At 42.8% G+C, this 1077893-nt stretch overlaps 4 protein-coding genes across 4 annotated transcripts; 3 read left to right on the top strand and 1 right to left on the bottom strand.

Annotated features, from left to right (window-relative positions):
• Positions 1-321682: 321682 nt before the first annotated feature.
• LOC145360309 (forkhead box protein Q1-like) lies at positions 321683-323702 on the top strand. The gene has a single exon (XM_080215479.1). The coding sequence runs from the start codon at positions 322041-322043 to the stop codon at positions 322998-323000; it is 960 nt and encodes a 319-aa protein (XP_080071605.1). The 5' UTR covers positions 321683-322040; the 3' UTR covers positions 323001-323702.
• Positions 323703-370728: 47026 nt separating this feature from the next.
• On the top strand, positions 370729-374951 carry LOC145360304 (forkhead box protein F2-like). Its single transcript, XM_080215465.1, has 2 exons — positions 370729-371710; positions 374788-374951. The coding sequence occupies exons 1-2, from the start codon at positions 370729-370731 to the stop codon at positions 374949-374951; spliced, it is 1146 nt and encodes a 381-aa protein (XP_080071591.1).
• Positions 374952-479963: 105012 nt separating this feature from the next.
• LOC145352626 (forkhead box protein C1-B-like) lies at positions 479964-538433 on the top strand. The gene is made up of 2 exons (XM_080202764.1): positions 479964-481446; positions 538351-538433. The coding sequence occupies exons 1-2, from the start codon at positions 480105-480107 to the stop codon at positions 538359-538361; spliced, it is 1353 nt and encodes a 450-aa protein (XP_080058890.1). The 5' UTR covers positions 479964-480104; the 3' UTR covers positions 538362-538433.
• gmds (GDP-mannose 4,6-dehydratase) lies at positions 496641-1041103 on the bottom strand. The gene is made up of 11 exons (XM_080202776.1): positions 1040823-1041103; positions 952888-952932; positions 938726-938813; positions 935022-935131; positions 852500-852692; positions 849316-849420; positions 822284-822411; positions 595090-595208; positions 559449-559545; positions 497546-497614; positions 496641-497136 (listed from the first exon to the last, which is right to left on the bottom strand). Exons 1-11 carry the CDS (start codon positions 1040937-1040939, stop codon positions 497074-497076), a joined length of 1134 nt encoding a protein of 377 aa, XP_080058902.1. The 5' UTR covers positions 1040940-1041103; the 3' UTR covers positions 496641-497073.
• Between the last annotated feature and the right edge of the window lie 36790 nt (positions 1041104-1077893).

The raw sequence follows: 1077893 nt of genomic DNA, 5'->3' as shown, positions 1-1077893 counted from the left end.
AGATCCTTCTGCAGACTCTCCACACCCTCCGCACAATTTGCCTTTCCCCCAATCTTGGTGTCATCAGCAAGTACATTCTCCCTGTGTCTGCATGTGTTTCCTTCGAGTGCTATAGTTTCCTTCCACAGTCTGAAAGACATGCTGGTTTGGTGCATTAGATGTGCTAAATTCTCCCCCAGTGTACCCAAACAGGTGCCAGAGTGTGGCAGCTAGGGAATTTTCACAGTTTCCAGAATTTACTGTCTCGCCCATGTGAGGTCAACAGAGAATGTTGTTCTGTGAGGGTGGAAGAGCATTTGCGTTGTCAAGTCTGGAGAGAAAAAGGCATTGAAGAGGGTTTCAGTAGTGGATGAGTGGTAGTAAAGCATGTTTTTTCAGTCTGCTTATAAGAAGATGATTCCATCCTTATAGATAATATTCTCAAAAGACAGCATGTCAGTGAATTCTGTACAGGCACTGAGCCAATTAATTTCCACAGGATCTTCAGTCACATTTGAATGTATGATGTCCTTTGAAATCTGGCAAATTGTTTAGGAATACTAAATCTGGCTTACAAACAGAACCTGTTCCTTCTATTCAGTAATACACTTGTTAGGGATTGGAGATATTTGTAATTCCGGGTAAATAAGTGGTGATTCTGGAGACACAAATACCTTTTTGGAATATCCAGTCCTTCCTGCCTCTGATGAGTTTTCAATGTGCAACTCTGCAGGAGACTGGGCGATACCACTGGTTTGTAAATTGTTCTTTCACTCAGGGAGCTGTGTTGGAATACGTTCAAACTACTTGCACAAAAACCTCTCTGCCTCTGCCCAGTAATGTAATTAGTAAACTTACTCATTGGAAAACCTTCTACAATTCAACAAGTTTACAAGGATGGCTGATGTAATAAGTGAAAAAGTGTGGGGAAAAGTTTAGAGAAGATATGCAAGGCAAGTTTTTTTTACACAGAGGGTGATGAATGTCTGGAACGCATTGCCCAGGGAGGTGGTGGAAACAAGTACAATAGCAGCATAGACAAAAACATGAATAGGATTGGAATGAAAGGATATAGACTCCGTAAGTGCATTCAGTTTTAGTTTAGGCAGTCATGATCGGCGCAGGCTTGAAGGGCCTGTTCCTGTGCTGTACCACTCTTTGTTCTTTGTTGTTCACGTTGATACTGTATTTGGTTTGACGTGCACAGAAGCCTAACTCCACGTTTGCCAGAGCTCTGCTTAAAATTCTTCAATCTACTCAAAAATCTATACCCGCAGAATTTCCTTTTGCATTATATGGAATGCTCATTCTCTTCCCATTGACCCCATTTACTCAAAGTCAAATAGTATGGAATAGGTTGGCAAATCCATGTCTTAAGTCAGTGCAAATGTTTAACCTGCTGTTTCTTCAACCCATTGAAAGATTGGTTTTCAACGTTAATCTGGAATGAAGTGGGAAGAATCACTGTTTCCAATGGCAGAGCTCTCCTCTTTGCATTGGTAAATCAGATTTGCCAGCCAATTACTGATGGCATTCTGGCACCCTGCAGACCTATTTAATTTGGATACTTGAATACTGAGCCAGTCACAGATGGCTGCCTTGGTAATGTGGATGGCAGGTGGAGTGTGATGCGTGCAGCAATACTGTGCAATCGCAGGTTGCACCAGTTCATGGGCTCCCAGGTGACTTTTTTTGCAATCGTGTGGAGCCTAAGGACCATGTGTACATTTCGTGTTATAGCCTACACAACCTCTTTTGTTTCCTCAAAAACCTTTTTGTTGATGTTTTATTTGCACTTCAGTCTCATGCTCCTGATCTACGAACACCCAGAGGTGGCAGGGAAGGTGGAGGACCTCTGCATGAACCTGTTCCTGGGACTGGCAAAATTTGCCATAAACAGGTCCAGGCAGTGGGCAACCAAGGGAGTCGTCCAACCCAAGTGTCTGCCCCTCTACCGTGGCTATATTCACAGCCGGGTGCACTTGGAGAGGGACGTGTGGTGTCCGAGGGCACTGTTAATGCCTTCCGTGCCTGCTGGACACCGCAGGGACTTGGGTTCAATATCAATCGCTTGAATCACATTTTGATTTGATGTTTTAAGTTTCCTTTCCCCTGTATCCTTTGTTTCAGGTGGTTCCCCTCCTTTTGGGAGCTGCCCCTTTTAATCTGTCCTTTAGTTAATTGGATTTAGTCTATTTGGTTGGCCAGAAAGAGTAGTATTGTGAATGGCATAAAGGAGCAGTTCTCGGTCTACAATTTCACCCTCCCTGAACTTGCCAGATTCAGTGCAACCACAGACTTTAGAAAATGGATGGGTTTTCCTTAGGGGTTCGATTTCCTTCCACAGTCTGAAAGACGTGCTGATTAGCCATGCTAAATTCTCCCTCAGTGTATCCAAACAGGCGCCCAAGTGTGGCGACTGGGGGATTTTCACGGTAACTTAATTGCAGTGTTAATGTAAGCCTATCTGTGACACTAATAAATGAATAAAATAAATAGCATTTTAAACAGCAGCTTGTGCTGCCTGCTGTTTGGCATGAGGTTGGTTTGCAGCAATCTTTGGATTCTCATTATTTCACAGCGAGGTCAAAATCTCCTGTCTATAGCATGTAGTTGCCAAATGACAGTTTCACGCAAGTCAGGACTGGCTGTGCAAAGCGTATACGGGTAGATTCTACAAATTCACATTCTCGGTGCAAAACTTTGCCAAGAATGCCCACTGGGAATGAATTTTAATAGCCGTACTACTCATGGCTCCACACCCAAATTCCTGACATGCACTTCTGTACCAAGTAGGATCGTTTATAAATGTACCTTGTCATGTTTCTGAGTCAAGTTAGCACAGTTTTGGTTGTTTAACTCCAGCAGTACCCTTGCTCACACTTCAGGATCCCTCAGTGGTACTGATTACTTCTCAGATAAAATCTCAGGAGGAAAGATGTTTTAAAGTGCCCTTTGTGTTCCTAATTGATCTATAACCCAAGGACATATTTCAGTCAGAGTAAATCTAACAGCTAAAATTGTTAGAACATAAGAACTTTTACTGATGCCTCACTCTTGTAAAAGAAACAGTGTTGCACAAAACCAACCAACTTGCTAAGGTTCTTGGATACTTGTTAGTGGCCATTTTGATACGAAAAGTCTCACCCTCACAGTTTCTCTTCAATGTCTGTGACTCTCCTTTTGATCAAATATGAATGTCATTAGTAGCAACGTGCCTCTTTGATGGGAGCAGTCTCAGGGCCTAGGCTTTCTGTTGCATTGGAAACAAAATCAGATGGAGTCCAGGATTTTCAAAAAGGCTGGCATTTTCTAAAGAGTGGGAAGCAGTGGGAACATCACTAATTGGATGTAACGCAGAGAACAGAAGTAAATAAAATGAGGGAAACCTACATGACAACTACATTATGGACCAAGGTCAAGATAATATAGCTTTGAAAATATGCTTTGGTGCTCATTAGTTTAGATTTTCGATTGTAATAAGAAATCTGAAATTCTGAGATGTCGAGTGACATCTGACCTGCATTGGGTCCTAGTTTGGCAACAACTCAAAAAGTTTCACTTGTTTCTATGACCTTAACCTTAAAATTACTGGGCGACACAGTGGCACAGTGTTTAGCACTGCTGCCTCATAGCACCAGCCTTGGGTGACTGCGTTTGTGGAGTTTGCACATTCTCCACATGTCCGCATGGTTTTCCTCCGCGAAACTTGAGATCTCACCCTCTCTAATTCTTACCTCCCCCGCAATTTTAATCATTCCACCTTTGGTAGCAATGCCTTCAACTGGCTCAGTCCTAAGCTCTGGAATTCCATTCATAAATCTCCCTGTGACACTGCTTATCGTTTCTCCTGAAGAATCCTCCTTTGAAAAGCTCCTGAACCTGTCCTAATAACTCTGTACGTGGCTTGGTATCAAAATGTGTTTGATAATGCACTTGTGAAGTACTTGAGGGCATTTCACAATGTTAAGGGCACTAAATAAACACAAATTAAGGCAAGTGTCAAATGTTCCAAATCTGGACCGGGAGCTTTCTCCAGAAGTTAGACCCGAAAGGCACCAAACATCAAGAACATTTTGCCAATGTTAGACTGCACCTCATGAGAATGTGTCTGAACATAAAGTGAATGGAAACCAGCAGAAAGGAACTCCTAATAATGGGTGGCATTTTTCCATCCCACCCATCACTGGAATCATAGTAGGCAGGACGCAGACCATGCAAAGGTCCATTGATCTCAGGTGGGATTTTCCAGTCTTGGGGTGAGCGCATCTGGAAAATCCCATCAAATGTGTCAAACCCACAACATTTGTTTCTTCAAGTCTGAAAATGTAACTTGAACTTATTTAACCATGTTTCGTACACATTAAGTTTTGAATTTTTAATATAAGAACATAAGAACATAAGAAATAGGAGCAGGAGTAGGCCATCTAGCCCTTCGAGCCTGCCCCGCCATTCAATAAGATCATGGCTGATCTGACTTATGAATGGTTAACCACACCATTTTCCTCCAATATTTCTCCCCTGTCATCAAGGTATTGCCTCATTCCATTTTTACCTATCCTCAGGGCAGCATAGTGGCAGAATGGCTAGCACTGCTGCCTCACAGCGCCAGGGACCCGGGTTCAATTCCAGCCTTGGGAAACTGTGTGGCGTTTGCACGTTCTTCCCATGTCTGTGTAGGTTTCTTCCAGGTGTCCTGGTTCCCTTGCACAGGCCAAAGATGTGTGCGTTAGATGAATTGGCCATGCTAAATTGTCCATTAGTGTCCAAAAATGTATAGATGAGATGGATTGACCATGGTAAGTGTGCAGGGTTATGGGGATAGGGTGACGGGATGGGCCTGAGTAAGATAAGAACATAAGAAATAGGAGCAGGAGTAGGCCATCTGGCCCTTCGAGCCTGCCCCGCCATTCAATAAGATCATGGCTGATCTGTCGTGGCTCAGTTCCACTTTCCCGCCCTCTCCCCATAACCCTTAATCCCCTCTCTTATCAAAAACCCATCAACCCGCTTCTTAAAAATATTTAGCGAGGCAGCCTCCACCACTTCAACGGGCAGAGAATTCCAGAGATTCACCACCCTTTGAGTGAAGAAGTTCCTCCTCAACTCCGTTCTGAACTGCCCCCCCTTTATCTTGAGGCTGTGCCCCCTAGTCCTACTGTCTTTTTTGAGCGGGAAGAGTCTTTCCACCTCTATCCTATCCATCCCATTCATCATCTTATACGTCTCAATGAGATCTCCCCTCATTCTTCTAAACTCTAACGAGTACAAGCCTAGTTTATTCAGCCTCTCCTCATAGCTCAACCCCCTCAACTCCGGTATCAGCCTAGTAAACCTCCTCTGCACTCCCTCCAAGGCCAAAATATCCTTGCGCAGGTGCGGCGCCCAAAACTGCACACAGTACTCCAGCTGTGGCCTCACCAATGCCCTATACAGCTGCAGCAAGACCTCCCTACTTTTATATTCAATCCCCCTCGCTATGAAGGCCAGCATCCCATTCGCCTTCCTGACCACCTGCTGCACCTGCAGGCTGGGTTTTTGCGACTCATGCACAAGGACCCCGAGGTCCCTCTGCACCGTCGCCTGCTGCTGAGTTGATACAGACTCAATGGGCTGAATGGCCATCTGCACTATAGGTAATGTGCAATAAAAACTTGGTAGAATGGCTACTTCCTGCCTCACCAATAAATCTTGTCACAATCTGAAATGCAATGGTAGGTGCTTGCATTCAAGAGCTGGGAGTGTGGATAGTTTTGTGGGAAGAGATACATTCAGGCAAATGGCTTGATGGACAGTTGCAAAATATTAGCAAGTCTTGTGCATATTATCAATGCATAAGTAACCAGTACCCAAAATGTGGAAGTCTTTAAGGCCACATCATTAGTATATGCCTCATTTTCACGTGCCTCCATGTGGAAAAATGGAGAAAACACCAGGCTTTGATTAACAATAGATGTATAGCAGGAGAAATCATGCTTTGTACGGCAATAATGATGCTGAATTCCATTTGACATTACGTGTGAGTGCTTTTTTTTAAAACAGAGTTGTTTTTGTCAGAATGCCAGGACTTATTCCTTGGACTGTATCTTTACCACTAAGACCATCAAAGCTAACAGGAGTGATAGTAGACAGTTTATTTGTTCTCATGAGGAGCAGCAATGGATCTGACGTTAATGCCATTTGTGGTGGCTGCAACAGAAAGCACTGGTTCGAACAATTTAACCAGGTTCAGGAATATGAGTCAAGAATCAAAGAAAACTGTAAATGTTTCCCCATATACAGACGATAACCTCATTCCATTATAAACATTTAAAGTAGTAGGGTCACGTTAGTTGCAGCAGTTTCCAGTTTCTTGGGACTGGGCAGGATTGAGACATAAGAGCATTTATTTCAATGTTATTTATCAAATCCACTTTAGAATGTCTAACAATCATTCTTTTCCCGTTAGATAACATGATTCATCCACATTTTCCAGCTGTGAGCAAAGAGGCAACTTGGAGTTTCATCAAAATTGATGAAACGTCATTGACTTGAAACAGTGGGTGGTATTTAATGTCTCTCCCCCACCACCACCACCACCACCACCACCAATGGCAAGTTTGGCAGCATTTAATCAGATGGGAGGGTGGTGATTGCTCTGATTAAGTCTGTGACTGGAAGACTCATGGACAACCTTCCCATCCCACAGGAATGGTTGTGGGCCGGACGGAAAATGTTTTCCGTTGACCTCAGGTGGGAATTTCCAATCTTGGGGTGAGTGTGCCTGGAAAATCCCACCTCCCCCCAAAGTGTTTCAATGAGATGGATGTTTTGAAGATTATGAATATCACTTCACTATTGACCCACTAATTAAACCATTGATCCATTCCCCCCACCCCAACTTAACGAACCAACAGAACTAACAGGATATCTCTTCTAATTTTGATTTAATTTCTTATTGTCACATGTATTATCATACAGTGAAAAGTATTGTTTCTTGTGTGCTATACAGACAAAACATACCATTCATAGAGAAGGAAATGAGAGAGTGCAGAATGTAATGTTACAGTCATAGCTAGGATGTAGAGAAAGATCAACTTAATGCAAGGTAAGTCCATTCAAAAGCCTGACAGCAGCAGGAAAGAAGCTGTTCTTGAGTCAATTAGTACGTGACCTCAGACTTCTGTATCTTTTTCCCAAAGGAAGAAGGTGGAAGAGAGAATGAGATGGAGAAAAAGCTGATCACCAGAGTCACAGATCCTATAGATTGGATAAATACTGTCACAGTGAGTGAGAAGCCAAATGGATGGCCAAGAAGTTGCCTATCTCCCAAAAACCTTAAGCCCTTAAGAGGGATCACTATCCCATTCCAACACTAGAAGCATCAATATCCATGGAGACAGCATCAACAACATCAACATCAGGTGAAACAACATTTGCAACACAATTCCTACAACACCCAGGATAACATACACAACATTGCTTGTGAAGCATATCATCTCATTACTAAGCAGAATAAATACCAATCTACAAGATGAAGGCACAACATTCTACCACCTAGGTAATACCATAACTAATATTTTAGAAGTGAACACGCTTGATGAAAGACTCAAAGAAGGGGTTTAGTTTATTTCCAAAAATCAATTGCTAGTTTTCTTTATTTCATAAAAGTTAATGACTGGAATGGCTACATTATTAGAACCATTGCATTTTAAATAAAGAGCATTGTTTTATGTTGTTGTTTCATTTGTAAATATTTGTAAACAGCTAGGAACTGCTTAGATAGCTGCTAACATATCCTGTGCAAGTAGTCTGGGGGCCACATTTCACAGATGCACAAGAAACTTGTGAAATTAAACCACTTCAATCAGTCCTTCTTTGTACCAGACAGCATGGCAAGATTAAACATATAGGGTGGAATTCTCCAGCCATTCGTGCCCTGCCGCCGCTGCCAGATGGATGGAGAATTTGGCACTCAGCCAAATCTCTCTCCTCTGTGGAGAAAATGCTGGAAAATCTCAACAGATTTGGCAGCATCTGTAAGGAGAGAAAAGAGCTGATTTTTTTAATCGAAACATCAGCTCTTTTCTCTCCTTAAAGATATTGCCAGACCTGCTGAGATTTTCCAGCGTTTTTCCTCTTTTGGTTTCAGGTTCTGGCATTCGCAGTAATTTGCTTTTATCTGTTCACTGCAGCAGGGCAGAAAAATTCGGTTGGCATGAATGACCAGAGAATCCTGCCCGAGGAATTTCTGACCTTTCCAAGCTTAAAATGTGATGATGAACAACATCTGGGAAGCACAATTAGATCACAGGACAATTTTTCTCCCCAGCCCTGCTTCTAAACATTTCCAGGATTTTCTGTTTTCGTTTTAGAAGCAAGCCTAAATCTTTTGATATCTTCTTCACCGTTGTCTGTCATTAACCCATCAAGGCAAGCAACCTGCTGAACTGCAAGATGTGCGTAATCCTAATGCTTGCTAAAGGACGTCACCTGTTTTCGTAATCTGTGATCCACATTTTCTACTCTCTGTGCGCATATTATCAGCCAATCTTTACAAACTGTTTTGATGTTGTTGTAAGGTCAATGTCATCAACAAATCAGAGATTGTTTGAAATCGTGCCACATAAACAAACTCCTCCAATTTCATCTTTTCGTGCAAGATTCATTGCTGCTTCCAGCACGAGATTAAATAAATCAGAGACATGCATGCATGTTTCACACTAACTGCTGATCTGAATGATTTCACCAGTTTCCTATCCACTTTGACAGCTTTCTGGGACTTCTTATTAGATATATTTCTATTGCTCTGATAGGTTTTCCATGAATATCATGCAGCCTCAAATCATACTATACCTTTGTCACCTGCTGACAATGAATTTGTTTTAATAGTGATTGCTGTGGTCTATAAACTTCTCGAAATCTTTATTTTCAAAGACAGTGCATCTATTGGATGATGTCACAGTCTAAAAGCAGCATGTTTTCTGGCAGTAGACCACTTTATTCTTCTTTACAGAATCTTAATAAATACCTGGTATTGCCAGTGAGTTGATTCCTCTGTATTTTGGTCCTGTCTCTTTTTTTCAAAGATTGATACCATTATCACCTTTTCTCCAGTCTTTAGGCACTGCCTCCCGTTCCCAAATTTTGTTGAATACCCTTTGTAACCTTTTCACATTACATTCCACAACAGCTCTGCAGTTATATTATTGATGGGGGCAGTACAGTGGCACAGTGGTTAGCACTGCTGCCTCACAGCGCCGGGGACCAGGTTCGATTCCCGGCTTGGGTCACTGTGTGGAGTTTGCACCTTCTCCCGTGTCTGCGTGGGTTTCCTCTGGGTGCCCCAGTTTCCTCCCGCAGCCCAAAGATTGATTGGCCATGATGAATTGACCCTAGTTTTGGGGGGAGATTAGCAGACTAAATATATGGCGTTACAGGGATAGGGTGGGATTGTTGTCAGTGCAAGCTTGATGGACCAACTGCTCTCTTTCAGTACGGTAGGGATTCTATTCTATGATACCAGGAGCCTTGCTTCTTTTCATATTATTGTAGAAGTCTTCCAAGAAATCCAACATCGACTCTATTCCATTTATCCAGGTTAGTTTCTTCTGTGCTGAATTCTGCACCATAACCTTTTACATTGCATATTTCTTGAAAGTGTTATTTCCATATTGGCTGCTCACTTTTTTGCACTCAATTCTCACCATCTCAGTTTCATCAGGACAGGAGGAGATGGGATTTTTGAATTCTAGAGGAATTTGATTACTTTATAACTAAAAAATCATAATGGTGGGGAAGACCAGAATCAGGGTCACAGCCTAAGAATTTGTGGTAGACCATTTAGGACAGAAGTGAAGAGATATTTCTTCACCCAAAAAGTGATAAGCCTGTGGAACTGATTACCATAGGAAGCAGTTGATGCCAAAACATTGAATGTATTCAAGAGGCAGCTAGATATAGCACTTGAATGGAATTAAAGGTTATGAGGAGAAAGCAGGATTAGGCTATTGAGTTGGACAATCAACCATGACCGTGATAAATGGCAGAGTGGGCTTGAAGGGCTGAATGGCCTCCTCCTGCTCCTATCTTCTATGTTTCTCTAATATTGAGCAAAGTGATTTAAGTAAATTATTTCAGTACCTAGCGATGAGAGTTGCAACTCCAATATGGTTAACCCACATCAGTGCAAAGACAAGGCTGATAATCTTCAACCAGAAGTACCAAATGGATGATTTATCTCAGACTCATCCTGAGGCCCCCAACATCACAGATTTGATTCACTCCATGTGACATCAAGAAATGGCAGAAGGCACTGAATATTACAAAGGATATAAGCCCTAACAACATTCCAATAATAGTACTGAAGACTTATGCTGCAGAACTAGTTACATCCTAAGCCAAACTGTGCCAGTTCAGCTACAACACTAACATCTACCCAGTAACACAGAAACATGATAAATTCAAATTGCCCAATTACTGATCTATCTGTCCACTCTCGATCATCAGCAAAGTTATGGAAAGTGTCATTGACAGTGCTATCATGTGGAGCTTACTCAGCTTTGACCTGCTCGCTGTTTGGGTTCTGCCAGGCCTCACAATTTCTGATCTCAGTACAGCCTGTCTCCAAACGTGGACAAAAGAGCTGAACTCCTGAGATCAGTTGAAAGTGACTTCAATTGATATCAAGGCAGCATTTGACCAAATATGTGTCCTAGCAAAACTGGAGTCAATGGGAATCAGGGGAAAACTCACTGCTAATTGGAGTTACATCTGGCACAAAAGAAGGTGGTTGTGGTCATTCAAGGTCAATCATCTCAGTCCATGGATATCACTGCAGGAGTTCCTCAGGGTAGTGTTCTAGGCCCAACCATTTTTAGTGGTTCAACCATGACATTCCCTCCATGATAAGGTCAGAAATGAGGATTGTGCAATCATCAGCACACATGTTCAGCTCAATCGTGTTTCCTTAGATACTGAAGCAGTCAGTCCATGTCCAAATGCAACAAGAGCTGCACAATGTTCTGGTTTGAGCTGATAAATGGCAAGTAACATTCATACCACACAAGTGCCAGGCAATGACCATCTTCAACAAACGAGAAATCAACCACTTTGATATTTAATGGCTTTCCCAACGCTGAATCCCCCTCTATCAATATCCTGGGGGTTACCATTGAAACTGAACTTGACCAGCCATATAAATACTGTGGCTACAACAGTAGGTTAGAGCCTCGGAGCTCTGCTGAGAGAGCTCCCTACTCCCCAAAGTCTGTTTACTGTTTACAAGGCACAGTCAGGAGTGTGATCCACTTGCTGAATGAGTGCAGTTCCAACAACACTCAAGAAGTTTGACACAATCCAGGACAAAGCAGCTCACTTGATTGGCACACTATCCACCACCTGCAACATTCACTCCCTCCATCACCAATGCACAATGGCAGTAGTGTGTACATCTACAAGATGCACTGCAAGAACTCACCAACACTCCTGTGACAGCACTTTCCAAACCCAAAACTTCTGTTGCCTAGTGGGCAAGGGCAGCAGATACATGGGTACACCACCACCTGCGATTCCCCCTCCAAGCCATACGACACCCTGGCTTGGAACTGTATCACCGTTCCTTCATTGTCACTAGGTCAAAAGCTGGAACCACCTCCCTAACAGCACCGTGGGTGTACCTACACCACATGGCCTGCAACAGTTCAAAAAGGCAGCTCATCACCACCTTCTCAATAGCAAACAGAAATGTACAATAAATGCTAGCTTAGGCAGCAACACCCATATCCCGTGAAAGAATTTTTAAAAACAACTTATTATAACTTATGCATTAACCTTTATTTTGTGGTAATACCCTTTACTCTGAGTCAACAGATCGTAGGTTCAAAGTTTTAAGCACATATCCCCACTTTAGTGTAGTACTACTATACTAGGGCAGCATGGTGGCACAGTGGTTAGCACTGCTGCCTCACAACGCCAGGGATTCAGTTTCAATTCCCAGTTTGGTTCATTGTGTGGAGTCTGCATGTTCTCCCTGTGTCTGCATGGGTTTCCTCCAGGTGCTCCAGTTTCCTTCCACACATGCAGGTTAGGTGCATTGGCCAGGCTAAATTCTCCCTCACTGTACCTGAACAGGCGCTGGAGTGTGGCGGCTAGGGAATTTTCACAGTAACTTCATTGCAGTGTTAATGTAAGCCTACTTGTGACTAATAAATAAATTTTATTTTTATGAATTGAATCCTGCACGAAAGAATGTGCTGTCTTTTAGATGAAGCATCAAACCAAGGCTTCATCCACAATCTAATGTGCTGTAAAACTTCTCCTGACATTATTCAAAGACGAGCAGAAATGTTTTCCTGCTCACTATCAAGAGCTCAACTAAAGTGGATTGTGTGTTTATTATTTTGTTTCTTTTTCTGGGACCCTGTGTGCAATTTGGTTGCTATGTTCCCTGTTACAACAGTGACAATATTTCTAAAGTCATTCATTGGCATTTTTGGATTCCATGAGGACGTGGAAGGTGCTATACAAATGCAAGCTCCAATTTCATTCTTTTCATTCTAGCTTGTAATTCTTAAACAATATTATCACAGCTTGTTAGCACATACTTGTTCAATGCTTCTTTCAGAGCCAATGGGTTATGGATGGAGGGAGGGAAGAATAGCTAGGTTCCTTCCTCCTGATTGGAAAGTTTACAAAGGGGAACACGGCTGAGATTAAGACTAGCCTTGGTTTTGATGCCCTCCAAAGTCAAATATGAAAGGCTAGTAACTAATTATAGTTTTTGGGGGATTCAGGTTAAACTGTGGGAATCAAAAAGAAACTGTTTGAAGTGTAGGAAGTGACAGCATGCTTATTACAGGACTTATGTTAAGAGTGAAGGGAAAGGCTTTGCCCTGGGACAAGTACGGTTTTTAATTTACAGAAATGGCCTATACTCAGAAACTTGAGGCAAGGTGACAAGATTTACAGACGATATCAATTTAGGAGAGATAGTGGCATAAGATGATTACAGGACGAATCGGAAAAGTTGTGTAAGCTGGTAGAATTTGAGTGTAAAATTCCACACATAGGAAGAAACAAATGGTGGGATTTCACTGCCTCGCTTATCCCAAAACCATAAAATCCTGCTCAAGGTCAACGAACCTTTCCATGTTCTGTCCTCTCCCGCTCCGATTCCCGTAGCGGGCAGAGGGGTAAAATTCCAGCCAATGTGTGGCACGCTTACTGCAAAAATGATATTGAAACACTAAGGATGAAACTTAAAGTAACCCACAGGAGTCTTCATTGTCTGAATATGAATAAGAAATGCTAAACAGCAGTCAACAGAGTCATGTTCACTTCATCATCTTATGGTTGTTACATTTGTCACTGAGGGTGAGCCTGCAGTGCCTCTAGTGCCAGAATATCTCTGCTGCCTCTTGGTGACTGAAATTGGATGCAATATTTGAGGGACAGTCTGAATGGAATACTATAAATTAGAAGCATTACCTTCCCTAACATATTCTACAGTTTGAGCTGTCTTGTTCAAAACTTTTGAATTCTTTAGGAAACATTTTCCTTTCTAGTAACTTAACCCTCTAGAAAGAGGAGGTTGAAATAAAACCTTGAAACACTGTAAATATTCACCAGGTCAGGCAGCAGTTGTGGAGAGTCAACTTGATGATTTCAGATTCCCCCACTCGTGTAGAATCATAGAATCCGTACAGTGCAGAAGGAAGCCATTTGACCCATTGAGTCTGCACTGACTCTCCCACAGAGTATCTTACCCAGCCCCACACCCCCAACCCATCCACGTGTCCCTGCAGGTTTATCCCACTAATCTCCCTAACCTACATATCTTGGGAAACTAAAGGGCAATGCAGTGTGGCTAATCCACATAACCTGCACATCTTTGAATTATGGGAGGAGACTGGAGCACCTGGAGGAAACCCTCGCAAGATCTCACTTATGTAGAAAGGGAATTTGTTCCTTCAATTTCTGTTCGATAATGGATTTTATGGAAGAAGAAATTAGTTGAGAAATTCTTCAAATTTTCGAAACTGCCCTTGCTACCAGACCATACCCCAGAAACCCTGTATGCATCTTTCTGGGTGAGAGCTCTGGAGGTGAACTCAGGAATCGGAAGAGGGATCTCCCTGCAATGTGCTTCTGCCTTATTGCAGGGAAATATAACACCTTTGTGTTTTGCTGGTAGTGTTCGTATCCAAGAGAGGGGAACATAATAGGATGTGTCAGAAGTGCTCCCCCTGGTGTTGCAGTGTCAATAAATGCAGCCATCTTTCTCAATGCCAAAGACCTCATACCTTCAAATTTTGAATCCCATCTGCCCCAATTTTGTTCGCTCACTTAACCTATCGAAGCCCTTTTGTAACTTTCTATTCAGCTGAGAGATGGTGGCATAGTGGTAATGTCACTGGACTAGTAATCTAAAGGCCCAGGCTAATGCCCTGTGGATGCATGTTCAAGTCCCACTATTGCACCTGGTGGAATCTAAATTAATTTAATAAAATCGGAATTGAAAACCATAGAATCATAGAAGCCCTACAGTGCAGAAGGAGGCCATTTGGCCCATTGAGTCTGCACCAACCATGATCCCACCCAGGCCCTATCCCCATAACTACTTGCATTTACCAATACTAGTTCCCCTGACATTAAGAGGCAATTTAGCATGGCCAATTGACCTAACACTTGGATCTTTGGACCAATTGTCATAAAAATCCATCTGGTTCACTAACGTTCTTTGGGGAAGAAAATCTCCCCAGGTTGACCTTCCGTCTTACTGAGGCGCTTAAGTGGTCATTAGTTGACCAATTATTGACCATCTAAGGGCCACATACCTCAGCCACTGTTTTCAAACCAGCCTCAGGCGAGCCTCTTGGCAAGCAGCACGCATGCTGCTATAAAACAGGCAACCAACTTGTCAGCTCTAGAGAGGGTAATCCTTTGATCAAAGTCACTCAATGAGTTGACATCAGGAAGGCGGGACTCTGCTGAGAACCAAACCTCAACCCCACTGTGCCCCCTGCCCCGGTCTGAACTCCAGACTCACAGTTGACTCTCAACTGCCTTCTGAAATGGCCCAGCAAGCCACTCAGTTCAAGGGCAATTAGGGATGAGCAATAAATGCTGGCTTTGCAAGCAATGTCCACATGCCATGAAAGAATAGATTTAAAATTCCCATTGCCACTATTTACTGTTTTACCCAAGCAAACTTAGATACACAGCTGTCTATTCTTTTCATGCGCGTCATTTATAAATATAATGAAAAGCAGAGAGAATTGAGTATATACCCATATTTGTACTTTCTCTCTCCTATCTCCTAACCAATAACCCTATCCAAACCAATAGGTTTCCTCCAATTCCATATACTTACATTTTTGATATCAGTAACAACTTGGAACCCCATTGAATGTCTTCTGGAAGTCCATGTAAATAAGACTGATAGACACTGCCTTATCTCTTAATTACCTCTTCATAAAATTGAACTAAGTTATGAATTTTATCCAAGATGTGACTTACCCTTTAAAAATCCTGGCTGATCCTCTCTGATCAGTTCATATTTGTCCAGTTGATTAATCAATCCAAGCTCAGAGCATACTACTAAAAAGCATGTGGGTAATGAAGACAAATTTGACTTTATTCAAAAGAACATTAGATGCTTTGAGATACGATTTTTCCTAATTCTGATAACAAAAAGTTGAAACTTCATACCCTCAAATGAAACTGAAGATCATTTTAGAAACCATACAATAAATCATCTTGAATATTTACTGAAATAATTCAAGGTAAAGTTTATTTATTAGTCACAAGCAAGGCTTACATTAACACTGCAATGAAGTTACTGTGAAATTCCCCAAGTCGCCACAGTCTGGCGCCAGTTAGGGTCAACGCACCTAACCAGCACATCTTTCGGAATGCAGGAGGAAACCAGAGCACCCGAATGAAACCCACACAGACATGAAGAGAATATGCAAACTCCATGCAGGCAGTAACCCAGGCCAGGATTCGAACCTGTGAGACAGCAGTGCTAACCACTGTGCCACGGGGGGTGGGGTGCCACACAGGACCAGAAATAATTCTTTGTAAGTGCAAAAAATCAAACAAAATTGCAATTTTTATGACTGAATTCTGATTCAGCATCCACCTGTTTTAAAGAAATAACTTGAAGTCAGTCATTTGAATGATCAATTGAAACCAATTTCACTTTATTGTGGCACCTAACAGACATTTTAAATTGCAGCAATGCTTTTAAGTAAATAGCCTTTCATCAGTACGAAGCTTCATTTTTTTTGATGTGAAATAAAAGGTTTTAATGTTATTCAGTATAAATATTTTTACTTTGCTTGCAGTTTTATCTTTCCACAGAGACTTCCTTTTCATGGCTTCAAAGATCTGAAACTGTTTTGGGAAACTGCACAATGCCATTACAGTGACGTTGGTGAAGACCACCCAGAAGCATAACAAATGGACACATAGAAATATACCTACTTAATTGTGCAAATCTGTCCATTTACCTTTTAATAGATAATGTAACCTCTGGAGGACTGGTATTTTCCAAATACGACTCGTTAATAGGATAACTGTCTGATCAAAAGCTGATAATGCAATTGGCAATCTTTCTATCACACCATTCAAGCTCCACAGATGATTGTAGTTAATCAGAATACTATTGGGGCTATTTGTGAATGTAAACATATAACTTATCCTAATTACTCTAGAGAGAGTTTGTTATTGCCTAAATGCTTGGACAGTAATCATACAATCCTTTGAGAACCTCATTGCGAGTTATCACGGTGAAGAATCAATCAACAGATATGTGTATTGCAGACCAAAACCTTTGTGATTTCAACAATTACAGTGGCTGGATACGATTAGGGCAACATTTCAGAGCGTTTCCTGAACTACTACACACCAACATGTTAACTCGGGGAATCGGTAACTCAAGTTAAATATTTCAACACTCTTGCAAATTTTTAAGAGGTTGTCCGTTTTCCGCAATGTTGACTTCACCCGAACTTTTTGCCAACAGTTATTTTCGCTCGTGTGAAATTAAAAATGCCAGTCTCTCCATTTGGCAGGGTGGTCCTCAGTCAATTGCATAGTTGTACATTTTAATGTGAAAGTTATTTGTTTTTTCCCCGGTTGCAGAATTTCAGAAATGTTGCAACAGTTCCTTGAAATAGTACCTCATCACTCAGAAAGGTTTAATTGAATCAATTACAAGTTGTCTGGGTGAATTAACCCTGAGTGTGCAAAATTTTGTAAATAGTGAATTTATACAGTAATATATAAAATGCCTCTATTAAAATAATAAACTGGAGTTGGTCCTAAACATTACAACTAAGGTGAACAGAAGTTTTATCAGAAATCAGCTAAAGAAAAATGTAATGCTAAAATCCATCATTGCTTCAGTCCTACACTGTTATTAATCCTGTATTATTCTCTTTCAAACATAAATACTTGTCAGTGAACTTTACAAAGAGGCCACTTTAGTATCCAGGTTCCAAACTGCTTATTGTGCCTGAAACCAGTGGAGTTCCCAGCAGGAGGTGAGCGCTGATCGATGTGCTAAGAACCAGGACAGAAAAATAGTACACTGTGACAAGTAATCTAAATAAAACACTTCAGCATTTTTTGCAACTTATAAAAAAAACTGAGTTGTTCAGCGCTTTATAAACCGCCTTCTCTCAACACAGTCGCTTAACAATCTCTAGTTATTTTTAAATGCCATCAACAAAGTCACGTTCCCTTGTCTTGCTTGAAAAATACACATGGTAGTCCATTTTTAGTCCTTACTGAAGTCTAATACAATTGGCTTACATTGACATTGCACAGATTTCTGTATACAATACCCCAGTTCCTAAAGAGTGGAAGTCAGTTGTCTAAATAAGAGACAACTCTTATTGGAAGTATCAGATAAAAATATTGTTTTTACTGGAAAGGGCGACAATTTTAATTAAAACTGCCTTTTAAAGAAATGGCTTACACTTATTCACCGCCTTTCACATCTAGTACATGTCCTAAAGACCTTCAAAGCCTATTAAGTATGTTTGAAATGTGGCCAGAATCATAAAGTTGACCTTTATACGTAATCAGTGCAAATGACTGAGATCAAGGTCCTTTCAGAATCTCAGTGGTCAATATAATGTAACATTCTGATTTGTCACAGTTTGTTATACAATTTAGGTTCCATGGTCAGTGTAGTTGGCTTGTAATTTGTGCATTTTTATTTTTTAAATCAGGAAGTAGTGAATATTACTACTCATCCAGGGCACTGAGGGAAATAGAGTTTCTATTTTGGCTAGCATAAGGTCCAGGTCAACAGCACTGGGTATTGACTCTTAAATGCTATCCCAAAAGCAAAGCTTAAACCCAGCTTTGCCAGAGCTCCCCTCTATGCTGTGGTACAACAGTTTCCATATTTGATTTGATTTATTATTGTCTTCTATATTGGTATATAGTGAGAAGTATTGTTTCTTGCACACTATACGGACAATGCACACTGTTCATGGCGTACAAAGGGGAGAAGGAAAGGAGTGGGTGCAGAATGTAGATTACAGTCACAGCTAGGGTGTAGAGAAAGATCACTTCATATACAGTAGGTCTGTTCAAAAGTTCAATGGCAGCAGGGAAGTAGCTGTCCTTGAGTCAGTTGATATGTGATCTTAGACTTTTGTATCTTTTCCCTGAAAGAAGGTGAAAGAGAGAATGTCTGAGAGCATGGGGTCCTTGATTATGCTGGTTGCTTTTCCAAGGCAGTGGGAAGTGTAAATGGAATCAATGGATGTGAGGCTGGTTTGCATGTTGGACTCGGCTATGTTCACAACCCTTTGTAGTTTCTTGTGTAGTTTCCCACATAACTCAAAGTCCCAAGCACAAGTACTCTTGCAGTTTAATACCAATCTGCTAAACCATGGACAGTTTTTGTGTTACTGATCTGCATCTACTCACAAGCATGTTTGAAACGCATTTCACTTTAATAGTTTAAGCCAGAGATATTAAGTATCTACCTAAACCCATGTGCTGACCCAATACAGCATTCACCTCCACTCATACTCATTCAGACAAATACATTTAAATCCTTTAGTTACATTTATATGCAGCTAATGTGCTCAGAGGAATACTTTATTTTTGATATGTGTATGATAACCAATGCTTGCTCACAAGTCTGACCCTGGAATCAGTTTCCTCTGGGATAGCATATCGCACACACTGGTTTCATGCAGGGACAGGGGTGAAATCCACTATCAGAAGGAGCTGCGCTTCGCTCTGCAATCCTGCCTCAAGTTGGGTGGGAGAGTCTTGGAAACCGGAGAAAATCAGGAGGTGAGGCCTGCTGCCAAAGCCCTGACCTGATATTTTCCCACCCCAGCCAGAATGGCTATTGGTTATTGTTATGTATGTTGGGGTATAGCCCCTTTTAAGGAAATGGGTCAGGTGACCTGGGGTGTGCGGTGGGCTGTTTGGATCTGTCCTGAGTTGGCAGTCAATGTTTGGAGCATAGAGCAAGTAGACTGAATAAAAGATCTTTGTTCCCTGATGACTGACCGTGGAATAGTTCTTGAAGAGATCCTCAGAGATTTAACAGTTACCTCTTTGCTGCCTGCCAAATGTGCAAATGTTGGGTTGACATTAGGTGACCTTGAAGGTCATCTCTATTTTTGGTACGACAGAGTTGCATTGCGCTCTTCCTCATCAGCTGGCCCAAGAACGAGTAGGCTGGGATTATAATGAAGTCAGGAGAGTGGACAGGGCTCTCAACGATTATTGCAATGGGTGCCAAGCAGCAGCATTTTGTAAGTTTTTGCAAGCAGAGGAGACTGAAAGGAAGCTCGCACAAGGATGCAGCAGCACAATGGCAGCTGTTAAAGTACGTGAGGTCCTTTAACTAGCTGTTGATGCCCCTCACTGGACACACAGGATGCAATTTGGAGAGGACCATCAATCTTTGTGTCTCCAGTGTGTTTGGCAAGTTTGCCTAGCCTCCAGTTTGTTGTCCCCATGCATAATTCACTCTCACCCTCACTGTGTGACAATGCTACCATTCGCAAAGGCTGCATCACTGCAGCCAACCCTCACCCATTGCTCATGAGAGCCTGAAGCTCAGTTCCTCCCATGCACCCCCCCCCCAGGGAAACTCCAAAAACCTCCAAATGTTAATGGCTTCTTAAAAGGTTCAAAGGTTGATGCCTGACATCGACAATCATAGTCTCCACCTAGCAGCCCAGCCAGCTCTGGGAACATTCACCAAATGCAGGTACATGTTAGACTTCTTTCTTTTGGGAGACATTTGGCCCATCAAGTCTGCACCGACAGTTCAACAGAGCATCTTACCCAAGCCTTATCCCCGTAACCCCACATATTTGCTCCGCTAGTTCTCCTAACCTATACATTTTTGTGCACTAAAGGACAATTTAGCATGGCCAGTTAACCTAACCTGCGTACCTTTGGGAGGAAACCGGAGCTCCCGGAGGAAACACACGCAGACATAAGAGAATGTGCAAACTCCACACAGACAGTGACCCGCGACTGGAATTGAACCTGGGTTCTTGTCGCTGTGAGGCAGCTTGCCACTGTGCCGCCCATTGCTTCTGTCCCATTGCTTGTCACTCCGGGCACAAGAAATTGTGTCCACCATGTCTGCGCTGCCTGTTTGAAAGAACTGTCCAATTAATTCCACTCCCTTGCTCTGACCAAACAGCTCTGAAAATGTCATTCTCATATGTAAGTGTACAAGTGCATATACAAATATGTATACAATTTCCTTTAGAGTGTTGCTGTTGAACCTGCTTTCCTTAGTCTTTGGGCAATGCATTCTATGTTATAACTTGCTATGTAAAAAAAATTTTCAATTTTTCCCTGAATTTTATTTGGATGGTAGAAATGTAAAGATCTGTAACAACCTTCCTCAAGCAAAATGACCAGAATTGCACATTGGACACTAGTTAAGCCCTATCAAGTGATTTATAACAATTTAGCATTTTCTTCTTAATTTTATACTCTTATCTCTATTTATGTCAAAGATCCCCAATGTTTTAACAGCATTCTCAACTTCTCCTGATACTTCCAAAGACTTGTGTATGTGACCGCCAGGATCTCTCTGTTCTTGCACTACGTTTAAAATTGTATCTTTCAATTTATATTGCCCTGCTCGAAAGGATCAAAAGCAATTTTGCCTGAAGAGACTAGAAACGTCATGATGCATTATTATCGAAAAAGGCCATATCTGTTTTCAGATCTTTTGTATGGGGGCAGATTGTATTTAAATTTCACTGTATGATAAGAGTAACGAGTGCATTGACACATTCCTATTATAAATAACCTGCGTGCCTTTAAAAATAGGAGGCAAGGAAATTTCATAATAATGTATCCATGACTAACATTGCACAGCAGGACTTTGAGCCATTACTGTTCCAGGTTCTCTTTTCCTTTTTGGCAAATTGTTAGATTTTTTTTCTCATGGACTTGCAGTCAACATGAGGATGTCAATCTTATAAATAATGTGTTCAAATCCTGTTCGCTCTTTAGAAATTCCGAAGTGGCCGCATGAACCCTGGTTGATACATTTCCTTCCTATTGCAAAGCTTTAGAGTAGATCCAATTGGCTTTGTACCACTAAAGCCTTTAGAGGTGGAATCAGTTTTATTTTTAAAATGGTACATTTTAATACTGCAAAACATGATCCTCTCTCTAAAAATACACCAATGGCTAGCAAAGTAATTTGACTTGTTGTGCTGTATTTTGGAAGTTTCTCTTCTCCCTTGCCACATGGGAAGAAACTATTGGGTTCTGTAAAATTCTGCAGCAGTGGAATCTAACTTCATAAATAAAACAATTATTCTTAAATTGGTTTCCTCCCACAGTCCAAAGATTTGCAGGTTAGGTGGATTGGCCATGCTAAATTGCCCCTGAGTGTCCCAAGAAATATAGATTAGGTGGATTGACAATGGCGGGGTTATGGGGTTAGGGCAGGGAATTGGGCACAGGAAGGTTGCTCTTTCAGAGGGTTAGTGCAGACTTGATGGGCCAAATGGCCTCTTCTGTACTGTAGGGATTCTACAATTCTAAATAAAGTAAATGGTAGTATAATGAACAAATTGTGTATGCAATCTTACGTTACATATCAATAATTACTCACATTTGTAGGTATGCTAGGGGCGGAATTTTCCCATCCCACCTACCACGGGAATCATAGCAGGCAGAACACGAACCATGCAAAAGTCTGTTGACCTCAGAAGGGATTTTCCAGCCTTGGGGTGAGCGCGGCTGGAAAATCCTGCCCTGGGACTTCTGTGGGACTCGTTCTTAAAGTGAATTTTTTTCCATTTCCATTTGCCAAACATGTTACATGAAGTGAAACATTAGTTCAGGATTCCACCACATCGCATAATCATTAATTACTTATTCTCTGAGAGATATCATAAAATATACTTGCAATCATTAGATGAGGACCTGATAGCTCAAGTAGGAATTGTGTCACTTTATTGTGACTTGTTCAGTTCTGTAAGCTTTGTTAAAAAAAACAGTAAGTTTCTATACAACAAAAACAGACCTCTCATGACAATCTGCAACTTTGCCTGAACTTCCCCATTCTTGAAGCTTCAAATATTTAATATTTGTTTTGTGATTCATTGCTATTTCTATGAAATATGATTCAAGATAGCTGAACATGAATAATTCATTAAAGTAGTGAAATGCCTTGATTTGTGTTTCTAAGAACATAAGAAGTAGGAACAAGCATATTTCATATGACCCCTCCAGCCTGCTCTACCATTCAGTAAAGTTGCTATTTACATAAATTGCACTTTCCTGACCTATCTTCCTATCACTCAATTCCTGTAGTGCTGAAAAATCTATTGATGTTAGTCTTGAATGTACTCGATGGCTGAGTATCTACAGCACCCTGGGCTGCACATCATACCCATCTATCCCGGAACATCATGCATGAGTCTCTCCTTAATCTGATTTATGTCCCTACCATAGTTCTGAACCAATTACAGGTGATATCCTATGTGACTATGACGACGGCAAACTATCAATCCTCATCTCCCTTGATCTGTCTGCGGTCTTTGACACTGATTATCATACCATATTTCACCATACCTTACACCATACCGCCATCCAACTGGGTAGGGCTACGCTCATCCAGTTTTATCTATCTGATCTCAGCCATAGACTTGCCATCAATGGTTTCTCAGCCCACACTGCACAGTTATCCCTGGATCTAACATGCCCCCCTCCACCAATCCCAAACACCGGGCTTCAAATGCAACAGCAAAGGCGAGTTCATCCAGCCCATTGAACTTGGTTCCCACCACAACCTTTGATCCCTTGCCACTGACTCTGCCCCTCTGCCTGGCAACTATCCGAGGCTGAACCAAACTATTCATAATTTAGTGTCATATCTGACCCTGAGATGAGCTTTCAATTTCGTATCCATGCTGTCGCTAAGACGTCACCTCTGTAACATCATCTTGCTTCAGCTCATTTGCTGCTGAAACCCTCATTTGTTCCTTAGCGGAGAATCCCAACCTATTTCCTCCTCATATGATAATCCTTTCATCCTGCAGCTCAATCTAATGAACATTCCTTGCATTCCCATGAAGGCAAATACATCCTTCCTTGGGTAAGAAATCAAAACTGTGTATGCAGTACTCCAAGCGTGGCTTCACCAAAGTCCTACTTACATAATTGCACCAAGACTTCTTTGCACTTAACCTCCAACCGCCGCCACTCCTCTCCCTGCCCTTCTCCCCGTCCCCATCCCCACTTGCAATAAGGGCTAAAGTACCGATTGTCTTCCTAATTGCTTGATTTCTCTGCATGTTTGCTTTCCGATTGGTGTACTGGGGCAATCAAGCCCCTCTGATTACCAACATTTACTAGTTCCTCACCATTTAAAAGAGGATGGAGAGGTGAAGAAGCCATTAGGTTTGTGGTGGAAATTGCAGAGCTTAGGGCCCCAGCAGCTGAAGGCATGGCCACCAACAGCAGAGCACTGAAAATCGAAGATGTGCAAGAGACCAGAATTGATGAAGTACCAAAGAGTTTTAGGGCTTGGAGAAGGTTACAGAGCTGAGGAGGGGCAAGGCCATGGCAGAATTTGAAAAGGAAGATGAGAATTTTCAAATTGAGGCACTGTCTCACAGCGCCAGGGATCCAGGATTGATTCCCAGCTTGGGTCACTGCCTGTGTGAAGTTTGCACATTCTCCTCATGTCTGCATGGGTTTCCTCCTGACATTTCCTCCCACATCCGAAGATGTGTGGGTTAGGTTGATTGGCCATGGTCAGTTGGTCCTTCGTGTCAGGGGAACTAGCAGGGTAAATATATGGGGTTACAGGGATAGGGACTTGGTGGGATTGTGGTCAGTGCAGACTTGATGGACCAAATGGTCAAGTCCCTGAACTGCAGGGATTCTATGCTTAACCAGAAGCCAATGTAAGTTAGCCATCACAGAGGTGGTGACTGAACGAGTGAATGGGACCAGCAGAAGTTTTGGATGAACCCAAACTTACTGAAGATGGAAGGTGAGATCTTTTGCCAGGAATGTTTAGGGTAGTCAAGTCTAGAGATAACTAAGGGCTTCAGCAGCAGGGAAGCTGAGGCAGGGACAGAGTTGGGTTATGTTGCAGAAGTAGAAATAAGTATTCTTAATGATGGCATGGATTTGTGGCTCATTTCATTGCTCAACACAAAATTTGCAAACAGTCTGGTTCAGCCTCAGAGAGATGCCAGGGAGAGGAATGGAGTTGATGTGTAGACACTAATTTGTTGTGGGGCACAAACCCATGGTCTTCCCCATATTTAGTTAGATGAAATTGAGGGGGGCGAAATTTAATGCCTTCCGTCCAAAGAGAGTATGGTGGCAGCAGGGAGCATTTATTGCCACTGTTACCAATCCCTCACACCCATCCACAACTCCCACCTCATAACCCTCATCATTCACCCATGGCCTAGGTCCCTTAGAGATACTGGACCTCAGGGAGCACTGCTTTGGCCTTAGCGCTGCCCCCAATGACATCTGCTGGACTCTGATTGGCCAGCATCACTTGGAATGGGGACAGGAGTGGAGGCTTGGTGGGAAGGATTTCTTCCTCTGGGGTCCTTGATCCTGGAGAAAGCCTAATGTTGCCTAATTAAGTGCCTCATTGGGTGGGCCAAGGTGAAAGAAAACAGATAACATCTATTGCTGGCCTCCCCTTTCCTTTTGCCTTCGTTAGATACTGCCCTTTATGTATGCAAATGGAGGGATGGCATGATGGCATAGTGGTTAGCAATGCTGCCTCACAATACCAGAGACATGGGTTCAGTTCTGGCCTCTGGAGAATGTGGAAACTCTATACAGACAGTCTCCCTTCATCTGTGTTGATTTCCTTCAGGTGCTCTGGCTTCCTCTCACAGTCCAAAGATGTGCAAGCTAAGTTGATTGGCCATGATAAATTGACCCTTTGTGTCAGGGGGATTAGCAGGGTAAATTATGGGAATAGGCTCTGGGTGGGATTGTGGTCTGTGCAGACTCAATGGGCCAAATAGCCTCCTTCTGCACCATAGAATTTTATGATTCTATGATCAATAGATGTAGTATTGTTTTTAGTAACTGTCCTTGGTTAATGCATTTCTGGAGTACCTGTTATTTCTCTTAAATGATACCTGATTTCCATTTTGGTGTGGGTTGGAGATATTGTGATGAGAGAGTAAGTTATAATACTCCAATATCAGGTATGGAGTTAAAATTTATTAAACGCCTTTCATAGATTGTCATGGATCACCCATGTTCTAATTGTTCATTTTAAAAATGCACTAATTACCTGATTAGGCATTGCAAAAATTTTCTATCTGATTTGCAGACTTGCTCTTTAGACCTGAGAATTTTGCATGTTCACTGAAATGGATGGTCAACAATTATTCACGTAAATTCATTTGTCTATTACCTGGATTTAATGGCATAATTTGGCAATTGTGGAGTTGCAGGCATTGGACTGGGGTACGCACAGTAAGTAGTCTCACAACAGCAGATTAAAGTCCAACAGGTTTATTTGGTAGCGCGCGCTTTTGGAGCACTGCTCCTCCACCAGGGGCACTCACCTGGTGAAAGACCAGTGCTCCGAAAGCTCGTGCTACCAAATAAACCTGTGGGGCTTTAACCTGGTGTTGTGAAACTGCTTACTATAATTTGGCACGGTTTACCAAAGTATATTAAAAAAAAACACTTTTGTTTTGTCCTTTTTTTAATCACTTTGTTTTGGTCCTTTTTTTTTCCTAACACATGTTATTTACTTGCCAAAGTGCTATTGTAGAAGAATTTTGCTGTATCACACAAAGACACAGTTTGAAAGTACGTAGGAACTTCTAAAGTTTTTGATTGTAAATCAAATGTTATTATAATATGATTGCATTGTACCTTGATTCAACAATTAACACCAAGTTCCTGAAAAGAAATGTAAACACCAAGGGTTCAATTGCTTTTTTTGAGCACTGTGCCAACACATTGTCCATTTTTGTGCGTTGTGGCAAAAAAAATGTGCTATTTTAGTCATCAGCATGGCCAAATTACAAATCAGCTCCCATGAGGAAATAGTTCCTCAGGGTACAGGAAGATTGAAGAGGTCATTTCCTGTCTCATTGTGGATTGACCACAGATTTAAATATGGATCAGCAACGTTGGAAAATATGTTTCAACTCAGCGTGAGTGGGTTATGTCCACCTGAACATTACACTGATGATGGAGAGTTGACGTGGCCTTTCTCTGATGACTGAGAAGAAGCATCACTTTGACACTCCACTCATCGGTTAGACTGGATGCATTAAAATCTTAAAAAATGAGTATCAAGAACATGCAATCAGTGAAAGACTTTTTTCTTCCCATTTTAATTTCATCCAGCACTTCAATTCTCCTCATGTGCCGTCATCGATATTCTGATTCAGGACAATACACCAAGACACTAAAAAGACATCTCACCAACCAAGGCTCAATTATACCTGGTTTATTACATCAGTGCCAACACATTATCCGCTTTCAGTCAGTTGTGGAAGAGAATGTAGTGTGAGTGAGAGATAATTCTTCTCCAGCCTTTCCAGTTTAGCTGCACTCCTCTAATTCTGGCCTCCACGGCATGCTCAACTTCAGTCGCTCTGTCACTGATAGCCGCGCCGTCAGCTGCCTAGGCCCTAAGCTCTGAATTCAATCGCTGTACCTCTCCACCCTCCACTCTTTTCCTTTAAGACATTCCTTAAAATCTTTGACCAAGCTTCCGCCCCAATGTCTCCTTAAGTATTTTTACATTGTCTGGAATTCTCCAGTTGTTGACATCCCGCTGCCACTGCAAGCCAAGATGGAGAAATTGGCATTCAGACAAACCTCCATTCACTACTACGGACCAGTAGTCGTGGCATGAATGGTCGGGGAATTCTGGCCATTATATTTTATTTTACAGTGCCCCTAAGGAAGGACCTTGGAACATTTAATTGCTTTAAAGGTGCTACATAAATATCATTTGTTGTTGTTGTTGTTTTACTTTCATTGGTTATTAGAAAGTGTTGGTTTAATCAAATCTGAATTTCATTCCCCACTTTTGGAGAAGCATCTTCACTTCACAGAATCGCAGAATACTACAGTGCAGAAGATGCCCTTTGGCCCATCAGGTTTTCAGCAACGCATGAAAGCTCCTGACCTGCCCACCTAATCCCACTTGCCAGCACGTGGCCCGTAGCCTCAAACGTTATGGCATGCCAAATATTCATTAAGGTACTTTTTAGAGGATCTTTTTGGAGGCATCCCACCTCCACCGCCCTCTCAGGCAGTGCATTCCAGTGTCATTTTCCTGCTTTCCACTTAGACAAATCCCTCCATCCTGCCTAGTTAAACTAAAGGGTTTACTATATGAGGAATCACAAATCACTTCTATTTACAGCTGTTTAGATTGCGGGAAATCGGCTTCCATGAGCAGCTTCTCATCATTTACATTATTTACTCCTCTGTCCTGGTGGCCAAATCGGAGATCCAAAACCAATTTTGTCTGTGATTTACTGGTGTCATTTGCTGGTCAGTTCCTTGGCATCTACACAAGGACAGTGCAAGTATAAAGGAAGCAACAAGGGGATCAACATAGCAGGCGGGATTTTCTGTCTGCGCTCGCTCTGAAACCGGAAGATCCTGCCTGGGGTCAATGGACCTTTCCACTGTCGACCTCTCACCTGCTGTGGTGGGCGGATTGAGAAAATTTGCCCCAATGTGTTAGTCCCCGGTGGGATTCACCACAGTGGTACCTTTTTTTAAATTAATTTGTGCAACATGGGTGTCGCTGGCTGGCCAGCACTTATTGCCTCATCCCTATTTGCGCAAGAGCAGTTAAGAGTCAACCACATTGCTGTGGCTCTGGAGTCACATGTAGGCCAGACCAAGTTGGGACGGCAGATTTCCTTCCCTAAAGGATATTAGTGAACCAGATGGGTTTTTCCAACAATCGACAATGGTTTCATGGTCATCAGTAGATTCTTAATTCCAGATTTTCTTTTATCAAATTCAATTTCCAACCGGAATTTGAACTTAGGTCCCCAGAACATTAGCTGAGTTTCTGGATGAATAGTTTAGCGATAATACCATTCGGCCATTGCCTCCCCCTGTCCCCATGCCTGGCAGGCATGGGAAATGTGGCACACCTTTTGTTAGTGAGATTTCAAACTGAAAGTAAGAAATTAGACAAGGTTTTAATTTTTGGCAGTCATGTGGTTAAACTCACTGCATGCTTTGACCCAGTGCTTGGCAAATGCTTCGGAATGAGACACATCTGGTACATCGGACGTGCTTCTACACTGGGAACAATGAACTTGTTCATTGCTTGTGTCAAGGGAAGCAGCTCTTAACTGCACAGTGTAGCCTGTTCAATACGGAGTCCCCAGTGGTTTAATTTAATAGTTGATATTTTTGTTTATTTTGCCATGCACCAAAGAACTAATGTGATTTGCCTGTATAGCCACCACATGTCAGACATAGTGCTCCTTGCTACCAGCTAACTGACATCAGTGGGTAAGGAGTTCCATTGGCCCTATTTGCGCTGAGGCACTCAATCTGGTTACTTTGTTGACCAGATGAACCTAGTCATAAGTCAGAATGATGGATGTTCCAGTCCCTATATATGTACTTCATATTTTGTCCAATCATGACGTCTAACGATTTGTTGACAAATCTTAGAATATCAACCAAATTTGGAGCTTCCTGACATCTGCTGTCTACATGAATCCAGAGTGCCCCATGACTAGTCCCTACCATGTCTGAAATCAGACAATTTAATAACAAATTTCCATAATCGGTCAATGTCATATAGCCAGAAGCAGTCAGTTTTTGTTGGCAAGATGTTGGCAACTTAGACTACATTTTTTTCAGAATTTGTCAACAAATGGCAGTCGGTTCCCCAGATCCAGGATAAATAACTCTTAAATCACTCTCTGCTATCATATTGTGCAGTTTAAAGAATTAGTTACATGAAACATGAAAACCAGCTGGCAGATGGATCAACGGTACATTTGCCATTGCATGATAATTTCATAAATGTATAGTATTGGTTGTTGCAGTTATGAGATTTATACAGGTTTATAGGATTATTATATTTTGGGAAAGTAGCTTTAAATTCATAGTAAATGGAAGGGGGGGGGGGGGGGTCGGGGGTGGTTGCAGGGTAATGTGACCAGTTCTGCTGTCTGCCTGACACTGGGCAGTTTGATTGTTAGATACAAAAAGAAGGCTTAGACTGGTTTAATGACAAGAAGCTGTAAAGTATTTATGCTTGCAGACGATAGCAGCAGTCTCGGAGTTTACAATAAGTAAACTCTGAGGTGGGATTTTCTGGCCATATTTTCCCCAAGGCTGGAAATTCCCACCTGAGGTCGACAGAACTTTGCATGGTCTGCACCTGTCTGCTACGATTCCCGTGGCAGGCGGGACAGGAAAATTCTGCCCTGGGTCTCCCAAAGCCTCAGAAAGATGGTGCAAAATATTGGTTTGTAAAAGTTGAGCTGTAATCTGTCCATTTGCTTCTCAGATAAAAGAGAGTTGAGGTCAAGAATAGCTATCAAGCATTTATACCTGTTTGCAAGGTTAATGTGTTTCACATGTGGGAGAAGAGGGCAGATTAAGCCAATTTTGAGATCAGGTTACAAGCTTCCCTACAAATCAATGAATCAGATAGACAGGCAGGAGTTCTGTCAGCATAAAGAGGGGAGGCTGCTTGGTTTTGTGAGCTATTAAAGCCAGATGCAGGAGGGAGGAAGTATCTAGTTGAAGATACGCATCCTGCAGCCATCTAAGATTTCCAGGCAATTCATCCTGGCATAACTAGGTGAAGGAAAATCATTAGAACATGCTTTATTGCTAGGTTAAAGGAAATCTCTGAAAACTGAGGAAAGCACCTGAAGATGGTCACGTAAAGTTACTGCTCAGCAAAATGGGGAGCCCAGTGGAAGCTGATGGCAACAGTGAACTGTTTACTACACGAACTATAATTCCTTGGAGAATGTGATGTGTGATAAGCATAAAAATAGGAACATTAATTTCTGTAATTTAAAGAATAAGTTGCCTACAAAAAGGAAATGGTGTTTAGTCAATGGTTTTTTTAGTCATTTGTTACAGTAAAACATTTAAAACATTAAATCTTGTCATGGCAATCTTTCAGCTAAAAACTGGAAGTCTGAATCTCTTTCAAAAGGTATTGGTCTCTATGGAAATCACGACACAGTGGTCAATCACACCTGGAAAGCTTACCTCAAGCAATGCAACATAGATGTCAACGCATGGGAGATGTTTGCTTGGAAGAACCTTCTTGGATTGAAGGGACACAATTCTTTGCGGACATCCAACTGCAAGAGGGGACCCGGAAAAGGAGCTTGAGTAGGGAATACCAGCAATAGAGAGTCCAAGAACCAAACCCACTTCCCGGAAACACCTGCCAAGTGTGCAATCAAAGCTACGGCTCTATGATCGGGTTCATCAGCCACACAAGGATCCACTGAACCCATGACCAGTAGCACAGAGTTTCTTAGATGGACAATCATACTTGTTAGCGAGTTATTATAAAAGAAGATGATTGCTTGCTGATGATATACCCACATCTTAAAGCCTATGTAAACACTCGGTAGAAAAGAAATAAGCCAGTTTCTAGTCTTATCTGGAGTGAAAACCATAGAATAGAATAGAATCGTTACAGTGCAGGAACAGGCCATTTGGCCCATTGAGTCTGCACCAACTACAATCCCACCCAGGCCCTATTCCCGAAATCCTCATTTAGCCTGCTAATCTCCCTGACACTAGGGTCAATTTAGCCTAGCCAGTCGCATATTTTTGGAGTGTGGAAGGAAACCCATGCTGGCACAGGGGGAAAATGCAAACTCCACACAGGCTGGAATTGAACCCGGGTCCCTGGCACTGTGAGGCAGCAATGCTAACCACTGTGTCGCCATGCTGTCCCAAGGAGCTTCCCTTCAGAAAGTGGGAAAACTGAGAGGTGGTTAATCTTGTTTCCTTTCACTCATCTCCAGTTATTGGTTCGGAATGAGCATTGGCCAAAATCTGTGTGCCTTCGGAAAGAGGGAAAAGAAGCTTAGAAAGTGGCAATTGTTGCAAAACATAAGTCACAAATACAAATAAAATAAATATTAACTTCTATTTTGAGATATCCCTATTAAATTTCCAGCAATAGTGAACTAATGAACTCATTTCATGTAAAGGATAAATATTCCGTTTCAGACTGGGCCAAAATGATAAATCAAAACAAGGGGACTTGATTGCATAATTCTGGGACAATGACCTTTGGGATTGTTGCATCTGTCAGCACATGCTTGAATTGGAGTGAGGAGCTGACCTCTGGATTCAATGCGGAAAGCCAATTCTAATAATACATAAAAACTCCCTGTGTAGTTTGATCTTTGAATCTGATTCATGCAACCCTGCAAAAGTTTCTGTTCAAAATTAAAGAACACAGACACCTAATTAAAGTTGTTATTAATGCAAAATGTTCCACTTTGTAAAATGCTGAAACTATGGCGATTAGATCATATATGTTCTATAAATGTATGTTGCCTAGTCTTGAAAGTTTTTGGTATGACGAGGGGTTGGATAAACTCGGATTGTTTTCACTGGGAGGACGGAGGTTGATCGACAACCTGACAGTGGTCAACAAAATTATGAGATACATAGGGTGGTTAGTCAGAGACTTTTTCCCAGGTTGGAAAGGTCAACCACAAGACGGCACAGGTTCAAGGTGAAAGGGGGAAAGTTTAGGGCAAACATGCAGGGAAAGTTTCTCACACAGAGGGTGGTGGTGCTTGGAACGCACTGCAGACATGTTAGCAACACTCAAGGCATATCTTAATAGACACATGAACGAGGTGAAGAGAGAGAAACCGTGTATGGTCAATAAGTAGTGGGTCTAAATAAGGATTAGGAATCAGCGCAGGCTCGGTGGGCTGAAGGGCCTGATCCCATGTTTTTTGTTCTCTTTGTTCTATAAAACATCCTGAGCTAACTCTGAAGCTAAAAGAATGGGATTAGCTCGACAGGAGGTCTCATCTTGCTTTGTTCTGGAATCAGATTACATTCTGGTTCCAGTTTAAGGCTACAGCCACACCCTAACTGTAGGATTGATGCTAGGCCAAACTAGTTCTCATCAAAATATATTAAAAATTAGTCAACACACATTTCAGAGGGGACTTCATTGCCTGACCAACCTGATTGAATTCTTTGAAGAGGCAACTGGAAAAAAAAGACAAGGGGAGTGTAAGATATTCAAAACATCTTTGATGAAGCACCATATTGTAGACTCGTAATTCAGACAATGTGGCATCAGGGCACAAGGGAAAGAATGGGTAGCAAACTGGCTATAAAATAGAAAACAGAGAGTGAGAATTGAGGATGGCCACCTAGACTGACAAAAGGTGGGAAGTGCTGATTCACAGGGAGCTGTGCTGAAACAATAACAGAAAAATGCTGGAAAATCTCAGTAGGTCTGACAGCATCTGTGGACACAGTAAAAAGTCTGACAACACCAGGTTTTAGTCCAACCGATTTATTTGATAATAGACTCACAAGCTTTCGGGGTTAGCCCCTTCGTCAGGTGAATGGAGAGTTCTGGCCTCAGACAGAGCATATAAAGCACAGACAGTTTAGACTGTCTGACAGTGTAAACTGTCTGTGCTTTATATGCTCTGTCTGAGGCCAGAACTCTCCATTCACCTGACGAAGGGGCTAACCCCGAAAGCTTGTGAGCCTATTATCAAATAAATCGGTTGGACTAAAACCTGGTGTTGTCAGACTTTTTACTGTGTTTACGCCAGTCCAATGCCGGCATACCCACAGCATCTGTGGAGACAGAGTAGAGTCAACGGCGGGAATTTTGCCAGCAACCCCACCCCGATTCCGGGTGTGAATGAGATTCAGAGAACAACATTCTCTGTTGGCCTTGGGCAGGATGTACTGGTAAAATTCCGCCCAGCGTTTCGAGTCTGGATGACCCTTAATCAGAGCTGGAATTCCAGCTGTTCTGTGCAAAGCATTTTTCTGTTTTTGATTCAGATTCGAGCATCTGCAGAATTCTGCCTATATCTTAGAAGTGGAACAATTGCAGTTTACATTTTGGGAATTGTAGGTAAGATTTCAAAATTTCTACAACGAAAACATATTGGGGGGCATGGTTAATAAAGAGGAATAATGAAAATAATACAAAAATACATTAATTAACTTGGTAAATGGGCACACCATTGGCAAATTAATTTTAATATAGGTAAGTGTGAAATGGTGCATATTGTTAGAAGAATACAGAGATTCTGTTCTGTTAGATAATAAGGGCTGGATTTTTGCGACTGAAGTGGATAGCCAGAATTGGGAAATTTCCTGATTTAGCTGACCTGCTTTAATTTAAAGTGTCTCGTTGTAGTCAATGTTTCCTTTTTATTCATTCATGGGACATGGACGTCACTGGCTGGTCAGCATTTATTGCCCATCCCTAGTTTCCCGAAGGCAATTGTGAGTCAACCACATTGCCGTCACTTTGGAATTACGTGTAGGCTAGACCAGGTAAGGCTGGCAGATTCCCCTCCCTGAAGGACCTTCAGTGAACCAGATGGGTTTTCCCAACAATCGACAATGATTTCAATAGATTCTTAATTCCAGACATTTTTTATTGAATTAGAATTCCACTCCCTGTCATGGTGGGATTTGAACTCCGGTCCCCAAAACATTAATTGATTTTCTGCATTAAGAATCTAACAATAATACCATGAGGCCATTGCCTCCAGGAGGCATGAGCAAGATAGAATTTGGGTGACTGATCACAGAAGCAAATTGTAGGTAGCCAAAGAGTAGCCAAGTGCCAAGCCAGGCTGGTTAGAAGGCCCACCTCAGTTTTCTAGGATATCCCCTTCCATGTCAAATCCTGCTTCCCCACCTACCCTCCATGCCACATCATACCCACATACCACCTCCTAGTCACTCACATTGTATTTACTATGGGCAGATCTCAGGATCCACATGGAGATGGAATAAAAATAACAATTTAATAGAGCTCTCACTCACATACTTGATACTGAAAAAAACTCATTAAACTCATTCAAAGATTTTGGGGCTAATTTTCTCCATCCTGCTTGAGGGAATTGTAGCAGGCGAGGACCAGACCATGGAAAGGTTTCTTGACCTCGGGCAGGATTTTCTGGTTTTGGGGACGAGCGTGGCTGGAAAACCCCACTCTTTAAATCCCCTTAGTTTATTCAACCTGCTATGAAAAAAAAACAGACTTCTATTTGATAAACAAATCAAAAGTATCTAATCCTTCAAAGGCCACGTTAAACTGTTGATGAAAATGGGAATGCCTTGTCCTGCTAAGATAAGTTTTTTTATAGCTTTTGAAACTCACCCAAGCATTCATAACGTTCTCAACTGGAATAATAGTCCAAGGGAAATGTCAATAAAGAAACTGCTGTAACAGATGATAATGGTTGTTTCTAATCGACACCAGATGGCTTGTCAATCTAGCTGTCTAGTCAACTGAACTAACCAAGTTCCTAGTTTTATATCTTCCAAGAGCTTCATCTGTACAGATGTTAGACATTAATAAAAATGCCAATTTTGTGGTCTGCAGTGCAATATGTCATGGTGTTCAATAAGGGAATAAATGTGTTGGCCATACTGAATGATTCATGAGTCATCATTTTGACCTTTATAGGTTGCATCAGCAGGAGTGAGTAGGGTATGTATCAAGTGTGGGCAGTGTTGACCTTTTCCACGCTGGCTGTGTAGTCCTATGTTTACGCCAATATCCTTTTCTTTGATGACAAAACTAAGTAAAGGTTTCCTACAGCAAGCTAAGGCAGTTATCTTTACGTTAAATGTGTGTAATGATTTTAATCAGGAAATTGAGGTTGGCCTGGTTGAATATGAACTCCTTGATTAAGGGCCAAATTGATAGTCCAATCAGGGGGCCCCATTCTCTGTAATTGAACAGTTCCTCTGGCACTCCAGATGTAGACTGCACACTGAGAGCACTCTGTTTCGTGTTATAGGAGCTTGTAAATAAAGGAATTTTGATGGAGGGAGTTCCTCCTCCGAGGACTGATTACAATGTGCGTGCTTGGGTTTTCACACCAGCAGGGTTACTGAGCTTGCCTGCAGCTGAAAATGAGGTGCTGAAGTGACATGAAGAAGGGATAATTGATTAAGCTCATTTTAGCACCCATTCTTTACAAATATGTTGTGGAATGAGTGGAAGCAGTGGAGAGATGCTAAGTCATCCTGGTCATCTTTGCAGCCAGAGAATATGTTACATAGCAACAGCAGATCACCACAGGGATTAAAATTAGAATTTTTTTGAAGTTGCCTGCTCATAAATGAGACATTGTACTCAGTTCTGGCAAGATTCCACTGAAATATTAGATAGAATAACATTTTTCTCATCTGGGTTGTGACCCGACACCAGTTTGTTGTGCTTTTAAACAGTGCAACCCAACTGAAGCAAGCTCGGGAAGGTGCAGATTTACCTGATGGTTTAATCTTTGTTCGTAAGCTGCAACCACAAGATCCCAAAATGCACATTGACCAATATCCCACCTTCTGCCTAACGCTCTCAGGATTTTTACAAAATAGTTTGAACAGACTTTATACAGTCATAGCTAAGGTGTAGAGAAAGATCAGCTCAGAGTGAGGTCGGTCCATTCAAAAGTCTGACGGCAGCAGGGAAGAAGCTGTTCTTGAATCAGTCGGGACGTGACTTCAGACTTTTGTATCTATTTCCTGAAGGAAGAAGGTGGAAGAGAGAATGTCCGGTGCATCATGTCCTTAATTATGCTGGCTGCTTTGCCGAGGCAGTGGGTAGTGTAGACAGAGTCACTGGGTGGGAGGTTGGTTTGCATGATGGATTGGGCTACATTCACGACCTTTTGCAGTTTCTTGCGGTCTTGGACAGAGCAGGAGCCGTACCAAGCTGATATGCAACCGCAAAGAATGCTTTCAATGTTGCATTTGTAAAATCTGGTGAGTGTCATAGCTGACATGCCAAATTTCCTTCGTCTTCTGAGAAAGTAGAGGGGTCGGTGGGCTTTCTTAACTATAGTGATGTCCTTAACTGTAGGATCAGGACAGGTTGTTGGTGATCTTGCATGGCCCCATGCACTTTAATGTTAATTTTACAATTATAGGTCAGAGTGCCCACAAACTTGGGACCTGAAATGATTTCTGCTTATTTTGTTAATGTTACTGGATTGCTCACAGATCACTTAAACACTTCTGCAAAGTGTGTTTCGCACCTGATCTGAGTAATACTACCTACACCCAATCCAAAGCCTGAAACATTGTATAACATCGACCTGATGATTTAAAATTCAAGACAGACAAATGATTTATACAGAGAAGTTTGGATCAGCTGTAATAACTGCTTTCACCTGATGCAAAGTGATCATCTAGCAGTAACTTCAACCACTGAACAACGGTACAGGTTGTATATGTACGTGGGTGTGTGATACCTTTTCCTCCTGACACAGGGGACAGAGAGACATGATAAAGTTTCAGATTTTTTTAAAGTTTTCAGGACTTTTCACACAGCAAAGTAATTGCCCCAGTACTGGAGCTAATTTCACAGACAGTCATTAGAATCATAGACCCAAATTTTACCGTCCCACCTGCCATGGGAATCAGAGCGGGCTAGGGGCACACCATGGAAATGTCCATTGACCTCGGGCAGGATTTTACAGTTTCGCAATGAGCGGGGATGTGAAATCTTGCCCATAGAATCCCGACATATGCAAAAAGAGGCCCATCGAGTCTACACCGACAACAATCACACCCAGGCCCTATCCCCATGTAACGTCATGTATTTACCCTGCTAACCCCCTTGAAACTAAGGGACAATCTTACATGGCCAATCAACCTAACCCACACATCTATGGAATGTGGAATGAAACCAGAGCATCCGGAGGAAAGCCATGCAGACATGGGGAGAACGTGCAAACTCCATACAGGTTGGAATTGAACCTGGGTCCCTGGCGCTGTGAGGCAGCAGTGCTAACAGCTGTGCCACTGTGCCGCCCGTTCTGCAATGTTAACCCAAATCTCCTAAGGAACAACAATGAAGTGGCATTTTTAGAGACTGGCATTTTCAGGGCCCTGGCTGCCATTCTCTTGATCTGAGGCTACAAAGTTACACAGGAAATCTACCAGAGAAAAGATGAAATAAAGAGTAAAGAGCCGTGCGGGGGTTACAAATGATCCAACAGTGGAAATAAAATGAATTTGCCAATAGAAGAATTGCTTATTGGCTGGAGAGACTGGTGACTGAAACTTCAATCTTTCCATTTTCGTCATTTGCTCTATTTCTAACAGCTAAACAAAATAATGGAAGGGAAATGACACACAAAGTAATAGCTGACATTTTTACAGTAATGGCACTCAAGGTTGTAAGATTCTATTGCTCAATTTCCTTCAGCCCAGTGCACCAGCCTTTCACTAATATAGTTAAATAATTACACAGCATGATGTAGAATCCATAGAGCTGAATCAGCCATTTGTCCCAATGAACTGTGCCAGTGGTGAAATTCCATTTACAGTAAGAAGTCTCACACACCAGGTTAAAGTCCAACAGGTTTATTTGGTAGGGACCATACCAAGCTGTGATACAACCAGAAAGAATGCTTTCTATGGTGCACCTGTAGAGGCTGGTGGGTGTTGGAATGAACATGCCAAATTTCCGAAGTTTCCTGAGGAAATAGAGGCTTTGGTGTGCTTTCTTAACAATAACTCCATTTAAAGGGGTCAGGACAGGTTGTTAGCGATCTGGACACCTAAAAACTTGAAACTCCCGACATTTCTATGTTGTTCCGATTGGTGTAGACAGGGACATGTCATCCACTATGATGCCTGAAGTTTTGTTGACATTGAGTGTGTTCAAAGTGTGTTCTAAATAAGGTTCTAGGTACAGTTAAAGAGACCATCTATTTCTGTATTCTGTTCCTGTAGAAATCGCTCTCCAGTGCTTCATTTGCACCCTTTATGACCTTATCAATTTATCTTGCTAACTTTTTGCAATTCATGTATCTGCATTCCCAGAACTTTCATCAGATTTAGTTGCTAGACTTTGAGAGAATAAGATGGTTTATATTTAGAACGAAGAGGAAACAGCAGCTGATCCAGACAGACAGTCAAATGCACAGTCAGAGAGGAAGGTTTTCAGGAGATTTCTGAAGATGTGGGGATGGGGGGGAGAGAGAGTGAGTGAGAGAGAGAGAGGGAAAAAGAAAGCAAGTCAGTGGAATTTCAGAAAGAGTTATAAAATGAAAGAGTGTGCCTGCTGAAACCTTTGCTACTGATGGTGGAACAGAGGGATGGAGGACTTGATCGACAATAAACAGAGTGGCAGGGCAAGACTAGATCGCAGATGGAGGGTGAGGTGAGGATAGAAGTTTGAAGTTCAGGCTAAGGGCAGCACAGTGGCACAGTGGTTAGCGCTGCTGCCTCACAGCTCCAGGGACCCAGGTTCGATTCCTGGCTTGGGTCATTGTCTGTTTGGAGTCTGCACATTCTCCCTATGTCTGTGCGGTTTTCCGTTGGGTGTTCCGGTTTCCTCCCACAGTCTGAAATACGTGCTGGTTAGGTGCGTTGACCTGAACAAGTGCCGGAATGTGGTCACTAGGTGGATTTTACAGTAGCTCCATTGCAGTGTTAATGTGAATCTTACTTGTGACTAATAAAAAAAGACTTTATTTTAGCTTTCAATTCAAGCCTTGGGTGACTGTGTGGAGTTCTCCCGAAGCTCCATGGACTTTCTCCATGTGCTTTGGTTTCCACCCACAGTCCAAAGATGTGCAGATTAAGTAGATCGACCATGTTAAATTGCCCGTTACGGATGTGCAGGTTAGGTGGATTAGCCATAGTAAATGCATAGAATTGCGGGGATATGCAGGGGAGAGGGCCTGGGTGAGATACTCAGCTGACACCTGTTGGGCTGAATGGCCTATTCTGCACAGTAGGGATTCTATAGTATGTATCTTCGATATCGAAGGAGCAGGGAACCAGCAAACAGTTGTGACACTCAAAAAGTGTCCCTTCATGACAACCGGTTGTCTCAAAGCACCTGACGCACTTTTCAAAGTGTAGCCACTGTTGTAATGTAGGAAAATAGATCCCAATATGTGTGCAGCAAACTGCCCCAGACAGCTACACAATACTGAGCAGGTAATCTGTTTTTGCTCTGTGATGTTGATAGAAGGATAAATATTGATCAGGACTCTGGGGATAAATTCCCCCGCCTTCCTTCGAAATAGTGCCATGGGATTCAAACAGAGAGATCAAAGAATTATAGAATCCCTACAGTGCAGAAGGAGGCCATTCAGCCCATTCAGTCTGCACCAACCACAATCCCACCCAGGCCCTACTCCCGTAACCCCACACATTTACCTTGCTAATCCCCCGACACTAAAGCCAATTTAGCATGGCCGATCCTCCTAACCCGCGCATCTTTGGGCTGTGGGAGGAAATTGGAGCACCCCACAGACATGGGGAGAATGTGCAAACTCTGTATAGACAGTGACGTGAGGCCAGAATTTAACCTGGGACCCTGACGCTGTGAGGCAGTAGTACTAACCATTGTGCCATCGTGCCACCCCATCAAGCTGCCTAGTAAAGTTTGAATCCTTTCACAGGATCACAGAATCCCTATAGTGCAAACAGGGGCCATTCAAATCATCAAGCCTGCACTGATAAGTATCCCACCCAGACCTGCAACCCCATGCATTTACCCTGCCAATCCCCCTGATGCTAAGGGGCAATCTAGCATGGACAATCAACCGAATCTGGACATCTTTGGAGTGTGGGAGGAAACCGGAGCACCCAGAGGAAACCCATAATGACTCAGGGAGAAGGTGCAAAGTTGACATAGACAGCCACCCAAAGCCAGGATCAAACGTGGGTCCCTGGTGCTGCTGTGAGGCAGCAGTGCTAATCACAGTGCCACCATGCCACCCTTTCAATATTCTTTATGCCATTTTAACTACCTTAAGCGATGCCTTCAGCAAAAGTTATTTTCAGAAAAATTAATATAAAACAAGAGTTGGAACAAAGTGCAACTTCTTTTGGGGAGAGGTTGGATAAATTCGGTTTGTTCTCACTGGAATGATGAAGGTTAAGGGATGACCTGATAGAGGTTTACAAGATTGAGGGGCATGGACAGAGTGGATAGTCAGATGCTCTTTCTGAGGATAGAGAAGTCAAGTACTAGAGACATAGGTTTAAGATGCAAGGGGAAAAGTTTAGAGGAGATGTGTGAGGCAAGTTTTTTACACAGAGGGTGGTGAATGTCTGGAACGCGATGCCCAGGGAGGTGTTGGGAGCAGGAATGATAGTGTCATTTAACGGGTAACTAGACGAATACATGAATAGGATGGGAATGGAAGGACATGGACTCTGTAAGTGCATACGGTTTTAGTTTAGGCAGGCATCATGATTGGCACAGGCTTGGAGAGCCGAAGAGCCTGTTCCTGTGCTGTACTGTTCTTTGTTCTTAATTTATCACATTTTTCCAAAACATTTTTTTAACTTCGGGGTATGTCAGTGAGCTAAGCAAGCACTTTCAACCATAAAGTAAAACCACATTGCGCAGAATAATGTTTTTCATATTCCCCAGAATGTTCATGATGGTTCAACAGCTATCATTACAGTATTTATTCAGCCTTAATAAACAAATGGTCACATTAAATTTTCAAAAAAATATTTAAAATAAAATATCTGGATTATTTGGAGGCATTTTTGTTATAATAATATTTAATTGCTTCCTACAAGGAGGATTTGGGGTATGTTTGTATAATAATTTTGGGACCCGTTCCAGTAACTTGTGTGAAGTAATACCAGTAGGGGTCACTAAAGAACAGTTGTTAAATCGCACATGAAAAAATGCTCTCCAATTCCAAACGCATACAATTGTCTTAATTACCAGTGACCCGTGATATGGTTTAGGCTGCCCTTAAACTACAATTGGAGCAGTTTCGCTTTGCGGCATTGCACGAGGTTCCGCGTTCAGGTTGAAGCACGCTACATTCACTGTGCAACAGCTGGGTTAACTTAGAACTTGAATCGACTTAACTTGTTAATTCAACCAATTTGTGGGTAGACTAAGTACAGACTTATTGATTGATGGGTCGGGGAAGTGTTGCATTCACAGGAGGGAGAGCAACAGAACAACACCTCGTACAACCAGCAATTAAAATGACAAATGGTATGTCGATCGTCACTTCAAGAGTACAAGAGCAAAGATGTCTTGCTGAAATTATTGTATAGGGCTTTGGTGAGATCATTTCTGGAATGCTATGCAGAGTTTTGACGCTCTGGCTAATTTAGTTTTAAAGTTTGTCTTCTTGATGTCACACTAACACTGCAGTGAAGTTACTGTGAAGATCCCCTACTCGCCACATTCCGGCATCTGTTCGGATCCACCGAGGGAGAATTGAGCATGGCCAATGCATGTCTTTTGTTTTGTGGGAGAAAACCAGAGCACCTGGAGGAAACCCACTCAGACACACGGAGAATGTGCAAACTCCAGACAGACAGTGATCCAAGCCCAGGAATCCAACGTGGGTCCCTCGCATTGTGAGGCAGCAGTGTTAACCACTGTGCCATTGATTTAGAAGGGATGCAATGAAAAAATGATTGATTCCTAGGATTAGAGGGATATGCTGTCTGAGTAGAATGAGCCTATACATGGAACGGTAAAATCCCTATCGTGCCGAAGGAGGCCATTTGGCCCATCGGGCCTGCATTGAGACTACGACAGAGTATCTTACCAAGGCCCTCGTCCTGTAACACCACGTACTTACCCCACTAAAGCCTCTAACCTACATATAAACTTTATTTATTAGTCACAAATAAGGCTTACATTAACACTGCAATGAAGTTACTGTGAAATTTCCCTCGTTGCCACAGTCCAGTGCCTGTTCGGGTCAATGCACCTAACCAGCGCATCTTTCAAAATGTGGGAGGGAACTGGAGTATCCAGAGAAAACCCACGCAGACACGGGGAGATCATACAGACTGCGCACAAACAGTGACCCAAGCTGAGAATCGAACCTGGGCCTCTGGCGCTGTGAGGCAGCAGTGCTAATCACTGTGCTACTGTGCCACCCCATATATACATAATACCCATAATTCCACCAGGTGCTCCAGCTTCTTCCCACAGTCCAAAAGACGTGCATTGGCCATGCTCAATTCTCCCTCAGTGTATCTGAACAGGTGCCAGAGTGTGGCGACTAGGGGATTTTCACAGTAACTTCATCGCTGTGTTAATGTAAGCATACTTGTGATACTGATAAACTAAACTTTAAAACTAAATTGTTCCTGTCCTTTCTTAGATACACTGTCAAAATTCTACACAGTATAACAAAGTCCTATATAATTTCAGCAGGATGTCTTCTCTCCTATACCCTTGAAATGGCTGTCAATATACCATTTGCCCCATATATCATGGAAAAAGAGTCAAATTAGCATGGCCAATCCACCTTACCTGCACATCTTCGGACATCCTGGAGAGTAGAAGAATGGTGTAAACTCATTAAAGCATGTAAGATTCAAAGAGTGCTTGACGGAATAGATGCTGTGAGGTTGTCAGCTCTGGCTGCAGAGTCTAGAACATAGTCTCAGGATAAGGGGTCAAAAACTTGAGACTGAGATGAGGAGAAATTTCTTCGCTCAAAGGTTTGTGAATCAGAATTCTCTCTTCCAGAGAGCTGCCAGAATTTATCCATTGAACATATTCAAGCTGAGGTCCAATATATCTTTGGGACTCTAAGGCATAAGGGACTCAGACTGGAGAGCAGAACTGAGGGCAAAGGATCAGCATTGTTTTATTGAAAGGTAGAATGAACTCAAGGGCCAGCTATGGTTGAGTTGGTAGCACTCTTGCTTTTAAATCACCAAGTTTCTGTATTCTTCCTTAAACATTAATTTCTAGACTGACTCCAAGGGAATGCTGGACTGTCAGAGGCGCTGTCTTTCTGATGAGACATTAGACCAAATCCTCATCTACCTGTTTGGGTGGATGTAAAAGAAAATTCACGTCATTATTTCTAAGAAGAGGAAGGGAGATCTCCCCAGTGACCTGGCCAATATTTATCTCTCAATCACTATTATTCTCATTGCTACCTTGTTACTTGTGGGAGCTTGCTGTGTACAAATTGGCTGCCATGTTTCCTACATTACAACAGTGACAACACCTCAAAAGTGTTTCATTGACTGTAAAACATTTTGAAGTGTCTGATGGTTGTGATAAGTGTTGGATAAATGTAAGTCTTCATTTATTTTCCTGCCATTATGGTCTACTCCTATTTCCTATGCTTTTTATCGAATCTTTCATCTGAAAAATACTTACATATAATACATAGGCATTAATAATTAATTTTAAGTACCTCTGTTAGAGTTTTTTTGTGGTGAAATGGAGGTACAGCAAATGGTTAGGAATGCAATGGAATGTTGGTGTATTGAAAGAGGAATAGAGAGTATTGGTCGGGAAGTTTTGTTACGGTTGTACAGGGTGTTGGTGAGACAACATCTGAAGTACTGTGTATGCTTTTGGTCTCCTTCCTTAGGAAAGGATATAATTGCATTGGAAGCAGTTCAGAGAAAGGTTTACTTGACTGATTCCTGGGATGAAGGGTTTATGTTATGAGAAAAGATTGGGTCTGTATGCATTGGAGTTTAGAAGAATGAGAGGTGATCTTATTTAAACATAGAAAATCCTGAATGGACTTGACAGGATAGATACTGAAAGGATGTTTCCATTTGTAGGAGAGACTAAAATCAGGGGACATGGTTTAAAAATAAGGGGTCTCTCATTTCAGACAGAAATGCGGAGAATTTTCTTTCTGTCAGAGTGTTATTTGTGTCAGAAATTCTCTCTCCATAGCGAGCAGTGGGCACATTGAATATGTCTGAATGTTTTGAAAGCTGAGTTAGATTTGTAACTAACAAGGGAGTCAAAGTTTATAGAGGGTCGACAGGAGAGTTGAGACCACAATCAGATCAACCAAGATATTATCAAATGACAGAACAGGCTCGAAGGGCTGAATGGTCTACTCCTGCTCTTATTTTGTATATATGTTTGATTTGATTTCATGTGATTTATTATTGTCACATATACAGTGAAAAGTATTGTTTCTTGCATGCTATACAGACAAAGCATAGAGAAGGAGAGGAGAGAATGCAGGATGCAGTGTTACAGTCATAGCTAAGATGCAGAGAAAGATCAACTTAGTGTGAGGTCGGTCCGTTCAAAAGTCTGATGGCAGCAGGGAAGAAGCCGTTCTTGAATCACTTGGTACGTGTCTTCAGACTTTTGTATCTTTTTCCCCGACAGAAGAAGGTAAAAGAGGGTATGTCCAGGGTATGTGAGGTCCTTAATTATGCTGGCTGCTTTGCTGAGGTAGCAGGAAGTGTAACAGAGTCAATGGATGGAAGGCTGGGTTTGTGTGATGGATTGGGCTATATTCACGACTTTTTGAGGTTCCTTGCAGTCTTGGACAGAGCAGGAGCCATACCAAGCAGTGTTATAATCAGAAAGGATGCTTTCTATGGTGCATCTGTAAAAGTTGGTGAGAATGTATGTATGTACGAAAGCTCAGACAACTCAAGCTTATTTTCAGAATTTGAAGACAAATTGCTGGATCTAATAGCCTGGAGTGTAAGCGTCACATTGCATTCTAAAGCAGCCAGAAGTATATACCTATAGGGTATATTTTCTGATTTAAGAACAGATCGGGTAGCACTCTCATGTTTCCAAGCTGTACTCATGACAGGCCAAGTACCCTTCAATATTTAAAAATATTGAATTTTTACAATGCATTTATCGTGTCATGTTGCTTCAGTGGAAAATACATTCCAAAATTCTTTCCATATCTTTCCATCGTAACTCACCCTTTAACAGTACATCCCACTCATTACTGCCAAAGATTTAAATATGATACTATTCTACTTGCTGGCTATGCATGACAGCAGTAACATCATTTGTTTTTATACTTCTGTAAGTAGTGTGTTCTTATTTATTGATTTATTTACGTAATAATTTTATGCTAGGGCACAGAACTACCTGTCCCAGCATGGGCTGCTTTCTTGAAGATTTTCTCCCCGGTGATAGCTGAGAGAATTAATCAGATAGAATGTAACGAAAGGCATTCTCAATGTGACATTAAGCACCTCGTTAAAGTTTATTTATTAGTCACAAGTAAGGCTTACATTAATACTGCAATGAAGGTACTGTGAAAATCCCCTTGTCACTACACTCTAGTGCCTGTTCAGGTACACTGAGGGAGAATTTAGCATGACTAATTCACCTAACTTGCACGTCTTTGGATTATGGGAGGAAACCAGAGCACCTGGAGGAAATCCATGCAGACCCGGGGGAGAACGTGCAAACTCCACACAGACAGTGACTCAAGCCAGGAATCGAACCCAGATCCCTCGTGCTGTGAGGCACCAGCGCTGACCACTGTGTCACCATGCCACTGGAAAGAAGCGGCTTTGCTTTGGCTAGGAATCTAACCCAGGCCTTCCACATGGCATGCACAAATTCTACCACTGAACCACCAGAATGAGCATACATTCCAGCTAAGTGGCTGCACTCAGTATACATTTTGGGGCATGGTAATATTTTTATAACTCGTCCACTTCTAGATATTTTTTCAATTGCCACAAATCAATTCACAGAACTAAGCAATTGAGAAGCTTTTGAGGGAGTAAGTTTAGTCTGATTTGAGGCCTAAAACATCAATGATAAAAATGATGTCACCAAGACTAACCATTAGAACTTACATGTGACAAAAAAGAGTTCCTGAATAAAGCACTGGAGAGCACTGAAGGCTCAAGAAAATTGAGCAAGTAAGGCATCAACAGAACAGAAAGTGGAAATGGTCGAACACAGGTGCAAGGAGAAAAAAACTTTGCGTGCAAACCCATGTAGATTTATATCTTAAAAAGATGCATCCAGGCATAAGCACACCCACACAAAACTTCACAATTAAACAGAGCAGGTTAACGTGAGGACAGGTCAGATATAAGTGAGATCAATGGGGGTAAATAATTGTCGCTACTTTAAGTGACTCTGCTTGTCCAGTTTCCACCAGTTTAGAGCGGTTAAAATTGGAGTCAGCGTTATCGCATTCTTGACAGCCAGATTTTTTTTCTCTGACCTTTTCCTCAACTGTCAGACTTTTTTCTATCTTAGAAGTGTAGAGATGTGAAATCATAGAATCCCTACAATGCAGAAGAAAGCCCACTGGGTCTTGAACAGAGAATATTATCCAGGCCCTCTCCCCTTAATCCCCCACATCCACACCGCTAAGCCCCCTAAACCTACACATCTTTGGATACTAAGGGCCAATTTTGCATGGCCAATCCACCTAAGCGGCACATCTTTGTGGGAGGAAACCAGAGCGCCTGGAGGAAACCCATGCAGACACGACGAGAATGTGTAAACTCCACACAATCACCTGAGGCTGGAATCAAACTCACGTCCCTGTGCCACTCTAATGATAGATATCCAGTTAAATTCTGGTGATGATTATGTCATCTATCAAATGAACTGATTGATCTCAACTGTTGTGGGTGCACCAACAGAAGAGGAAGCTAATCCTTGACACTTAGGTACAGCCATACATATTACATTGGAAGGCTGGTAGATGAGTTAGCGTGTGTGCCGTGTGCTTAGGAGCCAGAGTCGAAACCTTAAATTCATTCAAACCTGTCCCAGCAGGCATGTTGCCGTCATACTCATCTAAAATCCTGCCGCTATTTCCTAATATCACTGGCATGGTGGCACACTGGTTGGCACTGCCGCCTCACAGAGCTAGGGACCAGGTTCAATTCCAGCCTCAAGTCTGTGTGGAGTTTGCATATTCTTCCCATGTCTGCATGGGTTTCCTCCGGGTGCTCCGGTTTCCTCCCACATTCCAAAGATAGTCAAAGACTCATAGAGTCATAGAGGTTTACAGTGTGGAAACAGACCCTTCTGCCCAACTTGTCCATTTTTAAACCCCTAAGATGGTCCCAATTACCCGCATTTGGCCCACATTCCTCTATAGCCATCTTATCCATGTAACTATCTAAACACTTTTTAAAAGACAAAATTGTACCCACCTCTACTACTACCTCTAGCAGCTTGTTCCAGACACTCACCATCCTCTGTGTGAAAAAACTTTCCCTCTGAACTGTTTTGTATCTCTCCCCTCTCACCTTAAACCTATGCCCTCTAGTTTTAGACTCTCCTACCTTTGGGAAAAGATATTGACTATCTGGCTCATCTATACCCCTCACTATTTTATAGACCTCTATAAGATCACCCCTTTAGCCTTCTACACTCCAGAGGAAAAACGTCCCAGTCTATCCAGTCTCTCCTTATAACTCAAATTATCAAGTCCCGGTGGCATCCTAGTAAATCTCTTCTGCACTCTATCTAGTTTAATAATATCCTTTCTATAATAGGATGACCAGAACTGTACACAGTATTCCAAGTGTGGGCTTACCAATGTCTTGTACAATTGATGTGAAGGTTACATGGTTTGGTCATGCTAAATTTCCCCTCGGTGTCCCAAATATGTCATTTCGGGGGATTAGCGGATTAAATACCTGGTGTTACAGACATAAGGCGGGGGAACGGGCCTGTCAGAGAGTCGGTGCAGACTCAACGGGCTTCTTCTGTACTGTACGGATGCTATGAACATCCCTGTGCTCACTGACCTAAATTGGGTCTCAACTGGACAAAGCCTCAATTTTAAAGAGTCTCATCCATATTTTCAAATTCCTGCATGGCCTCGCCTCAACCTATCTCCTCCCTACAACTGTCCGAGATCATCTCTAGTCACCCAGTTCTGCCCTCTTGACTACCCCTAATTTTAATTGATCCACCACTGATGGCTGTGCCTTCAACTGCTGAGGTCCCAAGCTCTGGAATTCCTATCCCAATAATGTCTGCATCTCAACCTCATTTTCATAATTTAACTAACTCCTTAAAACCTACCAACCTTTTCTTCATCTGATCTTCTCAATATATAATGGAGCGGACCAGCTGTGTTCAATTTTGTTTCTGATGTTTTACCATGTTAAAGGAACGATATGAATGCAAATTGATTTTGGTTAGTTTAGCTTAAGCATTAGTGTCACAAGTCAGCTTACATTAACACTGAAATGAAGTTACTGTGAAAATCCCTTAGTTGCCAGACTCCAGCAGGTGTTCGGATACACTCAGGGAGAATTTAGCACGGCCAATGCACCTAACCAGCACGTCTTTCGGACTGTGGGAGGAAACCGGAGCACCCGGAGGAAACTCACGCAGACATAGGGAGAATGTGCAGACTCCACACAGTGCAAACCACTGTGTCACTGTGCTGCTCCCTGTTGTCTGTAAGTAGCTGCGTCTCCTCCCCAGGTGTTGGGGCTACTATCGCAAGACTGCAAAATGGCCTTTAATGGGGATTGCACAGAAGTTAAGCTTGGTAATTCGAATCACCAGGAGTTTGAGTGATGTGTTCCAGTCAGTGCAACTGGCCTTTTGTGATTCGGACTTCAAATGCAATCATATTTACAGTGTGAGAGGACATCAATGTTTGACACCCTGTCCTGCCGCTTGGAGGTAATTTTGTAATAAATGATAATCATCAGACCCGTGATTTTCTCTGCAGTGCCTACAGGGCATGAGCTTGCGTGATTCTTACAGGGAGTCAATCCAAGTGAATAAACAACACTCGAGGATCAAATTGCAGCCAGTGTGTCAGTTCCGGTTTGCCTGAAACCAAGGAGCAAGATAAACTCATGAATATTAATTGTTATATACCTCGTGAAATGCTTCTTTTCTCAAAACAAATCTTTGAAAACTAATCTCTGCATAAGGAAATGAGACTGAAAAGACCCAATGATTTTTGGACATGATTTTCTATTTTTGATTTGATTTGATTTATTATTGTCACATGTGTTAACATACAGTGAAAAGTATTGTTTCTTGCGTGTTATACAGACAAAGCATACCCTTCATAGAGAAGGAAAGGAGAGAATGCAGAATATAGTGTTACAGTCATAGTTAAGGCGCAGGAAAAGGACAACTTAACACAAGGTAGGTCCATTCAAAAGTCTGATGGCAGCAGGGAAAAAGCTGTTCTTGAGTCGGTTGGTACGTGACCTCAGACTTTTGTATCTTTTTACCGAAGGAAGAAGACGGCAGAGAGAATGTCCGGAGTGCGTGGGATCCTTAATTATGCTGGCTGCTTTGCTGAGGCAGCAGGAAGTGTAGACAGAGTCAAGGGATGGGAGGCTGGTTTGCGTGATCTTGTTATTTGAAGCTTAATGTTGCAGTGTTACTTAATTAGCTGGACACAAATTAACATGAGTAGTTGGACTTTCTCAAAGTGAGCAATTAACAGATCTAAGCAAGATGCAGAAATATTTTCACAAAAGTCCTGAACCTAGCAATATTTCTGCAAGTTTTCACATGATCCTACTGCTTGATAACAAGAGTTAAATATTGGGCAATATTTTCCCAACACTATTTATATAAGTGCGGGGTCTAATAAGCAATGAATACAGTAGATTCTTTAGCTTAGAGAAATAGCAACTCCGCAATGTGTTAAAACCTGTTTCCTTCACATCGTGGGATGTATATCCCAGCACGAAAGGCAATGCGGAGAACAAGTGGGCAAGATTGCACATGTGTCTGAATAAAAGTTGTAATTATTGGTTTCTTACATTTTCTGACGAATGAGTGTTCTCATGCCCAAGAAAAGGCAGAGTCCAGTGGTGCCAAAACTGCATTGCTGCGTCATATAAGTAACTGAGTATCGAGCTCCGCCATGGGTCAAGAGAGGTGTTAACAATAGCAATTTATATACTACAAAAAATGCTGGTCTGACAGCATCTGCAGAGAGAGAAAGTAAAGCTCTGACGAAGGGTCATCTAGACTCGAAAGGTTGGCTCTATTCTCTCTCCACAGACCTGCTGAGATTTTCTGTTTTTGTTCCAAATTCCAGCATCCGCAGTATTTTACGTTTATACTTTTCCAAGGAAGGAGACTTAGCGAGCTGTAATTTGAAATTATCTTTGACTTTTTTGCCAATAATGAATGCCATGGCGGTGTTACGCCATGTGCCACGTGTGGGGCTGCCACATGCAGCCATTCGGGCAATATGGTGGCACAATGGTTCGCACTGCTGTCTCACAGCACCAGGGACCGAGATTCGATTCCTGGCTTGGGTCATTGTCTGTGTGGAGTTTGCACATTCTCTCCACGTCTGCATGGGTTTCCTCTGCGTGCTCCGGTTTCCTCCCGCAGTCCAAAGGTGTGCAGATTGGGGCAGCTCGGCATGGCCAATACACCGAATGTGTCAGGGGGGCAGGCTAGGGTTAATGCGTGGGGTTATGGGGGTAGGACCAAGGTGGGATTGTGGTCAGTGCAGACTTGTTGGGCCAAATGGCCTCCTTCTGCACTGTAGGGATTCTATGATAAGGGGCCAACGCACAAGGTCTAAGCTCCACAATCAGGGCATTAACAACTGCATTTTTAAGGATTGACACTGTCCATATTCTGTGAAAACTGCAAATCAGTGGCTTTATTTTTTTGTTTCTCTCAACAACATTCTTCAAACATCCCAAGCTAAGGTGGTCAATGTCATGCTTCAGTGATGTAGTACTGTGAGCACCCGGCATACTGTGAAGAGTCCTGAGTCCGCCACACCTCAAGATATATTGGACTTGAAAGGAGTGTCGGGTGATTGAAAAGTGAACTTTGAAGGTTAAGCTACAAAGAGAGGTTGAACATGCTGCATTTCCTAGAGAAGTTTAAGGGGTGATTTAAAGTTTTTGAGGTATTTAGGGGAACAGGTAGGATAGATAAAGAGAAACTATTTCTGCTGCTTCTAAGACTAGGGGACATTGTCAAAAGATTAAAGCCAGGCCTTTCAGGAATGAAGTTAAGAAACACTTCTACACATAATGGGTGGTGGAGCTTTGATACTTCTTCTGCAAATGGCAATTGGTAATTATTTTAGAACTCAGATTGATAGGGGAAGGCAATGGTCTAGTGGTATTATCACTAGACTATTAATCTAGGAAATCAGCTAATGTTCTGGGGACCCGGGTTCAAGTCTCACCAAGGCAGATCTTGGAATTTGGATTCAATATAAAAAAAGTGCAGAATTAGCAATCTATTGATGACCGTGAAACCATTGTCGATTGTTGGAAAAACCCATCTGGTTCACTAATGTCCTATCGTGACATCGACAAATCTGCTGTCCTTACCTGGTCTGGCCTACATATAATTCCAGAGCCACAACAATGTGGTTGACTCTCAACTGCCCTCCAATGGCAACTAGGGATGGGCAATAAATGCTGGCCAGCCAGCGATGCCCATGTCCCACGAATGAATTAAAAAAACCCAAAATATTGTTAACTAAAGGTATGAGGGAAACGGTACAAAGGCAGCTATATAGAGTTAGCTCACAGATCAGCCATGATCTCACTGAACAGTGGAACAAACTAAATGGACTCAATGGGCAGGATTCTCCTGTCTTGTCTGTGGCAAGGCACATTGTGAGTGAGAACGGGAGGTTTAGTATTCCAGCCAAAACTCCATTCAATTTCACTGGAAAATCCCAAAAGACATTGGCTGGTCTACTCCTGTTGCTATTCTCCCTTCTTTCCTGGTCCCGACATGGATAAAAGCATGATCTTCATAAGTGATGACCCTTCAAGATGCGCTCACTTCAAGCGTGGCTGCCCAATGGGATTTCTCCCCTTTTAGAGTGCTGTGATATTATTGATTCAATTATTATTGAAATGTTACTTCATGCGAATGAAGATTGTGCAGCAGCGACATTGTGGAAGTGTTTCTAGTAAAATTGAACTCTGAGGGTGGGATTTTCCAGCCGTGCTAATCCTGAAACCGGAAAATCTGCCCGAGGTCAACGGTCTTTTCCACGGTCCACCCCTCGCCTGCTCCAATTCTCGTGGCGGGCGAAACGGGAAAATTCTCCCCCTTACAATCTAGATGTTTCTTCCTTTCTAACTCAAATAGGGCAAGACGGTGGCAAAAAATGAAGGGTAATTGGAAAGTCAGGCTTGCTGTCATTTTGTTACCCAATGCTCAATTTTTTGATGTTGCATCTTCGGTGTCAGCCATGAATCCAAGGCTCTAGGTTCAAATCCCAATCCAGAGCTTGAGCACAAGATCAAGGTTGATGTTCCAGTGAGGAACTGTGGAGATGCTGCATTGTTGGAGGGTCTGTCTTTCAAGAGGGGTTGTTAAAGTAAGGCCCTGTCTGCCTGCGTGAGTGAAAGTAAAAGGTTCTTGTGTGTATGTGTGTGTGTGTGTGTGTGTGTGTTTGTGTGTGTTATTTCTGGTGTCTCAGCCAGTGTTTATCCCTCAATCAACATCACAAACAGCTTATCTGGTCATAACCACATTTCTATGTGTGCAAGTTGGCTGTGCTTAAATTGGCTCCTGTGATTCCTATATTACAACATTGATAGTAAATTGTTGAAACATTTGGTGGTCATGAAAAGTGCTATATAAATGCAAGTCTCTGTTTGGCAACTGAATGAAACTATGAAGCAAATTTTAACACTCTTGCACTTTGACTTTTGCCCACCCAACCTTATATAAAGTGAAATATAATGGCAACATACATTTATCAAACATTGAATAACATCCCAGGATGATTTTTCTTTTTGGATAAAGAAACAATGTTTTGTGAGATAGATATTTGGCAAATTGACTTCAGTTTTGAGGGCACAGAAGCACGCACTTGTCAATTTGCCACAAAAATATCATAGGTAATTGTGATACATTTTGCTCAGATTTACATGACCATGTTATGGCTGGAATCACCATAGCAAAGAGGGTTACCAAACTCTCTGCTCTCTCTCCCCCATTCCTCCCGCTGGTTCCAGAATGAATCACCAGCAGAAACCCCCTGTGCTTTCAGAGGTTTTCACCTTTTATCTGCATTGTAAGGCTGCATCATTTCCGGCTGTTATTGGGTCATGAACAATATATTATTCCCCTGATCTTCCTCAGGCGCACACACTCTTCTCATCAAAATGCCTGGTGTTTGCAGCTGACCGTTCACCAGGAAGCGTGGAAACACAGAAATTAGAAGCAGGAGTAGACCCTTCGAGCCTGCTCCGCCATTCATTTTGATCCTGGCTGATCATCAAATTCAATATCCTGATCCCCTCTTTCCCCCCCTATATCCCCCGATTCCTTTAGCCTCAAGGGCTATATCTAAATCTAATTCCTTCTTGAAATCAGACAATGTTTTGGCCTCAACAACATTCAGTGGTAGTGAATTCCACACAACCACTACTCTCTGGGTGAAGAAATTTCTCCTCACCTCAGTTCTAAAAGGTTTACCCCTTATCCTCAAACTATGACCCCCTAGTTCTGGACTCCCCCACCATAGGGAACATTCTTTCTGATTCTACCCTGTCTAAACCTGTTAGAATGTCATAAGTTTCTATGAGATCCCCTCTCACCCTTCTAAACTCCAAGGAGTACATTCCTAACTGACTTAATCTCTCATATGACAGACCTGCCATCCCAGGAATCAGCCTGGTAAACCTTTGTTGTACTTCCTCTATGGCAAAGACAACTTTCTTCAGATAAGGACACCAAAATTGCATACAATACTCCAGGCCATTCAAACCGTCAACTGCTCTGCCATTCATTATGATCATGGCTTATCATCCAACTCAATAGCCTGATCCCAGCTTCCCCCCCCGATATCCTTTGACCCCACCTTCACCTCAGAGTGCTACAACCAACTGCCTCTTGAAAACATTAAGGCTTAGTATCAGGCTCTCTCCTCAAACTAATTTGCCAGGTGGTACGTAGGCGCACTGTTAAATCCTTAAGTAATACAGCTTTGGGCTAAATGTCTCACACCCACACTCATGATACAGGGAGGGGAACAAAACCAAACTTACAGCTCTCTGTTTTTCCTTAAAAGTCAAGCAAGTAATAACAGGAGAGTTGTGGATCATACTTTTACAATTCTGTGTGAGTAGACAATCAAATCTTTCATTAGGATCCTCAACACAAAAGGCAACATTGAGTTATAGAGCAAATCTAACCGACTTGAGAGGAATAACATCTTTAATTAGGTGGCTAAATCTCATAGAATAGGTTCCCCACAGTGCAGAAGGAGGGCATTTGCCCTATCGAGCCTGCATCAACAACAATGCCACCCCAGGCCCGAACCCCTTAACCCCACACATTTACTCCATTCATCTCCCTGACACTAAGGGCCAATTTAGCATGGCCAATCCACCTAACCCACATATGTTTGGACTGTGGGAGGACAACAGAGCACCGGAGGAAACCCATGCAGACACGAGGAGAATGTAGAAACTCCACACAGACGGACACCTGAGGCCAGAATGAAACCTGGGTCCCAGGCGCTGTGAGGCAGCAGTGCTGACCACTGTGCCACCGTGCTGCCCTCATCTGATAGTTATCTCTTTCCAAGTGGTTATTTAATAGAGTAAGTGTTTTAGATTTTATTATTTTGTCTGCCTGGTAGAGATAGATCCATACCATTGAAAAGAAAATCCTCACTGGTAACTCACTGTCACTTCCACATGTGGCAATGTGTGAGATGGGACTGTTGACAGAAAGTCCGTTTCCATATTGCATGAGTTGCCACTGCTCCGTCCATCATAGTTCCCCATTTCCTGTTCCTGGAAAAAACAGACTTGAGTGCGTTTATCACCAGCCAATGGCATCTTCAGTACCAGGCAGCTGGTACTGAGTTGGCCTAAATCCTTCCAGAAACTGAACTTTATATCTGCATTTCAACAGCGAAGATTCGCTTGCTGAAACAGAAAGGCACAAATATTGATTCATGGTAGTTGAGTAGAACAAGATCATAGCATCTACAGTGCAGAAGGAGGCCATTTCACCCATTGAGCTTGCATCGACAACAATCCATCCTGATCCTATCCCTATAATCCTATATGTTTACCCTCCTAATCCCCTGACACTAAGGGGCAATTTAGCATGACCAATCAATCTAACCCACACAACTTTGGAGTGTAGGAGGAAACCGGAGCACCCAGAGGAAACCCACACAGACATGGGAGAATGTGTAAACTCCACACAGACAGTGACCCGAGGCTGGAATTGAACTCCGGTCCCTGGCGCTGTGGGACTTCAGTGTTAAGTGCCTCCATGCATTTGCACCATTGACACAAATACACTTTAAAAGCAGTTGGCAATATTTGGGCAGACAATTCTGCCCTCTAATCCTGGATAAAGCAATTTATTTTTATTTTTTCATGAGATGTGGGAGTCACTAGCTAGGCCAACATTTTTTGCCCATCCCTAATTGGCATTGAGAAGGTGGTGGTGAGTCGTCTTCTTAAACTGTTGCAATCGATGAGGTGTAGGTACATCCACAGTGCTGTTAGGAGAGAGTTCTTGGTTTTGACGCAGCAACTGTGAAGGAATGGCTTTATATTTCCAAGCCAGGATGGTGAATGGCTAGGAGGGGAATTTGCAGATGGTAGTGTACCCAAGTATCTACTGCCCTTGTCCTACTATGTGGTAAGAGATTGAGAGTTTGGGAGGTGTTGCCAGAGTGTGTCTTGTAAATGGTTCACACTGCTGCTACTGTGCATCAGTCGTGGAGCGAGTGAACGTTGAAGTTGGTGGAAGGGGTACCAGTCAAGTGGGCTGCTTTGTCCTGAAGGGTATTGAGACTTTTGAACGTTATTGGAGTTACGCCCATCCAGGCAAGTGGAGCATATTCAATCACTCTCCTGACTTGTTCCTTGTAGATGATGTCATTGAGTCATAGAGGATTACAACATGGAAACAGGCCTTTCACCCTACCTTGTCCATGCCACCTTTTTTTTTAACCCGCTGAGCTCGTCCCAGTTGTCTACATTTGGCCCATGTCCCTCTATACCCATGGTAGTCAAGCACATTCATATAGAAATATCCAAATGCTGGTAGAATTTTGAATTTGGTGTCCCAAAAGCGTTCAGAAAGATAATTCTTCATTAAAGACCAGGTGGTTTCACACACCCAACACTACAAACCTGAAATAAAGCCAGTCTAGTGCTGGGGACGACAACTCGCAGCGTCTCCAACATAGTAAAAACATCCCATTATACCCCACAGACGTAAAATGGGCAGCCACCACAAATAACCAAGAGTCTGATCCAAAAATTGGTCAAAGATCCAAGTTCTGAGGAGTCTTTTCAATCTGGAGTGAGAGGAGTAAAGCCATGAGTTTCTGAGCTTGGGGACACGACAGCTGAAAGACCTATCATCCATATTGGAATGAAGTAAATGGAAGATTGGGAAGTGGGAATAGCCAGTTAGAAAAGTCAGAAGATTGGCAGGTGTGTATTTGCTTGCACACTGAGGAAGAGCGCAAAGGTACAATGCAGTGAGGTAGTGGCAGGCCTGAGGACTGTGAATTCAGTAGAATAGATATCCTTGTTTCTAAAATAAAAGCAAAATGTTGCAGATGCTGCAAATGAAACAAAAGCAGAAAATGCTGGAAAATCTCAGCAGGTCTGACATTGTCTATGGAGAGGGAACAGAGCCAACATTTCGAGTCTGGATAACCCTTCGTCAGAGCTGAAATCGAGGAAATTAGGATAAAACTTATGCAGTGAGGGGGAGGTTGCAACTGGACTCCAGTAAAATGGCTGAGTAAATTTTTCCTTGATACATTTATTAGTCTATAGCTGCAAAAAATATTTGCCAGAAACTCAATATAACACAAAAATGTGTCGATTGATAGAAATCTTATGGTATTGAATACCTCCTGTTACTGCCCCCCTCCCCTGACCCCCCCCTTTAGTCATTCTATAGATTCCCTGAGGATCTAGGGATTCTCCTATATATAAATATTCACTTGATGGCCAATGTAATTCACTGTGTATTGAGCACTTTGAAGTACTTCTGGGAGTGATGATAAGTTACTAACATTGAGGAAATAAGAAAGGGCTTTGCAACTGCTGTGACCCATGTCAACAACCACAATTCCACTAAAAAAAAATTCCACCAATGGATCAAATGTTTTGTTGGCAGAAAGCTAAGGCAGATGAATGCACAATAAAGCATTCTTGGTGAACACAAAGAACAGGAAATGACCTATATAAAAAACACTCAGAGATTTCAACTCCAAAACAGGGCAGAAAATCTATGATTTAAATGGCAACATTTGAGTGGGAACCTAAGTACATGGAGGGAAAATACGAGAAAACTTACGCCAAGACTATTTGGGAGCAACAAAAACAAACATCAGTCATTTACGTTCGAGTAAGGGAGGCTAGTCAGAGAGTCTTAGATTCTATAGCTAGTCAAACACTTCCAGAGAAACCAATAGTCTGTCATCATAGCACCTGTCCTGTGAATGACTCTAGAATCTTTTTCTCCACTGTCTGACCTAGATGAGTATTCCAGATATTAATCATTTTTTTGCCTAAAGAACTTCTTGGCATTAGTCCCTGAACTTGCCTAGTGCCAGTTTTTGCTTAATTCCCCTTGTATCATTTTCATGACCCAACTAGTTGCGCCTTCACCTTTTCTATGCATTTAATATAAAGCAAAGGTGCCAAATTTGCTCAGTTTTAATGCTTTCGCTTCTGAGACAAAAGATCCTGTGTTCGTAGAATCCTTATAGTGCAGAAGGAGGACATTCAGCCCATTGAGTCCACACCAATCATGTACGCACCCATGTCCTATCCCCATAACCCTATGCATTTACCCTAGCTAGTCTCTCTGACACTAAGGGGTAATTTAGCACGGCCAATCCACCTAACCCGCACATCTTTAGAGTGTGGGAAGAAACCGGAGCACCCGGAGGAAACCCAAGCAGACACGGGGAAAATGTGCAAACTCCACACAAACAGTGACCCCAAGGCAGGAATTGAACCCAGGTCCCTGGCGCTGTGAGGCAGCAGTGCTAACCACTGTGCCACCGTGTTCAAATGCTACAACTTGCATTTATACAACACTTTCAACACAGTAATGCACTGACCCATGAGAGAGGAGTTTTGTTTTTATTCTTTCACACGATGTGGACATGCTGACGAGACCAGCGTTTACTGCCCATCCCTAATTGCCCTTGAGAAGGTGGTGGTGAATTACCCTCTTGAAGCGATGCAGTCCATGTAGTGTGAGTGCACCCACAGAGCTGTTAAGGGGGGAGTTCCAGGATCTTTGTTTCGAGGAATGGGCAATGACTACCTGGCTTTTACTGTAGGCCTTCAGTTGGCAGCAGAGTCAGAGGGTGGGATTTTGTGGCCTCGCAAACTGTAAAATCTCGCCAATGGTCAACAGACCTTTCCATGGTTCACCCGATGCCTGCTCTGATTCCCGTGGAGGGTGGGACGGTACAAATCTGGACCGAGAGTTTGTTTACGTCCTAAGGCTGCTGAACTGGCTTTGGGGCTGTGTCTGGTGCCACATCAAACCAACAACATTGGAATGAGGCCCGCGGTTTCAGTGCTGCACCCGAATTTGTGTACAATCGACTTTTTAGACTCTTACCTTCAGAATGAGGCACCATGTGACTGTTCAGATTGCAATCGAGATCCTCTGGTACTTTTTGGACAGAGTCTTCCTGCTACCCTTTCCAATATTTGCCTTCAAACCAGCTTTACTAAAGAGATTAACATATCATTTATGTCATTTGCTGTTTATGGGCCTTTATTGTGTGCAAATTGGCTGTTATGCTTACCAGCGAAACCTCAAAGCTATGAATACATTGCACTTCTAAAGTTACTTATTGACTATGCCATGCTTTGGAATATCTTGAAGATGTGAACATCGCTACAAAGAGGAAAGTACTTGGTCTTAACTTTTTGGACAGTGGAGGTCTTGCTATCCTGTGCCTGTCAACTCTTGAGTGTCCCCCAGCCCTTTCACCCTCTAGTGAGCTAGAGGTAGCCACAGGCGGGACTCCTCAGGTGGGGGTTCTGCTTTGGAAAGCTGCTGTCCAATCTGCGACAGCGCTGCAGTGGACAGGAGAAGAAACGCAAGAGAACACCTGAGACTAGGTTCGGGCACCAGAGGCCCAGGCTGGTTCAAGCGGTCCCAAGGCAGGGAGAGAAAGAAAGGCCTTGGTGGAGGCAGGTGGGGGATGGGGAGTGAAGGGAATGATCAGGGGAAGGGGTGGGATTTGGAGGACCCCGGACCTTAAGGGAGGGAGGGTGCCCAACTTCAGAAGAGGGCTTCTGATGGAGATGAACCCTTCCCCAATCCCACCTAGAATCTAACTCGCTTTAATTTTGACTTTTCCTCATGTGTGTTCCACTCTCAAACTCCTATAAAAATTGAAGCTGGGTGGGAGGCGGGCTTTAACTGGCCTCAACTGGGACAAGGACAGGCCTTGTGACTAAGGCCTTGCCCACCCCAGCATAAAATCTTTGTGTGGCTGGGGGGTGGGGGATGGAAACCCAGAGGGAAATGAATCCCTTCAATTTCACACTATCCACGCATCTCCTTCCGTCCTCCCCACCTCCAAAAAACCTGCTGGGGGAGGGGGGTGCAAGGGAGGGTATAACATTCTGGCATCTCAGCCTTCTGGAACTAGGATTTCAGAGTTTTGTGTTCTACTGCTAATGAGCGGTTTGCAAATAGGAATACAATAAGAGGTTTGGAATTTCAGAGCAAATTGGCGATTCACAAAGAAGTGTTAAGCTATTTTGATTAATCAGTACAATCTCAGTTTATCTATGACTGGTACAACTCTTTTAGGGGCTTTTTCAAGATCATAGAGTTCTATCAGTAGTTATCCATTCTTCTTATAACCTGTTCCAAACAATCACAAATCACATTAGATTGATTGGCCTTGCTATGTTGCCCCATTAGTGTCCCAAGATATGTAGGATAGATGATGGATTAGCCATGAAAAGATTGTGGGGTTACAGGATTAGGGCAATAGAGAAGGCCTTGGTAAGATACTCAGACAGAGAATTGGTGAAAACTCGATGGGCCCAATGGCCTCTTGTGCACTGTAGGGATTGTATAATTCTATGAACGGCAAGGACTCAGTTTCAGATTCTTTTTGCCATTTGACACTTATCACACATGGACTGAATTTCACACATCCTGAAATGATGGATTCATACTTGAAGTGCACTGACTCTTCATTCATTCAGTCGACATTGTGACTGCCCAAGGAAGAAAATTCTGATTAACTTGTAAACTGGCTAAAATTTGAATAGCATTGCCCAATTTTCTGTCAAAAGCTTAATATTTTTCCTGGTCGAAGCCAGACATAGAATTTACTGGACATCTGTGTCTAATTTAATTCCCTGTTCCTTTGTAACTCTCTCCAAAAAATGTGGGATGAAAACCCATGTGAAAATCCCACCATGATTGCCATTATCTACCTCCCCTCGTCCTCCACTCTTGACCCACCGCTTTGTAAAGTGAAGGGAACATTCTTTCATTTGCATCTGAGAGGTGGCTATCCGCATCACGGGAAGTGAACTCAGGGGATCTGCCTGCTCCCCACGGGAGGCAATTTACAACGTAACTTATCAACACAGGGTTCCTGGAACATTGATGTGTGCCCCTTTGTATGGGTCTGCATTTAAGTTCTTGCCACAAGTCGTATTTTCTCTGTGGGGGCATGGCTCCAGCTTCCGGTATAGGAGGTGGTGAAATGGTACGGTGACACAGTGGTTGGCGCTGCAGCTTCACAGTGCTAGGGACCCAGGTTCAATTCCTGACTTGGTTCACTACCTCTGTGGAGTCTCCGTGTTCTCCCTGAGTCTGCATGGGTTCCTTCCCACAGTCTGAAAGATGTGCTGATTAGGTGCATTGGCCATGCTAAATTCTCCCGCAATGTATCCAGGCAGGTGCTGGAGTGTGGTGAAGGGGGGATTTTCACAGTAACTTCTTTGCAGTATTAATGTAAGCCTACTTGTGACCAGTAATTAATAAACTGAAAGGCAGGAACTCTGCAACATGCAGGGAGCCCCTTTTCTGACAACCAGAGATGCAAGAACTCCCAATATTTTGAGTTCCATTATGGCCCTTATGTTTTTACATCGCTAACAATGTGACTCCTTGATCGATGCAGCCCTCAAGAAATCTTTGACATGAGGCCAAGATCTGGATATCTGGATTGTGGCCGTATTTCTTGCCCTTCCAGCAAGAGTGCATAGATTTTTGATTTATTGCTCTTTGCATGTAGCTGAAGTTCATGAACTGTCCATGAGGAGGTGCAGAAGGGAGGTAACTTTACCCAAATTCAATCGAAGTGGGAGTTGAGCAAGGGGGTTAAACAAATGGGTTTGCTGTCGGGTTTTTCACCCAACAATAAAGGTTAAAATACAACCTCCTATGCCACTGAGTTTGCTGTTACCCCTGGCATTTCCGTAAAGATCAGGCACCCATCATGTAACGTGGCCTGAACAGTGAGCAGTGCCTTATAGATTGTGCTCCTGAACTGCATCAATGTCAATATAAAACTATCATTATCATAACTGACCAACGAGAGCGGGATGCAATGGGAGAAGATTAACAGTAAAACTTTTGAGCCAGTGTTTACAGGACATCCATGAGACTCTATTTTGACTTTTGCAGTGACCAGCTGCTTCAAAGTGGCGGTGAGCTATGTAACAGTAGCAACAAGAGATAAGACTGTTTTGTGGCAAAGTCTGTTTAAAAAGGAGAGATTTGTTTTAGCAACATCCAGGCAATTGCTGTTAATCTTATTTTAGTTGCTTTTGTTAAGGATTATCAGATGGAGGGTATTGACTGATGAAGTATCTTGAGTACATATAAAAAAGCACTGATAGCGGGTAGTCGGTGGAGGGTGGGGGGGGAGTCGTCCGAACTGATTGTCTGTCCTTCTTTTGTGGCTATGTTCACAGCTAGGTGGCCACGGAGTGGAAATACACAATATCTATCAGTATGCTTGCGGTCTTTCGTGACTTATGAGCAGCACAGTGGCACAATGGTTAGTGCTGCTGCCTCACAGCGCCAGGGACGCGGGTTCGATTCCTGACTTAGGTCACACTGTCTGTGTGGAGTCGCACATTCTCTCCGTGTCTGTGTGGGTTTCCTCGGGTGCTCCGATTCCCTCCTACAGTCTGAAAGACGTGCTGGTTAGATGCATTGGCCATGCTAAATTCTCCCTCAGTGTACCCAAAGTGTAGTGACTAGATGATTTTCACAGTAATTTCATTGCAGTGTTAATGTAAGCCCATTTATGACACTAATAAATAAATTACAAAACAATATGAGGGCAGGAATTCATCATCAAGTCTGGAAATTGTATTTTAATTTAATATTTGTAAGTCTCCTTTGAGTTTACGTTTAGTTACTCTGCCCATCAGGGGTTGTCACCTTGTTAAATTTGCTTATTTTAGTAGTTTTATTGTTCATACTTAAAAAGGCATGGCGAAAGGGACTAGCATACAGAAGAATAATTTAATTTACTTTGTTAAGTTTCCTTTGAAGGGCTTTTTTGTTACAGTGTCCCTCTAAGGGACTATTCATTCATTCATTTGCTTATTAGCTTATTCCTTTATATTCTTTGGGATATGGAGGTGTGAGCTGTGCCTCAGTGGGTACATTCATGCCTTTCATTCTGAAGGTTGGGAGTCTGAGCTCAGTTCTTGAGCACATTATCTAGGTTCATACCAACAATGCCCCCCCTCCCCCCACCCCCTCCTTCAGCTGCTGGAGTGTGTCATCAGCCTGGGAGTGACATTTTGATTCAATTCAAAAAGTTTAAGGTTTGATTTTTGTTACAGTGCTCCTCCCCATTCCAGTTCTCTTCCTATACCTCGTGGTGGGTGGCATGGTGGCACAGCGGTTAGCACTGCTGCCTCATAGCGCCAGGGACCTGGGTTCGATTCCCAGCTTGGGTCACTGTCTGTGTGGAGTTTGCATGTTCTCCCCCTGGGAGACATTAAAGCTAGGAATGCTGGGATGGGCTTAGAAAGTTGACGGCATTCTTTGGAAGTAATCTTGCAAGTAAGGTTTTCTCATAAGCCAAAACAGAAGCTTTCATGGCCTCACAGTTGCCAATTGTTTATGAAAGCTGGGGACACAGCCTGTACCAGCAATTTCAACACACAGATAAGAATTCATATATTGTAGTAATAGTTATCTGTTTAGTTAGGTAGGCCCAGTGTGAGGTTTGAGTTCAATTCGATGTCAGGACTGGCTTTTGCTGGTCTCTTTCTCCCTCTCCAGTAATCCTTTTAACTTCTGTAGTTTTAATTTTAAGTTTTATTCAATAAAGAAAATCATGTTTAAGAATTGTATCAAGTGCTGCTGATGTCTATTCTAAGGAATGAACAGACCCTACACACTAGAATTGTGACTACATTTAAAAGTACTTCATTATCTCTAAAGCACTTAAGGATATTGTGAAAATGGTTACAGAATTGCAACTTTTGTTTCTTTTATTTTGTGTTGCAGGACCATTCTACTGGAGAAATGATCATAGATACGCATCTTCACTCGATGTTCAAATGCACACTTTTCTTACTGCAGGGGTCGCTGGGTATCTGGGAGGAGAGGGTATCCTGGGTGGTTTATCTCGAGGGCACAAATGCCAACTGCACAGCCTTGTAGCCAACTGGCTAAAATGAGCTAACACAGCACAGACCAGGAAGTCAGCGGTGAGATTGTCCTGTTTTGTATGGCTTAGCTACTTCTACTGTTAAACTGGTCTTTCAGTAGATGAATGATTAACAAAATACTTGGTCAAGCATCTTTCTTAAATGATGGAACTAAAGGGTTGATTCTAGATCAAGGCTAAAATTGACACCCTTGTGACCCAAGCATCAGAGCTTGGAAGAGGAGGCAAATTGGCCCTTTGCACATGCAAATAAGGCTCTACCAGGATTTGAACCCAATACCCTTAGTTTAGTAGCTGGTGCTTTAATCTACTAAGTCACAGAATCACCCAGGTTTCATCCAGTTAGATGATTTGCCTAATCTAACATTTCAATTTGGGGGTTGTGGCGTCAGGAGCTAAGCAAGTTAAGAAGGGCACATTAAAGGGAGGCAGCAAACTTTTTTTTTGGCAGGGTAACTGCTGTGTCAGGTGAGTGTAGGAGCTCCTGGAGTTCCCACTCTGGTGAAGGGGGCTTGGAGCTTTCGCTTCTGGGAGTGAACTTGAGCAAAGTGATCATTCTTCAGGCAAAGTGAAAACTGGTGCCATTTTGTAGTTCTAGGTCTGATATGCAGCAACAAAAACAACTTGTATTTATAGAGTGCCAATAGCATGATAAAACGTCTCAAGGTACTTTACTGGAACATTATAAAGCAAAATATGCCACCTTGTCACCGAATGTGATATTAGGGCATAAGGTTAAAAGTTTTGATAAAGAGATAGATTATAAGAATTATCTTTAAAAATTGAGGTAACGAGACAGAAATATTTAGGAATGGAATTCCTCAGGGAGCTTTAAGGCTTTGACAGCTGGAGGTCTGATCACGAATGATGGAGTGACTCAAATTGGAGATATTCAAGAGGCAAGAATTAGAAGAGTAATGAAATGCAATGGTACCCTGGTAGATGTAATATTCATGCAAAATTTAGGACCATTGACGAACATCTTTTTCAGTTATTCAACTGAAAAACTGACAGCTTCCACTGGCGGATCTTCCTTCCAACAATGGACTGAAGTCCTGCACACTGCCAGTCAATGCTTTAGTGAGTGTGAAGTGGCAGTGGGAGCTTGAGAGTTGGCGGTTGCGTGTTATGCACCGACTCTTGGGATGGTGAGTGCCGATTGTCCGTTACCCTTACCTCATGCATCATAGACTCAAGATAAGGGGTGACTAAGGAGAAGAGAAATTTCTTCACCCAGAGGGTTGGAAATCTCCAGAATTTTGTCAAGGCTGTGGATGCTTAGCCACTGAACTGATCCAAGACTGAAATTGATGGGCTTGTGTACACTAAAGAAATCAAGGGGGATAGGGTAGGAAAGCGTGGTTGACATAGAAAATCAGCTATGAGCTAAATGAGTTTGAGGTCAGAGAGCTGACTACAACAACAATTTCAGCAACATAGGGTGGCACGATGGCACAGTGGTTAGCATTGCTGCCTCACAGCGCCAGGGATCCTGGTTCAATTACCAGCTTGTGTCACTGTCTGTGTGGAGTTTGCATGTTCTCCCCCTGTCTGCATGGGTTTCCTCTGGGTGCTCTGGTTTCCTTCCGCAGTCCAAAGACGTGCGAGTTAAGTGGATTGACCACGCTAAGTTGCCCCTTAGTGACAGAGGGATTAGCTAGGATAAATGCATGGGATTGTGGGGATAGGGCCTGGGTGGGGTTGTGGTCGGTGCAGACTCAATGGACTGAATGGCCTCTTTCTGCACTGTAGGATTCTCAGATTCCACTGAGTCTATAACAATAGCGACAATATTAGCTGTGAGGGAATTGTGACAATGAGAATCAAACATGCTGGGATTTTTGGTCAAGTTATCAATGAGAACAGGTCATAAAGTTGCTGCAAGGAGTGACCCGCCCTGTGGACTGTGTGACTTGACACTTTCTGTGTTGACCAAATAAGGATAGTTGTTTGGACCTACATGCCATTTAAACTTAGCATTGTGGAGTTTGTCTGTGAGTAACTCCATTGGCCTGGTTGAACAATGTGATCAGTTTCTGGTTGCACCATTGGCTGTGTGCCAGAAAATTTCCTCTAAGCATCTGAGAAGTTTAGGACAAAGGCATGTCTTCCAACCCTTTGTCTTCGGCAATAACTCAGAGATCAACCATCATAAGAGTTGCCCTGAAAGAACATCCTCAGAGTAGACAAAGAACCACATGGAAAACGTACATTGGGAATGGACTTGGCCACTTCATTCTGAACCAGGTAGTATTAATTTCAATTAAAGAGTAAAGTTCAATGTAAGAGTTAGACTTTCAGTTAAAGAGGTAAAGTTAACATTCAACAAAAGAGTCGAGGCATTGCAACTGTTGTAATTTTGAGTTTGGTATCTAAAATGTTGAACAAATGAAAGTTTGAATCTGAGCCGACTCTTGTCCTTTAGTTTTGTCATACTAAACTGAGTGCCTGGAAAGATTTTGGCCGGAATTTTACCACCTTGCCCACCCAAGAATCGGGACGGGCATGGCTTGCAGAACAGAATTCTCCATTGGCCTCAGGCGGGATTTTACAAGGTCGTAAAATTCTGACCTTTAAGTTTGTAGCCAAATGACACATTGCGGTGTCACCTGGCCTAGTGTTGCTTCTAGTCCTCGTGTAGTTCCCAATTTCAAAGAATCCAGCATACAGGCAAGAGAAGCAACGATGTTTGCAGTCAAGTTCATGATTATCAATCACAATAGTACGTTATCAACAGGGAGAGATGGTAGAGATGGTGGGCTAGTAATCTTAAGGCCCAGGCTAATCTTCTGGGGAAAATGGTTCAAATCCCATGATGCCGCTGATAAAATTTAAATAGAATTAATAAATTTGAAATTAAAAGCCAGTCTCAGAAATGGTGATAATGCCAACTATCAAATCAAATCAAACATTGTCGATTGTTGTAAAAACCTTTTTGGTTCCTTCAGTGAGGGAAATCTGCCATCCTTACTGAGTCTGGCCTACATGCAACCCCAGAACCACAATAACGTGGTTGACTCTTAACTTCTATCCGATAAAAGCAAAATACTGCAGATGCTGAAATCTGAAACAAAACCAGAGAATGCTGGGCAATCTCAGTAAGTATGACAGCATCTGTGGAGGGGGAATAGAGCCAATATTTTGAGTAAGGATGACCCTGATATGACCTAGCAAGCCATCAGTTCAAAGACAATTAGGGATGGGCAATATCAGCAACGCCATGAAAGAATAAAGAGGAAAATAAGGTGCATGTACTCTATCATCACGCAATGGCAGGAATATCTGTTGTATAGACACAAGATTTGAAAACCTGAACAATTAATGGAAAGAAAATCACATGAAAAACCTTTCATTTGCAAATTAGCTACTCTCTGATTGTCATACATAAATAGAACATTGTGTTGCAAAGACAATGAGGTGTGTTAATACCACTCAAACTGTGAGATGTAGGACTGTCATTAAGTAAACATGTACCTAACTATCTCAGATATATGATCGTTGGCAGATTGGGGACATAGAGCTATTTTTCCTGAGAAATTATTTTGCTTTATATAATGTACCTGGATGAGTACTTGGCACACAATAACGTTGAAGGCTACGGGCCAAGTGCAGGCAAGTGGGATTAATGGGTGGGACAGGGCCTTTCATGCATTAGTGCAGACCCGATGGGCCGAAGGGCCTCTTCTGCACTGTAGTTTTCTGTGATTCTGGATGTCCTAATTGTGACTGTCTTTTAATTTCATTTCATATGATATCCAGAAATGTTCACTCACTAGATAATTACATTATGTTACCAAATGCCTACTGATGTATTAATGTTGTTGCCGTGTATCGACAGATGTGTTGAATTTGTGCTCCTGCAAAACACTTTTTGGTTAGAATTTTACTGCCCGGCTTGCCATGGGAATTGGAGCGGGTGAGGGGATGGACCATGGAAAGGTCCGTTGACCTCACGTGGGATTGTATGGTTTTGGGATGAGCGAGGCCATAAAATCCCGCCCGTGATCTCACCCACTTCTGAGTTGCATGTAACAGCCACTGCCTGAACTAATAGAAATAGAGAGGTCAGAGGAGTTGGTGGCTGTCATAACGCCAATGGAAGATCTAAAAAGAGAACTGATTATAGACACACAACTTTCTAAATTTGCAGTTTGATGCTGACGTAACTTATTTGTTGAGGCTGAAAGACATTCAGCATTTATTTTCAGACACAACCAGTAAACTATACTAATGATAGGTGACACACAGTGAAGAATGCCTCAAGGTACAACATAACCATGTTGGTAGCCTGAGAATGAAGCAGGATCTTGTAAAATCCTTACAGTTAGAGTCATAGATGTTTACAGCTTGGAAACAAGCCCTTGGGCCCAACTTGTCCATGCTGCCTTTTTTTAAACCCGGAACCAAGTCCCAATTGCCCGCATTTGGCCTAAATCCCTCTATACCCATCTTAACCATGTAACTGTCCAAATGCTTTTCAAAAGACAAAATAGAGTCAATGAGCGCTAACAGTTCTAAAAGGACTAAACAGCAAAGTCTGCAAGTTCTCCCCATGTCTGCATGGGTTTCTTCCAGTTTCCTCCCAGAATCAGAAAGACATGCTGGTCAGGCGCATCGGCCATGCTAAATTCTCCCTCAGTGTATCCCGAAAAGGCAATGAAGTGCAGCACCTGGGTGATTTTCATAGTAACTTCTTTGCAGTGTTAATGCACTTGTGACACTAATAAATCATTTTTCAAAAACAAGGTGGATGCAAGAAGGATGGCTGAGTTGTCCAGAACCAGGGATCACATTCTGAGAATACAGGATAGACTGTTTAGGACAGAGGTGAAGAGAAATTTCCAGAAGTGAGAGTGGTCAGCCTGTGAAATTTGCAACCACAAAAAGCAGCTGAGGCCAAAAATGTTTCCAAGGAGCAGCTACTGGGGTGAAGGGGATCAAAGGATATGGGGCAAAAGTGGGATCAGGCTATTGAGTTAGATGATCAGCCATGATCATAATGAATAGGGGCGGAACAGGCTCGAAGGGCTGGATGGCCTTCTCTTCCTCCTATTTGCTGTGTTTCCAGGCAACACTTGGTCATTATTTTTGTGATGCGAACAATGTCTTAACTTGCCAGATTCCGCAATGTTTTCTCCTTGCAAAGAGCAGATGGAACGTAGTTTTAATTGCTCTGGGAATTTCCTCTGTTCTATTTCGGGGAAATCTGCATGTGGAGCACATTTTGCACTATTTGCCTCCCCTCATTATGGAATGCAGAGGGGAAAACTCTGCTCAAAGCAAAGCACAGACCATGCTGCATGAGAGGCAGATAATAGATTGCGATGCGAAACACAGCGTTTTACAATAAAATCACCAAAATAAGTTTATACACTGTTGCCAGGCATAACTTTAACACAATCAGTGCCTTACCGTCAATATATAAGTGACTTGTGATACCATTGGAGAGGAACTCATTACCAGAGTCCACTGGTGAAAATTTTTAAAGTTCCTCTTTAATAGATTTATAGAATCCCTACAGTGCAGATTGAGGCCATTTAGCCCATCGTGCCTGCACCAACAATAACACCACCCAGGCTCTATCCCCGTAACCCCACGTGTTTACCCTGCTAATCCCCCTGATACTAAGGGACAATTTAGCATGGTCAACCAACCTAACCCGCACATCTTTGAACTGTGGGAGGAAAGCGGAGCACCCGGAGGAAACCCATGCAGACACGGGGAGAACGTGCAAACTCCACAAAGACAGTCACCCAAGGATGGAATCAAACCCGGGTCTCTGGCACTGTGAGGCAGCAGTGCTACCGTGCTGCCTTTGGATGGGCTTCTTTTACATAATTGGTGGTTTACACCACTACCTCACAGCATCAGGGACCCGGGTTCGGTTCCCAGGTTGGGTCACTGCGCAGAGTCTGCATGTCCTCCCCATGCCTGTGTGTGTTTCCTCTGGGTGCTCCAGTTTCCTCCCACAGTCCAAAAGATGTGCTGGTTAGGTGCATTGGCCATGTTAAGTTCTCCATCAGTGTACCCAAACAGGCGCCAGAGTAGGGGATTTTCACAATAACTTCACTGCAGTGTTAATGTAAGTCTACTTGTGACACTAATAAATAAACTTAAACCTGTAATTTTGCCTGGGTCTGGTCACATTTTTACTTCTACTTTCATATGTTACCACTAGCATTTGTCTCAGATGTCCCTCTTAGGACACATCATTGCATTTGCCAGGATCCTAGCTCAGAATTGTGCACCATACTCAACGTAGGTTGTTCCTTGGAGGCAAAGACATAATTCAGTTAAAAATGAATGTTAAAGGATACAGAAGTATTTCTTTTTTGCTGAAACCAAGCCACCGCCTAAGTATGCCAACAAAAACTGATGTAATCTATTTGAATTAATAAAGTTTTTGCTTTTTAATAACTGATAACATATTTGAAACATTTACAAAGTTGCTGATATGGAAAAGTGTGATAGCAGAGAAATAAACCCAGCACTATCACTATATTTCTCACACACAGGTGTACAAAGTGATAAACTGGAGAATAAACATTTGTATAGATAAGGTGAAGATTGTAGACTCCTGTCAGATATGAAGGCTATATCTATTGATACGTGCAATTTTTAAAATTAACTCTGTACTTCAAATCAGTCATAATGAGGCAATGTCAAACCTCGAATCAAATGTGCCATTTTAAAGGTACAAACTGAGATTTGTCTTAAAGTTGATACACTCCATCCTGAGGACATCTTTCCAAGTGCACTGCATACATTTGCCCAAGCCAGAAATATTTTGTAAATATCAAATATACAAATAGATCCATTATTAAGAATGGGAAATATGAGGATAACTTGAGCACAGAAACTTCAAACACTACCACTTTGTTTCTTGAGTTGCCTCCATCTTTTTTCTTTGTCTGTTAATACTGAATCTAATTTTCAATGTTTCAGAAGCATTTGCAGGTCTGTACACAAGTGAATCTTTGCACCATTCCACAATTTGCAAATGTGTCAGCTGCACTTGCAGATTTCCATTGAAGTCCCACATTGCAAAAAGAGGCCATTTGGCTCCTCAAGTCCGCATCGACTCTCCAAAAGAGCACCTTACTCAGGCCCACATACCTCTCTGCCCCTGCACATTTTCCATGCCTAATAACACCTAACCTACACATCTTTGGACACAAAGGGGCAATTTAGCATGGCCAATCCACATAACCTGCACACCTTTTGACTGTGGGAGGAAACAGAGCAACTGGAGGAAACCCAAGCAGACACGGGGAGAACATGCAGACTCCACTCAGACAGTGACCTGAGCCAGGAATTGAACTGTGTCCCTGGAGCTGTGAGGCAGCAGTACTAACTACTGTGCCATTGTGCCGTCGTTCAAATAGTATGGAACAAGTTGGCAAATCTATGCCACCCGAGGCCAGAATCGAACCCGGGTCCCTGGCGCTGTGAGGCAGCTGTGCTAACCACTGTGCCACCGTGCTGCCCTTTAATACATTAATACAGTAACAGATGTGAAATCTTGGAGCAGCGCTCTTGCCTAATCAAAAATCAATTCCTTTGATAGAAAACAGAAAGAAACAGAACACTTAAAAACAAGCAATCTTTGTTGGGATTTGGAATAATTTAAGAATATCCTTAATTAATCAAAAAGCAAATATATTTGTCCTCCTCCGCAATGCAAATAGGAAAAAATCAGTTTGAAAAATCATTCTTTAGTCAGTGTTGCACAAAGACAGTGCTGAATTTGAGTTTGTCTGAATTATAAATAACAATGGGTGGCATGGTAGCACAGTGGTTAGCACTGCTGCTTCATAGCTCCAGGGACCTGGGTTCGATTCCCGGCTCGGGTCACTGTCAGTGTGGAGTTTGCATGTTCTGTCTGTGTCTGTGTGGGTTTCCTTCCAGGTGCTCTGGTTTCCTCCCACAGTCCAAAGATGTGCGGGCTAGGTTGATTAGCCATTCTAAATTGCCACTTAGTGTACTGGGATGCCTAGGTTAGAGGGAGTAGTGGGTAAATATGTGGGGAAAGGGTCTGGGTGGGATTATGACTGGTGCAAACCCAATGGGCTGAATGGCCTCTTTCTGCACTGTAGGTTTCTAAGATTCCTCAGTTGCAAGGTGTGGCACGTTACAAATACAGTTGCTGAGGTTTTCTCTATTTTTGTACTGAATAAACATGTTTACGAATTTACTGGATTGGCTAATTTCAATTATTAATTTACAGGTAGGGACTAAAGGGATTCTCACCCAAATCTGATAACAGGCTGCAGAGATAATGGAGCTTTGATGTGTGGATCCTTCACCCAAATCTTTATTCTGATGAAGGATTCACACCAGGCTCTGTTCACTCCGCAGATGCTAGGTGTTTCCAGCTAATTTTTCTTCCTGTTTGGATTCTGATTATTCTGTTTTGTTCTATTCTGCTCCTTTTTCAAAGTAAACATAAGAGTTGAAGTTGGTTAATGGGTGTTTTTAAGGTGGAGGTAATTAGAATCTTGTTTGGCAAGGAAATTAAAGGTTATTGTAGATAGATGAGAAATGTGGAAGTCCACACATACAAAGCAATGATCTGCGGTAGAGATGGCACAATGGTGCCATCACAGCACCAGGGACCTTGGTTCAGTACCTGCATTGTGTGACCCTCTGTGCGGAGTTTACACGTTCTCGTTGTGTCTGCATGGGTTTCTGCTATGTGCCCTGGTGTCTTCCCACAGTCCAAAAGATGTGCTGGTTAGGTGCGTTGGCCATGCTAAATTCTCCCTCAGTATACCTGAACAGGCACCAGAGTGTGACAACTGGAGGATTTTCACAGTAACTTCATTGCAGTGTTAATTTAAGCCTACTTGTGACACTAATAAATAAACTTTAAACTTAGATAACCGTGAAGCAATGTATAGTCCCACCCTGCCAGCTGAAGGAGTCAGAAAGGCTGTGATTGGAAGCAGTTAAAAATAAGATAATAAAAGATAAATTTAAAATATCAAACCCTGGAAGCTTTCATGAACCTGGTGTGGCTTTCTCTCCCTCCTTTTTTAAAGCTTTAAAAGCCTGGGAGCAATTGCTAAACTGTTCCACAATTTCTGAAGAAACGTGTAACCTAATCTCATCGTTGCTATGGATTAAATATTTGGACTCCATTGTTATTATAAGCATATGCTGATATAAAACTTGGCAATTATTTTCTTTCAGAATTACAGTTGCTTTCCCAGAGGCAAATCTTCTGATATAATTGTTTGGTTAAGGTCAGTTCCTACAGCAGGATAAGTAATCTCAAAGTAAAAATACATATTACTGCCCCAGGTTTCTAGTTGCATAAAAAAGTCTGGAGGCTTACTATCACTGATTCCTATAGTATTTTTTAGAATGGAAATGTTTCATTATTATTAATAATAATTGGACAGCAAAGTATCTTCGTCAAAGCCACTTGTTGAGATAGAACTCTCTGCATCCAAACTATGTGAACGTAAAGCATGCATTTCAAAATAACTGATAAGAGATAACGTTAAAGAGGTTTTCACATAATTTGTAAGAAAACAGCTCCATGGCTGTTAGTAGGGCTGAGGCTTAGAAGTCTTAGAGGCTGATCTCTATCAGTGTGAGAAGTTACAATTGTGATTAGATTGAATGAAGTTGGGATTGAGGAAATGATTTCAAGGGTATGACTTGAAGGTCAGTGAATCATGCTCCTTTTCCAGCAAGGTAGGGTAAAATCACAGCAAGGGGCATTAACAACCTGTCTCCATCATCTATGACTCTGGTTCAGGTTGGGGTATGTATTTGGCATTAGTGCTCCTAGCACTTTTTGCACGTGCCTAGCGCATAAGTAGAATTTAATGTTGCAATGTTCAACGGCCTTCACACTTTCCCTTCCATCTCTCATCTTTGGATGACATCTTTGCAACAATTCATTGAGTTGTTGAACGAGATGATTTCACCAATTGAGCCTATACCAGTGTTCGCTTCCTAATAGGAGCGAATCCTTTAATCCCATTTTCCTGCACTTTGTTAAACTCATGGGAGCATCACTAGCTAGGATCACATTTATCGTCCATTCCTAATTGTCCTTGAAAAGGAGATAGTGAGCTACATTCTTGAACCACTGCAGTTCATGTGGTGTAGATACACTCAGAGTGATGTTGTGAAGGGAGTTCCAGGATTTTGACCCAGTGACAGCGAAGGAACTGTAATATATTTCTAAGTCAGGTTGGAGGTGATGTCCATCCAGATAGTGATGTTCCAGTTGACCACTGCCAGTCCTTCTAGATGACAGCGATCATGGATTTGGAATGTGCCTTCAGATAAATCTTGATGAGTTCCTGCAGTGCATCTTGTAGCTGGTACACATTGCTGCTACTGTTCGTCAGTAGTGGAAGGAGTGTGCTTGTAGATTGGGTGCCAATCAAGTGGGCTGTTTTGTGTCAAGCTTCTTGAGTGTGGCTGGAGCTGCAGCCATTCAGGCAAGTACAGAGTATCCCATCGCACTCCTGACTTGTGCCTGGTAGGCAATTGACAGGCTTTGGGGAACCAGGAGGTGAGTTATTCATCACAGGTTTCCTAGCCTCTGACCTGCTCTTAGAGTCTCAGGATTTGTACAGATAGTCCAGTTTAGTTTCTGGGAAATGAAAGCCTCCAGGATTTTGAGAATGGGGGATGATAATGCCATGAATGTCAAGGGGTGATGGTTAGATGCTGTCTTATTGGAGATGGTTATTGAGTGGTGAAAATGCTTCTTGCAACTTGTCAGTCCATACCTGGCTATTATCTAGATCTTGCTGCGTATGGGTACCAACTGCTTCAGTATCTGAGGAATCGCAATGGTGCTGAACATGCACAGTCATGGGGAACTAATGATCACTTCTGCCCTAATGATGAAGCAGCTGAAGATGGTTGGGCCTAGGACACTATACTGAGGAACTGTCCTGGAGCTGAGATGATTAAACTCCAACAACCACAACCATCTTCATTGGTTCTAGATAGGGACTCCTAAGCAGTAGAAAGTTTACTCCTGATTCCCACTGACTCAAGTCTTGCTAAGGTTCCTTGAGACTTGCATCACCATGTCCCTTCATACAAAGAGCAAAAACAAAGAACAAAGAACAACCCAGCACGGGAAACAGGCCCTTCGACCCAACGAGCCCGCGCCACCATTTCAACAAAGCATTTTCCTTCACCTACCCTGCCCCGTGTGTATGTGAATGGTACCCCTAATGTAGCCAGATTCAGGGGAGAATAGTGTAGGGTCAATTTGGTACACCAATCAGCCTAAGAGCACACCTTTGGGGTGTGGGAGGAAACCAGACCACCCAGAGGAAACCCACGCAACCACGGGGAGAATGCGCAAACTCCCACAGACACAGGCCCAAATCCATGTATCTGCACAGCTAGCAGTGATAGTCACTGAGCTGTTGTGGTGCCCGTCTGCTGGTCCAGGATTAAGCACACACAACGACACAAAGTACTAGGCCACTCTCGAAACCTCCAAGAGCAGCCCACGCACGACCCACCGTGTGCGTGCCCCTCGTTTGACAACAAGGTGGACCGACACCTGTGGATTAAAAGAGACAAAAACATTAACATGTAATATTACATTTCCAGTGACCCTTTTTAATACCGTTTACTATAACCCTCCATCCCTGTTTCACTCATGTGTCTATCTAAGTAAACCTTAAACAAGTCCAACGTGCCTGCCTCCACCACCTTACTTGGTAGCGCGTTCCATACCCCCACGACCCTCTGCGTGAAAAACCTTCCTCTAGTATCCAAATTATACTTCTCCCCCCTCACCCTTAGATCGTGACCTCTCGTAATAGTTGTCCCCAGTCTAGGGAAAAGCCTGCCACTGTTGACTTTATCTATTCCCTTCATTATTTTATGCACCGCTATCAGATCCCCCCTTAATCTCCGTCTTTCTAAGGCGAAGAGCCCCAGTTTTTCCAATCTTTCCTCGTAACTTAGTCCTTCCATACCAGGCAGCATCCTGGTAAACCTCCTCTGCACTCTCTCCAGGGTCTCCACATCCTTCCGGTAGTAAGGTGACCAGAACTGGATGCAGTACTCCAAATGCGGTCTAACCAACATTCTGTACAACTGGAGCATTCATATTCCTACTTTTCAAATACTTTTCCAATTGCATTTCAAAATAATATTTTTTCTGCCTCTATACCACTCCAACGATGTGTGGGTTAGGTGGGTTGGCCATGTTATGTTGCCACTTAACGTCACGGGGCCTACCTGGGATAAATGCATGGGGTTATGGGGATAGGGTCTGGGTGGGATCATTCTCGGTGCAGACTTCATGGGCTGAATAGCCTCCTCCTGCACTGTAGGGATTCTATGATAAGACACTTTAGCAGAATTTTCCTCTAATTGGGGCAGATGTGAATAGGAGAGGAAAGTGTTGGGGGTAAATGTTTATATTCAGCAGGTAGGGACCAGACAGGTGCTCCTGCTCCTTCTGGTTGGAAAGGAAAGAAAACAATTTTAAGAAATGCACCTTCATGATCACAGGCTGTCCTCCAGGCTGTTATTGCTTGGCTAAAAATTTCTGGGGCATCCCTAACAGCCTGGGGTTAAGATTACATGATGTGGAGATGCCGGTGTTTGACTGGGGTCAACACACAGTAAGAAGTCTCACCTTTAACCTGGTGTTGTGAGACATCTTACTGTGTTAAGATTACAGTCAGGCCCAAATAATGTCACCAGGCTATAACCTGCATTTCTGAGCCTGGTGCATCTTACCTTCTGGGGATTCTCCCTCTTAAAAGAGTAGTTTCCCATTGAGACCTGGTAGATAATAATTGAAGTGGATGCGATTATGTCTGATGGGATATTATAGCTGCCCGCTCACCTTGTAGCAAGCAAGTAAGTTTATTTATTAGTCAGAAGTAAGTCTACATTAATACAGCAATGAAGTTATTGTGAAAATCCCCTAGTCGCCACACTCCGGCGCCTGTTCGGGGACACTGAGGGGGGGCTTAGCAAGGCCAATGCACCCAACCAGCACACCTTTTGAATTGTGGGAGGAAACCGGAGCACCCAGAGGAAACCCATGCAGACACGGGGAGAAGATGCAGATTCCGCACAGACAGTGACCCAAGCCAGGAATCGAACCTTGGTTCCTGCCGCTGTGAGGCAGCAGTACTAACCACTGTTTTACTGAGTGAAAGGAAGGGTTAAATTCCTTCCACTTCTTGTTTGTAAAACCGTAAAGTATGTGAGGCTGGAAATGATTGTTTGTGATGGTAATGGAAAGCCGCTTAACACCTTTTTCGACACATTCCTGTGCCCGCAATTTCAAAATTCCTGGGTTAGCACCTCATTAAAGTAGTGGACGGAGGAATTTTCCAAATTAGCACTTCCAGCCCAGAGCTGTAGATGATGGTGGTTCACATGAGAAATCTGGGCAATTCTATCTAGCACGCCTTTGTGCTTTCCCACCTGTTGATTAAATGTGGAAATGCATAATCATAATCCAATGTAATCAATAATTAACAAGTAAATTACACAAAAACCAATGTTGCAGTAACTGGCCTGAGGAGCAGAATTATACGCTGTCATGTAGACCAGGCTGACTGTCTCCAGAATATCATTTGTAACATATGATACTTCTTTTGATTTTTAAAGTTAATCATAGAATCCCAACAGTGCAGAAGGAAGCCACTCGAGTCTGTAGCAACTCTTCAACATCTTAACCAGGCAGACCCCATCTCTGTAACCCAATGCATTTACCCCGCTCATTCCTCTAACCTTAAAATTAAATTTCTCTAAAGTTTATTTGTTAGTCATAAGCAGGCAGTTAACACTGCAGTGAAGTTGCTGTGAAAATCCCCTCGTCGCCATTCTCTGGCACTTGTTCAGGTATACTGAGGGAGGATTTAGCATGGCCAATGCACATCGTTGGACTGTGGGAGGAAATCAGAGCATCTGGAGGAAACCCATGCAGACAGGGGAAGGTGTGGAAACTCTACACAGGCAGACTCCCAAAGCAGGAATCGAACCTGGGTCCCTGGTGCTTTGAGACAACAGTGTGAACAACTGTGTCACTTTACCGCCCCTTGATGTTACTGTCCGCATTTCCCTGTGGTTGTCTAGTTTGTGTGGTACGCATGCTCACTCTTACTGCAAATTAACCGAAGAATTTCCAGCATGAACATGCGATCAAACTGCAATATTAAACAGGGGCATTTCAGTCTACCATTTTTTAAAAATGTAGCAAAAATCATTTTCTATTACATCACTTTTCATTTTATTTCCAAATCCTGACCATTTCACAAGTAAATATTCAAGAATGTTCAGGGAAAACTTAACCATTACAACAGGGAGGATGCTGGTCATTACAAACTGGGCCCTGCAAATAAACTTGGAGAAAATAAACTTCCATATAAAATAACACCTGGGTACTTTGATTTGATTTGATTTATTATTGTCACGTGTTGGGATATAGTGAAATTGTTTCCTGAGCACTGTACAGACGAAGCATACTGTTCATAGAGTACATAGAGGAGAAGGAAAGGAGAGTGTGCAGAATATATTGTTACAGTCGTAGCTAAGGTGTAGAGAAAGATCAACTTAATGCAAGGTAGGTCCATTCAAAAGTCTGATGGCAGCAGGGAAAAAACTGTCCTTGAATCAGTTGGTACGTGATCTCAGACTTCTGTATCTTTTTCCCGATGGAAAAAAGTCGAAGAAAGTAGATCCAGGGTGCATAGGATTCTTGATTATGCTGGCTGCTTTTCTGAAGCAGCAGAAAGAGTAGATGGATTCAATGGATGGGAGGCTGGTTTGAGGGATGGACTGAGCCACGTTTGAAACCCTTTGTAGTTTCTTGCTGTCTTGGTCAGAGCTGGAGACAGACCAAGCTGTAATACATCCAGAAAGGATACTTTCTATGGTGCATCTGTAAAAAATGGCGAGAGTAGTAGCTGAACTGCTGAATTTCTTTAGCTTTCTGAGATAGTAGAGGCGTTGGTGGGCTTTCTTAACTATAGTGTTGGCATGGGGGGACCAGGACAGGTTGTTGGTGATCTGGACGCCTATGAACCTGAAGCCCTTGACCATCTCCACTTCATCACTTTTGCTTTACCCTCATCCACCTCATTGGTCACCCTCTCAAAGAACTCAATAAGGTTTGTGAGGCACAACCTACCCTCCACAAAACCATGTTGACTATCCCTAATCAAATTATTCCTTTCTAGATGATTATAAATCCTACCTCTTATAATCCTTTCCAAAACTTTGCCCATAACAGAAGTGTCACTATCTATAATTACTAGAGTTCCCTCTACTCTCCTTCTTGAACAAGGGGACAACATTTGCTATCATCCTCTCTTCTGGCACTACTCCTGTAGACAATGATGACATAAAGATCAAAGCCAAAGGCTCTACAATCCCCTCCCTAGCTTCCCAAAGAATCCTCGGATAAATCCCATCCAGCCCAGGGGACTTATCTATTTTCACACTTTCCAGAATTGCTAACACCTCCTCCTTATGAACCTCAATCCTGTCTTGTCTTATAGTTGTGTCTCAGTATTCTCCTCAACAACATTGTCTTTTTCCTGTGTAAATACTGATGAAAAATATTCATTTAGTGCCTCTCCTATCTCTTCGGACTCTATGCACAACTTCCCACTACTGTCCTTGACTGGCCCTAATCTTACCCTAGTCATTCTTTTATTCCTGACATACCTATAGAAATCTTCAGGGTTTTCCTTCATCCTACTTGCCAAAGACTTCTCATGTCCCCTCCTGGCTCTTCTTAGCTCTCTCTTGAGGTCCTTCCTGGCTAACTTGTAACTCTCAAGTGCCCTAACTGAGCCTTCACGTCTCATCTTAACGTAAGTCTCCTTCCTACTCTTCACAAGAGTTACTTCATCACAAGCTAATTGGTTACGTTAGATCTGCAGTAATCCTTTATGTAGCCCACCAGGATATCCACTCGACACAGGGGAGGCGATGGCCTAGTGGCATTATCTTTAGACTATTAATCCAGAAACTCAGCTACTATTCTGGTGACCCGGGATCAAATCCCACCATGGCAAATCGCGGAATTTGAATTCAATAAAAAATTCAATGGGTGGGATTTTACAGCCTTGCTCAAGCGAGAATGGAAATTCCCATCGAGGTCAACGGACATTTCTGTTGTCTGCCAACAGATAGTCACTAGAAACCTCCGACCTTGTCCTGTGGCTGGGGTCCCCCAGTTCTGCCTCACTGAGCATTAAGTTCTCCATTTTCACTTGCCGCAGGACTGGAACGGACGAGACCGGAGAATCCTGCCCAATGTGCCTTCAATTTGACTTCTCAATAGGCATGGATCCTCCCTCCCAACATTGCTTTTGCTGACAGACTTTGAGATTAATAACATTTGGGTAGAGATGTTCAGAACAAAATCCACGGATCATAGCTGGTGTTTCACAAGCAGCCCTGCAGCAGATGTTGCTGATTTTTTCTGAGATTTTCTTTTTCTGATCCTATTTGTAATCATCTGGGAAGAGCAGCGGGTCACTTTGACTTGGGAAAAGGCAACAGCATGGGGGCTTGGGCTGGATGTGAGGGTTCGCGACTGCAATGTCACAGGCTGCTCTAATTAGGATCAACTGTTTCTCAAGCTTTTATAGAAAATATTTTTAGCCCCCAGTAATGAACCATTTATATATTTTAAACTTAGGATGAAGACGCAGGTCAGTAGCTGGCTGCAATGGATCACAGTAGGAAGCCTCACAGCACCAGGTTAAAGTCCAATAGGTTTATCTGGTCACGAGTCGTTGTGGGGTTGGTCAGGAGGAGGGAGAAGACCTGATTTGGGGATAGCAATAAGCTTCTTCCCTGCTGCCATCAAACTTTTGAATGGACCTATATCGCATTAAGTCAATCTTTCTCTATACCCTAGCTATAACTGTAACACTACATTCTGCACCTCTCATTTCCTTCTCTATGAACAGTATGCTTTGTATGCACACAAGAAACAATACTTTTCACTGTATACTAATACATATGACAATAATAAATCAAATCAAATCAAATCAAATTAATGTAGTCTGGCTGTGGCCAGCATGGCTTTAATAAGGGTATGAAAAGTTCATGCCTGATGCTCCTCTTGACTCCATATTTAAGGATGGCCTGTTCAGCAAACATATAGACCTTGTTTTCACGTTCGGCCATCTGATTTTATCCCAATATTGCAGAGGTGGCTTCTAACAGCCAGTAGGCCTCCATATGAAAATGCAAAGAGACTAACAACTTGTCCATGTATGGGTTCTACATGCCAATCATCTTGCCAACACCAGCACGTTTTTTTTTTCCAATGGTGAAGTACTATTCTGCATTGATTTAACTTTTTTTCTTCCTTCATGGAGTGTGTGATTTGATTTGATTTATTATTGTCACATATACTGGCATACAGTGAGAAGTATTGTTTCTTGTGCAAAATATACTGTAAGTAAAGTCTATCGGGGAGAAGGAAAAAGATAGGGTGCGGAATATAGTTTTGCAGTTACAGGTAGGGTGAAGAAAAGACGTAGGGGGAATTTTCCAGTTCTGCCAGCCACAGGAACGATGGCAGGTGAAGAGCAGACCATGCAAGATCTGTCAATCTCAGGCGGGATTTTCTGGTTTTTGGGGCGAGCATGGCCAGAATTCAATTCTAGAAGCACAGAGTGGTCACAAAAGATGAAATTAGAGGGTAAGTATGTTACTAACTAGGGGCAGTATTTATTGCCCATTCTTCAATGCCCTTGCAAAGGCGGTAGTGCGCTGCCTTCTTGAACTGTTTTTAAAATGAACTATTTTAATAAAAACTTTCTTTAACTGTTCCAGTCCTTGTATTTTAGAAACATACACGGCACTATTTGGGAGGGTGTTCCAGGATTATGTATCTGTAATGGGACTAAAAAATGATGTCAGTCCAAATTTGGAAAGTATTTTCATTCAGTCCTTTGTTGATGAACGGAGGTTCCTTCGAGCGAAGTACTAATGGTTGTTGCTTTGTTCTCATTTCAACAAGATGACTTGAAACTTGGGTTAGTTTGGTGGATATACATTTGTTGCACTATGCCTGTCTATTAATGGTTCAGATGACATGTTTTTATTTTATGAATGCGCTAAGTGCCCCTGGCTGTGGACACAGGTGCTTTAGAAGGATTTCTCTCAAAACGTTGAATAAAATCAGTTTTGTTATCTTCCAGATAGTACTGAAGATACATTACTAATTTATTTGTTTAAGTTTTATAAGATCCATCCCAGGAGCATACGCAATTTGATAACCCTTGGGTAAGAAAGTCTTGAGGGCTTTAATAAGGTGACGCTTGCCAGTACAAAAACCTCCTAAATCAATTCTTGAGAGGCCTCCTGAAACTCAAAATAGAAAACCATTTTTAACATTGGTGCTGGGGGAATTAAGGCACACTAAAGGCAGCAAATACTCTTCGCCTTAAAACAGGGTGGTGCTTCACAAACGTTCAATGCTAAATGGTAGCACTATGACATTACCTCATTATTTTACTCAGAAACCTTACTGTTGATCTCACTAACAAGTGCAGAGGGTAAAGGAGGGACTGAGCTCCCCCACCCCCCGACCCTATCTGTCCGTTGGGAGGTGTTATCCTCCGAGGATTGTACGCTTCAGCCCTTAGACTGTTTATTATTCTGAATAAATTTTTTTAAAGAAAAGTGACATCTTTCCGAACAACAAATGCCACCATACTTTGGTTACTTGTGAGTTGCCGGACACAGCCGTGGGCCGACCTCCAGTTTTGGCAGGCCTGAAGTGGGACTTGATGTGGCACAAGGTATAGTGGCACTGAGTGGTATGGAGCAAAGCAGCCTTGGCAAACTTTCAAACTCATTATGATGTCCCGGAACTGAATGTTAACCTCTGCTTGGAGGAACAGAGCTGGGTGGGCATGGATTCTGCCTCTGGCCTGTGTTCCCCAACACCCTAATCCACTCCTCCCTCTGGGCAATTTTCCCTCAGGTGAGATTGGGTTGGGGCATCAAGGCTAGCCAACTGATTAAGGATCCATTAAATAAGGCATATTAACAGAGGCCAATTGGGATTTTTTTCCGGGGTGCCCAAAGTAGCATCCTGGCCGCAGAGGCCATTTTCAATTTGAAGTATTAAAAGTATTGGGGAGGCAATGGCCTAATGGTGTAATAGCGACACTATTAATCCAGAAACTCAGCTAATGTTCTGGGGACCCGGGTTTGAATCCCGCCAGTGTAGATGGTGGAATTTGAATTCAATAGAAAAAACTTCTGGAGTTAAGAATCTAATGATGACCATGAAACCATTGTCAGAAAAATCCATCTGGTTTACTAATGCCCTTTAGGGAAAGAAATTTGCCGTCCTTACCTGGTCGGGCCTACGTGTGACTCCAGAGCCACAGCAATGTGATTGACTTTCAAATGCCCTCAGGCAACTAGGGATGGGCAATAAATGTTGGCCCAGCCAGTCACGCCCATGTCCCACAAATGAATAAAAATAAAGTTGAGTGTCTTTATTTTGAAATGCCCTCTCTTTCACTTACCTGCTTTGGCATCCTATTGTGCTTTCATGCGAGAAGACCTCTGAGTAGTTTTGGTTATCTAAGGAAATGTATTACCAGCATTGGAGTATTTTCTTATGAGGAGAGATTGAGTAGGTTGGGCCTGGAGTTTAGAAGAATGAGTTGCAAATGTACTGAGACATATAGGAGTCACAGGGGGCTTGACATAATTGAAGCTGAAGGTTGTTTCCCTTTGTTGGAGAGTCCAGGACCAGAGGGCATAATCTCAGAGTTAGGAGTCACCCATTTAAGACAAAGATGAGGAGAAATTTTTTGTCTCGGAGGATAGTGAATCTGTGGAATTCTTTACTTCAGAGGGATGTAGAGAACGGGAGTGCGATCTTACCGGCCATTCACTCCATGATCCTGCTGCAGTGAGGTCAGAGAATGTGGTGGCCAGCCAAATCTCTCTTCACTGTAGTTGGATGGGAAAATACCACCGGTGTGAATGGTGGTAAGATTGAGGCCTCGGTCATTAAGTATGTTCAAGGCTGAGGCAGACAGATTCTTAACCAGAAGGAGAATCGAGGGTCATGGGAATGAGGTAGGAAAGTGGAGTTGAAGATTATCATAACAGATCAATCATGATCTCTTTGTTCGGTGGAGCAGACTCATAGAATCCCTACAACACAAAAGGAGACCATTCGGCCCATCAAGTTTGCACTAACTACAATACCACCCAGGTCCTATTACTTAACCCCCTGCTATGCCCCCTGATGCTACGGGGCAATTTACCATGACCAATCAACCTAACCCGCACACCTTTGTACTGAGGGAGGAAATCAGAGCACCCAAAGAAAACCCATGCAGACATGAGGAGAACATGCAAACTCCACACTAACAGTGACCAAGGCTGGAATTGAGCCCAGGTCCCTGACACTGTGAAGCAGCAGCGCTAAGCACTGTGCCGCCATGCCACCATTTGATGGGCTGAAGGGCCATTTTCTGATCTTATGTTTTATGGTGTCCAATTCCAAAAGCCTTGTGAGTCTGACCTCTGGCTATTAATTGGTCTGTCTGGGGAAAGTCACACTGAGTAACTGTTTCCCACACAGTACAGACTTCTGATCCACATGTCAGCCTGAAGACAGACTTCAAAAGCCCACAGGGAAAAGCCTGTCCTTTGTAACTGGTATCATCCTTCATGAACGGTAGCACACAGATGTTTTTTACTGAGAGATGAAACTCTCACAGCTGCTTGTTCTCAGAATCGCTCAATCCCTCAATATCTGTCCCAATATAATGTTAACTATTTAATTTGGTATTTGGTACATTGGTAATGTTTTAATACTTTGACTAATCTTGTAATGCATTGTTAGAAAAAAAGACAAAGTTAAATTCAACTATTTTTGGCTGCTCCATGTGTGCTTTTTAATATTAGTTAATTTGATAAAAAGAAGGGATAATTCCTTTGGAGAGCCTCACAGGACTAGGGACCCGGATTCGATTCCTGGCCTCGGATCACTGTCTCTGCGGAGACTGCACATTCTCCCCATGTCTACATGGGTTTTCTCCAGGTGCTCCAGTTTCCTTCCACAGTCTGAAAGACATGCTGGTCAGGATCACTGGCCAAGCTAAATTCTCCCTCAGCGTACCCGCACAGGCACCAGAGTTTGGTGACTAGGGGATTTTCACAGTAACTTCATTGCAGTACTCATGGAAGCCTACTTGTGACACTGAGAAATAAATAAATTTTAAAAATTGTATTTGCAGACTGAGCGGTTAGAGTTCGAGCTGCCTGTGAGAAAAGGCTAGTTATGACACATAGCGTTGCAGTTTAAGACACAAGGTAAAAAGAAAGTAATATTTACTGTGATAATACATCACCTCAGCTCCCACTTTTCATACAAGCTATTGCAACTTGTAGTTTTATGTGATTCTCAATTCCAATAAAAGTCAAGCTTAAACTGGTTAAAAATAATCACTTCCAAGCCCGTCATGGGCAGATTTGTACAACTGGCTGGACTGGCTACTCCCCTTATTTTCCACTCTCCCGATAGTGACTATTTGCTTCCTCCCTTGTTCCTTCAGGAATAACAAGTATTAGGAAACTTATGGGTGGAAACGCTCAGCCAGTTCAACACAAATTTACTGATTACCAACACCCCAGAAAACTACTGAGTCATCACAGGTTGTCATTAATACCACTGCACGTGACTGATTCTGTATCGAAGATTGTTTATTTGTTAAAAAGAAACAGTGAGCTGGCCTTGTGGCCAAGCAGGAAAGTGAATGAAAATGGCATTTTTATCACCAAGACTATAGGTTCAGCAATAAGAAATGTATGAGACAGTTACGTCACTGCTTATCATTGAGAATCACAGAATCCCTACAGTGCAGAAGGAGGCCACACAGCCCATCGAGTCTGCATTGACCGCAATCCCACACAGGCCCTATTCCCGGAACCCCACATGTTTACCCTGCTAACCCCCCTAACACTATGGTCAATTTAGCATGGCCAATCAACCTAACCCGTACATCTTTAGACTGTGGGAGGAAACTGGAGCACCCGGAGGAAACCAATGCAGACACGGGGAGAAAGTGCAAACTCCGCACAGACAGTGACCCCAGGCTGGAATTAAACCCAGGTCCCTGGTGCTGTGAGGCAGTAGTGCTAACCACTCTGCTACTGTGCTGCCCAAATTGAGCCTTTTTTGATTAGAGTTGATACAAAATTGGTAGCATAACTTGGGGATCAGGTTAATATCTGATTACAGAGTACACTAAAGGAGAACCATCACCTTGATTTGATTTATTATTGTCACTTGTATTGGGATAGAGTGAAAAGTATTGTTTCTTATGCTATACAGACAAAGCATACCATACATAGAGTATATAGGGCAGAATGAAAGAAGAGGGTGCAGAATGTAGTGTTACAGTAACATGTAGGGTGAAGAGAAAGATCAGCTTAATATATGAAAGGTCCATTCACAAGTCTGATGGCAGCAGGGAAGAAGCTATTCTTGAGCCGGTTGGTGTGTGACCTCAGACTTTTGTATCTTTTTCTCAACGGAAGAATGTGGAAAAGAGTAAGTCTGAGGTGTGTGGGGTCCTTGATTATGCTGGCTGCTTTTCTTTCCTGAGGCAGTGGGAAGTGTAGACGGAGTCAATGATGGGAGGCTGGTTTATGTGAGGACTGGGCTACATTCACGACTCTTTGTGGCTTCTTGCAGTCTTGGCCATAGATGAGCCATACCAAGCTGCAATAAAACCCAGAAAGGATGTTTTCTATGATGCATCTGTACAAGCTGGTGAGATTCATAGTGGACATGCTGAATTTCGACTGGAGAATGTAGAGGCATTGATGGGCTTTCCCCTGACTATAGTGTCAACTTGGAGGGACAAAGACGGTGTTGAATGTTCTTCATACACTGTATCCCGGCCAGTTGTACAAACACTGGCAGTGTGTGGAGCCTAATTCAGTGACAAGTTATTTTAAATGTTAGGAGAAGACCACTGGTCTGCTCCTTCTCGCGGTGTTAGAAACTCAGTAAGATAACCTCTAACAAGGTCAGGCTCTCAGTAAACAAAGCGTGACATGGGGCCTATAGCTAAACTTGGCTCTTCTGGTTCCAGAACATATTAAACAGTATATTACGAGAGTCGATAGGTTGAATGGTCTCTTTCTGCACCGTAGGGATTCTTTGATTCAAGGCTGAGGAATCACAGAGAAAACATAAATGATTGACACCATGGGTAACCTGTCTGCAGTTGTATCATTATTTCAGGTTCAAATGTCAATGCGATTGTTGTCTATTTGACAGCCACTGTAGGCAACATCTTCATCCCTCCCTCCAGCTGCTAAGAAAGGGGTGAAAATCAGAATGCTGGTCCCCTCATGGCATGTTGATGGCAAGGCCAGCATTTGGTGCCCAGACCTATTTGCCCTTTGACTTATTGGCTATTTCAGAAGGCATGTAAGAGTCAACCACATCACTGTGGGTTTGGAGTCACATACAGGGTAGACCAGCTAAGCATAGCATACTCCCTTTACTGAGACCTTTATATTTGAGGTTTTATTAGTTAAATTTAAATTCTATCAGCTGTAATGGTGTGATTTGAATCTATGTCCTATTGGGGGTGGCGCAGTGGCACAGTGGTTAGCACTGCTGCCTCACAGCACCAGGGACCTGGGTTCAATTCCGGCCTCAGGTAACTGTCTGTGTGGAGTTTGCACATTCTTCCCGTGTTTGCGTGGATTTTTTCTGGGTGCTCCGGTTTCCTCCCACCTTCCTAAAGATGTGCAGGTTAGGTGGATTGGCCATGCTAAATTGCCCGTTAGTGTCGGGGGACTAGCTAGGGTAAATGAATGTGGCAGTGGGGATAGGATCTGGGTGGGATTGTGATCAGTGCAGACTCGATAGGCTGAATGGCCTCCTTCTCTGCTGTAGGATTCTTTGCCCCCAGAGCATTAGCCTGAGCCTCCAGATTACAGCAACTTCATCATTAGGTCACTATCTCCTCATTAAATATACAAGTGCTCACAAAAATAGGGAAACAATCCAACCTGTCTACTGCTTTGCTTGATAGAGCAAGCCACGCACCATCCGGATTGGGAAATATATTGCTCTCCCTTCACTGCCCCTGGAACCCACCATCCATCCCCGCAGCTCTCCCCCAATCCTCCCTTAACAGAACTGTGTCTGTGCCCACACCACATGGGCTGCAGCAGTTAAAGGAGGCAGTTCACTACCACCTTCTCAAGGACAATTTGGGATGGGCAACAAATGCTGGTCTAGCCAGCCACGCCCATATCCCGTGAACATACATAAAACAGAATCTCATATAATAAGGAACAGAATGCTAGTTACACAAAAGGAAAATTTCGTGGTTATTGCAGTCAAAAAGAGAAAATGCTGGAAATACTCAGCAGACCAGGCAGCATCTATGGAGGAAGTTAACAATTCAGGTCAATCACCTTTCATCAGGTCGTCTCCCCAGCGGGATTTCCACTCAACTCGCCGGCACTATAGTCAAGGACGTCCACCTCTACTTTCTCAGAAGACTAAGGAAATTTGCCATGTCAGCTACGACTCACAGCAACTTTCATAGATGCACCATAGAAAGCTGGTTGTATCACAGCTTGGTATGACCCCTGCCCCTGTCCAAGACCGCAAGAAACTCCAAAAGATCGTGAATGTAGCCCAATCCATCACACAAACCAGCCTCCCATCCACTGATTCTGTCTACATTTCCCACTGCCTCGGCAAAGCAGCCGGCATAATCAGGGACCCCACACACCCGGGCATTCTCTCTTCCACCTCAGGAAAAAGATACAGAAGTTTGAGGTCACGTACCAACTAACTCAAGAACAGCTTCTTCCCTGCTACCATCAGACTTTTGAATGGACCTACCTCGCATTAAGTTGATCTTCTCCAACACCCTAGCTATGACTGTAACACTTCATTCTGCACCCTCTCTTTTCCTCTATGAACGGTATGCTTTGTCTGTAAAGCGCGCAAGAAACAATACTTTTCACTGTAAATACATGTGACGATAATAAATCAAATTAAAAATAAAAACAATCAAATTAAAAAATCAACTTCTTTAACTTCTTTAGCTTCATTGTTTCTGTTTCCCTTCTGGCGTTTGACCAGCTATCTACAAAATCCCATTTCCTCAGTCCACTGCTCAGACTTATTCCACATTGTTTCCAAATGAAATTCCAGCCTTTATGTTTCAGATCAACATGTGATTCTAGATAGCACCAGAGATTGGCAGTCGCTTGTCTCCACTGCCTTATCTCAACCTTGTCAAATTATCTTGAGTTTCGAAACAACAGTCGACAACAACTGGATATTTAAGGTTTAAGTTTTATTGGGATTATAGTCACATGTGGGCTTACGTTAACACTGTAATAAAGTTACTGTGAAAATTCCCGAATTGTCACACTCTGGCACCTGCTCGGGTACACTGAGGGAGAATTTAGCATGGCCAATGCACTCTAAGAAGTCTTACAACACCAGGTTAGAGTCCAACCTGGTTTATTTGATAGTAATCCCGCAAGCTTTCGGAAACGGTGTCCCTTCGTCAGGTGTGTGGAAGGTTCTGATCTGATCAGAAGCCTTAGAGAACTGCTGGCCAGTCTGAAGTGACAAGGACTGAAGAGAAAGAACGGGAAGAATCTGGACACAGTCTGGACACCGGAGATCGATGTACGGTCAAGAGGTCCCGGGGGGGTGCCTGACTTCAACAGGAAGCTTCTGGGAGAGGCAAAATACTGCAGATGCTGGACTCTGAAACAAAATGCTGGAAAAACTCAGCAGGTCTGACAGCACCTGTGGACAGACAATTGAGCCAACATTTCGAGCCTGGATCACTCCACAGGTGCTGTCAGACCCGCTGAACTCTTCCAGCATTTTCCGTTTAACCTGTCCAAGTTCTAACTCCTCTCTCCCCACGAGTTCAATCGTCCTGCCAACCTAAAAACTGAGGCTGCAGTTCTTAAGTAGTCAGTTAAAGACCTCAATTGGGGCAAGGCTAGGCTTCTTGTCAGAGGCCTTGCCCGTCCCAGTGTAAAATCACTGCATGGTCAGTGTGGGTGGGAGCCAACGGATGTCCGAGTGTAAATGGTGATGGAAAACTGTTCTGGCGAAGGTAACTGTTCTGGCGAAGGCAACTGTTCCTCTCTCTCCACAGAGCCTGCCTGACCTGCTGAGTAATTTGCACTATGTTCTGTTTATATTTCACCCGCATTAAGATCCTAATGACGCATATTTACAGGCGAGCTTGGAACCATGAAAACAGTTGTCTTCCTAATGCTTACATTAGGCTGTTAATTTTAATTCCTCTAAACCTACAGTCTGAACTTATCTCTTTGCCCCATTATCAAAACAAGCAACTTGGATTTTAATGATAAAATCATGGTCTTGCCAAATTGAAAATCACCTTTCTAATCAAAGCAAAAAAAAACGGAAAACAACCGTGCCACATCTGCCACATAACTTATTGGCGAGGAAAAACAAGCATCTACACTTCCTGCAATAATAGTCCCCATGGAACGATTGTACAGAGCAATAAGTGTTAGATATGGTGATGTTTTTTTTATTTCTTGAGTCAATATTATGCACCATGGACCAACCAATGGTTACACTGGTGTTATTTTTAGCAATGGAAAGGTGGTTGTAGAGTAAGGCGCTGTCATTAAAATGAATAGGACTAAATCTTGCACTAATGAGCCTTGATGCATTTTCCATTTGCAAGTTGTATTTTGGCATGTTTTGCAATATGCACCATTGTTTGATGTGCACTGTACTCTAAACATACTTTCCATTCATGCATTCTCAATCTGTAGGCTCTCTCTCTCTCTTCTGGTATCGTGCATTATGAGGCATTGGTGACCATGTACCTCAGAGCTAATCTTGCTCTAGAGCCATGGATTGTCTTCACTGGTGATACATTCATTCAGTTTGCGAGTCTCATCAAAAAGGATCACTCTCTGCCTACCTCGATCTCTCTTACCATTGACTTTTTCCTTCAGTATTAAACTTTCTAAACAATGATTTCTTATTATGTGCCCAGAAAATCTTCAGGATCCTGCTCAAGAGGCTCAGATTTTACCAGTACTTCTTCATGGTAATTAGACTGATGAAGAGGTCTTCATTGTCCTCCTCAAAAACTATAGCCCCAATTCTTGTTTGCACTGCTTCAGTGATCATTCAACACTCAATTGTGCATGTCAAATTTAGTGTGATGTATCATTCCAGGATTCTCACCTTTATTTTCACTATCACAGAAAGTGGTTTGAAAGTTTCTGTCATTTGCATGGTTGGCCTTACTCTGCACTGTGATGGAGTGCATTCTCACTACAAATTGGGAATCATATATCTTCGCCTTGATTTCAAAATGCTTAATATTGATTGCTGGCAAATGGTAGGTGGCACGGTGGCACAGTGGTTAGCACTGCAGCCTCACAACACCAGGGACATAGGTTTGATTCCCGGCTTGGGTCACTGTCTGTGCGGAGTTTGCACGTTCTCCCCATGTCTGTGTGGGTTTCCTCCGGGTGCTCTGGTTTCCTCTCACAGTCCGAAAGACATGCTGATTAGGTGCATTGGCCATGCAAAATTCTCCCTCAGTGTACCCGAACGGGAGATTTTCACAGTAACTTCATTACAGTGTTAACGTAAACTTACTTGTGACACTAATAAATAAACTGTAACTTTAAAGTCTCTCAACACAAGGAGTCATCATTTATTTTCTCACCGTGTCCAGTGGCAGAATTTGTACTTTTTGATTGTCCTTGATCAAAGTGTTTCGTATGTGAGAGACGTGTGTTTTTATCCCCAATTTAAATAATGTTGTCAGCAAGCCTTTTTGTGAGTCTTAATTTGAAGAATATTATTTCGTACTTGCCCCTGAAGTTTAAACGTGACAACCGGAATTCCGGAATTTTACTGCCATGTCCACCATGGAATCAGAGTGGGCGTGGGGCGGTGAATGGAAAGGTCCATTGAGCTCGGGGTGGGGTTTTAAGGTCTCAAGACGAGCAAGGTCGTAAATTCCCACCTGACCTCTCACTGACTTGCCTCATGCACATTGTCACCTCGTCCTTTCAACTTACAAACGGATAGATTAGCTTCAAACTGCTCCCCATGTTTCCCTGGTTGATCTCATCATTTTATTAAGAAATGGAAGATCTTGCTTATGACCTGCAGTCTGAAGCAATGAAAATCCCATTCATTGAGTGTTTATTCATAACTAATTAGAGTCAGTGGCCTGAAAGCGCACTTATGAACTTTAGCATCTAAGTGATACATTTTGCATTACATGGGCTAGATTTAGCTGCTGATTAATGCATGCTGAGGATTAGATTTAGATAAAAGTGCATAGCATCCCACCAGCCATGGGCAATTCCAGAACAGATTGTTTATGTATATATATATTACAATGTGTATTACAATACAGTATCTAGTGTGCATCTGTTACATTCCAGATCAAACATCAACATAACATTCATCCTTAGACAGATATTAAATAGTCGAGGTCATACTTTGTAACCGATGCAAAAACACTTTATTTTAAAAAAAACCTGTCAATGAACTGGAGCCTGAGAAATGTAAAATCCCTGTCCTCTAACTAATGCTTGAAATTTATAGCTCTTACAATTACTTGGATTTCCACAGAGTACGTGAACCATGTCCATAAAACGATAGCAAGCAGTCACAGCTGAGAAAACATTACTTCAGATCAATGTTCCCTCTAATTTCCCTTCGCCCTATGCGGCCTTCTATTTTATCCTGCGCAATCCCTTTACAACAGTAAGAAGTCTCACAACACCAGGTTAAAGTCCAACAAGTTTATTTGGTAGCAAAAGCCACTAGCTTTTGGAGCACTGCTTCTTCGTCAGGTAAGTGGGAGTTCTGTTCACAAACAGGGCATATAAAGACACAAACTCAATTTACAAAATAATGGTTGGAATGCGAGTCTCTACAGGTAATCAATTCTTAAAGGTACAGACAATATGAGCGGAGAGAGCGTTAAGCATAGGTTAAAGGGACATATACTGTCTCCAGACAGGACAGTTAGTGAGCAAGTCCAGGCAAGTCATGGGGGTCACAAATGGTGTGACATGAATCCAAGATCCCAGTTGAGGCTGTCCTCATGTGTGTGGAACTTAGCTATCAGTCTCTGCTCAGCGACTCTGTGCTGTCGTGTGTCGTGAAGGCCGCCTTGGAGAACGCTTACCTGAAGATCAGAGGCCGAATGCCCGTGACTGCTGAAGTGTTCTCCAACAGGAAGAGAACAGTCTTGCCTGGTGATTGTCGAGCAGTGTTCATTCATCCATTGTCGTAGCGTCTGCATGGTCTCCCCAATGTACCATGCCTCAGAACATCCTTTCTTGCAGCATATCAGGCAGACAATGTTGGCCGAGTTGCAACACTATGTACTGTGTACCTGGTAGATGGCGTTCTCACATGAGATGATGGCATCTGTGTCGATGATCCAGCATGTCTTGCAGAGGTTGCTGTGGCAGGGTTGTGTGGTGTCATGGTCACTGTTCTCCTGAAGGCCAGGTAGTTTGCTGTGGACAGTGGTCTGTTTGAGGTTGTGCGGTTGTTTGAAGGCAAGAAGTGGAGGTGTGGGGATGGCCTTGGCGAGATCTTCGGCTCTATCAATGACATGTTGAAGTTTCTGGAGAAGATGTTGTAGCTTCTCCGCTCCGGGGAAGTACTGGACGACAAAGGATACTCTGTCCATCGTGTCCTGTGTTTGTCTTTTTAGGAGGTTGGTGCAGTTTCTAGTTGCAGCGCATTGGAACTGTCAATGGATGAGTCGAGCACCATATCCTGTTCTTATGATGGCATCTTTCAGCGTCTGGAGGTGTCTGTTGCAATCCTCCTCATCTGAGCAGGTCCTATGTATACAGAGGGCTTGTCCGTAGGGGATAGCTTCTTTAATGTGTTTAGGGTGGAAGCTGGAGAACTGGAGCATCGTGAGGTTATCCATGCGCTTGTGATACAGTGAAGTGCTGAGGTGACCGTTCTTGATGGAGATGCACGTGTCCAAGAATGCAACTGATTAGCGAGTCTGATGGGGGGATGGAACTTGTTGTCATCAAGTAGTTGTTTCAGTGATTGTTCACCGTGAATTTAAAGGAAGAAAATGTCATCGATGTATCTAGTGTATAGCATCGATTGAAGGTCCTGTGCAGTGAAGAAGTCTTGTTCGAACTGTGCATCAAGATGTTGGCGTATTGAGGTGTGAATTTCGTCCCCATGGCTGTTCCATGTGTCTGGATGAAGAACTGGTTGTTGAAGATGAAGACATTGTGGTCCAAGATGAAGCGGATGAGTTGTAAAATTGCTTCTGGAGACTGGCAGTTGTTGGCATTGAGTACTGAGACAGCCATGACTCCATGCCAGCTTGCATCTTAAAGGAAGCGTTGCTATTGTGTGGTTTGTTTGTACCCTAAGTGTTACATTCCAGATTCCTGTGCAGCCAGGCACTCAGAGGAAACATTGCTCCAGATTTTATGCCAGCAATACACAATACAACGGGAATCAATCTATTTCCTTCTGAATATTCTTCAAATTCAACTAGCTTTCTTATGTGTTCTTCTGCAAAAATGCAATACAATAATACATGCCATTAAATGCCTCAACAATTTTTTTAGGTGTCCAGATCAACAACAACCCATCCTGGTCCCCCAAAGCCAGCACTATAGTTAAGAAAGCCTCTACTTTCTCAGAAGACTAAGGAAATTTGGTATGTCAGCTATTACTCTCACCAACTTTTACAGATGCACCATGGAAAGCATTCTTTCTGGTTGTATCACAGCTTGGTATGGCTCCTGCTCTGGCCAAGACCACAAGAAACTACAAAAGGTCGTGAATGTAGCCCAATCCATCACCTCCCATTCATTGACTCGGCCTATACTTCCCGCTGCCTCGGCAAAGCAGCAGCATAATTAAGAGCCCCACGTACCCCAGACATTCGCTCTTCTACCTTCTTCCATCAGGAAAAAGGTACAAAAGTCTGAGGTCACATATTAACCAACTCAAGAACAGCTTCTTTCTTGCTGCCGTCAGACTTTTGAATGGACCAACCTCACATTAAGTTAATCTTTCCCTACACCTTAGCTATGACTGTAACACTACATTCTACACTCTCTCATTTCCTTCTCCATGAACGATTTGCTTTGTCTGTATAGTGTGCAAGAGACAATACTTTTCACAGTATACTAATACGTGACAATAATAAATCAAATCAAATCCATTGACTTCCTGCCGCCTTGGGAAAATAGGCAGCATAATAAAGGATCTCACGCACCCCAGACATACTCTCTTTCACGTTCTTCCATCGGGAGAAAGATACAAATGTCTGTGAACACGTATCAACCAACTCAAGAACAGCTTCTTCCCTGTTGCCATTAGTTTTTTGAATGGACCCACCATATATTAAGCTGATTTTTCTCTGCACCCTATTTGTGTAACTGCAATACTATATTCTGTACTCTCTGCTCTCCTTCTCCCCTATGTACTCTATGAACGGTATGTTTTGTCCCACAGACTAGTTGAGCCGACACAGTCATACTCATGGAATCACACTTCATAGTCAAGAGCTGCATTAGTATTTTCTTGGCAAGAGGCGGATGCTAATTGTGTTCGATGATTGACTATCGACATAGTCTATTGTTTGGAGGAGGAAAGGTAATGTTGGTGAGGTCAATTGATGGAGGTGAACCTGGTAAAAATGGATCAGAAAGTCCTTCTCTTTCTGGTCCCACAATAATCTTATCAGAAAATGGGTATCTTTTGAGAGATGCTAACCCTTGAAGGATTGCTGATTATACTTCCCATAACCAGACAGAATTAGGACTTCACCCATTTCCCCCTAAACTTTGAACAGTATCATGGTTTAAAAACCTAGTGCACGACATTTTCTTATTTGTTCTTGCCCTTGAAAATCCATCTTCTTGCACTATTTCAGCGCCTGTTAGGTGGATTAGCCTTGGTAAATGTGTGGCTTTATGATGATAGGGCAGGGTAGAGGGCCTGGGTAAGACATCTATCAGAGATTCGGTGCAGACTTGATGGGCCGAATGGCCTGCTTTTGCACTGTAGGGTCTCCATGATTCTATGTAGTATAGGTGTATCCACAGTGATGTTAGGGAGGGAGTTCCATGATTTTGACTCAGCAACAGCGAAGGAGTAGCAAAGTAAGACTATAAGATGTAAGAGCAGAATCAGGCCATTTGGCCCATTAGGTCTGCTCTGCCATTCAATTATGGCTGATAAGTTTCTCAACCCTGTTCTCCTGCCTCTTCCCCGTAACCTTTGATCCCCTTACCAGTCAAGAACATATCTATTTGCCCATCTGATTTGCTCTACCCCACCTTGGGCCCCTTTGTTTGCATTCTATTTTATTTAGCTTTTTTACTGTTCTCTACTTTTTATTTCTTTATTGTCTTTCTTCATTTCCCTCACTCCACTCTTTCCCTTCCCCTTTCCCTTACCTGTTCTCCCCCTTGTTTCCCCTTTTCTAAATGTTATTGCGGTCCCATCCATTTTCCCTACCCACCCCCAACATCTTCATCTGTCATAGCTTACAACCTCTCTGCTGTTTGGCCATTCACATCCTTTATCCTCTCTGTGGACAGTTATTAGCAGTCCTTCCCCCTGGGTTTCGTGGCTATGACTCATCTTTCATTCCCTCATCCTGCAGTATAAATATCTCCCACTTTCTATGCCTTTTAACTTTGACAAAGGGTCATCTGGACTCGAAATGTCAGCTCTTTTCTCTCCTTACAGATGCTGTCAGATGTATTGGGATTTTCCAGCATTTTCTCTTTTGGTTTCAGATTCCAGCATCCGCAGTAATTTGCTTTTATTAAGAACCTACCTATCTCTGTCTTAAATACACAGAATGACCTGATCTACACAGCCTTCTGTGGCAATGAATTCCATAGATTCACCACCCTCTGGCAGAAGAAATTCCACCTCATCTCGGTTTTAAAGGGTTGTACCTTTACTCTGAGGCTGTGGCTCAGATCCTAGTTTGCCCAACTAATGGAAACATCTTCCTTACATCCACCCTATCCAGACCTTTCAGTATCTGTAATCTTCAATGAGATCCCCCCTCATCCTTCTAAACTCCATGGAGTACAGACCCAGAGTTCTCAAACGCTCATCATACGTCAAGCTTTTCGTTCCTGGGATCATTCTCATCAAGCTCCTCTGAGCCCTCTCCAGGGTCAATTATAAATATAAGCCGGAATTCTCCCATCCCACCCGCCATTGGAATTTTAGTGGATGGGTTACAGACAGTGTGAAATCCCATTGACAGTTGAGTGGGAATTTCCAGCTTTTAGATCAGCACAGCCGGAGAATTCTGTCCATAGTTCCTAGTCTGGATGGTGGGTGGACCCACATGTCTTTGAGATGGCAGTGGTTGTAGGCTTGGAAAGTGCTGCCATAGGAGCCTGGGTAAGTTGTGAAAAATTAGAGGAAGAATCCAACTTAATGGGCGGCGCGGTAGCACGGTGGTTAGCACTGCTGCTTCACAGCTCCTGGGTTCGATTCCCGGCTCGGGTCACTGTCTGTGTGGAGTTTGCACGTTCTCCTTGTGTCTGCGTGGGTTTCCTCCGGGTACTCTGGTTTCCTCCCACAGCCCAAAGATGTGTGGGCTAGGTTGATTGACCGTGCTAAGAAATTGCCCCTTAGTGTCCAGGGATGCGTGGATTAGTGGGTATAATATGTAGGGGTATGGGGGTAGGGCCTGGGTGGGATAGTGTTTGGTGCAGACTCGATGGGCTGAAGGGACTCTTTCTGCACTTGTAGTGTTCTAAGATATAATTAATAATCAATTGCTAATAATCATAACATTAATTGGAACAAGTTTACATATTGGTAAAAACAAGATAACTGATTACTCAACATGGTAGTGATATTCCTTTGTACACATTACATATAGAAATCACAGTAATTACTGGAAATGCCAACAGCCGTGATTGAGACATTGAATTGTGATAACAGCAGGCTAGATAATATTCCGCCCAATCAGTTCCTGCTAATCCTACACCACATACATAAATTTGATGATGCGTATTGAATCTGATACAAAGTCAAGATATTATGACAGTTTCTGCAAAAATTATTGCCATCTGAGATTTTACTTGATAGCTTACGCAATGTCAGTCAACCACTGAGTCCACGCTAACTAACGAGAATCACAATGAGTCACAACATTAGGCCTTTGCCAGCATTTCATGTGTGCTGCCCCATTATCTTGTTGATGCTTGAATATTGTTGGACACATTTTCTCCCATTACACTTCAAAGACCAGAAACCTTGCATGCAAAGGTTAGCTCGCTTGAATTATCTGCCCAAATGCTGTAGCACAATTGTAAAGAAGATTATTTCTACCTGGGGGCTTGTTGATTGATACAGTGATTGAAAAGTCTTTCAGTGTTGGACACCACCTTGTGTAAACCACCAGACAGGTGCAAAACCCAACTTACAGTATTCCTACATTCATTGAGCGATCATTAACTTTGAGCCATGGCGTGACAGGAGAAAACAGCTGTCTGAAGGTGTGGAAAGTACTCTTACTTGCCTGGTGTTCACAGCTGTGTAAACAGTCAACAATCTGCAATGAAATATCCCCTGTGGGAAGTAGGAGAGAGGGAAGCAGTAAACTGGGAGCTGAAAGGTAGCTGATTGACATGGTTTGGTTTTTAGTTTAACCACTTAGTAAATGTACAAATTGGTAGAAGTGAAAATGATTGGGGGAGAGCGAACACTACCTGCAATTTATTAAGAGCAGGGAATTCACAGACTGAAAAGTGGGAGGCGCTTATTTTTCCCAGTTAACGATAAAGGTGAATTATTGTGTGCGTCCAGTTCTGCATAATGTGAAGGGGAAAGGAACAATAATAACATGTTAGGTTATTTCAGGCACTTTGAAGTCTTTGTGCAAAAGTGCAATGTTGAAAGAGCGGAGGGAAAATTGTAACGAAACTGAACTCCTAAAGTTCTACAGAGAGGTTTTACAGACTGCGATTGACCTGTTGAAGTATTGTTTGAACTCTTTTCAGAAGTGAAACATTATGACACATAAAATGAAATCTCTGATTGTGAAGACATGTACTCTAAAGAGTTGAATAAGTTCAAGATAAATTCACTTCTGTGCATTCCTTGTCATAGCAGCAGATTTCTGAAAACTACATTAAACTTTCCTTAACTGGGATGAGCTTGATATTTGTGATTAACTTCTTTTGTACCTGATTTTGGCATTTTGTTCATTTTTCATGATACCAGAAACAAGTGAGTATGTGTATGAGATCGAGGGTGACTCGGTCTGGGGGATTTTCCAGCCACGCTCACACCAAGGCCAGAAAATCCCACTCAAGGTCAACTGACCTTTGCATGATCCATGTCCCACCCGCTATGATTCCCATGGCGGGTGGAATGGGAAACTTCCGCCCAATATGTTTTTAACAATAAAAGGCTTTATATACAGCAAGGTCAGGCTACATCCCAAATGCTCTGTTCGACTCCCTGGCTCCAACTGTGAATCCCCCCCCTCGACCCGTGGTATATGCCCTCCTGCTAATTGATTCAGCTTCCCACCAGGATGAGCCATAGGGTCCTCAATGATCATGTGACTGGAGGAAAATACCCACTGTTAAAGAACAAAGAACAATACAGCACAGGAAACAGGCCCTTTTGCCCTCCAAGCCTGTGCCGCTCATTGGTCCAACTAGACCATTTGTTTGTATCCCTCCATTCCCAGTCTGCTCATGTGACTATCCAGATAAGTCTTAAACATAAGAACATAAGAAATAGGAGCAGGAGTAGGCCATCTAGCCCCTCAAGCCTGCCCCGCCATTCAGTAAGATCATGGCTGATCTATCGTGGCTCAGTTCCACATTCCCGCCCTCTCCCCATAACCCTTAATCCCCTCGCTTATCAAAAACCCATCAACCCGCGTCTTAAAAATATTTAGCGAGGCAGCCTCCACCACTTCAACGGGCAGAGAATTCCAGAGATTCACCACCCTTTGAGTGAAGAAGTTCCTCCTCAACTCCATTCTAAACCGCCCCCCCTTTATCTTGAGGCTGTGCCCTCTAGTCCTACTGTCCTTTCTGAGCGGGAAGAGCCTCTCCACCTCTATCCTATCCATCCCATTCAACATCTTATACGTCTCAATGAGATAAACGATCCCAGCGTGTCCGCCTCCACCACCCTACTTGGCAATGCATTCCAGGCCCCCACCACCCTCTGCGTAAAAAATGTCCCTCTGATTTCTGTGTTAAACCTCGCCCCTCTCACCTTGAACCTGTGACCCCTCGTGATCGTCACCTCCTACCTGGGAAAAAGCTTCCCACTGTTCACCCTATCTATACCCTTCATAATCTTATACACCTCTATTGGGTCTCCCCTCATTCTCCGTCTTTTCAGGGAGAACAACCCCAATTTACCCAATCTCCCCTCATAGCTACAGGGCCATGTTACTACAGAATACATACATACAGTACATACGTACAGTGTGCTATGTCAAGGTCTGCAAGACATTCCAGGCTACAAGATGAAGATATGTGAATTTGCCAGCTCCAATACACTCCTTCAAGATGAGCTCAATGCATTCTATGCCCATTTTGAGCAAGAGGCCAATGAGAGCACACCTCCACCCTGGGGTGGCACGGTAGCACAGTGGTAGCTTCACAGTGCCAGGGACCCAAGTTCGATTCCTGGCTTGGGTCACTGTCTGTGTGGAGTTTGCACATTGTCCCCATGTCTACGCCGGTTTCCTCCCACAGTCTGAAAGACGTGCTGATTGGGTGCATTGACCCAAAAAGGCACTGGACTAGAAGAATTTCACAGTAACTTCATTGCAATGTTAATGTAAGCCTTGCTTGCGACTAATAAATAAACTTTAAAAACTTTTTTAAGCCTTGGACGAACCTATATCCGAGGTCACCATTGCAGATGTCAGACCAGCCTTCTCAAAAGTCAACCCATGGAAAGCGACTGGCCCAAATAGGGTGCTCGGATGAGCACTCAGATCCTGCAGGGACCAGCTGGAGGGGACATTCGCAGATATCATCAACGTCTCTTTACACCAATCTGAGGTCCCAATCTGCTTCAAGAAGATGACTATCATCCCAGAACCAAACAAAAGCCAGGCAGCGGGCCTTAATGATCATCATTCGATGGCTCTGACATCCATCATTATGAAGGGCTTCAAAAGATTAGTCATGGCAAGGGCAATTCCGGCCTCCCAGATTGCCTGGATCCACTACAATTTGCCTATCACTGCAACAGGTCCATCTTCCTGGCCCTGCACTCAACCCTGGAATACTTAGATAACAGACACCTATGTCAGACTCCCATTTATTGACTATAACTCAGCCTTCAGCACCATTATTCCCACCAAACTCATCTCCAAACTCAGTGGCCTGGGGCTCAGCTCCTCCCTCTGGGACTGGATCCTGAACTTCCTAACCCACAGACCGCGATCAGTAAGAATAGGCAACAACGCCTCTTCCATGATCATCCTCAACATCAATGCCCCACAAGGCTGTGTCCTCAGCTCTTACTATACTCCTTATAAACCTACGTTTGTGTAGTCAAATTCCCTCCAACTTGATTTTCAAGTTTGCTGATGACACCACCCTAATGGGTCGGATCTCAAACAATGATGAGATGGAGTAAGGAAAAGAGATAGAGAATCTGATAAACTGGTGCAACGACAACTAGGGGTTTCTCTGAATGAAGGGTATACTAGTACATGTGACAATAACAAATCAAATCAAATCAAACATCAGGAAATAATTGACAAGTGAGGTCTTGCTCCTCTTGACAAAGGAAGGCAGACTTAGTACATATTTTCAAGATTATGATAGTTTTTGACAGAAAGGTATCTCCTTCACTTGGGTGAAACATAATGAGATAGTCACCAAGAAATGGGTAGCACTGCTGCCTCCCAGTGTCAGGGGCTCGGGTTCGATTCTGGGCTTGGATGTTTGTCCGTGTGGAGTTTGCGCATTCTCCCCATGGTCTTCCTCCGGGTGCTCTGGTTTCCTCCCGCAGTCCAATGGTGTGCAGGCTAGGTGGATTGATCATGGTTAATTGCCCCTTAGTGTCCAAAGATGTGCAAATTGTGGGGATTAGCTCTGTTAATTACAGAGATGGGGAGGTAGATCAGGGTAAGATGCTCTTTCAGAGAGTTGGTACAGACTTGATGGGCCAAATGGCCCCCTTTGATACTCGAAGGATTCCGTGATGATTCCATAAAATCCAACAGGGAATTCAGAAGAAATATTTTTGCCTGAAGAGAGGTGAGCATATAAAGCTTGCTACCACAAAGAGGGGTTGAATTGAATACCATTGTATGGATGTAATTAAAGGGAAACTAGGCCTGCACGTGGGAGAGAAGGGAATAGAGGATTATGATGGTAGATTAAATGAGGAAAGATGGGAAGAGGCTCAAATTGAGAGTCAACACCAGTGTGGGTTGATTGGTCTGAACACATTGAAAACTGTAGGAGTTGGAAGGTGCAGATTCCAATATTTCATATAATTCTATGTAATAATAAACCAATAGCTTTGATCCATTAGTACCTCTACTTTATAGAGTGTCCACCCTCTAATGCAAAGTCCTCTGACAATCCCAACCACCTTCCTCTACTTCAAAGAAATGCAACTGTAGTTACTTTTTTTGTCTCTCCAATGGAATACCATTTTTTTTTCTTCTTAAAATTAAAGTTTATTTATTAATCCATAAATAATGCTTACATTAACACTGCAATGAAGTTGCTGCGAAATTCTCCTTGTCGCCACACTCTGGCACCAGTTCGGGTCAGTGCACCTAACCAGCACGTCTTTCAGACTGTGGGAGGAAACTGGAGGAAACCCACGCCGTCACAGGGAGAACGTGCAAACTCCACACAGACGGTGACCCAAGCCAAGAATCGAACATGAGTCCGTGGTGCTGTGAGGCAGCAGTGCTGACCACTCTGCAGCCATTAAGGATACTATGATAACTGTTATCATAGAGGATGAGTGAGAGGGAATAATATTTTTGTGGCGCTTCTGGGATGGCTCTTTAGTCTGCCAATTCTGCCAATTATTGCCCTCACTTTGTAAATATATTCCTCTTAATAACAAGTGCTTGATTTTTTTCAAATGAATGGCACAGTATAGCAGATAATATTAAAGGATGATGTACTGGTATTGGTGTTGCTGCCCCATAGTCAGCTGTGGAATGGTTATCTATATCACAAGAGCTGACTCCAAATAGTCAAATGACCTCTATCTTCAAGCACATTTAGATGGTGACTGGAGTAATCCACCGGCCCACACACCCAGCACGCAGCCTCCGCTCCACCCACCGCCCCCCCCCCGCCCCCCACCACACACCTCCCCCGCCACACACCTCCCCACTTCCATCGCACATCACTTCACACCTCATTCAAAGGCCCAGTGGAATTTCCAACTTAAACTCTTTCCAAATGATTAAAAGCTCTGCACCTTCTGACTCCTACGGTTTTCAATGTGTTTAAGGTACTCCTCTCATTCTCTGCTAGGCATTTTATTATGAGAGGTTTCCAATAACGACCAGAATTCTCCAGCCATCCACACCCCAGTGCCACTGCCAGCGAGAATTTGGCACTCAGCCAGATACCCAGTCATTGCAGCGGGACTGGCGGCAGACCCCTGGGATTCATCCAAGTCCATGGCTGGGAGTCCCAAACTACTCATGTTGGGATCTCATTTAGGTTTTAGTGGTCAGTGACGGGAGGCAGACAGGAACTCTGTTATGGGTTGAAGGTGGAAATGGCCAGCAGATGCGGCTTTCTAATTGGGGGTTGTTTTGGGAGGGGAAGGTGGATTGGAGCAGGGCAGCAGCAGGATGCAAGAAGTTATTGCTGCCATCAGGAACTGTAATTGCCTTTATTGGGAAAAAACGCAAACATTCATCTCATCTCAGCAGCGTCTACGAGCTTCCAATACAGTTATTAATTAGGCCAGTCAACTTCTGAAAGAAAGTGGCGACTAGGCATACACTTTGCGTCTCTCCATCCAGGAACAAAGCAATCAAAGTCCGATTTAAATATCCTTCTGCCTGTTCAGGACAGGAGGACTCAGCAGTCATTTAAAATGGGAAATGGCTGTGTCAAGTCCGTTGGCTACCCAAAGTATCTACCTGTGCCTCTTGCCCATTTTCCAGATAACAGGGAGTTTCCCCCACACCCACCCCTGTCACCCATAATGTCACTCGCTAATAATTGGACACTTCACATGTTAATTGCAGAACATTCTAATAATCTGAGTACTTCTCACCAGTTTGATTGTCATGAGAGTGAAATGTGTATAAAACTTTCCAATGTTTAAAATCTGTTGCTTGGCAACAGAGTCGCACTTTTTAGCATGTTCATTCTTTTTAATGGATGTATAGCTTTCCTTTGTCCATAGGAATGAGAAGCAGGTGTAGGCCAATCAGCCCTTCGAGTCTGCTCTGCTATTCATTATGATCATGGCTGATCATTGAATTCAATATCCTGATCCCCTCTTCCCCCATATCTCTTGACCCCCCCTTTAGTACCAAGTGCTATGCCTAATTTCTTCTTGAAATCAGACAACGTTTTGGCCTCAACCACATTCTGTAGTCATGAATTCCACACATTCCCTGGGTGAAGAAATTTCTCCTCACCTCAGTTCTAAAAGGTATATCTTTTACCCTCAGTGGCGGTGGTTAGCGCTGCTGCCTCACAGCGTCAGAGACCCAGGTTCGATTCCCAACGTCGGCCACTGTCTGTGTGGAGTTTCCACATTCTCTTCATGTCTGCATGGGTTTCCTCCAGGTGGTCCGGTTTCCTCCCACAGTCCAAAGATGTGCGGGTTTGGTAAATTGGCCAAGTTAAATTGCCCCTTAGTGTTAGAGGGACTAGCTAGGATAAATGCATGGGGTTATGGGAATAGGGTCTGGGTGGGATTGTGGTTGTTGCAGACTCGATGGGCCAAATGGCCTTCTTCTGCACTATATGATTATATGATCTATGACCCATCCTCAAATATGACAACTAGTTCCGGACTCCCCCACCATTGGGAACATTCTTTCTGAAGAATGTATCGTATTCTGACAAAGTATTAACATGGATGCCTTGGCCGTTCAGTGAATGGAACAGGAGAAAGGCCTGAGCGTTACTCAACCAAAAGGAATAAATACTAAAAATAGTGATGTCTAACTGTGAGACAGCAGATTTTTCAGACCTGCCTTGGTACCCTCCCATTGGGTAATACTGAGAATACAGTTGCAACTATTAGTTTCATTTGTGTCCACGGTTGCAAAGTTGCTAGGTGGCTTGGCAACATCCCAGCGTTCTGGTAAATCAGCCCCCAATTAGAAAATAAAGCCGCCATTAAGCGAGCATGATTTACAAGCCAGCATTTTAACATGCATATCGCAGATCAATTGTTCAAACTAAAAGAGTAACCTCCTCTAAAACACACAGCTCTTAGTTTCGGCGTGTCTTGTGGTTACTGAGTCATTCCGCAAACATTGCAAGTACAGTGCAGCGAATGTGACTTGGAGAATATTTGTGCATCACGGAAAAGCTTGGCTTTCTTTCATATTTTACAGTTCAGATTAATTACTTAATAATCTCTTACAGCTCTGACTATTGCAACTATCAGATAGATTACACAAATGACCTGTCGACAGAGTAATTGTTATCAACGATTAATGTTGTTTATAGAATGAAATCTGTACAATCTCTATTGCTTATTAACCCCACAGTTCAACGTTTGCATGTGTTTACTTAGCTTGTCAATTAGCTGCTATTATTTTTCACATTAGCTCTTTACAAATGCTGTTGGAAAATGGGCTTTATGGTTGGGAAACAATTGCCAGATCCTGCTCTGATGGAAAATGGGTTATGTGTTTAAATGCAAGGGGAGGTTATATATTGGGCCTGCCTTACTAGACTTATTCATGGGCACCTGTCCCATGTATTATAACCTTGACATTCAGTTGTATGTGATTGACTATTCTGAAAGTCCGAGTTTTACTGTTACAGTTCATACTGTTTCTGTATTATCTGCTTTCTCAAATGGGCAGCACAGTAGCACAGTGGGTTAGCACTGCTTCTTCACAGCTCCAGGGTCCTGGGTTCAATTCCCAGCTCGGGTCACTGTCTGTGTGGAGTTTGCACATTCTCCTCGTGTCTGTGTGGGTTTCCTCCAGGTACTCCGGTTTCCTCCCACAGTTCAAAGATGCGTGGGTTAGGTTGATTGGCAATGCTAAGAAATTGCCCCTCGGTATCCAGGGATGTGTAGGTTAGAGGGATTAGTGGGTATAATATATAGGGATATGGGGGTAGGGCCTGGGTGGGATTGTGTTCAGTGCAGACTCAATGGGCTGAAGGGCCTCTTTCTGCACTGTAGGGTTCTATGATTCTATGAAATATCTAGCAGCAATTCCCTAAGATGTGTTGCCCTCTGTGAAGCAGATGCAAAATACTTTGTCCTATATAAGAACTAGGAGCTGGAGTAGGCCATCTAACCCCTCGTGCCTGCTCTGCCAATCAATAAGATCATGGCTGATCTTTTTGTGGACTCAGCTCCACTTACCCGCCCGCTCACCATAATCCTTAATTCCTTTACTGTTCAAAAATGTAACTATCCTTGCCTTAAAAACATTCAATGAGGTGGCCTTAATTGCTTCAGTGGGCAAGGAATTCCACAGATAAACTCACAGAGATACACATCCAAAGTGTTAACCTTGACGCTCACCTGCAGTATAATCTGCCTTCCCGACTTGAAATATTCTTGGGCCATGCTAACTATTTTCTGGCTGTATCTCTGAAGCTTAAGATTCAGATTATAGATAATGGATCTACTTACCTGCTGAGAGCAGTAACTTGAATCACGTCAACAAGTACTAAGTGCATGACAGTCCTGGAATTCTGCAGAGTCTCCTTATTTGGCTCCCTGGCATAACTTTGGAGCAATTCAGCAGAACGTAATTTACACTACTTCACAGAGTTAGTGGTGTTTTGGAAGGGATAGGGAATGGGGGATGGATCTCCTTGTGTCAGTCCAGAGTTACAGTCAGTAATAGGAGAACTCCCATGATATTTCAGGGCCAACATCTTCTCTCAAGGCTTCTTTCCTTAATTTACAGTCCCCCCATCCACTTTCCATTCAACTTTCCCCCATCCTCCTTCCTTCTTGTCTCCTCTCCCTCTCAACCTGTTCATAACCAGCAGAAGTTTTGAAACTTCTTGAAACTATTAGATTTATCATATTCCAGACATTCAAAGTGTCTCCCAGAGTGTAATATAGAATCATAGAATCCCTACAGTGCAGAAGGAGGCCATTTGGCCCATCGAGCCTGCACCAACCAAGGCTCTATCCCTGTATTTACCCTGCTAGTTCCCCCTGACACTAGGGGGCAATTTAGCATGGCTGATCCACCTAAGCCACACATCTTTGGAGTGCGATCGGAAACTAGAGCATCCAGAGAAAACCCACGCAGAGCATGCAATCTCCACACAGTCATCCGAGGCCGGAATTGAACCCAGGTTCCATGACGCTGTGAGGCAGCAGTGCAAACCACTGTGCCACCATGCTGTCCATGATGTTGACAGCGTTCAAATGACTGCCTTTATGAGCTATGTCTATTCTGATATTGTAATTCTGCCTGAGGCAACACAAATGTTGAGAAGTAAGTTTATTTAAGGTTGTATGTTTCATCTAGATTTGATTTCCTTCATTCTTTTTAAGACTTTTTAAGATATAATGAGGTCTCTAAAATGAACATTACATAGAGCATAGAACACAGAACAGTACAGCACAGAACAGGCCCTTCGGCCCTCGATGTTGTGCTGAGCTTTGTCCGAAACCAAGATCAAGCTATCCCACTCCCTAACATTCTGGTGTGCTCCATGTGCCTATTCAATAACTGCTTGAAAGTTCCTAAAGTGTCCGACTCCACTATCACAGCAGGCAGTGTATTCCACACCCCAACCACTCTCTGAGAGAAGAACCTACCTTGAACATCCCTCCTATATCTCCAACCATGAAATTTATAGTTGTGCCCCCTAGTAACAGCTACATCCACCCAAGGAAATAATCTCTGAATGTCCACTCTAACTATTCCCCTCATCATCTTATAAACCTCTATTAAGTCACCTCTCATCCCCCTCCGCTCTAAAGATTAAAGCCCTAGCTCCTTCAACCTTTCCTCATAAGACCTACCCTCCAAACCAGGCAGCATCCTGGTAAATCTCCTCTGCACTCTCTCCAATGCTTCCACATCCTTCTTAAAGTGAGGTGACCAGAACTGCACACAATGTGGTCTCACCATTACAACAGTAAATTGAGACTTGTTTGCCCTTTTCAGCTCTGAAGTGAAATGGAAATATTATACAATTTGCCCTTGACTTACACATTTGTTCCCAAAGCCAACTTTGCACAGTAAGTGAGTCAGGAGGATATATTTTGATGCTCTAATGTGCAATAAATGAGCATTTAAGCTCTCTTTGAAAGTGCTGTGTAAATTGTCTGAGCCTTTTTGTCTGACAGCCACTCCAGTGTAGTGCTTCACAGGAGGTGCAGATTTCACAATGAGGTTGGGACATTTATCATTGCTAGTTGGTTCTTGTCTTTAAATTGCCTGGCTGGGTTGCATGCCCCAAAGTTGCTTCTATTCCGTGTGATAAACTATAATCTTGATGATGGCCAGAAGAATACGCTGATTATGAGTCTACTTTATTAAACCCTAGTTACTATTGCCCTGAATGTGTTAAAACATGACAGAAAAGTCAATTTGATTGTATTCTAATCACTAGAGGCCTGTCCATTAAAATAGTTGAACTGTAAAGGACGTTTTTTTTTGTAAAGTAGTAACTTGATAGTACAGTACATGACCATTGAAAAGAAGATACATGCTATCAAAGTTTTTTGGTTTTGCAGTCATCAGGACAGCTATACACGATAAGCCAATAGTCAAGGGAAACAACGATGTACGCTGCTGGAGAAGAGAGTGCTAATTGGTTGGCAAGTGGACTCTGATTGGTAGAGGCATTGCCACGGAGAATGCAGCAGAGAACATTTTACTGTTTCAAATTCAAACTAGGCAGGTCAACTTTGGTCAAAGCATTGCCATGGAAAATGAGCAGGGAAATAGCTAGTTCTCCAGTTGGAAAAGGTATTTTGCATGGACATGTTCTTTCTGTCTGCAAAAAGCAGGGCCCTGCATATGAATACAGGTCACTTCTAGCATGTGTCAGTGAGCCACACGTTGAGCTGGACTGATAATCCTAAATTGGCTTTCAGGGTAATTCTTGGCACAATCAGATTTGTTTAGCAAGAGTTGTCCAATCAGAGAATCACAACTAATGTTGGACAATGTTTTGAGTTTTTCAAGCATGTGCTGGTAAACAAAAGTTTGATGTTTTGTACTCTGGAGAGATTCTTCAAATATTGTTTCTTCTGTTTAAGAAGACAAAGCAATTTTGACTCTCACCAGTGGACCAGGCCGATGATGTCTCAACTAAAATCATTATCAGGTTAACTGTGCCCCCTCTGTATTGGAATAAACTCATGTGCAGTCATTGACTGAGACTGTCAAGGGCTGTTTTTAATTTGGGCCAGCTGACAAAAAAAGAGGTGAACATATGATTAAAATAATGGTAGAGCACTTAGTGCTACATTCCTGACATGTTCCTGCTAACCTTCATTTTAACCAGTTTTCAGAGTTGGTTGAGATGTCTGACAGGAGTAAGCAGTGACCTCACCTTTTGACTCAGAGGCAGGAGTGCTACTGTCTGAGTCACAGCCAAACGCTTGCCAAACAAATGTACTCACTCCAGACTCAAGTAGACCTACCCAACTATAAGTGTTTCTATTCTCTACACCAGACTCAAGTAGACCTACCCAAATACAAGTGTTTCTATTCTCTACACCAGACTCGAGTAGACCTACCCAAATACAAGTGTTTCTATTCTCCACACCAGACTCAAGTAGACCTACCCAAATACAAGTGTTTCTATTCTCTACACCAGACTTGAGTAGACCTACCCAAATACAAGTGTTTCTATTCTCCACACCAGCAGTTGTGTAACATTTCTGCTGAGATTGCCAACTCATTGAACTTCTGTCCTGCGGGGCCCAAATCATTTGATATTAGGCTGATTCTGGCCAATTTCATTTTATAATCGGTCCACATTTAATTCAAAGTTTCAGCACCTACTGTATCTGGAACCACAATAAACAGCCAGAGAGCTTATTATTTCCTAACCTCAACAATAATGTAAACAATTTACACACATCGCATTTTGAACATAATATCATGTGAGAAGGACACAAGGAAGTTGCAAAGAGTTTCTGACAGCTTAAGTGAGTAGACAACAAAGTGGCAGATGGAGTATAATGGCTGGAATTTTACTATCCCACCTGACACGGGAATCGGAGTGGGCAAGAGGTGGACAATGGGGAGGTCCGTTGACCTCGGGTGAGATTTTACATCTTTGGGATGAGCGAGGCCACAAAATCCCGCCCAATATGTCTATTCAATTTTGTCGTTAAAAATAGAAAAGCAGGCTATTTGTTAAAAAGTGTGAAGTTTATAAATGTGGACGTTCAGAAGAATTTGAACGTACTCTTGCAAGGACCCCAAAAAAAGTTCAGGAACAGCAAACGATTAGAAAGGCGAATTACATTTTGATCTTCATTACAAGGGGTTTGGAGAACAAGAATAAATAAGTCTTGCAAGAGTTGTACAGGGATTTGGTGAAATTATGCCTGTCTGCAGTTTTGGTTTTCATATTAAATGAATGGTATACTTGCATTGGAACTGGCCCAGTAAAGGTTTGCTCGATGGGTCCCTGAGTTAAAGTAGTAGCCTGCCTGGTCTGAGGAATGAGAGGCAGAGTACATTGGGCCTATACCGTCTGTTGTTGAGGAATGAGAGGTAATTCCCAGTGGAACATACAAGATTCTGAAGTGTCGACACTGAGAGGTTGTTTCCCCAATCTGGGGAATCTAGGACATGTGGGCACAGTCTCAGGGTAAGAGGCTACTGACTGAGATGGGGAGAAATGCCTTCACTGAAAGGATTCTGAATTCAACCTCAGGGAGCTGTTAATGTTCCATTATTTAATTTATTTCAGGTTAGGATTCTTTTGGTTTTTCAGAGTCAGGAGATATGGGAAGTGGGTGGGAAAGTGAAGTTGAAGTCAAAGTTTTTAAAGTTTATTTATCAGTGTCACAAGTCGGCTTACATTAACGCTGCAATGAAGTTATTGTGAAAACAGCCTAGTTGCCACATTCTGGCATCTGTTTGTGTACACTGAAGGAGGATTTAGCATGGCCAATGCACCTAACCAGCACATCTTTCAGACTGTGGGAGAAACTGGAGTACCTGGAGGAAAACCACACAGATACAGTGAGAATATGCAGACTCCGCACAGACAGTGACCCAAGCTGGTTCTTGAATGTGGGTCTCTGGAGCTGTGAGGCAGCAGTGCTAACCACTGTGCCAACATGCCGCCCAACTATGATCACATTGAACGGCAGAGCATGTTTGATGGACAGTAGGGACGGCTCCTGCTCCTATTTCTTATGTCCCAAGAGTCAGAGGAGCATTGTAAAACAAAACATGACACTGAGCCACATAAGAACATATTCGGTCTGATGACATTGTCAAAGACGTAGGCTTTAAGGAGTGTCTTAAAGGAGGAAAGTGAAGTAGAGAGATGGAGAGGTGTCGGGAGAGTATTCCAAAAGTGAGGACCCAGACAACTGAAGGCCTGGTCACCAGTGATGGCTTGAATAAAATCAGGGATTCAAGTTTAGAGGAGTGTAGATAACTTGGAGGGTTGGAAGGCTACAGGAGATTATGGAGCAGTGAGGGTTGAAATAATGGTGGGATCTGAAAACAAAAATGAGAATTTTAAAATCAAGATGTTGCTTAACCAGGAATCAGTGGAGGTCTGTGAGCACAGGGGATAGAAACTTAGAGTAACTTAAGATACAGACAACAGAGTTTTGGATAATCTGTGATGACACTGTGTCTTTAAGAGATGTATTTTCATCATGTTATTCTGAATTTTTTTTTCAAACAGGCCTGGTCATTTATTTTGGCACTGAACTGTCTATGAGCTGGTGACCTCTAATTGTTGCTGAAGCAGTATAGTGGGCATCCTGATTATTTTTAATCTGGGCTAATGCGGTATCCTGGAGTTTCATGACCCTTTTGGAATTGTTAGGTGGAGCACGATTGATAGGTTAGGTGCTGGCTTTGGGCAGTTATTTTCCCACAGGAAAATACAAGGTATTAGTTTCATGTGGTCAAAAGTTGTTTGATCCTACGTTCCAAAGAACCAATTCACAGCAGGTGTTAAAAAGTTGCAAATTCCAGCACCACATAAGCATACTTGCGTTCTGTACTAAGCTTAGAATGGAAGCTTTGTTTGTGGGAATTGTTTGATTTGGAACAGTACATTTAGCTGTTAAGATGTATACAATATCATGGTTGTTCTTTTATCGCAATTGGTTAAAGTTATGCTACTTCTCTTATTATATGTTAACCGTGTTCTTATATAAACTTTGTTTGATAAAAGCTTCCTAGTGGATCGCTTGAATCGTACCTAGAGTGAAACGTCTTATGCTTTACCCATGCCAAATTCAAAATGCAAAACCTATGATTCTCGGCTGACTTCGTAAAACACCTTGGAGTTTCTGGCCTGGATCATAACAAACCTCAAGTTTACAGAGAGTAGAATCTGGGAGACCAGCCAGGAGTGCATTAGAGTCATCAATTCTAGAGACACTGAGGGCAGGAATGAAGATTTAAGCTACCGATAAGCTGAGGCAGGGTGATATTCCAGGGGAGGAAAAGGACCTGGAGTTGACTCACAACAAGCTAGCTATTACATTTCGGGATCAGTATTCTACAAAGAAGAGTTGCAAAGGTTCATTTCGTGAGTGGTTTTTGGCAGAAGGATTGCAAAATAAAGAAAATATTCCCCACATTCCCCACCTCTCTACACCTAGTACTCCAGCCAATTTTTTACACTTATAAATCAGGCGCAGACCAGGAAACATTTGGCAGTACAGCGCATCAAAATCACGTGTTTAAAAAAAATGGCCTAATTCCTGTCATTTTATCTAGATTTCATCAGCTGTTTGTCCTGTGGTTACAGTGGTAACAACAAAAAGAAAATTCAGTGAAGAAAATAAGATGTATTTCTAAAATTATAGGAAGGAATGGCCTAGGAAAACAGATGGGAATTTGTTCTGGCCTTCAACCAGCAGCCTGACTCATCAACATTGTAAATTCAGAGGAATAACCACATATTTCTCCAATATCATTAATTATGGGACACCATCTATGATGTGAAATGAATTATAAATGTTATAAACAGAAGAGATGCCACTTTCAGCAAGTACGCACTAAGTCTACTGAAGTTGGGGTCACTGATTCAGAACTGCATTGATGGAGTATGTAGATGCTTGTGTCTGACAGGAATGTAACTGGGCATCAGTCCACACTTTATTTGAAGCCAATCTTTATGAATCCTGAAGTAATTATTCAAAATATTAATCCTATGATTACTCAGCGTAGCGCATGTGTTTTAAATATTACTTGAAATTGACTGCAGCTATTAAAATTTTTACTGAGATTTGATTGCAAGAATTTATATTGTTTTCAATAATTATTTTTGTGGCATTGGTTGAGAACTTCTATATTATTAACGGATGCCAATGAACAGTTAAAATAACATTGCTGGTGTCGTTTGGAAGAATCCCAGGATGGTGAAGCAATTTCTAAAAATATGCGGCTTGTTTCTGAAATAGAATTGACTGTTTTGTACTTAAGTAATGGATAATATTTCTAGTTGACACTTGCCATGCTTAAGAAGGCACCGTGATTAGCACTGCTGCCTCACAGTGCCAGGGACTCGGGTTCAATTTCAGCTTTGGGTGCCTGTCTGTGTGGAGTTTGCACCTTCTCCCTATGCCTGCTCAGGTTGCTCCGGTTTCCTCCCACAGACCAAAGATGTGTAGGTTAGGTTAGGTTGGTTGGCCATACTAAATTGCCCCTGATGTCCCAAGCTATGTAGGTTAGAAGGATTAGTGGAGTAAGTAAGGGGTAAGCCTGAATCGGTGCAGACTCAGTGGGCCAAATGGCCTCCGTCTACACTGTAAGGATTCTATGGTTCAGTACCGAATAAGAACTTACTCTGACCTTTCTTCCTTCTCTTTGTGGGATGTCCTGGCCCTCTCAACTGACCAATGGCTGAGATCAGGAACCCACTGGATTGGAGGATCAAACCTGAATCCTCCTAGGCTTTGTTGGCCGCACCAAATATTGCTTCACTCTGCATCATAGCAAAACTGCCAATCTTTGATACTCAATATGCGTAATGAATCCACCTGAAGGCAATCTTCATAGAATTATAGAATCCCCACAGTACAGCAGGAGGCCATTCAGCCCATCAAATCTGCACCAACCACAATCCCGTCCAAGTTCTAGTCCTGTAGCCCCACACATTGACCCTGCTAATTCCCCTGACACTAGGCTCAATTTTAGCATGGCCAATCAACCTAACCCGCACATCTTTGGACTGTGGGAGGAAACTGGAGCACCCGGAGGAAACCCTGCAGACACAGGGAGAAAGTGCAAACTCCACACTGACAGTGACCAAGGCTGGAATCGAACCTGAGTCCCTGGCACTGTGAAACAGCAGTGCTCGCCACTGTGCCACCATGTCGCCCTTGAGGAATGTAGATAGGGACAACTCCTTCCCCACCCCATTATCTGGTTGCTGTCCCTCTCTTCAGAATAACTGGGGAAGTGATGGCCAAGTGGTATTATTGCTGGACTATTAATCCAGAAACTCAGCTAATGTTCTGGGGGCCCGTGTTTGAATCCTGCTGCGGTAGAGGGTGGAATTTGAATTCAATTTTTAAAAAATCTGGTATTAAGAGCCTACTGATAACCACAAAGCATTACCGATTGTCAAAAAAACTCATCTTGTTCGCTGATGTTTTTTAGAGAATGAAATCTGCCATCCTTACCCAGTCAGGCCTATATATGACTCCAGAACCACAGCAATGTGATTGACGCACAACTGCCCTCTAAAATGACCTAACAAGGCACTCAGTTGAAGGTCAACTGGAGATTGGCAATAAATGCTGGCCAGCCAGCGATGCCCATGTCCCATGAATGAATTAAAAAAATGGCTAAATTAGAAAATTCTTGCTCTCTAATGAAAGCACAATTATATTGCAGACAGGAACCTGGGCTCAGGTGAGGAGTTTACCAAGCTGTAAGAAGAGATTTAGGGATCTGAAAGTTAAGGCACTGCAAATAAAGTGCTCATGGTAAAATTTGTCATCATCATAAACACGGCAGAACACCAGATAGAAATGGAAGAGAACTGATTCTGACACATTTCAAGGAATTTTTTCAGGTTTCTGTGAAGGGTGAAACTTCTGTCAGTCCCAAACAGACAAGGATTGGCCAAACTATTCCTAAACCTGGAGTTCCTACTCTTGAATCAGGGAATTAAGGGATATAGGGAGTTCAGATAGTTTAAAGTTGTTGTAATGTTGGCTAGTTTACCAAGGAAGTTAAGAAAATAAGAACAATAGGAGCAAGAGTAAACCATATGGTCCATGTAATATGATCATTCCTGATCTTCAGTTTTAGTTCAACATTCCCATCATAGCACAGCGGTTAGCACTGCTGCCTCACAGCTCCAGGGTTCAATTCCTGGTCTGGGTCACTGTCTATGCAGAGTCTACATGTTCTCCCAGTGTCTGCGTGGGTTTCCTCGAGGTGCTCTGGTTTCCTCACACAGTCCAAAGACGTGCTGGTTAGATGCACTGGACATGCTAAATTCTCCCTCCGTGTACCTGAACAATCGCCGTAGTGTGGCAACTAGGGAATTTTCACAGTAACTTCATTGCAGTGTTAACGTAAGCCTACTTGTAGCACTAATGAATAAACTTTAAACCATACACTTCCCATATCCCTTAATTCCCTGAGACACCAAAAATCTGTCTGTCCCAGTCTTAAATGTTTACAACAATGGAGCGTCCACAACCCCTGGGGGAGAGAATTCCAAAGATTCATAACCCTGTGAATGACACATTGCTTCTCTTCTCAGTCCTAAAAAAACCAACCCCTTAGGCTGAGACTGTGCCCCCGTGTTTTAGATTCCCTGCCCATCAGAAATGACCTCTCAGTCTCTATCCCATAAACCTCTTCAGACTCTTGTATGTTTCACTGAAATCACCTCTTATTCCTCTAAAGCCGGAAAATTTAGGGACAATGTGCACGGCCTTTCACTATAACACAACCCTCTCATTCCAGGAGCTAACCTGAGTGAACTACTCTGTACTGCCTCCAAAGCAAGCACATTCGTCCTTTGATATGGAAATCAAGACTGCACATGGTACGCAAATCCAAGTATGAGACACAAAGCAACTCAGAATGCACAATCGCATCTATATTTCAGAGAACTTGAGATGCATCTGCACGTTATCCCTGGGTCTCCATGGGTTTCCTCCAGATGCTCTTGTTTCCTCTCACAGTTCAAAAATGTGGCGGATCGGTCAATTGGCCATGCTAAATTACCCCTTCGTGTCAGGGGGATTGGCAGGGTACATACATGGGGTTAAGGGGATAGGACCTGGGTGGGATTGTGGTCAGTGCAGACCCGATGGGCCAAATGGCCTCCTTCTGCACTGTAGGGATTCTATGAATTTTCCGGCCATCGAACTATGGGCTCTATTCCAGCGCTTGTGGTACATTTTCTCAAACGCGGATTTGCAAGAGCAACGGGGTTGATGCTTTTTATGGATGTCAGTTATTCTGCATGCAGGATATTCAAACCTCGACCCCAAATGGTGATTTTCTTGACCTGCCTGTGACATTTACCTTTGACCAGGCTCCCACAGAGTCGAACGCTTGCTGTGCTCTGGATGAACAAGAAAACACTTGTTCCATTGAATATTTTCCACTGATTCGCAAGCTGCCGAGTGATCTCTATTCAGAGAAGAGCAGGGGGAGTTTGAGTGTCCTGGCAAATATTTCATTCAACACTTCCAAAACAGATTGTATTCTTGTTGCTGCTTGTGGGAACTTGTTGCGTGCAGATTGATGGCTGCCATTTGCTGATGTAGCAACAGGGACTATTCCTAAAAAGTAAGCTGTCAGCTGTGAAGCATTTTATGACGTACTTATAAAAGTGCTATAAGAATGAAAACTCTTTTTTCTGGGGGTGGGCAGATGGGGGGAAAAAAAAAACGGAACGAGCACATTTCTTTCTTCACAGACCAAGAGCGTGTCAAACGGGGAGACCCAATGCTACTATCGCTAAAATATTAATCCAGAAACGCAGCTAATGTTCTGGGGACCCGGGTTCGAAGCCTGCCACAGTATGAATGTTAAAATGGTCAGATTAGAAAAATGTCCTCTCTGTAACAGCTTGTGAGAACGTTATTAGTTGCAGATCTTCAGGGGATCCAGTCTGCTTTAGACTAATCTCCTCTTGCGTAGACCTCATAACATTCTGCTTTTTGACCTTCACCGAAGGGTAAACCAGACCAGAATTTTCCATAACAAATACCAAAGGCGAGATGTGGGGATATGCTATGCAAATGAAGGGTTAACAGAAGTCAATTTTTCATCGAATGAGAAAGGGCGAAAAGCCAGGATTTAATTGGCAAAAATGTATATCAATGAAAGATGTGAAAAATTGCTTGTTCCTGACTTGCTGTAATTGTCTATAACTGCTGAATTGTTTCTCTGTAACGGCAGATCCACTCCAGCCATTTCGATGGGGTAGTGGGGGGAGTTCCCCTTGTGCACAAGTTATTAAAGACCTTGCATTGGATGTATTGTATCCAGCGCTGTTTGTATTAAGAATCAATTAAGCGTGCCTCAGGTTGCAGCTAACCAAGGATCGCTGACTATGGCAGATGGTGGAATTTGAATTCAATTTAAAAAAACCCGGAATTAAGAATCGACTGAGGATCATGTAACCATTGTCGATTGTCAGAAAAACCCACCTGATTCACTAATGCCCTTTAGGGCAGGAAATCTGCCGTCCTTACCTGGTCCGGCCTACTTGTGACTCCAGAGCCACAGCAATGCGGTTAACTCTCAACTGCCCTCAGGCAACTAGGAATGAGCAATAAATGTTGGCCAGCCAGCGATGCCCATGTCTCGTGAATGAATAAAACAAATCTTGAGTATCATTTCTGAGTGTACCTGCTTTGGATTGTAGACAGGTCTGTCCCAGGGAACAAGTTGCATTGAGATGTGTCTCGGCAATATTCTCAAGGAATGGCCAGACTCCACTAGAAATTGTTTTGTACCGTAAGTGCAATACCAATATGATGTGATGACAACATTGGAGCAGGAGGATGTACAACAATCGCAGACACCTCTGGAATCTTATACTGTTGATCAGACACTCTCCAAAGACATCTTTAGTGAGCTGGTCACTTCCCTGTCATGCCAGTTGGTTATATTGAGATAGAATTTCCATAGAGGTTCTCCAAAATGCTTCTCACATTTCTCTAGAGTAGGTTTCTTTCAAAGTGTGGGTCACGAAATGAATCACCGGGTAAATTCTTGCTATCTGAAAAACTGATCCTCTTTTAAAAAAAAGTGGGATGTTCTGTAATGGACACAGCAAAATGTAATTGTTGATGTGACATATCACACTGACCATATCCCTTAGGTTTATTGATGAAATGGTAACAGATTGAGATAATTGGCAACAGTTCTGTTAAGTTTTCAATCTTCAGAATTTTGTGAGCAGGCCACCATGAGAATCACAAGTGAGGGTGGACCATGCAAAGGGCCATTGATCTCGGGCAGGATTTTCCGGTTTTGGGGACAAGCATGGCCAGAGAATCCCACCCTCTATGCTTTAATACTTCACCTTTTTCTAAGACAACTTCTTTGGAGTTCTGAAAAGGTCATATTGGGCTCAAAATGTTAGCACAGTTCCTCTCTCCACAGATGCTGCCTGACCTGCTGAATTTTTCCAGCGCTTTTTGTTCTTATTTCACAAACAATCCTATTGTTGAAGACTTTGCTACCAAAGAGTGAATGGTGACAATCTTTCCGTGAGGATATCAAATGTAGTAATGGAGAATTCACGTTGATTCAATCGTTGGTTGTACCTCTAGGTTTAGACCAAAGGTTTGTTGCTGTGACTGAGTGAAGAGTGCTTTATTCTGCACCTCATTGAATCATAGAATCCTCCAGTGCAGCAGGAGGCCATTTGGCCCATCAAATTTGCAACAGCCACAATCCCACCCAGTCCCTATCCTCATAACCCCATGCATTTACCCTAGCTAGTCCCCATGACACAAAGGGGCAAGTTAGCATGGCCAATCCACCTAGTAAAAAGTCTGACAACACTCTAACCCATATATCTTTGGACTGTGGGCGGAAACCAGAGCACCCGGAGGAATCCTACGCAGACGTGGGGAGAATGTGCAAACAGGCAGTGACCCAAGCTGGGAATTGAACCCAGGCCTCTGGTGCTGTGAGGCAACAGTGCTAGCCACCGTGCTACACTCCATTGATATACCTGAAAGCAAAACAGAAAAAAATGCTGGAAATATTCAATAGCTACTGAAAGAAACAGAAATCAGTTGTTTGACTCTGCCTTTTTAAGATTTCATTTATGGGATGTGGGACATGGCTGGCTAGGCCAGCATCTATTACCCATTCCCAATTACCCCTGAGCAGGCATTGGTGAACCACCTTCTTGAACTGCCACAGTCCATGTGGTGCAGGTTGACACACAGTGCTGTTGGGGAGGCAGTTCCAGTGTTTTGACTCAGCAACAGTGAAGGAATGGCGGTTTATTTCCAGGATGCTGAGTTCCTTGGAGGGGAACTTACAATTGGCGATGTTCCTGTGACTCTGCTTCCTTTTTTCTTCTAGGTGGTAATAGTCATGGTTGGGAAGATGCTGCCAAAGCAGCTTTGGTAAGTAATTATATCTTGTGGATGGTACACACTGCGGCCATTGTCCGTCAGTGACAGAGGGAGTGTTAGTGACAGGGGTGCCAATCAAGCAGATAGCTTTATCCTGGATAGTTCAAGTTTGTTGAGTGCTGTTGGAGTTGCCTGATCTAGGGCTGTATGATATTGGACATTGCTTAAAATGCATGGGAGATTGTTCCATTTTGTAACATTGATAGCCCTCCACTCCACTGAACAGAATTTGCCAGAAGAATCTAAAAGAGCAACCAGCAGAAAAATCGTAACAACATGCTTGCAAAACGTTCCTCCCCAAACTGTGAAATCATAGAAACCCTACAGTGCAGAAGGAGGCCATTTGGCTCATCGGGTCTGCACTGACAACAATCCCACCTCGGCCCGATCCCCGTAACCCTACACATTTACCCCACTAATCCCTCTAACCCATGCATCTCAGGACACTAAGGGGCAATTTAGCATGGCCAATACACCTAACCCGCACATATTTGGACCATGTGAGGAAACTGGAGCACCTGGAGGAAACCCATGCAGACATGGGGAGAACATACAAACTCCACGCAAACAGTCACCCGAGCCTGGAATCGAACCCAGGTCCCCCAAGCTGCGAGGCTGCAGTGCAAACCACAGTGCCACCACAAATCTTTAAAAGTCTTTTAAACGGTCCGGTAAGTATGTTTCCTGACAAGTACTGAGCTTCAGAGATTCCTACTGGTGAATGTGAATAAAGTCCAGTTAGAAAATACACGTAAGGTTGTACCATTATCCAAACAAATTCCAGAAGTATTGTTTTGTTATCTTATATCCTCCAGTCTGCAAACAGTTAAAGAATGTGATCTGAGTCTAAGAATAGCAAAATAATCAAAGGGATACATACTTGAGCAGGCTGTGAAAAGGTCTGCAGACAGAGGCAAAACAAACGGCAAAATCCAGGGGATATTCAGGCCACAGTCAAATATTTTGACGGACACTGCTGTAAAAATAAGTTGACCACACAAAGTCACCGAAACAGTAAAAGGCCATTTATTTAACAGTGCATTCCAAAAGAAAGGTTGACGCAGTTCTTCCCCATAAACCTCACAATAACCTTTCTGGACGAGGGGAGCACTTCAATTAGAAGCTTAATCAGGAGGTGGTTTCATTATTCTGGAATTCTGTTCATGCTGTTGGGGCTTTTACGAACCATCCCTATCACAAATCACTGGTGGTCTTAAATGGGGATCCCTTGGGTGGAATTTTCCAAACTAACGTCTTTCTCTCCAGAAACAGAGTAGGGCTTTCACTCCAAATCTTCGTCAAAACTTTGTCAAAAAAAAAAGCAGCCAGGCATGTTTTTTTGCACTATTATTTTGGCAGGGACGGTGCCATTTGGAGCCTGCAAGGCCGGGACAGGCCCACCTCCCACCACAGACATCGCAACCTCCCACAGACAAGAGGAAAACCCCCAACTCTTGATGGGAATCCTTGCCCCACCAACGACTAAATGTTTGGGTCATCCGCCCCCCTTCTCCAACCCATCACCTCTTCCGAAAACACCATGCTGGCATCAGGGTGACCCTACTCCATCAACCCCACCATCCTCACTGGCATCTGGCCTTTTGGGCATTGGGTCCTCCCCTCCCCATCCATCCTCACTGGCATCATTTCCAGCCCACTTAATCACCGGCATCAAGGCATCAGGGCTCCCCCCCGCATCATTGCCTCACACCCCACCCCCCCCACATAATGGGATCACCCCCAATTGGATCCCCTAGAGGCCCCTGCCTCTGGCCTGCCTCAAGCCCTATCTTTGGCAGTGCCAACCTGGCAATGTGTGCTTGGCACTGCCAGTTTGACTCTACAAGGGTGGCAAATGGAAGTGGCAAGGAGAAGTGCCAGGTTGGCACTTCCAAGGGGTAGGTCAAAGGCAGGGCCCTGTTCTGTCGGTGACCACCTCGGAGCTACATTGACCTCTGCACCCATGGTATGGTCATCTTGACTGCTGGAGAACAGCAGTGATTTCCGCCCGCATGGCGTCTTGCCAGGGGCGGGGTACATTCTGTGGTGCCAGATGAAGTGGCATTAAGCCATGTAATTGTATTAAAGGATAGTCAATTTCATGGTAAACAGGGTCTCACACCCTTCCTGGGCATGAACCTGATAACGTTGCTGGTGGGGTCGAGTGCGGCAAAGATCTCAAACTGAGATCTCCCCACCACAAATTGCATTGTGGCCCTCTCGTTTCCTGTCATAACATGACTTACACCTGCAGCAAACAGACCCTGAAAACCTGCCCCCCTGCACCTTGGTTTATTTTGAAATAGTGGATGGCACAGTGGCACAGTGGTTAACACTGCTGCCTCACAGCACCAGGGACCTGAGCTTGGCTCACTGCCTGTGCGAAGTCTGCACGTTCTCTCCCTGACTGCGTGGGTTTCCTTTGGACGCTCTGGTTTCCTCCCCCAGTCTGAATGACGTGCTGGTTAGGCGCATTGGCTGTGCTAAATTCTCCCTCAGGTGGAGAGACTCTTCCCGCTCAAAAAAGACAGTAGGACTAGGGGGCACAGCCTCAAGATAAAAGGGGGGCGGTTTGGAACGGAGTTGAGGAGGAACTTCTTCACTCAAAGGGTGGTGAATCTCTGGAATTCTCTGCCCGTTGAAGTGGTGGAGGCTGCCTCGCTAAATATTTTTAAGACGCGGGTTGATGGGTTTTTGATAAGAGAGGGGATTAAGGGTTATGGGGAGAGGGCGGGAAAGTGGAACTGAGCAGCGACAGATCAGCCATGATCTTATTGAATGGCGGGGCAGGCTCGAAGGGCTGGATGGCCTACTCCTGCTCCTATTTCTTATGTTCTTATGTTCTTATGTACCCAAACAGGCACCAGAGTGTGGAGACTAGGGGATTTTCACAGTAACTTCATTGCAGTTTTAACATAAGCAAACCTACTTGTGACACTAATAAATATAGTTCTAGATTCTCGTTGAAGGGGAAACTTCCTCTCAGCATCTACCCTGTAAAGGGCCCTCAGAATCTTAAATGTTTCAATCAAATCACCTCATGCCTTTCTTAACTCCAATGAGTATCGGCCTAACCTCAGCCTTTTTAAGACAATCCCTTCATCCCAGGAATCAACCTGGTGAATGAATCTTATGGGCTTCCAATACAAGTATATCCCTCCAAAAACAAAGAGACCAAATCTGTTGGAATAAATGTTGACTTTGGGCATAATTTCACATGGTGGACCTTGCAGAGTGTTCATTTCGCGATGATACTTCAACTCTTCAATGGACGCATTTGCAAGAAGACTAGGGTTGACCGATCTTTCCAGTGCCGAGCATTTCTACTCCTCGTGGCCTGCAAGGAAACCAAGAAAAAAAAGTAATAGGAACTTCCATGCAGCTTCCTTTGTGTTCATGGCAAATTTGGCGTCCTTCTGTGCTGTACGTGTTTACGATTCTACGACCCCTTCAAATGTTGTTGCTTGTTCAAGCAAGCTGGAAAAGACTCGCCTGAGCAACGGAGGGGAAAGTGTGGGTCGGGGTCAGCAGCTGGCATCCTGACATCTTTGCCCACCGATATAATGTGCTCAAATCACTCAATGGGTTTAGTCAGGTAAGTAGGGTTGTTTTGCTATGTGGATACAAGGATAAGCATCTGGGCCAGCCAACCAATTAGTAAGCCTTTTGCTCTATCGTTGTCTGTGTAATTCTGCCTGCGGCAGTATCAGTCAATCCCATCAGTTAGTTGCAAACAGACAGCCAGATATCGAGGTTTTGGCAGTGGGATCCGATATGCTCCAATGTTGCAGCTCAGCGATACGATGCACTGAAAATACTAAAGCCAAAAAAAATCCCAAAATAGTTGCACAGTTTAAGCAAATGTTTTTGGGACTGTGTCTCCAAGAGATTATTTAAATGTATTGCCTTGTAGGCTTTGCATCAATGTTTACTTGGCTCAAAATAGTATTACCAACACATTACACCGATAGTGAATCACAATAGGGATTTCAATATCCCAGAACTAAAGTAAACAGAGCAGAGACAGGCAGCAACGCATCGAGAAACCACAAGGCAATCAGTTATAGCCTCTTCACAAGATGTGAAGCAGGATACTAGTTCAGGCGATAAAACTAGGTTTCATCTTCAGCAATCCATCAGAATTGGTGAGTAGTCTGGTAGCAGATGAACATTTGGCCCAGATTTACATGCTTTTAGCAGTGAGTGCCAGGTGCAATTTGAGTATGTGTGGGTGTAGTAGTTGGCCCCTTTAAAGTTTATAATGTGTATTTATTATTGTCACAAGTAGGTTACATCAAAACTGCAACAAATTTCATAGAATCCCTACAGTGCAGAAGGAGGCCATTCAGTCCATCAAGTCTACATCGAACACAATCCCACCCAGGCCCTATCCCCATAACTCCATATATTTACCCTAGCTATAGTCCCCCTGACACTAAGGGGCAATTTAGCATTGCCAATGAACCTAACCCGCACATCTGTGGACGGTGGGAGGAAACCCACGCAGACACGGGGAGAACTTGCAGACTCCGCTACAGAAAGTGACACAAGCCGGGAATCGAACCGTGGTCCCTGGCGCTGTAAGGCAGCAGTGCTAACCACTGTGCCACCGTGCTGTGAAAATCCCCACACTCCGGCGCTGGGTACACGGAGGGAGAATTTGGCATTGCCAATGCATCTGACCAGCACATTTTTAAGGGTCATGTGATCCGATTGCCCAATCAGGATCTCGGGACAAAGTGTGAGCTTTTGTAACCTTGAGCTGCAAATGACATCATAGATTGTAACACCCTATAATAGAAAATAGTAATAAACACATTGTCATGTGTCACCAACTTGAGGTTGCCAATTATTGCAGTTACTGCAGTCTGTCTTTTCTACCCATTCTGGGAGCGGGACCCATTTCTGCTGCACTGACATTTTAGTTTGGGGCTTTGCATCAACATGTTCCCATGCCACTGGAATCTCGTTACCATTAGTCATTCACTCACTGAGTCCACGTCACTTTGTAACTCTCTGCTCCCATCTATGTCACTTCCAGTGCCTCCTAACATGGCATCACCCTGTAAAAGGAGATGAACATTCCATCATCCGAGTCTTTAAGATACGTAGTGAAAAGCTGAGACCCCAGAATAGATCCTGAGAGAGCATCACTTGGTGTTCTTGTCATTTCATAGAATCCCTGCAGTACAGAAGGAGGCCATTCGGCCCATCGAGTCTGCACGGACCACAATCCCACCCAGGCCCTTTCCCCATAGCCCTGTTCATTTACCCTAGCTAGTCCCTCTGACGCTAAGGGGCAATTTAGTATGGCCAATCCTTCTAACCTGCAGATCTTTGGAATGTGGGAGGAGCACCTGGAGGAAACCCACACAGACACGGGGAGAACATGCAAACTCGGCACAGACAGTGACCCAAGCCATGAATTGAGCCCAGATCTCTGAAGTTGTGAGGAAGCTGTGCTAACCACAGTGCCACCATGCCACCCCAAATATTTCCCACCTATGTAGGTCTACCAATTGGCAATTTACTGTGATCAGTTTATTTCTCATCCCTTAGAGATTTGTCTTACCTAAGTATGAAAGCTCGGTTTACGACTCTCTCATCTCCCTAGCAGAGCCCACATTAAATTCATTGTACACGATGGCCACTATTTGTAAGATGATGATTACCATCAGATGATATTTCAGGTTAAGGACCCATGAGATACGCATCCCATGACTCTGTAGCCTTCTTATTAGTCTCTGCTGGGAAGGTGACATATGGTGACCCACTCCCAATCTTCCAGCTCCCCCGTGCTTTGTGAATCACCTGATGCTACATCCCCATGGAAACGATCTGATTGCCTGAGGTGAACGTATCTGTACCGGTGCATGGGAGTGAGAAAGCAGGTGACAGAAGGAACAGGCTGTGACATTGAGGATTTTAGTGTCATTTTGACTTTGTATGTTCATTACAAATTAATAGGGCAGGAAATGGCAGACATTGTGAATGCAGATGAATAATAAACCATACACACAGAGCCTGTCAGGCCAGTGGGAGTGTTGAACTGGGAGAAGGACTACCCTAATAAAATTCAACAAGCGCAAACTTTAAAGAATTAACGTCACTTGAATTTCAGGGAATTAAACAAACCAAGAAAAGGTAGCAGGAAAAACAAAACCAAATCAGCAAAATGGGGAGAACCAAAACACAAAAACGTATGTTGTTGCGCATGTTCTATGTTCTATGTTCTATGTCTTCACAGCCATATAGTATTTTTTTCTACCCTTCAGGGAATTGTGGGGGAAGGATTTCCGAGTTGATTACCAGCTCACTGAACTACATTGAATGCTCCTTCCATGGCCATCAAGTCTTGCGGTTGGACTCAAACCCAGAATTCCTGGTCCAGCAATAGGGAACACTACCATTGCACCACAAAGACCTTTTTTTTATTCATGGAATATCGGTGTCGTTATTGCCCTTGGAGAGCAGTTGCTGTGGCTCTGGTGTCACATGCCGGCCAGGCCAAGTAAGGATGGCAGATTTCCTTCCCTCAAGGACATTAGTGGACCAAATGGATTCTTCTGACAATCAATGGTTTCTTGGTCATCAGTAGATTCTTAATGCCAGATATTATTTAATTGAATTCAAATTCCACCATTTGCCATGTGCTTGATTCAATCCTGGGTCCCCAGAACATTAGCGGAGTTTCTGGATTAATAGTCCAGCGATAATACCTCTAGGCCATCGCTTTCCCCGAGACAAACTTATTTCTAATCAAAAAACCAATTAGGTCCAATCATGGTCCCCACATGAGAGACAAACCAGATCCAAGCTGACAAGACAAGACTTTGCATCTGATCTTAGGTTCAATCAAACAAGGTCCAAGCCAATAGGATGAGGCATTACACCCCCTCCTGGGCTTCATCTAATGTTTTAGCTTAGCCAAAAGACGGAGATGTCTTTGGAAAGTTGCATCAGGTAAAGCCTTGGTTTAACCTCTGACTACTGTGATCCTTTACCCTAGCTTAGGCAAACCACTATCACAGACATCAGTAGACCCCAAGTGCAATGGGCTAGCCTCATCCCATGACTGCAGCTACGCTCCCACTACCCTCCTATTGTAGAAAGGATATTATTAAACTAGAAAGAGTGCAGAAAAGATTTACTAGGATGCTACCAGGACTTGATGGTCTGAGCTACAAGGAGAGGCTGGATAGACTGGAACTTTTTTCTCCTGAGCGTAGGAGGCTAAGGGGTGATCTTATAGAGGTCTAAAAAATAATGAGGGGCATAGATTAGCTGGATAGTCAGCATCTCCTCCCAGTCGTAGGAGAGTCTAAAACTAGAGGGCATAGGTTTAAGGTGAGAGGGGAGAGATACAAAGGGTCCAGAGGGGCAATTTTTTCACACAGAGGGTGGTGAGTCTCTGGAACAAGCTGCCAGAGGTAGTAGTAAAGGTGGGTACAACTCTGTCTTATAAAAAAACATTCAGACAGTTACATGGGTAAGATGGATATAGAGGGATATGGGCCAAATGCGGACAATTGGGACCAGCTTAGGAGATAAGAAATGATAAAATAGTTTGGGGAAACAGGCTTTCCTCAAAGACAATCTTCTTGAAATTGGTCAGTAGCACTCTGGGATTGAACAAAAGCCAACCTTGCCAGGATATTCTCCCTAAAGTGGTGGTTTGACTAAAATTGAATGGCTGGATATCTAGTTTAGACAAAAACAAAGTAAAAAACACTTAAAATTACAAATCAATGCCAATGGGATCAGCTTTGTTGCCAAGGCAACATTAAAGTTGACCTAGGCCAACCTGGTCCCGTAGGATAGAATCTAGCTGTTTCGTATTAAAATGGGCGATGTAACTAAAATTCAGAGGCAAGCAATAGAAGGACCCTATTTTAAATAAGTGGATGGACTTGGGGGGTTAGCAGAATCGAACTCCATCAGCATTTTAAAAATAGGGGGTAATTTTCAACTTCGCTGCCGAGGTGAGGGATTCATTCATGATGTGGAGATGCCGGCATTGGATTGGGGTGGGCACAGTAAAAAGTCTCACAACACCAGGTGAAAGTCCAACAGGTTTATTTGGAATCACGAGCTTTTGGAGCACTGATCCTTCGGCAGGTGAGTGGAGAATTGGGTTGGAATGCGAGTCTTCACAGGTAATTAAGTCTTTACAAGTACAGACAATGTGAGTGGAGAGAGGGATAATCACATGTTAACAAGCTGTGAATTGTCTCAAGCCAGGATGGTTAGTAGATGGGCAAGGGATCTGATAGGATCGATTGTCTGTTTCTTGTAGAATCCGCTTGATTGTGTTTCTTTTATTCATTCGTGGGACATGGGCCTCAGTGGCTGGCATTTATTGCCCATCCCTAGTTGCACTTGAAACTGAATGGTTTGCACAGTCATTTCAGAGGGCAGTTGAGAGTTAACCACACATTACTGTGGCTCTGGAGTCACATGTAGGCCAGATCAGGTAAGGACGGCAGATTTCCCTCCCTAAAGGACATTAGTGAAGCATTGTAACCCCACTGATTTCAATGATTTAGAAAGAACAAACAACAAAATAAACACAGTCTGTTAAGAGCTTATTCACGCCCTCAGATGGAATGATGCACATGTGAAAACCCAAAGAGAGTTCTTGAATTATGATGTAACAATCAAGTAACAAAAAGCTGTTGGCACAGAACTGAAGTGAAGGCACATTATGCTTTGTAGCTTCGCAACTATTTCTTCAGTGTATACATTAGAACTCTCCATATACATTTAGTGTTAGATCAGATCTCTGGTTCTATGTCCAACACCAGCGTCTCCACATATATGTATATGAAACAGCATTGCCACTTTCACCGGGAGAGTCTAGATCCAAGCCATTGTTCTCTTACCTTTTTCTTCATTCAAAAAGCAAAGTGATTTGTGTGTTGATGCTCCCTCTGAGATTTGTGCTTTATACGGGTAGGTCTTACACACTCACCAAACCCCATCCCATCATGGGTAGCTGGAATTCATTCTCCCTCAGAGGAGAAACAAGGAAACATGATAAAAGAACACCAGTGTCAAAATGTGTCGGAAATGTCGTAGAATCTTGGAAAACCTCCAGTCTGGAAGGAGGCCGTTCAGCCCATCATGTCAGCACCGACCCATTGACCAAGCATCCCACCCAGGCCCTATCCCTGTAACCCCATGTATTGGGGAGACTTTAACATAGTCAATCCACCTAATCTGCACATCTTTGGAGTTTGGGAGGAATTTGGAGCACCTGGAAGATACCCACACAGACGGGGAGAACGGGGCGGCATGGTAGCACAGTGGTTAGTATTGCTGCTTCACAGCGCCAGGGACCAGGGTTCGATTCCTGGCTTGGGTCATTGTCTGTGTGGAGTTTGCGGGTTCCTCCGGGTGCTCCAGTTTCCTCCCACAGTCCAAAAGGTGTATTGACCCAAAACAGGCACAGTGTGTGGTGACTAGGGGAATTCACAATAACTTCATTGCAGTGTTAATGTAAGCCTTAATTGTGACTAATAAACTTTAACTTTAACATGCAAACTCCGCACAGACAGTCACCCAAGGCAGGGAATTGAACCTGGGACTCTGGCGCTGTGAAGCAGCAATGCTAACCATAGTGCGTCACATTAGATCATTTTCAAATACGTATGAAAGGCTGATGATACAATTAAGATTTCCCCAACTTCCACTTTCTAATCCGGAAATTCTAGCATCACGTGGCAGACTATTTTCCCAACGTTGTTGTCGAAAGGTCACAGTGTATATTTCGGAATTAAAGAACTGTACAGTCATGGCTGTGTTGGCATGATGATACTGCAATGCTTTAAAAAGGTTATATTTTGCAACACAAAACTACATGTTAAAAGACCAAGCATCAACATGGCTCAGAGAACTCTGTGCCAGACAAATCTGTCGATCAGACTGTGTTTATCTTTCAAGAGGATAAAAATTCTTTCTAATAGCGACTCAATGTTTATTGGACCAGGAGTTAAACAAAGCTCCACAGAGCGTAAAAGATACAAATGAGCCTTTTCAAGGAATGGAAGGTTTTGGTGTACAGAAAAAGCTGCACACAGGAGAAAGAATCGAACTGCCCCATGTGATTTCCACATTGTCTTGTTTGGAAGATGATTTGGTATTTGTGACAGAGTCACATGATACAGTGTCCAACTTTATTCGCTGTTAAAAATATAGAAAACTGCTGCGAGCAGACAGAACTCAAAGAGAGAACTCATGGGGTGGCACAATGGTGAGCACTGCTGCCTCACAGCGCTAGGGACCCGGGTTTGAATGCCAGCTTGGGTCACTGTCTGTGTGGAACGTGCATGTTCTCCCCATGTCTGCATGGGCTTCCTCCGGGTGCTCCAGTTTCCTCCCACAGTCTGAAAGACGTGCTAGTTAGGAGCGTTGACCCGAACAGGCATGGACTGTGGCGACTAGGGAAATTTCACAGTAACTTCATTGTAAACTTAATGTAAACCTTGCTTGTAGCTAATAAATATACTTCACTTTTGACAGAACTTCATCACATATTGAACTGCTGTAATCAACCTAGCTAAAGGACCACACTGCAACTCCTGGACAGAGAAATAAAGAATCTGGGTGGCACAGTGCTTAGCTTTGCTGTTTCACAGTGCCAGGGACCCGGGTTCAATTCCGGCCTCGGGTCACTGCCCATGTGGGGTTTGCATGTAGTCCTGTGTCTACACGGATTTCCTCCAGGTGCTCAGGTTTCCTCTCACGGTCCAAAGCTGTACTGGTTAGTCATGCTAAATTGCCTCTTAGTGCCCAAAATATAGGTTAGCGGGGTAAATATGTGGGCTTACAGGGTAAAACCGGGTAAGAGTTGGTGCAGGCTCGATGGGCTGAATGGCCTCCTCTGCATTGTAGGGATTCTATGAACTGCCCCTCTCTTCCCTACCTGGTTCCAAATTCGAGCTAACCTGAGGAAAACCAACTACCTACTGATCGACTATGGGAGCCGTCGCACCTGCTGAGACCTCTCTGCAATTTCAAAGCCTTCTATTCAGACAACACAATACAGCTACAAAATAACAGGTCTGCATTAAAGCAGAGATTGAAATCTATCCCATTTTTATAAGTTTTGCTTTTATCTTCATCTGCACCTCATTTCGGCATGTGTGTCAGTGTGAGTGAGGGAGTGGGTGTGAATACAACACAATTTCTAGTGTACCCTCCAGGGCAAGTGTTTGAAAAATGAACTACCTTTTTCACTTTGAAACGTAAAATGTTTGCTGCTGGGTTATTTATAATGACTCATTCATTCCAAGGGTAAGAAAATGCAAACATTCACATACAAATGTAAAGGACTGCGGACGCTAATAGTTAACACCTTAGGGGAAATTCTGTATTTTTAAAATTTATTTATTAGTCGCAAGCAGGCTTATATTAACGCTGCAATGAAGTTACTGTGAAATTCCCCTAGTCGCCACGCTCCAGTGCCTGTTCGGGTCAATGCACCTGACCAGCATGTCTTTCAGACTGGGAGGAAGCAGGAGCACCTGGAGGAAACTCACGCAGACATGGGAAGAGTACGCAAACTCCACACAGATAGTGACCCAATCTGGGAATTGAACCCAGGTCCCTGGCACTGTGAGGCAGCCAGAATTGCCACTGTCCTGTTGAGTTGGGGATTCTCACTGGGTATCAAACCCATTGCTTGTCTCCCTGCCCTTTGCCCCAGTCACGTTCCCACCCGGAGTGGACGGGATAAACTGCTTAAATCTAATTCGAATATAATAAACGGGTTTGAGGCTGGCTGCTCTGGTCTCCTGTTACGCTCTTGCACCACCCCCACCTCAACCCCCAAAGCAGGAAGTCCAGTGGGCGTGATTTGGTGCAAGTTCTGACAAGCGCAGACCTGGCATCTTGGACTCGGGGGGAGAGGGCATGGAGGTGGCGATTGGGGGTCAGTGCCAGGGTGTTGATGCCAGGATTCCAAGGGCATTGCCAGGGTGGCACCGCCAAGAGGTAGGGCCTGAAGGGGGACAGGGCTTTTGATGACCCCATATTGCAGTCTCTCTCTTGTGGGTGCGGTGAGGTCACTGACTGGGGTGGGAGAGGTGGGGATTGGGTCACCCCCATGCCTGAGTGACATGGCAGGGGGACCCGATCATTTAGGTGTGGGGGAGGTGGGGACAAGTCGCATCAGTGGTGAGGGCCTGAGGGTGTCACCCTTCTCAGTGGAGCAATGTGGTCCGCAGGTGGGTTGCTGTACCCATGGGGGTGGGCGTGCCAGAGTGATGGGGTAGGGCGTCTGTCACTCAGACGTTAAATTGGGGCACCCTTTAAAGATGGCGCCCTGATCTCGCTGATCCCAAGCTGGTTGGCATGTTTTCATCTGGGGATAATTTTCCTCACAAAAGAAGGTAGGTAAACACCTGGCAAGTGCTTCCACCATCAGTGGGAATCTCTCCGGTTTTCCCGATGGGATCAGCACTTACGTTTCCCTCGGGAGAATTGCGGCCCTTAAAATTGCCCTTGACAATATTAAAACCAAATCTGTGACATCACCTTGTTGATAAAGTTGAAAAATTTTATGTGGTGCACAGTGCCTGAATCTGTTTATATTTTACTGGTTTCCAAAGCCAGAATCGCGGAGGAATTTTCCAGTGAGATCAACACCATGATGAGTCATGTTCTGAATAAAAACCCATTTGGATTGATAATATCCTTGACAAAATGAAATCTAATCTCCTTACCCATTGAGGCCTACATGTTACCCCAGGCCCACAATAATGTGGTTAACTCTTAACCATAAAGTAAAGGGTTAAATCTAATGATAGCTACTGAGCATGTGTGTAAGGAGTTGTGTCACTGCGATGTCCCTCACTGAGAGAAAATGGCTGAGAGGCATCTTCGAGGGTAGCTTCAGTTGTTTTTCTTATCCTTTGTAAAGTAGTTTATATTGTTAATAAACATGTTTTCAACAAAAGACCATTGTTTCTGATGAAATCTCTTCTAAAGCAAATGAAATAATTCCTCAGAGACCAGCGTCCCTCCACCAGATTCCCTTTATTTACCAACTCAATTTCATTCCTAGGAGTGCTTCAAGTATAAAGTCAGAATCTGAAGTGTCAGTAGCCCTGACATTCTAAGGCGGCACGGTGGCACAGTGGTTAGCACTGCTGCCTCACAGCGCCAGGGACCCGGATTCGATTCCCAGCTTGGGCCTGTGTCTGTGTGGAGTTTGCACGTTCTCTCCGTGCCTGCGTGACTTTCCTCCGGGCGCTCCAGTTTCCTCCCACAGCCTGAGAGACCCATTGGCCGTGCTAAATTCTCCTCAGTGTATCCAAACAGGCACTGGAATGTGGTGACTAGGGTGTTTTCACAGTAACTCCATTGCAGTTTTAATGTAAGCCTACTCGTGATGCTAATAAATAAACTTCATACTTGTTATCTTTGCATGGTGCTGAAACTATTCAACTTTAAAAACCTACAGTGATTCATTCAAATAAGATTACAGTAATTTGTCATTAAAGATCACAATGAGTATGCTTCAACATGTAGGCTACTCCACCAAAGCACTTGCAGAATAAACAACCTCTCTCCATAACAAATTATTGACAATAAACTAAAAATAACAATTAATTATTTCCCCTTTTTCATTCAATTCTTTGGCACCATGTCCCCATTCAGTGTAAAACAGTTGCAGTTATAAACACAGTTCTGCAATGTACAATGTCCTGAGGTGATCTTGTAACTTTTTGTCCTTTTAGCCTGAAGTATTAATCACTCACTAGCCATAGTTGCAGAGACTGTTCCCTTCACTTTCCACACACAGCGCTCCAAGTGTCTACGCTCAGATCTCTGCATAGAGTGCTATTTCCTGACAAATGTTCATTCTATTGAGATGAACAGACAGATAAATTTGATCTGGCCCTACAATACTGCCAGAATTCATCGTAACAAAGTGACCATAGTCCCACCCAACTATTTTATGAATGCATTGCAATCACATCTATGCTGGATATTAATTTTTACCTTCCTGAGCTTCCTGTGTGCTTGCGGGGAGGAATGATGCATTAAGTAGCTGCCAATTGATGGAATCGAGAGGGAGAGGTGGGGGGAAAAAAAACGAAGGGAGAATGTGGATGGCACGGTGGCACAGTGGTTAGCCCTGCTGCCTCAAAATGCTAGGGACCCAGGTTCAATTCTGGCCTCGGGTCACTGTATGTGTGGAGTTTGCACATTCTCCCCGTGTCTGTGCGGATTTCCTCCGGATGTTCCGGCTTCCTCCCCGATCAAAAGGTGTACAGGTTAGGTGAATTGACCAGGCTAAATTGTCCCAAGGTGTGATTGTTAGGTGGATTAGCTATGCTAAATGAATGGGGTTACGGGCATAGGGTGGGGGAGAGGGCCTGGGTAAGATACTCTGTCAGAGAGTCAGGATAGACTCGATGGGCCAAATGGCCTCTTCTGCACCGTAGCAATTCTATGAAGTAAGAAGTCTCACAACACCAGGTTAAGATCCAACAGATTTATTTGGTAGCAAAAGCCACCAGCTTTCAGAGTGCTGCTCCTTCATCAGGTTCTATTTTTACAGAATATAAAAATATCCTGAAATGTGTGGGAAGAAAATCAAAAAGGTTCAGTGGAATGCAGGCCTTTATATAAAGGTGTCGAAATGCCAGCATTGGACTTTATTTGGAATCACAAGCTTCAGGAGCGTTGCTCCTTCATCAGGTGAGTGGGGAGGTAGGTTTCACAAACACGGCATATATAGACAAAGACTCAATTACAAGATAATGGTTCGAATGCGAGTCTTTTCAGGTAATCAAGTCTTTACAGGTACAGACAGTGTGAGTGGAGAAAGGGATAATCACACGTTAAAGGAGTGTGAATTGTCTCAAGCCAGATCAGTTAATACGATTTTGTCAAATGGTGGGGATTACATAAAGTGTGACATGAACCCAGGATCCCGGTTGAGGCCGTCCTGTTGTGTATGGAACTTGGCTATCAGTTTCTGCTTATGATTTTGCATTGTCACGTGTCTTGAAAGCTATCTTGGAGAACGCTATCCAAAGATCAGAGGCTGAATGCTCCCGATTGCTGAAATGTTCCCTGACTGTTCCTTTTCCTGCCTGACGATTGTGGTGCTATGTGAGATAGAATACAAGGGTGTCAATGTCATGCTTCAGCTATACAGAACTCTAGTTAAATCACATTTGGATTATGATGAGCAGTTCTGGACACCACCTCTTAGGACGGCATTGGATGGAGTGCAGTTTAGATTGACCAGATAACTGACTCCAAAGGTTTAATTATGAAGAGAGATTACGTATTCTACTTCCTGGAATTTAGATTGTTGAGGTGTGATTCAATTAAAGTTTTCAAGAGAACTGATACAGTAGATCGAGAAAAACGATTTCTTCTAATTAGGGAGAATAGCTAAAAGCAGCAAAATATGGAAATTAGAGCCACATTTCACTGGTGAAAATAAGCAACGTTCTACATGCAAGGGGTAGCAGAAGTTTGGAACTCTCTGCCACAATTAATGTAGCGAAGAAGGAGGCCATTCGGCCCATCGAGCATGCACCGGCAACAATCCCACCCAGGCCCTATTCTCATAACCCCACATATTTACCCTGCTAATTCCCCTGACACTAAGGGGCAATTTAGCAAGGCCAATCCACTTAACCTGCACATCTTTCGAGCGTGGGAGGAAACCAGAGCACCCGGAGGAAACCCACGTAGACATGGGGAGAATGTGCAAACTCCACACAGTCACCCGATACCGGAATTGAACCCGGGTCCCTGGTACTGCTAGGCAGCAGTGCTCACCACTGTGCCACCCAATACTCCTATGAAAATCCGGACTTTGCACTTGTAAGTCGTCAGGTAAACATGAATGATGAATAGGTGTGGATCAATAAGTGGCTGGTACAATCATTTGAGTAATTGCCTGCTTTAAAAACCATCAAAAAGAAATTAAATGGGCCAACATTCTGTTTATGATTAGTTATAAATAAAATGGGAACTGTGAGCTGTAGTAGTGACATGCTTTCATCTCAGAAGTCTGGGGGTAACATTTAATTTAGGTGGTGATGTAAAACAGACATAGAAATCTCTGAGAAAGGAAATCAAGCAGTGTATGTGACAGACTGTTTATTCATCTGCTTTGAGTCCTCACTGCCATCAAATCCACTCCAAACTGATGGGTGAAGGCTTCCTTTCACTGCTGTCTGTGAGGTTGTGTAGAATGAATCTGGTGAGTCTCAGCAAAGTCCCTAGTGGTTAAATCACAGACTGCAAAACTGTCCCTAATTTAACACTGACTGACGTGACAGTAGCAAAATTACTCAGAGAGGCCAATGGATAATTTCTGTTAGAACTGGTAATGCCACACTAGTGCAGTAGAAGCTACACGTCTAAGCTTGGAAGTCAGCTGTAGAAGGAGTTTTATACTTTATCTATTATTATGCCATTTGGGTCAATTTTTCAGTGTCTTCACCTGGTATTAATAGCGTCCAAATTGGCTGCTCTGTCCAAGACCACAAGAAACTACACAGGGTTGTGAACATAGCGCAGTCCAACACGCAAACCAGCCTCCCATCTATTGACTCCATCTATACTTTGTGCTGCCTTGGAAAAGCAGCCAGCATAATCAAGGACCCCAAGCACCCCGGACATTCTCCCTTCCACCTTCTTCCTTCAGTCGAAATATACAAAAGTCTGAGATCAAGCGATTCAAGAATAGCTGCTTCCCTGCTGCCATTAGACTTTTGATGGACCTACTTAATTAAGTTGATCTTTCTCTACACACTAGCAATGGGGACACTAAATTCTGCACCCCCCCCCTTTCCTTTTCTCCTCTGTACTCTATGAGCAGTATGCTTTGGCTGCAGAGTGTGAAAGAAACAATACTTTTTACTGTATTCCAATACACATGACAATAATAAATCAAAGCAAAGAATCAAATCCTATGGGCAGGGTTTCACAGCCACATTCACCCCGAGGCTGGAAAATGCCGGCCAATGTCAATGGACATTTGCATGGTCTGTGTCCTATCCATTATGATCCCCATGGTGGGCGGGATATAAATACTCTGCCCTTTGAGTTACCTTATCGGTTGCCGGTCTGTTTTGAGAGGCCTACTATTGGGTGTCCATTTGCCCGTTTTCAGTGACAGACATCTTCTAAGATGGAAATTGGAATTCAGTGATGTAATTAGGACTCAGGCTGCCATTTTACACAATGACTCACGTTTATCAACATTTTTAACGTACTCAGACCGTCTAAAGGTGCTTCACAGGACGGTATTCAGACTAGGTTTGACAATGGGTCACAGAGAAATACATCACGACAGATGAGCCAAAGCTCGGTCAAAGCTGGACGTTTAAAGGAGCAACTTAAAAAGACAAGTTTGAGAGAAGCAGAGAGCACCAGGGAGGGAATTCCAGAGCTTGGGGCCTCTGCAGCTGAAGACATGGCTACCAAGAGGGATGAAAATCAGAATGCACAATTAGCTGAATTTGGGGAGTGCAGAGAACTGGGTCCATGGGCGATGGAAAACAGGCCCTAAAAAGAAAAATGTTGCATTATTTTTGTGGGCTCCTCTTGGACAATAACTGGGGGGCTTGTGGCACAGTAGGTTACGCCCCTGCCTCTGAGCCAGAAGCTCTAGGTTTAAATCCTACTTCAGAACTTGATGGCCACAGAAGATGCATTCACAATGTGGCCAAACTACCAACATGCAAATCCTTCAGTCCACCAGTGACATACCATAAGACCAGGAGAGTCTCTTGGTCAGCCATGCTTGACATAGAGTGGTGCACTTCAAGCTATATCCTCTAGTGAGAGGCTAGCCACCTGTTCCAGGAAAAAATAACTACAAGGAAAGAAATAAGCAAATACTTTGTTGCCTCAAGCATCGCTAGACATCTAAGGCCTGAATTTTTAGGACAGCAACGGCTGAGAGCTCCCACCATCTGTAAAATCGGTGCAGAACTCATCTATGCTGACTCCAGAAGCCACGATGCCATATCACTCTCAAATGAGTGCTGGTTGGCATAAGGCAGGACTTGAACTCTCACTCGGGAACAAGTTCTACCTTGGAGAGCTGTCAACCAATCAGATTGGCTGGTGGCTCACCTATCCCTCCAGGCACAACACCACAGTGACCGGAAGCAGCGCCCACTTTCCGATCCGCCCTTGGAAACAGCACAACACAATTAAAGTTCCTGGTACAATATCAAACTTTTGCTTATGAACAGGATTGTTAAGTTTCTGAATCCTTCCCTCAACAGGGACCCTTCATAGGTGTGTAATAATGCAATGTAATAACATCACATAGTAGCATTGTAATTCTTAAGTTGAATGTCTGTGTTCTTGCTAAACCTTAAAGAAGATAAGGATATCTTGTCCAGTTGCTCTGAAGCTAATACGTTCTCATATTGGACCCTTACAGCACCAAAGTCTCATGGACAGATGAAAGTGAGCGCTGCAGATGGCCCTGACTTGTGTGAAAGTTAAATCCATGAACCCTTTCCCTTCCAGCATTTGGTGGGCTCCCAGTGAGTTGTCTGGATACAGTCTGAGTGGGAGGTTGGATAAACTCCAGCTCTCTGCATGTCGTGGCATTACAGTGACTCCACCTCCGACCTCTGATGTATGAATGATATTAAAAGAAGATTCCATGGTAAATGTGAATCCACGCCCAGCATGGGAATGGACGGAGCGAGGTCCCAATGTTAGCCGTATGATCTAATCAGGAAGACTTTACACTTGCAATGCACTCAAGGGACAGGGCAATCTCCCTTTGAACCCATTGCTCCCGCCACGAACACAGTTATGAAATCCTGCCTTAGGTGTGTCTTTTTCTGTTTTGTCTTTGGGAAAATGCATAGAACATAATGTTCCTTTTGTTCTGTTGAAGGTGTACGTAATTGCTTAAATCCTTCACATTCCTCTTCCTGTTCATTTCTACTGAATTATTTAAACACAATTAAAAAAACGAAGTTTACTTAAGATTCAATTACCCATCCCACGCTCCTGAATTCTGTCAGAGAATATGTCACAGAGTTCTCTAGCTAGTGAACATGCAGTTTGGTATTTATACCATGCGGATGATTTGGTGGTTCGTACATCACTTTGTGTTCATTCTCCTCCTGAATCCTGGTGTTGAGATGGTGTTGAAGTTTTCAATGGGCTGACAGATTTCCAACAGTTAACCATGTGAAAATTCACCATCAGTGAAATCTAGGCAGCTGAAGTGGGGGATTCAACCAGGAAGGGCATCACGGCTGAAGTCCACTTCAACATAAAGACATACATAGGGATTGGACTGCAATTGGGCTGGAAGTGCTCCTGCTGAGATCAACTAATTGAACACAGTCTAGGAGACAAAATCTGGGAACTTGATCTTTGTAAAATAAACACAAAACAATAAAGTATTAATGTCTGAATTAGTTCAAGAACTTTATTTATTAGTGACACAAGGAGGCTTACGTTAACACTGCAATGAAGTTACTGTGAAAATTCCTGGGTCACCACACACCAGGACCTGTTTGGGTACACTGAGAAAGAATTTAGCGTGGCCAAAGCACCTAATCAGCACATCTTTTGAACTGTGGCAGGAAACCGGATCACCCGGAAGAAATGCATGCAGACAATGGGGAGAACATGCAGACTCCACACAGACAGTGACCCGAGCCGGGACTTGAACTCAGGCCCCGGTGCTGTGAGGCAGCAGTGTTAACCACTGCGTCACTGTGCGTGAAGATTCGCTTCCTACTCTTTTGATGCAAGGACCAACCTCTGAATAAATCCTGTAAAACATCCTGTAAGCTATTCATGTGAGTTTAATCAGGAACAAGGCATAAAACTTAGCAGACTGCAAAAATTCAGGACATGAGCACTGAGCCTTCCAATCCTGTAGTCCCATTGTGTGTGAGGCTCTCCTGGAAGGCAAGCCAATACAGTGTAACATCTACCTCAACCAATTGAATGAAAAGGGAGAAAAACTGCATGATTTGCAGCTTTGCAGAAACCTCATTGAATACTAGTGTGAGTTTATTTTTCTTTCGACTGACAGTTTCTAACTGCGCATTGTCCAGTATAAATGCTTGTCTGATTTATCCCTTAGAGGCAGTGAATCAGAGAGTCGATTGAATTGAATTGATTTATTTTTGTCACCTGCATTGGGATAGAGTGAAAAGTATTGTTTCTTGTGAGCTATACAAACAAAGCATACCATTCATAGAGTACATAGGGGAGAAGAAAAGGAGAGGGAGCAGAATGGAATGTTGCAGTTAGCAGTAGGGTGAAGAGAAAGATCAGTTTAGTATAGAGTCGTACAGGTTTACAGCATGGAAACAAGCTCTCCGATCCAACTTATCCACACTGCCCTTTTCTTTTACCCACTAAGCTAGTCCCAGTTGCCTGTATTTGGCCCATACCCCTCTATACCCATCTTACCTATGTAACTGTCTAAATGCTTTTTATAAGATAAAATTGTACTCGCCTCTACTATTACCTCTGCCAGCTTGTTCCAGACATTCACCACCCTCTGTGAAAAAATTGCCCCTCTGGACCATTTTGTATCTCTACCCTCTCACCTTAAACCTATGCCCTCTAATTTTAGACTCCCCTACATTTGGGAAAAGATATTGACTATCGAACTGATCTATGCCCCTCGTTATTTTGTTGACCTCTAAAAGATCACCCCTAAGTTTCCTGCGCTCCAGGGAAAACAGTACCAGTTTATCCAGCCTCTCCTTGTAGCTCAAACTATCAACTCCTGGTAGCATCCTAGTAAATCTACTAGGCACAAAATATGTACCTAGTAGATTTATGTGATAGGATCATTCAAAAGTCTGATGGCAGCAGGGAAGAAGCTGTTCTTGAGTCAGTTGGTATGTGTTTTCAGACTTTTGTATCTTCTTCCTGATGGAAAAAGGTCGAAAAAATATACCTCGGTGTGTAGAGTCCTTGATTATGCTGGCTATATTCCCGAGCAGCAGGAAGTGTAGATGGAGTCAGTGGATGGGAGGCTGGTTTGCGTAACCACAGAACATCTGCACAACTTTCATCATTACAGATGCTCTCACACAGCAGTTCCATGTCTTGTAGCATTGCAGTGCACATAATGCATGCACTATCTGCCTGTATAAAAAACTGTTAAGCCAGTGGGCAGAATGCCTATTGAATGTCACAGTTACTGATTGCTCTCCTGGCTGGTCTTGCCGTTAAAACACTTTCTGTTAGTCGATATTGTTTCAAATCAGGATCTGAATTCAGGTGCAAATGAGTAGAATAGTAATTTTTACTTCCTTTTGATTTATTTTGGGTCTGATGTTATGAACTGAGCCTAGTGTCAGGGGACCATTCCTGCCTCTGAGCGAGAAGGTTGTGCATTCAAACACTCCAAGGTTAGGCATTGACTGACAATCCAGCGCAGCACTGAGGGAGAACTGCCAAGTTGCAGATGTTGTTGTTTTGGTGAAATATGAGAAAAAATAGGCACAAGGGTGGCATTGTGGTTAGCAGTGTTGTTTCACAATGCCAAAGTTCGATTTCTGGCTTGGGTCACTGTCTGTGGGAGTCTGCACGTTCTCCCCATGTCGGCGTGGGTTTCCTCTGGGTGCTCCTATTTCCTCCCACAATCTGAAAGACGTGCATTGGCCTTGCTAAATTCTCCCTCAGTGTACCTGAGCAGGCACTGGAGTGTGGCGACTGGGGGATTCTCACAGTAACATCATTGCAGTGTTAATATAAGCCTACTTGCACCACTAATAAATAAACTAAACTAGATGCTTGGTCCATAAGTTCAGTGAACATTTAAGGTCTCAGAGGACCATTAGAAGAACACGAAGCTTTGCTGGTGTCCTGGCTATTCTTCATCCCTCAATCAACACCATCAAAAACAAATTCATTCCAATTGTTGTTTGCGGGAGTTTGTGCCTCCCAAATTCTCTTCTTGCCACACTTGATTAAGATCAATGTCAACGGGGGTGTCCAACAGGTGAAGAAATGTAGGCCGTGTTCTTTGCCGCAAGTCTTCCAAGGCCATCTTCTGGGTCAGAATCCGCTCCGTGGGCTAGGATCGGACTGTTCTTGTTTCTTTTTTCCCAATCAACAGCCTGAGGGAAGAAAATATCTTAGTGACGTCATCCCAGCCAGCCATAGTAAATTATTTTTTGACAAGCTGTGTGACATAATATCCACAGGTAGCAGAACCTGCCAGTCGTCTTGTCCTCCATTGCAGAGATTTTAGATTATAGTATGTGGAAGAGTTGGGAAAAACCACTAACTGTGCACGAGTAGACAAAGGCTACTAGGAAATATTGGTTTACCTGCTGAGTTGTATTAGACTTGAAGGGACCAATTTGGCCCAGAACTACTGGAAGCGTATGAGAGGAGCTTCTGATTGACAGCTTGTTAGACTTCATGAGGAAAAGCATCACCACCTTCATTCGCAGTGGAAGCAGAAAAGGGAGGAAGTCAGAAATTAGCCACCTATTTCATTGGTTAACATGGACTAATCTGTCCAAGCTCGTTGCCAATCGGGTTTATTTTGCTCTGGATTTGGTGATCCATCCTGATCAGATGTTCACTGTACCCAGCCAGAAGATCTCAGAAAGCCTCATGTTGGATCACCCATGTGTCGGACATCTGCCTGATCAATTTGGACAGGGAGAAGACCTTTGACAGAATGTTGAATGATATAATGGAGGTGCTGTACTAAATGGGGCTTGGGTGGGAAACCTGCAATTGGATTCAATTGCCTGGCGCAATTGTTGGTGCGTTGGCTGATCAGCATCTGTAATCAGCTCAAATTGACCTCAGGACCCAAAGTAAATTGCAGCAAGAGTGAGGCCACGCTCTTAAAGAACTGGGCTCTCCGAGCTTTTGCTCTCTTCACTATCAAGTCAGAATACCCAGAGGGGGTAAAGGCTCTGAGGTTCCAGGGCAGGTGCTAAAAACACAAAGGAGTGTATACTCATAGTGCAACAGAAACTGGGCATGGGGAGAAATGCACTCTCTCCATTGTAGAGAAAACCTTGGACATTAGCTGTTACTCAATGTGTCATGGTGGTCACCCATGCCACCTTCTGTTTTATCTGGTGATGGAAAATGGACTGGGTCTGCAGGAACATGAACTAACAAATTAGGAGCAGGAGTGGACCATTCAGCCTCTCAAGCTTGCTCCGCCATTCAATAAAAAAGCTGATATGATTGTTGGCGTTTATTGGTAGGGGGATTGAATTTAAGAGCCGCAGCGTCATGTTGCAACTGTACAAAACTCTGGTGCGTCCGCACTTGGAGTATTGTGTGCAGTTCTGGTCCCCACATTACAGGAAGGATGTGGAGGCTTTGGAGAGGGTGCAGAGGAGGTTTACCAGGATGTTGCCTGGTATGGAGGGGAGGTCCTATGAGGCGACACTGAGGGATTTGAGGTTGTTTTCATTAGAAAGAAGGCGGCTGCGAGGGGACCTTATTGAAACATATAAGATGATCAGAGGTTTGGATAGGGTGGACAGTGATAGCCTTTTTCCTTGGATGGAGAAAGCTAGCACGAGGGGGCATAGCTTTAAATTAAGGGGTGGTAGTTATAGGACGGATGTCAGGGGTAGGTTCTTTACCCAGAGGGTGGTGAGGGATTGGAATGCCCTGCCTGCTGCAGTTGTGGATGCGCCTAGTTTGGGGGCGTTTAAGAGATCCGTGGATAGGTTTATGGATGGAAAGGGTTTGGTTTAGGTTAGAGGGTCATTGTTTTTTAACTGGTCGGCGCAACATCGTGGGCCGAAGGGCCTGTTCTGCGCTGTAATGTTCTATGGTCTATGTTCTATGTTCTATATGATTGTGGTTATAACCCACATAGCCCCAATAACCTTTCACCCCCTTGCTTATCATAAATCTATCTACCTCGGCCATAAAAAAATTCAAAGAATCTGCGTCCACTGCCTTTGTGGAAAGGAATTCCAAAGATTCACAACCCTCCGAGAGAAACAAATTCTCATCTTAACTGGGTGACTCCTTATTTTTATGCATTGAGTCTTAGTTTTAGATTCTTCCACGAGAGGAGGCATCCTCTCTACATCCATCCTGTCAATACTACTCAGGGCATAAAGGTTTCAATCAAATTGCCTCTTACTCTTCAAAATTCCACTGGATTCAAGCCTAACCTGACATACCTTTCCTCATAAGGTAATCTGCCTATTCCTGGTATTGAATTATTAAACTTTCTTTGAATTGCTTGTAATGTGTTTACATCCTCCCTTGAATAAGGAGGCCAATACAGTCCATAATACTTCAGATGTGCTCTTACCAGTGTCCTGTACAACTGAAGAATAACCTCTCTACTCTTAAATGTAATCACTCTTGCAACAAATGACAATATTCTATTAGCTTTCTAATTACTTGCTATACAGGCATACTAGCCCTTTGTGATTCATGAATTAGGAAACCCAGATCCCTCTGAATCTTAGAGATCTGCAGTCTCACCATTTAGATATTATGGGCAGGATTTTACAGCCCCGATTGGACGGGACTGAAAAGTCCTGTCTGGGATCCATGGAGATTTTCGGAGTCAGACCCTCACCCACGCAGATTCTGTGGTGGGTGAGGTGGTAGATTTCAGACCTAGGTTTTTTTTTTATTCATCCTGCCAAAGTGGATTATTTCGCATTTTGATTTGATTTGGTTTATTATTGTTACATGTATTAGCATACAGTGAAAAGTATTGTTTCTTGCATGCTATATAGACAAAGCATACCGTTCATAGAGAAGGAAAAGAGAGAGTGCAGAATGTAGTGTTATAGTCAAAGCTAGGGTGTAGAGAAAGATCAACTTAATGCAAGGTGGGTCCATTCAAAAGCCTGACAGCAACAGGGAAGAAACTGTTCTTGAGCTGGTTGGTATGTGACCTCAGACTTCTATATCTTTTTCCCGACGGAAGAAGGTAGAAGAGAGAATGTCCGGGGTGCGTGGGATCCTTGATTATGCGGCTGCTTTGCCGAGGCAGCGGAAGTGTAGATAGATGGGAGGCTGGTTTGCGAGATAGACTAGGCTTTGTTCACAACCTTTGTAGTTTCTTGTGGTGTTGAACAGAGCCAGAGCTGTACCAAGCTGTGATACAACCAGAAATGATGCTTTTAATTTAATTTTTAGTCAATGGATGGGAGGCTGGTTTGTGTGATTAGTTAGGCTACATTCATGATCTTTTTCAATTCCTTGCAGTCTTGGCCAAAGTAGGAACCATACCAAGCTGTGATACAACCAGAAAGAATGCTTTCTGTGGTGCATCTGTAAAAGTTGGCAAGAGTCGTAGCTGACATGCCAAATTTCTTTAGTCTTCTGAGAAAGTAGAGGCATTGGTGGGCTTTCTTAACTATAATGTCAACATTCGGGGAGTCAGGACAGGTTGGTTTCCCACTTAACACTCATTTTGCCAGGTCTCCGACCACTCACGTGGCCTATCTTTGTTAGCCTGCTTATGTCCTCTTCACAATTTTCTTTTCTACCCGTCTTTGTGTCATCAGCAAATTTAGCAACCCTTCAATCCCTTCATCCAAGTCCTTTATATAAATTGTAAAAAGTTAAGGTCCTAGCACTGACCCCTGTGGCACACCACTCATGACATCCTGCCAACCAGAGAAAGATCCATTTATGCCTGCTCTCTGTTTCCTGTTAACTAGTCAATCTTCTATCGATGTCAATATGTTACCCCATACACTATGAGCTTTATCTTCTGCAATGACCTCTGATGTGGCACCGTGCCTTCTGGAATGTACAAATCTCTACATAAAGAGCGGCGGGGGGGGGGGGTAAATTAATTCAATGCCACCCTCGAGTTGATGGTCATTTTAGTGTTAAGCTGCATCAAGTTGTGCATAGACCCTCAATATGTAAACACCAAGTGTCAGTAAGTGCTGAGGCTCTGCATGTCACTGTTGTTGTGAAGGTTGGTTCTAGCCATATTTTTGAGGAATAGTTCATTTAGTTGAACTGCACTGTATCAATCATCCCTTGTGGAGAAGTTTATGCGGAAAGACACCTTTGACCACAAGTCCAACAGTGGTCCTCAAAGAATATCATCAAAACTCTAGGGTAAAAGAGATGGTGGATCCTGTTGGCTGGTTCCTTGAGCAAGCTGCAAATTAATTTGGCAGAGTACCCGATGGCCAGAACTTTCAAACTAGGACCAAGACATAACTTGGCTGGTGGCAAGAGAGGCTCTAACCATCAGATCCTTCTTGAATGCCCTGATTCTCACCCTTTCCACATGCTACCCTTAAGCCTGCAGCAGTGGGGACGTCACCTCCTTTTGGAGTGACCCTGTTAAAAGCAGGTCTGGAAAAAAAATGCAACGGTGTTTGTCGAGGTTCATCCTGATCAGCTCCGTAAAGCAGGATTCAGTGCCACACTAGGACACACAATGAGATGAACATTAATGACTGCTGGAGGACCATCAACTCAGTGAAATGTTGCCTGAAACATTTTGTCTTCCAATGAAAAGAGCTGTCGACACCAATACTGGAATTTTTCCACCTCGCCTCCCCGAGGCTTGCGAGACCCTGTCTGAGGCCAGTAGAGAATGCCGTTCTTCAAGCCTCACCAGCCCTGGTTCCGGGGCGGGGATGCCAGTGAAATTCTGACACAAGTGTTCGTCTAACAGGTTCCAAGATCTATGTGCTGAGGGATGAATTAAAGCTTGGGATTTTCACCACAAAGGCCCCTCGGGGAAAAGTCACTATCTAAAGCCTTCCCACAAAAGTAGACTGAGGATTTCATCACTACCTAGAACTTTCCCTGAGGATTTTGAACCCGTGTAAAAACCTTTCTGGCTGTATCCTCCAGAGGGATTGACAGAAATATAAAAGCCAACCTTTCATGTTAAGTGGAGTGAGGTGCCTCATGTACTGTGCCGACAGAATCTGATCTTGCTGCAGCTGCATAGGGCACTGGTGAGGCCGCAGCTGGAGTACTGTGTGCAGTTTTGGTCACCGCACTTACGCAAGGATATTTTGGCCTTGGAGGGAGTGCAGAGGAGGTTTACTAGGCTGATACCAGAGTTGAGGGGGTTGAGCTATGAGGAGAGGCTGAATAAACTAGGCTTGTACTCATTAGAGTTTAGAAGAATGAGGGGAGATCTCATTGAGACGTATAAGATGATGAATGGGATGGATAGGATAGAGGTGGAGAGACTCTTCCTGCTCAGAAAGGATAGTAGGACTAGGGGGCACAGCCTCAAGATAAAGGGGGGGGCGGTTTAGAACGGAGTTGAGGAGGAACTTCTTCACTCAAAGGGTGGTGAATCTCTGGAACTCTCTGCCCGTTGAAGTGGTGGAGGCTGCCTCGCTAAATATTTTTAAGACGCGGGTTGATGGGTTTTTGATAAGCGAGGGGATTAAGGGTTATGGGGAGAGGGCGGGAATGTGGAACTGAGCCACGACAGGTCAGCCATGATCTTATTGAATGGCGGGGCAGGCTCGAAGGTCTAGATGGCCTACTCCTGCTCCTATTTCTTATGTTCTTATGATCTCTATTGCACTTTCTGCAATGTCAAATTTCAACATCTTACATCATGTACCTACAAATTTCAGGAGCAGAGTATACTTCTGGGGGGAAATAAATCTGTCCCCCCAAAATAACCGCTTGTTTCCCCACAAAACTAAAAGGGACTTTGTAGTTTGTTCACTAAGTGTGAAACAATTTTAGGTTGCCCTTATTGTGCGACATGGGGCTATCTACATGCAAGTTCCCTCTTCTTAACTTTAAGTATAAAACAGGTTTAGGAAACTGGTCGCCTTTTGTTCCATTAGTGAAACCTGGTCAAACATAGGCAGAACCATTCCCAATTTGAATCATAGAATCCCGACAGTGCAGATGGAGGCCATTCTGCCCATCGAAGCTGCACCGACAGCCATTCCAACCAGGCCCTAAGCTTGTAACACCATGCATTTGCCCTGCTAACCCCCCTGACAATAAGGTGCAATTTACCATGGCCAAGCAACCTAATCCACACATACTTGGACTGTGGGAGGAAACTGGAACTCCCGGAGGAAACCCACACCGACACGGGGAGAATGTGCAAACTCCACACGGACAGTCATGCGAGGCCGGAATGGAATCCGGGTCCCTGGCACTGTGAGACAGCAGTGCTAACTGTGAGGCAGCAGTAATAACTGGCGCACTGTTTGTGCCAGACAAGGCTATTTCTGTATTTTTTTCTCTATTGTTGACCTGTTTTACTGTAGTTTTGATCACATTCGCACTACTAGCTGAGACAGGCAGGCATCAGCCTCCTAAAAAAAGAAACATGGCAACAAGGGAAGGGAGAATCAAGCAGAAACAGGGTGCCTGAGTGGGAGAAAGGTTTATATACACCGTTATATCAAAGATTGTGGTACACCAGGCAGAGTTAGATTTCGGGATCTGAATTTTACCACCCCGCCTGCCACGGGAATGAGAGCGTACGTTGGGGTGTGGACAATGGAAATGTCCGTTGACTTCGGGCAAGATTTTACAGTTTCAGGATGGGTGAGGCCATAAAATCCCGCCCCTAAAGTCATGCCCAAAATGTTACCTTTTTCTAATTCAGTTTTCAGGCTATTTTGACAAGGTCCTTGTGAGTTCAGGCAAGCAGTAATGTTAGACAGCTACTTAGTGTCCTTGATACACTAAGTTGTCCAATATTATTAATGGTGCCATTTCCCTTCCAGAGGTAATCCCTGACCTTTACATCCCATTAAGGTAAATTAGTGCCTTATCAGTTTCAAAACATTTGGAAGAGAATAGCTCAGAGTTAAAGACAGTGTTTTAATTTCCGTTGAAAGTCCATTTTAATTTAATTTGTTTTTAATATTTGGTGCAATCAAACAGCAACATGTTTCCTAAGTTACTATCTGCAGCTGCAGCACAAAGCGATTATGTAATTCTTTGCTTTTTGACTGATAGGTTTCTCTTGTTTACCAGAACGCCTTATCCTGTAGCAGTGGAAGCACTCATAGTACCAGGTCCCTTTTTGTTAGATTGACTTCTTCCAGTTGGCTTATTTGCTGATCCTGGAACAATGGCTTGAAAAGAAAACAAAATCAAAATGGCAATTCAGTGATTGTAAAATATCGGGTTAAATAAAAATCAAAAACTGCTCCCCAGGTGGTACAGTAGCTGACAGCGTCCAGTATTGCAGTGCCTTCCTGGACAAAGCAGGAAGATGCTGGATATATTCACTCTGGGAAAAAGAGCTTGCCGTCCCAAACAGAGTGACAATGATGATTTTGACCTCAGTTTCCTCAGGGTTAGAGAGGGATAAAGTATCAGGCCATGGTTCCCACTGCTAACGACTATCTGATGATTTCTACAGAAAGCGTACGTGCGTGAACATTGAAAGGGGAAATTCCTCCCCAAACTATTTCTTCCCTTTTCTCTTTTGGTAAAATCATTTACCTGGTGATTTATTTAAAACTTCCAGGGGTCACTGATTTTAACTTTGATGTAGACTTCCTGCTGTAAACAGGATTGTGACAACCTGATACAAGGGCATAGGTCTCCAGCGATTGTCACCTTTCAAGGGGACCTACCTGCCTCTTGGGTGGGTGGCAGTTCTCACCTGCCTTAGGCCATTGGCCCTTTAAATGTGCAAATCAGGTTCCTGTAATATTCATAGAACCTGGATTGCCACTTTAGGATTGAAGTGAAGGCGGCACGGCGGCACAGTGGTTAGCACTGCTGCCTCACGGCGCCAGGGATCCGGGTTCGATTCACATTTTGGATGACTGTTTGTGTGAAGTTTGCACATCCTCCCTGTGTCTGCGAGGGTTCCCTCCCACAGTCCAAAGACGTGCTGGTTTGGTGGATTGGCCATGCTAAATTGCCCTTTAGTGTGAGGGAGACTAGCTAGGGTAAATGCATGGGGTTACGAGGATAGGGCCTGGGTGGAATTGCAGTCAGTGCAGATTCAATGGGCCGAATGGCCTGCTTCTGCACTGTAGAGATTCTATGATCTTTTTTAACTGGGTGAAGTGTACTTGATAAATTCTCCAAAGAGTTTCAGTTGGCAGTCCATCCGTAGAACAACTTGGAGATACGTTTCCATTTCCTGAACCTGCTGCAGTGTTATGCATTAATAAGGGCATGCACCTTTTGTACTTGGTACATTTTTCCAGGTAGAGTGCTTTATTCACACATTTAACATTTGTTGAATGGTTATTATTGCGTAGCCAGGAGGAGCAGACATACAGTGGGTCCCCTTTCTCTCTGCGACCATACACCCACTTCCAGGGTAGTCTCTGAGATGGTAGATGTTGCATTGGTCTGGAGCTACAGACAGCAACAGGGTACCAATTTTCTACCCATGATCTGCCAGGGCTATGTTAACAAGGCCATGCTCTAAGAATAATTGCCCCTTCCATCAGTACTATTGGGCATGTAATGTGTCTAAGACCTCCCACTTATTAAAATTATATATATATTCATTTACATCATCTTGGCTAATTCTAAAAAACAAATTTTAAACTGGTCAATAACCTTTTAAAATGACTGAAGCCATGCCTGGCTGTGACTTTTGAAATCTGGCTGTGACTTTTGAACAATAGGAACTAATCTGACAGTATCGAAAAAATGCATGCCTCATTATCATAATTACATGAATGAACCCTGTGGGTGGCAGAGACCAAATTAAAAGGGAAATTATATAAAGATCATCTCTTTTTCACAAGCCAGGCCTGGCTACTAGTGTTTACTAGTCTGCTAGGACAAAGGACCTTGCAACCTGCTTTCAAATTCTTAATGGTTAGAATTTTAACTATCTCAGGGCCTCATATGCACAAGTGTATACACTTTGTCAAAGTCAAAGTGGAGAGATGGAAGTACTGTGACATGATATCCCCCCATCCCACAGCTGGCAGAACTAATTTTACTGTCTTGCTGTCATGCAAACCAGTCTGTCACCTTCCATTTATGATGTGGAGATGCTAGCGTAGGACTGGGGTAAACACAGTAAGAAGTTTCACAACACCAGGTTAAAGTCCAACAGATTAAAGTCCAACACCTGACAAAGGGGCAAACCCCGAAAGCTAGTGGCATTTCCTACCAAATAAACCTGTTGGACTTTAACCTGATGTTGTGAGACTTCTTACTGTACCTTCCATTTATAACAGCAGCATAATAAAGGAGCTTTGTCTAGATTGCAATGCCTGGCCTGCGTCCAGACTGTTTCTACTGGAACTTAGAATCCTAGAATTACCACAACACAGAAGGAAACCCTTTGGCGTAGCAAGTCTGCACTGACCACAATCCCACCCAGGCTCTAACCCCAATAGCTAGTTATCCTGATACTAAGGGGCAATTTAGTATGGCCAATCCACCTAACCCTCACATCTTTGGACTGTTGAAGAAACTGGAGCACCTGGAGGAAACCCACGCAGACACAGGGAGAACATGCAAACTCCACACAGACAGTCATCCAAAGCTGGAATTGAACCTGGGACCTTGGTGCTGTGAGGCAGCAGTGCTAACCACTAAATCTAACCAAGATTTACAAAATACTACAAATCTCAGGCATGGGCAATTTAACTCATCCCCTGCTGACCAGTTTATTTGGAGATGCTAAGTAACCAGCAGTGACATTGCAAACAAAGGAAAGCTGGTGACCTGTTTCTTTAAGTGATATATCTTTCTGTACATTAAGTAGAGAACTGACAGTTCTTCAATTTTGGATTGTCAGTCACAGGACAAAGCTCTCTCCACTTGGATACATTTTTCGGAGGGGTGTTTTTTTTTTCTCTTTGCTTTCTTAGTTAGACTAAGTGCTGTCTCTGAACTCCAATCTCCAATGAATACCCATGGTAACATGGTCCCTATGAGGAGGGAGATCGTTCGAAAGCCACGTGATCGGACCAGTCCCCGTGGAGTGGCCATGTGGGATGCTGAGCAAATCGAGAACAAGGGCATCTTGGGATGAGGAGAACCCTCAGTCAGAGCCAGGGAGGAGAAGAGGGTAGGCCTGTGCTTAGAAACATAGAAACTAGAAGCAAGAGTAGGCCATTCAGCCCACTGAGCCTACTCTACCATTCATTTTGATCATGACTGATCATCAAATTCAATATTCTGATCCCCCACACCCATTGATCACTTCACCCCCAAGAGTTATCTCCAATTTCTTCTTGAAATCATGCAACATTTTGGCCTCAACTACTTTCTGTGGGAGTGAATTACACACATTCACCACCGTCTGGTTGAAGAAATTCCTCCTCAGTTCTAAAAGGTTTACCGCTTATTCTCAAACTATGACCCCTATTTCTGGACTCCTCCACCATTGCGAACAACCTTGCTGAATCTATCCAGTCTAACCTGATAGAATTTTCTACATTTCTATGAGATCCCCTCTCACTCTTCTAAACTCCAGTGAATATAATCATAACCGACTTAGTGTCTCCTCATTCGACAGGCCTGCCACCCCAGGAATTAGCCTCATAAACATTCATTGTACTCTCTCTAAAGCAAGGGTATCGTTCCCCAGATAAGGACACCAAAACTGCACACAATACGCCAGGTGTGGCCTCACCAGTGCCCTATACAATTGCAGCAAAACAGCCCTATCCCTATACTTAAATCCTCTCGCTGTGAAGGCCAACATACTATTTACTGCCTGCTGTACCTGCGCACTTACTTTCAGTTACTGATGCATGAAGGTTCCAAGGTCTCGTTGAGTGTCCACCTGTCTCAATTTATACCCATTTGAATAATAATCTGTCTTCCTATTATTGCTATCAAAGTGAATAACCTCACATTTACTCACATTATATTGCATCTGCCATGCAGATGCCCAACACTCAGCCTGTCCAAATCGCACTGGAGCATCTCTGCATCCTTCTCAGAAGGAGGCCATTCAGTCCATCGAGTCTGCACTGATCACAATCCCAGCCAGGCCCTATCGCCATAACCCTATGCATTTACCCTAGCTCGTCTCCCTGACACAATTTAGCATGGTTAATTCATCTAACCTGCACATCTCTGGACTGTGGGAGTAAATCAGAGCACCAGGGGAAACCCACTCAAACATGGAACATTACAGCGCAGTTCAGGCACTTTGGCCCTCGATGTTGCGCCAACCTGTGAAACCAATCGAATGCCCATCTAACCTACACTATTCCAATATCATCCATACGTTTATCCAATGCCCTTAATGTTGACGAATCCAGTATTGTTGCAGGCAGAGCATTCCATGCTCTTACTACTCTCCGAGTAAGGAACCTACCTCTGACATCTGTCCCATATCTATCACCCCTCAATTTAAAGCTATGTCCCCTCGTGCTAGCCATCTCCATCCGAGAAAAAAGATTCGCACCGTCCACCCTATCTAATCCTCTGATCGTCTTATATACATGGGGAGAACTCCACACAGATAGTCACCCAAGCTGGGAATCGAACCTGGGTCTCTGGCGCTGTGAGGCGGCAGTACTAACCACTGTGCTGCCCACGGTGGTAGAGAATTCACTGAAACAAATACCAGGGGAAGTATTTAATGGGCGGTTGGTCCATTAAGTTGGTCCAACTTTTATCGACAAAAGTCAAATTCACCTCAAACTGGAAGAAGCATTAGTTTTGATCACATTCTTCCAAAGTGGACCTCTTTTTTCCTGTGGAGAATGCATTTTAAGCTATGGGCAGAAGATTGTTGTTTATAGCAGCGTGTCTTGTGGTTCAAGCAAATTTAGTGGTCATTGGGACTTGAGAAGCTGAGTTACAAAGAGAGATTGACTAGGTTAGGACTTTATTCCCTGGAGTGTAGAAGAATGAGGGGAGATTTGATAGAGGTGTATAAGGTTTTTCTGGGTATAGGTAGAGTGAATGCAAGCAGGCTTTTTCCACTGAGGCTAGGGGAGAAAAAACCAGAGGGCATGGGTTAAGAGTGAAAGGAGAAAAGTTTAAAGGGAATATTAGGTGGGGGGGCTTCTTCACACAGAGAGTTGTGGGGGTGTGGAATGAGCTGCCAGATAAAGGGGTAAATGCGGGGTCACTTTTAGCATTTAAGAAAAGGTTGGACAGGTACATGGATGAGAGGGGTGTGGAGGGATATGGTTCAGGTGCAGGTCAGTGGGACTAGGCAAAAATTGATTTGGTACAGACAAGAAGGGCCAAAAGGCTTGTTTCTGAGCTGTAAATTTTTTATGGTGTATATGGTCCTATCTAAGAGTTCCACACAAGAAGCATTTTAGCACAACTTAATCAGCTCAGGTACAAATTTCTGGATGTTTGTGCCAGTTTAGCTTACCCAATCTGCAATGCATTTTAATTTTTGAATGCTGGCCTCTTCTGAGCACTTTCTTATATGGAATTAATGAAACAGCAGCACAGCAAAGATGAAATGTTAATTAAATGTGAGGGTCTGGATTAGTCATTTGGTTCATTGGCATTATCCTCCACTGTGGATGAGCTTTTTGTGGGAAAATCAAGGCCGTTTCTAGTGCAGTGCAGATCACATTCACCGCGGGGATTTAGCTAATGATTTAGATATGGTAATCTGTGTTTCGGTATCGAATTGCTCAGGGATGTTGCCTTGGCTCGTGTTATTGGAGAAGCTCATTAGCCCTCTCAGGTAAAACAAATCCTGACTCCAGGCCATTTAACCAAACCGTGACAAACATTGAACAGATGTCGGATTTCAGCTGCTTGAGATTTTCATGACGTTAACTATATTTTAAGCAATTGTCTCCATCAACTTCTGTGAAAAAGAAAACAATGTTGTATTTTCGGGGGTTTATCAATCACTTGCATCAAGGAACCGTTTTGAAGATAAGTTCAATAAAATGACAGTGGTATAGTTCCTGTTGCTTGATTGATGCCTTTGTAAGCTTAGGAGCGTTGAATTATCTGATCAAGAATCATCAAGTCAAAGCTTCCTTCCTTCACTTAGGTTGATTTCCTATTGCTGACGCGATTCAGTGCAACAGGTCTTTGGCCAGCAGGGTCCCTTCCACCAACACTGTCGCACTCTCATGGATAAAAATAATCTATGTTCCCTGTCTGACAAACACAAAGAAAAGAAAACATCCTCACATCCTGTCCTATTGCCAGCTTTCAAAAGGTACAGCATGTGTGTAATTCAACTTCCCTGTTTCAAACAGTTAACCTACTGAATCCTCTTGTTTGAGGTCCATTGTTGGCAAATAAACAAGATCACTTGAAGTTTCGTTTCATCTTCTTTGGGCTTACAAGTATTTTCAGATGAGACTCCTCGTACCAAGACATCAGAGTGTAACATTATCTGCTTCCTGCCGCCTAGTTTCAACCCCGACTGAATGAAATCCTGAGAGTCTTGTCGGAGTGCCTCTCCAGAAACAAAAATCACCTCTGCGTGGTACTAATGGTTTACTAAGCGCTGTTTTAACCTGACAGTTACATCTCTAAGTGGTGTTCCCATGGGCACAGCGAGAGGCTGTGATTTATTTTAGCAAAACAATTTGCTCCTTCTTGTCAAGCAAGGTTGAAACCAGAAGATGTTGTTTGACCTTTTGAGCAAGCACCTGTCAGATGCAGTGAAGCTTGCTACTTGGTTTTAACAAATATCATCTTGTTTCATGTTACTTATTAAAGTATATAAATAGTGCGCTGATTCTGTTGCTTCTTATTACTATCAGGATGTTGTTCATTACCGTTCGTAACAGAGCAAAGCCTTTGTTGGAAATGTTTGCATTTCAGAATATTTAAATCATTGTGTTACATACGGCTTTCATAGAATCATTGACTCCTACAGTACAGAAGGAGGCCATTCGACCCATCGAGCCTGCACAGACCAAAGTTCCACCCAAGCCCTATCCCCATAACCCCACACATCCACCCTGCCAATCCTCTTGTCACTAGGGTCGATTTGCCACGGCCAATCCATCTAACCCAGACTTCTTTGGAATGTGGGAGGAAACCAGAGCACCCAGAGGAAAGCCACAAAAACACGGGGAGAATGTGCAAACTCCACAGAGACTCCCAAACCAGGAATCGAACCTGGGACCCTGGTGCTGTGAGGCAGCAGTGCTAACCACTGTGACATTGTACTGCCCTGTGAATGACTCTTTTTATCTGAAACAGGTACAGAGGATATTGTTTACAGCAAAAACGTTATAACTTGACAATGTCAGTGACCTCTGAATTCACGGGCAACACAAGACAAGAGTCAGTCGTTTAGGTCACCAGTGATGAAATACAAGCCTGCCTTTCATAAGAGACACCATTCAATATCATGTTTATACCACCAAAGCCTTATAGATCACAGTTGTCGAGTGTGTGATCTATGAAGAACTTTGCCCTGTTGAGGGGGCATTATCTATGGCATTTTGTGAGCTCTCCCAGAAATTTCAGCATGGTGCAATGATGTTTTTATCATTGAAAAGTTCAACTTATAGAGGAAACTTAAGATTTTCTTCATTTTAGTCAAAGAAATTTGAGAACTTAGGGAAATTGGCCCTGCTTAAGATCGATATTTGAGCCTTGATATCTAAATCTTGACCTTCTCTGGCTGTCTGGAAGTTTCCCCTGCATATTTCATGCAACATCAATACTTATTAGGGTTGTACAATAAGAAAGGACCTCACCATTCTGTGTCAAGTTTGTGGATGGAGATCAAAATAATGAGAACGAACATAGGAATTGCTGGGTGATAAAAGGCCAAGGTCCATGTAATTCACCTTCTATCAACCTGGTAGTTGCATCCTATAATGATAAATAAGATCTGTTTTATGATCCTCCTCACCTGAGCAGATCCTGTGTATACGGAGGGCTTGTCTGTAGGGGAGGAGGATCGCAACAGATACTTCCAGATGCTGAAAGATACCCTCATAAGGACAGAATATGGCATTCGATTCATCGATCAACAGTTCCAATGCGCCACAGTGAAAAACTGTACCAATCTCCTCGGAAGACAAACATGGGACACGGTGGACAGAGTACCCTTCGTCATCCAGTACTACCCCAGAGCGGAGAAGCTATGACATCTTCTCCGGAACCTTCAACATGTCATTGATGAAGGTGAACATCTCGCCAAGGCCATCCCCACACCCCCACTTCTTGCCTTCAAACAACCACACGACCTTTAAACAGACCATTGTCCGCAACAAACTACCCAGCCTTCAGGAGAACAGTGACCACAACAACACACAACCCTGCCACAGCAACCTCTGCAAGATGTGACAGATCATCGACACGGATGCCATCATCTCACGTGAGAACACCATCCACCAGATACATGGTACATACTCTTGCAACTCAGCCGACATTGTTTACCTGATACCTGCAGGAAAGGATGTCCCGAGTCATTGGGGAGACCATGCAGATGCTACGACAACGGATGAATGAACACCACTCAACAACCACCAGGCATGAGTGTTCTCTTCCTGTTGGGGAACACTTCAGCGGTCACGGGCATTTGGCCTCTGATCTTCGGGTAAGCATTCTCCAAGGCGGCCTTCACAATACACGACAACGTAGAAGCTGAGCAGAGTCTGACAGCCAACTTCCGCACACATGAGGACGGCCTCAGCCGGGATCTTGGGTTCATGTCGCAGTATCTGTAACCCCTGCAACTTGACTGGGCTTGCAAAATCTCACTAACTGTCCTGTCTGGAAACAATACACATCTCTTTAACCTGTGCTTAACCCTTTCTCCATTCACATTCTCTGTGCCTTTAAGACTTGATTACCTGTAAAGACTCGCATTCCAACCATTATTTTGTAAATTGGGTTTGTGTCTTTATATGCCCTGTTTGTGAACAGAACTCCCACTCACCTGATGAAGGGGCAGTGCTCTGAAAGCTAGTGGCTTTTGCTACCAAATAAACCTGTTGGACTTTAACCTGGTGTTGTGAGACTTCTTACTGTGTTTACCCCAGTCCAATGACGGCAACTCCACATCATTTCCCCATAGCCCTCTATTCCTTGATTTATCAAATATTTATTCACTTTCACTTTGAATACTTCTAATGATCCAGCCTCAAATACCCTTTGGGAAGAGAATTCCAGAGATTCAGCACCCCCTGGGCCTGGACATGCTTGAGAGGGCCAGCGATTGGACCATTGGGAGGGCCAGCATTGCGAGGGTTGCCAGCAATTGGGAAGCTGGCAGACAGGGGGCACTGCACATGTGCTGATCTTGACACTGACAGATCGGCGCATGTGCTGTGGCCCACTCAGCACTATGCTGCTGGCCTCTACGGCAGGAATAGGCTCCACTCCTGGATTTTTCGTGTGATTCACACTACTGCACAGTGCGCAGTGTGGGAAATTCATTTTGAAACTCCCACTGAAAAATCCAGCGCGATTTATTCCAGTTTTCACGTGAATTCGACACTTTGAATATTTTTAGGAGAATCATTCCCCTCTCGCGTTTCTCAGTTCCATCACTAATCTTCTATCCGCACACTGAGATAAGAAAATCACAAGTATCTGTGTACCAAGAACATTTTAGAAGTTAGAATCCTACAGTACAGGATACGGCCATTTGGCTCATTGAGTTGCACTGACAACAATCCCAGTCAGACCCTATCTTCATAATATCACCTATTTACCCTGCTAATCCACGACACGAAGGGACAACTTGGCATGGCCAATCAACCTAACCCACACATGTGGGAGGAAGCTGGAGCACCCAGAGGGAACCCATGCAGCCGTGGGGAGAACATGCAGACTCTGCACAGACACTGTCCCAGGGTTAGAATCGAACCCTGGTCCCTAGCACTGTGGGGCAGCAGTGCTAACCACTGTGCCACCGTGCTGCATGAAGTGGTTGTTTGTTGTGGACACTTGCAAAACAATTTCTGACATTGTCTGCACCTTTTGTCCACTGGAAGCTTGCAAACCCTGTAGCAACGTAATATTTGCCTGACATTTTTATCGGTTGGAGTTTCCCCCTTCTTATACTCAAATAAGACTGACCGTAGAAAATGCAGCACTGTGGACAATTACGGCATTATGTATTATAAACCACTACAGCTTGGTGCTGCACAATGAAACATGATCAATGAGAACTTGCTGTATGACATGACATGCATCTCAGTTACAAAGACTTGTCAAGTCACGCACGTGCCCTGTGCGTGAGACCAAGCCATTTGCTCCCTGAATGCTTATGTTTTTATAAACTGCCAGTGTGTATAACTTTGATTTGTTGCTGCATTCTTTCATCTGCCTTGCTTACAAATTGAAAGCTTGATAATGTGCTGTAGATTGGCTGATGTTTTCATACCTGTCACAGGTTAGGTTTTTTTTTGTCATAAGTAATTCCCACTGAGACAGGCAGCTGTGTGTGTAAAAAAAAAAACGTCAGTAACCTTTATTTGGTAAGATTTGTGAGAAGGTCAAATTTCTGCCTCACAATTTTATTCCAGAAAATTCCACCGCCTCCCCCACCTGAAAGAAAATGGTTTATAGTATTCACTCACAGTGCAACAAGTTATTGTGAGCAGGTTATTTAATATGCTCCACCCTTGTTACATGACACGGTCTTTCGAAGCCAAACATTTTGTGTTTATTTTTAAATGAAATTTGTGCTATAGTGAATGTTCCAGAGCACAGATGTGACATGAAATAAAGGCAAGGTCCAGGAGCGATAGTGCAAAACTGTACTAGTACCTGCCTACCGCTCTACATAGGGGGTAGGGAAAGACAAGTAGCCCCTAGTCTGTCAGTCACAGGAAATATATGTCATTAGTGATTTTTCAATAAGGCTCAGGTCTTAGCCCTCTAACAATGGACAAAAGGTGGAGACAATATCCGAAATTGCTGTGCAAGTACCCACAACAAATTCTTTGCACAACTTCTAAGAAGCTCTCTGTACCATCCCTTGACATTCAAAAGGTGTTACCATCACTGAATTCCCCCACTATCGACATCCTGGGGATTACCATTGACCAGAAACTGAACTGGACTAGTCATATAAATACTGTTGCTGTCGGAGTTTGTCAGAGGCCAGGAATCCTGTAGCAAGTAACTCACCTTCTGAGTCCACCATCTTCAAGGCGCAAGTCAGGAATATTCCTCATTTGTCTGGACGGGTGCAGCTCCAACAACTCTCAAGAAGGTTGACACCATCCAGGACAAAGCAGCCTGCTTGACTGGCACCCCATCCACAAATGTTCAATCCCTCTCCATGTGGCAGCCATGTGTACGATCTACAAGACTCCTTAGGCACCACCTTCCATACCCACAACCACTACCATCCAAAAGGACAAGACAGCACATACCTGGAAATACCACCACCTGAAGGTTCCCCTCCAAAACACTCATGATCCTGACTTAGATATATTGCCATCCCTTCCTAGGTCAAAACCCTGGAACTCCATCCCTAACAGCACTTGGGTGTACCTAAACCTCAGGGGCTGCAGCAACTCAAGACAGCAGCTTATCACCACCTTCTCAAGGGCTATGAGGGATGGGCAATAACTGATGGTCTGGCCAATGATGTCCCCATCCCATAAATGAATTAAAAAAAAACGACAACATAACCTTGCGGCACACTAAGCAAAGAGAGTGTGACAGAAATTGGATGAAAGATTTTTGTGGGGTCCAGGTTCCTCAACACTTTAATAAAACATGATAGAGATTATTGCAGCTTTGTAGGTTTTAATGAGTCTCTTAAAGGAGTGGTGAGAGAGATGGAAAGGGGGAAAGATTTAGGGTGGGGATTCCAGAATTTAGGACCTAGGCAGATAATGGAGTTGCCTAGGGCAGAATTGGAAGAATGCCGAGGTATGGGAGGGGAGTAGGTGGGAGGAGGCTACAGAGGTGGAGAGGAGAAAAGTCAAAGAGTGATTTGTGTGTGAGAAATGGCGGACGAGGGTTGAATGGGTGGATTCAATCTTAGTGACTAAGAATTTGATGATGTCTTCACACCTGTTACCACTATGGTGCACACCACTAGTCTTCAATCAGGTGTCACAAGCTGCCCCGTTCCTTTCTCCCAGTGTTGGCCAAAAACAAGTCCTGATAAGTGGACATTGCCTTTAGCTCAAACTCAAAGCCATGTTTTTTTGGAATACAAGAGTTACCTTCTCTCATTTCACTTCTGTCCTCAATTTATTCAATTATCTTCAATTGGGGCAGCACAGTGGCACCGTGGTGAACATTGCTGCCTCACAGTGCCAGGGACCTGGGTTCAATTCTGGCTTTGGGTCACTGTTTGCACATTCTCCCTGTGTCTGCATGGGTTTCCTCAGGGTGCTCTGGTTTCCTCTTACAATGATGTGGGAATGCCGGCGTTGCACTGGCGTAAACACAGTAAAAAGTCTGACAACACCAGGTTTTAGTCCAACCGATTTATTTGATAATACTTAGACAGAGCATATTATATGGCCTTAGACAGAGCATATTATATGCTCTGTCTAAGGCCAGAACTCTCCATTCACCTGACGAAGAGGCAGTCCCCTCGAAAGCTTGTGAGTATTATCAAATAAGTCGGTTGGACTAAAACCTGGTGTTGTCAGACATTTTACTGTGTTCCTCTTACAATCCAAAGATGTACCGGTTAGGTGGATTGGCCATACTAAATTGCATCTTAGTATCAGGGGGATTAGCAGGGTATATTAACAGATTAACATGGTACACGTAGAGTGTGGTTACAGGGATAGGACATAGGTGGGAATGTTGTCAGTGCAGACTTGATGGGCTAAATGGTCTCCTTCTGTGCTGTCGGGTTTCTATGATTCTGTGACATATGCACCAATATCTCTGCTGAGTAAGAACCTCTTAGCTCCTTACCGGGTCATTCATTTAATGTATTGTGTTACTAATGTCTCAGGTACTAGTGAGCTTGTTGAAGTCTGTTTATATTAAGGATGTCTGGGCTTGAAAAAAAAGCCCATTGGAAGATACCCTGAAGGGACAGCTCACCTTTCTGACCTTCAGGAGTGACCTTGCAGGAGTGGTCTGTTTATCTAAAGTGAGGAAGTAAGATGCTTACCTGTGTGTGTTTCAAGCATGAGGGCTCGCGCTGAATGACTGCAGCAATCTGTGTTGGCTGTACTCTTTAAAGAAAATCTGTGTTAATTCAATCTTCCTTTGTAAGTAATAGTCCCCATAGAGAGAGACTATTAAAACATGATCTATATCACAAACACTCCCTTCCTGTGACATCTAATGTAAACTCGCTCAAAAACATTTCACACTGTTTAAGGCACAACACAAATAGTTTGGACTTTTTCACTAGTAGGTGAAGTGTGTCATTTGATCAACATGTTTGTTCTTTATTTTACTTCTCTAAAGTAAACAAGTCCCTTTCTTCTCGTTGAGTATAACAACAGCAGAGCTGATTACTCAGGAACAGTGCAACAAAGGAGGATGATGTGTTTCTGAGCTGAGACTGAATGCTTTTGATTTTAACTAGGTGCCACAGAACAAACCAGACTCTCATCCATTGACTCTGTCTACCCTGCCTAGGAAAAGCAACCAGCACAATCAGGGATCCCCAGGCAATTCTTTCTTCCACCTTCCTCCGTTGGGAAAAAGATAGAAAAGTATGAGTTCATGTACCAGCCCATTCAAGAACAGTTTCTTCTCTGCTGCCATCAGACTTTTGAATGGACCTACCATACATTAATAAAGTTGACCTTTCTCTACACCCTAGCTATGACTGTAACACTACATTCCTCACTCTCTCCTTTCCTTTCCTGTGAAAGGTGTGCTTTGTCTGTATAACGCACAAGAAATAATACTTTTCACTGTATACTAATACATGTGAAAATAAATCAAATCAAATCAGACTGAGAAACATATTAATTCTATACTGGTCAAAAATATCAACCATAAAAAAATGATATCGAGGCAAATGATGTGTCATTGCTCTTTGTTGGAAGAGAGATGGTTCCCCCTTTTAAGCAGCTGTAGCCAGGTAAAAATGCAATTTCAGTGCCTTCCCCCGCTCGCCCAGTTCAATCATCTTCTTAGGCAGTTCCTCAGGATAAAGGATGTCTTGCTTCCACTCTGGTTTGTTGTGTTCTGAGATGGCTATTTAGTCAACTGAATGATCGGCAGACCATGCCACATGTAGGGTAGCAGGTAGGGTTGGGCTGTTGAGTTGTTTGGAGGCTTTTGTGCTCTCTCTGAAGCCTTGACTTAAACTCTGCCCATTTCTGACAAAGTCTCTTGATGTGTTTGGTGCCTTCCTGAAAAATCTTCTGCATTTTGGGCAGTCACAAGCAAGCGCCTCCCAGAATTGTTTGAAGACACCCTTGAAATGTTTCCACTGGCCTCCGGCCAAAGGGTTGTGAGTAAAGCAGTTGCTTCGGGAATGTGGGTCCCACCCAGTGGAGTTGGTTTTGTGCGATTAGTGCCTCGATGCTGAGCTAGTTGTTTTGCCTGCACAACTTCCCAGACATCTTCTGGGAAAAAGAGTACTTAGAATGCCGACAGTGCAGAAGAAGGCCATTTGGCCCATCGAGTCTGCACTGACTCTCCTACCAAGCATCTTACCCTTGAACCACCACCAACCCTATCCCTGTATTTACCTGTTAACCCCACTAAACTCCACATCTTTGGACACTTAGGGACAACTAAACATGGCCAATCCACTTAACCTGCATATCTTTGGACTGTGGGAGGTAACCAGAGCACCCAGAGGATTTGATATGATTCATTGTCACATGTAATATCATACAGTGAAAAGTATTATTTCTTATGTGTTATACAGACAAAACATACCGTTCATAGACAAGGAAATGAGAGAGTGCAAAATGTTGTGTTACAGTTATAGTTTAGAAGAATAAAACGAGGGTAAAAGTTGGAATTAGAAGGTACACTGGGTACAGCTTGCAAGATGTCACCTCGCTCCACACCCGGGGAGAATGTACAAACTTCACACAGGCAATCACCCAAGGCTGGAATCGAACCTGGTCCCTGGCACTCTGATGCAGCAGGGCTAATCACTGGACCACTGTGCCACATGATGAGTGAGCTCAAGGACACAGTGATCATGACTATATTCAAGAGCAGGTCTGATTGCAAAGGAGTTTCCCTGCTCCCTGCCATAGGGAAGATCATTGCAAGCATCTTCCCGAATCACCACCTCCCAGTAACTGAGGCATTCCTCCCAATGTCTGGAGCAGTTTTCACCCATCGAGACGCACCACGGACATGATCTTCACTGCATGGCAAGTTCACAACAAATGCAAAGAGCAGCACTGGCTGCTGTATGTGACCTAAGTAGAAAGGGTTGAAAGCTTCAAGTTTTTAGGTGCCCAGATCACGAGCAACTTGTCCTGGTTCCCCCGCATGCTGACACTGTAGGTTAAGAAAGCCCACCAGAGCCTCTATTTTCCCAGAAGACTAAGGAAATTTGGCATGTCAGCTGCGACTCTCACCAACTTTTAGAGATGCACCATAAAAAGCATTCTTTCTAGCTGTATCGCAGCTTGGTATGGCTCAAGCTCTGCCCAAGACTGCAAGGAACTACAAAAGGTCATGAATGTAGCTCAACCCATCACGCAAACCGGTCTCCCATCCACTGACTCTGTCTACACTTCCCTCTGCCTCGGCAAAGCAGCCAACATGATTAAGGACCCCATGCACCACAGACATTCTCTCTTCCACTTTCTTCCATTGGGAAAAAGATACAAAAGGCTGAGGTCACATGTCAACCAACTCAAGAACAGCTTCTTCCCTGCTGCCATCAGACTTTTGAATGGACCTACTTCGCATTAAGCTGACCTTTTCCCAAGCCCTAGCTATGACTGCAACTCTACATTCTGCACTATCTCATTTTCTGCACCATGCTTTGTCTGTATAGCACGCAAGTAACAATACTTCATGCTGTATACTAATACATGTGACAATAATAAATCAAATCAAATCAAATTAAATCCATTGGCTCTGTCCACACTTCCTGCTGCCTTGGGAAAGTAGGCAGCATAATCAAGGACCTCAGTACCCCAGGCATGCTCTCTTTCTGCCATCAGACTTTTGAATGGACCTACCACACATTAAGTTGATCTTTCTCTATACCTTAGCTATGACTGTAACACTACATTTTGCACTGCCTCGTTTCCTTCTCTATGAACAGTATGCTTTGCCTGTATAGCGTGCAAGAAACAATACTTTTCACTGTATGTTAATACATGTGACAATAATAAATCAAATCAAATCAAATCAAAACTCACCAAAACCTTTAACTCTGTCAATCACAAAGGCTTCTGGATTATCCTCCTCAAATTGGGCTACCCTCAGAAATTTGTCACCATCCTCTGTCTCCTCCACAAGAAGGTGCAAGCCACATCCTCACCGAGGGCACCACCACAAACGCAGCCTCAGCAATAACTGGGGTCAAACAAGAGTGCCATTCTATAAACTCTGACCTCCAGTAAATTGGGACAGCGTGGCGGCACAGTGGTTAGCACTGCTGCCTCATAACGCCTGGGACCAGGGTTCAATTCTAGCCTTGGGCCACTGTGTGGAGTCTGCATGTTGTCTCCCTGTCAGCATGGGTCCCCTATGGGCTCTCCAGTTTTGTCCAACAGATGTGTTAAGTACATTGGCCAAGTTAAATTCTCCCTCAGTGTACTCCAAGAGGTGGTGAAGATAAGATTTTCACACTAACTTCCTTGCAGTGTTAATGTAAGCCTACTTGTGACACTAATAAATAAACTTTAACAGGCGTGGAGCCACAAACAGGAAAATGTTGAGCCCACAATCCCAAATCAGAACTACTCCCAAAAGTTTATTTATTTATTTGTCACAAGCAGCCTTACAATAACAGTGCAGTGAAGTTACTGTGTCACCTCAGTCAAAGAGTTTCAATACATTGGTGACCATTTTGTGTGCATTCATTCAGAAACTGAGCTCCCGTTCTTTGTCATTGGAGCTCATGCTGATGGTTCAGGGTCACCCGGAAGGGATGACAGGGTCAAAACAAAGATACACAAGTGGGCTACTGTCTTACCCTGTCTTAGGGTGGCACAGTGGCACAGTGGTTAGCACTGGTGCCTCACATCACATTTGATTCCCGGCTTGGGTCACTGTCTGTGTGAGTTTGCACATTCTCCTGTGTCTGTGTGGGTTTCCTCTGGGTGCTCCGGTTTCCTCCCACATCTGAAAGATGTGCTGGTTAGATGCATTGGCCATACTAAATTCTCCCTCAGTTTTTCCGAACATGTGCTGGAATGTGGCAAATAGAGGATTTTCACAGTAACTTCATTGCAGTATTCATGTAAGCCGACTTATGACTAATAAATAAACTTTACTTTACTTCACCTTACAATATTTCCAGTGGTTATGAAGATATCAGCAATAAATGAAGCCACACTGATGTGACGCATCCAGTTATTTCGGAAATGTGTTTAGACAGTGGAGTCTGTGTGAAGTGTGCTATGTGGACACTTAGCAGATGTTTGAAGGGCAGTGATTATCTATATGTATTGTACTGACTGATGGAGTGTGGAGAGCAGCACCTTTAATCTTCTTATCACACACATTGGACTGACATCCTGAGCATTGTGTTTCAGTCCAAGTCACTGTATGATTGCCATCAGTTCAATGCTTTACATTCCTAACAATTAACAGAACAATGACTTACAATTAGAGCAGTTGAATAGAAGTCTTCAAACTTGGAAACTGTTTGCTGAATGTGCTTTTGTCCTTTTTCCCCTTTTAATTCCACCCAGACTGGTGAGATGCAAGTCTTTTCTGGCAGCAATAATTAATTCCTTTTCAATAATTAATGTGGGATAAGTTCATCCTGGTCACTGCAGTTAGTAAAAAATGTCAATAGATTGTCAGTTTTTGATTTGATTTGATTTATTATTGTCACATGTATGAGTATAGAGTGAAAAGTATTGTTTCTTTCATGCTATTCAGACAAAGCATACCGTTCATAAAGAAGGAAAGGAGAGAGTGCAGAATGTAGTGTTACAGTCTTAGCTAGGATGTAGTGAAAGATAAACTCAATACAAGACAGGTCCATTCAACCATCTGATGGCAACAAGGAAGAAGCTGTTCTTGAGTTGGTTGGTATGTGACCTCAGACTTTTGTATCTTTTTCCCGATGAAAGAACGTGGAAGAGAGTATGTCTGATGTATGTGGGGTCCTTGATTATGCTGGCTGCTTTGCCAAGGCAGTGGGAAGTGTCGACAAGGTCAATGGATGGGAGGCTGGTTTGCATGATGTTTTGGCAAGAGATAAGTGTCGTTGCGCTGGAAGATGAAGAATATTAATTAGCGATGGTCTTCTCAAGCTCGGCAAAGGAATAGTAACAATAACTTGCATTTATATAGTGATTTTAACATGGCAAAGAATCCCAGCACCTTTATCAAATATTAATCAAACTCAAAGAGGGGAATTTTCTGGCTGTTCAGGACTTTTTGGTCTCGCTGCGGGGAATGGAGATATAGCTAAGCGCCAAACTGTCCATCCTCGCTTGCAGTGGCAGCAGGGCACGAACGGCCAATACGATTGCACCCAAAGGTTATCCAGCTGCTTGTAACCTACGTCGGACTATGGCTTATTGACCACTCACCAGCACGTTTGCTGGCCAACATCGGCTCCCGATGCCTCAATTCAGTGAGGTCATAAGGGTGGATAGGGCAGGGTCTCGGTACAGTATCCATTACAAAGCTTTCACCATTCATAATGCTTCACTCATTTGCTTACTATAATTCGCTTTCCCTCTCAGCACCTGGATGTCAGGTAAATTCGTCAATGCAGAGGGAAAACAATCAAACACACGAGCAACATCTGAACAATATATCTCCTTCCTAACTCACATAGCCTGTGAAAGGACTTCAAAGGACCATTAGGACAAAGTAACTTCAGAAACGAAGAAGTAGAAATAGGAGTAGACCTTACAACGTCTCGAGCTTTGTTCCATCATTCAGTACAATCATAGCTGACCCACTGCCCTGACTCTCCCTTTCCATATCCTTTAATTCCCTGGGAGACCACATTTCAAGTACATTCACTGAAGAAGCATCGAGAATAATCATTTCTAAAGATTCACAACCCTCTGAGTGAGGAACATTTTCCTCTTCGTCTTGAATCGTGCACCTTCACCTTTTATGATTGTGACATGACTGCATCAATGTGGGGTAGGTGTACAGGCCATGCCTGTGCCTTGAACCTTCTGCTCTCTTGCCATGAAGGGGGAAACTGGCCCATAACCTTTGAATGAGATATGTGATTAGAGATGAACCTGAATCCACCATCTTATCATATCGTGTGCAGACGTATAGGAGAGTCTTTGAGAGATGACGATGATGGATGCAAGTTGTGGAAGATTTTCTTCAGTATGTTGCGAGGCCACACATTCTGTTATTATTTCTTCAAGTGAAAAAGTCACTGCGTGCACAACTATTTCACTATTCCAGATCATAGGGAATGCTTTGTAAGAAAAAGCCAGTCTCTCTACTCACTCAGTCAATGATTCAAAACACAAGAAATCTTTGGTCAGCACAAATGTGTTGGGAATATGCGCTGGAATTCTGCCATCTGACCCGCTATGGAATCGGAGCGGGTGAGGGACGGACAACAGAAATGTCTGTTAACCTCGGGCAGAATTTTCAGTCACCCTCGGGCAAGGCTGTAAAATCCCGCCAGTGAACTCTGGTTTGACAGATCGCTGGAGATTTGATCACGTGATATTTGATCCCAGGTCATTCAATCACATGATGCAGTTTATCATGTGATGCTTAACCACACCCCATTTTGATCCTGTGACTTGGCGCCATTTAAAAAATATTCTTCCATTCACTGGTGACGGTGTAGTGGTATTATCACCAGACTATTAATCCAGAAATTCAGCTAATATTCTGGGGACCTTGGTTCGAATCCCGCCACAGCAATATGAATTCAATAAAAAATATTTGGAATTAAGAGTCTACTGATGACTATGAAATCATTATCGATTGTTGGAAAAACCCATCTGGTTCCACTAATGTATTTCAGGGAAGGAAATCTGCTGTCCTTACCTGGTCTGGCCTACATGTGACTCCAGATCAACAGCAATGTGGTTGACTCTCGAATGCCCTCAGGCAACGAGGGATGGGCAATAAATGCTGGCCAGCCAGCGACGCCCATGGCCCACAACTGAATAAAAGATTGAGAGCCTCAGTGTCATCAAGCCCTGAATTTAAAAAGTGACTCTTTGTCCAATGAATTGTCTACAGGATGGATGTTATTTCAGCATTGAACATTATCTGTTGTGACTGTAGAGGCTGACTTGTGAGTGGTTGTCCCTTCTGCAGCTGGCACCAACGCAAAGTGTTGGACTAAGGTGGACTGTTCATTTCCTTCCATTGCACTCTTCCTTCTGCCATTGGATCATTTCTTTCGTCCTCTGCCTTTTTTACACACCCTTCCTGGTGGCTTGTCTCCAGACACTCTGGTCAGCACCGAGGATTACCCATGCATTGACTTCAATCCCAGGCATCTCGAAATCTGGCTGACAGACATCTTTGTATCACAGACATGGATGACCCATGGTCTTGTGCCAATGGCAAGCCTACCATTGAGCATGTCTTTGAATAGAATAGAATCCCTATGGTGCAGAAAGAGGCCATTCGGCCCACCGTGTTTGCACCGACAACAATCCCACGCCTGCCCTCTCCCCACATATTTACCCTGCTACTCCCTCTAACTTAAGCATCCCGGGACAATAAGGGGCAATTTAGTACGCTCAATCGAACTAACCCGCACATCTTTGAACTGTGGGAGGAAACTGGAACACTTGGAGAAAATCCATACAGGGATGGGGGAGATGTGCACACTCCACACAGACAGTGTAGAACCAAGAACCAAGGCAGGAATCAAACCTAGGTCCTTGGAGCTGTGAGGCAGCAGTGCTAACCACTGTGCCACCGTGCCACCCTACTAAAAAAACCCATGTTTTATTTGGGGATGCAGCCATCTTCCATTTGGCTCAAATGACTCACCCAACAGAGTTGCCACTGACTCAAGTGGACAAACATGCCGGGGATCCCGGCACACTTTTGTACTTCTATATTTGGCACTGTGTTTTGCCAAGAGATCATAGAATCATAGAACCCGCCAGTGCAGAAAGAGGCCCTTCAGCCCATCGAGTCTGCACTGACCACAATCCCACCCAGGCCCTACCCCCATATGCCTACATATTATACCCACTAATCCCTCTAACCTACACATCTCTAGACACTAAGGGGCAATTTCTTAGGTTGGTCAATCAACCTAACCCGCACATCTTTGGACTGTGGGAGGAAACTGGTGTACTCAGAGGAAACCTACGCAGACATGAGGAGAATGTGCAAACTCCACACAGACAGTGACCTGAGCCAGGAATCGAACCCAGGACCCTGGAGCTATGAAGCAGCAGTGCTAACCACTGTGCTACCGTGCCACCCATCGGTCAATATTTATTTGAGGCAGCAAGATGGAAGCTATTCAGCAGCTTGTCTTGGCTGGCAGAAGTTTTTCATGGTTCTCTACTGTAAGGGAGTGTGCTAAGAGCACACACCTGGTACGCACCAAGCTTTGTATTTCCAGTTAGTTTGCCACTGACCCACACTCTACTTCTCAACTTTGGCAATGATGACTGCGGCTTTGGCAAACCTGGTGCTGATTAAAAAAACAAAGAACAACCCAGCACGGGAAACAGGCCCTTCGGCCCAACGAGCCCGCGCCGCCGCATCACTCTACACCTATTCTACCCTGCGTGTCTACGAATGGAACCCCTAACTTAGCCAGATTCAGGGGAGAATAGTGTCAATTTGGTAAAACCAATCAGCCTAAGAGCACATCTTTGGGGTGTGGGAGGAAACCGGAGCGCCCGGAGGAAACCCACGCAACCACAGGGAGAATGCACAAACTCCCACAGACACAGGCCCAAATCCATGTATCTGCACAGCCAGCAGTGCTAGTCACCGAGCTGTTGCGGCGCCCGTCTACCGGTCCAGGATCAAGCACACACACCGACACGAAGTACTAGGCCACTCCCGGAACCTCCAAGAGCAGCCCACGCACGACCCACCGTGTGCATGCCCCTCGTTTGACACGAGGTGGACCTCCACCTGCGGAATAAAAAGACAAAAACGTTAATCTTACAAGTCTGCTTTTCCGGTGTCTCCCGAGGTTCTAACCTTATTTAATAGCCCCTACCATAACCCTCCATCCTCGTTTCACTCATGTGTCTATCTAACTGAACCTTAAACAAGTCCAATGTTCCTGCCTCCACCACCCTACTCGGTAGCACGTTCCATACCCCCACAACTCTCTGCGTAAAGAACCTTCCTCTCATATCCAAATTATACCTCTCCCCCCTCACCCTTAAATCATGACCTCTCGTATTTGTACCCAGTCTAGGGAGCAGCCTCTCACTATTAACTCTATCTATTCCCTTCAGTATCTTATATACCTCTGTCATGTCCCCCCTCAATCTCCGTCTTTCCAAGGAGAAAAGTCCCAGTTTCTCCAACCTTTCCTCGTAACCCAGCCCCTCCATGCCAGGCAACATCCTGGTAAACCTCCTCTGCACCCTTTCCAGAGACTCCACGCCCTTCCAGTAGTAAGGTGACCAGAACTGGACGCAGTACTCCAAATGCGGTCTAACCAACGTTCTATACAACTGAAGCATTAGACGGCAGCTTTTATACTCTACACCCCTTCCTATAAAGGCTAACATTCCGTAAGCCTTCCTAACAACCTTCTCCACTTGTGACGCAACCTTCATGGATTTGTGAACCTGCACTCCCAGGTCCCTCTGTATTTCTATACTCCTAATCTGTCTACCTTTTATCACATAGCTCCTCTCTGCATTATTCCTTCCAAAATGCATCACCTCGCATTTGTCAGGATTAAATTCCATCTGCCACCTATCTGCCCAATGCACCAACCTATCTATATCCTGTTGTATCATCTGACAATCCAGTTCAGTACCCACCAACCCTGCCATCTTGGTGTCATCAGCAAACTTGCTGATCGCACCACCTACACTCTCTTCCAAGTCATTTATGTATACTACAAAGAGGAGAGGTCCCAGTACTGAGCCCTGCGGCACACCACTGGTCACTGGCCTCCAGCCCGACAAGGTCCCCTCCATGTGGCATCAATGGACAGGTTACTGTTATTATTGATGCAAGATATGTGATACAGTGGATGGCAAGCCCCAGTGGTTGTCAGAGTTGACGGAAGGTGGAATCTCTATGTCCTGGCTCATAACTTTGGTCTTTCTGATCCTGATATATCAATGCAAACTCCTTGCAGGCCCAGGAGAGCCAATCTCCAAGCTATTGCAGGTGAACTTCAGTTTGGATTGCGAGGCCAGTGTCATCAACAAACAGCAAGAAGTCTCACAACACCAGATTAAAGTCCAAAAGGTTTATTTGGAATCACAAGCTTTCAAAGCGCCGCCTCTTCCTCAGATGAGTGATCACTTCTTACCGTGCCCACCCCAGTCCAACACCGGCATCTCCACATCACATCAACAAACAACAACACACAAACTTGGACAGTTACTCACTATAGTCTTGGCGCACAGCCTGGGTAACTTGCTAATGCAGGTAGACAACATTCATTAAAGTCCCTGAAAGCATGCAGAAGCAGCATTTAATTATAAATCTGCCAAGGGGAGCTGGTGCAAGGACACATCCCTGCTTTACCCCCTCTGCTGATCTTGTAAACCTTCAGTGATGCCCCATTCCAACTGACAAAACCATGCATCTTTTCACAGAAATAAGAAATGGTGCCCAGGAGTCCCGGCAGGCAGTCTCTATTCCACAGTCGTTTAAAGAGTCCGCCTTTGCTGTCAAGGTCAAAGGCCTCAGTGAGGTCTATGAAAGCAATTTAGATTTGTCTCAGAAAATCATATCACTACTGATCAGCCAGTTGCGAAGCTTAACTGAGAATCAGGGTGGATTTGGATTGCCAGGGTCTGTAAGCTGGTCAGAGCAATGCGAGCAAAGACCTTCCTCACAATACTTAACAAGGAGATGTCTTTGTAATTGTTGCAGTCACTCTGATTCCCTTTGCCTTTGTGGTGACAATTTTGGTTCATGCATCTGTATGATTATCCCCACCTCGTTAATATATTCCAGCTTCACCACTGCCTCAGCTCATCTCTTGCTGAATCGCTCATCTCCTGCTGTTGTCACCTCTCGGCTTCACTATTAAGAACATAAGAACATAAGAAATAGGAGCAGGAGTAGGCCAACTAGCCCTTCGAGCCTGCCCCGCCATTCAATAAGATCATGGCTGATCTGTCGTGGCTCAGTTCCACATTCCCGCCCTCTCCCCATAACCCTTAATCCCCTCTCTCATCAAAAACCCATCAACCCGCAACTTAAAATTATTTAGCGAGGCAGCCTCCACCACTTCAACGGGCAGAGAATTCCAGAGATTCACCACCCTTTGAGTGAAGAAATTCCAACACATTCTACTCTGTAAACCTTGGGTTGGATTCTCCAACCTCGCTCGCATTCTCCCATCCCACTGCAGTGAATGGAGATTTGGCTGAGTGCCAAATTCTCCATCCTCGCTGGCAGCAGCAGTGGGAATTGAACTGGCCCTCAGGTTATTAAAATCTCTGGTACTTACTTGCACAAAATCCTGTTCACCTATTATCATTTTACTTGCAGACCTACATTGGCTGCCGGTAAAGGAAGTTTAGTTTAGTTTATTTATTAGTGTCTCAAGTAGGTTTACGTTAACACTGCAATGAAGTTACTGTGAAAAATCCCCAAGTCACCACTCTCCAGTGCCTGTTCGGGTACACTGAGGGAGAATTTAGCATAGCCAATGCACCTAAACAGCATACCTTTCGGACTTGTGGGAGGAAACAGGAGCACCCAGAGGAAATCCACGCAAATACAGGGAGGACGTGCAAACTCTGCTGAAACAGTGACCCAAGTCATGAATCAAATCCAGGTCCCTGGAGCTGGCAGTGTTAACCACTGTGCCACCGTACTGCCCTATTTGTCTCAATGTTAAAACTCTCATCCTTGTTTTCTAAATCTTTCAATTGCTTTGTCTCTCCCTATCTCTGCAGTCTCTCCCTATCTCTGCAGTCCCACAACCCTTCAAGAAAGCTACAATCATTCAACCTTGATCTCTTAAGCACCCCCGATATTTTAATGACTCCACCATGGCTCTCAGTTTAGAAGGTGCTCTCAGCCGCCTAGATGTTAAACTCTGGAATTTCCTCCCTAAACCTCTCCATCCTTCATTCCTCCTTTAAGGCACTCAATAAAACAAGCATTTAGCAAACTTCCGAATTTTACCTTGTGTATCGTGGCTTCAAATTTCATTTTGTAATGCTCTTAAGAAGCACCTTGGGATGTTGAATTACGTTAGGCACACAATGATATAAAAATGATTTGTTGTTGCGGAGAAACACTAATCTACTGATTCAACAAAAACATCATTGCTAAAAATATCTCCCAGCTAAAGATTCTGTGCAATTTTACGACTTTTTACAACATACAGTAATTTATAAAAATGGTAAATAAAATCAGATTTAATTTAATTCACTGAATCCCCACCCAACCAGTTAAGCCCAGTTTCAGGGAGATGAGGCTCAGACTGCAGGGACCGGTTATCAGAATTTCCTGGTTCCAGGAAGAAAACATATTTCACAATAACTTCATTGCAATGTTCATGTTAGCCTTACTTGTGACTAATAAATAAACTTTACTTTTACTTTTCCCTCCCACGTACAAAGACGTGTGAGTTAGTTGCATTGGGATAGGCTCGAAGGGCTGGATGGCCTACTCCTGCTCCTATTTCTTATGTTCTTATGTTCTATATTGCACAAGAATGCACAGCTGACATTAATTCCCTACTTCCTCCAAAATCTGCCTCTCTCTCTCTCTCTTTCCATCCCCAATTTGTGGTTCATTCTCATAGAATCAGAGAATCCCTACAGTGCAGAAGGAGGCCTCCAACCCATCAAGCCAGAACTTACAACAATCCCATCTAGGCCCTATCCCTGTAACCCCATATATTTACCTTGCTAGTCCCCCTGACACTAAGGAACAATTTAGCATGGCCAATTCACCTAACCTGCACATCTTTGGTCATTCTGTGTCCATGTTCAGAACTCATGGCATTTCCAAACCATTCCCATTGACCCCAAAGCCACTATCCCGTAATAATGTAGTGTGTCATAGAATCCCTATAGTGCAGAAGGAGGCCATTCAACCCATTGAGTCTACACCAACAACAATCCTATTTAGGCCCTATTCCCATAATCCCACATATTTAACCTGTTAATCCCTCTAATTTATGTACCCCCAGACTCTAAGGGGCAATTTATCATGGCCAATGCAACTAACTCACACGCCTTTGTACGTGGGAGGGAAAAGTAAAAGTAAAGTAAAGTTTATTTATTAGTCACAAGTAAGGCTAACATGAACATTGCAATGAAGTTATTGTGAAATTCCCCTAGTCATCACAATCCGGCACCTCTTTCAGAATGTAGGAGGAAACCCACTCAGACACGGGGAGAACATGCAAATTCCACACAAACAGTGACCCAAATCAGGAATTGAACCCAGATCCCTGGAGCTGTGAGGCAGCACTGCTAACCACTGTGCCACCATTTCGTGAATAGCAGATTGGAAAGAAAGGCTCCAGTTGCCTGCAGTACATGACAGCCACCATACTTGCGCCAGATTGTATCATTCATGAACGGCCAATTGCTCCTGAGCCACACCCCCCCCACCCCCAGCAGCACCTGAGAAATTAATTACCCATTCTGGAAGACTCCCATCAAAATGGAACGTTTACAACCTTCTCACTTGGTGACTCACTCTGATTCATTCAGCTCTTTTAGCAACTCCCGGCTTCAACCTCAGTTCAAATATCACACTCCCTCAGTTCAAACATCACAATGCAGTCCGGTTAATCTACTTAATTAAAATAAAAGGTTTAATCAGAATATGGGCGTCATCACCACCTTTGGCCAAATGTACACTCCCTCATGTTATCTCAGCAGAAACACTTTAGCAGTATCTTATTTAATCGGTCTCTGACAGCCCAAGTTATAAAAATCCAAAGCAATCCAGTACTGGGGTGGTTGGATGTAGTGATACACTAGTGTTACCCTAGAACATACGCAGGATGTCGGGGGGGGTGTTCTGCAGAATCCCAATACAATTGCTCTGGAAGTTTAAACCTCGGATAGGCAAACCTGGGGTAATCTGAAACTCAACTTAAATCAGAGACTTCATATGGTTCCAACTGTCTTAGCAAAATATTTATCCAGGAAAGGATAAATGGATTAGAACTACTTCTAACTAGTAAACCAAACCACAGGCACAGGCAATGCTCTGGGGACCTGAATTCGAATCCCACCATCACAGACGATGAAATTTGAATTCAATAAAAATTTGGAATTAAAATTCTAATGATGACCATAAAATTACAGTCAATTGTTGTAAAAACCCATCTGGTTCGCTAATGTCCTTAAGGGAAGGAAATCTGCCGTCCTTACCTGGTCTGGCCTACATGTGACTCCTGAGCCACAGCAATGTGGTTGACTCTCAAATGTCCTCTGAAATGGAGGGCAGTTAGAGATTGGTAATAAATGCTGGCCAACCAGCGAAGCCCACATCCTATAAATGAATTAAAAAGAACTCCTAGGTAACTAAATTCCTGACATCCCACTCCATCCGCCCAACCTCCACCTCTAGCTGGACGCCCTGACATTCATGAACATCCCCAATGTTTTTGTAGTTAAAGTTCTTTTAACCGCCCCTTTTATTTTCTTGGCTTCCTAGGCAAGGGACAACGCTTTCCATTTGCCCCCATCAAGAATATAACAAACTTAGCTGTATCAAATATCCACCCAGAAAATTGGCATGGGAAGCATCACTAAATAGGACAGACAATATCTTTCACGTCATCCAAGTGAGTGCATGTTTCTCAGAATTTAATCTTTTACTGATTTTATTTATTTGCCATCAGAACGTCAATGTAATGTGTTTTATTGTCGCACTCAATTTTACTATGTCATAACTGCTATCTGCTCTTGGCTGAGTGCACAGTTTAATTGCCAATCAAACTTCTTAACTGGTCTGTTCCTTCTTTTGGATGCAGGAACAACTTTCTGTCAGGACCTGGGTGATTTATCAGGTTACAATTAATACTTTAGTGTTAATTGTAACCTGAGGGGAGATCTTATAGAAACATATAAGATTATGAAGGGAATAGATAAGCTAGAGGCAGGGAAGTTGTTTTCATTGACAGGTGAAATTAGAACTTGGGGGAATGGCCTCAAAATAAGGAGAAGCAGATTTAGGACTGAGTTAAGGAGAAACATCATCACTCAAAGGGTTGTGAATCTGTGGAATTCCCTGCACAGCGAAGCAGTTGAGGCCACCTCATTGAATGTCTTTAAGGCAAAGAAAGATAAATTTTTGAACAGTAAAGGAATTAAGGGTTATGGTGAGTAGGTGTGTAAGTGGAGCTGAGTCCATGAAAACATCAGCCGTGATCTTATTGAATGGCGGAGCAGGCATGAGGGGTCATATGGCCTACTCCTGCTCCTAGGTCTTATGTTCTTATGACTCAAGATTACCCCCGATGATGTCTGTTTGATGTCTAACTCTAGGTTCCCCAAAGCCTAACTTGCAATCTTAAATTCCCCTTTTGTTTTATCTGTAACAGACTGCTCAAAATCTGCAGAATCACTGCCATAGAAAATCATCAATGTGCATCATAGAGATGCCTGAGAGTTTCTCTTTGTGATGCTGGGAGAACATTGCTAGCATGCATTCAGCTGAATATAATTCACCTTCAACAAGACAGACCTAACCCAGAAATACCTTTGGTGTATCATTTAATCCCCAAATAAACTTTTTTTTAACATCCATTGTTTCCCTTCTACATCCTTCAGATGGTTTCAAAATCATTTGTTTTTGAAATTTTGCACCCTGCAGCCTTTATATCATTCAACTCACATTCCCACAAATTAGTGGCTAAGAGAGCTAAGAAAATCTTGACAATAACTTTTCCTGCAGTGTGGGAGTCCATCCAAACATCTTGATCACAACGTCTCTCCTTGAAAACCCCAAGCCACTGGTCTTGCTTTAGCCTTTAGCTTTAGCCTGGAATGCACTGCCAAATAGGGTGGTGGAGGCAGAAACGCTAGGGTTGTTTAAGACTTGCCTAGATAGGCACATGAGCAGACTGGAGATGGAGGGATACAAAAGAATGTTCTAGTTGAAGATCAAGAGCCTCAGGACGTGCCTGGGAATTAATAGATTCCTCTCGGCCGTGCAACAAATCTTAAGGCTTACCTGTCTCTTACGTTGGAGTTATTGGGGGTGTTTCATTAATGTCTGGATAGTCTGTTGTATGTTTATTAATGTCTCCTTTTTACATCCACAGGTGGGTCGTGCGAGGGCTGCTCTTGGATGTTGCTTCAAGAATTGCCTAGTGCTTCACGTCGTCAGTGTATGTTTAAACTGGACCAATTGACGGGCAACTCGACAGCTCAGTGACTATCACTGTTTGCTGTGCAGTTACAGGGACCCGGGTCGGATCTCCGGCTTGGGTCGGTGTCTGTGGGAGTTTACACGTTCTCCCCGTGCTTGCTTGGGTTTTCTCCGGGTGCTGCGGTTTCCTCCCACGCCCCAAATACGTGCTTTTAGGCTGATTGGTGTCAATAAATTGTCCCTAAATTGGATCTCCCTTAATCTGGAGCAGATATAATTCCCCAAATTTGCACCTCTTTGTTGTGGAGTCCACTAGAGGCAGACAAAAGTCGGAGGTAGAAGAAAGACTTAAATAAGGCACTCACTGAGGGTTAAAATGGGCGGCGCGGGCTTGTAGGGCCAAAGGGCCTGTATCCTGTGCTGTTCTTTGTTCTTATTTGTCCCTTCAGGAAGTACCTTTTCCCTTATGTGTCTACCTGTGTGATCAGACTGTCTGTCCCCTACCTGAAACCTCAGAGCGTGCACCACATTCTTTTCGAATATCCAACTCTTTTTGTTTCACACCTCATCCATTCATCCTCCGATTTGAACTTTCTGGTTATAAAGGACTTCTACTTTTAGTGATGTGAACAGTCTGTTTTTCTAGTCACACTGCAGCCTCTGCTTGTCCTTTTATTTCATTCTGAACAATTGCAACATGATCCCTCCCTCTCACAGCCGGAGGTTTTGTTGCCAGTAAGTGATCTTCTCCTCAAAGAGCGCATTCACTCAGTGGTGTTCCCTCAGCACTAACCCTCCTACAGTGCAGCGCTCCCTCAGCACTGATCCTCCAGCAGTACGGTACTCCCTCAGCACTGACCCTCCAACAGTGCAGTGCTCCTCAGCACTGATCCTCTGACAGTGTGGTGCTCCCTCAGCACTGACCCTCCCAACAGTGCGGCGCCCCCTCAGCATTAACCTTCCGACAGTGTGGCATTCCCTCAGCACTGACCCTCCAACAGTGCCGCACTCCCTCAGTACCGACTCTCCACCAGTGCGGCGGTCCCTCAGCACTAACCCTCCGACAGTGCAGCGCTCCCTCAGCACTGACCTTCCAACAGCATGGCGCTCCCTCAGTGCCAACTCTCTATCAGTGCGGTGCTCCCTCAGTACTGACCCTCCAACAGTGCGGTGCTCCCTCAGCACTGATCCTCTAACAGTGCAGCACTCCCTCAGCACAGACCCTCCCATACTGCGGCACTCCCCCAATACTGACTACAATGGTTATATTTTCACATATCTTCAAATTCATCATTGACAAATTCCGCCTCACCCTCCTCTTAATATCCAAAGTTGGTTAGGGGGTTTACTGGGGTAAACATGTTGGGTTACAAGGATAAGGCATGGGCCTAATTATGATGCTCTTTCAGAGAGTCAATGCAGACTCAATGGGCCAAACGGCCTTCTTCTGCATTGTAGGGATTCTATGTTTCTGTGATGCAGTCCCTCAAACCCACTGCTGCCTTACAGCACCAGGGACCCAGGTTTGATTCCCTGCTTGGGTCATTGTCTGCGTGAAGTTTGCATATTCTCCTCGTGTCTGCTTGGGTTTCCTCCTGGTGTTCTGGTTTCCTCCCACAGTCAGAAAGACGTGCTGGTTAGGTGCATTGGCCGTGCTAAGTTCTCCCTCGGTGTACCCAAACCAGCGCCCAAGTGTGGCAACTCGGGCATTTTCACAGTAACTTCATTTCAGTGTTAATGTGAGCCTACTTTGTGACAATAATAAATAAATAAAACTTCTTCAATCCACCTAACCTGCACATCTTAGGGCCGTGGGAGGAAACCAAAGCACCTGGAGGAACCCCACACAGACGCGGGGAGAATGTGCAAACTCCACACAGACGGTGACCCCCAGGCTGGAATCGAATCCAGGTCCCTGGCTCTGGGAAGCAGCAGTGCTAAACACAGTGGCCCCATGCAGCCCATCCCAGTAACAAAATTCAGGAAATGTATATGGATTTGACAAGATCAGATCTGTGTAACTTTAGATGTTTGCAACGGTGGCACGGTGGTTAGCACTACTGTGACACAGCGCCAGGGACGTGGGTTCGATTCCCTGCTTGGGTCACTGTCTGTGTGGAGTTTGCACATTCACCCCGTGTCTGCATGGGTATCGTGCGGGTGCTCCAGTTTCCTCCCACAGTCTGAAAGACGTACTGTTAGGTACATTGACCCAAACACGTGCCGGAATGTGTCACCTAGGGGAATTTCACAGTAACTTCATCGCAGTGTGAATGTAAGCTTTACTTGTGATTAATAAATAAACTTTTAAATATCACTTGCATGCTGATCTGAATTGGCAGCACAGGATATCCACTCCCAGTTTTCCAAATTAATATTTATGGTGTTGTTCTGCAGGGAAGTGTTCCACTTGAAGCAGCTATGGAAACCAATATTTTTGGTGATGAGGCCAGCCTCCTGTGACAGCAAATCTACCCATTTATAATCGATACTTATTTGCAATAATTAGGCAGGATAGATATCAAATCAGCAAAGAAAATGGCTTGAATGTTACATTCCTCAAAGGAAGCCTCACTAGAGTGAGAACTTTACTCCCTCTCATCATGCAGTGAATCTCAATGCTCACTAATGGGTTCTGCCAGTGTGGAGATGCAGTGATTGTATCAAGCTGTCCAAGCAACCAATCACATTAAAGAATTCTTACAGACAGCAAGGCAGCAAATCATAGAATCCCTCCAATGCAGAAGGAGGCCATTCGACTCATTGAGACTGGACCTAGGCTCTGACAGAGTGCCTTACCATCACTCTCCCCTACCCGATCCGTGTAACCCCACACATTCACCATAGCCATAACATTTAACCTACACATCCTGGGACATTGAGGAGCAATTTTGTGTGGACAATCCGCCTAACCCGCATATCTTTGAATTACGGGAGGAAACGGGAGTACATGGAGAAAACCCATGCAGACAAGGGGACAACATGCAAACTTCACACAGACAGTCACCCAAGGCAGGAATCGAACCTGGGTCCCTGGCGCCGTGAGGCAGCAGTGCTAACCACTGTGCCACCATGCCGCCCTTACGAAAGCAGGATATGGAAGCACTGAAGTCTAAGCACGTCTAAAAAAATTGACATGGAGCAAAATAAAAATCGAAGCTGACATAAAAGAATGAAATTATTATTAACCATTGTTTGAAATATCCGGTAATTAATCTTATTACAGCACTCAATAAATAGAAAATTATGTTTTCAGGGTTAGATCAGTTGTTCAGCAGTAGTTAATCCTCAGATCACTGTTAAAATCTTAGTTACACCTGGCTCAGCAAGGCATAACTTTTTATGGTGGTGCTAACCACGTACAAGAGAAGAAAAGTCTCTACAATTGAGTTCAATAGCTGCTGGCTATGGTAGTTGTGGGTGTATGGGGGGATTAAGTGAGAGTGGGGTTGGTGTGATGGCCATAAGGGTCAGGATGCACTATGCAATCTGAGGTGGAGCAATGGGTAACAGACCTGCAACTTCACTTTTCCTGCCCACATCTTAAATCCTGACACTCCAGTTGGTTTCACAGGGGTAATGACAGTGAGAAATTAATCCCTTAAAACCCATCCAACAAGTTGGTGCTGAGCCATAAAATTTGTTTATGTTTTTAGCACTTGACTTGATTTGATTTATTATTGTCACATGTTTTAGCATACAGTGAAAAATATTGCTTCTCGTGCGCTATACAAAGCATACTGTACGTAGAGAAGGAAAGGAGAGAGTGCAGAATGTTACAGTCAAAGCTACAGAAAGATCAACGTAATGTGAGGTAGGTCCATTCAAAAGTCTAATGGCAGCAAAGAAGAGGCTGTTCCTGAGTTGGTTGTTTTGTGATCTCGGACTTTTGCATCTTTTTCCCGATGGAAGGTGGTGGAAGAGAGCATGTCCAAGGGTCCTTGATTATGCTGGCGGCTTTTCTGAGGCAGCAGGAAATGTAGACAGAGTCAATGGATGGGAGGCTGTTTTGAGTGATGGTCTGGGCTTCATTCATGACTCTTTGTTGTTTCTTGTTGTCTTGGACAGAGCAGGAGCTGTATCAAATTGTGATTTAACCAGCAAGCATGCATAATTGGAGGCATGGTGGCACAGTAGTTAGTATTGCTGCCTCACAGCACCAGGGACCTGGGTTTGATTCCCAGCTTAGGTCACTGTCTGTGTGGAGTCTCCCCGTTCCCTCTGTGTCTGTGTGTGTTTCCTCTGGGTGCTCTGCTTCCTCCCACTGTCCAAAGCTGCGCAAGTTAGGTGGATTGGCCATGCTAAATTGCCCCTTAGTGTCAGGGGGACTGGTAAATGCATGGGGTTGTGGGGATAGGGCCAGAGTGGGTTTGTGGTCGGTGCAGTCTCGATGGGCCGAATGGCCTCCTTTTGCACTGTAGGATCCTATTCTTTATGGCCCAATGGCCCTAACCTTTCATGTGCTTTTCTTTGAGTCAATGTACAGTTTGAGTTGTCACCTTCATGATGGGATGGAATAAGAAGGGAATTAATAAATGAATTTTACATAGCTTTCTTTGTAGTTAAAGCTGTTAGAATATATTGACCCCAGCACACTGACAAAGACACGAGGTGTAGGTCGGATGAATTAGTCATGGTGAATGTGCAGGGCTGTGAGGTTAAGGTGGGGGAGAGGGCCTGGGTAAGACACTCTGTCAGAGCATAGGTGCTCTGATGGGCTGAATGATCTCTTTCTGCACTGTTGGGATTCTATGATTTGCTGGCTTGCTGTCTGTAAGAATTATTTAATGTGATTGGCTGCTTGGACACCATCACTGCAGCTCCAACGGCAATCCCTGTTAACGAACACTAAGATGAAGAATTTAATGACTAAATGGACAGATTTCTGATCCAATAGATTGGGGCCAAGAAAGGAGATGGTAATGGCTTGTGAAGTTCTGAAGACAGGTTAAGCTGTATGGGCCCTTTTCTCATTCCCACCTTGTTAAGTCCTCGGATGGAGTCACATGTAGGAAAACCTCTCCTATGTTCTGCAGCCTGGCTATGAACACACAGCAGACATGTTCAGCATGCAGTTCTCTCTGAGCGTTGTTGTCAGTCGGAATAAAATGGATTGGATCAGGTTTCACTGCAGTTCCTGTTGGGTACAATGCGAGAGAATAAAATAGCAGATTAAAGTATTCCGTTGGTTAGTTGGGATAGTTTGCTCAGCGACGTTGCCGGGCAGCTTGGTAGTATCATCAGAAAAGTAGACGAGGAATACATGCAAATGTTTATTTCCTGGTTCTCACCTGTGCTTCAGGTCACTGAGTTTGTTTTCATTTTACGGCATTGTGCTCGAATTGCTTTTGTCAATGTTATTACTGCCAAACGAAATGCCATGTGTAAAGTTTAGGGCATAATTGCTTTTGTAAATGCCAGAAGCAAGTTTACCTTGCACATTCCTCACTCTTTTATGCTAGATTGCAATTGAAAGTGGATACGCAACACCCACACTCGAGGTAAATTAGTTTCAATTGAATGTGCACATTGATGTGAATTGAGGGAGAGGTCGGATAGTTTAATCTATTAATTGTCCAGTTGGCCACTTTCTTGTCGCTTCCCCTTCTAGGGAGTTCCATTATTTTAATTTGCCTGTGGCCTAGGGCAGAGTAACCTGTTGCTACACGATTTTCAATCACTCCTGCTACAGATGGCCTAATAGTAAGTTATTGAAGCTTTATGATACGCCGCATTACTTAACGCCAACAGTAGTTTATTGTTTGACTAAAACGGGGGCATAGCAACCTCATGTTACAAGATTTTAAATCACTCCTGTACTCACACTGACCCAATAGTAAATATTAAAGGTTTATAACCAGCAATATGCATCACAATGTCAACAATGCGTCTTGTTAGTGGAACACGTAACCATTGCGGCAAGCCAAAGCCATGAACAGTTCCCGTCTCCTGCCAGCTCTGTATATCACTTATTACACTGGTTGTGTTGGCTAAGCCTGTAATCAGCAATGACAACAACAATTTGTACCTTTATTTCGTACAGTTTATTTAAGTTTATTTAAGCTAAGTAGGCTTACATTAACACTGCAGTGAAGTTACTGTGAAAATCCCCTAGTCACCACACTCCGGCGCCTGTTCGGATACACTGAGGGAGAATTTAGCACGGCCGGTGAACCTAACCAGCACATCTTTCCGAACTGTGGGAGGAAACCCACCCAAACATGGGAAGAATGAAAGGTGATCTCATTGAGAAAAAGGCTGGGAATTTACAGGGCGGCAGTGGTCAGAATGTCGCTCCTCCGGCCCAACAAAATTGAAAGTTTGATCAGACAATTAATTGACTGCAGTTAAATCACTCCAGTTGAGGTTGACCCAGCCCCAGGAGCTGAAAGCCAATAGCTATTCAACCCATCAGCGCCACTAGGAGAGAGGTGGCCACTGCTAGTACTGCAGCAGGCCCAGAGCAGAAACAAGGGAGAAGGTCCAGAGCCCAGGTAACTGGGGCTAGTGAGGCAGGCCACAATAAGGGGGTTGGAGGGGGTGGGGGGGGGGGGGGGCTGTTATGGAGAGTGGGGGGCTCATTCAGTTACCTTGTCCACACGATAATGTGCCCACCTGCAGCATTCTAGAGACAGTGGTAAAGAGGCCATTAAGTGACTCCCTAAACAGTCAGCTGTGGCCCTTATTTACCTTAAGGTTGGGGAAAATATCTCCTACCTACCCTGCCACTGGTAAAAAGCCAGATGTGATGGCATGGCACACTTCGCGCAGTATAGAAAGCATCCTTTCCGGATGTATCACAGCTTGGTATGGCCCCTGCTCTAAGATGGCATAAAATATAAAGGGTTATGAACGTAGCCCCGTCCATCACGCAAACCAGCCTCCTATCCTTTGACTCTGACAACACTTCCTGCTGCCTTGAAAAGCAGCCAGCATAATCAAGGACCCCACATGCCCCAGGCATACTCTATTCCACCTTCTTCCATCAGGAAACCAACTCAAAAACAGTTTTTTCCCTGCTGCCATCAGACTTTTGAATGGATCGACCATATATTAAGCTGACCTTTCTCTACACCCTAGCAATGGCAGTAACATTTCCTTCTCCACTATGTACTCTACAAATGGTATGCTTTGTCTGTACAGCATGCAAGAAACAATATTTTTCAGTGTATCCCAATACATGTGATGATAGTAAATCAAATCAAATCAAATCAACCCACACAATTTATATCTCCTTCACCTCCCAGCAAAGTCCCTGGGGCCCTCTAAAATACTGAACATAAGATCGTTAAAGGGTTTGGCAAGATAGACACTGAGCTGGTGCTTCCTCTGCCTGGGAGGCTTGTACCAGGGACAACTGATTCATGATAAGGAGGAGGCCGTAATTACTACAAAAATTGAACTCAAATGGAAGTCCTTTATGAAAATTTATGTAAAGATAAATATGGTCCTTTTATGTCAATCTTCAGTACTTTTGCACAAATGTTCACTCATTAATTATTAATTATTTTAATCCATGTAGTTTTATAACTTATACTTTGTGCTTTGAGACGTTTATTGTAGCAAACAAACTCAACATAATATTGACTAAACACTATTTCAGTCGGCAAATTATACTTTAAACTATAGAACAGAACTTTACTGTTTTACTTTTAACGCAAACAAAAATTCTGCTTCACGGCAAAACTTTTCACTGTCCATTAAGTAAATATGCAATTCTCCTGGAATTATCTTAGCTCTTGAGGGTTTAACTTCCAATCTGTTTCTTTACCAACCTGGCAACATTTAATCCCAGAACTGTTTCTTGTTGAGTTTTTCCTTCTGGCTCAAGCCAGGTAAATCTTTGGGGGTTTCATTTGAAATCATCACAAATTTGATCTTTTCAATCTGAGTGTGAGTCACTCTCTTCATTCCCAAGTGAGGAACCAGAGAAACTGGTTGCATCTACCTCTCTTTCCCTCTTAGACCCTGTCTTGTCTGTGAGGTTCAGGGATGTCTTTGGAAAAACTTCTAACTTGATCCTGTAAATGCCTTCATATAGACACTTCCCGCTCAAAGCCGAGTTCTATGATAATGTGAATCACATAAGCCTTGTATCCAGGCAGCAATTAGCTATCCTTTAGAATCCCAGTTCCATCTTAAATATGGACAGTTAAATACAACTGTTGACAAAATTTGACATTCTTAACACCTTCCTGGGACTTTGGATACTAGCAGTCTATTCACTGTCAGCACAGATGCTTCTACCATTGTTTACAAGTGTGAAGACTGAGGGCGTGTTTTCTGACACTTCCCGTCAGCTGGAACTTCTGGTCCTGTTAAAGGTGACCCCTGCAATGGGTGCTGAGGCAGCAGGATAGGCAAGCCGTATGAAACACCAAAGACTTCAGCATGTCCGGAAGAGTCAGCTGGAAGCCAATGGCAAGTTACCACCACCACCGAAAAATATTTGGTGGGGCGGGAGGAACAGGGGACATAAAATCCTGGGTCCTTGTATCTTCTTCTTGTCAAAACAACCTGAGCTCCCCTTAAATCTTTAACAATCAAGACGCCCAAATTGACTGTCAGGACAGGTTTCTTTGACAAAGGGTCATCTGGACTCGTGACATCAGCTCTCTCCTCTTATTATAGATGCTGCCAGACCTGCTGAGATTTTTCAGCATATTGTCTTTTGGTTTCAGATTCCAATAATTTGCTTTTATCACTGCCCCCTTCATTCCCCCATTTTCCAGTCCAAAAACATAACCTGATTAAAAAAAACTTTTGTCTTTTTATACATCCAGATCAAAATATATAATCAGTGGAGGGGAGTTAAATATCTAAAATATAGTCAACCATTTACAGAGCTGAACATTACAGACTACACTTCACGCAGTGTCTGTGGAGTTATTGGTTTTTGAATGGCACTTGAAGGTTATTTATGCTCTTATTGGGAACTGCCAAAGTTGGCAGTGGTTTACAAACACCTGCCAATCAAATAAAAATTCATAAGTCTACTCTTCAGCTTGTCTGCTCAAACTGCTGCTGAAATATGGAGCAATTCTTGTGGTAATGTGACCGGTACACTCCTACCAGTCGATGTCCCTGAGGCTATCGAGGCCTTACCTTTAAATTATTCAACCTACAGTGTATCATGAAAGTTTATTTAAATACAACCAAAACCACAGTCAGAATTTCTTTATCTGATATTGAGAGTATGAATCACCAAATCAAGTACGAAAAGTTCTCACGCACCTACAAGCACTTTGTGCCAATGTATCCCTTATACAGGAGACGGCAGTGACATAATCACAACAAGATTAGCTGAGATGCAAGTCACGCAATAAACGTGGGCTGGTCTTCTCGATTCAGTTTACCATTGCTTTAAGCAATAACCCTTTGCAGTCTCTGGTACAGCAGCATTGTTTGCACAAAGAATATAATTGCGCTACGATATTAAATATTTCAGATACAATATACACAGGAAAGAGCAAAAGCAGCAGAGTCTAACAACATGTATTAAAAAGTGGAGTAGAATTAGCAGGTGGAATTTACTGTTGGCATCTCACCTGGAGAACTGGCCCACATCGCTTTCGCTGGGGAAGACCCATCTTGATTAAGTGCTCAGCAGGCAATCAGTTGGCCAATGTAGGGACCTTCTCTGAGATTTAGGACTCTGGGGAAGTTGGAAATCCCATTCCTTGAGTGCTGATGGTGAATCGAAGACTGGCAGCTCTCCATCGCTTGTCAGCGCCTTTCGGGGGTGGTGGCCAGTGCTGGTAATGCATCTAACAGGGACCCAGGGCCATAAAGGGATGCAATGCACAGGTGAATTGAGGGCAGGATGAGGGTGTGAGTTAAAAGTTGGGTGGGAGGGGCTTTGGAGAAAGAGAATGGATGGCTGCTAGTAGGCAACCCACACCCGTCCAACTCACCAACCTGTTTCTGGGTCCCTTAATCAGCCACTGGGTGCCTTCAAATGAGGGAACCCCTCTCTCCTACCCATCCCCCAATGGAAACCCTAAGCTTGGGCTCTCTGTGTGGCAACTCCCCCATCCCCTCTGGTTGGATACCAACAGAGGCATGTTGATACCCTTAAATAGAGTTATAGAGGTTTACAGCATGGAAACAGGTCTTTCGGCCCAACTTGTCCATGCCACCTTGTTTTTTAAACTCCTAAGCTAGTCTCAACTGCCTGCATTTAGCCCACATCCCTCTATACCCATCGTACCCATGTAACTGTTTAAATGCTTTTTAAAAGACAAAATTGTATCCTCCTCTACTACTACCTCTGGCATCTTGTTCCAGACACTTACCATCCTCTGTGTGAAAAAATTGCCCTTCTGGACCCTTTTGTATCTCATCCGTCTCACCTTAAACCTATGCCCTCTAGTTTTTGACTCCCCTACCTCTAAGAAAATATATTGACTATCTAGCTAATCTATGGCCTCATTATTTTATAGACATCTATTAGATCATCCCTTAGCCTTCTATGCTCCAGAGAAAAAAGTCCCAGTCTATCCAGCCTCTCCTTATAACTCAAACCATCAAGTCCCGTGAGCATCCTAGTAAATCTTTTTCTGTACTATTGCTAGTTTAATAATACCCTTTCTATAATAGGGTGACCAGAACAGTACACAGTATTCCAAGTGTGGCCTTACCAATCGCTTGTACAAGTCATCCCAACTCCTGTATTCAATGTTCTGACCAGTGAAACCAAGCATGCCGAATGCATTCTTCGCCACTCTGTCCACCTGTGACTCCACTTTCAAGGAGCTATGAACATGTACCCCTAGATCTCTTTGTTCTGTAACTCTCCCCAACGCTCTACCATTAAATGATGATTCACTTTAGGGGCCTCAGTTGGCATCCAGACAGGGAGGGAATCTGCCCCAGACTTAATCAGATGGAAGTGGGAAGACAGTGGAACCCCCACCCCACATCTCCTGCCCAATTTAATGACCCCCCCATGCCTCCACACGTGCCACCAGGAGGGTATTAAATTCTGCCCAGTGTTTCAGTGGACTGTCAGTTTAGTCCTTGACGTCACTCCCATGCTAGCCTTTCCATTCTCAGATCCCTGCAGCTTTCTAATGAACTTCAACACAATAAACAGCACCTCATCTTTTGTCGGGGCACCTTACAGCCTTCTGGCCTTAATACTGAGCTCAATAATTTTAATTCAGAACCTTTTCCCCACCTTTTCATTTGTGTTTCTTTGCGGTTTGCTTTTTTTGTTCTTCTCTTGTTTATTTTGTGTTCAAACAATGGCTATCCACGATTCTGCTATTCAGACCTCCTCCAGGCATATCTTTTGTTTCTTTAGTTGTCCAGTTGCCACTCCCTTTGGTCTGATATCATGTCACCTTTCATCATTTAATCTCTGCTGCCCTTCATAGATCTTCACTTCTGTTCTTTCTCCACTTTCACCCCTTTCACTTGCTCAAAGCCTAACGGCAGCATTGGTGGCTCAGTGGTGGAATTCTTGCCTGCCAATTCCCCGCCAGTCTTTGGGCGGCATGGTGGCACTGTGGTTAGCACTGCTGAGTCTCAGCACCAGGGACCCGGGTTCGATTCCTGGCTTGGGCGATTGTCTGTGTGGAGTCTGCATATTCCCCCTAGTTGGGGCGGGCAGGGGCGAGGGGTGTGGTTTGCTAGGGGGGAGGGTCTGACCCCAGGGGGGGACTGCCGGGGTGAGGAGGGTGGGGGGATCGCCACTACTGGGGGATGGACTGGGTGTCTGTGTAGGTTTCCTCCGGGTGCTCCGGTTTCCTCCCACAGTCTAAAAGACATGCTGTTTAGGTGCATTGGCTGTGCTAAATTCTCCCTCAGTGTACCCGAACAGGCACCGGAGTGTGGTGATTGAGGGATTTTCTCAGTAACTTCATTGCAGTGTTAATGTAAGCTTACTTGTGACATTAATAAAGAAACTTTAAAACATTTCCAAGTTCTTGTGAAAAGTTTCTGAAACATTAATTATATTTCTCTCTCCACAAATGCTGCCACCCATGCAGATCCGCTGAGTATTTCATGGAATAGAATCCTAGAACCATAGAACCCCTACTGTGCAGAAGGAGGCCATTTGGCCCATCGAGCCTGCACTGTTAATAATCCTATCCAGGCCATATCCATATAACCCCATGTATTTACCCTACTAATCCTCCTGACACTGAGGGCCAATTTAGTCCCTATGACAGTGACCTGAGGCCAGAATTGAACCCAGGTCCCTGGCAATGCTAACACTGTACCACCGTGCCACCCTCTCTGGCAGTTCCTATTTTAATTCTGGCTTTCCAAAATCCGCAGTATTCTTCTTTCGCATGAATATTTCACGTTTTGTCTCCTCCCAAAAAGTTGCTGCAGATGCAAATGGAAATTATATTCCTCAATATGGTTCTCCAATTTAGCAGCAGCAGAATGACCCAGTGGTCAGACTTGCCCCCAAGATTAAAAGGTTACTTCCTTGAGGACCATTCCAGGACTTGAGCTGGCACTAATGTGCAATACTGAGAGTGTGCTGCATTGTTAGAAGAGCTGCCTTTTACAGGCAATCTTTATTGATCTCTTGTTCCAGAACCAATACCATTAAAAATGGATTAAGAACGGAGAGTGTTGGAAAAACCCAACAGGTCTGACAGCATCTGTAGAGACAGAAACAGAATTAACGGCTGCGATTCTCCCATCGCGACCCACAACCTTTCTGGCGGGCTGGGGTGGGAGATGCGTGTCGCTGGCCTTGTTCCGGGATTTGCGCATTGCCGGGAACACACGCGCATCTCCCAGAGCCGGTGAACTGGTCGGACCACACCAGAAACCGATGAGAAGGCAGATAAGTCATTTGACTTTGAATTTTTAAAATATGTTTTAAATGCTTTTTACATTTAATTATTGGGAACTTAAAGGTCCCGATAGAATCTCCCACTCCGCCAGGAGTATTTCATTCCTGTGGGATTTAGAGTAGCTCCCCATGTTCAGAGAATGTTAGCATGGCCAATCCACCTAACCCGCACATCTTTAGAGTGTGGGAGGAAACTGGAGCACCCGGAGGAAACCCAAGCAGACGCAGGGAGAATGTGCAAACTCCACACAGACAGTGACCCATGCTGGGAATCAAACCCAGGTCCCTGGCGCTATGAGGCAGCAGTGCTAACCACTATGCCACCTCCCCTCTTGTCTGCTGGGCATGGTGGTGAGCAATGGCCCTAATCTGAATGGTTCTCCAATACCATATTGGTTCATCGTGAGTGGGCCAAGACGCAGATTGTTTGTGGAATATTCAGTTATGCTACAATGCCCACCCAGAGGCATTTGTTTTCAGCAGGGAACATTAAAGAACAATTGGAAGAGAGACTTTGGATAATGTCAAGCCCTCCCCCACTTCCCCCACCAACAGCCACACCCTCTCCCCCACTTCCTGAGCTGCATGTACTCAGGCTAATTTTGTCCTTCTGTTGCCATCACTAAAGTTGGTTGGCTGAACACATTAGGTACATTAGGTGTTGGTTAGGTTGATTGGCCGTGCTAAATTGACCATTAGTGTCAGGGTAAATACATGGGGTTACGGAGATAGGACTTGGGTGGGATTGTGATCAGTGGAAACTTGATGGGCCGAATGGGCTCCTTCTGCACTGCAGGGATTCTATGATTGCTTTCTGGCACCTATTTTCCTTACTGAGTAATTAAAGGATGCCATGCTTTTTTTCACAGATGTGAAGCTCCTTTGAATATTTTAAAAGATATAGAGGAAATCCAGTATTTGAAGGGTTAATGCAGTGATTTGAGTTTATTGGTGGTTGATTGCCAGACAGTACAGAGGGCCATTAGAATCATCAGTGGTGCCCTGGTGACTAACATCACTTTGCAATAACACCCACGTCTGTCTTGCAAAAATATCAACCGCCAGACCTAAACAATGAGCCTTTTTAGCAAACTGCCACATTGGCAAGCAGTTAGTGTAACTAGACGAAAGAAAAGGAACTTGAATTGTTGTGGAGTACACCCTGACTCTGTAAAAGCTGCTTCTAAAATAACTCTTCCGCTGACACACACCGAACTGCTTTCTTGAGTTGGAATACATTGAATTTTACTCTTAAACAAAGTTAAAGCCTTATGAGCCAGCCTGCAAAAATTTTCAGGACCTGATTTTAAATGTGTGTAAGTGAATGGGTTTTGAATGAGTTAAAATTGGGTGAGTGTTTGATTGGTGCTGAACCACACCAAGATGGAAGGTCTCATTCTTGATGTTTGGACTGTGTTGTCTTAGACAGGGTAACAGAACCTGAGCTATGGAGGTTATCCAGAATTTCCACTCCTGACTGGTATCTAATGACCTGTGTTGGAAAGTGTTGATGCGATAGTGTATATAGGTGGGTATGTGTGGTTTGTGAGTGTATTTTTGTGTGTGCTACTGCATATAAGTATGTGCTAGTGCATATGTGTGCATTACTGCATATAAGTATGTACTAGTGCATATTGTGTGTGTGAATCATCATAGAATCATAGAACCCTACAGTGCAGAAAGAGGCCCTTTGGCCCATTGAGTCTGCACCGAACACAATCCCACCCAGGCCCTATCCCCTTATCCCTACGTATTATACCCACTAATCCCTCTAACCTACACAACCCTGGACACTAAGGGGCAATTTCTTAGCATGGCCAATCAACCTAATCTACACATCTTTGGACTGTGGGAGGAAACCGGAGTACCCGGAGGAAACTAGCAATGTGCAAACTCCACACAGACAATGACCTGAGCCAGGAATCAAACCCAGGACCCTGGAGCTGTGAAGCAGCAGTGCTAACCACTGTGCTACCGTGCCGCCCCATGGTGTGTGCGCACACGTGTGTGTGTGAGATCATGTGCTAGTGAATATATGTGTGCGTTTGTGTATAGAGCTTTGGTCAGTGCCAATGTGTGTGTGTCACAGTGTGTTAGCGAACATATGCATATGTTCTAGTGCATGTGTGTTTACTTGTGTATGTTTATGTCTATGCTAATGCATATGTGTATGTGCTAATGCATATGTATCTGTGTGTCAATGCATATGTGTGTGTATTTGTATGTGTGCATGTGTGTAAACTTGTGATTATATGGACAGTATGGTGGCACAGTGGTTAGCACTGCTGCCTCATAGTGCTAGGGAGCCAGGTTCAATTCCAGCCTCGGATCACTGTGTGGAGTTTGCACATTCTCCCCGTGTCTGAGTGGGTTCCTCCAGGTGCTCTGGTTTCCTCCTACAGTCCAAAGATGTGCAGGTTAGGTGAATTGGCCATGCTAAATTGCCCTTTACTGTCCCAATGATATGTAGGTTAGATGGATTAGCCATGGTAAATGTATGGAGTTACAGTGATAGGCTGGGGGGGTGGACGGTGTGGTGATTCCTGGTCAGATACTCTGTCGGAAAGGTGGTGCAGACTCGATGGGCTGAATGGCCTCTTCTGCACAGTGGAGATTCTACGATTCTATGATATGCGTGTGGGCTGATGCTGTGTTGATGTATGTTAGTGTATATGAGTGGGTGTGTGTGCTTGGAGCTGTGTATAGCTAGCACAAATCTTGTTGTGCAAAGAATGACACCCACCATAGTTGAAAGTCCTCCAGCAGATTGGTGTCAAGACTTGCACATGAAGAATAATTGCTCAGATCAGGGCTGCTGGCACCTGTATAGTTTTTAACTGAGTGAAAATTAGCCTGATCAAGGAAAGACATTGGAAAATTAGGCTGGTAAAGGTAGCAATAATGTTGGGATTTGTAAAATCCTCTTTTTTATAGTTTGCGTATTGAAGTAATTGTATTTCTATCTTTGCTTTCTGGATTGGAGTCAGTGTCAACAGTAAGGGCAGTCTGACAACCAACTGCAAATCTCTGCCAAGTTTAATCCAGCCAGTTTGATCACATTTTTGGCTCATAAATGAATTTCTGGTTTAAATTTATCGAAAGCGAAGCAATTCATGAGAGCAGCGATTTCCTGTTTCACCAATGTAAAAAATACATTCACACATGTTTTGCAAACAAAAATAGCTAGGTGGAAATTATAGAATCAGTACAGTGCAAAAGGAGGTCATTTGGCCCATCAAGCCTGCACCAACAACAATCCCCATACAGGCCGTATCCCCGTATATTTACCCTGCTAGTCCCCCTGAAGAACTAAGGGGCAATTTAGCATGGCCAATCCACCCAACCTGCACATCTTTGGAGCGTGGGAGGAAACCGGAGCACCCGGAGAAAACCACACAGACGTAGAGAACATGCAAACTCCACACAGACAGGCGCCCAAGGCTGGAATTGAGCCTAGGTTCCTTGCAGTGTGGGCAGCAACGCTAATTAATCACTGTGCCATTATGCCGCCCACATGTTCTGATGCTGAGCTGGAGAACTTCAGGCTCAGAACATATAATTCCCTGATGGCATGTTCAGTACTTGGACAAAATAATTTGGCGTGGTTTATCTTAATCCTGCCAACACCACATTGCATTAACCTAAATCCCTTCAATGTAGACAATCCTTTTTGGATCTGTGGATACATGCGTTTCAGAGCGAAATAGTCACACAGGGAAGCTGCTGAGTTAGACTGAGAGCCTTCTGTTCATGAATTTGGCGAGGGAATCACTTCAGCCCTAGTTTGCCCATCCTGTCACCATCCGGTGATTCCTTTTGAGAAGTGTGTGTGCGTGCGTGCATGTACGCTTTTGTGGTGCGTGTGTCTAGCTTAGCTGAGGACAGGATTAAGGACCAATACCCCTGTGGTCTGCTGATATGGGCTGTCAAAGCTCAGGTATGAAGAAAGGATTGGCCTGCCACAACCAATGGAACTAAACCTGACCATGAGTCAGGATCTTTAACTGAGGAAAGAAAGTCAAGGGTAAAAGTGCTCTGTTCATAGACGCAAAGCTCATTGCATAGAAACATAGAAGATAGGAGCAGGAGGAGGCCATTTGGCCCTTTGAGCCTGCTCCGCCGTTCATTACAATCATGGCTGATCATCCAACTGAATAACCTAATTCTGCTTTCTTCCCATAACCTTTGATCCCATTCACCCTGACTGCCACATCCAGCCGGCTCTTGGTTGCATTCAATATTTTGGCATTGAATTAATGCATTAAATGAATTTACAAAGCTCTCTGCGACATCCCAAAGAAAGTTAATCTGAGGGGGAGGGGCAGAAGGTGGAGTCAGTCGACTTTTGTGATTAATTCCCCCCTCACTTCAACTGATTTGAGTTCAACAAGGAAAAACTGACCAATTTTCTGTCAATTTTTGTTGATAGTCAACACTGCTTTTCTACCATTGCCCTCTGCAACAACTTTGTGTTTTTATTGCTAAAACTTTCAGCTTCCATCTTGTATAATATTAGACAAGAAACAAAATCATGACCACAGTATCTGCACTCGAGAAGAATTGGAACCAACCATAAGATATAGGAGCAGAATTAGGCCATTCAGTCCATTGAGTCTACTCCACCATTCAATCATGGCTCCCACCTTTTCCTGTCACCTTTGATTCCCTTACTGATAAAGAACTTATCTGTCTCTGTCTTAAATACACTCAATGACCTGGCTTCTACAGCCTTCTGTGACAATGAATTCCATAGATTCACCACCCTCTGGTTGAAGAAATTCCTCCTCATCTTAGTTCTCCCTTTACTCTGAAGTTGTGTTCTCGGATCCTAGTCTCGCCCACTAATGGAAACATCTTCCCCATGTCCACTCTATCCAGGCCTTTCAGTATTCTGAAGTTTCAATGAGATCTGCCTTCATGCTTCTAAACTCCATCGAATATGGTCCCAGAGTCCTCAAACGTTCCTCCCTAGGATGGGCGGTAGAAGGGCTGTTAAACATGGGGAATCTGACCCCAAGCTGATATGCCCACTCTAGGTTTAACCAGAGCAGGTTGTTGAGTGAGTGATAACCTCCTCTTAAGAGGTGGCTCAGTGAACTATCTTAATAAGGCAGCATGCTTCAGATTTTAGTAGCCATTTGAATCTAAAAATCACTGGTGATATGATTCCCATATCTCTGGAAAATCAAGAACTGAGGGAGAGTAATACCTGCCAACTGTATCAGGTAAAGTACCTGTCCAGCATGTGTATGCCAGGAATATTTTCCCATGGTATCCCAAGCTAATCTGCAAATCACCATGAGGAGCCATGAGGAAATAAATTTTTACTATGTTTGGAAGCAATTGAACATCAGAAGATGAGGCCATTTTATAGACTCAGGACGACTTAATCCATCGTTCAGCCTATCAATCATTTTATAAGGTACACAAAAGGCAAAATTATTTTCTTGCTTTTCTTAATTCATTCATGGGAAATAGGTGTTGCTGGCTGGCCAGCATTTATTGCCCATCCCTAGTCACCCTTGAGAAGGTGGTGGTGAGCTGCTTTCTTGAAGCACTGCAGTCCACATGCTGTGAGTTTACCCAAAATGTCGTTAAGGAGGGAATTCCAGGATTTTGACCCAGTGACTGCGAAGGAATGGCGATATATTTCAAGTTCAGGATGATGAGTTGCTTGGAAGGAAACTTGCAAGTGGTGGTGTTCCAACCTAGCTGCTGTTCTTGTCCTTCGAGATGGAAATAATCGTAGGTTCAGAAGGTACTGTCTAAGGATCTTTGGTGAATTGTGGTTATGAGAATTTGTCTGCTTCATTTGGGTGGGTTATCCTGCACAGAAGAAGACTGATCATGTGATAGCAGAGTTCAAAGCAGCTACAGAGTGCAAAACCTAGAGGACTGGTTTCTCGCTGTGTCTGGATGGCTTCAGAGACCTTTAAAAGTGGTTAACCAGGCCGATTCCTGGATTCCCAAACTCATTCCTGAAGAGAAACTCAAAATTCCTGAACTGGCTGGCTCCAAGTGTTTTACTACTCTAATGGATGACTAGGCTGTTGTCCAAGAATATATAATGAGGTCAGGCTAACATCCACTAATCTGTTGAAACACCTGAGTCCCATGGAAAATATTGCTTGACTGACAACTCTGACTCTATGTGATCTCTGCTGTCAGTTGCACAATGTTTACTTACACAAAATTAAGAAGTTTCCAATGTTTGCAGTTTCAGCTTTTGAAACTTTAAAGGGTCTGGATTTTAGATCTTTGTTGTCTGTAGAAATTTCTTTTTTAACACTGTGGAATGTTATGAATGAATACTGCTTTTTGAAGCTTTTCTTTATGCATTCTATTGGCACAAAAGGATTAATTGTTTCTGTACGTTGCCTAGTGGGTATGGAAGTGCCACAGCTTGGCATGGAGGCATGGGGGGGGTATATACCTTGGCCTTGGAGAAATTAGAGTCTGTAAGGATTGTTTTGGAGGGACATACCTTAGCCTATGGGCTTAAAGGGCCATAAGGATTGCTGGAGGAAATACCTTGGTATGGGGGCATGAGGGACCATTGAGGGTGGGTGGGGCATGAGCTGATATGGTTGTGACTTGGTGAGTATTTAGGGTAGAGGGTGAGGGCCTGTTTGCCTTAGAACCACAGGGAAGACACAGGGAAAATGTGCAGACTAATCCCCCTGACACTCAGGGCCAATTTAGCAATTGGCCAATCAACCCAAACCCACACATCTTTACACTGGGAGGAAACTGGAGCACCTGGAGGTAATCTATGTGGTCACCCAAGGCCAGAATTGAAACTGGATCCCTGGTGCTGTAAAGCAACACTGATAACCACTGTTCCACCATGCTGCCCAACTTATTCTAACTTTATTAGAGCAACAACTTTCATTGATATTGTGTCTTTGACAATAAATAAAATCTCAAAGGCCTTCACAGAGTCAGGAGAGGAAATGAAAGAAGGAGAAACTGATGAAGAGCTTGTTCAAATAGTTGTGTTTTAAGGAGGTTGTTGAAGGAGAAGAGGGAGCTGGAGGGGTTTGGGTGGAGATACTTCAGAATGCAGGACCCAGAGGCATGGAATGAGTGGCTGTCAATCATTTACTGAGGAATGTAGAACCTGGAGAGGTTGGTAGCATAATGTTTTTTAAATTCATTTATGGGACGTGAGCATTACTGACTGGCCAGCATTTATTGCCCAGCCCTAGTTGCCCTTGAGGAGATGGGGTGAGCTGCCTTCTTAAATCGCTGCAGACCACGTGCTGTGGGTTGACCCACAATGTCGTTAGGGAGAGAATTCCAGGATTTTGACCCAGCATTGTGAACGAACAGCGACATATTTCCAAGTCAGGATGGTGAGTAGCTTGGAGTGGAACTTGCAGGTGGTGGTGTTCCCATGTATCTGTGTTGAAAAGAGGTGAGACCAGAGAGACATTTATAAACACATGCAAGAATTTTAAATGTTAAATGTTAATGAAAACAGGTCTGATGAGGGCTTCTGTGGGGTATAAGTTATGAACAGTAGAGATTCAGATGAGCTAGAATGTTGTTATATTGAGTTATGTGGCAGTGTATGAGCTAAAAACTTAAAACGCTGCTTGATCGAGAAACACTGCATTTCCACTGGCCCAGTAACAGTCTCAGGTTAAGCTTGATTTTGTTAAATTGATCAACTATCTTTTTGAAACAACTCCTCAGAGATGCTTCACCAGTTACTTACAAACTTACCTCCAGTTCTAAAAGTGCTTCAGATTTAAAAAGTCAGAATCTGGAGTGTTAGTAGCACTGACACCCCTCAATATATATAGAGATTTTTGGGGTCAGACAGAGAGAGGATCCCTGTGAGATGAGACTCCCAGATTGGTCAGGCAATCATTACTTCAATCAGGGATATCTTTTTGTTTAACCAAATAAACAAAATCAACTTAGCTTAGGGATAACACACAAAGGGCAGCTCCCTAAAAGGAGGGGGACCACCCGAAACCAAAGACAAAACAGAAAGGAAATTCAAAACAGTGCCCAGCCGGCATAGAAGGCATCAACTGTGCCCTGGGACACTGCATGCTCTCACTCCAGGGATACCCGACCGTGAATATAGCCACGGTAGTGGGGTAGACAGTCAGATTGGAACCTCAATCAGTGAGCCCATACTCCAAGAGGCCAAGCTCATGGGCCTCGTTGAAGTCATTACACTTGTAAAAATAGAGCAGTCACAGGAGATTGGTTTTCCACAGAGAATAAACCTTCCGCATCGTGACATTGCAACTTAGTTAGTTTTCTGGTTTATTTCCCATAAACTGCGGGCCGTTAATAATCATGATTGCTGTCATTGACCGTTTTTTTCCAGTTATTAACTGGAAAAAAACTTTTTCCAGTTATCTTTAATCTTCTCACGACAGACATCATACCACTTCAATAAGATGTACGCATAGATGCAATCATAGTTTTAAACTATCCCAGCTTCTGTTACACACTGTATTGCATTATTTGAATTGTGCAATGAAATTACGACCTTACAATCACTCCTCAGTATCAATGTATCTCCTATATAACATAACAATGTGTGGATCCCTACGATTCCAGCAACTTACACCACCTATGTTATTTTAAAAATCATTCCTTATTGGCAATTTATTCAAAAACCTACAAGTCATTTCAGTTTTATTTTTAGCAACAAGAGAATAAAATTCAGAGACAATTTGTTAAAACATCTATTTTTATCTTCAGCATCAATAAACCTGAAGAAATGAGTGCGTGATTAGCAAGGCACAGTTAAGCTCTATGGATCATTAAATAGTCACCAAACATACACAAGATGAAAGGATAAACCTCGGTATTCATATTTACTCAGGCTGCGGAGCGTGAAAAGTTGCATTTCTTGAAGCCATTGATCCAACTCCAACCTCACCAATATGAGACTCCCGTTAATTCTGCAATGCAAGTTCCCATGCAGTGAACAATTTAATTCGATGTTCATTGAGAGGAAAATTGATGGCAGCTGCATACGGTCTCAGTTGCATGGCTAACAAAAATTATATTGCCTACTTAGGAAATCTTTGACATCTCTGAGGTAGCAGGTCTTGAGGTTTTGGAGTTAGTAAAACTTGCTGTTTTACAACACATGAACAATAGGTTCCAGAGAACCGGGTCCCAGGATGCACACATGAATCTTTTTCTTTATTCATTCATGGGACTTGGATGTCGCTGGCTGCCCAGCATTTATTGCCCATCCCTAGTTGCCTGAGGACAGTTGAAAGTCAACAACATTGCTGTGGCTCTGGAGTCACATGCAGGCCAGAGCAGGTAAAGAAGGCAAATTTCCTTCCCTAAAGGGCATTAGCGAACCAGATGGGTTTTTGCGACAATGGTTTCATGGTCATCAGTAAATTCTTAATTTCAGACTTTTTTTATTGAATTCAAATTCCACCATCTGTTGTGGTAGGATTCAAAATCAGCAGAATCAAGCAAAAAATTTCCCTCGGGGCAAAATTAGCTGAATCAAGCAAAAAATTTCTCTCAGGGACCACTTATAACAGATGATGGAACATTATATATAGAATATAGAACATAGAACATTACAGCGCAGTATAGGCCCTTCGGCCCTCGATGTCGCGCTGACCGGTGGAACCAATCTAATAACCCTCTAACCTAAACTAGTCCAATGTTATCCATATGCCTATCCACTGATACGTCAGGTATATGTCCAACATGTCAGGCATTTCTTTATATCTTTAGGATGTGGGCATCTCTGGTTAGACCAATATTTACTGGTGATCTCTCGATGCTGCTGAGAATCATAGCATCCCTTATAGTGTAGCAGGAGGCCATTCGGCCCATCAAACCTGCATCAACAAGAATCCCACCCAGGCCCTATCCCCGTAACCTCTCATTTTCACCCTGCGAATCCCCCTGACATTATGGGGTAATTTAACATGACCAATGCACCTACCAGCATACCTTTCAGACTGTGGGAGGAAACTGGAGCACCCAGAGGAAACCCAAGCAGACATGGGAAGAACGTGCAAAGTCCACACAGACAGTGACTCAAACCGGGAATCAAACCCAGTTCCCTGGTGCTGTAAGGCAGCAGTGTTAACCACTGTGCCACCGATGATGATGAAGCAGCTGAAGAAGGTTGAACCTAGGCATCTACCAGGGATGGTGGATGCTTCTCTCTTCTGTCTAGCCTTTGTGCCATATTGCCTACATCTATTGGTAATCATGAAATCAGGTTTCACCAAATTTAAGTGGTGTTCAAATGGGCAAATGTACCAATCCTATAGCCCCAAGGTATAAGCACACAGATCTCGCAGCTCAAAACTGGGCATCCATAAGGCCATCAGCATCTGTGGAAACGCATTCAACCACAAACCGCAACTTCACGGCCTGGCGTATCTCTCACAGTATTATTACCATCAATCCAGGAGATTAACCCTGGTTCAGTGAAGAATGCTGGACATGTCAGTAGCAGCAACAGACATATCTAAAAACGAGCTGTCAACCTGGTGAACCTTCACAGCTCTATTTGCATTCCTAACAGCAGAAGCAGCAAGCCATAAACAGAGCTAAGCAATCCCACAGCCAATGGATCAGATTAAAGCTCTGCAGTTCTATAACATCCATTCATGGTGGCAACTAAAAAAAACAGGAAGTGTCAGTTTCCACAAATATCCCCTCCTCAATGATACAGAGCCCAACACATCAGTGCTTAAGACAAGGTTACAGCATTTGTCTAGAGTATTGTCTAGAGTATTGTCTAGAGTAATTGTCCCTAAATTAGTCTTCCCTCAATGTGGAATGCCATAAGCATTGACAAGGGTCATGGGTGGAGGGGGGACTCATAATGTTAAAATGGCGACGCAGGCTCGTTGGGCCGAAGGGCCTGTTTCCCGGGCTGTTTTGTTCTTTTGTATTTATAACAATATTCAGCCAGTAGTGGATGACCCATCCCAGCCTCCTGCTGAGGACCCAGATCACAGTTACCAATCTTCAGCCAATTTGATTCATTCCACATGCCATCAATAAATGACTAAATGACCAGATGCTACAAAAGTTATGGATCCTGACAACATCCTACCAATAGTACTGAAAACTTGTGCTCCAGAACAAACTGTTCCAGGACAGCTACAACTCTGTCATCTACCCAACAATCTGAAAAGCTGCCCAGGTATGTCCTCTACACAATAAGGAAGACAAATCCAGTTCAGTCAATTGCCACTCCATGAGTTTACTCTCAATCGTCAACCAAGTGAAGTAAAGTGTCGTCGACAGTGCTATCGAGCCACACTTACACAACAATAACCTGCTCACTTGATGCCCAGTTGGGGTTCCACAAGAGCCACTCAGCTCCTTGGTCCAAACATGGACAAACGAGTTGAACTCAAGAGCTGTGGTGAGAGTGACTGTCCGTACATTAACATAGAATCAACATTTGACCAAGTCTGGCATCGAGGAGACTTGAACTGAATTCAATGGGAACTGGGGGTAAACCTTCTAGTGACTGGAGCCATACCTAGCACAAAGGAAGATGATTGTTGGAGATTAATCATCTCAATCCCAGGGCATTGCTGCAGGAATTCTTCAGGGTACAGACCTAGGCCCAACCATTTACAGCTACTTCATTAATGACCTTCTCTCCATCTTAAGGTTGGAAGTGGGGATGTTCGCTGATGGCTGCACAATGTTCAACGCCATTCATGTCTCTTCAAATACTGAAGCAGGCTATATTTATACACAGCAAGATCTGAACCACATTCAGACTGAATTTGATAAGTGCAAACAACATTGCCAAGTGCCAGGCAGTGACCATCTTCAACTAGAGAGAACCTATCATCTCCCCTTCTTGTTTAATGGCATTACTGTTGCTGAATCACCCCCACTATCAAATTCCTGGGGGGCATCATTGCCCAGAAATTGAACTGAATCGGTCATATCAATATTGTGGCTATTACAGCATGTCAGAGGTTGGAAATTCTGAGGTGAGGAAATCACTTTTGCCCCAAAGTCAGTCTGCCACTATAGGTCACAAGTCAGGAGTGTGGTGGAATATTCTCTGGTGACCTGGGCACATGCAGCTCCAACAACACTCAGGAAGTTCATCAGGCACCAATCCATCAATCTAAACATTCACTCCCTCCAGTACCAGCACCAACTGGCAACAGTGTGTATCATGTACAAGATGTGCTGCAGCATCTCACCAAGTCTCCTTCCATAGCATCTTCCAAACCTTCAAAGTCTACCACCTAGAAGGACAAGGGTAGCAAATGTATGAGAACACCACCCATTTGCAAGTTCCCCTTCAAGCCGCACACTCTCCTGATTTGGTGTTCTATTGCCATTCCTTCACCATCGCTGGATCAAAATCCTGGAACACCGTCCCTAACAGCATTGCGGATGTACCTGCGCTACATGGACTGTAGCAGTTCAAGAAAGTAGCTCACCATTATCTTCTCAAGGGCCATTAGGGATGGGCAACAAACGCTGGCCTTGTCACTGATGCTCACATACCATGAAAGAGCAGAAAAATAGATTCAGATCTTGAGTGGGATGGAGATAGATCAGTAGCCCAGTGGAATACTGTCTACACCCAACTTTACTAGTTTATCATCTCCCTCAATCTCACAACTGTGTCTGTTATATCAGGCTATTTGTCTAACATCCAGTCTTGGATGAACCGCAATTTCATGTGCTGTGCATTGGAAGGACATATCTTTGGTCTCCATCACAGACTCCACCACCAAATTCCCCCCTTCTCCAGCCCCTGAATCAGATCAAACCAGAAGGTTTGTAACCTCAGTGCTGACTGAGCTACCAGCCCCATGTCCAGTCCACCACAAAGACGTCCATCTGGTCACCAGCATTAATTCAAGTGTCAAGATTGGGCTCTGAATCTAAATAAGGAATCATGTGCTTACCACCAGCCACTGGCATTGTTGGAAGGATTTACAGGTTGATTTTCAACCTGTTTGACCATGTTATGAACACATGTTCCTTGGCCATCAAGTCCTGGGTTGGGACTCAAACCTGGAACTTCTGGTTTAGAGTCAGGGATGCTTCTGAGTGCACCACAGGATTTCCTTTTATTGCAATAAAAAGTACTTATTTTATTAAATCTACATATTGTTTATGAGCATAAGCAATCTACTATGCAGGTCTATGCATGGTATCCCACATCTTGTGCCAATCCTCAATACCCTCTCACTTCCAGTCAAATCGTCCGTTAGGCTGGTCACTTGAGAGCAAGGAGCTATCCCCAGACACCTGGCTCATGACTCCTACTGGGGAAGCTTAGCACAGATACCTACAATGAGAACCAGACCAAAGGCAGGAATCTCATTGAACCGATCATTGGGTTCCTCCATCAACAGATGTAAAGGTATGCTTTAATACAGACCAGTGCAAGCATCTGGATTTCCCATCCTCTGTTACATAGTGCACGGCATCACGTTGGAAAAGGTGCAGATGTTGTGATGTGAGAGGAGGAAGAGATTGCGGGTGGGAAGAAGGAAATCAGGAGAAATTAGAAAACAGGAAGAAGGAAATCAGGAATCTGTGCCACAGAAGAAGAGTAAAGCCCAGGAGAGCAGCCAAAACTCACAGATAGCAACTGACTAAATATTCTCATGAATGTCTCCTCCCCTCCCCATGGTGCCAATGGGCCCTACACCCAACCAACCCAGCCCACACAACTATTGTTTGATTGCTCGTATACAATTTACCTTCTTGGGTGTTGCCCTCACATAAGCAGAACAAGGCAAAATGAAAGGCAAGATGCTTCATTTCACCATACCTTTCTCACTCTTCATTTGGCAATTGCTTATACTGACATAGATCTAAAAATAACACTGTGTACATCCCTAGTGTCTGCCTTATGTTGGTGCTATTTTAGCCTAGTGCTCCTTTAAGGTATCACTGCAAGGATTGCAGTAATGAGGAAAGTTGCTGAGCTTCCACTGAGGATTCCTGAGAAGCCTGTGGTAAACATCTTTGAGTAGATCTTACGGCTAAGAAGCCTGCTACACACTGGGGTGCCTTGGTGATGGGTGGGACAGTCTGGGCCAGCTGGCTATCGGGCACCCAAAACAGGCATTGGTTGAAACCGTGACAGTGGGAACAGGCATGCTGTCATTCTGAAACATGACAGCATCTGCCTGTCCCCTGGAGGCAATGCCATTCCCATGAGGCTGCACCTCAGCACTCACATAGCTCTGTGTGAGAACAGAATAATGATCCATTCTCAAAACCTAATGAATCTTATCCTATAAAATTATAGAGGCCATGAAGGAGCCCAGAGCAAAGGTGGGATCAGTCTAAGCTTCCATCAAACATTAAGCTGTCAATAGAGGTTTCATCATTTTAGGTGCCTGTGCAGTGCTCATCAAGCTATAATATTCATCACTCGATGGTCGACTACATGGTCTATGCATTGCACAAGTTAAAGCTTGACTCCTCCATGTTCTCTGGCATTGTGCAGATGCTTTCTGCTGCGTAGGTCAATACACCTGGACGGTTATACTCCAGAGCAGTTATACTACAAACCTCTTCTGTGGAGGTCTAAATGATTACCCTCTGCAGCTCAAGGGCACAAAGTCATCTTATCCACCTGTTCTTGCTCCCCTATACTTCATTTCATAAGTTTCTCAGTATCACTTCTTGACCTCTAAGGATGATACCAGTTTCTGAGCTGATGTTTATTTTGGTGATAGTCACTAGAATTTCTGGAGCAATAGCTTTCTTATCCTCTGACCCTCTGGTGATCCAGGATCTGAAAGGGAAGATGGAATCAACAATTGGCACTAAAGGTGGGCAGGGACATACAAGTGAGCACTGAAATAAGGAGCCCTTTGTCATGCATTGTGTGTGAAGGTGAGGTTCTGGTGAGAATGGATAGAGGGTGAAATCACTGAAAATCCTGAGGGATTTCCTCCAACCTCTCTCCAAGAAAGGCTCTCGAACCACACACTACCCACAACAGTATCAACAGCTGTCTTTTCCAGAGATTCTCTCTTGATACTTGACTTTCTTCTGTGGTTGTTTTCTTCCTCTTATTATCAGCTTCTTCTCTAAGAAAGAAGGGATGGTGACATTGTTAGCCTGATGTGATGTTTTGAGGACTGGCATGACAGGGAAACAGTAAGAAGTCTCACAACACCAGGTTAAAGTCCAACAGATTTATTTGGAATCACGAGCTTTTGGAGCACTGTTCCTTCAGCAGGTGAATGGACGTTAGCTCACAAACATGGCATTTATAGACAAAGACACAATTGCAAGATAATTACGGATTGGATTGTGAAGAAGGGTTGGGTTCGTAAGCTATAGTCCTTTTACGATCTTGTCTGCTTTCTTGCATCTTTGTAGGAACTTGATGTCTGTGTCGATGTGCACAATCTTCTTGGAGATCCTCTGCACTTTGAGCCACTAGTTTGTGGTGTCGATGCCATGATGTACCTCATGAAAGGGAAAAATAGCGTTTCTGGTGCATGACAGGTGGCAGAGGGGTAAGGAGGTGAGGGGAAATGAGAAAGAATTGAGGAGCAGGTGCAGAGTGATGTGAGGAAAGCAAAGGCAGAGTAAAATGCGCTGCAGTGATTGAAGGAATGCACTGATAATCAGGCTTGGAAGGGTTGCAGGAATTGCAGCTTAAGTCCAAGTGTAAGAGAGGAATGAGTTACAAATCTGAAATTCGTCACTTTTTTCTGGTCATTAACTATTTTCAGTATTGCAACCAGGATCTTGGAACAATACTTGCAGCAATGCCAACCTGCTTTATAACAGTATGTTTTGTCCATATAATGTGCAAAAAAAAATACTTTTCACTGTATCCTAATACATGTGACAGAAGTAAATCAAATCAAACCTATAAACCTCTGCCCACTATCACTGCAAAGCTAACCTCCTTCTGCTCCCTCACACACTCAGCATTGCTGTAAAATTCACAAACACATCTCACAGGTTTCACTCATTCTCTTGGGAGGGGAACTTGGCAGAGGGCCTTGTGTAAGCTTGGAGCCATCTTTCCCAGTGTGCAAATGGTGACCAGTTCAATTTGCACACTTGTGGGCTCAACAATAACCCATCACCTGGTGGCTGATATCGTAACTGCAGCACGAACAGCAGCTCCCCAATGTCAGAAGGACATCCTATGCAAACCCAAACGGCTCCCATTCTGACTGTGCACTTGAGTGTGAGAGACGGGATTTGCACGGTGTTATAACCGGCTTTCAAGTTGTTCTCCAATAGAGTACTAGAATTATTGGGGTACCTCCCTGAGGAGTGACAGTGACTCCATGGAGAATGAACCTGCTGTCCACTCTCAGGCTGAGAATAGTCATCCTGTGGCCAAGTGAGTTGATGTAGTCCATAACTGAGTCTTCAATCCCAGAGAGGCTCACTGTTTTCCTGCAAGGCCATCTACAGCCTTCTGCCAGCTGCACAGCAATCACTGATGTCACATTACACAGGGGCACAGGTTAGGCAAAGACAAATGGATAGACACAAGAATGTTTGGTTGGCTTTAATATGCAAATACTATAATTTAGTTTAAAAGCTTGATTTGGCAAGCCTATTTTATGGTGGCTTTTATCTTTACATCTTTTTATCTTTTAGGAGTCATAGTTTCAGGATAAGGGGTAAACCTTTTAGAACATCAAGGCAGATAGTCAACATCTTGTCCCAAAGGTAGGGGAGTCTAAAACTAGGTTTAAAGTGAGAGGGAGAGATACAAAGGGTTCAGAGGGGCAATTTTTTTCACACAGAGGGCGGTGAGTGTCTGGAACGAGCTGCCAGAGACAATGGTAGAGGCAGGTACAATTTTGTCTTTTGAAAAGCATTTAGACAGTTACATGGGTAAGATGGGTATGGAGGGATATGGACCAAATGTGGGCAATTGGGACTAGATAGTGGTAAAAACTGGGTGGCATGGACAAGTTGGGGCCAAGGGCCTGTTTCCATGCTGTAAACCTCTATGGCTCTGTAACCGAGGTAAGGGGAAATTTCTTCACCCAGAGGATAGTGAATGTATGGAATTCACTACCATAAAGTGTAGTTGAGGCCAAAACATTGTGTGATTTCAAAAAGAAATTAGAAGTAGCTCTAGGGTTTAAAGGGATAAGGGGGGAAGGGGTGATCAGAATATTGAATTTGATAGTGAAAATGAATGGCAGAGCAGGCTTGAAGGGCTGAATGGCCTACTCCCGCTTCCAGTTTCTATGTTTCAATGCCTGGTGGCTAAGCGATACTACAATGACAATGATAACCGCTCGACAATCACCAGGCAAGCGTGTACTCTTCCTGTTGAGGAACACTTCAGCAGTCAAGGGCATTCAGTCTCTGATCTTCAGGTAAGCGTTCTCCAAAGCAGCCTTCACGACACACTACAACGCAGAATCGCCAAACAAAAACTGATAGCCAACTTCCGCACGCATGGGGACGGCCTCATTCGGGATCCTGGATTCACGTCACACTATCTGTAACCCCCACAACTTGCCTGGGCTCACTAACTGTCCTCTATAATCTGTGCTTAACTCTCTCTCCACACACATTTTCTGCATCTGAAAAGACTCGATTACCCGTAAAAACTCGCATTCCAGCTATTATCTTGTAAATTAAGTCTGTGTCTACGTATGCCCTGTTTGTGAAAACAACTCTTCATTCATCTAAGGAAGGAGCAACGCTCCAAAAGTTTGTGCTACCAGATAAATTTATTGGACTTTAATCTGGTGTTGTGAGACTTCTTACTGTGCAATGATCAGTGACAGAGGGAAGATAAAGTGTTGATGAATGAGGAACCTGGTTTGCGGTAACTGACATTGCACTTGGATGAAATCTTCACGGACAGCCCATGTGGAAAGGGGCAGTTGAAGTTGCCATGTTCCACTTCTTTTCCTCTGCTTCCTCCCCCATTTCTCCATCACATGCTCCTGCTCCTCAGCCGCTTACTGTGTGGCTAGTAACAATGACCCCATGATGGCGAGGTTGTGCATCCTGTGGCCGATGATCACTAACCATGACGCTCACTCCTGCTGAGTAATTCAGTACAGTCCAGACGGCAGCAACAAGACTTGCATTGGAAGCGTGCTGCGCATGTATGCACCAGGGCTGCACGATGGGATTGTGGTTAGCACTGCTTCCTCACAGCACCAGGGACCTGGATTCAATTACAGCCTTGGGCGACAGTCTGTGTGGAGTCAACACCTTCTCCCCATGTCTGTGTGGATCTCCTCTGGGTGCTCTGGTTTCCTGCCACAGTCCAAAGGTGTGCAGATTAGGTGGATTGGCCAAGCTAAATTGCCCAAAATCAACCACAATTACATTAAATGGTGGAGCAAGAATGGTTCTTGTACATGCTGTGAACACCGCTTTGGAGATCGCAGGGCACTCATATGACTCAAAAGATGGGTGCTAATAAGCACAATTTCTCAGTATTAAAATGCTCAGAATGTACAGCAGGTCAAACAGCATCTGTGGAGAGAGGAACATGTTTCAGATCGATGACCCTTTTGTCAAATCTCCTGCTGAGTTTTTCCAACATTTTTCAGGCTTTTACATTAAAATTGGTAAGCTTAGAATAGTGTGAAAAACAAGACAGCGCTTTGAGACTGAAGGACTATTAATTGAGTTACCACTTTGGTGCAAATGAGTCCTGGAAACAATTAGAAAGTGCTCCGTTGAGATGAAAAGGATACGGCATGTTGAAGAGACATGTTGGTCCATGAAAATAGCCTGGGTTGTAAGTGATTTCTGATCCAAAAATTTCTTGTATAAAACCAGAAATTTCACCGCATAAGTTCTGTATGTTTATATAATACGCCTCCCTTTTTTTGTCTGCAGTTCACAAAAGATATACTGGCTATATGACTCTTAGTACCTGGAAGCATGCTGAGAATGTCCTGTTATGTTTTACTGCAATCTTCAAGGGGAAGCATTTCATAATTGCATGTTTAAGTTTAGGGTGGAAATACTATGGATGAAGAACCCTTTCATTTATCCAGAGAACAAAGAATTGTAGCAAATCTACGTATAATTTTCAAAAAAATATTTTCATGAAAGGTGAATGAGGTGATATTTCCAGTATTATTAAAGGCAAATTGTTGCTTGCTTTGATCTTTCAATGGACATGCTTTCATTAAGGGACTAAATGTTTTTATACAACTATCTGACTTAGGGAAGATGAGAGACTCATACTTTGGCTTTCATGTCTGGAGTTTGGGTTTATAGAACTGGAATCAGTAATACTGTCCCTAAAAATGCAGAAAAGTTTAGGTTTTGATGTTTATTTATTAAAGCTGCGAGTTAGGCTTACGTTAACACTGTAAGAAGTCTCACAACACTAGATGTGTTACTTCTTACTGTGCCCACCCCAGTCCAACGCCGGTATCTCCACATCATGGCTACATTAACACTGTGATGAAGTTACTGTGGAAATCCCCTTGTTGCCACACTCCGGTGCCTGTTGGGCTACACTGAAGGAGAATTTAACACGGCCAATGCACCGAAACAGCATGACTTTCAGACTGTGGGAGGAAACCAGAGCACCTGGAAGAAACTCACAGAGACACACGGAGAAAGTGCAGACTCTGCACAGAGAGTGACCCGGGAATCAGATCTGGGGTCCTTGCCTCTGTGATGCAGCAATGCTAACCACTGTGTCACTGTGCCATGAACTGAAACAAATTTCTGAAAACAGGGCAAATTTCATCCCTGATTTACTTCCAGATTCATTTGAAAAAGCGATGAGAATTCTCAAAGACCCCTAGATTCATCAAATTCACCCATCTTCAATTGATCTCAACCCCATCTACATTATTATTATAAAGTTACTGATCTTATGTTCAAAGAAACCTTTGGTGGCAGCCTAATCTCCAAACAATAATCCCTTCCAATGTGGATCACACTTCGAGCACATGATTGATGAGTTTATTTGAACATTTTAGAACTATTTCCCATAAGTATACATATTATCGGGAGCCTGTTATGTTGTTACACACTTTAACTCTCTCCACTGACTCTCCCTTCCAAAAGGCAATTCTCTTTTTTTGTCATATGCACAATTAAATTTTCTGTCCAATTTTCTTGAAGCAATCACTCTGGTTTAATGGGGGCGGTACGATGGCACACTGGTTAGCACTGCTGCCTCACAATGCCAGGGACCTGGGTTCAATTCCCGGCTTGGGTCACTGTCTGTGCGGAGTTTGCACATTCTCCCCGTGTCTGTGTTGGTTTCCTCCGGGTGCTCTAGTTCCCTTCCACTGAAAGAGGTGCTGGTTAGGTGATTTGGCTATGTTAAATTCTCCCTCAGTGTACCAAACAGACGCCAGACTGTGGCAACTCAGGGACTTTCACAGTGATTTCATTGCAGCGTTAATGTAAGCCTCCTTGTGACACTAATAAATAAGGTTTATCTTATGGGCAATAGGGGAAAGAGTGAGGCCACAGCCAAGAGATGTGGAAAGGCTGAGAATGCACAGTTCCTGCTGACTTTACAGAAGTATCGAGATAGAATTCTTAAGTCTCATTTCCTAGACCGAGTCCTGAAGTCTGGCTGGCTGTCAGGTCGGGAAGCTTATACTAGAAGCTGCACCCAGATGCTGGTACTACAGTCAGTCAGTGCAGCGTAGAAGCCTGAGAATGCGGGGAATGGAGTTAGATTTCAGGGAGGGTTCAGATGGCAAGGAATATAAGTCACAGGGGAAAAGAGAGCTGGGGAAAAACAGAGAAGGTGGGGGATCAGAGAGATCATGGAGCAAGTGGGGAGAAGAGAAATCATGGAGAAGATAGATCGTAGGGAAGAGTGGAGACATAAGGGATCCTGGCAAAGAGAAATCATGGAGAAAGGTGCATGCAGGAACAATGAACATGAGAGAATGGAGAGTAATTGGGAGAAAAGAGATTGCAGTAGAAACAAGATCATGGTTTGAGGAGGGCTCGGCAGATCTCGGAGGAGTGACTGGCACAGTGATTAGCACTACCGCCTCACAGCACCAGGGACCTGGTTTAAATTCTGCTCTTGAGTGATTGTCTTCTGGAGTTTGCACATTTTCCCCATGTCCACGTGGGTTTCCTCCCAATTATGCCAATCAATTATGTGCATGGGCTTAGAATGGTAAACATGGGCAGCTTGATGGCACAATGGTTAGCACTGCTTCCTCACAACCCCAGGGACCCAGGTTCAATCCCTGCCTCAAGTCACTATCTGGAGTTTGCATGTTCTCCCTGTGTCTGCATGGGTTTCCCCAGGTGCTCCGATTTACTCCCACAGTTCAAATGTGTGTAGGTTAGATTGATTGGCCATGTTAAATTGACCCCTAGTGTCGGGGATTAGCAGGTAAATACGTGTGGTAACGGGGATGGGGCCTAGGTGGGATTGCTGTCGGTCCAGCCTCGATGGGCTAAATGGCCTCCTTCTGCACTGGAGAGATTCAATGATACCAGAAAAATTTAACAGGTCTGTCAGCATCAACTAGGAGAGAAAGCAGGGAACATGCTTTGAGCCTCCTGACCCTTTGTCAGAACACACATCCATTTCTGAATACATTCATCCCAGTTTAAAATTTGTGAGAGCTTGTTTAGGGACGGTTGTTTTGCGCTTTCGCATTGGCTCAGTTGGTAACGCTTTTGTTCAAGGTCATGGGTTCAAGTCCAGCTGCAAGTCTTAAATCACAGCTGACGCTCTTGTGCCTCTCAGATGGACGTTAAAGATTCCGTGGCGTTACTTTGAAGAAGAGAAAGCAGTGTTGGTGTCCTGAGCAAAGTTTAGTCCTCAACCAATTTCACGAAAACAGATTATCTGGTCCTGGTCACATTGCTGTTTGTGGGAGTTCGAGATGTGCAAAATTGGCTGCTGACTTTCCTGTATTGCGATGACGAGTACATTTCGAAAGCTCTTCATTGACTCCAGCGTACTTTGGAACATCCAGTGAATGTGAAAGTCTCTATATAAATGCAATGCTTTTCTTAAGAAGAAATCCAGAAAAGGGAGGGGATGGAGGAGGAGGAGGAGGGTGGTGGGAGTTGGATTTTATTGTGTCCCTCCATCTGTTCCTTTGCGTAAATTCAATATGGAATGAAATTGAAAAAAGAGGCCAAATAATTTCTGCTCACTCATCATAGAAATGAACCTAGATGGTGGGAAGATGGAATGAGGGGCACAAAACTGTAAAAAAGGATTTTCAAAGTAGCTTTTATGAATAATGTTGAGTTCTTGAGGATGGCCTGCGTTATTTTAAAACAACTTTATCTGAGTGCAGATATTGATTTTTAATCTCAAAAGAAGTCACTTAAGGTTATTGATATTATTCCTTACAAAATAGGCCATGAACGCAGATAAAACAGGAAATAGTCAGAATGCTGCATCCTACTTTTCTCATGACTAGGTCAAAGTTTGTCATAGAAACAGCTGTTTTCCTTTCCTCAAGTTGCATTAATCAAATTTGTTTCACCCAATAAAAACACAGACGAACCTGCCTGCAATAGCTACATTTGGCACAGTAAGAAGTCTCACCACACCAGGTTAACGTCCAACAGATTTATTTGGAATCACGAGCTTTCAGAACGCTGCTCCTTCATCAGGGAAGTGAGGAAGGAGCAGTGCTCCGAAAGTTTGTGATTCCAAATAAACCTATTGGACTTTAACCTGGTGTGGTAAGACTTCTTACTGTGGCCACCCCAGTCCAACACTGGCATCTCCACATGATACCTGTGGAACAGAATTGCTGTGGTTTACAGGTGTTCCTATGGTAAACATTCAGGTCTGACTTTGTGACAATGAGATGGTCAACGCTGTGTTGAGTGCGTGATCTTTGAAGTAAATTATGTAGCTTCTTTGTTTAAAATCTCGAAGATTAAATAAGTTGGTGTGAATATATAGCTAAGCGAATCATTCCAGTTGCAGGAGGTCTTGTGGTGCTCGGCCCTGCCTCTGGACCAGAAGCTCTGGGTTCGAGTCCAACTTGTTGGCCACAGAAGGAGTGTTTACAATGCAGCTCAGCAGGCTGATAATGAACTCAGGAATCTTGCCCCCGCTGTTCCCCAAAAAAGGAAAAACAGCGTGGGTGTGAAGATACGCTTAAAAAAATGTTGTATTGCTCTAATAGGGTGCGTTGGATCAACATTGCTTCATCACACTACGACAAAGATGACTCATTCAATATTGTGTAAATTACCTCGGTTTTATTTCACATAATCAGACCTGTCACAATGAATGGCAGTTGATTTTAGCAGTGCAGCTGCTGCTAAAGGATCACTGTGAAGGTACATCACCTGCATAGACGTGCAGAGGGCACAGAGGAGAACATAGTGCCTATTCCCTTTAATCCTCCCACACTGGCACTCCCTTGTCTAATGTTTGCAGACATGCCAGGTAAGTATGAATGCAAAATGGTAACTAGAATGCTACAGGATAAAAAGCAATTAACAATAATTGGTACATCTTCTTTATGTAACAAATAATAAAACCTTTGTGTCAGTAAAAGGCACACGCATTCTTTATGGGCCATAGCTTATATAACGTACAGTAATTTAATTTATGCAGATTATTAAACACATACTAGACTGATAATTGTTAATTATATACCCGCTGGTGCAGGAATATGGGGGTAGGGCCTGGGTGGGATTGTGATCAGTGGAGACTCGATGGGCCGAATGGCCTCCTTCTGTACTGTAGGGTTTCTATGATTTCTATGATGCATTATGATATTGGTCCATATTTTTATCATAGTGTATACTGTCACAGAAAAGCTTGCAGGCTGATTTCCATTTTACTGCCATTCATTAGATAGATGAGAATCAAGGGCAATGAAATAACTCAACGCTGGATCGCCCTCTGCTCAGCTTACGGATGGAATTGGATTTGGGTGGCCACACTCCAATTAGGAACTGGCTGAGGCCTAGTTAAAATTCTCAAAAAGCAGTTTATAGCTGATAAGACATGAAGACCCAAGATTTGTGGCACAGTGGTTAGCACTGCTGTCTCACAGCACCAGGGACCAGCGTTCGATTCCCAGTTTGGGTCACGGTCTGTGCGGAGCCTGTATGTTCTCCCCGTGTCTGTGTGGGTTTCCCCAAGGTGCTCTGGGTGGAGGGTACGCTGGTTAGATGCATTGGCCATGCGGAATTCTCCCTCAGTGTACCTGAACAGGCACCAGAGCGTGGTGAGTAGATTTCCACAGTAACTTCATTGCGGTGTTACGGTAAGCCTACTTGTGATACTAATCAACTTTGTAATACATCTCCCATAGTACTGCTTACTTACAAAGACCATTATTCTTTGTAAATCTGGACGATGAGTTTTATCAGTGCTAAGTGTGAATCAATTCACACAGTTGATCAGTGGAGGCCCCTGGATTAGAAATACCCAGCAAGTAATTTTGTATGTCTTTGAGTCCTGGGACTGTGTTCATTGCTCAGGATAGAAAAGGAGTAAATGGGAAAAAGCAATAGAATTTCAAAAAATGCGCACAAAACTTCTTTCTCAAAGAGAACGCCTGGATACCTATAAGAGGGCAAGCGTTGCTAAATCCAGCCAAGTGGAACTGGAGGCAATAGTCTCCTGGTAATTACACTAGACTGTTAATCCAGAAACTCAGCTAATGTTCTGGGGATCTGGGTTCGAATCCTGTCACAGCAGATGGTGGAGTTTGAATTCAATAAAAAATATCTAGGGTTACGAATCTACTGGTGACCATGAAACCATTGTCGATTGTTGGAAAAACCCATCTGGTTCACTAATGTCCTTTAGGAAAGGACCTTTGCTGTCCTTACCTGGTCTGGCCTACATGTGTCTCCAGATCCACAGCAAGGTGGCCGAGCAAACCACTCAGTTCAAGGGCATCGAGGGATGGGCAATAAATGCTGATGTGGAGATGCCGGTGTTGGACTGGGGTAAACAGTGTATGAAGCCTCACAACACCAGGTTAAAGTCCAACAGGTTTTTTTTGGTAGCAAACGCCACTAGCTTTCGGAGCACTGCCCCTTCGTCAGGTGTGTGGGAGTTCTGTTCACAAACAGGGCATATAAAGACACAAACACAATTTTCAGAATAATGATTGGAATGCGAGTCTTTACAGCTAATCAAGTCTTAAAGGTACAGACAATGTGAGTGGAGAGAGCGTTAAGCGCAGGTTAAAGAGATGTGTATTGTCTCTGGAACTTGGCTATCAGTCTCTGTTCCGCACACATGAGGACTGCCTCAACCGGGATCTTGGGTTCATGTCACACTATCTGTAACACCCGTGACTTACCCGGACTTGCAAAATCTCACCAACTGTCCTGTCTGGAGACAATACACATCTCTTTAACCTGTGCTTAATGCTCCCTCCACTCACATTGTCTGTACCTTTAAGACTTGATTAGCTATAAAGACTCACATTCCAATCAGTATTCTGTAAATTAAGTTTGTCTCTTTATATGCCCTGTCTGTGAACAGAACTCCCACACACCTGACAAAGGAGCGGCGCTCCAAAAGCTAGTGGCGTTTGCTGCCAAATAAACCTGTTGGACTTTAACCTGGTGTTGTGAGACTTCTTACAATAAATGCTGACATCCATGTTCTAAAAATGTTAAATGTGAGTGTAGAATGTGAGAACATTGACTCTAATGTGACAAGGTCTAAGATCCAAGTGAAAGGGAAGAAAATTAGCACAAAAACAGATTGGGATAGGGCATCCTTTAGAAGAGGTGAAGTAGAAGATAAATATTCATGCACAAAATTGGCCTTTATTGTAAGGATGGGGTGGTTGGAGTACCTGGGAATCTTAATTGTAACACTACACCCAGGGCTGAAGTTTTAGGGTGGTAGGGTCTTGGAACCACTGCCAGGGGAGTCAGCAGGGAACATGTTCCGCCCGCACTGTGACAGCACCACTAACGTTTTATGCTCAAACGAGTGTTCATTGGCAGCAGGCAGGACTTCAGATTGGCCGAAAGCTCTCCAGATCTTCTCAGTACAGCGCTGCAGTGGCCAGAAGAGGCACTGCAAAAACTGTTCCAGGGTCTAGGTGTCGGGACATGAAGTGCACGTAAGGGACAGGGGTCCCAGGAAGGGGAGGACAAGAGTCTTCTGGAGGGGGTTGCGAGGCAGGGCTGGGAGACGTTTGGGCTATTGGTGGATAGGCTGGGGTGGGTGGGGGGAGAGGTTGGAGGTCTGGAGGTGTTCAATCCATTGAGGGGAGAGTGGTCCCAGTCAGAAGGGACTTGTAATGTAGGAGCTCCCCTTACCCCAACCCTTCCCCCAAATATCCTTCCGACCTGAGATTTAGTATTTAGAATTATTCCACTCTATTCTATCAAGTGCCTCCCATAAGAACATAAGAACATAAGAACATAAGAAATAGGAGCAGGAGTAGGCCATCTAGCCCTTCGAGCCTGCCCCGCCATTCAATAAGATCATGGCTGATCTGTCGTGGCTCAGTTCCACTTTCCCGCCCTCTCCCCATAACCCTTAATCCCCTCTCTTATCAAAAACCCATCAACCCGCGTCTTAAAAATATTTAGCGAGGCAGCCTCCACCACTTCAACGGGCAGAGAATTCCAGAGATTCACCACCCTTTGAATGAAGAAGTTCCTCCTCAACTCCCAGCCTAAATATTGAGGCAGGGCAGGGAAAGGCCCTTAAATGCCCATTTCTGGGCCTTAATTGGAGAAAGGGTGTGTTTCCACTCCAAGGCCTTGTCTGCCCTAGCGTAATATGGCAACCACGTTGGGGTGAGCTGGTGAAATCCCACCCATGCAATTTCACACTCTCCATCCCAACCTCAAAACCCATCGAAGCTGGGGAGCTTAAAATACAGGCCTTGAAGTTCTATGTACAAGTTTTCATCTCCATATCTATGGCAGGGTATCTTTGTGTTCGAGAGTGTGCACTGAAAGTTGATTAAATTGATTCCTTGGGTGAGAAGACTGTTGCCTACTGAAGGCTGAATGAATTGGCTGACAATCTGTAAAATTTAGAAGGATGAGGGGGTGATCTCACTGAAACATTTAAGATTCTGAGAAGGCTCAACAGGAGAAAGGAAGGCTGAGAAACTCCCTAGGCCACAGAGTCTTAGGATATGTGAGCCATTAAGTGGACTGATTACAGCTTGGACAATCAGTCCAGAGTCCTCGATCGCTGAATGAATTGAGATGAGGAGAAATGTTCACTGAAAGGGTGAGAACTCTGGACTGATCTTTCCATTTTGCAGTCAACCAAAAACAGACAACAACAACAACTTGCATTGACGTGGAACCTTCAATGTAGCAAAGCCTCTCAAGGATTATACTTAGTTCGTCTCGGTCTGAATGCTCGATTACCCACAGCAATGTGCAGCGCTCTGCTGAGTTACTAGGAGATCCCTAACACAGAGGAGGCTCCAAAGAAGAAGCCCTGCCTCAAGATTTAGGCTGGGAGGCACTCGATAGAATAGAGTGGAATAATTCTAAATACTAAATCTCAGGCCGGGAGGATATTTGGGGGAAGGGGTGGGGTGAGGGGAGCACCTACATCAGAAGTACCTTCTGACTGGGAGCGCTCTCCCCTCAATGGATTGAACACCTCCAGACGTCCAACCTCTCCCCCCACCCACCCCAGCCTATCCACCAATAGCCCAATCGTCTCCCAGCCCCGCCTCGCAACCCCCTCCAGAAGACTCTTGTCCTCCCCTCCCTGGGACCCCTGTCCCTTACGTGCACTTCAAAGTAGGCCAGAAACCAAATTCCAGACCCCTCTCGGCACTCCAGCTCCACACGAACACGATAAATACATGAAAATTACGCATCGCACAGCATAATCATTATACTTAGTTGCAAAATTCTATTTTACATCTTTGGACCTGTTTGTCAATGTTGTGGCAGCACAGTGGTTAGCCTCACAGCTCCAGGGACTTGGGTTCAATTCCTGGCTTGCATCACTGTCAGTCTGCAAGTTCTCCCTGTTCTCCCGACTCGAGTTTCCTCCCGAGGCTCCAGTTTCCTCCCACAGTTTGAAAGATGCATTGGTTAGGTGTATTTGTCATGCTAAATTCTCCCGAACAGGTGCCAGAATGTGGCGACAAGGGGATTTTCACAGTAACTTTGTTGCAGTGTTAATGTAAGCCTACTTGTGACACAAGTAAATAAACTTTAAAAACTTTGAACTTCTCACATAGAAGCCTGAACTTGGGACTCAGTTTTCAGTGAAGCCAGACTATAGCCCATGTAATCTTATGAGCTCCTGCCTGTTTTGCATGTGCATCCAGTGAAGACATCAGATGCACAAGTAGTCCAGGACTATTTTCTCTGTACACATCCCTTTTTCCTTCTTCTGCCAATTTATTTTTCTCCCCCAACTGTTCTCAGAAATTTGCATGTTCAGAATCGAGCCCTATTCAATAGCTCTATTCAGGGAGTGAAAGCTCCCCCCCTTTTTAACCCCTGTAGTTGACTTAGTTACAATTCTCGTCGAAACATGTGCCTCACTCGAGCATTCCTCAGCTGCTGTCCTCACAGCTCACCGAGGAGAGGGGGGGGGTCATGATCCACGGCAACAGGGGGCCTGCTCTGTCATCCGCAGGCAATCTGGTTACGTCGGATTTTTTCCCTTCAAGAGACCAGGGAGGGCAGACTTCCTCAGGACAAAAGCGTCACGGCAACTTCCTGCAAATCTGGCATTGGCATGCAGCATCCTTGACATCTGGTCACACAAGATGTGTGCGTTCAAGGGGTGGAAGCTCTTCTGAAAATTTAGGGTGTTTACTGCAGGAGAGTTCAACGTTACTTGAGTGCCATCTATTGCACCCTGTAACTTGGGGTGCTGAACAGCCCCAGTTAACTGCATGGCAACTCCTGCTGGAGGTGTGTGTTTGCCAAAGCTGGCATGGGCATAATCAGGCTCGGATGTGATGCTGAGTGGGCTGCTCGATTCCAGTATTTTCTGTTTTTAACATTCTGTTTTTCTTTCTATCTTTATCACAGTTAAAGCAGTCTGATCCTTGGGAAATTGCAAACATAATCTGAAGGCGGTGATAAAACATGAAATGAAATTAACTGAAATAAATGCAAAATGTCAAGTGCTTTGTCTGACTTTGAATTGAATTGGTTTATTATTGTCACATGTATCGGGGCGCAGTGAGAAGTATTGCTTCTTGCAGAGAAAACATACTGTTCATAGAGTACATAGGGGATAAGGAAAGGAGAGGGTGCAGAATATACTGTTGCAGTTACAAATAGGGTGCAAAGAAAGATCAGCTTAGTTGTAGTAGGACCATTCAAAAGTCTGATGACAACAAGGCAGAAGCTGTTCTTGAGTCAGTTAGTATGTCCTTTCAGTTTTCTGTACCTTTTCCCAATGGAAGGAGGCAGAAGAGAGTATGTCCGGGGTGTGTGGGGTTTGAGGTTATGCTGGTTGCTTTTCCGAGACAGCGGGAAGTGTAGATGGCTTTTATCTTAGGTTATTTACTACAAATTATGTAGCCGTGCTAATTAAATAATGCAACTTGCAAATGATTTAATCTCCTGCATCACTGCATATTTAGTCCAAATTTCACAGAATCCTTACACTGCAGAAAAGGTCATTGAGTCTGCACTGACTCTCTGACAGAGTATATTACCTAGGCCATCTCCCCTGCCCTGTCACCTCGCACTTACCATGACCAATCCACCTAACCTGCACATATTTGGACAGTGGGAGGAAACTGGAGGACCCAGAGGAAATCTACAGACTTGGAGAGAACGTGCGCACTCACCTGAGGTCAGAATCGAACCTGGGTCGCTGACATGTGTTATTGTGCCAGCCCCAAACTTGACGAAATTCTTTGGTGTATGCCATTCTCTTTCATCTGACTGAAATGTTACACATCTTCACGTACTGACAGAAGTGCATGTATTTTACACTTTGTGTGAAGGGGAATTCTGGAGCCTGTTCAAAGAGTTGACAGAGACTCAGTCAGCAGACTGACCTCTATCTGTATCATTCTATGAACATCACCCCCATCCCATCACTTACACTGGCGGATCCTGAGGTGGAAAGAGCAGAATTTAAGGCTAATGAGTCTAGATTTTCTCCCCCAAACAATTGTCAAGTATTAGACAGAGTCGGGGCAATAAAGTAAGTAAAATGGTCCCAAGTGTGCTTCAAAAATAAAATTGAAGGCAAATTATCCTCAAAATAAACCCCAAAATTTCAGGCCCACTTCTATTGGCTGGATAGCAGCATCTGGAATAGTCAAAGCACCAACTTTAAAGTTCTTTGAGAATGAAACGTTCCAGATAGTATCGAGTGACCCTTGCTGCAGTAGTCAAGTCGTTTCTCATCGACGTGCTAAGGAGATTACTGGTGACTTATTCAGGAGTTCGACACAATTCATATTTTTCCTGGAGAGAGAAATTGATACAGATGCAAGGAATTCATCACGCAAAATGTCCTTCTGGACAATCTCCTCAATTGTATGTAGAGGAACAGTCCATCACACAAACCAGTTTCCCATACATTGACTCCATCTGCATTTCCTGCTGCCTCGGAAAAGCAGCCTGCTTAATCAAGAACCCTACATGCCTTTCCATCTTCTTCTGTCGGGAGAAAGGTACAAAGGTCTGAGATCACGTACTAACGGACTCAAGAACAGCTTCTTCCCTCCTGCCATCAGACTTTTGAATGGACCTATCTTATGTAAAATTGATCTTTCTCGACATTCCAGCTATGACTATAACACTTCATTCTGCACCCTCTCCTTTCCTTCCCCCCTTGTGTACTCTATGAACAGTATTTTGTCCATATAGTGTACAAAAACAATACTTTTCACCGTATCCCAATATATGTGACAGTGATAAACCAAATCAAATCAAAGTTTTCATCCTTTTACTGTTTAGTTCCTGTGTAATACCTTTCACCGATTTCTGTCCATCAATGCCAGATATGCAGGAAGTTGCCATGACGATTTCAACATGCCAGCTGGGCTCAAAGCTCAGAGCGATACATCTGCAATGTTGATTAGTGATCAGTGACATCCAATGCAATTGTAGCATTAGACTCAAATAATGCTTCTGTAGAGAGAGAGAGAGAGAGGAACAACAGGTAGTGTAGACCGTGGGAAAAAGCATAAGTGGAAATGAACTCTGAACTCCACATGCAGAGGTGACGTTTACTATATAGAACAACAAATTCTCCAAAATGCGCCAGCAATTACAGTCACCCTGTCCAAGACTATTAGGCATTTCTCCATTCAGTGCCACCTAACTTGCTTGATGTTTTAATCTACTACTCATCTTACAACTATGAGGTTCTACCTGAGTTAGTAATCCTGTAATTGCTTACCTGAAGAGCATTTTTGTAAATTCTTTCATGACCCTGGGCCGCACCAATTCAGGAAGCAATCATCTTGAGGGCAACTAGAGATGGACAAGGAATACCAGACTAGCCACTGGTGTCCACACTGCAAGAATTAATATATATAAAACATATAGACTATGAAGGATTTTGGCCTGAACTCATCATTGGCATAATCGCAGTTTACACCCGCTTCTCTCTTATAGTGGAATTTAGCATGGAACTTAAATGATGCATAAAGTCTGACTTTACTTGCTAAATTCCAAGCTTCCCCCTCCTGATAGATTGATGGGTTTAATGCTCGACCAAGCCATCGGAATTTTGGGGTCAATGATTTTATTGAACAAACCAATGGCTCCGCAGGCCTCATCACCAGGGCAATATCAGGCTATGTCAAAATTAGTTTTGACATTTCTATGTTAAATCCTCAGGATATAAGTGTCGCTGGCATTTATTCCTGTCCTTAGCAGCCGTGTGGTTTCCCGAGACACTATAGCTCAGAATCACCCACGTTGGTGTGGAACTGAAGTGACACTCAGTTCAAAGATGTAAAGGTTAAGAACAAAGGACAAAGAAAATTACAGCACCTGAACAGACCCCTCCAAGCCTGCACCGATCATGCTGCCTAACTGAACTAAAACCCCTTACCCTTCCAGGGACCATATCCCTCTATTCCCATTCTATTCATGTATTTGTCAGGACGTCCTTTAAAAGTCACTATTGAAAAAAAACAAAGAAAATTACAAAGAACAAAGAAAATTACAGGTTAGGTGGGTTGGCCTTGCTAAATTGTCCCTTAATATCCCAAGGTGTGTCCTTCAGGGAGATTAGCAGGATAAATATTTGGGGTTTTGGATTAGGGCCTCGGTAAGAAGCTCTGTTAGAGAGTTGGTGTCGACTTGCCAGGCCTAATGGCCTCCTTCTGCGCTGCAGGCCAAACAATATAGATTTAGTTGCCTAAAAAACATGATTAAGACAATCTGATGGATTCACATTTCATTGATGTGATGGTTTTTTGTCTTGCAGGTATACTTATCTTCGCTGAATTAATCGGGCTGGCCCCTAGATTTCAAGTCCAGTAATTCTGCCCTCATTTGAAGAAAGTTGGTTTGTTTGAAGTTGGCACTGGATAGAGCCCAAATGTGGAATGTTCCAGCTTAGAAGCAGAGAGAGAGGAGAAAGGATGTCATGGATTCTCCCCCCCCCCACTAGAGAGGCCCATTCTGTGTCCAGCGACCATGGAAATGCATTGGATGTCAACTGTGGAGGTTCTACTCCCCAGAAAATTGTACCTCGTCTTTCAACATAAGACAGAACTTAAAGCTATTTAAAGAGCGGAGAGTGAGAAAATGATGAAAATACAACAAAAATATTGAATGAGTGCAAAGATGTGCAAGTTAGGTGAATTGGCCATGGTAAATTGCCCGTTAGTATCTCAAGATGTGTGGACTAGAATAATTAGCCACGATAAACATGTGGGTTTTCTTTTCATTCATTCGTGGGACATGGGCATCACTGTCTGGCCAGCATTTATTGCCCATCTCTAGTTGCCCTTGTTCAGGCATTGCTGTGTGCCTGGTGTCACATGTAGGCCAGACCAGGTAAGGACGGCAGATTTCCTTCCCTAAAGGACATTAGTGGGTTTTTCCGACAATTGACAACGGTTTTCATGGTCATCAGTAGATTCTTAATTCTGGGTGTTTTTTTATTGAATTCAAATTTCACCATCTGCTGTGGCAGGATTTAAACCCAGAACACTCGCTGGATTTACAGTCAAGCGATAATACCTCTCAACCCTCCCTGGTTATGGGGATAGGGCAGGGGAGAGGACCTTTCTTAAGATTCAATGTCAGAGTGTTGCTGCAGCTGGGCCAATTGTAGATTCGATTAATCATTTGTCACATTAAGTACGCGATATTTTTTTTCAAGAAAAGTTGTTTATTACTTTGAACCAGCTTGTCTTTCACAAAATAGCACTTAGTTATTTACATAGTTTCACAATCCAACTGTGCAGTGTGTCAAAGACGGTTCCTACTATACATCAGCAAGAATGTCAACCACTGGATTCTTAGACAAGATGTCATGCTCAAAGGCAAGAAAACATAAACAAACACTCATCGGTGAGGTAACAAAAAATGCCCTTAAGGGTAAATGGCAAATCATACCTTTCATGAGTCAAGTATCAAGCATAAGTAGCTAAGGTGTGCACCTGTTTTTTTCTAACAAAATCATTTTTTGAGATCAGGAAAATGCAAATTCTTATCTTTGTTTGATCCATTGCACTAGCAACGGAACAAGGTTATAATTTGTGTTGTTTATTCTTAGAATACCATCATTAGGAGAATACTTTGTGGTTTATATATTTTCTTTAATTTTCTCCCTTTTGCTCCTCTAAGTGCTGAATTTGCTTGGTTTACACTTCGCAGGTGTTTTCCTGTACCTTGTACAAGGGGTGATACCTTTTCATAGTGGGTGTGGTAGATTCTGAGATCATGAGGGTATTGGAGTCAAGTCTGAACAAGCCTGTGCCTGATATACACACATTGGACTGAGTGAGAAATTGGCCAACTCTCCCTCATACAGTGGCAACAGAAGCCAGTGGTAATGCAACTGCCATACTGCTAGGAATCTGAAACTCAAACAATTAATGACCGCCTAATTAGGGACAGTGAGTGGACACTACAGGGCCAACTCAAAGAGTGGGAGCCTGCTGACTCAGGAGGCCAGCACCTTCACCATCTTTGAGAATACAAATGGCCACAGCTGCCAGGGGACCAATGTGGAGGGGGAAACTTCTCTACAGGGTGGCCTGTCACCATTTGTAAGCGAGAGTTTGCCATTGGGAGGCTGTCTCCTTTCTCTGGCCTTGGGGCCTGATTGGCAAATGGAAAATCGCAGTCAGCATGGGAAAGGGGCCTCAATAGGCTTCCTAATGGCCTTAGTTGGCGAGCTGCTCATTTTGGATGGGTAGTCATCTTGCCCCTCCTAACCCAGCAACCTTAAAAATGATCACAAGGCATGACTGTGTTGAAAAGCTGTCCCACCAGCCAGCCACAATAAATTCCATAGAATCTATAGAGGCCATTTGGCCCATCGAGTCTGTATTGACTCTCCAAAAGAGCATCTTTCTCAGACTCTCTCCTTCGCACTATCCATGTAACCCTGTGCATTTGCCATGGCTAATCCACCTAACCTACACACCTTTGGATACTGAGGGACAATTTAGCTTGGTTAATTCATCTAACCTGCACATCCTTCGTCTGTGGGAGGAAACCAGAGCACCCGGTGGAAACCCACGCAGACACGTGGAGAATATGCAAATTCCACACAGTCACCCAAGGCCAGAGTTGAACCCACGTCCCTGGCACTATGAGGTAGCAGTGCTGACCAAAGTGTCACTATGCCACCCTTCCGGCTGAACTGCTTCCATTCCTGCTGCTGGTAAGCTTCCAAAGTTTTGTTCCTCATCGCCGTTCCTCGATCCATAAATGTTGCCTTACCAACTGACCATTTCCGGCCTTTTCTGCTGCTATTCTGTAACATGTTATGAATATGAAACTCTTTGAGGTGGTTACATTTTAAAACATTTCTAAGGTAAGGTAGAGAGTTTCCTGAATAAGTGAATGGTGATCATTCCTAAACTCTGCCAAGAGACAAGCCCGTGTGATTTGATTGTCATGGGGACAGAAGTCCATGTGGAAACGCATTGAAACTCCTGGAGAGAGAGAGAAAGAGGGAAAGAAGAAGAGAGAGATACTGACGTGAGAAGCAGAGGGATAAAAGACCATTGTTTTGTTAACCAGAATGCTGGTGGGAAATAATTCTCTGCCCGAAGAGTTGGAACTTAAATCTGAAGAACCAAGGAGATGCCAGGGGGTGCCTTGCTGCTAAAGTGCTGAGTGAAGCCACTTTCAAAAGGATGCTGAAAGACTTGCCCTTTCATGGCAGGGAGAAGGGAGACTGCTGGAAAGGTTGGGAGGCGTTTGAACTTGAACATACAAGTCACATATCTTCTGGGAAGGTAGTGTAATATATAAACTGGCATGGGCTTTTCCATATTGTTAATTGGTTAGTCGGGAAAATACCTTTTCCATAGGTTAGTGTATTAATATGGTTAGTCAATGTTGACTTTAATTTGTTTATTACAGTGAAAGTCTTAAACATGAAAATACGCCATGCGATTCTTCCCATTAGTCACTGGGAAATGCATTTTTTTAAGTATTGGTCACTATGGCATCATAGCAAGTATAACTCCTGCTAACCCAGATGATGTCACTAACTAAAGACTGGAAACCAAAACAGAGACCTTCCTGGCCTGTGTAATATATTACAATACAGAGGCAAAGCCATATCTCCAATTATCCATAATGTGGAGTTGCCAGGCTGGACTTGGGTAGGCACAGTCAGTGGTCTCACAACATCAGATTAAAGACCACCAGGTTTATTTGGTAGCATGAGCTTCCAAAGAATTAGCACTGGGAAGATAACAAGACTGCAAGCTATTGAGGAAATATTGGGCCGTTTACACTGTTTCTTCTGCTATAAGATTTTTAATAGTGGAATTCACATGTCGTTACAGTTGAACATGTATTCATGTTACGATACTATGGGGAGACTGGTGAACAGCAAGTTGATCTTGCAGAGATCTTGACGAGGTGCTCATGGCATCTTACAATCTCAGTTACTAGTAGTGAAATCTGGCATGACTTCAAAAATGTTAGTTGAACTCTGTGTAAAGCGAAAGAAGAATCCTTTCAGAAAGTTGTCAATGATAGTTTGTTTGGAGGAATTAGCTCTGAAATTCTCACCCTGGTCCTTGAAATAGATCTTCTGCAGAGCTGTCTCATGGGCACACTCCATTCCCACTGCAAAGCCTGTGGGCAGGAACCTTGACAAAGAACAAAGAAAATTACAGCACAGGCCCTCCAAGCCTGCACCAACCATGCTGCCCAATTGAACTAAAACCCCCTCTACCCTTCTAGGGACCATATCCTGACATTCCCATCCTATTCATGCATTCGTCAAGACACCCCATAAAAGTCACTATTGCTTCCAGTACCTCCCCTGACATTTTATCCATAGGCATGTAAGTCATTTACTGCAGTGTGGCACGGTGGCACAGTGGTTAGCACTGGCCAATTCTGGCCTTGAGTGACTGTCTGTGTGGAGTTTGCACATTCGCCCCGTGTCTGCATGGGTTTCCTCTGGCTGCTCTGGTTTCCTCCCACATTCCAAAGATGTACAGGTTGGGTGAATTGGCTATGCTAAATTGCCCCTTAATGTCCAAAAATGTATAGGCTGTGGGGATTAGCCATGGGAAATGGACAGGGTTATGGGATAGGGTTGGGGAAAGGGTCTAGGTCAGGTACTCTGTCAGAGTGAGTTGGAGTAGTATCAATGGGCTGAATGGCCTCTTATGCACTGTAGGGATTCAATGAGGCAACAGCCCCCACAGGTGGGGAAGGGTTATCACCATGAAATTAATATAAGGAGGCTGACTGCACTTGGAGAGGATGAAATTTTGGAATTGTTCACTTTCTCAATGGTTCTTCCCCAGAGAGCGGGCGAGGCAGGGTCAATGAATAATTTTAAGATAAGAGTTGATAGTTTTGACTAACAATGATGTCAAAGGTTATCGGGATCTGCAATCAGATCAATTATGATCTTACTGAATAGTGGAGCTGTCCACTCATGCTCTTAATTTGCTTATATGTATGTCTGTACGTCGGTTTCCATCAATCAAATGTAAATGTTTCGGGCCCATTTCCAACAGGATTAGGTTCTGCTTTGGGCAGATGTACATGGCAGTCGTGCTGTGGAGGTGGAGCAAACAGAAATCGCTGGTGGGTAGCAGGATCCTGCACGGTAGCACAGTGGTTAGCACTGCTGCCTCACAGTGTCAGGGACGTGGGTTCAATTCCAGCTGGGGTCGCTGTCTGTGTGGAGTTTGCACGTTCTCCTCATGTCTGTGCGGGTTCCCTCCAAGTGCTTTGGTTCCCTCCCACAGTCCAAAGATGTGTGGCTTAGGTGGATCAACCATGGTAAATTGTCCTTTAGTGTCAAGGGGACTAGCTTGGGTAAATGTATGGGGTTATGTGGATAGGGCCTGTGTGGGTTGTGGTCAGTGCAGACTTGATGGGCTGAATGGCCTTCTTCCGTATGTAGAATTCTATTACTCGGCCTCTTTTAATGGCATCTGCATTGGAGAAGTGGGCATAGAATTGTTCACCCTCCAGCCCCCACTGACCGGTTTCTGTGCATCACTTTCCGTTGGCTCTTGAATTCTGCCATCTCTATCCAGGCCTAAATGGTCTGAGAGGGTAGATTCCTCCTGTCATTCTCTGGTGAGGGGACCACCCTCCTGTTCCTCACTGCCTCGGGCAGGACCTTCCGCTGGGCTTGTGCAAAGAAAGGAGCAGCCTTCCACTGGTTTCCAAGCCTCTGCCTCTCCAATCCTTCGGTAACAGTACCACAGCAAGAGTCCTATGAAGTGGCAGCCACAGTAATGGCCACAATGGTCCATTTAAATCACGTCTGCTCTCTTTCAATTCTGCCTTCACAGCCGTCCCCATGGACGTTACTTGGCTGTCCAAGTAACAGCCAAATAACCTGTACCTGTGGAAACAAGGGCCTTCTAAGTTTCATTTGTGATTTGTTTTTGCTCAAGGCAGTATCCTTTTCAGGAACTGCCCCTTTTATTTTGCCCGTGGGTTCGATTGATCTAGTTTAATTGTTTTATACAAGAATAGTTGAAAACCGGAGCCTGCAAGCGCTTTCCATTCGGAGTGGGATTGGTACCCACAGGATTGGGTGGCATGGTTAGCACTGCTGTTTCTCAGCGCCAAGGACCCAGATTCGATTAATACGGCCTTGGGTAACTACCTGCATGGAGTTTGCACGTTCTCCCTGTGTCTGCGTGGATTTCCTCCGGGTGATTCGGTTTCCTCCCGCACTCCAAAGATGTTTAAGTTAGGTTGACTGGCCATGCTAAATTGTCCCTTAGTGTCAGGGAGATTAGCTGGGTAAATACATGGGGTTACGGGGATAGGGTCTGGGTAGGAGTGCTGGTAGTGCAGACTCGATGGACTGAATGGCCTCCTTCTGCACTGTAGGGATTCTATAATCAATTGCCTGGGAATAGTCCTGAAGTTCTGCCCAAGCGTTCACTTTACAGCGATTAAAAAAAATGAACAGCTTCTCACTTTTTTTACAGATGTTGCCTGACCTGCTGAGTATTTCCAGAAATTTCTGACTGCATTTCTTATTTTGATAAAAAAGCCTAAGCAGCATTCTTAAACCGAGAAGTGAGGTTGACATTGGAGAAACCTTTACATTGATTTATTATTGTCGTATGTACTAGTATACAGTGAAAAGTATTGTTTCTTGCACGCTAGACAGACAAAGCATATCGTACATGGAGAAGAAGAGAGGGTGCAGAATGTGAAGTTATTTGTATGCAATTTGTTTTCGTGTTTTCATCTTCTTAGGTTCCAAATCTTCCCTTTTCTCTGTTCAGCAGAACCTGTATTGAAAAGATTTTTTTTTGAAATGCATGTCAAGTTAAACGGGTGAGCTTCATGCATGAAAACCCACACAGTAATGTGGTGTGTGGGCGATTCGTGCAAAGGCAGAGTTTCCAGCGGTTAATTTGTAGGGAGTTGTCACTGGTATTATCACGCATAGTCTTTGTTGGTTCTGCCATGATGTGTTTGAAAATAACCCAAACAGGTTATGTAGTAACTGTGATATTATCTGGGTGAAGCTCACCTGAGGGGATTCCATCATAGCCAAAATGTTTCTCACTGTCTGCACGGAAAAGGCCTCAGGGGATCTTGACAAGCAAACAACCTGGGTATCGTTGCGGCAGGTGATGCCTCAGTGACGCATTAGTTAAAGATAGCTGTTCAAAGTTAACTATAATTAATCTGTCGTCCGGTCCGAGAATATATTCAAACTGTATACGTTATGCCACACAGTGTGACAGAACCTGACAGTACAAATGCTTGCGGAGTTGGCACTCAGCGCTTGGTGTTGTATTGTGTGACAGGATGTGATTTTAAGAAGGTCCTTCCTGACGTCTGCTTTTAAACACCCAACGCCCTGGTTGACGACAGTAGCGGATAAATGTTTAACATTTTGATCCGAAATTCTTCTGCGCGCTTGCTTTCTGCCCAGCAATTGCACATTCAAAAAATGAAATGTCCACAAAATCCCGACAGCGCAGAAGAAGGCCATTCAGCCCATCAAGCCAGCACCGACAACAATCCCAACCAGGCCCTATCTCCGCAACCCCACATACTTACCCTGCTAATCTTCCTGACACTAAGCGGCAATTTAGCATGGCCAATCAACCTAACCCACACATCTATGGAGTGTGGGAGGAAACCAGAGCCCCCACAGGAAACCCATGCAGACATGGGGAGAATGTGCAAACTCCACACAGACAGTCATCGAGACCGGAATTGAACCCGGGTCCCTGGCGCTGTGAGGCAGCAGTGCTAATCACTGTGCCAATGTTGTCATGACCAGGATTGAGATGGCACACTGCTCCGGTTATAGTACATCTTAGAGAGCATTGCGAGCACACAATCATCGCTACGCTGTGTTCTTGCTGGGAAAATCTAGTGTCCACACATATGAATTTGAACAGATGACTGGTGTATAGTTCCAAGACCTGGTAAGGGTCAAGCAAATTTCAAATAGTGTCCTTCTCTGAAATTTGGAAATTGAAAGCTGTGCTTTGCAAAACATGTGCTTCTTGAACTATATATATAAGTATAAATATATGGGCATAGAAAGATGCCTAATAGGCAATGCTTTTCACAACCTTCATGGAATCATAAAATCCGTACAGTACAGAAGGAGGCCATTCAGCATCGAACCTGCACCAACAACGATCGGACCCAAACCGGGAATCAAACCCAGGTCCCTGGCACTGTGAGCCAGCAGTGCTAATCATTGTGCCAGCCTGCCACCCTTTTTCAAAGGTTTTTCCACATTGGCTACACTTATATGGTGGATGTGGTGCAAGAGAATCTCACTCCCAGTACCAAAGTAATTGATTTCCAAAAGGTTTGTGTTATTATTTAGTACATTTTTCATTGGTTCAGTAGTCAGGTATTGAAGATGCAGTTTAACTGCTTGATTTGTTTAATTAGAGTGCTTTATTTGAGTTATGTACCTAAAAGGCTAAACAATGCAGAGGTTAGGTGGTTTGACGATGCTAAGTTGCCCCTTAGTGTCCAAAGGTGTAAAGGTTAGGTGGATAAGCCATGATAAATGAGTGGGGTTACAGGAATAGGGCGGAAGGGTGGGCCTGGGTGGGATGCTGTTTTGGAATGTTGATGCAGACTCAATGGGCCAAATGGCCTCCATTGCACTGTTGGGATTCTGTGGTTCAATGGATCTAAATTCATTATGGACAACTTCAAGGCATGGGATCCATGGTTCATGACCTGACTATACCCATTGCAATTGAGTCAATCAGCATGCAAACACTGCTGCCTCCTCATTTACCTGATTGTAGTATTGATGTGGTGTTGGGGGAGTGTCAGAGTGGGGGTGTTTTTGGTGGGGTTGTCATAGTGGGGGTGTTTTTGGTGGGGGATGTCGGAGTGGTGGTGTTTTTGGTGGGGGAGGAGGCAGTGCTGTTGTCGGCCTGAGTGCTCAGCAGGAGGCTAGGCAACATGCAATTATAGCGCGGTGCAGCCACCGTGCTGTTCCTAAAGGCAACCTGTCCCTCTTAAAGGGAGCTACATCCAATGGAATGGAAACTGCTGCTTGCCCGGATTGACTCTGGCTGTGTATGAGAAAGGGTTCCAAGATTCACTGATGGAGTGGTGGAGGCCTCCATGGGAGAGGTCGACAGAATGAGAGAGGTAATTTTCTCATTGGGAACCAGAAGACCTTCAAAGGTCAAACTATGGAAAGGATGAGAGTGTATGACCCAGGAAGATCAATGCAAGGAATGAGAGTCCAAGAACCTGGCTGGGATGCAACAAGAATTTTAATGATCTCGCATTGGTGGTTAGGATCAGTGATTGTCCTTTCAAAAGATGTCACACCGCAACGCACCACCAAACTCTAACGCTCTCAATGAACCAAATCACCATGACTCACCCAGCAGCGCTCTCTAGCACCGGGTGTTGTATGTTGTGGAGCATAATTCATTCGGAATTATTAAGGTACTTGTAGCCTCAGGCAGTTCAACAGTAAATTTTTATTAACTATTGGTAACAATATACATAGGCAGGTAAAGGACCAAGCTAGCAGCTGTCTCCATGCTTGCTTTCACACACTGCTGTCCAACTCTACAGTGACTCCTAGATGTGGGTCATGGTTCCTCTTACATAATGGCGCGGTCAGTACTGCACTCAGTCTCACAATAATCAAAGTTCAAAGATGTGCAGGTTAAGGGGATTTATTGTGCTAAGTTGCCCCTTAGTGTCCCGAGGTTAGATGGATTAGCCATGGCAAATGTGTGGGGTTACAGGGATAGGGTGGGAAAGAGCGCCTGGATAATATACTCTGTCAGAGAATTGATGCAGACTCAATGGGCCAAATGGCTTCCTTCTGCAGTGTTGGCACTCTATTCTAACCCTTTATGTGTCAGACATACACTTCGTACTGTTGGCTAACAGCCAGAAGTTCCATCTTACCCTCACACACGTTCTAATGATGCCAGCCTCACACCCATTGCGTTCACATTGCTTTGCTACAGCTCCAGCTGTTCCTCGGTGAGTCACTCCACGGTTCAAATTGTGCAGTATGGTTGACTTAACCTTGCCAGTGGGGGAGATTTACGTGCATACATGGCACAACCATGCCAGTGCCAGTAGTGCTGCAGAATCCAATTTTCCACCCAGTCTCTCCCCGCAGCATATCTACAGCCTATAAAGCAAGCCAGCAATGGTCTGGCTGCTCCTGAACCATTTCAATTATGTATAAATAAACATGGTATTTCTTGTGTTTTTGCTAAATTTTGGGTGGACTTTTCTCATCCTGCCCACCATGGAAATCAAAGAACAAAGAACAGTACAGCACTGGAACAGGCCCTTCGGCCCTCCAAGCCTGCACCGATCACGTTTATCTATCTAGACCAACCACTTATATATCTTCTTTCCCCATTTATTCATATGCTTATCAAGATAAGTCTTAAATGTGGCTAACGTTTCTGCCTCAACCACCTCAATTGGCAGTGCATTCCAGGCCCCCATCACACTCTGTGTAAAAATCTTACCCCCGCACATCTCCACCGAACCTTTTCCCCCTTATCTTCAACTTGTGCCCCCTTGTAATTGTCATTTCTGCCCCGGGAAAAAGCTTCCAACTGTTCACCCAATCTATACCTCTCATAATTTTATAAACTTCTGTCAGGTCACCCCTCAGCCTCCGTCTTTCCAGGGAGAACAATCCCAGTTTACTCAATCGCAGTGGGCAGGACACGGACCATGCAAATGTCCGTTAACCTAAAGAAGGATTTTCCAGTATTGGTGTGAGCGGGGCTGGAAAATCCCGCCTTATGTTTCTACTTCCAACATCTGAGTGTGTTTGTCGATTTGTAAGCAATTTATCATGAATTTTCTTCTTATTGGAGATTTCAAACCAAAATGGATTTATGCCTTTTATGAAAATAGCAGCAGAATTTTATATGCTATTGCATTAAAGACCGTAGATCAAAAGACATAGGAGCATAATTAGGCCACTCGGCCCATTGAGTCTGCTTTGCTATTTAATCATGGCTGATTTTTTTCTCATTCCCATTCTGCTGCCTTTACCCCATAACCCCTGATCCCTTCATTGATTAAGAACTTATCTATCTCTGTCTGAAAGACACTCAATGACCTGGCCTCCACAGCCTTCTGCAGCAAAGACTTCCAAACACAAAAATACTGCATGTCAGTGAAATTTCAACCAAAGAGTTCTTTTGCTGCAATAGCAACATAACTGGCCCATTCCAAACACACCCATGTTCAAACCCTACTTAATTTAGTGCGTTCATTAAAGGTGTTTGGAATGTTTGACGCATTTTCCGATGGGGGAACGTGAGAGGGAGTGGGGTGGAATCTGGAATCCATCAATTCCCTGAAAAAGAAGAAGAGAAGCAGGGGAAAGATGATCGATAACAGAATTGGATCACAAGCTGATCAAAAATGTGGAAACCTGTAGCAGTCAGTTCACCGTGGAAACTGCAGGCATGAAGTGATTGAACATTATAATCTCAATAACGTTGTGGGAATGAGGAAGGGGAGTTCAATTCCTGGTTACTGCAGGCAGTGGTGCCGGGGGGAGTGGGAGGGCAGAACCTAAACCTACCCATCCTACTCCGACCATCACGACTCTGGGTCAGGTTCAGTGGGTCTTCCCTGCCTGTCACATCCATGAACTCAGAAAGAATGATCAACGCAAGAAATAGAATCACAGAATCCCTACAGCGCAGAAGGAGGCCATTCAGCCCATTGAGTCTGCACCGATCACAAGCCCACTCAGATCCTAACCCCATAACCCCAATGCATTTATCTTAGTTAGTCTCCCTGACACTAAGGGCCAATTTAGCACGGCCAACCCACCTAACCAGCACAACAAAGATGCAGACACTAGAATTGTTTAAGAACCAACAAACGAGAAATTTTGTGCATAAGTTCGTGTGTGCTTTCTCAATTGCATCTTCCTTGGGCCTTTAATACCACATTAAAATCATCATGCAACTTTGCAAAAGAAAGCCAGTAGCATTTAAGTGATCACAAATAGAACCTCTACATTGTAATACAGGAATCTGATGAAATAAAGGCATCTGAAAGGGTTTACCTGCATTAATTAAAACTCAACTGCTGGTGCCAAAGGCTCACTCTGCCAGAACTAGCTATGGCTGATTGCCAATGCGGAGTAGTTTGGAATGGTTACCATGCCTGTAGCATCCAGCAAAACTTCATTTCCAAATTAAAGCCCGTCATTCATGACTACAAAGCAATATCTCTATTAATTTGAATATCACATTTACACACAAGCTGCAGAACATTTTCATAGAATCCCTACAATGCAGGAGGAGGCCTTTCGAGCCTGCACTGACAATAATACCTTTCAGACCCTATTCCTTTAACCCTATGTATTACTCTGCTAATTCCCATGACACAAAGGGGCAATTTATCATGGCCAATCCACCTAACCAGCATATCTTTCGGACTGTGGGAGGAAACCCACGCAGACATGGGGAGAACGTGCAGACTCCATAGACAGCGACCCAAGCCGGGTATCGGACCCAGGTCCACAGAGCTGTGAGGCAGCAGTGCTAACCACTGTGCCACCGTGCCATGCCTCCTCTGATCCTCTTCTGCAAACTCCAAACCAGGGTTTTGATGGTTAAATTAAGGGGCCTGGTTGGATAAACAGGTATTGTGTTCTCTTAAGGGCGGAAGATTCAGTGGTGACGTGCTTGTGCAGTTTAAAATGGTGAATGGACTACATGAGCTAGGTTCAGAGAATAGAGAATCAAGCTCAAGAGGATAAAATCTTAAAATTAGAAGCAGGCCATTCTGAAGGGAAATCGGGAGGCTTGATTCACACAAAACTGAGCTTGAAGATTGCAAATACTGTGTCAATTTGAGCTTTGAGAAAGATTGGACTGAAGGGTGGGGAGCAAAGATAAATAATAGGAGTAAAGAGACAGATCATCCTTGATCTAATGGAATGGCATAACAGCTTCAAGAACTGGTCCATTCGTGGTTGCTACAGGTCCTTACTGTGGGCAGGATATTCTGTCCCTCACGCTGCCGAGATATTCGCACTGAAGTCAATGGGGGTTTAAAAGCGGGGCTGGAAATCTTACCAAAGCGGCCATTCCAACTTCTGATTTGATTTATTATTGTCATGACTACAAAGCAATACCTCTATTAACTTGAATATCACATTCACACACAAGCTGTATAACATACAGCGAAAAGTATTGTTTCTTGCACGCTACACAGACAATGCATACCATACATAGAGAAGGAAAGGAGAGGGTGCAGAATATAGTGTTACAGTTACAGCTAGAGAAAGATCAACTTAATGCGAGGTCTGTCCATTCAAAAGTCTGATGGCAGCAGGGGAGAAACTATTCTTGAGTCGTTTGGTAGGTGACCTTAGATTTTTATATTTTTTTCCCGAAGGAAGAAGGTGGAAAATAGTATGTCCGGTGTGTGAGGGGTCCTTAATTATGCTGACAGGCAGTGGGAACTGTAGACAGAATCAATGGATGGGAGGCTGGTTTGCGTGATAGACTGGTCTTCATTCACAAGCCTGTGCCGTTCCTTGTGGTCTTGGACAGAGGAGGAGCCATACCAAGCTGTGATACAATTAGAAAGAATGCTCTGTAGAAGTTGGTGAGTGTCATGGTGGACATGCCAAATTTCCTTAGTCTCCAGAGAAAGTAGAGGCGTTGGTGGGTTTTCTTAACTATGGCATTGGCATGGGGGGACCAGGACAGGTTGTTGGTGAGCTGGACACCTGAAAGCTTGAAGGTCTTGACTATTTCTAGGAACCTTTAGGAACTTTGATTCAGCAAATATCAACAGAGCATTTGACCACAAGTGACATTGGCGGGAGAGGGGTGGGCACAATGGCACAGTGGTTAGTATTGCTGCCTCACAGCTCCAGGGACCCGGGTTCAATTCTTGGCTTGGATGACTGATTGTGCAAACTCCACACATTCTCTCCGTATCTAAGTGGGTTTCCTCCGGATGCTCCAGTTTCCTTCCATACTCTACAGGTGTGCAGGTTAGGTGGATTGGCCATGCTAAATTGCCCCTTAGTGTCCAAAGATGTGTAGGTGAGGGGGAATAGTTGGATAAATGTGTGGGTTTACGGGGATAGGCCTGGGTAGGATGCTCTGTCGGAGAGTTGGGAAAGACTCAATGGGCTGAATGGCCTCCTTCTGCACTTCAGGGATTCCATCATGGCCACGTACAATTCTGTCACCACCTAAATTAGCACATTCGGACAGGGTTCATTGGAGACTGCTGAGAAGAAGAAACCCTGACTGATTTTAACACTTCCTAGCTGAGGACACTGAGGCCAATTAGAAAGGACTGAACCATAACAGATGGGACGCATTAACTCAGCGTAAAACTCCAGATTATACTTTAATCTTTCTTGTTACATTGAGAATCATAGCGGGGCGAGGACACCATATAAAGGTCCATTGATCTCAGGTGGGATTTTCCAGTTTTGGGACTGCTGGAAAATCTCATGCAATTCTGATGGTTACAGTGGACAATTAAAGCATCTAGCCATTCAATGAGCAGAAAGGGAGACAGTTCAGTCCATCAATATTATGCATCCAAATGTCCTGTCCTTCAAGCAGATTGTACCTTTCTCTTCACAATTTCTTTGGTGAAGTGTAGGGTTAACAAATTTCTTCTGCGCTCTGATTTTTATAAATTAAATCAAAGTATATAAGAGTAAACAAAGGTATATCAGCTTTTGATTGAGATCACCATGTTGGATTAAAGGAACAAAGTAAACAATTCTAAGATTATACACACGCAACACAAATCTTTTCCCAGATGAGTGATGAATTAACCGATACTTTTTTTTTGTTTAAGAATCACTTGTCTTTTAGCTGAATTTAAAAAAGGAACTTGAATTGATTACAGTAAAAAGTACAAATAAACCCTCGCCATGAAGAAATGAATGTGCAAACTTGTTTAGCTCTTTTCATTAGCTGCCTCAGCAAACATCTGCTATTTGATAGTGAACCCTTTGCGTGTTGGCAATCAGTCTGTTTATCTGAAATTATACACAATGTTTGTCCAACAATTTGTCTAAACGCACAAGCGAGCTTCTTAAGCCAGGTTTTCAATTGTTTTTTGATTCCTTAAAGTTTTCTCCCTAAAGGCACTGAAGCTACGTAACCTCCAATTTTTAGACTTCTCAGGTGTCAAAATGGTAGAAAAGAAGCAGTAAGAAGTCTCACTGCCGCTCACCTGAGGAAGGAGCAGCACTCCGAAAGTTATGATTCCAAATAAACTTGTTGGACTTTAACCTGGTGTTGAGAGACTTCTTACTGTGCCCACCCCGGTCCAACACTGGCATCTTCGAAAAAAAACGCAATCACACACTTCTCCCCTGAAGTTTGCTGGTCACCATATTAAGATGGCACAGCGGTTAGCATGCTTGCCTCACAGTGCCAGGAGCCCAGTTTCGATTCTGGCCTGGGTGACTGCTTGTGTGGAGTTCGCACATTCTCCCAATGGGTTTCCTTCAGGTGCTCCAGTTTCTTCCCGTAGTCCAAAGATGTATAGTTTAGGTGGATTGGCCAGGATAAATTGCCTCTTAGTGTCCCAAGTTGTGTAGGTGAGGGGGATTAGCTGGGTGAAAATGTAGTGTCACAGGGATAGGACCTGAGCAAAGATGCTTTGTTGGCGAGTCGGTGCAGACTCAATGGGCCGAATGACCTCCTTCCGCACTGTAGGATTTTAGGAAAGGACAGAGAGAGGTCCTTTATCCATGCTTGGACCAGCTTTAAATATGGAGCTCGATGCTTCTTCTGACACCAGTTGCAACTTTGGTTTATACCAGCTGCATTTGGAATGCAAGCCCCAAGATTGGGGATGCTTCTGATCCTGGGTTTCCCAACTCCTCATTTCCAGGTTTTTGCTTGAACCACCAATCTCCATGTTAACCACACCTCCCCACCTCCCCTGCTCCTCCCCCCTCCCCACCCCAAACCCCGGTCTGAGCTTCCAGATCCCGGATCCCTCCCTCCCCACAGCGCTCTTCCGAGGCCCCAAACATCATTCCCATTTCCTGACCATCGTGACACCTGTCTGGTTTCCTTCCAATGGCTGTGACCCTGACCCTAGATCCAAGCTGTCCAATTCTCCAATGTCATCCTTGAAGCCCTATCTTCCCTACCCCACTGCTCCCTCTGATCTTATCCTCTGAGGCCTACGCAATTTTTGCCAATGCTCCACCATCCAACGCCTGCCATTCGACTGGACCACTTACCTGTGGACTGCTGCACTGATCCTTTTGAGGCTATTTGTACTTCACCTGCTGGTGTTTTTGCTTGACATGCTGTCAACAACAAATACAACTACATTTACCTAGCACCTTTAGGTAGGAAAACATCCCAATGCATGCCACTGGAACCACAATAGACAAATGCTGACGCCATACCACATAAGGCCAGCACTCAAACAGCTCAACGGAAGACCCCAGTCGATCTGTTGGCAGACAGAATCTGAGTGGGAATAGAGCAGGTGGGTCAAACATATCTTGCTTCATGCTGTACTCGCACTCAAGAATCATAGAATAGGATCATAGAATTATAGAACCCCTACAGTACAGAAGGAGGCCATTCAGCCCATTGAGTCTGCACCAACAACAATTTCACTCAAACCCTATCCCTATAACCCCATATATTTATTCTACTAAACCCCTGATTCAAAGGGGCAACTTTGGATGGCCAATCTACCTAACCTGCACATCTTTGAACTATGAGAGGAAACCAGAGCACCCAGAGGAAACCCATGCAGACATGGGGAGAACATGCAAACTCCACACAGACAGTGACCCAAGGCCGGAATTGAACCCTGGTCCCTGTAGTTGTGAGGCAGCAGTGCTAACCATGTTAGACAGAAATGATGCACACATGACTCCTTAAGAACAAAATGATTGAGGATCAATGAGAAATGTTGGACACATTGTTCAGACTAATGTTCAGTGTCTGCTACTTAACCCATTTGCTTTGAATTGATTCATGATTCTTTTGAAACAGTGAACAGAGGAATATCATATGAAGCAGCCATGTGTGCCTCTAATATTGTCAACATTAATGTGTAGCCTGTAATTTCAAATCTGAGCTTTAAAACTAACCACGAGCAATTCCTCTCAAACAGGTGCAATGCAATTGCTGACGTTCCAGGCTAAATAACTCATCTTCAAGCATTTTCTTTCCATTTGATGTTAAAGTGAATCAGCGATTGGCTGCTATCTGGGGTTGAATCATAGAATCCCTACAGTGTAGAAGGAGGCCATTTGGCCCATCGAGTCTGCACCAACCACAATCCTACCCAGGCCCTATCCCCACAACCTCATGCATTTGCCCTAGCTAGTCCCCCTGACACTAAGGAGCAATTTTGAGGAGCAAGAGAGGTGGGAAACTAAGATGAAAAGCTGAAACCACAATGAATCCAAGATGAAAATCAGGATACAGCCTCAATCCTACTGCAAGATAAATGGTTAGAGTCCCAAATAGTGCCAAATGATTGAGATTAATCCGTAACCTTTGCCTCTCTTTGACTCACTCTTCTGAGAATGAGGATTGTTTTTTGGGCATTTGGTTAGATTCGATTCGCTGCAAGTAATATACCCAGGCAAGAGGCCCAACTGTATTGCACGGAGACCAAGACCCACTGTTTGATCAGATATCTGGATTGTGATCCCAAGACTTCAGTCCAAACATAGACCAAAGGAATAAGGGGATAACATAAGAACATAAGAAATAGGAGCAGGAGTAGGCCATCTAGCCCTTCGAGCCTGCCCCGCCATTCAATAAGATCATGGCTGATCTGTCATGGCTCAGTTCCACATTCCCGCCCTCTCCCCATAACCCTTAATCCCCTCGCTTATCAAAAACCCATCAACCCGTGTCTTAAAAATATTTAGCGAGGCAGCCTCCATCACCTCAACGGGCAGAGAATTCCAGAGATTCACCACCCTTTGAGTGAAGAAGTTCCTCCTCAACTCCGTTCTAAACCGCCCCCCCCTTTATCTTGAGGCTGTGCCCCCTAGTCCTACTGTCCTTTCTGAGCGGGAAGAGTCTCTCCACCTCTAACCTATCTATCCCATTCATCATCTTATATGTCTCAATGAGATCTCCCCTCATTCTTCTAAACTCTAACGAGTACAAGCCTAGTTTATTCAGCCTCTCCTCATAGCTCCAGCCCCTCAACTCTGGTATCAGCCTAGTAAACCTCCTCTGCACTCCCTCCAAGGCCAAAATATCCTTGCGTAAGTGCGGCGACCAAAACTGCACACAGTACTCCAGCTGCAGCCTCACCAATGCCCTATACAGCTGCAGCAAGACCTCCCTACTTTTATAGTCAATCCCCCTCGCTATGAAGGCCAGCATCCCATTAGCCTTCCTGACCAGGATGGTGTAGGCCATTCAGCCCTTCGAGCTTGCTTCACCATTCAATAAGACCGTGGCTGATCTGATTATGTACTCAATTCTACTCTCCTGTCCGCCCCCTTAGCCCTTGACTCCCTCACCTAGCAAACATCTGCCTAACTCAAAGATAAGGGCAGAATACTGTGGATGCTGGAACAGAAAATGCTGAAAAATCTCAGCAGGCCTGACAGCATCTGTGGAGGGAGAGGAGAGCCAACATTTCGAATCTGGATGACCCTTTGACCTCCTGGACCTGTGGAGATCCTACGAGAGAAATACAGTAAACAGCCTCTGGATGCGACTGGTCTCATCTGTGTCAGATGAATAGAATCAGAGGCATTTGTGAGCTGCACGATGCAGCGGAGGGCTGTAGGTTACAAGATCCTATGGACACCACCAGCTAATCTTTGGAAGAACACGGACGCGAAGGAAGATATTTCTACCAAGGTCATGGGGCCAGAGGCAAGGAATCTGCCAAATGAGTTCTAAATTCAGTGAAAGTTCACTACAATTTTGTACATGGTTGAGTGCAGGACAGCTGGAATTCTTCTTGATCCTCTGGCAGTTTAAGAGCTGTGTATTGTAACTGGTCTTGCTTATGATAACTGTGAAAGCACGTATTGATTTGAATAGTCGTTTAGTTTTTTTCAATTTATTTATTATGGTCACAGGTAGGCTTACATTAACATTGCAATGAAGTTACTGTGAAAATCCCCCAGTCGCCACACTCTGGCATCTGTTCGGGTGCACTGAGGGAGAATTTAGCACAATGAACCTAACCAGCATGTCTTTAACAGTGGGAGGAAACCGGAGCACCCGGAGGAAACCCATGCAGACATGGGAAAACCCTGCACAGACAGTGACCCAAGCCATGAATGGAACCCGGGTGGCCAGCACTGTGAGGCAGTAGTGCTAACCACTGTGCCACCATGCTGCTAGTGTGGTGTTTGCGTAACTATTCACATAAAGGAGACCGTTCTGGTGTTTCAGGGGGATTAGCTAGATAATTATGTGAGGTTCCAGGTTAGGGCAGGGGATGGTCCTAGGTAAGTTCCTCTGTCGCAGAGTTAGTGCAGACTTGATAGGCCAAATGGCATCCTTCTGCACTGTAGGGATTCTGTGATTTGCTTTTATGATTGAGATGATTTCTCAATCTGCTATGTTAGCAGAAAATAATGTGCATTTGAAGATCTAGGATCATAGAATCCTACAATGCAGAAGGAGACCATTCAGCCCATCGAGCCTGTGCCACCCACAATCCCACCAGGCCCTATTCTCCATAGCCCCCATATTAACTCTGCCAATCCCCTGACACTAAGGGGCAATTTTGCATGGCCAATCCACCAAACCCGCACATCTATCTGCTATAATTTGCTGAGTGTATAAATTGTTGATCAATGGGACAATATTGTACCATTGATATGAAAATCCTGGGCCTGAAATTTTCACCTGTCAGGCGTGTGCACTCTGCGGGCACGGAAACGGGCGCAAAACATGCTTCCGGCCGCAATCGTCACTGGGACACGATTAGCGGCCAACCAGCATGCTGGGAAAGGCTGAGCGCTGCCATGGATTGTGGGAAGACAGCAGGTGAATAGAAAAGGGAGGGTTCAGGCTGGCACTTCCAATGTGTTCCCCTAGCAGGACAGCCTATGGAGATGCTGCTGACCCTTGAGAAATAAATATCGATGGAAAAGCTATGCCTCAAGTGGCCTGGGTAGCACAACCATGGATAGACCTCAGTCCCCAGACAACCTCGTCAATCTTAGTTGAGCCCTAACCTTTCATCCTGCCCTGGATCGAGGTTGCAACTTAAACCATAAGACATAGGAGCAGAATTAGGCCACTCAGCCCATCAAGTCTGTTCCGCCATTCAATCATGGCTGATTTTTTTTTCTGATCCCCATTCTTCTGCCTTTTCCCCATACCACTGATCCTCTTATTAATCAAGAAAATATTGCCACTGGTGTAACAGTTTTGAATTGAATAAATTATAGACACCAGCTCCAAGTTATTCTGACCTATGTATTTCCCGATTTACTGGTTTTCAGCAGTAAACGTAAAGGCCAGCTTGCCAATCGGCCAACTTAGTACCACAAAGGCAGACAATCAACACAAATTTCCAATCAATTGGTGCTGAAATCATTTAAATTGGCTTTTTGATTGACCCTTCCGACATTTGCACATGCCGGCCCACCAAAATGTCGAACAAGTGCACCATGATACTGGGACACGCACCCAATGTCTTCCTGCAAAGCTCACACACTTCCAGGTCAGACACAAGCCCCCAAACAGAATTGCAGCCCTGCAGATGAAAACCAGAAAGCAGTTTAAGCAATGCTAAAGTCCTTGTATAAAACTTCAAAAACAAAGTTATCTGTGATCTCAAGTATTTGCTTGAGGTTGCTTTGAAAGGAAAATATGTTCTATATTCGAGGCAGCTGACACCTCCAACCAAGATAACCAACCATTCCAAGAAGCCAAAAGACAGACATAGCTTGAGGTGAAAACCAGTAAATAGGGCAATATTTAGATTGGAATAACTTTGAGTTGGTCTCTATAACTTATTCAGTTTAAAACTGTTACAGCAGTGGCAATATTTTAAATTCACACATATCTCATAACTTAAGTACAAAAGGGCATGAACAAACAGAAGCTTTTAGACATATACTTTATTCATTAATATCACAAGTAGGCTTACATTAACATTGCAATGGAGTTACTGTGACAATCCCCTAGTCACCACATTCTGGCACCTGTTTGGGTACACTGAGGGAGAATTTAGCATGGCCAATGCACCTAACCAGCACATCTTTCGAACTGTGGGAGGAAATTGGAGCACATGGAGGAAACCATGCAGACATAGGGAGGGTGTGCAGATTCCACATACAGATAGTGCCCCAAGCCTGAGGATTGAACCCAGGCTGCTAGCACTGTGAGGCAGCAATGCTAACCACTGTGCCACCATGTCACCTGTATTAATGACCTGGACTTGCATGCACAGAGAAAAATTTTGAAGTTGCAGATGACACAAAACTGGGATAATGTAATAATTAGTGAGGCAAATGGTAGAAAAACACCATGATGACAAAGATTGTGTGAAGGACAAAACATGTCGCAAATGCAGTGTGACACACAGAAGTGCAAAGCAATGTCTTTCGGTAAGAAGAACAAGAAGTTATAGCATAAACAAAATGGTACAATTTTGAACTGGGTAAGGAACAAAGAGAATTGAGGATGTATGCACACAAATCTTTGAAGGTGGCAGATAAAGTTCGGAAGGATTTAAGAAAGAAACACATGTGGAACCCTTGGTATTATAAATGAAGATGCAGAGTACAAAAACAAAGACGTTTCGCCAAACTACTAGCTGGCAAGTTATAGTCAATCCTAGGCATTGCACTTTAGGAAGAATGTCAAGGCATTAGAGAGGGTGCAGAGATTTACTGGAATATGACCTGAGATTAGGGGCTTCAGTTACATGTTGAGATTAGAGAATTTGTTCTCCTTGGAGCAGAGATTGCTAATAGCATATTTAAGAGAGATATTCAAATGATGAGTCTTGATGCACAAAGAGAAAGTTTCCACTCACAAGAAAGTCAGTAACTGCAAGGGGCTGCAAGCTTAGGCTGAGTGACAGAGTGGAGTCACTGGGAATTTTTTTTAATGCAGTGTAGTGCACTGCCTGAAAGGGTGATGGATGCAGGTCAATAATAACTTACAAAAGCCAAGTGGATAAATCCTAGTGGAGGAAAGTTTGCAGGGTAATGAGAAAAGGCAGGGGAATTCTCTCAGTGTGGGATGGTCTGACACAGGCAATGATGGTCTGAAATTCATGGCCTCCTACTATGCCGTACCATTCTAAGGTGCTATGACTGCTTCACAATTTAAAGCATCAAAATTTGAGTCAGCATAATTCTGCAGATGCCAGAATCTGAAACAAGAGCAGCAAATGCTGGTAAAACTAGGCAGTATCTGTAAGATGAGAAAACAGAGCAAATGTTTGGCATCCGTTTGACTCTTCAGTAGAACTAAAGTGAGGGAAAATGTGTTAGATATTATACTGTAGCTGGGAGAGGTTGCAACTAGTCACATAGTTTGGTAGCACTCAGTACAGGTATCATTCTGCAGCTGTTCGGGGAAGAAAGATGGAAACAAACCGGCATATTTTTCAAATTTTATGTGTTCCCTGGTAATCACAATCAAAGCTCACTCCCAAACTGGATACCCAGAAGAGATTAGCGATGACTGAGTTTGTATGTTTTATATATATAGCTTTGTATATATTATTGGGCAGCAGATCAAAAACCCCAAGGTATATGGTGGAGCCAGACCAGACCCCCGCAATCTTTCTTTTTGGCATAAATATGAAGAAAGGAAGGATGCGTGGCTCCAGCAGTGATTCCACTGACAAATTAGAGAACTTTTTATCAAAGCAGTCTTTATTCATAACACAGTTTAAATATACTGCAAACAAAATGAGACAGTTTAACTCTTAAGCATTGAACAATCTTTAAACGTGAAAAGAAACAAACTTTTAACTTCTAACTCATGAGTTTTCAGTTCCAATTAAGCGATATTTCTTTTATAGACTTAAACCCCTCTTTAAAAATAGTTTGCAAAGCCAGGCATATTTTCTTTGACTTGGTTAACAGCTTTGAAGCTTTCAGAGGGAGAGACAGAGAGAGCCCAGGCTTCTGCCTTTTACTGGCTGCAGCCAGAAACTGCCCTTCTGAAAATGAAAATGAAACTGCTTTTCTGCTACAAGCCTAGCTCCTCCCATTTCTAGTGTCACATGACTCTGTCCCTGTATACTTAACTCACCTTATTACTTTAATCAAAAACATTACATTAAGTCTTTTGCTAACTAAAAACCTCCATGGCTAAAATGAGTAATTATCCTGCTTTCTCAGCATTCCCTCCAGACAAACCGACTGTCTGTAACAAAACACTGTATCTTAAAGCAGTCCCACTTAAACATAAAACATAACAAAGTAACACAGCAACATCACAGTAAATACATTATAGTGTATCTCTCATTGAAACGTATTACTGTTATAGGTGGACAGTGGCAAATGGTTAGCACTGCTGCCTCACAGTGCCAGGGGCACAGGTTCAATTCCCGGCTTGGGTCATTGTCTGTGTTGAGTTCGCACGTTGTCCCCACGTTCTGTGTGGGCTTCCTCTGGGTGCTCCGGTTTCCTCCCACAGTCTAAAAATGTGTGGGTTAGGTGGATTGTCCATAATAAATTCCCCCTTAGTGTGAGGGAGACTAGCTCAGGTAAATGTATAAGGTTATGGGGATAGGGGATGTGGTCAGTGCAGACTTGATGAGCCAAACAGCTTCTTTCTGCACTATTGCACTCTACTGCACTAAAATAACCTCTGAACACAGCTAATAGGAGTAGGCCATTCAGCCCATGGTGGATGGCTGATCTGACAGTGATCTTAACTCCACTTTCTTACTTGCCCTGATAATTTTTGACCCCCTTGTCAATTAAAAATGTGTCCAATTCAGCCTTGAGTAGATTCAATGACCCAACCTCCACAGTTTGCTGGAGAAGGGAATCCCAAACGCCTCAATGATTTCTAATTTCTAACAAACATCAAAGGTGAGATCCACATGCCTGACAAATTAACAAATCCCAAACACTGCCATTCCAGTTGAGATTCTTTTCATACCTCACTGAGATGTTTTCTCCATGAGATGTTTTCTGGAAAGTAGTAGAAGTCACAGGTAGGCCACTGCAATGAGGTGACTGCGAAAATCCCCTAGTTGTCACACCCTGGTGCCTGTTTAGTGTGTACAATTTAGTGTGGCCAGTGCACTTAACCTGTACATCCTTTCGGATTGTGGGAGAAAACCAGAGCACACAGAGGACAACCACATGGGAACTCTGCACAGACAGTGACCCAAGCTGGGAATTGAACCCGGGTTCCTGGTGCTGTGAGGCAGCAGTGCTAACCCTATGTGTGCCACCCTATGCGTGAAGCATTTGCCGATCTGTTGTCTCCACCGATGCTGTTTTACCTGCTGGGTGTTTCCAGCATTTCCTGCATTGGTTTCAGATTTCCAAGATCTGCACCTCTTTGTTCTTATTTGTCCTCTCACAAGGCACAGTCAAATCTGCAGGCAAAATAGCCAGTGCCACAAATCTGCATGATCACCGTACAATATGTGTTCCTTCTTAAAAATTTATGTAGATGAAAAGAATCATATTGCAAAAAATGTTCTCTATTGATTAAAAAATTTAAAAAGAGGGTTTGCTGATGTTTGAGGATCTTACTCATACAATGGTGAGATCCAAGATTAAGTATAACAATGGAATCCTCCTACTGGAAGGTAATGGGGAAAAAAAGGAGCTGAGAAATAGGGCAAGGAAATGCTTGGTCAAATAGATAGATTTTAAGGAATACCTCTTACGCACATAGAATTTTTTTTATTCAGTCATGGGATATGGGCATCACTGGCTGGCCTGCATTTATTGCCCATCCGTGGTTGCCCTTGGAGGACAGTTCAGAGTCAACCACAGAACTGTGTCTCCTGGAGTCATGTGTAGACCTGACCAGGTAAGAACAGCAGATTTCCTTCCCTAAAGGGCATTAGTGAACCAGGTGGATTTTTCTGACAATGGGGTTTCAATGTCATCAGTAGATTCTTAATTCCAGATTTTTTTTATTATTAAATTCAAATTCCACTATTATCCATGGCAGGATTCGAACCCTGGTGCCCAGAACATTAGCTGAGTTTCTGGATTAATAGTCTAGTGATAATACCACTAGGCCATCGCCTCCCCATTATGTTGCTGAATGAAATTTCAGGTAGGCCTCTTCTTGCTCCACCACCAAAGAGACATCCACATTTTTAGCATCTGAAATGAAGGAGAGAGACAATGGTTAGCTTTCAGTGTGAAGGTAGAGCAGAGACTGGAATGGTTGGTGACAGCATTTGTAATTTGTCTTGCAGAGAGTGTGTTGGGTGAGATTGAAGGAGCAAAGAAAGAGCATTTGATGAACATCCTCAATTGTTCCCAGTCATCATGGCCATGACTCTCCCCAGGCCGGTAATAGTATGAAAGGCATATAACTTTGCTGTTTAAATTAGGATTAGTGGCTCCATCACATGCCTGTTTTCAGCCAAGTTAAAATAATGGTGAGAGGTGAAAACTCATTGTGAACCCAAGGGCAGCCCTCCCCAGCAATCATAAACCCCTGCCTGCACCAGTAAGAGGGTAAAATATCCCCCTGTTACTCACTGGTCTGTGAAATAAAGCAATTTTATGAAGAACAAGAGTTGACCACACCATCCTCCCCCTTTGAAAAGCTTGGTCCCATTCCTATTTATTTAGTTGCAATGAGAGAATCTTCAGCAAAGGTTTGCCCTCGGGCTCCTGCATCATTACATTTGGAGATACCCCAGGATTAATTCTTGGTCCTCATCTACTTTCAGAATCATAGAATACTACAGTGCAGGAGAGGTTCCTTGGCCCATTGAATGTGCATCGGCACATGAAAGGCCCTTTCCCATGTTACTTGACCGTAATTCAAATCTGGATGAGTCCGAATCCCTTACAAGTAAACATTCAAAACTAATGCCATTCTCTCTAGCCGGTAATTCATAAATCGCCTGATTATACTCAAATTACTTGAATCAGCTGTGCAGGCAAACCTAAAGTGTTATAGTCATGGAATCATCTAATCCTTACAGTGCAGAAGAAGATCATTCTGCCCATTGAACCTGCACCAATAACAATCCCACCCAGGCCCCAAACCATAACCCCATGTATTTACCCTGCTAGCTGCTCTGACACTAAGGGACAATTTACCATGGCCAATCCACCTAACCTGCACATCTTTGGAGGAAACCGGAGCACACAGAGGAAACGCATGCAGACGCAGGGAAAACACGCAAACTTCACATAGACTGTGACCCAAGGCCGGAATTGAACCTGCATTCTCTAGCCACCGTTCATGGTGTTAGCGGAATGCAGAAGTAATCATGGTCAGGTCGAGTCTGGGACAAGAGTACCCTTGGATTTCTTTTCCCCATCCACAAGGAAACCAAGAACAAATTAATTCCATTAACTTTTCTGAGCTCCTTCTGGCCTTGCTGCTTTTTGCTGACAGGTTTCAGTTGTGCTCTAGAGTCCAGAACTCAATATGACTTGTGAGTTTTTGAGTTAGAATGATGTGTTTATATATTTGTGGGGCCCGTATCTGACAGACTTCAGAAATGCTTCATGAAATCCAAAGTTTAAAATGGCGGCAGACAAGTGCACGGTGCAAATCCCTCAGTCATAACCCCACAAGACCCATTCTTAATTGACGCCAAAGGGTTAAAATCTTATTTAGTTCACACTAATGATTGGCAAGACTTTAGGACAGCACAGTGGCAAGCACTGCTGCCTCATAGCGTCAGGAACCCAAGTTCAATTCCGACCTTGGGTCACTGTCTGTGTGGACTTTGCATGTTCTCCCCATGTCTATGTGGGTTTCCTCCAGGTGCTCCAGTTTCCTCCCGCAGTCCAAAAATGCACAAGATTGAAGGACGACAAACTGGAATATTTTCTTTGTGGAAAATGACCAGGAACTATGAAGTATCAAAGGGATTTGCATGTCCAAGTGCACACATGACTATCAGCTATTGCACAGGTATGAACAGTAATCTAAAAATGCAAATGGTGTGGGCTTTTATTTCAGTGAGGCAGTGTGCAGTGCGATTATATACTAATAGGTGCATTGACCTGAAAAGGTGCTGGAGTGTGGTGACTAGGGGAATTCATTGCGGTGTTAATGTAAACCTTACTTGAGACTAATAAATAAATTTAACCAATGGGAGCTGAACAGATGACACATTTATTTACCTTATTTTCAGAATCCTGTTAAACAAGCAACATCTTTGTTAAAACATGTTTTTTTTTCTCCGATTGCCACAAAATACAATGTGTCAAAATGTCTTTGGTTTCACTGCGTAGAACTTAGAATGCTTCTTTGTCATTGACATTATTACAAAGAAAATGATGGCCCATTCTGCAACTCTTCCCAGCTTCATTTTTCTCCACTGACGATTGTGTTTGGTGGTATTGTGTTTCCAAGATACAGGCACGAAAACTGACCCAAAATGTCCATTTTGGTTGTAATTGCATATTAAGCAGTGTAGTCCTACCACTTGATGACTAAAGTGGTGAGAGCATTAACCTTTAGTGATGCTGGAACGCAAATCACTAAAAGCTTATGCACTGGAATAAAAAGAACTTTAAAAGGCTCGGCAATGGAATGTGCTTCTTTATGTCAAGGAACACAAAGGGAAAGAAATTATGCTTTAGTTGTCCAGTGCCTTGATCGGACTACATACAAATGCAGGCAATATTCATCGGGCATTAAGAATACTCCAGTACAAGCAATAAAAGAACTAACTAAAAAAATACAGAAGTCTGAGCGCAACCAACTCAAGAACAGCTTTTTCCCTGCTGCTGTCAGACTTTTGAATGGACTTACTTTGTATTAAGTTGATCTTTCTTTACACCTAACTATGACTGTAACACTACATTCTGCACTCTCTCGTTTCCTTCTCTATGAACGGTATGTTTTGTCTGTAAAGCGCGCAAGAAATAATACTTTTCACTGTATACTAATACATGTAACAATAATAAATCAAATCAAATCAAGCAAGTTTCATTGGATGATCGTATCAAAGGATATAGATCAAGAGTGAGTAAACACGGATTAGTCATTATCTAATGGAATGGTGGAAAAGGTTCACTGGGCTAAATGGTCTACTCATGTTTCTATATTACTATGCAAGGGAGAGAAGGAGTCCAGGTCAATGTTGAGATAACTAATCTCAGATAAGTAGGAAAGACTTTTCCCAACCTCAGCTGGGAATGCAGAAGAGGAAACCAGGAAATTACAGGAGAACCCAGGTGAGGGAATTACTTGGAATGCCAAATGGATCAGCTACCCACATCAGGAAGGTGGGCAGCTAATTGAGACAAATAAAGTCCAAGTTAGGGACGAGATTACCAGCTCACCAGAATGTAAGTGGAATTGACCTTCCTGTTGCAGACAATGGAGCCATTGGAGCCGGAGGCTATAACAACATTGAGGGATTCCCCCCCGCATCCAAAGGCCGGCTGGCTTCCCTCCTCTCATTATTGTTTTTGATTTTACCCATTTAATGGAGCGTCTCAGTCTCTGCCCTGCCAGAGCAGCATTCGCCCCTCCTGCGCGAGGGGTGGGACAGCTAAGTCGCCAGATCCACTGGCCCTGCAGTCAGCCCAGCAGCATTTAAATCCCACCTCAACTCGGAGACTGTCTCCGGCAAAACCACTGAGCCAGCCTCACTACAGCCATGTGCCAGTATATCATCCCGACACTGGGATCTGGGAACCCCAGCAAAACCCCTGCCCACAATCATTAAGAGAATTTGTTTTCCATGCTTCCTTAATACCTAGCTAGTAAACTCTGTTGGAATTTTTAGAAGTTCATTTGTAGGATATGGACATTGCTGACTGCCATCTCAAATTGCCCTTGAACTTAGTGACCAGCTGCACTATTTCAGTAGGCGTTTAAGAACCAACCACATAGCAGTGGATCTGGAGTCACACATAAACCAGAGTGGATAAGAATGGCAGATTTCTGTCACTAAAGGAAATTAATGAACCATGTGGGCTTTTTTATGCTAATTATGTCATTATTAGATTTTTAATTCCAGATTTTTTATTCAATTCAAATTTCATCATCTGCAATGAGAGGATTTGAACCTGGGACCCATTATTACTGAACCCATCATTAATCCAGTGACAATACCATGACACCACCTCACCAGCTCCCCATATACCTGGGGATATGGTGAACTTATTGCAATGTATGTGTTGAATGAATCACATTGCATACTCCAAGCAGGTGTATCAATAACTTTCACCTCTTAAACCTCATGTTTGTATTGCACATCACAAAATCGAATTTGCACTGATTCAAAAGGTAATGATAATAAAAGCCGATAAAATTGAAATTTGGCTCCAGTATTATATGCTGGGAGTCTTGTATTAGTTCCTCATACGCACTGTGTTATGTTGAATTACATTTATCGAAACCTGGTTGATGTTTTCATTTGCAAATACATAGAATAATTTAAGTTGATACACGTTAACAGCAATTATTGGAGATAGAATGGTGGCACAGCTGCCTCACAGTGCCAAGGACCCAGTTCAATTCTGGGCTTGGTGCCTGTGTGGAGTTTGTACGTTCTCCCCATTTCCTCTAGATGCTCCAGTTTCCTCCCACAGTCCAGTGATGTGCAGATGAATAGGCAATGCTAAATTGCCCCTTAGTATCCAGAGATGTGTAGATGTAATCAGTGGATTAGCCATGGGAGAGGGCCTGAATGAAATAATCTCAGAGAATCAGTGCAGATTCAATGAACCAAATGACCTCTGCTGCATTGTAGGGATTACTTGTACAGAACATTGCTTGAATTTGTCCCCTCACAAACAATTAATAAAGGTTTACTCAATTTTGTTTTGTAAAGCTAATGACCAACTAAGATTGGAAAGCTGCAGTGACTGGCCAACTATGGGAGTGGACGTCCACAAATGTGTTGTGTGCGTCAAGGGACTGTTTGGAATCCTCTTCTTATTTTGGGAACAAAGAACTTTTTTTAACATAGAGTGAGATTGTTAGCAGTTCAATTGTGCACTCAATCAAACAACAAATCACCTTTAGGGCTGTGTGAGCTGAATGAATGATCATAAATGTCCTTTATAGTATGGTTATGGCCTGGAAATTGGATTGCATCCAAATGCATGTGACCAGAGAAGCTAGTGGCAGAATTATGGGAAATTGGTCCATGGGGCTGAGTTGTTCATTACCAAGTACCATGTGCATCTCCAGAGAGAGCTCACCTGTTATGTGGGTGGAGCTGGCTACTCCAGTTCAGGACAAACAAGTTAGCCCAGAAGGGGGAATGAGGAAATTAGGAGGGGATTGAAGTGAAATGTGGTAACGACACGCAGTTTAAACGTGAAGCCAATCAGCTGCAGCCAGCTCCAAGTGAGGGTAACATTTTGCACTTAGCTGAAGGCCAAACAGATATTCAAAAGCCATTGGGTGGCACAGTGGTTAGCACGGCTGCTTCACAGCATCAGGGACCCGGGTTTGATTCTCGGCTTGGGTCACTGTCTGTATGGAGTTTGCACGATCCCCCCCTTGTCTGCGTGGGTTTGTTCCGGGTACTCCGATTTCTTCCCACAGTCCAAAGATGCGTGAGGCGGATTGGCCATGTTAAAACGTCCATTCAAGTCAGAGGGATAAGCAGGCCTCACCACACAGATTTCCCTTTGCAACTCCTCAGATGCAGCATCTTCTCTGCCATACACTGTACTTCCAGATACACCAACCAAAGAATTAGGAGCAGGAGTCGACCATTCGGCCCTGTGTACCTGCTATTCGGTTAAGATCATGGCTGATCTGATTGTTGCCTCAATCCCAGTATCTTGCCCCCGATACTCTCTGGTTCCCTTTTGGTCAAGATCTCTCTAACTCAGCCTTAAAAGTATTCAATAACCCTGCCCTTCACTGTTCTCTGGGGCAGAAAATTCCACAGACTGGAGGCCTGCTGAGAGAAATATATTTCTCCTCATCTTCGTCTTAAGTGGAAATTCCCTTATTTTTGAACAATGTCCCTCAATACCTAGTCTCCTAGAAGGGGAAACATTGTCCCAGCACCCATCCTGTCAAGTTCCCTCATGATTTATATATTTCAGTAAGGTCACCTCTTATTCTTCTTATTTCCAATGGATACAGGCCCAAGGCTGTCCAATCTTTCTTCATAGGATCACCCCCTCAACCTGGGAACCAGATGAGTGTGCCTTCTCTAACCCTGGGACTTTAAACCAGTTCTGTCAGGGAAAATAGGTGTTTCCTCATCATTGCGTGCTACCTCTCTGTCACCCAGAAATGTACCAAGTACCTGGGTGATGTTCTCGCCCTTCTGGATATAGTGTGACTGGCGCTAGAATAAATAAGATGTCATGATGAATCTGGAATGGAAAGTGTGTGTGTGTCTCTCTCTCTCTGCTCCTGAACTGTTTCTTTCTGTAAACATTCAGCATCTGTGAGAGGGCAGAGTCGGGGGCATAGTGATTAGCACTGCTTCCTCACAGTGCCAGGGACCTGGGTTCGATTCCCGGCTTGACTCACTGTCTGTGTGGAGCCTGCATGTTCTCCCCATGTCTGCGTGGGTTTCCTCCAGGTTCTCCAGTTTCCCCTCAAAGATGTGCTGGCTAGGTGCATTGGCCATGTTAAATTCTCCCTCAGTTTCCTGAACAGGCGCCAGAGTGTGGGGATTTTTAAGATAACTTCATTGCAGTGTTAATGTAAGCCTATTTGTAAAAGTTAAATAAACTTTAAACTAGGCATTTGGTTTGGGGCATGTTGCCTGAATCAGCAGGCGTAGCTGCACAATGGTTGGATATTAGATTCTCCAGAGCCTGTAGTCACGGATAGTTCTTCAGGCACTCCAACCCTGAACCTGACTGTTCTCCAAACTCTCCACAGGCTGACCAAGTATCTGTTCAGGAAGTTGCATAGCCTCCTTCTCATGTGTCCCCCCTCACCCACCACTCCCCCTCCAACCCTGCCCTCCCCCACCCCGCCCCAAGGCATTTGATGCCGACTATTTCTCCACCTGTGATCTCCGTGGTCTCTGGTTTGTATGTGTTTCATACAGTCATAGAATCCCTGCAGTATAGAAGGAGGCCATTTGGCCCATCAAGTCTACACCGACAACAATCCCACCCAGGCCCTATCCCCAAAACCCCACATTATTTACCCTGCTTGACACTAAGAGGCAAGCTAGCACAGCCAATCCACCTAACCCACACATCTTTGGATGATGGGAGGAAACCAGAGCGCGTGGAGAAAACCCACGCAGAGATGGGGAGAATGTGCAGACTCCACACAAACAATCACTCGAAGTTGGAATCAAACCCAGGTACCAGGAACTGTGAGGCAGCAGTGCTAAACACTGTGCCACTATGCCGCCCTGGTGAAAAACAGTGAGGTTTAGAAATTCTGTAGCCTAACTCATAATTTATCTTGGCAAAAGAGGCAGAAAGGGCAACAGTGAATGAGTTGCCAATTTCACATTCTTTTTCATCAACTTCAAGCATGACACCCACTCCAGTCCATTTCCACTGCCCCATTTCTATTCTTAGGCAATGTTAGTCTCGATGCTAAAATTTCCAGAACAGAAAATGCATAAACAAACATGCTTTAGGCAACCTTTCTCTTCCCATAGTCCTGCTAATTCAACCTTTTATGTCCATCTTTCACGGGAAAAGCAGATTTCCAATTGCCAAACCATAAATTGTTGGAACACAATAATGAAACATGGTTGAAAAAGTACTCAAAGCCACAATTGTGAACGGCAATAATGATTCATTGTGTTGAGACGACTGGAAGAATTTGAGTAAAAGAAAAAGAAAGAATGTGAGACTCCGAGAAAATGCGTGACAGTGGGCTGGTATGCGTCAGTAGATTGATAATCTCTTTTCTCTCTGGGAACATGGCATGCAAACTGAGAATCCTAGCGTGTGAAGAGAGAAGTGACTGTGGCAGATCTACAAACAGGCCCGCATTGAAAGAATCATTGGCAATCTGCTGGTAACATTTAAAACTGAAGGGTCAGGGGCTAAGTTTTCTTATTGTGTTCTGGGTAGATAAGTATCAGGTCTGGGCACACATAGTGTATGTTAGCTTTGGATGAGAGGTTCTGAGTTTCCTGAATAGGCTGATAAAACCCAGCTGAGAAATTGGCTTTGTTGGTGAGGCAGATCGCTCATTTATAAAAATAAATCGTGTGCCCCTGTTGCAAATAGTCTTGTGTTGGGCTGATACGTCGATAATTCATCTGCCTTTATTTTTGTTTACCTGACATTTAAGTTATTGAGTATGTCCCTCTGCCATATTCCATAACTTAAATGGGTGATCAATATCTGTATTGTTTACCCCACAGTGTCTTAAACCCCCTTGTGCATCTTTACCTTAATAAAGGTACCTTAAAGGTACCTTGATACCTTATGAAGTTTATTTCTTAGTGTCACAAATACTGTCACAATTAACACTGCAATGAAGTTACTGTGAAAATCCCCTAGTCGCCACACTCCAGCGCCTGTTCGGGCACACTGAGGGAGAATTTAGCACAGCCAATGCACCTAACCAGCACGTCGTTCAAACTGTGGGAGGAAACCGGAGCACCCAGAGGGAACCCACGCAGACACGGGGGGAATGTGCAAACACCACACAGACAGTGACCCAAGCCAGGAATTGAACTTGGGTCCCTGGTGCTGAGGCAGAAGCGCTAACCACTGTGCCACTGTAACTTCCCACTTGTGCCCAAAGAAGACGTACCATTAGCTGAAACATTTATCCGCGGGGTGAAAAATTGAATCTGACTGCTTGTGTGAATTTATCATTTTGTGGCTAAAAAGCAGAGTTGACTTTTACACTGAGTATATGCAAGTACATGGGGCGGGATTTTCTGGTTGTACCTGTCCCAAGGCTAGAAATTCCTGCCTGAGCTCGATGGAGCTTTAAAAGATCCGTCAAATTTTTTTGTCCTGCTCGCAATGATTCTTCCGGTGGGCGGATCTGGAAAATTTATCCCATGATTTTTGGGCTGAAAAACTGAGTCATCCTATAGATCAGGTTGATTTGTGTGCTGTGACCTACGGCAAGCATAAAAATCCAGGCTGACACTCCGCTCAGCACTAAAAGTGCAGCGTGCTGCTGGAGATGCTGACCATTCCTTAATTTTCTTCACACGATTGTGAAATGAGCTGCTCTGGAGTCAGGGAAAGAAAAAATTCTTTTAGTCCATCAGGTTGACAGTAATACCATATCGATTAATACCATCGGTGGGCTCAAACTCTCCTAGAAAATGAGCAGAAATAGAAAATAAGGGAGTAGGTTGTATAAAAACAGTTTACTTATCGAAACTGGGGAGTGTTTTCCAGCTGCACACCTTCCCATGTGGCAAACTGCAGCTTAGGGTCCTCAAACTCAGTGAGAGAGAGAGAGAGAGAAAAACTTGTTATTGGAGAAGCAACTGCTTAAAATAGAAAAAAAAGTGCAATAGTTACTAAGAATAAGCAGAATTAAAGCTGAAATCTCCTGATGTTTATAAAAAAGAAGCAAATGTTTATTTAATTTTTTTCCCCTATTATAGGAAGGGTATTATTAAACTAGAGAAAGTGCACAAAAACCTTTAGCAGAATGCTATCAGGAGTTGATGGTTTGAGTTATAAGGAGAGGCTGGATAGGCTGAGACTTTTTTGCATGGAGCGGAGGTGGCTTAAGGGTGATCTTATAGAAGTCTATAAAATAATGAGGGACATCGACCAGCTAGATAGTCAATATCTTTTCCCTAAGGTCAGGGAGTGCAAAACTAGAGGGCATAGGTTTAAGATGAAAGGGGAGAAATACAAAAGGATCCAGAGGGACAATTTTTTCACACAGAGCGTGGTGAAGTCTGGAACAAGCTGCCAGAGATAGTAATAGAGGCAGGTGCAATTTTGTCTTTTAAAAAGCATGTCGACAATTACATGGGTAAGATGGGTGCAGAGGGATATGAGCTAAATGCGGGCAATTGGGCTAGCTTCGTGGTGAGAAAAAAGGGTGGCATGAACAAGTTGGGCTTACATTGATATTGCAATGACATTACTGTGAAAATCCGCCACTTGCCAGATGCCAATGCCTGCTTAGGAACACTGGAGGGGAATTTAGCATGGCCAATGCACGTAACCAAGTACGTCTTTCAGACTCTGGGAGGAAACCCACACAGACACAGGGAGAACATGCAGACTCCGCACAGACAGTGACCCAAGCCAGGAATCAAAACCAGGTCCCTGGCACTGTGAGGCAGCATTGCCAACCACTGTGCCACCGTGCTATTAATTTAACAGACTTGTCCCAAGCATACCTTCTAACAAAGGTGGCAACAGAATTGCAATCTCCTAAAAAATGACTATGTGGGGGACAATTGCGGTCCAGACTGCGGCAGTCAGTCACACCACTTTTCTTGCTATTATGGTACTTAGTCATTTATTGGGAAAATAGCGGCCCCAGTTACTCTCCATGAATAGACATTGAAACCAAGAAGCATTGATTAAGGAGAAAGAGTTTTAGTGAGAAACTACTCTTCAAGTGAGAAGTGGGTACCTGCCACAATACAAAGATGAGGTCTATTTCTTGTACGATGGAAACCAATGAAGAGACAGTTCAGAGGGGGCTCACAAATCAAATCCTCACTTTAAGGAGACAATTTGCAGAGTCAAAATCTGAAAGGCCAACATCTGACACTGAACGTTTGGAAATGCCTGATCCTAAGATTGAGTCGAATTCGGATTCCACACCAATTAAACCAACAACATCTGTAGAAGCTGAAAAAGAAGCAATTTTATCAGCTGATGTGCCTGAGCCAAGTGGTGAACAGACTACCGAGAGTACGAAAGCAAAGATTCCTGAATGACGGACATGTCTAAGTGGAAGTGACGCCCATCTGAAGAACTCTTGTACTGATTGTGTATATAAAATTGTATATAATTGCTATTGATTTTAATTGATGGGGATTTGTTATGCAGTGGGAACCAGTTGGAAGAGGATCTTGGATTTCCACGTATTTAGTGAAAGATCCATTTTCTCTTATAAAATAATTATTGCTCATAATGAGTTAAAGTCTAATGTTAGTTGTTGTATTATTGGAGTAAAGTGGAATGTGTGTCCACTAGGTTATGTATTGTAAACCAATGCATCTTGGTGTAATATGTCACATGATTCCATGGTGATATCATCTGAGGCATTTGGGAAATTTTCTCTCCCTTCCTTCTTGGATTGCAAACAAAGAACACCTATCTAATAAAGCTTCACTAACCTTTACATTCTTTTATCTTTGCTGTTAAAGTGAGCTCACCACTTTAGCACTCAATAGCTCATAAGTGCAACGTTAAAAAAAAAAAATTCCTCGGGTATGAATATTGCTCGGAAAAGCAACATTAATTTTCCATCCTTCACTGCCCCAGGCAGGTGATGGAGGGCTTTCTTCTTGAACTGCTGCTGTCCATTTTATGAAGGTGCTCCCACATTGCAGTTGGGTGGGAATTCCAGAGTTTTGTACTAGCGACAGGAATTCTCCCAGGTGAAATTAGGATGAGAACTTGACAGAATCTGATCAGGTTATGGTCTCATTACAGTACTTTGTCAGAGCAAGATTAGACTTCTGTAACATACTGGAAATGTTCAATTATTATCCAATATATTAGTTCTTGTGGTGCAACAGGTAGTATCACTGCCTCTGAATCAGAAGCTCCAGGTTCAAGTCCCACCCCAGGATTTGATGGCCAAGGAAGTTGCATTCCTAACATAGCCAAATAGGTTGAGTATCAATCTTCAAAGATTCTTCCAACACACGCTGATGCCAGGCTCTAAGAGAAGAAGAGGCTTGTAGTCAGCCATATTTAATAGGAAATGATGCCCTCTCTTATTATAAGACTTTGGTGAAAAGCTATCAACTTTTTGCAGGAAAAACCTTGCTGTGAGAACGTCTGCCTTGTGTACCGCAAGGTGGGGAAGAGAAACAACAAACAAACAACCTAATTTGAGCTCTGATGAAGGGTCATCCAGACTTGAAATGTTGACTCTATTCCCTCTCCACAGATGCTGTCAAATCTGCTGAGATTTTCCAGCATTTTCTGCTTTTGTTTCAGATTCCAGCATTCGCACTATTTTGCCTTTAAACAAGTATTACGAGGCTCCAGTTGTTATGTACTGAAGATAGAAAAATCTGGAAAAACTCATGAAGTCTGAAAGTATCCGAGGGGAGAGAAACAGAGTTAACGTTTCAAGTCCAATATGACTGTTTTTCCCTCCACAGATGCTGTCAGAACAGCTGAGATTTCCTGCACGCACGGCAGCACAGTGGTTAGCACTGCTTCTTTACAGTACCAGGGACCTGGGTTCGATTCCCGGCTTGGGTCACTGTGTGAAGTTTGCATGTTCTCTCCGTGTCTGCGTGGGTTTCCTCCGGGAGAGCTCTGGTCTCGTCTCACATTCTGAAAGACATCCTGGTTAGGTGCATTGACCCGAACAAGCGCCAGACTGTGGCAACTAGGGGAATTTCACAGTAACTTCATTGCAGTATTAAAGTAAGCCTACATGTGATTGATGAACAAACTTTAACTGTTTTTATTTAAGGTTTCCAGGTTTGGCAGCATTTTTATTGCAGAAATCGTTTGGTTTTAATCCAATTCTTACAAAAATCTCTGGACCTATTCACATTAATTTCCTGCAGAATCAACAATAAGTTCTGGTTCTTGAGTTTAGACTTCTGACTCTACAGAATTTTGAATGGAGTCAACAAACTCTGTGTTTATGAATTTAAATGCAAATTTGCAGCTGTAGTGTAAACAGGGTTTTTGAGCTTGAATAGGATGTGTAATCTCTTTCACCTCAGCAATAGCATCAGCAGATAGCATCAAGTGACACACATAAATCAAAGGAACTGAATGGAACGTAGCCAACTTCAGAAGAATGAGCTAATCCACATTCATAGGTGGTCTCTATTTCTTTTGAACTGTGCCACATAAATTCCAAGATTCATTTTTCTCGAATATATAGGAGACCGGATGTAAAACGCGGTCAAAGGTGCAAGCATGGTAGCACAGTAGTTAGCACTGCTGCTTCACAGTGCCACGAACTCGGGTTCTATTCTGGCCTCAGGTGACTGTGTGGAGTTTGCATGTTCTCCTGGTGTCTGCGTGGGCTTCCTCCAACTGCTCCAGTTTCTTCCCATTGTCCAAAGATGTGTGGGTTAGTTTGATTGGCCATGCTAAATTGACCCTTAGAGTCAAGGGGATTAGCGGGGCAAATACATGGGGCTACGAGGATAGGCCCCGGATGGGGATGTTGTCAATGCAGACTTGATGGACTGAATGGCCTCCTTCTGCACTGTAGGGATTCTATGATTCTATTTTACGAAAACATGGCTACATTAAGCTGACACTTGTCTAAACTCATTGGGTGAAATTTTGCCATCAGGCTCTGGCTGAAACCCACTGTGTTGCTTTCCAGATGCACAGTTGAGTTTTTAGTCCAGATTTCGAGCTCCAAAAAAGAAAATCCAATCGGCTTGGTTTACGCCATCACGGTAGCGAGACCTGATAGAGCTGGTGAGGCAGGCTCTACAGAAAATAAATGCCCCTGCCCCCACAAACTTGGGGGAACATCCCACATAAATACTGGGGCCTCTCCACCCCCAAACACCTTTCCTCTACGTCTCCATCATCAGGCCCGGGTAAGATGCTCCTTTGTAGAGTGGGTGCAGGCTCGATGGGCCGAATGGTCTCTTTCTTCCTTCTGCACTGTAGGGAATCCATGGTTCCATGGGTCCACAACATTCACCTGGTAACGCAGTCAAAGGAGAAGTTGTTATCAAGGCAGCTAACAGTTTCACAGCAGCTAAAGTCAAAACTAAGGCATCTCTCCTTGGCAAGTGGGTTTATTGATCTTGGTCAGTGTCAACACTCCTCAGGTTTAACTTTTAAATCACCCCTCAGCTCCACCCAGTGTCCCAGCTATCGCCTATTTACATGTGTTCAAATACCAATCACCTGTTTCCCTTAACAATGTATTTGACATGAACAAATCTTACCAATGTAATTGATATTGACATGGTGGTGGGTGGAATGAGGAAGTGAACATTTGGGTTCTGAAACGTAGGCCACGATTCTCCCTTTGCAACCCGCAACTTTTCTGTGGGGTCGCAGTGGGAGACGCGTCAGTGGCCTTGAACAGGGATTTGCGTCAGGATCACATGCACATCTCCCAGAGCCACCGAACAGTCGCCAGTCAGACCACGCTGGAAACCAGCGGGAAGGCAGGTAAGTAATTTAAGTCTGTTTTTAATCTGTTTTAAATATGTATATTAGTTCATTATCGGTACCTTTCAGGATTACTTCATTCCGGCGGGGTTCAGACTAGCTTCCACATTCAGGGAACTAGCAGAACACCCTGTCGGAATGAAGGAGGAGAAATCGGGCCCCCCAGGGAGTCGGGCGGCGGGGGTGCTGCCCCCTGGGCATGAGCACCCTGGCAGTGCCAGCCTGTGCCCCCGGCACTGCCCAAGGAACAAAGTGCTATGCCCAGGAGGCATCTTGACTCTGCCCACCAGGCATCGGGCAGTGCCAAGGGTGTGGGGCCTATTGTAGACAAGGCCTAGGGATGATCGGTGGGGATAGAGCGTCCTGCTGCCACTCTGCAGATAGGATCGGTCTAGAATGGAAGGAGGGCAGCGATTGGGGCGGGCTGGGGGGTGGGGTGTGCTCTGCCAGGAGTGGGGGCCTGCCTGTGGGGGGGGGGGGGGGGGGTCTGACCCTGGGGGGGGGGGGGGGGGGTGGCTCAGAGGGGAGGGTGTCTGCCAGAGTGAAACAGGGGGTGGGGGGATCGCCATTGCTGGGGTGTGGGCCTCGGGCATCAGGGTGCTCCAGGACTGTGGAGGGGGGGACACGGTCAGGGCTGGCCCGAGAATTATTGTGGGGGCCACTATCCGGCTGCAGTGGGGGTGCTGAAGGGGCAGCACTGTGTGGGTCAGCGACTGGGCTGGCCAGCGATCGGGTTGGCCCAGCAAACAGGAGGTTGACAGTTTGGGGCCACTGCACATGCGCAGAATTCCAGAACTGTCAAATTCTGGCACGAATAGGCCCCACTGACCTGGGATTTTCGTGAGATTCCCAACTGGGACCTTTTCAGTGCACAGAGTGCGGAGATTCAGGTGAGAAGCTGAACTGACGGAACAGTCAGGATTTAGAACAGTTCTCCCACCAATTCAGCAATTTTTGGGAGAATCGCAGCCATATTTACTAAAATCAGTTAATTTAATTGATAGCATGCATTTTATTTAAAATACAGAAATTGAGGTAAATTATATCATAACATATTAAAAGCAAACAATGCTAATGACTCACCGCTGGCATCATTTTTTTCCAAGGGCGGCACAGTGGTTAGCACTGCTGCCTCACAGCGCCACAGACACGGGTTCAATTCCCAGCTTGGATCACTTCCTGTGTGGAGTTTGCATGTTCTCCCCATGTCTGCGTGGGTTTCCTCCAAGTGCTCCGGTTCCCTCCCGCAGTCTGAAAGGCATTCTGGTTAGGTGCATTGGCCATGCTAAATCCTCCCTCAGTGTACGTGAACAGGGATTTTCACAGTAACTTCATTGCAGTTTTATTGTAAGCCTACTAGCGATACCAATAAATAAACTTTAAAAAATATATACTTAATTTATAAAATAGGAAAGAGTACATTCCAAAATATTTCAAAGTGAATATTACAGGAAGTGTGATGGAATTCAACTTTTCTTCATATAGTATATTCCACACTGAGTTGCGTCATTACAAGTGCAATTTTCTTGATATTTGAAGTTTATTTATTAGTAACAAGTAGGCTTATATTCACACTGTGAAAACTCCCTAGTCGCCACACTCTGGCACCTGTTCAGGTACACTGAGGGAGAATTTAGCGTGGCCAATGCACCTAACCAACATGTCTTTCAGACTGTGGGTGGAAACCAGAGCACCCGGAGGAAATCCACGCAGACAGAGAGAGAGAACGTACAGACTCTACACAGACAGTGACCTGAGCCAGGAATTGAACCTGGATCCCTGGCACTGTGAGGCAGCAGTGTTAATCACTATGCCACTGTGCCGCCCCAATATACAATCAATATCAAGCATACAGCCCAAGGATTTTACACAGTTTCCAGTCCTCCTGGTGTACTTTGCCTGAATGGCCTCTTCCTCAATTGTGGGTTTCCACCCACTGTGGTTGACAGGGCTCTCAATCATGTCCAACCCAACTGGGCCACTGTGGGTTCAAGTTCCACTTCACAGGCTTAATGGCCATGTAAGGTGCGTGCATAAGGTGGCCAAACAGCCTGTAAGTCCTTCTAGTACATCTGATGGCAGGCAGTAAGAGCTTCCTGGTCAGTCATCCTTCAGAAGACAATGGCAACCCATGCAGACACGGAGAGAACGTGCAGACTCCAAGCAGACAGCCACCCAAGCCAGGAATTGAACCCCAGTCTCTGACACTGTGAAGCAGCAGTGCTAACTACAGTGCCACTGTGCAGCGTGTTAGCAATTGTGTGCACCATGTTATCCTCTTACCATGGAGAAAACATCCCATTCAATCTTAGTTCTCCAATTGCTCACCACAACTCCAGTAATGCTTCACACATCAGTGACACTGGAGGGAATTACAAGCGATAACTCTGTAACCTGAGCACTCCCAACTAATTGTACAGCTTTGCTAAAGTAATAGAACTGTGAGAAGTCATGTGAGGGGTTTTGTTTTATTCCTGAATATGCGTGATATCGAGCACGCCATTGCCTTTTCAAAGGTTCAGGCAGGCAGACTGATTGGAAGGTGTGATATATTATTGATTGAAGTATCCACGACTCCTCAAATAAATCCATCTCCAGCAAGCACAGACAGCGAGCACTCAGTTTTATTGTAAATATACAGAGCAGCATGTGTGGTCTCCTGAGTCATGGTATGATTTCCACGGTGCAATGAAACAGTTTGAGCACTTTCATCCACATTCTGATATTGAGGTTTAATTGAATTTAGCACTGAGCGACAGACCAAGTTTTTTGATCCCAATCAGGCCATGGGTTCAAGCCCCAGGGTCATTTATCAGTTACTTTAATCACTGACAACACTTTTCACTGCATACTAATATATGTGACAATAATAAATCAAATCACTTATTGACATCTGCAGGTTGGATACTTTTTCTTCATTTTAACGTAAGCTTTATTTATTAGTCAAAAGTAAGGCTTACATTAATGCTTCAATGAATTTACTGTGGAATTCCTCTTGTTGTGACACTCCAATTTGGGTCAGTGCACCTAACCAGCACATTTTTCAGATTGTGGGAGGAAACTGGAGCAAGAAAATCCATGCAAACATGGCGAGAATGTGCAAACTCCACACAGACCGTGACCCAAGCCAGGAACTGAACCCAGGTCCCTGGTGTTATAAGGCAGCAGTGCTAACCACTATGCCACTGTGCACTTAGATTTCCTCAAAAGAGCATCATGCAAAAAGCAGAAGCTCCATTGTTGGGTATTTCAGTAAATGATGTTCATAGAATCCCGCCAGTGCAGGTGGAGGCCATTCGGACCATCAAGCCTACACCGATAATAATCCCACCCGGGCCGTATCCATATAACCCCATATATTTACTCCAGTAGCCCTGACACTAAAGCGGCAATTTAGCATGGCCAATTAACCAACCCACACATCTTTGGAGCATGGGAGGAGATCAGCGCACCCAAAGGAAAACCGGTAGAATGTGCAAAAACCACACGGACAGTGACCCAAGGCTGGAATTGAACCTGGGTCCCTGGCTCTGTGAGGCACCAATGCTAACCATTGTGCCACCTTCATGCTGCCCGCATGTTTATTATGTTGATGTCGTGCCATTTCACGATGGATAATAATGGAAAACAACTGAAAGTGGGCATTCAGAAGTTTTCAACCATTATTTCATCAAAATTGGCTCCCCTGATGAAATAGACACGAGGTGAGAATTCTGAAAGGGGGGGGAAATAAAGCTTTATTTATAGAGAAACACATTACAAGCATACACCTCCTAATACAACCATTACGGTTTCACTCTCTTCCTATTGACAGGAACATAAATGAATCCTCAGTTCATGCCCACCACTTTCATATAATTAAATGTAATTGACATGTAGTTCACAGGGAGGACCTCCATGCATTGCCACAAGAGGTTTAATGATCTCACACAAGTGTTTCACTGCTACCTCACAGTGTCAGAGACCTGCGTTCAATTCCAGCCTTGGGTGAAATTTGTACATTCTCCCCATGTCTGTGTGGGTTTCCTCAGGGTGCTCCAGTTTCCTCACACAGTTCAAAGATATGCAGGTTAGATGGACTGGCTGCAGTAAATTGCTCCTTACTGTCCCGAGATATGTAGTTTAGGGGATTAGCCATGCTAAATGCATGGGGTTATAGGGATAGGGTGGGGGAAAGGGCCTGGGTATGGTACTCTGTCAGAGAGAGGCTGTGCAGACTCAATGGGCCGAATGGCATCCTTCTGCACTGTAGGGATTCTACAAAATGATTAATGTCAAAGACTGGGGCTGGAATTTTCCGGTCCCACCCACCATGAGAATCGTAACGGGCGGGACGCGTTGACCTCAGGTGGGGTTTTCCGGCCTTGGGGCGGACGTGGCTGGAAAATCCCAACCTGTATCTTCAAATGTCATACCCTACCAATTGCACTTCCATCCTCAGACACTGCTCAATCTGCTACTAAACGCCTACCAACAATCTCCATCAATCAGGACTCATACCTGACATTCAAGGCTCCCTTGCACAATTAGCACTGCTGTAAGCAGCACACCCACATCCCGCAGTTTTCATGCATTCCCTGTTATTCAACCATGATGGCCACATCATCCAAACAGATTGCATTATATTGAGTGGCACGCTTGCCTCTCTGTTGCAAGACCAGTGGTGCGCGGCCCAAGGAGTTAACAGGAGGGGGACAGTGACCTTATATGAATATCTCATGGCCCCTACAGAGGGCACATGCTGATGGTTATTGGGGTGGCAATTGGCCAGTGCTGAGGCTGAAACGATCAGAGGTGATAGTATCCCCACTCCTAGTCATTCTTTTCACCTCCCTCTTAACTCACACAACTATCTGATTTACCATTTGTTGATGGTTTAAGCATGCATCTTTTTCCTCCCTCGCACCGCCTGTGTTTCTTTCTGCTTTCAGATTACAAGATGTTCAGCCCTAGTCAGGCAGTGAAGGAGCAGCAAGCATACGCACTGCGCCATCAGCAATCCCGAATCGCGCTGCAGGAGCCTGGCTCCCCTGCCAGGCTCCAGGCTCCAGGCTCCCCTGCCACATCGCTCTCAGGCCGGGTAATGCCTCCCCCGGCCCCTACAGACACCGCCCCCTCCCCCCAACATTATCCCCCACCCCCTCTGCCATCCAGACCAATCGTGGGCTCCTCCCCCACTTGCGCCCACACCAATCTCAGGCAGGGTGACAGTGGACCCCCCTTCCCTCCCTCCACTGATCTCAGGCTGAGTGGCAGCAGACCCCATCATCCCCCCCCCGCCACTCTGATCTCAAGCAGGGAGCGATCGGACACTTGGCACTTACCTCCTCATTAACTGCAGCGCCCTAATCAGACTTTTGTGGAGCGTGTCTGTTTCGTGCCGATTCTGGATGGACGAACATGGTGGTAAAGGGATAAGTGCCAGTAAGGTTGGGCGTGCAGTCCATTAAGTCAATTTAAATGCATGCAAATGCATTTAAATGGCCCTTGTGCCCATTTCAGGTGCGGTCTTGATTGCAGCCATATTTGGGCCTTGGCGAAGGAGAAACTGGTGTGGAGGTGGGCGCTGTTCGCACTACTTCCCTCATGTCCGACTTTACCAAGTTTTTACACCCAACAACGGGCACAACTTGATGGTAAAATCAGGCCCTTAGTCACCAGCTCAGATACTGACACTGTACCTAATTTAATGGATCACATAAAGGGAGCATCTGTCTATAAGTTTCAAGGCACATGCGCCCTACAGCCAGAGCTGAGAGCAGGGATGGCACAGTGCCAGTTCACCAGCACTCATGATCCACTGTGACGAAGGGCCATCTTGACTCAAAAACATTGGCTCTATTCTCTCTCCACAGATGCTGGAAAAACTATTGAGTTTCTCCAGCATTTTCTGTTTTTGTTTCAGATTCAAGCATCCGCAGTATTTTGCCTTTGTCTCTAGGTCCCAATGGACTTCAGCCTAAGGTCGTAAGAAGGGGTGGCTAATAAGGTAGTGGATGTATTGGTGTTAACTTTCCAGAACTCACTAAATTCTGGAAAGGTTCCATCAGACTGGAAAGTAGCAAATGTGACCCCTCTATTCAAGAAGGGAGGGAGGCAATAAACAGGAAACTATAAAGCATTAGCTTGAAGTGTGTTATGGGGAAGTTGCTAGAATTGGTTGTTAAGGAGGTTATAGCTAGGCAATTCAAAAACTCAATTTGGAAGAGTCGGCATGGTTTTATGAAAGGCAAATCATATTTAATCAATTTATTGGAGTTCATTGGATGGCGTAACATGCACTGTGGATGAACAGGAGACTGTAGATGTCCTGGACTTGGATATCCAGAAAGTAGGTGCTACATCAAAGATTGTTGCAGAAAGTAAAAGAGTCATGGTGTAGCTAGCAGGTAATATACTAGTATGGATAGAAGATTGGCTGGCTGGCAGAAAACAGAGAGTATGCATAAATTAGTCTTTAACTTATTGGCAGAACATAACGATTGGAGTGCCGCAGGGGTCTGTGCCCGGTTTCTAATGTCTTGCAATTTACATCAATGACTTAGTAGAGGGGAGTAAAGGCACGGTAGTAAACTTGCAGGCAACACAAAGATTGGTAGAAAAGTGTGCTGTGAAGAGGATATAAAGAGGAGATCGACCGTGGCTGATTCTTCGATGCTGGGTATGTTGACCTGAGTGAAAACACCAATGCTAGTGCACCTATCCTGCTAGTGGATTTGCAGGAACTGGCAGAGATAGCACTGAACAAAGAACAGAAAACAAAACAAAAACCCCAGACCCTTCGGCCCTCCAAGCCTGCATCGACCATGCTGCCCAACTGAACTAAAACCCCCTACCCTTCAGGGGATCATTTCCCTCCATTTCTATCCTATTCATGTATTTGTCAAGACGCCCCTTAAAAGTCACTATCGTATCCGCTCCCACTACCTCCCCCACCAATGAGTCCACCTCCTCTGTGTAAAAAACCTGCCTCGTACATCTCCTTTAAACCTTGCCCCTCGCATCTTAAATCTGCGCCTCCTGGTACTTGACTCTTCCACCCTGGGAAAAAGCTTCTGACTATCCACTCTGTCCATGACCCTCATAATCTTGTAAACTTCTATCAGGTCACCCCTCAAGCCTCGTTGTTATAGTGAGAACAAACTAAGTTTCTCTAACCTATCCTCATAGCTAATGCCCTCCATACCAGGCAACATCCTGGTAAATCTTTTCTGTGTCCTCTCCAAAGCCTCCACATCCTTCTGGTAGTGTGGCGACCCAAATTGAACACTATATTCCAAGTGCGGCCTTACTAAGGTTCTACAAAGCTGCACCACACTGGTAATACATCTCCAGGATTTTGAGGTACATGTTGTACATAATCCATTGTAGGATTGATATGACATCATGCTGAGATTCCCTCTCCAGGTCATGTAGTATTTAAGGGGAATGTTGGCTTCTGCACACATTTCTGGGTAAAAAGTCTGACAACACCAGGTTTTAGTCCAACCTATTTATTTGATAATATTCTCACAAGCTTTCGAGGGGTTACCCTCTTCGTCAGGTGAATATTCACCTGACGAAGAGGGTAACCCCTCGAAAGCTTGTGAGAATATTATCAAATAAATAGGTTGGACTAAAACCTGGTGTTGTCAGACTTTTTACTGTGTTTACGCCAGTCCAACGCCGGCATACCCACATCACATTTCTGGGAGCAGCTAGTTTGTGCAGAAGCCTAGAAATCAGCACCTGCCATACCACTACCCATAGACTTGTTTTTAACTCAAAACAACTATAGAAAGGAGCAAACATCTGCAACATCACAACAGCAGTCAGAGGAAATCCACCAGGAATGAAATCGTAAGTAATTGACAATCTCCTTAAATAGCATTCGTGGGAGTGTGCTTCCTGCTCCTAATCACATACTCGGCTGTGCAAGGTTACAATAAGGCATTAGCTGGGCTATGAACTCCAAAGTGGCAATGCTGACGTCAAAATGACTGACAATGTGATCTATCTGCGCTGCATGCTTGCCATGGATGTTCACTGTGTGTGTTACCAAACTCATCCATATGCCATCCATTATGATTCACCCCTCAAGTGTGTGAATGATATGGGCTAGCTGCAGAGGCACTTGTAATGCCCAGAAAAGGCTTTCTAACAAGGCTAAATTTTTGCCTTGCATACCTCAGTAACGATCGTTCAATCTAATTGGTTAATATACATCATTGCCTGCTCTGTTTACCTATGTCCCTGTGGAGGGTTCCTGAGCAAAGTGAACTTCTAATCACTGCAAGTTCTAGTACAAGACCCAATGGAAAGTCGAAAGTTTTAAAGTTTATTTATTAGTGTCACTAGTAGGTTTACAAAGAAGTTACAGTGAAAATCCCCTAATCACCACAGTCCGATGCCTTTTCGGAAGGAAGAATTTAGCGTGGCCAATGCACCTAACCAGCACATCATTCGGACTGTGGGAAGAAACTGGAGCACCCAGAGGAAGCCCATGCAGACACATGCAGACTCCACACAGACCCAAGTCAGGAATAGAACCCGGGTCCCTGGCACTGTGAGCCATGCAGTCCATTGTGCCACCGTATCGTCCATCGTGCTGTCTATGAGAAAACGTAGGCTTAACGAAATGGCTAACACCATTACTTCACTGCTGACAGCAAAATTTGGGTCAATAAGTCACAAATGCCTGACTTTGCAAAAGCCTTTCGGAAAAAAATGATTTTAAGTCATTCACCTTCAACCAGTCAGATCAACCAATCATCTACTTATAAACTAGAATATCTGTGGCAGAGTTCTAATAGCCACCTGGATTTAAAACATACAAATGCATACTTGCCTTCAGTAATTTTTATTCTGTTAATCTTATACTATTGCGAGGATCTTGTATTCTTCGTTCTAATTAGACATTTTGGATTGGGTGACAATGTTACAATACACTGGGAGCCTGGGGGAGCCTAACAGGGAGATCAGTTGGTAAGAGAGGGTTAATTCTTATGAATAACAAACAGAAGTGATCTTCAGACAAGAGTTCAAAGCGCCCAGTCTAAATTTACAAAGTTGAAGAGTGTTCAAGTGGACTAAAGGTTAAAAAAAAATAGTCAGCACTATTCCAAATATTTTTATTAGCTGCTGTAGGTGATGGGTGAGAAACTTGCTACTCCTACATTCTCGCATGAGGGATTGTTACTTGGCAGGTTTGTAACTGCGTCAGTAAAACGTCATGATGAGTCGCGTAATCATAGACTGCAGAAGAAATGTTATCTGATGAATGTGTAGAAGAATTTGAAACACGTATGGCATGTCAGTTTAAGATGAGTTAAGTTCAGCCACATAAACATCCACTAAACTGATTCTTAAACAACAATTCATCACACTTGATGGGATAAATACGTGGACTCCTCCTTCTGTGCTTCACCAAAGCTTATGCAATTTTTTTTAATAATATCCCCCTTGTTGGAAAACAACTGCTGAAAATGGTTTTAAATTATGACTGGAAAGCTTCATTCAGGAAGGAATAGAAACCCTACGGACAGCAGAAGAAGGCTGTTTGGCTCACCATGTCTGCACCAATCACAATCCCACCCAGGACCTATCCCCGCTTAGTTACCCTGCTAATCTATCACATCCTGGGATATTAAGTGTTAATTTAGAATGTCCAATCAACCTAACCTGTACACTGTTAGACGGTGGGAGGAAACCAGAGCACCTGCAGGAAACCCACGCAGACACGGGGAGAATGTGCAAACTCCACCCAGATAGATCCAAGTCAGGATTTGAACCCAGGTCCCTGGAGCTGTGAGGCAGCAGTGTTAACCACTGTGCCACCATGCCGCCCTTATACGCCAAGCATTTTCTTGGCAGAATTGTTACCCTCAACAGATTTTTACGTCAACAATTGAAATTCCTCAGCAAGTTTCTGTTCTGATGATGCTATTAAAAATATTGGCTGGATCCTGCGAGAAAAATAATGGTGTGCCAGCAATGCACATCTTCATCAATAGGCAAATTGGACAGCCAGCAAGTGGTGGGTATTAACATGGTCACCAAGAGTAGTGAACCTGCTGGTTAACTTCATTCTTAACCTCACAGCTATTTTTAAGAACTTTTTGGATTTGCTTATTACGATCACCACAGCAACTGAAGTCCACAAATTAAAAGTTTTTAAAGTTTATTTATCAGTGTCACAAGTAGGCTAACATTAACACCGCAATGAAGTTATTATGAAAATCCCCTAGTCGCCACACCCCAGCCCCTGTTCAGGTACACCGAGGGAGAATTTAGCACAACCAGTGAACCTAACCAGCACATCTTTAGGACTGTGGGAGGAAACCAGAGCACTCGGAGGAAACCCACACAGACATGGGGAGAACGTGCAGACTCCACACAGACAGTGACCCAAGTTGGGAATTGACCCCGGGTCCCTGGCACTGTGAGGTAGCGGTGCTAACCACAATGCCACCGTGCCATGGAGTCTTTTAGTGATGTGATTATTGCCAAAGCAATGCCAATTAATCTCTCTGACCCAGGAAGAGAAAAATTGAAATTATGGAATCTCATTCTTTCAGGTAGTCAATTGTTTTTTGAGATTTTGTATTAAATCAACCCAATTTTTCTTTCCCTCTCTTTTCTGCTTTGTGCTCGATCTGACTCTAAGTCACCCTTCTTCCCCCTCATTCTTCTGTTTCTTTACGAGTCCATAAACACCATTGGTTAAGAAGGCGTGCTCACTGTCCCGCTATTTGTGAAGGTTCCAGATGCCACATTGCCCTTGCTGCACTCATATTTACTGGGAGCTACAGTGCAAAGAACTTTCAAGCTTCAGGGTGCAGGAGAAAGTTGAACCAACAGCAGATGTCCTGACATGCTCCATTGCGGGCACGATCTGGTCCAGTATATTAATACCACCGGAGACAATGATCGACGAACAATGGTATAGATTTGTTACTGGTTTATCACTTAAAGTTACTGGTTGATTTCCGGATTATTTATTATTCATGAGAAGCAGCATTTACAAGTGCAACCTTGCTCTTAGCTTCCTTTGAAACAGACTTACTATAAAAGAAAAATACTGAAGATGCTGGGAGCTGAAACAAAAACAGAAGATGCTGGAAAATCTCAGCAGGTCTGGCAGCATCTGTGGAGAGAGAATAAAGCCAACATTTTGAGTCTGGATGACACTCCATCAGAGTGCTATCCTCATGAGGCTTGTAAAACCAAAGGTTGTGGGGAAAAAAGCAGGATTAGGCTGTTCAGTTGGATGATCAGTCACGATTGTAATGAATGGTGTAGCAGGCTCAAAGGGCCAAATGGCCTCCCCTATCTTCTATGTTCCTATGTAAACCAGTTTTCCCCGGACCTGAATCAGCACCCTTCGCCGACGGCAGCACGCACTGCACCCGGATCGCTCTCCCATTTGCACTCGATCCAATTTCTAGCTTGTTTTGTTCAGATGGATAAGCATCAAAATAAGTGAGACATTCAAAAGCAAAGTAATTATCACTCTGAGTGATTGAGACTTGGCAGACCTGCAAACCACAGGGTTTGTGCGAATGAATGAGCTAAGTCTGGTTTTATGTTTTACTGGGGGGGGGGGAGAAAAACAACCGCTTACTGACAGATTACACTTAATTACTGAGCGAACTAAATTAGTAAGGAGCTATTTGGAAATGTTAGCCAAGGACAAACATTAATTTACAAAGGTTTTTCCTGTTTCTGGGCACACAACAGGTGAAGATTTGGTGGAAGTGCAGAATTCTGAATGTTTCTGAGCTGTCTTTTTGTTTTGACGAGGTCTACAGTTCCAATCATTCCTCGCAATGCTAATGTACCAATATCTCAGATCCGAGCTTGCCTTCAGTCGTGTCACAGATCCCAGCATGAATTGTCGGGTCAGCTGGTTTGTGTATCATAGAAAGTGAATCATAGACACCCTTTTGTGCAGAAAGAGGCCATTTGGCCCATCGAGTCTGCACTGACCACACTCCCACCCATTCCCTACCCCCATATCGCTAATCCCTCTAACCTACACATCTCAAGGACACCAAGGGATAATTTTAGCATGACCAATCAACCTAACCCGCACATCTTTGGACCGTGGGAGGAAACCGGAGCACCCAGAGGAAACACACGCAGACACGAGGAGAATGTGCAAACTTCACACAGACAGTGATCCAGGCCGGGAATCGAACCCATGTCCCTGGAGCTGTGAAGCAGCAGTGCTAACCACTGTGCTACCATGCCACCCCAGTAGTTAGGGGCATGCAGGCAGTGTAAGTACAGTCTGCAATATCTCAACTATGGACGGTGTGGGTTTGCAGGATTGACTTTAGGAGGCCACAGAGATCCAACAAAAATTCCAAGCTTTATTCAAGAGAGGTTAACAGAGGCAGCAAACTTAAACAGGCAATGAGGTCAACACGCGTTCTCTTACACTGCCCCTGTTCTTACTGGAAAGGAATCACTAAAAATACTGGAAATACACAACCCTTCCTCCTCTCTTTAAATCAAATGTTTCACAACACATTAAACAGTATAATACCAACAATCAATTAACAACATTAATAAGGCACTAATTTTGGAGGTTGTTCTCTGGTTGTCAGCAAGTCTCGTGGGTGGATTTTACGGCCTTGTTCGACCCGAGACTGGAAAATCCCACTCGAGGTCAATGGAGCTTCCCATTCTCCGTTCCTCGCCCACTCTGATTCCCATGGCTAGTGGGACAGTAAATTCTGATGCAGGTGTCTTGCTGCAACCATTGGTGTCTTTGGCCTGGTGTGAATGTCGTCAGCTGTTGTTCTATCCAGAGTTGACATTATGATCTGAGACTGTCTCAGTGCTTGACTGACAGCTGAGATGATGTTTTCCCCAGTTCAGTCTGTTGGTGTTAGATTCTCGGGAAGGTCCAGCAGATATCTTGGCGAGCTGTGGGGTTGGAAAAGATTACAGAAATGGAAAGGGGCAGGGCCATGGGCCATTGACTCTGTCTACACCTCAAGCTGCATCAGAAAAGCAGCCAGCATAATCAAGGACCCCATGCACCCCGGACATTCTCTCTTCCACCTTCCTCCACCGGGAAGAAGATATAAAAGTCTGTGGTCACAGACCAACCGATTCAAAGACAGCTTCTTCCCTGCTGCCAACAGACTTTTGAATGGATCTACCTTATATTAAGTTGATCGTTCTCTGCACCCTCGCTATGACTGTACCCTCTCCTTTTCTTCTCCCTTATGTATTTTATGATCAGTAAGCTTTATCTGAATAGCACAAGAAACAATACTTTTCACTGTATCCCAGTACATTTGACAATAATAAATCAAAATCAAATCACTGAGTAGATTGAAAATAAGTTCAGGAATTTTGAAATGAAGATCAAAAGCCAGTAATGTGGGTCATGAAGGCAGAGGTGATAATTGTATGAAACTTGCTCTGAGTTAAGAAAGGGGTAAACACAGTAAGAAGTCTGACAACACTAGTCTAACCAATTTATTTAAACCTAGTGTTGTCAGACTTCTTACTGTGTTTACCCCAGTCCAACGCCAGCATCTCCACATTAAGAAAGGGGCAGTAGAGTTTTGATAACAATTATCCTATATGTCTCTCTCAATTCCTTTTATTTCAATTCTCATTGTGCCTTCGTTTTAGGATATATTTGAGACGACTCACAATGAATCCAATTATGAGGGCTTCATGACGGAAGGATTAGAAAAGATTTCTCTGTCTCAACCTGCCAAAATATAAGTTTATTTGGAAAGAATGTTTGTCAGATGTGGGTGTTGTTGGCAAGACCAGCATTTATTGCCCATCCCTAATTGCCCTTGAGATGTTGGTGGTGAGCTATCTTCGAGAATTTCTGCAGTCCATATGATATAGATACACCCACGGTAGGGAGTTTTGGCCCAACAGTGATGAAGGAATTGCAATATATTTCCGAACCAGGGCAGTGATTGACCCGGAGGGGACTTTGCAGAATTCCTTTGTAATTACATGGTTGAGATTTGAATTTTCCAATTGCTTCTGTCAAAACTGATGTTTCAGGCAATATGTGTGGACTTCTAACGACAGTGAACTCAATCACCTCTTGATCTGATACGTCATGTTGGTGATTTTGATCTCTCTTTCTGCAAGCTTTACTTAAAGCAGCCAAGACTCAGTTTAAATGTCTGAATTTCTGGGACAGCAGCAATCGCCCACACAATCCTGTCATTTGTGAATAGACACCAGTTGTGGGTTGCACTCGACTGCCCGTCATCAATTATACTGGAATTTTGTGGCTCCAAACATTTTCCCTGTGCAGAAATTGAGGCAACTTTTTGTTCTGGGTCGCAAAATGGTGCAGAGGGCATTTTTCCGATCAAAATAGATTACTTTTCACCCTATATATGACAGTTCCTGTGGGAAAACAACATTAAAGTGGAGGGAATGGAGAAACAGCGGAGGATGGAGAACAAGATAATGAAGAAGCACTTAAGAGGTGTTTACCATAGCAGGCAAGACAAGTACTAAGGGAAATTTAGAGGAGATATCCCTCTTAAAAACTGTGTTTCACCAAGAAGGCAACAAGGAATTCTGTCACCTATTACATGAGAGGTTGACGCCATAGTCACCTGCCCACACTTCCGCTTGTAATTATGAACATGACAACCTTTATGGCACAAGGTCATTTTTGCCTCTCACAAGGGATGTCTGTAAAATCAAACATGCGTAATCCAGGCACGACCAATACACTTTACGGGTGACATGGGGTATTCATTAGCTTTTTGTCATCACAGCAAATCAGTTGAGAGATATAAGGGCCATCGATTTTTGAGAAATTACTTCCTTTCTCAAAGTCCAGGGTGAAAGAGATGGCATTTGTTGAGTGGGAATGTCCACTCTCGTCCATAGTGGGACCCATTGCAAGCAAGAATGGAAATTTTGGCATTCGAGCCAAAACTCCATTTATTTTCAGTGGCATCGGGAAGTCCCAGCCATGATTGAGGACAGAAGATTTGAGTGGCATGGCGGCGCAGTGGTTAGCACTGCTGCCTCACGGCGCCAGGGACCCGGGTTCAATTCTGGCCTCGGGTCACTGTCTGTGTGGAGGTTGCACATTCTCCCTGTGTCTGCATGGGTTTCCTCCGGGTGCTCCAGTTTGCTCCCCAGTCCAAAGATATGCGGGTTAGGTTGATTGGCCATGCTTAATTGATCCTAGTGTTAGGGGATTCATAGGATAAATATGTGGGGTTACGGGAAGAGGGCCTAGATAGAATTATGATCGGTGAAAACTCAATGGGCTGAATGGCCTCCTTCTGCACTATAGGGAATCTATGATTATGGCCTCTCTGGTTTACAAGCTTCTATAGAAGTTACCTTCCATTTCCTTAATAGAAATGTTTTCCACTCTCTGAATGTACGGACTATCTCAGACAATGCACAATGGCCTGGTAGGAAGATATATTGGAAGTTGTGACTGTGCACTTTTGCCTTTTCTGGTCTCCTCAAATTTTGCCTTTTCCAGTCTCCTCAAGGGAAAGAATCAATGGAAATTTTGTGAGTGACAAAGTTCACCCATTCCAGCAATGGATATCAATTCTATAATGAGGCAGATGCTTTTATATTGGTACAGGTTCTTCTGTGGATAGATTTTAGCTGGTGGAACAAGATTCAGCAGCAGCCGTCAAAAGGGAACTGGATAAATCCCAAAAAGGGGAACATTTGCAGAAATATGAAGAAAGAGAAGGGGAGTGGGGCTAACTGGATTGCCGAACAAAAGAGTTGGCTTGATGGGCCAAATGACATCCTTCCAATAAATGCAAAATACTCTGGATGCCAAAATCTGAAACCAAAACAGAAAATGCAGGATAATCTCAGCAGGTCTGACAGCATCTGTGGGGAGAGAATAGAGCCAACGTTTTGAGTCTAGATGACCCTTCGTCAGAGCCCAAGGGGCGCCATGGCGACACAGTGGTTAGCACCACTGTCTCACAGCGCCAGGGACTCGAGTTCAGTTTCAGCCTCGGGTCACTGTCTGTCTGGCGTTTACACGTTCTCCCCATGTCTGTGTGGGTTTCCTCCTGGTGCTCTGGTTTCCTCCCACAGTCCAAAGATGTGCGGGTTAGGTGGATTGGCCATGGCAAATTGACCCTAGTATTAGGGGGATTATCGGGGTAAATATGTGGAAAAAAATAAATAAATTATGGGGATAGACGCTGGGTGGGATTGTGGTTGGTGAAGACTCAATGGGCCGAATGGCCTCCGGGTGCACTTTGGGATTCTATGATCAAGACTCAAAATGTTGGCTCTATTCTCTCCCCGCAGATGCAGTCAGACCAGCTGAGATATTTTACAGCATTTTGTGTTTTTGACATCCTTCTGTGACGCACTATTCTGTGAGTGGAATTTTCTCTGTGGCAGGGATTTACATCTGCGCCCAGAGATGTTGACAGGAAACAATTTCCTGCCATTCCCTGATGCTCCGCAGCCATTTAATACTCCAGGGAACTCAAATTGGCCGGAAGCGGATCTTCTGCCTCTCAATCTAGTGGAAGTCCGAACAGAATGGCCAGCAACTCTCTCTGTCGGCCTAGATGGAGCAGTGGCCAGGAGTCAAACTTCCAATTCCCACTGGACATAATGGCCTGAATTTTGTGCTTGTTGGCCGCACGCATTTAGTGAGCCCGGGATCAGCAGATTGGTCCCCGGACATGATTTTGTCTTGGCTGCGCAATTAACGGGGCAGTTAGCGTGTGAAACTCATGCTTAGAAAGGCACCATGCTGCCCAGGGAGGGTGCGGAGGTGAAGGGGGGAGGAGGGGCAGGGGTGCAGCATGAAGAGGGTGCGTGCCGAGTAAATCCAGGCGCAGGCTGGCGCTTCTAACAGGCCCCCTGAAGGTGGAGGGTGGCCGCGGAGCTGCCGGAAGGAATTGCAAACCTGTATGAATTTAAATGTGATGAACAAAATGCAACACACGCAGCCATTCAAAAACCTGACCGCAGAGCTCACAAAAATCTCAGCCCCCAGACACTTCCTAAAATTATATTTCACCACGGACATTTTAGCGTGGTTGTAGTCCGCCCGACAAACGCAAATATGGACGGCCATATCAAATCGCTTAATGGGCTTAACTGGCCACTTAATTGTAGTAAGACGTCTGACAACACCAGGTTTAAGTCCAACTGATTTATTTGATAGTAAACTCACAAGCTTTCGGGGTTTGTCCCTTTGTCAGGGGATCACTTAATTGTAGGCAGGCACGCAGGCACCAGCCAAGCAAAATCCCATGCGAGTGAGCAATGATGTCAGGATGCATGCTGATCGTCATCCTCTCGTGCGTTTTCCACATGCAGTCAGCTCGGGCACGCACTCTCTCAAACCATGTCAAATTCTGCCCATCAGCTCCAAACTTTCAAGGTGGTAAGAGAAAATCCAGGGGTCGGGGTTGAGGGGAGGGGGCTTGTGGGGAGTTGGGGCCATATTCTCAAAAGGAAGACAGCGAATGATACACACCATCCAAATCCTGCCCGAATGGCTTGAGCAGGATAAATTGCCACCCCTCCTCGCCCTATCTCTGTCCCTCAACCCTTCCCATTGACTTCAAAACTGAGGCCAAGGCAGTGGAGGCCCTTAAGCGGCCTTGAATTGGCCATTCAAGGGCCTCAGTTTTGCAGGCCTTGCCTAGGCCTCCTCCATTCCCCATAAAATTGGGAACAAGTCAGGGCAGGTGAGCAGGTGCAGGGAAGGCCATCCGAGGAATTTTACAGCCTCCTCTCCTCCCTCCCCTACAAACCCACTGGCAGGGTCCATAAAATTCAGTCCAAAAAAGATCCATGAAACTCTGGTGCAAACAATTACAACTTTCTTCGCCTTGGCACAAATACACCGAGTAGAAATTTGAGGCCAGTGTATATTTCAAAACAATTCTTTCTGGTTGTATCACAGCTTGGTATGGCTCTTGCTCTGCCTAAGACCACAAGGAATGGCAAAGGGTCATGAATGAAGTCCAGTCCATCACGCAAACCAGCCTTACGTCCATTGACTCTGTCTACACTTACCACTGCCTCTGAAAAGCCTAATTAAAGACCCTAGGCATCCTGGACACACTCTCTCTGGAGCGGCATGATAACACAGTGGTTAGCACTGCTGTTTCACAGCATCAGGGACCCGGGTTCGATTCCCGACTTGGGTCACTGTCTGTGTGGAGTTTGCACATTCTCCCCGTGTTTGCGTGAGTTTCTTCCAAGTGCTCCAGTTTCCTCCCACATTCTGAAAGGGTGCTGGTTATGTGCATTGACCCAAACAGGAACCAGACTATGGCGACTAGGGGAATTTCACAGTAACTTCATTGCCAGTGTTTACGTAAACCTTACTTCTGACTAATGAATTAACTTTAACTTCCACCTTCTTCTGTCGGAAAAAGATACAAAAGTCTGAGTTCGTATACCAACCAACTCAAGCATATTTTCTTCCCTGTCAGAATTTTGGATGGACCCACTTCGCACTAAGTTGATCTTTCTCTACACCCTAGCTGTGACTGTAACACTGCATTCTGCACCCTCTCCTTTCCTTCCCCATGAACGGTATACTTTGTCCATATAGCAGGCAAGAAACAATACTTTTCACTGTATCCCAATACATGTGACAATAATAAATCAAATCAGAATTTGATGGATGTGCCTTATGCTCTGAATTCTGGTCCTCTGCAGAAGAACTCTTAACTCTAGCATTCAAAAGTTTGGTGATTCAGCCTCTGGATCTTCAGTGAAATTCACATGTCTTCCCCTCCAATGGGCAGAGATTCTTCGAATCCTTTATATTTCATTTTCAGCTAATGATCCCCATTGATTCTTTTTGAACAGTTTGCCTCAATAAAATATTGGTTTGAAGTTCCCATGAAGATGGATGGAGTCAAGAGCAGAGATTTCACTTTCTGCCCATAGGTCACTCCTTTCTATAATCAGTCACTTGAGAAGACAATTCGAGTACATTTTTTCACACATTGAATGTCATTATCCCCCTTGGGCTATGCATTGGGAGTGTAGTGACCTTTTCTTTTCAAAGTTGACGTCAGCATTCCAGTAAAGAAACAATCAACTTACATAGACAAACACAGCAAACACCCATACTGTGCATATTTGTATAGGTTATTCCAGTTTGTCTGGTATTTCTGGTTATTCTACTACTGTTGATGAAACTGTTAAGGTTATGCTGACCACTCCATCGACATACATTGAGCATCTGGTTTCCCGTTAGACCCCTGACATAAAGGCAGCTAAATGGTTTGAAAAAGTACTAAATTAGCACTCGCAGTATTTGTACATATCATGGCCTGGATATTTCACGAGTCTCCCATCCTTGTTCAGCGTTAGAAATAGACATAGAAACATAGGAACATAGAAAATAGGTACAGGTGTAGGCTATTCGGCCCTTCAAGCCTGCACCATCATTCAATATGATCTTGGATGGTCATAAAGGTTCAATATCCCATTCCCACTTTCTCGCCATCCCCCTTGATCCCTTTAGCCGCAAGGGCCACATCCAGCTCCCTCTTGAACATATCTAATGAACTGGCACCAGCAGCTTTCCGTGGTAGAGAATTCCACACCACAACTCTCTGAGTGAAGTTCTTCCTCATCTCAGCCCTGAATGGCTTACCCCTTATTCTTAGACTGTGACCCCTAGTTCTGGACTTCTACAACATCGGGAACATTTTTCCCACATCTAACCTGTCCAGTCCCATCAGGATTTTATGTTTCTATGAGGTTCCCTCTCATTCTTCTAAAGACTAGGGTAATGGGACTAACAAATGCCTTGCCTGACAAAGCTCTTTCTTGTCTTCACAGACCATCACGGGAGTTTCTGAAGGAGAGTCGTATTCGACTTTGGAATAACCCCTCAGAGGCTGTTGTCCCTTCACTACATTCCCTTTATTTACAAACTTATCTTCACTCCTAAGAGTGTTCCAGGTACAGTCAGATTCTGATGCGCTAACAGCCCTGACACTCTTCAGTATATATACAGGTGAGACTCCCTGAGTGGACAGGCAATCAACTACGTCAGTCAGGGAGGTCATACGGAGGCCACCCTCCGGGGCCTCACTGTGGTCATTACAGACTCAAATCTGTTTCTCTCCCTACCAGACTTGCTGAGTTTTTCCAGCACTTTGTGTTTTTAATATCAGAAGAGGTGTTTCCGTAAACCCAGGATCAATGGCAAACATTCCCTTGATGCATGTGGTGAGGAAAAAGGGCCTCTTGTTGTCATCTTTAAAATTTAATGTTTACTTTTATTATCATCACAAGTAGGCTTACATCAACACTGCACTGAAGTTACTGTGAAAATCCCCTAGTCGCCACACTCCGACGCCTGTTCGGGTACACTGAGGGAGAATTTAGCATGGCCAATGCACCTAACCAGCAAGTCTTTTGGACTGTGGGAGAAACCGGAGCACCCAGTGGAAACCCACACAGACACCATGGGAGAACGCGCAGACTCACATACAGACAGTGATCCAAGCCAGGAATTGAACCCAGGTTCATGGTGCTGTGAGGTAACAATCCTAGCCACTGTACCACCGTGCCATTCTGTGCCACCTCTCCTTCCCATTAGGCAACATAACCCGACACCACTCAGAACAGAGCCTAAAAACTCACTGCCCCTCCTTCACGACTGGAAACTCTTACTCCCTTTGAAATCAAATCTCCGGCCATGTCAGGTGCTGCAGATTTAATGGCCCCTGACCTTGGAAATTAGGCCCCGTCATGGGGAGGAGCTGGAGTGAGCGCCAGGAGGCCTAGAGACCTTTGACGATCACAAGAAATAGGAGCAAAAGTAGACCATTCTTCCCATCAAACCTGCTCCACCATTCAACATGATCATTGTTAGTCTGACTATTGTTTCAACTCCAATTTTCCATCAGGTCCCCCTAAACTTTCATTCTTTTGTAGATCAAAGTATGTCCAACTCAGCCTGGAATACGTTTGATGATTCAGCCTCCACTGCTCACTGTGGAAGAGAATTCCTAACACTAACCATCCTCTGAGAAAAGAAATTCTTCCTCATCATCTTCTTAAGCTGACAATCAGATTCATTTACAAGATAACTGCACAGGAGCAGAAAACACTGCAAGATATTGAACACTAAGCAAAAAAAGACTAAATCAATCCATAAGATGTTAAAAATTTGGCAATCATTTTCCAGCCATTCCTGTTGATGAGTTTCAAACTTGGGTGTAAGATTTATGCACCCCCAGAAGAAAATAAAACTTGAATATATATCACAATTTTCATGACCAATGGACGTCTCAAAGTGCTTCACAACCAATTAAATACCTAACTCTTCTGTTGAAACTGTGCCCCCTAGTTCTAGATTCCCCAAGACAAAAATACTCCCAGCCCCAACTCTGTCAGACCCCCTCAGGATCTTACATGTTTCAATAAAATTATGTCTCAGTCTCCTAAACTCCAATGAGTTCAGATCCAACCTGCTTAACCATTCCTCATCCCAGAAGTCAGCTTAGTGAACCTCCTTTGAACTGCTTCCAAAGCCAGCATGTTCCTCTTTAAGTAAAGAGACCCAACCTGTGCACAGTATTCTTGGAGCATTCTCATTAATGGCTGGTAGAGGCATAGCAAGATTTCCCTACTAATTCTCCAACCTCCTTTTAGAATCATAGAACCACCACCACACCCCGCCCCCCACCCCTACCCCGCTCCCACAATGCAGAAGAGGCCATTTGGCCCATCAAGTCTGCACCAAATCACTGACAGAGTATCTTATCCAGGCCCTCTCCCCCGCCCCAGCCTTGTAACCGCATACATTTACCAATGCTAATCCATCTAACCTTTACAGCTTAGGACACTAAGGGGGCAATTTAGCATGGACAACCCACACACCTTTGGAATACCTGGAGAAAATCCATGCGGATAGGGGAGAATGTGCAAACTCCACACCATCTCCTGAGGCCGGAATTGAACCATGTTTCCTGGCACTGCGAGGCAACGGTGCTAACCCACTGTGCCAACAATATAGGGGAAGAAAAATCCAGGCTTCGAAGTGTAAATTCTGTACCACAATTTAGGTGTAATCCCTTTTCATAATTCTGACTTGCTCTCAGCACTTTCTGATTGTTGGTCTACCATTATTATTTAATTATACCGCACAAGCAAACACCTCGGGTGCTTTCTGTATTTTCTCTCAAAAGCAATGGACACTTTAACAACGGACTTTGTGTTCAGGGTAAAACTAACAGTAAGGTTTGTTTACAAGATAATTACACAGGAGCAGAAAACACAGCGAGATATTGAGTAAAAAATTCATTCCAAACAAGAGTGAATCAATGCAAAACAATTCAAAGTATTTCCTTTAGAGTATAAGTTTTATGCGTCCTAATAAAAAAGAAAACTTGCACTTCTCACCATGACTGGGCATCTCAAAGTGCTTTACAGCCAATGAAGTACTTTTTTGAAGTATAGTCACCATTGTAATCTAGGAAACAGAGCAACCAATTTACACACAACAATCTTCCACAAACTCCAATGTGATAATAATCAGATAATCTGTCACATTTGTGATGTTGATGCGCTGGCAAGGTCAACATTTTGTTGTCCATCCCTAGTTACCCTTGAGAAGGTGGTAATGACTTCCTGAACTGCTACAGTCCAATTGGTGCTGTTAGGAAAAGATTTCCAGGATTTTGACTGTGACAATGAAGCCACAGTGATATAGTCAAGGGAGGCTAGGCCCGTATAAAATTCCTGGTTGTGTTGTGCTAACACAGAGAGGGCAATCTTACCGGCTCATCATGCCAGTTGATCAGCGGAGTAAACTGGTGAGATCAGGGGAAGAATCAAGCTCGAAAATGGATTTTCGTCTCTCTCAGTGTTACCAGCCCCATTCTGTCAGTGATATAAGCCTCATGTCTGGGATTGGCATGAGGCTGATTTAAATATGCATTTGTCAATTTAAGTGTAATTAGGGAGTCTCAAACACTATCGTCTGGTTCACTTGCTCATTGGTCAAGGTCCTCACTGCATGGCTCATGTATGGTCTCCACCAATGCTGACCAGAGTGATGACCTCGCTAGTGAGACCAGAGGCCATTGAAGACCCTTGGGTGGTTGAGGGCAGGGCCAGGCAGTGCCCAAGGGGCACTGCCCACCAGGCACTGGACTGTCCCAAGGGGTCAGAAGGGGTGGGCATTAAAGGGAGTGGCCATGACAGGAAGGTGGGGGTAGTTCTGTAAGAGGGAGTTACTCTGCATCAGGGATCAGCTAGCGCGACTACTGGCCTGGGCTGGATCAGAGGCAATGATCGGCCAGGGGTGAATCAGAGGCAGTGATCTGCTGGGGGGGTTGGGAATTTGGGGTGGCAATCGGCCAGAGTGGCAATCAAGGGAGGGGCAATATTTGGGAGGGGCAATTGGCAAGAGTGATGTCTGGGGTGTGGGGGTGATCGGCAGGAGTGGTTGATGACTGGGGAGGAGGTGAGTAATCAGTGGGAGAGTGATTCTGGCGGTAGGGATGGGGTTGAGGGGGAGTGACAGATCTCCCAGCACACTGTCTACACAATGCACTGGGACATTGGGGCATCTGCCCAATGACAACAATACATAGCTCAGCAGCTGGCTTCCCGGTGTGAATAGGCTCCGCCTATTCCCCCTACTGGCGATAATCACATTTTGCCTAATTCTTTTCCTAAGTGGCATAAAATTGCATCTGGGAGCTCGCCCAAAAAGTGGGTGCGATTCTCTTTCATTTTCATGCTCATTCTCCACTTAGAAATTTTCTTTGCTAAAGTCACCCCCAGAATATTTACAAAGTCTGCTGAGGTAAGAAAAATCGAACTTTATTTGCACATCTCTTTCTTTGTTATTCTCTACACTCTATCTGTGACTGTAATCTCATATTCTGCACCCTCTCCTTTTCTTTTCTCCTATGTATTCTACGAATGGTACGTTTTGTCTGTATAGCAAGCAAGACACAATAGTTTTGAGTATATCCCACTATATGTGACTATAATAAATCAAATCATATTGAATCTTGCCATGAGATCTACGAAAGAGAGCAAGCTCATGAGAAATTGCATCACTTCCTGTGATGATGTGTCACATTAACGTATTACAAATGAGAATTAACTTCTTATACTACATCTCCCCAAATGTCTCAGATTCTCCTCATTATTCTATACCTCCCCACAGTCTCTTGTTCAGCCCATTATACCCACGTCACCCCCCACGCCCCCCCAAGTCTTTGATTCTCTTCATTATAAGTTGGGTGGAATTTTCCAATATTTTATCAGAGTGTCAGTTTTAGCGGAAACAACTGGCATGTAGCTCCCCAGCTGTGTAGATGAGTTTTCTCTCCAGATTCTAAGCATTTGTGCACAATGAACCTGGGGGGTCTGGTTTCCACTGTCACTCTAGCATGGCAGGGCCTGGGAGCAGCAACATTGGCTCCACAGAGATCAGGGTACCATTATTGCTAGAAAGAAAACTGCGCCCACCCTTGCACGGAGGACTCACTTCCACCCCTCCCTTCCTCCGCCTCCCACCACCCCACAAGAATATTGTCCAAAGGATCTAGTTCAGTGACATCCTGGAACAGAGATACTTGACCTCCACAACCATCTTTCCTACCACATTGAATGAAAGTTTGCCAGGGATTCTTGACGCCACACTCGGTCACCTGCTGCTTTGACAGCAAGGACAATCTTTCACCCCTTTCACCTACCCATCACGGCACTGGTCTTCTCTGAAATAGCACCATGGGGTCTTTAACACCCACCCAAGCTGACAGATGGGAGCTCAGTTTAACGTTTCATCTGAATGACAGCACCTGCAACAATGCAGTTCTCCCTCAGAACTCAGTGTTTGACAGTGATTTTTCTGCCCAAGCCCCAGAATGAAACTTGAACTGAGAATCTTGTGACTCAGAGACAATAATTGTTACCAACTGACCCATGGCTGACATTAATGAAGGAAAATATGTTGTAAATTCTCCAGTTTGTGCGGGTGAAGTGGTTCCTAATCATTGCATTGAGCGGAAGTGGATAATTCCACAAACTGAGATCAAATTAAAGACTGACATTTATTTTGCACTAAAATAAATATGAATTTACAAACCAGGCCCTTTGAACCTATTTGTCCTTTCAATAAGATCATGGCTGATTGTAACTTCAGCTGCACATTCCCTCCTATCCAATAACCTTTTTGCCCCCTCACTTATCAAGAATCTATCTACCTCTACCTAAAGTTATTCAAAGACTCTGATTCCATTGACTTTCGAGGAAGAAAGTTCCAAAGGCTCATGATCTTCTGAGAGAAAAAAATTCTCCTCATCTTTGTCTTATATGAGATCTATTTGTGCTGACATGTCAGTATCTTAAACATCAGAAACTATAGTATATGTCAGAAACATACAGTATATGTAAGAAACTAAAAAGGTTGTGAACGCAATCCAGCCCATCATACAAATCAGTCTTCCATCCATTTGTTCTGTCTACAATTCCTGCTGCCTTGGAAAAGCAGCCAGCATAAAAGGACCCTGTGCATCCTAAACATATTCTCTTCCACCTTCTTCTATCAGATAATGATATATAAGTCTGAAAACATGTACCAACCGACTCAAGAACAGCTTCTTCCCTGCTGCCATCAGACTTTTGAATGGACCTAAGTCACATTAAGTTGATTTTTCTTGACACCCCAACTAGACTATAGCACTATATACTGCACCCTCTCCTTTCCTTCTCCTCTATGTACTCTATGCACAGTATGCTTTGTCTGCGTAGCACGCAAGAAACAATACTTTTCACAGTATACTAATACATGTGACAATAGTTTAATTTATTAAATCAAATCTTTACTCCAAAAGAAGCTTTTCCCTACCTATGTGTTAGTCTTGACGCTTTAGCTACCTTCTACACAAGTTATCCACAATAAATCACCCACTAAGTTCAGCTACTTCTCCTAATGTTTGATTTGATTTGATTTATTATTGTCACATGTACTAATATACCGTGAAAAGCATTGTTTCTTTAGTGTACAATTCTTGATATATCAACACTTGCCAGCAAGGAACATCCTTATGAACGCTTGCTGAAGTTTACAGATCCATTTCACACAGTTCTTTGAAGAATCTTCATAGAATCTTGAACAAGATTTTTGCTTCCTGGCTGAATTCTGTATCAAACAATGTTCAGATGATCATGTGGGCAGCGAGGTCAGGACTTTCCGCGGTTTCTAGAACAAGACGGACCAGAACATTCACCCACCCACGTCATCCCACCAGCAGCCAAATGAATTTTCCTGCGGAGGCCTTTAATGCAGAGCAGGTTGAAGGCAGGTTAATCCCACAGCTGAGTGGCCCTCGCACACTGGGAGGGTGGGAAAACCAGTTCGGCTGTAGCTTATAAAGGCCAGATGATATTTTAAGTCTTAAGGAGGTAAAGCATAAACACAGTGAGAGGACAAAGACAGATGGGGTTGTTTGCTGGGTTCAACACTCCAAGATTAGTTGGAGCTGCTTTAAAGTTTGCAGAGATAAGGACAAGGAGGGCAGAACTATTTGTAACTAAAGGCAAGAAGTTACAAAAAAGAGTGGTGCACACGGTATGGAAGAAGGTGGTGCAGGCTGTCAGTTTAACATCAATCACACCACGAATGGAAACACAATGCCAAAAATGTTTTAATATCCTCTCCAGGTTATCCAAAATAAGTGAAAGCATGAAAGCACGTCCTGAAATCATGCTGAAAGCACAACTCACGCACACAATTGCAATGAAGATTGTGTGAGATGATTAATAGGAACCAGAGACTTCAGATGTTCAGAATATTTGAAAGTCTGAGCTGAATAACTCCTTGTGAATGGCAAATGAGAAGATTTAAAAGATCTATGATTGATCAGCAGACATTCAAAATGGTGTCATTTCATGTCAGAGGGTACAGTGGAGTGGTCCACAATCTGATTTTTCAGTACAGGTTGAAAGTTTATTTATTCATCTCACAAGTAAGCTTATATTAACACTGCAAAATCCCCTAGTCGCCACATTTCGGCACCTGTTCAAGTACATTGAGGGAGAATATAGCATGGCCATTCCCCCCAGCAGTCTTTTGGACTGTTGGAGGAAACCCCTGCAGGAAACCCATGCAGACATGGGGATAATGTGCAGAATCCGCACAGACAGTGACCCAAGGCTGGGAATCAAACTTGGGTCCCTGGCGCTGTGAGGCAGCAGTGCTTACCAATGTGTCACCATGCCGCCCAATGTTAGATGTATCAGAGCATGCTGACTGACGTAGTCTCAAGATTTCTGCAATAAAAAGAGATTCCAGAATGTCAGCTATGGCTAGTCCCACATATCTTCTCAGAAGTACCTTAGCTCAGATTTGTGAAGACCGAATTGACACTAGTCAAACTATTCTCACGTGGGCCACTAGCTCAATAAAGCCCATGCCCAGTGCAAAAGGGCTGAAAGAAATACTTGCAGGTGTCACCATTTCCAATGATAATGGTGACCACTTGTCCCTGATTAACCCTTGAGCAGGATTTTCTCTCCGGCAGAATCATCCCACCAACAGCGAGCACTTGTCATACGTTCCCCACTGACAGTGAGTGTGAACAATGGGAAACATAATTGACAAAGGCAGGACCAGAAAATCCCTCTGCAAGCCAAGGCAGGCCATCTCTATCGCTGCAGAATATGCCATGAGGGAGGGCAGGTGCTGGAAGATCCTGCCCCTTGTATATAAAATTCCTGTTATTAAGAAGCAGAGGGGTGGAGAGGGGGGGTGTGAGATGTGAGGAGAAATATTATTTATGCGGTGAGTTGGTATGATTTGAAATGCAGTGCCTGAAGGGTTTGTGGACCCAGCTTCAATTGTTACTTCCAAAAGGGAACTGGATATATTCTGATTTTGCAGAGCAGTAGGAAAGGGACTAATTAGTTAGCTCTTTCAATGAGGTAATTTACGGCCTACAGCCTCTTCTTGTGCTGTGAGATTTTACGATTCTATGCCCATCTTTGATCATGAAACCACTACCTCACTACAAATAGCCATTTCTAACATTGAACTGACTGTGCCTTCAATAAGAAAGAACCAGACATTTGAACCTCTGTGCCTACTTTAGGCCAAACAAACACACAAGGCAGTCACATTACAGTTTGAGCTGTTCTCTTCATCATTGCCAACTTTATTCCTTACTCAGCTCATCTGCTGCTGAGACCCTCACATGTGCCCCTGTTACTTCTAGACTTTACACCAGATGAGACTTCCTGGTCTGATCTCATATTCTACCATCTATAAACTTGAATCATCCAAAATTCTGCTGTTCATATCCTAATTCACACCAGGGGCAGGGTTTTCTGGCTGCACCCGCTCCAAAATCTGAAAATCCCAGTCCAGCATGGTACTCCCCACATACTATAATTCCCAGGGTGGGTGGGAGAGGAAGATTCTCCGTCAAGTCTCATTTAATCATCACCCCTGTGCTTGTTGACTTTCACTGATTGATTTTACAATTCTTATCCTTAGACTCAAATGCTTTTCTGGCCTTGCCGCTCAAATATCTGTAATCTCCTTGAGGCTCCTCAGCTCTCCAAAGTATGTGCATTCCTCTAATTCTGGCCTCTTGAGTGTCCCTCACTTTAATCACTCTTCAATCTTAATCCATTGGTAAATTGGAGTACCGTCCACAGTTGCGATCTCCACATGAATAAGAATAGGGATATCAAGACACACAAAAGGACACAAAAAGGTTTACAACAATGATACCTGAAAAGATCTGAAAAGATACATGAATCTGGAAAGTTGGTAAAGGTTCTTCCCTAAATAGTTGAGGGAGGTCTATAAGATAATGGATTGTCTACATCTACCTGAGAGGGGCATTGTGCTGATATGTTTGTATTTGATGTTATGGCTGGATGCAATAAGGTGAAGCATGACCATTGGCACAGTTCAGTTGAATAACCTGTACTGTATATTCTTACGCAATTGTGTGTTACATTATGTAGTTTGGGCAGAACTAATGGGTGAAAATGCCCCTTGCAAGAAATTGTGTGGAGCCAAGCGGAGAGCATTGACCTTGCAGTGCTCAAAGAGCCATATTATTGTAAGAATATGCAATAATCAATCAGCCTTTTCCCTCGTGGCATAGAGCTATTGCGCTGACGGCAGCAACAACAGATTTTATTTTTATGGCACCATTGAAGTAATAAAACATGCCCAACTTGCTTAGGAAGGGAGTTCCAGAGGTTAGGACTTGTCAGCTCAGAAGCTAAGAATCCTGTGACAAGTGACCCAGCTCCTGGCACCCAGGTTGATAAGGTTGTTAAGAAGGCGTACGGTGTGTTAGCTTTCATTGGTAGAGGGATTGAATTTCGGAGCCGCGAGATCATGTTGCAACTGTACAAAACTCTGGTGCGGCCACACTTGGAGTATTGTGTACAGTTCTGGTCGCCACATTATAAGAAAGATGTGGAGGCATTGGAAAGGGTGCAGAGGAGGTTTACCAGGATGTTGCCTGGTATGGTGGGAAGGTCTTACGAGGAAAGGCTGAGGGACTTGAGGTTATTTTCGTTAGAGAGAAGGTTAAGAGGTGACCTGATTGAGGCATACAAGATGATCAGAGGGTTAGATAGGGTGGACAGTGAGAGCCTTTTTCCTCAGATGGTGATGGCTAACACGAGAGGACATAGCTTTAAATTGAGGGGTGGTAATTATAAGTCGGATGTCAGAGGTACGTTCTTTACTCAGAGGGTAGTAAGAACATAAGAACATAAGAAATAGGAGCAGGAGTAGGCCATCTAGCCCTTCGAGCCTGCCCCGCCATTCAATAAGATCATGGCTGATCTGTCGTGGCTCAGTTCCACTTTCCCGCCCTCTCCCCATAACCCTTAATCCCCTCTCTTATCAAGAACCCATCAACCCGCTTCTTAAAAATATTTAGCGAGGCAGCCTCCACCACTTCAACGGGCAGAGAATTCCAGAGATTCACCACCCTTTGAGTGAAGAAGTTCCTCCTCAACTCCGTTCTAAACCGCCTCCCCTTTATCTTGAGGCTGTGCCCCCTAGTCCTACTGTCTTTTTTGAGCGGGAGGAGTCTCTCCACCTCTATCCTATCCATCCCATTCATCATCTTATACATCTCAATGAGATCTCCCCTCATTCTTCTAAACTCTAACGAGTACAAGCCTAGTTTATTCAGCCTCTCCTCATAGCTCGATCCCCTCAACTCCGGTATCAGCCTAGTAAACCTCCTCTGCACTCCCTCCAGGGCCAAAATATCCTTGCGCAGGTGCGGCGCCCAAAACTGCACACAGTACTCCAGCTGCGGCCTCACCAATGCCCTATACAGCTGCAGCAAGACCTCCCTACTTTTATATTCAATCCCCCTCGCTATGAAGGCCAGCATCCCATTCGCCTTCCTGACCACCTGCTGCACCTGCAAGCTGCAAGTAAGGGAGTGGAATGCCCTGCCTGCAGCAGTTGTGGACTCAACAACTTTAAGGGCATTCAAATGGTCAGTGGATAGGCATATGGATAACATTGGAATAGTTTAGGTTAGAGGGTCATTAGATTCGTTCCACTGGTCGACGCAACATCGAGGGCTGAAGGGCCTGTACTGCGCTGTAATGCTGTATGTTCTATGCTCCTGTCTCCCCAAGGTTTGTCCACAATCTACAAATCAAGAGTGTGAAGAAATACTCTCCACTTGCCTGGATAAGTATAGCTCCAACAACACTCATGAAACTCAACATCATCCAGGATCACACAACTCGTTTGATTGGCACCCCATCCACATATATTCACTCCCTCCACCACCAACGAACAGTGGCAGCTATGTGTACCGTCTACAAGATGCACTACAGAATCTCACCAAGGCTCCTTCGACACCACCTTCCAAACACAAGGACAAGGGCAGCAGACACATGGGACCATCACCATCTGGAAGATCCCCTTCAAATCAATCACCATCCTGCCTCGGAAATATATTGCCGTTCCTTCACTGTTGTGGAGTCAAAATCCTGGAACGCCCTTCGTAACAGCACTGTTGATGCGCATACACCACACGGACAACAGCAGCAAAAGCAGCACACCACCATTTTCCCAAGGACAATTAGGGATGGGCAATTAATGCTGGCTTAGCCAGCAATGCCCACATCCCATGAATAAATAAAGAAAAGTTCAAAGTTGTGTCTAATCTTAGACTAGGATAACAATTATAAAATATATGAACATAACTCCTTGTTAACATACAATGTCATTTTACACTTCTTGATTAGTTACTGCCCAGTAATCAGAGTATATTCTCTCGATACTTTCTGATGACACCTCAGCATAGTGAATAATTTCCATTCAGCGAAATGACCATTAGGCGTGCATTTAAAAATATAATCAGGAAGTGTTTAGCAGTAAGAATGAGTTCTGTCAATAGCTGAAGGTACAAGGAAGATCCACATTGTTCTATTGTTATGTTACAGAATAGGAGCCACTGATGTAATTCCATACACAAGGTATTCAAACAGGCATAGGGATTACCAGAAGTTTCAGGGTGGATCAATTTCTTTGTTCGCCTCTTTGTCCACAATCAGCTGAATTGAAAAGTTAATATCTCACAGTGCTGCGTCACTTTTTTTTTGCTTCTTAGGACTTGAGAGTAAATGTGGTGCATTTATTCTCAGCAGAGACAATTCGTTCCACTTTGAAGATAGATTCAAGCCTCCATTACAGTAAATAATTTAAATCTAATTTACTTTGGGAAGGCAATAAATTATGTTGGTCCCAAGAAGGATTCTTCCCAAGGAGGAAGTTTGCAGTATAAGTGGTTCCAAGAGAGGTGTCTCTATAGGGAAAAGGGGTTAAGGGATATGATGATAAGTCAAATATAAGGGACTGATCAGTCAGACAATAAGGGGTGGGGAACATCTGAAAAGGTACTCCAAAATGTCCTTATGCTTCTATCACTATTCCAAGGGTCATTCAGAGGGCAAGCAGAAACATCCTGGTCTAAGGTCTTTGCCAAAATTACTTTGAGCTGCAGGTAGAAACTATGAGAGCACAAGCAGATTGACTCATCAGATTTTTTTTGTCACTCCCTTTGACACAGTGTGACTAGGTTACACTCTGTCAATTGAAACTGGAACTCACAAGAACTGCTGCAATTCAAGAAGGCAGCCACCTTCTTCTCTAGGGCATTTAGGGATGGGCACTAAGTGCTGGCCTAGCCAGCGACACCCACATCCCATGAACACATTTTAAAAAGAAACATGCAGTGGCACAGTGGTTAGCAATGCTGCCTCACAGCATCAGGGACCTGAGTTCAATTCAAGCCTTGGGTCACTGTCTGTGTGGAATTTGCACATTATCCCTGTGTCTGCATAGGTTTCCTGAGGGTGCTCCTGTTTCCTCCCACAGTTCAAAGGTGTGGGGGTTAGGTAGATTGGCCATGGGCAATGTGTGAGGTTATGGGGTTAGGGTGGGCGAAAGGACCTGGGTGAGGTTCTCATCAGAGATGGGCTGAATGGCCTACTTCTGCACTGCAGGGATTCTATAATTAGGAGCAGGTGTAGGCCACTCAGCCCTTTGAAGCTGCTTGTCCATTCAATAAGATCATGGCTGGTCTGCTTGTAACCACACACTCACCATCAATAACTTTTCATCCTCTTGTTTATCAAGAATCTATCTGCCTCTGCAATAAAATATTCAAAGGTTCTACTTCCACAGCTTTTTGGAGAAGGGAGTTCCAAAGACTCATGACACTCTGAGAGAAAGAACTTCTTCTAATTTCTGTCTTAAATGAGTGACCTCTTATTTTTAAATAGTGACCTCTTAGTAGTTGTAGATCCTTCCACAAGAGGAAATATCCTCTCCACATCCACCCTGTGAGGACCCTTCAGTATCTTAAAGATTTTAATCAATTCACCTCTTACACTTCTAAACTCCATTGGATATAATCCTAACCTGTCCAATCTTTCCTCATAAGACAACCCAGCCATCCCTGGTATTAGTCCAATAAACATACACTGAACTGCTTCTAATGTATTTATATCTTTCCTTAAATAATGAGACCAATACTATACACCATACTCCATATATAGTCTTATCAATGCCCTGTAAAACTAAAGCATAATTTCCCTACTTTTGTAATCAATTCTCCTTGTAACAAATGCTTACATTTCACTAGCTATCCTAATTACTTGCTGTATTTGCATACTAACATTTTCATGCTCTTGGACACCCAGATTCCTCTGTGCCTCAGAATTCCATAATATCTCACCATTTAGAAAATGTGCATTGTTTAATTTTCCTACCAAATTGGATAATTTTACATTTGTCCACATTATACTCCATTTGCCAGATCTTTGTCCACTCACATCTATGTCCATTGTGATCTCCTTAAGTCCTCTTCACGGCTGACTTTTGTAAGTATCTTTGTGTTTTCATCAACTTTAGCAACCAGAGCTTTTATCACTTCATCCAAGTCACTTATACAAGTTGTAAAAATTTAAAGCCCAGCACTGACTCTGTGCACACCTCTCATTACATTCTGCCAACCAGAACAGGATCCATTTAGACCAACACCACGTTCCCTGTTAGCTATGATATGGAGATGCTGGCATTGGATTAGCCAACCTCTCATTCATGTCAATTACGTTGCCCCTACATCATAAGCTTTTATTGTCTATAATAACCTCTGATGTGGCACTTTATCAAATGCCTTCTGGAAATCTAAGTACAGTACATCCATCGATTCTTCTTTATCCACAGAACATGCAGCTCCGTAAAAGAACTTCAATAAATTGGTTAAACGTGGTTTCTCTTTCATAAAATCGTGGTGATTTTTCCTTTTTCTAACATTTCCTTACAAAGTCTGAAGTCTTGACTTTGCCAGAGAGATGCTACACTTTAATGGTTTTCTAATTCATAATTCAATGCAAACACATAATGCACTGACACCTGAATTAACTTGGTAACATCAATGAACATTTTTGGTAGTTAGAATGGAGTTTTTGTGTCTTATTACTGGGGAGGTTACATGGAAATAAGTAGCTATGATAAGTCATTTTTTAAAAATAATTTTGATGTGCCTCCAAGCTTTCTAGAGGCACATCGAAAGAATTTGTATTTTTTGACCAAAAGTGTGATTAGTAACAATGTATCTATATTAATGGACCAAATCCTCATGGAAAAACACCATCAAATTCACAACATATACCATCATTAATTGGCAGAATGACCAGCAAGATCAAGAGAAGAGGAGAAATGTTAAGAGTTATGAATTTCCAGATATTTCTGGTTGATTTATGCTACTTCATGAGAGAAAGAGGATATGTGAGATTGAGGTCAATGAAAGGGCGTGTGAGAGAAAGAGGATGCATGACAATAAGAGTGCGTGAGAGCAGGTACACGAAAGAGAGGGCGCTTGAGAGAGAGAGAGAGAGAGTACATGAGAAAGAGAGTACATGAGAGAGAAAGTGCTTGAGAGAGAGGGTGTGTGAGAGAGGGTGCTGGAGGGAGAGGGTTCGTGAGAGAGAGAGGGCGCTTAAGGTAGAGGGCACATGGGAAAGAGGGTGCTTGAGAGAGAGGGTGCATGAGAAGATGATGTATGAGGGAGGATACATGACAGAGAGAGGTTGTGTGAGGGAACAAACAAGATCTAGCCCTTCACCTCTCAATGATATTTATGAATTTGCCATATTTGCAAATTAATTGCCCCTTAAACTCGTCATGGAATGTTAGGGCTCATAATCATTAGCGAAAATACCTGTAATAATTGATAATATGTTGTCAGTTAATCTCCCAGAAAGGAAACAATTAAACTGTTGAATCTCATTACTGCATGTAGCAAATTCTTCTCAGAAGTTTTCAAAATGTAAACATCTAAACTTTTCAATGTGTTTCTTACTTTCCCTTTGTATTTCACTTTTCCCTCTTGGGTCCAATCTTTTCTTGGCACTCTTGATTCCATTTCAGTGCCTGATTTTGATGGAAACTCACTCGGCTTTTCTGCTGTTTCTCTGTTTCTTCCTCAACCCTTAAGATTCATTGGTAAGGGTCAGTCCCATTGCTCAGTAAGGCTCCAGATGCTCCATTACCAACTTGCAATTCCATCAACGTACACTTCAACTTATATTAGAGTTCAAGAGTGCAGGAAAATGTCTGACTAACAGCTCACACTACGAAATGTCCCACTCATTCTTAAGATTTAGGAAATTCTTGTAAAGCAATAGTAATTGATAAACTGCAGGAGTATTAAGAGTAAACTCATAATATGGATCTGGAGGTTTACGCTGGCCAGAAATTGTGATGGTAGCATTTTTGCTTCCTTGAAAGACGTGATGAACCACTTGAGTATTCACAAAAATTTGGCAACATCTGTGTCTATTTTTCTGCACTGGCATCATCAGGCAATCAAACACAAATTATATTACATAGCATTTGGGGCATGGTTCCACAATGTCCCAATCTCAACAACAAACCAAGTTCATAGTAGTGCGTATTTGAGATTTTGTTTTTATCCGTGAGACATTAGCGCGCTGACTGGCCAGCATTTATTGACCATCCCTAGTAGCCCTTTAACTGAATGGCTTGGTAGGCCATTCCAGAGGTCAGTTAACAGTCAACCACATTGCTGTGGCTCTGGTGTCACATGTAGGCCAGACCTGGTAAGGTTGGCAGATTTCCTTCCCTAAAGGACATTAGTGAGCCAGATGGGTTTTTCCGACAATTGACAATGGTTTCATGGTTACCAGTAGATTCTTAGTTCCAGATTTTTTTTATTATTGAATACAAATTCCACCATCTACCATGGCAGGATTTGAACCCGGGTCAATAGCTGAACATCTGAACATTAGCTGAGCTTTTGGATTAATAATCTAGCAATAATACCATTCGGCCAACACTTCATTATTAGGGCAATAATGTTGAACCATACCTGTGACATGTTCCCTCAAGCACAGCTCCTCAAAAACAACATGGAATCTCGGAATTATCGATCAGATTTCATCATGTTGGAAGGGCATCTGAAATGCAAACTCATTAGGCTGTTTAACGCTTTAGTCAAAAATTGCTTATGGAGATGTCAGCAGCTATTCTGCTGGTTAGTTTAATGGTTTGGTCAGTTAGATCTTGCTTGATGACTTGAATGGACTGAGCAGCTGATTACGAAGTCAATTCCTTTATCCGTTTTGTCTCCTTCTTGTGGATTTATAACATCAAAGGCATTATATTTAATGCTATTGTTGGTTGCAGTAATCCACTAACTATGTGTTGGATGACTTTGTGGCTTTTTAACCCACCCAAGAAAATATGATAGTTCTAAGTTCATCTGCAGTTAAGATGATCCGAATGGTTTTCATCGGGCAGCCTGTGTACATTCCAGTGGTTGCTCTGACTGCTTCCATAGAGGTAACATCCAACCTTAAAAGGATTAGGTTTGCCTCTACATCAGTATGCTCAGGCCTGCAGTGACGTCATTAATACCATTGAATTTGCTCTCCAAACAGAGCGATGGCCTCCAGAAGGCATCGTGGGATGCTTGTGGTGTGGCTGGAATGAGGACATAGACTGTTATTGGATTTTGACGGGATAGTCTACAAAAAAACTCACAAGTTGACTTAGCACACGGATATCTGGATATCCCTTAGCACAGGGATATCCCTGGTTTCCACAGGATCGCTTGTGGTTGAAAAGGAATACAGTTTAGGAAAATGTCAGTAAGAATGTCATCGAGTTGAACAGCACTTAATATTCAGCTGATAGTTTATCCCTTCTGACAATGTGTGAACAGAATTGTATTGTGCAACACTGGCAATTCAATTAGAATGCTGTAAGCAGTAATTAATTGCTGTATTCTTCCCTCCCAGGTTATGTGGTTGATTATTCAACATAATTAGGCATGAAAGGATCTTGCTGACTCACTTTTGTTTGCTGAGATGTTTATATTGTGCCATTATTAGCTACAAGTCTAAGTTAGCTTGTGGTCACCAGGCAGATATCCTTGAATGATTAACTATGAGAATTATACAGTTGTTTATCCTTCAGGATTTGGGTAATACATTGAAGTACAACCTCGTGAATGTTTTGGCAATTTTACAAAATTCACTTTGCACGCCATCAGATTCTCATAAGGCCCAAAGACATTTTTGAGAATAATTCAAATTTTTACATAATGAAAAAAAGTGTTAAGTTTCTGACTTTGCATTATCAGTAAGGAGCCCTTATTGGGAGTGCAGGTTTGAAACTCAGCACATGCTATATATCCTTTTCTAATGATTATTTTAATTAACCAGAAAATAATTGGGAAATGCATTCCTGGATTTGCAGTGTGTGTTAGAAAACAAACCTCTCACCAGCAGCACAAAGCACAACAAATACCTCTTAAGTTCTACATTTAGATCAGACTTCTCCTTGTTGGATCTCTAATATCCAGATTCCCAAGTGCTTCTTCTATCCTCCCAAACATAAGCCAGAATTTTCCCATCCCTCCACCACTGGAATTTCAGCGGGTGTATTTTGGACAACGTGAAATCCCATTGACAGTCAGCTGGGAATTTCTGGCTTTTAGACCAGCGCGGCCAAAGAATTCCGCCCATAGTATCCTGAGGGTGATGTCTCAAGCTGTGGTATAGTTCAATGTCTTATAATCCAGGTTAGAAACTCCAAAGTGTTTTATAAAGTCTATCTGGATCATAAGTTTTGCAGTTTGAATTTATCAAGGGTAAGCATGCGATGTTTCACTTCAGGTATGATTAGAATAACCCACTTTCATCAAACAAACTTTATTTAAGTTAACATATAGCAATAACCTTTAGCAATTATAAACAAGACAAAAACAACCATGATATTGTGTAAATCTAATGAAATGTTCCAGCCACAAAAACTTCCCTATAAACAGATACCTGTCACAGATTTAACACAGAAAATAAGAATGCTCACGTGATGCTGGAACTTAGTCCTTTGGTTGGAGAATTGAAACTCTGATTTCTCAGCCTTGTAACTCCCAGCGGCCCTCTTGAAGAGCTTCCCAAAACTCTCAGGGGAGAAAGACTCAGGTTACCAGCTAGCAAACCATCAACTGCAGATTTTCGCTCCAGAAAGGCAAGAAGACCACTTCCAGCTAACCAGCAGAATTTACAATCCCCGGGAGAGAGAAAGAGAAACTGCTTTTCAGTCTGATATCCAGACACCTTCTAAACTAAAACGGCAGCCAGCAGCCCAAAACTGAAAATGAAAGAACTCCTGTTACATGACCTGTCAATCGTTCTTTCTCCAACAATTCAGGGTCATAAGAAATCAGTACCTGAAGCCCAGAGTAAAAATAAACAAAACCTCATTTAAACCATTGAAGCAGCAATAAAAGGACTTCTTACCAGACAGCCCGGCAACAATGAAAGCAAAAGGCCTGCTTACAAACTGCAGAGAACATGATTTAAAAAATATGTTTCTTAAAGGTACACTAGTGTCATAATAGACACTGTCTGATCTGTGCTCTGTTGTGCATGTGCTCATTTTCCACGTGTGAAAGCTGAGAGGAAATATAAACAAGTTATTCATCTGATGTGTAGTGGAGCAAAGACAGATCTCACCCTCACCCAATGCCAAGATCTGTTTCTAGCAGAAGTCACAGAATGATGGCCAGACGTAGTGGTCCGTGTTGTTATTTGTAATGGTATTTGACAACTACAAATGTCACCCACACATAACCAACAGGCTTTCTTCAATATGTATACTAGTGACCTCCCCCCCAACAAAGTCATGGCTCTTCACATATGCTGATGACTGGACTCTGATTTTCTGGGCTGAAAATCTTCAGGACATTCAGAAAATCCTCACTGAAGATCTATGTTCTCTGGAAGCCTACTTCAGAAAATGAAGACTTTGACCAGCACTACCAGGACTCATTTCAGCCTGAACAACTTAAAGCTCAGGGAAGAACTTCATGTCCAGTTCTATGCCTGACTGCTCACCCATGAGCCAATGCCAAAATATCTTGGCATCAGTCCTGACCATATTTCGGCTTACTGGCACCACCCATAGAGACAAGGTCAAGAGAAGTGTGCATCTCATGCAGAAACTGGCCAATCACTACCTGCAGCAGCTGAGCCAATGTGCTCATGGTGCTTCACTTGCCCTGGTCTACCCAGGAGTAGAGTATTGCTGTTCAACCTGGCTCAGGAGCTGCCAGACAAACATGGTAGATGTCCACCCCCTGGATGCCATGATTTCTAGGATTTTGAGAAAAACACAACCTGAGTAGCTCCTTTACTGATATACATTGATGTCCAGATGTCTGCAGGGGAAACATCCATCTCAAAGAGCACACTGCCTGACAGCTAAGTAAGCTAAAGTAAAATTCCATGTACTCATCTGAAATCCCATTACCCCCACTGGAGTACACTCCACAAAGTGATGACAGCCCCACCCCACCTTCTGTTTGACTGCAGACATCACCTTGTAACTGAGCCGAATGGCGAAGTCCCAGATCTCAACTGGAAAATTTGGACAGCCCTCAACCACTTGAGGATGAGCAGGGAAGATGTGGCCACTCGCTCCACAAGTGGAACATGAGGAAAACAACAAATTGTTTCCTGTGGCCATTCAAATCATTGCCCGGCAAAGTCCACCCATAATGGCATCACAACAATTCACATTGTGTCAGCAAAAACTGTTGAACTGGCTGTTAACCTTCACGTTGAACAATTACTGCTTCACCAGACATACATAAAAACAGTAATACCTTCCATGACAATGAAACATAGATGACTCCCCAAAGCCTGTCCATCATCTACAAGGCACAAGTCAGGAATGTGATGGAATACTCCCCCCTTGCCTGGATGGGTGCAACTCCAACAATACTCAAGAAGCTTGACACCATCCAGAACAAAGCAGCCTGCTTGATTGGCGCCACTTCCACAAACAACCATTCCCTCCACCATTGACTCTCAGTAGCAACAGTGTGTACTATCTACAAGATGCACTGCAGAAATTCACCAGAAACCCTTAAACAGCATCTTCCAAACACACAACCTCTTCCATCTAGAAGGACAAGGGCAGTAGATACTTGGGAACGCCACCGCTTGCAAGTTTCCCTCCAAGATACTCACCATTCTGACTTGGGAATATATCTTGACTTGAAAAATCTCAGAATTCCCTCCCTAATGGCTTTGTGGGTCAACCCAAAGCATGAGGACTGCAGTGTTTCAAGAAGGCAGTTCACCAACACCTTCTCAGGGGCAACTAGGGATGGGCAATAAATACTGGCCAGCCAGCGATCTTATGTCCCACAAATAAATTTTTTTAAATGGTTAATTTCATTGGGAACACTGATTGAACGTAGAAACTTGTTAGCCTCTGTGTTTTGAACTTTCCTGTGGATTTTCACTCACTTTGGAACAGATTTGGGATATGAAATGAAGTAACATGTATTCGTAGAGGCTATCATCTAAAAACAGCACAAACTTAAACTTCACTAGAATTAAACTTCTGTAAAGCTGTCAACCTTAAAGTCATGTTTCACAGATGGCACCTCTCACCTAAGCACTCACACCCACTCTCCAGGATCAAGATACTGCCACTTCATTATCTCAGAAGGCTACACTTCCCCCCCAGAGATGAACGGAGGAAGATGTTAACTGAAGATTAGTCGCCAACTTCCTCCAGTGAAGCTTCTGCTACCTTGGAGTTCTTACTGAGTGAATCCTTCCAGACAGCATCAGGTGACTTTTGCCACATTAGTCAGGCAGCTACTCACCACATATTGAGGGGGTTGTGTGAGGCTTAATCAGGAGATAACAAAATCCTTACTCTTCCCCATGGAAGTAATCAATGATAGAGAGAGCTTTGACAGGCTAGCAGATGTGAGGAACAACTCCTGGAATGCACGTGCCACTCAAAACCCCAATTGACAAGTCCATCAATCCTATCAACGGGAAAGTTCCAGTCAATGTGCAGTTAGTATACAATCCCAACTACCTTATCAAGGAATACTCTTCCTGATATCCAGGAAGCTGCCAGGATGTTCTACAAATCAATCATTCATCTTTCAGAGCCATTTATTCACATGGATGTTAAATAAAATGGTGATCAGAGTGTCCCCATGCAATCTTGATTCATGACTTCGAGAACGTTGCCAGGGACAATAACAGCAAGTTACTGTTGACATGGCACATTTACTGTGGTAACATGCCTCAAGGCCCAGGCGAGTTATCAAATAAAAGTTGACAGTAAACTAGGCAATGAGATATTAGGACAGGTGATCAAATACTTGGTCAAAGAGGTAGTTTTAGGGACTATCTTTAACATGGAAAGAGAGGGAGGGAGGTTTGAGGAGGGATTTCCAGAGCTTAGGGATGAAGCAACTGAAAGTATGGCCATCAATGGTGGAGTGATTCAAATCAGAGTTGCCCAAGAGGCTAGAATTGGAGGAGCACAGATATCCTGACGATTTGTGGGTCGGAGGAGATTACAGAGATATGGGAGGGGAGAAGGAAAGAGAGATTTGAAAATGGAATGAGGCTTTGCAACTCAAAGCATTGCTTGACTGGGACTCAACAGTGACCATAGAGCGAAATGGATGGTACAGCAGCAGAATTTTGTATTACCACAAATTTCATAATCCCAATGCCTCTACTTTTTCAGAAGGCTAAGGAAATTCGGCATGTCACTGTGACTCTCACCAAATTGACAGCACCATAGAAAGCATCCTATCCAGTTGTATCACAGCTTGATATGACTCCTACACTGACCAAGACAGCAAGAAGCTACAAAAGCCCATCACACAAACCAGCATCCCATCTATTGACAGTCTACACTTCCCACTGCCTCAGGAAAGCAGCCAGTATAATCAAGGTCACATGCACCCTGGACATTCTCTCTTCCACCTTCTTCCATCAGGAAAAGGATAGAAAAGTCTGAGATCAGGTACCAACCGACTCAAGAACAGCTTCTTCCCTGCTGCCATCAGAATTTTGAAAAATCCTGTAATATACTTCAGTATGGTTTGTCTGTGTAGCACGCAAGAAATAATACTTTTCGCTGTATCCCAATACATGTGACAATCAAATCAAATCAAATTTACAGAGGACACCAGAAAATGGGAGACGGGCATATCAGAATAGTCAAGTCCAGATGTAACAAAGGCATGTACAAGGCCTTCAGCAGCAGAACAGCTGAGGCAGGGGAGAGGAATCAGTTAATGTTTTGGAGATGGAAATAGGTAGCCTTGGAGATGGCGCAGATAGGTAGGTGGTCAGCAGCGCAACTCAGGATCAAATAGCACACCAAATTTGCAAACACATTGGTTCAGCTAGACAGTTGCCAGGGAGAGAGGTGGAGCTGGTAGCTAAGGAACGGAGATTGTGATGGGGCCCAAAGGCAATTACACACCAGGAAGAGCCTTCAATATTACACCTCAATTCGTCAAACGAACATTTGAATGAATTATCTTAAGAAATCACATAACTCTTTATTTTTCTTGAGGGTGTATTTACTTGAGGACAAACAATACCTGTCAATATTGAAGGTGATTTTTCAATCTGTGGTTAGATGGGGATTCCCAGTTTCCAGAGTGTGAATAACTTTGATCTTTCATCAGTCACAAACCTTTTCTTAAGCGGCACAGCACCAGGTCTTTCAAACGTTTGGCAATCATAGGAAAAATAGTTTCCAGACCCTCAAACAATGGCAGTTATACAGTTACTGATTAATATAGTGAAGTGAAAATCTACAGTGTGAGAGCCATTAACATTGATTCAGACAAAATATGGATGTCGAGATTTTCTATACAAAATCTCTTCTGGATTTGAGTGAGTATAGATTTTCAATTAATTCTAGATTTTAAAATCTTTAACTTAGTGCTTCTGCAAAGGTTAACCAGCTTTCACCTGGTAACTGGAACACTTCACTCCAGTGGAAAGTTACAAAACTCTACTGTACTTAAAACTTGATTTAAAATCCCTCCAGAAAATGGTGCCTATGCTTTTGGACAACTGTGCACAAGGGTCTGGTATATGGTTGAATCATCTATTGTGAGTGGTGCACAAAACTTCCCTTGCAACTTGCAATGACGTTATCACTGAATTCCACACTATCAAAGTATCATTGACCAGAAACTGAGCTGGACAAGCCACATAAATACAGTGGCTACAAAAGCAGGTCAGAGGCTAGGGATCCTGCGATGAGTAACTTACTTCCCAAAACCTGTCCACTTTCTACAAGGCACGAGTCAGGAGTGTGATGGCACACTCTCCACTTGCCTGGATGAGTTCAGCTTCAACAATACTCATGAAGCTTGACACCATCCAATACAAAGCAGCCCATCCACAAATATTCACTCCCTCCACCACTGACACACAGTAACAATAACGTGTGCCATCTACAAGATACATAGGAAGAACTCACCGAGGCTCCTTAAACAGCACCTTCAAACGCACGATTGCCAGCATCCAGACAAACAAGGGCAGCAGATACCACTACATGGAAATTCCTCTCCAAACCACTCACCATCCTCACTCGGAAACATATCGTTCCATTGCTGTCACTGGATTATAATCCTAGAATTCCCTCTCCAAAAACACATGCCTCTACCATATGGACTGCAGCAGTTCTAGAAGGCAGCTCACCATCACCTTTTCAAAGGAAAAATAAGGAGGAACACCAAATTCAGGCCTAGCCAACTATGGCCACATCCAATGAATGAATAAAACAAGCATAATTTAGTAAAATATTGTTAATAAGAAAAGATTGTGGCAGTGGATTTCCATAATACGGAAACATTTTGAAGCAATAAAATTTGAGCGGAAGCTATTTAATCCTTCTACCCTTTAGATAGCTTCCTCCAAGTTTCCTCATGCTCTTTTATCCTACGAGCAATTCACCTGCTGATTTCCCCACTGGCATCATTTGCACATATCAGAGTGAGACCAAATTGGCTTTGCAGCTGTGGGTTACACTGTTAATGTACTCCAGCCATCAGAGACTGAGGTTTAGCAGCTGCCAGGATCAGTGGCAGAGATCCCTGACAGAAATGAGATACTGAATGCAAAAAGCTGAAAAATGTTTTTTTTTTAAGAAATGGAGATGTTTGATGTGCTTTTTTTAAGTCCCCTGCAATGCAGCAATATGGGCTAGCAAGGCCAGCATTTACTGCCGATACCTAAACGCGCTTGAGAAGGCATTGCAATCTGATTATCACCTTGCCAGCTCTGATAAGGTTGTTGATCTTTACCTGGCACTGCTTTGTAGACCTGAAGGAGGGGGAGTGAGCATTTTTAATGCCCGTATCATTCTCCCACCAAGTCGCATGAGTTGCATTTTTGAGAGATATGGTGCCACCCACACCTCTTACCTTCAATCTCCTTGAGAAGGGCTTGGAGGACTAAATTTGTGAAGTTCTACATTGCTCTCTTGCCTGCTGCTCCCGGGGAAAGATGGTATCTGCCCAGTCATAATTATGTTCTAGTATATTAAATATATTGCTACCAAGTACAGTGATGTAAAAATACAAGCATTGCTCCTCTCAATCTGATTCTCCCTTGAGCTCTGTTGACAAGAATAGGCTCTCAGCTCTCTCTCAGGTGGGAACACTCTTGCTTTTCAGTCAGGACATTGTGGATTCAAGTGACATGAACACAAAAATCTACAGTGACACTTCTTTGCAATATTGAGGGAGTACTACACAGGTGGAAGTGCCATCTCTCTGGTGAGGTGTTAAACTGAGTTCTTTCTTCCACCTTCTTCTGTCGGGAAAAAGGTACAAAAGTCCGAGGTCACATATCAACCGACTCAAGAACAGCTTCTTCCCTGTTGGACCGACCTTGCATTAAGTTGATCTTTCTCTACCCCCTAGCTATGACTGTAGCATTACATTCTGCACTCTCTCATTTGCTTCTCTATGATCAGTATGCTTTGTCTGTATGGTGCACAAGAAACAATACTTTTCACTGTATTCCAATACATGTGACAATAATAAATCAAATCAAATGAATTGCTCAGTAAGTTTTTTCATGGGCATCACTGGCTGAGCCAGCATTTATTGCCCATCCCTAGTTGCCCTTGGAGGGCCACCTTGCTGTGGCTCTGGAGTCACATGTAGGCCAGACCAGGTAAGAACATTAGTGAACCAGATGGGTTTTTTGACAATCAACAATGGTTTCATGATCATCAGTAAATTCTTAATTGCAGATATTTTTTACTGAATTCAAGTTCCAACATCTGCCGCGGCAGGATTCGAACCTGGGTCCCCAGAACATTAAATCGTCTAGCAATAACACCATGAGGCCATCGCCTCCCCATAAACAATCCCGTGACACTATTTCAAAGACAAAGAGCAGTTCTCCTTGATTGTCTTGATCAGTGTTTTTTCCTCAATCGCCATCACAAGAATAGATAATCTGGTTATTATCATTATGCTTCTTTCTGGAGTTTACTGTGTGTGAGCTGGTTACTGTGTATCCTAAAACTGACGATACTTCAAGCTTACTTTGATGTCAGTGAAGCACTCTGGCACTTTCATAAATTATGAAAGGTGCTGTATAAATGCAATATCTTATTTTCTTAAAGGCTGCACAATGATTTTTTTGATTCATTGATGGGACATGGGCGTCGCTGGCTGGCCAGCACTTATTGCCCACCTCTAGTTATCCTTGAGGAGGTGGTAGTGAGTGCCTTCTTGAATCGCTGCACTCCATGTTCTGTGGGTTGGACCACTATGCCTTTAGGAAGAGAATTCCAAGATTTGGATCCAGCAACTGCGAAGAAATATATTTCCAAGTCAGGATGGTGAGTGGTTTGGAGGGGAACTTGCAGGTGGTGGTGTTCCCATGTATCTGCTGCCTTTGTCCTTCGAGATGCATTACGTCATGAATTTGGAAGGTGCTGTCTTTGGTAAATCCCCTGTTATTTACACGTATTTACTTGAGTTTTACACCAATTACTGCATGAGTAGCAATGAATGTAAGCAGACTGTCAAAACTTCCATGCAGTACACTTTCTTAAGGGCCAAAGGCACAACTCATTTTAAGAGAAAAAGTGGTATAACTTATTTCAAGGTAATCTTATATTTCTTTCTTATACCAGATATTCCAAAATGGGCTTTGGAACAGTTCTACCCATTTACTAATAACTGCAGGCAAAGATTCAATTACAATCAGTCAGATCAAATATTCAGCACATCACCTTCATTGGCAGCAGTTGACTCCACAAAAAGTTTAAACTTTATTTATTAGTTTCATGAGTAGGCTTCCATTGACACTCCCATGAAGTTACTGTGAAAATCCCTTAGTCGCCACACTCCAGCACCTGTTCAGGTACACTGAGGGAGAATTTAGCATGGCCAATGCAGCTAACCTGCACGTCCTTCAGACTGTGAGAGGAAACCAGAGCACTCAGAGGAAATGCACATAGAGAACAAGCAGACTCTGCACAAACAGTGACCCAAGCTGGGAATTGAACATAGGTTCCTGGCGCTGGGAAGCAATAGTGCCACTGTGCCACCCAGAAACCGGTCCTCAAGTTTTGAAAGGGCAGCAACGATATAGGAAAAATAAATTAGATAACAATCTAAACTAAGAAGCATTCTTCATCCTCAAAACTTCACTTATATTTCCCTTTGTAATATACAGAATATAAAATCTTAGACAAAGTTGTATTGGATACATTGTGCTATACGAAAGCAATGTTGCTTCAGAATAAAAGTATGCAGAAACTTGCATAACTATGTAAACAAGATTACTTGAAATCATTACATAATCCATCACTTGCGCAGAGTATGACTGTTATTGAAAATGTGACCTAATAACAGAGCAACAGCACAATAAGTGGACATAATTGTCAGAGTTATTGAGAAATATTGCACACATTGATTCTTGAGGAGTTACGAGTCCAAAGCCTGAGGTTTACAATGGTTCATTCTTTTGGCTGAATGCATCTTCAGTGATATGCATATATTTAATTCACAGTTGTCTACATTATTTTTCAATTGTCCAAGCTCTGCAGAAAGATATTGCAATATTGTAGTCAGATCAAAAAGTACAGTGATGGCAATGGGGTCGATGAAGTCCAGACATTAATGTATCTGATAAAAACTGCAGTACTTACAATAAATGTTACCTCCCACCAGCACCCGCTTCAATTCATTTTGGACACTTCAATGGTGCCGACTAAATCAAAGAATTTATACACTCTCCATCTCTAATTAAAAGCAAATTACTGCAGATGCTGGAATCTGAAACCAAAAGAGAAAATGCTGGAAAATCTCAGCAGGTCTGCCAGCATCTGTAAGGAGAGAAAAGAGTTGATGTTTTGAGTCTGGGTGACCCTCTGTCAAAGCCTTTGACTTTGGCTGTGACAAAAGGTCATCTGGACTCGAAACATCAGCTTTTTTCTCTTACAGATGCCAGACCTGCTGAGATTTTCCAGCATTTTCTCTTTCCATCTCTGATTAATTTTCTCACTCTTCCCCATTTGAAACAATCAGTTAAGGTGCATTTATCCCAGATCATTGAAGTCAAACAACAAGTTTTTGCATTACACTAAGGTGGATCTAGTCCAGAAACAACTATTTTAACACTTGGTGCAAGCCTTTTCCATTTTGATCCTTATTACTTCTTTGTTCCTTCACTGAAAGCCTGAAGCAACAAGAAAAAAGTTGTTTTCACATAATGCTTTGCATTGGGTGCTCCTGCAATTGGGATCACTAAGTTCACATGGGCATATGTCAGAAGGGTGTCACTTTCCATTAATATGAGGCATCCTCAATATGCAGCAACACAAAAGTGCCAATCAAATTCAGGAGACAGCTCCTGGTCGACCTTACAAGTGCACTAAAGTCAAACAACATAAACACTAACTCCAAAAGGTGCATCATGGCCCTTTGGCTTTGTTCTCAGTTTGATATATAACTTCCGATGGTGCCTAGACTCAACAGTGTGAGAATTTATATACTTCCTTTACAATGGCTTAGATTTTTCTGCAGTAGTGAGATCAGCTGGAAATAGCAACATGAACTTCCCGGAGCATCTTCATCTTCACTGTAATAACTGGAAAGTGACTCAATGTGGCTCCAGCAACAAAATGTTTATTAAACTAATCCAACTATAAACATGATTAGGGTCTGAAGGAATACATACACAAATCTAATCTGCTCTCCTCCCTGGCTTCAACTGAAGGTACTCCTCATCCCTAGCTCCCAATTGGCCCAGCTTCCCTAGCAGCTGCCCCACAGAATCTGACCTGATCACATGACCTGCAAAGGAACACCCCTTAAAGGAGCCATGTTACCATGTTCACAATCAAAGAAAACTTGGATTCAAGTAAAGGGGGTTCCAATCAAGTCCCAGCCTTCTCTAATGTTAAGTAAAATCGAAGCAAATGCTGTTTGATGAACAGCTTCGTGGAACAGATATTTCATACAGATACAGAATATTTTCATCTCAGTATGAGGACGGACAGGGACCAGCATCATGTCAGCGCCTTTCAAATTCTTCATGTATTGATCTTCTTGTAATAGATTTTGCTGCACTGTCCAATCCAGTTTATTTCTGCAAGTGTTCTGCTGCTGTTTCAGCCCAACTATACCCTTCTCAGCAACCATTAGTACGTAAAAAGGGACATAGGTCAAAAATACTGAAGGGAAAAGAATTGTCATTGACATGTTTGTATTGACCGGACAATGTGACAGTTTAAGAACCCGTCTCCTCAACAAGTTCTGGTCAGCAAACATATCAATATTTCATCTACACGCAATCACACAGCTTAAATGACAATGGGCGGTAAGTTGGCACAGTGGTTAGCACTGCTGCCTCACAATGCCAGGGTCCTGGTTCGATTCTCAGCTTGGGACGCTGTTTATGTTGAGTTTGCGCGTTCTTCCTGTGTCTGCATGGGTTTCCTTGGGGTGTTCTGGATTCCTCCCACAGTTTGAAAGATGTATTGGGTCGGTGCATTGGCCATGCTAAATTCTTCCTTCGTGTACCCGAATAGGTGCTGGAGTGTGGTGATTAGGGAATTTTCACAGTAACTTCATTGCAGTGTTAATATAAGCCTTACTTGTGACAATAATAAAAATTTTAAAAAAACAATTGAAATGCTGCTAATTAGCTTTTTTTTTCTGGGTGAGTTTATTTAGGTAGAAGTTAGGCCGCAGACCATAGCATGACCCGCAAAGGCTGGGAATTGATTGGAACCCCCTTTACTTTAGTCCAAGTTTTGTTTGATTGTGAACATGGTAACATGGCCCCTTTAAGGGGTGTTCCTTTGCAGGTCATGTGATCAGGTCAGATTCTGTGGAGCAGCTGCAAGGGAAGCTGGGCCAGTTGGGAGCTAGGGATGAGGGGTACTTTCAGTTGAAGCCAGGGAGGAGAGCAGACACAGCATAGTGTAGAACTCAAACATCATAATGAAAGTCAAATGTGACAGATGGTGGATATCTGAGTGCTGGAAAAATTTACCAATTCTGACAGCATCAGCAGAGGCAGAGTTAACCTTTCCCGAGTTAAATATAACCCTTCTTCAGCATTTCCTGTTCATCATGTTGCTCCATTTTGCATTCCTCAAGTGAGTAAATAATTAAGTAATGACCAGGCATTAATCCAGGCACTGAGAGTGAAACTGTAGGATATTGCTCAGGGCAGCAAATTAACAGAGCAATCTAATTCATGGACAGTCATGGAATGGCATGTTAATGCAAGCATTTAGAAAAGGAATGACCTTTTTTGGTTCTGCAAGGATGACTACCATTCTTATTCCCCTCAATAAACAAGATGCTATGATGACCTTCGCCTGGGTGAAAAATATCTAGTCAGTAAGACCATAAATAATATGATATAGACTCTTTGGCCCATCGAGTCTGCTCCACCATTCAATCACGACTGTTAAGTTTCTCAACCCCCTTCTCCTGCCTTTTCTCCATAACCTTTGATTCCCTTACCAATCAAGAACCTATCTATCTCTGTCTTAAATACACTCAAAGAAGCCTGGCCTCCAGAGCCTTCTGTGGCAATGAATTCCATAATTTCACCGCTCTCTGGCTGAACCAGTCTTGGGTTCATGTCGCACTATCTGTAACCCCCATGACTTGCCTGGGTTTGCAAAACCTCACTCACTGTACTGTCTGGAAACAATACATATCTCTTTAACCTGTGATCAGTGCTCCTTCCACTCACATTGTCGGCCACTTTAAGACTTGAACAGCAGGTTAGGTGTAAAGATTTGCATTCTAATCAGTAATCTGTCTGTGCTTTATATGCTCTGTCTGAGGCCAGAACTCTCCATTCACCTGACGAACCCGAAAGCTAGTGAGTGTACTATCAAATAAATCAGTTGGACTTAAACCTGGTGTTGTCAGACTTTTTACTGTGTTTACCCCAGTCCAACGCCGGCATATCCACATCCTGAACCAATTCCTGCCAGGCTCAAGAAAAGTGCCAAGCTTTGGCGACAATACGGTAATAGAATTTAAGAAGTAATTGTGGAGGTGAAGACTGTATGTCTTTTTGCAGTGTATAAAGCAGCAATTATTTTCCATTACTCATTATAAATGATATCCATTCCTACCATCGGAATGGCAGTCACTTACATTGAACATTTATTTATTACAGATTCTGTTCCCTGTATGAAAGAAAGTACCACTGAATGTCTGGCTCATAATAAAAGTATTTCATAAAATGTGAATCATAGAATCACTACTGTGCAAAAAGAGATAATTTGGCCCTTGGAGTCTTCACCAATCACAACCCCTCCCAAGCCCTATCCCCACAACCCATGCATTTACCCAAGTTAGTCCTCTCTGATGCTGAGGGACAATTTAGCGTAACCCACACATCTTTGGACTGTGGGAGGAAACTGGAGCACCCAAAGGAAACCCATGCAGGCATGGGGAGAATGTGTGGAGTTTGCACAATCACCCAAGCCAGGAATCAGACCTGGGTCCCTGGCACTGTGGAGCAACAGTGCTAACTACTGTGCCACAGGGCCATCCCAATGGCTGGAGCATTATTTAATATTGAAGCATGAGGGATGAAGCCTGAGGCCCACAACTGGATTGACTGGCAGTTTCATCATTACTGGCGTGCCAAGTGCACATTAGGAAGCACTGTCAGGACTGCAAGCAGGCCCAAGAAGAAAAGCCCATTGGATCCAGGAGCTAGGTTATCCAGGATCTTAGACAGGAAGGGTTTGGGCAACTTAGGGAGAAGAGGGTGCAGGGAGCGGGGCTGGAGTAGATTATAGAGCAGACAGGTAGGAATAAAAGTGGGGTCTCTCCTCAGACCTGCCAAGGACACCCACCCCCTGAAGACAGCTTTCTTTCCTGCTCTTTGAAAAGGTTTATTAAAAAGACAGCCTGGCCACTCCCACCTGACTGGCCACATCAGCCATATTATGGCATGGGCAGTGTATCAGGGGAGTTAATTGGTTTGTAACAAGCCCAATTGACCCTTGATTATTTATTGAAATATGCTGTATCATGGGGATGAGTTTGGGGATAGACAGGAAGGTGAGGGGTGGGCACCCTTATGTACCCTCTCATTGAAAACACGCCTGGTGTGGGCATGTAAAATGCAGCCACTTGACTAGTTTAGGTTGTTGCTCCATAGCCTACATCTGCCAATTGGTTTGCCCCAAAATTAAATGTAATTTGAATAAAATCAAAAGCAAACTGGGGTAGGGAATTGTCATGCCCATTTAGTGCTTATACCAGATTCCATCAACATTTTCTTGTGATAGATGGTCACCTGATCAAAAGTGATTTCAGATAATAAATCCTTTGCTCTGAGGACCACGGACTCACAAACCAGTCTGGAAACAAACAATACAGAAGATCCCTGTGTGGGTCTCACTCTCTCTCACCCTTCATTTGTTTACAAGCTCGAACCTGTCTGCTGCAATGGGACAATCCATGTGCCACAACTTTACTGAACTTTAAAATTATCTCTTGATCTATCCTCCCACTTTGTGATGAGGAGGCGATGGCTGAATGGTGTTATCACTAGACTTTTAATCTAGAAACTCAGCTAATGTTCTGGGGACCTGGGTTCAAATCCTGCCACGGCAGATGGTGGAATTGGAATTCAATGAAAAAAGAATATCTGGAATTAAGATGCTATTGATGACCATGAAACCATTGTCAGAAAAACCCATCTGGTTCACTAATGTCCTTTAGGGAAGGAAATCTGCCATCCTTACCTGATCTGGCTGACAGGTGACTCCAGAGCCACAACAATGTGGCTGACTCTCAACTGCACTTGGGCAACTAGGGAAGGGCCATAAATGTTAATCAGCCAGCAACGTCCATGTCCCATGAATGAATCCTCCCACCTGAATGTTTGTGTGTGCATGCATGCGCTATTTTAACTTAGACCAGGCTAAGAACAATAAAAAACCTCTTTTATTTTCAAAAAAACACAAGGAAAACTGTCTGTTTGTGTCTTTTGTAGTTACAGCATGTAAACAGTTAAACACTCACTGAATAGGCAAATATAACCTTTTCAAAAAAAACAGCTGCGATCAAAGAGTGGGAAAAGAGGGGAAACATTCTAGTTCTCCTCACCTGATTGTAACAATGTGCATATGTGTTCTGTGCTGCTAGTTGACAGTAGTATTCATGCTTTAACTTTCTGCTTTTTCTTAATTTTTTTGTACTTATTTCAGGCCTTTAGCTAGGTCTCCAAAGGCACAGAACCAAATTTAATTGATGTACGGCAAAATTGGCAACTTCTTTTCCATATTTTTTGCATTCCTAACCATCTACCTCACCAAAATTTGTTCACATTTCTCCAGAATGGAAGTTACAATCATGCACTCAACAAAACCAATCTGGCTTGTTTCAATTTTCACTCAGCTTTCCTGTACAAAAATGATACACTCCACAGCTAAACGAAGGGGCTTCGATGACATACCAATCAGTTAACTCACTAAGTAGGTGCTTGAGAAGTGTTAATGTGCCATTACAACAATGACATCTAAGCCATGAGCTTCTCATAGCCAGAAACAAAGTCACATTCTTAGGAGCCACATGCTTTACAACACCATATTCCTGTAGCAAAGTTAATAGGTAACACATTATTGAGAATGAGCACTTGATTCTGAAGGATATTATGATTTAAAGTGTATCACTTCAAATTCATGATCATGCATACTGTGTAGTTTATATACACTCCACACACAGACCAGAGATTAAAATTAAATCAACTGGATCTGGAACTTGTCTGTAATATTTAGTCACAAAATTAATTTTACAATTTGATTAGCATATCTGCCAGTTTCTCATTCTTCCTCAATACATAATGCCTCTGATATTACGAAATATGGAAGATCAGTTCCAGGAATTACTGCCTGCCAGACTACAGTGCAACATTACCAGGTTCACTTTTACAGACCTGGCTCATACGGAGAATTAGCATAAATTCCCAGCATAGGTAGCCTTACAGATCATACGATAGTAAGAAATAGGAGCAGAATTAGGCCATTCGGCCCATTGAGTCTGCTCCACCATTCAATCATAGCTGATAACCCTATTCTTCCATCTTTTCCCTGTAACCTTTGATCTCTTTACCAACCAAGAATGTTTCTATCTCTGTCTTAAATACACTCAATGACCTGGCCTCCACAGCCTTCTGTAGCGATGCACTCCACAAATTCACCACCCTCTGGCTGAAGAAATTCCTCCTCATCTTGGTTCTAAAGGGTCGTTCATAGAACCATAGACTGATAGAGATTTAGAGCGTGGAAACAAGCCCTTTGGCCCAACTTGCCCATGTTGCCCTTTTTTTTAACCACTTAGTCCCTATTGCCCATGTTTGGCCCATATCCTTCGATACTCACGTAACTGCCTAAATGCTGCACCAACCTCCACCACTATCTCTGGCAGGTTGTTCCAAACATTCATCACCCTTTGTGTGAAACAATTGCCCATCTTTACTCCAAGGCTGTGCCCTCAGATTCTAGTCTCTCCGACTAATGGAAACGTCTTTCCCATGTCCACTCTATCCAGATCTTTCAATATTCCGTAAGCTTCAATGAGATTCCCCCTCATCCTTCTGAACTCTATCTAAACAGTCTTGCACCTGTAACTAGTCTCTTGGAGATGTGCAGAACGTAGCCAATAGCTCAAAATTATTGGGTTCAATGTACTTAAAGATAGGTGGCAGCTCAAATTCTTCTCAGTCTTTATCATGCTTTGAAATTAACATGAAATATTTGTAAGTCTTTGACAGGAGTTAGGAGGGTTGGGAAAGAGGTGTCGAGCAATAATTAATAGGAAGTTATAATGCAGAGAAGGCTTGAATCAGAGTTGTAAGGAAGTGACTTAATACACTGGTTAATGACTGTGGAGTAAATGTGCTACTGTGGAAGATGGGTACCATAGGGACATACATCCCAGAAGAGAACAGTGTACCTTTGCCTGTCAGATTATAGTTGCGAGGCATAACCCTGTGCAGTAATTCTCTATCTGGCAACCTTGGAACCAGGAAATGTTGTGTGCCCTGTGAGACTGATGCCTCCTTTCTGCAGGAAATAGGCTGTGCATGTCACTCTTTACAATCAAGCCTTTCTTCTCATTTATTTTTGTAGAAGGTGTCAGTCTTGGCTCAGTGGCAGCACTTCTGTGTTAGAAGGCTGTGGATTCAAACCCCACATAATTTAATACTGAATAATCGGAAAATGTAGGTTCATACAAGGAGTCTATTTGACCTATTGTGTCTGTGCTGGCTGATGAAGTGATACCCAAGCTAATCCTACCTTCTTCCTGCCCTGCCGGTCACAACTCTTCAAGTAAATAGTCAAGGGAATTCAACGTGGTGAGAGTTTTGTACTTTCAGGCAGTGAGTTCCAGGTACCTACCACCCTCCAGTTAAAAAAGATCAATATCCCCTTTACTCCTTCAATCAATTTTACTAAATCTACACCCTTAGTTTCGACCCCTTCCCACCCCAGCGAGGTAAATAGGTTACCCTATTTATGCTCTCCGACCCTCTCTTATTTCTACATACTAATTAAGTTTCCCCCTTTGTTCCCAGGAAAAGAATCCCCAACCTATAAAAACTTTCGTCATAGTTAAAACTTTCCAATCCTGGCAACATTCTTGTAAATCTCCTCTACATCCTCTCCAGTGCTTTTTGGTCCTAATTCCACCTCACCAATGTTGCCCAATTTCATCCCTCTCCCATCTGCTGAAATCCTCCGTCATGCCTTTGCTATATTTAGAATTAACTATTCTAACCCCGCATAAAACCTTTGACAAAGCGTCATCTGGACTCAGAACATCAGCTCTTTTCTTTCCTTAAAGATGGTGCAAGACCTGCTGAGATTTTCGAGCATTTTTTCTTTTGGATTCTAACAGAGCGTTGGCTGGTCTCTCACATTCTACCCTCGAAGGTTCTGCTGTCTGTGTTCCAATTTGCACCAAATCCCATTCACCATTTACCCTTGTGTGTGCTCACTTACACTGGCCCCCAACCAAGCAACATTTCATCCTCATTTACAAATCCCTCCCTGTCTCTACAATCTCTACTAGTCCCACTACCCTCTGATATACCTGTACTCATCTAATTCTGGATTTACCACCGTCCCCAACTTTATACCCTCCAGCATTGGCCTTCAGTTGCCTAATGCTCTCCCTACTGCTTTCCGTTTCTCTAAGACCCTCCTTAAAACCTGTCCCTTTGACCAAACTTTTGGTTACGTGATCTAATATTTGCCCATGTGAATCAGTGTCATATTTTGTTTTAATAACACTCTGGTGGTGGTAAAAGGCCTTACATAATTTGTTGTTGGACCACCAGCATACATCATGAGAAACATGTGGTCAGGTATTCAACCCAGATTGCGCACTCAAGCATGGTAGTGGGGCTTGAATCCACCATCTACTGATGCTGTCGTTAAATTGCTACTGATTGAGTTAACCTGGCAGTCAAGAGTTCAAATGTGCATGGAGAATTCACAGGAACAGCTGAAAAGCAGCCAGTGTAATCAAGTACCCCACACACCCCAGACATAGCTAGGATGTAGAGTAAGATCAACTTGGCTGAGGTATGTCCATGCAATGGCAGCAGGGAAGAAGCTATTCTTGAATGGGTTGATACATGATCTCACATTTTTGTATCTTTTTCCCAATGGAAGAAGGTGGAAGTGAGTCCAGGGTGAGTGGGGTCCTTAATTATGCTGCCTGCTTTTCTGAGGCAGCGGCAAGTGTAAATAGTGTCAATGGGTGACTTTTGTAGTTTACTGCGGTCTTGGACAGAGCAGGAGCCATACCAAGTTGTGATACAACCAAAAACAATACTTTCTATGATGCATCTGTGAAAGTTGCTGAAAGTCATAGCGAACATGCCAAATTTCCTCAGTTTTCAGAGAAAGTAGAGTAGAGGGGTTTGTGTGGAGTCTGCACATTCTCCCTGTGTCTGTGTGGGTTTCCTTTGGGTGCTCCAGTTTCCTCCCAAAAGATGTGCTGGTTAGGTTCATTGGCCGTGCTAAATTCTCCTTCAGTGTACCCAAACAGGCGCCGGAGTGTGGCAACTGGGGCATTTTCACAGTAGCTTCATTGCAGACTAAATGTAAACCTACTTGTAACACTAATAAATAAAAAAATAAGAAATCTGGAATTCCAAGGATGATCATTGGTGTGTTCCTAGCTAAATGGGAAGATGGGATAAGCCCACCGTGGAAATGAGAGGGTCAGTGTGAAACTGGAGCAAAATACAAGTGAAAGGGGGCTTTTTTTTGAGGGACATTAACAGGACAGAGATGGGTTTACAAACTGAAAATGGACAGGGTAACACCCACAGCTCCAAGCGTTATTAAGCACAGCGTTCAAGGCAGAATTTTATTGGTGAAATGTACTTCAGTTACCAAATACTCCTTTTCCCCTCCTATTGTGGAGATGCCGGCGTTGGACTGGGGTGGGCACAGTAAGAAGTCCCACAACACCAGGTTAAAGTCCAACAGGTTTATTTGGAATCACCAGCTTCCTGAGCATTGCTCCTTCACCTGAGGAAGAATCAGCGCTCCGAAAGCTCGTGATTCCAAATAAACCTGCTGGACTTTAACCTGGTGTTGTGAGACTTCTTATTGCCCCCTCCTGCTGCCCAGGACACGCTGAGTGAATCGAAATCTCAGTTTGTCCTTGAGCTGAGGCGCACCTTATAACTGTTTTGAAAAGTGGCAGGTACAGCCTGTACTGCAAAACATGAATAGAGGAAAGATGAGCACGCTAGCTAAACAATTAAGACAGCTTCTGTATAACGTAAATGGATATTATCTGCTGCAGATGTTGAGATAAACTCCCTTCTTTTATGTGTCCCGCTCTCTCAATGTCACGCATTTCGCTGTGTGGTGGCTGCGCCTTTGCGTGCGTTTGATTTGAAGACTGACTATCCACTCCCACAATCTGGAGCTCCGATGTTGTTTTCGATGTTTTGAATTCCTTGGCCCCACTGCTGGATCTGTCGCCTCCGCCCACCTACACGGAAAGTGTCCGCGATCCTGCATCCCCGCAGCAGACTCGCTTCTTCCCGAGAGCAACACACAGGGGAACGGCGGGGCTCAATCCACGGGAGATCACATGTGCATTACCACCGAGGTGACAGTCTGTGTCCCTTCCACAGAGTGCAAGGGAATAAAGGGAAATCAACACTCTCTCCCTCCTCCACTCATAATGAAAACCACAAGAACAAAAGTGTGTTCTCAATAAAACTTCTGTTAAACGATTTAAATGCATATTTGCAACATAGTAAGAAGTCTCACAACACCAGGTTAAAAGCAGGTTGTGAGACTTCTTACTGTGTTTATCCCAGTCCAACGCCGGCATCTCCACATCATATTTGCAACATGACAGGGGATTTGCTGAAAAAATATCGTTAACTATCAGCAAATATTGTTCGATTTTCATCTTGAGTTTATTTTAAAAGTTTATTTGTTATTGTCACAGGTAGGCTTACATTGTCACAGTAATTTCATTGCCGTGTTAATGTAATCAAAAAAAAAGTTTGCACAATAATTGGAGTAATCACAGGTAAACACTGTGTTTACTCCAGTCCAACGCTGGCATCTCCACAAAATAACTGGACACATTCATTGCTGGAAATGATGTCAGTGCGGGAAATAAAAATGAAGCGCATTTAAAAAAATAGAAACATTGTTAATATCCACAAACCAAACACCTGTAATCCCAGTGTAACCTTGTCTAAATCGTGAATACACAAGGATGGGGGAGGGGGTTTTGCCTACAATCCGACTCATTTCTCTAGCCGTGTCACGCCGGGTGGAAAACATAAATAAACAAGCACAGGTTGGGTTCGCCGGTTCTGGGGACTTTGTTGTTGTTGTTAGTCGGGGAAAAAAAGCGGGAGGGCAAACGGTCTTAAACAAAATGCAACCTTTCCAGTGCCGGGAACCCCCACATGCACCTGTCCAAAGACATGTCTGAGACGCTGACTCGACAACAACCAGCAGCACAACAGTGAGAAATCACAGAGGCAGCCCGGGTTGTTTTTGGTGTTTCACAGCTTCCCACGCAAGGCTTAACAGTTCCTGAAAAAAAATACAATTCACCGGGAAGGGAGAAAAATAATCTCTGGACAGGTGAAGAATAACATTCATTCAATAATCTCGGTGGGGGCGCAGGGGAGGTGAGGTTCCAATTTAATATGAGTGAAAGTAGCAATGTTGACTTCAGTTGTTGATTCCACTTGGTAATGTTGGCTGTCTCACTCGGGACTGTTTGGAGTGTTTCAGTACCTTATTTCCGCGCCCTCGCTCCACGCCTCCTGCTTTTATTGACTGTAATCGTTCAGGAAGCAACTCGGAGTCAATTGCATCGTATTCAAATCACACAGCAACCCTGGGAGAGTCCACCCAACAGGTGTAAGAGGGGGGGAAGAGGAGGAGGAGGAGTTGAACTCCATAGGTATGGTGACATTAAATCTCAACGAACTGTGTTGTTTAGAGCGCTTCCCTTTTCCAATGTCTGTAATTTGTGAAATGTTCTGGTAAATGACAATTGACTTTTGGAAGAGAGGGCGCGTGAATGCGGGGGAGTGATTTGCTGGCAATGTTCCTGTAATTTTTCTCTCTCTCTCTCACGCAAACCCCCCTCTCTGAGGTGTGGCGATGGCTGGATCGGGTAGTGATATTACACAAATCGGAGCCAATCTCTGGAGATTGAGCAAAGGGGGTTTGTCCCTGACACACAAGGCAACTACCTGCAACATCACAAAACAACCTCAACTGAAAGGCATCTCCGCTTTCCAAGCACTTAACAAGACAACGACGCCTCGCTCAAGGTGTTCAGCTGCTGCCTAATAATAGACAAGGAGCATTTCTATATCCATTTGCCTTCATATTTATATATATATGTGGTAAAAGGGACTCCTCAGCCTCTCTCAAGTCACTGATACCTGGGACACTCCTCGGGCTTTTGCAGAATTGACTTTTGTTGAAGAGATATTTAAAGTACCAGGAGCATGAACTTGGAGAATTTCGCTGGGAGGGGATTCGGAGATAAACCGGCCGAGGTTTGCAGTGACTCGGAGGGCAGTGTCCCCTCGCCCCTGTTCGTGGAAGAGGAGCTGGGATCTGATGGGGACTGTGTGGCAAACAGCCCGGTGCCCACTAACCCGGGGTCCGAGGGCAAAGCCAAAACGTACACCCGCCGCCCCAAGCCCCCGTACTCTTACATCGCCCTGATCGCCATGGCCATCAGGGACTCTGCATCCGGCCGCCTGACCCTAGCTGAGATCAATGACTACCTGATGAAGAAATTCCCCTTCTTTCGGGGCACTTACACCGGCTGGAGGAACTCGGTGCGCCACAACCTGAGCCTCAATGACTGCTTCGTCAAGGTGCTCCGTGACCCGTCCAGACCCTGGGGCAAGGACAACTACTGGATGCTGAACCCCAACAGTGAGTACACTTTCGCAGACGGGGTCTTCCGCCGCAGGAGGAAGCGAATTGGCCGCAAACTCCTCAAGGAAGCCGGCCCGGCGGACAAAAGCACCGAGGTCACGGCCGGAGTCATCTCCGGACCCGGCAAGGACGAGGGAGCGGGCACCAAGTTTTCCAGCTCGTTTGCCATTGACAGCATCCTGAGCACCCCTTTCCAGCGGCGGGAGGACAGGGTGCCGGAAGACAGGCTCGCCTGCAACGTTGGCAGACTCTACTGGTCCAGCAGACCCTTGATGCCTTACCAGCTCGTGCCCTACACTGCCCCGGTGCCGCACTTGTTCCCCCTCAGCCCCGGTGCCAACTCAATGCTGCAGCCCTATCGCTTCCCCGCCTCCGAGCAGAGCTTGCTGCAGCCGCGGGGCACTCATTTCTCGTCCAAATGCTTTCAGGACACGGAGACTTTCGCCTGCCTGGGAGTGTCAACAGCGATGCACCCTCCCCCTTACCAGCCATACAAGATCGAACCGCTCATCGTTTAGAATATGAACTTTATATAAAGATAATAATAAACTCCAAAAAAAGGGGAAGAGAAATTGATCCCCTCTTTTCGCACTTTCCTTTCGTTTTTAGAACCTTATTTAGAGTGTAACCTGATTTTCTGTCTCCCCCTTCCCTCCCTCCCCCAGGAAAATCACTACGAGACAAACGGACGTTTTGGTTCGCATCTTATTTGTCCCACATATTTCCCTGTATATCGACAAAACCAGTTGTTCTGGTCCTTACAGAAAACATCCTTTATATCACAGACACTCTAGTAAGTTATCAATCCATTTTCTGAAACAGGTAGCCTTTTGTTTCGATGTGCGATTTAACGGGGTATCAGATCATTTCTGCCGGAAAAAAAAACGATGGCACCACTGTCTGCCAAATTAGTAGTTAAAGTGATTTTTTTAAAATAAGAAAAACAAGAACACAAATATTTATAATGTTGTTTTTTTTTCAAATAAGAGGTAACCAGATGGGCTTTAGAAAGCTTTGATTTATTGGTTTTAAACTGTTTAGTTCAGGACAACGCTCCAATTGAGCGAAAGGGTTTGATAGATTTCAGTACTGTTACTTAAGGACGGGACCACTGCCAATGTAAGCAGGTGACTTTTTTGTGTGTGTGTGTGTGTTTTTTTGTTTATTAAATGACGCATGAGCCTTATATTTTCGAATAAAAGCTTTGATAACAAACCCCATTAAGCGTGTGGCGTGCACTGATTTGACAATCGATTGGCTTCATTTGAAAAGGAGGCGATCTTATCGAATGTGAAGTTCAATAGAAGGAATTGGATTCGCGTGAGAAATGATATAGAGAGAGAAAAAAAACGCCTCTGCGTGATGAAATGGGAGAGATCAGATTATGAAACACCATTTGCCTTTCAAACGTTTGGGGCGGAACCAAAAACCTTGGGAAAGCCAAGAGCAGGTTGTTTACACGTTACAGTCAGCCCAGTGTTTTCTGTTTTGAGTACCCCCGGCTTTTCCGTTTTTAAGAGCACGTGTTAAATCGATTACGACTCAGGAGCAGATCTCAACTTTAAGTGGAGGGCACAGCGAGAGATGCCCGCATTTCCTTTCGTTTACTCAACGATTAAGTTTGAAGTTTATTTATTAGTGTCACAAGCAGGCTTATGTTAACGCTGCACTGAAGTTGAAAATCTCGGAGTCGCCACACTCCTGCGCCTGTTTGGGTACACTGAGAGCTTGTTTTAACATGGTCAGTGCACCTCACCAGCACTCCTTTGGAGTGTGGGAGGAACCCAGGCAGCATGGTGGCACAGGGGTGTTAGCACTGCTGACTCACAGTGCCTCGCTATCTAAAAACTATTACAACAGGAGCCCTGTGGTAGTATCCGGGTTCGTCATAGGGGGAATAATTCAAAACCTGGCATGTTTTCAGAGAGTAGGATTAATTCTGTTGGCAACCAGGCAGCACAGGGGTTACCACTGTTGCCTCAAAGTGCCGGAGACCGGGTTCAGTTCCAGCCTCGGGTCACTATCTGTGTGGAGTTTGCACATTCTCCCCGTGTCTGCATGGATTTCCCCAGTTCCTCCCACAGTCCAAAGATGTGCAGGTTAGGTGGATTGGTCATGTTGAATTGTCCCTTTGTCCTTGGGGGATAAGCGGGGTAAATACGTGGGCTTACAGGGATGGGGCCTGGGTGGGATTGTTGTCAATGCAGGCTCAATAGACAGATTGGTCTCCTTCTGCACTGTAGGGATTCTATGGCTCTATGAAACCCCATAGACGTGGGAGAATGTGCAGACTCCACGCAGACAGTGACCCAAGCTGGGAATCAAACCTGGGTCTCTGGTGCTGTGAGGCAGCAGTGCCAGCCACTGTGCCTCTCTGTATGCAATTACAACAGATCTTATGATCGAAGCCAAAGTTGTGGCAGGTGCTGAATTTAAAATGTGGATATCTGACAGTGGAGGTTGATGGTGGGTAAAGGAAGGGGGACATTGAATATTGTGTGAACAGTTTGAGAGAATGCTGGTCTCCATGTTAATTCAGGATGCTGAAACAATCAAAAGATGATTTCCATATATTTTGTTTTTCTCCCCATTGCATAACATTCCAAATCAAACAATGCATTCTCAACCGTTCACACTCCACAGCTCCTGACTCAGTGAGTTCAAAATGTAAACAATTTGAATCCTATCGTAACATCAAAGCTTCTGGTGCAGGTGATACACATAGTTCTTCAGTGGTATGCATGTCTGCTTTACACCAACCACGCGTGAACTTGTAGATTGCCTGGAGCTAGCTACATCTTGATATAAACACCAGCGGCATCTCCACACCTCCAAAGTCCTTCAAGTCATGGAGCATGATCAGTGAAGCTTCTCTCAAACACGGACACACTGCATAGCATCTTCCAGAAGAACGCCTATTAGATCCATTCATTCATTTAGTATTGAGAATCTGAGTTTATTTATTAGTATCACAAGTAAGCTTACATTGACAGCAATGAAGCTACTGTGAAAATCCTCCAGTCGCCACACTTCGGTGCCTGTTCAGGTACACCAAGGAAGAATTTAGTATGGCCCATGCATCTAACCAGCACATCTTTTTGGATTCTGGGAGGAAACCAGAGCACCCGAGATAACCCACACTGACATGGGAAGTACGAACAGACTCCGCACAGTGACCAGAACCCGGGTCCCTGGCGCTGAGAGGCAGCTGAGCTAACCACTGTGCCATCGTGCTGCCCTACCTGTACTAATATGTCTTTTAAACACTCCAAATGTATTTCTGGCTATCTTGTGTTCCTTTGTATTTGAAATTCACGTGATCTGTGAATAACAAACAAACTTAGCAAAAACAAACAAAAACAAGAAATGTTGAAAACTCCCACCAGGTCTGACAGCATCTGTGGAGAGAGAACAGAGCCAACATATCAGGTCTAACTCTGACCAAGGGTCATCCAGGCTGGAAACGTTGGCTCTATTCTCTCTCCATAGATGCTGTCAGACCTCCTGAGATTTTCAGTTTTTGTTCCAAATTCCAGCATCCACAATATTTTGCTTTTATCGCAGCAGACACAGACCCGGGTTTACAGCAAAGGGCACAGAAATGGCGCAGGTTTTAAAACACTTCTGTTTTTCAAAAAATATTAATAAAATATTTTTTTAAAAAACACCGAGAAGCATTTCAAAACGGTTAATGCGGGAACGTCCTATGACATTTAATATGTTCCCACAGAGGATGCTGCACTTCAAGTTGCCTTGCTGCATACAAAGTAATAGGCAGGCACAGGTGTAATTCTGAGAGGCGCCTCAAGTTGAGCATTGCCACCACCGCTTGCGTTTTCGCCGGTCACTAACCCATCCCGTTTAACCACTTTTTTAGATACTGCCACAGCAAGTCAGTAGTGGTACAGTATTTACCCAGTGCATCGCTTTTCCATTTAAATTATTGCAATTCCCCGACCACCCCTCTATCCCACATCAAACATGTTTATTGATTGACAAGAAGGCAAGGAAGGGCACCGACAAGCAAGTTGCAACCGACAGTGTCACGTTGAACGAATAAGGGTTGTGCGGGCCAAGAGAGAGGAAGGTCGTGTGCTTGGCTACCCAGAAGGATTTGTCTGGAATGGGGGTTAGAGTGTGACACGGTGGAATTTCAGGGAATGCAATGCATATGCAAACCTACACACTCTGAAAAAAAACAGGGTAGACTCTTTATACAATGCGGCGAGTTTTCAAAGCAAAGATTCCTTCCAAATAAAAAAAAGTTATGTTTCTGTAACTCTAACCACAATTGAGATACACGGTCTGCAGGTACAAGAAAATATCAGAGGGAGACAATTTCTTCTTAAGAGTAATGAGATTGTGAGTTTCTCGCCCAGAGGGAAAAGTAGATGGGCGCAGCGTTCAGTCGGTCTCAGGGAGGTCAACGATAACACCTGCCTGGCGCACAATAGACAACATAGAGCGAGCCAAACTCTGCTCTTTACAACCCGCCCAGAGTTGGACTGTTTACCTGATCTGCCTCTTCTTAAAGGTGTGATTTTAATTTAATTTGCGGTTGAAAACCATTACAGCCTGGCCAGGCAACGCTGAGATATAATGTGAGAAATCACAAAATGTGATGCATTTCAGCCCCCACCCGCACGCTTACACGGAGCTTGATTTAAAAAAAAATACATAAATGCGACCTGTTGGAAGATCTGAACAATTTCACCCCTCCCCCCACCCCAGTTCTTAAACTCTGACCTCCGAAACATTATACACACATATTTTCGCACATTTTAGTTCAAGTGTTTGACCTTCTCGGTGCCACTGAGTTCTGTCAAATCCCTCTGATGGCTAGAGATGGCACTCCAACTGGAACAATCCGAAAATACGAGGAATGCGCACCTATGCAGAATTTGACAGGGGAAAGAATGATATTCGGTTTCCACTAGTTGGTATGTCAGTGACTAGGGAGTTAGCAAGAGGGCTAGGAGTGAGATGGGGAGAAACATCTTTAGACCATAAGATGTAGGAGTTGAATCAAACCACTCGGCCCATTGAATCTGCTCAGCCATTCAATCATGGCTGATATTTTTCTCATATCCCATTCTCCTGCCTTTTCCCCATAACCCCTGATCCCCTTATTAATCAAGAACCTATCGATCTCCGTCTTAAACACTCCCAATGACCTGACCTCCTGCGGCAAAGAGTTCCACAGAGTCACCACTCTCTGGTTGAAGAAATTCCTCCTCAACTCTGTTTTAAAGGATCCTCCCTTTAATCTGAGGTTGTGCCCTCTGGTTCTAGTTTTTCTTACTAGTGGAAACATCCTCTCTACATCCACTCTACCCAGACCTCGTCCCTCATCCTCCCTCATCTTTCTAAACTCCAATGAGTGCAGAACCAGAGTGCTCAACCATTGCTCACATGACAAGCTCTTCATTCCAGGGATCATTTTTCTGAACCTCCTCTAGGCCCTCTCCAAGGCCAGCACATCTTTCCTGAGATGCAGGGCTCAAAACTGCTCACAATGCTCCAGATAAGGTCTGACCAGAGCCTTTTGCAGCCTCAGAAATACACACATCCCTGTTCCTGTATTCTAGCCCTCTTGACATGAATACTAGCATTGCATTTATCCCCCTAACTGCCGACAGAACCTGCACGTTAACCTTAAGAGAATCTTGAACAAGGACTCCCAAGTTCCCTGTATTTCTGAGTTCCTAAGTATTTACCCATTTAGAAAATAGTCTATGCCTCCATTCCTCCTTCCACAGTGCATAACCTCACATTTTTCCACATTATATTCCAGAGCAATTCTCTTTACTCAGACAGTTGTAGGGAGTTAGAACGTGCTGCCCAGGAGAGTGGTAGAAGCAGATTTCATAGGAGGTTTCAAAAAGGAGCTGGATACATATTTGTCTTTCCTTCAGCTCCAGCAATTGAATTTTTAAAATAAAAATCACACCTTCGACCCCTATAGACTGGCAGAGCCATTCAACGTAGCGATGAATTAAGAAGACATGGTCTCCCTTGCCCTCAGGCATGCCAAAGGTGCCAAAGAAAACCATTTAACTAGGTGGGTCTCACTAACACATCCTTGCCTACTTCATGTCATTCATAGAATCATAGGATCCCACAGTGGAGAAGGAGGCCATTCAGCCCACATTGATCACAATCCCTCCCAGGCCCCACCCCCATAACCCCACATATTTACCTTGCTAATCTCCCTGACACTAGGGTCAATTTAGCATGGCCAATCAACCTAACCTGCACATCTTTGGACTTATTGCTCCTGAAGATGTAGCACTCTGAAGCAAATGGCGCACTTAAAGAGATGTTCTGTTCATCCAAAACCAGCTATAATGGCACAATTCCTCTCTTGTTACAACTATAATTGAGAGAGGAGTCATCATCAACTTTTATTCCCCTAATGAAACATTACTGCAGCATTAAATATGGACTCAAGGGACTCCCAAATTAGTTTCTATCAGCAAAATGTCTAACAATACAGCTTAACATTCAAGGGCAAATAACACTTTACGTTTTGTCCTTGGCCCTTTATTATTGCTGATTGCAAATCTGCTATTTTTGACCAAAATTTAAAGCCTTGCACATTGATTATGAAACAATTAAGCTCAGAATTAAAACTGAAATGTGCATACTTATTTAATTCTAATTAAACAAAGTTGGTTTGGAAAGATCATCTCCTAGATGAAATGACCAAATCATTCAAGACTTCCAGGTAAGTCTTCCTTCAGCACATTAACATTTTTTATTATTCATTCATGGGACATAGGCAATGCAGCTGGCCAGCATTTATTGTCGATCCCTAGTTGTCCTTCAGCTGAATGGTTTACTAGGCCATTTCAGAAGGCAGTTGAGAGTCAACACATTGCTATGGCTCTGGAGTCACATGTAGGCCAGACCAGGCAAGGATGGCAGATTCCCTTTACTAAAGAACATTAATGAACTAGATGTGTTTTTCTGACAATTGAAAATGGCTTCATGGTCATTATTAGATTCTTAGTTCCAGCTAGTTTTATTGAATTCTAAATGGGTTAATAGTCACACAAGTTTAAAAATCACACAAGCTGAAACACAAAGGTCTTTTTATAAGAGCCTTCACAGATAGACAGCAAGGCTATTAGTCTGGCAAACACATCAATCAGACCTCTGTAACTGGAAAATGGGACTGATCCACAGATATAGAAATTAGCTGTACTATGAAGTTTTTATGCTGTTTGGATATTATAATGAAGTAAGCATAAAATGATTGTGATTGATTCATGCTAATTACTTATAATTGATTTTGAAAATTTGAATTATCTTTGTGTCTCAGAATGCGCCACTCTGGCTTGCTACAGGGATGTGAACTGTAGCTTTCCAGCATCCTTGCATTAAAAAACAGCCGCTTAAAAGAACTCTGTGACTTGTCTAGTTACTCGAAAGTTAAAGTTGTGATCAATTAAAAGGCTGACATCAAAGCCTGCAACAATTTTGGCGACAAGGATGGGATTTCGCTCAGGCCTCATTGCTGGAGACAGCAATGAGTATCAATCATCTCTGATTAATACTCTCAGCTGAGTGTTATTGCAAAGCCAGCAGCTGATTTAATGAGTGTAATCCGAGCCCAGAGTAAAACTGACCAAAGGAGTTATTGAGTGTCAATCCTACAATAATAAACTGCAGTCACTTGGAGTGGTTAAAAGATCACAGGCCATGGCAAAGGCTGAAGAGGCTGTAAGACAAAAGGCAGCAAGCTGAAAAGGCATATCTTGAAAAATGGGGAGGAGAAACAGCTTGCTCCTAAATCATTTTGACTAAGCTGCACTGCATTTCTTTTAACTTTTACTGAACGAAAGTTAAAATCTAATCAATTAATATCTGTCTAAAGGAAACTTGACTGTCTTAAAAATTTAGAACTTTGTGTTGCAGCTTTGAATTACAGATACTGAAGTAAATCAGGCACTGGAATCAGGTGATGAACATTGAAGGAAAGGAACACGCATGTGATGTTCAGATGAAATGTGAAGAATTGAACAGGGTAACAGAAGAGTCATTATAGGGGAGCCGACGTGACCCTGTGGTGAAAGGGTTACAGTAGAATGAATGGAGAGCCAAGAACAGGATGGGCAATAGTTGAATAGGGTCGGACAGAATTAAAGGTAGTACTCATTTGATAGTTAATGAGAGCGACGATGGTGATTAAAAAAAAATTCAAAGGGATTCAAAGTAAAGGTAGTAGCTATGGATGAAGGAACAGAGTTTTCTTTTTTTAAAAAAGAGATAAGATAGACACAAATGGACATTTCAAAGACCACAACACAGTTACCTAAATTTAGGAAAATTCTGACATTGGAAAAATGCTACCTTTAAAATGATGCTATTCAAGATAAAGAATGAACAATTAAAATAAGTTACTGCCTGGAATCAAATAGAACAGTTTGATTTCTGTTTATGGGTGTTATGAAGCAAACTGAAAAGATTAAGTAATTGAGAAGGTAACGACTGAAAATTAAACAGTAAATGGGAATTGGGATATTGAGCGCAATTCAATTCATTAGAATATTTCGACTTGGCGCTGATGTATATTCTGGTGAAAGGAAAGTATAGATGGGCTATTAAATTGATAGCTTTCTCTTGGTGATACTTGTGTCCTTGTCTATGTTTTCACGAGAGGAGAATTTCATACTCTGACCGCCACCTGAGGCATCTGGGCCATACATGGAGAGATGGGCAAAGATTTCAAAATCTTTTAATAAGATCACCTGAGAGTCAAGAAGATGTTGGCATGGTTTGAGATACTGTACAAGTATGCACATGACTTATGTATGAAGTAACTGATATGCAAGAAACCAATGCGACATAGACCCATTCCAAGGTTTGGATGTGCTTGTAATTATACATTTAAGAACAGGTCTCAGACATGCACACAACTCAACCAATGACATGGAATGAAAGGGGAAGTGGTCGCCCCAGGAAACATCAGAAGATTCTTACTGGGGATTCACCACAGTACGTAAGAAACCGTACAGGACAATATGTTAGATATAATGGGCTGGTGCTGGTAGTGAAAGGCAATGGGAAGAAAGACTGCACAATTTTACCAGCAATGCACTATGTATGCCCAGTACAACCCTGGAAAAGCAACAAAAATAAAGTTACGTCACCCAACCTCTTCTTGGAAGACCTTGGGAACAGATATAGATTGATTTTATAAGTCCGTTATCCCCATGAAAAAGTAAAGCAATGTTGCCTAGTAATGATGGACCAATTTACTAGGTGGGTGGAAGCATTCCACATGAGGGATTACTCTGGTTTAACATAGCATAGAGAGGGGAATGAATGCACTGACATGTGAAGGCAGGATCCGAGGGTACGTGAGAGAATTGAGTGAATAATTTGGTTAAGGTGGAAGTTAGAGACTGATAGGTGATGCAGGATTTGGAGAGGGTTCAGCAAATTGAAAAATTAAGAGTATTACAAGTGAGCCATTGGGTGATAGTAAAGGTGGAGCCAGAGTGCAGCGGTTTCCAACCCAATGGCATGGACCTTGACAGATAATTATGACAGGCAATATGTGCTCACTTGTAAAGACAAGGACAGGAAGTAGGTGGAAGCATTATACTCCGTTAAATATATATGAGAACCCTAACAAATCTGACGACCTCCAGACTGGTGGCGACCAACATTAATGTTTTCACAGCTTCTAGTTTACTCTGATGACTGTCATGGAATCGTGTACATCAGCTACCCAGAGGCAGAACAGGAGAGTGAATAAAGAAACCCAACACCTGGACTTCTGAGGTTCTTGTGCCCCGAGAAAGGTCAGGCTCACCACTCTGAATCACTGATCCAGATTGTGAATACTCTGAGATGGAACTCAGAGATGAAGAAGACTCACAGAGGACAATATGGGCATTTAATGGACATATGGTTGTAATATCGGGCTTGTGGAAATATTTATTCAAATGTCACAAAACCTGGCTTTGAGGGCCAGTATTGTCAAGAACTATGTAAAAATGTAATAGATAAGGCTTGATTTTAGAGATATCAGATGTTACCAGCTTAATACCTGTGGATACAAAATACCTGGCAATGTCCAAACATGATAGAACTGCCCCAGATGGTTAGTTAGGATTGGGAAAGCTAAACTTTACTACATGATGTAACAATGGTATCTCAAGGGATAACCAACAATGTTTTGAGTCATCAACAATATTACATTTCAACATGCCGTGATCACCCTAATGCCATTAAATGAGCAGAAGTGCAACTGCAAGGAATCATTGATGATTAAACTTACAGAATTGCCCCTGAACCACGGATACAAGATAAAGGAGCATACTGGGAGGTATCAGGAGATTGTTTCAAGTGCAAACTCTGCAGTTAATTCAGTACAATTGTCTGATCTGAGTAGCTATTCATCCTGGGTTGCCATGGAAGTTGGAAAGGGACTACAGTATGGAACCTATGGAACCAAGTATGCACTGACCTTAATGTACCTACAGGCTGAGGGACTCCTAGAAACATTTAATCAAGTAATTGAAGGGATAATTAAGACCATTGAGGCACAAGTCAAAGGATGGGTGTCTAATAATTTCACCAGAGATCTGATGGATGAGATCAGGTCTGACGTTGAAGATTTGAGATTGAAAATTATACCCAACATTTATTTAACTCCCTGTACAAAAATAAACCTTCCCAACTTTCACTGTTTCAGACATGAATTAGGAATTCACCTGACCAAGAGGAGTTCCAGTGAAGGGGGCTATCGTATTCATTGTGACAGTGTCACAGGAAAGCATGTCCATTGAGATCTTTAAGGATAGCTACAGATTCGAATCATTAGGGATGGAAAAAGGTGGCAGGGTTCACTGGGCCAAATCTAAAAGGATAGGGGACCCATAAGAAGGCCTGGCATATGTGAGCATGAAAGAATGTTGTTCAGAATCAAAGCATTACATAGTGTGTATTTGTTGGACCCTCAAGCCTCCAGGGAACGGCAGCAAGGTGATCGATTGATATCCTACAATTGAAGGAGGCATTTAAAGCAGTGCAGGTAGGCCGCATGCAGTGATGCCCTTGGAAACAGATCATGGGGGCAATTCTCCCAAAAAAATTCAAAGTGTCAAATTCAAGTAAAAATTGGAGTAAATTATGCTGTTTTTTCAGCAGAAGTTTCAAAATGTATCTCCCACACTTTGTGTACTGCTGAGCGCGTCAGCGTGAATCGGTTCAAAATCTCTGTTTGCGGTTTCCGCCCACAGTCCAACGGTTAGATTGATTGGCCATGTTAAGTTGCCACATAGTATCCCAGGATGTGTGGGTCATACAAACTGCACCGACTGTAGGCCAATATCTCACACAAACTGTGCTGACGATAGGATAATGTGGCACACAGACTATGCTAACTGTAGGGTAATGTGTCACATAAACTGCACTGACTGGAGGGTAATATGGCATACAAATTGTTGGGACACCGGGATGGTTAATAAAAATGATGTGGAGATGCCGATGTTGGACTGGGGTAAACACAGTAGGAAGTCTGACAACACCAGGTTTAAGTCCAACCGATTTATTTGATAGTAAACTCACAAGCTTTCGAGGTTTCCCTCTTCGTCAGGTGGACCTTAAACCTGGTATTGTCAGACTTCTTACTATGTCAGGACATTTAGTCATCTAGGATTAACATAGGTTAAAACATTGCAAGGTGTTTCACAGGAGCATTATCAAACAGAAATCTGACACCAGGCCACAAAAGGAAATATCAGGGCAAGTGATCAAAAGTCCAGACAAAGATGTTGGTTTAAAGAAGCACCCTGAAAGAGGAAAGCGAGGAAAAGTGGAATGGGGAGAGAATTCTAGACTTTAGGGCTCAGCAGCTGAAGGCATGACGACCACTGGTGGCGTGAATAGAATCGGGGATGCAGAGGAAACCATATTTGGAAGAGTGCAGATAACTTAGAGAGTAACAGGGCTGCAGAAGGCTACAGAAGCAATGGAGGGAATAAGAATTTTAACCTTCACCAAAATACCTTCCTCTCTGCTTGTCAGGTTATCTGTGTCATAAAGTTCTCCATTTGAAAGAAAACAGTATTGTTTAATATTTCACATTTTAATATCCAACACAGCTGTATGGATAAGTTCTCCATATGCAAGAATTTTAACTGTATTTGATGTAGACAAACCATCCCATTTTCTGAGGATAAAGCATTGAGCCAGTACACATAATGTACAAGTTGGCAAAGTTGCTGGTGTCATACTGCGTTACATCCATTTATACTCCCCATAAACAGCTATTATAACCTTTAATACTGAATCACTTTAAATAGAATTATTCCATTACTCATAGCAGTTGAATTCCGAGCTAAAATAGACTTGATATAAAAAATTGCCTCCTTTATTCACTTGTATATCCCACTCTATTTTTCACCCTTTTTTTCCTCTTCCTTGTTCCTGCTTTTGCATCCATCATGATTTTTGTCTGTCCTTCATTCCTTCCTCTGCATGTCTCTCCAGCACCCTTCTTTTGATTCACCCTTGTTAGTTTTGTTGGACAAGAGCATTGAGGATCACAGAACCAAGGTATGCATTGGATATAAGTTGCAGATCATCCATGCCCTAATTGAATTCAATAAAGGCTCAATATGCTGAAGTGTGGGTATTGGTATCAATGCTGTGATTTCAGAATTGGGTGCTGCTTTCCACTGTCAAATAGCTTTTGTAGCACAGCTCCAGGGGCCTGGGTTCAGTTCCTGGCTTGGGTCACTGTCGGTGTGGAGTCTCCCTGTGACTGCGTGGGTTTCCTCCGGGTGCTCCAGTTTCTTTCCACAGTCCGAAAGACATGCTGGTTAACTGCATTGGCCATGCTAAATTCTCCCTCAGTGTACCCGAACAGGTGCCAGTGTGTGGTGACTAGGGGATTTTCACAGTGGCTTCATTGCAGTGTTAATGTAAATCTACTTGTGACTAACAAATAAACTTTACGTTCACGTAAGAAAACTCGCCATTTTGGCATAGTATCAATGAGCTATTGGTTCATATATAACTGACATTGGAAAGCATCAAAGAAGAAGGAGGCAAAATGTGGAAAAGGATAAAATAAATAATAAAAAGAAAAAGATAAGGAACACTGGAACAGGAGTCGAATGGTCATTCCCACCATGATACTGATCTGTCTGCTCTCCCCTTGCCCCTCAACTAATCACATCATTTCCTCAGAGAGACAAAAACCAAGAAAAAACTTTGGCTAATTCAGGAACAAATGCTGGAAAATTCATCTGACCACCCCAGTTCCTGGGGTGGTCAGATGGAGACTAGAATGTTGGGAGGTACATTTCCCATGCTTCATTGCTGTTTATTCTGCTACAACTAGTTCATGACACTCAGTATCATATAGAACTCTGCCTTTTAAGTCCTTGTGGTGAACTTGCACTCACTTCATAACACGACAATTTAGTCATAAGTCATTGGCCCTTCCTGAAAATAATCAGTTCTGGGCTTCGAACTTCGATCTATGTTTAAGCAATTTACAGTTATGATTCCTGGTCCTACTTTATCCAACTCAAGTAGGCTAACCACACTGGACACAGGAACAGGGGTAGTCAGTTAACGCCTCAAGCCTGTTTCACCATTCATTGAAATCAAATCTGAGCCACAATCGAACTCCACTAGCCTGTCTCAGCTCATACCCCACATCCATGGTTAACAATAATCAATCAAACTCAGATTTAAAATCAACAATTGATCTGGTATTAATTACCATTTGTGCTCTAAATTCCTGCCACCCTTTGTGTGTCCATGTTTCCCGATTTCACACTTGAAAGATTTGAGTCAAGAGAGTTAACTCCGGTGTCCTGGCCAACATTCACCCTTCAGTCAACATCACAAAAACAGCTGATCTGGTCGTTTTCATATTGTTGTTTGTGGGAGGTTGTTGTGTGCTTATTGGCTGCTACATTTCTTACATGACAACAGTAACTAAACTTCAGAAGCACTTCATTGGCTGCAAAGTACTTTGAGACATCCAGTGGTCATGAAAAGTGAAATATAAACACAAATGTCTCTTCTTTTTCTCATTGTTAGCGTATGCCCCCTACTTCTGGACTCCCTAACCAACGGAAATTGTTTCTCGCTCTCCACATTATCAGTTCCTTTAATAGCTTGAAATCTTTGATCAAATCATCGCTTAAACCTTTAAAATTGATTAGTGGTTAGAACTGCCACCTCACAGCACCAGGGACCCAGGTTCAATTCCCTGGTGGTCATGTCAGATCCACTTCAGATCAGCCATGATCTTATTGAATGGCGGGACAGGCTCAAAGGGCTCAATGGCCTACTCCTGCTCCTATTTCTTATGTTCTTATGTCTGCATGGAGTTTGCACATTCTCCCTGTGTCTGCATGGGTTTCCTCCAGATACTCTGGTTCCCCCCCACAGTCAAAAAGGCGAGCTGGTTAGGTGCATTGGCCATGCTAAATTCTCCCTTGGTGTTCACGCGCCAGAATGTGGCAACCAGGGGATTTTCACAGTAACTTCATTGCACTTAATGTAAGCCTACTCATGATACTAATAAATAAATTTATAAATTTATAAACTATCCAATGATAAAATAATAGGTCAAATTTAAACCTTTCAATATTTTCACTCTGACAATCAAATTTCCTGAGAGTTGTTTTGAGAATAAAATTCTTAATCGCTAAACCTGAGAATCGGAACTAAAATCCCTCAGACTCGATATTAACCTAGTGGCCTTCTTGAAACCATTTCCAGGCCCCTCTGTCACCCGGTACACAAAGGGACTAAAACTGGGCATAATAAATGAGACCGAACCAAAATTTTACACAAGGCAGCATATTACTTTTAGATTCATATTTAATCTTCTGGCAATACAACCGAACAATATATTTGTTCATGCAATAGCCCCTGGCACAGGCTGTGGTCCTTCATGTACTATAACACCCAGCTCTCTCCCATTCAACTGCCTTAAGCGTGCAATCCTGTATTATATACACATGAATGCAAAGATTAAAGGGCTTGTTCACATCAACCTACATCTTAGCTGTTATTACCCTGGAGCAAATGTGTTATTAATTATATTTTTGGAATAATTGGCACCTCCTGACCTTTTCCTAATTTATTTCATTGTGAAGGCACTGTTGGAACCTCGTGACCGAAACAACTTATGGACTGCATGACTTTCTGAGTTATGATAGAAAGAATTGTTTGCTGGCAAATATATGGAAATATCAAAGATTTTACGAATGACAGGACATAAAGTCATCTGTGGCATTCTGTGAAAATAAGTTTCCAGCAAAATTCTTGATGGGGAGTTAGAATTGGGTGTCTTCCAAATAGAAACAATTGCATTATTTTTGCATGACATCGCCAAGAGACAGCATGTAGATGCCACAGTCTTCAGTTCTGTTACAAACTCTGTTCCCTAGCCCTCGACTCCTTCCCATGGCAACTGTCTGAGGTTGAATAAGACTGCTTGCAACCTTGATGATGTCATATTTGACCCAGTGATGTGTTTCCGACCACATATCTGCACCATCAATAATCATCAGCCTATTTCCATCCCCATAATATCATCTACTTCTGCCCCTGCCTCAACTTATCTGCAACTAAAACCGTCACCTCATACCTTTGTTACTTCTAGATTTGACAATCCCAATGTACTCCTGGCAGGCCACACATACTCTGCTCTCCATAACTTGAGTTAATCTAAAGTTCTGCTCCTACATTCTAACTTGCAGTAAGATCCATTATCCCTGTGGTCATTGACATACATTAATTCCTGATGCAGCAACACCTTGATTTTTAAGTTCTCATCCTTATTTTTAAACCCTTCCATGGCCTCACTCTATCCTTCTGTTTGTAATCTCCTCCAGCACGACAACTCCCCCAAGATGTCTGCACACCTCCAATTCTGGCTGTTTGCGTATTCCTGACTTTAACTGCTCCACCATTTAATTGCTACCAAAACCCTAAGCTCTATGGTCTCTGTGTAAACCTCTCTGCCTTTCTATCTATTTTTTTCCTTTAAGACTCGCATTCCAATCATTATCTTGTAATTGAGTTTGTGTCTATATATGCCCTATTTGTGAAACAAGTTCTGCACTCATCTGATGAAGGAGCAGCACACCAAAAGCTCGTGCTACCTAATAAACCTGTTAGACTTTAACCCTGGTGTTGTGAGACTACTTACTGTGTCTAACCCAGTCCAGTGCCGGCAACTCCACATCATTCCTCCTTTACGAGAACTCTTGAAACCAATTTGATCAATCTTCTGCCATCCGACCTAATATCAGATTTGGTTCGATGGTGCTCAGCTGGTGAGTCTTGAGAAGTTACTCCACATTAAATGAACTTTATCAATACAAGTTGCTATTTTGCAGAAAACATTGCTGGCTATTTGCTATTTGGTTCATGTCGACTTGAAACTTCCAAATTGCCAGATTTCCAGTAGACTTTGGTCCGATTGTATTTAATACATGTGCATGGCATCAATTTAGGAAACTTTGAAATGGTTTTGATGTACTGCAATTGTATTAGCAATGCTCCACATCCTGAGTTCATTGCAACACTCCACTCTCTCTTCTTCAATTGGTACCATGGGATTGTTTGAAGTCAGCCTGAAAATAAAGACATACACTCAATTTAACATCTCATCCAAAGGACAGGACATTCTATCAATGTAGCAGTCTGTCTGTACTCATAGAATGATTGAATCCCTACAGTGCAGGAGGAGCCATTCAGCCTATCAAGTCTGCACTCAATCTTTGACAGAGTATCCTGCCCAGCCCCCTAGCCCCATAAACCCATGCATTAACCGTGCTAATCCTTCTAACCTACACTAAGGGGCAATTTGGCATGGCCAATCCATCCAACCTGCATATCTTTAGACTGTGGGAGGAAACTGGAGCACCTGGAGGAAACCCATGCAGACACGGGGAGAATGTGCACACTCCACACAGACAGTCAGCCATAATTGAATACAATCCCTGGAGCTGTGAGGCAGCTGTGCTAATCACTGTGCCATTATGGTGTACTACATCAAATTTAGCCTAGATCATCCACTCAAGGTTCCAGAACAACTCCAAGTGGAGAACGCTACCACTAAGACACCAAAGGCGTGAATGAGGCTTTTTGTGACAAATAGACTGATGTAGGATTGGGGTGAATGTTGTCACAAAGGAATATTGGAAGGTGCTGTTGATATCTGCAACACCTGGAACTACCTTCTGTCCCGTGGGCCCACTGAGTGTACATTGCTTGTGACCATGAAGAAATCATCCCTGGAAAGGTCACTACCCACTTCCCTCACTCCAGCTCTCATGTCTCTGTTGCTTCCTGACATTGTTTTGTTTTCCTGTGAGGAGAAAGCAGAGAGTTTAAAATGTGGCTTGTGTGGATAAGAGGGAAGGACAACATTTGTAGTGGGTGACAGAGAGAGCAATAGGATGAGTGTAAATGTCAAAGTGAGTGTTGGCTGTTCAGATGGGAATGTGAGGTGCCTGCATGGAGAGGAATGAGTTCAAATGTAAGATATGTTGTTTTGAGGAGTGACAGGAAAGGCAGAATGTGAGGGTTGGCATCTGAAAGTGTTAGTCCATTCATCTTCCTCAGCTCTGTCTTGTATCTTCATGGCATAATACCTCCAGGTTGTTGGAAGCAGATTTCTACTGGTGACTCCCTTGGTCAGCTCAGTCCAGATGTGGTTGGAAAAGATGTCCTCTTTCTCCTGCCCTTAGGAGAACTCACCTCATTGCAGCCCCTTAGATCTCACAGGAGGACCTCCTGTTATGTGTGAGAAACCTAGAGAGCAGCCTTTCCAAACAATGCCAGGATCACATTAATTAGACATCCTTCCTTTGGCAGCTCCAACATATGATCTCACTCCTTCTTTAATTGGTCAGAAAATTGGAAGCAAGGTGCTAATGCCATCATAGCTAAGTTAAAAGACATCCAACAAAATCTGCTGGTGGTTCCAGATACATTAATAGTTCCGCCAGAGACTAAATCTTAACAATTCCATGCACAAAGTCTGAACCGGGAAATATAATCCACAGGCACAAACTACATTTAAATCTTGTCCAGAAATACAAATAAAGAGAGGAAATGAAATATGGAATTAAAAGGAAAAGGAGATGAAGAGGAAAATTAAGCTCATTAAATTCCAAATGACTGAGACTCCACATTTGTAAAATTAGTTTTCGCTGTCACAGCGATTGTTTCGGAGAGAACTAAGGAGTAAGTGACACAAGTTCATGCCCTCACATGTATTACAATCCAAATCCACTGGAGACCATTCCCACCCAAACTGTGGAAGAGCAGGAACACTCAAAATGAGACTTCTGGATTTCCACGTGAATTATGCACATTCATTCTCTGGAAGTTGCTGTCCAATTGATTCCATTATAACCGTGACATTGTTAGTTTCACCATTATGCTTAGCACAAAATCTTGACCACAATCTTTTCCTCTGTGCTTCCTGGATTGAAATCCAACCCAGATTGATGGGACAATAGGTTTGTCCCTCCATGGGATGTGGCTGTACATGTTAAATGAATTAAAGTCAATGTTCATCCACAAATCAAAACAGCCCACAATTCGTGATAAATTTATGTGCAACTTAGAGAGATGAACAAAAGAATATAAGAAATTGGAATTTGAGCAGCACTGCTGCCTCACAGCGCTAGGGATCCAGGTTCAATTCCCAGTATGGGTCACTGTCTGTGTGGAGTTTGCACACTTTCCTTGTGCCTGCATGGGTTTCTTCCAGGTGTTCCAGCTTCCTCCTACAGTCCAAAGGTGTGTGGGTTAGATGGATTAGCCATGCTAAATTGCCTCTTAGTGTCAGGAGATTAGCTAGGGTAAGGGGGATAGGGTCTAGGTGGGATTATGGTCTATGCAGACCCGATGAGCCAAATTGTCTCCTTCTGCACTGTAGGATTCAATGGCCCCATGAGGAGTAGGTATAGGCCGTTGAACCCCTTTTATTCCATGCAATAAGATCATAAGTGAACTTCTAAGGCGAGCAGAAGTCTAGTATTATCACTGGACTAACAATCCTGAAACTCAGGGTCAAGCTCTGTGGAGCCAGGTTCAAATCCTACTATGGCCTTTGAACTCAACAAAATATCTGGAATTAAATGTCTAATGATGACCACAAAACCATTTTCGGTTATCATATGAACTCATCTGGTTCACTCATGTCCTTACCTGATCTGGCCTACATGTGACCGCAGAGCCACAGCACTGTGGGTGACTCTCAAATGCCCTCTGCAATGGAGGGCAGTTAGGGATGGGCTGACCCAACCACAGATAGCTACATCCTGTAAGAAAAAATGAATTAAAAAAGACAACATTTTTCTGCTGTACCCTATCTCCCTAGATTCCTTTGGCTCCCCAAAATCCAACCATCGCAGACTTGAATAGATAAATTGACTGAGCATCCACAGACGCTACGGTCATAATTTTACTGGCACGCCCACCCAGAAAATGCTGGAAGATCTCAGCCAGGTCTGACTGCATCTGTGGACAAAGAACAGAGCTAATGTTGTGAGTCTGACTGACCTTTCATTTGATCCCTCTAAGTACCAAATGATTTGAAGAAATTGAAAAGGGGGTTGTCACTGCATCTAATACTGGGCAGCACAGTGGCAGAGTGCTTCGCACTGCTGCCTCACAGTTCCAGCTGGGTTCAATTCCCAGCTTGGGTCACTGTCTGTGTGGAGTTTGCATGTTCTCCCCATGTCTGCGAGTGTTTCCGATCGGGGTGTCCAATTCCCTCCCACAGTCCAAAGATGTGTGGGTTAAGTTGATTGGCCATGCTAAATTGCACCTTAGTGTCCCAGAATGTGTAGGTTAGAGGGATTAGCAGGGTAAATGAGTGGAGTTGTGGGAATAGGGCCTGAGGTGGTATTGCTGTCGGTGCAGATTCGATGGGCTGAATGGCCTCCATCTGCACTGCAGCTTTTCAATGATATTAACTTTCTGATTTCCTATGCCTTGTCACCTATTTCAGGCAGTTGCCAATTTCGTGACAATTTATGGCTAATTCCAGAGAGTTTGATTCTATGAATGTTCACCTAAAGGAAGCAGAAAACATGGTCCACGTACAAATTTCATTGCCAGCTTTTTAAGTATTTTTAAATGTTTATTTCAGTGACACAGAATTAATATTGCAGTAATACAGCTATTACTGACATGCAAATAACCTTAAATTGTGGGAGCTGGAAAATATGGTTACTCATGGGAACCTGAAGCTCTCTGGAGCTGCCGAAAGTTGAAGTTAACAGTTAATTAAGAGTTGTTTTTAGCACGTGAAATCAATTACATCTTCAAGTGTGAGCAAGCATTATTAATACAAATAAAATGTCATATCTACAAAGATATGTCATCTGATTACAAAATGTAACTAACTACCCTATTTATACAACATGAAATCAAATAATTACTTACTGTATAAATTATTAGACCAGCATAAAATATAGATTTAACTATCCTTGATACAAATTATATTATAAATTGCATATTCCATTTATATAACGTATGCAGGTTGTATACAATACCGCAACAATTTTCATTTCTATAGTGCCTTTAATACAATGAAATCTCACAAGGCACTCCATAAGAGCACTGTCAGACAAAATCTGACACCAAGCCACATTAGAAGTTATTAGGGCAGATGACTAAAAACTTAGCCAAAGAGTTTGGTTTTAAGGAGTTTCCTGAAGGAAAAGAGAGAAAGGTGGAGATGTTCAGACAGGGAATCCCACAGCTTATGGCCGAGGCAATTATAGGTGGAGCGTGAACATCAGTGATGTGCAAGATGTCAGGATTGGAGGGATACAGGGTTTTATATAAATAATTTGATTTAAATTCCATTCCTATTGATGTTATATCCAATCTCTTGATAATTTCTTATATTGCATTTAATCAAATGGCACTATAGATAATAAATAAAATTAGATGACTGTTTATACTCTGAAGGAATACCTTTGCCAATGATATGGTACAGTATTAAATTCCTGTCTTCTACATTTTAGAATCATCGAGTCCTACACTGCAGGAGAAGGCTACTTGGCTCTTTGAGCCTGCATTGACAAGAATCCCAGCCAAGCCCTATCCCTGTAACCCCACATCTTTAGCTCTGACATTAAGGGGCAATTGAGCATGGTTAATCCACCTAACCCGCACATCTTTGGAGTATTATTTAACTGTGGGTATTAATTCATTCAATTTAATGGAGAAAAATATTGGCTGGAATTTTCACGCCCTTCCACCACTGCAAGTGGCACGGTGGCACCATGGTTAGCACTGCTGCCTCATGGGCACCAGGATCCCGGGTTTGATTCCTGGCTTGGGTCACTGTCTGTGAGGAATCTGTACGTTCTCCTACTGTCTGTGTGGGCTTTCTCCGGTTTCCTCCCACAGTCTGAATGATGTGCTGGTTTGGTGCAATGGCCATGCTAATCTACCTGAACCCCAGGCCAGCCCAATCACCAGCCTCCCATGGCCAGCCCCGATTTCCTTCTCCACATGGCCAGCCCAGAACCACCCCCCCTCCCCCCACCACCCACCCTATGGCCAGCCCTGAACGTCCCCTCATTCCCTCTCCCACTGATTCAATTGCAGAGTGGCAGGGAGTTTCTCTCCCCACCTCTCAGATCACTCCCCAGTGGGCCCTGCCCCATCTGGCCCTGCCCCCTTGGTACTGCTTGATGCCCAGTGAGCAGTGTTAATATGCCAGGCTGGCACCACCAGGCTGGCACTGTCCAAGGAGCAGCCCCCTGCCCCTGACCTCTCAGGGTGGCCTGAATGGCCCCTGTCCCCATCAGCAGTGTGAGCGCGCTTGATCCCTCTTGGTGGGGAGCAGTTATAACCTCGCTGATGGGAACCTTTCCCAGCGCAGGAGGGACACTACCGGGCCCAGAGAATAACATCCCAGGCCTGCTAATCATATGGAAATTCAGAATTCCATACAATAATCAGCCTTGTATCAGATTAAGTGGAGAAATGGCCTGAAAGACTCATGATCGACTGGATGCTGGTCATATGTCCTGCTGTCTCCTGGCCCTCTGCACTACTTGAGCAGCTCAGCGGGCCAGGTGAATCTTTGGGTGGAATTTTCCAGCCATACTCACCCCAAGCCCAGGAATTCCCGTTTGAGGCCAATGAACCTTTACATGCTCTGCGTCCTGCCCGCTATTGGTCCCATGGCTGGTGGGATAGGAAAATTCCACCCTGTGTCTCTGACTTCCATGAGTCGATGGTGATGTTTGATCTCTTCCAGGGTGCTTTAAAGATATCCCTAAAACATTTCTGTTGTCCACTTTGGAGTCTCCTGCCTCCACTAAGTTCCAAATAGAGCAGTTGCTTTGAGTGATATGTTCTGGCCAGCGGAGATGGCTTTGAGTGGTTAATGTCTTGACCCTGGGAATATTGGCTTCCTAATTATATATATGTATATTATATATTTAATATGTACACTATATATTGTGGAGGCTACCTCGCTAAATATTTTTAAGACGCGGGTTGATGGGTTTTTGATAAGAGAGGGGATTAAGGGTTATGGGGAGAGGGCAGGAGTGTGGAACTGAGCCACGACAGATCAGCCATGATCTTATTGAATGGCGGGGCAGGCTCGAAGGGCTAGATGGCCTACTCCTGCTCCTATTTCTTATGTTCTTATATGTCTTCCTAAGTATATATATGCATAAGCCAAAAACTAAATCTAGTATTTTCATCAAGGGTGAAGCACTTCACTTGCCTAATATGTAACTCATACCTTTTAAACTAGACATTCACACAACACGACTAAGAATCACATTCGGCTGCCGTACTTTGTATTACATTATATTCTAACATTCAAAAAGACTGGTGTACAAAATGAGTATACTTACCCAGGTGTAATAAAGAGTATTGTTCTCGGGTCTGCATTGAGACACACTGTGTGGTGCAGTGAATCTGCATTGCTCTACCTCTAGACCAGGCTGTATCTGGCCAGAAAGTGCTTGGCAACAGTGCAGAATGGCAAGAGTGAATTATAGTTACATTCTCAGTCTTAATGGGCACAAAGTTATCCCTCAGGCACATAAATTAGGGTTTCAAATATTTTACTGGCACGTCCACCCAAGGCTCGCAAGATCACTCTTGAGGCCAACAGGGAATGCCGTTCTGCAATTTCGACTTCAGGGCTGGGTGCGCCGGTGAAATCAGGGCCTGTGATCTCAATAGCCCACAGCAACTTTGGTGGGTTCCCAACATGACAGACATGAGGCTGGCACTGGGTTGGAACAGATCACTACATTGTCAGACCAGTTTACACCACCAGACAGAACAGGAGTGGCCAAACCTTCTGGTCTAGACAAGAATTGAAGTCTAAACCCTGAAATGGAACCTGTTGTCTTTCTAATGCGATCCACTTTCCAAAGGGTTTGATGTTATTGGGTGGGGAGAGGGGAGATGGGGCTGTTGCACATTCTGCCTCCCACCACACCCTCAGATAGACACTCGCCACTACATTTCAGGTCTTGCCAACATGACAGGTGGACTCGATATGTTCCTATTTGGGAATCCTCTCATGTGTTCTGCTGGGTTCAGCAGTGAATTTTCCTAGTATAGGTACCAAGATTGGTAACCCACAATTCATCAGGACTCAATTCTGGCAATCTATTTCAAGAGGAAGGAAATTAAAATCTTTAATTATTATAAATGATCTATTTAGAATAAATAGCAGCAATATCATTTTTAGTGATATGATATATGTATGCATTCAAAAGACCCACCAACTTTAAAAATTACAATGTGCAAGAAGGGATTCATAGAAATTATTAAGGTCAGGGGTGTCCAAGCTATGACCCATGTACTGTTTGTGGCCTGCAAGGACAGTTCTGTTTGCATTCATGTTTCCCTTCCAGGTTTAGTCAACTTGAATTTCATGGAGCTGAGATTTGATTTGATTTGGTTTGATTTACTGTGGTCACATGTCAGCGTGCACAAAAAAGTATTGTTTTACACACACTATACAGACAAAGCATACTGTACATAGAGAAGGAAAGGCGAGGGTGCAGAATGCAGTGGTACAGTCACAGCTAGGGTATAGGGAAAGATCAACTTAATGTGAGTTAGGTCCATTCAAAAGTCTAATGGTAGCAGGGAAGAAGTTGTTTTTGAGTTGGTTGGTACGAGATCTCAGACTTGTGTATCTTTTTCCCGATGAAAGAAGGTGGAAGAGATGATGTCCAGGATGAGTTGGGTCCTTGACTGTGCTGACTGCTTTTCTGAAGCAGTGGGAAGTGTAGACAGTGTCGATGGATTGGGAAGGGGCTGTGTTAGCCTTGGTGTCTCATTGGCAAATATATTCTGTATGAGTTTATTAAGATGTATTATCAGAAATTACTGAGATTCTTGGTTCCAATTTTATTAGCGGCCTGTAAGGCTCCATAATATGCCTATCTCCTCAGAGAGCCAGTTTTTTTTAAAATGAGTCAACTATATCAACTAGAGCATAAGTAGTGTTAGGTTTATTTATTTATTAGTGTTACAAGTAGACTTACATTAACACTGCAATGAAGTCACTGCAGTGAAAATCCCCTAGTCCCCACACTCCAGTGCCTGTTCGTATACACTGAGAGAGAATTTAGCATGGCCAGTGTGCCTAACCAGCACATCTTTTGGACTGTGGGAGGAAATCAGAGCACCCAGAGAAAACCCCTGCAGACACGAAGAGAACGTGCAGACTCCACACAGGCAGTGACCCAAGCCAAGAATTGAACCCAGGTCCCTGGTGCTGTGAGGCAGCAGTACTAATCACTGCCAATGTGTGCCACTGAGTTAGATGAAAGGAAAGTAGAAGCACCATGAAGATAATTTAGAAGTGGACCGTGTGATAATTTGTTCAGAATTACAGAATCTCAGGTTCACTCCAAAAGCCTTTAAAATGTTTGCGTCAGTCAACAGTTGTGCTCAAATGTCAAAGGTGAGAAACTGAATAAAATTAAGAAGCAAAATGTTGTTGTTATTTTCAACCAGTTTGACGATTGATTCAAGTGACGCTATGAACATGGGGGTTGAATTTCCATGGGGATTTTCCCAATCATTTGGTATGACTTCAGCAGAAGATCTGTGGAGTCTCCGGGGAGAGAACATAAACAGCATTTCCCTGGTGTTTCCGTGGATCTTCTGCTGAAGTTACAGTGGAGAATCAGGAGAACTCCCAAGGAAATTCAAACAACCCATGATGTTTATGTGTGCAAAAGGAACTGAATTTGAAAATTATAATGCAAAACCTAACCAGCATCCCCTTTAATATAAATAACACATGCTTTGGGCAAGGATGCCTAACATAATTGGTGAAATCATTCTTCAACATATCATTAACAAAATCCAAAACATTTGGGATGACCCATCCAACTCTAACGCAAACCAAGCAAATTAAGTATTGGTTCATAGAATCCATACAGTGCAGAATTTCCGATTTGTTCAAGCTGATAAGCAGAGATTTAACCCGACAAGTAAAATAATCATTTAAATCTAAATATAATTAGATCAGCAAAAGGGATATTGTGCCTTTAAGAGTGAAATCTGTTGTGTTCAGGTAAAGCAATACTGCAACCTACAGGTAGTGAGGTGGATGACATTGCTACACCTTTGTACACCTGTCTTGCAATGTTTCTCATCAGTACAATCATGCCTCTGTGTACAATAGGGAACGCGTAGGGCCAGATTTTCCACCCTTGCCTGCAGCTGGAATTCTCCAATCCCACTGCAATGACCAGAGATTTGGCTGAGCAATAAATTTGCTGGTTTTTTTGGTGGCACAGTGGTTAGCACTGCTGCTTCACAACGCTAGTGACCCGGGCTTGATTCCCACCTTGGGTCACGCTCTGTGTGGAGTCAGCATTTTCTCCATGTGTCTGTGTGAGTTTCCTCCGGCTGCTCCAGTTTCCTCCCACAGTCTGAAAGATGTGCTGGTTAGATACATTGATCATGCTAAATTCTCCCTCAATGTACCCAAACTGGTGCCAGAGTGGTAGTGACTCGGGGATTTTTCACATTAACTTCATTGCAGTGTTAATGCAAGCCTACTTGTGACACTAATAAATAAACTTTAAATAATGGCAGCAGGACATGAACATCCAGAGAATTCCGGCCGTGAGATATTTCTTATCCAGCCCCATAGCTTGTTTTTGTGTCATTTAACAGTTGTATCACTTCAATTTCTTTGAATTAATTTCAACCTATAGGAACATCGGACTTCGGAGCAGGACTTGGCCATTCTGCCTTTCGAGTCTGCTCTGCCATTCATGGCTGATCTGATTGTGGTCTCTACTTCACTTTTCTGTTTTCCCCACCATAATCCTTGACTCCCAATTGTCAAAGAAAAATCGATCACACCCAGTCTTAAATAAATTCAATGACTGAACCTCCACTGCTCTGCAGGGAAAAGAATTTCATCTTGACCACCCTGAGGGGAAAAAAAATCCTCATCTCTGTCTTAAATCTATTGGGTGGGTGCGATGGCACAGTGGTTAGCACTGCTGCCTCACAGCGCCAGGGACCCACGTTCAATTCCTGACTTGGGTCACTACCTGTGTGGAGTTTGCATGTTCTCCCCATGTCTGCATGGGTTTCCTCCAGGCATTCCAGTTTCGTCCCACATTCCAAAAGATGCGCTGGTTAGGTGGATTGGCTGTGCTAAAACTCTCCCTCAGTGTACCCGAACAGGTGCCAGAATGTGGCAATTAGTGGATTTTCATGGTTCCTTCATTGCAGTGTTAATGTAAGCCTACTTGTGACACAAATAAATAAACTTAAATAGGAGACCTCTTAATTTTAAACCATGGCCCTGAGTTCTATTCTCCCCCAAAAAAGGAATATCTTCCTGATATTCACCCTATCAAGTCTCCTAAAGATCATAGAATCATAGAAACCCTACAGTACAGAAGGAGGCCATTTAGTCCATTGGATCTGTACCAACTCTCTGTACCAACAAGACAGAGTATCTTACCCAGGCCCTCACCCCCACCCTGGCAAATCCATCTAACATATATATCTTGGGACACTATGGAGCAACTTAACATGGACAATCTACCTACTGTGCACATCTTTGGACTGTGGGAGGAAACCAGAGTACCCAGAGGAAACCCACGCAGACAAGGGGAGAATGTGCAAACTCCACATAGACAGACATCCGAGGCTGAAATTTAAACAGGAACCCTAGTGAGACAGCAGTGCTAACCACTGTGCCACTGTGCTGCCTATGTGTAGCCATGTGCCTATATGTTTCAATAAGGTCATAAACTTCAGTGGGTATAGCCCCAACCCTTCCAACTTCTCTTCGTAAGATAAGCCCTTCTTCTCAGGAATGAATGAAGTGAACCTTCTCTGAACTGTGCCATTCAATGGTGACATTTTACACAACCCACTGCTTTATGAAGAGTACCAACAGTGAGTCAGAGCATATGAAATAATTTGTAAAATAGTCAAATTATCTTTCTGTTTAGAATTAATGAGAATACTGTTCACTTAGAGCAGTGGCTCTCAATAAATAAAAATTCCTTGGATTTCCTCTAACACAAAATGAGTATCTCTTTCCTGTGTGAAAATTAGTTATACATTTAAACATACATCTTTATTATTATTAATATTTTGCTTTTGCTTAATGTGAAACGTTCTGCTGATGCTGGGCACTGCATTGAAGTCAGCTGAGGAGCATAGAGACCAGGCAGAAGCTATGAGGGGTGTGAGTATTGAATTGGAACTCAAGCGAGGAAAATGGGCATAGACAGGATCAAGGCTCAGGTGACAGGTTTAGTAGTGTGCCAAAGCTGCGAGCTTTCTTGGATCTGCGTGAACGCTGAAACTCAGTGACAGGACATTGGTTGAAGCTATCATGATGTTCAAATGAGGGTTTAAAAATTCATTGTCAAGTGACACAATCCCCAGATTGAGAACCCTGGCCCTACTGCCAAAATTGGAGTATGCAATTGGATTGAATACTGATATTATTCCAGGGGTGGTGGTGATGCACTGGTTTTATCACTGGACTAGTAACCCAGAGACCCAGGGTAATGCACTGGGGATCTGGGTTCAAGTCCCACCATGGCAGATGGTGAAATGTGACTTCAATTAAAACCTGTAATTAAAAGGTTTACTAATGACAATGAAACGATTGTCAGTTGTTGCAAAAATCCATCTGGTTCACTAATGTCCTTCAGGGATGGAAATCTGACATCCTTATCTGCTCTGGCCTACATGTGACTCCAGACCCACAGTAATATGGTTGACTTTTAAATGCCCTCTGGAATGGAGGGCAGCTAGGATGGACAATAAATGTTGGCCCAGCCAGGATTTATTGCCCATGGAATGCCCACATCCCATAAAATGAATTTTAAAATTATATATATATTTTTATATATATATATGTATATAAAGTAACTAACAATGATTATAAGCTGTTAATCTAAGAATGTTTTTGCTTTGACAGTTTAATGTCGACGTGAAGTGATTGCCACTTCACCCCAAACCTGAAAGTACAGTGTAAATCCAGGATCACACCTAACTTATCTCTGTTTCAGAGTAGAATGAGATTCCTTGGGGTGGCAAGTGGTTGACGGTAATATTCCCATGTCTATCCAGCTTGACACACTTTGGATTGTAAATATGGCCCAAATCAAAACTGGTGGGCAAAATGTTTAGGCATTTTGTGTAAAGCCACCTGACTTCATTTTAAAAATTCCTTCCTTTCCACTTGCAAAGTCTTTTATTTTTCTAATTGTTGGGTGAGCATTCTTGACCATGCACACACCATATAAAGAACTCCACTGATGTTAGCTATGAGGGTATCTCAAAACCCAAAAAGGTAACTTGGAAAACTAGTTCTTAGGGGTGTATATTTTTAATTTGGTATAATGTGAGAAAAAAAATGCAAACAGTGAGAAACAGCACAGCCTTGTTGTAATCAATTAGTAAAAGTACTTATTAACTTAAAAAACACAAAACAAAAAAGACTATAATACACTACTACAGTACACTTAACTACAATAATGGCTATACGCACACAGTATCTCATGAAGTTAACCTTTGTTCCCTTGTTCCTTGGGACAGCATGGTGGCACAGTGGTTAGCACTGCTGTCTCACAGCTCTAGGAACCTGGGCTCGATTCCTGGCTTGGGTCACTACCTATGTAGAGTTTGCATATTCTCCCCATTTCTGCATGGGTGCTCCAGTTTCTTCCCACAGTCCAAAGATGTGCAGGCTAGATTGATTGGCCATACTAGATTGCCTATAATGTCCTGGGATGTGTAGGTTAGAGGGGTAAATCTGTGGGGATAGGGCCTAGGGTGGGATTGTTGTTGGTGCAGGCTTGATGGGCTGAAGGGCCTCCTTTTACACTGTAGGGTTCAATGATTCCCAACTCTCTACATTTCCTGAACTCTGAGAAATCCCCTTTTATCCAATCAATATCCAATATTATATAACTGTATGCACTAAAGCAAAGGGATACTCTCCATTCCACAGATTATTTTCAGGTTTAGCAAAACCATCTTCAGTGCAGCATGGCAGTTCGCTCTGTTATGAATTTGTTTTAAACTGCAACTTCTAGCAAAAACTTGTTTTCGGGACAGTCTGCTTTCTCCAGCTGCTTGTAGGTATGGTGATATCTGCTTCTCTCCTGCTGTACTCAGCTATCCTCCCATGGTTATACTGTCCTTTCCCTTTGACACTATGCCATCTTAATAACGCCTTGGACCATGTTTTTAGCATTTAGGTGCAAAGTACATTCTTCCCTCTCCACTTTGAAGTCATTTCTTCCATAGTTCTATTTCTATATACTTTTGCTTTCTCCTACTCACTTAGGTTGGCACTTGTTTTCCTGCTGCTACACTAATTCGTGTATTAAAATACCTCTTCAGACATCTGCACTCATCAGTTTATCCAGTTTCATTACTTTATTTTATCCCAATTTAATCTTTAATCTTTCTTTTACTTTTTAATCCCTTTTATCCAGTATCCTAACAACCTAGGCAAAGTTTTCAGCTAAAATGGAGAGTTAGATTCTTAACCAGATAGGAGCCAAGCCATGGAAATACATTTCTTCATGATTGAGACCCAATTCTTATGATGCACTTACACCTTTGCAACCTCATAATTGTTACAACACAACTCCAGAATTAGGTCCCAGCAAGAGTCTGGAACATAGCCATATAAAATTCAGTAAGATAGTCTGGGCTGGATTTTCACTGTTAAGGTGGGAAGCTAGATATCCCAATATCCCAATTCTGCAGACCTGTTTCTGCGTAAATGGCCCACATACGTATTTTCATTCTGGGGAAGTACACAGAGCTGAGGAAGGTGAGAGGTGGAGCAAGGCCCGTCAACCCCACAAGCAGTATGAATAAGGCCACAGAGGTGGGTGAGTGCTGGAGAGGCCTGGTTAAAAGTCCCCATTGTATTAAGATCCATTAGGCCCTCACCCCTCACACTTTCTCATCTGACCACCACTCCTCATGCCCTTTCCATTGTCCCCATATCACCTCCATGCCCCCATGACATGTTTTTTATCCTGGTGTTACACTTTTATTCCTAAATATTGGAAACTGAATTTTGTGTCAAATAAAATTTCCTGATTTCAATTTGCCTCTTTACATTCGATGAATTTTCAGTCCAACTAGTTTCTTAGATACACTTGTTAAAAAAAGACTCTCACAACATATTCACTTCCTGTCATAAAAACTGAGCCACACTGGCATGACACCAATAATGGATCAATCTGAAAAGTCAATGATTGAACATGAAGATTTTAAATGATCGAAAATTGATTGGTGAATCCTGAAAGGGGTAGAAAGTAGTAACACGTATAACCGAGGGATGACTTAAGGGGTAGGGAGGGAATGGAGTGGGACAGGCAATAAGGAGCCTAGAAACAAGAGAAGCATTGGGGCCGATGATTTCTCTCCTTTGCCCTGGAGAGGCTAAATGGGTAAGAACTACTGGTGGTGGTATGGTGGCACAGTGATTAGCGCTGTTGCCTCACAGCGCCAGGGACCCATGTTTGATTCCAGCTTGGTCACTGTCTGTGCGGAGTTTGCACATTCTCCCCATGTCTGTGTGGGTTTCCTCCAGATGCTCCATATTCCTCTGACAGTCTGAAAGACATACTGGTTATGTGCATTGGCCATGCTAAGTTCTCCCTCAATATACCAAACAGGCACTGGGGTGTGGCGACTAGGGGATTTTCACAGTAACTTCATTACAGTGTTAATGTAAGCCTACTTATGACAAATAACTTTAACTTTGAACATACCTTTGAAAAGGTTTCCGATTCCAGACATGGGTTCATGGCTCCTCTGAAAGGTCATGAACCATGTGTCCTTGAGAAGCTGGCCCAACACCAGGAAAGTGGGGTTATGAGATGTCAAACCCCACAATGGAAAAGGCCAGGGCACGAATGCAGTGTGTGGGCTTGCTACCCTCAAGATTATTGTACCAGGAATGGGGGCAGGAATCCCAGAACAGGGTGCCCTCCGCTATGCCTCAGGGGTCAGTCCAATTGCGTAAAAATCTGGCACTTCTCAGGCTTGATGCTACAGGGGGTATAGAAAGGGACCATAGAAAGGTCCATTGACCTCAGATGGGATTTTATGGTTTTGGGGCAAGGGTGGCCAGAAACTTCCATCCATTGAGTCCCTACAGAGCAGAAGGAGGCTATTCAGCCCATTGAGCTTGCACTGACAACAATTCCACCCAGACCCTATCCCCATAACCCCGTGTATTTACCCTACTAATCCACCTGACACTAAGGGGCAAATTAGCACAGCCAATCCACCTAACCTGCACAGTGTAACGTAAAGAACATGCACCTGAAGATAATGCTAAATTGAACACATCCCAGCATGACCTCATTCCCAGAACAATTCATAAACCCATCATATCCCAGGTCAATCCTCACACCCCAGCACAGGTAGCAGGGTGGCCAGTAAGCAGACATTTTGTGGGAAAAACCTAAAAAGTGGAATCTAATGGAGGCACCCCAAACCCTTCCTCCACTCTCCCACCCCCATTCATTTTCAGGTTTCATCCATATGTGAGTTCTCTTCCCATCAGCCTAGAAATTGAGGCTGGGCAGGAAACAGTGCTTAAATGGTAAATAATTAGACACTTAAAGGCCCTTTATCAGGACAAGGACAGGAGGACAGACCAAGACCATGCCCACCCCAGCATAAAATTGCAGGGGGCTTGGAGGGCAGACAGGAATCCAGCAGGAATTCCATCCAAGAAATTTTACACTCATGACCTCCTATTCCACCTAAGAACCTGTCTACAGGAAGAGGGAGAGCATAAAATACTCTGGATGAAGGTCTGAGGGCATGACCTTACTGCCTGTTCATGCCACTCTCCTGCTGCAGTGAGGTCAGAGAATTTTGCACCCAGCCAAATCTCTGTTCACTGCAATGGGATGGGAAAATCCCACTGACATGAACAACTGACATTACAGCCTTCGATTTTCATACCATCATTAACACTCCTTTTGTCTTGTGTTCCATGACATCCTTGACATTAAATTACCCCCATCCTCTAACCTCTCCCTGACTTCCTATTTTTCTCCCCCCTCTCCCCACCACTTAATTTTGACAGTATCTGTCCACTGCCCCATTGTCCACTGGGGCAGCAGCATGGCACAGTAGTTGGCATTGCTGCTTCACAGCGCCAGGGACCCGGGTCTGATTCCTGGCTTGGGTCACTGTCTGTGTGGGAGTTTGCACATTCTCCCTGTGTCTGTGTGGGTTTCCTCCAGGTGCTCCAGTTTCCTCCCACAGTCCAAAGATGTGTGGGTTAGGTGGATAGGCCATGCTAAATTGCCCTTTAGTGTCAGGAGGACCAGCTAGGGTAAATGCATTGGGTTAGGGGATAGGGCCTGGGTGAGATTGTAGTCGGTGCAGACTCGATGGGCCGAATGGCCGCCTTCTGCACTGTACAATTCTATGAAAACCCGCCACATTTCCACCTCTCTTTAACTCTGAGTTAACCCCACTCCAAACATTAACTTTGTCTCTCTCTCTCTCTTTCTCCACAGATGATGCCAAACTTGCTGAGATTTCCCGGTATTTTCTGTTTTTTTTAATTTCAGGTTTCTGAGTATGTTGCTTGTATTTGAGATTTTATCAATGCCTGGGAGTTTGTCCAGTTGCGGGGTGATCAGACACACAGCGCTGAGTGATTTATAATCGGTGGAGTTGTTTAATAGGATGATTGCGAAGTCTGCGGCTCCTGTTCACTGTTTCCACTGTTGTCCAAATGATATTGGGAAATCCTAAAAAAGTCATCAATGCAACTCAGACAAAACAACCAGATTAATCTCTGGTAAATTATCTTTCACTAAATTCCTGTACAGTTGCCACTGCTGTGGGTCGCGGAAAATAAAATAGTTATTTAACTAATTCTAAAACGGATTTCTGGTGGATAATATGATTCCAATTTACAGTTGCATCACATTTAACAATTCTAATGTGGGATCCAGTCACCTTCACCAAGCACTGGCTGTTCACTAGCGCTCCTAACACTGTCTTTTTTCCACAATAAAAAGCCAGGTTTATAACTAACATGACGGTGATGGGTCTGCACTTTCCAAATTCAAGGGAACTCGGAGTTGACCTTAGGTTCCCAGACCTCCTCCCTCCAGCTTAATGTGAATAACGAGCTGGCAGAGGGAGGAGTCCAGCCCCGACCGGCACCCGGCCAATTCAGCAGAGCTAAACTAGATTTGCAGCCCGCCCCCCCCCCCCCCCCCCGCCCCCAACAACCCCCGCCATCACATCTCTGATGGGAGATCAGTAAAAGTTGGCCCCAAAAGCCCAGAACAACAACAATAAAAAAAAGCCTTCCCCGTGCCCTGACCTGCAGCTCACCCCTCTGACAACAATGGCAAGAGTCCGGGACCTTCTCCGTGTACCAGGACTGGAGCCAAACACCAAACTTCAAAGGGTCGTTTTGATTGTGATATTTTCATTTTCCACAGAGAACCCACACGGGAAACTCGAAGGAGAAAGACCAGCTCTTTGTTCTGCCCTTTACTTTGCTCTCATTGTTTCCATCCAAGAACAACAGATGTGCGGGTTAGCTTGAGTGGCCATGCTAATTTGACCCTGGTGTCAAGGGAATTAGCAGAGGTAAATATGTGGGGTTACGGGGCTAAGACCTGGGTGGGATTGTGGTCCGTGCAGACTCGATGGGCCAAAAGGCTTCCTTCTGCACTGCAGGGATTCCATGATTCTAGCATCAAATAGGAAAAGCATCGCAACTCTCCTCTCCAGAAACAACAATGTGAAAACGTGTTACTCACCAATAACCCTGGGGTTTGGGGAAACAGGGGTGAAGGGCAATTAACTTCCCCACTGCAGAGGCCCCAATATTTGATCAAACTTCAACAATAGTGAGAAGGGCTTGAAAGACCTGACTTAAAACGTTGGCTCTGTTGTCTCTCCACAGATGCTGCCAGACCTGATGAGAATTTCCAGCATTTTCTGTTCGAAGTTTAAAGTTCATTTGTTAGTGTCATGATTAGGCTTAAATTAACATTGCAATGAAGTTTCTGTGAGAATCCCCCCAGTCGCCACATTCCGACACCTGTTCGGGTGCTCTTAGCATGGCCAATGCACCTAACCAGCATCTCTTTCAGACTGTGGGAGGAAACTGGATTACGCGGAAGAAACCCACATAGACACGGGGAGAACATGCAAACTCCACACAGTCACCCAAACCTGGAATCGAACTTGGGACCCTGGCGCTGTGAGGCAGTAGTGCTGACCAATGTGTCACAATAACATTTTTGCTTCAGGTTTTCAGCATCCGCAGTACTTCGCTTTTGTCATCAAAAATGTGTTACCTCGCACTGAAAAACCTAATGCTGGATTGTGGTCGAACATTGATTTTCAATATTGGGAGAGACATTTATAGATAATTTGTAATAAAATATCACCTCGCCCGGGACTGGTTAAACAGGTTCAAGATTATTTTTTTAGAAGACTAAGGAAATTTATGCTACGACTCTCATTAACTTTTACAGATGCACCATTAAAAGCATTATTTTTAGCTGTGTCACAGCTTGATATGGCTCCTGCTCTGCCCATGACTACAAGGAACTACAAAGGGTCGTGAATATAGCCCAATCCATCATGCAAACCACCACCCGCCCCCCCATCCATTGACTCTGTCCACACTTCCTACCGCCTCAGCAAAGCAACCAACATAATTAAGGACCCCATGCATCCCCGACATTCTCTCTTCCACTTCTTCTGTTGGGAAAAAGATACTAAAGTCGGAAATCATTAGCAATCAACTCAAGAAGAGCTTCTTCCCTGCTGCATCAGACTTTCCAATGGACCTACCTCGCATTAAGTTGATTTTTCTCCTTTCTAGCTATGATTATAACACTATATTCCGCACTCTCTCATTTCCTTCTCTATGAATGGTACGTTTTGTCTGTGTAGCGTGCAAGAAACAATACTTTTCACTGTATGTTAATACATGTGAAAATAATAAATCAAATCAAATCAAATAACCAAAATAAAATGTTGCAGATGCTGGAAATCTGAAATAAAATCAGAAAATATTGAAAATGTTCAGAAGGTCTGGCAGTGTCAATGGAAGTCATGATGTAGAGATGCAAGCGTTGGACTGGGGTAAACACAATAACTAACCTCGTGTTGTGAGACTTCTTACAGCATCAGTGGAGACAGGAACACGGTTAATGTTTTGGTCTGTGACCTTCCATTTTGACGAAAGGTCAACCTCCTAAAATATTAGCGCAGATCACTTGTCCTTTGTGTTTCACTCTCAGTAGTTCTACATCTTTGCTGTAGGTAGGAAAGCAGAATTAAAATGATGGAAATGAATAAAAATGCGTGCACACAATATCAGGGTGTCCCCAAAGTGCTTCACAGTGAATTATTTATTTTAAAATTAGTCGCAATGAAGGAAATGTGGCTGCCAATTTGTGTGAAATTGGTTGGCATGAATCTATCTGGTCAATATAAGTGTTAGTAGCACGTGTGTGGCCAGGAGGAATGTGAATCCCATGTGTTCTGGAAATTTTACTCTCTACCTCCCCCTCATCCACACACATTGACTGGTAACCTCAATTTACCTTAGGTTAAATTTTTGAGTTGAATAATTATTTGAAGAAAATGTTCAATCCCCTGTTGTCATTAAGTGTAGAGGATCTTGTGGCACAGTGGGTAGCCTCCCTACCTCTGCGGCAGAAGCTGAGGGTTCGAGTCCCACCCAGGACTTGATGGCTAAGGAAGGTGCGTTCACAACATGGTCAAACAGATTTAGGCCGGAATTTAATTGGGGCGGGTGAGGCTCGCAGAACGGAGATCTCTGTTGGCCTCGGGCAGTATTCCATGATCACACCCAAGCAAAGTCCTAAAATCCCACCCATAGTTCAGCCTACAAATCCTTATTAAGAGAGACTCCTAATCAGCCGTGTGATATGGAGTGGTGCCCCACAAGCTGTAAGAATTATGGAATCATGGAATACCTGTAGTGCAGAAGGAAGCCATTCGGCCTGCCTGCACTGACAACAATCCCACCCAGGCCCTATCCACATGACCACATGTATTTACCTTGTTAATCTCCCTGACACTAAGAGGCAATTTAGCATGGCCAACCCATGGGAGGAAACCAAAGCATCCGGAGGAGACCCATGCAGATGCGGAGAGAACGTGCAAACTCTACACAGGCAGTGACCTGAGGCTGGAATTGAACCCGGGGCCCTGGCGCTGTGAGGCAGGACCCCTGTTCAGGGAACAGTTAGTAATGGAAACGGAGAAAATTCTGCCTTAGTGCACCACTAGGTGGGGGAATGGAATTGGAATCTTGATGCTCTGAAGAAGTCATAGGGACTCGAAATGGAAATCTGTTTCTCTCTCCACAGATGCTGCCACACCTGCTGAGATTTTATTTTGTTGGTTTTTCCAGCATCCGCAGCATTTTGCTTTGATATCATCATCATTCGGTTCCTGTTTTTTTAATCACTCAGTAAATACAGTAATGTTTCCATTGTCGTGTTTGATCTGAAGGACATTTTCATTGTAATAGTGAAAAGTGCAACAAGGAATGTAGCTTTGGATGGATGGATGGATGGATGGATGTAATGAATAGTCAGGCACCCATAAAACGCACTCATAGGTTCGCAGAGGTCTTGGGTCTGTTTGCACTCTGGAATGTCGTGTGGCCGGAGATTGTCGGAAACAAATGTATTAAATGTGCAGAGTCACGTCTAAGCATTGTGTAGTCCGCGCACCCACCGCAGAGACTCACAGCAAGCTCAGGGTCGATAAGCAAGAGATGCGCCGCCCAGCGGTGACTTTGGCATCGAGTCGGTGTGCAGCTGTGTGAGAAATACGTGCGGATCGTGGGAGCGATTGTCAGGAAGAGCGGGCGAATTGTAAGAGTGGTGGTGGGGGTGGGGGGGGTGGGGAGGAGGCGGAGAAGGGGTAAAATAAGACCGTATACACCCAATCGCTTTCGGAAATCAATCGAAATTGCCTATTTTACTTACTTCCACCACCGTTAATGTACAAAAGACGATAAGTGAGTATTTTCTGTGTGAACAAGTTTTAGGTTTTCTGGGAGCAAGCCTAGAATGAATCACACTGCTGTCTTCGAAGGGTTCCCTCTCCCTCTCTAACTTTGTACGCTATTTCTTGCACTTTTTCACAGATAAATTAAGTACCAATGCAAAACTCAACTTGCCTGCTGATATGTTGTTGTTGGAGTACAGAAATATGTTTCTAGAGCAAACACACTGATCTATAACGGATTCGCCATAAGAACATGGATCCAATGACCCCTGCAAAACTCCCGTCAAATGATCCAAGTACAAGGCTCCAGTGGTTAAACAAGAACGTTGCAACGGGGCTGGGCAAAGCACGCGAAGTATTGGTCAACGAACCACAAGATGTACACAAAACAGTGGAGAGAGTTAGAGAGGCGAAACCACTTATTCCAAATGTAAAGCAGATGAATTAGCGGGGCTTATTTAAAAATCTAGGGGAGGGGGGTTTTGACGGTGAGCGCACTTGATGCTCGCGGGCACTGAATGCTCATGGAAAGGATAAACCCGGGGTTATTATTGGAAATGAATGCATATATGTAGGACCACACATTTAAATTTGCTGAGAAGACTTTCCAAACAGATACTGGGAAGAATTTATCTACTGGAGTGATAGATGTTTGGAATGACCTGCCAAGAGGTTTTATTTTTGCTCTGTGGAATGTTTAGAGCAAGCTTTCCTTTTTGTCATGCGATTCATGGGAATTAGACTTCGATGCATCCAAAGAGATTATTTTTTCCTATTTATTGTTTTTCATATAGTTCCTTATAGTTTTCCATACACAAACTATGCAAAATTAAACTTTCATTCATAATTACATCTTGGTCAATGTTTCATCGTGGGGCAGGTGTAACAGGGACAAGGCATGTTGATCTATTGTACAATATTAGTTGACTGGACTATTTACCGCATTCAAAGAACGAATTTCGTTTCCTTCCACAGAGCAAAGATGTGCGAGTTAGGTTGATTGCCATGCTAAATTTCCCCTTAGCGTCAGGGGAAATAGCTAGGGTAAATGCATGGGGTTATGAGATTAGGGCCTGGGTGGGATTGTTTTTGGTGCAGACTCGATGGGCCGAATGGCCTCCTTCGGCTCTGGAGGGATTCTATGATTCTATGGCATGGATGAATACGAATTCTTCATTTCATGCATCAGTGACAGGATTGGTCACCTTTTAAAGAAAAGGTTTAAATCATAGAATCCTACAGTGCAGAAGGAGGCCATTTAGCCCATCGAGTCTGCACCTGACCACAATCCCATCCAGCCCCTATCCCCATAACCCCATGCATTTGCCCTAGCTAGTCCCCCTGACACGAAGGGACAATTTAGCATGGCCAATCCACCTAACCCGCGCATCTTTGGACTATCAGTCTGTTCTCGAAACCACCGTACTAAGTTAAACAAAAACATATTTTAGTTGAACATGCTAAGTCAGAGGAGAAATGCCTCTAATACATACCAAATAATAAACATTCGTCTTTTATTCACTATCCAACCTGTGAGACAATTAATTTGAAAATAGTGTAAATATCAACTCTATATTTTCCAGAACGGGTGATATTTCTTTGAGAACGTGTATACGTATGAGCTTACAGCCTTGGGGGTGGGGGGAGGTGGTGTACGGATAACCTCTGACACGAATTTGATGCAACACATCAGTCCGGACCATTCTGGAACTTTCAGATATAATCTGTGTACCATTCACCTCGCAAAAAATTGTTAACTTGTCCAAAACCTCGAATTCATCAAACTTGCATTATTTGCCAGTTAATGAGTTGCCTCCTGTGAACAGCGGGCGAGACGAACAGTTAGTTTCAAACAAAATCAGAAAATGCTGAAAAATCTCAGGAGGTCTGACAGCATCTGTGGGGAAAGAATAACGTTTGGAATCTGGATGATCCTTCTTCACAGCTAAGAGCAAAGGCAATCAGGAGAGGGTGAGGAAGGGGTGGAGGACGTTGTAATTGGACAAAGGAGATGTAAATGACGGTGTAGGAGGCTGAGAAAGGTGCCAAAAGTGTCCATTAAATGATCAGAATGTGTGAGTGACAGAACAGAGAGACAGCATCCCGCACTATTTCGCTTTTTATAGAATCATGGAATCCGTACAGCGCAGGAAGAGTCCATTCGGCCCATCGAGCCTGCCCTGGCAACAATCCCACTCAGGCCCTATCCCCTTAACCCCACGTATTTACCCTGCTAGTCCCCCTGAAACTAAAGGGCAATTTAGAATGGCCAATCCACCTAACCCACACACCTTTGTACACTAAGGGGCAATTTAGCATGGCCAATCGACCTAATCTGTGCATCTTTGGACTTTTTTTATGGAACAGTTAGTTTGTCTGCCTCCCGTGGATTATCAGCTGGCTCTGGATGCAACCGGGAGACGAGAAGCTTCTGTCACCGACGCCTGTCAACGAGTTGGGGGGGGTGCACATTCAATGCAGAGAGAATATTTCATTTTATTCATCAAAATCACAGGGAAGGAGTGTATGTAGAAGGGCGAGAGATCAGGGTACTCTGAGTGGAGGTTTTTTTAGAGAGAGGAGAGGGAGGGACAAGCCCTATAATAAACGCTCTTTAATGTGAACATCCTTAACGGATAGACATGGAGCAACAGAGATCCGAATTATTTACTCTTGAACCAGATTTAAGTTAAGTCAAATAGCGGGCCCTTCAAACTGCAATATCTATCCCTTAGAAATGAACTCTTTCTGGTGATCAATGTATTCCAGCAAGAAAATAATCGATGGTTCCCTTCCAGCTATTTCAAAATGCGATTAATCCTTTCGTTTGTTGATTCCAGAGCTCATTTCAGATGGCCTTGTGATTCTAGCCCGCCCGGCCCGGTTGGAGCATAAAAACGAAACACATATGGGGTGAAGCTGAACGGTTTGGCGACTCGCTTTTAGCGTCATTAGATTTCGTATTCACAAATCGAAATCTGCTGGTACCATGCGCCGCGGGAGGTGGGAGGGAGATACATTCTCTGTAAACTCTGAATAAATGCATCAAGCACTTCGAATTCCTCAGGGTCTCCAATGCTATTAGTGAGGGACTTGAATTTGAACACATTACATCTTTATTCGTTTATATATACCAGGCTGATATAGGCGCAGAAAATAAATGTAAAAATGATCGCTTAGCAAAACGTTACACATGTAAAGGTCTCATTGTGGATTGGGTGATCGTAGCATGATCAGAATTTATTACATAACAATTAAATTTGCCTCTATTTGTGTTTGCCGGGTTAGAAAAAGATGCAAAATAACCGCAACTTTTAAGCGGAATTTCAAAGGACTGACTGAAGCTCCGCAGACCAATTGTCAGAGAAACAGGAAAATATTGCACAGGTGCAGTCGTGTTTAAGCATTTGCTAAAGAGCGCTGAACACACAATACCATCTTAATTTATTCTTAATGTCACACAAACAAAACGAGCTTTATTCCTATTTGGGAGGGTGGGGTGTTCTATTTGACCCAGGGTTCCATCTTTTGTCACACAATTATGGTCAGTCATCGACCGTGGGCTCTCCTCAGAAAAAGGTGGGACAGTGGTTAGCACTGTGCTGTCTCACAGAGTTAGGAATCCGGGTTCAGTTCCAGCCTTCGGTGACTGTGTGGAGTTTGCACGTTCTCCCCGTGTCTGCGTGGGTTTCCTCCAGGTGGTTCGGATTCCTCCCACACTCCAAAGATGTGTAGGTTAGGTGGATTGGCCATGATAAATCTCCCCTCAGTGTCCAAAGGTGTGTCGTTTACATGAATTAGCCATGGTAAATTGCCACTTATTATCCCGCGATATGCAGATTAAGTTGATTGGCTATGATAAATCGCCTTTTAGTGTCCCAACATGTTCAGGGTAGGTGGATTGGCCATGCTAAATTTTCTCTTAGTGTCCAAAGGTGTGTAGGTTAGGTGGATTGGCCATGGTAAATTGCCCTTTGGTGTCTAAATGTGGGTAGGTTAGATAGATTGGCCATGGTAAATTGTCTCTTAGTGTCCAGTGATATGTAGGTTAAATGGCTTGGCCATGGTCAATGAGTGGAGTTATGGGGGTGGGTCTTAGTGAGATACTCTTTTGGAGGGTGGGTGCAAACTCGATGGACCGAATGGCCTCCTTCTCTATTGTAGGAATTCTATAGTTCTAAATGACAGCCTCGTCAGTAGATCATAGCACACTCTAATTATCAGGATAATTGTTTTCTGGTCTTTTTGGTAAGATCAAGCCCAGGATAAGGTGCAATGCTCTTTCCTGTCAGCTTGAATCCTGTTGGTCTCTTACGAAGAATCATCCAGACTGGAAGCGTTAGCTCTATACTCTGTCCACAGATGCTGTCAGACCTGCTGAGATTTCCAGCATCTTCTGTTTTAGTTCTACTTTTCTTAGGTAGACTCTCCGCTACTCAATGTCGATGTAGACCAGTTGAGCGGCGCACAGGAGTCTCTCTGTTGGAATCCTGAGAAACACAGGAAGAATTGACAATACGAAAAAGATGAAAGTTAAATCTGTCAGGTGTTGGGCCCAGGACTGTGGGCAAATAGCTGGAATTATTGATTTCCAATTTGAAGCTAGGATCAAAACTTACTTTGGATCCGCCAGTGAAGTTCTCTCCTCGCTGATTATTTATTTAAGAGTATGCTGTCCTGCGAAGCAGGTAGAACTAAATGGAAAAGAAACGGCATGTCAGGCAAGTCTGTGGTTAGGTGCATTGACCATGCTAAATTCTCCCTCAGTGTACCCGAACAGGCGCCGGAGTGTGGCGATTAGGGGATTTTGCAGTACTAATTGTAGTGCAGTTTGCAGTGTTAATGTATGCCTGCTTGTGATTAATAAGTAAACTTTAGATATCTGGACAATGATTGAAAGCGAACCTCTTAGTCAGAGCTGTCTCCATAACATGGGCCAAGTCCAAACAGCGGGCCGTTCTCAGGTCTGTTCATGATCAGCATTCACTGTAACTAATTCCAGAATTCAGGAGAGTCTGTGTTTGATATCTCAAGGGCCGGGGATGGGGGGGGAGATATGAAAATTCGAATTTGCACCCAAAAAGAACTCTTTCTATATGAATTGAGGCGATACCTTTATTCATGAGGGATTCTCCCGTAGATTAAACCTGCCTTAAAAATATGCAAGTGAGTAGTAGGAGAAAATGTGTCTTGGAGCTTCTGATGTGCTGAAGGATTTTTCGCCTTAATTCTGTTTTTCTATTTTGTTTTGACAGCGATCCGTGACAGGGTTACATTTTAACTGGAGATGCATAAAAGCCTTGTGGTCAGAGGCAGCGCAAGGATTTGCCGGTAATCTGTCAGCGTGCACACAGCATGGCTAAAGCAGCGGATCCTCGACCCCTCCCCGCACCCCCCCTCCCCTGCCCCACTGGACAATGTAAAACAATGTAGTGTCCATTGAATAGCCAACTCGCTTATCCTTCATGTACTAAATAGGCAATACACTCATTTCGTTCTTAAATATGAAGAAATCTGTGTGTGTCCACAATTTGTCTTCGATCTCTCCCACCAGATGAGTGAAACTTTAAGCTTTCCCGAGTTTTCTCCTAATTAGAAAATAGACGGCCCGTTCTTCTGGCCTCGGCGGCAATGTCTTCTCTCGATTATTGTCACTATTCATTCCAGTCATTTTTTTTAAATAATGCAACAGGTGCTGTACCTTTGGAACACATTAGAGGTATTTGTAGTCGAATTCTTTCCGCCTTCTCTAGAAAGGGAGAGGAGGTGCCGAGGTATGAAACAGTGTTTGCTGGCTTTATTTTTTTTTTGATTGATTAATTCTGGGATTGTCCGGTGCTTGGTTGACCGGCCCGCTCTCAAGAAATTCCGAAATGAGGTAGGTTTCTGCCCTTGCTTTTTCCCACGAATACGTCTGTCGCTTCCCGAGCTTTTGACCAAAACCAAGCCAAAGAAGAGGGTGCAGTGCCCTTTCATCTCAGATTGGATCTTGTTTGCCCCTCTTGCGGGGACCACGAATTGGATTCAATTTGAATTTGATTTTTGGAGAGAGCTAAGAGATGGATTCGGGTGTGCCCCGGCCCACTGTGCTTTGAACCGTTCAGGGTGGAGTAAACATTTTAATTTTTTTTAAAAAAAGGTCACATGAAGAAAGCTAATAGAAAGATAATTACTCTCTCAAATAATTAATAAGTGCACCCTTAAAAAACGAGTCAGGAGTAATCGCCGACTGTATTTTTTTAGTAAGGACATTATCCAGTGTGACACTCAAAATTATTTGTGATTTATAAGACATTTTTGCTTTGTACGATTGCAATCTCTAAGCACAAAGGCAGCCGAGGCAGCAAAACAAAGGTAAAAGTTACAAGTGCCGGAAAATCCAGAATGCGAGGACTGGGGGAGCCTGGCAGCTCTGAAAGAATGTTTAGCTAGTTATCAGATTTGAGGTGTAACGTGCTGTAGCACTGTCCAGCTCCCGGTGCGTTGTCAGTTCTCTTTACAATTATTTCTTGTCATTCTCACACTAGCCGCAGTCCCTTCTACAGTCAAACCTGCTCTTGCAGGCAATTTGGAAAAAAAACCTCAATCAGGGCCATTCTTCAGAAACACATTAATGGGGAAGGGAGGCGGGTGAGTGGATAGAGAGCAGTTATGTGTTTTTCTTCTAACAGTGACTTCTTGTATAAGCACGCCGAAGATTGACGTTATTGTTTGTATTTGAAATAATTTCAGTACAATTCTTCCCAGACAATACGGCTTACAAGCGTCCGTGTTTATATTTTGTCTAACTTGTGCTGGTCGGAATCTGATCTTAACAGTTTGGGGTTCCACTCAAACTGCGACGCAACAATAACCACGAAAAGGAAAAACAAGACGCAAGTTCGACCCTCACAAACACAGAGTTGACCCTTCGGCGAATTCGGGCAAAGACCCGGTTTTCGCATCGTCAACACAATCTAAATACAGGATACCTTTAAAGAATTCCTCAATATAAACGGTTCAACGCGGGAGATGGGCTGTTTCTTTTGACACTGCGTTGGGGACGTGTGTGAAAATGCTCATTGTGAGCACAGCGAATGAGGGGGATTTTCACAGTAACTTCATTGCGCTGTTGATGGAAGTCTACTTGTGACATTAATAAATAAACTTTAAAAACTTTAAACACCAGTTTTTACAAAAATCAAACCATCATGACTTGCGTGTACTTCACTCATCGGGACAAAGGTATTTACAGTAACTTCACTGCAGTGTTAATGTAAGCCTACTAGTAATTCTAAAACAAAATAAAGTTAAAAGGAACTCTGCCGAATGCTGGTCATTAAAGTTGAAGTTTCTTTTTTGACATTCAGATGCGAGCCAATTTTTAGACCGAATCCGCCGGATGAAGTCTTCAGGATCCGAACAAATAAGGAAGAGTTGAGAGAAAATAAACAAGAAGGGGTTACAAACTTGCCCTTCAGTGAGCGCTTTGTCAAGAATGTGCAGTCTTAGATGCTCAAATGTGTGTTTCCAAGTGCGCTGGCATTGCCAGAGAAATGGGGGGGGGGGGGGGGGGGTAACGTTGTAAGGGGATTCCAGAGAAGTACACCTACCTCGTCCGTGTGCCAAATCTACCATCATTTATCCCAAAATAAATGGATTAGAGAATTGAATGCGCATGTCTATATTTCCACCCGAACTATTGCTAATAAGGCGCACCACTATCCCGTATATACAGACAATACAATTATATTGTAATGAGCCCAACGGACTGCTATCGATTCCATCTTGCAATTAATCTAGTCCCTTTTGTTGGAAGGTGAAATCTGGAGAGGTGCGATTTCAGACACCAGTCGAGTCATTTGTGTATGTGTGTGTGTGTGTAAATCGCTGCAAAACCGCTGGCTGGGCCCGAGGGGAAGCTGTCGACGCCTGCAAAGTTAATTTTGCTTTTCTTTGTCTAATTATTGTAGCTCTCGGGGGGTGGGGGTGGGGGGGGCGGTGAGCCGACTGCAGGAGTGCAGCAGTAAACTGACACCCACTCTCTGTGTGTGGTACAGGCGAGGTTTGATGAGAAAAAGCCTGCTTCCACTCACGTCAAAGCTAGTTATCCTGGAGAATATTCCACACACACACACACACACACATAGAAGAGGACTCATCCAGCATTACTTCACTCATTCTCTCTCTCTCTAATCAAATTTCCCATTCCCCTTCTCATTTCGTCACCTTTTGGTACATTCACTCTTTTTTTCTCCCCCATTTCATCACTGTTTGCGATCATTAATCGCTGCTATCCCGCAAAAATGTTTTTTTAAAATTGTACTGTTACACACTAAGTTCTGCTTTGGCATATTTCAGAGACATGACATGGTTTAACTTTTTTAGTTTAAAACGTTCCTTAGAAATAATTGCAATGAATTAATCTTATTAAATAGTTATCCAACAGTATCCATCGTATCATTTTAGAAAATAAATCTTTCCAATGAATTATCTTCGATAGAAAACCTCAGATATTTTAAATCCAGATAGTGTGTGTCTAACTTGTATGGGATGGAGAGGTGTATGTTTGTGAATGTCGCTGTAAAAGTACATTTTGTTTCCCATCATTCTACCTTTAAAAAAAAACTAGTACGGATACAGGAATTGTGGCAAATCGAATCTTTGTGTAAAACAACATATTTCATAAAGATTTGAAATTAGAAATCAACTAAGGAAATAATTTCGACTATCCAAATTAGATGATGCGGTATTTGAAACCAAACAGTATCCAATCTTGAGTGGATTGGTGTGGATATGTCGGTACACATTTGAATGTATCGGTGTCTTGGTGTGTTTGAGTATATTGGGGTCGGTCAGTGTGTGTTGTGTGAAGCATGTGGCGGTATGTTTGTACCATGTGCATCTGAGGCTGTGCTTTTTTCATGCATGCGAGTATCAGAGCAAGTGCCTGGGAATAATTGAAATGATTATTGTACAGCTCGAATAAGCGTCTTACATCTCAAGTAGGTCCCAGATACCTTTACAAAAGGGCATCCTGAGGAGCAACTTCACATCTTTGCCCCGACCAGACTGTAATGAGATTATTGATAGGAGGCGGATGATAGAAATGTGGATATTTATATTGTCTTTTGCTTGCTGGTTGCCCTCCTTTAATAATTACACAACATTCATTCAGCCAAGGAGCAATCCGGACCGTTTTAAGAGGCTGCAAAATTGACCCTCGATGCTGAAGGCGGCACTTGTCCGTTTCAACGAAGCAAAATCTGCGGGAATCTGGGGTAGTTCGCATATAGACTGGCGCAGGCTTGTACCGAATGGTAACAAAATGAGACGAAGGAGTGAAATGATCCGGAATGAATAGTGCTGATGGGGGAAAGGGGGAGGAATATATCCTCACTCTGCCAGCAATTCCGATACAAGTTCATTTGGGTAAAAGGCAAAAATAAATGCAAAAGAGGGATCCTTTGAAAATGTGGAAACCTTCAGACAATATTTTGGATACATATTGATAACCAGGACACGCAGCCAGTAAGAGAAACGAATGTTCCCTCTCCATCTCATTCTCCCTAACATGTGATGTTTATATTAGATTGATTAATGAACTAATGCCTTGGGTCGAATGGGTTGGAGGCGAGAATCTGCACATTTAAAACAAGATATAAATATGTGTATTATTCATATCTAATATAAAATCTAATATTAAATATTTGCATATATTACATGCATATACAATATACGTATCCCATATATTTACACATATTGTTTACATATACAATATTTTATATTAAATATGCATAATACACATATTTATATCTTCTTGTTTTAAATGTGCAGATTCTCGCCACCAATCCATTCGACCCAAGCAATTAGTTTATATATTATATATACCTTCTCGAGATGTGCTAAGAGGAAAAGGGGGGGGGGGCCCTAATTCAGGTTTCGTCCGAGAGGAGGAGGTTCAGAAGGGAGGGTTACTCAGTGATATGTGGCCACGCTTTCTCTGGCTTTTCATCAGCCATTGCGGGATAGAGAGGGAGGGAGGGAAGGAGGGAGAGAGAGGGGGAAGAGAAACAGAGCGACCTCTCTCTGCGTTTCCTCTTGATAAAGGGGGTGGCCACCAGGTGAAGGAAGCAGCAGCGTATCTCAGGGGCCACTCACACCACTGCCAGGAGTCAGAGGGAACTTTTTTCTTCAACCCCCCCCCCCCCCCCCACCCCCCGCCTCCCCCCAGCTATCCAATCTCCTACAGATGGGAACGTCAGCCAGATGAAGCGGTCGCCAGCTCCGACGAGAGGCCCCGGGTGGAGCATGCGGGCAGGCAGGCAGGCAAGCGTACCTGGGGATTAAGGCGAATCTGGCGTTGAACCGTCCACATGTCGACAGCCGGCCCCGAGCGTGAGGAGCGAGGCTTAGAGCAATGAGGTGGCTGTCAGAGGGCCACTGAATAGGACGCTTGTGTGTCTGACGTGCGGAGTAAATGTCCTGCGGTCCAGTGAAATCAAATAGGGCGTAGCGTCTACAGAGATCATTATTATAGGGGGAATAAAAAGTTTTTCTTCTTCTTAATCCCCCCCCCCCTCCCACCATCACCACCCCCCCCCCCCCCCCCTCACCCTGACCCTCCGCCCCCTTTCTCTCCGGATCGCAGACACTCTGCCTTGGCTCCAGAAGAGGATGACTACCGAATCCCCACAACAGCATCTGGAACCTCCGGCCAGCGTAAGATCCAGCCCGGTCCCGGGAGTGCTGAAGTCGGCCCTGATCACACAGCAATCCCCGACCATGGAGAACTCCACTTTGGCCAAAGTCAAGAAGACCAACGGTGGCCTGCGGCGACCCGAGAAGCCCCCTTACTCTTACATCGCCCTGATAGTCATGGCCATCCAGAGCTCCCCCACCAAGCGGCTGACCCTGAGTGAGATCTACCAGTTCCTGCAGACCCGCTTCCCCTTCTTCCGGGGCTCCTACCAGGGCTGGAAGAACTCGGTGCGCCACAACCTCTCCCTGAACGAGTGCTTTATCAAGTTGCCAAAGGGTCTCGGCAGACCCGGGAAGGGACATTACTGGACCATCGACCCGGCCAGCGAATTCATGTTTGAGGAAGGCTCGTTCCGCCGCAGACCCCGAGGCTTCCGCAGGAAATGCCAGACCCTCAAACCCATGTATCGGATGATGAACGGCTTAGGGTTTGGCCCCTCTCTCATCCCGCAACCCTTCGACTTCCAGGGGCCGACGACTTCGCTTTCCTGCCACGCCAATGGCTACAACCTGGAGAACAGCCTCAGCATGATGAGTAACTCAATGTCCGGGAGCTATGATGGACTCAGCAGCGGCCACCACGTCCCCCACATGTCCCCCAACCCTGGCTCGACTTACATGGCCAGCTGCCCCGTGTCTTCAGGTGGGGAGTACGGCCCCGACAGCAGCAGTAGCCCAGTGCCATCCTCCCCTGTTATTGCCAGTGCCTTGGAGTGCCATTCCCCCTATTCGGCCTCGGCTGCCCAGTGGTCATCCTCGGGAGGTTCCCCGTACATTAAGCAGCAGAGCTTGGGTCACATCAACTCTGTCCCTTCCAGCCTTCACTCCAGCATGTCTTCCTACTCGCTGGAACAGAGTTACCTCCACCAGAATACAAGGGACCCAGCCGAAATTACAGGTAAGGTCTTCTCTCGGTGTTTTGAAATAGAGCAAACTATATTTTTGCCTTGTTTTGCTTAATCAACCCATCACACATAGGTCGGCAGGCAACGGGCCTTGACTACAAACCCTTTTATAAATTAGTTATGCAATGCCGAATTTCTGAAATAGAATAAAATATTAGAGTGCGTCTGATAAAGACCCCCAAAAGAATGAGGGGGGAAAGCCCAAGTGAAAAGAGGTTTTTTAAAACTGGCGAGATTAGCTGTCTAATAACAACGACAGTGCCAGCCCAAGAGTTGAATCGCTTATATTAATGTGTTCTTCGATCAGAAAACTTTATTTGAGAACGTTACAGTCTGAGGAGCAAAGGGTCGAATTGCAGGGTTCACGTTGAAAGATGAGGGGCAAACGGAGTATAGGGCGGCGTATGCTAAAAGAGAGGTGCATAGTAATCGATCGTGCGAATAACGAAGCATTCGCTTTAGCGTTAACGAGGCGACGTGGAAGCGTGACTCTCAATAATGGAATTGGAATAATAGCAATAAGTGTTATCTGTTGCAGCTGGGATTAGATTAAAGCTGTGGCCCAATCCTTCGTCAGTCTTACACGTTAAAAATGTCTGATTTTATACAACCTTGTTGCATTTTTTTTAATTTAAAATATATTTGACTGGTGCATTACAAATGTAGCGCTGGAAGATTTAATGTCCTTTTCCCCTCAGAAAATGCACATTTTACTGATGTTTTACGAATTAACCTATGTCGATGGAATTATTGCCTGTCTAGAACAGGTTATACAATCGTATATTTGACGAAGGTTTACAGCTGTTGTATTTAACTATACTTTTTCATGGTTCCAAACGTTTTAAAAGGCCCTTATCAAAGGTTAGTGCATATTATTTTGCCCCCCTCCCCCCTTATTTAAATGTCTTTTTGCTGAAACGGCGAAACAGCGAGAAAAACAAAACCCCAACGTCTACAAGATGTATAGGAAGCGTGGAGTCTCGAGGCAGAACTCTCCAAACAGTCACTGAAAATGCGGGTCGGGGAGGTTAACTAAACAAAGACAGTCGCGGCCGGACCACACTGAAGAGGATTTTAGCTTGACTTAACCCAGATGAGAGCTGATTCTGTTAAACGTTCTGGGAACCGATGTTCGGCAAATGCCAACACAAAGGCATCTGTATCTATCTGCCCCATGCACCAACGGGTCGGAATTAAAAGTTGAACTTTTTAAATATGTAGATTTCAAAGTGCAATGATTTGGACAATTACGATAGGTGGCCAGAGTGACGTGTTGCAGAAACAGCAACCCTAACACATAAAAAGCGCAATGGACAACTTGTAGTCCCGAGATGTGTGTATTTGTGTGTGTTCTGTATATGTGTGTATGTATTGTTTGTGTATGTGTATGCATGCGTGTCCGTGTGCTGTGTGTGTGTATTATGTGTGTATCTTGTGTCTGTATTGTGTGTACGTGTATTGTATGTATTGTATCTGTGTGTTGTATGTATTAGTGTATGTGTTTTGAATGTGTTTTCTGTTCTATGTGTTTGTGTGTTGTGTATTTGTGTTGTATGTGCATGTGTTTTAGGTATGTGTGTTGTATGTATTATGTGTTTTGTGTATGTATGTTGTATGTATATGTGTGTTATGTATGTGTATTGTGTATGTGTATTGTATATGTGCTGTGTTTGTGTTTTGCGTATGTGGGTTGTATGTGTATGTGTGTTGTGTATGTGCTTTGTGAATGTGTGTTGTATGCGTGCTGTGTATGTGTTTTTTGTATGTGTGTTGAATGTGTATGTGTGTTGCATGGGTGGGGGAGGATGAGGGTTGGTGCAGGTAACCGGCTGTACCGATTCTAACTTTCCTTCGGTTCACGGTTATTAGCAGATGTTCTCTAATAACCGCGTGCACCAGAGTTCCTTATTTCAGTATATTTTTTAAGTGACAGCCACCAAAATATTAGAACTAATATTGAAAACCTTGTCAAATGCTTTACCAAGAATCTGCAATCTAGCCCAGTCTGTGATATATGAAAGCATTGTGGATGGACCATTAATAAATGACAGTGCCGAGTATTATTTGGAGATGTCATGGAAAGTCGGCATCATCTTGAAGCCGAATATCTGGCCCAAACTGCAAAAATAGCTGGATTTCCGCTCCTGTACCAGTTGATTATATACTTGCTAGCTGAGAAAATATACAAATCTCCCATGAAAAAATGTCGTTGTTTGAAATGAGGTGCACGATTTCATAAAGCGTTTCAGAGAAAGATTGAGGCCGGTTCTATCAGGAGATTGGCATAATGCGATGCTTTCAGATAGAACTGACAACTATGGGCCATGGTAACTGTACTGGGTTTAATATCAGCATTCGGTATATAGACGGCAGCTGCACATTGAAAACCGATTAACTCCAATCTGGTTATAATCAAAACATAAAATATATATTCACCAAAACTCCCCATGTATCTGGCCCTCGAAACCATTTTACTAAATGAAGGGTTAATTGGGATTGTCTGGGAGTTTGATCAAATTAAACTAAATGCGTCCTATTAGTAGAATTCTGAGACAGTTACCCTAGTTGGACCTTGTGAACTGAAATGAGATTTGCTTCGGCACTGACAGTAAGTGGCCTACGATTGTAACAACTGTAGGCCTAAATGGGAAACTAGAGTTTTCGCCCTTGGCATAGAGGGTTTCCAAGCAAGTGGAGAAGGGAGAGCAGTATCTTAAAACTAACACCTTGAAGCGGGGATGCTCTAACCATGTGCATGCTTAACTACCGAGTCCGAAAAGACACATGTGGAGTTAACATCTGGCAAACTAGAAACAGCCCCTTAAACTTGCGACCGTGTCCCACATAAAACGAAACCCTGATTTTATTTTTTACCCTGCACACATACACACACACACACACCATGTCGTCGTTTGGGGTGTGATTCCCCAGGCGGAATGAGAGCAAATATGTATCGACCTCATCATTTTTTTGAATCACTGAACATGTGAAGTGATAATGATTGAAATGCAGCTAATAGCGAGCCCCCCCGCGCCAGCCTTATCTAACACTCGCTCTTGTGTCGTTCCAGTGGGGCTCCCTCGCTATCAGACTCACTCCACGCCTGTTTGTGACAGGAAGGATTTCGTGCTCAACTTCAACGGGATCTCCTCTTTCCACCCCTCGGCCAGCGGCTCATACTATCACCACCACCACCAGAGTGTGTGTCAGGACATCAAACCTTGTGTTATGTGAACAGACCCTGCACAGCACCCTTCTCCAACAACCCGCCTCTCCTCTGATACATTTGCTGTCGCTGTTGGTTATTCTGACTAATGTTAAACCCAAGCCAGGACTCGGCACTGTGAAGAGTTGAGAGTTTCTTCTCGCCCACCTCAGAGTCTTTGCCCTACAACAGGGGGAAAGGGGAGAGAATAAATGCCTTTGAGGACACCCTAGTATCTCCAGATCTGCGACACAGCTGCCGATTTTAAAATGTGACTGTCTCCTTAGCTGGAGTTGTCTCGATGAAAACAAGGAATGATTTAACCCCGAAGACGAACTGTCCGGTTGAGTCTGTCTATTAGTTAAGAAGGAAGAATTGGTGCGTATATGAGGAGTCTAATTATTTTAACAGCATTCAGTTTCTATAGCAGTATTAAGAGCGGAATGCTTAGTGGGGAGCATTAGCGTACTGTATTTATGTATAAATTTTGAAACCAAAAGGTCACACTTGATACCATGACAGTATTACAGATACTGAATCGTTATTTTTTTGCGAGGACTATCCGGATTTTTAGCATTAACTATAATAAGGCACATATATATACACGCACATTATGCTTTTATAAATGAATACATTTGAATATAATTGCACTTGAAAAATGTATACTTTATGATTCTTTGTCAAAACTATTTGTTGCCAAAACTAAGTTCAATAAAAAAAATATAATTCGGAATGTCGCTTATTCCACTTTTCTTATCGAAGAATGAATTCAGGTCCCACATCGTGATAAGGCGGATGCTGCACTCCTAATAGGATTTACAGTGTGACCCCCTGTTTACCCACATGTCCGCATTTCGTAAACGCCAATTGCAAAATATGCCGGCTTCATGAAAGATTGATTTAAGTAACATTGACTGCAGCATTCATCAATGTATTCTGGATAAAACTGATTGAAGAATCGGCTAGCACCGCTGACAGACTTTAGGCTGTATTTTGTGCAGAGAGGAAGTGGCCCGCTCAGTGTCCGGCCGTGTTAAGGACATCACTGAGTTCTATCTTTTAAGTGTCCAATTACAAAAATTGTGCTTCCAAATTAAGAAGGTTTGTCCATTTGAAGGAACCTGGTTATATTCTAATCTTAAAGGTGAACGCTTTTGTCATTATTGACACCTAGAAATAGTCCAAAGGAGAAACAATTGAAAACAGTTGCTCAAATGGCCTATACTGCAGGGATTCTACTAGTCTAAGTTTAGATATAATTGCAATCGCTAAACACCTCCAGTGAATGCGGATGGGTTTTATTCAACGAAATAACTAAAAAGGCAGAGCCAGATTTAGAGGTTTAAAGTCATTTGAATCTGCACTATTTGTTAATTCTGGCTTGCCGGAGTTAAAAGTCACAGTTGTTTCTTTTCATAAACTCGACAACTCCAGAGGCACTGAGAAGGACGTTGTTAGAAAATGGAAGAGGGTCAGGGAGGACAATCCAGGGCCGAGAATGAGGCGTTTGACAGTGACCACCCCCCCCCCCCACCCCCCCGCCACCACCACCACCCCACCCCCAGCCCCCGTGCAGAAAGGGCACGGCTCTGGATAAATATAGCAGCTGATTCGTGTCCTCTTCCAAGAGCAGGTCAGACCCTCCCGCCCTTCCACCCCCGCCCTCGCCAGTATAATATACCCGTTATCAGTGAGCATTCTGCAAGCCTTCCTCCACGGCTTTCCCGATGGGTGTTCGCAATCAGCAACATCAGTTACCATTGTGTGTTTGTGCGAAGCGCCAGTTTGCAGCAATTCTGCCCTCGCGATTTTAACCAGGACACATTATACTTGGGGAGGAGGGGGACTGGGGGTGGGGGGAGGCGGGGTGGTAGGAGTCCCATCTCTTGGTGCGTGCACCCTTTACCAACAATCGAGTTGTTCAAAGAGTGGCAAGTGGAGGGGGGGGGGGGTACCCCAACTTATTCAAGCAGCCAGCCCCTCTCTATTCTCCTGGGTGAACTGAAAAGGTATTGGGCACCACAGCAAGTTTTGCATTTTAAATGCTTCTGTCAGAACAGCTCGGGAGAGGGAAGTGAAATGAGTTAAAATGCCGAAAACCTATCTGCAGTTTCGGGCCCGCAGTGACTTGATAGAAATATTTACCCTGTGGCATTACCAGCACCAACATTAACCACATTTACAGTAAATTAAATCAAAGTTCTCAAGGGTCTCAACTGGATAACTGCAAATGATGGGTCTCCATTAAAAAAAACTAATGTGGGAATTGTATTACTTATTGGGAATCATACAGATTCGAACAAATACGTACAAATCAGTTTAGAATTCCTTTTAGTTTTTATTCTTCATTACTCCACACAAAGAATGATAAGATTTTATCGGGGAATTTTATCTGAATCTATGCGCGCCATATTATTTTAATATAAAGCCTCCAAACCGTTTAAGATGTTGCTGCATTTTTCTCTGTATTTTATTTTCCAGTTTTGAGATCTATTTTATAAACTTCTCAATGCTGTGTCCGTCCCGGGACAGTAAACCTTCCTTCCCCGCAGTGACAACTTGCAGGGACAAAACGACACTTCAGGTTTTGCCAACTGCCCTTCTTCACTGAGTGTGAGGTGGTCGACTCTCGATAGTTTTTTTTTACTTTTTTTGGCAAGATTTCCCCCCCCACGACTTGAGTTTACATTCTTCAGTCGCTTCATAAAATGGATATCTGCCGCACATGTGAGCGGTTTATTTGGATTGTGTATGTGGGCTGGTGGGGAGAGAGAGACAGCGCTGGATCAGCTCCCCTTCAATCACTCAGTCACACACACACACACACACACACACACCAGGCTAATGGCTGGAGTTGCTGTATGCGGACAGAGCGCCCTCGGCCAATCTCTTTGGTCATTGCACCACATGCTATCAGAAAGAAATATACAAATATACAATTTTTCAGCATCATTCTGAAATGCAGCAAGCTGCCGGGATTCCCTCTCAAATATCAGCACATTTTGTTTTAAACAATGTTCTTGCCCTTCTCTTTTTTCATGGACTTTTGTTTTATTCGTTCAGGGTATGTGGGCACTGCAGGCTATTTATTGCCCATTTCTAAATACCCTCCATTCCTCAGCCACATTCCTTTGGGAGGCTCGAGTCACATGTAGGCCGGACCAGGTAACAGCAGATTTCCTCCCCTAAAGTGAACCCGGATGGGTTTTAGAACATTCGACAACGGTTTCACAGTCATAATTAGACTTTTAATTCCAGATTTGTATTGAATTCAAATTTCATTATCTGTCTTGGTGGGATTTGAACCCAAGACCCCAGAGCATTAACCCGGGTCTCTAGATTACTAATCTAGTGACAATACCACTAGGACACAACTCCCCTTTAATCACAAATCGAATTGTTTGCACTTTTCTGATAAGCTTTCCATTACTTGTTTCCTTCTGTTACCTGCGTCTCACCCTCCTCACTTTTTGATTTGATTTATTATTGTCACCTGTATTAGTATATAGTGAAAAGCATTGCTTCTTGCACGCTGTACAGATAAGGACAGAGTGCAGAATGTAGTGTTACAGCCATAGCTAAGATGCAGAGAAAGATCAACTCAGTGCGAGGTAGGTCCATATAATAACAGGCATCACCCAGATATGGAGAATCCTTTTCCCCCTTTAATGTCAAGGCAATATCCCGATTGAAGTAACCTATTCATGATGTGAAGCGAATATTCGGGCATACGGGCACAAATTATGAGTTGTTATATACTCTAGATAAATTACCTACAATCTGAAAGTAGTTACAGAAATGACGAGAGTTCAGTCAATATTACGGTAGAGCGGAATTCGAATATTGTAGCGATGTTCTCTTAGTGGGCCAGCAATCCAGGGGACGCGGGTCTGAAAAGTAATTTGCAAATACATATTTTTTTTAAAAAAATCTGGTATCATTAAAGTGAACATGAAGCTGTCGGATTATCCCCAAGGCCCAATTAGTTCACTAAATATCTGCCTACTATACCCGACTGTACAAAAGTGACTGACCCTTACATGTCTCGGAAATGGCCCCCGCAAGTCTCTCCATGGTGTTAAGATTAACTGCAACAGAATGTATAGTTTCTTGGCCTTTGGGCTAAGATCAAGTGTAGGATTAAGCTTGAGATCAGGTGTAATGTCTGCTTCTGTCAGGTTGGATGTGGCACGTCTCCCTCCTTTTATGGGGACCTTGAATTGGGTGCAATTTGAAATAGTTTCATTTTTGCAGCAAGCAAGTTTTAAGGGTTTGTCCCCTATCAACTCTGCACATTGGTTTTGGAACTCCAAGAATGGAATATAATTTTTTTGAAAAATAATTAACTGCAACATAAAGGAAGTAATAAGGGCTGGACATGAAATGCCAGAGAGGCCCACACCCCGAGGATATTTATTTTCAATATTGATCCATTAAACTCGAGTCCAGATGACGGGATGAATCGACATTTTTACACAGTACGAACGAAAACAATCACACCAGCAGCATTTGTTTGTACCGCGCGGCATTAATCATTCTGCAGCCAAGCTAACAGACCATTGCACTATATCACAGCACACAAACTTCAATAGATTAGACAGTGAAATGCAGATAGCTCTCAAATGGTCGCAAGTAATGGACAATATCCTGACTAATGTTATGAATGCAATTATTAGGTCAGGACAGCGAACATAGCCAGCCTGTCCCCGCTCCTGCACGGGGTTATCTCGTTTATTTAATGACAGTAACAGTGCGAGTGCATGCAGCAAATCCGGTGAAAGATCCCAGACAGACATGTGAAAAGCAAAGTAAAAGAAACGCACTGCACCGGAGGAAACAAAACTGAGGACTCTCAACAAGTGATTATCAGGGGGGAAAAAAATAGCCTTTCGGGCCAGTTCGCCTGGTCATTCATCACATGATATGTGTACACATATCGAACCAGTAAAATTAGCACCAATTCCTTCAGGTGTTCCCCCACCAACTGCGCCTTAATTTGTAGACCTAAGATATTGGTTGTAGTTTCAACCCCCGTTTATCTAATTGTTGAAGACATATCTTCCCAGTCACACCAACCGAGTTCTGTTCCTCTGATTGAGGTGCTGTTATGCCAACCCATGAAGTTGACTTCTGTCTGAATCCGCCCCTCCAAACGTGTCCGTAAAATTCTGATGAAGATAAACCACGCTTGTGAGTGTAGCAGCGTATCGGGCAAAACCAGCCGCCAGATTAGTTGGATTCCAGTCGATCGAATTCCATTCACTAATTCAAATGATGTTTTTTAAAAAAAACGATTCGCTTCTGAAATACTTATTTTTATTCACTGTACAAAGCAATATTTTTCACTCTATACCAATACACATGACAATAATAAATCAAACTTACAAAGTCTTAAAAAGGGGCCTGGAAAAAAAATCTGCCCGCCTCGTAGGGTGATTATAATTTTAAAAAGATTGTAAACATAAATCGTTTGTTTAAACTGTTATCAAGTTAACCGACAATTAATGACAATATAATTCTGGAGAATCAGTACCAATTACAAAGGAGTTAATAGCAGAGATTTTAAACCAGTATTGATCGGATTTTCCGATCAGACACAGCTTTCTGTTCGCCCTTACTAATATTAAACACAACCTAACAGGAACATTGGCTAATGGTGTTAGGGCTTATCACTGTGAGTACTCCACAAGCAGCCTGCGTGAACCAGGATACTGCAAACAAGCAAGATGTGTTTGCTGGCTATTTCTCTCTCGCCCTTTTGGATTATTGGTGTGTTTCCGTTACTGGTAACATAGAAATCATAGAAACCCTACAGTGCAGAAGGAGGCCATTCGGGGCCCATCAAGTCTACACCGACAATCCCTCCCAGACCCTATCCCCGCTTAGTTACCCTATTATTCCTCGAACCTATCACATCCTGGGAAACTAAGGAGCAATTTAGCATGTCCTAACCTGCACATTTTTGGAGTGTGGGAGGAAACCGGTGCACCAGGAGGAAACCCATGCAAACACGGGGAGAACGTGCAAACTCCACACAGACAGTGACCCAAGTCGGGAATACGAACCCAGGTCCCTGGAGCTGTGAGGCAGCAGTGCTAACCACTGTGCCACTGTGACCCCTCATTGCTAGTGGTATGATTAAGTTACCGCTCAGGAGCTGGACAATCGCAGGGCCTTGCAGGATCCAGGCATGAATATGTACCAGTCTCAGAGCGCCACTTTTTGATTTGATTTATTATTGTCACATGTGTTAGTATACACTATAGTGAAAAGTATTGTCTCTTGCGCACTATACAGACAAAGCATATAGTACCTAGAGAAGGAAAGGAGACGGCGCAGACAGTCATAGCTAGGGTGTAAAGAAAGGTCAACTTAATATAAAGTAGGCCCATTCAAAAGTCTGATGGCAGCAGGGAAGAAGCTCTAAGATAAAAACAAAATACTGCGGATGCTGGACTCTGAAACCAAAACACAAAATGCTGGAAAATCTCAACAGGTCTGACAGCATCTGTGGAGACAGAATAGAGCCAACGTTTTAGATGACCCTTGGAGCCAACGTTTCGAGTCTGGATGACCCGAGAAGACTCGAAACGTTGGCTCTGTTCTCTTCCCACAGATGCTGTCAGGCCTGCTGAGATTTTCCAGCTTTTAGTGCGAGGGAAGAATCTCTGTTCGTAGAAGGGTTCAGCTGTTGATATGTAGGTGTGCATTTGCAGACTTTCTGTTGCTACCTTGAAGTTTAGCCTTTGGATAGAATGGTTTGTGAGATTATTCCTACAGCAATAATTTTGTTTTCTCCGGCTGTTGTTCAAGGAACCCCCAACCTGATGTCTCTCCCGCTTAACTCAAAAACTCGATCCTTTTTTTCCCCCCACATTTGCATTTAACATGCTAACGCCGGACGAAGGAATGATTTTGTCAAACATGCATTGGGGGCCTATTTGTCTAGCCCCCTTCCCCCCTCTCCCCTCCCAGAGTTATTTAGATCGCTTCTCCCTGCGAGGCTAGAATTAGGCCAACTTAATCATTACTCATTCAACAGAAATAGAAACACGGGAGATATTGCATGCACATCTCGCTCTGTGTATGACATCCATACACTGACTGTCACTGTGCGTATGAGCAGGCCCCAAACAACGGCGGCGTTAACCAATGATGGGAGCCCAGGACATAAAATGGGGCTTATAATTTATAAAGATTTCAAACTCTTTCCGAAAACAGCAGCATTATTATGATAGTGTTTGCATGCGTGTAATTTATAGTATAATTACAAATGCTCATGTACTCATTTCCAAAGGAATTTGCCGTATATTGGACAGATGAAATGTTCCATGCTCCGAAGTGATAATTGTTTTTACGTCAAGCGGCAGAAAAGTAATGCAACATTTGGAATATAGTGTTCAGGGGAAAAATACCACCCACATCGGAGCTTGGCGCACACAAGTTTCCTTTATTAACCAGTGAATGTTCAAGTTGGTGTAAAGAACAATAGCGCCACGGTGTGGGTTTTAGCTGCTTTGACGACTCCACAGTTGAAGATCACTCAAAATACACTCGTCGTCCTTCATTTAGAACCTCTACAATGCAGAAAGAGACCGATCGGCCTATCGAACCTGTACTGATAACAATCCCAACCTATCCCGGTTACCCCCCGTATTTACCCTGCTAATCCCCCCTGACATTAAGAGATTAATTGAACATGGCCGTCAACCGAACCCGCGCATCTTTGAACGATGGGAGGAAACTGGAGCACCCGGAGGGAAACTCACGCACAGACACGGCGAGAAAGTGCAAACTCCACACAGTCACCCGAGGCCGGAATTGAATCCGCGTCCCTGACGCTGTGAGGCAGCAGTGCTAACCACTGTGACGCCGCGTATGTTAAAAGCTTGATTCCATATCTCCCTTTCCAATAATCCGTGGGGATGTTTAATAGATGTCTATTTATATCACTGGGGGCTGGTGCCTCCAGTAAATGCTTCATTTGCATGTATATATTTTTTCCATTAAGTTTATGCTTCAAGATAAATCAAAGGGCAAACGGATATAAGGAGAACGAAGGTCAAGCAAGTGGCCTCCCCTCACATCATTGCACTTCAAGTGTGTAATTTCACTGTGCAGTGTTACTTGCCCTGTACCAATCTGAATAAGTTGAATAAGGTCATCCAGAGACAAAATGTGTCTATTCTCTCTCCATTGATGCTGTCAGACTTGTTGAGATTTTCCCGCATTTTATGTTTTTGTTTCAGATTCCAGCATCTGCATTAATTTCCTTTTATCTTGGTGGATAAATTGGATTTTTTTTTTGTTGAGACAAATGGCTATAGCACATCTTTTCTGGGTAACCTAACACCTGTACAAAATTCTCTTCTCTTCCCCTGCTTTCAAGTAGTGCTATTATGTTACATGCAGATTGTATTCCAGCTCCAACCTTGCTGCTACATCCCAGCTTGGGTTACTCTCTGTGAGGAGTTTGCACAATCTCCCTGTGTCACGTGGATTTCCTCCGGGTGCTCCAGTTTCCTCTCACAGTCCAAAGATGAGTGGGTTAGGTGGATTGGTCATGCTAAAATACTCCTGCGTGTCAGGACAATGAGCATGGAGTTATGGGGATAGGGCCTGGGTGGGATTATGGTAGGTGCAGATTCGATGGGCCAAATCATCTCCTGCACTGTAGAACTCTATGATTCTGATTCAATGCTTAAGCTGTCAAACAAAAAAAACTGTTGGATCTTCTACTGGACAACAAAACAGGATGGATGGTATAAATAGGGCAGTATCATGGTAGCAGTGATCACAATGCAGCAAGGTTCAAGATCAGGATGGAAAAGGATATATAGTGAAGATTAATAAACTGGAAAGGTACAAATTGAAGGAATGAGGATAGAACCAAAGAATATAAGCTGAGGAAAAGATCTTGAAAAATAAAGATCAAAATATAGTGGCTTTTTCTTTACAGGGATAGTCAAGGTTTCGGGAAAAATGCAGTCCACTAAAACAAACAAGCAAACTTATTATGGGGTATTCTGGGTAAACAGAGAATAAAGGGAAATTATATATAAAGAAGAGGATACTTAAGTACTGTGATAGTAATGGAGAGGACAAAGAAAATATAAATAACTTGGATGATAGATTAAAATTACCATCAAGAAGATGAAGAGAAATTACAATATCAACTTATAATGAATATAAAATGTTCCTTAGATACACAAGTAACAAAAGTAAAATTAAAACATTGCACATTCCCCTCTCAGATAATAATCTGCCTTCCTGAATTTGCTACCAAAGTGGACAATCTCACATTTGTCCACATTATACCATGTATTTGCCCACTCACTCAACTTGTCCAAATCATACTGAAACATCTCTGCAACCTTCTCACCTTCCCACCCAGCTTTGCATCATCTACAAATCTGGAGATATTACATTTAGTTCCTCACCTAAACCATGAATATACATTGTGAATAGCTGGGATCCTAACACTAATCCCTGTGGCACCCCACTAGTCATTGCCTGGCAGTAAGAAAAGCATCTGCTTATCCCTACTCTTTATTTCCTGTCCGCCAACCTGTTTTCTCTCCAATCCCATGCACTTCAAGTTTACATGCTAATCCCTTATGTGGGACCTTGTCAAAAGCCTTCTGAAAGTCAAAACAAACCACATCCACTGGCTTCCGCTCATCAACTCTACCTGTTACATCTTCAAAGAATTCCAGTAGATTTGTCAATGTTTCCCTTTCGTGAATCCATGCTGACTCTGTTTGATGTTGCCACTGTTTTCCAATATTTAAATTTAAATTCATTTATTAGTAACAAGTAGGCTTACTGCTTAACACAGCAGTGAAGTTACTGTGAAAAATCCCCTAGTCGCCACACTCCAACACCTGTTCAGGTACACTGAAGGAGAATTTAGCATGGCCAATGCACCTAACAAGCACACCTTTCAGACTCTGGGAGGAAACTGGAGCACACAGAAGAAACCCATGAGGGTAACATGCAGACTCCACACAGACAGTGACCCAAGCAATTGAACCCAGGTCCCTGGTGCTGTGAGCAGCAGTGCTAACCACTATGCCACCCTTTACAAAGTGGAGAATTGTGTAAATGTCTTGCCTTCAAGTTGACAGGGAAAAAGAAGAACAACTTTGTCATGAAGGCCTTGATAAGGGTGTACACATTACGAGCAAAAACCCCTTTCCTTGTACATTAAAATTCAGTTCACTCACGTGATTCCTGGCATCAACGGCAAATGCGAAATCAGCCAAACAATTTTACATCATTCAATTGAGGAAAATCAATATTTTCACCTTTGCACAAGCAAATCAATCTCTGCCTTCAGCTCCCACATTCTTTTCAGAACCTTCCCCAAATTTCTGTATGGTTGAGAACGTCTGCGCACTCTGACTCCGGCTCATCTAACAATGAGACAAATTACTTGTGGTTTATTGCTCTTGTTCGAATAACGTTGAGGAGTTTTGTAACCGTGTCCATGACATTGCTTAGTTTCAGAACACTTTTGCAGAGAACCTCCTCCAATCCAGAAAGACGATATTCTGTTCTGGATCTATTTCTTTCGCTTTGGCCTTGAATTCTTTTTCAATAATGTAAGATTTTTGTCTCCATCGGTAGTCTCACACTCATCAATCTCGTCCAATTCAGTCCCACATTTCGAGACGCAATTATTTGCTTCTTCTGATAAGTTCTTTCCAGTAGACATGTACTTCGATGACTGCATTGGAGACAATTCCTCGGTAAACTTAACATTTGTGGCAAGGCTTCAATGAAACTCAACAATCGCCACAGTTCTCACTGAGTGCCAGAGAGAAGTAAGAAAAAAATGTTCACCTTGCTTTTCAACTGTTGGTCCGGGTTTTCCGAGATTTCTTCTACATGTCTCATCGCAGTTCGCCTTGGTAGTGAAATTCTTTCAAACTGCTTTTGCTTATCTGGACACAATGTTACAGCAGAGTCAACCAAACGTGGTGTCCCACTATCATTCAGTTTGTCCTTTACTTTTAATGAAAAATACATTTTCCTGCATTCCCTTGGTGATACCAATGAATAATAATTAATAAACAAACAAACGTTTTTAAATGTTTCCCACTGCTGTATTGTTTCGCCGATACAATTGCCCGTTTATTTGCGCAAGCCCTATTCTCGGCTCTTCTATTCCATTCCATGTGTGCTCTGCACAAAGGCAGGTCCTTGTTTCGTTGTCCGCTGATGCTTCATCTTGAGCCATTTTCTTGGTAGATTTTTGCCAGTGGGGCTTTGCCCCTGCCTCCACTCTTAAGGGGAATGCCAGGAATTAGGGTGCCTCAGCCGCAGCAGGAATGGCATTATTCTGAATTACATACTGGTCATTTACCCAACTCAGTTAGCCAGCCCCCCAGCCCTCCTTCCAATCAATTAACTTCAGAGAAACTGGACGTATGATGAAAACCATTATCCTAAAGTGTATTCATATTATAATCACATAATTCAGGAAAGATGCGCAAGTTTGAAACAGGATGCAGAATAGATGTACCAGAGTCATTCCAGGCATCAGACATTTCAGTAGCGTAGGTAGACCGTTCTCCTAGGAGCAGAGAAGGTTGAGAATAAATTTGGTAGAGGTGTTCAAAAGCTGGAGGCATCTGGACAGTGAAGCTAGAAAGAAAATGATCCCATGGATAGATGAGTTCAGAGCCAACTCTCTGTTGAAGCTTCTTGTCTGACACTCATCAGGACAGGTTCATGAGAATGTAACAATAATTTATGCTGCAAGAGAAGAGAGTGCTGATGGGTGGCTCTGACTAGTAGAGACAGTTTTGTATTCCCTTTGACATTTGGCATTCTTGTAAATCTGTTCTGATGAGTGCAAGTTGAAAAGCTTCACTTGCAGGCCCCTTCTTTCAGCAACACTCAAATTCAGAGCCTCTGTTGAAAATTGTGGACAAAGGACTCCCAGAAAAAGGTGAGAGAGACAGAGAGAGACTTCTGTGAGTCTAAAGGTATATGCCTTAGGTGGATTGTCATGCTAAATTGCCCCTTAGTGCAGGGAGAATACCGGGGGTAAAATGCCTGAGATTATGGGGATAGGGTCTGGATGGGATTGTGATCAATGCTGACTCAATGATCCAAATGGCCTCCTTCTGCACTGTAGATCCTATGATTCTATTAAAAGTACTCAGTGGATCTCTTTTGTGAACATTGGGAGTAATTTCTAGCATGTGGTTTATATAAGCCATGAACAATATTCCCTATGGCATATCTCAAAACCTTTTGTGCCTCAGAAGTGCACATTTACCAAATGGTAAAGCAAACAGTTGAGTCCATTGTTTAAATGATGAATGAGATTCTTCACATTAACACCTGTTGGCCTCACAGAGGAGGATGCAGATAATCAGCAAATCTCAATATGTTTGACATCATCCAGGACAAAGCTGCCCCCTTGATTGGCACCACATCCACAAACATCCACTCCCCCCACCACTGACAGTCAATAGTAGCAGTGTGTAACATCTACAAATGCACTGCAGCAATTCACCAATGTTCCTGAGATAGCACTTTCCAAACTCACAACCATTTCCTTCTAGAAGGACAAGGGCAGCAGATGCATAGGAACACCACCATCTGCAACTGCTGTTCCAAGCCATTCACCATCCTGACGTGGAAATATATCATCGTTCCTTCACGGTCGCTGAGTCAAATTCCTGGAATATCCTCTCTAATGGCATTGTGGGTCCAGCGCATGGACTGCAGTGTTTCAAGAAGGCAGCTCACCACCACCTTCTCAAGGGCAACTAGGGATGGGCAATAAATAGCCTAGCCAGCGATGCCCATGTCCCATGAATGAATAAAAAAATTAATCATATTAATATTCTACAGATACATTTTTTGGTGAATTGAATAAAGACCACTATGGTAACTCAAAGGAGTCAAAGTTTCAAAAGAGATAGGGGCATCGTTTCTGTAAAATTAATTTAAATTAGCTGCAATTTTTGTTAATTAAATTGAGTGGTTTAATTAGGAAATCTACTTCCAGTCAGGGGCAACATAAAAGAAACAACAAATGTCGAGTCTTTCTGGCCACTCAGCACAAGTCATTAGCTCAAACTTTTCTGTCAAAGTAAAAAAGTAAATGCTTATTTATTAGTCACAAGTAAGGCTTACACTAACACTGCAATGAAATTCCCCTAGTCATCACACTCTGGCACCTGTTCAGATTAATGTACTTAACCAGCACATCTTTCAGAATGTGGGAGGAAACTAGAGCACCCAGAGGAAACCCATGCAGACAAGGGAGAACGTGCAAACTCTATACAGGCAGTGACCTAAATGGGAATTGAATCTGGGTTCCTGACACTGTGAAGCAGCAGTGCTAACCACTGTGCTACTGTGCCGCCCCAGAGGCATAACAGTGCTATTATTATTTATACACAAAGCTAAGAGGAGCTTCAGGCAAGGGGCAGACCCATGTTGAAAGGTAAATATCCAAAAGTAGCTGTTTGGATACACAGCTCCAGTACTAGATTTGCAAAACTGCATCTAGTTGTCTATTTCACCACTAAAGTTTAAGTTTACTTATTAGTGCCACAAGCAGGCTGACATTAACACTGCAATGAAGTTACTGTGAAAATCCCCTAGTCACTACACTCCAACACCCGTTTGGGTATGCTGAGGGAGAATCTAGCATGGCCAATGCATCCTACCAGCATGTCTTTCAGACTGTTGGAGGAAATTGGAACACCCAGAGTAAACCCACGCAGACACAGAGAGAATGTGCAGACTGCACACAGTCAACCGAGGTCAGAATTGAACCCAGGTCTCTGGTGCTGTAAGGCAGCAGTGTAAACCACTGTGCCACCATGTCACCCCTATTAGCAAATCCTTTCCTTTATAATACTTAAATACAAGGAAAAATGTGAAGCTTTATTGAAAGTTGTGTATTGGAATGGCATCAAACAATTCTTAGTTTGTGGAATCTTGCGAGTTTGTTGCAAGGGCTCTGATTCAGCTGAACTTTCCTTCAGTTCTAAGGCAAGTGCACCATCTAGTGTGAAAAATGTAGAATGCACCTTATCAAATAATTTTTAGTCTGAAAAATATCAAAATTATTTCACAGAATTCAGAAAAATTAAAATCTTAAATATCTTAAGAAACATAATTAATTACACAAAATAAATTCCATTAAATAAATAAAATCATGCATCCTGTGAAGAGGTAAATATTAACTTTTGCAATATAATTGACTATAATCAATTGGGTATCTAGTACATAAATAGTATGTGGTATTATTTATGTGGAGGTCTATTAGCTCAGTTGACTGGGCAGCTAGCTTATGATGCAGAGAGATGCCAACAGGGCAGGTTCAATTACCATAACAGCTGAGGCTATCCGCGAAGACCCTGCCTTCTCAATCTTGTTCCTCATCTGATGTGTGGTGATCCTCAGGTTAAATCAGTACCAATCACTCACCCTTAAAGGGGAGAGCAGCCTCTGGGACTATGTCAACTTTACCTTTATTGTTATTCTAATTATATTTGAGTGTTGCAGAAAAAAAGACATTTTGTCAAACCTTTTCATCTTGCACTCATCAGCCAATCGCAAGAATACATGTCATGGAAAACAACAATTTTATACTATATGAGATGATGATGCTGGGCGGTTACCAAGTGAAGGCATTACAATGGAGCATGCATCAGTTAACTGCCAAGAATTGTTTGAAATTTAAATTTAAATTTAAAACTTAACTCTGATTGGTAAAAGCATTGCCCTGAGGAATGAACCAGCAAATGGCTATCACCTATTTAGCTCAGACAAAGCAGATGCTAAACGAGTACATTGTTCTTCTGTCTGCAAAAAACAAGGTCCTGTGTGTTAATATACGTAGCTTCCAGTACACGTATATGCGCCACAGTGCAAGCCCAGTCAACAATCTTAAATTGGTTGTAGGCGTAATTTTTAGCACACCAAGGACTATTTAGCAAATGTTGTCCCATTGTGGAAACAAATCTAATGTTGGACATGTGTTTTGAGTTTTGCAGAGTACGAACTGGTTGGGTATGGGTCCGTACCTTGCCCATTGTGACATGCTGTTTAATACAATTCGGCAGTCTTTAGGACATGCGGCCCATATATCTAGCATTACACTGGCATTGAAATTCATAGAGCACATTACTCATTTGTGTGTTAGGCAGAACATTTGTTTGTCTTGATGGCGGCATCCTGTTAGTAGTGAATTTTCCCCAGCTTAGTAGCGGCCTGAAGAAGCTAGCTTTGCCTGTTACTCAATTTGTTTTTACCTGAACGTTCTTTAAAAATGAGTGAATGCCTGCAAAAATAAGGGAAAGATAAAATTGTGTTTAATCCTACAACTGAAAAGACTTTGCTGAACCAGCCAACCATAAAACTTTCAGATGAAGGATCATCAAGACTCGAAACATTGGCGCCATTCTCTGCCCGCAGATGCTGTCAGACCAGCTATGATTTTCCAGCATTCTCCGTCCTTGCTTCAGATTCCAGCATCTGCAGTATTTTGCCTCTACTGTAAGACATTACAGTCAAGAAATTTAATATTATCAAAAGCTTAACACCAGGAACATTGAGATTCTCTGCTAGTTAAACAGATGACTATTTATTCTCAATGGTGGCCATGTTGGACTGGGGTGAATAAGACAAGAGGTCACACAACACCAAGCTATACACCAACAGGTTTATTTGAAATCACAAGCTCTTGGAGCGCTGCTCCTTCATCAGGTGAGGTACCAGAAGCATCGCTTCTGTCTCTGCAAATAAATGTGCTGAGTTATCTGAGTAATTACTTGCATTCTTAGAGTCACCCACCTAAAGTTTCTGTTATGACCCTGCTCTTTAAAAATGTAATCTAGGAATTACTGTTAACAAACTCAGTGGACTAATGTTCAGAGTATTTATAACGTAGTCCTGTCTGAACTATCTGAACACATTGTATTTTAAATGAGCTAATGTCTGCATAAATAAGAGAAAGATAAAATTCATACTTACAATTAGCAATCAACTGCTAAAATTGGTGACAGTAATTGCAATAAATCATCGTAAGAACTGGAATTGGTCATTCAGCCCCCTTTGAAGCCTTTCAATTAAATCAGGGTTGATCTTTATTTTAACATTATTTATCCACCTTGGTTCCATAACCTTGTCTAACAAAATTAGTGATTGATCACACTCGGCCAGAGATTTATATCTCTGTAGCATAATTCCAGTTCTCTTTGTGCTCCAACCTCCTTAAAATCGCATTAACCATCTAAGTTATCTTTTGTACCAGCCCAATAGATTTTATAGTTTTCTCGATATAGTTCTTTACACCTGTCTGCTCTTCCATAGTTCCTAATGTTTAGAAAATAGTTGCATCTCCTAATAATGTCTGCATTCAGTTTCCTACATATTCTTTCCATCACCCACACTTCCAGCTCTATAATATTAGCCGTTCTGCCTCAGCATATCCATTGTTGGAAACTTTCATTCATGATTCTGTTACCTCCAAATTCAAGTACGCCAATGCTCTCTTTTAGCTCTGAAGGAGAGCCAGACAGAGTCTGGGTGGCACTGTGGCATCTGGGCAGCATGGTGGCACAGCAATTAGCACTGTTGCCTCACAACACCTGGGTTCAATTCCCGGCTTGGGTCACTGTCTGTGTGCAGTTTGCACATTCTCCCTGTCTCTGCATGGCTTTCCCTTGTGTGCTCCAGTTTCCTCCCACAGCCCAAAGATGTATGGGTTAGGTGGATTGGCCATGCTAAATTGATCCTTAGTGTAAGGGGGACTAGCTAAGGTAAATGCATGGGGTTGTGGGATTGTGGTTGGTGCAGACTCAATGGGCTGAATGGCCTCCATCTGCACTGCAGGATCCCATAATTCTATAACTCCATTTCTCTTTCCGCCGATGCTGCCAGACCTGCTGAGCTTTTCCAGCATTTTTTGTTTTTACTTTGTACCGATGCTTTCCTGTTCAACATCCTACCTTTCACTTCCTATAAACATTAGCTGATCCAAAATTCCTTTTCCGATAGCCCGACTCACAATAAATCCCATTCACCCACCACCCCTTATCTCGCTGACTACATTTTTCTCTGTTCCTGACTTCCTTATTTTAATATTCAGCTTCCTCTCAGACCTTGCCCTTCCCTATATCTGTAATTTCCTCCAGACCTGTACCCATCTTTCCCCCTACAATTCTGGCTTCTTGTCCATCTCCTAGTTCTTTCACCCCTCCATTGGCAGTTATACATGGAGGCGATGGCCTAGTGATATTATCGCTCGACTATTAACCTAGAAACTCAGCTAATATTCTAGGGACTCAGGATCGAATCCTGCTACGGCAGATGGTGGAATTTAAGTTCAATAAAACATATCTGGAATTCAGAACCTACTAATGACCATGAAACCGTTGTTGATTGTTGGTAAAAACCCATCTGGTCCACTAATGCCCTTTAGGGAAGGAAATCTGCCGTCCTTACCTGGTCTGGACTACATGTGACTCCAGAGACACAGCAATATGATTGGCTCTCAACTGCAATTGATTTTCAGGCAATTAGGGATGGGCAATAAGTACTGGCCAATGAGCGATGCCCATGTCCCACGAATGAATGAAAATAATTTTCCGCTGTCAAGGTATTCAGATTCAAAGTCCCCACTCTACAACCTCTTGTTTTACCATCCCTCTTTTCTCCTTTAAGATTCTTATTCAAGCTTAACTATTTGACCAAGCTTTTGGTCACATCTCGTAATTTCTCTTCCTTCAGCTTGGTGTGAAATATGTTGGGAAAAATATTCACAATGTTGTTATCAAACTTCTCTGCAATGCTGGTCCTATGTACTTGCAAACAATTGTGCACCAAATGGGTGGCACTAGCTGATCCCCCAGGCAAACCAAAGAATTCGAACACCAACAAAATTAAAATTTATTGAACAGTGGAAAATACAAAGCATATTGGTCAATGTCTGAAAGAGGAACACAAAAAATAAAAGTTTATCAAATTTTCATAATCAAATATATACCAGACTGACAACAACTGCTATTCTTTAAATTAAGTTTCAAGAACATTAGGGAAGGTGGTGGTGTATTGGTATTATCACTGGACTAGGAATCTAGACACACAGAATGGTGCTCTGGGGACCAGGGTTCAAATCCCACCATAGTTGATGGTGAAATTTGAATTCCATATCATTCTGGCCAGATGCTTAATGCTAGCTACTTCTAAAATTAATGGAAAGTCAACTGTTCAATTGCTTCTCCAATAATGTTCAAAATAATACATTATTTGCCATGTTTCTGAGAGCCATGGAATATTTTGCAACATTAATGGTACTGTATAAATGTAAGTTGTTGTTGTCTATGTTACCTCTAGACTTTACCGTTCCAGCACACTGGCTGGCTTCACATATTCTACTGTCCGTAAACCTGAAGTCATCCAAAACTCTGCTACTTGTCTCCTAACTCGCCCAGTGACCCATCAATCCCCATGCTTTGTAGCCTGCACTGACTCCCAGTCAAGCAATGCTTTAATTTTAACATGCTTATCCTTGTTTGCAAATCCCCCCATGGTTCCATCCCAGGGGCAGCACTGTGGCACAATGGGTAGCATTGCTGCTTCACAGTGCAAGGGCCCTGGCTTCAATTCCAGCGTCGGGTTGCTGTCTGTGTGGATTTTGCACATTCTCCCCATGTCTGCATGGGTTTTTCCAGGTGTATGCAGCCACAATAAAACAGTTAAAAGGGCTCCTCCTGCTCCATGTCTCTTCTAGATTTCCATGTCTTCTAATTCCGGCCTTTTGAACATTCACAATTTTAGTTGCTCCACTATTGGTGACCACACCCTCAGCTCTGGAATTCCCTCTGAGAACCTGTTTATCTCCTTACCCTTCCACCTCTCTTTCTTCATTTAAGTAGTTTCTCAATACCAGCCTCTTTGACAAAGCTTTAGGTCATCAGTCCTAATATCTCAGATCATCAGGTTTGCTATTAAATGATACTTTATAATGCTCCTTTGTAGCACTATAGCATTGTAGCATTTTATTATGTTAAAGGTGCTATAAAAATACAAAGTGTTGTTGATGAAAGATGCAATGTGGTATCATATCAATGCCCACCTATTCAAAAAATATATAGTTCTTTAGCATAATATAATATACATGATATATAAATCCTTCCCTCTGAATCATAGAATCACTACAATACAGAAGGATGCCATTCTGCCTATCAAATCTGTAATGACCACATCCCACCCAGACCCCTATTCCCATTATCCCCCTGACACTAAGGGGCAATTGAGCATGGCCAATCAACCTAACCTGCACATCTTTGGAGTGTGAGAGGAAACTGGAGCACTCAGAGGAAACCCACACAGACACGGGAGAACATGCAAACTCCACACAGACACTGACCCAAGGCCAGAATTGAACCCAGGTCCCTGGCACTGTAAGGCAGCAGTGGTAACCGCTGCACCGCCATGTCTGAAATGAACAAGGCAGAGTGGCAATTTACTGTATGGCTCTCAGTAAACCACAAGACAGCAATCCAATCTCTGGCGTCAGATGAAGAATATAAACCAACCAATAGTTACCTGTTGAGATTTTGTTGTTGATCTAATTCACAGCCATCCATTCTGCACATGGCCAATCAATGTCATTCTGAAATGCCACCCAGTGGCCAGCTCCAGTATATCTACAGTAAGAACTCTTCCAGAGTTTGATTTGATTTGTTATTGTCACATGTATTAGTATACAGCGAAAAGTATTGTTTTTTGTGCGATGTACAGACAAAGCATACCATACATACAGAAGGAAAGGAGAGAGTGCAGAATGTAGTAGAGTATGGAATATCAATTGATTTTCTTCAAGAAACATGCTTTTTTAAAAAATGTATTTATTAGTCACAAGTACGTTTACATTAACACTGCAATGAAGTTACTGTGAAAATCCCCTAGTCGCCGCACTTTCGGCACCTGTTTGGATACACTGAGGGAGAATTCAGCATTGCCAATTCACCTAATCGGCACATCTTCGGAGTGTGGGAGGAAACCGGAGCACACGGAGGAAACCCATGAAGACACGGGAAGAACATGCAATCCCTGTGCAGACAGTGACCCAAGCCAGGAGTTGAATCTGGGTCTCTGGAGTTCGCAACCAGAGAATTTAAAAATTTCACAAGTAGACTTAAATACTCAGGTTAAAAATGCGCAAAAATTTAACAATCACATAGTAACAGAAGTAGGCAAATGAATTCTGTCAGGAAATGGGCAAGATATTTATGGAAGGATAACGTTAAATTAAAATATCAAGATTACAAGCCAAAACTTAAGCCCTACATTACAGGCACTGTAAAAAATGTGCTGACTTTCTTTTCAGTGCTCTAGAGACGTTCCTCGGTCACATTCCATTTTCTTCACACTTCTTTAACTTTACAATCAAAGCAAGGAAAACAGGAGAAATATTCCCGGTGAAATGTATGTCACACCAGTGTATGTATTACAGGGATTTTGCTGCCATTCAGCAGTTTTGGAATAGCTCAGTCACAAGGTCGACACTGAGTGAGTCTGATACAGGCAAGTAGTCACTGGCCATTGTTTAATATGTATAATAGTTAGTGCAACGTGCATGCAACATAGGTAACCATGATGTGGAGATGTCGGTGTTGAACTGGGGTAGGCACAGTAAGAAGTCTCGCAACACCAGGTTAAAGTCCAACAGGTTTATTTGGAATCACGAGTTTTCGGAGCGCTGCTCCTTCATCAAGTGAGCTCTTTTACTCACCTGAGGAAGGAGCAGTGCTCTGAAAGCTTGTGATTCCAAATAAACCTGTTGGGCTTTAACCTGGTGTTGTGAGACTTCTTACCGCAATCTAAGTAAGAAATGGGTCCAGGACAAATCATGCAAATAAGTAGCTTCGCACATAAGAGCAAGTTGCAAAGCCCAAACATCTATTCTCACCGGCCCATATCTAACCTCCCTGCTGTGATTAGTCATTAACTTAATTATCAGTGCATCTTCTCACTGCCAGCATGTTAGAAGGACACCTAGATGGACTTTGGTCTTTTATCAACAAGCAATTTCATGTACCCCATATGTGCCTTAACCATCAAAGATATGGGGGGGGGCGATTCCCCCAACCCGCTGAGCTACTTGAGCAGTGCAACAAACCGAGAGAGACCAGTGGGGGTCGTTTCATGGACTTCCCGCTGGGGACCACAGCCTCTGCGAGTCTCTGAGACCAGGTAATCAACTCCGCGCCGGAAATTGGCACAGGGCTGATTACAATATGGAAATCACAATTTCCATCTGATCAGCAGGACTGAGGTCTCTGGACCCGCTAGCATCTCCCCAACCCATCCTTCCCTACCAGCCCTGACTGGGAGTGGTTCACTGCAGCGGGGTTTATTACTGCTCCCCACTAATGGGCAACAGGCAGCCCGACCCCACTGGAGGGAAGAGAGGCCATTGACTCACCCTCCCAGGACATTGCGGGTAAAGGGGGGGTGGGGTCCCTTGGGCAATACTAGCACCGAACCCCAGCACTGCCCAGATGGCAAACTGGCACTGCCCACTGTACATCAGGCAATGCCAAGGGGCAGAACCATAAGAGCCAGGGCATATTGAGGTAGGGCTCATTTGGTGCAATCAGTAGGAGTGGAGAGGGGGGGGATCTGGTGCCAATCTGCAAGAGGATTGGTGGAGGAGGGAAGAAGTGAGGGCGATCAGGGCTGGCTACCCAGGTAGGGGTTGCCAGGCAGGGGGATCGGGGCTGGTCTTCGGAGGGGGGGGGTGGGGGGGGGGTGCAGTGGGAGGAGGGAGAAGGATTGGGACTGTCAGGGCATTTTAGGAGACCGGGGCTGGCTGGGTGAGGGGTCAGGAAGATTGGGGTTGGCTGGGAGCTGTGGGGACATCAGGGCTAGCCTGGGAGGCCAGGAATCGGTGGGTTGGGGGTGTCAGAAGGTCAGCGATGGATGCTTGTGGGGCTGGCCAGGCTCTGGGGGTTGGTAATTTGGGACCACCTGCTTGTGCCAATCTCCCTGCTGACAAATCAATGCATTGCAGTGGCCCGCTCAGCGCAATGTTGCCAGCCTCTCAGGTGGGATAGGTTCTGCCTCCAGATTTTCAGACTGAATCCCGTTCGGACACTCTGCGATGCACAGAGTGTCAGAGATTCATTCTGGAAATCACACTCAGAACACCGGTGGGATTTATTTCCATTTTCCCATACGTTGGGAATTCAGAATTTTTTTCAGAGAATCCTGGCCATAGAGTGCAATGGAACTTTCGTCCTACCTGTTTCCCAGAGAGAAAATAGGGCCTATAAAGACCTATTTTGCAGACCTATGCCATAAGAGTATAAGAGATAAGAAGTGCCCTGTGCCACAACCACACCTTAAATACGCCTGAACCCAAACTGAGTTGAGCACTTCTGCTGATAGTTGCCTAACACATTAGACCCCTTGCAATGAGTCAGTGAGGGTCCAACGCCTGTTTTAGGATGAGATTCTGAAACCAGGCGACCCTCAATGGAGCAGGCACTGGGTCTAATTTGCTCGGATTTTTCTGCCATAGATACAGACTCAGAAGTCGTCAAGCAAAAGTAAGCATGGCTCGCAAAAAAAAATTAATGTTGAACCAGGTGCACAGCTGCTAAGGATTGTTGCTATGGATGATTGCCCCTTTCCATTCTGTTCACTCTCCCAGCATCTGTGTGAGTGCAGGCCCTGGCATGGGAGCTAGCCCAAATTGGATCGGTTGATATGCAATAGTTGACACTGGGGGGACAGCGGCGGTGGGTGGGGCGGGGGGGGGCGGGGGGGGGGGGGGGGGCGGGGGGGTGAGGAACAGTGGCGGGGGCGGTGATAATAGTGATTTGCCAGAATTATTCAGCCAAGGCATAATTTTGTCAAACATTGGAAAGAGAGTTTGAGGGACTCACAATGCTCTGACAGAAAAACATTCTCATCATCTCTGTCTTAAATGTGTGATTTTTTAAATTTCTAAATAGTGACCCCTGGTTCTAGATTCTCCCACAAGAGGAAACATTCTCTCCATATCTATACTGTCAAAACTGTAGCAAGTTATAGGTTTCAATGAAGTCATCTGTTACTCTTCTAAACTCCAGCAGATACAAGCCTCGCCTGAACAGCCTTTCCTCGTAAGACAACTCATCCATTCCAGATATTAGTGTAGTAAACCTTCTCTGAACTGCTTCCAATGCATAGGCATCTTTCTTTATGGAGACCATTGTACAATGGTCTCACTGATGCCCTAACTGAAGCATAATGTCCATACATCTGTATTCAATTCTCCTTACGATAAATGATGATATTCTATTGGTTTTCTTAATTACGTGCTTTATTTGCATACTAACCTTTTGCAATTGATGCAAAATGATACCCAAGATCCCTCTGCATCTTAGAGCTCTGCAAACTCCCATAATTTAGGTAATATGCTTCATTTTTACTCTTCCTGCCAAAATGGACAATTTCACACTTTCCTGCAATACGCTCCATTTGCCAGATTTGTGCCCATTCATGTGACCTAACTCTATCCTTTTGCAGTCTCCTTTTGTCCTCTTCACAACTTACTGTCCGACACATCTTCAAATCATCAGCAAATTTAGCAACCATACCTTCAGTCCCTTCATCCAAGTCATTTACATAAACTGAAAAGTTGAGGCCCCAACACCGATCCTTGAGACACACTACTCACTACATCTTACCAACCAGAAATGGACCCATTTATGCTTATTCTCTCTTACCTGCAACCTAGACAATCTTCTATCCATGCCAATTTGTTAGCCCCTCCACCTTGAGCTATTATTTTCTGCAATAAACTTTAATGTGGCACCAAACGCCTTCTGAAAACTCACCTGAGGAAGGAGCAGCGCTCCAAAAGCTCGTGATTCCAAATAAACTTGTTGGAGTTCAACCTGGTGCTGTGAGACTTCTTACAATACTAGATACATATTATATCCTATTGTCTGGTCGGGGCCAATAGGTGCTGTTCCAAGAAACTTTTCCAAAAGCTTTTACTAAATCTCTCATCTCAGCTACCATTGTCCATCTGATTTTTCCAGTCTACATGTAGATTAAAATCCCCCATGATTAGTGCCATACCTTTCTGATAAGCTTCCATTACTTTTTACTTTATACCCCATCCTACAGTGTGGTCACCATTCAGGAGCTTGTACACCATTCTCACAAGTAACTTTCATTTTTCATCTCTATCCAAATGCTTCTACATCATGATTTCATGAACTTTGGTCATTCTTCTCTATTGTGCTAATACTCTTCACCTCTTCACCTTCCCCTAGCTTCCTGTCCTTCATAAATGTCAGGTACCGTTCAATAATCAGTTCCTGGTCTATCATCATGATCTATCATCATGCAGCCACGTCACTGTAATAACTATCAGATAGTAAATAATTATTTATATTTGGCAATCAGTTCATCTCTTTTGTTTTGAATGCTATGTGCATTCAGGTACAAAGCCTTTGGTTGTTTTATTATTTTTGTAGCCCCTAGTCTTAACTTCTGATGTACTCTTAGATTTGGGCTCAATGTCCCTTCCTGTTACAGTCTGCTTTTCATTTTCCACATTAACACCTTTCTCTCTTCCTTGCCTCGACTCATTGATTTACTACATCTTCTATATTTGATTCCTTGCCCCGACTGATTAGAATGTTCTCTACTTCCCTAGTTTCCTTGGGTGTTCCGGTTTCCTCTCACAGTCTGAAAGATGTGCTGATTAGGTGCATTGACCCAAACAGGCACTAGATTGTGGCAACTAGGGGAATTTCACAGTAACTTCATTGTTGTGTTAATATAAGCCTTACTAATAAATAAACTTTACTTTAAGCAGTTTGCTGGAGCGCTGGTCCCAGCATGGTTCAGGTGTAGACCAATGGGACATCCTTAACTTTCCCTAGTAGTGGTGCCTCTTGCTCAGACTCTTTATCTGCTTCATTCATTGTCACACTCTTCTGTCCCTCACCACTGACCCTGGGCAGGATTTTCCAAAAAAGAAAGCAAAAAGTCAGGTTTTGAATGAAAACCAGCGAGTTTCTCTCCAGAATCTCATCCAGGTTTTCTCACCAGATCTTCTGACACGTTGTCAAAAGAAATTGGGGGTCCTGATTTGTGCCATCACTCTGGCAGGGTGGGGCCTGGTTTCACAGAAATCGGGAAGCCCTTTTTAAAAGGCAAAAATAATAGACTCCCTGGGCAGGATTCTCTGACCGTTCACACCGCAGAGATTCTCTCACTGCAGTAAATGGAGAAATAGCCTAGAATCATAGAATCCTACAGTGCAAAAGGAGGCCAGTTGGCCCATCAAGTCTGTACTGACCACAATCCCATCCTGGCCAATGGCATGGCCAATCCATCTAACCTGCACATCTTTGGACTGTGGAGGAAACCAAAGCACCCAGAGGAAACCCAGATAGACATGGGGAGAACATGCAGGCTCCGCACAGACAGTGACCCAAGCCAGGAACTGAACCCAGGTCCCTGGTGCTGTGAGGCAGCAGTGTTAAATCACTGTACCACTGTGGAGCCCACCTTTTATTTTGCGAAACTAGGAAGTGTATGAAATCTCCTTGGAAAAATCTTCCCAGCTATGCTGGCCCTGACATGCCATCACCACATCTTTCCCACGTGACAGTGTCTGCCACCAGCAGAGCACCACCCTCCCCATCCCCCTAGCCTTGACCTACAATCCACAATTTGAATCCTTTAGCCTTGAACTCCAATCTTTCTGGAGCAGCATGAAATTCCTTCACTTCTGATCAACAAGTGCTGATTTAAGTGTCATTACTTACTCTCCGCCATGATGTAGGTGAGGCCCATCCATCAAGTGGCTCAGGCGCCTTGCTGATGGCATCCAGCAGGTGGCAGGATCACAATACCCATCACCTGCCTAATGTCCACTCAAGATGAAATTGATCCTGAAGTGATAGGAAGATAGAAGCAGAAGTGAGCCATTCAGCCCTTCAAGCTTCCTCCACCATAGGTCATGGCAGCATGGTGGCACAGTGGTTAGCTCTGCTGCCTCACAGCGCCAGGGACCCGGATTCGATTCCCAGATTGTGGTCACGTTTGTATGGGGTCTGCACGTTCTCTGCATGGATTTCCTCCAGGTGCTCTGGTTTGCACCCACCATGCAAAGATGTGTGGGTCAGGTGGATTGGCCATGCTAAATTGCCCCTTAGTGTCATGGGGATTAGCTGCGGTACATGCATGGGGTTATGGGGATAGTGCCTGGGTGGGATTGTGGTCAGTGCAGACTCAATGGGTCAAATAGCTTCCTTCTGCACGGTAGATACTATGATTTAATGCCATTTTTTTGCATCCCCACATCCCTTGATACCTTTAATATCCAGGTTAATCTCTGTCTTGAATATACTCAAGGGCTGAGTCTTCACAGTCAATTGGATAAAGAATTCATCACCGTCTGACTAAAGAAGTTCCTTCTCATCTCAGTCCTAAATGACATACCTCTTATTCTGAGCCTGTGCCCCCTGGTTCCAGATCCTGGAGTCAGAGGAAACATTTTTTCTGAAACTACTCTGTCGAGCCCTGTAAGAATTTTATGCACTCAATTAGATCATCTCTCATTCTTCTAAATTCCAGAGGATATGGGCCCTGTCTCCCCATATGATAAACCCACCATCCCAGGGATTAGAGTAATGGACTTTCATTGAACCACCTCTGTGGCCAGTATTTTCTTCCTTAGGTAAGGAGACCAAAACTACACACAGTGTCTCCATGCCAACATTATAGTTAAGAAAGCCCACCAATGCCTCTGCTTTCTCAGAAGGGAATTTGGCATGTCAGCTACAATTCTCACCAACTTTTGCAGATGTACCATAGAAAACATGCTTTCTGGTTGTATCACAGCTTGGTATGGCTCCTGCTCTGACCAAGACAACAAGAAATTTCAAAAGGTCTTGAATGAAGTCCAGTCCATTACACTAACCAGCTTCCCATCCATTGACTCTGTCCAATCTTCCCTCTGCCTTAGAAAAGTAGTCAGCACAGTTAAGGACCCCGTGTATCCCAGACATATTCTCTTCCACCTTCTTCCATTGGGAAAATGATACAAAATTCTGAGGTCACGTACCAACCAACTCACAGACAGCTTCTTCCCTGCTGCCACCAGAGTTCTGAATGGACTGACCTCGCACTAAATTAATCTTTCTCTACACCCTAGCTATGACTGTAACACTACATTCTGCACTCTCTCCTTTCCTTCTCTATGCACGGTATATTTTGTCTGTAAAGTGTGCAAGAAACAATACTTTTCACTGTATACTAATAAAGCAAATCAAATCAAGTACTGAGCTTACTCCTGGCTGAGTTCAATCTTGAGACGTATAGCCCGCAGTATAATTTTGTTTGGTAGGGTGGTTCATGACATACTGGAGTGTTATATATAAATATATACACAAACATATATACTGTAATAAATATACACAAAGCTTCCTTATGAGTAACTAATTAATAAGTAACTTTTACAGATACACCAAAGAAAGCATCCTTTCTGGTTGCATCACAGCTTGGTATGTATGTCCAAGACTGCAACAAGCGAAAAGGGTTGTGAACTAAACCCAGCCCAACACTCATCCCATCCATTGACTCTGTTCACTTCCCACTGCCTCAGAAAGCAACCAGCATAATTAAGGACCCCATGCACCCCAGGCATACTGTCTTCCACCTTCTTCCATTCGGAAAAAGGTACAACATTCTGATGTGCCAAACAACTCAAGAACAGCTTCTTCCCTGCTGCCATCAGACTTCTGAATGGACTGACCTTGCACTAAGTTAATCTTTCTCTACATCTTTCTCTACAACCTAGCTTTGACTGTAACACTACATTCTGCACTCTCATCTTTCCTTCTCTATGAACAATATGCTTTGTCTGTATTGCGCACAAGAAATAATACTTTTCAGTGAATATTAATACATGTGATAATAATAAAGCAAGTCAAGTCAAATACTCCTGATGTAGTCTCACCAAGGCTCTATACAACTGCAGCACGACTTTCTTACTCCCGTACTCAGATCCTTTTGGAACAATGGCTAACACACCCTTTGCCTCCGAATTGTTTGTTGAACGTACACGTTCTCATGATTGTCTCGACCTAATCCATTCCTTTTAGATGCTTTAGCTAATCCAATACTTATTGCACTAGGTGGCAGTCTGTCCATAAGTCAGTGTGAAGACACTGCTGTACCTTGCTGTTACTTTTTTTATATTAATAATCAGGCTTCTGGTTCATCGCCACAGTTTGTACAAAATAACCTGATTTCGTCCTTTCGTGGCCATCAGTTGTGTCTCAGTGATTAACTTTATACGAGTCGAAACAAAGGCTGGGTATCTTTTTTTACAAGCTGAAATTATGGAGAAGGACACATAGATGCGCGTTAACTTGGTAATTTTATCTTGCCTTGCGCAAAAAGCAAGTCCGGGCCAGCATGAGATGGAATTCTGTGAGCTCACATTGGGTTCAGGTCGCCAGGGTTCAACTTGAACATAATCTCCGTGGGGGCGGTGGTGAAAAGGGATAAGTGGCGGTGGTAAGGGGGGGTGGGACCTGGTGAGCCCAATGTCAATTTTCACAAAAGCTTCTTCTGTCACTCGAACTGAGCAAATACATTTGTAACTCAACACATGACGAGTTGAGTCCAGAGGTTTTACAGAATAGGCACTCTCGCTGACAAGCTGCAGAACGTCACAGCCGGAGCCTTGCCTCTCCCCAGTGACACTGCTGTTTGCCATTACTCAGCGATGCCATAAAACCTAACACAGCAATGCCTGATTCACGCTCTGTCACCAGTCAGGGGATTGATGAAATCTTAAGACTGTTCTGACATTGAGACTAAGATGCCACCTGTCCTGTATCCACTTGCGCCCGAGTATTGTTACCCTTGTTTTACTCCACATGAATTAGCGGCACAACTGCTCCCCCGAGGAGGCTGCTTCACTGCACAGCCTTTTGCCCACAGCTAAAGTTAACACGATAAACACCTGTTGCGCGGCAGAGATGCAAGAGTTTGAGCTTGACGGACCACGTGTTAATAGAGCAGCCACTCCGGTTATTCACGGAACAGTCCGGGTATGCCTAAATTGGAAAGTAGATAGTTTTTTTTAAAGTTGAGATTCCAGTACATTCCAAATATGTGCGGATTAGGTGGATTGACCATGCTAAATTACCCCTTAGTGTCAGGAAGACTAGCTAGACATGGAGTTATGGGGATAGGGCCTGAGTGGGATTGTAGTCAGCGCATACTCGATGGGCCGAATGGCCGCCTTCTGCACTACAGGATTCTATGATCATACTTGTGATGTGGAGGCATTTGTTACGGAAATTGTTAAAAGCAGTGCGTTCCACATTAAGCTCAATTACAGCAGGCTAATTTTCCAATAGACGAAGAAAACAAGACACTTCATATATATCAGTGGGGACATTGAGAAATGTAATAATGCCTTTTGAACAATAGTCAGCAATAGAAAGGGGAAATTTAAATTAAAATGCTGTAAGATACCAGCAAAGGTATTGTAAAACATCTGTGAATTTTTACCTGGGTTAGTTGGGTAATACATTCCTTTCAGCACTTGATTTGATTTGATTTAGTATTGTCATTTCTTAGTATATAGTGAAAAGTGTTGTTTCTTGCACACCAGACAGACAAAGCACATCATTCATAAAGAAGAAAACGAGAAGTGCAGAATGTAGTGTTACAGTCATAGCTAGGGTGTAAAGAAAGATAAACTTAATGCCCGGTGGATCATTTCAAAAGTCTGACAATAGCAGGGAACAAGCTGTTCTTGAGTTGGGTTGTTACGTGACCTCAGACTTTTGTATCTTTTTTCCGAAGGGAGATGCTGGAAGAGGGAATGTCCGGAGTTCGTGGGGTCCTTAATTATGCTGGCTGCTTTGCTGAGGCAGCAGGAAGTGTATACAGGGTCAATGAATGGGAGGCTGGTTTGCGTGTTGGATTGGATGACATTCACAACCTTTTGTAGTCCCTTGCAGTTTTGGGCAGAGCACAAAGAATGCTTTCTATGGTATATTTGTAAAAGTTGATCAGAGTGTAATGGATGTGCCAAATTTCCTTAGCTTCCTGAGAAAGTAGAAGCATTGGTGGGCTTTCTTAACTACAATGTCCACATAGAGGGACCAGGATGTTGGAGCATCCAGGATGGGAGAGGAGATTGGGCCTGGGGCTTCTGCATTGGTAATATTTGCTACAAGTCAATCTGCATTGGGAATCTTTGCTACAAGTCAGCTGCTGCAAGTTCTAGGAAGGAAGCCTTTGGGACTGATGTAGTTTTCACTCGAGTAAGTGGCGTGCAAAGAGAGAATTGTTGTCCAACAATAAGAGCAACCTGGCCCCAGTCATTTTCTGCCCTGCAGGTGTTTAATGGGGGTGGTGGGCAGGCATGCCAAGAGGATAGCACACGTACGGGTCATTAACAATGCTGCCCTGGGAGACACTTCTCTGGAATTTAGCTCCATCTGTCTGGAGGAAGGAAGAGACAACTCTCACCATTCTAGTCATCAACCCCTCGAAGACAGAGGTTGGGGCATCCAGGACACGAGAGGAGATTGGCCTTGAGGTCTTTGCATTGGGAATCTTTTCTGAATTGGGAACCTTTGCTACAAGTGAATCTGGATGGAGCTGCTGCAAGTTCTAGGATGGATAGCAATGCTACACGTTCACCCATCATAGTAGAACAGGCGTGGGTAATCGATCCTCCAAATGGTGGTCATATCCTACGCATTCTGCTAGACTATCCCCTGGCGCCTGATCACATATTTACTGCTCTTCATGTGTACCTTCAAACTCAGAGATCCTTAAGATCCGTTGAGGGGGTATAGGTCAGTGGTAGAACATTTGACTGCAGAGCGTGAGGTCATTGGTTCAGGTCTAGGTACACCCCCTCAGCACTTAATTAGACTTAGGGCGGCATGATGGTACAGTGGTTAGCACTGCTGCCTCACAGCACGAGGGACCTGGTTTCAGTTCCCACCTTGGGTCATTGTCTGTGTTGAGTCTGCACATTCTCCCCGTGTCTGTGTGTGTTTCCTCCGGGTGCTCCAGTTTCCTCCCACAGTCTAAAAGACGTGCTGGTTAGGGTGCATTGGCTATGCTAAGTTCTGCCTCAGTGTCCCCAAACAGGCGCCAGAGTGTGGCGAATAGGGGATTTTCACAGTAACTTCACTGCAGTGTTAATGTAAGCCTACATGTGACACGAGTAAATAAACTTTAACTTACCAACTTAAGATCCGGGTCCCCATGTTCGCAGCCAAGGGAGGGCCATCACCTAACCCTCCAGCCAACAACGCTCGCCTCTTTATCTTCTACCCTCAGGTCCCCCTGTCCACTTCAAGGTATGACCCTGTGTACTTCCCTCTGGTCCTCAGGCCTGCTGTGGCAGTCTGTGCTTAAATCTGTTTGGAATTGCCACAGAGAGCAGCATAGCCCTAAGATGCATCTCTTTGTGCTGGAGTTTGGAAGGGAGAAGATGAATGATTGTGTGCATGATGAAATGTTATTGAAGTCCAAAGCAGAGGAACCTGCCATTTGGTTACCTTCTTTCTTTCTGCTGGATTGGCATAGCAACAAAAACACAAGAAGACAGATCATGATGCTTTGGTGAGGGGCTGAGTAGACATGTGAATCTCTGTAGAAAGAGCAAAATGAGATTCCATTACCCATTAAACCGTAGTGCAGCAGCATGGCGCAGAACTGAAGCTGAACGTTACACTGAAGCTGCATTTGACACTCACCCTCTCAGTTCATTATCTCCCACATCCTCTCCTTTGTCCTTCCCCAACAACATCAATCCCACTTACTCAAATGGTTCGAAATGGCAGAGGATGAGAGTTCTACAACCAGTGGCACAAAAGACCTTGTCAACTGTGGACATCTTGCTTCCAAGAATTCATAGAATCCCAACAGTGGAGAAGGAGGAGGCCGCTCAACCTATTGAGTCTGCACCAAACACATTTCCACCCAGGCCCTTATCCCATAACCCCACATATTTACCCTGCTAACCTCCCTGACACTCGGGTCAATTTAGCTTGGCCAATCCACCTAACCTGCACATCTTTGGACCATGGGAGGAAACTGGAGCACCCGGAGGAAACCCACTCAAACACGCAGAGAATATGCAAATTGCACACAGACAGTGACCCAAGGCCAGAATTGAGCCCGGGTCCTTGGCGCTGTGCAACAGCAGTGCTAACCATTGTCCCACCGTGCTGCCCAATTCATTACCATGGAAGGAATTCACTACCACAGAAAGTAGTTGAGACCAAAACATTATATATTTTCAAGAAGCAGTTAGATATAGCACTTGGGATGAAGGGGATCAAAGGATATGGGGAAAAGTGGGATCGGGCTATTGAGTTGAATGATCAGCATAATCATAATGAATGGCGGAGTGGGCTCAAAAGACCAAATGGCCTCCCCCAGTTCCTATTTCCAATGTTTCTAAGCGTGCAGAGAGTGTAAATGTCTCCAGGTTATCATTAGATTCATTTTTAGCCAAGTAGCAACAGGCGTACCATAATCAATCATAGAATCAGTCATAGAATCATACAGTGCAGAAGGAGGCCACTCAGCCCACCAAGCCTGCACCAACATGGAAAAGACAAGCGTGTAAACAACCAGCTGCCCACCAAATAAAGCAATTGAAAGAGTCTCTCTCCATAGAAGGTAATGAATGAGGTGTGGCTGAGAGGTGAAGGCTGGGGCTGGGGCTGGGAGGTTTGTGGGAGTTGGGGGCTTAGCATTCCAACAGACACAACAGCTCCTCCAGGGCAATAATGACTGGAAGCGGTTTAACATGGTTAGGAAAAGATGAATGTACGTAACAAACATGTTCAACTCTTCTCCGTTCATAAAGCTTGCTGGTAAACTTGTTACATTTCACAAAACATTGCTGTAAAGTGGGCCCCTTTCTCACTGTGGTTGACCTAATGAGGTCATCAATCACCTTGTAGCACCGAGTAGCCAGGCAAAGAGCTCTAGGGGCAATACTTACGGGCATTGTTCCTGCACCGTATCACTCATTTCCCCCTGAATCCTGCTGAGCTTTCTTCTGCAAAGGCATCAGAGAATTTGATGAGATCTGTGTCTGGTTGCTCACCTTTCTTGAATTCCTTAAAGCTACTTCTCCCTTCTCCCCTTCAGAGCTCCTGCAGATAATGCTGGAAAGTTTGTTGATAGCATACAGCAGCTGATATTATCCCCTTCGCCTCTCCCCTCCCTCCCACAGGGGAAAGTATCCAATTCAGCACAGGAATGCTGTGCCTCTGTAGATTTCCATTATATTAAATGAGTCAAACCTGGGTAGTTGATTACTGTACTGGGGAGGAAAATCTATAAAGTTTCAGATTGAACCATAATCTAACCATATTTTCAAATAATGCAATAAAAATCTAACATACATTGAAAGCAAACTGTCAGCATCACAATTAAATATGAATGAACATAACTATCCGACGAGGAGATGCTTCAATATAATAATCCATCAGTATAATGGCTAAAAACTGATAAAGCCTATCGCTGCTATGCTTGAGTGTCCCTGTTTAAGACACGGCACTTTAATAATGTTGTGGCAAAATTAATTTTAAAACGCAACGAGTGATATTTATATTTTAATAGTTTCTTCACCATGCATTCCTATAGGTCTCTCATACCTGTTTTGATGTTAATTGTACATTTTTAAGTTAATTTTATTGATCTAAAAGAAGATTTAAATTAGCACTGCAATGAAGTTACTGTGAAAATTCCCTACATACCACTTGGGTAGCAGTGTCTCAGTGGTTAGCATTGCTGCCTCACAGCGCCAGGTGCCCAGGTTCAATTCTCGGCTTGAGCCTCTGTGTGTGCGAAGTCTACACATTCTCCCAGTGTCTGCATGGGTTTCCTCTGGGTGCTCCGATTTCCTTCTACACTCCAAGAAACATGCTAGATCCTCCCTCAGTGTACCTGAACAGGCACCGGAGTGTGATGACTGGGGGATTTTCACAGTAACTTTATTGCAGGGTTAATGTAAGCCTACTTGTGACACTAATAAATAAACTTTAAATTAATGAGATGCTGGGGTGCCTATGTCCTGGAGATCTAAAAGCAGAATGTAGGAGGTAAATAAAATAATTGACTTTTTATTCACTTCACAAATTTGACAGTCAACATCAGAAATGTACCATCAGGGAAACATTACCAAAGGGACTAGATAATCCAGGAAACTCTTACAGAAGCAGACAGGTCCCCGTGACATTTCACAGGAAGACCAGGGTAAGAGTTAACAGCAGAAGTCCATTTAAAAGTCTTATAGCAAAGGTAATGCAAAGACTTTTGTAAAGGCAGTTTACCTATCTTCACTGAACCAGGCAGAGATACTGCCTTGATCTTTTTTTATTCAACCATGGGACGTGGACATTGCTGGCTGGGCTGGCATTTATTGCCCATCCCTGAGGACATTTATCACATTGCTGTGGCTCTGGAGTCACAAGTAGGCCAGACCAGGTAAGGACAGCAGATTTCCTTCCCTAAAGGACATTAATTAACCAGATTCATAGGGTTTTTATGACAATCGACAATGGTTTCATGGTCATCATTAGATTATTAATTCCAGATTTTTATTGAATTCAAATTTCATCATCTGCCTTTATGGGATTCGAACCCCAAGTTTCCACAGCTTTATCCTGGGTCATTGGATTACTAGTTTAGTGACAATACTACTACATCACTGCTTTCCCTAGACTGGTTCATCCTCCTGGTATTGTGTGGCAACTACAAGCTGGATTTAACTATAGACTTGTTTAAGGTGGATGTTGTTTGGGAAAGTCTTACTGAGTATAGATATTGGGGTTATCATTTGGAACAAGGGGCAATCTCTAACTAAAAAACTATATGTATGGGTATTACTCTGGTGTTTATGTGTCTTGTAGAATTACAGTCCTGTTCATGTGTATTTGTCTTTTCTTTCATTCAATAAATAGTCTTTAATAATTGTACTACAACTGTGCTGCTTTTTCTCATGGGCAGTTTCATGTGATTCCTCACACTATTTGAAAAACAATGATATATACCACTGTGAACAGTGTCCCATGTTGAGATGCCCTCCCAGATAATATCGGCATTGTTCGTGACAGGTGTCTCTTTTTTTAACATATTAACGTATGTGTATACTGCTGTCAATTTTACTTCCCATTGTTATTTGCTCTTGAAAAGCTGATGGACAGCCATCTTCTTGAACCTGGAGATTGTATGATTAAGATACTCCCACAGTGCAGTTCAGTAGGAGTTCCAGTGTTTTTGACCCAGTGACATTGAAGAAACGGCAAATATGTTTCCAAGTTAGGCAGATGTGTTACTTGGTGGGGAGCTTACAGTTAGTGGTGTTCTCATTCACCTGCTCTCTTTGTCCTTCTAAGTGGTGGAGTAGGTAGGTAGAATCCATTCCTTCGGCAGATTAAAGGGGACATGAGAAACCTTTTTTTATTCAGCAAGCGGTTAGGATCTGCAATAGCCTGCTCGGGAGAGTGGTGGAGGCAGATTCAACCCTGGATTAACACCGGAACATAAAACATTCACAGGCTCACGGGGAAAGGGTAGAGGATGGGATGAGCTGGTCATTATTACAATGCGCAGGCCTTTAATTTGATCTTGCACAAAGCAAAACGTGTCAGATGGCCTCTTTCTGTGCCGTAACTATGTTATGATTCTATGGACTCTATAAGTATCAGATTTGGGAGATGCTGTTGAAAAGGCCTTGATGAGTTGCTGTAGTTCATCTCTAGGTAGTACATAATGCTAACATGGTACAAAGTAAAGAATAAATACTAAAGGTAATACACGGGGTGCCAATCACGTAAGTTGCTTTGGCCTGGATTATGTTGAGTGTTTTGGAGCTGCACAACTCCAAAGAAGTGGAGAGAATTCCATCATATTCCTGATTTGTGCCTTACAAATGGTGGAAAGGTTTTGGAGAGGTTGGACGTAAGTCATTTGCTGCAGAATTCCCAGCCTCAAACCTGTTCTTGTAGCCACAGTACTTCTATGGCTGGGTATAATTAAATGTTTGGTTAATGACGACCCCCAAAGATATTGATGGGATGGATCTTACCATTGGTAATTCCATTGAATGTCAAAGAGAGATGCTCAGATTCTCTATTTTTGGAGCTGGATATCTGGCACTTTGTGATGCAAATGCCACCAATGTGCCCTCTAATTGTGTGCAGTGAATTTGTTTAAATGCGCAATCCTTTAATTTTTTTTATGTGGCCATGCACATGCAATAACTTCAAGGGGCTGACCAGTGCACAGCCTGGACAGGACTTTTGTTTTGCCACCCGGCTTAGAGGGAATATTAATTTATGTTTACCAACTCAAGCCTGAATGCTCTCTAGATCTTGATGCATGTGGGTGCAAACTGTGTCATTGTGTAAGGAGATGCAAATTGAGTAACTCACCTGCAGACTCCCCACAGCCTATCCACCATCTACAAGGCAGAAGCCAGGAGTGTGATGGAATATTCCCCACTTGCTGAATGGGTATTGCACCAACAACACTCAAGAAGCTTGACACCATCCAGGACAAAGCAGCCCGCTTGATGGGCATCACACCTACAAACATTCAATCCCTCCACCACAAACACTCAGTAGCAGCAGAGTGTACTATCTACAAGGTGCACTGCAGCAATTTACCAAAGATCCTTAGACAGCACCTTCCAAACCCATGACCACTTCCATCCAAGCCACTCAGGATTTTGACCCAAGCCTGACTTAGAAATATATCACTGTTCCTTAGCAGTTGCTGGGTCAAAATCCTGGAATTCCCTCCCTAACAGCATTGTGGGTCACCCCACAGAATATGGACTGCAGCAATTCGAGAAGGCAGCTCACCACCACCTTCTCAAGGAGATCTAGGGATAGGCAATAAATGCTGGCCAGCCAGTGACGCCCATGTCCCACGAATCAATAAAAAAATACCTGAACACTGTGCAGTTGGAATCTCTACTCCTGACCTTAGGATGAAGGGTGGGTGACTGATGAAACAGCTGAAAATGGTTAAGTGTAGGAAGCTATGCTGAGGAACTCCAGTCGTGATGCTCCTGGTGTGAGGTTACTGTTCTCTAACAACGTTAGCAGCTATTTCCCTTTCCACTTCGAATGATTCCAGCCATGACAAGTTTAACTCTGATTCCCACTGGCTTCATTGATAGGGTTCCTTGATGCCACACTTGACAAAATGCTACCTTGATGTTAAGGACAGTCTCTCTAAACCTAACTTTTAGATTCAGCTGTTTTTCCCATGTTTGGACCAAGGCTGTATTGAGGTCTGCTGTTGTGTGATGCTGGCAAAACACAAAGTGAGCAAGTTTAAAGTTTACTTAATAGTGTCACAACTAGGCTTACATTTGCACTGCAATGAAGTTCCCAAGTCACCACACACCAGTCACTGTTCAGGTGCACTGAGGGAGAGTTTAACATGGCTAATAGTCCTAACCAGCACACCTTTCAGACTGTGGGAGGAAACCGGAGCACCCAGAGGAAACCCACCCAGACACGGGGAGAATGTATAAAGTCCGCATAGATACTGATGCGAGCCAGGGATTGAACCTAGGTCCCTGGCGCTGTGAGACAGCAGTGCTAACCACTGTGCCACTCCTGAGTTGTGTTTTGGTGAGGAAGCATTGCTTGATAGCACTATTGACAAAGCCAACCATCAGTTTGCTGATGAGGGAAAGTAAGCTAGTGTCTGATTTGATTTTAATTGAATTCCTTCCCTTCAAACAAGTTGATGGGAACATTGGCATGAGGAAAGGGTTGTACAGTCACAGATATTCCTCTGCACCCATCCCAATAAATCCACATAAAATGACTGAAATATTCACTCTTGAAAGGTATTTAAAACTCAAAGATGTTGCACAAGCAGAATGCAGGCCAGGACTGGGAATTTAGTAAAAATGAACCACTCATGGCTACAACCAACATATCTCAGTCAGTCTCGAAACACTTTAATTTCTGTAAAACACCAGTCCTCAATGAAAATAAAGGATACCTTCATAGACCCATATGAAAACACGAGTTCCTAATAGATCTGCGGCAAAGACACTCATGAACTGTATGAGTCAGTTCACGCAAGGAGGCTCTTTTATTTATTCAACGTGGCCCCAGGGATGTTTTATTTATGCTTCATGTAATGATGAATTTTCCTTTGGTTACTTCCTTTCTACAAATAGTTGTCATCTGTTAAATGTCAACAGAATTGTTGGACCACCTTTAAATTTTTAATGTTGGCAAAGAGCTGACACGATAGTTGGCTCTTGGCTAATGTTCAGAATGCTGCCAGTATTCAGGTACTGGTTAGCAGAGGTAACTCATTGCCACTGCCTCTTAAAGCAGACACTGTTCTCAAATGATACCTTCAGCACATCAATGGCTTAGCCCTCATCAGCTGAGCAGCAATCCTGATTTATGACCAGGTTAGATAATTTTAAGCTAATTATGCTGACAGGCTATGAATAGGTGCAGGACTGGATACGACTCTGCAAACCATCTGGCTCTACAGCAAATAAAAACTACTACTCTTCAATTGTCCACTCATTCAAATATCCTTGATTCTTTCCATAATTGCAAAAGGAAATTGGATGGGCACTTGAGGGAAATAAACTTGCAGGGCTACAGAGATAGAATAAGAGAATGGGACTGACTGGATTGGTGTGCAGAGGGGAGGCAAGTATTCAATGGGCTGAATGGCCTCCTCCTCCTTCGGTGCCATAATGACTATGGGCCGAGCACCATCAGCATGTTTTGAGGGGTGGATGCGACCGTCATTGGTCAGCTGTAGGAGCTTCCAGTACTGCTGTTGCCAACGAGGCTTCTCGTTGCTGGGGAACCCACAATGGAGGAGGGGTATTTGTTGGCAGGATCAGACAATCCCGCCAGTGGAAAGAGCTGGAAAATCCTGCCCTAAGACTCTATCTAATTTTACCACAATTTCAACATCCACCTTCCCCCAGGGCAATCCTCATATTTCCCCACCTTCTGAGTAAAATCTAAGGTTAAATCTAATCCAGTGCTTCCCAAACCTTTTCCAAATGTGACCGCAATTTAATGCCTCAGACTTTGTGAGACACCAGAGTGAATATTTGAAGGGGTATAAGAGATATTGGCTGGAATCTTACCGTCCCATGTGCCAGAGGAATCAGAGGGAGCGAGGTGTGGAACATGTGAAGGTTCACTGACCTGGGTGGGATTTTATGGTTTCGGAATGAGCGAGGCCAGAAAATCCTGCCCACTGAGTGGGATGTGGGGGGTTTGGTAGTTGGCGTGCTTCAGCTGTGGAATGAGGCGTGGCATTATTAATGGATTATTAATGTATTTAGACTCTGATTATTAAAGTAATAACATCTTGATTATTAATCTTATAGCATTATGATTATTGACACAACTGGAAAATGACAGGAATGAAATAGAATCTTTGATTATTAATGCAAGATGATCCTGATTATTGTTGGGATAGATTTTCTACCATTCTACAGGCTTTTTCTGTAGCTGCAATGGGGCCTCGAAGCGCAGTCCATTAGACCACAACCACCAACAAAAATAACTTAGGATTCAGAAGATTTTCACAGTTGTCAAAAGTCAGGCCAAGTTCCACGGCAGCTATTGTTGCATCAAAGCTCATGACCCCAAATTCTCGTGGGGGTTGTGACCCACAGTTTGAAAACCCTGATTTAAGCTGTGTGTATTCCTAGCCCCCTTCATGGCTTGAGCTCAAGACCTCTACTTTTAGAGCTTGAAGGAATCTGGGCGGCACGGTGGAATAGTGGTTAGCACTACTGCCTTACAGCTCCAATGACCTGGGTTCGATTCCCAGCTTGGGTCACTGAATCTGTGAAGTTTGCACCTTTTCCCCATGTTTGAGTGCTTTGGTTTCTCCCACAATCCAAAGATGCATGGGCTAGGTTGATTGGTCATGCTAAATGGCCCATAATGTCCCAGGTAGGTTAGAAGGATTAGCGGTGCAAATGTGTAGGACTGTAGGGATAGGGCTTGGGGTGGGATTATTTTCGGTACGGACTTGAAGGGCTGAATGGCTTCCTTCTGTGCTGTAGGATTTCTATGATATAATTGCAATGTAACTTATCAATCACAAACAAATCTTAAATATTTGAGTACAGACTTCCTCTTCTTCAGAGTAAATTCCATACCCTTCAAATTCTCCTCACAGTTTTTCTTTCACAGAATATGGGCATTGCTGGCTAGGTTAACATTTGTTACCCATTCCTAATTTCCCTTAAGAGGAATTGCTGAGCCATCTTCATGAACTGCTACAGTCTCGTGCTGTTAGGAAGGGAATTGATCCAAGGACATGAAGGAATTGTGATACCGAGTAGGGTGGTGGAGGCAGGAACGTTGGACTCGTTTAAGGTTCAGTTAGATAGACACATGAGTGAAACGAGGATGGAGGGTTATGGTAGGGGCTATTAAATAGGGTTAAACCTCGGGAGACACCAGAAAAGCAGGCTTGTAAGATTAACGTTTTTGTCTTTTTATTCTGCAGGTGGAGGTCCACCTCGTGTCAAACGAGGGGCATGCACACGGTGGGTCGTGCGTGGGCTGCTCTTGGAAGTTCCGGGAGTGGCCTCGTACTTCGTGTCGGTGTGTGTGCTTGATCCTGGACCGGTAGACGGGCGCCGCAACAGCTCGGTGACTAGCACTGCTAGCTGTGCAGATACATGGATTTGGGCCTGTGTCTGTGGGAGTTTGCGCATTCTCCCTGTGGTTGCGTGGGTTTCCTCCGGGCGCTCCGGTTTCCTCCCACACCCCAAAGATGTGCTCTTAGGCTGATTGGTTTTACCAAATTGACACTATTCTCCCCTGAATCTGGCTAAGTTAGGGGTTCCATTCGTAGACATGCAGGGTAAAATAGGTGTAGGGTGATGCGGCGGCACGGGCTCGTTGGGCCGAAGGGCCTGTTTCCCGTGCTGGGTTGTTCTTTGTTCTTTGTTCTTTGTAATTCCAGTTTAGCATTGTGTGCAGCTTAGAGGGAACTTGCAGATGGTGGTGTTCCAGCCCGCCTGCTACCCTTGTCCTTCTCTGTGATAGATGTTGTGGGTTTGGAAGCTTGTGTCAAGTTGGTGAGTTCCTGCAGCGTACCCTGGAGATGATCGAATGTGCTGTTTTGTCCTGGATGTTGTCAACCTTAATAAGACCATAAGATGTAGGAACAGTCCTGACTTGTGCCTTATAGACTGTGGACAGGTTTTGGGGAGAACAAAAGAACAAAGAACAAAGAAAATTACAGCACAGGAACAGGCCCTTTGGCCCTCCAAGCCTGCACCAACCATGCTGCCCGACTGAACTAAACCACCCCCCCCCCACCCCCCCACCTTCTGGGGACCATATCCCTCTATTCCCATCCTATTCATGTATTTGTCCAGATGCCCCTTAAAAACTCACTATCGTATCTGCTCCCACTACTTCCCCTGGCAGTGAGTTCCAGGCACCCACCACCTTCTGCGTAAAAAAAAAATTGCCTTGTACATCTCCTTTAAACCTTGCCTCTCACACCTGAAACCTATGCCCCCTACTAATTGACCCTTCCACCCTGGAAAAAATCTTCTGACGATCGACTCTGTTCATGCCTCTCATAATCTTGTAGACTTCTATCAGGTTGCCCCTCAACCTCCATCGTTCCAGTGAGAACAAACCAAGTTTCTCCAACCTCTCCTCATAGCTAGTACCAGGCAACATCCTGGTAAATCTTTTCTGTACTCTCTCCAAAGCCTCCATATCCTTCTGGTAGTGTGGTGACCAGAATTGAACAATATATTCCAAGTGCAGCTTAACTAAGGTTCTATAAAGCTGCAACATGACTTGCCAATTTTTAAACTCAATGCCCCAGCCAATGAAGGCAAGCATGCCATATGCCTTCTTTACTACCTTCTCCACCTGTGTTGGCACATTCAGTGACCTGAGTACCTGTACACCCAAATCCCTCTGGCTATTAATACTCTTAAGGGTTCTGCCATTTACTGTATATTTCCTATCTGTATTAGATCTTCCAAAATGCATTACCTCACATTTGTCCAGATGAAATACCATCTGCTATCTCTCTGCCAAAGCCTCCAATCGATCTATGTCCTGCTGTATCCTCTGATGGTCCTTATTGCTATCCGCAAATCCACCAACCTTTGTGTCATCTGCGAACTTACGAATCAAGCCAGTTACATTTTCCTCCAAATCATTTATATATATTACAAACAGCAAAGGTCCCAGCACAGTCAGGAGCTAAGTTACTTGGTGCAGGATTCCTAGTCTCAGAGCTGCTGTTGAAGCCACAGTATTTATATGGCTGGTCCATTTCAGTACCTGGTTAATGGTAACCACAGGAGGGTGATAGCTGGACACACAGCAATGGTAATGTACTTGAATGTCAAGGGAAGATGGCTAGTTTCTTTAATTGGAGATGATTATTGCATGGCACTTGCATGATACAAATATTACTTGCCACATATCAACCCAGTTTGCATGTCGTGTTGCACAACAGACTGCCTCAGTATCTGAGGAATTGCAAAAGCTACTGATTCCAATGCCTCAGAGCAGCTTCATTTTAACTGCTTGTGTATGCTTCCTGTAGTAGAGAGACAACAACCTGTATATGATTTAAAATCAGTACAGCTGGTGGCACGGTGACACAGTGGTTAGTACTGTTGTCTTACAGCGTCAGGGATCTGAGTTCGATTCCCGGCTTGGGTCACTGTCTGCGTGGAGTCTGCACATTCTCCCTGTATTTGGCTGGGTTTCCTCTGAGTGCTCTGATTTCCTCCCACAGTCGAAAAGACGTGCTGGTTAGGTGGATTGGCCATGCTAAATTGTCCCTCAGTGTGCCCGAACAGGTGCCGGAGTGTGGCAACTAGGGGATTTTCATAGTAACTTCATTGCCATGTGAATGTAGTCCGACTTGTGACGCTAATAAATAAATTTTAAACATCAGTGTAATGTGCAGCCACATTTGCCTGATACTGAGAGTAAGTGTGGAATGACAGGTAGTCGTTGCAAAAGTTCGACTTTAATGACAGCATTTTAATGGAATAATTTTAGGCCGAGTCCCACCTGACAGCCAGCCAGATTGACTCCTGGTCTGTGGTTAGGAGAAATATGCAGCAGCAGGAGGCAATAGACAGAGAGACCTGTGGAAACTTTACCCAACAGTCAGTAGAGAGGCTATAAACACTGGATCAGCATCAGAGTGGGTGGGAGGGAGAGTAAGGTGCAAATCCTGGAACATACTTGGGGCAGGGGGAAGCTAAAGAGGTCCAAAAATGAGAAGGGCTTGTCACCTTCTTAAGAGTTAACTCTTTCTACGTTAATCTGCTAGCAGGGATCCCTGTGCACTGGTGACCCCCATGACAAGCATTTACGTTTAACTAATTGGTGGTAATGTTGGCCATGAATTTTGAATGTTAATGAGGTTCCCACCTGCCTTTTGTGGGGTAGTCATGACCACGTTTTAATTTTTAAAAAATTGAACAGGCAGGATTGAGGTTGGGTGAATTTGTGTGCTTAATCCTAATGTTTTGAATACCTTCCTGACACTCTCCCATCCTTTAGAGGGGTAAGTGGCATTTAAAAAAGGCCATTATCACCCCATGGCATTGGCACTTTATCTGTCTGGCCATGAAACTCAAAATCTAATTAGTTTTCTTTAATTATACCACAGACGCACTACCCCAATTCCGTTAAGTGGTATCCCCTTGTCATTTTCGTATCCCTTAAACACTGAAGATCGTACTTATGCTCATATTCAAAATACTGGATTAACATTTATTTTCTCTTTTCAGATATTGATTGGCCTAATTGCGTATGTCCAACAATTTTGATTCCAGCCTTGGGTTGCTGTGTGGAGTCTCCCCATGTCTGCGTGGGTTTCCTCCAGGTGCTCGGGTTTCCTCCCACAGTCCAAAGATGTGCAGGTTAGGTGGATTGGCCAGGCTAAATTGCCCCTTAGTGTCGCAGGCTGTGTAGGTTAGGGGGATTAGCCATGGTAAATGTGTGAGGTTATGGGGATAGGGTGGTAGGGAGGGCCCAGGTAAAGTTCTCTTTCAGAGATTCAGTGCAGACTTGATGGGCCAAATGGCCTCTATGGGGGCAATTCTCCCACCCCATCACGCTACATTTTTAGCACAGCGGGCCGGGAGAATTGCATGTTGGCCGATTCGCGGGATTTGCACGTGTTCCTGACACGCGTGCATCTCCTGGCACTAGATACCCAGTGCCAAAAGCTGGCGGAAACACCAGGTAAGTTGTTTTTATATTACATGTCTTTTTAGTGTGATTAGTGGGCCCGGGACTGAATTCTCCAGGCCCACTGGCATCTCCCATCGGGTGTATTTCACTCCAGTGGCGTTCAAACTAGCTCCCCACTTTCAGAGAACTAGCTGGAATACCCTGCTGGAGTGAAGAGGGGGTAATCGGGGCCCCTCAGGGGGTTGGATGGTGTGGTGGTATTGCGCCCTGGACATGGCCATCCCAGCAGTGCCAGCCTATGCCCCCTGGCACTGCCCAAGCAGAAAATTGCCCTTGCCAGGGGGCATCTGGGCACTGTCCACTGGGCAAGTGTCAAGGGGGCGGGGCCTAGGAGAGAACAGTAGGGGTGGGGGGGTCCTGCTAACAATCTGCATGGGGGTTACTCGGGACTGGGGGAAGGACAGTGATTGGGGTGGGCTGGGAGTGGGTAGTCAGCAGGGGGAGGGGGCCTGCTAAGAAGGCGGATCAGTGGGGGGGTCTGCCAGGGGATTGTCATTCTGGGGACGTGGCTGGAGATTGGGGTGCTCTGCGACAGGGGTGGTCGGGGCTAGCCCACAAATAGATGGGGGGCCACGATCAGGCCGTGCGGGGGGAGGGGGAGCTGGGGGGACAACACCCTGGAACCCCCGAGCTGGCCAACTATTGAGCTGGCCAGCAAACAGGATGTTGCGTATGTGCAGTGGCCCGCTGGTTTTAGCCTCCTGGTGGGAGTAGGCTCCATCCTCTGAAATTTAATGACATTCACCATTGTGATCTGTGCGTTGCACGGAGTGTGGGAGATTCTAGTGTGAATTCCCACTGAAAAAAACAATCGTGATTTACCACAGTTTTCCTGCGAATTCAGCATTTAGAACTTTTTTGGGAGTATCGCGGCCCATGATTCTTTGGAGTCACCAAAGTCATAGAACATCCCAGAAAAATAAGTTAATGAATTTGAGCATCTTAAGAGTTGAATTCAAAATTTTGATAGCTGAAATGTTGAGGTCTGTGAAAGTGACCAGCTTGGTCTTATTTTCTCTCAATGTCCATGACAAATGTCCACTCAGAGACAAGACATACCTGGTCATGGTCGAAGGAGTTTTGGCAAGCGAACCTCCATTAGATATAACATATCTGGCACAAAAAATAATTCTACAAAATATGCAGGCAAGATTTGATTATCCATCATTCTGCAAAACAAATAAGCCAAACAAGACAGGTCTGAGAAATTTTATTTCAATGGTTTCTATACATTGGCATTCAAATTGACAGATAGATATTAGGATAATTCAGTCATAAGGCTAATGATTAGCAAATTTGCCTAATGCTTAAATATAAAATTTAATAGATATATTGATTTTTGAAAATATGGTATTACCCCATGTCTTTTAAAAAGCATTTAGACAGTTACATGAATAAGATGGCTATAGAGGAATATGGACCAAACACAGGCAATTGGGACTAGCTTAGGGATTTTAACAAAAAGGGCGGCATGGACAAGTTGGGCCAAAGGGCCTGTTTCCATGCTGTAAATCTCTGACTCTAGCCTTGGCTCAATGGTAGCACTTCCTCCAAGTCAGAAGACTGTGGGCACTCCAGAGACTCAATCACATAATCCAAGGTGGCACTTCAATGTCGCGTGGAAGGAGTTGTCAGAAGTGCCATCTGTCAGACGCAATGTTCAACTGAGTCGCTGTCATCCTTTGGGTGGATGTAAGATCTGCCGTGGTGTGATTTGAAGAAGAACAGGGAAACTTGCCCAGTATCCTGGCCAACATTGATCCTTCAATCAACATCACTAAAAAAAACAGATTATCTGGCTATTTATCCCATTGGGGTTTGTGGGAGATTAGTGTGGACACATTGGCTGCCAACCTTCCCTACGTTTACAAAAGTGCCTACATTTCAAAAGTACTTCATTGACTTGTGTAGCACTTTGGGACGTCCAGGGTTTGTGAAAGGCGCTGCAGTAATGTAGGTTTGGCCTTCCTTTCTGCCTGCGTTGCCAGAATTCCATGAGTCAGGAGTGTGTTTCTGTATGTGCGCGGAGAGGGAAAGCTGAAGAGAGCATTCATGAATATGGAAGTAGGGTCACCTGAACTGGATCCAAGTCTCTGGCAGCATAATAACCCAAATCGACAAATAATAAAACAACCTTGAACTTTTTTTCCCCCATTTAATGCATCAGTGAGGCAGCGTCTCACGGAGAGTTTGCCTTTTTCAAAATAACTCACAGAGAACTCATCAGGAATCTCATCAATGAAACAGTTTAGCCATAAAATTCTGTGTCAATAAATGGTACAGGTATTAGCCTGACTGTTCCACACTGTTCCAATGTCAGCATTTTTTCAGTAAAACAATCAGGGCGAGTACTGTTAATGGGCAGGAAATTGTCTCAGAGGCTGGTGTTGCTGATTTTGCACCCCCCCCTCCACCTCCGCAGCCCTCCCCACCCAGGTTGATCCTCCTGAATGTTCATATGGTTTTTGGCCCTTCCTGTGATCCAGCCATCGATCCGCAGCACGTAATTAGCAAGTGTTATAATGAGGAGCAGTGGCAGGGCAGCCCCTGATTTCCTAGCTCGGTGCACGCAATGCACAAGAAGTAGGTTAAAATGAGAACCATAAGGCACAGCTGTTGACAGGGTCAATTGAAGCAGGTAAATCGAAAAACTGCTGAAAGTTTGAGCAGCAATTATTGCGGCCAAGAATGACTTTTTGGAGCGTTTCAGTCTAGACAGCCCAGGAGTTTGGTTCTGATTGTATGTGTGAGTGGTGAGACCACCCAGGAGACATCGGACCTCCTCCCCCACCCACAGTGAGGACTTATTAAGTGCAGGTTCAGCAGCTTATTAGGGATACCTCTGTCCGTCATGGGCTTGTAGGAAGATCAGCTGGGATCGGGTGGAATCCCTACAGTGCAGAAGGAGGCCATTCGGCCCATTGGGTCTGCACCGACCACAATCCCACCCAGGCCCCATCTCCATACCGCACCCCCCCATGCATTTACCCTAGTTTGTCCCCCAACATGACAGGGCAACTTTGCATGGCCAATCCACCTAACCTGCACATCTTTGGGAGGAAACCCATGTAGACACTAGGGGAATGTGCAAACTCCACACAGACAGTGACCCAAGCCAGGAATTGGACCTGAGTCCCTGGCACTTTGAGGCAGCAGCACTAACCACTGTGCCACTGTGCTGCCATATGGGTAAAGACAAGTATGACCACATTTGATGTACCCAACTAGATATGATCCTTCAAGTACTTCTGGCAACGCAGACCCAATGAGGAGCGCAGGAAGGAGATGTGCATTCAGAGACTTTGCTTCATCACCAGTCAATAGGGTCAGCAGCTACCTGCAGCATGATGACCCACAGTCACAGTCATCTGCTTGCACTGCTTCTCCATGAAACATTTATGGCACAGTGTCATTTGAGACAACCATGGACATCTATGTGATGTCAACCATATGCAGATATATGAGGTCTCCAGTCCCCATCTCCAGCAACTGACACAATTTTCATGAGAGGATTGGAGAGTCATCTAGTCTGGTATCACAGTAAGGCAGCAGTGGCAGAGTAAATCCACTGTTCCAAAATGCAGGGTGCAAATAGATGGCATCCAGATGGTGGTAAGAGCTCCCTCAGAAACCTCTTCAACTTCTTCAGCAGGGGGAATTCCACTTGTTAAATGTGCAGATCATGTGTGACAACATGCAAAGTATCCTCAACGTCAATGTGAGTCTGCTGGAACCTCTCTTATAAGTTCATCCTTTAGAATTTGATGCTTTCTCAGCTTTCTCAACAAGAGTGCACCAATGGATAATGACATAGTTCCTGTTTCTGTGACTAATGACTCCACTCAAAGTGGAATAAGTGGCACAGTGACATATAGGTGGCATGGTGGCACAGTGGTTAGCGCTGCTGCCTCATGGCCCCAGAGACCTGGGTTCAATTCCGGCCTTGGGTCAATGACTGTGCGGATTCTCCCTGTGTCTGCGTGGGTTTCCTCTGGGTACCGCAATTTCCTCCCACAGTCCAACGATGTGCAGGGTAGGTGGATTGGCCATGCTAAAGTGACCCAAGATATGTAGGTTAGGGGGAAATATGGCATTGCGGCAGGGATTGGGTGCGATGTTCCGTTGGAGAGTCAATGCAAACTCGATGGGCCAAATGGCCTCCTTCTGCACAGTAGGGATTCTCTTCTATGATATCAGCAACAACATATTCATCAACCTGAGTAGTGAGAGAGAACATTACAATGGCCTTATCAGGCAGTTTGTGATGCCTATGCAGGTCAGTTGGTGCCCTGCCTTATACTCCTGGTCATGTGGTCTTCATGGTTTTTGCTCCTGCATCTGACACAATTACACCATCCAAAAAGACCAGGATTTGAGCATTCCTGAACTTTGGACCTAGCTAATTTTGAGGTAGAACTCCATGGGGAGAGGATCACAATGATCATCACTCAGAAGGGTGGGAGGGGATGGTTTGTTGGGATTGTCAGTAGAGTGTTAACCAGAAACTCAGCTAATGTTCTGGGGATCCGAGATCAAATCCCACCACGACAGATGATGGGATTTGAAATCAATAAAAAATGTCTGGAATTAAGAATCTACTGACGGTTATGAAACCATCGGCAATGGTTTGTTGGAAAAACCCATCTGGTTCACTAATGTCCTTTTAGGGAAGGAAATCTGCCATCCTTCCCCAGTCTGGCCTACACGTGACTGCAGAGTCTCAGGTGCTCTCGGGCAACTAGAGACAGGCAATAAATGCTGGCCAGCCAGCAACGCCCATGTCCCGTGAATGAATAATTTTAAAAAAAGACATCTTAGTGACCACTACTAATGAGACCAGAGCATAATTGACAGGATTGAGTCAATTAGGTGAAAGGTGGCAGTGGACAATTGCCTCTCAGGAGCCACAGACAGCTGATCTAAGTAAGATAAAAGTAAGGGGGAGAAATAAGCTTGATGGTTTTGCACGAAAGTAAATACTGTTAATGAAAATGATGACACAAAGTGAGTTGCTACTCTCCTTAAATGGTGGGCAACATGAAACATTCATTATATTTTAGCAGGCAAAGCGTGTAGATGCACAGGGTACCCAGTGGAAGAAAACAGAGAACAGGTGCGTTGCCGCCTTATTTTCTCTGACCAGATCATTGCATTCTTTATTATACAGGACTGCTGTTCTGCAGATGAGAGAGTTGGCACCCAGTGACAGTGCCACCTCCCTCCACATGGCACAAGGAACTATTTAAAGTTTTCTCCCATCCAAACACAATTTTCTTTCTCTCCTTAGCTCAATTCCCTCAAGAAACATTTGGAGACCAGTCTGACGAAAATTGGGAATAATTCTCTTCCTTTTCCTGGATGTGTTGATCCTTTTCCAGCTATCTGTGCATATCCTTCAATGGAAAAAAAGTTCTTGAAAAGGAACAAAAATCACAAAATTATCCATTGCAGCAACTTGACGATAAACTAAAATCTACTCTGCTATATTACATACATCCCATTTAACACTATCATGCTCATTGGATGCATTTCCTATTGATAACTTTTAAAAGACAACTGACGTTCAAAAAGTCCCTAATGCCATGTAAAGGGAGCTGGCACTGTCATTGAGTTTCAGAGTAAAAAGGGTCAACACCCAAACTGTGATACCATCCAGGACAGCCTTCCTGTCTTGAATGGCTCTTTTCAGAAACAAGAACAATAATGGTCTCCAGCCTCCAGAGTGGATGACTGGAAACAATGTTATGGTTATTCACAGTAAAGCCAACACTATATTTGGAAGAACACTATAAGGGGTCACATGGTGAGACAGCCATGTTTTGCCTGCCCTCTTTCATTCTAAAAAGCCATCTGTGAAGAGCAACTGCAGAGCTGGCAGCAGACAAATGAGTAGTACCTACTCCAGCTGTAGTCTACTCCTGCAGACTACAATAATTTAAAATTCTCCCAGCCTGTTCCAAGTCCAGGTATGAAGACAATAATACCTAACTTCGTAACCTAGTGAAAATCCAGCTCTTTGAGGGAACTCTGCAACATAGGACTCAGATTCTGGAATCTACCTAGACTACCCTTCTTGAGTGAAGCACATTCTTCATCAGGCCTGTAATGCATGATTTTTCCGAAGACAAACTGAATATGTGAATTTTGAGTGGTTTCTTTGTAATTGGTAAAAGTACACTGTCCTCTGTAACTATATTTTTTTCTCTTGAGAACGTGTGAGCAAAGTCATTTTAAACTTTTGTAGGGTTTGTGTGAATAAATAATCCTATTCATTTAAACCCACAAAAGCTTGCTGCTGGTTATTCCAATTGACCCTCACACTCCAGGGCTAAGGAACACATGCATATTCCTTTTCAAAAACACTCTGATAATTGATGGTAAAGCAAGGGAATTGGGATTTCAGTTCTCTCATCCCTGCCCGTAACAGGGATCCACGTTAACCTTCACTATATTTCCCAGAATTACACTGTATGAACCATTTCTCTGCCCATTCATTGAGCTTGTCGAGATCCTTTTGATTTTGAGAGCATTGGTATTCACGATTTGCCTCAGTATCAGAGGCAAATGAGATCCCTTCGGTCAGAATTAACTGACTTATATTTTAGGGTATCTGAATTCCACTGAATGTTAATAAGATGACCCACCATCACCATTCATTAAATGAAAGGTCTAATTATATTTCTCTGAAATATTTCCTGTGGATTCTAACCTAAAGAATTGGGATACTTTACTGCTTATTGCAAAAACAGCCTATACTGTATAAAATAGAAGTTTAGTGTCACAAATAGACTTATATTAACACTGCAATGAAGTTATTGTGAAAATCCGGAGTCACCACACTATTTGGGTACACTGAGGGAGAAATTAGCATGGCCAATGCATCCAACCTGCACGTCTTTCAGAATGTGGGAGGAAGCCGGAGCACCCAAAGGAAACCCACGCAGACACGGGGAGAACATGCAGACTCCACACAGACAGTAAACCCAAGCCGGGAATCAAAACCAGGTCCTTGACGCTGTGAGGCAGCAGTGCTAACCACTGTGCCACCGTGCCACCCATAAAATTAAAGGTAATAACATTTCTGGTGGCTATATTAATACTTTTCCAGGGAAAGTACAAGAGAATATGTCTGGAGAATAGTAGCCCTAGTACAGATTGTAGTCATAGCTATCCAAATACTCTTAAAATAAGCTTATGTATTTCAAAAGACCTTGGGCCAGCTTTTATGACATCTATAATGTTGGGAGTAACACTGCAAACCTGAAATATGCCTAACCTACCCAATCTGAGTTACATCCAGATTTGTAGATGGCCACAATAGGCCATTAACACATCCAATAAGCCATTACCACATCCAAATTGCACCCGAGTGCAGACAGATCTATTGGCATGCCTTGTATCTACAAACAGTGTAGAAATGGGGCTAAGAGTCGTATATCTATAGAATTGCCTCAGAGCTTTCTGGCAGCTTTTGGAGTATCACAGCCTAATGATATTCCAAGTCGCAAATTAAGCCAATATCTTGTTACAACTAGGCGAGAAAGCATGAACTGGCTCCCCTCTGTTCAACATTCTAGGTTTGTCACAACAAAGGTCCTTTTTCACAAGGAAATGCCTTTCCCAAATCAGAATGTATTTAACTATTTAAACTTGCAGTGAAGCGGGGCCTTTCAAACAAGTTTTCTTGAGTCACAGAAAGAGCAAATGCATTAACCACTGCATTGACCGCATGCAGTCATTGGGACGCGTGCTCATGTACACACACGCATGCTCAGAACTAAGAGAAGTTATGGTCCAATAAAAAAAAGGTTAAAGACCATGCAGTGGCATGGTGAGATATTGGTTAGTACTGCTGCCTCACAGCACCAGGGACCCAGGTTCAATTCCGGCCTTGGGTGACTGAAGTTTACACGTTCTCCCTGTGTCTGTGTGAGTTTCCTCTGTGTGCCCCTGTTTCCTCTCACAGCCCAAAGATATGCAGGTTAGATGGTTTGACCATGGTAAATTGCCCCTTTGTGTCAAGGGGACTAGGGTCAGAGTAAATAAGTGGGGTTAAGGGAGTAGGCAATTGTTGGCAGTGCAGGCTTGATGGGCTGAATGGTCTCCTTTTGCACTGTAGGGATTATATGATATCAGGAATCGAACCCAGGTACCTGGCACTGTGAGGCAGCAGTGCTAACCACTGTGCCACTGTGCCATCAAATGTTCTTTAACCTTTTGTATTGGACCATAACCGACAACATATCGATCATGGCAGATATATTCTTGATCCTATTTTCCTGCCTTTTCCCCATAACCCTTCAACCCATTACCAAATAAAAATTTCTCTAACTCCTCCTTATACTTACTCACCTTCCCAGAATCCACCAAATGTTGGGGTAGCAAATTCCACAGATTCACAGCCTTTTGGGAAAAGTAGTTTCTCCTCAACTCCATTTTAAATTTGCTATCCCTTATCCTAAGAGTGTGACCTCTCGTCCTAGAATGCCCCACAAGAGGAAGAATCCAATCCACATCTACTGTATCTATACCTTTTATCATCTTGTATACCTCAATTTAATCTCCCCTCACTCTTCTAAATTCCAGAGCATACAGGCCTAAACTGTTAAATCTCCCTTCATATGACAAATCCCTTATCTCTGGAATCAATCCAGTGAACCTCCTCTGGCATATCTCTATTGCCATTACATCTTTCCTCAAATAAGGGAACCAAAACTGTGCACAATACTCCAGGTGCAGTCTCACCAATGCCTCTATATATTTATATATATCCAGTGCTACGTCAGGGAAAGAATCATTTCTAAAGGTAAGATTGTAATCAGATATTCCAGAATTGATCTCAATGCAACTGTTACTGTAGCTGCTATTGGAGGATAAGTCAAGTAACTCAGAGATAACCACATTGTGGAAGCATAATCTGTTACCAAGTTTCTCACATATGGAACAAAATCGAATGTCCTATGTGGAAATGTACAATATCTATCTGATAGACCCCAGCAGAGATCAAAATTAGGTTGAGTTGTTTTCTTATTGAGCGTTGCATCAATTGATAAGAACAAAGAACAAAAACAGCCCGGGAAACAGGCCCTTCGGCCCAACGAGCCTGCGCCGCCATTTTAACATTAGAGCACCCCCCTCCACCCATGACACTTGTCTATTGTTTATGGCATTCCACATTGAGAGAAGCTAATTTAGGGGCAATTTATTACCTCCAATCAGCCTAATAGCTCATCTTTGGGGTGTGGGAGGAAACTGGAGCACCCGGAGAAAACCCACGCAAGCACAGGGAGAATGCGCAAACTCCCACAGACACTGGCCCAAATCCACGTGTCTGCACAGCAATCAGTGATAGTCACTGAGCTGTCGTGTTGCCCAGCATCTGGTCCAGTTTAAGCACACACTAACGACATGAAGCACTAGGCTACTCTCGAACATTCAAGAGCAGCCCTAGTACGACCCATCGCGTGTATGCCCCTCGTTGGACAACAAGGCGGACCGACTCAAAACCTGTGAATTAAAAGAGAAAAACATTATTATCATACCATATTCTCTTTTAACCTTCACAAGGAACACAGTTCAACGTGTATAATCAAATTTGTCAGAATTAAAGTGAAACTTTCTATGTACAACTTGTCACATCACATGAGATGTGCCACAAACAAATCTGAAGACAATTTGCACAGTGCTGCCATCTATTGTACATTATGTAGGATTCTTTGACAAGACTTTTAAAAATTCACTAATGCAATTCCAGAAGAATAAACTTAACAGTCCTTGGAAATAATATGCCAAATACTTTTTGGCGGTGTGGGAGAGACCAAAAATGCAAAAGAACCCTGCACGTCCAGGGACATAAGGTACTGCCCAAACTCTGACATCTCATTTTTCAGATTTCCCACTCGGCAGATTGACCAGTAGCTGGGAGGGAAGGCAGGGCCCGCCAACCAAAGATCTGTGGAGTCAATCCCTGGCAACTATGTGGAGGGACGGTGGGCAATTATACATCGCAACAGGGGGTAGAGGAAGAGGAGAAATCAGGGCTGCGGGCAGGAGGCTGGTGATTGGGTGAAAGGGGCAGAAATGACCAGGCTGATTCCTGGGATGGCAGGACTCTTTGTATAAGGAGAATCTAAGTTTTAAAGTAAAGTTTATTTATTTGTCACAAGTAGGCTTACATTAACATTGCAATGAAGTTACTGTGAAGATCACCAAGTCTCCACACTCTGGCACCTGTACAGATACACTGAGGGAGAATTTAGCATGACCTATGCACCTAACCAACATGTCTTTCAGACTGTGGGAGGAAACCGGAGCACCCGCAGGAAACCCACACTGACACGCAGAGAATGTGCAGACTCTGCGTAGACAGTGACCCAAACTGGGAATTGAGCCCGAATCGCCTGGCACTGTGAGGCAGCAGAGCTAACCACTGTGCCACCGTGTATTCAGATTGTATTCATTGGCATTTAGAAGAGTGAGAGGGTATCTCATAGAAACTTATAACATTGTAACAGACTTAGATAGAGTAGATTCAGAAAGAATGTTTCTGATTGTGTGAGTCCAGAACAAGGGGGTCATAGTTTGAGGATAAGGAGTAAATTTTTTAGGACTGGGGTGGGGAGAAATTTCTTCACCCAAAGAATTGTGAACCTGTGGAACTTACTATCACAGAAAGTAGCTGAGGCCAAAATACTCTGTGATTTCAAGAAGAAATTAGATATAGTTCTTGGGACTAATGGGATCAAGGGATATGGAGGAAAGGGGGGATCAGGAGATTGATTTTGATGATCAACCATGATCAAAGTGAATGGCGGAGTAGGCTCAAAGGGCCGAATGGCCTACTGCTGCTTCTATTTTTATGTTTTTTTGTTTATATGGATAGAGCGAAGGCTTCCTTGAGGCACTGTACAATTGAACTTCTGCCTCCCTTTAACTGTTGAGTTTTTGACATTTGAGAAACCTAGGCAAGCAGTTGGGAATTTTAACATCAGACTGCAGATTACATTTTGGGAAGCCAGTTAGAGATATGTTAATGAAGTGCCCCATTTCTCCACAACAGGACACTTGCAGACACAGAAGTGGCAAAGGACAAGGCTGCAGCAAGCTAGATGGCATTTCACATATCTAATAATTTAACCCATATCCATCTTTGATCCTTTTTTTGTTTGCTGATGACACCACCGTAATGGGTCGGATCTCAAACAATAATGAGACAGAGTACAGGAATAAGATAGAGAATCTGGTGAACTGGTGTGGCAACAGTAATGTGTCTCTCAATGTCAACAAAATGAAAGAGATTGTCATTGAATTCAGGAAGCGTAAAGGGGAACATGCCCCTGTCTACATCAATGGGGATGAAGTAGAAAGGGTCGAGAGGTTCAAGTTTTTAGATAGCCAGATCACTAACAAACTGTCCTGGTACCCCCATGCCGACACTATAGTTAAGAAAGCCCACCAATGCCTCTAATTTCTCAGAAGACTAAGGAAATTTGGCATGTCAAGTATAACTCTCACCAACTTTTACAGATGCACCATAGAAAACTTTCTTTCTGATTGTGTCACTGCTTGGTATGGCTCCTGCTCTGCCCAAGACTGCAAGGAACTACAAAAGGTCGTGAATGTAGAATCAATCCATGATACAAACCAGCCTCCCATTCATTGACTCTGTCTACACTTCCAGTTGCCTCGGCAAAGCAGCCAGCATAATTAAGGACCCCACGCACTCTGGACATTCTCTCTCCCACCTTCTTCCATCAGGAAAAAGATACAAAAGTCTGAGGTAACATACCAATTGACTCAAGAACAGCTTCTTCCCTGCTGCTGTCAGACTCTTGAATGAACTGACCTTGCATTAAGTTGATCTTTCTTTACACCCTAGCTATGACTGTAACATTACATTCTGCAGTCTCTCATTTCCTTCTGTATGATTGGTATGTTTTGTGTGTATAGCGTGCAAGAAACAATACTTTTCACTGTATGTTAATACATGTAACAATAATAAATCAAATCAAAATCAAATTACCAGGAAGGGCATAAATATTGAGGCTATTGTTTCAGATGTTTGCTGTCATGTATGGATTGATGGACATGGAGTTGTAAAGCACAATGAAAATGAAAAGCTTAATTTGTTGCACTAAAAGTAGTCCTGGAAGTTCAGCTTTAATAAAATTGAATATATTTGCATTAAATAAATAAATAATAAAGCTACCAAAACAAAACTAGTTCACCATATCAACAAGCACATCAGTACTTCACAATTAATGCATTAGATAATTGTTTTATTTTAAATCATGATTCATAGCTGTATTTAGTTTATAAATGGCTATTAATACAAAAATAATAGGCATTGTATGTCTCCATATATTTTATCATAAGTTTCCTTAAATGGTAGGGTCACAAAAAGGAAGTGCTTAACACTTCAATTGCTTGTGGACATACAGTTTTAGACCCCATTGTGCTAATAAGGCTGCAGGGGAAAATAAGGTTGTAGGAGAAACATTTGTCTGCATAACCCCACTTCAAGCAACATGCGCTGTTACCTGTGTAACTCATGTGGCTTACATCAATGATATTTTTAAGGAATGTTGGGTGAACGGTGTAGATAAATTTAAAGATTCAGATCCATAGACATTTGCAGGACAAAAGGAGGCCAATCGGCCCATCGTGTCCAGTCCACACCAGCCAACAGAGATCTAGCTGCACTAACCCCATTTTCCGTCACTTGGCCCATAGCCCTGGAAGTTATGGCAGCTCAGTTGAATATCTAAATACTCCTTAAATGTTCGGTAGCAGCATTGCCTGCCCCTGAAGAATCAATGTAATCTGCATAGCCTCTTTGGGGCCACAGGAACAAACCTTTCCTCTGGAGTTTCGTATATTTTGCAAGTTAAACACATCTCCGCACTATTTGTGTACAAAAGCAACTTACAGTTCTCTGGCTTTCTTTTATACAAAATTACTAAAACATTCTGAGAGAACAATATTTATATACCTTGTTCATCACAAGGGTTTTGCTATGTAGGAATACATTTCACGTAAACAATGTAGGCCTAGAAAGTTCTGTTTCTAATATTGAGGCTTAAAAGTATGACATCTGTTGTCCATTATTTTAACAGGAGCCTTAACCTGTTTAGAACAAATTGGCGAATGTAGACATCGAAGTCCCTCACACAAGTATTCAGCATACATACGTTGATACGCCGAATTGTCACTTGTAGACTATATATTTCCTGATTTGTTACTGATGCGGCAAAAGGTACATATTGATGACTATTTAAGTGCCCTGCTGAATTTTATAACAAATCATCCTTTCTCGTGCTTTGGAAAGTTTGTACCGACATCACAGAATTTAAGTCAAGATTTCTCTACTTTCTAATCAAGCTCCAGCAGCTCTCTTTGTCTGTTTCAGCAAAAAGAGCACAGTCACATCAATTTAAATACTTAAATGATCTCCCTTCATCAATTTGGCATCATAGTGGCATAGTGGTTGGCACTGCTGCCTCACAGTTCCAGGGACTCATGTTCAATACCCGCCTCGGGACACTGTCTGTGTGGAGTTAGTACATTCTCCCTGTGCCTGCATGGGTTTCCTCTGGGTGCTCCGGTTTCCTCCCACACTCCAAAGATGCGCAGGTTTCCAAAAGAGAAAATCTCAGCAGGTCTGGCAGTATTTGTAAGGAGAGAAAAGAGCTGACATTTTGAGTCCAGATGACGCTTTGTCAAAGTGGGATATACAGGTTAAGTTGATTGGCCATGCTAAATTGCCTCTTAGTGTCAGGGTGATCAGCAGGATAAACACGTGGGGTTATGGGGATAGGGCCTGGGTGGGATTGTCGTCGGTGCAGCCTTGATGGGCTGAATGGCTTTGTAGGGATTCTGTGATCAGAACGGATTTTGCTATGATCCCAGTTATCATCTACTTAAAACCCTTGTCCTAATTTCAAGACCTTGTTACCTTGTTATCATGTCCAGATTTTAGATAGGGTGGATAGTGATAGCCTTTTTCCTCGGATGGAGAAAGCTAGCACGAGGGGGCATGGCTTTAAATTAAGGGGGGGTAGCTACAGGACGGATGTCAGGGGTAGGTTCTTTACCCAGCGGGTGGTGAGGGATTGGAATGCCCTGCCTGCTGCAGTTGTAAATGCGTCTAGTTTGGGGGCGTTTAAGAGATCTCTGGATAGGTTTATGGACGAAAAGGGATTGGTATAGGCTAGTGGGTCATTGTTTTTGTAACTGGTCGGCGCAACATCGTGGGCCGAAGGGCCTGTTCTGCGCTGTAATGTTCTATGTTCTATGTTCTAGATTTGGGTGGAATGCCCCATGTGGCATCTTGCAATTATCTGTCAGTATTCTGGTATTTCTTAATGTTTCATGAATCATCTACTTTAGCATCCTGAAATATCTTGACAATTGCTCTCATGTTTCCTGATCAACATTTCAATCCTTTTGTGCATTACGCTGCAATTTTACTGTGCTTTTAATTTTTGAGGTGATTCCAAAACCAGTTCCCGGATGGTTGACTTGATGTCGCATTCCTGTTTGTTACACGCATGTTCACATCAAACCGTTTAAAGCCAAAGTGAAAATTGAAGAAAACTAGTAAGTCCACAACAAACAACTTGAATTTTTTAGGTGATGATTGCAAGCCTGGCATCATCACGTCCTGAAGTTATTACACAGTAAATTCAGCTGCCATCTGGTTATGCACCCAAATTCTTGGTATTGTTATACTACCATTTGAGCTTAAATTTGAGTTAGGACTTACTGTTGTAGGGTTGTATGTTATCTCATGGAGAGGACTAGATTCTAGAATGGTTGAACAATAAATGCTTATTAATAATATAACTATATATATATGATAGGATACAGTCCTGACTTGGAGCTATCTTCATGCCAACTTCTACCAGACACTATATACTCCCACATGACTCTTAACATTATAATGTAAGTGTTATTGTTTCCCCAGATTTTAACAGTGCAGAACACCCAAATATTACACCTCTCCCGAACTCTTTACCTAAAAGTATTTCTAATAATATTTACATGCTACCCCTTCTTCCCTAGATCAGACTTTATAATAACATTTATATGCGATCTTTTCTCTGATAGATCTCTAACTTTGCAGATTTAGATGGTCTGAAAGCTTTAGAAGTTTTCCAGGTCTCATTATTTTCAAGTTTGGGAGAGTATAGTTTCAGTTGCTTTGGGTTGAATTGAATTGAATTATTATTATCACGTGTATTGGGATACAGTGAAAAGTATTGTTTCATGCGCTCTACAGCCAAAAATGTACCATTCATAGAGTTCATAGAATCATAGAGTGGAATTTTACCGCCCACAGTTCATACGATCCCAATGGAGCCCAGCGGAGAATGTGTTCTCCGAGCCTCTGGGTCAGGCGTGCTGGTAAAATTACGGCCATAGAATCCCTACAATGCAGGAGGAGGCCACTCAACCCATCAAGTTTGCATCAATCACAATCCCATCCGGGTCCTATTCCTGCAACCCCACATATGACACTAGGGGCAATTTAGCATATCCAATCAACCTAACCAACACATCTTTGGACTGTGGGAGGAAACCTGAAGGAAACCCATGCAGACATGGGGAGGATGTGCAAACTCCACACAGACAGTGACCCAAGGCCAGAATTGAACCTGAATCCCTGGCGCTGTAAGGCAGCAGCGCTAACCACTGTGCCACCATGCCACCCCTAGCACACAGAGGAGAACGAAAAGGTAAGGCATAGAATATAGTGTTGCAGTTACAGGTAGAGTGAAGAGAAAAATCAGTTTAATATGTGTGGGATTTTGGAATTTGTTGGTCTAGATTGAAGCTGTAGTTCTTGATGCTTCAAAAACTCAAATATCAACATCTGGCTCTCTTCTTGTGCTTTTAGTGTTGTATTTTTCTTTATCAACCACTTGTCTTCCTTGGTCAGATACCATGGGCTTACCCCTCTCCTTCTGGAGTTCAGATGAATGAGGGGGGCTCTCATAGAGAATTATGAAATTCTAACAGGTCTAGACAGGATAGATACAGGGAGGATGTTCCCAATGATGGAGAGTCCAAAACCAGGGGTCACAGTCTAAGGATTCAGCGTAGAACATTTAGGATGGAGATGAGGAGACATTTTTTTCACCCAAAGAATGGCGAGCCTGTAGAATTCATTACCACAGAAAATAATTGATGCAAAAACAGTGAATGTATTCGAGAAGCGGCTGGATATAGCACTTGGAGCAAATAGGATCAAAGGTTATAAGGACAAAGTAGGATTAGGTTATTGAGTTGGATGATTAGCAGGGTGAATGCAGAGGTTGGAGGGGATTAGGGTCTGTGTGGGGTTGTTGTCGGTGCAGACACTATGGGCTGAATGGCTTCCTTCAGCACTGTAGGGATTCTATGAATTTAGCATGGCCAATGCACCTAACCAGCACATCGTTTGGACGGTGGGAGGAAACCAGACCACCTGGAGGAAACCCCATGCAGACATGGGGAGAAAGTGATTCACTGATATGTCAGCATTCCAAATTGTGAATCTGTGATCTTTAATTTCTTCCAAGAAATATCATTGGGCTTCTTAAGTGTAGGTCTTCCATCTCATGGACTCATTTCAGATCCTCTGTCTGTCTCAAGGTTTTGGGGTTACACATCTTTTCAAATGTTTCCCAGGCTGTTGAAAGTACTGCACTGTGATTGCTGGACACTATTTGCACCAGCGAGGTCTTTTGGTGCCACAGTGCTGACATGGTCCACCGTAGTCTTGCGCTTTGCTTGGGTATTGCTTTTCTTGCCCTGGAGTCAGCTTCCCCCTCTTGCTGTTTTATGAGCTGGACTGGGGTTGCCCTGCTCTGCAGTTTAGCGTCACCACGCAAAATGGATAAGAATTGCTGGTGGACCTCTAATTGTCTGACCTTCTTTAGACTGGCGTTCATTCAAAGAAGTATCATTAGCCACTCCCACTACTGTTCAGTCTTTTATGATCTCCACCTTAACATCATCACAGTCACAGACATCAGGCAATCTGTACAACTCATTTATGAAAGAGTCTATGGGTTACCCAGGCTTTTGGACTCCTTTGGCAAATTTTTCTCACTCCAAAATGTTATTGCTTCTTAAGTTAAAGTAGCTATCGAAGGACTTCATGACCTCTTCAAAGTTATCGGGAGACTGGGCAACACGGTGGCACAGTGGTTCACACAGCTGCTTCACAGTGCAAGGAATGGGGTTCAATTCAGGCCTCGCGTTACCGTCTTGTGTGGAGTCTGCACATTCTCCCTGTGTTTGCATGGGTTTCCTCCGGGTGCTCTGGTTTCCTCCTACATTCCAAAAATGTGCAGGTAGGGGGATTAGCAATGCTACATTGCACCTTCATATCACATGTATTAGTATACAGTGAAAAGTGTTGTTTCTTGCACGCTATATGGACACTATAAACTTCAAGGATTTACTATCAGTGGATGTTTTCAGCACAGGAGAGTATAACTTTAAACTTTTTCTTTGTAAATGGTGCCGCAGTAAAATGAAGCCATTTTAAATTTCAATGATTCTGCAGAAAATCTTTTGAACAATTTTTTTTGGCCAGTTAGCCACCTTTCTGAGATTGGAGAATTGAATTGAAGCCAATTTTTTGCTCTGAATTCTCTTTCCTTTTCTTTCCTCATCCACACATGGTCGCCATGTATAGTATGACACTGACTCAGTAGGGTTCTTCATGCTCTGCTCGTTAAAACAATTGGACAGCCAGTGCTACCTGATCATTGCACCAAATTAAAACACTTATTTCAGAGTTTTTTGGAGTTTGCTCACCCTTCTGTGATCTGGCTGGGTCCCTTGATTCTGCCTTTGACTAGATCTCGCAAGAGATCTCCATGTGCTCCAGGGAATCCTTTTTGCTGTACAGGTGCATCTTTCCTCTTCAGCCTCCATACCTTTAATGGTACTTCTTAGGCAATCTGCAACTGTATAGTTAAGGTTCTGTTAGATGCATTTCACTCTGAGCAGACTACAGTTTCTTTATGCTTCATTCTTTTTGGGATTTTGGAGTCCCCCACTTGTTGCCCCCATGTTGTAAGGTGGTATGTTGTCTAACGAAGAGGTCTAGGGGCTTGTATGGTTGAATGATAAATGCTTACCAACAACAAGTTTAGATATATATATATGTATAATGGGGGAGTTTTCCCATCCTGCCCACTATGGGTGGTTCGGGTGGCATTTGCGGGGGGCGGGAGGTGGAGCGGTGGTGGTGTGCTGTGGGGAGGTGGCGGGGGTGGGGGGTGGTGTGGCAGGGTGGGTTGCATGCAAAGGTTCATTGACCAACTTTGGGCTGAGCATGGCCTGAAAATCCCATCCATGATATATTTGTATATAAATCTGGCCTAGGTGCCATCTTCATGCTGACTTCTACTGGACTCTATACATTCTATTGTGGGTAGTAATGCTTCCCTAGTCCAATAGTAAATGTTACAGCTCTGTACACCCTAAATGCTACACCTCCCAAACGTCAAGGATTTCACCCCTTTTTAATGCATTTAAGAGTTAAATTACCAATTTTTGTAGTGTTGCAAGTATCAGTGCATCCTGGAGAGAACCAAATACCTTCTCTTGTTGGAACAACCAACGAGTTAAAAATACATTTTATTTCTTCAGCCCATTCTATCCTTGGGAATATAGTGGTGTGCCTCAGAAGGTTGGACTGATTTGGGGCCAAGGCACCCACCAATAATTTGTCCCTGAAGGTGCTGGTGGCTATTCAAAATCTGAGTGCAGTCCCCATCCTTGGATGATAGCAGATGGGTGTCGTTTCTCTCTCATTTATGTGACTGAAGCATTTGGCACCTAAATGCATGGAGTTGAAATGGTTCAGGAGTCTTCCAATGGAATTGCTTAAACAGATGAGCTTGCTGACAAAATCAAGACTTGCTTAAGGGCAAGTGAAGAACCGAGCAACAAGAAATGAAGAGGGCTTGCTTTCTCCATGTCATAGCTTGAACTTGTTTAATTATTGAATTAAATTGGAAGCCTGTTTTATAAAAGGTAATGAACTAATTACAAACCTTCCCGTTGTTTATAAACACTATATTTGAGAGTTGACTTCATGAAGCTCAATTCCATAAAGTTGAATCCTTAAATATTCATTGTTTTTTGTACCTCATTTTATTATTCATCTCAATGTAAATACCTCATATAATCCCTCCAGTGCAAAAGGAGGCCATTTGGCCCATCGAGCCTGCACCAACAGCAATCCCACTCAGGCCCTTTCCTCGTAGCCCTGCTAATCCCTCCTGACACTAAGGGGCAACTTAACATGGCCAATCAATCTAACTCACATATCTTTGGACTGTAGGAGGAAACCGGAGCACCCAGAAGAAATCCACAGGGATACAGGGAGAACGTGGAAACTCCACACAGTCAGTGACCCAAGGCCGGAATTGAACCTGGGTCCTGGTGCTGTGAGGAAACCATGCTAACCACTGTGCCACCGTGCCGCCCTTGTATTTCTCAAGTTTGTATTCTCCCTTACCCATGGTGATATGCTTCCAAGCTATTTGACTATTTACTGTGTGAGTCCTTGGTAAATGCAGCAAATGGGGCCAGTTAGCCACATATCATCATTCCATTTGTGTGAACACAGTAAGGAAAGGCTGTCATTGCCAGGTTATAAAGCAATCGGCCCCCACTTTGCAAGCCCACAAATAAGCATTTGAGAGGCTTGGCGGACCATCAAAACAATAGAAATTCAAGGGACATATTCCACCTAGACCAGAAATATTGACCTGGATTTTCACCAAGTCGGGCTAACTCGGAAGCCCTTCAAAAATGGCAGGTAAGATTCTCTCTGTAAAATACACAAGCCAGAATTTTCCAGCTGTCCACACTTTGCCCCTTCCACGGCAGTGAACAGAGATTTGGCTGGGCACCAAATTCTCCAACTTCGCCGCAGCAGGAGCGGGACATGAACGGCCAGTAAGATTGCGCCCACAATCTTTTAATGTATCAACTTATTCAGAAGTTCCATGCCAAATTTTGAATACACTGACAGCTTAGATCAACCTTTCACCGTGCAATATAATGCATCTGAGACTGATTTTACAAGCACACGAGAACAAAGTAAAAACGGTGATACTTTGATGGTGGTGGCATAGCATTTGCATTTCAAATAGCTTCCTCTTACAACTTCCATTTTCTTCTTGCTTGAAAAGAGTACGGTCAGCCAGTACAAGAGCTCAGTAAACTGGTACGTTGGTGCTTTGGGCATGCTAGAAGGACTCTAACTCCTATTCTGACTCCTACTTCTGTATGTCAACAACACAGAGCTCGGCAAACACTGCATTAATTGTACTACTAAAGAGGAAAAGGAGATCAGAATTCATTGACCTGTATGGGTGGTCCACATCTTTCTTCAGGAAAGGGAAAATACATTGGTGTATATATTTTGCATTAAAGCTGATTAAAATGTGCTTGCAAATGCCATGTCTCACTAGTAGGAAGTGTGGTCACAGGCAATCATCCAGTCAAAACAGATCAAATGACTTCTTCGGCTGTTTTAGGTAGCCCAGATGCACAGCCAGTTGCTGACACGAGTTACTGAAGTTTGGGAAGCGTTTGTGCCAACCTTATTTGAGACAAAGAACCACAGTTGTTCAAATCAAAATAGAATGTGGCTTGTTTACATGTATACGTCTGGATTACAAAGCAGTCCTGGAACATCTGAGACTTTCAAAGAGGTTTAAGATGTTTTAGGTAGTTTGAAATTACGCGTGGGAGTCGCACCGCCCTTTTTAATGCGTTGTCCGATTAATGCATGCAAAAGTAATTACTCTCGGCAATATTAGTGGACACCCAACAACAAGAGTTTACATTTCTAAACCATGTTGTAAACCATCAGCAAGGCATTTCACTGAAGGAAAATATGAAAAGGAACAGTTCCAATTACAGTGGAAGAGTTAGGAGGCATGAGCAAAAAATGCTTTAAAGGGAGGAGAGAAATTCAGCATCAGAAGAGTTTGAGGAATAATCTGAGCTAATCTGTATTGTAGTCCCTCTCAATTCTTTGGTATATTTGTTGCCTAATATCATACACCCTAATCAAACTGAGATCTTAAGATTTTACATTGGTTTCTGAGCAGGGTGGAAGTTGATTTTGTGATGACATTCCTGCTTTGGGGTTGGAAATTTAAGGGTTAAAGCCCCAACGAACATTGACTGTGAAATCGACACATGTCAGGAGTATGATGGTATACTCCCCACTTGCCTGGATGGGTGCAGCTCCAAAAACATTCAAGAAGCTTGACACCATCCAGGAATTCACCAAAGATCCTAAGATAACACCTTCCAACCCCATTACCATTTCTATCTAGAAGGACAAGAGCAGCAGATACACGGGAACACCACTACCTGCATGTTCACCTCCAAGCCACTCCCCATCCTGACTTGGAAATATATCACTGTTTGTTTGCAGTCACTGGGTCAAAATCCTGGAATTCCCCCCTAACGCATTGTGGGTCAACCCACAGCATGTTGACTGTGGCATTTCAAGAAGGCAGCTCACCACGACCTTCTCAAAGACAGCTAGGGATAGGCAATAAATGCTGGCCAGCCAGCGACACCCACGAATGAACAAAAAAAAAGTCAAAAGGATTGTGTTTGGGCCTTACTCCATGTAGCAAGTGGAGTTGGCTAAATGTTGGGTTGATATCCAATGGGGATACTTGCATCCAATGGGGTCACCACCGACAACCACCTTCCCCTCCATCCCCATTCATGTGAGACACTTGAGTTTTGATCTGTGATATTTGAGATCTGACTTGCACTCGTGCAGAACACAAAGGGCTGATTCTTGAGATAAAAACTATTAGCTTTCCTTAAGCCATTATTAACCTGATGTGCTACCTTTATAACTTCGTGGCCCAAGTCTCTCTGCTTTTCCATCGCACTGAGACATTTGCCACTTTTTAGCCCATCCCACAATTTTATCCAAATCATTATGGAATTTTCTTGGCTCCTCGAAAGAATGAACTTTACCGTCTCGTTTTGTACCATCTGCTCTCAGTGCAGAAATCTCTTTGGAGTCAAACAGTGCTTCAAGAAGTCACGGTGGAATACTGAGGAAGGAGTGGGTGTATGGGCTGTAAGTGTCACATAATTTACTTTGTAAGGTTATGGTGCATATGGATGCAAATCATGCTCGTAAGCTTTGCAAAGAACACTTTTATCTTTGTTTACCTTGACCAACCTTGTGAGGACATTAAATGATTTCTGGCACTATGTTCCCAAATGTTGGGTGGATTGGGTGCCATTGAGGCACTTCTTTGAACATTATCTATACAACCTTCTTCTGATACTCCCTGCTCTGAGTGCCAAAGAATCAAACTCTCCTTGCTTTACCTCAGAACTGATAAGACAATATTGGGAGGCTCTTTCACAGCTGAAGCCTCAATGCATGCTTTTCCTGTCTTTTCTATTTCTTCTCCAATTAGTTTCTGAAATTTTAAGAAGCTGTGACTTTTTTAGACATGAATGGACACTTGGCAGGACTGAAAGGACGGCAGAACACCCCCATGCATAGCAAGTGAGTACTGTCCCTCAAAAATCCTTTGGGTTGCCAGAAACTTCATACGGGCAGGAAGAAGATCTAACTGGCCAAGAATTTTCAATGAGTAGAGAAATCACCAGCTCATTGTTATTCAACACAAACTCTGTTTACAGACATCCATTGAAGCTGGCGAATGTTCCTCCTCTGTTGAACTCCCACCCTGCTCAAGTAAACATTAAAGTTTCATGTCACTATCCAAAGAACAGGTAGTTCTTTCGGTGAGGAGACAGCTTTCTTCTCTCACCCAGCAACCTTCAAAAATACATTAATTTGAGCTACATATCCAGCTCAAATCATTTGCAATTTGAGACCTTGTGCAAACTGACTGCCGTGACTGCCTACATGCAGTCATTGTAATAGAATGAATTGGTGGTGAATTATTTTGGGATATCCAGAGGACACAAGGTACTACTTCTTTAACTCAACTATAGACCTGGAAGAGTAGGTTGTCAACATTGTCAGTGGGTCAGTCGGAAACAACCCTCCACAGTCTTTCGCCACTCTCGCCAACCTCTGCAAGCTCCAGCATCGCAACACATCCTGGTGCAGATTGTGTCCTTGAGAAAAGAGTACCTGACAAGTCACCATGAACAGCTGAGAATCATAAAATCCTACAGTGCAGAATGAGGTCATTCAGTCCATTGAGCCTGCACCAACAACAATCCCACCCAGCTCCTATCCCCATAACCCCCCACATTTCTCCTGCTAATTCCCTGACACAGCCCTGCCACTAAGGGACAATTTAGCTTGGCTGATCAATCTAACCCACACATCTTTGGAAAAAAAGAGAACAAAGAGAAAATGTGACACTGCAGTGTAATTTGATATGATCTTGATGTTCCTCAACAGGGAAGAAGATTGCTGTCTCGACTCAACAGTGGTTGGATATATTCAGTCAGCATATAAGCAGACATTGTAGATCATTTCTATGTATCGTGAAAGGAGATCATAGCACCCTACAGGTCAGAAAGAGACCCTTCGGCCCATCAAGTCTTCACCAACCACAATCCCACCCAGGCCCTACCGCATATCCCCAGATATTTTACCCACTAATCCCTCTAACCTACACATCTCAGGACGCTAAGGGGAAATTTTAGCAATCAACCTAACCCGCACATCTTTGGACTGTGGGAGGAAACCAGAGCACACGGAGGAAACCCACACAGACACGAGGAGAATGTGCAAACTCCACACAGACCGTGACCCAAGCCAGGAATCGAACCCAGGTCCCTGGAGCTGTGAAGCAGCAGTGCGAACTACTGTGCTACCGTGCCGCAGACAGAAAAGCTGAGGCAAGATTCTGACTCCTACTTAACATGACAAAATTATAGCTGTGCTACAGTGGTTAGCACTGCTGTCTGACAGCTCCAGAGATCTGGGTTTGAGTCCCAGCTGTCTGTGCGGAGTTTGCACATTCTCCTCGTGTCTACATGGGTTTCCTCTGGGTGCTCTGGTTTCTCCCGCAGTCCAAAGATGTGCGGGTTAGGTTGATTGGCCATGCTAATTTGCCTATGGTGTCCTGAGATCTGTAGGTTAGAGGGATTAGCAGGGTAAATATTATGGGCTTGGGGGAATAGGGCCTGGGGTGGAATTGTTGTCGGTGCAAACTTGGTGGGCCAAGTGGCCTCCAACTGCACTGTAGGGTTTCCATGATTCATGTTCTTGTTAACATGAACAAGTGGACACCACTTCTGCTCCCTTGCCTTTTGCTGGTTTCCATGTGATTACAATCCAAATTTAAAATGTCTGCATTGTGTTCAGGAAACACGAACAATCACACAGTGGCGGGGGGTGGGGGGGTAGTTTTTCAGTGAAAAAAACCATCATCAGCTGACAATGCTGCAGGTACAGGCAGGCTACAAAAGAGACTCCTGGACAACAGGAGGACTCTACAGCACAGCCACAAATTCCGTGTCCAACCCCACTGCCACTAACATAAAACTTATTCAGAGCATAACGATGACACAAGTGTTTTCCAAATTTAGATTTCACATGCAAATATTTCACATTACATTTTACTTTATTCATGTGTAAGTCATTGTTATTTGTTGATATTAGCTTAATCAGAAAGCTAAATGTATTGGCATGCCTCATAGTTGACACACATTCCTGGTTACAGGGAAGCGAGGGACATTTCTTTATTGTGGAAGAAACAATGTTGTGTTTTTGCATTCACTCGTTGTTGAATGTTCATGTTAGTGTCCAATGTTGTACTCATCACTCTGTGAGCTTCCAGGCTCAGCTGGCCTTTCCTTCCATGTATTGTAAAGGGCACTGTCTGAGGTCACCTTTAGTGGGGTTAATTGAAATGTTGTAGATGAACTCAGAGCCCTGTAAGGACTCAACCAGCCAGCATCCTAAAATGGAACCAAATTTGGACGGTACTAACACCACCGTGTCAGCCCCTAATTTATTACTTTGATTGACTGTCCCCACCAGCCCCTACCATACCCAGGATAGAGGAGAAATGAGGAAGCAATAGCCAAGTGGAATTATCACTAGGCTTAACCCAGAAACTCAACTGATGTTCCAGGTTCAAATCCCGCAGATGGTGGAATTTTAATTCCATAAAATATCAGGAATTGAGAACTACTGTCAATTGTTGGAAAAACCCATCTGGTTCATAAATGTCCTTTAGGGAAAGAAATCTGCCGTCCTTACCTAGCTTGGCCTACAAGTGACTCCAGCCCTTGCTGGAGAATCAATGTGGCTGATTCTCAACTGCCCTCTGAAATGACCTAGCAAGCCATTCAGTTGTTCAAGAAGGCAGCTCACCACCACCAGCTCAAGGGCAACTAGGGATGGGCAATAAATGCTGGCCAGCCAGCAATGCCCAAGTCCCATGAATGAATAAAAAAAAGGCAAGTACTTCCCCTTCCAGCTTGTCCACACCTCAGCCCTAATCTCTGTCCTTCTTGTATCCTTCTTTCACTCCAAAATGCCCCTGACCGTTTTGCTGCACACCCCTCATCTTAAACTCGCCCTTGCTGATCCCAAGCTTCAATGAAAACTCTACTTTTTTCTTTTCCTCCCTTGCTTTACAGAGTTCAACAAGGATAGCCGCTGATGTCAGACCCAAGTGCACAAAACCGATAGTTGCACACCACCTTTAAATGAATGTAAACCCGGTACCACAAGATTTCCGTGCACCACCGACTTAATCATGAAAGTAGGACAACATTTTTAAGAGCTTTATGCTATTGAGTATTGTGGGAACCTGCCACAGACTGGTGCGAGGTCCAGTGTGCAGCAACCGTGCTGCTGACGTAATCTCCACATCGCAACCCTCTATCAGAAAATCAAAATGACCAACTCCTACCTAATTCAGTCACCCTACACGATGTTTCCCACTCTTGTAGACTCCCAACAGTGGAGGTTAGTGACAATTCTACTTCTAGCAGATGTTTCAGCTTTGCAACTGTCTCCCTGCTTGTAGGCTTATAGTGCCTCAATCATAGCTAGACAGCTGTGCCTCGAGCTACAGATGTGGATGATGCCAAAATAATAGGTTTAGACAGTCTACCTCATGGTGCCATCTGATCTCCTTCTACACCTTCCTCAATCTTCATCCCCTTCTCTGAAATCCTGTGAATGAGTACTTGAAATCAGTGTCTAAATCTCGCAGTGCGATGGCCATTTCAAATGGTCAGGCTTAACACTGGGTGGGAAACCAGGAGGGTTTCAACTGAGGGTTGAATCATAAATATTTGTACTGTAATAAGATGTTGCTTGAGGGTGAAGAATATCAGCAAGGAATCAGTTATGGAAAGTCGAATGATGCAAGAGTTGGCCCAGAAAACACAAACTCACAGGCCGACTGTTGGCCAGATTCCAATCACCCATTACTGCTGGGGAAAACACTATGGCTGGCCAGAAATGTTACTGTTAAGTATATTCCTGATAAAGATCTTTCCATAAGTGTTTTGTGGTATGCTCTTAAATGGGGGCGAATGTGGAAGGGAAGTGGGGATATTTTCTGAAGAAATGGGTATGTTCCATTGGCAGGAACCAAAATTAGAGGGTCATCAACCACATTTCCAGTAGACAACCCATAATGGAATGATGGAAAATAGTATGGTTTTAGCACAGAAGGTGACAGTCCTTTGCAAAAACAGTTCAGATAGTTCCCCATGTCTTAGCTCTGCAAATTTCTTTCCTTCGGCAGCTTATCTAATTATCTTTCAAAAGCCCAGATTGCATCAGGCTCCACCTCCCTTTCAGACATTGCATTCAGTATTGTACAGTAAGAAGTCTCACAACACCAGGTTAAAGTCCAACAGGTTTATTTGGAATCATCAGCTTTTGGAGTGCTGCTCCTTCCTCAGGTGAGTCAGTGAGTGAGACTCACCTGATGAAGGAGCAGCTCTCCAAAAGTTCATGATTTCAAATAAACTTGTTGGACTTTAATCTGGTGTTGTGAGACTTCTTACTGTGCCCACCCCAGTCCAATGCCGGCATCTCCACATCATGGCTTCAATATTGTAACCACACAATGCATAAAAGAACCCTTCCTGACAAGGCCTTTAGTTCTTTTGCTAGTCATTTTAAATTATTGTCCTTTGAATAGCGACCCTGTTTTCTTTCTATGTACTCTGTCTAGATGTCTCGCGATTTTGAACACTTCTGTCAAATCTCCTTTCAACCATCTGCTTGCTAAAGGTGAATGACTCAAACTTCTCCTGTTCTCTGTTTAGTTGTAGTCTCTCATCCCCAGAATTGTTAAATTATTAAATCTTCTTTGCACCCACTCTGAAGCAATTACATCCTTCCTAACACGTGGTGCTCACAATTGGATACAATACTTCAGTTGAGGCTAAACCAGTGGTTTATAAAGTTCATCATAACTTCCATATTTTTGTAATTAATGCATCTATTTATAAAGGCAAGGCTCCTGTGTAACTTTTTAATTAATTTTTCAACCTATCCTGTCAACATTCAACAATGTTTACATACCCTTCCATAGTGTCTGCTCTTACACCCATTTTAGAACTGTATCTTTGAACTTAAATTGCCTCCCTTTGCTTTTTGTACCACAATGCATCACTTTGTACTTCCCTGCATTAAGTTGCACCTGTATTGTGTTCAGCCATTCCACCGGCCCATTTTCCCTCTTTAAGTCTATCACTATCTTCCTCACAATTCATTATCCTTACAGAATTCATCATACCACAGAAAGTAGTTGATGCCAAAGTGTTGTCTGATTTCAAGAAGAAATTGGATAAATCTCTTGGGGCTAAAGGGATCAAGGGATATGGGGAGAAGGAGGGGTATCAGAATATTAAATTTGATGATCAACCATGAATAGCGGAATAGGCTCAAAGGGCCAAATGGCCTACTCCTGCTTCTGCTTTCTATGTTGCTTGCAAGTTTTATGTCAATCTCAAATGTTGAAATTCTGCCCTGCACATCCAAGACTCAATCATCAATTTATATATCAATATAGATCAAAAAAAAAAGTGACCTGTTCCTAGGGAATCTCACTACAATGTGGAGATGCCAGCTTTGGATTGGGTGAGCACAGTAGGAAGTCTCACAACATCAGGTGATGAAGAAGTAGCACTTTGGAAGCTCATGATTCCAAATAAACCTGATGGACTTTATCCTGGTGTTATGAATCTCACTATATACTTTGGCCAGACTGACAAACTCTTGTCTATCACAAGTCTCGGTATTCTGTCACTCACCCAACACTGTATCCATGCTGTTACTGTTCCTCTATTTCCATTGGTTTTAACTTTGCTGACATGTTATTTATGTGATACTTTATTCAGCACCTTGTTGGAAGTGTAGATTCAATCACATTTGCCAGATTAACCTCATTAACTCTTTCCATTAACTCAAGAAAACTTCAAATTAAGTAAACAAGATTTGCTTTTAACAAATCGGTATTGGCTTTCCTTTAGTAACTCATACTTGCCTAAGTGACTGTTAATTTTGTCCCTGATTATTGTTTCCAAAAGCTTTGCCCCCACCTAGACTAGACCGGATAGCTTGTAGTTGCTGGCTTTATCTTCACACCCTTTTCTGAACTAGGAAGCAACATTTGCAATTCCCTGGTCCTCTGGAACCGACTCTATATTTAAAGAAGGATTGGAAGACTGTGGCCAATACCTGCACAATTTCCATTTTTACTCCCTGCAGCGCCCTCAAATGCATCCAATCCAATCCTGCTTACTGACCAATTTAGGTACAACCAGCCTAATAACTCTGTTTTATCAATTTTCAGCTCATCCAATTTCTCAACAACCCTTCAAGCATTCTCTGCCATTCAATAAGATCAGGGTTGGTCTGATTGTATCCTCAACTCCACATTCCTGCCCACCCCCAATAACCTTTCACCCCCGTGCTTATCAAGAATCGATCTACCTCTGTCTTAACAATATACAAAGACTCCAATTCCACTGCCTTTTAAGGAAGAAGGTTTCAAAGACTCATTAACCTCAGAGAGAAAACATTGCTCATCTCTATCCTAAGTGGGTGACCCCTTGAACAAAGAACAAAGAACAAAGAACAACCCAGCACGGGAAACAGGCCCTTCGGCCCAATGAGCCCGCGCCGCCGCATCACCCTACACCTATTCTACCCTGCATGTCTACGAATGGAACCCTACTCAGTCAGATTCAGGGAAGAAATAGTGTCAATTTGGTAAAAACCAATTAGCCTAAGAGCACATCTTTGGGGTGTGGGAGGAAACCGGAGCGCCCGGAGGAAACCCATGCAACCACAGGGAGAATGCGCAAACTCCCACAGACACAGGCCCAAATCCATGTGTCTGCACAGCCAGCAGTGCTAGTCACTGAGCTGTTGCGGCGCCCGTCTACCGGTCCAGGATCAAGCACACACACCGACATGAAGTACTAGGCCACTCCTGGAACTTCCAAGAGCAGCCCACGCACGACCCGCCGTGTGCATGCCCCTCGTTTGACACGAGGTGGACCTCCACCTGTGGAATAAAGACAAAAATATTAATCTTACAGCCTGCCTTTCCGGTGTCTCCCGAGGTTTAACCCTATTTAATAGCCCCTACCATATCCCTCCATTCTCGTTTCACTCATGTGCCTATCTAACTGCATCTTAAACGAGTCCAACGTTCCTGCCTCCACCACCCTACTCGGTAGCGCGTTCCAGACCCCCACAACTCTCTGCGTAAAGAACCTTCTTCTCACCTCCAAATTATACCTCTCCCCCCTCACCCTTAAATGATGACCTCTCGTGTTCGTACCCAGTCTAGGGAGCAGTCTCTCACTATTAACTCTATCTATTCCCTTCAGTATCTTATATACTTCTATCATGTCCCCTCTCAATCTCCGTCTTTCCAAGGAGAATAGTCCCAGTTTCTTCAACCTCTCCTCGTAACCCAGTCCCCCCATACCAGGCAACTTCCTGGTAAACCTCCTCTGCACCCTTTCCAGAGACTCCACGTCCTTCCGGTAGTAAGGTGACCAGAACTGGATGCAGTACTCCAAATGCGGTCTAACCAACGCATAAACCTTGTTTATAGACCCCTCATACTAGATTCTCCCACAAGCAGAAACATCCTCTCCACATCCACCCTACCAATACCCCTCAGGATCTTATTTGTTTCAATCAAGTCATCGCTTATTCCTCTAAACCTCAATGGATTTAAGCCTAGGCTGCTGACTCTTTCACCACAACATAACATGCCCATTCCAGGTATTAGTCTAGTAAACCTTCTTTGAACTGCCTTCAATATATTTACATCCTTCCTTAAATAAGGAGACCAATACTGTATGCAGTCCTCCAGATGTGATCTCACCAATACCTTGTATAACAGAGCATAATTTTTTGCATCAATTTTCCTTGCAATAAATCATAACATTCTATTCACTATCATAATTACTTGCTGGATTTGGATACTAGCCTTTTGTGATTCATGCATTAGGACACCTAAATCTTTCTGCATCTCTGAACTCTGCAAACCTCTCAACATTTAGGTAATAAGCTTTTTTTATCCTTTCTGCCAAAACAGACAATTCACACTTTCCCATATAATGCTCTGTTTCCAGGCCTTTGCCTATTCACTTAACCTATCCTTTAATATCCTCTTTGTGTCCTCTTTGCACCTTACCATCCTATGTATTTTTGTGTCATTAACAAAATTACCAACCATACCTTTGGCCCTTCATCAAAGTCATTTACATAAACTGATCCCTGTGGCACACCTCTCGTTACATCTTGTCAAACAGAAAATGACCCATTTATGCCTACTCTCTGTTTCCTGTTAGCTAGCCAATCTCCTTCCCATGCCAATATGTACACTATTTTATTTTCCGCATTAAACTTTGATGTGACACCTTACCAAATGCCTTCTGAAAATTAAATACAGTTTAGTCCCCAGTTCCTCTTGATCATAACTGAGGTTATTTCTTCAAAGAACTCTAATAAACATGATTTCCCTTTCACCAAACCATGCTGACTCTGCCTGATTAACTTGAATTTTTCCAAGTGCCCTACTACACCGTCTTTAATAATAGCTTCTAACATTTTCTCTATGGCAGGTGTTAAGCTAACTAGCTTATTGCTTAATATCTCCCTCTGTTTTTGAATAAAGGAGTGACATTCACTTTTTTCCAATCTATTGGAACCTTTCCTGCACCTAGGGAATTTTAGAAGATTAGAAGCAACACATCAACTATCTCATTAGCCACTTCATTTAAGATGCTAGGATAAAGTCCATCAGGACCCAAAGACTTGTCCGCCCACAGCTTCAACAATTTGTAGGATTATTGTAATTTTCTCCCAAATTCATCTTTCCCTTCCATTTCCTGATTTACAGCAATTTCTGGGATGTCACTTGTATCCTCAATAATGAAATCTCTTGCAAAATGCCAGTTCAGTTCATCTGCCATCTCTTTACTTTCCCCTATTAAATCCCCAGCTTCACTAGAAGACCAATGTTCGCTTTGTTAACCTTTCTTTTCTAAATATCTGTGGAAATTGTGTGCCTTTAATTTCTAGCGTTCTTTCTCTCATACTCTAATTTTTCCTTCCCTATCAATCTTTTGGTCTTCTTTTTGCTTTTTATATATTTTGTCCAATTTCCTGACCTGCCAGACACTTTGGTGCAATTATATGCTATTTCTTTAAGTTTGATACCGACTTTAACTTCTTTTGTCATCCATAGAAAGTGGGCCCTTGAGATTTCTATTTCTTGGTGGAATGTCTATCTGTGTATTGTGAAATATTCCCTTAAATGCTCCATTGATCTATCCCTTAATTTATTTTGCCAGTGCACCTTGGCGAGATTTGCTTTCATGCCGACAGAATTGACCTTATTTAAGTTTAAAATACTAGCCCTAGACCCTCTCTTTTCTCCCTCAAACAGAATGTAAAATTCAATCATCATTAGCTCGGGGCACCTTCACTGCAAGATCGTTAATTAATCCTGCCATTTGTACAACACTAGTCCAACATAATTTGCTCTCTGGTTGGCACCAGAATGCACTCTTCTAAGAAATCATCCCCAGAACATTCTGTGAATTCCTTAACCAGGCTTTCTTTCATTATCTGATTCTTCCAGTCTATATGGAAGACTAAAATCACCCTGATTATCCATAGATTCCTACAGTGCAGAAGGAGGCCATTCACCCCATCAAATCTGCATTGACCACAATTCCACCCAGGCCTTATCCCCACAACCCCATGCATTTACACTAGCTAGTCCCCCGACACTAAGAAGCAATTTAGTATGGCCTATCCACCTAATCGCACATCTTTGGACTGAAGGAGGAAACCCAGAGGAAACCTACACAAACAGGGAAGAACGTGCAAATTCCACACTGACAGTGACTCATGCCAGGAATTCAACCCTGGTCTCTAGTGCTGTAAGGCAACAGTGCTAACCACTGTGCCACCGTGCTGTCCACTGTCATTCAAGTTATGCGATTGCACAAGTCCACCACCCCTGTTGCATCATAGTGTTTGCAGCTCAGCCTCCAGCTCAGTGACTCCAAGCCAAAGCTCCTCAACCCACAAACACAGTAGATCTGTTTGCCCTGGATCACACTGGCATCCAAAAGCTCCACAATGCTCCAGCCTTGACTCATCACCTCTCCTGCCATCCTTAATGTGTTTTTTTTCACTTCTTCATTTGTCTTTTCTATATACTTTATTAACATGATCACCAGTTTCTATACTATGTTTAGCTATAGAACGGAATAGACCTTAACCACTCACCAGATACTCACCAAACAATTAATTCCTTGCCCTGTGGTAGAGTAAGAACTAATTCCTATAGGGTGAAAAAGGCAGAAAAGGCAAAAGGAAACAAACAGCTCCTACCCCTCTTCACCAAACTCTCTAATCACCAAACTCCCAGGCGATCACTCAGTCCCAAAGCTGCACACGTTTGCCAAGGCTACAGTAAAGAACTTGAATCTTAAAACAGATGGAACTGGAGCTAAAGAAACTAGATTCAACCAGTTAGTGAATTAACTATTCAGCTCTCAGTAGGGTGTGTTTACACTGCCTAAGGCTGGAAGAAAGCAATAAACTTCAGGCTACTACAAAGTACTTTCCAGTTACTGCTAATTACAGACTGTACTGTATTTTCCAAGACCACTTTAAGCTCCCCCAGTCACCAGGTATGTTTTCGGTGTCAAAGCTGTTTGAGATTAAACCACCCAGAGATGGCTGATCCACCTGGTTTAAAGCTAATCTGCTCTAATCAACCTTCCGGATAGATTTGTGATTATAATTTCAATGCAACATCACAACATAAATGTGTGCAAAATTCTTACATGCCAGGTAAGGAAAAATCCCAAGATTTTACTTAACTTTTCACCCAGGAGCAGTCACTCACCTGTGAGTCAAATGTCTCAGTTGCAAAAATCATGCTTTCAATGATATATTAGTCATCACATTGTCTCAGACCCCAGGATTTCATGAACTGGTTACCAAAAAGACCTTTTGGGAGTGATACATTTCTCCAGCCACATTGTTGTCTATTGTGAGACACTGACTACAATGGAATTTGACTCTGCACATTCTCCCCATGTCTGCGTGGGTTTCCTCCAGGTGCTCCGGTTTCCTCTCACACTCTAAAGATATGCAAGTTAGGTGGGCTGGCCATGACCAATGTGCAGGGTAACAGGGTTAGAGCGGGGGATTGGGCTTAGCTAGGTGCTGTTTCAGATGGTCAGTGCAGACATAATGGGCTGAATAGTCTCTTCTGCATTGTAAAATGCCACTTAGTGTCATGGGTACTAGCTAGAGTAAATGTGTGGGGTTACAAGGATAGGGCCTGGGTGGGATTGTGGTCGGTGCAGAATCAATGGGCCGAATGGCCTCCTTCTGCACTGTAGGATTGTATGATTCTATGAAACAAGTGCTCTACTCAGAGCTCAGTCATGAGAGGAGACTCCCAGACATGCTGTAGAGATATCCTCAAATCATTCCTGAAGAGGTCCTACAGCCCCGCTCAGTCGCGGAGGTGGCTGATTTGTGACCAACCAAACTGGGATAGGTTCATCCAGGAAGACACTTTGTCAGGAACACACTGAGGAACAGTGGTGGCATCACAGAGAGTGCAAGCAATGTCCAAATAACAACTTCTATCTTACCCGCCAAGCACCATCTGCCCTGCACATAGCAGAGTCTACAGACTGCGCATCGGACGAAGCAGCCACCTCAGAACCCACTGCAACAGAACAGAAGCTCATCACCCCTAATCCCAGAGGACTGCCTAAAAAAGAGGAGGAGGATACTCCCTGGACAAAGTGTCTTTTCAAATTCAGGCTGTAAAATAAGGTATACGCTTTTTCTATGACTTTTTCCAAAACCCTCTGCTCTGACTGGCACACAGCACCTCCCCTGAAGCTGTCATGGTTGTTACTGCCCTAATCTCCGAGATCAATAATCTCCGTTGTCATGTAGTTATTTGGCACTCCTGGAGCCTTTGGAAGCAAATCGACAAGTCATCAGCTCAAGGAGCATTGTGCCCTGATTATTCTGGTGACAAAACTTTTGACCTCATGCTGTTCTGACAGTGACCTCTGCAGCCCACTGCTCTGCACTGACAAAGTCCATTTCCCTGCACCCCCCCCCCTTCCTGAAGCCGCTCATTTACAATCCCTGCTGGATCCATGTCACTCCCAATCAAAATTTCTAACAGTGCAGATGAATTGGCCCACAGTTGTCTGATGCAAGTAATTGAAGTGCTCCAGTCAAACTCTAGCCTTACATTCCTCTGGGGTTTTCCAGAGACCCCAGTTGTAGACAGCTTTACTCTCATGTAGCAGAGATTCTGAACCAAGGCAGGGATATTGTGAAGGAATATCAATGACCAGGAACTCGCTTTTCTGTATTACAACCACAGTGGTTGAGTAAAGAATCATAGAATCCATACAGTGCAGAATGAGGCCATTTGGCCCATCAACAATCCCACCCAGGTCCTATCCCTGTAACCCCACCTGTTTACCCCACTAAACCCCCTAAGTTTAAGGGTCAACTTAGATTGACCAATCAACCTAACCTGCACATCTTTGGACTGTGGGAGGAAACCGGAGGAAACCCAAGCAGACACGGAGAGAACGTGAAAACTCCACACAGACAGTCACCCAAGGCTGGATTTAAACCTGGATCTTTGGTGCTGTGGGGCAGCAGTGCTAATCACTGTGCCACCATGCTGCCCTAATAACAACAATAGTTGCCACAGTTGCCACTAGGGGAATTTCACAGGAACTTCACTGCAGTGTTAATGTAAGCCATACTTGTGACTAATAAATAAACTTCAAAAAGCTTTATATTCCAAATTTTATTAATTGAATTTAAATTCCACCAGTCGCCGCAGTAGAATTTGAGGTTGTTGCTTGAAAGAATTAGCCCAGGTCTCCAGTAGTTGAAGGACATTACTGCTACACTACACACCATCTAAAGATGGAAGAGTATTCTCTAAAATCAGCAGACATTATGAACTTATGCAAGATACTGGTTGCCTGAGGTTGGACTTGACCACTTGGTCACATTGAAAACATTTTAGGCATTGAATTCCCCCTGGGGGTTTTCCCTGATTGTCTGTTGTAACTTCAGCAGAAGAGCCATGGAAACACCAGGGAAATTACTTTAATTTCCTTGTTCTCAGCCTCTCGAATCTCGTTGGGCTGCATTGATTCAGACTCGCTTCTTGCATGCTGCAAAGTTGGCTTGTTCATCAAGTAAGCAGATTCATAAATTGTCTGGAGCCATTTCCAAAAATCTGTCTGAAAATGCGTGGTGCCAAAGACCTATGTAATCCAATACATTTTTACTCTCTGACCAACATTCCAAAAAGTCTTCTGATTCCCTTCAAGTCGTAAATGGATTTTTCCATAATTTCTTAAACTTTTGCTTGTAAGATTCAGATGCTTAACCATATCCATTTAAGAAAGCATGATTAAAAATACGATTCAGATTGTACACTGGATTGGAAATGCAGCAATGCAGGGTAAAAAATAATTTGCCTAGCCCTGCTTCAAGTGGTAGGTTTCTTCATTGAAGAAACTCCCCTGCCCTTGGGAGATCACCAGAGTCTATGTAGCATGGCTTCAAGAACACTATACAAACAAATTTCCCCACTAGAGACTTAAAACTGACGATGATACATCTCATAGCTCTACGCATTTAGGGTTGACTCACCAAGACATCAGCTAAACTTGCCACATTGAGTAAAAATACTTCCTCTTTTGCCATGGGAACTATGGGCCTGAGATGACTTCACAATAACATGCCTGGCAATAGAACATCAGAATCAAGGAAGCCCTTTTGACAGATTTGATCATCCGATATCTGAGATGAGCAGGTCCATAATGTTCCATAATGTGTACAATTGATGATTGGTGAACCAACTGAACTTGCCATATTCATTTAGGACAATGAACAGCATCAGCGAGACCTAGAAGAATAAACCTGCCACTGAGTTAGGATTCATCTCAATCTGGACAAATGAAGGAATGCTTGCCAGTGCTCTGTGCAGTTAAACTGTGCTGTTTTAGCTGGTTAAAGTCTAGCAGTGTCCCTGTTCACACTTGAATGTTCTTAAGACTTGCATCCTGCCAACTTGTGGCTAAATTCTTTGGACTTTAGTAAATGCATTTTGTACAAGGAGAGATTGAAAAATATATAGGGCAAACAGAAACTTTAACTTGATAGACTTCTCAATAGCTTCATTTGGGAACAGTTAACCATGGAAGCTCTTCACCAAGCTGTCAAAGTAGAGGTATTTGGTGTGCCTTGCAATGTGCTATATATTTAAAATTTATTTATTGGTGTCACAAATAGGCTTACATTAACACTGCAATAAAGTTACTGTGAAAATCCCCCAGTCACCACACTCTGTGACCTGTTTGGGTACAAGGAGGGGATATCTAGCATGGCCAATGCACCCACCCAGAAACCCAGAGCACAACAACGCAATCACGGGAAGAATGTGCAAACTCTGCACAGACAGTGTCCCAAGCCAGGAATTGAACCTGGGGTCCCTGGCACTGTGAGGTAGCAGTTCTAATCACTGTGCCAGCATGGAAGAGGCAGTGAAGTGAGGCAGCAGAGGAGGGCCAAAGAGGTCTGAGAGATTAACCATACCCAGAATAAAAGTGAAAATCTTAAACACATGTGACTTCCATTAGTCTCAACTGAAGACAGGGGCCTGTGTCTGTTGAGGAGATCCCACATTATGAGCTTCATCAGGAACCTTTTACACTACCTTGGATACCAACAGTGACAGACTATTTGTTCTTTCTTTATGTAGATTAAAATTTTTATTCCATCCAATATACAAATTCAAATTGAATCCAATTCATGGCCCCCACGAAAAAGATAAACAAGATCCAAGCTGACAAGATAAGGCGTTGTACCCCATCTTGGGCTTGACCTGACAGTTCTGAGCAGACTACACCTTAGCAGGAAAGTCACTGATCGATTATAACACTGCCTCGAACCAGATGTGAAACCAAGAAACAATATCAAACATTGTACTGCCTGGAGCAGTGAAGCCAATGTTACAGGCTCATTCCAGGCAATAACCGGTTACTTAGCAAGAATCAGTCAATCTGTTGTTCACCAAGTCAGAGTTGCACTGTTACAGACATGCTGCCTGCCAGGGCATATGGAAATAATGGACCTTTAGCAGCAGTAACTGCATCTTTTGAAAGACATGATGGCATTTCTAAAACGAACAGTACCAATTATAACAGCCATGTAGTTGTTCTAGCACTATTACAGTTTGAGATTTTCTTTAACCTACTTGGTTTGTAAGGGATTCCTGTTTAATTGATATTAAATATCATTATGAAGTTAAATTCAGTTCACAAAAGGCATGATAGTTTTGGTAAATTCTAATTGTTTTTATTCATTCGTGGGACATGGGCATCGCTGGCTGGCCAGTGTTTATTGCCCATCCCTAGTTGTTCAACAGCAGTTAGAGTCAACCACATTGCTGTGGCTCTGGAGTAATGTGTAGGTCAGACCAGGTAAGGATGGCAGATTTCTTTACCTAAAGGACATTAGTGAACCTGATGGATTTTTCCAACAATTGAAAATGGTTTCATGGTCATCTTAATTCTTAATTCCAGATATTTTTTATTGAATTCAAATTTCACCATCTGTCATGGCGAGATTCAAACCTGGGTCCCCAGCACATTAGCTAAATTTCTGGATTAATAGTCTAGTGATCATACCACTAAGCCATCACCTCCCCTATCTCACCATGGGAAATTGTGAAATCAAGTTTAATTTGTCAGCTGGTACCAGGGGAAAAGGCTGCTAATGGCAGTCCATAGAGAGAATAAAGGGTGTGAATGGCCAAGCGGCAGAATATAGTGTTATAGTCAGAGCTAGGGTGCAAAGAAAGTTCAACTTAATGCGGGGAAGGTCCATTCAAACGTCTGATGGCAGCTGTGAAACTTTGGTATAAAACTCAATTCACTTACTTTCCATATCCTTATGAGAAGGGAATGTGTCACCCTTATTCAGTTTCAAATGAGTCCAGTCTCAGATTAAGAGATAAATTCTTACCATTACTTTTAATTGGTGTTCCATACCCCAGATTCAGCAATAAGTCTTATCTATATTCTGAGAATATTTGTTGTTAAGCTCACAGCAACATAGAAGGTACCTGGATGAATTTGTCAGATTGCAATGGAATCAATCATCTCAGAGTTTATGAAAATCATGTGCCATGTCGTCTGAGGCAATGGAATCAAAGCAAATTACAGCGGATGCTGGAATCTGAAGCCAAAAGAAAAAATGCTGGAAAATCTCAGCAGATCTGGCAGCATCTGTAAGGAGAGAAAAGAGCTGAGGTTTTGAGTCCAAATGACCCTTTGTCAAAGCTAAAAGGTATAGAAAGTGGGAGATATTTATATTGCAGAGCGAGGGAATGAAAGATGATTCATAGCCACATAACCCAGGGGAAAAGGCTGCTAATGGCAGTCATTAGAGAGAATGAAGGCTGTGAATGGCCAAATGGCAGAATATAGTGTTACAGTCAAAGCTAGGGTGTAAAGAAAGTTCACCTTAATGCAGGGTAGGTCCATTCAAAAGGCTGATGGCAGCAGAGAAGAAGCTGTTCTTGAGTCAGTTGGTAGGCGGCCTCAGACTTTTGTATCTCCTTCCCAACAGAAGAAGGTGGAAATGAGTATGTCTGGGGTGCGTGGGGTCCTTATTTATGCTGCCTGATTTTCCAAGGCAATGGGAAGTGTAGACAGTGTCAATGGGTGGGAGGTTAGTTTGAGTGATGGACTGGGCTTTCTTCATAACTCTTTGTAATTTCTTGCGGTCTTGGATAGAGCAGGAGGCATACCAAGCTGTGATACAACCAGAAAGAATACTTTCTATGGTGTATCTGTAAAAACTGGTGAGAGTTGTAGTGGACATACCAAATTTCCTTCATCTTCTGCAAATGCTCTTCCGAGAAAGCATGAAGCTCTTGACCATATCTACTTTGTCCACATTGATGTAGACAGGGGCATGCCTTCCACTATGCTTCCTGAAGTTGATGACTAGCTCCTTCGTGTTATTGACATTGAGGCAGAGGTTATTGAAACTGAAGTAGTCAAAACTAAATTGTTCAGAACCTTCACAATAGAGATCAACAAATATCTGGTTGGAGGTGGGGTTGCAAGTTATGGAATAGATATAGGCTGAAATGAAAAGTCCTTGTGCTGCTATGTCCTGGAATAATCTCTCTGTAATGTTGGTGCACATAGATTAGGATAGATAAATATTCCTGAGTATTTTTTAACTATTCTTGGTACTCAGGCATACCCTTGGGAGATTAAATAGCATAGCTTAAGTAGTGTTTAGGATAGAGTAAACTATCAGCTTGTTTCATTTTCTCACCCCATATATTTTTATGTCCCTCATGGTAATTCTCAGCAAGTTAAAAAAAACAATCATTTGAACCTTACTGGATAGCTGAAATAGTATCAATACTAGACACTGATATTGTGTACATTTTAAAGTTATTTGGCTCATCCATTCCCTCTAGCACCTCGTGGACCTCTTTGCTTATCATTGCTTTATTATTGATGTGAGCAGATATTTTGAAGGATATTGGTTACTCACCTGTCAAAATCCCATTTACATGGATAACTTGATAATATGTCCAAAAGAGCATCATTTTACTGTCACTAATCACTACCATTTGGTACAGCTGACCCTTCCTAGTGGAGGCTGTTGTAGTATGTCACAGTATATTCAAGGTGGATTCTAATCGATTTTCTGTCTGACTGCACTGCAGACAGTGTTTGTGAAAGATATTTTCAGAACACCTTGCAAACGTTTAACCAGTCCTGCACAGAAATCGCCGCAATCATTTCATGTCTGGTGTAGAACTGGAGGTGTTTCTGTCTATACACTGGTACTGTTGATTTAATTGATAAGAACCAAGTCGTTCCAATTTCTGACTGTATTCTTTTCTACTGTGGAGCTATGTGACAGCAGAAGATTTTTTTTGTTGTTTTTAGTGCATTTCAGTGTTGGGAATTCGAGTAGAATTTAGCTTAAGTGGAACAATCCTGTTCTACCGGTGGAGAATCAACAAAACTGCAGAAGGGGATAATTTTAACCTGACGTTTTGAGGGTGAGGGGACCCCCACTCCCTGAGAATGAGTGGAAATCTGATTTGCAGCCCACCCATTATTACTCCCCATTGAATTTAGCGGAGAGTTAAATCAGGCTGCAGGTAAAACCATTGCCGCACCCAATCTGCCAACTTCTCCACTGGCAGGTTAGGATTAAGTTGACCCCCTTATCTCTGGCATGTGTTCTCTTTATGTGAGTTGGGAACACAGCATCAATAAGGTTACTATTGTAAGTCGGGGAAACAAGAAAAAGCCAAACAAATAGAACACACTAAACTGTTGATAAGATTGATTGGAATATGGTTTTCTGTCCTTGAATCTTGTCCTCTGCAGGCACTAAGAGTGAACTTCTGTGAAAGTAAAGCTCAATGAAACTTCTTTCCTAACCCCCAGTGGAACTCCAGGACATCAGTCTAACATTACAGCCTACATTATTCAATCCTGACCAGTCACATTCCATAGATGGCATTTTGGTGATCCCAAATGGACTGAAAGCATCATGTTCCACAAAATATTTAACCATTGCTGCAAAATGTCTTCTTATAATCTTCAATTTTTAATAGGTCTTCCCCAGGAATTAATTAACAAAGGACTGAGATATTTTGATTATTAAATTTATGATTTATTAAATTATTCAAGTTTTAAAATTTAACTGGGGCAGCACAGTGGCATCGTGGTTGGTTTGCAAGTAATTAAGAAGGCAAATGGAATTTTGACCTTCATTGCTAGAGGGATGGAGTTTATAAACAGTGAGGTTATGTTGCAGCTGTATCAGGTGCTGGTGAAGCCACACCTGGAGTACTGTGTACAGCTTTGGTCTCCTTACTTGAGAAAGGATATACTGACACTGGAGGGGGTACAGGGGAGATTCACTAGGTTGATTTCAGAGTTGAGAGGGTTGGCTTATGAGGAGACATTGAGTAGATGGGGGTATACTCGTTGGAATTCAGAAGAATGAGAAGAGATCTTATAAAAACATATAAGATTATGAAGGGAACAGATAAGATAGAAGCAGGGAAGTTGGTTCCACTGGCAGGTGAAATTAAAACTCAGGCATGGCCAAAAAATAAGGGGGAGTAGAATTAGGACTAAGTTCTTATGTTCTTACACTGGTTAGCACAACTGCCTCACAGTGCCAGAGACCTGGGTTTGATTCCTGACTTGGATCACTGTCTGTGCAGAGTCTGCATGTTCTCCCCATGTCTGCATGGGTTTCCACTGGGTGCTCCAGTTTCCTCCCACAGCCTGAAAGATGCGCTGGTTAGGTGCATTGGCCATTACTAATTCTCCTGAACAGTGTGACGACCGGGGGACTTTCACAGTAACTTCATTACAGTGTTAATGTAAGCCTACTTGTGACACTAATCGAGACTGCACCAACGTATGAAAAGTCCTGACCTGCCCACCTAATCCCACTTGCCAGCACTTGGCCCACAGCCTTGAATGTTATGGCATGCCAAGTACTCATCCAGTTACTTTTTAAAGGATGTGAGTCATCCTGCCTCCTCCACCCTCCTTGGCAGTGCATTCCAGACTGTCACCACCCACTGGCCCAATTGATCAAGATCCTGTTGCAATCCAAGATAACCTTCTTCACTATTTACTATGCCACCAGTCTTGGTGTCATCTGTAAACTTACTAACCATGCCTTCTATATTCTTATCCAAATCATTAAGATAAATGACAAATAACAGTGGACCCAGCACTGATCCCTGAGGCACACTGCTGGTCACAGGTCTCCAGTTTGAAAAACAAGTCTTTCAACCATGCTTTGGCTTCTGTCATCAAGCAAATTTTGTATCCATTTAGCTACCCCACTCTGGATCCCGTGAAATTTAACGTTATGCAACAACCTACCATGCAGTACCTTGTCAAAGTCTTGCTAAAGTCCATGTAGACAACATCAACTGCACTGCCCTCATCTACCTTCTTAATTACCCCTTCAAAAAACTCAATCATGTGAGACATGATTTTCCACTCACAAAGCCTGCTGATTGTGCCTAATGAATCCTTGTGTCTCTAAATGCCTGTAGATCCTATCTCTCAAAATACCTTCCAACAACTTACCCACTACAGATGTGAGGCTCATCTGTAGTTTCCAGGCTTTTCCCTGCGACCCTTTCTAAACAAAGGCACAACATTTGCCACCCTCCAATCTTCAGGCATCTCACCTGCGACTATCGATGATTCAAATATCTCTGTTCGGGGACCTGCAATATCTTCCCTAGCCTCCCACAATATCCTGGGATACACATCATCAGGTCCCAGGAATTTATCTATCTTGATGTATTTTAAGACTTCCAGCACATCCTCCTCCCCCACAGAATTCTTGTTCATTTTCAAGTGACACAGGGAGCCTTACAAACACAATCCTTGACTATCCACTCAGCCGCAGTTGGTGTATGGACTGGCAAGACCACAAGAAGGAGATTGCAATATTTCTCATTGAAACATATTCATAAGAGACTTGACAGGGTAAATGTTGACTTTCATTAGAGAATCTAGGATCAGAGGGCATGGTCTCAGAATAAAGGGGCACCAATTTAAAGTTAAAAGTCTTTTATTAGGCACAAATAGGCTTACATTATCACTGCAATAAAGTGACTGTGAAAATCCCTTAGTTGCCTCACTCCGTTGCCTGTTCAGGTTCACTGAGATAGAGTTTAGCATGGCCAATGATTAGAATTAATCAGTATTCTGTAAACTGTGTGTGACTTTATCTGCCCTTCTCTGATCAGAACCTTCCGCACACCTGATGAAGGAACACTGTTTCCGAAAGCTTGTGGAATTACTATCAAATAAACTGGTTGGACTTTAACCTGGTGTTGTGAGACTTCAAGACAAAAAACCAACAGGATAATTGAAAGCTTACCTGCCAGTTGCTTAGAACGATGCAAAAGTCATTGTCCATCATCAGCAAGTACTAATTTCTTTCTTCTTTGACCAACCAAGTTAAAACTGATATCAATGAATAAGCAACTTATCAAAGAGGCCACTTACATTGATATTCAGCTGGTAATCCAATTTCCTCCCCTCCGATTCTAACATTTGCATTGTTTCTCCTCTTCTGAATCCTCCGACCGTTGCCTCCAATCTGCCTCCTGCGTAACCCTTGATTACAAATCATATCCAGAACTTATCCCATCTTGTATGGCCAGCTGGAATGAATTTCAAGAATTAATTGTCGTGTTTCTCTGGTTCATCTGTTGCTTTTCCCAATCGACCCTCCTTCTACCCCTTCTTTCCACACCAACAAGGCGACTGCAGGTAGAAAAGGAATCTTTCAATTCGCTCCCTTTCCCTTCCTGCAACTGCAGCTTGCTTCCAAGCATCTCTCACTCTGCATTTGATCACACCTGTACAGTGCTGGATTTAGACTTGGTGAACCCTAAGCTATATAAAACTTGGAGACCCCTTGTTAAAAAGTTACACCAAAAGGTCTCACAAAGGTGCATGCCAAAACAGGACCTTGGGTCGCCACAAAAAAAATTGAAAACATAATTATGCCTTCTAATTATTTAATAGCAAGGTATTTAAAGTGAAAAATACAAATTATTTTCAAATGAATGCATTTGAAAGCCGGTGCTTTTCTTGTTCTTTTCTGGGATCCGCTCTTAAATGTTCTCTTCATTGTAAACCTTCTGAAATTTTGTGAGGCCTCTGCAGATTTTGAGGCCCAAAGCCATAGCTTGTTTAGCTTATGCCTAAATCCAGCACTGCACCTGTAGCATTCACAGCTGACATTAGCACTGCTAACAGCACTGCCAACCCATTTTCAAAGCTGTTAAATGCAAGCAGATGGAAAAGAAACAGAAATGTTTTCTTTCGGCCTCTCCAGCAGCCATTCCGTCTCATCTCTTGCCAAATCTGCTTCTCCTCATTTCTGCGAATTCTCCTTTTAATCCTGATAAGGCAGTTGCTAGCTGTTGCAAAGAGAAAATTAATGTTTCTGCTGCAGTTTTAAACGGGCGGCCCGGTAGCACAGTGGTTAGCGCTGCTGCCTCACAGCACCAAGGACCTGCGTTCCATTCCTGGCTTGTGTCTTTGCCTCTACAGAGTCTGCATATTTTCCCCGTGTCTGTGTGGATTTCCCCCAGGTGCTCTGGTTTCCTCCTGCAGTTGTAAAGATGTGCTGGTTAGGTGCATTGGCCATGCTGAATTCTCCGTCAGTGTACCCGGTCCTTGTGCATGAGTCGCAAAAACCCAGCCTGCAGGTGCAGCAGGTGGTCAGGAAGGCGAATGAGATGCTGGCCTTCATAGCGAGGGGGATTGAATATAAAAGTAGGGAGGTCTTGCTGCAACTGTACAGGGCACTGGTGAAGCCGCAGCTGGAGTACTGTGTGCAGTTTTGGTCGCCGCACTTACGCAAGGATATTTTGGCCTTGGAGGGAGTGCAGAGGAGGTTTACTAGGCTGATACCGGAGTTGAGGGGGTTGAACTATGAGGAAAGGCTGAATAAACTAGTCTTGTACTCGTTAGAGTTTAGAAGAATGAGGGGAGATCTCATTGAGACATATAAGATGATGAATGGGATGGATAGGATAGAGGTGGAGAGGCTCTTCCTGCTCAGAAAGGACAGTAGGACTAGAGGGCACAGCCTCAAGATAAAGGGGGGGCGGTTTAGAACGGAGTTGAGGAGGAACTTCTTCACTCAAAGGGTGTTGAATCTCTGGAATTCTCTGCCCGTTGAAGTGGTGGAGGCTACCTCGCTAAATATATTTAAGACGCGGGTTGATAGGTTTTTGATAGGCAAGGGGATTAAGGGTTATGGGGAGAGGGCGGGAAGGTGGAACTGAGACACGACAGATCAGCCACGATCTTATTGAATGGCGGGGCAGGCTTGAAGGGCTAGATGGCCTACTCCTGCTCCTATTTCTTATGTTCTTATGTTCTTATGTAGAGCTTCTGGCTCAGGGATAGGGACACCACCCATCGCGCCAGAAGACCTCCCCACTCACTCACCACTAACTGAAAAATAGCAAAGAAATTTGACATAAAAAATGTTTTGGATGATTATTTGAATGGACATGTTTACTGAAGATTGATGATTTGCGCCATCCATGAATCTCATCTTTGCTTTGCCCAGAAAAAAAGTTATATTTGTGAGGGTGAGTAAGAAGAACTGCAGAATAACACATTATTTCAACTGATAACTGCGATTACCAGTTACAATCCACTAGGTCACACACACCTTTGCAAATTCAACATGTGTTTAGGCAATTTAACTTCATAAATGTAACCCTTTGAGTCTTTGTGGAACTCTGACTAATGCGTGTTGTACCATAGAGTATACAATGCAGAAGGAGGCCATTAGGCCCATCAAGGCTGCACTGACAACAATCCCACCCTGGTCCTATCCTCATAACCCAACATATTTATCTTCCTCCTCCCCCTGATACTAATGGGCAATTTAGCATGGCTATTCCACCTAACCAGCACATCTTTGTATTGTGGAGGAAATAGGAGCACCCAGAGAAAACCCATGCAGACACGAGTAGAACAAGCAAACTCCTCACAGACAGCAACCCGAGGCCGGAATCGAACTTGGGTTTCTGGAATTGTGAGGCAGTAGTGCTAACCATTTTGCCACCGTGCCACCCAAGTCAAGACATCCTTCCTGAGGTGTGGTGCTCTGAACTGAAGGCAATGGTGTCAAAATTCTGCAGAGCTCAATGCTCTGTATAATTCCTCCCTTTGTATTTCAATACTTTTCAGATAAAGACCAATATCCCATTAGCCTTCCTGATAGCTTTTGTGTCCCTATGCTTTCTAATTTAGGACTTGAGCACCTGATCCTTAAATTCCTTTGCTACTCCTTACTTTCTGCAGATACTGGACTCTTCTCAATTATCCATCATCTCAGTTGTGTCTGTCAACCCATCTGCATTGCTTTCACTTGAGATTGATGCACTCTGACCAGAGTTCCTTGGGAGCCAGTATCTCTGAGATCCAGATCCCTCTGCTCTTAGATCATAGAAGATCATAGATCATAGCATTCTGCAGTGCAGAAAGAAGCCATTCAGCCCATCGAGCCCGCACCGACAACAATCCCACCCTGGTCCTACCCCCATAACCCCATGCATTTACCCTAACTAGTCCCCCAGACACTAAGAGACAATTCACCCAAGCCAGGAATTGAATCCGGGTCCCTGGCGCTGTGAGGCAGCAGTGCTAACCACTATGTCACAGTCCCTCTCTTGAACCAATGGCAACCATTAATCCAACCTCCATTGGAACATGACCAATGCTTCATCAAAAAAGGTAGCTTTCAAGGAGCATCTTAAAAGAGGCAAGAAAGAAAAAAGAGAGAGGAAGGGAATTTCAAAATGTAGGGACTGATCAGCCAATGGTACAGCCAATGATAGAGTGATGGAGAGAGGCAATGCATCAAGAGGCCAGGATTGGAAGGGCAGCTGGAATGGATCACTGAGATCATGAGAAATTAGCCCATGTAAGGGTTCAAACAATAGGAGGGGAATTTTAAATTCAAGCATCGCCAGACTGGGAGCTAATGTAATTCACCTTAATGCAAGAGGCTTAGTACAAGTTAAGATATTATTTGCAGTGTTTTGGATGAGCTGACATTTACGGAGAGTAGAAAGTGGGAATTCAGCCAGAACATTGGAATAGCTAAGTCTGGAATTAACGAAGGAATTGGTCAGGATTTTAGCAATAGACAGGCTGAAACAGGAAATGGGCAGTATTATGGCAGAAGAAGCAAGCAATCATGGTATCATGGTGATGGAGAGAAAATGGGATCAGCAGCTCAGCTCAGGATCAAATGTAATGCTGAGTTGTGAACAGTCTGGTTTAGTCTCAGACAGTAGCTCAGGAAGGAGATGGAATCAGCATTCAGGAAACAGAGTCTGTGGTACTTTTCCAAAATGTTATTTGAAGATATGTCTGCTCATCCAATTCTGGATAACTCACTGAGAAACTTGGCATGGTCATAGAATCATAGAATTCTACAGTGCAGAAGGAGGCCATTTGGCACCGACCACAATCCCACTCAGACCCTATCCCCATAAACCCATGCATTTAACCTAGCTAGACCCCTGACGCGAAGGGACAAATAGCATGGCCAATCCACCTAACCCATACATCTTTGGACTGTGGGAAGAAACTGGAGCACCCAGAGGAAAGCCACACAGACACAGGGAGAATGTGCCAACTCCACACAGACAGTGACCCAAATTGAACCCCAGTCCTGGGAAAAGGATGGGAATTCTAACGGATAGATGAGGGACATTAAACAAGTTGAATTGTTCAAAGTAGGAGAAGGAGTAAGACAAATCAAAGCAAGACTTGGTGACAAGGACTGCTCTGTTGTTTAGTGGTGTAAGATATACCCGGGGAGAAGGTATTGGTGCAATAATTTACAATAAGGTCAAGGATGCTAGCATTTGTTCACAGGTTAATGGACAATTCTGGGGGGAGATGTAGCAATTTGATCAACTGGCAAAGTCCACAGAGTCAGTGAAGAGGAGACTGAATGACACGGGAAAGAAGTCAGCAACCTTAACCCACAACGAGTATCCTGGACAGGAAGATCGGCAGTAGAGTAGAATTGAGCAGTTGGAGTTACTGCGCATTTGGAACCAGTCACAAGTGTTTCATAAAGGGTAGCAAACATATGGAATTCAGTGCTTAATAATTTTAAACCTGAGTAATAGAGATTTTGCAAGGCCAAAGTATTAATGGATATCAAGCCAAGGCAACTGGATGGAACCAGGATCTGATTGAATAGTTGGAATAAGCTTGGGGGGTGGGGAGCGGAGCTGGATGATTTACACCTTTTCCTCTGTTAGAAGCCAGTATTAAAGATGTTATGGTAGGGCACTTGGAAAAATTCAAGGCAATCAGGCAGAGTCAACATGGTTTTGTGAAAGAGAAATCATGTTCAATCAATTTATTGGAATTCTTTGAAGAATTAACATATGCTATGGATAAAGGGGAACCAGTGGATGTACAGTACTTGGATTTCCAGAAGACACTTGATAAGGTATATCAAAGATTATTCTGTTAGATAAAAGCTCATGGTACAAACTGTAGGAGCTAACATATTGACCTGGACTGAAGACTGTCTAGCTAAAAGGAAATAGAGAGTTAGCATAAATGGGACTTTTTCTAGTTGGCAAGATGTGATGAGTGGTGTACCACAGAGATCAATGCTGGGACCTCAACTTTTTCCAATTTATATAAATGAATTTGATGAAGGGAATGAAGGGACAACAAAAGTTTGTGAATGTAGCCCAATCCATCACGCAAACCGGCCTCCCATCCATTGACTCTATTTACACTTCCCACTGCCTCGGCAAAGCAGCCAGAATAATTAAGGACTCCATGCATCCCGGACATTCTCTCTTCCATCTTTTTCCATCAGGAAAAAAATACACAAGTCTGAGGTCATGTACCAACCGACTCAAGAACAGCTTCTTCTCTGCTACTGTCAGACTTTTGACTTAACTTGCACTATGCTGATCTTTCTCTGCACCCTAGCTATGACTGTAACACTACATTCTGCACTCTCTCATTTCCTTCTCTATGAATGGTATGCTTTGTCTATATAGCGCACAAGAAATAATGTGACAATAATAAATCAAAATAAATCACTGTACATGTGACAATAATAAATCAAATCAAATCAAAAGGTATGGTTGCTAAATTTGCTGATGACACAAAAATAGGTAGGAAAGAAAATTGTGAGCTACTGTCAGTTTGTATTTCATACAAAGGTTAATTGCATAAGGGGGCTACAAAAGGGCATAGATAGATTAAGTGAATGGACAAAAATCTGACAAATGGAGTATGATATGGGCAACGTGAAGTTAACCATTTTGGCAGTAAGAGCGAAAAAGAACCTTATTTTTTAAATGATGACAGATCGCAGAACTCTGAGGTTTCACAGGGAACTGAGTGTCTTAGTAATTAGGAAAGCTAATAGAATGTTATCATTATTGTGAGGGGAATTGATTACAGATATAAAGAGGTTCAGTTGTACAGGACATTGGTGGGATTACATCTGGAATATTGTGTGTAGTATTGGTCTTCTTATTTAAGAAAAGATATAAATCCACTAGAGGCAGTTCGGAGAAGGTTTAATAGACTAATTCCAGGGATATATGGGTTGCCTTACAAAAAAAGGTTGGAGAGATTAGGATAGTATCCATTAAAGTTTTAGAAGTGTATGAGACGAATGATTAAAGCCTTTAAGTTCCTGAGGGGTTTGACAGGTAAACATAGTGAGGATGTTTCATCTTGAAGAATCTTAAACTAGGGGGTCACAGTTTAAAAATAAGGGGGTCATTCATTTAGGACAGAGGTAAGCAGAATTTTTTTCTCTCAGAGGATTGCGAGTCTCTGGAAATCTCCTCCTCAAAGGCAGAAGTGGTCTTTAAATATTTTTAACGCAGCACGGGATAGATTCTTGATTAACTAAGGGGTGAAAAATTACCAGTAGGCAGGAATGTGGGGTTGTAGTTATAATCAGATCAGTCATGATCTTAATGAATGGCAGAACAGGCTCAAGGAGCCAAGTGGCTTATTCCTGATCCAGGTTCATATTTTTGCATGTTGTATTTTTTTCCTTGAGTTTCAAAGGCTGAGGGATAATCTAATGATGGACTTTAAAACGATAAAGGATTTGAAGGGTATATTCAGATAATCTATTTCATTTTATCGGGAATCCTGAGCAAGGAGGCAGAATATTAAAATTGGAGTTAGTCTTATTATCTAAGTGGTGAGAGATTGCAAAGCTCTACAATGCAGAAGGATCTGGATGTCCTAGTGCATGAATCACAAAAGGCTGGTAGACAGGTGCATCATGAAATTGGGCATGAAATCAGGAAGCAGTATTTCATACGAAGGTTAATGTTTGCGAGATAAATTCAAGTTTTCAATACTGGGATGGATAGGTTTCTTCCAGGAAAGGGTACTGGGGTATATGGAGGAAAAGCGGATAAATGGAAATATATATATAGATCAGCCATGTTTTAATTTTTAAAAGATTTATTTATTAGTCACAAGCAAGGCTTATTTTAACACTGCAATGAAAATAACACTGTGAAATTCCCCTAATTGCCACACGTCAGTACCTGTTCAGGACAATGCACCTAACCAGCAAGTCTTTCAGACTGTGGAAGGAAAGCAGAGCACCCAGAGGAAACCCATACAGACACGGGGAGAACGTGCAAGCTCCACACAGATGGTGACCCAAGCCGGGAATCAAAGCTGGGTCTCTAGCGCTGTGAGGCAGCAGTGCTAACCATTGTGCTGCCATGCTGCCACACGGACCAGTAATTGGACCAGTTGGAAACAGTTTGAGCATCTCACAGTGGGAGAAACAAACTATCGAGGGCTATCCAAAGGTTAATGGAGAGGCATTGTAAGGTAATTTTCAATGAGACCAGCCCTTCTAAGGCCATATAACTGTGGGCTAATTCTCTCTGTTAAAATTGTCTGTGGGGAGGGGCAATTGCTGATTTGCTCCTTGTTCACAGTTTAACCAGAGTAATCTTGGAAATTATGATTGTCCGTGCACATCTCACTCCTACCCTTCTATTTCTTGAATGTATATTCCCTAGGGTTTTACCACTGAATAATAGCAAACGGCTGATGATCCTGATCATGTATCAATGACTGAAGCTGGGTGTTTTGTGTCCGGTACCTAGCTCAGGAAAACTGTTTCCAAATCGACCTTCTAAAGGACAAGACATTGTTCAAAATATGTTTGCGGGTATTTAAAACACCAGCAAATATATCATAGTTAATGATATTCATCCGGTGCCTATTTTTGGATGGGGGGCGGGGGGGGGGCAGTATATAATTCTTACACAACGGCTGTGCCCTTTTTGTTTATATTGTGACCCTACCAATATCAAATCACACTGGTGGCCCTGTCTTGCCCTCCTGATGTTTGATCTGTCCCATAAATACCAGTTGCTGAGTTCAGAAACAAAAAAAAGAGTATCTCAGTTTGATACTGATAGTATTTACTCTGATCCATTGCCACCCCAGAATTTTACTGGTTCGTCCACATTGATCGGGGGGGCAGGCAAGGCTCGGAGAACAGGGTGGGATCTTACAAACCTTGGACGGACATGCCGGTAAAATCCCAGACACATCATAGAATCATAGAAATCCTACAGTACAGAAAGAGGCCAATCGGCCCATCGAGTCTGCACTGAACACAATCCCACCCAGGCCCTATCCCCATATCCCTACATATTATACCCACTAATCCCTCTAACCTACACATCCCTGGACACTAAGGGGCAATTTCTTGCATGGCCAATCAACCTAACCCGCACATCTTTGGACATATTTGGCCTGCCTGTCTATTTTGGGGATAAGTTCCCTTGAGGTTCACCCCAATCCCCAGAGAGCATCTTGACACTGGCCTCCCACTTGTTGGAAAGGGAGCAGCAGAGGGCCAGTCCTGCTATGTGCACCTTCCAGTAGCAATGGCTAGCTGACCCACCCTTGACCCTGTGTCAGGATTGGACCCGGGAAAAGAAAGAAAATAAACATTTCTCAGATACTTTCATCTTCCAGCGAGGCATTCTCTAATCATATGCCAGCCTTATAAAGCCATTGGGTTTCTTTATCTCACGCCGCTATGTAGCACTGCCCTAATGTAGTCAAAAAAAAACCATATTGGATTCAGACTATAAATCAAATGGGAAGGCCACGATGACAATCTCAGTTCACTCCCTTAACATTAGAAGCCTTGATCTCAGTGTGATTGCAGTCCAAGGAAAACATGTCCCAGCGGAATAGATGAACTCTTTTTGTAGCCATTATGGGTCCAAAGAGATTAGACAGCGATGAAGCGGATTCTGTTAAATAATTAGACCATAACCATTCACGTTACACCTCTAGCTGTGGACCCCACACTTTTCAAACCATGTCCACACCATGTAAATTTGTCAAAATGTGTCTGTAGGCGCGCATGGCTCCATCCCACTGTGTCAATCACTTAGTTTTCATTTCAGAATTCGAACTGATTTTTTTTCCGCCAAATTTAATCTCACTCAGGTCACGGTGGGGTGGGGAGAGACGGGACGTAGCGAGGATTTGGCTTCTTGTGGCTCAGGGATCGAGAGTTGTCAGCTTTGACTGTGTTTGGCCATCAAGCGTCTGGAAATGTGAGCAGGCTTGAAGGGAGAGGTGAACGAAAGGCCACTGACGGTGAGTTTCAGGTCCTCGGCAGACAGCAAGCAGCTCACAGCTCAGTTCCTGTTCCAAGTGCGCCCTCCCTCCCCTCTCTGCAAAAAGGAATCGCTTTCACCTCCTGTGCCATCAACCCGACCATGTACCTGACTTCCACTAGATGGTGGCATTTAGCGGTTCAGACGGCTGGCTCCAACAAAAAGGCAACATTTCATTTATGTTACAAAGTAATTACAGTGTTTGATGCTGCTGTTTGTGGATTGTTCTGTACTGCTTCCTAAGATCACGCCGGTATCGACCCTCAATTTGGAAAGTTCGTGACCCCAGATGCTTGAAGAGCAAAAGACAAGTTAATCAAAGCGAACCTCCGTTGCAGTCCCGTCTATTTTGAGCATCTAGATTGTTTTGCGAGTTTTAGACATTTATCTAATTTAATTTCTCATCGAATCTAATTTTTTTTAACAATGTCGTGCCAGGCAAGGCTCGGCGGCTCTTTAGTTAAAAAGTTGGCTAATTATTTGCAGAGGTCCCAGAAAGCTTGAACACCGAGCTACTCGCCACAAATATACCAGTAATAAGTATTACACCTTGCAGTGTACATCCATCAATTTGTACAAGGGTATTTTTCAAAAGATCCTGAGGTACAAGTTCCTTCTCCTCCTCCGCCACGAACCCCCCCGCCCTCCCAATCCCGGGGATCCGGCATAAGTGGCAGCGTTAACAAACTTTTATAAAGTCCGCTTTCTGATTCAGCAGATATTTTCTTGCATTAATACGGAGAGCTGGAGCAAATAATTCCTTGATTTCAGAATTCGCCGTGATTTTCAGTAATGGGACGGGGGGAGGCGGGGAGATCGGTTTATTGACTACCTTGGTGCTATATTTTCTGTTTGTGAGACGCGTCCATGATTTACACAGGGAAACAGTTGGATATAGAATTAATATATAAAGTCAGATGGTCACTGAAATCCCAAGAGGCGAGTTTTCGTTCGGTTACTCAGAGTTCCCACCGCTGCCACCAATACTTTAATAACACATTATTTTCATTTAGGGAACAAACTGAAAATGCTTGGATATTTAAAAGATATCAGTGTGCGAATATGTATAGATTATGGATACAAATATGTGTATACACACAATTATATATTATAGATACAAATGTGTATACATGCACAATTATATGCTATAGATACAAATATGTGTATACACACAATTACACATTATAGATACAAATATATGTATACACACTATTATATATTATAGATACAAATATGTGTGTACACACAATTATATATTACAGATACAAACAATATGTATACACACAATTATATATTATAGATACAAATGTGTGTATACACACAATTATATATTATAGATACAAATATATGTGTACATACAATTATATATTATAGATACAAATGTGTGTACACACATAATTATATACTATAGATACAAATATATGTGCACATACAATTATATATTATAGATACAAATATGTGTATACACACAATTATATATTATAGATACAAATATATGTATACACACAATTATATATAGATACAAATATGTGTATACACACAATTATATATTATAGATACAAATATGTGTATACATGCACAATTATATACTATAGATACAAATGTGTGTGTACACACAATTACACATTATAGATACAAATATGTGTATACACACACAATTATATATCATAGATACAAATATATGTGTACACACAATTATATAGTATAGATGCAAATATATGTATACACACAATTATACATTATAGATACAATATATGTATACGAGCATAATTATATAGTATAGATACAAATATATGTATACATTTATATAGTATAGAAACAAATATATGTATACACACAATTATACATTATAGCTACAAATATATGTATACGAGCATAATTATATATTATAGATATGAATATAAGTACACATACAATTTCATGTTCGTGTACATATGAAATGGGAACAGCTATTCACATCTGGAAACTAATTTCTTATTAAGATGATAAATATGGAATTTGAAGTGATTGGTTCACAAAATGTATAAAATATGTCTAATTTGTGTGTAATTTTTAGGATAACCATTTCCATTCAATATTACACCCTTTTAATTTTCATATCTCCATAATTCAATTTTGTTTTACTGTTTACCTGTTCGTAATTTGCCCGAAGACACTCGCCGTATCATCCCGGCTTCACATGAACCACTTGATCTGCATCAATGTTCGTTCCTATTGCCCATTTCCAGATTTTTGTTAAGCCTCTCTCTCTCTCTGTGTAGATTTGAATAGCTCCTTATTAAACAAGCGAACTCCCCAACCACCAGAAACGCGGCGATTTCCGCCGCTTCGGATCCATTGAAAAAAAACCCGGGTAGAAGTTTTGTAACATTCAGAACCCCCATCGGATACCAGGCGGTAATCCACTTCTGCCGTTTTATTATATTAGAAAGTCTCTAATTCTCAAGAGCAAGGGGTTTTAGTTCATTATTCATTTCGCAATTATTTTGAACATATTTCACATTTTTCGATGGGGAGGAATTAATTCCTGGGAATCGAAAACTAATAGAGATTTATACATCAATACGACAGATCACTCAGAATTGTGGTACCGAATTTAATTTGTGTCGTATTGTTATCAACTTGTTTGTGGGAAATTATAGTGTAAGGACTCCGAATGCAGCCATCTCCACATTCATGCTTCTTATTAAAATGATCAGCAATCTCTTTTTGATTTTATAACCAATTTACATCCGTCAAGACATAAGTTTTTATTACGTAATGTCGTTTCCACCCAGATAGCGTTTTATTTATTGTGCATTCAACATTGTTAATATTCATCGTGATTCATTGGTAAAGTTCTTTGAAGTGTTTTCTCAGAGCAAGTATTATAATTGAGATTAACTCTCATTGTTAGTGAGAAGAATTCGCCGCAGATCCTGTAATCGACTTGTATGTGGGCTCACTCTGGCAATCGGAACCAACCTGGGCAAGTGTAAATAAATCTTAGTTCTTCGCCTCCGGCGGCACAACGCTGGATAAAATGCAATTGGGGATGTGAATGATAATGAAAAGAACATGAAGCTGTTAATATCGGTCTGGCTATTTATTGCCCAAGTGGAACTTTTGAAAAGCTTAATTCACTTTACCTTTTGCTGCAACAGGCACTCGTTTCGTTTTATGCTTTTGGAGATGGAATTGTTGATGTCTGGTTTGTGATAGGAGTGGTGTTTCAGCCTTTGTGTGCTGTTGTAATGATATTTTTTATCGGAATTATGTTCGCGCGGTGCCAGATAATTCAAATGTAACTTTATTGCAGTGTTAATGTAAGCCTGCTTGTGACACTAATAAATACATATATATATATAAATGCCTGTGCAAATTTGAACTGACTGTACTGGCGGGTCTGGAAGGTGTTTGTGTAGCCGGGGAGAACAGGGGGGACGGCCTGTGTCCTGCAGAGGGCGCCTGGGGTACACGCTGCGGCTCCAGTCTGAACATTCACACACGTCCAGGTGTCCTTTCTGTCTCCCACACGCTCCATGCAAGACATCGCCGTGTGTGCGCTACGCTAATCCAATTCTGCGAGTGGCTTTGCCCCTGTGAATCAGTTAAATTGCCACAAAGAGCAGTCCCTTGTTCAAACACTTCCCAAATATTTTATAATAAATTTAAAGTGAGGACCGTGCGGGCGTCTTTAATGAACTTTGAGATAAAAGATCATTCACGGTGGCTCAATCGCAACACAAACATCAGGACCGCCGGCATCTTATAGAACTTCTTACATTACAGTCACCCTCACAGAAAGTAAGAACATTTTGTTGCAGTTTTTAAGACTTTCCTTGTCCCCCTCTATTTTTGCTTCCAAAATTTGCTTGCCTAAGTACTGCCACATATACATTTCACTGAAATACTGTATCTGTGTGCCCAGCGCACTTCTAATTAACTTGATCTTTCACAGGTCACTTTCCAAGACCACCACCCTCCCCCCCCCCCCTTTCAATTCCTGGAGTGTTAGACTGGGGTTTATTTTCACAGTATTGGGATCAGCCCTGATTTGCATTCCAAGCGCACATCGAAGTGTAGTTCACACAGCCAACGGGAGCAGACTCGAGATTTTTATCGGGTTTCTGGGTTGTGGGAACAAAGAGCTTGAAATTGGTATAAGGAGTAAATAAGTCCGTCACCACCCGATTTTTTTTTCTCTCTCTCACTCAACCAACATTCTGCAGAAACGCTGGCAATTATAGAGGTATTCCGAAACATCATTATGTTCAAACCTGTGTGTACTCCTATTAATCTAAAACCTGGCAAATGCGATGCCCTGTTATATGTGAGGCAGATGGAATGACACAAATCGCAATGAATCTTATAAAAAATATATCCGAATTTTACTCACATTTATGAATGTGGGGTGTGACATTTGACTTGATGAATTTAGTTGTTTTTTGTTGTACATTACCTCTTATTATTCCACTTGTATAAGTTTTCTTTCAAAAAAAATCGTAAATGTGTGTCTTTAACAATGACCAAGGGAAACAATGATGTGGATCTCCCAGTCCGAATAAACAATCATTAAAAAATATAAAGAGGGAGGAATTTCCCATCCAGCGGCTGCTGTTCAAAGCAAGCAGCGGCAAATCATTGCCAGCTGCCCTCAGTCAAACAGTAGGAGAGTTTCAATATTTTTCTGTGTATTTGTACAGAACTTTGAATAGTAAAATGCTCTGAGCTAGAATTGTAGGTGACGGAGGAGGAACCTTGGTGGGGATACAGGGAAGGATGGCAGCCTCCGTTACCATCAATTTCTCTTAGCATGCATCATCCTCGCTCACAACACTGACCTGCCCGTCTTTACAGAGAGAATTTACAAACAAAAAAAACCCCTCGTGTTTTACATTTTGTGACCGTTCGAATCAAACATTTCGCTGGCAAGACTGACGGAAGGTCTCGCTCCTTTCTTTAACTCCTGACTTGGTTGAGTAAGAAACGTCCATGGGATGAAGCTATGTGCCCCATTAAACTTAAATTGTCAGTGTCTTGCTCATGTCATGTTTAGACGTCCCCGTTAGACCGTATCAAACACAAACAAAGCGTCACGGATACCCAAACACAGGAGGAATTTGAAATTTTGACTTTCACTGGCGATTTACTCCTGTAACACAATTTAAAATCGCCTAGACATCGGCGACAAGCAGTCTGATATTAACACAACTAGCCCTTGTAATGTGTCACTGTAAACAATTGTATATAATCCCGACATTAGTAAAATAAAACATTGTGTCATATTAAAATACAGCACAATATTTGGAGCATTTCAGAATAATTAAGAAGCTACATTATCTTCAAGGTCATTAGCCACACTGAGTGAATATTTTCATCCTCAATTGCTGTCAGTTCTTTTAAATTAAGCTTTTTTTATATATATCGGTGATTTAAACATTAAACTATCCCGTTACAATATATATTTTTAGAAATCAGTGAATGGGATGGAGTGGTTCCGTTCAAAATGTGGATTTTATTTTTGACTGCAGGGAGAGTGTGGTAAAGGCAGGATCGCAAAGCAAAAGCTCTTGCTGTACAAATAGCCGGAGGTGGAATAAAGTTCACGTTGAGGTCTTCATGTGTGGAGAATGGCCCAAAGAACAAGTCAGGTCCACCTGCAGTGTCCTGAACGGAATACAAAGAATCGCATTGTGCCCAGGGAGTAAAGTCACTTCGAAAGCAGAGGGGGAAAAAAACCGCAACTCAACCAGGGGAAGATCTAAAACTATTCCATGCAGAAGTATTACAAAATATATCCAATATGTATCCACCAGAACTCAGATCGCTCACTAGAGCAATACTGTCTTTGCTACATTTTGCGGTTTGAAAAAAAAGATTAACTATGTTTCGGATGCTTAAAGTCCTGGTTTAACATTAGAAATTGTTATATTTATTATAGAAATTAGTTATCTCCAAGCAGTCATGTTTCCAGTAATTTATTTTTTAAAAATCGTCCTGAGAGAGAGGAACGCGTAGACTCTGATCCGGTTATTTGTAAATGCATCTTGGGGATGAGCTACGAGTTTGAAATGGATTAATTACAGGACTGGCACACGCCTCGTAGATATCGGTAACCAGTCGATTACAAGCATGTGGAGGTATCTCAACCCTCAATAGTTAATCGATCATAAGTGCGGGCTATCTCAGCACTCGATGACCAGACCCGTAGATGTCAGCTACAGAACAGGATACATTTTCCACTATAATAAACGTACTTCTATCTGGATAATTCCCCGCCTGGGTTTTTTGGATGATTCTGCGAGGACCATTATGTTACGGTTTTATAGTTAATAATGGATTTCAAACAAAACCCACGGACTCCAAAGGTCAATTAGAAAGATATTTTAAAGACACATCCCATTTATTGTTCTCATTCGCACGAATTCCGAGGGGGAAAAGCAACCCAAGGCTGCTGAACAAGGCGGTACAGCATTGCTTTCTAATGCTGGTATTGTGTAAAATTAAAATTAATTCCCAAGAAAAAAATGAACACCCGGGACCTGTTGATAGGGAACGAAATTGACCATCCATACATCCTTGGTGGCAATACTACCCCCCCCCCCCCCCACCGAACCCATCCAACCTGGGCATGGGGAGCAAAGAATGCGAGAATCACACTTCTCACCTCCTCTTGCAATCCCGTTTGTCTCAAACGGGCAGAGTTGAACAAGTTCGTTTAACACACATCTGCAAATGGAGTCACACCTCAGCAGTTTGGAAATGGGTTTAATTAAGGGAGCCACCGAGCCTCCATTTAACACGTTAGCCCGGCTGGCCGAACGGGATCTTAAAACACTTCAAATCTGTGTTTTTTTTTGGGGTGGGGGCAAATGTTACGGCCTAAAATGTTTTCCATTCAGCACGCGAAACGGTGCAGACTTTACACTGCCTTCGAGGATAATTGGCCTCATTTTTGTGTGCACTCTCAGGCGGTGGTGTGAGGGAACCCGAGGAGAATCCAGTCGTGCAGACAAAGTTCACACTTGCAGCGAGCGGGGACAGGTTCAACCCTTCCAACTCCCACACTGCAAACCCTTTACCTTTCCAAATTTAGGAGATTAGCAACTGGGAAAGGGGGGAATAGAGAATACATTGGAATTTTTTTTTAAAAAATGAATACTTATTTTATTGAATACAATTTTTTTAAACATGAAATCTCCTTTTAAAATGAAACCTCCGTTTTATTTACGTCTGGGGCAAGTTGTTGTCAGGACTGGAAATGCTTTGTGTCCAAGATATTTTGCATTTTGGTTAATAAGAAGCCTCTTTCTAATCTTTAAACAGAGCGTTAAAAAAACAGGAAGGCCAAAAAAATTTTTAAAGTGATGAAGTGGAGGAGACTGGTGGTGGTGGTGGGGGGGGGGGGGGGCGGAGGGGGTTACAAATACCCAGAAAGGGGGCATCGCTTTATTTTGTAAGTGGCATCCCTATGGGAATAGAGTGGGGTGGGAGAGAGGCTGGGGTTTAGAGTGAGGATGGGGCACTGAGACGCCACCTCAGCTGTGGGAGATGTGTGTGTGTGTGTGTGGCCAGGACCAGCAGTAACTGGTGTTCCAGAGGCAGAGGCGTCAATTGGATGTTGTTGCCTCGGGGGGTGGGGCTGTGGCCGAGGAAAGAGAGGGGGGGGGGTGTAAAGAGAGAGAGAAAAGAAACTGCGTAAAAGTCTTGTCAAGTGACGGATGCTCAAAAGTTCAGAAGGTTTCCCCCCCCCCCACCACCTCCCCAACACACCCCCTTCAATATCCAGTCTGCCACCCCGCGGATAGAAGGAGAATATTTGAAAGGGGGGGGAGAAAAAAGTTTTGGAGCGAAGAGTTAAACTTTCTGTACAGTTTGGGCTAAGTCTCTCTCTCTCTCTCTCTCTGTGTGACTGTGTCGTTATTACAGCGGAGGAGGGAAGCAGTCAGATTGGCGAAGGAGGGGAAAGGCAGCGATGCAAGCTCGTTACTCAGTTTCCAGTCCCAACTCCCTGGGTGTTGTGCCCTACATAAGCGACCAGAATTACTACAGGCCGGGCCCGGCTTACACCGGGATGCCGGCCCCGATGGGGATGTACTCACACCCGGCCCACGAACAGTACGCCGCCGGCATGGCCAGGTCTTATGGACACTACACCCCGCAACCCCAGCCTAAGGACATGGTGAAACCTCCCTACAGTTACATAGCTCTCATTACCATGGCTATCCAGAACGCCCCGGACAAGAAGATCACCCTGAACGGGATCTACCAGTTCATCATGGAGAGGTTCCCTTTCTACCGGGAGAACAAGCAAGGCTGGCAGAACAGCATCCGCCACAACCTCTCCCTCAACGAGTGCTTCGTCAAGGTGCCCCGGGACGACAAGAAGCCGGGCAAGGGCAGCTACTGGACTCTGGACCCCGACTCCTACAACATGTTCGAGAACGGCAGCTTCCTGAGGCGAAGGAGACGCTTCAAGAAGAAGGACGCGGTGCGGGAGAAGGAGGAGAAGGAGAGGCAAGGCAAGGAGCCCCGGCAGGCGGCCCAGGAGCCGGACAAGAGCGCCAGCTCGCACACCCTGAGGATCCAGGAGATCAAGACGGAGAACGGGGCCCCCTCGCCTCCGCTGGCGGCCTCCCCCAGCCTCAGCATGGTGCCCAAGATCGAGAGCCCGGACAGCAGCAGCAGCGTCTCCAGCGGCAGCCCGCATAGTGTCCCCTCCAACAGGTCCCTGAGCCTGGACAGCCATGAGCCGCACCCCCAGGCTTTCAGCGTGGAGAACATGGTCACATCTCTCCGGGGCTCTCCCCACTCCTCCACCGAACTCAACCCCGGCCTGGCGCCCTCCTCCAGGACAGGAATAACCCCCTCTTTATCCCTCAGCTACAGCTCCAGCCAGCCTGCCGTCTACAGCTCCTCCTGCAGCCACAGCCTGACCTCGGGCAGCGGGGCCAACGCGGGGACTTACCACTGCAACATGAGCCTGTACTCGGGCGAGAGAGCGCCGCACATGGGGGCCAGCTCGGTGGAGGAATCTTTGCCAGACTACAGCATCCCTTCCAGCACCGCCAGCAACGGCCAGGAGGGACCTGGGACAGGGCGCCTAACCTCCTGGTACCTCAACCAGGCCGGAGATCTCAGCCACCTGGCTTGCAGCCCGTACCCCGGGCAGCAGCAGAACTACCACGCGGTGCGAGAAATGTTTGAGTCGCAGAGAATCGGCCTGGGTAACTCCGGCGTCAGCTCCGCACATGTCAATGGCAATAGCAGTTGTCAAGTGTCCTTTCCGCCGACCCAGACACTTTACCGCACCTCAGGTTCGTTTGTCTACGACTGCAGCAAGTACTGACCCCCAAACACACACATACACATTTCACACACACACACACACACACAGTTTACAAACTTTGATCTGTCTGTGCCACAGATCCCCCTGTGTTCATATATCTATTTCATAGAAACAGAAAACAAAGTCCAATTTGGTTATAAAGGACAGTGTTACTGCAAAAGGAAACGTAAGTTGTTTTTATTTTGCCAAAAAAAAGTTGTTTAAAATATTACACTTTAGTCTCTCAAATCTATTACAATTCTTAGCCAGCTGACCGGGACTTGTTAGAAACTGTAAATGTCGGATAGTAATTTATTTGAAATTGTAGTCGGGTATTATTTTTTAACATGGACCAAATCCCCTCCCGAAAATGTCCCGGTGCTAACTCCAAAGGTTCCCCCGAAATCTTCTTGTTAAATATCCTTCACGATGTGTTACACCTTCTGGTATACATATATATATATATAAAAAGGTAAATTGTATAACGCGATTTTCTTTACTCCTCTTTGTCGACCTTATTCTGAAGGCATTTGCATTGTTTGTTTATAAATAAATGACAATTCGATTCGTGTGCTAATCCCGTCTGATTTGGAAACTGGACTAGTCACTTGTGTCACCTTGGGGTTTTTGCATTCTCCTGGCTTCGACCGTTGCCGGGGAGAGTGGTATATGTACCCTTCAAGATTGCCGATGTACAGACAGAAAACTAAATTGCTAGCTCAATGAGAAAAAAATTCATCTGGCGTCTCCAACCTCAAAAGGTTTCGCACCTTCCCTCCCTCTCTCTCGCTTCTCTCTGCTTCAGAAGCTAAATGTTTGCACGGATCTTCAGCCCCAGTTGACAATTCGGATAAAAATGCCCCTTATCGCCTCTTGCTATCTAAAGACAACAATTAGTCAGTGATTGCAATTGTTTTCCTATTTGATTGCTACCAAATTGGAGCGGCCAGACTGTGATTTAAGGACACAGGGATCACCTGTGGATTGTTTTTGAAAAAACTAAGCCACCAAATTCGCACAATAAATCCAGCTCCTTTTTAAACTGTGACGGTCAAAGGCGATTCCTCCTGCCACCTTACTGTGCGGATGATTCAGCTCATTAGATTTTTAAATAAGAATTCGGAGACCAATCTGATATGTATATATTTGAAGGGATGTCTGCGCTGCGGAGAGACATGAATTCTTACAGTATTTCTCTTAACTCGCTCCTCGCCTCTGCCTTATATATATAAAAAGTAGTGTTTGAAAATGGTATTAAGTAGTATACTCAATGTGAAGTTTGCCACTTGCTTCTTAAAAGTTGACTGAATCGAACTGAACTTTGGGATTTATCAAAGTGTAATTAGACCGCATGCGAATTCTTTCCAATCTCTCTGTCAATTCTCCTTCTTGTCAACTGTCATTTTTTTCTATCAATTCCCTCTCAATTTTCTCTCGATTTTTTTCCCGTCAACTTTCTTGTCAATACCTTCTTTGTTAATTCATTCTCTCCCTGCCTCAATTTTCTGTCAGTTTTCTCTCTTTGTCAATTCCCTCTGTTAATTCTCTGTCAACTCTCTCTATGAATTCTTTCTCTCTGACAATTCTTTCTCTGTCAATTCTCTCTGTTAAGTCTCTCTCTATCAACTCTCTCTGTCAATTCTCTCTGTTAAGTCTCTCTCTATCAACTCTCTCTGTCAATTCTTTCTCTCTGTCAATTTGCTCTGTTAACTCTCTGTCAATTCTATTCTCCTCTCTCCCTCTCTCAATTCTTTTCTCTCTCTGTCAACTGTCCTTTATTTCTCTCTCCCTGTCAGTTCTCTTTCTCTGTTGTAAGTTGGTTGACGGAGGGTAGCTGCGTTTCTTTAAAAAACAATTTAATCAACTCACTTTTGCTAACTTAGGCGGCTAGATTGAACCATCTCTGACCCGTTGTGCTCCCTTCTGAAGTCTTTTGCGGGCATTTAGGTTAGATATTTTGAACTTTCTGAAACGCGGGACAGTTTTAAAGGAATTTAAAGATCAAGGGTTCTTCATTTCCATTTGTGTCGCGATGGAGTATGAAAGGGGGCCGCTGTCTACTTGTATTGATTGATAATGTTATTACGATTCGCCTTTAAAAAAATCCTTGAAGTGTAGCCAGGTAGGGCCTAGACAAAGGCGTCACTCTCTAACCCATCGTTATGTGCACCTCAAGATTAGACGGAAACCAATCTGGTGCTAATAAAGTTACACTCCAGTCTTGTAAAGACAGTGTGTGGAGTTCCGAACCCGCAGCCCAAACTGTAGTTAAAATAAAGATTTGAAAGGTCAACTAATAAACAGAATGAGGCACTGCCTTTTGGCATTGAAGTATCTATCATTTGAAGTTGAAACTTGGAAGCACTTATTACATTAGTGGCATAGCTTTAAATCATATTACTGTATTATATTTGGGAGTATTTATGTAACTCAGTATAGCAAATAAGAGGGGTCCATTACAGCAACCAACAGGCCTCATAAACAATACACAAGAGCATTGGCAAAGGGAAGATTTATTGAGCGCATATTATACCTTATTAGGGCTGGTCGAGTGTTGACTAGACATTTAAAGAAGATATTCTAGAAGACAATTCTCTGCTCCCGCAGGAATTGCACCATTAGACCAGTGTATTAGACAATAGTGACTGTTGTTAAAGATCCCCACGGCAACATTTCACATTGTGATGCATGAAGCTTGAGCGACATTGGAGTTAACTGCGACTTATGAAAAAAATTAAAGTGGGTTAACGAAACAGAATAAAAATGGCTGCCTTTTACATGGCAATTAATTTGCTTGAGCTAGCGTGATTGAGGTCACTGGGATGGTGGTGGGGGGGGAGGGGGAAGCTGTGTAATCTGTCCACTTTGGCCTAATCGAGTTATATTAGACACTGTGATTAACTGTATACACACCATTGCGACAGTTTGTTTTGAATACACACGTGTGGTTGGAGGAGCAAGGAATGAGTGTAGAGTTCGAACAGATTTCATTCCTGACATTTCGTAGATAGCAGGCACGACTCCACAGTCGAACCCGTGTTATTTTAACTGCCCGGTGCGCCGCATCCCACCCCCACCCTTTCTAATTCGATCTGGACGTTGTTCCTTTACATTTTGGTACATTTTAAAAATTGAGCGCCCGAGGCACAAAGCTGCGGACTCGGCCAGAGAGATTTGCTGGATTTGCAAAGAAGTTTCGGTGCACCCATGGCCCACAATGAAGCGGTCCCTAGGGGCTGGTCGAAACTGATAGCACCGGTCGATGCACAAGAAAGTAACCCTGACTCTATTGTACAAGCAAAGCAAAAATTATCCCGAAGTTATTAGTCCAAGCCAATTGGACATCTGTCTATGCTGAGATAAATAGCCCTGTAAATATCGTACAGTTTAAGTTATGGTAAGGATATTGGAAGAAGAGTGCAATAGACAGGCTCCTGGATTACTAGTTGCTTTCACACAAGAAAATTTAACTAACTTACATCAAGTTATATCATTCACAATCCTTTTCCAAATGTTTACCGGCGAAGTAGGTGGTAAAATGGCAAGGGGCCTCAATCTTAACGCTTGGTATATTTGGGCGCATGAGACCGTGGCTATTCGACCTTTAACCAAAAACAAGTGTCGATATTTGAAATATCGAAATACACTAATTGTTTTTATGGACAGCGAAAATCACAAGTATGCTTCTGAGCATGTAACCGGTGACAATATGGAGTATTTGAATGGAAGGGAGGTGTGCCTGCAAACCCATAGTCAACCTTAGTGTTATTGTTCAGTTGTCCCTTTTCTTCCCTCCGTGTGTTAATGACGTTGGCGATTTCTGCCCCAGGATATTGATAGATAGCAAATGACAAAAGAGAGAGCTTATCACTTATGACAGGTGAACCGACAAATAGTTGGGAAACGTAAAATAAAAATTAAGCATAGTAGTTATTGGAATAGTGAAATAATTTGGGCTTTCCTGAGGCTAGTTTGAGTGGGAACTGAGAACGTTGGATACTAGGATATATGTGAAATGAGAACGCGCTGTAAAGTGTATAGAACTGTGGCGATACAAAATATTTGTGTTCTTTATAACATGGCGGGGCTGTGGTTTCTGGATGTTGTTTAGTAGGAAATCGCATTACATTTGCCGAGATGTAAAGATTTGCCTATTTGTTTAATATTGTGATAATTACCTGTTCAAGCTATACGACAATTGATATGGGATTAAGATTCCTCTAGGAAATTGGGACCAAGTGAATACAAATTGGAAGAATTATATCAGAATGCGATAGTTTCCGATGTGAATATGTAGTGTAAAATAGGTATTGTGGAAATGTAATTCTAACACAGTGTGGGGAAATCGTCACCCCTTCATATTTGCAAATTGCTCCCAATGTTGTTCGTTCTCACTATCACGCATTATGCTCGGTCTGGTTATAACGCAATCTGCATCTAGTAACGTCCCAACTTGTTCCAAGTAATTGGATCTCATATATGTGTGTGTGCGTGTGTGTGCAATCGTTGGACATGAATTTATCATGTGTGTGTGTCCACTTACTAGTTATTTAACCATTTAGTGGATGTCTGTATAAGTAACAACCGGGCGGGTAGCTAAAATCAAGCGGTGGCTGAGGTCTGTGATGCATGATGAGTACTTCACCAAGTGGAATTGACAAGATAACCCTTCAGCACCAAAGAATGGAGTATGCTAAGTCTCAGAAGTGGCAGGATTGTGCACCGTTCCTATCCATTAATGACCGCAGGGTTGATAGCAGGATTAAATATTGAATTAAACGAACTATCTGCGGTTTTAATATGAATGTGGAAATAGATACAATTCCCCATAGGCGATGCAAATAGCCTTAGCATTTGAAGTGCAACACCTGTCCTTTTTAACCAATGCGATTTGTCTTGTCTGAATACACTACAATTGACTCCGCAACTGCCCAAGCGTTAAGCGAATGGGTTGGCTTTCGGGGAAGTTTCCCAATTCTTGTTTCTGTTTTGGCTATTTCTTCTTCTTCAATCGTTCCGTCACCAGATGCAAAATCCTCTTCTCTCTCCCCGGTTACCGGGATTAAAGAACTTGCCCTACCTGTCGGATTTTTAGTTACACACACACCACGTTTTCAGTATTCTGGGCTGCACTAACATCTATTTAGAAAATATTTAAAACAGCGAAGGCAGTTAGAGTTATCTTTAAAAAAAAGCACAAGAATCAAGGTGCGCAGCTGCTTCGTTGGCCTTTCAATTCTTTCTTTATATTCACATTTCCTGCACTTTGTATAGGATGTTTGATCCAGACATCAGTGCGTGAAAGATGTACGATGACAGAATGTGGCCATAAGACATAGGAGCAGAATTAGACCACTCGGCCCATCGAGTCTGCTCCGCCATGGCTGATATTTTTCCCATCCCCTGCCTTTCCCCATAACCCCTGATCTCCTTATTGATCAAGAACCCCACCTACACAACGAAATACTAATAAATTTGTAACATTAAATATGGAAAACATAAGAAAAAGGCAAATAAATGATACATCATAAAGGAAAATAATCATTAGCACAACTGATAAAAGATGCGCGGGTTAGGTTGATTGGCCACGTTAAATTGTCCCTCAGTGTCCCGGGAAGCGTAGGTTAAAAAAAGGGACCAGTGAGGTAAATGTGTGGGGTTATGAGGATAGGGCCTGGGTGGGATTGTGGTTGGCGTAGACTCAATGGGCCAAATGGCCTCCTTCTGCACTGTAGGGATACTATGATAAGGGATATGACGGATACTCGTTAACTTTTGACTTTGCCATCCACTCTGAGCTTTGAAAAGTGCTTATATGACACTCGTTGCACCAGGCAAATGCACGGATATTTTACGTTGTCGTGCTGAATGAATATTTCAGTCTTAAAGATAGAAATACGCATTCTTGCCGAGTGCAGGTTTTAATGTCGGATTGTTCGTTGCGATTCCCTCCATACATGACCCGCACCGGATCACTTTATTTTGCACTGTGTGCAGCGACTAAAGAGACCGCACTTGCGTGTCCACGACTTAGAATCCCGGTTTCCAACTTGAATTAGTGAATTAGACGACTATTAATTCTCTCTCCCCCCACCACCCCCCACCGCCCCCCGATAAACAAACGTCGCGTTAATAAGGAGATTGATTGCACACATGCATCTCGGCCCCACTAGTCCAGGGCGAAGTATAATTCAATCAGCGTGCAGAATCATTTCTTTTTCACCAGGAAGGGGAAAGGACCAGGGCAAAACTTAGCCAGAGGGTCAGTGCAGTGGGTATGTCAGTTAAAAAAATTGAGATTAATAAGGCACTTTAAATCCGGAAAATCGATATTTTTCAATACTTGCAAAGCTTGGTTTCAAAATTGCGGAACGTTGCCGAGTTTTGCATTCTTTTTTATTACTGGAGGGTAATTTGAAATGTGGTGGGGCTGAAAATCTACTAGCGCTGGGGAAGAAAAATCATTTGTCAATTTATTTTTACAACATCCAAGTCAGATGAAAAAAACCCTCTGACAATGTTTGCCAGAAATCATTTTTTTTCAAAAAAAACCAAAATCATTTCTAGGCAGAGAATCGAATTTCTTGGTTCTGGTGTTTGTGTTTTAGTAAATTAGGAGAATATTGGAATTGATACTTGCAAACGCTCAGCGCTACAAATGTGAATGGTTTGTTTTTCTCGAGGGGCAGTTTGTGGTGCCTGACCAGAATACTCTCCCGTGTACTGTCGTTGTATACAGTGGTCCGTCATTGTGTTCCACACTGAATTACACAGAACTCTTTTCACTCGTCTGATTTCAGACTATTTTGGGTGAGGTTTAGGGGTGGGGGGGTCGAGGCTTTTCCCTACTTTCGGTTCTCAGTGCGATCCCAAAGGGTTTTTTTTCAAACTTTCACTCCCGCCGTTGTACAAGCCAAGCGTCAGGATCAACTCGCACTGAAAAAGCTCGCAGGTCAGAGCTGATTATAGGGTTGGGTGGCCTCCGGATTTTTTTTCCCTAAATAAACACAGCTTGATTCGACATGGGTGGGCGAACGGACCAATTTTCGCACTTTTTGGAAGAAGCGGGAGAGAAGAGAGGTGGGGAATTGGTGGTGGGGGTGGTGGGGTGTGGAGGAGAAACAAAACTGGGGGTCCTCAAACAGAGGCTACTTGAACTGCAGTCCCACACAGGCGACTCCAGTCGGGCGAGAGGGGGGGGGGGCGGTGGGGGCGGGGAACGGCAGCAAACAGCAACACAAGAAGTTGAAGACATCTGAGCCAGCAGGAGAGTTTAGGGCAATTTAATTCCAAAATCCCCCCCAGAGACCCAGGCAGCAGTGAAAATCAGGACAAAGTGACTCATGTCGACAGCAAACTGATTTCCTCTGTGTGTGTGTGTGTGTGTGTGTGTGTGTTTGGGGGGGGCAGGGGGAGGTTGGGGGGGAACAGAAGAAAAAAATTAAAATCTTAATTCGACACTGTGAGGTGGCAGCGTCAATAAAAACACACACCGTTTAACTTCAGTTTTAAGTGACCACCAAAGGAGGTGCAGCGCCACTTCATGGCATTATTACTGGACCGAGATGCGGGTTATGTATGCATTTAAAAAAGGATGGGGAAAATAAAAATTTCTCCAGCTTGTGGGACCTACTTGCGTAGAAAATGCAAATATTTAAAGACACACTTTCTCCCCTTGCCTTGGCCTCCACTTGTAGCCCGGGCCCAGTTTTGAGTTATAGTTGGTTTACTGATACCCTCATTAACATGTAGAATCTGCCCTGCTCTTCTTTTCATTCCTTTAAAAAGCTGAAAGGTATGGTTCTCAAAATTGTCCCCACATCATCCAGAATTAGAGGAGGACCAGCCAGTCGCTGTGTATTTTCGGAAGCAAATGACAGAACTGAGGGGGTTGGGGGGGGGGGCTCCTTTCTGAAGCTTTGTTATGACACTCGACCATGCGATTTTCCCCACTCGATAAAGTTATTTCAATATTGACTAAAAATCGATTTGCAAAGGCAAATCTTCTCTCCGCTAACCCCAATTTATCTCCCAGCTACCCCTCAATACAACGCAGGGGGTGGGGGGGGAGAGAAATTCCAATATTTGCACAGTTAATTCAGCATTGATTCATTGAGAAGTCTGGGCACTTGGTCTTTTTAACGGTCTAGTGACTCGGGGGAAATGTTCAAGAACTGAACACAGTGCGAATTCACAGTTGGATAGAGATCAGGATCGCCGAGGTGTCGGCGACCTCTTCTCCCGCTTGCTCCCTTATTGGATTTTTGATTTGCTTTATTATTGTCACATGTACAACGAAAAGTATTGTTTCTTGTACGCCATACAGACAAAACATAACCGTACATAGGCAAGGAAAGGGGAGAGTGCAGAATGTAGTGTTACAGACATGTTGCAGAGAAAGATCAACTTAGTGCGAGGTAGGTCCATTCAAAAGCCTGATGGCAGCAGGGAAGAAGCTGTTTTTGGGTCTGTTGGTATGTGATCTCAGAACGTGTTCTTATGTCTGATGACATTAGCAAAGCCGACGCCAAATAGGATTCCTGAAGCCATTGAACAATTCTCTTTGATTTAAACCAAGATTTTGAAGGGATTGTGTTTTTCCCTTAATACGACAATGTAAATAATGATAATGTGTGCGGTGTTTCATTGAGGCCGGAGCAGTGAGACCCCCGTCCAAATTGCATTGATGAGACTTCACACAAGCTGCACCTCCCCGCCCCGACAAAGTCTTTGGACTAACTTTGCCGCGCGTTACTAACCTTTCCACCGAGACAAAGATACAAGTGAAACACTTCGTGCACCTAGTTCGCGGTGAAAGTCTAGCTTGAAGAGTGTGTGCCCATCCGGTTGACCTACCGGGGTTTCGTTAAAAGGATTACCCACAGTATGAGCGAATGCTGCTCCACTCACACACCTAGTTGAACACTGTGAAATCCAGCCATTAAAAACGAGATATTAAAGTAATCTTTGCACGAAGAAAGCAAACAGGCAGATCTAGTGATTTTGCTATTTACAATATTGACACTTGATGACACACAGCTTAATGTTAAGGCAGACATATGCAGCATGTCCAGCTACCAGCTCTACTAGCCTACAGCCCAACCGCAACGGAAAGTGAGTACAATAATCAGAGTTGAAAAACTGCAGCCACTCCTGGGTACTTTCTGTTTAATCCGGAGAGAATTGCAGTAGCAGTCCTGCAGTTTATCAACAAACGCCGTGGTTAAAATCTATGGCGAAGGGAAACCCAATCTAGCGGAAATTCCCTGAAAAATCAAACACCGTTCGGGTTCAAACATTCCTTCTTTCCTTTTATCAAAAAAGTTTTATTCGAAAGTGGGGCTCCAAAGATTCACCAACCGAAGGTCAAAATATTTTTGTATCATGGGAACTCTTTGTATAGTTTATAAAGAGGTTTATTCTATACGTGGTAATTTTAAGTTTGGTGAGATCTATGTTTACAATGGGTTTCATTTTTTTAGTTTTTGCCCAATGATACGGTCAAGCCGAGGGAGATGTCTCCCGGGTTGGATTGTCACAGAGAGCGGTTGATGTCTGATGTTCAAAGCAGTGACTGCGACACCCTTCAGATGCAGCGGTTGCCTTCACTTCCTCTCTCAGCGCACGGCTGGAGTTGAGGGAGAGCTGCCCGCGTTATCAGGCATTCTAGGAGGCAAGATAACAGACTGCAAATTGGAGCGAGGCAGCACCTGGGCAGATTGAAGACATTAAAGAGACACTGGTCTTTTGAAATTGCAGGCCCGCTGAACACTTAGTAATTAGACAATGTAATCTCGCCGTTGTGCAGACCTCAGACACATGTGTTTTATTTACCAGAACGTTTCTTCAAAAGACAGCACAAGATTTTTATTTTCCACTCTGCATAAACTGATTTCATATTCCTGCTGTTTCTCCCAGAACAGTGCCTGGATTTTTGTTGTTATTACCCAAAGCATCGAGAAGACCTTTAACTACAATAAAAGGCAGTTTAAATTAAACCCTGTACTAAAATGAGCTGCGGGATCGTGTTTGGGACTAAATAGATATTCAATCAATATGAAACATTTTATCAAATCACAAGACTGCCAATGTGTTAGTTAAATTAGCTGCTTAACTGGAATTACAATATTCTTGTAAATACATTGAGAGGCGCAATAATTTAAAATTCGGATCAAGCGTTCCATTTTAGTCAAATGATAGCCAGTCTGTACAGTAAAACCTAGATATAATTCTTCATAATAACCTTACAGATTTTGAGTAAGGTTCGCAGTGGCTTCATCGCAGTTTTAATGTAAGCCTACTAGTTAATATAAGCCTACTAATGTAAGCTTCTTAGCCCACTAATAAATAAAATGAACAAATTTTAAAATAAAAAATTAAAAATTGACTGGTAAAAGAATGTAATCAGCACCAATTTTCTGTGAAACAGTTCCATACTATACTAATACATTGATACAAGATTAACGCTAGATGAGGCATTATTTTGTGTTTTTTATGTACATTGCAACCCTACCTCCTGTGACCAAAATTTACTCCATATAGAGAAATATCGAACCCTTGCATTGCAGAAAAAGGCCATTTGGTCCATCGAGTCTGCACCAACCACAATCCCACCCAGCCCCGATTCCCATAATCCCATGCATTTACCCTAGCTAGTCCCTCGACACTAAGGGACAATTAAGTAAGGCCAATCCACCTAACCCGCATATCTTTGGACAATGGGAGGAAACCAGGGCACCCGGAGGAAATCCACGCAGACACGGGGAGAATGTGCAAACTCCACACAGACAGTCACCCAAGGCCGGAATTGAACCCGGATCCCTGGTGCTGTGAGACAGCAGTGCTAACCACTGTGCCACCGTGATGATTTATTTTCATGACTTATTTTCTCTCAAGAGCTGCATGATACAAATTTATTTTAATTCTAATACCTCGCCTCATCGTCAAAATTTCGGATCAGCTATAATATACTAAATTGGATTCTGTAAGCAATTTCTTACAATTCAGTAAGAAATAAAAACATTATTTTAAAACTAAGTTATTGCGGGGATTGAAATTCCAATCACAATTTAAAATAATTAAATATTAAATGTCGGAATGAACAAATAGTTAAAACCAAGCTCTAATCGTGAACAATTTTCTGAAATGTTCGATGGAATGCTAATCGTCTTGGTTTATTTACGGTGAAAACACAACAGCTGAAATTAGTTGTATTAATTTAAACAAAGCAGAACTATTTAGTGGAGGAAAAATACTTGTTTTAAAGCCAGAACTTCAAGTAACGTGTGCTACAAGTTGCTTATGGTTATGAATGTGGTCAGTAAAGTCTAACTGGATAGAAACAGGTAAAGAGGAAAAGCGTGCCGATCATTGGTGGAAAGCTCACCAGAAACCGGTAGCCACTGACCGCCTGATGTCATCTGAACCTCGGAAGAGTTCAAGTACTGAGACACTTGGTCAGGGTACAACCTGTTCGAGCTAGCTATCTTTCTTTCTCCTCACAGGCACACGAGGATTCATTCATTTTTTCCAGAAATTTATTCAGAATCATAGAATGCACAATGCAGACGGCCATTTGGCCCATCGAGCCTAAAGCAATCCTTCCCAGGTCCTATCCCTGTCACCGCACATATTTACCGTCCCAATCCCCCTGAAACCATAGAGCAATTTATCACGGCCAATCAATCTAACCCGCACATCTTTGGACTGTGAAAGGAAATCGGAGCACCCAGAGGAAACCCACGCAGACACGGGGAGAATGTGCAAACTCCACACAGTCACCCGAGGCCGGAATTGAACTCGGATCTCTGATGCGGTGAGGCAGCAATGCTAACCACTGTGCCACCGTGTCGTCCAATTCACTAAGCAGTATACCTTATTAATAGAAATATTATTTACAAAGCATGCATCATTGCTTACCTACAAGTTCGCAACCAACGTCACCCACAAGCTCGCATTAGGAGGTTTGGACATTTTCAATACAACCGAGGAATAGTGACAATCCAGGTTTGTACAGACTATGTCCCGTGTCCTTCCTACTTGAAGAACATTCGATGGTGCCGAGACTAATACCGAATGCTAGAAATAACACTAGCAAACACAATTCAAGTGTAAGGTCTTTGCAATTTAAGAAAGACCTTTGAAAAATCATGGTGCGACTAATTGTAAAGCAGTACATCTCCACCCTCCCTGTCATTTGTAAAGCAATTCGCGGAGTATTCATTGGGAATAAAATCCTGGAAATTTCGAAGTCCCGATGATAAAGTTAACACTGAGAAATGTCTTCAAGCAACAAGTGTGAAATGCACATCACCGGAACCTTAGCTAGTTTGTTCCAAAATAGGGTTCACCATCTGAAATCATTTGAGTTCGCTTAAACCACCATAGCATCTTCCCCCAAATGCACATCATTTCAACGAATTTGTGTATTAACATATTTTCGGGGTGGAGGGTGGGGGTGCTGCCTTGTTCTATTATAGTAATACATTTGCAATTCCAGAAGCTGTGATCAGTTCTCATTTGTGCGTGTGTGTGCGCGCTTCTTCTTGTTCTTGAGTGCGTGAATGTGTGTATGTGAAGATATGTATGTGCGTGCACGTTGTTTGTATATGTGTACGTATGAGTGCATGTATGTGTATGTACGTGTGTATGTATGTCCGTGTACATGCGTATGTATGTGCGTTTGTGTATGCACGTGTATGTATGTACCTATGCATGTATGTCCGTATACGTGTCTATGTGCGTTTGTGTATGTATGTGTATTTGTGTGTATCTTTGCGTGTATGTACATGTGCGTATGTATGTCTGTACGTCTTTGTATACGTGTATATCTATGCATGTATATGCGTGTACGTGTATATGTACATGCATATGTATGTGTGATATATGTATGTATGTCTATCTTTGCGTGTATATACATGTACGTGTGTGTGTGCTCACACAATGTTGCAGTGTTCAATAACTTGATGTATTAGCGATTTGGATGAGATTCTGCACATAACGAAATGTCATCCGCCCAAGGTCAATTTTGCGTTCTCTCTGCATTGCGAACACCTTGAGTGTTCCATCATTTTAAAACAAAACCCTCCGGAAATGTTGGAATCTATTATGTAAGATGTCTGAGATTTCCCACCAAGTCGACAATCCCGGGCTAGCTATTCCGAATTAAATGACCGGTTTTTAGTAGACTGTTTCTGCATCACTTCTGGCGAACACCCGAACGGTGAGAATTGCGAAGTGCGATCCACATACGAGGGGAAGAAGAGATGGAAGTAAAATCTCACAGCCATACCCACTTACTGAAAAGAAAGGAGAATAATGAGCGTGTTCTCTGCGGACAAGGCCTCCTTTCACCAGCTGAGGGCAACTCTGGTCAGTCAGAATTTGAGGCACCGTTTTGTTTCCCAGGCAATAGGCACCAATCGAACCACCAAGCTGTTAAAAAATAAAACCTGTTCTCACCCTCGATAGTCCTTTTTATTTGATAATTAGATGAATAAATGGTTGCATTTTTTTCTCCTGCGAAGTTACCTGGTTTACCTACAAACTGCAAGAGTTTTGTGTGACCTTTTAATTTGCCCCTGGGTGGTGTGTGTGTGTTGGGGAAGGGGGGGGGGGGGGCGGGGGTGGGTGGTGGGAGTAGTCGCCTGCACCTGTATCAATCCTGTCCTAAGCTGGTATCTTTTTTTTCCCAGACTCTGGTGAAGTCTACTGACATATGTTCCCAATTAAAGTCAATAAGGTCCACTGTCTGACTGCTGGGAACTGTAGCCTGTTGTAAGGTGTTCTGTTAATACATTAAATCAACCGAATCCCTGCGCTGAGAGAGAGAGAGAGAAAAGTGCCATGCATTTTTAGTGCATCAAATACAACTCCCCAGCCGTCTTAATTTGTAAATTTGATGTCAGGAATTGCAATTCGTGTTAACACAAATAAAAAAAAGGGGGGGGGGGTACAGTTGAACGGGGAAAGGTCAAAGGCATTTTATTTGTTGTAGACACACCGCCTTATTATACTAAAATCATTGAATAACATTTTTTTTCTATGTTGTTGCCTCCGCATCATCTGGGACTCTTACTGGGATAAAGTTTATTCCATTCCAATCACTGTGCCACGTCCAGACCGTCCAGTGACTAAAGTGGACTGTCATTTGTTGCCCTTACAAACATTTGGGAAGCGAAATAGCTGAAATCTTTCTCTGTACAGCAATTACACTTAAATGCATTTCACAAGTCAGCGACCATACGTAAACACCGCCTGAAAATTTATTCCCAATGTCACACTTTCGTTGTGGACCGGCCTCGCCAGTGCATTTACTTTGTGATTAGGACCTGATAAATAGATGTTATGTTGGAATAAATGCTGTTAAAAGGTGACCCCCCCCATCCCCCAGTGATTGTTAATCAATTTGAAAATTACCCGGTTAACACTAACAGTAAGAAAGCTGAAGAGGCGTATTAGTGGTGGTTTCTGTGGAAGGAAGGAGATTTCTTTGGGGGAGGGGGCGGTGGGGGAAATGATTTCCGGACCCAGGATGAACGGCAAGATTCAATGAACAATATACAACGGTGAAGCTCAAAGCGATGGGATGGCAATCCAACCGCGTTCTGAACCTTTCCCAGGGAAGAAAGAAAGAAATATTTCAAAGCAAATATTTTCAATGATCTAACCTTAATTATGTATTAGAGGGACGTTCTGTTTGTGTTAAAAAAATTGTCCCCTTCCTCCTCCCCCGAATCAGACTGGGGTCTAATTATAGAAAGAGTTGAGCAGAATTGCACAGATTTGCAGGGTGAATGGTGTGAGATACAGAGGGATCCTTTATTACCAGACTGCACTCCCTAAACCACCACCACCCCGCCCCCCAATCCTTGAAATTATTCCCACTTAATTCTAAATGCCTTCATTAGGGGTTTCCTCGGGATTTTCTCTCGGGAAATTAATATTGTGTTGTTCATTGGGAGTTAGAAGGCCCGCGCAGTACAATGTGTATGTGTGTGTGTGTGAGAGAGAGAGAGAGTGTCTCTCTTTTAAGTTCAGGCCAACATTATGGTTCCGTGTAGAAAGTAACATTTACAAATCAACCCTACTGTGTGTAAAAGAAACATGGAGTGGGAGTGGGAACGGTGGGGGGAAGAGGAGGAATCAAAACGGTCAGAATTGATACAAAACACGCACAACTAGAATTGTTAGAAACTTGCACGTTCATATTTTAATAAGATGCAGCAACACGCCGGAGTGTAAGATAGAACCTTATTTAAGACATACAAAAGCGTCGCTCCACTCCCACCACACACACACACACTCGTTCATGAATAAATCATTCCAACATTAATGGCAGTTGAAAATAGAAAAGACACTTTCCTTATTAAATATTGCTCCCAACAACCAGTCCTACCCGATAAATAACCCCAGTCATTTGTACTGATTTGGCGTCAGCGTACCTCATTCAACACCCCAATTTCTTTTTTAATTTTTTTAAAAAACGCAATCACGTTATAAATGCATTTCCTCTGTTTGATTTGATATGTCGATCAGCCCTCATTATTGCATTGCACCCAAGTGTTTGGACGAGAGGTCTCCTGGCGGCTCCCGAATACGGGAGAGGGATCCGGTCTCAAGCATTGGGATTGGTCTTCATGAGGTCAATATCAGCAGCGACCATCTCCTCCACCAGTTCCTGCACATAAGCACAGCACCATTAGCTCAGCAAGAAAGCCGTCTAAAACAACAACGAAATAAAGTGTGTGTGTGTGTGTGAGTAATTCATGCCCAGCCAGCAGTTATAGCAGGGCAACTGGCAAATCCAGGAGGCGGCAGGTATCGAAGGCACAGAAAAAAAAAGCGTCAGCAAATGCAGCCAACATCGGATATTGATTAGCAAAAGAAAATCAATTAGATGCAATTCATTAGCGAGTGTTTATTCACCCTGTTAATTCTTGCAGGGGAGAATGGGACACTGAAATTATTAATTCCTTGCAAACAAGAGACTCATTCCAGCAAATTACACAGAGTGTTTGGGACTGGAGGAGAATGGGATAGTTCAGATTCATTTAGATAACACATCTTTGTAATTCCAAAATACTTACGTCAAATGCAACTTTTGGTTTCCACCCCAGTTTTTGCAGCGCCTTGGTGCTGTCTCCTTGGAGGAATTCCTTGAAAAATACAAGATAAATCACAGGGTCACTGTCTGCCGTGTTTTACAGTGTTGTATTTTAATGGATTATTGCCGCTTCTTTCGTTAAAGCCTCCACAAGGCGCTGGGGTAATCAAACCCCCGCGGCAGCGCAGAGTCTCTCTGGGATGTTGCAGGTTTAAGGTCAGGGGTAAGCTAGGGGTCGATCTATACTGACAGCCACGTACCACCCTGAACTCCTTCCCGCTGGCGTTCAGACTTGCGGAGACCAGTCTTTCTATTTTTTTTCCGAGTTCCTCGCGTGTGCTCCCGTCTGAAGAAGTTAACGCCAGCAAAGAAAGAAAAATCAACAGTTCTAGCTGCTTAGGAAATTAGTTAGATCAGCTCTCTGTCTCTCCCTAGCGCGCTAATCTGAGTGTAATCGCGGTTGCTTTATAAAACAATCTGATATTTCACTGGGTGACCACATCACGTTGTCAAAAAGACCTGGCTCAGTTTCGATCTGCCCCCCGAATATTTGGGATTAGACGGAAAGTCACACAGACAGGCAGGCAACCGGCGGTCTTTAAACCACTCATTCCCACACTTTCAAACCCCACATCTACTCTAGCGATTCCACAGTCAGCGGCAACCTTGAACTTGCCTGGAAAAATATCCCCGACGGATCTTGTTGTATTTATACCAACAAAGCCGGCTACAGAATACTGGAAGCGTTTCATTAAATGGACGGCTTTATTTTGCTTTCTGACTCGTATTTGATCAAAAATGCATTCCTACTCGGGGGGCAGCAAAATATCGGAGGTCAGAAGGACTCACAAAAATCCTCAACTGATTCTCACCATTTGGTTCCTCGGCTTTTGTCTTCCCAAAAGTGCCACTCTCTGAATATATTAAAAAAAATCCCCCCCGAATTTAATCAGACTTTAAAAAAATCCTGCCCTTATGGAGGGGTAAATGGTCAAATCCAGTGTATTTTCCTGACCCATCATCTGGATTTTTTCCTATTTCCTCTTTTATTTTGTCCAATATTAATTCATTTTTTGACATCTCAACTCCCCAGGCTGCTTCTCACCAGCGTGGGCACTGCTAGTTTAGCGGGAAAGCCCGATGGAATATTACACCCAGGATGAACACTTGTTCACCTCTGGGTGCAATGAGAAACACGCCATCGAATAGCTTGTTGGCCCACCGCCTCATTTGTCTCCGTGAAGTGCAAGACACATGATTGCTGGCTGGGATGATCCTGACTGCCCTTTCCCCGTGTCTGCGTGGGTTTCCTCCGGGTGCTCCGGTTTCCTTCCACAGTCCAAATATGTGTGGGTTAGGTGGATTGGTCGTGATAAATTGCCCCTTACTGTCTTGGGGATTAACAGGGTAAATATGTGGGGTTATGGGGATAGGGTCTAGATGGAATTGTTGTCGTGCAGGCTTGATGGGCCGAATGGCGTTCTTCTGCACTGTAAAGATTCTATCATGTTTGCCCTCACTTCAGTCATTAGTTTATGAAATGGGTAACTTCAGAGTATTAGTGAATTAAAATATATATTTATATTACCTAAAAGAGACGAATGGAATATTGGTCCTTATGGAGGCTGATATACAAAAGGGAGAAAGCAATACTGCAGTCTTGTTCAGGGCCCATCTGGAGCAGCACATGCAGTTCTGGTTACTGGGATTATAGGATCAGGAGTATTCCATTCAGCCCATCGACTCTGCTCAGCCATTTAATATCATCATGGCTGATCAGGGCGGCATGGTGGCGCAGTGGTTAGCACTGCTGCCTCTCAACGTCAGAGATCTGGGTTCAATTCCGGCCTCAGGTGACTGTGTGGAATTTGCACATTCTCCCCATGTCTGCCTGGGTTTCCTCCAGCTCTCCAGTTTCCTCCCACAGTCCAAAAATGTGCAGGTTAGGTGGATTGGCCATGTTAAATTGCCCCTTAGTGTCCAAAGATGTATAGGTTAGATGGATCGCAGGCTAAATGTATGGGGTGTGTTAAAGAGTCTGGATAAAATACTCTGTCACAGTGTGTTGGTGCAGACTCAATGGGCCAAATGGCCTCCTTCTGCACTACAGGGATTCAATGATTCTAAGTTGTGGGTTCAGGTCCCATTCCAGGAATCTAGGCTGGCACTCCAGTGCCACACTGAGACAATGCTGATGAAGGTGGCATCTTTCAGATGTGACGTTTAACTGGGGACCTGTCTGCCCTCTCAGCTGGATGTAAAATATCACATGCATTATTTTGTAAAAGATCAATGGGACCCAGTGTCCTGGTCACTATTTATCCCTCAGTCAACAAGAACAGATAAAAAAATCCTGTGGTCATTATCTCATTGCTGTTTGCAGGACCTTCCTGTGCCAAATTGGCTGTCCCATTTCCTACAGTGTAACAGTGAGCACTCTTCATTGGTGGGAAGTGTCCTGGGATGTCCTGAGGCCATGAAAGGTGCTATAAAAATTCAAGTCTTTCCATTTTTTAAAAAATAGTGCAGATACTGACAGACTTTCCGCTGATGCTGTAGAGTTGGAGCAAGAGGGCATAATCTTAGAAATTACAGCTTGGCCATTTCGCAGAGAAATTAAAAAGTAAAGCATCTTTACATAAAGGGTAGTGGAAATGTGGAACTTGCTCCTCAAAAGACTGTGAATGCTGGGTCAAAAAACATGTTTTAAGACTGGAAATCAATACATTTCTGCTAAATAAGGATACCAAGGAACACAGACCAAAGATGGTTTAATTAATGGTTTAGGCACAGGTTAGCCATATGTATACTGCAACAGACCTGAGGTACTGAATGACCTCCAATGGTTTCTATCTTCCTAATTAGGAGGTAGCAGTAAACATTCTGATCACAATGAAGACATGAGAACAATGCTTCAAAACATTGTCAAAACTGCATTTTAAAATACAGCATTCCGGTGACAGTCAAAATGCCTCTAAACTGATTCAGCACTGTAGAGAATGGTCTGCAGTTATTCTTGTGGTGTTTCCTGCTGCGGGAGTTATCCAATGCAGGGCAATGCCTGAAATATTACATTACAGCTAATATAGAATCATAGAATCCAATCCCAATAGTGCGGAAGAGGCCATGCAGTTCATCAAGCCTACAGCAACTCTCCAACAGAACATCCCACCCAGGCCCTCTACCCTGCCCTACCACCCCTGTAACCCCACACGTTTCCCATGGCTAATCCATCTAACCTACACATCTTGGGACTGTGGGAGGAAACCGGAGCACCCGGAGGAAACCTACGCAGACACAGAGAGAATGTGTAAATCCCACACAGTCACCCAAGACTTGAATTGAACCTAGGTCGCTGGCACTGTGAGGCAGCAATGCTAACCACTGTGCCACCGTGCTGCCCATCACGACATCACTCAATATATTATTCTAAAATGTTAAAATAATTAGCAATTTAAGCATGTTATGCTGCTTTATTACTGCTGGCAAAGTTGATTGATATTTTATATTGAATAAATTAGTCTATTTGGAATCTATTGCTTTTTTTTAAATGTGGAGATGTGTATCTGCTGAATGATATGTTACTTTGGCGTAATTTAAAGCTAAAGATGTGACAACACAATCATAACAATGATGATCCTGTCAGCTGATCATTTTCAAGTAGTCTGCTTAGCTGCAGATTGCAACATAATATTTTTTACCTTCACTAATGTAGGCGATCACATTCACAGACTGTGAAATGCTGATGGAATAAATCCATTTAACCAAGAAATAGCTTCACAGATTGGAATAAATGGGATTTTTCACTGCATGCATACTGTGAACAAATGTCATTCTAAGGCAATGTTAATTTTTCAGGTTAAATCCGCAAGCAGTCTCTTTTCCTGCTGTGCAAGAACATACTTGCATTTTAAACAGTCTGGGAACTTAATAAAAGCCTTCCAACTTGTACTTTAAGCTTCACAACAACTACAGGGTGGTGGCGGCAGGGGGAGGAATAATTCTACATTGGTAGATTTTGGGAATACATTTTAAATATTGATTCTGAGCTAAGAAGTGGTTACGCATGAATCTCTAGGAAGCAGGAATTTGATGCAAGGTCCTTCCACCTGTTGCAGACTGTATGGGATTACTGACTGTCAGAGTAGGGCACTGTTGGTAGACACACTTAGCAGTAACTTAAGGCTGGAAAACACGGGAACGGGAACTGCAAAGGCAATTGGGTGAAATGGAGATTTGGTTGCTTAAGGTCTTGTCAAGGCGCCAAACAAAAGTTCACAAACGTGATGACTTGACAAATATCTCCAAGTTCTTTGGATTGTGATTTTATATTTGGTTTAGTGCAACCTCTCCATCGTGGAAGTGTTAGTTCTAAACACACAGATTGGCTACCTTTTCACAGATCTCCTTAATGGAACAGCACTTGGTGCTTAAAGTTCACAGTAACTCGTTTCATAAAATACTAAGTACAGATTTGATTTTTTTTTCTAACTTAAAGGACACAGACAACACTTGCATCACAAATCGCTGTATTCCTCACCTCCACCTCCCCAGTCACCTGAGTATTTTCAAATTGCTTTTCAGCCACAGAATATTGTCATATATTGCCTTCACCATACACATCCTACGAACTAGGCAGTATGGTGGCACAGTGGTTAGCGCTGCTGTCTCACAATGCCAGGGACCCGGGTTCAACTCTGGCCTTGGGTGACCACCTGTGCGGAGTCTGCACATTCTCCCCGTGTCTGCATGCGTTTCCTCCCACAGTCCAAAGATGTGCAGGTTAAATGGATTGGCCATGCTAAATTGTCCCTTAGCGTCCCAAGGTATGTAGGTTAGGGAGTTTAGAGCGGTAAATGCGTGAGGTTGTGGGGAGCTGGGTGCACCTTGATGGGATGCTCTGTTGGAGAGTCGGCACAGAGTCGATGGGCTGAATAACCGCCTTCTGTACTGTAGGGATTCTATGATACTACAGTGTGATACTACGTGAGTAGCCTATGGATTGTTCTGGTTAGTGGTAACTATACTTAGGTGGTGCTAGTGCAGCTGCCTGCCATCTGAATGGCTGATGAAATCTTGGCCAGACTTCCAAAGTTTGCAGATATTACCTTGTAAAGATATCTTTTATAATTATGAAGCTATACAAACAAACTCTACTATTAATTAAGTCTTTACAAACAGAATTGCCAAAAATATTATTCAACAATGTTTCTTTTTGCTCATAAATCAGACATGTTTTAATGACAAGTGAATTACATTTGCAAGTCTTTTCTTCTGAATTTTGCAATAATTGAAATTAAGCAACACAGCTAACACAACAAAATAACATATAACGCTGATGTTGAAATCTCAGATCATTTAAATTCAACACATTTTAATAGACAGGTGAACTGTGTCCTTTTATTTAAACAGTGCTTCTTGATACCAGGGGAACTGGCATGAAGGAGTAACTGGTCCTGATTGTATCAGAGCACTAACCTAACAGAAGGAGAGATGGGGGTGATTTTCACCCTGTGTTCTCCGTCAGTGAGAACAGCAACATGGGCGGAAAATCCAGAGAGAACTGATCAACACAATTCTCTGTGGAGAGATCGCATTCCCTGATTTTTGCCTGCCCCCTTGCCAATGACATCACAAAGTTCATCCCATAAAGGGGGAGAACCTAATTTTAATATTACTTTAATAATATTTAATAATATTATAATTTTAATAAATATGTTTAGCCAGAACCCCCACCATATCATCCCCTGCCCCCCTCACTGAATATTCATACCTAGACGACAAAGGTAAAATTTACAACAGCCTTTTAAAAACAAGGGGGGTGGGGGGAGGGCAGAGTAGGTATGGCCCCCAGAGAGCAAGGGACATGCCTAGGTACTGCCCTGGCACAGGATGGCAGTGCCAACCTGGCAGTCCCAGGGGTGGTCCCTCTTGGAATTCCATTTATGTGTGGTGGCAGGGAGAGCGGGCAGTGAAGAAGAGGGGGGGACCTTGCAGCACTGAGCAGGGGTAGGGAGCCCCCATAGGTTGTCTAGGGGTGGGGAGCTCCCAGTATCTACCTGGTTGGAGGGATGGGTGGAGTTGAACGTCAGTGCTGAAGCACCCTTTACAGAAGGCAGCTGATCTCTGTGGAGCTGCCAACTCTATCAGATCCCAACCCGTTAGAAGGACAGTATAAACAATGCCCACTCTTTTTTGCAGAAGCTCAAGATCTGGAGAGAAAACTGGTCTGTCCAACTGGAGAGCTACACACCTGTTTCAGCCTGACACTTTGAATAAGATTGCGCACAGTGGATATGATTCCAAAGTGAGGAGACAATGGGGCTTATTATTGGTATCACTATTGTCCTCTGCTGAGATTATTACACTGCAACAGTGATTATCATTGAAAAATACGTCATTGGTTGTAAAGTGCTTTGGTATGTCCAGAGGTTGTGCAAGGTGCTATATAAATGGAAGTGCTGCAGTGGCCAAAGTAGCAAACTACTTGCTGTCAGGGCTGTTATTATTTTGCACTATTTGAACTGGGGCAGAACCACAGCCAAGCTCTGGGAGGAAATACTCCAAATCTTTACTTTTAGCTCATGGGGTGATAAGGAAATTTTCTTGTTGAAAAGCTGGCCATGCTTATTGTACTTGCTTTGAATAGAAAAATATCTGGATTGGGTGATTTTTGTAGTGCAGCGCCCTGCTTCACAGTAACAATTGTTTTTCTACTTAGAGCCAGGATCATCCAGTAAAGTAAATTTACGGTGTGGAGGCCAGGAATGCATGTTGCAAAAATGGGCAGTATTAACCCTACTTACTGGAAAAATTCATCCCAAATGATCAATTTGAGAGACCACCAGCTCTGATGAAGGGTCATCTAGACTCAAAATGTTGGCTCTATTCTCTCCCCACAGATGCTGTCAGACCTACAGAGATTTTCCAGCATTTTCTGTTTTTGTTTCAGATTCCAGCATCTGCAGTATTTTGCTTTTACCTTTTAATTTTTAGTTACTTCAGATCAGAATCCTCCATGGCAGCCAGTGATAAACTTGTGTTAACTGGCAGTCTATTTAGAGGTTTATATTTTCAAAATCACACTTTCTGTGATTCAAAGAAGCAAGCGTTTCACACAGGGATTACAATGGTGAACATGTGAAACACTGCCTGTACACTGGTGAGGTGGTTTAGTTCAATACTGGTAAATCACATCCTGCTTCCAGCTTTGGATAAATTTGTATTAAATCCCAATTTTGCTCCTAATGCATCTCCCAATACTGGTTTAATGCCACTGCCATTTTTAGCATGCTGTGATCTGAGTGTGCAAAAAGATACGAGTTGCTCTCAGTACTCTCAAATTGAGGAAAACAGTTTCACACATGGGTACCTCAATGCAAAAAGGTAGCATTTACTTCACAGCAAATTGCCAATATGTTTGTGATATCAAAAGAGAAAATGCTGGAAAATCTCAGCAGGTCTGCCAGCATCTGCAAGGAGATGTGAGTTTAGATGAGAGCAGATGGAGTCATGAAATCATTTATATCAGTGCAAAATTAAAGTGAGATCCCTGTATTGGCTCAGTAGATTTACTTAGAGCACATGAGTCATGCGGATCAGCAACCTCCCAGATTTACTCCTCTGGCTGGGCTGATCTTTGCTGGAGTCATGGCAAAGATGCTTCCAATTAAATTCAGCTATTAACTGAAGGGAGAAACTAACTCAAATTCCTGCTTCTGACTACCAGCTGCAGGCAGTGAGCATGTGTGAAGTAAAGCAAGCGCAGGTTTAGCATTGCTGCGATGCTCCATGTGGTTCAATAGCTGGTTGACATTCACACATGCATTTGGGCCACTTGGGAAAGGGGCAAAAAAGGTGTACAATCCCTGTGGAAATACAACCCCATTAAAGTGTAAATATCTTCAAGGGTAGAGGAGATGGAAGATCATTGGTGAACATGCACAAAATTGAAAGTTAATGTTAAACTGCACTTGTTGCATTATGCTACCAGTTGACCTGTGCCACAAGTGCTGCAAAATCGTGGGATATAATTTTGGCTTCAGCAGCAGCACAACATGGATGATAGCCAAGCTGGTAGCCTGTCTTTCACTCACCTCGGCTCTCTTCCTTTGACTCCTAGTGCAAAACGGGCTGTCAATTCATGATCGTCTGTTTTGCATGACCAGCCATGACAAATTTATAATAGTCACATATTTACATGGTCCCAGAAAAATGCCAAATTGGTGTGAATAATGCAGGATTGCATTGAAATTAATTGTACCCTGCAGTGGCGTGCTATTAAAATATACTCATACAAGTTATGCAGCATAACCGCAGCACAAAAAAATTCCAGGTACAGCAAGTCTTGCTGTATTACAAGTCTTTGTAAAAACAGCTTCCTCTGTCAACAACCTATTGTACATAACAATCTCTCGTACATCTTGCCACATTGCCAGTCACCATTTAGTGACTTCACATTTCTGAACATAATCATCTCATTTCCCTAATGATGCTAAATCCTTTTCATATGCATGAGTGATCAACTAGTTGTAATGTACATTCCAACTGTTACTCCCAAAACACATAATTTTTCAATTGACCACCGTTTCAGAGCATAGAGAAATGAATATTCTGATGAACTACAATCGGCCAATGACAATACTGCCTAGTGCTATCAATGCATCATTCCTATTCAGCAGAAGTACTTACAAAACACAGTTTTTCCCTTTGCATATGCTTGAATACACCTTAGCACATCCAGCTGTACTGGGAAAACCCACTTCATTTCTAAGAATGTGTAACACTGACTATAGAGTCATTGAATAGAGTCAACAGGCCCACTCAGGCCCTATCCCCATAACACCACATATTTACCCTGCTAGCCCCCTGACACTAAGGGGAAATTTATCATCATAGAATCATCATAGAAACTCTACTGTGCAGAAGGAGGCCATTCGGCCCATCAAGTCTGCACCGACCACAATCCCACCCAGGACATACCCGCATATCCCTACATATTTACCCGCTAATCCTTCTAACTTCTGCATCTCACGACTCTAAGGGACAATTTTTTTTTAGCATGGCCAATCAACCTAGCTCGCACATCTTTGGACTGTGGGAGGAAACTAGAGCACCCAGAGGAAACCCACGCAGACGTGAGGAGAATGTGCAAACTCCACACAGACAGTGACCCAAACCAGGAATCGAACCCAGGAGCTGTGAAGCAGCAGTGCTAACAACTGTGCTACGGTGCCACCCTTTAGCATGGCCAATCAACCTAACCTGCACACCTTTGGAGACCAGTCTCTATTACAAATTTCATAAACCTTTGAAAAGTACATAGGCCATGACTACTTATTGATTTAAGCTACAGTTATTTCTACTGTACAGGAAATCATGATATAACACAAGAGAAAGTGATTGTGCAAATGTTATGTAAAATGTGTTGCAGATTTCTCGTGAGCTAGCTAAAAAAAGGACATCATTTCAAACATGTAAAGACAGCAGCAACATTTTTGCACAAAACTTGTACACAAAAGCTTAACATTACATGGCTGTTAGCATACAAATTGAACTGCCCAAATTATTGCCACATTGTCACAGGGGGGATTGTAATGGGACAACCCCAGAACAAAATGCCAAACTCAGGCGCTGGTTTAAGAGTTACTTGTCAACCATCTTGTAAAGGCTAACTCGAATACCCTCCCAGCTTAGACCACTATAAAACAGGGTGGAGTTCAGGGAAGAACTCAAAAGGACAGGAGAAAAAGAAAGATAAAAAGGATTTTTAAAAATGTTTATTCAGTATACACTATTAAGAACTGTTAAGAACTATTCACATGGGAGTTGTCAGTTTCAGAAATTCATGGAGGATAATCATCAAGACATCTCTTATATTTTGATAAAATTATTGAAACGGTGAAAATTTATTTGCCAGCGTTACAATGCAGCTTAATAGTAAGATTAAATTAATCAAAAAAGAAATGTCAAAAATATGACATTTGCTCTGATCTATTTTCTCACTAGTTACAGCTTGTGCCAGCAATTTCGATATTAAAAGAGCAGCTGTATGCAAAAAGGTTTTGGTCTTTTTGTGCTGAAAATTCAGAACTTTTAAAACTAATTGAAATTCTCAGGAATGTGCGCACCCAGTTCCGAATTCAAAAATTCATAAACACATGTCGCCGAGTTATGCAAATTACAGCAGGTTAAAATCTGGTCAAGTCTTTATATCTTGCTGGCTTTTTGTGACTTTCATGATTTTGCAGAAGTCCCCTTAAGCCTTTTCAGCTAATTAAAAAAAACAAATAGCTGTCCCAATGTCTTTGATGGTATTTTATGGGATGGTTTCCTCCACGTGAGACAAAGCTGGAAAAGGCATCAAAATTCTCTTCCCTAGAGAGCGGTGGAGGCAAGAACAAAAGAATAAAGAACAAAGACAAGTACAGCACAGGAACAGCCCCTATGGCCCTCCAAGCCTGTGCCAATCATGATGCCCTAATTAAACAAAAAAAGCAAACCTTCTGCCCTTACTTGGTCCGTATCTCTATATTCCCTCCCTATTCACGTACCCGTCCAGATGCCTCTTAAATGTTACTAATGTGCCTGCTTCCACTGCCTCCTCAGGCAGCGCATCCCAGGCACCCACCACTCTCTGCATGAAAAACTTCCCCTGCACATCTCCTTTAAACTTTCCCCTTCCTGTGAACCTTGAACCTGTGCCCCCTCGCAACTGGCACTTCCACCCTGGGAAAAAACCTCTGATTCTCCACCCTATCGATGCCTCTCATAATTTTGTCGACTTCCATCAGATCTCCCCTCCTGCTTTTCCAGTGAAAACAATCCTAGTTTATTCAACTAGGGTCACTGAACCTGTTATGAGGCCTAGTTAGACAGAGAGACAAAGGGCTTAGGGGATAGGCAGGAAGGTGGAAGCCATCATCAGATCAGCCATGATCTTATCAAATAGTGGAACAAGTTAGCGGGGTTGAATGGCCCGCATGCTTCTAACCGGTACGCTCATATGTAAACTAATTGGTACTATTATGCATTAGCAATAGATAGCAAATCAATACTTAAGTGCAGATAGTCTTGAAAATAAATAGAGTGATAAGAACTGCATTCTTTATTCTCTGAATACTGAAAAATAGGATTAATAATCACATGACTCATACTGACTGACAGAAGATCAGGCCGTGAGCTCAAAGTGTACATAAGACCTGCCACCATTAGGCATTTGCCAAAGGAGTAAGAACCACATTACAAATTGAAAAAAAAATACATCTGACTAGAAGAGGTTCAGGAATTTGATGATAACAGCCTCAAGTGGCATTTACTTTTGATTTTCTCCCTTTCATATGAGAGCAGAGAACTGGAACAGCCCAGGCACCAAGGGAATAAAGGAATGCTGGCGTGAATGTTTTTTCTGGTGTGTGAATAAAATCTACATCAGCATGGCATGAGTGGGCACGCTCGTACTGTGGGGCCAGCGCTTAAATTTCACTCTGGAGTACGGAAGTTTCTTAGTGCTGACCCTTTACGTGTGCTTTCTTAAAAAAAAATAAAGGGCTGCAGATTAACTTCAAGCCGGTCCCAGACCAGTATGACTCGATTCAGTACGGGCAGTAGTTTCCTTCCCTCTGGTTTCACGGGGAAATTTGCAGCAGCATTCTTATCTTATCAGTCTAATCTCACATTTCATCAAGTCTAAACAGGGATACCACCTCATAATAAAAGCGATTTTACTCTAGGGCTCTGCAGCAACACAAAATGAGCTAGCAAATGGAGCCTTTTTAATGACCAAGGGTGATAAGAGATTGGGGGTAGGGGTGGGTTGGTGCAGCGGGGTGGTGGTGGGGGGGGGGGTTGGTGTTGGTAGGGTGGCGGGAAATAAGCAGCTAACTGTCTGGTCTACTCAGGAAGTTGCAAATCAGTGGTATTGTCCATCAAGGGGGCTGACAGAATGTAGTCAGTGCCCGAACAATGCTTGAGCTCCACTTTGGGGAAATGAAGTCAGTCAGCGCTGGCTTCAACAAGCGCACTGACAAAGGAGATAAACCGCAAACAGGACAAAACAAGGGATACCGGGATATGGACTGCGAAAAGAATGCCAATTACACAGCAGCCTGTTATGCGAGACAACGTGGAGTTGGCTCCATCATATTGCAACAGTTGGAGAAATCCCATTACACACAGGTTGAAGGGTCTGGTGCTTTACTCTTGGCAGCCGGTTGTCAGATAGTGGGGAGATACAGGGAAGAAAGTAAAACTTATCGAAGTCTGCTAGCCCTGTTCAGAGTATTCTTTTCACTGAGCTCCACGGAGGAGGAAGTTAAGGCACCAACCTTTCACATTACATCATATAAAAGCCTCATTTATCACCGGCCAACATACATCGAGAAAATCATAACATCCTTTCAGGAAAATCATGTGGAAAATAATCAGATTTACTTCAACGAAAGCTTTCCGTATCAAGGTCCAGCCTTTGACACTGTTGCTGTGAACTTGTGCAAGTGTATTTCAACAAACTGTGAGACAGAAATGGAAAAGTCCCTCATGGCTTGTTGCTAATCTGTATCAGTGGTGACAGACTCAATTCTGAGGCCAAACATCTCATCAGATAACTGGACGGCAATCTTACCTGCACTGGAAATCAGACAATAATGAAAGGTCACCTGTCTACAACATATGTACATTCAGGATGCTTAGGGTCACTTTAGCTCTCAGCCCCACAATGCAGAAAATTTCCAATTTACTGGTGGACTACGCCAGTGATGGGCAACCCGTGGTCCCAGGGGCCACATATGGCCCATCTGGGTTCTGAGTGGGTCCCCAAAGCATTTCGCTGACACTTGCCCTTGCACAGAGTTGCCACATTCCACTGATTTCCATCATGTAGCTTTATTCCTACTGGTATGACATGCTGGTAAAGCAAGGACAAACGAAGTGAGGTATAGGTTGATTGCTCAGACTATTGACTGTGAGAGCTGTGTGCTCCCTCTGCATCTAATCAAGTGTAAATATTTATTTTGTTTTTACCACTTGAAATTGATGACTGTTCTATTAATATATGAATGATTATGCATTTTCTGTAACTTACAAAATATTCGGCATGTATTAAATGTATTCAATCTTATACAACGGTCAGAGTTAGTGAATAAACCTAATTTCAATCTTGTGGCCCACTGAGATGAAGGAGGATCACTCACACAGCCCACTCACTAGCCTAGGTCGCCCATCACCAGCCTACGCTGAGTTACCCGATCCCAACTAATGCCAGGTAAAGATAGAATTCCTGACACAGAGTGGAAGTGTACACACGTGAATATCAAGCACTAAAGCTTGCCTGTGATATCGTCCGCATAATTATTTAGCCTGCCAACAATGTCAAGACCAGCTTGAGTGAGACATCAGAGAGCAACTGTTGGTCTGAACTACTGCACTCAAACGCTTTCAAAATTTGGTGGGTATATTCATCTTTAACAGGTAATAAAATTAATTAAATTAACTTGATTTTATAAAGTTTAAAGTTTATTGATTCGTGTCACAAATGGGCTTACATTAACACTGCAACAAAGTTACTGTGAAAATCCCTGAGTCGCCACACTAATGCCTGTTCGGGAACACTGAGGGGGAATTCAGCATGACTAATGCACTTAACCAGCACGTCTTTCTAACTGTGGGAGAAAACCAGAACATTTGGAGGAAACCCACGCACACACGGGGAGAACGTGCAGTCTCCACACAGAGACCCAAGCCGGGAATCAAACCCTGGTGCTGTGAGGCTGTGGTACTGTGACAAAGTCTGCCTGAAAATGCTGTGAATGCAAAATAAAACCTTCCTGTCTTGCACATGGAGCAGTAGTCAGAGTTCCATTGTCTTGCGTGTATCACACAGGAAAGCAGATGCAGCTTTTGAACTGGATACAAGTATTAACAGGTCTGAGCTAATACAGGTACATGATACAGGTCAGGGGTCAGGTTTTCTTAGTTCAAATGCCAGAGAACAAATCATTTCCACCTGTGGCTCACCCCACCCCAACTCCAGAAGTAAGACAAGAGATTGTACCCAAAATGTGTTCCAGAAAACACCATTCCTTCCTTCAAGACTGACATTTAAAAATTAAACAACTACAATGAAACATAGAGGAGGATCTTCTCAACGACAGATATTATTAACCATTCATTGGAAAGAACAGTAAAATTTAACCACAAACCCAAAGAAGGAATTTTTTGGTTGCATTTACTTCATAAAGTTCAGACTTGTGAACGATGCAAAGCATCACAAGAAATAAGGAAATGCATTATTTCATGACATGATGAGAGGTTCTATTTTATTACGTTATTAAAATGACAGGAAAATATATTTATATGGATGATGATAAATTGGGTTTCTGCCTCACTCTGGTCTTCGGCACTTTCTAGTTATTTTAAGAGGCAGTGTAGAAATAAATAAGCTCCAAACAGCACTAAGACCTGCTCTAACTGGGTTTCTGACCAATGATGTACGATTTTTAAATTACCATAAAACACTCATCCAATTTTTTTCTGTCCTTTCTTCCTCATGCCACATGGGGCAGCACAGTGCCAGGGATACAGGATCAATTCCCAAACTGGGTCACTGACTGTGCATTCTCCCCATGTCTGCATGGGTTTCCTCCCACAGTCCAAAAGATGCACTGGTTAGGTGCACTGGCCATGCTAAATTCTCCCTTGATGTACCCAAACAAGAGTGTGGTGACCAGAGGATTTTCACACTCATTTCACTGTAGTGTTAATGTAAGCTTATTTGCAACACTAATAAATAAAAACTTTAAAAGAATGTCGTAAGTGATAAAGAGGTCAGACAAATTATCAAACGCTAAATGCCAATTTCGCCCCATCTGATAAAGTTATTCGAGACCACAGCCCTCCCTCACTGTAGCCGGAATTCTCCGACCTCGCCTGTGGCTGGGATTCTCTGGTCCCGCGGCAGTGTATGGAGTTTTGGCTGAGCTCCAAATTCTCTGTCTCGCTGGCAGCGGTGGCAGGGCAAATGAGATTGGAGAATCCTGGCTTATGTCTGTCCTTGCCTGTGACAAGCAGGTTACCTCTGCTCAGTTCTCCCCCTGAACTCAGTGCACAGAGAACAGCAGGGACAGGTTCAGTTCCAACCAACTTCATTTACTGGGCCACCCAAGTATGTGATGACAATTATGTGCCTTCTGGGCACATTCACTCATTCTGGGAAAAGTTTGGTTTAGTTTCAGGTTTTTACAGTAGGAAATTGGTCTGATTGAGTGGCTGATATATCCAGTAGTACACATGATTCTCTGTCATCATCAAGACCGCTTTGAAAATTCAAACCATTAAAACAATCAGGATTAACATTGGATCCTTTCTTATAAATAATTTTTTCTGCTGATTTTGAAAAGGAACGTTCAGAGGGTGAGTGAAAACGAAATTATGTTGTGTAATGGTTTGGAGCTGCTATGTCCAACAAAACAGAAATTGTTCCCAGTGATATTTTTAACAAATATACCATTTTTAATGAAATTTCTTGAATGCTATTCATAGAATCCCGACAATACAGAAGGAGGCCATTCCGCCCATCAAGTCTGTACCAACCACAATCCCACCGAGGTCCTATTCCTGTGACCTCACACATTTATTCTGTTAATTCCTCTGACACTAAGGTCAATTTAGTATGCCAATCAGCCTAACCTGCACATCTTTGGACTGCGGGAGGAAACTGGAGCACCCGGAAGAAAGTCACGCAGACACAGAGAGAAACTGCAAACTCCGCACAGATAGTGACCTGAAGCCCTAATTGAACATGGGTCCCTGATGCCTGTGAGGCAACAGTGCTAAATAAATGGGGAAATTGCAGGTGCCTGACTTATAATTTTCCAAAGCTCCCTGGATTTGGGAATAGTGCTTTTCAGTTGGAACATTTTCAAATTTTACTATTTTTTTGAAGAGATTGGGAAGAAGATCAGACAAAAGGATCTATTGTTCCACATGAATTATAAGAGATTTTGTAACCTATCATCAAAAAAGAGTAGTTGCACACTTGAATAAGTTCCAGTTGATCAAGTTGAGACAGCCGAATTTTTGAATAACAGGTCGACTTGTACTCAGAATTAATAGCATTAAAAAAGGCCATTCGGCCCAATTAGTTAATGCTCCACATGTGCCTCCTACCTGATTTCCATCAAACCCTGTCAGCCTATCCTTCTATTCATTTACCCTCAAGCTATTTTCCTTCAAAAGCATCTGATGTTTTTCACTTCAGTTATGCCATATGGTAGCAAGTTCCACACTGTAATTAACCTGCAGTTCAAGAAGAACCTTCATCATCATCTCCAACCCCCTACCCTTCCTGACAGCACACCATCCTGCTGAGATACACTGCAGAAGGTGCCTGGTCCAAACGGCCAATTTTCATAAATCATGATGGCCGTTTGACCATGAGGGCAGGAGGCATTATGTACTGTCGCTGAATTTCTAAGAGGAGGTCTTTCTTGCATGTGGATGGGGGAAACACGTGGATGTTGCCCACATATGGATTTTGAAAGGAACCGATTGGCACGAGAGATTTTTAGTAAAAGTAAAAGGGTGCAGAACTGGAGGTAACCTTGTGAGATCAGGTGGTAAATTGCCTAGAAGGTAGAATACAGAGAAGAGATAATGGGCGGGATTTTCCGGCCACACTCGCCCTGAAACCAGGAAATCCCGTCTGAGGTCAATGGAGCTTTCCATGGTCCACCCCTCGCCTCCTACGATTCCCATGATTGAGAGGCTGTGACAGGTGATGTTCCCCAGTCATCCTCTAATGTTATGGCAAAAACAGGGTGCTGGGACCAAATAGCCTACCCATATTCTGAATTTCTGATGTGACGATGTGTTTTGGTACCACTGATAGCAGGAACTGAACTGATGCTGAAATAAACTATGTTACTTTAATTTCATGGCAGTAATGGGCTCACTAACCTCTCCTGGCTAACTCTCCTGTGAGATCCTTTTTACTTCATTGTTAAGAAAGCGACAGTGTAAAATTGAAGGGTATTAAAGATAATTCCTTGAAAACTGATTTATAAATATGCTACAGGCAAGACTCTCTTTCCGGACAATCCTGAAATCTATTAAAGATGCAAAGACTGCCAAGGGAATTAAACAAAGTTAGTTTCTCATCCGTGATGTTGATTCTGAGCAAAAACCACCAGGCGGACTATTAGATTTAATCTACGATGTTATTCCATAGTTATTTACATTTTGTGTGCTCTTCGGGTCCAGCTTAAGTTTAGTAAATGTCTTTTACTTTTCTTATACTTGACTTGAGATGTTCCAATTACTTTTGCCTTCAATTGTCATTTTTTGCTCATTCCTTCTTTTGCTTAAAATGTATTCAGTTGTGCAAAATTACATTTAATCTTTCTCTCATTATTAAACATCATGTAATGGCTTCAAAACATCAACTGTGATTACATTCTTCATTGAATCCATTGCATTTAGAAAATAGAAAGTTGGGGAGGTGTGATTGAGATAAAGTTCAAATGTTACAAGTTAGGCTAACATTAACACTGCAATTACTGTATGTTGCTGTGAAAATCCCCTCGTCACCACATTCTGGCACCTGTTCAGGTACACTGAGGGAGAATTCATTGTGGCTAACCAGCATGTCTTTCAGACTGTGGGAGGAAACTGGGGCACCTGGAGGAAGCCCATGCAGATCCGGGGAGAACTTGCATACTCCATACAGTGACCCAAACCGGGAATCGAACCTGGGTCCCTCGTGCTGTGAGGCAGTAGTGATAGGATAGGGCCCAAAGAAAATCAAAAAGCACTGCTGGAGCAAGGATAGTCAAGGAGTTGAAGGTTATCAGGAGAGAAGGTAGAAAGAATCTGCACATTGGCTGGTTATCATAGCATCAGAGAATGACACAGCACAGAGGGGGCCACTCAGCCCATCATACATGTACCAGCACACTGAAAGAGTTATCAGATTTGACCCATTGCCCCGTCCTTTCCTCATTGAGTGTGGGAACACAGAGTGAGATGAAGGCTACATGCAACTTGGTTATTTAGTGCAGGTGGGATATTGCTGGTAGGTTTCTTTCAAGCTACAATTTAGATTACCACTCAGACTTTAAAACTACACACTAGTTAAAAAGCTTAGTTTAACAGAAACTGCCTGTCAGAGGCTGTTTTCTGTTCATCAACTGAAACAGATTGTCTAAATAGATGTTGATTACAGTAGCAGGAAACTAACTTAATAGTTACAACTTGGGTGTCAGTCATTAGGTCTCTAAAGAAAAAGGTAAACAAGTTTTGCTATCCCACAGAATGTTGAAGCACCCTTGTCAGGCCTCATTTGGAGTACTGTGCGCAGTTCTGGTCGCCTCACTGTAGGAAAGACGTAGAAGCTATTGAAAGGGTGCAGAGGAGATTTACAAGGATGTTGCCTGGACTGGGAGGCATGCCTTATGAAGTTAGGTTGAGGGAACTGGGTCTCTTTTCCCTGGAGAGACGTAGGTTGAGAGGAGACCTGATAGAGGTTTATAAAATGTTGACAGGAATAGATAGGGTGGATTCTCAGAGGCTATTTCCCCGGGTTGAAATGGTCGCTACGAGAGGACACAGGTTTAAGGTGCAGGGAGGAAAGTACAGAAGTGATGTTAGGGGTAAGTTTTTCACTCAGAGGGTGGTGAGTGAATGGAATCGGCTGCTGTCAGTGGTGGTGGAGGCGAACTCGCTGGGGTCTTTTAAAAGACTTCTGGATGAGTATATGGGGTTTTATGGGATTGGGGGTTATAGATAGGTGTTGATGTGATCGGCGCAACTCGTGGGCCGAAGGGCCTGTTTGTGCTGTAGTGTTCTATGTTCTATTGGGTGCTAATTTGCGAGTTTGGTGCGGATGGGAATTCAGTGTAGAGAATCAAGGAGGTACTGTTTTTTAACACTAGGGCACTGGAGGCTGAAAAAAGGTGAGTGTTCAAATACATTATTTAGGTACATGATTGACTGGTAAGTTTTAACAATTTGTCCCTGCAAACCAGGGATATGGAGAAAGTGGATCAGGAGCAGCTGTTCCTCTTAGTTGAAGGATCAGTCACGAGGAGACATAGGTTCAAGGTGAGGGCAGGAGGTTTGGGGGGGTGTGAGGAAGGATTTTGTTACCCAGAGGGTGCTGACACGTTGGACTGCGCTACCTGAGAGGTTGGTAGAGGTGAGTTACCTCACAACCTTTAAAAAGTACCTGGATGAGCACTTGGCACATCATAGCATTCCGGGCTATGGACCAAGTGCTGGTAGATGGGATTAGTTGTCAGACTTCTTAATAGAATTAGGTGGCAGTTCAGATGTTTCTATTGTGTCAGCGCAGACCCGATGAGCTGAAGGCCTCTTCTGTACTCAATAACTCTAAATAGGGGAAGTAGTAAAAAGGGTACTGGGTAGATGTACACTATGCATTCAATTTATAGCTGAACTAGTTAAATCAGCTGACATAACTACAGATAACAGTTGAATGATATTTCTAAAACTGAAACTTAATTAGTCAAATTAAACATAAGAATATAAGAAATAGGAGCAGGAGTAGGCCATCTAGCCCTTCGAGCCTGCCCCAATAAGATCATGGCTGATCTGAAGTGGATCAGTTCCACTTTCCTGCTTTCTCCCCATAACCCTTAATTCCCCTGTCTATCAGAAACCTATCTACCCGTGACTTAAATATATTCAGCGAGGTAGCCTCCACCACTTCAACGGGCAGAGAATTCCAGAGATTCATCACCCTTTGAGTGAAGAAGTTCCTCCTCAACTCCGAGCTAAACTGCACCCCCCCGCCTTATCTTGAGGCTGTGCCCTCTAGTCCTGCTATCCTTTCTAAGCGGGAAGAATCTCTCTACCTCTACCCTATCTATCCCCTTCGTTATCTTATATGTCTCTATAAGATCCCCCCTCATCCTTCTAAACTCCAACAAGTACAGACCCATTCTACTCAGTCTCTCTTCATAGGCTAGCCCCCTCATCTCCGGTATCAGCCTAGTGAACCTTCTCTTCACTCCCTCCAATGCCAATATATCCTTCCGCAAGTGCGGCAACCAAAACTGCACACAGTACTCCAGCTGCGGCCTCACCAGTACCCTGTACAGTTGCAGCAAGATCTCCCTGCTTTTATATTCTATCCCCCTCGCTATAAAGGCCAACATTCCATTCGCCTTCTTGATCACCTGTTGCACCTGCAAACTGGGTTTTTGCGATTCATGCACAAGGACCGCCAGGTCCCTCTGCACCGTAGCATGCTGCAGCTTTTCGCCTTTTAAATAATAATCCCTCCTACTATTATTTCTACCAAAGTGGATAACCTCGCACTTGCTAACATTATACTCCATCTGCCAGGTCCTCGCCCACTCGCTCAGCCTATCCAGATCTCTCTGCAGACTTTCCACACCCTCTACGCAATTTGCTTTTCCACTCATCTTCGTGTCATCAGCAAATTTTGTCACCCTACACTCAGCCCCCTCCTCCAGATCATCTATATAAATGGTAAACAGTTGAGGCCCCACTGATCCCTGCGGCACTCCACTAGTCACCAACTGCCGACCAGAATAGCACCCATTGATTCCAACTCTCTGCTTCCTATTAGACAGCCAATCCTCTATCCACGCTAACACCTTACCCCCAACTCCGTGCACCCTAACCTTCTGCAGTAACCTTTTGTGAGGCACCTTATCAAACGTCTTTTGGAAATCTAAAAATACCACATCCACCGGTTCCCGTCTGTCTACCACACTAGTCACATCCTCATAGAAATCCAATAAATTCGTTAAACACGATAATGTGTTGCTGAGCTGGAGTCTGAGCTTCAGACACTGTGATGAATCAGGGATGGGGGAAAGGTATCAAGTGTTCCAGGAGGCAGTCACACCCCTTAGACTAGATACTTCTGCATTTGTCCTTACTCAGAGACAGGAGAGTGTGACCATGGGTGCAGCAGTATGGGGACCCAGCAAGTGGCAATGAAGGAGCCTCAGTCCCTGCAACTGTGCAACATGTTTGAGGTTCTTGCAGCTTGTGCGGACAAGCAGGGACTGCAGGATGGATGAGCAAACTGATCACAGCACTCTGGTGTAGGGAACCATTCAAGTGGAGAGAACAGAAGAGGAATGTACTTGGGATAGATGCCTTTCTCTCTAACAGAGAACCTAAGTACCAAGGGCTGCATTATTTGCCTGGTGCCAGGGTTAAGGACATCTCTTCAGGCTGGAGAGGGACTTCAGAGCAGGATCCAGTTGTCATGGTGTACATGGGTATGTATAACATAAGTGGGACCAAGGAAGTATTCTGCTGAGGGAGGATGAACAGCTAGTGGCTACGTTACAATGGCAAGCCACACATAACCTCTGCATTACCACCTAAACCATGAGCAAATTGGCATCAGGTAAATATGATTGCAGAGTTGGCTCCAAGATTGGTATGGGAGAAATAGATTTCAATTCATGAGGAGTTGGCTCTGGTACTGGAGGAACAAGAAACTGTACCAATCAGGGTCTTCATTGAACTGTGCTAGGACCAGTGTTCTGGAGAACTGGATAGCTAGGGCTTTAATAGTCAAGGCTTTAAATGAAATAGTGGTGGAGGGTTGGGTTCATCTAAGTGGAGATTTGGAAAGTTAAAGAGAAAGGTCAAGGCAATAGTGCAGCTTAGTGATCTGCATAATGTCACAGGAAGGGATACAGTGTGCAAACAAGTGCACATCAGCAAATATAATTAGAATAAGGAAAATGGCTTTAAAAATAAAATTGAAATTACTTTATCATAATACATGCAGCATCTGCAACAAGATAGATAACTAGTGGCACAGATATGGATAAATTATTTAGATGTAATCATTATTAGACAGTAGTTACAAGGTGACCAAGGTTGAGAGGGTTGACACGTAAGTATTCAAGGGTACACCACACTTCGGGAAGGTAGGCAAAGTTAAAAAAGGCTTGGGGTAGATCTGACAATAAAGAATAGCGTAAGGACATTAAAGAGAAAGGATCTTGGCTCAGAAAATCAGGAAGCAGAATGAGTATAGGTGAAGATTAGGAATAGCAGGAGTCAGAAAATACCTTTGGGAGTACCTTATAGGGCCCCTTAACAGTAGTTATACCACTGGCTGGCATTAAACAAGAAATTATTGAAGCTTGTAAGTCAATATAATAGACGTGGAAGACTTTAATTTTCAGATGGACCAGACCAATCAAATTGGCAAACATGGTCTGGAAGATGAGTTTGTTGAATGCTTTTATGACAGTTTCCTGGAGCAATATGTTGTTGAACTAACTAGGGATAAAAACTATTTTAGGTCTAGAATTGTGTGATGAGGCAGGGTTAATTAGTAATGTTATAGTAAACGATGCATTGGGAAATAGTGAACATAATACATTTGATTCCATGTTAAGTACTCCAATCACAAACAGGATGCTTAAATCTAAATGAAACCAAGGTATGAGGGAACAGTTGGCTAAGATTGATATGGTAAATTGACTAAAAGACATGGCAGAAAATAAAACGTGGAAAACATTTGAAAAAACAATTCAAAATGTTTAACAAAAATACATTGCATTGAAAATCAAAAAAATCAGTGAGAAAAAGGCCTTGGAGGTTTACTAAGGAGATTAAGGATAGCATTAGATTAAAATAAGATTTTGGAGGAGTTACAGGTCTACTTGCTTTGATAATCAATTTAATGGTAGAACAGCAGAATTTCTGAAGCAGTAATTTCAAAAACTTTGGATTGTGGTGCTCATCTAATATCTTATGCAAACATTGAATAAAAATAGAGTATTAATTAAAAAAGCTAATAAGCTATTGTTTACTGGTTTTGTGTTATGTTTGTGCTCCTGGTTGCTCCTTTCTATGACTTGTGTGTTGAGAGCTGCTGGCTTTTACCAGCTGCTGGCCTGAGTGAATTTGATGATTTAACTTTGGAGTTTGCTGTTATCTCTAGTGCCAGAAGCCAGTGACATCAGTACAGCATAACAGCAACACAGAACATAAGGGCAGAGCGGTGGCACAGTGGTTAGCACTGCTGCCTCACAGCATCAAGGACTTGGATTTGATTCCCCGCTGACTGTGTGGAGTTTGCATATTCTCCCCGTGTCTGCATGAGTTTCCTCCAGGTGCTCTGGTTTCCACCGTCCAAAGAGCTCCGGGTTAGGTGGATTGGCCATGTTAAATTGCCCCTTTGTGTCAGGGGGACTAGCTAAGTGCATGGGGTTATGGGGACAGGGCCTGGGTGGGATTGGGGCCCGTGAAGACTCAATGGGCTGAATGGCCTCCTTCTACACTGTCAGAGTCTATGATTCCATGCTGGAAACAATATTAGTGAGTTAGATGGCCCTGATGTATCCACTAAATTTGTTTTAACTATTCCTAATTACTACCCATTCTATGGCAGCCATCCTATGGCGTTCCTATCGCTTATCCTTTTACCCTACGTATGAGATTGGTTAAATGTAGTCAACACCTTAATGGTGTGTAAAAGCTGCTCAGGGTGATGGTCTCTCAAACCCTCTGCCTGGCATGACTTACAGTAAAGAGGGAGATTTCAATGTGGGGAATAGTGGCTACTGAATGATGGCCTAATGGTATTATCATTGGACTATCAATTCAGAAACCCAGCTAATGTTTTGGGGACCTGAGTTTGAATCCCACCATGGCAGATAAATAATAAAAATATCTGGAATTAAGAATCTACTGATGGTCTTGAAACCTTTATCGATTGTCAGAAAAACCCATCTGGTTCACTAATGTCCTTTAGGGAAGGGAATCTACCATCCTTATTTGGTCTGGCCTACGTGTGACTCCAGAGCCACAGCTCCTTAGTTAGACTCATGGAGGTCTATAGCATGGGAACAGGCCCTTCGGCCCAAATTGTCCATGCCGCCCTTTTTTCTAAAACCCCTAAGTTAATCCCAATTGCCCACATTTGGCCCATATCCCTCAATACCCATCGTATCCATGTAACTATCTAAATGCTTTTTAAAAGTCAAAATTGTACCCGCCTAGCTTGTGTCAGACACTCACCACCTTCTGTGTGAAAAAATTGCCCGTCTGGACACTTTTGTATCTCTTCCCTCTCACCTTAAACCTCTGCCCTTTAGTTTTAGACTCCCCTATCTTTGGGAAAAGATATTGACTGTCTAGCTGATCTGTGCCCTTCATTATTTTACAGACCTCTGTAAGATCATCCCTCAGCCTCTTATGTTCCAGAGAAAAAAGTCCCAGTCTATTCAGCCTCTCCTCATAACTCAATCCATCAAGTCCGGGTAGCATCCTAGTAAATCTTTTTTGTACTCTTTCTTGTTTAATAATATGCCTTCTATAATAGGGTGACCAGAATTGTACACAGTATTCCAAGTGTGGCCTTACCAATGTCTTGTACTATTTCAACAAAACATTCCAACTCCTGTATTCAATGTTCTGACCAATGAAACCAAGCATGCTGAATGCTTTCTTCACCATTCTGTCCACCTGTGACTCCACTTTCAAGGAGCTATGAACATGTACCCCAGATCTCTTTGTTCTGTAACTCTCCCCAGTGCCCTACCATTAACTGAGTAAGTCCTGCTCTGGTTCAATCTACCAAAACGCATCACCTCACATTTGTCTAAATTAAACTCCATCTACCATTTGTCAGCCCACTGGCCCAATTGATCAAGATCCCATTGCAATTGGCGATAACATTCCTCACTGTCTACTATGCTACCAATCTTAGTGTCATCTGCAAACTTACTAACCATGCCTCCTATATTCTCATCCAAATCATTAATATAAATGACAAATAACAGTGAACCCAGCACTGATCCTTGAGGCACACCGCTGATTACAGGCCTCCAGTTTGAAAACAACCCTCTACAACCATCTTCTGGCTTCTGTTAAGAAGCCAATTTTGTGTCCATTTGGATACCTCAACCTGGATCCCATGAGCTTTAACCTTATGCAATAACCTACCACGTGGTACCTTGTCAAAGGCCTTGCGAAAGTCCATGTAGACAATATCAACAGCACTGCCCTCATCTACCTTCAAAAAACTCAATCAGATTTGTGAAACATGATTTTCCACTCACAAAGCCATGCTGACTGTCCCTAAACAGTCCTTGCATCTCTAAATGCCTGTAGGTCCTGTCTCTCAAAATACCTTCCAACAACTTACCTACAACAGATGTGAGACTCACTGGCCTGTGGTTCCCAGGTTTTTCCTTGCAGCCCTTTTTAAACAAAGGCACAACATTTGCCACTCTCCAATCTTTGTGGTTAATGTGGTTAATTTTCGACTGCCCTTAGGCAGCTAGGGATGACAATAAATGCTGGCCAACCAGTGATGCCCAAATCCCACGAATGAATAAAAAAAAATTTTAAAAAGAATCCCACCCTGATGCTCCGAGGTACCCATGTTTGTCGGAAGATTGCATCATGCTATATAGACATCAGGTGAGAAGAGTTCTCAGTTGTGATACTTTGGCATCAAGTAGCCTGCCGGCACTCAATGTCTAGACTCACACATACTTGGCTAAGTTACTGGAGGGCAGCAGATATCTATGGAGCCATACACCAGCAAGAATCAGTGCCTTCAAGAGAGGAGGGAAGAAACATAGAAGAGGAAAAATATACACATATGGACAGTATTGCAAAAACATTTAGAAAACTGAAGTTTACTTATATCCGTTGGCATTATGCCATTGACTGTATCTGTTGCCATTATGCATTGGTGCCACAAATATTGTAACACTCCGACTAAATTGAAACAGATATGTGAATAGAAATATACATCCATCAACCTAATTACCCAAATTTTAAAAAAAGTCTGTCGGATTACAAATTATATTCAAATTTTTGCTTCAAGGGTTTTGTGCTATTGTTTTTGGTGTACACTTTTGGCAGACTTGGGTAATGGGCTGTCCAAGACTGCAATCCTATCATGTTCCCATGTTGATTTTCATGGTATCTTGTTCCTTAATATTGAGACACTTCGCTTCTTAAACTCTACTACATGGTAATGATTCAAAGGGATCTTCATTCTACTAAAACTTACAAAGAAATGAGGTTACCTTTCACAGTTACCTTCCACAAGCAGTACTCATTGGCACTATTAAAGGAACAACATTTAAATCGATGTTGGCTATTTGAGGTAATGTAATGAGGCTTTCAATAAAAGCAAGTTACATTTTTTGTTTGGTCAATTTGTACTCGCCATCAAGGAGTTAATGTGAGCATTGGCATCTGGTATTAGCAACTAGCACTGACAGGTCAGATGTAGCATACTTAGAACTCTGGCATCGCGGAATAGAAAAGAACAGAATTCACACTGAGTTATCCATTGCTTTCCATTTTCCTGTCTTTTCAGCATACATACTTTACATTTTAATATTTTTATTATATATTTAATCACTCTCCTTTTGAAAACTTATCCACTCTCCTTAAAACCACTACTTTTAGTCACCCTTCCTAATATGTCCTTCTCTGTCTCAGCATCCATTTCTGGTTCATGCCTCTGTGAAGTACTTTGGGATGTGTGTCAATGTTATAAACAATTTAAAAATGCATGCCTTTGCTGCTTCCACCACTGTTACTGGGATCTTAAGTTAATACCTTCTCACTACAGTTTCATTGGCTAGTGGAGCTAGCTTTTCCCTCACCTATCCTTCATTATTTCGAACATTTCTATTACATCATCTCTTAACTATCCATCCCAGAAGTGCAATGGGCCTTCGTTTCTTAAATGTATCTTAATAACTACAACCTATTGTTCCACTGAACCCTCTCTTGACATCCTTTCTAATCTTCAGTGCCCAAAACCTGCCAGAAATTTTTCACTGTGGCCTAATGATATGGTACATTTAGGAGAAAGTTTTTTGCTTGTTTATAAAAAGCCATTATTTGTAAGGGAAGGTGATGGTCCAGTGGTATTATAGCTGGACTATTAACCCAGAAACTCAGCTAATGTTCTGGGGACCCAGGTTCGAATCATGTCATGGCAGATGGTGGAATTAGAATTTGTAAAAAAAATTCTGGAATTAAGAATCTACTGGCGACCATGAAACCATTGTCGATTGTTGGAAAAACCCATCTGGTTCAGTAATGTCCTTTAGAGGAAGAAATCTGCTGTCCTTAACTGATCTGGCCTACAAGTGATTCCAGAGCCACAGCAATGTGATTGACTCTCAACTGCCTTCCAAGGACAGCTAGGAATGGGAAATAATAGCTGGCCAGCCAGCGCCGTCCATGTCCAATGAATGAATGAAAAAAACATGATTCCATATATAATGTTTACAGCTTTATCAACATTTCTCTCTTTTCAAGATTGTGTATCTGTCTCTTTCACTCTACTTCCTTTGAAAATTATTATCCCATGTATATTTCCTCTCATTCTTTCTCCCAAAATGTGTTGTCTTACATTTCAACAACACAAAATGGTAAGACTTCTGCGAGGTGACCTTTTGATTTGGTGAACTCAACTGCATGGAAGAGCGAGCATGAGAACGCCACCACATTCAAGTTCCCCTCCAAGTCACACGCGATCCTGACTTGGAAATATATCATCACTGTTCCTTCACTCGTTGCTAGTATAAATCCTGGATCTACCTCCCAACACAATACTACGGGTATATCTGCACTATATGGGCGGCAGCAGTTTAAGACGACAGCTCAGCACCAAAACATCTAGAGATGGACATTTATTCCAGCCTCGCCGGTGACGCTTTTATCCCATGGACAAAGTAAAAAAACATGTCTTTTAGAAATTTATCCAATATCAATCTAAGGCTGACAAGTCAACAATTCACAAACGTATTTCCTTTTTTTGCCAGAACAGAGAACTTGCAATGACAACTCTCCAGTTCCCTGATAAAACTTGAAAGATGTCAGAAGGCTATGCAACTTGCTTTCTGACTTTCTTCAGAACTGTCAGATGAATGTCATCAGGGCCAAATACTTTTTCTATTTAGAGATTCACCAGCTCTTTATGTATGGCTTCCTTAAGGATAGTTATCTGCAGATGAAAAGGAAACCTCCGTCTACTCCGTCCTAACAATATTCTTTCATTTCAGATTAAGCATGTACCCTGTATTGCATGAGTGCAGATTTTTCCATTTCCCATTAAATGCCAAACTATGAGCACTCTTACGCTGCAAGTTTGTGATAAATAATGACTCATTTCCCATACAGCCCTTACAATCAGTAGAGGAAGGAAACTTTCATCCCATTTCAGCTTGAACAGAGTTTTAATGCAGGTCGTGGAGGTGAAAGGATTGAGATTAACCCCAGTCAAAACCCTCATTTGAGATGGTTTCCAAATACAATTTGCTGAATTAAATGATTTCACGGATCAATAACAAACTCTGTTAGAAATCATGCTGCTGATTTTACCAAGCACACAAATAGCTTTTGTGAATAGATGCAGTGTTCTTCAGTGTGGTCCTGATCTCCTGACAGAGTGGATTCATGTTAAACTATTCATTATCGGCAGAAATTTGTAGCGTTGCTATATTGACAGCATGGTGATGCACTGGTTAACACTGCTTTCTCACAGCGCCAGGGACCTGGGTTCAACTCCCGGCTTGGGTCACTGTCTGTCCAGAGTCTGCACGTTCTCCCCGTGTCTCCATGGGTTTCCTCCAGGCGCTCCAGTTTCCTCCCACAGTACGGAAGACGTGCCAGTTAGTTGCATTGGCCAAGCTAAAAATTCTCCCACAGCGTAGCTGAACAGGTGGTGGTGTGGCGATCAGGAGATTTTCACAGTAACTTCATTGCAGTGTTAACATAAGCCTACTTGTCACACTAATAAATAAACTTTTAAAAAATCAATAATAATGCCTCAGTAATAGTCACTGAACCCGTCTCCACTCTCTAAATACCGGTGCAATGGGCAGTCAGCAGCTGCCCTGCCCCAATCAGGCAAAGAGATGTGATCCATTTGTCAATTAAGCATTTTGGGTGTGGTGCTCCGTCATGCTTTACTTCTTTTTATTTGACAAATTATTACAACAACGACAGGACAAGTATAATGAACCCAAAAAGGAAAATGCTGGAAAATCTCAGCAAGTCTGGCAGCATCTGTAAGGAGAGAAAGGAGTTGACATTTCAAGTCCAGATGACCCTTGATCAATTGAACCAGTGGGCTGACGAATGGCAGATGGAGTTTTAGATAAATGTAAAGTGATGCATTTTGGTAGATTGAACCAGGCAGGACTTACTCAGTTAATGGTAGGGCGTTGGGGGAGTTACAGAACAAAGAAATCTAGGGGTATATAGCTCTTTGAAAGTGGAGTCACAGGTCGACAGAGTGATGAAGAAGGCATTCGGTACGCTTGGTTTCATTGATCAGAACATGGAATACAGGAGTTGGGACGTGTTGTTGAAGTTGTACAAGCCATTGGTAAGGCCACACTTGGAATACTGTGTGCAATTCTGGTCACCCTATTATAGAAGGGATATTATTAATCTAGAAAGAATGCAGAAAAGATTTACGAGGGTGCTACGGGACTTGATGGATTGAGTTATAAGGAGAGGCTGAATAGACTGGGGCATTTTTCTTTGAAGCGTAGGAGGCTGAGGGGTGATCTTATAGAGGTCTATAAAATAATGAGGGGCATAGACAAGGTTGATAGTCAGTATCTTTTCCCAAAGGTAGGGGAAGCTAAAACTAGAGTGCATAGGTTTAAGGTGAGAGGAAAGAAATACATAAGTGTCCAGAGGGGCAATTTTTTCACATAGAGCATGGTGAGTATCTGCAACAAGCTGCCAGAGGTAGTAGTAGAGGCGGGTACAATTTTATCTTTTAAAAAGCATGGGTACGATGGGTACACAGGGATATGGGCCAAATGCTGGCAATTGGGATTAGTCTAGGGGATTAAAAAAAGGGCAGAATGGACAAGTTGGGCCGAAGGGCCTGTTTCCATGCTGTAAACCTCTATGACTCTATGACCCTTTGTCAAAGCTAAAAGGCATAGAAAGTGGAAGATATTTAAATTACAGGGTGAGGGAATGAAAAATGAGTCATGGCTGCAGAAACCTGGGGAAATGGCTGCTAATGGCAATCCATAGAGAGGATGAAAGGTATGAATGACCAAACAGCAGAGAAGCTGAAATCACAGGCTAAGCTGTGACAGATGAAGATGTGGGAGGAAGGGTGGGGATGGGAAGGAGAGAGGTAAAATTTAGAAAAAGGGGAAAGGGGAAGCAAAGGAGAAGAAAGGGTAAGGAATCATAGAATCATAGAGAAACTACAGCACAAACAGGCCCTTCGGCCCACAAGTTGCGCCGATCTTATCTCTACCTAAGGTAAAGGGGAATAAAGTAGGGGAAAAGAGCGGGGGGGAAATGAAGAAAGACAATAAAAAAAAGCCAAAGTGAAAAATGAAATAAAGTGAAAACAAAGGGGTTGAGGTGGATTGATGGACAAGTATAATGAACTCAGCCAGACCTGTCATTTTCTAAGCATTGTTCAAGATGCTAATGAAATTATAAATTCTGAAATTCTTAAAATTAAACAGAATCCTTTCCAATGAAAAGCAGAAAGAGACCCCATGGGATTAAAGAAGAAGGGCTTGTGTGAATGAACAATAATTAAGGAACAGACAGCAGAGAGTAGTGGAGAGTGGTTGCTTTTCCAGAGTGGTAGGGAGTATACAGTGGAGTCAGTGTTAGAACATTAGATCTTTTGGATAAATTAATAACCAGCACTTAGATTTACAGGCCAAAATGCCAAGGTTTGCAGATTACATGAAACTTTGAAATGTTGTAAATAGTGATGAAGGTGGTAGTAGGCTTCAGCAGAATATGGGCTGCTGAAATGGGCAGATGTGGGTATGCCGGCGTTGGACTGGCGTAAACACAGTAAAAAGTCTGACAACACCAGGTTTTAGTCCAACCTATTTATTTGATAATATACTCGCAAGCTTTCGAGGGGTTACCCTCTTCGTCAGGTGAATGGAGAACTCTCCATTCACCTGACGAAGAGGGTAACCCCTCGAAAGCTTGCGAGTATATTATCAAATAAATAGGTTGGACTAAAACCTGGTGTTGTCAGACTTTTTACTGTGAAATGGGCAGACACATGGCAGATAAAATCTAATGTGGGGATGTGTGAGGTGGTTTGTTTTGATAGTTTATATTGCTTCCTCTTAATCTTCCTAAATGGTATTATATTTAAGGAGGTGCAGGAACAGAGACATAAGAACATAGGAGCTGGAGTAGGCCACTTGGCTCTTTGAGCTTGCAATGCCATCCAACAAGATCATGGTTGATTTCTCTACCTCAACTCCACCTGTCTGCAGTATCCTCATATCCTTTAATTCCCTTGGTAGCCAAAAATCTCTTGATCTTGAACGTGAACGTACTCGATGACTGAGCATCCACAACTCCCAGAGGTCGAGAATTCCAATGACTTCAGTGAAGGAATTTCTCTTCATATCAATCCTAAATGGTCAACCCAAAGCTTTTGACTCTGCAGTCTGAATTTCTCAGCCAGCGAGTACATTGTGTTAACATCTACTCTGACAAGCCCTTAAGAATTTTATACATTAATTAGATCACCTCTTAATTTTATAAAATCCAGGGAGTACAGATCCAGTGTACTCAATCTGTCCTCTTCAGCCAGTTCCCCCATCCCAGGAATCTGTCTCGTGAACCTTCATCATACTCGCTTTAGGACAAGTATCTTCTTTCTTAGAAAAGTAGACCAAAGCTGAACATACTACTTTAGTTGTGGTTTCATTAATAGTTGGCTAACTGTAGTAAAGCTTCTTTGCCCTTATAGTCTAATTGTTTTGCAACAAAAGTTAACAGACCATTTGTCTTCTTGGTTCCTTGCTGTACACATGATATACAAAGTTAATTGGAACATCCACTTCAGTCTGAATGCGTTCATTTCCCAGTCTCTCAATATTCAAAATATATTCTCGCTGGAATTTTACCAACCTGCCAAGGATTTTGGAGCGGGGATGGGGCAGACAGCGGAAATGTCTGTTGACCTCGGGCAGGATTTTCCGTTATTGGGTCGAGCGAGGCCGTAAAATCCTGACCTAAGGATCTTAGGCCTGCCATTCATCCAATTTGTCCATAATCACTCTGCAGCCATTGTGCATCCTCCTCACCACTTGCTTTCCCACCCAACTTTGTACGGTCAGGAAACTTGGGTAAGTTCCTCAGTCCCCCTCATCAAAAGTCATTAATACAGGTTGAAAATAGCTGAGCTCCAATTGAAGACCCTTGCTGTATCTCATCAGTTAGAACCTGTCAAATTAAACATCTCCTGATTACTATTACTATTTGTTTCATGTCTATTTACCAATCCTTAACCAAGTGAATCAAAGAATCGTTACAACACAGGAGGCCATTCATCCCATCATGTCTGTATCAGCTCTCCAAATGAGCATTATCATTGAATAGAATCCTTACAGTGCAGAAGGAAGCCATTCGGCTCATCTAGTCTGCACTGACCACAATCCCACCCAGGGCCTATCCATGCAATCCCACATATTTATCCTGCTAATTCCTCTAACCTACGCATCCTGGGACACTAAGGGGCAATTTAGCCATGGCCAATCAACCTAACCCACACATCTTTAGACTGTGGGAGGAAACCAGAGCACCTGGAGGAAACCCACGTAGACACGGGTAGAATGTACAAACTCCACACAGACAATGACTCAAGCCGAGAATCAAATCCAGGTCCCTGGCGCTGTGAGGCTGCAGTGCTAACCACTGTGCCATCCAAATTGTGCCATTCTCCTGCCTTTTTCCTGTGACTCTGTACACATTGTTTCTATTTAAATAATCATCTAATGCCGTCTTCCATAGTTCGATTGAACCTGCCTCTACCGCACTTTCAGATAGTGCATTCCAAACCCCAACAATTCGCTTTGTGAAAAAGTGCTTTCTCACATCACATTTGCTTCTTTTGTGAATCACTTTAAATCTGCACCCTCTCGTTCTTGATCGTTTTATGAGCAGGAACAGCTTTTCCCTATCTATTCTGTCCAATCCCCTCATGACTTTGAACACCTCTATCAAATCTCCTCTTAGACCTCTTCACTTCAAGGAGAACAGTTCCAAGCTCCCCAACCTATCCTCATTACTGAAGCTTCTCACCTCTGGAACCACTCTTGTAAAACTCTTCTGCATTCTCTTCAAAGTTCACATCCTTCCTATGGTGTGGCAGCCAGAACTATACACAATATTCCAGTTGAGGTGTAGCTAGTGCCCTGTATATGTTCAACAAAACCTCTTTGCTCTGGTACTCTATGCCTCTATTACTGAAGCCTAGGATACTGCATGCTTTATAAAAGCAAGGAAGTTATACTAAACTTATATGCAACGCTGGTTAGCCACCAGTTTGAGTATTGCAGCCAATACTGAGACCACACTTGAAGAAAGATGTCAAATCCATGGAGGAAATTTATCAGAATAATTCTAGGAATGCGGGACTTCAGTGATGCAGAACTAATTTATCTCCCTAAGGGGCAACGGCTATTCCCAAAAAAAGAAACACGGATGGCCAATGAGAAAAAGAACAGCATAAACCTAAAAGAAAAGAACAAAGAAAATAAATACTGGCACAGATCCAGATGAATAAAAAAGATACAAAAACACCAAAGGGTAATCAGATAGATAGTAAGAGCTAGGAAAGAGTATTAAAATAAAATTGAAAGGGATATCAAAATCATCACAGAAAACCTATACAATTATATTAGGAAAAATAAAATGGTTAAAAGCAATGTCGATCCCTTAAAAATTGCTAGTGATATTATAATTGTTGACATTATGAATGGAAATAAGAAATGGTGGACATATTAAATAATTAATTTGGGCTAGATTTTTGCTGACTCCAAATGGGACTTGGGAACCCAAAAAATGGTAAATGAGTCCCAATTCCACAATTCCCAATCCTACTTAAAAGATTCATGATTTTCAGGAATGTTTATTTAAGGGTTTGAGCGGGTTCGGGTCACTCTTTTCACTACTGACGCGTATTGAAAGGATTTGCAGGTTGGTAATCAGCCTATTTGGCTCTGTTTTCAATGCACCTTCCTTGCCTATCAAGCTGTGGAGTGGGACTCAAACCTGGAACTTCTGACTCTAGGGCAGGGACAGTAGCCAGTGTTGCAAGACCTGTACAGATAGATGCATAAAATTACAAAGAGATATTTATAGATGTCTGCACTCCTTTCCAAGTTACTCTACCATTGGCAGCCGTGCTTCAGTTGCTTAGGCCCCAGACTCTGGAACTCCCTCCACACACTTCTCTGCCTCTCTACCTCACCTTCTTCCTGTTAGACTCTTCTTAAAACCTCTCTTTTTGATCAAACTTTTGGTCATCTGACCTAATATTAGCTTGGTGTCATACTTTCATCGAGTCATAAAATCTGTACAATGCAGAAGGGGGCCATTTGGCCCATTGAGCCTGCTGACAACAATCCTACCCACCCTATCTGTGTAACTCCATGTAAATCCCCCGACACTAAGGGGCAATTTAGCACAGCCAATCAACCTAACTACACATCTTCGGACCATGGTGAAGAAATCAGAGCACCGGAGAAAACACATGCAGGCATGGGGAAAACATGCAAACTCTGCAGTCACCCAAGGCCAGAATTGAAACCAGGTTCCTGGTACTGAAAAGCAGCGGTGCTACCTAACAAAAATACTAGAGGAGATACGAGGAAAGAATTGCAGCTAATCACTGGGAATACATTGCCTGAAAGGGTTGTGGAAGCAGATCCAATAATAACTTTCAAAAGGGAATTGGATAAATATTTGAAAGTGAAAGATTTGCATGGCTACGAGTTAATGGCAGAGGAATGATGTGTGTACCATTCTATGTAATACAACTCTTGAAAGAAATCTTAACCTCCCTCTAATAGAATATTCAGGAAGATAGGGTCTGCTTCTTACAGAGAAAAACTATCCAATTCTCCTGCGTTTGCAGAATGGTAGTCAAAGCATAAACTCCACCCGAAGTCTAATAGTATGGTATCAAGCACAATAGTATGATTCCTTAGCAGGACATCAGCATGTGAGGCGAGAGGGCACAGTAGTCAAGCAGGTTAAATTATCTACTCACCATCCGGCCAAAGGTGGCAGATTAAAGGCAGGTCAGCATTAAAAGCAATTTAAAACATAGGTGGCAACATTTTATTGATAGTTCCAACTTCTGAAACACAACGATTACAAGAATATGGCTAAAATTGCTGACTTCACAAGTACTAAATAAATCACTCGATCCCTCTGCACTGTGAGTCAAGCTTTGCGACTGCCTCAAAAACCCAGATCAATAGAATTTCATAACCGCAGAGCTCACTGACTACAACCAACTTCTGCGAGGCCAATAGAACGCTTAACCTCCCATGAACCATTGATTTTGCACAGCGCCAAATCAAAAGGCAGTGCAACTTTGTTGTTGTTTTAGGGAGATATGTTTTCAGAACTTCTGGGGCCAGCGTTTACAAGTGCAGAGCTGCTTACAATGCCGTAGGAATATTTGACACAAAACATTGTGCATAAGTTCATGAATACAGGTCCGGAGTATAATTAGGTTCCTGCACATTTCCTGTGCCATTATGGATTTCTCTATCCATGTGGATTTCATTTCACACAAATGCTGGTACGCGTCAAGAAGAGTGAACTGCAATTTACATTTTCAGTTTGCTTCTTTCACCAAACAAAGCAGATGAAAGAAATGGCTGCAATCCAAGATGCTGTTAAAGCAGCATCAGAAATTGCTCTCCGAATGTCCAATTTCGCCACAAGCCATCACCTTCCTCAACATTTCCTCTCTGGGGGGTGTGTCAGGACAAGATTACTAATTTGGAGTTGGACCTGAGTGCATTCATGTGCACACAACTCCTGTGCATTGGGAATATCTTCTTATTCTTCACCATGTGTTGAAATTATTATCTGGCCTGGAGGGATGTGGCAGGGGAGCAGCATTCTATCATTTTTTTCCTGCGCATGCGCAGCGCCGATCGGAGCTGAAGGATTTTGGGTGGGTTAAGCCCTGCCCACAGGCTTCTGCAGCATAGTTCGGAATCGTTGATATTTTTTCAGGCTGAGTGCGTATGAGGCCGCCTGAGAACGGGTCTAAAAGTCGGACCTGAAACACTCCCAGTTTCAAGTCCGCCCAGCAATTGGAATCAAAATGGTAAAATAGGGCCCAGGGTTTCGGCTATTTGACACAACACCGTGGCTGAACTTTATGCTGACCACACACGGACTTTTCACCACAGTCTACTGGGGAGAGCAACCAGGAATACAAACACCGACTGGAGGGCAAAGGTGATTTGCAGTGCCCCTATATTCTCTCCACTGAGATCATCTAACTCTGCACACTCCAGGCATATTGCTGGTTTCCCTTGGGCTGATTTTAATTTTGCCACCCAGCAGAGTCAGGTTGATAGGCAATGGCTGTGGTGAAGTTATTGCCATATTTACAGTGCTCTGAGTTAAGAGATGTAACAGAGGTGTCTAATATGAAGAATGGTTTTGATAGGGTAATTAAAGAGGAAAGGCTTGCAGTGGCAGGAAAAATTGGTAACCAGTGGATACCAAAGTGGTTTGCACTAGAGACGATGTGGAAACTTTCTTTATGTGCACAGCAAGTTGTCATAATATGGAATACACTTGAAAAGATGGTGGAAGTAGAGTCGTTGGTAACATTCAAATTGACAAATGCGTGCAAGAAAAAAACATTTGCAGGGCCATAGGTAAAAAACAACTATCACATGGACTACAGATGTTCAGGAAGGCAGCTCAACAGCACCTTCTCAACAGCAATTAGGGAACAGGCAATAAAATGCTGGCCGAGCCAGCGATGCCCACATCGCATGAATGAATTTTTAAAAATTGAATAATTCTTCCAATCTCTGCTAAGGGATGCCTCTGCATCGCAGAGTTCAACAATTGCTATGCTAATGACATCTGTGCTGGCTAAGTCATGTTCATCTTCGGATGGATGAGAGAAAGACTTTCTGTACAGTGAACTGAACATTGGGTCATGATGTTCTGGATATCCATATCTCTGCTATATGAAGATAGTGAATATTGACACTGACAACAGCTACCCACAGCCATGACCTCTGACGGGTGAGGGATTGGAGGAGGCTCAAGAATAAAAACAGGAAGGTCAGCTGACAAGGAAAATGTCCCATAGAAAACAACAGCCAGTAAATCCTTGCAACTTTTCAGACTGCCTCTGCAGCAAATACACCTGAGACCGCCATAACAGAGTGTGGCTCCTGAGTCACACCCAAGCAATGTTTCACACGGAGTTGACCGTCATCGCATCGTCAACCACGCCCAAACCATCATTTCACAAGTCAGAAAGCTGCCAACTTATGATGCATTCTACAGGCATGAATGACTTTCCTGTGTGCTGAGTAATTCGACATGGAATCATCCTATAGTTCTTCTACTGGGTGGCCCGGTCTCTGAATCAGACAGTGTTCCCTTTACTGTATCCATTTTGAGATCTTATGATGTCCATGGGACTCTCAGTTGGGAGAACTTCCAAAAACGATGTGTGAAAAATGTTTTATTTTTGGGAGGGAGGAGGGAGGCGGGGGGGCACAAGAATAATGTCTACCATTGCTGTTTAGGACATCCTCCTCCACAATTAGTCCACAGTCACCCCATTGCCCACCAATCCACATTCTGTTTCAGTTCCAGGTTTGCTTGATAGCTCATTGACTTTGCAACGTGGGTGTTTCAGTGGAGTACTTAGCCAAATGTAAAGCTGCCCAGTAGCATTGGGCCAAAGCCCCAAAATGTACCGGCATGCTCACAGGCATCAACCTACTCACGTCTCAACAGCATAGCAGACAGTATAACTTATCAATTTAGCCACTAGAGAAAGTACTGAAAGATCTTCTTGATGCTGTAATATTCATTTACACAGGAGCTGAGTAAATCAGAACCTGCCAGAGACAATTTTTTATTGGTCTTCAAAATAAAGAGAAGGTGCGATTTAAAACAGATTCACCAATGATACACAATACCTTTGCACGGAATTCTACTGACTGAAGCAAAGAGGTTTTAAACAGCATCGTTACCATCTTTCCTGCTGTTGAGTGTTATGGTGGCCATCTGTATGCTGAGAGTATCACCAGAGCTCATGCAGCCGCACACATGCAAAGTTCAGGACGTGCACAGCAACATAGTGTAAAGTGCAATGCGTTTAATCTTGGCTCCCTGCGCGACTTGTTCACGGTGTTGCCCACACACAAAGCATTGGCTGATTGACTGCTGCTTAACACCCAGGAAGAGCCTCATGCATGCAAGACCTCAGGCCAGCACAGGAAACACTCTGTCAGGTCCTAAAGCTACCTTACTACCTTATGGATGGCCTGATAATGGAGCCGCAATTGATCAAAGTCTGGCATTCCGCCTTATCAGTACTCAATCATAATTCAGGAATGAAACTGCTCCAGATTGCTCCTCCCCGCCATTAACTTTCATTCAATCATAGCACAAAAAGTTCATGTGCTCACAGCCAGATGTTATCATCGTGGGTTTTTCTTTTTACATTTCTTTCTGCTTTCTAATACATTGCTGGTGAAATCGGAGTTGCTGATGAGTGTAGCTAAGCAGTTTTACCTTTGACCTGATTACATTAAACGTGCCCAATCAATTTAAGTTCAGTATAAACATCATTTCTCAGGGTCCCTCTAGGCCGAGGGTGAAAAGGGACAAATTGAAGCCTTAATCCTGAGTACTGTTAGTAGCACTGAGGCCCTCACGATAAGTGAAGATATATTTATACAACTGAAATACAATTAAGTTAAATGCCTGTTTTGGGAAAGACCCAGGCTACCAAAGCATTAAAATCAGTGCTAACATGGTCTTTCTTTTTTGTGAAGGAATCCACTTTCAAATATATTTTTCCACAAAACTTTCAGAAGACATTCCATTCTCTACATTCGGCAGATAAACTCTGAATAAAGACACTGCTGGAGCTGATGCCAAAACCAACGGGGAAGGGAAAAGTCCATCTGACAGTCAGAGAAAGGATGGGAAGACGCTCACTGTCTCACTGCTCAAGAACTTGGGAAAGCATACAGCCCACATTACATTCAGTTTTTTTCAGCATTATTCAGTGCTACAGACACCTACGTATCAGTCAATATATCAACTGGAACTCTTCATAAATTAGTAAAGCACAGTCACATTTGTTGCTCAACTTTTTTAATGTTTATACACAGAAGTTTAAGTTTAAATTTTATTTATTAGTGTCACAAGTAGGTTTACTTTAACACTGCAATGAAGTTACTGTGAAAATCTCCTAGTCACCACATTCCAGCGCCTGCTTGGGTACACTGAATTATGGCCGATGCACCTAACCAGTACTTCTTTTGGACTGTGGGAGGAAATCGGAGCACCCGGAGGAAACCCACGCAGACATGAGGAGAATGTGCAAACTCCAGACAGACAGTGACCCAAGGTGGGAAGTGAAACTTGGTCCCTGGAGCTGTGAGACAACAGTATCTCTCACTGCCAGTGCACTGTGCCACCATATGGAATGAGAACACCCAAGGCCGGAATTGAGCTGGGTCCTTGGCACTGTGAGGCAGCAGTGTTAAACACTGTGCAACCTATTGAAAGTGTGTTATCTCATAGAACCCCTGCTCTGCAGAAGAAGCCATTAGGCCCATCAAGTCTGCATCAACCCCCTAAAAGAGGACCCTACCTAGGTCCAATCCCCTACTCTGAGTCCGTAGTCCTGCATTTTGAACATGGTCAATTCACTTAACCTGCATATCTGTGGACTGTGGGAGGAAACTGGAGCACCCGGAGGAAACCCACACAGACATGGGGAGAAGGTGCAAACTCCACACAGGTAGTCACCCAAGGCTGAACCCAGGTCCCTGGTGCTGTGAGGCAGCAGTGTTAATCACTGTACCACCATGCCATAAATCTATCATTGAAGAAAAGCTCATCAACACAAATGAGACAGCTCTGCGCCTTTTCACTATGCCTTACCCTTCATACTGCGACACTGCAGAAGTAGTTTCTGTAGCAGAAATGTTTGGGGGTCTTTTTTTTTTGAAAATATATATTGCGTCCAGTCACAGTCTGAACAATTTCATAATCACCAACAGCAAAGGGGCCAACAAAACCACTACAGTATTTGGCTTGTCAAAAATACACCAGGCAAATTCTGTGTCACACATAACATATGCGTATTATTATACTTTTAAATCAAATGGAACAATTTTTTTTAGTTAATAGGAAGACTGCTGGTATGTACACTGAAGCAGGCCCAGCTTGGCAGTTGGGAAAGCATTTTATTACAAACCGCAGCTAAGGAGGCAGTTTCTCCAAAGGGCAGCACCAATGAATGCAGTCTTTGTACAGTGTATTAGTGAAAATATTCAGCATTACCTGGTACACTGTCCCAGCTCCCTCTATTGAAAATAAACTACACTGCCTCAGACCCTTCCCTTTCAAAAGTGACTTTCAAAAAACACTTTCCGAAACAGGCACTTCAAGTTATTTCACAAAATAGATCCACAAACATTTTTTAAAAACATATATATGTATAAATAACTCTTTGATCGGGAAAGGAAAGAAAAACTAACACCGTGGATGTCAAGTTACATACTTTTCTTCAATTTTCAGACACAATGAGGAGAAGTGTTTTATTTCACAAACTACCAGTATGTGTTTTTAGTTTTGTGCAAAAGAGGATTTTTCACTCATGTGGGCATAAACTTACCCCCCCACCCACCCAACCTTCCTCCACAAAAAAATAACGTATATCTTTTTGTTCTGTCTTTGCAGAGTCAACTTGAAAAAATGCCTTGCTGTGAGACTGGATTTCCACTGACATGAACTCCCAACAGCCTTTACTGATGGGTGGGGGTGGAGACCGGGAAGAGTACGTGTGGACGCTGACAGTCAGAGCACAGCTGCGGGGCTTATGGAAGTTGTACACTAGAAACGCTGTTTCCATATAACGCCCTTCACAACAAACATTGCGGCTTTTAGCTTCTTCCCTTTACTCCATCACTTTGCATATTGATGACACTTCCCCGTAATACGCAGCCAACTGCCAAGAGCTTAAAGGTGCAGCGAGATCAGTGTTGTGTCAATTAGGCAGCTGAGCATCCCCTGCAGCTAAAGGTGACCCGGCAAATGCGTCAACCTTCATTTATTTGTTGACGGCTTTATCATATTTTAATTATTTGTTTAAAAAAACCTTCAGTCAATTAGTAACAGTCTAAAGTAAGAAAGTTCACCAGAGCAAAAGTTCAAATTAATTACAGTTCTTCAACCGAATTAGCAGAAGTGCAACGCTCCAAAACGTTTCTTAGAAGCAACTATCTAAAACAAATTAATAAAACTAAATATTTGTGTCTACTTGGGCCAATTGTGCCACTGATTTTTATCAGAGTCAGTTGTGGATGATTACGTGGTACGCCTTACATTGAGGTGACATTTCCAAAATTGTTTTAACTCCAAAGGCTGGTTTTAATTAATTTCAGTTAACCTGTCAGCTGAACCACAATGGCAGATTCAATCTTGAAGCTCAGATTCAATACACAATTCTTTTCATTTTTCACCCCTCGATTTGCACACAAAAAAAAATCCAGATGGCTTTCTCTCGAGCGCATGCAGAATATTCAAGATAATATTAAGTGACAAAACCATTAAATGCAGAAAGCTGCATTAGCAATTCAGCTGGTGATTTTAATTTGATTGCCATACGGAGTTACTTTACTCCTTTGATATTTTCAGAGGATCTCTCTTTACATATACTGCTTCCTTCATCACTTACAATGTTATTAAAATGTTTCATTTTTAAATCAATTAGTGCCTGCACTTCCAGTGTCACAATCTACTGGAGTTCAGCGACAAATATTATCAGTCACTTACTAAAACAATCATCCAGGAATAAAAGTGTGTGGTAGATTAAATAAATCCCACATGCTAGGTACCGAGCAATTCAAACCCAGAGGCCAGTGAGTTTGTTCCCCAGCACATAGAAAACATTTGCCCTCGCAGGACAAACATTTTAGGATGGGAGATTTTGCACTCCATAAAGGGTGGAATCTTGTGAAGGCAACGGGGGTCTTTGCTGCTGGCTGAAGAGCCAGCGGCAGCCCCACACTGGCCCTTTTTGGGAAGGCCTACCGTGTCTGGTTCCACTCAGGTACTTTACAGGCCAGTGGTGGGGCCCTCCCCACAAAGCTGAAGTTCTGTTCATTAGCTGGCAGCTCCAATGAAAGGAGGATTGAGGCTTGGCAAGTGGGTGTTGGCAGCTGGGGTGTTCCCCACCCACTGCCTGCCATCATCGAACTCATGAAGTGGAGATGCCGGCATTGGACTGGGGTAAACACAGTAAGAAGTCTGACAACACCAGGTTTGTCACGCTATCTGTAACCCCCATGACTTGCCTGGGTTTGCAAAACCTCACATAATGTACTGTCTGGAGACAATACACATCTCTTTAACCTATGCATAATGCTCTTTCCACTCACACTGTTGGCATCTTTAAGACTTGAATAGCAGGTTAGTTGTAAAGACTCGCATTCAAATCAGTAATCTGTAAACTGTGTGTGCTGTTATATGCTCTGTCTGAGGCCAGAACTCTCCACTCACCTGACAAAGGGCAGACCCTGAAAGCTTATGAGTTTACTATCAAATAAATTGGTTGGACTTAAAACCTGGTGTTGTCAGACTTCTTACTGTGTTTATCATCGAACTCGCCGTGGGCGGAGGGCACAAGATTCCACCCTAAGTTTCAGCAACGCATGGCAGTAAAAAATCAATTAAATTCTCCAACATTTAGAACATTGCTTTAAGTTTATTTATTACTGTCACAAATAGGCTTATATTAACACTGCAATGAAGTTACTGTGAAAAACCCTTAATTGCCACAGTCCGGCACTTGTTCAGGTGCACTGAGTAAGAATTTAGCACGGCTAACACACCTAACCAGCACTTCTTTCGGACTGTGGGAGGGAAAACCTGAGCACCTGGAGGAAACCCACGCAGACACAGAGAGAACATGCAGATTCTTCACAGACAGTGACCCAAGCCGGGAATCGAACCTGGGTCCCTGGTGCTGTGAGGCATCAGTGCTAATCACTGTGCTGCCCACGTTGCTGAACCTCTTTGAAACAGCATGGCCTCAAGCGGCGCAGAAGTGTGGTGGATCTGTTATGATATTTTTTGCAATCATGACAAAGAGTTCGTGCAAAGGCAATTAAACATCATTATGCATCCCCTTCAAAAAGAGCAACATTTTATGCAAAATATAATCCAATAATGTAAAAATGAACAATGCAATAGCAGACTCTTTGCAATTCAGACCGTGTTTGATGCAAATATTACATGATATTTGCATAACACTTGTAGTTGGAATATTGTGTTTCTTTTACTGTAACATAATATCCAACTACTTTCTTCAGATTTATGTTACTTTTTCCCCAATAGCTTAGAGATTAGCCTGATTGGCTAACCAAAGCTCACTACTAATATGTGTTCAATGCTGACATTCTAACTTTACTGGAACATGACCATACTTTTTTTTCTTAGCATTTTCCAATTTTCCAAACAAATTTTCCACATGCTGCTCTTTAACAAAGGTAAAAAAGGCAGACTGTTTCCAAGTATCTAGCACTGTGACGAAATGTCTATGCGAGAGGGGCCCAGGGTAACTGACTCCTCTTAATTTCCTTCCCTCCCTACAAAGAGACTTGCAGTCAGAACCTTCTCTCGATTACATGGCTGAGATATGGACCATATCACATGGAGACTTCTCACTGTCACTCAGGAAGCCGGGATTTAAAACTGCAATGTGGTGCCATTTTTAACATATTGCTTTATTAAAACATTACTTATTAGTCACAAGTGGGCTTACATTAACACTGCAATGAAGTTACTGTGAAAACCTCTTAGTCGCCACACTCCAGCGCCTGTTCAGGTACACTGAGGGAGAATTTAGCACGGCCAATGCACCTAACCAGCACGTCTTTTGGACTGTGGCAGGAAACTGGGGCACCGGGAGGAAACCCATGCAGACATGAGGAGAATGTGCAAACTCCACACAGACAATGACCCAAGCCAGGAATTGAACCCGGGTCCTTTATGCTGTGTGGCAGCAGTGATAACCACTATGCCACCATGCTGCCCTTGAATATACTAAAAATATAAACAACTATAATTTATTCCACACGAACACGCAAACATCACACCCTTGTTCAAAAAAAGGGTAAAAAGGTAAACCCAGCAACTCCATGCCAGTCAGTTGAACACCCCCCATCCCACATGAAGTTGATCTTTCTCTACACCTCACCAAGACTGTAACACTACATTCTGCACTCTCTCCTTTCCTTCTCTGTCTGTACAGCGCACAAGAAACAATACTTTTCACTATACTAATATATGTGACAATAATAAATCAAATCAAATCAAACCAAATCGAGGTCGCGGAATCTTCTAGAGATAATAATTTTGGACAAAATTCATAATCACTTGGGTGAATGCAGGTTAATTAAGGAAAGGCAGTGTGGATTTGTTAAAAAAATTGTGCTTAACTATCTTGTCAGACCTTTTGATGAAGGTAACACTGTCAATGCAGTGCACTTGGATTTCCAAAAGGCATCTGATAAATTTTCATACAATAAACTTGTCAGCAACATTATAACTCATTGAACAAAAGGTGCAGTAGCAACACAGATACAACATTGGTTGAGTAAACTGACAGAAGCAGTTAATGAATGTTTTTTAGACTGGAGGAGGTTTGTATTGGTGTTCCTTAGGGGTCGGTGTTGGGACCCTTGCTCTTCCTGATGATCTAGATCTTGGTTTACAGGGTACAATTTCAAAATGTGAAGGCAATATGAAACTTGGACTTCTTGTGAATATTAAGGAGGATAGTGGAGCACTTCAAAAGGCCAGACACGTTGGTGGAATCGGTAGCGGATTAAATTTAATGCAGATAAGTGTGAAGTGATTAATTTTGGTGGGAAAAATAAGGAGAGACAATAAAATAAAGGCTACAATTCTAAAAGAGGTGCAGGGAGCAGAAGGACCTGGGTGTACATGTACGTGAGTCATTGAAGGTGGCAGGACTAGTTGAGAGAGCAATTAAAAATGTATTGAGCCTATAGTAAAATGGCATAGAGTACAAGAGCAAGGAGTGTATGTCTTATAAAAGCAAAGGTAAAATACTGCGGATGCTGGAAATCTGAAATAAAGACAGAAAATGCTGGGAAAACGCAGCAGGCCTGGCAGTACCTGTGGAGAAATAAAAGAGTAAACCATCGAAATCTTACTAATCTACCCACATGAGAATCAGAGCAGGTGAAGGGCGGATGGAATTTTATGGTATCGGGTCGAGTGAGGCCATAAAATCCCGCCCAAGATTTCAAGTCCGTACGACTCTTTAGAGCTGAAGAAGTCAGATGGGCTCAAAATGCAAACTGTGTAAAGAAGAGTCAAACGGCTGTAAATGTTAACTCCATTTCGCTCTCCACAGCAAAGGAGTTCTGACAGAGCTGCTGTCAGAACTGTTGAGTTTTTCCTGCAGTTTCTGACTCTATTTGAGGTTACCTTATGCTTGTACAAAATACTAGTGTGGCCAGTTTTGCATACACACAGTAACATGACTGAGATGGAAATGAGAAGATCAAACATACTCAGTTCACCGATAGCACTTTGAACTTATCGTGAAACATTTGCGACTTGGTTTGTATAGATCTACATATTCACGTCAAGATTATTGACATGCACCATGTCTGTCAAACTAGAAGGGTTAAGGGAGTTTGTGGTGGAGACCGATTGCATATTGTAATTAATCCATGTACTGATTAGAAAAATAGCTTAATAAATGACCACATTGCAGTTACAGGTTTAAGGTAAGAATGACTTCTCAAAGCATATCGCGTTTAGCATACACCAACCACTCATCTGATCAGTATTTTGTACACGCAGCTATGCAAGTTTGCTGACTGCAAATTGTCAGTTCACTTCATCAACCTGATAAAATGCATACTTGAACTAAAAACATTACTTCATGCCAGAGTTATCTCTCAGGAAATTTGAGACAGAAGAAAAGCACAAGATTCATTCATGTGTGTCACATCTCCAGCCATTGTCTCTTAATGCTGACTGAAACACTCGAAGGTGGAATCTGGCATAATTTCAATCCATTACCGGCCAATCTTGTCTTAAGATAATTCATTAATTCATGAGCAATAATTTCATGTATTAGCTAAAATTTCATACATTGTCCAAGAACACATACAGCCTGTTGTACAGAATGCAATGGATTGATAGGGCCCGAATAAATAACTACTTTTAAATATAACTAAATGTTTAGTTCTCACAGTGCACCAAATTGCATGCTTTGTTAGTGCATTAAAACAATGATTATAACAGTTCTAGCAAAATGGTGTCTACCTGCTAAAGTAATGACATGGTACAATGTACATCTATTGTTACAAAACCCCCAACAGAACACATCGGATTGGGCTCCGAACAGGCTTCTTGATATGAATCACAGAATCATACAGTACAAAAGAGGCCCTTCAGCCCATCGGGTCTGCACCGACATGTGAGATTTAGTGTCCGTTACAGGATTTGTGCCCACGGCAGTTGCAGACACTAGAAGGTGGCCAATATTTATTTTACACACCCATATTGCAGCACAGATGCTCTGGTACTACTACTTCTGGAACGTTTCAGAGCTGCCATGATTATCAATAATTTTCCATCGCCAATCTGATTCAGGAACTTCACTCCACAATGTGACATTGAAGCATAATTTTCTCTTTAAAAATCACTGCCAACTCAAACAGCCATAATAAAATAAATGGAAAAAAAAATCAAGTATATTTGGTGGATGTGAAACTCTGCAATGGAATTTCAGGATTTTTATGTGGAAAAATGCTGGAGTTATTCAGTTGCGATTTAAGTGGTCTTCAGAACCTATTAATTGAACTTCCAATGTGTATCTCACATTAACCTTCTGTTTAACTGCATGTATTTCCATTTAGAACTGAAAATAAACTCATTATCATTAAGCAGTCAACATTTCTCAAGGGGAATATTGCAGTTGTATATGTGAAACAAGCCATTTAGTTCATGTGGACTGGTGCATGAATGAGGCTGTACTTAATCATCAGGAAGTACTACAGACTTTGCAAACATGTGGGAGATGTAGAGTAATATAATCGCAGCAAGTATACTGATGACAACACTGCAGGCAACAGTGTCCATATTATTTCAGATGCCATGCCAGCATTTTCCAATCTTAGTTAGCTTTGGTAATCCTCTACACACCACAACCAAATAGAAATCAACCAATAAAGTATATTTATTAAGGCAGCAATTTAAAAGTAGAATCAGCACTGATGGGAACACTGTTTTTGGGATCCTATTATATATAGGAATGAAAAAAAGCAGAAAAGTAATGAGATACTAGTGAGAATATAGGTTTAGTCAGGGAGACTTTAGACAATAGGGCTTTCTTTGCAAAAGCTATGATATGGAGCTGCTGGCATTGGACTGGGGTGGGCACAGTAAAAGGTCTCACAACACCAGGTTAAAGTCCAACAGATTTATTTGGAATCACAAGCTTTTGGAGCACTGCTCCTTCATCAGCTGAGTGGACACCACAACCTAGTGTTGCGAGACTTCTCACTATTCATGAAAGCTAAGAAGGTTCTATGATTCTATGGAGCAAATGCTAACTGATCAGCTACCTGGTCGCCCAGTTCCTGGACCTTGTTAACTTACATGTGGTGGGCTGCAAGGACAAATGGACATGTGGTGTATTGGGTAGCTGTGAAGAAGAAACGAGGTCTGAAGGCAGATGGATGGATTTGTATAAGAACCAGGGGAACCCAGGATGGCAGTGACCCACATTATTTGTGTGGAGCCAGGAGGAACACTTCTGCTTCTTCAACTACAGCAAGAATCATGTTAGAACATACCAATTTGGAGCTTCTTGTGCTGTAATGTCAAGTTTAAATGAGTGGCACAACCAGAAGTGGACACTTCGTCCAGTAGGCACTTAAAATTGTATCAGAGTCCTACTTATGTCTGAGAACCCCCATTTGCACAGTGGTTAGCACTGCTGCCTCTCAGTGCCAGGGACCTGGGTTCGATTCCCGACTTGGGTCACTGTCTGTGCGGAATTTACATTTTCTCTCCATGTCTGCGTGGGTTTCCTTCAAGTGTTCCGGTTTCCTTCCATAGTCCGAAAGACGTGCTAGTCAGGTACATTGGCCATGCTAATTTCTCCCTCAGTGTACCTGAACTGGCACCAGAGTGTGGCTACTAGGGAATTTTCATAGCAACTTCATTGCAGTGTTAATTGTGATACTAATAAATAAACTTTAAAACTGCATACAGTAATGGATATTGTATCTGCATGGCTCAGTTGAGTGTCTTGACAGCCAGACAGAAGTCTTCTGGAAATACAGCAATGAAGTGGGAACTGTGTGATAAGTTTACCACCTCTATTTTGGCTCTACTACAGTTCCTAAGGCTCTTAAGTATCCAGTTCTAATTTCCTTACTTTGCCTTTTCTAATATGAAAGTGATACGTCAGAATCAATATGCACAGTAGAATTTGCAGTACACCAAGTGAATATTTGCATCTCGACTGATAATAATTCAGCCCTCATAATATAGGGTTAATGAAGCCAAAGAAAATACTGAGGAAACACAGAAAGGCTAACAACACTGGTGAAGAGAAAAGTTACGTTAATATCAGATTGAGACATTGTGAAGCTCGAAAGCTTAATCTGTCTTTCCTATTCGCCAATGCAGTTCAATTTCCAATAATTTTCAGGTTAACGACAAGATTTCCAACATTTGCAGTTCACTTATTTTCTAATCAATTCTCCAATCGTGTCTGAGACAAATATAAAGCAGTTCTACTTTGGTTTGGTCTGACAGTTGCCCCCTGAAGTATTAAAACATCACCCGGAGCCTTAAACTAATTTCACTACATATGTTGTCACCTTCATCATAGGCTTAAGAGGGGTCCCTAACACATTGCTTTCCAATATGTAGACTTTTGAGACTGGTTGGGTTATGAATATGACAGCTTGTTACATTTTGCATGAGGTTGAGTGTGATCCATTTATAATGAGTCTCAGCATCAGGTTGAGGGCTATAAAAAGGAGTTAATGGGATAACAGCCCTTAGAGTACAGTTGAATTAAACAACTAAGATCTCAATGGAGAGATGCTAGCTTGTCCCACAGCTCCTAAGAAGATAAGGAGAACTGTATAGAACAGTTGTTTATCGAGGTACAGATTAGCATTTAGACCTATCACACTTTGTAAGGAATTAGCCTAGTGCAGGCAGCTGTAGTTTTGTGGGACTCAGAGGAGCAATCTGGCTTCACTGGCTGCACAAAAATTGCCCTTGCTCCCAAAGATTTTCCCAAGGCTGTTTTTGGATGTTACTGGAATTCTTACGCATTTAAAGGACTGCATTTTAGCCGTGGAATATTTTAATACTTTAATATTTAAAAAACTTTGGTCCAGGGCACAGGGTGCATTTACTTGATTCTACAACTGGTGCAGGCCCTACTGAAACATCCTGGCTGGAATTTTCCTGCCAGCGGGATCTTCTGGTCGTTTGGATTTCCATGGACAGTGGTAGGACCAGCAGAACCCTCACCAGCCAATGGCGGGCCGCCTCCCTCTGCTGAGAGACATGCCACAGGAGGTGGGGGCTGGGGGAGGGGAGTGTCATGGAGACCACCATCCCCCCCAACCACCCCACTACTTTGGGCAAGACGAGATGACTTAAAAAAAAACCCTCTGGTATTCTTCCCTTTAAAACTAAAGATGCGGTACATAAAAGCAAGGCAACTGTGCTAAACCTTTGCGAACCACAGGTTAGGCTCCACCTGGAGTATTTTGGCCTATTCTGGACAACGCTCTTTAGGAAAAAATGTCAAGGTGTTTAGAGTAAGAATATTTACAAGATCAGTCCAAAGAATGAAACATTTTACTTGAAGTGTCTAGAGAAACTGGGACTGATCTCCTCAGGGCAGAAAAGGGTTCAGGGGCAACTTGAGATGACAATATGTTCAAAATTATGCAGGGTTTTGATAAATCAAATCAGTAGAAACCTTTCACAATGGCAAAAGGCTCGGTAACCAGAGGAAGTAGATTTTAAGGTGAAAGAAGAAGAGGCAGCACGGGGGAATTTATCTTTCACTCAATAAGTTATCATCTTCTAGAATGAACTGCTTGAAGGGGTGGCAGAGGCAGATTCAGCAATAACTTTCCAAAGAAAACTAGATAAATGCATGAAGTGGAAAAATCTGCAGAGGCATTGGGGAAGAGCAGGAGCAGAGAGCTTTTTCACACAGCCGGCAAAGGCTCAGTGGGTGATATAGCCTTTTCTATGCTGCATCATTTCATGTCTCTCTGAGTGCTGATTCCCATTTAAAAGCTCCCCTAACGACTGAGCCTTTGGGTGTCAAAGGTACGTATCCACCTGTTTTTCCTCATGCTCGTTACCGGTTTTTAAAATGAGCGAGTCGCTGTTGAAAATCATTCCTCACGGGCTAGAAAGGGCAAACATCCAGAGGAATTGCTAGTCCAATCAAAATAATCATGCTTAAAAGAAAAATCAAATAAAATGAATGTTCCTGACGGTGACATTCACTCTTCTATTTATTTCTTTAGGCTGATGATTCGGCTTATACATGGTGCATGCATTTAGCTCAGTAAATTAACAAGTTTAATTTATATAATGCTTTTCATGACTTCAGAAATCCCCAAAGTTTTTCATTTATGTGCAATCACCTTTGTAAATGCAGTATCCAAACTGCGCAAAGCAAGGACCCAGCAACAGCAACAAAAAAATGACCTGAAAATCAATCTTCAAGGATAAATTTGGCCAGAACTCCTGTATACTTTGAATGGTGTCACAGGGCACAGTTCAATGTCCCATCCAAAGGTTGCCACCACTGACCGAGCAGTACCCCATAGTGCTGCACTGAAATGTCGTCTCTTGATTAAGTGCTCAAACCTCTGGAGTGGAGCCTGAGTCCAAAACCATCTGAGTCACAGGTAAGAACACTCACAGTGGTTAGAATCATAGAATCCTACAGTGCAGAAGGAGGCCATTCAGCCCAATGAGTCTGCACCGTCCACAATCCCACCCAGGCCCTATCCCCATAACCCCATGCATTTACCCTAGCTAATCCTCCTGACACTAAGGGGCAATTTAGCATGGTCAATCCACCTAACCCAAACATCTTTGGTCTGTGGGAAGAAACCGGAGAACCTGGAGGAAACCCACACAGTCACGGGGAAAATGTACAAACTCCACTCAGACAATGATCCAAGCCGGGAATCGAATCCGGGTCCCTGGCGCTGTGAGGCAGCAGTGCTAATCACTGTGCTACCATGCCACCTCAAGCAGTTAGTACTGCTGCCTCACAGCTGCAGGGACCCAGGTTCGATTGTAGCCTCAGGTGACCGTGTGGAATCTGTGCGTTCTCCATGTGCCTACGTGGATTTCCTCCGGGTGCTCCGGTCTCCTCCCACAGTCCAAAGACGTGTAGGTCAGGGGGATTAGTGGGGTAAATGTGTGGGGTTATAGGGATAGGGCAGGGTGGAATGCTGTGTCAGAAGGACGGTGCAGACTCAAAGGGCTGAATGGCCTGCTTCTGCACTGTAGGGATTCTATGATTTTATGAACTGAACAAAGGCTGCTATCAAAAATGTGCCTGCTTAAAACAAATTTTCCCTCTTAATTCAAAGCACACTACCACGTCACTGGGTACAATCTGACTTTGTTTTGCATCGAAGCTACATGATTCTCCCCGGGGAAAGGAAGATAATGGGAATAATGCTAAAATATATGTGAGTGACAAGTACAGTGGCTGAGAGTAGTTATGACCATTTAAAATAAAAAATCATGGTGAATTGGTCCTAAGATTCGTACTGAAGATTTGGAGTGAAATCTTAATTGCAAGTATAATAAACATTTATGATTTGGTTACAAATTGCAAACAGAGGAAATCTCATGAAGAGACGTGGAGTAGGAGGTCAGCACATAATCCAGGTTGACACTTCGATGCAGTATTGAGGGATTATGCACTATTGAAGATACCAGAGCCCACAGTCTGAACTATGTCATCACTCACCTGAGTTTCTGCCATTACTTGGCACATTCCCACTGTTTACAGCTAAAGCTGCCTTAACTCTGTTTAATCCCTGAACAAAGCAAAGCTGAATACAGGATAAGGCTAACCCTGAGAGAGATTACAGTACAGTTTTTGTTCTGTTGCAAAGCTTGTTAGGTAAAGTCAACCTGTAGATTTTTATAGTCAGTGAACACTTGTCACTAAGTCAAACAGGTTCGGGCAGTTTTCCGAATTATATTTTTTAATCCTTTCCAATTGTGTCAAATTATCTGCGTTCTGGTACTTTCAATAAATCTCCTCTTCTGCAGGAAGGAAAGTTTTTGGCACAAGAACCTTGCACCACACAATGAAGCCGATTTTTTTCCCCCTATCTGTAAAAGTTTCCGAAGTCTCAATTGGTTCCCTACTTCCTTAGCGAAGTCATGTCCAATCACTTGTTTAAAGTGAATATTTGGATGGCTTGCAGGTTCTTTCCTCATAAATTTTACATTTTTTTCTTGTTAGCTTAAGGAGCGTATAAAAGGAACAGTTGTCTTGTCCCTGGCATGCTAAATAAAATGACGATACTGAGTGACATTCCATATTATACAAAGATACAGTTTTACGATCTTGTTTATTTTGTTTCAACAGATTCTGATGTATTTCAAATTACTAAATAAGAATAAAGTTTTCAAAATTATATTCATCTATATCTTTAAATATAATTAAATGAGAGACTATTGTTTCTCAAAGGATAGATTATTTATCTTCTAAAGCCACATCCACTTCAATTTCCTTGTACTCTGGTAGAGAGTATTAGTCCCAACAATTTTTGGTAGTCTTACTGGAAATAGGTTTTTAAAGTTTATTTATTAGTGTCACAACTGGGCTTACATTAACATTGCTATGAAGTTACTGTGAAAATCCCCTAATGGCCACACTCCAGCGCCTGTTTGGATACAATGAAGGAGAATTTAGCACGTCCAATGCACCTAACCCGCACGTCTTTCGGACTGTGGGAGGCGACCAGAGCACCCGGAGGAAACCCACGCAGATACGGGGAGAATATTCAGTCTCTGCACAGACAGTGACCCAAGGCTGGAATTGAACCCGTGTCCCCGGCGCTGTGAGACAGCAGTGCTAATCACTGTGCCAATATGTCTTCTTAAACAGGATAATCTTCAGTTCACATGCGGACTTTGAAAAAACATTATTACAGCAATTATTACTAGTATATTCTCAGCAGTTATTTTCTGCTAAAGAAAATAATTTGAATTAAAAAATAATTTTTAAATTTAACATGTTACTTTTTGCCATTCTTTATCATTTCTTTACATGTGACCTATTAAAGTTTATTTTTCTTCTAACTGTTCCAGCTTTTCCACCTTAGAAAGTTGCTTGTCCCAATCAGCACTTTTTTTAATGTGGAGTCAACTTAAATTTGCCATGTGGCAAAATAAACTGTTCCAATATCCATGATAAGAACTATTATTGACAAATGCATCAGAAGTGCGATCCATTAGCCTCAGTGTTGAGCAAGCAGCTTATTTAGGAGCACATAGAACAAACGTGAATGAGCAATGTGATGCTCAGAGACAGTGAAGGGAAATATCATGGTGAATTGCAGATCATTGACAATAAAGGTGGTGTCAAAATCACTTCACTGAGCACAGGGGGGAGGTTGGCATGAGAGGGAGTGCGAGGTGGGGTTGCATCATTCTGGCAGCAAGAGCATGGTTAAATGCAATGACATACATCAGAACGTATTTTCACAATGAGAAGGGCTTAAGTAACTCCTTTTGTATCTCACACAGGTCCCAGCTCTTCTCCCTCAACCTCCAGAGCCAGGTCATCCCTTAGGCATCAAAAGGAGGAAGAAATGCTCTAGGATGCAGTATCTCATCTGATGCGCTCACACTTCGCCAATTCAGACACCAGCACAGTGGAGGGAGGCAGGATGCAGGAGGTGGTGTCAGAGTCAGAGACATCTGTACACCGTCCTCCTCAGAGGGAGAGAGGAAAGTCACGATGATGGTTCAATTGGGAAGGAACGTGAAGCCTTGGGAGTCACCTTCTGCGGTGTGGTGTTGGGACAAACAACAGCAAATGGGTGGACACGTGGAGGAAATTTCTCCAAGTCAGCCGGAACTCTGGTACTGTGAATGGAGGAGTTCATCGCTGTCATGAGCTCCACGTTGTCCCAGTAGTTAAACTACATGAGCTCTGACCATGAGGGACTGGCCTTTGCATGGAGAGACACATGCAGCAGCACTCCAAGTGGATGCAAAAGCAGCATTGCGGCCAGGAAAGGGCGCAAGTCTCCCCCGGTAACCTGTATCAGTCTGGTAGGCCAATTCACCCTAACCATGAGAGCGTGGAATGAAAACTAAAAGTTTCCCAACTTATTTCCTCATCCTGCATTGCAGTGGGAGAAATTTACATGGTCAAACTTGAATAAGCGTGAAATTATCCCCAACAATCACTCTGAGAAAGCCCACTCTTCCTATGGTGTGCATCATCACTGTTGATGTAATATTACTGTTTGTATTATTTGGCAATTTTGGCACTAATTAATTGCAGCAAATATAATTTTTTAAAAAATGGCCTTTTCCTTCCCATGCTGTCAGTGTTAGGACAAATTGACTCCACCAAACCTCCCAACTATTCATCAGTTAATCTCCATGCATGGCCAAGAAAATGGAGAAATGATAAACACAATCTTCTAATAAAAATAATGAACACAGGATTATCTCCAATGCAGTACAAAAAAATCTCTTATTAAACAGTAGCTGCTCTGTGTAGCTGTGAGGTCACAAAAGTTCTGCCATATGTGCCAGATTTATTATTACAATCACACACTGCGTTCTGAAAACGCAACATTGGCCAGACATATTTGAGCCTGTAAAATAGTACTATGGCATTTCCAAGAATGAAAAGCCCTTAAAGTGATTGCACCGCTTAAGTGAGTACCAATTGGGACATAAACATTATTGAAGGCTCAAAATTGAAAAGCACAATCCTTTAAAACAATTTATAGACTTGGAAACAAAAATGATAACACTGCTATAGAACCACAAGTATGTCTGCACAACTCTGGATTATATTTAACATGCAAAGTTGAATTGAAGGACTACTATACTTATAACAGATCATACAGCTTTAGTTGCTAAAACTATCCTGTTGTGCCTCAACATCAGTTTTTCCTCTAAAAACATGACCATTGTAAAAAATGATAAAAAAAAACACAAGTCAACATAAAACATATTTGAACGACCAACTGAGGATGATTGTTGTGACTTCTAAATATTGTAAAGATTGGAAGTGGACAGTAGGCCAGTTTTGTGACACAGCTTGTCAATGTAAAGCGGTTATTACTTCATGCCAACATAAATTGCGCCACTTATTTTTGGGTGTTGATGCAGGAGATTTGAGACCTCCCCTCTAGTAGGTACTCTCACACAACTTTAGCTCTGTGCTGGTTGCAGTATCGTCACTGAAATTTCTTCACTGTTGGAGGAGCATTGGACGTTTAGTACTCCTTTGGTCTTGAGTGGAGTGACTTGGGAGTCAAAAGAATCCATCACATCTAACATCCTTGCATAGTAGAATACATAATAACACTCGGTTAGTTTTCTGTTGGTGCACTCTTCATAACTGCAAGTCTCATATCATTATCTGACCCATTAGTACTTTGACTGACAAATGTGAAAGACTTCCATAGATTCTTAGGGGTAGGATCTTGAGCTTAGTGTTTACTTCTCATTTATTTCCACCTTTCACTGATCTTACACAGCTGTAAGTTTCTGAATTCAATAGAATCATAGAATCCCAACAGTCCAAAAGGAGGTCACTCGGCCCATCGAGCTTGCACTTACAATAATCCTGCCCAGACCCTATCCCTGTAATTCTAGGTACTGTACCTGCTACTTCCCCTGACACTAAGGGGCAATTTGGCATGATCAATCAATTGGAGCATGGGAGAAAACCAGAGCACCCGGAGGAAACCTACGCAGACAGTGACCTGAGGCCAGAATTGAACCTGGCACTGAGAGGTAGCGGTGCTAACCACTGTGCCACCATGCTGTTGTTTAAAATGGAATTTAATCACAGTTCTCAGCATTTCATTCGGTGGAATTCTCCCATGCCCCCGCCGACAGGTTCAATGGCGCGCGTAGGGAAGAATTTGGCAGGTGGCTCAAAAACTTGTTTGACACTGATGTGTGTATATCCTGAGGGACCTTCCCCTAGCACCTACCATGGCAGACTTGGAAACACGTTGGTGGCTGGTGTGAAATTGATTGCATCCTGCAAATGGGATGCAGATGCAGGCTTGACCAGAATATTCCGCTCACACCCGATTCTCTGTGAGGTCAGCACTGATCCATAACACGTCTGGAACAACATGGCAGGCTGAAGTAAGGAGTTACCTAGCAATGTCTCTGGATGGAGATAGCCAATGATCCTGGACCAGGAACAAGGAACAGTGGATCATCCAGCTTCAGGGTATCAAGAAGATTCACCTTCCATCCTCAGGGGTGATCCTGGAGATCCAAGTTCTTTCTTCAGAAGTGGATCAGTGACGTTGGGTACCTTTTAAATATGGCATCCAGATATGACACAGAACGCCACCCCACCACGGTATATCGCGCTAAACCCTCCTTGATACGTAAGTAATGAGGTTGGGGCTGGAAAGTATGGTGTGATTTCCTGTGGGTCTCAGCAATGGAAAATACTCCTGTCCCCACCACAGGACTTAGCGCCAGATGGGGGAATTTCACCCACTGTGCTTGAAAACCATAGCGCGGGATTCTCCGATACCCGCCTCAATGCAAGTGAGGATGGAGAATTTAGTGCTCAGCCAAATCTCCTTTCACTGCAGCAGCACCGGAGAATCCCAGCTGCAGACAAGGTCACAAGTTTTTGCTGTTAACCTACTGAAGAGGAAGCTATCCATTTAAAGGAGGATAAAGTATATGGATATGACATATCCATATACTTTATCCTCCATATACTTTATTCTCCTTTACATATGTCATTTGCCCCGCATTCCACAAAGCTTTCTGACTTACAAATTGCAGATAATATCAACATAAGTGCAACCTGACCAAGCAGGGTAGTAAGGCGAAGAAAACAATGATGAAGAAGCATCATCACGCAATTTCATACTTGCAGCACCAGCTCAGATTTTTTGCACTGCACAGGATAACTTGGGTAGATCAGGCATTAACACATGGTGAGACAGCATTAGAACTGGACTGCAGCTAGGACAGAGGGCAAGACAGCGCAGATGTCAGCTCACCAGAAAGTCAGCGTCCATGAGTCATGCTGCAGGGGAGTCAGATAACAACTCTAATGGGTCAAGATACAGAAAAGGCTAATGAGTCTACATACCAAAATGCTTAGTGCATTGGGAAGTCTGCTTTCAACGTTAAGGAGCGTAGGGGAGTCCAACACCAGTTTAGCACTGGGTTCTGTCGAGGTCCATTTCTCCCACCGTGGAACTGGTGACCAACTCCATCAACGTACTCTTGGAACTTACCATGCTGCAGCATCTGGCACCCGATGTTTCAGTTTCTAATGCTGCATGACGGAATCCTAAGGGGCCTTGTTGCACCTCGAGAATGGGTGCTACCAAGCCCAATTCTGTTCCTTATGCTTCCCTCTGGGGAAGCTGTGGCAGAGGGGAAATGCAGAACGTGCAGGTGAATTAGTATGGCCATATCCCCAGCCTCCCAGCAACATAGGTCTATGCTATATTATCGTTTTCCCAATCAGCTCATGCCCTGCGGGATAAATTTTGGCATGAAAATCAAAGTAAAGAGTAGCTGTCATGGTTTTGTACAACATGTCAAGTTGACAAAATTCGTCTAATCAAGCCAGAAGATCAGAATTCAAACTGAAGAGTCTATACTTATTTACTGGCACTACTTCAACCCTTCAGGCCAGTAGACTGTAGTAAATAGCTGTAAAGTATATGCAATCAGGTGAAACTGAGCATGTACATACCAAGTGCACTAAAGTACAAAAACCCTAACTAACATTCATATGAATATACAAATTAGGAATTGAAGGCCACTCAGCCCTTCAAGCCTGTTCTGTCATTCAATAAGATCATGACTGATCTGAATGTAACCTCTTGCCTACCCCCAATTATCTTTCATCCCCTTGTTTAGCAAGAATCTATCTCTGCCTGACAAATATTCAAAGATTCTGCTTCCATCTCCTTTTGAGGAAGGGAGTTCACTACCTTCAGAGGAAAAATATTCTCACCTCTGTCTTCAATGGGTGACCCCCTTCTTTTCCATCAGTGACCCTCCAGTTCTAGACTCTCCCACCAGAGGAAACATCCTTTTCCACATCCACCCTGTCAAAATCCTGCAGGATCTTATATGTTTCAATCAAGTCGCCACTTACTCTTCTAAACTCCAGCAAATACAAGCTTAGCCTGTCCAATCTTTCTTAATAAGACAACCTGCCCATTCCAGGTATGAGTCTGGTAAACTTTCCCTGAACTTCTTCTAATGCACTGACACCCTCCCATAAAATAAGGTTACTAACACTGTACACAATATGCCAGATGTGGTCTCACCATTGCCCTGAACAACTGAAGCCTAACCTTCCTACTTTTAGATTCAATTCACCTCGTAATAAGCATAAGCAATCTATTGGTTTTCCTAATCTCTTGTTTGTGATTCTTGCATTCAGACATCCAGATCCTTCTGAATCTGAGCTTTGCAATCTTTCACCGATAAACTTTTTTTATATTGTTCATATCAAATGAACAATTACAGATTTGCCTATGTTGTAGTCCATTTGCCAGATCTGCGCCTACTCACTTAACCTATGACTCCTTATGTCCTTTTCACAACTTACTTTCCCATCGCTAATGCAACTTGCAGATCACAGACTATGGAGAGGCTTTGAATTTAACAACACCAGAACCCTATTGTTTTCAGGTCAGCAGCTTGACTGAAATGATGGCTCAACAAATATGTCTTTCTCATCAGCACTAATCGAGTTGAATGAAGGTGGCGTAGCTCAGTGTGCCTCATTTGCAGCGGCCAGACAAGTACAGCAACCTTAGCCATTCTATTTCAGGCAGTTCCCCACAGGAAAGGAACCCAGACAGAGTGCAATGCTTAGTTTAGACAGATATATTGAAAGTTCTATTACAATACCCAGGGCCCTGCATCTTCTTTCCCCCCATTACTGGAGAACATGTCCTGGGTGCTCTACCTCTCATCCCATTTAAGACAGAAACAAAGGATTATTTTCTTTCAGAGGGTGGTTAGCCTGTGGAGTTTTCTACCCAAGAGAGAAGTGTAGACAGGGTCAATTACTATTTCTGAGGCTGCGTTAGATAGATTCTTGACTGACAAGGGAGTCAAAGGGTACAGCAGGTAGATAGGAAAGTACAGATCACAATTAGATCGGCCATGATTTTACACAATGGATGAGCAGGCTCAAGAGCCTGAATGGCCAACTCCTATTCCTATCTTATTTATGCATATGTTCATATGAGAGGTGGTTATACTCTCTCCTGTTAGAGCTGTACTAATGTCTCTTGTCACATATCATCCAAGCCTCGACACCGTCCAGTTGTTGCTGCAAGATTGCATGGATTGCTTTGTTACCTGTGCAATTGCAAAGGGAACTGAAAACTGCGATGCCTTCAATGAAAAGCTCCATTTCTAATCTTATGTAGGAAAAATCATTGGTTAACTAACTGGAGACAGGGTAAATAGGTGGCCCTGAGGAGCTGCTGCAATTTCCTGGGGCTGAGATGATTGGTCTCTAACAATCACAACCATCTTCCTTTGTGCCAAATTACAACTTTTTTTTTCCCCCATGGGAGAATTTTTCTGTTGATCCCCATCAACTTCAGTTCTACAAGTGCTCTTTGGTGCCACACTTGGTCAAATGCCGCTCTGCTGCCAAGAACAGCCCCCTCTCAACTCAATTATACACCTAGCACTTTTGTCTATGCTTGGACCAAGCCTATAACAAGGTCACGAACTGAGTGATACAGGCTGAACCCAAACTGAACATGGTCAGTAGATTATTGGTGAGTGTTGCTTGACAGCAATGTTGATTACTTTTTCCAGCAGTTTACTAAGTATCGAGGGGTAGACTGTTCTGGCAATAATTGGTCAGGTTGGACTTATCCTATTTTCTTAGTACAAAGAAAGGGGTGGCACTGTGGTTAGCACTGCTGCCTCACAGCATCAGCATACTAGCCTTTTGTGATTCTTGCCTTCAGGCACCCAGATCCTTCTGAATTTGAGCTTTGCAATCTCTCACCATTCAGAAGTTAAGTTTTTTTATATATTGTTCATATCAAATGGACAATTTCAGATTTGCCTACATTATAGTTTATTTGTGAAATCTTTGCCCACTCACTTAACCTATAACCCGTTACGTCCTTTTTACAACTTACTTTCCTACCTCTAGTATAACTTGCAGATCACAGACTGTGGAAGGGCTCTGAATTTAACAACACCAGAACCCTACTGTTTGCAGGTCTGCAGCCTGACTGAAATGATGGCTCAACAAATATGAGCTACACAGTCTTTCTCATCAGCAGTAATCAGGTTGAATGAAGGTGGCTTAGCTCACTGGGCCTCATTTGCACTGTCCAGGCAAGTACAGTAACCTTAACAATTCTAATTCTTGGGTCACTGTCTGTGTGAAGTCTGCACATTTTCCCTGCGTCTACATGGGTTTCCTCCCACAGTCAAAAAACATGCTGGTTAGGTGCACTGACCATGCTAAATTCTCTGTCGATGTACCCAAACAGGCGCCGAGTGTGGCGATTGAGGGATTTTCACAGTAACTACACTGCAGTATTAATATAAACTCACTTGTGACTAATAAATAAACTTATAATTAAAAATATGACTCAGGTTATCCAATCAGCAAACTCATGTGGAATTTGCTGCATTGTCCATGCCTGGGGGAGGGGAGGTGGTGCAGAGATCAGTTCCATTCAGGAGGTCCACACAAGGTTTTATTTACAGGCTCCAATTCTCAACTGCCAATAGCCTGTGGAGGCCCAGTGATGTCATGGAGTGATCATGTGACCATCCTCTTAAAGGGGCCATGCCACACACAATAATTTCCCCGAATACACAACAGAATTCAATTTTGCAAAGTAAACTGATCTATTGTAATAAATCTTCGGAGGCAGAAATTCCTTCACTAAAATCCTTTTATTTACAACTTTAACAGCAGTACACAGAGTGCTATCAGTTAGCAGTCTATCTTGGGGGATGTCAGAGGAACCTGGCATTCCTGGTTAAGTCCAAGGCAAAGACTGATTGGCCCATCAATTGGATCCTTAATCAGGGAGTTCATACTCCAAGAGGCCAACCTCAATGATTGAAGTCATTACATCTATTCACAACGCATTTTAAAAATGCAATTTTTTAATGAAATTACCTCAAAGAAATAATAGAATTATAAACAAAGGCCATCTGTGCAATCAATTTGGATAGATACCCAAAGAGGCATAAGAAATAGGCCGCAGAAACTTTAACAGACAGAAATAGAGCAAGTCACGACATAACATATCTTAATAGTGGGATAATAGTGAAGTTATATTACTAATTGTTAGTGATGTTTCTAACACCCACCCATTGAACCACACTATATCTTGAACAAAATGGCAATTTTAGATGATATAACAATTACATTCAGAAACAAATAGTCAAATGAAGCATGAACAGAATTGGGCTAATTTTCAATTAAATTTTTAGAATGTTCTTACCACTTCGGTAGGTCTGTAGTATTTGGGATCAACCCTCACATGGATTTGACCTGTTTCCTTGCACCTTCCCACTTCACTTTCACCCTGACCTTCCCATCTGTAAAAAGACAATGACACAGTTCTGACTATTTTGTTAAAAGGAAACATATTAATGTGACAGACAATCCTTTCAACTTTATTATATTCATGCACATGTATTAAGAGAAAACAAGAAATTGGAGCATCTGGCCCCTCGAGCCTGATCCACCATTCAATACAATTATGGCTGATCTATTTGGGCCTTAACTCTGGCTCTGGGTGAATTTCATGGGGTGGGTTGTTATGGGAATTTGCAACTTGTTCCATAGAGGCTGGCAGCCAATTAAGGCCCCATTCAGGGGACAGTTCAGTACTCACCACCATTTTCCTGCCACCAGACAGGCCAATCTGAGTTTGGGAGCTGGTAACAACTTGGAGGCAGCTTTGGGGTGGGAAAAGAGGGTGTGGTGGGGTTGCCATCGGTGTCTCCTAGCACTGGCCCAATGAATTAGCCATAAGAATGACAAGGCTGCAGGCCTAAACCATTCCTGTGGATTTCCATCCAGCCTGACAGACTCAACAATTCTGGGCCTTTTTAAATTATAAATTAATGTTTAATGTTTGTTTATTAGTGTCACAAGTAGGTTTACATTAATACTGTAATGAAGTTACTGTGAAAATCTCCTAGTTGCACGCTCTGGCGCCTGTTCGGTACACTGAGGGAGAATTTAGCATGGCCAATGCACCAAACCAGCACGTCTTTTGGACTGTGGGAGGAAACCAAAGCACCTGGAGGAAACCCATGCAGACACCGGGAGAATGTGCAAACTCCACACAGACAACTGAGCAGGCTTGTGACAATGCCTCTACTTTGACACACCCTCATGCTTGATGTTCTAGCACAGCGATGTCCACTTTTCCCAGTAGGCCAGGCAGTGCCGCTAGTGCTCTCAGTGGGCTTCCTGTCTCCAAAACCCGCTTAACCGAAGGCCAAAGGTGGAGGCAGTCACTTAGGAGCCCGCTTCACATGAAGTTGTCTCAATGGGTAACTTGATAATAAGTGCCGGCTTGGGATCCACAAACGGTCTCATTATTGAGTTCCTGACATCCATGGGAAGATTCAGCCCGAAGAATGCAGATGTGGCTTTAGTGTAACATTTCATTTTAAACAGAGCACCTCTGACAATCTAGCACTTCCTTTGTACTGTACAAGAGTGTGAGCCTGGATTATGTGCTCTAGTCAACTGAGTGTGGCTTAAATCCATGATCTTCTAACACAGACGCAACAGTGTGACCATTAAACCATGACTGACACACAGCTATATACATGCATGCAGCACATATTTCTTTGCAGAACTTTGCTTCCTGTAATTACCATTTTCCATCACTTTGTCATTTTTGCTGAAAAGACTTTGTTTAGCAGAGCATTAAATATTTTAAACCCAGAAAATCTTTACCTCAGCATTGTGTGGTACTATAGTTGTACTTTTTGACTATTGGGTGTTTTGGTAAAAGATACCAACAAGGGCAATTAGGGATAGGCAATAAATGTTAGTTTACCGGCTTGGGTCACTGTCTGCGTGGAGTCTGCACATCCATACTGTGTCTGTGTGAGTTTCTTCCAGGTGCTCCGGTTTCCTCCCATAGTCCAAAGATGTGTAGGTTAGGTGGATTGGCCATGCTAAATTCTCCCTTAAGTGTCAGGCAGACTAACAGGGTAAATACATTGGGTAACAAGGATAAGGCCTGGGTGGGATTGTGGTCAGTGCAGACCCAATGGGTTGAATGGCCTCTTTCGGCACTGTAGGGATTCTATGATTCAATGACTACATCCAAATCATCAGTAACAACGCTGTGGTGTAAATCACCCAAATCTGCTCAACATCTTGTTTCATAACTTGATTTTGGGATACGTATTCCCTATTTAAAACTTGACTTTCATTTTTTTTTTAATCTGATAAGTGGGGCAACCCAAGATTCTCCTGCCCCCCACCCCCTTTTTTATTCATTCATGGGACATGTGTGTCGCTGGCTGGCCAGTATTTATTGTCCATTCCTGGTTGCCTGAGGGCAGTTCAGAGTCAACCACATTGCTGTGGCTCTGGAGTCACATGTAGGCCAGGCCAGGTAAGGACAGCAGATTTTCTTTTCTAAAGGACATTAGTGAACAATGTGGGTTTTTCTGACAATCGACAATGGTTTCATGTTCATCAGTAGATACTTAATTTCAGATTTTATTTATATTGAATTCTACCATCTGCTGTGGTGGTATTTGAACACTGGTCCTCAGAACATTGGCTAAGTTTCTGGATTAATATTTTAGCGATAATACCACTAGGCCATTGCCCTTTCGGTCATTAACATTTGGAATTTTCTCCTCAGGTGGCCAGTGAAGACTGGGTCATTGAATAGAATCAAGGTTGAGTTAGATCAACAAGAAAGTCAAGGATTATGGGGTATGGCAGGAAAGTGAAGTTAAGGCCACAGCAGATGAGCCATGATCTTACTGACTGGTGGAGAAGACTCAAGGGGCCGAATGGTCTACTCCTACTCTTTTTTATGGTCTTGCTCTAACCTATTTAACATCGGGCCTGGGACACATCATACCCATTTGACTAGCCCTGTTTGCTTTCCCTAGTGGTACAGTGATCGACCTCAAGATAACAATGATGGGCCTTTTTAGGTGGTCCCATCAAATCATTGTTGTGACCCCTGTCCTCCCAGTGCTAGACTCCATTATTAAGCTGCCACTGAATTTTTAAAGAGAACAATTTTTCACAAACCCTTAAATTCATTATGCCCCACACAAAGCAATATTAAAAAAAATTACAGCACAGGGTGAGATAACAGAGTGTCTTTTTGTTACAGCAATCCAAAGTACACTAATTCCACCATCCCAGGATCTAGGCCCTTCTTAAAGCTCCTCTTAGCCATCCTTCTCTGTTTCACTGGAAAAGTCCAAATATCGCAAGTCTTTTATAACTATAGTCACCTATTCCTGGCATCATCTATGAAGTTATGCTGAACATTTTCTGTGGCTTCAATGTACTTGCTGTCTGGGGTGCCTACAACTTCACACAGTACTCCAACAGTGACCTAATAATTCCATGCCCAAGTTTAACATTACTTCCTCTTTATGCCCATGTTTATAAGTTCCAAAATGCTATTGGCCTTCTTCTCTGACATTATCTACTTGCATATTCAGGGAATTTTGCAGAAATCATTGAATCCTTACAGCGAGGAAGGAAGCCATTTGGCCCATCGAGTTTGCACTGGCCACAATCCCACCCAGGTCCTATTCCTGTAACCCCTCATATTTACCGTGCTAATCCCTCTGACACTAGGGTTAATTTAGCATAGCCAATCAACCTAACCTGCACATCTTTGGACGGTGGGAGGAAGCCAGAGCATCTGGAGGAAACCCACACAGACACAGGGAGAATGTGCAGACTCCACAAATCTTTAGGTCTCCCTGTTCATCCCCAGCATTCAGCATATTTCCACTGAGTTTACACACATATTCCTTAGCCCTCCACTCACAAGTTATTATCCAAAGCTTACATCCATGTTAAACTGTGTCTGCAATACGTCTGTTACTCTGATAACCTATCTATTTCCCCCTGAAGTCTTTGACATTTCACCCTCGGTATATACAAATCCACTACTTTTAAAACAACTTTCCTTTTATATCACTGCAGACGGTGCTATGCAATCTACTACAGGGGGACCAGATGCTTAAATGTAATTATATACTACAAACATGTAAGTATTATGTCTTTGCCTTTGAAAAGTAAGAATCCTTTTTTAACTTCAGGAATTTAAAGAATTGTTACTTTTAAAAAAACTTTCATTTTGTTATAGATTATTGTTGAAGTGTACCAGTGGATTCTCTTTATTTAGCACATATATGGCAAAACAATGTTACAGGAACTCCATCAGGGAAAAAGCAGGCTAAATATCCATAGGACCATGGGACATCAAGGAGTTTCTGAACATTTTATGCGTTTAATTACTGTTCAGTAAGATAATTGCAGATTCCAATGTTAAGATCTTAATAAAGCTGAGATGCCTCATATTATTGAAATTTGCACTTTAAACCTTGTTTTGCACCGTGCAATGTATAGTATACTATTTTCCTGCTGGAATGAGTCTCTTTAAGGTGTAGCTGTGCTGCATTCATGAGGGAAGGTGATGGCCTAGTGGTATAACCACTAGCCTATTAATCCAGAAACTTGGCTAATGTTTTGGGGACCAGGGTTCAAATCTCACCACTGCAGGGGATGGAATTTGAATTCCATAAAAAAAATCTGGAATTAAAAATCTACTGATGACCGTGAAAGCATTGTCATTTGTAGGAAAAACCCGTCTGACTCACTACTGTCCTTTAGGGAAGGAAATCTCCCGTCCTTACCTGGTCTGGCCCATGTGTGATTCCAGAGCCACAGCAATGTGGTTGTCTCTGACCTACCGTCTGAACAAAGGCAATTAGGGATGGGCAATAAATGCTAGCCAGTCAGTAATGCCCGTGGCCCACGAATGAATGATTTTGGGGCAAGTGCAGCTGAAAAATCCCACACGAGGTCAGCGGACCTTTGCATGGGCCATACCTCTGCCTGCTATGATTCCTGTAGGGGTCTGGACAGAAAATTCCAGTCATAACGTTCAGGCAACAATAGATCAGGTTGTGTTTGATTTTTTTTCATTTAAGTGCAATTGCTAAGGCCCCATATCTACTAGAGTTGAATCATTTAACTTTGCAGGCTAGAAAGCGTTAGTCACTTTTCAACTTAATTGCCCTATCATTTTAAATTGTGCTTCCACATAACAATGAATGTGTGAAAGTCCGTGCATGTTGGACGCATTTTTAAAAATATCTAACATATCTTAGGTTTAATAGGTAGGGTGTGCGCTCTAAGTGGAAGCTCAGTATAAGTATCTGTAGCACCTGCCACTCCTGGATGTGGGTTCTGTGAAAGGCGTTTTCAAAGTTTATGGTGTGTCATTGTATGACTACGTGAATGTTGTAGTCAGGGCATACCAACCTGACTCAAGTTTCCTAAGTCATTCAAATGCCCAAAATAAAGATCTAAACAAAATAAGAAAACTCTGAAATAATCTAATTCATAAACATGACTAAATATATTCAACGAGTTTTCTTTTGTATCTTTAAGCTTAAGGTTATTTATTAGTGTCACAAGTAGACTTACATTAACACTGCAATGAAGTCACTGTGAAAGTCCCCTCGTCGCCACAGTCCAATGCCTATTCGGGTACACTCAGGAAATATTTAGCATGGCCAGTGCACCTAATCAGCATGTCTTTCAGACTGTGGAAGGAAACCGGAGCACCCAGAGGTAACTCATGTGGACATGAGAATGTGCAGACACCACACAGGCAGTGACCCAAGCCAGGAATCAAACCCAAGTCCCTAGTGCTGTGAGGCAGCAGTGTTAACCACTGTGCCTCCGTGCTCCTTTTAATTCCTTTAGCATGATCTTTATGTGGAAACTATCTATATATTTCATATTTTTGTCAGATAAAAGCTTTCACCTTCAGCTAAGTATAAGAAGGTCTTCCTGCTGGTTTGCATCACTTTTTGCTGTTCAAGATCAGAATGTGACAAAGGCAGATCAAAAAGATCGTTTGAATAAAATATTCTTTAAATACTACTGTTGTGTGCTCTTGTTGCGAGTCCATCCACTTTATTCAGTGTTTTCTACCTGGTTGTCTTAGTGGCAGCTTAGGGCAGTTAGCACTTAAAGTTAGAATATATTATCTTCTGAGTGTGTAACCTGGCCAACAGATACATCTAAACGCCTTCTGAACTTTAACTTTCAGTTAATTCTTTTTCTCCTCAATAATTTACATTTTTCGTATCCAGAATAGTGGTCCTATAATAAAATATTTTTTAATCTGATATATTTCACAAGATTTATCCACTGAATTGTCATTTCTGTCACTGTAAGTTTTTACGTGGAAAAAGTCTACAAATTCATTCATAATTTTGTTTTCCAGCCTCTTAGAAAAGCCTGGGCATGTGCTTGACATTTGAACCCAATCTTTGACTTAGGGCGCGATGTTACTGGTCATTCGCGCTGTGCTCCCACTGCAGCAAGGTCAGAGAGTTTGGCAGCCAGCTAAATCTCCATTCACGTCATCCCACTGGCATGAATGTGGTAAGATTTTGGCCTTTGTGCTTCAGAAATCTGGATCGTACTATCTTAGCATGTAGTGTACAGTATTTCCTTCAATATTCCTTGCGCAGGTGGGAAGTGTCTTATCTTTTGTCATCCATCAGCCTTTGCTTCAAATAATTTTGAAGAACAAGAGGGTAAATTTCAGCTGTTTCATGGAAGTAAAATCTATATTGTTACTCTTTCGAGTAATGGGAACGACAGGGCAGTAGTGACAATTTGAAGGGATGGGGATACAATAGGAGGAAATGGGAGAACATGAGTGATGGATACTTTTCCCAAAACTCTCATCCCAATTAGAAGCTCACGGTCATTGGGAGGCTTCATTCCGTGTCCCACCATATCCCTCATTTCCCACGAAAGGGCAAAAAAAAGAAAAAGACAGTGACGGAATCAGAAGAGGACGAAGACAAAGTGGTCACCATATTACCAGAAGGATATGGAAGCTCTGGAGACAGTGCAAAGAAGGTTCACTAGGATGTTGCCTTGTCTTGAGGGCATTGGCTATGAGGAAAGGTTGAATAATCTAGGATTGTTTTCACTGGAAAGACAGAGATTGAGGGAAGACCTGATACGGGTCTACAAAATGACAAGAGGTATAGACAGGGTGGATAGTCAGGGGCTTTTTCCCTTGGTGGAAGTGTCAATCACAAGGGGGCACAGCTTCAAGGTGACAGGGAAAAAGTTTAAGTGAGATGTGCAGGGGAGAAGTTTTTCACGCAGAGAGTGGTGGGTGCCTGGAAACTGCTGCTAGAGGAGGTGGTGGAAGGAAGTACATTAGCAATATTTAAGGAGCATCTTTACATGATTAGAGAAGGAATAGAGAGATGCGGACTGAGTAAGAGCAGGAGGGTTTTTTTTAGCTTAGTTAGAGCATCATGATCAATGTGGGCTTGGAGGGCCAAACAGTCTGTTCCTGTGCTGTGCTTTTCTTTGTTCTTTGTTCAGAAAGAATGGGTGAAGGGAGAGAGCAAAGAACTGAATGGCAGATGGAAAAGCAACAGAAAGTACCAGCAACAGAAAGATGTCAGTGATATGCAGGAGAGCAACTATACTCTCCAATCACTCATGGTCAATGTTGCAGGGGATCAATTATGATTCTGACACATCGCAGCCCTCTGTTTAATCATTTCTACAAAGAGTTCAGTACCTCTGTTCAGATGTTCACTAAAGCAATTTATAACATTGTGATTCTAGCCTACGTCCACCCGGAACAAAATAAAAACAGAAAATGCTGGGAAAACTCAGCTGGTGTGGTAGCATCTGTGGAGGGAGAAACAGAGTTAACATTTTGGGTCCAATTGGACTCCTCTTCGGAACGGCATCATGAAGGCACCAGGAACAGCTGTTCATGCGCACTGGCCCACAAGGTGGCTACTGCCACATGCACAACTGTTTGGATTTTGAACTGTCTCACAGTTATTCATAAGTAGATTTGCTTGTTGCTGGAAAAAAAGAGTTGTGATTTCTGGGCTATCAGTCTTTTATAAGTGTGCAATAAATACCATCCCCAGGAGCAACAGTGGCTTGGGGAAATTAAAACAAAGGAAAGTTAGAATCATAGATAGAATCACAACAATGCAGAAGGAGGCTATTCGGTCCATTGAGCCTGCACCAATAACAATTCCACCAAGACCTTATCCCCGTAACCCAAATATTTACCCTGATAATCCTCCTGACACTAAGGGAAAATTTTAGCATGGCCAATCCACCTAACCTGTACATCTTTGGAGTGTGAGAGAGAAGCAGAGCACCCAGAGGAATTCCACACAGACACAGGGAGAATGTGCAAATTCCACACAGGCAGTAACCCAAGGTTGGAATTGAACCTGGGTCCTTGGCACTGTGAGGCAGCAGTGCTAATCACTGTGCGGCAGCAGTGCTAATCACTGTGCCACCCTATATAATTGTGGCAAATAGGAATTACAGAGACAGTGGGAAAGCTGAAAACAGTAAACTATAGAGCTTACAGTACAGGATAAGTAGATCAATGCAACTAAATGAGTAGCAAAAATAGTTAAAACAGGACACAGCACCTAAGGGAGGGGCAAGTTACATGAAAGCAAAATACTGAACACGTTTGAAGCAGAAAATGCTGGAAATAATCAGCAGGTCAGGCAGCGTTTGTGGAGAGAGAAACAGATTTAACATTTCAGGGATATGATCCTTTGATCTAACTGGGAAAAGTTAGAAATATAGGTTTAAAGCAAGAGAAATGGGATGATGGGGGGTGGGAGGACACCCAAGGGGCAGGGAGGGGTGGGTGGGAGGACATGCAGAAGGGAAGGTCCGTGACAGGGTGGAAGACAAGAAGAGATTAAATGACAAAAGATGGTGCAGGGCTAAAGGGAAAATAAAATTATATGTCTTGCTTTCTGCATCAGAGATTATGTAGATTGAAATTAAGAATATTAAAGCAGGGAAGGTAATTATTAGCTGTCGTGATGAAGAAGGTAATTATTAGTTGTTTAAAGAAAAAAATTAATAGCTGCTTTAGATTTCCCAACCAAGAGAAGATAGCAAGGGAAACATATTTGCAATTCAGGGAAGTCTGTGTAGATCATTTGGAGGGGGGCGGCGGTGTGCGAGGTGGTTTCAATCGTCTTAATATTGACACAGAAAAGAATGAAAGGGAAAAAAAAATCTGAAGAGGACTGCATGTTTATGAAATGGTACAGAATCACTTCCTCCCTCAACTTGTAGTATAAAATTAGTTAAATTGTTATATTTGCCACCTGGGTGCAATGCAGTCTATCCTATCTTCCTCTCATTTAAATGAACATTACAGAATAGTGAAAAACGATCAAATATGTTCAAAGGGTTCATTCAAGTATAGTAATGGCCTGGAAGTTCACAGCAAAAAATTGGAAAGTTGTAAGAGAATGTCGGTAAGGACAAAATCAAAATGTACTCTGGTCAATTCATAACAGGTTAAAGGGCAACAGAGGTTAATATAGTTAAACCTCATATTGGGTGGAAATGAGCTTTATAATATGCTGTTTCCTTTCCTTTTCCAAATGATGAACTTTACCGGTACAATATATACACACTGGAGTTTAGAAGAACGCAAGGTGATCTTATTCAGGGTGGCATGATGGCACAGTGGTTAGCACTGCTGCCTCACAGGACTAGGGAATCGGATTCAATTCTCGGCTTGGGTCACTGTCTGTGCAGAGTCTGTACATTCTCCCCGTGTCTGCATGGATTTCCTCCAGGTGCTCCAGTTTCCTCCCATAGTGTGAAAGATGTACTGGTTACGTGGATTAGCCATGCTAAATTCTCCCTCAGTGTACCCGAACAGACATCAGAGTGTGGCTACTGGGGGATTTTCACAGTAACTTCATTGCAGTGTTAATGTAAGCCTAACTTGTGACACTAATAAATATTAAAAAAAAACTTACTGAAATGTTTAAAATAGGATGAATACCAAGAGGATGCTTCCTCCTATGGGGGCATAGTTCAGGAAAAAGAGGTCTCTCATTTAACACAGAGATAAGGAGTATCCTTTCTCTCAAGAGGGTCACTAGTGTGTGGAATTCTTTTCCCCAAAATATAATGGAAGCTGGGTCGTTAAATTTATTCAAAGCTGGGTTAGTCAAGGGAATCAAGGGTTATGGGGGGCTGACAGGGAGGTGCAATTGTCGTTACTGAACGCAACTGAGACCACAACCAGATTATTGAATGGTGGAGAAAGTTGAAGGGCTGCACGGCCTACTCCTGCTCCTAAGTCCGATGTACTTACGTTCCTATGAATACTCTTTTATTTCAAAATCACAATTACAGTAAGCGGATGTCACTAAAAGAAACACAATGGTGGAATCCTAAAACCATTCACGCCGGCAGGATTTTCCCATCCTGCCGCAGTGAACGGAGATTTGGCAGGCCGCCAGATTCTCTGACTTCACTGTAGTGGGAGCGCGGTGTGAATGGCCAGTAAGATCGCGCCCATTGTAGATTACCTTTACGCAAACACCTCCCCTTGCCTTATACTTTTAATGAAAAATCCCACAATCATGATTCTTGTTAAATGCTTGGCTGAAAAACAAAATCCTCCTTCTATCAAATTAAGAATTAAGTCTTGTGCTAGCCTCTCTTTGTGTGCTTTGTGCATCTGTAACACGTTGCTGACTGATTTGTGTTACATAAGAGTATCAAAGAGATATGGCAAAGATGGATAATTGAAATTGAGGTACAGATTAGCCGTGGCTTAGTTCAGTTTCCCAGGCTCTGGATGAATGGCCTTTTCGTGTTCTGATGCATATTGTAGTATCATGTGAGAACCCCCTTTCAGGCAATGAAAAGGAAATGAATCAAAACTGTTAATTCACAAGGGTCCCAGATAGGGTTGCTATCTCAGATTGGGTACATTGCTGAAGGTTTTATCACATGACCTCCTGCCACAACAGTCCTGCAGGTTTGACAGGCCTGGGATGGGGAGAATAAAGGGCGAAGGCTGACCATGGCTGGGACTGGGGGTGGAGGCTACTCCGATGGGCACACAGGACCCACAACGAAGGTTCCCACACCCTTGCCTGTCACCAACCTGTGCACCTAAAGCTGCTGAACAACCCGCTAGCCTGGGTTTTCCCCTGCTGCAAGTGAAAATTAATTAATCATTAATTAGCTACGTAAGTGGCTCTGGGGAACATGCCCCTGTCTACATCGACAGAGATGAAGTGGAAATGGTCAAGAGCTTTAGGTTTCTAGGTGTCCACACCACCAACAGCCTGTCCTAGTCCCTCCATGCTGACATTATAATAAAGAGAGCCCACCAACATCTCTATTTTCTCAGAAGGTGGAGGAAATTCGGCATGTCCACGAAGACTCTCACCAATATTTACAGATACATCATTGAAAACATCCTTTCTGGATGTATCACAGCTTAGTATGGCTCATCTCTGACCAAGACTGCAAAAACTACAAACGGTTGTAAACGAAGCCCAGTCCATCACGCAAACCAGCTTCCCATCCATTGACTCTGTCTACACTTCCCGCTGCCTTGGAAAAGCAGCCAGCATAATCAAGGACCCCATGCACCCTGGACGTACTCTCTTCCACCTTCTTCCACCAGGAAAAATGATACAAAAGTCTGAAATCACGTACCAACCAGCTCAAGAACAGCTTCTTCCCTGCTACCATTAGATTTCTCAATGGACCTACCATATATTCAGTTGATCTCTCTCTTCACCCTTTCTGTAATGCAGCACTATATTCTGCACCCTCTCCTTTCCTTCTCCCCTATGTACTCTAAGAATGGTATGCTTTGTCTGTATAGCTCACAAGAAACAATACTTTTCACTGTGTCCCAATACATGTGACAATAATAAACCAAATCAAATCAGTAAGCCCAAGGTAGACGGGCTGGCCAATGCCTCCATGGCCTCCCATGGTTAGGCAGCACGTAGGCCACACACTGGATTTTATCCCCTTCGCATCCTCAACCCGGCCTTCAGACCTGCTGCGTGGGGGGAGGGGGGTGGGGATGAAATCCAGCCCCATAAAACAAAAGCACTCAAACAGTATGAAAATTCACAATATTTTTAACACTTCTATGAAGTTCTTCCCGGCTTCCACAACAGTGTCCAGGAAATTAATTTTCAATTCCTGGAGAGCCCAGGAAAAACCTGGAGTGTAGGCAAGCCGAGCCCCAGGTCCACCGGGAGGTGTGTGGTTGTGTGGTTTAGGCAGACAACACCAGACAGTTAAAATGGCTCTGCGTTTACGATCCCGTAGGTACCTTTCTCAGCCATTACAGACATTACGGCGGTCAGAACAGTATCATTCTGCATGTGCAGCTTTTTTCATTGTTGTTCCAGCTGCTGTGGAAACTGCCCCGTGAAAGAAACAACAGCCTCACAGGCCCCGTGTCTAAGATTACAACCATTTAGATGCTCAGTAGCTGTTCTGCTTTGGAAAGTTCATTTTAACTAATAGGCCGCAGTTCTGCCATCCCGCTGTGCTAGTCTCTTAGTGGACTGGGCTGCGAGATTCTCGCGTAGGCCAAATTGTGGGGTCCGTACATGCATTCACGCCCTGCTAGCGTCTCCTAGCGCCAGGTTTCTGGCAGAGTCTACTCCACGCTGGAAACACTGATAGATCGGCACATGCGCAATAGACCACTCAGCGTGCTGATTTCAGCCTCTCCAGCAGGATAGGCCCTGCCTGCTGAAATTTAATGATATCCACCCTGGTGGCCTCTGCAGTGCACAGAGTGTGAGAGATTCTTGTCTGAGCTTCCACTGAAAAAAAACAGCATGAATTACTTCAGGTTTCATGCGAATTCGACATTTAGAATTTTTTGGGGAGAATTCCACCCATGGTCTTTCTTTTCCCAAAGATAGAGAGTCCAAAACTAAAGGGCATACATAGGCTTAAGATGAGAGGGGAGAGATACAAAAGGGCCCAGAGGGGCAACTTTTTCACTCAAAGGATGGTGAGTGTCTGGAACAAGCTGCCAGAGGTAGTAGTGGAGGCAGATACAATTTTATCTTTCAAAAAGCATTTAGACATTTACATGGATAAGATGGGTATAGAGGGGATGGGCCAAATGCAGGCAACTGGGACTGGCTTAGTGATAAAAATTCAGTGGCATGGACAAGTTGGGCCGAAGGACCTGTTTCCATGGTGTAAATCTCTTTGACTCTATCAGAGGAGTTGCATATTATGCAAATAAGAAATAATAAAAGTTCCTGTAAGAAGGGCTTTAGGTTTCTTCAGCAAAGTACCAGGTCAAGACAACTTATATTCATGACTCAGAAGTACATAAAGGCTTTAAAATTGCAAGAGGCTTTAATGGCAATTTTATTAGTTTGGTTACATCAGAAAAGGCTCCTAAAACTACTACAACTGGCCCATTGACTTCAAGACTAATACAGGAGCCGTAAGCCAGTAAATGTACCATCCCTTCTGGGAAAAATCTTTGAAACCATCTTGAGTAACCCAGTAGGTAACAGGTCTGAAAAGCATAATGTAATTGATAGATAGCATGGATTCAGTTAAATGAGGGTAAAGATAGTGGTGACAAAGACACAGGATAAAAGACAAGGGTAGGTTGCAATTGCTGGGAACCTTTTATTCAGTTTGATAGATGCAGATGGATGCTGTAAGTACACTGCCTATAAGATGCAGACTTTTTAACCGGAGCAGTTCATGTTGAGAAACAGTTGGTGGAGGAGGCAGAAAGAGGACAAATAGTTAGTGGAGTAGGGAGAAATGAAATTCGCACCTCCAAAAAAATCCAGAGTACAAGTGGCTGCCAATTTGATGTGAAAATAATTGTGTCATTTTCATAAAAAATGGAATGTTTCCAGGGCGAAAGAGATGGGCTCAAGACTGGTTTCACACTAAATTTAAGTTTATTTATTCGTGTCACAAGCAACGAAGTTACCACAAAAATCCTCTAGTCACCACATTCCAGCACCTGTTTGGGTACACAGAGGGAGAATGGCCAATGTACTTAACCAGTAATAGTAAGACTAATGGTCCAGAAATTGCTGGACTAACAACCTGGGTTCATGAAACTGCCCATTATTTATGCATAAAAATCCAGTAACTTTTGGCGAGGAAGAGTTATGCCCATGAGTTGCAAAATCATAACAAATCCTAGGATGATTTGTACCATTCCACTGTTAGCCTCACAATAACAGGATTCCAGCATCTTTTGAGTCCAGTAAATTGCTGGATTTGGGATGCAAATGGGAATGAGTCTCACAGTGGATATTTACAGCTGATATTTCATATCAGAAAGATTTCGTTATTGATTCAAATTCTGGTCATATCATGAAACTCAAAATTGGAGGTCCAGAAAGGGAACAGTTGAAATCAAGACATTGCATTTTTCTAGGTAACGAATTGTTCTAGAAGTTTTCAAATCTTTCTTCTTCCTTCTCCTTCTGTCTGAACATTGTTTTTTACTCATTCGTTGGACATGGGCATCGCTGGCTGGCCAGCATTTATTGCCCATCGCCAGTTGCCCAAGGGCAGTTGCCAGTCAACCACATTGCTGTGGTTCTGGAGTCACATGTGGGCCAGACCAGCAGATTTCCTTCCCTAAAGGACATTAATGAATCAGATGGGGTTTTTAATCTGACAATTGACAATGATTTCACGGTCATCAGTAGGTTCTTAATTCAAGATTTTATTGTTAATTCAAATTCCACCATCTTCCATGGTGGGATTCAAACCTGGGTCTCCAGAATATTAGCTGCACTTAGTTGCCAAAGTCTTGTTGCATGAGGACACATGCTGCTTCATTATCTGGGGAGTTACAAATGGAAATGAACACTGTGCAATCATGAGTAACTATCCCATCCTTTGACCTTATGAAGGAAGGAAGGTCATTGGTGAAGTAGCTGAAGACGGATGGGCCTAGAACAATGCCCTGAAGAGCTCCTGCATCGATGTCCTGGGGGTGAAATGGTTGACTCCCTTCAGACTAGCTATGACTCCAGCCAGTGGAGCATCCTATCCCAACACCAACAGTGCCTTCACCCCCCGCTGACGTCAACTTTACCAGGAATCCTTGATGCCGCACTGAGTCAAAAGATATCTTGATGTCATGGGGCAGTCACTCTCACCTAACCTCTGGAATTTCCCTCATGTCTCACTTTTCCACATTAAAGGTACACTTAAATGCGTATTGTTGTTGAGTCTACTGAAAGTCCTTTACATCTTTCAACTTCATCCTTAGTTGTTTCAACACCATTTACAGGGTTCGCCTATTTTTCTTCCTATTTCGCACTTGGCTGCATTAAATTTCATCTGCTATTGATCAGCCGACTTTCATATTTTGTCTAACTCATCTTGTCGTTCCCAATCTGGCTCCTCGCATTCTGCTTACCAGTGCTAGTTTGGCCGCTCACACGTTTTCTCCTCCGTGCCTGATGTAAGTGACAAACCCATTTCTTCCACTGCTTTACACACAATGGATCGTGCTCTGGGATGTTTCCATATCACAGACTCTTCCTATGTGGCATTCTTCATCTTAATCTATTTTGCATTGTTATGAGATAATAAAGCTATGGAGGATAAATCTATTGTCAGCATCGCTTAAATAGAAGGGGCAAATAAGTTACATTGTCTTCTCATACAATATTTTACTGTGCTATTTTGGACGGTGTGCAAATTCACTTGGCTTCCAGCTTTTTACAATATATTTTCCATTGTTTTTTCAGCTTTCAAATGGTAAGGAAAAGGTTTGTTTTGCAGTTGAGCACTTAGAGATTAAATGGTGCAATGTTACATCTCAGCAAGTCAGCCATTTATGCTGGGTCTGCTATTTACCACTTCCCATTAATAAATGTATTACATTTGAGAAAGATTTAGCTGCTTGAGACTCAACCAAAGGTTGCCAAACTTTATAACTGTATGTCACACGCATTGACAAAAACGTTTTGTTCGCCGTTCCCTCCATAAAGCAAAAGTCTTCTCCAAACACGGCAGACACCACAACTTGAAAAGGTGCTTACCATATGTCCACAACAAAGCAAAGGCAATAAACAGTGACACAAAGATGAAGTTACAGTCTGACTTAAATGCTTATTAAAGTGTTATATGTTTGCATTCTAATGTTCAGACTGGGAGAAGCAGAACAGCTCCAGTAGTGAAGGCTTTACATTTCGAGAATGCAGTCAGGACAGTATTCTATAACAGGTATGCTTTAGAATGAACAAGGGAACAGAGGCCACAGAAGATTTATTAGCATGTACCTGAACCAGCATTAGATAAGAACCTGACAAGGAGGACACAGAATCATGGAATCCTACAGTGCAGAAGGAGGCCATTTGGTCCACTGATTTACCCTAGCTAGTCCCCCTGACAATAAAGGGCAATTTAGCATGGCCAGTCCACCCAACCCGCACATCTTCGGACTTCTTGTGAATTGTGCTCTTGAGTTTGATGCTCGGTTTGAGAGTGAGAAAGGAAAGTCACAAACAAGATTTTAAATTTAAAATGAATTTCAAAGAGATGAGAATCGACAAAAGCAAACTGGGGTGAGCCACTGATGAACAAACAGAAGCAAAGAAATACAAACCAGGACATACCCCAAAAAGACTATAACTCCACTCATGTGGTAAAGTAAGTGAGGTAAGCTATGGTATAAGTGCAAAGATAAGGCTTACATAAGTGCAAGAAAAGTGAAAATCCAGCAGCTAAAATAAAGCAATGAAGGCATAGAGAGAGTAATAAGAGGCGCAAAAGGGAATAATCAGAAAAAAGTCTTGGTAAGGATATCAAAGAAAACAGCAAAAGTTTTTATAAATATATTGAGAGTGTGTGTTAATGGGGAATATGAGATAGTTAAAGGTGAGACACAGGTGAGACTACAAGGGACAATAAAGAAATGACAAACTTATTATACAAAGAACAAAACAAAGAACAAAGAACAACCCAGCATGGGAAACAGGCCCTTCGGCCCAACGAGCCGCGCCGCCGCATCCTCCTACACCTACCCTGCCCTGCGTGTATGCGAGTGGACTATGAGTACTCTGCATCCATTTTCACAGTGGAGGAAGAGGACAATGTTACAGGGAATGTAAAAAACAGTCAACAGAAAGAACTTGGTGAATTTAGTACAAGTTATATCAATGATAATGGTCAAAGTAATGGGATTTCAGATAGAGACCAAAGCATTAACAAATAGTCAAAGAAATTGCATTGGTCACAATTTCCCAAAGCTTTATAGGTTCAGGAATGTGTCATTGGATTGAACACTTGCAAATGTCACTCAATTATTTGAAAAGGAAAGGAGAAAGGAAAAAAACTGGACAATGACAGAACCAACAACTTAACATCAGTTGTGGGAAAGTTACTGAAAGCGGCCATCAAAGGACTGAACACCTGGACAAGACTGAGTCAAACAAAGTAAGGTAGGTCCTGTCTGGCTAAAAGCAACAATTAAAATGATGGAAGAATCATATTCAAGTTGAAATGATATCCATACATTCTGCCAAATCTGCTCCAACACTTTCTGCTTTTATTATTAATGAAACGATGGAACAGACTTGAGGGGCTGAATGGTTCCTTTATTCCTCATTTTACAAACCCAAAGTAATGCATTTACTTATAAATTTTGAGTATTCTGTCTCACACGCGTTCACACGTTTTGCCTCATTCATCCTCCCTTGAATGTACACATAAATGACCTTTCCTTCATACATGATCTCTCAGGCATGTCCTTACTGACTCTCAAATTAGGCAAATTTTCCCAGCCAGCAGGAGGTGGGTGTTGGTGCACGTGGTGTGGGAAAATCCCATAAAATGACATCAGGTCAGGATCTCAAAGTCATCATGTCTTCTTCTAGATTTCCCCAGTTTGGTGGGGAGGGAGTTGGAAATGAAAATGAGAGGTTGGTAGGCTGGGAGGGGTATCCGGTTGCCCTGTGGGATATGGTGGAAAAGCAATTGAGCTGATTGAAAGAACAATTAAGAAGTTTTTTAACAGCAAATTGCTCTTTCTCTTGACTTCCACAATATGTCTGCAACAATCACTGAGGTGAGTGTACAGCAGAGATTAAACGTGATTGTGACAGTAGCATGTGATCCTTCCTTGCCCTCCTCAACACATAATCCCTACAGAGCAGAAAGAGGCCATTCGGACCATCGAGTCTGCACCGACCACAATCCCACCCAGGCCCTGTCCCCACAACCCCTGTTAATCCATTGACACCACGGTCAATTTAGTATGGCTAATCAACCTAACCCACACATCTTTGGACATAACCTGAGTACTCAAATATCTGACATTCAAAGCTGCCTCTTGTCTGCAGTCAATGATCCAGTGAACACCTTTGCTTGGCTACACTTAACTGTATCCAAACAGCCAGCATGTTTACAGCAATAAGTTCTCCTCTTGCCTCTGCATGGCCTCACCAATGTATTCCACGCTTCCATCCTTAGCCCCTCCTCTTTCTTCCTTTACATCTTGCTCGTCAGAGATACTGTCCCCTGGCAGTAGTCAGTCTCTATAAAGTTGCTTCCAATCATTTCTTTCTATCAGTGTCTCATCTAATGTAACATTGTCTCGTACATTGACTTTCTGACTAGCCAGAAGTTTCTTCCATTAAAACTCTTGATCAAAAGTCCATCATCCTTCTCCCCAAAATGCTCACTCAGGCTGAGCCAGCCTGAACGCAACCTCAGTGTTCTCTTTGACCGGAAGCTGAGCTTCAAATCCCCCATCCTATCCACCTCCAAGAGTGTTCACTCCACCTTGATAACTTTGCCTGCCTCTGCTTCGATCTCACCCACCATTTGTTGCTGAAGACATTACCAACAATACAATTACCTCAAGGCTCAGTTCATCTAACACCCTCCACGAGTTTCAACTCGTCGTAAAACTAATCCGCTGATGTGACTTCAAATAGAAAAGAAAGTCTGACGTGGTTTTAAACAGGCGACCAATCTGATAGCATCCATTTTTTCACCCAGCAATACAATTAAACAGAGCCCCCAAGTTCAAAGCCACCCTCTGAAATCTTGCGCTATATTAAAGCTTGGAAATTACTCCTAGTCATTTGTAACTATGAAACACTTTCATTCTGTGGGATGATTTTATGTATTCTTTGTCTCTACAACAGACTATTTAAGACCACAGAGGGTTATTATTATACAACTGGATGGCACGGTGGTATAATATTAGCAATGCTGCCTTACAGCGCCAGTGACCTGGATTCAATTCTAGCCTCAGGTGACTGTGTAGAGTTTGCGCATTCACCTTGTGTCGGTGTGGGTTTCCTCCGGGTGTTCTGGTTTCCTCCCACAGTCCAAAGATGTGTGGGTCAGGTTGATTGGCCATATTAAGTTGTCCCTTAGTGTCAGGGAGATTAGCAGGGTAAATGCATGAGGTCACGGGAGAGTGCCTGGGTGGAATGGTTGTCAGTGCAGTATCGATGGGCCAAACGGCCTCCTTCTGCATTATGATTCGATGATTCTAACTTGGTTATAACGAACATTGCTTAAGCAGGCAAAACCAGAGATGCAATGAGACAGTCATATCTTTCAGTACTCAGAGATCTTAACCATAATCAAGAAAGTCTGGATAATGGCCAATCCTGAAAATGCTTCAGAACGATTAAGGTCCCTTAAGCTGCTAAACCCTCCCTTCTGTAGCCTCCAAACATAACATGGATATAATCTGCCTTTTGGAAGTATATATCAACACCTTTCTGACTAGCTGCCTTGACATATAATGTTACAGCCTTTGGGAGTTAGTCTCTGCAGAACAAATATGACCATGCAACCTAAGTTTGAGACAATTTTGGTGACATGGTTTTATGACCATCGAATTTGGATTATGTTTAAAAGCAGGAGAGACCTGGGGGGTGGGGGGGAGAGTTGGTTCCAACTCCCTTTTCAATTGGTGGGAGTAGCGGATGGGGCGGAAAATTGAACGGGAGTCCCAAAATGGCATTTACGCCAGCGGGATTTTTCCTCTTGATTACCCCACCAGTGATGTAACGCCGTGCAATGATGGGAACCCCATTATAACACATTTAAATAGGGTTAGTGGACTTCTATGCCTTAACATCTCCGCATGGAGGAAAGCGCTCTCCCCCCCGCCCCTTCCCTGGTGGCGTGACATCACATTGGCCGAGTTGAAGACAGGTTTTGAAGGAAGGGGAACAGGCAGTGGCGTACCAGTGGGTATAGTAAACCCCCCCACCCCCGGGGGGTGGGGGGGGGGGGGGGGTGGGGGGGTGGTAATGCCAGGCTAAAACCCTGGCTTGGGCAGTGATAGGGTGGACTTCTGTTGTGGAGGTTTGGGGCTGGGGGTTCCATGTGCATGGGGAGGATGTTCCATATCCTTGAAATGATTCATTTAAAAAAAATCTTTCTTACAGGGCACCCTCATCTCTCAGGAGTCTAAGTGGCTGGCGGGGTGGGTTCTGTCATCAAAACTGCCTCCTGGATTTTTTTTTTAAAGAAGTGTTTAAAAATTCAATGGGAAAAGTCAGCAGCACAGCCAGTGGGCTATGTACCACTTTTCCAACCAATACTTTGAAATAAAATCTGAAAATTCCACCCCTAGAGTGTCGCAAAATTATGATAACACTTCTTGCCAATCAGAGTATATTCCCTCAAATAATTTTAAATATGAATCATAGGTTTTTATTTCTAGTCAAGTGTATTAAGTGATCTGGTGCCAAGGTGGTTGGATGGAGTTAGGACTTAGTTCAGCCATTTCTTATCCCATAGTGAAACAGACTCACAGCCTGCGTATCCTTAATCATAGAATCCCTACTGCACAGAAGGAGGCCATCCGGCCCATCGAGCCTGTACCAACCGCAATCCCACCCAGGCCCTATTCCCGCAACCCCACGCATTTACCCTGCTAATCCCCCTAACACTAGGGTCAATTTAGCATGGCCAATCAAACCTGACCCACACATCTTTGGAGCACCCAGAGGAAACCAACGCAGACGCAAGGAGAATGTGCAAACTCCACACAGTCATCCGAGGCCGGAATTGAATGTGCAAACTCCACACAGACAGTGACCGGAGGCTGGAATTAAATCTGGGAGTCTGGCACTGTGAGGCAACAGTGCCAACCACTGTGCCACCTTCCATACTCCTCTGTCTCCTACCTCCAACTACTGTTGACTGCATAGACGTTTCTTTTTAAGATTTTGGAGCTCTTTCTTTATTGCTTGGGTTAAAAAGGACCAAAAGGATATTGAGTGCAGGGCAGCATTCCACACAAATTGTGGTAAGTGAGAAGATACTACAGTTTGATTTGATGTGGACCAGCATTTTTGTTGGCATTAATTCATTCTAATTCACTTATTAATAGAAATTTGGATATAGGAAAACAGTTGTGATAATATTTTGGTGTAATTAATACGATAAATCTGAGGGCATGATCTTATGGAATTAATTCAGTTGGACCTACACGCTTTATTTACTGAACATTGCGTGTTTGTCCACGGATCTCGGAAGACAGAAGGGCACGTTAGTAGGGTGGTGAAAAAGGCATATGTGACGCTTGTTTTTATCAATAAAGGGATAGATTACAAAAGCAGGCAAGTCATGTTGGAGTTGTATAGAACTCTGGTGAAGCCTCAGCCACAACTGTGTGCAGTTCTGGTTGTCACATTATAGGAAGGATGTGATTGCAGTGGAGGGATGCAGAGGATGCTGCCACGAATGGAACATTTAACTTGTGAAGTGAGATTGGGTAGGCTTAGGTTGTTTTCGTTGCAGCAGAGAAGACTGAGGGACGACCTGACTGACGGTACAAGATTATGAGGAGCATGGACAGAATGGATAGTGAGCAGCTGTTCCCCTTAGTCACGAGGCACCATAGGTTCAGGATAAGTTGCAGGAGGTTTAGGGGGGATGTGAGGAAAAACTATTTTACTCAGAGGGTGGTGATGGTCTGGAATGCACTTCCTGGGAGGGTGGTAGAAGCTGGTTGCCCCACAACCTTTAAAAAGTACCTGGATGAGCACTTGGCACATCATAACATTCAAGGCTATGGCCAAGTGCTGGTAGATGGGATAAGGTGGGACTTCAGGTGTTTCCCATGTGTCAGTGCACACTTGATGGGCAGAAGGACCTCTTCTGCAAAATATGATTCTATGATCATAGTTATTTTGAAGAACGTAATTGAGGAGGTTCACTGGAGCAGAGCAAATCCTCAGGAATTTGTCATTATTTTAGGGGAAAAAATACATCTTCAGGGGATATTTGGCAATCCAAGTCACTGCCATCTGCAACTACATTTAGATTCATGGTCCAGTGTAATGAATTTGGCTGTGATTCTGAAGAATGTTAAGTAGTTTTGCTATTACATATGTGCATACGTCAATCGGAGTAGATGACGGTTTTATAGATGTTTCATGTTACCTATGAGCAATGCTTCAAAGAATCAAATTGAACAATTAGGACTGTTAGCATTTTTGAACTGGAGAATAATTTTCCAGGTACTCATCATCTCAAAAGTACCTTAAATAATGGAAACTCCCAGCACCAGATTTTCCTGTTCTGAAATTGATCAGACCACTTAAGTGAGTCTGTGCAATGAAAATGAGCTTGCTTTTGGTTCAGAATCTTTGTAATTTATGCCCTCGACTTTATGCATATCCGATTGACTGGATACAACGTAATGGGAGTAATTAGGTGAGGAGAAGTCTTACTGCTTTGACAAAAATGTCAGACAAGGGAACATAGGAATTAGAAGTGAGAGTAGGCTATTCAGCCCCTTGAGCCCTCTCCGCCATTCTGTATGATCATGACTGATCTCCAGTTCATCCCAACTCCACTTCACTGCCTTTTCCTCATAGCCCTTTATCCCACTTTGGATCAAATACTTATCTATCACTCCAGTTCTTTTTTAAGGAAATATCTGAGTTTCCTCTGCGCACTACTCAGGGAATGCAATGCAACCATATGAAGAAGGAACCTTCTAGCTTTGTTACCTTCCAAAGGTTTATGGGCATTCTTTCTCGGAACGATTGGGAAAAAAATATTTCTGTTCCCCGCCCAAATGAATTGAAACATCCAACATGCTAAACTGACAGTTTCTGTGGTGACACCTAGATTGCGTATGTATTTGTTTTGTTAACATTTGCTGTTCAAATTGCTTTCCAAATTTCCAATCGCAATGGCTTTGGAATGTCAGGAGCAAGTTGAAAGGAAATAGTGTGAAATCAGAGGACAGCACAAGGTGTTAACCTACAGGGCTCTTTTTATGTTTCAACTATCAGGGTTGGGATTCTCCGATCCCACTGGCAGCAAACCCCAACCCCCGGGTTTCCCGCCAGCGTGGGGCGACGTCACTGGGAATTCCCATTGACAGTGGCGGAGCCAGAAAATTCCCGCCACCAGCAAACAGCTTGCCACCACCCGCTGGCGGGAGACACGTGGCTGGGAGGCTGGAGGGTCTCGCCCCAGATCTCCTTTGATGGTGTGCGTGGTGAGTCCAAAGTTACGCAACGTGAGTTGGGTGCTGGGCTGAGAGACTCATCCACACATCGAGTGAAAGGATTTCTAATCCTTGCATCTGAATTGCACTCGGTGACGTCAAAGAAAATGTGACTTGATTACTTTCTGGAAAATCAAATTTAAGCAAATACACAGCTGATGGATAAACTAACTACAAGTGCTGCTAAGCGTGGCTCAGTAGGTAACCCACGTGCCTCTGAATCACAAGGTTGCAGGTTCAAGTCCCACTCCAGGGCTTGAGCACAAAATCTGAGTGCAATGCTGAGAGAGCCCTGCATTGTCAGAAGTGTCATATTTCCAATGAGACGTTAAATCGAGACCCCATCTGCCTGCTAGGTTGATGTAAAAGGTCTTGCAGCACTTTTTCCAAAGAGGAGTAGGGGACCTATTCCCATTAACCTGGCCAATATTTGGATCTACCTTATATTAAGTTGATCTGTCCTGACACCCTGGCTCTGAGTGTAACACTACTTTCCGCACTTTCTCCTTTCATTCCCTAAGTACAGTATGCTTTGTCTGTATAGTGTGCAAAAAGCAATTTTTTTTACTGTATCCCAACATATGTGACAATAATAAATCAAATCAAAATTTATCCCTCAATCAACATCCCAATGAAACAGATCGGGTCATTATCACACTGCTGTTTGTGGGAATTTGCTGAGTGCAAATTAGCTGCTGTGTTTCCTCCATTCTGAAAGTGACCACAGTTCAAAAAATATTTCATTGACTGTAACATACTTGGAGTTGTCCACTAGTCAAAAGTACTACATAAATGCAATCAATACAAGTCTTTATTTTAGAGGTAAACAAAAACATTTCCCAATCTCAGATACCTCACTTAAATAATCAATCAATCTCTGCCTCTCTCAAGTCCAGTTTGGCTAATGGGAACCTCTGTCACATTTCCAAGGTATAATTTTTAAATATCAAGAAATACACAACCTGAAAAAAATATCAAGTCATTTTACATCTATCCTTCTTCAGCAGATATCCCTACAACAGTGCTTAATGGCTTGTGTCCATGATACCTTTGTCAAATCTCATCTGAGTTCCCACTTATCTCTGTCCTGTTTTGCTCCACCTGCACCACTTCCTCTCGAATAGTATAAAATCCATCGCATTGCTACCTTTCTCCAGCTCTGAAGAAGTTGTACACACTCGAAATATTAACTCTGGTTCTCTTTCCACAGATATTGCCAGACCTGCTCAACTTTCCCAGCATTTTCATAGAATCCAGACAGTGCAGAAGGAAGCCAATTCAGCCCATCGAATCTGCTCTGACAACAATCCCACCCAGTCCTTATCCCCATAACCCCATGCATTTACCCTGCTAATCCCCTGACACTAAGGGACAATTTAGCACGGCCAATCCACCTAACATGCACATCTTTGGAGCACGGGAGAAAACCAAAGCACCTGGAGGAAATCTACGCAAACACAGAGAGAATGTGCAAACTTCACATACTCTCTGTTTTCATTTTTATTGCCAAAGCTTGCTGGCTAATCATGATTGATTACTTTCAGGCATTTCAGCAGTTTTTGATTAGAGGTGGATTGTCATGCTCCCGGCACTTGTGGTTGGATCTGTTATCATATTCTGGACATGAGTCAATAGCTGGAAGAGTAATGTGAAATTTTGAGTGTGGAGTCTGCAAGGTATAATATCAGAGTCTTTGAAGTACAGGTGAATGCTACACCAATTTTTAATACAGATATTTTAGATTATATAATTAAAGGATATTGGGGTATATGTATGCATGCAAAGTTACATTTTACCCTGCATCTGTTCTGTGCTATAATCTACATGTACTGATAGGAGCATTACATGGAAAAAGGGAAACATCTATATCCCCTACTACGTGCATAACCACTCAGCTGAAGAAGCACATGGCGTCATACAAAAGTGGATGCAAGGACTCTGTGATGAATAGGATATTGGCCACAGAGTTCTGGATGAATTGGAGGTTGCATACAGTAGTTCTGCACAGGTGAACAATAAAAACAATAAGAACGTCAGCAAAATTAAGATGTGAGATGACAAAACAATCAATAAGCGTTTCATGACTTATGATAGTTACCCAGGAGTGAAGCTGTGAAACATTTTTTTTTCATTCATTTGTCAGACATCACTGCTGGCCACCCCTAGTTGCCCAAGGATAGTTGAGAGTCAATCACATTGTTGTGACTCTGGAGTCACATGTAGGCTAGACCAGGTAAGGACGGCAGATTTCCTTCCCTAAAGGACATTACTGAACCAGATGGATTTTTCCCACAATCAACAATAGTTTCATGGTCATCAGTAGATTCTTAATCCCAGATTTTTTTTATTGAATTCAAATTCCACCAGCTGCCATGGTGGGATTCAAACCCAGGCCCCCAGAGCATTAGTTAAGTTTCTGGATGGATAGTCTAGCGATACCACGAAGCCATCACCTCTCCTTGAAGTTGGAAATAAAAGTTGAAAATGTGCTGGTGGCAACTGGACCCCCACAATATTCTCTGATGTTCTAAACAGTTTGGATTCTATTTATTTCCATTATTTCTGTCCCTTGTTGTGACTTAATGACAGGAATCCACCAACCCTTGACATCACCTTCCATAGCTATGATCTCTACCACATAGAAGGATAAGGGACGCATGGGAACACCATTACCTTCCTTACAGCACCGTGGGTGTACTCAAACCAGATGTAGGCAATGACCTAAAAAGCAGTTCACCACCACCTTCTCAAGGACAATTAGGATTGGCAATTTTTGCTGCATGGCCTGCACACTCATCTCATGAAAGAATATCAAAACAATAATGGGAAAAAATTTAGTATAATTTATTTGGTACAATGTGCTTTGGCATTGTAAATATTGTGATGAATATCCAGGTTAGGGTTCATGTTAATATTTTTAGAGGTCACCTTTAGTTCTGAAAAGATTAAATTTTATCTGTAAATACTGGGATAAATGCAACTAAAGCAGCTTGGAGTCTATTACTCTTATAAGGTTGGGGCAATGTAGACTTAGGACATGGTCAGCTCGAAAGGAAGGTCTTAAAGCAGGAGGTTGGCTTAATTCATTGGGGTGCTGGCGGTGTGATGGACACACTTTGTGCAAATAAGTACAATCCAGAGATATTTCGTTTCCAGTGCTGGAACGAAATTACTTTAAAAGCATTCAATGAATCCTGAAAGGCTGTGTAATCATGGAGATGCATAGAACTTAAGAAGATTCTCTGGTTTCATTTTATTGGTGTTGGCTGGGATTTTTATTATTTCGTTATTTTTAGCAGGCTCCAGGCAGTTAGGGCTCAAAGGAAGCCAAGGGGAGCTGAGGTGGTGGCAGAAGATCACTGGTCCCATGCTGAAAGCAGTTTGGGCTTAGTGAAGCCCCGGGAGGTATTTATTGCTTGGTGCTGCTGGGATACTGGAGCTCAGAGAAAATGAGCTGATCATTAGAAGGAGAAATGCATCTTTGTAGCTTTAGGAAATGAGACTGAACCATTGGGAGGTTGGCAGTTATTGAGGCAGCCTGCATTGGAGGGGTTTTTGGGGGAGGTCTGCATTGAGGAACCTTTTGAGCAAATTCAGAAGTTAGAACCTCAAAAGCAAGGAACTGAAATCTCGCATGAGGGAGGCAGAGATTTAATGGTATTTTATGACTCACAGTGATGACTGATGTCGGGCTGGATTGTTGAGAAATCTGTGAGATCTGGTCACATGTGGTGTCTTGGTCACATCTACTATTTCATATGTAGTATGGTGCATTCAAACCAAAGTCTGCCTGTTAATTCATACTTATGTTAATTCAGAACATTAGAGTATAGATAGATATTGTAAATTATTTTACTTTGTAATAATAAAGTTTATTTTTATTGTTTAAATCCATGGAATTGTATGGCTTTATTCACCTTATGGGTTACTGGGATAAACAAGAAGTTACTGGTCCCTAACCACATCATAACAAGGTGTTTGTGACGATTTCATGCATTCAGTATTTCCACTGAAATTATAAGCCCGGTCTAAAAGACCGCATTTGCAATTTTGCTTGAAACACCAAAGGGAATTGTCTCAGATGCATTTATGGTTTTGCTATGCATAGCAACCCAAGAGATGCTAACACCTGTATTACTAATAATACTTTAATCTTTATCATCAACCAACATATTTCAGAAGATCAAATCACGCTCCAGAGCATTCTTGTAATTTTGCAGGAAAAGTTAAAACAATCACGGCACGGGCTCCACTGTGTAGTAATCTCAATTCCAGAAAAGCCTCCCAGGTGCTTTAGCTAACCAAAATGAATGGAAACAACTAAGACAAAATCTACAAAGACTTTTTATACATGTACTGCAATACTCCCACTTGCCAAGAATGGATTAGTTTCAACATGTACCTTGCACGGCTCAAAAGAAGTTTTACTTCATGTAAATGTAAAGATATTTACCCAATCATGTTCAGGCTTAAATCATACATTAGATAGATTCATCTGAATCAGAGCATGGCAGCATTATTTAATTATGACATGGAAGTGATCACAGCATCAAGAGAAAAATTGTTTACTGGGGAAGGAGTTATTTCTCCATTGAAGGAACATGATGAATTTGTTTCAAGTGGATTGGGTTTCGAACTGCTTTTTTAAAATATATACTAACATTAATGATCCAGTTTCTTTCTTCCCGAGAAAGTTTAACATTAAATTTCCCTAATTTCATCCCTTTTCATTAGGTATTGATTTCTAAGCAGAAGTCTGAGGGAACAGTGTTGGGTTTGTGTAAGCAACTGACAGCTTGTACAGTAATTGAAAGTTGCTGATACCTCCAGAGAGCGTTTTAGCAGGTGCTCAAGTATTTGGGCTTGATTTCAAGGCTTCTGCACAAAACACTTGCTTCCAGACAAGGGTGTAGTAGTCATAGAGGTCAATTCTCCATCAACAATCCCATGACCTTACTTGTCCCCCATTACTGACCATTAGAGGGTCCTTTTGCCACAATGCTACAAAGAAATGCACCACAAAACAAATATTACGAAGCAAAATTATAAATCAGTTGTGAACTAATCATCCTTCTGCATTCTCTTTGTGCCTATCTTTTGTCCTCATGCTCCTGTGAAGAGCTGTGAAGGCTACAGATGTTCAGAGGGGCAGAATGCAGATGGCCTTCTACAGCAACCTTGAGCAACTCTGGCTCTAGAAGCCAATGCATCATCTTGGCCTGGGCAGCACCTGAAAGTAAAAGTGTTAAGCGTGTGAGGGTGAGGTGAAACTATGAATATTAGGTATGAGTCATAACTGATAGAGATTGTTGTTTAGTGAATGGTGGAGGTGTGGTGAACTGGGCAGGGTGTGAGGTTAATAGTTCAGTTGGAAGACCGTGACATTTGAAGGTGTATTCATTGACCTCAGAAGTGGTCACGGTCTTTGAACTTTCTTGTGGCATCCAGGTCCTTGGCATTAGACTGCTGGCATTGAGCTGGCTATCTGTCCTCTCTGCTTTTGCAATGTCTGTTTCAAGAGTCTCCAAGCCCATGTTAAATGTCTCTCTTCTTCTCAGCCACCTGCACCAAGGCCACCAATGCAGCATCTGAGAACCTTGTAGAATGTTATTTCACCTGCTGCACAATTAATCACTCTTCTGGTAGTTCAGAAGCTCTTCCTCAGCAGCTTCCGGCACCTATTCCATCCAGAATGCATCTTTGAGCGATGCAAACTAGCGTAAAGTAGTGCAGGCTGACATTAAGTGATAATGAACCCTGCTAAGGCAAGCAGTCACTCACCACTGTGGTGAGCTGCATGTTACAGTTGTCTGAATTAGCAGCCATCACAAAGTTTGCATGATGCATGCATCCTGACTCTGGCAATTGCTTAGCGAAGCTTTGAGCTCTGTACCTGTTTTGCTCTGATTGCTGTTTTTGAAGTTGCCTCTGAGGGTGGCACAGTGGTTAGCACTGCTGCTTCACAGCGACAGGGACCCGGGTTCAATTCCCAGCATGGGTCACCGTCTGTGTGGAGTCTGCACATTTCCTCCGGTTTCCTCCCACAATCCAAAGATGTGCAGGTTAGGTGGATTGGCTGTGCTAAATTGTCCCCTTAGTGTAAGAGGGATTTACAGAGTAAATATATGGGGTTACGGGGATAGGGCCTGGGTGAGATAGTTGTCAGTGCAGGCTCAACGGGCCAAATGATCCCCTGCTGCACTGTAAGGATTTCTATGCTCCTATATGCTTTGATCACAGGATGTATAGCAACTGAGATCTTCTTTAGGACTTATTTGTTAAATGGAAATGTGTTCTAAAAACCTCGCTGCCATATTAAAACCATTCCATACATTTTTATGTGTGAACCAACATTCTCCCAGTGTCTGTGTGGGTTTCCTCCAGGTGCTCCGATTTCCTCCCACAGTCCAAAGAATTGCGTATTAAGTTGACTGGCCATGCTAAATTGTCCCTTGGTGTCAGGGAAACTAGCAGGGTAAATATGTGGTATCTAAGGAGATAGGGCCTGGGTGGGATTGTTGTCGGTGCAGGCCTGATGGGCCAAATGGCCTCTTTCTGCACTGTAGGGATTCTATGATGCAAAATGGTAATTTGCTCCATCCTGTTGCACAAGATCTGAGCAATGAGCTCCACCCCAACCCACTGCTGCTGCCATCAAATAAACCTTCTTTCCAAAAAAAAATCCTGGACTCACCAGGTTGGGAAATACAGGTGTGAACTCATCCTCTGCCGCTCTGTGGCACAGTGCCAGCTCAAGAAAGGTTATTTTTTGGGGCCAAAAAAATAATCAAAACTTTTAAGAGGCTTTTGACAAAGTACCACACTGCATCATCCATTATTGTTGGTAAAACATAACTGGCTGCTGTCAGGAACCACAAAGGGTCTCAGGTTAAGAGAAAAGCAAATATGAAACGAGTAGAAACAATACTATTCTGTCCTTAGGCTAATCTACTAAATTTAACATCAACAGTGAGTTGGGAGCACGAGGAGTTCAACTGTGTGCTTACATGTACTATGAGGACATCAAAGAAGCAAGTTGTGCAGACCTGTCTGCCCCTGTTGCAGGCGGGATTAAAACACACAGTTTGATCGAAATAATGGTAAATATCCTGTGCAGCAAGGAATGCTTAGCATTTGAGTAGCATTGGTGACTCCTCGTGGCGCAAGTAACCAGCACAAAAAGATTACATCTTTTCAATAACATCCTTGATATCCCTAATAAGTGTAGCTGGTTAAATATGAAATAGCTCTAATGCACAACTTAGTTGTATTTCGTCCACAAAGTAAACGGAACTATTCTGGCCATTAATCAAAGTGATGGCAGATAGTACTTGCTTTCTATTGAAAATAAAGGACGGTGTGAGTGTACATGCAAGTCATTTTACCTCGGGCAAGAAGCAAATCTGCTATCCTCACACACCCATTGTGTGTCAATGGGAACAGATATAGCAATACATTTTATCAAAGGATGATGCTGTATTGCAATAATCTTATACAATAAATAGTTTTAAATAAGCTAATTAAATTTAAAACCATGGTCAAAGATTTATAATCAGTGCACTGAAGTGTTTCTTACCATTTACAGTATCAGACCAAAGAAAGTTGGGCATCATCATAATAAGACTGTAAATCAACAATAAAATCAATTCTATCCTAGTGCTGGTTGGGTTTGTCACAAACGAAGGCTGTTCATGCATTAGCTCCCATCTATTACATTGCTAAAGCAGCTCTTTTGTTTCAGTGGAAGAATCATAGATCTGTAAAAATGTGGGGTTACAATTTTGTCATTAGCATAATTGAAACTGATTGTTCCAAAATGGTGAGCCAGCCCATGGGAATCATTCATTCATAGAACCATATAAAATTACAGCTCAGAAAGAGGCCTTTTGGCCCTTCTTGTCTGTGCTGAACCATTTTTTGCCTAGTCCCACTGACTTGCACTTGAACCATACCCCTCCACACCCCTCTCATCCATGAACCCGTCCAAGTTCTTCTTAAATGTTAAAAGTGACCCTGCACTCACCACTCTATCCGGCAGCTCATCCCACACTCCCACCACACTCTGCGTGAAGAAGCCCCCCGCCGAATATTCCCTTTGAACTTTTCTCCTTTCACCCTTAACCCATGCCCTCTGGTTTTTTTTCTCCCCTAGCCTCAGTGTAAAAAGCCTGCTTGCATTCATTCTATCTATACCCATCAAAATCTTATACACCCCTATCAAATCTCCCCTCATTCTTCTACGCTCCAGGGAATAAAGTCCTAACCTATTCAATCTCTCTCATGGTTGAAACTAATGAAGTACCAGTGTAAAAACAGGTCAATGATAATGAACTGCTTTCTTTCCATCAGGCAAAGACATGGAGGTTGGGAGTTTCTGCACCTGATCAACTTGGGAGTGTTCAGTGGTGCGAGTGAAAAATCTTGCAAGAAGGACATTGGACCTTGGGCACCATATAGTGGCACAGTGGTTAGCATTGCTGCCTCACAGTGACAGGGACCTGGATTCAATTCCCGGCTTGGGTCACTGTCTGTGCAAAATCTGCACTATCTCCCCGTGTCTGCGTGGGTTTCCTCTGGGTGCTCCGGTTTTCTCCCACATTCTGACAGACATGCTGGTTAGGTGCATTGACCCAAACTTGCGCCGGATTGTGGCAACTAGGGGAATTTCACAGTAACTTCATTGCAGTGTTAATGTAAGCCTTACTTGTGACTAATAAATAAACTTTAAACTTTACTTGGGTGCTTTTCCCAGCCACGTAAATCCTGGAAGTGATTGCCCCTCCCCCTTCAATGGCGGGCTCCATTTCCTGCCATCAAACATCAGAAACCTAACTGTAATAAATTTGCATCTCAGTATCTGTGATAACCCGCATGATCTGCGTGGGGAATCACTAACTGACTTCCCTGTGAGATACTCTGAATCCTGGGGATTGGTAATTAACTCACCAATGTAGCCCTTTATAAAGCAGGCCCCTGAGTTGGACCATTACTCCTATGTCCTGGTTGGAACCTGTTTGTGTTCACCGAAGGCTTGTCGGTTTTTTTTTGCTTTACTTTATTTTGTGCAATAAAGCACTGTTGCTTTACAGCCAAATCCTGGGGTTATTACATTATCATAGCCACATGCTGCAATCAAAGCCCTCCCCCACCCCCACACCCCCATGTCAAATTTAATCCCACGTCGGCAGGACTTCAGAACCACGTGATTTATGAGTGCCTTTAAAAGGTGTGCACCTGCCAACCTGAAGTTCAATGAGTGCTCGGAGGTGAGTGTACACAACTTAGCACTGTGCTCGTGAGGGTGGCAATGCGAGGAAGAGACTACATAGATTCGGGGAGAGTCATAGGCAAGTCTCCACAGTGGCTTCTTTGTGGTAGGCATGTGATTCCGGAGCAAATACAACTGTGCTAGAGAGCGGGGATGGAAGGGAAACTAGTCCGGGGGGTGGGGGGAGAAGCGGGGGGTTGTGAATGACAAGTAGGCTTACATTAACACTGCAATGAAATTACTGTGAAATTCCCCTAGTCACCACATTCTGACAGCTCAATGGACACTGCCACTCACTGTTCCTTCATTTCCCCCGTCCTCATCCTTTCATGGCATCATTCCCCAACTACACATGCCAGGCATCCTTACCATACGGCCCGACAGGTGTCCTGCTTACACTCTCTCTGCCTGTATTCTTGCAGGACAAACTGGCACAAAGGAGAAGCCGCCCAGTTGTTCGGCAGCACCACAGTCCTCATTTGATTTGGAAGTCTGCGTGTGAGGGTTTAAACGTAGAGCAGAAATTAGTGCTGCTAGAGTGGGCACACTTGCTTGTTTAGCCTGACTCCAAGCGTGTCAATTGAGCTCAAGCTAAATATCTCAACTATGACATGCTTTTCTATTAGCCTGGCCATTTTCTTCACCCGGCCATGTACTCCCTGGCATGCGTTTGCACGGTGGCACGGTGATAAGCACTGCTGCCTCACAGTGCCAGTGACCCTGGTTTGATTCTCAGCTTGAGTTACTGTCTGTGTGGAGTCTGCACGTTCTCCCCATGTCTGCGTGGGTTTCCTCTGGGTGCTCCGGTTTCTTCCCACAGTCCAAAAGATGTGCTGGTTAGATGCATTAGCCATGCTAAATTCTCCCTCGGTGTACCTGAACAGGTGCTGGAATGTGGCGACTAGGGGATTTTCACAGTAATTTCATTGCAGTGTTAATATAAGCCTACTTGTGACACTAATAAATAACCTTTAAACTAAACATCAAAAGAAGTCGCCATTGGCATTGGTGGGTCAAACACCACTATCCCCTGCCCAAAATCGGATTTTGCCAATTACTGGGACAACTCTGCCTTTGAACCTTCAACAAAGGCAAAACACTGCAGATGCTAGAGATCTGAAATTAAAAAATATAAAATGTTGCAAAAACACAGCAGCTATGGAGCCATGATTGTAATGAATGGTGGAGCAGGCTCGAGGGGCCAAATGGCCTCCTCCTGCTCCTATCTTCTTCTTCTATGAGAGGAATAGGGTTAATAGGATTCCTGTAATTCCAACTGACTGTCCTTTTGAGGGTAAATCAGGTTGAATTTTTAACAAGTTTGCAGGTGGAGGGGCCCAGGGAACCCCAGAGTTGATGAGCGAGTCACTATGGAAGGTGGAATGACTTGGAAGAAAAGTTCCCCTTGTTTAAAATCCTGGTTGAACGGAATACAGTAAAACGCAGCCTCACAAGATAATTCGGTACACAGTGGAACACTAATTTTGACCCCACCCGCAACCCCATCACCCCACTAACCCTTTTGTATCTCAACAGTGACAATAAACCCATTCCTAATTCTGCTCTAACAATCCTTGGAAAACGTCTGCCACACTTGCACTCAAAAGTATTTCCCCCAAAGTAAAAACAAACTTGAGACTTAACTTATTTTTTTAAAATAACCTGTGAATGAATAGCAATACAGAGGCTCACTGTACACTGTACCGGGGAATTGAGTGCAAGGAGTTCAACTGAAGGACTCAACCTAATGGTGTCGTTTTTCAATCCAACTAACTGTACCCAATTGCCTAGTACAGTCCATGGTAGATTTTTTTATTGCCTTAATATATGGCTGTCTTGTACTTATAAAAATAACACTCCAGACTGCATAGGAATGATCAAATAATTATTAGTTGGTTTTGAGGACATTACTGCTAGAATTAATAAATCATAGAAAGTGTGTGTGGAACATTCTGCCTGTATTTCTGAGTAATCTGTTCCTAGCCTGAAAGGAACTAAAATGATTCACTTCACGTTAATATAAATGAAATAAAGATCAAAAAATAAATATTAGCAACAGGCAAACATATATCATGAACTCAAAGTTTAAAAATCATGATGACCCAAATGTTACATTAAGAATATTGGGCCAATGCAGACGTCTGAAGACTGGTTTACGTAAGCTGTATCATACTCAAGCTATGTTCTTTCTCTGTTAGCACAGATGTAAATGGATCCAACATTGAATTATAATCCAAACAAAAAGACGGTCAACGTAGCCCCGTCCATCATGTAAACCAGCATCCCATCCATTAACTCCGCCTACACTTCCTGCTGCCTCAAAAAAGCAGCCAGCATAATCACAGAACCCACGCATCCCAGACGTACTTTCTTCCACCTTCTTCCGTCGGGGAAAAACAGAGGTCTGAAAACACATACCGGCCAACTCTTCTTCCCTGCTGCCATCAGACATTTGGATGGTCCAATCATATATTAAGCTGATCTTTCTCTTCACCCCATCATTAACTCCAACATTATATTCTGCACCCTATCCTTTCCTTCTCCCTAACTCCCTGAGTTGTGTTATCTTACAATATAATAGGATCATCATCACCTGGAGGTTCCCCTGCAATCCCCACACTATCCTGACTTGGAAATATGTTGCCATTCCTTCACTGTCGCTGGGTCAAAATCCTGGAACTCCCTCCTCAACAGCTCTGTGATGTACCTACACCATATGGACTGCAGCAGCTAAAGGAAGCAGTTTGCCACCACCCTCCCAAGGGCAATTAGGGATGGACAATAAATGCTGGCCTAGCCCAGCCATGCATGAATTTTTTTAAAAACCATTTTTTCAACTCCACGTAATAACATTGAATGCTCAAAATTTTCATTAATTCCAATTCTGTGTAACTTTCTGTAAAGTACAAAACTCGAGAACAACTCTTCATAATCTATGGTATTATTTGGTACCTCATGAGAGATTATGAACTATGGCTAAAGTGTAGCAGCCATTCATGCCAGCGGGATTTTCCCATCCTGCTGCAGTGAACGGGGATTTCACTGGGCGCCAAATTCTCGGTCTTTGCTGCAGCGGGAGTGAGGCGTGAATAGCTGGTAAGATCGTCCTTTACATCTGTTTACACATTACTTTTAGATCCTTTTATAATGCAAGCATAAAAACATGGTGAGATGAGAGACTAACTTAGAAATACAGGATCCATGAGTCAACTGTTTGTGGCACATTTTGATACTCACACGATGGTTTTCTGAATGTACTTGAAGGCCTTTTCAACAAACTCTCGAACACTGTGCACCTCTCCTGTAGCTATGATGAAATCCTCTGGTTCATCCTGTTGCACCATTAACCACATGGCCTAGTAATAGGAGAGAAAAGATTGGAGTAAATCATCTGTGGTGCCTTTCGCAAAGTCATGCTTCATGATTTCAGGTTAAGATCGCAACACTGTTCTTGCAAAGGTCATGATGTGGAGATGCCGGCATTGCACTGGGATAAAAACAGAAAGAAGTCTCACAACACCAGCTTAACAGGTCTATTTGTAGCAAACACCACAAGCTTTCGGAACAGGCGAGTGGGAGTTCTGATCACAAACAGGGCACAAAGACACAAACTCAATTTACATGAATAATGATTGGAATATGAGTCTTTACAGCTAATCAAGTCTTAAAGGTACAGACAATGTGAGTGGAGAGAGCATTAAGCACAAGTTAAAAGGATGTGTATTGTTTCCAGACAGGTAAGTTAGTGAGATTTTGCAAGTCCAGGCAAGTTGTGGGGATTACAAATAGTGCAACATGAACCGAAGATTCTGGTTGAGGCTGTCCTCATGTGTGCGGAACTTGGCTATCAGTCTCTGCTCAGCGACTCTGCTCTGTTGTGTGTTGTGAAGGCCGCCTTGGAGAACGCTTACCCGAAGATCAGAGGTTGAATGCTTCAACCTGGATCTCGGATTCATGTCACACTATCTGTGACCCCCACAGCTTGCCTGGATTTGCAAAATCTCGCTAGCCTTCCTGTCTGGAAACAATACACATCCTTTTAACCTGTGCTTAATGCTCTCTCCACTCACATTGTCTGTATCTTTAAGACTTGATTAGCTGTAAAGACATTATTCATGTAAATTGAGTTTGTGTCTTTGTGGCCTGTTTGTGATCAGAACTCCCACCCACCTGACGAAGGGACGGCCTGTTCCGAAAGCTTGTGGCGTTTGCCACAAATAAACCTGTTGGACTTTAAGCTGGTGTTGTGAGACTTCTTCGTGCAAAGGGCAGCAGGCACATGGATGAAGTTACCAAAAACTGGACTCCATTCTAAGGAATGTCAGTGATGGATGCATACAGAGACACACAATTTGTCAGGAATCAGCAGCAGACTATAGCTGATTTTCGGCCATTAATATACACATTGCATCCAACTTGCCATCTTCACTCTACCGGCATTCAGTTGGTATTGTGTGTGCACTATGACTTGGCTGAACTCTCAATGGAAGAACGAGAAAGAGAAAATGAGGAAACTCATCATAGCTTGTATAAACTCAGCTTCCAGAAGTGTATAACAACAACCCTCTAGTCTTTCACTGCACACTATAGCAGCTAGTTCTGGGCCATAGTGAGAGAATTATAGAATCATAGAAACCCTACAGTGCAGAAGGACAATATCTGACCCCCATCACACTGACAACAATCCTTCCTTATCCTTGTAACCCCACATATTTACCCCACTCATCTCTCTAATCTACATATCCTGGGACACTAAGTGGCAATTAAGCATGGCCAATCAACCTATCCCGCACATCTTTGGAGTGCGGGAGGAAACCAGAGCACCCAGAGGAAACCCATGCAGACACAGGAAGAAGGTGCAAGCTCTGCATAGACAGTGACCCAAGTCGGGAATCGAACCCAGGTCCCTGGAGCTGTGAGGCAGCAGTGCTAACCACTGTGCCACCATGCCGCCTAGTGTAGACAAAGGAGACTACTAGGGCTAGAATTCTCCGCCATGTGAAAAAGCAGTCTTGCTTGCAAAAGTATAAGGTATAACTGCACTTCTTAATGCTTTGCATATGGACCTTACCCCAAAAATGAAATGAGTAACCAATATTCATGTGCCAAAAATGCCATAAAATATTGCTTTGTATATTCTGTATTTCTTGTTTATTTCTGTATAAAAGGTACCATTCAGTTTTTTAATACCCAGCGCCCAAAACTACTTTATAAAAATTCCCTGCCTTCTTTTCATTTCCTGTACAGGTAATCTGGGGTAAATAATTGCATAAAAAGTAATAACTCAAGTTGAACTTCAGCTTTACAAGATGAAACTTGGAGTTTACACGTTATCAATTACTGCCAGCTGGAACTCATGGAATCATAGATTATCTTGATTTTTATTATTACTCCACACAACTTTATCTTTAATGTAATTCCACCAAGAAATAAGCAAAGATATTTTACAGAGTAACACCTGCGATGGTAACCTCTGACCTTGTCCACGGCTGGGATCCTCTCGTACTGCTGCAGCGAATGGGGTTTGGGCTGAGCCAGGCTGAAAACAAGACTAACGAATGTGACTGGGGACTGAGGTCTGTGCTTGATTGTACTGCCCAGACACTTCAGGCATAGTGTTTCCTTCACAAATTATGTTTCAATGGTCAGCAACTTGCTGAGACAGCTCTGTAGTGACTCTCCCCAATAAGGGAGCACATTAGAAGTGTCAGCCCTCAACACCCCCCAAACCCCGCCTTTCCTATAGCCTGCCCTCTTCCTGCCTGCCCGGCAGCACTCAGCCTTTCAGAGGGCACATTTCATGCTGGATGGATATTAACTGGCCAGCCAGCGTGAAATTGCACTCCCAGTCTGGCTTTTGCCAGGAACTTGCTTCGTGTCTGCTTTTGCCACATGCGGGCGTCCGACAGTCAGCAAATTCAGACCATGGAATATGGACAGGATAGACGTCCTCATTCGTATCCGTCTCATCCTATTTAAGTTTAGTTCATCAAAATTTCCAGCACCTTATTCAAGTTGATTAGTCTTTCGCTATAGTATGTGAAGGAGAATTCAAATCCCACATTTTGTGCTCCTCAGGTCCATCTGGGATGACATGGTGACTAGCACTAGTGGTTAGCACTGCTGCCTTACAGTGCCAGGGACCCAGGTTCAATTCCGGCCTCGGGTGGCTGTCTATGTGGAGTTTGCACGTTCTCCCAGTCTCTTCCTGTCAGGTGATGAGCTGTGCTCCGGAAGCAACACCAAATAAATGTGTTGGACTTTAACCTGGGGCTGTGAGTCTTCTTACTGTGCTCACCTCAGTCCAACACCAGCATCGCCACATCATTTCTCTCACAGTACACTGAAAGTTGAAGCAAAAGACCATTCCAAGGGAAAATAATAATGAATAATTTATTTAAAAAGTGCTGAACTACCCTTTAATTCAGATAAAAACATCATACTTTTCAAATGCATCCATTGTTAAAAACAAGTTTTATATTTTGTACACTCCCAAACAGTGAATTTTATCGCTCCCAAACCGCTTGTGCCATTCACTGATAAAGCCACTGACAGGACTTTCAACCAGACACTCTTTTGGATGCTTTTCACTGGTTCGCAATGTAGGAAAGATTAGTTACAAAATCGTTTGTCACTCTCTGATTTCTCCAAACCCAAACCACTTGTTAATTTCAGTTGAGGCTCTGCCACCAATGTTTTGTGGCAACTCATGGGGGCACAAATGGTACGTCACATGCCTGCAATCATTCCCGCCTCTCTTCCACAGCACAAATCATAGATGATATTGGGTACACGAGGACCTGAGAATAGATGCAGCCAGTTGCGAAGGGAGAAGGGAATGTGAAGATGACATCTTGCTTCATCCATGGCCAACCTCAGAATGTCAACTGACCTCAATTTGATTTGAAAACCACCAAAAAAAACACTTAAAAAAAGTCCCAAATTCCTTAAAAAAACTTTCTCTATTGGCCTATATTAATCCTCAAGTCCAACAGATAGCTGTTTTGTTTTAATTGAAAGTTGAAAAATAGTGCAAGGAAAATAAATCAAAGCTTAAAACTAAGTAAAATTGAACATGATAAACAGTTAATCCAAGAGTTTTTTTCATCTGAAAATATCTCATTTTATCAGGTACAATTAATTAATTAGATAAATATTGTCATAATCTATCAACATTCATTATCATTTGAATAATGAAAAATATGCATTAAATATTAATTTATTCTGCCCAATGAATTAATTTTGCATAAAAATGCACAGGTCTTTGCTTCATCTCATGATTCAAACAATGCCAGCATCGGTATTTGAAATGCGAGTGAATTACGTTAGATAACGATGGATATAAATATCAATATATCACTCACTCAGTACTGCACTGACAGCCTGGATTTTCTGCTTAAGCATCTGGCTTGGGATTTGAACCCACAATCTCCTAGCTCAAAGACAAGTGCGCTATCACCGAGACGCAGATGACACTAGGATGAGGTAGGATTGCAGTTGGATGTGATGCCCTGCATAGCTGAGTCGCCTGTCAATAGTTACTGTCAAGCTCACATGAAGAATGGTCAAGTGCGTGAGGTAGTGGGTGACTGCTGGTGCCTATGGAACCATGTCCCAGTTTGAGTTAATAATTCCTTCAGTCGTCACAAAGACAAACTATAAAAGCAAATAATAATACGAGTAATACAATAATTAAGACTGATAAAATCTGATAATCATTCAATTTTTCAAAAACTATTCTTCAAATGTAATTACAAATATTAATATTTTATGTTATTGTTTAAAGTCTTAGTCTAGTTTTTCAGATCCACAAATTTGCAATGTGTATATTCAGACTGCAGATGACAAATCTATAAGTCACTTCACGACTGCAGTATGAATTCTGATTTTGCCTAGAATTTGACCTCATTGGGTCCTTGACCTTCCAATTTCTAGGTATTTCCTTTTGTAGTTCCCATCATATAGGACTCCAGGCATTAAACGGTGCATTTGGAAGGGGTGTGGGGGGGGGGGGGGGGGGGGGCGTCCTCTGTAGTTTTCAGTTTATTTATCATTACTGAATGGTTTACTGGTTTTAACAGGGGGGACGCTTTGTTTAAACTTCTGCAGAGGATAATTAATGGTTATTGACTGGTAAATGAAGAACAGGTGACAGCCCAAATCAGAAGAAAAACGATCTTGTGTTGTAGCGTGATAATGGCTTAGTAATTGCTGCAAAGTTGAGGCGTATTGCATCCCATCATAATGCCAGATCATGCCCAGAACACAAAGGCGTCTGTGTGAAAGGTATTCAACCTTCCACATCCTTACACATCTGCTCAGTTGATTTGGTCCATTTATTCTCTGATGGGCTGCACAACAGAGGCAAAAGTTCACTCGTTCCCACCTTCCTGCTTGTACTCAGTGTCATATGACATTTGACACGGCGATTTCAAGTGCACCTTTGTCTTTTCACAAAGCATGCACTTGTATTGGTGATAGATTCTGACCCATTCTAAGGTTTGGTGCTGCTGGTCACTTTTAAACTCTTTACATTTGAGTATTAACGTTGTGGATTTTTCAATTTAAGAAAAACACTATTTTGAATGCAATACAAACCTGCCTTTGGATATCTTATTTTGGCAAATACAAGTAACTTGCAGTAAAGTTTCTAGTATTGTATTTTGTACCTGTTATTTCACACAATCACCCTCACCCCTTCTTTCTCAGATCATTAGTTTATTTGTTAGCGCCACAAGTAAGCTTACTTTAACATTGCAATGAAGCTATTGTGAAAATCCCCTAGTTGCTGCATTCTGGCACCTGTTCGGGTACACTAAGGGAGAATTTAGCATGGCCAATGCACCTATCCAGCACGACTTTCAGACTGTGGGAGGAAACCAGAGCACCCAGAGGAAACCCATGTAGACACGGGGAGAACGTGCAGACTCCGCACAGACAGTGACCCAAGCCAGGAATCGAACCTGGGTCGCCAGTGCTGTGAGGCAGCAGCGCTGACCACTGCGTCGCCCACATTAAATATAAAATGCAAATATTGTGAGGTGTCGGGGGCCGAAGTGGGGGAACCTTCCATGCTGCTCCTCCTCTAACTTCATCAATCGCACATTTATGCAGGTTAAAGTGACTTCCACAATGGTTACCATGGTGAAGCCGGCGCAGCCCCAAGGATAGCCATGAAAAGCATTTCATAGGACTATGCAGAAGGATGACATTCAGCCCATCGTGCTTGTATTGGCTAGTCGACACATCCAATCAATTACAGCAGTCTTATTCCCTGGCTCTTTGTCCATAGCCCTGCATTTTTTTTCCATTTCAAGCATATAACCAATTCTCTTTTGAAAGTTATAATGGAATCTGTGACTCTTTCAGGCATTGTGCTCTATAATACAACAACTCATGGCACAATCTTTTCCCCCTCAGGTTGCCTTTGGTTCTTTTGCCAATTACTGGGGTGGAATTTTATCCACTCACCCATCACAGGAATTGTAGTGGGCGGGACACAGACCATGACCCCAGGTAGGATCTTCCGACCTTGGAGCAAATGCAGCTGGAAAATCCTGCCTCATGTGCCTGTGTTAATGAAACTTCACCCACTGGCAATTATTGATCCTTATTTATTTAACCAAAACTACAACAATTGCTGTTTATTTATTTGACAGAAACCACTTGTGGGTTTGAACATGTCTTACCAAATCTCTCTTTCACCCTCTCTGCTCTTAGGAGAACAACTCCAGTTGATCTAATCTCTCCGCATGATTGCAATCTTTCATTCTTAATACCATTCCAGTAAATGAACTCTGCAGACATTCTAAGACCTTCATAAAGTGTGGTGCCCAGAACTGGACAATAATCCAGCTTTAACAATTATAAACTTTAGAATAACTTGCTTTTATATTCTATTGAACTAAATTTTAAAGAGTCTCTGAGCTGATCAAGAGGCTGATCTTGAGCTGCAGCCAAAGTTTTGCACATGTTGAGGGTAAGATACCATCTTGGTAAAGGAATTGAAGCATAAGGATTGATCTTCTGGGGGGTTGTTAAACCATTTATGTTACTTGCTGACACTCAGCAAAGAAGTTGCATGTAGTTTTGCTGGCCGGCACTTAAACTAACACCCTCTCCTAACAGTAACCACTGAGTGGCGTAAACAGCTGATCACCCTTTCACTATTTCACTTGCTGCTGCAAATTTGAATTGGACTTTTGAAGGTTTTCTTGGACCAGTTGAAGGATTTAACCAACACTCCTTTAACACGTCCCAGAAATTCTCTGAGGATTTCACCCAAACAGGGTGAAGTGCAGTGTTACAATTAGAATTGTACAGTGCAGGAAGTGGCCATTTGGCCCATTGAGTCTGCACCGACCACAATCCCACCCAGACCCTATCCCCATAACCAATGTATTTACACTGGCTCGTCCTCCTGACACTAAGGGCAATTTAGCATGGCCAATCAATCTAAATCACACATCTTATTTATTCAAGTCACCAGGAGAAAAGTTAAATAACTCATCAAAAGCCCCTTCACCAGATTCCCTCTATTTATAAACTTATCTCCACTCCTAAGAGTGCTTCAGGTACAAAGTCAGAATCCAGAGTGTCCTTATTATATACGCAGGTGAAACTCGCTGAGAAGGCAGGCAATGATTACCTCAATCAGGGAGTTCATACTCCAAGAGACCCTCCTCATCTGCCCCGTTGAGGTCATTACAAAAGGGAGTGCTTGGTCATTGACATCTTTCAACCCTTTGTATTAACCTTTGATGTAATTGTGAACTCATATTCACAAATACATAATGGGCACTTCAATTATGAATGAGATGAGAGGGGATTTACACTTGAACTGAATCAAGAGCACTATAAAATAATGGTGTCAAAGAATGTCAGGGCATCTCTGGAGCCTGAGTAAGAACTGAGCGTAGACAAAAGAAGCCACAGAGAATCATTTGCAATAGTTCACTATAACAGATGAAAGAAATAAGTTCACAATTAGAATTTACTTCCCTGCAGCTGAGGAATAAACCATCCTCCAATCACCTCCTTTAGTATATTTGTATCACTAAATTAATCATATTTTTCTTAACAACATAGTGTGAGGAATAAATATCACTGGTCCAGCGCATTTTGTCAATTTATCCTGCATATTCATAGAATCTCTACAGCACAAGAAGGGTCCATTTGGCCCAACAAGTGTGCACTGACAACAATTCCAACCAGGCCCTATCCCCATAACCCGATGTATTTACCCTACTAAAACCCCCTGACATGAAGGGGCAACTTACCATGACCAATGCATCTAACCTGCACATTTTTGGACTGTGCAAGCAAACTGGAGCACCTGGAAACCCATGTAGACATGGGGAGAATGTGCAGACTCCACATAGTCAGTCACCCGAGGCTGGAATCGAACCCAGTTCCCTGGCACTGTGAGGCAGCAGTGCTAACCAGTGCTAAATTAATTACTCCTCATTTTTAGCATGTGTATACATCAGACCACAAATTATTCCTGAACAGTTTTACCTTTTACATGGTTTTTAAAAACTTGATTTTTTACTATAAACTACGCTAAAGACAATGAACTAACAGAACTGTTTCTCCCCATTTAGAACAGCCACCGAAACTAGTCAACGTACTGTACGATTTTAATATATTAAGAATTGACTTCAGCACACTGCCAGAAATAGCTCTGACGGGGAGTCATCCTGACTCAAAACATTGGCTCTGTTCTCTCTCCATAGATGCTGTCAGGCCTGCTGAGATTTTCCAGCATTTTCTGTTTTTGTTTCAGATTCTAGCATCTGCAGTATTTTACTTTAATGCCAGCAATAATGCTGGTTACACTAGGACTGTTACTCTCTTCCACATGGAATGTAATTGTAAAATGAGGCCAACGCAATCATCCTTAGAGACCTTTGGAAGAATTTCCACAAGTCAAACAAAGACACAAGTGCTGCACGCACCACAGCAAATCAGTTCAATTTATACTGGAAGGGGTTCCACTGACAGAGGCAAATGCAAGAGCCGCCAAAACAACTTCTCTTTTTGATGGAATCGCTAAAGATTCAGCCCAAGTCTATTAAAAATAACTATGCCATGTGCATTTATAAAAAAAAGTCTCTGCTATTTTCTTAACAGAATAACAAATTTCAGAACATTTGAAAATAAGCTTCAGTGAAAGAAAGGCAATGCTGACATGGTGGTTGGCACTGTTGCCTCACTGTGCCAGGGACCTGGACTCGATTCCTGGTTTGGGTGGCTGTCTGTACGATCTCCCCATGTCTGTGTGGGTTTCCTCCGGGTACTCTGATTTCCTCCCACAGTCTGAAAAACATGCTGGTTAGGTGAATTGGCCATGCTAAATTGTCCCTTAGTGTACCTGAACAGGGACCAGAGTGTAGTGACCATAAGATTTTCACAGTAACTTCATTGCAGTGTTAATGTAAGCCTAATTGTGACTAATGGATAAACTTAAAAAACTTAATATGAACTTAAAAATGGAATAACTTGAATTGATTATTTTCCAAAATGTCATGCTAGTAATGGAAATATTGATGGCCAAGAAAAAGTACACTGTTTGAATCCAGGCTTGAACGTTAGGCTGAGATGCTCTTAATATAGTCAGTGGGTTAGCTGTGGTTTTTATAGGCCATTTGCTGTGATCGTACAGAATCCAATCCAGCTCCCCTCAATACCATCTCCCTGCTACATTTGCTCACACTGTGCTTTGAATTGGGCGATTTAACCAATCAGACAGTTAATCAGTCTACTTTTAACAGGGGAGTGTGAAAAATCTTCAAGTTAATCTGCAGAATTGGCAACTGGAGGCAGGTGTGGAGCTGCAGAGCAAACCTCCATTGCTTAGAGAATGAAATTACACTGCTGGAGGGCTTTGTGATGAGGTGAGTATGCAGTTAATTACACAATTGAGTTCAGCCTGTGTCTGTGCTGTTGCAGGGTTTCAGTATTAATACAAGATTACGCAGTTCCCATTTTAGTCCCGCCAGCAACAATGTCATTGATCGCTTGGAAAGTGGGACCAGAGAAACCAAGCAAATTAGGCAATAGCGAAGGTATAAAATCTTAATCCAAATCCTAATGCTTCCTTTTATATTGCCTTACGGTGGGTTTGTGAGATTAATCCTCAAGCATGTCTGTGCTTGGAACTTCATGATGTGGACATGCGGGCGTTGGACTGGGGTAAACAGTAAAAGGTCTGACAACACCAGGTTTCAGTCCAACCGATTTATTTGATAGTAAATTCACTAGCTTTCGGGTTAGCCGCTTCGTCAGGTGAATGGAGAGTTCTGGCCTCAGACAGAGCATATAAAGCACAGACAGTAATCTGTAAACTGTCTGTGCTTTATATGCTCTGTCTGAGGCCAGAACTCTCCATTCACCTGACGAAGGGGCTAACCCGAAAGCTAGTGAATTTACTATCAAATAAATCGGTTGGACTGAAACCTGGTGTTGTCAGACTTTTTACTTGGAACTTCAACCAAAGGTTGGTGAGTCGCCCTGCCTTGGTCAATTGCCGGACTAAAGGTAGACAAAATGCAAAAAGATCACTGCCACCAAAATAATCTGCAAACTGGCAAGTTACAGCCTTCCGATCTCAACATCAAATTCAACAACTTCAGATGATTAGCTCTACTCCATCTCAACCCCTTTGTTTTCATTTTATTCAATTTTTTACTGTTGTCTAATTTTTATTTCTTTATTGTCTTTATTTTTTTTCCTCCCTCTTTCCCCCTATTTTATTCCCCTTTTCCTTGCCTTTTCTCCCCTTTTGCTTCCTCTTTGTCCTTTTTTCAATTTTACCTTTCTCCCACCCATCTCCCCTCTCCCCCCACATCTTCATCTGTCACAGTTTACTCTCTGATTTCAGCTTCTCTGCCATTTGGCCATTCACACCTTCCATTCTCTCAATGGGCTGCCACTAGCCTTGCCCCTTGTTTTTGTGGCTATGACTCATATTTCATTCCCTCACCCCACAGTATAAATATCTCCCATTTGCTATGCCTTTGAGCTTTGACAAAGGTTCATCTGGACTCAAAACGTCAGCTTTTTTCTCTCCTTACAGATGCTGCCAGACCTGCTGTGATTTTCCAACATTTTCTCTTTTGGTTTCAGATTCCACCATCTGCAATAACTTGCTTTTAATCTCCTTGGTTCCCTCATTAGTTGGGTTTGCAGTTGTATTATTCAGGAAAGTTTGGTTCTTTCCACAGTAAATGCGCAGGATGAAACAAGCAGCAAGGATAGAGTTCCAGGAGGATGCAGTAACAATGAGGAACAGCAGGGTGGATTACTCACTTACCCCCTTGGTTACAGCCTGAAGCGGAATTGGAGGAAAGGGCAATGAAACCATGCACATAATCTTCCGAGCATCATTAGGGTCACTTCAAACTAAATATCCCTTAATCAACTCTTGGAATGATTCTAACTACAAATTAAATGAAATCGCATCAGTCCAAAAACTGAACAATAGCCACATAACATTGTTTAAAATTGCAGTAAACAGAAGCTTAGGCGCAATAAATCCAGCACATTTGCAACAGCTGTATGTACAAAAGTAAAACAGTTATCGTTCACTCCAGCATCCTACTCAGACAGCACTGGCTCAGATTGGGAACTGACCATATTGGGTATAACAGCTGTTAACTGCTGCCCTACTGGGATATCTAAAAGAGATTAAATACTAAATGACTTTTTTTTTGAAAAAAGAAACTTTAGGAAATTTTGTGTAATACAGTAGTGGCGTCGAAATGTAATTTTGAGTTGAAAAGGAGCCAATATCATCATTATCATGGTGGGAAAATTGACTTTTGTTATGTCAATAATGTTTATTCATTTGCAACTGTTTTAGAAATGTATTTAATTTGAATAAAAATACTTTCAAACAGGGGGTTGGATTTTCAATGCAGGGTGTGGGTGAGTTCCTGGTTTTGACATTGTGCCTGACCTGCATTGCTCTTGTGACGACATCGTCAAATGTAAATTGCCATATTGGTCAGGAGGTGAACTTGTCGCCCAATTAAAGGCACAGTGCACTTCAAGCAGGCAGCAGCTGCCTGCCTGACACTAGCAGCAAAGGCAGAAGGTGGCCATGTTGAGGTCAGCAGTGGCCTTGTCAATTAGGGCAGGCAGCTCTGGGGAAGACTCTACACCCTCGCTATGACTGGAACACTACATTCTGCACCCTCTCCTTTCCTTCTCTATGTACGATATGCTTTGTCTGTATAGTGTGCAAGAAACAATACTTTTCACTGTATACTAATACGAGTGACAATAATAAATCAAATCAAATCAAAGACCCTGGAGGTGGAACAAAGCAAATGGAAGTCTTGTATTGCAAAGTGAGGACTGCATCCATGTCATGCTAGCTGGCTCTACCGATTTGGGCTCCCTACAGGCACATCCCATCTAGTTCAACTCCGCCTTTTCTTGTAGCTCAGCAATCTTTTCCTCACATTTTTTCTTGTTTCTGAATAATATTTTTCCATTTGTTAAAATACTTCGGATAATGTACTAGAAGCAAATACTTGAAGTGGAAAATTGTAGGACAGTGGGGAAAGGGCAGGAGAGTGGAATTGATTGGATAGTTCTTTCAAACAGCCAGCACAGACAGATGGGAAGAATGGCCTCCTTTGTGCTGTCTCATTCTGCTCTATGATTCACTTCAGGTGTTTATCCAATTTCTTCTTGAAAGCCCCGATTGTATCTGCTTCTACCATAGTCTCAAGCTGTGCGTTCCAGGTCATAACCTCTTGCTGCATAAAACAATCTTTTCACCATGTCACCTTTAGCTCTTCTGCCAATCACTTTAAATCTGTGCCATCTGATTCTTGACTCTTCTGCCAATGAGAAAATTTCCTATCTACATCCCTCATGAGTTTGAACACTTCTTTGAAATCTCCTCTCAACCCTCTCTTCTCGAAGGAGAACCCCAGCTTCTTCAATCTATCCATGTAACTGGAACCATTCCCATAAATTCTCTCCCTAAAACCTTCACATTGTTCCTAAAATGCAATGTCTAGCATCGGATAAAAGTTCACGGTGGCATAGCGAGTTCACAGTGGCACAGTGGGATTGCACTGCTGCCTCACAGCAACAGGGACCCGGGTTCAATTCCAGCCTCAGGTAACTATCAGTAAGGAGTTTGCATATTTTCCCTGTCTCTGCATGGGTTTCTTCCGGTTTCCTTCCATGCTCCAAAGATGTGCAGGTTGGAATGATTTGGCCATGCTAAATTGCCCCTTAGTTTTTGGGGACTAGCAGGATAAATATGTGGGGTACAGGGATAGGACTTGGGTGGAACTGTTACCGGTGCAGGCTCAATGAGCCAAATGGCCTCTTCCCGCACTGCAGGGACTATATGAAACTTTCTTGTTTTTGTCCTCTATATCTTTATATATAAAACCCAGGATCCTGTATGCTTTTTTGGCCACTTTCTCAACCTGACCTGCCCCTCCTTTCAACAATGTGTGCACATTTACCCCCTGATCAGACTATTCCTCCCCCTCTTTAAAATTGTACCCTTCAGTTTATGCTGCCTCTCCTCTTTCTTCCTACCAAGATGTATCACGTTGCCCCTCACCACAATAAATTAAGTATACAAGTGGCTGCACGTATAGTTCTGAGCTGGAGAAATTATACTCCATTTGCTTTGCTGAGTGGGAGGCTATCTATATTTTCTGCTTTTTTAAAGTATAAGACATTAAAACTTTTCATGAAAGTCTTCTTATTTTTATAACGATATGGATTGTGACTTTTATCCTTTACTCATTATAATTTTCTTATTATTTTGTGCAATTTTGTGTTACTTTCAGAACTTTGATCTCACAATGCTATAATTATCACTATCAAATTAATTTATTACCTTTCGCCATAATTTGCGACAGAAATGTCTCCCATGCACCATAACTCTTGACAAGGGCTTGGCCTTTACAACATATAAACTTGGCTGAATTATTGAAAAACCTGCAGACCTCCCAGAATTCCACCCCATTCCTCACCCCCCCCTCCCCCGTTGCTACCTTCCCCGTTGACCAACGAGACCCCACTTTGATTGGTGACTATGTCAAAGAAGTGCTGAAAAGGTGACTAAGGTCTCAGGCAGCTAGTCTGGAGCCAGTTTATGTCTAAATTCTCTGGGGGCTGTGGCTTTGTAATTTCTCAGGAATGTTTAATTCACTACATCCCTGCATGTTTCCCTCAAGGAGGACTCGGGCCTATCTAACCTCCCTAGAGGGCACTGGATAACAAAATTAGCATGAGATAAGTTTAGATTCTCATCCAAACATGAAAATACAGGAGAGAATTTCATTAAACTCAGAGAAGTGGGTGATCCAAGTTAATCCCATCAGTAAACTGCGGTAGAGAGACTTTTTTTTGTGTGAAAACCCTCCAAGCAATGTTGTCCAGTTCAATAAATGTACTTAAACAAAAAATATATAAAAACATTTCACTTGACCTGAGTCAACTCCAGATAATAACTTCTGGCTCAACAAATCAGTTGCTTGAATGCATTAGTCACAGACAGGAACAACTGAAGACTTTTACTTCAGTTTTTTTTTGTTTTTGTCGTTTCTGTTTTCTGTTAAATTTAGGTTTCTACATATATCAGGAGGGAGTGAAAGTGTTGGATGAAGACACCGATTTCTCTGCTCTCTCCCAATCTTATTCTTTTGTCAGTCACTTTAAGGTATATTGAGCTTCACACCCTCTGGCCTAAAAATCAGCTTGCATCCCAAAGGTGGGTACAGGGAAGGGGGCAACCCACCTGAGTAACAATCAATGCAGTAGCACAGGCTGATTCCAATGATTCGGATATGAGTTCAGCTCCTTGGTTATCATCAAAGTTTCAAAGTTTATTTACCAGTGTCACAAGTAGGCTTACATCAACACCCGCAAGGAAGTTACAGCGAAAATCCCCTAATCGCCACACACCGCGCGTGTTCGGGTACACTGAGTGAGTATTTAGCACGGCCAATACACCTAATCAGCATGTCTTTCAGACTGTGGGAGGAAAGTGAAACACCCAGAAAAAACTCATGCAGACATGGGATGAATATGCAGACTCCACACAGACAGTGACCCAAGCCAGTGCTAACCACAGTCACCCTATGGAGAGCAAATGGAAAAGGTAAGGTCCTTAATTTCAAAGGGGAGGCATTATGAAACATGGTAAATTAGATATAAGAACATGTACATATAGTTAAGAAAATAATTGACTCTATGCTATGATGACTGGGAATGGGAATGTACTTTTTTCTGTCTTTTTAAAGAAAGACATTAAAAACCTTTCATGAAAGCTTTGAGTTTCTTCTAGCTATATAGATTGTAGCTTCTCTTTTTTACGGGAAACATTCGGGCTGTAGAAACTGCATAACATTATTGATAAATAGCTAAAGGTGAGAGAATGGGTGGCAAGGTTCTCTGAAGTTGCACTGGAAGTCTTGGTGCAGGCTGTGAAGAGGAGGGATGTCCTTTCTCTCCCACAGAAGTCAAAAGCCTTCTAGACATTTAATCAGGAAACTGCAGAAGGAGATAGCATGGGTACATTGATGCTGAGTATCTCATCACAAATATGGCTGCAATGCAGGAAAAAAAATCAATGATTTTAACTAGAGATCTGAAGAAGAATGTTCTTTGTGGGAACAGACCCACTTGAATACTGCCCATCATTAAGAACCTGCTGTATGTTGAGGCAATAGAAACTCTTCCAATTGGTAAAGATGTCAGGCTGATGACAAGGGAACACCCTAAGCCAATACGTGTGCAGTCAATGACAGCACTTCCACCCGGGAGAAGCCAGCCACATGTGGAAAAACAGGTTATCTGTCCTTCTTCACCCTGTCAATTGGTTCAGAGGTGTAGATGCTTCCCTATTCTCCTTCTTAGGTAGTCCCTCGTATTGGGGAATAATTTCCATCCACTCTGGTTTGATGAGTTCTGAGATAGCTGACAAACCTAATCTGCGATCTGCAGGTTCTGCCACATGGGGGCAGGTGATACTTGAAGGGTTGAATAGATGGGTTGTTTGGAATGACACTAAAACTAATTTAAGAACATCAGTCAGGCTTGCAATGTGTCTCACTTATGCATGCTTGAAGCCACACATATTCACGCACAGGGAGCTGTGCTTTGCAGACAGAAGGAGCAAGTCTATGCATTTAGTTGTGATCCAACTAAACAAAAGCTTAGGGCAACTGCCTTTCCCTGGTTTATTCCCCATGGCAATATCTTGACCAATCAGAGTCAACCTGCCTGGTTTGAATTTGAAACAAAAGCCTGGCAGCTAACTGTTCTCTGCTGCATTTCCTGCGGCAATGCCTCCACCAATCAGAGTCCACTTGCCAACCAATCAACAATCTCTTACAATATAAATTACTGTTCCATTTATTGTTGGTTCATCTTGAACAGCTGTCCTAGTGAGTGCAAAAACAAGAACTTCGTTGGCATGACTCTTTTTTCAACAATACTCAAATTCTGACCTATTAAATAACACAGTTAGTGGTACTCCTTGGCTTGTGCTTACTTTCTTCAATTGAGTTATATTATTTTGCATTAAAAGGCTTAGGATTCAGTTTAAGAGCAGTAATGATTGAAGTGTTGCATGGAATTATATCCATATTGTCCCCTATACCATAGAGAGAATTTCCACAAAGCAAATTTACTTTCCATATTATGCTGTGGTCAGTTCTTTATACTCCTCGGACAAAACAGTGTTTTATTCAGACCAACCTGTAGCGAATAATAAACCTCCAGTGGTACTTTTTGTAAAATCTGGTTTAGTGATCTCAGTGGGGCGAAGGTCACATCTGTGAATTTTAGGCCAACTGGCAAAATCCCAAGATTGCATTGTTGTTGAAATTGTCAAGATCACCCGTGGGAGTATAAGTCACACAAAAATGTCAAAGAACAATACCCATTTGACTATTCATCCATTGATACTGATTGTGCCTCTTGGAAATCTGCACGTGTCTCAGATCAGGTGTAGTAGATATTAAAAAGAAGCAAGAGCCAATGGGTGGAATCAGATTGCTATAATTTGTGCCAATAATGACATTGCAATATGGGACGTAAAGACATTATTGCATGTGTTGCTGCAGAAAGTAATTAAAAAGGCTAACGGAATGTTGGCCTTTTATCTCAAGGGGGATGGAATACAAAGGGGAGGAAGTTATGCTTCAGTTGTATAGAGCTTTCATCAGGCCCCATCTGGAGTTCTGTGTTCAGTTTTGGCATGCATCTCAGGAAAGAAATACTGGCTTAGGCTGGGATGCAGCATGGATTCATCAGAATGATACCAGAGATAAAGGGTTAAGAGGATAGGTTACAAACTCTGGCTTTGTTCCTTTGAGTTTAGAGTGTTGAGGGGTTGTCTAATTGAGGTTTACAACTATTAAATGGTTAGATCAACTATAGACGACTTATGGTGCAAGGATCCAGAATGAGGGAGTACAAACATAAAAATTAGAGTTAGGCTATTGAAGAATGAAATCAAGAAGCAACTTCTTCACTCAAAGGTTAGTGTAACTGTGGAATTCTTTCTCTCAATTTGTGGATACTGGTTGATTTGACTTCTTTGAGACTGAGATTGACAGGTTTTTAATTGGGTATTAATGGATATGAATCAAAGGTAGGCAAATGGTGTTGAGATACAGAATAGCCATTATCTAATTGAATGGTCCTGAATTCCTCTGTAACCCTGTATTTTGTAATGCAGCACTTACAGAAATGATCACCCTAGTACAAGTAGGACCCGGGCGGGATTTTCGCAGGCTGGTGGGGATGGAAACAGAGATGGGTGGGAGCAGAATTTCCTGCTGCTAGCCTTGTGCTGGTTTGCCGGTATCACTCTGCCCAGGGACATTTTACTGGAGGCTAGATCAGGAGCTGATCTGAAAGCAGTGGGTAGCTAATTGAGGAAAATGAAAGGCTAATTAAGTCCAATTATCCAGTCGGCTAACGGGCCCCCCACGACATCAGAGGCACTGCAGAGCCAGTGCTTCAGGATGTCTTTAAAGCTCTCCTGTCCTGGCCACGGCTGTAGTTACTTTATACTATAAAGGATTTAAATGCGTTGAGAGCACATCTCAACATGGAAGCACCTGCTCACTCCCATACTTACAGCAGTAGGTTGTGGCTACTTCTGTGCTATTTTCCCTCCAGCTTCAACAGCCTTCCTGCCATCCTTAATTGGATGGCAAGTGTACCCTCTGGCCACCAATTAGTCAATTCAGGCAAAATACTAACGAAGCATAACTTCCGCCCCTTTGTATTACTAATGACAAGAGTTCCAACAGCAACCTGGAGTTCAGTCCTTCAGGCTTGAGAAGTCTATATTTATAGGTACTCTTTGTTTGTTTGCTTTAATTCCCATTTTCATATCACAGCAATACTTCCATGATACCTTAGCTTTGACATTCATTTTGACAGATAGGAATGAACAGGAAACCTTGGAAGGCCACCATGCCTCACTTCCTCGCCTCCCTCCACCATATCCTTTCAATAGAATCTTTCATTTATGTTTGGAGGTTTTGCTTTAGGATCTGAGGGGTGGACATAAGGTGAGTTCTCCAAAGCTTGAGAGTGTTACAAAAGTTGGACTTTACAGGAGTTAGGTTTTTAAATATTTCCTTTCCGTTAAAGTGAAACAGAATACTTTGGGCCAGGGGATGGCGAACTCACGCTAAACTTTTGCCTAGGGACAGACCTGTGCAATCTCGTTGCCATAGGGAAAGAAACAAAACCAAAAACCTTTTGAAAAGAAAGTAATTTATTTTACATTTTTTGGTAAGAAGTGAAGAACTAGCTGCGGGTTGTGAGTGGCCCTCCAGTGATAATAAGAACATAAGAAATAGGAGCAGGAGTAGGCCATCTAGCCCTTTGATCCTGCCCCGCCATTCAATAAGATCATGGCTGATCTGAAGTGGATCAGTTCCGCTTTCCCGCTTTCTCCCCATAACCCTTAATTCCCCTTATAATCCACTGGCAACACATGGTCACCTGATCCACTGGGAAAGAGGTCTTGATACAGGTGAATGCAAATTTCATAAGAAATAGGAGCAGGAGTAGGCCATCTAGCCCTTCGAGCCTGCCCCACCATTCAGTAAGATCATGGCTGATCTGAAGTGGATCAGTTCCACTTTCCCGCTCTCTCCCCATAACCCTTAATTCCCTTGTCTGTCAAAAACCTATCTACCCGTGACTTAAATATATTAGGCGAGGTAGCCTCCACCACTTCAACGGGCAGAGAATTCCAGAGATTCACCACCCTTTGAGTGAAGAAGTTCCTCCTCAACCCCGATCTAAACTGCCCCCCCTTATCTTGAGGCTGTGTCCTCTAGTCCTGCTATCCTTTATAAGTGGGAAGAATCCCTCTACCTCTACCCTATCCATCCCTTTCATTATCTTATACGTATCTATAAGATTCCCCCCTCATCCTTCTAAACTCCAACGAGTACAGACCCGGTATATTTAGTCTCTCTTCATAGTCCAACCCCCTCATCTCCGGTATCAACCTAGTGAACCTCCTCTGCACTCCCTCCAAGGCCAAAATATCCTTGCACAAGTGTGGTGACCAAAACTGCACACAGTACTCCAGCTGCGGCCTCACCAGTATCCTGTACAGTTGCAGCAAGACCTCCCTGCTTTTATATTCTATCCCCCTCGCTATAAAGGACAGCATACCATTCACCTTCTTGATCACCTGCTGCACCTGCAGACTGGGTTTTTGCGACTCATGCACAAGGACCCCCAGGTCCCTCTGCACCGTAGCATGCTGCAGCTTTTCGCCCTTTAAATAGTAATCCCTCCTACTATTATTTCTGCCAAAGTGGATAACCTCACACTTGCTAACATTATACTCCATCTGCCAGGTCCTCGCCCACTCGCTCAGCCTATCCAGATCCCTCTGCAGACTTTACACACCCTCCGCGCAATTTGCTTTTCCAGTCATCTTCGTGTCATCAGCAAATTTCGTCACCCTACACTCAGCTCCCTCCTCCAAATCATCTATATAAATGGTAAATAGCTGAGGGCCCAGCAGCGATCCCTGCAGCACTCCACTAGTCACCAGCAGGTCATCAGACCTGCTGTGAGAGCCTGAGCCTGCTGAGGGTCTGCTGAGGGACTACTGTCCATACATGCCAACAGCACTGATTCTCTTTTGAATGGCCCTGTTTTGAGGGTCGCTCCTTCTAGCTGAACCTCAGCGTCCATGCCATCTGCTCTGTGGAAGGGTATGCAACAGAGGAGAAAGCAGCTGTTTTTTGCATTAGAATATTTGTTGAAGATGGTGTGGCTTCTGCTCTTATCCTCAGCAGAGATGGACGGCAGAGTTGCATAAGCTGCTCCCAGGCCTTGTTGAAAGCTGGCATCAGGGAAATCAGCTGAAGCTCCCGACAGCTTGCAAGAATTTGGCAATCAACTGTCTGGCAGTGATTACACTCTCTGAGAGAGAAATCCTTTTAATAGCAGTCTCAACAGGCCATGCCTTGAGATCCTCAGTGTAACTGATTAAAGCCTTCCCAGCCTATCAGTTTAATTAAGGAAACTATTCCAAATGTGACCCTGGCGAGGTGCTGACACAGCTTGGAATGTGTGTGCTGTTGGGAAAGTAGTAATCCGGGGTTAAAGAGGCTTTTAAGTATATTGTTACTTGGCTCAATTGCTCTCCCATCAGACTCCAGAGGGATTCCCCACTGGACTTGGAACATATCTCTGGAAAAGACAAGATGGCATCAAAATCCCAACCCATCGTCAATTTCACACATCGCATGGACTGAAACCTGCCTCCACTTGGCTGTGAAAATTCCTCATGTTTCCATTTCTTGAATTTCATTCAATGAAATTCCAACCTTCTAAAAAAATTTCAAGATATCCAATGCTTTCTTTTACCTTTTCACAAATCTGTGCAGATTTGAAAAACCTCTTATCAACAATCATTTCTTTTGGCTTCTCTGCTTTTGCTTGTCTGTGGTATATTTGGACTTTCAGAAAGCATTTGACATAGTCCTGCATAAGAGATAATCGTGCAAGATTGAAGCGCATGGGATTGGGGGAAGCGCGTTGATATGGATAGAAAACTGGCTGGCAGAGAAGAAACAAAGAGTAGGAATTAATGGGTGCTTTTCAAATTGGCAGACAGTAACTAGTGGGGTGCCACAGGGATCAATGCTGGGACCCCAACTATTCACAATATATATTAACAATTTGGATGAGGGAACAAAATGTAACATCTCAAAGTTTGCAGATGACACCAAGTTGGGTGGGAGAGTGAACTGTGACGAGGATGCAGAGGTCCTTCAGCATGATGTGGACAGGTTGGGTGAGTGAGCAAATCAATGGCAGATGCAGTATAATTTGGATAAACGTGAGGGTATTCACTTTGGAAACAAAAACAAGAAGGCAGATTACTATCTGAATGGCTGTAAATTGGGAGAGGGGTGTGTGCATCGGGACCTGGGTGTCCTTGTGCACCAGTCGCTGAAGGTAAGCTTGCAAGTGCAGCAGTCGGTAAAGTAGGCAATATGTATGTTGGCCTTCATTGCGAGAGGTTTCGAATACAGGAGCAGGAATGTGTTGTTGCAATTATACAGGGCCTTAGTGAGGCCACACCTAGAATATTATGAGCAGTATTGGTCTCATTTTCTGAGGAAGGATGTTCTTACTCCTGAGGGAGTGCAGCGAAGATTTACCAGGCTGATTCCGGGGATGACGGGACTGATGTATGAGGAGAGATTGACTAGGTTAGAAATGTTTTCGCTGGAGTTCAGATGAATGAGGGGGGATCTCATAGAGACTTATAAAATTCTAACAGGCTTAGACAGGGTTGATGCAGAAGGATGTTCCCAATGGTGGGGGTGTCCAGAACCAGGGGTCATAGTCTGAGGATATAGGGTAGACCATTTAATATAGAGATGAGGAGACATTTCTTCACCCAAAGAGTGGTGAACCTGTGGAATTCACTACCACAGGAAGTAGTTGATATCAAAACATTGAATGTACTCAAGAGGCGGTTAAATATAGCACGTGGGGAGAACAGGATCAAAGGTTATAGGGAAAAAGCAGGATTAGGCTATTGAGTTGGATGATCAATCATGATCGTGATGAATGGTGGAGCAGGTTCGAAGGGCCGAATGGCCTCCTCCTGTTCCTATCTCATCTTCTATTTTCTATGTTTACTAAATTCTTCTCTTACTTTACTTAAATGTTTCAATCACATCAATTATTGCTAATATTACTCTTTACATTCCTGCTTATCCACATTGGAATCTGTTGGCCTTGTAATATATTCTGACAGAGCTGAAATAATTTGAATTGTAGCCCTGCTATCAGTAAAGGAAGCACAAAACTTGCATTTATTTTGTAGGACATACCACAGTCAACAGAGTCCTTCTGAAATGTAGTCACTACTATCAATGAAGTGATAACTTGTGTAAGTAAGGCCTCCCACTTTTCCACTAACAATTAATTATTTTGAACTCATTTCACACTATTTGGAATACTTTAGTCAAAAATTTCAAAACTCTTGATGAACTGCTATGTTGGTCCTGGTGCAACAGGGAGGGGCTCTTACCCTCTGCCCCAAATGTGGTACCAAAAGGATGGCGTCTCATGCCATTTATGATGTTCTGCATCTGTACTGTAGGGATGTCAGGAATGGGTTCTACAAACCTGACACCAACACAGAGGTATGGGGCTAGAAACTATCGGCCTCAGCGGATGCAAAGTTGCCTTCATCTGGGCAGAATACCCTGATCTTATTTTGAAAAAAGATAAACAGTGCAAAATCTTCTCGTTTTCAGATGGAATCATAGGTTTTATCTTCACCCTTCTGTATTGTTGCCAAGGACAGTAGATTTGAATCACGTAGGCACACTTTCCATTGGAAGGGAAGAAGTGGAAAAAATGTTATTTCTGCTGTGTAAATGCCATTCTGATAAGAGCATGGGGAGAGGAGGGTACGAGAGGCTTTGTTAGTAATTTCACAAATGGTAAGATGGATGTAACTTTAAGATCAGAAAACCGTGAAACAGAGACTAGACAAGGATCAGCAAGTCAGGTAGAAGGTGGCAGCTTTGGAAAGAGAGAAGAAACCATCCGCAGGAAGATTCATGTGTTTTGAATGATATGGAAATGTGTAGTTTAAGGCCCTGGATTCATAGAAAAGTAGAAGCAGGGATAGGTCATTCGGCCCCTCGAGCCTGCTCCGCCATTCATTTTGATCATGGCTGATCATCAAAATCAATATCCTGCTTCTGCCTTCCCTCCACATCCCTTGATCTCTTTAGCCCCAAGATCTATATTTAATTTCTTCTTGAAATCACTAGATAACAGCAGCAGATTCCATAAATATCTAGTACCATACTTAAGTGTCAAAGGCCCTTTTGTATATCCTAATTCTAAAATTATGCTAATTGACTCCTAGAAGGTCTTCTGCATTCACCTTATTTATTAGAACAGGATGATTAGTAAAGACTAGCTTCAGAATATCCTTCAACTATGTGAGTAACCTGGCATACTGAATGAAGGCTAGAAAAATGGTCCACCACATTGAGAAACACCAGCATTTGTATCATGTTTCCCAATCAATGTCAAGATAACTGGAGTTCTTAGCAATGCTCTGATCTTTTTCCAGGTTTGCATCATCTGTAGTAGGGGAAGGGGTGATGGCCTTGTGTATTATCACTAGACTATTAATTCAGAAACTCACCTAATGTTCTGGGTACCTGGGTTCAAATCCTGTCACGGCAGATGGTGGAATTTGAATTCAATAAAAGATATCTGGAATTAAGTAACTATTGATGTCTATGAAACCACTGTTGATTGTCAGAAAAACCCCTCTTTTTCACTAATGTCCTTTAGGGAAGGAAATCTGCAGTCCTTACCTGGCCTGGCCTACATGCGACTCTAGACCCACGGCAATGTGGTTAACTCTCAAATGTCCTAAGGGTAACTAGGAGGGCAATAAATGTGGGCCAGCCAGCCACATCCATACCTCACAAATGAATTTAAAAAATTCAATTTCTCCCTCTCCTTCTATCCAAAAAGGTTATCTAATGCAACATCTGCCACCTTTATTTTTCTAAATGTGGCTTCAAATAAGGCACATTTCTATTTCTATGGATATTTCTTACCAATATAGCCAGATTTACAGATCCCCTTTGGCTTTTATATGCTGGTGTTTTGTACTCCCAGTCAATATCTGGCTTAAATAAGCACTTAATGTTCTATTTATCTCACATTTTTCCTTCAGCATCTAGTACCTTGAATACAATTTGTGGTTCTGTCAAATTTTTCAGGAAGCAGTTTCTGCACCTTCAGTAAAATAGTTTTAAAAGATCCTTGTGAACTTCCAGCTTTTTGACCACATCCCCTTCTCCACATAATTAAATACTTATTTCCAGCACAGAAATATATGGAACAATCCTATCTTTCTGTGCCACTGTCAAACTATCCTGGCGGGATATGCTCGCAGCGAATTTAAAAACATTACCAATTTATTGAGAGTCTGTGCTGATAAAAGAAAACTGCCGTGGATACTTCTTTAAAAGCATTTCTAAAAATCTAGAGTGACAACACATAAAACTGGCCACAACTCAAAGATAATCGTGGAATGGTCTTAAGAGTTTTAGAAAGTCAATTGCATCCTTGACTTGTGAAAAGGGGCCATTTCCTTAATAACACACAGTGTACTTCCACAGGAACCATCGCTTCTATTACTGTCTTTGGGAGTATTGCACACAACACTCACTCTCGCCAACTTTAGTTTTTTTCAGTTGAAGTGATGGGCAAATGTGTAAGCGTTTCATCAAGATGTATCAAAGCGATACATTATATTAGGCAGCAATCAGGTTCTAGCCATTTGTTTTACATAATATATATACACTAACAAAGGCAGGTGCCGGCTACAACAAAAGGACTATTATTTGTGCGTTAAACTGCAACATTTTATACTTTCCCTTCCTTAAAGTGTTTTTTCTTTTAAGTTTATTTATTACTGTCATAAGTAGGCTTACATTTAACATTCCAATGAAGTTTCTCTGAAAATCCCACTGTTGCCACACTCCAGCACCTGTTCAGGTACACTGAGGGTGAATTTAGCATTTTTAAAGTTTATTCATTAGTGTCACAAATAGGCTTACATTAACACTTCAAAAATCTCCTAGTTGCCATATTCTAGCGCCAGTTCGGGTACACTCAGGGAGAATTTAGCATGGTCAACGCACCTAACCAGCACATCTTTCGGACTGTGGGAGGAAACCCACGCAGTCAGGGGAGAACATGCAGACTCCACACAGACAGTGACCCAAGCCGAGAATCGAACCCAGGCTCCTGGCGCTGTGAGGCTGCAGTGCTAACCACCGTGCCACCCGTATTGCGCTAACTTAATAAGAAACAGCCAGAATACATCTAGAAGTGGAAGCTTTATAAATTTCTCTGGTTTCTTTGAAGATATTATAAATAAAGTAGACCTCCCAAATTAGGTTGTTTATTTGGATTTTCATAAAGCCTTCAGAAAGGTCCCTGGTGAAAAACTTCTCATAAAACTAAAAAGCCTGAGAATCTGGGAGAACATGGGACTGAATAAGAAATCCTATAAGAATAAGAAACAAAGAACACTCAGGAGAAGCGTGGAGCCGAACTGCAAGGAAGGTTTTAGGGGGATACCACAGTGACCTATTTTATGCTTTTTATCTACTCAAATTACCTGGATCTGAAGGCCAACTGTATGTGTCTTAAGTTTGTGAAGAAAATTACACAGCGAGAGCACTATTGTCATTAGAAATTTGTGGAAAGATTTATACTTCTCTGCTTAGCTGCATGACTCACGTTAAACTGATGTAAATTTTGCTCTGCTTTATAATAAAAGCAAAATACTGTGGATGATTAAAATCCAAGATACAATCAGAAATTGCTGGAAATACATAGCAGGTTGGCAGCATCTGCAGAGAGGGGCACAATAGTTAAGAAAGCCCACCAACGCCTCTACGTCCTCAGGAGACTAACGAAATTTGGCATGTCTGCAACAACTCTCACCAACGTTTACAGATGCATCATAGAAGGCATTCTTTCTGGTTGTACGGCCCCTGCTCTGTCCAACACCGCAAGAAACTACAAAGGCTTGTGAATGAAGCCCAGTGCATCACTCAAACCAGCCTCCCATCCACTGACACTATCTACACTTCCTGCAGTCTCAGAAAAGCAGCCAGTATAATCAAGGACCCCAAGTGCCCCAGACATACTCTCCTCCACCTTCTTACATCTTGAAAAAGATACAAAAATCTGGGATCATGTACCAACTGACTCAAGAACAGCTTCTTCCCTGCTGCCGTCAGACTTTTGAATGGACCTACCTCACACCAAATTGATCATTCTCTACACCGTAGCTACGACTGTAACATGACATTCTCCCCTCTCCTTTCTTTCTCCACGAACGGTACACTTTGTCATACAGCGTGCAAGAAACAATACTTTTCATTGTAATACATATGATACAATGATAAATCAAATCAAATCAAACATTTTGATTGAATATGACTCTTTGGGATGGATTTTCCTGTTCCATCCACCACCGAAATTGTAACAAGCGAGAGGCAGACCATGGAAAGGGATGAGCGCAATCAGAAAATCCCATCATTATGCTTTATACCTGACTTTTGGATGGGAAGCAGATGCAGGCATATCAATTAAGCAACTGCAAATCTGTACAAGCAAGCATCTCACTGTTAAATTACCAGGGCACACTGGTGGGGGCCCAAGAAGCAACCTAAATCAGAACAAGTATTTAGGTCTTCAATATGTTAATTCAGGGCCTAATGTTTATTAAGCAGCCCTGTACAAAATTAGTTACTGACGAGCGAAGCAGGCTTTGGACCTTCCCTGCTTTGGATCCTTCAAGAGCCCTGGCAAAATAACAAACAAAGCTTTATTTCAATCTATTTTTCCTGATAAAAAAGTTTCTGTTGCGGCGCTGGGCCAAACTGATTTGTTGTCACAAAGCAAGCGGCCCATAAACTGGTGATGGGCAACCTAGGCTAATGAGTGGCCTTCCTTCATCTCAGTGGGCCCTACAATTGAAATTGGGCACTTTCACTAAGTATGACCTTGACCAAGTATGAGCCTTGAGCGCGACTGAATACATTTAATACATGCCAAAGTTTTATAACAAGCTATAGAAAATGCTTAATCGTTCATACATTAACGGAACTGTCATCAACTTCAAGTGGTAAAATCAAAAGAAATATCTACACTTTATTGGATGCAGAGGGAGCAGAGGGCTCCCACAGTCAATGTTGTGAGCAATCAACATGCACCACATTTCACCTGCCCCTTGCTTAACTGCGTATCACTTCAGTCATACTGGCAGGAAAAATGCAACGCGGATGGAAACCAATGGAACTTGATGATTCAGTGCGTGGGCAGCAGTCAACAAAACGGCTCACACTTCGAACCTCGATGGGCCGCATGTGGCCCCTGGGTTGCAGGTTGCTCGCCACTGCTGTACACGCACAACAGGATCCAGCAACTATCATTGAATGCTTGTATGAGTTCATCTTTTGAGGCATGGTGGAAATTCTATTGCACTGACATCAAAAGTGCCTGCTCCCCTGTCATTTCTGGGGTCAGTGTGATTTGCATTCTAAATGCCTGTAACTGGGGGGCTCATCCATTTAAAGGTGGAAGCAATACTTTGCTGCAGGATACAAAACATTCATTGTCTTTTTCAAACAGTCTCAGGTCTTTAGTGGCCATCAGAACTAGCAAGCCAAACAGACAAGGCTTCAAATTAGTGTTATCCAAAGGACAACTGCTGACGCAACAGTACTGGATCAGTTTGAATATCATGAAGATTACTTCATTTGAAAGAAGTTTAAAAAAATGCTTAGAAGCAATCGAAATTAGCACAAAGTAAGGAAACAAACGGTTGACTTCCAGAAAAAAGCATTAACTCACTAAAATAAATCACATTATTCAAAATAAATCAAAATGTAATTAAAAGCAGCAGAAACGAACAAAGCGAAAGGAATAAAATAACAGATTTGTAATCTTTTGTGAGCTCCATGGCATTGCTGGAATTGCCATGTACCCGACCAGGGTTCCAAATGGATAAAAATTCAAGCAATTTGCAAGCTTGAAAATGCCATTCTACCCTTAGATAATGGTGCAAATGAAGTCTCCTCTGTTTCAGTAAGCTATCTTTCTGAACTTAATTAAAATGTTAATCTTAAATCTACTGGATGGTCAACCATGTTTCATATCCATCAGAAGTAATGTCTGCAAATTTTAACTACATTGCTCTGATCAGCAAGCCCCCTCCTAATGTTTCTGTGGGTCAGGGGAGGTTTGGTGGACCTGAACAGTAGAGTTACTTATTATCCCAAGATACCCCTTCGGATTGCATCATTCGTCCATATTCAGAACCTGCAGGAATCATTACAGCTGCATCTTATCTACTTAAAATACTTTACAAAGATATTTCCTTCACAAATATTTTTAAAATTTGTATGTATATGTATTTAAAATCAATATTAATTTGCAAGATATTTAATTGTGGAGTGTGTTATTTGGGTATGCCATGTAAATTACATTAACACATTAAATAAAGCCAAAAGCGTCTTTATTGACTTCTATTCCCATTAGAATAGCAGGAAAACTCCATGTGTCTGTATTTATAACTGGATACATAAGTCAGTGAAATGTAATGCAACTTTGGAAAAGTTCGACAAAGTGCTTTTGGATTAGGTTATTAAATTTGAGTGGAATAAAGTGGGGTTTAGAAATCCGGTGATCGATATTGTTTGCAGTGGAGCTAGACACATCACTACGATCTCAAATTTGATCCCTGTGCTGTTCGTTGATCTGAGAGAGTTGTGATATGGGTGTTAAATCTGGCGTCAGTTCTCAAGGGCCAGGATATATGTGAAAGTTGGATATGAAGCAGATCAGGTTCAGCTGCAATTTTCTCTGTCTTTGAAGAGTGTATTGATATTCACCCATCCAAACTTACTCATGAAGAGTGAGTGCTTGGGCAAGGCATTTGGAGTCATATCAAAGCACGAGTGAGCACCTTCAGTTGTGACGGTGCGGGAGAGGGAGGGCAATTAAAGATTTGAGAAAAATAGTTTGGATCATACTTCTCTGGAGATCAATGTTATCCAGTTTTGATTTCCTTATGGACTTCACCACAGAAGTTAATCTCTTCCACTAAGGACTTTGAAAAAGATTAAAAGCAAGCTCAACTTGGTAGTCATCAAGCCAACCTAGAATCTTATTCTAATACCAGGTTAATGCTTACAGACTGTGCATAGACAAGGCTTAACACAAGGATCTGATGTCATAGAAATCATAGAAGATTTATGACATAGAAGCTCATTGTGATGTTCGACAAAGGCCTATCCCATCATCCTGCCTGGGTCTGCAGCCTTCCAAGTCATGGCCCTTTTAAGTACTTTACCTCTGCCAGCTGTTCAAATAATGACATCCAGGTCTCTATCACTATTTGGGTGAAAAACTATTTCTTCATCTTCCTTCTAATCCTTCTGCCAATTTCTTTAAATCTGTGGCCCCTGGTTTTTGTCCCTCTGCTAAGGAAAATAGGTCCCCCCCACCATCTACTCTATCTGGTCCCCTCATAATTTTATACCTCTCAATTAAATCATCCCTAGTCTTCTCTGCTCCACGGAAAACAAATCCCAGCCTATCGAATCTTTCCTCCAGCTAAAATCTTCCAGTCCAGGCAACACTGTTTGAAAACCTATTCTTTCATGGCTGGCGGCATGGTGGCACAGTGGTTAGCACTGCTGCCTCATAGCGCCAGGGACCCAGGTTCAATTCCAGCTTCACTGTCAGTGTGGAGCTTGCATGTTCTCCCCATGTCTGCATGGGTTTCCTCTTGGTGCTCTGGTTTCCTTCCACAGCCGAAAGATGTCAGTTAGATTGACTGGCCATGCTAAATTAGGCCTTGGTGTCAGGAGGATTAGTAAGGTAAATACTGGGGTTACGGGGATAGGGCCTAGATGGGACTTTTGCTAGTGCAGGCTCGATGGGCCAAATGGCATAATTGTGAGCTTGATTGACTGGCAAGTTTAGCATTTGTTACCTGTCCCAAATTGCCCTTGAGCAGAGTGGCTTACTGGACTATTTCAGAAAGTGGTTAAGGACGTTTCTGTGGAGTCACATAGAGGCCAGATCAGGTTAGTAATGTCCCTCAAGGAGGCAGTGGCATCATGGTATTGTCACGGGACTAGTAATCTAGTTCGACCCGGGTTTGAATCCCACTACGGCAGAAGGTGAAATTTGAATTCAATAAAAATCTGGAATTAAAAGTCTAATGATGATCATGAAACCACTGTTGCCTATTGCAAAAACTCATCTGATTCACTAATGTTCTCCAGGGAAGGAAATCTGCCATCCTGACCTGGTCTGGTCTACATGTGACTCCAGAGCCACAGGAAGGTGATTGCTTCTTAACTCCCCTCTGAAACAGCCGAAAAAGCCATTCAGTTTAAGGGCAATAAATGCCGACTCTGCCAGCGACTCCCATATCCCCTGAACGAATATATATTCATGAACCAGATGACTTTTTAAAATAAGAATCTATGAAGCCACTACAATTTCAGATTTTTTTTTTAGAAAAGCAAATTACTGCACATGCTGGAATCTGAAACCAAAAGAGAAAATGCTGGAGAATCTCAGCAGGTCTGACAGCATCTGCAAGGAGAGAAATTCTGCTGAGATTTTCCTGCATTTTCTCAGAGTTTTTGACTGATTTTTAAATTCTATCAGTTGCCATGTTGGGATTTGAACCTGTGTCCCCTAGGCCTCTAGTTTGCTAGCTTGGTGACATTACTGCTATGCCAGTGTTTTCTCCCTTCTTTTGAATCTCTGCACCGACTCCAGTACAATCACATTTCCCACAATATAGCAACCAGAACTGTGTGCAGTCTACTTATTTAATTCATGCTTACTAAATACCTATTTGCACCAGATGACTTCTTTATTTACATGTGCCATGACATTTTCCGCTGATTTCATTTGCATACAATACACTGGCCTTTAATTGCAACTAGGGATTGTGGGGTAACAAAATCTATCCACTTTTTACAAGCGATAATGTAGGAATGTGGACTCCAAAATAAAATGGATACTCCAGTTTTAATGACTGTGCACTTATTGTATAATATCAAGAGTGGTGAGTGAAAAGTTGTATGAGTAATGAACAGCTAGGGTCAAATGCTGGGTATCTCTCCAGCAGTCTGTACTGTACTTCTCAACACCCTAGCAACAGCCCCCTCGGGTCTTGTTATGGTGGAGCAATTATTTATACGACAGCTAAGGGATAATGTCATGGGATATGCTTATTCTAGACCTTCGTAACCTGGGGCGGGTCAAAAGATCGACTGAAAAAGTGACAATGTGGCTAACTGACTGTTTCAGATAATTAACTACTTATTGAGGTTAATCACTCCATTATCTGCCATTTTCTACTGGTAGTGTTAAAAGATCCAACACAAAGCATAAACAATTGAATGCATGCCCTGCAGAGGTGGATGCTGATGCACATGCAACACTTCTTGCTGTTAACAAAAGGAGGAGGAAGCCAAACTGGGTCTTCAGCGCGGGTTAGGCAAATGTACAGCACAAGACCGCAACCATATTTATAGCCTAACTTTGTCCTAAATCATCATAGAGGCCAACAGTGTAACCTGAATAGACTTTCCCCACTGGTATTACAATTCTCTTCCTCCTACTTTTAAAGAGCCTTCTCTGGAAAAAATACGTGAAAAGCTGTCATGTTTGCAGTCAGCTCCGATTGTTTTGGTGTTAAGTCACGCAGCTAAAAGAAACAGATGGCAATGTGCTGCATATTCCTTGGCCCAGCAGCAATAATGACAAATTGTACTTATCGATCGCATAGAAAAATGGCGCCGAGGTGTTTCATCGAGGTGGAAACAGAAAGAAAATGGACACCAAAGCAGAAGAGATATTAGAAGTGGTGACCGATACTTTGGTCAAAGCGTTTTAAGGGAGTTAAAATTGGAAAATGCTGGGAAAATGCAGCAGGTCTGGCAGTATCTGTGGTGAGGGAAACAGAAGGGGCAATTTTGCATTCATGTTTGTCAGTGAGAATGGCGATGGGGGCATGAAATTTTACGAGAATTGGCAAGTGTGAATTTTGCCAGCGAGATTGCATTTCCTGTTTTTCCCCATCCCTTGCTGGTGATGTAATGAGGTTCCTGCCCAGAAGGGGCGGGAACCTCATCCAAATATATTTTAAGGTATTAACATATGTTTAAAGGGCCTCCCCCCCACATTACCCCCCTCACTGAATGTTGAAACCTTGCCAACGTGACATTGTGTCGGTGAGTAAACTGCTGGTTTGTGAAGATGGAAAGCAGTTGAAGGAATACCAGGTGCCAAGGTAAGTATAGCCCCTGATGTGGGAGGTTCATGGCCAAGCAGTGCAAATATGAGCCAGGGGTGGGCCCTCTGAGCAGTCCCATGGCAGGGACTCCCCTTATCTTGAGGAGGGTTGATGGCTGTGAGGGAAAAGAGTGTCCCTGAGTCTGCTGGTGGTGATGTGGGGGGAATGGTCACCCTGATGCCTGCAAGGAGGAGTGGGAGTGAGGCTGTGGTGGGTGTAGGCCCTGTCACCTGAGCTGTGGGGCTGTTGATCCACCATTGCTTGTAAGGGGGGGTGGGCTGGGAGCCATTCACTTTCAGTGCTGGTTGGAGCACCCTTCAAAGATGGCGTTCTGCGGAGATGCCAGCTCTATCAAGCCCCGCCCAGCCAGAGTGATGGCTTAAATCCCATCCATTGATTTTTTATTCCCCAGAGTCTGAAAATCTGGACTAAAAACTTGGCTGTGCAGCGGGAGAGCTGTCACGCTGGTTTTTTATTCAGAGTCTGACACTTTGAGACAGGGATAGATTGGGCAGCCCAGTGGCACAGTGCTTAGTGCCAGGGACCCGGGTTCAATTCCAGCCTTGGGTCACTGTCTGTGTGGAGTTTGCACATTCTCCCCGTGTCTGCATGGGTTTCCTCCAGGTGCTCCAGTTTCCTCCCACAGTCCAAAGATGTCAGGTTAGGTGAATTGGCCATGGTAAATTGATCTTAGTGTTAGAGGATCAGCAGGATAAAAATGTGGGGTTATGGGAATAGGGCCTGGGTGGGATTGTGGTCGATGCAGGCTCAATGGGCCAAAAGGCCTCCTCCTGCACTGTAGGGATTCTACAATCCATGGGGTATTCTGCTGTAATAGTGCAGGGGAAGATAAGACACCCTCTGTAGCTCCTGTGGCTATGATTAAATACGTAAGAATGGAACCAAGTGAAAACAATCTAACTGGGCTGGACCACGTGGAAGGATAGTGCGTCAAAGGCTGCAAGAAGGTTGAAGGTGAAAAGTTGGGCTAATACATCATGGTTACAATTAGGGAGGATATCATACATGACATTGGGGCTTTTCTCTAATGAAATAGGTACAGAATTCTGATTGCAGAGATTAGAATATGGAAAGATGGCATTGGGTAACACCATGTTGAAGACTTTGCAAAAGAAGATTTGTGACAGGGTTGAGGCTAGGAACAAGAGGTTGGGAGTGTGTTCTTTGAGAAGGGGATAATGATTTTGAAAGGGAGAAAACAGTATCTGAGCAAAGAGGACTAATTACAATGTCAAAAATAAAAACAAAATATTGTAGATGCTGGAAAACAGAAAATGCTGGAAAAACTCAGCAGATTCAGCAGCATCTGAAGAGACAGAAAAAAAGTTAACTCTTCCTCACAACACTAACTGGCAAGAGGAGCAGGAAGAGGTATTGGGTGATCACCGATTTACTGGGAATGGGGTCAAGGTACGAAATTTGCATATGATAAATATGGAGGGGGCATCCACGGCAGAGATAGTAGAGAAAGGAACAAAGAAAGTGCCAGATATCGAGTAGGGCTGGGTGGGAGCATGTGGGTTAGTGAGTAAGGAAGAGGGGAGATAAATTTGAAAGCAGCAGAAACAACTGAATGGTGGGTCATACTGCACAGGCGGTTCAGTTTGAAGCGCAATCTCAAAGGTTCAATGCATCTGCGACACTGCAGTTTTAGCTATGTTTTTTTTTCACAGTGACCGACACGAAATGTCATCCAGCAACAAATCTATACAGGAAATTAAAAGAGTCATATTTCTTCGTTTGGCAGGTGAATTGCTAGAAGTGAAATTCAACAAATAATTTACAATGTAATTGCATTTATTAAAAAATGTGCTTATATATTTTTAATCCTCAGCAGCAGAGCTCCCCTGCTACCCAGTCAAGGCCATTTCTTTCAATGTGGGTGGGCTTGGGAAACTGCGACTGTGTCACACAGCTTATCTATCATCATACTTGACCTGGATGTAAGATGAATTCATGTAGGCAGTTCTGGCTGAAGTAAGACAATTTATTTAAACCATGGTTTGGAAGGAGATCCCAAGGGCTTCCAAGGTCATCAGATTCCTATTTTGGGCCAGGTATATTCTACATTATAATAAGTGCAATGACTCAAATGTTTGTACTTATAGTTTTGCCTTATTAATAAATTATATTGTTGGCTGTACACTCATGACAGTTTTTGTTTCAATATTAAAAGCACTGTTTTCCTTTGGGCAGTTGAAACATATTTTGGAAGTTAGCACAAGGGAGTCCTTCATGTGTGTGTCAATATTTTCTGGAGTCCTTCAAACACAGAGTTTGCAAAGCACTGGTAGAATCAATTGCTCCGTAATTCTTTAGAAGTAAAAATATCTTTTTAAAAACGGTGTTCTTAAGAAAAAGGGAAATAAAACTACATTAAAATAAATAAGACATGTAGGTCAGTTAACCAACGTACAACTATATACAGTACTGTTTAGGAAAAGTGGTTTGGTTCTACATATAGCCTATCCCATTGGCCCCCACCTCAACTCTTTGCTACTCTTTATCATAGAATTCCAACAGTGCAGAAGGTGGCCATTTGGTCCCTCCGATCTGCACCGACTCTCTGATAGAGCATCTTACCCAGGCCCATCCCTGCGCCATTCCCTAACCCCATGCATATCCCCCATAAACTACATATCTTGGGACACTAAGGGATAATTCAGCTTGACCAATTCACCTAACTTGGGCTATGGGAGGAAACCGGAGCACCCGGAGAAAACCCAGCAGACATTTACATTTCATTTTAAAACTATTTTTTATGTATTCCATCAAATGTCCAACATGATGACACCTTTCACAGTTCAGTAGGTTTCTGGTAAGAATGAATTTTGCCTCATTTGCCCCACTTGTTGCAAACCAAAACAATTCAAGTGTTTGTCAGTCTTCCCCAGGGGCAGCATTCATGACTCTGAATCAGAAGGTAATGAGTTTGAGTCCCACCTCACTAAGTACATAATCTAGGCTGACACCCCTGCAGACAGGGACAAGTGTGTGGTTAGAGGTGATGTTAAACAGAAGTTCTATACGCCTGTTCGAATGGAGGTCAAAAAAAAAAGCCCAAAAGCTATTCAATGAAGAACAGGGATCTCTCCAAGTTTCCCATCCAACATTCAAATCTCAGTTTATACCTCAAAACGTCATACTGTAGCCACGTTTGCAAATGGTGGATAATCAGGTTAAACTTGGTTCCACTAGATATTTAATTCTTGGTGATCAGTTACTGATTCATACACTTGGTGCTACAAGAGGTACTTTATGGACTCCAGTGACTCAGTAGTTACAACATTGCTGTGTGGTGAATCACCTGATGAAAGGGCAGTGCTCCGAAAGCTTGTGGCTTGTGCTACTAAATAAACCTGTTGGACTTTAACCTGGTGTTGTGAGACTTCTTACTGTGCTCACTCCAGTCCTACACCGGCATCTCCACATCATGGTATACTTACACCAGGAAGGCCCCAGGTTCAACCACTGTTCTTCAGCTGAACAGCTGAGGAAGAGTCAAGCAGAATTCCTATTTAGAATGTGTAAGCGTTGTAAGTTCTGCTCACGGCGAATCATATGCATATCTGCACATACAAAATAATGACAGAACTTAATTTGGACATTAAGCCTTTCAAAGTTGAATAGTCCTAAAACATTCCTGTTGCGATTCGCACATTAAGAATAAATGACCATGTAGAATATGTACCAAAGGACTGTCAATGTCCATGCAACAGTAAGTCACTGATACATTGTGCGGGTGGGGGGGGATTGGCCCCTCAGCTTCAGATTTCCAAAGTGAAAGAAAATGTTTCAGAGGCAATTTACCCCAGTATATCCATTCTGAAATTGGTTCACAACAGTGAAAAGATGAACTCTTAAGAGCTATTCCTGAAAAGGGTTTTTTCTCCCCCCGACTAACTGAATCTCTTCTTAACAGAAATCAACTATTCAGCATCTGTGAACTCGGAGAACTGCAGCATATGAGTTTTCATGATGTTTTGCTTTGAATGTCTGCACGGCAGAATTCTCACAGGGAATTGCATTTAATCTCCAGCAACTATCTGTGTGGTTCAGTTTGTGAGGACATTCAATTCCCACAATGCATATAAAGATTTAACCTTTTAGTCGATGTGTATCTGGAATCCAAGCTGTGATTCTGATAAATCTTAAATGCTATTAAATTGTTATATTTGGTGTAAACCTTAAACATTGTCTCCTCCCCTGCACCAGATGATAAACTTGCACAGTTTTGTGAACATGTCAAAAAAAAAGTAACGAGAGGATTATCACGGTTCCTTTAGCCCTATCCAGAAAGAACTTTTGTGCAAAAGTACAAAGTATCAAAGTGGAAAGAACATATTTTTGCCTCATCCACTGACCACTTCAGGGGTCTGACTATACATTTCATATGGACATCTGGTCTTTTGTACGCCTAAAATCATTTGTCGGTATTTAACTGGCATTAATCTTTCCATGGTTTTCAAAGTTCACTTATGCATGTTCCCGACTGTTAGAGTGGTTTGGTGTACTGCAATGGCAATGATCATTAGCTGCATTTAATTGGCTTAAAACGCGTTGAGCGCCTTGGAGAGCACTTTCATGTGGAGTGAAGTACCTAGTTCATTATAGCAGAGACACTGTTGGCATTAAAATTTGCTGTGAAAGAAGAGGTTTCATTTGTTTTGCTGGAATGCCTGTTTTTTTTCACATAATTAGGAAGATTTGGAGAAAATGAAAAGAAGTTGGAGGGCTATGGTTCTGCACTTAATTTAATTTTGAAGTTGAGAGAGACTTGAATAACTTTTGAGTTGCTACTTTGAGAAAAATAAGTGGGGCATAGTATATTTACTAATTATAGGTTCCCTAATTTCTACACCATGAGTGGATTTATTTTCTCAATTGTTTGACATATTCTGGTTTCTCTTCTGGCAAGGAGTCATTTAGAATTGTACAATGGAGGTCCTGGAATATAGAAGATTAAATTCAATTGGGAATCTGGATCTGAATACTTTGATCTGGACTTAAACCATTTAACAGCAACATTTTGGACATCCCCTCAAACAAGTGCAGAAAATGAATAGATGAATCAGTTCTTCAGTTGACAAATGATACACTGGAACTGGCTTACAAATCAGCTGTATTGAAAAATAAAAGAAGCCTTGTCCAGGGAACTCACTATTGGATGGAATAGAGCAATGAGAAAGGAAATGCTTGCTAATGATTAAAATATGAACACTAAACTGCAACAGTTTAGCTCTTAAATATTAGTGGAATGCATCTCACACTTTAGTGGAAACCAGTGCCTCTGGTTGCAAAGTACTGAATCCCTGCATACTTGTTGCTTTTCTTTGTAAAAGTCCGGTTTATTTATGGGAAATAGTCATTCAGCATCAATTATGTGATGAAGTTCAGGGCCATGATCTGTAAACTGCATCCAGCAAAATGGTTCATTGTAATTGAACTTGATTTCACATCTTTTTCTAGTCTGTTAAACTATAAATGCTGTAATTGTCAGTTAGCTGGCTACTGAAAGAAGAAATATTACATCAAAACATGTCAGGTTATAATTAGGGGGATCCATTCAGGGTATATTATTTGAGTTTGATTATTATTGTCACATTAATATACACTGAAGAGTATTGTTTCTTGCGCACCATACAGACAAAGTATACTGCACAAAGGGAAGGAAAGGAGAGAGTTCAGAACATAGTGGTACAGTCATAGCTAGGGTGTAGAGAAAGAAGCACAGAATGAGAGTAGAAGTTAGAATTAGAAGGTATGCTGGGCACAGCTTGCAAGAAGTTGCCTCATTCCATGCTATCTCGGATAAAAAAAAAACCAGAACTAGAGAACAAAGCTTAAGACTAAGCTGTCTCCTATTTAAGACGGAAGTTAGGAGAATTATCTTCTCTCCCACAGGATTGTTTGCCTGCGGAATTCTCTTCCCCCCAGAGAACAGTGGAGGCTGGGGCATTGAATATTTTAAATATTACAGGGTTAGATATTCTTGATTGACAGGAGAGTCAAAGGGTATGGGGGTAGACAGAAAGGTAGAGATGAGGCCACAATCAGGTCAGCAGTGATCTTAGCAAATGATGGAGCAGGCTTGAGAACCAAATGGTCTTTCAGGAGATCCGACCACCAGCCAACGGCGTGCCACCTCCTTCCATGAGAACACACAATAGGGAGGCTAGAGAATCCCACCCTAGAACTGTGCATACTACTTTCCATGTGATCTAGCTAAGGTTCAATATGAATTTAACATAATCTCCCTGGAGTTGCACAGTGGTTAGCACTGCTGCCTCACAGCACCAGGGACATGGATTCCATTCCCAGCTTGGGTCACTGCTTGTGCGGAGTCTACATATTCTCCTCGAGTCTGCGTGAATTTCCTCCGGGTGCTCTGGATTCCTCCCACAGTCCAAAAGGCATGCTGGTGCATTGGCCATGCTAAATTCTCCCTCAGTGTATCTGAACAGACACTGAAGTGCAGTGACTTGGGGATTTTCACAGTAACTTCATTGCAGTGTTAATGTAAGCCTACTCATGACACTAATAAATAAACTTTTAAACTTTGCTTCTGAATTCTGTTCCTCTAGCAATGGACCCCAATGCATTGTTTTCAATTTTATGGCTTTGTTAACCTGCGTTGCTAATTTTAGTGACGTGTGTCTGTACGTCTTGATCCTTTTGATGCATCAACCCATTTAGACTCTTATTTCTCAAGTTTCCTGGTATCCTTCGCCCAAGTCGCATTTCATTTTCATCACTGCATTCTTCTTCAACTATAATTGTACCATGTTTGTGAAATCTGCCGCCTTATTTAATATAAAATAAAGCATTAAAAAAAATCTGGCAAGCAGTACATAAGACATTAAATTGCCTACTTGGAATCAGGAGTAAACTCATAAACTACTGCACTCATGCATAACCTCAACAGAAGTGGCCTCTCATGCAGAAAATCTGTGGCTTCTGGCTGAAGGGCATTTTTGAGTACGTTATCTATGTTCATTTATTACCACCAGAACATGTTGTTCACATGGCCTCTATCTACTGCTGTTCAAGTTGCAAAAAGAAACTAAAAGCATCTCTACTGACACATCTGAAAATTAATGGCAAAGAAAAAAAAAATCACTTGATCCTCAACTAGCACTTTTGACAAAAGCAAGGAAAGGATTTAGGATCTTTTCATGGCTGATGTCATTAAAAGTTTAAAGTTTAAAAGTTTAAAGTTTCTTTATTTATTAATGTCACAAGTAGGCTTACATTAACACTGCAGTGAAGCTACTGTGAAAATCCCCTCGTCCCACAATCCAGCGCCATTTTCAAGTACACTGAGGGAGAATTTAGCATGGCCAATGCACCTAACCAGCACGTCTTTTGGACGGTGTGAGAGAACCAGAGCACTCGGAGGAAACCCATACTGACACAGGAAGAAAGTGCAGACAGGCTGGGAATCAAACCTAGCTCCCTGGTGCTGTGATGCAGCAGTGTTAACCACTGTGCCACCATGCCACCCATGTACAATGTGATCCTCTCATGGACAATTAGGCAGCTCCATCAATAGAAAGAAGCATAAAGAAATACAAAAGGATGTAACATCATCGTACGTGACAGGAATCAGGTCTGGGTCTTCAGTTATTCACACTCTGAGCTCCAGAACTTGTCTTTGCTGCCAGATGAGGTTTCAAACTAAACCATTCCTTTACACTGCAAGGTCATAGCAGGTTGGATGAAATCCTTCCTCGCCAGAGGTGGAAAGGAAGTTCAAGAGCAATTCCCTCCAAAACATTTTCTGTCACATATCAGGGTGTGTGTTTTGGAAGGGTTTAATTTTCATGAGAGGTTTAAAATTACAATTTTGGTGACACAGTAGGGTACCGCCATTAGATGCAGGTCCAAAATAAAACCATATGCCCAATTGTACTCAATGAGATGGAAACTATTTTTCTTGAAGCTTGGCTTGCAGATGCTAAAAGGATATGGGTTCAAGCGTCTCTTTGAGCTTGGGCACATAAGTCTTCAGTACAGTACTGAAGAAAGAAGAGAGGCTTTCCTTTCAATGGGATGTTGAATTGAGAATTAACCAGCTCAATTCCATAGCATTATTCAAATTGTGGGTGTTTTCTGGTGTCCTCACCAACATTCTTTTCTCACCCAACACCAAGAGTAGATAATCTGGTCACTTAATCATTTTCTTACATGTGGGATCTAGCTCTGCACAGAATGGCTGCCATTCTTATCCACCAAACTTCACCGGTAGCCCTTCAAAATTAATGAATTGGCTGAAAAGTGCTTTTAGGCATCCTTAGGATGCAATAAAGCACTATTTTCTTTCTTGCTTCCACATACTTGATACTTATTTTAATTAAGGAATGTTGCAGTGCGGTTAGAATGGCATCAATTCATGATGGATGGCAGAGAGAAGTGCTGTGGGGGACATTTAGAGCATATTATCAACGACATTTTTAACCTAAATGGTAGTCGTATTCCTAGAAGATTAGTTAGGAGGGAAAACTGCCAGGAAAAACATCCCGTGAACACACGTCATAATGGCTAGTTATAGAGTGGGAAAAGGCGCGGCTTGGGAGCAGGTTCCTCACCCACCTTCTTGGCCAGAGAATGATGTGCAGCATGGCAAAACTTAAAAGGAAAGGATTTTTTTTAAGACTTTATATTTAAAAAAAGTAAAAATACAAGCTTGGATAAAATAAATAAAACAAACTTTATTTAAAATTAAAACATGCATTCACAGATGCCTGCAGCAATCACACACACAAAGTAAAACCGGGGGAGGCTCTCACTGAGCGCCAACTGTGCCATTGCCTATTGCCAGCCAGAGCCCCATGTAGACCATGGAATGCCCATAAAGGAGGCCTACTGGGAGACCCATGCTTGCAAGTTTGGGCCCTTCTGTAGGCAAAATCCCCCGAAAAGTGAAGTAGCCCTTAGCTGGCCACTTAAATGGCTCAATTGGCTCCTAATGGAAGGCTAATCTTCCAACTTGCCCTCCTTTGATAAAATGTCATGCCAGTGGGAAGATGCTGGACTCTTCACCTCACGCCATGTTGCCAGCCTTGCTATCGCCTGGCCCAAAGGACCAAGACATTTTCAAGCCACATTTCATAGAATCCCTACAATGCTGAAAGAGGCCATTCAGCTTATCGAGTCTGCACCAACTCTCCAAAAGGGCATCTTACCCAGACCCTATTCCCGCCCCCATTCTTTAAGCCCACATATCCCATGGCTAATCCATCTAAACTACACATCTTGGGACACTAAGGGGTAATTTAGCATGGCCAATCCACCTGACCTGCACATCTTTGGACTGTGGGAGGAAACTGGAGCACCCAGAGAAAACACACGCAGACACGGGGAGAACGTGCAAACTCCACACAGACAAGTGACCCAAGGCTGGAATTGAACCCAGTTCCCTGGCGCTGTGAGGCGGCAGTGCTAACCACTGTGCCACCAAAAGTACTTCATTGGCTGTGAAGTGTTTTAATGGCATCAGAAGCCATGGGAGACATTATATAAATGCAGGTCTTGCTTTTTATTGAAATGCCTTTTAATTTGTTTAGTTAACTGTATCAAGTGATTCGGCTGCATGATAATAGTAAGAGCGTGAAAGAGATGGTGGGTGGCTAATGTCATAGCATAAAATATCCACTCTCTCTAACATGGCTTGGTAAGACTTCCCAATGCCGTTTTTGTGTGTGCACTTTGTACTGTAACGTACTTTTATATCCAATACATGATGACATTTTTCAACCTTTTAACTTTCACGGTGATGTAATTTAAAATAGTGTATTGCTTGATTAACCACTATGTATATTTTTAATTAATCTGGGTGCCAAAATAAATATAAATCATTTTCAAAGATTATAATTCATCAGCTTGTTAGAGTTGTGTGTGTGAGGGGGTGGCGATGATGTGTGTGTATGTGTCTGTGGCCGGGGGGGGGGGGGTGCTGCTGCTGGGGGGCGGGGGGGGAATAATAGGCCCCTGTACTATTTGTATTTTAAAATATGCACAGATGTACATGTCATCTATGAAAACACACACTGTCTTGATATATATATATATTGTATACATTGCAGAAAATGAGGAAATAATTGTGGTCTGTAAGTTTTACTAAAAACAAGCTATGTCTGTAACTTTGTTACAAATTAGTTTAGACAATGTGTGCAGCATTACAATACCACAAAACCAGAATGGTCTGTGTCTCAGTTACTCTACTACTGGAGTTTGTGGTTTGTCAAACACACATAAGACCTCAATGGTAACATTTGTACAATTAAGTACTCCAAAGCTTTCTCTTGAAGCTGCACAATAAACACCTCTATTCTCCCACATAACATCTGCAAAATTGCTCATTGAAAGATTCTAAATATGGGCGCTAGACAGAGGTGAATGAGAGAAATCTTAAAAAAAAACCAAGATCAGTTTACAATCTTGGTACATTTAGTTTTAGAAAGAGAAAAATTACTGCAAACCTCCAAATTAAGAAGTTGGAACAGAAGGGTTTTATTAGTATTTATCATGAGGAATTGGCTCTGATTCACCTCCCCTTGTAGTATTCAGCTTTTCCAAATTTAAGTTTCAATGTGAGTGCGTGTAGGCGAAAGAGAGAGAGAGAGAGAAAGGGGGAAGAGAGTGAGAAAGAATATCACCATAGATGCAACTCAACATTTTCTTTCAGCAACAAAAACATGTCTGCTGGTCATGTAGCAAAAACAACATTTACAACAGCTTTAGTAGCAGGGAAACACTTGTCCTTCAAAATGCCCTGCGCTGGATTAACGTACAAGAGGTCGCTCGCGTAACTTCAGGTCCCAAAAACTGAAAAAAACAACCATACTGGTTTGTTTGCCTGTAAGACAGATTCTGGGAGTCATTCTTAAGGAAAGCAGTACGTTACGGTGAGAGTTCAACAGAACATATGTCAGTGGGGGTTCAATGGAATGAACTTACTGTTACCTTTTATAACATAAGTCTTCTTTTCCTGATACTGTCTGAATCTGAAACATCTAATTTAATCCATAGAAGAGCCAGTCTTCCTTTTATTTCCTGTCTGTAGTGCAGCAGTCGCCTGTTTCAATTATGAGTTTCGCCAGCTCCTACATTTTTGCTGCTCCATCTGGCTCAGTATACACTTCCTTGGAAGGTAAAATGCACCAACTGTTCTGATCAGAGACTGATAGAACCCTTGAAAGCTGCAACAATTAATGGCTTGGCTAAACTGATAAGAAAAAAATGGAGAAGGCTACATTTTTCCCCAGCCGGGGAGATTTATAGCAGAACACTTTTAACAGAATATTAATTCTAATTAAAACCTGTTTTGAATTGTACAATTCTACGCCAGATACCAGCAACCCCACACCTTTGTTTCTCACATGGCGCATTTGTGGCATTCATCATCTACATATTAATCAGCACAACTAACACAAATGCTCAGGGGACGGATTTCTCTTTATGCTAAATAGTTTTCCTTGATTATCAAGCTATTCTGGGTCAAACCAACTTGCAAGATTTTTTTTTCCCCAATGGCATTTCTTGTTTTGGGCGGTGTGCTTCTAGGGGTGGAGGCAATGGGAAGCAAACAGCACAATGTTGCATCGATAATCACAACTGTTTAAAAGTGTTTCTAAACTTCCTGTTGGCTGAATTTGAACATTTCATGCTTTCTGCGATTGGTAACAATAGCTGTTGAAAAGTCACTCGTCACCAGAAATGCAAACTAATAAGTGGAGTAATTTCTCACACCGAGCGACATTATGCCAACAGAATACAGTGTGAGCACTTCAGGATATAAAATAAATCAACTTTATATGCAAGTAACTTGAATATTCCAACATGATTATTTCTTTGTACGCTCCCACCTAATCATGACATTATGTTGTTGCATAACTGGTTAATCAAAAGTGGCCTTCTGCAAAGGGGGAGTGGACCTGATGATTTGCTTCCCTTTTCCCCTTGTCTCTTCCTGCTCGCACTGAAAAAAGGGCATTCAGTTCTGCTATTGTGTAATTCCATCTCATTGTGTTCAACAAAGAAGCCTTATGTCCTGGAAAGTCAGGATGTAACTTAAACATTCAGGATTCCTTGTGCTGCCACGGGATGTAATGCATGGGCCCTTTAAGCAAAAGCAAAATGGCATCAACTTTGAAGTGAATTTTTCTTCAGCAACACATCTTGTTTTATAAACTTTGTTAGCCTCCAAGATCCCGCACCTTCCCAGCCAAAGAGAATGGGCCGGAGACCAGTTCCCATGCCTCAATCAATGATTCCCTCCAACCGGCCACCAGGGACATGCGGGAATGCCACAGAGTAACTGATTTTTTCCTTCCTCCCACTGGGAGTCTGGCCTCCACTTAACTGGTAACAGTGTGAGAAATCACAGATGAAAATCCATGTCCTGCCACTCCATGAGAGTCAAAAAAATAAGTGCCTCAACATTACAATAGTAGACGCAACTTTTAAACATGAGAAAGTACCGTTATATTTCCATAATAGCCCACATTTCCTTCAGCAGCGTTTGCGCCCCCTCCCCCCGCCACCCCACCACCCAACTTTCAAAATAAAAGTTTATTTATTTGTCACAAGTAGGCTTACGTTAACGCTGCAATGCAGTTCAAATGTAGTTTCAGACAAGGCAGGGTCAATCATTAGAATCATAACATTTCACCAGTCTGCACTCGGGATGGTTTTGGGTTGTGAGCTTTTCATAGACTTTGCTGGATTTCACTGTAGGAATGCATGGATCTTCCCGCTGCTGTGGAGGAGAACTTGGAAACAATATCCCAGGAAGGGATCAGTGGTAGTGGGGGAAGAGGGAGCTTTCTTGGGGGAAAAAGAAAGATTAAAGCCGTGAAGGACAATCTGAAAATTGTTCTCTGTGACAGCTTGGAAAGGCTCTATATCATTTTGTACTTTTTCAATTAAAGAACACAAATATTAAGCAGCAAGACATGCTTCCCGAGTGGATTCAGATTTGGCAGATGCAGCAGCCGCTTAGAGGAATATAAGTTACACATGATTCTCATTTAGTTTTACAGGTTGCTAGGGTAAATTTTACACTCAAATTCTCTTCACACAACACATGCACTATGACAACAGGAAAACTCGATGGAGTGGTACTCCATTATTCTTCCAGGGGACGTGCCTAATACATTGCTGTACGGGTAACCCAGAGGCTATAATAAGCTCACAGGCTTTAATGCTCCCCAAGTGGTGGATCCAAAGGGGGGGTGGGGGGGGGGGGGGGATTCCACACGCAGTGGGTGGTCTGTCTACAGACCACCTGATCCCAGCCCCCAGTAGTTATGCCAGCTGCCAAGGGTGGCATTTAGTGGCTCACCTGCTGATGGCATCCCACCGTTGCCAGCCTTTAGCTGGTGATAGGAGAGGACCACGTCAAGTAGCCAGCATGGTAGGTCTCTGTACGGGGTTGGTGGTGAGCTCGGGGGGTGGGGAATCTCTTTTAAATGACCCTCTGGGCCCACTGGAGCGCGAACGCGAACGCAACCCCCTCCCCCCACCCCCCCAACACACAAAATGGTATAAACCCTCCCAGGGTTGCCCTCCCCTGCTCCACCATGTTCTGGTGGTCTCTCAAACCCCAGCCCTTAACCTTCTCACCTATTGCTGAACATGTACAAGGTTCATCACAGATCATGTCCAAATTGTCTGAGTGTCGCACCAACAGTGGCCATTATTTCCACTGGCACTGCTTGTACAGCGGAAGCCTCTAATTGGCTGGCAGCTCTTTGACATAGGACTTCCTGTCCCGATGGGGCAGGAATCCTGTCTCCAGTTTATTAACATCCAAATGGCTGTTCTTTCCAAATGGCTGTTCTTTCCTGGGGCGGGCTCCTCATAATTTGTTTAGCTGGGGTGGGAAGGGGGACGGGTCCAAAACCTCACAAATAATTCAGCCCACTGAATGTCTGTCAAGTGAATAAGATGCTGAGAGATGAAAAGTTGGAAATGCAATATTATTCTGTATCAACATCCATTAACTCACTGGGCAGAACATTTGATTTGCATTGGAGACAGAATGGAAAATTTGCCTTGAAGAGCAGAGTGCCCATTTGCTGTCATCATAGAATCACTGAACCCGACAGTGCAGAAAGAGGCCCTTCGGCCCATCGAGTCTGCACTGAAGACAATCCCACCCAGGCCCTACCCCCATATCCCTACATATTATACCCATTAATCCCTCTAACTTCCGCATCCCTGGACACTAAGGGGCAATTTCTTAGCATGGCCAATCAACCTAACCCGCACATCTTTGGACTGTGGGAGGAAACCAGAATACCAGGAGGAAACGCATGCAGACACAAGGAGAATGTACAAACTCCACACAGACAGTGACCCGAGCCGAGAATCGAACCCAGGACACTGGAGCTGTGAAGCAGCAGTGCTAACCATTGTGCTACCGTGCCGCCCCATCATGTTCCTATGCCTGGGCCATTTTAAAGCTGGATCACTGGGTGCTGCCAACTGAATTCCAACCAATGCATAGAGGTAGCCCCCTAGCAGCAGACCAGGGAGAGCGGGGGAGGGGGGTGGGGTGGGCGGGCAAGCACATGAAACAACCTTTTTAACTCCCTCGGCCCCACCCTCCTTTCCCTCATCCCCGAGTCTGTTAAACGGTCGGAGACTGGCCTGTGGAGAGGTTTTCCATCTAAAGTTGTGATCTGGCAGCTGTGGCCAGTATAAATTCCTATTCCACATAAAAGTCTTCAGAGGATGCCACCACTTTGGGGTGCCCTGTCTTTCTTTTGCCTTCATTAGCAGCTCCCACCTTTGATCATAGGATCCCTACGGTGCAGAATGAGGCCACTCAGCCCATCGAGTCTGCACTGAGTCTCCAAAAGAACATCTTACCTAGACCTGATCCCTGTCACCCAATGTATTTACCCCACTGGTCCCCCTGACCTACAAGTCTCTAAATATCAAGGGCCAATTGGCCAATCCACCTAACTGGTATGTCTTTGGAGTCTGGGAGGGAACCACAACATCCAGAGAAAACCCCACAGAGATAAAGGGAGAATGTGCAAACTCCACACAGTCACCCTAGGCTGGAATTGGACCCGAGTCCCTGGAACGGTGAGGCAGCAGCGCTGACCACTGTGCCGCCGTGGTGGGGCTGCCAATCTGAGTGTGCTCAAGGGCCTCCAATTGGCTTTCCAGTCTCAGGAGCCTGTCCACCATCCTTATTTAGTTTGAGGTTCTGACTCTATACCAACCGACTCAAGAACAGTTTCTTTCCTGCTGCCATCAGACTTTTGAATGGGCCAATCAATATTAAATGAATCTTTCTCTGCACCCTAGCTAGGACTGTAACACTACGTTCTGCACTCTCTCCTTTCCTTCTCCCCTATTTACTCTATGAATGGTATGCTATGTTTGTTTTGTGCACAAGAAATAATACTTTTTTATTACACGTGACAATAATAAATCAAATCAATTCAAATCAAAAATCCTTCCTAATATATTATTTCCTAGGGAGGATATTTTGCCAATTTTTACAGCCAAACTGTTGAAATGCATGTAGAACTAGTCTACAGTATGTACATTAGATTGAAGATAACCAACAAATAGTGACAAATTAGCAATACGGAAGTTTGCACTTTGGAATGCTTATCACGCAGTTAAAATGCGGAAGAAAAGATGCTGCAGATTTTCCGTAACACGCTCCACTCTGGATTAAACAAAGGAAAATAAATGATACAGCAAACTGGTTCAAGAAATTGACAATTCCATCCACCTTCACTGGCAGGTTACCTGTGTTTACTCCTCCTCATTTCTTCCTCCTCTGGCAATAGCTGAGGGAATGCAGGATCAGCCTTCCATAATGGAGCTTAAATTCCTGTAATCCAATGCAGAGCAACTCAAAAGTACTGCCCTACTCCTCCAGAAGTTTGCAGAGAGCAGACTATCCAAAGCCCCCAATGGTAAATGAAATACTTCTCTTTGGTTAGTAGACAGACATTTAATGGAACCTTTCTGACACACAAATCTCATCCGTTTGAACGCAACCCCAAGGACAGCTGGCGGATCAGTATGTTAAGAAAAAATGGAAAAGAGCACAGAATCCAGTGTATTTAAACAGGGAAAGCATTCCTGTAGCAAAGCCTGATGGTCTCAGCACCGTCCTCTCACACATTAAAAAGGCCGACAATTCTTCAAATACTGCTGACCATACTGGATTTTTAAGTAGTGTTCCAAAAGGATTCACAAGCAAATACGGTTGATCCTTCTCCCAATTCTCAACATCCATGTCAAAATTAATCCCGTTTCATATCAGTTCCTGTCTTCATATAGCTGCTTTTGTAGTGCAGAAAGAGACCATTCAGCCCTTCGAACCTGCACCAACTCTCCAACAGAGTATCGCACCCAGGCCCTACTGCTGTACACCACATATTTACCCCACTAGTTCCACCTAACCTACACATCTTGGGACACTAAGGAGCAATTTAGCATGGCCAGTCCACCCAACCAGAACATCTTTGCACTATAGGAGGAAACCGGAGCACCTGGAGCAAACCCAGGCAGATACGGGGAGAACGTGCAAACTCCATACAGATAGGCACCTGAGGCTGCAATCAAACCCAAGTCCCTGGCGCTGTGAGGCAGCATTCTCCATCTTATTCTCTTCTTCATCTTAAAGACGCCCTGGGACACTTTTTCCATTATGCAGATTCTTTATTAATGCACATTTTGCGTCTTGGCACACTTTGTGAAGAGTCATTCTTACTGGTAAGCACAAAGAAATTGTGTCCCTTCCCTGCTCCATAATTTAATGCTATTGTTAGACAGAGAGGGGAGGTGTGGACCACAGTGCTTACTTGCACAGGGTAACACTGGGGCAGTTTGAGAAGAGTTCTGCCATGTAAGGGGTAATAGATCTATGTGGGGTAATAGATCTGTAAAGAAAAGCTAAGTCCCAATTTCCTTGAAAGTGGGCAGACCTCCAAATGACAGCACTGCAAAAGCGATTTTCAACCCCGACAGGTAACTGCATGGGTAAGTGACAGTGATTTTATTGTAAATTAGGTATTTTTCGTAAAGTTTATTATGAAAGAAACCAGAGCTCTCGAGTGGTGCTGCAGCAATCGAAAGTACGAACACTTATCATTTTCATCTGAAATGACTTTCTCCATTATTTTAACAACGGCATTACCCTGTTTACTTTAAATGGATTAACACCTCTGTTGAAGCAGCAGAGAGAAATTAGCGTTTGTGCGCTGACTCGCAGTGAAAATTCAGGGCCCTTGTTTCAGTAGGATTTCAGAAGAAAACTGCCAACAAGGAGGTAGCCAAAAATCTTTTTTAAAATAATGAGTTTATTGGCTGTTATTTTCTTTAGCTGCTGTTTTGGGGTTAGTGGTACTGGTTAGTTGTTTTCATTCCTGATTTCTAGTTGATTATTAGATTCACTGCTTGTTCCGATGTTGTTTCTTGAGTGTGAAATCTGGAACCTTCCGTGCAACTGCACGCGTGACACTTTCAAATGTGACAAACTGAAGTGCGATGGACACTTGCTAAACACAATAGAAACATAGAAACTAGAAGCAGGAGTAGACCATTCGGCCCTTTGACCCTGCTCCGCCATTTATTTTAATCATGGCTGATCATCAAATTCAGTATCCTGATCCCCTCTTCCCATTGTATCCCTTAATCCCTCTAGCCCCTAGAACTACATCTAATTTCTTCTTGAAATCAGATATTCCGGCCTCAGTGACTTTCACACATTCACCACCCTCTGGGTGAAGAAATTTCTCCTCACCTCAGTTCTAAAAGGTTTTACCCCTTGTCCTCAAGCTATGACCCCTAGTTCTGTGCTCCCCCACCATTGGGAACATTCTTTCTAGTCTACCCTATTTTTAGGTGGATAGATTTACTGTACAATTAACACCAGGAACTAGAATGTAAAGTAATCTTGTGCTAAAATCTGCCACATAGCTGTACAGTTGGTAGGCCTGGAAAAATCTACATTACGAAGGGCTTTTCCTCATTCTTACCTTATATGAGATGTATAATTTTGAAACAAAATGGGCAACTGTAACCCTGCCTGTGCAGTGAAAATCAGGCAGATGGAGCGCTAGATTCACTGGGGGGATATGTCTGCTATAGCCCCACTCCCCCAGAAGTCTCAGGATTTAAGTTATGCTTCGGAACAAGCAGGAAGGAAACCTCAGAAAGTTAAGGTTCCTTTTGATGTCATCAGGGCTCAGCTGACAATATAGCTTTCCCTGCCAGGCCTGTCCAGCCTGCAGAAAGGTTTGGCAAGGGACATGGGAAAATCCCACCCACTAAACCTGTTCAAATCCCCTTGAAGCCACTTTGCATTGTCCTCACAACACAAGTTCCCACCTAACTTTGTGTTATCTGCGAAATTGGAAATATTACGTTTGGTCCCCACATCCAAATCATTGATATATATAGTGAACAGCAGTGGAATCAAGTACTGATCCTCTGTGGTCCTGCACTCAGCCTGCCAATATGAAACTGACGGTTTATTCCTACTGTTTTCTTCCTGTTAACCAATCCTTAATCCATGCCAGTATATCACCTCCCTGCCTCACGTGCCTTAATTTTGCTAACCAATCTCCTGGGGAAGATTTAATCAAAAGCCATTTGTAAAACCAAATATATTACATTCACTGACTCTCCTTTATCAATTCTTCTGGGAATATTCTCATTCTCCAGCGGCTCCATCAAATAAGATTTCTCATTCATAAATTCATATGGATGATGCCAAATCAAATCATCAGTATCCAAATGTCCACTTATCACATCCTTTACAATTCCAGCATTTTCCCTATTACTGATGTACAGTTAACAGGTCTGTAGTTCCAGGTTTTCTTTCTCCCTCCCTCTGTAAATAACAGGGTGACATTTGCTACTTTCCAAACTGCAGGAATCATTCCAGAATCTATAAAATTTTGGAAGATGATTACTAATGCATCCCACAATCTCCACAGCTATCTTATTCAATGCTCTGGAATGTAGAATATCAGGCCCTGTGGATTTATAAACTTTCAGTTCCATTAATGTTTTCAATACAACCTTTTCACTAATACTGATTTCTTTCAATTCCTCATTCTCCCTCAACCCATGGATGTCCAATTCTGGGATATTTCTTGGATCTTCCTCATTGAAGACAGATACAAAGTAATCACTTAATTACTCTGCCCTTTCTCTATGCTCAATTACACATTCTCCTGTCTCTGTCTGTAATGGGTCCACATTTATCTTAGCTTAACATTTCCATTTTACATACCTATAGAAGCATTCACAGTTTATATGTTTTTTGTTACTTTACATTCATATTCCATTCTCCCTTTCTTTATCAGAAGATAAAGTCCTCCTTTGCTATATTCCAAATGCTCCCAATCCTCAGGTTTATTAGTATTTTAGGCAAATTTATAGATCTTCTTTTAATCTCATTGAACCCTTAACAGTTAGCTGACTTTTCCTTTTGGGTTTTTCTGCCTTGAAGGAGTGTATAGTTGCTGTAAACAAAGCAATAATTCTTCAAAGATTACCCATTGACCGTCTTTTAATGTGTTATCCCAATCCACATCAGCCAATTTGCCCCTTACACTTCTACAATTTCCTTTGTTTAAATTTAACATCTTGGCTTCAGATTGGGGGAGACGATGGCCTAGTGGTATTGTTGCTGGACTATTATTCCAGAAACGCAGCTAACGTTCTGGGGACCTGGAATCAAATCCTGTCACGGCAGATTATGGAATGTGAATTCAGTGAAAAGAAAATCTGGAATTACGAAATGGCCATGAAACCGTTGTCGGAAAAACCCACCTGGTTCACTAATGTTCTTTAGGTAAGGAAATCTGCAGGCCTTACCTAGTCTGGCCTGCATGTGACACCAGAACCACTGCAATGTGGTGGACTCTTAACTGCCTTTGGGCAATTAGGGATGGGCAATAAATGCTGGCCAGTTGGTGACATCCATGTGCCATGGATGAATTAAAAAAAAACCTCAAGTTCAAACAGAATGTAGAATTCTATCTTTATATTCATGTTCATTAGGTTCAGCAAGTCTCGCTGCAGAGTGAAGTCACCTATGATTACTGCTACACGCTTCTTTATTCTCCTGATTAACACCATGCCCCATGCTACCAATGAATACAAACAATATTACCAACATATTTTAGAGACTGATGCTCACACTATCCATCCCAAAATTGCTTTCTCTCCTTTCCACAATACATAGTCTTGATTGGCGGGGGGGGGGCTCATGGACATATGGGTTTGGCATTGCTATTTCATCTCAAAAACAATTAATTTTCATTTACACATCACCTTTTAACATTATAAGATGTCCCAAAGTGCTTCACAGGATCACTATCAAAATAAACTAGGCATTAAGGCAAAGGAGATATTAGGGAGTTGACCAAAAGCTTGACTGAAGAGGTATCCTTTAAGGACCATCTTGAAGGAAGCAAGAGAGGTACAGAATAGAGAGAATTAGGCCAGAATTCTCTGACCACTCACGGTGGCAGGATTCTCTGGTCCTGCCGGTGGTGCACCCCCTCCCGCGCGACATTGAGGAGCTTCTAGGGGAATTCCCATTGGCAGCAGTGGGCCCAGAAAATCCCATCGCCAATGAACAGTGCACTGCCTTCTGCCACAGAGAAAAACACTGAGGGGAGGCCAGAGAATCTTGCCCTTAAGGAGGGAAATTCAGAGTTTAGGGCCTTGGCAGCTGAAGATGCCAAGTGGTGACTCAGTGGTGACTAAAATCAGGAATACAGAACTGAAGGAGCTCAGAGATCAGTAGAGCTGGAGGAGTTTACAGAGCTGAGGAGAAATGAGATCCAGGAAAGACTTCAAAATAAAGACAAAAATTTTAAAGTTCAGGTAGTGCTGGACTAGGAGTCAATGTAGATTTCTGTGCACAGAGCAAAGGGTGAACAATACTTGGGCAAGTTAGGACCTTTTTTATTAATCCATGGGATATGGGCGTAGCTGGCTGGCCAGCATTTATTGCCCATCCCAGGTTGCCCTTGCAGGGTAGTTGAGAGTCAACTACACTGCTATGGCTCTGGGGTCACATGCAAGCCAGACCAGGTAAGGATGGCAGATTTCCTTCCCTAAAGGACACTAGTGAACCAGATGGGCTTTTTTGACAATCAGCAACAGTTTCATGGTTATCATCAGTAGATTCCTAATTCCAGATATTCTGAGATGCTGGCAGCATTTTGGACGAGCTAAAGTCTATGGAGACTCATTTCTGCTGTGGCTGCTGAATGCCTATGCTTCACTTCTGTATAGATTCACAAAGTGTGCATTGATGCTCAACTGGGCAGCACGGTGGCACAGTGGTTAGCACTGCTGCCTCATAGTGGCAAAGATCCAGGCTTGATTCCTGGCTTGGGTCACTGTCTGTGCGGTGTCTGCACATTCTCCCATGTCTGCGTGAGTTTCCTCCGGGTCTCCGGTTTCTTCCCACGGTCCGAAAGGTTTGCTGGTTTGGTGCACTGTCCATGCTAAATTCTTTCTCAGTGTTCCCGAATGGGAGTGTGGGACTAGGGGATTTTCACAGTAACTTCATTGCAGTGTTGATGTAAGCCTACTTGTGACACTGATAAATAAACTTTATAAAGTTTAAAGAAAACTGCACATAGGTAAATGCAGACACACAAATAGGCTATAGACGCACACCATGCATGACAGATATTTACACAAGACTGAAGGAATAATGGTAGCTTAATTTGCCCTTGTCACCCTGAGGATGAGTTTCCTGTTGCAAAGGCTTGCTTTAGGTAGAAACTTCCTGTTGCAAATATGTCCCGTACTGGAGTCGGTCGATGTGCCTGCAGCAGGAAATTATTACTCACACCAAGAGGTCAAAATAGGAAATCCCCACGCAAGATTGAATTGTCGTATGTAAAGGAGGCGGCATTACAGCTTCACCATGGATCTGAACAGCCTGTCACTGTGTCTATTTGCATAATACTCATGGATTTTGAACTGTATGATGAGTTTTATTTCAAATTTGGCTGGTAAAGCCTACAGGCAAGGACCAAGAGGAATTCCAGCACGTCTAAAAATCCTGAACAGTCACGGCATAAGCAACCACCGGATAACAGAGACATGTAGGTCTGCACAAAGAGATTACAAGTAAAATGGGCTGAATGAATGGGAAAGGTTGAGGCTTGAATGGGGTCAAATGAGTGGGCAAGATCACAGCTGGAGCACAGCAAGAGAAGGTGAAAGGTCACAGATGGGGCCAACATAAGCATTCAGCAAAGGCTGCTTCCAGTTGGACAGGAGGTAGAGGAACATTTGCAGCAGACGTGAGGACTGACGTGGATGAGTGCCGATGGCTCAAGTTAATGAGTGCGGTCATCAGGTGATGTCACTGGAATTAATGCAGATGGAAAAGTGCGATCATTAGTAAATCCGTTGACAGAAATTCCAGTAACAAAAATCCAACTTTTACTCTCTCGTCATGGGGATAACGACCCAGTTATAGCACCAAAGATGAAATCTCGCCATTCAGTCCGTCACACGGTTAAACTTTACAAACCAGGCAGGTCTAGAAAGTTGACTTTGCAGCACTACTTTTGCCCAACACGAAATGACCTCTGAACCCTCAGACGTAGTAGGAAAAAAGCACATGCTCAATGAGCCAGAGGTTTACCACCTGCCATGTTAAAATAGGCAAAAAGTGAAGTGCCCATTGTTTAAAACACTCATTCTCTCTCTGCAGATGTCACTTGACTGTTGAGTATTTACAGTACTTTTTGTTTTTATGTCAGATTTTCAGCATGTAGTGTTTTACTTTTTTTATATTAAGAGTATTTCAACAGCGTCACATTCCTGAGCTAGGAAGGAGAGAATATCATTCAGGATTCCCACTCTTTGGGGCAGGATTCCCTTCCCCCACCTCACAGAGTGTTTTCCAGTGGCAAAGATGGTTTGACATTGGCCACCGAGGAGAGGTTTTCCAGTCTCGCTCTTTGTGTGGCTTGTCTGCCCCGCCGCTGGGAAACCCGCCATGAGGTGCTGCCTTTGGGTGGGTCTGGATGATGCAGCTGGTGGGAAGGGCCAAAAAATCCCGCCCTTGATCACCACTGAGCAACTCCTGCTGGAAAATTCACAAACACAGATAGAGAAGCTTGTCTATGGTACCCCACCCCAAGACTTTGTCCAGGAGGACGACTCTTCAGAAAGAAGAGTAATCCTCAGGGAAAGAGGAGAATAATTAAACAGAACATAAACATAAATCAGTCCGGTAATCAAGGTGAGGGAGAACAGTGTTGCAATTGGAACATGTTTTCACATGTGGTATCAAGAATAAGTATTATAAAGTCCATGGTTGGGTAAAGCTCAATAAATACCTTCTGCTGTGCCCGAATGCACTTTTGCATTCCAAATTCAGGTAGTTTTTAGTTTATTATTAGTGTCACAAGTAGGCTTACATTAACACTGCAATGCAGTTATTAATCCCCTAGTCGCCACACTCTGGTGTCTGTGCAGGTACACTGATGGAGAATTTAGCATGGACAGTGCACCTAATCAGCACATGTTTTGGACTGTGGGAGGAAACTGGAGCCCCCAGAGGAAACCTACGCAGACACAGGAGAGTGTGCAGACTCCGAACAGACAGTGAGCCAAGCCAGGAATCAAACCCGGGCCTCTAGCACTGTGAGGCAATGCTAACCACTGTGCCACCGTGCCGTCCATATTTCTCTACTGAGTGATTGTGATCTTTATTCATTTCCTAAACTAGCTATCCTGCAGCATTTCAAGGTTTCTAATTCAGTTCAGTTAGTGTCAAATTAGTGATACTGGTCAGAAACTACCCAAACGCATTTCAAGTAGCTTGAATATAGCCACAAGAGGAAGGCGACTTTGATGCCATTAGTCAACACTGGATCATTAATTCCCAGAGTTGAAAGATAAGTGTGTTACTCAATGCCTCAGCAAACATAAACCTGGAAAAAATGAGCGCAAACGTATTTTTTTTTAATTACAGCTTTACTAACTTCAGTAGACGTTACTTGCTTCAGGAAGTGGAAATATTGGATAACATCCAAAGAACATAGGAATTGCTAGACAAAAAATAGACAAAGGCCCATCCAGTTCACGTTCTATCATCTTGGTAGTCGCATAATACAATGATAATGGAGTTGTTGACTACAACATAGCAATCAATCTCAATTAGTTAGTCTACAGCAGACCCAGACATGACGTGAGAAAAAGCCTGGCGTTGGAGGACTTTGGGAACCAGAGGTCCAAAGTCATCTGTTCCTCCCATGCATGCTACCACATATGTCTCAAATTATTTATGTACTGTAGCCCAAAATGTTACCTTCTGAAATAAATCAATCTAATCTGCATTTGAATGGACCAATACTAACTGCTCTGCCGTCTCTCATGGGAACAGGTTTCACATTCCGATCACTCACCCAGTGAGACGCGGGGCAGAAGTTTCCATTTTGGGTTGGTACCCCGATACTGGGGACAAATGGGGGTCATACTATGGCAGGAGCAATGACAAAAAATCAATTTCTTGCTGGAGTAGCCAAGTTGTGCCGAAGGGCTTGTTTCCATGCCGTAACTCTATGAGTACACATTTGTCACCCAATTAAGGATGACTGGCAGCCATTAGAGGCTGGATGACCAAGTGGAAAGATTCCAGCAGTGAAGGAGTTGCAGCCTGCCATTGCAGGTCAGGGAAAGAGAGGAGGACCTACATCCTGAGGGGGTCTCTCAGTGCTTTTCAAATATTTGAGTCTAATGGCAGCCATGCCACACTGTGTGGGGAAAACTTCTCCACTGGGCAGTCAGTGGACATTACCATCATCAGGTAGGTATGGCAGTTGGACAGGGTGGAGAGGCAGAGTCAGGGGGCTGTGATGGTGGGGTGTCATCAAAGTGACCCTGAAGTCTTGGTGTGCTGTCGGGGGAACTGCCCTCTGCCAGCCATCTTTTGTGCTCTTGTTGACATAGCGAGATCCACAAGCTAACTGGAAAACTCCAGTTAGCCTCTGATTGATGATGGCCTTAATTGGCCTTTCAATTATTTAACAAGCGGCCTGCTGCTTGCATGTGGAAAGCTGTACCGTCCCACCCGCTCAGAAAATGGCCAGGAGCCTGAACCATGGTGGGGAATCGGTATATCGGGGAGCATTGGGAAATTCCACCAATTTCCACTCTCACCCAACATCGGGACCAAAATCCATTCATACTTCTGCACCTTGGTTTTGAATTCATCCCTCTTCAAGCGACGGCAGTTTCTTCTAGTTCCATTGTTCTGGACAGCCTTGATTTTCCGGTCTCCAAGTCATTGGAGACTGAAAAAATGACCCAAGATGCATACCGGGACCACACATCGGTCCTGATGTAAGATCCTCCGTGGGAACTGCCCGAGATTTCTGAACTTCCACTGGGCAATTCTTCATTTCCCTGAAGAAAAGTCTCTGACTCCAGGTTAGAGTTGGAGACTTTGGACAGATTTGACGTATTTTGTTGGAGAGCTGCCCAAGAAATGTTACAGAAATAATCTAGTTTAAATCCTGGGTAACTACAGAACTGAAGCCCCTAAATCATTCACACTAATCCCCAACACTCCAATTGCCCCCAGACTCTCTGACTACCCCTCCCAACTCAACCATTCCCCAACCTGAAAAACCCCCTAATCTCCTGAACAACCCCCGAGATCTGAGCACCACCTCTGACCCAGCTAACCTGACTAGCTCAATTTGGCTATCGCTCCCAACCTGACCTGATTACCCCCACCATCAAACTACATCCATGACCCGAATACCCCTCCCAACCTACTCACCACCATACCCACCTGTCACCTCACCCACACAGCACCTTACCCACCTGCCACCTGAGTCTCTTATGCCACACACGCGGAACTAGGGGTCATAGTTTGAGAATAAGGGTAAACCTTTTGGAACTGAGGTGAGGAGAAATTTCTTCACCCAGAGAGTGAGTGGAATGCACTCCGACAGAATATTGTTGAGGTCAAAATGTTGTCTGATTTCAAGAAGGAATTGGATATAACTCTTGGAGATAAAGAGATCAAGAGATAGTGGGGGAAGGGGGGATTGGGATATTGAATTTGATGATCAGCCATGAACAGTAGAACAGGCTCAATGCCCTGAATAGCCTATTCCTGCTTCTAGATTCTATGTTTCTATCCTATCCACACTCCACCCTGCCCATTCCCTCATTTATAGAAATCATAGGAACTCTACAGTGGAGAAAGGGAGCATTTGGCTCATCGAGCCTGCACCAACAACAATCCCACCCAGGCCCTATCCCCGCAACCACATGTATATACCCTGTTAATCCCCCTAACATCATGGGGCAATTTATCATGGCCAATCCACCTAACCCGCACATGTTTGGAGAATGGGAGGAAACCAGACTACCTGAAGGAAACCCACGCAGACACAGGGAGAATGTGCAAACTCCACACACACAGTGACCCGAGGCTGAATTTGAACCCAGGTCCCTGGCACTGGGACGCAGCAGTGCCAACCACCGTGGCACCCATTATCCACTCACCCATTCACAAACAAACATTCGCCCATTCACTAATATTCATACTGGACATTTAAACTTTAGCTAAAAGCAGGTAGTGACATAAAAAGGGCCGTGGCTTGTCTTCTCTCCCTAACGTAGTGGTGTTCTTTGGTCGTTACTCTCCACATTTCAGAGGAAGCGAGGCTCAGAATAGCTGGCCAGAAATGCGGAGCATAGTTGGGTTGTTGAAACATTTGAGTGGAGCAACAGTCCAACAATGAATGCTGCCTTGCCAAAGGTCCAGGTGTTTGTCATGGTCTACATTACTTAGCCCCTTTAGAACACTAGAGACAGGAATTGTATCATCTATCAAAGAATAGGGAAAATTTACAACAATGAAAGTAATTGAAAAAAGTTTAAGACTAATATTCCATCTCATATCACCACACAAACATCCAGTGATCTCATCAGAGAAACCAACGGCTTCTTTCACTTTTCTAACTACCCCTAGAGCCAATTGTTATCAGACTTATTCATTCAGTGTTCCACTGTCTCTCCGGCACCTACAGGGTCACACTATTATCACCTCTTCCTTGACTACAATTTCCTGTTTCGTTTGACCTGTATGCAAGTTACTTCATCCTCGGAGGTATCTGATTTCACAATGCACAGACAGAGCTCAAACATCCATTTCAAAATTCCCATTCTACTTTTAGGGTATGTCATCATCCTTTTCATTTAAAGTTTATTTATTTGTGCCACAAAAAGGCTTACATTAACACTGCAATGAAGTTACTGTAAAAATCCCCTAGTTGCCACACTCTGACGCCTGGGGAAGAATTTAGCATGGCCAACGCACCTAACCAGCACATCTTTCGGAGTGTGGGAGGAAACCGGAGCACCTGGAGGAAACCCATGCAGACACGAGGAGAATGTTCAGGCTCCACACAGACAGTGACCTCAGCCAAGAGTCAAACCCGGGTCACTTGCGCAATGAGGCAGCAGTGCTAACTACTGTGCCACCGTGCGATTTGTGTTGCAGTCACACGTCTGAACAGATTGTCCTCGCTGTGGAATAGACCTGCTTTGCTTAAAGCCCAAACAGTACAAAATTGCAGGGCCCCTACTTTGCTGGTACTAAAATCGATGCATTTGTTCCATGTGAGTCAGCACATTTAAGAACGTATTGCTCGGACGCAGTACCTCAAGTTGAGCCTTTTTGTTTTGTATGTATTCTTGGGAATATTTAATAAATACTGAATCTTGCATTTCATGCCAGCAACACCTCTCTGGGAGGAGAGGCATTTGTCCCCAAGCAGGAACATTAATAAATCACTGACAGAAATCATCTGATTCATCAACAAGTCTTCCTTTCCAAAGGCGCACACAGCTGTTGTTGTAAGGCAATACTTGCTGAAGATAGTTGTCAATTCTCTCATCCGTGTCTGTGATATGCATTATGTTAACTTTTTTAAAATCTTGATCAACACACACACACAAAACACACACACACACGCACACACTCTCTCTCTCTCTCTCTCTCTCTCCAGGTTTTATTAAAATAAAGGTTCTAGCACAGTCAAACTCTGCTGGAATTCTGATAGTCATAAACTCCGCTTTGACATCTGTTTCCAGTGTATTGCTGGTATGCAAACTATTGTCTATTGGATGTATGTTGCAGTTATGTTTGCCAGGGTTAAAGACTGGGTCAATTTGATTGAAAAGCTAAAATTAGCTCCTGTATGTTTTCCTAAGACTACCGTAAACCTCTTTGTTTTTGTTTGAACTTTGGCCTCCAATTTCTTTGCCGCTTAGTCAATTACCATGCAACATAAAGCTACGAAATACATCTTGGGATCAATTTTGCTCTGCAGATTACTTACTCACTAAAACTAAATGAATGGAGGGTCCTAAAAGCTAAAGGGGCCACAAAAAGATGCTGATTTCAAGCCCTGATTAAATAATTCTTTTTTTCCTTCTTGAAAACAATGTCTCTTGCTAAAATAAACTACTCTAAAGGGTTGTAATAAAAGTGAGCAGTTCTGACTTTTAATAGTCTCACAGATTTTGCTTTGCAATACTGTCCAGTGCAAACTGTTGTCACAGTTTAATGTAATTGATTCTGTTTGATTTATGCAAAGGGGAGTAAGCTATATTGATGGGATTTTCCTTGTGCCACCGCGGTATGTTTCATGGTGGTTGAGGTGGCCTACCATTGGTATGTGGCAGGATCTTCTGGTCCCGCCACTGTCAAAGGGGGCTTCCTGTTGTACGCACTCCCCGCTGTCGGGGAGCCGGAGGCGGAGGGGTTCATTAAGAGCGGTAACAGAAGATCCCACTGGTGAGAAAAGCTGGAAAATTCTGGCCTATATTTGTAAACATTTATTTCTATGACTCTACCGCAAACATTGCCACTCAGATGTGCTCAAATATAGACAAACCAAACAAAAGGAACTAAAGATGTGTAGGTGAGTTGGATTGGGCTGGTAAATATGCAGGGTTATGGGGATAGGGCAGAAGGGAGGGCCTGGATGGGATGCTCTTTCAGAGAGTCAGCGCAGACTTGATGGGCCAAATGGCCTCTTTTGCACTGTAAGGATTCTGTCATTCCATAAAACAATTTATAGGGCAGTCTCCTGCAGAATCTGCACTAACTGAAATTGCTTCCAGATTTGAACCAATGCGTACCGATCAGCACAACTCAGGATCAATGTTGGCTGACTAAATGCTGTCAAGAAATGGCAGACTGCTTTGGGCTTTGTATCAGCTGCAGGAGACCTATGACCTTTATATCGTTCCCAGGCAGATGTTTGGGTTGCCCCAATACTTAAAATATGGTTATAGGTTTCATCAGCATTTAAACGCTAGTGAGAAAAATTGAAAATCTGCAAGCAAGTTCATAAAGAGCTCCATTTTACCGCAACAGAAAATAACTCAACTTTGCAATTTGTGCTCTAGGTAACTGAACATGTAAAATAAGCGTTGCAGTGCTGACTCAGAAATTGATCAAACAATTATTTTGCAGAAGCAATGACACCCTCTCTAAGGTTGTCCTTTATTAAATCTGCTATGGTGACGACACCTAATACGAATCTGGATCTCCTTTTGCAAGTCAACTGTTGATGTTTCGCATGGTTTTACTCTTGAAAATTAACGAGTTTTAATTTTGTTCCATTGACGGCCAGACAATACTATCATGAATCTTGTCTTCACATTTCCTGTGATTTTCATCGAACTGTTCTGAATTTTTTCACCCCGCAGTTTGGCCGCTGAGCAGATCAATGTTCGTGGGAATTTCATTCATGTTGTCGATATACTTAATGGGAGCCCATGTTTTTGCCACTGTTTGGTGATGACTCGTAGGAAACAGGTAATCTTGGCATCATAATATTTTGGTGCTCTCTGAACAATTCGATGTTTTGCCACAATGCTAGACTATGTTGTTCCATTCGAGGCTACATCAACTGGCTTCTGTTCTGAAATCTTTTGTGGGCTCAAGGTTTGATTTGCCCCACTGAAGTGCATACATACACATTGCATTTCTGTTTATGATGTAGCTAAATCCAATGATTTTCAAGGACATATCCCAATGTTTCAAAGATCAGGACAGTGGCTGGTCATATCCTTCAGGGTGGATTTTCTTGCATCAGTTTTTCACTAAACATCAAATTCCCTCGCTGCAGCACAGTTAACAAACGTTGTAACTTAGCTTGAAAGCAGCTTTGTACTTCATTCATTTTGCTGGATGACCCACTTCTGTTGGTCACTCCCCAGCACATGCCCTCACAATTCTATGTGGGTATGTCTGTGCTTCTACACAATGCAACCCATATCACCTGCTTGATTCCATGTGCTGATTTACAGTATAACATCAGTAAATTTCTGGGATGAAATACTGAGACCTGATACTAAAGTTTAACGTTTATTTATTAAAGTTTATTTATTAGTGTCGCAAGTGTCATTAACATTGCAATGAAGTTACTGTGAAAATCCCTTTTTCCCCACTCTCTGGTGCCTGTTTGGGTACACTGAAGGAGAATTTAGCATGGCCAATGCACCTAACCAGGCTGTGGGAGCAACCCAAGGAAACGCATGCAGACACAAGAAGAACGTGCAGACTTTGCACAGACAGTAACTCAAGGTGGGATCCCTGGCACTGTGAGGCAGCAGTGCTAACCACTATGCCATCGTGCTGAATTCAAATATAGCACTTCATAGCTGAAAAAATTAGGCAAATTATATTTCAAATAAATACAAAAGCAGGATTTTGGCTCAGAGAAAATGGGGTCATCTTATACATTGGGTTGACTTATATGCTGCCATCTATGGTGTCTACTTACAACATTAAAGGCAGGATATTCTTTAATAATGTTTTAAAACCATCAATCAAAAGTTACAAACCCTACTGAGGTAAGCGATTATAGACCTCAGCCAAGCATTCAGAATAACCCCAGCTGTCAAAACAAATCATAGAAAATGATAGCAATGGAACCCAGTGAAACTGAAACACCCGATGGCTTTTTTTTAGAGTTGCAGGTGCTGTTTCATTTCCATTTCAAAGCAGATTGCTTGTCAATCGATGAAGTGTAGCAGATGCTTAGATTAAAAAAGATTTAGCAGCTGGGCCATTCTTCTCAAAACTAAAGATTGCTCAACATTTAAATCTCCATCCAAAACATGACAGGAGTTTACCAGCATGTTTATCTAGAATTTTGAATATATTGTAGTACTTTGTCCATTTGGGAAAGAAAATTATAATGCAGGTCAGACTCCTATAATAAATCACTGCAGTAAAAATACAGCTAACTTACATTACAGCATCTAACTATTGAAACTGAAAGTAACTTTTTTTTGTATTTCAAAGACTATGAAAGAACACCAAAAATAGATGACTTTTTCTTTCCCAACATGGGAGTCGGATTTCCATGATTCCTCTGAGGTGTCATGAATCTCATCTACCAAGATGGGCCTGACTCCATGAAAATAACCCTGGTCTCAAGTGCTCACTTCTACAATGAAGTAGGTCATGGTGGTGGTGGGGCATGGAGCGGGTGGGGGTAAGAATTCCTGATAGTGGCCTTGTTACTCGCAGTCTTTCCCCAGGGCCATAAAAATTTCACACAATTGGAATGGGGTGGGAATCCTGGTATTGCATTCTGCTCGCCATTTTTATCCCCCCCACTCCCCTGCCTCTGACACAGAGGGGCATGAAAAACAAGGCCAATGCCTTCCTATCCAATCTAATAGAGCAATCATAAGTTTAAGCTCAAGCATATTCTGTGGCACCTGAGGAAAACCCGAGCTTCCTAATTAAAGGCTATGTCAGGGGCTGTAGAATATAACTGACAAAACTTGCGGACGAGAAGCTTTTCTACTTCTGTTCAGTTGGGCATAAGATATCACTCGGGCCTATTCAAAGAGGGCAAATAGCACTCCTGGAGTCTTGACCAATATTTTTCCCTCAATTAACACCATAATAACAGATTACCTGAACATTCATCTTTGCTATGCATAAATCACCAAATTTGTTTACCCACATTATAACAGCGACTTCACTTCAAAAGTAATTAACTGGTGGTGGAGCACTTTGGAATATCAAGGATGTGAATGATGCTAAATAAATACAAAATATTTCTCCTACAGTGAGGATGTTTTTATATGATTTCTGTATTAGAACTGAACCCAGGCACGATGCAGACAATATCAGATTTAGTGATATAAATAAGTGTTACAAAGAGATTCTACATTGCTGGACTAGATTTCTGCCTGGTATCATGAATGCTGAACATTACATGATGGTTATATTTTGAAATGTACCTTTAACTCAAAAGGAAACAGAAAATTCCGATTAAACACCTCAGCTCAGAGGCATACCCGTGTGAGCTGGTTGCCATGGGGCAAGAAACCCAAACAGAAACCCACTTGGGGTGGGGGTGGCAGTCTTAACACCTTTTCACAGTATCTCATACAAAAAAATCAGCTACTGTTTGAGATGCATGAAGGAAAGGAGTTATTGCCATGTGAAAAACAGGGTGAATTGTTTTGTGCTAACAACCTAGCAAGATGCTTGTGTGAGTTCAATTTCACTTTTTAAAAGAAAGGGAGCAGAACAAACTAGGACTCTTGAATATTTAAGGAAATGAAGAATCACTGAGGTGCGCCTTGTTGGTGATAATCAGATCTGAAAAACTAACAGAATTGAAGGACTGTAGATGGTCACTGAGTGGACCGATTGTCGAAGGACACTGGAACTTTAGACCTGGAGTGGCAGGGAGAAGTGAACCTCAGCTGGAGAGTTGGGGGTGACTGTCGGACTGTTCCTGTAATGCTACATATCTACCAGAAGTGCAATTTTGCATAAAAGCATTTTGTATGCCATGTTTCAGTTGATGTAGTTAGTGAATGTAAAACTTGCCTTTTTTTCTAATTTGATGCATTTGTAGGTTGTTAATTAATATTTAATTTAAGTTGATTTTAGTTGTTTATTGCAGTATAAGCCTTAAAAGCGAACGCTTACCCGTTCGTTGCTTGGGAAATTTGGGCGGGGGAGAGGGAAGAGGGTGGTATGATGTACAATGGTTAGCACTGCTGCTTCACAGCACCAGGGAACCTGGGTTTATTCCCAGCTTGGGTCACTATCTGTGGAGTCTACACATTCTCTGCGTGGGTTTCCTTCAGGTGCTCTGATTTTACCCCCCACAGTGTGAAAGATGTGCTGGTTAGGTGCAATGGCCATGCTAAACTTTCCCTCAGTGTACCTAACAGGTACTGGAGTGTGGCAAGTATGGGATTTCTACAGTGACTTCATTACTGTGTTAACGTAAGCCCACTTGTGACACTAATAAACACATTTTTTAAATGTTGGAGAGCTGTGTTAGGGGGTTCGGTGATGTATACAGCTATTTTAAACTGCAGCGTTTTAAAATAAGAAGGATCTACCATTTCACTGGCTTGTTTGGAGCTGGAGTCAGATCGCAAAGATCAGTCAGTTAAGGCTGCTCCCACCACTAAAAGAAATGCAGGGATTTAAAGGGACCTCACAAGTTTTAACACTCGGTCAGAGCTCTCGGTCTCAGCCATTACTGCTTGGAAGCTCAGAACCCCAGCCTTTTAGCTTGTTATCCCAGTGGGTGTCATGGCCCACAATTTGGGAAGTTCTGTCTGGCAGGCAGTGCATTGCCAGTGACTAAGAATGGGCAAGGATAGTCAAGTCTAGGTTCCCTACAAAAATCACTGAAGATGGATATAAAACAAGAGACTGAAAGTGAACTCCGCTGCCTCAGAAAAGCAGCCAGCATAATTAAGGACCCCACGCACCCCAGAGGTTCTCTCTTCCACCTCTTTCTACTGGGAAAAAGATACAAAAGTCTGAGGTCACATACCAACCGACTCAAGAACAGCTTCTTCCCTGCTGCCATCAGACTTTTGAATGGACATACCTCATACTAAGTTGATCTTTCTCTACATCCTAACTGTGACTGTAACACTATCATCTGCACTTTCTCCTTTCCTTCTCTATCAACGGTATGCTTTGTCTGTATAGCGCGCAAGGAACAATACTTTTCACTGTATACTAATACATGTGACAATAATAATAAATCTAATTCAAAAGCAAAATCAATTAAATGCTATCTGCTTAATGTAAAATGTATCTGGTGCTTTTGCCAAGCTATACTGACCACTGTCAGTAAAATGGACTTGAACTTACGTTCTACATAACTTGTAAAAGTTACCCCCTCCTAAGTTCTGCAAAAGAAGGGCGGTTTTATTAACTAAATTCACTAGAATCCACTTAACTTCCTGCTCATGCTAATCCTGGCATGAAAATTCCATTGCTGTGACCAACCTGAACCACAAAATTTCATTAAATCTATTCGAAGTTCGCAGGATGTTTATTGTAATGCGTTCAGCATGGAAGAGACCTTTTCTGGGGCAAACGTGCTCTCAGCAGAAGTTTCATTAAGACGGTTCGATCCCGCATACTGTTCTAATTTTCTGATGCTATCAGATCCGTCATACGTAATGATTGCTGGAAAATCTATTTTATTTAAGAAAAGAAATGGGAGTGTAGACTGCTTCATTTTACAAGTGATGCTAAAGTGCACCGCTCACCAGGGTGGGGAGGAGTAAAGTTGTCTCAAGTAAAATATGTCCGCCTTGACCCATTTGGTCTTATTCTCTAATCCCTTGCACTTTTTACCCTGGAAAAATGTGACCTTTGCTATTACTGAAAGATGTTTCATCAAAAAACAACAAACTTCAGAATTCAGGGGAAACAGACGTACGTGCATGGGATGAAACCTCCTCTGCATTATTAAACGATTATTAAAGTCTGTAAGCAATACTTGTCTGGGATACTGGTAAAAATGAACTGATTCATTTTGCAGATAAAAGGGGAGAGCCAATAATCTCAGGACAGGGCCTTGGAGAGTCACTACTGGGGTCAGGGAGGGTCTACAGGCCCACATGCTGGGATGAGCCACCTGTCTGCCATCTCATCGCAATTCACCAGGTGAGGGGATGGGACCCAAGCCACGGCGAGAAAGCATCTAGCCAGAGAAGAGGCTGCACAGTGACGAATGGTCAGCCCACTGGCTTTTAAGTAGAATAAAACTTTTCCTGCACCCTGTCTTGGATTCCAAATTGGGCCCACAGGAGCTAGGCTAGTTTCTGACTGAGAAACAGAGCACAGCTTTCAGCCTCCTTGATTCCACACCCATGCACCTCCCTCTACCTTACTAGAGATCGCAGAATTCCCATGCAAGGCTAATACCCACGCTAAACATAAGACAGGCATTTTCCTGAACAGCCATGGAGTTGTCAAATCTGGGTTTCTTAATCATAGAATCCCTACAGTGCAGAAAGAGGCCATCCACTCATTGAACCTACATCGGCAACAATTCCACCCAGGTCCTATCCACGTAATCCCTCACATTTACCCTGCTAATCCTCCTGAGACTAAGGGGCAATTTAGCATGGCCAATCCACCTAACTCACACATATTACACATACAATTTTTTTTAAGTTTACTTATTAGTGTCACAAGTAGGCTTATGTTAACACTGTGATTAAATTTCGCACACTCTGATGCCTGTTCAGGTGCACTGAGGGAGAATTTAGCATGGCCAAAGCACTTAGCTAGCACGGCTTTCAGACTGGGAGGAAACTAGAGCACCCGGAGGAAACCCACACAGACAGAGGGAGAACACGCATACTCCCCATAGACAGTCACCTGAGACTGGAATTGAACCTGGATCCCTGGCACTGTGAGGCAGCAGTGCTAACCATTGTGCCACTGTGCCACCCACTTCTTTCTTCAGTTGGATGACAAACATGCCTGAATCACTTCAGTTTACTAACTCTTGTTACGGAAATCCAAAATCCTGTGTTTACTCTTCAATTCTGTTTTGTTTCCAATTTCCAGCGTCTGAATTATTTTATTTTATTGTTCAACTCACTGCCATTTCTCTTCCAAGGATGGTGCGTCAAGTGATTCTGCTCTTCTTTTTCTCAATGTGGTTATCATGAGTCTCTTTCACATTATTCACCTTTGTTGATCCAGTCTTCATGTTTGATCATGCACTTGCTAAAACCCGCAGTCACAGCCACTTCACCTTTCTTAGAAACCATCCCAACTCTCACTAATCCTGAAGAAAGATAATCAGTCCAATACATTAATCCTGTGTTTCTCACCATGTAGGTGCTGTTTGACCTACTGTGGGGTTCCCACATTTTTTTTTGTTTTTGCTTACTCCTCCTTTGCTGCTTAGGGAGAAATGGAATGAAAGAAAATTGCCACAGAACAACTGACAGAAAGAAGACATAGGGTGAATTTCCTAATTGAATGTAGATCCTGGAATCGGCTACAATTCCATGTCTGAAACCTGGAGGTGGCATGCCCGATCACAATCTTTCTGGTGGTGACCAATTAAGAAGCATCCTCTGGTAACCCTATCCAATTAAAGATAGCAGGCAGACCAATGAAGTGGGAGAGCTCCACTGACATCTAACCAACAGCTCTGCTGTGAGAGATGGGTGATGACAGGCAGGAGAGTGCAAGTAGGTCTCAAAGAGGGGTTGCAGTTGTGGCTATGGCCATGACCATTGCAATTCAGTGGGTCCATGCTGGGGAGATTGAGAGGAAATGTCGATGACTGTCTCTGGCTTGCAGTTTGGAGCTCACCTCCAGGTAAGTAATGGGCTTTAGACACAGCAAGGAGGCCCAGTCTCTCTTGGGAAGATCCTGGCATTTATGTCATCTCTCTCCCAATTAGCCCAAAAACGGGCCAACTTGGCTACTTGGTGATGCTGGATATTCTCTGCTGCGCTGACCTTGCCTCTGGGAAGACAGTTCAGAGATGGAAATGCAGTGGGCAGCCAAGCTAATGGCTCTTTTTTTCGCTTTTCTCCCAGTTCTGCCACTTAACCCTTCTCCACAGGACTAGGAAACTTCAGCCCCCTGTGTCAGCCCACTGGGGCAGCAGTGCACCCTAACATTACTACCTTTCCCCAAATGAAAAGTCTTCTGGATCATGTGCAACCAAAGTTACAAGCTAAAGCTCATGCACTATCACACCGTAACATGTAAACTGTACCTTGAATATTGCTCAGAATTAATGTAATGCATGACATATGTTTGTAGTCTAATGATGACCATGAAACCATTGTCTATTGTCATCAAAAACCTATCTAGTCCTTCCTGCCGTCCTTATCGAGTCTGATCTCGAGCACTTTTTAAACAAAATGCCGTATGAAATGGACTAACTCAGTTCAAGGGCAATTAAGGATGGGCAAAAACTGTTGGCCTAGTCTTCAATGCCCAGATCCCATGAACGAATAAAAAAAAAATTGCCAGACAAATAATTTAATCTTCTCAAGGCCAGAAGAAAAATCCACCAGTAATAACAAAATAATGAGTGAATATTCTTATTCACAAGGAAAATGAATCTGTTAATGTTAAGAATTATTTAACAAGCTTACTGCTTTTGGACTCAAGCCCAAAAGAGCGATTCACTCATTTACAAAGTTAAACATGACAACATTCTGGACATATAAAACTATCTACTATATGAAATCTTTTCCTTGAAGCAAGGCATAACAGAAAATGATTTATGATGCTTCCCTCACAAGAGCTTCTATCAGCTACATACATCAAGATACTTGATCTGTATTATCCATTAGATGGGGGTGCTACACTATCGTTCCTATCATAGCTCTAATGTAGTAGACTGTGAAGGCGGACACGTATGTTTTCCTGGGTTTCTGATAGGTTGCTAGCAAATTAATCTAAACAAATCTTACCTCTGACAACTTTGTTCTAAGTAAGCATGCTGTTGAATGCATTTGTTTCATTTTACAGTATGATCATTCATGAGCAAATTGATTGGGGAAAAAAAATCACTTCTGATAACTTAAAACATCATAATAGACAGTTAACATACAACGTTTTGCAACATAGAATCCCTATTGTGTAGCAGGAGGCCATTCAGCCCATTGAGTGTGCACTGACCACCCGGCCCTATCCCCAAAACCCCATGTATGTACCCCAGCTAGTCCCCATGACACTAAGGGGCAATTTAACATGGCCAATCCACCTAACCCACACATGTCTGGACTAGGAGAGGAAACCGGAGCACCCGAGAAAACCCACGCAGGCCAGGGGAGAATGTGCAAACTCCACACAGACAAGTCACCCGAAGCCGGAATAGGACCTGGGTCCCTGGCACTGTGAGGCAGCAGTGCTAACCATTGTGCCACACAGTCTGACGTTTAGAGTTTGAAGTATCGCATATTTCACCAAATGATTGTACATGCAAACAGATTTAAAAACTAAATTCAACTTTCCCTCCAAATCTAGCTGTCTTGATTTTTTTTGAGCTTATAGTCTTGACCCAAGTCTACCTCCAAATCTTCACTCTTATTATCCAATACTACTGTGGGTGCTGTGAAGCATAACTGCAGAAAATTTTAATTGCATTAGTCGTGGTGCTCTTGCTAACTGCTTCAACTTTACACTGACTGCAATGTAGAAGCTGAATCCGTGCAAGGTCAACTTTTGTGTTAGCAAAAAGCCAACCCACCAATGGTTCCTATTAATAAAGAAAATGTTGTCATCAACCAAAATGGGGAATTGTACATGCATGTTTAAAGATGAGCAGAACAAAATGCAAAACCAATCAGATAACATACTGACTCACACTTTTCTAAGGCACCAATGGTTTTAACATCTACTTTAACTGGGACTCACTTATTTACTTAAAAACTGCAATGATTTAGAAGTGAGTGAGACTAACTGGGCTTATTGTAGTGGGAAGAAGGATGGGAAAAGAGGATGGAACTGAGAAAGAAAATGTGAAAAAGGGAGTAAGCTGAGAAACGGAATCATTCTACACATTTAAGGGAAGGCAATGGCCTACTGATATTATCGCTAGGCTATTAATCCAGAAATTCAGCTAATGTTCTGGGGACCCTGGTTCAAATCCTGCCACAGCGGGATGGTGGAATTTGAATTCAATTTTTAAAAAATCTGGAATTAAGAATCAACTGATGACCATGAAACCATTGTCGATTGTCAAAAATATCCATCTGTTTCACTAATTACCTTTAGGGAAGGAAATCTGTTTACTTAAGGTGGTCTGGCCTATAACTGACTCCAGAGCCACAGAGTTGTGGTTGATTCTCAACTGCCCTCTAAACAAGGGCAACTGGGACAGGCAATAAATGCTGGCCAGCCACAGACACCCACGTCCAACAAATGAATAAAAAAATGATAATTAGGTCAATTAGACGTAGACAGTCAGCAAAGAGTTAAAGCCTTCAAAATATAGGTAATGGATAAAATGTTATCAGAAATCCAACGCAGGACTAAAACTGCATCTATTGTTTTTAGATTTCAATGCAAGCTGAGAAAGAAAGCTCAGGAAAAGGATACTGCAAATTCAGCAGCATCAGCATTTCCGTCTCTGTCCTATCTTTTACTGGTCCAATATAGATGAGTGTTGATAACACAGGTACTTACAAAATCACAAGCGAAGTTTCTATTAAAAGGGAAATAATCAAACTCTCAATATTTTGTTGGACCTGAATTCATGAGTACTTTATACAAAGTAAGTAAGTACTTAATTCGCTGGGAACACAGAATTGCAACTAGCAGCAATAAATCTTAAGGGTGTAATTGGTTTTGAATGCAGAACAGTTGAAAGATAAGTGAATGATTAACAAAGTTGAGTAGATGTAAAATAAGCAGTCAATATGCTATCATTCATTTTGCGTTACTGCCCAAGATTAATTTCACTCCTTGTATTCTCAGCCATAATAAGGGAAACATTTGTTTTTGAGTACCAAGTCTTTGTTAACTCCTTAAAATGACTAACTTCCACCCTCTTGATTTACCACATTTTGCCAGATCACTTCTCAGAAGCCTGCGAATTTTTATTCAGTTGCTTAGATATATGGATGAAAAATAATGCAAAGCAGTAGGCCAGGAGTGGAATTCTCCCATGCCAGTGCCAGAGGGTTCAATGGCGGGTGATGGGAAAATTCAGCAGGGATCTAAAAATCAATTTGATGCTGGCATGAATTTCCCGCTCAACATGGTGGATTGGAAAACCTGCTGGTAGCCGGCAGACTAACTGGAACCTTTTTCCCATGCCTGATACTCTGCGATTCCAGGGGGATCCAGAACAAGTCTGGAACAACGTGTATGCAGAAGTCAAGAATTACCTGAAGACTGCCTGGGGCTGCCTCCAGAGTTCAGGATGGAGGCCACCAGAGACCCACGACCTTGGGGCTTGGTCTGATGAAGAGTCATTCGCACTTGAAACATTGCCTCTGTTCTCTCTCCACAGATGGTGTCAGACATGCTGAGCCTTTCCAGCATTTTCTTTTTTTTGTTTGAAGCCTAACTCGTGTCTTGTGTAAGTTCAGCATAACTTTCTTGCGCTTGTACTTGGCGCCCTATTAATAGAGCCCAGAATACTATATGCTTTATGAACTGCTCTCTACGCAGAGATTAATAGGCTATCTGTACATTAAAAAAACTGATCTGAACTACAGACATTTCATTTCAAAATCTTCATCTTCATTTGATACTTTTACTTCAAATCATTTTATTTTGAAAGGAGTCACCTGTTCTCTGAAGTTATACTCAGGCCATAACGTTGCTGTACATGTGGCATGGTGGCACAATGGTTAGCACTGCTACCTCACAGTGCCAGGGATCCAGGTTCAATTCTGGCCTCAGGTCACTGCCTCCCCCTGTCCGCGGGTGCCTCGGTTTCCTCCCACAGTCCAAAGATGTGCAGATTAAGTGGATTGGTCTTGGTAAATTGCCCCTTAATGCCCCAAGATGTATAGGATAGGGGAATTCACAGGGTAAATATGTGGAGTTTTAGGGATAGGGCCAGGGGAGAGGACATTAACTCTCTGTCAGAGAGTCAGTGCAGACTCGATGGGCCAAATGGCCCCTTCTGCACTGTAGGGATTCTATTATTTTGTACTGGCCCATTCTGTCCTCCAGGTCAAACATGAGTTGCCAGGTCCTAAAACCATGGTGCACTTCTAATCTTAGGAATTGACAATGAGGAAATCATTTAATTTAAAGAAAAGGTTCACTGAGTAGAAATGCTTGAGGGTGATCTCAGAAAGCTCTCGTGCCTGGCAGCTTGGTGTACAGGGAATGTACACAACTGGGTGAAACTTAAGAGAAGAAACAGATAAATTAAAGTTGGTGAGAGGAAGAGATTGCCTAAATACGGTGAACATTTTGGATTTGCAAGTTTTGCTGACTTGCAAATGGTGTGGATGGAGGGAGATAACAATGAGAAATCTTTCACCATTTCCTAGAAATCATAGAACCCTACAGGGCAGAAAGAGGCCATTCGACCCGAGTCTGCACCAACCACAATCCCACCCAAGCCCTATCCCCATAGATTTACCCACTAATCCCTCTAACCTATGCATCCCAGGACACTAAGAGAAATTTAGCATGGCCAGTCAACCTAACCCGCACATCTTTGGACAGTGGGAGGAAACCGGAGCACCCGGAGGGAACCCACGCAGACACAGGGAGAATGTGCAAACTCCACAGAGACAACGACCCGAGCCAAGATTCAAACCCAGATCCCTGGACCTGTGAAACAGCAATGCTAACCACTGTGCTACCATGCTGCCCATAACTGATAACAGTTATTTTACACAGTCTTTTCTTTAAGCAAAATAACAATGGCTACATCATTTATAAATGATCAATAAGATCTATCGATGAGAGTACTAATTTTCAGGCACTGTCTGGAATTGGCAGGGTTACAGTTCTCAACAGCGACACGGTGGCACAGTGGTCAGCATTGCTGCTTCACAGCGCCAGGGACCCGGGTTCAATTCTGGCCTTGGGTGACTGTCTGTGTGGAGTTTTCATGTTTGCCCTGTGTCTGTGTGGGTCACCTCTGGGTGCTCCAGTTTCCTCCCATACTCCAAAGGTGTGAAGGGTAGGGAGATTGGCCATGCTAAATTGCCACATAGAGTCCCAAGATATGTAAATTAGGGGATTAACAGCGATAGGGCCTGGGTAAGATCCTGAGTCAGACTTGATGGGTCGAATGGCCCCCTTTGCACTGTAGGAATTCTATTCTATGAGCATCACTGGCAATCCATGCTGGTTTACTTTTATTGCTCGACCATACATGACACCCGGGAGTTTAATGTAATTCACGGACCAAATGAAACAGTCTAAACAAAACTTCTTCTCCTTCGCAGACTGAAGATAGCTTTCAACATTTGTAGCTTTTACTTAATGGGGAGGGAGGAATCAGTTCACATGAAGAAAAAAATGCATAGATACATTATCTGAATGTATGGCTGCTTGAAATATATGTGACTCCATATTTAACGGATTAGATTACATTTCTGTCTACCTCAGCTACAGCTTGCTCAGTGTAGCTGACAGTGGGCTATCAAATGGCCCATTGTCTACACTCAGCTTCTATGACTGTGAAATCCCTTTGAATTCTCTTCTTCAGTGCAATTGTCAATGTTTTTCAGCTCATAATCATATAAAGAGTTAAGCAAATTTCACAGAAGCCTAAACATTAAAAGTCTATTCCTATTCAGAGAATGGGTTAAACTACTCAAAACTAATGAGGCTAGGCCTCTGCCAAGTTCCCGGGGAGGCAGTGGCGTAGTGGTATTGTTGCTGGACTAATAATCCAGAGGCCCAGGGTACCTAGAGGCCCTGTTTGAATCCCACCATGGCAGATGCTGAAATTTGAATTCAATAAAAATCTGGAATTAAAAAGTCTAATAGCATGGGAACAAGCCCTTTGGCCCAACTTGTCCATGCCACCCAGTTTTTAACCACTAAGCTGATCCCAATTGCTCGCATTTGGCCCATATCCCTCGATACCCATCTTACCCATATAACTGTGTAAATGCTTTTTACAAGACAAAATTGTACCTGCCTCTCCTACTGCCTCTGGCAGCTGGTTCCAGACTCTTGTCATCCTCTGAGTGAAAACACTGCCCCTCCAGACCCTTTTGTGTCTCTCCTCCTCATCTTAAACCTATGCCCTCTAGTTTTAGACTCCCCTCCCTTTGGGAAAAGAATAACGACCATGAAACCATTGTCGATTGTTGTTCACTAACGTCCTTTAGGGAAGGAAATCTGCCATCCTTTGCTGGTCTGGCCTACATGTGACTCCAGATCCACAGCAATGTGGTTGACTTGTAACTTCCCTCAGGGATGGGCAATAAATACTGGCCCAGCCAGCGACACCCATACTGCATGAACAGTGTATATAGGCACCTTGCAGCAAATGGCTAATGCATATTAACAGAGAGATAACGTGGGAGGTGGTGGAAGTCTCCCTTGCTGCCATTTTCACAATGACAGTTGGTAAAATATACCCAAGGATATATCAGTTCTTGAAAAACGCTATCACAAAAGCATACACATTGGTGAAGTCTCAAAACAATGGCTAACTGGCATACAATACTTAAACACCTTTAAAAATCCACTAGAACTTTACAGTCAAGAAGCTCAACAGCATTCGGGAACAAATCAGCCTACTTACTTGGCACCTCATCCACCACCTTAAGCAAACATTCCTTCCACCACTGGTGCATTGTAGCTGGACAGTACCATCTATAGGATGAACTTGACAAAGTATCTTCTTCCACAGTGCCTCCCCACAAACCCATTAACTCTGCCAGTTAGAAGGACAAGGGCATCAAGTGCATGGAAACACCACCATGTCCAAGTTCTCATCTAACTCACACGCCATCCTGCCACTGACCTATCTCACTTTATTTCTGGGTTGAAATCCTAGAACTCTCTATCCAAATGCACTATGGGAGTACCTTCACCATAGTGATTGCCGGTGGTTCAAGATGATGGCTCACCAACACTTTCTCAAGGATATGGGCAGCATGGCGGCACAGTGGTTAGCACTGCTGCCTCACAGCGCCAGGGACCCATGTTTGATTTTGACCATGTCTGACAGTCTGTGTGGAGTTTGCACCTTCACCCCGCTTCTGCATGTGTTTCCTCCGGGTGCTCCAGTTTCCTCTCACACTCCAAGGACGTGCCAGTTAGGTCGACTGACAATAGTAAATTGCCTCCAGTGTGTAGATTAGATGGATTAGCTATGATGGATATGCTGATTTGTGGGGATGGGGCGAGGGGGGGAGGCTGGGGGGTACTCTTTGGATGGCCGAATGGCCTCTTGCTTCGCTGTGGGGATGAGAAATAAATAAAAACAAAGACTGGCCCCATTTAAGAATATTTCACTGTTGGTGAATCCATAGAAATGTTCTATGTATCAGAATTTAATTAAATGGATTTTTTTGTGTTGCTCTTGAAGACAGTCTTCCCTGAAAAATTACAAGTCTCTAAAAAAATTTACTCAAGATAGAGATGTACAAAATAAACACAAAAATGTAGGGTATTAAAGCAAAAATCTTGCATTTACATTCAAACCTATCACATCCTTGAGTTGGGAGGAAATTGGACAATCGGGGGGTGAGGGGAGGTAGAAAGCTCCAGTTGACTAAAACAGTAGTTCTTTTATTTATTTATTCATGTCATAAGTAGGACTATATTAATACTGCAATGAGGTTACTGTGAAAATCCTCTAGTCACTACACTCTGACGCCTGTTCGGGGACACTGAGGGAGAATTTAGTATAGTGAATGCACCTAACCAGCACATCTTTCGGACTGTGGGAGGAAACCGGAGCACTCAGAGGAAACCCATGCAGACAGGAGGAGAATGTGCAATCTCTACACATTCAGTGACCCAAGCCAGAGTTAAACCTGGGTCCCTGGCACTGTGAGGCAGCAGTGCTAACCACTGTGCTATTCTAAAACTGACTCCAGGAGCACTTGTACATGCTCTTCTCTTGTCATAAAATCAACTGTTCACCACAATGCTCTTGGCCAATTTCACATCTACTGCCACTGCCTCTTTCATCCCATATGCTTCAATTTTGCTATTGGGTCTATGGTGTGGTGCACCATAACAGTAGACCAGACAGAATGAACTGCTAAAAGACTGGGTGGCAATTTGTATCACTGAGCTGCAAGGGACTTTCTACTCAGAATGAAGGGTTCATTAAACTGGTCAAAAAGTCTCTGGTATGTTCTCAAGACAGAGTTTGGCGTTTGCACTTTCCTGATGACTTTTGGAGGCACAGACTTACAGGCAAAGCTGAGTAAAGCAGCCAATTTATCAAGATTAATGGCAGATGTATCCATAACAGTAAATCAATCTCATTTAATGTGGACTGACATCACAGTCATTGTCAAGCTTGGTCATTAGTGTGAATGCAAATTGCTCTGGTTAAAGAGTTGTAACATCAGAGCTAAACTGGTATGCTGATCCATCAAATAAAATCACTTAAATAATAAACAATGAAATGGAATTTAATAAATAATCCATCACTTGAGGTACTTTTTTGCGGCAAGAATAGACTTGATCAGGGTTTAATTCTGATTAAATAAGGCCAGGCCTTCAAACACTGAGGGAAGGTTTCACTAGCATCCAATTACCAGCAATTGGAAAATTGTTATCTGGGTCTTAATTCATTCATTAGATTCTATTATGGGTTAAACACAGTGGTAAATAAACACAGCCTGTGAACTAAAAATAAAAGTTTTGCCAATCATTAGGTGGTAGCTGAAGCAATGCAAAGTAAAATAAGAACATTACAGTCTTCTGAAAGTCTTATGACAGTAACATTATCAATGAGAGTTAGACCCGCCTTGAAAACTGCCAAGATCTGTCAAAGCAATCACTGACTGGCTGTCATCTTTAAGAATCCTCTTTAGAGATTAGGGAGTGCCTTTAATCATATAGATGGCCACATGCAAAACATCATTCAGTCTCTGGAATGTCTTTGTTAAAGGGATGGATTTCCCTTCCAGTGACAAGGTTGCTGCAACCCCAATGCATGTTCCTGATTCAGGTTCATTGACCAGATGGATTTCCCTCCTAAGAGAGAGATTGCCAAAACCAAAGGGAAACCTTAAAGGAACAGAAGAGCCCCAAAGTCAACAAGAGTCTCAGGATCATAGCATGGGCCTCAGAGTTTCATTTCCCTGAAGTTCTGCTGCTATCCTGCTTGACTGTAGTTGGGATAGAAGGTTCAGGAGGAAATCCAGCCTCGTATCTCAGGTTAGCGATGTTTCCACTGGCTGTTATATCTTCAACAAAGGAGGCACACTCACATCTGGAGAAGCTCCCAGTCATTGTCTGGCTTATTAAAGGGCATCAGAAAATCAAATTAATCTCTCTATCTGCCTCTAACCAAAGTGCACTTTCTCATTTCTTTCCCTTCACCCATCCTCATCCAAATATAATTGCTCATGCAATTAATAGGTATTTGCAGCGTGGGCACCGAGAGCGTGGGCACTGAAGCATGGGTACCGGCAGTGGTTGCCCTACCTAGTCTACTTGCTCAGCACAGATCGAGTATTGTCCAAAACAGAAAATGCTGGATTAACAGTAGGTCTGCCAGCATTGGTGGAGAGGCAAACAGAGTTAACGTTTCGAGCCCAATATGACTCCTCTTCAGAACTGCAGAGGGTTGGAAGAAAGTGTAGGGGGTGGCTCTCTGCAGGATACCTCCCCCCCACCGTCCTGAAGCTGGGTCTCTTGATCAAGCACTGAGTGCCTTTGCCCGGGGCACTAACTGTTCACTTAAGGGTCTTGTGAGAAGGCTCCACAAGCTTTCCCACCCTGGATTTAATAGGGCGGGAGCAGGAAAGTGGCAGCGACTCCACTCTACACCCCCCCCAGCCTGGTGAAATGGTCGCCACTGTCCAGCATGGGGGTGGGGGGGGATATTGGTGAGATGTGGTGATGAAAGACGTACAAATATTGTTTTGCAAAGTACATGTTGTTTAGTTGCTCAACAACTGCAATTATAGTCCATTCTGTGTCTAATACACAAATAAACAGCCATTACAGTCCCACTCATACATTACTGACAGCTTTAATTAAGGTGCCAGAATCGGAGGATGTACAGATATACTAAGGCTGAAAGCTGGTGCCTAAAGTGCAAAAGAGTGGGAAACTGCAGCCTGCACACATGTGAGGAATGGGTTGTAACTGCAATTATCCAACACAAACCTAAACAATCTATATATCTCACAGTATTCGGTGCAAAACTACAAACGTTTGTGGGTCTTAATAGCACCTTTGAGGTTTGGTACAGGCAGACTGAGTAGATGTTATCAAAGTTCCTTGAAACATGCTTAAAGACACAGTAGGGATTATAGGAGAAATAAATACTTCATTCCCATTCGGTACCTTTTATCATTTGCATTTAAGCTTAAACTCCTTTGGCAGTCGTGTGTCCCTCCAGTTTGGCTGGATGACGTAAAATTGTTATTAATTTCATACATAGCTCTCAGAAGAAAAAAAAGCAAATTAAATATAATGGATTGTTTACTTGTCCAGTGAAGCAGTTAAAGATTATCCCTAAGATGATGGCAGAAAAAATGTTAGAACATGAGCTCATGCTTATTTCCTTAGATAAACTTAAATATTAGAAATTGCATCATTGTTGTTCTTCCTCATATTTCCTCATTCTCAAATTGGCATCATTGCTTGGCGTCAGGCTTGTGCACTCTCTTCCTTGACTGATCTACCTGGAGGTATACTTCGGTAACTGGCAGCAGGAAAATACTTCCTCCCTTGGCAAGGTTGCGACCGAATTAAGTCTCGAATAACTTACTTAATAGATTGAGGTAAAGCACAAGTTGGTTAAGTTCAGACTGAGCGTCATTACCCAAATGCAACACAAATATCAGCTTTCAGAAAAATAAAAGTATTTCACAGAATCATAGAATGTGAATCATAGAATCCCTATAGTGCAGAAAGGGGTCATTTGGCCCATCAAGCCTGTACCGACATAATCCCACCCTGGCGCTCTCCCTGTAACCCCATGCATTTACCCTACTGATTCCCCTGATACTAAGGGGCTATTTAGCATACTAATCTACCTAACCCGCACATCTTTGGAGTATGGAAAGAAACTGGAGCACCCAGAGGAAATCCGTGCAGACACAGGGAGGATGTGCAAACTCCACACAGAAGTCATCCATGGTCGGATTTGTATTCAAACTCCACCATCTGCCGTGGCAGGATTGGTACGGGGATCTCCCAGAACATCAGCTAAGTTTCTGGATAAATAGTCTATCGATAATACCACTAGGCCTCCCTCTATCAGAGTTAAAAGCTGCTGCAGGAGTATCAAGCATTTTGGTTAAAAGGGAGTTCCTCTTCCCTATGTGTTCACACGCATTAGATTCCTTTATGGTTTAGCTCTCTCACTCGTCCAAACTATGTTTCCTGTAATAGGCATTGGGCTATGGGACAGGAGATTTGTCTGTCAATATCCCAAAATAACTTCAGTCTTTCATTGCTCCCAACAACTACTAGCATTAAAACTGGGACATCTGTACTTGTTAGAGCACTTACAGTTGCCTCCAGCTACATCTTGTTATGTCACTCAACAGCAATGGAATGAAAGCTCTCTGAATGCTGATGTAAAATACTGTGTACGTGACTTCCAAAGTGACTCTGGGAGTGTGCATCTTCAAATAGCTCAAAACCTTTTTTTCTGAAAGAATCCTTTGTATGCATGTTTTCTTATTTTCCTGCTGGATTTAGAACAATTCCATTGATGGGAGTTGTAAACAAAAAATGCTTTAAATTTTGCTGAATTTTGTGGGGACATTCTAAAGCTCGATGGGAAGCTGTTATAAGAGAGTTTTATTTTCCTTCCCAATCATTCAGAAAATATGTCACGGACTCGTGGATTAGCAGACTATATACCACAGATTTTTAAAAATCCTCACAGCTTGCTCAGAACATCCTTTCCATGAAAGGCATTCCAAGCTTGGAAACCTTTCGAAAACAGGGCCTTTCTGTTGCACTTCTTTATTCTTTTCTCGGCAACTACCCAGTACTGCACTTGGAGTTAAATCCGGTTTGATGATTGAGGTAGGGTTCCCAATAGGTGGTGTGGCAACGCAGCTTGCTCCAGACAAAAATAGCCACGTAATTCAACTTTCTCTCTCAGCAATATCCAGGATCTGCATCTGATTCCAGCGTCCTTTTTTTCCCCCTTCTTAACATCCACGAATGGGGCAGAATTTACAACCTCATGTTTTCCCTATTTGTGTGTTTTCCTCTTTTAAAAAAAAGCATGGAATTCAGCCACTTTCAGAGTTTTGCCAAAGCATTTAAACAGCGACATCAGAAGCCAACACCTCCAACAGCGCAACGTTGTGAGGGTTATGAGGAGGTCGGAGTTTCGCAATCTCACTGCAATTGTAACTTGGCAGCTTTGCAATATTGTCATCAAAATCTATCCACCTACTGGGAACTGACAGAGCTTCATTCCAGCTCTGTTTTGCTGAAAACTCAAAAGAAGCTTTATTACTGACAGCCTGTCATAAACTAGGCATCTTGTTTATCTGAAGAAGCAATCTTTTCCAAGAACTTTAGGAGCAAGATGTCAGTAATCTTGGGATTACTCTGCCTGTACATTAATGCGCACATCTTTTCTGGTGGGGTGGGTGATTGGGAGGAACAGGAAAGATATTGAAAGGGTGAAAGATTTTCTTGGCATTACCATTTTGCACCTGTGGTATAATGATGTTTGGGAGAGCAAGGGTTAATAGGAATTGGAGAACAGTACTTCCCACGGATGAAATAGAGAGTCACATAGTTGACTGTGTAGTAGAGACTAGAAGTGGCCAGCATGGAGACAGGACAGCACTCATGGCAGTACCTTGGAGCTGCGTTGCATTATGTCTTACAAATAAACAATTTATGTTCAGCCATACACTTTGGAAGGAGTGATTTAACAAGGAAGTACTCAGTGACTGGCATAACATCTGGAAGTTCAAAGAGACCTTCATCTATTTGTCCATAGATCTCTGAAAGCAGAAAGGCATGATAGTAGAGTGGTGAAAAAGGCACATGGGACACTTGCCATTATCAATCGAGGCACAGGTTACAAAAGCAGGGAAGTCATGTTGGAATTGTATTGAACTTTGGTGAGGCCACAGCTAGAGTACTGTGTGTGCAGTTCTGGTTGCCACATTATAGGAAGGATGTGATTGCACTGGAGGGGGTGCAGAAGAGATCCACCAGGATGCTGCCTGGGATGAAACACTTAAGTTTTGAAGAGAGGTTGGATAGGTTTGGGTTGTTTTTGTTGGAGCAGAGCAGATTGATGGGCAACTTGATTGAGGTGTACAAGATTTTGAGGGGTGAGGGTGTGGGTGTGGGGATGGGCAGGGTGGATAGGAAGCAGCTGTGTCCCCTTAATTGAAGGATCAGTCACAAGGGGACATAGGTTCAAGGTTCGGAACCGGAGGTTAAGCGGGAGTATGAGGAAAAATGTTTTTACGCAGAGGATGGTGACAATCTGGAATGGGCTACATGGGAGGGTGGCAGAGGCAAGTTGTCTCAGATCCTTTAAAAAGTAACTGGATGAGCATTTGGCACATCAAAACATTCAAGACTGTGGGCCAAGTGCTGGTAAAAGGGATTAGGTGGGAGGCCAGGTGTTTCTAGCAGGTCAGTGCGGACTCGATGGGCCAAAGGGCCTCTTCTGCACAGTACAATTCTATGAATCATACAAGCTTCCAGATCTCTGAATGAGTCACCAAACAACCTCATAACATTACCCTCCACAACAAAACAGCTATTGCTAAGCCTGTGTTGAGATTTGCATCAATGTTCTTCTGTAACTGCTTGTTAAGCTTAGATACAATGAGAAGAGTTCAGAGAATGAACACTCTTTGGCATTTTGTTAAGTGGCTCACCTTTATTCTCCATTTCCAGTTGGCAATATGGTGAACATTAGGAAAGGAGCAATCCACTTTGCCTCTTGAGCCTCTGCTGCCATTCAATGAAATGATGGTTTATCTGCATACTAACGTCACCCATATCCCTTTGCTCCATATCCCTTAATGCCCTTGTCCAACAAAATCTATTGAGCACAGTTTAAAATGATTAATTAAGCTAGAAGTTATTGCTTTTTGTGGGAGAGGGTTCCACTCTTACAATATCCCTGGTGAGACAAAATGTTTCTTAACATCTCTCCTGAACGGCCTGGCTCTAATTTTAAGATTATGTCCATTTTTCCCTAAACTCTCCCACAAATACAGGAAGTTTGTGTCTCTCTACCATACCAAATTCTTCAAAAGTCCGAAACATTGTCACAAAAACATGCTACATTATTGGAGTCGGTGTAGATTCGATGGGCCGAATGGCTTCCTTCTGCACTGTAGGGATTCTATGATAGTGCAAGAATTACAAGTCTTGTTTATGTAAGTACAGATTTTTAAAAAAATTTGATTTATTGCTGTCACGTATTGGGATACAGTGAAAAGTATTGTTTCTTGTAGACAAAAGTAAAGAGAGGAGAAAGAGAGGGTGCAGAATATAGTGTTACAGTCATAGCTAGGGTACGGAGAAATCAACTTAATGAAGTATGATTATAGCACAGAGGGAGGCCACTCAGCCGACCATGTCTGTGATGGCCCTCTGAAGGAGCAATTCATCTAGTACCATTCCTCTGCCCATTTCCGGTAGCCCAATAAACTTTTTCTTTTAAATAACAATCCCATTTCTTTTGAAAGCCTCAACTACTCATATCTTCACCACACTGTCAGGCAGTGCACTCCAGATCCTAACCACTCGCTGTATGAATTTTTTTTTAATGTCACCTTTACTTTTTTTGTTGATTAACCTAAATTTATGCCCTTTGGGTCCTTCCACCAATGGGAACCTCTTCTCCTCAGCTACTCTAATCTGGACCCCTTATGATCTTGAGTACCTCTATCAAATCTCCTCTCAAACTTCTCTTCTCCAAGAATAGTTCCACCTCCACCCATCAATCTCTCTGCTTCCCTTCCAAACAGCATTGCTTGTGCTCTGGCAACACAAACAATCCCACTTCTGACGCTAAGATGTAACATGTGATTCAAGCACAAGGTCTGCATGAAGGTTAGAAAACAGGGTCTTTTATTCCATTGACATTAAGTCTTGATCAACATTAATGGCAAAGCTCAATTCTGAGAAACAACTATTTACAATGGTCACTTGTGGCTGGTATTCCACATCCATCAGAATACTGTCAAGAGCTTAAGTCCTGATCTGGGTAGCAGGGTTCAGTAGTGAAAATCCTTGGGCCAATTGCTTGTGACAATATGAGCCAGATTATTGTGTCTCGCAGGCTCCTCTCCTCATGACTTATCGGACTCAGGGTCCGGCTCAGGTGGCCTGCCACGATCTCCAGCAACTATAGGCTGGGCATAATTCCCCTTCCCGATTCTCTAGCCACCATCGGAAGCCTTGAGCTACATCATTTGTTGCCTTGTCTCTTATTGCACGATAACTCACGAGCCCTGGGCTTCTGCTCCTGCCCCAAGCAGCTCCCTCATGACATCTGGCTCAACCCTTCAGCTTGGCCAAGGACACTGCTCCCTGCAAGGAGAGGCTCACTGGAGACCACTTGCTGCCCTGCTTGGCATTCCCCACTCCCACCGCCCCAAATGCTGGAGGAGGCCCCTCTACAATTGTCTTCTTTGCCTCTCGACCATCCATGAAAACGGCAAATGATCTCAACAAATAGGTTCACAACTATGTTTGTCAAGGGATATGCAGTGGGGGGGATATACACTCTATGAAACAATTGAGGGGCTTGAAAACTGCTTGTTGCTACATTGCTTCATCTACCTCACAATCAGTGCTGAAAATGGCAAAGGTCCCCAACAAATCCAATAGGTTTCCAATGTTACGTCCAAAGGAAAGGGCCCGATTTGCCCTCACTGGAGAATGGAGTTGGATGAATCAAAGGTCTACTACCTTAAAACAATGACTGACTGCAAACACAATACTCATTTTAAAAACTGGTCATGTGCTATAACACATCCACCTTTCTCATACATTGAATCCTTACAATAAACAGCTTTTCCTACTTGTAGAAAACATAGGTGCATTTCCATCTATTCTGACACCGTAGGTGAAATTCTCCGGCTTCCCAGCCGTATGTCTCCTGCCGGCGGGAGGTGGCACACTGTTTGCTAGCAGTTTGCTGTCAATGGGAATTGCCGTTGACGTCACCCCATGCCGGGGGTGTGCTGCTGGCGGGACCGGAGAACCCTGCTGACGTGAACGGCCGGAGAATTCAAGCCCATATCTCCCAGCGAAAGGAAGCTGATGACATTAGAATCATGGAATCCTACAGAGTAGGAAGAGGCCATTCGGCCCATCGAGTTTGAACAACCACAATCCCACCCAGGCCCTATCCCCACACATTTACCCTATCCCGTCCCCCTGACATTTAAGCATCAATATAGCATGGCCAATTCACCTAACCCGCACATCTTTGGATTGTGGGAGGAAACCGGAGCACCCGAAGAAAACCCTCGCAGACACGGGGAGAATATGCAAACTCTACACATACAGTGACTGAAACCGGGAAACGAGCTCAGGTCTCTGGTGCTGCGAGGCAGCTGTGCTAACCACTGTGCCACCTTGCCGCCCCATTAAAGGTTCTGTTTAATTTGGACAAGTGTATATTTGCTTTGTTATTAGGCTCACAGCAGAATGATTGCACTGTCTCATCTTCAATTCAAAAACAACAGAAAAAAATCTTAATTTTACCTCAGCGGCCAAAGGTCAAAGTAGACTGAAGAACACGTTATTAACTGAAATTCTGTTTAGGTGTGATATTTAATGTGTGTCAGTTGGGTTACAAAGAAAATATTTACAGTGAGAATATGACACATCCAGGGAACTCTCTCCCTGTCTTGGACTGTTGCTATCGACTAAATTGCACTGATAGCCAGTGTAAAACTCACTGAAGGAAGGAAGTCTTTAACGAATGAAGATGACATAACAGTGCTGAGTAAAATCATTGGCAGCTCCTCTGCACCAATCTCTGGATACATGTACAAAGGACGGAAAGTTGCTGGCGCCACAGGGCCTCAGTCCGGGTCATCATACAGCTGAAAATACGAAATGCTATGCCATGATAACGAATGCACTGGAGGAAGGTGAGGGATGGTATGAGTCCCTGGCTGCATTAATCACCCGGGGCAAAAGGCCGTTGGCAGGCTTTTGCTGACAACTCTGGTTTCACAGTACAAGCGACTGGAAAGTTTGTCTTCTTTGTCAAGGGGAGGCACCAGAATAACATTAAAGGCATCAAATATCCTCCCCGAGAGAGGATGGAAAGCTCATCTAGAAGGTGACAGGACGAAATGTGAAACCCGCTGAAGCACTTAAGAGACGGGGAAGAGACATTCACAACTGAACGGGCCAGGAAGGTGGAGGCAGCGACAAAAATTAAATGGCATTGGAAAGAATCTGAAGAGAAACAGGAGTGGCTCTTTCTGAAGTATCAAAACTCCCTTTAACCCTTTGCTTCCTGGGGGTTGATCAAAAAATGACAACTCAAGAACGGCTTCTTCCCTGCTGCTATCAGACTTTTGAATGGACCTACCTCGCATTAAGTTGATCTTTCTCTACACCCTATCTAAGGTTGATAAACTGTTTTCTGGAGGTTAAATCCTAATCTTACCAACCAACAGTACCAGCTCCCTCATTAACATAGCATAAGACCTATGGCTGGTGTCTGGATGAGTTATTCCTGCGGTTCTCCCTTCTTGGGTCTGTGGCATCTTCTTCAAAATAACTTTTAAAATACATTCTGCATTCTCTCCCTTCCTTATCAATGAGTGGTATACTTTATCAGTATAGCACGCAAGAAACAATACTTTTCACTGCATACCAATACAAGTGACAATAATAAATTGAATCAAATCAAACCACTAGACTAGAGGACCAATTTTACCATTGGGTCGCACCCATTTTCAGTTAAAGTCAGGTGTGAGGCCATCAACACGATCCGCGCCTTAGTCCGCGCAGATGACCATTTTATCAAAACCTGGAAATGGCGGCGATCCAACATGGGTGCAACAGCGATTTAAATGTATTTGCTTGTATTTCAATTGAATTAATGAACTGCCCGCGAGGAAGGATGAGGGAGGTGGGTCAAATCATTCTCTGGTTGGAGGGTGGTAGGGGACAGTGAGGCCAGATCGTTCTCTGGTTGTGTGTGTGGTGGGGGGGGCGGGTTTGGTGAGGCAGGTAACATGTATCTCTAGTTGGTGGGAGGAGGCCCGGTCGCTCACCGATGGGGGTAATCTCTGGCTAGCAACCATGGTGCTGCATATTATGGCAGGCCGCAATATCTCCAGTTTTCTAATCAGATCAGTGGGTGGTAAGTTGACTATTTGTGTTCAAAGTCTACACCTGAGTCACAGCTCCTAATAGGAAGCCACAAACAGTCACTACTGCAACAGGAGCCACACAGAAACCGGACCACTCATTGAGTAAACTGTAGATGCAAGCTTCTGGTACCTGCATTGCCCGAGCAAATCTCCAGGTTTGCTGCTTCCTGCACATTTACGCAGTTCAGAGGACTAGGCCTTGCATCCGCCTCAGGAGAACAAAATGGAGGAGGAAAATAAATATGGGAATGAGGAACAAGAGGATGAACTGACGAAGGCCCAAGTCGAGCACTGCTTCTTGTTGCCACAACTATTACATAACTAACTGAGGAGAGATTCTCCTAACCAAACCCTCTCTGCAGCACACCATAATCATATGTACCGTCTGACCTGCTCCTTTCACCCATCTGCTGAATGCCCTCTCACACTACTGTCACATGGATGTTCCTGTTACATAAGTAAGAAGTAGATAAGCCTTGAAGTTTCTTCTTGGCAAGGCATATTCAGATGTTGATCTTACCTTCTTGTCCTGGTGATCAATGGGGAGGGGATGCATGAGCTGGTAAGATCGCGAGAGAGGCAAAAAAATTGGGTTCTTGCCCAGTTTTGCACTGCTTGCGATGTTACTGGACCTGGATTCAGGCAAGATCAGCAATCGACTGGGCTGGGCCAGGGCGGAGTGATATCTGACGGGATGGAAGTGACTGACAGATGTCTCTGTTCTGTTGCACAGAACAAAGAGATCTGCACATGCACAATTGTACCCTCTACTGAGAGTTGCTGGCTTTCTGGTGAGCTTAGGCTCCCATCCCCTCCTCCTACTAGCAGGAAACAGATTGTGTAGTTTTTTTTTGTACAGAGTGGCATAAGATTCAGCTTTTGGCCTCGATGAAAAATCGATGTAAAACTCTCCCATTTTCATGCTCATCTGGGACTTTGACTTCTTTTGGTAAGATCGTCCCCATGGTCTGTCAGCTGCTTACAACGAATATCCAACTCTTCTCTGAGTGTTGGCTACCTTCATGTTGCTTTAGGAGTGTCCGATATCCATGCCCCCAATTAAGTGACCTGCCAACGAACGGCGTTACCAGCATGAAAAGCCTACTTACTTCATGATAATAAAGGGACCTGACCAATTTTAGTGCCAAATTCTATCCAGATGATTAGACCTACACAGCCCTAATTTGAGGTCTCAAAACAGAAACAAGCGAAGATTTACCTCTGTAAGATTTCAAATTTTCTTTGAAAAAAAACTTTCATCTCTACGAGTGTAAGCCAGGCAGATTCCCTATAAAATATTAGTCAGCAAACTGGAAAGAATTTAGTGGCAATTATATATTTTTTCACTTATAAGTGGAGTTGCTCAGACCTGCAATGTGAGCAGCGCTCACTCAAAAAGTATTTAAATGTTTCATTTCAGTGTAATGCTAATGCATTTTAGCTGCTGTACATAACTAACTGCCTTATGCACTTCATGAACCCTGCAGTTCAATAAAATTTAATTTCTGCTCTGACTGTTGAAGATATCGTGAGAACTGGGCTACTCCTGAATTTTGTGGGCTTTGAACATCTCCTTTTCATGAACATTTAATTTGTTTTGAGCCTCGGATTTTTAATCTATCTCGTTCACAGCCAGTTAGATTAATGGCAGAGCAGGCAGTGAGACAGGGCTCCAGTCTGTGATTTATTTTTGTTCCTCCTCCCACCTTCCTTCCCCCACTCCCCCTTCCCCTCACAAGCTAGCCCCAGCACATCCACAGACCTGCAGTGTTGCATTTCTGTAACTCTCAGTAACTTAACTGCTCACTCCCTTGGGATGGAGGGGTTAACCTAATGTCAAAGGCAGCAGGTTATGACTTCCATGTAAGTCTGTCAGCCTGTTCCAGTTGGGATCCATCGTTTGCGGAGGCTGACAGCAGCCTGATGGTTTGGGGGGGGGGGGGGGGGGGGGGGGGGGTGGGGGGGGAACTCCTTCCGACTACAAATTAGAGTTTTTTATTGCACAAACACAAAGGGGGCCAAATTTCTTCCCATCGCTAACTTTAGAAAAAGGTAGATTTGAGTGAAAGTAGTATTCAACCCCTAGGAGATTGCTGACCCCAAACCAAACTCACTTACCAGTGAAGCCCACAGGAACTTATGAATTCAATGATTTGAGGTAATAAACTTTAATACATTTCTGCTTTTTAGCAGAGTGGAGAGATTAATCTCTTAGTGCTTTCACACTTTCTTATTTTACCAAAGATCTATTACTACCACAAACATTTCCCATATAAAAAGCAAATCAGCACAGTCTATAAAAACTAATAAAATATGTTATTTATATGTTATTTAGTATTTCTGAGCAGTTTTGTTTTATATACAGTTACAATACAAATTTAAATTCTTTTTATTCATTCATAGGACTTGGGTGATTGATAAGAAGATCAGGGGTTATGAGGAAAAGGCAGAAAATTGGGGATGCGAAAAAGAATCAGCTATGACTGAATGGTAGAGCAGACTCAATGGGCCGAGTGGCTTAATTTTGCTCCTATGTCTTACGGTCTTATGGGTGTCACTGGCTGGCCAACATTTATTGGCCATCCCTCGTTACCCCAGGGCAGTTGAGAGTCAACCACATTGCTGTGGCTCTGGAGTCACACGTCGGCAAGACCAGGTAATTACAGTAAATTTCCTTCCCTAAAGGACATTAGTGAACCAGGTATTTCTTTTTCCAACAATTGACAATGGCTTCCTGGTCATCAACAGGTTCTTAATTCCAGATTTTTATTGAATTCAAATCCCACCATCTGCCGTGGCGGGATTCGAACCCAGTTCCCCAGCACATTAGCCATGTTCGTGGATTAATAATCTAGCAATAATACCACTAGGCCATTGCCTCCCCTAACAAATAAGTGCCTCTCAGAGAGTTTGCTCTCCCATATCAAAATGAAGAGCACCTGAAAGAATGGCACCCTCACTGAGGAACATCATAACCACATATCTTTGTTGTGATAATGTAACATTCATTGCAGGAAATCAGTCTCCAATAAATTGCAAGGCTGTTACATTTTCATATTGCAAAAAGACTCCACAAATTCAAGCTCTTTTGTGTGGAAGTGCCATTGACTTTAGATATTCCTTTACCAGCAAATCTGTGCTTTATAAGATATACACCAAGTCCCATTCATCTATCATCGCTGTTTGCTGACCTATAATAAGTTCCCCATTAAACAACTCATTGATTTCAAAAATTCCATCCTCATTTTCAAATCCATCTATGCCCTCATCCTCTGCTTATCTGTGTAAGGCTGACAATTATCAAAGACAATCATCAATTCTAACCTTGCAAATTTAGTCACGCCACCACTGGTAGTCATGCCTTCAGCTACCTAGGCCCAAGTTTTGAAATTCTCTTCCTCAGCCTCCCAGCATCTTTGCTTCCCTATTTTTCTTCAAGATCAAACCTATCCATCGAGCCAGCATCGACAACAACCCACCCAAGCCCTATCCCCATAACCCCATATATTTACCCTGATCTCCCTGACACCAAGGGCAATTTAGCATGGCCAATCAACCTGACCCACACATCTCTGGAGTGTGGGAGTAAACTCAGACAGACACAGGTAAATGTGCAAACTCTGCATAGGGAGTGACCCAAGCCGGAAATGAACTGAGCTCTCTGGCGCTGTGAGCCCATGCCATCCAATATTATATTAGCTGTCTTAAAATCTCCTTGTGTGGATTGATATCAGATTTTGTTTGATAATGCCAGAGACCCAGGTCCAAATCCAGTCTTGGATAACTGTCTGCGTGGACTTTCATAAGAACAGAAGAAATAGGAGCAGGAGTAGGCCATCTAGCCCTTCGAGCCTGCCCCGCCATTCAATAAGATCATGGCTGATCTGTCGCTGCTCAGTTCCACTTTCCCGCCCTCTCCCCATAACCCTTAATCCCCTCGCTTATCAAAAACCCATCAACCCGCGTCTTAAAAATATTTAGCGAGGCAGCCTCCACCACTTCAACGGGCAGAGAATTCCAGAGATTCACCACCCTTTGAGTGAAGAAGTTCCTCCTCAACTCTGTTCTAAACAGCCCCCCTTTTATCTTTAGGCTGTGCCCCCTAGTCCTACTGTCTTTTTTGAGCGGGAAGAGTCTTTCCACCTCTATCCTATCCATCCCATTCATCATCTTATACGTCTCAATGAGATCTCCCCTCATTCTTCTAAACTCTAACGAGTACAAGCCCAGTTTATTCAGCCTTTCCTCATAGCTCAACCCCCTCAACTCCGGTATCAGCCTAGTAAACCTCCTCTGCACTCCCTCCAAGGCCAAAATATCTTTGCGCAGGTGCGGCGCCCAAAACTGCACACAGTACTCCAGCTGCGGCCTCACCAATGCCCTATACAGCTGCAGCAAGACCTCCCTACTTTTATATTCAATCCCCCTCGCTATGAAGGCCAGCATCCCATTCGCCTTCCTGACCACCTGCTGCACCTGCAAGCTGGGTTTTTGCGACTCATGCACAAGGACCCCAAGGTCCCTCTGCACCGTCGCCTGCTGCAGTTTTTCGCCATGTAAGTAATAGTCCTTCCTACCATTATTCCTACCAAAGTGGACCACCTCACACTTGCCAACATTAAATTCCATTTGCCATTTCCTGGCCCATTCGCCCAGCCTATCTAGATCCTTCTGCAGACTCTCCACACCCTCCGCACAATTTGCCGTTCCCCCAATCTTGGTGTCATCAGCAAATTTCAACACCCTACACTCGGTTCCCTCGTCCAGATCATCTATATAAATGGTAAAAAGCTGAGGCCCCAGCACCGACCCCTGGGGCACTCCACTAGTCACCATCCGCCAATCCGAATAGCACCCGTTGACCCCCACTCTCTGCCTCCTATTTGACAACCAATCCTCTATCCACGCTAACACCCTACCCCCAACTCCATGTCCCTCGACCTTCTGCAATAACCTCTTGTGAGGTACTTTGTCAAACGCCTTCTGAAAATCTAGAAAGACCACATCCACCGGCTCTCCTCTATCCACCGCCCTAGACACATCCTCATAGAACTCCAGTAAATTTGTCGGACACGACTTCCCTTTAATGAAACCGTGCTGCGTCTGCTCTATCAAGCAATTCCCTTCAAGATGCCTCGCAATTTCCTCCTTAATGACAGATTCTAACATTTTACCTACCACAGACGTTAAACTAACCGGCCTATAATTCCCTGCCTTTTGCCTGGCACCCTTCTTAAACAACGGCATAACATTCACCGTTTTCCAATCATCCGGCACTTCCCCGGAATCCAGCGACGTCTGGAAAATAACCACCAAGGCATCCACTATCACCTCCGCCATTTCTTTCAGAACCCTCGGATGCATTCCATCCGGTCCTGGGGACTTGTCCACAATCAGCCCCCTCCAGTCTGTCGAGCACCGCCTCTCTAGTAACAGTAATGTCATTAAGACCCTCCAGTCCTACCACCTCTCCATCGTTAACACCCGGCAAATTATTCACGTCCTCCTCCGTGAAGACAGACACAAAAAAGTTATTCAAGACCTTAGCCATATCCCCATCCCCTACCACTAGGTCCCCTTTCTCATCCTCTAAAGGACCAACATTCACCCTAGCCAGCCTCTTCCTTTTTACATATTTATAAAAACTCTTGCTATCCTTTTTTATATTAAGCGCTAGCCCAGCTTCATAGTTTCTCTTACCCTTCTTTATCAACTTCTTTGTCAATCTTTGTTGACATTTAAACCTCTCCCAATCCTCTTCTCACCCACTACTCTTAGCTACTCTAAATTCCTCCGCTTTTAGTTTAACACTTTCCTTCACCTCCTTGGTTATCCACGGCTTATTACCTCTCCTCCTACTGTCCTTTTTGACCATCGGAATAAATTTCTGCTGAGCACCAAGGAAGATCTCCTTAAAGATCCTCCACTGCTCCTCAACAGACCCTCCCTCCAACGCGCTCCCCCAGTCCATATCCGCCAATTCTTCTCTCATCCTACCGTACTCCCCTCTGTTCAAACAAAGGACGCGTGTCCGGGAACCCACTTTCTCCTCCTCCATCTGCACCAGAAACTCCACCATACAACGATCACTCTCCCCAAGAGGATCCTTCACCACAAGGTCCCTAATTCTACCCGCCTCATTACATAGCACCAGATCCAAGATAGCTCGCTCCCTCGTCGGCTCCAACACACACTATTCCAGGAAACTATCCCGGCAGCATTCCAAGAACTCTTCCTCGAGCCCCCCGCGTCCAACATGGGTCGACCAATCAATATGCAGATTGAAATCCCCCATTACTACGGCCTTTCCCCATGTCTGACTGGGTTTCCTCTGGGTGCTCTGGTTTTCACCACAATCTGAAAGATGTGCTGGTTAGGTTGATTGGCCATGCTAAAATGCCCCTTAGTGTCAGGGGGACTAGCAGGGTTACGGGGATAGGGTCTGGGTGTGATTGTTGTCAGTGCAGGCTCGATGGGTCAAATGGCCTCCTTCTGCACTGTAGGATTCTATGATTCTATGAAATGCCTTGGAATGTTTAATAATATGTTCAAGGCACTACATAATTGTAAATTGTTTGATTAATCCTCCATCCTGGTCTCAACTGGATAAGGTAACAAACATTCAACTGAAATATGTAATTATTCAATAGAACATTGCAAAGGTTACACACAGCTATGAAAGCAGGTAAGGGGCATGGAGATACAAGAGGTCACAGATGACATTGTGCCATTACTCATCTCTGCCACTTCAAAAAAGAAAGCACAGAAGCTGAATCGTGAAGTTACAGACTGCAATAGATTTCGTATCTGCTGCAATGCAGCTTTCCCTTCCAGAGGCCAAAATGGTGGCACGGTGACGGATTTTCCAGAGCAGGCGGGATCCTGGAATGGAGCCAACTCAAAAAATGCGAAATGAAGCACAACACCCCCTACATAGGGCTGATCTTCCGTAGCCCACGAGGGCCAAGGGCTTGTGAAGAGAATCACACTGGGGATCCAGCAGCGCACAAACCGCATGGCCTTACACATAACCCGCACACAATCTTTTAGGATGTTGTCCTGAAAATAGACAGTCAAAAATAGCTTCAAAGCTTAAAATAAAAGTTGAGAGCGTATTTGTCAAAGGGGTGGGTGAGATTAATTTCATTTTATTATTATTTTTCGAAACATTTTAAACTACTGGGTCTAAACTTGAGACACCTGTCAGGCTCTGGAACTTTATTTAAAGAAGGAATGGTTTATTGCAATACATTACTAACATTTGCAGTAATGCAATAACATACCTTTTGAAGAGACTGCGTAATGTGTTAGAACTCTAACACATGGTAAAAGTGATACAGAGAATAATCACAATGAATAGCACTTTTAACGTTTACATATTAGCGTCACAAGCAGGCTGATATTAACACTGCAATGAAGTTATTGTGAAAATCCCCTAGCGGCCACACTTTGACGCCTGTTCAGGTACACTGAGGGAGAATTTAGCATGGCCAATGTACCTAACCAGCACATCTTTCTGGATTGTGGGAGGAAACCGGAGCACCCGGAGGAAGCCCACACAGACACAAGGAGAATGTGCAGATTCTGCACAAATAGTGACCTAAGTCAGGAAGTGAACTTGAGTCCCCGATGATGTGAGGCAGCAGTGCGAAGCACAATGCAATCTTGCGGCCACACTTGTGTATGGTTCCAGTGTGCTTTACAAGGACCTGCAGAGATTTTCCAGCATTTTCTCTTTTGGTGCTTTATGTGGACTAGCCTTTCTAAATATTTCTTCTCAATCTTGGCTGGGTGCGTTGCAAGAAAAAAATCTAAAGTTTTTGCTTGGGTGCAATTGCCTGATTGTGTCTCAAGTTTAGAGGGGGTTAGCGGGTTAAATATGAGGGGTCACAGGGATTGGGCCTGGATGGGATTGTTGTCAGTACAGGCTTGATGGGCCGATTGACCTCATTCTGCACTGTAGGGATTCTATGATTGTAAGTGCACATGAAATTTTGTTGATTACGTTAGACATCAGGGTCCCACCAAAACAAAACATAATCACAATTCCTTGCACTAATGCAGTCAGGATGAGCAATTGAAGATACTCCTTGATGTGTACAAGAGTGGTCAGCTGGTACAGTTTTATTAACACAACTAAAAGGGGATTTAATCATTAAAAAGAAGCACTTCCAATAAGGGTGTTTACCTGAAACAATAACAGAAAATACTGGAAAATCTTAACAGGTCTGACAGCATCCGTGGAGAGAGAATAGAGCCAACGTTTCGAGTCTCTCTCCACGGGCCGTCAGACCTGCAGAGATTTTCCAGCATTTTCTGTTTTTGTTTAAAATTCCACAACATGGCTTTAAAAATTACTGAACCATTTATCTGGGGTACATGAGTTAGTTTCTTAGCAAATTTAAAATCATTTTTGGTGTCAGAAAACTTTTCAAATGTGCCTGTGCGCCAAGGAGAAGGTGGGCACTTTTCCGGGGAGTCTTCCTGCACCAGGGCAATTAGCTGAATCTCCCAACGTTGATGAGAGGTTGTAGCCAGTCTGTTGGGTGAATTCTGATCCATTCGAATTGAATCTTAAACCAGTGTAACAGATTGTGAAAAACACAGAAGTCTGGGATTTTGGGAATACCCAATTTACAACAACAACATTATACTTATACAGCACATTTTAACTTAATAAAATGCCCCAAGACACCTCAGGAGGAACACTGTAAAACGAAAAATGACATTAAACCAGGTAAGGCGATATTATAATTAAAGCAAAATACTGCGGATGCTGGAATCCAAAACAAAAACAGAAAATGCTGGAAAATTTCAGTATGTTGGAAAGCATTTGTGGAGAATAAAACCAACGTTTCAAGTTTGGATAGCCCTGTCAGACCTGCTGAGATTTTGTATAGAGAGGATAGAGCTAGGGTGGCACAGTGGTCTGCACTACTGCCTCACAGCACCAGAGACCCAGGTTCAATTCCAGCCTCGGGTCACCTTCTGTGTCGAGTTTGCACATTCTCCCCAAGTCTGTGTGGATTTCCTGTGGGTGTTCCGGTTTCCTCCCACACTCCAAAGATGTGCAGGAGAGGTGGACTGGCCACGATAAATTGCCCCTTAGTTGCAGGGTGATTAACAGGGTAAATACCTGGGGTTATGGGGATAGGACCAGGGTGGGATTGTTGTTGGTGCAGGCTCAAAAGGCCAAATGGCCTCCTTCTGCACTGTAGGGTTGCTATGATTCTAAGGAGATATTACATCTGATGATCAAAAAGACATACTTTAAATGTTTGGGTTTAAAGTTCCTTGATCTTTTGCGCTGGTTTGGCTCTTTCCGCCCAGATTTGTGTTGATTTAATCAGCAGGTCAAGCAGAAATGCATCCTTACGGTGCTTAGAGAAGACCACATGGATCACTAATTCTGAGCAGTTCATGCTCACATTTGGTGACAAACCCCCTCAAAAACTGTAAGAAAACAAACAACTGCTCTTTTAAATCCTTTCTGTCCTGGACTCCTGGCCCATTACAAAATCAAAGTAATTCAATACATGCAAAGAACTTTGGGATCTTGTGGAAAAATGTGACAAAGAACTATACAAAATGCAAGCCTTTCTCACAGAATCATAGGCCAGAATTTTCCGGTTGTTCACGCCAGAGGGATTCTCTGGTCCTGCTGCAGTGAACGGAGATTTGGCTGAATGTCAAATTCTCCATCCTGGCTTGCGGAAACGGAGGGGTGGGGGGGACGGTGAATAGCCAGAAAATTCCGGCCACAGAATCCCTGCAGAAGGAGGCCATTTGGCCCATTGAATCTGCACCAACTCTCCTATAAAGCATCTTACCCAGGCCTACCACACCTGCCCTATCCCTGTCACCCAACATATTTACCCCGTTAATCCCCTTAACCCAGACATTTTTGGACACTAAAGGGCAATTTAGCATAGCTAATCCACCTAACGGGCAATTTTAGTATGATATGCTAAATGGCCTCCTCCTGCTCCTATTTTCTACGTTTCTATGTTTCTCTAGTCAAACAGACCCTGGCATCACAGTCATAAATTCATGGCACCATAATCGCAGCAAACATTACCACCTCCTAAAGGCAAAAAGAAAACTTAAGGGGAGGCAGAGCAGAAATTCTGTATTTGTCTTTGAGTGGAAGAGCTTAATGAAATCACAGTTTAGCTTCTCAGTTTGCCTTGTGGAATTGTAAAAGTTTTACTTGTTAAAGAACATTTCTTTTAAAAATTGCTAGATGGTCTAGTCCTGTCATGGTGTGTACACACAAAAAGAACAGCAGTGAAAATTGTGGGTGGCAAAACGTTCTTTTCCCAAGCCTATAATGAAACCTTAGCATGTGGTAATCTCATGCTGACTGTTCAGAAAAAGGCACAGAAGAATGCACATGTGCAGGAAGTGTAAGGATATTTCTGTTTAGTAACACCAGAGCAGAAATACAAAAAATGGAAGCATTCTTTGAAAAATAATTTTAAGGTATTCAGTATACAAGGCATTTTTAGTCAACAAAGTTTCCCATGGAATTCTACTTTAATGATAAGTTTCTCATGTATTATATATATATGTATATGTATATATTATATATATATATAACAAACATTAATAAGCTGCCTGAAGTTGTGAATAGTTTGTGTGCAGTTTCTAAGCCCAGAGAATAAATAGCCAGAGATAGCTGATATGGGTCCCATTTAAAATGTATCACATTGATGGAAAACCATTGCCTATGCAGCAAACACCGAGGGCATTTCTGAGCCAGCGCTGGTGGTCCGTGGGATCGCCAATGCAGGTGGAAAATTTGGAAAGAATCGGGAAACGGGATTCTCACCGGAGAGATCACATTCCCTGGTTTTCCACGCTGTTCAATGTCGTCACAAGGTTCACGCTCGCAAAGAGCGAGATCATCACTTAATGGATCTCAATAAATTTTAATATTATTAGCCAATCCCTCCACCACATGGTTCCCCTGTCACTGAATATTCAAACCTCACCAATGTGATGTCACGCCAGCGAGGTTTACATCAGCTTTTTAAAAATTGGGTTCAGTTGAGGGGATTTCCCCTAGGGGTGCAAAGGTAAATATAGCCCCCGGACGGGGAGAGGGCCATACTCAGGCAGTACCTTGGCACTGTCCCCTGGAACTGAACCGCGGCACTGGCTGAGCTCCAAATTCACTGTTCTCGCTGGCAGCCTAGCAGGGTGTACGAGACTGGAGAATTCCACTCATCGTTAAGCTATTACTCAAGTCATAGAGAACTAACGGGTCCATTTATTTTCAAATAAATATATGGACATAATATATGGAGAGAGCTCTCACTATTTTATGAATTTGGTGGAGAGTAGGGTTGCCAACTCCAATTGGGAGCATTCTTGGTTTGCTCCGACGACACGCCGAACAACAACTGGACATGCGATATCTGCAACTTTTCCCACCTTCCACCACAGTTGCGTTTTTTTGATTGTGGTTTCAGCCAGTGCTGTGTGAGAAGGTCTGGAAGCCTAGAGGTCACCCGTGTGCGAGCAAAGAAGGCAAAACTAAGGACGGGGAAGAGCAGAACAGAAGATGGGGCAGCAATTCATATCGGGCAAACTAGAACTGTGAAAATTTAATTCTATCAGTAATGAAAGCTTACTCACTGAAACAGCATCTCTAGTAATAATACCGGTAACACTCAGGTTTTCTTGTAACCAAAATAATAACTCACTGATACGTCCATACAATAATATCTATCTGTGCTTCATAGTGATTTTAGAACTATTATGCTTCACTTTGTAATAAGGTAAAGTCCCAGATAACCATGGACTGCCCTCCCCTTTTGAGGGGGAGACAGTTGACTGGTGATGATTTACCTTGAGGATCACCACACCTCAGGTGAAGGACAAGGTTAAGAAGGTAAGGCCTTCATGGATAACCTCAGCTGGAATTGAACCCGCGCTGTTGACATCTCTCCGCCAGCCAACTGAGCTAACCGACCAAACTACTGCTTGGCACCTCCCTCCCACATTGCACAAGAGGCAGTGAGGTTTCCTAGTCAACACCACTGTTAACACCAAAATGGCAAAATCTAATTGGGGAATAAACCTGAATTAATCTACACCTGAGGCATTTAATTCCTATTTTATGTATTTATGTCAATTTTGACACAACATTGAAAACAAAATATAATTTTGAAGAATTATAAGTTTGGTATTCATCTGAATTAATTTTTTTCCCTTTAATTTGAGCTCAAATCCTGGAACGCTCTCCTGACAGCAGTAATGGGAGCATCATCCCATCACAGGATGCAGCTGTTTAGGAAGATGGCTCACCACCCCCTTCTCAAGTGCTATGACAGAATGGGCAATAAATGCTGGACTTGCCAGCGATGTCTTCATCCTATGAACACGTGAAAAAGTAAGCTGTGAAAGAAGGTAGACTTTCCAAATGTGCAGTCGCAGGAAGGAGCGTGTGTTCCAGGTGCATCCAAAGGATTTGGACTTGAAGGATCTTGGGACCCATTTAAATTAATTATGGAAAATCCTGTGGGCATGTGAACATCCCTGGTGCGTCAGTCATAGGAAGCTCGGATAAGAGACTGATGTCCTCACATCCATAGATTTTATTAGTGTCATACTCCAGATATTACATATTTTATTACAGATGCAAAATAATCTTTCATCCTGAAATTTACAAGACAGTTACTGACTTCTGACTGACCTGAGGAATTTAAAACATCTCCAGTTAGTACTTAAATGTCCATAGGGAGCACTTGAGTAGTATTCCTAAGGAGACAGAGTTAGGATATGAACATCACAGTATCCAGACCAGCGTTCCTTTTAAAGGTTAGTTGTTCTGAGGTTTCACTTTTCCCAGTGCCTTTATATTCTTTGCGTTACCACACACCATCACACCTTAGGGGGAATGTTGCTTCAGACTCCTTAGGAGCAATGCCAATGGTGATCCACTGGAATCGTAACTGCTTTTGTATCAGGATACCAGCTATGAAGTTCAGACATCCTAAACAACAAACAGCCAGAAGTTTTACCTCCTTTGTATTTTTTGATCTAATTGCTATGTCACAAATTGTGGGATATTTGATGATGCAATGACTTACGCTAAGTTATTAAGCTCATTGAGAAATTCTATTTAAAGCTTATTTCTTCGTGTCACGTCAGCTTAACACTGCAGTGAAGTTATTGTGAAAATCCTCTTATCGTCACATTCTGGCGTCTGTTCGGGTATACTGAGGGAGAATTTAGCATGGTCAATGCATCCGACCAGGACTACGAAAGGAAACCACACACAGATATAGGGAGAACGTGCAGACTCCGCACAGTCACCCAAACCAGGAATCAAACGCGTGTCCCTAGCACTGTGAGGCAGCAGTGCTAACCACTGTGCGACCGTGCCACAGTGTTTGAAGCTAAACTGAAATTGAACTATTCTGCAGGTGAGATTTTCTGGACGTGCTCGCCCCAAAACCAGAAAAACCTGCCCAAAGTCAAAGGAACTTTCTAAGGCCCCGTGGCAAACAGCGTGGGAAAACTCCCCCCTTAATATCTATATGGGGTCCATTGATGTATGCTTTTATTAACATAGAATTCAACCAAATAGACAAAAGGTGGACCTGAGTTCAATCCTCGCAGGTAAGTTGGTTCATCTCAGCTGCTCTTTACTCGGCTTTAGTTGTAGCTTCATCGAAAATAAATAATCTGTTATGTAGCTTTGTGCCCGTGATTTTTCAGGCCTTAAGATATTCTTGCTTGATTACTTTGGTCAGAATTTTCTGACTGTTCCCGCTGTCAGGATCTTCCAGTCCCACTGACAGCAAACCCGTGCGCCAGGTTCCCCGATGGCAGGGGTTGCATATAACTGGACATCTCATTGATAATGGCAGGACCACTAGTCATGGGTGGGCTGCTTCCGCTGCGGAGGGGAGGGGAATGGTTTGTTACTCAAGGCATTTGAACTATGATCATTGAATTATAGAATCCCTACAGTGCACAAGTAGATCATTCGACCCATCGAGTCTGCACCGTGCACGATCCCACCCAGACGCTATTCCCATAACCCCATATATTTACCTTGCTAATCGCCATATATTTACCTTGCCAATCAACCTAACGCATCTTTGGACTGTGGGAGGAAATCAGAGCACCTGGAGGAAACCCATGCAGACACGGGGAGAATATACAAACTCCACACAGAGGCTGGAATTGAACTCAGGTCCTGGTGCTGTGAGGCAGCTGTGCTAACCACTGAGCCATCGTGCCACCCTACAATCATTTATCCATTGAAAAAATGCTCTGTTGGATCTGGTTGCCACTTTGCCACATATAATCATATTGAGAGTAAAATACACGTGGTTTTAGAAGAATTAAATAAACCTGTTTGGCATGCTTTGGAAACTCAAATCTAAAGGAAGTCACTAACATACTGAGCAACAAAAGGGTTAAAACCGGGAGACCATTATTAGTAGATTGTGTTGAAATCTTCCTGTTGGGAGTTCCTTTGAGAAAGAGTGGGAAAGGAACAGTATTAATAGCTGCTGCCTTGCTGCATTTTCCCACAGGCCTGGACAGGATCTTCAGATCAGCTCTGCATTATGAAAAGGCGACCTGAACCTCAGAGCACAGTGGAAATAGTGTAGGGCCTCATGCAAAGGAAGCACAATGTTCTCAGAAAAAAGATCCAGTTAGGTGCAATCTTACTCAGATCCACAGCTTCCTCACAAAGTCTACTAAATATTTACATGGCCAGTTAATTAATTTACAGGAATGTCTTTTTGCACAAAGATTTTTCATTTTCACAATAATTTAAAATCACTTTGGAAGTGACCCCCATTTACATGGCCTAAATGAAATAAATATATTTGAAGGGGCAAGATTTTACTGTTCCTGCTACTTTTGCCTCCTGTACTGAGTGTCCCACAAAAACCCTACTGGGGAAAGATCGTCCACTGTATTAGGCTTTCTCATTTAGCTGAGCATTATTCATTGAAAGTTTTACAAAATGTAGAAAACAAATTTAAGCTTCAGCACTGTAACCCTACAATGTTAAATTGTAGACTCTGATTGTAAAAAATTATTTAACAACCCTATAACTAAAGAAGATGTAGAAGCCCCCGTTTCATCAGGTTGTGTTTTGCGTGTTTGACTTAAGACAAACTGCACGTTGAATGAAGACATGATTCTGGGGTTGACTGCTTTGTCAGGTTGAACTAGAATGACCTCTTCCAAAATGTGTAATTAAAAGATTTGGTCAGTGCACAGACTGGAGCCAATGGTTTTCATTGATCCATGGGATGCATTCCGATACTGCCTATGGTCTGAGCAATAGAAGCTTCATGTTCAGTTTTTCACTCTAAGAGGGTAGGAATTCCACTGTAAAAGGAGTCAAACTCCACTCAGTTGCAACTTAAATGGTTTGAGACTTTTATGAATCGATTTGTCCTATTTGCAAGCTTCACACTGGTAAGTAGATAGTATTAATTTACCACAGGGAGTGTCACAAATGATATTTCCTTTCTATCCACTGTCTCCATTTGGTATCCCTGCTTCAGATCATAGGTGGGATTTTCCGGCCACGTTCACCACAAAACCGGAAAACTCTGCCTGAAGTCAACAGACCTTTGACCGCCCCCGCCTGCTACGATTCCTGTGGTGGCCAAGATGGAAAATTCCCCCCCAAGATGGGCAAATGCATTCTGCTATTCCGGGGCTTTGCTAGTCAAGGATGGTATATAATGCAAATTGTCCTTATTGTATCTTGTAATGCTCACAACAAGCCAAAACTACTGTCTAATTACTAAGTTCATTTACAAGGATGGTGCCAGGACTCGAGGGATTTAGTTAGAAGGAGAGACTGAACAGGCTAGGACATTTTTCTTTGGAACATAGGAGATTGAGGGGTATAAGATCACGAGAGGCATGGATAGGGTGAATGCTCTCAGTCTTTTTCCTAGGGTTGGGGAATCAAGAACTAGATGGCATAGGTTTAAGTTAAGAGGGGAAAAGATTAATAGGAACCTGAGGAGCAACTTTTCTTACACAGAGGATGGTACTTATGTGGAATGAGCTGCAGGAGGAAGTGGTTGAGGCAGGAACATTTAAAAGGCATTTGGACAGATATATGGATAAGAAAGGTTTAGAGGGAATGTGGGCCAAATGCAGGCAAATGAGGTGAGTTTAGATGGGCATTTTGGTCAGCATGGACCAGTTTGGGCCAAACAGCCTGTCCCCGTGTCATAGATTCTATGATTTAGTGCACTGGCAGTCCAAAACACAGAGATATAATTGCTCCAAATGTGTTTGACGCCAGTATGTGTTTTCTTGCCAGCACTATGGAGAATCTGGTGTGAGACGAGTTGGGCCTTCATTAACAGGGTGCAAATGAGGCTCACGCCAGCCTCTAGCTGGTATTCTGACTCGCCACGGTGGGCACTGGTGGAATATCCTGCTGTAAATTCATGCCGGCGTGAAACCGATTTCTGTGCCTCTCACTGTATTCTCCCACCAGGCCTGTCATCGATCACGCTGGTGGGAACTTAGGAGAAACCCACCCTTTATTTTAAGTAAGGGTATACCAGCACAGTGTTTTTCTACAAGAAATTATTTTCCTTTCATCTAAACAAAACCAACCGGGAAGAATGCTACCTCTCCCAAAATGTTTAATTTACATGGAAAAGCCTGTTGTTTCAGCTGAGTGTCATCATCAGTCAACTTTTTAATGATTATTGAATTGTAAAGTTGGCACCACCGTTTAAACATAGGGTGTATCAAAACTTAACATGATACTGTTCTTATTGGATGTCAACACCAGTGCACCTTCCTCGCATGAATCACTGGATAATAAATAGGAATGACAACTTTGGCTGACTGTCTAAGCAAAAGGTCAGGGAGGCAGTCATAGTGTCCCCGCTGGTAACTTCTTAAGAACATTATCAATTCTGTTTCTAAGCATCCTTCATGTGGGATGGCGATATTGTCTGAACTGACAAACTGAGGTCTGTTCACGGAAGAATAAAACAAAACCATAATGAAGGAGGAAGGAGCAAGAGACAGAGAGAGAAAGCAGGAAGGGGTTATAGGAACATAGGAATTAGAAGCAGAAATCGGCAAATTCAGCCATCCAAGCCTGCTCCACCATTCAGTCAGATCATCTCTCTCTGTGATCTCTCCCTAGATTCAAATCCATCTCCCCACTTGTTCCCCATATCCCCTTATCCCTTTTTTTATTGGAAATATATCTGTCTCTCTTCAAACTGTTCAACGATTCAGATTCCACTGCGCTATGGGGCAGCAAGTTCCACAAATTCACCACGCTCTGGCGAGAGGTAGTTCCTCCTCATCTCAGTATTAAATCTATCGCCTCTCAACCTATACCTGAGACCTCTCGTTCTAGATTCTAGAAGAGGAAACAACTGGGGGGGGGGAGCGATTTTCCCATCCTGCTGTGCTGCTTTTGCAGGGCAGCAGGCCGGGTGACTCAAGCAGAGGCCATTTTGCAGGCTCATCTGCTGGGCGCCAGGGCCTCTGCAATTCTCTGGATGCCAGATTTCCAGCATTGTCAGCTCAATGCCAGAAATTACCGCAGAGCTGCAGAACTTATGTAAATGGACATTTTAATATACTTTAAATGTCATTAGCGGAGCCATGACTCCAAGCCCACTAGCATCTCCCTGCCGCCCTGCCAGGAGTTGTTCATTCCAGTGGTGTTACCGTAACTCCCACTCGCGGGGAACTTGCGGCCTGGCCCCACTGGAGGCCCTGCAGAAGATCAGGCGCAGCTGGGGGAATGGGGCATTGCCAACTTGGTAGTACAGGCCTGGGCCCCCTGACAATTCCCAAGGGGCAAAGCGGTAATGTCCTAGGGGGGCACTTTGGCACTGCCCACCATGAATCGGGCAGCGCAAGTGGGAGGCCTAATGGGGGCAGGATCTGGAGGGAGGCAATCACTGGGAGATGTCGACCCTGGAATCAATTGTGGGGGGACATTGCAAAGTATTTCGAGCCATGCCATGTAACAGCGATAAAGCTCATAAACTCCACATATGGTATAAATTGGAGCAAGACCAACAGAATAAATTGCAACCATCTATTGTCCGTGAAGCTCATTTGCCTGCTGTTGTGCTGTACACAGCTGTGTGGCGGAGCGGGCTAGTTCCTAACAGTGCATTTTTATCACCACATGGGTGGTGACTTTTTGCCTTCTGTCTGCTTGCTCACTGACTTAATTGTGGACAGGCTTCCCAGCAAGAAATGGTCCCAGGTGGGTCACATTATTTGAAGTACTTGATTGCAACACTGCTTCATACAACACAGCTGCACACAGTTTATAACGCTGCGCCGAGGATATTGTTTGTGAGGTAAAAAAACGATTGAGTTGTACAATGTTTAAATAAGATTGAATTTCCATTTAACAGAATGAATCGGTCATTGAACAGCCAGATGCAATAACGGTGGAAATGTAAGTAAATGAGGCAATAAAGGAAGCCAACAAAATTAAAGAATTAAAGCACATTTGCAAAATGACATGTGAATGGTTTGCCTTTTTTCTGTAATGAATGGGATGGGCCTTACATGTGACAGAGGCCGAGTTGGAAGAGGAGGTTGCAACACCAGAGGTCAAATCGATTTTAAGTGTGTTCTGATCCCTTGTGAAATGGAAACATGTTCTCTCCTGAACAAAGTTATCAGAGTAATGTTCAAAGGAGGGAAGATCTCATAGTCTGTCCATCTTTTATCTGTCCTGAAGGTTTAAAAACAAAGTACGCCCTTCAGTTTCACTGCTGTAAGTAACAACTGCAGGTATGGATGCACAACACATGATCTATAAAGGATTCATAATGGAAATCTCTTATTGAATAAGTCACAGAAACCTGCCCAGTGGCTTATTTTCAATACATCACTGTCATGACTCATGATTATTCCAAGTCCTATCAACAACATTTGAAAAATATAAGTGAAGTAAGTCCACAGAGGCCGGTGTCCCTTCACAAGATTCCCTTTTATTTCCAAACTCTATTATAGTTCACATAGTGCTACAGGTTCTGTATCAGCATCCGGAGTACCAGGAGATCTGACACTCCCAGTTACATATAGAAAAGACTCCCTGATTGGGCAGGCAATAAGCAGCTCAATCAGGGACATCTTTTCGTGTCCAATTAAATGAACGAAATCAAATTAACTTAGGGTTCATATTCCAACAAGCCAACTTCACTGGCCTTGTTGAAGTCATTACACTGAGGAACTTCTCTGGATAACAACTCTGAGAGAAGAGCATTTCTGGCAAAATACACCATGTCATGGAGCCATACATATAAGGAAAGTTCCAACTTTGATTTTCAGTCAGTGTTGAATTGATATGGTGGCACGGTGGCACAGTGGTTCGCACTGCGGCCTCACAGCGCCAGGGATCCGAGTTCAATTCCAGCCTCGGAGCACTCTCTGTGTTCAGTCTGCACCTTCTCCCCACACCTGCGTGGGTTTCCTTCAGGTGCTTCGGTTTCCTCCCACAATCCAAAGATGTGCAGGTTAGGTGGATTAGCCATGCTAAATTGATCCTAGTGTCAGGAGGATTAGCAGGGCAAATACGTGGTGTTATGGGGATAAGGCCCGGGGTGGGATTGTGGTCGGTGTGGACTCGATGGGCTGAATAGCCTCCTTCTGCACTGTAGGGTTTCTATGGTTTCTATGATATTGGGCAACAACATAAGGTGGAATTCTCCCAAGCTCTGACTGGCAGGATTGATGGTTTGGGTGGGCTGCTGATTAGGTGCATTGGGTCCACTTGGAACAACGTGGAATGCAGATGTTGGGACCCACTTAAAAAATGCCCGGGACTGCACTTGGAGTTCAGGATGGAGGCTGCCTGCCACCTTGGACCACCACAGCAGTGGGTCAGGAAGCATCTGTACGTGGACCTTCCAAATTTGGTGCCTTGGAGGGGGTCCATCTTCCAGTCTCAGAACGTTCCAGCAGCTCCACCTTCTTTCTCTGGAGGTCCATTTGCCAGTCTCAGAATGCTCCCAAAGATCTATCTTTCTTCAAAAATGGTCAGTGATTTTGGATGTTGGGCGCCTTTTCAAGATGGCATCTGGACACGTCAGTGGACTATATGCCATCCAGGCCTACCCTGCCACTGTATACAGCAAAGATCCAATGCAAAATTAATGAGGTCATGATCGAAAGATGTGTTTTCCTGCCAGCCTCTGCAGTGGGAAATATACTCCAGATTCCTGCACCCACAATGGATGGGCAATTAACGCACTCAGTCGCAAAATGGGAGAATTTAGCCCATACTGCCTACAAACAATGTTTTGGTGCTTACCATGCAGGTTTAGATTTGAAGATAGTATTTTGAAGAAGATATTTAAGGGTTCGCATTGCCCTTGGAAGAGAATAGGCATTAAGGATGAAGTGTATGCTCTTCATGCACCTTATCATAGAACACATCCGTTAGCATCACCCATGACAGACAACACAGGATCCATTCTAATCTCATGTTTAGTGTAAATAGAACTTATGGCTTCGCTGATCTCTGCTCCCTGTCTTAGGTCATTTCATTTGTTGTGAAAGCTTCAACAATGCCAGTGTTAGTCTGGACCTGACTGTTCTATTACTCTCCTGCCAGTCTCCCACAACGTACTCTCTGTAAACTTGAGCTCATACAAAACACAGCGGTGTTCATCCTAATTCACCCCCATAAAGTGCACTCATCATCCCCTGCTGTCCAATGTTGGCTCACGATCTGGCAACAAGAAGCCTGATGTCATCCAGGAAAATACAGCCCGCTTGATTGCTACCCCCTTCCACAAACTTTCAATTCCTCCACTACAGATGCATAATGGCAGCCGTCTGTACCATCTACAAGATGCATTGCAGTAACTTGCCAAGGCTCCTAGATGGCACCTTCCAAACTCACAACCACTATCACTAGGAGGACAAGGGCAGCAGATACTTGGGAACACCACCACCTGGAGGTTCCCCTCCAAATCCTAACTTCATAGAATCATAGTGTAGAAGGAGGCCATTTCAGCCCATTGAGTCTGCACTGACCACAATCCCACCCAGGCCCTCTCCCCACAACTACATGCATTTGTCCTAGCTAGTCTTCTTGATACTAAGAGACAATTTAGCATGGCCAATCCACCTAACCCTCACATCTTTGTGGGAGGAAACGGAGCACCCGGAGGAAACCCACACAGACACGGGAAGAATGTGTAAATGTCCATACAGTCAGTAACACAAGCTGGGAATTGAACCTGGGTCCCCTTACCACTCCACACCATTCCTTCACTGTTGCTTGGTCAAACTCCTGGAACTCCCTTGCTAAAATTACTGTAGGTGTACCCACACCTCAGGGACTGCAATGGTTCCAGAAGGCAGCTTACCCCACCTTCACAAAGGTAACCAGGGATAGGCAATGTTGGCCAAGCCAGCAACACCCACGTCCTATAAATGAATTTTAAAAAACCTAGATTTTAAAACTGTCGTCCTTATTTTCAAATCCTTCCACTTTTTCACCCCATTCCTGTATTCTCTTCTCATCCTATAACCCCTCAGATATTTGTGTTCCTCCAGTCCTAGCCCCTTGTAAATCCCCGGCTATAATTGCTCTGACACTGATGCCTTCATCTACTTCAACCCCAAACTATAGAATTTCCTTCACAAACTTCTTGCCTCTCTCCTCATTAAATTCTGCCTTCATAGAATCATTGAATCCCTACAGTACAGGAGGAGGCCATTCAGCCCATCAAGCCCGCACCGACCTAAGCCCTACCGCTGTAACCCCATCTAACTTACCCTGCTAATCCTCCTGACACTGAGGGGCAATTTAGCATAGCTAATATACCTAATCAGCACGTCTTTCGGTCTCCCGCAAGGAGCACCCGGTGGGAACTCATGCAGACACAGGGAGAACGTGCAGACTCCACACAGACAAGTGACACAAGCCGGGAATTGAACCTGGCCCCCTGGGGCTGTGAGACAGCAACGCTAACCACTGTGCCACATGCCACTCAAAATATTTTAGACCCAATATCTCTTCTGCATCTTGTTGTCAAAATTTCTTTGATATGCTCCTACAAGGGGACAGTAGACATTTTACTATCTTAAAAGAGTTACATAAATGCAAACCATTGCTGTTGCGCTGCGCCAGAACAAAGCAAACAGTACATAAATGACAGGGATAGACATTTAGTTGCAAGGAACTGTTGACTGCACCAATGATTTGAAGGCCTAAAATCAGGTTAAAGGTGAGAAAAGCTGGAATTGTACATCTATCTGCAGCTGAATATTTCTGGTATTGTTTTGACAGAATGAGGGTTGGCAGGATTTGGTAGATTCGGTATTCTTTTGGCAGTGGTTTTCTCTTCATAAGTCTACATTGTCAGTTTACAATTAAGAAGGAAAATAAAGCTTAGGTAGCGCATCAACATGCTGCAGAATGAAATTCTCCTGCATGAAGCTGTAGTCACAATTCCCCATGTAGGTCTTTCGCAGCAGGGATGTGCCAGGTTGATGAGGAACTTGTTCCTCACAGGGGAGGCAGGAAAAGTAGATGTATTGTGTACCTCGGAGTGGTTAAATCATCAGCTCATTGCTTCCCACAATATAGGCAAAGGAAGCAGTTGACCTGCCAGCCCTCTCCATTAGGACATCATGTGCCACAGGAAGGAAAACAACAAGAATTTTAAAAATGACAATTTGGCAACTAAGACAATTTGATGTTTTGTCCCATTTGTTCACAAGGTCCTGCCTGTTAGCATATAATAGGTTCTGTTGACAGATTTTTATTTTATTCATCTATTTATTTATTAGTGTCACAAGTAGGCTTACATTAACACTGCAATGAAATTACTGTGAAAATCCCCTCGTTACCACACTCCAGGCACCTGTTCGGGTACACGGAGGGAGAATTTAGCATGGTCAATGCACCTAACCAGCATGTCTTTCAGACTATGGGAGGAAACTCACGCAGACATGGGGAGAATGTGCAAACTCCACACAGTCAGTTACCTAAGTCGGGAATTGAACACGGGTCCCTGGCGTTGTGAGGCAGTAGTGCTAACCACTGTTCCCGAATGGCCTCCTTCTGCACTGTCAGGATTCTGTGATGGGTAGAAGCATACATTAGCATAGGTGGAATAAGAGGCCACAGAGGTTGTTTGGGGTGTATAGTTTGGAATAGGGGCGAGCGGGCCCAGAGAGTGTGTGGGGCCATGAAGTGGTGTGGGGATCATGCGGAGTGAGGGTGTGCAGTCTAGAGGGCCTTTCCATTTTTATTTTAACTGGGACCAAATCCTGTAGCCCTGAGATGGACCTTCTAAACTGCCTGCCTCAGCCTCCAACAACCTGTGTGGTTGCTTCCCAATTTTTCTCCAGGCAGGCCGACTGCACCTGCCCCTCCACAGCTTAAGTCCTGTCCCTCTGGGGACTTTCTCCCATGGCCGGTGGATCAAAGCAGGGAATTTTCCCAGATTCCCACTCAAGGATGAAAATCCAGGTCATGTCATAAGTGCAGCATCCAATTAATCCATAGCAAGCTCCCATAAACAGCAATACAATAATGATAATCTGTTTTAATGCAGCATAAATACTGACCAGGTCACAGAGGGGAACTCCCCTGGCGTTCTTCAAATAGTACCAATAGATTTTGGGAAGGGAGACGGGGCCAAAATCTGATGTCTCATCTGAGAGACAGTGCCTCTGGCAGTGCAACAGTCCCTCGGTGCTGCACAGAAACATCAGCCTAGATATTGCGTTTGAGTCTCTTGAACGGAACTCAAAAGTGCCATCCACTGAGTTACAACTGGCATCAATTTGGGAAGTGTCCCCTTAAACAACTGGACAACACGGTGGCAGAGTGGTTAGCACTGCTGCCTCAGCGCCATAAACCCAGGTTCAATTCCAGCCTTGGGTCACTGTTTGTGCAGAATTTGTATGTTCTCCCTGTGTCTACGTGGGTTTCCTTCAGTTTCTTTCCACACACCCAAGATGTGCAGGTTGGGTTGATTGGCCATGCTAAATTGCCCCTTGCTATCAGGGGGATTAGCAGGGTAGATATGTGGGGTTACGGGCATGGCTCCTGGGTGGAATTGTTGCTGGTGCAGTCTTGATGGGTTGAATGGTCTCCTTCTGCATTGAAGAGATTCTATGATTCTAATGTAGAGTGTGCTGAGCACTCCCGACCACATTGTTGGATTCTCCTGTGCGTACAAAGTGAGAACATTGAACAGCAACATCACAAAGTATTTGCATGCATTCACCATCTTAATACTGCGATGAGCTTCTCTGGATGAAGTCCAGGGAATATTTACCGGTTTAATTTCAGGAAGTTCTAGACGGTAAAGGCACAAAGCGTAGCCACCTTGTTTCTACATTTCACCCTGGGTACTACATTACAGCAGTAATGGAGAGGGAAATCTATTCATACAATGTATCGCTGCTCTTAACAGTGCATCTTTTATGTGTGCAGATTTCATATTTGGGTGGACCTCTTCATGCCACCATTAAATATGTGCTGCTTGGGTAAAGTCAGACAAGCATTAGATGGTGACTCATTCGTTTCAATACTGAAGTACTGTGTGAAAAACAGTAACCTTTTTAAACATACCGAGGCGTTTGCTCAAAAGAGTCAGACGTCAAATCTTCCCAATATACCTTACTGCAAAGCTCCACCTTTTTGCAAAAAAAAATGCACCATTCAGTTTGAAGAAACCATTCCGTGTTGTAGTTCTGTCTCAGTGGACATTTAAAACTGAATTACGTTGGTGCACACAGAACTCAAATACCTATCAGGATGAAAGGTCATGTCCAAGTCCGTGTAAGTTAAGAATGACAGAAATAGTCAGATGTGGGCTTGCAATTGGATTCTTCACACTTAGCTCCTGACGACTGCTGAGCAGATGGATATACAGCCGTGGAAATGTAATAGCTCTTTTCCTCATTTTTCAAGTCACAAAAATGGGCATCCAGGCAACAAAGGAGGTGCACAAGGCAATCATACTGATAAAGGCAAGAAAAGAAACCAACCAGGCAAGCTTCAAAAACAGACATCATTTGATTATGTAAAATGTCAAAGACTTGCTTGACGCCCTCTGCAAAACTGGGCTCCCCCGAACCTAACTGGCACCAGCGAGTGTAACAGGCGCCAGCGAGTGTAACAGGTGCCAGTGAGTGTAACTGGCATTGAGTATAACAGGCGCCAGTGAGTGTAACGAGTGCCAGGCTAACTGTAATCAGTGAATTATGCTCTTCAAGCTGCCTAACCTGATTGAAAGGACTCAAGCATGGAACTCTGGGTGAGGTGGGTATGGATTTGGAAGGTTTCCACATCTTCAAGGACTTGAGAGGAAAAGGAGGTTGGAAATCTGGTGGCTATTTGCAAGGACAAAGGTGGCAGAGGTCAAGTTTTTACTTTGGGGCGGGGGGGGGGATGATGACAGATTTGGAGGAAGAGGGGGTCAGTGCCTGACGAGACACAAACAACATTAACTGACATGGAGCCAGGAAAGGAAGCTGGGTAACCAGCAATTGAGTAGGAACAGGGTCAAGGGAAGAGAGGATACAAAGCTAGCAAGCATAAATGCAACCCTGTCCATCAAACTACTATGCAGCTCAAAGGAGGAAAACAAGCCAGTGAATGCATGAAGAAAAATTGAATGTTTCAGAGCAAAGGGAATGCCACATTTGCGAAAAGCATCAAAATGACAAAGAAAACTTGTGTACTAAACATGATAGAGAAAAGTGAGTGACATTTAAAAAAAGCTAATATTAAGTGCAAAAGAGAAATGAGCCACGAAGTGCAGCCACTCTTGGGATTGAGTGAGGATGTGTCAAGCTGCAAATATGTGAAATAAGTTTGTTGCTTCACTTTCTAATCGAAGAGTAAACTGCTAACTAACTTACCTTGAAAGAGAAGTAGACGGTGTTGCCAAGCTTAGTTGTGATACAATTCACATTAGTTCCAGTGGTAATGGTTGATAAACAGCTGTTCCAAAATAAGGTAAATAAGTCTCAGGGGATGGATAAGATGCATCCGAGGATCCTTAAGGAACTAAAAGAAGGAAATTGCAGGAACTCTGGCACAAATCTTCCAGAAATCATTAAATACCGGAGAGGTGCCTAGGGATTGGAGAAAGGCAGATGTTGTTCCTGTTTTTAAAGAGATAGCAAAAGTGTCTCAGGAAACTACAGATCAGCCAGTGTGCCCTTCATTGTGAGTTAAGTTATGGAAACCTTTATTAAAGAGAAGTCCATGTACCACTGGAATAGAAATAAAATCAAAACAGCTACAAATGTGGTTTAACATTGCAGAGTTGTTGTTGAATTTACTGATTTTCTTTAAGGGTGTAACAGAGGTGCTTTTTTTTAAGTTTATTTATTAGTATCACAAGTAGGCTTACGTTAATTCTGCAATGAAGTTACTGTGAAAACTACCCCATCCAGCGCCTGTTCAGGTACACTGAGGGAGAATTTAGCACGGCCAATGCACCTAACCAGCACATCTTTCGGACTGTGGGTGGAAACTGGAGCACCCGGAGGAAACCCACGCACACACGGGGAGAATGTACAGACTCTGCACAGACAATGACCCAAGCCAAGAATCAAACCAGGGTCCCTAGCACTGTGAGGCAGCAGTGCTAATCACTGTTTAGTAATGGGTAAGATAGTGAATATGGTTCACTTGGATTTCTGGAAGGACTTTGACACATTTCCTGTGAACTGGAAATTCAAAGAGCTAGGATTAATCAAAATATTTTGCACTGCACATGTAGCTGAACCGACAGAGTGGTGCCACAGGGGTTGCCCTCAATTTTGGACAACGGTACTATCTGGGTCTGTTTGGAGGTGAGGGCAAAAAGGAAAATCTAAAAGAGGGACATATACTTAAAGGGAAAGAAAATCAACGCATATGTAGAAAATGAAAAAAAAGATTAAGGAGTCTCAAAGGACAATAAATTATACCCACTGCAACAATGTTCAGTGACTGTGAGTAAAGCAAGTTAGATGCTGGGTTAAAAGGTCAAATACTGGGTTAATCCTATCACTTTTTAAATCATTTGTACCTCTGTACTTAGAATATGGTGCACAGTTCTCTTGGTTAAAAGGCCAGCTAAAATGATTGAGGGGTTGGAAGGATTGTGGAGTAATTACATGAAGAGAAGATAGGTAAGATGATTGCTGGAAAGGACTAGATAACGTAGACCATTGGTGAAGGTCCAGGGGCCACATGTGGCCCAACTGGTGTTGTGTGTCATCTCTGCTGGCATGAACGGAGAATTTATTGCTCAGCTAAATCTCTATTCACTGCAGCGGGGATGGAGAATCCCAGCACGGGCGATGTTGGAGAATTCCAGCCACTAGCTTTGCAATGAAGGCTCACCAGACTAATTCCTTGCCTTTCTGTTTTGTGCAGCATGAGCTTGGCAGGCTGGGCAAGCATCTGTTGTGCATCCTTAATTCCGAAGGTGGTGGTGAGCCACCTTCGCAAATTGCTGCAGTCAATCCTGAGTAGATTCACCCACACTGCTGTTAGGAAGGGGGTTCCAGGAGTTTGACCCAGCAACAGTGAAATAACAAGACTGTAGCTCCAAGTCAGGATCATGTGAGGCTTGAAGGGGAATTTGCAAGTGGCAGTGTCCCATACATCTGCTGCCCTTGTCCTTCTACAGGTTAGTGGTTGTGCAGTTTTTGAAGTGCTGTCAAAGGGTACTTGATGATTTTCTGCAGCATATCTTACATTTGGTACACACTTGTCTGTCAGCAGTGGAGGAAGTAAACACTTAAGTGGTGAATGTGATGCTGATCAAGTTGGGCTGCTTTGTCCGGGATGGAATAAGCTTCTTGAGTGTTGTTGGAGCTGCACTCATTCAGGCAAGTGAACAGTACTCCATCACATTCCTGACTTGTGCTACGTTGATGGTGGAGAGGCTTTGGAGAGGCAGGAGGTGAGTCACTCACTGCAGAATTTCCAGCTTCTGACTTGCTCGCGTAGCCACAGTATTGGCTCAATTGCGTTCCCCTCCAGACCCAATGGGTTTCTCACTGGACTTGGAATCTTCAATACAGACAGTTGGAAAAGGGTGGGATCCCAATCTGATATCGATTTCAGGGGCTTTGCTGCACTGCATTCACCAAATCTCGCCCCACTTGGCTGGGAGCATTTAGCCCAGAATGTATTTGATGGTCATAATGTGCATTATGAGGGTGATGCAGCTAAAACCTGCTAGTGATCTGATATACCATCTAAATCTTCAACACACTGCAAAGTATTGTGTGTTATTCCAGATTTCTCACAAAACCACACATTATGCCTTGGCTGAGAGAGGGAGGAAAGAACTTGAAGTGATGCTTCTGCCAAAAATGTTCTCCAACAAGTAAGCCCAAAGGTCATTCTTATTCTTTTGTTTCAGTCTTTCTTTCTTCCTGATTTTCTAACTCCCCTACCTGAGCTGAGAGTTGAACTGGAAAACATTGATTTCTTCTTCAAAGGTCAGCAGCATGCAACCTTACATACTCGTGTAACATGGCATGCTTACTGAGAATACCTTGTAGTCCACGTGTTCCTCAAGTGTGGGTCATGTCTCCCAACAAGGTCACAGGTCATTTGGCTTTGTGAGAAGTCCTTCCTCGAGGCAACCAAGACTGCTGTGGAGGGGAGACTGCCCAAACTAGAGGCTCTAGTGGGTCAGGCCTGGATCCTGTGGGCTCAATTTATCACAGCGCTGGTCCCCACTTCCTCAGCTAAAAAGGAGGCTGCCCACGATCCCGATGGCTGCCCTACAGGCCTAACAGTAATTGCTCGAAGGACAGATTTCCACTCCTTCTGCAAGTCCTGCTGTGGGCTGCTACCGGCCAATTGGCTAGCCAGCAGCTCTGTAGTCCAAGCAGCGCCCATTGGGAGTGATGGCCATTGTTGGGACTGCAGGCAGTCCTAGCATGACAAAGAGTCTAGAATCAGAGGTTTCTGCAAGAGGGTGAGGGAGGTGAGAGGCTGGGTTCAAGAATCTGGGATTGAGGGTTAAAGTAGGCTGGAAGTGAGGTGGGGGGAGTGGGAGGAGGGTGGAGAGTTAATCTTGCAGTGGAGGGGGTACAGCTGCCTCCAATCAGCCCAGAGGATCCACAGAGGAGTCTTTTGTCACCAGGGAGTAAGGACATCATGGTAGCACAGTGGTTAGCACTGCTGCCTCACAGCACCAGGGACCCAGGTTCGATTCCGGCCTTGGGTCACTGTCTGTGTGGAGTTTGCATATTCTCCATGTGTCTGTGTGGGTTTCCTCCGGTTTCCTCCCACAGTCCAAAGATGTGCAGGTTAAGTTGACTGGCCACGCTAAATTGACCCTAGTGTCAGGGAGTTAACAGGGTAACTACATACAGTTATGGGAATAGGGCCTGGGTGAGATTATGGGTGGTGCAGACTTGATGGGCCGAATGGTCTCCTTCTGTAATGTAGGGATTCTGTGAAAGCTTGGTTGAAACCTAATCAGTACAAAAACTAAAGATGTTCACAAACCAGTTTTCATGTCTATTTGATGTATGTTGACCCATAACATACAGGGTGGAATTTTCCAACTGCTCACGCTGGCGGGATTTTCTGGTCCCACGGCAGTGACTGGAGATTTGGCCAACTGCCAAATTCGCTGTCCTCGCTTGTAGCAGTGACAGGGCGTGAACAACCGGAAAATTCCAGCCACAAACTGACTTGAGTGCTCCTCTGCTGCTTGATCGCTTTTGGTTTTTGCTGGCATCAGCGTTGAGGTTATTTTTCAAGTGTCAAGATGGGAATAACATTGGAAAATCATTCGGGAAGCGCTGCCACAGTGTGTGAGGAGGAAGAACGTGTCAACTTGACGGTTGGGGATGGGCAAGCACGCTTAGCAGTGTCTTCTGAATGGGAACAAACAATGAATGAGGTTGTTCCAGACCCCTGGCCTGGCTGGGGCAGAGAGCGAAGTGTAGCGAGCTCATTCTCGAATCATTGTGTAAACGTTGCATTTGCCAGCTGCACCGCATGGCGTCCCAGAAAAAATAGAGGTTTCAGAATGATAGGTTGCAAAAACAGAACTCGATACTGAAGCTTAATCTACCCTTGTACTTGCTTCGCAGAGTCTTATGAGACAGGAATATACAGGAATTTCTCTTAACTCTGTAAAAAAATATATTTTTCTTTGTATCTTGGGAGTTTGCAAGTTCACTTTTCATTGCATTTATACAATGACAATGAAGTTGAATTGAATTGAATACAAGGCATTCTAGATCTTTAAAGGCTACACAAGGCATTGTTCTGCAAGAAAATCTTATACGTTTTTCTGATTAGCAACACTTACTTGATTACTTTTCTTTTATTTGCCGATTTTAAATTTAAAAATACTAAACTGCATTTATTTTTGAAAGCACATACCATTTTTACCTTCCTAGTCTTCAGTGACATGAACTTATCGTTAAAAATGTTTTTTTTCCCCCTACCACCACACACAGGCAAGCAACAAATTCAGGCATAAAAGCAGAGCAGTGCTGGTTGACACGCCGAGCAAGACCTTTGCTCTACAGTCATTGAAAGTTTATCAGCTCAAATTGCCATCATACATTATTATCTCAATCAAACTGACTGAAAATAATGGATTATTTTCCAGTTATGTTAACGACTGTATGCCTTGAGCAATCATCAGTGTGCCCTCCTAACCCCAAAAAGGACGAGAATCTAAATCTGCCTCTCAGCTGCCAACTCACTTCAATTGCACAAACAACATGTTTGGTTCAATTCTGAACGGCGCTCTTCACGTGTACCCTGGGTATAATTGCGACCTTTGACCCATGACTCCATCAGGCTTGCCAGCTTGCAGTTTGGTCGCGTCCTGTCCACAAAGTATGGCTGAATCCCATTCCTTTTTGAAAACAGCCTTCTGATTATTGCTGTATTGTCAGGAATTAAACTGCACTGACCGCACGCACCCCCACGCCTCCATCGAGCTTTATCCCCTTTGTCGGCAGTATTCAAATCGACACCTCACATTCACCAGAAAACCAACCAGTAGGGAGTGTGTACTCTGGCTGACCCAGCAACAGTGTCAGCAGTAAACGGTATTCCAGTAAAGCTTTCAATGAGAAACTGTTTTTTTTCCCAAAGATCGCTTAAAAAGACAGAGGGTGGTTCAAATCATCTTTACTAAATACTGTATAATTTATTGCATTTTGTATTGCATGAGGAATCAGAGATTGCACATAGTATTGAGTTTTATTTGACGTTTATTTATCAGTGCCACAAGTAGGCTGACATTAACGCTGCAATGAAGTTACTGTGTAAATCTCCTAGTCGCCACACTCTGGCACCTATTCGGGTACACTGATGGAGAATTTAGCATGGCCAATGCACCTAACCAGCATGACTTTCGGACTGTGGGAGGAAACTTGAGCACCCAGAGGAAACCCACACTGGCATGGGGAGAATCATAGAATTCTACAGTGCAGAAGAAGGCCATTCGGCCCAGCGAGTCTGTACAGACTACAATCCCACCCAGGCCCTATCCCCATATCTCCATGCATTTACTCTAGCTAGTTCCTCCTGATACTAACGGGCAATAATATGGGCAATCCACCTAACACACACATCTTTGGATTGCAGGAGGAAACCAGAGCACTCGAAGGAAACTTATGCAGATACGGGGCGATTGTGCTGACTGTGAACAGACAGTGACCCAAGCTGGGAATCAAACCCAGGTCCCTAGTGCTCTGAGGCAACAGTGCTTACTACTATGCCGCCATGCCACCAAAACAGGTTGAAGAGAGAAATAGAATAGAGGGAAGAAAGGATGTGATGTAGATATATGAAATTACCCTGGCTTTAATTGTGAAATCTAATGAAAATGAATTAGACAGGCAAGGCTATATACTGGTTATTGATTATGAAATATTAACTTCAATTAATCGGAAGAAACTTTTCTGCAGAAAAATGTGATAATTAGGATTAGTATCCTGCAGTAACCAGCAATTTATAATGTTTTGATCGTTAAGAGATCGAAATCAGGCTGGCTGAACAACAGCATTCAAGTAGCATCGCCTCAGCATCATAAATCCTAGGCTAACATTCCACGTCAAAATACTTAGTGCCCCAAATGCTGAACATGACCATGGTCAGAGTTGCATACGATCTGCTAAATACATTCAGTGCTTGCTTTTATTACCTGTCAGGTCATAAAACCACACTTCCAGATAACATTGCAGACTCCGACTCTTTCCGCCCTTACAATTCACTCAAGTTCTCACATATAAACTTCTCACCAATGTCCTACTGATAGTGCCATCCCCTTTCCACTTAGAATGAAACAAAACGTTCTCCCTTTCAGTCGTATTGCCCTGATGGAGAATTCTGAACCTAAGGCTCCACTCAATCTGCTTTATAGGTGACTGTTGTGCCAAAGCAGCAAGGATGCCTTTCCTCCATCAGAATTTCTCATCATCGGGAATTGCCTGGGACCAGCTTTGTGTGTTTACATGCAAGAGATCAAGACCTCCATGTGGTGAGGGAATAATTTATTCTTCACCCCCCACAGATGCAGAGGCAATTAAGAGGTAGTACCAGGAATTGCAATCAAGGCTTCTTTCCTCCACAACTTGGTCCAACAACAGATAAGTGGCAGATGGCTTTTATTCACCAGAAGTGAAATTAATGCAACTACAATACCCTAACCCTAACCTTCAAATATTCATTCTCCCAAAAACCTCTATCCTTTTGGACGTCCTGATGGGTCAAAAATCAGAATTACACCAAGGCAATGATTAAACAACGAGAAACAAGTGACCTACTGAGGAACATCTGTTTTTAAAGCAAATTCCTTCTCATCATAAACCTTGGAGCTTTTCAGTATATACAAAAATATTCACCAAAAACCTTGGTTCAATTCAGGAGAACTGGCAAATTCCATTTATGAGTTGATAGTTAGAATACTTACTGCATGTAAAATCAACATTGAAAAGACATGGCCGCATTTCAAAAATATATTCCTTCTCTGCCACGTACTAGTCCTCACATGAAGACAGCCATATCTCATAAACCTCCACTTTTTCTCGTTCTGTCTCCTACTGTTTTGCATGGCAGTCATTTAACAGTTTCCTGCTTTTTAGAGTTATAGGGCAGAATATTCCCAGCCCGAACACGGACCATGCAAATTTCCGTTGATTTCGGGCGGGATTTTTCTACCTTGTGGCAAATGTGGCTGGAAATTCCCACCTGTGAGTCATAGCTCAGAACGTTAGGGTCGTTCATACCGGTGGGATTTTCCCATTCCGCTGCTATGAACTGAGATATGGCTGGGCTTCAAATTCTCCAACTTCACTGCAGCGAGAATGTGCCATGAACAATTGGTAAAATTGCATTTATAGAGTTTTACAGTGCAGAAAGAGGTCCTTTGGCCCATTGTGTCTGTGCTGGTCATCGAGCACCAACATAATCTAATCCCATTTTCCACACTTGGTGCATAGCCTTGTATGCTATGGCATTTCAAGTACTTATCTGAATGTGTCTTAAATATTGTGAGGGTTACCAACTCTACCACCCTTTCAGGGAGTAAATTCCAGATTCACACCACCCCCTAGTTTAAAAAAAAGTCATTACTCAACTCCCCCCTAAATTTCCTGCCCTTACCTTAAATCTATGCCCCCCTAATCATTGTACCCTTTACTAAGGGGAAAGGTTTCTTCCTATCTACCATATCTATGTCCCTCATAATTTTGTACACCTCAGTCAGATCCCCCTCAGCCTTCTCCGCTCTAAGGAAAACATCCCCAGCCTAAATAGCCTTTCTTCATAGCTGAAATGCTCAAGCCCAGGCAACATCCTGGTGAACCTCCTCTGCATCCTCTCTAGTGCAATCACATCTTTACGAAGAATTTTATTGCTTCATTCTACACTGTTTTAGATTATACTATGAGCATGCCTGTGATTGTGTACCTACAGATCTTCCTCCTTTTACTGTATTCTGTTCTTCCTATAGTTTCTTCCAATTCTGATGAAGGTTTTATACTGAAACATCCTTATCTGTTCTCTCCACTGATGCTGATTGATTTGTTTACGCCCGGCAATTTCTTTTTTACTTCTAAAATCTACATTTTTTGCGATTATTCAATTTGTTTCTACTAATCATTTTTATTACAGGCATATTTATTTTGTCAGTCAGATATTTAAACTTGGTAGCTAAAACTACTCATCAAAATGTCCTTCAACTAAAGAATCTCAGTTGCTATAGTTTATTATCTGTGATTGAGAAAGTTGAGATATTGCAATGCTATCCAAAGGTAATGGGCCAAATTATCCTCAAGTATATATTTTTTATTCATTCATGGGCCATGAGCCTCATTGACTGGCCGGATTTATGGTCCATCCCTAGTTGCCTGAGGGCAATTGAGAGTCAACCACATTGCTATGGCTCTGGAGTCACATGTAGGCCAGACCAGGTAAGGATGACAGATTTCCTTCCCTGAAGCACATTAGTGAACCAGATGGGTTTTTCCAACAATTGACAATGGTGTCATGGTCATCAGTAGATTTTTATTATTGAATTCAAATTCCACCATCTGCCGTGGTGGGATTCAAACAAGGGACCCCAGAACATTAGCTGAGTTTCTGGATTAAAACGCTAGCGATAATACCAGCAGGCCATTGCCCCCTCACTGGATAATGGTCCGGATTCTCCAACCTTGCCTGCAGCTGGGATTCTCCAGTCCTGCTGCAGTGAATGGAGATCTGGCTGAGCACCAAATTCTCTGTCCTTGCTGACAGTGGCAGCAGGGCATGAACCGCAGGTTAATTCCGGCAAATGGCGTATTCACAACTCGCTCGTTATTAACGCACCAATCGACCAACACGTTTGGAATAGAAGAGATTCGCTGTGAATTGTAAATCTCCAGAACTAGCTGGCTGATTTAAGTCACTCCATCGTTTGCATCACGCAAAAGGCACCTGGAGGGGAATTTTCCTGGAATTGTGGACCATGCTAAGGGCCGTTGACCTTGGCGACATTTTCCACTTTTGGGGCAAACATGGATGGAAAATCCCGCGTCTCGTCTTTGAATCCCCCACCCACCCCCATCACTTCTAAGAACCTGGAGCATTTGCACATTAATCGCCCGTTAAACTAAGCAAGAAGTTTGAGCTCACAATTAACAGCATGAGTAACCTGTTAACAATGTGATAACTGTTAATGCAAGGCCAATCAATCTCTCCGGCCCAGAAAGTCAACAATTTTAAACTGCTGAGTTTTATTCTTGCGCTTGTAATAAACGGGTTCTAAGAGATTCAAAACTTTTTTGATCTGGGGATTCTGCTTGTTCCTGGTGTCCTTTTTGGTGTAATTTGACTGAAACTGGTATAACCAGTGCAAAAGGTTGTGGCATTTTAATCACTAATTGCATTTGATGGGAAATTTTTTCATCAGCATTGCAAACATCATTCTAGAAGCAGCCTCTGATAACAGTAATGGCTACGCCCACAATATTGGCAACACCCACAGCTTAAATTCATGTTTGGCGGCTGTTGCTTATTGTGCTTGTTTGCAGGTCTTAAAAAACCGATCCAAAAATTAAGCTGCATATTTTGGGTATAAGAACAATAATAGGTATGTTTTGGAAGGATTTACAGACTAAATAACTCACTATGATACTGCAAATGTAACTAAAAAAAAAGTCTTGTACATTTTTTAGAAATCTTTTTCAAACATTTAAATTGAGATTACTCACAGGTGGTTCATTTAAGAAGCTTAAAAAACCAAAATACAGCGGTTGATGGAATCTGAAACAAGAAGAGAGGATGCAGGAAGATGCCAGACCTGCTGAGTTTTTCCAGCATTCTCTATTCTTGATTTCGAAAGCTGATTTTTTTTGTGACAAGCCTACTTTCAGCTTTATTCATCAAATGCTACAACTTGAAAATGAACACTTTTTTCAAAGTTGTGTAAGATTTTGATTAGGCCGCATTGGGGTACTGTGTACCATTCTGGTCGCCACACTATCAGAAGGATGTTGATCTATTGGAAAAGGTGCAGAAGAGATTTACTAGGATGTTGCCTGGTTTGGAGGATATGGACTATGAAGAAAAATTGAACAAAGTTGGATTGTTTGCGTTGGATGTTGACGGGGGACTTGATAGAGATTTACAAAATTATGAGACACTTGGACACAGTGGATAGGCAGAATCTTTTTCCCAGAGTCAAAAGGGTCAATTACTCAGAGGCATAGCTTAAGAGTGAGAGGGGGAAAGTTTAAAAGTTTAAAGCTTATTTATTAATATCACAAGTAGGCTTACATCAACACTACAATGAAGTTACTGTGAAAATCCCCTAGTTGTCATACTCTGGTGTCAGTTTGGGTACACTGAGGGAGAATTTAGCATGGCCAATGCCCCGGGGCAAGTTTTTCAAACAGAGGGTGGTGGTAGCAGATTCTATAAAAAGTTCAAGAGGCAGCTGGATAGATACAGGAATAAACAGGAAATAGAGGGATATGACTACATAGAGGCAAGAAAATATTAGATAAGAGAGGTATCTGTGTCTGTACAGACTTGGTGGGCTAAAGAGCCTGTTCCTGCGCTACACCGTTCTTTGTTGTGTTTGAAAATACATTGGTTGATGGCAGATGTAACCAAAAGAAAACTTGTCGTGACTCATGCTGCTTTTATAATGCACTTAATATGGCGTTGGAGTCACTTGTTCCTAATGTTTGCATGTCAGGCAGCCAGGGACAAGAAAGCCATTAGATGCGATAAGGCTGGCCTTCTGGATTACCCAATTAGGAACAAAGAATACTACAGCATAGGAACAGGCCCTTTGGCCCTCCAAGCCTACACCAACCACACAGTCCATCTGATCTGAAACCCCCATACCCTTCCGGGGACCATATCTCTCCATTCCTATCCTATCATGTACTTGTCAAGGCGCCCCTTAAAATTAACACACTTTTGGCTTAGCGACTCCGGGAGGGTGATTGGGAGGCAGGGATCTGCTCAGATGTATAACTGGAGGTTTGATCACCTGATGTCAGAGGTAATCAATTTTCATGAAACAAAAGCAGAAAAAGATATACACAGACACACAGGCGCACACACACATATATGGTTGAAGGGTGAGATTTAAAAAAACAAGAGGGAAAAGTACTTTTATTGTGAGCAGGGGGGAAAGTCCAGCACTGGTTTTCAAACATTCCCTTTCTAAAAATGACCTGATAATTTTCTCACTGGCAGAGAAAAAGAAATGTGTGTGGGAGATGGGAAATGTGACCACTGCTGCAGGGAAAATAAAAAGAGTGATAATTTGGGAATTTACTGTTTACTGGGCTCAGAAATGGGCCACCTAAACCTAACTTTCTATTGGAAAACAGCCCCGCTCTCTGCTTTACAAATGCTCAACAACCACCAGCCCCCATCATCAATGAGGGCACACTCCCATCCAACGTTCAGTCCCACGTCAATCAACTAGGCTGCAGTGCTGGCACCATTAACTATCCGCATAATCGTTTCACCACCTTTCACAGTTGGTCGGTATCTATCGCCTCATGGATTACCAAGTGCTGAATGATGGATTGCTTTGCTTGCTTATGTAAATTCCAAATAGTTCACTGGTTTCTTCACACATGTTGAACTACACTTGCCCAACAATACTATCCACCCCTTACTCTCATTGCCACTGCGCATGAGCTGTACTTCCCTACCTTCTCCCAAGTTGCTCGCGCAGCGTCAAGGAGGCCAATTCTCAATTCCAGGAGGCTCTAGGGCAACTTAGGCTAGTGAGTAGGCCGCATGAGTGGCCCTCCTTCATCTCAGTGGGCCGCAAGATTGAGATTGGGCTTGTTCACTAACCATGGCCTTCGGATAAGATTCAATACATGTAATACAGGCCGAATATTTCATACAAATTATGGAAAATGCTTGTCATTCAGATATTGATAAAACTGTCATAACTTGAAGTGGTAAAACCAAATGAAATATTTACACTTGATTAGGCACAGAGGGAGTCATGGCTCTCAGTTAGTGATGTGTGCAATTAGCATGCATCTCACTTCACGTGCCCATGCTTCTGTCAAACTATAGGGAACTATACTATGAGGATGGAAACCACAAGAATGTGGCAACTTTGTGCATGGGCAATTCTCAACAAAATGTCCCGTGGGCTGCACTCAGAATCCTGATGGTCGCATGTTCCCCACCCAAATTCCCCCAACATCACTAAAGACAATCCAGATGGTTAGCAAACTTATGTTGGGGTGATCACTGGCTCTGTGACCTTTGTGTGGCTGCAGGTGGTTCTCGCAAGGCAGCATGAAATTAACTTTAGACTTCCCAAGTATTACACACATCAGCATTCGTTCCATTCACTAAAATAATTGCATTTACAAATGCTGGATTTACACATTTCACTTTTAACTGTGAAAACAAACCCTTTGACTACCGAAATACATCAGAGCATCTGTGCGTCAAATGGATCTTCCGTTATACATTTCCATTTTATACATTTTTTTTTAGTGCTTGGGTTGGGTCCATGGTGACAGAGGCAACCTGCTTCTTGGTGCTGAATTCAATACAAATACAGGAGAAGCAACCATCACCATCAGCTGACTCATGTAACATGCATGGAAAAAAAATCATTAAGCTGATTGGTAGGACCGAGGTGCTGGTTTATGAGACCCTTGGCGTCAGCATCTTGTTGTGTGGCTGTAGAACGTGGGTGAGGCGCAGCCATGAGTGACAATCTTCCGAAAGACAAATTTCCCCAATTATGCTGATGTTCATCCAGCATTCGTAACACCACTGGATTGGGCGACGGGACGGAAGATGGATGCATTACCAAAGGTTTTCCGTACGCCCGGACAGCTGGAGCCACAAGACCAGAAGGATGCTGAGGGGTTTGCTTCAAGGATGCTTGCAAGTATCACACATTGATTTTCACACCCGGGAGATGCAAATGAATGGCAGAGAGAAATGTAGATATCATCCGTGGTCCAGCAAGGGCCACCATGAAATCAGTGGCTTACAGAAGCTTAGCAACAAGCATCGCCACCAGAAACAACCCACAGTGACACCGGATAACCACCTAACAGGCAGCATTTGTGGCAGAACCTGCCTTTCACGATTTGGTTTCTTCAACCATCCGCACAGATCAATCCCACCCCCAGCAAAGTAGCTGCATGTCCACCAGATTACAGGGTGGCAAAGTGGTCGCGAATGGTGGCAATGATTGAACAATTAATCGAAGGAGCGAGCTCCACAAACATCCCCAACCTCAATGATGGGAGAGCCCAGCACAACGGTGCAAAATGTGAGCATTTGCAACAACCTTCATCCAGAATTGCCAGTAGATGATCCATCTTAGCCATCTCATGAGGTCCCCAGCATTACAGTAGTGGCATGGTGGCACAGTGGTTAGCAGTGTTGCCTCACAGCATCAGGGACCTGGATTAGATTCTGGCATTGGGTGATTGTGTGGAGTTTGCATGTTCTCCCCATGTCTGCATGGGTTTCCTCTGAGTGCTCTGGTTTCCTCCCACAGTCTAAAGATGTGCAGGTTAAGTGGATTGACCATGCTAGATTGTCCCAAGATGTGCAGGGTAGCAGGGATTAGCACGGTAAATACATAGGGTTACAGGGATAAGGCCTGGGTTGGAGAGTTAGTGCAGACCTGATGAGCCAAATGGCACTGTGGGGATTTTATGATTTGATGATTGCTGAAGGATATTTCAAATTGCTGGGAGCAATCTATATAGGGAAGCAGTAGTAAAACAGATATACTGTTTAAACAGAAGCAAGCAAAGAGTGCTGCCATGTCTTTAATCACTTTGGCGGTACCACTTGGCATGAGCATTGAAGGATAAGGCAGTGGTGCCATCAAAGGCACTGTCGCTCATTTCCAATGGCTGTTGGTTAAAACAAAACAATATAAATGGGGCATAAACAGAAAGGGCTGGAGGGACAGCATCTGGCCTCCTCCTGCACTGTAGGGTTTCTATGATTTGTGGAGCGAGAATAGAGCCAACGTTGAGTCTGGATGACCCTTCATCAGAGCTGGGCGCTGTCAAATTTGGGGAAGTCCATCTGAAACTTGCATGTCTACCGGTAACTCTTCTCCTTATTTAAAATTAGCCAACAATCTGAAAGCCATGCTGGTTAAGTGCAGTGACCCGAACAGGCGCCAGTGTGTGGCGACTAGGGGATTTTCACAGAAACTTCATTGCAGTGTTAATGTAAACCTCACTTGCGGCTAATAAATAGACTTACTTTTAACTGCAAAAACCGAGTCTGTGGCTGGAATAATTTCCTGGTGAAAGATGGCTAAGCACAGCAACTGAAACAAAACTGGCTGAGTGCTCAGTTAAATTGATTTACTTTTGGGAGCAAGCTTCTCCCGAATGAAGAAGAGTGTGCTGACTTAGATTTATCAGAGGTGCAATGAGCACAACTTCGAGGATCGTACAGCAAGCTAATTTTTGTGACACAATTTATTTGCGAAGTGTCCACACAGTGTCTGCAGCAGTCAAATCAGCCTGAAGCTGCAACTTGATTTATTGCAAGTTTCCACCATTTGTGCTCTACCATTCTTCCTGAGTGAAGCAGAAAGAGAAGAGCGAAGGTGCAGACAGGATCTCATGACCTCTGCGGAGCTAACAATACTGAGCTGGCAGCCCTCCCCGCCCCCCGCCCCGTTCCTTCCGCCTCCAGACACCTGAGCATGTTATTTGGTGATCCGTTCCTGAGTTGCAGCCAGGTCACCCCTCTGCTCACCTGGGCGAAGGCAGGCAGTGAACTTTTTCCCTCCGCTCCCCGATGCACCTGTCAATTCGGCCCCAGGCGAACGTTTTAAAAAAATTTCAAGCTATTTCCTAACCACATCATATGGAAATGAAGAAACATGTGAGATAGCAGAATCTCAAGGTTCCGAGGTCGAGCTGCATTCGTGCAAGTGGGGGCGGGGGAGGAGGGGGTCAAGTCACAGGGTAGAAGGCTAACAAACAAATGAGCAGAGAGCAAAAGCGCCCAGCAGGGCAAGAGTTCAGTTAATTCACCCAGACGATCTATTCCAGACGTGGTAAATGATACATTATTGGATCCAGATCTGCAACTGCTTTGTATATATTACATTACTGGGACCAACCCCACTTAAGTGTCATTAGCCTTCCCCTCAGAAACACTGTTATTGCTCAAGCCTGTTTGCTGAGTGTGCTTTAACTGAACTAGCAATGCATTTTGTTTCTCAATCTTGCTCTTCCACTCCAAATGTCCGCTCAACCACAAAATTACAAAGCATAACCACCAATGGTGGAACACCCAGGTTGATCATACTCAATGGGATTACAGTCATGTACTGCGCACAGTGCAATCCCACAGAATTCGCCAGTGTAAACAGTTGCTCAACACTGGGCTCAACACACAATAAGCAGCCCAGGCTGCCAAAATGCTAAGACGCGGTTATTAGCTCGTCATTAATCAAGAGTCTCTATCTTGGAAAGAGGAAGCTATTACAGATAAAGGAAGCCTTTGCAGATAACTGATAAAGAATGCTTCAATAAAGACAATACGGCTTTCACAATTCGCACCAGCTACTGTATTCACAGGTTTACCAAAGATTAATCAAATTTGCTCATGCAAATTCCCTCCCCTCTCAGAAATAATAAATAAAAAAAAGTCGATGCAGCAAAAATGGACAGATTAAAAACACTTTTTCCAGGGCGACTGGATGAAGTTGCTGCTGTCACAATATAATTCACAAATGGATTATTCTTGTGGCTATTTAGATACTGCCTTTGGTGTTATTTTAACCAGAATTCTCTGCTTCGTACACTTCTGCCGCTGCTGCCAGCAGGAACGGAGAATTCGGCGCTCAGCCAATGTTCCAATTACAGCAATGGGATCGGAAAACCCCACCTATGGGCGGGATCGGAGAATCCCACCTATGGACTGGATCGGAGAATCCCAGCCCTTGACCTTTACTTCTTACCAGTTCCATTTTCTCCATTGTCTGGTTCGCCAGGTAATGATCTTAGCCACCATGTAAAGTCAGAGGGGAATATGCCGAGAAAACAGTAAAAATTCTGTCATGCTTCCAAGCACCGTACACATCTCACTTGAATTTACTTGCACGTGGCTTTGTGCTATGCTGATATTGCACCCTTAATGGCAGTGCTACACTAAGTTTTGTAAAGTGATGTACAATATAATTAGATAAGGTGGATAGTGCAAAGTGCAGGTAAGTGGGAAGACCTTTAGAACACAGAATCCCTACACTGCAGAAGGAGCCCATTCGGCCCATCGTGTCCACATCCATCACAATCCCACCCAGGCTCTATTCCCATAACCACACATTTTTACCCTGCTAATTCCCCTGACACTAGGGTCAATTTTGCATGGCCAATTAACCTAACCATTGACTGTGGGAGGGAACCCAAGCACCTGGAGGAAACCTTCACAGACACAGGGAGAATGTGCATTTTCTATACAGACAGTGGGAGGCTGGAATTGAACCCAAATTCCTGGTGCTGTGAGGCAGCAGTGCTAATCACTGTGCCACCATGCCGCCCTCAATAGTTGACAGCATTTACTGAAACCACTGTTCCTGGCCAGAATGGAGATAATGGAGTAATTCTTCCGTCAATCATGCCTGGAGACCACACTGTAGTAAATGGTTGGGCTTGATTTTGTAGAGAAATTTTGCTAATTGCAGTTTGTAGAGACTTTCAAAATAAATTCTGCAAATACAGATGAGTGACTTCACTGTTTGATGAAAAATGCACTGTGTGGCACGGTGGCACAGTGGTTAGCACTGCTGCCTCACAGCATCAAGGACCTGGGTTTGATTCCCAGCTTGGGTCACTGGGTTTCTGTGCAGAGTCTGCATTTTAATTTATAAATTAAATTTAATTAGTTGAAAGAAATTTGCAGTCCCATCAGCTAATGGGAGCTGACTGTGGTCAGTGGCTGATGAATAACATTCTAGAAGTCTTCTGATGAAGAGTCAAAGGACTGGAAACATTTAACCTGTAATCTCTCCCTGCAGATGCTAGCATACCTGCTGAGTTTCCCCAACATCCTCTGTTTGTTTCCGATTCCAGCATCCACAGGATTTTGCTTAATGTAGAAATTAATCTGAAGGCAAGCATGTCAAAATATGACTTCCCCACTCCACATATTTAAGTTTAAGTATTAAAGTCACAAGTAGGCTCACATGAACACTGCAATGAAGTTACTGTGAAAATCCCCTAGTCATCACACTCCGGCATCTGTTAGGGTCCACTGAGGGAGAATTTAGCATGGCCAATGCAACTGACCAGCACATCTTTTGGACTGTGGGAGGAAACCGGAGCACCTGGAGAAAATCCATGCAGACACAGAGAGAACGTGCAGACTCTGCAAACAGTCATCCAAGGGAGGAATTGAACCTGGGTCCCTGGTGCTGTGAGGCAGCAGTGCTAACAACTGCGCCACCAGTGGATGTGGGCAGTTGAACTGCTGTGCACCATTTACATCACTACTTAATACATAGTCAGGGTGCTGTAAAAAGTCAATCAAAAAGTTGCAGACCAGTATACAGTGAAATCAACATAAACACAACAGTGCATTTTTTTTAGAATTAGTGACAGTTGAGTCAACAAATCTGAAGCAGATCACGTGTTACATTCTGATTATACCCAAGAGAATTGTGTGGAAAACCAAAAGTGTTGCAATCCATGCCACGTCCAACCCATCAAAACTTATCGGTCACGTAGCGGCATTACTTGCTGTGCAAGTTAAAGCAGATCTCTCGTCAGTGTAATTGTTGAAGAAAGGGTAACTCAGTGCTGCCGAAACAGTACTGCTCTGGTGCAGGCTTATGCTGTCAGAAGGGATTTAAGACTCGGCCCTCATTAGTAAGAAATGTTATGAATCATCCTTTCCTGGTATATTGAAACCTAGGTCCCGCCTGCTGCCTGATATTTACAGGAAGGATATTCAGAGCTTGGGTGGGGGCTTATAGTTTGAACAGAAACCTGGCGGGATGAGCTTCAAGGGTGTGCTTAGCTTCTTACTGGGTAGGGGGAGGGAGGAAGTGGGAGGACGAATATAACATGATCCAGCAATGCAACGTGGCAGTCAAGTGTGGGGTGGAAAGTGGTGGGTGAGGTACTAGTGGGGGAGAGTCAGATGGTGGTTGGAGGTACACAGTTGGGGGTGTACGATGGTTTTTGAGCAGGAGTTGGCGAGGTGTTAGTCAAGTGGACTGGAGGGATAGGTGAGGTAGCAGGAGGAGAGAGTTGGTGAGCACAGGAGTGAAGCACGTTTGTGTGGAGTAAGGGAATGGTTAAATATTCCTGTCTCTGTTGGCAGTCCTGTAAAGGCACTTACGTTGTGGATCCAGCAGTTTCCCACCTCAGTTTCCTGAGGCAGGGAACATGGCTGACAACAAGCCTCTGATCCATCGACACTGTCTATATTTACCGCTGTCTCAGAAAAAGCACAGTAAAAAGTCTCACAACACCAACCAGTTTATTTGATAGTAAACCCACAAGCTTTTGGAACCTTCCACACACCTGACGAAGGAACAGTGTTTCCGAAAGCTTGTGAGTTTACTATCAAATAAACTGGTTGGACTTTAACTTGGTGTTGTGAGACTTTTCACACATCAGGAAAAGCAGCCAGCATAATCAAGGACTCCAATCATCCTGGTATACTCACTGTATACAAAAACGTGACAATAATAAATCAAATCAAGAAGTTAAAAATTTGTAAAGGTTGAAGCAAGTGGCCTCCTTAAAAGCTTTTAGCGACTGACTCACCTAGTGGATCGATTGCCGGTTGCAAATCCTACCTTGGTTGAAACTGTAAGAGGGCAGGTTTGAAATTTTTTACATTTTTACTCCTCCTGCAGCCCAAACGCAACCACTGTTGGGAATTAAAATTATCCCTGTGTCTTGAATGAAAATAATAACTTTAATGATTTGAAAATGAACCAATGACTATAACCAAGACCATTAAATTATTTTTCCTTATTCAGAGATGGGGAACAGGGGCAGTGGATGCGACAGACAATAAGAATGACGAAGTGCAAATGGACTGCAGTGCTTCAAGAAGGTGGCTCACCACTACCACCTCAAGGGCAATTAGAGATGAGCAATAAATGTTGGACTTGTCAGCAATGCTCACATCCCATGAAAGATTTTTCAAAATGATTTTAAGTTGTATGAATGTTGCTTTAGACATCCAGGTCAGAAAGGCACAATTTTGTATTAAGTTTGTTGAACTCGGCATTCAAAAAAGCCTACTGTGATTCATTGTATAGGCTCCAATTTGAATTATTGTGACTTAAATGACGAGCCAGAGAGTTGCTGATGTCTGTGGACAGATAACATTGCTGCCTCACAGTGCCAGGGACCCGGGTTCGATTCCCAACTTGGGTTACTGTCTGTGCTGGCCGTTCTCCTTGTGTCTGCGTGGGTTTCCTCCAGATGCTCCAGTTTCCTTCCACAGTCCTAAAGATGTGCTGGTTAGGTGCATTGGATGTGCTAAATTCTCCCGCAGTGTACCTGAACAGGCACCAAAGTGTGGCGACTATGGGATTTTCACAGTAACTTCCACTGCAGTGTTAATGTAAGTTTACTTGTGACACTAATAAGTAAACTTAAACTTTTCCAGCATGAACTATTGCCTTTTGGGGAGGAAGGGAGGAAACATGAGAGTAGAAAAACCATGAAATTATTTTCCTAATTTTGTAATAATTCTATGGACATTTCCTCTTTTAAAGAGGAAACCTAACTCGACGAGCTTCTTTCAAAAATCTGTTACAAATAATTAAGATTAATTTTAATGTTTTCTTTCCATTAAGATTTTGGAGGAGGAATGCTGTTTAGACACGGGGTGTTAAGCACATCAAGTGGGGGATATAGCCTGGAGGAGTTACGGAGACCCCAGTGTCAGGAAGCAAAACTAATTTTAGTTAGCTGCATATTTACCCAGTGTGCTTCAATGAAAATGTCCCTCTAGGTATGATTACTAATCTGGCTTGATTATGCTGTCAGGCTCAGTAACTCCAGCACTTCAGCACTTTTTAGCACTTAACAATTATTGCAGTGAATGAAATCGAAGATTGCAGAGGATGAACAAGTTAATCCTTTGTCGCCATTTGTTTTCCAAAATTACTGCATCCTCTCAAAATTTGAAGATTAAAGGGTGGTTTGAGATATGGTGGTTTGGGCAGCACTATGGCACAGTGGTTAGCACTGCTGCCTTACAGTGCCAGGGACCTGGGTTCAATTCCGGCCTTGGGTTACTGTCTATGTGGAGTTTGCACGTTCTCCACGTGTCTGTGTGGGTTTCCTCCAGGTGTTCCGGTTTCCTCACACACTCCAAAGATTTGTGGTTTAGGTTGATTGGCCATGGTAAATTGCACCTCCGTGTCAGGAGGACTAGCAGGGTACATACGTGGGGTCAAGGGGATAGGGCCTAAGTGGGGCTGTGGTCAGTGTAGAATCAATGGGCTAAATGGCCTCTTTTTGCACTGTAGAGAGTCTATGATTCTATATCGGGAAAAGCTGTTCTCACTGGTTGGATGCCTAAAAGGTTTGAACAAAGCTTTTGAAGAGTAAAGTTAGGAAACAGATCTACATGCAGAGGATGTTAGAAGCACAGAATGCTTTTCTGGAAGAGGCAGTTGGTGCTAGGTTAATTTAAAGCTGAGATTGATACATTTTTGTCAACCAAAGATATTAAGGGATTACGGGGCAAAGGCAGTTATATGGGCGGCATGGTGGCAAAGTGGTTAGCACTGTTGCCTCATACTGCCAGGGACCGGGGTTCAATTCCAGATCCACACTATCTGTGTGGAGTTTGCACATTCTTCCCGTATCTGCATGGTTTTCCTCCGAGTGCTCTGGTTTCCTCCCAAAAGATGTGTGGGTTAGGTTGATTGGCCATGATAAATTGCCCCGTAGTGTCAGGGAGATTAGCGGCATAAATAAAAACAGAGTATGCTGGAAAATCTCAGCAGGTCTGACAGCATTTTGTAAATTGAATTTGTGTCTTTATATGTCCTACTTGTGAACTGAAATAACCTGATGGACTTTAACCTGGTGTTGTGAGACTTCTTAAGGAGAGAATAGAGCAGTCCAAAGATGTGCAGGTTAGGTTGATTGGCCATGCTAAATTGCCCCTTAGAGTCCTGAAATGTGTAGATTAGAGAGATTAGCGGATAAATATGTAGGGATATGAGGGTAGTACTTGGGTGGGATTGTGGTCGGTGCAGACTCGATGGGCCAAATGGCCTCTTTCTGCACTAAGAATTCTTTCTAAGGTTTCTAAGCCAATGTTTCAAGTCATCTGGACATTGGCTCTATTCTCTCCCCACAGATGCAGTCAAATCTGCTGAGATTTTCCAGCATTTTCTGTTTTTGTTTCAGATTCCAGGATCCAGGATGCTTTTACTATAGCAGGATAAATTCGTGGGGTTACAGGGATAGGTCAGGGTGGGATTGTTGTCGGTTCCAACTCAATGGGCTAAATGGCATCCGCCTGCACTGCAGGGATTCTATGATCACAGATTACCTGTGATCTCATTGAATAGCAGAACAGACCTGAGAAGCAAAATGGTCTATTCCTCTCCCTGCGGACAGGATTTTCCGTCTGTTCCTGCCAACGCGATCTTCCAGACCCGCTGGTGGCAAACCCCTGCCCAGGGTCCCCCAGTGGCAATGGGCACAAACAACTATAAATGCATTCACAGCATTGGGACCTGAAGATCTCACCGCAGGCCAATGGTGGGCCACCTTCGCCACCGCAAAACACGTCATAGGATGAAGGGGGGCAACAAATCCTGCCCAAAGTTCTTAAAAATCGCCTTCACGGCAAAACAATTGCCTAGAATATGATGGAAAAATAACGGTGAGCTAAATGTGCGTGTTGTTATTTATGTGGAAGAAAACACAGCAATCTGTGGCGGGGAAGAGGTACAACCCAAACTGTGCGTCGCCATCAATCGCTGGATGATTTGCTCTGGAGGTAAAAAGTCCAACTCAAAGTGCCCACCAGAAGCGCCCCACTCCAGCAAATTCCAGGATACAATTATCTCATTCTCATCAATTATACACCTTTGACAGACTTAACCCGGCACTCATCAGTGCATTTAAATCATGATGGGACAATCTGAGAAAAGGGGATTTCTCAGAACACAGAAGAGGAGCATGAAGGCAAGTCGGTGGTTCTTAAAACAGTTTTGCGGCAAACCTGACCAGGACAGTCACTTGAAAAGCAGCAAAACAATCAAGGGAGTCGCCAGCCAGTAACAGAATTCAAATTCTCATGACCAGGTTAGCAAACACTTTGCTGCATGTTGAAGTGCCCTGGGGGAATGTTTGAAACTTAACCAGTACGGTTGGGAATGACAGAGATTATACACAGCTGCTGTGCAGCTAAGGAACAGCTACCAATAATTACATAATGAGGGCCAAAAATACCCTCCCAAAAAAAATCTTTTTTTTGTTTTTTACCCCAAAAAGAAAGCGCTTGAACGAAAATTTCATTATGCACCTCGATGCATCACATGACCTCATCTGACTCTTCAAATATACAAGCCGAATAACTGCTGCAGTATTTGCTTTCCATAAAATAATTTGAAAGACTGGAAGAAATTAAGTTGGAGGGACTTTTTTTTACAAATTCTGGGATACTTCGTGTTTACATTAAAATCAACAAAAATATGCAACCACCATCAATTCCTGGTTCCAGGCTTCATGCTATTTTACCTTTCATGTTTTGTTTCCGATTTCACTGCAGTGATCTGCGATCGAACTTCCTTATTTGCAAACTCGGACGCAAGCAACAGCAGAAGCACCTTTATTAAGCGGCGAGCTAACAAAACAAAAAGTTTTTTTCCCCCCACCACCACTTATTCTCTTTCTCCTGCAAGATCTGGTAAATCACCCAAGCGGCAGCATTTGGAAATAATAAAATTCTATTTCGTTTAGTTACAGCGCTCCTCCAGAATCCACGGCAACATCTCAGAAACATTGTTTACTCCGCTAATAAATTGGTGAGACCGATAAACGGGCGTTTTCACAAGGGAATTTTTTTGTCATTAAATTTAATTCGTAAAACTTTTTGCACAAGAGGAATTCTTCGTTTCATAGCGACAAATAGATATATTGAAGTAAATTTCTCCGGAAACCTTCAAAACCTTTAAGACACAATACTAGCCGTTACTAATATGAGAAAGTCTATGAATCTCACTGACGAACCTAGCCTCCAAAACATTCGTTTGCAAACTGTAATTAAAGGAACAGACTGCTGAGAAGAGGAATTTCAAGCTCTGATTAGAAATTTGGTTCTGCTGTTTAAAATTCCCTATTTAATTTCACAGATTTCTTAAGTCTATGATATACTACACGCTTCAATAAATGTCCTAAAAATTCTTTGTAGTTTTTAAAGTTTATTTATTAGTGTGACAAGTAGGTTTACATTATCAACGCAATGAAGTTACTGTGAAAATTGACTGGTCACCACACTCAGGCACCCTTTCAGGTACAGTGATCGAGAACTTAGCATGGGCAATGCACCGAATCAGCACGGCTTTTGGACTGTGGGAGGAAACCCATGCAGACACAGGGAGAACATGCAGACTCCACACAGACAGTGATCCAAGCTGGGAATTGAACCTGGTGCTGTGAGGCAGCAGTGTCAAACACTGCGCCACCATACTGCCCTAAGTCATTTGCATATCCGCAATATAGTTCCACCGTAACATAACAAAACACAACCTGTGGGAACTTATAAAACTTTAAAATTAAAGTTTCAAATTCCAGCTCATGTGAAATCCAACTGAAGCACGACTGTCTCGTTCAAATGAAGGTAAACCAACATAAAGTCTTGGGTAATTTCTTCAATTATTCAGCTGTAGTTCTAATTCCATTCGTATACACAGCAATTATAAAAAAAACCTCCATGTTTGCCTAACCCCAATCAGTGAATATACATACAATCACAGATGATCTGTTGTTCAAGATTTCCTAATATGACAAATCCAATTAGTCATCTTGAAAGAGAATGAACCCTTTGATATGCAAAAGTAAATCAGAACAACCAAGCAATGTAGTGAAACAATTGAATATATGTATATTCATGAATGCACAACACAGAGACATGATGGCTGAAGATTTTCTTTTAAACGGAGTTTTGACAGGAACACCCACAAAACCACAAAGAAAGCCCCCAAAACACAAGTCTGTTAAGCTTGCACTATTTAAATGGAAAAAAGGCAACAGTGTTCCCAGCACCAATATGTTGGAATTTAAATTGGACTACAGATAGCTTATTGAAAACATCTGTGAAAATTTCACTTTAGTTGGAGTACATTCTTGATATGTCAAGTTTATTACACTGGAAAGTTTCAATGACATTATGCAAAGCAAACATTTGCGGCGACTGTTAATTCTGTTGTGTGCTGAGCAATCTGCTGCATGAGTGAATTGGTATCAGGTTGCACTGGTACTTGAGTCTGTCACTGTGCAAGGACAACATGCTTAAGGAAAGTAGCTAAAATTAGTGCGCATTTAAAAATGCATCGTTAATTAAGATTGGTCAGCATGGATTTGTTAAAGGCAGCATGGTGGCACAGTGGTTAGAACTGCTGCCTCACAGTAAGAAGCCTCAGAACACCAGGTTAAATTCAACAGGTTTATTTGGTAGCAAAATCTACTAGCTTTCGGAGTGCCTCACAGTGCCAGGGGTTCAGTGCTTGGCTTGGGTCACTGTGTGGAGTTTGCACATTCTCTCCATGTCTGTGTGGGTTTCCTCCCACACTCCAAAGATGTGCAGGTTAGGTGGGTTGGCCATGCTAAATCGTCCCTTTGTGTCAAGGGGGACTAGGTGGTGTAAATGCATGGGGTTATGAGAAAAGGGCCTGGGTGGGATTGTGGCTGGTGCAGACTCAATGGGCCAAGTGGTCTCCTTCTTCACTGTAGGATTCTATGATTCATTTTCAAGTTGTGATTAACCAATTTAATATTAGGTATTGAAGAAGCACCCAACCACATAAAGGTATTAAGCATTGTAGATAAATTTGCAACAGGCATTCCATCGAAGTATCTAGAAAGAGACTTCTTAAAATTCAGGTATATGGGCATAGGAGGAAATGCAGCAATTTAGATAAAAGGTTAGTTGGACTACAAGAAGCAAAGAGTTCATGTAACCAGGTCAAACTTGGATTGATGGTGGGGTGCCCCAAGCACTGGTTCATTTTTTTCACCAAGCACAGATGATTTAGACTTGAGTATAATTTTTTACTATTGACACAAAAACAGAAAATTAGGTAAAGAGCAAACGCGGTAAAGGTCTTCAGGTAGACAGGCAGGTCGGTATAATAGGCAGAATGGCAGCAAAAGCAGTCTATGTGGAGATGTGAAGTAATCTATTTTAAAAGAACATAAGGAATCATTGGAAGGGCATTGAAGAAGAAAGATGGGAGGAATTAAATGCATAATTCCTCTTGATTTATGAATACAGTTCAATAAACAAAAGGACAACAGGGTTTTGAATTTTATAAACAGAGCAGAAATCACAAGTGGGTAGAGGTAATTCCAAATTAAGCCAAAGTGAGGGCATTTTATGCAATTTTGGGAACCCATTATAGAAAGAACATTAAAATTATAAGAGGGCAAACAGATTGACATGGATGATGCCAGGAATGGGAAATTATAGTAATGAGGAGGGACTGGAAATGCTGTGACTATTTCAAACTGTGGCAACGATTAAGAGCAAAATACTGTGATAAAATCATAAACCACCTACAATGCAGAAAGAAGCCATTCAGCCCATCGAGTTTGCACCAAGAATAATCCCACCCAGGCCCTAGCCCCTTAACCCCACGTATTTACCCTGCTAATTTCCCTGACTGAGGGGCAATTTACAGAATATAGGACCCTACAGTGTAGAAGAAGGCCATTTTTCCCATTGAGTCTACACCAACCACAATCCCACCCAGGCCCTATCCCCATAACCCCATGCAAGTCCTCCTGACATTAAGGAGCAATTTAGCATGGCCAGTCCACCTAACCTGCACACCTTTGGAGTGTTAGAGGCAACTGGTGCACCTGGAGGAAACCCATGCAGACATGGGGAGAAGTTGCAAACTCCACACAGTCACCCGAAGCTGGAATTGAACCCGGGTCCCTGGCGCTGTGCAGCAGCAGTGCTAACAATTGTGACACTGTGCAGCGCCTAATTTTGTTAACTCTGTTTCACGGTCCGTCGATACAGCCTGTCTGCTAACTATTTCCAGCATTTTCTGTCTTTATTTCATTTTTAGAGCTGGATTCTACAGGCCTCCATTGGGTGGGGGGAGGTTTGTGGGGGGTGGTGGTGGGGGGCAGGTGGAGGGGGAGTCCACCCATGTCAATCGCTGCGAGCAGCATTGATTACTTCTCAGGAGGAAGTCTCACCATGGAGACTGATGCCCAGTCTGATTGGCCAGTAGCTTCACAGTCCGAGCAGTGCCAGTGGGATCCTCTATTGGAACTACAGGCAGTTGCCAACTTTGAAAACCCTGAATGGATAAGCACAACAGGATTGGAGGCTTGTGGAAAGCGTGGGGGGAACTGAGGTTAACACGGCTAAAGCTGTGAAGTGACTTCTTGCAACCTGGATCCAGCATACCTTCTAATTCTATCTTTTACTCTCGTTCTATGCTTCTAAAACTTAATTCTAATATTTTTAAACTCTCTAACAGTGCTCTAATTCAATCCCTTCACTACATTCTGCACTTTCTCGTTTCCTTCTCAATGAAGTGTATGCTTTGTCTATATTGCGCGCAAGAAATTATACTTTTTACTGTATACTAATTCATGTGACAATAATGAATCGAATCAAATAAAATCAAAGCTGTCAGGCATTCCATGTGGTGTGGACTTCCCCCATCACGGGTGAAATACTGGGGGAAGGAGTGTGATGAGGCCCTTAAGTGGCTATTAATTGGCCACTTAAGGGTCTGAATAGATCCAGGGGGCGGATGGGCAGGCTGCCCGATGCCTCTCCTGTGCCTTATAATATTTTAGACAGGCAGGTAGGTGATGGGAAGAATTTTCACCGGATTTTACCTGCCTGCTGTTTTCAGCTCGCCACCAGGAGAGTGTAAGATCCAGAGCTCAGGGTAGATTTAATAGAACCTTTGTTAAAATGATGAAGCGTTTTGCTGGAATGCAAAAGGGAAAGACTTTGGGTAGGGAATCAGCTCAGAATTGTAACTAAAGAGTGAGAAGGGATGTTAGCAGACATTTCTTTATACAGATGGTTGTTGGAGCGTGAAATGTTTGGCCACAGGAAGTGCTGGAGCACAGTCTGCTGCAAGCTTTAAGCAAAAATGGGATTAAATATTTGAAGCCAAGAAAAATAGAAGGGAAAGGACTGGGGAGTGGAGTTATTTTTTTCAATTGCTCTAATAAAGAGCTAGAACAGTCATGATGGACCGAATGATCTATTTCTGCATCGTTAACTCTAACAGTTCTAAAGTTACACCAGTACTTCTTAAGTAACGCTTGCTGCACAGGCACATTTTGAGCCTCTCTTCTTTAATATATGTGGGAAAAATTGAAGAGGATAACATTTTCAGGAAGAGGGAAAGGAAGTTAGTACTATAAAGGTTAGGGAAAAGATTAGAGGTTTGGTAACTCAGCAAGTCTTTTATGTCTACAAACCCACAATAGAAGCAGCACTGCAGCGCTTATACATAACCAATCACACTTGAAGCTATTGTATAGACCACTCAATTACAGCAACTTCCTCAGTGCAATTGAACAATATGAGGAAAACTTGAACAAGCATGGAATAAGAAAAGGCCAGTTAGTCCATTAAACCAGTTAATCCGTAGATCCTTTTTTTATTCATTCATGGGACATGGGCATCACTGGCTGGCCAGAATTTATTACCCATCCCTAGTTGCCTTTCAAAGAGTAGCTGAGAGTTAACCACACTGCTGTGGCTCTGGAGTCACATGTAGGCCAGACCAGGTAAGGACGGCAGATTTCCTTCGCTAAAGGACATTACTGAACCACTCAGGTTTTCTGATAATCGACAATCATTTCATGGTGATCAGTAGATTCTTAATTCCAGATAGTTTTTTACTGAATTCAAATTCCACCATCTGCTGTCGCGAGATTTGAACTCTGGTCCCCAGGACGTTAGCTGAGTACCTGGATTAATCGTCTAGCGGTAATAGCACTAAGGCATTTTCCTGCAGGAAAATGGCCCATTTATTCCTTTCAGTCATTCATAGGCTTTTAAATTCCCTGAAGGGCAAGTGTGAATTTGTCCAGACTATTGTTGGAAGTGCAGAGTGAAGGCCAAGTGCTTCTCTACAAGAGATTCTGCAAGCACTGCTTGATGGTATCAGAGGTGGGATCAGAACAACTCCGTGTATGAGAACATTTTAAACAGGAGAAATTATAAGAGCATCTGCTACAAAAATGTACTCTACCTGGAAGGATGCTGCATGTCAAACTCAAACTTGGATAGCCAGATATAATTCAAAGATATTGCTGCAAGGGGGTGTTGAACAGAGAAGTACCAACCTCTTACTTCTACTGATGGTGTGCCGAATGTCAATGGTGGGCTCTGAACTCCAGTCTGAGCTTAGCCATTCATGTGTGAATACTGCAAAACATACACAGGCCAGATCTTCCATCCTTGTACGTAACTGAGGTTTTCTGGTGCAACGGAAAGTGAGTGGAGTTTTGGCTAGAATGCCAAATTCCCCGTTCTCACTTGTAACAAGTCCCGCCATGGATGAGACTGGAGAAACCTTCGCATAGGGTTAAGGATGTGGATATCACTATGATCAAATAATTCTACTGCAGCTGCCTTGATTGTATGAGGTAATTAAGATAGTAAAAGGATTGAATGTCTTCACATTTTAAATGGTCTTTCACTCTACCCTGAATTCCTGGACAAAGTACAGACTGTTTATTGCGAGAATAGTAATTAAGCAATTTATATGAAATATCAGACACTTTTTACACATTCCCTGAAAATGGTGTTATAACAAATTGTTCAATTGCAGAAAAGCCGATCTAAGTAAAAGAGTGCTAATTCATGAGGTTTGCCATACAGAATGGTGAATTTGCTCAAGATTGTTCCTGCTATGCTCAACAGGACTTGAACATAGAACATAGAACATTACAGTGCAGTACAGGTCCTTCGGCCCTCAATGTTGCGCCGACCAGTGGAACCAATCTAATGACCCTCTAATCTAAACTATTCCAGTGTTATCCATATGCCTATCCACTGACCATTTGAATGCCCTTAAAGTTGGCGAGTCCACAACTGCTGCAGGCAGGGCATTCCACGACCTTACTACCCTCCGAGTAAAGACTTGAGCACATAGTCTAGCTGCATGCTAAAAACAAGGGTTACTGCTGAAGATTAGTCAAAGCTACAGGGTGTAGCACGAGAAGCCCTGAGAAACATAATCCTTGAAACATTTCCTTAATCTTACTATCTTGCCCTTTCCCCTTTTCTTGTATTGCCTGTTGCTGTTCCTTTAGTTCTGTTTACCAGTTCGTTCTCCTGTTTCTCTGTTCACTTTTCCGACTGCCTTAGCTTGCCAACTGCACTTTCCTTCCTGACGATTACCTCGGCTACTTTTAGCTCTCTTTCTGCAACCGATTTCTCCATCCATTGGAGAAACCCATAACTCAGTCTCTTCTCCCAAAACTTGCAACTTTCTCATATTGCACTTTTTAAAAAAAAAGTCCATTTCGCACAGTTGAGAATTAGGTTCTTAATATGGTTAGGACTTTGGTACTATTTCACTGACATCTAGAATAGAGAGAGTAAAGATATATTTTTAGTTTTCTCATCTGGTCCACTTGACGGATTGGGTCAGGTACCTTTCTCCCCATATTTCCACCAACACTATTCCCACATTCCTGCGGTAAAACAACAGAATAATTTAGGTGGAATATGCGAGACATGAAATCGGGACTTATTGCAGCACTGGAAAATCCCTGCTGTGGTTAATTTAACTGGATTAGTGCCCACAGTAACAAGTTTTAATGTTCTGAAAAGTTGATTAATATGTGCAACACAGAGAAGTAAGTAGGCTGAATGGGACTTATTTCTCCTTCTCTGCAACCTGTCCCCTCAATCTGCCATCAACATACCCTGATTTACATGAAACACAACATTTGCCTCAGTCAGTCACTGGAATTTGGAAGGAAAATGGACATTGATCAGTGCTTCCAATAGCAGTTTCTTCATACTGAAGTATATATTTCTGTATATTTTTGGCATAGCAGATGGAGGCACTGTAACAAAATATTACTTACTCTTTTGTAACACAAGGCTCAAAAACAAGAATTTACATTTATTGAAACAGTGAATGTTCTGACAGTGCTGAAATTACTCACTAATAGCCAATGCAGAAAAACTGCAAAAACAAACCCCAGGCAGTAAGGTGAGAGACGCTTCTTATCTGAAAGTTGACCTTTCTACCCTGCCGTTTCAACCTCACACCAGGCAAATTGATCTGGGATACTAATTAGCAAATCTGTATCCTTCAGTGATAAATGATGGGGCTAGTCCTTCTGACAATGATAAAGTGGCAATGAATGAAATTCAATCAGCTTGTCTCCCTGGGAAACCTGATGCTGAAATAGCAGGAGTACAGTTGAAAAGTACAATAGCTATGATATGCAGCATTGATGAAACAAGTTGATGTTTTGGAATTAACCTTTCCTGCCCCATAGGTAAGTTTATTTGCATTACTGTGTTTGAACTCCAAGGACCATTCTCAAGCTTGCCTGTCAACATAGGTTCTTCTTGCCTTGGCACATCCAAGCATGTCTAAATATGATTGAGTTCCATAAACCATATGACTATTTCAGTCTTACATATGATTAGTGGTGGTGGAATGAAATTAAAGTGGTGCTCCGGTTACCTTCCACAGTCTGAAAGAAGTACTGGTTAGGTGCATTGGTCATGCTAAATTCTCCCTCAGTGTACCCGAACAGGCACCAGAGTGTGGCAACTCGGGGATTTTCACAGTAACTTCATTGCAGTGTTAATGTAAACATAATTTGCGACACTAACACATAAACTTTAAAAAACTTTGTGGTCCTTGGAGGCTGAGAGCCATGCAAGGGGTCATCAATCATGTCAGTTTCAGGTCTATTGCATCATTATTTTGCAGTTTAAGTGGCAGCAAGAGCTGTAATTTGAGGAAATGTTGAACTGCATTGACAGCAATGATGGGAAGAGCCAAGATAATAAACCTTAATTGGTTTTGGAGATGGTATCTACCAGGCAGCACAAACGTCCCAGGAATTTAAGGCACAACATAAGTGATGGCATTTGTCTCTTTCATTGTTACATCCTAGAACGCTGGAATTAGTGGTACTGGTTGCAAGTCCATGAGGTTTCCAGCCGATGGTGGAAAGTGACTTGCAAAGACTTCAGTGTCAGAAGGATCTAACTGATACAATCAGTGGGCTTCAGATCCAGAACACAGTATGGACTCTACCTTCAAGATAGAGTCTGCTTGCCAGGCGGCAGCTCATACTTATCATCATAGCACCACACCAGGATATGATTAAGAGGCAGTTTCCATTGTTTCTCGCTGTTTAGTGGGTTATTTTTCAATAGAAGATAGATTTTGCTTAAAGCATCCTCATTGATTCATTGTCTCCCAAAACAGATTAGATCTAAAACCAGAAGTGAAAGATGCTAACTTTGTGGACTTAGTTGGTGTGCCTTCTAGTTGGTGATCTTCTCCTTGGTGTAGATTTTGCTTGCATGTCTCTCTCTTGCTTCTGTTTCCTGTTCCACTTACATTAAAAGGATGGATATGGGAATGTCCATGGAAAGGGCTTTGCAACAGAAACAGGAAAGCCAAAGATTTCCCTGCCTAACACAGCAAACTAGGTAGCTTGCAGAATCCTTCCATCAGTACATAGTGTGGAAAATATTTCTCTAAATTGCTTCTAATTCTCATTGACTATTCTAAGACATTTATGGGCCATTCCATCGCCATAAACTTGAGGTAATCAAATCTCTGTTGCCCATGACCTCATTTGCACTAGATCCATTTACACACCACTCCTCTACTTACTGATCTCCATTGACTCCCAGTTAAAAATGCTGCAATTTAAAAATCCTCATCTTTATTTTCAAATCCCTCCAGTCTTGCTCCTCCTCATCTCACGATCTAACCTCCTTTAGCCCAACAACCCTCTGGGATATCTGCACTCCTCTATCTCCAGCCTCCTGAATTCCCACGCTTTTAATTGCTCCATTATTGGCAGCTATGTCTTCAGCTGCTGGATCCTAAACTCTGGAAATACTAACACACAATTTTTCCAGACACCACCATTACCATACCTATTCTGTCCCACCAATAGGACAGACCCCACCAAAGGTGTCAGCACAGTAATATATAGACATGAGGGAGTTGCCCAGGGAGTCTTAAACATTTATTGTGAAGCCTATAAAGTCTCATGGCACCAGGTCAAACATGAGCAAGGAAAGCTGCTGGTTACCACCTATCATCCCCCCCTCAGCTCCCCATAACCTTGTCAGATCCCATAACCCAGATGGGATCTGAATCAATACTCCTCCACATTGAACACCACCCGTGGGAATCAGTGAAGATGCCAAGGGCACACAGTGCAGTCTGGGTGAGGGATGTCAATGTCCATCACCAACTGTGGCTTGGTAGCACCACGGCTGATTGAAGTGGCCAAGTCCTAAAGGGCATAGCTGCCAGACTGGGTCTTTGGCAGATGGTGAGGTAACCAACAAGAGATGCAAAATGTACTTGACTTCGTCCTCATCAATCTACCTGTCGTAGATGCACGCGTGTGTGACAGTATTGGTGGGAGTGATGACTGCACAGCCCTTGTCAAGATGAAGTCCTGCCTTCACATTGAGGATACCCTCTATCGTATTGTATGACACTATCACCATGCTAAATGGGATAGACTTTGAACAGATCCAGCAACTCAAAACTGGGCATCTATGAGATGTGGTGAGTCATCATCAGTAGTAGAATTATATACAACCTCAAACTGCAACCTCATGGTCTGCCATTTCCCCAATCTGCCATTACCAAGCAGGGGGATCAACCCTGGTTCAGTGAAGAATGCAGGAGAGCCTGCCAGGAACAACACCAGGCATACCTTAAAAATGAGTTATCAACCTGGTGAAGATACAACCTGGATTAGTTGCATCCCAAACAATGGAAGCAGCATGTGATAGAGAGAGCTAAGCAAATCTACAACCAATGGATCGAATGTAAGCTCTGCAGTTCTGTCACATCTGGTCATGAAAGTTGGTGTTGACTAAACAATTAACTGAAAGAACAGACTCCACAAATATCACCATCCTCAATGATGGGGGAACCCCAGCACAAAGATGAGGCTGGAAAATATATGCAACAACCTTCAGCCAGAAGTGCCCAATGGATGATCCATCTTGGCCTCCTTCTGAGGTCCCCAGCATCACAGTCTTCAGCCACTTCAATTCCTGCCATGTGATATCAAGAAACGGCTGAAGGCACTCGATACTGCAAAGGTTATGGGTTCTGACAACGTTCCAATAATAGTACTGGAAACCTGTACTCCTGACATAGCTGTACCCTTTGCCAAGCTGTTCCAATGCAGCTACAATACTGGCATCTACTCAGCAAGAGAAAAATTGTTCAGATATGCTCCGTCCACAAAAGCAGGACAAATCCAACCTGGCCAATCTTCACCCCATCGGTCTACTCTCGATCATTAGCAATGTGATGGAGGATGTCACCAATAGCGCTATCAAGCAACTCTTACAAGGCAATGACTTCCTTAGTTTGGGTTCTGCCAGGGCCATTCAGTTCCAGATCTCATTACAGCCTAAGTCCAAACATGGACAAAAGAGCTAAACTTGAGAGGTGAACTGAGACTATCCAATGTGAGGAGATGAAATTGGTTGTCATAAGTGTGCCTCTATCACAAGGTTGTGAATATATATCAGAACCATCTCTGCAAGGGACATCCCTTGTCCCCTAACAAACATCCATGGAGTCTCTCAGGTAAGAGCTGCAGCCTAAGGCTGAAGGAGTCATGGCAACTTCCATGACACACTGCTGCATTAAATGCTTTTTGTAATCAGACAAGCTGACCATTTAGGGAATACAATAACATGCTTTTGCGAAAGTTCCCTGGCTGCTCCATCAATACCTTGATGGCGATATGGATGCAAGATGACACTCCCCCCTACGTCAGAGGGAAGCCAGTGATGGTGGCAAATCTCACTGCAGCTGTGCTGTGCTATCCTTTCAAACCTCTGTGTAATATAATTGAGTAATGCATCCAGGAACTACCTTGTGTAATGATGGACTACCGTTTGAGAAATGTCATCTAGGTTATCAGACAATCCTTGAATGACCCAGGGCAAAGAAGTTTAGAGTCACTGTGACTTTTATAGTTACTGACAGGGTGCGCCTATAAGACTTGCTGGGCCTGAGGGGTTGAGGAAACACATGCCAAAAGCCAATTGCCTGAATAAGCACAACCTCTATTGGTATTACTGCCCCGACATATTTAGGAAGCTTATTCTTTGTTGGTACACTCTTTGATCAGAGTATCGTTTTACTACCTCGCAGCCCCTTGGTTCTCTCATGGTGAAAGGTCTGTATCTATTATTGCTGAGGCTGCTGGTCACCTCTGCCCATCTCTGATTTTGGATGGCCATTTCCAGGAATGGCCTTGCTTGCCTCCAGCTGCACCAACGCAGCATCTTGGACACCTCTGCTATGCCTCCATGATCTCACTCACTCTCCAAATGCACCAGAGTTCACTGGTCAAACTCAGGAGGAAGTACTGACCACACAATGGCCATTGACTGCCAATGCGTGAGGTGATTCCTGAGCCCTTCTCATTTTATACACCGTTCCATGTAGCACCCATATTCATGACATTGCAGCAGGGAGCCCCATGTATCTCGATGCATCCATGAACTAGCTTGTGTAATGATAGACAACTGATTGAGCAATGCCATCTAGGTTATCAGCCAATTCTTGAAATGACCCATGTTGTTTCTCCTCATGGATGAACTAGAGATTTTGTATATCTCCTATGCCTTCAATCAAAAACTGCCCTTTGACAAGTTGACAAATAGCCTGTCCAATTACGGACCCATCATTTCCAGGCAGCTTGCTTGCTGCTTGACTCCCTTCCAAACATTACCAAACATCAGAAACACATCAAGAACCCGCCAAACTATTTGATGATATAACCTTCGCCTCTGCTGCATTCCACCCTTATGTCACTGAAATACTTTAAAAACAATTTGAACAGGCAGGAATTTTTTTTTGAAAACTTGAAATGGATAATATGGGCCAGAGTAGAATCATAAAATTCCTACAATGCAGAAGGAGGCCATTCAGCCCACCAAACCTGCACCGACAACAGGCCCATCCAGGCCCTATCCCTGTCACCCCTGCTAGACACTAATGGGCAATTTACCATGGCCAATTAACCTAACCTGCACATTTTTGAACTGTGGGAGGAAACCGGAGCACCCAGAGGAAACCCGCACAGAATTTCCAAGGCCGGAATTGAACCCAGATCCCTAGTGCTGTGAGTGAGCAAGCAGCGCTAACCACTGTGTTACCGTGCCGTCCATACTTGCAGTCCAAAGTGAGACCAACTAGCTCTCTCACTATAAAAATACCTTATGTTTGACAACAGTGGCGGAACGGAGTTTTCAATTTAAATTCCAAAATACCCAGGAACACGTTTGATTAACTGAAATTTAGTTATCAAATTACGCATTCGATCAGCTGGAACAACAGTGAGTGCTTAGAAGGTAAAAGTAAAATAGCAGATGTTTAAGAAGGCAAAATACATAAAACTTCAAAACTGATATATGCAGACGCCAAGGGCTTTGAACCTAGGCTTCACTAACCATTCCAACCCAACAAGACAGGAACTCGAGGTTTGGGTAACAGAGGCTGCATTGTTTGTTATGGAAGTCAGAACATGCTGTTTCATATCTCCTCACACCACAAACTCGGCACATAGAGTTACTAGAAGTGGGCCGAGGGAGCATAATCTGCTCAAAACCTCCTTTGTTGCAATAAATCAGACACTACCACACCTTATGCACACAAACTGGAGTTCAATAAGGGCTGCTGTGTTAGCGCATAATTTATAAATAGCTTTGATTTATTCCGGATTAATCTGTGTATTTTGCTGCAACACATTGCTCTGTGCACAGGACCAATATGCAATATATATGGAACAGCTCATTTTTCATCTTTGTATGATGACAGTTTTCCTGCATCAATGATCCTCCCTGTTCCCAGGACTTTGATCACAAGTTTCATTATAACACGCTCCTGTCATGAGATATAAAATTGCCACTCCAAAATCTTCAAAAAGGCTTATGACAACAGCAACTTATATTTATGTGGCGTTTTATAAAACATCCCAGAATGCTTTACAGGAACCTTATAGAGCTAAATTTGACACCAAGCCACATCAGGAGTTAGTTCTTTTTAAACATTTTTTTGAAACCTTTTTTCACTCCATCCTGAAAACGTTACAAAGCCAATGCTCAGAGTGGACTGGGCAAATTCAAATTCCAATTGAAGCCAATTCATGGCCCCCACAAGAGAATCAAACAAGATCCAAGCTGACAAGATGAGGCACTGCACCCCATCTTGGGCTTGATCTTGTCCAAAAGGCCGAGAAGCGGGCAAACGAACAAAAGCTTCTTTGGGATTCTCTGAGCTCGTTCATCCCACCACCCGCTGCCAGCGAGAACGGAGAATTTGGTGTTCAGGCAAAACTCCATTCGCCACAGCAGGACTGTAGAATCCCAGTTGCAGGTGAGGTCGGAGAATTCTGGACCATAGTTGAAGAATAAGGTTGCAAGGAACATCTTAACAAGAGGAAAGAGAGGTAGAGAGGCAAATTGGTAAAGAGAGGGTAAGGAGGGAATTTCAGAGTTTTGGCCTTTGGCAACTGAAGGCACAACTACTAATGGTGCAGCCATTAAAATCTAGGATTCTCAAGAGATTAGAATTAGAGTACAGCAGATCTGGCTTGGAGCGTTATGGGGCTAGAGGAGATTGCAGAGGTAGGAAGGGGTCGGCCACAAAGGGATTTAGGTGGCACAGTGGTTAGCACTGTTGCCTCACAGTACCAGGGACCTGGGTTCGATTCCCGGCTTGGGTCACTGTCCGTATGGAATTTGCACATTCTCCCCGTGTTTGCGTGGGTTTCCTCCAGGTGCTCTGGTTTCCTCCCACAGTCCAAAGATGTGCAGGTTAGGTTGACTGGCTATGCTAAGTTGACCTTAGTGTCAGAGGGATTAGCAGGTAAGTATGTGTGGTTACAGGAATACAGCCTGGGTGGGATTGTGGTCGGTGCAGCTTGATGGGCTGAAAGGCCTCCTTCTGCACTATAGAGATTCTATGATTCTATACTAGCAGCACACACCAGCCAACTTGATCATAATGTTTTATAGCACAAAAAAAAGGCTCTTTGGCCCATCATGTCTGCACCAATCATGATGGACATTTTTATTCTAATCCCATTTTCCAGCACTGTAGCCTTGCATGCTACGGCATTTCAAGCGTTCATCTAAATGCTTCTAAAATGCTGTGAAGGTTCCCGCTTCTACCACCCTTCCACAGGGAGTGAGTTCCAGATTCCCACCACAGTGGCACAGTGGTTAGCATTGCTGCCTCACAGTGCCAGGGACCTGGATTTGATTCCCAGCTTGGGTCACTGTCTGTATGGGGTCTGCACATTCTCCCCGTGTCTGCGTGGGTTTTCTCCCGGTGCTCCGGTTTCCTCCCACAGTCCAAAAGACGTGCGTTGGCACATTGGCCAGGCTAAATTCTCCCTCAGTGCACCTGAACAGACGTAGGAGTGTGGCGACTAAGGAATTTTCACAGTAACTTCATTGCAGTGTTAATGTAAGCCTACTTGTGACCAATAAATAAACTTTAAACTTGTTGCCATTAATCAATGCCTATCTGTTTACATCAGATGATATTGTAGTTGAGTTGAAGTACTTAAAAGTAAAACAATTCTGGGATTGTATGAATGAATCAGTTTTATTTCACAATTGCAGTGTACAACATGGTGACTGCTTCCTTTGTCCCTAACCACCACCCTGTTTAGTCATAATCCAGCCAATCATGGTGAAAAGCAAAAAGGAGCTGCGGAGTAGGGTTAAACACAAATAATTTAAGCACTTACCTCTAGATAAATGGAAACTATTAGTTTCAATGAACAACCAATAAACTACTTACTGTATAAATAATCCTAGTTACAGCTTCCTCTCTGAAACTCTGTGTTCAAACACATAGGCAGAGTAAACCAGCACATGGACATCTCTTTGAAGCATTTTTCAAGCACATGAATGGAACAGACCTGTGCTCCACCCCATCCCTAACACAACCATCCACTTCACAAAATATTTCCTCCAAATTTTGTGCCATTTTGGAAAACATTTAAGAGTCTGTCTTCTGAACTCCACCTGGGTGTTCAGTGTTTCTCAGCCAAATTGACAGGACCAGCTTGTATTAATCTAGCTTTGTGGCCAGTTGCAATAAAATGAACTCCTGGCCATGGAATACTGGCTGTTTGATGTTTGTTTTCATTCTTCCAACAGGGGAAGGGGATGTTGGGGTTGGATCCAGGGTAGGGAGAATGGTTGGTGAGGGTGAACATGACACCAAGTTTTCCCGGTGTCTCCCTGAACAGCAAGGCTGAAACTGGGAACTTACTGAACACTATATCCACATGTTATTAAACATATAGACCGGAATTCTCTGACTGTTCATGCCTGCAGGATTTTTGAGTTCTGCCGATACCACAACCCCCTGCCATGGGTTACCCAGCGGCCTGAGGTGCAGTCAATGGGAAATCTCATTGATGGCAGCTGGACCAGAGGATCCTGCCATGGGTGAATGGTGCGCTGCCTCCCGCCATGGGAAAAACACACTGCAGGGAGACCAGAGAATTCCCTCCATCACGTGAAGTGTTTAGGTGTTACATTACCACTTCCGAATTTTGAAAAAAGTAACAATGGAACACAAGTTGTGCCCCAGGGCAGAACTTTCCAGCCACGCTTGTCCCAAGGACAAAGATGTTTGGCCGAGGTCAACGGACCTTTGCATGATCCGCCCATGCCAGCTACAATTCCCATGGTGGGTGGGATGGGAAAATTCCACCCCTAGTCTTTTGTGATCCCTTATCTACTTCTCCAAAATGGTTCAATATTGAGCTTCAAGATTGCCCCACACATTACCTTTGGACATCACCAAACAATATGATCTATCACTGACTCAAAGATAACGACTTAAAATTCTTGTGGTTCCTGAGGAAAATTGTTTCTGTGTGCTATATATAACAAAAAAGTGTTCATAAAGAACACACTTACAACTTTGCTCCAAGTACATGGATAAAATAATCCATTCCCTTTTACAAAGAAAGACTTGCATATACGCAGTCATTTATCATATCTTTCAGAAACACTGCAAGATATTTCATACCCAGTTAATTCGTTTTTAAACAATGGTCTTTGTTTTTGTGAAGGTGAATGTAGAACTATTTGTGCACAGGAAGATCCAATTCTACAAATTACCAGTAACATAGGATTCTGTCTGGCCATTCAGATCATGTAGACTTTAACCTTCCACATAAGCAGTGCTGCTAAACCCACGTGCCAACCTAATCTCTATTGTCCCTTATTCCCCTTTCTTCACACTGCCTGTTGAGCTTCTTTTTAGAAGTAGCTTCAATTACTAGTTCTAGTAATACATTCCACGATCTTGCAACCCTCTGTATAAAAACATTTCTCTTGCTCTGTATTGAAAAACATTAACACATAATCTCTACATTTATTTCCATTCATTCTGGACCTCTCAAGCACTGGAAAGTGTTTCAATTTATTCTATCCCATGCTTTCAGCATCAAATGGAAACAGGCCCATTTTTCCATGTCTTTGCATTTGAATTTCTTTACACCAGGCAGCATCCAGGTCAGCCTAGGCTAGCGCCTTTCCAGTCTCAAAACTGCACATAGTTTTCCAACTGTGGTCTTATTAAAGTTTTGAATAGATTCATAATTATACCTCTACAGTATTATATACCTTGTTGTAAATTGTTTGTAATTCATTCCCAGGATGTAGATGCCCCAGGCAAGTCCTACATTTATTGTACACCCATAATTGTCCTTCTATTATTGAATACCTTGCCTGGGCACATCAGAGGGCAGGTCAGAGGCAAGCAAAGTGAGAGAGTCACACATAAGCCGGATTTAGGTAAGGACAGCAGTTCTTCAAACAGTATGTTGTTGCACCCTGTCTTCTGAACCTGAAGGCTCAAATCCCTTCACTCTTTCACTTCATGCAGCTTTTTCTGGATAGCATGGTTAGCAGTGTTGCCTCACAGTGCCAAGGGGATTCGGGTTCAATTCCCAGTTTGGGTCAGTGTCTGTGCAGAGTCTGTACACTCTCCCCATGTCTGTGTGGGTTTCCTCCAGGTGCTCCTGGGAGCACCTCTCTCAATCCAAAAGACGTGCTGGTTAGGTGCATTAGTCATGCTAAATTCTCCCTCAATGTTCCTGAACAGGTGCTGGGGTGTGGCAACTAGAGGAGTTTCACAGTAACCTCACTGCAGTGTTAACGTAAGCCTACCTATGACACCAATAAAAAAAATTTTAAACTTTTTCTCAAATTATTTTTCCATTGTGTGTCATACCATATTTTCCTGTATTGAATTCCATTTGTCACTTATTTTGCCCATTTCAACATCCCACCAACATTCTCTTGCAGTTTCCTACAATTCTCAAAATTATTCATTTTAGCTAATTCAGTATTGTCGCAAATACCCAGCTTGGGTCACTGTCTGTTTGGAGTCTGCACATTCTCCCTGTGTCTGCATGAGTTTCCTCCGGGTGCTCCGGTTTCCTCCCACAGTACAAAGATGTGCCGGTTAGGTGGGATGACCATGCTAAATTGCTGCTTCATGTCAGGAGGACTAGCTGGACTAAATGCATGGATTTACGGGGATAGGCCTTGGGTTGGGTGGGATTGTGGCTGGTGCAGACCCAATGGGCCGAATGGCCTCCTTCTACACTGTAGGGGCTCTATGACAAAATTCTAAACTATTATGATAAATTACTGATTTAAACAGTTTATGTATTCGATGTTTTTCAAAGAATGAAACAGGAGCATCAGATTAAAGCAAATTACTGTGGATGCTAGAATCTGAAACCAAAAGGGAAAATGCTGGAAAGTCTTAGCAGGTCTGGCAGCATCTGTAAGCATAAAAAAGGGCTGATGTTTCAGTCCAGGTTCCAGGTGACCCTTTGTCAAAGCTAAAAGGCATAGCAAATGGGAGATATTTATACTGTGGGGTGAGGGAATGAAAGATGAGTCATAGCCACAAAAACAAGGGAAAAGACTGTTAATGGCAGTCCACAGAGAGAATAAAGGCTGTAAATGGCCAAACGACAGAGAAGCTGAAATCAGATGGTAAACTGTGCCAGATGAAGATGTGGGGAGAGGGAGGAAGATGGGTGGGGGAGAAGTAAAATTGAGAAAAGGGGGGGAAAGGGGAAGCAAAGGAGGAGAAAGTGTGAGGAAACATCAGCTCTTCTCTCTCCTTAGACATGCTGCCAGACCTGCTGAGATTTTCCAGCATTTTCTCTTTTGGAAACAGCAGCATTCCTTTACCCACATGCATTGCAGTAGATGCAAGGAACGTTTCAGGGATTAGTCATGATTCAAATATTTTCATGTTGAAGTAAAGTATATAGCCGCCCTGCAGTCATACATTGCTGTGTTCAAGTGCTGACAAGTTACAGAGAAGAAGCAACAAGTTACCAATTACTAACCTCTGAGATGCTGTTTCCTAAAATGGCAGAGTCTATCTCTCCACAGCATTACTGCAATATTAATTACTCACTCTCCATGAGACTATAATTAAAAAGATTTGACATGGCTTGCATACTCTTATGTCCAATTTTTGCCTCCTTTGCTTCCTCACTGATTTGCAGTTCAGTTGAGGACACATTGGTCAGCCTTTGCCTAATTCTGAGAGTTTGAATGGATCATGGTCTAAAACTTTGGTCTTCAACTTACACTTTGTGTGGTGATATTTCTGCATTGAATCAAGTTGTCTGAGATTCTGAAAATAAAATCAAAAAAGGGACACGGACAGGATGGCCCACTGCCATCACTCAGCATTCCTCTTGCTGTTAAATTGCTAATATATACAATAAATATCTTAGCAGAAACCAAAGAAACAAATGAAAATCTGTTTGAGATGAGTACAATTATGCTTCATTCACATGGAATTTCTTCTTCATGGATGAAGTAAAGAAAGTGCACACAGTCGGGGAGGTGATTGGCTAGTGGTATAATCACTAGACTATTAATCCAGAAACTCAACTAATGTTCTGGGGATCAGATTCGAATCCCGCCACAGCAGATAGTGGAATCTAAATTCAGTAAAACAAAATCTGGAATTAAGAATCTACTGATGACCATGAAACCACTGTTGATTGTTGGAAAAACCCAATCTGCCATCCTTACCCGGTCTGGCCTACATGTGAATCCAGAGCCACAACAACATAGTTGACTCTTAACTGCCCTCCAAGGGCAACCAGGGATGGGCAATAAATGTTAGCCATCCAGCGATGCCCATATCCCACAAATGAATTAAAAGAACTCAGGTAATTGGAAACAATAGATTGTGTGGCTTGGGTGAAACATCTAGGAATAAAATATTTACAAAGAAACTTGAAAGATATTTAAGAGTAAATGAAATTCCATAGCGTAACTTCATAGCTACAGCCAGACTGCTTCATCAGCATAAAGGAAGGGAGGACAATAATGCCAAAAAGCCACTTCCAACTTTTTACCACCTTATGAACGCCCTTTCACAAGGCTGAGGTTGACCACGGCTTTTCTTTATGTAATCAAACATTCTAAAATTTGGAACATGTTGAGTTGAACAGCATGCTAAAATACCAATGGGATCTCTGAATTCATAAACAGAGGAACAGAGGATCTAACCTTTTAGATCACTGCTTACGCCCTATCTGGAGCACTGCACTTAAGGAAGGATGCCAAAGTCTTGGAAGAGGGTGCGGGGGAGAGGTGTCAGAATGGTACCAGGAATGCTGAATCTCAGTTATGTTGGGAGACTAGAAAAGCTGCAGTTTTGGTAAAACATCCTCAGTTTGAAACAGTGGCCGGAATTCTCCCATCTCGCCTGCTGCAGGAATTGTAGTGGGCGAGGTGCAACATTTGGTGGGCTATTAAAGGTTCATCGAGCTCAGGTGGGACTTTCCAGTCTTGGGATGTGTGTGGCCGGAGAATCCTGCCCATTAGCTTTGTTTTTCTATCCTTAGATGTTGCCAGATGGAGTTGCTGAGTATTTCAAGCAATTCCTGTTTTTATTTCCGATTCCTAGCATCTGTAGTATTTTGCTAAGGTTTAAAGTAGTTCCAATATGAGTATTCAAAATTGTTGTTGGAGCAAATAAAGAGAAACTGCTTCTGACAACAGAAGTGTCAGTGACGAGAGGATACATATTTTAAATAGATTGCAAATGATCCAGAATTGAAATGAGGACTGGGATTTAACATGGAGGTGGTGGCTCCATCCACTGGATGGAAAGTCATGGTGGGTAGGAGGTCTTGCTGCAGCTGTATAGGGCATTGGTGAGGCCGCAGCTGGAGTACTGTGTGCAGTTTTGGGCGCCGCACCTGCGCAAGGATATTTTGGCCTTGGAGGGAGTGCAGAGGAGGTTTACTAGGCTGATACCGGAGTTGAGGGGGTTGAGCTATGAGGAGAGGCTGAATAAACTAGGCTTGTACTCGTTAAGAGTTTAGAAGAATGAGGGGAGATCTCATTGAGACGTGTAAGATGATGAATGGGATGGATAGGATAGAGGTGGAGAGACTCTTCCCGCTCAAAAAAGACAGTAGGACTAGGGGGCACAGCCTCAAGATAAAGGGGGGGCGGTTTAGAACGGAGTTGAGGAGGAACTTCTTCACTCAAAGGGTGGTGAATATCTGGAATTCTCTGCCCGTTGAAGTGGTGGAGGCTGCCTCGCTAAATATTTTTAAGAAGCGGGTTGATGGGTTTTTGATAAGAGAGGGGATTAAGGGTTATGGGGAGAGGGCGGGAAAGTGGAACTGAGCCACGACAGATCAGCCATGATCTTATTGAATGGCGGGGCAGGCTCGAAGGGCCAGATGGCCTACTCCTGCTCCTATTTCTTATGTTCTTATGTTCTTATGTCTCTGCCAGCCCTGGGTGGCTGGATTTATGGTCGTCAGGCTGTTAACTATCTTAAGTGGTGTCTTCTGCCCCCAAGGCAAATGTCCCACGTCCAGTGCCAGGGACACGTGTTCAATTCTGATCTCGGGTCACTGTCTCTGTGGAGTTTGCACATTCTCCCCATGTCTGCGTTGATATCCTCCAAATGCTTTGGTTCCCTCCCACAGTCCAAAGATATGTGGGTTAGGTTGATTGGCAATGTTAAATTGACCCAAGTGTCAGGGGGATTAGCAGGGTAAATATGTGTGGTTACGAGAATAGGGCCTGACTGGGATTGTCGTTGATGCAGACTTGATAGACTGAAGGCCTCCTTCTGCACTGTAGGGATTCTGTGGAGAGCTACTGATCATAGGGCATAGCTGTGAATCAATAGGCCCAAGTCTACAAACATATATTTAACAAAAAAAAAGTACTGCAGGTACTGAAAATCTGAAATAAAAACAGCAGGTTCAACAGCATCTGTTAATACAAATCTGTTAATGATTGAAATATCAACCCATCCTCAGACTGGAAAAGATGGAAAGAAGTTGAAAAGGAATAGGAAAAAGGGACAAAATGCTGGAAAATCTCAGTAGGTCTGACAGCATCTGTGAAAAGAAAATAGAGCCATTGCTTTGAGTCAGGATGACCCTTTGTCAGAACCCTAGGCGAAAGGCATTAGGGTAAAGGATACAACAGCCACATACACAGCAACAGATCTGAAATGGCCTGGAAAGGGCTGTGTGGGAACCTGGATATAGATAAGGAGTAGCAGCCAGGGGTGGGTGCAAGAGACAAAATGAGACAGAATGAGAAGAACCAAAGAAATGAAACACATAACCAAGACTTTGAATATGAGAAGTCTGAAGGGGAATAGCTAAGTGGAACAGGAACTATAAAGAAATCTAGTAAAACAGAGCAGAGCCTCACCACCTAATAATAATACAGGACAGTACTGGGATGCAGATCACATGTCGGAATCATATTCTAACAAGTTGCACTAACCTGGGTGAGATTCTCTGCCAGAGAGTCGTTGCAGTCTTGCTGGGCAGAATGGCCTCCTTCTGCAGTGTAGGGATTCTACGCCTCTCACTTTTCATAATTTCAGTGGAATTTTGTGCCTTCCTTGAGACAAGTTTGGAGGTGAGAGGCCATTTACTTGGGCTGGGAGGAGGGGGTGTTCGTGGGGCTGGATAGAGGGAGGGGTGGGGGACCCTATTGTTATCCTACTTCTGCTCTGATTCAGCCTAGGGCAGGAACACGTGGATGGCCTTCCCACCCTAATGCCAACGAAGACCTCAAGTGGGCAATTAACGCCACTTAAGGGCCTCATCCCATGTGGCCGGTATTCTATTGGTATGCTGCTGTCACATGGCTTGTCCAAAAAAGTAACAACCTTTGCCTTTCTTCTGACCTTCCTACCCCATTAACCCCTCCTCCAAGCCAGTGAACCCCACCTGTGATCCCCATCCTGCCCCCTCTCACTAATGGCCTAGGTTCCTTGTTGATCTGGATCTCTGGTAGGTGCATTGCCAGCAGTTAACATTCATCCCTCAGTGGTGCCAATGGAAATGATTGGGCATGATGGGTGGGGGCGCGATTTCCAATCCTGGGGTACTTGATCCCAGGGAGGCCCTGCTGTTGGCCCCTTGAGTGCCTCCCTTGCTGAAGGAGGTGATCCCCACTCCCATCACAGGCATTAAATTTCACTTATTGTTCACTTAATGTCTGACATTCTCCTCCCTCCTACAATCTACAAGGTGTTGATACCAAGCTGTAGTGGGACTCAGAAAACCAGTCACAAATTGTGGCAAGCCAACCAGGGAAACACTAACAAGGCAGTCTGAAAAGTCTCTATAAAACTGGCTTGTTTATCTGATAAGTATGAGAAAGCCATTTGAGTCAATTTGTTGTACCACTTCACAGAGAGGGTCTACTAGATGCATCAGTTTACACAACGATCAAATTGCTTTAACCCTGCATTGTGCTTTATGAGGACAATAAATTGGATACATCTACTTACTGGGAAAAATGACAGCTGGATTTTATGGGGTGGGTAATTTAGTAAAGTAAATATTAATTGCTCTTTAATGAATTTGAATTTAATAAGTGGATCTTACAGTTCAGCAAATGTTCTGAAACCAAATACCAGTTACTCAAACTTGGTGAAACAACATGAAGTAACTGGATTTCTCTGATGCCATTGTCTCCTTCAGACAGAGACACAAACCTGTTACGATTATTTTGAGTTGTTTCAACTACAGATGTCTGAATTATTTACAACATTTCAGTGGAGCTTGTATGTGATTATCTATGAGAGCAAATCAGTTGGGAAATAAACAGCGAGATAGAAGAGGAATTTTGTCTTCAACATCATGTACACTTCAGTTCACAATCTGGGAAACCCTTCCCTCTAAATCAGCTTTAGGATTAAAAATAGATAGCTCTGAAAACTGTTCATGAAATGTGGGTGTCACTGAATGGGCCAGCTTTTATTGCCCATCCCTGAGGGCATTTAAGAGATGTGGATCTGGAGTCATATGTAGGCCAGACCAGGTAAGGATGGCAGATTTTCTTCCTAAAGGGTTATTATGGCAATGGCCAGTGGTTTCATGGTCATTATTAGACTTTGTTTTAAATTCCAGATGTTTATTGAATTCAGATTTCACTACCTGTCATGGTGGAAATCGAACCCAAGTCCCCAGAACATCACCCTGGTCTCCGGATTATTAGATCCAGTGACAATAGCACTGCGCCACCTTATGCAACATTTTGAATGAAAGACAAAATGAAAGAGAAATTGAAATTGCAGAAGAAACAACAGGAAGGCCAGTGGCTATTTTCTTGTATCAAACTACCATGGTTAAATAGAGGTTAAATTAAAATAAAGAGCTGAAGATTAATCTGGATACTTGTCTGAATATAATATGATTACATCAAAGAGTTTTATTAAATTGGTGACACCAATCTGCAAGGAACATCACAACACCTATGGTAACTGAAGAGCCATAGAACATGTGCACATTTTCAAACTGAAGGAAGAAAGGGAAACTAAAACGTTGGTAATCCGAAATATAACATTTACATGCAGCATATTAAAGTTCATTTACCAGTGTCACAAGCAGGGTTATATTAACACTGCAATTAAGTTACTGTGAAAATCCTCTCGTCGCCACACTTCCGCGCCTGTTTGGCTACATTGAGGGAGAATTTAGCACGGCCCATGCACCTAACCAGCACGTCTTTTGCACTGTGGGAGGAAACCAGAGCACCCAGAAGAAACCCACGCAGACAAGGAGAGAACGTGCAAACTCTACACAGACAGCAACCCAACTGGGAATCAAACCAGGTCCCTGGCGCTGTGAGGCAGCAGTGTTAACCATTGTGCCACCGTGCCACCCAACATGCTTTTGAAAAGCAATGGGCGGAATTCCCCCCAGCCCCCACTGTGCATTTTCTGGTGGTGGAGGCAGCCCAACATCGGCTGGTGGCAGGATCTTCTGGTCCTGCCAAAGATGACGAGTTTTTGCATGCCCTGTACCATCCGTCGCCAGGGAGTGCGCATGTGCGTGCGTGTGTGTGTGTGTGTGTGTGTGTGTGTGTAATTTTGGCCAGTGTGTTCCTTAAATTACTGTCGCAGTCCCAGTGACAATAAGGGTTAGACAGAGACATTAAGGGATTACCAATTTTCTGTTCGACATATTGTCGTCAGCTCTCAAAGGATTGTGAATTGCATAATAATGTTTCTGAACAATAACAAAACAAACATCGGAGATTTTCTAATAATCTTGCTGTACGTAGAAATCTTGCAAGTAACCAAGTAAGATCCGCTGCAAACCTATGTTGACAATACTTTCATTGTGACAATAAAACTCACTAAGGAAACTGGAACTTCTGAAAGGATTAAAACTTTGAGAAATGTATTCTAGCAGCATGAGCTAACCCATTACCCTGCAAATTTAAACATATGCTTTCAATTGCTCTTGTAATTCGAAATGCTTACTGTAAATAAAGGACTTGCTTTGTTTTCATCTATGCATAGTCCTAACGAACATGCAAAATCACGTGATGCTTAAAACTGTGCACAATGAGAACCTCTCTATATACATAAACTTACCCTGGAGAATAATGCCATCATTTGACAAAGTTGCTGTTAACTGCAAATGACAGCATCCAAATGGGACCAATACAGTTTCACAATAAAAGGACTCATAAACTGAGCAGTCAGAATATTTATTGTGGACCACAAATTTGACAAATTATTTAGCCCAGTGACTCCTATTAAGTCAAAGATCAGGCAATTAGCTTTCACAGTATGATGGCAATGTAAAGCTTTATGCTGGAATTTATTGATGCTCTTAAACTGTCATCTGACTTCAAAGCATCAGCTGGAAACCATACAATGACTCATTTAACTTGACACTAGTAACGTGGAGTACAAGCAGCAGTTATGAATTTACCGTCTGAGTTGACATACGCATAGCTCCATTTCAGAAAAAAAAAGTATATTTTAATGAAAAAAATGTTTATTGGATGGATGGATAGCAGAGCGTGGAGAAATTAATGGAAGTGTGGTGACAAGCAATGTTAAAGAGTGAGGTTAAGCAGATGCTGTTCTGCTCCTACATGCTATGAGTGAAAGGATAAATACTGGTCCAGAAATTGGATAAACAGAGGCAGAGAGAGAAAATAGAAAAAAAGAGAGAGAGAAAAAAGAGCAAATGTATGTGTTTGAGAGTGAGAAAGAGAGAGAGAGAGAGAGTGCGACACAAAGAGAGTAAGATAGAAATCTGTAGTAAGTGCTTAGCACCACAAGCCAAAATGTGGGGAGACACTTAAGCTTGGCTGCTGAAAGACAAGATTAATCAATAGCAATGAGCTGGTGACAGCAAGGAAACACACCACTCCAACATATGCAGTGGATCCTGAAAGCCTACTGAGGTGGCAGGTGGAACTTTAAGTCGAATAACCTTTCTTTTGTGTTCATCTGCTATCAGATGCAACAATAAACTTTCCTCCCACGAACCAGCCACAATGAGAAAAACAGCCATTCATTCACTAAAGCTACATTAAAAATTCAAATACACAAAAGGCCCTTCTCAGCCAGCCCTATTTTTACAAACACAGAGTGGAATTCTCAGGCCGTTCAGGCTGGTGGGATTCTCTGGTCCTGCCAACTGGGCACCCACTGCTGCGGGTTTCCCAGTGGCGTGGGGTGGCTTCAATGAGAATTCCTATGACAGCACTGGGACCAGAGGATCCCACTGCCAGTGAAGGACACATCACCTCCCGTCACTCAGAAAAACCCAGAGGGGAGGCCACAGAATCATGCCCATAATTTCTAAACAGTAGTGATAAACATTTCTCACTTTGAATATATGCCCTGCGGATGACTCTGTCATTTTATTCTTGATTATTCTTTGCTGCCACTTTTCTCTTCTTTCCTCCAAATCCCTTTCCTCAAAGGATAATTGAATCTTGCATTTTCGAGAGATGAATCAAGACAGCAACTGGGGACTCCACAACAAATAACTCACCTCCTGACTCCTTAAAGCTTGTCCACCATCATCTACAAGGCACAAGTTAGGAGCAAATACTCTTCCCTTGCCTGGATGAGTGCAGCTCCAGCAAAGCTCAAGAAGCTCAACACCATAATGGCAAAGCAGGCGGAATATCTGGCACCGCATCCACCACCTTAAATATTCACTTCCTCCCCCACTGAGGCACATGACAGCAGTGTGTACCATTTACAAGATACATTGCAACCATTCACCAAGGCTCCTTCAACAGCACCTTCCAAACCCATGACTTCTACCGCCAAAGGCAACAGATGGTTGGGAACACTACCACCTGCAAATTCCCCTCCTAACAACATACCTTCCTGACTCATTCCTTCACTGTCACTGGGTTACAATCCTGGGACTCTCTTCCTAACAGCACTGTGGGTTAAGCTACATCCCAAGCACTGCAGCGATTCAAGATGGCAGTTCACCATTACTATGTCAAAGGAAAATAGGGATGGGCAATAAATGTTGGCCTAGCCAATGATGTCCACAAGCTATGAAAGAATATTTCAAACAAATTGCTTTAAAGTCGATCTCAAAAACTTACCCACTCTCTCCCACCTCTTCCCATCAATCAGACATTCAGTCCCATGCAACGCCCCCGCACCACCACCACCTTTCATTTCAAAAAGGTATTTCTCCCTCCTCCAATCTTACCAGTTCAGGTTGAAATGCTTCTTTCCCTCTGCTCTCAGTTGAATCTGACAATACTAATCCTCACTCAACCCACTTGTTTTCTTCCTTTGCCACGTATCCCATATTTGCACTTTCTTCCTCTTACCCCTCCCCTCAAAGGCACATCGGCACTGCCTTCACCCCACACCACTTTGATTCGTGATGCTGTTGCGTTTGGAAGCAGCTGCGATGTGCGAGCAGGAGTTCTAGCCCACAGTATGCAACCACAGCCAAAACGACTTCAGCTTGAAGCTGCAGCAGGACTGGAGCTCTCTAAGGTGGCGCAAAGGGGACAGCAGAAGGGCAGTCTGCCCCATTTTCATGGACACGTGCGATAGTGGCTGGTAACGTCAAGTATAGACAAGTTTGGACATGCCTCTTGTGTTTAAATGTGTTTTTACAAGTTAGCTCACAGAAAAAATATTGCTCATTAATAATTACTTGATCCAGGGATACACCGCCTATGAGCTATATTGTTGATGAATCCTTGAAAGTCGGGGAACTCTATTCTATCTGCAGCTAGCTTTATCATTCAGATGGTTCTTCTCATAGAATCCCTACAATGCAGAAGGAGGCCATTTGGCCCATCAAGTCTGCATCGACAACAATTCCACCCAGGCCCCATCCCCATAACCTCATATATTGACCATGCTAATCCCCCTGATACTAGGCGGCAATTTAGCAGACTCTGCACAAACAGTGACCCAAGCCGGGAATCGAACCCGGGTCCCTGGCGCTGTGTGTCAGCAGTGCTAACCACTGTGCCACCCACGTGCCTTAGTGGTGCAGAAAAACAAGAAACTTTCAGATTCCTGCTTTCATTCATTCTTGGTCAGGAGTAATGAGGACAAACTCCCACAGCTTTGGAATGAATGTACGGATTGATCCTGTCTCAAAGGTCAGACTGAAAATTAGTTTTATAAAGGAAACGTAAAATGCCAAAGTTTACACAGATTTAGGGATGGGGGCCATATCCTGTTAATTAGACTGATTCCAAGTGCCCAGTTCCTACACTCAATTCCAACTGGCACCAAAGAGTTCTGACCCACCCAACTCCCACTACTAACCCCAACTGAACTAGGTTCTTGTAGCAACCTTGACTCGACCAGACTCCTGCTGGCAACTAATGTAATTGAATGAATTGTTCATATTCTACAATGCAAACATAATTGACCCTTTGCTCACAGAATCCCTTCAGTGCAGAAGGAGGCTACCTAACCCATCGAGCCTGCACCGACAATAAGCCCACCCAGGCCCTTTCCCCTTAACCCCATGTATTTACCCTGTAATCCCCCTGACACTAAGTGACAATTTAGCCTGGCCAAGCAACCTAACCTGCACATCTTTGGACTGTGGGAGGAAACTGGAGCACCCGAAGGAAACTCACGCAGACACGGGGAGAACGTGCAGATTCCATACAGACAGTGACCCAAACCAGGAATTGAACCTGGGCCCCTGCGCTGTGAAGCAGCAGTGTTCACTACTGTTGCATCCTCAGTTGTTGAAATTTCTAGTCTGGGTAACAGTAAAGATTTCACTAAGCTAGCTCACTTGAATGGGTTTCAATTATCATCAGTTAGAATTTCAAAACATAGGCCACTTTTGCACACAACCTTGAGATGTTTTACTGCTTCAAAGCTGTTGTTTAGTTGTGAATTGGTTTAGTATAAACTACTTCTCCCAAAGGGTTGCGAATCTGTGGAATTTGCTTTCCCAAAGTGTGGTGGATGCTGAGACAGTGAGTAAATTTAAGGAGGCGCGAGACCAATTTTTAATTGATAATGGGTTGAAGGGTTATGGGGAGAAGGCAGGAAAATAGGGATGAGGAGCATATCAACCATGATTGAATGGCAGAGCAGACCCAATGGGCCGAATGGCCCAATTTTGCTCCTATGTCTTATGAACTTATGAATTGTTGTTACGTTATACCTCCACTTCTTTTCCAATCCTCGTTAAAGTACACCATTTCTTATAGAGAAAAATATACTTACATGTATTATATGCACATAACTAATCCCAAATCAAACAGTTTTGGATTTGCTTCAAACAAAATAGGTTCCCTAAAGGTTAACACCCCTTACTGGGATGGTTCCTGAATCATACAAATCAACAAGGACATAGCTGGATACCTCAAACTTAATCTGAACCTGCAACAAATTATAAAACAAGAGCATTTGACAGTGAGGGTGATTTTCAGGCCTCCCGGCAGCATGTTACTTGTGGTGGGAGGCAGCACACCCTTCACCAGTGGCAGCATCTTCTGGTTCTGCCACTGTCAATGGGATTTCCCATTGTCTCCACCCCATGCCATTGAAAAACTGCAGAGGGGATGCATCATCGGCAGGATAGCCTGTGTTTCCATTGCTTCCAATGCCTAAAGAAATATTAGAATAGAATCATAGGATCCATATCCTGCAGAAGGAGGCCATTCAGCCCATCAAGTCTGCATCGACTCTCCGGAAAAGCATTTTGCCCGTGCTATTCCCGTAACTCCGTGCATTTGCCATGACTAATCCACCTAACCTACACATCTTTGGACACTAAAGGGCAATTTAGCGTGGCCAATCCACCCAAGCTGCAGATCTTTGGACTATGGGAGGAGACCAGAACACCTGGAGGAAACCCACGCAGACACAGGGAGAATGCGCAGACTCCACACAGTTATCTAAGGCCGGAATCAAACCCGGGTCCTTGGCGCTGTGAGGCAGCAATGCTATCCACAATGCCACCATGACACCCCTATTGTTATGTGACATCATTTCACATATCCTTGTGATAATAGCATGCAAAATTCTACTCAGCAATTTGCAACATTTCACTAAGAGATACATTTTCTTACCAACAAGATGAGAAGCTCTCCAGATGGAATATAAGCACAATGGCCAGCTGATTTCCCCAAAGACTGTCTTTTAATTTCATTTTAAAAATTCTTCTGCTCTTTCCCTAGTATTTTTCTATTGCCTCTAATTACAATCTGCCTTTCACACTTGTGAAAGAGCCATCACATTCAGCAATTTGAGGCAAGTTATTCGCTATTATAGGTGTTTATGACAAGACTGTAGGAAAGTCCATTATAAGTGAAATTCTAATGCATTTTAACTACAGGATACATCACACTTCATTACGACACATTTCCTTTACTGGTGTCACATTTTTAGTAACTATAGTGAAAGAACAGTGAAATGTTTAAACGATTTGTACCAAAGATTTGGTAGCGCGTCAAGATACTTATTAGAATGCCTTTTACTCATTATGTCCAAGATACATTTCTGTTACATGCCCAACCAATATCTATCAACTTTTGCCTATTCTGGTTTCATCATTGGTCTGTCTTCTAACATCGCTAGCTTCAGATCATCCCCAATAAAGTTGGCAGAACAGCCGTCAAAATTCCCGAAGATTTGCACAAAACATGTCATCTCCCCATGTCAACCTATACCATCTTTCTAGGGTTTCAGTGCCTCGTTCACCAAAGCATGGTGGTCAACTGGAATCTCCCCCCATCTTAACTTGAGCAGAAATTCGCCCCCATTATCTCCACGATCTCTTTCATTCTGAAGGTTGGCTCCAAGAGTTTTGCCTTAATTTTTTCTGGCAGATATACTTAATTTACTTGCAATGATTCTTAACTATTTTTAAAGTAAGGCACTCCCATTTCTGTAAATGACATTTCAACAACAACAATTTATATTTAGACAGTAAGGGTAATAAAACATATCAAAGCGTCTCTCTCATACTCTCGAGAGAATCCAACGAAAATATTTTAAAAATGCTGCAACAGAGAATGATTTGCTAAAAATGAAAGTGAGATCAACCACCCTCTCTTCTGCATCTCTTTCAATGTACTATCTTCATTGCTTCTCTGCATTTTCCTTTTGCGTAAAGAAGGGGATCAAAGGTTATGAGAAACAGTGGGGAGAATGGGGATGAGAAACTTATCAGCCATGATTGAATGGTGGAACAGACACGACGGGCTGAACGATCTAATTCTGCTCCTGTATCTTATGGTCTTATCTCACTATACTGAAATTGAGATTCATTGCTCAGGCTTCCGAGACTCTTTCAGGATCTTTGATTCTACTTTAATCCCTCCAAACTCTACAAAATGTAATGCTCAAATCTAATATCACTTACCGCAGGCATCTTGACTGACCTCATCCACTCTTCAGTCCTGGTGTTGTTCTACACTATAGGCCCTGACCCCTTAGTCAGGTTTCTCAATCAAAATAGATCCTGGTAACTCTGTCACTTATTGAGGTATGGTGAATAGTGAATGATTTAAGGAACATGAACAGAAGAATGTAGCAATTGCTTTTGAAAAAGACATGACTGTCCCATTTGTATTTTCTCTACGTATCATGAACACGTTCCCATTCCATGCTGCCTTTTTCTTATTACAGTTTCTTATTACATCTTACTCACAAAATGTGACAGGTGCAAGAACTCTTTCAGAAAAATATATTTTTTTTACTCATTCATAGAATGTGGACGTTGCTGGCTAACCAGCATTTATTGCCTATCCCCAATTGTCTGAGGCCAGTTGAGAGTCAAACACGTTGCTATGGCTCTGGAATCACATGTAGGCCAGGCCAGATAACGATGGCAGATTTCCTTTTGCAAAGACATCAGTGAAGCAAATGGACTTTTCCAACAATTGACAATGGTTTCATGGTCATCAACAGATTCTTAATTCCAGGTCTTTTTTACTGAATTCAAATTTCATCATCAGCTGTGGTGGGATTCAAATCGAGGTCCCCAGAACATTAGCTGAGTTTCTGGATTAATAGTCTAGTGATAATACCACTAGGCCATTACCACCCCTTTCCACTATTCCCCTATTTTGGAAGCACTAAACTAATTGTTTCTGTTAGTTCAGCACATAACAACTCTGTGATACATACAAAGCTAATTTTCAGAGCATTCTAAGCAACAGGCTGATAAAATGGCAGACAAGTCAGAAGTTTGCTTTTGTTGCTGCCTTGTGCTGAGATGGGGGATCATATCCTACAGTGCAGGAGGAGGCCATTTGGCCCACTGAGTCTGCAGTGAATCTGGAACACAATAACTTAGTCAGGTCCTAACCCTGTAACCCCATACATTTACTCCACCAATCCTCCTAATCTACACATTTTGGAACACTAAGGGGCAATTTAGTATGGCTGATCCACCTAACCTGCACATCTTTGGACTGTGGGAGGGAACCAGAGCATCCGAGGAAACCCACAGAGGCACAGGGAAGTTGGGGGGGGTTGCTGCAGGGAGAAGGATATGCAAATTTCACACAGTGACCCAAGTCAGAAATCGGACCCAGGCCCCGACACTATGAGGCAGCAGTACTAACCACTGTGCCACCATCTCCTGGTAATGACACTGGACTAGTAATCTAGAGGCCCAAGCTAATGTTCTGGGACATGGGTTCAAATCCCACCACGGCAGCTGGTGCAATCTAAATTCAATCCACAAATCTGGAATTGGAAGCTAGCCCCAGTGATGGTGACCATGAAGCAATCGCGCAGATTGTTGTAAAAACCCATTTGGTTCACTAATGTCCTTTAGGGAAGGAAATGTGCCGTCCTTACCTTGTCTGGCCTGCATCTGATTCCAGATCCACAGCAATGTGGTGAACTCAAAACTGCCCTTTGAAATGGCCAAGCAAGCCACTCAGTTCAAGGGCAGTTAGGGATGGGCAATGAATGTTGGACTTGTCACCGAAGCTCACATCCCAAAAATAACGAAGGAAAAAAATAAGCAAAAGACACTTCTACCAACGTAAAAGAATTGCATTTATGCATGGCCTTACATGTCCACTGGATGCTCCAAAGTGCTTCAAAATCAAATAAGGTACTTTTGAAGTATTGCCAGTGCTGTTGTGCGAGAAGAGTGGCAGCCAATTTGCACACAGCCAGCTCCCTCAACGTGAACAATGTAGTTAAGAACAGATATCGATTGAGAGATAAATATTGACCCAAACACTGGAGATAGCTCAATGAAATAGTGCCCTGGGATCTTCTAAATCCACTTGAGAGGGCAGGAAAGAAAAATTCAAAATACTGTGGCCGGAATGTTATCACTGTTCACGCTGGCGGGGTTCTTCCATCCCGCTGCAGTGAATGGAGATTTCTCTGGCCTTGTTGCAGTGGGAGCATGGTGTGATGGCAGGTAAGATTGTACCCTGCACCTATGAATTGTGGCGCTTCCTCAGCATTGCACTGGAGTGTCAGCCTTGACTTTTGTGCTCAATACCTGGACCAGAGGTTCCGAAGACCATTCAGAGCTGTGTCGGTGAGCAATTTGGCACCGCCAGCCTCTGTGCCAATTCCCAGCATGATCACAGAATCATAGAAACAGTATAGAAGGAGGCTATTTGGCCCATCAAGTCTGTACCGACCACAATTTCACCCGGCCCTATTCCTGTAACATCACACATTTACGCTGCTAATCCCCCTGACACTAGGGTCAATTTAGCCTGGCCAATCAACCTAACCCGCACATCTTTGGACTGTGAGAGAAAACCGGAGTACCCAGTGGAGAAAGTGCAAACTCCACACAGACAGTGATCCGGGGCCGGAATTGAGCCTGGGTCCCTGGTGCTATGAGACAGCAATGCTAACCACTGTGCCACCTGCTCTGAGTCATTTTGAATAAGGGAGGCCTGAGGTCAGGGTCAGATACCCATTGGAAAATGGCAAGCATCCAATTGAGGTTAATTAAATTGAAATGGGGGGCCTACTAATGTGAAATGGAGACAATTTTAGAATTCTACTTGATGTTTCTAGAGGCACTGGCAAAGAAGCGGCATTTTCTCCTTAAAAAAAGTACTGAAATTAGGCAATTTTATGGAAATATTGAATAGCATCAAAGCACAGAGTATAAATACTTTTCTAATTGGTCTGCCCTCAACAGGGGCACTTAAGGCAAAAAAGGTGATAGATATAGCATTCTGTTAGGCAGTGTATGAATGTCACAAGCATATTTCTTTTCAAGAAACATTTTGGTACACACACAAACTACTCATTCCTACACGTGAAATCTGAAACTCAGATCAAAACCTCAGCTGCATGCACGGAATATTTAGGTTTCATAAAAATAAATCCACCGGCAAAATACCAAAGATTTCACACTGGCCGAGGTGCCTCTCCTTATGTTGTGAGCAGTTTGTAATGACATCTTGTGGAATGTTACAATAATAAGTTTTTACAACTTAAAGAGTTGCTGACATTTGTTGTTAGTTGCATGATGGATTATGTCTTGGTAATTTACCCCATCCTCGTCACTCCCATCCCCTCTCCTCCAAGCTTCCTCCTTACTCATTAAATTGCTCAGATTTTTGTGTGACAGATCAATCTTTGGTCAAACTGAAGTTTGCCGAGTTTGAACTGAAAGTAAATAGCTTACGTATCACAGTGTCAACTCTGTATTTATCACCTTCTTTGTAGCTGAAGAGACATGAGAGAAATGCCAAGAACCTGCATTCCTATTGTGCCTTTACTGTAACAAAATAGCCTGAGGCATTGTACAAGCATTATCAAACAGAAATGCAACAATGGGCCACATAAGGAGACATTAGGCCAGGTGAATAAAAGCTGAGTTGAAGAGATAGGTGTTCAGGAGCATCTTAAAGGGGTGAACATGAGTTAAAGAGGCAGAGAGATTTAGGGTGGAAATTCCTGAGCTTAAAGCTTTGGCAACTGAACAAATGGCTGCCAATGATAGGGGCAATTAAAAGCTTCAGATGCTCAAGAGGCCAGAATTAATAGGGTGCAGAGATGTTGGCTAGGCTTTGGGGCTGTAGGCATTCACGAAGATAGAATAGTTAGGTGGCAACATGGGCATGGTTGAGGGGCACAGCAGCAGACAAGGTGAGGTAAGAGCAGGTTTGAGAGAGAGAGGTTGGTGTTGGGGAAAGGGGAGCAGGGGGAGACTGAAAGAATGAATTGGAGCTTCAGTTTGAGGACAGGATCTTAAGAATATAAGATAAAGGAGAAGAATTGGGCCACTCAGCCCATTGAGTCTGCTCCACCATTCAATCGTGGCTGATAAGTTTCTCAACGCCATTCTCCCGCCTTTTCCCTGTAATCTTGGATACTCTTACCAATCAGGAACCTACCTATCTCTGTCTTAAATATGTTCAATGACCTGGCCTCCATTGCCTTCTGTGGCAATGAATTTCACAGATTCACCACCCTCTGGTTGAAGAAATTCCTCCTCAATTTTGTTCTAAAGGGTCATCCCTTTACTCTGAGGCTGTGTCCCCTGATCCTAGTCTCGCAAACTAATGGAAAAATCTTCCCCACGTCCAATCTATCCAGGCCTTTCAGTATTCTGTAATTTTCAATGAGATCCACCTCCCCCCCCCACCCCCATCCTTCTAAACTCCATCGAGTACAGACCCAAACTGCTCAAACGCTCCTCATATGTCAAGCTTTTCATTCCTGGGATCATTCTGGTGAACCTCCTCTAGACCCTCTACAGGGCCAGCACATTCTTCAGCTGCCATGAAGAGGATTTGCTGGAAGCGTTCCTTGATTCCTGAAGAATAAAAGTAGCAGTGGACAGTCTCTAGATGACTCAGTTTGTAAATAAATTTGTGCGCTCCTTGTTTGAATCCTGCTTTGAGTCGAGTTAATTAATCTCAGCGAATGCAGCAGTTGAGATATCACAGCTGGCAGTAGATATTGGGTGAAGACAGGAACTGCCTTGTCTGTAATGTCTTCCATCACTCAACAGCCTATTAAACTCATTTTATGGGTGGCACAGTGGTCAGCACCACTGCCTCACAGATCAGGAACCTGGGTTCAATTCCAGCCTTGGGTGACTGTGTGGAGTTTGCATGTTCTCCCTGTATCTGTGTGGGTTTCCTCCTGGTGCTCCGATTTCCTTCCTCCGTTCAGTTAGGTGGATTGGCTATGCTAAATAGTGTCCCAAAATGTGTAGATTAAGGGGATCAGCTGGATTAATATGTGGGGTTATGGGGATAGGGCCTGGTTAAGATGCTCTATCAGACAGTTAGTGCAGGTAGGATGGGCTGAGTGGCCTACTTCTGCACTGCAGAGATTCTATGGATTGTGTAGGTTCATTTATGAATAGCCGCTTTGCTGAAACCATAGGAAAGGTGGAGTCAGTGGCATCATATGGTTACAACAAACGAGGATTAGATTGGGGGGTCACATTTGACAAATTTTATACAGAACATGTAAGTCAGGTTTACAATATTGATTTGAGCACTTTTATAGCTCAGAAACGATCAGATGGAATTGCTTTGCAGTGCCACTTCAGCTCAATGGTACATACTTGACCTTTGACATGCCTGTGCAAACAGAACTTTTATTTCCACTGTGCACTGTTGCCCATGAATATGATGAGCATTGACTCAGAACATCAGCTCAACAAACCTGAACAGCAAACAGGGCATTAGCTGTTAGCCGAACTGCAATATTGCAAGTTGAAAGTCATTTCTTTTCTGTTAGATGTTTAACTCTTGACCCACCTAAAAAAAAAGAGTCAAGTAATGATGGCAACTGGAGCAAAAATAGACTCAAGGCTTTTTTTCCAGCATTCAATCCACTCAATCTACAGCGAAGTGGCATTTTACCCAGTAAGATTCTTGGCAACTTGTAGGAGACTGAAAGTCACTGAAGTGGCCAAATAAGGTTGGGAATTTAAAAACACACAAGACATTCAAGCATTCAATTCTGCACTTAACGCAGCATAGTGCCAAGTCTTACCATCACAGTTGTAAGACTATTCAGTGATAAGTTGAGCTAAAGAATGCAAATAATCTGAACAAGTTCAACATTTTGTGTCATGCCCATCTGTTAACGTTCCCAAGCCCCAATGGCTCAAATTGGTTCACTGAACTACTGTGACGCACGGTCCATGACAAATATATCCAAATAAGTTAAATTATGAGAACTGCCGTCGGTAGTGAATTACTTGTCGAATAATGACACACTAAACAAGACTGTCCGGGGATAATCTGACCAGGAGGCTGATTGCTGCTAAATGTGTCAGTTGAAGTTAGCCACTTACTTACTGGCTGGCAGCTGTCCAACAATATCTGCTGAAGTTACCAGTTACTAAGTACCATTCATCTGATAGAATAATTGGGCCTCACTTTTTAAAGTTTATTTGTTAGTGCCACAAGTAGACTTACATTAACACTGCAATGAAGTTTCTGTGAAAATCCCCTAGCTGCCACACTCTGGTGCCTGTTTGGGAACACTGAGACAGAATTTAGTGTGGCCAATGCACCTAACCAGCACGTCTTTCCTGTAGAAGGGAACCTGAGGAAACCCATGCAGCTACGAGAACATGCAGACTTCATTCAGACGGTGATCCAAGCTGGGAATTGAATGCAGGTCCCTGGCACTGTGAGGCAGCAGTGCTAACCACTGTGCTGCCCTTAAAGAGTAAAAAGGAATTCGAACTGTGGGAGGAAACCAGAGCACCTGGAGGAAACCCACGCAGACACGGGGAGAACATACAGACTCTGCACAGGTAGTGACCCAAGTCAGGAATCAAACCCAGGTCCCTGATGCTGTGAGGCAGCAGTGCTAACCACTGTGCCACTATGCTGCCCTTAAACAGTAAAAAGGGTCAACACTCTCACTAAAATATTAACCTCTGCCATATAAATTGCAATGCAGAACCAGCAGGTAGCTGTAAATAAAAATAAGATGGAAGTGTAACTTTTAAGGCACATTGTGCATAATGTTTAAATAACCTGGAATCACTCTCGTTTGAAAATGCTCCCTCAATAGTCAAAACTATGAGCACATCATAGCTTGACTTCTTTGGGTTCATCAATGAAAAGGCGTGGAAGTGAATTGTAACTTGTTAAAAATGAAAAAGGAAATGAAATCACCGGCAATAAAATGACTTTACAGTGTAGACATTTTAGAAAAGTATTTAGTTGATTTTCCATGAAGTTGTATAAAGGTTTTGTTCCAAGACTGTTCTATTCATTTTTAATTGCTCAATATTACATTCATGTAATGCATTTAGCAAATGTCACACCTCAAGTGTAAAGTGGCTAAACCAAGAATGCACTCCAGTTTTTCTGTAATCACCATTGCAAATTTTCTGTTCTATGGTTCAACTTTTAACCCCTTAAACCAGATCTTCCCACAATCTGCTGCTTCCCCTCTGGTCACTTTTCCCACCCCCCCCATACAAAATCGACATCCTTATGTCACAAAGCTTCTCTGATTTGGTGTTTCATTTTGATTTGTGGCAGAGAGCATTACAAAAGATTAAAATTACGAGTGATTGTTGAGTATGTTCTGGGGAGTTTCAGTATGGCCATCAAATCATCAAAACCACTGGAATGTGGGTCTGTGTACAACAGATCAGACACAGGACTTAGATTGCTGGTTTCAATTCATTTTATTGTGCCCTTGCCTTGTTAGTCCTTCCAACACACATCACTTCACACTTTCCATTTGCCACTGTTCTACCCATCTAACCAGCCCATCTATATTGTGCTGTAATCTAAGGCTTTCCTCCTCGCTTATTTAACACTCCGCTAATTTTTGTGCCATCTGCAAACTTACTGATCATACCTCCTACTTTCATGTCTAAATCGTTAATGTACACTGCAAACAATGAGGGACCCAACACCAATCCCTGTCGAACACCACTGGAACAGGCTTCCAACCACAAAAGCAACTTTTGACTGTAACCCTCTGCCTCCTGCCACTAAGCCAATTTTGGATTCAAATTGCCCTGGATCCCAGAGGCTCTTACCTTACAGCTGTACCTACACCATATGGATAAGAAGGCAGCTCACCACTACGTTCTCAAGGGTAATAACTGTTGGCCTAGCCAGTGACATCCACATCCCGTGAAAGGGAAAAAATAAGAAATCTGCAGTGTGGAACCTGCTAAAGTTTTGTGGACAACATTCGTCAAGGTGAACAGTGAGCGGCAGCGTTCCTTCGTGTTGAGTGCAGTATCTGGGTCTGCTGATAACGCCGCTCTCTTATTATGGGCGGGATTTTCTGGCTGCACTTGCCCCAAGGCAAGAAATTCCCACCTGAGATCAGCAGATCTTTGCATGGTCTGCCCTCGCCCGCTACAATAATCGTGGCGGATGGGACATGAAAATTCTGCCCTACGTTTCAATCAGGTGCGACAATCTTCATGAGGTACTGGAGCTTTGAAAGCCCCACAAATTATTTATATTCACCATTGATGATTTACTAAGTGATTAAGGAGACTGGGAATATCTGGACATAATAAAATTTCAAGATAATAATCCAAAACATTTTGGCTTCTTTTTAAACGTTAAAAAAATGTCAGTGTGTGGGTTTTCCAGCCATTTCCACTGGTTAGATCTTCCAGTCTCGCCAAAGACAATCCTACCAATGATGGCTTCCCGAATGCAAAACACCATAGACATCGGTGGGACAAGGAAGATGCCACTGGTGGCCAACGGTGAGTCTTCTCCACTTCTGGATAACATGCCATGGGAGGGATTCCCACCCAGCATTTTCTATAGGTGTAGTAAACATGTTAAATCTTGAAAATATTTTAAAAATTTATTTTCTAGCACACAATTGGTTTGGTGCTTTCAATTTGTGTTTAGAGACAGATTGAACTTGGGTGCTGAAGTCAAAGACTAACAAAACTAGAAGATTCAACTAGACATTAAATCTACACTTAGAGTACCATGAACAGTTCTGGTCTCCATAGAGGCAGTGGTACCAGAAGTATGAGGTTATTCTATCAGGAAAAACTAAACAAGCTGAGGATTTTTCTTCTTAAAAAAGAAGTCTGATGGTGATATGATAGAATTTACCATGGTTACAAAAGAGTTAAAAGGGAGATGTAGCAAAAATGTCTTTATTCATGGATGAGACCAGTATTAGGAGCCATAAATATGATAGTCGCTGATAAATCCAACAGTTTAGGAGAATGGTTGAACCCAGGGAGAGGTTGCAATGTGGAACTCACCACATTGAGGGGTAGAACATAGAAATAGAACATAGAACACTACAGCACAATACAGGCCCTTCGGCCTTCGATGTTGTGCTGAGCTATGTCTGAACCCAAGATCAAGCTATCCCACTCCCTATCATTCGGGTGGATTTTTAAAAATTCCTTTGCAGGAAATGTATGTCACTGGCTGGCCAGTATTTATTCCCAACCCAGAATTGCCCAAAGACAGTTGAGAATCAACCATATTGCTGTGGTTCTAGATCACATGTAGGCTAGACCAGATAAGGTTGGTGGATTTCCTTCCCGAAAGGACATTAGTGAACCAGTGGGGTTTTTGCAATGATCAACAATGGTTTCATGATCATCAGTAGGTTCTCAATTCCAGATAGCTTTTATTGAATTCAAATTCCACCATCTGCTGTGGCAAGATTTGAACCCAGGTCCCCAGAACATTAGCTGAGTTTCTGGATTAATGGTTGAGCAATAATACCGCTATGCTATCACCTCCTATTGTTGAGGCAAATAATATAAGCACATGAGGGAGAAAAGAACAGGAGGATTTTTTTGATGGGATTAGAACAAGATGGGAAGAGGCTCATGCGTGGTGGGGTACTCCACCATCTGAAATATCCTACCTGTGGAGCATTTATACTCACATCTATTCAAAGAAAATAAGTAGACATATTTTCGCAGTTAACTAATTATGTGCCTAAATGATTTTCTTCAGAATCAGCTGCACAAAAATACAAATGATCTTCCCAGTGGTTATCTGCAATGAATAATTACATTAACTGCAGGTCATTTATCAACAAGAGAACCTTCTCACTCTTTATAAAATGATTAGTTCATGTTCATTTTCTTTCAGAAGAAATTGCTTCATAAGTTTACTACTTCAAATAAACTCCAAATTTACACATTCATGACAGGCATTCATTATTCCATTACTAACATGAAATGTATGGTTGTCAGTGCCAGTTAAAGGGTTAAACTCACAGCTTTGGGCCAGGTTTCAACAGAATTTAAAACAGCTGACTTGGCAATTTTTGTAATACTACAAGATTTTTTTTTGATTGCGGACAATGAGAAAATAAGTTTAAGGTTAAAATCAACGCAGAAACTCATTCATAATTACAGCATGTGACATAGTTACATGGAAATTCAGGCTCTCTACAAACAATATTCAAGAGCTTACACTTACACTTATTAATTCCTATTATCCAGCTCAAATGGGGCAGAGATGGAGAATTGTGGAGACTGGATGCCTGAACCTCAGCATAGCTTGCATAAGCACCATAGCTAGAACCCTACAGTGTAGAAGGAAGACATTTGGCCCAGCAAGCCTGCACCAACAACAATCCCACTCAGGCTCTTTCTCTGTAGTTACCCTTCTAAATGCCCTGTCATTAAGGGGCAATTTAGCATGGCCAATCAAGCTAATCTGCACATCTTTGTATGGTAAGGGGCAATTTATTATGGCCAATCCACCTAACCTGCACATCTTTGGAATGTGGGAAGAAACCTGGAGGAAACCCATGCAGACACGGGGAGAACGTGCAGACTCCGCACAGATAGTGACTCGAGACCGGAATTGAATCTGAGTCCCTGGTGCTGTGAGGCAACAGTGCTAACCACTGTGCCACCATGGTGCCCTGGAGTTGCTCTCCAAGTGGCCATGGGAGAACGAAGAAAGCAAGTGTCAGCGGGCTGCTTGATAATGGTGTTGTAGGGGTGCAGAGGAGGATCTAGGATAATTATACCCATAACCGATCATACTGCCCGCATGTTCCAATTTGCTCACAGGGATCACTCAATAGTCAAGGATGGAAAACCCTGAATGATTTCTCCCACACTTAACCCAGGGCACTGAGGGCAACTGCAGTCTCCACCAAGTGCCTTGGTTGAGACAATGTAATTATACAAAAACCAGGAGCTACATTGCTGTTGTTAGGAGCAGTCTTTAAGCCAATTACCTATATATAAAACTGATTTGACAAAGCATTTCACAATGGGATAATGTTTTGCAGTATTAGTTTCTTGTCACTGTTGCCATGCCATGGGTTTATGGGTGAGTACGCAAAGGCCTAACGCTCTGGGATTCTGTGCACAGTGCTTCCCCCAGAGGCATAGACATTATCCAGCAACCAATGTTATATTATGCACAATTAAAGTTTATACTACATAATTGTATCTCGACAAAGCATAGGGGTTGAATTTCTTGGGTTACTATGTGATGACAGCTATAAGCTATAATTAAACTGCTGTTGAGCTATGTCCTGTCAGTGTAATAACAGTTGCACCGGGGTTCGACAGAGACCTGCAGTCTGGAAACACAATATCATTTTATAGTCATTAGATGCAGGTAACAAGACTTGAAAATGGTGAAAAACTACTGTACGTTTGCTTCACATTTTTAAAAAAACAGTCCACGTGCTGCTCCGAGAATTGAAAGGAGTGTTGAAACAGCAGTTTTTAAAATTGAATTAAAATTTTAATAAATTATGAAACACGATATGCTGATTTGTAAAGAGTCCAGAGAATATTCTATGGTATAAATGAAAGTATTTTGATCCTGCCTTTAACAATACGGGGGGTGGGGGGCGGCGGGCAGTAGGGGGGAGGTTAATAAACTGCAATGTCCTTTAAGTGTCCAGTCTACTTGGATCAAGAAATGTGATACTTCTTTTTTAAAGTGTTCCACAGTGTGATATGGTAACAATTAGTCGGATTGGGTCAGTTTTCTGAGTTCAGGTACTTTCTCAACACTCAGGCACTGTAATTTAAATAAGAGGAATTTCTGTTATGACCCTCAGGACAAGCATACATGATCTATAAATGAATAGGGAATAGGTTCCTCAATCAGCCCTTTACAGGGATATGTAAATTCCTACTGCAAAGATAAATTCTTATGCTATATGCAAAAATAAATATAAATTAAGTTTGGGGGACAAAATAGGTTCCTTTCTTCCTTTTACCAGTATTAATATAAAGATTGATCTCTGCTGTGATTAGATGTGCATTCTCATTACACAGCTGCAGGATTTGAAGTGTTGCTGCTCTGAGATAAAACCGCACTGTTTTACTCCAGTTCTCAACCCGATCCCTGTCTGTGCCGCCAGTTCACCTCCAGCTGCCTGTACAGTGTTTCACACTAAGCCCCTTGTTTATATCAGTCCTGCAATTAAGCCCAGGCCAAAGAGGGAAGTCCCAGAGAGGGTGGCAAAAGTGCATGGCTGTGAATTGAATTTCAAACCCTTCTTTCAGTGGCCATCCCAGAAAGTTGAATCACTTTCCTAAAACGGCCACCGCAGAGCTTCTCTTGACTGAAGTCATTCCCAATATTAGGGATGAGATCCCGAGTCTGGCACACGTCCTCTTTTGCTATTTCACAACAAAACGCGTGGCTGGAAAAATTAAACTAAATGGGTGTGACGGAATATTTACTGATAAGAAAGCAGTAAACCTATCAGATATCTGATCGACCTTTCATTTGAAGCATTCTACTTGCACATATGAGAGCAAATTTAATTGGAATGTTTCTAAAATCTAAGAAAAGAAATGACGTGGTACTTATCATGATACTGATCTTAACAAGATCTTTTTCAGTTATTCAATACTGTGGGTTCTTCTTGTAATAAGTACTGCTTAGTGCCTTATTCCAATGATGCTATGTATAGTTTGATAACTGCTATTTAAAGTGAAACTGTACTGTTACTTCTCTTTATTTTTATTACACTTTATTTTGGATTGATTAGTATGGTACTAATATAACTTGCTCCAGTTACATATGCAAAACATTGTTCCCCTCTGTATTTTTTTAAACCTAGTAAGAAATCTCACAACACCAGGTTAAAATCCAACAGGTTTATTTGCTAGCACAAGCTTTCAGAGCACTGTTCCTTCATCAGATGAGTCACCTGACATTCACCTGATGAAGGAGCAATGCTCCGAAGGCTCGTGCTACCAAATAAACCCGTTAGACTTTAACCTGGTGTTGCGAGACTTATTATTGTGCCGACTCCAGCCCAACACCGGCATCTGCACATCATCTTTTTAAACCTAAATATTGGCTAAAGTTGCAGAGCTGCACATTAGATGATGACTGGATTCATTGTAACATTCACAAACCTGATACATTAGTGCATAGACCCAAATGAAATATTGATCATGGAGGCCAGGCACACCCACATCACAGAATCATATGTGGGTTAGGTGGACTGGCCATGCTAAATTGCCCCTTAGTGTCAACAGGACTAGTTATAGGATTATGGGGATACAGCCTGGGTGGGATTGTGGTCGGTGCAAACTCAATGGGCCGAATGCCCTCCTTCTACACTGTAGGATGATTCTATAACATGTTCAATCACAGCTGGCTACTCCCCATCACCAATATTGCCACCACCCATTTTATTTTCTGCCACAAAATTTGCTGGCGGTTTCAAAAATCCTTCAAAATATTAAATTTTATTGTTAAAATGTCAAGCCTTTTGTTAACTCTTGTAGGACGACACATTGACGCAGTGGTAAGCACTGCTGCCTCACAGAACCAGGGATCCAGTTCAATTCTTGTCACTGTGCAGAGTCGGCACATTGTCCCCGTTTCTGCTTGGGTTTTCTCAGGTGCTCTGGTTTCCTCCCACAGTCCGAAAGACTAGTTAGGTGCATTGGCCATGCTAAATTTTCCCTTAGTGTACCCGAACAGGTGCTGGAGTGTGGTGACTAGGGGATTTTCACAGTAACTTCATTGCAGTGACCCAAGCCGGGAATCAAACCCGGGTCCCTGTCACTGTGAGGCAGCAGTGCTAACCACTGTGCCACCATGTCACCCTGGATGAATTCTGGATGATTTTAAACAATTATCACTTTTTAAAAATTGTGCAACTAAGGGGAGGCAATGGCATAGTGATATTGTCACTGGATTTGTAATCCAGAGACCCAGGGTAATGCTCTGAGAACCTGAATTCAAATACCACTGTGGCAGATGTTAAAAACATTTGGAGGAAGTGGAGGGACACGAGTAAAGGGCAGAAGGTTTTTTTCAGTTTGGTTAGGGCATATTGATCAGCACGGCTTGGAGGACCGAAGGGCCTGTTCCCATATTGTACTTTCTTCTTTTCTTTGATGATGTATTCTCTTTATCCATATTCAACAAGCTAACCAGACCATCACACAACCAAACTAACTAATTAGTTCTGTACCTCATCAGGGAAGCATTTTGCCCCAGTAAATCACTTCCCCCACCCCTTTACTGCTTTATAAGGGCAGCTGATAATGCAATTGCCAGTCCTGGATGCTGCTGATTTGATCCAGGAGTGGGCCCTGTGCTATAGGCAGGAATTCCTGTTCTTGTAACAAATCAAGTGCTTACTACAGCTGGGACTGACAATGAGAGGATTGTCCTGAATGGTCAGCAGCACTTTTCCAACAGATCCCTAAAGGCAGCAAATCAGCTGTTGTACTGGAAGCACACAGATTTACAGCTATAGGGTGTAGAAGTACACACCACACAATAGGAATGTTTGATCTCCGCCATGGACATTTACTGAGTGTGTATCTACAGAATATGAAGAAGCAGCTCCGCCAGATTCCGGTGTCTATTTGTGCTTTTTCCCAGATCTAGGTCAATCTGAATCCATTTCATTTTCTTCTCAAAGCCAAGAGGAGAGCAAAGCTCGACGCTGTTCTACTTCAGAACTGAAAGACAGATAGAAATGATGCAACGGGCTTTGTTAAGTTACTTTTGCAACTTTCATCCCAGTTTGCTTCCATACAACTGATGGCACGTTATCCAGTGATGAGCCCAATGGGGCACAGGGGGGCCTATAGTGTTACTGAGTCAATAATGCAAATTCGTCATGCGTCCCAGCTGGCTGAACCCTTTCTCAGTCCTGTTGCAACAGCCATCCATTGATCTACTGGAGTGGACCCAGAAAACAATGACAAGATCGATTCCAAGACCTAGGGCTAGAACTTACAAAAGAAGTTGACAGATATTGACAAAAACAGATATAATTTATGTAACACGTATGATGTTAAGTATACTCAACCTTCTTAGAAGGTAACAGATTTATAGCAGACATGGATTCAAAACGATCAAGTCTCAAGGAGGAGACAAAAAGGATGGATAACAGATTTTTCATTGATACAGTGCTGTATCAAGTCTCTGAGAAGTGTCTCATAGTACATCACAAAATGATTTTGGAGATGCAATTACTGTTATGAAGACAAAGACAACATGGAGACTGGAGATGAGCAGATTATTTTCACCTTTCACAGATTAATGGACACTTTGAACAGATGCCAAGTGAAAATGGTTGATATGGTGTCGATTGGCTGTGTCAAATTAACTGTGTCAAAAAGGTAGTGGATAAATATTTGATCAGGAATGAGATAGAAAGCTACAAGGATGGGCAAGAAAAGGAAATAGTTTATCATACAATTAGAATGAAACAGAATAAATGAATGCAGTGACTGCTGTTATCTATGTTAATGTATGTAGGTTCCATGCTGTTTGGATGAGTGGAAGACCAGGAAAGAGGACAGCCAACAGAAAGTTCAATAATGGGATTTTCCCCACACTTGGAACACTGTGTGCAATTCTGGTCACCCTATTATAGAAAGGATATTATTGAACTAGAAAGAGTGCTGAAAAGATTTACTAGGACGCTACTGGGACTTGATGGATTGATATATAAGGAGAGGCTGGATAGACTGGGACTTTTTTCTCTGGAGTGTAGGAGGCTGAGGAGTGACCTTATAGAGGTCTATAAAATAATGAGGGGCATAGACAAGGTAAATAGTCAATATCTTTTCCCAAAGGTAGGGGAGTCTAAAATTAGAGGGCACAGGTTTAAGGTGAGAGGGGAGAGATACAAAAGTGTCCAGAGGGGCAATTTTTTCACACAGACAGCGGTGAGTGTCTGGAACAAGCTGCCAGAGGTAGTAGTAGAGGCAGGTACAATTTTGTCTTTTAAAAAGCATTTAGATAGTTACATGGGTACGATAAGTATAAAGGGATATGGGTCAAATGTGGGCAATTGGGATTAGTTTAGGGGTTTTAAAAAAGAAAGGGTGGCATGAACAAGTTGGTCCAAAGGGTCTGTTTCCATGCTGTAAACCTCTATGACTCTATGGCCTAATAATTTTTAAAATCAAATTGTTTCAAATGGATACCAACAACTTGCATTTATGCAAGTGCCTTCAACATTCTCAAAATCCAAAGCTGATTCGCAGAAGTATTATCAAGCAAGATTGGACAGCAAAATTCATCAGGTGATTTACGAGCAAATGGCCAAAAGATTGGTCAAAGAGTATGTTTAAAGGAACACGGTGGCGCAGTGATTATTACTGCTGCCTGACAGCTCCTGGGACCCGGGTTCGATTCTGGGCTTGGGTGACTGTCTGTGTGGAGTTTGCACATTCTCCTGTGTCTGCATGGGTTTCGTCCGAGTGCTCTGGTTTCCTCCCACACTCCAAAGATGTGCAGGTTAGGTGGATTGGCTATGCTAAATTGCCCCTTAGTGTCCCAAGATGTGTAAATTAGATGGATTAATGGTGGCAAATGTGTGGGATTACGAGGATAGGGTGGGGGAGAGAACCTGAGCAAGATATTCTGTCAGAGAGTTAGTGCAGACTCAATGGGCTGAGTGGCCTCTTCTACACTCTATGGTTCTATGATAAAGGGTAAAGTGAGGTCAATAATCAGAGAAGTGTAGGGAGAGAATTCCAAAGATTAAGGCTGAGGCAAAGAAGGCACCAAGGATGCAGCAATTTAAATCAGAGGTGCTCAGGGATTAGATGAGTGAAAATATCCCAGAAGATTGTGAGATTACAGAGGTAGAGGAGATTTATGAGAATGCAAAATCAAGGAGACATTTGAAAACAGGGATGAGAATTTCAAAAGCGAGACGCTGCTTGCCGGGGAATCACTTTAACATTGCTTTACTTATTTAGTTATCAGAACATTTATTTAAACATCATGAGTATTGGCCCAAAAGCACAGAGTTCGGTTGTTTGAAGAATTTGATTCAGAGAGGAACTTTTCTCATTTTGGAAGGTGAAGCTTAATTGCTTGGCTCTGGAACAACTGAGCTGCGTACCATTTTCTGTCAGAAGTATTGATGAGGCTAATGCAACTCTATTATTTATGTTCAAAAGCTTCAGCGATCAAACACTGAAATCTAAATGTTGCTATCCCAGCTACTGCCTTCAGACCTGCAAAAACTGCATCTCGCTCTCCGTCCACCAATGAATTGCATGCATTGAATGATATGAGGTTGTTGTCTTTACACGGAACACTCACCACAGAATGTTAAGTCTTGTCCATTTCAGTTTAAGTACACATAATTGCTGATTACTGTTAAACAACCTCTCCAGTACTGAAAATCACTGCTGCATTTGTGGAATCTCATTCATTCATATTTTTTGGAGATTTTAAAAATGTAATATTATTTTCAAAAACCGAACTTTTCCTTTCTGTCTCTTTTTCTTTTCTCTTTGAATCCAATCTTGCTTTACCTGTTTTTCTTTCTGTACCTGACTGAGGCATAGATTACAAAAGCAGGCAAGTCATGTTGGAGTTGCACTGAACTTTGGTGAAGCCATGCTAGAGCATTGTGTGCCATTCTGGTTGCCACAACATAGGGAGGATGTCATTGCACTGGAGGAGTTGTACAGGAGATTCACCAGGATGCTGCCTGGGATGAAACATTTAAATTATGAAGAGAGGTTGGATAGGCTTAGGTTGTCTTCACTGGAGCAAAGACTGACAGGTGACCTGATCGAGGTGTACAAGATTACAAAGGGCATGGACAGGTGGACAATGCCAAGGTGCCCAGCGGGCATTGCCCAGGAGCCAGGCTGGCAGTGCCAAGATGTCAGGACTCTTAGTTGAAGGGTCAGTCACAAAGGGACATAGGTTCAAGGTGAGAGGCAGGAGGTTTAGTGGGGATATGAGCAAAAATTTTCCTACCTAGAGGGTGGTGACGGTCTGGAATGCGCTGCCTGGGAGGATGGTGGAGGTGGGTGGCCCCATATCCTTTAGAAAATATCTGGATGAGCACCTTGCATATCATAACGTTCAAGGCTATGGGCCAAGTGCTAGTATGTGGGATTAGGTGGGTGTTTCTTGTTTGCCGGTGCAGACTCGATGGGCCAAAGGGCCTTTTCGGTAATTTCAAAACCAATCATAGAATATGGTTCTACGATTCGGTTTTGAAATTACTTGCTCTAATTTATTTAGTTATCGGAACATTTATTTAAACATCATGACTATTTCTCAGTTGCCCGTCCTGTTCATTCAGGTCTCAGACAACCAGTTTTCCTTGCTGTGACATTATCAACTTGTGGTTTCAATTGACGTCCCATTCAAAATATCTTTGTAATAAAACAGGAAAGAGCGAGTCTAATTAATAGTGGAGGCTGTTCACTGCTCTGCCTCAGAGAATGATGGCCCATTGTCACTGATCAATCTGCGTCCTCATGACATCAAAAACTATCCTGTTACATTCTGGATGACATCACCACATTGCGTGATCTAGAAACAAGCTCCAAAATGCTACCAAAGAGTTTCACAGAAGTAGAAGTACATTTTTCAAATAAGCATATGACTTCAGTTCCTTCACTCTACTTAACAGTTTCTTCATCCACATGCTTCTCTGTCCCCAGATAATTAAAACCAATTATTTAAACAAAGATATTCAATGAAAGTCACAGGTGGACAGAGTGGTAAAGAAGGCATTTGGCACGCTTGGTTTCATTGCTCAGAACACTGAACACAGGACTTGAGACATCTTGTTGAAGTTGTACAAGACATTGGTAAGGCCACACTTGGAATACTGTGTGCAATTCTGACCACCCTATTATAGAAAGGATATTATTAAACAAGAAAGAGTGCAGAAAAGATTTACTAGGATGCTACCAGGACTTGATAGTTTGCGTTATAAGGAGAGGCTGGATAAACTGGGACTTTTCTCTCTGGAGAGTAGGAGGCTTACAGGTGATCTGATAGAGGTTTATAAAATAATGAAGGGTCGAGATCAGTTAGGTAGTCAAAATCTTTTTCCAAAGGTAGGGGAGTCTAAAACTAGAGGGCATAGGTTTAAGGTGAGAGGAGAGAGATACATAGTGTCCAGAGGGGTAATTTTTTCACACAGAGGGTGGTGAGTGTCTGGAACAAGCTGCCAGAGGTAGTATTAGAGGTGGGTACAATTTTGTCATTGAAAAACGTTTAGACAGTTACTTGGCTAAGATGGATATGGAGGGATATGGGCCAAAATGCAAGCAATTGAGACTAACTTAGTGGTTATAAAAAGGGTGGCATGGACAAGCTGGGGTGAAGGGCCTGTTTCCATGTTGTAAATCCTGTATGATTCTATGAAAGAAATAAGGAAACAAAGTAAGACAAGTGCAAAAACTGGGATTTTGATATGAAAATTTTGATATGTAAAGAGGATAATTAAGGTCACAATCACTGGGCTTGTGTTGAGATTGATTTAAATTTCTAACAGAACTCACTTAAAACCCATTCACTTACATGGTGTTAAAACTAGGTCCTATATATTTAGGTTTTGCCTCTGCTGAATGTAAAAATGAACTGTCACAATGCTCTGGCAGAACATTTCTGTTTTAGACTAAATCTCTCCTGGATGTATTACTCTGGTACAAATTTAGTTGCTGCTTTAGTTCCAAACCCAAATTATTACATTGTGGCAATGCTCAGAATCACTTAAATTACTGTTATAGTGCATTTTTTGGTGTGAATAAATGCAAAATGGTATCTCCGTTATCTCATTCACTGACAGTACAAATTTTTATTTGGTGTTTGTCAAGGAGACTGTAAAATGTCAGAAGTGGCCAAATTTCTCATTAGGCAGAACTCTCCAGCCGTTTACACCAGCAGAATCTTATGGCCCCACTGACGGTGTGCACCCACCACAAGTTTCCTGGCGACAAGGATGTATTTAGAGCGGTAAGTTGGCACAGTGGTTAGCATGGCTGCCTCACAGTACCAGGGACCCAGTTTCAATTCTTGGCTTGGGTCACTGTGTGTGTGGAGTTTGCATGTTTTCCCCGTTTCTGTGTGCATTTTCTCCGGGTGCTCCGGTTTCCTCTCACAGTCCAAACAAGTACAGGCTAGGTTGATTGGTCATGGTAAATTGTCCCTTAGTATCAGGGGATTAGAGGGGTAAATAGGCAATGTTACGGTGATAGGCCTGCGTGGGATTGTTGTCAATGCAGACTTGATGGGCCAAATGGCCTCCTTCTGCATTGTAGGGATTCTACGATTCATTCACCAAGAAATCCCACTGATGATGGTGGGACTCGAAGATCCCACCGCCAGCCAATGGCAGACCACCTCCTGCTGCCACGAAACACATGGAGTGGGATTTTCTGGCTGCACTCACCCCCAAGACCAGAAATTCCTGCCCGAGGTCAACAGACCTTTGCACGGTCCAGTCCCACCCGCTACAATTTCCGTGGCAGATGGGACAGGAAAATTCCGCCCATGGTATGTTGTGTGGTAAACCCCACCCATTGTACTTCTGTAAAGAAATGAAGATGGTCCCTAATTAGAAGATACTTACACAGCTCTCATGCCATGAAAGTGGACAAACACGGTGATCGCAGAGTACGATTAACAAGTATTAAAAATAATGGTGAGTGCACATGTTCACACACTTGTTCTAACAGCATCTTATATCTAACGTGTTTTTTTCTGTTCACTAGATAGGGTCCATTGAAATACAAACATAGTTGTCCAGAAACCATACAGGGCAAACTGTAGCATCACGTATGTCAGAATAAGAATATGAAGAGCTTAAACATTTAGTTGAAGCATTTCCAGGTAGCTATTAATCTTGCAGGATATCTTAAGAGTGGATGCCGGACATAATAATTTCCTAGACATGTGGCAAAGGATAGATTTATTAAAAAAAAACTTTCACTGCCAGACATTAACTTTCCAAAATGCTTTCCAAATGTGCTTTCAGTGCCCATATAGTACATTCAATTATATCAAAGCAAACGCTTTGAAAATTCAATCATTGCTATGCCCCTCAGTAGTAGTGGTTTCTTTGCATAATTGTTGGCTTGCAAAAGTATACCTAATTACCACAACGTCCACTGACAAATAAAGCACATTCCTCAAGTAACATTTAAACATAGTCCAGGGTCCAATCTGAACATGAATGGCACCTTTATATTCCAGCCTTGCCGCTCTTATACCCCAAATATTAAAGACAAACATTTCACAAGCTGAGTGCTCCTGTTAAGGTGGTTAGTTGTAAGCTTTTGGTTCGGGTTTCAGGTGAGAGCTACCTGTTGCACTAATTCTTTTCCAGAACATTTTAACTTCAGATTGACTATAACATGCATGCATACAGAAGTGGATCACATTATTTAAACACATCTGATATCATCTACCAAAACGTTGAATGTATTCAAGAGGTGGCTGGAGCGAATGGGATCAACGGTTATGGGGAAAAAGCAGGATTAGGCTATTCAGTTGGATGATCAGCCATGATCGTAATGAATGACAGAGCAGGCTCGAAGGACCAAATAACCTCCTCCTGCTCTAATCTTCTATGTTTCTATGTTTATCATAATACATTTCTACCACAGGTTTCAACAAAAAAAAGAACTTAAATAGGCAACTTGCACAGGAAAAGGACTTTTCCCTAATAGTCCTGTCAGAATGTTAAGTGCACTGACGTTTTTTTTACATTCGTTCATGAGATGCAAATGTTGCTGGTTAGGCCAGCATGTTGTCCATCCTTAATTGCCCGCGAGAAGCTAGCTGCCTTTCTGAAATACTGCAGTTCTTGGGGTGTGGGATAGCCCTGAGGTGTTAGGAAGGAGTTCCAGGTCTTTTGACCAAATGATAGTGAAAGAATGGCAATATAGTTTCAAGTCAGGGTTCAGCTCGGCTTGGAGGGAACTTGCAGGTCGGGGTGTTCTCGTGCATCAACTGCCCTTGTTCTTTTAGAGGGTAGCAGTTACTGGTTTGGAAGATGCTGTTGAAAGAGACTTGGTGAGTTGCTGCGCTGCATCTGGTGAGTTGCTCTCCTAACAAAGTGGTAGCCGGAGAAGATGTTAAGGTGACAGCTGGGATGCCCGTCAAGGGGTATGCATTGTCCTGGGTGCTATTGAGCTTCCTGGGCAGTATTGCAGCTGCATTCAGTTTGGCACTACTTCTCCTCTGTAACTTGGTATACAGCCTATGGGGAATTATTCCTGAATTCCCAGTCTATGAGATGCTCTTGTGACTACAGTATTTACAGGCCTGGTCCATCTAAATCAATGGTAACTCACAAGATGTTGATAGTGGTGAATTGGCAACATTAAACATGAATAAACAACATACATCAAGGAAGGCCGGTTAGATTCTCTTGTTGTCTTCGTCATTGTCTGACAGATGCTGCTAGGCCCACTTAGTACGATAGTCGTGCCACACAACACAACCTAACCTATTTGACAGATGGACACAGAACTTCACTTCAAGGGAATGGCATCATGCTTCTGACTTTCAGGCTGCGTTATCCAGTTATCTGATGAAGATCTTGATGATTTCAGTATTTGTCAGCTAAATTTCAGTTCCGTGGCTCATGCTGTGGTTACTAAGCAAAGCAAGTCAGAAAGCCCAAAGGTTCATTTCCTGACCTGGGCTGAGTTAAATCATCTCAGCCAGAGTAGCAGATGGGCGTTGGAAATGGTACCTATAGGTTAGAGAATTACAAAAGATAAATAAACAAGGTTCCTGTTCCCTTTTGATCTCCTCTAGATGCTGCTTAAAATAGAAATAGGAGGACATCTGAGAATGCAAAATAATATTTTTTCAAGTAACAGGATAAATCAGTGAATTTGTTTGAAAGTAACTGACCACTGATTAAAACACTGATTTTGAACTTGCAACTTTCAATAAACCAGTTTCATTCAAAGGAATGAAAAATATCATTCAACCTACAATAAAAATCTTTCATGCCTATTTCTAAAGCATCACCTAATTGGGATAATGTATGTGATGAGAAGTTGTGCTTGTAAAAGATATCAGCCGATCCCCATAACATTTCTCATCAAGAAGATGTTGTTCTGTTTTATCATCATTGTGATACCACAATGGTGACCAGGTATTATTCTGCAATACATTTTCTCTCTTGTGCCATTGTTCTTGGTCAAAATCCTGCCTCATTCTCCCTTAACAGCTTCTATGGCCTGAATTTTCCAGGAGGCATCAGATGCCCTATGTCAGGTTCAAATGAGAGCCCCGAGAGCATGTTGGCACAACTTTTGGGCGGGCAGCCTAACAATCGAACCCTTTTCCTATCCTCCTGATACTGCTGGTACAGTCAGAGAGCTTCCAACAATGTCAGGCTGGCAACTCCAATGAGAGAGTTGGGTACTGCTGAGGCAGGCAAGCCAGCAATGGCGAGTATGACCCAAGACAGAAGTGATCTCAGTCGCCTGTATGGAATTTATGAAATAAAGAGGCTGAAGCTGATCAGGACTTCAGGATGGAGAGAAGTCACTCCAGTGAGGTGATGACTGAACGAACGGTGGCCTTTGATCCTTGTGGCCCAGTTATCAGGCTCTGATGTTTCCTCCAACTGCCGCCAGAAGACCACGTCGATTGAGTTGGTGACCTTTGAACAAGATGAGGTCGAGGGGTTGTGCTCTCTGATACCCATGCCATTGCAAAATGGCCCTGAGTGGGGCCTTACCGGAACTAATTGGCTGCCTGCTTCACAATGCCATAGTATATTCCTCCACCCTTAAACATATACAGTAGAAGGGCATTTTTTGATTCAATTTATTATCACATGCATGGGGATACAGTAAAAGGTATTGTTTTTTGCACGCAAAACAGACAAAGTACGTACATATGGGTAGAAGGAAAGGAGTGGGTGCCGAATGTAGTGTTGTCATAACCAGGGTGTAGAGAAAGATCAAGTTAATATCAGGAAGGTCCATTCAAAAATCTGATGGCAGCAGGGAAGAAACTGTTCTTGAGTTAGTGCATGACTTCAGACTTTTGTATCTTTTTCCTGATCAAAATTAAGAATGGTGGCTGTTGTTGCATTCGAAAGCAACAAAATAGCTCAGGAGAACATGCCTGGAAATGATAAATAAAGTGTTATGTTATGATTTTGGAAGCGTGGCAGTGAGGAAGCTGAGAGAACTGTCACAAAATCTCATGGCTTGAACGAATGCCACCTTTAATAGAAATGGCTGTGCTAGCTAGCTATTTTTTGGAAAGGAATAGAAATGTCATTAACTTTACTAGCTTAAATCAGGCTTTCTTTTTGTTTTACTTATTTCTCTGTTTTTTACCGTCTCCATTTCCTCTGCCATAGCTGCGTCTGCACGGTTGTCACCAACAGAACGCATTCCAATCACACCTTTCTGAATTTAACCACCACGATGCTTTGAAGTGGGCAGCACAGTGGCACAGTGGTGAGCACTGCTGCCTCACAGCTCCAGGGACCTAAGTTCAATTCCGGCCTTGGGAGACTGTCTATGTGGAGTTTGCACATTTCTCCCTGTGTCTATGTCTGTTTCCTCCCACAGCCCAAAGACACGCAGGTTAGGTGGATTGGCCATGCTAAATTGACACTTAGTGTCCTAAGATATGTGGGTTAGGGAGATTAGCAGGGAAAATACATGGGGTTATGGGGATAGGGTCTGGGTAAGATCCTCTGTTGTACCGTCAAAGGGTTGAATGGCCTCCTTCAGTACTGGAGGGATCCTATGATTCTATGAAATCTTACATTCATTAAGTTGAGACACAACTGAGAGACCAATCTTCCCAGTTTTCTTTCTGGCTCACAGATAGATTGCTACATCTACTCAAGCGATTTATGAGAAATCAGACAATTTTCTAGGAGTAGTTTATTGGATTTATTGTTGTTGTAAAATTATTACCGGGGTCGTGTTTTTTTTCTCCTCATTTGAAGTCAAATTCCATAAAATCAGTAAGAACTTGTATGAATCGGTATTCTTATCCTCCTGCTTGGGTGGGCAGATTAGCAGGGAGACGAGTTTCCAGCACAGTCACTACCACCAGGCAGTTTGCTATTCTGCCTAAGCACATCTGGGCTTTATATCAGTCCTTTAATTAATCCTCAGTGAAAGCCAAGCTGTGACAGTTTGACTGGGTAGGCTCCAATTTCGGACAGGTCTTGATTTATTGCGGCTGAGTTTCAACTAACTTTGATTTATTTCAGCTTTGGGGAGGGAGGTCTAGCAGTAAACAGAAAGGCACCATAGGATGCAGTGGATGTCAGCATAGGAAGCACCTCCAGATTCCATATCTCAAACGAATGACCAAATAATAAACAATCCAGATAACTACTTTTAAACAGGTTTTCAGGCCCAGGGCTGCCTGGAAGCATGCAAACGGACAAATGGAAGCCCCACACGATGGTTTAAAAAGATTTCAGATTTTTATCCCGAAATGCCACACGAGGAAGCTCGTCTTGGCTTATCTCCTGCAAAACAATAAATCCCCCGATCACTCATTAAGACTAATCATAACACTCATCTGCACTACGTTAGCCACAGGAAAGCCAGATTGTGGATTTTGTTTCCGCTAAACCACCGCATTTGAAAAGGATGTTCTTCATTATCTGCCATTCCATCAAGGGTGGATCACCACTAATAAAACTGTGCTCTGCAACAGCGCCAAGCCTGTTGGAGTGATTAACTTGGGATATGCAACAATCCCCCTGAAGATGTTACATTTATCCATGATGTAAATATTTGCCAATGCTATCCGCCCTATTATAATAAAACCGATTCTTTATGGTAATGCATGCTGAAATCACAATATGTGGCAAGGCACACTATTTATTCTTACCAATAACATGCAAGAACTAATATCCAAGAAGGTTGGGCCAAGTGACTGCACTGCTACCATAGCCTAATAGGGGGGTTTTAATTGTCATCAAGATATTTCAGGGCATATGGAAATGTCATTATGCCCCATAAGTCAAAGCACATGATAATAAATGATGTTGTCAAAAAGGACAAGGTACTGTCAGCGCTTTCTTGCTGATATTAGACTGATATGGATCTCAAGCAATGTTATAAAGCAACTACTATTAGCTGGGAGAAGTTTAAACACTTAACCACTTTAGAATGCCCAGAACACACTGCGCTGGTCCTTAAATGTCAGATCAACTGATTCATAAATCCGGAGTAAATCTAAACACACTTTACAATTAAAGAGGTAACGATTTTCACAACAGCTATTAGAAAGTTTGTAAAAGCCACTCCTGACATTAAGCAGACAGCACCAAAGAGGGAGAGAGGGACAGAAAGAAAGAATGCTTATCAGCCTCCTTCAGATAAAAGCTGCAAGACATTCAGGAACCTCCACAAGCACATAAGGCACTGTCTGGGGTTGAGGAAGTTAGATTTCTGGACAGACTGAGCAGGTCTTCCTCAAACATTACCCCAAGGCTTGTTTGCTGATTCAGAGGACTTGATTACTGTCCTGTCATGTAGCAACATACAAATTATTCTGTGCAGTTTAATACCGATTAAGAAAGGTTTACCCTGGGTAGTTTATCTTGCAAAAAGCATGGAAATTGCAATTCATGTTCCAAAAGATTAGCAAAATGATGTTAAGCTCCATAAACACTCTTACAATGAATACCCCCGATTTGGCCTCTGAGAATTTCTGTCCTGTAAGATGATATAACTCCTTTAAATACACATTTCATTTCAGCCTGATATCTTTCAATTAAAAAACTCATAAATCATATCATAGTCTGAACTGCACTGCTGCTGTACTCTAACTTTAGATTATAAAGATAAGAAAACATGTCAAGATGAATCACTTATGTCAGTTGGACCCAGCTAGGAGTCCATCCCCCATCGAGTGGAGCGGCACGGTGACACAGTGGTTAGCACTGCTGCCTCACAGCACCAGGGACTCAGGTTCGATTCCTGGCTTGGGTCACTGTCTGTGCGGAGTCTACACATTCTTCCCGTGCCTGTGTGCATTTCCTTCAGGTGCTCTGGTTTCCTCCTACAGTCTGAAAGACGTGCTGGTTAGCTGGATTGGCCATGCTAAATTCTGCCTCAGTGTACCCGAACAGCTGCTGGAGTGTGGAGACTAGAGGATTTTCACAGTAACTTCATTGCATTGTTAATGTAAGCCTACTTGCGACACTAATAAATGAACTTTAAGCGTGCAAGCTGGGCACTGGCACGATTGGCTGATTATACAATCAGTCAATTATAGATCCAATATAACCTCTGTGTGTAGCAAAATTACTTGACAATCTGTTCCAACTTTTGAAGAAGTTGTCAAAATATGTCTATTGATAGATTTGCAACGTTTTCTATATTCTGTGGCCAAAATCTTACCGTCCAGCCCATCACACAAATCAGAGCAGGCAAGAGGTGGACCATGGAAAGGCAGGATTTTACGGTTTCGGGACGAGCTAAGGCCATAAAATCCCACCTTGTTACTTTGTGCAATGTTGTCTCCCATCTTTTTCTCGATTGGGAGGAGCAGGCAAAACAGATAACATTGCTGTAATATTGCCAATCCAGCTGCTACAGCAACTGCTAAACGGCGTTAAGGATCAATTTTCCTTACTTGGACAAATCTATTTGACATCTCCTCATCTTATTCATGCATATCAATAAAGCACTGTGTTTGTGTCCCCGTATGGCCGTGAGGTAGTCAGTAAAAGGAGATAAATATTTCTCCTTTTATTGGCTGCCTCCTTAAAAGTTAATCTGGAATGTAAGCTGCAGATTTCAAAATGGATCACTTCCACTATGCTCATGTCGATATTAATTTCTCTGAAGCTTTCTAAAAAGGCTTTTTTGAATAAAAATAATGATATCCATTAAAACTACAGTGGCCATTTGTCAGGAATTTGTTTCCTGAGCTTTAGGTCTTATGAGTCAATCATTATGACAGCTCTCAGAAAATACCTTGAACAGATTTCAGATTGAAACATATTAGCTTCCGCATTATGGACCAATACATTGTTTTTTTTATTCATTCATGGGACATGCATGTCATTGGATAATGAGCATTTATTGCCCATCCCTAATTGCCCCTGAGAAGCTAAATAATTGATACAGCTATATGGTTTGCTCAGCTATTCAGAGGGCAATGCAGAGTCAATCACATTGCTGTGGTTCTGAGGTCACATGTAGGTCAAACCGGGTAAGGACGGCAGATTTCCTTCTCTAAAGGACATTAATGAACCTGATGGTACTTTTTCCAACAATTGACAATGGTTTCATGGTCATCGGTAGATTCTTAATCCAGATTTTTTTTTTACTGAATTCAATTCCACCAACTGTCATGTCGGGTTTCAAACTTGGGTCCTCAGATCATTAGCTGAGTTTCTGGATTAATAGTCTAGTGATCATACCACGAGGCCACTGCCTCCCCTGTAAGTTTGTGTGTGGGTCTGCGCATTACAGGAAGATGTTACAAAAGCAAAGAATTGAGACTTTGCAAAGATCTCAAGTCAGCTGCTTTGAGAAGCATGTGACATCAGTGGGGAAACAAGGAAAACGAATCATGCCAAACCTTTAGTGCTGAAATTCAGGCAAACTCAATATAAATCTCTACCACAAGGATATTACTAATTAATCATATATTCTGGTATCAAAACAAACCTGCTGAAGGTACCTGTAAGTACTTGCATCACAGTTATATAGCAACTGCCTTTGCAGTGAACTAAGGTTCAACATCTTTACTTCACTGCAAGATCAATTGCTTTCAGCGGAATAGGACGCAAAGAACTGCATGAAGTGGCTGGTCAGTACTTGGACATGCTGAATTCATTCAAGAAAATCATTTGACTACAACTAATTACAATCTGTCAATGACTGGAAATTTCTTCAACAACATATGAAGCACCTGGTTCTGTGATGACTCTGTTCAAGTTTCATGACACTTTGCTTAATTCAAATTTACTGTGGACGTTGGCATGTATGTTGGCCTTTGAGGCCCTGCAGGTTCCTCGAAAAACAGGATTGACTTAAACATCAAGTATAAAAGTGAACCGCCGGTGAGAGTGGTGGCTATTTTCAAATCTCATCAGCATTCGATGCAAAGAATAGGCGTGTCTTAAACTCCCATGCATCCTTGCGACACAGTCTGTAATGTCTGCTTGAACCCTTTTAATACTGATATGCAAAACATGCATTTGTGGGGTAAAAAATTAAGTACTGAATACTAACGTAGATATAGCATTTCATGGCTGAAAAGGGTGAGGATGACTTATATATCAAATGCATGCAAAAACAAATCTTTTGGAGCTGGGAAATGGTTATTTTATATGCCAAGCTGATTTATATGCCACAATTTACGGTAACTAAAACTTTTCAGATTTTTGGCATGCTTGTACTCTACATCTAATTACTTTCCTTCCTTTCCGCTGGCTAAGACAGCACATCATCTGCTGCCATTGCAGTTTATTACCTTTCATTAAATTTATCAACGCTACATGCGTTGGAAAAGATAGATGGGGGAGGCGATGGAGGAAGTGATGGCCTAGTAGTGTTATCATTAGACAATTACTCCAGAAACTCAGCTAATGTTCTGGGGATCCAGGTTCGAATTCCGCCATGGCAGATGGTGGAATTTGAATTCAATAAAAAATATCTGGAATTAAGGATCTACCAATGACTATGAAACCATTGTCAACTGTTGGAAAAACCCATCTGGTTCACTAATGCCCTTTAGGGAAGGAAATCTGCCATTCTTACCTGGTCTGGCTTACATGTGGCTCCAGAGCCACAGCAATGTGGTTGACTCTCAACTGCCCTCAGGCAACTAGAGATGGGCAATAAATGGTGGTTGGCCAGCAATACCCATGTCCCACGAATAAAAAAAAACATACCCTAAAGTCCAATCAGCCAAGGAAATATTCATTAAGGAAGATGATAGCAAGTCATAGCAACTGGCAAAATCGTTGTGAAAATACACATTTTAGGGAAGGGATTTAAATAAAAATGGAAATCAGAATTGGATAGTTAGATTAGAATCTGAAAAGAGGCTGACAACTTTCAACTTGGTAATCTTGTTTGAAGTTGTGTAGATTTCTTGTAACAAACTTATTAGAAAGTTGTCAGTCACTTGGTAGTACAGAACTTAAGGATTGCTGAAAACAAGGCACATGCTATCAAAATTTTTTGTCTTGCACTCATCAGGACAGATTGGCAAGGATACCAAATTTCAAGGCAAACACCAGTTTGTACCCTTCTCATCTTATGTTTCAGACACAGAAACCATGCAGAATAAACTGTTGCTCCCTTTGAGATTTGGTATTCTTGTGAATTACTGAAAGATTTATTATTGCATCAGTTTCACGTGGAACATCTTACAAGAGAACATGTTACACTTGATGTGCGTTCACTAATGTGCAAAATAACCATCAGAGCTCTCCAGCAATAGTGGTGATGTCAAACAAGATACTTGGTCTAATTTGAATATTGAATATTGCAAACTGCGATCATGGGAAAATATGGAAACAAAAAGCATTCCTTTTAGGCATTAATAATTATTTTTCACAGATATTTATTTTGCCAAGTGTTAATTAGTCAGGTTTATTCATTCTATTTCATATAGATATTTAAAAGGAATTGGATTTTCATTTTTGAACCTAATGACTTGCATGAGCAAGCATGGCAGCAATACTGCACCACCAAGGTCCCTCATACATAGGTCAGGTAATTGACAAGTTAATCTGCTACTGCGGGTGTTTGCGGATGGGAAAATGTTTGGCCAGGGTAACAGAGGAACTTCGCACACAGCTTTGTATAGGATGGTAATGATTGGAACAAGGGCCACTGGGATTTTTTATACCCACGTGAACAAGCAACTTTAACAACCTTGGTTTAGCATCTCAACCAAAGGATGAGGTGTAGAGAAGGGTGGGCTGGAAGATCATCACATGACTAAGAAAATCCTGGCAGGTGCTCTGGGCTGATAGTCAGGTTTCTTTGTTATCCAGATAGAGAGTTGTGAACAGAGAAGCAAAAGAATTCTGCTTTTTAAGAGGAGAACTGAGAGAAAAATATAGCTCCAGCGGGTTTGAAGAGGCTTTATCAACTAACAGAGTGAACAGCATAGGAACAAAGATGACACTAAGAAAGAAAAGATGAAATTTTTCTTGTAAAGATTTATTAGCATCGGCTGATATTAATAAATATTGGCAAGTTAGTAGAAGTCTTTTGTTTCGATGGGCTTTGTGCTTATTTTTAATTTCAAAGTTTAATGTTTATTTATTTGTGTCACACGTAGGTTTACATCAACACTGCAATGAAGTTCCTGTGAAAATGTCTTAGTCGCCACACTCTGGCACCTGGTCAGGTACACTGAGGGAGAAATTAGCATGGTCGATGCACCTAACCACCACATCTCTCGGGCACTGGGAGAACATGCAGACAGTGATCCAAGCCTGGAATCGAACCTGAGATTAGTTACCAGCCTGAATTTATTGAGCAGGTACCCATCTTGTTGACAGGGGCCTGGCGCTGTGAGATAGCAGTGCTAACCACTGAGCTGCCATTACTGAGATAAAAGTGAATGCTTTCTTCTCCATCCAAGCTATTTTGTTGCACTGCGATGTAGAAGCAGTTTAAACAAAGTTACTTTTGTAAAATAAGCCAGTGTCTTCATTTGTCACCTACCGGAGGGTTCATCAGTTTCACTGATCACAAGACTGGAGCAGTGCAACAACGGCATGTGACAAAGGCACAGCATCTAGCTCATATTGTAAGATCCCCTAGGTTGTGCTATTGTATAGTAGATATTAGACAGTAAGAGTTAATTCAAGAAGTATGATAAAAGTCTGCTCACAGGAGCCTCCTATGCCACTCTTACAATGAGAATGTCCACAGCAAGCCAAAATGTTAATGAGGGCATGGCGACACAATGGTTAGCAGTGCTGCCTCACAACGCCAGGTTCCTGGTTAGATTCCCTGCTTGGGTGACTGTCTGTGTGGGTTTCCTCCTGGTGCTCCGGTTCCTCACACAGTGCAAAAGACGTGCTGGCTAAGCATACTGGTCATGCTAAATTCTCCCTTAGAGTACCCGAACAGGGTAATAAATAATAAATAAAGTTTATAAACTTTACTGCAGTGTTAATGTAAGTCTACATGTGACACTAATAAATAAACTTTTAACCTTTCTCATTTGCTTTCAGGTTAAGCTTTTAACTGGGAAAACTTACTTAATTTTCATTTCAGGTCCAGACTTGTCTTCTTGTAGCCATTATTAGCACTGACTGACCCTGAACATGGATTTTATTCTCCTGTGTGTTAACTCTGACCCCAGGAAACAGAGTTTCAGCAGACTGTCCCTGTAATCACTCCTGCTGAGTTCAAATTAAGCTTGGTTCTCAACCAGAACAGTCAATGAAACATCCAAACTAACTTTTCATGTCTGAAACATTCTGATTCAGAGACTCCATAACTCAATCTTAATCTTCACTTCACAGTCTAGGGTTCATTAAGTTGAATCGCTGATCAACTAGGTTTAACCCAACAGCAGTTGGCATTTTTAGCACATACAAGCCAATGTTATTCTGTGGCAGCACAGACAGAAACCCAGGAAATGTCACAGTTTTCTATTTGAATGGGATAATTAAGGAAGTTTAAATCAAAAGTGAATTATAAACCTGAAGGTCAGAACGATAATATAAACGGAACAAAAGCTAGTTACCTTTTGCAGCAAAATTATCAGTCTTCAACAGTTTAATACCATTCAGTCAGAATTTTATTGACATTTAATTGGGGTGTCAGGATCTCGTATTAGCATTTCTTTGAGGCTTCTAATAAATAACGATATTGGATTCCAGAAATTAAAACTATGCATAGAAATGCAACAAAACAACTAAATTACATGAGTGTACAATACTGCATAAGGCCCCTGTCAACAAGATGGGTATCTGCTCAATAAATTCAGGCTGGTAGCTAATCTCATAATGTCTTCTGAGATTTTGTTCAACATTTGCCAAACATAGCCGATTTAAATGCTCAATAGGTCTTGGTTTGCACCACTAAATGTTGGTTGCTAGGTCAGCCTAGATCCCAAAACACCTACAGCTGAAAACTCAGCTATTTAACCGAAGACCAAAAGCGGCATTTTAAGTACACCCCTGTGGGTTTGGGGAATTTTCCCAATTGAAAAGAAATGTAACTGATTTCCTATGTAAATAGCTTGGAATTTGTGCATGGCCAGTAATTGCTGTTGTCTATAATAATATGCGGATTATAAATAGCCTTGCTGCATAAAAATATACCACATCAGCACACTAGTACAGCACAATGTGCTTTATTGTTCATGATCTGGTAAACTACTGCCTAAAATATAGGACTTGCTGATGAAAGCAGGTGAGTAACTGCTTGACAATGTATTCAGCGAATTGCAAATTTCTACTAATACAGATGTGCTAAACCACAGAGAAACTTGCTGTCAGACTTATTCAATTCTGAGACCACCACCATGCAACATCACGTACAGCTTCCCAACTCCGCCACCTCCCACCCCCATTGGCTCTGTTTTTCTTAGTCAGAGTTTAAGGACCACCTGCCACACTCACAGCTGCACCAAGGGTGGTCTTGAATAATACTATTCACACACTGAACTGCAGGAAGTCACTCGAGGCCGTCTTTAAGCAAACCCTACATTTAAGGATGAAATTATTAGGGAGGAGACGTGTGCTCTTTTCAAACAAAGGAGGACTGCCGTGCAAATCCAATGCTTGGGCTTGAGTATAATCTGAAACCCGTGTGGCTGATTATGATGAGAGTGTTATTTTACCTCAATACCTTAGCAATTTTCTGAGTGGCACCAAGTCAACACTTCAACCTAATTTCTTCCATTTGTGATCGCCAATTGATATCCCTACCAATTTACAAGTCCATCATCCCCAACTTTCATTCACGGTTCTCACTTGTGTGAACATAAGGTCCCCATTACATGTAAATATTCCAAGGTGCACCCCACAACGAAAGGTTTGCAACAGCCATGGGCAGTGTGGTGGCACAGTGGTTAGCACTGCTATTCACATTGCCAGGGACCCAGGTTCAACTCTGGTCTCAGTTCACTGTCTGTGCGGAGTTTGCATGTTCTCCCCCCGCCTGTGTGGTTTCCTCCCGCACTCCAAAGATGTGCGGATGAGGTGTATTGGCCATGCCAAATTGTCCCTTAGTGTCAGGGGGATTAACAGTAAATAAATTGGGTTTCCAGATAGGGCTCAAGTGAGATTGTTGTCAGTGCAGGCTTGATGGGCTGAATGGCTTCCAACTGCACTGTAGGATTCTCTGATTTTATGCACATTATTTTACTTTCACCTTCAGGGATGATAGAAAATGTTCAGACCTTCCCAAGTCTCAAAAAACATGCTGAAGACAATCCAGAGACTCGCAACAAAGATCAGCCCTGCACACAGATTAACGGATGTACAGTGTTTTGGCTGCTAAGGTTCACCGTTATTAGCTCAGAGTCCGGCCACGATTTAAGAATTTAGTACAAGCATAGGTTAACAAAGAAATCGTGAAGTCGAGGTCTGTCATGCGCTGTTCCACATCACAAACTGTGCTGTGAACCCACCCCATCCAGTGCCAACCCAGCCTGAGCTGGCAATCAGCAAAATCAAATAATCCAGAGTTCATTAAAGGGATTCAAGTTTGCTTATGAATATATTCCCCTGATTATGCAACAAAAAGGCCTGGGAGTATTGTGACTTGTCAGTCACTGGGTGGAAATTAGATTTTTAGCCTCCCAATTACATTTCCTGCCCCGCTGCACTACCCAACCAGCATAGTGAAGTGGGAAAATTGCACCTACAGTGTTTTGCATGGCTTCCCCACCACTGTGGAATTCACCACATGCCTTCCCTTTGATGGGACTGAAAGTTCCAGCAAGAACCACAAGAAAATCCCACCCATTTTGTCCTTGAGGTGATTTATCAAGTATTTCCATAATGAATAATTGCTACATCTTTAAACTAGATTTTTAAAATATGCATTTAAAAAAAATTGTTGCTGATATGTCTTCCTTAACCCCAAGTGTATGCTCCAATCTTTATTTCGTTCCCTGCAAACTTTTTAAAAAGTGAGTTAATGATGAGTGCTTTTCATTTCCTGGTGGGCTATCTTTGAGAATTCTTTAATGTGATTGGCTGTTTGGACAGCTTGATATCATTGCAGTTTGATGCTGGAAATCTCCGTTAAACTGCATTGCAATCCAATGCAAAGTGAGAGAGTTAAGCCTAAAATCATTAAAGATCTCTAGAACTCTCACCAAAGTTTTCTTTGATGACAAGCTCTCACTTTGAACTAAATCCTAGCCATTGTAACTTGCACTAGAAAAGTGGGAAATACTTTAGTCAAGTTGGGAATCTGGGTACCATTCCCAAAGAAACTTTGTTAAAAAACATGCTCACATTGATTTGGGGCACCTGAGTAAAATGAACACTGCAAAAAAGCGTAAGAATAAAACTTTCTAACAAAACATTCCTCAACACATTTGCTCACACAGGATGAGTTGGGAGTAAGAAGAAAAGGGTCTCACATGATTTATTAGCTTTCAACGTCATACCTGGTATTCGTGTGGCAATTATTTTGGAGTCTTTCAACAGCTCACCATGAATCTGTTTAAATAATCACAATATTTGTTTCAAGAAAACAACAGGGGTGACTTTCATAAGCCAACAGAGGTGAGGACCACACTGAGCTGGGAGCTGAGGCTTAAACAACGTTTAATGACAAGACAGTACATCGGGGCTATTTGACCTCTAACTTTATTACACTTGTGCTGTGCATTCAGATCTAAGGTTTCATTTGCAATTAATTACTTAACCATTACTGCCTGTGACATAGGGGAGAAATAGGTTTTGGCTTTACAGCTGCTAACTGTTTATTTACCTACTTCTTTCTCAAGATGTGAAAATGCTATAAAACTAAGTTTAACTGATGGGAGTGTCCCACAGGAGATGTTCCCGAGGTGTACCCTGATTGCCCAACTCTCAGCTTCATGTATCTAACAGGCGTGGGACATCAAATTCCATAACTGGCATATATGATAACAAACAATGCAGTTTAACAATGGAAAGATGATTCCTGCATGATTTAATTACACATTGCAGGAGACCAAATTTTAGAAGTTCATTGAAAATGGTACAGCTGTGCCCCCAGACCTAAGCCAGCAAAGGGACGTCTGAACCATTTTCAGGTTTGAATGCAGTCGGCTGATTGAAGATGCTAAACAGGCTCACTATTGCACGTGGCAGGAAACTGGACAGTACCTACGTGGAGATGGCTGACAGATCAGGCCTTGAAGGAAATCTTAGCACCTCTGCCTGCGTAGCTAGACATGCGTACACCCAAAACAGATGGCTATGTCATGCACTCATTTTTAGGCCTACTTGAAAGTTGTGTCAAGTAAGGCATCGAAAGAGCAGCGAGGGTTCCTCTACAATTTTCCTCCGTTTTGAGGCAGTTGAAAGTCCCTTCACCTGTACTCCCCAAACTCCCCACTGTACAAAGGCTTTCGAAAGGCAAGGTTTTGTTTTACATCCACCCCGCCCCCGGCATATTTTGTGGCAGTGGAGGTGGCCCGCCATTGGCCGGCTGCAGAATCTTCCAGCCCTGCTGCTGTCAATGGGTTTTTCCATTGTTTGCACCGTCTGCTGCTGGGGAACCTGCAGCAGGATGTCAAGGATGTCACCCTCTCCCCCTGGCAGGAAAAGCTGGAAAATTTCAGCCTATGAGTCTGATTTCACAAGGTCCTAAAACTTATACATTTGGAACTACATTGTGCAATATGATAATGCCTGGTGCTCATTACTAAATAAGTCGCGTTGTGATAACCTTTTGACCCTGGAGCAGCATCATACGGAAAATATGTACTTTCTTTAAAATGGCGGTCAAATCTGCAATTGTACTTAGGAACGTTGAAAAGGACTTTTAAAAGTTGATGTCAATTGTAAAAGGGTTAACTGAAATTTTCTTGAAATAATAAGAAATACTGACAAAGGGTCATCCAGACTTGTAACACTGGCTCTATTCTCTCCCCATAGATGCTGTCAGACCTGCTGAGATATTCCAGCATTTTCTATTTTTGTAACTGAAGCATAATCTCCCTAGTTTTGTATTTGATTCCCCTTGCAATAACCAATAACATTTTAGTAGTTTTCCTAATTACCCGTTGAACCTGCCTACTTACATTTAGGCTTTTCGTGCACGAGGACACTCAAATCCCTCTGCATTTCAGAGCTCTGCAATCTCTAATCATCCCAATTTCCACCCATGAATGGTCCCTTAAGGGCCTCTTACCATCACTGTTGCTATTCAAAGAGCTGCAAAGGAGGGGGGAGGTCGCAGCATTTGGTCAAACTGCCATGATCTGGGAACCTGCCTGCAGAGTGGAAGGAGTAGGGGGTGCCTCCCGCTTAGGCATTCCGGGCACAAACAGGACCCCCACCCCAAGAAGAGCCCATGCTTCCAACCTGATCCCCACTACCTCCTGGCCAGGGCATGTCTTGACTGCCAGCCTCACTTACCTCTCCACCAGTATCTCCTTGATTGCTCTTCATTCTGGCCTCCTGTGGTAATAGTAATGGCCACCGTTCCCACCTCCAATTGGCTGGTAGCTCTCGGAGGTTCGCCCCTGCTTCTGAATGCCCTAGAAACCCTGCCTGCGGTGCAGTTAAATGCTCAACTGGTATTAAATTCCATTGGGGCTCCCGGTGCTGCAGGGGCAGCCACTGGCCTTCTGGCTGGTCGATGGGGGCACTGCTGCAGCCATTAAATTCAGGCTCAAAGAAGGGTAGGAATTTGGAACTCACTCCACAAACGGCAAGATTAATCATAAGTGTGAAATCTGAGTTTGACAGCTTTTTATTATCAAAGGGCGTTAAAGGTAGGTATATTGAGTTAGTTTTCAGATCAACCGTGAACTCATTGAATAGCAGGGCAGGCTTGTGAGACTAAATAGACCACTGTTCCTGCGTTCCTCCGCTGCTTCTGTTTAATGGCTTGTAAAGGCCTTTCATCAGACACCGGGGAATGTCCATGGCTGGAGGTTCTTGTGATTTCTGAAAATCATTTCTCATTTTCAAATCTGTACAAACAACAGGTTGAGTTTGGTCTTAAATGAGCTGTTACCTATTAATACTAAGCATATGCACTGGGCTCTCAAGTAAATGGGACAGAGTAAATGAACTGGTGAATTGCTTCCTGTCCATCAATTTTTGTATGCTTGTAAGTACAGATCAATTTAAATTAATGCAGGGAACATGCTCAGTATCTAAAGCTGCTTTGTCCTGCAAAATGCTCATTCTCCATCCAAATGATTCCAAAAGCAATATTCTGAACACGAATTGACCCTTCATGTATTTGTACAAATTATATCCACACAGTCCACTTATTCTGTTACATCAACTGAACAAGAGCAATCTGAAAGCACAAAGATGCAAATAAAATGTGATTGAAGTTTCAATCCATTCATAAAACTCAAGTCCATTCCTTGCCTCCCTGACTGACCGAGGAGTTTTCCTCCAAGCAAATGTCTAATGGATTTTGTGTCACGAAAAATCAATTTTCACACTATATCAACACAAAATCTGCAGGATAAAATTGCTTAATTGATGAGCAAGGCTACCAAGAGACAGCAAGTCTCACTTTGCTTTAAACATACAATTGAAATATGAAGCAATGAGCATAAAGCCATTTTCTTAAAACTTTAGACTGATCCTGGCATGTTTAGTGCTCGTAAAAGAGCTGAGATGCTCTTCACCAACTTCACCTACACGGTGGCAGTGATTAGTACTGCTGCCTCACAGTGCCAGGAACCCAGGTTCAATTCCGACCTCAGGTATCTTCTGTGTGGAGTTTGCACTTTCTCCCCATGTTTGCGTGGGTTTCCTCCGGGTTGTCCAGTTTCATCCCACAGTCCAAAGATGTGTGGGTCAGGTTGATTGGCCGTGCTCAATTGCTCCTTAGTATCGGGGGATTAGCAGGGTGAAATACGTGGGGTTACGGGAATAGGACCTGTGTGAAATTCATAGATTCATAGAATCTCTACAGTGGAGAAGGAAGCCATTTGGCCCATTGAGTCTGCACCAACAACAATCCCACTCAGGCCCTATTGTAGATAGTTAGATAGTTTGAGTTGAGATCAAAAAGGAGGAGATATTGGGGTTTTTGAGAAACATTAAGGTAAGCAAGTCCCCAGGGCTTGGTGGGATATACCCCAAATACTGAAGAGGCAAGGGAGGAAATTGATGGAGCATTGAGAGAAATCTTTATATCCTCACTGGCTACAGGGGAGGTCCCAGAGGATTGGAGAATAGCCAATGTTGTTCATTTGTTTTAGAAGGGTAGCAAGAATAATCCAGGTAAATACAGGCCGGTGAGCCTTACATCTGTGGTAGGGAAATTATTGGAGCGGATTCTTTGATACAGGATTTATTCCCACTTGCAAATAAGTGTATGTATTAGTGAGAGGCAACATGGTTTTGTGAAGGGGAGATCATTTCTCATGAACTTGATCGAGTTTTTCGAGGAAGTGATGAGGATAATTGATGAGGGTAGGGCAATGGATGTTGTCTACATGGACTTCTAAGGCCTTTGACAAGGTCTCTCATGGCAGACTGGCGCAGAAGGTGAAATCGCATGGGATCAGAGGTGTGCTCGCAAGGTAGATACAAAACTGGCTCAGTCAAAGAAGACAGAGGGTAGCAGTGAAAAGGTGCGTTTCTGAATGGAGGGCTTTCACAAGTGGTGTTCCTCAGGGATCGGTGCTGGGACTTTTGCTGTTTGTAATATATATAAATGATTTGGAGGAAAATGAACTGGATTGATTAGTAAGTTTGTGGACAACACAAATGTTGGTGGATTTGCCGATGGCGATGAGGACCATCAGAGGGTATAGCAGGATATAGATCAGTTGGAGACTTGGGCAGGGAGATGGCGGATGGAGTTTAATCTGAACAAATGTGAAGTAATGCATTTTGGAAGATCTAATACAGATAGGAAATATACAGTAAATGGCAGAACCCTTAAGAGTATTGATAGGCAAACGGATCTGGGTGTACAGATACACAGGTCACTGAAAGTGGCAATGCAGGTGGAGAAGGTAGTCAAGAAGGCATACGGCATGCTTGCCTTCTTCAGTTGGGGTACTGAGTTTAAAAATTGGCAGGTCATATTGCAGCTTTATAGAAACTTAGTTAGGCCACGCTTGGAATATAGTGTTCAATTCTGGTCGCCACACTACAGAAGGATGTGGAGGCTTTGAAGAGGGTACAGAAAAGATTTACCAGGATATTGCCTGGTATGGAGGGCATTAGCTATGAGGAGAGGTTGGAGAAGCTTGATTTCTTCTCACTGGAGCGACAGAGATGGAGGGGGGACCTGATAGAATCTGCAAGATTATGAGAGCGGATAGTCAGAAGCTTTTTCCCAGGATGGAAGAGTCAAATACTAGGGGGTATAGGTTTAAGGTGCGAGGGGAAAGGTTTAAAGGAGATGTATGAGGCAAATTTTTTACACAGAGAGTACAGGGTGCCTGGAACTTGTTGGCGGGGGAGGTACTGGAAGCGGATACGGTAGTGACTTTTGAGGGGCGTCTTGACTAGTACATGAATAGGATGGGAATAGAGGGATATAGTTCCCAAAAGGGCAGGGGGTTTTAGTTAAGTTGGGCAGCATGATCAGTGCAAGCTTGGAGGGCTGAAGGGCCTGTTCCTGTGCTGTAATTTTCTTCGTTCTTTTGTTCTACTCCAGTAACCCCATGTATTTTCATGCTAATCCCCTGACACTAGGGTCAATTTAGCACCGCCAATCCACTAATGCACACATCTTTTGGGCTGTGGGAGGAAGCCAGAGCATCTGGAGGAAACCTACATAGACATGGGGAGAATGTGCAAACTCCACAGGCAGTGATCCAAGGCCAGAATTGAACTTGGGTCCCTGGCACTGTGAGGTAGCATTGTTAACCACTTTCCACCATGCCGCCTACAAATTCCAATTGTTGTAAGTGCAGGCTCGATGGGCCAAATGGCCTCTTTCTGAACTGCAGGGATTCTATGATTCTATGCATCCTCTTATTTCGATATGTTGGACAAATTTTGTGCACATTATCTTAATACAGAACAGCGTAAGTGGCCGTGCAGTCTAGAACCATAGAACTGTGCTACGTTGGCAGAATGATCCAATTGGTCACACTCCCCTACACTTTACTATAGCCCATTTTTTCTTTTCCCTTTCAGAATTTATCCTCGACCCTTTCCAATGATACTGTATTCAGCTACACGTCAACAGGAACAATGTTGTACGTCAGCATTGTCCACACACATTGCCCCGAAGCAGTTACTGATCGCAAATCAGAATCAGCACCAGAACTTTGCAGTCGCTGCTTCTACTCAATGGTCAGTTTTTAGTGCCCAGCAAATTTATCACGGAAATTAATTCATCTGAAAATTTTACATCAACAATATCTACTTTACTGTGCTCCCTTTTTCAGCAATTTACTTGTTAGTTTCAAATCAATTCCTTACATATGAAATCACCCAACTCGGGAGTTCCATGTACCTGGCCATTTTAGATGTCGGGATTATCTAGATTACTGCAATTATATTTTTAAAAAATGACTAAGGTTCATTGTATATTAGAGCAGTTTGCAGAACCTAAATTAAAAGTCCAGGAGCTTAAGCAATCTAAAAATACTGCACCAACATTCTACACATTGCAGAGATTAACCAATGTATAATTTAAAACCAAATATAGGCCCCATTACCTACCCGATGGGACACTAAATTTTTAACCACCTGCACCTTGACTATTTTTTTTATGCAAGGAAGCCAACTTCAATACGTTTTCAACTTAACTTCAGGAAAACATTATCCTCTTGAGATGGGCTAGATACTTAATATCGCTCTCTGGGATCTCCACAGTTTTATAACGTGCACATGAGCAACTTCCAATCCCAAAATAATAATTCTGCTAAAATCGTACAAGATGTGACAAATTTATTATCGCTGCAACTGTCATTGCAGAGCGCGACGTGCTATTATGGACCAAGCAGCTGACAGGACTTAGACTATGTTTTCCTTTCTTAGGGCTAAACAAATGTTGTGTTGTCTTCGTTCTGGTTGCAAGGAGAGAGAAAAAAAAAGCATACTGGTATTATTTTCCTTTTCATCCATAAAAGGATGTGGTAGAAACATACCAAGACACAAAGCACCCCAGCTTAGAAGACAGCACCACGCATTAAAAAATTCTGAGAAAGCTATGAAGCGGAACCAGAAGTATTTAGGGCCAACAATTTGGCAGGCCAAAATGTTCGACTGAGAGCAAATTATTTCCTGCAGTAAAGGCAGTGAGACAAGGGCCTTTTAGAATCGTGCACTAATTGTGGAAAACACATGTGAAAATAGAACGCATAAAATAATGACATGTGCAGGGCAAAATTCATACGCGTATTTGCCAAAAATGCTGCAGAATGCTTTATTAAATTTATTAATTATCTTCATTGGATTATTCATTTTCTTTCTTAATCAATGCTCTATTGAGCGATGCTGTTTCCCTTATCTGTGACCACAGTCATTACAACGCCAAACATTAATATAAGTGGTACAGTACATTGAAAGATAAGATTGTCAGCATTTTGGAAAGATTGGCGTACCCATTAGTTTGAGATTTAGAACAAGATTTGAAAGACTTCACTTGTCAGATTTGTTTCAGTTCATGATCCGAAATTGCAGAGATAGCAAACTGGCCTGTAAGAGAGTGAGGGCCTGGAGGGGGAGAACAAGATCAAGATCGACTAGATGTAGTGGTTAGATTCAGGTGGAATACGTCGATGAACAGGCGGTCAGAGCTGAATGCTAAGAAAGTTGATTGGCAAAGTGCCTCTGTAGCTGAAGGGGGATGAGGTTCGCTGGGGGTGCCAAATAAAGCTGGAGACTTTAGATAGTTGGAATTTGGATCAAGTTCTGTCATTTTCACCAATGAGAAGATAGTAGTCCTTAGTATGGAAAAGTAAGCCATTTAATTGACATCAAAGTTACTGAGATAGAAAGGATGGGATGGGTGCTAAATAAAAATGGATCAGGTAAAGAGGAACTTGTAACAAATTCAGAGTTGCTGTTACTTATTATTGGTTGCAGAACGGAAATTCCTATACAGGGATTTTTCAACCTACTTATTTGGTCAAAGTAGTATATTTCAACAGTGGCAATCACAGATGGCTAATTACATTTGTGTTATAAAACATTTTTTTTTACGTGGGCATCCCTGGCTGGCCAGCATTTGCTCTTGAACTGAGGGGCTTGTTAGGCCATTTCAGAGGGTTGAAAGTCAACCACATGGAGTTACATGTAGGCTAGACCAGGTAAGCACAGCAGATTTCCTTCCCTAAAAGACATTAGTGAACCAAATGGGTTTCTCCAACAATCAACAATGATTTCATGGTTATCGGTAGATTTTTAATTCCAGATATTTTTTGTTGAATTCAGATTCCACCCTTTGCCGTGGTGGGATTCGAACCAGGGATACCAGTACATCAACTGAGTTTCTGGATTAATAGTTTTGTGATCATGCGACAAGGCCATCACCTTCTCATATTCTATGAGTCTTTGTACTCACATGGAATACAAATTCTGATGTTGCAAATGTCAAGCTCACTTTGAGGTTATTTTGATGGAACAGTAAAAACAGGTGCCAATTTTGGTCCTAATTGTTAAAACAGAGACCTGTAGGTTCAGCACTAGAATGGTGCTTGAACACAAGTTTCCTGGAGCAGTATATGTGGACTTTACGCATCCATGTCCACTGAAGGTGTGGAAAGTGATGGCTGACACACAGCGGCACATTTCTGGATGGCTCAGGGATTTTGTGAGAGGATGTAAGTTCTTGGGTGTCCTGTACTTGAAGGGGAGAAGGGGTTCAGTTCACTTCGCTGTAGCAGTAGGTGCTGCTCTATCTGCCTTCAGATCCTCCTCCCATTCCTCCTGCAGACCAATAGGGATATCCAACAAGATGTCTATGTCCTGAATTTACATGGCATGAAATTACATGGGCAGGATTCTGTCTGGGATCCCACCCACTCTGACGTGGATGCAATTTTACAGTGGGTGGACAGGGCTTTGGACAGAAAGCACACCCTTGTCCTTGTTAATGCAACTTTCCTGCTCTGTCTCATTTATAGGCTGGCAGGTGCCGAATAACTCAGGGTGGAAAATAGAAAAAGTTAACATTCTTGACCTCGGGTGGAAAGGCAGGAGAGGTGCCTCTATTGGAAGCCCGCTTCTCACTGGGTGCACCTCCCCTCATGGACACCCCCTCCCCCAGCCTATCCACTGATAATTCAGTCAGCCCCTCATGACCACCAGGGCATGCCCTTGTGACTTATCTTCACTACACTTAGTGCCAGGCATGGCACTGCAGTACCTCTTCCGGCCATTACAGCGCTGTGCCTGGGTGAGTGGGACTTCCTCCCAAGTATGGATGGAAGTCCCACCTGTTGCCAATCGACAATCAATTGAGCGTAACATGGCAGCGGGCCTGCTGGAGTCAGCTGGGACGTGTGTCAACTCTCCAGGAGTTGAATCCCTGCCATCTGACAAAGTCAGGTCCGTGATTAAGCATCAACTTCCTCCTGGTGAGTCTAATAGATTGAACCACACAGAACTCACTCATTTTTGGTGAAATCCTCAGAGTTTCAGAATAAATGTTGATAGAGTATTGATGAAGTCAGTGTCACAGGAAGTGTCCTGATGTTTCTTAGTCCTCCTCAAAATTTGCAAGTGAATAGTAAAGGGCGTTCAAGTAATATTCAAAATCCCCAACTGTGATTAATTTATTCCCAGTAACTGGCCACTGCTAGGACATGGCATTGGGGAAAGCATCCGTCTTCTTAATGAACAGTAGCAGGAAAACGAATTAAGTGGTAATCATGCCCTTAGCGATCCTCCAGGCAGCCATTCATAGCGCCTACATCTCGAACGACTCCTCGAACAAGATGGTGTCTTGCCCTAAACCAGCTCAAGCCCTCAGCCTGATCATCTCTTTGAGTGAACAATTAAAAAATTGTTCACAATATCACAGAATTGTTATGGTGCAGGAGGACGTCATTGGCCTATCTTGTTTGCACTGGCTCTCCAAATGAGCATTGTGGCTCAGTGCATTCCCCTACATTTTCCCCATACCCCTGCACATTACCTGAATAGAAACATTCATCTCATGCCCTCCTGAATGCTTCAATTGAACCTGCCTCCACCACATTTCCAGGCAGTGCTTTCCAGACCTGAACAACTCAGTGTGAAAAAAAATGTGCATGATAAAGTATGTCTTCAGACTATAAATTTAGTGTCCTATATCTACACATGGGATAATGTAAAGTGTTTGTAATGATGAAAACCCTTGCTATCTGAACTGAATACCGTATTATCTATACGTGAACAACATATGAACAGTAATATTAATGTAAACCTTAATTTATAGCACACTCTCCAATACAGAAATAACAAAGAAATCCATAACATCACTTAAATGTGCTTTCCCTGCACAATAATTTCTCAAAATGGTTGGCATTACGCTTACTGAGGGAAACATCACTGTCCTAAAACTAACTCCCTTCACAGATCTCAGCAGACTTTCTGTAGACTCTCCCTGTGTGTCCTATACTTAGTTGTACAGGAAACCTAAAACTTGACCTCTGGCACTTCCCCAGCTTCCCATGTCTGGGAATTGGGGAGTTTAGTTGCCAAGGAGCCAGCCACCTCGAATCAAAAATCTCCATCAGTCACAAACCAGCCTTCTTGTGCTGAGTGAGTGGGAAGGAACCATTCTAAGCATTGCCAGCCTGGATTTTCTTGGGTCCATAGGCAGAATGGTGACACTGGCTTTCTGTTCAATCTCGTGACTGTGCTAACGCATGACTGGATTTTTTTTATTATAGTGGATCTAATGTAATATCTCAGAATCCCTACAGTTCTGAAGGAGGCCATTCGGCCCACTGACTCTGTGGCAAGTCTCCAACAGAGCATCTTACCTAGGCCCACCCATCACCCTGTCCCCGTAGACCCACTGACTTCTGTCTGAGCTGTGTCTCTGTATTGCTCTTTGCGCAAGTCAATTGCTGAGGAAAATCGTAGCTAGTTCCACAGCAGAAGTGCCAGATTGGTCTTGACCAGTCTCTTCCTGCAAGCTATCTTTTATGTTGTGATAAACAGAAGAACTTGATGAGCTGTGAACAAAGTGAAACTCCCCCATGAAATAATAGCACCCGAGTGTAAAGATATTGTAATAGACTGCAAAAGCACGTGAAGCTGAGATTACTTACAATGAGCATTCCTCAGCTTTTAGCAATCCCTGCTCCGCCTGCTCACAATTTCAGATCTCCTCCTCATGAGCACTTGAGAGACTTTGGGGTGCTGTTGCTTCCCCAGTAGTATCTAACAGCGTAAGAATTAGAAATAGGAATAGGCAATTCGGCCTCTTGAGTCTGCTCTGCCAATATGATCATGGTTGATCTCATCTCAGCCTCAACTCCATATATTTGCCCATGCAGCATAACCCTTTAAAGCTTTACTAATTAAAAATCTGTCCACCCCTTCCTTAAATTTACTCAATATCCCGGCATCCACCGCACTCTGGTAGTGAATTCCACTGATTCACGAACTTTTGAGAGAAGTAATTTATGTTTTACATCAGCCACTCCTTATCCTAAATCTAGAACCTCTTGTTCTAGATTACCTGACAAGAGGAAACATCCTCTCCACATCTACTTTGTCAATCCCCCTTATCACCTTGTACATCTCAGTCAGATCTCCTCTCATTCTTCTCAACTTTAGACAACATAGGCCTAAACTGTTCAATCTCTCTTCATAAAACAAACCTTTCATCTCTGGAAATAATCTAGTGAACCACCTCTGTGCTGCCTCTAATGCAACTACATCCCTCCTCAAGTAAGGGATACAAAACTACACATAATATTCCAAGTGCGATCTCACTAATGCCTTGTACAGTTCCAGCAACACACCACTACTTCTATACTCTATTCCTTTAGCAATAAATATTAAAATTCCATTTGTCTTCATTATTCCCTGCTGTACCGATATACGAGTTTCCTGCAATTCATATACAAAGACATCCAGATCCCTCTGCAATGAAGCACACTGAAGATTCTCTCCATTTAGATAATAAGTTGCCTTTCTATTTTTCTAACCAAAATGGATAACCTCACATTTATCCATGTTGAACTTCATCTGCCAGGTTTTGGCGCATTTACCTAACCTATCCACGTCCATTATGTAAATTATTTAATTCTTTATTACACCAATTTCAGTATCATCTGCAAATTTAGCTATAGTGCTTTCTATCCCTGCATCCAAGTCATTAATATAGATTGTAAATAATTGGTGCCCAAGGACTGAACCCTGTGGCACACTACTTGTTACATGTTGCCAACCAGTAAAAGAACCATTTACTCCAACTCTCTGCTTTCTGTTGATGAGCCTGTCCTCTATCCAAATGAATAAATTATCCCTAATTCCATGTGACCTTAGCTTTTATGCAGTACCTTATCAAATATCTTCTGGAAGTCCTGATAATCTACATCTACAGGATCCCCATTATCCACTTTGCTTGTTATATCTTTGAAGAATTCAAGCAAATTAGTCAAATATGATTTACCCTTCATAAAGTCATGCTCTGATGAAATGAGTGTGGACTTTCCAAATGTCCTGTTATTACTTCCTTAATAATGGCTTCAAAAATTTCACGACAGCAGACATTAAGCTAACTGGTCTAGAGTTTCCTACTTTCTGCCTCCCTACCTTTTTTGATTAAGGGTGTTACATTAGGATTTTTCAAATGCACTGGAACCTATCCCCTATTCAGGGAATTTTGGAATATTATAATCAATGGATCCACTATCTCCACTGCTAGTTCCTTTAAGACCTGAGGATATAGGCCATCAGGCCCTGGGGACTTGTTTGCCTTCAATCCCAATAGTTTGTTCAGTACTTTTTTCCCTACTGTTGATGAATGTCCTGAGTTTCTCTCTTTCTATAACCTCTGCATTACTTGTTGCTATTAGGATGGTACTGGTGTCCTCCAACATGAAAACTGAGGCAAAATACTGATTTAGTGTCACCGCCATTTCTGTGTTCCCCATTATTAACTCCCCAGTTTCATCCTTCAGTGGACCAACATTCATCTTAGCTACCCCCTTCCTTTCATATATTCATAGAAGCTGTTGAAATCCTTTTTTATAAGTAGTTTTGTGGCACTGGTTATAGATCACCTTTTTTTTAAAGAGTGGGAAGAGACATCATGAGGGGGTGTGGGGGACAAAGACAATGTTCCCTGATGAGTGTATATACCCCAGCATTATGCAACATGGCAGCAACTGTCATGTCAGTAACAAACAATGAGTTGCCAGAGAGGTTTTAAATAAATAAAGTGCTTGAATATCTGCAGAGGATTTCCTTTGCAGGATAGAGTTTCCCTGATCGGCACACATGGAAGAGACAAAGGGCAGGATTTTCTGGCTGTGTTGGCCCCAAAACCTGAAAATCCTGCTTGAGGTAACTGACCTTTCATAGTCCGCCCACTATGGTTCCTTTGGCGGATGGAATGGGAAAATTGCCCCCTTTGTATGATTGGTGAGGAGCAGAATGAAGGTTCCATGAATGGGCAAATAATGTATATTGGTGGCAATGCCTTGATTTACTGTGAGATCACTAAGCTTCTTATTGTAATACAGGGTTAGTGCGGTGATGCAAGTTGCTGGTGCCCCTTCCTTTCATTGAGTTTGCACCATTCTGTTACAGGATGCTGTGTTCTCAATGCCCAGAAGTCTCCCTCTTCTGGTTTTCACTTTAGCCAGAAATACCAATGTGTCAGACCTGCAGCTGTTGCGCTGGTAAGCACCACTCCCAGCCTTACGAGGAAAGGTTAGATAGGCTAGACCTGCACCCACTGGAGTTTAGGAGAGTAAGAGGAGACAGTTGACACCTACAAGATCCTGAGGAATCTTGACAGCACGGATGTGGAGACAATGTTTTCTCTTGTGGGAAAACCTAGAACCAATGCTAATAGTTTAAGAATAAGAGGTCGCCCGCTTAAGACAGAGTCACAGAAACAAAAGCAAAATACTCAGCTTTCACGAAAGGTCATCCAGATTTGAAACGTTGGCTCTGTTCTCTCTCCAAAGATGTTTTCAGACCTGCTGAGATTTTCCAGCATTTTCTCTTTTTGTTTCAGAGTTGAGGAGAATTTTTTTCTCTCTCAGAGGGTCATGAGTCTTTGGAACTCTATTCCTCAAAAGGAGGTGAAAGCAGAGTCTTTGACTATTTTGAAGGCAGTGATGGAAGAATTCTTGATAACTTTTTAACCCCCTTGGTTACTGGTATGGACGGGAATGTGGAGTTGAGGTTTACAGCCAGTTCAGCCATGATTTCGTTGGCTGGCAGAGCAGGCTTGAGGGGCCGAATGGCTTACTCCTCTTCATTCACATGCTCGTATATTACCACTTTAAACCAGAATTCCATCTTGAGCTAATTAGTCAAAAATATTCCAAAACACCCAGCACCTGGAAAGATGAGCTGTGTTCAAATTAATTTGAAGAGAACGCTATGTCAACGAACAAATAATTCTTCAATCGTGTGTTTTATTTTCCTCCATTTTTCTTTAAAAAGAATACTTGCAGACATACAATTTTTCTCTTTGATGTTAGATAATTACTAACAGTGCCTAACCAATAGCTTGTGTTTGCTTTGGGACAGAGGAAAGAAATGACTCCTTACGAAGGTATCAAAGCTCATCCTGTGATAATATATACAAAGTCCAAATGCAAAAGCTAAATTAAATTGTTTTGCTTGGCAATCTCTGACAACCACAGCAGATTAGCAAAACACAAGGAACCCTGTACACCTCACAAGTCTAACTCCAAGTTTGGAGGTTACTGGAGACAGTAAGCCTCGTAATAACCAGGAGAGCAGAGGAATGAAGCCATTTGTTTGAGAGCATTGTGCAATTATTTATCAAGCAGGCCACTGATTTCCAGATTTGGCAAACTTTGGGCTATTCTCGGATCACCAAAATTTGATCCGAGCATTCAGACATGTTTGTTGTTTAATCAAAACAAGGGCTTTGATGTAAAGACATTTTGAGAAATTCCGTCAAAATCAGGACCAGAGGAAAAGAAAATAAGGGCAAGTGGCAACATGGTTACACGGAGAGGAAAGGATTATCGGAGGTGGTGTGGCAGTTTATAAGAAAGAAATGTGTGCAGGGTGGGATTTTGAAGAAGAGGATGATTATGTATATATTTTAGAAGGAAGGGGACAGGACTTGATGAGAGGAAAGCAGTTACAATGTCAGCTACAATGGGAGCTGGGAAGCTGACATTGTTAGCAATTTTGGGCCCTGTATCTAAAGAAGGATGTGCTGGCCCTGGAGATGGTCCAGAGGAGGTTCACAAGAATGATCCCAGGAATGAAAAGCTTGATATATGAGGAGTGTTATATGGGTCTGTACTTGATGGAGTTTGGAAGGGTATCTCAATGCAACTTACAAAATACTGAAAGGCCTGGCTAGAGTGGACGTGGGGAAGATGTTTCTATTGGTACGAGAGACTAGTATCCGAGGACACAACCTCAGAATAAAGAGACAACCCTTTAGAACCATGATGAGGAGGAATTTCTTCAAACAGAGGGTAGCGAATTGATGGAATTCATTGCCACAGAAGGCTGTGGAGGCCAGGTCATAAAGTGTATTTAAGACAGAGATAGATAGATTCCTGATTAGTAAGAGGAGCAAAGATATGGAAAAAAGGTGGGAGAATGCGGTTGAGAAACTTATCAGCCATGATTGAATGGCGAAGCAGGCTTGATGGGCCAAATGACCCAATGTTACTCCTATATCTTATGGTTTAATGGAAGGTGAATGGTAAACAGATTGATGGGAACAGTAGCTGGGTTTCACTGGCACCACGAGTACTGAGATGGCATAGCAGGAAATGGGAGAGAAACACAGGTCAGAGATAGGCTAGGAGGAGTCTGTTGGGGAAGTCTGGCTTAATAGACAAGGAGAAGGAAGGGGAAAGCAGAGAGGTGAGTGAAGGGTTGGGGGGAATTCTTCTCCATGACCAGGCCAAATTCTTCCTGGAAAAATAATGGCAAGTTTATGCCCTGCGCCATTCTGAATCCACAAATTGGCCAGCAAGGTCAAGATATGTTAAAATATTGGAGTAAATTTTCCAGTCCCACCTGCTGCAGTCATCACCACAGGTGGGAGGGAAAATTTGACATTGACCTCAGGTGGGAATTCCTGTCTCGGGGCAAGGGGGTGAATGGAAAAATCCCAGCCATGCTATGCACAAGGGGCAGATCCACTTAGCATCCCAAGACATTTTTAAGAACTTGCTGTCTTTGCCTGTTCACTGCCTATTAAATTCATCACTGAAAATCAGGGCTCACAATTATTGGTGTAAGAACCATTTTAACAACATGATAGTTGTTAATGCAACGTTCAATGAATTTTTTCAGCCCAGCGGGAATAATTTAAACAGTATGTAATCAATTGTTGTTGGAGATTTTAAAAATATCAAATTTTAAAATAATTTCTTCATATTTTTTCCCCCATCTGTCTTAATTCATTCTTGCCTGCCCGCGATGCCTGATTCAATTTCAATTCGGAGCTGGCAACTTTGACCGTCCCACTGGAATGTGGCGCAGGTCAGAAGACATGAGCATACCGCCACAGGCATAAAAATAATGAAATATTTCAGAGGTAAGCTGACAACAAGCTTTCGGATTGGAGGGGGAATTCCCTCCAGGTGGGCCATTGGGACCATGGCGAGTGCTTTATCTGCCTATGGACCCCCACTTTTGGTGAGTCAGTCTTCAACCCCAGTCCCGGGCTGCAACATGGAGACCATCTCCATAGAGTCAACAATTTCCCCATGTGGCAGAGGAGTCCGCACCAGTTAATTGTGAGTGGTGCTGCAAAATTGCCTCTGACTGGAACGTTAACGATTTATATTACCTGCCTATATCCGTAGAATGGAATTTGCATCCCAGGCCTCCGGGGAAAGAACAAAGAACAATACAGCACAGGAAACAGGCTCTTCGGCACTCCAAGCCTGCGGTGCTCATTGGTCCAACTAGACCGTTCGTTTGTATCCCTCCATTCCCAGTCTGTTCATGTAGCTATCCAGATAAGTTTTAAACGATCCCAGCGTGTCTGCCTCCACCATCCTGCTTGGCAGTGCATTCCACGCCCCCACCACCCTCTGTGTAAAATGTGTCCCTCTGATATCTGAGTTAAACCTCGCCCCCTTTACCTTGAACCTGTGACCCCTCGTGATCGTCACCTCCGACCTGGGAAAAAGCTTCCCACTGTTCACCCTATCTATGCCCTTCATAATTTTATACACCTCTATCAGGTCTCCCCTCATTCTCCGTCTTTCCAGGGAGAACAACCCCAGTTTACCCAATCTGTCCTCATAGCTAACTCCTCTGAAGGTGGCAATCCATAGCAATTCCAAGCGCTGGCCTGCCACCCTCGTATTTTCCTGGTCCCTTCACCTCCAACTCCTGTCACCCTGGAGCTGGGGAAATTCTGCCCCTTGTCTCTAATGCCTGGTCCGTTGTTAACTTCTGCAGCTTATTTTTAGGAACTGTAAACTTGTTGAATGTAGAAAGATATCACCATTTGCAGGGATCACAGTGGGGTTTAGAAAGAGCACAGATTAATCAACAATGATGAAAAACTTGCAGACACTAAATAGAACAGGTGATAATATGGGAAAAAGCTGAAAAAATAGTTTACACTTCTATTTATAGAACATGTCATCAAACCTTTCTAGTAACTTCAAAGTCAAATAAATTTTGAGCAGATAATGAGATGGCAAGCATCTGAGAAGATGAAGTGCAGATGCCCAAATCCTCAAACAGACGTTCAAAGAACACAAATGTGTGCAGCCAGTGTAAAGAAGGTTGCAAGCCTGTATGCAAACATCAAAATACCACTTTCTGAAGGAAAGGTCACCACGCAAATTTAAGAATAAATTGGCCTGTGCCATTTCCATCTTAGCGCGCCACCCAGTGAAAGAACTCAGCATACAGCAGGGGCTGTTGGAGGAGCTCAATTCAGGTCTTTTGCTTTCAGATTACGGGTGGGATTTTACAGCCTCGCTCACCCCGAAACTGTAACATCCCACCTGAGGTCAATGGACCTTCCCACTGTCAGCCGCTCGCCCGCTCCAATTCCTGTGACGGGCAAGGTGGTTAAATTCAAGCCTTTAACACCAGCCGCACTAAAGGATTATGCCTCCTGTTTTTTACTGCAAAGATCAGCTCAGTTGTGTGGGGTTGCGGGCAATGCTGCTATACACATGTCACATCAATGGCGCAAATTTCGTCTGGAACTTTTCCCATCAACCTCCAGAAACAGTCTATGCCAGGCAACAGTGAAACAATTTAATCAGAAGTATTATTCAAATGAAAGACACAGGAATTAAGAAAAGATGAAATAAAGGATTTTATATAGCACATGGTCACGAGGTACCTAGGTGCTTAATCCCAAAGAATTAATCTTGTGCAACGGCGAGGGAGTTGAAAGACAATGGTGGAGTTGGTTGTTTTCATATCCAGATATCATAGGATAGAATCTTAATTGGCACGGGGATAGATTTGAATGCGGGGAGGGTGTTAAATCTCTTAAAAGCGACATCATGTCAGACTCCAGATGTCATCTCACTCATTTCTGTTGGTGAGTGAGCTTGGAATCCTTAGAGCTGTTGGGTAAATAATTGTATTATCAATAGCTAAATGTTTGAAACATTTTAGCATTCTTACTTTGACAGTCAGTGCATGGGTGTTTGGTTAGAGGGATTGTTCTCTTCCTCCCATTCTTTTGCAACATCAACTCATTGCAGTCTCTCAGATCCTGCAGTAGGACCTCCAGGCAAGAGTAGAGACCAGGGGAGCAGCCTTCCTAGGTCTCCCCCAGTAGTTGCAGCAGCCTCAGGAATCCATTTCCAGTTCAACCTCTCTCATCCAGGCTGGGATCCATTAATTGGGAATCTTTCCCTTGGCAGATTTGATGCATCATCCTTCCTGCCCCCTATGATGAGTCGGGAAACCTGGAAGTGGGATGCTAATAATGAATAGGAATAGGAGTAGGCCGTTCAGCCCCTCAGGCCTGCTTCTGCCATGATTCAGTTGAAGAACCATGGCAAAATCAACTTCTTTGATAAATGGGCACATCTAATGTGCTACAAGTCTCCTTATTGCATGAAGTCCAGTTGAAATAAAATTCTGTCCATATCTTTATTTTACAAACAGCAAGTTTGAAGACTCCACCAGCATTAACAGGAATCTGCCAAGGTGTAACACCTCCAATGTACTACAGTGATTGCTTCCACAGGGAAGAAGAAACACACACCCAGGGCTTTGGGAAATCCAGTAGCTGGAGAGATCTGCGAGTTGCTGGATCTAGCTGCTCAATGCCTTTCTAGCACTGCTTGTGGGCTAGGAGGAGCAGGAGTTCTTCCTGGCGGCCAACCTATTTCCTTTCTTATGACCTTCCTGATCCACTGGAGTGAATTTTACCGTCCTGCCCACCACAGGAGTCAAAGCGGACGAAGGGCAAGCCATGGAAAGGTTCACTGACCTTGGGCAGGATTTTCCGGATTTGGGGCGAGTGAAGCATGAAAATCCCGCCATTATCATTTGACCTCACAACCACTCCCCTGAATCCAACCCCAGCAATCTGACACTTCATCAACAATTCCACCGGCAACTACCCGTCCCCTACCCCCATTGGCACCTGAAGGCATGATTATCAATGATGGAACAATTATAATTGGAAATGCACTAGAGGCCTGAATTGGAACACTGTAGATAGCTTATCAATCTGGCTGATTGCTGGCAGGAAAACGGTTAAAAAAAATCAAATGAGCTTCTATTATTAAATCTGTCAGGACCCCCACATTACTCATACTCCTCAGTAATGAAAAACAATCCATCCTCCCTGCCTGTCTCCCTGTAAATACTGGGAAATAAGTTTACGGATTCATGTCTGAGGATGTGGGCGGCACGGTGGCACAGTGGTTAGCACTGCTGCCTCACATCGCTAGGGACCCGGGTATGATTCTTGGTTTGGTCACTGTCTGTGTGGAGTTCGCACATTCTTCTCGTGTCTGCGTGGGTTTTCTCAGGGTGCTCCAGTTTCCTCCCACAGTCCAAAGATGTGTGAGTTAGGTGGATTGGCCATTCTAAAATTGCCCATTAGTGTCATGGGGATTAGCAGGATAAATATATGGGATTATGGGGATAGGGTCTGGGTGGGATTGATGTGCAGGCTTGATGGGCCAAGTGGCCCCCTCCTGCACTGTAGGGATTCTATGACCAATGTGTAACTTGCCAAATGAGGATTCAAGGATGGAATCCTGCTGCATACCTTAAGTAACCGCATAAAGCAAGAGGACGTGCCATGGCAAGATGTTAGTCCAGTTTTACAATCCAAATGGTAAATTATGCTAAAGACACAAATTAAAGTACAAAAAAATGTTTCTTTACAATACACACAGCCAACAAAAGTATAAAAACCTTCTTTAAACTTTCAGTAACCGGAAGCACTGTAGATGAGTGAATACGCTATTACTACAGAACTCCATTGTGAATCATCATGTAAGTAAATGACATTACCACATTTAACACAGAGGAATTGGGAAAGGCAATAGCACCAGCAAGAGATTTACAGAACTGTAAACAGTTATTAATTTACCTGATTATATTGTAACAGTTCATTGTTAATTGAGCATCAATGTCTATTCCCATTTGCTTTATATGTAACTGTAAGAGATCCCATGAGTAGGTTTAAGCTGTGCTGAATTGGATATTTACAGACTTGGGTCTTAGTAGGGATGCACTCTTTAACATCATAATAAAAGTAATAGGCAACCAACGCTGGAAAACGGAAACATCGTTTCTACCAGTGTAAGAGAAAAATTCAGATAAAACCAGTAGATTCTATAATCTTATCCATTAAAAATCTCAAACACAACTAAAAATTGATTTGAATTGCATCTTTCAAGCATCATAAGGAATCTAGTCTTAGTAATTTCAATTTATGGCTACCATATGTTATGAAACATCAGCAGAAACTATACAATAAAAATACACTGAGAAAGGTATGTATTTTAAGTTTAAAATATATTCTTTATTATATTTTATATAATACTATTATTTAATATAAAATAAAATCATAGATAAGGTAGTCAATAACTTTACCCAAAGGTAGGGGAGTCTAAAACTAGAGGGCATAGGTTTAAGGTGAGAGGGAAGAGATACAGAAGGGTCCAGAGGGGCAATTTTTTCATCCAGAGGGTGGTGAGTGTCTGGAACGAGCTGCCAGAGGCAGTAATAGAGGTGCGTACAATTTTGTCTTTTAAAAAGCATTTCGACAGTTACATGGGTAAGAGTGGTAGAGAGAGATATGGGCCAAATGAAGGCAACTGGGACTAGCATAATGGTAAAAGCTGGCAGCATAGACAAGTTGGGCCAAAGGGCCTGTTTTCAATTGTAAACCTCTATGTTCTTTATATATTCTTTTGTCAAGACAAAACAAATGAGCAGACTTCGTATAGGAAGATTGACCTGGGAATTTGACCTGAGAATTTATCAGGATTAAAAGTAACCAAACAGCCATTAAGTGATTTTCATTGAATAGTGAATGTTTAATGATGCATCCAGAAGCACTGCTTTGACTCAGGCAATGAATAGCAAAAACTGACTGGAAACATCCTGAGAAGGTTCAAGCTATGCTGAATTGGATATTTACAACTGGAGTCTTAGGAGGGATGCAATCATCAATGTAATAATAACACTGCGGATGCTGGAAATGTGGAATAGAAAACAGAACTTTCTGGGAAAAGCTCCGCAGGTCCGGCAGCATCTGAATGGAGAATAACAAAGTTAATGTTCCAGGTTCTCTGAAGAAGAGTCATATTGGACAAGAAACGTTAACTCCCTTTCTCTCTCCACAGATGCTGCCAGACCTGCTGAGTTTTTCCAACACTCTCTGCTATCCTCAACACCTAGGTTAGGGAGGGGGGAAATCAGGAAGAATTTCTGCTCCTGAATACACTGATGCTTCTGGAAATAATGCATGATGCCCATGTCCCATGAATGAATAAAAAAAAAGTCCATGTTGATTCCGGCTAAGGATTGATCCAAGGCTCCCTCTAAATGAAGGGATAGGGAGAGAAAGCAGTATGTGGCTGTAACAGAACTCCACGAAGTTCAAAGGCAATTTGAAGCCAACATATACACAAATAACACTGCCATGAATACACCGCTTTCACACTGAATCAGAGAATGATACAGCACAGGAGGAGGTCATTCTGCTTATTCTGCCTCTTTGAAAAAGCTATCCAATCAATCCCATTCTCCCGCCCTGTCCCCATAAGTCCTGCAATGCTTCCCTTCAGTATTTATTTCCTTGGACCAATCCTCAGCTGAAAGCAAAAACATGCAGAATATCCCCTACAAAGATATGGAGCATCTAAAACTGTATTCTGAACATATACACACAAAGTCAATGAATGGTTACAGCCAAATCTATCATCTTGTGTGAATAGATGGCATACTAACACAGTCACAATATATTACAACTGCCAGTAATATAGTACAAATATGTTGCTGTTTATTCACCTACCTTTACACTGCACTTCAAAAGAATGAAAAATAACTGTTAGATACTCAGCAGTAAAATATCCCTGGCATGGGCAGCCTTAAATCCTGCAGAAACTACAGATAAGATCAGAGCAGACTTGAGTTTTTTTTTAAATAGCGCAGACTTTTGGCCAGATTTAATAAAAAAAAGACTGCTCTTGTATTTTTTTTGGCTTCTTGCATTGCCATTTGTTAGCAACCACAGCATTTATCTTAAACCAGACTCATTCGATCTTTACAAGTGCTAGATTTTCATTAGGATTATGAAACGGCAGCAAAAACAAAAAGATCTTGAATTTAATAAATCTAGTGAATTAGACCTTGGGTGAGTTTAATACAAGCTAATGAATCAGATGTTCGCTCAGTTCATTACTTAACCTTCCCCAACTTGTGGGGTGGATGCAGATTGCACTAAAATTCCAAAGAAGCACATTTATGCCAAAGACCACATGTACTAGGAAAGGTTTAACACAGGAAACTTGTGACAAAGCAGCATAAAGTAAAATTGTAATTTTCTCCCTCCATCTTTAATTGCATACTGACCTTTCTAATAGGATAAAAAAATTTGGTTTAACTATATACCATTTGCAAAAAGCACAGTTTAAGTCTATCATTAAAGTTTAAGTAGGAACCAAATATATCATCAGTATAAAGTTCTGTGGTGTTTGCACTACCAGTAGCAGACATCTGGATTTGCTGCTTTCTTTCACATAGAAAGTAAACCCACACAGAGGCATTTACCATAAACTTGTTGCCGCACCCTTATTAAACTGTCAGCTTTTCTTGCTTTGTAGGTTTCTAGCTTCTGTTTAAGTTACGTAAATAGTTCTGGAAAACCAGTGTCTGTGTCCCAGGGATGTATGATTCAAAAAGACAGAAATAGCATTGTAAGCACAGGAAACCTGTCAGAACCCAACTGAGGGAAACAAGCTAGCCAGTCCAGACACTATTTTTGCTGCTGTCTCGCGGAGTTAAACAGTCTCCATAGTTGTTCCACACTATAGAATGGAAAATGAAATTAAATATATTGTAAAATACAAATGTGCCTGTACGTTTATACATGTATCTAAGGAGACAAATTTCAGAGGCGGGTTGGGGGGAGCAGAGGAGAGGGAAAGAGAGAGAGAGAGAAAATGGAATTTGTTGTAAAGGTTCAAAATGACCCTCTGGCAGTAAGTTACCAGCAAAACATAAACGTATAGCTGCAGGATGAAGTGAAAGATTGTTTTTTAGTCAGGTCAGGACTAGGGTAGCCCACCATGGAACTGTAATTCCCTAGCCTGTAATTGACTGTACACTGTGTTAGCAACTCTGCTCTGGCACAAGTTCACAAGATACGCCATACAGATCAAGCAGTTTTTCTGAGATGATGCGTGAAACGTATCATCCAGGCAGGGAACTATTTGTGAATAGCCTCTGGCCAATGGCCTACCTCAATGTAGTCCTTGGCATGACCCCAATCTCTCTTGGCATCCAGATTGCCCAAGCTAAAACAATCCAGCTGTCTGAGGTGAATCTTAGCCACCGACCGGCTAATTTTCCGAGTTACGAAATTAGCCCCTGAAAGAGAGATAACAGATAACATCAGTATAGTTATTCCGGCTGTTTGAAACTGTATCAAAATAGAAACAAAAATGTATTTAACATTCTAATAGTTACTGGTTTTTTGGTATCATCTGTCAGTTGAATAAACCCAGAAGCTTCAAACCGAAGAGTCAAGAGTTCCATTTACACAGCAAACAACTTTCTCAAGCCTCTTTGCAAAACTACTTAATCATTTTTAATTCATTATTTATGTCTTCAATTCAGGAGCCAAGGCAATAAAAGTGTATGCAACTGTCAACCTCTAAAGGCCAAATACAGAATGCCACTGAATTTTTACAGCTTAAAATGGAGGAAGTTTAAAGTTAAGAAATAGAAAGTTTTAACCTTTTTGCTAACCGCCATCAATTTTAAAACCACATTAGCCAGTAACTTGTAATAGCGATACTCAGAACAAAAAATGAAATGCATTAAATTCAATGGACCTGATGATCCACTACATTGCCACAAATTAAAAACTTGAGACACATTTGTGTAGCAAAATCTAATCCAATGCTAGGAAGCTTACAACACAACGAAAACATTCATTTCCCGAAGTAGAAAAAGTGATTTAGATCAGAATTTTACCATCCTGCCTGCCACGGGAGTTGCAGTGGGCGGGATACGGACCACATAAAGGTCTGTTGACCTTGGGTGGGATTTACCAGCTTTGGGGCGAGCAAGGCCAGAAAGTCCTGTCATTAATATTTATAGGCAAATTGACTAGTATGTTAATTAAGATTACTAATCCTTCAAAAAGATAGTTACATACTAACGCTGTTCCTATTGCTTATATTGTGTGAATTTTTGTTTGCACATTTGCCTATTGTATTGAGGCAAGTGGAAAAGGCACTTCCTTCAGGCAACAACTATTTATTCGGTCTCTAAGTCAACAACAGGTTTCGGTAGACTGAGCTGCTGTACTAGCTTATGCTGCCTCATTTTTGGCAGCTCATCTACTTTGTACAAGGTTATTCTTGTGCTGGAGCTCATTACGTTGCTTCTTCCAGCCATGTATGTTTCTGTAGTCTGTGCTAACTGTAACCTTACACTTGAGACATAGCATTAAGGACACAAGGTAACTGTACCTTAACTAGGTGTGAACAGCTGATTGAGCATCCGAGTCCATCCAAATTATCGAAATTACTTTACCACAGTATAAACAGCTTTTTGTCATTGACATCCATGGAAATTAGCTCACATTTCTAATCTGGTACAAACAGCTGGCCACAATAACTACAGGCAATATAGCGGTGGGGACCGTACAAGATGCATTCAAATTACTGTACAATCTACCTAAACCTTTCATCTTCTTCCATTGGGAAAAAGATAAAAAAGTTTGAGGTCACATTACAACCAACTCAAGAATAGCCTCTTCCCTGCTGCCATCAGACTTTTGAATGGACCCATCATGTAGTAAGCTCATCTTTCTCTTCACCCTAGCTATGTCTGTAACACTACATTCTGCACCCTCTCCTTTCCTTCTCCCCTGTGTACTCTGTGAATGGAATGTTTTGTCTGTAAAGCACAAGAAACAATACTTTTCATTATATCCCAATGCATGACAATAATAAATCAAATAAAATCCGAATTAGTCTCCATTTAATTAACTGAAGTGCTTGTATTATACGAAAGTAAAGAAGGATACAACCGTCCGGTTAATGTCTATTTCCTGTAAGTATTAATTAGTTTCCACCAACAAACTTGCTTAATTTTTTTCCCCCTCAGACACCAAGAGCAGGATTTTTGGCAGTGCTTGCCCCAAGGTCGGAAAATCCTGCCCAAAGTCAAAGGATCTTTGCAAGGTCCGTGTCCCACCCGCTAAAACTCCTGCAGCGAGTGGGATGGGAAAATTCCGCCTCAAATCACACAACACATTGATCATCAGATTCCTAAATACCTACCACTTCTTGCACTGTATATACATGAAAGCAGCAATTAAACTTGAAATAAAAATGTCAATCGGTGAAACGTATTCACAAGAGATTTCAGGTTTAAATTGGAAGTTACATTAGAATAAGCGAAAAGTTAAACCAGGTTAACCGACAGGAGGCAAGTTAGCTTTGTTCCTGAACCTAATTTGAACTCTCAGCCTGGTGAGTGCATTTCTTTACCAGCCGCCATCTGCTGTTGAATGGGGTGATGTTCAACACTCTGGCGGAAGATCGCCTCAGCAATGGCTTTGCACAGCTGGGAAGCAAAAAGGGCAGACACAGAGAATGCCACGGCTGACTGAATAGACTACCGAGATCAGAGAAATTACACCTCATTTGCTTGCTAAGCACCGCCAAAGTCAACACTTTTTAACAGCAGGTACTCAGAAACCTATAGGTACATTTGCTGAAAAGTATTCATTTTTCATTTAAAAATCTACTTTGCAAGCGTGCATTTTTGGTGAATGTTTCATTTTTTGGCCGTTTAAATCTATAATAATTATACAAAGAAAATATCGTCGTCAACATTTGTTTTCTTTTTTTAAAATGAAAATAAAAGGATTGGCAACTTGCCACACAATAATTGTAGTTGGAGAAAAGTACTGGCAGGCAGGCATTTTACAACATAAACGTGTCCTTTGTGCAATTTTATTGCAGGCTTGAGAAACCTTCCCGAGGCTTTTGATCTGAGACTTATATGACAGCTAATGTATGCAAGATAGATGATCCTGAAGCAAGCCAAGTGGATTTCCTACTGCTTAAATATCTTATTTTGTCTCAATGACACCATCTCACTCTCATTTCGCTCTCCCATTTCAGATTGTAGTGAACCTGTGCACCAACAATGAAGGTTCTGCAAGCAAGAAGACAAACCCTGTCCCCAACCTTACTATCTCATGCCTCAGTTGTAACAATTGGGTCTCAAAGAACTGAAAACTTAATGGCATACCGCACTGGATCTTCAATTTCCCTGCCTTTCAATTCAATGGTAGAGCATAAGTTTGTACTTGTGATTCCCCTTGCAAACTGCACTCCTCATGCGGGGTGATATTATTGCTAGATTATTAATCCAGAAAGTCAGCTAATGTTCTGGGGACTTGGATTTGATTCCCACCACAGCAGATGGTGGAATTTGAATTCAATGAAAATATCTGGAGTTAAGAACCTACTAATGGCCATGAAACCATTGTTGATTGTCAGAAAAATCCATCTGGGTCTCTAATGTCCTTTAGGGAAGGACATCTGCCATCCTTCCCTGGTCTGACCCACATGACTCCAAAGCCACAGCAATGTGGTTGACTCTCAACTAGGAGTGGGCAATAAATACTAGTCAGGCAGCGATGCTCATGCCCCAAGAATGAATAATAAAAGCCAATTCTGCTGTCATAGTTCTGAAGCTGAGTGCCTTTCCCCACAGAGGAAGAAAACCAACAAGGTGGATTTTTGCATAACCTCTCCAAATATCATCTACATTAAAATCTTTTTAAGCCTCAACAAAGTTAACAAAATAAAATGAAATGGCTTAATAATTGCATGTTAACTTTAATCCAATTAGAAGTTAAATTTAACTTTTAATTTTACTTTTTGGTATATGCAGAATAACACTGGTTAAAAATCCAGAATCATGGAAGCCCTACAGTACTGAAGAAAGCCATGTGGCCCATCGCATCTGTACTGACCGCAATCTCACCCAGGACCTATCCCCATAACCTCACATATTTACCCTGCTAATCCCCCGGCACTAGGGTCAACTCAACATAGCCAATCAGCCTAACCCACACATCTTTGGACTGTGGGAGGAAACTGGAGGACCCCGAAGAAATCCACACAGACATAGGGAGAAAGCACAAACTCCACACAGACAGTGACTTGAGGCTGGAATTGAACCCAGGTCCCTGGCGCCATGAGGCAGCAGCGCTAACCACTGTACCACCACGCCGGAATCCCCTGTAATTAAACTGAATCTGACTGATTCACTGACTGTAACTCAGTGTATTGTTGTAGGAAAGAACAGTTCCTTTTTGCATATTACATACAAGTTTCAGTTTTCACCAGAAAAATACTGATCAGCATGTCTGGGGAAAATCTTCATAAATCAGTCATAACTAAAACATTTAATCGACCAGGTTTCCACTGCTGATGGGAATACAAGTGCAACCAAGGACACTGGACCTAGCAGCCAAATATTGAATCATATCAGAGAGCAGCATAGATAGTAGTTAAACAGTGATGAAGTTGTTCAACCAAGAAGCCAACATGGACAAAGAGCTATATTGATCCAGACTGGGCTTGGGAGATGCCAGGGAACATTTTCTAACTTCAAAGGAGGTTGGTGTTGCCACTCCAACTTCTGGATGCAAGATAATCAATTACTCATATTAGAAAGGTCGATTGTAATTCTTGGAACGCCCTCTGTTCAGGTTTGGTTCAACTCCAGTATTCACTAGACTGAACTGAATGCATAGCTGCACTTCATTTTAATTTCTTAAATCATACAATATCACTTGGCTTTCCATAGGATCCCTACAATGCAGAAGTGGGCCATTCAGCCCAGCGAATTGGCACTGACTCTGAAAGAGCATCGTACCCAGGCCCCCCCCAAAATCTTATTCTCATAGCCCCTCGCATCTATCCCTAATCTACACATCTTTGGACACTAGGGGCAATTTAGCATGGCCAATCCATCTAACATGTACATCTTTGGAGTGTGGGAGGAAACCGGAGCATCCAGAAGAAACCCATGGAGACACAGGGAAAATGTGTGAATTTGCCACACAATCACCCAAGGCCGGAATTGAACCCGGGTTCCTGGCGCTGTGAGGCAGCAGTGTTAACCACTGTGCTGCCCCATGGTTTTCCGAAGGTATATTAGCAATCCAAACCTTTCTGCAGGTTTGCCTTGTTAACACATGCACACACATTTGTCATTAGCAAGAACCATGTCATCTTGTGTTTTAACCTGATTTATCAATACTACAATAGCACAATTTCACCTGACCATCCAACATCTCTTTCTGACCCCAGACTGGCTAAACATTATGGTTTTCATCTCCTGAAGCTGGAGCTTGAGTTAAGAAATTTCCCACCTCAGGAAAAAGTGCTTTGAATGGGGTGATTTTCACTTCAAGGGTAGGGGTGGAGGGTACAGGCTGGTCCCACTGTTCCTGATCACAGATTGGAGTGAGCTGTAGGGGCTCTGAGTGTTGAGATAGACTGGTTAAAAGGTCTGCCCCGGTTCTCTTCAACTTTGTTGTTTTGTTAAATATTAGGTCCTCCATCCACACAATCTCATCCCCACCAACACCCCATGTCCTATCCATGCCTACTCATGCCCCCACCTACCCCAATGGCCCATCATACTCTCTATGCCAACCCAAACCCATTCCCACTCCCAATGGTCCCTTCTTTATTTGTTCATGCATGAAATGTGGGTGTTGTTGGCGAGTTCAACATTTATTGCCCCATCCTTAATGGCTCTTGAGAAGTTGCCTTCTTAAACTGCTACAGTGCATATGGTTTGGGCACACCCACAGTTCCCCTACCCATCCCCATGGTCCATTATATCCCCATGTCAACTCAGTGCCAATGCATGCCAACCCATATCTATGCACCATTCTTTGGCCTTATACACTCCGTGCCAACATAACCTGTATCCACTGTAAGCAGACATCAAGAGACATACTGACATAAAGTTCTAAATATTTATTAAGAGTTCATTATGTAAAAATCCCCATGCAATACTGTTAAATCCCATCAAGTACATAATCCTCTATAAAAACGAATATTTGTATTCACAGTCCCATATCAATCACAACTAATTCTTTAATAAACTGTTTGAGTTGTAATCAAAACATGAATTTATAGATTAGCAATGATAATGATAGGTTATGGAAAACACTCAAGCCATAATAATACTGTATTGATAACATTTAGGGTTATATCAAAACACATGTATTGAAGTTGCTCAGACCAATTTTCACTCTCACAAGCACAGGTAGGGGACTTAAATAACTTTTACAGTTTTACAGACCTTATCGGTCATCCAAGAGCATTCACATCTCCATCACAGAGGCATGGAACAGACACAAGTTGAGGCCATTCCTGGTGTTTCTGCCGATCCTGCACACTGAGTTCAAACGGTCCAGCTGAATCGTAATTTGAACTTGTGCGTTTCAAGTCCCTGCCCCATAGGGATGTGCCTAAAATGGGACAGGACTTCCAGATCCGATCCCATCCACTATTTTTAAAGGTCCACAGATATACCATAACTCAGCGAAAATCTAGCGCTATAACTGCTTCCCTCTCCTCAACCTCAATTATAGCTTCTCTCCTCAAAAACCTTCAATTCCTCTGTCCATGTTTCTTAACACTCTACCCCAAGCTTCCTTTCTCTTCCAAGATCCTTGACATCAAATCTTGATGCTGGCTTATTATTTCCACAATTTTCCTCTTCAATCTTATCAATTAGTTTCTGCCCATCCAGCGGTAGCTCCAAGGCTTCCTAATTAAAGCCACAAAAACATTCACTGTGACTGTCGGACATGATGCCTTATCCACTTTCAGTTTTTAACATGATTGGCCACAACATCCAATTGTAGTCATTTAATCACTGCCAAAGAATTTCTAACCAGTAGTTTGTATTCTCGCCTTCCCACTATTGCCCTAAGGATTTCTCCTAGGCCTTTTCCCCTTCCTCATCTATTTGTTGTCCTTTGCTGACACCATCCTTGTGACTCTTTGAAATACCTTGGAACTTTATTTTGTTAGGAAGTTGGAATAAAATGAAAAGGAACAAACTGGATAAGAAAGAAACTGATAGAGATTTAGCTGCACTGAGGACTTGTGAGATGCAGATTAGTCAAATAGCAGGGTAAAACAGATACTTTGTTAAGCTAAGTGGAGACTAGTAGTCTAGGGAACTGGGTCAAAGTTCCCTCAAAGAATCAAGCTGTTGTGCAGAAACGAAAGCAGAAGTAGTCTATCTGTGTCAGACCCAGAAGTTCTACTTCAAACTATAAGAAAGGTTCCCAAAAGAAAGAAATTCCTGTATGATAATTAAAGCCTACGGGATGTTGTTTTGGGGAAAGTGTGTTCTCAAGAGTTTAGGAAAAGAGATAGATTTAGATTGAGGGGTAATTTAAGCATACTGTCTGGGTTATCATTATTGTGGTTAATTGTAAATGTTCTTCACTGTTGCCTTTTCTTGCATGTTTTAAAGTTTATTGAACATTTTGTTGTTTGAATATTTACACCAAGAATATAGCCTTTCCTCACCGGGTTTCATCTCTTTTCTCACATATATTTCCAAATCGCAAAAATAAAGAGTTAAGAACCAGCATTCCAAATTTATTTTCTGGGATTTGGGATGCCCTCATATTGAACATCAGTGAGATTCATAATACTTTGCATGAGGAATTTTGTAAATGGGACTAGGTATTATGGAAATTAATTTTTTCCACACTTAGCTCACTATAAATTATTTGTGATTTAATTTTAGTTTATAAATTAGGGAGAGAAAATCTAGCCATTTGTAAAAAAAAACATAAGAACATAAGAAATAGGAGCAGGAGTAGGCCATCTAGCCCTTCGAGCCTGCCCTGCCATTCAATAAGATCATGGCTGATCTGTCGTGGCTCAGTTCCACTTTCCCGCCCTCTCCCCATAACCCTTAATCCCCTCGCTTATCAAAAACCCATCAACCCGCGTCTTAAAAATATTTAGCGAGGCAGCCTCCACCACTTCAACGGGCAGAGAATTCCAGAGATTCACCACCCTTTGAGTGAAGAAGTTCCTCCTCAACTCCGTTCTAAACCGCCCCCCCTTTATCTTGAGGCTGTGCCCCCTAGTCCTACTGTCCTTTCTGAGCGGGAAGAGTCTCTCCACCTCTATCCTATCCATCCCATTCATCATCTTGTACGTCTCAATGAGATCTCCCCTCATTCTTCTAAACTCTAACGAGTACAAGCCTAGTTTATTCAGCCTCTCCTCATAGCTCAACCCCCTCAACTCTGGTATCAGCCTAGTAAACCTCCTCTGCACTCCCTCCAAGGCCAAAATATCCTTGCGTAAGTGCGGTGCCCAAAACTGCACACAGTACTCCAGCTGCGGCCTCACCAATGCCCTATACAGCCGCAGCAAGACCTCCCTACTTTTATATTCAATCCCCCTCACTATGAAGGCCAGCATCCCATTAGCCTTCCTGACCACCTGCTGCACCTGCAGGCTGGGTTTTTGCGACTCATGCACAAGGACCCCGAGGTCCCTCTGCACCGTCGCCTGCTGCAGTTTTTCGCCACGTAAGTTATAGTCCTTCCTACCATTATTCCTATCAAAGTGGACCACCTCGCACTTGCCGACATTAAATTCCATTTGCCAGTTCCTGGCCCATTCGCCCAGCCTATCTAGATCCTTCTGCAGACTCTCCACACCCTCCGCGCAATTTGCCGTTCCACCAATCTTGGAATCATCAGCAAATTTCGTCACCATACAGTCGGTTCCCTCCTCCAGATCATCTATATAAATGGTAAATAGCTGAGGCCCCAGCACCGACGCCTGGGGCACTCCACTAGTCACCAACCACCAATCCGAATAGCACCCGTTGACCCCCACTCTCTGCCTCCTATTTGACAACCAATCCTCTATCCACACTAACACCCTACCCCCAACTCCATATCCCTCGACCTTCTGCAATAACTAATGGAATTACAGTGGATCAATTGCCCCCTACTATTAATGTTGCTTCTATTGATATAACAACAAGTTCAATTTCAAAACGGCACTGGAGGTTGTGGCTAACTCACCACCCATGGTTACTAAAAAAAAATGTTGTCAAAATGTTTCATATTGCACTCATCAGGACAATTCACAAGAATACCAAATACAAAACAAACAACAATTTATATTTCATGAGAAAATGCGTGCTGATTGGTTGGCAAGTGAACTCTGATTGGTAGAGGTCTTACTATGGAGAATGCTCTAGTTTACATCTGACTGACAGGCTTTAGTTAACTTCAAGCCAGGCAGATTGACTCTGACTGGACAAGGCACTGCCCTGAGGAATGAACTAGAGAATAGTGTTGCTTATTTTGTGTAGCTGCAACACACACAATGGGTGTACATGTTTTCTTCCTGTCATCAAAAAACATGGCCCTGTAGAATAAAACATGGAGCATCTGGCATGTGTAAGTGAAATCGGTTGGACTTAAACCTGGTGTTGTCAGACTTCTTACTGTGTTCACCCCAGTCCAACGCCGGCATCTCCACGTCATGTGTAAGTGAGCCACATTGATGACAGGAGCATAGTTCATCTAGCCAAGATGAATGAAGCTATTTTAATTTCAGTAAAAATTAGAAGTCAGCTCATTAAAAGAAATAGTTAAAGCCACAATTGGATCAGCATGATCTTATGAAAGAGTGAAGCAGGCTCCATGGACCAAATAGCCTATTCCTGCTCCTATGAAGGAAAGAACGGGAAATTCCACCCCCCACCACCCCAAGTCTCTCCTCGACAACAATAAGCTTAAACCAGACTGTTAACAACTTTGATGACGTATTTTGCCTCATTATGAACTTTTTATCACATATCAATGCCTGCAGAATGCCACCTATTTCCAATTCTGGAGCTCAAATCTTCACCTCTGGGACTTTTGTGATGGCAAAAAATGTCTCCAAAGACAAATTCAAACCATGGTCCCAAGTAACCACATTACTGAATCCAGCCATCTAACTGGACACTCTGCTGGCATTACACGCTGATGATGACAATCTCTAAAGATGGCTGGAATTAAAGTAAAATTTAATTATTAGTGCCACAAGTAGGCTTACATTAACGCTGCAGTGAAGTTACTGTGAAAATCCTCTAGTGCCTGTTCGGGTACACTTAGCATGGCCAATACACCCTAAGCAGCACACCTTTCGGATGGTGGGAGGCAACTGGAGCATTCAGAGGAAACACATGCAGACACAGGAAAAACATGCTGACTCCCACAAACAGTGACCCAACCCACGAATCGAACCCCGGTCCCTGGCGCTGACAGGCAGCAGTGCTAACCACTGTGCCACCCTGCCACATTACATACAGAGTCTGTGAATGCTGAATAAATAAATAGACATAGAACTCTGCACTATAATTAGCCTAAAAGATGATAATTTTATTTTCTATTCTCAACTCGTTTTGGATTTTGTTAGCAAATCCACTATAAAAGTGGTTCTGTGAATTCTGTTCTGAAAATCAGAGGCTTTTTGACTTACTTCAATTACATTTTATTCATTACATTTTTGGTTGTTGTGACAATCGAGTAACACAAATACAGGTGGCAATACTTTATGGCGTCTAAGTATGATGCCACTTAATTTATAATGCAGCTGTGGATGTTTTCCTCAGTACCCTATAACAGTATCCAATATACATCCTTTTATCCGTAATAAAAACAGTACTGATTAATGTTGGTATCTGTACCACATCCAGGCTATAGTTGTGTCTGAAATGCAAATGAGGTACTTTCAACTGCTGCAGTGCGTCTATGCAAAATGCTCACAATCCATCTTCACTATCTTGCCATGAGACAGCGCAATATCTTGGGTGGGATTTTCCATGCAACCTGACACATGTTTTACGGTGCTGAAGGCAGTTGGTGGTGGAATCTTCTGGTCTCACTGTTGTTAATGGCCTTTCCCGTTAAATGCATTCCAGGTCACCAGGAAACCCACGGCAGGAGTGCGATGACGGCGGGATCAGAAGATCCTACTGGCGCAAATGGCCAGAAAATTCCAGCCCAGATTTCCTCCTGCAATTTCTCTATGAGAACACAACAAAATAGCAGCAGGAGTAGATCATTCAGCCCAAAGGGCCTGTCCCACTATTCAATACGATCACGGCTGATCTTGGGCTACAACTCCACTTTCCTCCTGTTCTTCATCTCCCTTGATTCCCTGAAGGAGCAAAAATCTGGGTATCCGAGCCTTAAATGTGTTCAAATAATTTCTATAAGTTCAGCTTTAATCATAATCATGATCTGTGAATCCTGCTAGCAATGGAGTGCACTATTAACTGTAGTCTCTATCTACTTTTGCTTTCCCAATTCTAATGGAAAGGGTTGAGTGAGGAGTTGCAAACCATAATATCAGGAGTTGCTTCAGATTGACCGTGGGGCAGCATGGTGGCACAGTGGTTCGCATTGTTGCCTCACAGCTGCAGAGATCTGGGTTCGATTCCTGGCTTGGGTAACTACCATGTCTGTGTGGGTTTCCTCCGGGTGCTCTAGTTTCCTCCCACACTCCAAAGATGTGCAGTTTGGCCATGCTAAATTGCTCCTTAGTGTCCTGGGATGAATAGGTTAGAGGGATGAGCAGGATAAATATGTAAGGTCACAGGGGTAGGGCCTGGGTGAGATTGTGTTTGGTGCAGACTTGAAGGGCCAAATGACCTCCTTCTGCACTGCAGGGTTCCATGATCATCAGGGTGACTGAACTAGCACCAAAACATCACCTCACGAACTTCTTTTTGTTCCCACAAAAAAAAACACTGAACTAAGCTCAGCCACCAGAATTTCTTCTTTTTGAGTCTTGCAGCCTTGAACTTTTCCATTCCACATTTATCACTCCCATGGTAATCCACAGCTCACAAGCTCCCCTCTGATTCCTGCTTTTCTAAAAACAATGTATTCCCTGATGCAATTGCTGAACTCTGAACAGAGAAACTAAATAGTGGTTTGAGGGTTCAGTTAGTTTCATCGCTGGATTATTGTACAGCATCTATTCAAGATTTCTTGGAAAAAACGTGGACTTTCCTTTGAAGGAGTTCAGCATTTGCCAGATAATATTTTCCGACAGAATTAAATGGAAGTGTTTGATTCTTAAAAGGAAGGTGATGATTTTATGCAAAGGAAAGCATTGTACTTGGGTATAATCTTTTAGTTTCTTAGAGGAACAAGATGTATTAATTTGATGAAAAATTGATAGTAAACAGAAGTTTTGCACTGTTGGCTTTTCTGATTTACCTGAAACAATGTTCGCTTGTCAATGAATGCATTCTTCATCATACCCCACCAGCCCTCAATCTTCCACAAGATATCCCCAGCTAAACTGGCTGACAACCTCAGTATTCTATCCGATCACAGCCAAGTTTCTGACCCCATGTCCTTCCCATTGAAAAGACATCAACTTCCCTATCTCAACCCATCTGTTGCTGAAACCTTCATCCGCTTTGCCATCTTGCCAACTCAAATTTTCCATTTCTGTCCTGGTCAATTCTGGACCCCGCAGATTTCAACCTTTATTAGTCAATGTCAGCGCTTCCAAATTCAAACTCTCACTCTTATATTTAAATCTTTTCATTGCCTTGCCTCCTCCCTGTTCAAGCAATCTGTTCCAGTCCACTACCATCTGCTTGAACTCTCTGTTCCTCTCTCCCACTCTGTTGTCTTACACATCTTTCCTCCCCTTCAACCTACCTTTAGGAACTGTGCCATCTAAACTCCGCGTTCTGAAATTCCTTTGTTAAACTCCTTCATCTCTCTGTCCTCTTGAAAACCAGTTTCTTTGACCAAGCTTTTGATCATCCCCCCTTATATTTTCTTCTTTGACTCTTCCTCAGGATTGAGTTCTCTTGAGTTCTAAAGAAGTGTCACATTCAACTCGAAACATTAACTCTGTTTCTCACACCACAGATGCTGCCAAACCTAAGCTGAAAATCTGTTTTGCCTGCCAAGGGAATTGTAGTGGGCAAGACAGAAAACTTGGTGGACCATTTGAAGATCCATTGAGCTCGGGCGGGAATTTTCAGTCTTGGGCACGCATGGCTGGAGAATCCCGCCCTAGTCTATGGACCTCCAACTACTGAGAAGCAGGAAAAGACACAAATCTGAGAGAAATTACAGAGAGATGCAAACATTATGCAGTAGATTTAATGAGTTAAAATTAAGATTTAAAGTTTATTTATTATAAATAAATAAATTACAAGTAGGCTTACATTAACACTACAATTAAGTTACTATGAAAATCGACTAGTCGCCATACTCCGGCAGCTGTCTGGGTACACGGAGGAAGAATTTAGCTTGGCCAATGCATCTAACCAGCACATTTTTCGGACAGTGGGAGGAAACCGGAGCACTCGGAGGAAACCCACGCAGACATGAGGAGAATGTGCAGATTCCGCACAGACAGTGACCCAAGCCAGGAAATAAACCCAGGTTCCTGAAGCTGTGAGGCAGCAATGCTAACCACTGTGCCACCAGGCCTTTTATGATCTGAATGTAAACTGAAACAGTGGCAATCTAAAGCATGAAGGGCGAACATTTGTAGATTGTGTTTAGGAAAATTTTCTACAGCAGTAGGTGTCCAGTCCAACAAGAAAGAATTCATTATTGGACATGGCTCTTGGAAATTATGTGGGCCAGGTAGATCAAGTGTCAGTAGGGGGAACATTTATGAGACAGTGATTATTATATTGTAAGATTTGTAAGGGATGATGCTAAAAAGGAAAGTGGGCAATCCAGAGTAAGAATAATTAATTCAGGGACAGACAACTTCAATGGGGCAAGAATGGAGATGGGCCAGCTGGACTGGAATGAAAGATTGGCAGGAACAACAGTAGGACTACCTTCAAAACAGAAATGATCCAGGCACAGTATAGTTTTATTAACTCAAAAGGCAAAGGTAGGGCAAACAAATCCAGAGCACCCTGGATGAAAAAAGAGATAGAAATTAAGATCAAGAAGAAAAAGATAGGTATCACATAGAAAATACAATTGAAATCCAAGCAGTCAGAGGTGACAAAGCACATTAGAGAAGCAAAGAGGGATTATGAGAAAAGACTGGCAGCCAATATAAAGGGGAATCCTGAAGTCTTTTATAGACATATAAATAGTAATGGATGGTAACAGTGGGCCGACCCAGGACCCAGAAGGGAATTTACACATGGAGGCAAGGAGCATGGCTGAGATATTAAATTAATACATTGCATTGTCTTTATCAAGGAAGCAGATGCTACCCATGATGACAGAGGAGGAAACTGTCACTAGAAGGGCTCAAAATTTATAAGAAGAAGTATTAGTTAAACTGTCGGTACTTAAAGTTCACAATGCACTGGAACCGGATGAGATGCAGCCAAGAATTTTGAAGGAAGTGAGAGTGGAAATGGCAGGGGTGTTGGCCATCATCTTCCAGTTTTTCCAAGACTCAACAGGTGCTAAAGAACTGGAAAATCGCAGGGTAATACCCTTGTTCAAAAATGGTTGTAAGGATAAGCCCAACAATTACAGTTTAACTTCAGTGGTGAGGAAGTTTCAAGGAACAATTATTCAACATCGAATTAGTCATCACATGGAAAAATATGAGTTAATTAGGAAGAGCCAGCATGGATTTCTAAAGGTAAAGCGTGTTTAACTCGAGTTCTGCTCCAGTTTTTTGAGGCGGTAACAGAAAGTGTTGATGAGAGAAACGCATTTGGTATAGTGCCACATAACAGTCATTGATTCCATTCATGCAAATAATTACAGCTCTGTGATCAGCAAGATGCACTTTCTTTCAATAGAAGGAGGTGTTGGTGATGATTCAAAATTTTAACAATTATTTTAAGGTTGATGAAACTTAGATAGTGGTTGCAGCCCTGAGCTCTCTGTTGCTGTAAGTAGTCTCACAACACCAAGTTAAAGTTCCACAGGTTTATTTGGTAGCATGAGCTTTCGGAGCGTTGCCCCTTCATCAGCTAAAGGGGCAACACTCTGAAAGCTTGTGCTACCAAATCAACCTGTTGGACTTTAACTTGGTGTTGTGACACTACTTACTGTACCTACCCCAATCCAAAGCTGGCAACTCCATATCATGACTCCCTGCTGCTGACAGAGATCCAGTTAGAAGTCTATCCTGCACAGATAATAAGGCCAAAAGAATGAATTCCTCCTGTTCCATGACATGGTCTTAAGGGCAATTGAAGGTCTCATCTTAAACCACTTGGGAGTAGATTCAGGAAAGACCAACCTCTAATGTTTCTCTAACTGAAATCCACTAGCTTAAGCGCCGTCTCGAAATAAAACCTCAGCCTTTCCTACTTGTTTTTGTCCAATGCCAGCCACCTGGCATTCTAAGACAAGGTGGTAGAAAAATCAAACCATGAAAGTTTAATAACAAAGGGGCGGCATGGTAGCACAGTGGTTAGCACTGCTGGCTCACTGTGCCAGGGACCCGGGTTCGATTCCCGCCTTGGGTCACTGTCTAGGCGGAGTCTGCATGTCCTCCTAGCGTCTGCATGAGTTTCCTCCTGATGCTCCAGTTTCCTCCCACAGTTTGAAAGATGTGCTGGTAATGTATATTAGCCATGCTAAATTCTCCCTCAGTTACCCGAACAGGCACCAGAGTGTGGCGAGTAGAGGGTTTTCACAGTAACTTCATTGCACTGTTAATGTAAGCCTACTTGTGACACTAATAAATAAACTTTAAATTAACACCGCATGCCAAAATAAGATTATGCCAGCTAACAGTCTTTAAATGTAACATTTCATTCAAATCTCAGTAGGTTATTGCTTATTAAAAAAAAATGACTTTCCAGGCACTCTTCATAACTGGTCATGATTAAATGTTCATTAATTAAACGTTTTACCAAAGTCAGGGATAGAGTATGGCATCCATATGAACTCTCAGTAACCTGTGAAACAAACCCTGATTAAACAGTATCTTTAAATTGCACAATACAGCTGAAATGTCACACCCATTTGTAAACATTTTTAAAACTACTTTTATGTGTGCCTAATTTTCGTTCTGTACCCACCTACAGCCTGGAGGTGCAAGCAACACTGTAATTAATCCAAACTGCTTTTCTCATGAACAAAGATAGGTAGATTGGCACAGAATTCAACTTTTAGCACCAACAGCATAAACCGTTTCAATTTTGCGTGCTAGACTTTTAAGATGCAACTTACATGGGATACCAGGAAGACCTTTCTCACTGGAGAAAGATAACCCTTTTGGATTAGAGTGGATCTCTTATTTGACTGGTGGATGCTGTCACATATTCACAATCTATTTGAATAAGATTTGAAAGGATTCCACAATGATTAGATTGAGAAGATCAAAAGAAAAGTTTTCATCAGCAATTGGGAAGGTTTTTTTAATTCATTCATGGGGATGTGGGTGTCGTTGGCTAGCTCTGTGTTTATTGCCCATTCCTAATTCCTCCCCAAGAAGGTGGTGAGTTCCCTTCTTGAATCTTTGCAGTCCATCTGGTACAGGTACACTCGCATTTCCATAAGGGAGGGAGTTCCAGGATTTTAACCCAGCAAGAGTGAAGCAATACATTTCCAAGTCAGGATGATGTGTGGCTTGGAGAGGTACTTCCAATAGATCCCATATGTCTGCCGCACTTTTCATTTAGATGGTAGTGATCATGGGTTTCAAAGGTGGGTTAGAATCATAGAATCATTACAATGCACAAGGAGGCCATTTGGCCCATCGAGCCTACACCAACAACAATCCCACCCAAACTTTATCTCTACTTGTCCCCTTGACATTAAGGAACAATCAATCTAACGCACACATCTTTGGACTGCAGTACAACATGTAAATGGTGCACAATGCTGTCATTGTGTACCAGCGGTGGAGAGAGTGAATATTTGTGATTGGGATGTCAATCAAGTGGATCTCTTTGTCCTGGATAGTAAAGTTAAGGTTTATTTATTAGTCACAGGTAGGTTTACATTAACACTGCAATGAAGGATAGTGTTGAGATTCTTGAGTGTCTTTGGGGCTGCACTCATCCAGGCAACTGCAGAGTATTCCCATCACCCTCCTGACTTGGCCGGCATGGTGGCACAGTGGTTAGCACTACTGCCTCACAGTGCCAGGGACCCGGGTTACATTTCTGGCTTGAGTCACTGTCTGAACAGAGTCTGCACGTTCTCCCCATGTTGCGTGGGTTTCTTCTGGGTGCTCTGGTTTCCTCTCACAGTCTGAAAGACATGCTGGTTAGGTGCATTGACCATGCTAAATTCTCCTTCACTGTACCTGAATAGATGCCAGGGTGTGGCGACTGGGGGGTTTTCGCAGTAACTTCATTGCAGTGTTAATATAAGTTTACTTGTGACACTATAAATAAATTTTAAAAATGTGCCATATAGATACAGATGGTGGACAAGCTGTGGAGAGTCAGCAGGTGATTTACTTGCCACAGGATTCTGAGATTCTGATCTGCTCTTGTAGCTGCAGTATTTATATGGCTGATCCAGTTCAGTTTCTAGTCAATGGTAACCCCCAGGATATTTTTATTCATTCATGACACATGGATGTCGCTAGTGGCCAGCATTTATTGTCCATCCCTATTTGCCTTTTAGAAGATGCTGATGAGCAACTGAGTTGAGAATCATCCACATTGCTGTGGCTCTGGAGTCACATGTTGGTCAAGACCAGTAAGGCTGACAGATTTCCTTTCCTGAAGGACATTAGTGAACCAGATAGATTTTTATAATAATTGACAATGGTTTCATGGTCATCAGTAGATTCTTAATTCCAATTTCTTTTTCATTGACTTCAAATTCCACCATCTGCTGTGGTGGGATTCAAACCCAGGTCCTCAGAACATGAACTGAGTTTCTGGGTAAATAGTTTAGTGATAATACCATTAGGTCATTGCATTTCCCGACCGAGAAATGCTCTGCTTTGGGTTTTTCTGAAAACTCTTGGATATCAAAAGGAATGGAGGAGGCATAAATAAACTCTCCATTTCAGGAAATTCTTTGGCCAACAAGAACTGCCATTCCTGTAATGAAATCTGTGATCTTTGTTCTGAGATGTTACCTTGAAACCATTCATTATATTTTCCCCATCTGCTGCAGATAATGAGTAGTTTGCTAAAGAGTTCATTTGTGAAACTATCTTGCTGCTGAAAAATCTCGTGTCCCATCTGTACTGCTGAACAAAGAGAAGCCATGATGTGGAGATGCCCGTGTTGGACTGGGGTCGGCACAATAAGAAATCTATTTGGAATCACGAGCTTTCGGAGCGCTGCTCCTTCATCAGGTGAGTGGAGAGGTAGGTTTCACAAACACAACATATATAGACAGAGACATAATTGCAAGATAATATAAGAACATAAGAACATAAGAAATAGGAGCAGGAATAGGCCATCTAGCCCTTCGAGCCTGCCCCGCCATTCAATAAGATCATGGCTGATCTGTCGTGGCTCAGTTCCACTTTCCCGCCCTCTCCCCATAACCCTTAATCCCCTCGCTTATCAAAAACCCATCAACCCGCGTCTTAAAAATATTTAGCGAGGCAGCCTCCACCACTTCAACGGGCAGAGAATTCCAGAGATTCACCACCCTTTGAGTGAAGAAGTTCCTCCTCAACTCTGTTCTAAACTGCCCCCCCCCCTTTATCTTGAGGCTGTGCCCCCTAGTCCTACTGTCCTTTCTGAGCGGGAAGAGTCTCTCCACCTCTATCCTATCCATCCCATTCATCATCTTATATGTCTCAATGAGATCTCCCCTCATTCTTCTAAACTCTAACGAGTACAAGCCTAGTTTATTCAGCCTCTCCTCATAGCTCAACCCCCTCAACTCCGGTATCAGCCTAGTAAACCTCCTCTGCACTCCCTCCAAGGCCAAAATATCCTTGCATAAGTGCGGTGCCCAAAACTGCACACAGTACTCCAGCTGCGGCCTCACCAATGCCCTATACAGCTGCAGCAAGACCTCCCTACTTTTATATTCAATCCCCCTCACTATGAAGGCCAGCATCCCATTAGCCTTCCTGACCACCTGCTGCACCTGCAGGCTGGGTTTTTGCGACTCATGCACAAGGACCCCGAGGTCCCTCTGCACCGTCGCCTGCTGCAGTTTTTCGCCACGTAAGTAATAGTCCTTCCTACCATTATTCCTATCAAAGTGGACCACCTCACACTTGCCGACATTAAATTCCATTTGCCAGTTCCTGGCCCATTCGCCCAGCCTATCTAGATCCTTCTGCAGACACTCCACACCCTCTGCGCAATTTGCCGTTCCACCAATCTTGGAATCATCAGCAAATTTCGTCACCATACAGTCGGTTCCCTCCTCCAGATCATCTATATAAATGGTAAATAGCTGAGGCCCCAGCACCGACGCCTGGGGCACTCCACTAGTCACCAACCACCAATCCGAATAGCACCCATTAACCCCCACTCTCTGCCTCGGTTGGAATGGTTGGAATAATAATGGTTGGAATGTGAGTCTTTACAGGTAATTAAGTACAGGTACAGGCAGTGAAAGTGGAGAGAGGGATAATCATACATTAAAAGGATGTGAATTGTCTCAAGCCAGGATAGTTAGTAAGATTTTGCTAACTATCTTAGCAAAGATAGTTAGCCAAATGGTAGGGGGGGGGGGGGGGGTTTAAATGAAGTGTGACATGAACTCAAGATCTTGGTTGAGGCCGTCCTCATGCATGCGGGGCTTGGCTATCAGTTTCTGGTCAGCGATTCTGCATTGTCGTGTGTCTTGAAGGCTAGCTTGGAGAACGCTTACCCGAAGATCAGAGGCTGAATACCCTTGACCGTTGAAGTGTTCCCTGACAGGAAGGGAACATTCTTGCCTGACGATTGTCACGCGGTGTCCATTCATCCATTGTTGTAGTGTCTGCATGGTCTCGCTGCTGTACCATGCCTCAGGACATTCTTTCCTACAGTGTATGCGATAGACAATGTTGGCTGAGTCACATGAGTATGTACTGTGTATCTGGTGGGTGTTCTCACGTGTGATGGTGGTATCCGTGTCAGTGATCCGGCACTTCTTGCCATGGCAGAGTTGTGCGGTGTCGTAGTCACTGTTCTCCTGAAGGCTGGGTAGTTTGCTGTGAACAATGGTCTGTTTGAGAGTGCACGGTTGTTTGAAGGCAAGTTGTAGGGGTATGGGGATAACCTTGGCAAGACATTTGTCTTCATCGATGTTCAAGGGTCCAAAGAAGATGTTGTCATTTCTCTGCTCCGGGGAAGTGCTGAACAAAGGGAACGCTAAGCTTTTCTGAATATCAGTTTCTCACATATATATGTTGTCAAGTTATAGTTGGCAGAAATTAGAGTTACTTTGCATATTCATACTCCGTCCTCATTTTGTGCTTTTGCAAATTTAAATCATTACCACCTAAATTCCCCTGACTCCAGCTCTCCCCAGATTCACTTCCCCGTCCTCACTCAATCCCAATCCGTACATTATCTTCCTGACCCCCGTCCTAGAGAATATTTCTGAGTCAACAAGTGAAGTGTAAATGTGAATTCTTTTCTCTAACATATGTTAAATCGTTAAAAAAAGCAGTTAGCTTAATGGATAAAAGCAAATTACTGCAGATGCTGGAATCTGAAACCAAAAGAGAGAATGCTGGATAATCTCAGCAAGTCTGGCAGCATCAGTGAGGAGAGAAAAGAGCTGAAGTTTCAAGTCCAGATGACCCTTTGTCAAAGCTTAATGGCTACATGAATCAAACAATTCTGTTGGATATTGCTATTCTTAATACTTCAGTCCTTGTATAGGTTTTATTTAATTTGCAATATTTGTGCAGAGTAAACATATGTGCGCTGAATTTGAAATACCACATAATGAAGCAAGTAAGGAATGATAGTCACATACAATGTTTATAAGTATATGGATCATATTTGTATATTTATTGAAATTATCTTATTTCAGATCTAAGTATTGGTGATAAAATATATAGCAACAACAAAAATCCCTATTTTAAGTATCTTAAGAGAATTCTCTATTACCCAAACGTATATGGGATTATCAGAATTTAACTGCAAGACTATTATAAGATTAAAATAACGTTAAGCAAGGTTTTTTTCTTTACTATACATCTAGGCAGAGGCGAGATTCTCCCAGCCTCCTGTGTCTCAGCAATGGGAAGCCATTCGCTGGCTTCGTGGGTCCCACAGTTACCACTGGATTTTCTAGTTGGAGCCATCCCACGCCACTAGGGAGCCTGTGGCAGGGATGCGCTGCCGGTAGGACCGGAGAATCCTGCTAGCATGAACGACCAATGAATTTATCTCACATTGGATGCAAAATGTGTGTGTCAGAGTAGGCCATTGCGCTTTGACAAAAGGAGCAATGATCAAGAACCAGGTACAACAGGGGCAAAAGATAGTAGGACTGATTTTTCTTCCATGTCCCTGTTGCCCAAGCATGAACTGTGCAACTGTTCTTATATGAATAGGTGAGTCACAGAAGATTCAAGCAAAAGCTTATATTGTATGCATATAGTTTTATTTACAGTGCGAGCCAATGAAACATGAAATTAAAATACAGTAATAACCTATGCTTAGCCTTACCACTATAATTGTAAGCGATGTCTTTAAATAAACTTAATAAGAAAGAACTATTAGTATGATCACTGGCTCATGGTTAGTCAGCCTTATCTTAATCAGTATAACTTTGGACAATACCTGTCTCAAAAGTTAGCTTGTTTTTAAAAATGTTTTAATCCATTCTTAAAGTTACAAAGCCAATGATCAGAATGGACTGAGCAAACCCAACTCCATTCCTCATTTGCTCCAAAAGCCAAATTCAAATTCCAATTGAATCCAATTCAAGATCCCCACAAAAGAGACAAACAAATTCCAAGTCACAGAATTGCATCCCACCTTGGGCTTGATCTGATGCTTAAAGTTAAAAGTTTATTTATTCGCCACAAGTAGGCTTACATTAACACTGCAATGAAGCTACTGTGAAAGACTCAGTTGTGCAGACTTAGCTGGATCACCATTGACAGTGCAGGCATAGTTATTTTTCACCCACTTAATGGTTTATTGCTGCTTTCCTGTCGATGGTGGTTCACCCATGGATTCTAGCAATTGTAGATATTCTCAAAGAGAATATCAACTGTAACAGTTGAGCAGTTGTTGGAAACGTTCTTTCCAGCACTGACAGATGACACTGTCATGCTTAAGAAGGGGCAGCATGGTGGTACAGTGATAAGCATTGCTGCCTCACAGCGCCAGAGACCTGGGTTTGATTCCCAGCTTGGGTCACTGTCTGTGCGGAGTCTGCACATTCTCCTAGTGTTTGCCTGGGTTTCCTCCAGGTGCTCTGGTTTCCATCCACATTCCAAAGATGTGCAGGTTAGGTGGATTGGCCATGCTAAATTGCCCTATTGTGCTCAATATGCGTTGGTTTGGGAGATTAGCTGGGTAAATACGTGGGATTTCAGGGATAGGCTCTGGATAAGATGAGTTGGTGCGGTCTCATTCTGCAGCGTGAGGATTCTATGATTAACTTTTATGATTAAGAGAAACACCATTCTGTCAGCAAAGCGGATTTTATCCATATGACCTTGGTCTATAAGTGGTCCTCCCTGGTAACTCTGAAAAAGTTTTACTTCTCGTGATGGTCAACAAAGCGTTGAATCACTTGGGATTTTCCCTTCTCACCAAATATCCTTTATCTCCTGGATTTGTCTTCAAGAGTCAGTCTTGAGCTATTGCAATGCTGCCTTCTTGACTTGCAACTCGGGCTGTTCTGCCAGGTAAAGAGGCTTGCTTGTTTTTGTTCTGGGAGGGGAGGGTCACAGATTTCAGTACAATTCCTGTCAGACCAGTCCTGGTGACGATTATAGAATTATAGAAATTCCATCTTAGGTAACAATCAGAACACGTGGTTGATATCAGCGGCTTCAGCTCATTATTCTAAATTTATGGCTGTTGAATGACTGAAGAGGTTTCACTGAAGAAATTTTCTCAACACCAGTTTCACTGGTTGATTTCTGATGCTCGATGGAAAGAAGACAGGAGCAGAACATCTAATCTTGGTGGAAGGAGGTCGAGGACACAAGGAAAGAAATAGAAACAAAAAAACATAGAAACTAGAAACAGGAGAAGGCTATCTGGCCCTTCGACCCTGCTCTGCCATTCATTATGATTATGGCTGATCATCAAATTCAATATCCTGATTCCCCCTTCCTTAATGAAAGGAGTAAATGACTTCGAAAAAACACTCAGCAGTCAAGAGGGAGAAACAGTTTAAAGAGAACATAAGAACATAAGAAATAGGAGCAGGAGTAGGCCATCTAGCCCTTCGAGCCTGCCCCGCCATTCAATAAGATCATGGCTGATCTGTCGTGGCTCAGTTCCACATTCCCGCCCTCTCCCCATAACCCTTAATCCCCTCGCTTATCAAAAACCCATCAACCCGCGTCTTAAAATATTTAGCGAGGCAGCCTCCACCACCTCAACGGGCAGAGAATTCCAGAGATTCACCACCCTTTGAGTGAAGAAGTTCCTCCTCAACTCCGTTCTAAACCGCCCCCCCTTTATCTTGAGGCTGTTCCCCCTAGTCCTACTGTCCTTTCTGAGTGAGAAGAGTCTCTCCACCTCTATCCCATCCATCCCATTCATCATCTTATATGTCTCAATGAGATCTCCTCTCATTCTTCGAAACTCTAACGAGTACAAGCCTAGTTTATTCAGCCTCTTCTCATAGCTCAACCCCCTCAACTCTGGTATCAGCCTAGTAAACCTCCTCTGCACTCCCTCCAAGGCCAAAATATCCTTGCGTAAGTACGGCTGCTGCACCTGCAGGCGGGGCTTTTGCGACTCATGCACAAGGACCCCGAGGTCCCTCTACACCGTCACCTGCTGCAGTTTTTCGCCACATAAATAATAGTCCTTTCTACCATTATTCCTACCAAAGTGGACCACCTCACACTTGCCAACATTAAATTCCATTTGCCATTCGCCCAGCCTATCTAGATCCTTCTGCAGACTCTCCACACCCTCCGCGCAATTTGCCGTTCCACCAATCTTGGTGTCATCAGCAAATTTCGACACCATACACTCGGTTCCCTCCTCCAGATCATCTATATAAATGGTAAATAGCTGAGGCCCCAGCACCAACCCCTGGGGCACTCCACTAGTCACCAACCGCCAATCCAAATAGCACCCATTAACCCCCAAAGAAAGGGTTTACACAAATGTGATCAACAGCAGAGACTCTGACTGGGAGAAACAAGAACAACAACAAAATGATACAAAAAAAGCAATACGTATTGAGAATACAGGGAGAAACTTGAGGACTATTGAAGATAACACTAAAAGCTGTTACAAGTATATTAAAAGAAAGAAGATGGCCAAGTGTAATGTGGGGCCTGTAAAGACAAACATGTGGTATTGTAAATAAAAATAATTGAATAATAGAGCTACGCAATAATTACTTTGTCTTGGTCTTCACAGCATAGGAAGCAGACACCATATTAGATATGAACAAAACTGAAATTAAATCAAGGGGAGGAGCTTAAAGGAAGTAAACTCACGGTAATGGAGGGAAAAGAGACTGGAAATTGACAAATCTCCAGGGCCCAATGGCCCTGTTCCAGGATAGTAAAAGAAATAATGCAAATGCTTTAGTCATAATCTTTCAAAACTCTCCCATTTAGGAATTGTCCCCTTTGCATCAGAAAATTGCTGGTGTTGTTCCATTACTGAAAAAGGGTGGGAAACAGGAGATTGTAAATCTGTGAATCAAACAAATGTTATGGTTAAGTTACTGGAATTGGGTATTCAGGGTAAAGTGACGAGTACTTGGACGAATATGATCTGCTCAGAGAGACTAAGCATGGATTTGTAAAGGGCAATATCATATTTAGCAAGCCTAATTGACTTTTTTTGAGGAGGTTATTTATGTGGGTAGATAAGGGAGTGATTACTGATGTTATTAGCCACAGCAAAAAACAGAAAATGCTTAAAAATCTCAGCAGGTGTGGCAGCATCTGTGAAGAGAGAATAGAGCCAATGTTTCGAGTCTAGATGACCCATCATCAGTTATTAGTCATTAATATGGGCTTCCAGAAGACATTTGAGAGATTTCACCTCAGCCAATGTTGACAAAAATATGAGTGCTTGGAATTGGAAGTCACCAATTGGTATGACTGAGTTGACTCATAGAATCCCTACAGCGCAGAAGAGCCATTCAGCCCATCTAGTCTGTGTTGACTCACTGAAAGAATATCTTACCAAGGCCCATTCCCCTACTCTAAGCCTGTAACCCCACGCATTTCCCATAGCTAATCCATCCAACCTACAAATCTTGGCCAATCCACCTAACCTGCACATCTGCGAACTGTAGGAGAAAACTGAAGCGTGTAGGAAACCCATGGAGACACAGGGAGAATGTGTAAACTGCCCACAGACAGTGACCCAAGGTTGGAATTGATCCCGGGTCCCTGGAGCTGTGAGGCAGCAGTGGTAACCACTGTGCTACCATGCTGCCCAGTTGGTTAGGAGGTAGGAGACGGAGAAATGGATAATGAGCATGTACTTCAGCAAAATGTGGAAACTTTACATGATACTGAATCTCCCCTTTTTATGTATCAAGTATTTACCTGAAGGAAGAGAGAGAGAGAGTGTCATATAACAAAATTTTCTGAAGACTTGAAACACAGTGTACTTTGGAGCAGGAAGTTGCAAAGGAATATTAAAGAGATTAAATGAATGGTGGAGGGAGTTGGATGTTGGAAAGTAAGGTCACTGGTTTTGGACCTAAGAAAGATAGATCAGCATATTTTCTAAATGTTAAGAAGTTCCGCACTGTGGAGGAGTAGAGATTTAGGGGCCTGTGTACAGGAATCATTAAAAAAACCATTGAACTGGCACAAAAAATAATTAAAATGGAATGTTAGCTGTTACCTCATGAGGGTTGGAATGCCAAGAGGTGAAAAGTTATGATACAGTTGTACAAAGTTGTAGTTCGACCACATCTGAAGCACTGCATTCAGTTCTGGGCACCTCAGGAAATATATATTGACCTTGGATGGGGTGTGGTGCAGATCCACCAGAGTAAAAGGGTTAACTTATGAGGCCAGTCTACATAGACTAGGTTTGTCTTACCTTGAGTGTAGAAGATGAGGAGTGATCTGCTTTTAAGTGTTCAAGATAATTAAATAATTTGGGATGGTAGGTAGAGAAACTATTTCCTCTCATGGTACGAAGGGACTAACCCCGAAAGCTAGTGAGTTTACTATCAAATAAATTGGTTGGACTTAAACTTGGTGTGGTCAGACTTTTTACTGTGTTTACCCCAGTCCAACGCCGGCATATCCACATCTGTGGGAGGAAACCAGAGCACCCGGAGGGGACCCACACGGACACAGGGAGAACGTGCAAACTCCACACAGAAAGTGACACCAGGCTGGAATTGAATCTGGGTCCCTGACACTGACAGGCAGCAGTGCTAATCACTGTGCCACGGTGCTGCCAGAAGAGAGATCAGGGTCGGCGGCAGGATGGAGATCAGAGTCATGGGAAATTGAAGTTTTGTGGAGGGTACCATCAAAGTTGTGGTTCATGCAGGGTAATTGGAGCCAGGGTTTGGGCAGGTGAGTGGTTGAGGCAGGGTGGGGGATTAGGGGGAGGATCTGAAGGTGTTCATTCGCAAGAGCTGGATGAAGCTGATAAATTGGATCCCACAGTTAAATATTTAAGTCCTTACCTCCTTTGAGCTGCCAGGTGTGCCTGGCTGGCCAGGGTTAGATTTCAAATATGAGGAGTGCAGCCCCTCATTTTAATGTTTAAGTGTCCAGCTAGCACCCTGAGAACAGTGGTTTTCTGCAATTTCAACCTCCCACTTCCCACCCTCCTCCACCCCTGGCTTCCTATCACGATTCTGCTGAAACTGGAACATGGTTCGGTTTTATTGACATTTTCACATCCCGTTCAAGCCCCGCTGCGGTTGCCAGCGAGAATGAAGAATTTGGCACTCAGCCAAATCACCACTCACTGCAACAGGACAGAATAATCCCAGCAGCGGGCGAGGTAGGAGAATTCCAGCCTCCAGCTTAATACTTATATCGTCTGAACATAAGGTGTATTAGAACACAAGAATGTGGCAAAACACACATTTGCAATCTTATTTAAGAGGATTAAATTCATACCAATACTGAAACAATATTCCAAAGGAACAAAAAATAGAAAGAAGCAGCTTAAATGCATCAGTTTTCTCACCTCTTCTTGGGCTCTCATGGTTAAAAAGGATGCCATTGACAGCAAAAAGGTTGTAAGCCTCTCTGAAGTTCACCACTATCCAGTAGGCATAAAGCTTGGCTGCCCCTGTAGAATAAACAACAGCCACACGTCAGCAATGTAAATTTCTAATATAGATGAAAAATCAGTCGCAATCTGATCATTCACTGCCAACAGATCAGCTAGTAACAGATTACCTGATTCAAATACAAATGGGAAGAGTCTACTGGAAGTAATAAGGTTTCATTATGTTCCATTACTTACTTTCGTAGAATCCCTACAGTGCAGTAAGGGGCCATTCAACTCATCGAGCATGCACCAACCCAGCCAGCCCATCTCCCTGCAACCCCACATATTTATCCTGTTAATCCCCCTAGTTACATGTTCTGGGACACAAAGGCCAAAATGTTACCGTCCTGCCCACCATGGGAATTGAAGCAAGCGAGGGATGGACCATATCTGTTGACCTCAGGTGGGTTTCGGGATGAGCAAGTCCATAGAAGTTTGCCCTACGGGGCAATTCACCATGGCCAATCAACCTAACTCGCACATCTTTGGACAGTGGGAGAAACTGAAGCACCCAGAGGAAAGCCATGCAGACACGGGAAGAACGTGCAAACTCCACACAGACAGTGATCCAAGCCAAGAATTGAACCTGAGTCTCTATTGCTGTGAGGCAGCAATGCTAATCACTGTGCCACCATGTCACCCCCTTTCACTTCCCCAATTTTCTTGCTATCTTACTTGGGGGCTTCTATGTTGCTGGAACACAGATCCGAGGGCCCCAGCATATGCTGGTACAATGCACAAATGGCAATACCCACACACAAGCCTTGATGGCAAATGCCAGCAGGCTATCCAGCTGCAGGAAGCATCACAGCTGAACCTAGTTTGGTCATTGTTCAAGGGCCATATGTTTGATTTGATTTATTATTGTCACATGTACTAGTATACAATGAAAAATACTATTTCTTGCATGCTATACCGACAAAGCATACCATTCATAGAGAAGGAAAGGAGAAGGTGCAAAATATAGTGTTACCGCCATAGCTAGGATGTAGAGAAAAGTCAACTTAATATGAAATAGGTCCAATCAAAAGTCTGATTGCAGCTGGGAAAATGCTATCTTGAGTCAGTTGGGACAAAGCCTCAGACTTTTGTATCTTTTTCCCAACAAAAGAAGGTGAAAGAGAGTACGTCCAGAGTATGTGGGATCCTGGATTATGGTGGCTGCTTTTCTGAGACAGCGGGAAGTGTAGACAAAGTCATTGAGTGGGAGGCTGGTTTGAGTGATGGACTGGGTTCCATTCACAAATCTTTGTAGTTTCTTGCAGTCTTAGACAGAGCAGGAGCCCATACCAAGCTGATATGTGGCCACTTTCAGCATGAGTCAGGAGTCACCAATCAGAAACAGGATCGCTTGCTAACTTCGCAGTTTTTAACTTAGGTAGACAAAAGCTAATTGCAGTATCTTTATGACTAAGCAGCTGAGATCCGCAAACAAGGGTACCTGAAAGGGGTTGGTCTGGGGGCATTGGAGGGCCTTTGTAGGGGTGGTTAGCAGGGTGCTGTGTAGGGTTCTCTGGATGTCAGAGCACCTTTGCCAGTATCTTTATGTCCCCATTCCAATAAGAATTGTAAGTGTGGGTGAATTGCAAACTGAGGTCAAGGGGCGACCTGATAGAAGTCTACAAGAGTATGAGAGGCACGGACAGCATGGATAGTCAGAAGCTCTTTCCAAAGATTGGAGGAGTCAATTACGAGGGAGCACAGGTTTAAGATGCAAGGGGCAAGGTTTAAAGGAAATGTATGAGGCAGATTTTTTACAGTAAGAAGTCTCACAACACCAGGTTAAAGTCCAACAGGTTTATTTGGTAGTAAATGCCATTAGCTTTCGGAGAGTTTCTCCTTCGTCAGATGAGTGGGGAGTTCTCAAACATTTTTTAAACAGAGGATGGTGGGTGCCTGGAACTCGTTGCCGGGGGAGGCAGTGGAAGCAGATACGAAAGTAACTTTTAAGGGGCATTTTGACAAATACGTGCATAGGATGGGAATGCAGGGATATGGTCTCCAGAAGGGTAGGGGGTTTTAGTTATGGTCGGATAGCACAGTCGGTACAGGCTTGGAAGGCCAAAGGGCCTGTTCCTGCGCTGTAATTTTCTTTGTTCTTTGAATCGCACCAAACTAGCCAGTGGGAAACTTCTAACTTTCCTGCTGGGGACAACCTCTTGAAGTTTTTTGGACAATTGCGCCCAATAACTTTAGAAGGTCAGGAAATTGGAAAGAACATAATAAAAAAAACAGCCAGCAGGTGGTACAGCAGTTGGCACAGCTGCCTCACAGCGCCAGTAACCCGGGTTCAATTCCGGCCTTCGGTTACTTTCTGTGCAGAGTTTGCAGATTCTCCCTGTGACTGCATGGCTTCCTTCGGGTGCTCCGGTTTCTTCTTATACTCCAAAGATGTGTGGTTAGGTCGATTGGACATGCTAAATTGCTTCTTAGTGTTCAAAGATACGTAGGTTAGAAAGATGAGCAGGAGTTGGGTCTGGATAAGATGCTCTGTCAGAGAGTTGATGTAGACTTGATGGGCCAAATGGCCTCCTTCTGTGATTCTAGGGATTCTATGATTCTATTCTTAAAATAGGAGTTAAAATAGGAGTTAAAATCCATAACTATGTCAAAGGGTCATCTTGACTCGAGAGATCAGCTCTTTTCTCGCCTTACAGATGCTGCCAGACCTGCTGAGATTTTCCAGTATTTTCTCTTTTGGTTTCAGATTCCAGCATCTGCAGTAATTTGCTTTTATAAATCCATAACTTACATTCTGATAAATTTTCACACACACATTAATTAGCAAGAGGATCACAATTTAGAAACCAAAAAGCAATGAATCTGATTATTTTCTAAATTTTTCCATATTTAAAATCTAGATCACATTTTAAATGCTATAAACTGGACATTTGAAATGGACAGCTTTAACAAAAAATACAATTGAGCAATAAAGCTCCCATTCCTTTGGGTATACCTGAAAATTAGTTCTGTTTGGTAAGTTATAAAGCATATCTGTCACCCAGTCTAGATACTTTCTTCATTCTTTACCTTCCATTCAAATGACCTTCAACTAAAAGGTTGAACACAATGCACACAAATCCACGATAGTACTTACCATATGGTGACCGAGGGTAGAAAGGGGTGGTCTCCTTCTGTGGGATTTCCTGCACTTTGCCAAACAGCTCACTGGTGGAGGCTTGATAGAACTTCACTGTATTTACAAGACCACAGGTTTTAATGGCATCCAGAAGTCTCAGGGTACCAACACCATCAACATCTGCAGTGTACTCTGCTAGGTCAAAGGAGATCTAAAGGAAATGCAAAAATAAAGGCTTATTCACAGGCAGCAGAGAGATGGATTGCAAAAGATGTCTTCGTTACAAGGGATATGGGGCTTTTTTTTTAAAGATAATCTGAGTGAATCTGACAACGTTAAGATCAAGCAAAATCTATTGAATCAGTCAAAGCAGCAATAAAATCAAATGTGCATCAGTAAGATCAAATAAAATCATCCTTTATTGTCAGTGGTTTTGCTCAAGTCAGAATGTTAGAGGTTCCTAAGCCCATTCCAAAACTTAAGTGTATGGTACTTAAGGGGTCAGCTTTTAGATGAGATGTTAAACTGAGACCCCATTTGTCCTTTCAGGTGGATATACAAGATCAAGGCTGGAATTCTCCAAATATGCATGTTCCGCTGTGGCAGCCAGCAAGGACAGAGAATTAGGTGCTCTTTTCAATCACTGCAGCTGGACCGGAGAGTCCCGCCGGCGTGATCGGCCAGAGAATCCTGGCCCATGTCACCAACTGATAAAAAAGCAAGGGAGTTTTCCCAATGTCCTACTGGCATGTACCCCTCAATAACCACCAACAAATACAAATTGATTACTTATCTTACTGGCCTTTGTAGGGCCATGCTGTGTACAAGTTAGGTTGCTGTAACTCCCTACAAAATGCTGGTGAAAATATTTCAGAAGTAATTCACTGGATGTAAGTGTTTCCAGAGGATGTGAAAGGCATGATGCAAATGCAACTTCTTTATTTTTCCTTACTATATTGTATGTGAACGTACCAATCCATAATCAACAAGTTACATTTATCTATGCCTTTAGTGTTCTAAAAGTTCCACAAAGTTCCTCCTAAATTGTACATGTATTGGTCAGAGTGATGAATAAGACCAAAGTTCAATATTATTTTAAAAGTAAGCTTAAATTTCAGAGCTACAGGGCTGAAATGAACCATGAAACCTGCTTTTTTTGCAAAATAGAATGTAATTTCCATAAATCCAAAAGATATTCCATCAGCAATTATTCATAAAGAAGACGGTCCTCATCTGGGGACAGGGACAAGGAGGAGACGGTAAATAAACTAATTAGGAAAGAAAGCCCACACAGATGCAGAGAGACAGATGCCGAGAGATTTCCCCTGGTTCATTCTCATGGGCCTCGTATTGACTGGCTGTAGATCACTCCAGACACAGGAGTGGAAGCAGGATCCATGCTGGCTCAGCTACAAAACAGTGAGCGCAGGGTCTGTTTCCAGATTGGGTGGCGATCACATCATGCAAAAGGCAGGCACAGCAAGGAATTCCCTATTGGAGTGATTTCCTGGATTGGTCAGGGGGAGGAATTTCCCAGTTTCTTTTCCCTGAAATGGGCCTGGGTTTTTCTCTGTTCTTCTCCCAGATGACCTCATGCTTTCTAGGAATATGATGAAAAGTGAACATATTGTGATACACTGAGCAGTCTGATTGCATAGGAGGGGCTTACTGGTCCACGGAGACTTATTGGGTGGGATTTTCTGGCCATGCTTGCCCAAAAACCAGAAAATCCAACCCAAGGTCAATGGACTTTTGCATAGTCCTGTCCCACCCGGGATGGGGCAGGACAGCAAAATTCCCCCATGGTGTCCATCATAATTTGAATTTGTATGCTCATAAAACATCAGCATTTTGCATTCACTACATACAGAAAATTCAAACTGAGAATAATGCGTGGAAGGAACATAAAGAAGAAAAGTAAAATGCATTAAAAATTCCTCAAAAATCAAAAAGCCGGAGCTTTTACGGTGTACATACCTTTGCTGAGAGATAGCACTATCACAATCAACATCTACATTATCTTAACAAGTAAAACAAAATATAGATATGCAATAGACTGGCTTTGTTTACTTTAACATCCACTTAACTTTTATGAATTTGGATTTCTTATTTTAAATGCATTAATATGTCAACCTAATCCCCTAGAACTCATTTTTGTTGAGAGCTAAAATTACTGCCATAGTCTAAGTCCTCCATTAAGGCTATAATGACAGACACAGAATTTACAATCCACTATCTATTTGGCTAACCATTTGTCCTCAAGCTAGATAACTTTTTTTTCCCCCCAGTCTGAAACAGGGTATTCAATCTTAGTTCTTTTTTAGGAAGTGGCGGAGGCACCAATGAGCTTTGCCGCCACGTATAGGCATCAGCAGTCAGCAAATGGCTTGCAAGGGTTAGCACCTATTCTCTCTGTCGACCCACACTTTTATTAGACTTCATTAGTGGAATGCACAGATCAACAGATAAGGAAATGAAACAGAGCGCTGTGAGAGATAAAACTACACTTGAGAATCAGACTGTCCATAAAACTATGTCAGGAAAGTACACCCTCCTCATCATTCCCCCTTATCTCTCAACCATTCATTATTAATTTGATGGAGTGGGGGAGCTGTCAAGACTCTGTGGCACTCGCTGTTTATCTTTCATTACAATCTTCAACCTACTGTTCACAATTTCTGCAGTTTCGAAATGACACAAAAGCTACCAGTCAGGACTTTATGGTTTTGCACTGAAGATCACAGGCTGCCTGAATGCATACTGACCAAAGGTATGGGGTTGCGAGAAGACAAAATGAACCTTCTAGTTGTGAAATGTTGTGATTTTTATGATTAGTGACACTATTGTAACTTTAAAGTTTGGCTAGGAGGTAAAATTCAAGCTGTGCCCAAAGCTTTTAACTAAAATCAAAAGCACAGACACTTGAGAGCAGCAGTGCTGAGATGTAAATGGATATCCAATTCATGTTTCTTTATATGCATCATGGGAGTTGAAGACTCAGTGTAAAATGTGGGAGGTGAACAACTCTGGCTTTCTAACATTTGTTTCATCTTATTCCCACAGAAAAAAAAGGAACAAAGAAGCACAACGTCAATAAAAAGTTAATCGCACATTAACGTAACTATTTTAGCATTTGACTACAGGGAATTATCTTTTAAATCACATCTGAATTGTGTTTGTCATACAACTCAAGACAAATATTCTGACTTAGTTAACATATCATCTATCTTTCTCAGTTAGAAGCAGCCCAATTAGCTACTAGGAAAAGCCTATTACAATAAATTCAACTTTTTTTATGTTTTCTAACAACAACTGATATGATATAGGACATGATGCCTAACTATGGTACATATCATTAACTGTTTCAAGCTAGCTGATGCTCAATGAAGCTCTTCTAAGGGAATACCACCCGAGCTTGTTCATATTGGTATTACTGAAAGCAATGCTTCAGTACAGTGGTCTGGAGCCATATAGGATACAGCCACACAGTTTTTACTTCACCCGCCCACCAGAAAATGCTGAAATGGGCTCGGTCACCCGTTTCATACATTGCATTGTTTTATTTTCAGTTGAAGCTACTGCAAAGTAAAATCAGGCGAAGTATAGAATGGGTGGCCAGTCAAGTCCCTGCACTTCTCTAATAGGGTGGGTTAGGTTACAATTAGCAATCATGCTGTTTACATTGATAATTTCTGATTTGAAAGCCCAAAGTTTTGATTTGATTTGATTTATTATTGTCAGATGTATTAGGATACAGTGAAAAGTATTGTTTCTTGTATGCTATAAAGACAAAGCGTACCATTCATAGAGTACATGGGGAGAAGGAAAGGAAAGAGTGCAGAATGTAGTGTTACAGTCATAGCTAGGGTGTGGGGAAGGATCAACTTAATGTAAGGTAGGTCCATTCAAAAGTCTGATGGCAGTAGGGAAGAAGCTGCTCTGGAGTCGGTTGGTATGTAACCTCAGACTTTTGTATCTTTTTCCCAAGAGAAGAAAGTGGTAGAGAATATGTCCGGGGTGCATGGGTCCTTGATTAAACTGGCTGTCTTTCTGGGACAGGAAAAAGTGTAGACGGAGTCAATGGACGGGAGGCTACTAAATGCCAACTACTTTGTGCAGGAGAACACGGAGGGAACCCACACAGTCACGGGGAGAATGTGTAAACTCCACAATCACTCAAGGCCAATCGATGCCCTTAAGTCATTAACAATTCTTCAAACTAAAACAATTCAACCACATTTGTAATGAAGTTAAATTAGCTGCCATTTTAATATATAAAATCCTGATCATTCTCAATGGCCAGAGCAATGTCTAGCATACAGTAGCAGATGTGGCGAGCCGTATCATTTCATATGCTGTGGGAGATGAAAGCTATGTTAAGGACAATATTTTAAATTTGTCAAGGGTATTGTTTTGAATTGCAGTGTAATTCTGCAGACTCTGGGCAAATAAATCATACCACATCTTCAACTCTTTCAACAGCACTGAAGTTGAAGATTTATGCTAGGTAGGAGACACTATAGCCGCCAATGTTCACGGTGTCACTTTACATTAGTACAATCAATACAGTTTCATGATTGTGTGGCTACCAGCATGTGGAGTTCACATGAAACATCCAGTCCAACTTTGCAGAAAAGCTTTGCTCTTGGGATGTATCACTGGCCAGATAGTAAATACTGCACCACCCACCTGCTCTACACACCCCTCAACCTTGTGAGTAGGCCCCGATGGTTAGGGTGGTAGGACATTAGTCAAACAGTTGGACTTTTACAGCAAGCTGGCAATTTTCATTGCAATTTTCCGGTTCCAGCCTAAAAATTGCCAGCTCTACTGAGTTTGATTTTATAGTTTCGCGTGATGGGATTTGAACTCGTGACCTCTGGGTTACTTGTCCAGCATTATAAGCATCAGTCTGCCTTAGCCACAACTCACTGACTAGATAATGATAAGCTTTCAAAACTGTAGCAAGTGGGTTAATTCACCCCATAATGACCTATCTGCCAATCTATTCTTAACCCAAATGCTAAAGCGAGCAGGAGGTAGGAGATAAAAGTAAAAGAGTCCCATTCAGGGGGCATAATGGGATTGTCACTGGTTTAGTAATCCAGCGATCCAGGGCAATGCTCTGGGACCTGGGTTCGAATCCCACTACAGCAGATAGCGAAATTTGAATTCAATAAATATCTGGATTTAAAAGTCGAATGATGACCATGAAACCATTGTCAATTGTCGTAGAAAGTCACTAATACCCTTTAGGGAATGAAATCTGTCACCCTTACCTGGCCTGGCCTACCCGTAACTCCAGATCCACATCAATGTGGTTGACTCTCAAACATCCTCTGAAGTGGGGGGCAGTTAAGGATGGGCAATAAATGCTGACCCAGCCAGCGACGCCCACATACTTTCATTTATGAGGGTGCCCAACTGGATCCAAGGCAAAGTAGAAATCAATCATGAAGGAACAGGTTTTCAGAGCAGTAACATGGCAGCCCCAAGGTTCACCAAGCTCCTCATAGAATCATAGAACACTACAGTGCAGAAAGAGGCCCTTTGGCCCATCGAGTCTGCACAGAACATAATCCCACCCAGGCCCTACCCCCATATCCCTACATATTATACCCACTAATCCCTCTAACCTATGCATCCCTGGACACTAAGGGGCAATTTCTTAGCATGGCCAATCAACCTAACCCACACATCTTTGGACTTTGGGAGGAAACCAGAGTACCCAGAGAAAACCCATGCAGACATGAGGAGAATGTGCAAACTCCACACAGATAGTGACCCGTGCCGGGAATCGAACCCAGGACCCTGGAACTGTGAAGCAGCAGTGCTAACCACTGCGCTACCGTGCCGCCCAGACCAGATCCTCGCCGGAGATCATGACAGAGTCAGTCCAATCCAGAAGGAATATTTTATTTCTGGTAACAGCAGTACACAGCCTGTTAGGCAAACAAACGAGGGCATGACTGGAGGGCACCAGAGAGGTCAGCAGTGGCAGTGCAGTTAGCTGAAATTGGGTCCAGGCAAGAAGTGCTTCCTGCTTTTGAGTAAAGGTTGTGTGAAGCAGCCAGCCCTGATTATATTACAGGGATGACTCTGGACAGGAGGGCCACAAGGCAGGCGGTAGGTACGCTGAAGAGATTACTGCCCATTACCAACTTTCATCGGGGAGAAGGGAGGAAAGCAGTGTAAGTGAGAGAGGATGGTAAAGTAAACCCTGGACATCTATAATGACAGGAGCTTCATTTCTGATCATGGATCATGATAGGCAGATGGGAAATGTAGCTGATTTCCCCATCCTCGCATTGTGAAAGAAACGAGCACACAATCCTTGCAAGAGGAGTTATTCAGGAGGATGAGTGGCTAACTTGCTAATATTGATGCTCATGTAGAAGCCAGCTCAGGACATTGAATGCGTGGTTGCAGTGCAGACAGTTAACGATGGGGAGGTTAGTGTGCAGCAGAATGCTTATTGAATACTCCATGGATGGGTTTCAGAGCAGCTTACAACTTCACAGAAGTTGCAATTTACAGTGCAAAAGAGGAGATTTGGCCCATCGATACATGGGAACACCACCATCTGCAAGTTCCCCTCCAAGCCACTCATCATGCCAACTTGGAAATATATTGCTGTTCCTTCACAGTCACTGGGTCAATATCCTGGAATGCCCTCCCGAATAGCATTGTGGGTCAACCCACAGCACGTTGGCTGCAGCATTTCAAGAAGACAGCTCACCACCACCCTCTCAAGAGCAACTCGGAATGGCCAATAAATGCTAGCCAGCCAGCGACATCCACGTCCCACTAATGAATAAATAAAAAGTCTGCAGTGGCTCCCAGACAGCATTCTACCTAGTCCCACTCCCCTGCTTTAACCTGCTTTAATGTTTGCACATTCTCTCTTTTCAGATAGCAATCTAATTCCCTTTTGCATATCTCAATGGAAACTACCTCCACCACCCTCTCAGGAAATTAGCTTCAGATTCCAACCACCCTCTGGGTGAAATTTCTTTCCCTCACATCCATTGGAATGCTTTTATCAATTATTTTGAGTCTGTACCCACCAGTTCTGGATGCTCTGAGTGGGAACAATTTCTCACTACTTATCCATACCCTTCAGGATCCTGAACACCTCTATCAATCTCTAGCCTCATAGCTACAGTTTTTACCCTTGGAATCATTCTTGTGAATCTCCTCTGTATTCTCTCCAAAGCCTTCACATCCTTTCTCAAATATATCATCCAGAACTGAACACAGTACTCCAGATGAGGCCTAACTAGTCATAGAGTCATGGAGGTTTACAGCATGGAAACAGTCCCTGCAGCCCAACTTATCCATGCCGCCCATTTCTTTTTTTAACCCCTAAGCTAATCCCAATTGCCTGCATTTGGCCCATATCCTTCTGTACCCGTCGTACTCACGTAACTATCTATATGCTTTTTAAAAGATAAAATTGTACCTGTTTCTACTACTATCTCTGGCAGCTCGTTCCAGACACTCACCACCCTCTGTGTGAAAAAATTGCCCCTCTGGACACTTTTGTATCTCTCCCCTTTCACATTAAACCTATGCCCTCCAGTTTTAGACTCCCCTATCTTTGGGAAAAGATATTGACTATCTACCTTGTCTATGCCCCTCATTATTTTATAGACCTCTATAAGGTCACCCATCAGCCTCTTGTGCTCCAGAGAAAAAAGTCCCAGTCTATTCAGCCTCTCCTTATAACTCAATCCATCAAGTCCCAGTAGCATCCTAGTAAATCTTTTCTTGTAGTATCTTAAACAAACTGAACATGACTTACTCTGGTACTCAATGCCCCTATTAATATACCCTGAAATACTATACGCTTTATTAACTGCTCTCTCAACATACCCTTCCATTGTCCATGACTTATTTACATCTATACCGAGATCCCACTTCTCCTTCACCCCAGTTAGATTCTATATTTTGTTTTTATATTGCCTCTCCATATTCCAAAGGAATCACCTCACATTTCTCTGCATTGAACTTCAATAGCCACTTGTGTGCCCAATCTACCAATATGCCTATGTCCTGTTGAAGTTCAAGACTATCCTCAACACAGTTGACAACACTTCCAATCTTCGTATCGTCTGCAAATTTTAAAATCATGCCCTGAATACCACAGTTTAGCTCATTAATATATATATCAGGAAGAGCACTGACCCCTGGGGAACTCCAATACAAACCTTCCTCCAACTGAAAAAACAACTATTTATCACTACTCTCTGTTTCCTGTCACTCAGCCAATTTCTTGTCCAAGTGCCTACTTTCCCTTTTATTCCATGAGCTAGAAATTTTCTCACAAGTCTCTTGTGTGGCATTCTATCAATGCCTTCAGAAAATCTATATTTTTTTGAAGTTGTGAAGTTGTTTCCAGTAGGGACAGCATGGTGGCACAGTGGTTAGCACTCTTGCCTCACAGTGCCAAGGATCCAGGTTCAATTCCGGCCTCGGGTCACTGTCTGTGTGGTTTGTATACACACACACACACACACACACACACACACAGCTGTTGGGACATCCTCTTGAGGAGCCTGCCTCCACATGTGCTCCAGCCACAGAGGGAGGGCACAGAAGTGTCATTAGCATCTTATATTCAGTCAGCAAAGATGATGGGGCCTGGTGGGGCATCAAATACCAGCAGCAGAGGTGTAGATGAACTAGAATTCGTGGAGGGAGGAGGATTAAAGAAAAGCACTGGTGCAGTCAAGTTGAGGAGCGAGTTGGATGTCAAAAGTTTGGTGAGGAGATCATCCATGTATTAAAGCAATATCTCAACATTACTCAAAGGTTATCGAAGATAGGTGGGAATGTGGAGTTGAGGCCAAAGTCTCATCAACCCTGATATTATTGGATGGTGGGGCAGGCTAGAGGGACTGAATGGCCTACTCCTGCTGTTTCATTAAGTTTGTATACCTGTTCGCAATTAGCACCAATAGAGTTGCTTTAAAATTCTTGCTTGAAATTAGCTTCTCTGGAGAGCCTCTCATTTCAATACTTCAGCATCAACAGTGCCATTCAGTTCTGGGGGAGCGGGGATGGTGCACAGGGGAAGTCATGGATAGTGACAACTGGCTATTTTTAGTTATACTCTCAAAAAAATCTGATCACAATCTATGCCTTTGTTCTGCAACTTGTTTCTGCAATTATTTGGTCAATTATACAATCTCCAACTGTAATTATTTTGTAAATCTCCACTACTTACAGAAATTAGCAGTGGTTAGTTCACATTCTCGATGGAAATCCCCTGGGATTACACTATCTGTACTGAATACGTAATATCAATGCAGAAAACTCAACCAAGAAGTTCTTTCTGCAGATCCACGAAGCAGAAGGTCTTCATGTGAGACCTTCCATTTGTGGGAATATATACAATTAAGAACTGTAGTTCGGCAGGCACCTGAATTTAACTTATTCAAATCCATTTAGATCACCCTTCATTCGATCCAAGTTTATTTTTATTCAGACAGACATGCTTTATAAAACAACCAGAATTTGGTTGAAAAATTATTTTTCCATTAATACATTGAAAAACTCTCCCCTCCCCCCAACCTGCCCCCTTGCTAGCTGGCATTAGCGATTGACCTGCTCAATACTATAGAATCATAGGATCCCTACAGCGCAGGAGGAGGCCATTCGGTCCATTGAGTCTATACCAACCACAATCCCACCCAGGTCCTATTCCCATACCCCTCATATTTACCCTGCTATTCCCCTGATACTAGGGTTAATTTAACATGGCCAATCAACCTAACCTGCACATCTTTGGACTGTGGGAGGAAACTGGAGCACGTAGAGGAGACTCTCGCCGACACGTGGAGAATGTGCAAACTCCTCACAGACAGTGACTTGAGGCCAGAACTGAACCTGAGTCCCTGGCGCTGTGAGGCAGCAGTGCTAACCACTGTGCCACCATGCTGCCCCCAAAAGCATTTTGGCAATTCAGAATCGTGCAACAAATCTGAGGTTTTGTACAGAGCTGGAATCATAAAGGGTCTGCATGTTAACAGTGGAGATGCCAGGCTGCAATAGACGCAATGCAGTCTTCGCTGGTGAGACTATTTAATGCGTTAACCTTTCAAGTATGTGAGACTGAAGTGTTTGAAGTGGTGATGAATTAAGGAATAAGTGCTCTTTTCAGACGATGTTGGCAAGAGCCCCGAAGTATCTGCTTAGCAAGACATATGCTGTTCAATATTCTTTTGCAATTTTAGTTTGATGGAATTCCTCTGCATGAAATGGGTCTGATGTTTGTCAGAGTCCCATCCATCATTGTTGATACTCATTACACCCCTGCTCTATGCACCTCTTAATGCAAAAGAGAGCAAATCGGATCACAAAATGTACACCAAAATCAAAGCAGAGCATTTTGAAATGGTTTTCAAAAACACGCGCATTTAACTCAAATTTTCTCCCATTTATTCAGCTGTTTGCCTCTACTTTCACAACATTTAATAATTGCAAGTGCATTTCATCTTGGAGAACTCTTACATGACTTGCAGTTTATATAGAGCAACAGCCTCGTCTTGCTTACCAATGGAAACTGGTGGGGTCAAAGCATTGGGAGTTTAATTTTAATCTGCACATTGACTGACATCTTAATTGCACTTTCTACAAACTGCAGGAAATGGTCAATCTCAGGATAACACTGGCCTGGAACTTCCTCATAATTTCTACAGTATGAGAATGGAATGGGGCCAATTTTTTGGAAAGGAAACTCGTGCGTCACTAACTTGTGCCAGTTTTACATTCAAATATTGTTACAGACAAGTTTTCTCAATCTGCTGTGTCAACTCTCTTCTGCTCTGTAACATAGCCTCATCCTATGCAAAGACTCCAGCTCACACAAGTTTTCTGTATTTACAATCATATTGAGCCAGTATAGCTTTATTCCTGCATAGTTAGATACTGCGCAGCAACACAGTTTTTGGATATTGGTGTAACTGAGGAGTTTCACCCCAGGATTGGTTTTATTTCTAGACTTTGTGAATGAGTGTTATCTAAGAGATAACCAAAGTACTATCCATCTCAGAACACTAGAAATATCTTGGACCCTTCCCCCCCAACACAGTCAACTTCCCAATAGCCCTACCAATGATCCACATGTGAACATGGGCGACTTAGTGGCCCAGTGGTTAGCACTGCTGCCTCATAGCACCTGGGACCCGGGTTTGATTCCCAGTTTGAGTCGCTCTCTGTGTGGAGTCTGCATGTTTTCTCTGTGTCTGCTTAGGTTTCCTCCGGGTGCTCCGGTTTCCTACCACAGTCTGAAAGACGTGCTGGCTTGCTGCATTGGCCATGTTGAATTTGAACAGGCGCCGGAGTATGGCGACTAGGGAATTTTCACAGTAGCTTCATTGCTGTAATGCTTGTTAATGTAAGCATATTTGTGATGCTAACAAATAAATTTTACACATTCCATCATTCCAGTAAATTTTGATAGAAGTTTCCATTGGCAACATCAGCACAGAAACAAATTTGGGATATGAAAATTTAGGAATAAATATTGTAAAGGTAGCAACACCAAGGTGATGATGATTAAGATCTAAGTTTGTTACTGACATTGAAGCTTTCTCCATTCTTCAAGCCTGTTGGTTCCTGTTACAGTTATATTTCAGAGCAGGAAACAGGTTTTACCTTAAAACAAAATAAAGTTCCATGCTATAAAAAGAAGCATATTGTAATAATTAATCACATTGCTCTCTGCATTTCATGATCTGAAGACAATGTATATACAGTTCTGTTGAGGGTAAATTAAATTATTAATCTTAATACAATTCAGACACTGCTCTGAGTTACTTCTGTTAAAAATCAGTCTCAATTCTCTATATTAATGACTGTAACTGTATATCACCTATCCTAGGAAAATGACTAGCAAAAACATTTTCTAAACTGTACCAAATATTAGTCGTATTAAGTTTTAGAATGCATCGATAAATTGGGGAATTTGCTGGTAAATTCTAGAACTGTGATTTTTTTTTAATGTTCTCTCCTGCAACCCCCTCCCACTCCTCAGTAAAGAAGTTTCAATGGGAAGGGAACTGAACTAAACAGTATTCCGTGTAAGCAGTGTAATTTCCTTGTCAAAAAATGCAGTATTCGGAACATAGGAAATCTCAACAGGAAAAGGCTGCTTAACCCAACAAATGCATTCTTCTTCAACTTACCCTAACCCCACCTTCTCACCATATTCCTCATTATTAAGCGAGAAACATATTTGGTTTCTTAAACCAATTCCTTTTATTTGATTCCCAAGTAATTAATTTAATGTCCTTATGACGCTTTGCACAAATTTGTTTCTTAAGAATAGCCCAGAAACTGCTGTACTCTGAAAAGAAATCTAAACAAGTCTCTTATCCCTGTTCATTGCTAGCATTCAACACATCCAAAATAGCTTTGTAATATGCTTTCTGCTAAAAAACAACACTGCAACTATACAACACTGCAATTTCTTAACGCAAAGTATTGCTTGAATAAAATGGTTAGGCCTATTTGTAATCTGGTAAGGGCAGCATGGTGGCATAGTAGTTAGGGCAGCATGGTGTCACACTGCTTAGCACTGCTGCCTCAAAGCCAAAAGCTCCTAAATTCAATTCCAACCTCGGGTGACTATCTGTGTGGAGCTTACACATTCTCCCCGTGTCTTCATGGGTTTCCTCCGGGTACTCTGGTTTCCACCCACAGTCCAATGATGTGCAGGCAAGGTGGATTAGCCATGCTGAATTGCTCCTTTGTGTCCCAAGATCTGTAGGTTTGATGGATTAGCTATGGTAAATGTGTGGGGTTACGAAGATAGGGTAGGGAAGAGAGTCAGAGAGTCTGGGTAGACTCAATGGGTCAAATAGCCTTGCCTGTACTGTCAGGGTTCTACAATTCTATGGTAAGTGGTTACCAAAGTAAGATAAATTGAAAAGAAAATGCAGCCCAACCATTTTTAGTAGAGTAAGTGCCAGGCTTCAAATGGATTACATGTAGCTATTTCAATTTCTTTGCTCATGTATAGTTGCAAGACGGTGCTAAGTACCCATCCAATCCATTTGACTGTATTCAAACATATGCAAAATATTATTGCAATAGTCTACAGTCTTAATTAAAAAAAGATTTGGTGGGAATTAACCACCACTTCTCAATTAATCTTCTTGTACTCTTTCCGAAACTTGGCGGTGTACCATGCACTGAGCTCCGGATATGCACATGAGGTTTTAAGTTTTAGTTTTAAATTGAATATTGCATTTATAACACAATGAAATTCCTCCCTAAAGGCACTAACTGCATCTTGTATTCCTTCAGTTTTACCTAATTACTGTCTATTACAGTCACACAATACACACGGAATAGCAAGTTACATCATCGCTTTTCATAGTCATGGTGCGAATTAAAAACAAAATTCAGCCAAATTTATCTTCATTTTTCAGTAATGCAATCTTAAGTGTTTAAATATTAAACAGGAGCTCTTTCCAAATCTATTTTGATACGATGACAGGAAAGATAAAAATGGATATCCGAGGATCTTCTGAGATCTTCCAGCTCAACACACATGTATTACTTGGCAGAAATCACATGGAATAGCTGAAAAGAATCGAAGCTCCAAACACATACCACACATCCCAAAACATATGCTGCACTAATTTATCCCAATAACAATTTAAAGAATTTGCAACTTGACGGTGAGGGACAAATTTAAAGTTTATTTGTTAGTCACGAGTAAGGCTTACATTAACACTGCAATGAAGTTACTGTGAAAATACAGTGTGATTTTCATATTCATTCATATTTCTGACTAACAATTCAATCTCCAGCCTGGTGATTAATACTGGAGATGATTTCTTTCCTGGCACTGATGTAAACAGATTCAGCACATAAACAACATGGAGATATTAGGCTGCAACAATTAGCAGAAAACATCTGTACTGTAGTGCATGTAGAAAACAAACACTTTGTTGGAATTCCACATTGATAAGTTAAGCTGGATAATGATGCAGCTTGAAATTAATAAAATGGCAAGTTCTGCTTGCTTACAAGGTACGTGTCATTATTTATGTGAACACCTTTCCATAAAAACAAGTACTTGTTCTTTTAAGAGTAGGACTTCAACAACAGCACCACCCAGAGGCTTCAAGCAGAGATCTGTGCACTGTTACAATCCCCGTAGAGACCAGTAACTTTTACAAAGGAAACCAACTCAAACTTCCAGTTAATAGTAATAACTTGAAACAACAAGGTTTCTTGTTTTAATATTTTTACTTTAACAAGCTAACTGGGAGCAACACTGACTAAACACTAGTTGTGGAACAGTGGGTACACGGCGCCAGGGACCCAGGTTTAATTCCACCCTTGGGTGTCTGTGTGGAGTTTGCATGGTGAGGCGATGGCCTAATGGTATTACTGCTAGACTGTTAATCCAGATACTCAACAAATGTTCTGGGGACCTAGGTTCCAATCACACCATGGCAGATGGTGGCATTTGAATTGAATTTAAAAAATCTGGAAGTAAGAATCTACTGATGACCATGAAACCATTGTCGATTGTTGGAAAAACCCATCTGGTTCACTAATGTCAGTGGGCCAAGCGGTCTCCTTCCACACTGTAGGGATTCTATGAATTGATAGTTTAAACTAGCGAGCAGAATTTTCCCTTTTTTTTAAGCATGCCAAAAATCTCATGCTCCACAGTTATACTTTATCCCTTAAGTAGACATTCTCTTCTCCCAGAACCAATCCAAAGTAATTCTTAGCTTCCAAGGATTTCACTCTTCCTTCCCTTCCCTAGCCTGATAACTTTTAACCCCAGAACAATCTTTCACAGTGTGCGTTTTTCCAGCAGATTCTTTCCCTTGTACAGGCTAGGAAAATCTTGCAGTCCTGTTTCACATCCTCATGAATTTGGTCCTTTGAATCCAAGCATGAACTCCCAGTATTCTGCATTCCTGTCCAGAAGAACAGAGAGGCTGTCAGCCTCTTGCTGTTCACTCTCCCCCAGATACTGGCAGATTGCCTAAGGTTCAAGGACATATTTTAGGAAAGCCTGTAACCTAATCTCTCAATGGTGTCCTGACAACTCTCTCCCTCTCAAAGCCTAGCTCCAGGACAATGTGAATCACAATGGCCTTGTATCTAGGTAGAAATTCTGATCAGGTATTTTTTAAATATCAACTCTATTCTACCTTGTGGGTTTCCTGGTGATGCAAGGTGGTAGGGACTGGGCGGGACTGTGGTCAGTGCAGACTTGATGGGCCAAATGGCCTCTTTCTGCACTGCAGTGTTTCTATGATTCTATGAAATGAGCTGTTTAAAGCATGATTTTTTTTTACAACTTCCATTGAACCACAGAATCCCTACAGTGTAGAAGGCGGCCATTCAGCTCATCGAATCAGCACAGACTCTACAAAACAGAACCTTACTTAGACCATTCAACCACACCACCTACACCGCCAGCTGCACCCCCCACCCCCGCCGCCCTACCCCCATAACCCCCACACATTTAACATGGTTAATCCACCTAAACTGCACATCATTGGACTGTGGGAGAAATCCGGAGGAAACCGAAGCAGACACAGGGAAAATGTGCAAACTCCACACACAGTCACCCAAGGCCGGAATCGAACTCGGGTCCCTGGCGCTATGAATTGGTGATGCTAGCCATTATGCCACTATTCTCAACATCTTCCTTGGGATTTGGAGATTAGTAGTTTAACCATTGTCAACTCAGATGCTTCTGCCATTTTCTCCAAGTGTGATTACTGTTCATCTTCTTTCCAGCAAACAAACCTTGGCCTTCCTGTAAACTTTAACAGCCAATTCACACAGGCCTATTGTCAGGCAGACTTCAAACAGATATCTGAGTCTCATTCATTTTATCTTAAACTAAAGACACAGGCTGGGATTATCTGTGACTCCTGTGGCATATCTTGTGGTGGTGGGGGCAGCCCGCGTTGGCCCATAGCATGATCTTGTGATCCTGCCACTCTCAATGGGGCTTCCTGTTCTATGCACCTTGCATCACCAGGAAACCCACAAGGCAGGGATTTGTCATGAGGTGACCAGGAGATCATACCAGTGAGAACGGCCGAAAAATTCAACCCACAGTCTAGAAACATAACAGGCGAGATTCTCCAACCTCCTAGCAACACATTTTCCATCAGCGGGAGGTGGCATATTGTTTACTAGTGGTGGGATTTTTTAGTCCTGCCCCTGTCAATGGGAATTCCCATTAACGTCACCCCATGCTGGCGGGAAACACACGGGTGGGGTTGTGCTGTCAGCCAGACTTGAAAAGCCCGCCAGCATAAATGCCGGAGAATTCCGGCCAACAAGTTATAAATCTTATCTTTGTAATAACATACAAGATGGAATAAACAAGGCTGAACATTGCCATTGCTCATTCTTTAGCTTCTATTGGCTGTAACACTTAACATGTCCCTGCCAGTGCACTCAGATTCTGTAAATACATGAGTGAAATTTTATATGTCTATAATCATTAAGTTATAACATTAGTTAGAAATACCAAGAAGATAAGCTTCTTTGGAATAGAAAACCTGACAACTTTCATTCTGAGTAATGACATTTGTGTGGGTCATTAGACCTAAATATTGTAGGTGTATCTCTGCAATACGTTTTTAAAGTTTATTTATTAGTGTCACATGTGGGCTTACTGCAATGAAGTTACTGTGAAAATCTCCTAGTCGCCACACTCTGATGCCTTCTTGGGTACACTGAGGGAGAATTTAACATGCCCAATGCACCTAACCAGCATATCTTTCAGACTGTAGGAGGAAACTGGAGCACCTGGAGAAAACCCACACAGGCACGGGGAGAACATGCAGACTCTGCACAGACAGTGACCCAAGCCGGGAATCGAACCTGGGTCCCTGGTGCTGTGAGGCAGCAGTGCTAACCACTGTGCTGCCCCTAATATATGTAGTTTACACCAGTGATATGATAAAGCAGGAACAAGATAGCAGATTCATCCAAAGCGTTTTTGAAGTTACACTAAGCATAATGAAGACAGAAATGAGATTCGTTTAAAACGAGTACAAAGTTTGCACTAAAACAAATTTTGTCCTTCTTAAAGATATTTTGAAACATGAAAAGTAATACAACGATGACTAAGTATTTTATCAGTGTTCAGGCTCTTGTTTTTTTTAGTAGCATGTCCTTTCTGTTACCTCTCCCCAGTGCAGTATTCCTATAGAGCTATCGAGAAACTCAAAAGAAGGTGACAACAAAGCAACCATCAGCAGCTTGCTCTAGCCTTCTCAGGCATTTTTCTTGTCCTCTTACACCCCCAGCTGAGTGGAGCTCACTGCTTCCTCTCAAATCCAGCTGTTCGCAGTGCATTTGGCTTTAATCAGGTGCAGGGCAGGAACCCTATATCCTGCTGCCTTGTTTTAATTAGGAGGAGTCAAATTTTACAAATTGGCAGATTCCTCCGCTTAATCTTCACCATTTGATGAATCATTTGGTTCAAAACAAGTTGGAAGAAAACAGAAGAGAAAGCAATCTTTGTTGCCAAGTGCACAGTGTATTGACAACCAGTACCTTGTCTGCAAATGGTACAAATACTACATCTTAGAACAATTTAACTTCAGGCGCAGAATATATTTTTGGCCAAACTAGAATTCTGTATTTCAATAGATACCAAATACATGACACACTGTGTAAATAAATCAGAACAATATCACATGTACGGATAGTTGATTTGCTCAGTGTCTCTTTCAGATCTTATGATTTTTGACTTAGTTCAGAACTGAAACATAAGGCGGGATTCTCCAGCCTCCCAGCTGCGTGTTTCCTGCCAGCGGGAGGTGGAGCATTGCTTGCTAGCGGTGGGATCCTCTGGTCCTGCTGCTGTTAATGGGAATTCCCACTGATGTCACCCCACGCTGGCGGGAGATTCACAGGTGGGAGTGCACTGCTGGCGGGACTGGAAAATCCCGCCAGCGTCAACAGTTGGAGAATTCCGAACATAAGGTTTTGTTCTGAGCTGTTTTGAACACATACATATATGCAGTAAAATTACTTCCATGCATAGGAAAGCTAAATGATCAGACACTACCACTTATGCTAATTTTATAATTAATTTTATCTTATATTTTCTAAAGTAGTGTTTTCTGTGCCTCCTACAGCGTATTTTGGGTGCTGGAGGCAGCCGGCATTGGCCAACAGCATGATCTCTGGTACTGCCACTGGCAACGAGGTTTATTCTACACACCTTGCACCGCTGGGAAACCCACGGCAGGAGCTTACCGTCAAGGCGGGAGCCGCAAGATCCTGTCAGTGAAAGTGGCTGGAAAATTCAGCCCATAGTCTAGAAGGAATTCTCCTGCACACACCCCTCCCGCCCGTGGGATTTTCTGGTCTCGCTTGAGCGAGGCCGTAAAATCCCGCCCAACAATTTTATAAACCTCATAGTTATAATAACACACAAGATGAGAAAAAAGCAAGGCTGAACATTGTTACTGCTTATTCCTCAACATCGATTGAATGGTAACACCTACTGGGTCCCTGCCAGTGCAAGGCAAGTTCATGAGTGAAATTTTATGTGCATTATAATCAGCAAGGTAAAACATTAGTTGGAAACACCAGTGTTAGCAAAATAGTCTGCCCTCTAAAAGCTGTCTGAAATGGAGGACACAATTTAAGCAGGGACACTTCCAACAAACAGCATGCTTTGCAGTGTTACTTTGCTATGAGTGTCCATTATCAATATAAGCACTGCTGAAATCAATTAACACCTTTTGATGGCACTGACTGCAGCTGTCAGCAGTGGATGTGACAGCCCACACTAAGGAAGATCCTGCCACCTGGTCTTTCTCAAGGCCTCCTACAGAACATCTTTCCAACACCTCCTACGCTCTCCGCTGAGTTAGGAGAAGTGCCAGTTAATCCCAAAGGACTTTGTCAACTTTTGTTTTCACACTCGGTTGGCCCAAACTTTCTACATTTGATAGTTTGTGTTCTCACACAATCACGAGCATCCACTTTCCCAGCATTAATTTAAATATCTTTGGAACAATAAATGTGACAAGGTAAATTTATTGAATGGCCATTATGAATTTAATGAACCGGAAAATGAAGATTGCAGTGGCTCATTCAAATATAAAGTTATACCAGCGATTCAATGCAGTTTAACAGGCAATAGATAGGGTTCCCTTATAGCACAAGTAGGTTCAACTTTATCAAATGGTTGACAACACTATATATAGGCTCTTTAACTTTTTTAAAACCAATTTTAAATAATATAAAACTCTACTTTAAAAGATACTTACAAAGTTGATGATTATGCAGTTAACTAAAATTTATTTATTAGTTACAAGTAGGCTTGCATTAATACTGCAATTAAATTACTGTGAAAATCCCCTAATCACCATACTCCGGCGCCTGAGGGAGAACTTAGCATGGCTAATGCATCTAAACCAGTTCAGTTCTGTAAAATTCTGGTAAAATCAGGACAATAATAAGCATTTGAACATAATATATTTAAGCTTCTTTAAGGTGAAAATGCCAGCGTTGGACCGGGGTAGGCACAGTAAGATGTCTCACAACACCAGGTTAAAGTCCAATGGGTTTATTTGAAATCGCAAGCTTTCAAAGCGCTGATCCTTGACTTACCTGATGAAGGAGCAATGCTCCAAAAGCTCACGGTTCCAAATAAATCTGTTGGACTTTAACCTGGTGTTGTAAGGCTTCCTATTTAAAACCTAGCTCTGGGAACATAACACTAAAATGCTATGCAGGTATTTTAACAAAAACAGTGTTACCGGAGAAAAATTGGATTTGTTGAGAATGCAAATGGAGATGGAGAATGAATCAAAAAGTATTTCCTGGAAGTACTCACTAGAGAAAGCACTCACAGTACTTCAAGATTTTGAGAAGTTCTATAATTAAATCTAATGATTTTGTTATCACTTGTATGGATAGTCCAGACGGGCTTATAATCCTTAAATCCCCAAGAATAGGTGGTATATAGGGATCCTAAATTACACTTAGGTTATGGTACTGACAATCATCATGAAGAAGTCAATGAATATAGTGGAGGGCCCACTAATTCGGAAATAAGGTGATTTGGGACTTGGCTTCTAGAAATGTTAGAACAGAGTTTATTTTTTCCGAAAGCTATTAGGACAAGGAATAGTCCTAATAAAAGAATGATGGAAGCAGAATCTGTAAAACTTTCAGAAGTGAGGTGGATAAATATTTGGAGAAGAGAAGTATAAAAGTACGGGGAAATGGGACGAAGTGAATAGCTCTGTCAGTGAGCCAGCACAATCACAATTAACCAAATAGCTTTCTTTGTTACCATAACATAACTGTGACTCTCTGCGAAGGACATACATATTAAATTACAATCTGGCACTGGAAGGCTATGTTTCCCAATGAGAACAGCAATTAAAGAATTAAAGACAGAATCCTTTAAATTCTGTTGATATATGGTAGGAACATGAAGAATAACCACATGGTGGAGGCACCAGGGTGTAAGTGAAATAGGAATAAAGCTGACTTGGGCATTCTTGCTGAAGATATATGGAATCACATAATGATGCTATGCCAATAGACTGCTGTGCAAACATATGAAAACACTTTATTAATGCACTGAAAACTGACCATATTCCTTGGGTCCATATTTGGCTGAAGACAGCACAGTGCTATCACAATATAGCAGTTACATTAGGACAGCAAATGCGTTTTGAAAATACAAGAACATTACTGAGCATCCTACGAACCAAGACCATTTCACTTCCACTAGATTATACAGAACAGGCCAATGTACTCCTGAAAATTCAGCCATTTTGGCATTTTAATAAGTAATCAATGATGTGAATTCAACCAAGTAGCTAACACAGAAAACCTGGAATCTGATTCTTAAAAATGATCAAATAATTAGAATTAAAGTACTTAAAAGGAGATTAAATTGCCCTTTTTAGAGAGAAAGATGTCCTTGATGATGTCAATTCCTGTCTTTAACCAACATATTTAAGCAAGGGCTTACCTGGACATCTACCTTAATTTGCTGTTTATGGAACACTGCTGTGTGCAAAATTGGCCATCACATGGAGACTGAACTTCAGGAAGTAAGTCATTTAGAAGTGAAGTGGTTTGGGATATGAGGAAGCCATAATGTACTTCAGTATATCAATCTGTCCCTTTCTTTATATTGATACCAAGTTTTATTTTGGAATAAACTGGCAGTTTCTTCACTTAAATCCAGAAAGAAACTACAAAGGGCTATGAATGAAGCCCAATCCATCACGCAAACCAGCCTCCCACACATTGACTCTGTCTACACTTCCCATTACTTCAGAAAGGGAGCCAGCATAATCAAGGACACCACGCACTTTGGATATACTCTCTTCCATTGAGAAAAAGGTACAAAAGTTTGATGTCCTGTATCAACTGACTCAAGAAAAACTTTTTCCCTGCTGACATTAGACTTTTGAATGGTACCTACCTTATATTAAGTTGATCTTTCTCTGCACCCTAGCTATGACTGTAACACTATATTCTGTACCCTCTCCTTTCCTTCTCTATGAACAGTATGCTTTGTACAGCATGCAAGAAGCAATACTTTTCATTGTATAACAACATATGTGACAATGATAAATAAAATCAAATCAAAAAACTTAATGATGCACTTGTCAAATCTGTATAAAATGGAATGAGAGTGCATAACTCCATTAGAAGACCAATCTGCGAGGGGCTGAATGTCCTTTGCATGTCGTAATGATAGATAATGCTGCACCCAATTACATGGTAGGTCACTGGATATGTTTGGCAAGCTGCAAAGAAAGCCAAGCTCTTGCTCCCGGGACCCCATGCAGTCCTAATACTTCGCAACGTTGGCCTATTCTATGTCAAGAGTTCATCCTTGACAACATCCGTGAAATGTGTTCAGGCTGTCTGCCCTGTACAAGTCACTAGAGCAGCACAAGAATGTCCTGGGGTTTTTTTTTGCTTGCTAATATTTATGAGAAGATTGTACTAGGCAGCATCAGATATTCCCAAACCAAGTAAAACATGAACTAGGCGCACTGTAAAGTTACTCTCCTCTGTCCTGGCAACATGAGCTAACTTTAACTGGACAAAAGTCCCACCTACAATATCATAACGGGATTTGTAGTACCCACAATCTTTATTCTTTTATTTGGCACGTCAATTTTTGTTTGATTTTGAAAGGAAGAAAAGAAAATGTGTTTGGCCAAGCTCACTTTACTCAGTAACATTGCAAATATCCATCAGAGGACACTCATTCTTACAATGTGGGTTAACTTTGATCTAAATTTCAGCCATGGAAGGACACTATTCTGAACTCACTACACCACCCAATCCCAGATGCAAGAATTGTGAGCAACTTGAGCATTAGAATGGAGACTTGACTCCTGTACAAGGCCTGCATTACCTCAACTCTAAATATCAATCTATAAATTATGAAACAATACTCTGGTAGACAGCTTCATCACTGGAACCCCTCATTCTTCTCTGCTGAATTTCAAATGCAAACTGAACCATTTTTTGGAGAACCATTTGCATAAAATCATAGAAACAGTGGCACAGCAGCTAGCGCTGCTGTCTCACTGTCTGGATCACTGTCTGTGTGGAGTCTACACATTCTCCCCATGCCTGTGTGGGTTTCCTCCGGGTGCTCCAGTTTTCTCTCTCAGTCTGAAAGATGTGCTGGTTTGGTGCATTGGTTATGCTAAGTTCTCCCTCAGTGTACCCGAACAGGCGCCGGAGTGTGGCGACTAGGGGATTTTCACAGTAACTTCATTGCAGTGTTAATGTAAGCCTACTTGTGATACTAATAAATAAACTTAAAGTTAAACTTAAAGCACAGGAGAAGGTCATTCATGCCCACTGTAACTGTGCCTTTTTTTTTGAAGCCACTCTGTTAGCCGCATTCCCCTGTTCCTTCCCTGTAGTTGTTCAGATTCTTTCCCTTCAAGTATCTACCCAATTCCATTTTGAAAGTTGTTAATGAATCTGTTTCCACCACATTTTTGTGCAGTGCGTTCAAGTTGTAACTGCTCAGAGTAAAAATGTTTTTCTTTGTCACCCCTGATTGTATAGGGCATTGGTGAGGCCGCAACTGGAGTACTGTGTGCATTTTTGGGCGCCGCACCTGCGCAAAGATATTTTGGCCTTGGAGGAAGTGCATAGGAGGTTTACTAGGCTGATACCGGAGTTGAGGGGGTTGAGCTATGAGGAGAAGCTGAATAAACTGGGCTTGTACTCGTTAGAGTTTAGAAGAATGAGAGGAGATCTCATTGAGACGTATAAGATGATGAATGGGATGGATAGGATAGAGGTGGAAAGACTCTTCACGCTCAAAAAAGACAATAGGACTAGGGGGCACAGCCTCAAGATAAAAGGGGGGCGGTTTAGAACGGAGTTGAGGAGGAACTTCTTCACTCAAAGGGTGGTGAATCTCTGGAATTCTCTGCCCGTTGAAGTGGTGGAGGCTGCCTCGCTAAATATTTTTAAGACGCGGGTTGATGGGTTTTTGATAGGAGAGGGGATTAAGGGTTATGGGGAGAGGGCAGGAAAGTGGAACTGAGCAGCGACAGATCAGCCATGATCTTATTGAATGGCGGGGCAGGCTCGAAGGGCTGGATGGCCTACTCCTGCTCCTATTTCTTATGTTCTTATGATTCTGGTACCCTTGAGCTGAAATCCGTGGCCCGAGTTCTGTGCTTGTTGGGCGCGTGCTATTGGCAGCCTGGGAAGCAGGCGCAAATTCCTGGCTGGAACTGGCGACGGAACTTGGTTTCACATCGACTGGTGAATTAGTGGGCAGCCAGTATGAAACGTGCTCAGCTCAGCACTGCCGGGGAGAGCGGGGTGAGGGTGGGCATCGAGAAAAGGGAGAGTGCAGGTAGGCACTTCTAATGGGCATCCCCCAAGGCAGACATCCACTGGGGAGCTGTCCTAGGGAGACCTGCTAAATTAAAAGTGATGAAAATAAATTGCAGCATACTCTGACTTTGCAGCACAGTCAAACCCCTGACAGCAGAAGGCTGAAAACGTCAATTTCCCAGACATTCTTTAAAATTAAACTGCATTGTGTTCTGGATTGAAGTTGAAGCAAAAACGTGAAGACCGTCTGGCTGATTGACTCATCTGCCAACCGTAAAAGTGGATGGGCTATGTAAAATTATTTTAAATTAACTCCTTCATAGGCTTAATTGCCCATTTAGCCCACAGCAGGCTCATGACAGTACGTGACATTCCAACACACGGCAGCAAGTATAATCCGGAGATCATCCAAAGATTGATCCAGAGACTCAATATAGAATCATAGAATAAAATCACTACAGAAGAGTGCAGAAGAGGCCATTCGGCCCATTGAGCTGGCACTAACTTCCTGGCAGAGCATCTTCCCCAGTCCCTCTCTCCCACCCTATCCCTGTAACTCCATGCATTTCCTGTGGTTAATCCCGCTAACCTACACATTTTTGGACACTAAGAGGCAATTTACCATGGTCAATTCACCTAACTTGCACATCTTTCAGACTTTGGGAAGAAACTGGAGGAAACTCATGCAGACACAGTGAGAATGTGCAAACTCCACATAGACACTCACTGTAATTGAACCTGGGTCCTTGGAGCTGTGAGGCAGCAGTGCTAATTGCAGTGCCACCATGCTGCCCACATGGCCTACAACTTTTTGATATTCCCCTTTGTCTCAGAAAAACCTCTGTACCCCTTTACCCTGGCACCAGTGAGCCAACAAACCATGTTGACGATTATAGATCTGCCTGCCTGCTCCCTGACTATAAAATACCCAAACAAGAACTGCCTTCCTACATGTGGCTATGCCACCCTTACCCCCATGCAACAGGCGACGGTGCAGAGGGACCTCGGGGTCCTTGTGCATGAGTCGCAAAAACCCAGCCTGCAGGCGCAGCAGGTGGTCAGGAAGGCGAATGGGATGCTGGCCTTCATAGCGAGGGGGATTGAATATAAAAGTAGGGAGGTCTTGCTGCGGCTGTATAGGGCATTGGTGAGGCCGCAGCTGGAGTACTGTGTGCAGTTTTGGTCGCCGCACTTACGCAAAGATATTTTGGCCTTGGAGGGAGTGCAGAGGAGGTTTACTAGGCTGATGCCGGAGTTGAGGGGGTTGAGCTATGAGGAGAGGCTGAATAAATTAGGCTTGTACTCGTTAGAATTTAGAAGAATGAGGGGAGATCTCATTGAGACGTATAAGATGATGAATGGGATGGATAGGATAGAGGTGGAGAGACTCTTCCCGCTCAGAAAGGATAGTAGGACTAGGGGGCACAGCCTCAAGATAAAGGGGGAGCGGTTTAGAACGGAGTTGAGGAGGAACTTCTTCACTCAAAGGGTGGTGAATCTCTGGAATTCTCTGCCCGTTGAAGTGGTGGAGGCTACCTTGCTAAATATTTTTAAGACGCGGGTTGATGGGTTTTTGATAAGAGAGGGGATTAAGGGTTATGGGGAGAGGGCGGGAATGTGGAACTGAGCCACGACAGATCAGCCATGATCTTATTGAATGGCGGGGCAGGCTCAAAGGGCTAGATGGCCTACTCCTGCTCCTATTTCTTATGTTCTTATCTGCCCCATGGTGTCGTGGGCTTGTTCTAGACTGCACTCCCTCAATACATGATCACTCACGCCAGCATTCCACGCTGAAATTCCAACACTGCCTACCTCGTCCTGCCCTGTCTGATGGCAGCCCATTCACTACCTCCCGAACACTCTCGTCTCCTGGAATATGTGATCCGGGAAATTCTCAGCCTCCCATGCATCCTGCCGTGATTCCAGCTGCTCCTCAGGCTTAGAAATCCTGAGCTTGAGTTCAGTCAGCTGGAGCCACTTCCTGCACACATGGCTATCCAAGACTCTTGAAGTAGCCTGGGGTTCCCACTTGGCACAGGAATTATAGGCAACAGGTCTCAGCTGTCTCATCATTTTATCAAAGAGACTAGTTATGTTATGTTTAATATTGGTATCCGTTACATAATTTAAATTTTATCTCTTTAAATCAAATTGATTATTGAAGGTTTAGATATTTTCCTTTGCCCCTTGCTTATTCCCTTCCCCCATGCAACAAACTTTTTACCCAAGTTCAGAGTCTTTCCAGATTTCTGGCTGATCAATAGCCTTGAAAAACACACCAGTTGCAAACATATATCATCTTTTGTCTGTGGATTCTGCAATGTGTTGTCTCCAGGTCTCTTAATGCGCTTAATTACTATCAACGGGCAGTATGGTGGCACAGTAGTTAGCACTGCTGCCTCACGGCGCCAGGGACCCGGGTTCAATTTCGGCCATGGGTCACCGTCTGTGTGATGTTTCAACATTCTCCCCGTGGTTTCCTCTGGGTGTTCCAGTTTTCTCCAACAGTCCAAAGATGTGCGGAATAGGTGGATTGGCCATACTAAATTGCCCCTTAGTGACAGGGGGACTAGCTAGCGTAAATACATGGAGCTATGGAGGTAGGGTCTGGGTGGGATTGTGTTTGGTGCAGACTCAATGGGTTGAATGACCTCCTTCTGCATTATACGATTCTAAGTTTCATGTTATTCACCTGACGGCAGCTTTATTGAACAATATTCTGCTGTAATTTGATTTATATGACATACAGTGTAATCTTCCACTTTTTTCAAGTTGTCTAGTTTTTACCCTGTTGATTACATTGGAATATTACACATAATATTATAATGAAAAGTCAAAGGTGCATCACACATCACAGGTGTACATATCTGAAGCAAAGTGAGAAGCTGACCAAATAAAGTTTACATAAAGGACAGATTTTCACTGGTTTATTGCAAAGGAAATGTATCTCAGTAAAGGAAGGATACTCTCAATGAATAAGGAAATAAGGTTACAAGATGTGTACATGTGCTTTCTATTAATGATGAGCACAGTTAGAACAATGGGCAATGTGGGACTAAGATGCAATAAATATGCACATGCCTCCTATAGGCATAAAAGTACAATCCTCACTTATGATTCTACTCAACATTTTTGTGGTGTGACACACAAATGACAAGTGTCAAATAATTCACATCTTCATAATTATTTCCTAAAATTCAGGATTTGGCTTCTAACTTTCACAATGAAAGCCAAATAATGAATATTGAAAAATACCTTTGATTGCCAATATTTCACAAAATTAATTAGCTCATATCCAAGGGCCACGGTTACTGCTTCCCAAGTAAACATTAGTGAAGTTAATCATAGAATCCGTACAGTGCAGCAGGAGGCCATTTGGCCCATCGAGCCTCCACTGACAACAGTCCCACCCAGGCCCTATCCTGTAATCCACATATTTACCCTGCTAATCCCCCTGACACTAAGGGGCAATTTAGCATGGGCAATCAACCTAACCTGCACATCATTAGACTATGGAAAGAAACCGGGAGACCTGGATGAAACCCACGCAGATGCGGGGAGAATGTGCAAACTCCTCACAGTTAGTCACATTAAGGCATCACATTTCTGCATGCGCAATTGGTCAATTTAAACTAATTAACACATGTAGTTTATTTTACCAAAATAATACTCTCATGTTAAATCCTCATTCCAAGTAAAATAACTGTTGAGAATGAATTAAAACTGAACAACTTTAGAAGTCTGTTTTAGAATGGCTTATAAATCTGTAGTGAAGAAAACATAAAATTAATATTAACAAGATGGGGTGAACAAGGCCCAGAATGGCCCGCCCAGCCTCATCCCAAATTGAGGCCATTGCATGGTCAATTAATAGGCACTTAAGGGCCATTTGTCTCCTCAGAAGGAACTCTTCAAATGTAGACAATAAACATATAACAAAAGGTACTCCAACTTATAAATCAAAGAAAGTGTTTAATTAAGAAACTTCATAATTCCAAAATTGGGGCCTTGCCCTGGGCCAATCCAAGCGCCCCACAATTCCCAACAGGTTCTTATTTATAGTGGGAGAGCTGACCATCACATCATTCTGTAATTGGTTCCATGGTTTACTGGGTTAGCTAGCCCTTATAGCTTGTTACCATTGGTCACATTATATCCAATACAAAGTTGTCACCCATTACATTCTAACACCATTTTCCACTTGGAACGCAATTTCTGTTTGGGGAAGAAGACTGGGAGGGAGTGAGGGAAGTCGAACGGGGTAGCCTGTTTGAGCCCTGGTGAGGAAAGGAGGCATCTCTTTCACATGAGTGTAGAAAGCTAAATAATGAAATACTGAATGTAAGTTACTTCAATTTCCATCAGAGTAACTAATATTTTTGCTAAGAGAAAAACACTGCAGATCCTGGAATCTGAAACAAAAACTGAAAACGCTGGAAAAACTCAGCCATCTTCACCTGGCCTAGCCTACATGTCAGTCCATTTCCACAGCAATCTTTTATTTGCTCAATGCAGACATTTGTATAAGTGATTTTATGTTAGCATTTTGTCGTTTCCTGTTTGGGGTGGGAGAGGAATCTATGGGAAAATGTTCATGGCTGCTTGAATGACCTGATGAGGTGACATCCCCACTGCGGATGTCTAGTAGAGATCACTGGGATCAGTTGCAGTTCCACTGCGTGACCTGACAGAATCACAAAATTGTTAAGACTTTGCTGCTGCTGCTGACCTCAGAATTCGGGCCACTACCTTAATAACTGAGCACACAACCAGCAACGTAGGAATATACAGGATCAGGAGGTTAAAAAAAACACAGTATACCTGATCAACCTGGGAATTCAAAAGTAGTGCACAGTTTGCTACCCATATTCCTGGGTACAGTGAAGGTTAGTGGTCTCTCCCCGTGTCTCTTCTAATACTGACAGCTAAGCAGTATAGAAGAGCATCCTAAGTGATCTTCCTCTCCTCCATGTGAGGGTTTATAATCGCACTGCTGAGAAGCCTATTCCAAAGGTGTGAATCTATGTCCTTTCACTACTTTAGCATATGGCCTAGTGGTATTATCATCAGGTTGTTAATCCGGAAACTCAGCTAATGTTCTGGGGACCCGGGTTCAAATCCTGCAACGGCAGATGGTGGAATTTGAATTCAATAAAAAATATCTGGAATTAAGAATCTGCTGATGTCCACGAAACCATTGTCGCTTGTCAGAAAAACCCATCTCGTTCACTTCTGTCCTTTAGGGAAGGGAATCTGCTGTCCTTACCTAGTCTGGCCTACATGTGACTCCAAAGCCACAGCAATGTGGTTGACTCTCAACTGTCTTCTGAAATGGCCTGGCAAGCCACTTGGTTCAAGGGCAACTAGGAATGGGCAACAGATGCCGGCCAACCAGTGACACCCATGTCCCACGAATGAATGAAAAACAAATCCATTGCCATGTCAGCACCGTTGAAATGAAAATGAAAATCGTAATGCATTTACTGACATTGAGCCAAAGATACATTTTCTTCCCTAATTCCCTGGAAAGGAAATGCATTCATTATTAAATATCTGCATTCAGCAACAAGTGCTGCTAACCCCTCATTGATACTTCTAATCTTTTACCTTCATCCAACTGTTTTTCTAAAAGAGTGGCTGGGTTAATTCCACCCAGAACGAGGCCATCTTTCGCAAATCCATTTTCTATGCAATGCAAAGTACCAACTCAAAATCGCAGGTCTGAGTTACAGCATATTCTGATTAATGCTACCTACAGTAGCAGAAATAAAATTATCGGGACTGCTTCAATTAGTACTCCTTCTTACACTTTTTCATATCATTTATTAAAAAAAAACACATTTTTGTTTGGATAGCAAGTGCTGACAGCTTTATCTGATAAATAGGGTGTGGGGAGTTACTCAGCTTGACAGAGCAAATGCGTTGCAGAAACAAATCAACAGATAACTTAACTCAGAGCCTTTCAGGAATCCAGGCATTTTAACTATGCATGTGGTAACTAAGTTCACTCCATCCGCATCAAGCAGCTACAGAATCTTCCACTGACATCATCATCATGATTCAGGAGTCATCCTGCCCAGCAGGCCGTTCAGTCCGAATGCCCCATTCTTGCTGGAAACTCTCTGATCACCACCACATAGATGAGGTCCCTGTACCTGAGAATTTTCTGTACCTGAGAATTCGCATTAACCTCCTGGCCTCACCAGCCAACGCCCACTGAGAGCAACAGTTATTGACCAGAATCTTAGCACTGTTCACGCCAGTGGGATTCTCCCATCCTGCCGCAGTGAACATAGATTCAGCCGGTCGCCAAATTCTCCAACCTTGCTGCTGCGGGAGTGCGGCTTGAATGGCAGGTAAGCTTGCGCTCTACATTTTCAAAACCACAGGATGTCCAGTCCAAGCATGGAAGGAAGACTATCTTACAATATCGGGAAAAAAATTGCTGATAAAGGAATAAAACCACTTTTTTAATGTGAATTAATACAAGCCAGAGCACGAGAAATGACTCTGAACTCGTGAGTTTGATAAATATTTTGAGATTTGATCCCACATTTCAGGTCATCATCTAAACTCATTGTATACTGAGCTGTATGTTATTCTCACCGATGGATATTTTTCTCATCTGCTGATATTTCAATAAGCTACAAACAAAGCTGGTATTCTCACTTGTAAGTAAAAAGGTACTGTCCAAAAGTCCTCAAAACACTTATTAATATTAGAACAGAACTATTTCCATATCAGTTTGCAAGTCTCTAACAGTGTATAGCAATTGGATAAACTATAACATGAGGTCTTTTCAATAAGTGTAATTTCCGCATCCAGCCTCACAACAAGTTTCTTTTTCTAAAGCTGTTACGGAAATGGCAACATTTCTAAGTTTGTAGATGATTTTATTTAGTGTTCTCAACCAAAATGATGAAACGGTGATCGGCCAGACACAAAAATGATTTACAGTACGCCCAAAATATTTATGATTTTGTTGATTGGTAACCATGGTAATATGCTGCCAGCTATATTAAGCTTCTTTGTTCGATCCATTTCTTAAACCATATACAGGAAAAACAGCAAGCTGCCTCGTAATTAAGAACATACATAAATACTGGAGAATATTTTTAATCTGGTGTAAATGTTGAATACAGAAGGTGAAGATTAAAAACGTGAATTTATTCAATTCCAGAGCTGTGAATTGAAGCAGTTCAGAAACAGCATGTAAAGTTACATGGCAGCCTGGCCTCTGATGATAAAGGACATTCCCTGAGTTACTGGCAGACACAATTCTTTCAATGATGGAATATTAAAAGAGGCTACATTGGTCATTGACAACTAGACCTGAGTAAGCCATTCACACAATTCAGCAGAAAATTCAGGGAAGCGCTTCTCCTAAAACAAAACTAAAGCCCAAACGGGCAGGGAAAATGGGAGATTTTCCTGCCTGCTTTCCGGACATGCTTAGTTTCATGAATCTCCGACACTCTGTGCCCCACAGTGTGCCTCAGGGGATTCAGGCTGATAAATGCGGGGGGGGGGGGGGGGGTGCGGGGGGAGAGAGAGGAGGGGCGGCGGGGGGGGGGGGGGGGGGGGTCTCATCCTACTGGAGAGGCCAGAATCAGTGCACTGACCAGGCCACTGCACATGAGCCAATCTGACAATGAGGAGATTGGTGCACTGCATTGTTCCCCCATTGCCAGCCTCCTTTTTTGCAGGCCCCCCTGTTGATTGCACGGTTCCCAACCACCCTCTCCTTCCCCTCCCCCCCCCCCCCCCCCCCACCCCGCCGATCGCCAGCCTCCCTACGCCCCTACATATCCCCGGCCTACCTGGCCTCCTCTCACCTGATCACCGTTGAAAAACATTGCCTGGGAAACCCGGCTGGACGCTGGTTATGGAAAAACAGCCCCCGACCCCCAACCACCACCCCCTCCCCACCCCAAACCCATTTCACGATGTGCTGGAGAGATTTTGAGTGACGTCGGAAAGTGCTGTAGTAAATGAACACTTTCAACTCAAATATACCTATCTTCATAGATTAGAATTACAGACTCCTTACGGCGTTGAAGCAGGCCGTTTGGCCTATCGAGCTTGCACTGACATCAAACCCACCCAGGCCTTATTCCCCATAACCCCACATATTTACCCTGCTAATCTCCCTGACACTGCAATTTAGGGGCAATTTAGCATGGTCAATCAACCTAACCCGCACATCTCTGGAGTGTGGGAGGAAGCCGAAGCAACCGGAGGAAATGCATGCGGACACAGGGAGAATGTGCAAACTCAAAACAGACAGTCACCCTGAACCCAGTGTCCCTGGCACTGTGACTTTTGCTTAGAGGCACCTTCATAATGGAAAATCATGCTTTTCTCAGTAAAACCATTTGTCTGATCAAAAAGCCAATGTTTATGGATGTGTCGGCAGTCCTCCCTTTCCACTCCAAAAAAATCACCTTCGGGACAACCCCCTTAAGTAAAAACACCCTCCAGGTAGTCACATAATGAGAAAGGAATACAGGCCCTGATATTTGCATAAGGGAGCACAGTAACGCGGGGAACCACGGCAAAGCTGATGACACAGAGATCCTGTCAAGTTTAACACCAGGGCAGCATTCTAATTTTTTTCTTCTTGTGTTTTCTGCCAGCCAGCCAGCCAAAGTGACAGCTGGTCATCTGGGGCTGTTAACAGCAGGAGACATGAGGGAAAGATCCCCAGTCAGCAGGAAGGGGAAAATAGCAGGATATGAAGATTTAGTGGGAGCGTGGAGAGAGGCCACCAAAAAGAAGGTGGGAATGTGGGACTGGGGCAGGGGGAGAGTGAGGTCATTGCAGGAGGGAAGGAGCAAGATACTTGGGTAGTTGGGCGGGTGGGCACTCTAGTTCCTCCTGCCCTCAAAGAAATACTGGAAAACCACATGAGTCTCCCATGCTGCAGCTCAGGCTTCTATTTAACTGGTGGGCTTACCAAGGCTAAACAAAGTCTGGGTTAAATTTAAATCAGGCTCAAATATATTAATGAAACCCCGCTTGGGAAAGACACTTGCAGAACATGAAGCTTGTTCTTGTAGTAATGGAAACTGGCGCAGGCAGGGCAAGTCAGAAAATTGTTTCTCATCTTGAGTCGCTGTCTGTGCGGAGTTTGCACATTTTCCCCGCGTCTATGTCGGTTTTCTCCGGGTGCTCCAGTTTCCTCCCACACTCCAAAGATGTGCTGGTTAGGTGGACAGGGCATACTCAGTGTCAGGGGGATTAGCCGGGTAAATACGTGGGGTTACAGGGATAGGGCTTGGGTGGGATTGATGTCAGTGCAGGCTTGATGGATGGCGAGTGTTAATACCTAGGCCACTATCTCCTTCATTCAGAATGAGCATGGACCAAGAATTTAAAAGGTATACTTTCCTCCACTATTAAAAGTGGTCTGCTGGTTTATTTCAGTCAAGGACATAAGCAATCTGCATGTGTTTCCACTGGCTTCCAGATCACCACCAAAGGCCTCTCCACATCTAGCCTGCTTACCTTGTCCTCTCCAATTATTGCTCTCAGCATGGCCAATTTTTTTTTGCTTTGTGCTCCCCAGCTGCTGAGCACTCATCTAAAGTACAAGATTATACGCACATTTCACTCAACATCAAGCCTGTGTCAGTCTGGGCATCTGACCCTTCTTTGGACCAACGGGTTTTGCACAAAACAGTACAAATGATTACTTTATAAGATAAACATACCATTTCAAATAGAAAACGCTAGGCTAAACAATGTCAGGTATGAATAAAACAAACTACGAGTGATTTACAGGAAATGAAATGACCTCCTGATGTTGGAGCACATTAAGCACTTGCCCTCTGATCTTACAGGTCAGATGGTTTGACATTATTTAGTGGTTTGCGTCTCTGCAAAGCACTTATTGTAAATGTCAGCTATTGTAAATTGGTCTTTTGAGTTTAAATCTATGGACATAGACGAATTTCTTTTTGTCTCAATCAGTTTTGGGCTCTAACTTTTCTCTCTTCATCTTTATGCTGCCGATTCATGTTGGAGTACCTCATCCGAGTGGTCATTCATCAGGTGAGAAACTGTGCATTCAATGGGTGGGATTTTCTGGCCTCCCGATCCCTGAAACCAGAAAATCCCATTTGAGGTCAATGGACCTTTGTAATGGTCCACCTCCCCCCCGCCCCCCCACCCCCCACCCACTATGATTCAGTGTGGCATAGTGGTTATGGTGGCACAGTCGTTAGCACTGCTCCCTCACAGCACCCGGGATCCGGGTTCAATTCCCAGCTTGGGTCACTGTCATTGTCGAGTTTGCACATTCTCCCTGTGTCTGTGTGGGTTTCTTCTGGATGCTCCTGTTTCCCCTCTCAGTCCAAAAATGTGTGGATTAGCCATGCTAAATTGCCCCTTAGCATCAGGGCAACTAGCTAGGATAAATATGTGGTGTTATGTGGATATGGGCTGGGTGGGGTTGTGGTCGGTGCAGATTCAAGGGGCCGAATGGCCTCCTTTGGCGCTGTAGGATTTTATGATCCCTGCAGTAGGCAGGACAGGAAATTTCTGCCCAATATTTGTTACTTAACATCAGGGGATCACTGCCAAGCCCAAAGAGTACACGCACACACATTTTTTAAAAGTTTAATTTCATTTATTGTTATATGTAATGGGACACAGTGAAAAGTATTATTTCTTGCGTACAAACCGTTCATGGAGTACATAGGGGAGAAAAAAAGGAGAGAGTGCAGAATGTAGTGTTACAGTCATAGCTAGGGTGTAGAGAAAAATCAACTTTAATGAGGAACAAGGATCTTGGCTAATTTTCCAACTCCAGCTCAGATACGGCAAATTCTATTCAACAATGAAATTGTAAACGCAAACCAGAAATCAAATCAGGTCCCTTACCCCTTATTTGTTCTGTACAATGCAGCGCACCACTTTGTAAACTTGTAAATTTGCAGCAAATACACAAATGTTTAGTTCTGTTTCTTTGTGGTTTTATCTCAGGATTCATTTGCTTCTTAATCTAAAAGAGATCTAGATGGAGGAAATGGTCTTTTGTTGAACACATTTTTTTTAAACAGTAATTTCATTGTTAATGTTAATGTAAGCCTATTTGTACCTAATAAATAAACTTTAACTTTAACACATTTATTGACATATCAACTATTTACAAAGGTTAAAACAGACCAAGAAATAGCTGGAACGATTCTCTAAGGTGCCTCTCGGTCATTTTCTCTCAGTGAGTAATATCCCTGTGACATAGCTCTTTATGTACATTCTCAGTAGCTAGTATTAAAGTTAACTCTTTATATCTCTCCCCTGGTCTTGGCCCATACTATTATGCATCTACATCTTTCCTCAAAGTCTCTTTTCTTAAAGAGAAAGCCTCTTTGGTGTTTTCACAGAGCTCCATCTGAGATAGACAGAATCTTGTTGCTCTGAGGTCAGTTTGTAAGGGTTGTCACTTCTCATTTCAATCATTTGCGATTCAGTGGGTGTGAAGCTATCTTTCGGTTCGGAGTACTCTACCCATGCAATGAATGGAATTCTCCATTGACATTAGAGCAGATGTGTTCTTTCAAATGATGCCTTGGCTAGTTATGATCTTGGTTCCTGTAGCTTCTTGATCACCATTCCTGCACAGTTCTGGTCTCTGATCCAGGCCCTCTCTCTCCTGCCAAGAACTGGAAGGCTTTAAGGCCTATGCCTTGACTCATCAGTGTGATGTCACAAGGGGCGATATTACAGATACTTGCTCCTCCATTTTCTAGTCACGTCTGTCCTTCACACAACATGGCTGCTGAGTGAGCCATGCCTCACAAAAGATGGCCACTGGCAATCCCAGAAGGAAATGGTGATCCTTCAACCTGGAAGCACTTCCATGTCAATCATGGAATGACGTTCAGCTGCAAACCCTTAGATAGACTATACTTGTAGATGACCAAACAATAGTAAAGGGCGGAAATCTTAGGTGGATGCGGTGAGTGTGTTGGATTCCTGTGTGGATTACTTGCAGTATGCAATTTGCTGTGTGCTTCATGGATTATGGCCAGGACTGATTCACCCAATCCCTTGCAACATCACACTAGCTAGACCTACTGTCTGGTACTTTGGTGTGCGGGAGGAAAGGAAGTTGAGTCGTTAGCTTGTGACCCATCAGAAGCTCACAGTGGGCAAACCCATGATGGAATGATGTCCAACAATAATTGAGCAGAGAATGCTCCACATTGTCACTCTTCTTTAAGCAATCTTTGACGGTGCATACTTCCTGCCTAGCTCCTCTGTTATGCAGAGTATTTGGGGAGCTTGTGGTTGTACAAATCCATAAAACTTTGTGAAGAATTGAGAGCACTCATTGGTGAATTGCAATTAGTTATCAGAGATGATGACATCAGGAATGCCATATGCAGGGAACATTTCTTCAACAGAATCATAATTGGTTCGGAGGTGAGGCCATGGAGTTTTTGCACCACTATCCAGTGGGAATAATAGTTTGTCATAATAAGAAATGTCTTCCCCTTAAAGTCAAACAAACCCATGCCGAAACACTCCCAAAGCCTGGTTGGAAGGAGGACAGAATTGGCTCTTTCTGTTCCTGCCTGTGGATGATAAAGAAGACCATCTGTTCAACAGAACGCAAAATCCCTAGCCACCATACAGACTCCGTGTCCTGGTTCAACCCTTGGTTATGCCAAGGTGGCCTTGGTGGATCTTCTGGAGGACTTCCAGGTGACGAGCTCAAGGTACCACCCCATATTCTAGGAGGTTGTCTATGACAGTGAACTGGTGCCACTGTCTGAAGTATTGCCTCAAGACAGGGTTGCTTGAGATGTACTGTGGCCATCTGTTCAGGCAGAACATCCGAATTTGAATTACTTTAACACTGATTTGCATTTTTCTTTATTTCTTCTAGGAAGATGATTTCCTGGTTGTCAAAGTCTTGAATGAAGGTTCTTTTAGCAGAGGCTACTGCTGCTGCCTTACAGCTCCAGTGACCTAGGTTTGATTCCCGGCTTGGATCACTGTCTGTGTGGAGTTTGCACATTCTCCCCATATCTGTGTGGGTTTCCTCCGGGTGCTCCGGTTTCCTCCCACATTCCAAAGATTTACTGGTTAGGTGCATTGGCCATGCTAAATTGCCCCTTAGTGTCCCAGGATGTGTATGTTAGAGGGATTAGCAGGGTAAATACCTGGAGTTTTGGGGATAGGGCCTGGGTGGTATTGTTCTTGGTGCAGACTCGATGGGCCGAATGGACTCATACTGCACAGTAGGGTTTCTATGGTGATTCTATGATATTTCAAATCTTGTGCACACATTTCCTGGAATGGCAAACCACTTTATAATGGCCTGACTTGCTACAGCCCTGGTACCCGCAATTTGGACAGTGCATTCTTCCCATTTGCCAGTCTTCCTGCCACAGTGGGGACATTGGAAAATGGCAGCTGCTGTCTTTTCAGATGTTTCCCTGCTTGCTGCCTTGCTATACTTTCAGTGTTACAACCCACAAATTGAACAACGTCATCTGGCTATTCTTGAGAAGTTTCCCTCACATCTCTGACAAAAGCCTTATTCTGCGTCTGCTCTCCAGTCTGTCTGACCAGTTGCACAGCTTCACTTAAATTTAAACCTGCCCGTGAGCATGCAAGATACTCATCTGAAATGCCAAGAGCTATTCTATCTCTGATGAGATCAGAAAATGAATGGAACAGAAAGTGAGAGTCAACCTTGACAACCGTTCAACCGACCGTATTGTTCCAATGAAGCTCAACAAAAGCTCGTGAAACATTTCATCTTTCACTTTACAGTCTTCCAACTCATTCCAGAGTTTAACAACTGCAGATCATAATTCTTGCCCCATTTTTTTCCAAAAAGCTGTTGGTGATGGTCACATCATTCCTGTTTTCACCTCCTCGAGAACCATCTTTCTCTTTTTGTCCCATTCCGACCCATTTTGCCTTGCGCGATAATTGTCACCTAATCACTCCTGTTTCTATCCTATCACTGATCTACTCTTTATTCTTTCCTCCCCTCAAAGACTTAGTCCCAGATGGGAGAGCTCCACCCCCCTGAATGGGGTATGCATGCATAACTTTCATTAGGGGACAGAGCTATCAACTGAGCCAAACTGAGAAGCGTTGGCTGATCTTCTTCACCTTCAGCACATAGCCACAGAGGTATAGAGAGTTACATAGCACAGAAAAAGCGCCTTCAAGCCATCATATCTGCACCAATTAAAAACAAACCACCCAATTATTCTAGTCCCATTTTCCAGCACTTGGCCCAGTGTCTTGTACGCTTTGGCATCACAAGCAAGCATCTAAATACCTCTTCAATGTTACGAGGGTCTCTGCCTCCACCACCCTTTCAGACAGTGAGTTCCAGACTCCCACCACCCTCTGGGTGAAAAAGTTTTTTCTCACATCTCATCTAAATCTCCTTCCTCTTACCTTAAATCTGTGTCCTGAATCATTGATCCCTCCATCCAGGGGAAAAGTTTGATCCTGTTTATCTATGCCCCTCATGATTTGACATATCTCAATTATGTCCCCCCTCAGTCTCTTCATTGAAACCATCATGAAAAGATACTTGCAGAAAGGCTGATATTGATTGTAAAAATTAAAGTTCAAATATTTTAAGCGGGAAGGACTTTTTCCCTTTAAAACATGTACAGAAGGGTTTTGTACAACCAGACACGTGTGCCTCATAGCTGAAGAATACCAGAAAGACTGCATAGAGCTGGCATACAACACTTTGCTGACAACTGCTAGCAAATGGCTTGTTGGGAAGTAAAATTGAGTGAGGTGGTTAACCCACATCCACTCACTTCTGATAAAGTGCTCTGATAAGAAAACCATATAGTTATAAGCTGACAGGAGAGCCAAGGCCAAAAAAGTTGATGAGCAGGAATGCAGTTTGCCTCGGTGTTGGCAGCTCAGTGCTTTTGTGCAGGATTCCTGAGATGTTATTGTCCATTTCGTGATTTTCAAGCAAAAAAAAAATTCCATTATACTGAACAAAGTACTTCAAAAGTACTGTAAAGTGCTTCTGTACATCCTGCATAAAGGCAAAATCTTTCCTTGAAGACACAAGGAGCTGCATTAAACTACAGCACGGTCACCGCAAGAGGAAAAATACAATCTCAAAGGAGAATCAGGCTTGCTGTTAGTGGCATTTAAATGGGTTGATTTAATTATGTAACAAATGAGTAATTAAACTTGCCTTATTTAAGAATAAACTCACAAGTTACATTTATGTGTGGTGTCTCTCATGTAGGACACATCCCACGGTGCTGTTAAAGTATGAGAAAGGGAACACTAAGCACAGAGGAGGCCAAGATGTAGGGAACCAAAAGGGTGATCAAGTATAAAAGGCTTTTGAAAGGGTGTAGGCAAGTGGTATGTTGCAGTGATTCAAAGCCCACAATACAGCCTCGGGGTAAAGGGACCACTGTTTCGAAACAGGATGAGGAGGAATTTCTTCAGCCAGAGGGTAGAGCAGTATGGAATTCATTGCCACAGAAGGCTGTGGAGGCCAGGTCATTGAATGTATTTAAGACAGAGATAGGTTTTTGATTGGTATGGGGATCAAAGGTTACAGAGAAAAGGTGAAAGAATGGGTTTGAGAAAATTATCAACCATTAGTGGAGCAGACCTGATGGGCCAAATGGCCTAATTCTGCTCCTATATCTTATGGTCATATGCGGAAATCTTCTAGTCCAGCCCGCAGTGGGAATTGTCAAGAGCAGGACAGAGAATTTGATGGATAAGCGAAAAGTCAGTTGTAGTCAGTAGCACGGTGGTTAGTACTGTAGCTAAACAGCTCCAGGGACCTGTGTTCAATTCCTGGCTTGGGTCACTCTCTGTATGGAGTTTACACGTTTTCCTCGTGTCTGCGTGCGTTTCCTCCGGTGCTCCGGTTTCCTCCCACAGTCCAAAGATGTGCAGGCTTTTAGGTTAATTGGCCATGCTAAAATTGCCCCTTAGTGTCCTGAGATGCGTAGGTTAGACATTAGCAGGTAAATATGTAGGGATATGAGGGTAGGGCCTTGGTGGGATTGTGATTGGTGCAGACTCGATGGGCCAAATAGCCTCTTTCTACACTGTAGGGTTTCTACGGTTCTATCGTTCTATGAACTCGGGAGAGAGTATCTGATCCGAGGGTGGGCACTATGGGAAAACCTGCCCATAGCAACTGAAGGAGTAGCTATCAGAGGTGGAGTGGACAGAATGAGGAGCAAGCAGTAAGCAAGGACTAGGACATCTTTTGGAGGGAGCAGGGTCAAAACTCTGATAGGAATTATAAATGAGGATCAAGAAAGACAAAGAAAGGAAATAAGAGATTTCAATATATCTATATGGTGAAGAAGGTCATAAAATTCATTTTGCAATAATTAAAGAGTAAAATACAGCTGATGCAGGAGTACTCAGTGGGTTTGGCAGTATCTTTGAAAAGATTACAACGTTGCACCATCATCTCTTTTGCCATTTAAACTCTCCGACCTTTCGTGCTATTACAGGCCCTTCAGAAGCCAGTTTGTTTTAAAATTAAACTGTGTGCACACATTCACACCTACAATCCACTCACCCCATTAATTGCCTTACAGTTGACCCTATTGTTTATTTCCCAGTCAACTTGGTTACATGAGCAGCTGTTGGAAGCAAGATACCTTATCAATAACTCTCAGAATACTGAAAGACCTGGATAGAGTGCTCATTGAGAAGATATTTCCATTAGTAGGAGAGACTAGGATCTGAGGGCAAAGCCTCAGACTAAGGGATAGACCCTTTAGAACAGAGGTGAGGAGAAATTTCCACAGCCAGAGGGTTGTGATTCTGTGCAATTCACTGCCACAAAAGGCTTTGGAGGTTAGGTCATTGAGTGCATTTAAGACAGAAATAGATAGGTTCTTGATTGTAAAGAGATCAATGGCCATGATCGAATGGCAGAGCAGACTCGATGGGCTGAATGGCTTAATTTTGCTCCTATACGCTATGGTCTAAGTAATCATATCCCAGAGAAGCAAAGATCTTGAAGGGACCCTGCACCCTAATGCAAAATATTGTTTTTCTTCCAGAAGCGTCTGGGATATCACACTCCCTGTTGGATTATGTAGTCCAGATCTTGATAATTCTAATAATTATTGTGGTCTATAATATCTATGGATTTTATTCCTTAACCACCTTTTAAATGGGTCAGTTTAAATTTCTGCTAATTGGAATTCTTTACAAGAATTCAGGACTTCAGGAAGCATAGAGGAGAACATGCCCCTGTCTACACCAACAGGAACGGTATGTGCTCTCAGACTTTTGTATCTTTTTCCCAACAGAAGAAGGCAGAGAAGAGTATGTCAGGAGTGCTTGGAGTCGCTGATTATGCTGGCTGCTTTCCTGAGGCGGCTGGAAGTGTCGATAGAATCAGTGGGTGGGTGACTGTTTGCATAATTGACTTTGTGGGTCTTGGTCAGATTAGGAGCCACACCAAGCTGTGATACATCCGGAAAGGATGCTTTCTATGGTGCATCTGTAAGACGGAGAAGGGACAACTGCTCGCATTAGCTGATTGTTACAGGAATTGGGGGAGAGAAATAAGATTTTGGTAAAAGATTCAGGGGAATACCAGGAAAAACTGTTTTCACACAGTAAGCAGTAATGACATGGGCATGCTCCTCATGAGAGTGGTGAATGCAGATTTCAAAAGGAAATTGAATGGGCACTTGAAGGAAATAAACTTGCAAGATTACAAGGACAGAGTGAAGGACAGAACTAATAGATAGTTAGCTGTACAGAAAGCTGGCATAGACTCATTGGACTGAATGGTCTCCTTCTGTGTCGTACATGGCTCTCTGACTATGTAGGTAAAATAATGAGGAGGGGAGGGGTGGCTAACCACTGAAAGCAGGCATCAATGATGCAACATGCAATCTAACCCATGTCTGTCCATTACGTTGCATGCAGCATAGGGAGTTGGTGGTGTGTGCTGTTAATAATGATTTCTGCATGCTTCCAGCTCTACCTGCACTATCTCTTGGCTGCACACAGAGGGCTGGATATCACTTATGGCTAGCACTACTTTAAAAGCAGACTGCACTAAAGCAAAGGTGCACTGTGTTGTAAGAAGCGGTGGGCGATTTCTGAAGAGTAATTTGAGGCTGTGAATTTTTGAAAAACGGCTGACATGTGAGAGGGAATGCTCTAGAGGTCTTGGTGCGAGTTGTGGGAAGGAGAGTTGTCTTATATCCACTGGTGTGCGGAAAATCTTCTAGGTAGATACTCTGGAGACCTTGGAAGAAATGGCAACAGAAATCCCAGGAGTATTGATCCAGGGGCATTGATGCAGTGCAGGTAGTAGTTTAACAATCTTTCACAAGCTGGCAAGGTGAGTGAGTTCATCTTCAAATGGTGTATCCAACCAATTATATCACTGGCCTCATTCAGTGCTCAATTCTTAACATTTCCATTATGCACCTACCAACAAGCTCCATCAATCAGGACTCATCCTCTTTATTCATATGCTTTACCTGATGCTGACACAATTAGAACTGTTTCAAGTGACACTAATTCAACTATGATAATCTTATCCAATCTGTCCTTGTCCTGCTTTGACATTGCAGTTGTGGCTGCAGAAGTTGACAGATTTCAGCTGCAACATTTCACGTGAAGTGAAAATATCTCAAGCATTGGATGTGGCTGAAGTGCACAAGAACACAAGAAATGGGAGACATAGTAGATTGTGTGGCTCATTGAGGCTGCTCTGTCATTCAGTACAATCCTAGCTGATGTTGTGGTTCAACTTCACTTTCCCACCCGCTCTCCATATTCCTTGATTTCCTGAGAGATCAAGGCTGGTATTTTACAACTTCACTTGGGTGAGTCTTCTAAAATCCCGCTCGAGGCCAATGGAGAATTCCACTCTGCGAACCTCACCCACCCTGATTCCGATGTGGATGTGCCGGTAAAATTCCAGCCCAAAAGCCTGTCTATCGCGGCCTTAAATATAGTCAACAATGGAGTATCCGCAACCCTTTGGGTGTAGAAAATTCCAAAGATTCACAATCCTTTGAGTAATTTCCCCTCATCTCAGTCTAAATCATCAGCCCCTCATCCTAAGATAGTGCTTCTGTGAGTGCTTCAGTAGCTATGACCTCCCACTGAAAGCCATTTTCTTCCTCTCTCTTCTAGCTGTTAGTTCTGTCCTATGTGGTCCCAAGTCATTCTCCTGTTCAGGTTCAGGTTGCCTGAACGAGTGCAGCTCCAAAAATACTCAAAAGGCTTGACACCATCCAGGGCAAAGCTGCCTGCTTGATTGGCATGCAACACATCACAAAACATTCACTCCCTTTACCACCGGTGCAACATGTTCAGGTGAGTTCTAGAAGTCTCATTAACTATGCTATCATATGCTGAAAATCTCTGTCTTTGTTTGCGCTGGAGTTCTCCAGTGCCACTGAAAGTGCCTGGAATATCAAATTCTCCCTTCTCACTTGCAGCAGAGTGGGCATGGAAGAGATCAGAGAATCCCACTCCCAGTGTATGACTTCAACTCAACAGAACTCTTCATTACAATCACTCCTAGATAACCATCTCAATGAACTAACTGTACATTTGGTAACATGTGGAGATGATTTGAATTTAAGTTTTAAGTTTATTTATTAGTGTCACAAGTAGGCTTGCATTCACATTGCAATGAAGTTACTGTGAAAATCCCCTAGTCACCACACTCTGGCACCTGTTCGGGAACACTGAGGGAGAATTTAGCATGGCTAATGCACTTAATCAGCACATCACTGGACTGTGGGAGGGAACCGGAGTGTCTTGAGGAAACCCACACAGAGAAGGGGAGAACATGCAGACTGCACAGTGACCCATGCTGTGAATCAAACCTGGGTCCCTAGCGCTGTGAGGCAGCAGCGCTCACCACTGTGCCAAAATTTCAAGAAAAATAGGTGGACTTCTTCAATTTTGTCCCAGACAGATACTCACCCCGATTTCAGATACTGAGATAAGAACTATGCACTTTGCATATGAGCTTTTGTAACAAGCTGAAAGTTAGTTACTTTTTGAATGTTGTGCAATTTTAAAGGAGTGCTGAAGCTGTAATGCTGAGTAATCAGAATCACTTCCTGGTTGTAAGATACAGGCACTGTCGTCTTGCCGAACATGAACCCACACTTTTCTCACCAACCAACAAAATCATGCACACCCCTCTTTTCCCCGTTGTTTATTTTCCTTTCTTAAAAATAGCTAATGGCTTATGACTGATTTTGGACCAAAAGATATGATCAAGACTGAACCATTTCTTATCTTCACAAATGTCATTCAAAGTATGAAATTTGATCTGACTTTTTTTTTACACGGTGTTATAATGGCAACTGTTACATCAAGTGTTCAGAGACTGAAATCAAACACCACGTTATGTGTGACCAAAGTCTGAACCATTTTAATGCTGCCATTTAAGGATACACTTACACCGTGTATTCCAACAGCCACTGAACTGAAAATGGAAAATCTGAACAAGATAAACTGCAAGTATTGGCCTCTCCTGTTGGGTATGAAGTATGGTATAGTAGCTGTGGGCATTTAACATTTTCTGCAGGCTAATACTGCAGCTCTTGAGGTGGTACTAAATCAATCATTGCTCAAATTACAGACAGTGCAGGTGGTCCACTCAAATGCAGAACTATTTCACCCACACGGTACACTGACAGACTTGAAAATTCCCATGTCAGCCCATAAACCATGAAGAGACAAAAACACTAAATTATTTGCAACCAACACCAATCTAGCCAGCCCTGCCTGCCTCAGAGAATACTTCAATTAAGCAGAGGCTGTGCTGGACGTGACAGCTGCTTTGCACCCACGTTCAAAACAGATAGAGGCTCCAAAGTTCTGAAAGGAAGAATGTGAAAGTTCATTAATGACAGCAAACTTGGTCAGGAAGAGTCGACTTTTAGCTCAAGTTTCTTTTGTCAGCAATGAGTGTACCTGAACAGATGCCGGAGTGTGGCGACTAGGGGATTTTCCACAGTAACTTATTTGCAGTGTTAATGTAAGCCTACTTGTGAGACTAATAAATAAACTTTAAACTTTAGACTCTTCAGTGATTCATGTAGTCATTTAGAAAATACAATTTGTTTCAGTCTGCATAATGACAAGGGGCAGTAGAGAGGACATTTGATTTTGTGCGAGACTTTAAACTAATCAGCAATTTTACATCATTTCTGCTTTTATGGCTTTGAGCTTCTCTAATTCAGTTTTAAGTTCATTTATTATTGTCACAAGTGGGCTACATTAACACTGCAATGAAGTTACTCTAAAAATCCCTCAGTCCCCTAATTCAGGTACACTGAGGGAGAATTGGCCAACGCACCTAACCAGCACACCTTTCGGACTGTGGGAGGAAACCAAAGCACCTGGAGGAATCCCACGCATAGACAGTGACTTAAGCTGGGAATTGTACTTGGGTCCCTGGCACTGTGAGGCAGCAGTGCTAACCACTGTGCTACTATACCTGGAAGATATAGATAGGATTTTATTTTTGGAATCCTGAAAACAGTATTGACAAAGTTGAAGAGTTATTTCTTCAGAAAAAGTGCTCAACTAAGGATGATTGTGGGAAACCTACACTCAGTATTGTTCTACATAGAAAACAAGACCAATCTGATATTGACCAAATTGAAATGGACTGAGAAAGGCTGAATTTGTAGAAGAATTATTACAGAGTTCATATCTACTGAATTACATTTGAACTAATGGGAAGGATTTGATACAAAGGACACCTAAACAATGCCTGGGCAGCACTCAGCTTTATTAGGTGACTTCCAAGATCACCATGCCAAAATACACTTCCTGCTCAGAACTGACTGGCATTGCTTAGAATGATGGCTACCATAAATCTTACAGACAGCAACCTTTCTCAGATTTGATCTGATTTCTTCATCCTCTTTCCGCTTGTTCCACAACCAATCATTCTGTGGCAGAGTCCACTGAAGTTTCAGCTTACTGCATCATCGTGTAAATGTATTTCTATTTGAATCAATTCTCCTCCCCTGCCCAATCTACATTAAATCTTAATATTGCTTCACTCCTCAACCTGAAGCCATACAACTGCCAGGAATATTCTCAAGTGATAAGCAGAGATGCTTGTGCATAATGATAAGTCTCACACCACCAGGTTAAAGTCCAACGGGTTTATTTGGAATCACGAGCTTTTGGAACTGTTGCTCCTTCATCAGATGACTCACCTGAGGAAGGAGCAGCGATCTGAAAGCTCGCGATTTCAAATAAACCTGTTGGACTTTATCCTGGTGTTGTGAGACTTCTTACTGTGCCCACCCCAGTCCAATGCTGGCATGTCCACCTCATGTGCATAACATGAACAGTCATATTCCTATTTCATCCAGCATACTATGTGCCAATACCATTAGTGATCATATGATAGTCAGTCAATCACCAGAGATAGGAATGTTTTAGCAGCAACGTACGTGAACTTAAATGTGAATGAACAGCTTTACCAATTGGGATTATTTTGCAGTGATTTATTTAAGGGAGAAAACGATTCTAAGAATACTTAAGGGCAGCATGGTTGCACAGTGGTTAGCACTGCTGCCTCATAGTGCCACGGACCCGGGTTTGATTCCCGGCTTGGGTGACTGCATGTGCAAACTCTGCATGTTCTCCCCATGTCTGTGTGGGTTTCCTCTGGGTGCTCCGGTTTCCACCCACAGTCCAAAGATGTGCGGATTAGGTTGGCTGGCCATGCTAAATTAACCCCAGTGTCAGGGGGATTAGAAGGATAAATATATGGGATTGTGGGAATAGGGCCTGGATGGTATTGTGGTCAGTGCAGACTTGATGGGCCAAGTGGCCCCCTTCTGCACTGCAGGGGTTGTATGATCGAATACATACAAATGCCCAGTCTTTAAATATGTCTTTAAAATTATGTCCCAAGTACTTTTCTCTCTTTTCCATTTTTTTCGCACATCTCTTATCTTGCTTTATGACCAACTGCAATGTGCCAGAGATTGCTGCAGACAATTGGAACTTTTCCCCGGTGTCTTTATTTTTAAACAGTGGCATTCTGGCGTGACAGCAAATGATCTGACCTGAGCAGAAAAAAAATATTCCATATATTGGGGTTTTTAAATTTTTTTTTAAATCTGACTGATATTAAAGAAGCTCGAAAACAAAGAGTAAGCATGCATTAGCTACACTTTTTGACAATGAAGAACAGGCTGGTAACAGCTCCATGAAAAATTCCTCAATTCATCTTTCAAATTAACACCCGATTTGAATTTTCCTTTTCCGCATCATCACCCCACTGGAGCAAGTCACAATGGTGATAGTTCAGGCTAAAAAAAGAAGGGCAGCTTGTAGCACCTTTGGACACAAACCACAGATCATTGCTGATCCTTTAGCCCCAGTTATAAATTGGGATCTGCCATTTATTCCTCTTACATAAAACTGCATTATAGTATAGCATTGTTTTGACATGTTTACATACAAACTATTTACAACTTAAGTACAACATCGTTAAACTATAATTTGCCAGATAATCTGATTCACTTGACACTTTCCTAAATTCATATATATATATATAAGGTTTACCCCCCCCAGGTATGAAACAGACAAGCCCACTTCTTAGTGGCTCTCCATGTAACAATGATGTTATTGTCATTTTAGCTCCCTGTGTATTGTATGTCAGATTTCGTTGAAGAATCCTGCAGCATGCTGTCATGTCTGGGCATAATGACTCTGGTATTTACACTGTTCAAAATCCCACTTCAAGGATGACAGGTTTTTCAACCAGGCAATGTTTTTTTTTAAATCCGCGCGATTTCATGCGAGTGCAATGACATTATGTCATCAGAAATAAAGTACTTTCTCAGTGATGCGATATCGCAGTGTCGGTGTGAGTTACTGAAAGCTATCGCTAATTCTTCACAGGTGTTATAGTGCGTGCCTTAAAGATGAGAGGCTAGACTCAACATACTGCTCAAAGTCTCTGAATAATGTACCAAAAGGGCTCCTATTGAAAGGAATTCATCATTTTATGGGTAATCTGGCTCCCAACAATAGAACAGAACACCTATTTTTATCTTAACCCTTAAGGACCTAATGTCACACAGAGAGCTTTTCAACTTCACAAACTGCCAAATATCTACAGAAATATTTTCCTAAACTCTTGTAAGAGTAGACCATAAAATAAAAGAACACGCATGTAACATTTTTAAAAATTCTTCTGTTAAGTTAAACAAAAGCATTTTCACAAAATGGTCGAGTAAAAGAGGTACTGAAAATCTCTTTCAGTACTCAAGAACTAACTGCTGATAAACATCCAGGGCAGACTTTGTTGAATCTTCTTAATGTGATAATTTGATACTCTTTCTTTACATCTCTGTTCCGGTTAATGCTCGGTGACAATCTAATTTCAAATGAATATTTATTAATGTGTCCGGCCAGCTGTCATGGCACAGTGGTTGGCGCTGCTGCCTCACAGCACCAGGGACCCAGGTACAATTACTGGCTTGGGTCACTGTCTGTGAAGAGTCTGCATGTTGTCCCTGTGTTTGCGTGGGTTTACTCTGGGTTCTCCGGTTTCCTTCCACAATCCAAAAGATATGTTGGTTAGGTGCATTGGCCATACTAAATTCTCTCTCTGTGTACCCAAACAGGTGGAGTGTGGCAACTGGGAGTTTTTCACAGTAATTTCATTGAGGTATTAATGTAAGCTTAGTTCTGGCACTAACAGACTTAAACTTGTTCTTTCCCCACAGTTGTCACAATTTCTCTTATGTTTACATTGTCTTAAGTATAAAATGAGCGGAAGTCAGATTAAACTTTCTTTTTGTCACAAACTAATTGAAAATTCCACCCACACCGCTTTATCCTTTACAGTACTGTAACAAATTTCCTGATAGAATATTTAGTTAGAGCTGACAGGCATGTTACCAGGTATTCTGCTAAAAAAGTCTTCAGTTATGTAATTACCTCATTAATTACAATTCCGTCAAATGAAGGAATTCCTTGGTACACGTTTGTTGTTGAAATGCTTATACATGTCACTAGTTATCAAGAAAATGTCAGCCTCAACTATAAAACCCAATACAATTTGTCTGGTTTTACACATTGCAGATTGCTGGAAACCTTGAAATTAGATTCACACAATATGAACAGAGTGTTAAACCATTGATTATATCACACAGTTTTAACGTCCTGCAACATAGTCCTATTTTCCTGTTCTGCAGGAATAAAATCCACATCCTCAAAATATTCAGCAATAGGAATGAACAGGAAATGCTTTGCAGATATGATTACATTGCAAATAAAGGACATATACTTCATAACTCTAGTAAAAGAGGTTTGCTTTTATATCGCATCTTCACAGCCTCAGGCCGCCCCAGTGCATTTATAACCCAATGAAGTGCTTTTGAAATGCAGTTACTATTGCAATGCAATGCCTGGACATCAGGGTACCAGGAGAAGTTTCCGGCTCTTTTTCGGTTGCTGCTGTGGGACGTTATTCCATCTGCCTGAGAGGACAGTCGAGGAACTCTGGTTCAGTGTCTCATCAGAAAGATAACACCTTGGACTGTGTGGCACACTCTCCCACTAATGTCCTGATGCCAGCCTAGATTATGTGCAGAAATCGTTGGAATGTCATAAAAGCAGTCATTGTAGAATAACTTTGAAATATTAGGAATCAGATCATCTATCCTTTACGTCAAAACACCATTTTAAAATTCAGTTCAGAAACTTTTATGATTGATAGGAGCACCATGTTGTGGAATGCTACAAAGCAAATGCCATCAGTCAACTATTCAGATGGGAGACTCTAATAGAGTTATTGCTCTATATATCACTACTTGCTGAAGTATACCATCTTATACACAGAGTAGTTACATACGTTCATATTTTGCCCATCAGAAATAGTTCCAAACGATCTTACATGTTTATGCAACAGGTAAAAGTATAGATTGTTTTTATCTGAAATGTAATGTTTTGGAATCACAAAGGCAGCACATAAGTTAAATGTGGCTTCTAACAAATATTAATGTAGGAGGCTGCAGAAATACGAATGTGTTTGAACCTTCCTATGGACCAGCTTAGAGGTTATACTATAAGAGTTAGGGATCAGGGTATTTCTCTCCCTTCTATTTTATTTGCTTTGGGGACAAATTTTGGCAGTGGGGGGAAAATAGCAAATATAGGAACCAGCTCTGAAAATAATTTAAAAGGTCATCTTTCTGGGGTCTGTAGGAGAGGTATGTCGAGCTCATCTTTAAAAACTGAGAGTGTAAGGAGAAAGGAAAATCACTTAAAGGCAACAGATTACCTCAGAACTGCCACATTACCAATCCAGAGGTACCAGAAACTTCAATAGATTGTACTGGCTGGGTAGTGCAATTGAGCAGCTAAGGTCTGAGTGGAAATCTTAAACAGAGGGTTTTGGTTTTAAACATACCCCAGCCCAGAACGAACATGTGTCATGATCACATTTTGTTCATATACAAGCACAGACTGATAGAGCATCGAAGCTGCTTATTTAGCCCAAAGTGTCCATTCAAGTTAGCCCCACGTAGAAAGTTCATTCCTCCCTCATAGCCTTGCAAAGGTTTTTCTTTCCAAAGGTATTTTTAAAGCCCCTTTGGCAAATTATTTGTAATCTGCCTTCTTTACTCTTTCAGGCAGTACATTTCAGATAATAGTAGAATAGAAGAATAATCATCAAATCCGTACAGTGCAGAAAGAGGCCATTTGGCCCATCAAGCTTGCACTGATAACAATCCCACCCAAGCCCCATCCCTAACTCATCTGCTGATCTCCCTGACGCTAAGGGCAATTTAACATGGTCAATCAACTTAACCTGCACACCTTTGGACTGTGGGAGGAAACTGGAGCACCCAGTGGAAACCCACGCAGACACAGAGAGAAGGTGCAAACGCCACCTGACTATAATAATACCTGACTAGACAAAGCAAATTTTCATCTCCTTCCTCCACCCCTGGCTTTTTTGGCAATGATTTAAAAACTGTGTCTTTTGGTTGCTGACCGTCCTGCCAGTGGAAAGATTTTCCCCCTATTTGCTCAATCAAAATTGCTTTGAACACCTCTAATAAATTTCCTCTCAATCTTCCCTGTTCTAAGGAGAACAGTCCTGACTTTACCAGCGTTTCCTGAAATCCCGCATTCCTGAAATCCCACATTCCTGGAGCCATTCTATTGGATCTTCTGCAAAGTATTAACATCCTGGCTGGGATTCTCTGGCCGTTCATGCCAGTGGGATTTTTTTGTCCCGCTGCAGTGAGTGGCGATTTGGCTGAGCGCTAAATTCTCCATCTTCACTGGCAGTGGTGGTGGGGTGTGAACGGCTGCAGTAAGGGGCCAGAATTCTCCAGTGAGCTGTTCAGATTTGGACACAATACTCCAATTGAAATCTAACCAGTGATTTACAAAGGACTAGCGTAGCTTCCTTGCTGTTGTACTTCACGTATCCACTACCAAGAGCCTTGTATGCTTTTTGAACACTTTTTAACAGTTTCAAACGTTTGCATGTATGAATCCCCTAGTCTGAGGGTTTCTGATACATCGACAAAATTGCACTACTTTGTTTATCCTGTCACTTGGTTATTTTTCCTTCCAAAACGCATCACTTCATGCTTTCTAGCGTTAAATTTGGGCTGCGATGTGTCTGTCCATTCACTAGTTCTCCTGAAGTCTACTCCTGACCTTCTCATTGTTTACTACATTTCCCACCATCCTTTCCAGGCACCATATTGAAAAGATGACCAATATCGCTGAACCACTATTGAAGAAAGAAAGTGGATGACGTGCAAATAGAATTCTGGACGCACTCAGACTGGAAGATGGACCTCCTGAGAATTCCAGCAACATACTGAGGCTGGAAAATGGACCCCTGGCCAGGACACCAAATCTGGAAGGTCCACCTGCAGATGATTTCCCCCCCACTCCAACTGATGTGGTATTCCAGAGTCCAGGGTTGCCAGCTGCCTCCAACTTGAAACCCAGAGGCAGGCATGGTTCAGGCGAGTTCCAAAACCTGCATGCCACATTATTCCACACGTGTTTCACACCGGTGCATTTTCCCGATGGTGCTGCGGGGAAATGGGCATGGATGACCAAGCCTTCACCCGCCTGTGGCAGCCTCCAATGAGTTTCCCAATCTGCCATGGCAGGCACCAATGCAAGATCCCACAAGAAATTCACATTGATGTGAATTGGATTTTTGAGCCTCCCGCTGAATTCTTCCCCCGCCAATTAACTCCGCTGGCGAGGGCATGGGAGAATTCTGCCCATGGCCTCTACAGGTTTTCCCATCATCAACATTAGGCTGACTAGCATGCAGCCATCCTTCAGCAATATTAAACTGAAATACGCAAAATCAAATCAAAAGGCTGATGAATACTTTCGGAGCAGCTGTTCAAGCATGCGATCAAGCCCAAGATGTATTATTTTATCAGCTTGGATCGTGCTTGCCTCCCTTGTGGGGACTTTGAATTGGATTCAATTGGATTTTGAATTTGGTTTTTGGAGCAAGCAAGGAATGGATTGGGTTTGCCTGGTTCACTCTGACCATTGACCTTGTCAGTTTAAGAATGGAATTCTACAAGTCTGCTTTCCACACAATCACTGTTTTGGCTTGAGGTATTCTCAGTCAAATGACATACGAGTCAGTCACTCTGGGAATCGACAGCCTTTAAAGCTCTCAAAACATTGCTATAACTCTTTTGATACCAATGTCAAATGATTGCAGTCACATGTCACAAATTTTTAAGTTTGAATTTATGAATGTGGAAGATTAAGATGTAGGAATTGCTACTTGGTTGGAATGTGGAAGAACCAGGACTAGCCAAATCCATCTCCTCCCCCTTCTAGTGGTCAGCTACAGAGACACGCTGGCACTGGAACTACCCCCCACCCGCCCAGTTACCTGACAGAAGTGTGTGTGAGCTAAGGATGGGTAAAAAAAAGATTGAGAAATTTATTTTATTTTAAAATAAATGATGAGGGAAGCTTAAAAAAATTTCTCAGGAATTACTTTGGGAGGCTCAGTCAGAAAACTGGCTTGTAACTCTCCAGTTGCATAGACCAGTTGAGCCTCTGTAGCGGGTTTTGTTTAAGTTGTCACTCTGGCAGGGTGGGAACTCTTTAGAGATGGCAACAGGCTCCGCAGAGATTGGGGCACCCGGATCAGGAATAAAATTAAACTCCCCCCACTATGTTAAGTATTGGGGGCTCTCAAACCCCCTTCCCCTCCCCAAAATCAACGTTGGCATTTCCCCAATCACCCTCTGCCCAGCGACAGTCATCGCTAGCACTTCTCCTGACCACCACCACCCACAACAATCAACACCAGCATTTCGACACCCTAGTGACTCCCCCCATCACACGTAAATGCCCACCCTGGCACAGCCCCCAGCACACGCTGGTATCAACCTGTGCCGGGGATCATCGCCAGAACACTGCCTAGCCTTGCCCCTTTCTCCGGGGGCTGTACTTACCTCTGCACCCTTGGAGGGAGCCCTTCGACAGGTTTACATCAGGCCAAACCTGTTGTAAGCTTCGCCGACATATGAATATTTAGAGAGGGAGGGGATCGTGTAGTGGGGTGGCTCATTAATAATAGTTAAATTTATTAAAATATATCGCCAGCGAGTGGTGGGGGAAAATCGCGGGCAAGACTCATCATTTCCGGTTCTCTCCAGATTCGCGCCTCTGCCGGTGATCCCACAACAGAGTCTGGCCTTTAAGACCCTGTCCGTAAGGTGAGTTCAGAAAAATAAAAGCGGACCTTGAATGGTCCATAGTTATTTCCAATACTGCCTTGCTCAGCGTTGCGTTGATTAAAACTCTAAACATATTGCTAAGCAGACGAGGATGATTTTACCATTATATACTGCCTCACAGCGCCAGGGACCCAGGTTCGATTCCCAGCTTGGGTCACTGTCTGTGTGAAGTCCACACATTCTCTGTGTGGGTTTCCTCTGGATGCTCCGGCTTCCTCCCACTCCAAAAGATGTACCGGTTAGGTGAATTGGCCATGTTAAATTCTCCCTCAGTGTACCCAAACGGGTGCCGGAGTGTGGTGACTAGAGGATTTTCACAGTAACTTCATTGCAGTGTTACTGTAAGCCTACTTGTAATACTAACAAATAAACTTAAATCACAATGGGTCGTGGTTCCACTCCAGATGTATCCTTTTCCTAAAAAAAAAGGCTCCGTCTTTTGATAGATTGCAAGTCAGTGCTATGCTGACTACACTTTAGGAATGTATTTCTTTTCTGGAGTCAGGCTTAAGCTAACTGTTTTGAAGTATTAACAGATAAATGAATTTGTATCACACCACTGAAAGCTTCCTTTCCTTCTGTCAGAATCACTAACGCTTTCTCAGTGAAGAAAACCACCTCCAGCATACAGCAGCAAAATTGATAGAAGCTATGTACTTGTGTCAAAAGTAATTATGGGATCATGGTGCAAAATGCGCATTAGGTAGGACAATTTAGCTTATTGTGCCTTCCAAATATAATGAGAAAATATCAGCGTAGAGCTACATCTTTGTTCTTTGATAGAGGTAGCTAGGTAAGTTTAAAGTTTATTTATTAGGTCACAAGTAGGCGTACATTAACACTGCAACAAAGTTATTGTGAAAATGCCTAGTCGCCATACTCCAGCGCCATTTCAGGTTAACTGAGGAAGAATTTAGCATGGCCAATGCACCGAACCAGCACGTCTCTTGGACTGTGGGAGGAAAGCAGAGCATGCGGGGGAAACCCACGCAGACACGGGGACAGCATGCAGACTCTGCTTGGACAGTGACCCAAGCTTCAGTAAGAAGTAATCAGCTTGCCAGCAAAGTGTGATTAAATATCTGGCCTTCAGGTAAGTAAAGGGGACAGAGACGGCGAAGGGAAAGTGAGCAGTCGCAATTGGAGGGGATCATGTGACCAGCAACAATCTGCATTTGTTTCATGTGAGAATGCTCTGTAAGTATACTTTAAAGATGTACCTCATTGAAGGGGACCGGAAATGTGGTTCCTGGCCAACTGCGAGGCCAACATAGATCTGATTTTCCTTTCTACTCAGTCACCAATTGCCACCGAGCAAACCAGTCCTGCACAGAGCCTCAAACAGGCATTAGTTACTTTACATATACAAATAAATGATCTAGTGCCTCTTTCAGACATAGATTCCAGTTCTCTTCCTGCACCTAGTGGTGCACCAGGATAGACTTTCATTGGTTTCTACAGCTAGTTATAGAACAGGTCACTAGTCTCTTCCAGATGCATCTTTAATAGCTTGAGGGGGGCCACTTTTTTCAGACATGGCTGACCAGGTGTCTCTCCCACTCTAAATACCTGCTGTTGGTGTGTTTGGAAGGATTTTTCAGGTTGATACATTCAACCTGCTTGATCGCATTATGAACACACCTTTCTTGAACATCAAGTCCTGGGGTGGGACTTGAGCCCAGAGCTTCTAGCTCAGAGGCATGATTGCTACTCACTGTCCAATAAGACCTCCTTTAGGCATGGATGCTGCATGCTAATTAAAGCAACTTATCAATATGGCAGGAGCTGGTTTAAAATGGGTTTATAATGGGCATGTGTTCCCAACCATATAAAAGCTGGGAGAACTTTTGTGCCAATAAAACAGGCAATGTGCTGCCAAATCTCTTGGCCCTTGTGTCTGTCTTGAAATATCAATTTAAAACAATATGTGGGCAAGGTAAAGCACTAAACATGTTAAGAGCATCCGTTTCACAAAGTTTTGATACAGGATGAGCGAAGCAGGAAATAGAGATGACACTGATTGCCTGACTAGCTCTTACAAGCAAAGTCTTTGCTCTCCGCTTAATAAAAAGGTTAATGCCACAATAACAGTTTAGAAATATGCAAGTCAAAACACAATCTTTGCAAAAACAAAGCGCCCATACAGCCCTGAAACTCACCAGCTCTAAATAATATCACACCTGTCATCATGTCAAGTAGCTTGGCTGCTTTCCACAGCCAGACAGAAATCACCTTTGTTTCGCTGGCAAGTATGCAGAAAGTTTTTTTTAAAATTCCTGCAGAAAATAACTTGCAGCGGCAAAAAAAATGAAAAGAAAAAAAATTAGATATAGTAAACGCGATGGATTGTTACTTCAATCATTGAAACTCGCTAAGTACACAAATAGCATTTAAGACGGTCAGTCTGTTGAAGGACAAAATATAATTAACGATTTTCACATACTCGGATTTGCTTCATAGTTTTACATTCATTCTAGCAAGTACTCCTAAAACAAAACCAATGTCTGATCACTAAATATTTATTATTTCGCATGTGTTGACGCCTCTTCAGAAATACCAAGAGGATAGGGCTAACACAGGCAAGTTTTGCACACTAAATGAAAACGAGGCATTTGAATTAGGAGTAGGCCACTCGGCCCCTCGAACCTGCTCCACCATTCAATAAGATCATGGTGGATCTGACTGCAACTTCAACCCCACATTCCTGCCTATCCCCGATAACCTTTCACCCCCTTGTTAATCAAGAATCTATCTCTACCTTAAAAATATTCAATTGCTGGAATTCTACTGCCTCTACCGAGTGGGGGACAATGGAAATGTCTGTTGACCTCGAGTGAGAATTTCCGGTCTCGCTCAAGCAAGGCCGTAAAATTCCGCCCAAAGACTCTGCCTCCAATGCCTACTGAGAAAGAGAGTTCCCATGATTCTCAACGCTTTGAGAGAAAAGGGTTCTCATCTCTGTCTCAAATGGGGGCCCCCTTGGCCGGAATTTTCCTACCATTCCCGCCAGCGGGATTTTCCCATGCTGCTGCAGTGAAAGAAGATTTGGCTTGTTGCCAAATTCTCCAATTCTGCTACAGCGGAAGTGTGGCATGAATGGGCGGTAAAAATCGAGCCCCTTATTTTTAAACAGCGACCCCGGTTCTAGATTCTTCGCTAAGAGAAAACATCCTCCCTAACAATGCCCCTTAAAGGTTTTGATTAAGCTACTATTTACTTTTCTAAACTCTAGCAGACACAAACCCAACCTCCCTAATTTTTCCACATCAAACAGTCTGATGATCATTGTAAGTAACAAATATTTTGGCAAAGGGCAAGGTCTAATGAATCAACATGTTTTTTTTATCAACACATCTCATTCTCTCGTAAATCAGAATATCTCCCACCAGTATACTGAGCCATGCACGACTCAATACGTCAATACATTTAATCATTAAAAAACTTCTTTGAAAAATAAGCCTTTTAAAATAGAAAAAAAGTAGCGACTGTTTCTATTCTGTGATGTGTATTTGACTTGCTTCTTTTCTTGGCACTTTTTTGTTAAGTTTCTCATCTGCGTCCTAAATGACCAACCCTTATTCTGAGATGACGACTCCTTGTTCTATACTCTCTTGCCAATGGGTAACAACCTCCCAATATTTATTCCGCCAAGCCCTCTTTGAATCCTATATGTTTCAATGAAATCAGCTCTTATTCTTCTAAATGCTAAAGAGTATAGGCCCATTTCACTCAAGTTCTCTTCCTAGAGCAACTTCCTTACCTGAGGAATCTGTTCAGTGAACCATGGGGTTGCTGAACTTCTCAGGCAAGAATATCCTTCCTTTGGGATGGAGAACAACGGCAGGATTTTCCAGCTGTGCTCGCCCCAAAACAAATCCCACCTGTGGTCAGCAGACCTTTCCATGGTCCACCCCTCATCTACTACAATTCCCATGGCAAGTGGAAGAGGAAAATTCACCCCAAACCCCTGCACAATGCACAGGCGAGAGCTCAAAGCCCTGATCAAGTGCAAAAAGACTTCCTCACTCCAACTCTTCAATAAATTTCAGCATACCAGCTGTATTCCGATTTGCTTGTTACACGTATATTAATGTCCTGTGATCTCTGTGCAAGAACACCAAAATTCCCTGTGAATACCAACATTGCCAGTCACTCACCGTCTGACAAATATTCTGCTTTATTTTTCATGTAATGTGGAGAATCTCACGTTTTCCCACATTATACTTCATCATCTTTCAATGCCCACTTATTTGATCTGTCTACATCCATTTGGAGATTCTTTGGCTGAGTTCTAATTCTGAATAAGCGAATGAGTTTTGAGTGAGTTAATATCTCACCCTTGTGTCTGCTTCACAATTTATTTCCCACAGAGCTTTGTGTCATCAGCAATTTGGATACATTATGCTCAGTTCCTTTATCTAAATCATTAATCTAGACTGCAAACCGCTGAGACGCTATTGATCCTTGGGGTACCCCACAAGTAACAGCCCACCAACCTAAAAACGATCCTTTTGTTCTCACAGACAGTGTTCCGTTCTTTAATCAATCCTCTGCCCGTGCTAATATATTATCCCCAACTTCATAAATCCTTGTTGTGTGGATGTCGGACACTACGAAAAGCTTTCTGGATCCAAATACACTACATCTACTCATTCCATTTTACCTGCCCTGTTAGTCACGTCCTCAAAAAAACTCCCAATGGGTTTGTCCATTCTTCCTTTCATAAAACCGTGTTTACTCCACTAACTAAATTATGATTTTCTAAAAGTCCTGGCAATACTTACATCCAGAATTTTCCAGGTGACTGATACCAGGCGAAATGGCCTATACTTCTTTGTTTTCCCGCTCTCTCCTATCCCCCTCCTTTTGTTACCTTCTAACCCACTGGGACTGTTTGCGAACCTAGGAGCTTTGGAATACCATAACCATTACATCCATCAGGAAGAATTCTCCAGTCATGCACACCCAATGGCTAGAAATTCCCACCTGAGCTCAACAAACCTCTAAATGGCCACGCCGAATTTTCTACCTCGCATGCTACAACTCCCATGGTAGGCAGCACAGGAAATTTTCGGCCCTTATCTCTGCCGCCACCACTGTAGGAACACCAGGATATAGGCCATGAGGTCAAAGTAGTCTATCAGCTTTTAGTACCAGCAATTTCTCCAGTACTTATCTTTACCAATATTACTTATTTTAATTTCCTCACTCTTCTTTGACTCTTGGTTTCCTGCTGTTGTGTCTTCCACCAGCAGGTTCCACGTTCTGAATATGCCTTGGATACAGAAGTTCCTTCTGCGTTTCCTATTAATTATTTGAAAAATAATTTCAGATCAAGTCTGCAAATCAATGAGCAGGTTCAGAAATAATTTCAAAAATATCTCCAGAAGGTTGGCACACCCTCACTGATTTCTCCGTATTGTAGGTTGTGTGTGCCATTGTTTAAACAAATGATGGAGAGTTCAGAAGAAATAGCTTCACCTCCTGCCGTATTTGTTTATTGAATTACAACAGTATTTCCAATGACTTCAAAAGAATCAACAACAAGAATGACAGTGGAATCTTTGGGTTCATAGTTATTCGGGCAAAGAGATAGAAATTGATACATTTCCTTCAAGAACAGATGATAGAACTACATGATCTGAATCATTCAAATGTTGGAAAGTACAGTGTAGAAGCAAGCAAACTACCTGACTTATGAATAAAAGCAACACTTTCAATTCGTGTTCAAAAGAAACAAAACTATAAGTCCGGCTGTGTAGCAATCATTTCTCAAATGCTAAATGGCTTCCTAAGCCTCCAATATAGCTGGCTCATTATTAACTGAAAAAGCGCTTTGATTTGATCCGTTAGTTGTGGGATCACTTAGTTTTGTCGATTGTTGTTTTCGCTGTTTGGTATGTAGTAGTCCTGTGCTATAGTTTCACCAGGTTGACACCTTATTTTAAGTATGCCTAGTGCTGCTCCTCGCATGCCCTCCTGCGCTCTTCATTGAACCAGAGTTGATTCCCTTGGCTTGATGGTAATGGTGGAGGATTTGCCAGGTCATAAGTTTACAGATTGTGATTGAATACAATTCTGATGATGACAGACAACAACACTTCATAGATGCCCAGTTTTGAATAGCTAGATCTGTTCAAAATCCACACCATTTAACATAGTGGCAGTGCCATACAATTTGATGAGGGCAGCCCCAGTGTGAAGAAGGGACTTTGTCTTCACATGGACTGTGTGGTGGTCAATATTACCAATACTGTCTTGGACAGATGAATGGTAGATTGGTGAAAATAATAGGATAGAATCCCTGCAGTGCAGAAGGAGGCCATTCAGCCCACCAAGCCTGCAACAATAACAATCCCACCCAGGCCTTATCCCTGCAACCCCAGATATTTACCCTGCTAGTCCCCCTGACACTAAGGGGCAATTTAGCATGGCCCAATCACCATGACCCACATACGTTTGGACTATAGGAGGAAACTGAAGCACCCACAGGAAACCCACACAGACACGGGGAGAATGTGCAAACTTCACACAGACAATGACCCAAGCGGGGAATCAAACCCAAGTCCCTGGTACTGTAAGGTAGCAGTGCTAGCCACTGTGATGAGGTCAAGTAGGTTTTCCCTTCTTCTCCTTCACCACCTATTGCAGGCCCAGTCTTGCAATTAAGTCCTTCAGCATTCATCAGTAGTGGTTCCACTGAGCTGGAAATTTGTGCATTTGGTGACATTGAATTCAGCCACTCTAAATTACTGATCTTCTCAGTTTTCTTCTTTTTTTCTCAACTCAATTTCATTGGGTCATTTGCCCTGCTGCTCACCAAGTTTCTAGATGCCCTGTTGCTCTCACACCGTGATTACCAGCTGGCACTTCCAGCAACTTGGTGAGCAAAAATGTTGAAATCTGAATGTGCGTAGTCAAGTCTAATGAACAGGGCTGAAAGATGTCCCCTCCACTCATTCAGACACATTACTTTTAAAGCAAGTTCTTTAGCTAATATTTTTATCTTTTAACTCTGCACTGTGAAGCAATGATAGGCACAATTAAACGTGGCAGTTCCAATGTTTTTTAATTGACACAGGCATTTACAGATTACTGGTTAGACAGGGCAAGGTAACAGTTATTACCTGTTGCTGTACAATATACCGGAAAACCCTTTAGCAAAATAGTTTTTCTATAGCGATAGATAAATGGCCTATACCAGTGAGTGGTGATTGATTTATTGTGTAACTTACAAGCTGAATTGCACTGACTTAGGTTTTATAGTCTGCCAAACAGATATTAGCCTCTCAGCCTGATAGAATGTGTGGAGCCAGGAGGTGACCTTATCAGAGATGATCTTAAAAAGCATCCATTGAAAGTACGTTTAGAAAGTTTTTAGGGACTGAAACATCACATTATTTGGCATTGTTTGATGGATTTATGCCTATGGGTTTTTGTTTTTCCTAAAAAAAATCCATGAACTTTTTGACCTTTGTTTTTTTTTAAACAAAGCACAGAAATTCAATTATTGTCTTTTGGTTAACAGACAAAGCTTTGTGCAAAATTGGCATTAATTTGTCTGTTTGAGTAAAAGCAAGTTAAAATTCTAGTTTGAGTGGAAATGAACGTAAATGACCAACACACACGACTGAAATACTAAAATGCATTCTGGTTTAGGTGAGGCGGCCATCAAGGTTCAGCAGACCGATACGCAAAAACAGTCATGGTAATACTATTAGAGAACACTATTATCATTATTGATGTGAAAAAAAATCTTTTCTTCAGCTGAAAGGTAAACCTGCAGGTTTGGCAACAAATCTGTCAAATACTTCACCATGCAGTACCTTCCTGCTCATCTTGGAGTTGGACTAGACTCACTGACTTCTGTGGGGAACACTGGCACCTATATAGGTGTGAACCTCTAGTGCTTGGCTACTCCTGCAGAGTTGTTAAGTATTTTTTCTCCTCCTGCTGTGTTTACTAGTTTGTTAGCAATGGCCTGGTGTGCAGTATTTCTACCATTGGGTCACCACCAGTAAATGGGACCTTAACTTTCACCCAGGTCCAGGCACAGGTCCTGTTGTCATACTCAGTGAACAAAGATCGGCTTGATTGTCATTCCAGTCGCTTGGACAAGGCTGACGTGGTGGCTCATTTGTACCATCCCCAAGTCCCTGCCCAGCAAATCCACACCCGGAGTCTCTGAGGCTCCTTGTCTCCTCTCTCAGAATTCTCAGACCATCAAATGTCTCAATGTCACTGTGTCTGGTGCCAGCCCAGTGATCACTTACCAGTATCCTTTATGCATCAGGTGCCCACACAACATTGAATTCCTAGTTCACGAGTTCTCGACTGCACCACTCAAATATACAAAAGAAATCAAAGTGATGGCCAACAATGTGCTCATGCCTTGCTCCATTGCTGCAACAAGTCCCATTCACATAATGTGGATAGAACATAGAAAATAGAAAAACTACAGCACAAACTGGCCCTTCGGCCCACAAGTTGCACCAATGATATCCATACCTACTAGACTTACCTATAACCCTCAATTCTATTAAGTCCCATGTACTAATCCAGAAGTCTCTTGAAAGGCCCTATCAAATTTGCCTCCACCACCACTGACAGCAGCCAATTCCACTCACCCACCACCCTCAGTGAAAAACTTACCCCTGATATCTCCTCTGTACCTACTCCCCAGTACCTTAAACCTGTGTCCTCTCGTGGCAATCATTCCAGCCCTTGGAAAAAGCCTCTGAGAATTCACCCGATCTATACCTCTCAACATCTTAAACACTTCTATCAGGTCACCTCTCATCCTTCGTCTCTCTAAGGAGAAAAGGCCGAGCTCCCTCAACCTATCCTCACAAGGCATGCCACCCAATCCAGGCAACATTCTTGTAAATCTCCTCTGCACCCTTTCAATTGCTTCCACATCCCTCCTGTAATGAGGCAACCAGAACTGAGCACAGTACTCCAAGTGGGGTCTGACTAGGAGTGGAGTTTTTGTCCTGGGAAGTTTCTACTGACTGTCATTTGAGAAGCTCTGTGGGCGATGGACACTGGCAACATACAATCAAAATGCTGAAGGTCTGTGCACCAGAGCTAGCCAACTTTCTTACCCAGATTTTCCAATGCAGGAATTAGTTGGTATCTATTTAAATGTGGACAATTGGTCCTATCCATAGAAAGCAGAGAAGATATCCAACATGGCCATTTGTCATCCCATCAACTCTTCTCAGTAAATCAATAGGCAATTAAAGGAGTCATTAATACTACACTCAAGTGACACAGGATACGATTTTCTGACCCCATTCGCCCCACAACTGGAAAATCCCATCCAAGGTCCACGGATATTTGCATGATCCACCCCCACTCTTCCTGTTGCAGGCGGGATTGGAACATTCCCTCCATAAGGTGGGGCTTTGACCCCACCCACCATCAAGATCGTCTGGTCCTGCTGCAAGTCAATGGACTTTTGGCTGCGCTGCCAAAACTCCCATGCTGGATCCTGCCACAATGGGGCCGGAAAATCCCAGCTCTACCAGTTCCACCAAAATTAGTCAGTTTCAGACCTCATCACGGTATTTATCCGAACATAGACACAAGCAAAATTCCCTTAAAATTTAGCTATTGTTTATGGTCAGCTTTTCTTAAAGACTGTGCTCCTACTAACTGTGTTTGCGCAATACATTGCAGAGTGTTGTGTACTCGCACAGTCCAGCATAAATATTGAAAACAAGTTCTGACTATGAGAACATAGGCAAGAGTATTTATTCTCAATATCAAGTTAATATTCAACTGAGTCTGAAATGTCTACTGGGAAAATTGAGGTACGTATGAGAGTGAGACCAAGAAAGACGAGATACTTGTGAAAACTCTCCAATAGGTGGAATCATACCCTCAATTTAGGAAGATGGTCATGGTTGTTGGTGGTCAGTCATCATTGTCACAAGAATTGTCATTGTCACAGGAATTCCTCAGGGAAGGATCCTTCATTCAAATGTCTCCAGCTGCCTCAGTCAGTATTGCGTTTGAGTTATTGATTGTGCAAGTTCAGGTCCATCCACTAGTTCTATTCATGAAACAGCCTGTGATAACCTAGAGCTGAAGTGGGATCACCCCCTGGCTTGAGTTGAAAGTCATAGGACATTTGCATCAAGATTATGAGAACAGTAAATCCTCCAGGTATCACTCTAAGTCACACACCATCCTGACTTGAATGTTTAGGAGTTTTCTTTCATCATCACTGGGTTAAATGTCTTGAATTCCTTTGGATGATTGTTGGAAAATCAAGAGCACAATGCACACATTGCAGCCTGTCCAGAAGATCCACCAGGGTAACCAGGGTTGAACAGTAACAGTGGATTTTCCAGCTTTGCTACAGCTAGAGTACAAATTCTAAAAAGTCATACCACACCAATAGTTGAAAGCATGTGACTCTTGCTCAGCTATCTGCAAGCAGAACAAAGCTTAAAAAACATGCAAACAAGTTACTGTGCATCAACAAGCGAAGTGAGTAATAATTGGTTGTTTCCTCCATGAAAACACAAAAGTTTTCTGGACGAGGGAAAGAACATAATCCTGCAAGCATTTCCATTTATGCAACAGACTAAACAATGACTTGACTGAAATGAGGTACTGTAGATTAGCAGGGTTTGTGTATGTGGTGACATAAATGCAACAAGTTCTAGATAACAAATGTAGCATAATGTCTGTGGAACTGCACCATTTTACTACAACATTTTCCTGTCATTCTTTTCACTATCAAAAACTTGTTATTTGGGTGAAGACATTTATCCTGCATGAAAACGACATGTTACATGAGTTGGATTTTACTTTTGTTATTTGTTGAACATTAGAATCCAGTGTATTGGTGAGATTATTAGATTATTTATTACTAGAATCCGTACAGTGCAGAAGGTGGTTATTCGGCCCATCAAGTCTGCACCAACCACAATCCAACCGAGGCCCTATCCCCATAACCCCATGATTCTATAATTAAGATACAATTTAAGACTTTCAGAGGGATTATATCAGATGGCACAAACAGAGCTGGCAGTATCGCGCTTTGGGATATAATAAAACAATGATTTAATAGAAAGATTAGCGAAATATTTTGAAGGAACATTCCTAATTAACATGGGTGTTCAGAAAACTTTACAAAAAGCAGTACTCAGTCAGAACATTTGTTCACTACCAAAAGACTGATGAAAGAGTCAAGCAGGCATAAGTTAACAGGAATTAATGCAAAAAAAACCACAAATAAATGTCAATCTTTAAGCCACAAACTGTGACAATTAGGCAACTTCACAACATGCAAATCAAATGCTGCCCAATCAGAATCACAGTTAAAAAAGTATGAAACTCTTGAATCTAAAAATTGCAATTCAAAAAAAAGGTCAAGAATGCCACTGAAACTATATTAAATATTTCAGCTGTCATTTGTATCATTAAAAACCACAAAATACAAGGGTGAACAATTGCTTTTCCATGGCAATGAGAGGTGGCAAAAGCTAACACATCCATGAAAGCATTTGCTTTACAACCTCTCTCTCAAGTTGGACATATTGATGGGAGGTGGACAGAGGGAGCCTTTTCAGCCCTTGAAAGTGTTAGATTTTGGAACAGGTTTAGAGGATTTTACTAGAACCATATGTTCCCACCTCATAATCTGCGACTTCTCCCATATCACTGGCTGAACCTACCCCAGAGGGGCCAGTAGAAACAAACAACTACAACAAAAAAATGTAAATGAATAAAATAAACATACTGAGAATTCAATGAAGTATAGCATTCTTATATCAGCTTCTGGACACCTTCAAAAGACTACCTTGATGCATTCCCAACCTCAGTACTTATAAGCACTCAGACGCATCAAATTCATAATACAGAGAAGCGAAGTTTTGCCCACTGATAACACCCACCATCAACACAAAATGCAGGATGAATTATACATCATCAGCACTTACTTCATCAATCACACAGCAACTATTATTTTAAGTTTTCCTAACAGAAACCACGCAAAGCAAACTGTGCACATCATGCCCAGGAATTAATGTTCCTTCCCATATTTGGTCACCTCTGCACAGCCTATTGCATTAATTCTCAACAAGCAAAATAAAAATAATTTGATTTTGTTGTGTTCATTCATTGGAGATAGTTAAAGGGACACTGGTATCAAGATTTATCTTTCGAAGGCCTGGTTTGTAATAAGTTTGTAATATCTGGGGCTATATGATTGTGATCACAAATCATGCCTGTTAATATGTAGTTGCAAATTAAATGGACAGACAGATAAAAGGAGAGCACAAATGAAGTAATTAATGAGTAATTGGAAAAATCTGTGTTCACTGAGCTGGCTATTGGCACCCATTTCCCATGCAGCTGGATAAGACTAAAAGTAAATCTGCCAGAATTTATCATGATCCATTGTTGGGTAAAGTTTAAAGCTACTTTGAAATCAGTATTGTTTCAGTTCAAATTCCAACAGACCAGCATTTTTGAGCCAGTTCAACATTTACACTGCTAAAAGGGAAACAGTGCATACTAGTATTGTTGCTGGACTAATAATGAAGGTAATGTCCTGGGTACCTGGTTTTTAATCCCACCATGGCAGATGGTGAAATTTGAATTCAGTACAAATCTGAAATTAAGAGTCCACAAAACCATTGTCGGTTGTAGTAAAAAGCCATCTGGTTCACCAATGTCCTTTAGGTAGGGAAGTCTGCCATCATTACCTGGTCTGGCCTACATATGACTCCAGGCCCATTGCAATGCGGCTGACTTGCAATTGCCCTCAGGGAAGGGCAATAAATGTCATGAATGAATTTTTTAAAAAAATGCAGCCCCCTTATTCAGGTGATTAATGCATAGTTGCAGATTTTGTGGATTTAGGAAGCTGGAACTAAAAGAAAGGAGTAGATTTGACAGATAAAATCCATAGACTGGTTCCCTGGAATCAAAATGGAAATAGTGTCAGGATCAAAGCAACCTCAAGAAAACTGCTAAAGACAATGAAAATATTCCTTTAAACAGTGAATGCTGAATATAACATCACTGTTGGCTGAGCTACCGCTTTTCAATTCGTGAGTTACATAAGAAATGTTGGAGTCTTCGAAAAATGGAAAGTTTTCTGACGTAATGCATTTGTGATACTTACAAGATTATGACAACCTTCATAAAGCAGTTTTCAATACTGGAAAATTAATTGCACTGAACTGGTGGAATGCGATTGCTTAACCAAGTACCCTCTATTTATAAAGGGTTACTGAGGTCCAGCAATTTTGGCTTTTAAAAAAATATGTTTGAACAATATTGTTAAAAAAAACAAAGTTAAGACTCTATGGTATCCAAATCATTTGGAATTTTTGATTATTCTCAATATTTGAAATACATATTAGAACAAGTATCAACAGGCCAACCAAAGCAATGGCTCAGATGGACAACCCAACAGTGTAAGCAGGAGAGAGTTGAATTAATACAAAGATCCAATTGAAATAATGGAAACTTTGGCATTAATTCTATCTGCTCAAACTCAGTAACCCCATTGAGAAAATCTCCAAACATTATCAAAATTCACCATCTTCAAGTTGATTGAAGACATTGCACACCGTGAAAAGCCATGTTTATGCACAGATTAGAAGCGTTTCAAAAAAAAAATACAGGATCCCAAGAAAGTTCTATTTTGAAGTTATGACTTATGATGACTTAAAATTCTAAGCAAAATCATTCACTAATTGCCTACATGAGGTCTATAAAAACAGCTGCCAGTCACTAATAATTCCCAATAATAGCATTGGTCCACTTATGTAACTACATGCCACGTGAGATGCATCATTTTCTACAAATGGCAGGTAGCCTAACAGTTGCAGTATAAATAAATTGTAAGTGTCTGTCTTTATAAACACTGAACTTGCGAAAAATCCAAGATTTCCATTTTCTCCATTACATTGCAAAGACTTTTATTTTGGTTTTCAAGTTTAAAAATCGTGCAACAAATTCAATCTCCCAGTAAGTTGCACAGACTCATTCGAATTATAAAATTACAATCCATTTCTAATAAAAAAAGGATTAAGGTTAGCAGGTGGGGAGGTGGATTTGAGCCCACGAAGAGACCAGTCATGATCTGATTAAATGGCAGAGCAGGCTCAAAGTAGTAGGCTGAATTTGCCTACTACTGCTCCTAATTCCTCTGTTCCTATAATAGCTATTCTGAATAATCATTTTATTGATGCAGGGCTACTGGTGTTTAGTGGTCCAGGGAAATTAGGGGTTTTACAATGCCCTTCAATGCACCTGACTTGTGCAAGCCTACGGATCCAGTTTATGATCAAATGACTACTTTCTATTCAGCTTTTTAAAAATCCACTTAAGTAAATGAATACCAAACTTGCTACTGGCCCTTTACAGTAATACACCAGATTCTACACATATGCTGGAACTTACACTGACCAAAAGATTTCATATTTACAGTTGCAATGAATACATTTTTTTATTCGGATGAAATGTAAAGTAGGACATACAGTGCACCTACTGTACCCAATTATTTACCCAGACTAAATACTGAACAATGTTTCCCTATGTCAATCCTGTTTAATATTTAAAAATATGTATTTTTAGGAATTTTATTTACACGAGTGTTCACCTGGCTTGAAAGATTTCAATAGCTTCATGAAATGATAAAAATGCCAATCTTAAATTCGTTTCAGAAAATGTCCCTGTTTCTACTGTATTTTGCAACTTTTTACAAGCGTGTGTCACCTTCAATGGCTCTTTTTTTTAAATTGAAGAGTCACAAAGATTTAGAACTAATTCTCATCCTGAATTTCCAATCCTCACATTTCTGTTTATTATCTTAAAAATGTATACTTATAATATTATTAGGGATACTGCTTAGGAAGTACGTAATGAGACAAACAAACAGAAACAGCTAAAATATTGAAACTGCTTAATAACTTCAGGCTTGTGGGTGTTTTTAGTGATGAGAACCTTCAGAGAGTTAGGCCAGAAAGTGTTCCCAACATGTACAGCAATTCTTTTCAAACAGCACTGTTAAAATAAATATATTCTTCTTTCTCACCCTGTCCCAATGAAGGAACCAAACAAAAGATCACAAGCGGTTATGGTTTAGTTGTAAAAGTTTGAATTTCGAAAAGAAGTGGCGAAATTTCCACTTTTGAGATTTGTTATATGGTATTTCATTCAATTTAACACTGTACCTTTAGAGAGTCATCTAGGAGTTAAACATCTCCAAAGAAAAGGACGTCAAGAAAGGAAAGAACACGATGAACAATACCATTCATGTACAGAGCTTATTATGTGCAATTACACACCAGTTACAATTACAATTCAATTCCAGAGGTTTTTTTCCCCAGAGTAACATGCACTAACATGTTAAAACAAAGTCTTTATTTTTAAATTTAGCATAACAAATCCGAGATGTAGCAGTTCAACATGTATGCAATGAAGCAGAATATCTGGGCTATTAAACTTCAAACACAGTTCGGAAGTTTTGTCATAAATTAAGGGAAGTTTGTTTTCTTATCAAACTGCTCACATTTTGCAACTTTGAAAGGAAATACTAATTATTGTAGAGCATAAAAAATGGAATAACAGCACTCGTACTTTTGAATTTCTGAGGGTTCAATTATATATTGCATAATATGGTCACATTCAACAATACAGAATCATTCTTTGTAGAAACTACATTTTACTGCAGTGCAGTGGTGTAGAGATTAGCATTGCTGCCTCACAGCTCCACAGACCCAGGTTCAATTCCAGCCTTGGGACACAGTCTGTGTGGAGTTTGCATGTTCTCCTTGTGTTTGCGTGGGTTTCCTCCGGTGCTCCAGTTTCCTCCCACACTCCAAAGATGTGTGGGTTAGCTTGATTAGCCATGCTCAGTTGGCCTTAAGTGTCTGGGGATTAGCAGGATAAATAAGTGGGATTATGGGGCTAGGTGCTGGGTGGGATTGTGGTCGATACAGACTCAATGGGCCAAATGGCCTCCTTCTGCACTGTAGGGGTTCTATGATACTGGCAACATGTCAGCAGAAAATACCTTAAAATCATGGCAAAATTACATCTACTTAAACTATAAAAATTTTAAAAGCACACTAATTAATGTGAAATGTTCGTGTACAAACACATTTGCACTAAATGATTAAATTCAGTCTCAGAATCTAAAAATGTTTTGGATTTAAAAAAAACACACCTCTTAATTTTGTGGAGTTACAAGAAGTTACATAAATTATTTTTCTTTAAAAAAAGAAAAAAGCTCAATCTGATAATGTAAACAAACTATACCCTTGTAAATATTTTACACCATAGAGACCAGCAGTTAAAACTCACAGGAAATTTAAACATCGTTCACAAACTGGTATAAACTGTTGGTTTGATCCTCAATCTGTGTTTATTACTCTTACAGTTCAGCGTTTCCTGGGAAAATATTTCTGTAGTGATACAGTCTTCAAAAGTTTCGACATTTTAAGTTTTTTCCCCTAAATTATCAGATTATTAAGCCAAATATTAGTTCTCATGCGATAAAAACAGACTTTTGTCAGAAGAAAAAAAGTGAGAACTCAGTGGGTTGTAGGAAACACGTTGCTTACCCCAACTGACAATACTAAAATGTAGTTCAGGTTACGTGACACAGGTATGAACAGGTATTTTAGTTTAGTCACTTGAGCTTGAGAGATAAAACTTATTTGTAGACTCTTAAAAAAACAACTTTTGAAATTTTCTTTGATTTCCTTAAACCAATTGTTTTCACAGTTTGACTTTAAGCATTCACTACTGTAAAGTAAATTAAAGCTGCAATCTTATACCTCCAGCAACATATGGGCATTGCATGTAATTACAAACAGAAAGCTCACCTGTGTAGTCTACTCATTATGAAATGACACCAGTAATTATTGAAATAGCAGGTGGCCCAAAATAGATTTCTAAATGCACTGGAGTCCTTTATCAATCCTGGGCTTGTACATGCATGATCTGGACAACCTGTAGATCAGCTTAATACCTATTCAAAACAAATCCACCTTCAGAGTTTATCTTATCACTGCTATTATAAGGCCACACTGGAGAGTTTTCTTTTTTGCAGGCTTAACAGTTCCAATATTGTTCAAGAAAGACAAAGGAGATTATACGTAATCGTGATGAGGTTTCGATTGCAAAACCTTAATTACAAAATTAGATACCATTTTGGTGACATATATCACCAAGAGTGGTAATGTCACGAATGAAAACCCGCATTTATACTTTTGTTCCACAGCTCAGTAAATTGCAAAACTAAATGAAGTGTGTTCGTCTGTTTTATGGGATAGATCGGCAAAAAGCCTCATGAATGTGTAAACTATTCTTTATATTCAAGAAGCAAATGGCAAAACATTTACTGAGCCTGAATAGTACTTGCAGTTGTTCTGTGCAATCCATCGTAAAACACTCCAAGCACAAATGTTGTGCTACTGCCTCAACACACAAAGCCCACTTCCTCTGACAGTTCTGATCCACCTCAGTATCACTTCTGAAGAAATGATGTGCTGTCAGAACGTATGGGAACAAACAAAGATAAAATGAAGCAGCAGGTATTTACTAGACCAACCTGATATTCATTGACAAGGCTATTACTGAACATGCTGAGGCATTTTGTGGTGAAGAAAGGTCACAGGATTGAAATGTTAACTCAGGCCAGGATTTTCAGCTGCAAGTTGGGTGTGCTGAGCTGGAAGAATTTCTTGCACCTCAAACCTGACGAAAAAATGTCTGCCCCGCACATCAAATTTTCAGTCGGCTGGGGTGCTGATGGGCAGGATATATCAGGAGTGGGGGTGGGTGAGGTGAGGTCGGAAGGAAGGAGTCAGAGGTGGTTCTGACACAGACTGGACGACTCTGGCACATATAAAAAGTGGGGCTTCGCAACCATCCATCTGAGATGTTGGTCACCCATACTTAATGAAGGTGACACCATTGCCTGGTCAGGTAAGTGTGAACAATGTAACTGCCATCCAACTGCTAGCTGTCGATGGAATGGATGGCCCATCATGGGCTTTTCTTATGGGAGAATTGTCATTGTTGCTGCCAGTGAACCACTGAAAGCCAGAGAGGGGGCACAGTCTTCCCACAAAGGCCGGATACAGATGTTCTGCAGTGATGCAGTTAGCTCCAAAGGCTCAGTGAATCAATGATGAACAATGTCATGCTCATTGTCCTATCTCTTTGCCCAGTTGCACACCCTGGACCAAATCCTTCACATCTGGATATAGTCACACTGTTACGCTGTGACAAAGAGGAAGTAAATTGGTAGCGCTGTCATTGATCCCAAAGCAGCGTGCTATTTTGGAGTCACAGCAGCAACAAATATTGTGCCAAACACTTGTGCAGCACCATCTTCTCCACCACACTGTTAATAGTCCTGATGCGATACAGAAAATTATTAGTGCCATGCAACCTTCTTAGACCCACAGTTCTTTCTGGTACCTGGGTGCACAAGTCAGTAGGGGCTAAAACCCTGACTGACCTTAGCGGGTGACTCTACCAGTCTCAAAGAGATGCACAAAATTCAAACCTGCTATCACCAGGTCTATTGTGCACGTGGGCTCCATGCTCTTAAGCTACCAAAACCCAACTTGAGCAGAAGCAGCTAATGACTTAAATGGCCAACTGACCGGCATGAACCAGTCAGGTGCAAAGCATGACCATCGACCATTGCACCCCCACCCCCCTGCATCCCCCCTGCCCAACACCCCCCGGCTTGCACCTTGTAAGTGAGAAGAGCCATGTTTGGGAGCAATAGTTGGGCTTGAAAATGGCAGGCAACAATAGAGTCTTGTCATGGAAAAAAACTCAAGCTTCAGTTTCTCTCTCCAAGAATGCTGCCTGATGTACTGAGTATTTGCAGCATTTTCTGCTTTAATTTCAGGTTTTATGTATTATAGAAACATGGTGCGCAATTTAACGAGGCCAGTGAGTGAGCCACCATCAAAACTAGCAGCATTCCCGGGGACACAACTCCCTTGAGGCTCCTGGAGAACAAGTCCATAATTGGCAACGGGAAGCTTGTGGTTAGGGTTTCCAGCTCAGCAGGGGATGCAGGAGTCCCCACAGCAAGCTGGAAATCCAACCTCCAAGAGCTGCCATCCAATCAGTTGCCAACACCTCTCCATTCCTGACAGCACCCAGGGTGTGATCGCTGCTGCCAGTGAGTCATGTAGGCCTTCACCATGGTTCCTCGTGGGGTCCCTGCAAAAAAGTAAATGAGGGTGGAATGGGGCAAGGAGGGTAGGTTTCAGAGGCAAGGGCAGTGGTAGTCTCTCAGCAAGCCCCACTTTCCTGATGCCTTGACCCTCAACAAAGCACTGACTAGGTCTTTGAATGAGGGATACCCCTTCCCAACCCAGAACGCCACGTGGGTTTGCTTCTTCCAGTGCTGCTGGTTGAGGACCAGTGACGGTGGAATGAAGATCTCAACTGAGCATTAATTGCCCACTTAAGGGCCTCAATTGGCATCTGGGTAATACATCTGTAAAGATTTCTGTCCGATCAAATGGTCCACCTGCCTCAGACTGCACCTCCATTGGGGATTTAAATTCCTCTTGTCGGAACAGGGATGGAGCCTGTTCTACCATTCATTCAAGTAGCTGGCTGATCTTGATTACAACTCCACTTAATCAATCTCGATTTCAAAATTTTCAACTGACCTGCCCTCGATGACTATTTTTTGCAGTCGCGCGTTCCAGATTTTCATTACTGTTGGTGTGAAAATGTGACTTTCTAACATCACATTCTCTAGCTATAATTTTAAAGTTAGGCTTTTTTGTTTTGGATTCCCCCAACCCCAACAGATGAGGTAGTTTTTCTTTATCTACAACATAAAATCCTTTATTCATTTTAAACATGTCAAATAGATCATCTCTTGATTTTCTATACTCAAGGGATGACAATTGTATACTATCTGTTCTCATATTTTAACCCTTTCAGCTCCAATTATAAGTACTGACTTGTTTCAAGTATGTTCATTCACTATAGAGGGAATATTTCCTAGTTCTGAGATTTCCTCTGCTGGAGTTTGTGAACCAGCTTTCATTATTACCACCCATCCATAATGTCAATGATCTATAAATATAACTGGAATTTCAAAAGGAAAACTTCCCAAGTTTCACATTGGCAGCATGTATATTAGTCTAGAGTTAAATTCATAATCTTACTGATATCAAAATGTATCAAGGCAAATTTTTAACCTTAAAAAAATTAACTTTAAAATAAATTTCAAGAAATCAGTTGAGCATTAATTTTTGAGTTCACACCAACATTAAAATCAGCTAAGCACTATAGAAATCGCAAAAAACTATAGTCACGAAAATGTTGCCTTCATCAGAAAAGTCTTAAGTAATCAAACCTAGGCTTTGATAATCAACAATTAATACTCCACTGCTCATTTCTAAGTTTAATCATGCATTTAAATTATTGATCAATTTTAAGAATATGAAGTATAAAAATTCCTCTCAAAAAATCAGCATGTGTAAGGTTACAAAGATATCATAGAAATTAAACAAAGAATTGTTGAATTGAATGTATGAACATTCAAAGGCTTTTGCATGTGCCAAAATGCTGGCACTGCAATGATTCCATACAAAAGGCTGTAAATTCTCAGACTGGGCCAAGTAACTATTAGCAAGTTTAAATAAAAAACAAACAGAATCCAATACTGTATAAAATGCAGCAGGCCAGTTCTTAGGGGACACTCAGAAGAGTTAATCAAGTCTTTCAAAATGTATTATTACATTATCATTTGTCTGTGAATATATAAAGTTAAGTGAAATCTCCCATTTTACTCGAACCAATTGTAAAACAAAGGGAAAATGGTCCTTCTCTATCCCAATGAAACTAGCAGTTTTGGAATACAAATTGTGTACTAAGAGAAAGTGCTAAGCTAGAGGGTACATTAAAAATGTGACTCACATCCACCGAAACGTAGTTCCTTCATAAGTAAACTTCATATCACTTCATAATTGCTGGCTACTTATACACGCCATATAAAATTTGTACAAGTCCTATTTCATTCTCACCTTAGTTACTGTATATTCATTTCAGGTTTTGACAGAGCAGTCTACGTGATATAACTGAAAGTTAAACCATTTTTTCAAAAAGCCTCTGATTTGTACCCAAATCTGTTTTAGCCTAAAAAATGCAGCACTGCATGTCCAATTTTATATTCAAATAGTCCAGAAAAAGGAATAGCAACTTTTTTCAACAAAAAAAATGTCTATTGCTTTCATTGTAAAATTAAAATGAAAACACTCACTCTTAATTACAGAAGTGCATCTGTATTGCAACTGAACAATGTATTGTTGAAATGTGATTCACCAAAATTAACTTTTTTTATTTTATCTTAGTCACTCAGTTTTTCACAAACAGAAATCAATGTTCACCCATTAAAATATCACTGGAGTTGTCTACAGGTTAACTCTTATTTTCAGAATATGTTCTGGGTGTTATTCTGATTAGTTGTAATAGTGTAGGGTGGTTTTCTAAGGCTGGATATCTCTTAAGCATCAAATATTCACTTATTAAAAATTGCACTGATAAAAAATGATATCAATACTTCAATTCCACTCAGCTACAGTCACTCATAAGAAGCCAGATACATGTTCTCAGCTGTGTGCATTGAAAAGGCCACTTAAACCACCTGTGGAAAATCATGGTTACTGTTGTAATGCTACAAACACAAATGTGTATTGCACAGTATATAATACTAACTAGTAATTCTCTGCTATCAGGTTCTTAAAAAGCTGATAGTTAGATTTCTGAGTTGCGGGACACAAAGAAACCTGAAATGAGTCTTGTCCGTTTTTGTCGTCACAACGCAAAGGGCAGCAGTGAAGCTTTTCTTAAATGCTGGCAGAGATTTGTGCGAGACAAGCGAACATTCCCCAAGACATGCCTGCCTGATTCATGGGCTGACATTTCCTTTTTAAGCTTGCTTGACTGAAAGCTATGCACACTGGCCAAACCATACCGTAACCTGAGGCAGCCCTATGTTTTCAGTAACAGAACGTTCCACAACTATTTCCTATAAATATTTTAATCTTTCCAATTTGACTTGTAAAAAACTCGCCTTTTTTTCCCCCCCCCAGTTAAGCTCAATGATAAACCAGAATTGGTGCTCCAAGCAGAGTTGCAGAGGGGGAAGAAAGCAAACACAGAATCTCAAATGTAAAACATCATAACACTGCAGAATCCCACCTGCTTTTTATATTCCGCTTCATCTTCAGCGTTAATTATAAATCCAGTCTGCCTGACTTAATTGATGCCAGGAGCAGTATACATTCAGAGTGCAATCGATATAAGGTAAAAGTGCAGTTTGAAGATTCTGCACAGCACAGTATATGCATAGCAGCCCACTTCTTAACAATGCATGGCACTTTGCTGCCATCTGTCCATTGACAAAGGAAATGAATAATCGTATTCAGATAGAAGTGATACTTTTGTTTCTACAGTGCCAACAAGTCTAAAATAAATTAAAATTTCAATTTAAAATAACATTTTTTTAAACTTTAAGAAGGTTACTTCATATGGACATTTGAATAAAATGGAGTGAAATCTTTGAATAATGACTGCAATATTACCACCACACAGCTCCTTTACGATGTATCATTTTTCTTAAATAATCACTTAATTCCTTTGTCAATTAAATTCACCGGGGTAGAGTTTATTACAGGTCTTACAATACAGTTTGCTCAGAAACAGCCAAATCGCTACAAATTGATGTTCTGCTCTGTTCTACAAATTGATATTCTTTTGCACTGGTATAAAAAACATTGTGCTTAGAATCGCACAAAATTGGTCATCACCAATTAATCATTACAGCAAGTTTCCACTATTTACATTTTCAAGCTCTTTGAGGAAGCTCTTAGTGCAATGGCACCAACTAAAATCAAAAGATAAAGTTTAAAGTTTATTTATTAGTCACAAGGCTCACATTAACACTGCAATGAAGTTACTGTGAAAATAATCAGTATTTAATTTACAAAAATTCTGACTTGTATACACTGGCCAGCAAGAAATTATGTCCTGTTCAGTTTTTAAAAGTTATTTTCAGTGATTTAAACTGTGGTTACTCACAGGTAGGATTAGATATTCTTGTTGTAAACTCATTTTACGCTCAATTAAACCAATCTCCACCAGGTTACCATTCGAAAATACATTGAGAAATATATTTTAATACAAGGAAGAAAAGTACTGTCCGATTACACTGACTTGTGGAAGATTTTCAGAATTTTCCAATTGTTCATGCCAGCGGGATTTTCTGGTACTGCCATTGGCGTACCTCCACCATGGGTTTCCTGGGCACAGTAAGAAGTCTCACAACACCAGCTTCGTCACCAGATGAAGGAGTAGCACTCCGAAAGCTCATGATGCCAAATAAATCTGTTGGACTTTAAGCTGGTGTTGAGAGACCTCTTACTGTGCCACCCCAGTCTAACGCTGACATCTACACATCATGGGTTTCCTGGTTTGCGTGGGATGCAGTCCATGCGAAATCCCATTGAAAGTGGCAGGACCAGAAGATCCCACAGCCAGTGAACGGCTTACCACTTCCCGCTGTGAGAAGGCCAAAAATTCCGCCTCCTCCCCCCCATAGTGAAGTCTGAACCCAGGTTACGTGCTTATGTCTCTGGAGTGAAGCCTGAACTCAGGATGTTCCGAATTACAGGAAAGAGAGATACAATGCAGGTATAGCTGACACACATCTGGAAGAAACACACATTGAGAAGGATGGTACACAGGAGTAGCCAGAAGGCCCTGATCTAGTGGTCAGCTTCAGTGCAGGAAAGCCCAGTGGCCTGCAGCTACATTCCTGTTTCCAGTGCAGGTCCCTACCAGGCAAAGTTGAAGGAGGGAATGCTTCCCATGCAAATCCCTGATTGGAAGCCAGAAAAGAAAATTGTCCCCTGCTTCTTACAACAGGCCTGAATTGCCATTTTTACACTAACACATTTATTGCAATTTATTTAATTTTTTTTTAGACTGAATGTTGGTTTTCAAAAGTACCTATGCAAAAAAAGTCTTTTCTTTGTAAAGGGAGGAACACGAAGTGCAGTGGATGAGGAGAAAGACTCAAGAGGAAAACAAAATTTACACAGCCAAACCTCTAATGAGGTGGGGTTCAGAAAAATGGGGAATATTAATCATACCATGACAAATTGACAGTGGGGGGAAGTGATGAAATTAAAAAATGACAACAAATAAAATATATCAGACAGAAAGAGACAGGGCAAATTGGAAGTCCTGAGGAACATTAAACTTCAGTTTAGACTAAAGCATTCTCCATAACATTTTTAATAAGAGGATTACGCAAGGAGTTTGAGTAAACTTCCTTTTTAAACTGGCTAAACGTCCAGGCAGTCAAACAATCTGTTCCAGAGAGATTATATCTGGCCATGGAGGAGGTACATTGGAACACAAAGGGAAGTATTAAAACATCCTTCTTTCATCTGAAATATCAAATTTAAACTGAAAGGTGAAGGACACAAATGCCAATCCAAGAACATGAAAATCCTGAGTAACAACTTCACAACATTGTCAAAAACAGCCTCAGGAATGAAGCCTGAACCAAGGATCCTCTGAATTACAGGCAAGAAAGCTACCATGCAGCTGTAACTGTCACACATCAGGAAGAAATGTACATTGACAAGGATGATACTCAGGAGCGTGGGCTCACAACATGGAGTAACACTAAAAATGCGATAGGACCATGATTTGCCTTAATGTAAACTGCAGGTATAGCCAACATTCCAAAGAAAAATGCAGGAATGTTCCAACATGCCGTGCAAAAAAATTGCAGGTGGTTATGGATATGTATTGATGTTTCCCATTGTTTAAATTGTTTACACAGTTATATAAAGGTGCATTTCTCTTCCCTTTCAACCCAATTCACACTGATGGTTTTCCTGCCTCTCCACCAGGATCACACTTATACTTTTTATTTCTCCATGACCTCATCAGTTGCTCTGATTCCCCTGTTAAATCTCTCCAGTTCACACAGGCACTCCATTCACCCCTAATTCCTTGAATTCATCTTGGCATCCTTCTTCCTGGTACTAGTTTTGTCAGAGTTTGTGCTGATTGTCCATTTAAGGGCAACACAGCACAGTAAGGGTCACTTAGCTTGGGAGACCAATTGGGACTCCGAGTAGGGAATCACACCAGGGTTGAAGTTCCTTTAGGCATGAGACATGCAAGGTGCTAGGTGCAGCCATGAGGCTGCTGTTTCCTTCGTAATAAATCTATTTGTGTTTCAAATGAAGTCTGTGAAAGTACATCATTATAGTGTTCTGTTTCCATCCTCTAATTCATCGCAACATATTAACACCATTCTTCAATACTCCCCAGCCCAGGTCACAAAGGCATCCTTCTCCAGTTCACTCTGGCAATGTTCTCATCAGACTTCACACTCAGTCCAACTGACACTCTGCTGCACACGATGGGCAGGAACTCCTGACTGTTCAATAGTTTTGCAAGAACAGCAATTCCAGTACACAACAGAGTTTTGCATCTAAAAACCCAACAGTGCAAAAAAAAGGTCATTCTGCCCATCGAGCCTGCCCTATTCCCATAACCCCACGTATTTATCCTGCTAATCTCCGTGACATTAAGGAACAATTTAACATGGCTATCGACTTAACCTTCACATTTTTGGACTGTGGGAGGAAACTGGAGCACCCGGAGGAAACCCACAGACAGGGGAGAATGTGCAAACTCCACACAGACAGCCAGAATTGAACCCAGGTCACTGGCACAATGAGACATCAGCGTTAACCACAGTGCCACCATGCCAACCCATCCCAGGGAGAAGCAGTTGCAGGCAGGGCTCAAGCAAAAACTAGAGTGGCATTGAGCAAAGAACCAAACACCCAAGTTTTAACTGCTGGCTGAGTAAAATTCTGCTGGGTGGTGTACGAGAATGAAAAGATGAGTTTGGTAGCCCCCATCCACTGTTTACATTCAATAATTAGAAACAGCATACTGCTTTGGTATTTTGTGACATTGAGGGAATACAAAATGGGGAAACAGTGAAATATCCAGTATATCCCATTTGTGAGGAACCGTTTTTGATTCAATACATGAAGTATTATTCAACTTGCCGACAACTGTTTCTCTTTACTCCCTCCCTAATATTAGTTTTATTTTTCTCCTTCATTCCCCACATTTGCAGAAGCTTTTGGCCTCTCAAGATGAATCTGTAGGTGGATGGTTCATTGTGCTTTTTTTTCCTTCAGCCCTTCGAGAAGGGCATTTAGTCTATGTCTAGCCCTTGCCCTCGTAATACAATCAGTCAGGTAATTCCCTAATATACTATCAGTAGTTCAAATCATGCCTTACCACTCTGTTATACAGGAACGTAATGCCATAAAATGATTTATGTTTATTGTTTTATTAACTAAATATGCACAGCTGAAATTTCATCTCAGCACTTTTAAACAAAATAAATGGTAAAACGTTAAAATGGACTTCATCTTAATATGATGCTGAGTATTCTTGTAATAAGTTTTTGAAAAAATAGATTGAGGGGCAAATTTCATACTCCACGATGACACGTGTTTATATTTCTATGAAAATTATGCTGCTACAGTACTGAAACCACATTGTTAAGAGTCCCTTCTATCTTCATGTGTTTCCTATAGGAAGCCAGGCTAATTTCCTATTATTTTACTTTCTTACTTTCAGAATGGCCCATTTTTAATTAACTGGAAGTGAGAGATTCATAGAGGACTGTCATTTCTGGAAGACAGCAGCCAACACAAATATATACATGTAAAAATATTGCAGACGAATATTCGATTTATTGAAACAGGAGACTTCTCTGAAGTCAAACTTAGAAGTCATACATCACGCACAAAACAAAATGGCACTGGGAAATGAAAGCACAAAATTAAGAGATATAAAAAGAATGACTACCTATCAGAACTCCAATACAAAGGATTTCACTAAATAAGAGGAGCTTTTTTTAATACTGATTACCCTTCAAGAATAATACACGTTATTAAGAGGAAGTAAGCTACAAAGAAGGATACAGGAAAATGAGAAAATTGCTGAAGACAAACTACTGTATTTTCCAGATTAGCTATAATAGTTGCCTTTACAAAATGCAGATGTGAAGGATATGGAACATATTTATAGCATTGCATTGCATGCAGAACATCCATCATAACTACTATATCTAAACATTTTCCTTTTAAAAATGTTTTTGCAAAGAGTCCTTGGCTAAAACACATTTACATGTTACTTTCATGATCTACAGTGCACATTACATATGGTGGTATGATGAGTTTTTCTTGAATGGTTGAGTTTGTGAAAAACAATTTCACACAGTAATGACAGTGCCATGTGCACTACCATGCGTGTGTGGTGTGTGTCAATGCTTGGTGGGTTCTGGTTATGCAAAGATTTGCCCTCAAGCAAAACAGTCTAATCCCAGTTTTTAAACTACAGAGGAATTAGAGATTAGTGGTTAAAAGGCTGAGTCCAAATGGCATGGCAAAACATCATGTCAAACTTACACAAAAATATGAAAAGAGTTTAACTCCTTAAAGAGGGAAAAAGTTATTGCAAAAAAAAATGCCCTTGCTTTGAAATCTCTTTACCCTCTGCTGTGCTTCTTTCTTTGCAGCTATTGAGGGGAATCAAAATACACAGTGTTGGCTCAGGTGAGAAAACCAGTGTGGAGTTTGCAGGCTTCACAGCCGGTTTTTCTCACTGTGTTGAGCACCATTCTGTGCACTTTAAAAGGGGAAGTGAGAATCAGACAGTCAACTGGAGGGGCAGGCAGGGCCCTAAAGACACCAGCAAGGCCAGAAATCCCGAGATTGATGCACCCCTATTAAAACCATTTGATAAGGTATCCACAAAAGGTGCTAAAAAAGATAAGAATCCATGTGTTCGAAGTAGCACATTAGAGATTGGCAAGCTGATAGAAGACAAAGTTAGAAAAGAGGGACATTTTCAGGATGGCAGGCTGAACTAGTGGAGTCAGTCTTGGGGCCACACTTATTTACACTATGTCTAAATGACTTGCACAAGGGAAGTGAATGCCAAGTTTGCAGATGACACAAAAATAGGTGGAAAGGCAAGTGGTGAGAATGATAGAGTCTACAGAGCGATACCGACAGGTTCACTGACTAGACAAAAACTTGGCAGATGGAATATGATGTAGGAACACGTAAAGTTATGCAATATGCTAGGAAGAATAAAGGAGCTGAATATCATTTAGATGGAGAAAGACTACAGAAAGCTGCAGCACAAAGGGTTTTTGGGGTCCTTGTACATTAAGTTAATCCCGGGCGTGGAGGGATTTTCTTATTAGGAGAAGAGTAGGTTTGGCCTATACTCATTGGAGTTTTGGAGAATGAGGCAACCTGATGTGAGACATACAGGATTATAAGGGAGCTTGACAGGCCAGAGGCCTGTGTGAGTCTAGGATTAGAAGACATGATTCCCAAGGGAAGGTATTGCTTATTTAAGGAGGAGATGAGGAAGAAGTCCTCCTCTGAGGGTGCTGAATCTGTGGAATTCTTTACCTTAGGGGACTGTAGAGGCTGGGTCGTTAAAAATGTTCAGGGCAGAAGTGCACAGATTTTTCATCAGTAATGAAATTAAGGGTTATGGGGAAAAGATGAGGAAATAGAGGTGAGGACTATTATATCAGATCAGTCATGATTTGATTGAATGTTGGACCAGACTAGATGAGCCAAAAGGCCTGCTTCTGCTCCTGCATCTTAGTCTTCTGGTTGCTTAAATTTCCTCAAACTAATGTTTTGTATGCAAGACCATCTAAGTTAACTTTCAAAGTGTGAACGGAAGGGCAGGGTAGTCTTTTATTCAAAATCACTTACTTTAACGTGGCTCTGTGCACCCAGGTTATAGATTTCGGTGGGCTTCACTTCATTAATGATCTTAACTAGGCACGTGCTGTCAGTGAGATCTCCATAGTGCAGCCTCATATCTGTAAATTGAAAGCCCAAGTTAGTACTTAGAGTCTGGAATTTACCATATCAAAGGAAAGGCAACTAACATGCTCCAAACTATTGCCCTTGAAGTCAAATTGAAATTCAATTCGGCTTTAGAAGACATTTTATTTTGCATTGCCTCTCTATTTATGAAACAATAAAAGTAACTCTTTTGAGGGCTCTTGGTCTGTACTCAAAAGGAGTTTAGAAAGCTGGGGGGGGGGGGGGGGGGGGGGGGGGGCGGTCACATTGAAACTTCCAGAATACTGAAACGCCTGGATTGAGTGGATGTGGGAAAGATGTTTCCATTAGTAGGGGAGGTGATGATCCGAAGACACAACCACAGGGTAAAGGGATGACCCTTTGGAACTGAGGTAAGGAGGAATTTCTTCAGCCAGAGGGTGGTGAATTTATGGAATATATTGCCACAGAAGGCTGTGGAGGCCAGGTCATTGAGTGCATTCAAGACAGATAGGTTCTTGATTGGGAAGGGGACCAAAGGTTATGGGGAAATGGCAGGAGAATGGGGTATCAGCCATGGCGCAGCAGACACGGTAGGCTGAATGGCTTAATTCTGCTTCTATATCTTATGATCTTAAGACTTAATCAAGTATCATCTAATCAGGAACATTAAAGAGGTTACATCATTAATCGAGGGATTGAGTTTAGGAATCGGGAGGTAATGCTGCAACTTTATAAGACCCTTGTCAGGCCTCATTTGGAGTCCTGTGCGCAGTTCTGGTCACCTTACTATAGGAAGGACGTAGAAGCTATTGAAAGGGTACAGAGGAGATGTACAAGGATGTTGCCTGGACTGGGAGGCATGCCTTATGAAGTTAGGTTGAGGGAGCTGGGACTCTTTTCCCTGGAGAGACGAAGGTTGAGAGGCGACCTGATAGAAGTTTATAAAATGTTGAGTGGAATAGATAGGGTGGATTCTCAGAGGCTATTTCCCCGGGTTGAAATGGTCGCTACGAGAGGACACAGATTTAAGGTGCGGGGAGGCAAGTACAGAAGTGATGTTAGGGGTAAGTTTTTCACTCAGAGGGTGGTGAGTGAATGGAATCGGCTGCCGTCAGTGGTGGTGGAGGCGAACTCGCTGGGGTCTTTTAAAAGACTTCTAGATGAGTATATGGAACTTAATGGGATGGGGGGTTATAGATAGGTCTATAGATTGGTAGGTGTTGATGTGATCGGCGCAACTCGTGGGCCGAAGGGCCTGTTTGTGCTGTAGTGTTCTATGTTCTAAATTAATTAGCGTGAAAACAATGAAGTTGTCTCTTTAATATTTAATGATTCATTTTGGTAGGACAAACTTGAATGCTGATTACAGGGTCAATGGCAGGGCTCTGAGAAATGTGGAGGAACAGAGAGATCTTGGGGTTCATATCCACAGATCTCTGAAGGTTGCCACTCAAGTGGATAAAGCCGTGAAGAAGGCTGATAGTGTGTTAGCGTTTATTAACGGGGATTTGAGTTTAAGAGTCGTGGGGTTATGCTGCAACTATACAGGACCTTGGTGAGACCACATTTGGAATACTGTGTGCAGTTCTGGTCACCTCACTATAAGGAGGATGTGGAAGCATTGGAGAGAGTGCAGAGGAGATTTACCAGGATGCTGCCTGGTTTGGAGGATAGGCCCCAGGGAGCTGGGGCTTTTCTTTTTACAGTGGAGGAGGATGAGAGGCGACTTACAAGAAGTTTATAAGATGGTGAAGGGGATAGATAGAGTGGTGTTCAGAGACTATTTCCTCAGGTGGATGTAGCTGTTACTAGGGGGGCATAACTATAAGGTTCATGGTGAGAGATATAGGAGGGATGTCTGATGTAGATTCTTTACTCAGAGTGGCTGGGGTGTGGAATAGAGTGCCTGCTGTGATAGTGAGTTGGACACTTTAGCAAGTTCCAAGCAGTTATTGGATAGGCACATGGAACACACCAGAATGACGGAGTGGGTTAGCTTGATCTTGGGTTTGGACATTGCTCGGCACAACATGGAGGGCCGAAGGGCCTGTACTGTACTGTAGTGTTCTATGTTCTACAACTTCTAAAATTTCAATTTAAAGTTTTAAAGAAAATGAAATATTATTAGTGAGGCATTCAAACTTGGGAGTCAATATCACCAATAAGAATTATGGAGAGAGAATCTTAACTTTAATATATTGACAACTATTTCATAGACTATTGAATGCAAGAGGCCAACAACAAAAGGCTGGCGGTCAGTGTAAAATATCTTTATTGAGAATGATCCACAGTGAAAAGAAAACTGGAGCAGTGCCAGTTCACAGTTAGATTTGTTTCTATATTTCCTGTTTATAATTTGCAATGATTCTTTCTTCACCCATCTATTGTTCTAAAGGCACACATTTTCACTTTCTTACACGAAAGTATTCAGTTATACCCTCACAGTTACAAATTACATTTCTAGCTACCAAAGATAGGCCACAGACAATTGATCCTCTATAGTAGGTGTAACTGCATATCATCTCATCGGATATTTGCATAGTGACTGTACCAACAACAGCTCCCAATGCCACCACAATTTGAAAATTAAACACATTGGGCAGGATTTTCCCATTCTGCTCGCCATGGGAATTGAAGTGGGTGAGGGGCAGACCATGGGAAGATCTGTTGACCTTAGACGGGCTTTTCCAGTTTCAGGGCAAGCATGGCTGGAAAATCTTTGTCCATTGTAAATGCGTTGGACATAATAAGAACCAGCAAATTAAAATGAGACTTTTTTTTGCAACATTAAATTTTCAAGTATATAGAATCCCTACAGTGCAGAAGGAGGCCATTCGGCCCATCAAGCCTGCACCAACAACAATCCCCTCAGACACTAACCCCGCAACCCCACGCACTTACCCTGCTAATCCCCCCAACACTATGGGGCACTTTAGCATAGTCAATCAACCTAACCCGCACATCTTTTGGGTGTGGGAGGAAACCAGAGCACCAGGTGGAAACCCACGCAGACACATAAAGAACGTGCAAACTCCCCATAGTCACCCGAGGCCGGAATTGAACCTGTCCCCCAGCACTGAGGCAGCAGTGCTTACCTCTGTGCCGCCCCATATTGTTGTCATAGTATTTTCTCAATGTTTTTACAAGAAAAATTAAGCATTAAGAAGCCACCATGGTGAACTATTTCAACAAGCTTTATAACCTGAACTAAATGAATATGAAAAAGCTAAACAAAAAGGTTTTGTAAAAGTATCAACAACTAACAGGCAAAGTCCTCACAGTATTAAAAGGTAGCTTTGCATAAGTCAAAATCTGTGCCAGTGCACAGTAATGCATCATCTTAATAGTCTAAAAGCTTTTAAAATTGACCCCAACCCTAATAAAACACACCGGATAACTGTTACTACAACTTTATTAATGGACTGACTGAGGTGGCAAAAAGGAATACACAAAGAAAAATGAAATTCTGCTTCGAAAACTGAATGGTTATTAATTAACACGTTAAGAAATGTTTTTATTAGTGCAGCCATAAAGGAAAATGGAAGGCAAAGAAAGGATGTAAATTTAGCAAGGGAACAGTTTATTGGCAAAAAAAAAGCATCGACCAAGTACAATTACGAACTTACTCCCTTCGATGTGCGTGCGGGGATTCTTGTACAAATGCTCAATACGCCCAGTGTTGAAAGAACTGGATCGACGTATAATTCCATGCACCTAAGAAGAAACATGCAACAAAAAAAAGTCAAATTTAGCTGACCAAAAAATAGGTTAGATTTCAAAGGACAAAATGTGCAGAAGGAAAAGGACAACTTCTGCTTGACCAATAAACACCAGAATGCCCTTAAAATGAATGCAATTCAGAAAATAACTCATTGGTTTCCCAAAAAAGTAACAGCAGTTAAAAGCTAAATGTTTATGTCCTAAAGAAAAAGTGTTTCCAGCACACAGGTATTATACATTTCATATGGGTCATTATAGAATGTTTTGGTCAGCTAGGTGTCAGGGCATGTGCAAAAATCCAGTCATGATTAAGAGTCTCTAAGTCAAACTACTGAGAAATTATAAGTTGACTATCTGCTCTGGCATTTTCTCTCTCCAAACTTCTCCACCTATCTCTCTCCTCCTTAGAAGTTGCTCCTGAATACTTAGCCTTTCAGCAAAAGTTCACCTGTCTAAAAATCTCTTGTGCATCAAATTTGTCTGGTAACACTCCTGTGAAGCACCTTAGGATATTTTTCTACCTTAAAGCTGGTAAACAAAAGCAAGCTATCATCACTGCTGTTGGTACAGACCCTATACAACTTTCTACAGGGTAGTACTTCCACGTATCTTAGGCCCAATTTGACAAGAGTATCTCCAAGTGTGTGATGAGATATTGTCGAAGTTTAATCTGATGGAACCATGCAACTTCATGAGGACTGCACCATTCTTACTTCAGACTTATTTAGCATCAAAGACGCTTCACAGTTTAAGAGATAATAAAGATCATAAAGATCTAAGGATGTATAATTCTACAGAAAGGAAGCATTATTCAAATAGTGGTCATAACATGATGAGAGTTTGAAGTCAGGTTTGAGAAAGAGAAAGATCACACAAATAAATCCCTTAAACTTAAATAAGACTGACTTTGAAGCAATGAGTCACAGACATTGGGCTGAGTTTCTAAACAGAGAGACCGCCTTAGTAGCACTGGGAAGTATTCGAAAAAGCAGCTGGTACAATACAAGACAAATACACACTCCTGAACAGCAAAAGTTATACCACATCAACAGGAAGACAATAGAAAGACAAGTGACTTATACAAACGCCAGGAAAAGTGGTAATCCAGTGGACTGGGAAAAATACATAAGGCAAAAAACAAGACGATGAAAACATTGTGAACCGCAAGCAAGAAAGAGCCTTTTAAATATTTTTTGAACCGGTCCACTAGATGTTAGTGATTTCTGTATTTGGATCCTAAAATGTCCCCTTGGTTCATTGCTTTTCACCAGGTGGAAAATATTCAAATCTCTTGGGTGTAAGGTGAATCGCCTCACACCTTCCCACATTGAGCACCAATCTGCCACAGTTTTTCTCCACTCATTTAGCCAATCAACATACCTTTTGTACTGCCCTGCTCATGAATCTTCTAACTTGGGACTGGATTTTCCTTTAAGAGATGTGGGCCATTTCTCAATGTTATGATCCTGCTTCCTGCCTGGCAGCACCCACCCATGTTACTTTCATTGCGAAATAGTGGGATGGTCTGGAATCAGAATGCCACCACACAAAGTAAAGCAAAGGGGAAAACGGACATGACTGGATGCCAAAGTGGGCAGCTTAGAAGGCCTGCCTCAATTCCTTAGGATACTGGCCAGTTCTGTACATCAGTGTTAGGCACCTGGCTTGCACCCTCATCCCCATTCACTTTCCATTCGGATGTTCATGCTGAAACCATTTCCTTCACCCTTTCAGGCAATTAATTCCAGATAATAACAAATATATTATTTTTAAAAAACAAACACAAGTTATATCCCCTCTGTTTTGCCAATTACCTTAAATCTAGGACCTTTGATTACCATCTCTCCTGCCACTGGAAACACTTCCTCCTTATTTATGCAATCAAAATCCTTCCTGAACATTTGAACAACTCTTAACTTCCCTTAAACTTCTCTGTTCTGAGAAGAATAATCTCAATGTTTTTAGTCTCTCCACCTAACTGAAGTCCTGCTTCTGCTGTGTTGTTCAAATAAATGTCCTCTCAGGCACTGACATGCATCCAGAAGTGTCCAGAATTGGAACACCTGGGGCCTAACCTGTAATTCATCAAGGTTTAGCAGGACCTCTTTGTTTTAACACACTTTGCCTCTATTAAGCCAAAGATCCATTTTGCTTTCTTTTAACACAACCTTATCAACTTGTCCTGCCACCTTCAAAGATTTGTTTACACACTCCCATGTGTTCCTGCTCCCCTTTAATATTGCACCATTTAGTTTATATTGTTTTCTTCATCCATCTATCAGTTTGCAACATTTCACGTCTGATTTGAAATCACATGCCACACACCTGACCATTTCATCAGTCTCCAAATGTTTATGTCTATACTCACTGTTTATTACATTTTCTAGTTTTGTGCCATTTGTAAACTTTGAAATTATGCCTCATATACCCAAGTCTAGGTTATTAATATATATTAAAAGGGGTAGTGTTACCAAAACTGGGGTACACCACGAAACATTTTCCTTTCCGAAAAGGTTCATTCACCACCACTGTCCCATAACAAATTCTGTTTTCACACATGTACTGCCCTTTAATCCCAGTTTCCTAACAAACCTATTATTTGTTATTTTATCAAACACCTTTTGAAAGCCCATCTACACAATATTAATAGCACCAGCTTAATCAACTTTCTGGATTACTTAGCAAAGAACTAAATAAAGCTAGTCCAACATATATAAAGACACAAGCCATCCCACACATTGAAAATAAAGTTTGGCCTGCACCTTTCTGCTGCAGTCATCCAATATATCAGATACACTTACCATGATGATCGATTATAGAATTAGACCTCAAGTGCTTATAAAAATCTAACCCAAGATCATTATTATTCAAAAACACAGAATCTCACTTTTTCTTTAGCTAGAAATATCAAACCCTAGAACCTCATGTGTTTGGATTCAGAGCAAATTTCCAAGCTCCTTTGAATTTTGCATTCAAAGAGCACAGTAATCAATTAATTACCATGCCTTATTCCACCAGACCAGTTGACTGATGCCAATCTACATTGAATGATGCATCATAGTTTAAGAACATAAGAACATAAGAAATAGGAGCAGGAGTAGGCCATCTAGCCCTTCGAGCCTGCCCCGCCATTCAATAAGATCATGGCTGATCTGTCCTGGCTCAGTTCCACATTCCCGCCCTCTCCCCATAACCCTTAATCCCCTCTCTTACCAAAACCTATCAACCCGCGTCTTAAAAATATTTAGCAAGGTAGCCTCCACCACTTCAACGGGCAGAGAATTCCAGAGATTCACCACCCTTTGAGTGAAGAAATTCCTCCTCAACTCCGTTCTAAACCACCCCCCCTTTATCTTGAGGCTGTGCCCCCTAGTCCTACTATCCTTTCTGAGTGGGAAGAGTCTCTCAATGCAAGTAAAAATTAGAGCATGAAGGATAATGAAGCACTTTAAAAGCTTGTGTTTGCAAAGCTAAACTTTCCAATGTTGTTATTAGCATATCTTCATGCTCATACCATTTTTTTACCCCTTGGGGAACAATGGAGGAAGGGGTGGAATGATTTCCCAGCTAATTATCAGCCTGTTGAACCGCACTGCATGCTCCTTCTGTGGCTAACTCGTCCTCGCGTTGAACTCATACTTAGACATTCTGGTCCGGCGGTAGAGACATCACCACTGCACCACAAGGCCTAACTTTCCAATGACAAAGCAAGGGCAACAACTTGCATTTATAGGACCTTTAATTCACAAAATGTCCAAATGTGTTATCAGAAGCATAATCATGTGTAAATGGGGACAGGTCAAGGAAGAGATATTAGGTTGGGTAGACCTTGGTCAAAGGAATGGTTTTAACGAGACTTTAAAAAAAAGACTTGGGAGCTGGAAAGTTAAACTTGGGGTCATTCTAAACTACACCTGCTGTGTCTTAACTTGCACCATGTTCTGTTCATCTATCACCACTGTGTTCGCTGGTTTACATTTATTCCTGATCGAGCAATGTCTTGATATTAAAATTTGCATCCTTCTTTCCAAATCCCTCCACGGACTTACCCATCCCAATCGCTGGTCTCCAATACCACAACCTATTTATGCTTCTCTAATTCTGGCCTTTTGGGCATCCTCAATTTTAATTGCTCCACTAGCATAAGCCCTAAACTTTGGATTTCCCTCTACCTCTGGATCTCACTTTTTTCCTTTCAAATATTCGTTAATGATGCCTTCAGTCTTCACAATATTTAGTTGGAGAAAATTCCTGCTCGAATATTGGACGTCAACTTCATTACATTTTGAAATAACAGGATTACCATTTACATGACATAGCAAGATAGCAGAGTGGTTAGCGCTGTTGCCTCACAGTTCCAGGGACCTGGATTTGATTCCCGACTTGGGTCACTGTCTGTGTGGAGTTCGCACATTCTCCCTGTGTCTGCATGTGTTTCCTCCGGTTTTCCTCCCACCGTCCAAAATTATGCAGGTTAGATTGATTGGCCATGCTAAATTGCCCCTTAGTATCCCGGGATGCGTAGATCAGAGGGATTAGCCAGGTAAATGTATGCAGTGATGGGGGTAGGACCTGGGTTGGATTGTTGTTAGTGCAGACTTGATGGGCCAAATGGCCTCCTTCTGTACTGTAGGGCTTCTATGATAATACATGAATGCAAAATATCTATCTGGCAAGAGCACCTAACACGTTATAATATTCATGAAATCTAACTTACTAACAAGGGGCAGTGGAGGGATGAATGAGATGGTTGTGGGATGCAGCTCTGGCTGCAAATTTATCACCAGGAGTGTTGTATAATATTTTGATGAAGTTCTTCATTCAACAAGCTATAAACTGATAATTACCAAAATCAAAGATGCTCTACCTCAGCAGTAATTGTTAACATTCTTACCCAGGGCTGCTGACTCAATTACACTGCTAACCTTCCCTTTCTCTAAGTCCTGAAGCCACAATCTATGTGATTTTCAGCATACCTGCCAATTAAAACATCGTGTTGAAGGAACACTGCAAAACAAACAACCATAAGTGGTAGCATTAGTGAATCAATCAAAAGCCTTTCATCAAATGGAAGGAACGTTAACTCAAAATCACCTAACTGCACTGCACAGGGTGAATTTGGAGAGCTGTTTTTGTAAAAAGGTCAAGTAGATTTGTAAGAGCATTGTAATGTCAGCTACAGCTCGTGGTCTGCGTAGTATTTTAATTCAAACTCTAAAAGATCTTTTCTTCGACATGCGTGCACGTAAAATGAAGTAGATCCGTCTGGCAGTTACACTTTCATTCGATATCTAACTTATAACAAGGGGTAGCGGAGGGATGAGTGAAATCGTTGTGGGACGGAGGTCTGGCTGCAAGTTGATCGCCAAGAATGGTAACAATTTACTTGTTGTAAGGTATTTTGATATTTTATGTAGTTCTGTGATGCTGTAAAGCTTTCCTTTGTTTCTATTTAACTTGCATTATCTGTATCCTTGAGTTAACATGTGACCAGTTGTGAAGTGGACCAATGTCCTTAGCTCTGAACTGTGTATGGTCGGAATATGAAGTGTGAAGGACATCAAATGAAGGTTTCTGATCAAAGACATCAGCGCTGTGGTTTATATGGAGCTTTTTAGGGGAGGCGATGGCCTAATGACATTAATCCAGAAACTTAGAGTCATAGAGGTTTACAGCATGGAAACAGGCCCTTCGGCCCAACTTGTCCATGCCATCCTTTTTTTTTAAACCCCCTAAGCTAATCCCAATTGCCCACATCCCAGTATATCCATCTAAAAGATAAAATTGTACCCGCCTCAACTACTACCTCTGGCAGCTTGTTCCAGACACTCACCACCCTCAGTGAAAAAACTGCCCCTCTGGACACTCTTCTATCTCTCCCCTCTCACCCTAAGCCTTAGTTTTAGATTTCCCCACCTTTGGGAAAAGATATTGACTATCTAGCTGATCTGTGTCCCTCATTATTTTGTAGACCTCTATAAGGTCATTCCTCAGCCTCCTACGCTCCAGAGAAAAAGTCCTAGTTTATCCAGCCTCTCCTTATAACTCAAACCATCAAGTCCTGGTAGCGACCTAGTAAATCTTTTCTGCATTCTTTCCAGTTTAATAATATCCTTTCTATTACAGGGTGATCAGAACAGCACACAGTATTCCAAGTGTGGCCCTACCAATGTCTTGTACAACTTCAACAAGACGCCCAACTCCTGTATTCAATGTTCTGACCAATGAAACCAAGCATGCTGAATGCCTTCTTCACCACTCCGTCCACCTGTGACTCCACTTTCAAGAAGCTATGAACATGTACCCCTAGATCTCTTTGTCCTGTAACTCTCCCCAGCATCCTACCATTAACTGAGTAAGTCCTGCCCTGGTTCAGTCTACCAATACATTACCTTGCATTTGTCTAAATTAAACTCCATCTGCCATTCATCAGCCCACTGGCCCAATTGATCAAGACCCTGTTGCAATTGGAGATAATTTTCTTCACTAACTCAGCTAATGTTCTGTGGACCTGGATTCGAAAGGTGGTTCCAGAGATTACAATGATAGATCGGACAAGGCAATGGGGGACTTGAAAACAAGGAAGATGATTTGAAATTGAGGTGTTATCAGATCAGAATCAAATGTAGGTCAGTAAGGATAGGGGCAGTGTGCAAACAAAATATGTTGCAAGTTACAGGTATCATAGTTTGGGGTGAGCACAGATTTATGAAATGTGGAAGATGGGCGGACAGACAGAACAGCATAAGAACATAAGAACTAGGAACAGGAATAGGCCATTTGGCTCCTCAAGCCTACTCTGCCATTCAATAAGGTCATGGCTAATCTTTTTGTGGACTGAGCTCCACTTACCTGCGCGCTCACCATAACCCTTAATTCCTTTACTGTTCAAAAATTTATCTATCCTTGCCTTGAAAACATTCAATGAGGTAGCCTCAACTGCTTCACTGGGCAGGAAATTCCACAGATTCACAACCCTTTGGGTGAAGAAGTTCCTCCTCAATAGCATTGGAATAGTCAAGTCTAGAGGTAACAAAGGATAAGGGTTTCAGCAACAAATGAGCTGAGGCAGGGTTGGTGTTGGTCATTATAATGGAGGTAGAAATAGACAGTCATGATGGTTGAATACGTGGTTGGATTTTTGACTTGGATTCAAAATGTTCATTAAAATTGTGGGCAATCTGGTTCGGCTTCAGAGAAGAGATGGAAGTGTTAGTCAGGGAATGGAACAAGTGGTGGGAACCAAAGACGATTGCTTCAGTCTTGCCAATAATCAATGGAAGGAATCTTCTACTCAAACAATATTGGATGACAAACAAGTCTGACAAAACAGAAGTACTGAGGGTGCCAAGGGAGATGGTGATGAGGTATAGTGGAGTGTCACCAATGTACACATGAAACCTGATGTTCTGTTTTTGGCTGATATCGCTGAGGGGAAGAAGTTAGATGAGAATTAGAAGGGCCAAGGATAGATACTTGGGAGACTCCAGAGTAATGGCTCAGGATAGGAAAGATACTTCACTTCAGATGATTTTTTAAGCTATTCAATATGTAAGAATGAAATTTTCACTGAGTTGAACAATGGACGAGCGGCTTGGGAGGGCAACGGCGTGTTCAACCATATCAAAGACAACAGAGAGACTCAATGACAAAAAATAATTCATGCATCAAGGACAGAGGAGCTAATTTGTGACTTTTATTCAGGAACAGAAACCTGATTGAAGAGCTATGAACATGTGGTTACAATTTAAGATGTAATTTGGTTTGATTTGATTAATTGTCACATTATTAAAATACAGTGAAAAGTATTGCTTCTGGTACACTACACAGACAAAGCATACCATTCATAGAGTACATAGGAGAGAAGGAAAGGAGAAGGTGCAGATTGTAGTGTTACAGTCATAGCTAGGTTGCTAAGAAAGATCAACTTAACATAAGGAAGGTCCATTCAAAAATCTGATGGCAGCGGGGAAGAAGCTGTTCTTCAGTCAGTTACATAGAACATAACAGCGCAGAACAGGCCCTTCAGCCCTCAATGTTGCGCCGACCAATTAAGGAAAAAGCAATGACCCTCTAACCTAAACCAATCCCTTTCCATCCATAAACCTATCCACGGACCTCTTAAACACCCCCAAACTTGGCGCATCTACAACTGCAGCAGGCAGGGCATTCCATTCCCTCACCACCCTCTGGGTAAAGAACCTACATCTGACATCCGTCCTATAACTATCACCCCTTAATTTAAAGCTATGTCCCCTTGTGCTAGCTCTCTCCATCCGAGGAAAAAGGCTATCATTGTCCACCCTATCTAAACCTCTAATCATCTTGTACGTTTCAATAAGGTCTCCTCTTAGCTGCCTTCTTTCTAATGAAAACAACCTCAAATCCCTCAGTCTCTCCTCATAGGACCTTCCCTCCATACCAGGCAACATCCTGGTAAACCTCCTCTGCACCCTCTCCAATGCCTCCACATCCTTCCTATAATGTGGGGACCAGAACTGTACACAATACTCCAAGTGCGGCCGCACCAGAGTTTTGTACAGTTGCAACATGATGTTGCGGCTCTGAAATTCAATCCCCCTACCAATAAACGCCAAGACACCGTATGCCTTCCTAACAACCTTATCAACTTGATTTCCAACTTTCAGGGGTCTATGCACATATACACCTAGATCCCTCTGTTCGTCAACACTATTCAGAGTCCTACCGTTAGCCCTATACTCTACACATTTGTTATTCCTGCCGGAGTGAATTACCTCACACTTTTCCGCATTAAACTCCATCCGCCACCTCTCGGCCCAGCTCTGCAACTTGTCCAAGTCTCTCTGTAAACTATGACACCCCTCTTCACTATCTACCACTCCTCCGACTTTGGTGTCATCAGCAAATTTACTAATCCATCCTTCTATACCCTCATCCAGATCATTTATAAAAATTACAAACAGCAGTGGCCCCAAAACAGATCCCTGAGGCACACCACTTGTAACCGAACTCCATGACGAATACTTTCTATCAACCACCACCCTCTGTCTTCTATCAGCTAGCCAATTCCTGATCCAAATAACTAAATCACCCTCAATCCCATACATCTGCATTTTCTGCAGAAGCCTTCCATGGTGAACCTTATCAAATGCCTTACTAAAGTCCATATATACCACGTCAACTGCCTTACCCCCATCCACCTCTTTGGTCACTTTTTCAAAAAAACTCAATAAGGTTAGTAAGGCACGACCTACCCTTCACAAAACCGTGCTGACTATCTCCAATCAATTCATTACTCTCTAAATAACTATGAATCCTATCCCTAATAATTTTTTCTAATACTTTGCCCACAACAGAAGTAAGACTCACCGGTCTATAGTTCCCGGGAAAGTCTCTATTCCCCTTCTTAAGCAATGGGACAACATTCGCTATCCTCCGGTCTTCTGGCACTATACCTGTGACCAATGACGACCTGAAGATCAGAGCCAGAGGTTCTGCAATCACCTCTCTTGCCTCCCAGAGAATCCTAGGGTAAATCCCGTCCGGCCCAGGGGACTTATCTATTTTCAAACCCTCGAGAATATCTAGCACATCCTCCTTATCTACTTCAATACTATCCAGTTTACAACCCTGTAACCCAGTGTTCTCCACAACTACATTTATGTCTCCCTGCGTGAATACCGAAGAGAAATATTTGTTCAGTGCCTCTCCAATCTCTTCCGGTTCCACACATAACTTCCCACTGCTGTCTCTGACTGGCCCTAATCTTGCCCTAGCCAATCTTCTATTCTTAACATATCTAAAGAAAGCCTTAGGATACTCCTTAATCCTATCAGCCAGAGTCTTCTCATGTCCTCTTTTAGCTTTTCTTAACTCACTCTAACTCCCTCCTGGCTAATCTATAGCTTTCCAGTGCACTACCTGAGCCCTCAATCCTCATCCTGACATAAGCCTCCTTTTTCCTTTTAACCAGCGAATCAATTTTTTTAGTGCACCACGGTTCCCTTGCTCGACCATTTCCTCCTTGCCTGACAGGGACATACTTATCAAGGACTCGCAGTAGCTGCTCCTCGAATAAACTCCACATTTCGGATGTTCCCAGCCCCTGTAGTTTCCTAGTCCAACCTATGCTCCCTAATTCTCTCCTAATCGCCTCATAATTACCCTTCCCCCAGCTATAACTGCTGCCCCTAGGTTCATGCCTACACCCTTTCCATCACTAAGGTGAACGTAACCGAATTGTGGCCACTATCACCAAAATGCTCACCAACTTCCAAGTCTAACATCTGGTCTGGCTCATTTCCCAGCACCAAATCCAATATAGCCTCACCTCTAGTTGGCCTATCTACATACTGAGTCAAAAAACCATCCTGCACACTGTGTAAAAACTGACCCCTCTAACGAGCTAGAGCTATAGCTATTCCGATCAATATTAGTAAAGTTAAAGTCTCCCATAACAATTACCCTATTACTTTCACTCCTGTCCAGGATCGTCTCTGCAATTCTTTCCTCTACCTCTCTAGAACTTTTAGGAGGTCTATAAAAGACTTCCAACAGGGTGACCTCTCCTCTCCCATTTCTAATCTCAGCCCATACTACCTCAACAGACAAGTCCTCATCAAACTTCTTTTCTGTCACTGTGATACAGTCCTTGACTAATAATGCCACTCCTCCCCCCCTCTACCTCCTTCTCTACTCCGACTGAAGCATTTGAACCCCGGAACCTGCAACAACCATTCCTGTCCCTGCTCTATCCATGTCTCTGAAATGGCCACAACATCAAAGTTCCAGGTACTGATCCACGCTGCAAGTTCACCCACCTTATTGCGAATACTCCTTGCATTAAAGTATACGCATTTCAAACCATGCTCTACTCCACCCCCACGATGCTGTGCTTTACAGTCCTCATCTATGACCCCCTCAATCTCATCCCTGCTACTCAGGATCCCACCCCCCCCGCCCGAATCAGTTTAAACCCCCCTGCATAGCCTTTGCAAATTTTCCCCCCAAGATATTGGTTCCCCTCTGATTCAGGTGTAGACCATCTCTCTTGTAGAGGTCCCACCTACCCCAGAATGAGCCCCAATTGTTCAAGAACCTGAACCCCTCCCTCCTGCACCATCCCCTCAGCCATGAGTTCAAACTTTTCCTCTCTCTGTTCTTCTCTAAACTATCCTGTGGCACAGGCAAGAGTCCCGAGATAACCACTCTGTTTGATTTGGCCCTAAGTTTCCACCCCAACTCCATAAATTTCTGTTTAATATCCCCTTCCCTTATCCTCCCTTGGCACATGACCTCAGATTTTTGTATCTTCTTCCTGACAGAAGAAGGTGGAACAGAGTATGTCCAGGGTGTGTGGGGTCCTTAATTATGCTGGCTGGTTTTCTGAGGCAGCAGGAAATGTAAACTGAGTCAATAGACAGAAGGCTAGTTTGCGTAACCATTAACATTTTTTATAGATTAACTGATTTATCAGATAATCAACTGTTTATGCACCTTGGAAGCTAAAAGGGAAATGCAGTACTTAAGGAGTTTAATGATATTATTTTCTCTTTCATTGAATGATGGAACAATAGATGGGATTGTAGGCCCTATCATATGATTAGTACATCTACGTGATTTTGAACAAGATAGTCTAACTTCTCAAACTCATCTATTGTAACAGGACTCAAGTGTTTAATTGCAGACAATTGAAAGGTAGTACATTTTGGTAGGATGAAGAAGAACGTCATTTATTACTTAGAAGTTACAAGTCCATCAGGGGTACATAGGAATCAGAATACAAACACATCAATCATTAGATATTGTGTCGCAGATTAGCAAAGCCATTAAAAAGCAAACCAAGCAATAGGTTTAATTTCTAGAGGGATAGAATTTAAAAGTATTAAAGTTATGCTAAACCTTGGTTGTACCACACTTGAAAGAGTACTGCATGCAGTTCTGGTCACCATATTATCAAAAGAATACAGAGGCACTATTGAGGGTGCAGAGAAGATTTACAAGGATGATACTAGAAATGTGTTGGGATACACCTCAGGAAAGGATTTACAGGCTTTTCTCTCAGGAGAAAAAGGCAGTTGAAGAGAGACCTAATAGAGACATTTAAAAATATAGAAGGCATGACTGACTGGATAGAGACAGAATGTTTTCTCTTGTGGGAAACAGCATAGAAGTTATTAATATAAGATAGTCACCAAGAAATCCAATAGGGAATTCAGAAGAAATTTATTTACCTAAGAAGTGGTGAGCAGCACGGTTTCATTAAAGGGAAGTCGTGTCTGACAAATTTACTGGAGTTCTATGAGGATGTGTCTAGGGCAGTGGATAGAGGAGAGCCGGTGGATGTGGTCTTTCCAGATGGCGTTTGACAAAGTGCCTCACAAGAGGTTATTGCAGAAGGTCGAGAGACATGGAGTTGGGGGTAAGGTGTTAGCGTGGATAGAGGATTGGTTGTCAAATAGGAGGCAGAGAGTGGGGGTCAACGGGTGCTATTCGGATTGGCGGATGGTGACTAGTGGAGTGCCCCAGGGGTCGGTGCTGGGGCCTCAGCTTTTTACCATTTATATAGATGATCTGGAGGAGGGAACCGAGTGTAGAGTGTTGAAATTTGCTGATGACACCAAGATTGGGGGAACGGCAAATTGTGCGGAGGGTGTGGAGAGTCTGCAGAAGGATCTAGATAGGCTGGGCGAATGGGCCAGGAAATGGCAAATGGAATTTAATGTTGGCACGTGTGAGGTGGTCCACTTTGGTAGGAATAATGGTAGGAAGGACTATTACTTACGGGGCGAAAAACTGCAGCAGGCGACGGTGCAGAGGGACCTCGGGGTCCTTGTGCATGAGTCGCAAAAACCCAGCTTGCAGGTGCAGCAGGTGGTCAGGAAGGCGAATGGGATGCTGGCCTTCATAGCGAGGGGGATTGAATATAAAAGTAGGGAGGTCTTGCTGCAGCTGTATAGGGCATTGGTGAGGCCGCAACTGGAGTACTGTGTGCAGTTTTGGGCGCCGCACCTGCGCAAAGATATTTTGGCCTTGGAGGGAGTGCAGAGGAGGTTTACTAGGCTGATACCGGAGTTGAGGGGGTTGAGCTATGAGGAGAGGCTGAATAAACTAGGCTTGTACTCGTTAGAGTTTAGAAGAATGAGGGGAGATCTCATTGAGACGTATAAGATGATGAATGGGATGGATAGGATAGAGGTGGAAAGACTCTTCCCGCTCAAAAAAGACAGTAGGACTAGGGGGCACAGCCTCAAGATAAAAGGGGGGCGGTTTAGAACGGAGTTGAGGAGGAACTTCTTCACTCAAAGGGTGGTGAATCTCTGGAATTCTCTGCCCGTTGAAGTGGTGGAGGCTGCCTCGCTAAATATTTTTAAGACGCGGGTTGATGGGTTTTTGATAAGAGAGGGGATTAAAGGTTATGGGGAGAGGGCGGGAAAGTGGAACTGAGCAGCGACAGATCAGCCATGATCTTGTTGAATGGCGGGGCAGGCTCGAAGGGCTGGATGGCCTACTCCTGCTCCTATTTCTTATGTTTTTATGAGTATGAGAAACTTACCACCCCAGGAGATTGTTGAATCGAATAGTATAAATGTAATTATGGGAGAAAATAACAAGCATCTGAGGGAGAAGAGAATGGAGGGTTATGATGGATTTAGATCAAAAAAGATGGGAGGAGGCTCACGTGGAGCATAAACACCAAGATGGACTGATTGGGGTGAATAGCTTGTTTCTGTGACATATATCCTGTATAATTCCCTATAGTGTGATTTTAAATGGTTCAAGAACTTGATAATGTGCAGTGCAATTCTCAGATTTATGAAGCACTTCTCTCTCTCTGGGGTTGTTGCTTATCTGATTGTGTGGAATGGTGTGCAAAGTATCTCCCAAATCCACAGACATGTGTAACAACAGAACCAAGTGATAATGCAGAACATGACTTGGCACAAAAGGTTTGTCGTGTTGAAAATTCTTTTCTGCAACCAAGATGATTTATCTGAACTTCACTGAAAAACACACAGATTCAAAGCAAGGCAGGAAACAGGATAAATACAGTCAAAACCAGCCAGTTGAGTCTGCACTCTCTCACCTCATAGCCCTTTTGCAAGAGGAATTCGGCCAAGTACGAGCCATCCTGGAGGAGACAAAAACAAAAACAAAGGTTAGAAACTTGTATTTCTGTTCAAAATTACAAATTAAATTAAAATTTAAGATGCAATTTTTATTGCTGAACCAATCAAAAAAGACAAATTAAACCAGGCTGGTTGGCACCCTTCATAATGATTGAACAGTCTGTCTGCCTTATTTGTTGGAACCTAAAGAGGGGTGCTGCCTGTTATTGGAATCTTTCCCACAATTGTAGCTCCAAATTACCCTCCCAGTCAAAGGTGTAATGGCTTGCAAGCAGCATGAAGATTGCCAGTTAACTGCTGGTAGGCTGTATACTTTCATTTGCCTCATCTTTAGCAATATTCCTATATTCCTAAGCACAAATTGATAAAATGCACCTAAACTCTACACTTAGTTAAGTGAGCTTTGGCCCGAGAGGAAGAACATGCATATTCCATAACAGACAAAATGTAATTCCCTGGCCTTGATTTTAACCCCACAGCTGACATCCAGGAATGAATCAGGCCGAGGGATTAAAATGACAGAAATAGTGATCCCACCTTTAAACTACCGTCATACTAATCATGGTATCAGGGCTCTCAAGGCTCCCACAATGGAGAGTCAGAACATAAGAACATAAGAAATAGGAGCAGGAGTAGGCCATCTAGCCCTTCGAGCCTGCCCCGCCATTCAATAAGATCATGGCTGATCTGTCGTGGCTCAGTTCCACTTTCCCGCCCTCTCCCCATAACCCTTAATCCCCTCTCTTATCAAAAACCCATCAAACCGCGTCTTAAAAATATCTAGCGAGGCAGCCTCCACCACTTCAACGGGCAGAGAATTCCAGAGATTCACCACCCTTTGAGTGAAGAAGTTCCTCCTCAACTCCGTTCTAAACCGCCCCCGCTTTATCTTGAGGCTGTGCCCCCAAGTCCTACTGTCTTTTTTGAGCGGGAAGAGTCTCTCCACCTCTATCCTATCCATCCCATTCATCATCTTATACGTCTCAATGAGATCTCCCCTCATTCTTCTAAACTCTAACGAGTACAAGCCTAGTTTATTCAGCCTCTCCTCATAGCTCAACCCCCTCAACTCCGGTATCAGCCTAGTAAACCTCCTCTGCACTCCCTTCAAGGCCAAAATATCTTTGCGCAGGTGCGGCGCCCAAAACTGCACACAGTCCTCCAGCTGCGGCCTCACCAATGCCCTATACAGCTGCAGCAAGACCTCGCTACTTTTATATTCAATCCCCCTCGCTATGAAGGCCAGCATCCCATTCGCCTTCCTGACCACATGCTGCACCTGCAAGCTGGGTTTTTGCGACTCATGCACAAAGACCCCGAGGTCCCTTTGCACCGTCGCCTGCTGCAGTTTTTCGCCACGTAAGTAATAGTCCTTCCTACCATTATTCCTACCAAAGTGGACCACCTCACACTTGCCAACATTAAATTCCATTTGCCATTTCCTGGCCCATTCGCCCAGCCTATCTAGATCCTTCTGCAGACTCTCCACACCCTCCGCACAATTTGCCGTTCCCCCAATCTTGGTGTCATCAGCAAATTTCGACACCATACACTCGGTTCCCTCCTCCAGATCATCTATATAAATGGTAAAAAGCTAAGGCCCCAGCACCGACCCCTGGGGCACTCCACTAGTCACCATCCGCCAATCTGAATAGCACCCGTTGACCCCCACTCTCTGCCTCCTATTTGACAACCAATCCTCTATCCACGCTAACACCCTACCCCCAACTCCATGTCCCTCGACCTTCTGCAATAACCTCTTGTGAGGTACTTTGTCAAACGCCTTCTGAAAATCCAGAAAGACCACATCCACCGGCTCTCCTCTATCCACCGCCCTAGACACATCCTCATAGAACTCCAGTAAATTTGTCAGACACGACTTCCCTTTAATGAAACTGTGCTGCGTCTGCTCTATCAAGCAATTCCCTTCAAGATGCCTCGCAATTTCCTCCTTAATGACGGATTCTAACATTTTACCTACCACAGACGTTAAACTAACCGGCCTATAATTCCCCGCATTTTGCCTGGCACCCTTCTTAAACAACGGCGTAACATTAGCCGTTTTCCAATCCTCCGGCACTTCCCCGGAATCCAGCGACGTCTGGAAAATGACCACCAAGGCATCCACTATCACCTCCGCCATTTCTTTCAGAACCCTCGGATGCATTCCATCCGGTCCTGGGGACTTGTCCACAATCAGCCCCTCCAGTCTGTCGAGCACCGCCTCTCTAGTAACAGTAATGTCATTAAGACCCTCCAGTCCCACCACCTTTCCATCGCTAACACCCGGCAAATTATTCACGTCCTCCTCCGTGAAGACAGACACAAAAAAGTTATTCAATACGTTAGCCATATCCCCATCCCCTACCACTAGGTCCCCTTTCTCATCCTCTAAAGGACCAACGTTCACCCTAGCCAGCCTCTTCCTTTTTATATATTTATAAAAACTCTTGCTATCCTTTTTTATATTAAGCGCTAGCCCAGCTTCATAGTTTCTCCTACCCTTCTTTATCAACTTCTTTGTCAATCTTTGTTGACATTTAAACCTCTCCCAATCCTCTTCTCGCCCACTACTCTTAGCTACTCTAATTTCCTCCGCTTTTAATTTAACACTTTCCTTCACCTCCTTTGTTATCTACGGCTTATTACCTCTCCTCCTACTGTCCTTTTTGACCATCGGAATAAATTTCCGCTGAGCACCAAGAAAGATCTCCTTAAAGATCCTCCACTGCTCCTCAGCAGACCCTCCCTCCAACGCGCTCCCCCAGTCCACATTCGCCAATTCTTCTCAGAAGGCACCTGAATATTTTTAAATTGTGGTCCTATGGGCCAATTCAGACTCTAATATTATTTTACTTGATGTAAAACAGGAATTATGGAGCTCAGGAACATTTCCTACAAATTCTGGTGGGATTCAGTTGGCAGTACTCAGTGTAGTACACATAAAGAGTCACAATGTCAATACAACTGCAACAATATCTTTCAGAGCATTGCGGGGTGATTTTGTAATTAATGTTGTGCTTTTTGGGATTTTAATTTCCTCCTAAAAAGGATGGAAGAACTCCAATTATGTGAGGAAGCTGAACCCTTAAACAGTATGTACAATGTATTGGCCATTGTACGGGTCGAATTATTGGACCAGACGGGAAGATCACTGCCTCAATGAATGCATCAAATTCAGGTGAGCAATTCCATCTCTGGCAAGGCTGATGTCCTTGACCAACCACATTCATCATAAGGAGAATGGTACCAACATGATAGAAAGCTTCCCAAATACCAGTTTTGAATTATCCTTCAGACTCAGTGGGCCGAATGGCCTCATTCTGCACTGTAGTGATTCTATGATTCTATGATACTTCAGTTAGCTGAGAACAGACAAAAGTCACTTAATTAAAACAAGTAAATTATATTGAAAAAACTGTCAGACACTCGACTGCCTAAGTCACTATAAACACTCTGCTTTCATTTCCATTAAATAAATGCAGGTCTCAACACACTGAACCGTACATTATATCGTTCAATTTTCAACCCTTCCCTATTGGTCATTTATCCATCTACACTCTCACTTATGAAAATGGAATGCTAATAGTGCACACAGCTGATTCAATCGATTTTAGTGTATGGTGGCTCTTAGATGTTAGTGACATAAGCACTTGTTACAACTTAGTGTGCAACTGAGATTCTGTGCATCATTGTGGGTATGTTGTGAAGTGACAATATTCACCATATAGATCACCTATTGCCCATACTTGTATGTGAATGAGTTAATATAGAGTGCATAGCATGATACATTTTGCTTCATTCAAATTTAAAGGTTAGCAATCGCAAGGCTCCAATTTTAAACAAACCCTATGAGCTATTAATGCTACAAATATACAAATTTGCCAAGTTTCCGCAAAATCAGAAATAAGGAGTGTACAGAATAAGAACTAACCTTAATGGCAAAAGTCAAATGGAAGAAATGTTATATTTTAAATTAACAAACACTATTTGTTTCATGTCAAAAATTGACAATACCAAAGAGGATTAGAAGTTCACATTACTTCATTTAAATTTAAAAAAAGGCAGTACTTAAAGCTAGTGTGAGGGAGACCAGAAATGAAACTGGTCAATCTCCTACAACCTTCCCTCAGACTGTTTCTCAGAGTTTCCACTTACACTGGAACATGGAGGCACAGTGTTGGCATCAAATCCTTTTTGGTTCATTTCCTAGTCTATGACGGGAGCATTACTTCACAGATAGAGGGAAAGAGCAGCAGAGAACAAAAAGCTCTTCCAAACGACACAAGCAGAACATACAAATTTGTAATGCTGGACCATTGCTCAATAACAGCACTTAAGTAAAATGCAATTGCTCATAAAAATGCTTGCTTCTTCAAAGAAAATAACAATCTGTTCAAGCATCTGGTCTCTATGCTCATGCAGAATATAAACACAGTCCTTAGTTTATTGCTAATATGGTTAATTCAATTTTTCTTTTGAATCTCATAACACCAATAGTACAGCATTATATCCACTAATGTATAAGGTAGGTCTATTACTGCATTGGGCGCAATTGGTGAAATAGGTCCAGAGATGTGCAGGTTAGGTGCATTGATCATGCTAAATTGCCCCTTGGTGTCCCAAGATATGCAAGTTAGGGTGGGGGGTACATACACGGAGTTATGAGAAAGGGCTTGGATGGGATCATCTATTGTAGAGTCGATGTAGAATCGATGGACCAAATGGCCTCCTTCTACACTATAAGGATTCTATGATTCTTGCATTATTCTAGGCACAAAGTGTACTTCTTCAAGAAAATACTCAAAGATATTTGCATGTGGAAGGCAAAATCTGGTATGAACCTTCACTGTCAGGTAATATTTTAAAGGGATAAGTCAGTTTATGTAACTAGCACTACTGCTTCACAGTGCCAAGGGCCCAGGTTTGATTCCCAGCTTAGATCACTGTCTGCATGGAGCTTGCACGTTCTCCCCGTGTCTGCATGGGTTTCCTCCCAGAGTACAAAGACGTGCAAGTTAGGTGAATTGGCCATGCTAAATTTTCCCTCAGTGTACACGAACAGGTGCCAGAGAGTGATGACTAGGAGATTTTCACAGTAATTTCATTCATTGTGAATCTAAGCTGATCACTTGCTAAGTAGGCTCTGACTGGTCGAGACATTGTGCTGGAGAAAGCATCAGGGAACTGTCATCCCCCAAGTTTTTGTTTAATTTTTAAAAATTGTGCTATTGTCCGACAGAGGACATGTCCAATTGAATATGGCTTACTTATGATTGCTAGAGGCTACACGTATACCCATAAGACCTGTCCTCTGCAGGCAAAAGAAACATGGCCAGGCAACACACGATTTTTGAGCTGAACAAAAATAAGAGAGACAATAGTTCCCTGATGCATTCGCCATGGCACTGCCTCAACCAGGGTGATCTTGCCAACCAATCAGCACCATTTTCTCATGCAGTATAAACTGTTGCTCTCTTCGAAATTTAGCATTCTTACACCTGTCCTGATGAGTGCAATGTGAAAAACTTCAACAGCATATCTCTCTCTAAAATACTCAAGTTCTGCACTACCCCGTACAAGAGGACTAAGACCTCACTCTGCGTATTTTTACACAATAGATATAGATATCCTCTTGGGTATTTGAAAAATTTTTTAAATTGGACAAAGATCTTTTAAAATGCTTTAATCTATGTCTGTCTCTGACCCATGAACACAAGGACTCTCTGCAGTTTCAAAGGAACTTAATAGTTCATTATCTCTGAAGAGACGCTATGGTTGCAGAAATCAAATTCAAACAGAACTATATAAAGACCATCTGCATTTCAGAAGCCAGGCATAAGTCAGGATGATGAGCCTTGGCAAACTGTTGCAGTACACATTGTAGATTGCATTGTAGTACACACTGCAATTAAATAAACTACGCTGGTGGTGGAGTGGATGGCTGTTTGGGTTTGTGGATGAAGTTCTGGTCAAACAGACTGTTTTGACCATAAGACATAGGAGCAGAATTAGGTCACTCGGCCCATTGAGTCTGCTCTGCCAGTCAATCATGGCTGATATTTTTCTTATCCCCATAACTCCTGATCCCCTTATTAATCAAGAATCTATCTCTGTCTTGAAGACATTCAATGACCTGGCCTCCACAGTCTTCTGTGGCAAAGAGTTCCACAACTTCACCATTCTCTGGGTGAAGAAATTTCTCCACATCTCTGTTTTAAAGGATTATCCCTTTAGCCTGAGGTTGTGCATTCTAGTTCTAGTTTTTCCTACTAGTACAAACATCCTCACCAAGTTTCAATAAGATCCCCCCTCATCCTTCTAAACTCCAACAAGTACAGACCCAGAGTCCTCATCTGTTCTTCATACGATAAGCTTGGATGGCTTTGCTTAGATGGTGTCTTAGAGACTAAAAGAAAAGTAGAAATGGGATGGTGGGAGGAGGTGATCAAGAGTTCAGGAGGCAGATGGCCTTGACACTGCAGATATTTCTCATTCCAAACTGATGATGCACGGAGTGGCAAAGGAAAATCAAAGCAGGAGGTTTGTGTTTCAAGGATGACTTTTTTGTGGCCTCCGTATGCAAGATTATCTTGAGTGTAGGTAGAGGAATGACAGTAGGGAAGAAGCTAGTACTTGGCATGCTCATTTCTTGGTCAAATCAAGTATGCTTAAACCCATAACCCTCAGATGTGAATACAAAGTACTAGGGAAAGCAGTGCAGTGAAGTGGTCCAACAGGAACCTTCAAAAACAGATACAAAAGACCTGTCTAGCAGACCAACAAAGGCAGCAGTTTTGAGGCAGGTGGGTCTGAGGTCTAGTTGCAACTTAAAGGATGCAGGTATAATCGAGAAAGACATGTTTTTCTAGGGTTGAAAGGAAAGAATGAAAAGCTCAGTGAGTTGGTGGGATAAGGATATTAAGGAAGATGTGAAGGCAACGATACAAAGCTTCATCAGAAATCAAGACAAGAAAGCCAATAAGATCTTGGGTGAAGGAGAGGTCAAGTGGTTGGATATGAGAAGATGGGCGTTTGTGAGAGACTTGAATGCACAGGGTGAGGCTGAATGAGAGCAGCTGAGTTCACAACAGGCACACCCAAGTTGAGAAAGGCAAACCCTTTAATTGTACTGGTGGATTTTTTTTTCAGAATTCAAGCAGGCATTGTTTGAAAATTTCTCACACACACAAAATTATGTTCCATTGCAATTTAGAAATTTATTAGCAAAAATGATAATCACTTTGTAACTAAATTATTGCATTAAATTTATCACAGGCACACTCAAATTTGGCTGTCTAAAAACTAGAATGATCCAAAAACTGAACATTCTTAAACTGCTTCAAGCACATTTTTAAAAAATATTATTTTATTTCAATTAAAATTACCTTACCTGGACAATTTGCAAGGTGCTACATGGTTCCAGTCATGCTATCTGCTTTGCTTACATACATGCCAATCTACTCCTGTACTCCAAGTAACCCTTAATCCCAACCAACATGAACTGGCCTGAACGGCCCACTGCTCAAAGTGCCCAACACAAAAAATCTGAAAATCCAAAAATCAGTAAGGCATTGGTCCCGAGCCTGCCCAGTTTGAGACAGTGTAACTACATATTATTATTCTTTACAGCCATTTATAAAGACCATGGCCCATTCTTAATGGCCAATCACGCCACACTCCCGCTGCAGCAAGATTGGAGAATTTGGCAGGCAGCCAAATCTCCATGCACTGCAGCGGGATGGGAAAATCCCGCCGGCATGAACGGTGGTAAGACTCTAGCCTTTGAATGTGGAGCACAACCTACATGCCAAAAGGTAGCATGATGCAGCAGACAAGTGAGTGGTAGAGGTTCAAGACCTCAGAAGTACGTGTCATTAAAGCAAATGGGTACCATTAATTTCCATTCCACGAGCAAATTACTGGAAGGTGTCATTTTATAAGCATTCTAAAGGTGTAATCAAATCTTAAATGCAGGCTAAAAGGTTACTGAAATGATTTGCATGTGGAGGTGGATGACAGTCAATGTAACACTAGATTATACATCAAACATGTTGGGACACAACAGTCAGCTACCACCCAATTGCCATACTCAAACACTGGCAGCTCTCCAGCAGTCTATAAACATATTTGACACCAGATCAATTGCACATTATGTGATTGGCCAGAATAAATTATTTTACCCTTTAAAACCCTATATAAAGTTACCCCGACACGTAAAACAAAAAAACATTAAAATCAATCATGTTATATTTATAGCCTTACACATCAAAAGGCATATATGCCACTTCACTTAGTCACAAGACACATGGGGATAAATTTTCCCGTTCCTCTGCCATGGGAATTGTCGGGGCACGGTGGCAGACCATGGAAAGGTCCGCTGACCTTGGGTGTGATTTTCTGGTTTCAGGGCAAGTGCGGCTGGAAAATACTGCCCATCCTTACCCTGACTACATTTATTTTAATCCAAGATTGAAAATTCATGACAATTGCACTCAAAACAACTGCTGCCTTTTAGTTCCCATAACTAGTTTCTTTTACATAAATGGTACAGCAGTTTTTGAATTTAAATTTTCTCCATGTTAACCCTTTAAAATGGCTTGCTCAGCATGATATGCCAATTAATATCTGGCTCAAGGATCCTTTGCTCCAAGATTTAACACGGTGTGCTTTCCAATTGGCCCACTGTCGTCAGGGAAATTAGAGATAAGGGCTGGGACCTTCCGCTCCTGCTCGGTGGGTTTAGCAATGGGAAACAGAAAATCTCACCAGCTGTCCAAACTGTTTCATATCAAAGTGAAAGAATGACATGATTGTCCCCTTTTCCCACCAGTGACATAGCATGGTTCCTCATCAGGAACATCATTTCCATACATCAGCATATTATCAGGTTGCAACATCTGAATCATACCCCCCTCGCTACCATAAGGCAGTCCATTCATGTTGGCATGAGGGCAGACCGGCAGGAAACCCGATTGGTCTCCCATGGCGTACACCTGATGGGCAGACCTCCCAGAAGAGTTGAGGTGAGCACATCACTGAGGGGGAGAGAGGGTCATGCCCAGTCAGTTGTGTGTGGAGGGGTGGGAGGTTCCTGGTGAACTATTGTGCACTGGGGCGACCATTAAAAGTGGCAACCCGATCTTCGAAAAACTAAGAAGCTGGCAGTGCACGGGCTCAGACAGAGACAGCCCAGAGTTACGTTGTGGGACCTGCCCCTTGAGGTTTCTGAGCCTAAGTCCCGAACAATACAGCGGAGAAAGCTGCTGTTGGTGATGGTGGCTTCAACATTGCTTTTCTTGCCTGCAATCGGACTTTGCCGAATGTTGGGAAAATCCCACTTGAGGTGTATGCTTAGCTTCTGCAATTTTTTGCTATAACAGACAACACCAACTGGAAAAGAAATTCAAAACTTAATAATCCATATTCAGCACTGTAATCTGACAGAACAGTTTTACAGTAGCATCATGGTGACATGTACATCATTTTAAAATGGAACTTCTATAACACTGCAGACTTTAAACATGTCAGTTTCTGATGTGTCTGTAATGGATGGCACATTTAAAAAGAAACAGGCGGCTTTTGGGTAACCTTCTCAATTCAATAATGTTTTCTGTTGCCATCAATAGTTCAAGCTCAACACATTAAAAAACTTTAAACTTTTAATAAATAGCTGTACAACACAAATAAGGGTGCTTTAACCCGTTTGACTTTAGGCAAGTGGGGCAAGGTTTTTGATCATTCAGTGGAGGGTACACATATTCATATCTATCACTCTCCAACCAACAAGAGTTGCCAGTCGCAGCTACGGCACGAGGGAGCAGAAAGTTGAGTCTGTCACTAGTTTACAATTGTCTAACTCAAAGCTCAACACAATACTAGCACAGGCATGAATGGTTTACAGCAGCCACATTTCAGCCACATTTAAAATACAGCGTGCAGACAATAAGAAAATAAAAAGAATGTGAAAAATAATCACAATGGGAACCAGATCTGGAACAGTTTGTGACTGAGAACATGCAGTACCTATAAATCCCTCACACTGGACACAAGAACCTATTTTACTATTTTTCTCAATGTTCTCCAATCCCTTCCAACCCTGAAAATGCTGAATCCTTGCTGTCAAGTTTCTCAAGCACTAGGTTTCCTCCACTTGCTTAGCTGAGGCGCTATTGTTAACATGTCAGCCTAATCCACAGAGAACACTGTGGCCAAACCCAAGCTTATCCACATCCAACAGCCACGCATGCCCACTTCCACTAGAGGAACCAATGGATAGCAATCGGCACACTGAATTTATTTCTTCCACAGGCACTGAGGCCAACTCTCATGCCTCTGACTGCACACTAATAAAACTTTCTTGATTCACCATGGACTGAGTATCTTTGTTTTAGCTGCTAACTGCATAAAGGTGCTGTGGCACTAGGAAGGAAACAAACCACGTTTCAAATTCTGCCTCCTCATCTTTTGTAGGCAGAAGAATGAGAATCCCATACATTTTGAAAAGAAACAGCAAGAATAAAATAAGAGCATTGCTTAGACAAAAAAATCATGACGTAAATCTGAAATTCTCCTGCAAAGTTGGCACCAATGGACTGAAACTAAAAAGTTGTTATTGCCTAGTTACAGATGACAGTATTTATTAGATGATCATAGGCTATGTACCAGAAAGCTCGTCAATGCCAAACTGACCACTCAGCCTTTCCCAGGATTAGGCAACGACAACTGTGATGAAAACCCTTCTGAACTCTGAGCTGTAAGTTTTCGTGTCAGCTTGTTATAAGCAGCATAAGATTCCGCAATGATATTCAGAGGAATCTTACACTGAGATTGAAAAAAAGCACTTGTTATCATGCACAAGTTCCAGGGCCAACATACAGATCCCTCTACATACCGTCCGAGCTAAAATGTACAGTCCATATCAGATCCCTTTCACAAAGGCAAAAGGAAAAAAACCTAACAGCTCCACTGACGTGTTGAGAACAGATGCCATGACTACATTCTTACTAAGCACTGTATATCATGTACACTAGTTTGCGGCCAAGACAAAAATTATAGACTGTGAATGGAACTTGCACTGAGATATATTGTGGCTTATCTAATGTGATTTGAACTGCAACCTTCGCTCTGTTTCCCTTAGATTACATTAAGGGACAGGAAGGGACTGGAGGAGCTGAGGAACTCCACTTCAGGCAGACCTTCCACTAAATTGGCATCTGATAAAGAAGCCCAAAATTGGATCAAATCCAACCAAGGACTGAACTTCCACAATTTGTACTTGAGAGTAATTAAAAGTTGGGTGGATGTCCTGTGTTACAAAACCTTATGACACAGAGTCTACCACTTACTCTCCAGCACTCCACCTAAATGACTCCCACAATATTTGAAAGGAAGCATCTTACTTCCTCAATTCCAGTCTACTGCACTGCAGTTTGATTGCATTAGCCTACCTGTGCCTGGATTGGATAGAATATGCCACACTTCTGTTCAAAACACAACAGAAAATGCCAAGTTTGCAGTGGTATTCAACCCGTCATCAGGAATAAATCTGTTATCTGCATCATGCAAACGTATTTTTGCAATTAAGTGAATATTCTCACGAAGCTCTATATAATTGGAAATACGTTAAGGTCCACAAAATTAGTAAACCATTCCACTTATACACTTATTGTTCTCCAGGTTGTGTGTATGTCAAATCATAGAATTATAGACTGGTTACCGCAGGAGAAGGTGGCAATTTGGCCCATCAAGATTGTGCTAGCTCTCTGAAAGAGCCCTCCCACTCCCATACTCCTCCTCTGGAGTCCCACAATTCTTTTCCCTTCAAGTGCTTACCCAGTTCCATTCTGAAAGCTGCAATTAAATCTGCTTCCACCACTTTTTCAGACAGTGCCTTCCAGATCATAACTACTGGCTAAATAAAAACATCTTTTCTTCATATTGTTTCTGTTTTTTTTCAAAGGCATTAAGTTCTTTATTGGAACAATACCAACTTGAATACGTGTAGCATCTTTAACGTAGGAAAAACATCCTGAGAACGTTACAGACAGGGAAAACATGAAAAGGGATAGATGGCAAGACATGGCAGAATCTTTGGAAAAGATTTTGAGGTTTTAAAGGAAAGAGAATTCTGGAAAGACCAAGGTGGATGAATGATCTAACACCAAGTGAGGTGAAGAAAATGAAGGATAAACAGAAAGAACTTGTGTGGGGGGGCGGGTGTGGTGGTGGTAGGTGGAAGAGGGAGTGGGTGCGGGGTTGTAGTCAAAAGGCTGGAGAAAGTTAGAGTAATGAATCGCCTTGAAGGTAAAGACAAAGGTTTTAAATAAATTGGAAGCATGAAGCCAATTTGTCAGTCAATTTTATAATTGGGAAGAACTAGCAATAGGTGAATTTTACCAGACATTTTGAACAGAACATACTTGTATCTTTTCTGTTTGCAAACTGAAATTCTTTTCAATAGAAATCACTTCATTATTTTGTTCATAAGATCGCTAAACTTTAAAGTTAATTTGTGAGATAACTATTAAAAGTGAATAATTAACTTGGTATAACAATCACATCAGTCAGTAGCTTTAGAAATGCTTTATAATTTCTATCTCAGGGTAAAGCAAATGATCAAAAAGAACAAATACTGAACAAGTGATATTTAGTAATGGGAATAATGAAATCATTCCTTGTGTTAGCTCCTTCTCTGGATTGCTTGCTCACGCTAAACTCCTGTAGAAGTGTTTTTTTTTGTCTCAAGCATTCAAAGTCCAGGTATCTAGGACTAGAAGATTTAATAATTTAATGCCGTATCCAGAGATTTATATACTGAAATCTTTAAATGAAGCTTCAAGGCCCAAGTGATTGTGATACACAAACATTAAATGAGTCACTACTTGAGTATGGGGATGTGTTTGGATTCTAAATTATACTATTGGAATAATGATGCCGTCCGTATATAGGAGAATAAGGGCAGGAGACACATGGGAACACCACCACCCGGAAGTTTCCCTCCAAGCTGCAACCCATTCTGACTTGGAAATATATCACCGTTCTTTCACTGCTGTTGGTCAAAATCCTTCAACTCCTTCCTGAACAGCATTATGGATGTATCTATAACACATGGACTGCAGCAGTTCAAGAGCTCAACAACATCTTCTCAAGGGCAATTAGGTGTGGGCAATATCTGTTGGCCTAGCCAGCAATGTCCACATCCCTTGAATGAATAAAAAAATTATCAATTTAAATAAAATATCAAGAAACAACCAGCTTAATTTGGCATTCGTGTGTTCAAAATATTTTGTTGTGAGCAATTTTACATAATTCTTAAAATAGGATTGCAGGGGAATAAAAAAGTGTATTTGTTTCTTGTTGTTTTCCTGAGTGTTTGTTGAACAACTTGCATTGATTTAAGAAACTTCAGTATTGTTTAATACAGGGGAACAGGCATACTTCTCGCTTTATACAGATGCCCTGCAACAGATTTAGCTTAAGTTCTAAGACACAAATGTAGACTACAGAAAAAAAAATAGTATTTTCACGGAAGTAACATTTATAGCAACTAAAACAAATTCAGATTTCTATTTTACTTGAGACAGAATGAGCTTTCTTCATTTAAGTGACTGTCCTATATCCATGAGCTCAGAGAAAAGTGCTGCTCAGCAATTTCACCTTGGAAGGATCAAAATGGAGCCTATGCCTACACATCATAGGTTCAAGGTGTGTGGGGAAAAATTTATGAGAGATGTGCGAGGCAGGTTTTTCTTTACACATAGGATGGTGAATGTCTGGAACACGCTGCCTGGTGAGGTGGTGGGAGTAGGTATGATAGCAGCATTTAAGGGGCAACTAAATGAATACATGAATAGGATGGAAATGGAAGGATACGGATTTTAAATGCATACGATTTCAGTTTAGGCAGGCATCATGATCAGCACAGGCTTGGAGGGCCAAAGGGCCGGTTCCTGTGCTGTACTGTACCTTTCTTTGCACACACTTTCTGGTTGTGGTTTTGGGGCATCAGTTTTGGACAGTACCCACTGCTAACATACTTTGCTGCTCCACAGCCCAGTTGCAACAGCCAAATTGCTTCCTTGGCTGAGATCAGCTGATTCAACACAAAGCAGATGTCGAACCTGGGATGTTTTGATAGCATGCCCTGAAATCATGCCACACACAATGCACTTACCTGATAATTTATGTCAAGATCATTTGGTTTCCTCCTTTGACAATCACAATCAACTTCAGACGACAAATGTGCTGAATATGTTCCTTACTCAAAAATGTACTTCCACAGTCACCAAGCACCATGGGCTGAATTCTATGGGCCCCTCCTGCTGGCAGGATCTTCCGGTCCCTCCACTGCCAATGAACTTTTGAACCCCGTGCTGCATTTTCCTGCCCGCTCCTGCCACAACAGTGCTGTAAAATTTTGTCACATGACAACCATACTTATTCCCTTCCTTTCTAGGGGAGTTCACGTACCACCACAGTTAAAATCTTGTGAGCGGCCGAAGAGGTTAAACACAATTCTATAGTTGGTCATGGAGATAATAAATTTTTCACTCCACAATTGAATAATAGCCCAGAAATTTAAATTTCCTTTCAAGATCAGTTCTGCATTTCACAGCAAAATGTGTGCAGTGTCACAGAGGATATTTAAAGGGTCTGAATTACTTTATGGTGTGCAGAATTCATTTGGAAAGACCTCTCAGAACTCTTGACTCACTGCTCAGTCATGGGGCTAAAGGTTTTCATTGGCTACATGACCAACCGTAAAACAAGGTCAACTCTGCAGCTGTAACAGCCCAAGCTATTTAACTAAAATCTCCCTTTAAAATTTTGAGTCAAACATCCTGAGTTAACAGGACACCCGGAAAGATAGAAGGATAGAAGTTTGTGTTTACATAATGCTTTGACATGATGTTGAAGCACGTCCTTTGGCCCTCCAAGCCTGTGCCGATCACGATGCCTGCCGAAACTAAAATTGTATACATTTAAAATCCGTATCCTTCCATTCCCATCCTATTCATGTATTCATTTAGTTGCCCCTTAAACGCTGCTATCATATCTACTCCCACTACCTCACCGGGCAGTGTGTTCCAGACATTCACCATCCTACGTGTAAAAAAAATCTGCCTCGTACATCTCCCTTAAACTTTTCCCCACATACCTTAAACCTATGATGTGTAGACATAGGCTCCGTTTTGATTCTTCCAAGGTGAAATAGCTGAGCAGCACTTTTCTCTGAGCTTTTGCAGTGCAGAGCTCTACAAATAAAGGGCCAGATCTTTGCTCCTGGGTCAAAACTTCCTGCTCCCAGACTCCAAAACCAGATTGTCCCTTGGACATCAGGAGGAGAAAGAGATGTCTGAAGAGGCAACATTACATCATACTAACAACCGCCAACACAAATGAGCAATTCAGAGGAATGTCACACATATACACGCACAATGGAGGGCATCGCATCAAAGTGCGACAGGAGATGTCAGAGTCAGATACACCTGTTCACAGTCCCCCTCAGTGGAGGAAGGAAAGTCACGCTGATGCTCGAGTGGGCAGGAGTACTGAGGGTTGGAAGTCATCTTTTGGGACACCAGATCTAGATATCTGCAGCAGTTATGTGGACATCAGGCAGAATTTCTTGTGGCAGCTGGAGCACTTGGACTGCGAATGCTGTTCATTGCTGCAGCTCCACACTGGCCCAGGGGCTCAACCGCATGACCTTGGAACATGAGAGATTGGTCAGTCTAATAGAAAGACACATGCAGCAACACTTGGAATGGATGCAAGAGCAGGGTCTTGGCCAGGAGAGGGTACAGACCCCTCTCCCTAGCTTGGATCAGTCTGCGCTGAGTGCTGACATCCTCAGAATAGAATCATAGTGCAGAAATAGGTCATTCCGCCCATCAAAGCTGCACCGGCAACAGTCCCACCCAGGTCCTAATCCCGTGACCCCACATATCTACCTCTCAAATCCCTCTGACATCACGGGGCTATTTAGCCCGGCCAATCAATCAATCTAACCAGCACATCTTTGGACTGTGGGAGGAAACTCACACGGACACAGGGAGAATGTGCAGGCTCCACACAAATAGTGACCCAAGCTGGGAATCGAACCCATGTCTCTGGCACTGAAAGGCAATAGTGCTAATCACTGTGCCACCCCAAATACATGAGGGAAAACCTACCCTTAATAGGATGCACATGATACCTGATCTGCATTTATGCTACATCAAACCCCATTTATGCAGACCAGGGGAGGGGTGTTGTGAATGATTTATCAACTACAATGTATTTGCAATATGATGAAGCCCATCTACCAGAAGAATATGACTGGATCCATTTCACTGATGTCTATTCTCTCACTTGTGGGGGTTGGACAACCCCTTGAATAGTCACGGAGTCAATGTAGAAGTTTCTTTAGGTGGAAGTCAGTCATCAGAGACTGGCTGATGGTGATTATGATACTGGAGAGCCTTATGAGAATACTTTTTGGAAAAGGATCCACCCAGCAATGACTTCCTCCTGCACAGAGTCAACCCTGTCTATGTGATCAAGCAGCATTTCACTAATACTTTTGATATCCTTGCTGGTACATATGGCTGAGTTCTACCTGAGCAATCACGGCTAGAAGCGCATCTTTAAAATGGCAATGTCATGTTCAATGGTACTCCGGGGTGACATGACGGGAGCTGCTGTAGTTGCACTCTGCCTCTATTTATGGCTCCTAAAAGGGCTCATTATCCAAGTTCTTAAGGGGTAGTCCTTATCCCCTAGAAGCCAACTATGGATCTGCATTGATGGCTGAAACAGTTGAGGGAATTGGGAAGTCCTTGGTATGAAGAAGACACGACAGCTGCCAGGAATCTTGAACATACATGAAGGAAAACGTTGTTGTGGTCACAAACCACCTGTGCATTGATTGAGCACAAGGACCTCTGGTTGAGGAAGATGTCCACATGTTGAGTGGTGACATGACTCTAATCAATAACAGTCTGCACCAGAGGGAAGCCTACTAATTGGGCAAACTTCATGGCTCTCTGACTACCAAACTGAAAGGAGTTAATCTGCTCCCCCACACAAGCAACCAAGACAGCCTTAATGCAGCTGTGTGCTGCTGACTGGGATATATCAGACAGGTCTTTGATGGTCTCTAGAAAGACGCTGACGCATAAAGGCAACAGCAGTGGTTACTTTCACAGTTACTGGCAGGGCATGGGGATCAATGGATTGTGGCTCTAATTCCTGATGGACCATGCGACATTGGTCTGCCACCACTTTGAGGCTTAACCTCAGTCACCTTTGACATAGGATCCTAGCTCAATATGAAGAACCAATGTCTGTACACCCTACAAGGGAGTACCTGGTTGTCCTGCCTCTCCGAAATGTGTGGGCAGCAGTTCCTCCTTCCTAACCATGCGCCCTCCCCTGGCCTGTAGCTGCTCATGGTGACTAGTTTCCATACTGTCTACGGACAAGGGTGCCATGCCCCATCTGCTATGTTCCATCACACAAAACACTTTGCACCCTTCTCCAACATAAAGTTCTTCCTGGGACTTCGTCGTATTAATCATTTGCGGCAAAAATAATTGCCCTGTGTGACCAGGAGCCCCACCCTCCTCCTTCCTTGGGTTAAAGGATGAGTGTTGGAATTTATTTTGTGCTTCTTCTAGGGCTGTGAATAGATGTTTGAAGTAAATGCTACCTCCCCGACTATCCAAAGAATTACACAAAGTTCAGACCAGCTCTTATCTGCTCTACTTCACACACATCAGGTTCCACACTCCTCAGATACCAATTTTCGACTGGGGTAGAAACAGTTGATGATTTAACTGGCCAGCTGCCTTTATACAATGTGCCTACCCCCATGAAAATGGGAAAAGCCATATTCAGGGCAGGGATAACTTGCCATGACAGAGAGCATCCCTAGCTTGGCGAAAATCTGGGCCATAGCCACCCACTCCCTAAAAAGTGAAACTATTTTCTGAATTACCAACAAGCAGAATACTCTAAATATATGCACAATATCGAATTTAAATCCACTCAGAAAATTAACACTGGCAAGCTAACTGTGACTTGAGTGTCAGAAGTTAAGTCTTGCCTGGAATAAATTCTGTATTGCAAAGTTACCATTTAGTATTTTTCATTCACTGTAAATTTTCCCATAGATAAAAATCAAAAGTGTGACAGCGAATATTTCAAAACTTGAAAAAAGTTGTAACAACGTCTATTTGATTATTTCTTAGAACTATTGTTTTAAGCTGTCTAGGATCACAGGTTCCAACCTGCCACCTAGCCCAATTCATAGATGTAAAACGAACTCCTGTATTAAAAAAACTACAACAGCATTCTGTGCGTGCATACACACACACACACACGCACGCACACATGCATACACACACTCAGAAGCTATTTTGTTCTAAATCACTTATAATCTTTACTATCTCAGAATACTGAATTTAATATTTTCCAGACTCAAGAAGCTTTTTCAGTACATAACAATATTTTATAAAGGAATATTTCATTATTAAAAGTTTTGACTCCAAATATATTTTTTCCATATAAAAATTTCTAAATTGTTCTTCTCCGTTAATTATTTTAGTAGGGATCGCCCATAAGCGTATAATTTGACTAACAAAAAAGTTAAATAATTAACAAGTTCTAGAAAAAGCTTTTACTGTTTTAATAATATTTAGTTTGGAATCACTGGTTCCAACACTTTTGACTTGTGACATAGTCAATTTGAGATTCAGCACTGCCTACTCCCTCAATCATAGCAGTATTGACCACAGTCCTGCTCAGGTTTCTTGTTAAAAATCTGCTCAATTCAGCTACAAAATGCTTTGAAGTTATTTACGTTCAATTTTACGAGAAGACAAGCATTCATATGTATTATAGGTAAACAATAAGAAGCATTCCATGTAAAAGGCATTACAAATGGACAATACAATGGATTAGTTTAAATTGAACTAAAAAAAATTTCAACAAATTGGGGGATGCATCATGTTTAGAACATGAGGCTGAATTTATGGCGCCCACCAGAAGAGGCAAGATGTTGAGGACTGCCAGGAGAATTGGGTGGGAGTATCTGCACCTGTTTCCTGGCGTAGGGAAAACTGACGCTTAGCCACTGAGGAGGAGAGTAGGGCCCGGCAGGGAAATTCTGCCTCTTGGCAGAGAGATGCCAATTAGACTCAATAAGTCCCGATACAGCCATGAAGTGGTCCAGGGATGCCAATGGGACTCGCATGGTTCCCATGGTCTGTTCAGCAAACTATGTCAGAGTTGGAGGGGAGTATCCTTTATTCTCAGGGACTGGTACCCAATCTGGAGATTTGCCATGTGTAGACCACCCCCTTCCCCACTTCACTTCCAATTCCCACCAACAAACTGCAACCTGCACCACTCAAGTGTCCAAGGATCCAGCTATAATCCTGGTGAGAGCATCAAGTGTATTACTGGCAGCAGCCACCACTCCTAGTGGAGCTGCCAGCCTCTGACTAGCCAGCAGCTCTCAGAAGTGAGATTTCCATCCACCTAGGACCTTAATAAGGTGAAAGGCCCAACAGTGTCCAGTTAACTGCCTGATTGCACTTAAACTGTGTTGGGCCTCCCACCAGATCTACTGAGGGGAGGGGAGGGTGGAGAAACCCCACCGCTAAATTCCACCCACTGTTACTGGTCATATTACAAGCTCAAGGCCAAAGTAAAATGCCAACGTCCCTAATTTGCTGGTGGAGGCAAGGGATTTAGAAATAGAGAACGCTTGTCACAGTGCACGATAGTATTAAAACATAGCTGAAAACTTTACTGGAACCTATAAAGGATTTTGGGGAAACATGGGCCTAAACTCCAGCACAAAAAATTTGTGTTGATTGGATGAACACGAGACAACTTTATCCAGATTTTCCCATCCCCTATTGGGATGGGACAAAAAGAAGCCTGCTACCTCCAACCCTGCTGATTTTCCAGAGAATTTTTAAAAATTCATTCATGGGACATGGGCATCGCTGGCTAGCCAGCATTTAATGCCCATTCCTGGTTGCCCTCAAGGGCAGTTGAGTGTCAACCACATTGCTATGGCCCTGCAGTCACACAAGGATGACAGATTTCCTTCCCTAAAGGACATTAGTGAACCAGATTGATTTTTCTGACACTTGACAATGCTTTCATAGTCATCAGTAGATTCTTAAATTCCAGGTTTTTTTTATTGAATTCAAATTCACCCAGCTGCTTGGTGGGATTTGAACTCAGGTTCCTAAAACATCAGCTGAGTTTCTGGATTAATAGTCTAGTGATAATACCACTGGTCCAACGCCTCCCCACAATGCATGACAGGGAGAGGGCAGAAGAGTGAAGTCACCCACCTCATCAATTGGACATGCTGAGGTCATTAGGGAACTCACTAAGGGCTTACCTTCTGCAACTTTCTTCCCACGTACATAGGGTCACCGCAATGATCATCTTCCCATCAATCAATTTCATTTGGGTTTGCCAGGAGTTTTTTTTTTACAGCAGGGTGCCCTTCCTTCCCCCCATTTATCTGGGCTGGGGACTGGCAGCAATATTTTCTTGGGGGTGGGCACGTTTTGTGTTCTTATGTTAATACAGTAGATCAAGTGGCAGGAGACCATTGGTTCTCTGCAGACTACTGGCATGAACTTGCTGCAATGCCAGTGGTTAGACATAGATTATGTTCATGATTTCCCACATAGCTGGTTCTCAATTTGACCCAAATATTTGGAGTAGTACAAAGCGGACACGAAAAGAAATTTTAAAACAGCCAACCTAGCCTAGTTCCATGGACCTTCAAGTTGAAGGCAGCACTCTTTAAAAAGGCCAAAAGCAGAGTCACCTGCGAAATGATGCACAACCTAAAGTTTTTAAAGTTTATTTATTAGTCACAAGTAGACTTACACTCACACTGCAACAAAGTTAGTGTGAAAATCCCCAAGTCGCCACACTCTGGCGCCTGTTCAGGTTCACTGAGGGAGAATTTAGCATGGCCAATGCACCTAACCAGTACAACTTTGGATTGTGGGAGGAACCCGGAGCACCTGGAGAAAACCCACACAGACTCGTACAGACTCCGCAAGTGACCCAAGCCAGGAGTTGAACCCGGATCCCCAGCACTGTGAGGCAGCAGTGCTGACCATTGTGCCGCCCTCTAATAGACCATGTATGTGTTGCTAAGGGAAAGTACAAGTTAGAATTACAAAGGAAACAGTTCTTTGGAAAATTATTGATATGTTACATGAAATTACCCGTGGAAAGATTACTTGCCCTGGCTCTATCAGTCTGCTTCACAGGAAAAATTAGGATATTTTCTCAGTCAGCTAAGGAAGTTGAATGGTACTTCACATTTCTCAATGGTTTCTCTTCCATTATGTCACTGCAAAATATAGTTCATCTGCCTTTTGACAAAGTCTATTTCCACATGGTCAATTAATTATTTATTAAAGACACTATTCCTCAAATTCTGCGAAGAATCCAATCTGTGCAGATATAAGAACAGAAATGTGTGCATGAAGAATTCCCCTCTGAGGGATTAATGTTTTTTGCAGACAGATAGATCAGCTGTGCAACATCCTCATTCTAAGGTAGACCACCAGTTTATTACCCAAGAATTCAACAATAACTCCAAAGGCCAACATAAAAAAAAACACAACTAGAAACAAACTTCTTTTAAAAATCCTCCAATAATTCTGCCAGTTTTGGTAGCAAATATGGAGAAATAATGACCAGGGTTGGTTCTCAGTTTAATTTAAGGTAGAAACAGAGGACCACAGAGTTTTTTTTTAAAGAGAACAGCCAGAATGTCTGTTCGTAATTTGTTGTTCATTAATCTCCTCTGGACTTGTGCTTGTCTGGACCTTGTGTGAAGACAGGGTTTGCAATGGTGTCACCTGCAGTTAGACAGCCGACCCACACTCATCCACAAGGCTCACTAATTAGCAATGTTCTGCTTAGATGAGGTAACAAAAGGGATTTGGGATCTGTGAAACCACATTCAGTAAGCAAATAAACACCCTCAGAAGAGGCAAAAGTGAATTGAAGAAAAGTGACAAAACATTTTTTGAAAATATTACAAATTTAGTCAGAAAAAGTTTTTTTTATTATTAGTCACAAGTAACACTGCAATGAAAATTCCCTAGTCGCCACACTCTGGTGCCTGTTCAGGTCAATGCACCTAACCAGCACATCTTTCAGTCTGTGGGAAGAAACTGGAGCACCTGAAGGAAACACACACAGACATGGGGAGAAGGTGCAAACCCCATGCAGACAGTGACCCAAGCCAAATCCAACCTGGGTCCCTGGCGCTGTGAGACAGCAGTGCTAACCAGTGTGCCACCCATAAATTAAAAGCTCTTTCAGAAGACTAGTCAAATGAAAACTCCCAGGTTACTGCTCCAGATTCAACAATTGATTTGTGTCAGTCAGTTCTGTCCATACAGAATCAATGGGTCAACAAGCACCCAGAGTCCCAAGGGCAATTAGGGATAGGCAATAAATGCTGGCCTTGCCAGTGAAGCGCACATTGTTTGAACGAATGAAAAGACATATGCCAAACTGTTTAGTCTTGTGGATAACCTATGCTATTGGAAGCAACAGTGACTTTTTCATCAGTAGATTCACACACCAGGCAATGCCATAAATGGTTGTAAATTTAACCAAACCCTGGTACCCTCTCATTCTGCAATGTAAACACAAGATCCACTTCCTACTCTTCATATATAGATCACTGTAGGTAACAACTTGTTCAAATATGCATCTGATTTGTAGGGTGCTGGGAATGTTCACCCCATTATTCTGTGCATCTGAAGTGTTGAACTGAAAAAATACAGAATTCCATTTTCATCACTGTCACTTCAAGAAGGCTCAAGGGCTAAATCCTGCACAGCAGTCAAGTGTAAGAAATCAAACATTTCTTCATCCAAACTGCCTTGAACGTACTGTGCTTTGGACTCACAAAGTGATTGAAAAGCATCTAAATGGCTGCAAGCTTGAAGCTATTTACATGCTCCAAGTGATGAGAAGATTCCATATGACGTGTGCCTAAAGTTTCAAAGTCAGCTCTCGTTCTGTGTGAACACATTAGTCACTGAATGTTGATGGTAGCTGGGACCGTTGCCACAGATCCGCCAACACAATATTTTCATGCTGTACCCAATGCTGTTGGCGAAGAAACTATGGCAACTTGTAAGAGCAGGGACTGGTAAAAATGAAGCAATTCTGCTTGGGGCTTAGCTGGGATTGGCTTAATTCTGACATGGTACATAATAGGCTAAAAGAAAAGCTTAATTGACATAAATTCTCTCCTAACTTGACATATTATTGTAAAGATGAGTTGGTTGGGCCGTTGCTTAAGGGAGGCACTCGTTTCAAATACGAACATGCTGTATAATTTGTTCAAATATGCGTCTGATCTGGAATTTCACTGAATTTAACAGATAATTATTTATATTCTGCTTCTTCCAGTCACTGTTTCAAAAGGTATTTATTAACCTACCCTTTTCATCTCAGTATCTGTCTGGAATTTTCAAAGTCACAAGTCTATTTGTTAAATCTTTGCAATGAATCTATCTGGAAGTTTCAACATTTATTAGCCAAGTCAGTCAATTGTAGAAAGAAAGTGATAAAAGAATAAACACACCTCGCAATTAATTTAGAAACTTAGCTCGCCTGAAAGCAGTGAAAGACTTATTTTCTATTACGAGGAATCGGCTTTACTCAACAGCCACTATGAAGGCATATATTACGTTAATTGCATGTAATTGTAATGTATTGCAACATCAGAACATTCTGTTATACTGTCCTTACCATTGGGGAGGTGTAAATAAAGTTAGTTCAATAATGGCTGCCTGTAGTTGAGTATAAGCCCGTCTCACTTTCAGTAAATGGGAACACGCCACCTGCAAGTTCCCCTCCAAGCCACTCACCATCCTGATTTGGAAATATATTGCCATTCCTTTGCAGTCGCTGGATCAAAATCGTGGAATTCCCTCGCTAACGGCATTTATAGATCAACCCGCAAACATGGACTGCAACTATTTAAGGCGGCAGCTTGCCACCACCCCTCAAGAACAAAGTGAGGATACCAAATAAAAAAAGAACGGAGAAGACTCTCAGGGATTTCTGAGCATGATGCAGAGCTCCAACTCAGCTGACACATTCGCTCCATTGCATTATCTGCTCAAATACAGAGGAAATGGTCAATGGAATGACAGAAAGCATTTGAAGATTTGGGCGGCATGGTGGCCCAGTGGTTAGTACTGCTGCTTCACAGCTCCAGGGACCTGGGTTTGATTCCCAGCTTGGGTCACCGTCTCTGTGGAGTCTGCACGTTCCTCCCGTGTCTGTGTGAGTTTCCTCCGGGTGCTCTGGTTTTCTCACACAGTCCAAAGATGTGTGGGTTAGGTGGATCAGCCATGGTAAATTGCCCCTTAGTGTCAGCAGGACTAGCAAGAGTAAATGCATAGGGTTATAGAGATAGGGCGTGCATGGGATTGTGATCAGTGCAGACTTGATGAGTCGAATAACCTCCTTCTGCACTGTAGGATGCGATGGATGTGGAGAAGGTACTGAATAGTGATGCTGTTTTGACCCACTGTGATCCCAAGGAAAGATTTTAGCACGTTATTCCCCACCACAGGGGTCAGGTGCGATGCTGTCCCTGTGAGGTGAAGCCCGGAACATATGTTTCCCATACTTCAACAAAGTCAGACCAAAATTACTCAAGATGCATTGGCGGACATAAGTAGCATTACAAAGTTCTTCAAATAGTTATCTAATAGGAAATTCACTTTGTTAATTAACATAGGGAACATATCTTTAAATTGAGGGGTGATAATTATAGGATGGATGTCAGAGGTAGGTTCTTTACTCAGAGGGTAGTAAGGGCTTGGAATGCCCTGCCTGCAGCAGTTGTGGACTCACCAACTTTAAGGGCATTCAAATGGTCAGTGGATAGGCATATGGATAACATTGGAATTGTTTAGGTTAGAGGGTCATTAGATTGATTCCACTGGTCAGCGCAACATTGAGGGCCGAAGGGCCTGTACTGCGCTGTAATGTTCTATCATATTTGGTTCAAAGGAGGAAGTACCGTCCATAGTGGCAGCCAGGCTTTAGAGGTGGCTGTTTATTTTGATACCTCATTAGCACAATACCAAAGATGGTATGTCAGATCATGTAAATGTTCTTTTGAAATTTCCCATGAAGATGATTCATTTTCAGCTCCTGAGCTACCCATGAATTACTTTACAATAACAAATTATATGCCTTTTATGGGGTTTAAGAGTCATTCATCCACAAATGTTTAGAGAGATTGTTAGACAAACTCCAAGAACAGCACACAAGGTAATCTTTATAACAGCAGTGGCAAGAAGCTTTGGTATCCAAAGGGAGATAGAAACGTTGAACAGTTGGTGGAAAGTTGTTAAGTGTGTCTCAATGAATATGCAACCACTGTTCTTTTCATTCCATAGTCAAACACAAGAAAACTGTGGAAATGAGTACATGCCAATTTCTTTGTAGAATGGAAAGAGTATCTTGGAACTGTAACAAGTGGATAAATGCACCCAATACCGCAAGTGCCAAAACTATTTTGAAACATTGGTTTGCAATTTGTGGGTTTCCAGAAGTCAGATGATGATCCGTAGTTTATATCAGAACAGTGTGAAATATTTCCGAAAAACTCAGAATCCAGCATTGGTGTTGCAGGAAGTGTACAGATTTTGAAGTGTTCTTTGTGGAAGTATTTGTTAATGACATGCTGAGCAGTAATTTCCATATTTCTCTTCAACACTGGCTGGACAATTTTCTGTTCTCTTACGGATTAACCCAAAAGTCTATAATAAGGTCCTCACTTTACAAGTTAGTGTTTAAATATAGTCCTAGAATATGGTTTAGTTTGTGCTTGCCTGACATTAATAGCGAATATGAAAAAAGCAAGACAAAGTGAAGGTGAGTCATAAGAACAAAGAACAGAAAAAAAATGTACATCATAGGAAGAGGCCCTCTGGCCCTCCAAGCCTGTGCCAATCATGATGCCCTAACTAAATTTTAAAAAATCTTCTGCTGTAACTTGTTTCGTATCCCTTGATTTGCTCCCTATTCATGTACCCATCCAGATGCCTCTTAAACGTTGCTAAATGTGTCTGTTTCCACCATCTACTCTGGCAGCATGTTCTAGGCACCCACCACTTTCTGCGTGAAAAACTTTGCCTGCACATCTCCCTTAAACTTCCCCCCTCTCATCTTGAGCCTGAGTCCCCTTGTAATTGGCACACTCTTGTGATACATGAGGCACGAAACTTAAGAGTTCAGTGCTGATCTGCAGATTATGGTGAAAACACACCAAAATGACCAAGAGAAATATGTGATTGGAGTTGTAATAAAATTATGTGCATTCAGATATCTGAAGAAGATCAAAGAGAGACTCTGTCAATGTCATATCAATCATTTGTTTGAACAAAGAAATCTGATAAAGGGAGAGCCACAAAAACATCTTAGAATCCAGATTCCTGCTCCAGCTTAAAGTAAAAGTGAAAAAGAAACTGAAAGTTTGGCAGTAGTAGAGAATCCACCGGTAGAACAAAGTGAGTCAGAGTCTGTGATTAAAACTAATGTCACAGTCGCAACCATTAAGTGGAATCGGTTAAAGTTCAGGTTTGACAGTTAGAGAAGCTGAGACAGCAGAGCGAAGCTAACAGAAATGGAAACAGAAACCGAAACCCAGAATGAAAGAAAAAGTTGGATAGGTTAATTGAAAGTGTTCAAGTTTATAGTTTAAATATATTCATTTATGTCACAAGTAGGCTTACATTAACACTAGTAAAGTTTCTGTGAAAGTCCCCTGGTCATCACACTCCGGCATCTTTTCGGGTACACTAAGGGAGAATTTAGCATGGCCATTGCATCTAACCAGCACATCTTTCGGACTGTCAGAGGAAACCGAAGCACCTGGAGGAAACGCACACAGACACAGGGAGAAGGTGCAGCCTCCACACAGTGAGTGACACAAGCCGGGAATCAAAAGCAGGGACTTGCCTCCCTGGCACTGAGGCAAGTATATAGAAAGGAGGAAGAAACTAAGATGTTCTTTTCATTTTTTTCTTTTCAAATTGTATTTTTGTTTAATACTGGTGTTAAGGATTTTTTTTAAACATATAAATTACTGTGGGAGTATTGGTCACATACATTTTGGTTGTGATCACAAAAAGCAAGTATGAGGGCAAACCTAAATTTTCAGGCATTGCTGATGTTGGTTTAGTCTTATTGTATTCTGGGAACTTATGTACATGTAGCATTTCACATTTTACTGTACAAGCTTTTTGTTTTAAGTTGCAATGAGTACCATATATTGCAAGCTCAGAGCACTTTGTTATATTGCCTACTTTGTTAGGATAGTGTAAATAAAGTTAGCTCGATAACAGCTGCCTGCAGCTGAGCATATGTCCATCTTGCTCAGAGCAATACCCATCATGATACAAAATAAAATTGGGCAGGTTTCATAACCAATGGGCTGCCCAAGTATGAACACAGAACTTTACAGCACAGTACAGGCCCTCAATGTTGTGCCGAGCTATATCCAATCCCAAGATCAAGCTATTCCCTCTCTATAATTCTGGAGTGCTCCATGTGCCTATCCAATAGCCGTTTGAAAGTTCCTGAAGTGTCTAACTCCACTATCACAGCAGGCAGTGTATTCCACACCCCAACCACTCTCTAAATAAAGAATCTACCTCGGACATTCCTCCTTTATCTCCCACCATGAACCTTATAGTTATGCCAAAGGTGAAAAGTTAGGTGATGATACTGTGTTACAATTTTGTTGGAGACCAGTAACTTTCCTTTAAAAGTGAAATCTAAAATCCCAGCTATTCATTACAAGAATAAAGCCACAAGATTCCATGGTTTAAAATGAATGTTTTTACTATACAAGTGTCAAGCAGCAAACACCAACTTAGACAACCTTCTACATGTTAACACCATAGTTAACATGAAGTAACAGGCAGCGTGTGGTTGATTCTAAATTATGAACTATAATTGAATGGCAGACATAGCAAAAACAGATCTTACAAACTGTCTTGGCAGTGCACACAGAATACAGAGCATTCAACTCAGTCACCAAGTCCTACAAAGACTTTCAATTTCTTTCCATCTAGGCTGTATTCCGATCTTCAGCTAATAGCAGCACACAACCAAACTGAGTCACAAGGGCACGGCCTTCACCAAAAGCAGCACGGGTGGGATTTTATGGCCTCACTTGTGCTGCGACCATAAAATCCCACCCAAGGTCAACGTGTCTTCCCATTCTCTGTCCCTCGCCCGCTCTGATTCCCATAGCGGGCAGGCCAATAAAATTCTGGCCCACGTGCTAAATCTTTCACTTGGTCATCTACTGCAACTACTGAGCTTGCTTGGTTCTATATTCCACCGTACATCCTCAATCAGCATGGTGGCACAGTGGTTAGCACTGCTATCTCGCAGTAGCAGGAACCGATTTTGTTTCTAGCCTTGGGTGACGGTGTGGATCTTGCATATTCTCCCGGTGTTGGCATGGGATTCCTCCTGGTGCTCTCATTTCCTACAACACATGTGCGGGTTAGGTTGATTGGCTATGGTAAATTGCCCCTTAGTGTCAGGAGGATTAGCAGGGCAAATACATGTGGGGATACATAGGGCCTGGGATGCAGGCACAATAGGCTAAATGGCCTCCTGCATTTTAGTCTGTTCAGAAGTTCTTGTTTCAAATTTTCAATTTCAGCTTTCATTTTTTTTTAATCTAGGAGGGTCAGTTTCCTTCCTGTTTCCTTTTTTTTTGGTTTTCCATTTCCATTTCCAGTTAGGGTCTGCGCCCCCCCCCAAAAAAAAAATCGCATCTATAATTATTTAATGAATGGATTTGGCAGAAGTTTAAAAAGGGTTTAGTATAGTGTTATGCTTCCACCTTCCGATGGCCTATGGAGGTCTGAGTTATCACCAATCAGTAGCTAATGTAATTTAAAAGATTCCCACACATAACTATGGAACATATCTAGATATGAAGGAAAATGAAAAGCATTTGAGGAGGTGGACAGCTATGTCTCATCTTTGAGAATAATCCAAAAAATAGAAATTAAAATAAAAAGAATAAAGAGGTAAAATAAATGGAAAAATGTATCAGATACAATTTTGAAAGATTTGGGGGCATACAAAACTTAAATATACATAAACATGGTGTCCATTCATGCTAAGGCGACCTGGGACCCTGCTGAATCATAAAATATTGTGCTTAAATCAGGGTAGGAAGGGGATTGTAGGGCTGGAGGAAATTTAGAGAGATTAAGAATCAAGACCACAGGGCGATTTAAAAACAAGAATGGGAAGTTTAAAATGGAGGCACTGCTTAACTGGGAACCAAATTAGGTCAGTGAACACAGGAGTGAGGACTTTGTGTCTTTGGAGATGAACAGAAGGCTTTGAGTAACCTCATGTTTACGGAGAGAGAACATGGGAGGCTGGCCAGGAGCGGAATAGTCAAGTCCAGTGGTATTAAAGGCATGATTGAGCTGAGACGGGACAGAAAATTGGATAATGAGACAGAGGTGGAAATAAGTGGCTATAACGATGACACAGAAATGAGGTTAAAAGCTCAATTCGTGATCAAATATGATACCAAGGCTACAATGTCTGATTTGGCCTCAGACAATTGCCGAGGAGAGGGATGGAATTGGTGGCTAGGTAATGGGATATGGAAAGGCCAAAAACAATTAATGCAGTTTTCTCTAATAAATGTCACCAGCTTTTCCTTCCTTCCTACTCTCTTTTCTTGCATCTAGTTTCATTCAATGCTTTTACAAAGACTTGCATATTTCTTTGGAAAGTATTCTATAATTATTGAGTTCCCTCTTCCAGTTCTATTGCCACCTTTTGATCACATCTGCAATCCTGACCACTTTGCATTGCATTTCTAAATGCAAACAGCAACTTTGTCAGAACTGGAATGGAAATCCCATTTGCATGTGTAAACAGTATTTCCACTGCACTTCCAGCCAAGTTACAGACTCTGAGGAAATTACTGCCCATGTCCCTGAAATAAACACTGATATGAACCACAGGCTTAATCCTCTTGGAATATAATGGATATTGTAAATCAAACAATATTATGAAATAATGACGATGTTGTGAATGACACAGGTAAGCTGGAAATGAATGAGCCAACTTGAAACAGAAAGTTTATAGAGGTGACAGGAAGGGTTATGTTGGCTTTATGAAATAATGCACAAAGATATTGTAAAGGTACAGTTCTGTTTCTGTGCCTAGACTCAATTGTTGTCTCCTTTGTACATGCAGTCACATTCAAACCTTTTATAGCATAAGTGAATGGATTCATAGAACTGCTGGTTGAAACAGAATCAAAGTTAATCCTTAGTTGCATCTCTGTAACTGGAGGAATGCTTGCTACCACTGACTGCGATGAGAAAAAAGTGCTAATTGAACATGGTTCTACTCATTAAAATTTTTTTAATACCGACTACAGATAGCTTTGTCCAGTTTGCATGATCTACCCCGTAATGACTTACATATCTGTTATTGAAACCCACATGATGACACATAAGCAGTAAAACTGAACCCTATTTAAACATCTATTGTGTAGCACAGTAAGTCCATAAAGCCATAAGATATAAGAGCAGAATTAGGCTGTTCAGCCCATCGAGTCTGCTCTGCCATTCAATCATGGCTGATATGTTTATCCAGCCTTTTCCCTGCAACCTTTAATCCCCTTAACCAATGAAGAACCTATCTATCTCTGTCTTAAATACACTCAATGATCTGGCTTCTACAGCCTTCTGTGACAATGAATTTCACAGATTCATCACCCTCTGGCGGAAGAAATTCCTCCTCATCTCAGTTCTAAAGGGTTGTCCCTTTATTCTGAGGCTGTGCCCTCAGATCCTAATCTCTCCGACTAATGGAAACATCTTCCCCATGTCCATTCCATCCAGGCCTTTCAATATTCTGCAAGTTTCAATGAGATCCCTCCGTCGTCTCTCTAAACTCCAATGAGTACAGACGCAGAGTCCTCAAACGCTCCTCAAATGTTAAATCTTTCATTCCCAGGATCATCCCTGTCAACCTCCTCCAGACGCTCTCCAAAGCCAGCTCACTCTTTTTTCGATGCTGGGCTCGAAATTGCTCACAGTATTCCTCAGTTAACAACTCCCTGTTTAACACAGTCTCGCTATTAAATCTGTTTCCGCTTCCTTATCAGGCAGTTGATTCAAAATTCTAACCATTTTTTGCATAGAAACAACTTTCTTATGTTACCTCTTTTGTCAATCACCTCCCGTCATCAGCCACTAGAAACAGTTCCTCTTTTTTCCGTGATTTCATGATTTTGAACACCTGTGTAAGATTTCCTCTTAGCTTTCCCTGCTGTAAGGAAAATGACGATGGAGCACAAAAAACTGGCATGTCACGTTGATTCTGTTTTGAATAGGCACGCCAGTTAACAAAAATACTACCCACAGGAAATTGTGTCCACCACGTTTTGTGCCCTCCAAGGAAGGTAGGGGGAAAGAAAAATAACTTCAAATACATCTAAAAAAAAGTTCAAAAACTTTTATTCAGAAGAAGTGCTTGATAATGAATTCCATGGGAATTTTATATATGCTAACGAGACAATTGAAGCTCTGTGAGAAGGTAGTGGCCTAGTGAGGATTTCATTTTGAAGGGAAGGGATAGTCACAGATCAAACAAAGTCTTGATAGCCAAAAGCCACAGGATCAGTGGGTGATTTTAGCTGTTTTGCAGTTAACGCAACCATGTGGCATTTGGCAATAAATTCATATGAGTTCACGTCGATTTACATATAATTTTAAGCTTTAAACACTGAGGTGGATTCCACTTTCAGAATAGCTACATCTTGTCCATCACAGAAATACCTGCAAAAACTATTTTCTAGTGATGAAGATTAGAAGGTAACTAAAAACAGAGTGCACACAGAAGAACGACAATTACTTGAGATTAATTCCAATGTTGTTTTATCTATTTAGATGCTGAAATGTCAAACTGTTCTCAAAATGATAGAAGCCCTGCTGATGCTGTCAACATTCTTCTTTCAAACGCAAGTAGATCCAAATGCATTTTATACAGTGGATTTGAGCACAGCCTTGTTTTAAATTAAATATATGTTTAATCTGAATAGATTATATTAAATATTGTTATGAGATTTCAAGAAGAAATTAGATATAGCTCTTGGGGCTAAAGGGACCAAAGGACATGGGGGAAGGCAGGATTAGGATATTGAATTTGAAGATAAGCCATGACCAAAATGAATGGTAGAGCGGGCGCAAAGGGCCGAATGGCCTATTCCTGCTTCTATTTTCTATGTTTCTAAGTCCATTTCATTTTTTTGTTTTAAACGGTGAGATAGAGACGTAGTATTACAGCTTTTCTCCAAAATATTTATGCAATCTGAACTTGTCAGTTCATGCACTGCAAATAAGCTAAAATACTAACTAAATGAAGACAAAGATGTAGTTTTTTAAAATCTGAGACTTTTTAATCCCTTGGATTTTGTGGACCCAATATTTAAAATGGATTGGAAATGAAACAAGATAGAGGCAAACCACTAAGCCTTAGAGTTACTGAAACAGCACTGGAACTATACCGTGAGGGGTCACTTAAACTTCCAGCTCTGCTGGTGCATTGGTGGTGAGCTTTATACTTTGTTGGCTGGTTCACATTATTGATTGCCTGAGGGAAGCTGAGCATTCCACCTTGTTGGTGGGAGGGTGGGGACAGAAGGTAAGTAAAATGAAAGTTTTGATCCTATTACGAAAGATCTGCAGTCATGTAGTGAAACAGGCAGCAGTCTTGGGGTAATCTATAGCCTGGACAATCGCACTCGAGAATACATGTTCAAACACAGTGAAGTGAGTAACTGACTAAAGCAAATATCCTCACAGAAACCTTAATTATCAACAGATTGAAACACAGGCATTTACAATCTGTCCATTTTGTAAACACTGAAAATAGACATGAAACATACTGAACTTCTTGGGTCAGAGTTTCACCTCTGAGGTTCATCTCCTGACATCACATTCCATCCTCTATCCTGGGCATTGCCTGCCAGCATTGTTTCCATCTAACAGAGGCAGAGATGGCCTGGGGTCATGCCTGCCATTGGAGATGATGACAGAAGCAAGCCAATGTCATGGCAAGGAGGTTAAAAGACTGATGCTGAGACATCAGTTCAGTTCTAGATGCAAGTGCAAGGCCCCCTTAACTCTCATCCCATACCTCACTCAACCCACTCACACAGCATCCACTATAAGCAGAACTCACTAGTACCACAATGACATTTGGAAGTCTTTGAAAAGCTCATAAAAGCTGCCAAAATAAAACTCCTCACATTTCTCTCGGTAGTTCTGCAAATAACACCTAAATAGAAACCATCAAATAATGGAAGATGAGCAGATGGCAGATGAATTGAACAGGGATTTTGCATTGGGTCTTCACTATCAAGGATTCAAGTAATATCCAAGATATAGCTGCAAATCAGTATATAGAAGGGAGTCAGGAACGCAAGAAAATTACAATCACCAGGAAGTGGTACTGAGCAAATTGCTGGAACTATGGGCTGACAAGTTGCCAGGGTCTGATAGACTCCATCCTAGTGTCTGTAAAGAATTAGTTAATTAGTGAGCTAGTTGATGAGCTGGTTTTAACTTTCCAAAATTCTTTAGATTCAGGAAAGGTCCCATTAGATAAGAAAATAGTAAATTTAACCCCTTTATTCAAGTAGGGAAGGTGACAAAGCAGGAAACTACAGGCCAGTTAGTTTAACATTTGTCAAGAGGGAAACGTTAGAAGCCACAATTAAAGACCTTACCGCAGAGCACTGTGAAAAATTCAAAGTAATCAGGCAAAGTTTTGTGAAAGGGAATTTGTGTTTTATTAATTTATTAGACTTTGTTGAAGAACTAATGTGTTGTGAATAAAGGGAAATTGGTGCATGTACTGTTTTTAGGTTTTCAGAAGGCACGTGATAAGGTGCCACATCAGAGGTTACTGTGGAGCATTAAAGCTCATGGTGTAGGAGTAACAAACTGGCATGGATAGAAGACTGGTTGACTATCAGGAAACAAGATGTGAAGATGCTGCCGTTGACCTGAGGTGGGCACAGCAAGAAGCCTTACAACACCAGGTTAAAGTCCAACTGGCTTATCTGGTTCACAATATTTCAGAGCGCTGCTCCTTCATCAGGAAGAGCAGTGCTGATGAAGTGCTGCTCACCTGATGAAGGAGCAGCGCTCCAAAAGCTTGTGACACTAAATAAACCTGTTGGACTTTGGTGTTGTGATTCTTCTTACTGTGCCCATCAGGAAATAGACAGTGAGTCATTTCCCATCAGGAAATAGACAATGGGTCATTTCCTGTTTGGCAGGATGTAACGAGCGATTTCTGGTGCTGACCCTGGCACGTGGTCCAATACTCTTCATTGAGCCAAGCTTGATCCCCTCATTTGATAGCAATGGTAAAGTGTTGAATCTGCCAGATTCAGGTTATAGATTGTGCTTGTGTACAATTCTGCCACTTCTAGCCTACAGCGCCTCTTGGATACTGAGCTTTGAGTTGCTAGATCAGTTTGAAATCTTTCCCAAATAGCACAGTGGTAGTGCCACAGAAAATGATAGAGGCTATTGTCAACGTGAAGATGGAACCTGGTCTCCACAATGACTGTGCAGTGGTCACTCCTACTGATGCGGCTAAGGATAGATGTTTCTGTGACAGGTAGATTGATTAGGTCAAATTCAAATAGATTTTTCTCTCTTATTGATTCTCTCCTCATTGGTTGCAGGCCCAATCAGCAGCACTGTCCTTTAGGACTTGGCCATCTTGGTCAATGGTGGCTACCAAGGCAGTCTTGATGATGAACATTGAAGTCCCCCACCCAGAGTACATTCTGTGCCCTTATCACCTTCAGTGTTTCTTCATGGAGAAGTACAGATTCAAAAAGGGGCAGTATATGGTAATCAGCAGGTGGTTTCCTTACCCATTTTTGATCAATGCCATAACACTTCATGGGATCCAGAGTCAATGTTGAGGACTCTCAGGACAACTCCCTCATGACTGTCTACCGATGTGTCATGCCATCCCTGGTGTGTCTGTCTTCCTAGTGGAATATGCCAATTCCAGGGATGGTGAGAGTGGTATCTGGTATATTTTTGTAAGGTTCGAAAGTGATACAAAATGTGAAAGCATTGTGAACTGTGAACAGTGTATAAGTTTAAAAGAACGTAGAAATTTGGTGGAATAGGCTGACAAGTGGCAGGTGAAATTTAATGTGGAGAAGTGTGAAGTGATTCATTTTGGCAGAAAGAATGTGGAGATACAACATAAAAGAAAGAATAAGGATAACATTCTACAGGGTTTGCAGTGCAGAGGAACCTGATTTTACATGAACATAAATTATTAAAGGTGATAGGAAAGGTTGAGTAAGCTGTTAATGAAGTATCCCAGTGTCCTAGGTTTTATAAAAAGGGGCATAGAACATAAAAGAAAGCAAGCAGTGTTGAACTTGTACAGAACACTGCTTAAGCCTCAATGTGGGTATGGTCTCCAGTTCTGGGTGCCACACTTCAGAAAGGTGTGAAGATGCTGGAGAAGGTGCAGAAAAGATTTACTAGGAAGGTCCCAGGGATATGCAACTTCAGACATACTGGAAACATTGGGATTGTTCATTCCTTGGAGATCAGAAGTTTGAGAGGAGATTGGAGGAGTTGTGGGGGGGTGTGGAGGGGCAATGGTGACATGAGGAATTGGAACACTGCCTGACTGCCTGAGAATGTGGTGGAGCCAAGTTCAATTGAGGCATTTAAGAGGGAATTGGACTGTTATCTGAAAAGGAGGGATTGCAAGGTTATGGAGAGAAGGTAGGGGAATAGTGCTAAGTAAATCATTCCTACAGAGAGCCACTTCAGACATGACAGGCTGAGTGGCCTCCTTCTGCACTGTAACCATTCTGTAATATGAGCCAACCAGTTGATGATGGCCAGCAACACATAAATCTGAACCTTCCCTAGTATCGAAAAAGTTGAGCCTGAGCAGTTGCAGTACCACTACCCTTTCCTCCTGAGCACACAGGTTCAAATCCAGATATTAGGAGCCTTGCTCCTTTCTTGTCAGTTGCACAGTCCTAAATGGAAATAAGTTTAGACAAGTTCAATTCAGCAGGCATGAATGTAGAGATCAAAACTTAATTGGAAATTTTAAAACAAACTTCAAAATGAGGTGGGGAGGGGGATAGAAATGCTATCAGGTGGTGAAATGTCTCAGATGACAATACAGTATTAATAGATGGTTGCATTTTTCACTGTTGGGTCATTTGCTCCTGCAATAAGAGGTGTGAGATATGCGTGAAAAATATTTTTTTAAAAAAAACAAAATATCTGGGAAAAAAAACTTTAACAGCAAACATACTGAAGTGACAGCAAAAGAAACTCATTAGCTAGATGCTTTTTTAAAAAAAAATCACTAGAATCTGACAGAGCCAATATCTTACAGCTAAGTACTCTGTATGAGGCCAGACGTAAAAATCCTTTCAATTTGCAAGACCTGTTCACTGTTAAAACAGTTTCTCTATAATGAGCAGGATCAAACTTGGGGAAGGTTTAGCTTCATGATTCAACTTGCTGTCCAAATGGAGCCACTCCAAAGCGAATGTGAATCTGGTTCCGTGTTAACACAAGGACAAAAGGAGGAGCAAATGAAACAAGGTTAATGCGTTACATTTGAACCTCCCTGACAGTAATTTGTCTCAAGTCAAATCCACTCAAGATGGGCTCACCTCTAGCAGGAATTGCAGAAATAAGAATTGAAAGCCTTACTCATTCTAAGACAAGAATGTTTCTAAAAATCTAAATCTAAATTGAACATTTCCTCACCGGATTGCCACGCAATTTTTTTCTCTCTCTCCTTTTCTGAATAATTAAAATAATGAAAGTCTGGACACTTTGATGGCACTGTTCCAAAGGCACCAACCCACCTCCAAATCCTCCCCCAAATGGTTATTCTTCACGTGTGGGGACCATGAGAATTCTGGTTGACTATTTGATTATGGGTGACATCACAACTAAACTTTTGTCCTTTCACATCCAACACTGACACATACAAATTTTCCAGCAGCAATCAATGAACAATACACTGCTGGAACCTTGGTTGAAGTTTGGTCGTGAAAACAAGGCGGCAGATTACTACCTGGATGACTGTAAATTGGGAGAGGGGAGAGTGCAGCGGAACCTGGGTGTCCTTGTGCACTAGTCGCAGAAGGTAAGCATGCTGGTGCAGGATGTGGTAAAGAAGGCAAATGGCACGTTGGTCTTCATCGCAGGAAATTTTGAGTACAGGAGCAGGGATGTGTTGTTGTAACTATACAGGTCCTTGGTGAGGCCACACCTAGAGTATTGTGTGCAGTTTTGGACTCCTTTTCTGAGGAAGGATGTTCTTGCTCTCGAGGCAGCGCAGCGAAGGTTTACTAGGCTGATTCCAAGGATAGCAGAACCGATATATGAGGAGAGATTTACTAGGTTAGGATTGTTTTTGCTGGAGTTCAGACAAATGAGCAGGGATCTCAGAGACTTATAAAATTCTAACAGGCCTAAATAGGATAGATGCAGGGAGGATGTTCCTGATAGTGGGGGAGTCCAGAACCAGGGGTCACAGTCTGAGGATTCAGTGTAGACCATTTAGGACGGAGCTGAGGAGACATTTCTTCACCCAAAGAGTGGTAATCCTCTGGAATTCATTACCACAGGAAATAGTTGATGCCAAAACATCAAATGTATTCAAGAGGCGTGTGGATATAGCACTTGGAGCAAATAGGATCAAAAGGTTATGGGGAGAAAACAGAATTAGGCTATTGAGTTGAATGATCAACCAGGATCGTAATGAATGGCAGAGCAGGCTTGAAGGGCCAAATGGCCTCCTCCTACTTCTATCTTCTATGTTGCCATGAGCTCTTTTTCCTTCCTGATGGCACACAGGCACTGTGTGAACAATAGCACTCCAACAATTCCCCAAGCAAATTCAGCGAAAAATGTTAACCATCGACCATTTTTACCCAACAAGTTTCCCAGGGTGCATTGGCAGATTCATTGTTATTTGTTCTGACAATTTCATTTCAGTGGATTTCTGTCCAGAGAACACGTAACCCAGAGAGACTGTTTCTGTAAGCAGGTAGTTCAAAGTTTTTTTGATCAAGGAAGGAAAATAATGCTAATTCTTTTCATCAATCCAATCCAAAATCAAAGAAAGCCTAAAAATCAGGATTTAATGTGTTTTCTTAAGAGGATACCACAGACTTCAAAAGATGTCTCGATGAGCAGCTTTACCTGCTTGGAAATTTCACTGGAGACCATCAATACTCGTCTTTATGTTTGACTTCTAAAGTGTAAAGAATCAATCCACTGCTGTTGGCAAAATAGTAACTGCAGTAAAAACATAGCACCACCCAATCTTAATTGGACGCTCACTCATGAAAAATGACCTGTTTCATGCAACGAAGAACAGCCACAGAGCAGCTCTGCTTCTCCTCCCCATTACAACAGTTCAGTGAATCACACCTTGTCTTCCCTGTACACACTCATCATTTAATCTGAAATGTGTTTTGCCCATCATATCTGTTGTGGATACAGATGCATATAAACACATTTCAGAGTATACAGGAAATAGCCGTGCTCTGCAATAGGTCAAAAGTTTACCAAATGTGTAGGGTGTGAAAATTATTAAACATGTTTGACAAGAACTTATGTTTCCCACATACCATGTGCACCAGCTCACTGCAACTGAATCTGGGAACCTCTACATCACCCCCAACAATTGTTTAGTGGCACATTGTTGAGTTGTTTGAGAATCATCAGATCATCTGGAATATTTCCAGAGTCTAGAAACTTGCAAAGAAGAAAAACTTTAGCATATTTTGCAAACTTGGCAATTTAAGGTGATTGGCAAAAGTACCAGAGACAAAATTATATTTTCTTTTATGCAGTGAATTGTCCTGATCTGGAAGGCACTGCCTGAACAACTGGCGGGAGCAGATTCAATAACAACTTCAGTAATGAATTGGACAAATACCATGGATATTGGCATATAAGTCGACCTTTGAATTCCTTCCAAAAACGAGTGCTAACATTTGTCATAGTAAGAAGTCTCACAACACCAGGTTAAAGTTGGACTTTGATGTTGTGAGATTTCTTACTGTGCCTACTCCAATCCAACGCTGGCATCTCCACATCATGACTTGTATCATAGAATATTCCTACAGTGCAGAAGGAGCATTGCACCAACAATCCCACTGAGGCCCTATTCCCACAAACCCACACATTTGCCCCTCTAATCCTCCTAACATTAAGGGACAATTAAGCATGGTCAATCAATCTTGCCCACACACCTTTGGACTGTGGAGGTAACCAGAGCATCCAGAGGAAACCCATGCAGACATAGGGAGAATGTGCAAATTCACAGACTGAGACCAAAGGCTGGAATTGAACTCAGGTTCCTGGCGCTGTGAGGCAGCACTGCTAACCACTGTGCCACCGTGCCTCCCATATATCATGAGTGTAAAACTGAACCACTGGCATTGATGTGGCTGGTTGCCATTTTAAAATGTCATCAGCATCCAATGCAAAGAGTGCGCCATGTCAAAAACACCCATGCATCCTTGCCACACCTTATCCCTTGCACCCAGTTATAAGGTACCAGAAAGTAAAACTTGCATTTGTGCGGTGAAAAATTGAGGGTGACTATTATTGCACGTCATGGTTGAAAAGGGCAGTTGGGGGCAGGGCTTGGGGTCAAAAAAATGAGATTGTCTTATTTGCTAGTTTGACTTGTACATCATGACTTATGGTATTTGAAAAGGGAAACATTTGCAGGGTTTTTGAGGAAAAGGCAGGAGAATGGGAGTAATTGGAGTAGGCACAGACAAATGGTCTATTTCTGTGCTGCATTATTCTACGATTCCATAAGAATTCAAATTATGTTGGTCTCACAGGAAGACAACTCTCCAGACTTCAGGATTAATGATAACACATGTTGTCACATCTGAGGTAAGCTTTGTTTTATGTTCTCAGATGGTGAGGAACTTCTGAAAAACTACAGGACCTGAATGTTTCGGATGGTGCAGGACTGACATCTGGAGAGTCGGGGGGTGGGGGAGGGAGTGGAGTACGTCCCTGCTGACTCCAAGGGGCCTCCTGTCATTTTATGTTGCAAAGAATATTGATTGGCAGCAGACAGAACTTCCAAAGATTTTAATAAATAAACAAAGCATAAAAAGCACAGTTCAAGAAAGGATCTACGCTACAATTTCTCATGGAAAAAAGATTGTGATAATGTAGACTGAAGGGTACAAGAGGAGATGGGGGGAGCAGTTAGATAGGATAACTATTCATAACAAGGTAGAATTAAAGTGGAGAGATGTCATACCTCGATGTCATGCTTGTCTACCTAGAACACAATGTCTACCTAGAATGCTAAATGAAGTCAAAACAAATCAGACTCAAACCACAATTTTACCAACATGCTTGAATATGAAAATTGTATCAGAACACATGGGAGTTGCTAACCATAGAATCCCTACACTGCAGAAAGAGTCCTTTTGGCCCATTAAGCCTTCACTGACTCTCCAACAGAGCGTCTTACTCAGGCCAATCACGTCTCCACTCTATCCCAGTAACCCCATACATTTACCATGGCTAATCCACCTAACCTAAAGATCTTTGGAAACTCACACAGACACAGAATGTGAAAACTCCACACAGTCACCCAAGGTCAGAATTGAACTCAGGTCCCTGGCACTGTGCATCAGCAGTGCCAACTACTGTGCTACCCACAAATTTGCACTGCATATTTGCTCAAGAAAGGTGTTAAGTAATAAACCTGATTATTATAAAACAATTTTCCTAAAATAGTATGCTGGAGATCATAAAAAAGGAGAAAGAATTAATACTCACTTAGATGGCATGAGCTATTTAAGATTTCCTTTATTAATTCATGGGAAGTAAGCATTGCTGGCTAGGCCAGCATTTGCCCTCATGGTAGTAGCGGTCATATGCCTTCTTGAACCATTGCAATCTATGTGATATAAGGGCTGTAAGGAAGTTCCAGGATTTTGACCCAGTGACACAGAAGGAACGGCCAATTTCTTTCCAAATCATGATGGTGTGTGACTTGGAGTGGAACTTCCAGGTGTTCTGATGTGTCCTTCTAGGTGGTAGTGGTCATGGATTTGGAAGGTGCTGAATAAGGAACCTTGGTGAGTTCCTACAGTGCATCTTGCAGATGGTACACACTGCTGCCACTGTCCGTCAGTGGAGGAGGGAACATCAAACAAGTGGGCTGCTTTGTCCTGGACTAATTTCTGAGTGTTGTTGAAGTTGCAAGTCATAAGGCAAGTTTTATAAAGGACAAGTCATGTGGGACATCAAAATGTCTATTATGCATATTATGTCTTTTTTTTTGTTCAGCATTCGATGTTGTGCACTGATATATTTAAGGCACAAGTTAATGAAAACAAGGGAGCATGAGTAGGAAATTGGCTAAAAGACAGGAAAGAGAGTTACAGTTAATGATCATTTTCAAGTTCGGAGAGATGTAAATAATGACGTCACCTAATGGTCTATTTTGGGGGCATATGCTTTTGCCAATGAATTTGTTGTTTACATATGGTAACCACTAAACCTCTCCTTAATATTCCTCTATACTGGTTAAATGCACTTCCCCTTTCTCATGAGTTAACTTTCTACTTTTGTTATTCAGTGACTAAATTATGCAATACCTTTTTTCCTTCAATTTTAATTTTCTTCCAACTACATTCCACTAAAAACAAATGCTCCCGTCTTATTTCGGCCAAGTTAAATACTGATCCAACCACAAGACAATTCCTCACCTGCATTTTTCTTATTATTTAGTTTAAACTACCACAGGTTTATTGCAAATAATACGACTAGACCTTTTTGGCTACTAGAGCAATCAGTGGTTTAAGTATCAAACTAATGGAATGCAGTCTTTACATTTGCCCCATACGTTTTCTGGAGCAAGAATTTTGCATTTATTTCACTGCAACTGTCCCAGAAATTTAGACACACTCTACTGTTTATATTTTCAACAAGTGCCCCTACTTACATTGGAATTAATATGCTAGATACTAGCGCCCCCTTCCTCCCCCCTCACCAAACTCACATCCCAATTCATGCCATTGCTAGACCACTCACCGTAACAGTCACAATTGGCTTCCTTGTCAAACCAACATGTTAAAAGGCACAAACTGTGAATGTTTTTTAAGCTACATCTCTGATCTCCCAAAAGCTCCACAATTTACTTTTCTTCCCGACTGCAGCCAAGGCAAAATGCAACACAGGAAGCAAATGTCAGGCTGACATGGTTCTGCCATTAAAGCAGCAAAGCCATTTATCATCAGAAAATGACTTCACTTGTTTAATTGCAACTGATTTGCACTCGGCCCATCTGAGAAATCACTAATCTAAAGACCTGTCACAGTAATTTCTTGGGTAACAAGAGTAAAATGTATCTGCTGTCTAGACATTCAATTTAAAATAACTGAACTCTGCAGCTATTTGCATTTAATAGCAAGTCCCCCAGAAAGCTAGTGCTAAAATTTCGAAGTGCAATGAATATCCTTTTTAAAACTGAACCCACAAGTAGTAAAAAAAAGACTGGGCACCTCTCTTCTTGAGCATGGTAGAGATTTTAACCTCTCTTTCTGCAATTCTTCCTCAGGAAACCCTTCATCATACTCCTTACACAACCATTACTTGGAATGCAGAGATATATTTAGACTTTTTTTAAAATTACATACAAATTTTGTCAAGAACAGAGAGACTTTTTCTTTAACTCCAAAAAAATACAATGCCAGCTATACACCAACATGTAGGACGTGTTTTGTTCAGCCCAAATAATTCGAGAAAAGTGAAACAAGTTCGGTTTCAAAAAATGGAACAAAACCAGGGAAGGAACGTTCTTAGGAACATAATAAACTTAACGACTGAAAAATAGCCAACATGCTAACCTGATTTACCTTGGAATGCTGAACACAGTTTGCAGTTTTTAAAGCTACATATGGGGTTTCTCCAACTATACTACTAGATCACTCTAAAACTCCGATAATCCTCATTGTTGAATTAAAATGTAGAAATTAACAAAAGTGCAAGATATAATTTCACTGATACTGTTCTCTTACTAAGTCTAATGGATAAAACCCAACATTATGATGCTAAAATGCTTCTCAAATTAAACAGATTCCTTGGCAATGTGTTTGCATATGGTCCAAGATAAAATAAATTAATTTAATTTAGCAGAAATAAAACCTGCACAAACTTGTTTTTAGCATTATCTGCAGTGCTGTGCAAGTATTTAAAAAAAACTTGCATTTATATAGTACTTTTCAAGACCAATGGATGTCTCAAAGCACTTTTTCATTCAATGAATGACTTTTGAAATGCAGTCACTGTAGCAACATTTTAAAAGTTAAAGGTTTTAAAAGTTTATTTATTAGTCTCCCAAATAGGCTTACATTAAAACTGCAATGAAGCTACTGTGAAAATTCCCTGGTTGCCACACTCCGGCGCCTGTTCGGGTACACTGAGGCAGAATTTAGAATGGCCAACGCACCCTAACCAGCACATCTTTCAGACTATGGGAGGAAACTGCAGCAACCAGAGGAAACCCATGCAGAAACAGGTAGAACGTGCAGACTCCACAAAGACAGTGAGCCAAGCTGGGAACCAAACCCAGATCCCTGGCGCTGAGAGGCAGCAGTGCTAACCACTGTGCCACCAAAATGCTATTATAATTCTATGATTGCTGTATAATTGTTCTAGTTCATTCAAACAAAGCTAGGACACCAAGAGTATTAGTACCTAAATACTCTCATCCCACTCACTATACTAATTTAATTGCAATCAAGAAAAACACTGCTTAATCACAACTTTAATTATCTTTCAAGATTGAAACTATAGGAGTTGTTATAAATATTCCAAATAGAATGTACTGTTCTACATACGGCAATTAATACCTTAAAAGAAAAATGCAGATGGTTAGAAAATAAGACCAGTAGCATTTTGGGGTTTCAGAAATACGCATACAAAATGCAAAAGCAGAAACATTGTGATAATTTTGTGCAAGCAACTGGTTAAGTCATAGCTGCATTTCTGTACACAATTAATGATGCCATGTTATAATACGGACATTCAAGCCAAGGCAACATACAATGCAGATTCACTAGGATGATGCCAAGGATAGAATTAATAATTATGAGGAGATGCTTAAAATGCTCAGGCCCTTTCCACTGGAGCTGAGAAAGTGAGGAAGAGATTGAAAAGAAGCATTTAGAATTACAAAGGGTTTTGATAGAATGAACAAGGAAATCTACTTACATAGTTTTAGTGAAAGTGTTGTCAATTGAAATTTATTCCTGACAGATGAAATAGGGGAAATGACCAGAAGGTTTATGCAGAAAGTGGTAGGAGTATAGAACACACTGCCAAAAATAGTAGTTGAATTGTGCTTTTCAGGAGAAAAATGTATAATGTGAAGCTATGGAGAAAAGTAGGGCATCAGTCTCGTTCTAGGTTGCTCTACCTGGCATAAGTACAAACAGCTCTCTAAACACTTTTGCCCAAGCTCATTTATATGTACAAAAAAGGTATATAACAGCTTAAATATCACTGCATAAAGCAACAAAAATAATCTCACAGAAGATAGTGCTTAAAACATGCAACACACTTGTCCCAAAGTCTCCTACAAACTTCTTAAGCTGGGTGGTATAGTTAAAGTGCTTCAGAATTGTGTGTTTTATATGCTTTATACGTAGAGCAGTACATTCTGTTTGGAATATTTATAGTGACTCTTATAGCTTCAATCTAGAAAGATACTTTAAATTGTGATCAGGCAAGACTTTTCTTGGGTCATTGTAATGAGGCAGAAAATTATGCTTCATTTCACTGACAGCTTTCAACCTGAACATATTTCCCATAAATTTTGACGTGTGTTTTTTAAACCCTTATGTAAGTAGCTTCTTCCCTATTAATAGCATTACCACAACACACCTTAATAATGTCATACTGCTTCACTGTAGTAGCTATCTAGCTTGCTTACTTGTATTTCACCTTTTCTCAATTCCCACGTTTTAAAAACTTGTGTGCACTGTGCACCCATTCACATTATAGACTGTCATATAAAAGCACAAATGGAAACTACTTCACTTGAGATTTATTTGCAAAAGGTGATTCTCTTTCCCTCATTAAAAGGAGGTACATAAAATAAATTGATCAGGGCATAAAATCAAATGTTTTAAGAAATCAGAATCAAAGCAAACTTAAATATACAAGACAAAATAAATTTTCTGGCACAATACAAGAAATGCCTCACAAACTCTCAATACTTGATGTGCATTCAAAGAAAACAAAGAATAAAGTACAGCACAAGAACAGGCCCTTCAGCCTTCTGTAATGTGCACAACGGGTGCACAACGCACGCAAAAGTTTTTAAATGTGGGAATTGAGAAAAGATGAAATACCAGAAAGCAGTCTAGATAGCTACTACAGTGAAGCAGTACGATATTATTAAGCTGCCGATCATAATGCCAGAACTAAACTAAAAAAAACCTTCTGACCTTACTCGCTTCTTATCCCTCTATTCATATGCCCAACAAGATGCCTTGTGACAAAGCAACAAAAAACAAAAAGTCATGCTGTGTTGGCAATGTCAATATATTTTGTATGTGTATATTGCAATAACGATGTAGCAAAATACTTAGAAAACTATGACATTCAAATATGCTGGATATTATACAGTTTCTTTGTTTTTAAGGTAAGCTATGCTGTTGACCAGAACTCAAACTAGGAATTTGAATAGGATACTAATGCTCGGATTGAAAGAATAAAATCTCAAAAGCATGAGCCTGTTTTCTTTCTGTAGAAATTAACTTGTCTACGCTAGTCATGTCATATTTTAGTGAGGCTGAATCAAAACCACAGCAATTTATGGATTGAAGTGACAGTGCTCAGAGTGTGTGACACAACACGATTGTTGAACAGCAGAAGTCTTTTACAAATTGCTGAGCAGAAACCATTATATACCTCATGCATCTCTTCACTTTTGATTAATGTAGTTCAGCATTACAAGCAGGAGTAACTTTCATTTTGTCCAATTTTGCCCAAAGGTAAATTCAGCAAGATACCTGGATAAACCAGTTAAATTAGGGTGAAATTAAGGTCATTTGCATCAAGTTATTAGTGAGTCATTCCCCCCACGTTTCCCCCCCACCCCCATACCCTGATGTCTTGTTGCACAATTTTAAAGTTTCTATGCCAAGCTCAACAGTCTGATGCCACTTGAATTATTCGTTCATCTGCTGCCAGAACAAAATGGCTCCAATTGACAGGTTGGCCTCTGGGCAATTTGAAAAATAAGGGCTTGGCTGTAGGTGACAGAGAATAAGTTTTTGCAATTATTATAGCCAATGTTTAACAGTGGAATCTTTGTCTCTGAATACTTGAGCAAATGTTGGCATTTTTTTCCCAGAAGTAAATAAAAGCTGTTTAAGATTAGGCGACTAAAATCACCTCAGGGTCATTACTTCAGATTATGGTTGTATAAAAATACACATCAGAATTTCCTGAAAACTCTAATCAAAACAAGTCCATAGAATCCCAACAGTACAGAGGCCATTTGACCCATCGAGCCTGCACTGACAACAATCATAACCAGACCTATCCCAGTAACCCCACGTATTTAACCTGCTAATCCCCTGACACTGAGGGGCGATTCAGTATGGCCAATCCACCTAATCCACGCATCTTTGGAGTATGAGATGAAACCAGAGCATCCAGAGGAAACCCACGCAGATATGGGGTGGGGGGGGACATGCAAATTCCACACAGTCTCCGATGGCTGGAATTGAACCTGGGTCCCTGGTGCTGAGAGGCAGCAATGCTAACCACTATAAAGTTTATAAAATTTATTTTTTAGTCACATGTGGACTCTAACACGGCAATTAAGTTACTGTGAAAATCCCTTGGTCACCACACTCCAGCACCTGTTCAGGTACAGTGAGGGAGAATTCAGCATCGCCGATTCACGTAACCAACACATCTTTCGGACTGTGGGAGGAAACTGGAGCACAGAGGAAACCCATGCAAACATAAGGAGAACGTGCAAAGTCCACATAGACAGTCATCCAAGTCCGGAATAGAATCCGGGTTGCTGGTGCTGTGTGGCGACAGTGTTAAGCACTGTGCCACCCAAAAGGAATTCTGCAAAATCTTCCCCAATCTATTATCTCATTAAAAAAAAAACAATGACTAGCACTGGATTTTGAAGGGTTAAGTGACACAACATTAAAGCTAATAGATGCTAAGATTTCAAACTTTACATCCCATAAACACAAGAAAGTTGAAGTCTTTCGAGTAATTTTACTTCAAGTGTTAAAACCAATTCACATACTCCACTTTCTCTTCAAACCAGTGGTGTTCCTCACTACTGTTAATTCAGTAAATTTCAAGATGTTTCTGACAAGCAAGCAGAACTACAGCAAGGCCAGCCACTGACAATAAAGTGAATAGTCAATGCAAAGAGGTTATCAGTGGACTGAGATGATAGCTGTCTACAGATACAGTGCATAAAATATAACTGCGAAAAATTTAAAGATAGACAGGAGGGAAGAAATGCAGGAAGAACATAAGTAAAATGAAAATTGTGAATAGACTATGGTAAAGTATTCCTAACTGGAGTACAACAGTTCATTACCAGCACTGGTCAATTTGGAAACAAAAAGTTAACATTGCATCAGGCATCCCCTGCAGTTGTTCTTAGGAAGTCAACTCCAGTTTCCTTGTGTTTGCTTCTTAAGTCAATTTACCTGTAGGTGGCAATAGAGGTTTCCATCTCACCTCAAGCCTGCCTCTCTATACAACAGCAAATGGAAACACCTGCAAATCCTCAAACTACTATACGAGCAGGTGGCTTTGGCAAATATAATACGGTAATTGTCAGATTACAGCAGGGGGTGTTCACCCAACTTTTTAGAAAGACAAAGACACTGTATCTTTGACACGCAAACCATTATTTATTTAAAAACATACATTTCCAGTGAACACATCTACTTGATATAGTTCCTCAGGGGTCATTTGTATGAGTATGAATCAGTACTCATACAAAACTAGAATCATGACTTTAAATCACAGCAACATGAATTGCCAGACAGAAACAAAGACGACTCATTCGGCTGATCTACCACCATTCTGGTAGTCGCATGATACATCAATAATGGAGTTATTGACTAATCGTGGCAATCAATCTTTATCAATCAGCATGTAACAGATCCATATAAGGCAAGAAAACACACACCACACCCCATCCCACCACTCCAAACCCAATGGAGGTAAGCTTTTGGTATCATTCTTCCAAAGTCTTTTACTCCACTCCAGCATACACTACACTTAACAAATGTCGTCATGTCTCAAATTGCTCATATACCAAGCACACTAATATTCTACCATATTTTCTGAAAGAAGCTAGTTTAATTGGCATTTGAATTAATCAACATAACCTGCTTGCTCCCATTGGTTCACCCAAAGAAAGTCGACATCGAAAGGCACTAACTTTCTGGAAAACATTTTTTTAATAAAGATTTGAGACAAATTTCATTCCAATGGTACTGTCCATGATCCATTTCAATGTGTTTTATATAAAGGGAAGGTAAAGTTGCCCAAGTCCCAGATGACGAAAGGTTGCTCCCCCTTTGAAGGGGGAGAGCTGACTGGTGGTGATTTAACTTGAGGATCAACACACCTTAGGAAGGGGCAAAGTTGAGGAGGCCTGAATAACTTCAGCCAATACAGGAAGTGAACCCACACTTTTGGCGTCACTCTGCATCACAAACCAGCCGTCCAGCTAAATGAAAAGAGGTTCATCACCTTTTAAGAAAGGCAGTATTCCTTAACGATGCTGTCCTAATCACGCGTCAATTTTATTCATATAGAGAACCCCAGAGTCATAATTCAGGCAATTGGCAAACACATAGAGCCTGACAGTTTGATGGATCAGCATTATGGCACTTTACCGAAATTAAAATACTCCAAAGACAAATTTATAAGTAATCCTGCATCCCCCCAGTGTCAGAAGCAGTTTTCCAAATCTGGTCCTCATTATATATTTTAAATATTAAAATATCAGGGGAAAAAGAAAACTTAAGAAAATGTCAAACTTATTACCACTAATAGTGACATTCATGCATATATCAAAAAATGAATAGAATATATTAATTGTAATCAGAATGTCCGAAATCTTTAACAACATTTATTCTTGTATTACACCCCTCTCTAAATTGGGATTTTAAAAAAGCGAATTCAAATATTGTAACAAATGTTGTTGTTCAGAAAAATGACAAGCGCTGACAATATAATTTCTCATGATCCAGGAATGACTTTAGTGAGCAATGTTTTGATAGTGATTACATACGAACTAGGAACAGGAATAGGTCACTCAGCTGCCTCAAACATGCTTCACCTTCAATAAGGTCATGGCTGATCGGGTGTAACTACAATCCCACCAGCTTGCCTACCTTCGACAGCCTTTCACCCTCTTGTTCATCAAGAATCTATCCAGCTCTGCCTTAAAAATATTCAAAGATTCTGCTTCCACTGCCCTTTGAGGAAGTGGCTCGCGACCCTCAGAAAATATTTCTCCTCATCTCTGTCTTAAATGAGCAACGCTTTATTTTTAAACAGTGACCCCTTGGTTCTAGATTCTCCGATAGATAAAACATTCTCCCCATGTGCAACCTGTCATTACCTCCTGGATCTTAAAGATTTATTAATACAATGAAGTTTTGTGGATTAAACGTAAATGCCTAAAACTGCAAGGTTATGTATTGACCTTGGTGGGGTCAGGGGTGGGGGGGTTTGCTGCCAGGATGCTAGGGAATTGGGGGTGGGGGGGGAGCGATGAGTAAGTCAGCTGAAATTGTTTCTGCTTCAGAAGATTACAAACATGCCAACCGAATCTCACAAATCTAGAGATAGACTCTTAAAAAGCAAGAGATTTGATATAATAATCATGAGCTGTCTTTGCAAAACAAACTAACAGATTGACATTTAGATGTCAGAGTGACCCTCATAAGTGATGTATTTAATCTCAAACAGGTCCGAGCTTTTTAGAAAAGCGATATTACTGCATCTGAAATTGCTTTACAAGAATCTTTTTAAAAACCTGTTATCCCTGCACATTTTAAAGAAGAATCTGCCAAACAGATTGATGCAGCACAGAAGGAACCCAACATGTCAATGCCAGATATTTAATTGCGTTACAATTATGAGGTTTATAAATTATTGTGTTTGAGACAGCTGCCAGAATTTCACCAGCATGCCTGCCCTGGAATTAGGGTGGGCAAGGCTTGCAGAACAGCATTCTCCGTTAGCCTCGGGCAGGATCTTATAAGCCTCGGATGGATGAGGCGGTAAAATTCTGGCAAGTATCTTGAAATTTTGGGTAAACGGAGAGGATCTCATGACATGTTCTGGCAATTGCCTGACAGTAAACCTGGGTTTAATCATTAGAGATCAAATGAGGGCTTAGATTGTTTTACTGAGAAGAATGAGAGAGATATTTATGCTTGGAGACAATGGCAGCAGTCTTGAGTTTACTGCGAGTAGATTCTCTGTCTGCCAACGTCCCAGAGAGGTGTTATAAGTGCTGGATTATGAACAGTTGAGGACAAATATAGCTGATTAGCATTTCAATCTAGACACAGGGCTAATGTGTTTCATGCTTTCATGGGGGACAGGAGGAGGAAACTAATTTTGAAATCAGGTTACAGGCATCCCTTCAAATCACCGAGTATCATAACCAGTGGGAGAAAGAATCATTGGAACAGGCATTACGGCTTGTGGTGGGTTTAAGAAACTCTTCAAAGGCCATGGAAAGCGTCTGGAGATGGTCATTCAGTTATTACTCGTTGAAATGGTGATACAAGAACCCATTGGAATCTGGAAGTAACTGTGGAAGGTTTGCTAAATGACTGTAATTGGGTGAATAGTGCAATGGGTCATGAGCAGAATGTCACTATTTGTAATTTAAAGTACAAGATGCCTACAAAAAGAAAATAGCATTTAGTCAATCATGCTTTTAGTCATTTTAAAGTTACTGTGAAAATCCCCTAGCCGCCACACTCCTGCGCCTGTTTGGGTACACTGAAGGAGAATGGCCAATGCACCTAACCAGCACATCTTTAGGACTGTGGAAGGAAATTGAAGCACCTGGAGGAAACTCATACAGACATGGGGAGAACATGCAGACTCAGCACAGACAGTGACCCAAGGCAAGAATTGATCCCAGGTCCCTGGCACTGTGAAGCAGCAGTATTAACCACTGTGCTGCTCTATTTCATTGCAGTAAAAAGTTTTAAAACATTAAATTTTGATGTCATTATTTTAGTTGTTAACTGAAAGTTGAAGTTTCTTTTTAAATGTTATTAGTCTTGACAGAGGTGGTAACAATATTAGGGAATTTTTGCAGGATTTTGAATCTACAGGCTTTTTTATTTTATTATCTCATAGGATATGGGCATCAATGTCATAGGCATCAATTGTTGTCCATCCCTAATTGCTCGAGTGACTTGCTGGGCCATTTCAGAGGGCAGTTAAGAGTCAACAATATTGCTGTTGGTCTGGAGTCAAATGTTGGCTCAGCTTGATACGGGTGGCAGATTTTGTTCCCTAAAGAGTCTTAATGAACTTGGTCGGTTTTTACAACCATTGATGATAGTTTCATGGTCGTGATTACTGAGATTAGTTTTCAACTGTAAATTTAATTAAATTTAAATTAAATTCTGCCAGTTGCTGTAGTGGGATTTGAACCTATAACCCCAGCACATTAGCCTGGGCCTCTGGATTACTAGTGCAATGACATTACCACTACATCACCAATGAGAGAAGTATGCTGGGATTTGCTAAAGTTTACATGTACAAGATTTCACAATGTACAGCTATGTCTTTTGAGGAAGCTTTCTTTGAGTGCCTTCCTTTGAGTGCCTTGCAATAGTTAATAAAGGCTAAGTTAAAAGCAGTGGTAGGAAAAGTTAAAAATAGAGGCCTGAATTTTCAGCAAGTAACCCATCCCTGCCAACCCCAACCAGCCCACCACCATTTTATGCTCAATTGAGCTAATTGGCAGCAAACAGGACTTCTGACTACCCTTGGAAGGAAGTCCTGCTTCGGAGAGCTGTCGGCCAATGCAACAGCCTTCCAGCCCCTCCAGGCACAATTCTGCAATGGCCAGGAGAGGTACTGCAATGCTGTGCCTGAGCCTCAGGCCCGGGATAGCACTTCAGGTGTTAAGTACTGGCAGTTCTGGGGGCAGAAGGGTAGGGAATACCCAAGGGGATTGGGAGTGGGGGTGTGTGTGTGTGTGGCCAGACACCCAGGTCCCAGAGAGCGTTCAGATTGAGCTGTCCCTTCCCCCTTTCCATCAAGTTGTAGATGTTTCACATTTTCAGTTTGGTGCACGTCAGTCTACAAGTTGAGGCTGGGTGGGAAAAGACCCTTGAGTGGTGGGGTGGGGGATAAAGACGTATTCAGATAAAATACCACTCGAATTGGCTAGGATTGAACTCAAAAAAGAGAAAGGGAAACAAAAAATTGAACTAAAGTTCCAAAGACAGGGGGAGAAAAAGACAGAATTTCATAGCGTAAAGGAAAAAGGAAAACATTGAATTACAATGAGAAAGGGAAGCCAGAAATGTTTAACTGGATGGAAAAAAGCTTTGAATACATGGAGGGAATAGCAGACAATGGGTCATATTAAGTGTCTGGTTTTGATTTAGCAAGGAATACCCACCAATAACTAAATTCAGTGACAAAGAAGAAATTTATTTAATCTCTTGAGAAAATTAAGAAAAGTAACAGTGGCCACAAGGAGTTCAGACAATTTTATCAAAAATGTAGAAACTTGAGCAAGTGACAGAATCAACTTTGATAGCACTTGCAAGAGAAAGAGATTATTAACTTTAGCATCAAAGACAAAGTTATTGCACTGTTTTGAAAACCTTAGAGAGGCATTGTTATGGAGAACTTTAAAAATAGTTTTTCTTGAGGAATTAAGTCCCACCCGGAAAACCGTAAAGCTACAAATATAAGGGAGGCAGCTGTTTTGGCTGATACATACGAGCAATCCCATGAACACATAGGAGGTCTTTATTTTCAGACCCACAAAAGAAGTTGGGAGAAATAAATGAGTTAATGAACAGGATAATAATGACATGACGGGGATAGTAGAAATGTATAGGGCATTGGTGAGGCCGCAGCTGGAGTACTGTGTGCAGTTTTGGGCGCCGCACCTGCGCAAGGATATTTTGGCCCTGGAGGGAGTGCAGAGGAGGTTTACTAGGCTGATACCGGAGTTGAGGGGATTGAGCTATGAGGAGAGGCTGAATAAACTAGGCTTGTACTCGTTAGAGTTTAGAAGAATGAGGGGAGATCTCATTGAGACGTATAAGATGATGAATGGGATGGATAGGATAGAGGTGGAGAGACTCTTCCCGCTCAAAAAAGACAGTAGGACTAGGGGGCACAGCCTCAAGATAAAGGGGAGGCGGTTTAGAACGGAGTTGAGGAGGAACTTCTTCACTCAAAGGGTGGTGAATCTCTGGAATTCTCTGCCCGTTGAAGTGGTGGAGGCTGCCTCGCTAAATATTTTTAAGAAGCGGGTTGATGGGTTTTTGATAAGAGAAGGGATTAAGGGTTATGGGGAGAGGGCGGGAAAGTGGAACTGAGCCACGACAGATCAGCCATGATCTTATTGAATGGCGGGGCAGGCTCGAAGGGCTAGATGGCCTACTCCTGCTCCTATTTCTTATGTTCTTATGAAAAGACAAGTGCTCCTCGAAGTAGTGTTAAAGGATAGGAATCCAAGATGAGTGACATGTTTTTATTATAATAGCAGAGGACATGTAAAAACAGACTGATGGAAGTTAAATCAGTGGCATGTGGGCGTGTATCTGGTGTTTCTTGAGAAAATTCTCTACCAGTAGATGGAGCTGGTGATAACAATACCAACTAATAAAGGAGTGTCCAACCTTTTTTGTTTGTGGGGGCAGGGAGATGGCCATATTTTCCTCACTCAGTCACACTCATTCACTCCCCCATACATGGACTCACTCGCTTATTCAGTTCCCCATGCACGCACACACCCACTCCCTCTTCACTATTTTACATGCATGCAGTCCCTCACACACAATTACCATGGCAGAAATCTCTTCATGATGTGGGTATGCCGGCGTTGGATTGGCGTAAACACAGTAAAAAGTCTGACAACACCAGGTTTTAGTCCAACCTATTTATTTGATAATATACTCACTAGCTTTCGGGGTTACCCCCTTCGTCAGGTGAATGGAGAGTTCTGGCCTCAGACAGAGCATATAAAGCACAGACAGTTTAGAGATTACTGATTAAAATGTGAATCCTTACACCTAACCTGCTGTTCAAGACCTGAAGTGGCTGATAATGTGAGTGGAAGGAGCACTGATCACAGTTTAAAGAGATGTGTATTGTCTCCAGACAGTACAGTAAGTGAGGTTTTGCAAACCCAGGCAAGTCATGGGGGTTACAGATAGTGCGACATGAACCCAAGATCTCTGTTGAGACCGTCCTCATGTGTGCGCACATCTCTTTAACCTGTGATCAGTGCTCCTTCCACTCACATTATCAGCCACTTCAGGTCTTGAACAGCAGGTTAGGTGTAAGGATTCGCATTTTAATCAGTAATCTCTAAACTGTCTGTGCTTTATATGCTCTGTCTGAGGCCAGAACTCTCCATTCACCTGACGAAGGGGGTAACCCCGAAAGCTAGTGAGTATATTATCAAATAAATAGGTTGGACTAAAACCTGGTGTTGTCAGAAATCTCTTCCCCAGTTCCACCAAAACTTCAGCATCCCAGGACTTGGCTCGACCTCGTCCTTCCCAGGCCCCTTACCATCAACTTTGCCGTCATCAGTCAGACATGCCTGGCTGCCCGAATTCCAGTCCCACCGTTGCTTCACTTCTCTTGGCCCGCAGCCCTCAGGACACATCAATATCAGCATTTGCTGTTCCTCTCCTTCCTCTGCTGCTGATAAGCTCTTTTGTCTGCTTATCAGGAGCGAAAGCAGGAGAGAAATGGCCTGTGATTGCAAGGGCAGCCCCTTGAAGAATCTTCCATTCAAACTCACGTCTTTGAGCAGGATTTTGAAAACTGGTGTCGGGGCAGGGAGGGCACATGGAGCACACTGGATTTTGAACAAGCTTAATCTATTTATAGTGGGTGTCAATTGGAGCACAAGATTGCAGAGCTTAAGGTTGAAGTAACTCAATTTCTGTCTGATCAAGGACCTAAAAAATTATCCTCAGGGATACAGGCGCAAAGCTTGACATTAGCAAAAGATGTGAACTTATTTCCAGAGAGTTCATTAAACAGAAATATATTGATACAGGGTATTGATGGAAATAATTTAGCTATTCCATTGTGTGGAGTGAACTTAAATTGTTCTTTAGTCAATGGGTTCGTCATTGTAGGAGTGATAGTTAATCTGCTTCTTAATAGTGTTGACTTCATATTAGGAAATAACGTTGTGGGAGTTAAGGTGTTGCCATCTCCTGAAATTGGAGACCAGTCTACTGCAATTGGCAATTATTCAAATAGTCAGGGACTATTTGAAATCTGCTGTAATAAACACTGTTTCAACTGAATCAAAAACTCAGAATTCTGAGAGTAAAGAACCATTGAAACTTCTGACTGGTAACACAGAGTTAATGCCAAATGCAAATGAATTGAAACTGTCCATCTTGAACCTGCCTGCAGCACCTGCGGCACAAGTATTAAAATATAATACAGCAGCAATGCTTTCCAGCCTAATGAGCAAACAAAGAGAGACTGTACTAAATGAAAGTAATTTAAACCTGGCAAAAGCTGTTATTTTGGAACTAAAAGGACACATTAACACTTTGGAAAACAAACAAACTCCAGAAGGATGAACCAATGTCCTTTTCTAAAGGAGATGAGCAAGATTTGTGCCAATTGGGGAAATTGGTTCAAAGCTACAAGGAAATTTACTGAAAAGATTTTTTGATGAATCATCAACATGACCTTAATGAACATTTTAAAGCAGCAAAGGAAAATCATAACCCTGTGTTTAAACATGGAAAAGCCAACTCGGATGTTTATCACTTAGGAAAACAAAATTTAAATATTTTCTGAAAAGGGAGACATATTACCAATACTTTTTGACTTGCACTCATCAGGACAGATGAGAGAATGCCAAATTTCAAACAATCACAACAATTTATACTACATGAGAAAAGGGTGCTTTTGTTGACTCTTGATTGGTCAAGCAATTACCATGGAGAAAGCAATGGAAAACTATAAGCTGTCCAAGCTCCTTGGTGTTTCAAGAAAGGTGCCAAGCTTGAACTTGTTTGCAGAGAATAGGTCCATATGCATAAAACTATATTGCTTCGAGCAAACATAAATGAGCCATGTTATGAGCTCAACTGATGATCTTAAATTTGTTGTGTAGCTATTAGCACGCTCAGGATTGTCCAGCAAGTGCTGCCTAATCATGAAATGGCATCTAACAGCAGACATTTTGTTTATGGTTTTGCGAGCATGGATTGATTGCATGCAGATGATGCTTTGCTATTATGAACAATTGAAAGAAAGTGATGGTTTCTGAGGCCAACTGCAGCATCTGAGAGCAGTCACATTGTTATCAGTTACCTCAATAGTCTGGAGACTAAATCTGGGGGCATTACTAGTCGGCATTACACTTGAACCATCATGATTCATTAGTTTTATTCTAATGTAGTAAAAGCCTAAGCAGTTCTGCACAAAATAGGTACAAGATAATTTTGCTGTTAATAATTTCCCTATAACAACTTAAAAATAGAGGCAAAGCAAGTCTAAATAGTTCATGAGTGATACTATCCAACGATTTTTCTTGCTCGTTTTCCTCCTTTCCCTACATTTCCTTTAGATGTTGCCTCTGCTGGGAGACGGTTGTCACTCGTTCAAGTGGCCATCATTTGCATGTTAGGCCTGATGATGATGTTAAAAGATAAACCTTCAGGAGGCATCACTGTAGAGCCCAATCCTGTTCTCATGTAGTGTCCACATACATGTTTCTAGCTGGAAGAAATCAGCAAGGAGAAACCAGGTCAATTTACTTAACCAGGGAACAATAAGGTCAATTATCACCAGCCTAATTGAGATTAACAAACTCCACACAGATTGAGAATTGCACCAGAGATTACTGTGTTCGAGTAACCTCAATGGTTCAACAGAAAAACTTGTGATAGTTTTTCTCATGAACTTCTTTTTGTTAACCAAAATAAATCATAAAATTTCCAGCAGACTTATTTTCCTAGAGGCACAGTAGTGCCCCTAGTAAAATTAGCAAAGGCCCATAGCCGTGCTATGCCAAAAACTAGAAGCGTATATTGTTGCTCAACGTTGCAGAAAGATGTACAAGTTAATGCTCAGTGTATGGCAGGTGCGTTCATATGATTATAATTCCCACATTTTGTTTTGTCACCTTTTTAACCTGGGACTTTTTAAAGTGCTTTTTCACCCGGTGTGTAACAAAATATGGTTTCATAGACTGATCTGTATTCAGGGTCAAGTTCTAGTGAAGAAACTTCAATTCATTCTTTTGTGCCAGAGCTGTTCAAAATGTGCTCTTGCATTGTAAGTTTATCTGTTGCTAGATTTATTCATTCCTAAGAGATGATACTTGGCATTATGTGAAGTTTCTGCAAACTTTTCCTGCCATCAGGAGAGTTGAGACTCCTCTGGTGCACTACTCAGATATATTACCTTTGTAATTAAATTATTGCAAGGCACCCAATTTCTGTGCAATCTTGTGACAGGGCTCTGAAATACTGAGATTTTTCAAACAAATTTTTATCTCAAAGCGAACATGATCTTTCTGTCCATTGCCATGTGCTGTTTCCCAAGCGGCAGCTACCATGGTGCAGTACTGAAAGGTCTGAAGTTTGTATTGAACTCAGAGCCAGAGTTCACTAGAATTTCCTCCATGGTTAAAGCCTCTTGCCTCGTTTGTAACTTAAACCGGTAGAAACAGGTTTAAAACCTGCACTGCCACTACATCAATACTCTGTCAGTATGATGCCCGTGTGGTATCGTGCACAGGTAAGAAAATTCCCATGTTCTTCGTTCTACACTAAGCTGGTCTCAGTTGGGACTGCACAAAAATCTTGTAGCTGGTCTTGGACCCTCCCTGCGTTACTGAATAGGAATTTGTTTTTTTGTAAAAAACCAGTCAAGCATGTGGTACTGAAATTCATACATGATATTGCTCAATCCCGTTAGTGGAAATCATCTCAAAAAATTGGAACAACAGGTTAGGCAAGATGCCCCACACTGCTACGAAGCAGTGGCTACGCGTATGTTTTGTTCACTAATAGGATGCTGCCATCAGTCCAAAAAGACATCAGCCTTTCACACAATTGAGTAACTTTGTGAATGAATTTCATGGCACACCCTTAAATGTTACGTAACTTCACAAATCATTTCATCGCATAAGCGAGCATGAAACTAAGCAGTTGATCTCTGTGGGTGCTAGACAAGAATTCTGTTCAAAGATTATCAGAAAATTAATTGGTGCATCCAAAAGCAGGATGACAAAATTTATCAAGCAGACAGTGGGTAACTTTATTGCCTCTTTTAGTGGGCACAGAGCAAGTTGATTTTCACACTCATTCTCAGGTGTGTTTATATGCTCTCTGGTCAAGGCCATCAATCTGCAGGTCTCGAATAGAGGAGAAAGGACAATGCTGCTGGGATTGGGACAGGCACATCAGTTCACTAGGTTCCCCACAGTCAGACGTGGCAGCACAATCTGTATGGTGATTTCTTTTTATGCCTTGCCAGGAAATTTGCAGTCTTGTCAGGAGCACTTTTCGTACTTAACTAAGGTGTGGAGCAGAAGGGAAGGTTGTGATCAGGGATTAACCAGACTACAGTGATGAAACTCAAACAGTTCTAAAGTGACACAAAACTGTTGGCTCTGAACATGCCTAACGTCCAACTTGCCTTCACCCTCCAAAACAATCGCATGCCAGAGTCCCAATGCAACTACTAACTGTCCTCTCCACAAAGTGTTCAAAAATCTCAGCAGGTTTCTTTAGAAAGAAGAGCAATGATAATGTTTCTCATTTGATTTAACTCTTTAGAAATTTGGTTACCCCTCCACTCTGCTAGTTACAGTCTCAAAAAAAAATAATTTGTCAAACAAAATTTCCTTTTATAAATCTGCCTAATTTATAATTTTCCAAGAATCCTGTTACCATTTCCCCAATAATTAAAGGTCCACTATATTTGGTAACACGGAGAATCACTCACCCACCCCAACATTAACCGTCATACTCGGCTGGCCAGAGACTGACTTTAAGGAGTACCAATAATGTAGACAAGGATTTTCCATGGCAAAACAGACAACCAAAAGTCTGATGTAATTGAATGCATGATGTGGAGATGCCAGCGTTGGGCTGGGGTAAACACATTAAAACTTAGTGTTAATTACTGTGTTTACCCTGGTCCAACGCCAGCATTTCTTGCTGTGTTTACCCCAGTCCCACGCAGCATCTCCACATCATGACTACCATTGACACCACAAACTGCCAGCTCCAAATGGAGAGATCTCCAAGATCATGCATATCGACACAGGCACCTAGTTGAATGCAAGCAGGAGAAAATGATGACCTCAGGAGTCTGGATATGCAAAAATGCAAAACATTTGGCAAATATGAAGACTCCACCGTGCATTATTCTGAAGTGTGGTTGATAAGGTGATGTTTCCTGCCCTGCACCCACATGAGGAATTCACATCACTGGAGGGCAGCAAGGAGGAAGTGTTAGTCACAGAAGCATTGACAAGCCTACCTCTCTTCCTGAGAGGGAAATCCAAAATAAGGGGCACAATCGTGAAATTAGAACTGGGAATAGGAAGGGTGATGAGTCAGTTAAAATCTGCAGATAGATGGTTAAGCAAGTGTCATAGATCGAAGCTGAGTAAATGAAAATGAGGGACAGATCAGCTATGATCTAATCCAATAACAGATTAGACTTGAGGGGTTCAATGTTCTCAGGTCCTTTCTTTCTAATTCCATAATACCTGTTCTCCCCAAATACAGTAACCAGAATCCTTTTCCAAGTACCAGTGGAGAAACTGGTGTGTGCATGGTTTCACAGCAACACAAGAGCATTCCACCTGCTCTCAAGCGCAAACCTTGACCATTGAGAGAACAGGCTATGAAGGAACCCATGAAAAAACATGTAGGGATTTGTCAGAATTTCCTGACTCCATGAATGTACAAACCCCAACTTGTGTTACACCCAATTCGGATATCATGTACTGTCTTTTATGGTACCACCACACAACTGGCTAGTGGAATTATTTCATTTCAGCTGTAAGAGAAAAAAGTGTTTTTGATATAATCTTTTCAATTTAAAAACAAAACCTGATGTTAAACAAATTTCTATGAAGAAATGGCCGGTGTTGCTAGATTGTATGCAGCCTTTTCGTTCTCAGGTCAGAGCTTAAACCCAGGTCAAAAATTTGGGACGTAAATTTTATTATCAAGTTCTGGCTGCCTCAAACCAACTCCTACAAGCTTTGGACCAAGCCAGATCTCCACATTTACCACTGAATTAATCTCAGCCTAAGGCTAAGTAAGGAAGATGTGGAAAAAAGAAAATGTGCTTTCTAGATACAGGCTATTTATTTATATTGCTGAGCAAAACAAAGGGAGCTTCACCCTACACCTCTCCTGCATTATTATTGACCCAAGACACTTTGACACCAAACTGGAAATAAGCAGTGAGATGGCATTCCATTCCTGAGTTCAAACATTCCTCACACTGAAATCAAATATGTCTACTTATGAGAAGACAATCAAATGCATTTGGTTAAAACTGTTATTTCATTAATTATTTTGTAATTTTCAAACATTTGTTTGGGCTAGACCTGGAACATTCTGCTACACCCTGTCCACAAGGAAATGTTTAAGCAACAAAATCTGAAATTTTGTTTCCTAAAACTTTTCTTTTGCTGCTTTTGTCACGGTGTTTCATGTTCCCACTTTAAGTACAGGTGAAAAGCATCCAGAAACACACTTGTATTTCGGTCTTCAAACCAAATGTAGGAAAAGCAGATACCCTAGTATTTACTGGCCAGTCTACATGCATCAAACTGATGCTATAACAAAGCATTATGTCAAGAAAATAGTAAAAGCAAAAATATTTTTACATGAGTCATATTTGGAGAGCTTTTACATTGCAACTTTTTTCAAAGCTAATCTATGGAGCAGACAGGAGGTCTGATCTCTGCTTATCCACACCTGGTTATGAAATGTATTAAAAAGTCTGACAACACCAGGTTTTAGTCCAACCTATTTATTTGATAATATACTCACAAGCTTTCGGGATTAGCCCCTTCGTCAGGTGAATGGAGAGTTCTGGCCTCAGACAGAGCATATAAAGCACAGACAGTTTAGAGATTACTGATTAGAATGCGAATCCTTACACCTAACCTGCTGTTCAAGACCTGAAGTGGCTGATAATGTGAGTGGAAGGAGCACTGATCACAGGTTAAAGAGATGTGTATTGTCTCCAGACAGTACAGTAAGTGAGGTTTTGCAAACCCAGGCAAGTCACGGGGGTTACAGATAGTGCGACATGAACCCAAGATCCCATCTGTAACCCCCGTGACTTGTCTGGGTTTGCAAAACCTCACTTACTGTACTGTCTGGAGACAATACACATCTCTTTAACCTGTGATCAGTGCTCCTTCCACTCACATTATCAGCCACTTCAGGTCTTGAACAGCAGGTTAGGTGTAAGGATTCGCATTCTAATCAGTAATCTCTAAACTGTCTGTGCTTTATATGCTCTGTCTGAGGCCAGAACTCTCCATTCACCTGACGAAGGGGCTAACCCCGAAAGCTTGTGAGTATATTATCAAATAAATAGGTTGGACTAAAACCTGGTGTTGTCAGACTTTTTACTGTGTTTACGCCAGTCCAACGCCAGCATACCCACATTATGAAATGTATGACATAGAGCATCCTTCCTTCTGATTATTCTTTTTCCAATTAGGAAATACTGAGGCCCGGATATCCACAATGGACACCCCACCCCCACACAATGAACATGGCATTTTCCACTTCTGTTCAGGGCTATTTAAATCATTAGTTGCTTCCACTCGAGTCGGACCTTCTTAGCCTAGGAGTGTAGAACCCAAAGTGTGCAGAGTAGACCTGGCAAGAGCTGGTCTCAACTTTATGCAAAGCCAGAGTGCCCCTTTGGAGAGGTGCAAGTATCTCTGTTTAAATAGTTTTGAATTTTAATGATATGATAAATGCACATTATTGAGATGACAATACTCCTCCCCCAGCTTTGGGCAGTCCTGGATAAGGGGACATCATACCTGTAAACTCCCAGCTCTAGCTCCCCTGGGTTGTTTAAAAGGTCTGACTGGAAAACTGCTGTAACAAAATCTTTGAGTGCAAGAGACCATTTGACCCATCGAATCTGCATTGGCTCCCAAACAGCATTCTACCTAGTCCCACTCCCCTGCCTTATTCCTGTAACCTTGCATATTCTCTTTTCAGATAGCAATCCAATTCCTTTTTGAATGCCTTGATCGAACCTGCTTCCACTACTCTCTCAGGGAGTTTGTTTCAGATTCCAAACACCCTCTCGATGAAAGAAAATGTTCTCACATCACTTTTACTCCTTTTGCCAATTATTTTGAATCTGTGCCCTCGAGTTCTTGAAGCTCTCGAGAGGTACAGAGTCGCAGCACTTCAGCTTTGCACTTTTGAAGCGAAGCAGCCCTGTCCAATCAGCAGCCAGCTGTAGTGTCACGAACCTGCTGAGGTTATTCATGAAGGCCCCACCTTCTTGACCTTGTCCCTAGCCTGAGGTGTGGTGACCCTCAGGTTAAATCACCACTAGTCGACTCTCCCCCTCAAAGGGCAGAAAAGCCAATGGTCTTCTGGGACCATGGCAACTTTACCTTTTACATTCAGCAAACAGTGGGCACAGCCACAATCCCCACACACGCATACCAGTGTCAGGTATCAACATTAAAGAATACACAGATCAAACAATGATGGGAAGCCCAGTCTGTGCACCTGCTCTCTTCACCACAGATATTGTGATGTAAAATCTCCTAGAAGGCATTTTATGGTCAATTGGAAAACAACGCTAATTCCAGGAGATTTCCAGACACTCTGGGAGGGTTGCCAATCCTACCCATAATAGGCCATTCTTTCTAGGGTCAGTTAACAGTTAGGCAACATTTACATTATTTATACTCGCCTGACATCTCCTCCAATACACCAATACGTTTCACCATGGATAATCTATCTCTCAAATGGGCCTCTCTGAAAGCCCACTCTTTATAAGCACCTGAATTACCCACACTGGACTCCTTATTACTTTGAGGCTCACTGCCCCAACTCCTAATGCAGCCCACCCATGACTTTCCCCCACACTCAAAACCTGTTGGGCGGGCAGACATTTTTTTAAAAGTTGGGTTCACAGAGTTGGGAATTCTCCCAATTCACAGATGAAAATCCAGACCCAAAATTTCCAGGGCTAAGTACATGGGGTACTAAGTACATGAACGAAGAAACTCGCACTTTATAGCTTAGTGACAAAACATGTTGTTGCTACAACTACCTATGTCTTGGCTCCTGAAGCAATTTCACCTTCAATACTTCACCCTCCTCCACAAAAATTGTCCTTCATTTAACATTTGTGTAATGCTGTGGTTTAAAGTCAAACAAGAAGTTTGTTGTACTTTTTATGGTTAATGCACTGTTACAGCCTCTTGTTTTGCATCCATTGCACCTAATCAATCTCAGGAGCGTTTCATTTGCTAATGTCTTGTAGTAAGGCTTGGTTCAATAATTTAACGGAAGTGTACTGATATGAAGAAAAGGCAGTGATTGTATATAAGAATCGGTTCCTTGTTAGCAAATGCATACTGGAGACTGAAATATTGACTGAAAAAGGACTGGAAAATTCTCTTCACCACCATTAAACTTGAGCTATGAAAGTGTTTCTATAGCGAGTAAGGATCATGTGGGTGGAAGACGTGTGCCATTTGGCCTAAAGTTTGCAGCAAATTCATTAACTTTTATTTCCATCTAAAAATTGTGGCAAGAAACCACAACATGGCCCGTGAATTCCAACAAAACAAAGAAGCGCTGTGTCTCAAAACTAACAGCAAAGCTCCTAAGTAACCCTAATTGTAACAAGGTACAACACAACTTGACGACATCTTCTAAAATTACAGTGGGGGCAGTTTGGTGATTGGGGACATGGGAGGTGGTGCAGTGCTGGGGCGGGGGGTGTAAAAATTGTGAAAAATATCCTTCTTTCCCGGATGCTGAAGCAAATAAAATGATCCTTTTGCCGCCTCAGCTGAAATTAGCCAACTCAGCAGACAGCAGAGGTTAAATCTGTGATCTCCCAGGTCTGTACAATTCAGGACACGGCACAGTGCAATTACTCACAATCTGCCAAGAGAGGAAAGGGAGCTTGGAAATTAATATTTGCAGCATTCCCCCTCCCATATTTTTAGAATATTTTCCATTGGAAAGTTTCAGATATTTTGCCTGCAACACATTTCTGCTCCTACTGCACATCAACCCAAAATGTATAGGTGGTGGTTTGAAAATTTCAATCCATATAGTTACAGAATAAAGCACAGACTTAGAAAAGCAAAATATAGCTCATGCGCATCAAATACTGAACATCTTGTGAGTGAATATTCTGTGGTAGAGAGAGTCAACTTGCAGCAAATCTACTTTTATTTCCATTCAGAAAATGTAAGACAAAATGTCACATCATTGACTAGGAGTTCCATAAGAACTCTGGCAACCTTTGAGTTCTAGCCAAACAACCTAAGTGGCCAATTTGCATTTACATTGGGTCATTTTGTTTAAAAAAGCTCCTAACTTTTCAGCATCATCCAACAGAAGTGCATGTCAGAACTTGGGCACATGTTCCCAAGGTGCCATTAAAAAGAAATGGCATAAAATTTGGAGGTGCCGATTCATGCAGAGGGCTTCATGTGGAGAGTGTGATTTGGTAAAGTGACATCATTTTTCTCAATGGGAGAATGAATTTAATCATGAACTCAAAGTTCCATAGTATGCAACTAAGCAGAACACAAAACTAAAAGGCTGGTCACTATGTATACTTTTAACAAGTGACATGCTATGAGAGTAGAGTAATTTTGATTTGATTTATTATCACTTGTATTAGTATACAGTGAAAAGTATTGTTTCTTGCGTGCTATACAGGCAAAGCATACCTTACATGGAGAAGGAAAGGAGAGTGCGCAGAATGTAGTGTTACAGTCATAGCTAGGCTGTAGAGAAAAATCAACTTATGCCAAATCTGTAAGAGATTGTAATACTGTATTGTTAGAGAGTTTAAGAATGTTAAAATACAGTTTTAGAAGCACAGCACGAGTGTAAAAGATAGAATTAGAAGGTACGTTGGACACAGCTTGAAGAAGTCACCACATTCCAGCGCTATCTTGTATTTTTAATTTAAGCCTTAGATTAATTTTTATTTGTAATATGCTACTTTAAAAATCAGACAGGTTGATAAAGTTGGAAGCAACTGAAAACAGGGCTTAAATTTATTAGAACACACAAAGAACTTTTGAATTAATTCACACTCGCACTGGAGGGAGGGAAAAAAAAAGCCAGATTTCTAATTCCTCATCATCATTCAGTTTAAAATTTTGAGCTCAGATGCTATGCCGAGGGTGGAATGATAGCACAGTGGTTACCACTGCTGCCTTAGTGCCAGGGACCCAGGTTCAATTCCCACCTTGGGTGATTGCCTGTGGTGTGTGCACGTTGTCTGAAGGGTTTCCTCTGGGTGCCCCAGTTTCCTCCCACAGTCCAAAGATGTGCATGATAGGTGGATTGGCCATGCTAAATTGTCCCTTACTGTCCCAAGGTGTGTAGATTGGGGGAATGGGGAAGGTTTGAGGGTGTGGAGAGGGGTGGGCCTTCGGAGAGTCAGTGTAGACTTGATGAGCTGAATGGCCTACTTCAGCACTGTAGAGACTCTATGATTCTATTTGGTCATGGGGAGCATTACATTGGAGTCTAACTTGTTTGGCACCATTTGATTGCAATTATAACAAGAAACCTGGCTGATAATTTCCCCCTCATCATCTGGGGACCGGAAGCTTTTTGTAGCACCCTTATCCTCAACCCATGACACTTACTCCAAACCAAGGCTTGCATATAGGAACCTCCCAGTCTCTTTCTGGCACAGTTCATTCATCACAGGAGTCACTAAAGTATTGCCTGTCAAGAACAGTACTATCTTGACGAAAAGAATAATAGGTGGCTCCAGTACACACAAACAGGGCTGCATTAAAGGACTGAAAACTCATTTGACAGTTTTTTTTAAAGCACATATAGAGGTTTGCTATAGTCCAAATAACAGCAAATATATATTGCACACAAGGTACTGTTATGTATCAATTTTTTTATACATACATTTTTATAATGGTCAATTTAAGTAATTTAAGACAAGGCTTCTATAAAAAAAAGCAATTTTGAAGAATGCAGTATGTCAGACCAGGACTTGAGAACAAACTCCCGCACCAGACTTGGCATCTAATCCAAGTCAATAACAGGAAGTCCCTCATAAATGCCCTGGTTTCCGGCTGGTAATTTTAGTGCCTCAGTCTGACAAGGTGAGGCTATAGAGTAAAACTGACAGTTGACAACTACAACCAGCAGCCACCAAAGCAATGATATCTTTATAATAAAATATTGTACGAGAACCATTTGTTGTAAATTTATAGTTGTGTTTTATTTCAAAAGGTCCAAAAAGCTGCCAGTGGTTCATGTTTTCTGTTAATTCACAGTTCCGCATGCAATGCACAGATTTCATGTCGTTATGTTGATGGTATTAAATTTCAACATTAAATAAATGCAACATTATACTCAATAAGCTGTAAACTATATGGCTAACACAGCAAATTCAATAATCATCATTTAAAGGTTTAAAAACTGAAAATTTTACCCTCACAGTATGAATGTTAGCAACCTAAAATTTAAAATCTTGCAAATGTATACACAGCAATGCACTGAGGGGAAAATTCCTAAAAACTTATGTTGAAAAAATACATTAGAAACTAAATTTTCTGCTTGAGGATTCTAGAAGTCACTTCACTGCAAAGGCAAAGCAATGCTTCCAAAGAGCTACAGTGAATTTGCAATGTGGATTAGATACAAAGGAACTGAAGATAAATCAGAAACATCATTGTACTCCAACTCGTAACTGAGCTGTTACAAATCTGAAGCACTTTTATCTAAATTTCAGCATGAACTGGCTATTTTAATTTCAAAGTGCTTAAAACCAGCTTCACTCAATTAGATAGAGCATTGATCTCTGGGAAGCTTTATTTTTATTCATGAAGTGATAAATGTTTAATAGTCTGTCTTTTTCAAATCACTATGCCCAATGTGGAATCTTCAGAGGTAGACTGATGTATATAAAAACAAGTTAACTTGTTAAATATTGGAAAATAAGAACCAATGTGAGAAAATCATTATAAACTTGGTTTTACCTGGAATATTCAAATTTTAGAATGGGTCTTGAACCTACAAACTTTAGACGCAGATGAGAGCTCTGCCAACTAAACCAAACACACATTGTTATGGATCTTGATGCTTGGGTTCCACTGTATTATTTAGATTAATATCTATTACAGAAAACTATTTCTCCACTTCCAGAGGTAAGAATATATGCTGGTAATCAAGGGGATTTGTCCATTTTGTGTTACTGTATACCCAACTAAGCAATAATGGACTCTCTTCAAGAACTAGAAATACACAAGTATTGTAACCCATTTACTGATGAGACAATTTTCTGACTTGCCAGCCAAGTGTCACTGACATTTCAGATTGGCCATTCATGAGACAGACAGCCTGGTTTACATTTCCATTGACAGTTTCTGCTCCAGGTGAACAATCTAAGCACCATCTTTACACCGAGGGAGTCCTGATTTAATGTACTGGAACGACCTATCATGCCTCTGACCATGTCATAATGGAGGCGAAGGATGGGGCATTTAAAAATTCCCACCCCAATTCCCATCACATCCCCTACCCACATTTCCATGGTTATTAGCAGTCTCCAGGTCCACCCCGGCTCTTCCATGCCTAATCACTCAGTACACACGATGTACAGAACCAATGAACCCTTCAGTAATATGGCACATGAAACCAATCAAAATAAAACATCCAATCATAATTCTTTGAAAAAGTTGGTGCTCTGACAACCATGTAAAACATCAAATAGGCGATCAAAGTAACAATAGCAGAAACCTTAAGAATGTCACACCTCAAACTTGTATATATGCACACTGCTGTATTAACAAAAGAGACCACCGAAATAACTTATTATAACCACATTAAGATGTCAATCAATCAAAATCAACAATTCTGTCCAGCTATGTAAACAATTTCCCAATCATATTCTTTTTATAAGTCTGGGCTGTTAGCTTGGGGCAGAATTGTATCTGATGAATGGGGACACTGAAGCAGGGTGAAAAGCTGGTCCTGAGTCTGCAGCCTGTCAGCAAAGGGAGCTTGGTAATTTTATCATAGGCAGCTAGGTTCTCCATGCTGCCTGCCCAATCACAGACAGGTTTCTTAGGGCTTTGTGTAAAGGATTAGGGATGGAAATCCTAAGAATCAGAGCCAGCTTTTTGCGGAGTCATGTCAACTCCAGTAACCTTTACAAATGGCCAGGTGGGACTCAGATGAAGAAGACCCATGCCCATTTCCAGCTGACCCCATTTATTGCAGCTGAATCATTATGAAGGTTTGATCAGTTTCTACAAGTCCAAAATACATTTCTCACCATGGGGGTCAAAGGCCTGGGTTCACATTTTGATTGACAGTTTAAAGAGCTTAGTAAATAATTAATCATAGAAACCCTACACTGCAGAAAGAGACCATTTGGCCCATCGAGTCTGCACTGGCCACAATCCCACCCAGGCGCTATCCTCTTATCCCTACATATTTTACCCGCTAATCCCTCTAACCTACACATCTCAGGATACTAAGGGGCAATTTTAGTATGGTCAACCAACCTAACCCGCACATCTTTGGACTGTGGGAAGAAACAGGAGCACCCGGAGGTAAACCCACGCAGACACAAGGTGAATATGCAAACTCCACATAGACAGTGACCCAAGCTGGGGATCAAACACAGGTCCCTGGAGCTGTGAAGCAGCAGTGCTAACCACTGTGCTACCATGCTGCCCTATCTTTCATGCTGTTACTGAATTCAAATTTGTTTTTACAACAGATTGAACACTTGAGGGAATTGAAATCTTTAAATCGATTTCACGAAAGAAAATACTTTTCTGTATTAAGTATGTATGGAGGACAGATCTGTTAGATTATTAGAAATTACATTTTCTTTTCATCTTCACATGGCTTCTGAGGTCTGCACCTGGTGAATATTGTGTGAGTGGCTATCGAGCTGGTAAGGAGTATGAGTTGGCATGGAGGAATCATGGAGATTGGGGAGGGTGGTGTGAGGCAATGTGGGCTAGAGAACCTAATAGCTTCTGAGACAAGAGAATGAGGCGGGCCTTTAACTAGCCCACCTCGTACACTCAAGTTACCCAACTGCCTACCTTAGCATTGGCAGGCCCAATGCTAACCCATTTCCATTTCACTGGAGTGAAAATGGGGTCTAATTAGCTCCACTGAGCCAACATGGATCTACCAAGCAGGGGGGGGATAGGGGAGGTCTAAGAACAATGGTGGGCCAAAGGAGTTAACATTAGAAAGCTAGCATCGGGGCAACAGTGCTTTCAGAATTGGAGAAGGAGGAAATTGCCAAGATAGGTTGGATAAGGTCATTGGGGGAATATATATATTTAAAGACATGGGCTTTGAGTTGAAAGCAGTTTTTTATTTATTCATTCACAGGATGTGAGCATCGCTTGCTAGGCCAGCACTTACTGTCCATCCCTAATTGCTCTTAAGGAGGTAATGGGGGCGGGGGGGGAGGGAGAGAGGTGCTGCTTTCTTGAACTGCTGCATTACATGCAGTGTAGTACACCAACAGTGCTATTTGGGAGGGAATTTCAGAACTTTGATCCAATGACAATGAAGGAAAGGCAGTTTGGTTCCAAGTCCAAATCTGTGGGTTTGGAAAGGAACTTGCATCGGCTGCCTTAGATGATAGCAGTCATGAGATTTGAAGGTGCTGTTGGAAGAGCTTTGCTGATCTATTGCAATGCATCTTGTAGATAGTACACAGTGCCACCACTGTGCATCATGGAAATGAATGTTGAAGGTGATATATGGGGTGCCAATCAAGTGGGCTGCTTTGTCCTGAATCATGTCAAGTTGCTTGAGTGTTCTTGGTGCTGCACTCATCCAGGCAAGTGAAGAGTATTCCATCAAGCTCCTCACTTGTGCCTTGTAAATGGTGAACAGGCTTTGGGGAATTTAAAGGCGAGTTTCTCGCCACAGAATACCCAGCCTCTGACCTGTTTTTATAGCCACACTATTTACATAGCTGGTCCAGTTCAGTTTCTGGTCAACAGTCATCTTCAGGATATTGAGGGAGGGGGTTGCAGCAATGGTAAAATCACTGAATTTCAAGGGATATGGTTATATTTCTCCTTTTAGTGATGTCATTGTCTCACACATGTGGGTTGGGTGCATGTAATAGTTGATGAATACAAAGAACGATTCAGTTCACTGTACTGCATTTAATTCTGCCAGTCACAGCAGGTCCACTTAAATCATGGGAGAGGCTGCACATCTATCCCCCAACAGTGGGAAAACGCCCCACAACTAAGTTGGAAGCAGGAACAAGCCCAAGGGGGAAACTCATTTGTTCAAGGCAGGTTGTCAGTTAGGCTCATTAGTGAGCCAACTGACACCAAGTATCCCTGAGTCACCACTAAATTCCCTTGGGATCAGAGATAACATGGTTGACTCTAAATGCCTTCTGAGATGGCCTAGTAAGCCACTCAGTAGTATTACAATTGTTACAAAGTCCACAAAAAGAAATTAAATTGGTCAGATCACCTGGCATTGATCAAAGCACCAGAAACAACAGCAGCAAATACCATTTGAAGGAAGCACTGAGGGTAGCAAGGGCAGAGAATGTTCTTTGGGTTGGAAATATCAACGTCCATCACCAAGCGTAGCTGGGTACTGACGAGGTTGGTCTTGTCCTAAAGGGCATAACTGCTAAACTGGATGGGCAGAGGTGGTGACGGAATCAAACAGAGGGAAAAACCTTCTTGACCTCATTCTCACCAATCTACCAGTGACAAATGAATCTGTCCATAACAGCACTGATTTGACTGACCACTACACAGTCCTTGTGGAGACCAGGTCCCACCTTCACAGTGAGGATAAAGTCCATCGTGCTTGTAACCCTACCACCATGCTAAATGGGATAGATTTCAAACATACCTAGCAACTCAGAATGGGCATCTTCAGGGCACCTTAGGCCACCAGCAGCAGCAGAATTGTACTCAATCACAATCTGTAACCTCATGACCCAGCATATCCCCTACTTCGCCATTACCATCAAACCTGGGTCAACAAAGAGCGCAGGAGGGCATGTCAGGAACAGCCCGAGCATACCTAAAAATAGGGGGTCAATCTGATGAAACTGACACATGTCAAACAGAGAAAACAGCATGCAATAGACAGAGCCAAGTGATCCCACAAACAAATGATCCGATCTAAGCTCTGCAGTCCTGCCATTTCCAGTCACGAATGGTGGTGGACAATTAAAGTAGTAACTGGAGGAAGGGGACCACAAACATCACCATCTTCAGTGATGGGGGAGCCCAGTATACCAGTTCACAATAAACAGGACATGGCCATGCCATCAGTCTAATCTCAAACATCAGCAAAGTGATGAAAGGTGTCATCAACAGTGCTATCAAGCAGCACTTGCTCAGCAATAACCTGCTCACTGACACTCAGTTGATGTTCCTCCAGGGTCATTCAGCTCCTGACCTCATTACAGCCTTGGTCCATGGGCAAAAGGGTTGAACTGCAGGGGTGAGGTGAGAGTGACTGCCCTTGACATTAAGGCATTATTTGACCAAATATCAAGGAGCCCGAGGAAAACTGGGGTCAATTGGAATCAGAGGAAAAGCCCCAACTACTTGCATTCATACCTGGCACAAAGGAAGATGGTTATGGAAATCAATCATCTCTGTTTCAAATCATCACTGCAGGAGTTCTCATGGTAGTGTCCTAAATCTAACTATCTTAAGCTGCTTCTTCAATGATCTTTCCTTCATCATAAGGTCAGAAATGGAGATGCTTGCTGATGATTATATAACATTCGCAACTCCTCATAAGAAATTTCATCACATCTACTTGCTCATTGTTTTAATGATAGTTTTAACATAATAACTGTTTCATAATCTCCACAACCAGAGAAAACAGCCTCTTCATATTTACCCTTTAAAATTTTAGTCATTTTTAAAACCACTATTGGATTTCCTCTTAACACTGTGGTAGACATGAAAAACTATATTGATACGAGTTGAAATTTGGGATCTTGAGACTATTTAAACCACTAGTATTCATTTTTGTATTGTAATAACATTAAGGACAATGACAAATGTGACACTTTATCCCAGGTGAAATAGAATGTCTGGAGTAGAGAGATGGTGAGACAATAATAAACTCTGCCAGAGTCAGGACTATGTGAATTGGTTGGCATGGAGTGTGTTCCAGGTCAAAACCTATAGAGAATAAAGTGCCAGTTTTCACACCTTTACACAAAAGGAGGGATAGATGTCATTCTCGAGACAGACCCAGAAAAGGAGACAGAAACAGCTGCTTTGGAGAAAAGCAGAGGAAAGGACTATTTTGTGTTCGCCACCAAGCAGGATGCTAATGAGAATGATTTTCTGCTCAAAGAGATGGGACTTGTGGAGATTTCAGGAAGAAGGAATTCCTAGAGGGTGCACTGCTGACGGAAGTCAGCTGGAAATGAGAAGACGGAGTACAGCGACTTTCAAAAGATCCTGGAACACTCGCGCTGGTGTGGCAGAAGAAAGTTTGCCGAAAAGTCAGGTGAGCTTAATCTTCAAGGCTACATATCTGAGATAGCCTGCAAAGTATTTTTGTTGTGTTCATTTGTTAATGGGTTAGTAACTTATCTGAATTCGATGTACAAGTCGCCTATAATGCAACATTTAGTCCATGCCTATTTTCATTTAGTGCAGTAAAAGTCTTAAAAGATGAAATCTGGTTGGGCAATTCTTTCCAATGGTCGCTAGGAAAGTCATATATCTTGTCTGGTAGGAATAATGGTAGGAAGGACTATTACTTACGTGGCGAAAAACTGCAGCAGGCGATGGTGCAGAGGGACCTCGGGGTCCTTGTGCATGAGTCGCAAAAACCCAGCCTGCAGGTGCAGCAGGTGGTCAGGAAGGCTAATGGGATGCTGGCCTTCATAGCGAGGGGGATTGAATATAAAAGTAGGGAGGTCTTGCTGCGGCTGTATAGGGCATTGGTGAGGCCGCAGCTGGAGTACTGTGTGCAGTTTTGGTTGCCATACTTACGCAAGGATACTTTGGCCTTGGAGGGAGTGCAGAGGAGGTTTACTAGGCTGATACCGGAGTTGAGGGGGTTGAGCTATGAGGAGAGGCTGAATAAACTAGGCTTGTACTCGTTAGAGTTTAGAAGAATGAGGGGAGATCTCATTGAGACATATAAGATGATGAATGGGATGGATAGGATAGAGGTGGAGAGACTCTTCCCGCTCAGAAAGGACAGTAGGACTAGGGGGCACAGCCTCAAGCTAAAGGGGGGGTGGTTTAGAACGGAGTTGAGGAGGAAGTTCTTCACTCAAAGGGTGGTGAATCTCTGGAATTCTCTGCCCGTTGAGGTGGTGGAGGCTGCCTCGCTAAATATTTTTAAGACAGGGGTTGATGGGTTTTTGATAAGCGAGGGGATTAAGGGTTATGGGGAGAGGGCGGGAATGTGGAACTGAGCCACGACAGATCAGCCATGATCTTATTGAATGGTGGGGCAGGCTCGAAGGGCTAGATGGCCTCCTCCTGCTCCTATTTCTTATGTTCTTATGTTCTCAAGTTATCAGTCTCTACAGGGATTATACCAACAAGGAGCTACTTGACTCCCGCTACTTTAAAGGGTGGAGGTGGTTGGGCAATATCACATTCAGCCTTTAGCAATAGAATTACTGACTTCTTGTTCTCAGCACTAAAATGAACAAAATACTTGTTTGCCAATTATCCATTTTGTTCATACTTGACTGTAATAATTCAGTAACCTCAGACATTCAGATAGTGAGGTGGTAATTACTCTATAGACTAATGTCAAACAAAACATACCACGTCAGCATTAAATTTTACAATTACAGAATGTATTTCCATTACCGTATCTGTCCATCAATAGCATGAGCCTCACTGCCTCAAAAGACATGCCTGAAAGTTAGCAGTGATAAATCTTTTTGCTGTATTTTCAATGCCTTGATTCTTGCAATTCTGACAGCCATATTGCAAGATACAAGTAAGAAAAATAAACAATTGCCAGAAAACACTCATTTGTCCCACCAACATCAGCAAATATTGAGATGAAAATACTAAGTATAGAGTATGGTGGTACTCCCCCACCCCATTTTTACCTTACAGCAGCCCTTTAAACATTTAATTTCCCTTGCCTTCTATCCGGTTTAGAACTTTATTCTTTCTCTGCCTCCATATCTGTTTCTATTCACTTAACATGCTAAAGTTTTCTAGTTTTGATGAAAGGTCATTGATCAGAAATATTAACTGTTTCTCTCTCCACAAATACTGACTGGCCTGATGAGTATTTCTGAACATTTTTTGTTTTTATTCCAGATTTCTAACATATGCAGTATTTAGCATTTGAAGAAATATTTATACTTGCCTGTGTGCTCTGTGGCTTTGTCTCAGGAACCTCACAAGGTTACCTTGTGTTACTCTCTCAATTCTGATTTTGCGCCTCCTGCTCATAAATTTTTGTTGTAGGTGAGGAGGAGGAATGGGGAGGACATGACTGCAGGATCTGGGTGGGGTGGAATGTGATGGTGGGTGCAGCAAGGGTAGGGGAGAAGAACACCATCCTGAACTGAGCTGAAGGAAGAAAATATTTCTAGGTTGAATTGTGGTGAGACAAGGAGAGGAAGTTGGAAGTTGGATGGCATATGCTGTGGCGATAGTGACCGTAACTTGAAAAGGTTTAAGGGAGTTATGGAAAAAGACAAAGATTGACTAGAAATAAAAGGTTCTGAATTAGAGAAAGGTTAATTTTAGGGTGAGACAAGACCCGGCCAAAGTGGACCAGGAGCAGATAATTGTAGGAAAATCCACATCAGAGCATTGTGGTGGTGGTGGTGGTCATTCAAAAAGAAAATACAGAGAGTATAAGGCCAACGTGTTCCTACAAAAGGTAAAGGGCAGGACCAAAAGATCCAGAGAACCCTAGATATCAAAGGAAATACAGGAAAGGATAAAGAAAAAAGGAAGGCTTATGGCAGATACAGGGGGCTGTAAATATTGGATACCCTAGAGGTATATAGGAAGAGAGAGAGTGTGTGTGTGTGTGTGTGTGTGTGTGTGTGAGAGAGAGAGGGGCGGGGGTCCTTAACAATAAGTTCAGAGAGTGAAGAGGAAGCCTGAAGAAACACTGGGCTAAATAGACAAAAATCTCACGATGTTTTATAAGCATATTAAGGATAAGAGGATAACCAAAGAGTAGGAGCCAAAATGATAACCTGTGAGGTATTAAAAGAGTACTTTGTATCAGTGTTCACAATGGAGAAGGACCATACAGGTATAAAAAACAGTGAGAGGGACTGTGATATAATTGAACAGATTAGCATTGAGAGGGAGGAAATGCCTCAGTGGTTTTAGCAGATTAAAAGTGGATAAATCGCCAGGCCTAGATGAGATGAAGTGAGGCAAGTAATTGCAGAGGTTCTGACATTAATTTTCAATTCCTCTCTGGTCACACTTAAGATGCCAGAGGACTAGAGGACAACTAATGTGTACCATTATTCAAGAAGGGAAGCAGGGAATCAGGAAGGCGAATGGGATGCTGGCCTTCATAGCGAGGGGGATTGAATATAAAAGTAGGGAGGTCTTGCTGCAGCTGTATAGGGCATTGGTGAGGCCGCAGCTGGAGTACTGTGTGCAGTTTTGGGCACCGCACCTGCGCAAGGATATTTTGGCCCTGGAGGGAGTGCAGAGGAGGTTTACTAGGCTGATACCAGAGTTGAGGGGATTGAGCTACGAGGAGAGGCTGAATAAACTGGGCTTGTACTCGTCAGAGTTTAGAAGAATGAGGGGAGATCTCATTGAGACGTATAAGATGATGAATGGGATGGATAGGATAGAGGTGGAGAGACTCTTCCCGCTCAAAAAAGACAGTAGGACTAGGGGGCACAGCCTCAAGATAAAGGGGAGGCGGTTTAGAACGGAGTTGAGGAGGAACTTCTTCACTCAAAGGGTGGTGAATCTCTGGAATTCTCTGCCCGTTGAGGTGGTGGAGGCTGCCTCGCTAAATATTTTTAAGAAGCGGGTTGATGGGTTCTTGATAAGAGAGGGGATTAAGGGTTATGGGGAGAGGGCGGGAAAGTGGAACTGAGCCACGACAGATCAGCCATGATCTTACTGAATGGCGGGGCAGGCTCGAAGGGCTAGATGGCCTACTCCTGCTCCTATTTCTTATGTTCTTATGAATAAAACAGGTAATTGCAGCCCAGTGAGTCTAACATCAGTGATAGGAAAATAATTGGAAAAAAAAATCTGAGAAACAGAATTAATCGCCACTTAGAGAAGCAAGGATTAATCAAGGATAGTCAGCATGGCTTTGTCAGGGAGATCGTGTCTAACAAATTTGATTGTATTTTTCAAGGAAGTGACTAGATGTGTCAATGAGGACAGTGCAGTTGATGTCATCTACATAAAGCTTTTGACATGTTACTGCACGGAAGGCTCATCAAGGCAAGAACCCATGGGATCCAGAGCAATTTGGCTAACTGGATCCAAAATTGGCTTAGTGGCAGGAGACAGATATTGCTGGTCAAAGTTGTTTTTGTGATAGGAAGATAGGAAGCCTGTTCCAGTGATGTACCACAGGGGTCAGTGCTGGATCCCTTGCCATTTGTAATGTACATTAATGATCTAGAAGAGAGTGTGGGGAAATTGATCAATGAGCACAGATGACACAAAAATTAGTTGTGTGATATGCAGGAGGAGGAAAACCTTAGATTGCAGGGCAAGATGGGCAGAACGTTGGCAAATGGAATTTAATCCTGGAAAGTGTGAGTAATTGGGAGGCCTAAGAAGGTGAGGGAATACGCAATGGTCAACAGGGCTTTAGGACATTCAGAAGACCTGAGGGACCTTAAGGTGCACATCCACAGGTCCCAGAAGGCAGCAGGACTGATAAAGGTGATTAAAAAGATTAGCCGAGACAGGGAATATAAGAGCAAGGAGGTTATGATGGAGATGTATAAAAGGCTCATTATGCCACAGCTAGAGTACTGTGTGCAGTTCAGGTCACCACACTATAGGAAAGATGCGATCGCACTAGAAAGGGTGTGGAGGGGACTCATTAGGATGTTGCCTGGGCTGCAGCATTTCAGCTATGAAGAGAGGTTGGTTAGGCAGGGAGTGTTTTCCTTAGAGCGGAAAAGGCTGTGGAGATGGTGGTGGTGGTTGGAGGGCGGGGAAGGGAAGGGTCAATCACTAAGGGGCATGAATTTAAAACAAGAAGCAGAAGATTTAAAGGGGATTTGAGGCAAAACATTTTCATCCAGATGGTGGTGGGAACTTGGAACGTGCTGCGAGAAAGATAGAGGCGGAACGCTCACAACATTGAAGAAGCACATAGATGAGCACTTGAAACATCACAGCATACAAGGCCACGGACTAAGTGCTGGAAAATGGGATTAGAATAGATAGGTGCTCTATGGTCGACGCAGACATGTTAGGCCAAATGTTTTCCCCCAGTCTGCATTCATGTAATTGAACTCCAATACTATTACTGCTCTACTAATTTCATATTTCTCAGAAAGTTGCCAACAGATTTGCTCCTCTATCACCTTCTCACTATTTGACAATTTGAAGTAGACACCCAGCTCGATAAATAGCCAGCAATGTTCCTTCACTGTTTCCAAATACAGATTCAGCCTTTCAACCCTCAAGTATATTGTCCCTTCATAGAACTGCAATGCCAGAGTTTCCCAAATTGTGGGTTGTGAGCTCTTGAGACTGCAAATGGTGGTCTTAGAGCAAAGACATAGTTGGGAAAGTCTTGGGATGAGATCCGAACCTCCATGATACATGCGGTCTTTTTTTTTTCCCTGGCACACAGTTTGCTGGAAGAGGAGTGAACAAGCTTCTCATGGGCAGCCTCAGCATCTGCTTTGAGCCCAATTTTTTCTTGTATCTGATTCTTGTACCAGCAAGACTCAGAAACAGCCTGAGCTTACATTGTGGAAGTCCTCAAACAATTATGGTAAATGATTTTGCTGAAAGCTGTTTCACTACTGGGGTCCTGACCATGATTACATTCACCAATATAAGCATCTTGGGTCCGCCGATTATTGTTGTTTACCACGTATAACTGTACTCTTAGATTCAGTGATGGAAAGTAGTCTCACCAGGCCCAGAGACTGAACTCACATTGTCACAAAACTGATGATTTCAAATTCAACCCATCTTCAGATGTCTATACTTCATAATTAAATACTGAAGGTCACTATCCTGTTTCCACTCCCTCCACTCAATGACTTTCATACCCTCCAAAATTTCACTCTGGGGTCACACCAAGCCTAAGACATTAAAATGGGGTCATACCAGGAAAAAGTTTGAGAAGCATCATCTAACGCTTTCCTGGATCAATATTGCAACCCCATCCTCTCCTTTCTTCCCTGCACTATTTCTCCTGAATACCCAGTAGCCACGAATATTTAACACCATTCCTGAGATGTTTCAGTCAGGTCTCCCTTCGATATAGCCATTATTTCATAACGTCACATAGTAACACATGTCTGTAGTTCACCTACCTGGTTTTAACACTCATGTATTTCAGCAACTTGCTAATTTGTTTTTCTTTGTTTCCATTTATTTCCTGCTATTACGACATCATGCCTTGTCCCTCCTACTTACCTTGATCAATCACACCCTCAATTCACACACCTTTGATGGTCTGGTAAGTTCCCACTACAAACCATTACTCACTCTCACTTTGCCACTCCCCTATGTCCAAAGATCACAGACTTGAAAGGTTATGGCACACAATTTTTAACAATCCACTGCACATCTAGTTGAATCACATAAAATTGCTCTTGTTTGCTACAACTGCTCATGATTCCAAGATCATCCTGGAAGGCAAAGATCATCCCCAGATCTTTTACACTGCAGTAAACCATCTTCTAAAAACCCCTACCCCGCCCTCTCCACACACACTTCCAAACAAGTGCAAGGAGTGCATGGACTTTCTTGTCATCAAGCTTGAAACCATCTGATTCACTCGCTGTGTGTGCTATGTTCCTCTCTTCCGTTAACCCACCCGGCCAAACTTCCTCTAAAACTCCTCTAATTCCGAACTCTCATCCATCTTGAGTTGTCTTCCACCTCCTCACGTGCTACTGCCAAGCTCACCCAGCTCCTGTTCCCTTGACCTTGTTCCCTGTGAACTGCTTACCACTCAACTTCCCCTCCTCGTCCCACATTAGCTGATGTTCACAATTCTCTCTTCAGGTATTGCCCTTCTCTGCTTCAAATCTGCTGTCATCAATCCTCTTCCTTAAAGAGCAATTCTATTGGCCCTGATGTCCTTGTAAACAACTGTCATCTCTAACATCCCTTTCCACTCCAAAGTCTTTAAACGTGTTGCTTCCCAAATCCATGTCCAATTTTTCCACAACTACATGTTTGAATTTCTCTGATGAGGTTTCCAACTGTCACAGTACTAAAACAGCTGTTACCAAATCTACAAATGACATCCAATTCAACTGCGACAAAGGCAAATTTTCCCTTTGTCCTTCATAAGAACATAAGGAGTAGGAGCAGAAGTCTGGCTCCTCAAGCCTGCTCTGCCATTCAATAAGATCATGGCTGATCATTTCATGGACTCACTTCCACTTATCCGCCCACTCACCATAACCCTTAATTCCTTTACTGTACAAAAAGGTATCTATCCTTGCCTTAAAAACATTCAATGAGGTAGCATCAACTGCTTCACTGGGCAGGGAATTCCACAAATTCACAACCCTTTGTGTTAAGAAGTTCTTCTTCAACTCAATCCTAAATCTGCTCCCCCTTATTTTGAGGCCATGCCCTCTAGTTCTAGTTTCACCTGTCAGTGGAAACAACTTCTCTGCTTCTATCTTATCTATTCCCTTCATAATCTTACATGTTTCCATAAGATCTCCCCCCAGTCTTCTAAATTCCAATCAGTATAGCTCAGTCTACACTTCTTCACTCAAAGGGTGGTGAATCTCTGGAATTCTCTGCCCGTTGAAGTGGTGGAGGCTGCCTCGCTAAATATTTTTAAGACGCGGGTTGATGGGTTTTTGATAAGAGAGGGGATTAAGGGTTATGGGGAGAGGGCGGGAAGGTGGAACTGAGCCACGACAGATCAGCCATGATCTTATTGAATGGCGGGGCAGGCTCGAAGGGCTAGATGGCCTACTCCTGCTCCTATTTCTTATGTTCTTATGTTCTCTCCTCAAAAGCCAATTCCAGAATCAACCTGGTGAATCTCCTGTGCACCCCCTCCAGTGCCAGTTATATCTGTTCTCAAGTAAGGAGATCAAAACTGTGCACAGTACTCCAGGTGAGGCCTCACCAGTACTTTATACAGCTGCAACACAACTGACACACCATCTTCCCCCAGTGCCTCCTTATGTGTGGGACTGCTCTGACCTGTTTTCGTTCTTAACAATCTAATGGATTGAGTGCATCAATTGCTGTGGTTTCCCTTTCTGCTCTTGCATTATTTCTGATGCTCCCCCCCCCCTCAACAAAAGGATCAATTCTTGACTTCTTCCTATTGCTCATCTACATGCTGCCCATTGGTGATATCATCTGAAAGAGCAGCATTAGCTTTCACACTATGCTGATGACAACCAGTTTTATCTCACTACAAACTCTCAATTCCTCCACTCTTACTAAATTATCAGACTGCTTTTATCCAATATTCAGTACTGGATACACAGAAATTTCCTCCTGTGAAATATAAGAAAGACTGATGCCAATGATTATAGACCCCATTCCAGACTCTATTCCCTGGCCACCAACTCCATCCTTCTCCCTAACAACAGAGATTAAACCAGTCCATTCACAACTTTGGTGTCACAACTAAGGTACATTTCTGACCACAGGGCCTGCATTTTCACTGAAACCATCTAATTCCATTTTTGTAACATCATCCAACTTCACTCACATCTGAGCTTATTTGCTGCTGAAATCCTTAGACATTGAATCCCTACAGTACAGAAAGAGGCCATTCAGCCCATCAAGTCTGTACTGACTACAATCCCACCCAGGCGCTATTCCTGTAACCCCATGCAGTTACCCACTATCCCCTGACATGAGAGTCAATTTAGCCTGGCCAATTAACCTAACCCACATATCATTGGACTGTGGGAGGAAACTGGAACACCCAAAGGAAACCCAGACAGACACAGGGAGAAAGTGCCAACTCCACAAGTGGCCCGGGGCCAGAATTGAACCAAACCCTGGTGCTGTGAGGCAGCAGTGCTAACCACTGTGCTGCCTTAGATGCCTTTGTTACCTCAATTTAATTATTCGAATGCATTCCTGGCTGATCTCTCACAGTATATTCTCCATAAACCTGAGGCATCCTAAAATTCTCTGTCCACATCTTAACCCATAGCAACACTTGTTCCCTAACACCCCTGTTCCCACTGACATCTTCTGGCCAAGCAATAACGTGATTTAAATATTCCCATCCTTGTTTTCAAACCCTTCCATTGCCTCACCACCCCATCCCTGTAATCTCCTCCAGCTCCACAATCCACCAAGATATCAGCACTCATTTAATTCTGGTCTCTTGAGCATCTCTGATTTTAAACACTTCACCATTCATATTGCGCCTTCAATTGCCTCGGCCCTAAGCTCCAAAATTCCTCTGCCAGGCCTGCTGAATCTTTGCATTATTTTCAATTTTTTATTTCTGAAATTCTTACTTGGCACCTGTCCATCTTGCTTTCCTCCTTTAAGACACTCCTCAAAACCCAGTTCACCTTGGCTTTTAGCCAGCCGACATAACATCTCTTAGTGTCAAATTTTGCTTGATAATGTTCCTGTGAAGTTCACTGGGACATTTTATTACCTGAAAAGTGGCTACATATAAATGCAAGTTGCAGCTGTTGATGTATGCTCCTTGCATCTCCCTGGATCCTGCTGCTGCGAAATTTTTAAAATGAAATTGGTTTAAATCCCTTCCCTACAAAGGGCATCAAGCTCTCAAACTGTCATAGTGTAAGATCAAACAAAATGTATGTAACTCACAGGTACAAATTTGATTAACATGCTGCACCCAAGCAAGAGACAGAGATGAAGAGAATGTGGTGTCACAGTGGTTAGCACTGCTGTCACACAGCACCTGGGACGTGGGTTCGAATCAGGCCTTGGGTGGCTGTGTGAAGTTTGCATGTTCTTCTCATGTCTGCATGGGTTGCCTCCAGGTACTCCAGTTTCCCTTCTCAATCAAAAGATGTGCAGGTTAGGTGGATTAACCAAGTGTCCCAAAGTGTATAGATTGGAAGGATGGGGTGGTAAACTATCTAGATGCAAAGTGATGAAACTGCAACAATAATCATCAAAAAACCCTGCAAGTGGACAACTGTTTAAAAAAAAACAAACTGTGCAAATGCAAATTAATGAAATTGCAATAATAGAAACAAAAACCTTGCAAGTGCATAACTGTTTAAAAAAATGCCATCAATCTAAAGGGGTATATTTTTGGGGAGAAGAGGATGCATTGCAAGTTTAGTGATGAGCACATTGTTGGGTTGTTGGCATGTGTCAGTCAGCAGAGTGAGTGAGTGGAGTGAATGAACGAATGAAAGGAATGAATGAGTGAGTGGAGTGAGGGAGGCAGTGAGTGAGTGAGTGGAGTGAGGGAGGCAGTGAGTGAGTGAGTGGAGTGAGGGAGGCAGTGAGTGAGTGAGTGGAGTGAGGGAGGCAGTGAGTGAGTGAGTGGAGTGAGGGAGGCAGTGAGTGAGTGAGTGGAGTGAGGGAGGCAGTGAGTGAGTGAGTGGAGTGAGGGAGGCAGTGAGTGAGTGAGTGGAGTGAGGGAGGCAGTGAGTGAGTGAGTGGAGTGAGGGAGGCAGTGAGTGAGTGAGTGGAGTGAGGGAGGCAGTGAGTGAGTGAGTGGAGTGAGGGAGGCAGTGAGTGAGTGAGTGGAGTGAGGGAGGCAGTGAGTGAGTGAGTGGAGTGAGGGAGGCAGTGAGTGAGTGAGTGGAGTGAGGGAGGCAGTGAGTGAGTGAGTGGAGTGAGGGAGGCAGTGAGTGAGTGAGTGGAGTGAGGGAGGCAGTGAGTGAGTGAGTGGAGTGAGGGAGGCAGTGAGTGAGTGAGTGGAGTGAGGGAGGCAGTGAGTGAGTGAGTGGAGTGAGGGAGGCAGTGAGTGAGTGAGTGGAGTGAGGGAGGCAGTGAGTGAGTGAGTGGAGTGAGGGAGGCAGTGAGTGAGTGAGTGGAGTGAGGGAGGCAGTGAGTGAGTGAGTGGAGTGAGGGAGGCAGTGAGTGAGTGAGTGGAGTGAGGGAGGCAGTGAGTGAGTGAGTGGAGTGAGGGAGGCAGTGAGTGAGTGAGTGGAGTGAGGGAGGCAGTGAGTGAGTGAGTGGAGTGAGGGAGGCAGTGAGTGAGTGAGTGGAGTGAGGGAGGCAGTGAGTGAGTGAGTGGAGTGAGGGAGGCAGTGAGTGAGTGAGTGGAGTGAGGGAGGCAGTGAGTGAGTGAGTGGAGTGAGGGAGGCAGTGAGTGAGTGAGTGGAGTGAGGGAGGCAGTGAGTGAGTGAGTGGAGTGAGGGAGGCAGTGAGTGAGTGAGTGGAGTGAGGGAGGCAGTGAGTGAGTGAGTGGAGTGAGGGAGGCAGTGAGTGAGTGAGTGGAGTGAGGGAGGCAGTGAGTGAGTGAGTGGAGTGAGGGAGGCAGTGAGTGAGTGAGTGGAGTGAGGGAGGCAGTGAGTGAGTGAGTGGAGTGAGGGAGGCAGTGAGTGAGTGAGTGGAGTGAGGGAGGCAGTGAGTGAGTGAGTGGAGTGAGGGAGGCAGTGAGTGAGTGAGTGGAGTGAGGGAGGCAGTGAGTGAGTGAGTGGAGTGAGGGAGGCAGTGAGTGAGTGAGTGGAGTGAGGGAGGCAGTGAGTGAGTGAGTGGAGTGAGGGAGGCAGTGAGTGAGTGAGTGGAGTGAGGGAGGCAGTGAGTGAGTGAGTGGAGTGAGGGAGGCAGTGAGTGAGTGAGTGGAGTGAGGGAGGCAGTGAGTGAGTGAGTGGAGTGAGGGAGGCAGTGAGTGAGTGAGTGGAGTGAGGGAGGCAGTGAGTGAGTGAGTGGAGTGAGGGAGGCAGTGAGTGAGTGAGTGGAGTGAGGGAGGCAGTGAGTGAGTGAGTGGAGTGAGGGAGGCAGTGAGTGAGTGAGTGGAGTGAGGGAGGCAGTGAGTGAGTGAGTGGAGTGAGGGAGGCAGTGAGTGAGTGAGTGGAGTGAGGGAGGCAGTGAGTGAGTGAGTGGAGTGAGGGAGGCAGTGAGTGAGTGAGTGGAGTGAGGGAGGCAGTGAGTGAGTGAGTGGAGTGAGGGAGGCAGTGAGTGAGTGAGTGGAGTGAGGGAGGCAGTGAGTGAGTGAGTGGAGTGAGGGAGGCAGTGAGTGAGTGAGTGGAGTGAGGGAGGCAGTGAGTGAGTGAGTGGAGTGAGGGAGGCAGTGAGTGAGTGAGTGGAGTGAGGGAGGCAGTGAGTGAGTGAGTGGAGTGAGGGAGGCAGTGAGTGAGTGAGTGGAGTGAGGGAGGCAGTGAGTGAGTGAGTGGAGTGAGGGAGGCAGTGAGTGAGTGAGTGGAGTGAGGGAGGCAGTGAGTGAGTGAGTGGAGTGAGGGAGGCAGTGAGTGAGTGAGTGGAGTGAGGGAGGCAGTGAGTGAGTGAGTGGAGTGAGGGAGGCAGTGAGTGAGTGAGTGGAGTGAGGGAGGCAGTGAGTGAGTGAGTGGAGTGAGGGAGGCAGTGAGTGAGTGAGTGGAGTGAGGGAGGCAGTGAGTGAGTGAGTGGAGTGAGGGAGGCAGTGAGTGAGTGAGTGGAGTGAGGGAGGCAGTGAGTGAGTGAGTGGAGTGAGGGAGGCAGTGAGTGAGTGAGTGGAGTGAGGGAGGCAGTGAGTGAGTGAGTGGAGTGAGGGAGGCAGTGAGTGAGTGAGTGGAGTGAGGGAGGCAGTGAGTGAGTGAGTGGAGTGAGGGAGGCAGTGAGTGAGTGAGTGGAGTGAGGGAGGCAGTGAGTGAGTGAGTGGAGTGAGGGAGGCAGTGAGTGAGTGAGTGGAGTGAGGGAGGCAGTGAGTGAGTGAGTGGAGTGAGGGAGGCAGTGAGTGAGTGAGTGGAGTGAGGGAGGCAGTGAGTGAGTGGAGTGAGGGAGGCAGAGTGAGTGAGTGGAGTGAGGGAGGCAGTGAGTGAGTGAGTGGAGTGAGGGAGGCAGTGAGTGAGTGAGTAGAGTGAGGGGGAGGCAGTGAGTGAGTGAGTGGAGTGAGGGAGGCAGTGAGTGAGTGAGTGGAGTGAGGGAGGCAGTGAGTGAGTGAGTGGAGTGAGGGAGGCAGTGAGTGAGTGAGTGGAGTGAGGGAGGCAGTGAGTGAGTGAGTGGAGTGAGGGAGGCAGTGAGTGAGTGAGTGGAGTGAGTGAGGCAGTGAGTGAGTGGAGAGGGAGGCAGTGAGTGAGTGGAGTGAGGGAGGCAGTGAGTGAGTGGAGTGAGGGAGGCAGTGACTGACTGAGTGAGTGAGTGGAGTGAGGGAGGCAGTGACTGACTGAGTGAGTGAGTGGAGTGAGGGAGGCAGTGACTGACTGAGTGAGTGAGTGGAGTGAGGGAGGCAGTGACTGACTGAGTGAGTGAGTGGAGTGAGGGAGGCAGTGACTGACTGAGTGAGTGAGTGGAGTGAGGGAGGCAGTGACTGAGTGAGTGGAGTGAGGGGGAGGCAGTGACTGAGTGAGTAGAGTGAGGGGGAGGCAGTGAGTGAGTGGAGTGAGGGAGGCAGTGAGTGAGTGGAGTGAGGGAGGCAGTGAGTGAGTGGAGTGAGTGAGGCAGTGAGTGAGTGGAGAGGGAGGCAGTGAGTGAGTGGAGTGAGGGAGGCAGAGTGAGTGGAGTGAGGGAGGCAGTGAGTGAGTGAGTGGAGTGAGGGAGGCAGTGAGTGAGTGAGTGGAGTGAGGGAGGCAGTGAGTGAGTGAGTGGAGTGAGGGAGGCAGTGAGTGAGTGAGTGGAGTGAGGGAGGCAGTGAGTGAGTGAGTGGAGTGAGGGAGGCAGTGAGTGAGTGGAGTGAGGGAGGCAGTGAGTGAGTGGAGTGAGGGAGGCAGTGAGTGAGTGGAGTGAGTGAGGCAGTGAGTGAGTGAAGTGAGTGAGGCAGTGAGTGAGTGAGTGGAGTGAGGGAGGCAGTGAGTGAGTGGAGTGAGGGAGTTAGTGAGTGAGTGAGTGGAGTGAGGGAGGCAGTGAGTGAGTGAGTGGAGTGAGGGAGGCAGTGAGTGAGTGAGTGGAGTGAGGGAGGCAGTGAGTGAGTGGAGTGAGGGAGGCAGTGAGTGAGTGGAGTGAGGGAGGCAGTGAGTGAGTGAGTGGAGTGAGTGAGGCAGTGAGTGAGTGGAGTGAGTGAGGCAGTGAGTGAGTGGAGTGAGTGAGGCAGTGAGTGAGTGGAGTGAGTGAGTGGAGTGAGTGAGGCAGTGAGTGAGTGGAGTGAGGGAGGCAGTGAGTGAGTGGAGTGAGGGAGGCAGTGAGTGAGTGGAGTGAGTGAGGCAGTGAGTGAGTGAAGTGAGTGAGGCAGTGAGTGAGTGAGTGGAGTGAGGGAGGCAGTGAGTGAGTGGAGTGAGGGAGTTAGTGAGTGAGTGAGTGGAGTGAGGGAGGCAGTGAGTGAGTGAGTGGAGTGAGGGAGGCAGTGAGTGAGTGAGTGGAGTGAGGGAGGCAGTGAGTGAGTGAGTGGAGTGAGGGAGGCAGTGAGTGAGTGAGTGGAGTGAGGGAGGCAGTGAGTGAGTGGAGTGAGGGAGGCAGTGAGTGAGTGGAGTGAGTGAGGCAGTGAGTGAGTGAAGTGAGTGAGGCAGTGAGTGAGTGAGTGGAGTGAGGGAGGCAGTGAGTGAGTGGAGTGAGGGAGGCAGTGAGTGAGTGAGTGGAGTGAGGGAGGCAGTGAGTGAGTGAGTGGAGTGAGGGAGGCAGTGAGTGAGTGAGTGGAGTGAGTGAGGCAGTGAGTGAGTGAGTGGAGTGAGTGAGGCAGTGAGTGAGTGAGTGAGGCAGTGAGTGAGTGAGTGAGTGGAGTGAGTGAGGCCGTGAGTGAGTGGAGTGAGTGAGTGAGTGGAGTGAGTGAGGCAGTGAGTGAGTGGAGTGAGTGAGGCAGTGAGTGAGTGGAGTGAGTGAGGCAGTGAGTGAGTGAGTGAGTGGAGTGAGGGAGGCAGTGAGTGAGTGAGTGGAGTGAGGGAGGGAAGCAGTGAGTGAGTGGAGTGAGTGAGGGAGGCAGTGAGTGAGTGGAGTGAGTGAGGGAGGCAGTGAGTACCTGTCCAGTGATGCCGGTGATGATGGCCACTTTCCTCTTGCCTTCAGCACCTCCAGCTGATGAGGCCGGGCTGTCACCGCCCTCCGCCTCCGCCGCCTCGCGCTTCACATCATTCATCGCTGCCAGTTTGGAGAGTCCCCGGGGGCCGCCGCCAACCCTTCTTACTTCACCTCGCTCCAAAAGACACCTCACGTCCTCCTCGCTGGAGATCAAGTGCACTCACACTTCCGCGTTGCTGTGAGGAAGCCGCCACCTCCGGGGGCCGGACACTCGCTGCCACCCTGTCTGCAAACTGCAGCACCGCCCCTAGCAACTGCTGCTGCGCCTGCGCCGCCCCTAGCAACTGCCCCGCCCCCTCCTGCTGCGCCTGCGCCGCTGCTGTAGCTGCCTCTTGGCTCTCCCCTTCTTTCTTCCAGCAACAGCGCTACCAGCAGCGCTGGAGTTATGTGGACGGCAGCTGTGGAGAGAGAATAGAACCAATGTTGAAATGCCTGACCTGCTGAGACTTTCCAGCATTTTCTGTTTTTGCATTAAGAACATAAGAAATAGGAGCAGGAGTAGGCCATCTGGCCCTTCGAGCCTGCCCCGCCATTCAATAAGATCATGGCTGATCTGTCGTGGCTCAGTTCCACTTTCCCGCCCTCTCCCCATAACCCTTAATCCCCTCTCTTATCAAAAACCCATCAACCCGCTTCTTAAAAATATTTAGCGAGGCAGCCTCCACCACTTCAACGGGCAGAGAATTCCAGAGATTCACCACCCTTTGAGTGAAGAAGTTCCTCCTCAACTCCGTTCTGAACCGCCCCCCCTTTATCTTGAGGCTGTGCCCCCTAGTCCTACTGTCTTTTTTGAGCGGGAAGAGTCTTTCCACCTCTATCCTATCCATCCCATTCATCATCTTATACGTCTCAATGAGATCTCCCCTCATTCTTCTAAACTCTAACGAGTACAAGCCTAGTTTATTCAGCCTCTCCTCATAGCTCAACCCCCTCAACTCCGGTATCAGCCTAGTAAACCTCCTCTGCACTCCCTCCAAGGCCAAAATATCCTTGCGCAGGTGCGGCGCCCAAAACTGCACACAGTACTCCAGCTGCGGCCTCACCAATGCCCTATACAGCTGCAGCAAGACCTCCCTACTTTTATATTCAATCCCCCTCGCTATGAAGGCCAGCATCCCATTCGCCTTCCTGACCACCTGCTGCACCTGCAGGCTGGGTTTTTGCGACTCATGCACAAGGACCCCGAGGTCCCTCTGCACCGTCGCCTGCTGCAGTTTTTCGCCCCGTAAGTAATAGTCCTTCCTACCATTCTTCCTACCAAAGTGGACCACCTCACACTTGCCAACATTAAATTCCATTTGCCATTTCCTGGCCCATTCGCCCAGCCTATCTAGATCCTTCTGCAGACTCTCCACACCCTCCGCACAATTTGCCTTTCCCCCAATCTTGGTGTCATCAGCAAATTTCGACACCCTACACTCGGTTCCCTCCTCCAGATCATCTATATAAATGGTAAATAGCTGAGGCCCCAGCACCGACCCCTGGGGCACCCCACTAGTCACCAACCGCCAATCCGAATAGCACCCATTGACCCCCACTCTCTGTCTCCTATTTGACAACCAATCCTCTATCCACGCTAACACCCTACCCCCAACTCCATGTCCTCTGACCTTCTGCAGTAACCTCTTGTGAGGTACCTTATCAAACGCCTTCTGAAAATCCAGAAAGACCACATCCACCGGCTCTCCTCTATCCACCGCCCTAGACACATCCTCATAGAACTCCAGTAAATTTGTCAGACACGACTTCCCTTTAATGAAACCGTGTTGCGTCTGCCCTATCAAGCAATTCCCTTCAAGATGCCTCGCAATTTCCTCCTTAATGACGGATTCTAACATTTTACCTACCACAGACGTTAAACTAACCGGCCTGTAATTCCCCGCCTTTTGCCTGGCACCCTTCTTAAACAACGGCGTAACATTAGCCGTTTTCCAATCCTCCGGCACTTCCCCGGAATCCAGCGACGTCTGGAAAATAACCACCAAGGCATCCACTATCACCTCCGCCATTTCTTTCAGAACCCTCGGATGCATTCCATCCGGTCCTGGGGACTTGTCCACAATCAGCCCCTCCAGTCTGTCGCGCACCACCTCTCTAGTAACAGTAATGTCATTAAGACCCTCCAGTCCTACCACCTTTCCATCGCTAACACCCGGCAAATTATTCACGTCCTCCTCCGTGAAGACAGAAACAAAAAAGTTATTCAAGACCTTAGCCATATCCCCATCCCCTACCACTAGGTCCCCTTTCTCATCCGCTAAGGGACCAACGTTCACCCTAGCCAGCCTCTTCCTTTTTATATATTTATAAAAACTCTTGCTATCCTTTTTTATATTAAGCGCTAGCCCAGCTTCATAGCTTCTTCTACCCTCCTTTATCAACTTTTTTGTCAATCTTTGTTGACATTTAAACCTTTCCCAATCCTCTTCTCGCCCACTGCTCTTAGCTACTCTAAATTCCTCCGCTTTTAATTTAACACTTTCCTTCACCTCCTTCGTTATCCACGGCTTATTACCTCTCTTCCTACTGTCCTTTTTAACCATCGGAATAAATTTCTGCTGAGCACCAAGAAAGATCTCCTTAAAGATCCTCCACTGCTCCTCAGCAGACCTACCTTCCAACGCGCTCCCCCCCAAATTTCCATTGTAACAAGTCTCACAACACCAGGTCATCTAGATGAAAAGTGATAAAAACACCACATTTCCATTGATGCTTTCTGTTCCAGGTGCACAACACCATTTTTGCATTGATGAAGCCCTGATTTAATGTAACTGCCTATCATGCATCAGACCATGCCAGAATGGAGGCCAGGAGTGGGGACATTTGTAAAATGGAGAAGGGGTAAAATAGGTTGAGCAGGTTTCACAATTCCCACCTCATCACCTCCATCATTCTCCCTACCTCCACTTCCATGGCTGCTAGCATTTGCTATGTCAACTCATGGCTCTTCCATGTCCAGTCACTCCATTTACACTATGTTAAGAACCAATGAATTCTATAGCAACAATTGCATATGGACTGAACAAAATAAAATACCCAATCATAATTTTTTGAAAAAAAATTGGCATTCTGACAACCGCATAAAATGTCAATATCAAACAGCTTGTGGTGCTAATAAATAAACTTTAAACTTTAGATAACAAGGTGGACATTACTGCCTGGAATAAGATTCAATTGAAGTGCATTTGGATTTTGCAATATATTTTAAGAAGCGGTTAACCCTATTTTAAGAATCTCCCTGATGCAATGTTGATCCTTGAGTAAATTAGCTAGTTAAAATGCTTCAGGAAAGTGTATTCCTTAATATAAGAACATAAGAACATAAGAAATAGGAGCAGGAGTAGGCCATCTAGCCCTTCGAGCCTGCCCCGCCATTCAATAAGATCATGGCTGATCTGTCGTGGCTCAGTTCCACTTTCCCGCCCTCTCCCCATAACCCTTAATCCCCTCTCTTATCAAGAACCCATCAACCTGCTTCTTAAAAATATTTAGCGAGGCAGCCTCCACCACTTCAACGGGCAGAGAATTCCAGAGATTCACCACCCTTTGAGTGAAGAAGTTCCTCCTCAACTCCGTTCTAAACCGCCTCCCCTTTATCTTGAGGCTGTGCCCCCTAGTCCTACTGTCTTTTTTGAGCGGGAAGAGTCTCTCCACCTCTATCCTATCCATCCCATTCATCATCTTATACGTCTCAATGAGATCTCCCCTCATTCTTCTAAACTCTAACGAGTACAAGCCTAGTTTATTCAGCCTCTCCTCATAGCTCAATCCCCTCAACTCCGGTATCAGCCTAGTAAACCTCCTTTGCACTCCCTCCAGGGCCAAAATATCCTTGCGTAAGTACGGCGCCCAAAACTGCACACAGTACTCCAGCTGCGGCCTCACCAATGCCCTATACAGCTGCAGCAAGACCTCCCTACTTTTATATTCAATCCCCCTCGCTATGAAGGCCAGCATCCCATTCGCCTTCCTGACCACCTGCTGCACCTGCAAGCTGGGTTTTTGCGACTCATGCACAAGGACCCCGAGGTCCCTCTGCACCGTCGCCTGCTGCAGTTTTTCGCCACGTAAGTAATAGTCCTTCCTACCATTCTTCCTACCAAAGTGGACCACCTCACACTTGCCAACATTAAATTCCATTTGCCATTTCCTGGCCCATTCGCCCAGCCTATCTAGATCCTTCTGCAGACTCTCCACACCCTCCGCACAATTTGCCTTTCCCCCAATCTTGGTGTCATCAGCAAATTTCGACACCCTGCACTCGGTTCCCTCCTCCAGATCATCTATATAAATGGTAAATAGCTGAGGCCCCAGCACCGACCCCTGGGGCACCCCACTAGTCACCAACCGCCAATCCGAATAGCACCCATTGACCCCCACTCTCTGCCTCCTATTTGACAACCAATCCTCTATCCACGCTAACACCCTACCCCCAACTCCATGTCCCCTGACCTTCTGCAATAACCTCTTGTGAGGTACCTTGTCAAACGCCTTCTGAAAATCCAGAAAGACCACATCATATAACTTATGCAAGCCTCCTGTAATGTTAATCCCAGTTTTGAGAGTCTCCCTGATGCAATGTTGATCCTTGTGCAACTTGGTTAATTCAAATGCTTGAGGATATGACATATACAAGCCTCCTGTAAGTTGATGTGAACAATCTCTCCGGTAGGTATCACAGAATCCAGTGCAGGTTGAAAGTATGGAATCATGTTCACTATCACTGATTCTTTTAGCTTGATTCTTAACTGAAGTTATTTTTGAAGCTTTGATGTATGCAAATGTGGAACAGTCAGGTTACAAATAGAATTCAAACCCAGCCCTCCCCCCTTCCCCCCTCCTCTTTCCCCTCCTTTCCCCCTCCTCTTTCCCCTCCTTCTCTTTCCCCTCCTTCCCCTCCTTCTCCCCTCTCTCCTTCTCCCTTTTCCCCTTCTCTTCTTTATCCCTCCCCTTTCCCCTCCATTTTCCCCTCCCCTTTCCCCTCCATTTTCCTCTCCCTTCCTTTCCCTCTCCCTTTCCCCCTTTCCCCCTCCTCTTTCCCCTCCTTCCTTTTCCCTTCCCCCTTTATCCCTCCCCCTTCACCCTCCATTTCCCTCACTTCTCCTTTTCCCTCTCTCCTCCTTTTCCTGCTCCCTCTCCTACTCCCTTGCTCGCCCTCCCCTTCTCCTCCTTATCCCTCTTCATATTCCTCCTTCACCTCCTTGTTTAGAGACAAAAGAACCGTTGTGTTCATGTATAAAAATACTTTATGGATTGTTGTTAGAAAAATATATATTTTGTATAAAACTTGAAAAGATGAGGCAATTAAACATGTCAGTGCAGCTGCTAAAGTAAAATATTTACTTCAATGTTAACATGGTTACAAAGTTTTGTGGTGATAACATTATTTTTGTTAATAAATATTTTCCTATAAACTACAAAATTCTACTAATGCTTTATTGAAACAAAACAAAACGTTTAAACATGAAATTATACAAATACTTTATTGAAACATGCAAAGCAGTTAAATATGAGAATTGTAAATGAAGTAAGGAAGGCAGAAGAATACTAATGATAAACACATCTAGATTTTTCATCGTCCAAAATGTGAACTCTCCTTTGACCACTTGCATGCAGGTATCCAAATCATGGTCCAAGAAGTTTTGACCTCTCATCTTCCTAATTAAATTTTGAGTTTCCATATTCTAAATTAAAACTCATGAACACTTATATAACTTCCATAATAACATAATGCACAGTTAAATAGTTTCCCTGGTTTGAGATATTCTGGAAAGGGTCTAGAGGACATTCACAAGAATGATCCCTGGAATGAAGAGCTTGACATATGAGGAATGGTTGAGGACCCTGGGTTTGTACTCATTGGAGTTTAGAAGGATGAGGGGGGATCTTATTGAAATTTACAGGATACTCTAAGGCCTGGATAGAGTGGACGTGGAGAGGATATTTCCACTGGTAGGAAAATCTAGAACGAAAGGGCACAGTCTCAGGCTAAAGGGAACATCCTTTAAAACAGAGATGAGGATGAATTTTTTCAGCCAGAGCATGGTGAATCTGTGGAACTCTGCCTCAGAAGGCTGTGGAGGTCAGGTCATTGAGTGTCTTTAAGATAGAGATAGATAGGTTCTTGATTAATAAGGGGATCAAGGGTTATGGGGAGAAGGCAGAAGAATGGGGATGAGAAAAATATCAGCCATGATTGAATGGGGGAGCAGACTCGATCAGCCGAGTGGCCTAATTCTGCTTCTATGTCTTATGGTCTAAATTAAAACATACGAGAACTTATAAGCATGATGTGGAAATGCTGGCACAGAAAGAAGTCTCACAATACTAGGTCTACTCACTTGATGAGGGAGCAGCATTCCGAAAGCTCGTGATTCCAAATAATCTGTTGGACTTTAACCTGGTGAGACTTCTTACTTATAAGCATGCCACACGTAAAGTTATATAATAATATAATGTAGCCTTAAATGTTAGTTTCCCGAATTTAAAACAAGTAACAAAACCTATTTATGCTTGAAATAATACTCATCTTCAATCACAAAAAAAACTTTTTAAATGAGACAATAACAATGGCATTAACTACTTAAAATAAATAGTTCAAAAATTTTAAAAGCTTCAACATGCCTTTTATAATAGTAGAGAAATTCTTCTCTGTTTTCAGTGTAAAACTGCTAGTTCCAAATTGGACTTCATTAGGCGTTTTCAGTTTGGCCACATCACAAGGGGGCATGGTTCATGTTCACCTGCGTCACGCTGGAATCTGCAGAGGTGGTTCTGCTGAAGACCAAATGCTGCTATTCTCATGGGGAATTCCGGCACAATTTTTCAGGGCAGGTTAGCGCCCAAAAATTTATTGTATTTCATAGAATCCCTATCGTGCAAAAGGAGGCCATTCGGCCCATCAAGCCTGCACCAACAATGATCCCATCCAGGCCCAGGAATACCCTGAGGAAACTCATGCAGACACGGGGAGAACATGTAAACTCCACACAGACAGTGACCCAATAAGGGAAGAATCAAACCCGGGTCCCTGGCACTGTGAGGCAGCAGTGTTAACCACTGCACCACTATGCAACACTATTCCTGGTGGACGACAGCTGTCCATCGGCGATCGGATGTTATGGACCATTGGGGTTTGTGGAAGTTGCTGTCCAAAATTAGTTGCTGCATTTGCTATAGTGCAGCAGTGTCTATACTTCAAAAATGCTTCACAAGAATTTATGAACTAGGAGTATAAACCATTTGGTTCCTCAAACCTGCTCTATCATACAGTAACTTAATAGCAGATTGGATTGGGGCTTAAACTCCACTTTCCTATCTGTCTAAATTATCTTGCTCTTTAGAAGGGTCAATAGACTCAAAACATTAACTGTGTTTCTCTCTCCACAAATGCTGTCAGGTCTGCTGAGTTAATCTAGGAGCTTCTATTTTTATTTCATATAACCCTTAACCCCCTTGTAAATTACAAAAAAAACCTGTCTATTGCAGCCTTGAATGACACAACCAGCAATGCTCTCTGAGGGAGTGAAACAACTCTCTGAGAGAAGTTTCTTCTCATCTCCATTTTTAATGGGAGACCACTTATTTTGAAACTGTGTCCCCCTAGATCCAGAATTACTTATAATGGAAATATCTTCTCAGCATCAACTCTGCCAAGACATCTCAAAGTGTTATATTCAACATGATTATCTGGCATTCTTCTGAATGTCAATGAGGATCGGCCCAACCTGTGTAACCTTTCCTCACAAGACAACACCTCATCCTAGGAATCAACCTCATAAACCTTTCTGAACTGCCTCCAATGGAAGTGTATCCCTCCTTAAATAGAGAGACAAAAACTGTATGCAGTACTCCAGGCCAATGCTCTGTGCAGTTATACCAAGACTTCCCTATTTTTATATTCCACCTCCGTGCAACAAAGTTCATTTGCCTTCCTCATTGCTTACTGTACGTGCACGCTAACATTGGGATTCATGTATGAGGACACTTAGATTCCTCTGTACCGTGGCATCCTGCATTCTCTCTCCATTTGAATAATAGTCTGCTTTTTTGTTCTTCCTACCAAAGTGGACATCCTCACATTTTACTCAGTCTGCCAGATTTTTACCTAATGCACTTAATGCATTATATCCTTTTGCACACTCATTGTGCTTTCCTCACAACTTGCTTCCCTCCATTCTTTGTATTGTCAGGAAATTTGGCGATAGTTCTTCCCTTCATTCAATAAATGAATATAGAGTGTAAATAGTTGACGCCCCAGCAGTGATTCCTGTGGCATCCGACCAGTTATTAGTAAAAGTAACAGGGTTGTTGCAGTGGGAGATTTTAACTTCCCTTATACTGACTGGGGCTCAGTGCTAGGAGCGTGGATAGTGCAGAGTTTGTAAGGAGCATCCAGAAGGGCTTCCTGAAACAGTATGTAGATGGTCCAACTAGGAAAGGGGTCATATTGGACTGGTACTGGGGAATGAACCTGGCCAGGTGGTCGATGTTTCAGTAGGGGAGCAGTTCGGGAACAGTGACCACAATTCAGTAAGCTTTAAAGATAAGTGTAGTCTTCAAGTTAAAGTGCTAAATTGAAGGAAGGCTAATTACAATAGACAGGAACTGAAGAATGTAGATTGGGGGCGGATGTTTGAGGGCAAATCAACATCTAGCATGTGGGACGCTTTCAAGTGTAAGTTGACAGGGATTCAGGACTGGCACGTTCCTATAAGGATGAAGGATAAATATGGCAAGTTTTGGAAACGTTGGATAATGAGAGATATTGTGAGCTATTCAAAGAGACAAAGGAAGCATTTATCAAAGCTAGGAGGCTGGGAACACACAAAACAAGTATGGAATACAAGCAAAATAGAAAGAAACTTAAGCATGGAGTAAGGAGGGCTAAAAGAGGCCACGGAAAAGCATTGGCTAGCAGGATTAAGGAAAATCTCAAGGCTTTTTATGCATATATAAAGAGCAAGAGGGTAGCCACAGAGAGGTTAGCCCACTAAAGGACAAGGGAAGGAATCTATGCATGGAGCCAGAGGAAATGGGCAAGGTATTAAATGAGTACTTTGAGTCAGTATTCATCAAAGAGAAGGACTTGGTGGATGATTAGTCTGGGAAAAGGTGTGTAGATAGTTCGAATCATGTTGAGATTAAAAAGGAGGAGGTATCGGGGTTCTTGAGAAACATTAAAGTAGATAATCCCCAGAGTCTAATGGGATGTACCCCAGAATACTGAGAGAGACAAGGGAGGAAATTTCTGGGGCCTTGAGAGAAATCTTTGTATTCTCACTGGCTACAAAGGATTGAAGAATAGCCGATGTTTGCATTTGTTTAAGAAGAGTAGCAAGAATAATCCAGGTAATTACAGGCTGGTGAGCCTTAAATCAATGGGTAGGGAAATTATTGAACAGGATTCTTCGAGACAGGATATATTCCCACTTGGAAATAAGTGGACGTATTAGTGAGAAGCCAACATGGTTTTATGAAGGGAAGGTCGTTCTCACTAACTTGTTCAAGGTTTTTCAAGGAAGTGACAAAGATGATTGATGAGGGGAGAGCAGTGGATGTTGTCTAGATGGACTTCAGTAAGGCCTTTGACAAGGTCCCTCATGGACTGGTGCAGAAGGTGAAGTCGCATGGGATCAGAGGTGAGCTAGCAAGGTGGATACAAAATTGGCTGGATTAAAGAAGTCAAAGGGTAGCAGTGGAAGAGTGCGCTTCTGAATGGAGGGTTGTGACAAGTGATGCTCCTCAAGGATCGGTGCTTGGACCTTTGCCATTTGTAATATATATGAATAATTTGGAGGAAAATGTAACGGGTTTGATTAATAAGTTTGTGGACGACACAAAAGTTGATGGATTTACGGATAACGATGAGGACAATCAGAGGATACAGCAGGATATCGATCAGTTGGAAACTTGGGCAGAGAGATGGCAGATGGAGTTTAATCCGGACGAATGTGAGGTAATGCATTTTGGAAGGTCTAATACAGATAGGAAGTTTCAGTAAATGGCAGAACCCTTAAGAGTATTGATGGGTAGAGAGATCTGGATGTACAGGTACGCAGATAACTGATCTGATAATAAATAAATCAAATTCAAGCAACCTCCCTGTGAATCATAGAATCCTACATTGCAGGAGGAGATAATTTGGCCCATTGAATCTGCACCGACCACAATCCCACCCAGGCCCTATCCCCATAACTCCATGCATTTACCCTAGCTAGTCCTCCTGGCACTAAGGGGCAATTTAACACGGCCAATCCACATAACCTGCACATCTTTGGACTGAAGGAGGAAACTTCAGCACTCAGAGGAAACCCACACAGATACGGGGAGAATGTGCAAACTCCACACAGACAGTGACCCAAGTCGGTAATCAAACCTGGGTCCCTGGCACTGAGAGGCAGCAGTGCTAACTAATGTGTCACTGTGGAGAGAAGCAAAGATTTAAGACCAACATTCTTTCATTAGAAGAAGAGGACGAGGCAGGTGAGGTTGGTGAGCAAACTGCACACGGTACAGTGATGCAGCAGGACATAGGCAAAGAGAAGGGGAAAAGGAACGTAGTAGTGATTGGAGATAGTGGGGTGAAGAGTATTGACACTGTCCTTTGTCACAATGACAAAGTGCACAGAAGGGTGTGTTGTCTGCCTGGTGCTCGGGTACAGGATGTCACAGCTGGGCTGCAGAGGAACCTGGAGTGGGAGGGTGAGAACCCGGTCGTTGTAGTACATGTGGGTGCCGGCGACGTAGGCAAAGTGCGGACTGAGGATCTGCAGAGGGAGTATGAGAAGCTGGGAATGGAATTAAAAAGTAGAACCGACAAGGTGGTCGTCTCTGGGCTACTGCCTGAACTGAGTGCAGACGGGCGTAGGATTGACAGGATAAAGGAAGTGAATGGGTGGCTCAGGGATTGGTGTAGGAGGAATGGGTTCGAATTTATGGGGCATTGGCACCAGTATTGGGGTAGGTGGGACTTGTTCGGGCGGGATGGGGTTGGTCTGAATCGTGCTGGGACCAGAGTGTTGGCGAATCGAGTAAAGAGGACTGTAGACAGGGCTTTAAACTAATTAGGGGGGGGGAGGGTGCGAGGGTAGGTGACGCTACGAGGTCTAAAGTTAAGGATAGGGTACAGGTAAGGGAAGAGGCCGAGGATGTCCCAATTGGTGGCGTTACGGCAAATAGGGTCCAGGTGAAGGCTGGGATGAAAGCGCTTTATCTGAATGCACGAAGCATTCGGAATAAAGTGGATGAGCTGGTGGCGCAGATCGACACAAATGGATACGATCTGGTGGCCATTACAGAGACGTGGCTGCAAGGTGACAGGGACTGGGAGATGAATGTACAGGGCTATCAAGTGTTTAGGAAGGATAGGCAGGAGGAAAGAGGGGGTGGCGTAGCTCTGCTGATTAAGGATAGTATCAAGGTGGCAGCAAGGGATGATATCGGAGCCAAAGAGCAGAACGTGGAATCGTTGTGGGTGGAGATTAGGAACAGCAAAGGGAGGAAGACGCTGGTGGGTGTCGTCTATAGGCCCCCGAATAATGATCTGGAGGTGGGGCGGGCTGTTAACACGCAAATAAGTGCGGCGTGCAGGAATGGGACGGCAGTAGTTATGGGAGATTTCAATCTGCATATTGATTGGTCGACCCATGTTGGACGAGGTGGGCTCGAGGAGGAGTTCTTGGAATGCTGCCGGGATAATTTCCTTGAACAGTGTGTGTTGGAGCCGACGAGGGAGCGAGCTATCTTGGATCTGGTGCTATGTAATGAGGCGGGTAGAATTAGGGACCTTGCGGTGAAGGATCCTCTTGGAGAGAGTGATCATTGTATGGTGGAGTTTCTGGTGCAGATGGAGGAGGAGAAAGTGGGTTCCCAGACGCGCGTCCTTTGTTTGAATAGAGGGGAGTATGGTAGGATGAGAGAAGAATTGGCGAATGTGGACTGGGGGAATGTGTTGGAAGGTAGGTCTGCTGAGGAGCAGTGGAGGATCTTTAAGGAGATCTTTCTTGGTGCTCAGCAGAAATTTATTCCGATGGTTAAAAAGGACAGTAGGAAGAGAGGTAATAAGCCGTGGATAACGAAGGAGGTGAAGGAAAGTGTTAAATTAAAAGCGGAGGAATTTAGAGTAGCTAAGAGCAGTGGGCGAGAAGAGGATTGGGAAAGGTTTAAATGTCAACAAAGATTGACAAAGAAGTTGATAAAGGAGGGTAGGAGAAGCTATGAGGCTGGGCTAGCACTTAATATAAAAAAGGATAGCAAGAGTTTTTATAAATATATAAAAAGGAAGAGGCTGGCTAGGGTGAACGTTGGTCCTTTAGAGGATGAGAAAGGGGAGCTAGTGGTAGGGGATGGGGATATGGCGAAGGTCTTGAATAACTTTTTTGTTTCTGTCTTCACGGAGGAGGACGTGAATAATTTGCCGGGTGTTAGCGATGGAAAGGTGGTAGGAATGGAGGGTCTTAATGACATTACTGTTACTAGAGAGGTGGTGCTCGACAGACTGGAGGGGCTGATTGTGGACAAGTCCCCAGGACCGGATGGAATGCATCCGAGGGTTCTGAAAGAAATGGCGGAGGTGATAGTGGATGCCTTGGTGGTTATTTTCCAGACGTCGCTGGATTCCGGGGAAGTGCCGGAAGATTGGAAAACGGCTAATGTTACGCCGTTGTTTAAGAAGGGTGCCAGGCAAAAGGCGGGGAATTATAGGCCGGTTAGTTTAACGTCTGTGGTAGGTAAAATGTTAGAATCCATCATTAAGCAGGAAATTGCGAGGCATCTTGAAGGGAATTGCTTGATAGGGCGGACGCAACACGGTTTCATTAAAGGGAAGTCGTGTCTGACAAATTTACTGGAGTTCTATGAGGATGTGTCTAGGGCAGTGGATAGAGGAGAGCCGGTGGATGTGGTCTTTCTGGATTTTCAGAAGGCGTTTGACAAGGTACCTCACAAGAGGTTATTGCAGAAGGTCAGGGGACATGGAGTTGGGGGTAGGGTGTTAGCGTGGATAGAGGATTGGTTGTCAAATAGGAGGCAGAGAGTGGGGGTCAATGGGTGCTATTCGGATTGGCGGATGGTGACTAGTGGGGTGCCCCAGGGGTCGGTGCTGGGGCCTCAGCTATTTACCATTTATATAGATGATCTGGAGGAGGGAACCGAGTGCAGGGTGTCGAAATTTGCTGATGACACCAAGATTGGGGGAACGGCAAATTGTGCGGAGGGTGTGGAGAGTCTGCAGAAGGATCTAGATAGGCTGGGCGAATGGGCCAGGAAATGGCAAATGGAATTTAATGTTGGCAAGTGTGAGGTGGTCCACTTTGGTAGGAAGAATGGTAGGAAGGACTATTACTTACGTGGCGAAAAACTGCAGCAGGCGACGGTGCAGAGGGACCTCGGGGTCCTTGTGCATGAATCGCAAAAACCCAGCTTGCAGGTGCAGCAGGTGGTCAGGAAGGCGAATGGGATGCTGGCCTTCATAGCGAGGGGGATTGAATATAAAAGTAGGGAGGTCTTGCTGCAGCTGTATAGGGCATTGGTGAGGCCGCAGCTGGAGTACTGTGTGCAGTTTTGGGCGCCGCACCTGCGCAAGGATATTTTGGCCCTGGAGGGAGTGCAGAGGAGGTTTACTAGGCTGATACCGGAGTTGAGGGGATTGAGCTATGAGGAGAGGCTGAATAAACTAGGCTTGTACTCGTTAGAGTTTAGAAGAATGAGGGGAGATCTCATTGAGACGTATAAGATGATGAATGGGATGGATAGGATAGAGGTGGAGAGACTCTTCCCGCTCAAAAAAGACAGTAGGACTAGGGGGCACAGCCTCAAGATAAAGGGGAGGCGGTTTAGAACGGAGTTGAGGAGGAACTTCTTCAGTCAAAGGGTGGTGAATCTCTGGAATTCTCTGCCCGTTGAAGTGGTGGAGGCTGCCTCGCTAAATATTTTTAAGAAGCGGGTTGATGGGTTTTTGATAAGAGAAGGGATTAAGGGTTATGGGGAGAGGGCGGGAAAGTGGAACTGAGCCACGACAGATCAGCCATGATCTTATTGAATGGCGGGGCAGGCTCGAAGGGCTAGATGGCCTACTCCTGCTCCTATTTCTTATGTTCTTATGTTCTTATGAAGACTTTAAAAAATGTTATCTGATTTTCAACAAGTACAGAGGCTGAGATAAACTAAAGGAGAAGGTCCGTTTCAGGATGGAATGTGTGAAAGATTAAATGACAAAAGGGATAGTGGTGTGAGGCAAATGAGGGTAGCAGTGGGACAAGAAACAAAAGATGAATGTATCAGAGGCATAAACTGAAAAGCTAACTCATTGCCAGAAGTTAAAAATATGGGTGCATGGTTATGATCTAAAAATGTTGAACTCAATGTTGTGTCCAGAAGGCTGTAAAATGCTTAATTGAAAGATGAGATGCTGTTCCTTGAACTTACCTTGGTGATGACCTATAAAGAAATCTACCTACTATTGTCATTTAAGGAAATACAGCACGTCCATTGCAACTCCCACCAATTTTTACAGATGCACCATAGAAAGCATTCTTTCCTGGTGTTTCACAGCTTGATATGGCTCCAACCTTGACCAAGACCACAAGAAACTACAAAGGGCTGTGAACGTAGCCCAGTCCATCAAGCAAACCAGCCTCCCATCTATTGACTATATTTCCTGTTGTCTCGGAAAAGCAGCCAGCATAATCAAGGACCACATGCGCACACTAGGCATGCTTTCTTCCACCTTTTTCCAACAGGAAAAAAATCCTGAGATCACGTACCAACTGACTCAAGAACAGTTTCTTCCCTGCTGTCATCAGACCTTTGAATGGACTTGCCATATATTAAGCTGATCTTTACAGCCTACCTATGACTGTAAAACTATATTTTGTGCCTGCTCCTTTCCTTCTTCCCTATGTACTCTATGAACGGAATGTTTTGTCTATATAGCATGCAAGAAAAAATGCTTTACACTGTATCCAAATGCATGTGACAACAATATGCCAAATCCAATTTCCACCTCCCCTGGTTTAATATTTTACTTAATGAACCCCCCAGTACCTTGAACCATTCCCTTTGCCATTTAATCTCTCCTGTCATCCACCATATCACAGATCTTCCCTTTTTGTTCATTCCTCCACTCTCCACATTTCCTGTCCCTGTACTTGCTCAGAACTTGTTACACGTCTCACCTTTTCCATTTGTGATGAACCTCCACAGAGACCAATAACTTTTAAACATAAATTTGAACTTCCTGTTAACGGCTAAAAGGATGGCAGAATAACATTCTTTCTCAGGAGGCTAAGGAAATTTGGCATGTTCGCTGTGGCTCTCATTAACTTTGACAGGTGCACAATAATAACCATTCTTTCTGGTTGTATCACAGCTTGGTGTATGGCTCCTGCTCTGACCAAGACTGCAAGAAAGTACCAAGATTGTGAATGTAGCCCAGTCCATTATTCAAACCAGCCTCCCATCCATTGATCCTGTCTACACTTTCTGCTGCCTTGGAAAAGCAGCCAGCATAATTAAGGACACCACGCATCCCCCCACCCCCTCTCTCCCCCCACCCAATATATTCTCTTCCAAATTTTTCCTTCGGGAAAATGGCACAAAAGCCTGACACATATCAACCAACTTAAGAAAAGTGGGGCGATTTTCCCTCCCCAAAAAATTAAAGTGTCCACATTTTTTTCTGCCGTTTTTGTGTGTGGAGGGGGGGGGGGGGTGCTGAGTTTCACGAATTTACGGCACTCTGTTCAATACAGCTAGGCGATTCATGCCAGTAGGGGGCGCGGAGATGAAACCCGCTATAGAGGGCAGCAGCAGGGTGCTCAGGGGGCCATCGGGCAAGTCGTGAGGCATCAAAGCAGAATTATAACACTGGATAAATAAACACTTAGAAGTAAGAACGTTTAGCATGAGGGTCTTCTAATAGGCAATCTTGCCTCAGTGCAGACTGAGCAGATAGATTTATTACCTGGGGAAATTAAACTGCAGGAAGCCCAGTCTTGTGAGAATTTGCTGGATAAAGTACATAATGTAAAATAAATAAATATTTCACAACCGTGCAATATTAGAAAATGTTTGAGACCACTTGGGAATATCGCAGCCTTTGTGGTTTATTTCTGAGCAGCCTGACATTTATATATACATTGGTGGCAAAATATACCAAGGTATAAGCCTCTCCCTGTGCCTGTCTCCTTTTCTCTGCTCCTTTCTTACTCTCCCATGCTATTTCTTTCAGTGTTTGCTTATGTTCTATCCAGCCTGTCATTCCTTGTATTTCAGCAAACCATTAGTCAGCATTTCTCTCTGGTTGTGGTGAACCGTGTTACAACCCCAGCTCATGAAAAAAGTGACAGACCTGGAAAATGTTCGCTTAAGTCAAATGATGTTTCTAGAAAGTTGATATATTTTAATTTCAAAATGTTGTCAATACCCATCAAAATATTATTTCGACCCACCAGACTCTGAACCGTTTGTATTCCATCTGCCACTTTGCAACATTATGAGGAACTTGCATTCTGTTGCATGACAGGCAAAAGGGTGCATTTCTGCCCCGATATGCCAAGAATAAGTTCCACAGGCCCTCAAATGCGAGCACATTTGTTAATCATAGAGTCATAGAATCGCAACAGTGTAGAAGGAGGACATTTGGCCCATCGAGCCTGCACCAACAACAATCCCACTCAGGCCCTATTCCTGTAACCTCACTTACTTACCCTGCTAATCCTTTGACACTAAGGGGAAATTTTGCATGGCAAATCCACCTAACCAACATGCCTTTGGGCTGCAGGAAGAAACTGGAGCACCTGGAGGAAACACACACGGACACGGGGATAATTTGTAGACTCGGCATAGACAAGCCGGAATTGAACCTGGGTCCTTGGCACTGTGAGGCAGCAGTGCCACTATGCTGCCCAAGTGATTCAATGAACCTACACAGACTAATTACACCTAAAGCTACAAAGGATGCTCTGCTGTAAAAAAATGAACCCAATACTGTTGGGGAGTTCAATCCTCTCAGGTGCCCCTCTGCTTTGTCTCCCGATAGATGGAAATAATTTTGCTTCATTTATACTGTTCCACTGGCATCAAGGCCATGGTGATAAAGCTGAGGTGGAGATGGCTAATATTACAGAAGTGATGACACTATACCTTTAAGAAATGTATTTTTATCACATTTCTTGTAAGGGGTCTGTTTAAAAGGCAGGAATGTTTTATAATGTGTCGACGTGCCTGGGAAAACATGCAACTCTATGTTGAGAATGCAGGATAATGATTGATTTTAATGAATGGTGTATGTGTCTAAACAGAGTTAATGCATTTGTGTTTACTTAGGTTTCCCTTGAGGTTTCAGAGTAGGATTTTGATTAGGCTGATTGACAGAAACTGAGACATGTGCTGACAGAAGGAGCCACGCTTGCAGGATGGGCAGTGTTTTAAAATAGTCAATTTCTGCCTGGTTCTACAAGAAAGGAGAAGTATTTTTTCTCTCTCTCCCTCTCTCTCTGGAGGTTGATGTTGAAGACTATGTCACTTTGTCTCTCTCTCTCTCTCTCTCCAGAAGTGTTCAAGAAGCCCTGGGACTGTTAACAAGTACTAAAGCGTAAGCCTAGGCTTTTGCTAGCTGATTTTGAAGAAAGGTTTTAAGTCTGTAAGAGGAATACTGCTTGAATTGGAACTCATAGGGGTAGGTTAGCAGTTAAGAATTGTATCTTGTCATTTTTAAGTATTGTTCTACTGTTAAATATTAAGCTAATTCATTTGTTATGGTTAAACTGTCTTGTTAAATAAAATTTGTTTTCATTAAAGCTTCCCAGTAGAATTGAGGTTGGAGTGAAACATCATATACTCACATTAATGCAAAAAATAGCAAGCAGTTGCGACTTTTGAGGCTAAATATCTGCCTGGACCACATAGGCTCAGAGAAGAATTCCTACTCCTAGTCTCACAAGGAAGTAACAAAAAAAATTTGGACTTGATCTGGATCAGATGCTCTTTTTTGTTGGGATTTCCTGGCAGGAAGATCAATGAAACTTCCTTCTCATGGTGTAGTAAAATTGCAGTTGGTCTTCAAACAGTTATAGGTCACTTCAATGAGAACAGGGTAACATATTTAATATCGGCTGCTGTCAACTTTGGGACAGGTATCTTCACTGCCTGCTCAAAGTAAGGAGTTGAGGGCGGCATGGTGGCACAGTGGTTAGCACTGCTGCCTCACAGCGCTAAGGACCCGGGTTCGATTCCGGTTTCTGGTCACTCTCTGTGCAGAGTTTGAATATTCTCCCCATGTCGGCATGGGTTTCTTCGGGTGCTCCGGTTGCCTCCCACGGTCCAAACATGTGCGGGTTAGTTTGACTGGCCGTGTTAAATTGCACCTAGTGTCAGGGGGATTAGAAGGGTAAATATATGGGGTTACGGGGATAGGGCCTGGGTGGGATTGTAGGAGGCCATTCGGCCCATCGAGTCTGCAAGTGTCGGTACAGACTCGATGGGCCGAATGGCCTCCTTCTGCACTGAAGGGATTCTATTCTATGAAAATCCCAGATAGTCTGCTCTTGGGGTGTTGAGTTTCCTTTATGGTTTTAATTACCCACCCACTTGCTAGAAAACAACCCTACATCACACTTAGTAATATTTTGAAACACGTTTTCCTGATTTATTTCTTCTTGTGTTGAATCTTAGCAACGTTTTGGTCAGAAACCTTTTTTGCCAAGAAGGGTATGTGGAGAATATTGGCCTGGATATCTCCTTCTCACACAGTACATTTTTGAATGAGTGTTGCTTTCGAACAAGCTTGCTAATTTTGATATTATTTAGTATATCCCATTGTAAACTAATTAAGAAAAGTTTGTATGCAGCGTGTACCATGCACAGTAATGCCGCCAAAATCTACCAGGTCACCAAGACAGTTAAATCTGTTCCACAGTAGGGAATAAATTCAAACTTTGAGGCTGGAATTTTACCAGCAAGCCCGCCCCGATCCAAGGAGTAGGCGAGGCTCGGAGAACGGCATGCTCTGTTGGCATCGGGCGGGATGGTACAAACCTCGGGTGGATGTGCTGGTAAAATTCTGCCCTGTGTTTATTATTAGCAGTCGTTGAACTGAAAATGCATCGATTTGCAAGGAGGAAAAAAGATAAAACTAATTTTAGCTCACTGCAGTGTCCAGTACTGTACGATGGATACTAAATCTGCAGGTTCTAATTGTTGTGTATTTATGATATTTCTAGTGTTTCTCACCAGCAGTGGAACAGGGGCATTTTACGAGACCGATCACATGATGTCATCAGGGTTGGTTATTTGGGTCAGTGTAACATAGCAGTCTGTAGCGCTAACATCTCCTGAGTAAAGCTCTTTGTTTGAACCCCTGAGGCCTGCAGATCTAATTTTAAAACCAGCACGCAAAGCACTCAGCACCATGACCTACTTTAAAGCAAATTACAGAATAGTCCTCCACTATCCACCATAAAGCAGAGCAGTTATTTATACGTATTTCCAAATAAATCACTTTTCCCTTCAGCATTACACCAGGACATCTGAATACTGCAGCATTTCTCACCAAGTATCTTAACCTGTCTCATAGCAAAGAAGAAACAGGATGCACTACGTTATTGGAGATCGCACATTTTCGTGTGTTTAGATCTGTTAGAATGATGGCCTCTGATATTTTTTCATAGAATCATAGAATGCTTAGAAAATCAGAAGCACAAAGGGACTTAGGAGTCTTTGTTCAAGATTCTCTTAAGGTTAACGTGCAAGTTCAGTCAGCAGTTAGAAGGCAAATGCAATGTTAACATTCATGTTAAGAGGGTTAGAATACGAGAGCAGGGATGTACTTCTGAGGCTGTATAAGGCTCTGGTCAGATCTTATTGGAGTATTCTGAGCAGTTTTGGGCCCCATATCTAAGGAAAAATCTGTTGGCCTTGGAAAGGGTCCAGAGGAGGTTCGCAAGAATGATGCCTGGAATGAAGAGCTTGACATATGAGGAAAGATTGAGGACTTTGGGTATGTACTTGTTGGAGTTCAGAAGGATGAGGGGGGATCATATTGAAACTTTCAGGATACTGCAAGGCCTGGGTTGAGTGCTCGTGGACAGAATATTTCCATTAGAAGGAAAAACTAGAATCAGATGGCACAACCACAGGCTGAAGTATTGTTCCTTTAAAACAGAGATGGGGATGAATTTCTTCAGCCAGAGCGTGGTGAATCTGTGGAACTCTTTGCCTCACAAGGCTGTGGAGGCCAGGTTATTGAGTGTCTTTAAGACAGAGATAGATATGTTTTTGATTAATAAGGGGATCAGGGTTTATAGGGACAAGGCAGGAGAATTGGGATGAAAACAATATCAGCCATGATTGAATGGCGGAGCAGACTCGATAGGCCAAATAGCCTAATTCTGCTTCTATGTCTTATTGTCTCTAATTCACAGAATCCCTGCATTGCAGAAGGAGACCATTTGGCCCATTGAGCCTGCACGACAACAACCCCACCCAGGCCCTATCCCCGTAACCCTATGTATTTATCCTGCTAACCCCCTGACACTAAGCATGGCCATCCACCTACCCTAGACATCTTTGGACTGTGGGAGGAAACCGGAGAACCCAGAGAAAACCCATGCAGGCATGGGGAGAATGTGCAAACTCCACACAGACAGAAACCCGAGGCCAGAATTGAACCTGGCGCCCTGGCAATGTGAGGCAGCAGTGCTAACCATTGTGCCACCATGCTGCCCCAAATTGCAAGGTAACTGTTGCTACCGTTTCTCCATTTGCAGAGCAACTTCAAGAGGTGGCACCAGTCCTCTGAGAGCTGCTGTTACTTCTAAAATGCCAGCCTCAGCTCTCCTGCACTGCCAATGCATCATGCAACATAAAGTGGTGAGTTCCACTGTAATGTGAGTGAGCTGACCTAGGCAAGATCAGATCACTACATTGGTGGTACGTACAGAATTCCTGGGGCAGCTTCCACTCTCAGACCTACAAATTCTTTTATAGCCAAATTCAAAATGGGTAGATGAACTTATTTTAAATGCTGATAATTGAAGAACTTTGCGTGAAGTAAGTTTGTAAGTTCGGCTTTAAAATTCCATTGGGTTTCTACTGCTGTTCTGCAGTGACTCTGAAAGGAGACTGACAGTACCTCCAGCAATGCGACAGAAAGTCAGTAACATTGTGTCTCTGCCATTTCCCAAATTTCCTCAATTCTCTCCACTTCTAACATTGCACCTCCAGCCCAAAAACAGGCCATTCAACCCAACTGGACGTATCCTGCTGTTTAAAGTTAAAGTTTATTTGTTAGTGTCACAAATAGGCTTATATTAACACTGTAATGAAGTTACTGTGAAAATACCCTGGCTAACACACTCTGGTGCCTGTTTGGGTACACTGAGGGAAAATTCAGCATGGCCAATGCACTAACCAGCATGTCTTTCAGACTGTGGGAAGAAACTGGAGCACCCAGAGGAAACCTACACAGACAGAGGGAGAATGTGTAAGCTTCACACAGATAGTGACCCAGGCAGGGAATCGAACTCAGGTCCCTGGCGCTGTGAGGCAGCAGTGCTAACCATTGTGCTCCCACGCATGCCATTTATATTTCATGTGAGCCTCCTCTCACCTCTGTTCATCTAATCCCATTAACATTTCCTTATCTTCTATTTTTCTCCATGAGCCCGTCCACCTTCCCTTTAACTGGATCTATTCTATTTGCATTATGGTAGCAAGTTTCACATTCCTCCCACTCTTACGATAAAATTAATTTCTCTCAAATTACCTATGGAATTTTTCAGTGAACATCTTACCTTTATGACCTCTAGTTTTGGACTCTCCACAAGTAAATGATATCCAGGAGGTAGAGACAAGTGCAAAGAAGGGCATAGTCAGGACTCGCAGTTCTGGACCCCAACTCAATAGCTAGTGCTGTTCTAGATTAACACGGAAAATTTCAGCAGGTCTGGCGGCATCTGTGGAGAGAGAAAAATGAGTTGGATGTGGCTCTTCTTCAGGATTAAAGGGAGAAATGTCATGGATTTTATATTGTTTAGGAGAAGGCAGAGCAGGCGGACAAAATAGAAAGTGAGGAATAGGTGGGAGCTAGGAGAGGTTTGTCAAAGATGTCATTAGCACAACTCAAAGGGAATGTTAATGGTAGTGTTAAAAACTAAAGAAGGTGCTGATAGTAGCATAAAGGTAAGATGGCAGAACTTGTTAATAGTGTTGCCTTGGTGGGCAACATGCCATGTATATTGGCTTCTGCAAGGTGCACCTGAGCTTTGCCAGTAGGGTCTGAACCAGGTGGATGCTGAAAGAAAATATATACATATTTCTTATTACATATTCGTATTTCTTCCCTTGCCCAACCAGCTGATAAGATCATTCATCAGTATGGGGAACGTCTCACCATGGCTGGGCAGCCATCAGTATTCGGGATATTCGGGATACACCTTCTTGACCCACGTAAAGGAGATGCCACCTGCTGTGACACAGAAGTCAGCTATGATCTGAGGCATTGTAGGGGTATAATCTCTTTGCATTGATTATCTAGTATTAGGACAAGGTTGTTTATAAAGATTTCCATTTTCTTCCAAAAACAAGCCTTAGATAAAGATCGGAAAAGAAAATGCAAAGAAAGAAGACAATTTTTCAAATGTATGACTGAGATGTGATATATTTTACATAGCAATTAATAGGAAATGGTTTGGCTCAACTTCTGCACTCCCTAACAGGTGGTTCTAATTACACTGAATTACTACCATGCCATGTTTAGTCTGCTAGGTGTGACTATAATTGTTAGTAATAAATTAGAACTAACAGACCTGTCAACTTACACATGTGGGATGACTACTCTGACATGCTACATTGTCTACGGATACACCACGAATATATACGTAATTGTGCATATTGTAGACTTCGGCCTTCAGATGTGTGAAATGTGACATGCGTCCAATTGATCGCATCGTGGTGCTTCATCTTAAAGCAAGTCAATTCAATGAAACGAGTTTGCTTAACATATCCTGTTGAAAGTGAATTCATTGTGTCAAAATTGAGGCTCATGCTAAAAAACAAAGGTCGGATAAGGAGGATGATTTACTGCGACAGCAGGAATGCACAGTTTATTTCACATTTGTCAAAGTCCAGCAACCCATGAACCCCCAGGGACCTTTGAGTTAGTGGGTGCCTCTGCTCATGAAATAAAGTCTATATTCTGGCTGTCATACTGAATTACTTTTGTTATAAGGTACACTGTATGCTGCAATTTTTGTTTTACAAAGTTATATAAAAAGACATCGTCGCATTTTACATTAGAAGAGTGTGAGAATGTGGGTTCTCAGCTGATCGAAGTTGTCACATTGGGACGAGCCACCAAACAGAACCTTGATTTGATTTGATTTATTATTGTCACATGGACTGGGATACAGTGAAAAGCATTATTTCTTGCGTGCTATACAGACGGAGCATACCATTCATAGAGAAGGAAAGGAGTGAGTGCAGAATGTAGCGTTACAATCATATCTAGGGTCTAGAGAAAGATCAATATAACACGATGTAGATCCATTCAAAAGTCTGATGGCAGCAGGGAAGAAGCTGTTCTTGAGTACGTGACATCAGAATTTTGTCTCTTCTTCCAGACAAAAGATAGAAGAGAGTATGCCTGGAGTGTAGAATCATAGAATCAAACCAGTGCAGAAGGAGGCCATTTGGCCCATTGAGTCCGCATGTACCACAATCCGACCCAGACTCTATTCCATAACCCAATGCATTTACTCTAACAAGCATGGCCAATCCATCTAACCCGCACGTCTTTGGACCGTGTGTGGTGTCCTTGATTATGCTGACTGCTTTATTATTTCTTATTTCCTCAAATTAAGTCATGGAAAAGCACAGGTTAGTCATCTTAATGTTCACTTGTACATTTCTACCCATTGCCTGAAGATTTCTCTTTTCCCACCCACTGCACCCCTCCCTCCCCGCCCAGTTGGCCTAATGTTTGTGGTACTCATCTGCTAACCCAGCAGTTCTGAGTTCAAATTCCACTATGATAAGTTATTGAATTGATGTCATTGGGCTGTCACGATTGAATGTGAATTATATGCATGCCTGCATCCTGCGGGAACCTGGTCAATGCTGCAATTTGTGCCTTGTTAAATTTTAGATGGATGGGAATGGGGTTGTAATATTTTAATCCTCCCTGACACTCATCAGCATTAAGTTAAAAGAGGGATCATTATTTCTTTCCCTGATGTTTTTAAAATGAGCGAAACACAAGAGAGGGTGAAAAAAATACTCAGCAAAGGAATGGGGTACGTGGCAGACAAGGGCGTGTGAGCTTAAAACTGGCTCATGCTAATCAAGAGGAACTTACAACAAACACAGTTGTTGCTCTCAAACCTGTCTTGGCAGCGACAGAGCAATTAATTTGCTGGTGGAGACAAAGCAGTGAGGTTGCAAAGAAATATTCAGATGGAGTTGAGGTTGTCCTTGGTGGGTGGATGAGTCAGATGGGAGATGACAAAGAGATTAAACAGTGAACAGCACTGCAAGTTAAACATGCATCTCAGCTTTTAAGGAAAGTAAGTGGAGTTGCATTAGGAACTAAAGTATTGGGCTAGATTTTCCAGCTGTGGCTTGCCCCTAAATGGAAAATCCCACCCGAGGTCAACAGACCTTTGCATGGTCTGCCACCCCGGTGTGCGGGATAGGAAAACTCTCCCCATTTTAGACCATGATACAGAAAGTAAATATGATGAAGTGGCTGCTTATACTATTACACCACAACTGTAACTACCGTTATAAAAAACCTCATTGTTTGGAAAGTGCAATTGGGATATCCTGCAGTGAAAAGTATGATACAAATACAAGTCTTTTTCAGATATCCGTGTCATGATCTGAACCCGAATTCTCTGACCCTGCCCGTGGCTAGGATTCTCCAGTCTAGTTGCAGTGAAAGAAGATTTGGCTGAGCACCAAATTCTCCATTTTCGCTGGCAGCAGAAGCAAAACTGGAAAATTCTGTCCTTGGTCGCAGCTGATATCATCGGTTTTTTGTTTAGTCGATGTAAATTGACGTTGAACATGGCGCATCAGAGGATTCACTGCTTTCCAGTGATGGAACTGTTTATGTCATGTACTAAATGGGATCATGGCCACTCAAACTGAATAAGTGAAATCCAGGCTCAGATATCTGGTCTTGTGTCTAGGCATTCATGGAATCATTTGCAGTCTACTCATAGAATCCTAGAATCCCTGTGTAGAAGGAGGCCATTTGACCCATCGAGTCTGCACTGACCATAATCCCACCCAGGCCCGATTCCCATAACACGACATATTTACCTACTAATCCCCTGACACTAGGGTCAATTTAGTGTGGCCAGTCAACCTAACTCATACATCTTTGGACTGTGGGAAGAAATCGAAGCACTTGGAGGAAACCCATGCAGACACAGGGAGAATGTACAAACTTGTGATGACTTCAGCCAGGCTAATGAGGTTGGTTTGCTCGAGTATGAACAACCTGATGAGTCCTTTTATGTTTCCTTTGTGGTTAGATTTTGGTTTGGGCTGTTTCCCCTCCTTTTGGAATGCTTCCCCTTTTAATTTGTCCTTAAGTTAATATGAACTCATTTATTAAGTTGGTACCAGAAAAGAAGTTCCAGATGAGTCCTAATTGATGGTTAAATCAGGAAGCCTCATGCTCCTTATTTCAAGCAGGTGTGTCAGACTCGTGGCCTGCATTCTGCAGGGGGCAACTAGAGAACTGGCTGCATATAGACGTATGGTGTAAATAAAGTAACTTGGTGATGGGACTTTCACCTCCGTGGAGTTATTACAAAATTCCACACAGTCACCCAAAGCCGGAATTGAATCCAGGTCCCTGGCGCTGTGAGATAGTGGTGTTAACCACTGTGCCACCATGCCACACTTTTGAACTCAGCATGTCAGGATTTCAGTCTTTTGAGATTCTAACCTCTTGTCCAGATGCAATTCTGGTGTAAATTGAGAAGCTGCCAAGCATTCAGACTGGTTACAGTTCTCTGCCCTCTTGTTTTCAGCACTCACTTAGGATAAGGTTTCCTGGTAATTTCTCATGGATGTTTTGTACAGTACTGCATCTAAAATACCTTCATCGTTCCTGAGAAAGGATTTTGAAAAATGCTTGGTCGTTAAGAATTCTGTTGGCACAAATGGCCATAAAAGATGCAGCAACGAGTGAAATATTTGATCACAGGCCTTGTCTACCTCTTCCAATGTCTTGAGAACTCTTATTGCTGCCAAGTCCCTCAATGCTGAGAATGTTCTAGGAACTCCCAAGTAGCTTTATATTCAAGCTATGTCTGGACTGGCCAGACAGACTGGCAATGAGTGTGGCTTTAAGCAGGGAGCAAGTGGAAGATTTTTTTAAGTTAAGAATCTATCCTTTGCAAGAGTGCTTTTCTCTACTTTTCCTTCTTTGTCCCCATATCTTTAAACATAGTATTTCAACATTATTAGCTGTAATGGATTGAGTTTGTTTGATTGTGTAGTCATTAGTTTAAAACGCACGTGCCAGCAGTTGCAATGGTACTGACAATGGGTACAGGTGCATGCCAATGTCCAGAAACCATGTCCTGTATTGTAAGAATTTTGTCTTCTGCCCAAAAGTCTGAGTCATTCACTCAGCCATTTGCCTTTAAAGGTGACTTCATTCTGTCTTCCACAGCCAACGCAAAATCCAGACTCCGTAGATGGTCATTGGCCTGTGACCACAGGAAATATTCATGGGCCCAAGGTTGGCTCAATATCGTCTGTTAAAAGCTTCTCAATATATTGGCCTACCAATGTGTGTTTTATGTCAGTGACCGATGAGAGGAGGTTTAGGCAGTGGGAACAGCCCCCCCACCCCCGTCTGTCAATACAACATATAATTGTATCTGTCCGACCCTGCTTGTCAGAAAACAGTGGAAAATTCATGTCCAAGTTTCAACGTATCATTTATCTCTGACACATTGCCAGGGGGTGGTTAACCAATTAATTGAAATTGTTCTTCAACATTCTTGAGTAATGACCCACAAGTAATGTTTCTGGTTCTGTTACATCATACCTCCCCTCTCTGTTGAAGAGCCATATGTAACTAAGGGATTGTATGATGTTGTCTGTGATTTGATGAATCTCTCTCCAGGTTTCTGTCTTGCTGAACCCTGTCTCTGTGGGGTTTTTCTTTCATTGGAATAGCCAGCATCAGTCGCTCACTGACAATCCCTCTACTCCTCAGGAAAACCCTAGCTGATTTTCTCCCACCAACATTCAGATTTTATATTAACTATCAGCTCTGACTGTGATATCAACAGGTCCCTGTAGAATTATTTTTTGATTTATTATTGTCGCTTGTATTGTTTCTTGCACGCTATACAGACAAAACACACCGTCCATACAGTACATAGGAGAGAAGGAAAGGAGGGGGTGCAGAATATAGTGTTACAGTCACTGTTTTCTGACAAGCAGGTTCAGACTGATACGATTATATGTACTATTGACAGACGGGAAGGTGCTCCCATTGCCTTAACCTCCTCTCGTTGATCACTGATATAAATCACAACTCATGGGCCAGTTTATTGAGAAGCTTTCAACAGATGATATTGAGCCAACCCCTGGGCCCAGAAGCATTTCCTGTAGCCACAGGCCCTTGGCCATCCAGGCAGTCTGGATTTTGCATTGTTGACTATCGAAGACTGAATGAGGTCACCTTTGAAGACAAATGACTGAGTGGATGACTCAGACTTTTGGGTAGAAGACAAAGATCTTAGAATACAGGACTTGGTTTCTGGACATAGGCTAGGGTGTAGAGAAAGATCAACTTAATATATGATAGGTCCATTCAAAAGTCTGATGGCAGCACAGAAGAAGCTGTTCTTGCGTCAGTTGGTATGTGACTCAGACTTCTGTAAAAACTTTCCCGATGAAAGAGAAAATGCATCTAACCAGCTGACTGTGGGAGGAAACCGGAGCAACCAGAGGAAATCCACACAGACACGATGGGAATGTGCAGATTCCACTCAGACAGTGACTCAAGCCAGGAATCAAACCTAGATCCCTGACGCTGTGAGGCAGCAGTGCTAACCACTGGACCACCAGATGTCAGAACGTTACAGTGAAAGCTCAGACTGCCTCTTGGCTAAAATCAAATATCAGATTAAGCTCAGGATGGGGTGTAATGCCTTATCTTGTCAGTTTGGGTCTTGTTTGTCTCTTTTGTGAGGACCTTGAATTGGATTCGATTTGAATTTGGTTTTGGAGCAAGCATGGAATGGATGCAGTCACCTTGTCCATTTGAATCATTGACTTTGTAACTTTAAATGGAGTAAAAAAAATTCTCGGACTGATGACCAAAGTTAGCTTGATGCTATACAAACTCAGATGGCTGTGGATAACAAGGTTCAAAGTAGTTTGCAGGGCCTCACAGCTGTCCAACAAGCAGTCCTCCAACAGACTGCTAGAATTACTTAACCGTCGCCAAGGGAGCGTGGCACAGTGATTAACTGTGGAGCATGAAGCTGCTATCCTTTCCCATGAAGACAGCTTTTAACCTTCCATCCCTGTCACTCCATTTCCCTGCTATTTGCTTGTTGGTCAGCCAGCCTAGACCGACTGTTGCATTGTGCAGGCCGGAAACAGGGGCCTTCTCAGGCCAGAGTTACTTGAGGTTGTCCTACAAGGTCATGAGTGGTCTTCCCCACTGAAAGTCAGTAATCTGCCTCCAGCCATATTGGGGTAGCACTGTGACAGCACCGGGACAGGGAAAGGCAGATGCATAGGGGATACACAAGGCAGCACCCCCTCATTGTACGCGTTCTTCTTGTGTGTTTGCAAACCAGCGTCATGTGTCATGCCTTCAATGGTTAACTTATCTTGCCCAAAACCATCTTCGGGTTTGCCTTACTGATTGAAATACAGATGCCACATGGAACTGGATAGAATGAAGACATCATGGCTGCTGTCAAGGTACCAGGCATTAACCTCCATGATGCGCTATTTATGGTTGCGTACCAGTCACACATAAAGGGAATGGACGCCTATAAAAGAGAACCGAAGTCTCTGTTCCCTTGCTATCTTTAATTAGTGTTTTTTTTTAAAGGAACAGGTATGTGTTTCTTAATCCCTGAGTGTTAGGGAGAATTTGAAAAGCCAGCTTTTTGGAGTTTAAATAAAGGGGATTATTCATTCACACATTCACCTTGAAAATGTAATGCTACATCGCTCATTTGCTCACTTGCTCGCTCGCTCGCACACTCGCTCACATACTCACTCACTTGCACTCACACGCACTTGCACTTACACACACGTATGTACATGTATACATTCACACACACACACAAAAGGAAAATATTGTTAAAGAGAATAATACACTATTATAAGGGTGGCATGGTGGCACAGTGGTTAGCACTGCTGTCTCACAACGCCAGGGACCTGAGTTCGATTCTGACCTTGGGTCACTGTCTGTGTGGAGGTGGCATGTTCTCCCTGTATCTGCATGGGTTCCCTCCAGGTGCTCCAGTTTCCAAAGGTGTGCAGGTTAGGTGGATTAGCAGGGTAAATGTACAGGGTTAAGGGAATAGGGTGGGGCCTGGGTAAGATGCTCTGATAGACGGTTGGTGCAGATTGATGGGCTGAGTAGTCTCCTTTTGCACTGTGGGGATTCTATGACTCTATGAACCAGTGATATGTTATAAACAGAAGAATAGTGCATGATTCAGATTTGTTTTAGAAAATGCACCATGCTGGCCTGAAGAAAAGCATTTTCACTCCTCAAGTGTAGTCAAAGTCAAATACTAGAGTCACTGAAAGAGTCCTTCAAAGGAATAGACGTTCTGCAGATCACAGAGTTAGATAATTGTAGCCTTGTTGCCAGGAAATTGGTTTGCTACACTGGTGGACTTGAAGTGGAACAGGGTTGGAGACCTTATAGTATTACAGTCTCTTGCTCTTAAGGCAGAGGTGCTGCTGCTTTTTTTGCTGTTTCTGCAGTTGCATTGCTGTGCAGTCAACATTTAAAAATTTTAATTACAGAGAACAACAAAGCTGCCTTTCCTTGTGGTTTTCCTGGTTGCCCTTCCCATATATGATGTTGGGCTTATATTGGTTAGCCACAATCTGGGTAATGGCTTGCTGATATTCACCCTGGGATTTATGCCATTCACGCCCTTGGTTTTGGAATGACCCATTCAAGTCAGAAACTCTTTTTTTGATGGCTTCAAGAAATAGGTGGCGACACCTCTATTCTGGAATGAGACCCTTCGGCCTTTTGAGACAGTGTGGCCATTTTTGAATCCACAGACCGAGAGCCTAGTAGTCATCTTTTGCAGCCCATCGTTCGCCCATCTTAAAAAAATAAGGTCCGTTCCGGAAGATTCCACACCAGGTGCACTTTAGGTTTTAATAGTAATGAGTATGATATACCTTTGCTGGGCATGACAGTCCCATTACAATGCAGAGATGATGTGTGGCACTTATTAAGCATTGCACATGTGAGCAATAATACCTTGCAACTTGGTGAAGCCTCAAAATCTTGTATCCACTACCTGCTTCTCTCTGGCAAGATGCAATGAAGCAAAGTCTCTGTCTTCTTGTAAAGAGATCTAGTGACCTGTTTATGTAAGAGTGAGTTCCAAACTGCAAGATGTTATTAATTCTCCCAGCACCAGCCTGAGCGAATTCAGCCATATAAAAATTAACTGCCACAGTCACCTTCACACTTGTGGCACTTATCCTGATAATTGTTGGAAAAACATGAGTATAACGCAGTCCATCACACAAACCAGCCTCCTATCCATTAACTCAGTCAACACTGCCTCAGAAAAGTAGCCAGTATAATCATGGACCCTACACACCTGGGCCATGCCCTCTTCCACCTTCTTCCATCAGAAAAAAGATACAAAATTCTGAGGTAACGTACTAACTGATTCAAAAGCAACGTCTTTCCTGTTGTCATCAGACTTTTGAATGGACCTACTTTATATGAACCTGATCTTTCTGTCCACCCTACCTACGACTGTAATACAATATTCTGCACCCTCTCCTTTCCTTCTCCCCAATGTGCTCTGCGAACGGTATGCTTTGTCAGTATAACCCGCAAGAAACAATACTTTTCACTGTATCCCAATACATGTGATAATAATAAATGAAATCAAATCAAAAAGGAAATTGGTGCAGTGACATGCTGCTCTGTGGTTGGAAGAGGTCATGAGTCACCCGTAGCCAATGTGAACTACGAAAATGAGAACCAAGAACAAATTTAGTTTAGTTTGCCAGGAGGCCGTGGTAGTTTTAAGTAACCTATGTTTGTATTATGGGATATTAGAAATAAGATATAGATGTAAGTGAGTTAAATTTTGCGTTTGTATGTAAGAATGGGTAAAACTCTAATTATATTCATATTAAATGAAGTTGCTTGCATGTCTGAGGGTTTTGATTTAATTTCAGATTGTGCCTGCATTGTGCTTAGAGTTTATGATGTGTAAAGCAAGCAGATGAAAAGAAGAACTGAGCTATTGCTTAGCAACCAGGGACCACTTTTAGATTAGAAAGAACATAAGAACATAAGAAATAGGAGCAGGAGTAGGCCATCTGGCCCTTCGAGCCTGCCCCGCCATTCAATAAGATCATGGCTGATCTGTCGTGGCTGTATTTCTGAGTTTTGTTATACTGGACCCAAGGCAGTTGGAGCTTGGTAGTAAGAGAGCAGGCAGCCTCACAGCTCTACCAAAAGCAGAAAAGTTGTGCAATGGAGTAATGGAAAGAAAGCAGGTCCCAGAAACTCAAGAATGGCTAATTTTAGAAACTAGAACAAAAAGAAAAATTCCAGGAAGATTAAAATCAAAGGAATAAAAGGGAACTGGAATTTGAGCAAAGTGCTTTTCATTGAAGTTAAAGACAGAGCTGAGAATGCAGACCTAGTGAGGTTGGCTAGAAAGAAGCAAGATACCCTGGTGGGTGACCTTAGTACAGCCTGTGAAGCAATAGTGTTCTATTGGTGGCTGGGTACCTGAGAGATCATGTGGAATCTTGAATGCATGGTGCAATTCAAGACAAAGGAATACTGAAAGGAGAGTTGGGAATCCTGGAAGTGGATCCTTGCTGAAAGCAGGTAAGAAAAAGCATTGTTTTAGAAGAAGATTCTAAGACATGTCTTTTCAAGAGTGGAATTTGAGAAGCACTTATGTGGAAGCCACGTTAAGATGCAACAATCGTCTTGGAGGTTTTGAGGAGAAATACACAGAAAATGGATTGGGTGGTATCTGCCACTTGGTGGGATGTAACTGACCACAGTCAGCCAATTGGTTTACAGAGATTGTATATTTACTGGAAACCTTATAGCATAAGAGAAATGTTGTGACCTGTATGATCCTTAAATATCTGCGTACATTTGTGAAGATCAGTGGGAGTGAAGGAGTAACATATTATGGTCAAACTTTCCTATTTAGTAAATGTTCTTTTTTTGTTACTAAAAAGTTAATAAGTAGTCCTATGACTCTGTTCATCCACATTTTCTGAAAAAAAAAGTCACCGGGTGTGATCTTCCTGGTAGTTCACGCCACACTGCAGTTGCAGTGAAGTCAGAGAATTTGGCCAAATCCTCTTAAGTCAAATCTCCATTCCGTGCAGCAGGATGGGAAAATCCCACCGGGCATGGAAGGCCACAACATTCCGGCCACCATCTTTTGAGCCAGAGTTCCATTGTGGGACCTTCACGTTGAGTCGTAACACTAACTTGGATGGTAACAAAGTCCTGGGGCATCTTTGTTCTGATGAGTTGTCACTGTGAACTGCATACTGTGTTCAGTTTCATACTCACAGATTTAGGATCTATTTTCTCATATTTAAGCTACGATTCGCATGTGGAAGATTCAAGTTTCATTCTGGCCTGCATTTAACTTAACATTATTATTTTTACGAGCATTGGTGACTTTTCAGACATCAATGTCAGCATAATCTAAATGAGTGAGAACAAAATGGCTAAAAATGATTAGTCCCCCCAGTATTTATAGATCATACAGCAGATGTCTTCAGCTAGCATTAGCTTCTGTCTGCAGTGCTTCATTCATCAAGTGGCTGACTTTCAGAGCCTTCTGTAACTGTTTTCCCACCACAGATACAAGAAAACCTTCTTCACACAGACCCTCAAACAATTCTTTTACCGGAGTCCAAATGTCAATGGGTCTGCACGATAAGACCATGTCCTGTTTCCTAATTAGCAGTCCATTGTACACCATACTTGGGAGGCAGGGGGACTTGAGGTATTTACACACAGGCTGACTGGAGTGAGTCTGTTTTTTGCCAGAGCCGTTCAGCAAATTTCTGTGAGAGTCTCATTTTCTCCGTGTCGTCTGGACGGGAAGTGCCAGCAGAGGAAGCTCTGGTGAAGAAGAAGAAGAAGAAGGTCGCGAGTTATTTCCAATTGACCCTTCAGATGTTATCTGTGTGACAGATGTTGGATAATAAAGTGAGTGTAAAAAGGGCAAGACACGTCACAACATTATAGAGTTTAAAAGAAACAGCGATACTTGTATTTTAGTAACCTAAACAAAGAGAGCACACAAGTTTCTATGTTACATGTCTTTTGTTTTGACACTTGTTGCTGGAAAGAAAATGAAAATATGCCACAGGATACCTATTACAGTTAAAGATTAATTGCCTGTTATCTTTCCTGTCTGCTACTTAGTGCCTGAGGTTTTACTCAGAAGATTTAAAGCTGGATGCTACACAACTTCTCCTTTCTTTTAAAGAAGAGGCTTTTTTTTTGCTAATGGATGTGTGCCCAGTCAAGTCAGTATCATGACTAGATCTCATGGCTGAAGCTAGTGCGTTTTAAACATTAATGGAAGTTTCAAAATGTACATCATTGCAATTAAAGTCTATTTTTTAGTGTCCCAAGTAGGCTTATGTTAACCGTGCAGTGAAGTTACTTGAAAATCCCTGAGTCACCACACTCTGGCGCCTCTTTGGCTACACTGAGAGAGAATTTAGAAGGCCAATCAACCTAACCAGCGTGTCTTTCAGACTGTGGGAGGAAACCAGAGCACCCGGAGCAAACCCACACAGACTCGGGGAGAATGCGCAATCTCCACACAGACAGTGACCCAAGCCGGGAATTGAACACAGGTCCCTGTGAGGCAGCAGCGCTAACCACTGTGCTACCATGCCACCCCACTTAAAGCTGATGAAAATGAGATTATACAAACTCTTGAGCTTGATTTTCATCGTGGAAACAGGTAGCAGGAATTGGAAAGTTTCCCAGCTTGGCTGATCTGCCTTGGATAGTAGGGGTATGTGTGTGTGTGTGTGAGAGAGAGACAAAGCATACTGTTCATAGAGTGTTACAGTCATAGCTAGGGTGTATAGAAAGATCGACTTAACATAATGTAGGTCCATTCAAAGGTTTGATGGCATCAGGGAAAAAGCTATCCTTGAGTTGGTTGATACGTGATCTCAGACTTTTGTATCTTTTTCCCAACGGAAGAAGGTGGAACTGAAAATGCCTGGGATGCATGGAGTCCTTGATAATGCTGGCTGCTTTTTTGAGACAGCACGAAGTGTAGACGCAGTCAATGGAAGCTGGCTTATGTGATGGATTGGGCTACGTTCATGACCCTTTGTAGTTTCTTGTCGTCTTGGGCAGAACAGGAGTCATACCAAGCTGTGTTACATTCAGAAAGGATGCTTTCTATGGTGCATCTGTAAAAGTTGGTAAGAGCTGTAGCTGACATGCCAAATTTCCTTAGCCTCCTGAGAAAGTAGAGGCGTTAGTGGGCTTTCTTAACCACAGCATTGGCGTAGAGGGGCCAGGACAGGTTGTTGGTGACCTCTCAAAAGGATCCTCCCCGACTTGATTAAAATCTAGCCCTCTGAAACAAAGAGGGGGAGAAAAGTCATTTCCCATCAGCTTTGAACCATTTTTTGCTTCTTGCTCATTATCTAACTGAAAAAATAGTTATCCGCCAACACTTGAAAGTATTTTTAAAACAACCACGGAAAGGTTACACTAGAAATCAAGGCAGACATTTGAACTGGTGGCAAAATATTTCCTGTCAATCTAACTTTGTGTACATACCCTTAAGTTTCACATTATACACAAAAATTAGTCAATGATATATTGTGGGCCAGAATTTACTGTCTGCAGTGAATGAACTGTGCTGATTGCTATGACTTTCTCCATGGGCTATTGCACGGGAGTTTAAGTTAAGTTGGGGATCCACACAACACTTAGCCCTATAAAAGGCACCTGGAAGCTCTTGTAGACAAGGCAAACAACTCTGTATCTCCTTAAGCAATTAGATCGAAGGGTTGTTAATCAGCAGCTCAGAGTCTGAAGGTGGAACTGCTTGTTAGAATAATGAATGCAATATCAAATCAGGAACAGAATGCAAAATAAAGTGAGGAAAAGACAAATTGAAGAGAGACAAAAGAGAGACATGAAGAAAAAGTTTTAAAAATGAATTCAATTTTTTTCAATGTCACGGTTAAAGAAATAAGACTCCATGCTTAAGATTTCATGCCATTAAAAAGGATACTGAGACAGCAAAGGGCAATTTTGTGTGACGAACTTACCTTGTAATTACAGGGACTTCACAGCATTTAAATGAGGAAACAGACAACAAGATGGCATCGCTGTGAATTTGATGGTGGGAGTTTGCATCTCGGAGAGCACTTTCGCACTTACTTGCATACCTGCCTTCACCTGAACCTGCTGTCAGGTTTGCTTATTAGCCTCACCCTTACATTGGCAGTAAAATTCTTGCTCCATCTGATTACTGTCACACAATTTGGGCCTTTCCCTTCCAGGGGAAGCCTCACCTGCCAAGAGCAAGAAGTTGGAAAATTGGCCAAAGTTTTCATCCAAAATCCTGAATCAATCCTTTGATTTTTTTATTTGATTTGGTTTGATTTATTATTGTCACATGTATTAACATACAGTGGAAAGTATTGTTTCTTGCAAGCAATACAGACAAAGCATAGCATTCATAGAGGGAAATGAGAGATTGCAAAATGTAGTGTTACAGTCATAACAAGGGTGTACAGAAGATCAACTTAATGCAAGGTAAGTCCATTCAAAAGTCTGACAGCACCAGGGAAGAAGCTGTTCTTGAGTCGGTTGATATGTGACCTCAGACATTTGTATCTTTTTCCCAAAGGAAGAAGGTGGAAGAGAGAATGTTGAGGTGTGTAGTTAATTATGCTGGCTGCTTTGCCGAGGCAGCAGGAAGTGTAGATGGAGTCAATGAATGGGATACCGTTGTAATTACAGGGACTTCACAGCATTTAAATGAGGAAACAGACAACAAGATGGCATTGCTGTGAAGTTGATGGTGGGAGATTGCATCTCGGAGAGCACTTTCACACTTACTTGGATACCTGCCTTCACCTGAACCTGCTGTCAGGTTTGCTTGTTAGCCTCACCCTTACATTGGCAGTAAAATTCTTCCTCCATCTGATTACTGTTATAGATTGGACTACACTCACAACCTTTTGTAGTTCCTTGCAGTCTTAAGCTGAGCAGGAGCCATACCAAGCTGTGATACAACCAGAAAGAATGCTTTCTAAAGTTTAAAGATAAAGTTCCTTTAAATAGTCACAAGTAAAGCTTACATCAACATTGTAATGAAGTTACTATGAAATTCCCCTCAGATTTCAGAATGTGGGAGGAAGCCGGAGCATCCGGAGGAAACCCACGCAAACATGGGGAGAATGTGCAAACTCCACACAGAGAGTGACCCAAGCTAGGAATTGAACCCAGGTCCCTGGTGTTGTGAAGCAGCGGTGCTAACCACTGTGCCGCCATGCCACCCATGGTGCATCTGTAAAAATTGGTGAGAGCTGTAGCTGACATGCCAAATTTCCTGAGTCTTCTGAGGAAGTGGAGGCTTTGGTGGCTTTCTTAACTGTAGTGTCAGCATGCGGGGGGACCAGGACAGGTTGTTGGTGATCTGGGCACCTAAAAACTTGAAGCTCTCGACCCTTTCTACTTCGTCCTGTACTTAAATATTATCGC

This window comes from Carcharhinus amblyrhynchos, chromosome 2 (assembly GCF_965287045.1).
Source record: "Carcharhinus amblyrhynchos chromosome 2, sCarAmb.v2.hapA, whole genome shotgun sequence".
NCBI lineage: Eukaryota > Metazoa > Chordata > Chondrichthyes > Carcharhiniformes > Carcharhinidae > Carcharhinus > Carcharhinus amblyrhynchos.
This window is presented reverse-complemented; position numbering and strand designations above follow the sequence as displayed.

Coding starts and splice junctions, on each gene's coding strand:
- LOC145360304 (XM_080215465.1), top strand. CDS start 370,729: ATGACTACCGAATCCCCACAACAGCATCTGGAACCTCCGGCCAGCGTA. Junction 371,711..374,787: donor GGACCCAGCCGAAATTACAG/GTAAGGTCTTCT, acceptor GTGTCGTTCCAG/TGGGGCTCCCTCGCTATCAG.
- LOC145360309 (XM_080215479.1), top strand. CDS start 322,041: ATGAACTTGGAGAATTTCGCTGGGAGGGGATTCGGAGATAAACCGGCC.
- LOC145352626 (XM_080202764.1), top strand. CDS start 480,105: ATGCAAGCTCGTTACTCAGTTTCCAGTCCCAACTCCCTGGGTGTTGTG.
- gmds (XM_080202776.1), bottom strand. CDS start 1,040,939: ATGAATGATGTGAAGCGCGAGGCGGCGGAGGCGGAGGGCGGTGACAGC. Junction 849,421..852,499: donor CTACCCTCGGTCACCATATG/GTAAGTACTATC, acceptor TTTATTCTACAG/GGGCAGCCAAGCTTTATGCC. Junction 497,137..497,545: donor AACCAAAAGTTGCATTTGAC/GTAAGTATTTTG, acceptor GCTTATGTGCAG/GAACTGGTGGAGGAGATGGT.